Source organism: Mirounga angustirostris, unplaced genomic scaffold, assembly GCF_029215605.1.
Source record: "Mirounga angustirostris isolate CCGP_5_RB_7025 unplaced genomic scaffold, mMirAng1.0.hap1 SCAF_2, whole genome shotgun sequence".
NCBI classification, from domain to species: domain Eukaryota; kingdom Metazoa; phylum Chordata; class Mammalia; order Carnivora; family Phocidae; genus Mirounga; species Mirounga angustirostris.
Window position 1 is genome coordinate 188,422,352 of NW_026991710.1, and position 868,647 is coordinate 189,290,998.

The following is an 868,647-nucleotide window of genomic DNA, read 5'->3' on the forward strand; positions in this document are numbered from 1 at the left end:
GCCACTGCAAAGATTTAAAATAGTCCTTAAATGTCAAGGTTGCATGCTAATACTTCTGTGCAGCTTTCTTGCAGGGGATATTAAAGTGATGGAATACTACATAATAAAATAGAAACTCCAGACCCAAAGGAAGATCAGCCTTCATGTAAAAAAAAAAAAAAAAGAAGTCAACTTTCTCAGCAAAAAAGAAAATAAGTCCAGTCGAAAACAATAGTAGTGACAAAAAGGGACTGAGAGTAGATCTTATGCCACCACACTAAAGGAATGATGTGTAATTTGGAGAAGTTATGGTTAAAGAGTCTGCCACAGAGGAACGCACTGATTCATACAGAGCGAATATTAAACCCCCGAAGATTTTCCATACTGAAATGATTTTTCTCTATGTATTGCACTGATTTATGAACCCTATTTGTGAACACTTGTAAAATTTCAAATCACCGGGTCTCTGTTAGCTTTTGGATATTGTGGTCAAATCAATCTTCTGCTATAGACTTTCTGAAAAAGTTAACAATTATTGAGCACTTCTGTGGGCCAGGCCCTGCCCCAAGTGCTTCACTCACACAAACTCATCTAATCCTTCCATCGGCCCTATGGAGTATGTACCAGCAGGACCCCTCTTTGAGAGGTGAGGAAACTGAGCACAGGTCATTTCGTTTGCACAAAGTCACGCAGCTTTGTGAGTGAGGAAGTGGGGACTCAGGCGCAAGGAAATGGACTCTAGTGCTTTGTGCTTCTGGTGGTATTCCAGCAGAGCCTCTTTACTTTCTGTCCTCATTCAAAATTGAGTCATTATTGGGGCGCCTGGGTGGCTCAGTTGTTAAGCGTCTGCCTTCGGCTCAGGTCATGATCTCAGGGTCCTGGGATCGAGCCCCGCATCGGGCTCCCTGCTCGGCGGAAAGCCTGCTTCTCCCTCTCCCACTCCCCCTGCTTGTGTTCCCTCTCTCGCTGTCTCTCTTCATCATATAAATAAATAAAATCTTTAAAAAAGGAAAGAACTATGGATGTATCCACGGGTTTGCATGCACACATGTATTTCCTAGCTTGTCTTGTTAGAGCGCCTAGAAACAATGACACCTCAGCAGCAAGGACCAGACCCACAGCAGCTCTTGGTTTCGAATACCATTCTCTGATAAAAGAACCAGGAATCCTTGGAGAAATGGCCAATTCTAGGGCAAGAGCAGGAAAAGGACAGGATGAGCCTGGAGCATCTCGTAGTGCCAGAAAGGAATGAAATAATCAAAGAACAAAACAATGGGGATATATATAGACAAGAGCCTATTGTTATAACTGTGTTCCTTAGATCCTGTATTTGTCTACTTGGCATCTCGGGGCCACACGAATGGCCAAAATTGTTTATAACTCCCCAGTGATCCAGCGTTTGTGGGTGTGTCAAAAAACCCTCTAAGCACTTCCCAGTCCATATCCTCAACCACACCTTCATTGATTCACATACACTTAGAAGTCACTATTTCCCCAGCTCTGTACCAACCCAGAGCCGGGTCCCAGACAATGAGGGACAGCCCCTACAGCTCAAAGCCTTCCTGAATTATTCAGACGAATCTGAAAGTGTTTGCTTTGCTCTGTCTTGCCTTCCCCTCACCCCTGCGTCCAACTCCTCACCAAACCTGGTGCTTCCCCCTGTGGCCCTGTGTGGTGTGGTGTGGTGTGCCCCCTCCTCTCAGGAACTGTAAGTAACAAATTCTTCTTTCCATGTCATTAGCCTCTCTGTGTTGTTACTTGGTCACCCCCGGAAATGACAGTCTTACCAGTACATTTTAACACAGAAGCCTGAAATAGCCTACAATGGCCAAAGCTGGAACAATTTGAGCAACAAAATTAATAACACGGTTTTGGATTATGATCACAAATAAAATGAGTCCAATAGTAAGTAAATGATTGAATACATAAACATGGAAAAGGAACACATTTTCCTCAAAGAAGAATTCCAAATAATTTATGCCGATACTTCTCCCTCCAGGAGATGAAGCCCATTCTCCTCCCCCACCTTGAGTATGAGTTGGAGTCAGTGACTCGTTTTAAAAAAACAGAGGAGGGAAAAATAGTAACTTTATAGTGGAGAAAGCTGGCAACACGAAGTGATCAAGGTTAATATATTACTAGTGATGTCATATTGAAAACATGTACCCTGATATGATGTCATAAGAAGGGCATTTCACCCTGCATTATGCTCTCCCCAAACCCCTAGCCCCAGTCTAATCATGGGAAAGACATCAGACAAGCCAAGATTGGGAGACATTCTCTAAAACAGGTCATGAAAGACAAGAGAGAAGATTGAGAAACAATCATAGACCAGAGTGGACCTAGGAGATATGATGACTAAAAGGTATCTCATCGGATTCTGGAACAGAAAAGACATTGATGAAATCTGAACAAGGTCAGGAGTTTAGTGAATAGTAATGCTCCAGTTAATTTCTTAGCTTGACAAATGGACCGCGGTTTTGTAAGATTTCCACATTAGGGAAGATTGGGTGAAGGGTGCATGTGAAGAGTCTGTACAATAACTTGACTGTATGGAAACCTAAAATCATTCCAAAGTAGAGAGCTGACTGAAAGAAAATTAGCTCAGGTAAACCTAAGACAGCTTTTCTGTGAAATCAAATACTGTCCCGGGACAGGAAGTCAGGTGATATCTCCCCTTATGGATATACATATATGTATTTTAAAGTTTTGTGTGTGTGCGTTTTAGTAATCTCTACACCCAGTGTGGGGCTTGAACTCACAGCCTTGAGATCAAGAGTTGCTTGCTCTCCTGACTGAGCGAGGGGGGAGCCCTGAGATATCTTTAAATGTGCAAAGACAATCATTGCCTTTTACAGCAGGTCGGTTGATCTACCTGCATGAGAAGAGGCTGCACCATTTGCGTCTTGAGATTTTTTCCAAATCTCTGATTCTAGCTTGATATGAATTTAATTTAATTTAATTCATGCAATGTTGGCTAGTGATCTATGAATGCCAGGAAATATCTGTCTTATAATCTATTTTGAAGTACTGTATATTTTATGTATAACACCTTTCATTGTATTACACAATCGAGCCTCATGAAATAACATTTTTGGGGACAAATAAGAATAACTAGAATTTTTTTAAAACTCATGGACAAAAATCTTTAAATAGTATTAATTCTAAATAAATTTTCTTTAGAAAGTTTCTGTGGACAAGAAATGCCTTTTAGGGCGCCTGGGTGGCTCAGATGGTTGGGCGTCTGCCTTCGGCTCAGGTCATGATCTCAGGGTCCTGGGATCGAGTCCCGCATCGGGCTCCCTGCTCCTTGGGAGCCTGCTTCTCCCTCTGCCTCTGCCTCTCTCTCTCTCTCTCTCTCTGTCTCTCATGAATAAATAAATAAAATCTTTAAAAAAAAAAAAAAAAAAAAGAAATGCCTTTCAAAAATCCAGTATTCTTGAGGGCGCCTGGGTGGCTCAGTCGGTTAAGCGACTGCCTTTGGCTCAGGTCATGATCCTGGAGTCCCGGGATCAAGTCCCGCATTGGGCTCCCTGCTCGGCAGGGAGTCTGCTTCTCCCTCTGACCCTCCTCCCTCTCGTGCTCGCTGTCTCTCATTCTCTCTCTCGCAAAAAAAAAAAAAAAAATCCAGTATTCTTGAATGGCTGTCGTGTGTAAGACACCATTCAGTACACTTGGTGAACCAGTGATAGTTGCAGGTTAAATGCTCAAAAAAATATAATTCCAAAACAACATATATTACATTATTTAAAGTATAAGAGGGAGGCGCATATAAAAACCTATTTAAATATGTAATGCTATATACCTTAGCTATAAATGTTTGTTTGTTCTTAAAAGTTCAGTATGATATAGAGGAAATAAAGTCCAACCATTCAGACAGCCAAAGAGCAGATGAAACAGATGGACTCTGAACTGCCATAAAGGCCAGAAAATTCTCCTATTTTGGCGCGTCCCTTGCAACCGGCATGAAATGTCCATTCTTCTGCCATTGTGATTGTACGTTGCGTAGCCTTATGCTTTTTCATTCTTATATATTGACCCATCAAAATTTATATCATGGATAATAGAATAATCATTTATAAAGCACGTAGTTAAAAATAAATATGGGACATTGAGCACCATAAAACTAATTTGGGCTCAATGCCCAGAGAAATCACATATTGAGATGTTCTTGACTTAAATATGTTCACTAGAGCCACATATTAGCTAAACCTCTGGGTGGGTTTCTGTTTCGCTCTGTAAAGGCAGAGAAATGTATCACAGGGCCGTATTGATTTACACTGAACTCTAGAAAGGTCGTCCATACTCACAATACTTTTGTACACAAACACATACCAGGCAATATACATGTTGTGTTTGCAAACACACAGTGAAAAGTCATGGCCAATCAGATTACTGTTGGCTTGTGGACCATCTGGCTGGTCTTTGTTTTTTGAGTGAAATAGCTACAAAGTTCACTCCTATGTTTTGCTTTGGTTTCTCAATGCAAAAAAAAAAAAAAAAAAAAAAGTGTCCACAACGGGCTTTTCCTTTTAGCAGAGAGCCCTTTTGAAAAGTCCAAGGTGCAAGCTGGAAGACTCTCCCTACAAAGGGGTGAAGCAACCTCCCAGTGATTGGCCAAGTCCAGCATTTGGCTTCATTGGAGGGTTCCTGGAGGCGTGAATGCATTTGTTACACTGGCTTCATGGAGGATCAGCACCTCCCTGGCTGTAAGGGTCTGTGAGTACCCAGGACCAGGAGCAGGATCATACAGGAGCAGGTCTAAAGAGCTGCTGAGGAACTGTGAGGAACAGACCAGTCACGAGGAGAAGGGACACTCTGAGATCCCACGACCCTGGCACATGAAAAGATCCACCTGCAGAGTCTGACTACTGTTTCAGAATTCCCCAATTCTGGGGAGCTTCCTCCGTCCTTCCCTTTCAGTAAATGTGGAACAGATGTGGGCATAAATATGGAGAGATGTGTGTGTATTCCTTTTCTTCATTCTTTTTCACACTGTATTCTTTTTGTGTAGGAATGTCCAGCAACTTTCCTTAGGAGCAAGAGCTGAAGCTGTAGTAGCCCAGGGGAAAAGCCTAGACTCTGGGAGCCAGAAAGATCTTTGCGGGATTGCTGGCTGCACCACATACTAGCTGGATGACCCAACGGTCACTTTACTTTGAGCGCCAACGACCTTATTCCTTCCATGGCAACATAAGCACCTTCCTCAGGCAATCGTGGTGAGCACTGAGATACTGTATCTAAACGTGTCTAACACAGGATTGCACCACAAGAATTGGTTCATTTTTCCCTTCTCCTTTGTTTTCCAGCCTCTATCAGTCTTGTCTATCTTTGCCCTCCCTCTCTCTGTGTTTAACTCCTTACCCCAACAGGTAATTCGCTTTATCTTGGAAGTACATTTTGAAATATTTTGTCCTTTCTGAAAATAAGTTTAATTTTTTTTTTAAGTTTCTAATTTAGAAACCTCATGATTTCTTTCAAGCATTGCCCCATCTCTGACAAGGGCTGTTTAAAAATTGTAGTGGACTTTCTTTTTCCCAACATCTAAATCCTCTTCCTAAATTTGGGTATGCCCGAGTGTGGGAGATTTGATGGAAGGCAGGGAATTCCTCCCGCTAGACGAACCAGGATGGGAATACGACATACGTCAACTTAGCCCAGCCAATCAGATGCTCCTGGTGTGGTACTGGATTGGGCTCCACCAATCAGATGCTCCCAGTGTGGTACTGGATTGGGCTCCGCCAACCAGATGTTCCCAGGGTGGTACTGGATTGGGCTCTGCCAATCAGATGCTACCAATGAGATGTGACCAATCAGATGCTCCTGGTGTGGTACTAGATTGGGCTCTGCCAATCAGATGCTCCCAATGAGATATGACCATGATGGATGAGTCAAAGAAACAAGAGAGCTTAGGCAGCCACAGCGCTGGTCTGCAGATACTGCAAGGTCTGGGGCATGGGTGTCTTGTGCCTGTGGTGGGCCAGGTGGTCAACAGTGGCCAGAGCTCAAGCCACAGATCACCTCTCAGTTTTCACGCAAGAGGCCCCTTTCACCCTCAGGCAGCTAATTTCATCCAGGTTCTTGTGGTTTCCTGTTCCAAACTGCTCTTCTGGAGAGAGATCTACAAAGCGAAGCATTCCAAGACCTTTCTAGAGCCATTCTCCAGTTTTGGGTGCCGTTGCTTTGGGAATCTGTCTCCTACATAAACGTGAGAGGCTACCACACTTCTCTTAGGAACCCTCACGGACCCGCTGCTGCTTGAAATTTCATTTTAGTAACCTGACTTCGTTTCCTTTCCTCTCACATCTTTATTTCCGAGTGTACTTGTTAGGTGTGTTCGTGCGTGTGTGCATGCACATCTCCCGTGTGCCTAACTTACTGTTCCTATCTCTTCAGTCTTCTCATGGCAAAGTCTGACTTGGAGAAAGTTATCTCTGATTAAAAGGCCAATAGAGCCAAAATCAATAGAAAATACAGGATTAAAAGATACTTGTACATCCTACAAATTAAAAAAAATCTTTCTTTTAAGCATATAAATGCAGTGTTGAATATTTCCTCACTGCATTTTCTCGAACTTTCTGGGGCTACAATTCCGAAGGTAAGAAACACAACTTAAATAAATGTGCGATCATAGTAGATGTAATAAGTTTGAAGTCATAATAGGGTGGCTTCCTTTGCATTTTTCAACCCGAGGCATTTTAACTGTCTATTAGTTTCTCCTCAGATTGCTGCTTCTGAATTCACCTACCCCTCCAGAGAAAGCCTGCTGTCAGTGCTAGCTCAGAGGAAAGCACTCCTGCTCCTCTTCAGAGTCAGCAACATCTCTACTTCTCCTGGTCTCTGCTGCTGCCGAGAGCAAACCAAGACATTTACTGACCAAAATTCAATGCGTAGAAGCTAAGCTCATGGAATCCGCCAAGCTGTGTGACCTTGGGCGAGTTATCTCTTGGCAACTCTGTTTCTTTCTCTGGAAAAAGAAGTGATTGTAATAGTACCTACTTCACAGGGTTGTTGAGAGTATAAACTGAATTAAAACATGTGAAGTGGTCAGACTTGGTCCAGCATACGGTACGTACTCAGTAAGGATTAGCTATGGTCATGATAATGCATGTCCCTTAGTTCACCAGTGAGGAATTTTCAGATCTCACAGTCTACTGTCGGCTGAATTGGGTCTGCCTCACATTCATATGTGGAAGTCCTAACCCCCAGTATCTCAAAATGTGACTGTATATGCAGAAAGAGACTTCAAAGAGGTAATTAAGGTAAAATGAGATCATGTGGACAGGCCCTAATTCAGTGTGACTGGTGTCCTGAAGGGAAGAGAAGATCAGGACACGCTTACACAGAGGACGGGCAACCTGAAGAAGACACAGGAAGAAGATGGCCATCTACAAGCCAAGGAGAAAGGCCTTCAGAAGAAACGAATACTGCCAACGCCACGATCTTGGACTTCAAGCTTTCAGAAAATAAGTTTCTTTTTTCTTTTTTTTTAAGATTTTTTGTTTATTTATTTGAGAGCGAGAGAGAGCACAGAGGGAAAGCGAGAGGGAGAAGCAGACTCCCTGCTGAGCAGAGAGCCCGATGTGGGACTCAATCCCAGGACCCTGAGATCATGACCTGAGCTGAAGGCAGATGCTTAACTGACTGAGCCACCCAGGTGCCCTGGTTTGTACCTTTTTACCCACTTTGCCAATACCCCCTCCTTCTCACCCCTGGTAACCACAAATCTGATCTCTTCTATTAGGTGTTTTTTGTTTTGTTTTGTTTTTTTTGGTTTGGATTCTACATATAAAGTGAAATCATATATGTACATCCGCTTCTTTTTCCATTTATTCTTGGATGAATACTTAAGTTGTTCTCATGTTTTGGCCATTGGAAACGTTCATTGCTGCCGTGAACATGAGGGTGATATCTCACTGACCTAGTGTTTTTGTTTCCTTCGGATATATCCTCAGAAGTGGGCTTGTTGGATCATACAGTAGTTCTAGTTTTAATTTTTTGAAGAACCTCAATACTGTTTTCCACAGTGGCTGTACCAATTTACATTCCCCCCAACAGTGCACGAGAGTTCTCTTTTCTCCACATCCTCATCAACACTTGTGTATCTCTTGTCTTTTTGATGAGGGCCCTTCTCACAGGAGTGAGGTGATATCTCCTTGTGGTTTTGACCCCATATTATCCACATTAATTTGTGGAACTGAGGATAATAATTGGGGTGCTTGCATCCCTCATTCATCTTAGGCATATTTATAAAACTTCAAGAATACCATGGCCCTGCGCTCCCTATTGCAATGGTCAATGCCTAGTGTCACTCCTTAGAAAGTGTCAGGAGTACAAGACTCAAGTCCATTGCAACCAAATGCATTTCCGGTGAGGCTAATGACTCTTGCATAAGTATTAGAATTATTGTGTGAAATCCCACACTGCAATGAAAAGGAAATAGCACCTCACTTCCATCTTGTTCTTGGGCACCCCAAGATCCATGGGTTCCCAATGGCAGATGTTCAGCAGACAGAGAACTAATTCTTGGTGGAGAAGGATGGATCTGCGTGAAGAGAGAAATTTTGGAGTTTTCGACACCCAGAGACAAACAGCGGTGCTGATGGATGTGCTGTCAGCCATGGAGGCAGGAGAGGGGACAGCCCAAGGAGAGTCGCCTGAGTGATCCCAATCTGGCAACCAGCACTTAGATAAATGACAGATTCAAGACAAAAAAAGCCTATCTCTCAGTTGTCTCCTGTCCTCTTAAGGGTATATTCAAATCTTCATCAACACATTCTAAGAACACTTTGTTTTACTTTCTTTTTTTTTTTTTAAAGATTTATTTATTTATTTGAGAGAGCGAGAATGAGAGAGAGAGAGAGAGTACATGAGTGGGGTAGGGTTAGAGGGAGAAGCAGACTCCCCGCCGAGCAGGGAGCCCGATGTGGGACTCGATCCCGGGACTCCGGGATCATGACCTGAGCCGAAGGCAGTTGCTTAACCAACTGAGCCACCCAGGCGCCCTAAGAACACTTTGTTTTACTTTCTAACTCTACTTGTTTTAAACTTTCAAACTATTCTGCTATCATTCTCTAGCATGGGCAGAGAGAAAGTTTTTTTTTAAAAAAAGGTTTCTTTGGGGAGCATTAAATATAGTTTTTAATCTGTTTCACTTGATTTTTATTTTAGTCATACCCACAGGAATATTCATGTATGAAGCAGCCTGAAATAATGAAGCTTGAATAATTGTATTTTTTGGAAATAGGTCAGTTCACAGCTACCATTAGAAAGGTAACATCTTGAGGCAATCGTTCTTTCTGAAGGTCAGTTGTCAAAACTGTTGCTATGTTACCCATTCCGTGTGTGTGTGTATGTGTGTGTGTTTTAGGATTTTTTTTTTTTTTTTTTTAAAGATTTTATTTATTTATTCATGAGAGACACAGAGAGAGAGGCAGAGGGAGAAGCAGGCTCCCAAGGAGCAGAGAGCCCGATGCGGGACTCGATCCCAGGACTCTGGGATCATGACCTGAGCCGAAGGCAGACGCTTAACCATCTGAGCCACCCAGGCGCCCAGGATTTTTTTTTTTTTTTTAAGTAATCTCTACACCCAACGTGGGGCTTGAACTCACAACCCCGAGATCGAGTCATGCTCCACCAACTGAGCCAGCCAGGCGCCCCATTCCATGTGTTTTCAGCCTGACGCTAGTGTTTAGGAATGTAGAAATGTAGTTTTGGGGGGACAATTTTTGAAAAACAATGACTTCAGGTTAAAATATGTGGGGAGTTAGGGACCAAAATTCGATCTATAGGATTGCTCCATCTGTACTTCACTTGATTTGAGAGTTCATACAGGTTCTTCCCCAGTTATGAACACTTGACTACTAAGCATCCATACACAACAATTCTGTATTTGTAGACTGGCTCTTCCTGCCTGCGGTGGGGGGTTGGGGGGAAGGTGGTTTACCTGGGACACCTGAGGGGTCATGAGATGATGCTGCCACCTGGCGGTCAATGGGGGTAACTAACATTTACCCCCTAACTATTTTCTCCAGGGCATCCTTCACCCAGTTCCGTTCAGTTTTGCTCTCTTCCATAAACATTTATTGAGTTTCCATGAGAACCAGGCATTGTGATAATTACTCAGGTGCAGACCGGTCTCTATCTCCTTTACTTTTGCTTTTTACCTTTTGCAATTCAGTTTATTTAATCTCATGCAATTGCTTTCTTGGGAATAGCCTAATTTTCACCCTCTGCCCTTCTTTCCCCCCTCAGTTCTTGCATGGTTACCCGAAAAAGGGTTATTTCCCTTCTTCTTTCTTAGGTTCCCTTTGTGTACCAAAAAAGCACTAATCATGACTTAAAGCAAAAATGTTACGCTGTTAGACATTGTTGCAGGAAAAAAGGAAATCACAAATTTTATGATTTTTTCCATGATAAATTCTCAAGCCCTCAAAGGGGCCCAGAGTTCCACAAAAGTCTCTTTTTGTCTTCTCACCTAATTGTGTTTGCATCACTTTAACCCACTGTTCCTGAGGCGCCAACATTGAAGAAAAAGATTTCTAATTCTTCTCGTCCATTCTCAATTTTCCAGCAATAGTAAATGCTGCTTTTCGCTATTTTTCATCATAAGGATGGACCATTTCAGCTTGTTGTGGGTTAAATCCATTTTCTTGAGATCATTTCTAAGCATAGTCATCATTAATAAAACTATTTTAGGGAAAATTCATCTTGAATTCAAACAAGTAACTAACCCTTCAGAAAGAGCACTTCAACACAAGAATTCTCTGCAATTAAAAAGCAGAAATTACGGACTTGTTTATAACATAAAAAATGTGTTATCTCACAGATTAATGTCTCACGGAATGTTTAAATGACACGATTTCCTGGATGCATTTAAATTGTGATTCAATTGTAAAACATTTAGAAATAGAAGTAGTTATAAATCCAGTGAGGGTAAACACAGAGCCAGTAAGGATCAAAGAATTTAGTGAGAATTACATAATGTCAGGATTCTGAGAATTCTGTTAGTTTTACTAAGTGTGCATATGTCTGAAATATCCTTATTTGCAGTCAAACAATGGGGGAAGACTAATTATAAGAAATACGTAACCTTCAGATAAATTCCTAGAATTCCTAGTGGAATTGCTCAAAGTATATGTACGTTTGTAATTTTGATAGATATTGCCAAATTTCCCTCCACAGAGATTATACCAGTCATGTTTCTATCATTTTTTAAAAGATTTTATTTGTTTACTTATTTATCTGAGAGAGAGGGCATGAATAGGGGGTGGGGCAAAGAGAGAGGGAGAAGCAGGCTCCTCTCAGAGCTGGGAGCCCGACATGGGGCTCGATTCCAGGACCCTGGGATCATGACCTGAGCCGAAGGCAGACGCTTAACAGACTGAGCCACCCGGGCGCCATCTATCATTTTTTTAATTCCCAAAGACATCATTATTGTTGGTTAATACAGTCAGAGTTTATTAGACTTATGCAAATATTCATTTTATAACATCCTTTGTTCTTCCTTTCTTTCTCCTCTCTAGCCCTCAAAATGGGATCATTTGCCTTTTTAAAAGTATATCCTTTAGAATTACCTTAAGTGAGATTCTGCTGGGGGTAACCTCTCTGTTTTGTTCATCTGAAAATGTCTTTATTTGCTCTTCTCCCTGAAATAATTCTAGGCTGACAATTACGTTCTCTCAGCACACTGAAGCCCTTCTTTTGTTGGGGTTAGAAAGGCAGGTGTTCATCTGACTGTAACTCCCTCCAACGTAATTCCTTTTATTTCTCTGGTTACTTTTAAAATTTTTCTCTTTGGATTTAAAAAATATTTATTGTTGGTTTAAGCTTTTAAATATTTTGTTTGTTATGTTTTGTTTTAGTTTCACTTGATGTGTCGGGATGTGGATTTTATTTTATTTTTTCCTGTTTAGGATTTGATGAGCTTCTTAAATCTGTGAATTTGTGTCTTTTATCAGTTATTAGTTATTAACCTTTCAAATATTGTCTTTTACCTATTTGTTTTAAGATTTTATTTATTTATTTGACATAGAGCGAGAGAGAGCATACAAGTGGGGGGCAGAGGCAGACTCCCTGCTGAGCAGGGAGCCCGATGCGGGGCTCGATCCCAGGACCCTGGGATCATGACCTGAGCTGAAGGCAGACACTTAACCCACTGAGACACCCAGGTGCCCCTTACTTATTTGTTTTATCTTCCTCTTTTAAACCCTCATCGAATATATAGTTGACCTTATTCTGCCTTCTATATCTTTTATTCTTTTTCTGTATTTTTTGTCTTCTGTGTTGCATTCTAGACAATTTCTTCTAACACCCAGTTCAGTAATTTTCTCTTTAGATCTGTCTAGACTGCTATCAAACTATATTTGAGTAATTAATTTCAGCTATGAAGTTTTTCAATTTTAGTTCTATTCGTTTCTTTGTTAATGTAATGTTTATAGTTTCTGGTTCCCTGGAGATATTTTCAAGCTTTTTTTTTTTACTTCTGAATACCTAAAAGTAGTTGTTTCATAGTCTGTGCTTAAGAATTCTAATATGTACGCTGTCCGCCATGAAAACATGCCTCAGATCTCTGGGTGAGGACCAGAAATGGTTGATGGCGCCAGCCATCTGTGCTCTGATATTCATCACCACATTCATGCAGAGGACCCGCCTTCCACAGGTTGTTCCCAGCTCCTGACTGAGCACAGAAAGAACCCTGAGGGAAGCCTCCTTCTGGGAGACACAGGAGTCCTGGGACAGGTGACTCTGGCTTAAAGACCGTACCTCCCCCTGCAACAGTCTTACTGAGCTTCCTTAGAACTTCACTGTGGTTTAAGACTCTCCCACCTGACCTTCTTTTTTCCCCTCTTCCTCCTTCCTGGGGGCCAGAACTGCATTGTAGTATAACCCCCAACTCCTATTCCTTTCCCTTCACAGGCATTTCCCCTAAGACATTCTTGGCTTGGTGTTTGCTTTCTGGAGGACCCAGACTAACACAAGTGGTCCCAGGAATACTCCAAGACAATGGAGATTTGAGATTGCTCTGCACATGGTCAAGTGGGCCAGGAGGACATGTTGACACTATCCCCATGGGTCGGTGGGGCCCAAGTAGACCCTGGCACAAAGTGGAGGCTTGATTGCTAAAGATTTCACCAGTGGTGATCTGAAAAACTGTCCCAGTGAAGGGGCTGAGGCAGAGATGCGGGCGTTCGAGGAAGATGGGGGAGCCATGCCTATAAGGACAGTTGGCTGGTTACTGCTGAATTGTACTGATGTCCTACAGAGGGATAATGAGAAACGAAGGGCCATTAACAAGCAGTGAATGGCTAAGTGTGAGAGCCTCTGTAGCAGCTTACAAAGGGACCCTCTCTCTTGCGATGGGAGAGCAGGCAGTGGAGTATCGGGCTGAAGACAGAGTTGTTAGAGAGGTTTGCATGCACAGCCAAGGCAGATCTGTTACACAAACGTTAGGGCCCTGTTGGGGAAAACATCTGAATGGATGCCCTGCAGATGTTGGCTCTGGAACATTCTCCAGGGTTGCAGAGGTGGCCCACCCTCCTCTAGGAAGAGTTAGCACTTCCACTATATTGGAAGACACTGCAGAGGTCTTTTCCCCACAAGGGGAAGCCTGTGGGGCTTGTGCAATGTGCAATGATGCACAAGGCAACAGCTGTCCCACCTGGGGAGGGTCCTGCCTCCTCTCCTGGCTGCCAGGATAAGAGCTAGGATTAAACCTCAGGGTTACTGGGCATGATAAGGGAGGAAGGAGACCATATGCCACAAGGTTGACAAGAATGAGCCAGTATGGGGCCCTGGAAGTGAATTTTAAGGATGCTCAATCCAGACTAGTGCTGTTGAGGTGACTGGGTGGCTCAGTCCGTTAAGCATCCAACTCTTTTTTTTTTTTTTTTTAAGATTGTATTTATTTATTTGACAGAGAGAGACACAGCAAGAGAGGGAACACAAGCAGGCGGAGTGGGAGAGGAAGAAGCAGGCTTCCCACTGAGCAGGGAGCCCTATGTGGGGCTCGATCCCAGGACCCTGGGATCATGACCTGAGCCGAAGGCAGACACTTAACAAATGAGCCACCCAGGCGCCCCAAACATCCAACTCTTGATCTCAGCTCAGGTCTTGATCTCAGGGTCGGGTGTTCAAGCCCCATGTCGGGCACCACATTGGGCATGGAGTCTACTTAAAAAAAAAAAGAAAAGACTAGTGCCATGTCATCCTGGATAAACAATTTCTTTGGAGATAAGATTTAATATCCTGGCAAGGACCCCAGGCAATGGGGCAAACTTGCTGGGATGACTCTTGGAAGCCTGGAGAAAGGGATGACCAAGACACAGCTGAATGGAAGTGCCTGAGTTGCCCTGGCAAATGGTAGAGTCTGAGACATGTAAGCATGCTGGGATGGTCAGGTTATGTGAAGCCAGAAACCACTAGCAGGTTATGTTCTACAAGACGGCCTTCACCAAGGCCATTTGAGATGTGCTCCAGAGAGGGGCTCGTGGGAAGTTCAACGGTGGCTCTCCTCTGCAGGCAGGGCTGATGGGAGGAGCTGGGCTCATTAACAGTCATGGAATGATTAACAGGCCCCACAGTAATGGAGGCTAGGCGACCTCCCTTACACACCAGATGCCGGAGCGCTACAATCACAGTGACCACTGAAAGGTTAGAGAGGAAAGCCAAAGAGCAGCTCCCTCCACAAGGAGATGGCAAGATGGCCGGTAAACTATGCTGTCCCTGGAGCAAAAAAGTGGGTAGACAATACACGGGAGGAAGGGTGATAATCAGACATTTCTAGGATTATTGGACACAGGGTCTGAGTTGACACTGATGACCCAAAGACCCAAAGGATCATCTTGCTCCTCCCTGACTGTTAGAATGAGGGTTGATAGGGGCCAGGTGATAAAGGGAGTTCTGGCTAAGGTCCAGTCCACAGTGATCTCAGGTTCAAGGACCCGCCCAGTAGTCATTTCCCTAGTCCCTGAGCGTATAATTGGAATCAACATAATTGGCAGTTGAAGTAACTTCCACTTTGGGTCCCTGGCTTGTGGGGTAGCAGCTATCAGGGTGGGGAAGGCTAAGTGGAAACCTCTGGAACGACCCCTCTCCGTGATCAAGGTAGAGAATAAAAAACATCTCATGTAATTTCACAATGATGCACTGCACTCATCACGTAATTTCAATGGGATAGGATGAGCAAGAGGTCTTGGTAAGATATGTGTGATCTAGAGGGTGGGAAATGAACCTATCTGTGCCCAAATTTTCTCCTTATAAGGATACCAGTCATACTGGATTACAGCCCACCCTACATACTTCATTTTACCTTAATTATCTCTTAAGGACCCCATCTCCAATATAGGGTGGTACTGGCGCTAACACAGACATTTAGAACAAAGGCATAGAATAGGAGACCCAGAAATCAGCCCTTACATATAGAGCCAAATGATTTTTTGACAAGAGTGCCAAGATCATTCAGTGAGAAAAAGAGTCTTTCCAATAAATGGTTTTGGGAAAACTGGATATCCACACACAACAATATGAAGATGGATCCTTACCTCACACTGTATCCAAAAATAACTCAAAATGGACCAAAGACCTGAACTTAAGACCTAAAACTATAAAACTCTTGGAAGAAGACAAGTGAAAACTTCTTGACATTGGATTTGGCAATGATTTCTCGGATATGACACCAAAAATACAGACCAAAAAAGGAAAAATTAGGTAAACTAGATTACATCAAAATTAAAAGCTTCTGTGCATCAAAGGACACAGTTAACAGAATGAAAGGCAACCTAGAGAATGGGAGGAATATTTGCATGTCACGTATCTGGTTGAGGGGTCGATCTCCAGAATATCTGAAGAACTCCTACAACACAACAACAAAAAACAAATAAGCCAATTAGGACATAGGGGAAGAGCTTGAACAGATACTTCTTCAAAGAAGACGTACAAATGGCCAATAAGCACATGAAAAGATGCTCAACATCACTTAGGGAAATGCAAATCAAAACACAGTGAGATCCTACCTCACACCCATCAAGGAGGCTACCATAAAAAAAGAAAAAATGGATACTAACAAGTGTTAGCAAAGACGTGGAAAGATTGGAATGTTTGTTTTGGGGTGTGATTGTGATTGGAGTGTTGGCAGGATATGTCATATAGTACAGCTGCTGTGGAAAACAATATGGTAATGCCTCAAACACTTAGAACGCCATATGATCCAGCAACTTTGCTTTTGAGTCTGTACTGAAAAGTAGTGAAAGCAGGGACTCAAGAGATACCCATACACACATGTTCACCACATTATTATTCACGATTGCCCGAAGGTGGAAGCCGCCCAAGTGTCCGTCGGGGGATGGATGGGTCAACAAAATGTGGTCTCTCCGTACAATGGGTTATTATTCCACCTTAACAAGTACTGACATTCTGATGCCTGCTGGGACACGCAAGAACCCTGTGGGACATCACGCCAAGTGAAACGAGCCCGTCACTGAAGGACAAATACTGTATGATTCCATTTATTTGTGGTACCTCAAGTGGTCAAATTCATAGAGACAGACGTCGAATGGTGGTTGCCAGGGACTTGGAGGAGAGGGGACTGAAGAATTATGTAAGAGGTACAGAGTTTCCATTTTGTAAGACAAAAAGGGTTCCGTAGGTGGAGGGTGGTGACGTTGGCATAATAATGGGCCCTTACTTGAGGCTACTGAACTGTATGCTTAAGAATAGTTAAGACGGTACATTTCATGTTACCTGTTTTGTTCCACAATTTTAAAAAAAAGAAGCAGATCACAAAATAATAACTATAGTAAAATGCCACTTGCATAAAATTAAAAAACACAAAACTATGCTTTCATAGATGGTGTAACTGCAAAGAAAAGGAAGGAAATGATTTTTTTAAAGATTTATATATATATATATATTTTTTATTTATTTATTTATTTATTTATTTATTTATTTATTTATTTGAGAGAGAGTGTGCAAGCAAGCAGGGAGAAGGGCAGAGGGAGAGGGAGAGAATCTCAAGCAGACTCTGCACCGAGCGCAGAGCTCCACGTCGGGCTAGATCCCACGACCCCGAGGTCACGACCTGAGCCGAAACCAAGAGTCAGACCCCCAACGGACTGAGCCACCCAGGCGCACAGGAAATGATTCTTTAAAAAGTCAAGATAAATGGTTGTTGTTTCTACTGGGGATAGGAAGTGATGAGGGAGGGACTTTTGGGAGTGCTGCCTGTGTTTATTTCTTGGTTCAGGTTGTTATGTGGATATTTGCTTTATTATTGTCTTTAACAGCATATAAAGTACTTTACTGTTATAGATTATTCAATCAGGCTATACTTCGGAAAAAAGCAACTGATGGTTTGCTGGAAACCTCACAGCCTTCCACCGAAACAGCTCTAGGATTTCTCCTTTCCATTCTCCCTGAGGAGTTTGGAATCAGCAGCTCCCCAGTAACCAGCATCACGCAAGCTTGGCCAGCCAGGTCCTGTGGGAGGAGGTGGGAGAAGCCACTGGACCTCGAACTGATCTGGGGCTTGATTTCTATTTCATACCTCTTCACGACACGACTATATTTACAGTTTTTCAGTTTTGTTAAAAACATCGGGTGGATTTTGTAGCCTGATTTCAGTTCAGTGTGGAAAAGAAAGATGTGTTTTAAGCATATCTAACTCACAACTCTGCTCTCAGAAGTTTCTGGTGACCCACCAGGCATCACCATATCACCACTCACAAGAATTTGATGACCACTCATTATATGCCTTATGTAAGATGACCACCGTGACTAGGTGAAAAGGCATGACATGATTCATTAGTAACCAAGCAACTCTTGCATTCCAAGAACTTCAAGTAGAAATAACTTCAGATTCTCTTAAGTGTGAAAGACAAAAGTAATATACAGTGTGTCCAAAGTATTTCAGAGCTAGATGTTCACCCCTGGGTGAGGAGTTGGGAGGCACTCAAGAGAATCAAGGTAAGTATTGAAGATTTGGAGGAAGTTTTTGTCATAAAATTTGGTGGAGCAACAGCAGAATAGGCAAATCATGCTATACTTGCTGGGCGATTCCTAGTGAATTGCTACACAGATTTTTAACACATCACTGTCTGTAATTGAGATCAAGGAAATAAAAGTTAAGAAAAGAGATATAAGGTTTTAATAACACAACAGGCAGGATCTAGTGGCTATATAAAAACCCATCAAAATCTTAAAGGGGAACACAGGCAGTTACCTCTTTGACATGCTGTAGCAACTTCTTTCTAGATATGTCTCTGGAGGCAAGGGAAACAAAGCAAAAATAAACTATTGAGACTTCATCAAGATAAAAACTCCTACACAGCAAAGGAAACAATCAACAAAACTAAAAGGCAACCTTCGGAATGGGAGAAGATTTGCAAATGACATATCTGATAAAGGGTTAGTATCCAAAATATATAAAGAACTTATCAAACTCAACACCCAAAGAACAAATAATCCAGTTAAAAAAAATGGGCAGAAGACATGAATAGACATTTTTCCAAAGAAGACATGCAGATGGCCAACAGACACATGAAAAGATGCTCACCATTACTCATCATCAGGGAAATACAAATCTTTTTTTTTTTTTTTTAAGATTTTTATTTATTTGCCAGAGAGAGAGAGAGACAGAGCAAGCACAAGCAGGGGTGGAGTGGCAGGCAGACGGAGAAGCAGGCTCCCGGCTGAGCAGGGAGCTTGATGTGGGACTTGATCCCAAGACCTTGGGATCATGACCTGAGCAGAAGGGAGACACTTAACGACTGAGCCATCCAGGCGCCCCAGGGAAATACAAATCTAAACTATAATGAGATATCACCTCACACCTGTCAGAAAGGCTAAAATTAACACAGGAAACAATGGATGTTGACGAGGATGTGGAGAAAGGAGAATTCTCTTACACTGATGGTGGGAATGCAAACTGATGCAGCCGCTCTGGAACAGTGTGGAGGTTCCTCAAAAAGTTAAAAATAGAGCTACTCTATGACCCAGCAATTGCACTACTAAGTATTTGCTCACAGGATACAAAAATACAGATTTGAAGGGGTACATAGACCCCAATGTTTATAGCAGCATTATCAACAGTAGCCAAATTATGGAGAGAGCCCAAATGTCCATCGATCGATGAATAGATAAAAAAGATAATATAATGGAATACACACACACACACACACAAATGGAATATTACTCAGCCATCAAAAAGAATGAAATGTTGCCATTTCCAAAGACATAGATGGAACTAGAGTATATTACGTTAAGTGAAATAAGTCAGTCAGAGAAAGACAAATACCATATGATTTCCCTTATATGTGGAATTTAAGGAATAAAACAGATGAACATATGGGAAATAAAAAAGAGGGGCAGACCAGAAAACAGACTCTTAACTCTAGAGATCAAACCGAGGTTGCTGGACGGAAGTGGGAGGCAGATGGGCTAGATGGGTGATGAGCACCCGGTGTGCTATGTAAGTGTTGAATCACTAATTGAAATTGTAAACTGATGAAATAGAAAACAAACAAACAACCGAGATTATAAAACCCAAAGCTCATTCAGGGCAAAAACTAATGAAACGGTAAGGTGTGCAAGCAAGATTGAGCTGGAAAAAATGAGCTAAAGCACCCACACAACACACAGGGACTAAAATGGAGACACTGCTTAAGAGGAAGAAGAGATTTTGAAAACCAGAAGAGAGTGCTTGTCATAATTTGATGCCAATAAATAGGAAAACAGATAAAACAATTTCCCAAAGTAAGTATAACTTATCAAAAGGGACTTGAAAAGCAACAGAAAACCTGAATATATCAATAATCCTGGAAGAATTTTATCAGTGGTTAAAAAAAATCAACCAGTCAACCCCCCCAGAAGTGCTAAGCGTATAACGAATGATTACCTGAATGATATAAAAACTCTTTTATTTTCTTATTTTATTCTATTTTTGAAATTTATTTATTTGAGAGAGTGAGCAAGAGAGAGCACAAGTGGGGGGAAAGGCAGAGGAAGAGGGAGAAGCAGACTCCTCGCTGTGAGCAGGACACGGGGATCTCGGGGTCTCAGTCCCAGGACCCCAGGATCAGGACCTGAGTTGAAGGCAGACACTTAATTGACTGAGCCCCCCAGGTGCCCCTAAAAACTCTTTTAAATAGAAAAAGAAGAAGTTCTCCCAATGAATACAATCTTGACTAGAACAGCTCGAGAAAGGAAAGTTATAAAGAACCTTATTTGCAAACACAGTCACAAAAACCCTAAATAAATTTTGGCAAACTGAGCATCAGCAATATGTAAATAAAAGAATATATCATGAACAAATTGGATTTATTGCAGAGTGCAAAGATTAGAAAATTGTGTTTCTCTTCTTTGTCATGTTGACAGATTAAAAGGGAAAAGAATGAGAGCATCTTGGAAAACATCGAAATAGCGTTTGATAAAATTCAGTCAGTTCATGATAACATCTTGTTTTTCCTAAAATAAGAATGGAAAAGAACTTCCTTAAGCTATTTTTCATTTTCCAAGGAAATAAAAAATCTAAAGTAAATTTGGCAAAATGTCAAGTGAATCAGAGCAGTGGGCCCAGAGGTGATTGCACTCTAATTCCCTGAACTTGGTTTTTTGTTTGTTTTGGTTTGGAATCATTTGGATGTTAAGTGGAAAAACCATTGAGATAATAAAGGAAGTGATGATGTAGAAAATTCATAGAATTGAGACACTGATAACAGGTAACAAACAATCCCCAAGGAAATTTAAATAAAAGAGAATAAGACAACCATTTTTTAAAAAAAGATTTTTATTTATTTATTTGAGAGAGAGAGAGATTGAAAGAACGAGTGGAGGGGCAGAAGGAGAAGCAGACTCCCCACAGAGCAGGGAGCCCAACCCAGGACATGATCCCAGGACCCTGAGATCATAACCTGAGCCAAAGGCCGTGGCTTAAGCGACTGAGCCACCCAGGCGCCCCTGTGGGATCTCTTTTATAAAGGCACTAACCCCATTCCTGAGGGGTTCAGCACCTCCCACAGGCCCCACCTCCTGATACCAGTATATCAGACATGGGTTTACCTTTACATTGAGCATTAGGCTTGAATATGAATTTCGGGGGGGACATAAGCAGTCAGTCTGTTCCAAATGCTAGACAACAAATACATAAAGAGTTCCAAGAATTGGCAAATAGAAACGAAGAGGTGAAAACGTACCAAAATAGAAAAAAAAAAAAAGAAATAGAACAAAATAAGGCAATCTAGGGAAAAATCAGAGTAAGACAAAATAGCAATTTGAATCCAGTCAAATAGATTTGTGGGAACAAGGAGCGTTACTTTTAAAAAGGATAAGAGGGGGGAAACCCATCAAGCCTGGTAATAGATTGAGCAAACACTCCCCTTCTGCCCTCGGCTGCAGCAGAGAACTGGCCGCTGTGCTCACACCGCGAGTCCCTGGCTGTGACCCTGTGGGGGACCCCGCAGCTCTTAACCGGGCAAGTTTGCCAACTGGGGGTGCAGGCTGCCGACTGTCAGTTGTAATTCCGGGGGCAAAAGAACACAGATGCGCTGACTTCACAATATCGCGTGCATGGCACAGCACTGGAAATTAGTGGTTTAAAAAAAACGGTTCATAAAAAAGCGCTTATTACAATGATTTGTAAATTTTAACATGCTACCTCAGTGGCTCAACCACGATCTGAGGTAAGGTGACACGTATCCTAAGAACAAGGATGGCAAGGTGTAAGCAGAAAACAAGAAGGGTGCCTGTCCAGCCCCTGCCCTCCAGGCACAGGGGGAAGGAGCATGCCATCTCCCCCCGTGCCAAGGAACTAATCTAATCATACAGACTATCTCCGTAGTCAAAAGCCACTTCGCTTATTTATGAACAATTTGAAAGGGCAAGTAGAAATCTTTTCCTGGACAACTTCAGAATCTTCTACAATATAGAGCCTCCTTTACTGAAATCACCAGTGTTCATAATACCCTTCCCTGTTCACACTTATCAATGACCATTTTGAACAGCCCTGTTTCCTAGTGAGCTGGGATAGCAAGCTCTCCCAACTGGTGCTACGTGGTCAATGATGGGCAGGAGTTTGCCCTGCTCCTGGGCTCATAGAGATTTCCCTTGAGAAGTTCGCCCACGAGAACAAATGTCCCTAAAGCGATCAGGGCTAAAGGGCTGACAATAAATTAGGAACGTGTCTTTAAAGATGCTCGTGGAATTTTTGACAAGCCAAGCTATATGAAGATGTTGGTAATTATAAGACACTTTCAAGGTCTTTGGTGGCTGAGGATCCAGATCTTGTTACTCAAAATCCTTGGGCTGGCAGCATAACATCTCTCTGCAGAAATGCAAACTCGGGCCCCACCGTAGACCCTGATCCCCAGGTGATTTGTATGCTCATTAAAGTCTGAGAAGCCCTGGTTTAGATCATCTTGCCAGGGAGCCATAAATCACTCTACCCAAACCCCCAGTAAGGTTCCCTAGTAGAAGGAACGCCAAACATTACTCCTTTGTTGACTCTAATATTAATGTTGATACCAAATAGGTCATCAAGCAATATCCTAATTTTTTTTTAAAGATTTTATTTATTTATTCATGAGAGACAGAGAGAGAGAGAGAGAGAGGCAGAGAGGCAGAGGGAGAAGCAGGCTCCCAAGGAGCAGGGAGCCCAATGCGGGACTCGATCCCAGGACCCTGAGATCATGACCCGAGCCGAAGGCAGACGCTTAACCATCTGAGCCACCCAGGCGCCCCACAATATCCTAATTTTTTTCCATCAATATACAAGATTCTCCTAGTTCCACTGTTTTTCTTCAGTCCTCAGAAAAAATATTGAGGAAATTGAATCTGTGTAGATTCAAATTAAGCTCTGGTTTGCCATATCCACGCTATGAAATTGTATCAAAAGTCAACACAATACTTCTGATTGCATGATTATTAAAAGTAAAATAGTACCTAAAAAGGCCTTAGCTTGCCACATCTTATTTTCCTCATTAAAAGACTGCATGTTTGGGAATAAGTATTGTTTTTATTTTTATGATCCAAAGACAGATAATTAATGAACTACACTGATAATTACGGAATTTTAATATTTATAGACATCTGTCACTTTACATTTTAAGACGGTCTTACCATATGTGCTGCTTTCTTTTAATTCCAGTAATTAAAGTTTATGAACATATACTGTGAAAATGTAGTTGTGACATTGTCAAGTTGATTATCAGGAGGCTTTCTGACTGATAAACTGTATTTTTTTAACAGGGGAATTTTTACAAAGATTAAACTTATCCTAGAATCTCGTTCCTTTTTTTGTTAAAAAATTTGGTGTGTACTTTTCAAGTCCCTCCAGCCTAAAAATATACCCTATGGGCCTGGGTAGGTGGCTGCACTTAGATTATATCTATACTTGGTGTATTATTTATTATGTGAAATGTATCAGGAATTCTCAAGAACTTTTTTTTTTTAAGATTTAAAAAAATTTTTTTTAAAGATTTTATTTATTTATTTGAGAGAGAGAATGAGATAGAGAAAGAGAGCATGAGACGGGGGAGGGTCAGAAGGAGAAGCAGACTCCCCACTGAGCAGGGAGCCCGATGCAGGACTCGATCCTGGGACTCCAGGATCATGACCTGAGCCGAAGGCAGTCGCTTAACCAACTGAGCCACCCAGGCGCCCCTCTCCAGAACTTCTGCCTAATAAGGAAAACCTGTCATTCCTAATCTTCAGTAACTTTTCAGCTTCTACTGAGGCCCCTCCCAAGACCCCTACACACATTAAGAAATGCCCTTCTAGTTAATTTTGTTGACCACTAGGCACAGCATCCAACTCATTACTGTCTGGTTTATGTGGGTAGGGTTGTTTTTCTCTTTTCGAGCTTGTCTTAAATATCACCACAGATTGAATTTGATTCTCCAAATCCAGATTGGATTTGAATCAACCCTTAAGCATTGAAAATAGTAGACACATTTCTATTTAAGTTTTAGCAATAAAGACAATAATTTCCAACTATTCTTGAAAAGTCCGTCTTTTGATGTGAGTAGGAGAAAGGATTCGATCGATAGACTAAATGTACAAACGGACAATGGCCAGACCATATGTGAAAATAAAACTGACTCACAGCCTGCAGCAATTAGCCCAGAAGCCAGCTATGAATCAGACTTGCAGGAAGTCAGACAACTATCTCTAGGAGCAATACAAGAAAGCAAACAGTAACTCTGTACCAATCGGTCCCAAATGACCAAGACTTACTAACTGACAGCTTCCCCAATTCCTGTTCCTGCTTCCAACTTAAGACAACCAGAGAAAGACCAACCAAATACGACCCCTAACCAATCACACCAAATGCCCTGCTTCTGGTCAGCCCACCTCCAGCTGCCCGGCACCAAGTGTCCAATCAGGGCACACCTGAAACCTTCTCTTCCTTTCACTGGAAGGCTTTCCCATTCCTCTGCCTGCCCGTGAGTCTGCCAAAACTCAAGTGATGATGGCTGCCTCCCTTGCTATGGCAAGTTCTGAATAAATCACCTCTGCTTGTTCTCATTTGGCCTTTGTTAATTTCTGCACAATCAATATAGTAAGTATATATGGAGTGTCTGCTATGAGAGCACATTCTGCGGGAGCAGACCTAAGATGTAGACCCAACAGAGCGGACAGTCTCGTTGGGAAGCTAATACAACCAAATAATAATATGTAAAACTGAACAGTTTTTTAAAAAACATTTTTTAATTTAAATTCAATTAATTCACATAGTGTATTATTGGTTTCAGAGGTACAGGCCTATGATTCATCAGTCTTCTATAATACCTGGTGCTCATTACATCACATGCCCTCCTTAATGTCCATCACCCAGTTACCCCATCCCCCTACCATTCTCCCCTCCAGCAACCCTCAGTTTGTTCCTATGACTAAGAGTCTCTTACGGTTTGTCTCCCTCTCTGGTTTCATCTTGTTTCATTTTTCCCTCCCTTCCCCTCTGATCCTCTGTTTTGTTTCTTAAATTCCACATATCAGTGAGATCATATGATACATGTCTTTTTTTGATTGACTTATTTCACTTAGCATAATACCCTGTAGTTCCATCCACGTTGTTGCAAATGGCAAGATTTCATTTTTTCGATGGCTGAGTAACAGTCCATTGTATATATATACCACATCTTCTTTATCCATTTATCTGTTGATGGACGTCTTGGCTCTTTCCATTGTTTGGCTATTGTGGACATTGCTGCTATAAACATTGGGGTGCAGGTGCCCCTTCGGATCCCTACATTTGTATCTTTGGGGTAAATACCCAGTAGTGCAATTGCTGGATCGTATGGTAGCTCTATTTTCAACTTTTTGAGGAACCTCCATACTGTTTTCTAGAGTGGTTGCACCAGCTTGCATTCCCACCAACAGTGTAGGAGGGTTCCCCTTTCTCCGCATCCCCGCCAACATCTGTCATTTCCTGACTTGTTAACTTTAGCCATTCTGACAGGTGGGAGGTGGTATTGCATTGTGGTACAAAACTGAGCAGTTTTTGAGATAATAGTATAAAATCATGAGGCTGATTATCATAAACCGTGAGTGATTTTTGCTACACCATGAACTTCTTTAGGGAGGACACCATGAATATGTCATTTAACAAAATTCCCAGACCGGCTTAAGCAGAAACAGGAAGTTACTATTTTGCACAGCTGAGATGCCCAGTAGGGTATGGCTTCCAGTTGGCCTGGCTGACGGAAGGAATGGTGTGGCACGCTTCTCCTCTCCCCAGTTCTCCCCCTAGATTGGCCCCTTTTTCAGGTGTGTATAGTGGCAACTCCCGACCCTAATTCCCAAAAGCTCTGGTTTCCTCACCCCAAGCTTGTAAGATGCTGCAAGCCTCCCATCTTTGGGGCCCAGATTCAATAAAGAGTGTAAGCCTCTCTTTCCGGAAACCTTAGCCAACTGTCTTCCTGTCCCCTTGGATCATCTAGGGTTAAATCCCCAACCCGGAATCAATCATGGGGCACATGGGACAGGGGAATGGAAAATGGCGACTGGCTTGAGCCTATGTGAACTCACTCTTGCTGTGAGAGGTGGGACCAGCCTCATGCAAAACTCATAAACAGACTACAGCAGAAGTGGTTTTCCAAAGGATATTGAAGTCGTGTTTCCAGAATCAGAGAACACAAGACAGGAAAACAAAGACTTGCATTCATTTACTCAACAGAAAATTCTGAGTTGCACATACGTGTGCTGTTTGGACAATGTGCTGTGCTTTGGGGATTCAGAGATAGGCTATTCCAACCACTGAGGAACCCATAATAATAGGGTGGAGGCAGAAAGAGAAGTATAGAGATACAAGAGTGTTGTAAGCTCTGAAAAGAGGCATGCAGGGGGCTTTCTGGGAACACAGTGAAGTCACCCCATCTAGGGCGGCCGTGAGAAGGAAGAGAAAGAGAAAGATGGAGGTGGGAAGGTGCTAGAGATGAGAAAAAGCTCTCATAAAGAGGTGGTGCATGAGCTGAGCGTTGTCTGCCTGGAGTTTTTAGCCCGGCATGTGTGGAGCTAAGGCATTCTAAGTGGAGAGATCGTCCTCAAATGCACGGAAATCTGAGGAATGCATGGCCCATCTGGGGGAATGTAAGTAGGTCAACGTGACTGTAGAGTGTGGTGAAGGGGGAGGGGGTTTGAAACCTGAATGAGTGAGCAGAAGCCTAGCCATGGAAGGCCTTACATACCCAGGGAAGAAGACTGGATTTTATTCTGATGGCAGAGCGAAGCCACTGAAGGCGTTCTAGCCGATTTATGTTTTAGAAAAATTACTCTGAAGAATAGATTGGGGCTATGCCTTTGGAAAGTGGGGGGTGGGGAAGAAAGGAACCAAAAGATGGGAAACTAGGTAGAATCTGTTGCAGTCAGACATGATGAGCACCTGAAATAAGTGAGTAGCAAGAGAGATGGTGAGGAAGGGACAAATGCAAGAAATAATGAAGGAGAAGGAACAACGGGACAGTTCAGGATATCTATTGCTGTGTATCAAACCATCCCAAAATATTGTAGCTGAAATCAACAAATTGATTTATTTGTTCTGTTTTGGTAGTTTGAGCAGTGCCTGGAGGGCACAGATCATCTCTGTTCTACTTGGCCTCGGCTACAGTTCCTTGCCTGAGGGCCGGAAAACCCACTTCATTTCTGAAGGTGGTCAGGAGTGCAGTGGTGAGAGGCACCAGCCCCAGCATCACTAACAGACTCAGTGGTGGCACCTTCCGCAGGCCAGGGCTGACAGTAGGAGATGCAGTTACAGAACTGCTCTCTCTGGGTGCAGTAAGGGTAATGGAATCTCCACAGCAGCAGAGGCAGAACTTAATTGTCAGGACCTCGATGGCATGATTGTGTAAGGGCAGTAAGTGTGTAATGACAGCTGAAGTGGAGGGTTCCCCAGAGGGTAGTCTCTAATGGGGTCTGTGGCAGAGTCTGTGGGGGAGTCTATAGTGGTTAATAGAACGTGGTGTTTCCAGGGGCAAGATAAATGGGTCTTGCTTAATATACTCAAAGTCTTGGTAAAGTTTTAAGCTTTAAGAAGAGATCAAGATCAGATGATCTGGAGACCAGAGTCAACCATTTTCCATGGAAAGTTACAACCTCTTGCCCAATTTCAAGATCTAAGCTGGTTCTCAACCCAGAGCTCACTGTCTGAAGTAGAGGCCAGGTCCCTGGCAGGAAAGCCCCTGTATATACAGAATATCCTGCATGGGCTATATGGTACTGATTCCCCTGTGCTTTCCAAAGGAAACTATGGCCATCTATGTGGGCACCATACACTAGAAAGAGGGGGATATCCGGGTCTTTCCAGAGCTCTTGAGAACAGCATTGATGTCGACACTGATAGCCAGGGAGCCAAATGTCACTGTGGTCTCTCTGTTAGAGTCGAGAAATGTAGGTGTCAGAAAATAAAGTCCTTGATAAAGTCTGTCTCACATTGAGTCCATGTGTCCTGCCCACCTGCTCACCTCCACCTCCCACCGTGCAATGGTTATTTCCTTGGTTCCAGGGTCCATAACTGGGTTGATCACACTTGGAAGCTGGCAGAATCTTCATGCCAGTTCCTTGACTGTGGAATAAGAGCTATCATAGAAGGAAAGACCAAGTGGAAGCTCACTACCCCTTCTGACCACAATAGTAAATATATCATTTCAGAGGGATAGCAGAGATTAGTGCCACTCTCAAGGACTCACATACTTCAAAGTCTGACCAAACAATTCAAAATGGCGTCCTCATTAGAACCCCATTTAACTCACCAGTTGACCCCTGCGAAACCTGGATGGATCATGGCAGATGACGGTGGACTATCATGAACTTAACATGTAATGCCCCAATTTTGTTTTATTTTATTTATTTTTTTAAAGATTTTATTTATTTATTTGACAGAGAGAGATAGCGAGAGCAGGAACACAAGCAGGGGGAGTGGGAGAGGGAGAAGCAGGTTTCCCACTGAGCAGGGAGCCCAATGTGGGGCTTGGTCCCAGGACCCTGGGATCATGACCTGAGCCAAAGGCAGACGCTTAACCAACTGAGCCACCCAGGCACCCCTGTGATACCCCAATTTTAGCTGCTGTTCTGGATATGGTATCTTTATGAGAGCAGATTCACTCTGACTGGGAATATGGTGTGCAGCTCCTGATCTGGAACGTATATTCTTTCGCTACGTCTCAGGAAGGAGGGCCAGTTCTCATGCCATGGGAACTAGAGTATGCTTTCACACTTCCTTGCCCCAGAACTATGCTATGCTCCCGCTCTAGTTTATTCTGATTAGAGTTCAGGTTTTCAGGAATGGCAGCGAGTATTTGAAGGTTTGTCAACTAGTTCCGCATATTAAGATAGAATCAAGACCCCAAAATTATGCCAAGCTTTTTAGCTGGTCTATGTTCTCTATTCGGTGGGATGCAAACTCAAGAGTTTGTCACAGCTGAAGCCCTAAGACTGAGATTTTCTACTTGGGAGGTGGTAGTCAATACATGTCTATGAGGGAGGGAAAGCCCTCCCCCGGAAATCACCTCTCTTTCCGGAGCCTGCTCCCGGAAGTACTGCTGTTTGCTGCAGGCATGATGACTTCAAGGTTACTTCGCGGTGTTGGAGCGCTGGCCACGCAGGCTCTTAGGGTGTGCTCCATGGCATCTGGAGGTAGTGTTCCTACTGATGATGACCAGGCGACTGGGCTGGAGAGGGAGGTCGTGATGGCTGCACGGAAAGGACTGGACCCATACAATGTGCTAGCCCCAAAGGCAGCTGCAGGCACCAAGGAAGACCCTAATTTAGTCCCATCCACCACCAACAAGCGAATGGTGGGCTGCATCTGTGAAGAGGACGATAGTACTGTCATCTGGTTCTGGCTGCACAAAGGAGAGACCCAAGGACGCCCCAGCTGTGGAACCCATTACAAGCCGGTGCCCCACCAGTTGGCCCCAGTTGCACTAACTTACTGAAAATGTGCTGTGAAGTTTCTTCTTTCCAATAAAGACTACCCATTGCATTGGCTCCTTCTCCCATAAAATGTATGAAATTGCTGGTAACGAGTCACTGGAAATTATAAAATGGTTCAAGGTATTAACAAAGTTACGGAAATTGTCTAAAGACTTTGAAATCTTGTGTGCTCTTCTTTCCTTAAATTACCAGCATACCCCAGGGTGGAAAGGTGGTGTACACTCCCTGTCATTTTATTCACACAATGTACGCTTTGTGCTGGCAAATTTGAGGATATTTACATATTTCACTATTCAACACTTAACTAAGGTCAAAATGCATCTGTTTGCCCAGCAACTGTTCCCCATGAATAAGATAAGCAGGGGACAAAAACTGGCTAAATTGTCATTTAATTGGTTAAATCATTAATTAAACAAGAAAAGACCAGTTTATGTCATGTGGATTTTCAGAGATAGATAGAATCAAAAGCCACAAGGAACGTGTTTCCCGTGGTTGGACCGTGCATCTACCAGGGGCAGATTCGTGCTCTGTTCCTCAGAGCTCTTGTGTAGCAGGAAAGAGAGAAATGTCTGCCAGCAGACAGACCTGGCAGCAATAACTCTCTCCCTTTGTCTGCCATCGATCTGGTATGATGTCCACCAGTGGCCTCTGAGGGAGGCATTTTGCCAAGAATTGTTCCCCTTCTTAATGGTTGTGTCCCTGACACCTGGGACTGTCACTGCCTCTTCTTTGCCTTTAGGCATAAAACTAACCAGCTTCATACTTAGAAAGCAATACTTTGCTTTTCTTCCAGAAAACCGTGTATGGATGCTCGAAAGGTCACTGACTTCTTTGAAAATGACACAAAAGATTTGATGGCTTCGTGTCATCGTGTGACAAAATTTCAACGCAGATAGCACACTAGGGACAAAGAGTGAATGGATTACTAGTGGAACGAAAAGTCAATGTTCAGATCTCATGATCCTAAGTTTTATGCACACTTTCCTTTTCTCAGAGCTTGTGTGAAATCATGACCTTCACAGATTCACCTGTCCCACCATGCACAAATTCACATTCTATGTTCGCCCTGGAATCTTGTGCACTCCCTATGTGGACAATGTTGTTCTGAGTTGTCGTTTGTATGTTATTATTTCATTATGGTTTTTATACTTCAATAAACCATTCTGAGTCACTAATCCACTTTTGTGAAATGGAGCTAAAATGCAACATGTGGGTAAACATAAAAAGGCGTGTTTAATTAAGCAAGTGGTACTATGTCAATGATTAGGAAGGACATAAGCCAGAGGGTAGTAGATCCTATTTACTGGATGGGGCTCCCTCCGAAATGATCCACACAGTTTGCAGCTTATGTGCAACCTCTAAACCCATAATATTTTTAGTACTTTATTAGCATTTCTACAAAAACCCTAGTTTATCTTACATTTAAAATTTATGACATGTTTATGAACAAAATTGGTTTATAGCTCTTCCTCTGCAGACGCCCGCAGGCGGCTTGATGGACTGCTAGGGATGGCCTGTGGTCTGTAAGCCACACGGCTCAGTGGTTTCTGCCTTTTCCATCCCAGAGATGATATCAGTATCTGCCTACATTTTTAAAAGATTTTTTTCATAGTTGCATTTTTTACATTTAATTCTTAATTCTTGGACTTTATTTTGGCATATGAATAGATATGAGGCTGCCCCTGACCCCCCAAAATGTTACCTTATTATTTTAGTGTTATTGGTTAAATAATTTTAATTTTCTCCACTTATTTCAAATGCCACACTTATCATATAGACTTTCTTAAATATCTTAGGCACAATTTCACGGGCTCCATTCATAACAGCCCTGCATGTGGATCTTTCTTTACTTTCTGTTGGGTTCATTGAGCATTTACCATACAGCCTACGGAAGCTTAATATGTTTTGATATTTGGTAGTGCAGGATCCAACCTAACTTCTCTCTTATTTTAAAAATTGTATTGGCAAATTTTATTCTTTCCCAAGGGGATGTATGCATGACTTAGTGTTTTTTTTTGTTTGTTTGTTTATTTGTTTGTGTTTGGTTTTGGTTTTTATTTGCAAGGCTTTGGAATATGTGAAGAACACTCTATAGATATAAGATATTTTTATTCTTGTAGTCTTTTTAAAAGAGATTTTATTTATTTATTCAACAGAGAGAGAGTGAGAGAGCACAAGCAGGGGGAGAAGCTGAGGGAGAGGGAGAAGCAAACTCCCCGCTGAGCAGGGAGCCCGATGTGGGACTCGATCCCAGAACCCTGGGATCATGACCTGAGCCGAAGGCAGACACCTAACTGACTGAGCCACCCAGGCACCCCTCTTGTAGTCTTATCATTACTATTCACAGGCATTCTATTAAATGACATAAAAAGCATTATCTCATTTTTGACATCTCAGGAGCTGATAGTGCTACCAATAGGAAACATTTTATAAGAACCCCTTCATACTGAGACTCTGTATTTTCCTAGCCTGGGAGGCTGAGCATAATGGACTCATGGGGATATCACCAATCATTGTAATAGGCCAATATTTTTTCCCCAGTGGACTGTGGAAATACTGCCACAATATGCAAATTAAAGCAATTATGATTCAGACAACATTTCTGGGATGCTAAAACTGCCAATCGGAAGGTAAAAATTCAGTCAACCAATGAGTTTCCTTATCTCTGTGATCCTAAACAATTTTTCACATCCTCTCCCCCCCGCCCCAGCTAAATTAATGAATCAGCAAATTCAGTCTGAGCACAACTTCCAAGTAGCACCTTATTAAAATCACACATCTAAAATAACCTGTGGGTCTTCCTAAGCATTTGCACACTCTATGCTAGAGGGTCAGAACAAATGGCTTCTGGATCCAGATGGTTCATGAAGCATCCCGTGATTAAGTGATCTGAAGCAAAGGATCCATTGGTGGCTTTGTATTATTAGTAGCTAAATATGATTTGGCTTCTGTAATCAGAATTCGTAAAACGAAAACAGAGCGGGTACTATGGTTCATACTTGTTGTGCCAAGTTAGGTTTCTCTGCGGACTTCAAGAGGTTTTTTTTAATGTTGTTTTATTATATTTGTAATTAGCCCTTGTGAAGAAAGACTCTTTTAGATTCTGCCAGTGATGCATTGCAGATTTCATTATAACAAATATCCATGACCCCTGGTGCCTAACTGTAAACAATGATAGTTACTAGCCTCATTAGGAGACTAGCAGATGGCTTATAAAGTCCTCACTGGAGTTTAAATCCATTGGTGGCTTGCAGTGCACAAATGTTTATCTTTAAACAGTATAAAATATGTCAGAAGGGGTCTGTGTTCTGTTTTCATTAGTATTAATGTATTCTGATCCTAGCAAGAACAATTTCTTTGATTACATTTTGTTTGTTTGTTTGCTTGCTTACTCTACGTGAAGTGATTCTCAGAATTTTTTTTTTCCTGGTTTCCTACCTTTTAGAAGAACAAAAGTCTTGTCAACTTTTCACTTTTATCTTTTACTCATTTTACAAATCTTTATCACATTCCTACCATGAGGTGAGCTAAAATATTAGCGATACAATGATATACAAAATAGTAGATGCTCAATAAATACTGAAAGAAACTGAAGTTAGAAGTTAGATTTATGGGGTGCCTGGGTGGCTCAGTCATTAAGAGTCTGCCTTCGGCTCGGGTCATGATCCCAGGGTCCTGGGATCGAGCCCCACATCAGGCTCCCTGCTCGGTGGGAAGCCTGCTTCTCCCTCTCCCACTCCCCCTGCTTGTGTTTCCTCTCTCGCTGTGTGTCTCTCACTGTCAAATAAATAAATAAAATCTTAGAAAAAAAGAAGTTAGTTTTATTTTGGGGTGCCTGGATGGCTCACTTGGTTAAGTGTCTGCCTTCAGCTCATGTCATGATCCCAGGGTCCTGGGATGAAGCCCCGCATCGGGCTCTCTGCTCAGCAGGGAACCTGGTTCTCCCTCTCCCTTGCTGTTCCCCCTGCTTGTGCTCTCTCGCTTTCTCTCTCTCTGTGTCAAATAAATAAATAAAATCTTTAAAAAAAAATGAAATTAATTTAATTTTATATAATGATGCTTTCCAGCTAAATAGTACTTCAACACTATTTCCTAGACATGGAACATATTATTTTTGTCTGTAAACATTTCTTTTAAACTACCAAAATGTTAGAAATTGGAGAAGGTGTTCCATGCCGAAGACTTTTGTTGGTCCAACACATATGGAATTCTCAGTGATAAGAGCTTCTTAGATAAAATAATAATAATGGTGAACATTAATTAAGCACTTACTATGTGTCAGCACTTACCTGTGATAAGAACTTTAGTACCTCAATTCTGTAAAGTATAATCAATCCATGGGGACGGTACTACTTTCGCATTTTACAGATAGGACTAAAGCTTAAAGATATTAATCAAGTTGGCCAAGTTCTCCCAGTGGTGAGCCCAGATGCAAATGGAGGCAATCTGACTCTAGACCCCATACAAATTTTAATCATTATGCATTAATTGCAACAACTTTCACATCTAGACATCCATATGCCTACAATAGTCCATTCCTGGCCATCATCTTCTGGGAGACTACATTTATTAGGACTTAACTGTTCAGACTTTGGAGCCTGCCTGCTTGGTTCAAATCTTGCCTCTGCCATTTAAAGCTGTGAATATGGGCAAGTTACTTGACCTCACTGTGCCTTGTTTTCCTCATTCAGAAATTGGAGATAATTATAGTACCCACTCCTAGTGTTGATGTGAGGATTCAATGACAATATATGCAAAGCACTTAGGATAGCGTATGGCGCAGAATAAAAGCTGTTACGATACAATTAGGTAACACCTCTGTTACCGTTACCAATGTTATTAAAGGGTCAGTCACTCCTATTTGAGCTCACTGTGGCCGTATAGTGTTGCCCAGTGTTGCAACTTCTGATTTTTAAAGAGAAGATGGAAATCTAGATTTTTTAAAATGTGAGGTCTCCCTGTTTTAAAAATGTTAGCACCTAATGCAAATTTTCAATACTGCTGAGCGAGCCAAAGAAATTATGTCTGTGGGCCATAGTCAGCCCACCATAGCCGGGTTGTGATCTTTGATGGAGAACAGTAGTGAAGACCCACAGAATGAAGGCCAGAGAATGCAGACCCGGGGGTGGGGAGGGTCTGAGCCATTTGGAATAACCCAGCTGCTAAGCAGGAATTTTGGGAGACTTGGTCACTCAGCATATAGTTCTCTGGGCTTAATCTGGTCTGTCTGGCTTGATCCGCTCCATTGTGTTTCTAGCTGATAAGACTTCTATTAGGTACCATATTCTTTACTTATCCTTCTTCTCTTAAAGGTGATCAATTTGAGTCAATTACTTAAAACCAAAGAAAAATGAATCGAAGGATGAAAGAAAGTTCTAAGATTTCCATTTCCAGAAGCGGAACTCCTTAAATCATTCACAGAGAAGGTTTTGCTTGGAGTGAATAAACCAGTGTTCTAAATTTCCTTGGAAATCAAAGGACCATATGCTGATTTCCATTTCTATGATGGTTATCCCAGAGTGCCTAGGCTCTCTCACAATATACTGCCATCCACAGGACCCCGCTTAACTATTTTAAAGATCTGATCTGAATTGAATTTCGTTTATCTGCCAGGTATACCAGCACCTGAGTCCTTCACCACCTGGCTGTCAGCAGTCACAGCAGAAGTCACTCTGGCCTGAACTCTGGCCCTCAGAGCTGCTCCTACACCTGTTCCAGCAGCTTCCTAGGAACGCCTTCCAGCCGATACAAATATCCTGAGATAGATGTGTGGTCTGAAAAACTCAGTCATGCTTAGTGGCTATTCATGTTGACTTGAAGAATGCATAAATAAAGGGATTCATAGGATTAAGTAAAGAACACTGTGGTCAGAGATGTCATGAAAGGAACCAGAGTGACCTGTATGTGCCAACCACACCTTTCCTCCATGGTACGGTGTCCAGGAGGGCTGAAAACACCACTCAACAGGGACAAACCGTACACAGTGGGCTCCAGTCTCTCTTCTCGGTTGAAGAATATCACGCCCAGCATTGAGTTTTTATGTGAAATAACTTGTTCTTTTCATTCGTTAATTGATTTGTTAATTTGTTTAATGTTTTCATTTGTTAGTTGACTTGTTAATTTCCTACCAGGTTCCAGGTGGGGGTGGAGGGGGGCGGTGTTGAGAATTTAACAGTGAGCAAGATACAGTCCCCTGGAGGAGAGGCAGACAAGTGAAAAACACGATGCAGTGGGATGAGAGCTAAGAGAGGGGAAAATCAGGGGAGGCTTCACCGAGGAAGAGGCATCCATCTCCTTTATCTTGCTGTGAATTGTGTAGACCGATGAATCACAGACCTGTAGCCCTGAAACAAATAATACATTATATGTTAATAAAAAAATAAAAATAAATTAAAAAAAATAAAAGGAAGAGAGAATAAATCTTAAAAAAAGAAAAGAAAGGAAAAGAAATCAGTATCTTCAAATGCAACTAGCTCGGTGGGTGCGATGAGAAGGCAGAATGGCCAGCCCTGAGGTCTCCTGCCCTCGGGAGTCACAACCGAAGGAGGGATTCCCGGGGAGGCATGAGAGCGGCGCAGCCTCCTCCGGGCGCCCCCCACCTCCCCGGGACAGGTCCTCTCCCTCCGCAGCGCCCGGTGGGTCCCGCGTGCACCGGGGAGGGCGCCGCACTCGCTGTCTCGCGACCCCCGCCCCGCGTCCATCGGTCTCACTTGGCTTTGTTCTCATGGCTGGCTCTTGCCCTGGACTCTCTTCCCTTTCCCCTTTTGCTTCCCTCACCATCGGGGCACACACTTTACTTCCCCGGGTGGAGCATTTCCTTCCATTTCAGGGTCTGCGGGTGGGAAAGGGGTTTGCGGGACCCCGGGGTCCCGCGACGGCTGCACTTCGCTGCTCACACTCTGCCATCTTCAGGAGAGGGGCGGCCTTGCAAGGGGATGCAACCGGGGTCTCTCGCCCACAGGAGGGTGAGAAAACAAGCAGCGTGTCAAGAACCGAGCCCCGCTGCGGGGCAAAGGACTCGCTTGGAAGAGGAAAGCCCTGTCTCTTCGGCATCTGTCCCGGCCTGTCTCGGTTCTGGGTGTGGAAGAGAAGGGTCAGAAACGGCAAGCGCATCCAGGCAGCCGAACGACAAGCAATCACGCTGTTCAGAGGGGAAGGGCTCAGTGTGTATGTCAGACTCGATACGAGGGTGCTGACTAGCACTCGGAGAAAGGAGCGGCTAGTTTGGACTAAGCCTCTTCTTAAAAGAGGGAGGCCCCCTGGCTGGGATTTGGAGGAAGACCACCGGTCCACTTGAAGGTCGAGCGCTCTGGCTTGCCAGCAAAATGCTGTGAGTGGGTGAGGGTGGGGGAGCGCGGGCCGAGTGCTCGGGCACTAAGACTTGAGTTGGAGTGAGAACAAGAATAAAAGACTTTGTATTCAATTTCCATTCCCTTGAGACACACTGCCCTGTGGGAGCCTGCCCTAATGAATGCCATGGCCAAACAACAGTAGGACTGTGGAGATATACTACTATTGATGAGCACTCTTTCATTTGTATTGCACTTTTCAAGGATGCTAAAAAACATTAAAAGTTCATAAAAGAAAATAACTTGGCTTAATCATGACTGATCTCATACCTGAAAATGGTCCATGGTATCACAGGCTTACCAGCCATCTGCACAAATTGGGACAGTCCCATTTTTCACTATCTGACTTCCCAGATGTCTCTACGGTCCAGATAAACCCTTGGGTTTGGGTATTGGCTTTTACCGGAAGCAACACAGTCTTGGGAGAGTAAATCCGATTTGCTTCCAGAAATACTCTGAAGAAGGAAAGGGACAGTGGTAAATAAGATGTTGAATTTGTCAGCTGATGAGTATTTATTATATCAAGCAATACCGACTGACCTCTTAAGCTTAAAATTTCTCAAATTGTGGCTTCTGTAGAGGGGACTACACACTAGCTGAACTCATAACTCCCACTGCTCAAGCCAACTGTGCCAAAGCTTTACTGCTCAAAAGCAGGCAGGGTGCAAATCTCTCTATGCATACACATTCCAGAGGGAAATCGGTTTCTAGTCCTTTATATTTGATTTTTTAAAAAAGATTTTATTTATTTATTTGAGAGAGAGAGAATGAGAGACAGAGAGCATGAGAGGGAGGAGGGTCAGAGGGAGAAGCAGACTCCCTGCCGAGCAGGGAGCCCGATGCGGGACTCGATCCCGGGACTCCAGGATCATGACCTGAGCTGAAGGCAGTCGCTTAACCAACTGAGCCACCCAGGCGCCCTATATTTGATTTTTTAAAAGATTTTATTTATTTATTTATTTGAGAGAGAGAGCATAAGTGGGAGAGAGGCAGAGGGAGAAGCAGTTTCCCCGCTGAGCGGGGAGCCCGATGGGGGACTCGATCCCAGGACCTCTGCACCAAAGGCAGACACTTAACCATCTGAGCCACCCAGGTGCCCCAGATTCTAGTCCTTTAATAAGTAATTCTAGTTAGCCTCCCTCCCCGCAAAAAAATCAACAGGAAGCATAATCAGGAGGAAGCCATCACCTGATGAGGCTGAAAGGTTGGTTTGATGAAGTCTACCTGTGTGTGGCAGGGAGCGTTTGCTCATCAAACACTCCCCGTGAGCCCCTGCACACTCAGCCCCCGTGTGCTTAGGTGGTGACCAGTTCTGGGCAGAAGTGAAGTGGATGAGTGTTCCTTCTGGACAAGGGCTTTAAGAGTGAATAGGAGTTTTCTAAATAAAAAAATCTTAAAAAAAAAATTAAAAAAAAGGGGCGCCTGGGTGGCTCAGTTGGTTGGGCGACTGCCTTCGGCTCAGGTCATGATCCTGGAGTCCCGGGATCGAGTCCCGCATCGGGCTCCCTGCTCGGCAGGGAGTCTGCTTCTCCCTCTGACCCTCCTCCCTCTCATGCTCTCTGTCTCTCATTCTCTCTCTCGCAAATAAATAAAAAATCTTAAAAAAAAAAAAATTAAAAAAAAAAAAAGAGTGAATAGGAGTTTTCTACTCTTTACCTCAGTGTTCCTGGAAGCCCCACGTGGCCTGAGGGAAGCCAGCAATTTCTAGTGGCCTGACTCAGTGATAAGGAGGACACCATTCTGGAGAGTCACCAGGCCCGTAGTGGACTTCATGTGAGCTAGAAATAAGCCTTAATTAAACCCTAAGTCACCAAGATTTCAGGATTTATTTGTTACCTCAGCATATCATCACCTATACATACTGTAGACTAAAGCAAAAACAAAACCACAAACCAATAAGTATTTGTTGTCCCCCCCTCTGACATGCAGGGGGACATAATAGTGAATTCTCTCTCTGGGGAGTGTTTTCTCCTTGGAAACTCTGACTCACCAGTCACTGTTCCCAGGGATGCCCAAAATCTGATGGCTGGTGATCATCCAACTCATGCAACTCAGGAAGATTTGTCGCTCACCACCCACTCTTGTGGAGGAAACATTGGCTCTGGTTCCAGAAACCCAAATTAGCTTTTGATATTTCACGTCATTTAATGGTATCTATTTAGTTATTTAAAACAACTGTGACTTTCTTAATTTCAAGTATGCATTAAAGCACGTTTTGTACTTGCTGGCAGATTAGTATCTCTTGAAACACATCATTTGAAGTCCTTCTAGATGCCTCATTGTCTTCCCGAATTAGGCTGCCATTAAGCGCTATTGCTGCCATCACGAAACTTCCAAAGCACCCCCATCCTTGTTGTATCCCCACCAATGGGCTCAATTTAAAAACTCTGACTCTTAGGTGGATAGTACGGGGTGAGTGGGGCAGACCAGAGAAAGCCCGCCATCTTTGAAAACTTCATCTGAGAGGCTTGCTTGTCGTAAAATTCTTGAGTGGTGTCCCCAGTGGAGCCTAACCTCAGAAAGAAGGAACTCTGTTACTCATCAAACTCAACACCCAAAGAACAAAGAATCCAATCAAGAAATGGGCAGAAGACATGAACAGACATTTTTCCAAAGAAGACATCCAAATGGCCAACAGATACATGAAAAAGTGCTCAACATCGCTCGGCATCAGGGAAATCCAAATCAAAACCTCCATGAGATACCACCTCACACCAGTCAGAATGGCTAAAATTAACAAGTCAGGAAACGACAGATGTTGGCGGGGATGCGGAGAAAGGGGAACACTCCTACCCTGTTGGTGGGAATGCAAGCTGGTGCAGCCACTCTGGAAAACTGTATGGAGGTTCCTCAAAAAGTTGAAAATAGAGCTACCATACGATCCAGCAATTGCACTACTGGTTATTTACCCCAAAGATACAAAAGTAGGGATCCGAAGGGGTACGTGCACCCCGATGTTTATAGCAGCAATGTCCACAATAGCCAAACTGTGGAAAGAGCCAAGATGTCCATCGACAGATGAATGGATAAAGAAGATGTGGTATATATATACAATGGAATATTATGCAGCCATCAAAAGGAATGAGATCTTGCCCTTTGCAACGACGTGGATGGAACTGGAGGGTATTATGTTGAGTGAAATAAGTCAAACAGAGAAAGACATGTATCATATGATCTCACTGATATGAGGAATTCTTAATCGCAGGAAACAAACTGAGTGTTGTTGGAGTGGGGGGTGGGGTGGGAGGGATGGGGGGACTGGGTGATAGACACTGGGGAGGGTATGTGCTCTGGTAAGCGCTGTGAATTGTGCAAGACTGTTGAATCTCAGATCTGTACCTCTGAAACAAATAATGCAATATATGTTAAGAAAAAAAAAAGAAGAAGAAGAAGGTAGCGGGAGGGGAAGAATGAAGCGGGGGAAATCGGAGGGGTAGACGAACCATGAGAGACGATGGACTCTGAAAAACAGACAGGGTTCTAGAGGGGAGGGGGGTGGGAGGATGGGTTAGCCTGGTGGTGGGTATTGAGGAGGGCACGTTCTGCATGGAGCACTGGGTGTTATGCACAAACAATGAATCATGGAACACTTCATCTAAAACTAATGATGTAATGTATGGGGATTAACATAACAATAAAAAAAAAAAGAAGGAACTCTGTTTTGTTGGCCTCCTCACCAAGAAACCTTAAGTACAGACTAGTGAAACTTGACTGGGGGAAGGAAAGTAGGGAGAAGCGAGAGATTAACATACTCCATTTCTCAAGTGCAAAGAAATTTCAGGGAGCTGTAAAGTGTGAGCGCGTGTATAACTTTTTATTTTCCCTGGATGTGTGATTATGTTTGCTAACTCTGAGTAGTTAACATTTCCACATGAGCTGTGGCAGAAACACATTGTACGTTCATTTGCGGATTAGTTTTCAGTCTAGCGTATCTCCAGAAAAGAGAGTAAAATCTTACTAAAGAACACAAATTAGTCCCCATAAACCAGACTATGGTATTCTTGACAGAATATGATACTTTTATAGGAACTGAAGACAAGAGGGCGCTCACCGCTGTAACACATGTCTTGCCATTTAATTCTTCCTACAAACCCTGAAGGTGGTAATTATCCTCGTTTTATGGATGAGGACACTGAGCCTTGAGAGAATATGGGGATTTCCTAAATTCTGTCAGCTGGTCCCTCTAGGAAAGGGTGGAGCTGGTGGGCAGGTCCTGGCAGGCCACAGCATAATGCCCCACAGCACATTCTGTCTTCAGGCCGCATCTACGCAACTGGTTCTCTAAAGGAGTGAGGGCATGCATTTCAACGTGGGTGATCTTACCCCCAAGGGGGAAAAATTGGTTCTTGGAAAGTGGCAGAGACCTTATTCTCCTGATAAAGCATATATGTACATATAGTATGGACACAGAGATATCCAGTATACCTGTGCTTTTAAAATTTCATGGAGGGCTGCGATTAGGAAAAAAGTGTCTAAAAAGGCGCCGCCTGGGGGCAATAATGATAAAAAAAAGTTGAGAACACCAAGCAAGGGGAGGAGGGACATAGTAGCTGTCAAACCCGCCACTGTTGCCCTTGGTGATCTCATCCCCATTGTGTGGGAATGATCAGCAGCCCCGGCTCCTTCTGCTCTTTCTCACCCTTTCTGAACATGAAGTCCAGAGAAGGCCCAGGCCAAAGGCAGGAACAAGAGTCTGTGGCTAGATCCCTACTCCGACCTTTCCCTCTTCAACTCCCCCTTGGGAACTTCACATGTAGATTTATCTCCCCCACGGCAAGGGCAAAGCACTTCAAGGAGATGAACATACCTCCATTCCTTAAGCAGTTTGGGGACACTTGTAGTGGGAGCACGTCCCACGGCGGAGATTCAAACCCTCACATAGATCCAATCATGGAGCCCCCCGTGTGGAACCCTCCAATGCTCTGGTGTAACTGGCACCCAGGGTCGGGTTAGGTGGAAGGCTTCTTACAACATGAAACTCATCTTCAAGTCTACCTAAAGATTCCTCCACCAAAGTGGGATTTGAAACTTTACTCCTGGGAGCTTGGGGGTCTACCTTCTCACTCCTCCAGGAGACTGTGGAAGTGGTTTTAATGACTGAATTCTTTTGTGTCACTTCCTTGACAGAGCAGAACTTAAGGCAGGCCTGCTCTGGATCATGGTCCTGCTCAGCTGTCCTTTAAAAAATGAAATCAGCTCTCGTCCTAGGAACAATTAAAAAAAAAAAAGGCAAAAAACCAAAATCTCAAGATCAGGGCTCCACTCTCTGTGCCTTCTCTGCCTCATGACAGGACACAATTGTTTTCTACCAACTTTTGTCTTTATCTTGAAGAAGGGAAAGGACTATTTAAGATTGTTAAATGCGAGATAAAGGAAGAGCTCTGTTAACGGTAGGAGGAAAACCATACATTTAGGTCACTCACTAGCACGCTTAAAAGAAAATGTCTCCAGGGACCGTAAATAATTGGATTTCTTACAGGGGGCACACAATGCTTCAGATAACTTCTTTCCCCTTTATCGGGGTTTTTGATACCTGGTAGGAGGGAGTGGGGGAGAGACACTTCACAGTGGATGGAGGTAGATAAAAGCGAAAGATCTAGCTGTTGCTTTTATTACCGTGCTGTATCATTTACCTCAGCCAGGAGTCACTAACACACCAGGTCACCCCCGAGGTCGAGGGCAAGACGAGAAGTTTACACAGCCACGCGGGGAGTTAGCTGGCTGGGGGCACACATCAAAGTGTGACAACAAACACGAGAAGAAGATTTGTTCAGGTACAGAGATCAAGATAACAGTGCTTTCCTCACGATATTCCACCACTTTGGTGGAAGGGATGCTTTACACTTCAACATCAATTCTTCCCAAGCTTTTGAGCGGGAGCAAATGCAATTAAGGGTTTAGTGAGAGATCCTGTTTCTTTAGAAGTGAGCTCTTCCTCATAAATTGTTGTTTCACTAACGTCTTCCTCTGCACCAACTTCAACTTTGAAACAGAAACCTCCCTCTTTTTCATTGTGATAAAATATACATAACACAAAGTTTATCGTTTTGACCGTTTTTAAAGATATGGTTAAGTCCTTTCACGTTCTTGTGCAACCATTACCACCAGTCCATCTCCAGAACTTTCTCATCTTCCTTCACTGACACCCATACCCATTAAACAGAACTTCCCCTTCCTTTCATAATCCCATCACCCCCCAGCACCTGCTAACCACTATTCTACCTTCTGTCTCTACAAATTTGACAAATCCAGGTGTCATCCAGCGCCTCTGATTCAGTGATGGGTTCGTTTATTCAGATTGGTAGACAGGGATATTTGTGTTTTGTTTCTGGTGTTGCTTCACTTTATATGATGAGTAGTAGTATGACTTCAAGCAGTTTCAAGTTTCTGCCACGATTAAGAAAACCAGCAAATTAATGTGTCACAGCATTAGGGAGGTAATGGTATGATAAATAATAAAACTCTTGCACAACCACTGTTAAACTTGCGTTTAATCGTGCTACACTAAAATGTAAATACAACAAAGTATATAAGACACATATGTATGATTTAAAGGCCAAAGTTCCAATGAATCTGTCACCCAAATGAAAAAATAGAACATTTCTGGTACCTTGGAAGCCCCGTGTGCCCTTCCTCCAGCCCATGCTACTCTCCCCGGGAAGTAATGGTTTGTAAGCCCAGCTACACATTAGAATCACCTAATGCTATTACACATTACACATCGGAATGGGGAGATATAATATAATATAATATAATATAATATAATATAATATAATATAATATAATATAATATAATATAATATAATATAATATAAAATATAATATAATACAATATTTGATTCATATATATATATATATATATATATATATATATATATATATATAGCAGGCAGCTAAGGGTAAAACCCACTGTACTAAAGAGTTCTTAAACTTTAAATTTTAACCTAAAGATCTTTTAAAATGTGGCCTCTAAAGGGCTTGCACATCCTCTGTTAGATTTCTCCCTAGGTACTTAATATTTTTGTTACTATTGTGAATGGTATCTTAACTGATTGTCATTAGTGTATATTGGCTTTTGTAAATTGATATTATCCAGCAAACATGCTATATACTCTTATTAATTATGATGATTTATCTTCAGATCGCTTGGAGTTTTCTAGGTAGATAGTTGTATCATGTCGCAAGTCATGACACTTTTATTTATTTCTGATGAGTTCTTCTATATTTTCCTTTTTTTTTGCTTTTCTTACTGCATGGCTAGGCCTTTAAAATAATCTTAAAGAGAAAGAATGTTTTTGATCTTCCAGAGAATATTTTCAGCATTTCAGAATTATATATGATGTTTTCTTAGGATTTTTTTTTTTTGGAGGATGTCTTTTATAGTGGTTAAGAAAGTTGTTCTTTATTTTCAACTTCCTGAATTTTTATTATGAGTGGACACTGAATGTCATCAAATGATTTTTCTGCATTATTTTAATTTTCTCCTTTGAAGGTTTGTTATTATGGGTGAATTACATCAATTGGCCTTGAATTCTTAGGATCAGCCCAACAAGGATTTAATACATGGCTGCATTTGGTTTGCTTATGTTTTGTTTGAAATTTTTGTATTTCTGCAGGCTAGACTCACAGCCTCAATTTCTGTTCTCTGGAAGAAATGGAAATTATCTATCCCTTGACTATTTTGGTAGAACTGGAACTAGTCCTTTGAGCCTGCTGCTTATTTGTGATGAGACTTTTAAACTATAGATTTATTAGTGGTTGAGATTTCTTTTTAGGGATATTTATTAGTTTGCTAGAACTGCCATAGCAAAGTACTATAGACTGAGGGCTCAAATAACAGAAATTTACGTTCTCACCATTCTAGAGGACTGAAGGCCAAGATCCGGGTGTTGGCACGGTTGGTTCCCTCTGAGGCCTCTCTCCTTGGCTTGTAGATGGCTGTCTCCTCCCTGCGTACTCACATTGCTCTCCTGTGTGTCTGTGTCCTAATCTCTTCTTCTTTTTTTAGAATTATAGTTTTTTTCTAATTCCCATTTTATTTATTTGAATAGATTGTAAAGTTTATTTTCCATAATTCCATATTAAAGGAAATTTAGGCAGTTTCTAATTTTTAATATAATACATTTCATAGTAATTAATATATTTGGGGGCACACGTGTGGATATATTTTTTAAGTTTTTAATATTGAAGTATAGTTGACTAATCCTCTCTTCTTATAAAAAGACCAGTCATGGGGTGCCTGGGTGGCTCAGTTGGTTAAGTGTCTGACTCTTGGTTTTGGCTCAGGTCATGATCTCAGGGTTGTGGGTCGGAGCCCCCCCTACCCCCCACCGTCGGGCTCTGTGCTCAGCCATCTGCTTGAAGATTCTCTCCTTCTGCCCCTCCCCAACAACTCGCGCGTGTTCTCTCTCAAATAAATAAATAAATCCTTATAAAAACCCCACCAGCCATATTGAAATAAGACCTACCCTAAGGATCTCATTTATATTTCATTATCTCTTTAAAGATCCTATCTCCAACTACAGTCACATTTGAAAGTGTTGAGGGTTAAGCCTTCAGCACAGGAATTTGGTCGGGGGGAGTACCACTCAGCCCATAACAGGAATTTTTGTGTGTGGTATGAGGGAAAGGTTGAGTTTATTTTGTTTTCCATATAGATAATTAGTTGTCCCAACACCATTTGTTGCAAAGATAATCCTTTCCTTCATTGAATTACTTTGGCACCTTTGTCAAAAATTTGTTGATCATAAATACGTGTGGCTCTAATTTTGGACTCTATGTCTGTAACATTGATCTAAATGTCTATCGTTGTACTGAAACCACACTGTCTTAATTATAGTAGCTTTACAGGAAACCTTGCGAGCAGGTAGGTAAGTCCTCCAAATTTGTTCTTTTTCAAAATAGTTTTGGCTCTTCTAGGTCTTTTCATTTCCATATGCATTTTAGAACCAGTTTTCAGTGTCTACAAAAGAAGGTTCTGCTGGGGTTTTTACTGACATTATATTTGATCTAGAGAAAAATTCGGGGGAGAATTAACACCTTAACAGTATTCAATCCAGTTAACAAAATATATCACTCCATTTATTAAGGTCTCTAATTTTTATCAGCAGTGTTTTATAGATTTTTAATATGTATAAGGTATGTCTTGGATATATCTTGTTAAATTTATCCTTAAGTCTTTTGTGTCTCTATGCTATTATAAATAATATTATCTTAACATTTCATTTCCAATCATTTATTGTGGTAGAGATATAATTGCTTTTGATGTGTGGAGATATCTTGTGACCCTGATACATTAACCAGTTAGTTGCAGTAGCATTATATTACCTGCAAATATGTGATTATGTTACCTGCAAATAAAGACAGTTTTACTTTCCCCTTTCAATCTACATGTGTTTCTTTTTTTTTTTTAAGATTTTATTTATTTATTTGAGAGAGAGAGAATGAGAGACAGAGCACGAGAGGGAAGAGGGCAGAGGGAGAAGCAGACCCCCCGCTGAGCAGGGAGCCCGATGTGGGACTCGATCCCGGGACTCCAGGATCATGACCTGAGCCGAAGGCAGTTGCTTAACCAACTGAGCCACCCAGGCGCCCACATGTGTTTCTTTTTTCATTCTTGCATTGTTGCACTGGTTAGGACATCCAGAAGACTGTTGAATAGAAATGGTGAGAAAGGACAGTCTCAGAAGACTGAAGTCTCTTCAGTCTTTCACCGTTAAGTATATTAGTGGAAATGCTTTTGTAGACACTGGGCCAAATAAATAGAATGGTCCATCCCACCATTTTCAGTGTGGACGATTTTACTCAACCTTCTTTGTGGTTGTATATAATGATGCTCAAAGTAATAGTAAGTGTACAAAATTCTCACTTCAGAGTGAGGTTATGACATTTTTTAAAAGATTTTATTTTATTTTTTAAAGTAAGCTCTACACCCAACATGGGGCTCAAATTCACAACCCCAAGATCAAGAGTCACATGTTCCACTGACTGAGCCAGCCAGATGCCCGGAGGTTATGACATTCTTATAGAATATTTTCATAAACCTCATTGGGTCTTAGGTTCTAGAACTACTCTGATATCCTGTTGAGAGGATCCTGGCTGAACATGATGGGAAAGATTCTGATGTTTAGAGTGGGCAAAGCTGGTGAATAGCACCAGTACAAAATTATTCAGCCTTGGTCTGTCATACTTTGGTCTATATATTTACTCAGTTTTTCGTTTTCTTTTCTCAGGGTTAATTATTAATTTAACAATGGGTTTCTGGTGTGACTAACTACCAGTTAAAAAGAACTATCTTTGCAGTTCATGAATTTTCATGGACCTGCTTTTCCCATTATTCCATTCCAGACCAAATCCAGGTTTTAAAAGACAATTTTTAGTGTTGATTAAACCTTATAAAAATGGTTTCTTATACAAATTTCCCTTTAATCCTTAAATGAAAAAAAAAACAATAAGGCTTTAAGATGCATGACTTTTCCAATTATTCTTCATTTATTGTGAAAATTAGATTGAGTTTGGTCTTTAGGCAGAATATATATAAAATATGTCCAGAGGATGCAGTATCATCTTCCTTTAAGGTACTTATAGGTCTTGGTTGGAGAAAATAACTGGACTTACTGAGTGTTACACAGAAGAGAAAATTATTAAATTATTGCTTACCAGGGTCCTTCTTTCATACCTTTTCTGGAGGAAAACTGTCAATTCAGAATTTCTCTTATGGGTCTCAGAGGCTAGTAACTTATTGAATGCAGAACATGTCTTGTTTTAAACTTATATGCATGTGAAAAATCACCTCTTAAAAAGTCTCTAGCGTGATATAATGTGCAGCTCATGCAATCGCTGTAGGTAGATTTAACTATATTTATAGGGATGTGCAGACATACATTCTTGGGTCTCTCCACATGCTTTCAAGAATTTTTTCTGAGGCCCGTTCCTGGGGCTTTCTGTTTAGATGAAAGGAAAGATGACTATGTGCCCTTCGCTGACAGCCTGAATTATTTGAGTTTCCGTCCAGAATTTCATCTAAAAAAGCAAAATGTGCTGCCTTCTCACCTGAGCGTTAGAAAAGACTCGAAGGCACGGAGAAGGTATAAGTTTTGGGGAATTGAGGAACTGTATTTGGAGATCATTGCCTGAGGCAGGGGAACTGAGAATTTGGCTTTACCTTGATAATTTTGACATCGTTGGTGCTACAGGTATTTGGTGGAATTCCACAGTCTCTGATAGTGAAATCATGATTCGAGGTTACTGCTAGTTTATTTTTTAAATTACTTTTTAATTTTACATTCTTTTTTCTTAAGCTTTTATTTTTAAGTAATCTCTACACGCAATGTGGGGCTGGAACTCAGAACCCTGAGATCGGGAGTCGCATGGTCTATGACTGAGCCAACCAGGCACCCCAAGGTTACTGTTGGTTTAGGGCATACAGGAAAAGGAGGCAAGATGAATCTTTACTGTGTTTTTGATTTGCAACTATAAAGCTCTGCGGTGAAGCCATACAATCAGGCATTCATTTATGGAAAAACGTGCATCCAGCAGAAACTAGTCCTTCTGTAATGTCACCTTTTCCCCTCCATAGAATATTAACATTAGGAAATGTGGTTGCATGTGGCTTTATATTGGATTCTATCTCCTTTTCTGGTCCATAAACAAATATAAAGGATTTTAGGACTGGAATGCAATTTTAACAATGCTGGGAACTTTCTAGTAATAAGAACACACATTTGAAAGTACCCAGCCTTCTTGTCTATGCTCAGATATTTTTAAAACAGTCCTCCCTGAAAATCTCAGATGGTTTCAAAATGCCTCTGAGCCTGTGCCAAATGTTAGTGGGAAAACAGGAGATTCCTTCACTTTTATAGGCTAGGAAAAAAAACCCCAAACATTAGGACTTCTTGTCAAGGGAAACTGGCCAAGTGTGCAGGGGTCATAGGAATTAGCTCAGTCAGCTTTGCGCACATAGACCAAATCTGCCCATGGACACACAGAATTAAATAAAATAGAAAAGGAAGAAATATTGAGAATTAGGATCAATATTTACTTAACAAAGTAGATATGCTCGGAAAAATTAACTTTGACCTTGCTGTCACAGTAAGAGTGACAGCTGCTAGCTTTTGGTTCTGTGGGAGAACAGACAATAGGGTTGCGAACACGAAGGAAGAGTTCTTCCCTGAGAGGTGTATGCATGCTAGGCTAGAAGATTGAAAGGGAACGGAGGGTGTGTGGGGCCCAGCCAGCCAGGTCTTTTGTCTTGTCGAGCAGCTACTTCAAATCCTCCTGGCTTCCAAGGTGAATTTTCCTGCTGATTGATGAATATCAGGAGCTGAGGCTTCAGGCGAGGGGTTTGTCTCTGCAAGCTACACAGTAGATGAGAGAATGTCAGAAGAAGGCGGAAGAACACCTTTCATCCCCTTGTGATTCTAGAAACTACCACCTCAGTGAAGGTACTATTACCTGCAGCAGCAAAGGACAGAGAACACGTAGTGGCTCAAACAAGATATCAATTCAAGTTGCAGTTCAGGGCATGTGTCCTGGTGGGGGGCCAAGTGACTCCCTTCTGTATGCATGTCGCTCAAGAACTCGGGCTGACATCAGCTCTACCACCTTCAGTAAATGACGTCCAAGGTCAGTGTGGACTCCGCCATCTTAGCTGGCAGGATGGTGGAATGACAAGTCCACAGTTTGACAGTTTCTCTTAGGCAAGTGAGAAGAAAATTGTACTCGTTCCTCCTGATCTCGTTTCTTTAGCAAGGGCTGAGTCACTTGGGCACACCAACTTGCAGAGGGCTAGAAAAGGCAAACCCTAGCTCACACGGTCTCTTGAAAGTCTCTACGCTACATCTTAGGTCTGTGTATGGAAGGTTTTGAATGGAATGCTGCCTCTGAAACTGTGGGTGTCTTACCCCAACTTCCACAGTTACACACACGTGCACACTCTAGCAGAAACACTAGATCTCTGCATCACAGGAAAATGCTGTTTGTTTACTTACAGAACATCTTAGCTCCAGTTCTTAGGAGATGCATTCTAAAGCATTTAAGGGGAAAAAAGGTCATGATGTCTGCAACAATTTTTTTGGTAACAACTTTATGAGATACAAGTCACCCATTTAAAATGGGTGCCTGGCTGGCTCAGTCAGTAGAGCATGCAACTTGTAATCTCAGGGTCGTGAGTTCAAGCCCCACATGGGTCATGGAGCCTACTTAAAATGAAAAAAAGATAAAAAAAATAAAATTCACAATTCAGTGTTTTTTGTATATCTCCCGAGTTGTGTGACCATCAAGACAACCATTTTAGGACATTCTCATCACCCTCAAAAGAAAGTCTTTAGCTGTCACACTCCAAACTCCACATCCCCTCTAGCTCTAGGCAACCACTAATCTACTTTTTGTCAGATCTACTTTAATATATGTCAGATAGTTAGATAGATAGATACAACCAACATGGCAAAATGTTAATAACTGGTGAATGTGAGTAAAAGATATATAGGTGTTCATTGAACTGTTCTTTTAAATATTTTCTAAGTTTGAAATTTTTCAAAATAAAAACTGAGGAGTTGTAATTCATCAAGTTCAAAGAATAAAAAAGAAAATTCATAAACTCAATTAAGAGATGCAGAAAAGAATTTGATAAAAGTCAAGATCCATTTTATGACTTAAGAAATGTAGCAGTAAGTCCTAAGATTGATAAATCAGACAACTAATAATAAGAATTTCTGTTCATCAAAATATCTTATTAAAAGAGTTTAAAAAGCTAGAGATATGCAGAAAAACTACAGAATATATATGCAATACATATAACCAACTAAGGAATTGTTTCTGGAATTTACACAGGAATCCTGTAAATCAGTAAGAAAAAGGTAGTGGATGCACTGGAAAAGTGAACAATAGTTTTGAAGAACAGTTTCATTCAGAAAAGAGGATATTTAAGGGGCCAAGAGACATAAGAAACGGTACTCAACCTCATTAGTTGTCGGGGAAAAGCAGTTTGAAACCGTGGTGGGACACAATTATAATCCACCAGAATTGTCAGATTCAAAAGGCTGACATGAGCAAGGGCTGTTGAGGGATGTCTGGTGGTGGTGTGAATTGGTACAACCACTTTAGAAGACAGGCATTCAACATAAAGTTGACTGTATCTGTATGTCCCCTGAACAATTTCACTCTGAGGTATGTTCAGTAACAAAAATGCAACCGAGGAAATTTAAAAGATCTAATTGGCTTTACTCACTGATTCATGGATCAGGAAGCAACCTGTCTAGCAAGTAAAAGCCTACAGAAAAGGAAAGGTTTTTAAAGGTAGCAAGGGAGTGGAAAAAAAGAAATTATTAGCAAAGAATCCGTTGTTTTAGGCAAGATTGTCTTCCCAAGGGAAATAGAAGGGGTCTATTAGTAAATGTCTTAGTGCTGACCAAGCAGGTCCCATGCTGACTGGTTAAAGGTCACATTTTTTTTTTAAGATTTTATTTATTTATTTGAGAGAGAGAGAATGAGAGAGAGAGAAAGCACAAGGTGGGGAGGAGGGTCAGAGGGAGAAGCAGACTCCCTGCAGAGCAGGGAGCCCGATGCGGGACTCGATCCCGGGACTCCAGGATCATGACCTGAGCCGAAGGCAGTCGCTTAACCAACTGAGCCACCCAGGCGCCCCTAAAGGTCACATTTTTGGTGTCGGTGTTGGTGGGGGGCGGTATGAAACTGCAGTTTGGTTAGGTAGTTAAGTCTTGGTTTACTGACTTGGGGCTTTAACGGATGCCGTTTTGGGCCTGTGGTTCTCTTTTTAACAGGTATAGACCCAACAGAAAAAGCAGACCCCTATGTATCAAAATACATTAACAATAATATTATAGCATTTGTTAGCCAAAACTAGAAACAACCAAAAAGCCCATCAGCAATAGCATGGATAAATAAATTGTGGCCCGATTCATATGATGATGGAATGCTACCAGTGATGAAAATGAACACACTATTGTTCTAATAACTGTGTGCATTTATCTCAGACATATTGCTGAGTGAAAGAAGCTGAACACAAAAGAATGTATCAGTCTACTTATGCGTCTATTGTAAGTGAACATACACGTGAGTCCATTTATAAGTTCAAATGTAGACAAAACAAATCTACGGTGTCAGAGGTCGGTACGGTTGATAACTTTGGGGTAGAGGGAAGGAATAGTGACTGAATGAAGGCAGGGTAACGGGGTTCTGGGGAACTGCTTATCCTTTATTGGGAGGAAGTTCCATAGTTGTCTTCACTTGGTTTTCATTCATGAAGATGAACACATATGATTTGTACCATTTTCTAGTTAGTGCACATTGTTGTACTCATATATGCTTTCTACTCTCTACAGCAACAGAAAGTGTGGTTCTTTAAAGCTGGGAACTGAGGAGCTGAGCAGAGTTTCAGCCGAAAGATGCAAATCACTATCACTTCCAGTGACCAAAGCCTCTACTGATTTCACGTCATAGCTGCTTAACACTTTAAGGTTTTTTTTTTTTTTTTAAAGATTTTATTTATTTATTTGAGACAGAGAGAATGAGAGGGAGGAGGGTCAGAGGGAGAAGCAGACTCCCTGCTGAGCAGGGAGCCCGATGCGGGACTCGATCCCAGGACTCCAGGATCATGACCTGAGCCGAAGGCAGTCGCTTAACCAACTGAGCCACCCAGGCGCCCAAGGTTTTTTTTTTTTTTAAGATTTTATTTATTTATTCATGAGAGACCAGAAAGAGAGGCAGAGGGAGAAGCAGGCTTCCCGCGGAGCAGGGAGCCCGAAGTGGGGCTCGATCCCAGGACCCTGGGATCATGACCTGAGCTGAAGGCAGATGCTTAACCGACTGAGCCACCCAGGTGCCTGTGAACAAACTTTTAAAAGGTTGACTCTGCATACCAAAAACTTGGAGATAATGACAAGTGTCAGAGGTCCACACTTCTGCTCTCACCTGCAGACACAACCACCGTTGAGAAATATCTCAGAGGAGGTTTCTTTATCTTCCTCACTCATTTTTTTTTTTTTTTTGAACTCTGGGTTACTTTTCAAAGTTGCAAATGGCTGCTAAGCACATACGAGCATCAAGTACATTAACATTCCTCAGAACAAATGTCAGAGTGAATACAAAACCTGTCCCCTTACCTAGAACATATGGTTTTAACAACAACAGTGCTAATTTTTCATGTACCAGAGATGAACAGTTTGGCTTGTGCCTTTTTTTTATGAATTCAATCTGTTCCTGGTCCCAAGCCTGTAGTATGTCTCTTCCTTTTCTGAATGGCTCTCAAAAAGGAGATGACAATCTGTGGATATTTCCCTTTACCAGCGAGGGTACTAATCTTTTGGAAGACGTGGGAACAGATGAAAGTATGTGTTTCTTGGAATGGAAATTACCGATGGGTAGAATCCCATTACAATGTGCTTTGCTGGCGTATTCTATTGAGCAAGTAGCCCTTGTCCGAGTGGAAAGGCTTCCTGCCATCTCCTGAAGGGAATAAGGCAATGTGGGCTTTTATGTACTTCAGAAAAACAAGTATCTTGTATTCCCAGCTTTGTAAAATGTCAGATAAATGCATTTTTTTGCCAAAGAGGATGATTTTCTACATCGAAGGCTCAGGACGTGTGTGTGTGCGTTCACAGTATGTATCCCCTATCTTGTGGCTGCATAGAAATGTGAGCATCCATAAAAGGTGTATTTGTTTCGTTAATGTGTTTTACAAAATATTTTAAAATCTAATTAATTTAATCCCATTTTTAATCTAGCAAGCGCTACATGCCATAAAACTGCTTGACAAAATGCTGTAAATGGTGTAATAACTCATTTGAAGCAAGGTTCTGTAAAAGCATCATACGCAGGGTAAATCCACCAGCTGTCATATTTTGGTAGCTGCTGTCAGTAGTCAGAAGTCAGCACACATGCAGCCAGAGGTCCTAACAATTCAGAGATGCAGCTTATGTTTTGTAAAACTGACCAAAATATTGACGGCATACCTCCTTTTCGTGGATGCTCAGACCTGTTCAGAATAAAGCATATTGAAGGAGCTTGGGAAGATGGGTGAGTAGGAGGGCGCTGAGCTCAGCCCACCCCACATACGCCCTTAGACATCATCCACATCCAAGTTAATACACTGGAGAGCGGTCCGAAGACTGGCCAATTAAAGCATATCGAAATACCACCACTCACTCCGCGTATTTCTAACACTGGTTTTACTCAATCTTTCAAAAAGCTATATACTACTCCTGAGACATGCAAAGAACACATGGTTTCTTTCTATAACTGATATCATCTTGTTCTCAAACCTTCCGTCTAGGTGTATAGTAGGCTCGTGGGAGCGGGGAGGAAGGACTTGCCAGTTCAAGCTTTCTCTTCTGGGTTAAATACTTTCTTCCGGGTCGCCTGGGTGGCTCAGTCGGTTAAGCGCCTGCCTTCGGCTCAGGTCATGATCCCAGGGTCCTGGGATCGAGCCCCGTGTGGGGCTTCCTGTTCCCTGTTCCGTGGGGAGCCTGCTTCTAGCTCTCCTCCCTGCTGGTGCTCTCACTATCTCTGTCTGTCTCCCTCTCAAATAAATAATAAATAAAATCTTTTAAAAAAATAAATACTTTCTTCCAGGTAAATGCTCAAGTGTTCAGAGTTTTCCCCCTTTGCCTTCTCCTCCCTGAGAGGGTGGTGGCCAGGAGAAGAGGCTTCAGGTCCTCGGGCTCAGCTTCCTGGCTGCCCTCTGAGCCGCTGCTGATCACTGACGATGTCCTCATCGCCTGCTCCCTGGGCACTGCTCCAATCACACGTGGCCGATGAACGTGGGGTCTATTCTCTTGGTGTGGGCGGGGCGTCATCTACGTCCCTTGCTGCCTCAGTCCTGCCACAGCTCTGGCTGTCACTCCTGACTGTGGTGACTCTCAATCGTTGCTGCCCTCTGCCCTTCCTTCCTCCCTCCTCTCTCCCTTTCTCCGTTTCCCTCTCCTTCCCTTCTGCCTTCTCCTCTACTGTGGAGTATCTACCATGTGCGAGGCATCGTATCAGGCACATGGAATCCACGAATAATGCTAACATCCCTGCCTCCTTGCCATCTGCATTTTAATGAGGGGAGTCAGATGATAAGCAACAAGCAGAAGTAAATCATACAGAGTATGTTCGGAGGACATGAGTGCTGTGGGAAGAAGAAAAAGAAGAGAAAGATTAAAGCAGGGCCAGTGAGATGAGGAGTGCCAAGATGGGGAGAAGGGCAGGTGTGGTGTTAAGCAGAGGAGCTGGGAAAGGCAGGGCCAGCCAGATGTGGTGGGACCCAAAGCTTCTACAAGTTGGGGGGTCTTCCTCCTCAAGAAACACATACAGAACAGTGAATAAAACCTTAGTCCTCCAGGGGAATATTTACGTCGACGAAGGAAAGATTAGGTCCTATCTTCTGACTCAGCAATTTGCCAGAAATGTTTGCATAGAAATGCTTCCTAATTATAAAACGCTGTCCCCTTCCCCACCCTCTACGACTTCCAGCGGCTCTCAGCACACACAGGGTCTGGGGCGAAGCACGGGTCCGGCCACGTCTGCTCACTAGCTTCGTACGTAAATCTGCCTCTGCGGGTGTGCCTCGTGAAGAAGGAGAGACTGTCCAGGACTAGACAGAGGGGGAGACAGGCAGCCAAGGACATAAGAGATATGGAAAAGAGCGTTCCAGGGAGAGCGAATTCCATCATGGTCCTCCATCTGTGCCTCGATGATGATTCTGTTCCTGAGCGCGGGAGTGGCAAGGCTAGAGGCTGACTAACATCAACCGGACCATCTGCCTGGCTGTTCAGTGCCTCTTCCATGGCAGCTCTCTGATAAGCATCACCGTACAGTGCAAAGATCTTCACACCTCATGGCCAGTTCCATAGGTGCATCCCTACGCCTCCTCCCTAGACCTCCTTGTCCCCTGCCACACGTATTCCTTCCACGCCCTTCACAAGTGAGCCCAAACCATTCACCACTGCCTGCAAGTCCACGTATCTACTTACCTTGAACCTCTTCTCGCTCAATACAAAGGGATCACGAGGTCCAGTGCCCAGGGGAGGATTTCTTTCTCATCACTGGCTCTCAGGGCCACGTCTGATTCCATCTGTAGAGCTGGTAGCTCACTTCAATGTAGCGCGTTGATTCATCCTTGAACCAGACCCCTTTTTCTTCTCGGTCAATTAGCTGTAGGTGCGAGGTGAGGGCAGGTGTCCCAGGTGTCCCCACCCCAGAATTTTATATCTTCAACATTCAAATTACTTTGTATCTTTGGACTCACAGGGAGATCCAGGAAGCAGGAGGCAACATATCCAAGTTAAAAATCAGAAAGAAATTTGGAGGATAAGACTCAACAGCAACAAAACAATTTTGGTATTATGCCGTTTAACCGACAAAAAATAAAAACAAATTTCAAAGCATATCTTGAAAACAGGAGAGGAATTGGGGCGCCTGGGTGGCTCAGTCTGTTAAGCGTCAGACTTCGGCTCAGGTCAGGTTCCTGGGGTCCTGGGATCGAGCCCTGCATCGGGCTCCCCACTCTGTGGGGAGCCTGCTTCTCCCTCTTCTTCTGCTGCTCCCCCTGCTTGTGCTCTCTCTCTGTCAAATAAATAAATAAAATCTTAAAAAAAAAAAAAAGAAAACAGGAGAAGAAAGACCTGAAAATTTCCCCGTGTATTATAGCTGGGAAGTGGAAATTAATTTATCATAATTATTATTATCAACTGCATATGTATACACTTTATTGGTATTTCCTTAACTGGTTGCTGTTTCTTATCTAATACTTATTACTTATTTTGTGGAGATAAGACTACTGGGGGCACCTGGGTGGCTCAGTCAGTTAAGTGACTGACTCTTGGCTTTGGCTCAGGTCATGATTTCAGGATTGTGAGATCGAGCCCCGCCTCAAGCTCCAAACTGGGCATGGAGCCTGCTTAATATTCTCTCTCCCTCTCCTTCAGTCCCTCTCTGCCTCTTAGAAAAAGTACTTAGAGGGGCCTGGGTACTTATTGTTTTATTTTTTGGAACATAAATATTCATAAGTCTTACACAAGTTTGAGTGCAATCCTTGCTCCACAATCTTGTTTTTCCCTGTAAGGTTTTGTTTTATTCAACTACATATCTTCTACTATAAGGATTTCCAGAATATGCCGTAGATTCTACATTATTTATGCGGGCCTTTTTGTCAGTGGCAATAACAGTGTGGTTCGAGTCCCATAACTGATTTCCCTTGTTTTATTTTCCAGCCAGCCCAGCTTGAAATTTCCACGTATTCTTTGAGATTTTTTTTTCACTCCTAACATTTAAGATCCTTCTTTTACAACATCTTTTGCAATGACTTCCTGTTTCCCCAATGTCGCCAGCCTAGCTGATAGTTGGATTTTTGCAATAACCTCCTAACTAGTTTTCCTAGGTTCAACATCTACTTTTTCTAATATCAGACCTTTGTATTGCTCTGGGGTGGTTTTTCCTAAAATTCCCCTTTCATCATGCCTTTACTGTGGCCAAAATTTTCAGTGGTGCCCCATCATCTCTAGAAGCAATCTCAAAACTCATTTGACTACGTACATATCAGTAGAAGTATTTTGAGCATGCATCCTTAATGTATATGTATTTATTTTAAAATTACACATGTGTGCTCCTGTCTATCCATATACTTAGGATTTTTTTTTTTAATTTTATTTATTTATTTGAGAGAGTGAGAAAGAGAGGGAGAGAGCACAAGTTGGGGCAGAGGCAGAGGGAGAAGCAGACTCCCCACTGAGCAGGGAGCCTGATGTGGGGCTTGATCCCAGGACCCTGGGATCATGACCCGAGCCAAAGGCAGATATTTAACTGACTGAGCCACCCAGGCGTCCCCTCCATCCATATATTTAATACTAAATACTAATGAAACTTAACTTTTAAATTTTTTTAGAAAAAAATAATTATAAATAAGAGTTCTAATATTTTTTCTTCTGGCACCCCAAAAGATCATTTAATGTGATTCATTTTGGGTGATGATGTGTAAGGGAGAATTGAAAAAAATCAGAGATGGGGCAGTGGAGTGCTGTCCCACTGTCTGTGGTGTTGACTATCATTGCACACTACCACATAATTGTGTCTCCTGTCCTTTGGATACTGGAGATTCCTGTCTAACCTTTCCTCACATTTATGAAACAAAAGGGGGAGCACTGGTGTTATATGTAAATGATGAATCACTAAATTCTACACCTGAAACCAATTTTACCATATGTGTTAACTAACTAGAATTTAAAGAAACACTTGAAATAAAAAAAAAAATGAGGGGGGATGTTACGGACTATAATCTCAACAGGATTCTGGCTCCTAAAATGGAGTTCTAGAGGAACTGGGATTCTCTGTCCTTCATGCTGAAGGAACAAAGTATCTCTTTCCGTTGGAAAGAAGCAGACTGACAATGAACAGAAATGGAGGGTTTAAGTAAGTCTCCATGTTAGCTGAATGATTGCATTTTTCCATTAAAGAACATAGTCAAGGAAAATGTTAAAGAAGATCTTAATCCTCATGTGTTCATAATTTTATAGCTTCATAACCAAAAATAATTGGAAACAAGAGAAAGAATTGCTGCTGAAGGCTGCTCAGTACAATGAAGTTGTACAGTGAGGTTCAGGAATATGAATGTTAGCAGGTTCATGAAGACTTTTGTGACTGTTGGCTATTAGAAGCAAGACTAAATTTCTGCCTTGAGGAAGATTCTGATGATCTATAAAATGTCAACTGATCTCGTCACAAATTAGTGGTTCACATGAACCTCATAAAGATTATAGAAGCCACAGCACTTGTTGTATAAATGATGAAAGAGTATTTCCTCTCAAAATCTTCAGCTAGCTACACTTCAGCTGGATGCAAATCGGAAACCGTAAGTGAGACCTAGAGCGTCGGAAAATAGTTAGGTTTCTCATGTAAGTAAAAATGCATTGAGAATTCAGAACAACATCTGTTACTAATGGTTCTACCATAATGCCATTAGAGAATTTACAATCATTAGGGCAACTTTCTGTAGACCATTTGAAAATTTACTTTTTACTTTCCATGGCAACAGATCTGGGGTCACTTGATGCTGAGAAAAATGGATGTTTCATTGTGGGTATCAGCACCAATGTTTTATTTCAATATCAACTATAATATTTGAATGACCCAATGCCCTGAAACTCTTTGATACAAGTTGTTAACACAGTTTCACCTCAGTGGGTGAAAAGGCATGAGTGGGATCCCCAGAGATTAAAAAGACAGAGCTTGACACTTAGGAATTTCACAATCCAGTGAAGGACACAGACAAGAAGATAAATGAGTATCATTGTATTATATTGCTTGATAGCTGTATGAACAGAATAGTGTGTCAGCACATAGGGAGATACCTAATCAGACTAGGACAGTCTTCTTAGATGAGATGTTGCTTGAGCTCACTCTCTCAGGGACAGCAGGAGTCAGCTAGGAAAGCAAATGGGAGAAAGTCACTCCAGGGAAAGACAGCAAGCAGTGTTTGCAAAGGCAAAGAGGTGTGAGGCAGCAGAGCAAGATTTGGAAATCAAATGCAGTTCATGATCGTGATGCAGTGAATATGAATGGGTGAAAGGTAAGATCAGAAAACACCTTGTAGATTATTCTAAGGAGTATGAATGTTCTCCTGAGAGTAAAGGGGAAGTATTCATATGACTCACTCATATGTGGAATTTAAGAAACAAAACAAGTGACCAAAGGAAAAAGAGACAAACAAAGAAACAGACTCTTAATTACAGCGAACTGTTTACCAGAGAGGAGGTGGGTGGGGGGATGGGTGAAATAGGTGATGGGTTTTAAGGAGTATGCTTGTCGTGATGAACTCTGGGTGTTGTATGGAAGTGTTGAATTACTATATTGCACACCTGAAACTAATATATAACACTGTATGTTAACTGGAATTAAAATAAAAAACTTAAACAAAGAAAGAAGAGGTATTAAAAGATTTTGAGCAGTGAAGGGACATGATATTATGTGCATATTAAGAAAATCCTTCTAGACAATAATGTAAGGAGTAGATTCACAAAGGTCCCTAAAAGAGGGAGAAAATTTTGAAATATTACAGAAATATTGAGTCATCAATCAAGTCATCAAAAGTGAAGATGGAGACTATAGAGAAACACTTAAAAGATATTTAGGCTATAGTTTCAATAGGAGATATTAAACAATTAATTTTAAGGCAAGGGAGAGAAAGAAGTCTCAGATAACCCCCAACGTTTCATGATGGGAAAAGGATATCGCCTGCTGAGCGAGGGAATGCAGAAGGAGCAACATATTTGGGAGAAGGATTGTGTGAGTTTTGGACGCGTTGTGCTTGAGGTGCCCATGGATCACAGGAGTAGAGAATCCCAGCAGGAAGATATACCCTTGATTCAGAAGTTCTGAAGAGCAATATGGGCTCAAAGAAGATAAATGGAAGTCATCCTCAGTGGGTGAAAAGGCATGAGTGGGATCCCCAGAGAGAGTGTAGAGTGAGGAGACAACTACGGTAAAGTCCCCGGGGAAAGGTAATGTTTAAGCAGGGACTGGAGGAACAAGAACCATCAAAGGAGAATAAACTCGAGTAGACAGAGGATTCAGAAGAAAAGAGAGAGATGGGTATCATGGAGGCCAGTGGAGGAGGAGTCTTCAAAAAGGGAGAGAATCGGGTGCCTGGGTGGCTCAGTTGGTAAAGCGACTGCCTTCGGCTCAGGTCATGATCCTGGAGTCCCGGGATCGAGTCCCGCATCGGGCTCCCTGCTCGGTAGGGAGTCTGCCCCCCCCCCTCTCATGCTCTCTGTCTCTCATTCTCTCTCTCTCAAATAAATAAATAAAATCTTAAAAAAAAAAAAGGGGAGAGAGTCAAAAGTGAAGAGGAAGACCGAAGAAATTTGCATCATACTTTCATTGTTATTTTTGGACAAATTTATATTTGCTTATTTATATGTATATGAACATAAATATTTGCTTATTTAGATTTGATTTACATTAGCTACTAAATACAAAAGTGCATAAGTTTAAATAAATTCCACAAAAGACACATAGTCATATTTTGTAGCTATTACAGCTAACAATTATGGCCAGGGATTTCAAGATACAGCTTCCTTCTTGTATTCTTCTGGAAATGCCAGAGGCATTTTTTCCTGTTGTGCTTGAAGCAAAGCCTAGAACCATATAAAGCAACTATTCCCGAGATTCCCTAGTGTGAAATTTTATGTTATAGACATGAATTCTAATATATGACTGAATGGGTTCTTTTGAGAGCTACTTTATAATGCCATAATATAACTACTTGGACTCTCAGGTTCAGTCATTCAGGTTTTTATATTTGTCATAATGTCAGAAATTACCCTGAGGTGTCCAGAGAGTAGAAATGCTTTGAATATGATAGAAACATATTCAGGGTTCTCAACACTGTCACATAAATGTTGAACCTAAATAATTGAATGAGAAAAATACATTTAAAAAGGTTTATTCCATAAGTTAAAGTCACCACAGTTTATAATAACCTCAAAAAGAATGCTGAATCTAAATCTGAGATACGGGTCTTTCAGGGCAAAAAGCCAAGTTAATTGAAACTCAGAAAAATTACTTGTTAGGTGTTGTGTTCACATATGTGTGTGTGCGTGTGTTGGTTTTATGGGATGTCTGCCCAGTGACATAACTAGAGTCCTAACTCTTGGCCTTGCCTAGCATAGGCTGAAATGCTAAAAGATGGAAGATTCTGTGTTGTTATGACATAGGAAATGAGCGAAGGAAAAATTGTTATTGCAGAAGAAAGAAGGGATTACTAAGGAGCAAATTCCTTGAGAAGGGGTGGGATCCAGAAAACACATGGAAGGATTAGCCTTTGATAAGAAAGGGGGTATTTCCTCAGTTGCTGAAGGAAGGGAAAGATAACAGCATGGATGCAGGTAAGTTTGTAAATCTGATGGTGAGAGGGTAAGAAAGTAATCATCTGAAAGCTCCTACTTTCTCAACCAAGTATAAGGTAAGGTGCTGAAAGATTTGAGCGAGCAACCGGGAGGGGTAGAAGGTTTAAGAGGAGAGAAAAAAATGGTTCTCCTGGAAACAGGGACAGTAATCTTACTAGCAAAAAAGTATTGGGGTGGTAGGTTACAATGAAGGCCATCTGGGGTGTGGGATCACGAATTCTAAAGTAAAGCCAGTTTGCCCAATTGTGTGTATCTGGCAAAGTTCAACTGCTGGGTGCAGACAATGGGGCTAGTGGGCATCTGGGTCTGTTCAGACAAGTGTGGTGGAGGGAGAGAGAGGCTAAGTGATTACAGTGATGGGCCATGGAACGTAATCAGGAGAAGAATATGAAGAAAGGAAAGGGCAGATGGAGATGTAGAAGTCAATGGATTTTGTGTCATGATAAATGTCATGTATGGTGGAAGTTCTTGCTCAAGTGTCATAGAAGATGAGAGGTTGGGGTTAGTGTGGGTAATGTTTTGAAGGTGATACAAGTTTTGGTGATGTGTATACAATCATGCAAGAGGATGACAGTACTGGAGTGGAGGAAAAGGTCATACTTTTGCCATAGGAAACCAAGGAAGTGAATGGCCGGGCGTTAGGTGGGTCATCCATGTAAATATTGAAGCTGTCAAGAAAGATGATGAAGGTCGGGGGAGAGGGACACATAAGGGAGAGAGACCGGCTTTGCTAATGATACCATTCGGTGGACGAGAGGGTGGTACCGACAGCTGTTATGAGTCTCAAGGGAGCGGGGAGTGATGGTCTGGAGTGCCAATAGTCCCCTTGTACATAGGAGCTCAAAGTCAGCTCAAGGTTTCAGTGACAAGCAGGAAATGGGGTGAGCCTGCAAGAAGAGGCTTAAGATGGGGGGAGAAAAAAAAAGATGGGGGGAGAGTTTTGCTTATCACAGAATTCGGGTTCCAGAGAGTTGAATGCATTATACACAAGTAACACGTTTCTTTTATAATAATAATGTTTTCACTAATAAAAGCAAAATAAATTCTCATTAAAGAAAAAATTTAAAATATACAAAAGTATAAAAAAAGACAGTAAAAATCATCAATAATCTGACTCTTGGTGATAATCACTTTTAAATATTTTGTGTATATTCTTCCAGTCTTCTTTTCTTCCTACATGTGTGCACACATGTATGTGTGTGCATGCATTCATTACCCAAACTGACGTCACCTAGTGTGTCCTAAAATCACTATAGCAGAGTGCTTTAATATGTGGGCTCTGGAGTCAATCGACCTAAGTTCAAATGTAGGCTCTACCATTTATTAGCTGTGTGATCTTAGCCAAGATTCTTAAATCTATGACTTAGTCTCCACACTCTTTTTTTTTTTTTTAAGATTTTATTTATTTTTTGACAGAGAGAGAGACAGCGAGAGAGGGAACACAAGCAGGGGGAGTGGGAGAGGGAGAAGCAGGCTCTCCGCAGAGCAGGGAGCCCGATGTGGGGCTCGATCCCAGGACCCTGGGATCATGACCTGAGCCGAAGGCAGACACTCAACCGACTGAGCCACCAAGCGCCCCCAGTCTCCACACTCTTAAATGGAGATAATAGTAAATTAAATCTACCACCAGTTCATATGAGGATTAAATGAGATAATGTATATATAGCAACTTACCACAATGTCAGACACAGTTTTAGTACTCAAGAAATTTTCTCTTTTATCTAAGATATCATGAAAATTTCTCATTCTATTAAATATTCTTCAAACACAGGACTTGCCCATTATATTTATATACACTATGTCCATCCCTTGTCAGTCAGAGCATCATGTAGAAACTAAGGCAGCACAGCATAATGCAGGCTCCAGAGTCAAAACACTTGGGTTTAACTTCTGGCTCCACCACCTACTATCCCTATGACTTTGGGTGAGTTACTTAACTTCTATAATCTCAATTTTCTAACCTGTGAAATGGATACATTTCTCCTGAGTTGTTATGATATTTAACTGATACAATACATGTGAAGTACTCAGTAAATCTTAGCAGTGATGATGGTGGTGGTGGTGGTGTGGTGGGGTTTCCAAATATTTAAGATGTTTCCAATGTATGCCAGTTGCATTACTCACTTTATAATTTCTAGAGGGTAAGGTTAACTGAAAGTGTAGCGCTTACAGTTGGCCAACGGGGGAAGGAATTGGGGAGCTCTGATTGGCCAATGGACAAAATATATTTCAAGATTCCAAATGGTGCACGTAAAGTAAAACTTGTATGGTAACAACTAATATGTCTTTTTTTTTTTTTTTTTTAGTAAGACTGATGAATCAAAGGAAAAGATCAACCACTTCAAGAGAACATGTAATTTGATTGTAAAGTAATGAGAAGGACTCCACAACAATCAATCTTATTATTTTTGAGTCACACGTAGAGTGTTTATGCTCTTCTGGAAACAGGAAGCTTTGGTAAGCCCAATGATTATGTCACTTTATGATGAATAAAAGTACACATACATCTATTAATATTCTCTTTGCCTTTGAGCCTTGATGCTAAAAATATGACCTAGCATATGTCACACTGGTTTTCATGTGATCACTAAGCTCATTATTTTCCCCGACATAATCTTTTATTTGATGACTCGAGTGCTAATGAATTCAATACAATATCTCTTATTGTCAGAGAAAAATCCTGGTAGAATCTTCGTTATTATCTCAGTTGATGATGCAGGTCTGAATTTAAAAATGTAATTCAAATTTTTTTGAAGCTGTGTCAGATCTGTTTGCTTCACCTTCTGTTCGGTGCACGAAGCAATTAGCTTTGGCTATATTAATGTAATACTTTCCTATAACAGCATATGAAAATTTGAGAAGAAAAGTTATTCCAACTTTTTCAAACAAACTTTCAAAAATATTAAAATCATCGACCCAGGAGTATCAAAAATAGTGGAAGGCAGACTCTGGCCAAGAACAAAGCAACAGAGATATTTAAAATTGCTACCCATCAGCCAACTGTTGGTGCTAAATTAGGGGGCGGGAGAGTACATTATGCTCTATCTCTTGATGGAAAGGATGGGTGCCTAATGATGAAAGCTGTGTCTACACAAGGTGAGGAATTGGAATGGATTTTTCACATTATGTAGACCATGGTTTATAATAATCTAGAGTAGTAAAGACATCATTGGTAATGATAGATTACAAAATGACGCTACAATAGCTGAATTGAGATCCATTGCATTAACTGAAATAAAAGTACATTTCCAGGTGGTGGGAGTAGCAAACACGGAGACAGGAGAGTGAGCATGAACACACAGTGGTTGGCCACAGGATGGAACCCCAAGGGGTCAGGGCCCCCAGACCGGCATTCCTTATGGGGGGTGCGAGAAGGGAAGGCGTGCTGACAGAGCTCCTCTCTGAAGAGCCCCCTTTGGAGAATTTAAATGCCCTCACAATAGTGGTTACTGTGCATTTTGTTGACCCTCAGGTCTATGATTTTTATCTGTGAGGTTTTTTCTTTTTTCTTCCTTAAAAAAAAAATCTCAATCGTTCTGTATTTTTTGGTTTCACCTATTTCTTCTATTGTCACAATAGAAGAGGCAAGCTTTACACCCCTTGTACATAGACTATGGATAATGGCTTGTATTTGTATAAATATCTGAAGACTGTTTGCACACAGAACCCACATCAGGTGTTCAATAAATGTATGTGATGCTTACGCTCTTCAAAGCACATATGCTTTTCCACATCTTGTCTGAGCCTCAGAACAGCCCTGTAAAGAAAGCAGGGCAAATACTTATGCCATTTTTCAAGAGAAGAAATTGGAACAGAAATTGAGAAACAGGAACAGGTCCCCAGAGTTGTTAGGAGTGGGACTAGAATTTGACCCTTGCTGACTTCTCTTTTGGCAGCTTCTCCTCGTTCTGAGGCATCCAAAACACATCAGCAAAAATTCGGGGTACGTCACCCTCTCCCAGACACCACCAGGTCTTCCTTGCTTCTGAAATAAGATTCACACTAGTGTGGGCTTTGAGTCTCCACAGCAGAAGCTCTTAACCACGAGTCCATGGATCCCGACGAGGCTTACAGATGGGCTTCTGAGAACACTCCAAAGTGAATGCAAACTGTGTGTTTCTGTGCCTATTTTCAGAGCTATCAGTGGATTCTCAAAGGGCCCATCAAATAATCCATCTGGGTCACTCTTACACCTGAATCTGTTGAGGGTTTCCAGACTTCTAGTCTTTTCTTCAGCAGAAGATGCAGGTTATTAGTGAAGCCCCATTATTTCAAATATATGAGTTGCTTCTTTATGCTGCAACCTTATTAAAATAAATACCTGAGAACCTCCTAGTGAACAGGAATTTGGAGATAAATAAAGCCAATGCTTGGCTTCCTAGAGGTTTAGCGGGAGTTGCTGCTCTGTCTGATAGATGAATCAGATCTCCAGGAAGAGGCTCAGGTCAGTCAGTATTAGTGCTTCTCAAATGTTCCTAAGACCCTTCTAGAGAGCCCATGCAAGCTCCGGTTTCTGAGTGGGCATCCAGACCTACTGACTTAGAACCTTGGACAGATCCTGTCATCTGCATTTTAACTGATGACCCCATTTAATCCTGACGCCTGCCAGTGGTCCACACAAGGAGAAAACAATGCCATGAAGACTGGCACTTTCCCATTTCAGGAATCTCTCTCTCTTACACAGAAAGAAGTTTAATTAAAAGAAAAAGTTATTGAAGCAGAAGCCACACACACTGAGAAAGGCGCACAACATAAGTGTATTCGTAGCCCATGTGACTTCTCACCTGGGAACACACTCGTGTAAGCACCTTGCAGGTCAGCCGACAGCATGGCCAGCTTCCCGGGAAGCACCCCTCCCAGGGACGACTCCCTCCTGTCTCTGTAAAGGTGCCACTAGTTTTGCCTGTTTTTGAACTTTATACAAATTGAATGAGAGACTTCTGTGTTTGGTAGCATCGGATTATAAAAGCCACACCAGTTATTTGAACAGAGATAATCTCATTTACTACACGAATTGTTGGCATGGGGACTGGAGAAGGCAAAAAGGGACACTAAGGTGGCGCGTAGGTAGCAACCAACCTCAGGATGCAATTACCCCTCTAGGACTGGGGAGCGAAGAAAACAAGTTGCTGCTTTTTCTGAGACGAGTGGAAACCCTTGACCGTGCGGTGGGAGCAGGTCCATTCCCTCTTCCGAGATCCCGCTAGTGTCCCCTAGTGGCGGAGCCTGGCGGGGAGCCAGTTTGCTGAGCACAAACGTGCTTCAGAGGCCCAGCCCAGCCCTGGGAGCAGGGAATGGAAGGATGGGCTTGAAGCTGAAAGCCGACAGCTAAATCACCTGCAGAGATCCTTCAGCTCAAGATGATGTTTGTGAGATCCATCCGTGTTACGGGCATCGATTGCACATTGTTGTGCAATAGAACTCTTTCATTATCTAAAATGGAAACTCTATATCCATTAAACACTACCCCTTCCCCTTTGCACCCAGTTCTGGGCAACCACCTTTCTACTGTCTGTTTCTGTGGTTTTGACTTTAGGTACTTCACATGAATGGAATCATCTAGTATTTGTCCTTTGGCGACTGACTGATTTCACTTAGCATAATGTCCCAGAAGTTCTTAATTTTAATTGAGTACGATGTATCACTTTCTCTGTATGGTTAGTCCTCTTCATGTCGTATTTCAGACATTTTTTCCTAACACAGGGTTATGAAGGTATTACCTTAAATTATCTTCTAGATCTGTGCTAATATAATAGCCACTGACCATATATGACTATTAAAATAAATTAAATTTAAAATAGTTTCTCAGTCACACTAACCACATTTCAAGTGCTCAGCAGCCGCATGTGACTAGTGGTTAACATACTGAACGGTGTAGAAAGTTCTATCGGACAGCACTTATCCAGAAGTTTTATTGTTTACTTTTCACATTTGGTTCTGCCATCCACCTGGAATTTATCTTTGCGTATGTGTTTGGTAGTGGTAAATTTTAATTTTTTCCACATGCATCCCCACTTAATCCAGCACTATTTATTCCCCCCCCCCCCCCCCCCCGCTGCTCTGCAGTGGCTTAGTAATTTATGAAGTCTCTATTTATCAGTGAATCTGTTTATGGATTCTCTATTCTGTTCCGTTAACCCACTTATCTCCCCTTGTGCCGATAAGCACCACATGATCTTAATTACCATACTTAAATATGTGTTGACATCTGGTAAAGCAACTCCTCTCAACTTGGTCACCTTCTTCAGCAATGTCTTGACTATTCCCGAACTGTTACATTTCCGTGCATACTTCTATTTCATTTTTTTAATTTAAAATAATCTCAAACTCACAGAAAAGTTTCAAGCACAGAACAATCACTCTTTTTTCTGAACCATTTGAGAGTAAGTTGCCCCATCACCCCTGAACACTTCGGTGTATTTCTACAAAGACACCCCCCTGTAAAATCAATCCTCAAAATCAGGAAATTGACACTAACAGAGTTTTACCATTGAAACCTTAGACCCCATTCAAGCTGTCCCAAGGATTTAATCTAGAGCCATACCCTGCATTCATGGTATGTCTCTTCAGTCCTAACCATCTAGAATATTTCTCAGTCTTCCCTTGAATGTTGTGCCCTTGACACTTTTTGAAGATGAGAGGCCATTTACTCTGTAGAATGCTCCCCCCGTCTGGGGTGGTTCGTGTTCCATCTTTATTAGATCCAGGTCATATGTCTTTGGCAGAACTATCACAGTGGCTGTGTTCTTGAATCTTCTCAAGTGGTACATCAATTTGATTTGTGCCATTATCGGTCATATTAACTTTGAACACTTGAGTAAGGTGGTGTCTGCCAGGCTTTTCCACTATAAAGTTCCTTTTTCCCCCTTTGGATTAAATATCCTTGGGGAAGTTACTTTGAAGTTATGTGAGTACCTTCTATCTCTATAAGCTTTCAATGAATGAATGAATTAATTAATTTATATCAGGATGAACTGATAGTTTCCTGTTGTACTCAATGGGCTGGACTATGTTACTATCATTACTTATTTTGATGCTCAAATTATCACTGATTTGATTGGATATAGACATTAATATAGATGTAAATGTGAATGTTGTATGTCTGTGTGTGCATGTATTCTCAAGTTTTGTCATCTGGGAGGTTTGGGGAGCAGAGACACTCCAATAGTAATAAGCACCAAACTCTAGGCTCCAGTTGTAATAATTTCTTTTTTTTTTTTTTTAAGATTTTATTTCTTTACTTGACAGAGAGAGAGAGTGAGAGAGAGAGCACAAGCAGGGGGAATAGCAGGCAGAGGGAGAAGCAGGCTCCCTGCTGAGCAAGGAGCCCGACGTGGGACTTGATCCCAGGACCCTGGGATCATGATCTGAGCTGAAGGCAGACGGTTAACCGACTAAGCCACCCAGGCGTCCTTCCAGTTGTGCTGATTTCTATATTTGTTTATATATTTAAAATAATGAGTTTGGGGTGCCTGGGTGGCTCAGGTCATGATCCCAGGGTCCTGGGATAGAGCCCCACATCGGGCTCCCTGCTCTGCAGGAAGCCTGCTTGCTCCTCTCCCACTCCCCCTGCTTGTGTTCCCTCTCTCGCTGTGTCTCTCTCTGTCAAATAAATAAATAAAATATTAAAAATAAAACAATGAGTTCACAGCGATATCTTTAATTGCTATTCAGGGTCCATCTAGTTTCCCCTTTGCTCATTTGTCATTCCTTTCTCCAACAGTGAGAAACTAGGCTCCTAGTATTTTTTTTTTTAAGATTTTATTTGTTTATTTGAGAGAGATAGAGAGAGCATGAGCGGAGAGAGGGAGAAGCAGACTCCCTACTGAGCAGAGAGCCTGGTGCCCACATGCTCGATCCCAGGACCCTGAGATCATGACCTGAGCTGAAACCAAGAGTCGAACGCTTAACCGACAGAGCCACGTGGGCGCCCCCACCCCTGTATTTTTAATGTATTTATTTATTTGATCAATCACTCGGTAAATAACCAATCTCCTGTTGTCACTGTCAGCCCCCTCTCCCCTCCTCATGGGCACATTCCTTACCCCACCTGGGTTTCAACACCTGTGCCTGGGCATGCACACACCTCTCCTCCCCTCGGCTGACACTCGGGTCAGGTGCCCCTCTTCACAAGTGGTGGCTTTCCTTACCTCAATTGAGACCACCTGTCCTCCCAGCCTGCACCCCCTGCATGGCCACGCTCCTCATCCTGCTTGGACTTTGGCACCCCATACAGGGCCCATTCCTCAATGTGGATGCCCTCCTTACCCAGAAATGCTCTTGGTAATATGCCCCATCATTTGTAAATACTTCTTATGCTTACTTGCATCTCTATCATGCCGTTCCAAAAGCAACCATCATTCTATAAACAAAGCACATTGGTGGAGCCATCCTTTTCCACTCGGCATTTCCCTCCCTAAGGAAATTTGGCATCCATGTTCATCAGGGATATTGGCCTGTAATTCTCCTTTTTGGTGGGGTCTTTGTCTGGTTGTAGGATCAAGGTAATGCTGGCCTCATAGAAAGAGTTTGGGAGTTTTCCTTCCATTTCTATTTTTTGAAACATTTTCAGAAGACTAGGTATTAATTCTTCTTTAAATGTTTGGTAGAGTTCCCCTAGGAAGCCATCTGGCCCTGGGCTCTTGTTTGGTGGGAGATTTTTGATTACTGCTTCAATTTCCTCACAGGTTATGGGTCTGTTCAGGTTTTCTATTTCTTCCTGGTTCAGTTTTGGTCGTTTATACGTCTCTAGGAATGCATCTGTTTCTTTCAGATTGCCTAATGTGTTGGCATATGGTTGCTCATAATGTGTTCTTATAATTGTATTTCTTCGGTGGTGGTTGTGATCTCTCCTCTTTCATTCATGATTTTATTTATTTGGGTCCTTTCTCTTTCCTTTTTGATAAGTCTGGCCAGGGGTTTATCACTCTTATTAATTCTTTTAAAGAACCAGCTCCTAGTTCCATTGATCTATTCTACTGTTCTTTTGGTTTCTATTTCATTGATTTCTGCTATGATCTTTATTATTTCTCTTCTCCTGCTGGGTTTAGGCTTTATTTGCTGTTCTTTCTCCAGCTCCCTTAAGTGTATGGTTAGGGTGTGTATTTGAGACCTCTCTTGTTTCTTGAGAAAGGCTTGTATTGCTATATACTTCCCTCTTAGGATGTCTTTGCTGCATCCCAAAGGTTTTGAACAGTTGTGTTTTCATTTTCATTTGTTTCCATGAATTTTTAAAATTCTTCTTTAATTTCCTGGTTGACCCATTCATTTCTTTAGTAGAATGCTCTTTAGCCTCCATGTATTTGAGTTCTTCCCAAATTTCCTCTTGTGCTTGAGGGGCACCTGGGTGGCTCAGTCATTAAGCATCTGCCTTCAGCTCGGGTCATGATCCCAGGGTCCTGGGATTGAGCCCTGCATCGGGCTCCCTGCTCGGCGGGAAGCCTGCTTCTCCCTCTCCCACTCCCCCTGCTTGTGTTCCCTCTCTCGCTGTGTCTCTCTCTGTCAGATAAATAAGTAAAATCTTAAAAAAAAAAAAAATTTCCTCTTGTGCTTGAGTTCAAATTTCAAAGCACTGTGGTCTGAAAATATGCAGGGAATAATCCCAATCTTTTGGTACCTGTTGAGACCTGATTTATGATCCAGTCTGTGATCTATTCTGGAGAATGTTCCATGTGCACTCAAGCAGAATGTGTATCCTGTTGCTTTAGGATGGAATGCTCTGACTCTTATCTGTGAAGTCCATCTGGTCCAGTGAAACACACATCTTTTAAAAAGTCACATTCCCCTTCCCCAGTTACACCTAGACCTGGGACTTCAGACTGTCAGGGCAAGGCTGCTGGGGATGCAGAAAGGGGAAAAAAAGAGATGTGAAGCTTCCAGAGCCAAGATCTTGACCTTGACAATAGATATGGAAGATTTCTCATGAGAGAATTGACATTATCCTCTAGGGGAAAAAACAAAGCTGGGGCAGGTGGGGGTGTGGGAGAACTTCTTGTGGAGGGAAGGTTGAGTGCTGGAGGGGAAGGGAGTGAGCTAGGTGCTGTGAGTTAGTGTCCTTCACCTGTCACCAGTTGTGTGCTTATGCATTCTTAAGTTTGGCAGCTTGGGGATGGTGGAGTCTGTGCCTGCTTTCTGGTGTGGTGCAGGGATGAGAGCAGGGTCCTGGGTTGTCTGGCACAGGGCCAGCACAGTGGGGTCACGCAGTAGGGAGGACATGGGACTGCCTGATGTGGCTGAGCAAGGAAGCCTGAGCAGTGCCTGGTGGGGCGAGGAAGTGGGAGCCACACAGAAAGGACCTCTGCACTGGCATGAGGAAGACCCAGGGCTCCAAGAGGTGGAGGAGACTTGCATCTCCCCTGAGGTGGGGATCTCTGCCCGCAATTGGAGACAAGAGGGGGCCAAGCACCTGCGTGGGCAGATGCCCACCGAGGACCAAACACCTGTACTCTGAGGCTGCAAAGTTACCTTCCACTGATCATTTAGAAGGAAGTTTTGCTTCCTAGACAGGAGAGGGACAGGAAATGCTGATCTGACTGATTTTAAGCCTTCAGTGACCAAGTCTACATTTCTTTCACTAGACAACATGAAAGCTCAAGGTAGATTTTAATCTAAATTCTAGAAATATCAGAAACTGCACCTTTTTGTTTTGTTCACCTGGGTTTTGTGGCTTGCAACTGTTGTTCAGCCTACGAATGAGTTAACACCTGACACCTTTGCATGCAGGAGACCTGTCCTGTGTTCCCCGGGGGTCTCTCTCCTAGAAGCAACGCTTGCTACGCACATTTAATGGTAAAGATGATTGGATATACACCTGTGAGTTTTTTGTTTATGTTTCCATGAATTTCTAATGTGTTCCCTATATGATATGACGTCTTTTGAATTCAGGAACTGTGCCTTCTCTGTGATTCAGAAATGTCCACAAGGTCTTATATAGAGGTCTTCCAAGAAGGCACCGGACACATTTCTTCATGCCTACTTGGCTTCCTTTGATGCCAGATTTTATTTATTTATTTGAGAGAGTGAGCGAGCACAAGCAGGGGGAATGGCAGGCAGAGGGAGAAGCAGGCCCCCCACTGAGCAGGGAGCCTGATCCCAGGACCCTGGGATCATAACCTGAGCTGAAGGCAGACGCTTAACCAACTGAGCCACCCAGAGGTCCCTCCCTCAATGCTTTTATTCTTCCTTTCTCAGTCTTTATCTTGGCGTTTCCTGGAGTTTTCTTTTGATTCTTCTTTTTCTTAAAACAAAACAAAGCAAACAATCCCAAGAAAATAAATTTTACTCTGGCATTGATGGCAGGAAGAGGTCTAAGGTAGTAGAAATGGAGGCACAGCTCAGCACAGACTGCAGATAAGCTGGTTTGGCTGCTGACGTCACCACTCACACGCTTGTGGATTGAGACTCAGTTTCCTGATCACGGGACTCAGCAAACTCTGGCCAGTGCACAACGCCACTCGCTGTCTTCGGATGCTACCTGTTTTCATATGGCCCGTGAGCTAAGAATGGTTTTTACATTTTTAAATGGCTGAAATGAAACCAAAAGAAAACACGCTATTTTGAGACTTGTGAGAATTACATGAAATTCACATTTCAGCACCCATAAATACGGTTCTATTGGGGTACAGCCACTCTCATTTGTTTGTATACGGCCCGTGACCACTAACATGCTGTAATAGTAGAATTGTGGGCTTTACTCTCTGGCCCTTTATAAAAATGTTTGTCAACCTCTGCCTTATCTGGGAAAAAAATCGGATAATGATTCCTACATCAGAGAGTTATTTTTGTGTGTGAGGATCGAATGAATACTAGAAATAAAATATGGTGCTGCACCTGGAATCTGCAGGTGCTTGAAAAATGATTCCCTTCCACCAAGCCTGATACTTGAACCTTATCACATTCGGTAAAACGGTGACTTTTGTGGGCGCCTGGGTGGCTCAGTTGGTTAAGCGACTGCCTTCGGCTCAGGTCATGATCCCGGAGTCCCGGGATCGAGTCCCACATCGGGCTCCCTGCTCGGCGGGGAGTCTGCTTCTCCCTCTAACCCTTCCCCCCTCTTGCGCTCTCTCTCTCTCTCTCTCTCTCTAATAAATAAATTTTAAAAAAATCTAAAAAAAAAAAAACGGTGACTTTTACTTTCGAGATGGTTTTGAAGCATGGTATGGAGCATTTGCATAGTTAGATAGACGGACAAACGAAATGTACTTTGTATTCTATGTAGAAATACCTTTCACTAATGAACCTCCCAGAAGTGCCCAAGGATTAATTCAAACCTAAATGCTTCCCCATTAATTTGATAAGCCTCTAATACATGGTATACAAATTACACAGTGGAGTTTAATAATTTAGAAGTGTTGTATGGGTTGCCACACAATAGCTGGAAAAGGCAAGTTTCCTTGTAAAACATTCCCTTGGGTCCAGGAGATGCCAATTGCAATAGAAAGGGTCTCTACCTTGCCTTTCCAAGACAACTGTCAATTTCTGAATCCTCTCCCCAAGTGCCTCCAGTGCGTTGGAAATTTTATGTTCATCTGGCCACTAGAGAGCACTTTGAGACTAACAAAGCTGGGGCCGGGCACCCAGGCCTCGCTCTGTTTGCACCCCGGTCTCCCGTGGCCGAGGGGCCCTGCGCTCGCTGCGCCATCTGGCTTAGGCAGTGACTTACAAAGGGCCATCAAGGCTGATGGATGCATTTTGTGAAGCTTAGTGACCTGTGGTAGTGATAATGAAGTATTCTGCAGCCCAGATAACATTTTATTCTGTCACTACGGTTTTCTGCCTCTGGTGACCACCTAATTTGTACTGCTTTACAGGGTATTTTTAAGGCAAGCGTTTTAGCCAGGGTCCCAGTTCCCTTATTGCTCAGTCTCTTCTCTGTCAGACTGAATTTCTCTCCAAGAGAAAATATTGCTTGATATTGATTCCCGTGCAGGAGATAATTTCAGGTTCTCCCTCTGCAGTTCATCCGAAGCCCTGTTTAAAATCTTGAAGAGGTTTTCCAAGGCTAAGGGGCGCAGTTCAAAAGAACAGTTCTTAAATGTGTTTAAAAGCTACATTTTCCGATGTCTCATCAGCAGTTTGCACTGATACACTTTCCATTGTTATTACAACTGAACCATATCATAGGGAGTTGTACCAGCAAGACCATCAAGTTTTCTAAAAAGCTATAAAGCTTTGATGTTTTCTGGCCTATTTCTTACTGTGCTCTTAAAAATGTTTAGCTTCTGCTGAGCCAAATGTGTACCTTTAAAGGCGTATGCAGTGAAAAACTCTTCAAGCATCTCCGGGACTGCTGTCATATCTGTCTCTACAGCAGGAAGAGGAGATTCTGTTTGGTGAAGCAAGGGGGGAGTTCTTTGTGGCGTGCACTGTGAGTGAATACCACCGACCTTCAGCTGTGCTCTGGCCCATCAGCGCTGGGGTCTGGCTGTGGAGATAGAAGAAGAATCTACTCTCCTGGCCACTGCTTATGAGCATTTTGCAAAGACATTCCATTCTGGTATTACTGTTTGCATCAAAGAGAAATCAAAGGCATCAGTTCTAACCCCGTTTCCTAAACCCATTGAGGTGTTTATAAGGATCGGTTTGCAGGGGACTTCTTTGATGTTTTCAAAATTCTAAATAATTTCTCCCTCTTTTGAATGACAGTTGACTTTCAAGCAAAGAGTATTTCTGCATGTGAAATGTCGGTTCTAATAATAACCTGCTTAATGCGCCACTGAAATCACTAATAGAATTTGCTACCGTTTTTACAAAAAGAAGTATCTTTGCTCTATCTGGGTGCCTGGCACAGCGCCAGACGTTGCAAACAAACGGACGGCTTCGTAAGGAAATTACCCTCTAAAATGTAAACTTGCTATCTCCTCTTTTGCCAACACAAACCATGTGCAACGTGCATGCAAAAAGAGCAAGGGAGTGAATAGGCTATTAACAAAGACTTTCAAGAGATAGATTCCTCTGCGTTTCATGGGGAGCCATGAATATGACAACATAAAGGAGTGGAAGGCAAAGATAAGGAGTTTACATGGGGGTATAGGCATTATTGTGTAGATATTGTTGGTTCTCTGCAGCCAGACTTTCGTTATGAGCTCAGTGTCTTTGCCAGACCCAGGCACCTGGCCCGGCAATCCTAGAGGGTCTTCCTTCTGCACGCGCTGATTTATTTCACAGAAGCTTTCTGTGTGGGTGAAAGATAGTAGAACTGTATCAAAAAGGCAATGTTATCCCTGGGATTTCAACAAGGATTGAATTAAATAGTACAAAGCAGAAAGATTGTATACTTGTTCCTATGAATCTATTTTCACTTGCCTGAAACTCCTTGGTTCTCAGGGGCTACGGTTCTGTGGGGGACATATTCCCATTGAATATTTAGTGAACGCAAAGAGGTGACACTCACTCCTCCTTGTCTGGGCTTCACCACAGCTCTAGAAGGAAATTCGGATTTCTTCAGATGGGCTCTTTTCCCTCCGTTGTACGGCACCGTACTTAGGGCAACCTCTTCTACTCGGTGAGATGCAGATGCTTCTCTATGTCTGTCAGACTCTCGTTGTTTTTTGTTTTGTTTTGTTTTTATCTTGTGGATCTTGCACTTCTTCCGGAAAACAAAACAAAACAAAAACCAAACTGGGTTATAAACAGAATATTGTACTAAATGGAAGTAATACTGAGGGGTACAGGGGTACCACTTTGTCAGTAAACTACATCTTGAGAGGGCAGAAAGGGCTTTTCTTGAAGTAGAAGACACTCAGGACAGATCATGTCTTACTTGGGGACAGCTCTTTATTGTTGTTTTACACGCTGTTTCATCAGCGAATGTTGGTTAACCTGTTATGCGGTTTTATCTCCTCTCTGGAAAAGACTCAGAGAAAGCTGGTTCAGCTTTTTATTTTTTAGCAGAGCATCTTCCACAGAAGCTCTCAATAAACACTTGGTGGTTTGATTCATAGGCCCTAAGACTGGGGACAAACAGTGTGGCATGGAGGAAATCACAGCAGATCAGCTATGTGAATGGGGGCATGCCAAGTAATCTTTCTGGGCCACTATTTAGTTATCTGTAAAAAGAAGGTGATGGCCAAGGTCACTTCCAGCTCTGTCAATTCTGTTTTTAAAAAATACTTGGATCCTGAAAGAAGAACATCTTCTCGAGTTTCCAGACAAAAGAGCCCAGGGTACGTTTGTGCCTGACCTCCTACCACATCCTGACTTTCTACTTTAATGAATCTGGGTTTATTCTTCAGTGAAATGGCTCAGCTCCAAGAGTTCTCAGTGCGATTCTAACACCGTGTCGGTATTGATTTTTCTTGCAAGCTAGTGGTTACTGTAACCACCAAACTATTAAATCTCTCTCCTTCTCATAAGGATGACTTCACGAGTGTCGTTCTACTCTCTTTGTTTGATATTTAACTCAGTCCAGGGCTAATATGAAGATAGCATTACTATCAAACTCTCTCAAAATGCTTCATGGCTGAGAGCTTTCTACCTTTCCTCACCTCTGGGTTGTCAATCGAACACTCGAGCCGATAGAGGTTGATAAAAAATGGGACTTTTGGAGGACTCTGACCTTTTTCCTGCCGTGTTGTTCTCCGTCACCTCGTGCATCAAAGCTTCGAATTTCTTACTGTGAACAATGTCAATACTTATTCAAATAAGATAGGCTTCCTTCCTTATTTTGTTTGTTCGTGAGTGCAGAAGATAATGTTTCGCCTCCTGGCATTGATCGTTGTCATGGTCAGACCCCAGATGTTACCTTCCGTAGACATGTACACAGGGAGCTGCAATACTGAAATATTAATTTAATTCTTAATTTCTCATTTTAGAAGTGTACCCTTCATGAACTCTCCGGTTAACCGGCGGAAGACACAACATGTCAAGCAGGTTATGATAGCCATTAACTTCCGAAAACAGTTCAACGGTGGCTTTCATTTACAATGGTTCTTGGGCACTCACCTTGTTACATTAGTTAGAACATACACTACAAATTGAGCAGTGACTTTGATGTTAATAAAGAATTCTATATCCAGGACTATAATACCTTGCTGATTACCTTTCAGTAGATTCCATGGTGACCCCTGAGTAGAGGGACAATTTAATGAGGTCATTAATATTTCCATAAAACCAGCAATCTGATAAATTCTCTTTTGGTAGGCACTTTTGCAGAACTAGCGTAAGTGACTGTTCCACATGAAGCATTATCTTTTCTTGTACAACATTGAAAGCTTACATGCTGCTTGACAACTTTGAATTTTAAAAAGTAAGAATGATTGGCACTTGGTAACTTACACAGAAATATAAAGTGGTACAAGAAAATTGCCCATTTCTTTCAGATTTACATTTTATGTATTTTTTTTTTCTTTTAAGAAGTGATAAGACATGTAATTTCCATCAACTTCAACCAGTTATGTATGAAAGAGGCTACAAGTTCAGCTCTGTAGAGGAGAAGCAAGTCATGGGGAGAGCTGACATAACCACAAAAAAGCAGACAGCCTTCCCAGCTGCCGTTCATTCTGGTTCTAGAGATGGTTATTTGCAGGCAAAGACGAAAATCCTAAGACTGAGATACTACATGTCTTGAAAGCAATTCTGCTTGCCCTTGCTTCTTAATCCACCAGCCCCAAGATGTCACTTATCAAAGGTCTTCCCAGGTCCATTAAATGCAAGGAGAAAAAGGAAACAGAGAGGTCTAACTAGAGTTTACTGATGAAGACTTCTCTTTATGTGTTGGGTGCTCCAAAGTGTTTGGCGTAAAGCAATTATTGTCTATTCCTTAATTTGGTCAACTAACATTTACTGACATACAATAGCAAAGCACCCGGCTCTGTGCATCTGCTAAGTTAACATTTCTTCATTGAGCTTCATCATAATTTTGAAGATGTGTGGCAATAAAGATAATTGGGCCATCAACTTATAACAAAAACCTTGTTTAGGAATCCTGAATTTTTAAAATGTTTTAAAAAAGATTTTATTTATTTATTTGAGAGAGAGAAAGAGAGCAGGGGGAGGAGTAGAAGGGGAGGGAGAGGGAGTGTGAAAGAATCTCAAACAGACTCCATGCTCAGCGTGGAGCCCGATGCAGGGCTTGATCCCATGACCCCCGAGATAATGACCTGAGCCGAAACCAAGAGTCAGATGCTCAACCAACTGAGCCACCCAGGTGCCCCAAGAATCTTGAATTTTTTTGATATTAATATTCTGACAACAGATGAATGGATAAAGAAGATGTGGTATATATACAATGGAATATTATGCAGCCATCAACAAAAAGAAATCTTGCCATTTGCAACGACATGGATGGAACTAGAGAGTATTATGCTAAGCAAAATAAGTCAATCAGAGAAAGACAAGTATCATATGATCTCACTGATATGAGGAATTTGAGAAACAAGACAGAGGATCATAGGGGAAGGGAGGGAAAAATGAAACAAGATGAAACCAGAGAGGGAGACAAACCATAAGAGACTCTTAATCTCAGGAAACAAACTGAGGGTTGCTGGAGTGGTGGGGGGTGGGAGGGATGGGGTGGCTGGGTGATGGACATTGGGGAGGGTAGGTGCTATGGTGAGTGCTGTGAATTGTGTAAGACTGATGAATCACAGACCTGTACCCCTGAAACAAATAATACATTATGTTAATTAAAAAAAGAAAAAAATAATATTCTGATATATCAATCTGTGGTCTGTATGTCTTCCATTGTGAACAACTGACCTCATGTTCTAACATACATATAAAAATATATATATATCCAACAACACATATGTAATTTCTTTCCTAGAATTTTCATTGACTTCTTTTCTGGTTAGCAAATATTCTAGTCATCCCCGTACTTAAGGTTTAAACAGTTCTCTCTAGTTTGGACTGCTTCATGGAAATATAAACAATTATTCCTCTGAAAAATAGAAACCGTGGTACTTTCCTTCTAAGTATGGTTGTGGAGCTATGAAAAGCAATTTTTGACCCTGATGACTACTGGATTAAGAACCAACATATTCCAACACGAAACTTTTATCATAACATTTATTGTGTTCACTGAGCCAGTAATGAGGTTCATTTATTTGGCATTTGTTTGAGAGAGGGGGGTAAGCCCTGTGAGGGTAAGGGCTGGCTTATCTTGTTCAATGTTGGTATTCGCAGCACTGAGCACATAGAGAATTAACAAAAAATGACTGAATGTTACTGATTTGGCAGTTGAGGAGACAAACACCCCAAGAACGTGAGTCCCTTCTGAAGGTCCTTTGGGTAGTAAGAAATGGCACTAGAATTCAAACTCTGGTTCGAGTCCAAGTGTGCCCTTCTCCCATGCCAACCCCTGATGCACACACCGGTTGCTTTCCAGACTCCCTGCCTGTCTCCGGGCTGCAAGTCACATCGTTTTCTGGGCAAGAGGTGGTGGGGGAAGTGGTAAGTGGTCTCTTGGGAGAGCAGCCATCCATGAATGCCATCAAAGCCCCATTTGAGGGAGCCCCCAAAGAATCTCACCTTGATGTTGATTTTTTTATTGGGATCCCCCACCTTCGAGGTCCTGAAATATATTCCAGGTTATGCTACAGATCAGGCAGAGATAACCCACAGTCTCATAAATAGAGAAGCCAGGCCCAGCCTGGGACAATGGTCCTTACAAACGTCTGACTGTGTTCACCCTTAGGTGAAGCCCCCTCTCCTTGCTCTTGATTTGGCTGAAAACCTAGTGAGCCTCTGCATCTGTGGTAGGTGGAGAAAGAGCGTCAATTATAAACCAAAATACAAGGTATTAGCAAGAGAGATTTAACACACTCACACTTGGAGTTACAAGGTGTTAATGAGCAAGATAAACCAAGGAATGCATTTTTCTTCCTCCTTGGCTGCCTGGGTTGGCTGTGGGTGCCGAATAATTGAAACCTCAAGTTCTGAGACTATGAATCAGGAGGGTTTCCTGTATTATGAATGATGTCATCTTGTAAGATGAGAGACTTAGAGTGAAACGCAGGAACATTCAGGGTAATGTGTTTGCAGCAAGCAGGATCCTGAATTTATTGCAGAGGAGAGTGTGTGAGCTGACCAAAATGGAGAATGATGAGAAGTAACTAAATTATGTATGACAGTCTTTACAGAGCAGAGGAAGGAAGAAAGCTTAATGATGTTGTGGTTGAGGGACCAGCAGCAATTGGTGATGTATTGGCTGGAGATTGGTAAGAAGAGAAATGGATCTATGAAGACTCAAAGACTATAGATGAGCGTGACAAAGACCAAGCAGTGGATTTGGGAGAGGGAAGGGAACCAAGGGCTCAGTATATAATACATTTTAGTGGCAACCAGCCAGCCACGTAAAGTTAACTTGACATTAAAAATCATCATCTTAATCTATGTAGCTCTTTGAAACCTGACTCTTATCAAAGCCAAAAAAAAAAAAAAAATCTATAGTTAATGATGAAGTATTTTTCCTCTTTGCTTTCCCGGCATCCACGAAACGCCATATATAATTTAATTATTGAATCTACAGGCTGGACCGTGGAGATGAAGAATGATGTGTCCGCGGTAGTGAGAAATTAGGTAGAACCAACTGTTTACTCTCATCATTCTTCCCCCGTTAGGCTAAATTAATATAGTTAACAAGCTTTTGTTTGGATTAGTGGCTCAGATCTGGGATATGCTGATCAGAACTCATGATTCTTACAGTAGCTATCATTTGTGGGGTGCTGACGATATCCTCAAGCCCTGTGTGTAACACAGAACAGGTTCTTTTGTCATTCTCTGCGCAGGTACCCCTGTTCCGCCAGGATGAGGGGCTAGCTACACTTTTGAATAGAATAATGAAGTTCAAGAAAATCTGATTTACTTCCTTGGGGCTTAATGGCTTCAGAAATCTCCCTGATGGCCTTTCCTATTGACCCGTGCCCCCTTTCTCTGATCTTTTTTTTTTTTTTTTAAATCAATTGTAACACAGGGCGCGCAATTTTAGACCCGGCCAACGCATGGGGGAAAGCCCGAGAGGTGTGTAGCCCGCGGTGGGCTTGGCAAGGGGTAGCAGGCTTCAGCGCACAGCTCGGGCCCTTCCACACCGTTTGAGTGGAAACTAAGCGGGCCATGCAAAGCGCAAATGCAAATGTAACTTCGAGACATTTGTGCCTCGAGGCATGGCGTCCCGCCCTACCCACCCCTCCTGCAGCAAACTGTGACGCTGCGCGCGTCCACATTCCCCACGACACTGAGACCCCGCAGGCCCAGTCCAGAGACCAAAACCAGGTCTCCTTACTTCCTACCCTTTTCAGTTTCATGGCACTAGACTCTTTCGGGTCGTCTTTCATTTACAAATAATAGATTTACAGCGAGAGCTTTAAGTGGATGGTAGATCCGGGGCGGGGCGGGGGGGGTGGTGAATGGTGGTAAAAACAAACTCAGCACCACCAACGAAAACTACCCAACCCTCAGATTCAGAGATCTGAAAAACGCAAAGACTATCAAGTCAGAGCCCCGGGAGCAGCCGCGAGCTGCTGGGGCCCAGGCTCCCCCGTGGGGCCCAGGCTCGCGACGACGAACGCGGGCAGAGGCTTGGGGAGCCCGGGGCGCAGGTCCGCGGGGCCAGCTCCGCGGCGGGGCGCTCCGGCCGGCCCCAGCCCAGGGGCCTCGGGGGCGGTTTCAAGGGTATCCAGGAGCCGGCGCGCGGTCAGGGTCAAATCCCAAACCATCCCCCTCAACAAAAGGAGGCAGCCAGCCCCCGGGAGGGGTCTTTCGGGCGCTGGCCCCGAAGGTCGCCGGCCAGATCGCGGGCTCAGCGAGCTGTGTGTCCGGGACGAGGAAGCGGAGGCGACCTCGCCCAGGAGTTCCCCGCCTGGCGCGCGCCCGCCGGGGCCCCCTCTCCAGAGCGCGTGGCCGCCTGGTCGCGGTCACCTTCCGGCCCCGCGGGGCCCCGCCTCTTCTCCCGACTTCCTCTCCTCCGGCGCGCGCGGCGGCGGGGCGGGGGCGGGGCGGGGCGGGGCGGGGGCGGCGGCCTGCGATCGCGGAGCCGGAGCCGAGGACCAGCCGGGGCCAGCCCTGCCGTGCGGGTACGCGGCCTGCGCGCCACGCGGCGCGGCCCGAGCGCTGCGCGCGGGGGTGCGGGGCGCCGGGCTCGCGGCGGGGGCTCCGGGCGGGGAAGCCCGAGGTGGCCCCCCCTCCCCCCCGCCGCCCGGGGAAACCCCCTGCCGGGCCAAAGAGTGCGGGCTGGGAGGGCCCGATCACTGGAGACTTGCTCCGGAGGGTGGGACTGGGAGGCTGGGAGTGGCAGGCACTTCCTGCGCCCACGTGGGGGCTCGGGGTGCCGGGTTTCGCCGGGGTCGGATGCCGGGAAGGGGTGGTGGGCGGAGGAGCGCGGGTTCTGTCCGGGCACGTTACCAGATGTGTCCCCCTGGAGTAGCATCCCAACTGTTGCTGCCGCTGGGTTTCGGGGCTCCCCTGAGCGTTAAAGCAGACGTTGGAGTAATACCCCCCTTTCCCTCTCTTCTTCCCCTCCCACCTCCTGTTTGGTGGGCACGTAACTGGCACCCTACAGCGATTATGGATGCCGACTGTTGAGCCGGTGGTAAACCAGTGCAGTTAAGAGGGCTTACAGGCTTCTCAGAACTTTGGGCCACAGATCAGTGGATAATCATGGGTCCCAGTAGCGACTTTTTCCCTGCATCCCAGTTTGAGGCCCTGGCGCGCTGTCCCGCTTAAGCCGAGGGCTGGAGCCTGAAGCCCAAGTGCAAGGAAATGAACACCTGCCTTCCACCCAAATGCTCAAGAATGCTCAGTGATACCCACTCAGTTCTTGTGTTGCCCTCTTTCCTTGTGCTGTTTATTTTCCCTTGAAAGGACCCCACCCACCCCTTACTGGAAGTTTCAGGGGCTCCCCCTGTTGTAGATCAGCTTGTGCCTGCCCGTGAGCGAGTAAGTAGAGCCCACGTTGCTAAAACTTAGCCTCAGTCACAGCACTCGACACTTTTGTTTCTTCTCACTTGATTGAGTACTCAGAGTTGATAATTTCTGTTTTCATCTGAGCTAAGGGGAAAGAAAAGGGACAGATTCTCTGGTTAATATCAGAGCTGGGACAGCTCCAGAGGAATCTGACTGGCATGGATAATAATCCTATGTGATTTCGGGGAGTTTCTGTAAGATGGGATGTTACTACCTTTGCTAGGAATGAGGCTTGAGTGAGATGATGCGTATAACCCTTCACAGTGTCTGAAAGATAGTAGATGATCAATAAATGTTCTCCTTTCTCCCTCCCTCCCTCTTGTGCTGGCTCTATTTCCTAAGGGAGGGAGGTGACGGATGAGAACAATTTGTGGAGCAGGCATTTGTAGTAGGTTGAAAAAAATCCTATGAGAAAGCAGTACATAGATGTAAAATTTGGGGATGTGAAACTCTACGTGCCAAAACCAAACTTCTGAAATAGTAATTTTTTTCTTAAGGCCAGACACGATCTGAGGTCCCATGATCTGTGATTTCTGATGGATAAATGTAACGGAAATTGACTCTGCAGATCCAAAGTTGACATGTGGTTGCATTGGCCTGGCAAGCAGGTGTACCAAAATGCTTTTCTCAACCACTGTTTTCCTTCTAGACCCAGCATGAGTGAAGTTCCCTGCAAAAAACGTGATGACTATTTGGAATGGCCTGAGTATTTCATGGCTGTGGCCTTCTTATCGGCACAGAGAAGCAAAGATCCAAATTCACAGGTAAGTGAGTTTTCTAAGAGAGTGGACACTCACAGATACAGAGATAACCTGGAAATGAACAAATTACAGCAGGAAGCGGATGCTTGGCAACTTAAAGGCAGAGTAAATCTGCCTTTTGTGCTGCATCCCTAGGTGCTTACATTTTTCAGCCACCGTTCACGGCTTCTTGGACATCCTCGGGGGTTAGGGGGTCTGCTTTCTTGGGCTTGTGGGAGCTGCTGCAGAAAGCAAGCGAGGAGATAGAGAGCTCTTCACACACCCCTGCTCGCTTTGGAGCTCTGCAAGCTTCTGGTTTCATGTCTGCCTGTCCAGGGGCAGACCAGCCTCGCCAGGTCACCAAGCCTTTGGGCACGTTTCCCTGTAGGTCGGAGCGTGCATCGTGAATGCAGAAAACAAGATTGTCGGCATCGGGTATAACGGGATGCCAAATGGGTGCAGCGATGACCTGTTGCCTTGGAGGAGGACGGCGGAGAGCAAGCTGGATACCAAATACCCTTACGGTAGGGCCTGGTCTGTGTTTCCTTCTGCTTTAGGGGCCTAGCCTTGGTGGTGCTTAAGTCAGATAGCTGGTCAGAAAGTATCATCTCTTTTTAGTCATCAACAGCTGGACAAAAGAAAAATCCTATTGGACTGCCTCAATTTCCTGCCCCCGACCCCTGTCTGTGAATGGAAAGCATGTTAGTGGTCACCCAGCCTGTCCCTGAGGTCCAGGGGTCCGCTGCCTGTGGAGGGCCTGCCAGGCTCTGCAACCCTAGAGCATGGATGGCGGACTTCTCTGCAGAGGGCCACAGCCCCTGGTGGGGGTAGCAGGGGATGTGCACGGGGGCTCCATGGGTTGTTTCTTGGCCACCTGGAGGCAAAGTCAGCTAACCAAGGACTGGCTAGGGCTTAGCTCTGATGAAAAGCATGGTTCATTCATCCCCTCTGCCTGCAGAGGAAATCTCAAGCTCATCTCTGAGAAGTAGGAAATGACTGTGGGCTGTGATATGGGAAACAAAGGCAGAAGAAGAATTATTAAATTTCCTCACTACTTACAGCCCACTGATGAGTCCTTGAAACAGGCAGAGTGACCTTCCTCCAGGGACTCGGCTGCCTCCATGTTAATGCTTTGCTAAGGGCAAAAGGCAGTCCTAGCCCGGCCCCTAGGATCCTATAAGTCTACTTTAACATATAAAAATTCCTTTGGAAACTTCCTTTGTCTCTAAACCCCCCAAGATCCATGTTGGCAATCATCCTCCAAGCATATGACCCTCCGATATACATCTGAAGGGTCTCATGACTGGGGTTTTATTAGACGGTAGTAAATGACCTTTTCCCAACAATAGCTAGCCCCCTCAAGGTCCTGGAAACGTTGTTTCCAAAATTCCTTAGAGACCGATGCTATCCCTAACCCCTTCCCAACTTGAAAACATACAACGGGCCATTCCTCCTGACCCCAGTACAGCTCCTTCTGCCCACGGGTTCTGTCCCCGGGCTTTAATAAAACCACCTCTTTGCACCTAAGACATCTCAAGAATTCTTTCTTGGCCGTCGGCTTCGAACCCTAACATCTTTCCTACATCAATGTGGATGTCAGAGAATGGATGGTTCGGTGTCTTCTTCCTGTTCTGGGTCTGTATTCCCAGGGCGGCCGGTAGTCAGACCACAAGCCAGACATGTGGAACCGAAAACCTTTGGCCTGGCCAGCTCTGGTTTTCATGTTTAAATTAGTCAACGGTGCTCCTTATAATTTGTTGAATATCTGAGCCCCAAGAAGAACCACTTCAGAGACTGGGAGGGACGAGCCACAGCCTCGCTTTAACTTTAATTCCCTGGAGAAGATGCAGCCAATGCCCTAAGGCAAATGGGACTGCGTTCGCTGGTTGCTGATTTTTCATAACGTGAGGGCCTGTGGTTCTGTCTGCAAATGAACCGACCGCCTCTGTTGGGAGTACAGCACATGAAGGCCATCCAAATGGGAAAGATTGGGCCTTTAGGAAACGCGAGTCGAGGAGTGATGTAAGACCTTTCTCCTTTGTTGACTCTTCCACAGTAGACTGGCCTCTGGGGTTTTCTATAGAATTCCAACTCTACACTTAGTGGCATTTATGTATTTTATATATTTTTACTGATGTTCCTGGACCTTAATCATGTTAAATAAACCCCTTGAGTTTCTTTTTAAATTTCTCTTTGCTTCAGGGCAACCGCTCTGTTTTCCAAAGAAAAAGAATGTTCCTGGAGGCGGGGAAGGCACTGAGGAATGCGGGTGGGGTGGGGGTGGGGGTGGGGGGCTGTAAAACACTCTGGGTTTCCCAGGAATAAAACATAGTTCAGTGATTAGGGGGATTTAATTGTCAGTCCTTTTAACTCCATCCCTGGCAGGGGAAGGAAGAACCGGGTCCCAGACAGGAGAAGGTAGAACCATCTTCTTTTTTTTTTTTGCAGTTTTTTTTTCTTTTCTTTTTTTTTTTATTCTTATGTTAATCCCCATATATTACATCAGTTTTAGATGAAGTGTTCCACGATTCATTGTTTGTGCATAACACCCAGTGCTCCATGCAGAACGTGCCCTCCTCAATACCCACCACCAGGCTAACCCATCCTCCCACCCCCCTCCCCTCTAGAACCCTGTTTGTTTTTCAGAGTCCATCATCTCTCATGTTCGTCTACCCCTCTGATTTCCCCCGCTTCATTCTTCCCCTCCCGCTACCTTCTTCTTCTTCTTCTTTTTTTTCTTAACATATATTGCATTATTTGTTTCAGAGGTACAGATCTGAGATTCAACAGTCTTGCACAATTCACAGCGCTTACCAGAGCCCCTCCCCAGTGTCTATCACCCAGTCACCCCATCCCTCCCACCCCACCACCCACTCCAGCAACCCTCAGTTTGTTTCCTGCGATTAAGAATTCCTCATATCAGTGAGATCATATGATACATGTCTTTCTCTGATTGACTTATTTCGCTCAGCATAATACCCTCCAGTTCCATCCACGTCGTTGCAAATGGCAAGATCTCATTCCTTTTGATGGCTGCATAATATTCCATTGTGTATATATACCACATAGGTAGAACCATCTTCTAGCCTTAGCGTTCCTTGTAGCTGAGTGGAGCTCCTGAAATGAATAACGTGCTAATGTATTGTCGAAACTTTTTTCATCCTGACTGTGATTCTGTCAGCTTTCCATGGTAAGGAAGAAGGGAAAGGATCCGTTGTTCGTAGGTACGTGGTGAGGGTAATTTTTCACGGGGCAATGTCCCACGTAGAAACGGCGAGAGTGAGAAGGTCGATGTGTTTCAGGTCTACACTGAGATGCAGGACAGCCACGGTGTTATTTCACCCAGTCCACACAGTGGAGCCTTGGGCCTCCTGCTGAATGGAGGAGTTTGTAGGTGTCAGTCTTGTAAAAAGCGGAGGCTTCTTGTAAAAAGATGCCAGTGGTCAGACCATCGTAGAAGGGTCCTCCTTGGTTCCTTAGCGGCTCTCCAGGCGGGACCTGCCCCTTCTTCTTCGGTCACTGTGAGCCCCGGGCAGATCGGGGCAGTGACCTAGAGGCCAAAGGCTTTGCCACCCACTGGCCACCCCTGACTTCTCTGTGCCGCAAAACCTGTCCAGTAGCTTTGCCCAACTTTGAGGCAGTACCTTACAGAGCTTCTTTCCAAAAGGAATTAAAAAGAAAACCAAAACCCATGTAGGCATTCGTCCAACTTCACTGATTTTTTTTTTTTTTAAATTGACTAGTTGCTGGGTTTCAGGATGCTGGTTGTGCATTATTTTGTACTCTCCATATGCTACCTCTAGGTTTTCAAAGCTCTTTGCCTTTGCTTATCAATTATTCATTTTACATGTGGCTATGCTAGAATGTAGACAATTTTCTTTCACAAGAGTAGACTTGTACTTTGATGTACCATAAAAGTCGTAGACGGTATTAAATGCTTTTTAAAAGGCATTTAGTGTTAGTACCATCATAATACATGTGAAGGTGGGCTTTAAGTCTAAATAATGATGACTAGCTACAAACTGTACACTCAGTCTTCTTTTATAAGGGATTTTGGGCCACAGAGAAATACATGTTTGGATCTCCTTGGAGGTGATAGAAATGTTTGGTGATAATTGGCCAAAATGCAAGTTCTTTGTTTTTTTTTTTTTTTACTTACATTTTAAGATTAAATTAATTTGAAAAATCAGTGATCATGTCTGGGATGGGGTAGGCTTAATTTTTTTTTTTTTTAAAGATTTTATTTATTTGTGAGAGAGAGAATGAGAGACAGAGAGCATGAGAGGGAGGAGGGTCAGAGGGAGAAGCAGACTCCCTGCCGAGCAGGGAGCCCGATGCGGGACTCGATCCCGGGACTCCAGGATCATGACCTGAGCCGAAGGCAGTCGCTTAACCAACTGAGCCACCCAGGCGCCCCCGGGGTAGGCTTAATTTGAACCCTTTCTTTCCTCACCAACATTATCGGCAGCCAAGCTGCTGAGGAAGGATAGATGATGTGCTAATCCCTATAAAGGAGCATTAGGGATCATCCAGAGTTCTAGACCAGCAATTTCTTTGTTCTTTTGAATATATGAGGATCCTCTTTCAAATGTCAACACTTCCAGGACCCCTATATAATGCTAGTTAAACTCTCCCTATCTTTCTTTGAGGTATAATTGACATGTAATGTTATATTAGATTTCAGGTGTACAATCTAATGACTTGTTATTTGTATACATGGCAAAATGATCGCCATAAGAAGTCCAGTCAATGTCTGTCACCCTACATCATTACAAAACGTTGTGTGTGCGATGAGAACTTTGAAGACCTGCTTTCCTAGCAACCTTCAAATATGCAATACAGTGTTCTTCACTGCAATCACCATGCTGTATGTCACATCCCCAGGACTTACTGATTTTATACCTGGAAGTTTGACCCCCTTCACTCATTTCATCCACTCCCACCCCCTACCTCTGGCAACCACCAATCAGTACGTTGCATTAATGAGCTTTTTTTTTTTTTTTTAAGTTTCCACACATAAGTGAGATCATTAGCATTTTTTTTTTTTTTGAGAGAGAGAGAGTGCCTGTGGGGGGAGAGGGGGAGAGAGAACCTAAAGCAGGCTCCATAGCCAGCACAGAGCCCCATGGGGGGCTCGATCTCATGACCCTGAGATCATGACCTGAGACGAAATCAAGAGTCTGAGGCCTCAACGACTGAGCCACCCAGGTGGCCCCGTTAGCATCTTTTGAGTAACAAAATCCATGGATGACAAAAGCAACTTGCTCAGATACCAGTAACGCTTTGCATTACTCTGAGCTTTATTAAGCAGCACTTGTGTGTGCTTAGAGAAAGGGGATGATGTTCCCGCAGTCTGTGGACCATGCTTGGAGTAGTGCCTCGGAGTCCTTTGCCCACAGGGTCTGAGCCTGCGCATTTCTTTTATGGATGGGAAAAGAAAGGCCCAGAAACATTAAGTATCCTTTGTAATGCCACATAGGTAGGGAGACGTCTCCTAACTCTGAGGTCAGTGCCCTCCACTACCCAGCTGCCTCTCCCATGGGGCCAGGGAATTCAGCTTTGCTGAAAGATTGCTTAGGTCGGAGCCCAGTGGACCACCTGTTCTCTCTTTGCACCATGCCCTTGAGCACGCAGAGGCTTAGGCAAAGTAACACCCCGGAGGTCAGGGGCTCACATGGTGGTGCCCTCCCCTAGGGCATGAGGCTTGGGAGCCGTGTAAGTTTGGGTTTACCAACAACATATACAACTTAATTTTCCTTATTAATTCTGTAAATTTAGAGTCATTAGTCTTGATTGACACTTTGTGGAAAGGAGAGAAGCGCAGAATACTTGTAACATAATAGGAAGATGGAGGTTTTTCTGGGCTGTGTCTCTGGAGAGGCATTTTTAAAGGGTGTTTTTGTTCTTCCAACCTTAGGATCAAAACTTCATGAAACTATTTGATTATAATGTAGTATTAATATGGAAAATGAAAATTCCCCCTGCCACAGAAACTGCTTTTTATCTCATTCTTTTCCTAAAAAATCCAAAAGATAGTATGATGTCAGTAACATTAAGTGGCAGGAAGAAGTCAGCGTTAAAAGTGACACCTTTTCACATGAGTGACAATTAAAAAACCGGGAAGCAGCAGATTGATCTAATTTAACCATATGAAAAAGCTTTGGAAGACTTTTATTTTTAGGCGGGGGTGGTTGCTAACCCCGGGATGAAGTATTCAGGTGACATATTTAGTTCCTTTCTCTTTGTGAAGCTCATTAGAATGAAGCACATTTAATCAAAATACCAATTTTATAAAATGGAGGTAAAAATACTCGTGGTAATTCAGATATCACACTTTCCTTGGGGTTTCATAACGAATTTTGATGACATGGTTTACAGACCAGAGAGCTGGAGTGGAGTCAACATCCTTCATCCTTGAGAGCCATTGTTCAAAACTTTGCATTTTTTAAATCGTGTTCCCTCTGCTCACCAAGCTCGCCTGTGTTTCCCTGTCGTGCTATTTCCTGTTGGTGAGGGATGTGTGGGTGAGCATGCTTCTTTGCCCGGCCTCCTCTTCTGTCCCGTCAGACCAGAAGCCAGGATTGCTTTGCCTGCTGCCTCACACTTGTTCATCATGGAAGGACCATTGTTCTGATGCCCCGAGGAGGGTTGGTTGCCATGCTCTAGATGCATCAGGCAGAAATGGAGACGTGGGGCTCCTTCCAGGGTCAGTTCCTATTTCTGCAGGAAAACTTGAGAAAGGATCTAGTGCTGGGGAGGACAGTGCTGGAATTCAATAAGACATTGTGCAGCCTGGCAACTTCCAACAGCTTGCTAGTGTGTGGTGGTGCTTCTTTAAATTTTACCTTTAAGGGCGCCTGGGTGGCTCAGTTGGTTAAGTGACTGCCTTCGGCTCAGGTCATGATCCTGGAGTCCCGGGATCGAGTCCCGCATCGGGCTCCCTGCTCGGCGGGGAGTCTGCTTCTCCCTCTGACCCTCCTCCCTCTCATGCTCTCTGTCTCTCAAATAAATAAATAAAATCTTTAAAAAAAAAAATTTTACCTTTAAATCTAATCTTTATTTTTTAGATTTGGCATATTGTTAAGCATGCAAAGATGTCATTTTAGTGATGACTTAGCCATTTACCTTACCCCCTTGAACACTGACATTTTCCTGACTGCCATGCACGTGATATATTTCTTTGGCATCCAAAAGGTTAGTCTTGAGAAACTAATTTATCAAGAAGTTAGGCGGCTGATCCTTCTTAAGCTGTGACTTCCTCAAAACTTGGAAGAGCTTCTTCGTAATTAAGATCAAATTTGTTCCTTCAGCCAGCTGAAATTGAACGCCCTCCGGTTTTGTTAGGCAGATCCGTGGATTTGATGACTTGCTGTTTGTTTTGCTCCAGAATTCTAATTTCACTTGCAGATTCCCACCATCCCTCCCTTGCTCTGCCTCCTAGCAGTGATGGCCCTGACAGTGTGCCTAAGGAGGACCTTTTGTACAAAATAACGAATATAATCAATGGGAAACCTTCGAGCAAGTTTACCCCGGGAAAGAAAGAAAGTGCATTATTTTTATGAATCAAGGGACAAACTCAGGTTTCATTGTGTGATGCTTTAGACAACACAATACAACAGCGTATGTGTGACGGTCCCCCTGGAAATGAACCAGCTTATTTTAAGGATATTTCATGTTCAGGTATAACTGTTCATAAATAGACTTAAGAATAAATCATGATTTGGGAGGGTTTAATGTATTTGATTTTTATCTGTGTTTTATTATTTTATTTTATTATTGATTATTATTTTTTAAGTAATTTCTACGCCCAGTGTGGGGCTCGAACTCGTGACCCCTAGATCAAGAGTCACATGCTCCACGAACTTACCCAGGCAGGCGCCCTTTTGTCTATGTATTTTAATCTATAGATTCAGGGTTAATTATTTTTGAAGAGCCACAGATTACTGTTTCACTAGGAATATCTACAAAGCATGTATAGATAGTAACAAGTTCTGAGGAGCATATGTAGAAAAGCATATGTAGGAAAACCTAAAATGCTCATCTGTGGGGATCCAACCTACTCATAAAAATACACACATTTGTCAGTGTTTTAGAGCCGGTTTACTTCATGCTAATTTGTAATAAAACCTTATTAAATAATCCAAGGATAGTGGTTTCCAAATTAACGAACAGGAAGTGAGCTCAAGTTTATCTTTGTATTGTCTCTCAAAATAAAAGGTCTGTTGAGAAACTTAATAGTATCAATAAAATTCCAGGGTCACATTCAACCCATTTTAGGTTTTAAGTTTGTGGGCACGTTAATTTTCTGAGTGCAAGTGGATATTCCTTGTGGTAAATAGAACTTCTTTAATTTTTTAATTTCGGTAAGTCTTTGGCCTAGAACTTTGGGCCACCACACAGTGGGGGTCTGGGGAGCAGCTGACAATGATGGGCTTCCTTTCTTTGTTCTGTTGATCTATATCTGTTTTTGCTGATTTGGGCTGATCTTCTCTGAAATCAGCCTGAATGACTAAGGTCTGTCTTTGCATTATTTTTCGACATTCAACATTTTCAACATGTCAACTTTAACTTCGTTAATACTGGTATAAAGGTAGAATATGTATATATTGTTTGCTCCTGGAAATATGCAATCAGACCCAGTTCCTAGAGATTTTTGCAGATATTTATATTGCATTTTGCTTTTACTTCTTAGGACCTTTTTTAATATTTGGGTGAGATCATATATATGTCTTTGATATGCATATTAGCTAAGAAATCCCCCACGGTGCTTAAAACATCAAGGACCAGATTCCAGTGGCAGAATCCCAGACAGGCTTCCGGAGTCTAGGGTCCAGGTGTGGAGTGTTTATACCCAGTGATTGTGGGCTTGTTAAACATAACTTGACATTTACTTCTCAGTATCTTTATGAAATAAATGATCACCGAGGACTCCATCAGTGCTAGAATTCTAAGGAAAAATTAAACAGTATAGCTTTGATTGCATTCAATTAGGGCACCATTTCTCTACTTACGGGGCTTGAAGGGGGTTCCGAAGCCATCCTGGGCGAAAGCTGCCGAGCTATAACAAGCTGTTGGTGGCAGTGACACAGAGAGGACACGCATCTGTGTGTGTGTGGACAAATTAATAAGGAGAGAAGCAGGTTTTATTCGTTCTGTCCTTCCAGCGGTCGAACCCTGCACCAGCTCTAAGATGACTCTAAGTCGGACAGAGACGGAACGTACAAGCATGAGGGGGCTGTTGAAGATTACGGTTACCCCACAAACGTGGAGATTGGAAGACACTGGATGTAAAGAGGTTGGAGGGTAGAAAAAGACCCCACATTGAAGTCCAAGAAAATATCTGAATAGAGGAGGCGGGTTTAGAACTCTGAGACAAGGGGGTATTCTAAGACCAAATGGAGAAGAAGCACTTCAGAAATCCTTTTGTGCATCAGTCAGTGTGACAATGTTTATTGAAACACGGCATCGGGAAATCCCGGGACGAATGGAGAATATTGGTGAAAGCAAGGGAGTTAGAACTCCAGGGAACACACTCTCTGGAGGGTCGGTCCTAGCCAGTTAGCGGACGTGTAAATTTTATCTCTGTGCTTCTTCCAAATGATAGATGCCATAGTAAATTTAAAATATTGAATATGATAACTGAGCATGAATTTTTTAATTCTGCAATTAAAAGACTTTGTTCAAAACGCCATTAATTTTGAGTTTAGGTGAAAAAGGGAAGCGGGATTCCTCACTGTCGTTCTTCCTTCTGCAAGTGAGTTACAACTTTTTAGGAATTGAAATAAAGACTCATGAGTCTTCTCTTCTTTTATCAGTTATGAGTTGTCTGTCAGTGATGGGGGAGTTCTCGAGTTACTTGCTTCCTTTTTAAAAATCACGACTTTATTTTATATCACAATATGTTTTTCAGAGGCTGTTCACCTGTGGTCATTCATTCACTCAGCACGTCTCATGCCAGGCACTCTGCAGGAGTAAATAAAGTGTACAAGGTCTGTGTTTTCAAGGACTTTGCAGACTCACAGTGATGGAGGTAGACATGAATGAAATAAACAGATGCTGTTGAATATTCCTTTCTGAGGAAGTGACTTTTAGGCTGAGAGCTGAAGGATTTGCTGGGTTCCCAGAGGTCAAGGTGGGCTAGTCAGTGTTTGGGGATGGGAAGGGCATTCCTTGCTGAGAGAGTGCCTGGTGCAAGCCCTTGGGAAGGAAGGCGCTTGGAGCATTACGTGGGAGGGAAAGAATTTGGCCCACGCTTAGCGGTTAAGGTTAAGGTCTGAGTAATGAGATGCGGTTGGGGGCTGTGGGATAAGGAGTTTGGATTAACAAGATCAAGTTGGTGTGTGGGGGATGTGTGGATGGTTCGGGGCAGGAGTGAAACAAGGATGGCAGCCCTGAAGTGACTTGGGCACACGTGTCTCTCTGGTGACAGGGGTGGGGGTGTCGGAGATGGAGAGGAGTGGATGGATCTGGGGTATATCTTGGAGTCAGCATCAAGAGGGCTGGGTGACAGGGTGTCTGAGAGGGAGACTGGCTGTCCTCAGTGTTTAGTGACCTGGAGGTCATTATTGACGCTGTCTGATGGAGTGGTGGTGGTATTGGAAGGCCAACGGAGAGCCAGCTGAAGGAAGAACGGCAGGTGAGGGAATGGGGGCAGCGTCGAGAGATGGGTTTGGGCTGTGTGTGAGGACAGCTGGACGGGAGGGTGAGGGGACCAAGAGAAGGGTTTCTATGTCCGAACGAGACCGATGAATCCAGAAAGGGAGAAAGAGGAAGGTCTGGGAGGGTGTGAGGAGATGGCCTCCCAGGCACATGCATTAGTGGTAGAAGAGGATCACTGACTGGTGGGGTAGGGGTGGGGGGGGCGGATGGCAGCCGACGCACAGTCTGCCTAGTTGCAGGGGGGATGTGATCCATTGCAGCCTCTCAGTGAAGGATAAGGCAAGGCTGTCAGCCTCAGGGAGGGAGGAGGAGCGTGAGCGGGCTCAGACACGGGGGACACGGGGAGGAGATTGCAGTGCGGAGTGGAGAAGGCCTGCCAGAGTCACCAGCTCCTGTCTCATCTCAGAAGCCTGAGTCAGGTCGGTTAAGCCCCATTTTGTGCAGGCCGGAACAGGATCAGTGAGTTGCCCAAGGCGGGCCTCGTAGAGCCGGAATTAATTAGAACACACACATCCTGACTCTTCTTCCAGTGCTCGCTGCTCAGTCCCAGTTTACCCTTTGAAAGCTATTAACGGAGAGGGAAGCTTGGAATCTTTATTGCGTGTATTTGCATTACAAAGCTGCCAAGCAGCGATGAGTGTTCTGTTTCTATTCATGTTTCTTGAGTACGTTTTAGGCATCAAACATGTATTTCACGTGAACAGTGGGGAGGGAGTTGGGCATGGCTTACCCATCGATGAAATGCAGCATTTCCACGCCCTTCTCCCTCCGACCTGATGGTGTACCCTTTGCACACGGGCAAGCAATGTGATTAGAGTTCTGGGGGCTTTATTGACAGTAATGGAAACACCGCAGTCAGAAATCTCTTTAGCCCTACGCACTGCCCCTGGGGCTAAGTGGCCCCCGGGCGCCACGTGGTGCTGCCGGCAGCCTTAGCAAGAGGCAGGGGACGGGGACCAGCGTAGGAGGGAGAGGAAAGGAACGTGTGCTCTCCCGTGTCCGACCCGAGCAGCCCGGGGCTGCCGGGTCTCAGGTGGGCAGCCCGGGCAGGAGAGCTTGGGGAGCACAAGCGTGTACCAGGTTGCAACTCGGTGCCGTGCCTTCACGGACCTTAGTCACTATCGTGGGTCTCTCTGTCCATTTCACAGGCCGGGAGGCTGAGGCTCCACAAGGCGGGGGGATAGGGTCCTGGAACCAGCGGGTGGAGGAGGCAGAGCCTGTGAGGAGTGGCCGCGTGGACGCGCAGGGAGGAAGCAAGGGGAAGGCAGAGCCATCAGCTGGCTCCAGGGCCCGGGCGCCTTTCGTCGGGCCCCAGGGCACATTGGAGGAGTGGAGATGGGAAGGTCCCGCTGTCCCCGGTGGGGTGCCCCAGGATTTGGTGCTTCACCCAGAGCCTGGAGGATTTGGCTGCCTTCTGAGTGAGTGACTCATCTCCATCTTCCCGGGCCTGGCCAGGATGCCTCTCTGCTGTCATTTTCTTCTGCTAGAGGCTTCTCGGGGCACCGGGCAGTAACGGAACAGACACCAGACATTTTCCAGGCTGGGGACTGGCTTCTGTCTTCTCCCTGTTACCTGTTTTTATTTTCACCCGCAGACTTAATGCTGTCCTAATCATCGTCTCTCTGCTGGAATTGTGTGTCCCTCAAAGCCAGAAGGCTGTGAGGCCCAGTTGCTTCCATCTTCTGGATAGAAAGACCCCTAACTGCGTGGGGTGGGGCCAGGGGGCAGTGGTGTCTGATTCTGAGCCGGTGGACGCGGTCAGGTGAGGCAGAAGGGCACCATGGCACCTGTCACCCTTCACCTGTCGGCCCGTTTCCTGCCCCCTCCCACTACTTCTTCGGTGCTCCTCTGGTGTCTCTAGCCTTTTGCTCGGGGCTCCGGCATCTCCCGCCCGGCGGGGCCTGAGCCCCTCCAGGACTGGGCTTACTTGCTCCTACAGCCCCGGTGCCCAGCCCTGTGAGCGCTCTGCCTGCGACCAGAACCCATCACTGCACGTCCGAGGGAAGTGCCTACGGTTTAAAACTGGTTCCTCTCCCTGCTGCCGTGCAGTCCAGAGGGATGCTCCTCTGGTTGGGGGTGGCAGAGCTGTCTGAGAAACCCTAAGAGTGAGATATGCTTTGGAGCATGCCAGGAAGTGTCAGAGAGGAAGACTTTGGGGAGGGGGGCCTTGGGGGAGTTGGGGAGCAGAGCAGCATGAGGTCCACGGGCCTGTGTAGGTGGGGCTGGCTTCAGGACGTGATGCAACTGTTGTTTCCAAGTTGTTTGTCCCTCTTCCCTTCCCCACCTGTAGCTTTGAAAACGCTGATCCTGAGTCTGGTTGCTGCTTTACAGATATGGCAACTTCATGAAGGGGAGATAAGGTACTTGAGCTTTGACCTTGCCCCGGGGCTAAATTCTAGCAATGTTTTGGATTTCGGGGTAGCGGAATAGTGAACATGGATAACATTTGGGGTGGTACCCTAGAGGTGGTGGCCGGGGGCTTAAATGCAGAGGCTCCTCTGTTGTTAAATTATTGACTCGAAGGACAGGTACTTGGAGGCTGGCAGTGATGTATGAGGCCCTGTCAGGATATCTTTTAATAATTAAGAAATAAGTAGTTGAAACTCCATTTTAGCTCCAGAAGCCCCAGTTCCCTAAATGGATCTGTTAGAGGGGCAAGTACACGCCCCACCCCTCAGTGGACTTTTCGCATCTGTGGGGCTTCGAGCACAGGAAAGAGGGTGCTGAGCCCCAACAGAGAGATGCGCCAGGGTGCAATGACTGACAGCTATAGGACCCCTGAAGTAAAAGCCCTTAGATCCTTATTTCAAGAGGTAATGATAAAAAGGATAGAATAGAAGTGGAATATCTTGTAAAAATTAACAGTTATTTTTAAAAATGCACAGGGTCAACTTTGAACTCGGGTACCCCATGTCATGTCAGTTATTAATTGCAGGGTGAAACCTCCTACCTTTCCTTCTGGAAGGCCATGAGCAGATGCTTCTTGTCCATGCTATTCACGTGGGTGGCTGCACAGCCTGAGAACCTTTGAGGTCAGGGGCAGAGGCACATTTCCCCAGAGACTTATCGAGGCTCGTAGTGTGTCCAGCCTGGAGGGTGTTGGCGGAAGGTGGGGCAGGAACCGGCCGGGTGGCAGCAGGTGCTCCAGTGTGACCCTCCGAGCCGCCCCTCCCTGAGCTGCCACACCAGGCTGCCCCTCGCTTCAGGGCCTCCTTGGCAGAACACCCCTCAGGCCCGAGGAAGTCATTTTCTTCAGGTAAAATTCTGTACCACTAAAAATGGGGAAGTTTTAACCAACCCGGAGAGTTTCTTTCTTTTTTTTTTTAATTAATTAGTTTATTTGACAGAGAGAGATACAGCGAGAGAGGAAACACAAGCAGGGGGAGTGGGAGAGGGAGAAGCAGACCCCCTGCGGAGCAGGGAGCCCGATGCGGGGCTCGATCCCAGGACCCTGGGATCATGACCTGAGCCGAAGGCAGACGCTTAACGACTGAGCCACCCAGGCGCCCCTGGAGAGTTTCTTTAACTAAAAGAGAAGCTTAGTTTTCCTGACTCCAAATTTTATCAGGCCCAGTATTTCCCATCCTGGCCCAGGAGCGCACGGGAGGTGAGGTGGAGCCTCGCTATTACTGCTGAATTCTTTGTACTGCAATTAACGTTTGTTTAGCATTATTCAGGTTTTTTTTTTCTTTAAAAAAACCTATTTAAGTAACCTTAATAATAGTACTATCTAAAATAGATGTTGTCTTAGTCTTGTATCAAATGAGATGAAAGTCAAATCTGTAAAATGTTGAATCTCTTAAATCTAGCCAGGATGGAATATATCCTGTTAATTTGTCAAACTTCTAGAGAACCGCCTACCTGAGACAGTAAGGATTAATCAAGCCCTAGTAAGAGGGAATTTGAAAAATACAGTTTTCTAATTATACAATCTCTTCTCAGTGGTCCAAGGTTAATGCAGTTCTGAATTCTGACAGTTAGTAATAGAAAAGGAAAAAAAAAAAACGACCAAAGCATATGAATTGTCTTATAATTACCTGAAGCAGAGGCTCTCCTTTATAAGCATTAATCTGATATTTTCACCACCTGATTCTTTTCCTTTTAAACAGTGGTGAGAATAATTGAAAGGTTTTGTGTCAGTCTTTGTGCTTATCAAATATACTTGTAGTATTTGGAGATTTCTTTTGCTTATTGCTTAGTCATAGATGCATAATTCCAGGTAGGTAGTTGGCAAATGTGTCTTTTTTGGGGACAAGTTAGCTATCTTATGAATACTTCCTAGGGACTGTGTATGTTTGGGATACCCGGTCCTGCTCCTACTACAAATATAAAAATTGTGTGCATCTCAAGGTCATGAACGGAACCCCTCCTCGTTGGTTGGTTTTTGCTTTCATATATTTGTAGCTCTTGTAGTTCTTCCCGGGTGACACAATTAAAATGCTAGCACTAGAAAAAGATGAATTTATTCTTTCATTTGTTGCTGTCAGTTAACTATGGAGTATTTATCATGGAGAGAAAAGTCACAGAGAAGCCTCAGACCATCCAAAACCAAGGCCTGAGGAGAAGATGGGACACTGGGTCTGACTAAATCAACCTGCTCCCGGAGAATCGACAAATGCATGAATACTTAGTGACTACAGGGGAAAAATGGAAGAGCAGGATTGAACCTTGGAAAATGACCTGAAGGGCGAGAGAAAGAAAAGACCCCACAGAAAAGTAGGAGACTCCACAAGGCCTGGTGCCTGAGAAGGTTTCGAGTGGAGAGCTGTCACTAACCGAGGGCCTGGTGGGCAGGCGAATCCAGAGATTGCATCCAGAGAGGCACTGGGTTTGGGTGAAGATAAGGCCATCCAGGGGTGTATGTGAGAGCTAGGTCATACCAGCTCACCTGAGCAGAGCTGCTTCTCTCTTCCCAACTCTGGGTCATGCCAGGACCTGGAAATTGGCCATGTGGAAGTAGTCACCCCACTGAAATCAGCAGATTCTGCAAATCAGGGCCTTCTTTTTCCCCCAGTGGTTGTAAATATTAATAACATTACAGAGTCAACAGGTTTCCGTAGTCACACACTTTAAGAAAAAAAGATTTACTTATTTATTTTGAGAGAGAGAGAGAATGAGAGAGAGCGCACAGGCGGGGAGGGGCAGAGGGAGAGGGAGTCTTAAGCAGACTCCATGCTGAGCGTGGAGCCCCACATGGGGCTGGATCCCACGACCCTGAGATCACGATCTGAGCCAAAACCAAGAGTCGGAGGCTTAACCGACTGAGCCGCCCAGGCGCCCCCATAGTTACACACTTTTTACATGGCGACCCAGCAAACATAGTTCACACCTGAAACACACACACACACACACACACCTCAGATAGTTTTTAGAAACGGCACTTAACCTTTGCCATGTGGGACGCATTCTGATCTCTTCTCTTTTCATCCATTCCATTGAAAAGGGGGGGCAAGCTGTTTGTAATTCACTAAACTGATTTCTTGACCTACAGTTTGGAAAGTATTGGTTTAGCAAAAACTAGAGGTTGTATATGCGTGATGAAGTCAAGAGATGATTATTTAAAAAATAAGTCTTGCAGTTGTAGGCAGGACAATTTCATCTCAAAAGGAAGAAGGAAAGAGATCTGAAATGCTGAGAATATGGCCTCTTGAGAGTAGAGACCAAGGACACACAGAATGGAGAAAACCTGAGTTGGGGGGAGCTGGTGTCCCCTGGGGGAGCTGGGCCAAGGCTTCCACTTGCCCTTGGCCTTGGGAGAGAAGGTCATGATTTGCTGTCGAGAGCCTGTCTTGGAGAAGATCCCGCTGTTCTAGAGGAAGGTGGGAGGAAACTGGACACACAATAGGAAAAAGCTAGAAATCAGATTACTTGGTATTTCAAAACTCACTTTTATGTTGTTAGCTGGAAATGCACTTTCTCAGAGTCTCTTCTTCCTGCCCACCCGAAGGACACGACTTGTCAAGGGTCACACAGCTTTAAGTGGCAACTGGGCCTTGAATACACTGTTTGTTAATTAATTGAATTTAAATAAAAAAATAAAGATCAAAAGGAAAAACTTAAAACTTGAAAAAAACCAAACAGGGGCGCCTGGGTGGCTCAGTTGGTGAAGCGACTGCCTTCGGCTCAGGTCATGATCCTGGAGTCCCTGGATCGAGTCCTGCATCGGGCTCCCTGCTCAGCAGGGAGTCTGCTTCTCCTCTGACCCTCCCCCCTCTCATGTGCTCTCTCTCTCTCTTTCTCTCATTCTCTCTCTCAAATAAATAAATAAATAAAATCTTTAAAAAAACAAACAAAAAAATAGGGTCTCCTGCGTGCCGGACACTCAGTTGTTCATACAGCCCAGTAGACCTCATGTTTCTAACAAGAAGCTTTGTATTTTTCTTCCCGTGATTTTGTAGCTAAGAGAAGGGAATTCTGTTGATGACCCCAAGTATTATTTCTATCAGCCACCCTTTATACGGGGATATTGGATGCAGCTCAAGAGAATCTGTTTCATGTGGTAATTTTCATTAATGAATCCAGACCATACAATGTTCAGTTTTATCCCCAAACTGCCTCCGATGAATAGGAAGACGGTTGCAGTCAATGTGACCGCTTTTTAGAGATTCAGAAGAAGACGGTTATTAACAGTGTTTCCGCACAGACTCAGAAACTGTAGTTCTGAAGATTAATACCAACACCATCCAAAAATATTTATTAGATGGGAAAGCATCTTCTTGCTATTTGAATTTAAGAGGACTTTCTGTATTTCCCAACATCACCATCAATAATTGGAATCTGCATTTCCTCCTTTATTCATTTAATAAATATTTAACACCCATTATGTTCCTGGCATCACATTAGACTGGGGGAGTTAGAAAGAACCTCGAAGACCGGTCTCTGCCCTCAAGGGGGAAATAAAAGAAACAATTACATCTAATTGTTTTTTTAACACCGAGCAGTGTTAATCCCTGCTTGGGAACATCTTGGTCACCAGGGAAGTAGATGGGGCAGAAGGGGCTTCTCTGAGGCCAGTGTCCTCAAGGCCACTGAGCCAGGGAGACTTTCTTCTCTCTCCTGTTGTCCCCGGGAGAGTGGCTCAGGTCCTTCTGTGGCCGGCCGGCGGGGGATTAATCTCCGATGGGCTGTGATCTTAAAAAAAGGCTCATTGACTAAGTGAGTAGTCAGGGCTAAAATGTCCAAGACTCTGAGTGTAGGCTGCTCTTCATTTAAGGCTCCCATGCTCCCAGAAGAAGGTGTTCAGTGCAGAAGTTTGGTGAGTTGGAGAGGGCAGGGGGTGGGGGCCCCCTTGAGGACCCCCATATTTATAATTCCGGCAGTTTTGTGTGATTTGGACCATGGCCAGATTGTCATTAATTTGTTCAACAAACATTTACTTTAGCACTTGTGTGCTTAGTATGTGTTAGGTCTCCTAGGAGTTACCAGAGGATTCTGCAACGCAGTGTTTCTGCAAGGCGTCTGCTCGTTAGAATCAGGCCGGGAGTCTCTTAATTCCAGGCTGCACCCCAGATGATTGCAGACCGGTTTGCAAATCACTGCCCCAGGGAGATGATAATAGAGTTTTAGCAACACACCCAGAAACTTAAATAACAATATAAGAGCAATAGGGTGACCTCACAGCGCAGGTAGGGGATTCTCAACTCAATCAGAGGGGTGAGGACTACTTCCTAGAGAGGAGGAGCGCCCTTGTGGGTTAGATGGTGGGACACCTTGCCAACGCCTGGGGAGACGGCTGGGCTTACAGGTTTGCGGGAGAAGAGAGGAGGGTGCTCTCTCTAACTCTGAATTCAGGCAGGTCTGCGAATGACCTTGGATCACTGTTTGGGGATCGTTGGTGGAATGGGCCATAATAGCAAGAACTTGACTTTTCATTAAGTGGATGAAGGCTTTTCTAACATAAGTCAAACCACTGGTTAGCTGCCAGCATCTTTCTCGTGTGTATGGGGGCTGAGAGCCGTGAGGTGAAGGAAATCCGTCGGGATAGAAATGCTCAGCTTCACTTCCTGATTCTCTTGCTCTTAAAATTGCACCCTGCCCTCTTCACAGTCGCAGCAAATATCCCTGCATGTGCATATCAACACACAAATGAGCCATTTTATGTGCGCAGTCTCATACCCCAGGGTCTTGTGGAGCCGTGAGCTATTGCTGTGCTGAGGGTGGATGTAGATACTTGACCTTGGCCTCTCCTGGCTGCTCGAGGCGCTTACAGACCCAAGGCCGTAACGGCGAATGGTTTTGCTGCTAATCGCCAACCTGTCGGACCACGTGGCCCTCATTTGGTATTCTCAGTACTTTCCGTTTCTAATCAATTTTTAAGAAATCGAGTCTGTTATATATGTTTTTTCAAAGGGGCGAGTGGAATGCTTTAGCAGCGTTAGTAAATTCCTCATGAGTCGCGATGAAAGTTTTTCTTTCCTTGTCTTTCAAACCCACAGTGTGCCATGCCGAGCTGAATGCCATCATGAACAAAAACTCAGCCGATGTGAAAGGCTGCACTATGTATGTCGCCTTGTTCCCGTGTAATGAATGTGCGAAGCTCATCATCCAGGCAGGTAGGAGCTGGGCCCGTTCCATTTGTCACATTTGCATTGTTGCCTGCTCATCAGCAGCTCATTGCAGAAGCGCTTGATCTGAAATTGCTATTGTTTAGATCAAAATTAATTGCACTATCAACTTTGCAAGGTATTTCCCGTGTTTTGTTTTTGAATGGTGCCAGGTATTCTAAGACTAATTGCATCCTTTGTGATTCTTAGCATGTTTTTAATTTAGTTTGCAACTTCTTAAACTGCAAGCTGCCAAAAAACAACACAGGCATTGCATATAATTACTGCCAATTTACTGTTCTCTGACATGTCGTGCATAGATTAGGGGGAGGGAGAGAAATGAACTTCTGTCAGAAGCAAGGTCAGCTGGGAGTCTGTATATGAAATTTTAATTTGTATTAATATATGGTAGATGCTTTAGGACCTAAACATATCTTTGCATATAAATGTCATCAGACTCGAATGGTACTACTGTTAAGTTTTCCTTACATTACAGTTCCCATAAATCTACACCATTGTATTCTGAATATTTCACCTTTTTCATACTGTCACATCTGAGATTCGGCTACACTATGTTGCCATAAAACTCAGCTTGAGATTTAAAGACTTATCATGTTAGCCAGATGTGTGGTTTAAAGGGGCTGTTTATCACGAGCCCATGGGTCTCTGAAAAGAGACCCGGTGGTATCAGAATCAGAGGCCGGCCCCTGGTAAAGGATGTCGTGGGCTCCCTCCCTGGTGGTGCGTGACCCTCCGGGAGTTTTCCTTACCCAGCACGCAGTCCCTTCGGAGGCTGGTGGAGGAGCAGGGTGGTGTCTCAAATGCCCCCCAGACTCCTGACCCTCCAGTTAGCACTGCCCTGGGGGACAGGAAAAGAAAACAGATCTGCTGTTGGTGGAGCTGGCTGGAATCAGTTCTTGCAGCCATTTTTGGAAGCATGGTGGCACTTCCCCCCCGCCCCGCACCACCCGCCTCCCCCACCCCTCGCAACCATCAGCCTCTTGTGTTAAGAGGAGTCGCCTTGTGATTAAAGAAATTTGATTGCCCGCAGTAAAGAAAATTTGTTAATCAGATCAAGGCTTGACTACTTGACATGTTTTCACTTTGCATCTGTTAAAAAAAAGAAAAATCCGGGCGCCTGGGTGGCTCAGTTGGTTAAGCGACTGCCTTCGGCTCAGGTCATGGTCCCGGAGTCCCGGGATCAAGTCCCGCATCGGGCTCCCTGCTCGGCAGGGAGCCTGCTTCTCCCTCTGACCCTCCTCCCTCTCATGCTCTCTGTCTCTCATTCTCTCTGTCTCAAATAAATAAATAAAATCTTAAAAAAAAAAGAAAAATCCATAAAGACTGGAGGGCAGATTAAATATAATCCATTGTCTGCTGTATTGGAACGGGGTAGATGTGTATTTCAGTAAGTGGACATTGTGGGCAAGCCTGCCCGGGAATGGTGATTCATCACGGACACTACGGGGCGCCATCTGCCCCTGCGTTATGTGTATATACTAAGGGGGCTTCTTCTGTTGTTGCCTTTGAAGGTATAAAAGAAGTTATTTTCATATCTGATAAATACCATGATAGTGATGAGATGACGGCCGCGAGGCGCCTGTTTGATATGGCTGGGGTGGCCTTCAGGTAAGCGGGAAGAGCTTGGGGGCAAGGGGGTGGAAGGCCGAATGAAGAAATGTATTTGACCGTGGCTGACGTTTAATTTCTGCTTGTGATGCCTGACTTCCACACTCGGAAGCATCTTTTTAAATGTGATGGGCTGAGGATCTCAAGATGATGTGGGGGGTGGATTTTTAAGAGCAGTGACAGAAGTATCTGAAGACAATCGGACTGATGATCCTGCACTTAAATATTAGGAGCTTTCCGGGGCTTGGACTAAATTACTCCAGTAGTGAGACATTGTAAAAATCACAAGTTTCGTAATATTAACATTAAACCTTTGTAAATTTTGCAAATGTAACAATTCTGGCATCGAAAATTTAGGATGAAAGTAACCTGCTAGGTTGAAACACCAGGAATTCTTCTGATAGCAACATTTTAAATTGAGATTTGAAGTCATTTTGACTTTTATGATTATCTGTGCTAGGCAAAGATTGGGAGGTATGCTTTACTTGCAGGCAGGTTCAACCACCTTCGATTCATGGTGGAAACTTCATTTGGGACTGAAAGCTTTCAAAGCAATTCCTTTACAGTATCTGTGGTTAGCAGTGGGGTTCTGTAATTAGTAATGTACCTAACCCCTTGTGTTCATCACTGGGGATAGAGGTTATACGTAATGAATCTCTTGAACTGTTGTGCCTTATGAGACTTTAAATCCAGATTATTTACCTAATAATAGTAATTAGATATTAACTGTTGACTGGTTTTAAAAGAATACGATTAGTCCCCAAATATTTTCCTTTGAACTGTTTTAGAAGGTACACTAATGAGTAAAACTACATGGTGGGTTTATTTTACATCTGCATTTTTAGAACGGGACTTTAAAAATTACTCCTCACTGAAGCTAGTTGGTTGCTTTTTTTTCCTTGCTGTGTGTACAAGAGGCAAAAGAAGATTTACCCTTTTTTGCTTTCGAGCGATTCCAGGTTGGCTGCAGAAATATCCTAAGAAGGAAGATAAATCTGTTGGGAAAACCAGAAATCGGGTGTCATGTTGTGCAGCTAACTTGTTAGAAATCCTTTGACTCCCTGATAATTCATGCACTCAGCTAGCTGGAGAACATACAGACCGAGCCACCCCATGCATCTTTTTTTTGTCTTAGTCCTTTCTGGTTCATGTTCCTCTCGGTATGGTGCACTGTAATTGGCTCCTTTAGTGATAAGATACCAAGCGCCTCCCCGGAAATTTTTTTCCTCGCCCACAGAAAGTGTAGGTTAAGCCAAAGTAAACAAATTGCTTTAACTACTCGCTGGATAATATCTTGATATCTTTTGTTTCTTGTGTTTAGGAAATTCACACCAAAGTGCAGCGCGATTGTCATTGACTTTGATTCAATTAACAGCAAACCGAGCCAGAAGCTTCAGTGAGTTACATCTCATTACAACTCCAAAAGATTGGGATTATCCTCTTCTAAGAAGCTGCTAATGCCTTTCATCTTGAAGTTACACATAACTTTTTAATAGCGAGTCCAGCAAAAGTCGACATCTAAAGAATGTAGAGCCTCAAATCTTCCCTACTGTCTCTCTTGTCACATGGAATGTGCATCTGTTTAAACTACTGATTTAGGGTTTAAAATCAAGGAGCCTGTAGATGGCCTGTCGCACGGGGCTGGCGTGTGTCCTGGTTTGCTGGGACGCTGGCGGCGTGAAACGGCTGCTCCTCGCTGCTAAGGTGCTGGAAGGACAAAGAAATAATTGTTGTTGTGCTCCTGGCAGGATGAACAGATGCACTGATTTGAACATCCGGCCCAAGTGAAGCATGACATGTAGTGCCCTTGGGGAAAAAAAATAGGACCCCCATGACAAGTGCAAATGCAGACGTATTGGCTTTAGGGCGTGGAGGGAAACCGCCACCGACCCACCCCCAAATCCTAGACAGGATGGCACAGCTTTCCTGAGGAATGATGAGCACCACTGAGCCTGGAGCACTTTCTCTCCTTCTGCTGTCCTACTTCCTACAGGGGTGGTGGCACTTTCTGCTTCCAGAAGTGGGGACCGCCGTTGGTTTGTGCCCCACGCGGAGCTCTTACGTTGCTTTATCTGAATAATGAGTTGTTCCCGGCGGAGACAGCCTGTCTCCCCTCGTCGCCCCCAAGACCACGGCTGCTGGGGCAGGAGGGTCGTGTGGATGGCGGTGGCGCGTGCACCTGCCCCTTCTACCACGTGGAAGAGTCGCTGCTCCTCCGCGTGCCCACACGGTGCACGTCCAAGGCCGCTCAGCCAGGGAGTCGATTAATTCCTACCCTGTAAGTGAGATGTGAGAAGTTCAGCCTGCCTCGCGGTGGTTTATTCCAGGTCTGTTGGTAACGGGAGCTCATCTGTGCTCCTGGCGCCGTGTCTTCAGAAGCACAGAGCTCGCCTTCCCAGTCACTGCGGCTCGGGGATGTGGCTCGGTGCGCCTCGTCTTTAATCTCCCTTAATTCTTATTAAACGTGCTCAGTAGCTTTGTTGAGAAAGTGGGTTCTTTATCCTAAAGATTATTACCGTTCTCAAGTGCTCTTATGTTTTCATGAGCTTTTATTTTGTCTCTGAGGTTCTGTACTCCGTATTCTAGGGCGTTTTGTCATTTGGCTCCTTACCAATCTTATTAAAATCTACCACACGGAAGTATGTTCAGTTTTTATGTTTTCATTGTATGCTTAGCTCTCCGTTTCTGTCATTTCTGTATGGTCTGTGGAACACATCACATATGTTTCATGCTCAGAGAACAGTTTGAGGGATGGGTGCTGGGTGCTTTCCCCGGGGTTGATGGGGGGTGATGCGTGTTTATGGACTGGGTTGAAGGTGTTAAGGAAGTCTCATGTGCGGGCCATCTGATGGGTCATCCCGGCCCTCTGATGGGCCCCAGGCTTCCCCTCCTGTGACACTTCTGTCACCTTATTCTCTTTCTAAATCTCTCTCTCTCTCTTTTTTTTTGGGTCTCTTCTCTCCCCCCAGCCACTTGTCCTCAGCTCTAAAATGCATAAAACAAAAGGTACATAGAAGAAAGAAATCAGTAAAGATACTTAAAAATAGAAAATATATTAGATTTTTATGTGGCTGCACATTACGAGTCATGAGCCCTGTTGCAAGGAGTGTGTAATTTTTATGTCACATTCGTAAGTATGTCTAGGGGCTAATAAGCCAGGAGGGCATCTAATTTAGTTCATGTTGGTACTATCTTACATTGTGTCCCATTGGTTACATGGAATTTTAGTGGGAAAAAAAGGTTATTTTTTTTTCCCTGTTGGGAGATGTTTAAGGACAGATCCTTGCTCAGAAGGAAATACATCCACCAACAGTCTGTGGTTGGGTTGTTTATGGAGTGGTGATTCTCTCGGTATGGGTAGATAAGGCTTCCACACACAGAACGGTTGCTGAACTTGATTTCCTGGTGACGGGAGTGTAAATAATTATGTCTTGGTTTCTGCTATCACTGCAGGAGTGGTGGAATCTTCCTGTCCAGAGAATTCTGCAGATGTCAGTGTTCCAGTTAATAGAGGTTTGCTTTGAGCTGTTGCCTTTGGGAAAAGCATTCCAGAAGGAAGGGGTTTTGAGCAGTCTTCTGCCTCGCAGGCATTAGTAGATAATTGTGACAAAGGGAGACTCTATCTGAGAATAGTGTTGCTACCTGTCACAGCTAATAAATAACAATAAGGAAACCATCTTTCACCGAACGGTTGGCAGGAGAACTACATTTAAAAGGCAAAATTTGTAAGTGAAATGATAGGAACTCCATTTCCCTGACACATTTCATGCTTTTCTTCTTCTTTTTTTTTTTTTACAAGTCTGTCCTTAAAGACTTCTGAAGCCCAACAAGACCCATGTATTAGCCATCTTTTCCTAAATTACAAATGAAGAAAATAAAGGAACAAGCGTATAAAGAAAAATTGAGAAGAGCTTGAATAAAAATATAGGCTTGGATGACCAGTGATCTAAACTTCCCATGGGCCAGGCATAATTTCTGATCTTCCGATGTCCATACCCACCTGAGGATTAAAATTATTTAGGTCGAAGAATGGATTGTTGCAGAAGGACCCAAGGATGCAGAGGAGGTAGTTCTCCTATTTGTGACACTGGTAAGAAGTTTTAATATTCATAGTTCAGTCGTTTCTGTTCTTTAAAGTAAGGCCACTTAAAGAAATGGCGGTTTCAGCAAGTCATGGGCCGGGAGGCCTTGCCTAAGATTCAGTGTGAGGACTGGAGCTCCAGCAGCCAGTGACCCCTGATGAGTTGAATTACAGATCATCATTGGCAGAGGCAGGCACAATATCCTGGGGCCCGGGGCTTTTTGGATCCAGGATCACACTTACAGGAAAAAGCTTGTCACATTTAGACCAATTGATGGGTGCCCATGAATTCTGAAAGACCTAGAGCTAGCCCAATTTTTCCTTCCTAACTGTTGGAGGGGTCTAAAGCCATTTCACCATGAGAGTATATGCATCTCCAAATAGTTATTGAATGTCTGCTGTGCATCAGGTGGATTCCCTGGTGGTTCCTAGTTTTCAGTTAAAGGTGACCTCGATGGCTAGGTAATAGAATCGTTCATTTGATGAAGCTCAACTTTGCCAACTTTTTTTTTTTGGTCTGATAATTGGATTCATCATTACTTTCTGACTTACCAAAATGGCATCTCTAGAAGAAAACAGTATTTGAGCTCATTTTTATTTTGAGTAATAAAGTAGTTCTACACCCTAATCCACCAAAGACTATTTTGATTAGAAATTAAGAGTTGATATAAGGAGTAAATCCTTAAGCAGTGATTGAAAAAAAATCTGTCTCCTAAACAAGTTTTCTTATCAATGTGTCCTTAATTACGACTGACCCTGTTACCAGACGGTAACTTCCACATTGAAATATTTCTCATAATGAGCCTTAGAATTGACTTTTTCTACACCTTGTCACAGTATACATAATCTGAAGAATACAGAACTATTTTGATTTTTTCATGTAATGATGAGAAACACAAATGCTGACCTGACATACATTCACATACAATTTTTTCCTTTCTCATTTAACTCAACATATTGGTAAATCCAAAGGAACTGCTATCATCACTTGATGGAACGTACTGTATTAGTATTTCCAAAGTTTATTCCAACCCATTTCTTCTTACATACTCTAAACATCTTCATTATGTTGTTTGATGAGATGGATCCACAAGAAGACAGAGAGGTGCCCAAGGTCAGTCCAACTTCCAGCCAGTCGGGTTTGTTATGTGGTGGTTCTCAAACACAGGACTTCGCCCTCCCTGAGGAGCCGCTCGGGAGCCTGGCCAGGCCAACAGCCCGACCAGGTGCAATGATGCAGATGGCGCCATCTTGCCGAGCTGGCTCTGGCTACCTCTTTGCTAAGCTAGAGAAAACACTGCCCATGTTCCTGTGCACTTTCTCTGGGGTTGAGTTGTCTACTTTTAGTGTCCACATCCTCTGAATAAGGCCAGTGGGAAACAGGGGGCAGAAGTGAATGTCTGCAGGTGTCCGGCTCTTACTCCATTTCCAGGGTCAGAGATTTTAAAAGATTTTAAAGGTCTTTTGTTAAATTGAGTTCAGTATTTCCAAAGAAAATGGGGGGAGGGGTTCTCTATACCACGTGCTCACCACTCAGTGGTGGAATTCCTAGGTGGAGCCCATGGGGCTAACAAGCCTGGAGCCTAGGAAAAGGTGCTGCCCCTGTTTGTTGTAGCCAACTGCTAAATCTCTTCTCTCCCACCCTGCGCTCCCTGAACCCCAGTCTCTACCTTCTCTTGCCTGCTGCTATTCTCTCTGTGTTTTGTTTTGTTTTTTTAAGATTTTATTTCTTTTTTTTTTTTTTAAAGATTTTATTTATTTATTTATGTGATGTGGGACTCGATCCCAGGACCCTGGGATCATGACCTGAGCCGAAGGCAGTCGCTCAACCTACTGAGCCACCCAGGTGCCCAAGATTTTATTTCTTTATTTGACAGAGAGAGCACAAGCAGGGCAAGCGGGAGAGGGAGAAGCAGGCTTCCCGCTGAGCAGGGAGCCCGATGCGGGGCTCGATCCTAGGACCCTGGGATCATGACCCGAGCCAAAGGCAGATGCTTAACCGACTGAGCCACCCAGGCGCCCCACTCTCTCTCTGTTTTTAATATACTTTTTAATGTGGTATAATGCACGTAAACGTTATCATCTTCAGTGGTATTAAGTGCATTCATATCTTGCAACCATCACCACCATCCATCTCCAGAATTCGTTTCATCTTGCAACACTGAAGTTCTGTCCCCATTAGGAGCTAACACCCCATTCCCCCTTCCTCTCAGCCCCTGGCAACCATCATTCTGCTTTCTGTCTCTGAATTCAACTACCTTAGGTACATCATAAAAGTGGAATCATATAGAATTTTCTCTTTGTGACTGGCTTATTTCACTTAGCCAGTAATGCCTCCAGGGTTCATCCACGTTGTAGCATGTGCCAGAACTTTCCTTTTGAAGGCTGAGTAATATTCCACTGTATACCACATTTGGTTTATCCATTCATTTGTTGGTGGACACTTGGACTATTTCCAGCTTTTGGCCAAATTTTCTCTTGAATGTTCCAGTGTTTCTTTACAACCTGGCATCATCCACTTGGGCCCCTGAGTGCCTTCCTTCCTACACTAGTCACCTGAACATCCTGGATGGAGGAGTTTATGTATATATATGTGTATATGTGTGTATATATATGTGCACGTATATGTGTATATACGTACATTTAAAAAACAAAACAGCCTTTCCAAGATGTGTTTCCTTTGCCCACCCACAGGCTCCTCTACATCTCTCGGAGTGAGCTGGATCCTTCCTTCTCTGTAAAGTCTCCCCAGGCCTTTCTCAGCTCAAAATGACCTTTTTCTTTGAAATCCTGTAGCAGTTATTGTCAGCAACGATCTTTTTGGCAATGAATCATGCACTGCTTTATGACATCTCTTCTACTGTCTACAACTGTTACTGAAACACTTCCTTTAACTTTCCGCATTGCTCTCTTACTGCGCTAACTAGATGATTAACTCCACTAGAGCAGGTGCTGTGTGCTGTGTATCTTTGGGGTCCACTGGCTCCCATCCCGCGCACGTGTTTGCCCTGTACCTCACACACAGGTATTTAATACAAACGTTTAATATTTCTATTTAAAAGTTATGAACCTCATTGCACTTTAATTCAGTGAAGTAGCTGATCAGGAGCCAACTTCCTAAATTATTTTTTTCTGTACTGATTTCCTTGTGAATGTCTTGAAAAAAATGGTCAAATAGAGTGTAAGAAATCTTCCTGTTAGCATCCAGGGTTAATGGGCACATAGATCTTTTGAGAGAGAAGGGAGATTACTATTTGAATGTCTTATTTTTAACTTCAGTGTTTCAGATAAAGCATTCTTATATATGGTTTTGAATTAGGAATTTGGCAATAATATACACTCCTGGCAGAACACCCAGAGATGATGTTTCCATTTAAACCCATCTGATTAGAGGATGTCTTGACCTTTTTAGGTCTTAAATCACGATAGAATGCTTACTGTTGCAGGGGTTCTTTATTTTAACTTTTGTTAATGAAACATTACATCTTCGGTATTGTTAAAAATGCCGTTTCGCCCACGTTTTTAATGGACATTTTGTTACGGGATTGCTTTCTCTGCACAGCGGTGCACGGTATACACCCTTTCTGTTTATTCTCCTGCCTCTTCCCATTTTCTCCTGAATAAGCAAGCATCGGTGGTATGCGCGGCTGTAAGTAACAAACACCTGACTCTCAGTGGCTTAAACAAATAGTGTATTTTTTCCTCACATAATAAGAAATAACAGAGGTAAGCGTTTGGTGGAGTTGGTTCAGCCGCTCAGCAAGGACCTAGGCTTTTTAAATTTTCACTTGGCTCTTCTTAGCATTATGGCTTTCGGTTATACACCTGGCTTGGGAAATTGCATCTCAAATTACGCAATTTACTTAGCTGTTTTTCACATATTAGGTGTTAAAATATCTGCTTAGTTGGAGAGTGACATCTGCTTCATGGAATTTTGTGGACCTTTGTGCTGACTTTCAAAACTCCCGTGTAAAAAATTCTTCATTTCTTAGTTGGGCAGAACTACAAAAAACACATGTGCACCCGTGTGCACACACACACACCATTTGAGGGCAAGTTATATAATGGACTTTGCACCCTAAATACTGTGTGTCTTTCTTAAGAATGGGGATGTCTTCGTCTATAGCCACAGCATATTTATCGACTTCAGTAAGCTTAACACTGTTATAGTACTTTACCATTCACATTCCAATTTTGGCAGTTGGCTTAAATTTTTTCTTTATAGCGCGGAAGTACAGGATCCAGTCCAGAGGTTGTAATTCCATTTAGTTTCGTGTGGCTTTAGCTTCTTTGACCCGGAACATTTGCGCGGTGGCCCTGCTTATCTTCGGAGAGCCCTTTTCTCCTGCTGTCTTAGACTTAGATTCCTTAGAAGCAGCAGTTTTCAAACTTTTTGGTCTCAAGGACCCTTTCCTTTTTTTTTTTTTTTAAGATTTTATTTATTTTTTTGACAGAGACACAGCGAGAGAGGGAACACAAGCAGGCGGAGTGGGAGAAGGAGAAGCAGGCTTCCCGCTGAGCATGGAGCCTGATGTGGGGCTTGATCCCAGGACCCTGGGATCATGACCTGAGCCCAAGGCAGACTTAACGACTGAGCCACCCAAGCGCTCCCCCCACCCTTTCCATTCTTAAAAGGCCCTTTTCCACTCCCTTTATTAGGCAAGATAAAAAAACAACTACTGGGCAAGATAAAGAAGTACTAAGGATATAACGCACAGCATGATAACTACAGGTAACACTGCTGTATGATATATAGGAAAGTTGCTAAGAGAGTATATCCTAAGAGTTCTCATCAGAAGGGAAGAAAATTAGGTTATTCCTTGTTAAAAAAAAGAAAATTGACCCCAAAGCACTTTTGTTTATGTGGGTTATAGCTATCGATATGTACCATGTTAGAGATTAAAACGAGTTTTAAAAATGTTTTAATTCATTTCAAATAACAATAATAAACCCTTTGTATGTTAACACAAATACTTCTTTGAAAAACTATTTTCCAAAACAATAAATGGTATTTAGTGAAAAGAGTAACATTGTCTTACAACTTTTTTAATGAGTTTTATAGAAAACAGATTCTCATTTCTGTGAGTGCTTGCTGTCTGGTGATATTTTAGTTGATGTGAAGAAAATCCAGCTACTCATAGATACGTAGCTGAAAAAGGGAGGAGTATTTTAATAGCCTTTTCAGAAAATTGTAAATATTTTTCTTGTCTTTTAAAGATTTTATTTGGTTTTTTGAGAGAGAGTGAGAGAGATCACAGAGTGGGAGGGAGAGGGAGAAGCAGACTTGCCACTGAGCAGAGAATCTGATGCAGGGCTCCATCCCAGGAACCTGAGATCATGACCTGAGCCGAAGGCAGACATTTAACTGACTGAGCCACCTAGGCACCCCATAAATATTCTCTGATAACCACACCACAATTTGATAAATGGTACTTTTCTTAAGATGAGTTGCTATGTGAAATCCGAAACCATATCAGTGAACATTTCCCGTTACATTAAAATCCAGTCGTCTGTCTTCTACATTGAATTGATGTTTTACCGATGCATGATATAACATTGGTCATTTGGAGAATGCTGGTTCACTGAGTTAGGTAGATCTTCCAAATGTTAATACATTTCATTATACCGTATCCCCAAATCACGCTTAAATAAATATCACAGCTGATTTTGTTAGAAAATTCTTTCAAGTATTGGGAAACAGTCAGTGGACTCATCTGGCTCACAGTGCCAGATAACAAGTTTTCCAAAACTCTAATTTCATTTTATCTTCAAAGCTTGAGTTTTATCATTTCATTTTCCTTAAAGTGATAGGCTTACTTTGTTTATTTTCAAGAAAACTTTTGTCATATACCCAAACCTGGGTAACCGTGGTCTGTCAGTCTTTCTGGAGAACGTGTTCCATGAGCTAAGAGGCTAGTTTGGCTTGCAACTCAAACAACTGAGCATGTGCTTTCCCTGGCGACAATCACTGACCACCACAGGTACTTTGTGCCCGATTCCCATCTCATCCAGGGAATGTTAGAAAGACTCAAGGGTTAAGATTTAGTGCAAATAATACCTTTTTCAGGCATCACCAAGGACATTCTTAGGTGAAATGGGCCTGTTTTCTTCTTTCTTCGTGTCTGTCCCCAGTGTGTAGTGATGATCCATAGGAGCACAAGTTGGTACCCTGCTTTGATTCAGCAGCACTTTACCCACCACTGCTTTGTCTCATCCATGCAAATATCAACACAGTGAAAAGGGCAAATCCCATTTCATGTCAGTAGTATAATGAAAATAGTTGTGACAATGTGGAACCCCTGAAAGTCTGCAGGACCATGCTTTGAGAACTGCTGCCCTCGATGACAGTGTGGTGCCAGCCTGACGGGCACTTGGAACTGTCTGTTCACTGTCGGCTTGGCCCTTTGTATTTATGCATTTCTTGGCCTGGTGACATGGTCTGAGATTTTTTTTTTTTTTAAGAGTTGATCCTCCCCAGCCGCCCCCTGCCATAATTTTTATCTCCTCTAATATCATAGTAAGTATGCAAGGTATGATTAATATCTTCACTTTAAGGGAAGAAAAAATAGACCAAACCTTGATACATACCAGGCTAGCTTGGTTTGCTGCAGCTCAACAAATGAAACAGTCCATTATGGTTTTGCAAATTAGAATATCACAGACTAGGGGCGCCTGGGTGGCTCAGCCGTTAAGCGTCTGCCTTCGGCTCAGGTCCTGATCCCAGGGTCCTGGGATCAAGCCCCGCATCAGGCTCCCTGCTCGGCGGGGAAGCCTGCTTCTCCCTCTCCCACTCCCCCTGCTTGTGTTCCCTCTCTCGCTGTGTCTCTGTCTGTCAAATAAATAAATAAAATCTTAAAAAAAAAAAAAGAATATCACAGACTCTCTTCTTATTTAATGCCCCTGTGTTCAAATGTTAATAAAAGACAGTGCATTGAATCAAGTTAACAGCATTGTATTTCAAGAGGATGGAGGGTTCCGCTGGAGCCTGTCAGCCACCCAGGCAGGCTGCTGGAAAGGTGGGCTCTGAGTTCTAATGAAAACTCGGTCCCCCTACTGGGGCCTTCTTTCCTGCTTCCTTTTCACTGAGTAGGGACAGTAGTTTCTTTCTAACTCCAGATGAGTCTTATTTGGCCATCTTCGAGGTAGAGTTAGAGCTTTTAATTATCTCTGGCAGCCCGAGAAGAGGCGATAAGCAACAGAGCCATCAACACTTGAATAACACATGTCGGCGCTGATTAGCGCGGCTGGTTAGAGCAAGGACTAATGAGGCCGAAGTCACGGACGCGGCCCCGCAGCCCAGGTAGCCCGGCCACACTCCAAACTGCAGCCCCCGCCCAGGCAGCTGCCTCGCAGATGCTCATGGCCTTCTGGAAGGGGGCCAGGGAGCCATGAGCCAGCAGTCAGCACGGGCTCCTGTTGTTTAAAACCAAACAAAATAAAAACAGGTTCTCTAATGTACCACCCCCTGTGATCCCTCTCTAGGAATATCGGACTTAATTATTCAAATTTAATTTGTTAGCTATTTGGTGGTTAATTTTTTAAAAACCTAATGATTTATTAGCATTTTTATAAGCAACATTTAGTATCTATTAATGAGAGTTCAAATGGATCAACTATTTAATTTCTTAATGAAATGAATCAGGAAAGTATTACTTAGAAGAAACTCCATACTGTGAGCGTGTTCTCCGCATGCTTTGTGACCTTGATTCCTTCGTCTTAGTCGAGGAGTCAGAAATGGGGGGGGAGCAGGGAGCTGATGGAGTGGCTTCTGAGAGGGGAGCACGGGCTGGGGAAGGGGCCACAGTGCAGCTCTCCTTTAGCCCCCAGATTTCACAGAGTGATGCCCACGACTCTGTGTCCGCTCACCTCCCTATACCACATCCCCGGGGAAGGTGCCGCCAGCTGTAAGGAAAGTGCCTGCCTGAAATACGCATGCGCATCACTCCAGCCCTGTGCAGCCCTCGGATGCACCTCCTTCCGCCCTGGCATATTTTGATGAAGCAACTACTACTATCTTTAAAAGCGGGAGGAAGCAGGAGCTGGGGTTGGAAATGCAGCTGCAGCTTGTGGCCGAGAGGAAAGAGGTACTGAGCCGCACTGGGACGGGGACGCCCCCTCCCTCCCCGGCATAGGGTTCTTCATCGAACAGCAGCGGCACCCTGAGTTCAGAGCAGTACTGAGGGCTAGGTGCGTGGCTACAGAAAGGACTCAGTGTGGAGCGTGCCTCCCCCATCACAGAGCACTCAGGTTAATCTCATCCGCGGCGGTGTGAAGAGAGAGGTGCAGAGCACCCAGGCTAGGCCGGTGGAGGCCCGGGCGCGACCCCCAGGCCCCGCCCCTTCCGGTTTGCAGCCCGGATGTGGGTCTCCAGGCCAGAGCAGATTTTGAGAGTCAGTCCCCGGCCCCTCCGGGGAAGGGCAACATGCTGCCTTGGAAGCCCGGTTTAGTTGAGTAAAGGATTAGTTGTTTCAGCCCCCAGTGGCGGCGGTGGCGGTGAACTCTGGGCGCGGAACACTCTCGAGGTGCTTTGGCCCAATTAGGAAGTCAGCGGGAACCTCCGGCGCGGGCAGCCATGTTACCTACTGTCTGATGTCGTGCCAGCCTGCTGTAGTGCAGTCACTCCGCCCAACTGGGATGATGTTTCAATTTGGAGTCCTGCTCGGTCAGGACTCTTTAAGAGGCTCATTGTCCGGGAGTGGGCTTCCTGCCTGTCTGCTCTCTCCTCCTGCCTGTCCTCTCTTGGACACGACGGTGACATTGCTCACCGGCCAAGGGAGTTGTTAGTGTCCCTGGACTACGCTTGGCAGGGTTCCACCCTCTCAGGAATGGCAGCAGCTTTGCAGGGGAGATCCGAGGCTCTCGAAATGCAAGCTGGGCGCCTGGACAGAGCGCGGTTTGCCGAGTCCGCGCTGGGGGCTGAGCAGCGGGGCACAGTTGTCGCCAGAGGGTACTAGGGTTTCCAAGCATCTGGTCTCGCACTTTTTCTTTGTGGGCAAGGAGTGTGCAGTTAAGGGGCTTCTCCGGGGTTCCACAGCTTGAGAGGTAGAACCAGGAGAAGAACACAGGCTTCCCAACTCGGAGGCCAGTGCCCTGGCAGGGAAACTGGGCTAAGTATCGTGCCTTGAAGCTGGCTCTGCGGCTGAAGCAGGCACGAGGGACCCACTCTAGGGCTTCCCGTCACGGCTGCATGTCCCGCCTCCCCTCTACCGTCCTGGTCTTGATGCTCCGGCCTTGCTGTGTTGTTTCTTGAGCACTCCTTCCCAGGTCAAAGCTGCCGCACTTGCTATTTCTCCTTCCTGGACGGGAGTTCCCTCCCCGGCCCTTCCCACCTCCACACTTAGCTCAGTCCTCCTCCTCCAAGACGCCTACCCTGCCTCCCTGCCCTCCCAGCAGCCCCACCCCCCAGGTTCTACTAGAGCACCCAGTTGCCTTCCATCCTCATTATTCTGTCTGTTGGCTTTTTCTGTTTTCTACTTGTCTCCCCCCAAGACAGCAGGGGCAAAGTCTCTCTTCTTCTCTGTCGACTCCCTAGTGCGTAGAACAGGGCCTGGGTGGGGAGCAGTTCTGAATAAATAGGTTTTTGTTTCATTTTGGGTTTTTTAAAAAGATTGTATTTATTTGTCAGAGAGCACAAGCAGGGGGAGTGGCAGGCAGGGGGAGAAGCAGGCCCCCCGCTGAGCAGGGAGCCCCATGCGGGGCTCCCTCCCAGGACCCTGGGATCATGACCTGAGCCGAAGGCAGATGCTTAACTCACTGAGCCACCCAGGCGTCCCTGAACAAATAGGTATTAAATGACTAATGGAGTGAAGGGATGAACTTATCTCTGGAAGTCTTGGTCAGAAACGCTCCCTGTAGTTCAGGCAGACTCTCTTTTCCCCCTCCAAGGGCGGAGGGGAAACGTCACAGCGGGAGGGGTGGTGTAAAGAGATTCTGCTTGCCATACACAAGGTGCTTCCCAGAGAGGTATTTATGATTCTACCCTTGGTGGCTGCTTGGCATCTACCCGGCAGGCACCCCGTTGTACAGCTCCTGGGAGCACCGCCCTCTGGTTTCTCTATGAATGATGCCCCTGCTGTGTTCCTCAGAGGCTTTCTTACCTTAGAGTAGGGCTGACTGAGGTCAGGCCAATGACAGCAGAGGCAGACTGAAGTTCTGGACCCTGGCCTCAGATCTTGTCCTGAAGTGGGACAGCTGGAGGCGGGGACAGGTCAGCTAGAGCTTTGAGATAGGCTCAGAGGAGTTAGAATCAAATAGTGGGTGAGGAGTCTCAGTAATTGGGTCCGGGGATGATGGACGGGAGGGAGAGCCATTGATTGTCCGAGACACAGTGGGCAAGAGAGGGGACAAGCCCAGAGTGAGGATGACTGGAGGCCCAGGGGAGCCAGTGAGGGGCACCCAGGAGCGGGCCATCTAAATGGGCAGTGGGGAGAGGTTGTCAGCAGGTGACGGGGCCCCGGCCACTAGGGCAGGGCCTGGAGAGGAGAACTGCCCGAGCGAGGCAGGGCTACCTGTTCTCCAGGGGCTGGGTTATCAGGCAGGTCACATAATTGCCAGGGCTGGGAACGGGCAGGCTGTAACCCAAACTTGGGGCCCAGAGGTGGGGCTGGTCCTAAGACAGCAGGGGAGGGACACCTGCCAGTGTGTCTTGGAGCTGCTGCCCAGGGGAAGGAAGCCAGAAGTTCTTGGACTCAGAACCCAGGCCCAAGAAGGCCTGGGGAGAGCTGATCACAACTGAGAACTGTAGGAGAAAAAAAAACTCTGATCATCTAATAACTTAAATACAACCATTGTCCATGTAACGAACATTTATTTCATTACATTGTTTTGGAATGGTGTGTCAGAAGAATACATAACCCGCCCCACTTTTTTTTTTTTTTTTTTTTGCAATGAACTATTTTTTCTCAATGACATAGAAGAAAGGATTTGCAAATCAGCTTTCTGCTCCAATCTCCTGGTGTGTGGCCTCAGGCAGAAACCTTGGCAGGAGAACTAGAGTTCACTGCGTCCTATCAATGCCCCCTCCCTTCCTTTGGATTTAAGCAAGGACACATGAGGCCAAACATATCAGAGACTCCCAGTAGAAAGTCTCATGAAAATTGGTCTAAAGTGATTTTAAATATGGCTGCTGCCTGGGTTCCAGGGGAGGGAGGGACGAATAGGTGGAGCACAAGGGATTTTTAGGGCAGCGAAACTATTCCATGTGATACTGTGGGATACATGTCATTATACATATGTCAAAACATATAGAATGTACAACACAGAGTGAGCCGTAAGGTAAACTATAGGTTTCGGTTCGTAATAATATATCAGTATTGGATCATCAGTTGTAACAAATGCGCCACACTAATGCAAGATGTTAATAATAGGAGAATTTCTGGGGGTGTGGGCTAGAGAATTGAGGGGGTAATGTGGGAACTTTCCGTACTGTCTGTAAACCTAAAACTGCTCTGAACACTTAAGTCTGCTAATTTTTTTAAAAATCTGAAAAAAAAAAAATTGTGGCTGGTGCCATGATTAACAATTTGAGTGAGGAGCCACTCAGAAAAGGTTTGAAGGGGCCAGCAAGAGAAAGCACCTGCTCCTCACTTTCTGTGCTACTTTTCATTGTTAGGGAGGACACACGGTTAGGATGAAATTTGCTCAGGTGAGAAGGTCTCTGTGTTTTCGCAGGTTGGCAGTGGCAATGAATTATGAGCTTTCCAAGGGGGATAGGTGTACACATGTCTGAACAAAAAAACCCCTAAATCACAGAAATAAATATCAGGAGCACCAGAAACTCTGTTGTCTGTTGGGATCTGTCCCTGGGTATGAAATAGATAAAAGTTAGACAAGTCTACCTTTCTAGTATATTTAGGAAAGGATCTTGCAGTTGAGAACATTTGAAGAAAAATCGGGGAGGGGCAAGGCCAGTGCTTGGTGAAATACAGCAGAAGGGCTTGGGAGTGAAACAAGCTCAGGGTGGTGAGTAGTTTTAAGGTTGAGGAAGAAGTGGAAAAAAAGATAGTGATTCTTGAAGGCCAGAAGGAGGGGGGAAAATGGGGACATTTGGAGAGATAGGAGCCATGGAAAGTAAGAAGTCGGGACAGCGCGGATCAGGGTGTAGGGAGCTTGGTGCCAAGGGCAGGAAATCTTAGGAGAAGAGAGTGCTAGTTTTTCAGGAGGAGCCAGATGGGGCCGATGGACTCCCCTGAGTGCTGCTATAATGTCTGACTTGTGTCCTCTGTAAAGAGAGACACGTGCTTGTCACAATAGCCAAGAAATGGAAGCAACCCAAGACTCCATCACAAAGAAACAAAATGTAGAATATTTATATACAGTGGAATATTATTCAGCCCTAAAAAGGAAGGAAACCCTTACGTATGTTACAACGGATGAACCTTGAGAGTATTTTGCTAGGTGAAGTAAGCCAGTCACTAAGGGACAAATACTGTATGACTGCCCTTATAGAAGCTATCTGGGGTAGTTAAACGTCATAGAGACAGAAAGTAGAAAGTGGTTACTAGGGACTGGGGGGGTGGCATTCAATAGATACAGAATTTCAGTTTTGCAAAATGGAAAGTTCTGGAGATTGGATTCAGTAACGTGAATGTACTACTGAATTGCATACTCAGAAATGATTAAGGTGGTAAATTTTATGTTATGTGTGTTTTAACATTATAAAGAACAAAAACAAAACCAGTCACCGCCCCCCCCCCCCCCACATGTGGTCACCAGGGGCTAATTTTGCCTTAGCTTTCTCTCTGGTACCCGAACTGCAGAGAAGCTCTCAGAGAGGGTGAAATTTCTCCTCAGTTTGGGTGTAGTTCTGAGCTGCCCCACCTGACTGTATCCCGGTCTCTCTCCACACTCACTCGCTCCCCGGACATCCTTGCCCCCAACTCGAGAATTCAAAGATGCACACGTTCAGCATCCTGCTTTATGCCTCGGGCCCCTCCAGATGCCACTTCTCTGCCTGAGTGCCTTGGACTGTGTCAAGGGCACCTTTCCTGTTTTGCCCAGCTTCCTAGGACCCTGCGGGGCAGACACCTGCTATGAATACCGCCCCCCCACCGTCCTGGGGCCTTCCACCCAGGGCTTGGCCAGATGTCTCGCTCTCATGGCAACCCTATGATCGTCATGGGGCTGTGCATGGAACCCGGGCCAGCTCTGGACCCTCACTCTCCAGAGAATTCGAGGCAGAGCAGCATTTCTATTATCACTTGGTAATTGGAGTTTTGCAGGCTTGGAATTACTGCTAATGGAAAGCAAATGGGCTAAGAATCAAGAAATAAGCACTTGAACAGCCAGCACCACTCAGTAAAGCGAAGAGGCTATTATGCCACTTTATGTGGATAGAGATCATCATTTGTAGAAAGATTTTGCAAAAACCTCACCAGCCCATAGAGACGACGCCCCACTAAGCTTTTCAGTGGCCGAGCCCTCCCTGCCCAGAGCAGCTAAGTGGCTGCCCAGGTAGGAAGCCTCCTCTGTAGCACGATTGCTGTCTAAGATCCAGTCCCTCCTCCTTGGCAAGAGAGAGATTTAATTTTGCCTTAGCTTTCTCTCTGGTACCCGAACTGCAGAGAAGCTCTCAGAACACAAAGCACTTCCCTACACTCCCCCATAGACTTCCTCGGCCTTGTCGCCAGCCATGGCCCCAAGATCAGGCGGTGACAGGCCTGCGATGGGGATGCTGGGGGCCAGAAACCCAGGACAGTGGCTCTTGACTCAAGGAGAGCGAAGTGACTGTAAAGAGTGATGTTTCCCGGGGTTTGCTGACCTCCGGTCTCCAAGCTCATCTTGCCCTTTCTCCTCCGTGGGGCGGGGGGGGCGTCAGCCATCATACATTTATATGAGGAGCTTTTTCTCCACGGATCACGCCACCCCCTTCCCGGTGGCTAAGAGGCAATTTAATATGCAGAAGCTCTGCTCCCACAGCATTAGGTTATGACACGAGGAAATGGAAAAAAACCTAAGCCCAATCTCTGCCCTTCACGTGTCCTCCGGAGAGAGCGTGCTGCCCGTGGCCAAGGACAGAGGGCTGTGGGATGGTTCTTGGGCTCAGCCAACAGGAGGAAAACTGAGCCAACCTTGCAGTTTGCAAAAGCCCGTGGAGCCTCACACGAGTTCTCAAGTTCAAGTTGGTCTGAGGGCTCGAGGGGCTCTGGGGTTCGCTCCCTGGCACTGGCAGGTGCTGGGGCATCTCCAGACAGCCTCTGGGAGGGGACACAGGCGGGAACGCCAGCTCTGTGACTTAGTCCCTCGGAAAGGTGCCTCCACTCACCGGTGAATACCTCACTTAGCCATTAAATGTCATCAGCCCGTTCGCACAGGGGAGAGAATCTACATCGAGCAGTAAAAAAGGTGACGGAATGGGAGAAGTTGTGAAATGACATTTTTTTTTTTCCCAGCAGGTTTGTCATATCTCCTGCATGGAGGAAAATTGCTTTCTGTAAATCTTGGTCCAACAGAACAAAACACCTATTTCTTTCCAGTTGGGGAGACAGCCATTCTCATCGGCATAATGAAGGTATTGTAAGCTGTGACTTTTACAAAGTCTGAGGGAAACCAATCTGCAATCTTGACAGATATGATCTTTCCAGGATGCACTGTTCGTTTACGGCAGCAAGAGACCTCAATTAATTTATGAGTGAGGACAGCAGGATGTGACCCCTTGTGTGTAGTCTAGGTGGAGCTGTCCCTGTCTGAATTTATGTTCTGGTAATTTAAAAAGATTTATATTAAGCTTTTCTTTCATTTTGAGAGTAGATTAAAATTCTAATGGAAGCCATTTGTATGCATTTGTTGAACTGAATAGTATTTATGGCTGTGTTAAAAAAAATGCTGCAAAAATCTGCCGATAATAAAGTCAGTGAAGCAAGAATAAGTGTAAAAACAGGAAGGAAAGACTCAGTAGAAACCATACTGTATTATACAAGTGTAATGAGGGAGAGAAGCCGAGCAGAACGGGGCCGGGATTAGGCCCCCGAATGGGATAGTTTTCCTTATTTAGTGTAAGGTTTTTATAGTCCTTTTATGACTTAAAACCAAATTTAAATTTCTAAATAAGCCAGATTGGTCCTCGCAGACCCTATGGCCATTTGCCCTTTCCCATCGTTCTTGTTGAACCCCAGCCAGGGGCCGGTACCCATGGGCAGGAAAGAAAATCTAAGCAGTATCGCAGAGAAGATGCTGATCCCAGGCAAAGGAGACAGAGGGTAGCAAGTAAGGCACAAATCTGAGCTCAGGTGCGTCGCGCAGGTGGAGAGGGAGCCCCGAACGATCTGGGCAAGACCAGGAACGCCCTACTGTGCAGATCTGTCAGTGTCCCCAGGACCCACCTTCATCACCACGGCCACTGGACCGGTGGCTGGATTGGAGGGCCACTGAGGTCACCCCCCCTGCAAAGGGCGAGGTGCACGTGCCTCAGCTCTGCCAGTGGCCTTTCTCTGGCCGTCTGGGGAAGGAGTGCCAATGATACAATGATCTTGGAACACAACTGCCCAAGAGGACAGTGTCCACACAGAGGCAGTCAGAGAAGGCTCTCTCGTGTTACCTTTCCCCAGGGAGGGAAGCGGGAGACACCCGGAGCCCCCCTTACCTTCTTACCTTGTGGAAGGGCAGAGAAACTCGGCATTCCCTCAACCTCCATCTCAGAGCCCAGAGAGAGCTGCAAGGGGTGGGGGGGATGCACGTTCTCTCACAAAGGGCAGCCCCGATAGCGTCTTGGAGTCAAGGAACCCCAAGCACGATGGTTAACAGCGCTAAGTGAGGAGAAGATGGAACTTTCCTGAGAGCCTGCGCCACGCTCTTCCTGGCTTGTTGTTCATTCTCCCAGCATGTTCTTTAACAGCGCTGCACGAATGTCATAAAACGCCTTACGATGCATTAGCACAGAACTGTGCATTAGCAAATTTCACAGATGCAAAGTGGGATTGCTGTCAACAGAAAACTGCATGGAAAAATCCGGAGTGTCTTAAGAAAGTTCTGTCTTTTCTCAAAATTGCACCAAAGCTGGAAATGCAGGACTTCTGCCCGAGGCATTTTCAGAGGCCAGTAACATCCCCATCCCGCCCAAAGCACAGGCCCTCCAGGCGCAGGAGTCTCCTGAGCCTCAGAGTCTGGCTTCTATGCTAGTTAGTGCATGTCCTGTTTGTGAGCCAGGAAATGGGTCTGTCTCTCAGGTCAACTGTGTACCCTCCGCAGCTAGCACAGTTCCTGGCACACGGGCAGCACCTTCCATACTCGGTGGGCTGAACAAGTATGTTCTAGGCCCCATGGGAGATACAACATGAGACCAGGTTCCTGCTTAGGCCGGGGAGGGAAGTGTCTGCACTCAGCTTAGAGCCTCAGCTTAAGTTCAAGCAACTGGTCACAAGTTGTCAAAATGTACTTTTCCCTTGGCTGCTCTTCACCTCCAATTTTACGACACAGCTTTTATATAATTTAATGGGACTCCTTCAAGCCAATCACTAGAAGTTTTACATACTTCGTCCTCACTGGATTCCCGGATTCATCCTGGAAAGCAGGTGACATTGTCATCTCATTCACAGATGAGAAGAGAGAGATGGGGAGCTGTCACAACTTGCCATGGGCTGCTGGGGGGGCAGCAGAATTGGGGGTCACATTTGATTCCAAGTCGAGTTCTCTCTCATTTCTTCACCTGCTCTACACCCATTCAGTGGACATCTGTGCCTAGTGCTGTGCTGAATGGAGGTGGGGGGGGGGGACGGTCACAGTACATTGACTCTGCCCTAAAGAAGCTCATAAAGAAGCTCTTAGGGAAAGCCCAAAAATGATCACCCAGGATGCCAAGCGTTATGATAGTGGGACATATGGAAATACTCTTGGTCACACTAACCCACCAGGGAGGTGGTCGATGGAGTCATCGACCTATGGTTTCCAGAGGAGGGATCCTTGAACGAGTTCTTGGAAAATGAATGTTTTTTTTGCCAGGACAACCATGGGAATGCCAAGAGTGTTGGGGTCTGCGCGCGAACCTCACCTGATGAGTGAGGCTGTGCCTGACTCCCCCCTATAAAGAGCAAACTCATTACCTTTCCTCCACAGCACTTTCAGCCTTTTATTTATTTATTTATTTTGTTTTCCATAGCATTCAACACATATGACACACCACATATGGTAGGCTGAGTACTGGCCCCCCAAAATGTTCATGTTCTAATCCTTGGAAGCTGTGACTATTTAGCTCATATGGCAAAACAGACTTTGCCAATCTCCCCATCTTGAGATGGGGAGATGATCCTGGATTATCTGGGTGTGTCAGATGCAATCACAAGAGTCCTTGTCAGATGGACACAGATACACAGATGTTCAAAGACAAGAGAACATGCTGCCCAGCTGGCTTTGGAAATGGAGGAATCCACTAGAACATGGGAGGCCACCGGTCACCACTAGATGCTAAAAAGTGCAGGGAAATGGACTCCTGCCTGGAGCCTCCAGAAGGAACCAGTCCTGCTGACACCTTGATTTCAGTCTTTTTTTTCCTTTTAAAGATTTTATTTATTTATGAGAGAGGGAGAGAGAGAGAGAAAGAGAGAGCATGCTAGCAGGGGGAGGGGCAGAGGGAGAGGGAGAGAGAAAAATCTCAAGCAGACTCTTTGCTGATCATGGAGCCTGATGCGGGGCTCGATCTCACAACCTGGAGATCATGACCTGAGCCGAAACCAAGAGTTGGATGCTTAACTGACTGAGCCAGCCAGGCACTCCTTTACCATTATATTCTTAGTGCCTAGGACAGAGGCTGGCCCAGGAATGGCCCCCATGAGTGTTTGTTGAATGAGCAAAGACACAGAGGCAGTGCAGGAAAAGGGACCAAAGGGATGGGGATGTAGGGAAGGCCCCGAGGTGTGAAAGGTCATGGTGTGCTCTGCAGTGGTGGGTGAGCTGAAATGGGACAGGTGGGGGGCTTGGAGACATTGGAAGAGCTAATTCTGTATCATTTACTCTGCAGGGGGAGAACTGTTGATGGGTTTTATATAGAATGGGAGCATGATCATGTTTGCTTATTGCTTTTTAAGTAATTTTTGTAGTAATTTTCCCTGTTTATTGTTAATAATTAGAAATATATAAAAACATGGACCAAAAAAAAAAAAATCACTCATAATCTCACTTCCTAGAAATAGCCATTGTTAACATTTTGGTGGGTACTGTGTGTGTGTGTGTGTGTGTGTGTGTTTCTCTCTTCAAACTTGAGATTATACTTTATACACTATTTTGGAACTGGCTTTTTTCCTTTACTGTGAATTTCCCGTGTCATTATTCTTCTAAAAATATGGTATTTAATGACTATATAGTGTTCTCTTTTTTTATTCTATCATACAACCATAACTGATTTCCACTAACTGAACAATTCTTTTTTGTTATTAAAAGTAATACTAATAGTGGCTGGCATAGAGTGGGCATTCAATATTATGGTTGAATAAACGGATGGATGAATGATTCAGAGAACACTGTCATGCATACATCTCTATCTCTCTGTTTCTTTAGGAAAAAGATTCTTGCAAGTGAAAGTGTTGGGTCAGAGGATGTATTATTTTTTTAAATGGCTCTCAATACATATGGCCAAATTGCCTTTCAAAAAGGTTATAAAAATTACAACCCCACTAGTAATATATGAATGCATCATTTCACTGCATTGATGGTGGTATTGTCATTTTTTAAACCCTTACTTCCATGTTAGAAAAGTTTCCATGGGGATAGGAAGGTAGTAGTTAGGGGGTCTTGTGAAGTTCAGGTGGACGATGGTGGGAACCTCAACATCAGCCATGGAGGTTCTATTAGCAAAGAGACAGACCTGAGCACTCCGTAAGACACAGAATCAATAGGACTTGAATGCAGAACGTTGAAAGGATGTTGGAATGAGCCTCAGGCTTCTGCCTCTGGTAGAGTATTGGTTGGGATTCTTTGTTGCCAGCGACAAGAAACAACTCTGATTTAGTTAACAAGCCTTATTGTAGGGCTACGGAGCAAACGACAGAGTCAGAGCTGACACACAAGGCTCCCAAAACACCAGGATCTCAGCACCATTCAGGAATCCAAGAAGAAAAGAATGCACAATACCTCCTCAGGATCCCACCCTCAGGGGGTGTCTGTTTTTGTATCACATTGCTGAAGGTTCCAGTTCCATGGAGAAGGGTTAACCTGGTCTACTTTGGGTCAGTGATCCATCCTCTGGCCAGAGGCGGTGGGACCCCTCCCTGGACAGTCCTACCAGAAGACAGAGGGGTCTATAGTGCTCCCAGCAGAAGACCATTTAAATGAATGCCAGGCACCTAGAAGTTCATGGCTGACCTCTCCGTATGGGGGCGCATTCATGGCAGCTAGCTTCCTATGTTTAACAATTCCTGCTCCTATTTCAGTGTCTCATTGAACACAGGCACAACTCCCTTCTAAGAAGACGCAATGGGCAGAGAGATTGAGAGAGAGAGAAATCCCCTTTCTTGACCTTGTTGAGATCCTGGCTCAAATCTTTTGCCCTGTGCCCTCTGGCTGCCAACAAACAGCCTTTCCTGAACCCCGGTGTGGCAGTCTGTCAGCTGACCACCAATAGTTCATGCTCCTTCTGTCACAGCACAAAGCTGTTTCTGAGAACCAGCAGCTGCCCCGCTGGAGACATCTCTCCCAGTGCCACTTGCATTGGGATGGAGTTATGGGACTAGTTCTCGTCAATGGAAAAACCTGGAATAGTGGTTTTTAGAAGCAGATGTTCCTTCTCCATGCCCCCTGACCCCTTTTCTTTAGCTTGAAGTGGAGGGGATGTTTGAGCCACAAGATACAAGGAGCCTGGGACACTGAGTGACTTCACGGGGCAACTGGCTGCTGACCAGGAGCACCCACATTAAACTGTTATGTGAGTGAGTAGTAAATGTTGAGAATGTTATAACACTGAAAATTTGGGGTTTATTGTTGCTACTGCTAATTAACAACCTCATAAACACCTCTGGATACTTGTTTAATAAAAGCCTGAAAAGAATTAAATGAGTAATGGGGCAAAAGAGTAGCATGATTCTTAAAAACATTGGAAATAACCCAGCAATTCTATTTCTGGGTAAGTACCCAAGAGAAAGGAAAACATGTGTCCACACGAAAGCTTGTGCATGAATGTTCAGAGCAGCATTATATACAATAGCCCCAAAGTGGAAACAACCCAATGTCCATCGACTGGATGAAGGGATAAATAAAATGCAGTCTCCCCATATAATACGATTCAGCAATAAAAAGAAATTAAGTATTGATCCAAGCTATAATATGGATAAACCTTGAAAACACTATGCTAAGTGAAAGAAGCCAGTTACAGAAGACCACATATTGTAGGAGTCCAGTGTTACGAATGTCCAAAATAGGCAAATCTACAGACAGAAATAGATTAGCGGTTGCTGGGGTGGGGGTCGGGGGGGCTGGGTTGGGAGGAAACGGGGAGTGACTGCTAGTGGGTATGGAGTTCTTTCTGGAGTGATGAAACAGTGATGAAGATGTTCGAAAATTGATGGCAGGGATGTTTGCACTACTCTGTGAATATACTCCAAGGCACGGAATTGGACATTTCAAATAGGCGAGTTGTGTGGTATGTGACTGTATCTCACTAAAGCTCTTACATTTGTAAAAAGAGAGAAACATAGGCAATAACCACACAATGAGGCCACGATGAGAAGAAACAGCTCCAGAGCCAAGCACCGGTTTCCAGAAGACCACAGAGCCATCTCGCAGCTCCCTGTGAATACGCCCAGGGCTCGCTTCACATAGAGGGTGAAGACTGTGGTTTCCATAGGGTAGCAAAGCTTTGTTTCCAAGTGATGTATGAATATGAAAATCAAAGATGAGCTGACCGAAGGCCAATCCCGAAAGGGTTCAAGGGGACTGTTGATGTTTGCTGGCAAAAGTATTACAAATAAAAGAGCACCACCAGAGACACTTGGGAAGGAGCGGCAATGTCAAGGATGAGTTGGTTTGGCGATATCCAGGGCGCTGTGTTGGCTCCCGGAAGTGTGTAACCAGGTTAGGGACAGTTGAGCTGAGAGCAACTCAGACGCCTGTCAGAGGCTCTGAACGCAAAACCATTCTGAAAAGCATAAAGCACTCTCGGATGTGAGCTATTACTGGGATGGGTGAATGTTATTTTTATTTGAATGGAAAGAGAAAAATAAACAAATAAAAAGAAGCCAAAAGTCTTTTCAAGTATTTTACTGTGAATTTGTACTTTGAAAGGAAAGTAAGAAAACTGAATTCATAAATGAATGATTAAAAACATATCATTGTTTGCCAACAGAGATCAAAACCTGGCAAAACTGTGGTGCTTTAATCTGTGGGTGCTTTAATCTGAGGGGGGAAGCGCTTCTGGCACCAATCAACAAGTCAATCCCGAACTCTTCAATCCGCGGCTGTCAAGTGCGCATGGAGCCCTGAGCCTCAGTTTCCCTCCTGGGCAGCCTGCCCCTCCCCCCCTCCCGGTTTCTGAAGCCCAGGGGAGAACCCTGCTGAACATGGGCTTGTTTAACAGAATTTTTGCTCTGAAGAGAAGAAAGACTGGCTTTGTTCTAAAAAGCATACGATTTTACTAATTTTGTAGTCTTCTCTTGAGGAAATACGCCCTGCTGCCTTTCTTGGGAAGAATTTCTCTATTTTATTATGAAAGAAAGAAAGAGCACGAGATTGGTGGGCCTTCCCGTCCTCCTGCAACCTGGCAGGTCAGCATTATTTTATAGTCGAGGAGACTGGGGCACGGAAATGTTTATTAGCTCTCCCTGGGCCCCAAGTCAAACGCAGCTCTGACCTCCAAGTTCATTCTCTTCCCATCAGTCCCCCACTTTCCCAAGAAAAATGGCTTCCCCTTGTCCCCCTTGTCCAGAAAAAATGAGTTTCCTTGTTTCCTCTGGGTGGGAAATGGTGGGAATAAAATTACTGTTCTAGCAGGTAGTTCATGCTGCCGGCTACACTGAACTATTATTTTTTTAAATTTTATTTATTTATTTTTTTTGTAATATCTCCACCCAATGTGGGGCTCAAACTCAGAACCCCGAGATCAAGAGTTGCATGCCCCTTCACTGAATTATTTTAATCCAGTTTCTCAGTCTCAGGGCAGTCTGACTTCCGGATACTCTTCCTTCTGGCTTCCTTACTGGTATGAACTCGGAGTGAGGTTGGTGTCTGTCTTCTGTGGTGATCTCAGACACTGAACCCAGCAAAAGCTGGAGGGAGGCTGTGGCATGGGATTCAAGCTCGACTTTTGCCATCCTAGGTCCTTGCTGGGATCGAACGCCAAGCAGCACTTGAGATTTTTGCGGGAAACCAGGAGTCCTGAGATGACTTTTCTTCAGTGGCTTTTTCAGGTCTCGAATATGTGTTAGAAGAACACGGGGCACTGGGTGCTTAGTCACCAGGTTTGAACTGGTCCATGTGCTAAACACAGGAAAGGCTTCTCGTGCACTGAGACCCAGAGTGTGACCAGCAGGTCCCTCGGGGTCTTTAAGGTCCTCGGCCTGTCCTCACGCCATTTCTCCAGTGTGACTGCTACTTTGTGTCCCTCCTGAGCCACTGCAGCCTGCTGTCACCATAAACACTTAAAAAGTGGTGTGTTTTTTTTTTTTCTTTCTTTTTTTGGAGTGTGGTTTTAAAGCAGGAGCTATTCAACATTTTGGGGGGCCAAGGCACCCCTCTGGCAGCCTGTGGACCCTTTTTCAGAATAATATTTTTAAATGCATAAAATAAAATCCATGGGATTACAAAGGAAACCAGTCATATGCATCGACAGTTACCAAAATATTTTTTACAACTCTTTTGTGATAGAGTAAATACTGGTTTTTAATTAATGAGTTAGATAAGATCCAGCACAGGTTTAAAAACCACCATCATTTTGAGGTCATGAGAAGGATAAATAATATTTCAAGATATCTGTAGCAACTCGCAACAGAATATGAACGTGTCTGTGATTTGTGTTGGGATCGAACCACAGCAACTGTCAATACTCCCGTGGTTCAGGGCCCAGATTTGTCGTGAAAGGAAATGGTGAGTTGCAGCTGGGGGCTAGTGACAAGAAAGATGGTTTTCCTGCCCAAGTTGAGGGGTCCCCCTGAATTCATGGACTTCCTTTCAGGAAAGGGAAAGCCTAGCTTTTTTCCCCTCAAGATTCTTTAGGGAAACAGTAATTGATGATTGTTGTTCTTGGTTTTTGTTTTCTTTCTTTCTTTTTTCTTTTTTGCCTTTTTAGTTCTTTTAATTTCCCAATCACTTTGATTGCTCTTGTTCATCTTCTGTGCAGTCTCAGAATTCCTTCCTCAGTCTTTTGATCACCTTCTTTTTAAAAACAATCTTGAGTTGAGGTGTAATGGACATTGTATTAGTTTCAGATGCACAACATCATGATTCGATACTTGTATACCTTTCCTTTAAAAAAAAAAAAAGCCTTTTACTTCTCTTGGTTCTGTAAACACAATAGGAAATCCAAAGAAATGTCTTGGAAATACAAAAGAGGCAGAAGATGGGAGGGAGGAGGACCTACGGGGTGCGTGTTAGATAATCTCTCAGTAACAGGGTGTCCCGCCCTACTGTGCGCCTCTCACCAGTGTATCCTCCTGGGCTTTCGGCTGCGCATGGTTCCTCCTGGTCCCAGACACCTGGGGTGTGGGCTCCTTCTGCCCTCACACATTTTTAGATAAACAGCTCCAAATTTTCATGATATGTTTAAATCGTTCTGAAAGATTTATTTTCCTGCATCTTGTGTATTGTCTACCTGGCTTAAAGACCTATTTTGTTAAAACCTTGGAGTTGCACATTTTAGCTCATCCAGTTCATGTAACCGAATGACAAAGCCCGTCCTCGGTGTCACACCAATCAGGTAAATCACACTTATTATTATTGATGACCATCTCAGTTCTTAATTCGAATCCCGACGTGGCCAGGACTCAGAGAGAGGCAGGCGGTATAGACGGTAGGTGGAGACGGATGGCAGGTGGAAGTGTGAGACTGTTGCCAGGGGTCCTTGCCCCGGGGGGAGCTGCACCCTTCAAAGTCTGTCTCAAACTCTCTTTACCGTGCCCCCGGGTGTCCTCGGAAACAGCGTATTCTACAATTGTCCCCTTTTTTGGTGTCCTGGAGGTGTATACACTCCGGGGCAATCCAGAATAACTGAAAGGAAAGCCTTACTTAATTTATTTTTTTAAAGATTGTATTTATTTATTTGACAGAGAGAGAGAGACAGCGAAGCCTTACTTTTGCTCACAGCGAGGACAATTGTGTGAGGGGAAGGAGCAGAGAAAGCCCGTATAACATGGGCGGGCACAGCCTGGGACCCGTCAAGTTTAGGAAGCTGAGAACCTAGAAACGGACTCCCTGAAAGCAATCCACGTCCACTGAAAAGACCCTGTGGGCTTTGGTTTCTTTGAAGACTCATGAAATAAAGGAAAGGCTTAGTCCTGCGTTGGGTAACCTCTTTCTAGCAGTCATGATGCAAGCCCTTTGCACTTCTTCATCACTGGGAACCTCCTCTGTGCCAGCAATGTCGTGGCTGTTGGGGGAAACCGAGTGACAGTTTCTGCCCTGCCTGCGGAGCCCGCAGAAGGAGGCACACGCAGTGTCGTGGGGAGGACGCGGACCACGGAGCAGAGGGACTCAGTGCAGGCTGGTGGCAGGCAGGGTGTGCTGAGTGGGGACACGGCGTCCCTGCTGAGACCTGAGGCGCAGGATGAGCAAACCAGAAGAGATGAGGGGGAGCTGGGGGCCTGAGAGCGGGGAAGGGCCCCGCGGCTGGAGGAAGGGGCCTGAGCGAAGGATCGGGGCTGGAGCGCCCACACTAAGGAGCTGTGCCGCCATCAGCCCGTCACACAAAGAGCAGGAAATCATAGGGCAGGTTTAGAGATGCCCGCATCGCAGGGAAACAGGAAGATCGAGGCCACACACTAAAATTAGTGGCGAGGCTTGAATTACGATCCAGACATCCAGGCCAGAGCTGTGACCTCTCCACACGAGAGGTGCTGTTTATTCTAGCAGTTTTTGATGTCAAGGTATTTAATCACCGTCAGTTAATGAAGAATCTAAAGGGTCGTGAGTGCAAGGTAGAATGATCTCCAAATCGGGGAGGGGGAGCGGAAGTCGGGCTCCAATAAAACAAGGCAGTCTGTCTCAGATTAGCTCCAACTTGGGGGCACCAGGGAGCCCTGGATTTCTGCCTCTCGGTGGGCGACAATAGCCACACCCTTTTACCCCCTTCTCAGGTCCTGCCCCATAGAGTTGGCAGGTGCAGTCCTGCCTCCACTTCATTAGCCCTGGGCAGCTGCAGCCTGGTGCTTTTGTTCTTGCGTTTGCTTTTCTTTCCTGAACTTGGCACAACAAAGCCAGTCCCAGGAGGAGAACTCTTTCCCAAGAGGAGGTTAAGCTTTCTGGCTTTAGTTTTAAATACTGACTTGCTTTGCCTCCCCAACCCCCCTTTACGGAGATAAGTGAAAATCCCACAGGTGGGATTAGCTTTTGCCAAGAGGACGGAGTGCCCAGGTCTTGCAGAGAAGGCAGGGAGGGAGCTGACCAAATGGCCAGTTTACAAGTGGCGAGGCTGCCCGAGCCCGAGCCTCTCTCAAGGGCACAAACAGAGCCCAGGGCAGCTGGGGGTCCGCAGGAAACGCTAGGAGGGCACCTGGAGAGTTGTTTGAACAGAGCATCTCTGGAGCACAAGGAGCAGCAGTGGCCCTTGCCATTTTGTCTTATAAAGACTGTCAGCTGGTGCGCAGCATGCGCCTCCTTTCATTTCTGGTTTGCTGGAGCAGCTACCTTTTGGATGAGGGCAAGGCTGAGAACGACCCAACTCCTGGTGATTGTGCTCACCCGAGTGTGGCACTCAGAGCCACGCTCTGCCTGAACCCAGTAGTTGGCTTGGGGGCCTGGTGAAGAGGGCTCCGTTTAGCCAGAGAGACGCATTTTTCTCCATTTGCCTTCTAAGTTGCGGGAGAGTCTGGCTGAGGTGGGCCACCTGCCGAGTCCTAATGGGGCTGAAGCGACAGGCCCGCCGCAGGTGCGAGCCCTCAGGGGTGGGGAAGGGAGATGGATGGCCGGGACTCCTGCCTAGTCACTGCCCTATGCTCGCAAATGGCCCTTTTACCCAGTGTTCTCCTGGAGACAGCAGGTGCTGAAATACTGTTATATCAATCTCCTTTATATGCCATTCTCCTTGCTAATTCTTAAGCCTGAGACGACTCTCTCACAGCCCATAATGCAGACCATGTGCTCAATAACTATCCTTGAACAAATCAGCAGATTAAAATAAATGGCATGTTAGTATCCACATGCTGGCCTAGACTCAGTGTCCCAGAAGATAGGGGCAACGTCTTTTTAATATGCTTTGCGAGCCCCTGGCATACTGGAATAGAGATTTTCTAATATCTTTGTTGATGATTGTTAATACTGGGCCTGTGTTTTCTGATCTAAGGAATAATGGGGTAGTGGAGCTTGGAAGGTAAGAATTATGTGTATCCATAAGGAAAATTAGGACAGAAAATGTGAAGTCAGAGCATCCTGGAAAATACCCTAACCCAATACAATAGACCTCTCAACCTAGAAGGCTCCTAGAGGACACGCGATTTCTCTCTCTCTGTCCCAATTTATCCCTTTATATCAAAAAAGTGAGCTGGAATATAGATTGGTTTCCCAGTGTTGCCATAACAAAGTACCACCACAGAGGGGCTTAAAACAAAAGAAATGTATTGTCTCACAGTTCTGGAGGCGAGAAATCTGAGATCGAGGTGTTGGCAGGTTTGGTTTCTTCTGAGGGCTGTGAGGGGGACAAGGTGCAGGTATTTCCCCCTGGCTTCTGGGGAATTGCTGGTCATCTTTGGTGGTCCACGGCTTGTAGAAACATCATGGTGATCTCTGCCTTAATCTGCCCCGTGGTGTTTCCTCTGCGTGTCCGGCGAGGTCTGAACTTCCCCTTTTATAAGGTCACTGGATTGGATTAGGGGACCGCCCCATCCAGTTTGGCCTTATCTCAGCTTAGCTAACGACATCTGCCAAGACCCGATTTGGAAATCACTGGGCTGTAGGACTTCAGCATATGAATACGGGTTGTGGGCACAAGGCATCCTGTAACGCAGCGTTCCCACAGCTTTGAGAAGGGAGAGCAGGAGAGACATGTAACCACAGCTGCACCCAAGAGGTGATGGGGGAGTGGGGGCAGGAGGGAAAGGGAGCAAAGGGGGCAGCACGGTGGCAGGAAGAAGGGGGGCAGAGGCGGCTGCATGAGAGCAGGGTGTTTGTCATAGGGCTGCCTGCCTCTGTGTTCATTCATTCATTCATTCATTCATTCCCGAGTCCCGGCTGTTTGCCCGGGGAATATACCAGATGGGGAGCAGGAAGTCCATTTCCTCAATGAGCTTCTAATTTAGCTCATTTATGTGGCTTTTACATTAGCTGAAATTCAGTAAAATAAAAAATCCAGTTCCTCATCTCACCGAGCCTATTTCGAGAGTGTGGGCACCCCAGAGCATTTGGAGCAAGACCGAATGTTCTCCTGGATGGGGAGGGTCCGGGGAGTTGACATGGGAACAGAGGGGACACAGCGGAGGGGGGAGGGTGCCAGCAGGAAGAAGCTCACATCGCATCCCCAGCCCCCCTGCTCAGGGCACATTGAGGGGCAGGAACGTGAGGAAGGAGTGTGGCTGGTAGAAGGCTAGAAATGAGTGGGAAGGAGGAGGAAGAGGGTTCTAGACAGGGCCCGCAACTAGCCTGGAATGCCGCTCCTGGGGTTTAGAGAAGAACGAGGAAACCAGCATAGTCTGACAAGGCTCGAGGTGGGGAGTGGGGAGTGGCAGGCCACAAGGCTGGGTGGCAGGTCAGGCGACCTTGGAGAAGAGTCTGCTCTCTCATCATTATTGGTGATGCTCTGGGAATGTCCCCAGAACCTCTAGCTCGGGAGACAAAGGCCCCAAGCAGCGCAGACCGGGGGTGATGGGCACTGGCTAGAGGTTGTTTCCTGAGGCCCCGGAGATCTGCTGTCTAGAAGCTTCCACCAGGCCAGAAGGGACCGTGAGGCTTTTCCTTAGGCTCCTGCAAATGCCAGGAATAGAAGTCAATGTAACCTAGTTAAGTGAGACAGACGTTTGATGAATAATAAGGTGTCTTTCAGTAATAACATGGATAACATGCTTTTAGGGACTGAATACAAGTGATTTTATGCATCTCCAGGTGGGAGACAGCAGAGCAGATGAAACCTCGGGGATCACTGGGTCTCGGAAGCAGGGTGTGATGGCCAGTGCCACCCCAGTATTGACAGAGGGAGCATCCGTGTGGCCAGGACGAACAGGGGTGACACGGGATCGCCAGGGAGCAGGCCACGGGCTTCAGGACACAGCGGAGATCAGGCTCGCTGACAGGACTTCACGCCGCGCTTTGCTCTCTGAATTTTAAGAGCAATAAAGTAAAACTGCAGCAAATCAAAAGCAGAAATGAGCAAAGGGGACAAAGGAGTTGGAAGTTGTTTAACTTGTGAAAGAGAGATGTAAGGACTGCAGAACACAGGGCCTTATTCTCCTGCTCCGGAGGAGCTATGACAAGAAGGGAGACCCTTCAGCTCCACAGAGGACGGAAGAGGTGGACACGAGCTCCCATTCCTGCATGAGGAGGTATGTGTGGGGAGGGACGTGGAAGGTGGTTAACGTTTTCATTAATAACCATCTCCTAGGCTGGGGCTGCGGGCCCCCCAGGGACAGGGGCCTGGGCTGGCCAGCGCAATGTCTGGCCCATGTATCTCCAAGTCCACAAATGATCAGAGGTTCTCTTGAGATGCTCTCTGTTTTCGTCACCAACACTTTGCACTAACATCCTATCACTTCTCGCCTGGGAGGGCAGCATGCCTCTCCTCCAGAGCGGGCCTTTGCCTGCATGTTGGGGGAGCTCATTCAGGACGCCTCCTGGCCCCTCTCAGCCCTGGACTCCTTCCACCATGGCCCGGGCTGGCAGGGAAATGTAGGAAGCATGGACTGGATACATTCGACTCAGCTTTGCCCTTCTTCCTCTTGGGAGCACCACCTGCAGGGAGCTGGTGTTCTCTGCTGATCCTCCAAGGGGCCAGCTGTACCCTTCCATGGGGGTGGGAGGCTGATCAGTCGTGGGGTCAGTATTAGGAAGCCCGCGCGCTCCTATACCTAGCTTATCGACGAGAATGAGAGTTTAGCCTCCAAGTGCCTCTCCACTGTTTATTATCCAATGACTGAGAAGTTAGGCAAGAAACAGGAATGCCATTTGAGGGGCCCTTCAAGACCCCGGCAGTCTGGCTGCAACAATATCACAACGATCTCCAACTTTTGCTGCCCCGGAATCTATTCTCACTGCTTGTGGGAGCTTTCCAGAGTACAAATCACATAACGCTCCTTCTTACTGAAAATCCTGCACTGGCTTCTCACTGCAACTGGAGTAAAACTAAACTCCTGTCCCTGAGCCCAGGATCTGGCCTCTGCTTTCCAGCCCTGGCCCAGCTCACTCTCCCACTTGCACTCAGGGCTCCTGCCACCATCCATACCATGCTTGTCAGGGCCCTGGGGACTTGGCAGTAGCGTTCCCACTGTCTGGAATGTTCTTTGGGACAAGCTAGCCTCCCCAGAGAGCCTTCTCTCATCTCCTGCTCCAAACTAGTTCCTGCCCCGTCTCTTCTACACGGTCCTTTTGTTCTCTCCATAGCACGCATCACTGATGACATAATCACGTGTGTTCGTGGGCGTCCTCACTGTCTGTCTGTCTCCCTCAGTAAGAGGGGGCGCCTTCCCATTGGAGCAGGGGTCTGGTCCTTTCTATTCCCTCTGCAACCGTGGAGGCTGGAACACAGTAGTCACTCAATAAATACCCCTGCGGTGAATGAAAGAGGGAAGTGTCGGGGAGAAGCAGCGGAATCGCTAGGACACACTCAGTGTAGGAACCAAGAGAAGTGGGGCTGGCTTTACCCTGCTCACCACTAATGAGCGCATGCCCTTCTGCTTGTCACTTACCTCTGAGTTTCACTTCCTGTCTCTAACAAAAGAGGCTGCCTTGGGAGAGTCCTGGAAAGGCCGGAGGGCCTCTGTTTGGAGCTTCCTGCTTCTTAAGAAATGTGTGTTCCCAGGGAGGCTCGTGGCCCCTTCCCCCTTCCCCCCTGCTTCTCTCCAGGATTTAGTGCGGCCTCTGAGTTCCTGAACTTGGGGGGGCGCTGGGCCCCAATTTGCAGGGCAAAGAAGATAACAAACAAAGCGGCGCGGGGGCATCGTTCTTTCGGCTGCCGGGGATCCTGCAGTTTTTCTATTTCTTGGGCATCCCGACTTTACCGACATAAAGAGTAAAACAAGTCGTCTACACAAATCACAGTTCTACACAGTTCTAAATGGGGCGATTACAGCCGCAGCTAATGGAGCGGGAACGAGAAGCACTTGTACTGGTCCAGCAGCGCCGAATGCCCCTTATCACCCTCCGAGAGCGTATTCTTTTAATGTTAAACACAGTAAATTGCAAACTAGTAAAGTCACATTCAGGCTGGCCCCCCTCCGGTCGTCCGATGACAGGCGTGGGCATTAATAAGTTTCTCCTCATTGTGACTTTCCTCAGCAGCCAGGGTGAGTCCTGATCCCGTTGCACAGCGTTTATCTCCTCCGGTACCTTTCGCTGAACCGTGCAATAAAGTCTCCTTTTTAAAGTACAATACGTTTCCCCCAACCCTATTCTTCTGGGGCTTTTATGACTCACAATTGACAAAGGCCTCCCTAATGGAAATGCAAATTTCCTACCTGTCATAGACTGAGAATGCTTTCTGAAAACACTGGCGGCCGAAAGCACATTAGCATCTGCATATTACGGAGAGGAGCTGCTTCCAAGGAATCTGTGGGACGAAAATGTTTATCTGGTGCTGGGATAGAGATCAAGTAGCAGTGGTTGGGTCTCTCCTGGGCAGACAGGACAGATCCTTGGGAATTTCAAACTTCGTTACCCCTTTGGTTTCCGCACCCACATTGTTCCGATCCGAGGAATCCAGTAGTGCTTTGATAAGGTCTTTGATCTGGGGACCAGGGAGGTGGGGTGCCCTGGATCTCCCCTGCTGCTTTGCCGGGGAAGATGCAGCAGAAGTCTAGCTGATGTGTGGCTCCCGAGGGACTGGTCACTTCTTTTTTTTTTTTTTTTTTTTTTAAGATTTTATTTATTTATTTGACAGAGAGAGACACAGCGAGAGAGGGAACACAAGCAGGGGGAGTGGGAGAGGGAGAAGCAAGCTCCCCTCGGAGCAGGGAGCCCGATGCGGGGCTCGATCCCAGGACCCTGGGACCATGACCTGAGCCGAAGGCAGACGCTTAATGACTGAGCCACCCAGGCGCCCGGGACTGGTCACTTCTGATGGGGATGAGCACCTTCACCTTTCTTCCTTCTGCTCATCACTGCCCTTTCTCTTTGTTTTCTTCTATTGTTATTACCGTGTGTGTGTGTGTGTGTGTGTGTGTGTGTGAAGAGCAGCAAGTAAAACATGGTCTTCGCCTGGGATCTTAGCGGAGAGCAAGTGGGGGTGGGGTGGGGGGCTTGTAGGGTGAAGAACAGGGGGCTGCCTGTACTAGGGCTATTATAACAAAGCACCACAGACCACGGGCTTCAACAACAGACATTTATTGTCTCATTGTTCCGGAGGCTGAAAGTGAAGTGAAAAAACTAAAGTATCCGTAGAGCTGATTTCCTCTGAGGGCTGGGAAGCAAGGGTCTGTTCCAGGATTTTCTCTGGCTCGCAGACGACCATCTTCTTCCTGTGTCTTCCCATGATCCTCCCTCTGTGTCTGTCTCTGTGTCCAGATTTCCTCTTCGTATAAGGACACAGGCATGTCCAATCAGGGCCCGCGTCGATGACCTCATTTTCACTTGATTCCCTCTGCCAAGACCCCATCTCCACAGAAGGTCCCATTTTGAGGTAAGGGGGGTTAGGACTTCAACATATGAAGTAGGACGGTGGGGGAAACACAATACAACCCACCCACCACTGCCCGTCAGGAAGGGTGCATGGACCCCTGATCAGTGAGCTCTGCTGGCAGGACAGTGGGGAGAGACATGACATCGGGGGGCCATGCCCTGCCCCAGGCCCCCAGCTCCCTGTCACTGCACCTGCCATTGAATGACTGAAGCTTTCCAAGGATCCAGTTATGGGCTTTCCCTCAGTGACCCGGCAGAAGTCCTAATGTTCAGCACAACATTTTAATCACTTTTAAAATGCACCCTCCTCTGCAGAGAAAGGGGAACCCTCCTACACTTTGGTGAGAATGCAAGCTGGTGCAGCCACTCTGGAAAACAGTATGGAGGTTCCTCAAAAGTTGAAAACAGAGCTACCCTATGACCCAGCATTTGCACTACTGGGTATTTACCCCAAAGATACAAATGTAGGGATCTGAAGGGGTACGTGCACCCCGATGTTTATAGCAGCAATGTCCATAATAGCCAAACTATGGAAAGAGCCAAGATGTCCATCGACAGATGAATGGATAAAGAAGATGTGGTATATATACAATGGAATATTATGCAGCCATCAAAAGGAATGAGATCTTGCCATTTGCAACGACGTGGATGGAACTAGAGGGTATTATGCTGAGTAAAATAAGTCAATCAGAGAAAGACATGTATCATATGATGTCACTGATATGAGGAATTCTTAATCTCAGGGAACAAACTGAGGGTTGCTGGAGTGGTGGGGGGTGGAAGGGATGGGGGGACTGGGTGATGGACATTGGGGAGGGTATGTGCTATGGTGAGCGCTGTGAATTGTGTAAGACTGATGAATCACAGACCTGTATCCCTGAAACAAATAATACATTATATGTTAAAAAAAGAAAAAAAAGAAGATAGTAGGAAGGGAAAAATGAAGGGGGGAAATGGGAGGAGGAGAAGAACCATGAGAGACTATGGACTCTGAGAAACAAACTGAGGTTCTAGAGGGGAGGGGGGGTGGGGGGATGGGTTAGCCTGGTGATGGGTATTAAGGAGGTCACGTACTGCATGGAGCACTGGGTGTTATATGCAAACAATGAATCATGGAACACCACAGCAAAAACTGATGATGTAATGTATGGTGACTAACATAACATAATAAAATAAAATAAAATAAAGATGCACCCTCCTCACGAAGACACTGCTGCGGAGAGCCCGACCAAAGGGACTTTCTCTGCAGAGGGCCATTCTCCGTGAAGGAGCGCTGCTTTCGCTCAGGGAAAGCAGAGGCACCTCGCTCTGGCATTTGCAGGGAAGCAGGGGCTGGAAGCCCTCACAGCCCCAGGGGCCAGTAACCACGCTGGATTTCTTGTCACTGGTCTGAAGGGCGGCAGAGACGGGGGACGTGGCTCACTGCTGGGCTGCAGACAGATGGGCTGGCGTCGGTGTGTCCTCCGTGCACAGGGCAGCCCTGGGTGGCTGACCCCAGCCCTGGAGCATCCTCTGAGGCACAGTGATTTGTCAAAAATTGAGAGCAATGCAATAACCTGATGGGAAAAATTAACACTATCTCATTTACTTGGCCTTGCCCTCAGAAATGGGAAAGGAAAAGAGCGTGCTCCCTTTCTTTAGCTCTGGAGTTTCCCTAGTGTTAAATAACAAAAATTCAACCGAGTACATTTTAAAGATCTAATTGGCTTTATTAATCCATTCATGAATCAGGCAGCATCGCATCTAACAAGGAGAGGGTTGTTCCAAAGGGTTACAGAAAAGGAAAGATTTTTAAGGGTAGAGAGGGAGCCGAAAAAAAGGAAATCATTAGCAAACAGTCCATCATAAGGCTGCCTTCCTACAGGGAATGGAAGGGGTCGATCAGTAAACTTCCTAGTGCCAACCAGGAAATTGCTATGGCCACTGGTTGAAGGTTGCAGTTCTGGGGGGTGTGAAACTGCAGTTAGGTTAGGTAGTAAGTCTCGGTTTACTGACTTAGGGCTTTGATCTAAATGACACCATCTGGGGTGTGTGTGTAGGTTGGGTGGGGGTAGGAGCTGCTGCTTGGGGTGGAGAGAGTGAAGGAGGGAGGTTAACTTATACAGGGAGGATGGTAGGTGGCAGGTGATGAGAATGGCAAAGATCCACATCCTACTCCCACCTGGAGCCTAGGACAGCAGGACCCCCCTGGGCGGGGGTGACAGAGACCTTAAGGGACTGAGGGACCAGAGTGGCCTTGGCAGCCTCTGGGAAGACCTGGTGGGCGACCTGGCTATGAGGGAGAGGAGCTCAAGAGCCACGTGCTTTTGGTTTGTCGGTGAATCTCTATAAACCCAAAGGGGCTGAAGACCAAAAGTCTTCGCCCCAGTTCCTGGATTTCATGAATCCTAAAGAAGGGCCCTCAGTTCCAGAAAATGACCGAGATAGGAAGAATGGGTAGGGGCTTAGCTAGATCTATTGATATGTGTTTTATTGATTTTTATCTTAATAATATTTACCTTAAAATATCGATTTCATTACATACAACGTATTTATTATATAACAACGACATGGTTATTAGATGACATTATATTTCCATACTTCGAATATAATAACAAAATAAGTAAATGCATATCACTAAATAATGTATTTATTTCGATTGTATAATATTGCTCCCGCAGTGTTTTCACTATGGGGAATTTTGAACAAACACAGAAGGAAATGGAACAGTGCGTGTTCTCAGCACATTGTGGTGCTAACAGTTCCTTTCTGTTGACTACCTGCTCACTGGCCTCAGCCAGACTCTCTGAGCAAGGCACAACCAAGGCCTTCTGGAACTTTCCACATTCATGCCCCTGTTGGGATGAAGTCTTCCTCTTCTGGCTTGGAAGAGCCAGACACAGGCCCCCCATCCGCCCCACCCCCCGAGCCCTAGGGCGTGGGGAGCATCATGCCGCCCCCGCCCCCCACGTGCTCCTGGGAGTGGGTCTGTCCCACCCGGCCTCCACCGTCCAGACAGCATGTGAGTGGCACGAATGTTGTAGCCACACAAGTCCTGGCTTGGCTGGTCTTTGGACCTCCAGTGCGCAGGTCTCCAAGCAAAAAGCCAGAGCTTTGGCCAAAAGTAAGCATTTTATTTGACTAGTTCTCTCCAGTTCCCCCTTGCCTTGAAGGTGTGAGATCCGAACCTTTGCTTACTTGCTCGCCTCTTCAAGCAGGTAAGAACAGCCTAAACCAATTTGTCCATACTGTATGGAAAGTGTTGCGAGCATCCTCCCATTGCAGAACCTTGTATGTCTTCTTTCCTAATCCTCCCTACCAGGTGGTGTCTTATAATGAAGGCAAATCTCTAGCTGATTGTTGGCAAAAGAACAGTTACCAGCAGGCCCCCCCAAAATGCACCACCTGTGCCTATGGTTTGGGCAGAGTCCCTACTCACCGCCCTTCGGAAGGATTTACTCTGAGACACACATAAGAACATTCTGACGGCAGGATCAAGTAACCTTCTGGGCGAATGCGGCAGTAGATTCTCTGCTAAATGTCTTTTGGGGTGGAGGGTTTGTCCCCAGAGGGAAGTCTGAGGCTCCCAGACAGGCACAGCCCATTCATGCAAGTCCAGAAGACGTGGTTCCAGGAAACCACACAGCCTCAATACCAGTAAGCGCACAAGGGAAAGTCATTTCTAAGACTCCAGTACCAGCGATTGAGCCCTGGGGTATAGATTTAACCAGAACATGGAGTCTCTGCCGCTGAAGGGCAGACCCCTGAGTGTAGTTCTCTGAATGCTAACCAAGCCCTCCTTGAGAATGGATCAGAGTTAATTCACACACATATATCGGCTCCATCTTTACTGAACCGTTTGAACGTGAATCCTGGGCACTCTATCACCAGTACCGTGTCAGAAGAGTATTTGTTGAATGAATGAATTGGTTCCCTGTTTCTTGAAATCAGAAGACCTCGGTCTTAGGGCCACCAGACGTGCAGAGAAGGAAGCGTCGTGGGCCATAGGGTACCTTGGGCCGTGAGACAGGTGACAGGGTCTCCTCGTGGGTAGGACAAAGCTGTTGATCCTCAGTGGTGCTCGCCGGTGGGAAGGATGCTACTTCTGACCAGCAGAGACCAGGGTTAGCCTCTCCTGGGAGCATTGCAGTGAAACACCTGGAATTCACTTCTCAGGTCTCCTGTGTTTCCCTTGGGAGGTCTTTCTTCAACGCCTGGGCGGGGTGTTGTCACCTGCTGTTCATACATACATATGTACATATGATGCTAGGTGTTGAGAAAGTAAGAAGCAGAAGGAGGGAGAAGAGTCTGGGTGGCTGGAGAGCGTGGAGTGAGCAGGGAAGGACCCGATAGGAGGCAGAGGGGCAACCGGGCTTCTTCTTCTTTTTTTTTTTTTTTCCCATTTTGACCCAATGTTTATTGTCCTTTTACAACATGTCATTTTTGGTTTAGAAACTGCTTGTGATTAGGTTTCCAACATTGACTCAAAAGCATGTAAAATAAAATCAACCTACTCTCTTCTTATGGAGATATAATTGGCATATAACATTGTGTAAGTTCAAGGTGTGCATGGTATTGATTTGATACATTTATCTATTCTAATATGATTACCCCTGTTAGCGTCAGCTAACCCCTCTATCGTGTCACATAATTACTGTTTCTTTTTTGTGGTGAGAACAATTAAGATCTAGTCTCTTAGGAACTTTGACGTTTATAATACAGTATTGTCTAGAATCACTATACTGTGCATTAGCTCTCTGGGGTTCACTGATCTACTGGTTGCAAGTTTATATCCTTAAACCACATCTCCCCAGATCTTCCACCCCCTCTCAGCCCCTGGTAACCACCATTCTACTCCCTGTTTTAGGAGTTTGGCTTTTTTTTTTTTTTTTTTCCCCTGATTCCGCATATAAGTGAGATCCTACAGGATTTGTCTTTCTCTGCTTGGCTCGGCTCAGCGTAATGCCCTCAGGGTGTATCCATGTCACAGATAGCAGATGTCCTCTGTCACGGCTGAGTAGTAGTTCACTGTATGCACACACCACATCTTCTTTATCCACCCAGCTTCTTCAATTCCTATTTCCCCAGGGGGGGGAGGTGGGCATTCCTTAACATCGCTAAGAAGAGAGGGTTCCCAGGCTCCTACCTTCTAAAACCTGAATCCCTTTCCTTCCCCTCCATCTGCATCCCCTTGCTCACTCTCCCTACCAGCAACTTCATTTCCCCTGCCCTTTGTTCTTCTCCCTCCTTCCCTCCAACCTTCCCGCAGTTCTGGGGCCTTCCTTGATTAGGGGACTAAAGAACTAGATGGGGGCGGTCACCCTCATCCGGTGCGGCCTCTCCTGCGAGGACAGGTAGTCAATGAGACGGGAAAGGAGCAGAGCTTTGGTACCTCCAATGTCCATGGTTGTGTGGCTATTGATTGTATTGGTAACTGTCACTTATGACTAATGTGGCTTTGGTGATGAACACGTTTTGAAGGGGAAACAAACGGGACAATTGACTTGTTACTGAAAATTAATTAAAACTAGACTCTAGCAGAGGCAAAGAGGAGAGAGAAGATGTCAGAATAATTTAGAGGCACGGTAAAGGTAAATCACAGAACACTCGATTTAGCAGCATGTTCAATCATCATCATAAAGGAGAATCAACATGTCCTTGTTAGTAATTTTCAGACAGAGCTGACTTGGGCTTCTGGAGTTTGGAGAGACCAGATTCTTCTAGGTCCTTAAGGTCCCCGTGAAAGGATCAGCCAGGATCCGATATATCTGCTTCAGTGGGGGATACTACTGTCCCTCTTTTTCTCAAATTTAAAAAAAAAAAAAGAGTGCCGTGTCTGTGTGGCACTTCAGCCCCCTTCCCACCTGGGACATTAATGTAGGTTGGGTCTGTCCACCTTCTCCATCCCTTAAAAAAGTTCATTCTAGGGGCGCCTGGGTGGCTCAGTTGTTAAGCGTCTGCCTTCGGCTCAGGTCATGGTCCCAGGATCCTGGGATCGAGCCCCGCATCGGGCTCCCTGCTCGGCGGGAAGCCTGCTTCTCCCTCTCCCACTCCCCCTGCTTGTGTTCACTCTCTGGCTGTGTCTCTCTCTGTCAAATAAATAAATAAAATCTTTAAAAAAAAAAAAAAAGTCCATTCTAGGGAGAGCTGAAATGCAACGTCAGATGAAGCAAGATAAACATTTCTCATTTGGGCTTGTCCTATTTAGGTGATCTTTCAGAAGTCTCCAGGGCCCTTGATAAATTCCTTCTCTAGCTCCAGTTCCAGAAGCGATCGGAATGAGATAGAAAAATACCGTTGAGAGAAGAGGAATTTGGAGAGACCTTTGTTTGTCAAGGCCGAGGCTCACGGCCTTTCCGCGCGAGGGGCCGGCTTGCTCAGCCTGGCCTCTGGGGCTGTGTTCTGGGTGGCATCTGAGTGGGCACGGGCAGGGACAGCCCCCCTCCTTGGAAAGCAAGGGGGTTTCTGGTGTCACAAGCCCTGGGCTCCATTCTTGCACTTTCCCACCTGAGTGGCAGCTGATTTCACCTCTGAACCGTGGTTCCTTCCTTATCAAACGGGGATAATCATAGCATCTACTTCACAGGCTCGTTAAGTTAAACGGTAACATCCGTATAAAGCATTTAGAACAAGAATCCCCTTATAAGAAGTGTGAAAAGTACAACTGTTTCCCCTTATGGCCCACATGGTCTTAACAGAGCTTCGCCCGTCTGCCTTACAAGGCAGGATTATGCTTTTTATCGTTTTAGTTCTCCATTCAAGCAAAAGTTTTGCACCGCATTCCCCCCCCCCCCCCCCAGCCCACGCCACACACTGTTTTAGGTGTTGAGGCTGGAGTGGTGAATAGAAAGACAAAGCCCCTTCCATCATGGTGCCGACGTGCCATTTGGGGAGCAGGGCAAAGGACAAGCCTACACGGGAACCAACCCATGGGCTCACGTGGGGACTGTGTTAGCAACGCATTACCGCACATGGGGTGGCTCAAAACAACTGACGTTTATTGTCTCACAGTTCTGGAGCTAGAAGTCTGAAATCAAGGTGACAGCAGAGCCATGATCTCTCCAAAGGCTTGGGGGTGGGGGGGTCCTTCCTTGCCTCCTCCAGCTTCTACGAGCTGCCGGCCATGCTGGGCATTCCTCTGCTTGGAGATGAGTCACCCCAGCCTCTGTGTCTGCCTCTGACATTTATCCCCCGTGTGTCCCTGTATCCAAATACATCTCTCCTAATAAGGACTCCCGTCATTGGATGACGTCATTCTAACTGCATCACAGGCGCAAAGACCCTATTTCCCAACAGGGTCCATGACTGCTGCGGGAAGAGTACTTCTTAGGGTAAATTTATTTTTTTTCAATTTTTAATTTTCTTTTTTAGGAATTGAGATGTAATTGACATATAACATTATATTAGCGTCTGACGTACAACATGACCATTTGATATGTATCTATGTATCAAAATGGTCACCATGGTAAGTTTAGTTAATATCCACCACCACACATGGTTACACACTTTGTATCTGGTGATGAGAACTTGTGACATCTACTGTCTTAGCAACTTGCAAATACACAAGACAGTATTATTCACTCACCCCACTAACATTTCTTTTCAGAATTTATAATACATTTCTTTATAAATTTTTTCCCCCCTCTAGACAATAGGTTTTCATTTGAAGTCAGGACATTTCCACATAGATGACACACTAAAACCGACTGGTAAGCTTCAAAAGATAGATGCCAACTTTCGGGGCATTTGAAAGAATAGCCCCTGACCAATTAAATAGACTCTCTGGGGGTTGGGCCCCAACCTGGGTGTTTTGAAAAGCTCCCCGTGAGAAGTCAGAACTGAGAACCCCAGTGTAACTCTGGCTGCACAGTGGAATCGGCTAGATGCCTTACGTGGATGGTCTCATCTCATCTGGCCTCGCCTGGGTCCTGGGATGGCGGGGGTGGGGGGGTTGATGTGTGGGTGAGTGTGCAGCCTGGGCATCTGGCTTCCTTCAGCTCCTCAGTTTCCTCAAGGTGTCTGGGGTGAGGCGTGCAGAGTAAGGTAGAAAACGGGTTGGAGGGGCGCCTGGGTGGCTCAGTCGGTGAAGTGTCTGCCTTCTCCTCAGGTCGTGATCCCGGGGTCCTGGGATCAAGCCCCTGCTCAGCGGGGAGTCTGCTTCTCCCTCTCCCCCTGCTGTACCCCCTGTTTGTGCTCTCTCTCTGTTAAAGGAATAAAGTCTTACAAAAAAGAAAAAAAAAGAAAGTGGGTTGGAAAGGGTCCCCACGATTCTAGGAGCTTGACGCTTTGGAAGCCAGAGGTCCCAGCCCCTGAGAGAGGAGCTGTAGAGAAAGAGGCTCCGAAGAGCAGGTGAGGGCCGTGGGGGGCACTGGTTCAAGGCAGGGAGCCTGGCAGCCAAGGCCTGAGCTCAGAGCTCAGCGTGGGGCCTCTGCATTCCCTGCCACGTCGGACAAGCTGATGAACCTCTTCAGCCTTGGTCCTCCCGTTTGGGAGAGGCAAATGGGGACTGCCCCACGCACAGGGTGCTGTAAAACCCAAACTCAAAAATGCCCAGAAAGCATCTTGCACAGCACCCGCCCGGGGTAAGCTCTCAGTGAATGGCGGCCTGGCTGATTCACCGGAGTTGCTTGTCATCCTCTTGTTGAGGCCCTGGGAGCCGCACAACCTTGGCGGGGTCTCAGGTGACCATCGGCTCACGCCCTCAGCCCAGGATGAGGGTCCTGCGGGGTTGAGATCAGGCGAGTGACAGCCTTTCTGACCTTGCCAACGTCAACGCAGGCCTCAAGGCCACGGTCTGGCTTTGCTGCACATCTCCCACGGGGGTGTCAGGTGCGCCGGCAGCTTCTGTCAGCACCAGGCCTGGCCCGTGGGGCCACCTGCGCGGACAGGTCGGCGGTGGTGAACAGGCCAGCCCCGGCCTCTGAAACATGGGGTGACGGGGCTGTGGAGACCTCCTTTTCTGAGCTCCACAGACAGGGTGCTCTTGGGCCCATGGCGGGCCAGGCCTGGGGCCTCCAGGCAGGGAGGGCCAGGCTGCCTCTCTGAGCTGGTTCCAGGGATGTTAATCAAGTCTAGCTGTCTCTTCGCCCAGCACGTCCCATCTGTCTTCATTGAAGCATGCTCTCGGTAATTTCATTGTGGGGTTTTCCATTAAAAAGTTTGATTAATTCCATAAATATTAAAATAAGACAGATAATTAGAATCCAGGTACTCAGTGTTACACAAAGCAGTAAAGTCTGCACTAAATTATTATTATTAATAATAAGCACTCATGTAGCCCTGGTAATAAGTGCCCAGAAAAAAAAAAAGAAAGGCCCACAATCAATATTATTAATACTGTCCCCCAGCCAGGCTGGAGTGGCTACAAGTCCCTGCGTTGGGAGGGAAGGGGGTGGCTGGAGCCAGGCCAGCCCCGCCAGGTCGGGGGGCCTTGCGGACACGGCAGCGCCCCCAAGGACTGGGGGGGGTGGCGGGCCTGGTTCTGCCTGAGCTTTCGTGCTCACTTCCCTAACAGTCGGGGGCTTCTAGTCCCTGGAGACCGACTCGCTCCTGACCCATTTCCTCCCTTGGTGGGGTCGGCCCGGGGCTTCCTTGGCTCCCCTACCTCCCCATGATGCAAAGCATCGCTCCCCTGGGTGCTTGCTCCAGAGCCAGGGCTGAATACTAGTTGTCTCGGAGCCTCTCTATAAATCATGTAGACAAGTTGAAACTATGCATCATTAAGGTAGAAGGGAGGGTACACCAAATCGATAAATAGCCAAGTAAGGGGAAAACTCTTCGGTCCGCTCCAGCCAAGCGCCCATTTCGCGGTGCTCAGTCATGGTTGTGATTGTCTCACTAATCACTTGGTGGTGGATTCCCACAGTGGCCGCCTCAGAAGATGGGAGGGAAAGAAAAAAAAGCCTGTTCTTATTTCTAATCAGGGGAATGAGTCAACTATGCAGAACAGCTTTTCCTTTTCCTTTTCCAGCACTTGGTAAGAACAAACAAAAAAGCCTTCTCAGCAGCTGAAGAAACAGCCTGACCTTTTAATATCCGGCCTTCAGGATCTGTGCCTCAGGTGGGGCCGGTTCCCTCCCGCTGGACAGGGATGGAGGGTTGCTGATGAACCGTGGGGACGTGGCGGGGGGGGGTGCCAGTGGAGACGAGGGGCCCCATCTGTGCACACAGCTGCTGGGCGGTTCATTTGGCAGAGGCAGAAGCCCTGGCCGATCGGTCCCTCCTCCGAAGGTACCAGAACAGACCAGGAAACCGCTACTCCGTTTCTGACCGACCCAGAGTGACGTGGATGTGGTTGGAGAACTCGGCGGAAAACTCCAGGCTGCCCTGGGGGGTCGAGGTAGGCAGTGAGAAGTGTCCTGGGCCTATAAGGAAGGCGGATCGCCCCTGGGCAGGGGGTCGGGGTGGTCGGTGACAGGGCTTCAGGAGGGAAGGGGGGTGAAGACAGTTCCCTGGGGGATGGTGGCACAACAGTGTGAATGTGTGCATGCCACCGAACCGTATGCTTAAAGATGGTCAATGTTATGTTATGTATATTTTACTACAATTTAGAAAAAGGCCGTGCCAGGCCATATTGGCACCCAAGGCAAAAGGAAAAATACTGATCCTGTCTTTATTTTTATTTTATTTATTTGGGAGAGAGAGTATGTGCATGTGCAAGAGAGACAGAGAGAGAGAGAGAACAAGTGAGGGAGGGGGAGGGGCAGAGAGAGAGAGAGAGAAAGAAGCAGGCTCCCCATTGAGCAGGGAGCCCGATGTGGGACTCGATCCCAGGACCCTGAGATCATGACCTGAGCCGAAGGCAGACATTTAACCGACTGAGCCACCCAGGCACCCCTGATCCTGTCTTTATCTAAAGTTGTAGTATTCTGTTAATTTTGTTCATCATTGGATTTTTTGCATTAATTCAGCTTAAAAAATTTTGCCTTAAAATCATATTGATCTTGATTCCTGAGTTTATTTGGCAGCCCCCTAAGTTTGCATCCTAACCCTGGCCCTGTGCTGGAGGGATGGGAAGTTCTCAGAGGTAAGCTCCTGAGGGTCCTTTGCTCCATGATTGGAGGAGGGGGAGGGTAAGGTGCCTCGGGAAGCCAGGGTCATTATACAGGGCACTCTGGGCAGCCCAGCAGAAGGCAGGCATCAACTCACAGGCCAAATGATGGCTGGCCTTGCACAAGCTTGTCCGAAGATGTGAGCAGGTCCTAAGGTGTTAAAAGGTCACATCAAGGGCGTGAGAAGTTCAGCAAGTTGAGTGAGATGGGGACTAGGTCAAGACCGACCCACTGCTTTGCAGGGTGTATCTGGAGGGCCGGGCCTGTCCACATCTGCTTTCTCTCTAAGAGAAGGATCTCCAGATGGGACTAGGTGGACGACACCTTGAGAATAGGAAAATAAGCTCCAAGGTAGGGGAGAGTGGTGAAGGGAAGATCCTGATTGCTCTTGATTGTGTTCTCCCCTCTTGGGAAGCTGAGAGGGAGCTGTGAGGACATCCAGAGATGGATGTAAGAGAGCCCCGGAGAACCTTCCTGCCAGAAGTCTGGGTGGGACGGTGGGCAGCCCTCTCAAGGTGGAAGAAAGAGAGGAAAGTGAGACAACCTTGTGGGTCCCAATAAACTGCTAGAACACGTCACCCCAGGTCTGTGATCAAGAGAGGAATGAGTGTGCTAAAGGTCAGCATGAGGTCACCAAGGACAAACCTGGTCTCATAACCCTGCATAGTTCTAGGGCGATTAGCCTGGGAGATGAGAGGTGTGTGGCAGGTGTCATGCATCTGAGCCATCACGGGTGTCCCAAGTCTTCTCCTACTTCCATATTCGTCCCTGCTACAATCCAGTTCCCTTTCTTTTCTTTAAAGCACTGTCTGGAATTATCTCATTAATTTCTTTACTTATTTGTTGACTGCTTCCTCTCCTCTCCCACCCTCCCATCAATTTATACTCCCTAAGAGAAGGGACATCATCATCCATTGTGTTCGATACAGTATCTCCAGCCCTTGGGATACTACCCAGCACATATTAAAAGTTCAGTAAGTATTTGATGAATGAATGCATGCATGAATGAATGAATGCATGAATACAAATGTGAATTTTAGCAAGGCTTTTGGCCAGTTTTTATGTACAAGAAGGAAAAAGTAAACTGGAAGATATATGTGGACAATTACCTGGCTGAACGAATAAGGAGTGTTGCCTAATGGATTGCAGGGGTCTCTAGTGGATTGCCACAGGGCTCTTGGCACGACCCACTCAATGACTTGTGCTTGGCATCTTAAGATGCCCTCTAAGTGTGGTATTCAGAGCTGAGCTAGTCCCATCACACTTAGGTTAGTGGGTCAAGTTTAACAGAGACTGATGCACCTTTTCAATAGGTAGGTGTTCAGAGGAGAGTGGCTGGATGAGGAGTGGGAGAAGGGCAGACTTCATGGGGATGGTGGCTGGAGTGGGTGGTAGGGGGCAGCCAGGATAATCCAGACATTTGTGGAAGGGGGATCAGACTTATTCTGCAGGGCCCCAGGAGAAAAGGAGGACCAGAGGTTGGAAGTTACAGGTGTTCTGGGTTAGTACAAGCCAGATGCTCCTAACCACTGGAGCTGACCAGCATCAGATTAGGAGACCCCATGGGGTTAGGAGTGTCCTGGTCACTGGGGACATCCAGACTGGGGCCACTCTGACCAGGAGGCCCTTCCTCTATGCCAGGTGGTGGTGGTGGGGGGGGTCCTTGCCTCTTAGAGGGGCTCTCCAGAACCCGTGGAGGTTTCTTGCAGAAAACTTGCAGAATTTTTCTTGCAGAATAGGTTTGGCAGGAGCCCACATCAGCAGGCACCATCCCCAGAGGAAGTGTCCTGGAACCTTGGGCCACAGGACACCTGGTGGGCAAGGTGCCTGAGGGAAGGGGGAGGGGACTGCCCTGACTCTTGAGCAACCTGTTTCTGACCAGAAATACAGTGCAGGGCAGTGGGGGGATGTTTGCAGGCATTCTGTGTGTTTTACTTTCTACTTCTTGGCAAGGTAGGTGAATAAGATGGGGAGACAGAAATCTCGCCTCTTTCTCCCCCTGTCCCTCTTCCTTCCCACTCCCCTTTCTCTCCCCTCCTTCCTTTGTTTTGTTTGCTTGTTCTTTTCATGAGCAAAGTGTTCTAAAAACACAAATATCTGACCCAGGAAAATGAGCCTGTTTTAATCATGGGTTTAAATCTCTCCAACCAGAGAATCTTCTAGATTAATTAAGTATTCTGAGAAAATGGCTTTTTGGCAGGGGTGGGGGTGGGGATTTGGGGGGCCCGAGAGGATTGAAGGAATTCGTAAGGGGAAGAGAAGTATTACTTTCCACATCAGTGGTTAGGGTCTTAACATAGCCTAGGAACCCAGATCTGGGGACCTGGAGCACCACAGCCCAGCGCCAGGCTGAGCTGCAACGGTGTCACTTCGTGGCCAACAAAGCCGAAGGACTCAGGTGACCTGAGAGATGCAGGTGTGGTCTGGCCGGGCAGGACCCTGAACGGTATGCTCATTATTTCCCCTCATCAGAAGATCAGCCTGTCCACGGTCTTTATCTAGTTTCTTTAAGACTTAATGCTTCCATCTGTAAATTGGAACTGACAAGAGCACTTCCTTTAGAGGGCTGTGGCGGAGATTAAACGAGACAAGGACAGTCAGGGGTTGAGGGCCCGGCCTGGCAGCGTTCAGGGTGCAGTAAAATGCGGACCGTGATCTTTTCTCCAGGAGGCAAGGTCATTTGAGGAGTTCCGTCGGCCGCCGCTAGGGGGAGCGCCGGCGCAGTTCCTGCCTCGGGTCCCGGGGATAAGAACGCGGAGGGTCCGCAGAACCGGGGGCGGTGGGGAGCCGCAGAAGACACAGAGGGTTGGGGGGCTGCTGGGACTAAATGTAGGTGGGATGCCGGGGGCGTCCAGCGCTTTTGCAAAACCGGCTGGCGGCGACTGAAGGATTCATGATGCACGCGTCTCCCAGCCCTGGCCCCGCCTCTGCACCCCATCCCTCACACCTGAGTGAGGACGGTGCTCCCCAAGGACATCCTAAGACAGCGGACTTTTGCAACGACCTCAGTCTATAGATTTGATATGAAATACGTGTCTCCTGTGAAATATCTTTTGGCATGACTGTATTTCTCAAGCTGCTGGAAGCACCGGGCTCCCTGCCAAGTGTTGGAATCCGGAGCTGTTGTCCGTGCAGCGAACGCCCCGTGCATTTACCCCTCTCACCCCAAAGCCGGGCGCCTGTTCTCAGCGCTGTGCTGCTGGGCTGGGACTGCAAACCTCACGCCTCCTTGCAGGCTGATTCCCGGTGGTTCGGCCAAAAGGGCCCCTTGCAGCCAGGGGCAGGGAAGGAGGAGGGAGAGGAGACTCCCTGATTCTCGTTTGGTTACTGTTCTTGTCACTGTTGCTCTGACTGGCATCCTGTCCCGTCCCGGTGGCAGCAGATGTCCTTGCGCTGTGGGCTTCTACCCTCTGCTCCCAGACCAGCCTCGTGATGCCTCCTTAGAGGCACCAGCCAGCAGCTAGCTGGGTATCACCCCATCCGGGAGGTCTGTGTCCCTGCTCTGTATGGGCCCTTACATTTCCCCCCCAACACTAGGGATAGTAGCTGCTTCCTATTATTATCTTTTGTGCTCCAGTGTTCCTCACCCTGTTTTTTTCCCTTTCAGCCCTCCATCACCCATGTGACCCATTCCTTTGTTAAAGTCGCTCTATTGAAATCGTGTTTCCTGAGTGGAGCCCGCTGGGGTTTTTGACTCTTGTAAATGGGAGTGTTCGGCACTGAGGTTATGGTCTGAAGATCAGGAGGAGCCCTCGGGCGTGTGGAGGGTTACAAGATGGCCAGGGGGCGAGGGGAGAGGTTCCCAGGGGGAGAAGGGCACGGAGACAGACCTGCCTACCTTTGGAAATGGTGTCCAGGACAGAGGGGGCAAATGGGGCAAATGCCCCAGTCAGGGTGTCAGGACCTGGTTTTAAAGGTTGTAAAATCCACTTCCCAAAAGGTGTTCCTCTGTGTCACATGAAGAAACAGATGAGCCTAAGAACAAGAAAGGTGGAGAAGAAGAAATAGAGACGTACAAACCCTTCCTTTTTTCCCTTTATTGTCAATATAGCAAAATAGAATATTGGGAGGCTTCCTAGCTCAGAATCACCTTCAGGAGAAAGGGAGAGAGAGAGAGAGAGAAAGTGGTTCAGGGTCATAAGGCTCTGTGGGGGCTGCTCGGGCCAGGTGGATGCCGGGAGGGGGGTGAGTCTGGAAGGAGGGCCACCTGGAAGATCTGTATTCCTAAGAGGCAGATGGAAGAAGATGTCAAAGTCCGAGGGGATCTGAATGCTAGGGAAGAAGGCTCTAAGCCCAACTTTACTTTGAAATTTTGCTATGGCATTGAACTCTCTCCTTCTGGATAGAACAGATAAAAAAAAATAGTAGATTTTTTTTAAAGGCCAGACACGAAATAATTTCTACTGCACATTTTCTGTGCATCATCTGGAATTCCTCTATATTTACGTGAACAAAGAAATTGTGCCAGGGAAAGCTGGGGTGCGGTGGCCACCTTCAGCCATTTTCGGCTCAGCACGAGGTGCTAGGCAGGCAGTCTGACTGAAGAGATCCCTTGAAGGTGACAGAGGTTTTGAGTGGTACACAGATGGTCTTCTCTGGAATCGCACGTTCTTGCTCACTGTTAAGGGACATTCTGGACACCCAGGAAGGCCCCGTGTAGAGGACCGAAGGACTCCCTGCATGCCCACCCAGCGGCCTTTCTCGAGGCTTCTTCCACCTCACCCCACCCCATATTTGGCTTGTGACAAAGCTCCTTTCTGGCTCCTGCTCTTTGGGGTCCCCCTGCTGTCAGAGACATTGGCCTCCTTTGGTGTCCTCGTCTTTCTGGCCCGAGGCAGGGAACTGCAGGACGCGAGGATCCTCTGCTTTCTTTCCAGCAGTTTCTGAAGTTGCTTCTGTCCCATGCAGGGGTCTCTCTGGGCTTGCGCCACCCCCCCCCCCCCGCCCCGGGGAGGCTGCTTTGTCACTTCCCCATCCGAGGAAGACAGTCTGTCTCTGAACAGACTAACTTGACTGAAGATGGGGCCCCCGTGGATGTGTGTGAGCGGATCACTCAGACACGAGTTACTCCTCTTTATATTAAAATATTCTGTTAATTAGGTCAGGCCCATCCTGTTCACATTATGCCATTTTAGAAAAGATACACAAATCATGGCACATTAGGCTCTTGAGGCCAGAGCACATGCAAGGTACTGGAATGCTCCGTAGAATCTGGAAGGAGCAGAGCATCCTAAGTGCTTCAGAGACCCTCCCCTTTGTTTTTGTTTTGCTTTAAAGATTTATGTATTCATTCTAGAGAGAGAAAGCTAGAGAGCTAGAGAGCAGTAGGGAGGGGCAGAGGGAGAGAGAGAATCTCAAGCAGACTCCCTGCCGAGTATGGAGTCTGACTTGGGGCTGGATCCCACAGCCCTGAGTTCATGACCTGAGCTGAAAGCAAGAGTAGGATGTTTAACCAACCGAGCCATCCAGGCGCCCCTAAGACCTACACTTTTGAACCTCTCAATGCCAGACGAAACCATTGACAGAGGCCACATAATGGAGGATTCAAGGCTTTGGATTCCCGCTTCTGCGAAGAATCCCACAGGTATGTAAGGGTGAGTGCCTCAGGCCGGGAGGATGGGCCAAAGGATGTTTTGGGCCTTTGCCCGCCAGAGAGAAGCGTCACAGGTGTTCGCCTGCAGACCCAGCGGAGGGGGAGATAGCCCTAGCCTGACCACTCTCACCCCTAAGAGAGGTCCCTGGGGCCCAGGGCCAGAATGGTGCCATGGGGGCACGAGGGACATGCCAAGGGGAGGGAGGCATACAGGGCCCCTGAGAAAGAGCTGACCACGGTGTGCCTACATGCCTCTGTGCGTGTGCGTGTGGGCACGTGTGTGTGTGTGTGTGTGTGTGTGTGTGTGTGTCTGGTTTTAATGCAGTAAGTCACGGATTACTCTCTACTCTCCATTAGTTAATTATTTATACTAGGTAACTGAAGTGAGGGCTTCTCCACTCCGAGAGACTCCAAATAATAAGGGAAGCACCTCCGCCCAGTTTGCCAGCTCTGCAACATCGTGTATTTGCACAACACAGTCCAGGCCCAGAACCCCAGACTCTGGGGCTAGAGCTGCCACTGTGGTGGGCTGGGGTTCTGGGGGCTCGGCGGGATTCTGGGAGGCTTCCGATCTGCTCCTCGGGACCCTGTGCAGCTCAGTCCCTTCTCTGAACCTCCTTTTACCAGCTGTGGGCATTTCGCTGGCCAGGCCCCAGGTCCCAGTCAGAGCGAAGGCCGGGCGGAGCCAGGGGTGCCCACCCCTCGGGCCACACAGCCTGTACGCAGATCGAGATGCGGCTTTGACCTCAGAGGATGTTTCCTTCTCCTTGGCAAGCACTCAGCCTCTCAGCCTCGCCCGGCATTCAGGGGCGGGCCAGCTAATGGGCCCAGGCGCATGAACACTGAGGCCAGGGTCTTTTGGGGTGGGGTTGGTGGCAGGAGGCTTGTTTCTCAGGTGCAGCTCGGTGTCGTTTCTGGTGGGCTTTTTGCAGGAAGAGCAGAGAGGCAGCTCTGGCCGCCCCCCTCACGCCAGGGGTGTTCCAGAAGGTCAGCTGCTGCCCTGAGTCGTGCAGGTTTCGCCTCATGGACTCTGTGAGCGGATATGGGACACTTGGGAGAGGCGGGTGGGCCCGCCTCCAATGACTGGTGTCCTTCTAAGCAGGGGAAACGTTACCCAGGAGATACCCAGGGAGAACACCCCGTGATGACTGAGACAGGGATTGGAATGATGCTGCCACGAGCCAGGGGATCACCAGGGATGGCTGGCAGCCACCAGAAGCTGGGAGAAGCGAGGGAGGACTCCCCCTGAGCATTCAGAGAGGGCATGGCTCTGCCAGCCCCTGGACTGCTGACCTGTGGCCTCCATAACTGTAAGAGGATGCCTTTCTATTGTTTAAGCCATCCAGTGTGTGGTACTTTGTTAGGGTAGCCCCAGGGACCTAGCATATCCTCCCCCCTCGTTTCTTGTTCCCTCCATCAAGCTGGAGGGTCAGGTGTGGGTCTGAGAAGAGGCACCATCAGAGTTTCCCTTAGGGTTGCCCTAATCTAGCACACACAAAACAAAACAAAAAACCAAAACAGGATACCCTGTTAAATGTCAGTTTCAGATCAACGACAAACACATTTTTTAGTGTAAGTATGTCCCAAATAGGGCATGGGACATACTTATACCGACAATTATTTCTTGTTGATCTGAAATTCAATTTTAGCTGGGAGTCCTGTATTTTTTTTTTTTTTTAAGATTTTATTTATTTGACAGAGAGAGGCACAGCGAGAGAGGGAACACAAGCAGGGGGAGTGGGAGAGGGAGAAGCAGGCTTCCCGCTGAGCAGGGAGCCCAACACAGGGACTCGATCCCAGGACCCTAGGATCATGACCTGAGCCGAAGGCAGACACTTAACGACTGAGCGACCCAGGCCCCCCTGGGAGTCCTGTATTTTAAACTTTCTTTCTTTCTTTCTTTCTTTCTTTCTTTCTTTCTTTCTTTCTTTCTTTCTTTCTTTCTTTCTTTCTTTCTTTCTTTTCTTTTTTCTTCTTTCTTCTTTCTTTCTTTCTTCTTCTTTCTTTCTTTCTTCTTCTTTCTTTCTTTCTTTCTCCTTCTTCTTCTATTTTTTAAAAAGGCTTTATTTATTTATTTGACAGAGACACAGCGGGAGAGGGAACACAAGCAGGGGAAGTGGGAGAGGGAGAAACAGTCTTCCCCGAAGAGCAGGGAGCCCGATGCAGGGCTCAATCCCAGGACCCTGGGATCACGACCTGAGCTGAAGGCAGACACGTAACTGACTGAGCCGCCCAGGCGCCCCTGGGAGTCCTGCATTTTATATGCCACTCCTAGCCTGCAGCCCCTGCTTGCTGCCTCCCCAGCCTGCCATTTCTCTGAAGGGCCCCCCGGGGCCCGCTGACCTGTGCCCCCGGAAGGTCGAGGGGGTGGTCAGCAAGCCTGGCAGAGCGGCTTCTAAACCCATTCATGCTCCTCTCTCCTGGCTCCCTGAGCCCGGCCAGCAGCCTGCAGTCTGAACATCATGTCTACCAGCTGGAGGCAAGTCTGGCGGGATTGGAACACGCGGGGGGAGGCACAGAGGGGAGCACAGTGCCTGCCTCGGGGAGGCCTTCCAGCAGGAGGGAGCCAGCCTCCCAGTGATTCCTGCCTCTGCACTTTGATTTGCTCTATATTAAACGGGCTTCAATTCCCCTCCTGGGGAAGGGAGGAGAGGGCAGGGGGGCTGGGGGGGTGGGGAGTGAGTCAGGGGCACTCGGGGGCGGTTGGAAGCCCAGAAGCCAGTTGGCGGAGTTGTGCGGAATTCTAAGGAACAGGGCTTGTGAGACAAAAGCAGAGAAGATGGGGTGCGGTGAGGGGGAGAGGCGGCAGTCAGTCTGGCTGGAGCCGGGGTGCCTAAAAGGCCTGGGGGTGGGGTGGGGCCAAGGGGACACCGCGGGGGCTGGGGTCCGAGTGCCGGCCGCCCCATTTGCGAGGAATGTGCAGGATATGGTAACTGATTCGGACATGGACACAAGGTGACGCTGAGAACCCAAGCCTGCGTTCTAGGAGGGCTGTGGTGCCATTTCCCAAAAACAGATCCCAGGAGGAGGAGGAGGAAGAGGAGTTGGAAGTAGCTCCAGCCCAGCAGCATGGTGGACATGTGCACGGGCAGAGAGGAGCTGGTCGCCTTCCAAGAGAGGCTTGTTGATCAGCATGAGGCTGCTCCAGGGACGCCCCACACGCCAGGGCCTGGGGGAGAACGTCCATCTGCCTTGGGGGCTGGGGCTGCCCATGCCCACAGCTGCCGTCCGACTCCCCTGGGGCGTGGCCAGGCCTTGGTCTCCGGGGCCAACGGACCGCAGAGCCGGTCCTCCCGCCGGGAGCCAGGGCGGCTGCCGTCCAGAACAGGAGAGGCGAGGACAGGCGTGCTGGAACGGTGAGGTGAGCGTGGGGTTCGTGGGTCCGCAGGCCTCCCACCTGGGCCCCCGTGCAGCAGAGACAGGGCCTTAACTCTAGATAGAGAGCCGTTCTAGAGCCATCGGGCTGGTTGGTGCCCTGGCTCCTGGGCCAGGGGGACTGGGGTCTGGGCGCTTCTAGACAGAAGGGCACGTCGGCCAATTAGGTAGTTCATTCTTTCATTGCTCGCTCAGTTATTTATGGAGCAAACGTGGAGTCCTGTAACCCAGCCGACGCTGTGGTGGCGGCTGGTGACGCAAACACGAGGGACCCCGCAGGGCCTCTCAGTGTCTGGTCCTCCCGAATGAAGGAATTCAGTTGGTGTAAAGACCAGCAAAAAAAAAAAAAAAAAAAAAATCCACATTGCAAACCACAGGACGGGGTTTCCCAAAGGATCCTCAGGCTCTGGCTCTCTGCAGGGTCTTCCTGTGATGAGGTGCCCAGGGATGGGAGATGGGGGTGCCGGCATCTGGGCCCAGGAGGCTCCTTATCCTGGTATAGGGCAGCTCCCTCATCCCGGCTCCCTCCTGCTAGGGAGGAATGAAGGCCAGAGGGAGACAGGAGACTTGGGATTTCTGCTGGGGCCATAAGGGGCCAGAAGGGAGCCCATTCAGGCCTGGGACGGTGGGGGTCAGTCTTAAGTCAGTCCTGTGCTCCGAAGCCTCTAGGAGGCATCTCTCTCCTTAATAGGGCTGGCCAAGAGGTGAGGAAGGAGGGAGCAACCCCAGTAGGTGCCAGGCCTGGGGAGAGAGGTCCCCCCCCCCGCAGTCAGAGGGAACCCACAGGCCCCAATACACAGATGGAGGCAGATGGGGGCATCGGGTAGGTGTTTTGTGTGGAATGTGTGTCCCTCATGCATCTTGGGGCCACTGGGCTGACGGGAACCCATCACCCACTACTGCTTCACTTTAACTGTCAATTAGTCCCTCAATAATTTAGGCCATTTCTTTCTTCACCATAAATGGCTGATGTTTTAAAATTTAAAGTTTATTTTTGAAATAAGGGCTAATCTGGAGGCATTCTGAAGGTTTCTTGGAACGACACCTACTTAGGATTTCGGCAGGTGTCTAGGACGCAGACATGGGGGTGCTTTTCGAACCACGAGCACCCCCGGGGCCTCATGGGGGCCAGGGAGCCAGACCTGCTCATGGCTTGGGCATGTACACCCACCAGATTCAGATCTACTTGGGTGCCACTGAGCAGGTGCCAGGCGAGAGAGGAGCCCGGCGTAGCGGGCAGCCAAGCCTCATGGGCACAGAGGTGTGAAGGGGTGGGGTTTCCTGGAAAATGGGAGAAAGTCACCTTAACTGGATTTCAGGATGTGTCTAGCACGTCCTGACCTGGAGAGTCCAGAGACCGAGTGGGTAGGGAGGCCGACGTGGCTTGGGGTCTCAGACATCAAGCTTGGAACTTGGATGGTATGTGCAGCAAGACGAGTGGGAAGAGCATGGATTTTGTCGTCAGGCAGACTAGGATAGAGCCCTAAGTCCTGCAGAACCAGCCTTGGGGCGTGGGCCAGTTCCTAGCCTGGGGGAGGTGGGAAAAGCCTGGAAGGAAGCCCAGCTCCAGACTCCTGCTGTGGGGGCCTTCCTGGACCTGCACCATTGGAATGATCCTGGGGATGTGCATTCAGCAGCTCTGCCCTGCCCAGGCCTTCATCCCTGTGCATGTGGAGTGGGGTACTGACCTTGCGCTGCCCTGGAGCAGGGAGGGCCAGGGGCACTAGTCCTTAGGGCAGCCCTGCCCCCCAGCGTAGGCCACATCGAGCCCTGAACCTGGGTGGGTGCCGCTCCAGGCTCTTGACACCTACTGATTCACCAGACCTCACTGCAGCCCCACGGAGCCATAATCCCCAGTTTACAAAAAGGGAACAGCTGCGGAGAGGGGAAGTCACTCATCCACGTGTATGCGGCTAATACTCTGCAGAGCTGGGAGCCCCCCGCAGACGGGATCCGGAGCCTGTACCTTGATCTTCACCTGCACTCCAGGCGGCACACCGTCCTCCCAGCTGCTGCTAGGACCCCACCTCCGCCAGGAAGCTGGGGGGTGCCCCCAGGCAGAACTGGGGTCTTTCAGCCTGTGCTCACAGCAGTCCCCGCTCTGTTGAGAAAGAATCCGCGTCTGCCTCCCAACTGGACATGCAGTCCTAGAGGACAGGGGGCTCTCTCTTCTGGAACCTGCCGTAGTGCCGGTCACATGTAGGACTCCTACTTCAATTGGGGCAGCAGGGCCTTAGTCTGTGTTGGTTTCATGTGAGATGCACACGTAAAAACCATTGCAAACCACGGGACGAGGGTTCTCAAAGGATCCTCAGGCTCTGGCCCTCTGCAGGGTCTCCTCCGGTTTCCAGGGGCGAGGTGCCCAGGGAGGGAGAGGGGGTGCCGGCGTGGTGGGCACTGGGGGCTCCTTATTCAAGTGGACGGCAGCTCCTTCCTCCTGGCTCCCTCCTGACAGGGACGTCCTGAGGGATCCGCCTGGCTGGCTAAGCCCTCTGTGGTAGCTGCCATCACCGGGGAGCAGAAGACCCATAACCAGGGACATCCTGGGAGACCCGATGCTGTCCTGTCTGGGCTTTCGCCGCAGTGAGAAACTAAGGTATTCACCTAGGTATACACTCTCCTGTATTAACCGTGGAAAGAAGCGCTGTGGCTCTGGATCTCTCTGTCTCTGTCAAGCAGCTGAGGGCACGGGAGGCCGGAGGGAGCGGCTCAGGGGCGCAGGTCTGGGCCCACTTTAAAGATGGGGAAGACCGAGGCGCAGAGCCCACAGTAGTCGCCTCACGTGGACCGGGCCGAGCTGGGACTCACAGGAGGTTCTCCACTGCTTCGGGGCTTCTCCCAGCTGCGCAGCCTCTCTGGGGAATTGCTAAGTTTGATTAACTAGAGCACTAATTGGCGGAGGCCGCAGAAAGAGCCCTGAGTTGTAGCAAGGCTGGCCCTGTTTCCCTGTGATTTACAAGAGCCAGGCAAGTCTGCATCCCCATCTTAACAAGCACCAGAGTAATTGGCGCCTTCTAAGAATCCAGAGTCCTGGTTCTCCTCCCCCAGAGAGCATCGTGGCTCACAGGGATATGGAGGTGGCGGTGGGGTGATGGGGTTTGGGATTGAGGCGGGGAGCAGGTTTATGAAACAGGGCCTCCTTATCTGGAGGGCTGGGGTCTGCTCCCAGGGTGAGAACTTTATGTTTTAGGATTGGTTTCCAAGCAGCCCACTGGTGTTAGAGCAGGGAGGGGGCACGGGTCAGAGGCCCAGGGGGACCTGGCAGGAGGCCACAAGGCATTGGTGGTAGAATTGGGTAAACCCAGGGGTTCTGAGATGTGCTGCAGGATTCTTCTTCCCTGGTGACTCTGAGGGGCTGTGGACTCCCGAGTGTGTGTGTGTGAGAGAGAGAAAGAGAGAGAGAGAGAGAGAGAGATATCTCATGCCTGGCTCTCTCTCCCCATCACTCCAGCCCCCAAGGGGCAGGAGAGGGGCTTACCCTTATGGGTGAGTTGGGGAGAATGAACTTGGCATTCTTGGCTCATGGGGAGAGAAAGGGCCTCGCTGCCCCACCAGGAGGAGCCTGCCAGGGGCCAGCCCTGCCAATGAAGTCGGGGGACCTTACCTACTTTTGGCATCTGGTTAGCAGTCTCCTTTACTTTTCATGTGAAGCTACAGTCTTCAACTTGGCCTTAATCTAAGGAGATATTTTGGCTTTAATATGCCAACTTTGGTCCTTTTATTTCCATGAAAACTTGGGTAGGGAATTAGGGCTGTTGGTTTCACACAGGCCTCCAAAAATGACAGTGGGCTCTAGCACAGCCCGTTTCTGAAACAGGATGCCATTTACAAATGGCATCCATTGGCTTCTCTGGGTGACAACAAGGGAGCAAAAGGCTGAAATCCCCTTCTTTCCTCCCGTGGCTGCCGCAGGGCCGGGCTTATGAAGGAGATGGATGTCTCCACCCCGGAGGCCAAGATGAGGCGGGGAGCAGACCCTGCTCAGGCCTCAGCTGCCCGGTGAATCTGGAGGGAGTTCACTTTTCCAGGCTGTCACTCGATCACTTAACGGTGAGAGCCTGGCTCCCTCAGAAATAAAACGCCACTCTGAATTTAAATGATCTGCCCTTCTGGGAAATTCTCCCCGGCAACAGGACTGTTCAAACATGAAAAGTAAAAGGGAAACGATGTGCTAGTTCAGAAATCACTGTTTTTGGGGGGCTGCAAAACTCACATAGCCCACGGACAATTCCTGGGAGGAAGGGCCTTATTTTGATCTGCCAAGCAAGATGACATTGTTTGACAAAGTTTCTGCCTGACGTGAAGGGAAATCTTCCGGGAGCAATTTTTGCAAGGACTAGGCCTCAGTGAAGGAGTGCATGAAGCAGAAGTAATCGTTTTACGTGTGAAACTCTGTGGGCAGAGCAAAGATGGGGAAATGGAGGGTGACTGGCATCGGCGTAACCGGGGAGCCCGGTAGAAGGTGGCGAGAGGGGCGGGGGCTGTTTTTTGGTTTCGGTCTGGGCGAGGCTGCTTTGGCATCTGTCACGGTCTTCGCCAACGATGCTCATCACTAGGGGGCGCTAGAGCCCTACCCGAAAGTGCCTGGGAAGCGGTACTAACCTCGCGGGATGGCCGAGGAAGAGCCCGTGGCCCCAAGTCCTCCCTAACCAGGACCCTCCTTGGGATTTTAGGAGAAGGACTCGTCCCAGAGGCCCTGCCCACTGTGCCACCGGGTGTTGGGATGGCTTTTCATTTCCGCAGGAGCCAGAGCCCTGGAAGTTGAGGGAAAGAGGAGGGCAGCCCCGCGATGGAGCTGCAGGGGACTTTAGGGAAAGATGCTCTTCCCTCTGCTACCTCCCACGTGCAGCTTCCCTCGGGGCCCTCAGCCCGGATCGGTTCTCTCCTGCTGCTGGGTCACCCCTGCATCTTTTTTATTTATTTATTTATTTATTTATTTATTTATTTATTTATTTATTTATTTATTTATTTGACAGAGAGAGACACAGCGAGAGCAGGAACACAAGCAGGGGGAGTGGGAGAGGGAGAAGCAGGCTTCCCGCTGAGCAGGGAGCCCGATGCGGGACTCGATCCCAGGACCCTGGGATCATGACCTGAGCCGAAGGCAGACGCTTAACGACTGAGCCACCCAGGCGCCCTCACCCCTGCATCTTCTGTGTGTCATGCCATGGCACCTGTCAATGCTTGAGCCGGAAGCACGAACCCCAGCTTCCCCGCACCCCCACCCCCACAGGGTCAAAACTAGAAATAATGTCATAGCTGAAGTGAGGAGACTTTAAAAATCTGCTTGTTTATAACCTTTCGTAAGTAAGTTGGGGACAAGCGACTCTGATTTCCCATGAAGTCCTGGGTCATTATTGAAAGTCAATCTGGTCTACCGCAGGGAGGTGTATGGTTTTCCTTCTCTGCCTTAGAAAGAGACATGTTTAGATACAACTTGAAGGGTTGCAACCCAGACAGCTTCTACCAGGGTAACACCAGAAAGAGAGAGGGAGAGAGAGAAGGCACCTGAGAGCAAAGGGTCTCATGTATGTAGAGACAGGAGTCCTGGGATGATTTTTGTAGAATAGCCTATAGAAGCGGTAGACTAGAATCTCTAGAATCTCCCTGACATTAATTCTGAAGGAAAACATTTGGGATAGGGCAGTTTCTGCACTTAGGTGAAGGTCCTTAATCACTTATGTGATAGGAAGTCCAGGTTGAAAGGCGCCTTTGGTGTTCGTCCTCACAGACTGCCACTGAGCCATTCCATTTTCAGCCTTTCGGTCACAGAACTGGCCATTTTAACTCCCCTCAGACCCCAATGATGAAGTGAACTTGTGAACATTTTGTGGAATTCATTTTGATCCAATCAGGGGACCACTTAATCCTGTCAGTCGTATGCAGCGAGTTACGCTGTATGAAAATAGCCATTGTGGGTGGAATCCAGAAAATCTTTGCACACGTGTAAAAGGAGGCGGTTTCCCTTCCTAAATGCAGGCTGAATGCTTGCGGCTAGGGTCCAGCTCACAATTCACCCTGTAAGCAGGAGGATGTAACCGAACCACCGTCTTGCCCTGGAAGTCACAATTTATGCTCCTAATTTTAATTTTCCTCAGCTTAGGTCCCCAAAGGATTGATTAAATTTGCTTTGTGGAACCCGTTAACGCTAAACTGAATAATGACGCTGTTCTAGAATCAGTTTCTAGCAAATTCTCTGCACGCGGGACTCTAGGAAGCCTGTATCCCTCCACAACAGAATTTTAAGTCAGTTCATAAATGAAAAGGTTTTCTCAATTTACCTAAAAGGTATTAGTAATTAACTGACATCAAGAGACCACTGCTGGCCGAGGTGGTGAAGAGCAAATGGGAACTCTGGCAAGAGAGGACATTCATTATGCGGTTTAAATTAGAAGGTAGAAAACTCAAACGGCTTATCAGTACCTCCTTGGCACTCTGGCTTAACGCTGTGGTTAAAATAGGTCATGATGACTTATAACTAATTTTTATTTTTTCATTGGCTTCGTCGGATGACCAAAGCCAGATGACCAAAGCCAGATGAATAGCTTATGGAAAATCTAGATAAATAGCCTGACACGTGCATATATGCAAATCAGAGGTCATTCTTTTAGAAGCCTTTTGAGAAATTACGAAGACATTAATATTGCATGGCAGACTTTCTTATCTAAGATGAAGGGGCTGAGGAACCAGAAATATTGGCAGGCAGAGGGGAGCTCAAGACACATGCCCTGTTAGAGGGCCTGGGCATTTTTATATGATGAAAATTGATGACTCTGAATTATGGCAGCTTTGGAAAGACTAAGTGAGGGAATGAGAGTGGAATGGGGTGTCCCTAGTGCCTTGGTGGGTGGTGTTAACAGGAGACTATCTGAATGCAGTGGAGGGTGCTCGCTGACAAGAAATCTTTGCTCGCCTTGGCCTGAGCTGCCTCTGTGAACTTGAACAACACACTCAAACTTCTCTAAGTCCCTTCAGACTCCACATCTAGAATTTGATGCATTTCCCGGACTGGGGTGCTGGAACGAGCTTGCTGCTCTCAGAGAAAGTGAGACAGAATCTGGGTATTTGTGAAAAGAGTAAGAGCTGAGTCGCCCTTCAGGGCCTCGGGGTGGGGTGGGGTGGGGGGTGGGTGGTTCCACTCTGCAGGAGCTCAACGTCCCCAAGGGGGAGGGTGGGCGCAGTTCTCTGCATTTCAGCGAGGGAGCTGCTGTGAGCGCTGCCCAGGGGGTTTGCCCCAGACAGAACAGGATGCGGATCACTGCCTTCCCTGCTTCCCTTTTTGGAATCCTCCATTTCAAAGCACCTCAGACAGCTGATTTGCTGTTCAGCAGGCGAGAGCAATAGCTTCATCTGGAAGCCGACCAAGATAAAAGAAAGAAAAGACCGGTGAACAGAGGCCAGGGGGCATGGTTAGTCTGTGCACCACGGGTAGAATGCTCTCCTCCTCTTTGAAGGTGCTTGAGGGCTGGTGTTTATAATCAGGTGCTGTGCTTATGTTCGGGTCCACATGCAAGTATCAGGTAACGAGTGATGAATGTGAACAGGTGAACGGGAATTTCACAGACGTGCCAGCAGCATACCCCAGACCCAGAAAATTCTTTCCCAGGATACGATTTTCACCTACAGTGCTTCCCTTTGCATTTGTTCACACATGGCTTTTAAGGAGAGGCGTGGGGAAAACGAAAGTCAGGATCCACCTGGGTTTTTCTGGATTTCCCCGGTTGGAGCGCGTTGAACTCTAATTTGAGGAAGAAAAAAAAAAAATAGACCCGTTTGCCAAGCGGAGTGACCTGATTCTTGTTGGATCAACATGTTGTCACTACAAAGCAAGTGTGATGAAGCCCGCCTTTTCAGACTAAAATCAAAGCCCTGCCTTCCAGCCTGGAATTGCTGACCTAAGCATCCCCCCATCAGCCGGGCTGAATGTAGATTTAGATATCTCCAGGAGGCTGGGAGCCTATCAGGCCTAAACTGATTATTCTAATCAAGTGTTTTAATTAAGCACTCATTGCCATGATCGCAGGAACAAGGCCTGTTTTCCAGCAGTAATGGGCAGTTTTTTTTTTTTTTTTTTAATTCTTCTTTACGGGGATAATGTTTGGCTTTGTGGGGGTGTATTTAACGTTTTTCTAAAGTAGGCCATGGGAAGAGTCCCCTGTGAAGTGCACAATGCTGAGCTGGCAGTCTGGCCAATGGACACAAAAATTAAAAAAAAAAAAAAAAGAAATTACCAACTGGGTTGCAGATGAATCAGTACCCCCAACAAGGCATCTGTTTTGCATCCTTTGGCCTAAAACACACGCTGGCTAGCCCACGATTTAAAAAAAATATAAACACGCACACATTGGGTTGGCTTTTATTGGAATGCCTAGATGCAATCTATAGTCAAGTTATGGAAAATTCAGGTCACATAGAAAGTTAAGAAGGCAAATGAAAAGAACAATACAAATCAGACAAAATTTACATCTCAAAATATCATGAAAGCATTTTTGACTGGCTTTGCCTAAAATACTTTGAATATCAATTTCTTTTTTTTTTGTAACCGAATTCTTTCCATTATACAGTCCCCCACCCCCAACTCTTAGAAAGAGGTCTTTTGTTTACATATTTCCCCAAGGTCACTATTTCTTGTAAAAGCATGTCCAGATCACAAGTCTTTTTAGAAAGAAATAGGCTCATTATACCTACTAACAAGACACTAATTGGGTTGATTTGACTTCATCTAAAATAAGCACCAAGAGATACTCCCAATCTGTTATTTATCGGTGCCAGCCTAAAGGACCAGTCCATGTCGAGAGGAGGGTAAGATTATGATTTCACTTCTGGCATGTGGTACAAGCTTTTCACGGTCAATACATCAGAAACATTTCTGAGAATTTAGACTCAGAGCCTATTTCAACCAAAAGTACTTAACAGCATGCTAAACACAGTCCTGCAGAAATTCCGTCGAACAGAACTGCAAACACCTAAGGTAACAGTTAAAAAATAAAATGTAAAACAGAGCCATGTTTATGTGGTTTGAAATCTCATAGTTTTCTAAATTGGGGCTTCGTAATACTTGCCAAAGGATTTCCAGGATAAAAAATATTAATGCTAATCTGTGCTTTCATTCTAATAAAATATCAGCATTCATTAGAAGATTAATTACTTCGGTATGCTCTACCAAATACACAAAGACAGTAATAGCTCTGATACTGTAAATTCAGCAGCTATTTTGAAACTTTCCCAGCCAATCTGTTTAATAAACACGCCTACTGTGCAATTTAGAGTATGTGATACATACAAAGCAGTTAGAAAATTATTTTCAATACATCACTTGAACCTTTATATTTACGACATGTTCACTTGCTATATTTTATCACCATTATACATAGAGGAAAACAGTGTGTACTATAGCTCGATGAACTGAGAAATATTTTTCTAAAAATATTTTTGTGGCTGAATTTAGTGCTCACGAAAAGAGATTTATTTGCCAGAGCGGCTGGGCCGACCCGGGAGTGCACATGGCCGCTGTGCCCGGGCCCGCTCTCCACGCGTGCAGGAGGGCATGGCTGCCATTTCACTTCCAGCTGGATGGGCCACCCCCCCCCCCCCCCCGCTTCCCCCACACCGAGCAGAGGCTCCCATTCAAACCAGCTCCCAGGACCGGTGGGTCGTGTGGGCTTACAGGAGCTTTTGTCTCCCTTTTGTGTCCCTCTTGGTGACCTGGCGGTCCAAACCCAAGACTAGCAGAGGGACCCTGACCTTCCCCATCTGGCCCGCTCCCCGCTACTCGGGTTCTGCTGTCTTGCCTAGATCTTAAGACACATGTTTACGGTCATGACTACATGAGATCCTTTCCTTCTCACGCACGTTTCCCCGGATCATCTGATGTGGTCTCTCGCCTCCATCGTGAAATGGAGCCTCAAGGAATGGTGAACAGTAAAAACCCTGTGGTTAATTCTATCAACTCCCCTCGACTTTTAGGGACGAGAGAGGACCTCTCTGGCCCAGTTTATTTTAATTTTTTTTTCATATCTTCTGCTACATTCCACCAGCCTTAGTTTTCTACTGTGCCTCTTAGTTGATAATGGTTGAGGACACCAGCCTGATGAAAAAGAGAAGAAAGGGAAAGGAGCAGTTCTCCGATTAGCCACCCACTTAGGATTGCACTGTCCTATCCATCTAGTGATAGAAAGTTGCACATTTTTTTTTTCAACCTAATACAAAAATATTAACACTTCTGGACATTATAGGCATAAGTCGTTATATCTCTACAATATAATAATTTATACTGTACAGCTATAACAGATAACAAAAGGTGCAATCCTTTTAAAAAAATCACACAGTTCACGTTTTTATCATTTTATTTTTAAGTATAAACTTTTTAAACACTTTACATAAATTAACTCCTCTGAGACTAATTATTTGATGTACAGTAAATTGTAATTCATATAAAAATCCATAAACAACTTGTCTCACATAATTTACAAAAAAATCAGGGTTTCCTCTGCTTATCAGTGACAAGGATTCTATTTGCCAGTTTTTTTTCCCCCCCAAGGCAAACCACGTTAGGGCTGTAAAATCCATTATGAAATCCCCTCCGGAGCAGAAGTCACTGTGCCAACGTCCTTTTTACAAAGTAGCACAGGGCAAGCAGTTGGGATGTCTATAAACAGTAATTTTGCCCCACATTTTAAAATTAACAGAGACAGATACCACATCCTATGCAGAGAGACTACTTCTTGTAAGCAAAGGTCGACAATTCGGTAACATCTGGAAACACTGTACGCATTTCCTACCTTAGTTACATACAGTGCCTCGAAGGAACGGAGGGCCTCGCGCAAAATGTTTCGGCCTTTTTTTTTTTTTTTCCCTTTCTTTCCCTTATTGATTTTTCCTCTTCATACTTTCAGTCCGACTGAGTGCAGCGATATGCATATGTAAACATATTCTTTAAAGCCGATCACCTTTAAGGTCACTCAGAAAAAAAAGTGTGTGTGTGTTTTTTTGTTTGTTTTTGTGGATTTTCTTTCTTTCTTTCTTTCTTTTAATAGCAGTCCGTTCTCCTGGAAGGCTCTTCTGCGCCGCAGAGTCCGGTTCGGATTGCGCTACAGAAAGAGCCGAGCAGGGGGCGCGCTTGAGGCTCGAGAGGCGCCCAGCGCCGCGGCCCCGGCCGGGGGTCCGCCGCCGGCCCGGGGCGTTACCTCTTGCCGATCTCGCTCTGTCGGAGGAACTGCACGTTGTTGGCGCTGTCGGCCAGCTCCGGGTACTGCTCCACCGAGAGTACGTAGTACCCGTCGTAGCCCTGCACCTTGCCGGCGCTCAGCAGCTGCCGCTTCTCGCCCTCCGTCCAGAGGCGCGCGCCCTCCTCGCCGTCGCGCACGCGCTGCTGCTCGCGCGCCCAGGCCCGGGCGAGCGCGCGCTGCCGCGCCTGCTCCAGGACGCGCGCCTTCTCCTCGTCCAGCGTCATGCCGTAGCGCACGTGCAGCGCCAGCGCGCCGAACTGCATCTCCACGTCGGCGAACCTGCGCGTCCGGCCGTTGACCACGGTGGTGGACTGCGACACGGTCACGTTGATGCCGTTCTCCAGGGCCCTGCGGCCGCTCGTCAGCCGCAGCGTGCCCAGGTCGCTCTCGGGCGTGGTGGTCTTGATGAAGTAGTGCGTGTCCCTGCCCTCGACGGTGAAGTGCAGGTTCTCCAGGTAGAAGGCGTTGTTGAGCACGGCCGCCACCTTGATGCAGTCCTCGTTGGCGATGTTGAGCACGTTGGTCTGCACGCGGCCGCGGCTCACGGCCAGCATGACGCCCTTGCCGATCAGCGACCTGACCGTGGCGAACCACAGCCACGAGGGCGCGCCGCCGCCCCTGGGCCTGCTCGCCTGCACCTCCGCCATCCTCCCGAGGGACAGGAAGGCCTTGGCCTGCCTCGCCACTTGTTGCTGAACTCCAAAAATGGGCTGAAAAGCGACACAGAAAGGGGGGGCGGGGGGGACGGCTCAGAGAACATCTGTAGCTCTCGGCTGCCGGGGAGCCAGGCTTCCTGGCAGCGCGCCCAGCGCTGACAACAACCCCAAAAAGAGCAGGGGGGGGGCCTTCCGTGGAGAGCTCCCAGGCATTTATTAAAACCGCAGTGGGTTCTTTAGAGATGAAAAGGCTTAAAAAAAACCCCAAAAACCTCTGGGTAGAGGAAGGCACTCAGAGGCCCCCTCCCCTCAAGTTGATCCAAGTGAGGTTTGAAACGTAAAAAGAGGGGACTCCATTTTCAAACGTAGAAAGAGGGGACTCCATAAAGCTGGCAGCTTTATGAGTACAGTTGGGTGTAGATTATTTTATATATTAGTTAAGAGCTTTTTGGTCTCTGACGCGGGCAAAGTGATGGTTCTAGCTTTCCTCTTTTGTTTTTCGGATGCCTCTTTCCCACGCCCATCCCATTTGGGGAACCCCGCTTCTCAGGGTCACTGCGGCTTTTTCCATGGGAGCCCGGGGAGGAAGCAGCCAACACAGGCTGAGGGTTTGAAAGGCTGGGGGCTGCTCAGCGCGGGACCGCCGCGTCCTGCTTTACACGCTTCGAAATTCCTGTGCTTTCGGCAAACACAGTTTCCGCCCGAGTTTCGCCATTGTTACCGGCACAAGTGAAACGTGCAGGGCTGAGTGCACAGTGGGACCGCGGGAGGGGAGTACTTATTACTTTAGGAAAACGTTTACTTTTTTGGAGACGTAGGGACGGTGGACCATCCGCGCTGGCAAGCGTTTCAAATTGGGGGCATCTGAACTCAGCCGTTTCTCCTACTGCCGGGTGTTTGTCTGGCCAGTGTTGCCCCAAAACATCTGTTTCATGGGCAGCAGTGACAGAAACGTTTGTTTTTCGGCGCTTGGGGCAGCCTCCAGTGTCTTTGCTGGGGATTCCCTAAGCTGTCCTTAGGGTGCGCTTCTCTTTGACAGAGGACTTGAACCACATTTAGGAGGCTGCCTAGGGGGAAAGTGGGCAAGTCCACTTGGACAGTAAGACTTAAGTGTTCGCAGACATGTTGGAAAGTCAGACACCGTAAGGACGTGCCTGTTCAAATGCACTGGGAAACTTCAGTGTGTCTTCATGACACTTTATCAGCGTAGCTTTGTTTGCAATTCGAAATGTTAAAATGGCTCCCAGACCTTGGAAACCTGATGGGTTTTGCCTCTTAAATGGAAAGGTGACATCTTGGAGAAGGAATTGTTTTATGTGAGGTATGAAACCTATACCAGAAAAGAGAGGTATTGGCACTGAATATACCGCGTGTGTCTTTCGGCCATGATTGCCTTTTCTCTTTGTATTCACTGAAATTACAGGAAATTGCTCAAGGGGGGGGAGAAATTAATCTTTCTAAGAAACTCTGCCCTCTCTTCTCCTTATCATTATGGGGTAACCCAATTTCTTGATCTTTAATTATTCTTGCTTTAAGCTAGAAATTCTAGTGTTTTGTTGTACATTCCTTTCTGATCTCTGAATGGCAGGAATTAAAAGGGCCATTTTCTGAAATGGCAGCTTTGACTTTGCAATTTTCCGTTCTTTTCCTTTTATTTTAGTTCTCAGAACAATTATAGGCCTCCTGAAATGTTATTTTCAGGAAAATTCTATAAACACCTAGTTGCAGATGGAGCTTTATCAGGGACATTTTATTTTTATTTTCAATCTGTTCCCATGAAACACCGTTCAGATTTTAAAGAAGTTGAACTTTGCGGCATTGTTTGTGGGCTGCTAATTTGTAATATGAATCCCCTGCCCTCCTGTTTATAGTATCTTTGCCTTAAGGTCCCAAGTGCTATAAAATGTGCTTTCACGGGGGTTCTCTGTAGAAAGCTTGCGCTCAAAAACGAGCTCCCTCATTTTATTACCTTCTGATAATGTCTTTTTATGTTTTTATTAGCATCACTAAAAACAAATTTAAGCCTGTTTAACAGGCCCCTGCTTTGCTGCACAGAAATGCGATGTTTTTCTACCCTAAAAGAGTCAAAAAAATATTAAAAACCGGTCTTTGGTCCAGCTTTCACAAGGGCAGTTTGGTTAAATGGGTAAATACGACACAGGAAAGCCATCTATCACTCTTTCACACTTTGACTTTTTGTTCTTACCGGTATATCATCCCACTGCTGACTCTTCACAAGTTCGTAAGAAGGCTCAGTTAAATCAAATTTGGGAACAGGGAATCCAGGAATAGCATTGTGCAGATGGAAACCGAATGTCACCAGCCAGCTGTTAACATCTAGGAGAATGTTCAAAATGAACCGTGTTAAGAGTTATTTTGTGCTTTCATGCATTTGAATTCTTACCTTTAAGAAACCCCCAAATTCACAAAAAGTAACCTGAAGAGGAGTCCATGCTTGCCTTCATTCTCCAATTCAGACCCCACCCCCCAATCTCGGACTTGAAGCTGCTAGCCTCCATAATGGAGCTATGGCAAGGACTACGGAAAACACAGCCCCGTAGCTGCTCACTGAGACTGGATAAACTGTCACACGTGCGAAGGTGCATCCTGTGCTAGAAGTAAGTGGTAAAAGGGGGTGGTGGTAATGCACAGCAGCATGAAAGAGCCGCAGTTAAGGTAAACAAAGGGAACTGGTAGTTAGTCAAGACTGGTCTTAAATAGGAGCTGTGTGTTATTAGCTTTCAAAAGCGATTGCCCAAGGATATGCAGCTTCCACAACCCATTTTCTATTAATAAAAACCCTAAATTGAGAGAATTAAAATCAAGAGTTGATTCTTAATCAAAGATGAATGCTGAAAACTGGCAGAACTGGCCAAGGGCACAGAAGTTCTGATTACCATCAGCTATGACTTCAAAGGCTCACTTGTGCACAGGTGGGGACGAACTTTTTGGGGAGAGAACCTGGAGACCTTTAAAATGGTATTTTAAAATATTGCCACGTGACTCCGAAAGCCATTAAGCACAGAATAAGGCTTTTATTCTATTCTGGAGGTTATAATGTTACAGAACGACTCAGCAGGCTGGCAGCTTTATGAGTACAGTTGGGTGTAGATTATTTTATATATTAAGCACATTGCTGGAAAATTTGAAATTGCATTTCACCTCATATATTTTATGCTGTTCCATCTCTCCTTTGATGTTTTTCAGAAACTGCTGCTATGGCATTCCCTGCAGTCCACATTGCTAGGAAAGGATGGATTCAGGAGCTGTGGGCTTTCCTGCCTTTCAGGCAGCCCTGTCAACACCTCTTAAATAACTAGTGGTAAACTGCTTGTCAGAATGATGGGAGAGCCACTTGCTTCCTATTTCCTCCTCTAGGGCACAAACTTCACCTCATCACCAGGCTGGCAGGCCCTCTGTCCAAACATCATATGGCTATAGAAGCGGTGGTATTCTCCCTCTTTTAAAAGGAGGAGTGGTGGTGGTGGTGGGAGAGAGAAATCCCAAGTTCATCATGTAGAATAGAGAGTGATACTTTTTTGGGTGTGTGTGTGCGTGTGTGTGTGTGTGTGTGTGTGTGTGAGTACATAGAAGATCACAGGGGGTCTTATGTTTTGGAGAAAATTCTCCTGAATGGTAGTGTTGGGGGCAAAGGTTCTCCTACTATGAACAATGTCTGTGTAACAGTAAAAGAAAAAAAAGATCACAGGGTCTTAAGTATTGAAAAGCATTGCCAAAATAATGGGACTCAGATGCCGATGTGTATTGAGTAAGCTGAAGGAGAACACCATGAGGGTGTTGCTGAACCAGGGCTGTGAAAGAGGCGAGTTTCAGCTGGTTCACGCAGAGGAGAGCTATGACAAGCTTTTGGCAGTCTGGGAAAGCAGGAAGCAGATGCGAAGTGAACAGGGGGCAGCGTTTTGAGAACTGTACCAAGAATCGAGAAAAGAGGCATTTCACTATGCCTCAAATATTGAGCAAGAAAAGAGACAGCCTGAAGAAGGACATAACACAAGCCAAAACAAAACAGAGAACCCCAAACCAAACCAAAAACAACAAAAAAGAAAACAGGAAAGAACCTTCCTCCAGGAAGCATACATGTGGTAGAGAGGTTCATATGGTGTGTAATTCAGGAAAGGAAGGTGGGGGCAGAAGGATTCAGAATCCACGCGGTGGAGGATGAGTGGAGAAGTCAGGAACGAAAGTGAGCCAGAGCAGTGCTTGCAAAGACTGTGTCTCTCTCATCCTGGTGGTTTTGTGGTGGCAGAAGTGGGATGAGAGGTTTCAATCAGATCATGCCCCAAACCTGGAAAGGTCTTACTACCCCCCCCACAGGCAGAAAAACTAGTGCGTGTCTATTAGTAGGGCCACCACGCACAGACGGTAGTGAAAACAGAAACGGGATCCGCTGGCCAAGCAAGTGGTGGGAGAAACTGTTCCTTTATTGTCCTGAGGTGATGGTGGTGGAGAGTTAAACATCCCGGGAATGAGACGGTGAATCGCACTTTGCCATGTTTCACGATTGCTCCACTAGAACTTCACACGCGTATAAAAGAAAAACCAACGTTACACAGTTGTAAGGGAGTTAGTAATTAAAGCAGAATTGCATATATTTTATATTAGGGAGGCATTATTAAGGGAGGCATTATTCTCCCCATTTCACTGTTAAGGAAACAGCTTAAAAAAAATTCTGACTTGTCTCTAAAGCCACACGACTTACAGGAGAGGGGTTGGGATTGGAGTTCCAGTTTGGGGGCTCCACGTTCATCCTGTTTTCCACACCCCCATGTTACCTCCCTTGCTTAAGTGACTGGATTCCATGTCATTTCAGAACATCGTGGCCTTGGGCATTGGAGACAGAATAGGAAGTAACAAACCATGCCTCAGTTTCCCTCTCTGGTTTCTCTATGGTTCCATAGAGAAATAGACACATTTACAAGGCTAGGCATTTGATTTTGCAGGAGTAAAGTGTCAGGCTAAAGAAAGCAACTCCCGTTATTGTGTGTAGTCATATAAGGATTAAAGTAATTCAGTACTTGGAAAGGGAAAAAAAAACCAAACCGCTTACCTGTGATGTAATCTTTCACATCATGGATTTTGCTTGCGGGGTTGTTATTCCTAAACATATAGAGGTTAAAAGGAGCTGGGTCCTTCCCAATTCTTTTCCACATTTCTATGTCAGGTGTTGTCCATCGTCCTGCCAAAATATCATAATCTCTTTCTCCAAAGTGGATTAATTTCGTGAGTGGGTCATATAAGCCACCATGAAATCCAATTACCAGTTGAAAGTCAACATTGGAGTCAAAATAGATTTCACCATATGCAGTATACTGAATCTGTTTTAGCATAAGCCCATTGCTACTGAAAACAGCCAACGGTGTCCCTGTGTTATCTGACGCAATGTAGAATTCATCCCCACTGCTGATTTCCATGGCAAAGAGATGTCCCTGGAGATCGTAATAGAGAGAAGTAATTTCTGAACTTGAATGGTTGTACACATGAGTAATCCTCGTGGGATAAGTTAAGTCAGCATAAAAAAACTGCAGGTGCTGTCCCAGACTGGTTTTGCTAGATACGCGCCTTCCCAGGCCGTCGTAACGATAAATCACTGTCCAGCCACTGCCCTTACTATAAACCCGAGTCAGAAGCCCCTTGGAGCTGTACTCGAAGATCTCTGTGCCTCTTTGACGCAGGAACCCATCTTCATCCAACCGATACTGAACATCCCCGAGGCGGGTGATCCTGTCTCGCAGGTCATAGCGAAGAGGTGTCAGACGGGCACTGTTACTCGGGTTCAGTAAGTGGAGGTTTCCATTCAGGTCATAGTTGTAACGCCACATGATCTTTTCATTTAGATAAACTGTTTGGAGCTGTCCGTCAACATCATATTCGTAAGCGTATTTGGTCGTGTTGGCAAAGGGCCCTATTTTGATTTCTCTCTTGGTTACCCGGCCCATGTTATCATACTGAATTGTAATCCAGTACATGAGTGACCTGAATATCTCATACTGAATTTCCTTGATGCGGCCATGGGCATCAAAGTGCTTTGTATAAGTCATTACAGCCGTGGAAATGATCTGGTTAATATCATAATATATAACTCCAAATTTTCCAAACTGCTCAACTTTGCCAGAAATGTCGTCAAACTGATAGAGATCAATGGGCAGTGGCGTTTCATTGATGACACCCTGCATGCTGGTCACTCGAAAGCTGTTGTCATAGCTGTAGTCAAATCTCGCATTTACCATCCCATCCTCACTAAAGCGGAAAATCTGTCTGTCAATCAGGGGGCCGATTTGCCTGTATCTAATGGTGCAAATAAAACCATCGCTCTGGAGGTTTACCGTTTTGAGGACTCCCGCTGTTTCGTCATAGGTAAAACTGACTCTCGTGCTATCATATAGGATCTCGGAGAGCCTGGTCTGCCTTCTGTACTTGAACAAGACCCTCCGGCTGGTCCCCAAGAAGGCCGTCTGCAGAAGCAGCCCCTCCTCGTTGTAGTCCGTGATGACCGAGGCGTTGCTCTCGGGGGGGTTGTAAATGTTGCGGTAGTAGCCGATGGACCGGATGGTCTGCATGGTGTGGCGAGCCACGCTGGGCATGGTGATGGCCGACAGTCGGTCCCACATGTCGTACTCGAAGATGTACTGCCTCTGGCTGTGAAGCAGGAGGACCATGGACTGGAAAGACAGAACAGACTGTTGTTCAATATTTGTGGGCGGGGCAGGGGGGCAAAAGCAGATCCAGTGACCACAAGTACACAGAAACGGTTTGCTTGAGAAAATTATTTTCATTTTAATTGAGTTATCCTTGACCTTACATGTTCACGATTCCCTGCCTAATTTGCTTGGATGCTTCATTGTGAGGGGTTCTGCAGTTAGTGGCTCGAGGTTCATAATGTGCCACTTGTCATGATTGTACCATTCTTTTTCTAGGCATTCACAGCCAAGCAGCAGATTGTCGATGGATGTGGGTAAGTCATGATACAGGCATGGGCAAAGCTGCTTTAAAGACAGTATTTCAAGGACAAAACAGCATATGGGAAAAGCAATCCTGTCCATAATTAGCCATTATTTAGGAAGGTGGCTTTTCCCCCTCATTTGATTGAAGAGCCACTCAAATCATGTTTTAATTTCCAGTGCATGTGGGGGAGGAGCAAAGCATTCAAAATACTACTTTATGAAGAAGAGACATAAAATTACTCAAAAATGGATAATGTGTATATAAAGCATCAACGTCAACAAACATTGCTAAATCACACGGTGAGTGAGAGCTGTAAAGGCCCTTAATTGAAATATGGATCCAGGTACGGGTTTTGTTTGTTTGTTTGCAAATTCTTACCTGTCGTCTGGAATGGCAATAAAATCTACATTTTGAAATTTCCTTTAGCGAGTACCAAATCTGATCAGTGTCTCAGCTGCTGTAAGAATGGTTTCTGGGCTACGTTCTACTTTGGTGCTAAATAACGCAGTGAATAAATATATAAATTAAAATGAGTTCTGCTTATTTTGCAAGTAATTGCAGAAAGACACAAGACAATCATTTATTAGACCAGCATGAGAAGCTCAACCCTGAGGCTCAATAGTGAATAATACAGCTCAATAGTAATACAGAGCACAGGTGATTCTCTCCTTTGAGGAAGCTTCCCCCCAACCCTGTTAGACCAAACGCAGTGATGGCAGATCTGGAAGGATGCGTGTGTTAGGCGCCCGCCTGGGACGTAGGCTTTGCTTTCGCCAGAGAAACACATAATCCCTTGTCCAAGGCTCGTTCCCTTTCTCTTTACCGTCCACCATCTTCGAAAGCAGCCTGCAAGCCAGGTTCTGCAGAGTCTCCTCTGTGGGCATATCTAGGGGCAGTCTTTGTCTGCTGGCTGTCTAGTAGATGTCTTGAGAATTGTTCCTAATAGTTTGCACTGTGCCAAGTTGGATTATTGCTGAACTCACAGGAATTAGTACCTAGTTGTGTAGTCATTTAAAATCACATCTGATGATAGTAAAATATTACTACTTCTGCTATGAATAGGTTTTGGTTTAGTGTGCCTATCCTAGCAAGGAAATGGAAATGGTTTGGGTGGATTTTAGGGATTTGGGAGAGATGATGAAAATACTTGCTGGCTTTTCTGATCCCCACTGATATATGAATGTGACCTCAGTTACTGCTGGTAGTGCCTCTTATCAATGACATGCCCTTTGTCTCCTTTTAAACACTTTCCCATGACATTATGATCACTACTATCAGTTTTTAAGGTCTGGGTATTTCTGTTATACTTCTCTGTAATGTACTTAATTTACATTGGGAGAAGTGTTCCAGGATGAAGTGGGGACCCACTCCCAGTTTCTTCAGGAGGAAGTTGTCTTGGGGCTTGTTAGGTTGGAGGGTGAAGTGTTTTCCAGGCATGAGGACTTGCTCCCAGGAAGGGATGTGTGTAGGAGGGCTTCCTCTGTGGTCTCTCATCAAATCACCAGCGGAGTAACTGTCGAGTGTGAGGATTAGTGTGGAGGGGAACTGTCACCCAGTGGGCCAGTCCACTGTCTCAAGGGTGAGTCTCTTCGAAGGAGAGCAGATGAGCAGGTTTGCGAGAGAAGAGACTGGCAAGTAGGGGAAGCATTCCAGAGTTGGGAGGCATCTGTGGTGAGCTCTGAACCTGACGCTGGTTCTCTGGAAGGCTAGTCCGTGTCGAGGCCATCTAGACGTAGACGGGATAACTGCCGGGCAGTGGGGCTAGGTGTAGACTGAGGAGTTGTGCAGAAGGCCTCTCATGAAGAACAAGACAGCGTGAGGTGAGTGCGGATGACGGCGTGAGCGACAGTGGCGCAGACTTGCATTCCAGGTCACTCTGGCCGATGCACGTAAGGGCTGGAGGCAGTAATCGCTGTGTTTGTAACTTGGGTTGCTGCCTGCCTGGTGGTGGCATGCTCTGAGGTGTGACAGGCATTGGGACTCAAAACAGAACCCTTCCCTAGGGCTGATGCTTGTCTCAAGGGCAAATGAACGTTCCGCGAATATGCTCTTTGGCGGGTTCTCTTTTTTTCAGTAGGGAAGGGCAGGGAGGTGGCCGGTTCCCTGTCCCTTTTCTGTTGCTTTCATCCCTTTGGACCACAGTCACCATCCCAAACCTCTCAGAGTGCGACCGAGCATTTTGCACACGGGTAACTTTAAGTCTTTTTTGGTATCGTACCTAGTGCTTAAGGAGGGGGGAAAGCCTAAGCGGGGATGCTTACACCTTTTATATGCACAAGAAAGGAGAGATGCCACAGAGTGCCTGAAATGTGGCTTCCTAAATAATAGCCTCTTTAGGTTAATAATGCATAAATAGGATCTCCGTGCTTTTTACGGTTATGTGGAAGCTCTGCTAGCGACAACACGACACAGCTTCCGCTGAGCTAACGTAGGCTCCTTCCTAAATGAAAGAGCTAGCACGGAGGTTATTTCCTGACGACTTACATGCTCAAGGTCTAACTTGTGAATGTTGTCGATGTAGAAACTTGGCAGGTGGACAGTGTTATTGCTTGTTTGTTTGCGGCATACATCACTTAAAAGGGTCTCAGGTAGAACTTAACTAAGGAGAAACTACTTGGCTAATGCAGAAATTCATCACCCGCTGTACCAATGCGACTTGCATATTGATACTTAGAATAATAAATGGAGCCCCAGCACATGCCCCCCGTTCTCCTCTCCCACAGTGCCCTGTGCGACTGCTGAAAAATACTGATCATGGCTCCCCTCCTCTGACTCTCACCGTGCGGGCATACCTTGTCCAAGTATGTGTAGCTCCAGGTTTTACCGTCGGCAAAGACCCGAGACACGACCCTCCCCTGGCCATCGTAATCCACTTTCTCGCTCGTCGTTCCCCGTTGGACGCTGGCAATCTGGCCGGTGGACGAGTAGGTGACATTGACCGCCATCAGCTTGCTGCTGGGCAGCCAGAGAGTCGGGTGCCCTGACGTGTCATAGGCGATCCTCAGCAGGAATTTACGGTGGTCATCATAGATCTTTTCTGTCTTTGTTGTTCGATCAAAGTCGACTGAAAGGAGGTTTCTGCCGTTAACCTGTTACAACACAAACAGGATGATAACATGAATCATGCTATTCCAATGCCAGTCCTTTATTACTCTTCAGAGGCCCTGCTATTGTTTAAACACCATTTATGATGATTGATTCTCTTTGTCAGTAAATTAATTTAGCAACTTCTTAGGTACAAGTGCAAGGCAGTAGATTAACAGCTCCTTTAAAAGGTTTCATTAAGCAGAAAGAGAAGCCTGGCATTTGTTCAAAACCTCTTCAATTAAATGTTGTAAACTTAAGCAACGGATAAGAAAAATACCAAAATGTATTTGCTTTAAAGTCTGTTCAGAAGATATGAAGGTGGTCAACATGACATCTCTGTAACTTACTCAGAGCCCCTCCCTCTGTAAGACACTGGACAATAACTGCTTAGTAGATTAATCATGGCTCTATTAAATAAAAGCAGTAAATGTGACTCTGGCCCTTTGAAGAATAGTTAAGTAGAAGTTGGAACCCACATTACAGTAAATTATTAATGAGTCTAAATAGCAGGAGGTTACAAACATGATCATTGCTTTTGGCCCTGTGCTGAAATGTCACAAGTTTTTAGAATGCCCTTCCCTTTAATAACATCTGGTTAACTGGCAGGGACCTCAGATGCTTCACTCCCACATCTACAGGGTCCGACAATTATGCTTAGGGTACAGATCTAGCACCACGTTGTTGTAATTGGGTCTCCGTGTGGCTCTGTGCCATGTCCAGAATCTCTGACTACATTTGGCTGTTACTGTCTGGGATCCAAGGCTCATACAGACCAGCACTCGTTACTGCAAAGGAAATGTGGCCGTGGTTACACTCTACTTTAGAAACAGTCCGCAGCGTACTGAGGACCCCGAAGAGTGGATTTTCTGTAGCAAGACAGGAGCTTTCGGACGGTGATAGCCTGGACATACCAAAAATCTGCATAGACTATTGGACTGTTAAACATTAAACAGGAAAATCTGAATTTTACATGACCATGTCTTAGCTAGAACTTTCAAAGCGGACAGCTGCAGCTGGTCGGTTATATACACATAAGCACGCACACCACTTCCGCATGGACGTCCACACTGACGTGTATGCGCATACACAATATGCATGTGTATTTATGTAAACTCTGGGATAAAACTAATCTGTGCATTCTATTCTTGACATTAACCAAGCCCCATGAAAAGATACTCTTTAAGCTTAAACTTTTCCAATCAGTGGTTCAAGGGGAGTACCGTAGTGTCCATGGAAAGGTATGGAAAGGTTTACCAAAAAGTCCATGGAGTGAACTAGGTGATGTTGGAGGCAAAAAAGCACCCAGACAAGTCACAGAAACTGAGAAAGGGTAGAGCCCTGGAGGGCAATCCGGAGATCTTAATGTTCCGGTTCCGTCCTTGCAGATCCATCCAGCTGGTTGCCACAGCAGAATCTGGTGTGTAAGGTGTGTGTGTGTGTGTGCGCGTGTGGGTGCACTGCGGGGAGGAGCCCGGGACTCAAGGAGCCCCATCTCCATACCTGACAGGGTCTAGAGGCAGCATGACTTTGGGCTTTGGCCCCTCTGAAGCTGTCTGTCCATCTGTGAGGTGCTCGGGCGAGAGGCTGTAGGCTCTGTCAGCGATCTGACCGAATTCTGCCTGGCCCACTCGAGGCTTTCGGAGCTTCCGTTCTCCCATGTGGAAACGCCTGCATGTTAGTCCCTGCCTTTTGTGAATTCTGTGGAACTTCACGAGGTTAGGCTTGCAGAATGCTTTGCGGACCCCCAAAAGAAGCTGCTGGCTAGTATTACAAATACCTACTTTAAAGCCTGTAGGAAGATTTGATTTGTTATCAAATGAACTCAACAGCCAACTGGCAGGATCCAGCTCTTCTTCACCTTATCTTGGCACAAAATTTTTGATGCCTTAGGATGAGGTTTTGCACGATTTAAATGGTTTCCTATGGTTCTTGAACGTATTTCTCTGATTGTGATTTAAAAGAAAACAAAACAAAACAACCACCTCTGAATGTTTAGGTTTGCCCTCTTTTCTCCTTCTGTAGGTTATTCCAGGCTGCGCCAGCCCCGCTGGACTGCCTGTGCAGCTTCCAAGGACTGTGCGGCCTGCAGGACTGCCCCGTCTGTTTGCGTTTTACTTCGTATTCATTTTAATTTGTATTTCAACTCTTTATTGCCTTCCTTAAGCACCCCTGCTCTCTGCAGTGCTGCCTCTGGTTAGAGCATGAGCAATCTGGACGGCAGATTGGACGGCAGGCCTGCTCCGACTGTGTGGGTATTAAAGGGAGCTGGGCAAAGAGCAGCCCGGGGCCCCTTCTTCCCACTGCCTGCACCCTGCCGCCCTCCTCTTCCTCTGGTTCGTGGATATGGCTACGCAACACCAAAGCATCCAGGAGAAAATCACGTGGTAGCCGCTGTGTGCGCCACCATACCCAACATGCCGCCACATGGAAACATCTAGAAGCGCCGGGATACTGAACCTCTGGGTACAAGTTCCAATTTTCCTTTTTATCCAGACAAACGCGGGTGCGATGCCTTTCTTGCGTCCTCAGGTCAGAGCAATGAAAGAATTAGCATGTGGCTGTTTCCCCCCACATTCCCAAAACACGAGCCAAGGTTTCAGCCGTTTTCGGATTGTTTCCAGATACCAGTCATTGTTACTGAATATGTAAAATTTCAAAAGATACGAATAGATCTTTTGTTTCCTCTGTTCTTCCCATACACGCCCAAACTTTCTCCTTCGGGTATTATAAACAAAGTGCAGAAGTCAAGGCACATTTCCATTCTAGGACACAGTCCTACTTAACTGTACCTTTATGAAATTATGGCAATGTTTCTACTGCTTTTTTTTTTTTTTTTTGACAATCAAAGTCCTGGCATTGTTCCATGTCCCAGTTGCCTTTTAATAAATAGTTTTAATATAAAAAATATCAATTTAAATTGAATAGTTTATCTAAGATGAAAAATCTTAGCTCATTACTGTACCTCCAGCTATATAAAAATGAACCCAAATGTTGTGTTTGGAGAAGAGATCACCATGAAGTCCTTTGTGATATACAGCATTTCTTTCAAGCAAGCATGCAAAGTCCCTGTTTTCAGAGATCACGTCCAGCATGACTGTGAGGAGATCACAGCATCCCTTGGATATGGGAACGGGGGTAGTGATCATCTTCCCTCCAGAATGCTTGAAAAACTAACGTGTAAAGATGTTAAACAACGCCTTTATGTTTAAAGACATCAAGCACCATCAGATTATATTCATGTATCTGGAATGTTACGGAGGGAAGTGAGGAAGGGCTGGCTCATTACCCAGTACACTCGGTCAACATCACGACTCCCCTGTGTCCCTGTTGGAACATCAGCTGGTTGCAGACGGTTTTGTGTCTCTCTGCATGTCAGCCAGGGCTAATAACAAGGCACCATCCCACTGCGGGCCGCGCCGCTCGGCTCCGAGGGAGGAGCAACACAGCACGCGAACGTGACTCGCAGAATGAGCTTCATATGCTATCATATGCATGTAGGCCTTTAAAACACACTTTTGGCTTTCACATTTTGAGACTTTTGTTTTTTTTAAGTGATTCACTGATTTTTTTTTCCTGTAAGCATCTGAATTCTGGGCAAGTTTAGAAGATACATTTTTCTTTTTAGAATGCCATAGCAGCGTTTTTTTTTATAACTGATGAAAGGCTGGTTCCAAAGTCCATCACTGACAAAAAAACAAGGAATATTTACCAAACAAGAGAAAGACAAGAAATTTTTATGCCTGTGTCTTTTTTTTTTTTTTTCCAACTTAGCCACAAACAAGTGAGCTCTGGAAATGTCTAATCTTTAGTTTGCAATGCTTTCCCACATCTCTCACCATTTCATTTGCTTGTGACTCCTGACTGTATTTCCCTTTCCTCTTAATGCACTTTTCAGAGCAAATGCTTTCCATGTTGCTAGTTCCTTGTTAGTTTTCCTTTTCTACTCTTTGCTTTAAAAAACTTTAAACTACAATATCTGGTGTTCTCTTATAGATCCATCATCTATTTAGAGTTAGGTTTGTGTATAGCAGTCAAACATTTGCAAGGAAGTGCTATCCATACAGTTTCTCCCTTGGACCTAGATGCAGTGAGATAATCCGTATTTTAAGGCTGGCTTTTCCTCATTCATTCACTGAATAAATATTTGAGGACCCACTCTGTGTCAGGCAGCTCGCTGAATTTAGGCAAATACCTTAAGAATGAAAAGAAGTTTCTGCTAGGAAATAAAGGTAAGCGAGGGAATGTTCTGTTTCAGGAAAGGGTGGGATGCAGGTGAGTACTGATCCAGTGTGCCTCCCGGGCCTTCGGTCCTTCCCCCCCTGCCCCCCCACCCTTCACCTCTCTTCCCTCTTTTGGCAGACTCCGGTCTAGTCCTTAAGCCAGGTTTTCCTATCATCACTCTCTCCCTAGAATTTCTCCCTTAGAACCACAGAGGAATGAAATTAGCAGTCAAAGCCGGCACATCCAATCTTATCTTGAAAGTAAGAAACCCTCCCTCTTGTGATCTTGGCATTGTCTCTATGAGAGCAATTGCACTATCAGCTGGAAATCTCCTCCCAGTGTGGCTGAACAGGCTACTTTAAACAGGGCATTCTCTGAAACGACTTGCCGAGGCATTGTGGGCCCACTATTTAGAAGAAACTAACAGCCATGCTTGTGCGCTCTTGTCTTTTCTTCCCCCAAAGTGAGGTATCTGCTTCATTTGGAATCAGGCAGAGAACCAGAGACACAAGATAGGATTTCATGTTTTCCTCTACTCTTCCTGATTTCTTTTTATGCCTAGAAAAGCCATGTTACAAAGAAACAGAGGACACGCTTAGAGCTTGTCTCAAAGAAGAGAAGGCAGCATATTCTGCGGTCAGTTTCCGAGCAAAGCGCGTCCCACACTCTTCCCTTGTTCTCCTAACCAGTGTGCTGAAGGGCTCTCTCCTATTTCCCGCTGCGTGGGTAAAGGCCTAACATATGCCTATGTGGTAGAGAGTCTCCGGGTTACGGTTAGGGAATATATAATCACGCCTTTTATTTGTAAAGTACTTTCACATTGTCTCATTTGATTCTGTAACAATTGTGTGACGTGCAGGCAGGGCAGGGTAAAATTGTATTTATCCATTATCTGTATCCCGTGTATTGTCTATGTGATGAAGCGTCTGTCAATGACCTATATAATGTCCATATTGTAATGTCATAATGTTATGATATTATCTTGGTAATATTATATTACTTATATCCTATATGGATTATCATGATATACATAAGGAAACAGGTTTCAGAGATGTTACGATTTTCCCATAAGGTTTATTATTAGCAAAAAGTGGAGCCTGATCTAGAACCCTTGTTTCTGGAATTCTAGTTAATGCTGTGTCTTCTCTGGTGTGTGGAATGAGGAGCACAAATATGAGCAGCATCTTTGTACCTTTTGGTGAAGGAAGTCCTGTGTCTGAGGGTAGGTGTGACTCTGTGTGTGTGTGCGTGCACGCGCATGCACACATGTCCACGTGCATCATGCCCATTAGAGGGAGAGCTGGATAAGATAAAGTCTGTGAACTAGCTTCCAGATCGCAATGGCCCAAGGAAGCAGGGGTCCTGGAAAGAAGTAGTAGATGGGGCAGCCACCACTGATTCCTAGGTTCAGGAGAGGGAAAGGCGGGGAGCTGGGGTCTCCTCGGGCAACAGACCAACCCTAGGTCCTCTCCTGTCACTTTACCTTCAACTCTACTGTTGCTCTTCCCTTTAGGGTTCTCTTGCTTTTCCTCCTCACTTCTCTCTCTGAACAAGCCCCTCTCCAGGGTCCCCTAGCTCTTGCCGGCCACAATTCCGGAGCCAGGTGGCTTGGAGTTAGGGCATCCTGGCTCCCGCAGCCTGGGAGATGGGGGAGGGGGGAGCGCACAGCACTGGTTCCAGAAGGTCACGTATTTAGAGTCCCAAACACCTGCCTTGAAATTGAAGTGAAATCAGAATGTAACCTGGAAGTTGGATACAGGCTGTATGTGATCCAGTGATCCTTGATTCCTTTATTTCTATTTCTTGGAAACAGCCAGAGATAATATATAGTAGCTGTTTCTTACCCTCAAGGACTGTCAAGGTAAATCATATTGGCCTCTTATGATAATAATTTAACCATTTTCGGTGCAGGAAAAAGGACATTAATGGTATGCTCCATGTTTTGTTCTCTCTCCTTGACTTTCAGTCCTTTTTTTAAATGGCAAGGGGAAGTATTTTTAGGAATAGTCATCTCCATTCATCTGATAAACTAAAATCTGTTTGCTAATAGAAAGAATGAATCAGTTCAGTTTATAATGTCTGAAGGTGGTTTCCTGTAGCCTGTGTTTTAGTACCTAATCTGTGTTGTCTCTACCAGACAGCTGTCATAAATCACAGCTTGCCTTCTTGATGTACTTGGTTCACAGTGTGAGGGAGGGAAAAAGAAACCACCCAACAAGGTAAGGTGGAGAACATTTTGCAAAGATCAATTACACGAGCATAATCAGAAATATCATTGTGTTTCTCATAAACACAATATAAATCAATAGCGAGGAGGCAGCACTTAGGTTCTGCCACTGATATTCTTCCATGTGAATATATTTTCTATACTCTAAAAATATTGAGAATGCAAAGAAAGAATCCGCTTTTCAATGGCCAGCCCATCTCTTTATGATTTGGAAAACTTTCAATATTTAAGCTCTTATTTATCCTCATCCCCACCTTAGGAAGCCATCAATCTTTACTGAGTGGCTAAAGGAAAAGTATAAGATGATCAAGATAATATTAGTAAAACAACAATGGACTGACATCCAGGATAGTTGGGTCTGTGCTCCATGCAACTGCCTGATTTCTCAGGGAAGAACTGATTTTTAACCCCAGGCACACTGAGGAAAAGCTTTTCTCCAACAGTTGGCTTTTATTACGAATGACCTAACGGCCTGACAGCTGCCTATACCTCGTGCTGGCAGGGAAGGCGCCGCCCTGCATTTGGTTCTGGGCAGATGAGGATGAGGAGGGGATGAGCGCTAGCCCCCCCCCCTCGGGGACACGGACGGCTGGACGGCCATCACCTACTCTCTGACACTGGCTTACCCGAAGCTTCCGACCAAAGACGTTGACTTTTCCTTGGGCTTGCTCTTTCCGGAACCTCCACTCGACCAAATTTTGACCGTTTTCACCAGGAAGACTCATGTTTCTTTTGGCAACTGTCGGATTAGCCGTGCCGGCCAGAACGTGGGGCTCCGTCTGGTAGTGTGAATCAAGGCCACTGGCGTAGATGATTCTAAGGGAGCCATCATAACCGATCTGATAGCTGTTTCTTAACTGATCTGAAAAACAAGGAGCCGAAAACAGGAACTACAGATATGGATTAAACACTCGGTTGGTCCATGCAGTTGGAAGTGATAGACATTTCTAAAATGCTGACCGACTCCATGTATAGGGAAACAAAAAGTACTGAATGCTGTCCTTTTAGAACATATCACAACAACTTTGATTTCTGTCCTTTCGTGCTGTTAACATAATTGGCTGGATAGTAAAGGCAGGCTTCAGGGGAATTTAAAATCCTCCTCCACTTGAGATTTCTTTTTCTCATTTGCCTGATGGAATGAATGAAGGGTCATTCTCCACAGATGTTCCGGGAAGGCTCTGCCAAGAGCCATGTACATGCTCCCTCGGGAGGCTGGTGTGTCGCAGCCGTCCCTGCCAGGGTCTCAGAAGACCACCCCCCTCCCCTACACCCATCCCTCCCTTGTTTAAAATCTTTTGCAAAGATTTCATATCCGTACGTTGTATACCAAAAAGATAAGATGATATTTCTCTGAAACTGGACTTTTACAAAAGCAAGCCATCTTCTATTTTGTAAAAAACCCCCTCTTGCATTATAGGCTATTGCCTCAATTTAAAATTTTTCAATGATATTGGACCATTTGGGGAAGAAAGGAATTCAAGCAATATTAATTTTAGATGACTGCAGAGATTACTTGAGAGAACTGGTAGAAATAATGAATCAAAGAAGCTTAACTCAGATTTGGTAATTATTCTTAGAGCTGTGACCTCAACAATTGGAACTGTCACGGTAAACAGGCTTTTCCAAGATTATGTCAAAAAGGAATATGGCAGGAGGTTCTGCCATGAATATATTGGATATGGACCGAATGGAAAAAAAAAAGAAGCCCAGCTATTACATAAATGGGCACACAGAATTTGGTGTCAAATTTCCAGGGATCACGTCATATGTGGACTGACATGCAGCATCGTGTGCGGACTCAGAATGTGCTTCGTCTCAAATGACTGCAGTTCCATGGCCATGAAAAGGACCCACTCCCCAAAACTGCAGCAGACGACTCACAAAGGGTCTGATGACGCGTGTGAAGAGTTGCAGTGAAGTTGCTTGTGGAAGCGGGAGTATACACTACGTGATCTAAGATACACAGATATCACAAAACAAACAGTACCGATAGACACGGGGCTGTTCACCAACATCTCTAGAGGTTTATGTTTTCACCCTCCCTTTTCTGGCTCATCTTAGAACACGGGTCACCACATTCTACGGGGGGTGACAGTGGCATTTAAGGTTACCCATCCCAAATTATGCTTTCATGTTTACCTTGAACCATGGTGTAGAAGGAGTCGATCGAGGACAGATTTGAAGTGATGCTGACATCCTCTTCACGGCTGGATGACTCAATGTCCACCGTGATGGCCTTGTCCATGTCCCCGTGCAGGTTTGTGACCACTCCAGTTGGAAATGTAACATTTGTCAGACGACCTTCGCTGTCATAGCTACATAAAAGAGGCATCAACTCGGTGTTAAAGAGCAAACGGCAGGTTCTCCTTACGTATAAATACCAGGGGCGGCAATATCGGCTGCAGAGATTTGGAAGGATATTTGCCTTTGTGCATGAGCCATGCAGAGTGAGGACTTCAAACGTGCTTTGAAGTAATCAAAAGCCTGTTTAACAGAGAAAAACCTCACCGGCGAGAGCACGAGTAAACAGAAGAGGTCTCCACCTCAGCATCTTCTTCTCTGAAGTGTGACCAAAATCCTCCTGCACATCCAATTTGCTCTTTCAAAGGGAACATATTTACTGATACTAAATTCCTTAGTCTTCGCCATATTTTCTACAAAGTAGATTTAACTTGCTGTTATATCAGTTTTTAAAGTTTTACTAACTTACGCCCTCCATGGAATAGGAGTGCCATAGGAATACATGAAACTTTGTAAAACGGTATGTATACATTGTATACAGTATGTAAAAATATTCTTGTAGTAGCTTGTGACATCTTCAACAGATTAATACAATAAAGCCATTTAAAGACTTTCTTATTCCTCAGTGTTGACATACTTTAGAATGGTAAAAACGGGACCTAAATGTTGGCAGGGGTGGTGATACTCTATCTCGTCTGGACTGACGTTGTAGGAATGAGCTCTTGAATGATGATTTATTATGTTTACTGAAATGTGATGTATTATTTCCTGACATTTAATGATTAGTTGCTTTTCCAATTATACACTTACTTTTTTTAGCATGTAAATAGAAGAGGGACATATAATTAAAATGTTAGGATATATTTTAAAAAGCTGTCCTATAATCATAAATATGCATCATTGATATAACATTTTAATAAAGAGTTGATTTTGGGGTGGCTTTTCTATTTGTGGCGGCACCAGAGAGAATTTCAGAAGTGACAGTGCGGTTTGAAGAAAGAAAAAAACAGATCGCAAATTCCAGCACAACGTAAGCCTGGATTTCAGCTTGATACCAAGGCTATTCGTTAAGAAAAGGCCTAAGTGAGATGAAGACTTGCACCACGTCCTACTTACAATAAGCCCAGATGCAGAACGGTAGAGAAAGGGTCTTCTTAGCGAAAGAAGTTCCCAGGGGAGGGGAAAAAAGGTGGGGATGATCCCAATAATAGGTGTAAATATGGGGCAACAGGGACTAAGGGGTAGAAAGAAGAACTTAAATGATACTTCGCAATAAAAGGAGAGGGTTTTAGAGGGTAAAACAAGTAGTTTTGGAAACTGTGGTTAGTACTTAGGGAGAAGATTCTAGGTAATGAAGGTAGAGAAGATTCAGCAAGGGCAATGCCATGGTAGAGACGGGAAGGAAGGAAGGAGGAGAGAGAGGATGTCTGCTCTGGGCCCAGGGAGGAGGTGATCCCATTAATTCTGGGGGGACAGCATCAGTCAGATGGAGGGTCTGACTGACCCGATCTGACAGTTTGCCATGCTGCTTAGCCAGCGGCACGCATGGGCACTCAGGAGAGACAAGCAAGCGAGGGAGAAGCAAAGAGAAAGGAAATGCGCCGTTAAGTGTAACCATTGTTTGGACCCATAAAAGGCAGAGCTGAAATAAAAAGAGCAGCCTCCTTCCCCTCCCCACCAACCCAAATGCCCCTAGCAGATGAAGACATCAATGAAAGAAATCCAGCATGGTTTATTGCTGTCATTGCTTCTTAAAAGAAATTACTGTTCTTGGAGAAACAAACAAGGCGTAGCTTTGTGTAGGCAGAATTATTGACAAAACCAGCTTCAGGCTCAATCTTCACCTGGACAGAAATCTGGCATCTCTTTACATTTCTCACGGGCTCTCGTGTTTTGAAGAAATGCTCCTACACAGAAGGTAGTTCAGTACTGCATTCTCCCCCACCCCTCTCCCATTTTACAGATGGAAAAATGAAAACACGCCGCGCTCCGGTGACTCGATCAGGCTCTCGTGGCGTCCAATGACTGGGCCATAAAGGGGCTCCCCTGCGCTGGACCCCAGGTCCAGGATCCTTCTGTAAATCACAGAGGCTACTGCTTTTTATAGAAGAGCCACCTGCAAGCACTTTGCTGATTCATTCTCGCTGCCGTCACTCACCTGCCCTTTCTGACCCGTTTGCTGGTTTATGTTTTCTAGCTCCTTTCTAATCTAAATGGGAACGTCACCTTCCTCCTGCAGAAAGCATTTCTGCAACCTTTGCCTCTGCTCTTTTATCCGCTGACCACGCGCTCCACGTCCTGCTGGGCAGGCATTCCGTATCACGGGATGCTGAGCACATCTGGGACAGAACACGGGATGCCGCACATCCAGACTCTAACCTATTAGCCTTTGGTTCTAAGGAAAATACAAATACAAGTAGCCTTTGTAGGTGGTACACTCAGAATGACACGGGGGTAAGCCGGCATCTTAGGGGCCCAGCTTCTTGGTTGGGCCCTGGGCGTCCCGAATTTGTGCCTTCCGAGCATGGGCTGGGTCGACATGAAGGTGCATGCAGGCCGAGGTGCTTGCACGAGGCAGGGCAGGCCGGGTGCCAGGGCGGAGGGGCCCTCAGAGGTGTGGCCTTCCCAGTCACCCTCACAGGTCAGGCAGCGAGCACCTCCCAGACTTGCCAATTTTACCAACCAGGGGAAAAAACAAACAAACAAACCAGGGACCAACAGAGCCATTTTTGTCTAAAGAAGCAATACCTGTTACCCCCTTCCTTTCATGAAGAAAAGGCCACTGAAGCAAACCAAAGGTAGAAAGGACCTAACTTCGGGGGTGAGAGACCACTGTTTAAAAGGAATCAGTAAAGCTTGGTGAAAAAATTCTCCACATCATTTATGTTTTTCATTTCAGCGTGGATCAGTGAAAACTTTTCCCACAGATTAGCACCCACGTCAGGAGAACCGAAAACAAGATGGATGAGAGACCCTGACATTAATTACCAGGGGACTCTGGAGAAGGGCCGGAGAGAAGAGAAGTAGTCAAGGATGACGTTCAGAAGTGGCTGGTGAACCCTTCTTTACCTCGGCAAGAGAAGAGAAAACAAAGCACCAGCAGATGTCCAACTGTCCGCTGGAATGCCCCGACCCTCCGTACCAAAGAGGCCTTCCCATCAAATATATGCCTCAGGACATGTTCTCTGCTTCTGTACAACTCTGTGACTCGAGTTAATGTTGCTCGGCCTTGGTGGGGAACCAGCCCTGCCCAGCTTGTGCATCTGAGACGTAGCTTTCTTTTATTAGCCTTTTGAATTTACAGTGCAATAGGCTCTAGGGATTTTGACTAGAATATCAACTTCACGCTCTCCATTCCACTCCTCTGGTCTCAGCCTCATAGCTTCAAATTCATAACACAGCACATTCTTTTTGCTCCTGATTGCTCCTCTTCACAAAAGACCCGCACTGGGTAAAGAAAGACTCCCTCAGGCTCTTCATGACCTTCTGCTCTTTCACTGATGGGATGCCCTTATTTGATGTTTATCTATTTGTTCGTCTTTAATTTTGATTGCATTTTTGCCTAGACTTGCTGTTTTAGCCTTTGTGGTGTATTTCTAAATCTTTTTAAGTTTCCTAAGCAGCGCGATTATCGACCAATGCCCCAGAGAGTTAGAGCTTCAGCCCTTGTCAGTTGAAATGCTGTATTCGTCCTGACGTGAAATTTCCTTCCTCCCCCCTTGTAGATGGAGGGTCCCACTCGCCATTTTTCCCTTCCCCATCTCTCAGATACCTCCGTTCCCATTCCCACAGCCGCCCTCGATGTAAACACGCGTCTTCTTGCCCCTCCCCACAGTCACAGATAGCTGATTAATCTTCTGGAACACCACAATTCTAGTACTTTCCTGCTTACACATCTTCTGTGGCTCCTCAACTGAGAGAAAAATCGCCTGAGTCAGACTGTTGCCAACACAATGTCAATAGACTATTGATATTGCAAATTTATTCAAGTGGAGACAGTGTGCCCTTCTGGAAAACTTGCTTTAAAACTCAACAACAGGATTATCTGTTGTCTTCCGTGTTTTCCCATAAAATGGCCTCTTTCATTATGTTTTCTAAAGTTATCTTCTGCTTTTGAGAAAAATCTGTGTAAATGAGAGTAGGGCTTTGGAGAAGCAAGTAAACCAGAGAAGAGAAGGAATGATCACTCTGGAGAGGTGGGGCTGTTTTGGGGAGCGGTTCGTTCTTTACCCCTTACGTACGCTCAGTGTGGGCTTATGATTCAGCCTGACACTGAGCTGGTCTTTCTCAAAGATGAGCCAAGCTTATGTATTTACTCATATAATGTTGGCGATGCCCCTCTCCCAAACCTTTATTCTCTTCACCTGTAGAAGAATGAAGCTAAACATGTATGCTTTCTATCAACTGGTTTCTCCAGCCCTTAACCTGCTCCGAGAAGGTTAAGACAGCAGGAGATGTTGGCTTGAGGACTTTCTGGAGACCTCTGGCGGGGATAAATGTTCCAGTTAAGTCCGAGTTAAGACTGGCCCTTCCCCGTCTTCCCGGGGCCATCCCAGCACTCTGGGGGCTGCTTAGTGAGGGCACATCCTCTGGTTTCAGGCTTGTGACACAGTAAGGATGCCTACGAAGGAGACCTACCTAACCTGCCTTGCTCCCCACTGTCCCCCTGATACAGAGGGAGAATGTTCCCTTCCAACTACTAGAGTTCCTTAGGTTCAAATTTCCTTCCATAGTTTAACAGCCAGCAACCCCCTCCCCCGCCGCCAAAAAAACCCTCCCCTAATCTCGCCATATGTTAGGGCAATACTTTTTTTTCACAGGGCTAATGTAGCACATCTTATCTGTCGCTTCAGTGCAGGAGAGCAGAATTACTAACCCTCTCACAGCAAAACGGGTGCCCAAATCCTTCCTCGACCCTCATTCCTGATGAAGGGCGTGCACAACAGTAAAAACCGCAGAGCGGAGCCTGATTTAAACTTCTAACGGTGGACTGACTGGGAACCCTAATAACAAGGCTGTGATTTTTAACACTGTTAACAGCCAAAGAATTTACACTGACCTATTCTAGAAATGAATCTGAGGTTTAGGCATTTTAACAATTATCTCAGAGACAAGTCATAATTTCTTTGAGTTTCAGTAGCAATATCATCAGTAAAAAATCCGCACAAATCAGGTTCTGGAGAGAAAATGTAAAATGCTTCCAACACTCAGGAAAGTAGAGCGATCAACCAACTCCTAAATCATGAGTCCATCTGGCCCTGGGTTGACTGCTCCCTACATATTACCAAAAACGACAGGGAAAATGCAAGAGAAGAAAGACAAAAGTATTACTTTACATGATTTCTGTCTCAGGTGCTGGGAGGATCTCGATGAGCAGGGGGAGAACTACACGGGGCTGGGGACGTGGCTAGACCTATGGACACTGCCATGCTGTGTCTCAGTCACAGGTCTTTGCTGTTGGGGACAAACTGGGACCAAGCCACTCTTCTCTTGTTCTAACACCTCAGAAAACGAGTTTAGAGAGGCAGAGGCCTGATGGACCTCTCCTTCCTCAGCGCTCTGGTCCAGCCCTCTCTGTGAACATGGAGCCTAGTGACAGACGGTCAGACAGGACATATCGTTCAGAGATCAAATCCAAGAAAAGCAACCCGATGCCTCTTTCCTTACACAGTTATGATGACCATTCGGGGAGTCGTGACAAGGACATACGGCCCAGCTTTGAAATTCATCTGCCTCAAGACAAAGGCATCCAAGTCAGGACATTCCAGAATCAGTTCCCTTTGGGTTTGGAAGATTCTGGATTGGCCATCATTAAGAGAAGGATCATATTTAAGTCCCTTTTCTTAAAAACAAAACAAAACAACTCTGTTCATTGGCTGAGGAGGGTTGAGATGAGCAGGACTCATTCGTTTAGAGAACAGGTCTCGGCCTGCTAGAGAGCTGATGTCAAGGGAAATTTGGGCTTCAAAGAATCTGTAAGACAGAACCGTGCATGCCCTCCTCCTCCCGGATCTACTCCACGGGGCCCGGAAGTGCTCGGAGGACAAAACCACGCTTCTCTTTTGTCTTCCTCCTTCGTGTTTTGGCCCTTGTTCCGACAAATACAGACACCCACCCGGGAAAGGGCATTGCCTTGCGCGCTGACAAGGAGACTCAGGGTCAGTTGGAAAAGCTAAAAAAAGGTAGGGAGCCCATTTGCAAAGATAACATGTATTTATTATTATAAGTTGCTATTACTAACACCAGCAACATATATAAGATACTAGGTCTGACAGAAACGTGACTATTTTGGCAAAGGAGACTGGTAACTGGTGAAATGTTTTTTCTTTTCTTTTCTTTTTTTTTGCAATCAGCCTGGAAGGGACCTCTGTGAAAAGCTGGGGAGAAATGTCGGATTCACAGAGGTTTTAAAATAGGAAGGGAGTTTGGATCATTAAGAAGCCTTTCATTTTGGGATGACTGGTGGCTCAGCTGGTTAAGTATCTGCCTTCAGCTCAGGTCATGGTCCAGGGTCCTGGGATCGAGCCCCGCATCGGGTTCCTTGCTCAGCTGCTCAGTGGGGAGCCTGCTTCCCCCTCTGTCTGCCGCCCCCCTACCCCCCGCTCGTGCTGTCTCTCTGACAAATAAATAAATAAAATCTTAGGGAAAAAAAGCCTTTCATTTCACAGGTGAAGGCACACTTAGGAAGGGTGCTGTGACTTGCCCAGCGTCACACTGTTTGGAGGAAGTGACCAAATCACTCACTTGGGAAAAAAAAAAAAATCAGTCACTCGGGAAGCCAGAGTTTTTGTTTCCAGGTTCCGAGCCTTTCCCCAGCCAGCCTGGCTTCTGCCACGTTCTGCCCGGGCATTTGGGACCACATGCTAGACTGCACTATGCTAAGCTCAAATGCATAGTCTGCAAATCGGAACTCAGGGCTTGCCCACATCCTGCTTCTTCCCTGCCTCTCCCTTCCACCCAGTCACCTCAGCTGGGGGGCTAGGGGGGTGCTTTCTCCCTCTCCGCTAGCCTTCAGTCACCAAGTTCTAGTCCTTTCCTCACGGCAGGTCAGCCTCCTTCCCTGTACCTTCAGTGCCCAGCCCGAGTTCAGGCCTTCCTTTCTGAACTGGATCCGCCGTCTCCTACCTGACCGCACTACCCTCCCTTGGTCTCTCCTTTCTACGTGAAAGCCATCCTCCTGTTGTCACCAGACTGACCATATTGCTTCCAGGTTAAACTCCTTCACAGGAGCCCCATCTGCCCAGGACGGAAGGCCCACTGCACACATCACTACAAGCCTGACTCGAGCAGGACGGCCACCTGCCCAGGTCCCACCCTCCTCCTGCCCCACATGCATGCTATGCTCTATGCTCGGGCCGTATGTTCTTTCCAGAAGTTGCCATCCTGCCTCCCGAGTAGAGGCTTTCTCTGGCCTAGAACATTCTAGCTCTTCCTGCTAGCCTTTATTCATAATCCTTAAGACAAAGCTTAAAAATGACCTGCCTTGGGCAGTGTTTCCCGCCTCATGCCTGTCCCAGTCCCCAACCTGACGGAGATGGTCCCCCTCCCTATTCTCACCAGCGCATCTAACACTCTACCTTTGCGCTTGTCATTCGCATGATTGTTTACTTCTCTGTCTCCCTCCGTGGACTCTGAGCTCCCTGCCAGGAGCCAATGTGCTTTTTCACCCTGCACTCTCCGGCATCTAACACTAGCATCTGATTCTCCGGCGTCTAACACTAGCATCCAATTCTCCAGCGTCTAACATTAGCATCCCATTCCCCGGTATCTAACACTAGCATCTGATTCTCCGGCGTTTAACACTAGCATCCGGCGCACGATACATTCTTACTGAACGAACACCGTACAGTGTGAGTAAATGAAAGCCAGGAAATCAGCAGGAAAATGGGAAGTGCTTGATGTCCCAAGGGCAAGCACCAAATTCCCAGCTCATCAGCGCCTAGGAGGGTTGAAATAAATTCATAATTTGCAAATCAGTGTGCCTCTGGGACATCACACATAACGACTTTCCTTTTCTTTAAAGACTTGCATTTTCTTTTAGGTGCTGTAACCACTTTTGGAAAAAGTACCTCCCTTGAGGCTGGTGTTGCCTGGACCAGTCCCAAGTGGCACTGACTAACTAGGCCTGTGGGAACACCTCTGTGTTAAGGAGAATGAAGTATATTTTACAAATTACATTAAAAAAGCAGAATTCTTTATTAAAGTAATAAGGCATCAGTGAGCTAATCTTTTTTTAAAGATTTTATTTATTTATTTGATAGAGAGCAAGCACGAGTGGGGGTCAGAGGGAGAGAGAGAAGCAGACTCCCTGCTGAGCAGGGAGCCCAATGATGTGGGGCTCGATCCCAGGACCCTGGGACCATGACTGAGCCAAAGACCGATGCTTAACCTGCTTAACTGACTGAGCCACCCAGGTGCCCCTAAGTGAGCTCATCTTGAATTGCATATGCACATACAGATTGGTAAACTGCAGGGTGTTACCTTTCTCCCTAGCTCTAAATTACAAATAACCCCTGCCTAAACTCATTCCTCTGGGTCTTAAGGGTTTATCCAGTCATCCTGACTAGGTGTTGGTTCAGGCAGGAATTGTGTGATGCTTCCGGATACTCAGCCATTTTGTTTCCCCGGATTAGAACACTCTTGAGATCTTTCTTTTGTTACTTTGACTCTAACAATCCAGTTTAAAAACCGCATCTGTGAGTAAAGAACTTTCTTCCAATCCCTCCGGGCAGCCTTGGCTTGCCTTTGCTAGAACTTGGTTCCCTTTTCCTTTTCCTAGAGCTGGAAATAGAAAGAAGTCTTCCTTCTAGCCAATGCTTGCCTTACATTCACTAAGTACTTAAAAATTTATTAACTATCCCTTTAGATAAACTGCAAGTTTGTTCAGCTTTTGCTGTTTATATATTGCTTTTCATTATGAGGCTCAGAGATGGGAAAATCTTAGTTTATATAAGACTTAGATTCTTAAAATAGGTTTAACCTGAGCAAAACCTAGTTTTTAGCCAGAGATACAATGTGGTATTTCTTTACATTAACATTTTTCTCAGAAGTTTAATTTTTTAGTATTTATTTATTTATTTGGGGGGGGTCTCACTTTACGAACTGCAGATTTACCAAACTTTGGGATGAACCAAGGTCTGGGAAATGTGTTTTGAAGTGTGTGCATGTGTATGTTTGAGATGGGATAGTGATGGATGGGAGGGATGCTAAGTGAGGAGTTGGGGTGATCTGAAGCATGTGGATGGTACCCCCAATCATCTTATCTTCTTCACAGACTGCCTTCCCCAACGCTGGGAGAGAGTTGGTCACATGAGTTCTGCATTTGCAGCCCCTAGACATTCTGAAAGCATTCCAGGCCCTTAGAATATAGGCAAGGGGCTTTCTCTGGGAGGCTGAGAAACTAGGGTAGCCAGGGGGTGGGGGCCGCTGAAGCTGCTTTTATTTTGATATCATGGATGAGCCCGAGATACTGGAGAGGCTCTGGAAAATACCCAACTGTGGATCTTCAGTTCTGCGATTGTTAAAAAACAGGAAGTTCCCCTTCACTGGTTGTCAGTGTGCAATTTCTTGTCCTGTTATCCAACGATCCTTTAAAATGGTTGGTGTACATAACTCAGTCTTAGAGTAAATCATTGGATAATCACTGTGTCAAGGGGAGTTGCACACATATGAGGCTATCAGATTTAGACAGTTACATGATTAAAGAGGGAATTCAACACTTTTGGAAGCTGCATTTACTCACTCTTGAACCATTATGGAGCAATTTAACACATCTAGAACATTAATTTGCTAAATGGAACAACACACTGAAAGGGTTAATGTAGGCTTGCAACTGTTGAAACACTGCAGATTATCCTGAGAAAATCTGAGAAATTTTCTATTACGTTATATACCGAGATCTACTGAAAAAATCTGACTAATCTGTTTTTATTTTTGCTGGGATTTTTTTCAAGTACTATGAATAACATACAAACACCCTGTTCCGCTTTCTGTTTTCAAACCTGGACAGAACTAACTATATCTTAAAACTAGACTGCAGGGTGCCTGGGTGCTCAGTTGGTTAAGCGACTGCCTTCGGCTCAGGTCACGATCCTGGAGTCCCGGGATCGAGTCCCGCATCGGGCTCCCTGCTCAGCAGGGAGTCTGCTTCTCCCTCTGACCCTCCTCCCTCTCATGCTCTCTGTCTCTCATTCTCTCTCTCGCAAATAAATAAAATCTTAAAAAAAAAAAAAAAAAAAGAAAGCAGAAGTGATGCCTGGGTGGCTCAGTCGTTAAGCATCTGCCTTCAGCTCAGGTCATGATCTCAGGGTCCTGGGATCGAGCCCCGCATCGGGCTCCCTGCTCAGCGGGGAGTCTGCTTCTCCCTCTGACCCTCCCCCTCTCATGCTCTCTCTCTCATTCTCTCTCTCTCAAATAAATAAAATCTTAAAAAAAAACTAGACTGCAGAAGAAAATTAGAATAAGTCGAGTATTAATAAAAAGCATTGCTTTTGTAGAGCTCAGGTTAATGTTTGAAATGTATGGCAGCCACTTTCTTCAATGGCCTGCACATTTCTTTCTTTCTTTCTTTCTTTTTTTTTTTTTTTACTGATGTCCCTGGGAATACACATTCTGGTTAAAAATTTAAAAAAAATTATTAAACAATTAAACAAAATAGCAAACACGGAAATCAACCGTAGTGTTTCCCCATTTTTTAAGTGATCTGATAACATCTCTTAAAAATCCTTCTCCATGTCTTAAGTGTTTCCTTCCATGAACAAAGTAAGCAGAGAACAGACAGAAGGTTAGCGGAGGGGAGGTGGGTGGGAGGATGGGGGAGCCAGGTGATGGGGGCTGAGGGGGGCACTTGTCGTGAGGGGCCCCGGGGGGTTGCATGCAAGTGTTGAATCACCGCATCATGCACCTGAAACTAATATTATACGGTATGCTAACTACCTGGAATGAAAACAGGAACTTAAAAAAAAAAAAGAAAGAAAAAGAAAAAAGAAAATAAAGGGTGGGGGGGGGGCAGTACCACCGTTAGACACGTATTTATAAAACGGGCTTTGATTTTAACGCAGTTTCTGACAGAAACAGCCCGGCAACGTGGTTTCCGGGCTTGAGTGTTCAGGCTCGGATATCAGCTGCCCGTCACAGGAAAGGCGGTTCTCTCTGTTTTGGCCTGTGGCAGATGCCTGTCCGGTGTCCCTGACATCACAAGCTCCTGTGGTAACACACGTGAGGAGGACACACCACGGCATGGATGTCAGGCTGTTTAGACAAGATTCGGTGTCAATGGGCATGGACGCATCTCTTCTCATTTGGAGTAACTGTCACTGAGTTTTCCAAACTACCTGCGCCTTCCATGCACTAGGCTGAGTCTGTACTCCAGACCCTCTTTACCCTGCCTGTCTCCTCTCCTCTGAGATCCCTCTTTGATACTTTCCCAGTCTCAGAACTGATGTCAGTGGGAGTGATGGGTTTGCCATGGGCGCAGAGGTAAGTTCATTATCAAGAAATGGTTCAGAAGCTCATTCTGAAATTGCTAAGCTTGGATGAGGGATGATAAAGCACCCAAATGAGAAGCTAGAGACCCAGATATACCTACATAAATGTGTAAAAGCTGAAATTCATTTATTTACTCTCTGCATCTGAATATAGCTCACGAAAGATCACAGAGTCAGCTCCACAAATACAAAGCTCTAAACACCCGGAGTCCCAAGATAGAAAAACTACCATCAACCTGCTGGTGTATCTGTACACATCAGTCAGGACTCACAGCATTTAAAAAAAAAAACGTTGTCTTCTTTAACCAAACAGAAGAGCATCAGAAAGCTATGCCCAAACAGTTTGTCTTTTCTGGGGGTGAGCAAGCAGAGAACTGTGAAATGCCATTTACTATTCAATAATTTATTCTATTGCTCCATTTCAATACACCAGATTTGCTTTTGTGTGCATTCAAGCGTAAGAACTGTGGTTTCGCTTTGGGTCTGAACGTTTCAAATAATTCATTTTTAGCAGGTGAGATCTTTTTGACCATCCCGGAATTATTCTAGCTAAGGAACTGTCATATGTGATCATTGTTTTTAAAAGGTGTGAAGACCAGCATGAAACAGTCCCTAATACTAAGGGAAGGGAGTAACGAGGCTTATCCCAGTGTCCTCACACGAGGGGGGCCCCATTAGCTAGTGGGACATCCTTTGTACTGCCTGGCAAGTCAATGGAAGAGAGGATCTTGGACAAGATGGCTTATTCAATCAGCAACACAGAGTTAGTTCACGAAACAGATCAGTCTACCTCCGAGATTTCAAAGCTGAGTTACAAACCCTCTGCTGCCTACTGCAGTCTTCCTATCATCCCGTCCAGCAGCACGTCTAAGAATATTGGCCACTTCTCTAACAAGTCACAACAGGGACATAATCATGGCAAGCAGCAAGGAGAGAAACTGCTGCCAAGGAGAAGATGCTACCTCTAGTTTTTGAAATGAAGGTTCTTGTACTTTGGAAACTATCTGTGTACCCTAAAAAATCACCCTATTTTATTGGTGACTGATAAGAATCTCAATTTGGGAACTGGGTTTTCTCTTCCTAGAATCATCCTTTCTGATCGCAGGTACAACAATGTACTTCAGTTGCACCTTCCTGGGACACATTTTCTGTCTTTCCTCCAAGCTGCCTCCTTAACACCAACATTTCAGAAGACAGTGCCATCAAGATGAAGTAATTTTCTCATTAACTATTTTACTAATACACCAACTGAGGAAGTCCTGATTGTACAAAGCAAACGAAACTTGAGTAAACATGTAATATTGGGTAACTATATTTAAAAATGTCAGCAACAAAGAATGAAAATTGTTAATATTTTCAGCATCGACTCTTGGTGCAGAGAAGCCCAAACTATCTCAGAAATCGAGTGAGCAAACTTCAGAGGGTGCTCTTTCCATGGAGCCTGGGCAAGAGCCAGTGATGGGTTCTTTCGGGCTCTTCTGTAAAAATAAATATTCTCTTGTCTACATCGTTGGCTTCTCTCTCTATTCCTTCGAACAACAAATAGTTATTGGAAGAGTTCTGTATGCACTGCGACATTCCGGGAGTTGTGGGAGCCACAAAGATAATTAGTTTGCATTTTATAAAATGCTTTCACATTTTATTCTGTACTCACAGCAGTACTGTGGTACATTACTGGTAAACTGAAGTTTGTACTGAGAAAAAAGTAATACAATTAAAACATATAAGGTAAGTAATTGAGCTAATTCACTTTTAAAATTTCCTTGGTAGAGAGGACAGCAACTGTACTTTAATCAGTAGGCAGATTTACTGATTCTCGGGTCTTCTGTGAGCTGTTTCTGTCCTAGAAAGCTTTTAATTTCAAGGCTTTTAAGGCACTAGGCTAGGAAGAGAGCCGGACACGTACAGGTGGGAATTTGGGCCGAAAAGTTTAATTTCTCCTTGCGAAAGAGGAATTTGTGCAGAAAGATGATTATAAAGCCTGTATCAGCTCTAGGGACTGGGGTCATGAAAGTCACAGAAAACAGGTGTTTTTCAGTTGGGAATGGTGATTCCCTCCCCACCCCCAATCTCGTTGTGGTTTTCGTAGAATTCTGACCATTGTCAAACCTCCCATATCGCTTCTTTATGAAATCACCAAATATCCTTCTGAGGTCTAACTTAGGCACGCAGTATTGCACAGATACGAAGGGGAATGTGACAGGTATTACTAGCATCCTGGGAGTGTACTGGCTCATCAACGATGTCGAACACCAAGGAAATCTGGCAGGGAATTCAGACTCCCCTGCTGTGCACCCCCCGCCCCCCAGCACCGTCACCCAGTCACGTGTCCAAGCCAGAGGTAGTAAGCAGAAACTCTCGTCAAGACTCTGATGGGTGGAGACAGGGGTTAAGCTTACCCACCCATAGCTGCCAACTGACGCAGACAAATCACGCTGTTCTGTCTCAACAGAGAGGGCTATCGGAGGGGCCGCCTGCAAATGGCATTCCCCTCCCTTCTTTTGTGCGCTTACTTCTGAATGTGTTTTAAAGTTTCTGAAGCTTAGGGCCACCTGCGTGGCTCAGCCGGTTAAGCAGCTGCTTTCGGCTTAGGTCATGATCCTAAGGTCCTGGGATCGAGTCCTGAATCGGGCTCCTTGCTCAGCGGGGAGCCTGCTTCTCCCTCTGCCTGCCATTCCCCCTGCTTGTGCTCTCTCTCTCTCTGATGAATAAATAAATAAAAAAACTTTAAAAAAATAAAAAAAATTAAAGTTTCTGAAGCTTAGATAGAAGAGGTGGGCCCTTCCTCTTTCACAGCCAAAGTGTGAAAACGTATAGAAAGAAAAAAAAAAGATCATTTGTTATTCTGACATGAAGATTCTGAGTTACTTGGGTTAAGTGCCCTATTTTCGTTCTCATACTGTAACACACTGTTTTGCAAAATGCAGAAATGTTTCTTAGACATTTTTTAGTCATGTCTTTTGCTGCAGACATCTAGAGAACAAGCGATGAAAGCATGGTTTTTAAAAAGCAATATTTCTGTTAATTTTATTAGAGAAATGATTTTTCAAGCACTGGTTTACTAAACCACTACATTCTTAAATTATAACCCCAATATACGTGAGTATATTTATATGTACAAATACATGCAGGTTTATATATGGAAAAATACTTTAATGATGGGCTTGGTAATAAGTTGCCTTTATTTAGCTTATTTAGATATGACTTAATAGTTATACTTTAAATACGATGTGTAATGAATTTGTATTGGTGAAGATATGATTGTGATGTATTTAAGTTAATTACAAATTTATTCTTTAAAACAATCCTTGCCCCTTATAGTCACGAGATTGGCTTGCCAATTCAACCTCTACTTTCGTTGCTGTGCTGATTCTGAGCTAAGTTTGGGGTTCTTGGAGAGTGTCTGCTACTGGAGAAACATAGGTTTTTGTGTGCCACACTTTTAAAAAAAAGGCAAAAATCCTGAATTTGTTTATACCAGTCCAGATCAACTCTACCAATCGAGTATATCCCTTTCTCTAATTTTTCCAAACTTGATTAAAATTCCTTTGTAGGTCATAAGTAAACCACTCTATCTGCTGCAAGAAGTTCATGTGTCAGTAGTAACCCACACGATAAACTTCTATGCAGTGTCAATTTCCGGAACAAATAAGGACACATTCAAAAGTGGCCCACAGAGCAGAGCTTGAGTCCTAGACTGTACTAAAAACTTATGCTCTATTTTTTTTTTTTTCCTCCCTGCTTTAAACTAAACTGAAACCCTACCAACGCCACCATCATTTCCTGAAGGTCTTATAATCAGAGCAGCTCTCCTGCCCAGTCTCATCTGATGGTAGCACTTTTCCTACACTCTTTTTTGCCTCTTTGGCAATATAGCCTGCTATCACTTTGAAAATGGTGCAAAGGAAGTGCTTTCCATTAACTTCCAATTTATTCCTTTCCTATTGCGATCCTAAAATGAGCAAAAGGAATGCTAAGAACAGAATTTTAATGTAATTCAATTGAAAAGGTTTGTTCCTCTGACAAAATCATGCTGCTGGGGAACATTCATTTTATTAAATGGGAACCTGTCAAAAAAGAAAAGCAATTCAAGCTACAGGAGAACTCAGCTTTATGTATAAGATCCATTCCCGAAAAGTTGTACGGAAAATATTTGTATATTGGATCATTTTTTTCCTACTGACTTTTATTATAATTTTAGAGGTATACTCCTACAGAAAATACTTCTGCTTCAGCATATCATTGTAAAAATCACACCAAGAAACTCCATATTCATTTCAAGGACTATTTTGCAATTGTCAACATGCCATCTCTGCACATCTAATTTCCCCTTATGGTTTGTGTGATGTTAGTGAAGTGAACAGTAATTGAAAATGATTTTACATACGCGGTCACTGCAAAGTACATATCCCATAAAATATACAATGGCCGATTCTCATTTCATTCTGACTGACCTCACAGAATGTGACTGTTCAAACAGCACCCCACCTGGGCCACTACTCACATATTTAGTAGAAGAATATCCTGCCAGCATGAAACTCATGCTTTTTCATACGCCTTCCACGGCAACCAGCACTTGCTGATTTGCATTTAGTGGAAAGGTCCTTTTAAGTGCAGTTTAGATTCTCCCATAACTGATTATAAAAAGTCAAGGCCTTCTACTGGATAGGACTGACGTTGGCGGCACTGATATAAACTGCCAAATTCACTGTGAATGTTTTTAAAGGTCCTCTTCAGTGACAGCTTTCTCACAGGGGCAAATGTAGGCCCAAAGCGTTTATGCCAAAAACCAAAGCTGTAGCGTATTTCTCCCAAATGTTTGCTGCTAATAGATTAGGTCTGCGTGAAGGAAAATGTTAATCCTTAAGCAGAAGCCGACTGACAGGGAGGCCAATGACGTGGAAGTTTTAGAACCTCTCATTGCGCGGGTCCCTCCTTTGGTCTAATTTTGTCTTCTTTTTCAGAAAGCAAGGGATCCCCAAATTATAGAAGCTCCAGGTCCCCCCAAACCTGGACCCCACCTGCCCTTGAGATTGTATCATTATTTTTAGATTACATTACTCTTATCACAGCATTTTAGAATCAGAGCAGGATTTGGATGTACTTACTCAAAAAATGTTGTCCATCCAGTCTCATCGCTTTTAGTGGCTAAAAGGCCACTATTGCCGTGGTAAGTAAACAAAACTAATTCCAGTCCTTGAGCGGTCATGCTTTTCAAACATCCGTTTGTTCCTATTGTCAGCCATATGACTTGGTTATCTGGAGACACCACCCGAACTGGCATCCGATTCGGGTCCCGTCGGATTCTGAGAGTATTGCCGTTGCTGTCTGTCACAGCTGTTACATCGTTATCGTTGCTGTAGCTGAAGTTGTACAGGTAATCACCAGTGACTAAACTTACAGTATACTGGTGAGTGCCATTGATGTCAAAGATGTAGAGCTCCTGGTCAGTTGGGGAGGCCACTTCGTAAAAGTTCATAGAGTTAAGGAAGGGCTTGTTCTTCGACACGGCCCGGATCCGGATGTTGCCCAGGTCCGCGATGTACAGGGTGCCATCAGGGGAGGCGGCCAGCGAGGACGGCGCACTGAGCTTGGCGTCTTTGGCGTACCCGTCTCCGCTCTGGTAACAGTCGCAGTTGGCGTCATTTTTGCAGTCACACTCGGAAGGTATCCCTGCCACCAGCGAGATCTCCCCGTCCGTGGTGACCTGCCTTATCCGGTTAATTTTCTTCTCGTCGGTTTCCGTGATGTACAGGACCCCGCTGTAGGACACGGCGATGGCGGTGGCGGATTCCAGGGTCGTCTGGACCGCGTGCTTCCCCACGGAATATTCCACCCCCGGGACCTGGCAGTGCATGGGCCGTCCAGCAGCGATGCGCACTTGGCGGTTCTCAGTGATCTGCAGGACTACGTTATTATCCAGGACATAAATGGAGTTATCCATAGGGTTAATGGCGAGGTCAGTGGGCCACTCCAGACGCACCTTAATAAAAAAAGAAATGGCCTGGTTAGTCCGTTACTGTGCGGCAGTTAATTTGCCAGGGGAGTAAATTAGAACCATTCAAGGAAATTACCCTTCATTTGATAAACTGCTTTAAGACAAATTGTTTTCTGGCATAGCTACTGTAAAATAAACTTAAACATTTCGAGGGGAGACAAAGGGAGGAAATAACATTTTAGTTAAAAAGACAGCTCACTGGGAGATTTGCACGTTATAGCCAACGAGCAAACGAACCTCTAAGCAGTGAGTTAATAGGTATCAACGAGATACGAACACATATGTTCCTTCAGCTGTAATAACCACCGAACGTCGAGGCTTTCTAGGTTATGAATACGTTAGTGTTCTACTGTGTTTTCGATCAGGCCAACAGTAAAGTTCCTCATTCTAAATATAAGTCCTGTGGGACTAATCATAGTGGGTTCTCTCTACTACTTAAAGAGCTCGTGCAATCAAAAGATGAGAGACTTAAGCTGTTTTGTTCTTTCTGGAATATCTGCCTGTTGCTACTTTACTGGTATTTTATTACGAATGCTTTAGCGTTTCTTCGTGCTACTTGTTCTGTAATCTCATTGAATTCATCAAATGCAGAACGATAGAAGAAAACAGCTTTTTATTAGCTCCTGAGATACATTTAGATGGAACAGCTTTAATACCACGAACGCCACACATGTATATCCAGTTTAATATGGGGCCACCCCAGACTACTGACCTAGTCAACCGAGACGCTCAGAAGGAAAACAAACAATGCAGCTTAAGATTTTAACTACCTGGCTGATGTGCATGCTGGTGTCACAAGTTAAAGGTCTGGCTGAAGTCAGATCGTTAGAGCCCAGGAGAGTTGATATGATCCCATTTTGATCAACTTTTCTGATCATGGTTCCATCAACAAAGTAGATCAATCCATTCTTATCAATCGCCATTCCTTTTCCAAGAGAAGTAAGCATGACCAACTTTTCAAACGGGATTCATTTTTAGGCCCATCGTTAAATTCAACATTCAACGCCAGAGATAACATGGGTGATAGGTACCAGGTAAGGTTGTAGATTGCAAATACATTAGGAAAAACCCAACAGAGGCGTTTATAACACAATCTATGTAAAATGTAATAAAAGAAATAACCGAAATTTGTAAGAATCTCCACTTAGTGTATGAATCACATAGGCGCTCCCTGCATCCTAAATATAAAATTATAACTTCTGTATAATGCTGTTGTCTATCAATTATAGAAACAGGTCAAGTTCTTTTACTCTGAACTTAGAATAACTGTATTCTAACAAAAATAGATCTGAGCCAAGGTTAGCGTTTCGTTGACCTTGTTACAATGAAATTTGCTATTATGAATAATTCAGTACAACAAATGCTTTTTTTCCAGTCCTTGTTCACATAATAGTTGCTAGCTATAATGAAAAAAAAAAAAAAAAAAAAAGCCCCAAACCAAAAAACACTGTAATGAATGGCATAATACATGAGCAAGGAGTCAGTCCCAACTGGTTTAAAAGCTAGAAACCTTTATCACATAGAATTTTAGCCCTTGTTACCTCTAGAAATTCCTCACAGCAAGCATTTTTTCCCATGGCATAGAAACAAAAGTTTAATAGCTCCAGACTGGGTGAGGACTAATAGCGTTGCTTAGTGATGGTTTTTAAAGAGGCCTGGGACTCATTCACGACAAAGAGATTCCAGGACAATGAAAGAATCTGGACACTTCCTTGAAGTTTAACAGGATGTGACCTGAATAATATGGACTAGTTGCTTTATTCTTTGAAAAGTTGAAAAAAAAATGATATGATAAAAAATGCCACGAACCCAATATTTACTGTAAAATCAACTTAGGATTCTGGCAGTTTCTCGCTTCACGGCTTTTAAAAACACTGGATGTGAAACAGCTTTCTAGAACAGAGTTGAGGGTAAAATGTTAGACTCAGCATTAAACACAATCAGGCACTAACTGGGTTTTCTACACATATATTTTTTTTAATAAAAAGAAATCCTCAAATTGATAAATGCCAGTACCTTTGGGACTCATGAGTGTCGCTTCTATAGCCTTCCCCCCATCTCCACATCTGGCTTCATCGAATGGAAGGCACTGCTCCCCGGTCCCAGCGACCACTTCAGCATTTTTAGTCAAATCTTTTGTACCCGTAAGTGACTTTGGGCGATAAATTCTGCGGGTGTTCGTGTCAGAAACATACAAATCTCCTGTGACTGGATCGGTTGCCAGGTAGTATCTATGAGCTGGGTTGCTGCTGAAAAAAAAAAAGGATCATACGTAAACATCCCAAGACAGTTACTCCTAACACACGGGGGAGAATTAACAGCAAAACAAAACAGATCATGAGGAACTGATTATAAACCGAAATCCATTATTAAAGACTGGAAAATGAACAGCATATTTAGTAACGACTTCAAAGAATGACTGAGAAGAATTGAAAGCGAACTCTGATAGGACTGTTGTCCTTCCCTGCTTGTGGTGGAGGATTTAATTTATTAAATTTATTAAAACAGCCACCTTGAAAATAATCCCCTTTAGAAGGCAATATGCTTTTAGCCTAAAACAAAGAGAGAAGCAAGTTCTCTAAAATCCTTTTGGTTTGATGAAAAGCCATTAATAAATTGCCCTTGAGTGACAGACATGAAGTTTACTCCGGGGGGAGGGTGTCTCTGTCCAACTCCAGGGAAGTAGAAATGATTCCACTCACACATCATCACAGGAATTCTGTTTTGCTACAAATCCAAATCACACGAACACTTGCACCTGACAAAAGGTAGCATCGTGTCTGTCCTGGGTGCTCTAGCATCATCCAGAAAGGCGATCTGATGCAGTTATGACGTTTGTCTGGAGCTAGGGGGTGAAATACTAAAATGAGGTTACTCATGTGCAGGAGGCCGTCTCAGTCGGTGGCCCAATGCAGTGAGCCAGAATGGTAAACCCATCAGTTTTACTTTTAAAATTGTAAATTAAGCGGCTCTGAGACCTTTCTATGAATTTGGTGAGATGTAGGCATTTTTTTCACAAAATACCGTGCCTCAATTTTATACATATCAAGGAATGCAAATGTAAACATCATCAAGGACTGGACAAACTATGACACTTAGCTGGAATGAGAAAGTTAATCTCCTGATAAACACTCAACACCACGTTCTTAGGGTTAGTGTAATTTTGTACATGGTGCAAATAATGCCTTCTGGAAAAAAAATTTCCAAAAAGAGTTAAAACAATTTGGTGTCCCCATAAAGATGTCAGCAGATAAGAATCCATCAGATTCCACATTATCTTGATGATAAACTTGCTTTACTAACTCACTTTTCTCTCATTCTCTACACACACACACACACACACACACACACACACTTTTATTCTTGTTTCCATTTATTTTATCTGTGAACATCTAAAAGATGTAATAAAAATTGAACTATATGAAAATGTTGATTCTAAATAATGGTGTAGGAGTCTTCTCATTACTATTAGGTTCTAACGAGACAATTCTCACTACTTAATGCTCCTCCTCTTAAGTGGTGAATACATGTACTTTATGGGTCCTGTGAGAGAGACCGCTGTTAAAATAGCAAGTTCTTGGTTTCACGAGTGTGCCTCACATTGGTGGGCGCACAGCTGGCCACACGTGGAATCTGCATGGAATCTTCTGGAACTCTGAAAAGGCCTATGGCTATGATGTGTATTTACATGGAAACACTGAGACACACAAAGCCTTGAATAACTTCAGGTTTCGGGTCTCCTTTCTACTCTTCAATATCTTTTAGTGATGAGACATTTTTGAGCAAGAAGTCTTGAGTGGGTAAATATGTGTAAAAGGGTGAATACCGAAGCAAAGGACTCAAAGAGATACAAGTCATTTGAGGTAAAACCATTTCAGATCTACTGGGTTTTACCGAATGATCACCTTGCCATGTTAAGTGTTATTATGTCACTTTTCTAAATAGATGCCTGAAATTTTAAATGCATAGACACATTGTGTTCCTTGATGTGGTAGTTTATTACTTTGTAACGAAGTGAAAAGCTACAACATATCAATATAACCTTCAGGGCAATTTTAAGAGGTTATTTTCCCCCTAAAAACAGCCTAGTATGGACAGAGCTGGTCTTTCAGATCTACAGTTGGTGACAAGGTTGCAACTCATCCAAACTGGGTCTATTTTGAGAGACGTGACACTGGAGAGACTTCTCTAGTCTTTCCTATTTCCCCAATTATATACTAATTATAAATAGTTAGATAGCTGTTATGAGAACACACACACACACACTTCATTTTCTTGTCGGCTGTGTATCTATGAGCATGACCCCTAGACCACACTGCTGGGGTGTGAATCAGCTTCATCACTCACTAACTGTATGAACTTGAGCAACCTATTGAACTTATCTGTGCTTCAGATTCCTTATCTGTACAGTGATAATAACAATAGTACACATTTCATAGGATGAGCTAATATGGAGAAAATGCTTAGAACAGTGCCTTGTACATAATACACACTCAATAAGCATTAGCTATTCTTAATATTTGCTTTTGTTCTGCCCCTCTCACAATGCTCCATGTCTTTTGCCTTGTAACTCTCTACAGTAGAGGAGTGTAATATAGTTATTGTTAATGACCTTAAGTATGACTAGCTTTCTGAAAATGTTACTAAGGAAGAAATAACTAGCTAAACTTGGATACGTTCAAATTTGTTTCCTTGGTCCTGCTGTTATGCTATAAGATCCTAAACTATTAAAACAATGCAGACCCTTCTTTAAACATCCACTTGGAATTGTTTCTAGAGTAATGATGATAAAGGTAAATGAATAATGCAATCCAATGTAAACTCAGTTGGAGTTAGTATTTGTATGAAATACCTTTATAAAGCCACAAGGTACTTTTAAGAAAATAGTACCAAGAAGTCTCTCTCGCTTTCACATGTACAAAGGGTGTAAAGGTACCAACTCCAGGAGAGCAGGCCAGGGTCTTTTTGTTTCTCAGTGTTGAAGTACGATCATCAATCGTTCCTCTGAATTTTCAGAGCCATATGACTTGGTCTTCAAATACACATGGTTTGGCTCAAAGACAAAGACCTTTGTTTGGGGTACTCTGGGAATATTCAGTAATTTTTCAAGTAGAGGATAATATGCAGAATTATTCATTTAAATGACATCCAAGCCTGGGGTTAGGGGGACTTAATCATGAAATCCTTTCCACCCTCTTTACAAATCTTTTCTAAAATATCTGTTGAAAAGGCTATTTGTAGAAAAATCCTTCAAGAGCAACTTCTAGGAGATAGTTTCAAAAATAAAGAATACTAATTCAATTTTTCAGTCCAAAGATGTATAAAAACAAAGCAAAACTTAGATCATGATCTCCCCATCTATTTAACCCACTTATAAACTATATAGAACTGTACAAAATGAAAAGTGAAAGGACTCTCCCTTGCGCCTTATCTCCAATATTTCATGATAAAAAAAGCATCTACCCTAAAAGACGTATCTATTTATAGACATACACATATGTCTATAAATACATTTTGCACAAAAGCTGTTCTGCACCTTGCCTTTTTTATTTAATAGCGTATAAGGGAAAATTTTAATACTGAGCCGTTCTAACTATATAAATCATGGCTTTACAATAAAGGAGAATAAAAATTTCAGGACCCTGATGAAGATGATATAAAAAAAAGGGGTGCTTGGTTGGCTCAGTTGGTTAATCATCTGACTCTTGATTTTGGCTCAGGTCATGATGGAGCCCCGTATCAGTCTCCGCACTCAGCGGGGAGACTGCTTGAGATTCTCTCTCTCCCTCTCCCTCTGTCTGCATGCGTTCTCTCTCAAATAAATAAATAAAATCTTAAAAGAAAAGAATTATATAAAAATTATACATGATTTTTAGGGGTGCCTGGGTGGCTCAGTCGTTAAGCGTCTGCCTTCGGCTCAGGTCATGATCCCAGGGTCCTGGGATCGAGCCCTGCATCGGGCTCCCTGCTCCACGGGAAGCCTGCTTCTCCCTCTCCCACTCCCCCTGCTTGTGTTCCCTCTCTCGCTCTCTCTCTCTCTCTCTGTCGAATAAATAAATAAATAAAATCTTAAAAAAAAATTATACATGATTTTTCATGATGTGCCTCATTTTGAGAATAAAAAACAAATTTTTGAAGTGGCTGCTTGAGCTATAGGACATGAGTCCAAAAATAACGAACATTCGAGTCATAAGCTTTGCCTTTACTGACGTCAGTTTTATTCCAGTGGGATAGTAATAAGAGAATGTCCGAAGTGGTGCTTACATTTGCCATTTCCTGTCCTGAAGCATCTCCTTCTTTGAAGACACAGAGATGTCTAAATCAAGCAACATATGTCAATGGTTTTAAAAAATGTCTGCCAAATGAAAGCTCTAATTTTGCACACAACTCCATTGTCCAGAATAACAAATGTGGAGGAGGACAGAGTCTTGGAGAAGAGAATTTACCTCTGGACGTATTCCCCCACGGAATGGTAGGAAATGAGAACTGGATGAATTCTCTGCAGTGCAGCCTAGCATGGCAGATTAGAGCTGCTTCTTAGAGCCCAGCCCCTTCTAAATGAAAAGAGGGATCAGTACCAAAGCACTAAAAGAAAAAAAAAGGTGAGTTTGGAACCTTTCAGTTGACTGGACGCAGAGAAGCTCTGAACAATATATGGGATGGGTCTGGGGTTCAAGGACACCGGATGTAAGCAAGAGCTTTCTGACAGACTGAGCTAGTCCTTGTGCTCCGACTTCCCAAAAGCCAAAGCCCTCGAAAGGCTGGTGTGTTCGTACAAATGGGTGGTGAGTTTTTAGGTCAGTAATAGGTCTCATGTGGAAAATGTGAGGCTACAGTGACTGAGTGTGGCTGAACAAAATGGATGGTTTGTGGGAGTCCCTGTTCACCAGGAGAAGCACCATGGCCTTCTTGTACAATTGACTGAGATTTTCATTTCAGAGAGGTTTAGGATAATATTAAGATTTTTGACTAAGGGCAGCAAAATCAAAGCAAGAATCTTTAATATCCTGCACCTTGATGCATCCATCCTGCACTGCCTAGATTATTACGATTCCCAAGCAAAACTTCTCCATGGACACAGATCCAGCAGTAAACACAGACTAGATGTGCTTATTCATTCTGTCATAATTCAACCTTCTTAGACTAGAGAAATATATGCAAAGAACAAGCTATAGCATAGATTTCATTAGCACTTCCATCTTTTTATTGGAAATTGTGCCATAGCCCTTAGAAGACAGAAAAGAGTGAATTATATTTGTGGATAACAATAAAATGCCTCTTTTCTGGTGACTAAAACTTTTTATACTTGCAAACAGGGCTTTGGGATGTGGTATTTCTGTGCCTGTTTGATATTTAAATAATAAGTCAATAAGAAGTGCTGAATCAAGCTTTTATAATTTTGTATGATATAACTTTAATTGATTCCAGTTCACAGACCTGTGATTGACTTTTTCTTTGATCTTGTAATTGGTAATATAAAATTCACGAAGTTGATTTTTGGTCCTGCATGTTTTATTGCCTCTTAGCTGGTATTAGTTAATTAATTTAAGTTCCTTTATTTTGGAATTTTAGAGAACTGGAACAGAGATGAGCTAAAATTTACTACCTACAAAAGGAGTTTGTTAGCAAACTCATACTATAGACATCATAAGGAGAAATGTTTAGCATAGCTAAGAGAATGTTAAATTTTAAGGATTTCAGAAGCTTCCCTTTATGAAAAAGTTTAGTATGTTGATTGATTAGTATTTATATCCATTCATTCAAGTATAGCTAGAGACTTTTATTTGATATGATATCCTGGCAGTACTTATTAAATTTGGTATGACAGAATACTCTGAATTCTAAAATAAGAAGACTATGTGTTTTTATATTTATTTTGTTATTTAATATATTTTCATTAATTATGTCCCCCATCAGTCCAATTAATGAGACTGTTAATAGTATACGAAACATAGTAAAGGACCAGAATCATGCATTTATATATTACTTAAGCATTAATCAACTGACTACACTGTCCATTTTTGTAATTTAAACACATTTTTCAATTTCTTTTTCCTCCAATCATCTGTTCCTAAGCCCTTCATGACTTTGGTGCTAGCCAGCACAGTGGGGATAAGGTAAGAGCCAGCAGGAGAGCTAAGACAAGGAAGATAACATAGGCAAATAGGAAGAAACATATGAAAATAATTTTATTTTCTAAGCTAAATAGAGAAGCTCCAGTGAGTTGACATATTTTGCTTTTATGAAGTCAGTTTTGATTAATTAGTTATTGAGCAAACGGAATCCCTATTTTTGTCATCTCTTTTCTACATCTTTCTCTTCCTTATCACCCTTATACAGTGTGTTCATTTTCTGCCTTCCTTTATTTTATGGGTGGATTTTCTTCATTGCTAGCCATACTCATTTAGGTACCTAGCATCTCATGGTTTCAGCCAACAGCTTTCTAAATGACCCTCAAGTCATCCTGAACACTGATAATCAGATTCATCTTCCTCAAGGGCCTTTTTGAGTATGCCGCCTTCTTGTTCAAGGTCAGAAAAATGTTGTCCACTGTCTCTGTTGTCCTACAGGACGGAAGAGCAATTCCTTACAGCACTCAAGGCCCTAAGCAATCTGACGCTACCCTGACTTTTTACCTGTATCTCTCACTATTTCCCACACGGGTCCCCTGCTCCAACCAGGTAAATCTGATTCCTCCCAGAACATGTCTTGCTCCTGTCTTTCACAAACCCCAGTAACTTCCCTTGTTCTGTATTCTTTCTTCATGACCCTCTTCCACCCCCTGCCTTTCTTCCTGTTGTTCTGTTTAAGCAGACTTCATTTTTAGACCTAGGTCAAACATCAACCTTCCAGAGAACTTTCCATTACCACACCCCTAACCCCAGTAATCTTTTCCTCCATAGAATTACTCTCACAGTATAAGCCGTGGATACAGTAAAGTGCCAAAGAATACTGATCATCTTACTTGGTCTGTTACTTATATATCTTGTCTCCCCTACTAGACTGTGAGTTCTGAGAGCATGGATTTTCTTATATTAGTATTTGTCAAAAGTGCCCAGTACATGGGAAGTGATCAGTCAACATCAATTTAACAAGGATGAATAGCAATATAAAACCCAAACAGTGTATTTTACATGCATGGAGCATAAGGGAAATGCAGGAGCTCACATTTAGCCAGGATAACGTACAGGGGGGAAAGGTTAAGGAGGATCATGAGAGAGGGATTACAGTGAGTATCACTGCCAGACAGCATGAGCTACTACATAATGAGCTCATATTAGAAAGTATTGTTAATAATAATGGAGCTCTAACCTCTAATCAATGTGTTTTTTTTTTTTCCCAGAGAGAGAGATTATAGCTCTAAGTAATTTGTCAAATGACTGTGAAATAAATTTAGCTTTGTGTATACCCAGGGAATTATCCCACAGAAACCTAGCCATTTAGATACATAAAAACTGCGGCGCCTGGGGGGGTCAGTCAGTTGAGCATCTGCCTTCTGCTCGGGTCATGATCCCGGGGTCCTGGGATCGAGTCCTCAGCAGGGAGTCTGCTTCTCCCTCTCCTGCTCCCCCTGCTTGTGCTCTCCATCTCTGTCAAGTAAATAAATCTTAAAAAAAAAAAAAGATACATAAAAACTGGCTATGTGGTATAGTGCAATGAACATACTTTTTAGAGTGGTTCAAATCCCTGCTCCCCATTTCTTAGTTATGTGTCTTGGGGAAGAAAGGGCTTCCCCAAGGCTTCCTTGCGCCTCAATGACCTCATCTGTAATCCTGAAGGACTGCTGTGTGGATCTGCAGTAACGTGTATAAAATATCTGGCACCGAGCCTGGCATGTAATAGGCTGGTTGGTTCAAAGGGAGCTGCTTTGATAGTTCTTTATCTATTGCCTCCAGCATTTTCACATTTAGTTGGTGGACACATGTGTCTGTCTTTTCTCTTTCCTCCACAGTTACCAAGAAGGTGAGGCCAGAAAACTTCTGATATTCTGCCATGGATTCTTTTTTTTTTTTTTAAGATTTTATTTATTTATTCATGAGAGACAGAGAGAGAGAGAGGCAGAGGGAGAAGCAGGCTCCCAAGGAGCAGAGAGCCCGATGCGGGACTCGATCCCAGGACCCTGGGATCATGACCTGAGCTGAAGGCAGACGCTTAACCATCTGAGCCACCCAGGCGCCCTCTGCCATGGATTCTAATAGCAGAGCTCTGCGTGCTCAGCAGTCTGGAGAAATTTAGTGTTAATCTTAGCATGTGACGGAGCTATTAGCTGAGAGCACAAGATCAATAGGGGATCTCAGGGAAGGGTCATGGGGCCATGCCTGGTCATACTGATATGCAACAGTTACTCATCTTCTGGTGGAACTTTGTCTCTTATTTCCTAGTTGTCCATCTCTACAACACAGTTCCAGTGGGCAATGTTGATGTATTCATCTTAAGGATGTCACATAAACTATTGCTAATTTTTCCATCTGATATCATTTCATTAGATACTTTACTGGCCAAACTAGATCCAGCAGGTCCAATATGTCTAGCTTTTTTGGTGAGCTTTACTTTAAAAAAAAAATATATATATATATATATATATATTTTTTTTTTTTTAAATTTCTTTTTTGTTGCCCTGGGGAAAGTTTTTCAGTCAAAAGTGTCCGTAACAAGCTTTTACTATACCTTCGCTAGCTAAGTATACATCGCAAATAGAATCTAAAAAACTTCTGAGCCTACATATTTGCTTCAACTGTTCATCCTTAGCTTTGAAGAAAGTATTTTCTTTCATAATATTGTCCATGAAAACATGACTTCTTAAAAGTAGTACTCAAATCTAGTAACTCTCTCAACTTGGGAAAATATAAACGACAGCAGGAAGTTAACAAAGCCAAAGCATTTGGGTTCCTTTGTATGGTTCCTTGCAAGCCCAGCAAGGTCCTGGGGAACATGATCACGTGATCTTAGGTTTTTAAAAACTTGCCAAAGTAAAATATTTTTTAGCTTCTTTTTCTTAAACAGAATCCCCCAATTGAATAAGCCAGGATCTGCCCTGATTATTGGTCAAATTAAATGTGTCCTCAACTCTCCTACTCGGCTTCAAATTTGGTTCTGTTCAATATGGCTTAGATTATGTGAGCCAGTAACTGAAGTTTAGAAATATTTTTTGTTCTATGGACATGTTCATTATAGTATTTTTTTGTGACAAAATTTATTTTATTAACCAACTTGAAAATAGCTTTTCAGATTATATTGCATAATATAATTTGTAATATGCCACATAATAATGGTTCATATAAGCAGTTTTAATTCCTTAGATATTCTGTGATACTGAGTTTCCTCTCTCATGATGAAATGTTCTTAGAAAACAATGTCAGAGAGTCACATCAAAATGTAAAAAGGACATTTGAAAATATACAGTAACCTTTCAGTAAGATGCTTACCTATGTCTAAAATCTTTATTTCTTGGTGGAAGCAGATAAAATAGGTGGGGAAAAAAAAGCACAGTTAGAAAAAGTTTCTAAAATACAATGAGTTGCATACTGAGATTTTAATTATTTGAATGGAAAATTGCCAACTTAAGCAGAAATAATAGTGGAAATGAATTTTGTAGGCCAAGGCTTATCAAATAATTTACAGAATAGGATGATTTAATAATCACACTTAAAGGAACAAAAGCAAAGCAACAATTTGTTACTTTAACTACTGGTATTATGGCTAAAGGGTTAACCCAACTTGAAGATCCAATATGCTATGGAAAAATTATAGCCTTACTATTATGTCCCGATACTGTAGGGAAATATTTTCTCTCTTAATTTCAACCAATGTGAAATAAAAGGTAACAACCTGTATCAAGAAGTTATTCTAAAGAACAACTAAAGGGATTTAAAAATCATAATTCTATCCTACTGAAGCACAGAAAATGCTCTGAAATCAGTGAGATATTTTATATGTTGGATGACTTTATACTCTTTTATACATTTATGGCACAGTATATATGTATTGTGCTTTTCCCAACTTTAACCAAGAATCTAACTTCTTTTCAGGGCACATTTTAAACACTGGGAAGATATACTTAAATAAATAAATTGGTCCATTAGACTAAACACTTTTTCTTATAAAGGCATGCTTAGCTTTGGTAAAAATCCCAAATTAAGGGGGTGCCTGTCTGGCTCAGTTGGTAGAGTATGCAACTCTTGATCTCAGGGTTATAAGTTCGAGCCCCATGTTGGGTGCGGAGATTACTTAAAAATAAAATCTTAAAAAACAAAACAAAACAAACCAAATCCAAATTAAGGAAAGACATACCTTAGTTCTAAAACACTTGTTACGTTTCCAGAAGGGAATATTCGCCGAACATAGTTGAAATCCCCTACATATAGACTGCCATCGATCCCACAAGCTAATGCAACTGGGGCCAAAAGTTTATTACCATCGGCCTGACCATTGCAACTTGGGCATGAGATGCTGCGCCTTCGGCCATTTCCCATGATGCTACTGACAACTGGAGGCTGTTGGGAGATGAACTGGTTTTCCCCGTTTCCCTTGTACAGTATACCTAGAAGACATAAAATGCGTAAGAATTTTCTTGTGATAAAAAGTAGAAAGATGAAAAGTAAACACGTTCACTCTAGATGTAACTATAATTCAGTGCTTTGTAGGTATAGCCTGGGAACACTATTTCAAGTTCTCTTGGAAAGAACAAGAACTCTATTCATTTACCTGGTGCAAAATATTTGGCAAAATATAAAGGATATATACGAAAAATGCTGTCTGTTATGAATGTAAGGGAGGGTTGGTGAAAGAAACAAAGGACTAACCAGAAAAATTAAAAGCCCAAATTGTCAACATTGACAATTCTCAAACTTGGCTACACATCGGAATGACCGGGGAACTGTAAAAGATACCAATGCTTGGATCTCATCCTGAGAGAGTCTGATTTAATTGGTCTGGGGGCAGCCTTTTAAAAAACCCTCCAGATAGGGCGCCTGGGTGGCTCAGTCAGTTAAGGGTCTGCCTTCGGCTCAGGTCATGATCCCAGAATCCTGGGATCAAGTCCCACGTCAGGCTCCCTGCTCAGTGGGGAGCCTGCTTCTCCCTTGCCCTCTGCCCCTCCTCCCACTTGCGCTCTCTCTCTCTCTGTCAAATAAATAAACAAAATCTTTTAAAAAATTCCCAAACCTCCCAACGACCCTAATGTCCAACCAAGTTTGAGAACCATGCTCTACATGTTCTCAGGGAACTTGTTATATTATTCAGGGAATAACAAGTTTGCCTAATTGCAAAATGATGTTATAATATTATATATTAATCCAATCAGTAAAAATGTGCACCACAAATATGAATTTCTTCCTTATAAGTCTATCACTGATTTGGAAAAGGTTAAAAATACTTTGTGGAAAATAAAGTTAGGAAAATACATATCAACCCCCCTCTATACTACTATGCTGTCAAAGAACATTCTTCTTGCTTAGACTCTTATCTGACATGAGGATGCATACACATGCAGTTATTCAAAATTCCAAACATAACAAAACTGTTATGGAAGGGCAACTTATTATTTAAGGAGAATTCTGCTTTATGGCATGAAAGTGCCAATCATTTTAAGACACAATGCCAGTCTGCTCCACTGGGTCCTCAATGAAAATCTGAGGGAAAAAAAAATCCCAAATGAGTATTAAACATTCTCATAGTTAGAAACTAGATTTGAGTTGCGATTCTAATTTTATTCATTTGCCATTATTGTATAGACGGCAGATCAATGGTTTCATTTTGGCTGGTCAGCTGTTTACTATACCATACATATTTCATGACACTTTGCACAGGGCGATTATCTGTATAAACCATCTGCTCCTTGGACTTTGGAGTTGTACGTATTATATATTTATTGAATGTTCTCTATTTCAAAGCAGTTCTTCAAGCCAATGCTTATACTTTTTAGCAGCTATACTGTTAAAAGAATCAATCCATGAAAGTACAAACAGGAAACCCAAGAACGTGTTTTTTTCCTCCCACTTTGGGATAATTTTAAGGTGAAGAAGAGATCAGAATGATTATGTTCTCTTACAGGGCACCACATTTTTAGGTGGATTCTATGGATTACTTTTTAAATAGTTTTTTTTTTTTAAGATTTTATTTATTTATCAGAGAGAGAGAGACAGAGAGAGCACAAGCAAGGAGAGAGGCAGAGGGAGAGGGAGAAGCAGACTCCCCGCCCAGCTGGGAGCCCAATGCGGGGCTCGATCCCAGGACCCTGGGATCATGACCTGAGCCGAAGGCAGACGCTTAACCATCTGAGCCACCCAGGCGCCCCCTATGGATTACTTTTTAAATGCTTTTCAAGTGATGTAATAATCACAGAAAATTTACATAAAGAAACCAGGGGAGATAAAACAGGTTTATTCAAATTTAAGGAAAAATAAGCCAAATAAGGCTGGATCGTAACACGTGAAAAGCCTTTTGCCTTGAATATTCCAAGAATACATTAATGATACCTAAGATCCTTCTTTCTGTGCTTATGTTATTTGACAATTACGGAACTATATTTTCCTGTAAGAGCCAACCCTACAAGCCAACCTACTGCTCTGCTCAGCCTGATTTATTCAGCCATTCTTTTAAGGGATTGGTCCTTCATGATTCTCCTCTATTGTGACAGAAGACAAAGATGAACATTAGAATATTTATTTCCACGTCCCAGGCCTGCAAACACCTGTCACTGTCTCCATTTTGGCCTTCTCTTCCTCTTTAATACATTTCACAGCTCATCCACCTTGTCACGATTACAAATCACTTTGTTTATTCAATTAGACACGTGTCACTTTGAGAAGCTGCTACTTGTCAAGCGGTTCTTGGGTAAAAATTGAAATCACAATCAGTTTATCCCGTGAATTAGGTCACCTCACATTTTAAAACAACATAGAGTTTATAATTTACAGCACTTTTTGGAGGACAGAATTTGGGGTAGCCCAGTTTCTACGGCTGACCTGGTATTTTAATAAAAGCAGACTATATATTATTCTGGTAGACAGTGTGTGTGCGTATTTCTATTACATATACATACACAGAATACCTACATGTTTCTCAAATGCACCTGAATTCTGTACTCAGTTTTGGGTACTGTTACAGTGTAATTCAACACTATTATGATGTGGGTTTATGGCATGGGCCTTCCTGGAGCTCTCTGCTTGTCGAACCCTTACCAGTTCATAATCTCCTGGTGAAATCCTGGGGCTACGAACTTGACCCTATATGCCCACGATAACTAAAATGCTTCTAGAGAGGTTCCCCTGGTTTTGTTTATCAAGAGCTTCCGAAGGAATCCAGCAATATGTCAAACTGTGTGAAATATAATTTCACACCATTTAATCAAGAGCAGCCAGGGAGGGGCACATTTGGCACATGGCTTTGCATTTTGAAAGCCCACGACTACGCCTGGTGTTGCTGACATGACAGACTGAAATACCACGGCTTCAGGCACTGCTGATGATTAGGGATAACATACGGAGCAACCTTCTGGCATGCTCACTGAATGGCAACCTGATGTCCAGGACACAGCTGGACCGGGGGTAGAGCTCAGCACTGCTGTAAGGTAGGAAAGGGGTGGAGGGTTTTTCCATTTTGTTTTTCCTCTATTGATTGGCTGAGTACTATTTTCTTCTAGAGGTAAGACACCAGCATTCTCGAGCACTGGCTTGGACACTACTGTGGATTTATTACATTTGTAAGTTGAAAATGCACCTTTTCCAGCTTCCACAATAAATTTTTTTAAGTAAAAATAACAAATATCAAAGTAACATTAATCTGAAAAAGTGACCATTACTCATAAACATTTAGTTGTATTACATGCTCAGTTCAAAATTCTGAACCTTCCAAAAACCTTTGCGAAGTCAAAGCTAGATGATTTGCCACGACTGTGAAATCTCCTTTGGCTATTTGGAAAGGGAGAGTAGAGAGTTACCAGCATGATATGGTTTAGGATAGGGGGTTAGAGGAAGTCACCGTAAGGTTCCGCTTTTCTAGAAAAGTACCTGTAAATTATCTGAGGTGTAGCCAGCATGTGGGCAAAAATGTCAGACACACAGTAGGGACAACAGAGTTTGTTTAATATAAATAATATCCTTTATGAGATTAAGCTGGTCAAGTTTTGTAAAATAATTTATGTCTTTTGTGATACCTGAAATATGTGTTTTCAGAGCATATTCCTTTATAATATAAGGTTTATTATAAGTAATAACTCTCAATCCTCGCTTTCTTCTCAGATTATTCCTTTATTTTTTCCTAAGAATTACGAAGTTAAATAAGAGTATATGGAACCCAATTTGAGCGGGAGAACTATTTTTTTCTCACATACAATCTAAGAACTGAAAAAAAACTACATGCTCAGAATAGGCTAATTGCTTAAGAATTAAGATCTATCAGAAATATTTTGGTAAAGTCACACGGATTTTTTTTCTTTACTTAAAAAAGTCCCCCTCCCTCCATTTTTGGTAAACCTTCGTAAAGCACTCTGGATCGACTCATGGGCTTACTATAGAACTAGATGCTTCTAGATGAATCTGTCGTGAAGACCAGCACACAGAGTACCTTCAGTGCAGCACCAAAGTCACTTACATTCAAGTGGGAGAATTATTCTGGTGATGAATTTATGAATGATTCAAAGTCCATAAGAAGAATATCAGGTAGTTCCCACTTCAGACATGTACAGTCTTTAAAAATATCCCTTTATTTTTTCTACTAAATTTTAATCCTACAGCATGCATAGGATAAAATGTTGCCATAATCTAATCAAGGTAAGTGATATTAACTATGAATAAGATCTTACCGTTCTGAACATCCAACACATGATGTTTATCCAATGTCCAACCACCCATGTTGGAAGCGTCTAATTCATAACCTTGCAAAATGGCGGTCCTCTTTTCCCACAGAGTCAGGTCCAGACATGACTCGTATTCGTATCCAACCGACACTGGAATCAAGAGAAATCACAGTACATCTTCTCAATTACAGGCAGAAATGCAATTTATTATTTTGATAAAACTGTTTTTTTCTACAATTGTGTTCTAAGACTCTATTTCCACTCATTTATGTGTAGAAATTATTTTTATATGAGAAGATCTGACCACATAAAAGGTGTTTTTCTAAGAAATGATCTTCAAATATTATTTTTCTATTGATTTGATAGGAAACTAGTATTGTTCTCCCCCCACGTCACTTTTTCACAAGGGTTTCACAGCACAAAATGAAGACCAGATTGGGCACCTGGTTAAGTAATTAGATAAGATAAATCAGCCCCAGGGGGTGATCAGATGGTAACAACTAAAAATAGTATTTGCTATCTGAGTAATTAGAGCTGTCTAGTTTCCAAGAGTATTAAAAGTTGTGCAAAATGTTTATGATAAGTAAGGTTCAATACAGCAGAGAAGATAGCCTGATTATAACATTATATTCACATGTTACTATCAGGACTGAATGATAACACTAGCAGTAAATTAGTGTGAACAAATCACCAATAAAAAGCTTCAGAGTTATAATGAAGCATGGGTTTTAAAATTTAGAACAAAGTGAAGGGAGAAGTGGCAATTATCTGATTGATGTGAACTAATTCAAGCCCAAGTTATATATTAACTTCAGAATGAAATATCTATGATATTCTCAGGTAAAAACTAATAGAACAAAAAGCATCCATTAGTTTTGGCTGTCCTCAGCCTGAGCATGAAGCTATACCATATATATCTCAACATACCAATCTTTGATTGCATTGTCCCATCATTCAGTGAAACAATGGGCTTAACTGATGTTTTAAGAATGTCATTCCACCGAACTGACTCCTAGTCAAAAGAGCTGAAATAATTTTGGGGCACAAATATTGTCTATATCCTTTTAAATATCATTTTGAGTTGAAACTACCCTAATAGTTAGATACAGAAAACATAAAAAAAGGATAAGGAAAGCTAAGGAGATCAAGTTAGAAAGAAACAAAAAGTGAAAAAGGGAAGGAGAACAGTAAGGAAAAAGAACATGAAGGAAAGGATAGGACAGCTTGGAATCTCATTCAGAACATTTTCGAAGATAGAATTCCAGCCAGAAAAGAAGGGATACTCTCTCCTCATCATACGGAATACATTCCATTTTCCCATGGTAGGTCTCAGTCAACCAGCTCATAACTCCCCAAGGATAATCTTAATTGTCTTCCAATTTGTTTATCCTTTGATGTCCATGGGTGACAATCAACTTCGTGATAGTTTTTGACACAGAATATATCGATATGGAACTTACCAACAGCTTCCGATAGACCATAGACCTTTTGATTATAGGCATCTGTTTTATCCCATATAAAAGTATAGGCCAGGTTTGGCGAGGCGGGAAACCACTTCTGAAAGAGTCTTCCTACCACAGCCACCATAAGGTGAACCTTCATTAAATTAAATGGTATGACGGACTGCGTCATGGTGATCTTGAGAACTGACTTATATCCTGCCGCTCTGGAGCTCAAGTAGGAAAGTTTCAAATCTGTTCCTGGAATTGTCGTTTCTTCATGGAGTACCTAGGTTTGCACAAAGCAGAAGCTTCAAACTGGGATCACAGGTAACTATTAGGTAAAGCCGATCTAAAAGAAGCGAGGAGAGCAACTAAAATAAGACACCAAAGAGTCACTTTTCACAAATACACATCTGAGCTGTTACTTTATTCGATAATTAAAAGTAACTCTGCCGCCAGCCCAATTTTCCTCCTGCTGAAAGCATCCTGTCACTCATTCGGAGTAGGTGCTACTTCTCATACAGGACACAGCACTGACACGCACTGACTTGTTAGCTCGTGGTCACAGCGGATTCTCACCAACCCATCCTTCACCCCCGTCACCCTGGAGAATCAGAGCCGACATCTGTAAGATGGTTAGCTCAGAGCAGGGATATGGTATGGGCCAAAGATCTGGCCTGTGCCAGCTGGCTCATTTAGGGATTAATCCTGCGTCTATGGCCTTGGCAGCTGACTGGTCACAGCCTAGAAAGACAGGAGTGGTAACAGAAAAGACCAATTCGTTTGAGTTAAACTGTACTGAATTCTATATCCATGTGGAAAGGTAAGAGAACAACAGCATGTTCTCATAATTAGTTAAATGCTGAGCGAGGACTCACCACTGATTTTTGATATGATGGTGGATGGACTAATATTTGAGAGCTGCATAAATTCTCCCTGAGAGAGCAACTAATGTGTTATTGAATGCACACGCAAGACCCTCAATGTACACTTTCTGAGTTGAAACTGGACTGTGGAAAGTTAATACAATTCCCTGCCTAAGAACGATCTCCTTTATAGATTTTAAAAAATCATATTCTTTTTTTTTTAAATATTTTATTTATTTGACAGAGAGAGACACAGCGAGAGAGGGAACACAAGCAGGGGGAGTGGGAGAGGGAGAAGCAGGCTTCCCGCGGAGCAGGGAGCCCAATGCGGGGCTCGATCCCAGGACCCCGGGATCATGACCTGAGCCGAAGGCAGACGCTTAACGACTGAGCCACCCAGGCGCCCCTAAAAAATCATATTCTTAACCCCACAATTTATCTATCAATGTGACTGGCTCAGTGAACATCAACAAATTTATGCTGACATATACCAAAGTATATTACGCCAAAACATTATTTAATTATTTTGAAAACTAGATTTTATGTAGCGTATAACATCTTTCTAGACAGCGCAGATGCTAAGAACTACTGCTAAGCTCCTATTAGTTTGGTCAACAATGGTAGCTCTCCAGAGGCTTACTGCAATACATATATCGTGAAGTGCAAGGCCATCTAGGCTCAAGAATCTGCACCAGGAAGTCACCATTTTGTCCACTAAGAATTAAATAACATTCTCCAAGATTTCCTCATATTGGCTTATCGAGATTCATTATTCAGACTGTGTTAGAAAAATCTTAACATAGCAACCCAGTGGTCAGTAGGATCCAGCTCCTCTTGCACAGAACAGTTGGGATTGATGCGTATTTGTAGCGGTCAGTGTGAGTATAAGTGAGCAGCACCTTTAAAGGATGGGCTGAGTAAACCTCCATGGTGATCGGGGACCAGAGCTGGCATCAAGAGCAATGGGATGCGGTACCGTGGACCAAGAAGGCACTGCTCTGCTCTCATAGCTCCTATTCAGCACAGTGGGGGTTTCCTTACCGAACATGCGCACTGACTTCAGCTGCAGACTATCTGAAGCAAAATAGTTTATGGCCATACAGAAACTTTCCAGAGCTCTGTTCGACTCACGGAGAACATTACATTTAAGATTGACAGCACTTTTGTGTGGCTGTAGGCTACAGGGTGAATAATCTAAATAGGACTCCTTGTTCTGCCATCACTGGGGTGAAGTATCAGTGGGTTGGCTTGAAAAATGGATTCTGTGACTCTTGAATGGCTCTCTGAAAATGTAAGTGATTGAACCCTAAGGCATATAATTTGTTTCCTCATAATTTATTTTCAAAATAATTTCTCATAAATCTGATAGGTTTTCTATATGTAAGGCAGTCTTCCATTAATTAAATATATATTTCCTGTGATCTGGGAAGAACTGCTTCTCTAATTCAAAATATCATATGTTATTCCCAATTTTAATAATGGATTATTGTCTTTGTCATCATTAACCTACTTCCATGGAACAAATATCTGAGTTTAGTTTATTAAAACATGTGTTTCTCCTATGTAATTTGACGTGACCATGTTATTTTTGCATTAGTGGGAAAAGGACATCCAGCCAGAGTGGAAAAATAAACCATCAAGTCTATTTTTTGCCAGCTATGTGATCTGTAAGCCCCATTCTTCACCCCATTAAACATTCAGTTAGAAACTACAATTAAAATAAAAATATGTAATAAAAGACTTACTTTAATTTTGTTATTGTTTTGTTTAATAATAAATTAATAAATATTTTATTTTATAATAAAATCACATATCACCATTAAAAAAACCCAGAAACTATATCCCGTCAATTCTACCTTCCAAATCTAGGTCTAATCTGTTCTCTCTTCTCCACCTCCATCACCATTGTGAGTGTTGGGCCCTCCCCATCTCAGTGCTGGATATGTATAGAAATATAGTGAACACTAGTCAGTTCACTGATTTACCTGTCTTCTTCTATCAATTACCCATTTTGCCTCGAGTTAGCTTTACAGAAATCTGAAAAGACGCCATTGGCCCCCTGGTTCCATATTGCCTAAAGAATTCAAGGTCTCTTGGGCGCCTGGGTGGCTCAGTCGGTTAAGTGACTGCCTTCGGCTCAGGTCATGATCCTGGAGTCCCGGGATCGAGTCCCGCATCGGGCTCCCTGCTCAGCGGGGAGTCTGCTTCTCCCTCTGACCCTCCCCCCTCTCATGCTCTCTGTCTCTCATTCTCTCTGTCTCAAATAAATAAATAAAATCTTTAAAAAAAAAAGAATTCAAGGTCTCTTGTATGGTATTTTGGGGCCACTCATAATCTAGCCCCAACATTTCCTCTTATATGCCCTACATTTACGTACTTCATCAGTTTTAATACGACATCATTTGTTTTTACCACCCTGTGGTTGCTCTGGAATATCCTTTCCCCACTTCGAAGGCCAACCTCCTCAGTGATGCTTTTTTTTGGCTTCCTTAGGAATAGACCACTCTTTTGAACTTTCAGAGTTCTTCCTTCAAATCTTGATCACATTTAGAATGGTGGGAATCCATGTCTTATTATTCTTTTTATCCTAGTAGAGTACCTCATACATAATCGGTTCTCAGTAAATTTCTACTAAATGTTTGCAGACTGTTTGATGGAATGGAAAAAACAAAAACAAAAACAAACCCTTCATGTATTCCTGCAACTGTTGACTACAATGACTCAGTTTGCTAACAATTTGCTACCTACACACACAAAGACACAGCCTCAAGATTAAATCTATTTAAGGAGTGGCTAAGAAGCTCAGAGTTACTGCAAGATGGCCCCTGGGGAGGAAGTACTACATTGCACAAGGTTACAATGACTTTCCAAAAGCTTCAGCTCAAAGCTGGCTTGACTGTTACGCAGTAAATCACTGAGGTGTCTCTTGTGCATTGTATTTGCCTGTGACAGTTCTTTCCTGTTATCCTAGGCCTTGTTCTCCGTCTGCACTCCCTCCCTAGGGGATCTCATCCTACGCTTTATATTTATCTGTATCACTGATGACCCCCAAGTTTCCGTTTGACTTCCAACCTCTGCCCTGGACTCCACTCTTACACATCCACTTCTTACCCCTTCCTCCCCAACTCCCTTTGCCCAAGCCACCACTATTTCTCCTATTACTGAGATTGTCTCCTACCTGGTCTCCTTGTTTCAACCTTTGCCCAATATGGAAATATTCTTAGTGTGGCAACTACAGTGATCCTTTTAAGAAGGAAACCAGTAGGGGCGCCTGGGTGGCTCAGTCAGTTAAGCGTCCAACTCTTGGTTTCGGCTCAGGTCATGATCTCGGGGTTGTGGGATCAAGCCCAATCAAGATCGGGCTCCATACTCAGCTTGGAGTGAGAATCTCTGCCTGAGATTCTCTCCCACTCCTTCGCCCCCTCCACCCCATTCTCTTTCTCTCAAATAAATAAATTAAATCTTAAAGAAAAGAAGAAGGCCACGGTCTTCAATGAGTTGTGGTTTATCACCCCTTCACTCAAGCCACCTGCTGGCCTCTGTGCCATTCTGTGAACAAGCCAAGCATGCTCTTCCCTCGGAGCTTCTGAACTTGCTCCTAGTGCTTACTGGAATACCCTTCTATTTTTGGATTTATTCTTTCACTTTCTTAAAGTTTCTGTTGAAACATCAACCTATCGAAGAGATCTTTCTGGACCACACTTTACAAAACTGTACCTCCGTCAACTGACCCTGTTTTATCTTTGAAAAATAAGTCGTATTCACAAGCTGACATATATTTATACATTTGTTGTCTCTCTCCCCATTAGCTGGGAAGCGCCTTGAGAGCAGGTACTTCATCTGATTGGCTTACTGCTTCGCTCAATTCTAACAGTGCCTGATATCAAATAAATATTTGAAGAGTGAATGGGACAAAGCTGCTATGTGCTGCTGTATTTTAAAGACTGCATATTTTTGGGGTGCCTGGGTGGCTCAGTTGGTGAAGCGACCTACTCTTGATTTCAGCTCACATCATGATCTCGGGGTCGTGGGATGGAGCCCTGTGTCCAGCTCTGTGCTCAGCAGGGAGTCTGCTTACGATTCTCGCTCTCCTTCTGCCCCTCCCCCTGCTCTCTCTCTCTCTCTCATAAATAAATAAAAAAATCTTTAAAAAAATAAAGAGCTCATAGTTTTACTTAGCTATTTATGTATAAAGCCTATTATTATTGTACCTAATGTCCTATCTTTAAGACGTCAAAGTTCTTTCTTTCTTTTTTTTTTTCTCAAAGTTATTTCTAATTGGAAATAAAGAGGAAGGAAAACAACCTCCAGATATTTCAGTAGATAAAAGGAATAGTGAAAGTATGGCTATTTTTAGAAAAATTATATAGTTTTTCCCCCCCTGAGGAGAACAGGATTTATCATAAATTATCAGAACTTAAGACATAATACCAAGTTTTTTAGATAAAAATATCTTGAGAAAATTAATGAACATTTGCTGCTAAAAATCATCTTTTCTGAAACACTTTTTACTTATAAGTATAACTAAACAGTAAGTCATTGAGAGTAATGACCAATATAATAGCACTTGTTACCACATGAGTCAGGAGGTCAGGAGCATATAGGTATCAAAACCTTTCTCTAGTGAATGACTACATGAACAAAGACATTATTAGCTGTTGAGTTTAAGCTGTTTTTCCATTTGGCTACAACTAATAAATAAATACAGATATAGTATAGCCTGAACAAAAAAGTATTTTGAATAGATCTTTAAGAAATAACTAGATTATTTCTTAAATAATCCTACCACAGTATGACCTATTCTTGCGCATGTGCGCGCACACATACACACCCCACATTCTGTGTTTCCATCTATAGAATTATTTGGGATAGCACTGGAATTCTGCAATCCGTTTTAAAGATTCTTTGGAAACCACATGATCTGAAAACAGGTCCCTTAAAAGTACTGCCTGCCAGAACATTCTACCTGTGTTTCGGGAATAATGGGGCTGTCTTCAGGAGAAGATCTGAAAAAGGTAGATAAAGGAGAAGACACGATGATGGGATTTGGCCTCACAAATCCACTCAGATCACAGCTGGGAATGTCATTCTCTTCCTTCTTCATGACGAGGGTATCCATCACATAAAAGACATTCCACGGAATCCACACGGTATGATACTGAGTGAGGAATGGGGAGCGTTCAAATACCAAAGTAAGAGACGCCCCGCCATTTGCCACCAAATCAAACCTAAGAAAAACAAGATTACTTAGTGAATTATCTGGATCCCATACAGCTTCCAACAACACTCAGCTCCTTAAATAAATATGCTTTACAAAAAAAACCAACTTTTCTCCCAACTTGTATATGACAGAGTTTCAAATCTATAGGGATATTAAAATAACCATTCAATGAACACCTAGATACCTTTTACTTAGATTCACCAACTTATTAACATCTTCCCAAATTTGCTTTATCTATCTACCCATCTACTTATTTTTTTCAGAACCATCTAAGCTTAAGTTGTAGGTGTTACGGAATGTCACTCCTAAATATTTCAACACGAATCTTCTAAAACAAAGAAAATTCTCCTATGAAACCACAACACTGTTATCATGTCTTGGCAAATGAAATCAACTTTTAAGGAACCACATGAGCACGTGACTTTAAGTCTCTGCCACATGCACAGATTTCTGGAGCCTAAAAGTTGTTGCAGTTCTATATTAAAAGGGACAATAAAACATATTGGGAGATATAAGAATGCCTAGCTTTTATACTGAAAATATTTCACACAGAAAGAGTGCGGTGGGACTAACTCACATTCCATCCTGGCGGGTAATAGTATATCCATATTCTGGGTAATGGAAAAACGAGACATTTACTCCAATAAGTGGAGTTCCGTCAGCAGTTAGTACTTGGCCTCTGATGACAGATGCAAGGCTGTGGGAAAAGTAGAAGAATTAAAATGAACATCTGTCTTCTCAGGCCAACATTATCATGATTTAGAGATAATTCAACCTAAGGATAAAATAACACCGTCACACATACTTGTTCTTCACAAAAACCAGACCTGAAAGAGTCCCAAGACAATACCCCTTTTAATTCAGGGCAATTCACGTTCTCTAAATGCCTGGTGTTTACCCTGGGTTTTAATTTGCTGCAATCTGGGTTTTGGAGAGTTATCAAGACCCATAATTTAGAGATGGGTTTTTTAAAATTATAAACTGTGCTTTTTCATAAGTCGTATATCTGGTGCTTACATGAAGGAAAGTATACCTTCCAATTAATTCCGAGGCAATCTGTAAATCTGCAGGGACCAAGAAGTACAAGATTTAAAGGGGCAATAAGGCACATTTGTGCAACAACTTTTAATCAACTGCTGGGTCTAACTGCATTAATGCTGTTAAATTACTGCAGATCCAGGAGTTCTTGTGTAAATCATCTTCTTTTACTCAGTGAGACACAAGACACCTGCTTTCACTTACTGGTTTATTTTCAGGTCCTTACTGCTCTGTAAAGCACCAAACAGCTTATGCAATCTTACTGCCATGCCATTAGCAGTTCTATTACATTAATTCATAATTTATATTATTTAGCGAGCTCAGCTGAAAAAAAAAAAGCTCACTTCTGTTTTGCCTTTTGGGGTCTTTCCACTGCTTCTTTTGAAACATTTCCAACTGCGCTAACAAAATCAACGAGTTAAATGAAGATTTATTGACTCCTTAATGGGATGTCCTGTTCTGGCTCAGGTACTGAAATTGACAAAGCATGTGAACTGTGTCAAAAATGCTTGAAATGCGAAGTTTGGTGAGGAATTTGCCGAAAGAGGAACAACTGCATTAAAAGAAAAAGCTCTTTCCTCAAATTCACAGTCATCAGCATTTCATCGAAAGTGCACGGAACTATTGATAATAACATCACTACAAATCTATGTAAGCAGAAAATGCATTAACCTCTTGTTGAAAGGACTTTCTCCAGGTATGACATGGGTGCTCTCAGACCCTATAAGAAAACTGATTCGATCATAGAAGGATTTGGCAGCTTGCTGCGAGGGGGACTGTAAGCTTTGGCTGATGACGTCCTGAGGATCAGGTAGGCCGTGGCAGTAAGCCTGGCTTTGGCAGGAGCTCTGTAAACAGCAATCAGGATCCATACAGTCCACGAGCCCATCTGCAGAGAGAAGCGCAAGCCAGTAAGAGAATTCCTCTTGTTACGTGGTGAAGTGCGACGCGTTTTGTTTGTTGGTTCGTTTTCTTTCAGATCCAGTGAATCTTTCCCCCATCTGAGAGTAATTTCTACGAGGCACACTTTTTGGAAACAGATAAAATATTAATACAAGACTTGCAGCCTCTTTCACATAGAGTAAATGTTTGGATTGGAGATGGCTGATTCTGAGTAGGAGTAAAACACTGCTGATAGGAATAATCCATTAGGACTAGGAAGGACTACAGATTCATTTTAAGTATAATTGCTGAAGCCTTCTCTATTTTATAGAAAATGCACTAGGAGTTAACATAGTGAGCGCGATGGGTCAGTGGTTCGGGACCTACATAGGGTGAAGTTCTAAAATTTGGGGCAAGGTCAGAGAATGAAAGTCTGTGAAGTGAAGCAAATACAAATCAACATACAATGGATGAGATAAGCCAACCACTTTTCAAAGAAATAGCTTTCTCAAGGAAGGTAAAGTGTGTTCGAAATAAAATTAAGGTATCTCTCAAGTGTTGAACAGGATCCCGAGCCCCTCGTATGCCTCTGCTAAAATGGAGGTGTTACATTAAAATGTGGCAAATGTAAGTGAGTCGTAATATTGGAAAATTAGAAGCCTACCACAAAAAAACCCGACCTATAGTGCTGGTGACGTGAAGAGTGTAATGGATAGAAAGAATTTGCTAGTGCCTTCTCCGGGAACATCAAAAGGAAACCACAATCCATGGTCCACGTAAGTATTTTGTTCGAAACATATAAACCAACTCATTAGTGGACAAGAGTGTCAGGTTATGAGGATTTAGTGACGTTACCCCTTAAGATCTTTCTTTCACTAACCAGCTGATACATGAATTTTGATCTGCTTGGCAATGACATTTCTCAGTACAGATTAACAAAAACATTAGTTTCTGAAGACTTTCAATCATTCTTGAGAGGTCGGACAAATGGTTATCTTCACACCTAAGTCTCAAGTCTTAGTGTGACCCTATTATGGCAAACTCAGTTGAAAATATCTAGTTGACCTACATATTTTATTTACACAAGGGCTTTTTAAAATAACTTTTATTTGGAAAAAAACAAAAACAAACCACACTAGCCATTTGTTTTGGCTTTAGGCCACTCTTATTAATAGAATACAAGTTTGCCCCTTCATTATCTGACAGCAAACCGAGATGCAAGAAAATAGACTAAATTGAGTTATGTTGTCCAGTCTAAAAGTAGGTCAACGACAACACAGGTAAGGTCAGAAACAAGAGATGAGGGGTCCTGGATTAATGTCCGTAAGTCATTTTGCCCACCTAAAGCAGAATGTAGTGAACACTTGTGAGTTCTCCCACGCTCATTTCCTCTTCTTTGGGCAACAGCTCCACACTTTCATTTACATACCCATCCGTCCCCCCGTCTCAGTCTGTGTGCATTTCCCCCTTCATGTTTGGTTCAGACGTGTCCATTTGACCTAACTTGTCTATCTGGAGTGAATTTCAGGAACTGTCTGCAGAGATTCCCCCTCCCCTTTCCCCCGAGGCTTGGAGCTGTAAGGCTGTGAGGTTGGGGTTGCTGCCTACAGGAGAACCTGTCTGGCAGCGCGACATTCAAGAAGCAGAGCCCAGAGCTGGAGAGAAAAACAAGAGGTCATCGTGGCATCTTTAGGGTTTTTGCAACAACCTGCACCTGAGCTTCTGGGCTTTTCAGTTACAGAAGCCAAGCTATTCTCTTCTTCCTTACGCCTGTTTGGGTTAGATTTTCTGTCACTTAAAACCGAAAGAGACTTAGTTTATCTAGAGACAGCAACTAAAAATCTCTTCACTATCTCCCTTGTAGTCAAAAAACAAGCTTAAGAGGTGAATACGTGAATTAAATTTATGGTGTTGGACTCCTTTTTACATTAATATTTTAATTTTTTTGTTATGACGATGAGTCAGAATTTCTGACAGGCAGATCTTATATATTGTTTCCTTTATGATAGTTACATTTTTATGCAGATGGCTGTTATATTTTTTAAAATGTGTTAATTATTTGAAAGTGTAGTTTTATTCCTTTGATAAAAATTTTAAATGTTTTAAGCAAATCAAATGAAACTGAGCTTTGAAATTTTATATAAATTTATCAAAATACTACTTTCTTAGCCAAAAGGCCATGAAGATGAAAAATGTCTAAATATTTCTCTGTATTTCTGGAAGATAAAACTACGCTACAGGCTTACTTTTCACAAAGCTATAATAATGCAATACATTGTATATTATTTTTTTTCTCTATCTCTCTCAAAGAAATAGAAGTAGTTATTAAGACTTGGATTTTTAAAGTAGTAGACTATTGAACTATTGCTCCAATATCATTTCTGGCCTCAAGAGAAACCAATTAAAAAATAAAACCCCTTCAGTAACAATCCATGATTATATATTGAGACTATAGGGAATCTTCAATTACGTGTTTTATGATATATTTAAGAGTTCTTACTCCATGACTTTTGAATGGGTTGAGCAGATGCTTCGGAGAATCATTTAACACAAATATTTTATATTCTTGGAGGTTTTTCCCTTACATTCATTCTTTAACCTAAACAGAAACTACTCACTAGAGAAAGTACTTCCAATTATTATATTTTATCTTCATTAATCTTATAAATTAAAGGTTGAATGCCCTCGTCCTCTCCTCCCCCCACACTACAACTAGAGTATCTCCCTTTAGGCAATATATGGTGCAGTTGCCAAAGAGGAATGCTCAAATTTAGTCATTCATTTTTGTTAGTTTATAAAAAGCAAACGTACGTCTGGCATGTAGTCTGCAGGTCATAAAACTGCATGAGATTGACACCTTCTGAACTAATCAGTTGGAAATGCATTTTTACAAGCCTCTCTGCTAACATCAATCAGAGAAAGAATCTCATTTTCAACAGCCAAGATGCAGGGACACACAGTTTGTTATTTTTCTGCAGAGTTTATCAGTAACTTGCCCAAGCAAGTGACGGATGGTTATGAATCTGGCTCCCTATAACTTGAGAAAACATTTTTCATTCTTTGTGCTTATATAGCTCGGGCTATCTAGTACAACTAAGTCGATGACCCACTTGCCCAAATGTACACCGTAGTAAAATTGTCTTTGTGGAATAGCTTCTCGAAATCACTGAGATTCCTTTTAGTAGCAGGAATATCAGTTGGTATAAATTTATACTGGTCTAGACATCATATCTAATAGAATTAATCATAAAAAAAATCTAAAAAAATCAAAAGTGTTCAAAACCCACTGAATAATAACTTCAATGATCAGTTAAGAGCTTTTCTTTCTTTGCAATATAAGTGGTCCTCTGATGTAAAGCAGAGAATTTGGTTTATGCTTCTGTCCACTCAATCCTGAACATTATTGCTCTAGTTATCATTTTAAAACATGTTCTCATCTTACCTTAGGCTTTTGTTGGACTGTAACAGTAGTTGGCAGACTTACTTTGCAAAGGGCCAGATAGTAAGTAACTTAGGCTTTGTGGGCCATGCAGTCTCTGTTGCACCTTTCAACTCCACCTTTATAGAGCGACAGCAGCCGTAGACATTATGGAAACGAATGGGTGTGTTCCAATAAAACTTTATTTACAAAACAGCCTTTGCCCCAGAGGTCATAGCTTGCCAGCCTCTGGTCTTGCTTTAATGTTTCTACCCTGCTCGATTTCCTTGTATTCTTCCAATCATTCTTGACATTGTTTCTGGCAAATTTAGACAATGCATATTTTGCCAGATTATTAAAACTTCTGACTCCAGGTCTTCTCCTAGGTTACTCCTATGCTGGCTGTGATCTGCTTGTCAAAACTCACTTGCTTCTTTCAAGTAGCTATGGATACCTGAACCTGTTTTTCAAAACCTTGATTTACTGACTGGATAAAAAGTCATGAATTTCCTTTCAGTGAATTTTCCTTCTTTACTCAAAAGATAATTAATGTCCACCGCCTTTCCCCACAGTATTTGGAAGCCCCTTTCCCCTATTCCAAGTTAGAGGTACACATAGAAATTCTGATGGAATAATTTATCTGTAGACTTCAGAATTTTCAAAGTGTATAGGTATGCCTTTCATTACTTCTTAAAGTCACCATTCTGTGATATGCATGAAATCCATTTATTTCTGAATTGGAATCATGTTTGGCTTTCTGACTATTCTTGTTTTTCTTGTGTGTGTGTCTCTATGTTCACATATGTCTTTAGGCTGATCATTCTTCTGCACTTCAAATCCACAAACTGCCTTCTAGATATTTCCATCTGGATATTACACGGGCAGCAAAAACTTAGTGGATCTAAAGCGCAGCATATTGAATCTCCTCTAAACACGTTGTTTTCTTCTATTATTTCCTATTTCGATGAATGGTTCCATCATCCACCCATCCAGTCTCTCAAAGTAGAGACCTGAGTGTCATCCTTGACTCCTCTTCTCTCTTCCTCTTCCTCTGCACCTAATCAATTACCAGGTCCTTCTTTTCTTCACCCCAAATATATCTTGAATCAGTCTCTTCCTTTCCATTTCACTGAAAACGCCCTTCAGGCCACCATGGTCATCTCTCGAGGAGATCTCTACCATAGTTTGGTTTCCCGGGTTCCAGCCTTGTCCCCACTATTCATCCTCTACACCTCCGTCAGAGTCATCTTTGCAGAAATCAGACCTGATGACTTCACTTCTCTAGCTAAACTATGTCCTCTACTGCCTTCTGAGTAGTTAGAACTCCTTACCGTGGGGCTTTTAAAAGCTTTCATCATTATTGTTTCCTCTGCCTGGAGACCTCTAGCTCCCTACTCCTGGACCCCCATCCCCTCTCCCCATTCCTTAAGGCAGCACCTCAGGCAATGGCTCAGGCAGCTCCTTGAGAGCTGAGTTCACCACTGTATCTGCAGTTGTCTAGTACACTTCCTGGCACCAAGTCAGCATACAATGTATTTGCTGAAAGAATGGAAGAATGGATTCAGTTCCTAGAGATAATTAGATTGAAACCGATCAAAATGATGTCTTAAAGGTGCAGCAGAGACACCCTCTTGGTTTTCTTTTCTTTTCTTTTTTTTTTTTTTTTTAAGATTTTATTTATTTATTTGAGACAGAGAGAATGAGAGAGACAGAGAGCACATGAGAGGGGGGAGGGCCAGAGGGAGAAGCAGACTCCCTGCCGAGCAGGGAGCCCGATGCGGGACTCGATCCCAGGACTCCAGGATCATGACCTGAGCCGAAGGCAGTCGCTTAACCGACTGAGCCACCCAGGAGCCCCTCTTGGTTTTCTTTTCTTACCCTTCTCCAACCCTCAGTACTATGCTCACCCTTGAATTCTGGTTTCTTTTTTTTTTACCCCAACAGTTATTTTAAAATGTTCTTGATTAATTTGACATTAACCAATCCACACAATTATAAAAAAGCATTAGAAGAAATGATATGAAACACTATGTATAATTTTTCAAAGGGAAAAGGCCCTATTTATTTTTGAAGACACACAACCCAGAGTTCGCGAAAAGATACACCTCGTCAAAATTTACCTCATATCAATGAAAACTGCTACATGATGAAAGACACCTTCAGAAAGTTAAAAGAGAAGTGAAAACCTGGGATAAAATACCTGCAATACGCCTAACAGAGAATTAATAAGTAGCATATACAAAGAAGTCCTAAAAATTAAAAAGGAAAAGTCAAGCCACTAATAGGGAAAAAAATGGGCAAGAGAAATAAATAATTAGCAAAAGAAGAAATACTAATGGCCAAGAAGCATGTATAAGGATCACCAATTGGATCAGTAATTAGAGAAATGCAAATTAAAACAATAAAAGTGGAATCATCTTCACCCGTCAGACAACATTCCTACTTTTCACTTGTTGGACAATTTGTTTGTGTACGATGATTATGTATAGACTATAGACACGGAGAAAATAAACACTCTTGTACTGATGAAATACAAGTGGCAAAACCCACCTGCAAGGCGATTTGGCTATGAAATTTAAAAGTTTAAATACCCCTTAACCTAGGAATTTCGCTTCTTAAAATCTGTCCAAAAGAAATCCTTGTACATTCACAGAAGGATTTATATGCAGATACACGCACACAGAGACACAGAGACGCACTACATATTTGTCTTTACACTAAGAGCAAGAAAAGAAAAAAAGAAACAACTAGGTTATTATGAATAATTATTATTAATGTAGTAGTGGTAAAATTAATGACTACATCTGGGTTTCTGTTATAAAGAATGAGGTAGACCTCTATGTACTGGCTTGAAAAAAATCTCTAAAAAGATAGATTCTTTGGCAGAATCAAATTTAGAACAGCGCCTATCGCACTTAAGTTTAAAAACATAAATGTGCCTATAAATTCACTGAAGGAGGAGCAGAAATATGCACAGCAAGTCGCTGACAGCAGTTAACTCTTCGACAATGCGAACGCACTCACTGGACACTGTGGTTACTACTTCTCACTCTCGCCATCAATACAGAGGTTCTTAAGGCGGAGACACGTGGATCAAAGAGACCTGTTTCTGAAGACGTCCTGGGTCCTGCCCATTTCTATATTCTGAAACCTGAAGTAGCAGCTACTGGTACTGGCTGTAAATTATAGGGAGGACTTTTAGTTCCAGCCTGTGTGGCTCTGATTTTTCTCTCCCCCCAGAGCTTATTCCGGTATAACGGTAAAGCCCCGTGTTCCTTGTGTACTATCGGGAAACTACTGGGGTGCCTTGTGTGGGACAGCACAAGCTGGACTTCTCGTTCCTCGAATGCAACTGACACTGCTCTAAAAATTCTGTGCAGAGCAAAAGGGTTCAGACGAACCTGAGTCTCTCCCCTAAAGTGGGAGCCCGTAAAGTCTTTCAAACTCGGAGTAATTCTCCCCCCAGATTATGATCTACCAGGAAAATATATTTGATTGCTCTGAGACTCTGAGTGCCACTCCTATGTTCTGATATCTGGAATCTTTTCTCAGGAAGTACTTATGATCTCCTATAATCCTTTTTTTCTTTTCTCTTTTCCTTCTTCCCTCCTTCCTTCCTAATTTCCTTTTTTCCTCCCTCCCTTCCTTTTACTTCTTTTTCCTCTTCTTCTCCTTCTTTTTTTAAGCCATCCCCCATTTCTTCCCAGTTCTGGTACTCTCTATTTTATTTATTTAAATTTTATTTTAATATGTGTTTGGAGAACACAGTAGTCCCATCTTCCTGCTAGGACTTTTTAAGGAATCTATTTTCAAACATTTCCTTATTTTCATCTGGTAATCTCCAAACTTAGATGGCCCTGCCCACTCGCCATACTCATTCTGCTGCTTACATTAACATTTCATTCATTTTTCCACTTCTGGGTTTTACTGCTGGTGCACTCCCACATTTTCTTGCAGTCTAAAACTTCTGTTTGTGTTCTGTCTCCCTCCCTCTCCTGTTTTTATCTTTCTAATTTCTGAATAACCTCAATTGAATTGTACTTTCCTCTCCATTATTATCAGCCTCCACTTAAAAAAAAAAAAAAAAAAAGCCTGTTCTAGGTCCATCTTCCTGACGTATTCCCACAAACTAATACTTCTGAAGGACAAAAAAATAACTATCTAATTACAAGTAAGATGGATCACACCTGGCATTGTATTTTGGCATGCCCCTATTCTTACATAAAGGTTGGTATTTTTGTGTCCTCAACCACCCAATCTCTAAGACAGGGCTTGAGTCCCATGCCTTAAGAACCCACAGGGGAGCTATCCACTGGAGGACCAGACAGGGGAAGCAAGATGTTAAAAGGAACTCTAACTAGGAAGGTGGGAACATGGTAACAATGGTAACATATTTTGGAGAAATCATCTTGTTTATTTATTTATTTAAAAAAATTTTTTTAAGTAGGCTCCATGCCCAACACGGGGCTTGAACTCACAACCCCGAGATCGAGACCTGAGCTGAGATCAAGAGTCGGATGCTCAACCAACTGAGCCACCCAGGCGCCCCAAGAAACTGTCTTGTTAATAAGTATCTTAAGTTGCTATAAAGGTAGAATTGCTTCTGGCAAGCTTTTGCATTTTGATGCTTGCATAGTGGGGCCACCATATGGGGAGCTATTTAAAATCAAGAAACCCTCTACTGAATGAGATTCTCAGTGGGTATGCTAGGTAAAAACAAGGATGCTCATAAAAGTATGCAGGGAGAACTGGAGAGTGCTTTGCCAACCTGGGTCATGGAAAGCGTATCGAGGTTCGGCGCTGCTTTTCTTGTTCTCATGTGAGAAGGCTATAATTCTGGGGGAAAGAAGGAAATAAAGAATAGAAGAAGAATTTCTCCTGAGAGTAACAGAAGTCTATGAGCTATATGAAATAGTTAATGGAGTATATTCCCTGGGTATACTAAAACTAAATGCTGTGGACAACTATTAATATTCCCGTAGTAGAATCTGTTTTTCTGCCTATCCAGCATCCATACCCCTTTGTTCTGGTGATAGAATGTCAATTTTTCTTTGGCCAGGGGACGAGGTCAGGCTCAGACCCAGGCCTCCTGTAACCATTGAGAAAGGCTGTCTCCTTATACGGGGGGTTATTATGTGGTGCGATGTAAAAGCCAGAGCTGCTGGGGGGTCATTCTGAGGAAGAGACAGTCAAAGAATGGTGCCAATGTGGAATAAAGCAGAGCTGACAGAAGAATTAACTCAGATTTCTGTTATCATTGTTTAAACACCTAGGTGCAGCTATCTCTGAATTTTTCAGTTATATAAGCTAATAAGGTTTTCTCTTGTAAAAGCTTAAGACCGTTTGAGTGGAATTTCTATCATTCGCCACCCAAGAGTCTCTCCTGGTGAGAATAACAAACACGAGGGATATCCTTGTGGAGAGGAAGCGGAAGCCTGTGGTAGAGTAGCTGTGAGACAGACGGGGCCATTTTCAGAAGTTGACAGGGGGACACTCGAGTAGCCACAAAATGAGGCAGCAGACACTCACAGTCTGACACCCCAGTCCTGGTCACACTGCACTTAACGGTGACCGGTTCCCGGCTCTTCACCTGCCTTTTTGCTGATCTTAGCAACTTCACCATCGGAGTGAGTTCTGGGATATGAACGGGAAAATGGCCCAGCCCAGAGGGAGGCTGACTCTGTAGGTGCGGAAAGAGTTGAAGAAGAAATATTTAGAAGCCAAGGCTAGGCATGCACGGGTCTTATTTTAAACATTCTGCTCTACTGACCTCATATGATGCCAGTGATAGCCTTAATGGCCAGATTATATGCCTTGATTTGGGGTTTGGTGTGGAAAATATTGTCTTTATTCACACAGTCCATGCTTAAGTTCAAACAACCCTCTAGCTGAGGTTATAAGGCAGCCGGGTTATGATCTCAGGATATAATACAGCTGGCATTGAGTTTCCTTTTCAGAAGATCAACAAAATTAGGTTGGGGACAGGAATACAAATTATTTATATGAAATAAGTAAAGAACCCACAGGAGGTCTTCTACTGGCTCAGATTTCCCCTTGGAGACGGAAGCCTAGAGATAGCATAGTTTCATGCTAATAAGAATAAACAAAGGGGGAACAGGCCAATTCACAGCTGATAAATTTTGAGGCAAGGGAAAAACCTCCTTAGCTGATAACAATACTAAAGAGTTGATTAGCCCCTAAATTACTCTGCCATGTCTCTGCAGACCTGGCCCTGCAGTCTGCTTCCCTCTGAGAGAGTTTGTAACCACCTCAATGTAATCTCCTTTTAGAAGACAAAATCTGGAATATACGAACAAGGAAGGAAAGAAGCTCCCCTTCTTCCCTAGGCAATAGAAAACAATGGGGCAGGGGCTCCTTGGGGAAAAACAATGAGGAAAGCTGAATGCTGCCATTTCTACAAAGCGCACCATTAAGGGGGAGTTGAGACAACAAGGTATCACTAGGCAGGAAAAGGTTTGAGGGCTAAGGACGACCATATCTATCAGGACGAAAAGGAAGAGAAGCTTTGGCTCAGGTTTCTTGACAGCCCAAGTTTAAAAAAAAAAAAATAGGGAAAATCGAACAGTTCGCTAGAAACTAAAGCGGAGAAGGGCAGCCCGCTGCCCCGAAGACGAGACACAAATAACACCTGGTTTGAGAATGACGGTAGGCGTGGGCTAGCGTGCGCATGCGCGTCCGTGTGTGCGTGCTCATACCTGTGCGCGCGTCTGTGCGCGCGTGCGTGCGTAGTATGTGCGCATGTGGGCGTGCGTGTAGTATGTGCGCATGTGCGTTGGGGAGCTGGAAGAGGGGAGGCCGAGGGTCGGTTCTAGTCCCTCTCCTTCCCAAAGAACAGTAGTTAGATCCACACTATGAAGGAAAGAAAAGAGTGTTCATCTTCCGTGACAACCTCCTGTGAATTTCAGCTAGCCAAGACGAAAGCAAAAGGAAAACGGGAGTCCTAGCAGCTCCTACTTACGACATAACTATGTGCCTGGCAGTGTACTAAGTACTGAATTCTCTCACTTAGCCCTTTCAAAAACTCTTTTGTTCCTATGTCAGAGATGAAGCAGTTGTGAAGTCACATAGGTACAAGGGAGAGTGAAGATCTGCACTCTTCACCAACACTACTGCTCCTGTGGACATTCCCAGGGAGCAGACGGAACGAAGGAGGGCGTGGGGAAACACATCCCAATGCACAGAGCAAGGGGCCACAGAGGCCCAGAGAGGAACTAAATCCCTTCTAAAAACTCAGTCCTAAAGGTACGCGGAAACCGAGCAGCTATCGGGGGCACCCATTCCATCAGGGGAGAAGAAATCACCGGCTCTCACTCTCTGTTCTTTGAAATGAAAATGCGCACAACAGGGGAAGAACGACTTCTTAACCAAGCGCCTACACTGGGTGGAATATCACAGTCTTTTAGCAGGCTGTGAAGTTCAGGATAAATAGACGCCGGGAGTACAGCTTCAAGGAGGCTGTTTTCTTTACTATTTTATTTTTTCCACCCGTGCCTTTCTTCAGAAGAGCTTGGGAAATGCCCTGCATCTTTTGGAATGCTTAGTTATTAAAATATTGCTTTAGAGCTCCCAATTCACAGGGCCGTATATACCGTGATGAGGAGAATCGTCATCTGGAGATTAGGAAAAGCGATGGAGAACAATGTACATTATACAGTAGCTTGGTTACCTTGCCTTTTCCCTGAATGATGATAATCTTGCATTTGTTTCAGGGAAAATAGGGAGCAAAATCACTGGATCAGCACTCATAAATTTTTCAATCAATCTAATCTCTGGGGATCTGATTTTTTTTGGCACCAGATAACTATGTAACTTACAAACCTGTGTTCTGGCACACACTTGTTTCCACACTCAGCATTTCTTACCTCCTTCATTGTCCTTGCTATCTGTGCAGAGAGTCTCCATGGCTACGTCACATCCTGCTCCTCTCCACCCTGGCTGGCAAACACAATGCCAGCCGTTTTGGTCCAGGGTACATCTTCCGTTGCTATTGCACAGCCCAGGACAACCCTCTGTCAAAGGAGACAAAGAAGGAAAGCACAAGTGATTTGAGTATTGAAAGTTTTTGCACCTAAGATAAACAGATAAGGGACACTTAGTGGGAACAGGCCTTTGTAAACAGCACAAATACTGTAATTGCACATGGATAGAAACAGCAACAGTCTCTAAGGAATCTAATTCTTATCCAAGTGGCATCTTTGATTGGCCTGACCCTTGAGACACCACTTACCTGTGCAGGACAGAAATATATGCAACGATCCACTAACTAGCCGCAGGCCAGACAAAATTAACTTTTTTTTTTTTTCCCTTTAGCAAAGCAACAAGGTTGATTGTATGGTGTGAAAAAGCATCTCGACAAGACAATTTCATAATCCCTGGTATAGATTTTTAATCTGTTGCAGACATTATCGGCTACTCATTAGGATATGCCTTCTTAAAGCACCTTGTTGCTTTAAAAAATTCCCTCTACATTCAGAAGCATGGAAGTAGGTATGAGGATGTGAACGATGTTAAAAAGAGAACATTAATTTTATCTGGCCTCAGAGTTGCCGTATATTCATGTGAAATTACAGTGCATTAAATAACTGCACAAAGTATAGGCCAGTCTTGATGACTATACTTTATGCCAAGAGTACATTCCTTTTCACAGAATAAGCAAAGCCCAGGAAATAGTGAAGCAGCTTAGCATCTATTCTAACAAACATCAGGATTCAGGCTGCATACGGATGGGACAGGACCGACAGGATTTCCAACTAAATGTAATAGCTGTGCATATTTGATTACTTAGGACGGACAAAATGAAATACCATAAGGACCACAATAAAACATCGATAGACTGAACAAAAACACGGTAGTGACGTGCTTCCAAGACAGAGAGCGAAGAGTGATATTTTGTGACAATCTCCCTAAGGCTTTTATGCTGTTACCTTTATATCCTATCTTGTCTGCTTTTATGGGCAAGGAGGGAAAATTTGGGAAACAATTAAAATAATTTAATATATCCAAAATCTATAGTTGTTTCAGTCTAACATGACATTTAAAAAAAAAAACATTTTTTGCCACTTCCTACTGATGATATCTGGCATGCGGCCAACATGATCTGTTTATGAGGATGGACACTTAGGTAGAGTTTGGTGTTCTTGTCTATGAGTGTGATGTGACCCTGGCAGAAACAAGGATATAGATGCTCCAAAACTGTAAGAATAATTAGCTATTGATCAGATCTCTTTGGACAGAATTATTTATAATTTGACATAAAATACATACTAGCCAAAAATACTTGCTAGAACGATGGGGGTTATTCAGCTTCTTATAACGAGAATGCTACTCTTGTTTCAGTGACAAAATTTAAGGGAACGATCTGTTTAAAGATGTTTATTTTATGTCATTTTAAAAGAATTATTCATATACTGGCTTCCCCTCCTCCACTGTGGAACTTGAAATGAAAATTTCTCAAAGAGACGTCCTGTCTCTTAAGATGAGAGCTAAGAGAAAGAAGACTATTTTGACAGTCTCTTGTGGCAGGAGAAAATGAAATTATACTTATGGATACCATCAGGTCAGGAGAAGATTAATTTTGCTGCTTCTTTTCTCTCAGACAATTATCATCTGTATCTATGGATTTCCAATACCTAAAAGGTCAGTTTTCCTTCCAGATGTTTTCTGTTTTGTTTTTAATGAAAAAGAAAGATTTAATTGCCCCACTGAAGAAGAGGTGCATCAGCTGACTGCATGCACACAAGAGTTATATGAAAGCCTGGATATTGCCATGAATATTTTCATATTCTAATGAAAAGCACAAACAAGGAATAGAAAATAGGTAATCTGAGGAGAAAGGGAGAGGGAATTTTCTCTTCTGAAAAAATATTTTGCACCTATTTCTACGAGAACTGAAGAGACGAGAATCTGCTGTTTTCTGCTGAGCAAAGTTATCATTTCTGTTTGGCAGAATGCACTGTAATTTTGTTGTTTTTTCAGAAAATAACAGAACAGAAATTATGATATCACGTATATTTTGAAACATTTAGAAGAAGCCAAAGAAGTTTCCATATAAGGATAAATGAGACTTCTCTCAACATATATTAGCCAGAATCTTCTTTAGATTGACAATTTCTTATTCTGTGATAAGAGAGTGAGCATTTGTGATTCTTCAGGATAGAATTTAAAGCTCATTAGCTGAATTGCCAACAATGAAGATCTTAAGGCAAAAGAAAAAAAAAAAACAACAAACAAAAAACAGCAAATGTACTGTTATCTTCAGTTTTTGATTCCAGTGAAAACTAATGCTTTTACATAGGAATGAAATCTGTGATAACCCAAAATTATAAAAATGAGACACAGACATTGAAGTCTCAATACTTTAAATCCAAGGCATTTCACATAATGTAAGCCTGATTTATAATTTACAAAAATATGCATGAGAAACAGTCTATTTTCATACCTAGTACAGTCTGATACACGGTTATATATAGATATATATTTAGATATGTCAACAAAGAGCAAGTATACAGTACCTTTAACTATCTTATCCAAATAGTGAGCTTGAGAAATTAAAAAGGAAAAAAGAACAGACAGACATTTCAGAAGTGTCACATGGGACAAGGAAATTTTCAGAATTCACATGCAAATCGAGTAGCTGTAGCTAACATGAGACTCACATCACACGACAGAGATGCACTTCATTATCTTCTAAAACTGCAATATATTCATGTTTCAGTAAGTGTGGTCATGATTCCAGGAAATACTCAGCACTTTCAAGAGAAGTGTGTAGGTAAACTAACAACTACCTTTCACAGATAACCTGGAATGCACCCACCCTGATCCTTCTGGAGATTATACTTTAATAGCTAAGTAGAACAAATGGAATCAATTCTTTTTACTAAAGAAATTGCAAAATTTACGCCGATGAGAGTTACAAATAAACTTTTTTGGGGGGAGGTAGAAAATAATGCTAATTTTTAAACGTTTGCTTTTAACGAAGTAGTTTTGTAAGGGTTGCACGGTTCAGGGCAAAAAGGATAACACAGAAGCCATGGAGGAACCATTTATGTGTGTTCTGATGCTGTCTTTCTTCAACCTGCGAGATGAACCCACTGAAATCCTCCTGCCCTCACCTTCTGTCTCGAGCCACTTGTGTATTTACGTATTATCAAACTTTAATGTCTAGTAAGTAAGAAAAAAAAGGAAGTAATTGAGAATCTTTGAGCAAATGGAGCAAACTTAATATACTATGAAAAAGGCACGTGTAAATTCTATAGAGAATGATTACCCCGTGGCCCCTGACTACATGTCAGATGGACAGAGGTGTATCGCATATGTAGTCTATTATGAAATACAGACTCTCCTAAGTTCCTGTTTCTTTTCAGGATTCGTCCTGGAACAGCTCTGTTTCTCACAAAAGCTCTGTAGGAACAGTCAGGATTAAGACTGAAGTCTTTTACTGTACCTGTCCATTTAATCTTTCATGAGGTTACAATTAGGCTACACCTTTCCTCTTGAACGGAGGCATACAACCTGTCTCCCCTCACTCAGCATAGAGACAGAATATATTCTTAATAAGCCTGAAATCTTCTTGCTTTGTCAAAATTCATACATCTTTAATGATCTAAAATTGCTTTTCAAAGATGCTTATGTTGATGATTTTTCATTACTGACACATGCAAGTGATAGCCGAACTCCTAACAGAATGATTTAAACTCTAACTTCCAGTCGAGCCACTCAGATCTGGTAGTTCTGTCATGTGCATAAACAAAACCATAAATGCTTCTGACACATCTGTACTGTGGATATAAAAGGATTCTTCACGTTGCCACAGGGTTCCATTAGAGGCTTTTGAATTGCATTTAAACATAAGTTGTTTATAACTAATTGACAATATATTGCAGGGGAAATTAAGGTGAAGAAGAAACACTGCTAGGTACGACTCTGAAATGAGAACTTAATGAAAATAATTCTATTTTCAAATGTTAAAATAAAAATGTACTATTGTATAACATCATGCATATGATTTCTCAATGATCCCTTGCGGACATTATATAATCTAGTAGAGACTCATAATAGCTTAACTGATGATCTAAACATAAACAAAGTGCCTTGTTTAAAAATTCTGGAGTTTCTGATTCAGACAGGGTAGTATTTTTGAAGGAATTCTTAATTTATAAAAATTAATCACACAGATCTTAGTTGGAGAGTCTTTTCCTTTTACCTGTGGTCCACTTCGGTTAACACAACCAAAATAAGGAATGCAATTAATTCTGATCTGGATTAGTAGTTTTAAAGGAGGAATGGATTATTTCTAATCCAGCCAATCCTATTATCTTAGCAAACAGAATCAATTATACAAAACAGTGGACTGATTACAGGTGAAGTTAGGTTTGTCATTGGGTCAAAAGAACAAACAAAAGTGGAGATGAAATTAGCAAATATAGTTCAAATATACAGCAGGTCAACGTTATAATGTAAAGTTATATAACACTTTAAATATTAAAAATATTTAACACAAATGTTGCAAACAGTTAAAACCAACCATAAGAACAGGATCCGTACTGAGAAAGAGATACCAAGATTTGTCATTTGCATTTTATATCATAGGAAATAACTGTGAGGCTGACCGTTTCAAACCAAGACAGAAAGGGGTAAAAACCACCACGTATATTTTGTCCTCGAAGATGAAAATTTCTGAGAATCCCACAAAAGCCTCGTTCTAAATAATAAAGACGCTAAAAGGAGATGTCGACATATGAGGTTCAAATAATTATTAAAAATAATAATTGCGGGCGCCTGGGTGGCTCAGTTGGTTAAAGCGACTGCCTTCGGCTCAGGTCATGATCCTGGAGTCCCTGGATCGAGTCCCGCATCGGGCTCCCTGCTCGGCAGGGAGTCTGCTTCTCCCTCTGCCCTCTTCCCTCTCGTGCTCTCTGTCTCTCATTCTCTCTCTCTCAAATAAATAAATAAAAATCTTTAAAAAAATAAAAAAATAAAATAATTGCTACAATAAAAACATCATTACATAAGCCACTACAGGAAATTATCAGAAAAATGCAGGCATGTTGCAAGAAGCCATTAGGAACAATAATCGTAAAAATAATACAGTATATTTAAAAATTAATATACCTAACAATGGCTGAAATGCACATTAAGTTGCAAAAAAACTGCTTTGGAAACTAATGTGTGCTCTGACACTAAAACAAAGTCCTTCCTATTAGATCTACTCACCAAAAGTTTTAAATTTGCTTTATAGAAGAAAACTCTTACAAACATCAGTGCTAAATGTAGAAGATGGAACCTCTTAAAAAAACTATTCTCCAGGAAAATGTATTCATAAAACACTCTCCCTGGAGTTTCAATTCTTTATCTTTTAAAAAGACCCGCGTGGGACACAGGGGGTGAGAAGTACTGTATTTCCTCTAAGACAGTGATTCTTAATCCTTCTGGAGTCTCACGTCTCAGAAAAGTGGTGAGAGCTACGGACTCCCCTCCCCGCCCCCCACCACAATGCACACGTGCTTACAGACACAAAATGCTGTCTGTGGTTTCAGCTCTTCCATGGGCTCTGGTCCTATAAATTGCAGACTGTGAGCACCTCGCTGATGTATTAATGATCCCCAAATTTCTAGCTCTGGTCCAGGTTCAGACCAGATTCAGAAGAATGTAGGGGACATGCCTAAAGCACTCTGATCCCAGCTCTGCTCCCTGAAAGTAATAATAAAGGTTCACTTTGTGTCAGATACTGCTCTCAGCCCTATTAGGCTTTCACCTAATCTTCCCCACAACCCTATGATATAAACACAGTTGATACAGTGAGTACAGACGGAGAGACTGAGGAGGGACAGAGAATGTGTGCAAGGGCACCATCTCCATCATGATGCCTCTTCTTGCTCAGAAGTACTTTGCAATTATTCCTGACCTAACATGAATTTAAGTAGATAGCTACAAAGCCAGAGGGTAGTTCTACTGTCTCTTAGAGGTCTTCTACATGGCTTCCTTGGGAAATGGCCGGGTGGACCTAACTTAAATGGCAGAATGCAGTTGTCTTTTAAATGTCAGAGCTAATTCTTGGTCTGTATTGTCTCTCAAAATACATTCAGATACACAGTCATCTCTAGAACATAACAGATGAAATGACTGCTCAGGTTTCAAGCCCATGGGTTTGGAGGTCTGTGTCCTACTTGCTGGTTCATGTGGGCAAAGATTCAGTGCAAATGTAGATGTGGAAGAAAGTCTGGGTCATCAAGAATATTTTTATTATAGGAGTAGCCCGGAGGCCTCCAGTATCACCCAAGCAAATGAGAAGTACTGTATCCTTTTCACACACTCCCCTCTAGATGTTTCTTTTTAAAAATAATTATTCCTTTATTCAAAGCCCCTAATGATCGTATTTTCCCCTCTGTGTTTTGGGGAAGATGGGTGGAGGTAGACACAAAATGATCTACTCTTGTCTATACCCCATAGGAAGGATCTGGAGTCTAAGGTCCCATAGGAGGGACTTTGCTCATATTTAGTCTTGAACGGTTTTTAATTCCTAATGGGTACACAAGAAAGGAAGAGCAACGGAAAGTCTACCTATATGTTGTTGCCTCATCTACTCATCTATCAAAATTATGGGCACCCACCTCCCTCCGTTTCCTTTAGTTATCTGATTCTTCCACTGAGTCCTTGTCATGGAAGAAGTCTAGGAGTATGGACACTAGGGTAGATATGAAAGGAGAAGAGGAGAAACAAGAACTAGCTGTGATCAATTCGTTAAGAGATTCCATAAAAATCTAAGGCTTTAATGATATATAGACATATGGGACTGAATGTGTGAATCTCCTCCATTAGAAATGTAAACTCCAAGGCCAGGCTAATCCCTGTCTTCGCATTGCCTCGTTCATAAGGGATTCTTAATATCTGCTGAATAAAATGATTAAATGTCCTTATTATGGTGGTTCTAGTATATCTTACATGTGTTTGCAGCTTTGAAGCAACTCTATGAAAATACAGAGGCTGCTTTTTGAGAAGCATGTGTGAGCAATACCTCGTTTCCAAAATCCTTCCCCTCTCTTCATTCATCTGTTCCTCTCCCCTCTTCCAATCCATCCATCCATCCTAACTACATACAATAGTATTAACAAAAACTACCATTTACTACTCTTACTAAGTGCTGAGAACTATGCTAAGCATTTTACATGAGATGACTTAATTTTCACCACCCTATGGGGTAATAGGTACTTTTATTATCTTCCCTAGTTCATAAATGAAGAAACGGAGGTACAGTGAAATAACTTTCTCAAGGTCAAAATGTCAGCAAGTGGCAAAGCCAAAATCCCAACCAGGTAGTCTGTGGCCAAAGTCCATGCACTTAATAATCAGCTATAGTCACAACTCAGAAGAATCAGAACTATGTACCTACGTAAGACTAGAAGCATCATCCGTTTTTGGAATGGTCAATAAATTTACTTGGTTGCATGAAAAAATAAGATGAAAAAAAATGTGGAAATCCTTAATTCAACACTGGCAATTAAAGGGAGACACCAGGAAGTAATATTAAAGTCCAAACTAATTTAAAATATTAATCTATTGACACAGCTTCATAAATATGAGAGTACCTTATGTAGACTAAAGAAAGCTTTATGATAAGATCTGCTGTAACCGGGGACGCCTGGGTGGCTCAGTTGGTTAAGCATCTGCCTTCGGCTCAGGTCATGATCCCAGGGTCCTGGGATCGAGCCCCGCATCGGGCTCCCTGCTCAGCGGGAAGCCTGCTTCTCCCTCTGCCTGCCACTCCCCCGCTTATGCTCTTTCTCTGTCAAATAAATAAATAAATAAATATATATTTTTAAAGATTTTATTTATTTATTCATTAGAGACAGAGAGAGAGAGGCAGAGGGAGAAGCAGGCTCCCAAGGAGCAGGGAGCCCGATGCGGGACTCGATCCCAGGACCCTGAGATCGTGACCTGAGCCGAAGGCAGACGCTTAACCATCTGAGCCACCCAGGCGCCCAATAAATATATTTTTTAAAGATTTTATTTATTTTTTTGACAGAGAGACACAGCGAGAGAGGGAACACAAGCAGGGGGAGTGGGAGAGGGAGAAGCAGGCTTCCCGCCGAGCAGGGAGCCCGATGCGGGGCTCGATCCCAGGACCCTGGGATCATGACCTGAGCCGAAGGCAGACGCTTAACGACTGAGCCACCCAGGCGCCCCAAATAAATAAAATCTTAAAAAAAAAAAAAAGATTTGCTGGAACCCGTTCTAGAAACCCAAAGTTTGGAAAACCAACTGGCAAGATATTAAAACTGAGGGAGAAAACCAAGAAAAAATTAAAACAAGTGAGTTTGAAAAATAAAAGAACAGAAGTAGTTCTAGTTAAGGTATAAATTCTGTATAAGAAATGTCTTTTGAGTGGTAGTCCAAAAGAAGGTTGCTCATTTTAAAAAAGAGGTCAGAAGAGGATATATGTCCGCTTTGGGGGAAGAACTGGGGTATTTGGAGGTCTACACAGAATGGGATCAATGCCAAATTTGCTTTCCTTTCAGTGTCAAAAGAATTCTTAAAAACACAAAGAAGCAACAAGGGCAAACCAAGTTGGTTGTATATCCATTAGACAGCTCACAAGGGAAAAATAGAAATAGTTTGTGTATACATAGTTGCTGATGTATATAGTTACAAACCATTCTATTCACATTGTTTCTACTGTTGACAGTATGCTTGGTTGGAGCATATTAAATGGTACAGTATTTTCACTGGGCCACGGAGTTGACTCCTGGGTAGAGCCTAGATGCAGGCAAACAGCACAGAATCCAGAAGCTGGAAATATTTCTCAGTTTAATTACAACAATAAAAATCTTAGGCGCCCGTCTTCAAAAGAGGATAATTCAATCAGATGAGTACATAATAAAACACAGCCATATTCTTCACTATGGCAATTAGAGCAACGTCCTTGGAATCGAGGACAAATTTTTATTTAGCATCGTGTGTTTCCTTATACTTTATAACCCAGACTTAAAAAATGATTCACATTAGTATCTCATTAAAATTGTAAGTAGGTATCATTCTTAGATTGTTCACCACCAGTTCCTGGAGGATGACAGGAAAGCAACAGTCTGCAAATAAGTACATATTAAATCCATTTATTCCAATCAGTAACTGTTTAAATCAGTGTGCAAGCTGCACACCCATTGGTTTGATGTTCCTTAATTGGTACACACTGCCAATTACTGATTACCTTGTCATAAAGGATTATGGCAGTGATCTAATTTTAAATGTCATAAAACAATTTACTCGGACCCCTTACTAGACTATGTTCTCCCTCACCATAGAATTCTCATTCTAAGATTAGAATAAAACATCACAAATATTTCATCCTGTTTAGAAGAGTCACTCAATTTGAATTTTAACAACTAGAAAGTGAGGTGTGCCAGTGGGGAAAAAAACCAGTTTGTGTGTGTATGTGTGTTTGGAAGAGCTTCTGCTCCCCTAACGTTGGCAACGCATTTTTGAAAACCTGTCTCAAACAAATTGTTTTTGAAACTTTACATATTCTATTCTTTTTTATAGATTGGAAATTTGGTGAACAAATTATCTGTACAAATACACTGGCTTCTTACACGTGCCCTACTCCAGCGAAATACCGTATTTCAGTTTGGAACACTACCCTAAGACATTCCAAGGGAGTGAAAGACTATTTTCTTGATTTACATCAGTCCAGAAAAAAAAGAGATTCCATGGAAAAGGGGCTATGAGATAAACCGAATTTCATCAAGTCAGCATTGCTGGAAAAGTGCATAAGCTGCAAAGCTTTGTAAAGATAACCGGTAGAAAAATGTTTGGTATTTTTCCCTCAGTTTAGAATTTTGTGCCGCACCGTGGACTATGTCTACATAATGGAAGGAAGCGTGGGACACTCAGAATGGGGACAGCACGCTGACTCACTGAGGTTGGCATGTGCACAGTTTACACGGAGATGAGTGTTGTTCAGCATGTGATACAGGAGTTCTGTGGTCTCCACACGTGGTGGGATTTCACCCCCTGGACCACATACATAAACATGTCGGTAGCGCACGTCTCCTTTAGATCTGCACTCCCTGGCAGAGCTCATTGAATGACATAAGCAAAACCACATTTTCTTAGGGTTTCCTAGATTTAAAAATTACCAGGTCCGTTTCGGCACCTTGATTTGGGAACGAAACTATCTGGAGACAGCTCTCAACCTTAATAAATAAAAACTGTAACACAAACATTTTTTTTACATCAGTGAATATTCGGATCTTTAAATTGATACAATGAACTTGGTTAAGAAAATGACTGAAGTCATGTCTGTATAGTACTAACAAGTCGAGTGGCAGGAAACCATAAAAATAACCTACCGATCTGATCAATAGCAATGAATATAATTTCTGGGCTGCCATCACTGCTTTTGCCTCTGTGTAAAATTTAATATTTAAGGAAAATTTATAGAATAAGACTTGTAAATAATTACGTAAAATGTATCGGGTCTTCCTCTTAATAGTTTTCTTGAAGACACCAGGGAAGACAATAAACATAACTGCACAATCTTTAACTCACCTAAGATAAACCGTAATTTATTTTGGGAAAATCATAGATAATCTTGGCTCTTTTCAAAGGCGACTTACACAGAGTAATTTTTCTTTATTTGTGGGTGAGAGAAGAGCATGCACAGATGTTTACCACTTGCATTTTAGCAGTTCACTTTGCTGATACTAGTTACATGTCATCTACAAACTGTGAGTGTTTTTCACTGGTCAATGTCTATACATGGTATTTAGCCTACTAATTTCAGCTGAGAAAAGAACTGGAAGTAAGTTTAAATTCTGGAAGGTGGTATATGGAGTTTTCAATAAATAGTTTACAATTTTCTTAGATCTCTCACAGTATAAATTCATTTTCCTCAAGCTGTTATTTGTTGCTGCAATTGTTACTTTTATTTTGGCAAACCACTGGGTCCTATTATCAGCTATAATTTAAACTTTGCTGAATAAAAGAACTGACACTTTATTATTGAGACATCATTGACATTATTACTGCACCAGTTTCTATGAAAATTCAGTCTTTTGTGACAGGTTCATAGATATTAATTTCTCTTTATCACAGAAGAAATTTAATTTTTGCCTATTCCCCTATACACATACGTGCAAAAACAATTTAAAAGGAGACAGCATAGTCTATTGCTCAAGAGAATGGGCTTGGGAATGGCTCCGGTGGGTTTAGGTTCTTACTTACCAGCTGGGCAACCATAAAAAAATTAGGTAACTTCTCTGAGCCTGCGTTCCTCCAATGTAGATTTAATTTAATTTAATTTTTTAAAGATTTTTACTTATTGGGCGCCTGGGTGGCTCAAATGGTTAAGCGACTGCCTTCGGCCCAGGTCATGATCCCAGGGTCCTGGGATCGAGTCCCACATCGGGCTCCCTGCTCTGCGTGGAGCCTGGTTCTCCCTCTCCCACTCCCCCTGCTTGTGTTCCCTCTCTCGCTGTGTCTCTGTCAAATAAATAAATAAAATCTTTAGAAAAAAAAAGTATTGCATGCAGAGAACGTTGCATTGTGCCTTAGCACATAGTAAACACTCAATAAATACTAGGTAGTATTAATTCATCTTATTAATAAGAGTTTAGAAAGGACCGATGCAGGAAGTAATTGGTATCTTTTAAGAGACTCTGAAGAATGAAAGAAATCTGACTTTAATTGAAGGAGCTGGGAATTGCCAGTGGTTTTGTCTTCAAAGCCATGAAGGCCCACTCCACCCCAATAATGTCAGGATAAGCCCCCTTATTCTCTACCTCCTCCACATAGTCTCCCTTTAATGGGAACATTCTTTATGTGAACTGGCTAATTCCCAGAGTGGGGATAATTCCACTTTTGTGCCAGAGTTTTCTTCTTTGTCTCCCATAAACCCTTTGCTGGCGTAGATGCATACTTCCCAATCAAAATGTGATTCAGCTTCTGGGAATAAAGAACACATCACAACTTGTCCTTATATATTGCGTGTTCCCTCATTAGTAATCGTACTTGAGCAAGGCAAGTCAGTATTTCCTGAAGGCGTATAAATATCTGTATAAATATCTATAAATACAAGTTACTTTTTATAGGAGCTACTTGGAAACGAAGACATCTAAATATCCTATTTTACATGCATTTCTCTTTCCTTACATTGCAATTCTGCCGACCATTTTTCATTTTTGTTCCTCATTATCAAATGTACTGAGCAGACATGATGGAATATAGGTTGCTAACTTTTTGCAGCAGAATGCCGTTAAGTTTGTGGGTCACCATTCCGAAGTACAGGAGGAAACCCACTCTCAGCTGAGCAAGCACTCCCAATAGCTTGTGGTGGTTCCTGTGGGTGACATGCTGATATGTGCAATCAGAGCAGACATACCTGTAGGCTTGCACTGCATGGCTTGTACCTACACTGGTCACAGCTCAGAGGATCATGCTTTTGGGGGCAGGAAAGAGCCGGGGCATGTATCATCACTGTATAGATACTTTTCTCTTTGTTTTTTACGGCCAGGTATACTGTGATTTTTTTTTTTCTCTCTACACACCAATGCATTTGGAGTGGACTACTCACATGCATAATAATCACCCCTGGGGACTCATCTTAAAAGCCAAGAGTTGGGAGTGTATGCGAAAAGCATTATTTTACCCTTCATTGTTCATGGGGGGACTAATTAATGAACACCTAATGCCATTAATTCACAATTAGATCACTTCTGTTTAACTACATGCTTTCTATGCACACATATATAAATATTAATTTTGAATAGAATGGTAATCATTCAGCACCATAACAATTAAACAGCTGTACCCTGTCTCATGTGTTAAGTGATGGAGCTGCCGGAGAGCTCCACAAGCAGATGGTCTTACCCACCCATGCTCAATGGTAAAGACTTTTTTTTTAAAAAAAGAGGTGTTGACAAATCAGAACAAGTAGGCATGGTTCTAATGCAAATCGGCCAATTTGCAATGTAGATTACCCTAAAAACTAATCTGGTGTACAGGAAAAAAGCTCTGTCGTTAAAGGAAGACATTATATTACATTTGGATGTAGTAGATTCCCCACCAGCATAATTATTTGCTAATTTCATTCAACCAACAGAGTTTAATGGAAAAGCAACTGGCAAAGTATTCATATTTATGGACTTCCTTTGACTGCTCCTTAATTTATCCAAGGCACATGTCGGCGAAACCCTAGAACTAATAGCCATATTTCAGACAGCTGTTTTCCAGCTTCACTAAAGAGGCACTCAGACAGGAGAGGGTCAGTGAACCCATCATGAAGAAGAGCAATAGAAAAAAAACTGGCTCTAGTCACACCATAATCTGTGAATATAGTATCTTAAATACAAAAAGAAAGGGGAGGCATGGCTTCTGTGTGGACTAACACAAGAAGCACACTTGCAGTTTAAAAATTGGGAGGTGGGAAAGAAACTGTTTCAGGATGGGAAAAGGCTATTTTCAAATTGTCACATTCAAGAAATGCCAGAGGTAAATTTTGCCATTGTTAAGGATACCAATGTACCACTGCGGGAAGGAATCATATCCCTTAAAATTGTGGGCTTCATTCTTCCACCCTTAGATTAAACGGGATGCAAAGTTCTGACTTTTTATTTACTCCACTAGGGTAGTAAGGACCTCTACCTAGAACACTACATTAGCTGGCTGGCACTCTGCAGTTCCCTGGCTTGAGTTTTAAGGAGAATGGACATATTTATAATCCGACACTACTTACAGTCTTTCTCTTCCTTGCTACCATTGTAAAATAGCTGACACCATATTATTTTGCAGCTGGTTTCACTCCCAAATGCCTTGAACCTAACCTCCTCAATAAACGCCTTCTGATGAACTTGGCAAGAATTGAAAGGAGGGTTTTCCATCTTTATCTCTAGTAAAATTGTATATCCAGTCAATTGAGCTTTAAAACCTCCTGTATACTAGCTTTTGGTGGAATTTCAGGTCTTAGATGGTTTTTAAGGGATGCAAATCAATGAGGTGTTCCAAATAGAAAAAGATACTGTAGTATATTAGTAAAGGAAAACAGTGGCAGGAGGTTAATAAAACAGTATGATAAAAATTTGACATATGACTGGCTTTTTTTCAGATATCATGTCTCTCCATAAACTTTTAAAAGACAATTTAGGGGCATCTGGGTGGCTCTGTTTGGTTGAGCATCCGGCTCTTGGTTTGGGCTCAGGTCATGATCTCAGGGTCGTGAGATCAAGCCCTGCATCAAGGCTCTGTGCTCATTTGGAAGTCTGCTTGAGTTTCTCTCTCTCCCTTTCCCTCTGCCCCTCCTGCTTGTGCTCTCTCTTTAAAATAAGTAAATTTTTAAAAATCATTAAAAAAAAGGGGCGCCTGGGTGGCTCAGTTGGTTAAGCAACTGCCTTCGGCTCAGGTCATGATCCTGGAGTCCCTGGATCGAGTCCCGCATCGGGCTCCCTGCTCAGCAAGGAGCCTGCTTCTCCCTCTAACCCTCCCCCCTCTCATGTACTCTCTCTCTCTCATTCTCGCTCTCTCAAATAAATAAATAAGTCTTAAAAAAATCATTAAAAAAAAGAATTTAAATTGACAAGAGGAGAAATGAAGTTTAAAAAAGCAAAAGGGAACTCCTAGGTATGGGTATATTCATACTTAAAAAAAACGTTATGGCATATAACATTTTAATTCAAATTAACAGATTCAAAATTTTCCTTGGTATAATAATTATAATTTATAAATCGTTTGTCTAAGATGCAGAGCACCTACACAGTGAATTATTTGGGGAGACTTAAAAAAAAAAGCTAGCTAGAAAACCACTAAGTTCACGGTGAAAAATAAACACAAGACCATAAGAAAGGAAGGAATGAGGTTGATCAATTTTAAAGAAATTGGGCATATTTCAATGATACCGAAGTGATCATAAAACAACACAAACAATCAGCATTTTCTTATATACTGCTGCGATTTGAGAAACATGACAGTGGATTTACTCCTCCATTTTTTTCCCCAAACATACTGCTTCTATAACTGGTGGCAGTTACAGTGAAAGCTGAGCAGGAATCAGCTTAATTTATAGCAGCTTTTGAGAACCAAGTTCTATCACAGGGGGTAGATGGGAGGGAAATCTGTACACAAATAACGATCATAGTATAGAATTCATTATCATATGACTCTAAAGTATATGAAGCCTATTCCTTCTAAAGAACTCAAAATTCTCATCCTTGTAAGGCCATGTATAAATCATCTACATGGAAAAATACATGTTAATCCAAATACATTCACCCACAAAACAATGACTACATTCAGAATTGAGTTTTAGAAATCCCCCCAAAAAAATAAAAGGTCCCTTTTCTGAAATATAGAACACATTTAACATTTCCCAAAAGAGGATAACCATCACCGAGGTTTTACATCTTGGGGACACGGCTAGGTCGCTGTCTCTCTTCTCTGGGGATAAATTACAGCATGAAAGATAGGACAGAGCAGAAGGGGGACTCAAACGCCTGATGTCAACAGTAAAAGTTGTTTATCTCTACAACAGCTACTCCCATTCTTAGGGGTAAAGAAAATGAAGTCTAGGGAAACAAATCATCAAGATGATGGAGAACATTTATCAAGGTGGCCCTCGGGACTATGATTTTGCTGATGGTCACACAGCAAATCAGGTGCAAAAGTTTGTGAAGATTCGAATCCAAATCTTCTGGAGGATTTGTCGGACTGGAGGATGTAATTCTAAGGGGGCTCTTGAGACGTTATGTGACTTGCATAGGCAGGTTAACAAAGTAAGGGGGGACGGGATGCTACAAAGTTAAAGTTGCAAGGGACTTCACAAAATGTTAGTAGAAGAATCAAATTTTAACAACTCTGAAGCTTTACAGGATACAGGTTCTTAAAGTGAGTAGAAATTAAGAGTGACGCAAAAACCTTGACCAAACGCAGTACGGAAGACTAAAATATGACAGGAACACAGTCAAACTTACTAAAGTTTCAAATTTCAACCACCAAATTCGTTTCTTTTTTTTTTTTTTTTTCTAAAGATTTATTTACTTTAGAGAGAGAAAGAGCGCACATGCGTTTGTGGAGGGGGGCAGAGGGAGAGGGAGAGAATCCCAAGCAGACTCCCCTGCTGAGTGTGAGTCCGTCGTCATGGGGCTTGATCTCACAACCCTAGGATCACGACCTGAGCTGAAATCAAAAGTTGGAGGCTCAACCGACGGAGCCACCCAGGCGCCCCCCACTAAATTCATTTCTGCTGGTTGATGACTCTCTCCTGCAACCGGCTACTAAGCTTGGAGTGAAAGACTCCTTCAGCCCAAAGCACCGAGCTGACCCTGCTGAAGGTGCTGGTTGTAAACCGAACCCACAACTTCCTGTCCTTTTATGCTGAAGTCCTTACACATAAAGAAAACAGACTCCCACAACAGAACAACTTACAGTGAAGAGAAAAACCGCCCAAAGGCCAGGTCCATTAAAACACCAAAACAGGTGCTGGGTGGCTCAGTCGGTTAAGCGTCTGCCTTCGGCTCAGGTCATGATCCCAGGGTCCTGGGATCGAGCCCCACATCGGGCTCCTTGCTCTGCGGGAAGCCTGCTTCTCCCTCTCCCTCTGCCCCTCCTCCCTGCTTGTGCGCCCACTCTCTCTCTCTTTCAAATAAATAAATAAAATCTTAAAAAAATAAAATAAAAACAGCTACCTAGCTACTGTCACCAGCAGGCACTTCTTTATCAAAATGAAGCAAAATGCAGCATCGTTGAATTAACTAGTAAAATAAGCATTATCTCTGGGATAGTTTTAAAAAGACTGAAACCAAGTAGAGGGAGCAGTGACAACCTAATAGGGCCTCCACCATTCAGAAAGGTCAAGGGACTAGTTTTGCCTCTTTAAAGAGACCAAAGAGCCTCATTAAAAAAAAAAAAAAAATCCCCAGGGGCACGCCGCTGGCTCAGTCGGTGGAGCACGTGACTCTTGATCTCAGGGTTGTGAGTTCAAACCCCACCCTGGGTGTAGAGATTGCTTAAAAAAACAAATAAAATTTTAAAAACCCAACCCATTCTGAGGGGATTTAGATTACGTCTAAACTGGGAACTGAATACATAAGACTAAAATGAAAAAATAACACGGGGAGGCCCCAGTTGGGCACTAATTTACCTCAAAGGAAAAATCAGATATCTAAAAGTCAGCCTGGTTCTCAGATCATGGGATATGCAATGAGCTCTAGGGGGGCTTTCAATGTTCTCTTAGGAATTGCTGTTCTCTTTGTCATATTAAATGACTTCGAGTAGCTGGGACTGCAGAGCAGAGAGGATCTTAAGAACTTCTCTTTCTTGCACGCCCCATGGGAGACTTTTTGGCCTCTCTGGATTTTTATTGCCAACCAAGTTGGCTTAGAAGAATTTCCTTCCACTCCACTCCGTGCCTCCTGATTCCTGCGGACTCACCCTCCACCATGTTTGACAGATCATGAGGCATCCCTGTCCACAGTGTCAGTGGGCCAGCACGTGGAGGGGCTAGCAGTTCTGGAACCAGCATGCATTCCTCTCTTTCTGTTGGCTAATTCCTCTGCAGACAGAGAAGACTCAGGAGGGAAGAATCAGTCACTGTCACCTCGACGTGAGTTTCAGTTCCCGACAGTTACAGTAAGAAACATCTAGATGGTGTTTACTTGTGCCAGGTCCTGTTCTAAGCGTTCTTCTACACATTTGAAGTCGTTTGACACTCTCGGTGACTCTCTGAAGCTGTGCTATTTTCATTCCCACTTTAGAGATGAGGAAATTGCAGCACAGAGAGCATGTAAATGATTTCCCCAGGATCACACAGCTATCAAGAAACAGAGCTGGGAAGAGAGGCAGATCCAGGTTTTGTGGGGTGTGAAATTACATAATGTGGGGGGCCCTCATTAAGAAAAAGAATACCAAATTATGAATATGAAATTAGGTATAAGGTGAGGAGTTATTTAGAGTAAGAAATCACAGGAAATTATTTTTGAGCTGATTAACAAATGTCAGAAAAGCACATAACATTTTTTTATTAAGTGCCTGACTGGTCTCCAATAAACGTTTTTCTTTCTATATTTTTGGGCAATATTTACTCTTTCATTGCTTCTTTATAAGATAATGATTTTGTAATATTTTCTATAGAGAGAAAGCAAAGATAATTCAGCCTTTATTCAATGTAATTATTTAATATAGTTTTCATTATTGATAGCTTAGAAAAGTTTCATTTGGCTTCAAAATGTGTTATTATTAATGCCACGTAAATTTTTGGCATTATTGCTAAGCTGGGAAGACTTTATTATGTAATAAACAAATCTTAAATACTCTGAATTGATGGCATTCATTAGATGCTCTGTTGTGATACCCTCATAGAATATTATGAGTTTTCAATGATTTCACTCATATGTGGAATTTAAGAAACAAAACAGATGAGCATAGGGGACGGAATAAAAAGAAAAAGAGAGGGCGGTAAACCATAAGAGACTTTTCACTCTAGAGAACACACTGAGGGTTGCCCGAGGGAGGTGGGTGGGGGATGGGCCAGATGGGGGATGGGCGTTAAGGAGGGCACTTCTTGTGATGAGCATGGGGTGTTGTATGTATGTGATGAATCCCTAAATTTTACTCCTGACACCAATATTACACTATATGTAACTAACCAGAATTTAAATAAAAACTTGAAACAAAAAGAAACACAACAGAATATTGAGTTTTATATTATCTTTGTCAATATCAGCATTTCATGTCATATAAACAAGAGATCTTTTTCTGCGACATTCCTACGGTTCAGGGCTACACTGCGATGCACAGCACGTGTGACTTCACACACTGATGGACTCAATTTTGCAACACTGCTAACAGGTTTGTGCCCTCAAAATGCAAGAATTCTGATAAATTGCTCAGAAAAGAAATATTCATCAAAAAGGAGAAAATTATGGCAAGTTTATAATTATCTAAGTTCCATTATCAAGTACATTTCTGACAGGAGAAAAGTTCCCTTTTGATTTAGGCATTTTATAATACCTGTGATGACAAAAGGAATTTTCCACAGGCTAACTTCCGTTTCCGTACATTTCAAACCTTATTTCTCCTTCACTACCTATTTACTTCTGGTGCAGGGCTCCGCAGGACAAATTCATAGCTTCATATAATCTCTGACCCTGGACTTCCTTGTCACTAGGTGAGTCAGCAGGTGGTAGGAATATTCCTGGATGGCTAGCAATAACAACCACAGACAGCAATGATTTCACACCTCATAAATATATCCAATTAAATCTAAACTAAATGTATCCCCAGCTCAAAGTCTCTTTAGCTGAGTCCTTAAAGTGCCCACAGTCACTCCAGGGCCATCCTATACAAGGAAAGGTGTGATGGAAAGGAAGTTGAAGTGAAAAAAGATCAAGGTCCTAACTGATCTGCAAGTTTTAGATGAACATGTGACCATATAAACCCATAGTCCCCTTGCAAGACCTTAGAAGGGTCTGTGCAAGTGAGATGTTCCAGCTTTTCCAGTTTGATGGTAAGTATGTCACTGGACCTGCCAGGGACCAAGGCAGGTGGCACTGGATACCCCTTTTTTAAACTACTACATCATTCTGACAGATGTGAAGCCAAATGTCTCCCAGAGCACTCATTTTGCAGGTGTCATGTGGTACCCTGTATTCATTTAAGGGGGACTTACAAAGTTTCAATAAAAATGTAAAAAGATAGTTTGAGAATCTCCATGATCTGTGTTATTATAAATATGACTCCCAACTTGGGAACGTTACAAAAGTTACAAAGCATATTGATTTTGTAATCTAAGTGAAGTATGTATCAGAGTGGTCATTTTTCTTTCTCCCAAATTGTCACCTATTTCTAAATTTAACAACGAAAATACTATTCTTTCAGCATTATCCTGAGATAAGAATTAGAACAACAAGGCTAAGCTCTGTCCACACTGATATAGTTTTGATCTTTCTCTCTTTTGCCCCCATATTGTTTGGTGGATAACTCCCTCAGCTTTGTGTATTTCATCTTTAATTTCTAATCTTCTGCATCCCAAAGCCCAGAGCAACCACAGTATTTAATAGAGGGATGCTGAGTACTGTATGTCTAAGTTTTGTCTGAACAAACAAAGCATGCCTTTGTGATCATTAATGATCCCGGTTCCCAATGTACTAAAGAATTAGAATAAAAACAAATAGCTGGTCTTTTGTAGCTTAAAGGAATTAGGATTTCCCCTAGGCCAAATTTCCATTTGAATTGCCTGAAAGTACATGAAAATCAATGTAGCTCAATAAACAACTCTGTGTTTGAGACATCACTGGAAGACAAAACCACAATAAACTATTCCTTCTTCCTTCCTTCCTTCCTTCCTTCCTTCCTTCCTTCCTTCCTCCCTCCCTCCCTCTCTCCCTCCCTCCCTTCCCTCCTTCTTTTTCTTTCTTTCTGAAAGCAACACCTCTCAAAACCCTCAAACATATTAACTTCTCATTAAGCCACATCCATTGAGACTAGGTTACATTTTATAACAATGAAGTGAAAATTTCACGGTGGATGGCAATTTTGTTTTATTTATTTATTTTTGTAAGTTTCAGGACCCCAAAAGACATTGTCTGGGTTGCAGTTTGCCTCATTTATACTTCTAAGAATTCTCACGTATTGGACACTATTTGCTACGCATTTTCACCAGTGATTTACACCACAGTAGTGCATTTGATTCTAACAACCCTATGGGGTACATAATGTTTACATATGAGGAAACATACTCAGAGAGGTTAAATGACTTGCCCAAGGTCACACTGATGGAGTAGGCAGTTAGATATGAGCAGGGAACAAGTGCTTTCCTATGGAAACCAGGTTCCAAACAGTCAGCCCGCTCAGACCCCAGGGGACACGCATACGAACGACCACTGTCCTACAGTTTCAACACCACACCCCCACGGAGGAAGGCTGCCATGACAGTTCTGATAAGGACCACAGAGGGCCAAAAACTCTCCCTCCTGACCGGTAGGAGGAGTCCCTTAGATGACTGGCTGCACCCTACTCAGGAACCACCCTATCTATGACCCATCACCTATTCAAACATAAAAAGGAAAGACAAGCCTGACCCCCAATGCAGCTGCCCCCTCTGGGCCCACCAGCTCTCTCATCTGGAGAGTGTACTTTTGCTTAAACTGCCATTAAACCCTTGCTTGCTGAAGAGTTTGACTCTGAATTCTCTCTTGGGCCAACTCAAGAACCACGGCTGGGAAACAGGACTCAACCGTTGGCAACACACTACGTAAATAATGGTGTGGCCATGATTCAAATTCGAAAAGCCCTTTTTTTTTCTTCTTCGTCTTTTTTTTTTTTTCCCCCCAAAGCTCTTCAACATTAGAGTATTCTGCTTCAAAATCACATATGATACAGATTATTATAGACATTTTATATTTGGGGAAAAAGAAAAACCCAATTGGGGCTAGGAACAGTTAAGATACAAGTTACAGTGTATAAATTAGAGAGCTGATTGAAAACATATCTTCTTTTTCATTCATACTCTTTCTCATTTATGTTACCACTAACTTGCATAAGAAGTATTAAAATGTCACAGAGGAGCTGATCAATAATCGCTTAATGGATAAAGAAAGAAATTCACAAATGGAAGGTAAGGGAGGCATGTAAATGACACAGGAAAAATCAAAAGCTAAATGAAACTGAGAATAAAAAGGGAATCCCCTGTTTAAATTTCATAATTTTCCAAATAAAGCAGAAATCATCAATAAATTCTAGAATTGTAAGAGACCTCCAGGGGCCCTTCAGATAGGGACACTACTCAAGAGACTTAATAGATGGAAAAAAGTTAAACACAATTCCCCTCTTAAGAATACTCCCCAAACTGGGGTGCCTGGGTGGCTCAGTTGTTGAGCATCTGCCTTCAGCTCAGGTCATGATCCCAGGGTCCTGGGATCCAGCCCCGCATCAGGCTCCCTGCTCAGCGGGAGGCCTGCTTCTCCCTCTCCCACTCCCCCTGCTTGTGTTCCCTCTCTCGCTGTGTCTCTCTCTGTCAAATAAATAAATAAAATCTTTAAAAAAAAAAAAAGAATACTCCCCAAAGTAACAAAAAGAACAAACAAAAACCCCGGTGTTCCCCAACTAAATAATTATGGTGTTGCCAAAGCTTATAGGGATTGAGATGAAAACATTTCTTTGGGATCTTGTTCCAGGATTTAAATAGGTCTTCCAACCTGAGGTTCTTCATTCTATCTAACCAACATGTGAACAGTGTTAAGCCTATATTCTCCATTTCCCTCTGTGGGGAAATGGGAACTCCCAGTCAGCCTCCAGGAGACAATTCTCCCATCTACGGAGAGATCTGAGCCTTCCCTACATTGGTAAGAACCCTCCATGGTAGATGACAATCAAACGTGCTACCCACCTCCCCTCACCCCTTGAGGTCACAGTCTCACCTATAACCTCCAGGGTTCTCAGATACAAATGGATGGCTGTAGGGACAATTTCATTCCAGCAACTGCTACAAAGAAGAGTTCTTGGGGGAAGCTACAGGTTAGTAACACTCAAAATGTGGTAACTTAGGATCTGTCATTGTCCACAATATTTAGCTGTATTGCACTCAAAAGCTGGGGATTCTGTCCTCAAACATCTGTTCCGCAGAGCCTGGTGTGGCACCTGCCTTGCTTCCATGGCCAATTAACTCCAGCCACAGGCCAGAGAGCTGTTTTCCTGTCTTTCTAACCAAGAATAGGGAGGGCCGAAGCAACTGAGGTTGCCTTTACGTGGTTATAGATTCTGGTTTCGGTTAAATACATTAACAATGAACTTACTGAATTCGGCCAAGACAAGTATGTCCCAGTTCACAGATCTGACCTTGATCGATACAGAACTGTTTTGGCCTTTTATATAGAGATAGCCACATAATATTCCAATTATGTCAACTCCTATTTATAAACCACTTAATTATATTTAATATGCTTTAACTTGCTCCTGGGTCCTCTAAATATTCTTACATCTTTCCTTTCTCATGAGAAACAAAAATAGGAATGTGAGTGTGATAATCATGTGACCCTCCTGTGGAACGGTCACATACAAAGGATGACATTATGGTAATTGAGCATCTGTACCAGTTACTATTAAACGATGGTGGTGGTAATTGCTGGTGGTTAACTGCGGCGGTTCAATCATGTAACTAACTTCTCTTAATTTATGAAAGGGTCCAACAGTCATAAATGCTTTTTGGGGAGGAAGGGAGAAATCTTTATTTTAATCATAATATCGCTGAAAGTAGATTTCCCTTGGGGCACCTGGGTGGCTCAGTTGGTTAAATGTCTGACCCTTGATTTTGGCTCAGGGCATGATCTCCGGGTCATGAGATTGAGTCCTGCCTCTGGGCATGGAGTCTGCTTGATATTCTCTCTCTCCCTCTCCTTCTGCCCCTATCCCCACCCCTCCCTGTTGCTCTTAAAAAAAGTAGATTTCCCTTTGCTGCATTTTCCATCTGCATGCACCACTAGTCAAAGCCTAATAACCCCAGAAAGGAGAAGGACTTGGGACAATGAACCTGAGGATTAGGGTGCCCAATTTGCTGAACACGTGATTCATAATGAGAGGAAAATATGAACACATTAATAAAAATACCAAGATGGAATATTTTCAGGTAGATAGGGTTTTTAGCAAACACTCTAAATTCACAGCCTATTTGACTATCAAAATGCCTATGAAAGCATGAACAGTTTATGAAGATAGTAAGATGACTAATGAAGAATATTCTTTGCTTTCTATTGGGAACTTTTGTTTGCTTCTAACTGTTTAATTTCTCCTCCATCTCTCTTTCAATTAACCTCCCTGTTTGTATTCAATGAGATGGCACATAATATGGAGAAAGAAAAAAAAATCTTGCTGATTTATGAGTGCTCTTTCACGAAGTGGCAGCTTCTTTCAGCCAGACGTGTAAGTGTTGAAACTGAGAGGAAATGCACAGAGCAGTAACTATCCCAAATGAGAAAATATACTGTATTTTCTGGGTTGTTTAAATCTGTGGCTCACAAAGGCCTCTTTTTAAATGGCCCCTTAGGCTTCACTGTGGACATATACACAGGTTGTAAATAGACAGAAACAAGTAATTGGATCCTTTGCAAGCTGAAACTTGGAATAAGTAGCTCTAATCGTATAGGAGAGCAAAACGGTGATCTGAGGTTCTCTACATCTTTTAAAAGGTCCGCTCTGAAGATTCATTTTTAAATGAAGCAGGTCCTTTATTTCCACATCGTTACTCATATGGGGTATAAGAGCAATAAAATAAAATAAAACCATAGAAAATGGAATTGTTAATAACCACAGCAAGATATGCTAAGTTATCCAAAAAAGACCTGCTACTAACAAACATCCTGTGTGTTCCCAGACAACTGAGAAGTTGTTCAAGAAGAGTTCATCTGTGGGAAACTAACCATGTACTATTGTCATGGTCAGTGAGGACACTAACAGGATGATTTATTTAGTAACTATAGGTTGGCAAGTTAAATTTACCTATGGAAAACTTTACAGCACACTTCTTGCTTTTCCAAGCTGTATATTCATGTGTTTGCTGTACTTCCTAGGATCCATACGGTCAAAAACATTCCCCCCTCCACGCACCCCAGCTAGAATCAATTCATTTCTGATGGGTATGGGGGCGGTGGGGTCATACATAATTTGATGGGAGTATGATTAGAGGTCTATTTGTCTTGCCCTGCCTCTGGTAATATGGGCATTCTGAGATTTGGGGCATGGAGCTGTTTGGTCTTATGGGCGCTGCATTATCCTCTCTATGTCCACAGAAAGATCCACAGACTGTGGTTGTCAACTTTTTCTGTTTTACTGTAGTTCACGAGTGTGGTTCACATAAACAACAGGCAGCCACTGCCCTAGACTCCTGTCTTAAAGAGTAGAGGAGGGGAAAGCCGTATCAAACTCGTGGGGATGAGCACTCTGCGAGTGCCAGGAATATGTGCACTTGGAGTTTTCCCCTGTGGGAACCCTATGCTTCCTAGATGTAAGGCGGTAAGCTCCCATTCAACAAGTGAGACCCTACGGACGGTTCCCAGGTAAGAGTTAACACAACACGGCTGACCTGTAGAAGTCTGCATGGCTGGCTGTCGGCTGGCATCTGGAAAATTGGATGTTCTCTACAATGAGAAGGTGATTTTGCCTACCGGGAGAATCTTCTCCTCGGAGAATCTGGAATTTTGGTGGCTGTGGCTGACAGAGGCTCCTTCTTAGAGCAGCCCTAATAAAAAGCTCAGTCTCAAATGGGCTTCCCTCAGCAGAAGCATGTGTTCCTTGCACACATGTTGGTATAGTTCACTGTGGGAGAAACGTACATGCTCCATGTGACCTCTCTTGGTGAGAGAGAAAGAACACAGGAAGCCTGTGCATGGATTTCTCCAAACACCACCTGATGGGTCTTTTCCCTTTCTGGTAACTATTATAGTCATGAGCACAAGCGCCCTGAGTCTGTGAGCCCTCCTGTGGATCATCACATGTGGGAGTAGGGGCATCACCACCCTTAAAAGAGATGCCAGGAATGTCACTAAGATGGGAAAGGACCTTACTTGAAGTTCTGTAATGACTGTGACAATTTATAAGATGTATGTGATTTCAACTTTCCCATGAAAAAATTCCTAGCTAGCCAGTTCCTGTAAGCAGGAAAGTAAAGTACATAATACTTAGAGCTGCACTGGAAGAAGAAATCTTTTCAGATAGTGAGACTCCCTCCAACAGCTTTATCAAATTAGACCCTATGGACATAAAACACCATACCTCAGATTGTGAAATTTTTGTGGGACTGTGCCATTTATAATGGACGTTGTACACTTTCACGGAAGTAAAGTAGACATTGGCTACTTACGTTTGTTATATTTTAATTTCAGTGACTCAAATAGTAAAAAACAAAGGCACTGAATACCCTGAAAATATGTGTATGTTCTGGACACTTCTGCATCCATGCTAACTACCGTTTTTGTACCAACATTCTGATCTTAAAACACTTGCTTGTTTTATTTAACCTACGGACTTCCACCAACATCATATGTGAAGAAGTGTTAGCATATAACTTTAAGAACATCGAGGCTTGTGCATTTCATTCTATTTTATTTCTTGTGCTACTACAAAATAAAGTCATAAAAAAATCAAACCTCTTTTTTGAAAGGCTCAAATATATCGACAGGTGCTAAGGTGTGTGGTGCTCGAATCTAGAGAAGCCAAAAAGGCCCCCTATGTGGCATCTCTTTTAAAGTAAAAAATACTGCGGTCATGCAACGGCCCTATGGAACACCGAAAAATAATATTCAGTGAAAGCGTCTGGATAAGAAAGAAGTGAAATCATCCTCGGATGAGTCCATTTTTGTGGCCATCGCAAAACAGTGAGTAAAAAATCCTTATACTTCATGCTCGTGACATATGCGCGGAAAAAGAACCGAACTGCCTGCGCAACATGATGGTCTCACTTGAACACACAGTTCCTTTTTAAGAAAGACGAGTGAAAGGTAAGGAGAGGAAATCAGCTTTCTCCAAGCGGGGGTCCAACAGCCAGCAACCCGAGCGCTCCCCTCCCCGCCGCCCGCGCCCCCCTCCCCCCCCCCTCCCCCCCCCCCCCCCGCCCCGGGAAGCGCGCGCTGGGCGGCCGGGGGCGGGGCCTACCGATGGTGCAGTGCTCGCCGTTCCAGCCCTGGCTGCATTCGCACTTGCCGTCCTTGCAAGTGCCGTGCTCGGCGCAGCGCGGGTGGCAGGCCCTCTGAGTGCAGGCGGCGCCGGTCCAGCCCTCTTCACAGCGACACGTGCCCCCCAGGCACACTCCGTGCGAGCCGCAGTCCACCGAACAGATTTCTGCATTGAACGGAGGAAGCAGAGCACGAGGGCAGGGCGGAGGGGGCGGGGGGGCGGGGGGGCGGGGGGAGTGAGAAGGGGCGTGAATCAGAAGGACTGCATCTTCAACTCAACAGAACCGTTTTGGAAAATAAATACAAAGTATTTATAGACTCAGTACATGTCAGCATCGACTCGTAAGAATTACACGTGGTCAAAGTTTACTTTGTCAGTCATTTAATTTCAAATGCCCCTGTGATTGTGCATGAAATACACAAGAGAATTTTGTTGTAATTCCCTCTGTTTACACACACACACACACACAGGCGACTAACAAAACAACACATGATTCATAAGGAGAGGAAAATACACACGTGATTTATCTGAGAATATCTTCTGGCAGCCCAGGACACATGCACACATACAAACACACACATCAAGTTCATATAAAATGAATAAAATATTTCAGTGTCTAAGCATGTCCGGTATTTAACAGGAGTTGGGTTTCACCCTTATAGCAAGAATTGCAAAGGGGTTCTATCTACTCCTAATGTTTAAATTTCTAAACTACTCAGAAACTTTTAATTAAAAAGAATCTTTTGTAGTACCCACTTCAGCTTGCTTCTGACGCACACACATGCTGGTTAAATAAAAGAAATCGTTGTTTTTCCTATTCAGTAAATTCGTACTGTGGGCAGATACACACCACAGTAGAAAACCAGTTTAGAAATATAAGTAACTACTGACTTTGTCATTGGAAAAAGTAGGTTTTTCAAATACTCGAATGGACTAAAAGCACAAGTGACCAAAGGACTTCAAAACCCTAACAATAGGTTCGATCTTTAAAAAGAGTTCCGAAGGTATTTTATATTTTACTTTTTACATATAAAGTTAAATAAAATCAACTGCCTCTTTTTTCTACAATTGTAAGACCATTGCCTGGTTTCAGTTTCCTTGCAAAAAATAAAAACGCTGAACGATAAAAACCTGAAAGCGTTTCTAACAAACAGAAAATGGACTGCAGCCTTGTTTTTACATGAAAAAACAGTAACTGTTTATGTAGTCACATGCTCCTGTTTTCCCTACTCACTGCCCAAGTAACATTTCTCAGACACCTTCATTCTGCCGCTCAGTCCTGCAGAATTTTAAACCCGCAATCAAGGCACTGTGAGAGTTGTAACATTTCTTATAAACAACAGCCAGGACTATTAACTGGAAGAGAGTGGTATATGTTTTTTCATGCCACATTTTCCATCTCGTTTGAATTAAATTTTTGATTAAGAGATCCAAGATGGTGATTAACTTCAGACGAACAGAACGTCAGCTCAGCTCCAGAAGAGAGAGGTTTCTTTCTGAGGTACCCCTTTTATTCAATCTAATCAATTTTTCATTAGGGTGAAGGTGTTTATCAGCGTTTAGCACACTAGCTTTGAGCAAGGTGCGTCAATCTTTGTAATGAACTTATTAATTAGAGTTAATTTAATTGAAGTGGAATTGAAGGGCTAATTAATGGACAAACTGCTGATGAAGATAGAGGAAAGCTCTGTTGCTTTCAAACCTATAAACTTTCTGATGGAAATAATTCATTTCTTCTCTTTTAGCAGCTTAACCAAATGTTTCTGCAGGTGTAGAATCTACTCTTATTGAATTTAGATATCTGAAGGTCATTTTTACAACAACAAAAGAGGCAGCTGGTAAAGTGTTTTGCTTTGGGATTCAGTTAGGTAGAAATTCCCAATAATGCTGCTAGTAAACTTTCCAGCCACAAATGTAAGTCACCAACAGTGTTTTTGTAAACTTCAAATGACAGCTGTGAGACATGCAGATAAATTTCAGGCACATGAACCAGGATATTTTCACAGGGTGAGTATATGCATATTTGATACCTTTACTAATAATTCTAAGTAAGTTTTCTGTCTTTTTGCAGCTACTAGCAAAATTTAATAAAGTCTTTTTTTCCCTGTGCTTAATTGGTTTCTTCCAAAAAGACTACTGTATTCATTATTCAACTCTCTATATTGAGAGTTTAATATATGTTTTCCTGCTTTGCACTGGGTGTGTAAAGATGGATAGGATGAAGATCTTTGCCCACTATGTCTAAGTGTCATTTTGTTTACACGTAAATTTAGATTTTCAACTGGCAAAATAATTACATCGGCATGAAAAATAATCAGTCTAATGTAAAATAATGATAGGTGATTTTGACAGCCAGTTTAATTTTTTATTTAACATCTATACCTTTTTTCTTTTTTGCCATTCATGGCAATATCATTTTATGAAGAAGACTGAATTATCTTTTTAAATTTTATTTTATTTTTAAAATTTTTTTAAGTAATCTTTATATCCAACGGAGGGCTCGAACTCACAACCCCGAGATCAAGAGTTGCATACTCTATTGACTGAGCCAGCCAGGTGGCCCAAGGCTGAATTATCTTTAGAGCTACCGTATCAATTACAAAAATATCCTTTATAAAGTAATTCAGGTAATGTATTAAATAACGTTATATGAAACAAAAAGGGCTGTTTTCATTATTTCTTTCCTCCTCCGATAATTGTGGGAGACAAATTAGAATGGCGATATTTCAAACCAGTATTATTTTACAGCTAGTATTATTATGCTTATTTTACTGATGAAGGCATAAGAGACCTGAACCAAGGAGCTTTACTATAGAAATAATTATGTCTATAAACACTAATTGGATTTTTTTGGTGGGATGTATTTTTTAGTACAGAAGCCAGAAAGGGAAATAAAAACTCAACAGAAATAATTAAATGCCTATTCTGATGCTTGTGATGATAAAATACATTTTTAAGAACGGAGGACAAAACAAGTTAATGTGTTATTTAAATAATGCCTTGCACCTGTGCTTGGTAATGTTGGGTGGTGATGATTTCCAAGAACTCTTTGGTGGGGCATTCACGGTCCTCTATAACCCCACCGCTCAGTTTTTGTTTTCACTCTCATTTGTCCTGTACGTGTTGTTTGCTCTACGGGTCATGAATTTTCTAACCAGTTTCTAGTTCTCCAAACTATGTGAATCAACTCGTATTTCTATGAAGCAGTAACAAACATAAACCTGTCTGCCTCCAAAAATGTATGGCCAAAAGCTGAGGGAGGTAGAGGAAAGGGAAGGAAGAGAGGGAAGGAGGGAGGGGATGAGGGAGGAGGCAGAGGATGAAGGAGGAGGGTGGGGAGGAAGAGAGGGAGGGAGACAGGGAGGAAGACAGGGAGATGGAGGAGGGAACGAAGCAGAGGGAGGAAGTTAGGGAGGAAGGAAGGGAGGGAGAGAAGAGGGAGGGGGGAGAGAGGGAGGGAAAGAGAGAGGGAGGGAAGGAGACTGGGAGGAAGGAGGGAGGAGGGAAGGAGGGAAGGAAAAAGACGGGAGGGGGAAGGATGGAGGGAAGGAGGGAAGAAGGGAAGCAGGGAAGGGGGGAGGGAGGGGCAATGAGAGTGATTATGTAAGGAAGAAAGTGCGTCACTTGTCCCTTTGTCCCTTTACCTAGAGTATCTACTTGGGGCTTCAACAGAAGTGTTTCGTCAATATTACAACTTAGCCTATACAAGACTGTCTCTAGTGTGGGCTTCCAGGATTCAGTCTGTCGCCGGTGAAGAATGGCACACAAATCTGTCATGCTGATGACGATTCACGGGGTAGCAGTCATGTCATCCAAGTTTCTCAAAGTGCCAGGAAAGAGGGATTTGTAAAAATTACTAGTCTTTTTTTTTTTTCTTCTTAAAATAAGCATGTCAATTCACTGCTTAGCGGGATTTCTCTTGGGTTAATGCCATTAGGCTATACTAATAGATGAAATAATTTGCATTTCATAAATTTCACAATTGGAGGAACTGTAACCAAGCAGTACTTTCATGTGGAAGTACTCCTCTGAATCAATGGAGACAAACTGTAAAGGCTAAAATCGCCTTTAGGATTCTACCACCATAACTATGACTACCATCACCGTCACTATTAATGGATAATACTTATCAAGTACTTGCCATGTATAAGGCACTATTCTAAGTGCTTTTCACATATTAACTCATTTCCACCCTTATGACGATTGTATAAGGTAGTACTGTTGTCGTCCCCATGTTACAGGGAAAGAAACTGAGGCACAGAGAAGCATTTTAAATAGCTGATCGAATGCCATAGACCTAGGCCAACCCAAGACCTGAACCCAGGCTCCAGATTTCCTGCTCTTAACCACTCAGTTGCAAACAGGGCTTCAGGGAAGAAGGCAATCAGTGCGGACGGGATGAAGGATAGACAGCCCCCTTCCCTGAAGCCAAGGCTTACGCAGAATGTTTTTATTTACTCAACAGCGTTAACAAGACCTGTCCTTTTGCATTCTCCTTTCCTCCCCTCCCCTCCTTTCCCTCTTCTGCTTCTCCTCCTCCTCCACTTTCCCATACAGAAGGCATCCTCTCCTCCGTGTCTCACCATCACCTACCCTGCATCCTGCCTCGCTGCTCATCCCTTCCCAGCTTCCCTGCCTTCTCCAGAGCCATGACCACTGCCCCATCCCACCCTGGTTGCAGACATTCAGCTCTTCGCACCAACTCCTGTGCTGTCTCTTCAGCAAGCTCTGTCTAGTCCTCCTTTAAAATGGCCCTCAGATTGATCCTTTTCATATCTACAAACTCCAGAGGAATTCACGCTCTCAGCACTTCACACTCTGGGAAAGCTCTCAAACTTGCCTCCCAGCCATCAAATTCCGACTAGTCACCCTCTCTGACACAGAATCAATTGGGGAGTTCACACATCCTGTTCTCATCACACTGGTGGGCACACATCGTCGTGACGAGTGGATTCTCCATCGTCTGAACCATCACTGCTAAGCTGTGTCCCTCAGAACTGGGCGCAACCCAACCTTTGCCTCCAAATACCTTTCCTTTCTTCTCCCATGTAGAGAACACTATTCTCACAGTTGTATCTTTGTCAATGGTAGTTGTCGTAGCAGTAAAAATCGTAGGGGTAGAGGTGGCAGCTATATTTGGAATTTATTCTGGACTAAGCGTTGTACTAAGCACTTGATATACATTCATTCAAGCAATTCCCAAGGCATCTCTGTAAAGAATGTCTTGATTAAATCCATTTAACAGATGGGTAAACTAAAACATACAGTAGTCTGCCTAAGTTTACACAGCTGTTAAGTAGTAGAAGTTGGATATGAACCCAAGCATCTGATCTCAGGGTCTATGCTCTGAAGTACTTTCTCATCCTGTTCCCTGAGTCAGAAAATACCTCCTCCCATCCCCACACTAACTGCCATCTTTAAAAGAAGGCAACGTATGTGAATCAAACTCTCCTTGAAAACTTCCATTGTGCGTCAAGGCTGGAGCATTCCTCTGAACGCTGGTTGTATTTACATATTATTCCATGTAATATGCAATAAAAGATTAAACTGGGATGTGTTGGTTTCTAAGTATTTCATGTGTGTTCAATCTCATCTCGCCAATTAAACTGTCATCTTCTAGATTAGAACAGCACCTTTCCACACTGTGGGACTAATGTGGTCACGGAGTTAATTCATGGGATACAACCAGCATTAAAAAAAAAAAAATAGAATATACTTGGAAGAAAGTGTCAGTGTGTACCACTTTGTAAAGCTTTGTTTCAGTTATGTGAGTGTATGTGTATGCATAGTAGGTCACAATGTAAAACTATTTGAGGCTGTGGGTCACGGTCTGCCTTCGGCTCGGGTCATGATCCCAGGGTCCTGGGATCGAGCCCCGCATCGGGCTCCCTGCTCCGCGGGAGGCCTGCTTCTCCCTCTCCCACTCCCCCTGCTTGTGTTCCCTCTCTCGCTGTGTCTCTCTCTGTCAAAAAAAAAAAAAAAATTGAAAGCAGAAATTTGAAAGCTGCTATCCTAGAGGGTAAGAATGATTCATATTCTTTATTCTTATGGGGCTCATCCATGCACAGAGCTGGCTGCTCAATAACGAACTGACTGAAAAAAAATTACTACCTGCCATTTTTATTACAATCATACTATCATAATTAAAAAAAAATCAGTGTCGGACCGTTTTGCACAGCATAATATCTAGATATGTATACTCTGTTGTGATCCCATTTAGCCTTATGGTGGCAAATACTTTTTTAATTGAGGCTTCTCTGTTATGAGATAATGTGCATTTTTCAATCCCCAAGCTCTACACAGGCCTTGAGAGTTAGGAAGACGGAGTATTCTGCACAAATGAAATATTATTCCTTACCATGCTACTACAGGAGAAATTTTAATGACAAATTGACCTAGCCTATTCCTTCTTACAAGGCTACGGAATTTCATTACTATTAACATTTATTTCTATAAATCATAACTGTAATAAAATCTATATTAAGTTTAATAAGTGTGTTTTTAAAATTAAAGCATCTTAATCTTTAGCTACAAATATATATTTTTTTAAGATTTTTTTTTTATTTATTCATTTGAGACACAGATACAGAGAGAGAGAGAGAGAGAGAGAGCATGAGCAGGGAGAGAGGCAGAGGGAGAGGGAGAAGCAGGCTCCCTGCTGAGCAGGGAGCCCGATGCGGGGCTCGATCCCAGGACGCTGGGATCATGACCTGAGCCGAAGGCAGACGCTTAACCATCTGAGCCACCCAGGCGCCTCTAGCTACAAATATTAAGCATGCAATCGCCCTGCACTTATGCACCTTACCATTTGAGCAGTCTGGGCCAGTCCAGTTAGGGTCACAGGTGCAGGACCCGCTCTCCTGAAGATACGTTCCATGACCAGAACACTGGTCTGGACACATGGTCTTCACTAGTTCACAATTGCTACCACCCCACCCTGGACTGCAGTGACATTCCCCGTGGATGCAAACACCATGATTGGAACATCCGGGGTCCAGACAGTCGGCTGGAGGGTAGAGAGAAAAGAGAACAATTTCATAATTAAATCTAGAAGATGTCGCACATACACATTGCACGCAGGATAAAGAATTAAATCCCAGTCTAATGTATAGGAAAATTCTGGAGAGTCAACTATTTACCTACTATTTTCAAGAACTTGTTCCTGGAAACGCAAAGAATCATACAACACAGCATTAAGGATCGAGCCATTCCGGTAATGGTGACTCTTGCAAGGATTTGGAATTTTCACGAATTGCACACACACAAGCTCCTGAGAGTTCAGACTATTGCTCTCTGTTCTGCTTAATCAGACAGTAATAAGTATTGGCTTCTCTGTAACAAAATTGTATCAGCTGACCTAATCCATAACCCCCGAATCCTGACAGCTGTATGGGACTCTCAAACTGTTTGAGAAATAAATGAGTTGCATACTCTCTATCCTTCTTAATTCACTTTAATGTGCTTTAGATGACGAGATTTAATTTAGCAATTTGACTCAATAAAACTTTACACTTGTAGGGTCAATGGCCTGAAAATTTAATTCCAGGGACTTAATGGCATTACTTTCTGTGTGCAGATCAATAAAATCAATTTGAGTGAAGAACGGAAATGGTGTTTTTCTGCTTTTGGAAAAAACAATTCAACTGCACTTTACAGTATAGCATCTTGACTATCACCATTACATACAGTTATGCAACAAGCCCACGGCGTACTTTTTTCCACTAGTATATTACGTGATATATAGTACCTCTTTCTAGAGATGCCAAAATGCTAGACTTACAAGCTGGCATCAATGTGAAAAACTGTAAAAAAAAAAAAAAACAAACAAAACAACCCCCCAAAACAAAACAACAACAACAACAAAAAACCCCAAACAAAACAAACCCAAAAAAGCAAAGACAACAAAACAACAAAACGAAACAACAGTCCACCGTTAGTTTCGAGACACAAATGTTTGCTTCCTTCCTCAGAGTGGAAAAAAAAAAAAAAAAAAGATTCACAGGACTGAAAGCCGAGGGGCTCTCTGGCATTTGTGTTTTTTATCAGTTAAAATGTTAACAAAATGAGGCATCTGTCTAAGCACAGAAATCGAAGTTACTTTCAGGAGGAGGCACATGAAAAGATGCATCTGCCAAAGTGAAGATTAGAGAGAGAATCTCTCTGAGGAGAAGCACAGACTCGTGCAGACACTGGCACAGTGTACCTTCTTCACAGTTTTCTCCTTTGTATCCCGAGTTGCAAGCGCAAGAGCCCATGATGCAGATCCCACGGCCCCCGCACTGCGGGTCAAGGCACTGCGTGGTGGGCACGTCGCACTCGGTGCCCTTCCAGCCGCTGAAGCAGAGACAGCGGCCCTTGGAGTACTGCCCGTTGCCACTACACAACACGGGACAGGCTGCTGTGAAATAAAACACGACAGAGGGATTAACGGCCACGTTCTCAGGCGACAGCCCCGGAGCAGGGCGATGCGTTGCTGGCACAGGGAGTTTGCCGGTTTTCTCCCCCCTCCTTTCTTGTCTGGCTGGTTTTCGGCATTACTCGTGTTTCTAGGGCTTACTTATACCGGCTTAAGAAGAGGCTCTAACTCGCATACCTCTGGAACAATCCGGACCTAAAAATCCCGGGAAACAATGGCAAGTTCCAGAAACACACTCTCCATTTCCGTGGCAATTTCGGGGGCATTCCACCACAGACTCTGAAGAAAAGAGAGAGAAGGAACACGTATGGTCTGGCCTGCTTCTCGCACAAGGTAAACTGTGTCACTTTGATCGTTTTAGCTCTGCACCGAAGGAGTGATGGATGGCCCGCTCCATCGCCAAAATTAAAAAAAAAAAGGATGCATTTGCACCAGATTATTCGAGTAGTAAAAAGCAAAGCACTGCCATCTCAAATGCAGATTTTTTAAAAAATTATTTTTTTATTCTTATGTTAATCCCCATACATTACATCATTAGTTTTTGATGTAGTGTTCCATGATTCATTGTTTGTGCACAACACCCAGTGCTCCATGCAGAATGTGCCCTCCTCAATACCCACCACCAGGCTAACCCATCCTCCCACCCCCCTCCCGTCTAGAACCCTCAGTTTGTTTTTCAGAGTCCATCGTCTCTCATGGTTCGTCCACCCCTCCGATTCCCCCCCTTCATCCTTCCCCTCCCGCTACCTTCTTCTTCTTCTTTTTTTTTTCTTAACATATATTTCAAATGCAGATGTTTTTAAGTGTTTTCAAGATGCAGCGTCCTCCAAGATACTTGTAAAGAACAGGTTCTCCCAATGCTTCACGGTAGGTCACATATGCATAAATAAACGATTTAAAAACATGTCTCACATTTTACCTCAGGCTTTATCACCCTCGGAATCACTCCAAATTGGTGAAGACAACCGAGCTTCCATTCAACACACTGTTTAGGCTGCAGCCCGGGAAAAAGATGCTTTTGAAGACCGTTCTTACCTATGACGATGGTATTAAAGGACACCTGCTCTGCATTTTTCCCGTCATTGTAAAAAGCCAGATGCCAGATTCCAGAATCCAAGTACTGGATAAAGCCAGCCTCGTGCAGACTGACGGATCTCGCCTGCCGCCCTGCTCTCTCAGGCTCCAGCAGGTTCCGCTGCTCTCTCGCAATCAACCTGCTGCCATCCAGGAGCTCGACAAAGTCATACTGGGGGCAGGACAAGTACAGATGTTTAGTGCTCAGCCACATTGCGGTTGTAGCTGCTTCTTCATTCATTCATTCATTCATTCATTCATTCATTCATTCATTCATTGTTCCAACGTCTCCCCTCTGCTCTGATACAAAGTCAGTTTCCAGGGTTAGAGCTAAGCCTTGCAACTGATAAAGAGTTTGATGAGTGCAAGGCCATGGGTGGATACAACCACGAGCCTGTAACATTTCAAACATGGCAACCTAATCCTAGACCAGGAGATCATCTCTTCGGGTCATCTCCTACTTAATCCCTGTGTGGTAACAACTATCACTGATAAGTACTCTGTGTCAGGATCATACTGAATCCTTGTGGCCAGCCTTCTAGGATGGTGTTGATATTTCCACCGTAAAGATGGAAGAAACCAACCCTTGAGGAGCTTGAGGAGGGTTCGATACCTCATAAGCGGTGGAGTTGGTTTGTGAGAAAGCTCAGGTCTTTCCAACCACCCACCATGCTCCTCCCTGTGACCCTGACGTTCCCATCCCAGGCACCATGAAGAAATCCATGGCTTTGTCCTCAGTTATGGTGAAACTAAAAACCGGTATCAAGATGCTGGTACATCTCTTATTGAAAGTCCAAAAAATTCAACAATGGATGGGTTCTGAAGGGATGACAGTAAGAGCAGCTACGCCCAGTTATTATTATGAAGTCAACGTCATTAAGCTTAAGTTTTGGTTTAGTAAGATTAATCATGAACATTGGGTAGCTAGAAGAACTGGAGCATTTAAAGATAATTAGATAATTAAAAATATGGAGGGTGACTGGTAAGAGTAAAGTTCTGTAACCAGAGATAACGCAGTGAGTTTGGAAGACACTGCAAAGACTTTCTAACATGGTTTTAATAAACTTGTTGGATAAAAGTTCCTTAAACTTTTGTTTGAGTTTTAAATCACTAAGTGATTCAGTTGCTTTAGACTCTTACCCAGTTTCACTTTATTCCTGAGGGTGAAAAATACACCACAGTGCAATATATATAATGTTACAGCACTATCTACGTGAATTACCAATATTCTACTTTCTGATAGATTTCTGAAATGGAATTTCATCAGAGCTCTGTTTGAAGAAAAGTTTATTATATGAATCCCTTAATACAACCAAATTGGAATAAAATCAGCCGTTGGGATTCCGAGATTCATGATTAAATGTGTCGCCACTGTACTGATCAGACCTCTAATGTTACTACTGGACAGAATTTAGAATATCTAATTCATTTTCCAACATATTAAAATTTTTATTTACATGTAAAAGCATTTTTTTGTCATTTTTTTTTGTGTGTAGGAGAACTACCTCATGACATCACGCAGCTGTGAGAAATACACACAAAAAGCCATAAGTTGGTTAGCATTCAATAACTTTTTTTCACTTCTATCTTACAAGGATGAAAATAATCACTGGCGTGGATATTTAACCTGCAAATTTTTCACTGGAATTGTATTCCAAAATTATCGGAGGAAAATGAATGCAGCACTTTCTAAAGGTGCCTGTATCTCAAATAAGCCATTCGTTTTCTCATCAGATTTAAATATTTATATTAGCATGGCAAGGAGGCAGGGAAAAGTTTCTTTTTATGGCTCCTTTGCATATAAACATTTTTCTCCTCTGACATTAAACTCAGTAGCTGAAAGATTGAAAGGGAGGAAATTTTGAGTTTTAACTGGTCTTTTCATACTCATAGTCACCACCTTCATTCATAGGAATCACCATTTGCATCACACCCTGAACAATAAAATGAGGTTGGAGTTGCTGGGCATGGAGGGGGGTGGTGGTGGGCGGGAGGCCACAGTTGCTGAGAATCTGCCTAGGCTCTTCTGTAGGGGCATTTCACACATGCCTTCAGGAGGGTTATTCAAATACCTAAAGACAAGTCCTCTACTTAACACTAAGCTTATGTCTACAAAAAGTAAACAAATTATACGGAACAAAAACTTTTCATAACTGTTGTTCTCAGGGTGTAAAGTAAAACGCAATCACTTACAAACAAACTTGGGCTACTGGCTTAACTCTGTAAAACCTATTCATAAGATGGAGACATGGATTTTTTTTTTTTTTTTTTTTGTGAGGGCAAGTCTTAGGATCTTATGCTATTTTTAGGATAACATTCAGTCTCACCACTTCGGGGAAGTGATCATGAAACAAGGTTAGACTTGATAAAGCTATCCTACTGGCTCATTTCTGAGCAGTTAGATTATCCATATGCTCAACTTAATTCAGTTATTAAGAGGATGAGAACTAGGGCACCTGGGTGGCTCAGGTCATGATTTCAGGGTTCTGGAATCAGGCCCTGCATTGGGCTCCCTGTTCAGTAGGGAGCCTACTTCTCCCTCTCCCTCTGCCCCCCACTCATGCTTGCTCTCTTTCTCTCTCAAATAAATAAATAAATAAAATCTTTTTAAAAAAAGGATGAGAACTCAGAATCTATGAATACTTAACTGTATTTCCTTTTAAATATTGGAGAGAGAGTACAAGCAAGGGGAGGGGCAGAGCGAAAAGCAGACTCCCCACTGAGCAGGGAGCCCGATGAGGGACTCAATCCCAGGATCCTGAGATCATGACCTGAGCCGAAGGCAGATGCTTAACTGACTGAGCCACCCAGGTGTCCCATTAACTGTATTTTTAAATAAACTTTTTGGTGGTGGCATGGTCTTGCTGTAAATCATTGGCACATAGAGGAAGAAGAGATTTCAGGCATCATCTGATCCAACGATTTCATTTTCTGGACAAAAAGAGGTGCAGAGAAGTGAAGTGATTTTTCAAGGTCACAAGGTCAAAGAGTGGTAGGGGTGTATGCTTCCAGAACTCAGGTCTCCAGCTATCATTCTGAAACAGCCTTCATGCAAACGTACTTAAATGATACAGTGTTAAATTAAAATGTACTTAAATGAGAAGCGTTAAATTGCTTCTTTAGGCTTCTAACTGTCCAGGAGAATGAACTGGGCATCAGGGAGAAGAAAGTCAATTGATTCCTTGGCAACAATCAAATGGACAGTTTTATAAAGGGTCACAAAGACTTTTAAAACTCAAGTGACTATTCTGAATGGCTGGCCAATTTTAATTATTTCAGGTTGATTTATTTAATGTTCCCCAGAAATAGAGAAATGTTCAATTTGGGCTGCTTTATAGCATATTTCATGTTTAAACACTGAACTCAGAAATAGTTGTTTGCTCTGCTGATCTTGAATAAACCAGAGGAAGGAACCCTAATAACTGTGGAGCTTCAGAAAACACGTAATCTGGTTAAACACATATATTGTGGTAGAAAGGAAAAGTGGATATTATGTATATTGTATTTAAATACCAGAAGAATTATGGGAAAACCTGAAACTGCACTTTTTATTTCCCTAATCTCATATGGTATATATAACTTGGAAAAGAGTCAACCCTAAGTCTTTAAATAAATCTTTAAAGTACACAACAATTTTCTTTTGAAATTATTTTCTGGAATTTAGAGGTTCTATGCTCACTGTTGTGCTTATTAGCTTTGGAGGTATATTTCTTCAGTTATGTATATGGTTCCAATGAAAAAATATTTTTTTTTCTATTTCACCAGACTATTGATATAAATGCAATCTCTCTGCTTTCAGTGAAGTTAGAGATCCACTTCCATTTAAGTCAATCTGGTTATTATATCATACTCTGTGTCGTCACCTACAGCATAAACTGGTGTCAAACATAACTGTAATAAAAAATTTAAATTGGACACTAGTACACAATGGGGAGTATTTATTTATTTTTTTTTAAAGATCTTTTAAATTTATTTGACAGGGAGGGGGAGAGAGAGAGAGAGAGAGCACAAGCAGGGGGTGTGGCAGGCAGAGGGAGAAGCAGGCTTCCCGCTGAGCAAGGAGCCTGATGCGGAACTCGATCCCAGGACCCTGGGATCATGCATGACCTGAGCAGAAGGCAGATGCTTAACCAACTGAGACATGCAGGTGCCCCCACAATGGGGAGTATTTAATATGCAAGGATCAAAGGCATTTACTTTAATAATGTAGGTATGAAAAAATGTTATCAGAAAAATGAATGTACCAAAGCATGATATTCAAAAATTTCATAGCTATGTAATTTATATATGCATATGAAACTTTCCCTCATCTACAGTGACATAAGAGAAAGCATGTTCAAAGTTTCTTACTCCTCTTTCTCTGAAGATACGATTCTTTTATTGATATATGATCAATTTTTCTTCATAACTTATATTCCTAGGTTATAGAAAAAGAATTTCTCACGAAATTACATACTCTAAAGCATACATGAAAATCCTCCAGTCCTCATCTCATAAATCAAATTAAAATCTGCATGAAATTCTATGGGTACATAAACTGGTTATCAAGTATAACTTTAGGTTCATCCAACTGTCAATATTAATTAACCATCTATTACATTTGTGGAATTCCTGTGTTGACTAACATAATAGTTGACCCTAGGAAAGTCTGAGCTCCAAATTTATAGTAGGTAATTTAAATAATTTCTCTTAGACATAATGGGACCTCTTTTATTTTTTTATTTTTGAGATTTTATTTATTTATTTTAGAGAGAGAGAGAAAGAGAGAGCTGAAGCAGGGTGAGGGAGAGGCAGAGGGAGAGTGAGAAGCCGATTCCCTGCTAAGCAGGGAGCCTGACATGGGGCCCCATCCCAGGACCTTGAGATCATGACCCGAGTGGAAGGCAGATGCCCAACTGACTAAGCCACCCAGGCGCCCCCAAAATGGGACCTCTTTTAAACCACAATTTCCAACTTACATACCCTGATCCAGTATTAGATTATGAAAAAGCCTATAGAATTACTGATAGCAGCTCTCTGTGACTGTTACTGTGACATAATTTTCATGCAAGCAGATTGACTTTAAAGTTCCTTGAATGCATGACTGAAGGGTATTTGAATTGTTTTGAGTACCCCACTTAGATGATCACCCTTGGTTATATATGAAAGTTCTCTTGCCTCTTTGAGGAATTGTGGCTTGAGTTGATAAAAGTTCATGTCATCCTCTTTATGTTTATGTTCTCATAATTTCTTTACTAACAGTAAGTCTGGCATTAAGTAGAAAAAATACAATATATTTTCAACTCCATGAATACAATGTTTGAGATGAAAATACTATGCATCTGTTACATGAAAGGAATAAGATCCTCTGAAATCCTCACAGAATCTTTGTAGAACACTTGGAAAATCCATGATGTTTTCCTAGGTGTTCAGATGATGTTCGATATTCACTTAGTTACTCACAAATTTTAGTACATTTTAATCCATCAATAACGATTAATGCAAGTCAGGAAGAAAATGCCGTTCTTCTACTAATTCGAAAAACCTCAAGTGTAACCTACATTCAAAATTCTTTTCACTGTAAAAGATCAATACGAAAGTGGTCCAACCGTTAAACAGCTGAACTTAAGAAACAGAATAACTTTAAAATGCAAACTAGCAGTTTCCATTTTATTGACAACAAAGCCTACTTTTACCTGAGTATGGGAAGGTGGTAAGCCTTTTCGGCCATATACTCCAATCAATGCATCCTTCTGAAGAGAGATATTGAATTTAAGAAACTGTGGCTGATCAATAAAAAGCTGTGATCTCCAGAAGATCCCAGGAGGAACCTCTTGAATTGCTCTTCGGCCAATATCAAGCTCTCCAGAATCTATAGTGTTATTTTCTTGTGTAAATCCACCTAATTTTCCTGAATGGAAGAGATCCATCGAAAAACAATGAAAAAGTAAAACAACAACAACAAACAATACCCCCCAAAAGCCTCAAACAACAAAACAGCTTTCCTTTCAAAAAGTTCTTTTCACTAAATGCTCAGGCATTCCATCTTCTGATAAATGAAATGCTCTCATATAATTTTCACTTTAAAAGTTTTTTTGTGAGCTACTGTTGTTCAATGAATTCTGATTTAGCCTTTAAGATATTTAAGTAAAAATCCTTTGACTTCCCCCAAGGTATGCCTATTACTGAAACTCTTTTCACACCTACAGTCTTTCTTGATCACTTTAAACGCAATTATCTTACAAATATGTCTTGTTATTTCTTGGGAGAGATTAAGTCTGTTACTAATCAGTCCTTCTAAACGTACCATAGCACTGCAAAGTGTAAATTAAGGCAGAATGGATTATGGAGATTGCTAAATCAATCTTTAAGCAAACAACAAAACCAATCAATGGCACAGATTCACGTAGTTCCCTCTGAACTCTACATTAGAATGAATAAGAACTCAGATGCTGGAAAGGAGGCAGAGAAGGGGAGTGGGGACATTATGCTGGGGAGGGAAGGAGGAGTAAGTTCAAATTGTCACAAAGATATTCAAGTAGGCTGCCATAACCTTTTTCTTTTGACCCTGACCTCAAATTCACTCACAGCCTCACCAAGCATACCTGCATTACCCCTTTCAATGACCTTCAACCAAGGAACACAACCTCTCTCCTCCCTGAGTCTCTGCCACCTCCTGGTTTTAGGAAACAGATCCAAGACTCATATTTTTGGGTATGGTTTTCCCCTCCTTCCCTCTTTGCTAAGGTTCTTTCTCAGCGGTCTGAAAGGGCACGTGATAGAGGAGGTTTTACAATTTGTGTTAAATAGAAATAAAACCACATTGTCTTTTATTCAGAAAAGGTCCAGGAAGGCTGAGGGACAGGATGAAACTGGAAAATTATCCTCTATCCATTCAAACTATTTAAAGTCACAAAGATGACTTACTACGATTTTTCTTTTAAAAAATATTAATCTGAATATTCATTCAAGTATTACATAATATTACATAATATCTATTACATAATAGCCTCCAGAGAAGTTGTCAACTCAGACTTGTGAACTAGCTTACTTTAATGATAGAAGGAGAGAGTCTTCTATGAAAAGTTATTAGTTTAACACTGAGTCCATTTTTGAGCATTTACCAGGGACACAGGACTACAGGTGATAGAAATATAAACCAAAGAACAGAATCTTAGAGATTATATGTGTATCTAACCTGACTTCCATGGTTTCTGCCATCAAGCAACTAATTATGTGGTTGGGAAGACAACACCGTGAACCTAATGAACTAATGACAATCTAAAACCATATACAGTTAAATATAAAAACTCAGATGCTGAAGGAAGGTGATATCACTGTAGGCTGGTGGTTGAAAGATTTCACAGAAGTGTTAAAGTCTGAGGTAAACTTTGAAGGACAGGTAGGGTACAGTTTTTGAGTTGCAGTAAACATTCTGATTAAAAATATGGGAGCGTAGGGCGCCTGAGTGGCTCAGTTGGTTAAGCGACTGCCTTCGGCTCAGGTCATGATCCTGGAGTCCCGGGATCGAGTCCTGCGTGGGGCTCCCTGCTCAGCAGGGAGTCTGCTTCTCCCTCTGACCCTCCTCCCTCTCATGCTCTCTGTCTCTCATTCTCTCTGTCTCAAATAAATAAATAAAATCTTAAAAAAAAAATATGGGAGTGTAGGGGTGCCTGGGTGGCTCAGTCAGTTAAGTGTCCGACTCTTGATTTCAGCTCAGGTCATGATCTCAGGGTGGTGAGATCAAGCCCCATGTCAGGCTCTGTGCTCAGCAGGGAGTCTGCTTGAGATTCTCTCTCTCTCCTTCTCCCTCTGCCCCTCCCCCCATCTCTCTCTCTCTCTCGCAAATAAATAAATCTTTAGGGGCGCCTGGGTGGCTCAGTCGTTAAGCGTCTGCCTTCGGCTCAGGTCATGATCCCAGGGTCCTGGGATCGAGCCCCGCATTGGGCTCCCTGCTCCGCGGGGAGCCTGCTTCTCCCTCTCCCACTCCCCCTGCTTGTGATCCCTCTCTCGCTGTGTCTCTCTCTGTCAAATAAATAAAATCTTAAAAAAAAAAAATCTTTAAAAAAACCATGGACGTGTAATTGGATATGTGTTACAGTGATGGTGAACAGAGAGATCCATTTGGCTAGAAAGGAAGTTAAGAAAACTGGTTTTGGAGTCAAACTGGGTTTGAATCCGGCTCTGTCAATAACTGGCTGTGTGCTCTTAAGGAAGATATTAAATATCTGGTTCTAAATCTCATCTGTAAAATGGGGGTGATAATAATGCAATTGCAGAACTATTGTAAGAATTACATAAAGCATTATACATAAAGCATTTGGCTGTCAGTATACACTGAGATGGTAACAGGTTTGTCATGGGAGTAACAGAAGATACGACTAGAAAGGGAGAATGAGATCAGCTTGTGGAAGGCCCTGAATGCCAGCTTAAAGAGTTTGGTCTCCAAAACGAACAGACATTTCTCCAAAGGCATCCAGATGGCCAACAGACACATGAAAAGATGCTCAACATCACATATCATCAGGGAAATGCAAATCAAAACTACAATGCCTCAAAGTTGTCAGACTGGCTAAAATCGACCATGCTAGAAACAACAGATGTTGGCGAGGATGTGGAGAAGAAGGTGCCCTTGTGCACTGTGGGTGGGAATGCAAACTGGTGTAGCCACTGTGGAAAACAGTATGGAGGTTCCTCAAAAAGTTAAAAATAAAACCATACTATGATCCAGTAGTCACACTACTATTTACCCAAAGAATACAAAAACAGTAATTCAAAGGGATACATGCACCCCTACGTTCACTGCAGCCAAGTTATGGAAGCAGTCCAAGTGTCCATTGACAGATGAATAGATAAAGAAGATGTGGTATATATACACAATGGAATTATTATTATTATTATTTTTTTTTTTTTAAAGATTTTATTTATTTATTTGGGACAGAGAGAATGAGAGACAGAGAGCATGAGAGGGAGGAGGGTCAGAGGGAGAAGCAGACTCCCTGCCAAGCAGGGAGCCCGATGCGGGACTCGATCCCAGGACTCCAGGATCATGACCTGAGCCGAAGGCAGTCGCTTAACCAACTGAGCCACCCAGGCGCCCACACAATGGAATTATTAATCAGCCATAAAAATAATGAAATCTTGCCATTTACAATGATGTGGATGGAGCTAGAGAGTATAATGCTAAGTGAAATAAGTCAGTCAGAGAAAGACAAATACCATATGATTTCACTCATATGTGAAATTTAAGAAACAAAACAAGTGAGTAGGGTTGAAAAAGAAAGAGAGAGAGGGAAACAAACCAAGAAACAGACTCTTAACTACAGAGAGCAAACTGATGGTTACCTGAGGGGAGGTGGGTAGGGGATGGGTGAAATAGGTGATGGGGATTAAGGGGGGCACTTGTGATGAGCACAGGGTGATGTATGGAAGTGATGATTCACTATATTGTACTCCTGAAACTCATATTACGCTGTATGCTAGAATTGAAATAAAAACTTAAAAAATCGATACTTGAAGTTGACTTAATATGGGTAAATTGTACTTCAGTGCCATAAAAACACTTACTTTTCCTATGTTGTGTGGTGTATGCATGTGTGTGTGTGTGTGGGCACATGCACGCACACGTGTTTATAATCAGGAGAAACAGAATTCCAGATTACTAAGGTAAGTGTCCTGTGATCACAGATGAGTATGACAGATATCTAAGTTATGCCCACTGGGGTCTAGAATAATTCACAATAAATTCACGCTTATAGATAAATGTGAAGTTTGAGGGAGAGTGTATTACTCGTAAATGCTGGGGATTGTTTTCTACCTGGCCTACCATATCCTACAATGACAAGTGAACCTTTGGTTGCAAAGGAATTATAAGGTAAAGGAAGACCATCTGTCTAAAGGTGAAATGAAGTCATATTCAAGGAAATTAAAGGCATACAGTAGTCCTGTTTATCCCTGGTTTCACTTTCTGTTGTTTAAGTTACCTGCTGTCAACTGTGGTCGGAAGGCAGATGATCCTCCTTCTGACGTATCCTCAGAAGGCTAATAGGAGCCTCACACTGCATCACAATGCCTACATCGTTCAACTCACTTCATCTCTCCACAGAGGCATTTTACCCCACCCCATATTACCACAGAAAGAAGAGTGAGTAAGGAGAGTAAGATATTCTGAGAGAGAGAGACCACATTCGCATAACTTTTATTTTACTGTATTGTTGTAACTGTTCTTTTTTATGGTTATTGTTAACTTCTTATTGCACCTAATTTATAAATTAAACTTTATCATGAGTATGTACGCATAGGAAAAAACACAGTACATAGAAAGTTTGGTAGGATCCATGGTTTAGGCATCCACTGGGGGTCTTGGGACACATGCTCTTGCAGGTAAGGGGGTCTACCATAGTGAGAAGCCTGGAAGTAGAAACACAAGACAGGATATAGTTGCCATAACCCAGATATGAGGCAGGAGGGGGCTGTACAAGAAAGCTTAACAAAAAGTCATTATTTCCAGTCCCACCTCCTCTTTTTCTCTTGATGTCCATAACCATGGCAGTGGTTAACACGTCAGCTACCGGGTCTGTTTTTCTTTAACTAATAATTTAGTAATATGATATGCTCTAGGAAATCAAAATTAAAAACTGGGTTATAGTAATCCTTGTAATTTTTTTATGTATCAGCTCATAGATTATAAACTACATCATTCACTGAAATATCAAATATTTATTTACGATAGTAATACATATTCATTCTAGCGAAATTAGAACATAGAGCTAAATACAAAGATAAAAAAATATAATCTGACCACCCAGAGATTATGTTCGTTTCCTCTCTAATCAGACATCATTCTTTATTCATAGAAAATTTTAAATACCTGAGGCCAAATTTTACTTTACATTTTGGATGTTTCTCTGCACTTAGCACCTACATATGTCATAAGTTAGCTTTTTTTTTTTAAAGATTTTATTTATTTGAGAGAGAGAGAGAGAGACAGCATGAGAGGGGAGAGGGTCAGAGGGAGAAGCAGGCTCCCCGCTGAGCCGGGAGCCTGATGTGGGACTCGATCCCAGGACTCCGGGATCATGACCTGAGCTAAAGGCAGTCGCTTAACCAACTGAGCAACCCAGGTGCCCCTCCCCCCTTTTTTTGTTTTGGAGAGGGAGGAAGAAAGTGGGGAGAGAGAGAGAATCTTAAGCAGGCTCCACGCTCAGCACGGAGGACACGGGACTTGATCTCACAAACCTGAGATCATGACCTGAGCTGAACTCAAGAGTCAGTTGCTCAACCGACTGAGCCACCCAGGGGCCCCCATAAATTAGTTTTTAATGAAAAGATTCAAGAGGGCGGAAAGAGAAATGGAACTAACTTTACTGAAAGCCTATGATATGTCAGGTAGTTTCACCTATTTTATCTGTTTTGAATTTCAAAAAAAACTCCATGAGGTTGATATTATTTTGAGATGAAGAGACTAAGGCTCAGAGAAGTAAATTATTTGCCCAAAGTGAGTGTAGAGTCAAGATTCAAAGTGAGGTCGGCAAAACTCCAAAACTATGCGTCTTACATAGCCATCAGTAAAATCTTCATTTTTTTATTAAAAAATATTATTTTAAATTACTAAGTTTTGAGTTTGTCTAATTCATATAAAATCAGATGTGGTAAAACCCATCGAACCACACTAGAGAATCTGCTTGGCTTTCAATTTTAGGATATACAGTTATAGGTTTTCTATACTTATTTTTTTTAAAGATTTTATTTATTTATTTGAGAGAGAGAGAGAGAGCAAGCGCACTAATGAGCGGGGTGGGGGGAGGGTTAGAGGGAGAGGGAGAAGCAGGCTCCCCGCTGAGCAGGGAGCCTGACACGGGGCTCGATCCTAGGACCCTGAGGTCACCACCTGAGCTGAAGGCAGAAGCTTAACCAACTGAGCCACCCAGGTGCCCCTATAATTATTTTTATTAGAAGAAATGACCAGTTCTTATGAAATAAAAACTGCCATGGATAGTATAACATGATACTCCTGGAGTAATAATTTATACTAAATTCCTAACAGGTTTTTGTCTTTTGGTTGATTTCCACATGAAACTATTTTTAAAATACTGAATAAAGTAGTAGTCCTTTTTCCCACGAAGATTGGTTTGTATACGTGTCATATTTAAATATGGAAATGGCTCATATTTGGACTCATTCGTCAAGTTCGTACATCACTAAGGCTATCATCATACTTTATTAATAAGTTCTATTGTTACTTTCCAAGGCTTATGTGATTTAATCTACTCAATGGTGTTGATCCTATGCAGTGCTGCTATAAAGAGTTTTTTTTTTTTTAAGATTTTTTTTTTTTTTTTTTTGAGAGAGAGAGAATGAGAGACAGAGAGCACGAGAGGGAAGAGGGCAGAGGGAGAAGCAGACCTTCTGCTGAGCAGGGAGCCCGATGTGGGACTCGATCCTGGGACTCCAGGATCATGACCTGAGCCGAAGGCAGTCGCTTAACCGACTGAGCCACCCAGGCGCCCGCTATAAAGAGTTTTTAGCAGCTTTAATAGCATACCTGTGCTTTGAATGCTCATAAGCATAAAATGGTGCTCATCACAGAATTTTTTTCCCCCAACCATCATCTTGGCCCAAGCATTAGCTGTGGAAATAGTAATCAAGTTGTGACTTGCAGGGTTTCAGGTTTTGCTTTGTTGCTTTCTCTATATACTGATTTCAAGGGGTTATGATTTTTCTCACAGAAATGATATATGAGCGTACCATTGTGTCAATATGTGTGTTTACTTAACCAATTAGTCCCACAGCAATTAAACAGGTGGCTCTTTTTCGCAAAGAAGTTTCTTTCATTTGTAAAACAAAAGAACCAAGGTTGATTGGATGTGCTTGAATGGGGGCAATAGTAGTTGAGATAATTGTTTTCTTCCCCCTGTAATGAAAAAGACTGACTAATCATAACATCACAGCATCTCAGAGTTCAAGTGCCCATGGAAGTCATTTACTCCAGAGTTTTTAAGTAAGAGGACCCATAGACCTAGGTATGAAGACTATGTGAAGACTTCTTTTCCTTCCTTCCTTCCTTCCTTCCTTCCTTCCTTCCTTCCTTCCTTCCTTCCTTCCTTCCTTCCCTTCCTTCCTTCCTTCCTTCCTTCCTTCCTTCCTTCCTTCCTTCCTTCCTTCCTTCCTTCCTTTCCTTCCTTTCCTTCCTTCCTTCCTTCCTTCCTTCCTTCCTTCCTTCCTTCCTTCCTTCCTTCCTTTCCTTCCTTCCTTCCTTCCTTCCTTCCTTCCTTCCTTCCTTCCTTCCTTCCTTCCTTCCTTCCTTCCTCCCTCCCTCCCTCCCTTCCTCCTTTCCTTTCCTTTCCTTTCCTTTCCTTTCCTTTCCTTTCCTTTCCTTTCCTTTCCTTTCCTTTCCTTCCTTCCTTCTTTCCCTCCCTCACTCCCTCCCTCCCTCCCTCCCTCCATACTTTTTTTGGGAAGATTTTCAATGAGAAAAGGAGTAGTCTGCTTTAAGGAAAGTAATTTCTAGAACCTCAATAATTTCCATATGTAGACTCTCTTTACAACAGAAGGGCATACCTTTCACATATTCAGAATCTTACTATGACACACTGTCTTGAGCATAAAGCTTCTAATGTGGGGCACCTGGGTGGCTCGGTCGTTAAGCGTCTGCCTTCGGCTCAGGTCATGATCCCAGGGTCCTGGGATCGAGCCCTGCATCCAGCTCCCTGCTCCGCAGGAAGCCTGCCTCTCCCTCTCCCACTCCCCCTGTTTGTGTTCCCTCTCCCGCTGTGTCTCTGTCAAATAAATAAATAAAACCTTTTTAAAAAAATAAAGCTTCTAATGTGCCAAACAAAGGCAAAATTGAAAGTATTTTTGTCGGTGAAGCCTCCTTTATTTGAGACACCATAAAAAAAACCCAAGTTAAGGCTTCAGTGTTTTTCCCTGTCTTGCATGTATTTCTATCAAGGACAAAGTGTGGCATTAAGAACTGGAATATTGGGCGCCTGGGTGGCTCAGTTGGTTAAGCGACTGCCTTCGGCTCAGGTCATGATCCTGGAGTCCTGGGATCGAGTTCCGCATCGGGCTCCCTGCTCGGTGGGGGGTCTGCTTCTCCCTCTGACCCTTCCCCTCTCATGCTCTCTGTCTCCCATTCTCTCTCTCAGATAAATAAATAAAATCTTTAAAAAAAAAAAGAACTGGAATATTTAAGACTGTTGGTAGGTTTGAAGTCTGATACATCAAGAGGGAGAGAGAACAAGTTTATTTGGTGACCTCATCATCCATCCCAACCACTGGCAGAGAATGCTCTTCACTGGCAGAAAAGTTTCATGACTATGAAGACAACATCCGTAAGGTAAGAAATATTAAGGCAGTGATGCCTTATTCGATCCAACTGCCAAACTCATGACAAGGATCTGTGCTCTGTCTCTCTACTATCGCCTTGAGTAGGAATTCAGAACTGTGATGATTGTGACAAAATGTATTATTACTTTATTTGAACTGAAGAAGTAAGTCAGACTTTTCCTGACAGAAAGTTTCACTTTAATGAGTCCTAGCTCTGCCAGTAAATTATATAGTATTTCTCATAAAGTAAATGAGCCAATTAGAGGTATTTAAAGCATATGCTACAACAAAAGCATTCAAAAGATATTATAATAACAAAGGTGAATTAAAATGAACAGAAGTTGGGGCGCCTGGATGGCTCAGTTGGTTAAGCATCTGCCTTCCGCTGGGGTCATGATCTCCTTGCTCAGCGGGGAACCTTCTTCTCCCTCTCCCTCTGCTGCTCCCCCTGCTTGTTGTGCTCTCTCTCTCTCTGTCAAAAAAGTGAATAAAATCTTAAAAAAATAAAATAAAATGAACAGAACTCCCATTTTCCATGCCATTCTGTGTATGCCAGATTAAACACGGCCACTAAATAAAAGAGTAACAGGCACAATTAGTAGTGTTTTGCTAAGCCTTGGGAATGCTTTTCATGGGTATGCTTCACAGAAGCTGAGAAATGGGTGGATTTGGAAGACTGGGTAACAAATATTTTTGAAAGCAGGTATTTGTCACTTCTGTTCTTTCCATATGACTGACAAAGAAATGTGATGGAGCCGACAGCTTGTAGACTGCTAAACACACCTTTTAGAAATAGATCACAACGTGATTCTTGACATATGACTAATAAGGATTTCAAATAGTCGAACGGCATCACTCTAAAAAAATCCTTTCTTTCCCATCTGCTTATTTTGTAGCAAGATTTCTTATATTTATATTTATATAAAAAAAGAAATACAGGAATAAAATTGATACTGAATCACCTTCCTTTGCTTTTGTAATAAAAAATATCCATCCATGACTACATGAACTATTTGGAAAAGTCCCCATTCATCTCATTCAGAGAGGTATCTGTTTGCTTTTTATATTTAATAGTTATAAAAACAGTTCACATAGTTATATAATAATTAGGTTGATTTTAGTCAAATGTGTATAACTAATAATTATAAGCACAAAATTCCATACAAAAGAAAACAGGTTTTTAAAATATTTATAAGTCTTACGGTTGCAGGAAATACATTTTAATTTAAATGTGTATTCCTATTTTGTCTTAAGGCACAAGAACTAAATAGTTTGAAGATCATGTATCTAGTCTAGCTTTTCCTCTGAAATAGGACTCTCACTTTAAAGTGCCCATCCATTTCTATTTGCTTCCAATTGTTACACCATTTAGAATGAATTTATTTTGGGGCACGTAGGTGGCTCAGTCAGTTAAGTATCTGCCTTCAGCTCAGGTCATGATCCCAGGGTCCTGGGATCGAGTCCCATGTCAGGTTCCCTGCTCAGCGGGGAGCCTGCTCCTCCTTCTCCCTCTCCCCTCCCCCCGCAACATGCTCTCTCTCTCTCTCTCAAATAAATAAAATCTTAAAAAAAAGAATGAATTTATTTTGAATTGAAGTCTTACAATGTGTCTTTTCTAAAAGGTAGATGCAGACCTGACCTCTCATTATAATCAGTGATGTAGCGGGACATGGCTGACTTTACTTAAATCCACTGAGCCAGCAGCTTAGGTTAGTGTAACATTCTTGCTAAAGCCTCCAGTGTGAATGTCAGGGGACCGTAGTTGTGTGAAGGCGCTTTGTCTTTCTAAATTCTGCACTACTGCTTTTCAAGTCCTGGCTCTTCTCTCATTTGGCCAAGTCAAGTGTGGTCATTCCTGTTAGCGTTTTCAAATGCTCTTTATTGGTGGCACCACACCTGGAAGTCAGTGAGCCATTGACACAATTTGATAAACTTGTAAATACTCGAGCAACCTTTTCCTCTGAAGCTCATCAGTCCTCCCAGATAAAAGCCTGGACACAGATGTCTTTCATCATGTCCTGAATTCCAGAACACTTTGGCTTCAGAGGAAATAAAAGGAGGGACAGTTCTGGTGCTCTCTATCCTCCCTCACTGAGATCACTCCATCCTTAAGCCCCCGGAGCCTGAACTTGGGAGTGATCATAGGAAATGGGAAGGTTGTTTGTAGGCTTTACTAAGAGAAAGAGGAAAAATGGAGGAAAAAATAGACAGGGCAGCAGAGTGCCCTGTAGTTATTCTAAACTCAAAGTGTGTAGGTTAGGAATCAAACCAATTAAAGCCTTCACAGTAAGAGTGAGGTGTACCATGTCTTCAAACACAACAGGGTATCATCTTGAAGATTTCTTTCCAACGTGTCCTGTTGCGTCTGAATGTGGGAACCACTAGCAGTCTTTTTACTTACTAACTGTGAATTTCCCTTTCATCAGTAAGTATGTGTCACAACAGTCCCAACGTCTTAAAACACGGTTGTCAGAGTGTGAACACAGAAAGAGACCACATCCCCAAAGCTATTGTTACTCCTCTCCCTCTTAGGTGATTCCCCGTTTATAGGAAAATGCATCGAGAAAATTTTTTCAGTAAAATTGGCATTTTTCAGATACTGCATTAACCATGCGTTGAACTTTGAGATATTGTATAAATAATAATTTACCCAACCCTAGATGTTATATGGACAAAATGGAACACTTAAATCAGACTGGTAACTAGGAGGTTTGGTATCTGTCTGAAAATTATTTTGTGACATCAGAAGAAACAGAGATGCAAAATACTCTTTTGCCATTCCATATCAGGAACCTGCTGCCTGCATATGTGAGTAAACAAGCCCATAATTATTAAAATAGAAAGGCAGAAAAGACATCCAACTGTAGAAGTCTAACTCAGTTGTTGATGATATCATCGGAAGTCCCACAGAGGCACTAATAATTAAGATGTCAGGAAGCAAAGGTAGGCATTTACAATCAATAGCCCACCCTCCACTTCTATGACTTAACCTTGGATTCACACCCTGACTTTGAGATCTCTGAGAGAACATATCTTTTTTTTTTTTTTTAGATTTTTATTTATTTATTTGACACAGAGAGAGAGAGCGAGAGAGGGAACACAAGCAGGGGGAGTGGGAGAGGGAGAAGCAGGCCTCCCGCCGAGCAGGGAGCCCGATTACGGGGCTTGATACCAGCATGCTGGCATCATGACCCGAGCAGAAGACAGACGCCCAACGACTGAGCCACCAGGCGCCCCAGAACATACCTTTTTATAAACAACCACATGCCATAACTTAACATTGTGGACACAGAGTGTGACATCATAAGCGAAGTGAATTAAAACATAACTACCTTGCGAACATAGTTTAATGAACAAAATAAATATAGCACCTAATTAAGGAACTATTGCACATGGTAACACAAGTGTATAAACAATATTGAATAAAACACAAGGCACCTGCAGCTCTGTTAGCCCATTTCTTCAAATCATAGTCAATCTTTAACCTCTATAAAATTTGATTCTCTGAAATTGTCCAGTATTAGAGGATATTCATACATGATGAACAATAATATAAAGTTTAAAAGCACTGGAATTATTTTGTTTAAACAGGATTAATCATATATATATGTATATATACATACACACATATATATGTAGTTTTTAAATTCGTACTCAAACAAAAGGAGTTGAAAATTTTTTGTTCATACCTAATTGACATAAAACATTATATTAGTTTCAGAAGTACAATAAAATGACCTGACATTTGTATACAATGTGAAGTAATCACCATAGTGAGTCTTGTTATTTTTTAACACGAACAATTATGTAATTAATATAATTACAACTTTTTTCTTGTGATGAGAACTTTTAAGATCTACTCTCTTAGTGAGGGAAACAAACCATAAGAGAATCCTAATGATAGAGGATAGAGAACAAACTGAGGGTTGATGGAGGGAGGTGGGTGGGGGATGGGCTAGATGGGGGATGGGCATTAAGGAGGGCACTGTGATGAGCACCAGGTGTTGTATGTAAATGATGAATCACTGAATTGTACTCCAGAAACCAATACTGTGCTGTATGTTCACTAACTAAAATAAATAGAAAAAGATCTACTCTTAGCAACTTTCAAATATCCAATACAGTATTATTAACTATGATCACCATGCTATACATTATACCCCATAACTTATTTATTTATTTTATAACTGGAAGTTTGTACAAAAGGAGTGTTTTTTTTTTTAATTGGAGAAGTAATTTGCTAGAGTTATACTAGCCAAATTTATGGCTTTTTATTTGTCTTATATGATCCCAAACTATTCTATGCTAAATTTTGGCATTTGTCTTATTGTTCCTTTCAAATAAAGTAGTGTTGAAATATCCTGCCACAGTACCCTCTATTTTTCCCTACTAGGTATGCATTTGCTAACTCATTGTAATTGCCTGCTTGATTTCTATCTTGCCTAGCAATTCACATGCTCTGAGAACAACTGTGATTATCTTTTATTTTTTTTCACTGCTATATTCTTAAAGCCTTGCTCTGTGCATGGCACATAATATATGCTCAATAAATAACTGTACAATAATATGCATTCAGAGGGATATTATGGATATGATTCCTTTCATAAAATCCAAATAACTAATAATAAGGATTTCCATCATTACTTTAGAGAATAATCTTGATGCTGATTTACAGATGTATCTTCTTAAAAATTTAGCTACAAATTACAAGTGCATGATCTAAAACTCTGTTAAAAAGAGTGAACTAATAATTTTTGTCATGTATCAAATACCTGTCATGTTCCAATCACTGCCTGGCAGCCTACATGCATGATTTGATTTAAACCTCAGTACTACTGCGTGGAGAAACAGGAGGTTAGGGAAGGTCATTTATGTAAAGCCACCCAGTAAGTGACAGAGCTTCAATTCTTAACCAAATCTACCAAGATTTGCTCTGTGTATACTTTGCAAGGGACAGTGTTGGGCTCTTTATATACTTTATAGCATTTAGTCATACTATTTTCACCTATTTGCTTGACAAATACTAATTGAGCACCTTTTACATGTCTATCACTGTGCTGAGGGCTTGGGACAAAGCAGTGGAAAACAGATATGATCTGTGCTTCATACTCTAGCAAAGAAGACATACATTAAGTAGTAATAGTGATAGCCACTTACCATTTTTCAAGCATTTATTACATACTACATACCATTTTAAGTATTTCCATTGAATCCTTAAAACTGCTCTAATGATGAGAAAACTTAAGGCCAAAGAAGCTATATATTTATACCTTGTCCCGAGTAACAAAGCCATTAATGATCAGAACTAGGATGTGAAGCCAGGTGGGTTGGCTTAAAAGCCTATAATCTATCTCCCTCCTATACTGTTTCCATATTAGAGTATGGCATGATGAACAGCCAGATTGTGGAGAGCCTTGTGAATCATCAAAGGCATCTGATGGAGTCTAGGTCACTGGAGGGTGTCAGGCAGGATACTGATATCTCAAATTTGTGTTTGAAGACTCTGTGAGCAAGACTAGAGACAAAACAGCCCAGACAGAAGGTGGGCTTCTATAATCCAGGTGAGAGATGATGGGTCCAAGAGATACTGTGGAGTTAGAACTGACAGGACTAGAGAATTTATTGAATCTGGAGGTGAGAGAGTAGGAGGAGCCAGACATGACTCCTGAACTTCTGGCCCAGGTAAGTAGGTGAATGACGATGCCATTTCCTGACCCAAAAAGCTCTGAAGGAGAGGCAAATTTGGAAAGAGAGATGATAGGGCAACTGTGTTTCCCAAAAGATGGCCACCACAATATCTTCCGTCGCACATGCTCTCATGAAATGAATCCCTGCCATTTCCCCACACAAGACAGGGTTTAATTCTCCTTCCCACGAATCTGGGCTGATCTTACTGATCTTCTTGACCAACAGGATGTAACGGAAGTGACATCCTCAAGTGTCCAATATTGTAGGAGGTGAGAAGGCTTGTAACTTCTGTGTGGGTCTCTTGGAATGCTCCCTCTTGGGATACTTCTCTTCAGAACCAGCTGCTATGCTCTGAGAATGCCAAGCCCCACAGAATGCTCTGGTCAGCAGCCGCAGTTGAGTTCTAGCCAACACACAGCACCAAGTGCCAGCCATGAGAGTGAGCCACCTTGGACTTCCAGCTCAGTGGAGCTTTCAAACAGCCCCAGCTGACATCTGAAAGCAACTGCATGAAAACACCCAAGCACAATCACCAGAGTTTCCCAGTCAATCTACAGAATCAGGAGAGGTGATATCAACTGTTCTCTTAAGCCACTGAATCTGGATGTGGCTTATTATGCAGTAACAGAGAACTAAAGTAGTTGATGGGTTCAGTTTTAGACCTGTGAAATTTGAGGCGCTTGGAAGACACCCAGGTGGAGAAGTTCCAAAGGGCCTTGGATAGATTTTGCCTAGGGATGTCTGGAGCTCAAAGAGAGGGAAATATCTATGCCTCACATATTGATTTGGGAGTAGGTAGAATGTAACATAACACATAGCATACAGAATGTGACCGAAGCCTGGAGAGCAGTTAAGATAACCCAGAGGAATCATATTCCAAAAAAGAGAAGAGTCCTGAGTAACGGCAATGTTGAGGGATCAGACAGAGAAAGATGAGTCAACTCAACAAACTGAGAAGTCACTGCCAAAGAGTTAGGAAGAGAGCCAAAGTGAATGGGGTATCACAGAAGCTAAGAGAAAAGAGCATTTCAATTAGGAGGGATAGGTTAACAATTATAGGCTACCAAGAACTCAAATATGATAAAGATGGAAGAGTATTCACAGATGCTACCAACATAGCAACTGATAACCCAAGAAGACATCGGTTTCAATGCATGGTGGTAGAGAACAGCCATGAGAAAGGGGTATGTACAAAGCGAAGAAATGAATATAGTGAATACAGATGCTGTGCTCATGAAGGCTGGATGTGAAGGGAGAAGGGACAAATAGGGTAGAGCTATGGTAGAACGGAGAGTCAAGGGGATTTTGCCTTTTTTTTTAAAGACGCTGAGAGGCCTCCATAGGTTCACATGTTGACAGAAGGTGTCAACAGTGGGCAAATTTGGAAGATATAGAATGGGATCAAGAGTGCTCATGGAAAGATGAGCCTTGAATACAAGGCAGAGTGGAAGTACAGATCCAGACATGCAGAGGAATGAGGATTTGTTTTTAAGAAATTAAGAGAACTTCCTGGGGAGGTTTCTTTTCTTTTTTTTTTTTATTCTTATGTTAATCCCCATACATTACATCATTAGTTTTAGATGTAGTGTTCCATGATTCATTGTTTGTGCACAACACCCAGTGCTCCATGCAGAATGGGCCCTCCTCAATACCCACCACCAGGCTAACCCATCCTCCCACCCCCCTCCCCTCTAGAACCCTCAGTTTGTTTTTCAGAGTCTATCGTCTCTCATGGTTCGTCTACCCCTCTGATTTCCCCCGCTTCATTCTTCCCCTCCCGCTACCTTCTTCTTCTTCTTTTTTTTTTCCTTAACATATATTGCATTATTTGTTTCAGAGGTACAGATCTGAGATTCAACAGTCTTGCACAATTCACAGCGCTTACCAGAGCACATACCCTCCCTGGGGAGGTTTCTATTTGTGGTTGAATAGAAGGGTCCATCTCTTGAGAGAGCTGGGGATCTGAGGACAGTAGGAAGATCTGGAACAATGGGGAAGAGAGTTTGCGAGGGAAATAAAGTAGGGCGGCCAGACTGTTGGAGTCAGTGAGCCAGGAGATGGGTATTATGATTCCCTCTTTACACGTGAGGAAATTGAGGCTCCGAGAGGTTAAGTAACTTGCTCAAGGTTACAAAGTAAATAAATGAAGGAGCTAGGATCTGAATATAGGCCTGTGTCATTCTTTCCAGTACATTAGGCTAAATGAATCCCTTGGCCCCAGGGAATAATTCTAATTTCTGGAAAGAGACTGGTATTGGAAGTTGAAAAGCCTCATTCTCGGGCGCCTGGGTGGCTCAGTTGGTTAAAGCGACTGCCTTCGGAAGGCTCAGGTCATGATCCTGGAGTCCCTGGATCGAGTCCCGCATCGGGCTCCCTGCTCGGCGGGGAGTCTGCTTCTCCCTCTGACCCTCCCCCCTCTCATGTGCTCTCTCTCTCTCTTAAATAAATAAATAAAATCTTAAAAAAAAAGAAAAGAAAAGCCTCATTCTCACCTCTATATTCACATTGTCCACTTCCATCAGTTTTGCCTGAGACCCCACACTTCTGACATCTCATCTTTAAAACTGGCAGTCAAAGATGGTCTTGTGGAATGTAACAGAAATTTTTTTTTTTTGAAATTATTTATTTATTTGAGAGAGAGAGAGACAGCGAGAGAGCACACACAAGCAGGGGGAGGGGCAGAGGGAGAGGGAGAAGCAGGCTCCCCACTGAGCAGGGAGCCCGATGCGGGGCTCGATCCCAGGACCCTGGGACGATGACCCGAGCCGAAGGCAGATGCTTAACGACTGAGCCACCCAGGCGCCCCAGAAATTCTTCTTTTATATACTAAATGCCATATAGATGCTTCCATTCAAATGGGCTTACAAGCTAGCTTGGAGTTTCCTGACGCCTTAACAGCATGAGTGTTCCTTAGAACTGTATTTATAAAATAAGAATAAAACAGGACTGCATAAACAAAAGTACTGTATTTAGAAGCCGTGACTCAATTGTCTCATTATGTTTAGCACAGTTAATTCTCCTAATGAGCTTTGTTCTGAATTCTAAGGCTCTCTTAAGGGTGGTAATCTTGAATTTCTAAAGAGATGATGTGATAGGCTTCTCTGGATAAAGCTGAGGTCGTGGACGATGGTGTCTGGACAGTGCAGGATCATCACAGGGGTTTAAAAACTGTGATTTTCAGGTACCTCATCTGTCTTGTAAATACAGTCCCCTCCTGCCCCCCTGAACCCCATGACTGTAAGTATTTAAGAGATACATACCAAGAATCTTTACTTGGAAAAACAGAGATAAGAATTCCTTATAATTTAGGTTTTTTTTTTGGGGGGGGGTGCTATTCGAGAAATAATAAAGAAGACAAGTGACTATTAATTAGGTCCCACTTTGTGGACAAGGTCTGAGCCCAGAGATAGTCTTCCTTTCCATGAGGAGAAATGACTATGAATCCCCAGTCCAGCTGACAGCTGGAGGATCAGTTTTTCTCCAGAGCTCCTAACTCATCCTGGGGCATCTGGTGCCTGTTCCTTACGTGGGGGTCTTCTTTACAAGGCTAGGAAGAAGGTTCTTTCCTTCCGTGTACATACAGTCCTACAGGCTCATGGGAGTCAACTGTCCGCAGTGCATTCTATGATCATGTGGGGGAACTCCAGTCTCTCCTAGAGGAGGGGACTTTCAGAGCAGTGTTACTGAAACTGTGGGCCAGCATCCTTTGTAAACTGTGAAATTTTGGGAGTGTCAACCAGCACTTGTATAAATGGGAAATGCAGCAGAGTGAGAAAACCAGGGTGCATGTCACAAAATGAGGAGAAGCACTATTTTGGGAAACGTATTTCAGATGGGTATGTGCATGGGTCTGTGGATTTTGACATAATGTGGATTTCTTACTGCAGTCATAGAGAAGAGTTTAAAACTCTATTAGCTCCACAGAATTTCTGAAGCCACGATGTTCTTTTTTTTTTTTAAGATTTTATTTATTTGACAGAGAGAGAGAAAGAGAGTACAAGCAGGGGGAGCAGTAGAGGGAGAGGGAGAAGCAGGCTCTCCACCAAGCAGGGACCCCAATGTGGGGCTCGATCCCAGGACCCCGGGATCATGACCTGAGCCGAAGTCAGATGCTTAACTGACTGAGCCATCCAGGCGCCCCCATGATGTTCTTTCAAATGATCCCAGTTTATCCCAGGGTTGTCCTGAAATCTTCTTGCAGGATCTGAACCACGAAAGCACCTTGACCAAGGTTACAAAGTAAACAGGTAAAGAAGCTAAGGATTTGAATATGGTTTATGTGAGCTGAGGAATGCTGCCGATTCAAGCACAGAAGGTACTCCCCGGCAGAATACCAGGGACCAGCATGAGGCTGTGGGAGCATCTCTCAATCCATAGCTCTCTTGGTATTATGCTGCTTAAGTATTGTGAAACTAATTAGCTGCGCTCTATTTTCATCTTAACCATGATAAAAGGTTAGGATGTTGTAAAACTAAACATATCTACAATAAGCCTTTCTCTTTTTAGTCTAATTTCTTGAGTCTAAAAAAAAGTTCCTTCCACGTGTGGTTAGTACGTGCCATCAGGCTCTTTTCATAGAAACCATCCGTTTTAAGAGACAGGCTACATTTTAATCTACAGAAACCCAAAATAAACACTCTTAAGCAGTTCATCTGTGTTATCAGTGTATACAAAATTAAACAATTGTTTACTTAATTGCAATTTAGCGGTTCATCTGTGTGTTATCAGTGTATAAAAAATTAAACAATTGTTTACTTAATTGCAATTTCCCCCACCTACAGTTTTCATTACTAATACGTTACCACGTATAGTTTCTTGGAACATGTGAAGCTTTTTATCAAAAGGCTCCATACAGGTGTGGGGCAAAGGGTATTTATTATTACCATGAAAATCTAACGTCTTATAAAATTCCTCAGGCTCCCTAAGAAGGAAGAGAAATGCCATAAAGTATTGTTGTTAAAATAAAACAGAAGATGAGAAAACAGAGAACAGAAAAATGATAAAGGCATTAGTCATGGTGAATGGGGACATGTCAAATGGCAGCATATATATATATATATAAATATAAATAAATATATATTATGTTATCTATAAATACACAGTAGCTTCTTTTCAGTCTTGCAAAGAAACTAGCCACATGAGGACGGACATAATTGATGCCAAAGCAGAATACAAATACATGAGATAAGAAGAAACAAAGGGGGAAGAAAAGCTTGGGAAATGCTTAAAGGCAGACAATATATTTATGTGACAAAAAAAGGTATCTTGATCCAGTTGCTTTGGGATATAAAGTATTATGACATTTTGCAAAAGGTCAGAGATTGCCAAGTGTCAAAATACACACAAACACACGTATCAAAATAATGGACAAGTACATATAATATAAACACACACATGTATATATATATTTTCCTGGGTGTTTATATGGAAAAATGAAAGAAAGCATTCTCGAACTTCTTAAATTCTGTTTTTAATTCAGAACCAAATGATCTGAAGGTCTGTTAGCCCAAAGTGCAAACTTTTGAAGGTTTACAGAAAGGACAAGCAGAGGAAAGGTCAATAAATTAAAATCCTTTAATGTGTCTTGTATTTGAAAGCTTTCATAACAAAATTAATATAGTATTCCAACTCCATATGCTAGTTGAATGAAAAAAGCTTAATACACCCAAGATATAATATACAAGATGATATACTGAAGTATAGCCTATTTACAGACTAAAAATAAGACAAAATACACACTTGCGGAGGGAAAGCTGGAAAAGCCTAGCCATCAAATCAGAAGGCAGAAAATCGTATTATTCCTATAATAAAAATGTGAACTTCCAATTTTTCAAGTAAGTGAATAAAAACCCCCTCATTAAAAGATGACATCCATATTTCAAAATCTTTTCCCTCTCCCAGATATAACTGGATGTGACATGGATAAAAATAAATTTATGGAAAAGAGATGTTAAAAGAAACACACAAGACACATAATTTTTTCTCTTACCATTGTCGCCAGAAGGTAATGATACAGTGTTTGTTGGCATAGTATCAGAATTCACTTTTCCATTCTCAAATGTGTCATTTTCAGTCTGCTGTAACTGCCAGTTGAGGCCAAAGAGATGCATTGCTGGGGGCAAAGAATACAAGTTGTTTAAAGGTCTGCTGTTTTTAGGCAGTATAGCAAATGGCAAACATGTTTATAACAAGATTCATATGTAAAGTGAAAATTTCCATGTTCTGAAATACCAAAGATAATTGCACATAAAAATTAGAAAGGAAACTGTTCCTCAAACAAATGCAGCTTAGGTAGCAATGCTGTGCAATATTGGTACCAGGAGGCTCTCAGGAATGAATGATTATTTGCTCTGCTTTGTCTGAGTTCCACTCCTCTCTGTCATTTATTTAGGTAAGTGGTCGAATGCTCTGTAGCAGCATCTGCCAAACCTGCTTGAGCTCAGGCCACTTGCACAGGCGGAATACTTAGTTGCAACATCTGTAGATTCTCAAGAAACATGATGTTGTTCATTTGGATTAAGGTAAAAAGTAACAACTGGTCTCCCAGATAGATCTGCTGGCATATGAAATGATCAGAATGGATTTATATGCACAAAATACAGTAATATTTGAATATTCTAGATTTAAGATGAGTTTATGACATTCAATTCATCAACGGCACAGATGAAGTAACACGCTATGTGTCAGGTAATTTCACGTAGAGTTTCTTTTTTTTTTTTTTTTTTTTAAAGATTTTTATTTATTTATTCATGAGAGACAGAGAGAGAGAGGCAGAGGGAGAAGCAGGCTCCCAAGAAGCAGAGAGCCCGATGCGGGACTCGATCCCAGGACCCTGGGATCATGACCTGAGCCGAAGGCAGACGCTTAACCATCTGAGCCACCCAGGCGCCCTCACGTAGAGTTTCTGATGTGGGTATGATAATCTTAGAAATTTATAAAAATTTTGTAAACGTGTTTACTAATTTTCTTTATTTGAAATATTTAGAAAATAGACAACTATAAGACTTTATACATTTATAAATGTAATATACTTAAAATTTTTTATATTATTTTCTTAATTTATTTGAAGTACTTACAAGAATAACCCCTGTGATATTGACCACTAACCCTCAACTAAACTTTCATTTGTGTTCCACAGAATACAGTTTCAGAATTAATCCCTAAGGAGGCTAAATACCCCTAGGGAAACCCAGGGATGATCATATTACCGTATCACGAAAGATTTTTTTTGGACATTATTTGACATTTCACTATATATATATATATGGAATTTACCAGAGAGGTGAACAAAGACATAGTGTTCAAGAAGTATTGTTAGAAGTAGTGTGATGACTACCACTGTCAAAAGGCAAGCCCTTATTAAATATGTAATATATGTAGTAACACAATTAAATTGGCAGGGTAAAGAGCAGGGGCTTTAGATGGCGTTAGATTTTGGTTTAATCTTCAATTTAGGATTTAGCCTTGGACAAATGATGGAATATTATTAACATTCGTTTTACTTAAAAAATGAGGTTGGTTAAACCTACCTTACTTAATTGATGTGAACTTTCTAGACAGGATAGGTCTACGGGGGTATATCATGGACAGCTGATACATAGCAGGACCGTTCTTAGTACACAGGGACTTCATTTATTTATTGACTCTAGATTACTGAACTATCTTTTTTAAAGATTTTATTTATTTATGAGAGAGAGAGAGAGGGAGGGAGGCAGAGGGAGAAGTAGGCTCCCCATGGAGGAGGGAGCCCGATGTGGGGCTTGATCCCAGGACCCTGGGATCACAACCTGAGCTGAAGGCAGACACTTAACCGACTGAGCCACCCGGGTACCCCTAGATTACTGAACTCTTTGAAGTCACCTGACCAGACCACGCTGCCTCTCAATAAATAGTTCCTTCTGTCTGTAAGGCTCTTCATCCACTGTAAAATACCCATTCATCGCTCAGATGGTAGACACCAACTTTGTGGGGTAGCCTTCCCTGACTGGGTTAAGCATCTCTTCCAAGACTGCTTTCATTCACTTTTGTACCTCCTTTACCTTATCTGGTGCCCAATACCTAGTAGGTCTTAATAAGTGTCTGTAGGTAAATGAAATCTATGTTCTGATGTTTGTAAATCTAAGAAAACACTGTTGTGGATAAAAATATAGTAATTTAAGGGAACAGTTAATAAACATAAAACAAATAAGTAAATGGCCAAGAACAGAGTGTTATATTATTAATAAATAATTAATGACTATATTAGCATAATGGTATATGAAAAGCAGTTGAGTGGAAGTCCACTAGTACTTTATATAATTAAAATTTTAAAAAAAAGATTCAATAGTTTGAGGGTATTCTACACGTTTCACATTCTTTTGTTAACAACTCCTGATATAAAATTATGCTATAATAAGAAACACAGCAAACACAGATACAAACATAGCTACATCTCCTCTGTATATTTTTAAAAAATGTATATACTCCCCTTCTTAAATTATAATCTGGCAGCAATTCCTTTCAAGCTTTGGTTTTTTTAAGGATTAAGATATAGGTTGTAGAATCCTTGAATTCACAAATTGTCAACTTGTAAGGAGGTATAACTTCATATGTCATTTTGCATTAAATCACATAGTGTTTGAGTGGCAAAATGTCAGGAGCTTTCTAAACATTTATCACTTCATACATTTTTTCAAGGTTTTAGGTATTTCAGCAATTTTTGAATAAAATAATGGGAACTTGTTCTGCATACAGTAAAAGCTTTGACAGACATACTTCAGCATAGTGATGATAAATATTCCAAAAGGGTCAAAGTTTCTACACAAAATAATTTATCATCATTGTGAGCTTTTATGTAACATAAAAAGTCTTCCTGAATGATAGATTTGCTTATATTATTGGTTTTAATAGACCTTGAAGAAGAGAGATAATCCATGGGATCCTGCACAGATGTCAAATATTAGAAAGTAATGTTATGTTTCTGTTTGGAAAGCTATTTTATTTTTTTATTTTTCTTTGCCAGATGGGCAATAGCTTTATTACATATTTTCTTCTTACAGTAAATCTCAATAAAATGAAATTCCAGTCTACTTAAGATGCTGTATAATGAGAACCATACCAAATAATATTATATCTTGTTTAACACTGCATTGAAAACGGAGTCCAACAAGTTGTTTGGTCTTGGGATATTATGTACTTTGAAAATCTTGGCGTTTGGTATTTAGCAATGCTCTTGACACTCATTCTGTGTAACTTGAGATTCTTCTACAAATACAGGGCGTTAGTAAAACTGACTCCAAAAATGAGAGAGGGGGAGACCAAGGGAGGCAGCAAACTCGTAATAGTCAAAAATGCTAGAGTGATTTCTGAGCACTTGCACAATAGTGCTGTATGGGAAGGTCTTGGCAGACAAATAAGGGAAAATCAGTGAAATAAAATACACGTGTAAATACAGAAGGATGAGCCCAATTCTTCAATACCCGAATTGGAAAGAAGATTTGAACCCACGGGAAGGCCTGGGGCACCACTACTCATGATTGGTGAAAATCGATCCTTGGTGTACGCATGACCTGGGGGTGGGGGTGGGGGGAGAGTGTCCAGGAATGGCTGGGAGCTCTGTGCCCTTCGGGGTCCCTCACCCCTCTGGGCACATAGCTTAGGTGAGGAGTATCGGCCGGCAGGAATGTTGTTCTTGTGCTGGTGTTAGGACATCACGATGCAGTATTTTTTTTTTAAGAGAAAACATTCATTAAGCACTTATTAGATATCAAATGTTGTGCCTAGTGTTTCATCTGCTTTATCTCATTTAATCTTCATGAAGACTCCAATGACTACTTACTGGTATTACTTTTTTTCATTTTAAATCTGAGAAAATTGAGGCTTTTGGGGAGCTTAACTTTTCAAGCAGGCAAACAGTAGACCTTGCCCTTCAATCCAGACCTTCTGATCACAAAAGGGCTTAGCCCAATACACCTGTCTATTCTCCCAGGGGGCAGAGGAATGTGAAAATCTGTACCGAAGGAAGTGAAATGTACCTTCAGTGAGGGCCACGGGCTAGATAAGGTTTTTCTACTAGATCTAGAAAACGGAAGGCAGAGATAGTATTTGGTGGCAGAGGATGGGCAAAGATTCTTCTAAGTAACATTTGTGTAATCCAGGCACGGTTCTTCCATACAAGAACTTTCCCACTCTACTGAATTCTCTTTTGTGGAAGAAAATTTTATAGTAATATGATAAGGATGAAAATTCACAACAGGCTATTTTGGTTAACTCTAAGAGTAGTTTTTTTTTTTTAAGATTTTATTTATTTATTTATTTGAGAGAGAGTGAGGGAGCGAGAGAGCGAGTGCAAGCTGGAGGAGGAGCAGAAGGAGAGGGACAAGCAGACTCTGCACTGAGCATGGAGCTTGACGCAGAGATCTCACGACCCTGAGATCATGACCTGAGCCAAAACCAAGAGTTGGATGCTCAACCTACTGAGCCACCCAGGCGCCCCTCTAAGACTCTTTAAAACAACAATTTAAAAATTACACGTGAACCCTATACGTGTGTATTTTAAAGTTATAGAAAGCATTCATGTAGATTTAATCTTAAAAAATCTGTTTCTGATATCATGTTTCATAGTTTCATACTGTTATTTCCATGTATCTCTGGGTGATTTTAATGAGGGGTGGGGGCTGGATTCATATCTAAAATGTTATCCAAGGAAGAGGGAAATTTGTGAATGACAGCAGTAACATTATATGTCTGCTTAAGTGTGTTCTTTACGTTTAAAAATACCTTGATGTCTATTAACTTGTTTTTTTTTTAAAGATTTATTTATTTTAGAGAGAGAGAGTACGAGTCGAAGGGGGAGAGGGAGAGAGAATCTCAAGCACACTCTGCTCCTAGTGCAGAGGCTGACGCGAGGCTCGGTCTCGGGACCTTGAGATCAGGACCTGAGCCGAAACCAAGAGTCAGACGCTTAACCGACTGAGCCACCCAGGTGCACCGATGTCTATTATCTTCTAATAATGAATGAATGGTGCATGACAGCAGTCATCATTCCTTTTTGTTGTTGTTGTTGTTGTTGTTTTATTTTATTATTAAAAAAAAATTTTTTTTTATTCTTATGTTAATCCCCATACATTACATCATTAGTTTTAGATGAAGTGTTCCATGATTCATTGTTTGTGCATAACACCCAGTGCTCCATGCAGAATGTGCCCCCCTCAATACCCACCACCAGGCTAACCCATCCTCCCACCCCCCTCCCCTCTAGAACCTCAGTTTGTTTTTCAGAGTCCATCGTCTCTCATGGTTCGTCCACCCCTCTGATTTCCCCGCTTCATTCTTCCCCTCCCGCTACCTTCTTCTTCTTCTTCTTTTTTTCTTAACATATATTGCATTATTTGTTTCAGAGGTACAGATCTGAGATTCAACAGTCTTGCACAATTCACAGTGCTTACCAGAGCACATACCCTCCCCAGTGTCTATCACCCAGTCACCCCATCCCTCCCAGCCCACCACCCACTCCAACAACCCTCAGTTTGATTCCTGCGATTAAGAATTCCTCATATCAGTGAGATCATATGATACATGTCTTTCTCTTTTTGAGCAGTCATCATTCCTGTTGTACGAGTGAAACACAGGCAGAGAGCAGGTTAGTGACTTACTCAACGCCTTTTAAAAAAAGTTAGTGTATAAAAAGGACTCATGATACCAGATATCTTGACCCGATGTCAGGATTCCTTTTCCTATACTGAGCTGTTGTCCTTTTTAATCGCAACTGTTTTGAATCAAAATTTTAAGAAATTTAAAAAATCTTTTTTTTTTTAAAAGATTTATTTATTTATTTAAGAGAGAGAATGAGAGAGAGAGAGAGAGAGAGAGAGAGCACATGAGAGGGGGAGGGTCAGAGGGAGAAGCAGGCTTCCTGCCGAGCAGAGAGCCCGATGCGGGACTCGATCCCGGGACTCGATCCCGGGACTCCGGGATCATGACCTGAGCCGAAGGCAGTCGCCCAACCGACTGAGCCACCCGGGCGCCCCAAGAAATTTAAAAAATCTTAACACGAATTGTTGATTTCTTTTTCGGCAGCAGCACGTATAATCAGAGGTTGTCCATTTGTTGAAATGGGCTTCTAAATACAAGATGTTGACCCACTGAAAATGGCTGCATTTTGCAAAATCATTTGTAAGTTGCTTGTTTGGAATTAGAATGTAATTTCTTTACATAATCCAACAGAAATATGTATCTACATAACACCAAAAAGCATGAACAAGAATGCTCTCAGAAGCATTATCTGTAAACACCTCAAACTGGAAACCCAGATGTCCGCCAGCAGTAAAAGGATAAACAAATTATAGTGTTTATCATATATCATACCATATCATCAGAGTCAACCAAGGAACTCTATAGACCAACGTAAATGAACGAGGCATTGCCAGGTGCAATGGCATGAATACATCTCACAAACATAGTGCTGAGCAAGAGAACCCAGTCACAAAAAAACATGAATATTGTATAAGGCAATGTGCATAAAGTTCAAAAGCAGGTAAAATTAACTGGTAGGAACAGAAGTCACCAGAGTAATGACCTCTAGGGAGGGGGGCTAGGTAATGACCGGGAGAGGCCATAGGGGACTTCTGGAACGCTAGTAATATTTTTCTTTTTCTTTTTCTTTTTTTTTAAAGATTTTTATTGATTTATTTGACAGAGAGAGACACAGCGAGAGAGGGAACACAAGCAGGGGGAGTGGGAGAGGGAGAAGCAGGCTTCCCGCAGAGCAGGGAGCCCGATGCGAGGCTCGATTCCACGACCCTGGGATCATGACCTGAGCCGAAGGCAGACACTTAACGACTGAGCCACCCAGGCGCCCCTATTTTTATTTTTCTATCTGGGAAGTGGTTCCACTGGTGTGTTCACTTACAATCTGTACACTTTTCTAAATTAAAATATTTATTTAAAAGTAGTCCATCTAACACATAGCATAACTAAAGGATGTATATTTTCACCTTCCCTACACCCTCCCTGCAGGTGCTCGTCTCTACAAGGTTCCCAGGTGTTCCTCTAGGGAAGATACCCGGTGTAGAATGGCAAGTGACTTCATCAGATAGGAGCTAGAGGGGAGAGCGAGGAAAGGCTTGCTCGGTAGAAATCTTGGGGGTTAGACGGAAAGCAATCGGATTAAACAAATTCATGTATTGGGTTAATGACTGTCAGCTCATGGCCTTCCCAGACTGATCTGTAGTTTCAAAACACTATGACTGGTCTTGGTGAGGCTGTGGAGAAACTGCAAGCCTTGTGCACTGTTGATGAGATTGTAAAGTGGTTCACCTGCTATGGAAAACACTATAGTGGTTCCTCAAAATAAGTAAGTAAGTAAATAAATAAATAAATAAATAAATACTGGAACTACTATATGACCCAGAATCCCACTTCTGGATATACACGCCAAAGAACTGAAAGCAGGGTCGCTGGAAGAGAAATTTGCACATCCATGTTCAAAGCAGCACTATTCATAACAGTCAAGAGGCAAAAGCAACCCAAATGTCCATCAACAGAAGAATGGATAAAGAATATATACACACAATGGAATATTCCTCAGTCTTAAAAAGGAAGGGAGCCTTGTCACAGGCTGTAACATGGATGAACCCTGAGGACATGATGTTAAGTGAAATAAGCCCGCTGCCAAAAGACAAATATGGTTTTGATTCCACTCATATGGGGTATCTAAAGTAGTTCAAATTCATAGAGGCAGAAAGAATGGTGGTTACCAGGGGGTCAGGGTAAGGGGAAATGGGGAGTTGTTTAAAAAGTGTAGAATTTCAGTTTTTTAAGATGGAAAATTCTGGAGATCTGTTGCACAACCGTGTGAATATATCACAGGGCCCATGAACTGGCCAGATTTGCTTGTCCACCATTTAAATCATGGCCTTAATTTCCCTGCTTCCATGCCTTTGCTTCTATCATTCCTGGCCTCTGGGATGCCGCCCCCAAGTTCTTTTGGATGACATCTCACCAATACCTCCAAGTCCAGTTGAAATGACATTTGTTCACGAGGCCTTCCTGGAATGAATAACTACCCTGTCCTACCATAGCATTTTGTAGTATTTTACCTAAAAAAAATCCCACTCTTTGTCTGAATAAATTTTTTACTTTCTGCAGTTGTGAGGAGCAAGGAGTTGTAAGAGAAACAGAAATGGATCTTTGCGCTGAGGGGGTAAAACAGGCACCTCAAGGGGAAAAAGAGAGAGGACTCTGGGAAGAAAGAGAATAAATGATAGGATTTTAGCTATGAAAAAATAAGAGAGGATAGTTAAGGGAAAGGTTTAATATATAATTCAGCTTTTTCAATATTTTGCTGAAAGTTGATCTTAGAGGACTGGATCTCTGTAACTGCACTGGTTCCTGAGAAACAGGGGGTGACTAATAGGGCCCCTGAGACTGTTAACAGTCAGAAGAAGCCTTGGGGGCACCTCGTCTAATTCCTCCCTTTTTCTCGGGGCAAGAGAACATCGATTTCCAAGAAGATTCCCAGTCAGAAAGCTTTATTTTTAAAAATATTTTATTTATTTATTTGCTAGAGTGAGAGAGAGAGAGAGAGAGCAGGGACAGGGGGAGTGGCAGGCAGAGGGAGAAGCAGGGTCCCCGCTGAGCAGGGAGCCCGATGTGGGACTCGATCCCAGGACCCTGGGATCATGACCTGAGCTGAAGGCAGCCGCTTCACCAACTGAGCCACCCAGGCGTCCCAGAACCCTTTTAAATTAATTGTAATATATCTAACATTTGTCATCTACAAACTTAATGAGCATACTTTTAATACTATCACCCACATTGATGATGAAAATTATCATGTATCAACTCTAGAAATAACACACATGGATGTGAAGCCATCCGTCATTATCGCAGACTATGTTACTAACAGCCAAATAAATGGTCTACTTTATAGACTATAGCTTTCTAGGCTGTCTCATGGTATTCTTGGATTCAACCAATCTGAAGATGTTTAAAATGAAATATTTCTTATATAATTAAAAAAATTCATTCTAAAGCCTCCTAGTTTTCTGTAGGCTTTCCCAGTTAATGTTGAGCAAAAAAGCCTCACTAATTGAGATAATTTTGAGACAACATGCTAGTGAAATTCTATGAAGACATTTTCTTTCCGATTCGAAGACCATTCCAGTGAAAGAAATTACAGCATACATTCCTTTTACCTTTCCAGGCTGATGGAGATCAAAAGAATCCACGATATTCTAGGATTCCACCTCTTCCCCATAGGAAAAAAAAAGGGCATGCCATTGTTTTTAACCAATGTATGTTGGTTTGATACTTAAAAGCCAGCTTGTGGTACACTTGAAAGCAAAATGTGTAATTAAAGAAAATCATATACCACCAAGTAGCAAGTTCAGTGCCATTTTTAGTTCTGTGTTGAGGGAAAAGGTGCCAAATTTTGATCTTGTCTCTGGGGACCATGCTGCTGAAGTTGCTATCACAGCTACTATCATTTCTACCAGCATGCCTGTGTTCTTAGATACTGCCAAATATGGATGGGAAGGAGGGCTGGCGACAGCTGGTGACAGGGTCCAGCAATCTGCCAGAACCTTGGAGTAAATTACAGGGGATGTTGTGAAGCAAACACAGAAGCAAGCACCCTTGCCATCAGAAACCCGAATGCACCTTATCCCACCAGAACCCTGAAGAGTAATACTCTGAGGTTTTGGCAACCTGGAACACAGTTCTTAGCATGCCTGCCATTATTGGCTAAATGCTGTTTAATATTACAAGATCAAGCGAACATTCTCACAAAGACCAAAAAAAAAAAAAAAAATCTGAGATCATATGAGAACCAGAATGTGGTAAGAAAAAATGGACTTAAAAAAATCATCCTGAAAGCGTCTGCAATGCAGTTTTGTGTCCGCCTCCCAAACCCTGTAAGTTCATCATGGAGGCAAGCGAAGGTCTAAAGTTCTCCCTGTCTTATAACTCACCTCACATCCACCATGGTACATTTTCCCCAAAATAATCTTCCTGAGAAAGATTCATTAGGAACATGGTATCAGAAGTTACAGGAAAAGAAAATCAGAATCTGACCTTTTATAGTTAAGAGCACAGTTTCCAGCACAGATTGCCTGTGGAGTCTTGTGGAGCTTTTGTCGATATTAAAAGAGAACTGGGTCCCACTCTCCATTCTGGCTCGAACTAGCTGTGAGACCTTGGCAAGTCACTGGGCTTCTCTGAAGCTTAGATCTCCCGTTTATATAAATATCCAAAGAGCTTGCACAAAATGATCTCTAAGGTCTCTTCCAGATTTAAATTCTTTGGTATGTCAATATGATTTCAAATATAAATATTAGGTTACATCACTGAGTAGAGGCAAAGACACCCGGCATCAATAAGATATCAACATATTAGAATAGCAATGCTTTTGTTCCTTTTTTTAAAATTTGAAAATAAAATAAAATTGCATGGGGTCAAACAACCACTTCATGCATACAATTCCTTCGGTATCTTGGGTTTCGAAAGCAAAATTTCATCATTCTATGTTTCAATTTCAGAAATACATAAATATACATGATGTGTATGTGCAGTGATTAGATTTTACAGAATAAAATAAGAAAAATACTCTTAAATATAGGACGATGGTTTGCTTTGATACATGCTTTCAGAATACAGCCAGGTTTTCAATGTAAAATGAAAGCATCTCATGTAAAGATGCAGTTTGTAACTTGGACCCCTACTGGTCTAAACTGTCATTAGGAATACATAGTTTTCCATAAATTAGCTTTTGTTTTGGATTTCCTGCTGTGTTCATATACATGTTGACGGAGTGTGTGAGGCAATATTTTGGCATTCTAATCCATTGTTATTTGTTATTAGCTTTCAAGTCTAATATTATCCGAACAGTCTATATCTTGCTGGCCCAAACACGGTCATTTTATTTATTTTATTTTTTCCAAGTGTGGTCATTTTAAAATCGATATTTTTTTGGAAAGCTTTCATATTAATATGTACTCAAGCTGTCATTAAGAAGAAGGGGATTATCCTAACTATAGGATATTTTGATATGCAAAGGCACTAATAACACTTGAGGTAGCAAGTTTCTCTGAGTATTGTAAGACAACATACTAAAATCATAGGTTTTATGTAAACTAATAGTTTTGGGGGGGAGAGGGGAAAGGAGACAAGGAGTGGCTGCTGATATTTTATATATCCACGCTGTGTATTTTTCCTTTCTGTTCTTTTTTTGACATTATGGCATTAGTGGGAAGGTAGAATCACTTTGGCTATCGAAATGTCTTGACGGGACAGTGATTCAGTTGTGTGGATTTGCTAGAATATCTGACTCATATTCTTTTGCAAATTAAATGTACATTAAAAATTCCACTTCTAAATTGCATTGCACTTTTTCTTTCTTCACTATGTAGGTTCGTTATCACACGTTGAAGGATGCTGTTGAGGAGAGTTATTCTACCTGTCCGCTGACGGCCAACGCTGAAGCTGACAGGGCTTATGAAAATCAAGCTGCTGTGTCTGTCACCAAGGGAATTAAGTCAGGACTTTGAAAACAGGCTGTTTTCCTAATGTTTCATTAGTTTTCTCTCATGTCCAGGTTCTGTTCTCTGAATGAAAGAAGCATTCCCTCTCCAATCTCATGGAAAGAACTAAGTGTTCACCATTATGATAGGCTGTCCAAAGGGGCCAGTCATTATCAATCAACTTTGAGGTAACAGTTGTCAACATTAAGGAATATGGCAAGAGGACCTATTTCAAGAACATTCGAAATACACAATGAAATTATTTACATGATCTGTGGACGATTCCCCACATGCCAATATACTGACTTGGCTGTTATCACAAAACGTATGTAACATAAGATTCATTAGTGACAGTTATTAGCAGCTTTGCCATGGATCCACTCATTATTCAAAAGCCTGTTGTACTGACTCAGTTTTCATCTGGATTCCTTTCTTCCATAACAGCTTTAAGAGCTACCTCCTCCTTTTATGTGACAAATGTGTATGTATGTTAATAATCTACTTAAACATAAAGCTTTCTTTGGCTTGTTTTGGCTTTTTTAACTTTTATTTATTTTTTTTATTCTTATGTTAATCCCCATACATTACATCATTAGTTTTAGATGAAGTGTTCCATGATTCATTGTTTGTGCATAACACCCAGTGCTCCATGCAGAATGTGCCCTCCTCAATACCCACCACCAGGCTAACCCATCCTCCCACCCCCCTCCCCTCCAGAACCCTGTTTGTTTTTCAGAGTCCATCGTCTCTCATGGTTCGTCTACCCCTCCGATTTCCCCCGCTTCATTCTTCCCCTCCCGCTACCTTCTTCTTCTTTTTTTTTTTTCTTAACATATATTGCATTATTTGTTTCATTGTTTTGGCTTTTTTTAAAAAAAGATTTATTTATTTGAGAGAGAGAGAGAGAGCAGGGGGGAGGGGCAGAGAGAGAATCTCAAGGAGACTCCATGCTGAGCGTGGAGCCCTACATGGGGCTTGATCCCACAACCCTGAGATCATGACCTGAGCCAAAATCAAGAGTTGGACACTCAATTGACTGAGCCACCCAAGTGCCCTGGCTTGTTTCGACTTTTTGAAAAAGCAGTAGAATAGATCTGAAAATTATAAGTCTTTGAAATTTTAAGACACTTTGATCTTCATTATTAAAAGATCCAACTATTAGGGACATGGAGATTTCTAGAGGAAAACTGGTATATTAAAATATGGCAAAATCCATGGTTTGCTCCACATATGAGTGAAACCATATGGTAATTGTCTTTCTCTGCTTGACTTACTTCACTTAGCATAATCCCCTCCAGTTCCATCCATGTCGATGCAAACGGTGGGTATTCATCCTTTCTGATGGCTGAGTCATATTCCACTGTATATATGAATCACATCTTCTTTATCCACTCATCTGTTGAAGGGGCATCTTGGCTGCTCTTGTGGACATTTCTGCTATGAACACTGGGTGTTATATGCAACTAATGAATCCTTGAACACTACATCAAAAACTAATGATGTATTATTATATGTTGGCTAATTGAACAGAAAAAAATAAATTAAAAAAATATGGCAAAATCCAGAAAAACAGCTCCTTCAAAATAGTTCACTTCTCTAAGCGGTTACATTTGAAAGGGAAAACGTGATCTGGGAATGTGTGCATGGTTCTCAGGTGGCAGCTTTAAACAAAATCAATGACTCTTCAGGAATCTAGGTACAACCAGCTCATGCAGTTTGTTGTTCACCATCCGGACATCAACAAAAATGGGGTCACCATGTCCCTTATCAAGTTCTGTTGCATGGACTCCCATGCTTCCCCACTTCTGGTATCTAGTACATGATGGTAACTTTGACAGATCTTATCAGTTTTCCTTGACCTGCTTGCATCATCACGCAGGCGGAAACAGATCCTCCGAAGCCAGTTTTCCAGCTGCCCCCCCATTAATCTGGGCCATCGTGGAGAGCAGGTTTCCTTACTTATGAACTTAACTATTATTAATGGATATTCATGAAGCACTTGTGGACATCTATTTCAAAGCAAGATACAAAGGGAGTTGTCATCTCTGATCCCCAGGATACCTGCTCACACTGCCAACCTGCTTTTGTATTTGGTGGTCTCACGCTCCTCTCCTAGAAATAAGTGGCCCACTTTTCCACTTTAAACATGCATTGCTTCTCTCTCTCTATGTGATTCTTTTCTAAGATCATAAAGAATTTCTCTGAAGTAGTAAAAAGCATCTAAAAATTTCTTGACTCTAAAAATAGAAAATAATGGTAAAATCTGTGACTATTTGAAATGATTGAAATAATACGGGTTAGGTTTTATGTACAAATGCTGTGTAACTCACATGGGCTCACTAACTGCATCATGTAGTTCAGTTCTTAAACTACAAATGTAGTTAATGAAAAGATTAAGGATCTAGAATGAATTAAAAGGCCCAATGAAAGAGACCGATAACATTTTCAGTCTCCTCAGTAATGATTCCTGTACATGTTTAAAAAAAAAAAATGTGCTTATCATCTTTATGATTTAATTTGAACCATCTATGTCTTTTTATTTTATAACTAAATGTATTTTTACATTTATATGTTTATTTTTTTCATGAGATGACTAGCTTAAAAATTTAAATACATTTTAAAAGAAAATTTTATAGCACTACTTTAAAGGAAAACATCAACATTTCTTGATACAAACAGAAGGCAACAGTAAGAATAAATGGAGTAAACTATAAGCAACATTATTAAAATCTATATAGAAATGATAGCCAGCAGAAGTGTTCTTTATTTGTGAAAGAGATGGGTCATGACATGCAAACATCTACTGAGACCTTCATTGTGACATAATCAGATACCATGGGGTAAGAAGACAAAAGGGAGTACATTCCTCATTTTGTCCTTCAGTCTTATTTATTCTATTGTCCATGTACCACCCTTAAATTCTGAATTCCTTATGAGAAACAGTGCCCTTGATATAGTGGGGGAAAGTCCCAGGTTCAAGATAAAAAGACCTGGATTATGGTCCCGGTTTAAATACATTCAGACTTTAACACAGGATAAGCCACTGATTCTCTGGGCCTAAGACTTTTCTTTCTAAAAAGTGTGGATAATAATATTTGATTTACTAGATTGTTATAAGGAATAATAATAGCAGCTAACACTAATTGAGCACTTCCATTTTATCAGGCACATTAATTATTTTATTAAAGATTTCCAAGAGCTGTACTATTACTAATCCTGTCTACACTGATGAGGAAACTCCAGTTTATGGAGGGTTAAGTACCTTGCTCAAGATTACACAGCTAGTAAGTAACAGAGGTGGGATATAAAACTCAAATCTTGGGGCACCTGGGTGGCTCAGTCATTAAGTGTCTGTCTTCAGCTCAGGTCATGATCCCAGAATCCTGGGATTGAGCCCCACATCGGGCTCCCTGCTCAGCAGGAATCCTGCTTCTCCCTCTCCCACTCCCCCTACTTGTGTTCCCTCTCTTGCTATGTCTCTCTCTGTCAAATAAATAAATAAAATAAAACAGAAACACTCAAATCTTACTGCTTTGAGGTTCTGCACTTATAAACAGTATTCTAAAAATATGTTGTAATGGGATATATAAATTGGACATTATATTTTTCCATATAAGATTGTGAGATCATCGTGGTAAAGACTATGTCTTCCCTTTGTGAATTCAGTGTTTAGGAGGGAAATTCAGTAATTGCTAAACTTAATGGAATTAAATTGACTGTGATATTGGTCATAATTACAAGGAAATGCCTATGAAAAAACAAATTAAAATATGCAAAATGCAAAACTACCTGCATCATTTTTTTCTCAGAATGAAGCTCCCCCTCCCCTCCTTGGGGTACTTGGGAGGCTCAGTTGGTTAAGGGACGGACTTTTGGTTTTGGCTCAGGTCATGATCTCATGGGTCCTGGGACTGAGCCTGGCCTGGGGCTCCATGCTCAGTGGGGGGTCTGCTTGAAGGTTATTTTCTCTCTACCCCTTCCCCTATTGGTGCACATGGGTATGCTCTCTCTCAAATAAATAAATAATCTTTTTTAAAAAAGATTTTATTTATTTATTTGAGAGAGAGAGAGAATGAGCAGTGGGGAGGGGCAGAGGCAGAGGGAGAAGCAGACTCCTCATGGAGCAGGGAGCCCGATGGGGGGCTCAATCCCAGGACCCTGGAATGATGACCTGAGCCGACAGCAGATGCTTAAACGACTGAGCCACCCAGGGGCCCCAATAATAAATCTTTTAAAAAAAAAGAATGAAGGGCCCCATATTCTAGAATCAAATGCGGTGATCTTCAAGGTAGCCTTGGATGTCCTTCTACAGCCCTGGCAAATGTACGGTAATATGTGGAAGGCTTTCTCTTCTCTAGGGGCACAAGAAGGCCTATGAAAAGTGATGAAGCGGACAAAAAACTCACTAGTGAAGGCAGAAAGGGAAAGATCAGTCTGTAGGTCAAGTATTAGGGAGAAATGACAATTCCAGGATGGGAGCCAGCCAATGTCATGGCAGCCCTGCTGATGAAGACCGCCACCAGGAACGGAGCACTAGTTCTGTCTCTAGAAACCTGAATAAGTCCCCAGTGAGGACATTCAACAGGTGAAGGAAAGACTGGAAGTTCTTATCTTTAAAAACACTGAATATTATCTCAAAAACCATCTTGGTATTATACAGAAGTGGGCCTAGATAAAACTATTAATTGTTCTTTGATTCCGTTTGGTATGTGCTTAAAATGCACAATGGAAGGGTCTCAAAGTAATGCATTTTAGGTGCAACTCAGTAATGGAAATTGGACATGCTGAGCTCTTTGGTTATCAAATGCAGAGCAACGTGATTTTCTTTTCCCAGCAACGTCTGAAATACAAGAAGCATATATTTCTTAAATTTCTGCAGAACAGATTAATAGAGTATTCAGGAATGTTTATTAACAACTCAGATACTGTTTCTTTTAACAGTTTTAAAACGATCTTCTGGGCATACTTGATAAACAAAACTCTTAAAGTATGTATGTTTGTTATCTACAATTAAGGGAAGGGGACAATTAGAAAGACCATAATAAATCAGAACAGACCATAAATTTCTGTGACAATTTTAAATCCAGTTGCTCCAACTTTCCAAAGTAACATTTCCTTCCCCTTCTAGGTATTAACTACAAGATAGGTTCCTCGCTATACTAACTCAACAAAGAAAACAAATGAATATCATCACTTTTTTTCCCCTTCAGACACATCGAGATTTTCTTTATTATGTCACAATATATTGGTTTTAATACTCCTGAGAATTGATTTTTTGGGGGCCACATTTAGGTTTATGTGGTCAAACTTAAAATTTGTCCTAACGTCAGCATTTGTCCAAACACATAATCCTACTTAATTCAGGCTTTAGCAGGAAAACCTTTTTCTAATGCTCAAACTCAGTAAGTTCTGCTTTTTATGCAGTCTCTAGTCTCCTACATTTCTCCTTTTTAAATAGCCCTCAGGATGACAATTAAATGCTCACTGTTTGCATGCCCTGAAATACAATCTCCAAGAGAGCAAGGGCTGTGTTATCTTGTTCACTGCTGTATCTCTCACAGTGTCTCAATAAATAAACATTGAATGAATGATGGATAGATGAATGGACGGTCACTTCCTTCTCTAGAGTGACATTACAAAGCACTAACAAAGGAACAGTGGAACCTCAATTTTAAGGAAGAAAGACGAGGTGTGAGGCATCAGTAGATATTCTAAGGGTATGCAGAAACAATAAAAGAGTGGATACATATTTGAGTTTTATTTTACCTGTTATACTAGGATGAGACCTTTGTTTGAATATAGATTCAATAGAACTTAAAGGTTTTATGATGAATTCCTTCCTAAAACTCCTAGCCATCTATCAAGTTTATAAAAAATCGTATATGTGCCAGTTACTTTTCCTTTCACTCCTCTGTATGTAGATATTTCTCTCCGAACACACCGCTCTCAGTACCACTAATGTAAAAGCAAATGGCATATTCAACACCAATTAAATATTTATGCAATGCAGCGCTGAAATGGTAAATATTGTATTATGCTTTCCACTTGTCATTAGGCAGGAGATGTTGCTACATTCCATAAAAATGATAGCCTAAAACCAAGAAAACAGCACCGTATTTCACAGAGAAGATATTTATCTCTGGCAGAAACTGGAGTTTGAAGGTATCTCTTATTATTGGCGTTGTCCTTGGGTGTTTTTCAAGTCAGGGAGATCTTTATATTTGAATGGTAAAAACAGTCTGTGTAAATAGAGTATTTCTCATATATTATTTACTTTAGCTGACCCCGTATCAAGCTAAGAGTAAAATAAGTTATTTTGGGGGAGGAGAGGAGGAGCTTATTTCCAACATTTGTATTAATTTCTTGAAATTGGTGGTGATTTCTCTTTTATGGATAGTAATAAACAATACGAGGATAAACTCGAAACTGAACATTTGTATGTTGTGCTAATAAAAGGCAACAAAAAATTATGTCCAAAAGTTGAGTGTGCAGTATACAACATTTTTCTCACTTTAGGTTCAATTCAGAAGTCACTGATGAATTATACAGGTTTGTTATAAAGGAACTAAATTCTAAGTGGCCTCTCAACCTTTACTAGGTTTCTTTATGATATGCCAGACATAGAAAACTAATATTTTCTATAAATTAATATTTTCTATAATTAATTAAACTAATATTTTCTATAAATTTCTATAGTTTATACTGAAAGTCAGGATAGAGTGCAAATATGACAAGAGCTAAACTTTCTGTGGATGCTGGAGGGATATATATGTGTTGTGTGTATATATATATATATACATACAACACATATATACACACACAAACACACATACACACACACATATATATGAAAACACAATTTCACTCATACAAAGTGCTGTCCTCAATAAGGAAAAAAATAATACAACTATCTAGAATGGGTTCTTAGTAGATTTTTTTCTTTTTCGAATTTACAGACTCACTTCAGAGTGCTGTGGTAGTATGCTTTATCGTATTACTATTTTCCTCCTCTTCTAGAGGTAAACCGTTCCATTCTAATCCTGCATTCCACGCTGAATCAGGCTTAAATATGTCCTAATTTCATGTGGCCAAGGATAAAATAAAATATTGATATATTGATTTAAAATTTTTAGTTTATACGTTTCAATCCTCTAAAATATAGGCAACATATTTTTTCTCCAATGTGATGAAATCACATTAGTATTATTAAAAAGCTAGCATTCCATCTCAGGCAAAATGCATTTCCTGAATGTAATGCAACCAGGAGTTAGGGGAAGAAGCCATAGTGAAAAATGGTATATAATTCATTGCTTGGCTGTGTTCTATCACCTAATAAAACAGCACTTTTATTACGAAGACATGTCAAAAAAGAAAAAAGAATGTCCCAACACATTTTATTTTGCCATATATATTTAAATGGTTGATTTTTCATGAAGCATAAAAGGCTGGCGTGTTTTCCCTCTGACCCCGAGTTGCATGTATATAGCTAGGACCATAATCAATTTCAAGGTACACAGAGAGGTAAAAGTGTTCATAAAATGCAAATCGACACAGAAGTAGGACAGATAACTGCCATGGAATCATAACTGCAATGAACCTAAATTCGACAGGTTATGTTTTGCTAGATCTAGGGAATGCTTATGTTGTTAAACAGCCTTTTTAGCAGACATGTGACAACATCTATTTTAGGAATCGGTTGGTAGCAGCTGTTCAGAGGAAATAAATAACTAACATGTATTTTTTAACCGAAAAGGAATACTGAAAATGCAAGTAGTTCTTTGCTTAGCAGCAAATGTCAGGAGTCCAGAAGAAAAACAATGCTGAGTTATTTCTTGTTATTAGGAAATGGGCTGACAAACCAGTCCCTTAAAAGTTATTTGTGGGGGGGTTAGGGGGGACAGACTATGGAGCATTTGGAGGGAAATGGGAAGTGACTGTTAATAGAACAGGGTACCCTTTTTGGAGGTGATGGCAATGTTCTAAAATTGAGTGTGGTAACGGCTGCAAACTGCAAATACTGAATCGTATACTTTCAATGGGTAAGTTGTGTGATATGTGAATTATATCTCAATAAAGCTGTTATATTTAAAAAAAAAAAACAACAACTGTCGTCCAAGGAATTATTTGTTGGGATAAACTGGGCCAAAAATTGAGAAAATATGTTAGCAAAATATAATTTGTTAAGATTTTTGTTTTCTCTCATCTTCCTGAAATTTAAAGAACATGTGCAAATACTTCTGATGCTATTCTACCTGGGAAATTATTTGAATTTTCACCCTCTGCCTAAAAGTATACGGAAATGTTAATGAGGCTAAATGTCCCTCATGGTGTCACTGGAAGTTTGACTTGATTTTGTTGTAGTTTTAAATGGTGTTAACATCATTATTCCAACATTTATTTTGACTTAATAATGTTTCAATAATGTTTATGATTTATGATGAGATTTCTGGGCATTTTCTGTGTGTGCAACATCAAAATTTCAGGTTAGCTCCCACCCAGGAAAAAGAGTGTTCTGTGAGTAAAGAATAATCAAGGTTCTTACTCATTCCGTAACTGTGCACAGAAGCAAAAGTAACCAACAGATCATCCCTTTTTTATCCATTCTTTGGTGAGCAACTGCTGGATATCTGCCCATCTTTATAATTTTCTAATTTTACAACAGAAAAAAAGAAGAACGAGTAAATTCAGGCCCAGAAAAAGTGGCAGGTATTTTTTTGATAGGTCTGTATCACTAAGTATTATCATTGAGCTTCACTTTTGTGTTCAGTAGAACTTTCATTGTGTAAAGATACACCAACTTAAAGAGTAATGCATTAAAGGAGGATTTTAATTGGGAGTTCATTCATCTAAAGAAAATCATAATGGGGCTCTGCCGAAAAGAAGTCTGCCATGTGTACATGCTTAGAACACTTGATTTTTAAAATTGGGGTGTGATCACTCATGGCCCATCTATTCTATTATGTATCAGCTGTACCTTCTCAATTCTGCTCACTCTTCTATCCCAACAGGGCTTCATGATCTCCTACCTAGGCTAGTCTTCTAACAGCTGGTCTATACTTATGCTGTCAAAATGGTAGCCATTAGCCACACGTGGCTGCTTGAGTTTCAGCTAATCAACAATAAAATTTAGACTCCTGTTCTTTAGTTCACTAGCCATATCTCAAGTGCTCAACAGTCAATGTGCTTGTGGCTACTGAATTGGACAGGGCAGAAACAGAATGTTTCCATCATCAAACAGAACAGTTGACAGTGCTGGCCTATGGCCTTGCTACTAAAAGTGTGGTCTATGGACCACAGCAGCATCACCTGAGAGCCCGTTTGAAATACAGACCCTTCGGGGCACCTGGGTGGCTCAGTCGGTTAAGTGTCCGATTCTTGATTTCGGCTCAGGTCATGATCTCAGGGTTGTGAGATCGAGCCCTGTGTTGAGGCCCGGGCTGGAGGCTGCTTAGGATTCTTTCCCTCTCCTTCTGCTCCCCCCCTTTAAAAAAACACATACTCTTTTGTTCTGCTGAGTCATGATATGCATTTTAAAAAGATCCCCAGGTGATTCCTAGGCAGACTGAAGTTTATGAAGCCCAAGTCTGTCTTCAAATTACGTGTTCTGGAATACCACTAAAGTAATCTTATGTAAAGAAGAACAACAACAGAAATGATTATTTTTCATTGCTATGCTTTAATATCTTCAATTTCTTCCCTATTTTCAGTTCTTTACAAACCTCAGGGGAGGTGGTATAGTAGAGCGGGGTCCTCAACACTTTCCCATCCAGCTTCCATCATTGACTGTGTGACTCCAGGTGAGGTGCCTCCCTAAGTGACAGATTCTTCTTGTTAAATGGATGATAGGTGCTTCTTATTAAATTCATTGTGTTGTGAAAATTAAATAAGGCAATTCCCATGCAGCTTCAAACACCATGTCTGGCCCACTGTGAGCACTCCACGCGCACCGCTGTGGGTACTTCACGTTTCTTCCTTTCCCTGCTTCTGATGACCTCTCTTCAAGGTGATCTCCTGCTGACCATTTTGTTGTCCAACCTAGTGAACTGAACTCTTCTTCATCTTTCAGGCATCACCTGCCAGATCAAGTCTTTCCCCAACATCTTTAGTCAGAGATTGGTATTTTCCTTCCTTTCTCTTCTAGTTTTTGTTCATAAGGTTCAAGTTGCTATGAAATTATGTACTCTTAAAAGTGTGTTTGTGTATGTCGCTTGACCATGAGCTTCTGGAAAAAAGCTAATTTGAACCTCTAACATCTATCAGAGTGCCCAGAAAAATGTTGACCTAAAAATAATTGTGGAAAAACCATAAAAGTACCAGAAGAAAATTTACGTGAATTTTAAAAAACACTCTTTAGAGTGAATAAAGACTTTATAAGGTATAACATGACAATCAGAAATCATAGAGAGGGGCTTCTGGGTGGTTCAGTCAGTTAAGTGTCCTACTCTTGATTTTGGCTAAGGTCATGATCTTGGGGTCGTGAGATTGAGCCCCATGTTGGGCTCTGCACTGAGGGCAGAACCTGCTTGAGATTCTCTTTCTCCCTCTGTCCCTCCCCTTCTCCCCGCTGGCTTGTGCACTCACATGCTCTCTCTCTCTCAAAAAAAGAAGAAATTATAGGGAAAAACTGATAAATTTAATCACCTAAAAAATTCTATATGGTATATGGCAAAACAATTATGAGCAAAATTAATAAAAATTGGAAAATATATAGCACATATGATAAATGACTAATACCCTAAATAAACACTTGCAAATCAAAGGGAAAAAAAGGGAGAAAAACCCCAGTAGAAAAATGGGGGAAACTAGGCCATTCACACACACACACACACACACACACAGAACTAGAAATGGTCAATATGTCTATGAAAAGATACTCAGTAATAAATGAAAACAACAATAAATGTTTTAGCCTGAGACTGTCAAGGGCCAAAAATATTGATAATAAGTAGCATTTGTAGTTGTGCAAAAAGGGTAATTTGGCCATGGTTTTGCAAAATGTAAAACATACCCACTATTTTGGTACACCCTTTCAAAGAATTTATTCTGATAAAAAATATTCTGGGGGTGCCTGGGTGGCTCAATAAGTTGAGGTGTGACTCCTGATTTCAGCTAAGGTCATGGTCTCAGGATCCTGAGATCAGCCCCCTGTGGGGTTCTGTGCTCAGCGGGGAGTCTGCTTGGGATTCTCTCTCTCCCTCTGCCCCTTCCCCCACTTGCATATGCACTCACTCTCTCTCCAAAATAAATAAATAAATCTTTTAAAAATATTTGATCAGGGCTCCTGGGTGGCTCAGTCGTTGGGCATCTGCCTTCGGCTCAGGTCATGATCCCAGGGTCCTGGGATCGAGCCCCGCATCGGGCTCCCTGCTCAGAGGGGAGTCTGCTTCTCCCTCTCCCACTCCCCCTGCTTGTGTTTCCTCTCTCACTGTCTCTCTGTCAAATAAATAAATAAAATCTTTAAAAAAAATAAAAAATTTTGATCAACTCAACACACACACACACACACACGCATAAAAAAATAGTCACTGCATTTTTGGGAACTGGTTAAACATAGCCACTAAATAAGATCATACACATATGATATTTAATAAGTGATAAGTGAGAAAGCCTGGTACCCATATGCATGGACAAATATCTGGAAGGGTATACACCAAGAAGTTAACAAGTGGTTAGCTATGCAAAAAGTTCACAGCGACCTATGGGAATGTATTTTCACTTTCTTTTTTACTCTTTCCTTATTCTCTGAAATTTTGATACAAATAGGAAAAACAAACAACAAAGCCTGTTCTCCTCCCCCACTCTCTCCCTTTCAGAAGTTATTCACCTTTACTCTGCTGAGATAACTTTATCTTAGAGAAGAGAAATGCTAATATTACATTCTCCTAACTTCTCACGACCTTCCTGGAAGGTGACAAAGAACAGAAGTTATTCCTCAAGCTTTTTATTTTCTTTCTTTCTTAAGGCTTTGGCTTTATATTGACAGTCAATATGAGAAAAGGGACCTCTAAGGGAATGGGGAAAAAAAGTGTAAGGATGGCTGCCCTTTCGTTAAAGGTTGTGAAGTCAATCTGATGAGGAAATCGGTCTCCCCATTGATTCTGGGGTTTATCAGACTGATCTAAGCTGGACAGGCAAGGGTCCCTTGTCTCTATCTCTGCTGTACACCACATTCAATAGAAAAGGACAACCTTCCCTGACGAGAAGTGCCCTGTTCTTGTTTTCAAGGGTAGAGGCAGTCTCTTCGGCCTGAAAAAATGTATCGTGTTAACTGATGAACAAATCCTTTACCTGATTTTAACTACAACGAAAAAATCATTGCATTAGTGTGTTAGTCATTTAAGTACAGGAAGACCAGTAAAAATGGTAAGTATATTTGGACTTAATTAAAGCAATGGAAATCTGAGATAATTCTTTGATGATAAAAGTAATTTTTGCCAGAGAACAGTTGGATTGCATCACCTTAAGTTCTAGCACAAGAACCAGATCATAACAAATGTTTGACAAATACCTGTTGAACTGAGTACATTAACTATATAATTTGTGTATTTCCATGTGGGGCGAGATAAAATCAGAGGGACAAGTTGATGACAGTGGAATAAAGTATAATGTGCTTATTACGAAACAGGAAAACAAGCAGCTTGAAGAAAAGGAACATTCTGAGTTTTTACTTAGAAGTCTGATACTTAATTATATTCACTAAGGGGCCCTTGAAAGGAGGACAAGTCTCACAAATAACAGGGAGCTAATCTCATATTAAAATGTTATTTTTCCGGGGCGCCTGGGTGGCTCAGTCGTTAAGCGTCTGCCTTCGGCTCAGGTCATGATCCCAGGGTCCTGGGATCGAGCCCCACATCGGGCTCCCTGCTCGGCAGGAAGCCTGTTTCTCCCTCTCCCACTCCCCCGTTTGTGTTCCCTCTCTTGCTGTCTCTCTCTCTTTCTGTCAGATAAATAAATAAAATCTTCTTTAAAAAATGCTATTTTTTCTGCTAGTACCCACTGTAAATAAAACTACATGTTATCAGAACTGATATTCCAAATATTGCACATCTGGTAGGGTGACCAGAAAGGACGCCTAACAACCGAGCAAAAACACAGACCCTGACTTCCAGCCCCACACAGTTCTCGATCTGTCTGGCATGTACCATGGTAAAAAATATCCCCAACAAATATGTATGCTTATTTTATTACATCCCATTTATGCCTGGTGCACTTCAGAACCTTTTAAAATTCTTTAACACCACACCACTGACAGATACAGGTAATTTATACAACTAACTAGAAGAGATTCTCTTAATGGCTAGGTATTTTCTAGCTGAATACTAGAACTCTGTCTCTGGATACCGATTTTTTGTTGTGATATTCCTCATCTACCTTGAGTTATGAAAGAGCGTAGTGCTGGTTCATGAGTGTGGGATCTTGGCCAAGCGACAACAACCCTGGTGGTACCTGGCTGGAGCATTTTTACGAGGAGGGAGTTAACTCAGATTGAAAAATGGCAAGAAGGTCTCGTCTCTGACGGACAGTGGCTCTGTGAGATGGTGTATGAAGCGCAGTGATGGGGATAATGAGGCTGTCTCCAGATTCAGTGGGAAGGAGTGCCCTGATTCATTAGTGATATCTGCCATGGCCAAAGAACTGGAAGTTACAGTATACAACACGCCCCAGAGTTGCCATCCCTGACTCAATTATCTCTAAAATTCCCTTATGCTTTACAATTCTGTATTGCTCTTAAATGTTGTGATTCAAAATGGTTATTTCACTTCCCCAAATACATCATTTATAAGGAGTATGGTAGCGAATGACAGAAACAGGTTCACGGCAAAAGCATCATACTGTTCTATATACGGCTCCGTAATACTTGTATTCGGTTCTAGAATTTCACGGGCATCACAAATCGCGTTATAAACTTGAGGACACATCACTGGCTATGGCTCTTGTTGGGTAAACCATATCGCTGGTGATGAATCTCGGTGGACCCCATTAGCATTTCGATGTGGAATGCCTTTTCCACACTCACAAACAGATCAGAATCTGATGTGGTCGTTTCTGGCATTTACAAAAGCCATTTCCAATAGTCCAGATGCTCATACATGTTATTAAACAGTTAAAGAAAAGCACTATTTACAACTATGGGGGGTTACTATGGAATGAAGACCATGATCAGTACGACATCAGAAAAGATGAAAAGTCCACATCTGTGAATGAGTATGTGAGCCACTCATTGTTTTATGGATGCACCGTTCTCTGGAGAGTGCTGAGTGCAAGAGGATGATGATGTGAGTGCAAGCTGCTCTGAGTGCAAGACGACGGTGCTGAGTGATGAGTTTTACACTTAGATGGCTGAGTTCGCTGGAAGGTGTGCAAGGTGGCACAGTGGTGGAGAGCTCCCCATTGAATACGCATCGAAGGGGACTCCTGCGCCGTGTCCCTTCCTGCAAGTGCACGAATGACTGTGTGTACAGGAGATGTCATCCCCTGCGTCGTGTCCCTTCCTGCAGGTGCACGAATGACTGTACGTACATGAGATGTCATCCCCTGCGCCGTGTCCCTTCCTGCAGGTGCACGAATGACTGTGCGTACAGGAGATGTCATCCCCTGCGCCGTGTCCCTTCCTGCAGGTGCACGAATGACTGTGCGTACATGAGATGTCACAGACCTACCCATGTTCCAAGAGGGATAGGCCAAACACAAGTCCACACTCTAGTCTGTGGCCAAGAAAAGACCTCATTTTTTGTGCAAATACAGCTTTTCTATTTATCCAAATTTGCCCGAAGATTACTGAAGACGCTCTGCGGATTGATATGGTATTAGCTAATCCCTCCTCCAGAAAATAAACCTGGTAATATACTTCTTGGCCACATAAATGGATAAAACCAACAAGCAACAATATAACATCCTGACATACAGACAAAGTAACTGTTAAACTGTGTTCTTACCTATGAAATAAGATAGGAGTACTGCCAGGAGCACGGAGACCCCTACAGCGCAGAGGGCTGTACATTTCCAGCTACAATACTTTGAAGACTTCTTGAATTTAAAAGCACTTCTTGATAGGGTGTTTCTAGGCAGTGGCCGAGTAGGCGGCGAATAAACAGAGCCAGATGCCATTGTGTATCCTGGGGTTGCAGTGCTGAACAGTGGCGTTGTCCCTGTTCCTGTTTTGAATAGGAAATGCCTGCGGAACAGGAGAATATAATGAGAAGATGCAAATATGCTAACGAGTGGGACACAGACACACCTACACATTAGCTCTTCCCTGTCTTCTGTCTCCGTCTAGTTACCTCATGTAATTAAAAAAAATAGAAATTAAGGAAATATCTTAACCAACTCATAATGGTGACTCTGATGACAGAAATTGACTTGTAATGTATATAGAAGTATTGAGGAACACCGATTATTACCGTCCTTTCAAGTAGATATCTTGAGATGCTAGGAAGTTATTCTAATCATACCATTTCCAGCACAAAACCGTTCTGGAACTTCCTTGTATGAACTGCATTAAGAACATAGTCACATTCCACTTAAGACAAATCACATTACTTTATAGCTACATGTGTATTTACCACTATGTGAGACTATGTACTCATATAAACAGAAGTATGCCTGATCACGTTGATGTTCTGCAGACTCATTCAATTTCTGGAAGTCCACGGAAACATTCTAACCCCAGCCTGCTCTCCCACTAACAAGCACTATCAAGCTTGGCCACAGGCAGCTGGTCAGGTCTCGAGGGATGCAAACTAATTTTATTTTTAGCTTATGTCAAACATAACCGGGGAAGGGGGAGAAAGAGGAAGGAATCACAGAACACTTTTAAAACCAACCTAAATAAATGAAGGGGTCAGTGAAACAGGTTTTAGATCAAATACAGAAACAGTCTCTTAACAACTGAGCTGGGTGGCTGTGGAGGAAGCTGCCTCTAGAAGTTGTACATTCTCTTATTTTGAAAATGTGTAAGCAAAAATTAAATGCTCACAGGACAAGAGTGCTGTATAAGAAATTCTTCAGGAAAGACAGCTATTTTAAAATTCCTATTAACAATAAAAGTCCCCCAATTAAAGAAGCACCATGTTTTTCATGGTTTATATTTCATATTGTACCAGTAAGTTATTGTGTATTCACTTTGTGTTCTAACATGTATTATTATTTTCCCTAATAACATGTCCAGTGAAGTTAAGAGACTGTGTTCTCTCTTACATATTCAGGAGGTTGTGGGTATTCTAGCACATTCCACTATGGTACAATACAGTTTTTATGAAAGATGACTACAGATGGTACACAGCTGAATATTTTAAATTTTACTACTGATGTACTTATTTTAATGTATTAGAAAATAAATTGAATATATCAAATAACTTAAGGGGTTCAAAGGACAGAACTTGGAAGCTAGACTATGATGTTCAAATCCCGATTCACAGCTTAGCAGGTATATGCCCTTGGGCAAGTTACTTCATCTCTTTGTGTTTTGGTTTCTTAATCTGTAAAATGGGGACAGTAATAGCCTCTACCCTTCAGGAGTTGCTATGAGGCTCAAAGGAGTTAATATTTACTGTAAAGTGTTTGGAATATAGTAAGCACAACAGAAGTGTTGGATAAATAAAAGAGGAATCAAACTCATGATTTTATGTACATTACTGCTTATGTATATTATTGTGAGGGCTAATCAGGTACTTAAGTCCCAAAGAATCCATTTCAAGAAAGTTACTAAGTGATTAACTGTGTAGCTGGAGTAGAAATTGGGCAAATGTCATGTAAGTTTGCCTAACACAGGCATAATGCAAAGAATTCTGGAGTAGAAATCAGATCTGAGTTTAAGTTCCTGGTTGATCATTTCTTAGATACATGATCCTACGAAGCCTCAGTTTTGTTGGTTTTCATCTGTAAAATGGAGCTAATGAGTTGCTTATCTCACAGGGTTGTAAACCAGTTAATGTACCTAAAAATGTTTTGTCAGGGATGCCTGGGTGGCTCAGTCGGTTAAGCATCTGCCTTTGGCTCAGGTCATGATCTCCGGATCCTGAGATTGAGCCCCCATCAGGATCCCTGCTCAGTGGGGAGCCTGCTTCTCCCTCTGCCTGCTGCTCCCCCTGCCTGTGCTCTCTCTCTCTGTGTGTGTCAAATAATAAATAAATAAATAAATAAATAAATAAATAAATAAATAAAATCTTAAAAGAATGCTGTGTCAACCACAAAATTAGAACAGATGCAAATGATCAATTGCTACTTCGATAACTTATACTAGTAACTGTACTGTGAATCCATTTTCCCCCATGGAAGTATTTTATAAGGCAAAGTTTAAAGTTTATAGTCTGAATTAAATGTTATATTGGAAATAGCATTTTTTGAATCTCCTTCCATATCCCTATTCAGCACGGTTATTAAGAATGTGGGCTCTGGAACCAGACTATCTGGGTTCAAATCCAGACTTCACCTATAATGAGCTGGATGATGTTTGGTGAATGACTCAAATCTTCTGCGTCTTGGTTTTATCATCTGTAAAATGGGAATACGAGTAGTAACTACTGTGTAGATATTTTATGAGGATTAAATGGAAGTGACACACATGCCGTGTATCTGTTAATGTCTAGCACAAGGTAAGGGCTCAACAAACAGTAGCTATTTGTCTTCCCAAAGTCACATATTAGAACCTGTATTCCAAAAGACCAAAAAGGATCATTTGAGGACTTTAAATGCCAATTCAAAATGTTAACAGCCTCTAAAACCGATGTTTGCAAAATGAATTCCTAGGTTTACAAACTTGATATTGGCAGTTCTACATGCGGGCAGGGACTCCGGATGAGAAGATGGGTTGTACCAGACCAAGCGGGAACCTGATCATTCAGATGAGCTGCAAGCAACCTCTTTTTGTAAAGGACCAAACAGTAAACATTTTAGCTTTTTCTGGCCATGCCCGCTTATGACACCAGCCACAGATAATACATAAATGATTGTGTGTGGCTGTATTCAAAGAAAACTTGATTTATGGATACTGTAATTTTAATTTCATAGAATTTTCCCAAGTCATTTTTCATTTTTATTTTTTTTCAGTCACTTAAAGATATAAAAACCAATCCTAGCTCACGATCACTACAAAAACAAGTAACAGGCTGGATTTGACCTGTGAGTGGTAGTGGTCCTCCGATCTGAATTCTTACCTTTTTTTAGGATTATACATGAAGAGTGAGCAAGATGTTCAGCAGCCCAGAGGAACAGACTATTTCCTGGATGCCGCTGGAAAGGATTTAACAAGGCAGTCTGAAGGACGCATATGCAGAGCTCTTGGAGAAGGTGACACTGACTTGGTCACTCTCCATCCCACCCACACCATCACACTTTCTTTCTTCAAAGCGCTTCTTACAATCAGTTCTTGTTCATCGACTTGTGTGGGGGGTTAAAATTGTACAATACTCTTTAAAGTGTGTTATTCCTCCTGAAATTGCCCACCCCCTCAGCTGTCTTTGCTCTACTTCACTTCTCTCAAGTCCAGTGACTGCTTCACCACGCTGCCCCCAGGAGAGAGGAGACAAAATGAGAAGCAGAAATAGTCTGGGTCTCTAGCTGGTTTCCTACAGCCCTGTCTACTGGGGAACAGCCATAATGTTTGGGAGAAATACGGGGTGAGACGAAAGGGGGTTTCCCTCCAGATGAGGAGGAAATCTGCAGGAGGCGAGCTAATAAAACAGAGGCTTCCACAGGGCCCAGGGAGAGACACCTGCCCTCTGCTTCATAGGCAGCATCTTGGGGAGCTTGCATGACTCCAGGGAGGTATGAGGCTTTCTCTACTACTCCTATGCCACGCGTGAGGGTACAGAAATAGCAGAGAGCGCTACCTGATGAAACTATGGACAGAAACAAGACACATTTGAATAGCAACCAGTATGGTGGCCCATGGCCAAAGGCAGATTCCATTTCCTTGCCTTAGAACCTCTGGGGAAAAGAAGACATAGAGAGGATTTGGGATATAACCAAAATGTGTGAAAGATACAGAATTTAAGAGTTTAAAGGTTTGCCTTAGATTAGAAAAAATTTCTCATTTTATTATCTAGGAGGGAAATGGGGAGAGGTTCGATGAGGGCAGAAGATTCACCGTGTCTCAGAGACACAGGCCCTGCTCTGGGCTTCCCCGGTGTTGGAGAAGTAGAGACGACAGAGTGTGTCAGCAGAACCTGACAGAAATAGAAACCTGCATCTTAAATCTCAGACAGAGGCCTGAGGGGGCATCAGGATCCCAAAGAGCAAACGGATGCGTGGAGCATGTAGGTGTTTCAGTCAGAGAGCGCCTCCTTGAGATTTCTGGGCCTCAGCATCATTTGTAAGAAGCAGAATTACTTCTACGGCTTTAAGAGTAGCTTGGATATAGCAGAGTGCCCGCTGGGCCTGAAGAGGCCACGCAGGTAGGCATGAAGGCGGTCTCAGCAGTAACGTGGCCATCAACAGTGGAGGAAGAGACAGCGTGAAAACTCAAGTGTTTTGGGGGCGCCTGGGTGGCCCAGTCAGTTAAGCGTCTGCCTTCGACTCAGGTCATGATCCCAGGGTCCTAGGATCCAGTCCCACATTGGGCTCCCTGCTCGTTGGGAAGCCTGCTTCTCCCTCTCCCTCTGCCTGCCACTTCCCCTGGTTGTGCTCTCTCTCTCAAATAAATAAATAAAATCTTAAAAAAAAGAAAAAGAAAAAGAAAACTCAGTGTTTTGGTGGAGAAGACTCAAAGATGAGGAGCTTGTTGCTATGCCCATAGCATCGCGTGAAATGGCAGGGGAGAGATGGGGAGAGACCAAAGTCATCTGCGTAAAGTTTCTAGGCATGAGAGCTTTAAATAACATTTAGATAGAAATACACTTAAAAAACTGTTTATTTTTCATACTGAGGTGATGAATAAGAATGATATATCCATAGCACTAATCTATCGTTGGTCTTTTCCCATTAGGATGTGAGCTCCATGAAATCTTGCTCACCTCTGTATTTTCACAACTTAAAAAGTTCTGGGCACATAGTAGTTGCTCAATAAATAATGTAAAACAAATAAAATGGTGAGCACTGTGCTGATGGGGAAAGTGAGTCTCAGAGAAATCAAGAACGAACCTTGGCTAAAGACCTAGAGCCAATAAATTAATCATAAAATTAAAGTTGAAAATTACAGGGACCCAAATAAAAACCATCCCTGGAAAATGTGTCATAGCTTTATTCAAAGCAGTTTGAGTCATTTCAAATAGGAAATAGGATTTGAGCCTGCACCTATGTAACCCTAAAGATTCTGATCATAGCCCCGACCCTGAAAACACGCATCTACCATGTGCAAAACTATGAGCCAACCTCGAATCAGGCATCTCGGTTTCAAATTCCAAAAGTTGAAAAGTTTCCAACATGATGTCCTTCTGCTTTGGTAACGCTGGCAAAGAACTCTTTCACAAGCTAGGTTTGAATTGCTATGAAATTATTATTTTTTCTTAAACCAAAATGCAACTTTGAGATATTGTTGAAAACAAAGATGTAATATTCAAAAATACACTTCATCAATATTAGTGGAGCTGGAGAGTAACTCTATACTTTGAAAGTTTCTAACTTCATATATACATTTAATTTTGTTGCTGCACGAGAAGAGAGAATTCAATTGTATTTTTTTTTTGGTCACTGACTTTAAAACTCAGAAGTACACCTCCCTTTCCTCTGTCTAAATGACTATCCGTATCAAAGTAATGCCCTGGAGACACTATCTATTATATCTTAAAATCACTGGTCTTTGGGGCGCCTGGGTGGCTCAGTCGGTTAAGCGTCTGACTGTTGATTTTGACTCAGAGGTCATGATCTCAGGGTTGTGAGATCGCGTCCTGTATCAGGCTCTGTGCTGGGTGTGGAGCCTGCTTAAGATTCTCTCTCTCCCTCTCTCCCTGTGCCCCTCCACCCCCCACTTGCACTCTCTCTCTCAAAAGATCAAATCATCAAATCAAATCAAATCACTCGTCTTCAATAATTTTACATGGCTTTCTAGTATGTAAGCACAGAAAGAAGTTGCAAAGATGGTTTAAATGATGTATTTTGAAACTGTTTACAGACAAATGGTATCATCCGTGTGAGGGCGATTCCTTTAGATAAAATTAGGCCTCCAAGCAGGTATGTTAAAACACACAAGCAAAAACTTCTTGGACACTAAGTAGACGAGCAGAAAAGGTCTTTGTCAACCTATTTTGTATAGAGTGGGACATGTGGTTTCAGATTTGGTAAAAATCTGATTTTTAGGTTCAGATAAGACGACTTCTTTCCAAGGTCAAAAATGGCTTTTCCATTGCAACACAGAAAATGTAGAACGCTGACAAGAGCATGTCGGGACTATGTACATCTTTAAGCCCAGAACTTCTTTGTCCAACACAACGTTTAGTGTATATATATACTCCACCACGATCAAACAGAGAAACAGCCCAGTGGGCACTGAAATTCAGCCATATGAAGAGTATCCCACGAGTTTTCTTACGAGAGAATTATCCTGTCACCGAATTCTCCATCAGGCACATCCTTCCCTGTGTCATTCTAGCCTCTCCTGATCCTGTGACTCTCTGCCAGGTCATCCAGCCTCAGGAATATGCTTCTCACGCATAAAAAAAATTCTGCAAAAATTACCATCAAACACATACGGTTTTGACCTGGCATCCCCATGAGGCTTGCAGAAGAAAGGGAGGAATATTCTTTACTTCTCAGCCCGTGTTTGGGAACGAGAAAAGCGAATCCTGTGAGAATATTCCCCATTGTACTGGGCAATAAAGCAGCTGCTTCTCTTTTAACACCGAGCACACGGGCGCAGGCTGATTCTGTTCTGATGTTTCTAATGATGCCCTGCGTGACGCCTACCTCCACTCCCTCAGCTCTCCGAGCCACCGTTTCCGCTCTGGTGATGAACTAGACAGGCACACTTGGAGAGAGACTATCAGAGACTGAGAGGAGGAAAATCAATTTCAAAGCCCCAAAGACGGCCGGTGCAGAAGGTCACTGAACACTAACCATTGCTCTGGCTTTGGAAGCTTGAGGGGGGATTCTATTTAACAACAACAACAAGCAGACAGGAGCTGGCGAACTGCACGCACCGCATTATTCATATGCGCGGTGTAGCCACTCCAACAGCAGTAACAATTACTCTGGATTAAGCACAATTAATAACTTATCGTTTTTCTTCTGAAGCCGAAAGAGCTGTTTCTTTGTTGGCCGGCCTTCGGGACCGACCTTTTCATTTCAGCTTCCGCCTTCTGTCCTAGCTTATATTTCCCACTGATCCTGTGATGTATCTTTTTACGGGTCATGTCACAAATTTAAAATTAGTAGGGACAAGGACTGAATCCCCTCATCTTTCCTGCTGCCCCCATTCAGGCCTTTGGGTTACTAGTAACTTTATCCTGTAGGTCTCTCTGAGGGACTCAGCGGTAAATTGCAATTACTCTTCTAGCCTGCCTGCCCTGTGCAGTCCCCTACCCCCCAGCCCAGTATCTACCCTGCCAGAGAACCCTGCATTCTTTCCTTTATGGCTGCCTGCCTTCCTGCCTTCCTTCCCTTCCCTCTCTTCTTCCTTCCTTCCTTTCTTCCCTCCCTCTTTTTCCTTCCCTCCTTCCTTCCTTCCCTCCTTCCTTCCCTCCTTCCTTCCTTCCCTTCTCCCTTCCTTCCTTTCTTCCCTCCCTCTTTTTCCTTCCCTCCTTCCTTCCTTCCCTCCTTCCTTCCCTCCCTCCTTCCTTCCTTCCCTTCTCCCTTCCCTTTTCCCTTCCCATCCCTTCCCTTCCTGTCTGTCTGTCTTTTTTGTGGGGTTGAGAAGTTCTTCTGAGTTCTTTGCACTTCAACGTCCTCTTTTGAACCTATTTCGCAGAGGCAAAGGAGAGGCAAAAGTAACATTTTCATTTCACATTTTCTACTCTCAAATGAAACCTCATGTTTTAAATACTAGATCTGCACAGTATGCTAAACTACTTCTATACAGCCAGTCATAATGCCTACCTACTCTTATCTCAGGCCGCTTACAACTGCTTCTTGTCATTTGTTTTGCTTTTTTCCCTTGATCTCTTAGCAGGTATGCTTTGTTCCTTAGATAAGGAACTTCACTTTTGATTGGCTTTGCCTTTCAAAATAATAAACTACAAAACTTACTATCATAAAATTTTTAATGGCAAAGTAATCAGATTTTTAAAGTGAATTTAAGTGTCCTTTTGTATATTATATTATATTATATTATATTATATTATATTATATTATATTATAAATCAGCATATCAATGCTTATTTGAAAAGATCATGACATCAAGTACAAAATTAAATAAGTTATAATAAAATCATAAGCTTACAAGAATGGCTAGGAAACAATCAGTTTCATACTAGTCTTTTGTTCAGGAGGTTAATATAATCATGTTATTCCTCTAATATCAAGAGCACAGTTTCATAAGTTGCAAATTACAGGGACCAAAATGAAAAGCATCCTTGGAAAACATACAGCATTACTCAAAGTGGTTTGAGTCATTTCCTCAATGGGACATTAAAGAGAGAAAATAAGAGTCAAAAAGAAAGTGTGCAGCCACCGAATGAAATTTTAATTAGATCAACTTCAGGACTGGCTGTCTTCATACAAAAGAGGTTTCTTTTCTTCAATATTTTATACAGTGTTAAAAACCTTTTTAGAGATCAGCAAACAGAGCAAACGACTAAAAAGAGTGTCACTGTGTTTACTGCTGTCCCTATGGCAAGTTGAAACCTTTACTAGTGACAAACAAATACCTGGAATAGTATTTCTTTTGTATATAATCTGTTATGTCTTATGGGGAGAAAGACACTACGGCCCAGGAGGTGTGAATGCTTTCTTGCTCTCCTTATATTCTTGGTTGAACAAAGAGACTAATCTACTTCAAACTTAATGTGAACTGCTTAAATAAAATGTCTTGATGTCCTTCTTTCTCCTTATGTTTCTGGGCAAATTAATAAAACGTTTACCTGGAATACAGATTGCTTACTTCAAATTAGGTGCTCTCATTTCAAAGACAGTGCGCCAAGGAGAAGAAAGTTTGCCTATATTTGGTCACATTCACAACCTTTTCAGAATCCAAAGCTCTTACTTCTGAGCAACAAACTGAGGGTTCTAGAGGGGAGGGGGTGGGGGGATGGGTTAACCTGGTGATGGGTATTAAAGAGGGCACGTTCTGCGTGGAGCACTGGGTGTTATACGCAAACAATGAATCATGGACCACGACATCAAAAACTAATGATGTAATGTATGGTGATTAACCTAAAATAATAATACAAAACAAAACAAAACAGAACAAATGATGTGTTTATATTTTTCCTCACAACAAACCATGGAATAGTTTTCCTTATAGTAATGATAAACAGAAATTTTGCTTTGTAATTATTAATACAGGGACTCTGGTGTAACCAATGGAAAGTGGAGATGTTCTTAAATTCCTCATTAAAAAAATAAAATGCGTTTAACTGCTTAAAAAAACCCCAAAACAGCCGAGGGAATTTTAAGGTATAGGTTCCTTTTCCTGCAGGCAAAACATAACTTTCTGGATTTAAGAGGCTTATTAAAAGTCTCACAAGATTTCCTCAACATCAAACGACTCTTCCAAAATGACATTCTCAGATCTAAAGCAAATGAATCCCACACTTATGGATTAAATTTACCTGGAAATATATGAAGGCTAAAATTAACTACCGAGTTCAAAATAGTTTTAGTCACTTGACGATGCCAAAACAATGGGCGGGTTGCCTAGAATTCATTTTAAGATAAAATACTTTGCAAGAACTGTCAAAATATATAAAATTTAATTATTGTGCGTTATCTTCCTTCCATACTGCTCATTACCACTTACTTAATGGCTTGTAGTCTATAATTGAGAATATATTGATTAAATTGTTGAGACAGCCGATGTTTCAACATCGTTAGAACGATGATACTAACTTACTATGCAAACACTCTGAAAACTCACCAATAACCTGCAGTTCATTATCACAGTCTTCCGAATTTTCCCTACCAGATCCTGAATTTTAAGTTCCAAAGCCAACTGGATAATCTGTTAAATGTATATTTAGTATTGTATTTATAACTAATTAAAAGACTGAAAAAGCGGTTTACTCAAGTGATGTGCTTTAGATAACACAGCGAAATAAAAAAAAATTAATGCAGCGAAATGCAAAATTTGTGGCAGCTATTAAACAAGAAAACTAAAGAAAGCAAAAGCCTATATAGAAAATTACCTGTTCTTATTCAAGGCTGGGTTCCTGCTTGTTTTTCTTTACCTTTTAGCAACCGATTCTCAATAGGTATCCAAAGACGTCTAGTACAGTTCCTTACTGTGTCTTGATACCTAGCTATTTGGAAAGAAATCTCCTTCAGCTGAGGACGCTGGCCCTCCGAAGCTCTGTGAGATTCCTGAACGAAGAGACTGCAGAGGCTGCTGTGAATTTTCAGGGAGAAGCCCACCCACACTAGCAGCTGAGGAAGGCTGTACGAGGTGTTCTGCAATCTCCAATCTTTCACAAGAAAACATTTCAACCGGACTGATTATGGAATCATAGGTTTTGCTAAGGCCTGGCGAACTTAGTGGCCACTGATATGAACAAGATCTACTTAGAGACCATGCCATACATTAAAGCCACGGTCCTCAAACTTTAGCTCACATCACAGTCCCTTGGAGGGCTTGTTAAACCAGAAGGTCTCGGGGGAACCCCGCAGCTTTATTGCCAATCCAGAGACCACACTTTGAGAACCGCTACAGTAACGTTTCGGCATACTGGTTTTTTAGCTTTAGTTTCATTCAAGACTCTCATCAAGATTCTATAACAAATCAGGAAATCGTTCAAAAGATTCCTGTTTAGAAAATTAACGGCTGGTAGCTCACCTCAAGCGGTCAACTTAGAACGAATGGATTTTTTATAATACGAGGGCTCAATCCATCTGACCCCAGGATCAAATGGCTTCAACATTTTTCGTTGTTCTACATCATCTCACTTTTTTTTTTTAAAAAAAGATTCTATTCGTTTATTCGACAGAGAGAGACAGCGAGAGAGGGAACACAAGCAGGGGGAATGGGAGAGGGAGAAGCAGGCTCCCCACAGAGCAGGGAGCCCAAGGCAGATGCTTAACCAACTGAGCCACCCAGGCGTCCCTGTGATCACTTTTTTTTTTTTAAGATTTTATTTATTTGACAGTGAGAGATACAGCGAGAGAGGGAACACAAGTAGGGGGAGTGGGAGAGGAAGAAGCAGGCTCCCCGCTGAGCAGGGAGCCCGATGCGGGGCTCGATCCTAGGACCCTGGGAACATGACCTGAGCCCAAGGCAGATGCTTGACAGCTGAGCCACCCAGGCGCCCCTACATCATCTCACTCTTAATTTTTTACTTCCAACTTTCCCCTTTGTTGTACTTCCCTTTCAAATTCATCTGTTTGTTAAGAAATCAGGCCCTTCATGCCTTCTCATCCCATTGCTACTTTTAAGTATCTAGCATGTTTATTGGACTTTATCTCTAAATGAGATACCAGTATCTGTTCTCTCTTGGTTCTTCTGTGTTTCCTACACTATCTATATTTCCGTGTGTCTCTAAGACATTCACCAAAACACTATCTTATTCCACAAGTCCCTTCTTTCAGGGGTTCTCTTTCAGTCTCTCTTCGAACTTAATAGTTGGGATTTGTGAGCCATGTAGAAGTCTAGCTGATAATTCACTGTGGGTATTTACAACTTCCCAAAAGGTTCCTACTGTCTTCATACAGAAAATGCTATTTCTCTACCCTTAACCTTTCTGGCTGGAATCGTTTTTATGCATTCTTTTTTCCGCTATAATCTTGGCTTCAGTTTACAACCTATATTAAAATTTATAGGGGAAAAAAGCTACTTCTCATCTTTCTCTTTATCTGTTAGCAGAGACTTCTGGAAAGCTCAGTTATAAATATTTTTAAGGCATGTGCGTGCACACACACACACGCACACACATAAATATATCCTCTTAACCCCTTTACACATTTGCTCTATTGAGGAGAAGGGAAAGAAATAAAAATATTTCCTGCATAAATGCCTTCTCCTCTAGTTTTCTCCTTCTTTGAAGCTGCTGAGGACCAGGAGTGACAATCAAGGTGGTGTTCTTGGTATACGGGCCACTGTGGAAGCACCCCCACACCCCAACAGCTCCAGATCTACCAGACAACAGGATGAAAAAAAATCCTCTTACTAAGGCTCAGAGGGAGCAGAATTCCAGCATATTTGAAAAAAAACCACAAAACCCACACTGAATCATCATTATTACAGTTAAAGACAGTTTCTTCTCTCAGTCCTTCGATACTATTTTCAAACACGCTTTCAAGGGTGGGAGCAGGAGAACCGAGAAGAGTACTCACCCAGATGAGGAAAGTAGAAAGTACTTAGAGGACTAGGTTTTATTTATTTATTTATTTATTTATTTATTTATTTATTTATTTATTTATTTAATTTTATTTTTTAAAGATTTTATTTATTCATTTGAGACACACACAGAGAGAGAGAGAGCATGAGCAGTGGGAGAGGCAGAAGCAGGCTTCCCACTGAGCCAGGAGCCCGATGTGGGGCTCGATCCCAGGACCCTGGGATCATGACCTGAGCCGAAGGCAGATGCTTAACCATCTGAGCCACCCGGGCACCCCGAGGACTAGGTTTTAATTCACTTCAATAACCACTGTGGTGGCAAGAGTACTCGACAAAAGCTATAATTAAAAATAAAAACTTGCAAAATGGGATCTCAAAACTGAAAAGGCTTGCGTCAAGTATTGACATAAAGGGAAACAGTTAAGAAATAATAAAATTTACTTAGACTGAGCCTGAATAATAGACTGAACTTCAATATTTTTTCTTTTTGCTTTTGATAATTTAATCTCTGATAATTTTGAAACAGGGTGAATCCAAGCATAGGTGTATGTGTGCGTGTGTGTATGTGTGTGTAAATTTACTAAGAACCGGCCAGGGCTGGTTCGAAATGGATTAATTATTTTGCCTCTAATACGAAGTTACTATTACTATAAACTTAAATTGAAAATGTTTTATAGTAAGTAATATACTATGCATCCCTGAATTGTAAAAAGAAAATGTTTTTTAAAGTCCTACTAATTAAAATGCTTCTTCTTTTATTACCTCTAAATTAATTATGGTATGCATTTTAAAGAAAAATATTTTAAATAAGAAAATTAAACACCCCCAAGTGAGTAATCAATATTAGAATATAAATTATATATTTTGATGTGAAAACAAAAGAACAAATATGTAATGATTCTAGCTGTGACACAGTGAGTTAGTGAGACTGATAAACTACTTCTTCATGCTGAGAGCATGTTGTGGTCTCCAATCTATTACACTTTTGAATTGATGTGCTATTATCTTTGGACAACTTTCACACCAGGAGGTGATCCCAGCAAGAAAAATGTCTTAAATGAAAAGCTTATAAACAATATACATTTCACTGCTGTTACCTGAATTAGCATGAGCTATTAGTGGTTGTACAAAAAAGTGCTTCGAGACAAAACCTGTTTTTAATATTTTACCAAAAAATTCTGCAATATGAATGTATGAATAACTATATATTTTACCAATTGTCACTGTATCAACTTGTAATTATATTGAATACACAAACATGTTCGTGGTAAGTACAGCATTGATCTCTGAAAACTGGGAAGACAAATTCTAGAGTATTAACGTGATTTGTGGGAAATGCATTTTAGTGAATTCATATTTATTTGTCAGTATTAAGTGAGAAACCTGTATGAAACTTAAGTATAACCACAGCTGTATAAAAATATACAGGGTTATAACAGGAAGCAAAATATTTTTATTATGACTATTTAAACACAGACACATCTCTAATCAAGCACAAAATCATGTTACAGAGTTTGGGAGGATTAGGAACTGAACAACAGGTTAAATATGCAGACTTTTTCTTTTCTTTTCTTTTTTTTCCCCTTTTACCATTACCAAGAAGGCTAAAATAGCTTAATAGTCTTTGTTCCAAATTTTGGTTATTATAATGGGGTGGCCATCGCATCAAATGCACAAATCTATATTAGGTATTTTCCTGCATGTTTTAAGATTATCAATTACACCTACCGTTGGCAATTACATACTAAATATATTAAAATTAAAATAGGAACAAAAAAGAACGTCTTAAAATTCCTATGTGCTATTTGAACAAGATTTTAATTATTAATTCATTCAATTATTGATGGCCATCTATGCTTAAAACTGTTCAGAGTTTCTAGATAAGTTTGAGAAGGAAGTATGATCTAGATAAAAAGAAGAATTTCAAGTGTAGATATAAGTTCATAAAGAATAAAAGAATTTCAGGGTTGTAAGAGATGCTGAAGGTGTGTATCTTAGTCAGTCACATATGTGCTAGTGAACCATAAGTATTTAACAAAACAAAACACAAAACAACCAGTCCAAAGAGAGGAAGGTGTTTTAAATAAACCTTAGTGAGCACCTATTTACTATGTGCAAGGAAACTATTATCTAATCTTAACTTCACAAAATCCCCACTATGTGTGTGTGCGTGTATGTAATAAAATTTACTTTTTTAAGATGAGGAAATGGAGCCTTAATTTCTCAAAGTTTATACAGAGGCAAAGCCAGGTCTCTTTGGCCCTAAAATTACTGTTCTTAACCAGTTACATAATACAGTAGTAGTTTCTATATGAGATATGTATCTTAACTCGTGTATAAAACACACTTCAGTTTGTGCTTATCTCCTGTCTATAGAGAATAAGCAAGATAGTCAGCTTTAATAATATGTCATACAGGGACGATAGTAGAGGCTGTTTTTGGTCCTTTTGTGGGGAAGGCGCTGATGTCTGTGAGCTCCCTGAAAGAAGGAAGAACTCAGCAAGTTGAGGAGTCAACAGCTCTCACCTTTTAACTTCCGCGGCTTGGATGTGATTAATTAAATACAAGACTCCTCCCAATACTTTTGGATGAGCTGTGTGGTGATTCTGAAAATCTTTTTTAACCACATCAAGGTGAGCCAGCTAGCTCATGGCAAAGTACCCAAAAGAGTTATAAACCTTACAAGCGAGTTACATATATAAAAAAGGAGAAGGGTCCAAATTTGATGACCTTTTCTGGGATTACAAGTGGCTGTCAGGAGCATGCTACCAAGAATCTGTTTTTGAGGAAATTATTAATCTGCCCCCTCAAGGTAAAATAGTATTCAAGAACAAGGAAGGAAGTACTGCTTCTTTAAAGAAACTCTTAGTTCAGACAGGATTTTTTAAAACTTACATTTGGAAATATTCCCATCAATATATTATTTTGTTGCCAAGAACAATGATTGCCATCTATAACAATTTTTAATTTTCTAAACTGCTTAAAAGTCTGCAAAACACGATATGTTAGTGAGTTTGGTCCTTGTTTATTTAAAGATGTGCAAATATAACAACTTCTAATTAGTTGGCTAGAACATCAGAGGCATTAATCAAATTTCAGCAGATACTGTATGATCCCACTTGCGTGGAATCTAAAAAAGTCCCCACTCTTAGAACCAGAGAGCAGAATGGTGGTTGCAGGGGGCTGGGAAGGTGGGGGAATTGGGGAGATGTCTGTCAAAGGGTACAAACTTTTAGTTATAAGGTGAGTAAGCGCTGGTGATCTAATGTACAGCCAGGTGATTATAGTTAGTAACATTGTATTGGATACTTGAAATTTGCTGAGAGTAGACCCTGAGTGCTCTCACTACACACACATACAAAAGGCTAACCAGGTGAGGGGATGGATATATTAATCATTTTACAATGTGTGTGTGTGTGTGTATATATATAATATATATATATATTATATATATATATATACTTTTATTTTACTATTTTTTTAAAGATTTTATTTATTTATTTTGAGAGCAAGAGAAAGAGAGAGAGAGAGAGATCATGAGCAGAGGGGAAGGGCAGAGGGAGAAGCAGGCTCCCCACTGAGCAGGGAGCCTGATGTGGGACTCGATTCCAGGACCCTGAGATCACGACCTGAGCCGAAGGCAGATGCTTAATAGACTGAGCCACCCAGGCTCCCTATATATATATTTTTAATGATCAGGTTGCACACCTTAAAAAATCAAACTGTGCAATCTAAATGTATATAATTTTTATTTGTCAAAAGGAGGTTCATATAGTTGTTGGGGTCAAAAAACATTTACGTATGATTAATATTTGATATGTAATTATCTTATAAATGTATATTTAATAAATAATTTATTAAACAAACAAAATTAAGTGACAGATTGAAAGAAAATAAAATTATTTAGAAATGCTATTTATTTCATTTCATCCTTTCAAATTTTAGTTTTATATACATATGATAACGTGCATAAGATTAGTACATTGCTACATCTGTACAATTAATAATTGAATAAATCCATGTATTTTGGGGCTGAGTGCTTTCATTTTCTTTCATATGTAATTAACAAAATTGGAGTCACTACAAGAAGAAAAGGAATAAATTTAGAATCTGGGATCTAGCTGAGAGCTGACACTGACCAGTCATGTGACCTCGAGCAGATTGTTAGATCTCAATGGGCTCTAAAAGAAGGTAAGATCAGGTAATCTCCAAAATTTACTCCAACTGCGAATTTGTTCTGGAATGTAGTCCATATATTTCTCAAAAGCAGTCACAATTTCTCCAGGTCCTCTACAACAACCTTGAGTGTTTCATACTGGTACATTGTAAGACGTTCATAAATACCCACTGAATGAGTGAATACATTCAGGATTCATTTTATGAAATATCACTACCCCACCATGATCTCAGATAATTCCCATCCCTTAGGATCACTGTTATTTTTTTCTTTTTTTAAAGATTTTATTTATTTGACAGAGAGAGATACAGCGAGAGAGGGAACACAAGCAGCGGGAGTGGGAGAGGGAGAAGCAGGCTTCCAGCTGAGCAGGGAGCCCGATGCGGGGCTCGATCCCAGGACCCCGGGACCATGACCTGAGCTGAAGGCAGATGCTTAACGACTGAGCCACCCAGGCGCCCCTCTTTTTTTTTTTTTTTTTAAGATTTTATTTATTTATTTGACAGAGAGGGACACAGCAAGAGAGGGAACACAAGCGGGGCAGGGGGAAGTGGGGAGAGGGAGAAGCAGGCTACCCACTGAGCAGGGAGCCCCATGCGGGGCTGGATCATGACCTGAGCTGAAGGCAGATGCTTAACGACTGAGCCACCCAGGCGCCCCGTTATTTTTTTCTAAAGCAAACCTGTCTTTGAAAATTTACTTCATAGTTGATCTCCTGTAGGAAGTCACCCCAATTAAAGAGGAAAAATACTGGTTATTCTCAATAAAAAAATACCTATCTCCAAAGTTGAAAAGGCTATCTAATTGTTCACAAAAATTAATCAACATGCCAATTCTTGTTAATTGTCATTGCCTTTCCTTTGCTAAGCCTTTACTGCTTTCCAAGTTATTATTCATCTTTCTAAATACAGAATTATTTTTCTCTTAAATATATAGCAGAGGAAAAGAATAAAGAAAAGCAAAGAAACTAAAGTGCCAGATACTTTGCAATGACATTTCAACAAATCCTTATAAAATCTTTGAGAAATACTACCAACACATTTTGTGAAAAAAAAAAAAAAAAAAAAGAGATAAAAATACATGAGTAATCTGCCTAAGGTTACATAGTTAGTAGAATGTTAAGATTTTAACCCAGATTTGTCTGTCCCCAAACCAATGCTTTTTTCCACCCCTGCCATGAGCAGAAAGAAGCCCTATCATAGGTTATCTTATCCTATGCAACGGTTGCTATTATTATTTGGTCATACCTATCATTTGCCAGGCACTTTACTTACATTATTTCATTTAAGTCAAAACACTCTTTTTAGTAAGTGCAGGGTGTGATTGGAACAAGATGACTTCTGGTGGTAATATTTCAAGTGGTTCACAATATGAGGTGAGATGCTAAGAAATCATAAAGAGGGTCACAGTAGAATCAGAGGGGTTATCAAATAGAATTTATTAAGCTTAGCTGGTTAATTGCATGTCCAAGAATGTGATCTTGGAGGCTAAGGAGAAAGTATTCTGAGAAAATAATAGAAAACAAACTTCACCTCAGGTTTGAAGAAAGAAATACAAAAGGCAAAGGTATGTCAAGGGAAAAATGAAGAAACAGAGGAAGCGAGAGGCAATTGTCTTTGACAGGGTGTTCGTTAATTGGTGATGTAACCAGAGGATGAAATTTTAGAGCAAAACACAGTTTTAGAACTGGACAGAAATTAATTCTGGAAAAAGATAAAAATCACCCTGTAGTAGTGATGTTAGGAAGAGGTGACACACACACACAGAGACGCATGTGCACGCACAAAAGAGGATTGAAACATTTTCAAACAATATTAGGGAAGGGTAAAAGGATTTAAAAAAAAAACCTCACAAAACGGTTGCTGAGGAAGAGGAAGAGAGGTGCCTCAAAATGAATAGGTCATACTCAGAAAAAGATAAGGATTGAATCACAGGCATTAGCTGTGACCGGAGTAATGGCATGGATGACCTTATACTTTGATCGTGTTCAGAGAAGTAACTAGAAATGTGTTAGAAGTAATAAAGAATTCATTTTCCTAGGTACTAGGGAAATTAAGTTATCATGTATGAATATTTTTTTTTTAAAGATTTTTTTTTATTTGACAGAGAGCACAAGCAGGGGCAGCAGTAGAGGGAGAGGGAGAAGCAGGCTCCCCGCTGAGCGAGGAGCCCGATGCGGGACTCGATCCCAGGACTCTGGGATCATGACCTGAGCCGAAGGCAGCTGCTTAACCAGCTGGGCCACCCAGGCGCCCCATATCATGTATGAATATTTTATACAGATTGCTGGTTATCCAAAACCAAACATTATCAGAGTATACAGTAACTGCAATTTGTTGGAATTATGCTTTTAAAAATCACTTAAGGCCCACAGTGAATAATTAATGCATGCTTTCTTGATGTTTTAATTGCTATTATAAAGAAACCTCAATTAAACAAAATAACACGCCTACTCTATTGCACAGTATCTTCATCATGCTCAAAAGACACCTAAAGCTTTAAATACCTTAAGTAAAACTGAGGTCTAACTTCTGACTGATGTGGAGACAATGCATCTTTCAAGGCTTGGACTGATTCATTCCAAACATTTACTACTTTAGTTAATTAAATGTTTCAAGAATATGAATAGTTGCCTTTCATTATAATTTAAAGATTTTTTTTCTCGTTCTCAGAAATGAAATGAGCAGACTTGGGGTTCCTACCTGCAAAAATTCACCTTACTTTTTGTTGAATGATAGAAATAGTGAAAGAAGCAAGAGATTTTATTCTGATAAATTTGTGGCTGCAGGCTTGACCTACCTACCCCATGAAGATAAATTAGGCTGTAACTATTCCAGATGAGACAAATACTTTCCTTGTCCGTTGGAGAGAAGAGAGCTACTTGATGATAAATGATATTTATATTTGTTCAACTGTTAACTAATTAGGTTATCTTATCCTATGCAATGGTTGCTATTATTATTTGGTCGTATTTTAAAAACATTAATGGAACACCTATCATTTGCCAGGTACTTTACTTACATTATTTCATTTAAGTCAAAACACTCTTCTTAGTAAGTAGTATTATGGCATTGGAAATTGACCTAAGATTGAAATAATTTGTAGACGATTATATAGATCATTCAAATGATGGATCTAGTTGGGCTCTGTGCTCAGCTCAGTCGGCTTGAGTTTCTCTCTCCCTCGCCCTCTGCCCCTCCCGCTTGTGTGCACGCTCTCTCTCCCCAAAAAAATAAATACATCTTAAAAAAAAAAAGAAAAAGAAAATGTTTGTGCAAAGTGATGTCCTGAAGTGTGACTCCCCTGTCCCAGCACTCCCATCCTCCTGGGGGAGCTAAATCCTATCTTAGGGAGGATAGAAGACAGGACGGAGAAACCGAAGGAGAAGCAGCTGACCCCCATCGCCCACCCACAGGGTTTAGATCAGACTGTGAAATACCCGGAGTTCTTGGCTCTTACACAGCGAGGCTTCAGGATGGAGTTTGAGGAAACTGTTCCAGCGGTTTTCTGCTCACCTCTCAAGAAGACGAAGAGAAAATGCCTGTTGTTGTAAATGCCTGGGTCCCCCTCCTACCCTGTCCCCGAGGAACCTCTGTATGCTCCGCTCAAAACTGGCGGAGCCTTCCCACTCAATGCCAAGTTTTTGTGACAGATTAGTTTTTCCATAAAACCATTCTGAGAAAAAAAAAAAGGTATTTAAAAGTAAAACTACTAGGTTTTATTCAGGAATATATATCAATATTGACTCCTGGGAATGACCTTCATTTTAGAACTACTATCAATCCACAGCCTACTTTTCTATTTTAATTTTTGGCATGATACCTCCTAAACAAGCAACCTGAGGCAGGAGCATTACAATTAGTTAATAATAATCTCATTTTAAAAATCATGCTTTTTGGATGCCTGGGTGGTTCAGTTGGTTAAGCGTCTGCCTTCAGCTCATGTCACGATCTCAGGGTCCTGGGATCGAGGCCCGCATCAGGCTCCCTGCTCGGCGGGGAGTCTGCTTCTCCCTCCCCCTCTGCCCCTCCCCCTGCTTGTGCTCGCTCTCTCTCAAATAAATAAATAAAATCTTTAAAAATATATGAATAAAAATCATGCTTTTGCTTTCCCTCATCTTAGTAATCACCTTTAATCTCATACTTTATTTTAGAATGAGGTCTCTATTTCCGTATAGCTGCAGAGTTTTGGAAACAAAAATTATAACACTGCTAGAGACCTAGAGACACACAGTTGTTCCTTCTTTGAGTAAATTCAGGACCAAATTTTACCTTTGTTTTACATTTTTGGTGAATACATGATTTACCTGTAAATCTAACATTTTACATTTAAAATTCTAAATTTGAACTTCTTGAACAAAATTTCATTCAATATGTTGGCTTCAATATATGCTCTCTCTTGTCTTCTTGGTATTGTGAGAAGAAAATAAAAACAAATATTTTATGTATTATTTTAAGAACTACATATTTAGAGAAAAACAGAAGCTTTTTCTGTGAAGAAGCTTTTCCCTGACAAAGGGTTAAATATTTGCTAAAAGTTGGCATAGAAAGTAGGAAAGTTCAAGTTGAGAGTCAACCTATGGCTATATTCCGACCAATGGCTGCTTTTCTACTTCCTCTCTCATTTGGTTTCTTTTTCTTATTTATCTTAGGCATAAGATAATATGGGCTTAATATGCAACTTTATTTGTGGGACTAAAACTTAGTTGGGTAACAATATGTCCCTCCAGGGTCCAGGATAGTCTCAGTTTACACCTATAAGAGTTCTAGTCCAATTGTTCTTATAACCCTTTCTTTTTATTTTTTATTTATTTTTATTATTTTAACCTTTTTTAAGGATTTTATTTATTTGTCAGAAAGAGAGAGAGCACAAGCAGGGGGAGTGGCATGCAGAGGGAGAAGTGGGCTCCTCGCTGACCAAGCTGCTCAATGCAGGACTTGATCCCTGGACCCTGGGATCATGACCTGAGCCAAAGGCAGACACTTAACCAACTGAGCCACCCAGGTGGCCCTTCTTCCTATTAGTCTTACAAATGCACACATGTCCTTTTACAGGCCTTTTAAGAAATACTGTAAGTTATTGAAGGTGAAATATTTCAAGAGATCTCGAATCCAATTGATTTTTACTATTTATTGGCATATAATTTTAGATAGGTTTACAGGGTTTGTTGTTGTTTGTTTGTGTTTTTAACAAACAGAGATGGTGAGACTCTCAAAGATTACTTAAGAATTTCTTAGCCTAGGCCCAGATCCAATTTTGAGGTTGGTGTTCAGTAACCTTTGCTTCATTTTTGCATCTCTTTTTCATATTCTGTGATATTCTCCTTCCCCCGCAAACTATCTTTAACAAAAGGATATGACATCAGTCCGTAAACTTAAGTCAGTGGATTACCTTCCCAGGGATATTTTACTTAGAGCTATATCTGCAATTATGGAGCATCTAGCTACTTAGTATCTTGCTAAAGGTAGTTGGTTACCAGCATGCAGGTGATGGTACCATTTTTCACCTGGGAAAGCTTTCCCTGGTATGATAAGGCCATAACGTGTAGGTTGCTGTCTGGGTTTTTAATAGGAAAGGATGACTGATATCCAAAGCTTGTACGGGAGTCTTGCCTTTCCCTAGAACCATTTAGAGTGAAGATTAAAAGAGGGGGAAAAAAAGGAGAATATCTTAATTTAGTAAGTAATACTTCTGCTTAGGTATTTTTTTTTTTAAGACACAGCAATTGATCTCACATTAAAGCAGCCCAGGACATTTCAATATTTAAATAAAAAGTGCAATAATAAAGAGGTAATTTAATATGCAATTTCATACATTAATAATTAGCAAAGCATTACTGAACTGCAAGGTAAAGAGCTAGGGGAACATAACTAATGAACTATCGATGCCAAAGCAGACTTCATAATAAAACAAGACTTTAATAAATCTTTTATTAAATGGCTACAAATGAACCATTTTGTTAACATCTAATAGGTAACTACTAAGCTACTCAATTCACATCTATAAATGAAGAACCTGCAGGCAATTAACTTCACAATTGCTGAAGGTCAGGGCTCCCAATGAGAGTTGCTCGACTCCCACCTTTCAGGGCTGCCACTGTACTGGGTCGAGTCCCAGCTTTTCCTCAGCCTCCGGTAGTGGCTATTATCTTGCACTGAAGCAGCTACCGTATAAAATAAACAGAGGATGAGCTCCAGGCTAGCAAATGCCCTAAAACTAAATCATACAAAGTATAAGAAATATTGAGTGCCAAGAAAAGAAATCGGGAAGGAAAAATTCTAAGCAAGGATTGGTAGTATATGTGGGTGCTGACTATTATTTATTGGAGATGATGAGATAATAAGGAAATGCCTGTAAACTGCAAATGCTTGTCCGGGTCTGGATGTGACTCTAGGAGATCTGAAACTCACTAGAGATTACAGACCAGAACGGCTCTAATTTACCAAGTAGAAATGTACGGTACACAATAATATCGATTGTCTCCAGCAGCAACAAATGTTAAATTCATTAGGGAAAGGAAATAAACATTGGTATGGAAGCAAGAAACTGCTGGTGAAAAAATAAATGCTTTTAATAAATCAGACTAGAAACTGCACTGAAACAGGGCAAGGTGGAAAGTCTTTGATGCTTTCTCCACCAATTCGCATAGACGAAGTCCACGATTTACCAAGAGTTTTGTGGATGATTACGTGCCAGTCTGCTAGCAGCCGTGATCAATAACATATGGTGGGAGGAGAAAAGGGCTGGGAACAAAGAAAGCCTGCAGAATCTTACACACACAGAACGGAAGGCCATGCTTCATAACTTATACCCTTTAAACGACAGTTTCAGAAAAGTGAGAATCCGTAAAATGAGTATACATGCAAATAGAAATAATTGCCAAAGACGAAACTGTGCCCTGGATTAAAAGACTAGTCAAGGGCAGACACATGTCTGGATGAAGTTGTTAATATAGCTGAAATGGAGCCTGAGAATCATACTCAATAGGGAACCTTAACTAAAAAAGGAAAAATCAATGATAAATAAGACTGGTTCTTCACCTCAAGAGTTCCAACCAAGTGAGACTATTAAAGAAACCACAGTAGTACTCTGTTAGGACAGTGTGAGATTTTCACATCGCTGCTGAGGTTGATACACTGAGTATGTGGTAAGCTGAAATACCATTTTCTTTTGACTGGCAATATTCTAAGAGGTGGACACCTGAAAACGAGAAGACAACACAACTAGACGAAGGCAAGTTTCTACATTTTTTGGATTCATTATTCTTCACCTACACGTTCGTGAGATAACAGCAACTGGTAGATTTTCCTTTCCATGTCAGTTCATAAAACTATACAATGTAATTCCATGGATGGTTCACTAATAGCATCACTTTGAAATGGAATTTCAAATGGTATTGCTTTCAGATCACCCAGAGAGCGATTTCTTACACGGTCTGAACACAGAGAAATCAGCTACAAGTACACAAATGGGTAGAATGGGTTGTCCTCTAAACCACTACTCTCTCTCCTAATGTCCCACCAACCAAGATTCATTAGCACAATATGAGGAATAACAAGAACACACCTTATCTTCCCCCCAAATGATTCCAAATATCTCCACCAGAAGACATGGATTCAAGGAATATCAACCCTTCTACTGACCCAGTTTTTGAGGCTTCTGAACGATACAACATCCCTAAAATGAAACACGTTTCTGCTGACTGAACTCGACACATTTCACACATATTTGTCAAAACCATTATCCATATTCAATTTGATGACTACAATGCAATTATCCATATTCAATTTGATGACTCAACTGGAAAATTACTTTTTTCCTAATAAAATTCTTCCAAATGACAATAGTGAATTGGTGTTGATGAGTTGTTCAGTGCGTGCTAATTAATTACACTGGGTAAATTTAGTTCTGTGCTAATAACCTCAGGAAAAAAAAAGATCTGTAGACATGACTTTTTGTCTTAAGTGAAGAAATCTCCTGTTTGCCTACTTCTTCTGTATTTTCTCTTTCTAACCTCTCCCAGACGAGTGTTCAATAATACAAAATAAACAATAAAGGCCAACTAGTCTTGGCTGACACTACAGATAAAAAGACAAGAGTTCCTTGGAACCATGTTCTTACTTAGGTCAAGAGTAAAAGAAAAGAAAAAGATTTTTATTGTTGATAACTAACTGTGAGGACCTCCCGCTAGCTCATCCTCAGGGCAGAATTGGTTTAGATCATGCATTTAATGGCAAAAAAAAAATTACAATTTATTCGTTGTGAAACCTGTTTCTTCATCCAGAAACTCATTTAATGCTGACATTAGCCAGGGGCTCTACGGGACAGGGCATTCTGTAAAATTTTTTGTGCCTGGAGATATTTACAAATGCAATGGATTAACTCGAAACAGCTCTTCCTGATCTCCACTTTCTTGTCTGAGCAGTTTGCTCCCTGTGGGCCAACCCGTGTTAGAAGTCTTAAATTAAGAACCTCACTGAAACATACCTGGGAGAAAGGACACTAAGCTGGGGAAGCCTCTGGAACACAAGACTGAGAGAAGCCCATGGGTCATCATACAGAAATGGGGCAAAATGACTTTGTATCGTGACAGATTATGTGTCGCATGGTTTACGACAGAGGATGGGATTTCAGGAGTTAGAGATCTCAGTTCATCATAAGGAAGAATATTACCGTCTAATATTACTGTCTAAGAACGAGTGGGATGTCTTAGGAAATAATGCTGGAACTTTAGAGGGTAGGTCCCATCTCCTTTCTATGGCAAGAAACTAAAACATCCTTCACAAATGGTCATCTGACTTGTGCTTCACTATCCTACTTAGGAATCTACTATGATTTTATGATGTAATGAACACAACGTATCCTGGGAAAGGAGGGATGTCTAGAACCAAGTCTCTGCTAAATGTGTTCATTGAATCAAGCTACACAGGCGACGCAGAATCACATCCTACGTCTCCATCTTTTTCTCGACATGCCTGATAATTTGTAAATGAGGAACAGAAAGACAGTAGTAAGGAAGAGTTTCACTGAAGGCATTTATTCTCACCTCTTGTAGCCTACACAATGTGTAAAACGGACGAGAACGTTCACGGGCCCAGCAACTAAAAAATTACCTGTAACCTGGAGCTGTTCTCAGAGAAGACCAAACACAGAGTATGTAAGTACACTAAATTTTTTTTTAAAGATTTTATTTATTTATTTATTTGAGAGAGAGAGAATGAGAGAGAGCAAGCACATGAGAGGGGGGAGGGTCAGAGGGAGAAGCAGACTCCCTGCTGAGCAGGGAGCCCGATGCGGGACTCGATCCTGGGACTCCAGGATCATGACCTGAGCCGAAGGCAGTCGCTTAACCAACTGAGCCACCCAGGCACCCTACACTAAATTTCTTAGCAAGAAAAGGGCGAGATAGTGTATCTTTAAATGTTCGACGCTGAAACAACATGGTTTGTTGACTATGCTAGGATACCCATTCTCCAAGCAGATCCATCGTGCAGCCCTAGCAAGCAGATGATCTGAGAGTCTCCCACAGAGGAGTTACCTGCTTTCCAGTGGTACATTACTGCCAAGGACCCAGCTGTCCTGCAGCTGGACGGACTCGGGTGTGGTTTGCAGCTCGGCGGGCAAAGCAGCCGGCGGGGCCGGACTCTGGTTCCTCCTATTGGTCAGGGAGTTTCTGTTGAGGGAAGTGATGGACGGATGGTGTTGTGCGGGGTGCTGTTTATGGGGTGGTGGCAAAGGCTGCAGAGTGGGCTGGCCTTGGTTGTTTGCAGGTTGCTCTGAAAAAAGAAAAGGAAACTCATTACGTACACTGATATATGTATATGTACATACGTAGCTACATACACCACCAATTTCTTGGGGGATCCACTGCAGGTGAATTAGAATTAAAACCTGCATTTAAATCCATAACCTAATAAATCTGCATATTATTCTATTAAGCGGGTGTTCAGTGACATTCTCTAAGAGCAAGTTTACCCTTGATACACAAAGTACTAATTAATATACAACAGATGGTAAAATTGGTTTTGGTTTTAATTTGTTTCAGATTTTTTTTCAACTGGTTTTATTAACACCTACAGAAAACAGTATCTGACAGCTTCCCTCATGTGCCTTTAGACTTCAGCTTTTTTTTAACAAACCAACCCTGAAATTAAATGGGTAATTTCGGTTGAACACAAAGGTTTTCGAAATGCATACAATCCCTATAATTATTTAATGGAGTTTTCTTAAGCTTTATTTAACTGCAATAAATTATTACAAGCTAGTTGCTAAACAGCAGTAGACTACTCTAGTTTAGTGCATTTCAAATAAGGCAGATCTGCATTATGATCCACTAATAGACACTAAGTATTCTTTAGCAGAAGGTCACTCTGTGAAGCAGATGTTGTTTCATGGATATTTAACAGACTGAATCACATCTGATTACGACGTCAGAAGACTCATATACTTAATGACCGTTACATCCATTAGAACACACACAGAACAGATTTTCCAATTTCACAGTATGCAGTATAACTACATTTTGGAGTAAGTCATAGGTGACCAGAGTGACTCATGCCATTGTGTCAGTGGTACAAATATTTTGTTCTAAACAACAATCGCAAGGGATCCAGCAACTTCAAAATAGAAACACGATGCTAGGTTATAACTATGGAAAAGTTCCCTAAAACTTAATAAGTTGTAAGTTAAAATGTACAAATCAGTGTAATATGAGACTGACTTTTCAATCTCATTACCTGCCTTTGGACATGCCAGAATTCACAAATACCACATTTTAACAAACAGATGACTCCCTAGTTTAATGCTAAACTTATTATGGTTCCACACATAGAAAATGTCCATTTTTGACTAAACGCAGTTCAAAGTGCAATATAATTTTAAAGTGATGTATTAAATCATGCTATTAATATAAATGCATGTATTGAAAGAGAATAGGAAACACAGGGACTATCTTTCATCTGCAGTGTGAACTCCAGCAGTAATTGTTATACCAAATAGAGTCTAACACTGTAATTCTGATTGCATGAAATGAATACTTGATATGTAATAGCTTGAACATATATTATCTGTAAAGAGGTTTCTTTACAGGGTGCAATAATTAAAATAACCCCTCCCATAGTACATAATACCAGTAATTACTGCATATTTCTAATGGTCTCTAACAATCCATATAATATCACTTAACTAATAATTTCTTACTCTTGAAATGAGGGACAGAGACAACACCTAAATATATGAAATAAAGTTACTTTCTTGCACGGTCTCTGTTCTTGAGAATCCTTACACTAGAAACTATAGAAAGGTTGCGTGGTCCATTGCTTTAGTGCTCATGAAAAATTAAAAGAGTATCTACATCTCAGTTAAACTGAAAGTACTCTTTCAGTTTAACTCGAGGTAACGAGAGGGCTAATCTACCCATACAATTTTAATGGTGTTAGAAAAAAAGAAATAGTTTAAGACTCAAAGAAGATTTATTATTATTCAGGTATCATATAATTAATTCGTTTTTTCTTCCCCAGCATTAGTGTATATGATTAGAATCTCTATGGATGTCTTTAAGGAGCATTTCAAAGCCGTTTTTATAAATATATATAATATATACATAAATATATATATAATATAGACACAATATAGACATATACATAATATATAATATATAAATGTTATATATAATATATACATACATGAATAATATATAAATGTTATATATAAAATATATACATAATATATATATTTATTTTACCATAAGTGGAGAGCCTTAACTAGGTTGGTGTCAATGCAATGGGAACAAAGAAAAGAGAGAAACATTTCAAAGTGAAAAGTATTAAGATTGTTTCTAAAAAGAAGTAGAGGGAAATGTCAAATGACTCCATGTTTTTAAGCCTGGCTCCATGAAAGGACAGAATTACACTATACATATGATATATAAATTATGTATTGGATATTATACTAACTAGAGGAGAGAGCAATGTATGGTAGCAGTTGATATCAAATTTAATTTCTAACTCTGTCACGCATTACCATCGTGAGCCTCCAGTTTTCCCATTTGTGATGTGGGAAATAACACTGTCCCATCTAGGTATTAGTTTAATCTAAGGATTCAGTGAAATGCACTCCTTCGTTCATTTATTCGCCCACTGAGTCACTCAGCCCACAAACATTTATCAAGCCCCTATGTTAAAAAGCTATGCTAAGTCAACAAGTGAAAAGTACTGTGCAACGGTTAAGCATCATGCATATTACGATTGTTCTTGTAGAGGGAATGATTTTAAGATCTATTGCCATTGTCATGTATTTAAATATGTTGAATTTAAGATTTTTCTTCTTGGGGCGCCTGGGTGGCTCAGTCGGTTAAGCAGCCAACTCTTAGCCCCACATCGAACTCTGTGCTCAGCGGGGAGTCTGCTTGAGGATTCTTGCTCTCCCTCTGCCCCTCCCCTCACTTAATGCATGCACATGGTCTCTCTCTCTCTCTCAAATAAATAATACATCTTTTTTTTTTAATTTTATTTATTTTGACAGAGAGCGAGTACAAGCAGGGGGAGCGGCAGGCAGAGGGAGAGGGAGAAGCGGGCTCCCTGCTGAGCAGGGAGCCCGATGTGGGGCTCGATCCCAGGACCCCGGGATCATGACCTGAGCTGAAGGCAGACGCTTAACGACTGGGCCACCCAGGTGCCCCAATAACTGTATCTTTTTAAAAAAGATTCTTATTCTTAAACAGTGAGAAAAAACTTCCCTTTAAGGTTTCAAAAATGATTAGTACTATGGTGGCTTTCTCTAAGTTCACTCATTCATTTGACAAGTACTTGTCGAGAACTCATGATGAACAAGACATCATGCAAAGATCCATGCCCTTTTCAACTGTCTATCCAGGTGATTTCAGCGCAATCTGTTGGGTCTGCTGGGACCTCTTTTGATCTGACTACATAATCAGGAGGTCTCCCTATAAAATAAATCCAGATAATGAAAGCTAGATTCAATCTAAAATTTTATGGAAGAGAACAAATGCAGATCCTGAGTGAGAGGAGGTGGGCGGCTAGAAATTTAAATTCTGCAGCAGTCCACAAACAGAGGCAAAATCCGAGGATTCACTTGGAGGTGCATGCTACCTCTAGGGACTTGGGTTTACAGGATGTAAAAAGTAGTGGAAGTATGTATCTCTACCAACTTATTCAAGACAGCATAAATTTAAAAAATATAACAAGATAAAAGAAAATTAAACACAGACAGAAAGGAAGAAAGAGAGAATACAAGAAAATAAAGTGGGAAAGATAAGATAAAGCCAGATCCAAAGTGAGTGGACAAAATGCCTGCTATACAGTTCTGTACATTTTTTAAGTAGGATACAAATCTGGCTCTAAATTATTTATCTAGTTGCCAACACAAAAAAGGAAACATGATCAGTTACATGATTTGGGATGTTTTTAAGATCACAACGTTTGCTTGAGAAAAGGGTTAACTGTTAGTGGTATTGAAAATAGAAAATTCTAAGTCCTCATAGGAAAAAAAATTGAATATCCAGGGAAAATTTCAGGACCTGGGTTCAAAATGGACACAAGGAGGGGCGCCTGGGTGGCTCAGTCGGTTAACTGTCTGACTCTTGATTATGCCTCCCGTCCTGATCTCAGGGTTGTGAGACGGAGCCCTGCAACTGGCTCTGTGCTGGGTGGAGCCTGCTTAAGATTCTCTCTCTCCTGCTCCCTCGGCCCCTCCCCTACCAAAAAAAAAAAAAATGGACACAAGGAAACAGAATAGGGTCTAGATTTGGAGACAAGCACTTAGAATCTAACACTCGTGACCAGATCCACATAAGAAAAACCAAAACATAAAACTGTAGCCTTTGCTTTAAGCTGATTCATTGATACAGGCTTTCGGTAGATACGAGAAAGTTTTGGATATAATGACTCTGAGTTATACAGGGGACGGTTAGACCTCACAGAGCTTTCAGGTTTAATGTTCCTGAGACATAGCTCTGAACATGTCATTTTCCTTCTTAGAAACTCCAAATGGCTTCCTGGCACCTATAAAACATAGAATGCACTCTCTAAAGGCAAATGTCGTATTTCCTCAGTTAGCCCTCAAAATATTTTTGCAAATGTTTCCCCCATGAAGCCCCTTCATGTATCTTGTTCTAGTCAAGCTTGTTGTATCCACTGTATAACTCACACCTTTCCACACAAGCATATTTGCTTCTAACTGGAAAGACATTTTCCTCCATCTTCCTATATCCAAATCTTACATACTTCAAGCTCTAAGAAAGATGACATTCCTGTTTTCTTCAAGTAGAAATCAGTTATTTCTTCTCTGAGTCTTAGAGTATTTTATCTGTGCCTTTTTCATGGCTTTTTTCATTTCCCCAATTACAATTAACTTCAGAGGTCTCATGTCTCCTGTTAGACTCTGTATGGGCAGGATTCACATCGGATTCACCTTGGAACCCCTAAGAAGCACATGGGGATAGATGTGTGGTCAGCAAATAAATATTCATTCACTCAATCCATATTTGGTTAATGAATACTTGTGAAGAATTCAATGAAGAGAATGCTGAGGTGGTGAAGAGCAGAGCCTGCCCAAGCACCTTTGATTGTAAGGTAATTTGCAACCTGTCTCACTTCCTTATTAGCTCAATTCTTAGATCCTGAAAGACTGGGACTCTAACTTAAATTTCTCTGGACTTTTCAATATCTTCGCTCGGCTTTGTACTTCAAAGACTCCTAGAAATGTGCTGTCTGATTGGTAACAATTAGGCAATAATGGCACCTTTGGGGCTCATCCCACAGAGGCAGGGCGCCATGTTATTTCCCCCAGACATCAGGTTTTAGGAATATTTCTTTGTAACCACAGCAGATGTTCCAATATTCAAAATCTACCTTTTAAGGTGTGAAAATAATGGAAAGATTACATAAATACGAATATATAAAATATAAACCTATAAGATATGAAACAATATATAAAAAATATATATGTATCTATATATAGTATAGCTTAACCAAACACAGTTATGTCTTCCTTGTATTTTAAAAGTTATGATTAGAAATGTTCCAGATTAGGTATTTTAGAAAAGGTGTAGGTTATTTTCTCAAAATATTCTTCCCTGCTTTTTTTTAAAAATACAATTCTTTGCATAATGCTTACTATAAATCATGTATTATACTCAACGAAAGTCTTTACTCACTATACTCCTTCTTTTTGCCTGACTTTTTTCTTTTTCTTCCTTTTTTAAAATTTTACGTGCCTGACTTTTTTCAAGTTCTTATTGCTCATATAACTTCATGACACCCTAGCAGCTGCTTGTTTTTATTTGGTAAAAATAATTTAGAGCAGATAATTTTTATTTTTAAAAAATTTTAAAAAGCTTTTATTTATTTGAGACAGAGAGAGAGAGAAAGAGAGAGAGAGAATATGAGTGATGGGGAGGGGCAGAGGGAGAGAGAGAAGCAGGCTCCCCACTGAGCAGGGTGTGCATGTGCCTGTTCATGTGGGAGGGGCTGAAAGTAAGTGTCAGGTGAGAGGTGAGGGGGAGATTGAGCAGGTATCCCCACAGTCACCCCAACTGCTCCGTCCCACACACTTCCTTCATGAGTCTGTCCTTCTCCTTCCCTGGATCTCAGTTATGGGGCAGCAAAGGTCCCTAGAGAAGGAATATCCTACTTCACAAGGGGGATAGGAGTGAGGAGCTGACAGCTGTGTTGAATTAAAACAATTGTTTGCAACTTGAGTAAAGTCTGGTAATAAAAGACAAATGGGGGTGGGGAAGGGAGGGGGGATAGAGAGAGAAAGAAATATAAAAGGACAAAAACATTTTTAATTTTACTGAATCCCAGAGAAGTGCTGTTAGATAAAACACCTTCTAGGCAGTCATTTGCCTAGGGCTGGTGTCCCCCTGGATATCACCAGCAGCAAGTTGAATAAAGGAATAGATTCTGGTTCTGGTCCTCTAATAGTTTAATGTTATGGTACATAGACCATGTTGAAGTAGACAAACATTCAGAAGGAGCCAACCCATTTATTGGTGATTAGCAAAGATGGGGCTAAAGCCCTTGTTTCTATACCATAAAATGTGTTCATTCTCACTTCACTTCCTGGTTATATCTTTAATTTTCTCCTACCTGTTACAAATGAAACCTGAATTTTCTTCAAAGCTGACCTCTTCCTTTAACCACATCACCAAAAGAAAACAACCTTTTGTTGTACATTTTATTACCATATCAGTTTTAACTGTAGTGACCAGAGCTTGGAGTAGATGTTCCAAATGTACAAGGACCAAATCATAGTTAGCTCTTGAGTTTTAAAATCCCAATCTAATTCTTGGATTTAGCTTAATCTTGTGTTCCATTATCAACTAACTCTGTGGCCTTATGGAAATTAATTCCGATGGTAAATTTAGGTAACAACACCTCTTTCATCTGGCTACATTCCAGGAGCTACTAGGAAGGGTGTAATATAAATTCAAAAATTTTTAAGACAATGAAAATAGTAAATTATACATAATTTTTTCCTTTGCCCAGAAAATCTCATATATACTTTACAGATATTTAGCTGTCATTATTTCCCTACGAGGAAAAAAAGTTAAGTAGCAAGACTTTTCCTTATAAATGGGGAAAATTTGAGTTAAGGAGATATGTCTTTTTAGTCAGACCACACTTCAGTGGAGCTCATATTAGAGCACAAATACTTAGATATTCAGGGTGACTCCTCCTCTCCTTTCCCCCCCCAACATTGCTATACTAATAAGATAACCAACTAAAATGGTAAAGGGGAAACTGGAAAACAAAGGCCTCACCTCACTCAGAAAATGACTTTCACATAAACTTGTTCTTCTGGTTTGTTATTTTATCTAGTGATTCTCACATAAGACAAGTCTTTGAAAGTCAACTGTTCACTGGTGCACCTCTATAAGCCTTTGGTTAAAATATGGCACCATGTAAAAATTTCCACCACAAATGATCTGTCACTTAAACATTTCACACAGCTGCATGCAAATCAAATGAAAATTTTAAATGTGCTTTAAAAACCATAAAATACTATATAAATAAATAATATTGTTCTCATCACCCACCTTCATGACCAGACAACTGATTGCAAGATAATTTATATAAAGACATTTGAGTATGAAAACCTGAGAGATAAATGAGAAGATACGAAAGAAAAACTTGTACTGACCAGAGGATATAATTTCAGTGAGCACAGATGAACCGATTTACTGTACTTACTGAGTTAGTGAGAATTTGGTTTAGTTTCCTTAGGGTCATACCTTGAAATGAGGATTAGAAGAAAGATTTAAAGACTTTAAACCTTTGCATTCTTTTCCTTTGAGAGTCCACTGTACTTTCTATTTCAAACCATGTGGCCATCTGGATGACCCATCAACTCCCTTGCCCTAAAATGCTGGAAGCTCTGGGTAAAATATAATAAATACCTTTTGGATTGATTCATTTAGTATACGTGTTGAGTGTCTAACAGTTACCAGGCTCTGTTCCAGGCACTGTTCCAGGTAATAGCAAACAAAACAGCCAACAGTCTCAGCCTACTAGTTCAACTTATACTTTAGGTTAATATGACTTAACTGGAAAGAAAGAATAGGCCAGAAACCAAGGGGAGAGAAAAAATTTTCAGATCACCTGAGGAGATCGGCCTGTCTCTGTAAACTTTCTAATGTCCAACGAAGAAACAAGAGATAATACATCAATTGTTACTGAGACCCTACATATATGAGGCTTGGGCCCTCTGAAGTGCTATACCCTCAGCCTAAGAGTAGACTTAAAAATCTCATTGCAAATGGAACAATAAGGATTCTTGCTGGAGTTCTTAAGCCCTGCATGGGGAAGAAACCAACTCCTGAAAATTTTAACCACTGGCTTGGGCTTCCCTGGGGTTGTCATATGAGGTTGAAGCTTATACTCTCAACGTAGTTCTGGAAACCCCAGCCCATAGATTAATACTAAAAGTGCAATGCTCCTCCCTGGGGCACCTGGCAGAAACAAAAGCAAAACTTCTTTAGAAGAATATGCTCTCAACTGAAGTCACAAAGGATTTCCACAAATAAAACAGAGCTTTCAATAAATTTACAGTACCAGAAAAGATCTCCCCCAAAACTTGATAATATAGCCATCAGATAAAACTTAAGTATGTTTAGAATGATTAAAGACTTAAAAGAAATTAAAACCATATGAGTAAGACAGTATGAGAAAAAGGAAGTTAAAAAATGTGGAATGTGTATAAATAGGAAAAATGCAGCCACTGAAATCAGAAACTTACTGGATGGTTTAAACAGTATATTAGATACAACTGTAGAGAGTACCAGTGAATTGGAAAAGAGATCTGAGGAAATCACTCAGATGATGGCATCAGAAAGATGAAGAGTGCTTAAATATGAAAGAGTAGGTCTAAGACGAAAGAAGATAGGATAAAGGAGCTCAATATATATCCAGAGAGAGTTGCAGAAGGCAAGAACAGAGCTTTCTTTAAACAGCTTTTTCCAAACTTCCTAATACCATGTTTATGGCTGTCAAATTATACAGAACATGGACTTACTCATCTCTTTCTTGTTTCATATAAATTATCTCTGCTATTGTCTTTTTTGTTATTGGATGACAGCTTTTGGGGGGATATATTTTATAAAAGGTAACTTCTCTTAAATGGCTGAACTTCTCTTTGAAGATATTCTGACTTCTGTGGTTGCTGTTCAAAAGCGTGCAGCTAATCTAAAATGTCAAGCACCCTAACTTATTTCAGTGGATGGAAACAAATGTAAATGGCTACCTTGTGCTTGTAAAACAGTTCATCTTTTACTATACTTAACCCCAGTAATGCCACAGATTTATCCTCTATGGAATTCTTAGTTTTGCATAATCATTTCTCACAGAAACATACATAAAACTTACTTATTATACATGCATAGAAAACTGGATAAAAATACCTTCAAAAATGTCTCAGTATATGTTTCAATATATTCTTCCACCCATTTTAAAATAGTTTACCTAAGAGAGTAAGCAAAAAGGGAAGAGGCTATCCTAATCTTGACAATAAAGAATTGTTGACATAAAATCAATAAATACTTCTCTCCTCTCTCATTGCCTAATGAGCATTTGATTTTAGTGCAATTAAATTTTATTGACTTTAGATGGAGTACATGATATGATATAAATAAAGCACATATTTGTGATATGGATAAGGACAGGCTAGAAGGCAATTAAAAGTTATTACAATATAACAAATGGCTTTAAAGAGTAAGAAAAACAACTTGAATATTCCAAATAATGCAAATTTGCTGTACTTCTCAGATAATATATTCTTTGTCACAAAGAAGATGTCTTGTACAGAAGAAAGTACTATAAGAGGAAACAGAAGATAAAGGATTTAGTGCTGTTTTTTTTTTTTTTAAGATTTTATTTTTATTTATTTATTTGACAGAGAGATAGAGAGCACAAGCAGGGGGAGCGGCAGGCAGAGGGAGAGGGGGAGCCCGATGCAGGGCTCGATCCTAGGACCCTGGGATCATGATCTGAGCTGAAGGCAGATGCTTAATGGACTGAGCCACCCAGGCACTCCTAGTGCTGGTTTTAACTACACATAACCTCATATAAATCAACTAATGTCTGGGGCTCAGTTTTTCTCCTCTGTAAAAAAAGGGTGTTTGGGGGAAGGGTGGGCTCAGGCAATGAATTCTCAAGTTTTTTAGCTCTCCAAAATTCTTTTAGGTACTATATAATATTTTCCTGAAATATATTAAATTATGTTATGAATATTCAAATTTTAAGGTAATTAAAAGCCCCGTATTATTTCAAGTCATACATATAAAACATTTAAGGGACATACAGTACAAAATTACTTTATCTCAATTGAAGTATTATGAGAACTTGACCATATTAATTCATGGCACAGATATCCTAGCATATGATCTTGTTATTAATATTAAAAATAATATGTTTATTTTTAAAATAAACCATTCTGTATTACACATGTTGTGACTAGTAACATCATAAGGTACGTATAGTCAAAATAATTTTGTATCAAACTTAAATTTTGACTTCAGATTTTTTTTTTTAAGATTTTATTTATTTATTTGAGAGAGAGTGAAAGCAAGAGAGATCACAGAGGGAGAGGGAGAAGCAGACTCACCGCTGAGCGGAGAGCCTGATGAGGGGCTCGATCCCAGGACCCTGGGATCATGACCTGGCCGAAGGCAGTCGCTTAACCGACTGAGCCACCCAGGCGCCCCCGGCTTCAGATTTCAATATTAAAATTGCTTATGGAAACAACTGGAAAAAAAAAATCCAGCATGAAACTTTCAAACTTAAAAGAAAACTAACCAGTCTCTTAAAAGTTATGATGACAGTTATAATGCATTTTAAAAATTACAGTTAATCAATTTTAGGAAAAAGAGATTCGGTTTACTTGAAACCTTTTTCTGATTTTTCTTTTTTGAATATTTCAGCAACTATAGGAAAAATAAGTGATCAGAAAACACTCAAAGTATCCAACAACACTGCTGATCTTGTTTCCCCCAAAATACTACCTTTGCCATTGACTTTTCCCCTAGCATATTATTTGATCTCATATTTGTTATCTGCAATTTATTGAGTCCACATTATCTATAAATGTCTTACATTGAAACAGAATAAAATCTTTTAGGTTTCCTTCCAATCACATGGTGGCCTCCAGACAGAGAAGTGTGTTACCGCAAATATTAAATATTATGTAGATGCAAAAAACTTCAACAGAACCCACGGTATCCTTCCCGTTCTTGGCATGTACAATGAGGCTGATCTGTTAAGTGGAACCCCTGCAATGATGCTCTTTGATTAAAAGGGAACAAGTCATCGTTTAAGCCGACACTTGATGTTTGGTGAATGCCCTTCCCTGTCAATAATTTTGGGATAATGTTTTGTGTGTATGGCAACCCTAAAAGCCTCTTCCCAGTATATATTTTTCTGCTGCTATAATGACTTAGCACCATCAGAAAGGACAGTACAGTGAAAAGAACTGCAAAGTACTATAGAAATGCGAGGTACTATTGTTTAGGAGATTAATGATCTGGAGTTCCTGAGGCTTTGTTGTGCCTTTTAAAATAGTAGTAAGCATGACTTTTTGAATCTGGAAGGCTAGGACTTTCTATAGGATGCTAATTGCCACTAGAAACCTTCCTCTCACAATAGAGGTTCAAAAGAAAGCAGGTGACTAAGATATTCTTTCACAGATCTTCTGATCTTTCCTTTCATGAGTCCGCAAGCATTTTCAGGCCAGTTTATTAAAATTTTCCATTGAAGAGATAAGTGGATTTACAGTGGAGAAGAGTAAAAATGAGCTGGTATAGTAGTCCGCTCAGGCTGCCATAACAAAATACTACAGATTGGGGCACTTAAAACAAGAGAAATTTATTTTTCCATAGTTTTGGAGGCTGGGAGTTGAAGATCAAGGTCCAGCAGAGTCCATTTCTAGTGAGGGTTCTCTTCCTGGCTTGCAAACAGCTGCCTTCCCCCTGTGTCCTCACTGGGCAGAGCGATTTATTTTGCTAGCTCTCTGGTCCTTCTTCTTCTTCTTCCTTTTTAAATTTTATTTTATTTTGTTAGTCACCACAGTACATCATTAGTTTCTGATGTAGTGTTCCATGATTCACTGTTTTCATAAAACACCCAGTGCTCCATACAATGCGTGCCCCCCTTAATACCCATCACCAGGCTAGCCCATCCCCCCATCCCCCCCAAAACTGTCAGTTTGTTTCTCGGAGTCCAGAGTCTCTCATAGTTCGTCTCCCCCTCCGATTTCCCACCCTTCATTTTTCCCTTCCTTCTCCTAATGTCCTCCACGCTATTCCTTATGTTCCATCAGAAAGGATGAATACCCAACTTTTACATCAACATGGATGGGACTGGAGGAGATTATGCTAAGTGAAATAACTCAAGCAGAGAAAGTCAATTATCATATGGTTTCACTTATTTCTGGTCTTTCTTCTTATAAGAACACCAATCCTATTGAATCAAGGCCTCCCCCTTATTATCTCATCTAACCCTAAGTACTTCTTTAGACTTCTCATCACCAAATACAGTCACATGGGGCAGGGGTTACAGCTTCAACATATGAGTCTGGGGAGAAACAAACATTCAGTCTATAACAGCTGGGTTCAAATTCCCTGTCTAAAATTTAGTAACTATGTAACTTGAGCAAATCAATTTCCTATTCTAAATTCTCTGATTCCTCATTTGTTCAGTGGGGTTAATAATTACTCCTATACAGAGGATTAAAGGAGAAAATGTATACTGAAGTATTTTTATAAACTGTGAAGTGTTATTGTAATGTAAGGTTTTATTTTCCAGACTTCCCCATTTATTCATATAAAGCAATAAAAATATTTTTACCATATATATGTAAAAATATATATATTTACATATATATATATATATATTGACCAAAGAAGGTGTTTATATGTGAGTATGTCCCTAAGATAATTTCTTAATTTCTTTCTACAAGGTCTTTAAAAACATTCCGTTTTCATTTCTAAACTTATAAAGGCAAATAAACCTAAATATTTTTAAAAAGATTTTATTTATTTATTTGACAGAGAGAGAGACAGTGAGAGAGGGAAGGCAAGCAGGGAGAGTGGGAGAGGAAGAAGCAGGCTTCCTGCCAAGCAGGGAGCCCGATGCAGGACTCGATCCCAGGACCCTAGGATCATGACCCAAGCAGAAGGCAGACGCCTAATGACTGAGCCACCCAGGTGCCCCCCTAAATATTTTTAGAAGTATCTTCTAACATCATTTAGAGTGTTTGCTGAGGATGATAATGTATCACTAGCATAAAAGATGGAACGAGTGTACATTAATGCCAAAAGAATTCCATGTGTGTGCATGGTGGCTAAAATGTGCTTCCATGCTGGGTAATGAACTCATACTATCAGGTACTGAGTTTGTACTCTTTGCATTTAAAGCAACACAGAAGAAAATGATTCTCCCGCCGACACATGTGCAAATGTAGAAATGAATGAAACAACTTTGTGTTTTACGGCATTTACTTTGAAAATCTGATTAAGATAGATGTCTTTAGCTCCTAATTCTTCAATGTCACGTTGTCATAGTTCCCATCAGCAAGATGTTTTAAAGGCTTTAGATTAATATTGCATGCCAGAACTGAAATTACATCCTTTGTCGTTTAGTTCCTAATGGTGCAAGTGATATCTATCAAGTAGTGTTTTATGAAGCGTGCGTGATTTTTATTGCAGGCTGTTTTCACAAATCTTTTTCAGGTTTCAGAAATACTGCTTAGCGCTTACAATAAATAGGCCCTTCTGTTGAAAATCATGATGATTCTTAAAACTGAGGTGAAATCTGTATTATTAGGATTTACTTATCAATAAAAAATTCTTCTACCAGAATCTGTTGTGTTCCCATTTGCATAGTCTTGAATATATTTGCTTTTACCCAAATATTTTACTAAATCACTTCTTCTAAACATATGCAAAATATGTGCCAAATACACATCGCTCACAAAACCCTTCATCTGTAAGCATGTGCATCTTCTGCCTAGTAAGGAAAATATGTAGTATGTGGATGTACATATACATTAACTATTGAATGCTGACTGGGTTTGTGCTGCAAAATTATGTATTTTATTTTTTATATATAATTACTAATTTATTTTTAACAGAAATTCATGTCCTAACATTAATCTCAATTTCTGAAACTCAATCAAATCATATATAATTCATTTTCATTTATTAAAGACCCAGAGTCATAATATAATCTTACTTATATATAAATTAGGAGGATACAAGTGAAAAAAAGAAATTCTTGTATTTGATAAATATATACACTGCTTTGAACATAAACCAACATATGTATACTCTTGGCTCTATCTTTAACATATTCTATTCTTTCAGCCTTGGTTACCATTATCTATAAAATTAGGGGGATAGATCAGGATTTCTAATATCTTTTCCAGTTTAAAAAAAAATTCCACAATTCTGTAGCATTTTATATGCTGTATATCCTAACAGAGGCTGTGGTGGCCTCCATTTTGGCTGTTACAAAACAAGATGAACCTACTGACCTTTTCATGGCTGAGGTTATAGACATGAAACATAAATCTGAAATGAATACAAGCTTAATTGGAGGTCTTGTTTTGGACCAAGGGGCATGGCATCCCAATGTGAAAAAAAAGAGTAGAAGATTCATACGTCTTCATATGTGCAATGTGTTCTGAGAATATGAAAAAAAAAGAAGCAAATTCTGGCTTTTTTAAAAATAAGAATTCAGAAGAGAGAGAAACTAGTAAAAACTGAAAGAAAATTCATTGAAGATAACAATTAAAAACATGATAGAACTGAAAAAGAAAGTCTGTGGTGATTCAGAGAAAAGATCTGTTGTTATTTAATCAAAAGGGAACTGGCCCTTTTCCTTAGATGCTCTTGCAAAAAAAAAGAAAAAAAGGTATAGCAGTCCTGTGCAGAGCTGAAAAGAGAAATACAGAAAAGCTGACTCTTGCTCGTGGTGGGCGAGCCCTAAATTCTTTTGATGACCTAAATCCTGATTGTTTGGGACATGCAAGTCTCGTCTCTGAGTATACATTGGGAAAAGAGAAGTTCACCTTTAGTGAGAAATCTAACAATCCTTGCTCTGTCACATTACTGGTCAAAGGACCAAATAAGCACATCCTCACTCAAATCAAGGATGCAGTAAGAGATGGCTTGAGGGCTGTTAAAAATGCTATGGCTGATGTCTGGGTGGTTCCAGGTCCCGGGGCAGTGGAGCTGGCAATGGGAGAAGCCCCGATTCTAAGTCCAGTAAAGGGCAACTTGGAGTTCAAGCATTTGTGAATGCGTTGCTCATTATTCCAATGGTTCTTGCCCAGAGCTCTGGTTTTGACTTTCCAGAAGCACGAATTAAAATTAAAGTGAAAGCAGAACATTCAGAATCAGGTCAACTTGCTGGAGGTGTGCACTGAAACAGAGGTGAGCCAATGGCAGCAAGAGACGTTGGCAAATGGCATAACTACTGTGTGAAGAAACAGCTCCTTCACTCCTGCACTGTGATGGCTGCCAGCATTCTCCCGGTTGATGAGATCGTGCAAGCCACCATGTCTTCTCTAGAAGGTTGAACTGAAGCTTCCCCTGTATCATCCGAATCATGAAGACTCTACACAGTGCTCTCAAGAATAGAGCTACGGAATTTTTGTCCAAGCTTCAAATGCTTTTTCAAAGGAATTTCCCATATAAAGGAGAAAACTCTGACATCTATTTGCATTCTTAAGTTCTGGAATTATAATTGCAGCATTTTAAGAATTACGCTGCAGTGTACCTACATTAAGCAGGCCATTTTTACCAAGGAACAGGATGCTTGGCTTTAGCTTCCATGATCTAAAAAATACATGTTAGATCGGCAAATGTGATCTAACATGTATTAAGTATTCCTTCAAAAACAAAACAAAACAAAACAAAACAACCTCTCCAAGATAAAACAACTGACCGAAGACACGATAAAGGACAACAGCAAGGGGTTTATTCTGGGATGTGTCTCCCCTGGTCTATATCTCCATCGTTGATGTAAGATAAAGCTGGCTACATCTCTCCTGAGTTAGCTGTGGTCTTCAGGGATCCCACAGACATGTGTGGGTTTTGCCAACTATATGTCTCTTACAAACGAGAATAAAAATATTAACATGAAGATCGACAGTCCTACCCAGCGTTGCCCATTCCTGCCCATTCATCTTGTTTGGATAATTGCACATTTAAAATTAGAGTCTACTGATCTGGTTCTAGACATTAGGGAATAATGCACATGGAAAAGGTTTTTCCAATTCGAATTCCCCATGGCAGATCACTGCAATTCTCATTAATTCTATAAGGAAGAGCTTGCCTCTCCTTCAATGTTTACTTGAATTTCTTCTGCTGTATGTGGCTCACTGAAAGAATGGCAATAGTTCACTTTAAAAACATTCTCTCCATTAGCGAGAATCGATTTTCTAAAGCATTCCAACACATCCATATCCAGTCTATAACAATTCCTTTAACCCCTCATACTCAAAAACACTGTGTGCCTAAAAGAAAATGCTCTTCACTATAAAAAAAAGAAAGAAAAAAATAAAGAAAAAGGAACTACATATTTTTCTCTACTTTATTTTCTTTTGCTAGCCATAACTAAATTGCTTTACCCAGTAATTTCAGAAAGAAGTTACTATAAATCTAAAAGGGAGTTTCTAAAAATCTAGGCTTCATATAACTCTATAGACCCGAAATGCAAAAGTGGGGGGGCACAATGGAAGGGAGAAATCTACAGAGGAAATTTTATACTCATTAAAGTTTATTAAATTCTTTAGGCTAGGTGCTCAACATACATTATTTTATTTAATCTCACAGCCACCATAAGCTGTCGGTATTTATTCCTATTTCATAAGCAAGAAAAGAAAGTTCTGAGAAATTAAGAGCTCTCGCAATGGTCAGAGAAAATGACTCCAAAGCTTTCCATACGAATTTATACACGGATAAATTTTGATGTTTTGATGCAGTTTTGATGCAGACCTGTTGTCAAGAAGAAAATGAAGGGCGCCTGGGTGGCTCAGTCGGTTGAGCGACTGCCTTCGGCTCAGGTCATAATCCTGGAGTCCCGGGATCGAGTCCCGCATCGGGCTCCCTGCTCGGCGGGGAGTCTGCTTCTCCCTCTGACCCTCCCCCCTCTCATGTGCTCTCTCTCATTCTCTCTCTGTCAAATAATAAATAAAATCTTAAAAAAAAAAAAAGAAGAAAATGAAGATGAAATATTAACTTTAATACAGTACTGCAGACTAAGGAAACATTGGCCTTAAACCACACATTAGACCAGATATACTTCACAGATATACACAGAACGTTCCATCCCCAAACTGCAGAATGCGCATTGTTCTCAGTGCGTATGGAACATTCTCCAGGAGAGATCACATGTTAGGCCACAAACCAAGGCTCAATAAATTCAAGATGACTGAAATCCTATCAACCTTCTTCTCTAACCACAAGGCATGACACTAGACATCAATTATAAGAAGAAAACTGGAAAAATCACAAAAATGTAAAAATCGAACAACAATTTACTGAACAACCAATGGGTAAATGAAGAAATCAAATAAGAAATGAACAAATACCTAGAGACAAGTGAAAACAGATATACAACATGCCAAAATTTGGGGATGCAGCAAAAGTGGTTCTAAGAGGGAAGATCATAGTAATACAGGCTTTCCTCAAAAAAAGAAGAAAAATCTCAACCTAACTTTACACATAAAAGAGCTAGGAAAAGAACAAACAAAGCCCTCAATCAACAGAAAAAAGGACATAACAAAGACCAATGAAACTAAGACCTGGTTCTTCGAAAAGATAAACAAAATTGACAAATCTTTAGACCAACCAAGAAAAAAAGAGAGAGCGTTCTAATAAAGTCAGAAATGAAAGTGACTTTACAAAGGACACCACAGAAATAGAAATGATCATGTGACACTACTACAAATAATTAGACACCAACAAACTGGACAACCTAGAAGAAATGAATACATTTCTAAAAATAGACAATCTTCCAAGACCGAGTCTTGAAGAAATAGAAAATCTGAACAGTCCGATTACTAGTAAAGAGATTTAATTAGGAATCAAAAACCTCTCAACAAACAAAAGGTCCAGTAAATTTTACCAAACATTCAAAGAAGATTTTTTTTTTATTTTTTTTTATTTATTTTTTATTTTTTTAAAGATTTTATTTATTTGACAGAGAGAAACACAGCGAGAGAGGGAACACAAGCAGAGGGAGTGGGAGAGGGAGAAGCAGGCTCCCCGCTGAGCAGAGAGCCCGATGTGGGGCTCGATCCCAGGACCCAGGGATCATGACCTGAGCCAAAGGCAGATGCTTAACAACTGAGCCACCCAGGCGCCCCGAAGGTTTTTTTTTTAAAGATTTTATTTATTTATTTGACAGAGAGAGAGATAGCGAGAGCAGGAACACAAGCAGGGGGAGTGGGAGAGGGAGAAGCAGGCTTCCCACTGAGCGGGGAGCCCAATGTGGGGCTCGATCCCAGGACCCTGGGATCATGACCTGAGCCGAAGGCAGCCGCTTAACGACTGAGCCACCCAGGTGCCCCAAAGAAGATTTAATACCTATCCTTCTAAACTCTTCCAAAATACTGAAGAAGAGGGAACACTTCCAAATTCATTTTATGAGGCCAGAATCACCCTGATATCAAACCCAGATAAAGATCCCACAAAAAAAGAAAATCACAGGCCAATATCACTAACAAACACAGATAAAAAAATCTCAACATAATACTAGCAAACTTCATTCAATAATACATTAAAGGACTGTGTACCATGATCAAGTGGAATTGATTCTAGGAATGCAGGTTGGTTCAACATTTTATCTGTAAATCAAGCAATATGATATAGCACATCAACAAAACAAATAAAAATCATATGATCACCTCAATAGACACAGAAAAAGTATTGATGAAATTTAACATCCATGTATGATAAAAACTCAACCAACTGGGTATAGAGGGACTATACTTCAATATAATAAAGGCCACATATGACAAATCCAAAGTTATTCATACTACTCAACATCATACTTAATGGTAAAAACCAGAAAGTTCTCCCTCTAAGATCAGGAACAAGACAAGGATGCCCACTCTCATCTTTTTATTCAACATAGTATTGGAATTCCTAACCACAACAATTAGGCAAGAAAAAGAAAGAAAAGGGTATCCAAATTGGAAAGGAATTAGTAAAACTGTCATTATTTGCAAATGACATGATACTATATATGGAAAATCTTTAAGACTCTACCCAAAAAAATGTTAGAATAAGTAAATTCAGTAAAGTAGCAGGATTCAAAATCAACATACAGGAATCTGTAGCATTTACATAACTAATAATGTATTACTAGGAAGAGAAATAAAAAAAAATCCTATTTATAACTGCACCAAAAAAAGAATAAAATACCTAGGAATAAATTTAACAAAGGAGGTGAAAGACCTGTACACTGAAAACTATAAAACACTGATGAAAGAAACTGAAGACATAAATAAATGAAAAGATATTCTGTGCTCATGGTTGGAAGAATTCGTATCATTAAAATGTCCATCATACCCAAAGCAATCTACAGATTCAAAGCAATTCCCATCAAAATTCTAATGGCATTTCTCACATAACTAGAACAAATAATTCTAAAATTTTTATGGAACCATAAAAGATCCTGAATAGCCAAAGCAATCTTGAGAGAGAAGAACAGAACTGGAGGCATTATGCTCCCTGATTTCAAACTATACCATGAGTCAAAACAGTACGGTATTGGTATAAAAACAGACAGATTAGTGGAACAGAACTGAATTAAACCTACACTTATATTGACAGTTAATTTATGACAGAGGAGCTAAGAACATACAATGAAGATAGGACAGCCTCTTCAATAATGGTGTTGAAAAAACTGGACAGCCACATGCAAAAGAATGAAAGTGGACCACTATCTTACACTACACAAAAATTAATTCAAATGGATTAAAGACTTGAAAGACCAGAGATCACAGAATTCCTAAAGGAAAACATTCAACGTCGGTCTTAGCAGTATTTTGTGGATCTGACCTCAAAGGCAAGGGAAACAAAAGCAAAAATAAATAAATGGGATTATATCAAACTAAAAAACCTCTCTACAGTGAAAGAGACCATCATCAAAATGAAAAGGCAGCCTACTGAATGGGAGATTTTTGCAAATCATGTATCTGACAAGGCATTAATTTCCAAAATATACACAAAATTCATACCACCCAACAACAACAAAACAACCTGTTTAAAAAATAGGACAGAGAAAATAAACATTTTTCCAAAGAATACACACTCAAGTGTTAGCAAGGATGTAGAGAAAAAGGAATTCTCATACACTGTTGGTGGCAATGCAAATTGGCACAGACACTGTGGAAACAGTATGAACGTTCCTCAAAAAATCAAGAATAGAACTACAATGTGAGCCAGCAATTTAACTTCTCAGTATTTATCTGAAGAATATGAAAATGCTGATTCAAATAGATATATGCACCCCTATGTTCACTGCAGCATTATTTACAGTAGCCAAGAAACAGAAACAACCTAAACGTCCATCAATGGATGAATGAATAAGGAACACGTGGTGTGTGTGTATAATGGAATGGAATGGAATGGAATGGAATGGAATATTACTCAGCCATAAAAAAGAACAAACTCTTGCCATTTGCAACAACATGCATGGATGGACCTTGAAGGTATTTCGCTAAGTGAAGTAAGTCAGATGGAGAAAGAGAAATACAGTATGATTTCACTTATATGTGAAATCTAAAGAAACCAAAATGAACAAACAAGAAAAAAAACCTGTAGATACAGAGAACAGATCAGTGGTTACAGGTGGGAAAGAGGGAGGAGGATGAGTGAAATGGGTGAAGGAGACCAACTCTATGGTGGAGAAGGATAACTAGGCTTTTAGTGGTGACCACTTTGTAGGGCAGACAGATGTTGAATTGGAATGTTGAGCCCCTGAAACTTACATATTGTTATATATCAATTTTACCGCCATTAAAAAAATAGTACTCTAGAAATTCGATTTTATTTTATTTTATTTCAACTTTTTAGAAATTCAATTTTAAATGAAGAAATGCTTGCTTTATTTTGATTCTGGGGTCAGAGTGCCATCCAGTTAAGGCCGTGGAAGAGACCACAACCCAGCAGTGACAGAGAAAGCATTGCTTTATTACAGAGAAACTACACAGCATTTTAAATGGGAAACACAGATAAAAAGATAATTTGGATAGTTATTTTCGTTTCATAAAGAGTTCAACATTTTTTAGTATGTAGACAGCATTCTGTCTCACTTTTTAATTTTCTGAAGCCAGTTCATCTCTCTCACAGCAAGAAACAGAAATGTATTAGGTTGAAAAAAATTTTCTAAAAGTAATCATTAAAAAAAAAACCCCGCAAAATCTGAGATATAATTGTTTTTTTTCTTGTCCTTATAATACATCTTGGGGTTAGCAGGTTATTTTACAAACTCACGATAGTTGCTAATGTAAGCATAAAATATTTTTCCTAACGTGCTTAAGGGATTACCAGAGTTATCAAATCAAATAGTACTACAAAGCACAATCCCATAGGCTCATCTTTGATTATCACCACAATTTACAGACAAATATTTGAGATGGCATTATTAAAAGTTAATGGCCTTCTGGTTTATAAAGAACTGTTAACTCTTTAACTTCTTACCTTCATTATACACTGCCATGGTTTATATTGTAGTGAGGACATCAAACTAGGGTCAATTTCATATATTACATTTAGAACAAAATAATTTCTGCTTCCCTTACAATTTCTTACTTCTTACCTATCATGTTAAAATACTGGGTAATTCTAATATTGTAACCTTACGCATATTATAAAAACAGAGCATGAGAACAGAATAAAAGTGCAATTTGTATTATCACGTTTAATAATCGGCTTTCTGCAAGTCAATGCAATTAGAGGGACCACACCTTAAAACTATCATTTGGCTAAAAAAATATTCACCAAAATCAAGTGACAAAGGCAGATGCAATGACACACTTAGGCAAATGAGAAGGTATTCTAAACAAAGAATACTAATTAACTTTCAAACAACGGAGATCGTGAAATCCAAGTTACAGGGAAAACATTACGGTGCACACAAAAACGAAAAGTGACCTCAGAAACACTCTTTAGATTCGAAACTGTGCCACACTTAATTAGGAATCAAAGCTAAATCATCAGGTCGAAGCGGCAAACATTTCGCCCTGGCCCTGAGTTGTAAGGCAGGTAAGTTCCCCGAAGAGGCTGTGATGTCTGCCATGCTTTCATTCATGCTTGTTGCTCACAAAGACTAGCATAATGAAAACGCTTTCTGATTTCAAGGCAAGTCAGAAATATGAAGATTTAGAACCGGGTAGAGCTAATGGAGCTGTCAAAAAGGGAAGTTACACTCACAATGAAACGGTCACATAATGATCTAGTTTTCATCCTAATTGGGAAAAAAAAAATTCTTTGTGAAGAACCCTGTAAATGTTGTTGGTTAAAGAGGCTCGCAACAAAAGAGGAAGGGAAAGAAAAAACAACAACCAGTGCTTGCAAGGGTTATTTCTTCAAAGAATTACAGCTAAGGTCAGAGATAATGCAGTGCAGGAGGAGACCGTGAATTTAGTAGAGTACCTTCCTTTAAGTGCTTTATCCCCCCTTTCATTTAGAACACAGAAAAGAGTCAGAACAAGGCAAAAGACAAGGAAAGAATCAAACTTCCAAAATAGCATTATGCTATATTATTAATAGTGTCATACTAAGAGAAATGACAGCTCTCAGAAGAGTACTTTTGTCTCTACTTACTTTAATTAAACTCCCTAGGCTTTAAAGTGAATTTGAAACTTTCTTTTAAACAGAAAAAAAAAAAAAAAAACCCCAACAAAAAACAACAAACCATCATGACTGATTAAGATTTGATTTCTGTCCTCTAGTGGTCCTCAAGCATGGTTATAGCCTATTCAGAGCAAGAGAAACCCCAGCAGCAAAAACAAACCTCAGCCTGCAATTTTCTTAGAGGAACTAGGATTTCAGCCTCTGCCCTCCGCCTTCTTACAGGTAAATTAGTTCCTAGTGTGTCTCCTCCTTTCTAGCGGGCACCGATCCATTAAATTTGAAATGAGCATTACAACAAAGTTATACTGGTATGAGTCTTTCAGTGAACTTTCTCTATACCAGACTACCGTAACAACTTTGTTCCAAAATAAAACCAATGTGATTTAAAAAAAAAAAAAAAAGAAAGAAAAATCAGTGTAAAGTGTGATCCCTGAAGATTAATGTAGATAGCACATCTATATGGGGGTGGGGTGGGGAGGAAGAGAGATGTTCAACTCTGTGGATACAATTTCAAAAATCCACTGTAGCCAACGTAATGTCATCATTCGTAGCCAAACGCACCTTAAAGGAATCATATTTTTTGTCTTCTGCATGTGCACTGCCAATCTGCACAAAACTAAAGTCATCCCGCTCCTTCCGTACCCCAACACAAAGAGGCCCAACACTTGGCCTCTTTCTCAACCATTTCACTTTTCCACTGAAATCACCACTTTCTACTCGAAAGTTTGGTGACATTTTTGGCTTATTACTCTCTTTGATCCTCTGTATTTAATCGTCAACAAGTTTGTTGTTAGCTGATTATAAAAATGTACCTTGATTATGTACCCTCCACTGGATTCCCATTGCCTCACTGTATCTAGACCCTTATCATCCCTCCCTCTCTACCCTTCATTTATTAAATAAAAACCCTTGTCTGCTGACTAGGTATAAACCTTGTAAAAAATTGTATGCTGACATCTTTGTCTATTGACCTCTCCAAGCGAGTCGACCCTGCATACAATGGACAACTTTGTTTTCATAAATGTATTCTTCTTGAATCAGCAATGGTCCACTGCTGCCAAACCACAAATTTTATTTCCCCAAGAATGTTCAAGTACTGTGGAGATACAGAAGGAGAAGACAGGCTGATTGGCCTAATGGAGCTTATGCTGTTTTTGGAGATGGCACTTACATACTTAAAGCAGCTGGAACACAAATCTCAGGCAAGTGCAAAAAACTAGTTAAAAAAAATTCAAACTATATGAGGAAAGCAAATAAGGAAACCTTTGCCTTGTGCTGGGTTAGTTTAGAAGGCTTCAAGTGTAGGCTAAGCCTTAGATAAACCAAAAGGAGAAGCGAGGATTATTAGGCAAGTCAATGGGGCCATCATAAAGAAGACCAGGAGGTGAGCAAAGACACTGCTTTGGAAAGCAAGAGAAGAGAGAGTTCTGGATAGACCAACGTGCGATCAGTTGCTGACTTTAAAATCCAAGCAGGAGAACTTTTACTTGATATGGTAAGGCTATGCAGAAGTTCCTTGCAAGGGATTTATTATGAGAAAAGAAGTGGAAGGAAGATTAACCTGGGTGCTTGTCAAGGGTCCAGGGATCTTGGGACAGCATCTGGCTGTAAAGTGATGACTATCTTTTTAAGTGTGGGAGCTGAATAGACTCATTTGGTAATGGTTCATTTATTCATTCCACACGTATTTATTGGGCACCTGCCATAGCATGAGGGATATATTAGTTTAAAAAATTGGGTTTCAGCCTTGTCGATAATGGTTTTGAAATGTTTACATATTAGGATATCTTTAAGATGTCCTATAGGTTGCTGAATATTTGAGGAATTTAAGGGTTGCTGAAACTGGAAAAAAAGAAGTGCATTAGTTATGTGCATGATAATCATAACTATTGGTGTTTAAAACAGAATATATTCCCCCAACTTATATATTTTTTCTTCCAAATGGTTAGAAATTCCCTTTAGATAGTCACCCCTTCATTACAGAAATACTATAGAAGGAGGTCTTCCTTTAAACCCTTAATATCTTTAGAAATGCCTCCCGCACTGATATTCCAACCAATTCCAATGAGTAAGACACAAATTATCTCCTTTATTTATTGACTGATTGACTCATTCAATAATTCATACAAGACACATACACTGAACACCTGTAGCATTTCAGGTACCTGCCAGGTGCTAGTAATTCAGTGTTGAGTTAAACAGATTCTTTCCTGCCCTCTTGGAGCTTCCTACTACATCTGACTCCAAAGCTCTTTTTTCTATTATACCATACTGCCCTCCCACTCCTGGGTATAAACATACAAAGAGATCAAGTATTATTTGGCAAATAATCTAAGAGATGAAATATGTTCAGTTCTGAAAGATTCACACAAGGCTTTTCCGATTCAAATAATGCTTGAATTGTCCCGAGGAATGCGTATTTCGGGCAGAGAAGGCTTCAGGACAGCTGGGAAAGAAGCAAAAGCAAGAAGATGGCATAGCGCACAATACAGCCATAGTTCAGAGTGGCTGAACCCTAACAGGTGTGGGCAGATGCTGGGATAAGGAAGGCAGGAGAAAGGCAAATGACTTAGGAAATGAAGTTGGAAACATAGGACGGAAAAAGATTTTGACTTGCCTTGCCTATCGGCTATAGAATTCACACACGTGTTGTACTATAACAGGGAGCTGTTGAATGGTTTTAAGCAAATGAATGCCAAGGTCTGGGATGCATGTTATAAAGATCACTCTAGCAGCAGCATGGGGGATGCATGTGGGATGAACAAGTGAGTGTGTGTGTGTTTGTGTTGTGTCTGCATGAGTGGTGAGTGAGGAGGGTTAGTCGATATTTACAGTATTGCACGGAGTACATAAACAAAGGCCCTCAATGGGGATAAAGATGTAGGGCCACATTCAAGAGATAATGAAGAGGTAGAGTAAACTGATTACCTTAGCAAAGGATTAAATGAAGGGTAGGGTACAAGAGAGGGATGTGCATGGAATTTTCAAAACACTCTCAGAAATATCTTTCATCTTTTAAAATTACTTAAAATCACACAAGCTCATCATGTTAACCCTACTTGGCTCTCACTACTCTAATCGTTCTGGAAATCTATCCAGAACTGGTTTATATTTCTGCTCAATTGTGGGCATTAAACTTGTTTTCTCACCAGTGCCTCGTAGTGTTTATATCGTCTCTTCTTTGAAATTGCAGTCTTTATAACTCTCCATGGTGTGGAGGAAAACTTAATACACATGTCTCTGTAAAGCATATTCTTTTTTTTTTTTTATCCCACCTTCAAGGTGCTTTTCCACACAAGCCACTCACATTAAAAAAAGATGAAGAAGCAGAAGGAAAAAGAATCATATGGGAAGAAAGCAATTGGACTCAATGGAAACTGAAGCTGATTTCTGAAAACTACGCTCATGATGGGGCAGGGTGGAGTGAAAGAAAAAGTTAACAAAAATGTCTACAGAATAAATACTGATATCCTGTAGAGTGGATTTTTTGGAAATTGTTTGAAACATAAGCCTGAGTGCACTCTTACTTGAAGTTAGATTCTGCTTGTGCTAATGCTTTGTCGTACCCTGAAAATGAAAGTAATTGAACAGAGTCTAAACCTTTGCAGAGGATGTTCAACCCTTGGACATAATAGATAAAAAGAAAGGAAAGCACAGAAAGTGGCTATTTTTCAACTTCGACTCTTACTCCTTAACTGATTACTGCTCATGTTTACAGATGAAAATTTTAGGATAGAAATTCCATGTTATATCTTCCTTTAATACAGTGCTTTGCCTAAAAAGGATTTCTTACTTTTTTAAGTCAAACAACTTTAACTCATTTTGACTTCCCAAAATACAGAAACATGATACCCAAGAAGTGCTTTTTAGAATATTTAAGATAAATATAAGTGTGTATGCATACTGTATGTATAAATATTTATGCAAATTAAGGAAATCATGAAGGCAGAGAGACACTGCAAATTAAAGCATTACAATATATGATTTACTTTTCTTACCATTTTTTTGGAAGGGAGTAGCATATAGAATATTAAAAGCTCCTGTCTTTTTTTAAAACCAGAGGTCTGCAAACTACAAGTCTACTTTTTCTAAATAAAGTTTCAAAAGAACACCATCATACCCATTTGTTTATGTTTGACTGTTTCCACATTATAATAAATTTGAGCAGTTGCCACCTCAAGCCCCCTTAAAAAGGCTAACATATTCACCATCTGGCTCTTGAAAATTACTAACCAGTTTTTTTTTTAACTGAATTTTTGAGCCAATTGTAGATTCATATGCAGTTTTAGGAAATAATACAGAGAGGGGCACCTGAGTGGCTCAGTCGTTAAGCGTCTGCCTTCAACTCAGGTCATGATCCCAGAGTCCTGGGATCAAACCCTCATCAGGCTCCTTGCTCAGTGGGGAGCCTGCTTCTCCCTCTCCCTTTGCCCCTCCCCTGCTTGTGCTCTCTCTCTCTCAAATAAATAAATAAAATCTTTGAAAAAAAAAAAAAAGAAATAATACAGAGAGGTATATGTACACTTGATTTCCCCCAATGGTAACATCTTGGAAAACTTATACCAGATATTGACATTGATACAATCCACCTTTCTTATTCAGATTTCCCCAGTTTTACTTGAAGTCCTGGGTATATACATGTACATACACATAATACACATACATATATATATGTATGTCTGTATGTGTATTGTATACAATTTTCTACATTTCTATTCTGACCAGTTTTAAACATAAACCTGTTAATTGCTTCCTCAATAATAAGAACTTTTTCTTATCCTTTGTTTGTAAGGTAAAAATTACAGTTACAAAACCAGATATTGTAAAGTTCATGTTAGCTTGAAATTTAGCAGAAGTTGGTGAGATAACCTGTGAAGATAGCCAGATTTCAGGCCTATCTGTAAAGTTATTTTTTAAAAAGGAAACATATGCTCAACATCTATGAGCAGAATAAACTGTTTACCATCTGCAATTGCATTGTAAAGATTTTCCCTTTTGAAATAAGTTTTATTGAGAAGTTTACCTCCTCACTACCCAATCTTGTGGGGAGGATGGAGGGTTTGGGGGCAGTGGCAGGGTAGGGGAAGAGAAAGAGAGGAACAAAATGTAACCAAATTTAGGTTATTTGTCAGTTAAATATTTGCTTGTCAGTTAAAATTAAAACGTTATCTACATGTATCATTTGAAATTATTATCAAGAAGGCAAAGATAATATATTTTACTCCGTGTTTCATTTGAGTTAAAATACACAATAGAAAGGCGCCCGGGTGGCTCAGTCAGTTGGGTGTCTGACTCTTGGTTTCAGGTCCAGTCACAGTCTTGGGGTTCTGGGATCAAGCCCCACCCCCATCAGGCTTTGCATTCAGTGTGGAGTCTGCTTGTCTCTGTCATTCCTCTCTATCTCTAGAATTAATAAATAAAATCTTAAAAAAAATACAACAGATAGCACCTATGAATGGCTCAATGAAACGTTTTTAACATTTTAAATAATTCTTCCTATAGTAGTTCAGAAAAGTTATTTTGCTTAAAGATGCTTCCTTCGGGGCGCTTGGGTGGCTCAGTTGGTTAGGCGACTGCCTTCGGCTCAGGTCATGATCCCGGAGTCCTGGGATCGAGTCCCGCATTAGGCTTCCTGCTCAGCGGGGAGTCTGCTTCTCCCTCTGACCCTCCCCCCACCTCATGCTCTCTCTCTCTCAAGTAAATAAATAAAATCTTAAAAAAAAAAAAAGATGCTTCCTTCATTCCTAAAGCAAGGAACTAATGAAGCAGAAGTTTCAAAAATACAATTTAGTAGAAATGGCAATAAATAAAAAAAAAATGGCAATAAATAAATGCATGAAGTAATGCATACCAAATGAAAACAATCCATAAATTACGAGTACTTCATACGAGTATCCTTTCTGGAAGAAAGTGAAAGATAAATAATAAATAATAAAGCTGTGGTAAATTGCAGTTCTGATAAGTGTAGAAATCTACATGTTATGGGAATCAATTTGGCATGACTGGTCATTTTAAAGATTATTTATTTATTTATTTGACAGAGAGAGACACAGCGAGAGAGGGAACACAAGCAGGGGGAGTGGGAGAGGGAGAAGCAGACTCCCCACTGAGCAGGGAGCCCGATGCGGGGCTCGATCCCAGGACCCTGGGATCATGACCTGAGCCGAAGGCAGACGCTTAACGACTGAGCCACCCAGGCGCCCCGACTGGTCATTTTAAAAGGTTAAAAAAAGGCATATGAAAGAACATAAATTTCCAGCCTTACATAACAAATCTAAAGTGCCAAGGTTATGGGACTTTGGATAAACTAAGACAAAGGCAGAAGGCAGCATGTTCAAGAACTAAGTTTTTGTGAATTAAAATACTTTCCAGTGCTTGAAATGAAATGGGAAATATTTCTGAGGTACGGCTTTTTTTTTTTTTTTTTTTTTCCTTTTGGGCTAAAGGCCTTTAAGAATTCATTTTAGTTGTTGGTATTTTATTGTAGTTAATTTATTTTTATTCCTGAACAAAAAAAATTATGTCTTCAACTGTATAAACATAAGTAGTAATAAATCACGAGAAATGTGAGAAGAGTTCCTGCTTAAGTACATGCTGATGACGTGTGAAATATGAATCTCAATATTTTTCCTTAGTAATAAATAAAATATTATAACCTTTAGGAATATCTAGAAGTAAACTATAAATAAACTTTCTTTTAAATATGAAATCACACAAAAATCCAGTTCTAATGTAAAGCTTCACTACTCCATTTTCCGGTATCGGTTTCTCTATGACCCATCTCAAATCACTGAGAAAATCTTCAGAAATTTCAACGGATATAGTGCTTCAATATCATAAATATCCACGAAATTCATTCAATGTGGGAAACGAGGCTAAACCACAAATATACTGGATTCTCCATATTTCTTTTCACTTTTATTAAATCCCTGTTTCTTTTTATAAATAGTTGCTTATGATGGTGTCTACAGAACTTCATCATTGTATTATTGTGCTGCTTTCCCAAAAATGGAATTCCGAGACTCGATTCCCATGTCAAAAACTTAATTATTTATTCAGGGTAATATATCTGAAAACTGACAAATTTTGACAAAAACATTTTATAGAAATTTCTTCAAAATTAATATTTTAAACAGATTTGATAAATTTATGGTGTCAGCATCAGAAACACGTTTAGCTCATGAGTACATGCCACAGTACTGGCTATATTCCAAAAAATCTTATTATTCAGATGGGTCCTTCTACTCAAATCTCAACAACACTGATATGCAAAAAACTAAGCAATGTCTTTGTAATCCGGTCAACTTGGGTTTGAATCCCTGAGTCTCATTTTTCTAGCGTAGAAAATGTGGCTTAACAGCTACCATTCTGGAGGTTCAAGGAGAATGAAACTCAATGAAATAATATCTGTCACAATTTGCAATTGATAGATGATCAATAAATAATAGCTTTTTAATTAGTTTGACCTAAGCAGAATCAGCAAAGTACTAGAACAGAGGTGAACTATATGAAGCCCTCACTACTTACTCTCCCATTCTCTCATGTCCACCCTAGGTCTGTGACCTTAACAGGTATTGTTAATATATATGGCACTCATGGCCCCCAACAGGGCCTTAAAAGTGTCTCAAAACCCTGAATCAGGAAGTTACCAACAATGAATGTGAATCTGAGCCTCTTTATCAAACCTAGGGACAACTACTTCTAGTGTCTTTTAAATCCACTAAAAGAAGTCTCCTTAACTTGAATATCTTCTGGTTTTTCTACCTAGCTCTTGAGATACCAGTTTGGCTAAATTTAGGAAGAGTCACAGGTCACTGAGAATAGGTATACCCATCTGCAAATAAGTAGGCGTCTCAATGCTGACTATGTCCTAAGGTCAACTCTGTTGTTGGAATTATTCAAAGGTACTAAGTTTCTGAAGGTACTATAATGAAATGTAGACCTGGGCCCAAGATTACCAGATGGTGCTGGGATACGTGACTCAGTGCACTGAAGTATTATATTGTTATCTTGGGCATTTAAAGACATGCTCCTCCAGATTGACAGCTACTTACGTGTGCATGAAAAAACCGATCTGATAGGTAAGCAACCGTCTTTACAACAATGTTCTCACTTTAAGTCTAATCTTTGGTTTGTGGCTGTTCATAAAATACGCTGTTGTGTGCAAATCTACCACTCACTCCAGAGTCAGTCCAAAGTCTTTGTTTTAAAACAGTTCACAGGGGCGCCTGGGTGGCTCAGTTGGTTAAGCGACTGCCTTCGGCTCAGGTCATGATCCTGGAGTCCCGGGATCGAGTCCCGCATCAGGCTCCCTGCTTGGCAGGGAGTCTGCTTCTCCCTCTGACCCTCCTCCCTCTCATGCTCTCTGTCTCTCATTCTCTCTCTCTCAAATATATAAATAAAATCTTTAAAAAAAAAAAAACAGTTCACATCATTCCTGATTGCTATGTGCCAAAGGTCTTTGGTTTTTGTTTTCTAACAGTTTATACTTACGTCACAGTGCTTGAAATTTTGCAGTCTTGTGTATTAATTATATACGAGGGGGGAATACGCATTTTTAAAATGCTCATACCAATGGTTTCTTATCGAGTTACTTTATAGTGGAAATTTATATTGTCTAAAACCTAGGCCATATTACCAAAATGTCTCACCAGGAAATACTAACCAAAATAATTAGAGTTCTTAGTTAACTGGTATTTTTCCTATTTTTCAATTTTTGAAAGACAAGAAAACATAGAGAAAACACAATACAAAGCCTGCCTAGGGCCTGTCCTTGTGATAGTACACATTCACCCTCATAGGGCATATGCCTTTACTCCTCTAAGACGGTAATAAACAGTTACTATTTATTGTTTACTATAGGCATTGTCCTTTACACGTATTTGTTTGGAGCTGACTGTATAAAATGGTACAGATTTTGTAATCTTGCACTTAGTTAACTATCATCCCCACCCCATCCCCCTGAAATGAATCTTGCCATTTCTGATTACCGTATTCTGGGTTTAGTCTGTCAGTTCTTACAGGAAACTATAATTACGGTACACACGGCATTCTTGAAATGTGACTCAGGATAAACACCCCTATCACTACTTAGAGAAGCCAGACTATCATTTGCTTCCCAAATTTTGAAATAATTTAGAACTGCCACTGGTGTGGGTTTGAATCCTGGGTCTACCATTTCCAGCTGACTGATCTTTGGCTAACTTAACCTTTCTGGGTCTTAATTTCTTCCATGTTTGCAGAGGTTAAAATGGTTTAATATATGACAAGCGCCTGGAACTCAATATGTGGTATTATTCTCCTTCTTCCTAAACTTTCAAATCTGATTCTCTTTTTCCCTTATGTTTTCTCTAATGTCAAATATGGCATCCCATCCCAACCAATATTATCCAAGTCAGAAATCTTAGAGCAATCTCTGATTTGTCCCACTCCATAACCCGGGCACTGCCAAATGCAATCACTAACCAAGTCAGTCAACACTGTCCTAAGAAATATCTCTTGAATTTCACTGCTCCTCTTTTTCCCTACTGCCATGGTCCTTGGCCAGACATTCATCATCATTTGCTTTGATTATGGAAACAGTTTAACTTCTCTCCGTGCCTCAAGGCCAGCACTGTCCAAAAGAAATATAATGTGAGCAATATATATAATTTTGGATTTCTATTAAAGAAAGCAAAAAGAAGTGGAGTTAATTTTTAATAATACTTTCCATTTAACCCAATGTATCCTATCTGCACCCTCTCTACTGCGGAAAATTCAATTCACTCTTGGAGGCAGATTCAAACCCCACCCACTGAGAGGATTTCTAGAAAGACATGGACACCCGAGACTCTAACTGTCCCCCTGTCTTCCTAAGTAGCAGTTACCTAATTTATTCACTCCTAATCACAAAATTATACTGACTGGTTCCACAGTCATACTGTCTGCTTCAGCATTGCCCTCCCTTCTGCTTATTAATACTTCTGTTTTCTCTACTCGACTTCCTGTCACATTCCTTAAAGGAGCCAAGCTAAGTGTTTTTTTTAATTTCCCCATCTAATCACTCGTGCATCAAGCACAGGAAATGACTTTGGTATCTTACTTTTTTCTAAGATTTGAGCCATCGCATTATTCTACTGTTCTCCTTCCTATTCACAGCTCAGAATCTCATGATATGGGTTCATTACATTTTTATTATATGTGTTTTTATGGAGGTAGAATTAACATACACTAAGTTGCACAGACCCGAAGAGTTCAGTTCAACAAGTCTGGCAACTGTGCACATCCATCTATAGCCACCACCTAAAACAAGACGTTAAATGTTTCCTTCACCCAGAAAGTTCCCTTGTGGCCCCTTTCAGGTCATTTCCATCTTCCCCACCCCACTCCAGACAGCCACTCTCTGAGATCTGTCATCCTCTATTTTGTGTGTGTTCTCGGGTTTTATATACATTCATGTAATTGGAATGAAACAACATGTACTTTTTCATGTCTGGCTTCTTTTGCTTAACATGTTTTTGTTTTGTTTTGTTTTGTTTTGTTTTTTGTTTTTTTTCCTTAGAGATAGAGCGCACGTGCATGCGGCGGGAGGGGCAGAGGGAAAGGGAGAGGAATCCCAAGCAGACTCCGCACGGAGCACAGAGCCCGATGCGGGGCTCGATCTCACAACCCTGAGATCATGACCTGAACCGAAATCAAGAGCCAGACACCCAACCAACTGAGCTACCCAGGCGCCCCACTGCACAACATGTTTTTAAGATGCATTCATCCAGGGCGCCTGGGTGGCTCAGTTGGTTAAGCGACTGCCTTCGGCTCAGGTCATGATCCTGGAGTCCCAGGATCGAGTCCCACATCGGGCTCCCTGCTCAGCGAGGAGCCTGCTTCTCCCTCTGACCCTCCCCCCTCTCATGTGCTCTCTCTCATTCTCTCTCTCTCAAATAAATAAATAAAATCTTTAAAAAAAAAAAAGATGCATTCATCCATTGTGTTGTGAACGCAGCGGTCTTTTTTACTGTTGTATGAATATACCACAACCTAGTCTCCTTTTGATGGACACGGGACGTGTTTCCAGTTTTAGGTTATTACGAACAAGGCTGCTATAAACATTTTTGTATGAGTCTTTTTAAACATATGTTTTCATGTCTTTTTTGGTAAATACCTACGAGGGCAATACTGGGTCAGAGGGTGGATGTTTAGCTTACAAACAGCCGTCAAATGGTTCTCGAAGGTGCCTGTATCATACGAAACCCTCAACAGTGGTGTATGCCGGCTCCAGCCATGTCACAGGCTACCTGATAGTTGGTGTTACCAGCCTCTTTGGTGTTAGTGGGGGAACCTTACTCAGACTTTCTCCATCTTCCTACGTCACTCCCCAGCAGCTGCAAAGGACAGGCAGGCCTGCTCTTCCTCGCTCTACTTTTATTCTTAAGCTAACCTTCTCCAGCCTCCTCTCAGACACCTCGTCATTAATTATTGCCTCTCTTCTGCAGCTTCTGGCCCTCCTCTTCCCTGGATCCTTACCGTCCAACTCCCTGTGTTGAGCTTACAATATGGAGAGGGGTAAGGGCTGAATCAAGGGGGTTTATTATGGGATGCTGCCGCAGTAATTCAGGTAAGAAACCATGGTGGCTTACGGGAGTGTGGAAGTGGTGAAAAGTGGTAAATTCTAAACGTATTGTGAAGGTAGAATGGACAGAATTTGTTGGTGATGTAGATGCACAGCAACTCCCATAAGTGCATGTACAGTTTTTGTCTTTCCAAAGCTCTACTGCTGACTTCTAAAACTCAGTAGGACTGTAGTGAATTCGTATCTTTCTGTTAAAGCCAACTCTCCAACCTCACTGGTTCTTTTGATTTAATTCATTGTCTCAATAAATATTGTTTAAGTATTGACTATGTATGGGCCAGGCACTGTTCTAGACATGTGGATTACTTCTGTGAACAAAACAGAGTAAATCTCTTTTTGAGGATTATGTTCTTTTGAGGGAAGACAAGTAATAAATATAATTACAAAGCAAATTGCATGGTAACATGGTAGTCAACAGGTGCTTTAGAGAAATAAAAGTAGGACAGGGAAACTCTAGAGTGTGGCGTGGGGGGAGGGGCTGTCCTTTTAAACAGGGGCAGCAAGGTAAGCCTCACTGAGCCAAGACTGAATGAAGGAGATGAGAGAGTTAAACAGGAGGAAATCTGGTTGAAGAGGGTTCCAGGCAAGGACTAATGGTACAAAGGTATGCCTGGTATATTCCAGGAACAGGAGAAAGGTCCACATGCCTAGAGCAGTATAAGGATGGGGAAAGAGGAGTAAGAGGAGGTTCGGAGATGGTCCCAGATGACATGGGACCTGGTCAGTCATTATAAAGGCGAGCTTTTACTCTGAGTGAAATGGGGAGCAAGAAAGAGTTTTGAGATTAGTAGACATAACCTAACATATTTTAAAAGAATATTCTCTGGCCACTGTGTTGACAACAGATGGTGAGGGGGGGTGTCAAGGGTGAAAGCAGAAAGAGCACAGAGGAAAATTCTGCATAAATCCAGACGCGTGATGTCACTGGCTAAGGTTAACGTGTTAGCAGTAGAGATGATAGGAAATTGTTGGATTCTGAGTATATTTTGCCAATAGCGCAAACTACTCAAAATTTTAATATACAAGTCATTCCATCACAAAAAAAGTAAATCTTGAAGAGCAACCTCCATTTTGAGTTTAACTCCCTAAATTTGGATTTCAACAGCATAGACTAGATTGTGTCTCTGATATTTACCTCTTTATTGAGAAGTTATTATTATTTTATTTCCCTTTCCATGTACTCTTTGTAGTGGGAAGTAATACACTGCTTCATTTCTTTCACACATCTTTAGGGGAAAAAAACCTTTCATCACAGTAAGAAGCCTTTGGTCTTTTTAAGTCTTAAAATACGTCACTGTATCTACCAATAAATTTAATCTACAGAAAAGAACTGTGCCCAGGTAAGCAGTTTATTGTACATATGCTATAGAGGGGTTCTGAAAAATTTTTGACATCCACTATTTGAGAAAATAACTTTTTTTTAAAAGATTTAATTAATTTATTTGAGAGAGAGAGAGAGAGAGAAACAGCATGAGAGGGGATAGGGTCAGAGAGAGAAGCAGGCTCCCCGCCGAGCCGGGAGCTCGATGTGGGACTCGATCCCGGGACTCCGGGACCATGACCCGAGCCGAAGGCAGTCGCTTAACCAACTGAGCCACCCAGGCGCCCGAGAAAATAACTTTAGATCCCAAGTCTGTTCACTGTGCAGACATGACAGCGTATTCCAAACAGAATACAGCTTTGTAACTCTGTATCGACAGTCAGTCCATAGGCTACCCACAAAGGGAGCGCACCTGTTTTGCCAAATGCAAGAGCTTATGGGGCCAGCTCCAGAGTTTGCCAATTTGACATAGTACATTATGCTCTGGGAGAAAGAACCAATAAACATAACGCCAGCACGACAACTCAGTATTGCCATCTATTTGGAAGCAGTCAAGATTTGATTTTCATATTTAGTCATTCACATGCTGTCCTGTGGGAGGGCCAAAGTTCTATGCTTTGTTTTCGCTTTTCGTCCATTCCCCGAGCCATGTGTTATGCCAGGGTAAGATTTTTTTTTTTTTAAAGATTTTTATTTATTTATTTATTTGAGAGAGAGAGTGAGAGAGAGAAAGAGCACAAGATGGGGGAGCGGGAGAGGGAGAAGCAGACTCCCTGCCGAGCAGGGAGCCCGATGCGGGACTCGATCCCGGGACTCCAGGATCATGACCTGAGCCGAAGGCAGTCGCTTAACCAACTGAGCCACCCAGGCGCCCTATTTATTTATTTGAGAGAGAGAATGAGAGAGAGCATGAGAGGGAAGAGGGTCAGAGGGAGAAGCAGACTCCCCGCCGAGCAGGGAGCCCGATGCGGGACTCGATCCCGGGACTCCAGGATCATGACCTGAGCCGAAGGCAGTCGCTTAACCAACTGAGCCAGCCAGGGTACGATTTTATTCTATGGTTACAAAAAGTCATGAAGCCAAAGGCAATGAGATGCCTTCAACATAATGGAAGTCTTTGATTAGGAGGCACAGCTCATGGCAAATATGTCTCTGGCACCATTACCAAGTCATGTTACAAACAGAAAAAATCTGTTCACTTGTCTGAATTTGTTTTTCACGGACTCCAAATATCATATGGACATTAAAACATCTTTGACTCAGCAATATAAGTGACAAAAGCAAACACATACTAAGGCCAAGAAAAGCAGCCCTGGGGTATCCTAGCACCCATCCAAGTAACACATAATTGGTAGCAGAGGTTATTCGCAGAGGCATGATGAACTCAGAGAAAGACACCCTGTCTGACCTTTTACAGAACATTTCAGAAGCAAAACAATCAAATGAGGAATGCTTTCAGTAACAATGGTGCACCGGGTAAATGAGTTCCTTTGATCGGAGTGGTGGAACGAGGTAACTGAATCCTCTACAAGCTATTGAAATATGCAATAATTAAGGGGCCCTTCAAGTTTACTTCAACAGCTGGTCTTAAGTTGAAAAAGAAGATAGAGTTTCAATCCTCCATGCTAATGATTATTTAACAGATGTGAAAATCCCACTGTTCTCTCTCTCCCTTCCTCTTTAAAGAATGCCAAGAAGAATTTTCATTAGAGCAGAATACTCTAGATGTCTAATCCATTTATGTGTGGCAAGGAGGAGATGTGTTTTCTGAATATTTTACTTAACAGTGTAATCTGGATGCATAAAGGGGCACTATAAAAAATAGACACTGTGATTTAAGACGGAAAGTTTGAAAACGTACTGATAAATGATAATCGGTATGAGGGGATGCTGATTTCGAAGGTGATAATTTAAAATCATTTCTTGAGATATCCGGCTTTGTATTTTTCTTTAAAAAATTCTATTGTTGACTAACCAACAAATACTGCAACATACAACATTCTCTCAGAGAGGACCTGAAACAGCTGCTTCTGGATAATTGTAAAAAATTCAACTTCAGAAAATCCTTGACTATTTGTGATAAGTGGGTGTGGGTATGGTTAAAAGTCACATATAATTTCGTTTGTAGCTTCAATCTTCACAGCCAAGACACCTATCACAAGACAAGAATTAGCTGATCTATTACTTTCTCAGCTTTTCTGGTTTTATTATCTAGGTTAAAAAAGAAGTCTAGACGGGAGGATAAATAAGCAAAAGTAAGTGGTAATCAAGACTATGATTTCACCAGGAATACCTCTTATAATTTAGTCCTCCTATTCCTTTAGGATGTGCACTTTATAAACTGTGCAACAGTGTCTTTACTAATGATATAACTGCACATTTTTTTTTAAAGATTTTTTATTTATTTATTTGAGAGAGAGAGAATGAGAGACAGAGAGCATGAGAGGGAGGAGGGTCAGAGGGAGAAGCAGACTCCCTGCTGAACAGGGAGCCCGATGCGGGACTCGATCCCGGGACTCCAGGATCATGACCTGAGCTGAAGGCAGTCGCTTAACCGACTGAGCCACCCAGGCACCCTATAACTGCACATTTTAATAAAAACCGTATCGCTTCATTCCAGCGATGACCTAATTACATATGAACACCAACCAAAATGGGAACTTCTCATACACTATGGGTAAAAACTCAAACCGAGTGGGACATGTCTCCAGTACAGGGGATAAATAAGATTGCACATATTCTCTTAAGATATTTATACTCTCATGCTGGAATGTCCTGTTCAAAAACAACAGCTATAAAAGCAAAAGAGGGAATCAATGTATAAATTTAAAAATTATCCTGGCATAGAAATACTGGACATTTCTGTGAAGCCAAAAGAAGAAACAGATATCGTTGCAAGAAGTTATTACAGATCACCTACCAGATGGAGGAGATGTGTTGATGCTTTCCTTTACAGACTATAAAACTAGAACCAAAGGAGTATTGTAACGATTGGGCATTTTAAGCTCAGTCGGTTAAGTGTTTGCCTTCGGCTCAGGCCATGATCCTGGGGTCCTGGGATCGAGCCCCATGTCGGGCTCCTTGCTCAGTGGGGAGTCTGCTGCTCCCCCTGCTTGTGTTCTCTGTCTCTCTCTGACGAATAAATAAATAAAATCTTAAAAAGAAAAAAAAAGAACTGTGGTAGTCTCAGGCATACAGGAACAAATAAAACAAGAAAGGAACTAGGAATACCTAAGCTGGTGAATTGAGACAGGAAGACATTCTTATTTTTGTGGAGATCGTCATTTAAAAGGAAGACTGAACTCATGCTGTGTGGAAGTTAATGGGAGACATTCGGTACAGCAATAAGAAGGAACCTTCCAACACTTGAAGCTTGCTAAAAATAGGACACGCTGCCTCATAAAGTAGCTAATCCCTATCCCATGGCTGAAGCAAAAGTTGGAAAATCATACACCAGGGATCGTCCAGAAGAGATTCCTGAGCTATCAAAGGAGGTGCCTGTGAGGCTCTTTCAATTCGAAGGCCCTCATGATTATATGATCTGAGCCATGTTTTAGCAAAATCAATTGGTGTGAAGAATGTGTCGGAGCAGGAATGGACACAGCAGGAGGGAAGGATAAGGCAGGAGTTGAAACATGAAACCACGAGGACCAGAATGAAGGAGATGCCTCTGGGAACGAAAGGATGGACACAGCGATTTCAGTGGAAAAAAACAATCAAAAAAGTAACTTTGGAAATGCGTTTTAATCAATAAGGCTGTAGAGAAACACGATGCATTAAGACGTTTTTAACAGCTTCTTTCCTGACACGCGCCTTACACACTGGAGACGCTCATTCCATGTTTGCCTCTCATTTTTTACTTGTCCAAGATTAAAGATATTTATAATTTGTGTGAATGACTTCGTTTCTTCACCTGTTAAAATGGGGATAATAGTAACTGCCCTACCTAGGTCATGGTATTGTGGTAAGGATCAACTGATGTGCAACTTATGGATGTGGTTAACTTTTTATTTAAAAGGGATGCTTGGGACGGCTGGGTGGCTCAGTCAGTTAGGCGTCTGTCTTCGGCTCAGGTCATGATCCTGGGGGGTCCTGGGATTGAGTCCCGTGTTGGGCTTCCTTCTCGGTAGGGAGCCTGCTTCTCCCCTCTCCCTCTGCTGCTCCCCCTGCTTGTGCTCTCTCTCTCTCTGTGACAAATAAATAAAATTTAAAAAAATAAAAGGGATGCTTACGAATTTTAAATATTACAGAACTATACAGAGCAGGAAGTGAAAGTCCTCCTTTCCCCGCTCTAATCCTAAATTCTGAAGATAACCAGTTGTACCAGAGTAATATTTTGAAATATTAATCAAAGTTCCCTACCATCACCACCACTGCCTTTGTCCCTTGTATCTTTCTCAATATTCTGTGAATACACGGTACCTTAGAAAAAAAGTTGTTAAAGCAGAAGTAGAGTACATATAAATAAATTATTGATCTCTTGAATTTCAAAAACTTAGATTTATGCAAGAAACAGAAAGATTCTGGAAGAATTCTTATATATGCAGAGCCAGTTTTTCCAGCACTCAACTCCCTAAACTTACCCCATAGTACTTGACTAAGATTGCATGATAGGAGGAGAAGAAAATCTGGGAGATGCTGATGCCCTGAGGAGGACCCTACTCAATGTCAACCCCTACCATGCTGGATAGAGCAGAAACAAAAGATGGACCCGAGAGTAACAAGATTTTTCCCTTTCCCCAGCCTGGTGAATGCGTATGAGACTGAAGATGGTTGTATTGGGTATTAAAGCAGATGAAACTGAGGCAGCCTCCAAGAGACAACCCATGCCTGCCCCCAGTCCCCACCATGCCCAGTGTGTCACTTGGGAAAGCCATACATTTTCACTGGGTCACAGAAACCACTGAGAGAGGGTCAGAATTTTTATTTATTTATTTATTTATTTATTTTTAAAGATTATATTTATTTATTTGACAGAGAGAGACACAGCGAGAGAGGGAACACAAGCAGGGGGAGTGGGAGAGGGAGAAGCAGGCTTCCCGCGGAGCAGGGAGCCCGATGCGGGGCTCGATCCCAGGACCCTGGGATCATGACCTGAGCCGAAGGCAGACGCTTAAAGACTGAGCCACCCAGGCGCCCCAGAATTTTTATTTTTTTAATATATTTTAAGTTTTATTAATTTATTTAGAGAGGGAGAGAGAGAGAGAGAGTGAGAGCAGGGGAGGGGCAGAAGGAAAAAGAGAGAGAGAATCCTCAAGCAGAGTCTGCTGAGCACAGAGCCCGAGGCGAAGCTCAATCCCACAACCCTGAGATCATGACCTGAGCTGAAATCAAGAGTTGGACAACTGACTGAGCCAGCCAGGTGCCCTGCAAGTCATAATTATTAAAGGTGCTGTGGTGACTATGGACTGTTGAGGAAGCAGTGATTATAATATGAGCAAAGATACTGATAGACTTCAGTCGATGAAGTGTGAAAGAAGACCAAATGTTTAGAACTGCATTGATCTGCTCAGGCTGCTGTAACATAATACCACAGACTGGGTGGCTTAAACAACAGACATTTATTTCTCCCAGTTCTGGAGGCTGGGAAGTCCAAGATCAAAGTGCTGGCCACTTGGGTTCTTGGTGAGGGCTCTCTTCTCGGCCCCCTGCTTTGCAGACAGCTGCCTTCTTGCTGTGTCCTCAAATGACAGAGAGGGCTTTGATGTCTCTTCTTAGAAGGGCAGTAATCTCATCATGAGACCTCCATCCTCATGGCCCCAACTAAACCTAAATATCTTCCAAAAGTCTCATCTCCAAATACCATCGCATTGGGATTAGGGCTTCAACGTATGAATTTCGGGGACACAATTCAATCCATAGCACTCAGCATAATGTGATATTAATATAATCGTATTCCTAAAATGGGATCAGGAAACTGGTAAGAAACCTTGATTTGACTATGTCCGTCTGAAGAGTTTCTATCACCTGGTGGAACGGAGGCTCAAAATAAAAACTTATTATTTTTTTTAAAGATTTTATTCATTTATTTGACAGAGAGAGACACAGCGAGAGAGGGAACACAAGCAGGGGGAGTGGGAGAGGGAGAAGCAGGCTTCCAGCCGCGCAGGGAGCCCGATGTGGGGCTCGATCCCAGGAACCTGGGATCATGACCTGAGCCGAAGGCAGACGCTTAACGACTGAGCCACCCAGGCACCCCTAAAAACTTATTTAAAAGAATAAAGACAGTTATGTTTCTTATGTAGCCTTAGTTTGCCTGAATGCACTGTACCCATATGTTTTTTGAAAATGCAATCATTCTTCATACTGAGCTTTGCAAACTGCTTTTTTATCCATTGTATGACAGGTTATAGGTGTCTTTTCAAGTTGTGTGTATACACACACACACACACACACTTGTTTATAGACATACAGATGTATACAATAATCTTGTATATGTATAGTTTTAAAAGTTCTTTAATAACTGAATACTATTATAACACAGCATGAATTCTGTTTTGGTGGTCATTTATAAGACTTCTAAAGTCTCTCTAGAACGTCTAATCACTTCTATAACTATTTCTCTAGGATACAAACAGACAAATAAGATCCTGAGTTAATAGCGCATCCACATAAACAATTTTGATAGGTACTGACAAAAAACTTTCTCAATAATTTCATTTTCTCATCATAAAATATCACATGCTCAATATGAATACTGGGAAAAACAGAACTATAGAAAAATAAAGAAAATTAGAAAAAGAAGAGAACAAAAATCATCTGTAATCCATACACCCAGGGGCAGTCTTATTTCTTTCCTGTCTTCTTTTTCTTATACAGATATAGTCACAACTGAAATCATACTATATAGTTCTGTTTTGCTATTTTCCACGTATCCTCATGTTGTAAGCATTTTCCTATGTCAGTGAATATTTGGAAGAATTTTTCAACTGTCATGAACTATGGAGCTATGAGCCAGTTTTTTTAAACACCTTTACTTAGGGATCATTAATATATTGTAAAATTTGTAATTTTGAAATTTGAACTAAAAATCAACAATTTTTAAGAAACTGCCAGAATTTTATACCCATCAGCCAATCCATTTTGAGAACATTTCCATCAATGTTGTTTTGAGCCCATCTCCCGATGTTCCATTCGTTCAATTATTAACTAGAGTTGTAAAATCCTCTCTGGCTCTTAAATGTGCCTACCACGCTTTCTTTATACAGGACCAGATCCTTGCACGTACATGGAGAGACAGACGCCCCCTATCGTATGCGACTTAAAAAAAAAATCAGATTTTATACCAAATGGAGAGACTATTTCTAAAGCATTGTCTTCTCTGACAAGTTGTGTCTTTGCCCACTTATTGAACCTCTGGAATGCTGTTCTTTTATATGGTTGTTGTTTAATTTTTTTTTTTCCGTCCCTTTCTCACTCAAGCAGGATATGTTCATTCAGGATGCCCTACTGCCTTGTCTCCCTTGTGGTACCATCAGAACTGCTGCTATATACGTATGTGGCGCTAGCCCTTGGGAATTGGAGAAGCAGCAGGAAACAGATGTGATACTTGTCAGTTTTATTCGTGCTTCTCCCAGGAAGGAAGTCCTTTGTTCAAGAACAGAGCAGGCATGACCACCCACTGATGGCATTAACCAGTAGGAAAGAAGGAGTGAAACCGCCTTTGCTTCCCCTGAAAACCTCTCTTCCCTAGCAAAGTGACTGCATTAGCTTCACTCTGTTGCTTCTGAGGACATTACTAGGAAATCACTGTTGGCAGAAGCAGCAAAGGAAGTGAACTCTAGGGAATAACCCAAGTTTTGAAATATTAAATGGCTGAATCACCTTCAAAGTTGAATTCACTCTCAAATGAATGATTAGCGAAGAAATCTGGAAAATATCGTGGAATACGTGTATATGGTTATACCAACTTTTTTTTTACACGTTTTCAGTCTTTTGGCTTCCCTTTTTGGGTTGTAACACATAGAAGTGTATGTGACTACCCAGGATAGTTTGTGTTTGCATTAAAATACTCTCGGAATTCTCATTCTAACAGCTGACACAGTGTGTACCGTGGTGTCGTGAGGATTAAGGGGAGCATGTGCATGTGCGTATTGTACTGTGGGGATAGTTAGTCTTGACATACTGTAGGAGGAATCTCAATTCCCCATTTCTCAAATTAAATGTCAATAAAAGCATGTGCTTTAAAGCAATTCCGAATGCAATGAAGCTTAAAGTGACCAGTGGAGTGAAAAATACTTTACGGAAAGAATATAGCAAAGCTTGGGCATTAAAAAGATCAATAGAAAATCTTAAAGTTTATTATAGGGTACTTGCATAAGGTATGCATTCTTTTTTCTCCATTTGGGCTACCACATTAGCATTTTCTGGCTTTGCCTTCAGAAGGTAATCCTAGCAAGGCAGGTAAGTATGTTCAGAAGGACAAAAGTTTGAATTCTAAATACAACAAAGGCTCTTTTGATTAGTGGTTAGTATTTTATTGTAATTAAACAAAAGTAGCGTGATCTGGGTAAGGCCCAAAGCACAAGGAACTCATTTCTATGGCAACAAGAAAATAACTCCTTTCAGAGGTTTTAGGGAACTCTTTGCATTCTACCCCTTTTGACTCATTTAAATAAATCCTTAAATCCTGTGTACTGCATTATTCTTGGGAATAATTAATATACACATATAAATTGCTTTTAAGATACAAGTTAATGTAAGCACCATGAAAACGTTCTGCTGGGTCGACACAAGAAGGGTTGATTTTCAGAAAACAAGACTAAAATATGAAGAAGGAAAAAAAAAGAGAGAATAGAAAATGAAGAGAGTAATGTTAAAGGATAATCTAACTTGATTGGAGACTCAGTGGTCACAGCTAACACCCTGGAGAATTATGATGCCAAGTGAATTGCATTAAATTCAAAGCCTCATTGATTATGCCTTAAATAACCATAAGGGTGGATCAGCCTGAATGTCTGGATTATTCTTATACATTATAATTTTGGATATGATACTTTTCACTAGCGAAACTATCAATTTTACCCTCTTTAGAATTAGAATGTCTCCAATAAGAAAACATTAGGCTTTAAAGCTTCTCTGGAAGAAGCATAAAAACTGATTTATATCTAAGGATAAATCAGGACAAGGGGTCTGAGAGCTGATGCTACGGAAATACAGAATTACTGTTTATATTAGGAGAAATATTTTAATGTGTGCTATTTTGTAGCACGTTATAATAAGATTAAAACGATTATCTTTTTCGTTTGGTTGCACTGATGAGATTAATATCAACTCTCGGTGCTGAGGAATGAAGGGCCTCAGAGGCTTTTTATACTTTTATAATCCCAATCTACTTCCTCTTGCTCAATTGATATACAGTATCCTTTAAGAAACAGCATCTTTCAGCTTTGCCATTTTTATCACCTTCATCTAGAGTGCCTGCTGGCAAATCAGCAGCATGTCAGAAATGGGTGAGGAACATGAAGATCTACAAGTGTGAATTTCATGGAGCCTGATGCTCCTGCCATGCCATATATTTTTGGCCACTAAAACACTGTAGTATTTAGCTTCAACACCCCATGTCGTGCATCTCATCCCAGTAGCAATTACAGCTAGAGTCCAGCTGTAAAAACCTGATGGAGATGCTGTGCAAATTCAAGGAACCAAAAGCACAATTCATTAGGAGGGCTTCATTGGTTTTCTGCAGCATTTACGCTATGGGCAGGTACCGAGAGGGCAGGGTTATTCCCGTTCTTTCTTCTTCAGCACTCCAAGGAGGGCAAACCGCTGAAAAGTAACCCAGAAACTCAAGATGACTCAGATGCCATTGAAACCCTTCCTTGATACATTCACGGGAAATCAGATTGTAGCCACAGACGAAAACAAAGCAAGGTAAAGAGGCAAAACCTATCAAGCTCATCTGTAAGTTCTCTCTCTTTCTAATGACTCTGGAAAAAAAAAAAAATGGAACCAATCCAATCAAACCAGAGTTAAACTAGGACTGCAACTCTGCAAGCGGCAGGTAACTATTGGAAATTTTGATAGTTACTTATATTTACCCAGAAAAAAAGAAGTAGCCATGCGTACGAAAGGTGTAGACATCTAGGTAAAAGTGTTTTTGATGCACACGAAGCCTTTGATACCCAAGCAGACCTGAGGGACAGGATCAGTGCAGAACTGATTCTGATTCTCAGCCGGTTGGTGACAATTCTGACAATTCGGGAGGCTGGCGGGGGAGGGGAGGGGGGTGGCGGGAGAGCAGAGGTGGGTGTAGGTGGGGAGAAGAGTTTGTATACATCTGTCTGCCCTGGGGTATGATTCGAATCTTCAGGGTGGGAAAAGGGAGACTGTGAGATTAGAACTCCAACTCCCATAATTTTGTGCCTTCTGGATTCTCTTTGAGTAAAACAGTGGATGGAGACAACAGGCAGATTAAACAGAGCAGAGGGACAAATCCATCCATAAGGGAAACTATAAATGCATGGATTAATAAGGCCTTGTTTAGGGTTCTTTGTGAATGATGGCTCATTTGTTAGTTAAAATGAGACACTTGTCCTTTATTAAAAGAAAGGAGTACTTGAAAATATTGATTAGGGACTGAACCCTAGCTTATTCAACAAAATGCGAAAAAAGACACAATTGCAGAAATTCAGATACTTATTATTAATTTACTTAATAAAGACAATGACTTTAACAAAGTTCAGACTGCTTGGTTCACCCAAACAGGTGATTCGAGTTTGCATATGAACAGTAAACAGGATCCCAGTTAATAAATGTGCCAATCATTTTGTACGGTTTTGATAATATCTTTTTGAAATTTGCAATTTGATCTGACTAGTATAAACAGAACTAATTTATAAACAGATAATCATTAGAGATAATGTTGAGTAGAAATGAGAGAAGTCCTTTCATTTTACAATTACATGACATTTTATAATTTTAAAGTCCCCCTGGGCCCCCACTCCCACAAAAACAGATACAGAAACTAGGAACCCTATAGAAAGGAGATAATGTCTGGTAACAGTATTTGGCAACTCAGTCTTTTTTTTTTTTTATGTTATGTTAATCTCAGGAAACAAACTGAGGGTTGCTGGAGTGGTGGCGGGTGGGAGGGATGGGGTGGCTGGTTGGCAACTCATTCTTAGCACACATTAGATGCATAATAAAATTTGGCTGCAGGAATGAATCATTCATTCTTGATTAAATTAATACTGATTCTAGGCTCACCTAAGGTACAGTCTTGCCTTTCCTTGCCTATGTTCTAGGGCCTTTCTGATGAAGTAAGGGGCCATAATGTGGATGCAATTTTACCCAGTTCAGCATTAAGTCAGGATATTTAAGTGTTTCTGTAGGTCTATCAGGTAGGCCTTTCTCTGCTTATTCTTTATATAATAACATGGGGCTGGTGTGGTCAACACTTTATCCTGTTGAAACAGATCATCCTCAATTCGATGACTGCTTTGCAATGTAATGTGCATGCTTAGGAATCCCCACATTAATTCAACAAAGGGTTGGCTATAGGGGGGTGGGAAGGGGAAGGAGACATTTGTACATGGAGAACCTTCAACTTCAATACTTGAGCAAGGAAAAACTTTTAGAGCCAGATCATCCTTCTCTACATATAAAACTTTTAGTGATTCTTTAGAAGAGAAAAACTTTATTAAATAGGACAATTCATGCTTATGAATTCTAAGGAGCAAATGATTTCATTAATTACTTTGTTGCATTCAATTTGGAATAGTTTGCAGAGTTGAGTTTGTAATGCAATAGAGTATGCCTGAATGGTCTGTTTACTCCACTGCAAGTTACAAGGAAAACTCTTTCTTTAAAGGACTTGTCTCTTTGAAATGCACAAAGTGGCAAAAAGCCAAGGGAAGCTGGTGCTTAAGCAACCAAGACTGAGCAGTGCCTGTGTGCATTTCAATCTCAGCCAACCTAGGGAAATGTTATTGGAGCTTTTGTGCAGGAAAATTGCTGCTTTCATGCCCACTGCATCGGACAATAGGAATCCTTGGTCTACTAGGAAGGAGGGCGGTTGCGGTGACTTTCTGCCAGATTTCTACATTCCTCAGAAGAGGGTGCAGAAAAGGGGTAAAAGAGGCTGCTCTGCATGGACTGGGGACCATGAGGTTGACCTCTGTGATGCATCTGGACAGGGAAAGAGACTATGCGGAAAAAAAAAAAAATATATATATATATATATTCCTACTATTTTTTTTTTTTTTTGCATTAAGTGTTTGTAAAAAAAAAAAAATTTCATTCAGGAGAGTCCTGGATAAGTGAATTAAATTTTTAAATTTAATTTTCAGAAAATTATATAAAACAATGTTTTACAAGTAAAAATCAAAATCAATGAATATATTGAATTCGGAAGGGTAATCTAAAATTCATATAGTGCTGTTGTTACCATCTGCATTTGTTTTTCTGAGCTACTGAATTTTCCTTGACATGCTATTTACTTGTATGGCTGTTTAGTTTATACTAGCATTTTATTTATTAGAACATTGATTCAATGCTTACTTACTGAGCACCTACTATGAATCAGGCACAAAATTTTTATTTCTAATGTTGCAGTTTTAAATGTACTGTAAACCCCAAATCTATGTTGAAGCACCAAGCCATACAGACAATTGTTCTTCTTTAAAAGGAATGAAAATAATTTTTTAAAAGCAACCACTACGACAACCAGGCAACTGAATTTTTTTTTCCAGAATCATACTAACATAACGTCTACAACATAAGCATGGTATTTTAAATAAGCTTTAAATAGCAGTACAGCTAACCGGGGGGGGGGGGGGGGGGGACAAGTCAAACAATATTTCTTGATTTAAAAAAAAAACGAAGATAGGTTGTCATTGGTTACAACACATAGTTAAACTTATACCTGGTATCAAGAGAGAATTGTACTAAACAATACAGAATGATTTGGAATCACCTGCCTCATTTAGTGATAGACTAACTCTATTAGAATGGTTTGTTATGTTAATTATGGTCTTACTTCGCATTTACCATATATTTTCAGTAGGTACTCACACGGCCAATAATGTGAGCTACGTCACCACATTTGCTGCTTTTTTTGGAAGACCCGGGATATGATGGCATTATACGCTTGAGGCATAAAAAACAAAGAGAACCACAACTGTGCCTCTCTATTCTCTCTTTCCCTTAACCTTTTAAGCCGTTCACTGCTTTGGCTTTAGGAAGAGTGAAGAAAAAAGAGACACGTAAATCATGACAAAGGAAAAAGGAAAGCTTAAAAGGAAAAAGGAGAGCAGCAGAAAAATGAATTCAAGCTGCAAAAAGACGTATCAGGCAACTGCTCCTGGTCTCCCAAGTGCTCTTGATATGATGAAGTGGGCTTTGTTTCCGAATTCTTTTGATTATTTTGTTCTCCGTGGCTTTTAGATACATCTGCATTTTAACTGCCACTTCATAATCCTATGACCTTGAGCAAGTTATTTAACCTTTCCATGCCACAGATTCTTCATCTGTAGAACAGGGTTAATGATACCACCTCCTCAGGGCTATGAAAATTAAATTAAATATCACACACACACACACACAGTCGGATGTACTGGATTGCTCATAGTAGGCACCAATAAATACTGGTTTCCTTTCCCTCTTTTCCTGGTGCATTCACATTACTGACACACATGGAAAGTCACCAAAGCTAAACAAAACATACACACACATATAAAATAATAAGCCTTACATTTCTCATCTCAGTAATGTTTTTAAAGTAACTCTTGTTTGAAAAAGCAAAGAAACATTAAAATTAATCATCACCATGGGTGCTTAAAAGTTAGATTAAGAATTAAGCTGGCCTCCTGAATTACCCTTCTAATTGTGGATTTTATTTTTCTAATACTCATGATTTTTTGTTAACGGCACATTTCAGAGTAGCTCGGATGAAACGTCCAAACCAAGTTTTTGCATCCTAGTAACCTAGTCGATATTTGGAGATAATGGCGTCCTTTAGTTGAAGACGTGCTTTTTAAAAATTTGAGTTTGACAAAATTTGACAAAAATTTGACATGACTTCCACTATGGAATCAATTATGCCCTTTCTAGATTCTTTTGGATTTCACATTCTCTTATTACATGTTAATGGGACTGTATCTTTGGATGTCATCATGTCTCCAGCACATTATATATACTTTTGGCAAGTTAGCCCATCTGGGAGATAGTCTCCTTGTGGAAGGAATCATTTGCTATTCCAAACCTCTTGATCTGTGACTAGGATGAAATCATTGTTAGAGATAGATATGCAGTTAATGACAGAGGTGTAGAGGACATTTTTCTCTGAGAGAGAAGTCCACATTCATAACTGGGGGACAGAACTGGTCTTTGTCTCTGTCATGAAGGAAAAAAAAGTAGAAATCTGTAATTCTTGGAAAAAAAAAAGAATTACAAGGATAATGCAGTTCAACTAACTGTTCAACCACACTAAAAAAACTGATTTTTGCAAGTCAATGGTTAGATGTGATGAGGACAGTAATTACCTCTTGGCGAAAGTTAGAATGTGTAATAAAACTGAGCAAATATGTATTTTTCATATATTAGAAGAAGAGTACAAACAGCTTTGACACTTCAACTAAAGAATAAAAGCACAAAAGGAAAGATCAGTCCTATCAAAGATCAAGAAGAGATTTTCAAAAATCAGCTAGTCATCAGAAAACCCTTGTTATGTTTAAAACATTTGTCTACTCTCCCAAAGCACAAGAAAGGAAAAATGAATAGCTTTTTACCCTAAGGGATCCTCACCTCCCCCAGGCTAATTTTTTGGTCCGCCACCACATAGGTACGGATATTAGTGCCTACAAATGGCCATAAGTAATATGATACAGAAGGTTTTTAGGACAAAAAAAAAGCCGAGACACCGTCTTAAGCATATTACTACATATTAGATGCCAGGGGCTGTATGGTAAGGGAGTGTAGACACACAATTGTTCGTTTGGCAAAGAGGGAAGATTGAGTTAAGGAGTCTCGTCCTTTGTGGAAATTTGGCACCTGTGAAAGAGCTTAAAATCCGAGGCTTTGAAATAAGTTAAATCACGAAGCAGATGGACATTAACTCTCCGTTTTCTTTGAAGGGTGAGATCCTAACCCAAGTTATCAAGCTGTTGTCATTTGAAAAAATGCTTTTAGAAAAGCCAACAGCAAGAACGCCTCTCGATCCTAAATGAGAGGCATTAGCTCATTGGGCACACATCTTCCCAAGCAATATGCAATCTGAGCAAGAAGTGAGAAACTGTTTAAAAAGAAACTGTAATCATTAAAAGGATCAAAATCATGCCCTTACGTTTATCCAGAGTAAATGAGTTTCAATTTTCTAAATGATTTCTTAAGATGATAGAAGTGAATTAAGATTTACTTCTTATAACAAGGCTGCTCTTGCTGTGACCATTTGTTTTTTTATTGATTCACTGTCACGTATGTCCTGGAACCGAGTGTTTGCTTTCTCCCTGGTCAGGCTCTAAGATTTTCTGAATGACTGTGGAGAACTCTGAATGTTCTTCTGTGGTTGATCCCAAAATTCAGTCAAGATTCAACTCAGGGAAACAGCAGGTATCTTATGTAATTGTAAAGTATCTTTTAAAAATGTCCAGAGTACATTCAATTAGTAGGGCCCATATTAAAATAATGCACTTGGTCTTAAACCTTCCAAGTCTAACCTAAATATCTCATTTTACAGTTGAATCCACTTTTTCTTTTTCCCATCCTTGGCCAATGCTACACCAGATGGTTATCATCTATTACACTTCAAAAACGATTAATACATCTCTCTTTAGCTTTCTCTCCTCTCTACTAAATAATTCAATTCTTGAGTTTTTTTTTTTCACATGAGTCTCATTTTCTATTCCTCTAATTAGCTTCGTGGCCCTCAGAACCCTCGTCAAGTTTCAGAATGGTGCGGCAAAACTGAATTCTGATAAAGGTCCAACCAATGCAAAATAAAATAGTTCAAATATTGAATCGCCAGGCTAAGAGATCCTTGAGAGTAGAAACCAAGTCTTGCATGCCTTTGCAGTATCTGAAACATAGCAGGTGTTCAATAAATGATGAATTAATGGCTGTGCAATCATTGAAGCTCAAAATGTCACTCACTACTGGAAAGCAAATCAAGAATTATTTCTTTGTTGTTATTTTTAAGCGATGGTCGGAAAAAGGAAAAATGCTAACACTGGAAAAACTGTTGCCAAGGCCCAAGCTGATGAACGGTCTTGTCACTCTCAAATGTCACGTCTCATCTAGCTTTAAATACAGTAAAAGAGGAAACCTTGGAATGCTTCTGCATGATTATCAAATTTTACTAGTCTGCATAATGGACGGGGGGGTCGCATTAAGTCAGGTAAAATCGTAACGATGTTTTCAGTGAGTCTTATTCAATTATATGTACATTATTAATTTTATTATGTTATGAATATGACTATTCCTCTCTTTTTGTATACTTTATAACAGATTTAATGCACTTCAGCAGTACTATTTCCAGTTCTCAGATTGAAAAGTTATTTCTTCACGCAAATTCACTTTAGTTGAGCATGTACTTGTGCAGTTTATTCAGCTATCCCCAAACCCCTGCCCTTACATTTTTATAAAAATGATGAGTAGCATGAACAGAATATTGTCAGTGTCAGAAAAGTCAGCCTGAGTGCTCTGTTTAGAAGAAGGGGGATGTGTTAGTGTTTCTTTTTTTGTCTTATTGAGCGGGGAGAGAGGTGCAAATATATATAAAGATTTAACAGAAACTACTTAAAACAGTTCCCCACCTGGCTTACTCCTTAAAGCACCGCTCAGCCCTTGCAGAAGTTGAAATGAGTATTTTTCCTTCCAGTCCCCACACCTCAGGACATGTTTTCATCCAACAAAAATTTACTCAGTAACTAACTACTGTATATTAAGTACTACATTAGGGATTGGGGTTAGAAAAACAGAAACCTTTTATTTTTGCCTCAAATAGTTCACAGCAAGCAAGGGCAGATTTATAGTAACAGAAGATCCTCCATATATCCTGAGTGTTAGAGGTATTAATAACCTATCTCTAGTGATGAAAACCCATAAAATCTGAAATAAACCTTTTAAGCAAGTGTCACTGGCTAACAATTAGAGCCAAAAGAAGATTTCACAGAGCAGAATCAAGAACAAGCCTACCAGATGTTGAAATTATTAACATCTGTAAGAGACGTTACCACCTGAGAGAAAAGACACAGATTAATTAGAACAGGAAAGAGAATAAGGAAGTAGGAGTTATTTCAGGGACTGTGACCCCAGTGTTTATTTTTGGAAAGATAGAGAAGCTATAGTTTAGCAGTATATGATATTATTCTGTGGATAAGCCCTCAACAGACAGATCTGTAAGGACAAATACTTTTCATTTACTTTGTGAATCAGAGTATACTCAGATTCCTAAATTTTGTATTTAAATTTATAAATCCATTTACATACATGCATACGACCACATGAATTCTTCTAGGAATTGCTGTTTCTCAGTGTGACTCCCACATTAACAATTAATGCTGACTTTCTTAAATTTAAAATTTTAAAATAATTTTATGGTCATCTTTGATAATTTTTAAAAGTTACTCCTTATTAAAATAGGTGTTGGATGTGAGTGGAATTTTTATAAGACCTTTCACTATTTTCATATACACGGAGGATTCCGATACGTACATCTCCAGAGAGGGAGTCCACCTTGATTTCTCACTACGTGAGAAAAGAACAAACTGTTAATTCCTAAATGAAACCAAAATTTCTTACTTTCTTTGCCTACATAGCTTCCTCTCTGATCAGACTAAATTAAAAGGAGGAAAAAAAAAACCAGATCTATAATGAGATTGCAAAGCTGCTTCTTCCAGACCCCTCATTCTGTCTGTCCTTAATGCCCTAAGGTTTTTAGCCATACTTGACAGATTACAAGTATCCTGCGCTTCTTTATACTATCTGAAAGACCAATTCTTCTAAACAAGAATGCCTGATATGTCAAAAGGAAAATACGTCTGAAAGGATCTCAAAGGTGCAGAAAATTAAGCAAGGAAAAGACTTCAAAAGCAGGCTCTTTGGTTCAAAGTGCTGAGCTCTGGAAGCTGGCCCAAACAATGCGGGGACCGCTTGCTTCTGTGGCTCTCAGATGCAGACAAGCCTAACACTTGCCTTCTGATCCTCTATAAGAGCTCACCCAACACACAGTCCTGATCTGAAAAACACGAGAGGCTAAGCACTTAAAGAGTTCTGAAATCCCCCAAGAGGAGCTAGAAAACTCAAACAACACACTCCTCCTTATCCAGGGGGATTGTTATGCCATTACAGACTTCATCTTAGAAGGGTAACTACTCCACCCATCTTTGATTGGAGAGGAACTAGAAGAAAATGCTTTATTTTTAAAACGCGAGTCTCTAGATCATGAATCTGCCTTTGAACAGAATTAATTCTTTGGAGTGAACTTCTTTGGTCTATAATTACTATGCTGACATTTTACTTGATTGTAACATCCACACGCACACCCTTCCCATCTCCCTTCCTCCCTCCCTCCCTTCCTCTCTCTCTTTCTCTGTGTCAGTCTGTCTCTCTCTCACACACGAACCAGAATAACACACTGCTTCGAAAGAATTAAAATTTTCTGCAGTGTCACTGGACATGTAAGAATTATACCTAGGACAGACTTTTTTTTTTTTGCCATTTTTTTTTATTCTTATTTTAATCCCCATACATTACATCATTAGTTTTAGATGAAGTGTTCCATGATTCATTGTTTGTGCATAACACCCAGTTCTCCATGCAGAATGTGCCCTCCTCAATACCCACCACCAGGCTAACCCATCCTCCCAACCCCCTCCCCTCTAGAACCCTCAGTTTGTTTTTCAGAGTCCATCGTCTATCATGGTTCGTCTCCCTCTCCGATTTCCCCCGCTTCATTCTTCCCCTCCCGCTACCTTCTTCTTCTTCTTCTTTTTTTTTCTTAACATATATTGCATTATTTGTTTCAGAGGTACAGATCTGAGGTTCAACAGTCTTGCACAATTCACAGCGCTTACCAGAGCACATACCCTCCCCAGTGTCTATCACCCAGTCACCCCAACCCTCCCACCCCACCCCCCACTCCAGCAACCCTCAGTTTGTTTCCTACAATTAAGAATTCCTCATATCAGTGAGATAGGACAGACTTTTTAACTTCTATTTTACCTTACCTCCTCTCCTGCTCATTTAGGTAAGTTATTGCTGGTTTGCAAAGGAGGAGAAATCCTAAACTAAATTTCCCATCATCTGTTTTTCACTTTGTAAAAGCAAATGACAGGTCCTTTAGAAAATATCATAAAGCAACCACGAGAATAAGAGTCTAGTTGCCATTGTGGGGGTGGTACAGGGGTGGGCTGAGAAGCAGAGACAGACAGCCTAAGAACAAAATAACTTAAGAGTTAAAAGAATTCCAGGCAAGGCTGATGCCTCTTTTTAAAAGCAAGGTTGGCAATTGCTAGTGAAGGCTGTGTTAAGACGGACTCCAAGGCTGCCTAGGAAAGTCTGCCACGATCCGTTACTGCTTTCTGCTATGAGCCCTCGAGGTGGTCGTAATAACATACATGGCACACTGCCATCTATGGAGGAGGACACCGAAATCAGGCAATAACCAAAGAATGTCAGTAGGCTCACCCGCCCCGGAGGATCTCCCCAGCAGAGACACAGGGCCCTGAAGGTCAGGGAACTTCTTGTTTTTCACTCTAAAGTGTTAGCAACCCGTGCTGGAGTTGTTAGAGACTGTGTTCTAAACACGGACAGTCTTCAAGTTCCTAAAACTCGTGTGTCCTACTATGATTATCGCACGTCCGAAGGCATCTCCTATTTTCCTAAAATGAGAGCAAAATCCGGATTTGGACTGGAGGATTTCTCAGTGGTGAGTCACGGTGGGTCTCTTTTTCTATTCCAATCTGATATGGGAAGGGCGTTTTTTGTTGAGGGAGATGGCAAAAAATTTAGTAAAACACGAAAATGGCTTATATGGCTATACCATAAAGAACTTATTTCTTCTCAACCCCTTAATATCTACACTGACAAAATATTGCCAGGATATTTATATAAAGAACGTCAAGTAACACATTTAAAATAAGATTTTTTGGGGGGGGCGCCTGGGTGGCTCAGTCTTTAAGCGTCTGCCTTCGGCTCAGGTCATGATCCCAGGGTCCTGGGATCGAGCCCCCCACACTGGGCTCCCTGCTTCGCCCTCTCCCACTCCCCCTGCTTGTGTTCCCTCTCTCGCTGTGTGTCTCTCTCTGTCAAATAAATAAAAACAATCTTAAAATAAAATAAGATTTCAGTTTCTAAATACATGATGTGAAAAACAGAGAATTTAGTCAAACTAGCAACAAGCTGTCATCTTCTCTCAATGAAATGGAACTCCAACGGAAAGTATACCAATCCACATGACACAGGGGCTGGTCACGTACTCAGCACTGGCATCAAAATGTCCTGAATGAAACCAGCACTTAGCAACCATCTCTGGTTGTCATGGAGATTGGATAATGGAGGAAGGGAATGTGCAGGTTCGATAACTGATGGACCAGATAAAGATGACACAGAAGGAACTACGGGAAAAGAACTAAAAACTAAAATATGGGTTAGGATATTATAGATGAAAAGTGCACAGGATCACCATTTTATTTTGACAGAATGTTACTCATTAGCATATAATAATGAATTTGCATTCGTGATAACATAAAAACAATTTATCACGTAGTTAAAAAGCACAAGGAGAGAAAGAAACTAAATATAGTTTAGAAATAAATTTATAAAACATTACAGTCTATTTTCTCTTAACAGCAAACCCAAGAAAACCCCAAATTAAGAGCTCACAGCATATTCCAGACCAAGAAGAGAGAAGTATTTCAAAACAAACACATACATCTGAACCATTCCTTTGCTTTACCATAATTCTGACCTATTAAACAAATAGGCAGATGTAATAGCTACAGGTCAAGATCCCTGCTTGTTTATAAGAATTTACCACATTTGGTAGATCAAGAAATGGGAGAGGAGATATTCATTTTGTAAAAATATGTATATTCAAGATTTAGAAAACTAACACATAGGATTAGTTCAGTAGCAATCATGCAGATCAGATATTACAAATATAAACATGTTGCAAACCTACAGCTAAAGACTAAGTCCTACGTATTCAGATATTTATTAAGATATGTTTTAACTCATATGTATTCAGATTCTAATATGCATATCTTTTGAGGTGATCTCTGCCAACTAGAGGAAGGGGCATGTGTAGAACCTGTCCAAAAACAGATACCTCTTGGACACTCCTTAGATTATCCATATGTAACACATCCATTTTCTGGATGATTTCTGGACAGACTAAATCTCTGGTGGGCTTCCCTATTCTTTGCACATCTCCAGACTATCTATGTCAGTTCCCAGACTGTGGGTTTTCAGGGAATAAAAATGTATTTTAATTAACTGAAGCAAAACACAAATAAGAAGATAAATGTTCAATTTCTCCAATGATTCAACAAATATTTGTAGAACACCCACCCTGGTACTGCCATGGTACCAGGTCATAGGTGTAGAGTAGTGAACAAAACAGGCCTGTCCCCCGCTATCAAGAGCTTTCAATTTTTCTAGAAAGACAAACGAGTAAGAAAAAAGGAAACAAATTAATCGCTATGAAAAGAGACAAACAGGACAAAGAAGTGGAGTAAAAGTGGAGGACCCCATTTAAAACAGTGAGGCAAGGTTTTTCATCATTGTGGAGCTGACATTAAGCTGAGAACTAAATACAGAGAAAGAGAAGCCATATTGAGCCAGAGAGGCAGAGTCTTCCAGGGAGAGGAAACCGAATATGCAGTTGAACTGTGCATCTGTTGGCAAGTTTTAAAACCAAAAGGAGGTCAGAGGGCAGGGGCAAAAGGAGAACAAGACAAGAATGGGAAGAAGGCAAAGGCCAGGTTATACAGAGTCTTGTTGGCTGTGGGAGGTTTTGAGCAGTACAGAACTAAGATGTGGCTTTTCAATTAAAAGATAGTCTGCCTGCTAGAAGCCCAGCCCAGCAGGCAACTGCAGTGGTCCAGGCAAGAGATGCTGGTGAGTGACTCAGACCTGAGTGGTTGAGGTGGAGCTGAAGACCAGTTGGTAGATAGAGGGGATAACAACAGTTATTGATATATTATCTATTAAAAAATGTATCTATTAATGAATAGATCAGCATGCAAGTTTTGAGACTCTACTGTTACATTCTGATGTACTGAAGCAGAGCTCCTGATCTACCCCAACTATCATTCAGGTAAGAAAACAGAGGGCCAGGAAGTGGTTAGAGATGTGCCGACAACCACCTGGGTAAGAACTAATCATATATTAAGTGAAAGCAACCTCATCTACCCCCACAGCTTCAATTATCATCCATATAATGACCACTTTAAAATTTATATCTACAGCCTTGACATTTCCCTTGAGCTACATCTAACTGCTTATTTGTTACCTCCAGTGAGATGCTGCAAAATGCCTCAAACGCAGTGTGTTCAAAACAAAACTCATGACAAACCAAACCTTCTTGTCTTCTAGTCTACTGCCTATCAGAAAATGGCGCCATCATCCATCCTTTCATGCAAATCAGAATGTCAGTGTCATCTTGGAAATCTCCTTTTCCCTTGCTCTTGCATTCAGTATAGATTGATATTGTCTCATAAATATCTTCCACCTACTTAAATTCATCTTCACCACCTCCTCCTTGCAGTCACCAATTTGTTCTACATTGTAGTCCAAGTAATAGTTCAAAATACTAATCTGGTCACACATATCCTTCTAAGCCCCAGCACCTGTTGTTTTTTGGCTGAAGAGCCAAATCCTCAGACACAGCTTACCACTGCACTATGCTCCCTTTTGCTGTGTTCCAGCCACATTATCATCTCTCAATTTTCAAACATGTCTGATCCCCTCCTGCTCCCTCTGTATGTGCCCTACGCCTTACCTTTAATCCCCTTCCTTTCCCCCCTCCTGTGCCCCATTTATGTTCTATTCACCCTTCAAATCTCAGGGTGGGTAACAGTTTCTTGAGTAAGTCTTATCTCAGTGGTGACTTTACATCTATTTCTGTGATCATTTCACTGATAGGCCTTGTAAGATTATAAGCTCCTCAAGGTATGGGACCCTTCTCTGGATTTGCTTACTTTTGTATTCTCAGCATTTAGCAAAATGTCTCATGCCTCTAGGAACTCCATAAATACTTGTTCATGAAACTGTTTTATCAAATTCTTCCTGGGCAGACTTTTGGCCAAACAGCCATCTTTCTGCCCATTACAGTCTATTGCTCCCATTGCCAAGTAAAGGACAGGCACCTACCTGTCTGACGTGTGAATTAAAAAAAATACTATCCAAAAGTTTATCCTGGACCAATTAATTTCTATATTTTAACATTCAAATGTCAGGCATTACCAGTATTTTTACTCCTGTTCAAAAAGAAGAGTCAAAAGTGAAAGTGCTTTATAGAAGCCTCACTCAATGAAAAATAGTTCAGCCTTTGGGAATATTACAAACAATGCACTCCTTAAAATAGTGGTCAGCAAGCGGCAAGATAAGAACCAATTCTTCCACCGTGAAACAAGTGTAGTCAGTTTGCCTTTGTGTACAGAGAACACAGTTTGGGGCCCTGGGAAACTGAAGAAGACACTAGAGCATACAACAGAACAGAGACACAAATGGACCTATGGACACCCAATACAAAATCAACATTAAGTAACTAGTCAAGGCTATGTAATTAAGCACAAGTGGAAGATTCAGAATTCCTAGAGGCAATGAGATTATGCAGGAACAGCAAAGAAGAAAAGTTTTGAACAAAGGCAAAAAAATGGTCTCATGTGGAGGAGAAAGAAAGGCATTCTGCATGGGAGTCAGAAGGGTTTGCAATGCAGAGGCCAAGAAAGAGCAGAGAGCAAACTGCCTGAGTGGGGAATGGTAAATAAATCACTGACTTGACGGAAATTGAGAATTTGGTACTGCAGGGAATGGACCATGAAAGCAGAAAGATTAAGTAGCTGGTGCGAACAACTGGTAAAAAGCTTCAATGTATATAATTAGAAAACGCAACTAGACAAGAGAGAGCTTATACAGAAGAGAAAGGACCCAGGGATACTGAGATAGTGAGAATTTATATTCTGCAATTACAGATCTTGGTTCACGGCAAACCATGTGAGACAGTCCTTCTGAAAACTGACTTAAGACACCGGCCCTGGCATGCTTTGATGGAAGCACGAGCTTCACAGGATACTGAGGAAATGGGAGAAGGATGAGATGGGGAAGGTCTAGAAATAAAATATTTTTTTTAGATTAAAAAAAAATTTTTTTTAAGTAATCTCTATGCCCAACATGGGGCTTGAACTCACAACCCCAAGATCAAGAGTCACATGCTCTACCAATTGAGCCAGCCAGGCACCCCAAAATGAAATATTCTTTTTTTAAAAGATTTTATTTATTTATGAGAGACAGAGAGAGAGAGAGAGAGAGAGAGAGAGAGAGCGCATGAGCAGGGGGAGGGGCAGAGGGAGAAGCAGACTCCCTGCTGAGTAGGGAGCCTGATGCGGGGCTCGATCCCAGAATCCTGGGATCATGATCTGAGCCAAAGGCAGATGCTTAACCGACTAAGCCACCCAGGCGCCCCCCAAAACGAGATACTCTTAAAGAGATGGCAGAATCAGAACTTGCACGCCACTTCAACCATACTGTACTTCCTTAGGAGTCTTATTCTTCCTAACTGAAACACACAGTTAACTCTATTTATGCCTTTCATTCTTCTGGACACTCCTCCACAACATCCAGTATATTGATATCTTGCCAACCATCAGGCTCTTAGTGAATAATCATTGAATGCATAAAAATACAAACAAGCAGGGGGGAAAAAGAGGTTCCTTGACATACAGTGAAAGGGTAGTTACGATATCCCAGCTAACAAACGAATTAAATAGCTAGTAAGTCAGGTAAATTCAATCTTGGCTTTTGGAGACCAGGAGAGGCACTGTTCGGGCGTATGCGATGAGCAGCAGTGACTTCACGGCAACTTTGACCGTGAGCTGGCGCACGGGCGGGCTCCACGCGAAGGAATGCAGCCGAAAATAACACGGAATGTTTATGAGTGCACGGGGTTCTTCCAAGTTGTCGGAGCAGGAAAACACGGGAGCCCCGCGTAAAGAGGAATGGCAGTCACTTCTGCTTATTTTTCCAGCAAGTTGGTGAGGGTTTTTGCTTGGCAGAAGGAAAGAAAAAAAAAAGTGTACGCTTTCCCTAGCAGCCAGGATTTGGTCCTCTGACCCACTTGCGAGCTGTCATTAGCCACTAAGAAACCTCACAGACTTTCTAATGGAATCTTACGGAAGTAAAAAGCATGGCATGCACATTGGCAGCTCTTGGGCTCAGATGCCCGGAGGAGGCCTTAGTCATGACATCCCCATTCAGTGGTCCTGCAGCCCCACTGTTAGAACACGGCCACCCCGATAGAAGAAAGACTCGGGAAGCTATTTGGATGTTAATTTTTAAGAATGGCTTATAAACCTCAACCCATTTTTTCCCTGGACAGCGCACCAGTGGACTCTGGGTGCCTCAACATAACCATCAGCTACGAACTTGATCTTGCCAGAAGAAAAGCTTGCTCTAAACAGGAAAAAAAGGCAGCAGTGATAATAAAAATAGAAACAACAGCAGTTAACCCATCTGAATCTTTTTTTTTTTTTAAAGATTTTATTTATTTATTTGAGAGAGAATGAGATAGAGAGAGAGCACATGAGGGGGGGAGGGGCAGAGGGAGAAGCAGACTCCTTGCCGAGCAGGGAGCCCGATGCGGGACTCGATCCCGGGACTCCAGGATCATGACCTGAGCTGAAGGCAGTTGCTTAACCAACTGAGCCACCCAGGCGCCCCAACCCATCTGAATCTAATGTAAATAAAAACACACCACATTTGCCTGTAGCATTTATCTATGGATTGGACAGTGCTCTTCACTGTTATGAGGTCAACATGCTATTTTAGGAAAAGGGATAATTATAGCCAGGCCTTGTATGGTGGTCATTGTTCCAAGTGACTTACGTACATTAACATATTTTAACTCATTTAATTGTTACATTAAATGTGACAGGTAGAGGTAGGTACTATTATTATTAACATAATAATACATAATGCCAATTATGGCTCATAACATAATTATGGATCAAATGCCATTAAAATAAAAATGTGAAAAAAACTATTCAGATTTATAAGCATAAATCTTTGACCTACATATCTGAAGAAATATTTGCCAAAACAAAATAAAACGGCAACAAATAACACTCACTTGAGAGACTGTTGAAATCAGGTAAGATTCTCTCCTCTGCTCCTATCCTGGCCTAAACAGTATTCTGTCTTTTTTTGTTTTTGTTTTTATTTATTTTTTTATTCTTATGTTAATCCTCATACATTACATCATTAGTTTTCGATGTAGTGTTCCATGATTCATTGTTTGTGCATAACACCCAGTGCTCCATGCAGAACGTGCCCTCCTCAATACCCACCACCAGGCCAACCCATCCTCCCACCCCCCTTCCCCCCAGAACCCTCAGTTTGTTTTTCAGAGTCCATCGTCTAACAGTATTCTGTCTTTGCTATAGAATGTATACAAAGAATACAATAATTGTAAGGTCTTTTTAAAAAACAGACATACCAATAGGAATTTCAGGACAAATATCAAAATTCACCCAAATACGTACATGGGGGATAGTTGGAAATAATAAGTACCTAGTCCCACTGAGAACTTGTTTTCCAGAGGAAAAGTCGGAGCTTTTCTATTTGAAAATCCTCTAGAGGATTTTCTAAGGCAGGGCTAATAATCTAAAGGAAATTTATAACTCGGTTGCTGTTTTCCTACAATCCTCCATATTATCCTTTCCAGGTACATCTATCCTGAAGCTCATGCGCCAGTTTGGAGGAGAAGGGTGCAACTTAAAATGCCAGAGGAATCCTGGCTCTGTGAATATGTCAAAGAAGTTTGCTATAAAAAATCATCCACTAAGTTTCAACTTGCCTGGACAAGCGAATGACATGGATATCCCAGGGGCTAGGGAGTATATGAGGAAAAAAGATCCATTTTGTTCTCCGTCTCTAAGAATATATCATTGTGAAAGCAGTTACTGTCCCACTTCCATTTTTAGTTAATTCAATTACAACTGGAAAACATACACTGTACCCTCTTCCCAAACCAACATTTCTAAGTCCTCCCCCAATAGCCCTCTCCGTTGCATTTGGGACAAAACCTGACTTTTGTACAATGTTCTATAGTTAGCATGATCATAGGATTTCTCACCCAAACTAGAAAACTTCTAGGAATGAAAGAGGATGTTATTAGTCATTAGGCCAAGGCTACGAGCGTGAGCAGGCACTGTCTGGGGAAAGCCGGCGTGCGTGCCTGGCCCCAAGATGCCGGCACACCAGTGTCCTTCCCCTACACCCCACGTTCACTCTGAGTTTTCGCCTCCCTGCCTCCTACGTAAATAGAACTCGTCGTCAATACTGCCCTCGCGCAAGGAAAAAAGATTTGAATCGAATACCTGTTCAGGCATTTACTACGTAATCCTGGGCAAGTTATTCGATCTCTCTGCGGATTTGTGTTCTGGAATGTTGTAGAATTGAATTCTATCTCCATCACTTGTTTTCTCTGCTTTCTTGGGGGAGTTTATTTAATATTTCTAAAAAACAGTTTCCTCGGCCACAAAATGAGGGAAATAATGCTACCTCCTGGGTTTTGGGAAAGAATGTACACAATACGGAACTGCAGTGACCAACTGTTAAGCACACGCAGTACTATGTATGTCATGCTTATTATCTCCGACTAGGTTTTAAAACTCAGAAAATTTAAACCACGGACTATCGCTAATCGGACAGCTCCCTATTTTTCTAGCGTTGCTTTCTGCTTTGCACATTACTTCGGCAACAACAAACAAGCTTTATACAATCACCAGCCCCCTGCCCTTCATTGTTCAACTTTGTGCCTCGATATTGTCCTCTGTGGTACAAATGCCCGTTGCCCTTAGATGCCTCCTGTTCATGTTGTAAGATTCAACTCACCTTCATTTCCTGCAGATAATTTTCCTTGACTCCTTCCAAGCTGAGTTGGGTTTCCCTCTCTGACCTTTCTAAATAGCTGGGCATATTCTTGTTATGCCCAATGGAGTTATAACATGGTGTCATAATTAATCATTTTCCCAACCAAACTTCAAGTTCTTTGATGCCATTTACTCATCTTTATATTCTTAGAGCACAGGGCACACAGTTGGCTCAATAAGTTATCTATTGAATAAATGACTGAGTGAGCCAGTCATATATTACTTTTGTATCATTCCAAGCACTCAACATAATGTTACACATACAGGGATGACTCAATAAATACTTAGAGGCTCATACATTATCAGACTATAACATACCAATGAAAAGACATCCTTTTATGTGAAAAAACTAGTACTTCCGGAGTCAAGTATTCTTTCCAAGTGAGGGCAATGATTTTCCCAGGCTACCTGAAAAAGTTGAGTTAGAGAGGTAAATTTTAGGAACTGACTGCAGGTCCCTACTCAGGAGAAAGTAAGGAACGCTCCTGAATAATTAAGAGCTGTATTAGAATTTGTGGTAAAGACACATCCGCAGGAGAAGTGATAAGTATACATTATAAAAAGGCAAGATTCCTGCCCACACAAAAGTTTACCTGCTACAGTTCCATGAGACATAATTCTTTCCAGTGCTCAAATACTTAGAAAGACATATTAATATGACTCCGTAGTACTCAAGATCATAATCAGGGAATCACTTGTGCCCTCAGGAAATAATGCCCTTCTTGTGCACCGTGAAGGATGTATTATCCCCATCAGATTTATTCTCTATATTGTATAGCGAGCACCAATACTTTAAATCCCCTTAGAAGGCTTGCGAGTGAACTCACCATACTTTGCAGTGCGCTTATAAGATCTATGAAAAATAAAAAACAGCATCCAATATTTCAGTTTGAAGGAAAATGACAATCATAGAAAGGAAAACATTTAATCTAATGAGACTGATCTGATAGTAAGGAGACAGTAAACTGCTCAGTCTGTTGGTACATTATTAACTCTTTCTGGTCACTTGGGTGACATTTTGAGTACTGTACTGAAAGAGGTAATTTACTAAATAGTACCCTAATGGCCAGAAAGAGTTAATGTGATAATCAAAAATGAGCAATTTACTTCTCATCAACTAATCAAGCTCAGTAAAATTTTTATTAAAATGCCTCTGATACTGTTCAACTGAAATTTTAATTGAAAAACTGGAAGCCATTTAGCTGAAAATATGGTAGGATGGATATTACAACCGATTAATCCAAGGAAAGTAATGGCACAGCTAACTGAAGAAAGACAATAATAAAACAACAACTATTACTGCATTATTAGCACCAATACCAATGCCACCTCTATTAATGAATGTCTTTTACGTGCCAGTCACTATCCCGGGCACTGTGTATAATTCACTGAATCTTCAAAATGGTGGGTTTTATTAGCAGACGTGGAGGTATAAAGAGGTAACAATTTTAGCTTACTAGCTCTCCGAATGACCTGGAATAGGCTGGAAACAGTTTATTACTCAAACGTCCATTCCAGAGAAATTCTGATTAGTCTTAGTACCAACAACGCTTCTATTTTTCCTGGGCGTTGTCCCATATACAAAAAAAGAACTAACACAGCAGGCCTGGGATGGCTACCCTTAGAAAGGGCTGCTCGGGTGGTTGGCCCTTGGCTGGCACCTGGCAAGTGAGATTTTGGATAAGTTCCCAGCATTCCCAGACTGAAGAGTGGCTCACTGTGCTGAAACTGTTTTATAGGAACGGTGTGGTTTATACTGACTACCTGCTTTCCTTCTGTGAGTCTGGAATTTTGGTACAGGCCAGGCCAAAAGTGCCTACATGACTAGCCCCCAGTAGGTCCTGGACACAAAGCCTCTCGTGAGCTTCCCTGGCAGACGACATTTCATACGTGTGGTCATAACTCATCGCTGCAGAAATGTGTCCTGCTTGCCTCCGTGAAGAAAGAACTCCTGGGAGCTTATGCCTGATTTCCTCCTGACTTCACCCCAAGTGCCTTTTCCCTTTGCTGCTTTTGCTTTGGATCCTTCCACTGTAAGACATCTCAGCCTTGGGGATGTTTAGATAGGGAGTCTTGTCAGTCCTCCTGGCAAATCATCTCATCTAAAGGTGGTCTAGGGGTCTCCTGACACAGTCTGCTTTTGCTTTATGGTCCCTGAACCTAAATAATAACACTGCCTTTCTAGAAGGTAGAAAGCCAAGATCTGTAGCACACCTAGAGAGTGCAAGGGTTCAGGTCCTTAGTATCTACAAATTTCAGCATTTTAACTTCGTTCCATGGCCCATTTTCTATCTCTATTACTGTTTTTTATTTGCTTTTGGACCCAATATTTTGGTAGCTGAGCATAATTTTAGTTATTTATAATAATAAAATAATATCTAACATTACTTATTGGATGTTTCAGAAGATTTTACACAGGTGAATACTTCCGCTTGACATACATTTCTCCCCTGGTTCCCTGATAGCACAGCCTCCCTGTTTCCTTCTTACCCCATCTCTGTCGTCCCTGGCCAGGTTGCCTCTATCCCCAAATAGGCCTTGGTTCTAAGATCACTTTTTTCTCTCCTACCTCTACTCTCTCCATAAGTGTTCTCATCTAGTCCAACTGCTTCAGAAAATTCTCCTTTGAGCTCCGGATTACAATTCACCTGTCCATTTGCCATCTCCCCAGGATCTCTAATACACATCTGAAATTGGTTAAGTCCAAATCAGTCACAACTCTGTGATTTCCTCATCCCACCCCCATATTACCTTGTGGTCCGCCATTCTTTGCCATCTCAGAAAATGGCACCAACTGCCACTGAATATGTGAGCAAAGAATCTGGGACACATTCCTGACTCTTTCCTTTTCCTCAACCTCCACTCCACAGGGAATCCATAAGCAAGTTCTGCCAATTCTACCCCCCAAACAGATCCACTTCTCTACATCTACACTCTACACCAGTGGTTCTTGGTGGGGGGGGGCACTTCTGCCCCTCAGGGGACATATGACAATGTCTGGAGATATTTTGGGTTGTCATGACTACGAGGATAGGTAGAGGTCAGAGATGCTGCTAAACATCTTGCAATGCACAGGACAGCCCCCCATAATAAGTACTAGTGTGGCCCTAAATGTCAGGAGTGCTAAGGCTGACGATCCGTGCTAGAGACCAAGCAGTACAGACCACTGCCACACTCACTTGCTTCGCTCTTAATCGATGCTTCTGTGTCTATTTTACATATCCTTCTGAACTGCCATCGATCCTGTCTGGAACAGGACAGAGTATAAGTAAAGTTGAAGACTATCAACAGGGAAGGGGCAAGTTGAACCAAAATCTGCAGTGATTCTAAAGCTATACACTGGAGAGGACGACTATTGAAAAAGAAGTGTGACATGCATAACATTTAGAGATGGCTTCAGTGACCAAAAGAAAACACGAGACTGCCATCCTAGTTCCTCTGAGTAATATTTTTTGCCACATGGACCAAAAAAAAAAAAAAAAAGTTAGAAAAAAAAGCCACTAATCTGATATGAGTAAGTTTGTGAACAGGCCACACCTGTAACTCTAAAACAGAGGAAATGTCTCACTGACCAATCTGAAATTCCCACTTACCCCAAGAAGTGATTTTCCTTTCCTGGTTGATTTTAGGATATCTTGCCTACCTCTGTATCAAACTAAACACATAAAACCAACTAATCACGTAAAATCCTATGGATACAGAGGATAGAGCAAAGGCTTAAAACGATGTTTGCCTCTCACTCCAGTCTAATTTAGACCAGGCACCTGTTCAGATGTCTACTTTTGTACTTTTCACACTGTAGGACAATTGTTGACTTACTCTGTTCCCGGTTATGCAAGAAGCCATGAGCGTGAGGTCAGTGGCAAACTTGGATTTTATAGTCAGGAAACTCTGGCCCATAAATTGGTGCCGTACAAGTATTTATTCAGTATTTGAACATATATACGAATATACAAACAAACACACGAATGTACAGAGGGATATGAAACAGGGCACTGCTCATAGCTAATGGCAGGGGAAAGGTCTGTATGCCTTTGGTACTCTCTAGGCTCCAGAAGCAAATGGAATGGATTGGGGAAAATGTATATGACTCTAGCACAAAGGGAAGAAGAATGAAATGGGGCCCAAAAACTCATCCTGGTCCGGAGACCTAGATAAACATGAAAAGTTAGCGGAACATAACAGAGAGAAGAGGCCTGTCTTTCCAAAATGTATGTCTCTTATTATGCCCTCACAAATTCCCAAGTAATAAGAAAGTTAGTGCTTAATAACACACCTGTTGGGTGATTTTTATATACTCAGAAGCACATGAGACTTATCCATAAAACACAAAATAAGTCATAAAGAAAATCCTTTGAGGACAGAGTGATATTTAAATTTTGGCTCATTTTGGGATTCCTTTCTAGAACACCAATTTTCTAGTGCTCTTCTCCATGCCTCCCAATCCTTTCAAGTTCAATTGCTGCACCGACCTCAATATGTCACGTGCTCCCCCCTTCCATATGAAAACAGGAGGAACTGGAATCTACCCTGAAATCACTTCAGAACAATGGGAATAGAAATTGGCAAGCTCAGGAGCCAAGGTGAGTTTCAGGTGCAAGCACAGCAATCACAAAAATTTGTCACTGGAGCTAAACACTGATGCAGTTAGGCAGTGCACAATCATGTACAGAGTACTTAGGATACAGAGCAGATATGAGTGCCAGGCAGCTATGATCAAAGTAAAATCCTTGAGGTCATCTGACTTCACAATCTGAATGATTCATATTGTGACAAGATTGGTTTTAGCATTAAGACATCATTTCCCATAATAAACTATTGTTGTAATAAAAGAAACATTTTGGCATGAATAAATGGGACCCCCACTTGTCCTTACCTTCTGGGTTAAGGTCCTTGCTCATAAATAAGTAGTTCTTTCTTTTTTTCACCCAATACATAAATAGATCAAAGAAAATGTTTGGGTTTTTCTCTTCAGAATTTTGTGATTTTGTTAAATGCCTTACAATACTTCTATAATTGCCTTTTTGGAAACCATCCTAGAAGCAGGCACTGGAGAAACCCTTGTGGGCTACAGAAAATATGACACCAGATGGGGACTAAGAATTCTCAAATCTTAGTAAGTTTTTTTTTTATTATGTTATGTTAATCACCATACATTACATCATTAGTTTTAGATGTAGTGTTCCATGATTCATTGCTTGTGTATAACACCCAGTGCTCCATTCAGTACGTGCCCTCTTTAATACCCATCACCAGGCTAACGTCTATCACCCAGCCACCCCAACCCTCCCACCCCCCACCACTCCAGCAACCCTCAGTTTGTTTTGAAGATTCATTGTCAACGTAAAAATACAGAAAACTAGGGTTGGAAGAAATCTTGAAATATCCTTGGCCTAAATCCTTATATCTAAGGTGAAGATATCAAAGCTTAGAGACTTTCAACAACCTACCCCAAATCACACAACTACTCCATTTCCTCTGTGACGTCATGGATTGCAACCTCAATCAACCGTTTAATTACATCTTGTATGGGGTAAAATGCTACGTTACATGTACACAGCTCTTTTCTTTTTCTTTCTCTTTTTTTTTTAATACCAACAAGTAATAGCTCCCCTTAGCACACATAATTAAATGCCATCTTTTGCACTGGTAACAAAATCACAGGCCTTCTCCTCATTTAAAGCCTAATGACCCTCCTGAATCACTTCTGATCATCAGTAATTAGGCATAACACATGGTGACAAGCATGTCACAATTTACTCTTCCACCAGCAAGTGTCTTTTGACATCAATTACAAGAAAAACAAACCACATCGCCATTTCAGAAAGTTAAAACAAAACACAAGTATTTTTTCAAAATTAAAGGAAATAATGCAGGAATGGCAAAGATAGGACAAGAAGTGGTTTCCTAAGCTTGTATTCCACTGTTAACTGCTCTTGACTCCTTTAATTGAAATACCTGCTTTCAAATCTAACACTACAGACAATATATTATATCTCTAAAGAAAAACAATATAATTATCCAAATTTCATTTGTCAGAATGTATGATACACACCAGCAAATTTCACATATTATTGGGAGCTCAGGAAAAATCAATGAACTCAAGAAGGAGGAAAAAGGGCTAATTAGTCTCAAGAAGATAAAAGATAGACAAGTTACCACTTCAACCATTTTGTACATAGTAGTGATTATAAAGTCAGGACCACCCCCAGACAGATCACAGTCTGAAGATGAATCAGATGCAGTCCAACAAGTCAGCACAAGAATGGCAACTATCTGTATGTTCTATGAACAAAGATGTGTTGCCATGCTGCAAGTTAGAGAGTAAAATGATTGAGCGCAATGCTCAGCTACCGAGGCTTCCGGTAAATGACCACAGACCGTTCAATCACTCATTCAAAGTGCTCACTGAGCAAGGCTGAGGATGGTGAGGCGAACAAGACAGTCAAAGCTCTACCTTCACGGAGGTTACGTTCCAGTGAGGTGCAGACACTAAACAGAATGATATTCTTCCTTCCCAATCTTTCCTTTATTGATGTCACTCCTTGTAACTAGAATGCATTAACAACCATGTTGGGTATGTGTTCCCATTTGAGGAAGGAGAGAGAGTTGTATGTTTGACTCAGGCAAAAGGTCAGTGAAAAGAGAAGGGGGTTGCCAAACAACGGGACTGAGGTTACAGAGCTACTCAGGGGATCAGAAACCACAATGGCAGGGGCGCCTGGGTGGCTCAGTCGGTTAAGTGTCTGCCTTCTGCTCAGGTCATGATCCCGGGGTTCTGGGATCGAGTCCTGCATCGGGCTCCCTGCTCCATGGGGAGCCTGCTTCTCCCTCTGCCTGCCGTTCCTGCTGCTTGTGCTCTCTCTCTCTGTCAAATAAATAAATGAAGTCTTAAGGAAAACAAACAAACAAAGAAACCACAATGGCTAGTGCTAGTGATGGTCCGAGACAGCCTCTGCCAAGTTGAGAGATGCACCAGAAAGGGGCAGATACGATAGGAATAGGTGTGTCAGGCGCTGAAAATGGTGAAAAATAAGCCACATCAATCATGAGTCATTCTATGTTTTTCCTGATTATGTCCTCTTACTTGGTTTCAACACTTTCCATATTCTTTATCAAAATGTCCTCATTTATTTGGAAGTCCTGCTGGCTTCACCACCCAAGCAGGGTTGTTGACAAAGACTGGAGTAATTTTGGACCTATGAACTTCTGTGGGATGGTGGGGACACAGTGAATTACAAGCATGGAGGCCCAGGAGATCGGCACGATGTGTAGAGCTCTTCCAGGTAGAGCAAGTCCTCGACGTAACTGATATAGGGCAGATGTTAGTGGGATGGGTGGACATAAATACAGTTCTACACTACTTTGTAGTAGTATTCCAGTTTTATCCAAACAGATATGCTTTGCTGCATAAGAAATTGATTTTTTTAAAAAGTAGAAAATACAAAGGAGAGAAAACATCGTGTAACAGAAAGTGGCTGCTCCTTGAAGTTAGCCAGGCAACGAATTCTGGGTTTTGGCAGCTTAAATTATTATATTACCCTGGGCAAATAATCTAACTCACCCCTCTATGCCTCCATATTCTAATCTGCAAAATTGGAGATAATAATGTGTATCCAACAGCATGGCTGTAATGGTTAACTCTATGTCTGGAACCGGTAGCTACTATAGTTTCTGTTTTTTACAATGTTAAAATTCCATCTTTAATATACTATGGGAGTCTGCTTTGTAAAGTAACCCCAAGGTCAGTCCTTTTGCAAATTTTTGGACCACCGCGTTTGCTCTTCACTCAAGTCAGAGGCAGAGTCAACGAGTGGAAAGTAGTTAAGGGTCCAGTAGTAATGGATCTACTACCTCCTTATGTGACTATGTAAATTACTGAGCTTCTCCTGAGTCTTGGGTTTTGGTTTGTTTGTTTGCTTGCAATCTGATTCCCTCTTGTTTTAGAAAGCTATAATGCTAAGTCTGGACTTACATATACTGGGCTGGTTCTAAACAAGAGTCATCAGTACAGAGGTGAGTCATTACTCTGAATTAACTGACAGTCATTATTCCGGTTCTCAAAGAAAGATTTGGACGTCACCATCTGAAATGGTAACTTATGCAAATATTTGGCAAAATACTACATGGCATAATTTGACTTCTGCTTCTCTGTTATGGGCATGTTCTTCCCCTTGTCTAAATAAACCTAAGTAACTGCTGCCTCTTAACCAACTGAACTGTAAACATAAAAGGATGATGACTTCATCCAAATCACAGGAGGTGATGGATAACAAAAGTAGTAGGAAGAAAAGGATCTGACAGGGACTGCAGGAACACTTTGATTTCTAGGTGTTCTAGTTACTTTTATTTCTATGGCAAATTCTTCCCTCTAAACTGGTTACTGTCCCTTGCAGGTTATGATATGAATGGGGAAAGTCATACTCTCTAGAATATTTATGTGATACCATAAAAGAAAGTAAGAAAGTAAAATGCCTTATTTCTATTCTCTCCAAATATCCAGTCTGGCTCTCACTCTGAGAATTATGTTTATGGGAGAAAGTAGTGAGTGTTGGCTCCACGCAAATGTGCTGTCAATGATGCAAAGAAGAAGTTTCAAACAAAACCAAAGCCAATCACAGGAGACATGGAAAGATACACTGTTACGAACACAAACATTTTCACAATGTCCAAAATTTCCTCTTGGGGCAAAAAAAAGCTTGTCAAAATTTTAATACTTCAATCAAGAACAGAAGACTGTATTATGTTAAGTGGTTAAGGTATAGCATGATGGCAATTATTTTCTTAGTACTCATTAATTTACCATGCATCCATCATATTGTGCATAAAGGAACTTTACCTGTTCCAAAGGGTTATAATTGGTTAAGATAAGGGAGGACAAAGCAGCAATAATTACTTCGCTGACAGGGTGAACACAAAGGAAAAATAGTGAGACTCGATCCGAATTACAACCTCAAGATGGGAGCATTCCTTGTAGGTGTGTGTAGGTCTGGATTAAGATTGGGAATCTCAATGAAGTCTTACTCAAAATGCATCTAAAAACAGGATAACAGACTTGACAAATAAATAATGCAGAATTATTTAAAGTTTATTTCCCCCCTTATGTATAAAATATTCCTAGACACTAGTGCTTGATAGCTAATTGGAGTTAGAACTTCATACGAGTCTCTTTTCTAAGTGATTTTTCTAGAGAGGAAGCGAAGACTATCTTACCTTTGATCTAAGTCGCTTTTGTGCAAAAAGTTCTTTTGTGAACCTAGACTTCAATCCTGACTCTAATCAATCAGAAAAAAAAAAGATTAAATCTTCTTAGATCCTAACTTTTGTGATTAAGAATTATCATCACCCAGTTCAGAAAACAAACTTAAAAAAAAAAAAATCCTACAGGGGGAGCAACATTCAGAATACTCCTAATAGGGATTAAAAGGAATAGGGAGTTATTAAAAAAATAAGTGATGGCATTTAAATATTTTAATGTTATTCACTCAATTAAATAGAATTGACTATTACGCTTTTAATTACAAGCTTATTTTATGTTACCGACCCTCCATTTGCTACCCAACCTGTAGGACTTGGCACTGGAATTTCTCTCTCTGCTGGAGACTGTAGCCTTCTGCAGCCGACCTGTGGCGACAGTTATCTCTTAATTAAAACTCTACATGCAAATATAGCGGTCTTAAAACGTGCTACTGCAAAAGCACATACAAAGCATGATAATTTATAGTCCTTATACAATCCTTTTCATCTAACGTTTTCATACCGGCTACGACTACTAGAGTCCGTAGGAAACTTTCCCTGAGGAAAAATCTGCATAGCCAATTCTTTATACATATATATTAAGGGATAAGACAGTATAGAGCTTCCTATCGGCATGTCACTTCGCTGAAGAATGGTGAGTTGTGTTTCCCTGCAAGAGATAACGCTTTGAAATATGTGAAATGTTCCACGGAGCGCATGAGACTTCCCTTTATAACGGATGGTGGTGACCCATTTAACCTTGAATTGTGAAATATATTTTCTAAGTTTCAGATACTTCAAAAGTGCTAATGAACTGTCATTACCTTTCTGATGCAAATCTGAAATAAAAAATGAAAGCCACCTTTAACAGGCTTCTGTACCATTATTATTTATGTACAGAAGGAGTACATCACTTTGACATATATTTGAACTTGGAGATATTCTATTATTCCCTAGAAAGCTAAGAGCAAAAAAATTCTATAAAGCTGCAATAGCAAGGGAATTCACCTGGTTATCAATTACCATTAGAAAAAATAATTAGAACTATGGCCCAGGAGAAAAGGAAAGAGCTGATGTATGAATTTCATGGTACTATAATTATTTTTCTTTTAAGCCATTTTGTTATAAAAATAATAAATCACATACTCTCTAGTAGACACAAGCCTATGCTAACTTGTCCAAACCTGATTCATAAAGCAGGAAATTCACTTCTAGGGGGAAAAGTTTGTGTTTATTTTGAAATGCTAACATCTGTTGTGCAATAAAAAGCAGCAACAAACTGTCATGTCAACTTATGCATGCGGCAGGAATAATTTAGTGCGTAACTTCCTTGTGTTTGCTTTTTGAAAAAGCTAGTATGTGAAACAAGCTACTCTCAGCTAAATTCAGAAATGAATACTCCAAGTGAGTAATACAGATTTTGAAATCAAAGCCATATGAAATGTTCTAAGGGTAAAATACCCTAACCAAACATCTAAGGTAAACGCCTCTACACCAAAGAACTCTATCTCCTTTGATGGAAATGAACTTACTAGTGCACAGACCAGATCTGCTACTGATGACAGACTGTTTTCTTAATTTTGGGTCTGTTGCTAGCATATAGAAACACAATTCATTTTTGTATATTGATCTTACGTCTTATGACCTTGCTCAATTCTTATTAGTTCTAGAAAAAGTTTTAAAGATTCTTTAAGATCTATACACAAGATCAACAAAGGTTGGTTCTTTCCCTCCTATCTACATGCCTATGATTTCTTTTTCTTGCAAACTTCATGTGACAAGAATTATCTTTAAAGTGGTTATCTACTCCAATCTTTTTGGTTTTTTTAATTTATTTTTTATTATGTTATGTTAATCATCTACGCCATTCTTTTTTTTTAATATTTTATTTATTTATTTGAGAGAGAGAGAGAGAGAAACAGCATGAGAGGGGATAGGGTCAGAGGGAGAAGCAGGCTCCCCACTGAGCCGGGAGCCCGGTGTGGGACTCGATCCCAGGACTCCGGGATCATGACCTGAGCCGAAGGCAGTCGCTTAACCAACTGAGCCACCCAGGCGCCCCATCTACTCCATTCTATACATACCTGGTAATAATTGCAAGTATTAACAGCCAAAACCAACTATAACCAGCATCCTCTGCCCACCTCTTCAATATGTTCTAGAAAAAAATTTATAATCAATCCTATAAACATTGGCAACTACTTAGAAATCCCAAAATTTATTTTTTCCAAATAAAACTATTCACAAAAATGTAAATCTTCAGGCCCTGTTGAGTTTTTTTTTCCTTCTTCTATGTTTAATGCTTTCTGTAATATACAAGTCGTCTTTTAATTTTTCTGGTAAAGATTTTTCAGGAGAGGCACTGTAGTATCGTAGAAAGAACACAGGCTTTGGAGGCAAAAGGATTTGGAGTCAGAAAGACATGGGGTTGCATTTTAGCTTCTTCATGTTAACAAATGTAACATCTCAGGCAAACATTTTAAGCTCATCTGGGGTTTCTTTCTCTGGCCCTGCAAATGTTGCTTGACATATTGGAATAAACTGTAGAGGGACAGAAAAATTGACATCTTCACGCTAACAAAAGGGAAATACATAAAAATATTAACGATGGTTCTTTCTGGGTAGTGGGATGGGAGTTTTGTTTTCTTTCTTGTTTTTCTAATTCTCTTCAATCTTATAGAAATATACAGGAGCCACACATATAATTTTAATTTTAGTAACCACAGTAAGTAAAAAGAAATAGGAAAAATTGATCATAATATATAATTTATTTCAGTATGTCCAAAATAAAACTTTAGCATGGTATCAGTATATAAAAATAATTGATATATTTACATTCTTTTTTATTTGGCATGAAAGCTTCAAAATCCAGTGTTTATTTCACACTTAGAGTTCATCTCAATGCAGCCTAGCCACATTTCAGAATGCTAGAGCACCAGATGTGGCCAGTGGATACTACACTAGACCATGCAACAGATGGACGAGGGAGGAAGCCCGGCAAGTTCCAAACTTTTGCTCAGTCTTACTTTTCCTCACAAAACATACACTGAGAATGAGAGAAAACTTCCAGCATAATGCCCAGTACACAGTAGATGCTAAATAAACTGCAGTTATTATCAGTTGTTTTTCTGAATAGTTTTGGGATTGTCACGTAGTCTTTGATTTCACTGTGTTACTGTATTCATTGTGTACAGTATTAAATACTGTAACCTTGTTACTGTATTTGTTTTCTGCTGCCGAGTAACAATTTGTCATGAAAGCTTGGCCTTCTAAAACAACAAATGTATTACCTCCCAGGCATAGGTTAATTGGGTCTTCTATACTCAGGATCTCACCAGGTTGAAATCAAGGTGTCAGCCATGCTGTTGTTCTGAGTTCAAGGTCCCCTTCCAAGCTCTTCAAGGTTGTTGGCTGAATTTAGTTTCTTGCAGCTACAGGATGGAGGCCCTGGGCCCCTGGATGTTGCCTGTCTCCATAGGAAGTTCACAACACTGCTGTTTGCTTTAACCCTGAGGCTTCCTGGAGAAGATCTGCTGCATCTACCTTTTTAAGGCTCTCCTAGTTAGGGCAGGCCCACCCAGGATAATTTCCCATTAGATTAATAATTAGTCAACTGATTAGGGACCACAATTACATCTGCAAAATACCTTTGCCATATAATGTAAGATAATCATAGGAATGATGTTTCACCATATTTCAGATCCCACCCACACTCGGGAGAAGCTGATACAGAATACGCACAGCGAGGGGTGGAATCTTGAGTATCACAGAATTCTGCCTAACACTGTCATCTTCTAGTATAGTGGCCAGTGTTTCCTGACCATTTGAGTGTTTCCAGTGTACCGGATTCAAATAGTATTTCCAAAGATTATTATTACCTTGAGGTCCCAGTAACACAGTTAACACACTTTCTCCCCCCACTTGACTTTTTGATCTAGATCTATGCATCTGGATTAGAGGCTTTGAAGGCTTACGAATCCAAAAGAACAAGAAAAAGGATAAAAGATCAAGGATCTGGGTGTCTTTATCAAGTAATGACATCGGTAAACCCAGTAGAGACGGGCCACTAGTTTGGACACCTGGGGATTACCTGTATTTATTTCCATGCAGATTTATTTTTAATTTATTTGAGAGAGAGAGAGAGCGTGCACATAAGCGGGAGGGAGGGGCAGAGGGAGAGGAGAAGCAGGCTGCCACTGAACAGAGAGCCCCATGCGGGGCTGGATCCCAGGACCCCAGGATCATCACCTGAGCTGAAGGCAGACGCTTACGCAAATGAGCCACCCAGGAGTCCCTTATTTCCATGTAGATAAACATGTAGTTTTCTCTCATGAGGTATCTATTCCTACATTTGTCCTATGTGCATTCACAGGATTTCAAATTTTCAGGGTATTATGGATATTTGCAGCATATACTTTGCAATGATTAAAGACAAATGGTAGGTCTAAGTGTACAAACTGGCTAAACATCAATCTCTTCTCCTAGACCTGTGTTATGTTTACTAACAATCTATTATGTTATGATGAACCTTGTTTGTTTTTTTACTTTATTTATTTATTGTTAGATTTTATTTATTTACTTGAGAGAGAGAGAGATCGCGAGAGAGAGCATGAACAGGGACGAGAGGGAGAAGCAGGCTTCCCATGAACAGGGAGCCTGACACAGTGCTCGATCCCAGAACCCTGGGATGATGACCTGAGCCGAAGGCAGACGCTTAACCAACTAAGCCACCCAGGCGCCCCTATTACTATCTTTTTATGAACCTCGTTTTTTAAAAACAGAGTACCAGAGAGACTATAGAAAAGAGGAGGAAGACTCTGTTGGATTCCAACACTACTGTGAAGCTCTGAGATTTCCAAAAATGATGACACTCTGGAACCTTTTTCCTTATTTTTAAAGGGTTTTGGCAGTTCCCACCGAGTTTGCCCAACTCATATTTCTAAAATCCGTCTTGGTTGGGTTTGGACATTTCTTTGCTTCTGCCTGCATGTTAAAGTGATGAAAAGAAGATCTTTAGGGGCGCCTGGGTGGCTCAGTCGGTTAAGCGGCTGCCTTCGGCTCAGGTCATGATCCTGGGGTCCTGGGATCGAGCCCCACGTCTGGCTTCCCACTCAGCAGAGAGCCTGCTTCTCCCTCTCCCTCTACCTGCCACTCTGCCTACTTGTGCTCTCTATCTCTCTGTCAAATAAATAAATAAAATTAAAAAAAGAAAGATCTTTAAAAATGTAGAGTTTATACTCCCTTCTCTTTTTTCTTTTAAAAACCTAAGAATCAGTTACCTGCCTCATATTTCAAAATCCAGTAGGAATTACCTATCTTGGAATCTTCTTTTTCTGATATAAAACACACTCAATTCTTCTTACTTCAGTGAGGGTGAACCAGAGGAAACTCAGAGAAAACATGCGCTAGAAAACATCACTTCTTGGGTTTTCCCCTGTGATCTACATTAATGCTACATAATATTTTTCATCTGCTTACATATCACAGACTTTCTGAAGTCATGCTCAAAAGAGTCCTGCAAAACTTTTCTATCACTAATACATAATAGGGGAAGTAGAGTCGTCTCTAAAGAAGTTCACAGTAACTCTGAAAAAGAACCCTAGTAAAAAAAAGTCCACTTGGCTACTTTAGGATTTAGGCAGAGGATGAGCCAGGCTACCCCAGAATTTGCTGTTTAAGCCACTCTGACAGGATCAGTGTTTGGGCAGATCTAACCCCAATAATCACATTACTACTATCTTACAGTAATCTTTTTTTTTTAATTTATTCAAGTACTGCCACACTCATTATCTCATTGAATAATAATCACAGTCCTGTGATAGAGGAAGTATGGTTATTTCTATCCAATTTAATGAGATTGACTTGCTGGAGGCAATATAGAATTGGCCGTTCTAGACTCAGAACCCCGGGGCTATTTCCCACAGCTCACATTACTTCATGGTTCCACTCTCCCACAACAAATCAGGTGGAGATTTTTAGCCAACTATGCTCACGATCACAGCCAACCAACAGTGTATTTAAATTCATGGTGAAATGAACAGGTTCATGTTAGACTTTTGCATCAACATGCTTTCCTCCGAGTCAACAACCAACATTTTGCTCTGGCATGACCGAGGGGTACACCTTTAAAATGGACATTCGTGCAGGGTGCAAGTGTGGTTACTACAGAATTACTGCTTCTTTTTTTTTAAGATTTTATTTATTTGTCAGAGAGAGCGAGAAAGAGCACAAGCAGGGGGAAGGGCAGAGGGAGAAGCAGTCTCCCTGCTGATCAAGGACCATGACACGGGACTCTGATCCCAGAACCCTGGGTTCATGCCCTGAGCCCAAGGCAGACGCTTAACGACTGAGCCACCCAGGAGTCCCCAGAATTTCTTCTTTAAGCTGCATGTGGAATAGAAAATTTTTTTGTTTAAAACGTTAAAAAGTTTATAGAGCAGGTTCTACTTAAAGCTTTTTATTCAGTATTAGACTTCTGCTGTAAGACAGGAAAGAAGATCACAAACTCACAGAATTGTAAATAACTTCCAGTAGTAATTTATCATTTCTTCTAGATGACTGATTCTAAATCATCCAAAGTATGTATTAATAATACACATTTCAGAAAGCCTACTCAATCTCCATTAAACCTCATTCCTATGCTTAACAAAGCTTATATTCATTAAGTCTCTCCAAACCAATTTACATCAAAGGAATTATATATATGTTAATTATTAATAAAATATATAATCATGTGCACATACTTGTATACACATATACTCAAATATATATTAAATATATATTATTACTATATTAATTAATATTAATTAAAGATATTCTTTGATCTTTCTTAATCTGAACCATAGCTATTATATGATTCTTGTTATTAGTTTCAGGTTGTCCATTTTTAAGCTAAATAACTGAAATGGATGCAATCTTATTCTAATTGTTCCATATTATCTTTCTGCCTGTCAGCTACTTTCATCGATTTCCTCTTAAACCCTTTAAATTCTTTTTTCAAAAACTTCAGCAAACATTTACTCAGTCTTAAATATGAATCCCTGGCAAACAAATTAGCCAGTTTCAAGGATTTCCCTTTAACCCTCTTTCTGCCCCTCTTACTGTCATTCATATATATGTTTATTACATATATGTTTACATCCTTTTCCCTTCAAGACCAAGCTCTCTGAAAAAGAAGTCTAACTTCTTTACCCCCCATTGCAACTTACTCTCCCCGGTGTACTGTACTAAAACTGTTTTCTCATTTACCACCACTGACATCTTACATTGCAAATCTAATCTTGGTATTCTTCAGATTATTTGTGTCTTCAGCATTTGTTACTCTGATTATTGCCTCCTTGAAATGTTCTTTCTTGGTTTCTCAGCCTTATTTTACTGACTCTACTATTAAGATTTACTATTCTATCCCACTTTCTTTAGCTGTCTCCTCTTTATCAGCTTTAAAATTTTTTAATGTTTTGCTTTTTTTTTTTTTTGAGAGAGAGAGAGTGCAAGTGGGGTAATGGGCAGAAGGAGAGGGAGAGAATCTCAAGAAGACTCCATGCGGAGCATGGAGCCCGACACAGGGCTCCATCTCACAAGCCTTGATCCCAGAACCCTAAGATCATTACCTGAACTGAAATCAAGAGTCGGATGCTTGACTGACTGAGCCACCCAGGTGCCCCAAATGTTTTCTATTCTATATAGCTATAATCTGGGAAATTTTTTAGCTCCCCACATTGGCCCTTAGAAAATGCCCCTTAGCGTCAGCTAACATCAGTAAATTTATGACTTCCAAATCTCTTCAAGTCTAAGTTTCTTTTATGCTCCAGACAAGGGTTTTCCAAAGAATGGGCTGTGACGTTTTAGTCATTCGTGAATTCAGTTTAGTGGCTTACAACACATATTTCAAAATGAACCAAAATGGATGTCACAGACAGAAACTAGTCAGAGTGCATCACACAAAGAAAGGGGCATTGTTTTGTGAAATAGGAAATCACATCTTCGTATAGTATCAGATATAAAATATATTTGTTACTGCGTGTCATGGTCATAAAAGATTCAGGACACATCTTTATAAATGCCTACTAGATACGTTTACATGGATGTATTTCAAGCACCTAAATTCTACAAGTTCCAAACCAAAATCATAATCTTTCCCCCTCAAAACTTGTTGCTTCTCACTTTGCACAGTTAATATCATCAAGCTAGAAGTCTGTAATCACCTGCTCCTTCTATTTCTTTATTCCTCACATCTTATCACCATCAAAACCTAGAATTCTGATTCCTAAACATCTCTCAACCTTCCTCTCTATCCCCATTTTCGCTGCTTTCACTTAGGCCCACAGCATCTTATTTTAAAATACAGAGGACTCCCAGAAAATTTGAGGTACAGTAAGGCCAAGAGATCAGGAGACTACTATAATTGAAAAGATAGTTGTAGTGCACAGTTCCCAAGCAGAAGGGGCTTGCCACACCACGTGGGGCCCTGGGGGGAGTCGGGGGGGAGCACCAGATTCAGTCAGGAGGCGGGGGGTGGGAGGGAACCTGGGACCGAGAGCCTTTACTATGGTTTCTGCAGGAAGGAATGGGCAAAGTGGGTAAACAAGGCTTATGATTGTCTAACTGGAATAATTTCAGCAGAGTCTGGGGGCAGAGAGGCTGTCTCTAGATGTCTAGTATCTGGCGGGGGGTGATTAGGGCAGGTGAATAATGGCCCAGAGTGTGAGAGCCCAACGGAAAAACATCCTCCTGGGCCAGTTGCTTCCTATCGCTAGGAATTAGCTAACCCTGGGAGGAGCAGTACCTCTAGGACAGCAAGGCCCCAGATGTCAAAGCATCAGGACACAGAAAATAAAAGACACGGTTAATTCGCATTTGCCACCATCGCCTGAATTATTGTTATAACGGTCTAACCTATCTCCCTATTACCAAACTCTCTTACCACAAATTATCTTTCTAAAAGTCAGATCCAATCACAGATCTATAGAAAACTCTTAAGTAATGCCCCCCCAGGACCTACAAAATGAAATCCAAAGGTTTTTTTTTTTTTTCCATTTGAGATCCTTAAAGAGCTAGCCCCTAAATTCTTTCCTAGCTTCTCTCATCTCATCCTGCAAATTGATTGGAAAGAAAAAAAAATCCATAATTCTATCACCAACATATCAAATTATTTTCAATTTCCTATGTGTGTTCCCTTCTAATTCTTTACCAAGTGTAAATTTAATTTTTTCCGTGCTTTCAATAAAAACATAGCTCCAATGTTGTGTTTGTTAGTTATCTAATGTAAACTTTAATGATGCTAATATGGTTTGTGTTATTTACCTTTTTCACTTATATTAGTTCAGGCACACAATGTAACGATTCGATATTTGTGTATGTTGTTAAATGATCACCACAGAAAGCCCACTTAAAGTCCATCGCCACACGTGGGTACAAAAGTTTTTTTTCTTCAGGACGAGAACTTTCAAGATCCACTCTCCTAGCTACTCTCAAATATGCAATACAGTATTATTAACGATAATCACCGTGAGTTATTTACCTTTCAACAGCAGGAAAGCTTTGCAATAGGTTTACCATACTTGACCAGATTCCTCCATCACATTCAGGTTGAAAGTAAAAAGGCAAAGGCTTCTGTGACCCTATCCTATCTCACTTTTTATTTTGCTTGGATTATTCACAAATCATGCTGAGCGTTAATACTGGGCCAACCAGAATAGATACATTTATGGCTTTTGACTCAAAATGTCAAAATGCTTTCTAAAAGCATGTTCTAGTCCATTAGAAATTTATTCTGTATGTATTAACCTGTCCGGTGTGCTAAAACAATGCTAGGACAGATACACAAATAAACTGGACACTATTTCTATCCCAGAGGAGTGGACCCACCACTGTGTTTCTAAGTACTACTAGTCTAGCAATATTATAGCAACCCAAAAGAGGCTGGATTATTTCATTTTAGATTAGGAAAGTGAGGCTCGTAGAGATGAAAGCAGTTGCCTGATTAAACAGAGGCAGTTAGTTCATGGACCAGGCTTCCGGTATCTTGACAACACTCCCAATATTCTTATACTTTCAGAGTTTTTCTTCTTTTCATAAAAGTAATATTTGCTCTTTCATATATGCAAGATAATAATCAAATCTTTTAGAAGTATCAAAAACAATGCTATCCTGATTTCATCAAATATTTAACTATCTTAATGCTCCTAATGGTGATATGTGATCATTTCCATAGTAAGGTAACATGAGCTGCTATAATCGATAAGCTGAAATATTAGCGGGGTAACATAACAGAAGTTCTTCTTTTCCTTTTTTTTTTTTTTTAAAGATTTTATTTATTTGACAGAGAGAGAGAAAGAGTGAGCACATAAGCAGGGGGAGCGGGAGAGGGAGAAGCAGGCTCCCTGCTCGGGACTCCATCCCAGGACCCCAGGATTATGACCTGAGACGAAGGCAGACGCTTACCCGATGGAGCCACCCAGGCGCCCTTCTTTTTCTAATAGTAGCCCAGTGCTGGTGTTCCGCAGGGTGGTCTCCATGGGATCCCTCAGAGACCTGAGCTCCTTCTGGCTTGTGACTCTGTCATTTGCTATGATCCGTGAAGCCCTGTGCTTGCAGCAAGCAGATGGAAAAAGAGACCACAGAGAGGTGCGCTGTGGGCCTGGTTCATCACTTCTGCTCACATTCCGCTGCAGAGAAGTGGGCGCGCGTCCTTGTGTAGATGCACGGGGGTGGAGGGGCTGGGATATGTAGTCGAGCCCAACAAGGTAGGAGAGGAGGTTCTGGGGAGCACACACCAGCCCTGCCATAGCTTTCTTTACTTTATCACAGGGGATGGATGAGAGCTAATGGTTGACGTGACGCACCTTTGGTGTTGATGGCTGATCTCTCTGGGTTCCTCCAATCATGCTTTGTCATAGTATGGAATTTAGTTTCGTGTTTTGTTTTGATTTGTTTTGTTTTCTTAGATAGGAAGGGTTTTTTTGTTGTTGTTTTTTAAGATTTTATTTATTTATTTGACAGAGAGAGAGAGAGCAAGAGCAGGAACACAAGCAGGCTTCCTGCCGAGCAGGGAGCCCGACACGGGGCTCAATCCCAGGACCCTAGGATCATGACCTGAGTTGAAGGCACACACTTAACGACTGAGCCACTCAGGCGCCCCTAGTTTCATTTTTTTTTTAATTTTATTTGAAAGAGAGAGAATGAGAGACAGAGAGCATGAGAGGGAGGAGGGTCAGAGGGAGAAGCAGACTCCCTGCCGAGCAGGGAGCCCGATGCGGGACTCGATCCCTGGACTCCAGGATCATGACCTGAGCCGAAGGCAGTCGCTTAACCAACTGAGCCACCCAGGCGCCCCCCCCAGTTTCATTTTCTAACAGTTTAGTTTCTTCTTCGAATAATACTTAACTCTTAGATGACTGGAAGGTTTAATATTATCATGCATGTAAAGCACTGTAAAAAGACCTGGCCCTTTGCAACTAATCAATAAATATTAATGTTTTTCTATCCTAATCCTTCAGAGGTCAATGTCATTATTTCTATGCTCATCATTTCCTTTTATCTTTTAAGGCTGGAGTTAAAAAAAAAAAAAACTGAACAATTTGAAAATATGTTACTGCTTTTTATCCACATAGAGGTGCTACGTTCTCAAAATCTCAGCGAGAATAAAAACCAAAAAATGACAAAAGAACAAAGAGAACAGAAGGAGTGGGAACAGAGACACTGAGGTAAATAAATAAAGAACTCTTACTCTATACTGGAATGCTCTTCAGAAACCTCCCCAGAAGAAAGCTGACGTAAAATGTATTCTCTATTCATCTTTTTAGGTGAAGCAGAAAGTCCAAACAATTTTAACAGCTTGAGTATCCTCAACATAATGCTAAGAAATGACCGATTTAATTATTGTTACTGCTGCCATGATTTTATGAAATGTTAGCTCTGCAAAGCGGAGTAAGTATATACACTTACATCTAATTACATTTCAGCATATTTAGGACAGTGCTATGCATGGTGGGTTGGTTTAAAAGGCTCGAAACACATTTATTTATATTAATTTATGGATAGTTTCTGTCTTTCCATAAAGCATGATTTATTTGGTCTATGACTTCATTTTATCTGAATCACAAGCTAAGTTGGCCTGTTGCTGTCATGAATGTAGACAGAAGACACAAGCCTCCTGGGTCAGGGGCAAAGAATTTTATTGCTTACGGCACAGCCAGTGACAGGCATATTAGTGTGTTTTAGCTCCTTTGGCCCCCAAGTCCAAGGGCCCAAACAGATGCTGTGCATACAGTGGGTTTGTTTCACAGCTGAATACTGAGTGTGGGGCATCCGTTGTTTTATAGTAACCGGTAAGCAAGCCCGCTCGTGGCTAACACCTCAGCCCTCAAGGTTTTTTTTTTTTTTTTTAAAGATTTTATTTATTTGTTGGTGAGAGAGCGGGGGCACAAGCAGGCTGAGCTGCAGGCAGAGGGAACAGCAGGCTCCCCGCTGAGCAAGGAGCCTGATGCGGGACTCGATCCCAGGACCCCGGGATCATGACCTGAGCTGAAGGCAGATGCTTACCCGACTGAGCCACCCAGGCGTCCCATCCCTTAAGGTTTCTCGCTATAAGCACAACCCTGAGAAATGGTCTGGGTAACAAGCAGACAGGGTCTTACACAGTTTTGGCTTAGCAGCAAGAACGTGCAGGGCTGCCAGGGACCTTGGAAGATTACCTCTCCTTACAAGAATCTGAGGTGGCTTACAAGAAGACAAAATATATAAGAAGATTAAAAAATTGGGCTTGTTGCTAAAGAATCACAACGAATATAATACTGTAGGGAAAGTTACATAGAACTGTAAATACATAGAAATGGTTATCAAAGATTCTCTGCAATTACTGAAGACAAGCCAGTAAGTCAGCCCTGTGCTTCCGAGTGGGAAGAACAAATAGAGAAATGTCATTGATTTTAAGACTCACATTATCCATAGGTGTAATTAAATGCTAAATTGATGCTACAAACGATATGTGCAAGAAGATTTAAGAGCATAAAGTTGTCAATAAGAACTGGAATCATCAGAAAATTCATCAATCCTGGAGGCTGATCCTTAAGGATAATGAGGATTTCAAAACTGAGGGTTACAGACACAGATGGAACTGGAGGGTATTATGCTAAGCAAAGTAAGCCAGTCAGAGAAAGACAAATACATGATTTCACTCATAAATGGAATTTAAGAAACAAAACTGATGAAAATAAGGGAAGGGAAGGAATAATAAAATAAGATAAAAACAGAGAGGGAGACACACCATAAGAGACTCTTAAGTAACAAACTGAGGGTTGCTGGAGGGGAGGGGGTGGGGGATGAGGTCACTGGCTGATGCGCACTAAGGAGGGCATGTGATGAAATGAGCACTGGGTGTTACTTGCAACTGATGAATCTCTAAATTCTACTGCTGAAATTAATAATACATTCTATGTTAATTAAATTGAATTTAAATTAAAAAAAAAAAAGAAAAACTGAGGGTTGTAGTGAAAGGGCTTTTAAGCAAGTGGGATCATACAGGGAAAGGAACCAGGTGAAGCACAGCTTTGTCTTCAGAGTCAAGAACGTAAGTCTGGGGAGCTAGAGTGGAGCTGGATCTACAGAGGCCTGGACCCAGGGAGACATTTAGTACTGATGGAGAAGGAAAAAGGCAACTTTTGTAATTCTCTAAGCCACACAGTGATTGACAAAGCAGTATTTAAGCCAGGTTAATATGGCTGCTTTATTAGGGGGAAAAAACTCAAAATAAACCAACTGAAAGGATTACACTATGGCGGTGGCAATGAACTAGAGATGAAAAGATAGAGAGATAACTTGAAGAAAATTTTATATAAAATTTTATATAAACATGAAGAAAATTTTATATAAAAGCGCAACTAAGATCTTAAGTGGCACAATGTATTTTTGTGTCAAGTGTTTATGGTCTTCTGGCTTAGGTTCAGAAATGATCCTATGATATGATATGAAATGAAATATGATATGAAATATACACTATATATCTGTATCTCCTCAAGGTGAGTTTTTCATTTTTTCTCCTCTCATGGATTTAATTCTCTCCTTGATTACATACATGGTCTTTGTTCATGAGAAATATTCACTGTCTTCTGACAAGTTATTGAGATGAATTCTAATGTGAAAATAAAATTCTATGTAGTATTTTCCTCAAATACATTAGAAAATGGAATCATTATTTATAATGCTAGTTTGTGCATTATTACTGAAGCATCACATAAATGTGCAAGAAGGACAAAGAAATATCAACACTTAGTACATTATTATTATGTTATGTTATATAAGGTGTCCTATATTTTTATAGTGCTTATTATGGTATTCTTGTTAAGAAAGACAGAACTGCTTAAAATAGACCCCAGACCTCCCACAAGAATCTATAACTAGAAATTACAAGCAAACAACAACAAAAAAAGGGGGCACCACTGAAATGGAGATAAACGCATCTGAGGAGAAAGCAACTTTTCCTTGATCTGAGTGTGAGGCTCATTGCCAGCAAAGGTAATTTCCATTAAATTCAGGGAGAGATACATTTGTGCCTGACTGCAGGATGGGCGCCTACATGCTTCACTACAACACAAAAGATCCCCGCCAGATTATCACAGTCGTTTTCATCCATGTGCAGCAGAGTGAATATGTTAAATAACTGATAATTCTGTCTAATTGAGTCACATCACAATTTACATGTGCATCAGAAGGCGACATTAGGGAATGAACAATAAATAATTATTGACTCTTGCTTCATAATGCCACATTTTTACAAGCAAAAGAAAATTTACTAGGCGTTGATGTCTCATTATAGCTGGCATGTAATTTATTTCTCGGTTGGAGCTGAGTTTATCAACTGTTTCTGTCCATGCAGAGAAAATGTTCCCACCTAAGAAACCAATACAAGAACACAGGTAGGAAGCTGGAAAGCTTAATTGAAAGTCTAAGTTAGGTTGTCACTTTGATTCAAAGAAAAGAAGAAAGGACGGGGTTTCATCATTTCTTATTCACCTGCACGAAGTCTGACTAATTGTATACGGATCAGCACACAAGTCTATCAAGATACAGTGTATCCGAATACACTGTTCTACAATCTGTTAGAGGAAAAGGATCCCATTGCATCATTTGTTACTCGCCTGTGTGGTGTATGAAAGCAAATTATACTGATCTGCTATAAAGAAAGCTAAGTATTTCATGAAGTTGAAATAATAATCACAGTGGCAATATTTTACAAAGTGGACTTTCAGTCGTTGTTGACAGCAGATCAGGGTTCAGGTAGCTACGCCTAATTTGTGAATATCATATTATTGGTGCTTACTTGCCAAATGGGATTTATAGCATCGCAATCACAATCAGCAAATTCTTATGGAAAAAGTTACTCGAATGAAAGCAATATACTATGAAAATCTCAAATGAAAGAAACCTTTCCTTGTGAGTATCTGAAACCAAGGTCCGTGGGACCTACCCTACAAATTATTTATAACTGAGAAAATGCAAGCTAGCCCTTCAAAGACCATCAACAACCCCAACAATACTAATGATGGCTAACATGTATTGTACATTTACTGTGAGCCAGGCATTGTCAATATTACATATGATGGTTCATCCTCATAATGACTCAGGGAAGGAAGCGTATTAGCCCCCATTTTGGACAGAGGAAACTGAGGCCTCGTGAGGTTCAATAAACTGCTTCAGATCAATCAGCTATTTCATGACAGAACCAGGGTTTCAACACAGGGAATCTATGCCAAAACCCGCAGTATTAACCACTCAGTTGTCAGAAACCATCCACTCCAGGGCACATGGAAGCAGAAGTCTCTGTGACCAAACTGTAATTTAGGATAAAAATTCTATTTACAACTTAGGTATATGAAATAATCAGTGCACAATATATAAGAAGGTAACATAAAGATAGGACTATTAAGGCAGTATGCTTCCATGATGTTTCTCATGTTTCTATTTGCCATAATCTGCCAAAGGAGAGGACAATAACTATACAGAAGACATTTTAAAAAATGAGTTTGGAAGAACTACATTTCAAAAGTGAGAAATTCCCAGATCCTTGATTAAATGTTTTGCAAAGTGTCTCCTTCCCTAAACTGAAATTTATAAACTTCTGCCTTCAAAACCTCTCTCATAAAAAGGGTACAGCATTGGTGATTTACTGTGTTCTCCCTTCTATAGAAAAACATTCTCCTTCAGCATCAGGCTTCAAAAGCTCCCTGGACAAGAATGAATGAAGAAAATCCAACCCTTATACATTGATTTATAGAAAAAGCTGATGCAATTATCTGTGAAAGACTGACCCCTGAAAAATCAAACTGGGGAGTTGATTCTGTTCTTAAATATGTAAGTCCACAGTAACTGATTTTTAAAGACATTTGGCAATGAGTTTCTGGAACAGAGAAAAAGGCACAAGAGCAAGAGTACTTGGACAAGAAAGAAAAAAGAACACAGCAGAGCTGATCAATTCTCAGATCTTGAGACCTAATGTTATATAATGTTATATATCAATTTTTAGACATAATGACAGAAGAGAAAAAAAGGACACAAGAAAAATGTTAGCATAATTCTACAGTCTTTACATTTTGAAAAAGTCAGTCCTCCTTATTTCATCATTTTAGTGTTGTTTTTTTTTTTTTTGGTGGTAACCTAAAAACTTAATACGAATGGAGAATAGCTTTTCAATTTCAGATGTTGATTCCAGTGTGTCTCTTAGGACTGTGACCTACTTTAGAGCTCTACTTTTTGCAATCTGCAACCTGACTTCAAAAGAGGTTTTATGGATCATGAATATGACAGATAAGATGTTCCACGGTATTTGCCTATGAAGATTAAACACTGATAAACTTAACCAGCCCATTTTCACTACTATTGGGGCAATAAAGGCCAGCCATCCCTAAGACAGTAAGAATCACCGAAATAACTGACAAAGTACTTTCAAGCACAGGTAAGGAAATTCAAAAAGATGACATGGACTTCTTCCATGGAAGGTTCAGTATCAGGTCCAAACTCACCTCCTTAAACTCTGATCATTCTTTTAACTTTAGTCTTTTGTGTATATATAAATCTCTTAGTTCATTTAATAAAACCTACTTTATAAATACACTTGGAGTACACGTACTTATGTTAATTCCAACCAGAGTGTAAAATATTGGCAATATTTGAGAGCAGGCATTCAGCTTATGATCACTTTCCATTTTCGCAGAGCATGTAAGATAGAGATGTATAAATCCTAACGCACACGTGCATGCACACACACACGCATACACTCCACACAAATGTTATTACATAATTAAGAAGGCAGAAAGGAACAGCCAACAGCCTGTTTTTTAAGCATCCGCCTGTACCAGGCCCGTGCTTAAATCTTCTGGCTCTTCTCATACACTGTTTCCATTATTATTATTTAGCTCTGTCATTTAGATGTTAATAGACCCATTTTACAGATGGGGATATTTAGCTGAAGGTGAAGACAAGATTAAGCTTCAGGTTTCCCAATTCCTAAACATGCACTCTTTCAACCATACTATATTATCTCTAAATATGGAAAACATTTCAAATATCATAGGTATCTAAAAACAGGAACAACAGATGGCCTTGATGGGTACCAGACCACTTGGTTTCAGGATCTTACGCATCCACCTCAGGCTAAAGTGAAGCTAATGCTAACTGATTATAAGCAACATGTTGATAATGCTCAATCAGGATTTTTCCGGGGCTCTGTCTTCCTGAGGTCTTAGTAATTTCTGCTCCTTTCTAGACCAGAGCTATTGTATCTCTCTTCATTAGTAATTATCTTCGGCCCTTTCCATTTATAACATTCTGGGATCTTACTATGTGAAGCATCATCTTTTGAGTTGATTTCATAATCAACATCTACCTTTCCTGAGAGAAATTTAATGCTTTGGTTTAATGAGAAGAAACATGAAATCTGTCTACTTCTACCTTGTAATGTAAGGCATGTTTCAGTACGCACATGATGACAAGGCCAAAGGAATGATTTATGTAGAGTCAGTGATAATGTCATGAGGAAACGAGAGTAAGTTTGGAGGGTAAAAATAAAAGCAGAAGAGGTAATAAGAGGCACAGAAATAAAGTAAGTAGATTTAAAAAAACATATTATAATTTAGACATTTAAATAAGGATTTTCCCTTCAAAGTAAGCACTTTGGAATGCTATCAGGCAGTTCTGAGAACTCTATCACACAATTTTAGGTGTGATATAGATTTTCACCTTTGCAAATGGATTTTATTTTTGGGAATAAACACATTATTCAAAGTACAAAAATGCTAGAGAATGTACATGTTCATATGGAGTTAACACTATTAGAAATAAGAGGCTGATACATGATAACATTACTTTTTAAATGTGGCTCGTGAGCTGTCTCTACAGTATTTCTACAGGAGGAGTTTCAAAATGTTTTGGCTGATATTGATGATATTGATGTAAGTTTATGGGTCCCTTGACAGTCAACAAACAGGTATTATGGTGTTATAAAGAAACAAGTTTCATCAGTCTCACATATGAATAAAAGGAATAAGATCACCATCACAGTATCGCTATGCTGAATTGGAGAAGAATATATAACAGCATGATATCCAAATATCGGCTGTACAGGGGCCCGGGCTGGGGAAATCACAAGCAGCGAAGGCAGAAAACAATGAGTGAACAATGCACTGAAACGCTGTCGAAAGCAATGATGAATATCTGATGGGAAATGATATCAGACAGACAGGCTGGTGTAGAGCTATAAGTAGGGTTGCTTTTTGCATTTATAAGGTTAGAAGCATGCCAAAAATAGCAAATGGGTCCTTGGAATACGGATTACAAATGTCATATGTGCTCAGTATAAAAATGCTCTTAATCGCACACAGGCCCCTTCATTCACCCCCACACAAGAACTGATTCACTTTCAAGCAAGAGGACTGTTACGTTACTTTTTGAAATGAAGGACAAGCAAGAATCACCTATTCACAGGGAGCGGCATCCCAACCAAAACTTATCTTGTAACAGTTATTATGTTAAGCAGTTTACTTACTCTAGTATTTAGAGACGACCGGAGTCTGTTACCTTTACCTTAACAAAACATCCCAATCAAATCTGTAACTGGACATCAGTTTGTATGAAGGCTAGAATGTTGAATCAAGAGTCTCTTCTTTATTTAAGAAATATTTAAGAAGTCAGATTTCTAGCCAAGGGTGGCTAACTTGATTTAAAAAAAAAAGGATTTATCTCCTGTCCCTTTGCAGGTCCTTTAAAATAAGAGTGAAGGTATAAATCACAAAGTCAAAGAGAATGGAGGCAGATACACCAGTGGATGAGTTATGTCAACAAACTGTTGAGATTTGGTAAAAGATTTTCAAAGGATCCAGGAGCTCCAAAGAAGGGATCTCTAGATATTTATAATATTTTTGAGTTCTTTCTTTTTGTTGGGCACTGTTTTGGGCACTGAGCAAACAGTGAGGAACAAAACAGAAAATTTCTACCCTCATAGAACTTAGATTCTAGTTGGGGAAGACAGTCAACTGAAAAAAAATATGTAAATTACATAATATGTTGGATGGTATGAAGTGCCTTGGAGAAAAGGAAGTCAGGGAAGGATAAGAGGAAGTGGGAGAATAATAAAATTTTAGATAAGGTAGAGTCAGAGAAGGCATCACAAAGATGATGCTGTTTGAACAAAGACTTGCAGGAAATGAGGGAATGAGTCATGCTGTTATCTGGGATGTAGAAGATTAAATTATCTGTTCACAATTATATCTTTCCTCCTGGCCTCATCACATTTCCCTGATATACTGATCTGGGGTCTGGCTGTGTCAGCTACTTTGACCTATGGAATATGAACTTATGTGAGGCTTGTCACATCTAAGCAGAAGCTTTAAATGCACCTGCCAATTTTGGCTCTGTCCCCCCTTGAGTGTTTGCCCTCCACCATAAACCATATACCCCAGACAGATTATCCAGATCTTAAAATGAGATGTGTGGAGCTGAGCCCAGCCAATCCCAGGAGAGCCACTGCCAATCTATAACCTTCAAGTAATACAAGTTCTTGATATCTGAGGACTGTTTGTTGGGGTAGTATAAATGTAGTAAGTGCATTCTAGGCAGAGGAACTAGGAAATGTAAAGGTCCTGAGGTAGGAGTATGCCTAATTTATATAAGAAACAGCAAAAGCAGACAAGTCACCCCAAGTGGGAGCAGCTCCCCCTTCCTTGGGCCTGGAAATTTATTTTAACACTGTTCAAAATCATTTCTTCCTCTAGGTAAGCTCCAAAAGTCAGATTTTTGTCTATTTTGTTCACTGTTGTATACCTAGTACCTAGTAACAATGTCTGGCTTATAGCAGACTAGACATTTTATAAATAAATGAATGAAAAATAAAACAGCAAAGAGCTAATGAAATTGAAGAGGAATAAGTGAGGGGCAGAGTCTGCCGCTGAATCCACTGAGGCAATGAGAAGAAAGTTGATTCAGTCCTAACCACCCTAGAGAAGCTAAAGACTGGGAAAACCCAGGTTAAGACAAATGGAGAAGACATTTGGGACAGAACACTGGAAAACAAGCTACAAGTCTAAATATATAACCAGTCGATTCGCACCCCATCCCATGGAGAGATTCCCAACAGTCAACTGTACACACTCTCCCCAACTCCCACCCTAATCAGGAAACTAAAGGCATAGTCCCTGGAGAAAGAGAATGGGGAAGACTATGGGGCATCAGACATGATGGAAGGCAGAGGTGAGATGGGGTGTCGAAGCTAAATGGATGGCAGCTCTAAAGACCGGTGGGACTCAGAAGCCCCTTTCTCAACCTCTGCACAGAAACATAAGTAGCTGGTCTGCATACCCTTAAGGCAAGAGAGCAGAAGATTCTTTTACAGAGAAATGAACCTGTTTTAGATAAAATATGTTCATTTGGACATATGCAAATATCCAAATATGGACATTTGGAAAAAAGGAAAAAAAAAAGGTGACTTTCATCCAATCATAAAACAGTGAAGTGTACCAGTTAAAACCTCCAACCCATGTCTCTTAGGCAGTTTGGGCTGCTATATCAAAAATACCACAGACTGAGTGGCTTAAACAACAGAAATTTATGCCTTAGGAGGTTAGAAGTCCAAGATCCAAGTGTCTGATGAGAGCCTTCTTCCTGGTTGGCAGATGACGGTGTTCTCAAATGTTTTCTCACATGGAAGAGAACAGACACAAAGGTCCCATGACTCCTCCCTCTTTTGACAAGGGCACTAATCCCATCATGAGGGCCCACGGCTCACGACTTTATCAAAACCTGATTTCCTCCCAGAAGTTGGACCTCCACACACCATCAGATTGGGGGTTAGGATTTCAACAGTGAATCTGGAGAGGACAGAAACATTCAGTGCATGACACCCAGCCCACAGAGCTTCCACTGAGTCTTTAGCACCTCACAATTTAACACATATGAATAATCAAAGATCACCCAGAAAAAAAATCTTAATATGAACAAAAGAGGCCAAAATAAATGGATAATGCAGGGGACAGAAAACATTAAAATGAACAACCAAACATTTTAACATTCAAGAATTAAGACACTACATCCAAAGACAGAACCAGTATGCTATGATAAATAAGCAAAAAAAAAAAAAAATATGTGAAAGAGTTCTTGGAAATTAAAAGCATGAGGTCAAAATAAAAGAAAAGTCAATAGAAGGATTAGAAGCAAAAGTTGAGAAATCTCTGAGAATGTAGAACAAAAAACCTGACAGGGAGAAAATGTGAAAGAAGAGAGAAGACTGGAAAATCAACAAAAGGGGTTCAACATCCACTCAAAAGGAGAGCTCGAAAGAGAAAACTGAAATGGAAGGTGGGGAGTACTCAAAGAAAGATCCTAAGGAAATTCATTGTAACAGAGTCTCCAAATTTAAAGGACCCATGGAGTAACAAGCACAGTGAATGAAACACATGAGCACACACACATACACGCACCCCCCCACAAGGCACATTATCACAAAATGTCATTAAGCCCAGGGACAAAGTTATCATTCTAGAAGCTTCTAGGGGGTACGGGGTGGGGTAGAAATGGAATCTAATCAAAGAAGAATGAGAATGGCACTGGAGGTCTCAACACTAATAGTTGGATAGTAGAAGACAATGGAGCAAGGCCTTCCTCATTCGGAGAGCAAATGATTTTCACCTGGAAATTCTACACGAGCCATCACATAAATGTGAAGGCAGAGAAAAGTAAATGTTCAGATATATAAGAACTCAAGGAATTTACTTCCCTGTACTGAATCTTAGGACTTTGAGAATACACTTGAGCAAGAAGAAAAAACAAAGAGCTGTATGGGAGAATACATATCATCAGCATACAATTTGTGGTTCTAAATTAACAATATGTACTGAATGACTAAATTTAAATAGTCATTTAACTACATTGGGAAGAATGGAGGAAAAAAATAAATGGACAAACTGCAAAGATATGTATCCTCATGTCATAAGATGTGAACAGATAATACCTAAAACTGATAAATTAAGAAATAATGGTATATGATCCAGTTACATGGATTTAAGCACAAAATAAACAGCTAGAAGTGTTAAGAGTATCTGCTTCTGGATATGGAAATGGGGTGAGGTGAGCGATTACCATTCTTTATGATAGATCTTTCAGTACTATTGAATTTTTAACTATGTACCTAAATTATTTATATTAAAAATAATTTATGAACGAATAAATATTCTAAAATATAATCCAACTTACTTTTGTAAAAGCCCCTGGATATTTATAAAGTCTGGGTAAGTCACCCTATTACTACACCTAAGGTGTCATATAATAAGATAAATTGCAAAGGTTAGTGGTATGTGATACAGTGTTCAACAGAAATCCTCTGCTTTTAGATACAACTTTAATTTTTTACTCTCAATATCTCTTTCAAACTGGATTTTTCTATCTAACTTTTCCACTTTTTATTCCCTATTTATTGACTGATTTAATCTTGATGGTCAGTCTGGCTGTGGTAAGCATGTTACTAAACACAACACGTACTACTACACTAAGTAAGTCTGTATTCTTTGGCTCTTACTCCTAAGACAAATATTTGCTCGGCAGAACTTTCTGAGGTGATAAGAATTGATTAAATCTCCAATTACCAGTGTTGCACAGCTTTCTCTTCACTGCTTACATATATGAAAAGTACATGCTCATCATTCTAAAAGAGTTGCAGTCATCAAAGAAATCAAAAGATAAAATAAAAAAAGTAAAACCTCCCAACTCTCTTCATCCAGAAATATATATGGTTATAACTTTGGGTGTTCTCTTTCAGACTCTTCCCATTCAAATATGCACTGCATATATATTAAATAGGAACATACTGCATGTGTTCTTCTATAACCCATTTTTCTACTTAGTCTATCATAAATTCCATCAATAATTATTAGAGATCATATAGCTCTAAATCAGTACTTTCAAAGACTATGGGATGTTCAACTTTGTACTTTAAGCAATCCCCTATTACTGGCCATTGAAGGTTTTTTTTGACATTATAAATAATACTGATAAATGTTTTTGTATACACACATATACATGAAAACTTTTCCAAATTGTTTACTTAGAATTTCAAATATAAATTTCTAAACCCAATGATAAATACTTAAAAAAATTTAAAACATATGCTGCTAAGCTGTGCTCCTTAAACTATTCACCAGGAAATACTCCCACCAGAAGTGTGTGACAGTAACATTAATAAGCTTTTAAAATCTTTGCCAATGTGAGAAATGAAATAAGATATTACACTGCTGTTTTAGTCCAAAGTCATTGATCATTAATAATGCTGAACACTTTCTCATGGGTCTTAGCTATCCATGTCACCTTTTATAAATTTTTCAACTTTCTCTTTGTCTCTTTTTTATTGATTTGTAAGAACTCTTTGTATATTAAGAATATCAAGCCTCTGTCATATTTGTAAATAATTAACTCATTTATTTGCATCTTCCTAAAGCTTCTTTTTCACATTTAGTCTCTGGATGGAGAGTTTGTGATGAAAATTTAATGCTTTCTTGTCAGTACACAAAGCTATTTTGCAAAGTTTGGAGTTAAACACCATTGACTTGTGCCTTTGATGATTAGTAAGTGAAACATATGATCGAGTATGGCTGCTGTATTAACTCAGGTCTGCTGATGTGTCTGTACTAAGGCAGTAGGAAGATAAACAGCAATCAATCACAATCACTCCTCTGCCATTTGATGTCCATTTTTTTCCTAGTCGACAAACCTACCTGGCACAAGATTTTCAGCATAAACCATAATTTGGGAACCAGAAAGGAAAAAAAGGGGGAAAAAAGTGGACTGTAAATCTAGCTTTAGGAGTAAAAATTAAAAACAATGGCTGGGACTGGCACAACAAGAATTATTCAAGGTTGTAGTAACTTACTCCTTAGTCTCTGGTAAAAAAAAACAAACAAGGATGCAGCTGGGGGTAAGGAGAAATGGATTATAGGGAAGGAGGGGGTAATATAATGCACGCCAAGTGTACAGTACAAATAAGATAAAAATAAGTTATCATCATGGAAGAATCACCTTTAATTTTCAATACAATTGGCAATACACGTTTGTTAAAGATGGTCTTTGGAACATGACACCTTCTCAATATTTATAATAATTCAAAAATTCATTGATAAACTCCAGGTATTCACTTTATTATGTCTCAGCGACTTGAGTATTTATTTCCTGGATTCCATGCCCTCGTAGAGGCTTCATACATAAACCAGAACTATTTCTGACACTTAGGAACAATATTTTGATGGTTATGTAAACCAGAAGTCATATAAGTGCCTTATTTAAAAATTATTTTTCACTCTTTTGGATTCTGGCTCTGTTGCTATTTAAAGAGGTACATGTTGGAAGCTTTTCTAAGATTCCCCTTAAAAATACATTGATACTTTATGATGACATTTGTTACCCAAGGTTTACGAATCCAGCATTCTTACCGTCTGTCAAAAGTTTAAAGAGGGAAATAATATATCTTGGGAGAAGGGTGGTAGAGATTTTTGTAGTTGGGAATCTGGCCTACGGCTGGGTTTACAGAATTGCCAGTTAGTCAGTAAACTCTAACCTGCAGGAATTGTGTGTCCTCTCACCAGCTGCCTATTTTTTTCAGTTCTGTGGCAGTGAGAGTTCTAGAACTTCTTAATAGTGGAGGCTTAAGGAGTTGTCCTGAAGATGCATTTGCTCTGCAAGCACACTTCTTTCTTACACTTATTTATTTGTAATGACTCTGGGGCAAGTAATGACGATGACAGGAGAAGAATGGGCAATGAGAGGTGATGAGAGGAACATACAAATAGGAAATGGGAGAAGAAATAGGAGAGGGAAAGGTGTTCCTTCCTTAATATTTCATCTTTGTGTTTATACTGACACCATATCCATGGGCCACAGAGTATGGGCAGGCAGGTTTCACAGAGAGATACAGACTTTGGTTCACATACTAGATAGTTACATTAGTACTCTGATCCTGGGAAAATAATTTGTCTTCACTTCTGTGGGACTCAGTTGTGCCATTTGAGAAGTGGGACCAATACCTCAGAGAGTAACTCTGAAAATTAAATGTCATGGTATTTTTTTTTCAACTGAGGCTCTCATTTATGTTCTTCCCTAAAGTTAAGATGGAATTTTTACCTCCAACTTTATTTTTATTTTATTTTTTTACAGGTTTTATTTATTTATTGGGAAAATTGGATAGCCACATGCAGAAGAATGAAACTGGACCATTTCCTTACACCACACACAAAAATAGACTCCAAATGGTTGAAAGACCTCAATGTGAGACAGGAGTCCATCCAAATCCTAAAGGAGAACACAGGCAGCAACCTCTTTGACCTCAGCCGAAGCAACTTCTTCCTAGAAACATCGCCAAAGGCAAGGGAAGCAAGGGCAAAAATGAACTATTGGGACTTCATCAAGATAAAAAGCTTTTGCAAAGCAAAGGAAACAGTCAACAAAACCAAAAGACAACCGACAGAATGGGAGAAGATATTTGCAAATGACATATCAGATAAAGGGCTAGTATCCAAAATCTATAAAGAACTCATCAAACTCAACACCCAAAGAACAAAGAATCCAATCAAGAAATGGGCAGAAGACATGAACAGACATTTTTCCAAAGAAGATATCCAAATGGCCAACAGACACATGAAAAAGTGCTCAATATTTATTTGACAGAGAGAGAGCACACAAGCATGGGGAGGGGTAGAGGGAGAAACAGGCTCCTGGCCAAGCAAGGAGCTGGATGCAGGACTCAATCGCAGGACCCTGGGTTCATGACTGAGCCACCCAGGTACCCCATTTTATCTCCAACTTTAAATGACATTCTTCAGATCATTCTACTTTAAATAGCCTCAGCGCCCCCCATATACTTCTTCATGACCAGACAAATGGTTTCATTACCGAGTCAAGTGGTTTCATGCTCCTATCACCGTTTATGCACATCAAGGGACCACACATTGTGCCAAGTAAAAACTCAATACTTCCATTTTCAAGCTAGAGAACAAGCTACAAGAACTATCCTACGAAGCACCTACACATTTCGGTAAATGCTTAATATTACTTAAGACAAGACTCCTTAGCTCTTTGAGGAAACCTCCCTATGGCCAAGTTTATGCAGATGTTGCTGTATAAACCATCTTGTGCATTGTACTGAAATGTAGAATTTTAATAAATTTCTGAGAAATGAATTGTTTTACAGTTTGAGGGTGCAAAGGAAGCCACTGAAAAAGCTAACGGGAGGAAAGTTTTAGCAAGATGTTGCTGGTTTTGGTACCATCACGGTGAAACATAATTACAGTGATCAGAAGGGATTGTGACACCATTAACTGGGCATGAGAGCAGTAAAAGTAGTCCACAATGTATAAAAATTTCTCAAGAAGGGAGGATAAATGATTAGGAGCAGTTTTGCCAATAGCCCTTAATTTCTGAGCTAAATTTAATGTGTGTCAATTATCATCATCAACATCAAAAACACTTACACGCTGGAGCTTTAGTAGATATTACAGAAGGAGATTACATGAGTCAGCACCTTCCTTCCAAGAAGCCTATGGCTCACATACACTTTGTTCTCATAAACTCTGGACTGAGAACCTCAACTCTTATGACTCTGAGCTTTCATGTACTGATGAAGATAAAACCACCAAGATGAAACAAAAGAAAACCCACACAAGTCCCTACTTCATGTAACAGGAAAAGCATCATATACACTGAAGATTAAATCAGATTCAAATCATTGCTTCTTCACTCTTCAAGATCCTGAGTGTTTATTACGTGACTACTGATATGTAGTATCTTCACAAAGATTCCTTCTTTGGAACAGTTGTACGTTTAGGGCTCTTTGAAATTCCCACCATATCTATACACATCTATGTTTAAATGCCTACCTCTGATTGCTTTCTATGAAGAATAAAACTTGACTGACTGATAATGGCTGATGTCACTGCTAACTGTGTCTAATTGTATCAGATGCATAAAATTGCTGCCTGTATTTTTCATGCCTATGGTCAGTCCTCTAATATTAGAAATGCAATTCCAGAGTTCAGTGCCTGTTTGAATTGATCAGGAAAATTGCCACTTGTACGAACATTCAATTTCATACCTTTAACCACTAAATTGCTCTGTGAGACTCTATATTTTTAAGAAACTAGTTTTAAAACGGTATTAAAAGACACGCCTACACCCAAAGAATTTTCATTTTGTTATTCAGCATCCCAGCAAAAGTAGGTTTCTACAAGGTGGTATGGTTGAAAATATTTCAAAATAGCTATAAATACACCACTCTTGGTATACTGTATTTTTTTTTAATTTTTTAAAAAGATTTTATTTATTTATTTGACAGAAAGAGAGACAGCTTGAGAGGGAACACAAGCAGGGGGAGTGAGAGGGACAAGCAGGCTTCCCGCTGAGCAGGGAGCCCGACGCGGGGCTAGATCCCAGAACCCTGGGATCATGACCTGAGCCGAAGGCAGACTCTTAACGACTGAGCCACCCAGGCGCCCGGTATACTTTAATATGACATGTAATTGCTTTTTGAAAACCCAGAGTTCAAAACCACTTGTTAATTCTTTAACGGTACTAAGTGTACATTTTCTCTTGATTCTGTTGTATTCTACAATATACCTCAATAGAAAATCCAGAACCCATTCAGGATGGGTTTTGATCCAAAATTAGCCATTACCCATTAATGATTTTAGCTACTTGTTTGCACAATAAAACCCTCTTCTAGTTACTTTATCTCAGGAACTGCCTCAGATCGTAACACACTTAGCCTCGATTTGTCCTATCTTCCAAGTTTTATACTAAATCATAAAGCACACTCAGCAGGGCCTGCTCTGTGAAAATAAGTAGTCATGCTTACATTTTGAAGTTTCAACTGTAATAGACAGACTTTTAATGAAGCTACAATTGAGGAAGAAAACAAAGTAAATAAAAGCAAGTAGCTACGCATGCACTAAAATTTACAAGGACTATAACAAGCAGAAATCAATCAAATCTCTCTCCAGAAACAATCTCTGTTTCCTTACAAAGCACAAAATCACTTGAGCTAAACAAACAACAAATACTAAAAGACACATCAACTAATTAAAGGCTGATTTTCCACAACAGGAAAAAACAGTTCTTGTTTGTAGGTGTCTAAAAGCATTTTTTTCCCCTCTGAGAAAAATACACTCTTTCTGTGGCTTGAATAAATTCCTCTATATCATTTGTGTAAAAGGTAAGGGGAAGGCAGGCAAATAGCATTCGTAGTCTCTAAATAAATTAGCTCTGTTTAAAAGGGCAAGACTAATTCACTACTTTTATGGTGGCTTCCATTAAGCTGGAAGAGTAATATTAAACCACTTCGGACTACTGGCAGAATATGAATAAAGCAAGAACGCTGTGACCGGCCCTTTTAAAAAAAGGGGTCTGGACATACATACAAACTTTAATTCCATCATGCAATAAGAAAATGCTGAATAAATTAACTTTTTCAAAGGGCCATTATACCTTAGTTCCTCATTACAGATCTCATTACAGACTGTCTTTATAATCCTCACCTGACAATATCATGTAAAATGCTTAGCTTCTAAGGTCAGTCTAAATAAGAGAACAATTCTCCTATTTAAGGCGAAGGATGAACTTTTCTCATTTAGATGTTTAAGCAGCTAACCCCTGAGTTTAATGTAATTAGGGAAGGGATATTCAATTTACAGTATCCACAAGTAATGATAATTAAATTGATCCAAAAAAGCTGTTGGTAAGCATAAGATACCTTTGTAATTACATCCCGTTTTCAAAATGACTTTAGTGCTGTGAACTTGAAGCATTTCAGCAAATGAAGGCCAATACACATAAACCGAAAACTACAGTAGCTTAAAAACTAGGCTGTTTGACATAATGAGCAGCACGACCAGAGGGAAATCTCGAAAACATTCTATAACTCACCACGACAGCCTACGCTTTCTCCTTTCCTCTCACAAACATCCATTAAAAATGTGCAAGACAGTCTTCATTTTTCACCAAATTCTTCATTAACAGTTTTTTTTTTTTTTTACACTTTTAAAGGAAACTAAAGAGCCCGTCCTCCTTGTTTCTCTATTATTAAAGTGGCTGGTTATAAGCTTCAGTTTTGTGTTTATTTGAGAGAACAGACGAGAGCTATGAATATGAAACCATTTTCCCCATGAGTCCTGAGGATTAGCTAGGTCAGCATTCCACCAGGACCAAGGTGAAAAATAAACAAATAACCATGTTCACAGTAGCTGCAGTGATCAGTCTCCGGAAAATTATTCAGGCATTATGAGAAAGACGATATTAAACGCTGCCACTTGCAGCTTCATGGCTCTCTGAATATTCACATCAGAAAAGGGATGAGCACTTAAGCGGTATCATCAGAGAGCTTGCCCATCTGAGCATCTTCCATTAAGTTTTTGTCTTAAAGGAGGAAGGCGGGAACCTTTGCCTGACAGGCAAAAGGCTTGTCATAATTCATTAATATCACAGCTCTGCTCAGGTTGCCTTCAACGAGTCAGGCAAAAAGCCTATGAAAAAGTGCTGAGCATACAACTTCTCCAAAGATGCTGTTTGTAATAAACATGGTACCTCTCAGTTCTACTGCACTGGACGCTGAGGACCTTCCACAGTACTTCCTGGGAGAACGGTGAACTAATAAACATCATCGCACCTCTGTATAAACCGAGAATTTCTGTATCAAGTTCCAAAAGGATGGGTAAGAGACATATTCAAGATGCCGCCAAAACAGGGAATTACCAAATTCCCGGTACTATTCAAGTATGCCTTCTGGTAAAGCACAAGGTATAATGGATTTGTGTTTCAGGAAAAAATGACTGGTCTTAAAAAAAAAATGATGGAAATCAGAAAGAACAGAATTCTCTATGTTGCCATTTCTTCTGACAAATAAAATTATTTCAAAGGAGTGTAAAGAAAGATCAATTCTACATCATTTCAATTAAATGAAATATCAATTCTACATCATTTCAATTAAATGAACTTATCATAAAATGAATTCTGTAACAAAAACCATGTTGCGTTACCCATCTTGTGTTTTTGGAACAGAGTATCACATACTGATGTTTTTTCATTGTCCTCCCCGCCATTTTCTTGCTTAACACTCCAAAGAACCAGGAATCTGGTTAAGTATTTACTCTTTGTTTTTGTTTACAGGGCAAAAAGTAGGGAATTGTTAAAATGGAAGAGCACTAGACCCATCTGCAGACCAGCAGATAGTAGTGTATTGAGTTAAAAAATGGCAGCAGTAAAAGAGTATTATAAAGACCGTGTTCCAGTTTTATTAATTTTACTTTATTAATTTAAAAAGGAATAAAAAGTTATCTCTTCACTATCGAGCAAACAATACACCAGAGATGTGTAAGTTCCAAATTTTTAGACATCACTATCACTTTTATAATCCTAATACACATGATCCTGGTTAGGGAACCAATTACAGAATTTCTTTCTCGTAATTGTTACTCTTCTAACTTAATTTTAAACTTTAACATTAAGTATGATAATATTTTAAAGTGCACAAAATCAACACTTAGCATTAATGTATATAATGATCATAAAATGAAGGTACAACCTAACTGACTGAACAGAAATCAATAATGGTATTTAATGACTTCACGAGGAAAATAAATGACCCTCGCACCCTTAATGGATTAATGTCAGTTATGAGCAACACAACACAACAAGGCTCACTCAAAGTGGTATCGCTTTTCATATGAGTGCCTTAAAGCCTTATCAAAGGAAATTGTGTTTTAATGCTATTTCAGATGCCATTTTTGAGAGGATTTTTACAATCCCATTTCATAAAGCATAAAGCATGCTCTGATTGTTACAAGGAGCTTTTTCATTGGCATGTGTACCCGGTCACCCTGTGAAAGCTTTCCAACAAAATGAAATCTTAAATATATAAAAAGGATCACAACTTATAATTTTACTCAAACAACTAGGATGTCGTAGTTTGTCTTCTTGGGGTACATATCACCTTAATGTTACCCCAGAATGTTCTTTCACCCCGCCAACCCCCAGATAAGGAAAGAAATCTATGCACTGTGTCTGATTTCACAACGTAAGACAAGGTGCTGCACTTATAAACGGCTTCACGATCAAAGCGTACGCAAAAGAAGGTCTCGCCAACAACCTGATACTCAGCTCTTAATTTGTAAAGTCATTAAATTTTCTAGGAAGTTGATATGAGGATGAGTGTTTCTCTTCTCCTAACAACTCATGCTCTTAGAAGAAGGAAGGATGTAGTCTCCTTTCCTTATGCCATAAAATTATTGGAAAATACAAACTACTCTTTTTCACTTCTTTAGGAGATGCTCATACAAGCAGAGTATTGTTTGCAGGTAGTTTGGCGTCTGTCTGTAAAAAAAAAAAAATGCTGACCACCGTGAGATAAAGATTTAATAAATAGGCAGGATTTGGGATTTTTAATTTCTACTGAGTATTTGAAACCATTGCTGATAGGAATAACGATGACACTCTGATGCTGTAACTCAGATTAATTATTACTATTTTCCCCGGCATGATTTAAAATTCGCTTCTGACTAATTCAGCAGTCGTCGTGAAAACTTCCAGTAACCTCTCTGAAGATTTGGCACCATTAAGAAATTCAGAATAGGAACAAATGTGCAACGACGTACAGAAGCTACTACAGTTATTTCTAAAAATAGCAGGGGTTTCAGGCTTTCAGTGGCTTAGGATTCTCATGAAACGAAACTGAAGAATTCTTAAGATAGAACCAGGAAGCTGTAGCTAAAGATTCCTGACTGACACGAATATTACTTCCTTTATCCCAAAGGATATAATAACTTCTCGAGTAAAAGTAGCTTTATAATTAGTTATAATTGACTTCGTCTTTTAATTTTTAAGGCAATCTATAAATTATGGATTGTTGTGTCAACCGGAAGACAGTTTTTGACACCAGACCGTATATCTCATTATTGTAATCAAAACCAAGTTCCTTACCAGGATAACGTCACAGTCTGCTAGATTTTCAAATTATTTCAGGAAATGTTAGCTTTATATTACCGAACCACACTGCACTATTTTAACATATGCTGTCATGATTCTAATGTGGCTTCATCTACTACAAGAATTTGTGAGTACCATTAGGAATTGCAGGTGAAATTATTAGAAACATAAGCTTCGAAGGATATATCCTACCCGCACCGTCCCTTGTTTTGAGAACTGCACCATCTGGGGCACCACTTTCTGCTCTATCCTCTGCCCTCGGTCCATCTTCTTCCTTCAGCTCATCACACCTGCTGAGTAAATGCAGTCCACTGACATTCCTCTGAAATGAATGGAATGCCCGCATCTACCTGTTCTTCTCAGCCACTCAGCAGGTGCACTTTACCTGGAATATTGGGAAATCAGTGAAGCAACTGAAAGGGAAGGATTTATTTCTCTTTCCAATTACTGTTCTGCATCCCAGTCCCTTCCTTCTTGCATTACACCAGTGTCCACGGCAGCACCTGCTGACAGCGTAATGCAATCCTATCACAACCTTTCCCATGCCAAAAGTGGATTCTGTAGGTTTCTCACATTAAAATCTATGGTAAACAATTTGAAGCTGCCAAAAAGCACTACCCTGAGACTTCTTATCACCAGCTGAGTATATATAATTCACCTCTAAAAGAACAGAACAGGGGAAAAAAATAACACAATTTTTACTAACACGTTTCACAAATTTAACATCAACAAACTACGCTGATGAAAATATAAATAGGAATACATACCATAAACAAAGTATCATGTTGTAGGAGTTAATTAAAAAAAAATCAGGATCTGAAACATTATCAAAATGGTAGAGGAAAATATCAGACCATCAAAATGCCTATAGCTTGGGGCGCCTGGGTGGCTCAGTCGGTTAAGCGACTGCCTTCGGCTCAGGTCATGATCCTGGAGTCCCGGGATCGAGTCCCGCATCGGGCTCCTTGCTCGGCGGGGAGTCTGCTTCTCCCTCTGCCCCTCCCCCCTCTCATGTGCTCTCTGTCTCAAATAAATAAATAAAATCTTTAAAAAAAAATGCCTATAGCTAGTAAGTTTGATTATCAGTTTTAACAGCTTTTTCATATATATGGAAAAAATATATGTGGGATATATATATATACACAAATTTCACTGAATTTTTAAAAATATATTTTTTAAATTTATTTGAGAGAGAGAGAGAGCCTGCATCCACGAGCCAGGCGCAGGGGAGAGGGAGGAGAGAATCCCAAGCAGACTCTGAACTGAGTGTGGAGGCTGACTTGGGGCTCAATCTCACAACTCTTGAAATCGTGACCTGAGCCAAAATCAAGAGTCAGCTACTCAGCTGACTGAGCCACCCCTGAAATTTTTAATGTAATGAAATTAAGCAGATAGAGTTATTTCAAAATACTGGGGACACACATGTAGTGAAATTCATTCCTCATCTGACCAACATTTTTGTGTCCTGAACTGAACCAAGATAAGCAAATATCTCCCAAAGTTTACATAAAAATACTAGTCCTTTAATCATTTTTGTAGGTAGTTTTTTGCCTTAAAGTTTATTTTGCTAATGAGAAAACATACTGACCCTATTGCATTCAAAGACTAACCTCATTATAGATATTTCTTTGCAAAACAGTACATAAAAACCAAGAGCAGGCTTACTTGCCTCACAACGGAGGTCAGCAAAATTTAAAGTTCTGTTGACTTGCTAGAGTGTTTTAAAGTCGTAGATGCAAACTACCACACACACCTGCATCTGTTACAGTCTTTATCTTTTCTCTTGAAATTGTTCCTGCATCTGTTATGTGCACTCTACTGGCAAGTTAAGAGGACAAATGAGAAAAACACACGTAGGCATGAGCTGAAACCTCAGTGGGCAGAAAAGGTTCAGGAAACTGTAGGTTTGTAGCTCAGCATCAATTTGAGTGCTGGTACTCCAAGGCCAAGAGCTCCCAAGTTTAAGCTCACTGGGATGGCTAAGATTCCACTAGAGTTGCCGAGGAATCCCTTCATTTTGTACTAAATATGCCTAGGGACACAATCTCAGAAACCCCGTCATTCACAAAATCATTACAAATGTATTTCTTTTGGTATAATTAAATAATGGAGAAATTTAACCTCACACAATACTTCAAGCACAACCCATTCTGTCTTCCTTTCCACCAAATCAAAAATTATAACCAGTTTTTTCCCCATAATCTGATGTTTTTAAGTACTAAGTACGATATGACAATATGACCTACTATTTGGTGAGCTCTTGACTTGCAAGGCCCAGTGGAGAAGAGCACCAGGGATGCTGCTATCCTTCACTATCTCTCACCAATGCAAAAAAAAAAAAAAGGACAGCATTGTAAAGATGATATACAAAGTACCTTATATGATTAAAGGTGCAGGAATTAATTACAGAGTTATAACTTATGTAACTCCTATCAACATCAGGTGGTCATCATGGTTATTTAATCATGACAAAAATAAAGCTATATTATATCTTTGGTAAACACTCTTATAGGTTAATGAGTAATAAATGTAATGAATAAATGAATAAATGTAATTATTCAAGCTGGAAAAGTATTTTATTTAACAATATAATAGTTACAAAGATATAGTCCCCCAGATATTTACAATTTCTAATACTCTGTTGTCAGTCTGGTGGTGAAAAATTTCTAGTGGAACATAGTGAGAATTACAGGATTAGACCTGCGCTAGATGGTGGCTTCTTGCTGCTCACCATCAGCTTAGTCTGTTGCAGAAGAATGGAGGTGGGGGGAATGGTTTACCGATTTCTAAGTAGGGGAGAGGGCCATGGTGCGTGGCCTGCAAATTACAGTGTGAGAACCAACAGCAAATCCATACAACGCCAGAACGTTATACTCCAACATGAGTGCTTGGGTTAACTGATATATACCCCTCTTTTAGGTAATGTCAACAAAACACTGCTATTGTAGAGAAAAATCATTGTGTTCAATATTTTGCATTTTGCACTGGGAAAACATATATCTGGAATCTGCCCAGCAATCATTGCAGATTTGCTGTTTGAAAAGCAGACCAACGAACATAAGGACATACAAAGCTGGGGAAAGGGCAATAAAGATGCTCTATAATGAGCTCATCTAATAATGCTGTCCAGTCTTTCTCTGTAAACTAACCCGTTAAAATGATGAATGGATTTCTATTTTTTATTTTCATGCCCGTTGGTTAACATACAGTGGTATATTCGTTTCAGGTGAACAATATAGTGATTCAACGATACCATACATCAGCCGGTGCTCATTATGACTTGTGTGCTCCTTGATCCCCATCACCTATGTCACCCATCCTCCCCCCACCTCAGGTTACCTCAGGTAACCATAAGATTGTCTTTATGGTTAAGAGCCTGGTTCCCCGCACTCAGCACGGAGTCTGCTTGTCCCTCTCCCTCTGCTCCTCCCCCTGATCTCTCTCTCTCTTTCCTCTCAAAATAAATAAGTAAATAAAATCTTTTAAAAAAGGGTCTGTTTCTTAGTTTGCCTCTCTCTCATTTTTTCCCTTTATTTGCTTTGTTTCTTAAATTCTACATTTGACTGAAATCATATGGTATTTGTCTTTCTCTGACTGACTTATTTCACTTAGCGTAATACTCTCTAGCTCCATCCACGTCACTGCAAATGACAAGATTTCATTCTTTTTTATGGCTGAATAGTACTGCATTGTGTATATATACCACACCTTCTTTATCCATTTATCAATAGATGGACGCTTGGGCTGCTTCCCTACCTTGGCTATTGCAAATAATGTTGCTGTAAACATAGGGGTGCATGTATCCCTTTGAATCAGTGTTCTTGTAAAAATGATGAATGACTTTAACTGTCTTGTACTTTAAAAATATTGGGTTTTTTTGGGGGGGTGGTGCCTGGGTGGCTCAGTCAGTTAAGCGTCTGACTCTTGATCTCGGGGTCATGAGATCAAGGCCCACATCAGACTCCACACTTGGAAGGGACTCTGCTTGAGATTCTCTCTCTCCCTCTGCCCCTTCCCTCGCTCTTGTTCTCTCTCTCAAATAATATTTTAAAAAATATATTGGGGTTTTTTACCATACACCGTGTTTAAAAATAACAGAGACCATAGAGAGCACCTAGTTTAACCTCATTTCACAGATGAGAAAGACAAAACTAAATAAACTTGGTCCAAGGCTGCACAGCTAGTCAGTGGCAAAGTTAAGTTGAAACCTCCACAGTATTATTTTACACACAGATTCCAAATTAATGTTTGTGAGACACTGCTACAATTAATTTCTTCACTGGCATCCCACTGCTTACAGCAAAGTTCACATTCTTAATCCTGAGTTCAAGGTCTTCCATGATCTGGTCCCGAACTTACTTTCCATTAAATTCTAAGGAAATCGAACTACTCACTAGATCCCCGAACATTTCTTCTAGGGGCTCCATCTCATTCCTGGAGTACTCTTCTCTTTTTTTCTAGATATCTAAATCATTCACTCCTTGAAACATGTCTCCACTAAAGTCTTTTCTGACCTTCTTAGCTAAGCCTTACACTCTCTCAGGCTGAATTTGGTCTTTACCTCACACAATTCATCATTTCCTACTTTGTATTATATGACCTACATGTTTTGAGCTTCCCTACTACACTGTAACTTCTATTAAGGTAACATCTATTCCATCTGTACCCATCGGCCAAGAGTGATCTATCTTTTAAAAAGATATACCTGACCACATCAACCCCTGCTTAAACTCAACCCCTCACCGCGTGTGCCCCCCCTCCCCCCGGTGTGATTTATCCCCTTCCTACCTCGCCCACCTCACTCCATACCGTTCTCTGCCTGGCTTACTCACTGGGGCCACACCGGCCTCTGTTCTGATCCTTAACCGTACCAAGTTCTTCCTCATCCCAGGCCTTTACATACGGGCTAAGCTTCTGCTCTGAACACCCCTCCTCCAGATCTTGGCTTGGCTGGCCCACCCTCATCTCTCAGGTCCAACGTCGGAACCTCAGGGAGGCATTTCCTGACCACTCCATCCACCGATGGACTCTCCAGTGTCTCCCTTCTGCGTCACTGATTCAATTCCTTCACTGCCTACCCCCCTCTGTTACAGTGGCCTATTCCTCCTCACATAATTACTTTATTATCTGATTGCGGACCTGGAATGTACGTTTCCATTCCGGCAGGAACTTAACCTGTCTTGTTCAATGATAAATTACCAATGACTAGCACCGAGCAAGCACTCAAGAGACTGTGTGTTGAATAAATGAAGTAATGAAATTTTCTCACTATCTCTCACCACTCTTGGCATTCTGTTTCATCTACATTGCCACTGAAAATAAATATTTGCGTAATGAAGGAAGAAAAAAAAAGAGAAAGGAAGACACCATTCTAGTTTCCTACCTTCTTTTTCAGTGCATTTTCTATTATGTGTAGTTTCTTTACTGTAAAATATTTAATGACCAAAAACATTTATCAAATTGTATTTTTAAAGAAAGATACAAAATTAATTTTTTTAAAAACACCTCTGAAATCAGAAACAAGGAAGGAAGGAAAAAAAAATAAGGACAGAATAGGGCAATGTTTTGCTCAGGGAGCACATATTGCTATCTTTACTGCAAACATTTTGGATAATTTGTAAGTGGTAAGCAAAGGTTTTGTGAAATTATGTTAGTCTGTTACATGTGACGAGAAAACCATCAATCATTCCAACAGCGTGGTGTTCTTACTCACACTTAACTCAAAAAAGGTTGGTTTTTCTTTCTATTAAAGTCTAAATATTTTATACATGCCCACTGTGTGACTTGGCATGTTCTCCCCAACCCTGCAAATTCACACAAACCCTGAATGTGTAATTTACTACTAAAATAACCAAAGGTTATTTCACAGTTCACACTTACACTAAGACACAGTACTGGTTTGGATCTTTCTACTCTATACCACTTTAACTCATAGTAATATCTCTCTGGTAAATATAATTATGAACATGCAGCTTTGGAGATCGCGTAAACACAAAAAAAATTAGAGAATGAATTAAATTATTTTGCAAGGATACATTTTCCCTTGGTTTATTAGAGCACACGATACAACGTACTACCTTTCATAAAGTTTTGCTCTTTCAAAATAAAATTGTGGCTCCGAGAGTCAATTTAGTGGTCACCTATCAATTTTAGAGTCTACCATCACCTTAAACTCTGTCCACTGTACAAAACAAAAACTATCCAGAATTCCAAACATTTCATGTTCATATTATATCCATGAAAGCGTGTATGCTTTCAAGAGTATGTAATCACTTTCCAAAAAGTAATCTGAAATTCACTTAAAATAAAGAAAATACAAAACGATCTTTCAACCATTGAAGAACATTTATGTAATTAGAGTCATTTAAAAGTGAAGATGAAGTAAATCCCCCCCTTTTTTTTTTAGAAGTTGTGAAGTACTGTTAGGACTAATTCTTCAATTCCTCATTTCTTGCTACCTCTCCTGACCCCTTGTCCACCATGCCCCCCCTGCCCCCCGAGGGGGCAAAGACTTCCAGAACTTCCACATAATCAATAATTTCTGGTTTCCCCATGCATTACATTATATAATACCTGCCTTTATGCAATCTCCATAGAGAGTAAAAAAAGATAGAGATACACACATAAAATGATAACAAGAGTAGCCCGCACTTACAATGGAAAGGCACTTTACATTTTACCAGGGGGCTTTTAGTACAGAGATACTCTGGCATCAGATGAGAGGAACACACAATTATATTTCGACACTGATTTGCAGCACTATACAAACCTCTCCATCATATCCCATACCCCAGTGATTCTTCAAATCCTAGAAACCATGTGCGGGACTCCGGAAGCTAAAGGAAATATCCTCTACGGATTTCCTTTAGCATTGCTGACGTCTGGAACAAAGTGAGGACACAGGGTGAGGTGCAGCACTGGACAAACTGCAGAGAGGAGGAGAGTAAGAAGACAGAGGCCATGTGCCTGATCATGGAATACCGTTCTTTGTTTGGCTTTGGTTTTGCCTGGAACTGGAGCTCTTCCCAGGTGTGCTAACACCATCTGGAAGACCTCAGGGAAGGAGATTTGCCATGAAACCTTTTAAGGAATTTCAATAGTTCTGAGGACAGGGCAGTATATATAATACATACACACACACACACACACACATCGAGGGCCATCTGCACAAAGGGTAGCCCTTAAAAATGAGACAAGCCTGGAAATCAACCAGACCACCCTGATGCACTTGGCTGATAAGGGAAGACACGGTAAAGCTGAATCTCTTGGGACTCTCCTGAAATAAAAGTACAGCATACGGGAGGGAGTTCTTCCACTCTCATATTTTTCCAGTGGCTTCTGTAATCCTGGACCCTACATAACATTTTTATTACCACACTTTTTGTTGGTTTACTTTGATCAGCCTAATTCTTTTTAAGAGTAGCTGCTCACTGAGTGAGAATTGCATTAACTACTTTAGGTCGCATGTCGTTATCAGTGGTAGCTGTGAACCAAAACCTCCACGCTCCCCCTTCCTAGAATCGAGGTGTCTTGGGGATGTAGTAATATAGTTACTTGCTCTCCTGTAATTTGGGAGCTTATTTATCACAGCAGCTAGTATTTCCCATAGGGTGGTCCCCCCAAAATAAGCTAATTCTTTTTTTAAAAATTAATTCTTAAGAATGACATGCAGCAGGGCAAAATATTTTCTTTCCTAAATTTGTTTTTTAAGGTTTATTAAATGGCTTTCCAGCAGCCTCCAGATAAAGTCCAAGCATCTCAGCTCGGCTTACAAGGGCCTTTCTCTCTAGCTCCATCCCTGACACTCTCTCTTCACACGGGGCTCCATCAACTCTGATCCATGCACATTCTCCCATCCTTCGTCCAGACACCAGCTCTGCGCACGCTGTGTCCTCTGGGAGACTCACAGCACACACACGTCTCCACCCGCCTAACTTCTCTTCCCGGCTTGGGTCTCAGCAGCTGTGTGATTTCCTGCCGCAGACCTGCCTGGGGGGTGGGGTGGGAGGGATGGGGTGACTGGGTGATAGACACTGGGGAGGGTATGTGCTCTGGTAAGCGCTGTGAATTGTGAAGACTGTTGAATCTCAGATCTGTACCTCCGAAACAAATAATGCAATATATGTTAAGAAAAAAAAAAGAAGAAGAAGGTAGCGGGAGGGGAAGAATGAAGCGGGGGAAATCGGAGGGGTAGACGAACCATGAGAGACGATGGACTCTGAAAAACAAACAGGGTTCTAGAGGGGAGGGGGGTGGGAGGATGGGTTAGCCTGGTGGTGGGTATTGAGGAGGGCACATTCTGCATGGAGCACTGGGTGTTATGCACAAACAATGAATCATGGAACACTTCATCTAAAACTAATGATGTAATGTATGGGGATTAACATAAGAATAAAAAAAAAAAGTAAAAAAAAAAATGTCATCACCAGATAAAGCAAGTAACCAACTTTGTGTTTTGGGAAAACATATGTAACACATATTAATAAGTCCTGCTTTAAAAGCTTGAATATGAAATCATGGTGATGTACTCATTTATAAAGAAAAAAATTACCTGAAGAACAAACAAGTACCTTCTTTTTCCTGTATGTGTTCCTAAAATAATACAAGAATTTGGATGGTAGTCTTAGTTTCAATGAAAACTTGGAAGCATATGACAGCTACAAAACCAATACAAATTTAAAAATACTGAATTTAGAGATGAATCTAAAATCCTAATGTGATTCATATGTTGAAGATCTGCACAAGTATCTGCTTCCTTGGATCCTTTTTATTTTAATAAAATGACCTCTTTTAAGAACATTGTAATATGTTACAAAGAAGGCATCCTATGGGAGAAGACCATAAAAATAGATCATATTCCTGTGGAATACCTACTTGTGGTTTCTGAAAGGAGCTGACATGAAGTATACATATACTTCTCAAATAATGTGAATCTCTCAGAGGTAATGCTACCCTCCCACATAAAAGATAATGGCCTATATGTAGATATTTTTACAGGTTAGCAATGAAAAAAATGCTAAAATTACAAAAAGTTAAGAAAGAAAGACTATCATCTTAATCTACAATGTAGTGAAGGTTCTTTTCTGCAATGCCAGAATTTAATCATATTAATATTTCAACAATAATATTTGCAGGATAAGACTTAGTATTTTTTTAAATCGCAGTTAGTGGTGGTCTCTTCACACTATACTCTCTCCATGTTATTGGGAAAAAACAAAATCAGTCTGTATTACTATGTTCATAAGAATCCATAATAAATCTATAATGCAGATTTAGGCATATTAATGACTGAGTTTACTTTGTCATTATTTTGAAAGAAGTCATAAAACCAAAAGCATTATTGTAACAAAAAATGTGTATATAAAATAAAACAATAATTATCCTCCCAAACCTAGTTTTCAGTGAGTGCTTTTAGTTTAGGATATCCACAAGAAAACTAATTTATACTATTTTTGATAAGATATAAATATATTTCTGCTAGTTAAAGTGTAATATTTGATAAAATTCAGTTTATAATTTATGGCTTTTGTTTTTAGGTTAATAGAGCAACAATAAAATATGAACTTAATTTACACTGCATTTTAAAAGTATTTCGTTAAGATACAAGGATCTGCATTTACTAAAATGTTGTGAATTGTGTGAGACAAATTTGCTTCTTTGCTGAATTGTGTCTCCTTCTCATCAAAATAACCACGGAAGGGAGAGAATAAACAACAAAAGCAAGTATCACTTCTTAAATTCTGATATAAAGTTAAAAAAATCACTGAATTATTTTTAAAATAAATTATACTTTAAAATAGATTAAACTATCATTTAAAAAATATCCAACATAAGTACAAAGTTGAAGATTTACCCAGTATAATGAATCTTTAGCACAAAAATTTGCTTAAAGACCACAGAAAACAAATCTGAGGAATATTTACTATATAAGAATTTAGGAAAGTCAAGGTAAAGGAGAAGAGATACTTCAGTGTCTTTTTTATTGTTAAAAAGTAAAAGATGAAGGAAAACTAAATTTTAGGTTTATATCAGGATTTTTTTGTCTCCTTGTTTATTGTTACATTTAAAACTTAATTTAGAAAATCTTAGCCTCTCTCTGAAAATATTTTTTCAGTCTCCATTTTAAACTACATTTAAATCTGGGTTTAGAAAATTTTAGTCTCTCTTTGAATTATTTTTCAGAGTTTGTTTATAAATACTCAATTATTCACTTTGACAAAACAAAATTTCTCAACTCAAAGCCCCAGGAAATAGAGAATTCTTAAAGGTGATTATATTAAAACAAACAAAACTGATCTTCAAAAAGGCTATAGAAAGAAAAGAAAATTATGTTTCCTTCAAAACCAATAAAATGACAGTATATACCTCAAAGTCACTCCTTGAATACCCAATTCTCCCCTCTCTGAAATAATTACCTGAAAAGATGTCAGTGGACATCTAACATATTAAAACCATACTTGAGTCATTGCATAAGAATTCATTTTGCATCTGGAAATCCACCACACAAATCCAGAGTTTTAAAAAAAGAAGCCTAAGAAAATTTCACTAAGTATTTAAGTGTTTGGTTTTTCAAAAATGTAAAAGAAAAAGAAAAATGACACAACTAATTGTTTGTTATAGTTTACTCATGTATTTTCAAAGATACAAATTTCCGAATACAATTAGAACCAAAGTTTTAACTTTTCATCTTTACTAACACAGCTTTTTAAATTAAATATATATATGTGTGTGTGTGTGTGTATCTATATGGACATATATATTAAAACAACTTTGTTACTTAAGGCCTTCAAATAAACTCAAAAACTGTATTTCAAAATGCTTTTTTCCCACTTTAGCAGAAGCGAAATGGTGATTTTGAAAAATACCATTAGGACGCTGGCCTGCTTGTATTTCCAGGAAATTTTGGCAAACAATTAACTACGCCAACAGCCTCTTCTAGCTTCTGCTGCAAACAGCTTTCTCTGAGAGACTGAAATCTATGATGTACTCTCACATTAGTATAATACTCTGCATTCCACCTAACATTTTGTTAATCACTGGTTTTTGTTTTATTTCTAGTATCAATTTCACAAAGAAGCTTAGCATGATGAAAATAAGTTAATCTTCTACACAGCTTAGAGGGAATAAGAATGTGATGGTTTGAAAACCAGCTTGAAAATTCTGCAGTAATATAGAGAATATTTCTCAAAACGGAGTAACTGCTGATACGATTTTTGAAAATATATGGAAATACTTCCTGGTGCTATCAATCATATCCAAAAAAGAATGTGGTGTAGATTCTATTTAAAAAATAAAAAAAATCACTATACCTTGCTTTTATCTTCTCTCTTTATATTTATTTTCTAAATGTGCAGGCAAAAGTCAGGGGAAAAGCTTTTTTATAATTCTGTCCATTTATTTATCCTCAAAGAATTAATACACCACCACCATAAGACAGTTTCTTATGTACTAGAAATCCTAAATCAATATATTGGTATTTCCATCAGAAGAAAATGATACCCCATTTAGAGATCAAAAATGTTTACTTCAATTTTGGAGTTAGGTAGAATTCTCCATAGAATGGAAAATGACAAAAAGCAATTTATCAGTAGACACACAAAGTAAACCTATTTCTTTCAAGCATGGACTCCTGTGTTTATAAAAAATGAGAGTACAGTAAAAATAATATTTTCAACACTACAAATGAGGATTATTACCTCAATTTCTAAAGAAATGCCTCCCTCAATGCTTTCTTCAAACATTCAAATCCCAGCTTAATAAAAACAAATGGCATTCCTCATTTCTTCAAAATTGCACATTCGATATCATAAGCTTTGCTTTTTTTAACAAGACACTAACGCTTTCAAATTTAGTAATTAAGTATTCATAAGCCTGAGTTTAGGCGGTAGTGTTCTGGGGATGATGGGCTATGATAAATATATTTATAACTTTCAAACTAATGAATTTAAATTCATAAAAATAAAACAAATAAGAAGGTAAGTTAAAATAATACAAAATCCCTAAAAGTGGTCTTTGCTATTTCATCACAAGACTAAATAAATAATAAATATGTGTAGTATCATTTGAGAATTTTAATATTTCTATCACTTAGTAATTCTACTACTTCTGAATTAGAAAAGCAGTAACAGTCAAAATTATAGAGAGTTTTTGGGCGCCTGAGTGGCTCAGTCGGTTAAACGTCTGCCTTCGGCTCAGGTCATGATCCCAGGGTCCTGGGATCAAGCCCCTCGTCGGGCTCCCTGCTCCGTGGGAAGCCTGCTTCTCCCTCTCCCTCTGCCCCTCCCCACCTCGCTTGTGATCTCTCTGTGTCAAATAAATAAATAAAATCTTTAGAAAAATTATAGAGAGTTTTACATTTTCAAGCTAAAAATGTACATTTTTGTGTCTAACAAATTAAAATGGACACAGTGTATGAAGTTATTGAAAAATATGGGTAAGTGCTGAACCTTTTACTTTTAACTCCAATTTCCAGGAAAATTGGAAAATATTTTATAAGACAAATATTCCTTCAAGTAAAATATGCTAGTAAATAAAATGTGGCAAATTAGAATCTAACCAATAAAATTAAGTCAACAACCATCAACCACGAAGGTTTTCTATTCCTACAATAAGCCCAAACATTAACAAAGAATATTTTAAGTCATAAATTTCTAGAAATTCTACATGATTAAATAACATTTGGTTCAGAATCATAACAAATTTAATACCACTAACAAAAAAGGGAAGATTTTAAATTACAATCTATGAAGGTATGTAGATAAACTTTACTCAGGTTTGTGCTTTTCCTTTCCAGTTAGACATCGAGATAAAATTTTCAGCGTTGAGAGTCTTGAACAATGGTAGAAAAATTTTTTTTTTATTTCTACAATGATGTTTATTAACATCAATTTTTTTACTGCCCTCTAGTGGCAGAGAGTCAGTCACTGTATGAAGATCAAAGCCTATAATTAGGAAGACACATGGGGGGCTATAAAAAGATCTTGAAAAACAGAACAGTAAAATTTTACACCATATGTCACACTTCTTTTCTGGAGATTAATTATTAAACAAAAGAAAACTGTATATATGAAAGTCAAATTCTATTTGCTAAAAAAATTGTAAGAATTGCATGAGCAGCATGAATAAAGTCACAACACTGTCCATCAACCATTAAGCACAGTCAGCTGGTCAAAAAATGAAACAAATCAATTTTTTCTACATGACATTAGCGAATACTTGACCAATTCTTTAATTCTACTGGACTGGCTATTTTTAGACCTTAGAAGTGACCTTACAAAAGTTACTTTTAATGTTCTCTAAAATGTTAAATTCTAAACAAATTGAAGTGTGAAGAAAATTCCACAGAACCAAGTAAACTAAATTAATATTCAGATCTGTGCATGAAAGACATTTTACAAAGTGGATTTTAGGCAACAGTTATACCATGTATAAAATTTACAATTGGTAGGCTATAAAAGTATATATAATTTTAAACTAAATTAACTTGTTTTTTACCAAATTAGCCCTCTCCAGGTATCTGCATCATTTTTATTATTTTGCTTTATTTTTCAATATTCATTTTCCATAATCAGAAATAGTGGTATTTTTAGGACACAAAATGCTTACTTATGATTATTAAAATAGCTACTGAAAATTAAGTATTAGATGAACTGTGATCTTCTGTATCGCAGATATAAAATCTGCAAATAGCTTTCCTGTATCAAAAAAAGTGTCATCTTGGAAATGTATGTAGTTTATTCACATGACTTGTCTTAGAGGAAAACTGTAGAATGCAAGAGAGAAGTAACCCAAAAGAAAGAAAAAAACTGTCCTCTGGTGTGGAGAACCTTCTGAACAGTTCGAGACAGACACATTCCAATTGAGTTCCAATATATGTTCAGAAACGGAGCAAGGCTGCTTTCAAAAACCAGATTATTTTTCGGATCCAAGTTTTCTAAGAAGTTTGCCAGAATTAAGAAATCAGGATAATATATCTCTATAGCAATAATCTAATTACAATTAGTCTTTGAGAAGAAAGGGTAGAAAGAAATCAGTCGCCAATCGAATCCAGAGAGCAAAGAAGGACTAATGACAGGAAATGAGTAATGAGTAGCTGAAAGACCAGAGATGCATCAAGGACAATTTTGCTCTCTTTACACAAATTTTGGCAAAATAATTTCAACCCTACGTTCACTTTCTAAGATTCAGCATATATCAAATTTAAAAAGGCTTTAAAAGTAATGAAGAAAAATGAGTGCTCAGACTATCATGTAAATGGGTTCACTGAGCTAACATTCGGTGTTATCTCATAATCGGAAACATAAAAAAGTATATGAACATAGTAAGTGTTACTAATATCTTTGCCACCAAATCTTACGCTAATTAAACACATAAGCTGCTAAATGTGATAGGTGAAGAAATGTGCCTTTAGAAATGGCGTCCATCTGAAACAGCTTGAACTTTCAGAAGGAGACATTTGTAACTTTTCTGAAGATTTGAGCAGGTGTCCGGGTCACTGTCAGTAATGACCTACTGGGAGCCAACTGGAAACTTGTCCGCCAGCTTCTCCTATCAGCAGTATGCTCTTGTAACACTTAAAACATCTGATCTTCCAGACTACACACTCTGTCCTGAGAAGTGTGGTTCAGCTTCACTGTCAGATCCAAAAGTTCACTTCCGCAGTTGATACGGGGTTACTTAAGGAAGGGAGTACATTCAGAGGATTAAATCAGCACAATAAAAACTTAAGAAATTAAATACATGCGTGCATTGCACGTAGTTTCAAAAACTTAAAAAAAAATACAATGGGCAGCTGAAATTTGATGCTTTTAATACTGCCCTTTGCCTTAAAAATTAACATTTTCTAATTCTTAAAAAAATTTTTTCACGTTAGAAACAAAACATTCTTCCAGCATCAAGGAAATCCACAAGCCAGTCTTAAAAACTTTATTTCTTCACCAGTTTTTTTCTCCTCGCCAAGCAAACAGTTCAACTTAAAACCATGCACACGAACCACTGCCACGTCATCTGTTTTTACCAACAGGGGACTGAAAAAAGAAACCTGTTTTCTAAATTTGAAAATAGGGGGAAAAAATAAAGGTTTGGTAAAGACTAAAGTGGCTTTACATAAATGTATTCATTTTAAACACCCGCTAAAAATCTCTGTGGTGTTCAGCTATCAGATGAGACTTCACTTAATCAAGTGTACGTCACTTTGGAATGAGTCAAGTAATACCACCAAGGACAGAGTTGGGAATGGTAAATGCCATTTTTAGAAAGCAAAGAGGTTCCACCTAGGGCTTCCTCACAAAATCCAGTCTAAGTAATTTACACGAAATAGTACCATCCCGTGTATTCCACTGAAGCTGGAATATATTCAAATGGACAGGAACACGGAGCACAAATTATGAATAGGACAGTACCTACAAAAATTGAATTCTCTTTTGGAATCCAATTATCATAGTCACTTGAGGGATACTGAATTATTATTTATCTAATAAAGATGGACATGGACATATCTGAGTGCTTGTTCAGTAGAGACGATATTAAAGCCACCTGTGACTACAGAAAGGTAAAATGTCTGATGAATTAGTCAGTGAAGATAAAATCCCTGAGTGTGGGCTTGCTACTACTTGTCATTTACATAAGTTAAATTTATGAAGAGAAAAAAGAAGTATGCATATGTATGTATGAAGAGATGTTAGGGTTTCTAATGATACAAGCCACTGTAAGAACTGCAAAATACTTTCTGCATTTCCTCTGGTGCTATGGCATTTCAGTCGAATGTTAAATATATAAAAACATATCCTCTATCATAAATGTGATTTGTTCTCTGAAGCTTCTGTCTAGTAATTTTATAGAATATTTAAACTTTCATAAAACTAGAGCAAAAAAAGGGACCAGTTTTAAATACGTAATATATGTAAGTTGTAGACATACCCATTCTCCATCCCTTTGTCCAGGGCTCTGAATTTACTTACACTGAAAAATCACTGATATATTTTTAAAAGAACAGAATTTTCCAATAACTAACTTTCAAATAAGATGGTAACTGAAGGGATGCCTGGGTGGCTCAGTCAGTTAAGCATCTGCCTTTGGCTCAGGTCATGATCACAGGGGTCTGGGACTGAGTCCCACATCAGGCTCTCTGCTTCTCCCTCTCCTAGTAACAACTGAAATGGCCAATGGATATAAAGCCAGGAGATGACAATCTAGCACTGAAGGAGCTCATCACATTACAAAACCTGTCGTGGTACCTCAGCTAGTTTCATGGTAGCTGCGACCACTTAGAAGGAAGATTCTTCCAATGAATTTGTACTCCCCATCCTGAGAAACCTCTGCAGCATCAGAGGACTCATACAGGAGAAATCCTGATGAAATGTGGCTCACGTCACCACCAGTGAAGAGCTGAGGTGTATAGATGTGGTAGGTCTAGGAAAAATGGAACATCATGACTTGCAACCCATTTTACTCATGAGGGCCAACGGTACAAAGAAACAGCTGCAGTGGGAAGGTTAAATGTAAAGCTGGAGGCACACATAAACCAGGGAAGTTCAATTAAAAAGAAAGCAGGGGGGCGCCTGGGTGGCTCAGTTGGTTGAGCGACTGCCTTCGGCTCAGGTCATGATCCTGGAGTCCCGGGATCGAGTCCCGCATCGGGCTCCCTGCTCAGCAGGGGGTCTGCTTCTCCCTCTGACCCTCTTCCCTCTCATGCTCTCTGTCTCTCATTCTCTCTCTCAAATAAATAAATAAAAAATCTTTAAAAAAAAAAAAAGAAAGAAAGCAGGGGATACAGTATTAATATCAGATAAGGTAATAATCTGGGATATAAAAAAAGCATTAATTTGGATTAAAAGGATCTGTTAAGGCTGCAATCTACAATGAAGATAACAGTAGGCACAAACTGTAGCAAATAAAGCAGAAAGTAAGAAACTCATTAACAAATGAACAGAAACAAAACTGTAGTGGAAGACTTTAAAAATTTAACAGGTCTTTTAAATATATGAAAAAGCTAACAGACTTCAAAAGAATATTCTGGATTTCAATCAGTGATTCCCAACCAGGGACAGTCCCACTTGCCTGAGAATGGTTGGGAAGATGGTGTGGGGAGGGGTGGCGACAAAATCTGTTTGGTGTCTATGGACAAGAGCTAAGAACACTAGGTTATCTTACAACACAAGGGACGGTTCCTCAAATAGAAGGCTTGCCTCATCCACAATGCTACTAAACAGTACCCCAGTGGAATTATGCTCAGTCACCTAAATAATTAATAAATTTGAATTTGCTTTAGTAGATACAGAGCAAATGTTGATACTTACAAATAAAGAATACACCTTTTAAGAAATACGATCATTCATGGGGTGCCTGGGTGGCTCAGTCAGTTAAACATCCAACTCTTGATTTTGGCTCAGGTCATGACTTCAGGATCGTGAGACCAACCCCTCCGTCAGGCTCCATGCTGGGTGTGGGTCCTGCTTAAGATTCTCTCTCCCCCTCCCCCTCCTCCTCCCCTCTCTCCTTTTCAAAAAAAAAAATGCAATCATTCATAAAAACATACCATATATTATATAAAAGGTCTTCAAGTTGTGATATCTGTAATTCTGGGAGTAAGAAAAGCCATTCTAAGAGTTGTGCATGCCTGAATAGCTTCAAAGGAGTCAATTTCAGGCCCTGATATTGATTTGCCTGAAGATGTAGGTGCAGAAGAAATTTTACTTTCTTATCTACACTCAAAAAAAGAAAGACAACTATCCAAAACCGTACCATGGGGCAATACCCCAATATATACTATAGAGCGGCAAACTGAAGGGCAATGAACAATTAAAGTGTACCCCTATAAAACAAAGCATTACAAACACTTAATACCCCATTTCAATAGGAGATACATTTCCAAAAGAACTTTATTTTTATGGTCAATCATTTTTTTAAATCAAATATGCATATTTGGTTTTGGATCAAGTATGTACTGATTATATTAAAAACTGAAAGCAGAAATTTTGTTTCTAGTTCTTAGACCTTGTGCCATAGAAAACAACTTTAATTCAAATTTTTATTTACATATGGCTGCAAATAAAGGACTTTCAAGAATAAATAATATTATTTAGTAAATAAAAGTAAATTGCACTAAAATAAAATATTCTTGGGAAAGTGGAATGAAAATATGTCTCCAAGAAAACATAAAATAGTTTAAGTAACCAATTGTCAGTTTCCTAATTTATTTGTAAATAAATGATGGTGAGCATAAAATTGTTAGAGGACATTTATCGTTTATTATTAGTAATGCACATTTAAAATTGTGATGTGAACAGTTTTATTCAAAATATCAGTATTTGTCACACATGGAAATTAATCCTTTGCAACTGTTCTTACTTGTGATGAAAACATTAGATTTTACTAAAAAATGTGTGAGGGGGTATTTAGTTTTTCAAAATTCTTTTAGTGAGAATGTAAGCCAAAAGTTTGAAGACCACTGTAAAAAATGCAAAGAAAATCTCAATTGGTCTTTTAAAAGCTAACATTCTCCAAGTCCCGTTATCTGATTTCAATGGCCTACAAAAAAACCTAGAAAAATAAAATCTGCAGTCACAAAATGTATGTAGAATATTGAGTTAAAAAAGAACACCTACACATGGAATGGGACAAAGCTGTACTCGCCAACATATTAACAGCCATAATTATGTCCAAGGAAAACAAGCAAAGGGGAATCAATTAGATTGAGCAGAGGTTACTAATTAGAAAAGAGAGAAAAGAAAACAATTATAAATTATGGGAGGTAAGATTTGAAAAAAAAAATGTAACAGAGACCTACTGCTAGTCTAATCAGGAAAAAAACCCATGAAAACATAAATATAAAAACTTCAGGGGGCGCCTGGGTGGCTCAGTCGTTAAGCGTCTGCCTTCGGCTCAGGTCATGATCCCAGGGTCCTGGGATCGAGTCCCGCATCGGGCTCCCTGCTCCGCGGGAAGCCTGCTTCTCCCTCTCCCACTCCCCCTGCTTGTGTTCCCTCTCTCGCGTGTCTCTCAGTCAAATAAATAAAAAAAAAAAACAAAAAAAAACTTCAGGATAAGAAAAAGGCAGTTAAAATTATATTTAGGCAGAATAATATAAAAAACTCAAGGTTCTAGAAAGAATGGAGGTCTTAGCCTCTATAATTTATGCACAAGGCAAAAAATTCCTCGAAATTTCTAAAATTAAAGAATTCACTCAAGAAAACCAGCCCCCACCCCAACCTGGGTATCTTTAGTAATTAAAATAAACTACTCTTAACTTCTAGGTAAAGTTTAATTGGAAATAATGATAGAGAGGAGGAGTCCAGACAACTGTGTTCCACTAAAATGAAATCTGACTATGTTAATCATGTCTGGTTGTAAATAATGATTTAATGAAGTTTAAAAATAAAAGTGGACTTCTGAATATAATTTTTAAGAAATTGGGGGAATAAGGGGCACCTGGATGGCTCAGTCAGTTAAGCGTCTGCCTTCAGCTCAGGTCAAGATCCTGGGGTCCTGGGATCGAGCCCCACATCGGCCTCCCTGCTCAGCGGGGAGTCTGCTTCTCCCTCTTCCTCTGCCCCTCCCCCCTCACTCATGCTCTCTTGCTCATCCACTCTCAAATAAATAAACAAAATCTTTAAGAAAATAAAGAAAATAGGAGAATAAGACATGATGCACTGTGATATGAGAAATATTGCTTAAATGATCTATTCATCTATCATTATCTCAATATCATTTTTATTTCTTAAGTACTTATTTTTATAAGTAACCTACTTTATTTATAATAATAGACATATAAAAGTAACAATATATTTATTTCTATAATCTATGAGAAAGCTCATCCAATAGAGACAATATACAGTGGCATATTTGCTCTCCTAACAGCAGAAGGCCACTTTAAAATGTTTTTACACAGTCTGAATGTTCTTGCATTACTCCCATTACAGACAAGTTTTTATTATACTAAGGATAATTAAGCATGTTTTAAATTATCTTTATTTTCCTCCCACTGGCTGTCCAGCTTTTGGTCATTTCACTGCTCATTAAAATTTCCACAAGAAAATGGTCAGTGAAACAAACCCAAATAAAATTCAAGGCAAATATAATCCTATTCTTATTGACAGATACAGTAAATTCTGTTACTGGAGGATTTCTACACCAGAAGAACAAGACCAATCTTCATTTACGTTACTTAAAATATTGTTCCAAATCTCACTTATTTAAAAGCTGTAATTGTTTTATTCAAACGGAAACGTTTCAGGGCTTTGCAACCAAATGTGCAACTTACCTGGAGTAGGTTATGGGGAGTTTTGCTTTGAGGGTAGTTCTCTAAGGACCTGCAAAGCTTCAAAAGATCTCAGACCTGACCCACTCTCGTGATGAAGAGTTTTGCGAGCCCCTGCATAATGGATATACACCAGAGCAAATCTCTAATGGCAAACTCTCACCTGGTATTTGCAGAAGCTCCAAAGCATGGTGGTGTTAACCAATGCATTTTATTCTCACTTCTGGCAAAGATTAACCAAAGACCCTTTCAGTTTCCTAGACGCTTTCTCCTCTTTGCAGTCATTAAGGTTTGCTGTTCCCTTTCCTTTCCCCACATTGCAATTATCTATATACATCTCCTTCTGTAGTATACTACAGGAAGCGGTAAGGTTGAAGTCCAAATATTTAACCAAAGGAGCCATGTTCCTGGCATTCAGGACTGAGAATGAATATTATAGAATTGTGGTTTTTTTTCTTTCTTCTTCTTTTCTTTTTTTTAGAATTGTTCTTCTTATCTTATACTCTGGCTTAAACAAGATTTTGTGGGTTATCCTGTGAACCTTTAGGTATTGTGAGGAAATAGTTTCCGAGTTCCAAGCACAGTTTTAAAATAGAGATTTAAATAAATTAGGGGTTGCCTTCATCTGTTTAAGTAGTGTTTAATTATCAAATTTATAGCACAGCATTTATATATTATTCTTACTGGTGAATAAATAAGTCACTTAGGACAATATAGCCAGATAAATGACTTCAGGGGCCCAGCATGAAACTAGTTCCAATAGTATATAAAAAACTTCCATACTTTTTAATGATGACCTTACCCGAGGGATAAGTTAGTATTCACAGCCACTTGAGGTTCTTTCCAACTCTACAATTCTATTACTCATTTCTAAAAATGGCCCAGTCCCAGCTGGATATTTTGTAATTAAAAAATTCAAATTTATAGGAACTCTTCCAAATGTCCGGGGATATCTGACACAACAGAAGAAAAAAAAACCATGATTAAAATCACTCCTTTATATTTAATATAAAGCAGGATTTTACATATATATTACGCAGATAGAAAAATAGCTATTTTATTTTCTCTAAGGCTGGTCCAAGGGAGAGAACACTAGGTAAGAATACAGAACTGGCTTCTGGTTCTCTTTCCACCAATACCTACAGATGTCAAATTTCTTAAACTCTCTGGGTCTTGATTTTCTCATGATCTTGGTAAGTCTTTCACTATCTAGAGTTACATAATTTTTACATAATTCTTTTGAACTGTAACACATGAAATATGAATTAGGTGAATAGAAAACATGGCAATTAAGGCTTTAATTTTATTTTACCACTGTAAAATTATGAAACTGGGGCATATGGTAGCAGAGCTTAATACTAAACAAAACAGATAAAAATCTCAGCTTGTTTCTTTATTCTAGTTTTAAGAATTCATTTATGCAGAAACTCAGATGCTTATCCATATTCAAGAATAAAAATTATAGAAACAATGCTTCCATTGGAGATTTGTACAAATAAACACAAACTTTAAAAAAAATCACTTGCTGACTCTTCTGGCTAACTGTATAAAAGAAATCCCCAAATCATCATTGATTTACAGATCTTTGCTTTAAATCACTTATTTTAAATATCCACATTGAGATTAGTTTTTCCCCCAAACTAATTGGCCAGTAGCTTAAAACATAGATAAATTAGTGACTATTATTACTGGAAACAAAAAAGAGATAATGTTAATATGCTAATTATAACACACACACACACACACACACACGAGATTTTGTTTATTTTCAATTTACTTAAAGACTCCTGGGAAATAATTAAAGAACTTGTGGCTACAAAGCCTAACAGAGGACTGAAGGGTAACTTAATAAAATTAATACATCAAATTGGGTTATTTATTTCTAAACAAACCAACATAACTGAAAAAGGAGATGTAAAAAAGAAATAAAAAAGGAATGAGTTATTTTCATTATCAGGAAAATTTCCATGTAGGCATAGGGAAAGAGCACAGTTCTGGTTTATGATAATGTACACTTGAAAAGAGGGGTGTTACATGTCAGTTTAAATTAAAGTACAATAAAAGAATTTCAGAGCTGAAAGAATCTCTGAGATCTTCTATTCCAAACCAATCGTTTTTAAAGGTCTTTCGAGTCACTATTTGGGATTTTGTTATCCAACCCAAGTTAGGCAGTGGGCAGCAGGGCACAGACTAGAACCCACATCTCTGACATCCAGTGAGGTAAACCTTGTCCTTACACTCCATGGCCCATGTGAGGAGAGATCTGACCACTGTCAAATATACTGGGGATCTTAATACTGTAAGGAAAACAAGTTAACAAAGTAACTTGGTTCTGAACAAAGTGTGAGAAACTTGGTTTTTAATAAAATCAATGACGGTGATATATTTTTATGCCTTTTATTTGTTGCCTCTGAGCTCTGAAACATTTTAAACTGGCAAGCGTTTTTTTATTTTGTAACACTGTCAACAGTATTAGAAATTTAAGTTTTGTATGTCAGATCATCACTCCTTCCTCTTTTTGCCATGCGACCTGAGGAACTCATGAGGTGAGACCTGGCTGTCCCTGACTTCCTTTGACAGCAGTGTACCTCAAGTTCATTTCAAGGAAGATGGTGTCAATTCCCACAACGGAGGACGTAAACTGAGTGACAGAGTGAGGAAGGAGTACCCAACCCAAATCTTCCCAGGCCAGTCATTTTTGGAATATCCTCCATAGAAAAATATTCTGCAATACGATTCAGACACACTTTCATATGGCAAAATATACTTGTTAGAAAACCTGTCAAATATTTGTTTAAAATTTATATTATTTATATTATTTTATAAAATTAATTGCAGCTGTAAATGGCATGTAGACAAGAAAGACAGGGAAAGGTGTGTAATTTAAAACCTATCGCTCTCCCCCAACCAGCTTCTGGGCTGACATTAAGTTGTGGGTGGGCAAGTCACACCTGGGGAAAACATGTATGTACTTCAGAAATGTGGAAATGTAGTAAAAATGTCCCACCAGCTGAAGAGAAAGCTGAGTGATGACCCAACAACATAAGTAGATATGCTTTCATGTCTAAATGAGAAATCTCAGGAGGTGAACCCCATTGATAAACACTGCAAAACATCTGATTGGTAGAGAAGTTCCTGATTCAGAACCCCTTCTTATTCTCCACCCTTCACCTCCCCAAAGAGGCAGAGACCACTCTAACACTCTAAGATTGGATATTTATAGGGAGTGTGTTCATAGAGAGGGGGTAAAGCCATATTCCATAGTGTTCTACTTTATATAGATACTCGGCAGGGCTGACCTGCCAGAATTACAAGCCAGGTATAGTGTGAGCCCCGAGGCTCTTCCCTTGTCTCAGCCTTCTAGCCCACTACCCTGAAAGGGTCTTTCCCATCTAATTAACCAACAGCCGCTCCCAGGAAGGGATCTCATCCATCACTCCTTGGGAATATAACACTTTAGACTTCAGTGTATCATTTATTGTCTTGAAAGATGATGATAAACCTCTTGAAATTCCTGACCTAGATATCTATTCATTCTCACAGAGAACTATTTCAAGCATTTATTAAAATATGGTTGATATTTTAAAACAATTTCCTGGTATGTATGGGTATTTCAATTTTGTAACTTAAATGGAAAGCCAAGGGTAATTTTTTTGAATAAATTACAAATAAGCTTTGTTGATAATCATAAAGTTCATATATTATACCACTTATTTTTTTCATTAAAAAATAGTTCATAAGTTTAAAACACAAAGGGAAATTGGGAGGCACAAGACCATACTCACATAATGTTTATTATAACTAATAACTACAGCATATACTATAAAGCTAAATTTACAACTAGAAAGTTTATATTTTCTGAGTGCTATATCTGTAGTAAGACAGTCTAGTAGTTTTTTGTTTCTTCTTAGATTTTCAAATTCTCAAAACAAACAAGAAGCATAAAAACTAAATTTTCAGTTCCCCTATGACTGAACAGCAAACAATATTCTATGGTTCTCTTACTATAGTTACCCATAATGTGAGACTCAGGAGAAAAGAGGCATACGCCAGTTTTGGCAGATAAAATATCTTTTTTTTTTAAAAAAGATTTTATTTATTTTGAGAGGGGATGACAGGCAGAGGGAGAGAGAATCTCAAGCAGACTCTACGCTGGGCACGAACCCTATGCAGGACTCAATTTCACCACCCTGAGATCATGAGCTGAGTCGAAATCATGAGCTGGATGCTTAACCAACTGGGCTATCCAGCTGCCCTGGCAGCTTTTTTTTAAAAGAGTAACAGTATGAGGGTATGAATGCTCAATTCTAACTTATCTAAACCCCCTAAGAAATGAGGAAGCAAAAAACTGAGGCCAGCAAAGAAAGTCATTTTTTACTTCTTCTATGCTACTTTCTATCCCTCTGTAGTACGTTGAATAGGGTCTCTCCAAAATGCCTGTCCACCCAGAACCTCAGAATGCGACCATATTTGGAAATTAGGCCTCTGCGGACATAGTTAGTTAAGATGAAGTCTTACTGCATTAGGGTGGGCCCTAAATCCACCAAGGACTGATGTCCTTGTAAGATGAATAAATAATAAAGTGAGGAGAGGACATAAGGGGACAGAGGGAAGACGGCCCTGTGAAGACAGAAGCAGAAATGGGAGTGATTCAGCCACTGGCCAAACAATGCCTGGGCCACCAGAAGCTGGAAGAGGCAAGGAAGGCTCTCCCCTCCAGCCTTAAGGTCAAGCACGGCCGGCTGTGCTTGACCTGTGACTTTGGACTTCTAGCCTCCAGGATTATGAGAGGATACATTTCTGTTGTTGTAAGCCACCCAGTTTATAATAATTTGTTAAAGTAGCCCTAGGGAACCATACATCCTCAAATGCCTGAGAAACCATCCAATGAAGCAGTACATCTTTCTTGGGCCAGTACAGGGCCTTGTTTTTTGTTTTCATCTACTCTTTGGTGATTTACACTAAAATGGGAACTTAGTCATCAGCCTAACAGTCTAGTACTATCACTCAAATGGTATTACATTTTGGCTTCAACTTCCAGTAATGATTTAGCTTGGTCTATGTTTAATAAAGTTTGATATAGAAATGAGATCAGGATCCACCTCTGTTTCTAAAAGAAATAGAACGGGGCGCCTGGGTGGCTCAGTTGGTTAAGCGACTGCCTTCGGCTCAGGTCATGATCCTGGAGTCCCAGGATCGAGTCCCGCATCGGGCTCCCTGCTCTGCAGGGAGTCTGCTTCTCCCTCCAACCCTCCCCCCTCTCATGTGCTCACTCTCATTCTCTCTCTCTCAAATAAATAAATAAAGTCTTTAAAAAAAATTAAAAAAATTATAAAAGAAATAGAACAGAACATTCTCAATAAAAATTTAAAAACAAAAACCATTTTATTTTTACAGGAAACTGGTCAATATGTATTAATGTGTTATAAGCACTATGGGGTTATAAAAGAACTATTGTTTTGTTTACTTTCCTACTATGCGGTATACTTATTAGTGAATTTCTTCTATCTTATATTAATTAAGCACTGATGCCAAACACATAGTAAGTACTCAATAAGTATTTCTTAAATTAGAGTGAATACTCTAAGAGTACACTACTATTATAAATACCTGGGGACAGTGATTTACAATTCCCTAACACTTTAATAAGACATTTATTTGCCCCCAAAACATTTTAGTGTTTTATTTTACTAGTTTGTATAAAACCACCACAAACATTTGTTTTACTATGAGCAACCTCTTTCCTTAAGAAAGACTTAACTATTAGAAGATAACTTTAATGGGTTATGGAGATATTTTACTCAACTCTCCTAAGAGTTTTTAATCAATATCCCCCTCCCCATGCCCCACCCAAAAAAAAAGTCAAAAGCACTACGAAGAAATTCCATCTCTAAAATATACCAAGGAAAGTTCAGAGACTAAAAACCAAGTAAATTCAAGGAGTAAGTATTAAAAGAATGCACATGCTTAGGCAGATAACTGGGGGAGGTGTATATTCAAAAAGCTTCGAATCAACAAACAAAAAATACAAATATATTAATCTTACCTATATACAAAATGACATTAAATGATTATAAAAGTAGTAAGATTATTAAATAAAAACAGAATTATGGTTCTCTCACAGAATCCATCTAAAACATATTATTTCTTTGAAATAATCTCTCTATAGCATGAAAAGCCTAAAGGCTTTTATTCTGTCATTTTATAACTTTTAAAACTCTAATTCAATATCATGTAGAACTACTCGTTACTGCCGTATTCAGCGTAAGCCTGGTTCATATTTTAGTACTTTTAACTCATTTTGAGACTAAATTTATTGTAAAATTTCCTTTAAAAAGTTTTAAATCTGGCAAGTGTAGTAATATCAGGACTCCTTTGAATCACAGATGAATATTTTATATTTTATGAAACTCATTATTTCATGAGTACAGTATTTCTACCTTTTATCCTTTCAACTGTGAGGAAAACATCTCTAAATCTAAAGGTTAATGATTGGCTGACAATTACAAATGTTTATAAAAGAGTGGCAATTTCTTGGTCTATTTAAGAACATTTATTCCTTAATATTTTATTAATCACAGTAAGAGCCTCTGTTACATTTAATGAATAGCACTTTTTTCAGGAAAAGACTTACACCAATAAGAGATACTTGGGCTAACGTACTCCACCAACTGCAATTCAATTAAAGTACAGCAATACGCTGGCAACAGATGCAATGACTAATATTGTGAGCAAAATTCAGACAATAGTGGGTTACCTTGCAGTTTCTGCAAAGGCTTCATCCAATAATGTTCTTTATGTGACATCTCATTTCAAGGTGGTTTCACAGAATCAGACAGAATAACACCGTGAATTTCTTTCCTTTTGCTTTTAAATGACAAAATGACAAACCCGTTTTTTTGTTTTTTGTTTTTTTAATTCACAAGACAATGGTTTTCATATAGAGCTAGGAACCCTTAACAATTTCATCACTGTTTTTTCCAACTACTACAAAAATATCAAGTAAATGTTAAGTGGTCCTTTTCCAGCCTGACAAAAGTAATTTTAACTGCGTGTTTGTAACTTCTCAAGAACGTGGACTAAAAGACAGACGTGAAGGTTAGGCAGTCAGTCAACAAGCTTCTCTGCTCAGACAAAGGTGTTCTGAGTATGTGTGTTCTGGGAAAGGAGGGCTGATGCAAAGTAAAACAGCAAACTGACAAAACCCCAAACAGAAGACATAATCTCTAACCTTGAGTTTCCGTCCAAAGAAAGCAATGGAATAAATACCTTAACCAATTATATCAGTATGTGAAGGCAACCGATTGAGAGCCCAGGGGAGGCTGTAGTGAGTACGTAAGACATGAGGTAGTTTGCTATCCTTCGTTGGAAAAAATGATTGAGAAGTTAAGGTTGACAAGGAAGAAAGGAGAAGCTACGTGGGAGAAAATGACCCATATGCCTGACAGCTTAGCCCGTTATACTCAAAAGTCACCAAACTTGGCATCAGCAGCAATTTTTAGTCCTGGATCTCACTATCAGCTGTATAAACTCAATAAAGTCACTTAATCTTTTTGCATCTTGATGTCCTCATTCATTCAATTCAACAAGGATTCACTCAGCACCAAGTGCCACCAAGTGCCAGGCAGAGTTCTAGGCTCTGAGGATATCAAATTTAGCAGAAGTTCCTGTCTTTGTGCAGCTTACACTGATAACCTATAAAATGGAAGAAATTTAAGAGAAAGCCATGAATTGAAAATGCTGCTAGGAAAAATCCACTGCTGGTTTCTCTCAGCCATCTTCCTTTTGTCATTCAGTGACATGAGAGATCTTCCCCCAAACACATTCTATCACTGTGCTCTATACCAAATCCCCAGTGGACTCCGGATGGACACCTGAATCCTCTCATCTGAGATTCAAGGTCTTCCATGTCCTGACTTCCACCGACTTTTTTAGCCTTATCTTCCAAAAGTCTCTTTCATGAACTTCACGCTCCAAGTAGATTGATATTTTTTCAAATCTACTTCTCACATTCCAACTTCTGCAACTTTGCTCATGTGCTCGTGCTCTGCCTAGAATGCCTCCTCTCTGTCACCTGTCCATAATCCTACCCCTTCTTCCATTTGGGCTCGGTATTTTCTTGATATGGTGCTATGAATTTGGTGCTACTTCCTGAGTAGGAGAGAGAGAAGATCCCTGAGAAAGATAATTTGTCTTTTTGGATTGAAGAGGAAAGTTAAAGGCAGCGAAACTAATGAGGAGATATTACAAAACATGACTGTGATTGCATTATAATAGGTAAATCCAAAAAACTTCTGGTTTGTAGAATCACTACTTTATGACTAATGATTGAATATCTATAAATAAATGGAAAGAAACTAGTCTAAATGGACTCAAAATTACATGATTATGAATAGGATGATAAAGAGCATACCAGGTGGCACGTAGGAGGCGTTCAATAAATGTTGATGAAATTCACTTTTTAAAATTCACAAACTGATTTTCCTTACTAAACCAGTAACTTCCTAAAATACGTGATGGTTAAATATTATATATTGATTTCTGATTTTACAGACAAAGGATAAAAACTGCTATATAGTAATCACGACCAAGTACAGTGACTTACGGCTCAGTGATTACTGGGTTAAAAATCTCTTTTTACAGAGAAATCGGGTTCAACGCTAACAATTTCACTAACAATTTCCCTGCATTTAAGGGAAGGATGAGTTGTGTGTAATAAATAGCACACACAGAAGCAGGTCATAAAAGGTTGTTAACTTCAGATCTCTTGCTTTATTTGAAAGAAATCAAATGTTACAGAGATAGCGAAACACCACTGTCCCTGCTCCTGTCTTTCTCCCCTTCCCTTCGTCTGTCCTTCCACAGACTGCCGCTCCGTGTGATTGCCCTTTACCCCTCCCAGGCCCACAGCTTCAGTATTTTCCAGTGGGCTTCACTCGCCACCTCAAATGTGTTAGCCTATTGTAAAAGCAGGCTGATTTAGGTGGCTGACATCTATTTTGGCAATGTGAATCAGGCGCTCAGATACTGACATTTGATCACATTATGACTGACTAAATCATTTAAAAAAATGTAACTGAGGAATTCTCCTAAACAGAGCAGATATATATATGTGTATATGTATATATATAATTATATATATTTATGTATATATAATTTTATTCTTGGTGAACTTAAGAAATAGAGAAATAATTTAATGTAATATACCAAATTTACCTTTATTCCATCTTAAGGTCCTCTGTCCTACGGTCACGATGGTGACCTATTCTCGTATCAGAGCCTGGAACTACTTATCTCTGCTTCAGAGTATTTCTGTTTCCACACTGCAGAGATTAATAAAATCTTCAAGTGGTCTCCTTCCAATGAGATATCTCATTAGAGTTTGAAGTACACCCTAGGAACTCAGAGGTGGATATCTTGGTATTGCTAGTTGACATATTTCTGGAAATGGGGGGTCAGAAAAGAATTTTACAAAATATATACAAGGAGATGTTCTTTTAAATGAAAAGATACTATCAGCTGTATTTCTCCATGAATATACTTTAAAAATCTTTAATATTGAATTCTACCCATGTTCTTCCTCAATGGAGGTGGGAAGATACTACATGTTTACAATTCTAATGCCTCCCTCTTGAGAAACTGAGGCATTATTGAAATAAACATTATTAATAAGCATTTTCAGGTGTTTATACTGATATCTGAGCATGAAAGTAAATAACTTTTTTTCAGTTTATGAAAGACCTGGCACCTGAATCCCCTATTCCTAACTGGAAGCATAAAAGGAAAGATTGAGCTTAGCTTTCTGTATGAAATGTAATATGCATGAAATTTAAATATACTTTAAAGAAATCAAACATATTATCAGACACTCACAGACCTTAGTAGTTTAAAAAGGTCTCAGAACCATTTAAAATAAACAACTGTACATTAAAATCAACTATAAAGCTTTAGTTTCTAAATCTTGAAATTTTAATTGTTCTGCCCATTAAGGATACCACTGTGGGCTCAGTCCTGAATCTCGACATGTAAAAAGGAGCTCTAATGTAACGCCACTCAACTCTTAAAAATGCCAGAATTCACCCAGATGACTACTATTGCCTTCAAAGGGCCATCTCAGGGGTTATCCCCTTTTCTTCTCTTTTGAAAAGGACTCACGGAATATATTTAACTGTGGGAAATACGCGCTCTCTGAATATAGATCTAATTTTATGAAATAGCCAAATGTTGGTCAGTTGAGGCCTGGGAAGGAAGTAAACAATCAAACTAGCCAAACTGGTACTTGATCAAAATGAGACATGCCTGTAGGACAGGAGCTATTCTTATCTGTGTCTTGCAAATAAACTCAATTTCAAAAGAGTAGTTTTTCAAAGAAGTTTGGTTAAGGTACTACGACAGGAACATGGGAAGAGTAACAATCTATTTTATTTTATTTTATTTATTTTTTTAAAAATTTTATTTATTTGGCAGAGAGAGAGCGAGAGCAGGAACACAAGCAGGGGGAGTGGGAGAGGGAGAAGCAGGCCTCCTGCGGAGCAGGGAGCCCGATGCGGGGCTCGATCCCAGGACCCTGAGATCATGACCTGAGCCGAAGGCAGACACTTAACGACTGAGCCACCCAGGCGCCCCTAACAATCTATTTATAATGAGGACAACCACCTTCACTTCCAGGATCTCTATTACAACTAAAGGCCAAATTAGCAAGCATACATGGCCCACAGAAATTAGCCACTTCCCTGGAAGCTGGTGAGTAGGGTATCCTTCCCCCAGAGTTCCTCTGCAGGGGATGCTTTCTCTTCTTATTCCTTAGGCAAAGCTGAATTAACAAAAAAAAAGCCAGTGCAGAGCCCCAAATTCCCTAACCGATGACACCTTCACAAAAAGTGCAAATATAACAGGCACAGAAGCAGCAGATGTGGCATGTACATAAAAATAAGCTAACCCTGTAGCACAATATGTAAAAGCTTACTATGTATTTTATTGTGCATGTTTTATTACCATTTCAATTTTTTTCCCAATAATTTTAAATCCACTGAAGAAATTTTTTTTTCTTTTTAAAGATTTTATTTATTTATTCATGAGAGATAGAGAGAGAGAGGCAGAGGCAGAGGGAGAAGCAGGCTCCCCGTGGAACAGGGAGCCCGACGCGGGACTCGATCCCAGGACCCTGGGATCACGACCTGAGCCGAAGGCAGACGCTCAACTGACTGAGCCACCCAGGCGTCCCCCACTGAAGAAATTTTAAGGAACCTCTACTAGAATCCGTAATTTGAAGCCATTGATCTGGTTTATCTCCTTTCACAAGGACAATTCCAACTCAAGCAACTTTCCCAAGGTCACACAACCAGATAATAGTTTAAATGCTGATTTGTTGGACTCCTAAGCCGAAGTTCTTAGCAGACCAAAACTATGAAAAAAACAAGACCACCAACAGATTAGCCTTGGGCACACAGGAGTAAACACAAATATAATTTATCATTTTGCCAGGTTCAATAAATACCATTTTGATGCGTTAATAGCCTTTAACAGTTAAGGCATTAGCCATCAATTAAATAAACAAACCATTTAATAGGGAAGAGAAGTGTCAATAAAGGCATAATCTACTAATTTTCTAATCAATGATGCTAATCATTGCTGGATATTAATCAGGGAGTGGACATTAGCCATAGTGTAGATAATCATTTATAATTATGGTTCACTAAAAAAAAAGATTCTAAATGATATTAAAAACAGAGTACAATACTAACCATATACTCACTCAGTAAGTACTTGTTGATAAATTAAATGCTTTGCCTTGAACAAATGGAAATATTTGTAACATTCACTGATTACAACATTTACACAAGGTTAGAAACGGGCATGTTTCTCTTCTACAACAGTAAAGAGAACTTACACATGAAGCAAAGTTAGGACTAAAGTCAAAACAAAACCCAATCTGGGGCGCCTGGGTGGCTCAGTCGTTGGGCGTCTGCCTTTGGCTCGGGTCATGATCCCGGGGTCCTGGGATCGAGCCCCGCATCGGGGTCCCTGCTCGGCGGGAAGCCTGCTTCTCCCTCTCCCACTCCCCCTGCTTGTGTTCCTTCTCTCGCTGTATCTCTGTCAAGTAAATAAATAAAATCTTTAAAAAAAAAAACAAAACCCAATCTGACTTAAACTGGAGGCAGAATTCAGTCATGAAGGATAGAACTTCGAAATTAGGACCAACCTGTCCTTGTACTTAAGTAAATGAATAACCTTACACAAATTACTTAATCTCTTTAAGCCTCAATCTTCTCATCTATAAAATAGGGAGTAAGAATATTTACTTCATAAACCGCCTGCTACATCTTGGGTCTTTTAAAATGCCATAATAATAGTTTCTAATGTAAAAAGCAGACTGGAAGTCAGGGGCTCTGGGGCCCCGTTACTTCGTAAGGGAGGGATGTCCTGTCCTTCTGTCATTCCCAAGGGAGGCAGGAGCTGACCTAAGGTGTGTGCTTTACCTCTAACCAGCAACTTACCTACCTGTTTTATGCCTCAGTTTCCCCATCTTTAAAATGGAGATTATAAGAGCACTGGCCTCCATGAGTTGTTCTTGAGATAAAATATCTGTACAAAGGGTTTAGCACAGAGACCACCATTTAGTAAACACTTAATAAACGTTGGCTATTATTAGGCCTTGCTTCTCCAGTTTATAAAATGTGTAGTCTGGATTAGGGGATCTCGAGCTTCACTTCGGTCCTGAAAATGTCTAATCCTACTCACTTTCACCGAAGTTAGTAAAACTGGTTTTTAAAATTTGGTGGGTTTTTTTACTCCTAAGGCCAAAGAAGAGGGGGCAAGAGAGCAGAAAGAGGGGGTTTCCTTTCCAACACTCCCCATCTATTAACCCTCTAGTGACAAAAACCCTGAAGGTATACTAGTTCTTCCTTCAATTGATCACGTTAAAGAATACGTCTTCCCTACATTAGTCACTTAGAAGAGTCTCATTAGATAGGACATTTGCCAGTTAAAAAAAAAAAAATTAGAATCACAGGTATCTTTATTGGTATGCTTAAGTTTCAAATGTATCTCTACAAGCAATGTCAGCTTTTTTTCTTTTCTTATTCAAATTTAGTGTTATGACTCAATGAGCCCCCGGATCCTTTTAAAAGTCCTTAATTGTGGAAATTAACATTTTGCTTCACCTGAACTCCTAACACCTATTGGAACCCTGCTACCCCAAATTCTCGCCTGACCATAAATGCAAAGAAATGAAGGTATTAAGTGAAAAAGGCTTTTCTAAGAGGCCAAAACCAAGAAAGCTAATAAAAGTAGCTCTGAGAATAGTCTTTGCTCACAAGCTTCCTATTCCTATTTTACGCAAAAATTACAGTAACAACAAAATAACCTTGGCTGTTTAATGACAGGATAATAAGTGAAAGTAGGAGCATGACAAGAAAGAAAAATGGAAAACCTGTCTTAAAAATTACACCTAGAGCTGCACATGGAATTAACAATTCTTACAAGAAGGAATGGGATATCTGGAACAGGTCTGGAATCACACAATACCACTTTCAGATCACTGTTTTACCATTTAAGACCTGTGTAACCTTGAATTAACTTAACCTCTCTTAAGTAACAATTTTCCCATCAGTAAAAGGGAGAAACCCCTTCTAAAAGGGAGGTTGTGAGAGTAAGATGAAGTAAGGGCCCCAAGATGATACATAATGGTAGTATATATTAAGTATCATTATCTGGTGTCTTGGATTGGGAATAGTTAGCCCTCACCATAAATTACTGTATTGGGACATGGAACAATAGAACTGATGTTTGTGATGATGATCTTCTGTACCGAGAAGTTAAACTATAATTACTCTAGTTTGTTCTCTACGTATTCAGCAAACCCTTGTTGAATGACTACTGTTTCCTCAGCATTGCGGTTAGTGCTGGTATGTAAAGATGAACGAGACAGAGCTGTGACCTGAAAGAACTTGTCCCCCTAGTGGGGGAGAGAGAACCTTAAAGAAATGATGAGAGTACAATGTGTTAAGTGCGGTAGAGAAACATGCACCAGGTGCTACAGAAGTTTTAGACGCCAGCTCTGCTGGACGCAGTCGGTTAAGGCTTCAGACACAAGATGCCAACAGAAGTTGGCTCTTGAAAGAGCTGTGACAGGGTAAGAAAGGGCCTAAGTAGCATGGGCTAAGGGAAAATGTCGAAGCATGGGTGGAGAGGTATGAACCCGCAGGAGAAATGGAGGGATAGGTGGGGTCATGAAAAGTCTGATGAAACATACTAAAGAATTTGGACTTGATCCGAAAAACATAATGAAGACGTGATGCAGGCCTGTACCAGGGTCAGAGCTGTGAGTCAGAATGACAACTACGATGACAGTTTGGAAGCTGGAGGAAAGAAGAGACAGAGGAGGGAGACCAGGTTTAGGGCTAACAAAAGAATCTAAGGACCAGATGAAAAGAGCCTGAACTTCGCCCCGACAGTGGGAAGAGTAGGGGGAGATTGGGGGGAGTTTGTAATTCCTTTCAAATGCATTTCAATTCAGTATGTTTGTTTTTAAACTAAGAAATCCTTAAAGTACTAAATCCCTGGCGAACCACAAAGTCTGTCTCCTGTCATAACTCTTTTTGGCGATTTTGAGTTCCTTTTAGATTTTACTGTTACATAATTCATAGCAAGATGATAAGGCGATATCTCCGATAAGGTCTGAAATAGTATTCTAGGTATTTTGATAATGGGCCATTTTTTTTCTTTCTTATGATAAGATCTGTACTTCGTTCTGATTAAATATAAGAAAAGAGAAGTCAGTAAAAAGTAAAGCATAAGCTAACCTCCAATCAGTAAGGTTTGACAGCTTTGCCTAGGAAAACAAAAATCTTGTATGCAGCACTTAACTGCTCTAACTAGGGTTTCCAAAAAGGTTAGATTTTGTACTGTTTAATAAAACCTCTTCCTATTACTGAACAATACTTGTTCAAATATTGAAGCAGGAATTTCATTGTAATGGAGTTGATAGAAAATGCCTCACGAGGGATGTATTGACCATAAAGTTAAGAAATATAAATTATAAATCTTTTGGTTTTAACTTTTTAAGCAAAGTGATGACTGTAAACAGCAGCAACAGAACTATTAAAAGTTGAATAACCTTCAAGTAAACATACTTAGGCACTTGTTAAAACAAACATTATTCCAAATGCTAAAATTGAGGCTCGCAAGTCTCCCCTCTTAATAGCTTAAAAACAGTTTCAAAAGTAGCAGGATAGCAGCTTCTTTGCAAAGAGACTAATCATCATGATTAAAAGATCCTTAAAAGCAAATACAGAATGGTCAGTCAGCCTGATCGCCTTAATTTTTAATGAGGGAATATCTTCAGATACATCAATGTATGAAACAAATGCGGGAAGGAAAATCTCCTGTCATGCAAAAAAAAAATAGTTTTAATGTTCACCTTCACTCTGATGATCCACAATTGCAGGCAATAATATTTGAAAACAGAAAAAAAAAATAAAGGAAATATGATAAAGCGGTATCAAACAATCTGTCAGTGACAGAACAAGCAGGGTGGCTGTCATAAAGTAGCCAAATGGCTTTTTCCACCTCCATCAAGGTCACTTTACTGATGATGGGCTCAATAAGATGATAGTGCATTTCACCACTTTCCTTGCATCTGACTTCGACCTCACAAATCCAAATGGCCTTGTTTAACTACCCTGGCCTTTCAGCATTTCCCTGAACAAAGATAATTAAGGAGATGGACTGCCCCCTACGATCACAGGAATTGAAAGACAAACTTTTAAGAGCACAGCCAGGTGTCTATTCTGCTAATGCACAACTTTTAAGCAGGAGGCAAAATGAAATAATGGTTAAATAATTATAAAAGGTTAACCATGTTAAATTTGTTATATACGGTATTGCTTTCTTTAAAAGAAAAAGCATAAAAAGAGTTCCAGGCTACATTTTACAGGTCTCTAGACAGCAGGTCCTCTCTCTCTCTCTGCCGGAAATAGTTGGAAGACTATGGAGAAAAGGTACCATGCAGAAACTAACGTGAAAAAAAATGGATGAAAACTCCCAAATGTCATTTTAATTTAAAAAATTTGAGGCTGATATATATGTGTATATATAAATAAATAAGCCTGGAGTGTTTTTCCATATTAGTTCTATATTAGTCATTTTGGTATGCTCTCTAATCCATTCTGCCTTGGAAATATACAAAGCAAGATGTTTATGGGAACCAGTGTTTAATGTTAAGGGAGGGAAATAACTCTTAAGAGAGAAACTGTTTTTCTTTTAAATACTGTAGTACGTGGTTTCCCAAATCTTACTATTATTTAGATGTGATGTACGCTCAAACATCTGTGTGTACTTTTTAATTGTTATTCTTCCCTTGTGAAATGAATTTATCGTCAGTAATATGTATGCCATAAACTATTTCTGGGATACCAAACAGGTAGTTATTCTCACCCTACTGTAGTAAAAATTAAAAGTAGATATTTCAAAACTTAAATACATAGGATTTGTAATGGAACAGGTATGTTTGTAACTAAAAATCAACATATACATTTTAAGACAACTGGTTTCTTAAATATTAAAATATATACCATGGCAAAACTGCTAAAAAAACATATATAATCAAATAACTGGTACACATCAAATTATTATTCTCTATGGGAAAATTTTTTTTTGACATGTCAAAAAACAACTCATTATCAATACCTAAACTCACACAGGTTAAAAGGCCTTAGACATAATTGAGTATTACAGTAACTTTTTATTTAAGATAAACTATTATCAGAGTCATATTACTTTCATTTATTCTATATTATTTATTACTAGAGAAATCTGCAATGCCCATCTGATAAATGTAAATATAATGTCTAATGTAAAATACCTTATTTGAAGAAAGAATTAAGTGTTATTTTGGCTTTAACATATTCACTATTTGAGGATATAGCATTACTTCAATATGATTATAGCCAAAACAGCACTTAGGATTGATAACTTAACATCCATATTTGTATGCTTGAGACTCTTTCAAATCAATGTGATACAGCAAAATTGTGCTAAGTAATCCTCATCTAAAACTGTGAGAACCTGAATGCCCTGCTCTTCTCTCCTCTTCCTCTAACCTCCCCAATCCTTCCCTTCCTTTCTCTCTGCCCGCAAGTTCCAACACCTGTATTTGTGACTGCTCTTGGATTAGCTAAAAATCAGGTCACGGCAAGATCTAACTCTTTAAACACTCTCACAGTTGTGATTTAGGTTTTTAGCCAAAACTATGCAGAAGTTCTGATCTAACTCAGAAGGGTACAGCTTACGTTGCTAGTCAACAAACAAACTATGGCCTGTAATCACTTACTTTTTCACTTGGACATATCACTCGATCTCCTTCATGGTACCAAATTCACAACATCCAAACATCCTTAAGGAAGAATATCCTATTTCTCAAGAGTTTGGCACGAAAGCACTCACATCCAGGATTAGATGCAGTAACTTTAGCCATACTTTAAACTACCCATCTATGTGGGTATCGCGTGTATACATATATATATTTGCACAGAGAATAAGAAATCCATAGTAAAGCAATAATATATTAGTGTAAAATTTAAACTTTTTCAATATGAGGAAAACTTAATAAAAATTACTCATTTAGGTAAGGATTTAAAACAAATATAATGTCCTATATTTAGCTTTTACATCTGGATCGTTAGAAAGGTGGTTAAGAACCTTTATTCAAAATTGTCTAAAGTCCAAAAAACAAAATAAATTATAAACATAAAGAGACTGATGTTCCAAAGCCCAATCTCTTAATTGCTGATCAGAGCTGAAAATAGATCTTTTTTTCTCCACTAATTGAATGAGTCTTGTTAAATCTTTTGAAATGCACTTTAGAAAATGCAAGAATACAGCTTAGAACAGGTTCTTTAATTTGGGTCATTTTCTGTTACTTGCAGTAGTGACGGGTGCTTAGCAACGCTGTTCTGGTGGCCCTTTTAAGGAAATGAATACCTGGAATACAGCACTTTAATCTATTTTATGGCATTAATTATCAAGATCACTGTATTTTAGACAGTGCCTCCTTTGCCACTTTCCTACGTTATTAAAGAAAGGAGTCCCGTGATTAATTGAATGTATTATTTCAGATGACAGAAGATCCTGTGCACCCCCTTTTCCAAGTAAGAAAAAAAAAAATAAGGACATAAAAACTAGTAGTAAATAGAAGTCACCGAGAGGGTTAGTTTAAATGTTTAGACAAGGATCTCCCACTGAAAATCAGGAGTCCATATTAAGTCACTCTTATTTTTCTAAGTCTTCAGGAGGAATTAAATTCTGTGATGCCACACATTAGGCCGCTGATATCTAGGAAACGTGATGCGACACAGCCAACATGTAATCAGATTTTATTTGGTACTTAAAGATTTGCAGAAGGTTTTAAATATTGATTTTATGAAAGAAGACTTGTACATGAGAAATGTTAACAAGAATATCATTTAAATTACAACCAAGTTATTCACTTTATGTTTATTTTTAACATGCCCAAATGATCAACTACCAGGAAGACAAGGAAGCAAGGTAAAATAAAAAGCTACCAAGTAGTTTTTAAGAAATCGAACTGCCATGTTACACTCTGTAAATACGTCCATTCACCTCTTACTGATAATCAGCACAACAGGTTCAAGAAGCTAGTAATTAAAAACATTTGGAACACTCCCTTCTTTCTCTGATCTCAGTTATCATTGTTAGAAGTACAACTCTCCTAACTTTTTCCTCCTGATCACACAATTCATTTTAGATTTCATGTCCTGGAGAAGGAAGGTGACACTCTCTCCTATCACCATTCCTGTCTATGTTCACAGCTAATAAGACATCAAGTGACTCCCTCTTTGTCTAGAAGGTACCCTAATTTCAGTCTTTAATGGCCAATTTTTTAAAGCTTTTAACACTTAGCCTCCAAAGGTGAGAAAGAAACCAGGTTAACAACCTGAAATCACATTTTTAAAGTTTCAGTGTGTCAGTTACTATACAATCAGCATCTCTTTAAATTAAACATATTTCATATTTGATCTCAAATTTATCACCAAATTGTGCACATCGCAGTCTAAAATGAGTAACACCAAAATTTCCCAAGTTTTTTAACCTCTTAAGACAGATGGACATTGTTTGGGGCTTGGGGGTTTTGAAGAATACAGTTGCATTTTAATGCCGGGGAATCCGCTGGGGGGGGGGGGAAATGTGTGGCATAGACAATGTATGGTGCACTAAAATATTCTCCTCCGGAGAGGGAGGCTTACTAAGTTAGCTGTCCTTCTAAAATGCCTTCTCTGGATATTTTCTGTCCTTTCTTAAGGACCACTTCAACAATTAGCACACAGAGGTCTCTGGATGAAGCTCTGAAACGTTTAAAAGCAGAGAACAAAAGGTTTATTTAAAAAAGGAAAACCTTGGCTTGTACAACTCCAGACGTGAATCTGCTTTCAATTACTGAAAGTATTTCCACTTCAGTGGAAAGGGATCAAATCTTCAACCACACCATCTTAAGGCACTGAATTTGATTATATTAGGCTTTCAGAAGACAGAAGGACTTTGTGACAGAGGCACATGCACACTGTACCTATCATGTCTGAGATACTCCAGAGAGAGAGAGACGCCAGCACGGAAAGGGAGGAAATGTGACTTCTGCTTCTCAGAGCTGCCACAGATCTTTGTTTTATTTTATGGACATACACACATAAGTGGTGAAAAATTATTTTTACTTTCATAGACAGCGCGCACGTTTTTCCCCAATCATCCCCGCCCCCCCCAACTCTTTTTCCAGGAGTAACCTGCATGGAAGCACCACGGCAAAGTTGGATTTCTTCTAGAGACTCTGCTGTTTAAAACCCTCTCCTGGCAAAAAATCACACCCTAGGTATCTCGCAAGAGCAAAACCGCTCTTTCAATTAGCACGATTATTTTGTACCTCTTTCCCCATTAAGCAATCAGTCTGATGGATTTTAGTTCATGGAACCAAAGGGCTAATTAATTTAAGCTCAACGCCGATTTTAAAACCTATCCAAGACAAAAATGATCAAAAATCTCTACTGCTGACATCTGCTCCGAACGAATCCAACAAGAAACATCGCAGAAGTCACAGAATGCAGGGAAAAGACAGCTTTACCTCACGGATTAGGACTGTATACTACCCATTAAAAAAAAAAAAATCCACCTAATTAAAAACACCGGGAACAAAAGACTCCATCCTCCCCGCGGCTACCTGCACCACTCCGAGCGACGAAGAGTAATCGCGAAAGTTCAGCCTTTACCTCCTCTAAACCCTTAAATTTGGTCCCTCAGGGGTTAAAAAGCCACCTCATTGCTGATGCTAATGTGGCCTCTGCAGCGATTCTAACCCGCGCCGAGCCTCCTCCCGTTCCGACGCCCCCGGGGAGGAAAGCGGGGCCGCCGCCGCCGCCGTGCCCGAGCGCGGGCGGGCGAAGGGGCGAGCGACCCCGCCGCGCGAGGAGCCGCGCCGGGAGCCGCGCCGGGAAGCGCGCGGGGAAGCGCGCTCCGCCCGGCCGCCCAGGCCCCGGCCGCCGCCGCCCCCGCCGCCGCCGCCGCCGCCGCTCACCCACCTTGCCGCGGCGCGCCCTCGCTGTGGCCGTGCGGAGCCGAGCCCGGCGCTGCCAAGGTGCCGCGGTCTGGAGCGTATCGTGTTACAGCGCCGGGCTCGGGGCTCCGGCTGCGAGCGGCAGCCAGACAGGATAGGCTGAGGCTCCTCTGTTTACACCCGGCCGCGGAGGGGGCGGCGGCGGCGCTTAACCCCTTCGCGCCGGGCCGGGCCGCCGCCGCCGCCGCCGCCGCCCCGCCAGTCCTGCGCCCCGCCGCCGCCGCCGCCGCCGCCGCCGCCGCGGCTCGAGGAGGCGGCCCGGGACGGCCGCCGCCTTCTGACCCCTCCTTCCACACAGACACACACACACACACACACACAGACACACACACACGCGCGCGCGCGCGCGCCGGGGCATTTTAACGGCCGTGCCCCAAACGAAGAGTGCGAAAACTGCACCCAAAACTGGTTCCAGCCATGCTTTAAAGGCCCCGATAGGAGGTATTCCACACGCGCACACACACACACACAGAGACACACACAGACACACACGCGCGCGCGCGCCCACAGGCAGGCCATAAAACATCGCTCTTCTCTAATGTGCTTTTGCGGGTTGCTGTAGATTTTTCAAACTCGGTTTTCTCTCTAAGCACTACTTTGCCCTGCTCACAAAAGAACCTCTTTCCCGGCACGAGGATGAATCCCGACCGCGATCCGCCACCGTTCAGGCGTCACCCAGCTGAGCGCTTTACTTAGTCCAAAGGCGACTGATGGCCACACTCCCCCGGCCTCAGCGAAACTCAGTGCTCTCGCTCGCAGGACGCGCCGCTCGGGAGGGGGGGGGCTCGGAGGCGGCAGGGGTCGGGGACCCGGCCTGCAGCCGAGCGCCGGCGGGCCGCGCGCTGCTCGCTGCTCGCTGCTCGCGCGGGCGCCGGGGCGGACGCGGCGGGGACCCGCTCGGCCCCGCCGGGCCCCGGGGCTCGCCCACTGCTCTGGGCCGGGGGCCGCGCCGCGCGCCCGGCTCCGGCTGCAGTTGGGGAGCCCCGCGAACGCCCCGGGGGGCGCCAGGCGCGCGCGCCGCGGAGGGGAGAAGGTGCCCGGGGCCGGGGGCGGGGTGTGCGCCAGGGGTCGGGGCGAACTCTAAGTGATGTGCCAGGGCTGGACAACCCTGCCCTGGAAGAGCTAATGCGCTGTTCTAACGAGCTCTCCTCTGGAACGAAAGATACTTCAGTATTGCAGCACTTGACGTTTTTCCTTAAAAATTGCCCTTTCCCCCTCCCCCCTCCAGATCCACTTTTCTCATGATTTTTGTATTGCCTCCAGTCCAACGTCCCTCCTCCTAATGTCTCTTTTTTTCTAGAACATTCCCTCCCCCTCAGCTTCTTCCTCCATTAAACTGAGACTTGAATGACTGGGTGTTCGTGAGTTTTGGGATTCAGCGTGCTTTCTTCCCAATTCCTCCTAACCCGTCAAGGTATTTTTTATAGATAGAGAAACAAAGACAACAAGCAGCACTTTACATTACAATATTCCTATCAATCAGCACACCTTTATATTATTAGTTGTCATTCCACATTTGAACGAACTGTCTTCTACATACGGACGTAAACCAAAAAATTAATACCTCAAGAAAGGATTAGTGTTCTCCATTTATCAATAAGATCCAGTAATGAATCTTACCTCAATCCGTGATTCAAGAACAGTAATGTCTTTTTCCGCTTTAGCATTCTCCTTTTACCTTGACTTTTGTCACTTTTTACATCGAATGCTACATACAGTAATGTGAATACAGCTCATCTGCCTCTTGGTGGATACTTTTCCTTCTCTGTTTTCATTACCATCTAACACATGCATCATCATACATGGAAATGTCTGACGTTACTCAACGTTTAAGTAAAGTCTCTATCCTGTAGTGTTCTCTCCTTTCAGTAATAATGGCTCTGCTAAAATCCTGACTCACAAGCATTCTGTTACAACATGATTATGACAACCATCATGTCTGTTCTTCCCTGAATGGTCAATATGTTCACCCTTTAATTAGGACATTAGTAAGATATCCCGGAAATTATTTAAACATTTCTTTGACACAGTCTAAACGTCAGAGTTCTTTCAGGGTTTTGAAACTCTCTTTAGTAAAATTGGGTCAAAAAAATAGAACAATAGATATTTCGTGGGGCACCAAAAGACTTCTAAGCTCTTAAGCAGATATCTTCCCAAGTCATAATATTTTGAACGTGGTCATTTCACAGATCACTGTGATGTGTGTGACTCTTCCGGTGTGGGGGGGAGGTTGCCTGAAATAATTGCAAATAAACACTATGTAACTATTTGAGCTGGAATATGAAGAGGGGTGTTGTTCAATTGGACTCTTAGAAGAATGAAATAGGTAAAACATTGCACAGTTGGAATTTTTCAGGACTTGCAGGTCTTGTCCATGTGTCAGAAATGTACCCCTGGATTTTCAGTGACACACATTAGCAGATGGGGCTTTGAATTGGAACATTAGAGGACAGAAAGATGAACACTCTAATGGGAAGAATGAAAGGTTTTAAAAACTTAAATCACTGTTTGGGTCAAGATGAATCTCAAGAAGACTGAAATTTGGCATACTCATTTCCCCAGATAACTGTTATGTAAATTGGCCACTGATTGATAGCATTTATTAAAATTCCAATTTAAAATGCCAATTAAGCAATTTATACATATCAGATACAGGTTAGGTAAATTTTTATACTGGACTATATTGGAATATTCTACATATATATCTAGTTCTACCTTTTCTGAATACAAAACTAATTATTTCCAAATTGCACGAAGACAGTATCCCTTGAGAATAATCAAGGGCTTTCTTTGAACACAGTTGAGCAGCAATGGCAACCCATGGGGAAGAAGAGAGAGAGATGTGGTTTTAAACAGTTTCTCTCACTGAAAAGTGAAGGATGGCTTCCACATATATCTTCCCAAGAAAAGACGCAAAGTTCTGTGCCCACCCCCATCCATACAGTAAATCACTGCTATCTTGTAAATAAAGGAGTCTACTAAAGAGTTCTATAGAGACATATAATAAGGCACACGTTAAACTTGTATTTTCATCTGCTACGGTTTGCCATCTTGATGATATCAGGAATAATGAGCATTATGGATACTGCCTTTTATAACTTAAGCATTTCTTGTCTAAGATCTGCAGAATTCCCCACAGTTCCATGAGCAGACACTATTGAATATGTTGAATTATGTGGCTATTTTATGTTGTGAATAAATAACCACATGGAATCATACTTGAGCTATTAAGTGAATTTTACTTATAACTGAATTCAGTTCTTTAGGCATAAAAGCCTAATGACTGCACACCACAAGGAAGATTTTTTAAAAAATGCATGAACCAAACCAAATCAAAGCAAATTGTATTAAAAAAAAAAAAAAAAGTCCATGAATGAGCTCTTACTTCAAACTGGCACCAACTTAGCTTTAGTATTGAGAATTCTTCTGACCTCTCTCTACTGAAGCCAAAAATCTTGGGCAAAAAAAATCAGTTTAACCAAAACTAGGATCATTACCTTTCCTGCTAATGATTAAGTACCGAATCCATACTGTCAGAGATGCTAGTACAAAATCAAAATCAAACACTTTTTGCTATACTAAATATATGACTATGATAACAACTAACATTGAGCACTTTATACAACTGTCACTCTCTTGAGCATTTAACACATTTTTATTTCTCTAAGCAAGCCCCTATGAAAAAGTAATATTGTTATCCCATTTTACGGATGAGGAAACTGGAACTTAGGCTAATAATGGTCCGATAGTTAGAGAATACCAGAGCTTAAATTCAGCTAAATACTTCGTATTTAGTAGTTAAAACTGGTATTAAGCATGTAGTTCACTTTTGAAATCAAATGTGTCCGGATAAGCCACACCAAGGATATGAAAACATGATATTCAATTCTAAATTATTCGTGGATTTGGGGGGACGAAAAAGAAAGAGACACAGCACATGGTATTCCCTGTGTCTTGAAGTCAACTCTAAGAGTTAAGGTAAACAATAGTGCTCATACTAGTATTCTCTGCAAGTTGGAATCTTATAGAGGAATAAAATAGAGTTAATGAACATTCCTGATTGAGGGATTGGCATAGGTCAATATGTATCTGTCATCCTAGAATTTAGTTTGGACTTTGTTAAAGATTACACATTTATTGGTAAACATTTTTTTCTTTTTTAAATAAGCAAATATGTCAAAGACACTGTTTATGTCACCAAAATTACAGTGCACTGACATCAATTGGTACATAATAATTGTACAATTACTTTGTTACATGCTGTGAATAAAATTTTAGATTTCATCTTCTGTTTTCCAAAGTGTTATTTTGTCAGTAGCAAGAAAGTCTCTAACAGCTATGTGGATGCTGTTATAAGCTGATATAAAGCTGTGTTTAAAATCATATTTCTGGGTCCTTTTTCCAATAAAGTTCAATTATCATTTACACTGGAACGAAAATAAAGGCTTGAGAAAAAGGCTCATAATAAAGTCCAATTCATAATTTTCACAGATGTTTACAGTAAATCTAAAAGGATAGTGTAATATCTAGGTGATTCTTTGATTTAACCTACAGAAAAATCCACCCACAATATAGCTTTTTATTTCACAACTATCTGCAATGCCCCACATCCAAAATCGTTTCTAAAAGGTAAGTTTTCTGCTTTATTTGTAAAGATGTTATCTCACCAAAAACACAAATGCCTTCTGAAATCTGATACTATGTGAAGACCTAAGACTCTTTCTTTAGATCTCCAATCATGTTTGTTGCGAGTCAAAAGAACTGGTTCTTATTTTTGTCCTAATTCAGGTGACCTTGGGCAGGAGCATGCTGGGTCCTCCACAGCCTGGGCAGGCAGGAAGGAGGAGGAAGCAAGATCTGGGAGTGTGTGATGAGGTCTGGACTCCTTGCAGGGGGCAATCAAGCAATGCACTGTATCCAAAAGGCTTAGTGAGCTTCAGCCCTGTGCTGGCAAGTATCCAAGTGGGAGGGAAGGCGGTAAGGAAGGGAGATCATTCCTCTCTAGTGGTGAGAGCAAGACAGGGGCCAAGAGGGCAGAGCTTCAAGAGAAATCCAGATGGTCAGCATGAGTTGGCTGGGGGTAAGTATGCCAGGAACTGGGCATACAGCAAGAGCCGAGGACCCAAGTCAAACCACCAAGTGTCCAAGGGCAATGTTAGAAGGGAGTCTGTAGTAGAGTAGTGCGTAGAACCCTAGTTCCACGTATAAATTGCCATGATTGGGGAAGCACAGGAGAGGCCAAGTTGGAGTGCTACTCATCCATGGCTGGTTGGAGACCAGGGCTGCAAGCAGCAAGACTAATTCTCAGGCCCACCCAGGGATGGCAGTATTTGTCCATGCTTGGCAACTTACTGGGTTCAACTTATTTTTATGTTTTGAAAATGAGAATACATTCCGGGTGGAGGGTCCTTTGAATGTATTCTTTGACAGTCCATGTGTAAGAGATGTAAAGGTGATAAATAAAAATGATTGAATTATTTTAATTGCAGTCATTTTGTCCATCTGAACTCTGTTTCCAACCATCATTCCATTTACCCAACCCCAAAGCATATTTTAGTGTTAGTTCTCCAAAAACACATTCTCAGTTAAATGTTAAAAACCTAGGCAATATATCTTTGAAGTTAAATATATTACTATAAATACTTTGTCTTCTTTGTTCAGATACCAAGAATTAGGTACTCATTGATGTTTTTAGGTGTGTAGTTGTCTATAGAAGTAAGAAGCTATCCACAGGTCAAATCCTTTATGCAGTCGACAGAGCACAGAATCCCACAAACTTCTATAGTCACTCTTGAAAATTTATAACATAAACCCGTATGTATTAAGATCATTTTTGCAAATAGTTTATTTAACAAGTCTTTATTGACAAATGAATCTAGATAATGTATTATTTTCAGGTGTCTCATGACATAGTCCCATGTAACACATCTTTAATGATTTTTTTTCCTATTTTGTGAACATAAATCATGTCTAAGCACATATTTTTATATGTCATTTTGGATGTAGGTATATGCTTGATCCCTCTGCTTTTCACCTGGCCAATTTCTGCTTGTTCATGACTTGGCTTGGAAGACAGTTCTTCCATTTAGTCTTTTCCTGATCCAATAAGAATAGTTTAAGGGCCCCCTTTTTGAGTTCCCATTGAACTCTGTAAATATTCTTTTCATACTATATTCTGCCGCCTGTCGACTTGTCTGTAACTCCCTCCAGACCATAAACACATGAGGGCAGGAACCAATTCTTTGCTGATTCCCCAGCACTTAGCATAGTGTCTTGCACTAGACACACTAAATAAATACTGATTGAGGAACAGGTAGATGGATGGATCATGAGAAACAAATAGTCCAGACTGAAGAAACTGCTTGCTAATCAAAACAAGTCTATCATTTGTATTTATCACACTATTTTGTAATTATTTGGGTCTCTGTCTCTGTCTCTGTCTCTCTCACACACACACACACTTAACCTAACCCAATCTAACCTAACCCACATTTTGAGGGCAGAGACTATGACCTAATGGCACCTAGCACCATTGATAGTTTGAGATCACTATTTTTTAAAACTATAAATGTATACTTTTTCATTATAAGATCATGGAATTATAAAACTGGACATAAACTTAACGTTTGATCTAACTTGGTCGTACCCTTCTGGTTCCCAGACACAGACGAACCTATTTTTTGGGTTTTTTTTTTTAACCCCTACACTGCCATGTCCACTTTAAATGATACATTACAATATTTCACATTGTTTACCACGAGCAATTCTATTTTGAAAGTCTCTAAATCTCTAAAGCCACGAGATATGCCCAAATGCTCTTGCTCTGTCTTCAATCGAAACAAGGAGCAGCTAGTCACCATTTTGTCAACAGTGTCTTTCATATTCTTGAAGATGATTATTCTTAAATCTCCCCTTAAGATCCATATTGTCAGGCTAAATAATCTCGATTATTTTTATTTGACTTTATTTTACCAGTTCCTCATGGGTCTAATTTTCATCTCTTTCAGCATCTTAATGGCTATTCTCTGAACCTCCTTCACAGGATGTCGTGGGAGTGGGGAGTTGCTGAGAACCATGTTGACTGGGTTATCAGGCTCTAGATTTACAGCTATAGGCCAAGGAACCAGAAAGAAGGGAAAGAGAGTGAAGCAAGCATTTCATCGGATATTGTTCTTTAAACATGCCAGCAAGGGGTTCAGAAGTAGGGAGAAGAGAATTTGTTCTGCGACGCGCATTTACTAACCCATTCCGTCACCCTGATATTTCTGAGAATAGATGAGATGAGAGGCACCGAGTGAACGGAATCACAGGGGTTGCCTCCATCCTGGGGGCACCAAGGGAGACAGAAGGCGAGGTCTAGGAAGTTGGTGACAATCAAGAGTGTAGCACAACAAAGAAACCCCAGAAGAGAGGTTTCAGGACTCCAGGCAGAGAACAAGGAAGGCGATGGTTAACAAAGCTCCATGTCACAGATTAATACTTACGCCTGAATTTGGCAGGAAGCGGAAATTTGTGGCCTAAAGGAGAAGACTGTTTAGTAGAGTAATGGGGTGAATGTCAGATTTAAAAGCAAGACGGTGGGCAAACGGAGACAGCTCGTCTGCAAATGAGTGTGTTTCTTCAAAATTTTTAGATTTGAATTTGACTTACATTTATTGAATGCCTATTATGTGCCTGGAACACCTTAGGTGTTTTCACATGAGATGCCTTCTTTAATCCTCCCAGGGCAAGACGAGTTTAAACCTAGTGTAGAAAACTGTATTTCCATTACTTAAAATACTCTGTAGGGTAAAATATACTGGTTCTTTTAGGCAAATTTCTACCCGAGGTCTCTCTCCGTCTATAAAAAGCAAACGTGCTTCACGCGTCTTATTAGGGGCAGCTTCGGCAGCATAAGGGGAATCATACAAAGACACCCATGGGGGGAGAACTGAGTTTTCTAAAAAGGGGGAGGGGAGTACGAAGTAAAAAACAGGTTGAGTCAGAGGCTGTCAGTTAAGGAGAACTCCAATTGTAGTGTTCCTCGTCTTGGGGGCTATCAGCTTCTGAGTGATAGCAAGCTTTGGGAGCTGTCTCTTTGGAAAACAGGCAAAAAAGACCTCTTTCCAGAGGTCTGGAGTAATTGAAAGGCAAAATAAGGACATCTCTTTAACCGATGCTGAGCAAGATGAATACATAAGACAGAAGATCCTGACCACCGAGGCAAGCGTCCAGGTGAAGATATCGGCACTAGACTATACAGGTGTTTGAATGCCTCCCCTCCTCGGTGGCAATTTGCTTTTGACATAGAAACTACTGTGAAAATACAGAGAGCTCTATGTTATTTTTGGCTGAAGGCCTTTGCAAGACTTTCAACAAAAGGTTTGTACAATGTGATCATTCAAATGAATTTAAAGATTAAGGCAGAATAAGTTAGAGTATTTTAGAATTAATTTCATAATATTACTCATTAGATCAATATATCACTGTGTCACTTTAACTACAGAGTTTCAGCTTTAGGGCAGATGATACAAGCAGCCAGGTACAAGCAGAAAGGCTCTTGTAGTTAGGTAGGAGTCCATGTTGAATAACTGTATCTTCTTTGTTTGTATTCTAGTATGGATGTGGGGTGAAATTTACCATTCAAGGAATTTCTGTCAGGGTTTCAGAAAGATGGTTAGAATGAGGAATTTCCTGACTGGCAAAGAGCAGTTAGATTAGATTGTGATTAACAGCAGTTTATGATTAGTGAGAGAGGTCCTAAATTATACCTGGGCATTTATTCCATAAAAAGCTTTTTCTATTGCGTGGTGATTATTTCTAGCAAATTTAATAAAAACATGTAGTGTCATAATCAGTGTCAAGAAAATCCACGGCTATAATTCAGATAAGCAGGTATCTTCAGATTTCTTGAATAGGCACCACTGAAGCTGATAATCAAATGGGTTCACTGCAAACTAAAAGAACCTAAAAGGCACAAAGAGCCTTCAATAGTTGGTACACTGGAACCAGGGAAGAAACACCACAGCCCGCTCTTCAAGGATTCTCTACAATTTCTCTAGGAATCAGGAAATCTGTCACCCAGACAGGACTCTTCTGACAGGCTGTGTGACCTTGTTAAGCCTTCACTGATCTGGGCCTCTAAAAAAGGAAATCTCTCAGTCTTTTGAATCCTTTAAATGACCAAGCAGTTTCTTCAAGTTTCTTTGATGTCTTAGGATCCTACTTTTTAGTTACCGGATATTTGGATTCCTGCATTTTCTTAACGTTTCTTCTATTTCTACTCTGCCTTTCCACTCTCCCGATTGTTTTGTGGCCTGTCCATCCAATATCAATTTACAGATCAAATTTTTGTTTGTTTCTTTGGAAGAATAAGTTCAACGGCCCACTTGGTCATTTCCAAATGTTGACTTCTTAAGGCAGATGTGATTTAGAAAGCAGGTATTTTCATCTTTATTTGACTCCATATATTAACATTCCATGAGTTGTGATACTGGCCACATTCCAATGAGTTTAAGAGGTGAAAGGTTCTTTCTTTCCTAAGAACAACATTGGTGATTTTTTTCAGAAGCCAAGAGAGGTGACAAGGTGTATGTGAGTTACATTATTGTTGGTGGCCATCGTGTGTGTTCTTTTTAGCTAAGATTTCCGTATCTTGCAAGATCCCATTCTTCTAATGCCTCCGTGTCCTATTGACAACTTCAAGTAAATTGTTCTACAAGTAAGAGGCTCTTGGGAAGTGTAGTCAGAATCACTACCAGTTTCCGGTCTTGAAGAGATCACACAACATCACCAAATGTTAGGACCCAAGAGAAACTTAGAGCTTATTGCTCAAACCTCTTACCTTCTCACAGGGCAGCGAGTGTATATGACCCTAAAAAACAGACATCCCTCCTATTTATCACTGATCCTAAATATTGTTAGCATGACCCCCACCCACCCCATACTTCCTTAAGTGAAGAAACAGAAGCATTATCATTTGCCTGAAGGCATCTGTTCAAGCCAAAGAACCACTGTCGATAGGAAATTAAGAATCTCCTCGACCTTCACAGTCAAACATGAAACTGCCCCGCCCCCTCTGGTTAATGTGAAATTTAATTAATGTCATTGTCACTGGCAGGGAAAAAAAAGATCTTTTCCTGAGCCTAGAATTAGAACGTTTATAATTTTCCACTTCTTTTTTTACTTCTAAAGGATCCAGAAGACTTTCCAAAGAGTAAAATACAAATCAATATTCAATTTTCCTCCAATTATGAAGAAATAAACCAACTTCAGGTCTTTCTTATATCTGTACTGCCTGTGAATTTGCTGCTTTCGTGAGAGACTAAGGATCACCTTCCCCTGCAGAGACAGCAACTACAAATGCCTAAAAAGGGAATATTTGAAAATTCTTAAATTCAGTCTTCTGCCTTTTTCCCTATCCTATTCTCAAATCAATTTCCTATTTTCTCGTATTCCTCCAGGCTGGCAGCTATTCCTTCTGGGCCTTTATCTGGCCGAGGAAGACAGGCAGGCAAGCAGTTGCCTGTTCAGCGGATGCCAGGCTTGTTCCTAGGCTGGAGACAGAATGTCTAATCTCCATATTACCAGCAGCTTCCAACTGCCCCGTCTTAAAAGGCATCTTCACACTTGGGTCCACAGGTTGGGGTCCCCTGACTTTCTTTTCAGTGGGAATTAAAAATGTTTTTTTTTTTTTCCCTTGGAATAAAGACTCTTATGAAAAAGGAAAACAATCACAATATTCAACTGGCAAGTTAAGTCACTAAAGGAAAAAAAAAAAAAATGCACCTGCAGTGTAAATACTGAAGAATGGAAGACGTCATGAAATAAACACTGTATTTGTAGAGTGCCTGAAGCAATACAGTTGAAGTAAAGTAGCTTTCTCTGGCGCCTGGGTGGCTCAGTGGGTTAGGCGTCTGCCTTGGCTCAGGTCATGATCCCAGGGTCTTAGGATCCAGCCCCGCAGGGGGCTCCCTGCTCATCAGGGAGCCTGCTTCTCCCTCTCCATCTGCCTCCTGATCCCCCTGCTTGTACTCTCTCTCTCTCTCTCAAATAAATAAATAATCTTTAAAAAATAAAATAGCTTTCTCTGGCAGGTCTGGCAGGGAGAATGGACTCTCCTGAACAAAACCATAAAACCGTGGAACTGGTGAAGACCACCAGCGGAGACCGTGAAAAGATTTCCCTGCCGACCTCTACCCTCGAGGAGCCAGCTCCCTAAGTGGAAATGGCATCGAGCCTTCTTGATGTGTTTGACTCGGTCACCAGACTCCTCTCGGTATATATCCGGAATTATATTTTTGTGGACTTCAGAGATGACCCGCTCAGTAGAACGACTCGCACCCGGGCAATGCCCCTGGAAATGCCGCACATCTCTGTCTCCCGTGTCTGACGGATCTCTGCCAAAGGGGGCGCCCAGACAGACCTTCAGTCCCGCGGCTGTGGCTGCTTCTATAATTTCCCTGCAGTGGGGTGGCGTGGGGGGGTGGGGGGTGGCGTGGGGGGGGTCCCACCCCGCGAAGGTGACTGCCTGGCACTCTTGGTAAGGGCTAGGCAGTTCTCTCCTTTGAGTTTCTTTCCACGTGCATTTCTAAGCCCCCCCCCCCTTCCCTTTTGTAGTATAGAGCAAAAGGAAAAAAATCATCTGGTCCAATCTGCAATATAGTTTTATAAAGTCAAGGAAAACAGGACAGAAAAGCAACTTACAAATATAAAATACACTGATCTATTACTCTTCTCGTTTAATTCAATAAAGCATAATCATACAGTTCTCACTGCAGTACAAGCTACTTATTTCCTGAAACCAGACTCCTCTTCTGATTTCCCCGTTCCCTCCGAAACGTCTCGACTCTTAGGGGTCATGTCCTTTGCCTGCTCTCCCCGTGCTCGCCGTGTTCAGGCGGAAGTTGCGATAGTGCTCGTATTTTCACAGGTGCCTCCTCTTCTCTCGCACCCTTGTTTTGTTTTTCTTTCCTCTGAAACCCTCTTTGTTCCGAGTCTCATTTCACTACCTCTGTCCTAGGATGGGTCAATAGCTCCGACACGGCCTCTGCATTCCCCCTCCAATCCGTATTCCAGGCGAGTCTTCCTAAGGACTTTCTTGCAAATGCTCCTCCCACGCTCAAATCCTCATTGGCTGCCTCCTGACTACAGAATAAATCCAATCCTCAGTCTACTATCTAAGAGGACTGTTCCAGCCTCAACTCGCCCTTGGCAATCTGATTTTTCTCAGATATAACCCTATACCCTTTCTGCCACTTGTGAGTCACGTTGCACCCTCTGCTTAGACACCCTCCCCTCTACCTCCCTTCATCCCTCTTCTCTCCGGATCCCCCCCCCCCACCCCCGCCGCAAGAAGCCTTTTCTTCGTCTCTGACTTGCACAATCGTTGCCGTCTCACAAATTATGTTATTCCATGATTTCAATTCCCAGCCAGGCTCATATCCAATCACTTCATGTCTTCAATAGGATGTCCTACCGGCATCTTGAATGGAACATGTTCAAAGCTAAAATCATCATCTTCCAGAAACTTCTTTTGCTTCTGTATTCCCTGTGTCAGTGAGCGAAACCTGTGTGTCCCCTCCCCCCACCCCCCCCAATGCCCAAGAATGAAACCTGGATGCCACTGTCTTCTCTTCTATCAGCCCTGCCCCCCACACCACATCGCTCCAGCAGCCTTCCACCATCTTCACTATTTTCCTCACCATAGTCATTGCCTTCATTAATGAAATCCTCATTTTACACCTGGATACAATGTCATACCTGCCTCCATTCTTGGCTTCTTCCAACGCATTCTTTACACAACATTCCGAAAAGATGTCTCAAAATGAGAAATATAATCATATCGATTTCCTGATTGAAAAATTTTAAATGACTCTCCACTACCATTAAGATAATTTCCAAACTCCTTAGTTGGGTTTATAAGATCCTTTGGGACCTAGCCTCTCCTTGCAGTTTTTACTAGAGTTAACGGTTTCTGGCACTTCGCAAAGGCTATTCCTTCTCTTTGGAATAGATCCTTCCTTGGCTCACTCCTCTTTGTCCTTCATGTCTCAGCTCAGATGCCTCCTCTTTCTATCCTGAAAGTCTCCTGTCCCCTCATGGCTAGATGCCACGGGACTATTGCAAATTCACTATACTGAGAAAACATAACAACCACAGCCCTTACTATACTGTACCTATTGTTTCAACATACTTCCTGTTGTTAAATATGATTGCCTTAATATTGGTTAAACGAAAGAACGGATATATAAGGTGTTTAACTTGACTACTGCCCAACATAAAGACTTTACATGTTAGAGGAAATTATAATAAAAATATATCACATTGTGCGCACATCCAGGTGGATATCCAATAAAATAGTAAACAAAAAACATATTTTGAATTCCAACCTACCTCAAATGTCCTTTTACTCAATTTTTGCACACAGAAATTTTATCTGTCCTTTGGCATTTAATGTCATTTTCTTCTCAAAGCCTTCCTTGACCAATAAGTTGACATTAATCTCTTTCTGTCTGTATTCCCCTGGCTCTTCGTTTCTGATGGTGTTACCGCATAATTCCCAGTACTTGCTGTGGCTGTCTCAGAGACCATTCTAATGCAACATATCCAAAGTCAAACATATTACATGTCACACTCACGCCCAAAGCCATTCCTCCCTCTTGCCCTTCGTATTTCAATTCATATATTTTCCCCCTAGTTGACCAAGGTAAAGTTTCAACTGCCTTTTCTTCAACTCCAACAGAGAATCCAACACCATATCCTGTTGCTTCTACTCCCTACATAGGTCTTGAATCTCACCCCTCTTTTTTTGTCCATGCAACTGCTGTCCGCGTTTAGATCCTCATCATCTTGTGTCTGGATTTTTACAATAGCATCCTAAATATTCTCTCCCTCTTCTTCCCTTCAACCTTATTGGTGCCCTCTTTCCACTCCTGCCAGAGTTACTTTTTAATAACACAAACCCTGCTTGTGTCTCTACTTTGTTTCCTACAAAGCCAAATTTAACCTCCTTAGCAGGATGCCTTAGGCCTATATAACAGGTCCTGGGCCTTTCTTTTTAATCTTCATTTGCTGCTTTTCTTCAACCCACCCCAGAATCTTCCTTCATAAAATTGCTACCTACTGCTCCTCAAATATTCTTTGCCTCTTTGCAGGGTAAGGGGCCTATGCACATTCTTGTATATGTTAACTAGCAAATTCAAAGGAATCAAATGTTTCTTCTACCTGCCACCTTTTGTTACTCACCACACCAAAACCACAGCTGTATCATCTACCTCTATGATAGCACCGCATGGAGGCCTGATGAAAACTAGAAACCATGGGCCTAGGAGTCAGACAGCCCTGAGCTCAAATTGTGCCTCTGCCTTACTTTCAGACTTACTAGATGTCTGGTCTTGGGGAAATTAACTGACATTTCTGAGTCTCAGCAATGTATGTAAAATAAAAATAATGTAATTCCTATGTCATTGGCTTGCTATGAAATTAAATGAGGTAATTTCTGACACATACCTATCATAGAGCTGAAATACAGTAGAACATCAAAGGCAGGGTTCACATTTCATTCATTGTTCAAGCCCCCACCATACTTAGGATGTCTACACAACTGAATAAAGTTGCTTCATCTGAACTGAATTTGTGGCAAATTTTAAATTACCATGGCTAATACAACTGTAGCTGTTAGATGATCACTTGGTTCTACAGTAATAAAGATTTAGAAATTTTCCAAATGTCAAAACTAATAATTTGAATTTGATTTAAATTGTTAAAGCAGAATAGTTTTACTCCATGGCACTACTGGAAATATTAATTCAATCAATCACTTTAGGCGATAAATTACTTAAAAACTAATATTGCATCTAAAGAGTTTAAATATAGGTATGATATGAGTAAAATCAAGTATTTAAGTATTTCTATTTCTATCATACTCATCTAGAGCAATATCGAAGAAACTGCTCATACAATTTATATATATGCATGCAAATAGATTTCATAGTCAAAGGTAGTACAATTAAGCACAGCACTGATTTAAAAGTTATAAAAATTAAATAATTTTGATGGACACAAATAAAAATAAAGTTAGTTCTTAATATCCAAGAATGCCAAATAATGCTTAACAGTCCTATGATATTACGGAATTGGAAAAACATTTTGAGACAGAGGTAGCATCATTATTTCTGACACAAATTAGCTATGTGTGAGTTGGCAAATATTCTTTGAGTCTGGAAGAGGCAAAGATTATTTTCCTGTTTTTAGAATAGCGACAGTCATAAAATCCCCAAATATATTTCCCCAAAGAAAATAATGGAGTTGGTTAGAGTCTTTGGAAAGAAGTAGCCTCAGGATCTGTTGGGTCAAAAGACAGAATACATTTCCTAGGGCTGGGAAATACTGGACCTTGCTCTCCGTATGTCACGCATATCTCCACACAGATTAAACTGTATTCATCTGTTGGGCTTCCTGGACCAGGGAAGCACTTCTGCTAGCATAATCTTTGTAATAAGAATTAGTGACCATCAGAGAGAGAGGAAAAATAACAATACAAATCATTCCCTCATTATCTTGTTTGGTATTATTTACTTCCCCTTGGAGAAACTGAAACATCAGGTGAGGAAAATTGAGCAAAATAAAATATTGTTAAAATTCATCATATATTTTTAGAAATATCTCTTATTATTCTAATGCATGCGTTTATGATAAAATACATGGGCTGCCAAAGTCACACAAAGCCTTCCAAAAGCCCCCTTTTTTTGGATTCCCTGCTGGGTTTCATGGCATCACTCCTGCGATTCCAGTTCCAAATGACTGACTGAATCAGTAGCTGACCCAAAGAAAGCCAACTATTGGCAAGGCCAGCATCCATAAAATGGTCTGCCATGATAGATCTGCCCAACATGGCTATGCTCTCTACGGGATGGAGTCTATTCTCCATCGAGTAGATCCTATACTTGGGAAGCTGGATCTGGAGATAAAACGGGAGAACACCAATCAGCAGCGGAGGCAGAAGCAGAAGGAAAGAACATGTGATCGAATCAGGTAATTATAAATAGGTGGCTATGGATATCTCTTAACACTCACTCCACTTCCCTAAAACCCAACTGAAGAGCTGCTGATGTGTCATGATTGACATTCGTTTCTTCCAGGCATACTGAAATGGGTCTCTGTTTTTCTCTTTCTTTGCCAAGTCTTTATAATAATTCTTTATCGCCTTGGTAACCCAAGTACCTCTAAATCCTTACTTGCCAAAGCCCCCTCATGTAATCTCCATCAATATTCTGAATCCAAGTTGGTTTCCTCCATATCTTGGGTTCGTTAATACTTACTCCCAAGAAATGTCTCTTTAAAAATGTGCTGTATTTATAGCAAATACATTTTTTTATTGCCAAAATGTTTTGAATAATCATCTGTCAATCACATTTCCCTTTTGTGGGAACAGAAAGGTCAGCAAGTTGGCAAAAAAAAAAGTGACAGCTCTGGCTAGGGTTTTGGTAGGTGGGATAAAAAGTCACTTCTCATGTACACAGCTGTGTATAATGAATGCAACATGTTTGAGGCCTATTCTTGGATCAGTTCCCCTACATTTTAAACTCAACTTTTCTTGGCAAAATTTCTGGGGCCATACTGTGTATGTGTCTGAATTCCTTCAGACAAAACCTCTTAATATGAAAATTCAGCAGTATTGCATTTTGTGTAGATGTCATGACTCAAAATCCAGTCTGTTTTATGTACCATATGAATCAGGACTGACCTCTGTATTACTACAAACTTATTTTTAGCACAAAGTGATATTTATCTATGTCATTTTCTATGGCCGTAGATAAAAATGGGCACATATATTATCCTGTAGACTTAACAGTTTATAAGGAATATGTACAGGGGGAAAGCATTTTTAAGTGAATTAACAGAAAACACATAAAACCAAAACCACAGCCTTTTACCTTAATGAGTAGCAATCCTGTTGCAGAAAAGAGAGACAAGAAGTTCCATCCTGGGGAATCCAGCTTCCTCTCTCTCCCAAAGGAGAAGTTCCTCTCAAAATATGACTATCCCTCCATAAAACAAACAAAAAGCTCCTTCTTGCTTGTTTAAAGTTTCTCTGTGTTCTGGAACCAAAGCTATATTTTAAAAAATAAATTTTCAGAAAGACTGCAAATGTTATCTCAATCATTAATGTATTTGGAAGTCTAAGTGTTAAAAGTAATGACACAGACTTTGTTTAATTGGTATAAGGAAAAAGATGAATATTTTCCCAAGCACAAAAAAAACCCTACAATGTTTTAAGTTAAAATTTATGAAGCTGAAAAGTCTTATTGAGCGGATCTCTAGAACTCACCCAGCATATAAAGAATTTGAATATCAAATCTAAACATTAACACAAAAAGATCTTGAAAATAAGCTAGAAATCATGAACAGATGCCTCAGCAGGGAAGAAAACTAGAAATACAAATATGCAAAACCAAAAGGCAAATATTTTGTAAACATGTTTGGAAATTCAGTATTTTTCAAAAGATAATGAACATTGAGGTATTATATTTTCTGTCTGAAAGATTGGCCATTATTCTATAAATTCAATAAATACTCATTATTTTGAATTATACTTATCAAAGTATTAACTTTAGGTTCAGAATCATGTAAAGTTTAAAAATACTTGTCAGGTCAGATAATGGGATGATCACATGCTTTTATACAATGTTAGTTAAGGAGAATGAGAGAATGATCTGGGCCCTAAAGAAATCAAGGCACTGAAATAAGGGCTAACTATTCTGAAATGCAATTAGTTTACTGAGAAATACATTAATGACTAAATTAATCCCTATTTGGTTTTAACTTGTGGTACAAATTATTCTAAGTTGATAACACAATCAAGATGATTAAAAAAATCATTCACTCCTTTATTATTCACATTTCTGCAAAGTGTCCTCAGTCGCTGTCTTTGGTAGTTTTACCAGTTTTCGGGTTGTTGTTTTGATTTTATAATTTTTCTAGAGTAGGGCATCTGTTCTTCATTCAAAACTATATAGAATACTATGAAGGTGAGCACAGCATGCCACCGCAAAATGTGCCACTTTGGCATGTGGATTATTTTGATCAGAAGTCAATCAAGACCCAGCAGACTCAGGACAAACTCTTCCTTCTCCCTTACGCACCTAAAAGAATTTAGGTAGGGGCCCTGACCTAGGAAAAGAGTTATTACCAGAGATAACTTTATCTAAAAGACCTATCCGTATGGCAGGGCAAACATTTGATTACCAAACATCTGCTTTCTAATCTTTCTGTGAATCCCTTTTGAAGCTCTAGGCCTCTCTCCCATCCTTAGCTCAGGATGACATAGAAGTCTCAACCCTCTGACTTGTCCTTCAGTCTCATATCTTTGGGGTTCTTTTAGGTACAGAATTAAATTTGTTTTTCTCCCATTGATTTGTCTTATGTCAATTTAATTATTAGACCAGCCAAAGAAGCTAGAAGGGTAGGAGGAGACTTTTTCAACCCAGACAACCACATTCTCAGTGGGTCTCCAAGATGTGAGTGGAGGAGCTACCCATACAACTAGTTACTTTCTCAAGTAAATCCATTATTTGTTACTGTAGAATATTGTAAAATATTCATGAGAATGGGACTTACGGTCCCTTTGTAAATACTGGCACAGCTTCAAGTCAAAAAAGACATTTACTCCCAAACTAAATTATATATGGACCATTTTGGAAAGGAATGTATAATAAACCATTGCAGAAATTCTATTATGTTCAATTTCCACTTTGTTTTTGATTCAGCTCTTGGTCACAAACTCAGCTGAGTTCATTCAGCAAAAGGCAGCACTCTATTTGATAGGATGGAAGCACAGGGTTTCAGAGATTAACCAGGGATCCAGCAGGTTAGGACTCGCCAACCTTGTGGGCACTCTGAAACATCTGGGTTTCATCAGACTCCAGAAAATGCAGTACATACCACAATGAAAAAATTTCCTCCAACCTCTCTCCCTTTTTAATGGAATGTTTTACCAAGCTTTGTTTTATGTGTTTGACAGAAAATAAATTACTAAGATATAGGAGATTATCTGAAGATTTGTGATCCTTACAGGAAAGGTTAATATGAGTCAGACAGGATCAACATTTAGGATATGTAAAAAATATGAATGCTTCCAGTAGTGGTCTTAAGCAAGCAGAATAATTTGGGTTGTTCAACTCCTTTTCTTCTTCTTTTTTTTTTTTAAAGAAATAAAAACAACAAACATCTTCCTTGATTCCTCGAAAGACTATAATTGAGTTCAACATAACGCCCCAAATTATACAAAACGTTGTTTATTTTCTGAAGCCAGTATTTAAACAGCACAACAGTGAGTATGGAGTGAAAAATAAAGAGTTAATGAAAAATAAAAAGTCATGTGGTTATCTCCTTGGATGACTTTCTTCATTAAAAAAAGTCAACTAATGTAAGAAATGGATATTCTCAAAAAATCTGAAGATAAGACAAGCACTACATTTTGATGAGACATCCCAGAAATCTTTCATATCTATATCATGCCATATCATCAAAGAGAATAGTCAGTTTTTACATAATATTTCTATATTCATTTGGGGCATACCTAGTGAGGTTCAATATAATTTTAAGAGATAATGTCGGCAAAAATTTAATTAGCTTACAAAAATGGCACTTTTCTCTACATTACTAGCTCTTTCCCCCTTTAAATTCTTCTTAACCTCAATTGTTTAAAAAAACAACAAATCTAGGGATTGTGGGGAGGGGGAGGGTGATGCTCTATCTTGCCCCTAGCAAACATACTCATTTTTCTATGGAATTAACTTAAAAAAGAGGTCAATTTAGTTTATCTTAGGTTGACTGCTTCATTTTTGTCCAAGGGTTATTTCTTTTAAGGGTGGTGACATGGCAAGATTTGTGCAAAATCCTCAGATAAAACATGTGCTTTGAACATTCTTATGTTAAATTGTTTTGGCCATGTACATTTAAAAAAAATCAGGCCTAAACCAGAGATGACAGCATTTAAACAGTCAAAATTTAAAAAGGCAGAATAAACTAAAAAAAAAAAACAAACCCAAAATCAACAGGGAAAATAATTTCCTTCAATATTTGCTTTCTAAGGGGTAAATACTAGAAAGAAAGTGACTTTAACTGAAAGCCTTAAATCTGAGAAAGATGAAAATGCAAATTGCCATTAAAAATTTATTAAGATAGTTTCACACAGAAATTTCTAAGAAACATTGTTTATATTTTTGCTTTTGCACTTTTTCAAAAAAGAGCTCCTAGCTGAATTGTCACATGCGCTTTTAAAAATTTTAGTTAGCTCTTTCTCTTTGATTGTAGGCAATCATCATATTGCAACCAAAGAAAATAGAGGAAACATGGCTCTGGTCAACCCTGTGAAACAGAATGGAGTGACTACCTGTAGCTTGTTCACCTGTAGGGTTTCTCTCCCTCCCAAGTGCTTTATTTATTTATTTATATTATTTTTTTAATATATATTTTTTAAGATTTTATTTATTTGTCAGAGACAGAGAGCACAAGCAGGGGAAGCAGCAGAGGGAGAAGCAGCTTCCCACTGAGTAGGGAGCCCGATGCGGGACTCAATCTCAGGACCCTGGGATCATGACCTGAGCTGAAGGCAGATGCTTAACCATCTGAGCCACCCAGGCATCCCTCCAAGTGTTTTATTTAAACATTCATATGCTCATATGAGTGAAACCACTTTTTCAAAAATATATTTGTGGGGCAATGATAACCCTACCTTAATTATTTCTTTGAGTAATAGAACATGGTAAGATAAAGGGATGGAACTTTTTTTTTTTTTAAAGATTTTACTTATTTATTTGAGAGAGAGAGCAAGACCGAGAGAGAGAGAGGCAGAGAGAGAGAACACGAGCTGGGGGAGAGGCAGAGGTAGAGAGAGAGAAGCAGACTCCCCTCTAAGCAGGGACCCTGATGTGGGGCTTGATCCCAGGACCCTGGGATCATGACCTGAGCCTAAGGCAGATGCCTAACCGACTGAACCACCCAGATGCCCCAGGATGGAACTTTAAATTTCTTTTTTTCCATAATTAGAATCTGGTAAGATAAGGACTAAAGTCAATGTAAGGTACACATTTAATACTCACTGAAGTTAAGTAAAACTAAAATGCATCCAAATATATTTCCTCGTGCCTCATAAGTAGCCCATTAGAATATATTAAAACTATTCTAAATCTTAAAATACAGCTTATTAGCAACTGCCAAAAACATTCTCTCAAAATTAAACATATTATTGTTATGGTTGATATTAAACAGGTGTTTCTTGTTTCTTGTTTTAAAAATAAATTGGCCATCTTGGAGTCTGGGGTATTAACATATGAAGCTCTGCGTATATTTGAGAAAACAAGAGCATTCTGTAGTAGTATTGTTCTCTCGCGTATTGCTGATCTCGAACTTTCGATTTACAATTTCACTGGGCTTTGTTGACTCCACTTTTAAAGCACAATTTCTCAGAACACTACATCCTTAATGCAGCACATTTCCAAACAGCCTGACAGAATATGCACATACTGACCACAGCTGTGAAAACTTTATACTATGGATTTCATATATCCAGAGCTATTTGGGACTAAACTTTAACTTCCACAAATACGAGGTGATCTGGAAGAAAGAGTTTTCAGGATGCGAAGGTGTCACGAATATTTTCTTTTCTGTCCCCCTCTCTTCCCAAAGTCTGACAGAGAGAATATTTTATACAACCTGAGCAGAACTCTGAAAGTAAAGTGATAGTAGAGAACATTCCTAAAAACTCACAGACACATAGGAGAACAGAGGGAACAGGAAATGCGGAGCCAGCAGACAAGAGATGTGGACAGATTCTGGAAGGTGGAAAACAAACAAACAGTTGAAAGAAACCTGGGAAGGCCAGGTGAGGAAGTTAAAGCAAGCAAGGGTCAGCAGAAAGGAAAACCAACCAGGGCAAGCGGATTCCTGCTCTAGAACGTCCGAGAAGCTTGGCAAAGAGACTCCTCGTGCTCCCACAGTTTGGTGCATGGAAAAGTAATTGTTAAAGTATCTTCCTGATCACACCTTAGAGGCTATCTACCACTTGTTTTGTAAATATCATAAGAGAGAGTACTGAAACTGAGTCAAATAACTAAGTTATTTGTTAGTCAAACTAACATTTCGAGGTTAAGAGCAAGGACCGTGGAGTGAGACTGTCATCTGCTAGCCCTGTGGTCTTCACATCTTAAACATTCTGTGCCTCAGTTGCATCATCTATAAAATGGGGGTGTCAATAATAATACCCACTTCCTAGAGTCACTAGAAGTATTGAGTGAGCTACTACATATGTACCACTCTTAGAATGGCACATGGCAATTATTAGTGGTTATTTTTTCATAAAGCTGTGAGAGTCACTCTATAAGCAGTAAAATTAAAAAAAAATTTTTTTTTGTCCACATACATTTAGCACATTCTTTCCAAGAAGTTTGATCCCAATATGCGGTGAAATTGAATGGCAAGTCGACTCTAATTTCAAGTTCTTTCTCCAGAAGGGACGATTTCCAGGTCTCCCCTAAATCCGGAGAGAATTCTTAAATTGGTTTCTTGGGACCTTTCCTGCTCAGTGATGCCCTAATTTACACTTCATAATTTGCAGCCTGCACGTGAGGCATTCTTGAACAGTCTGAACTGAAATGAAATTCTTATCATAATTAATTTTTAAGGCAGCAGGGAGTTGGTTATGAGGTTACCGGAAGCCAACAACAGAAGCCGCAATGGCAGGGTGACAATAGGTCAAAACAACTCAGTTCTGCCTTGCGTGTCACCACTGAAGAACCGTGTTTGGTTTCAAAAGATGCAACTTCATTCCAGGAGGCCATTTTCAAAGCACTACAGACCGTTGCTTGCTTGGCGTTAGTCGCTTCTAACATTACCATCAACACTCTTCTAAAGGCAATCTTTGTTTCTTAAAGTCTAGTCATCCATTGATAAATAAGCACCTTTATGGCATTACAAAATTTTGGCAATATAAAAATTGGCATGGCTTCAGAAGTGTTTTATGACAGAGGAACGCATTTGCATTACAAATCGTTTTTACACAGACAAAAAAGGAAGACTGAGCTTGGAGATGAGGGATGTTTTACCACAAGCATTTAAGAAGATAGCTTAAAACAGCTTCTTCCTAACCACAGTGGGATTCATTTCCCAAGGCAATAGCCTACAACAGAGAGATAGAGTTGCAAAACTGGCGTTTAAATCTGACCTTCAGCTGATGGTAATCCAGGAGGATGAGCTCCAGCCCAAACCCGGGAATTCCAGAAGGGCCACTATGGCCCCTGAGGTCACGGTTGGGAAGATTTGGGCTAGCCGGTTTGGAGCGAGTTAAGCTGCAAATCAAGAATTCAATGTTCCCTGCTGATTAGAAAGAGCTTTGATGGTTTCTTCTGCCTTTTTTTGCATAGCTCATTTCATTGTATTTTCTTTTGTTTTAAAAGAATCCTAATAAGCATAAAAATAGACCTGATCCATATGAATGTGAGAGCAGAAATCTGAGTTTTCTTTGATTCTTTCTTTGTCACATTTTGGCCTTCTTGCTTGCCCTCAGTGCACTGAAAAGGATGATAGTCATGGCCAGAGGCTAAACATTTACTAACAGAAGTTCTTTTGGAACCGTTCAGAGAATATACAGCAATGAATCGGAACCAAGACCGGATAGCTCTCATTTAGTTCATGTTTCAAAGCCATCCATAAAGCACGTAAGAAGGGGGGACACTGTGATCTAGAAGGGTGATTCTCTTGTGCCAGGGCTCATCTGTCTTCCTGACGTGACCACAAGCTGAAGTAAGTGACAATGTATAATCCTTCATCTCTCTAGGCTGTCACTTGCTTTGGGAATAGTACGTTCTCCAACTACTTTTTCTCAGGGTGGTTGGCCTCAAGGAGACCACGAAATAATGAAGGATGATGATAATGAAGGTGAAGATGAAGATGGGTGAGGATACATTGGCTCACAGAAATTTGGAATTGACCTAGTCTCACAGTGAAACTTTCCTTCTGGAGTATCACGTCTCGGCATGCATTTCAAAATTACCTTCGGAAAGCTGTTCTACAAGCTGTTCAGTGATGAGACCTTTTCAGTCTCTGGAAGAACTAGATTCACTTCGATGGTGCTATACTTTTTTACTTTTTGGTCTTGTACTTATGTCAATCCCTGGCCGTGAGGACAACGTACAGGCTAAGCAACTGGCTTCCAGAATGGACTGATGGAGGATATAAGAAAACTCCTCACCTGTTCACACTGATGGGTCTTCTCAGTGGGTCTAATAAAAAACAATTTCAAACTGTCCGTTTATCATTGGTTTGCTAGTATGGTTCTAACCCAGCACGTCTTTATAACAGTCACTACCTGGGACATACCTACGGTTTGGTACATATCCATTTATCAATCCTCACATGAATGTTAGTGCGACGCAATCCTATCCACAAGATGCTGCCCCCAAAGCAGCCATGGGGAAACTAAATTTTCCTTTAATTGCTCTGAGCCTAATCTCCTGCAACTGATTTATCTCAGTAAGGCTTACCATGGAATAATTGTACGTATGCTCCACTTTTTAATTTTGTAATGGCTCTAGCAACTTCCAGGCAAAACTCATCATTTCACAGAAAAGTCCCGGAGGTCATGCCTCCCAAATTAGGGGCCATATGTGGCAATAATAAATCTTCACCCGTATAGTATATGTGTGCGTTTGAGAGAGAGAGAGAGAGAGAGAGAGAGAGAGAGAGAGAGAGATCTGTATGAATGGATTATTCTGCATGGGTGTCTGGGTTCCAGTAGATAGTATACAAGTCCCAGTGCCTGAACCAAGTCAAATGCAGTCCATTTCCTAGACACAAAAAATTAATGTAATGCAAAATTTCAGCCATCTTAGAACTGGAGAACAAAACACCAAATTTGTGAGATTTAGAAATCCATCCAAAATAGAAGACTGCATAGCAAACTGGGCAACAATATAGCAATCAGATAGACTTGCCCAAATCCCATTTCTACCGTTTACTAGATGGGTACAACTGGACACATTTCTTAACCTTTCCATCTGTCAATTTTCTTATCTGAAAAATGTGGATAATAATAGTAATTACTTCAGAGGCTTTATGTAGAAGTTAAATAAGATCATGGACAACATACATTTAGCATAGGGGCAGCACAAGGGGCTCAGGAAGTACAATTTGCTGATGGTTACTATGAATAATAACAATCTTAAATACATAAACATATTCATACAGAGAAGGTCCTCGTAATTCAGAATTTTCAGCACTGAAGACAGATTTTCTAAAACCGTTTTTAAGAAATCATCTTCTGTATATAATCTCCTTGTAACTTCCATGCCTACCCCTTGAGGACAGATGTGGTACAGATGTGAGGACTGAGAGGTGGGGCACTGACATTATCACTCTTAGGACTTGCCTCGGATTTCCATCCTTTGAATTCTTACGTCCTCAGTTCCTGTCTCCCCCTGGGTCCCCCACACTCAAACTAGGTTATAGTTTAGTTACAGTTATAGTCATTCAGGTTTGATTACTTCTGTGTTTGGGAACCCCTAACAAATTCTAGAAGCCTGCTTTCCAGATAAGCACAGAACATGATGAATTCTAGGCTTCAACAGATAATGCTTGCTGGAGAACCAGCTCTATGGCATTGTTTTCTATCCCCTTGACACATTATTCCTGCTTGTTACTTGAAAAGAAAAGTGACAGGGCTCCTAAAAGGAATGTCCAGCTTTCTGGACCAGCTGCACCATCAACAGCAATCCCAGCATCCTACACATTTGGATTGAAATGTTTTCCTACTTTTTTGATCTGCTTTTGTTCACCACTATTTTCGAAAACATCTGTTCCCAAGGCAGATCTTAGAGCATATTTTTGTTTTTATGCTAGCACCTGCATGAATAAATGTTTTGGAAATAATAGTATCGTAATTCATTTTTATTACAATGAAGGGCCAAATTATGTTTTTTTCCCCCCCAAATTAGGAATATTAAAAAACCATGTACATACACATCTTCAGGCATAAATTCAACTTTTTAAATGTAAATCTTCATTTTGGAGAGACATACAGATATCAAACACTGAGTTAAAACATGAAAAATGTGCTCGGTCATCTACATTTCTAAAGAGCTATGTTAAAAACATAAACAAAACATTAAAATGATTGACTCTATCTGGCTTTTCCTTTGGGTCTGTCCTGGAGCATGGATTTTAATTCTTTACTAAACTTGTGTGAAAATATGTAACTATGATTTAGAAAAAAAAAAACTGTCTTTTTCTTCCTGATATCTATTTTTATCTTTGCTTCTTCATCCTCAAGGATGCCAATGTGACAATTTTTTCCCCCTCAAAGTAGTTTTTAGGCCTTTATGAGATAATAAGTCCCTTTCTGGCACTGATTATTTTTAGCGACAGGATACTATATTTTATAAATGTGTTTTCTATCATTGGCCTACACACTGATATTAGCAACCTATAAAAAAACGAATGCAAGCAAAATACCAACAAAAATATGCAATGTAAAAATATACCACTCACAATAGTAGAAGGATGGGGTAAGGTTTCGCATTGGTGATAACAGTTTTTATGTTTATCAGGACATTAATGTTACAAATTATGGACCGATGAGAAAACTGAAGATTTATTCGCTATTATTGTTTTCCATTCTGCATATTATATTGGAGCTTCACTACCTCAGAATTAAGTATTTTGTCATTCAGATTAACAATACGCTGAGTGACAAAATTTTGATCAAAACATAATATTGATGTAGACAGGACTGCAGACAAGGTATTACTGTAAGATTAAAAAATTGGATTGCAGGCTTAGGTATTTCTTGATTAATACAATCATTTCCATGTTATTAGTATGGAAGGACACTTATTATAACAGGTTTTGCATAACTGTATAGACAAATCCATTATTTTACAGCAAATTCTATCTAGAAACAATTTTGTTACAGTTACTTGGGGAAATCAGTTGTGACCTTAGAAACAGAACTGACTTGGTCACATGCATACCTTCAGTAATCTGATTTAAATCAAGAGTTATTAACCTCAACTGAACTCAGGAGTAAAATCTCATAAATACCTTGAAAAATTGTAGTGAATCAGAAGAAATGTTAAACTGAAATAAAAACAATCATTGAGACAGCCAGATCATGAAAAATTGCTTGATTCGAAGAACTTTTAAAGGTTAGAGCTCTATTAGAGGTTTTTTAAAAAAAGAAAGAAGTATGGAAGGAAAAATACAAGGAAGAAAAGAGATTAATATGCTCGCTGCCTCCTTTTTGTTTTATTACGCTCCTTTTTTTTTTTTTTTTTTTTTCTGAGAGGTTACCGTTTTTGCAGCTGGTCAGAAATATCACATTCCTTGATGTCTCAGAAGGTTTTCTGTGACTAAGCTTGACCATGCTTTAACTTGAATAAGAGATCATGCAGCTGTTGAAAATAAAAACACATTGTGGCTATGAAAATGGAGACCCAATAAGAGAGAGGCAACATCTCTGGGGGTGGGAGTGGAGACTGCCCATTTCCTAAAATACTCGATTTTCACAAATATTACGGCAACTAACTGTAGGGATTCTGAAACATAGGCTTCAGGTGCATTTTAGTTGAGACGATTTCTTGGTACATTCACAAGTACAGTTAAAAGTTTTATTTTTAATTAATTTAACATATGGTACGTTGGGGAGGTGGGGGATTGGATTTATTATAAGGTGTCTTAGGATGATGTGCATGCCACACAACTCCTTTTAAATGACTACAAGTAGCTAGTATAGTTGTACTACATAACGTGGGGAGAAAATATTTAAAATTTAATCAGATATGATTAAAAAACTTGTATCTAAATTATATGTCAATTTTTACCTTGAGATAATTGTTTTAAGATTTTATTTTGAAGTAATCTCTACACCCAAGGGGAGGACTCGAACCTACAACCCCAAAATCAAGAGTCACATGCTTTACCCTCTGAGTCAGCCAGGTGTCCCATATTGAAATAATTTTTAAAAATTTCAATAAGCAATACTTTATCTTATCTTGATGTATTTTAAGTCTTTTGATATACTGGCAACTTGCTATACTTAAAATACTTATACATGATTGTTTATTCACTGTCATATATGAAAATAGGTAAATGATTCCTCTATGCTAATGAACCTTACTTTACATTAGTTTAAAATTTTTACGTGCAATTTTTTTTGTTTCCATCCTTGTCTGTTTTTCTTTTCATGCCAAGTGAATACATGAATATATGAAAGTTGATTTCTAGTAAAAAATGTTCAAACCTGGCTGCCAAAGTGTTCATGTATAACATAATAGATGTATGTTAGTCCTTTCCAATTTCAGAGCAAAATAATTTCTGAGTACTAATTTTGGTCATAACATTATATGTTTCTTAAAGACACGAAAGTCAAACTGACTTCCTTCCTACTGCCAAAAAATCTATAGCACATTTCCGACATTTGAAATGCTACAATCTCTTTTGGAATCAAAGACAACAGTGCCAGAATGATGAGACAACCAAGCATTCAAATGTGCCATGAGGCTTGAAAATCGCTGTGGTCAGAAAGCACCGTTAAAAGAAACAAGGAAAAGCTGACCTTTCTTCTCCCTCCTGTTAAAGATCCATCTGAAATCCATAGGCTTGTGGAAAAAAAAAATAGACGTAATGGGCATAAAAATATTTTAAAATGTTATGCTGATTAATAGAATGTCACCAATTAGAGTTCAAGGCAGGAAATTTACCCACTGGTTTCAACAATGACGAAGGTTGAAAACTAGCAAAGTGGCACAAATGAAATCACTGAAAACTGTCTTAATCTTTCAGTCCCAGTAATAAAAGATTTTTAAAATATTAAATGTAAAGCTGAGATTTATTTTATATAGTTTTTTTCTCTATGTGAGTTTGGTTCCTACATTTATCAGGTATGTGCATGTATGTGTGCGTGTGTGTGTTGTGAACAATCATTTCATATACTATGTACACATATACTAAGCTTTTAAATAGCTTCACAATAGATCTCTGAGAAATTTTAGAATTTATCTCACACAGTTCTTCAGGTTAGTTCAGTATTATACATGTTCTAAATGAACTGCATTTCTATGCAAGTGCAGAATCAGAATTCCTATTTTAAAGAATCACTTCAAACCATTGCTTCAACCCCCAACTGCTATGGTAGTTTTTGGAAATGTAGTTGCATGCTTTTAAAAAATAGAGCTCATTTTTCTTTTCTCCTGCACACACATTATAAAATAACTAGATTATTAAGAACTAATTTTTCTGTAAACCATAGTATTTATTCCATACTAGTTAAAAAATGGTAGATTTCACTGAACTCTCCTTCTAAAAGAAATTAAGTTCAGTATCTACCTCCAAATAGATCCCGAGTACTTTGCAAAATTAAATAACATATACAATCAGGGATACATTTTGATAGAAATACAGGTAGGGAAGAGGATGCACTGTTAGCAAAATAAATCCTGATTTGTGGGGTGCCTGGGTGGCTCAGTCATTAAGAGTCTGCCTTTGGCTCAGGTCATGATCCCAGAGTCCTGGATCGAGCCCCACATCAAGCTCCCTGCTCGGCAGGAAGCCTACTTCTCCCTCTCCAATTCCCCCGCTTGTTTTCCTGCTCTCACCCTCTCTCTGTCAAATAAATAAATAAAATCTTTTAAATAAATAAATAAATCCTGATTTGTTCTGGTGTGATATCCAAGAAGTCCAATCACCACAATTAGGTACAAAATTTGACTAGGAATTTCTTAGCAATTACAGCAAAAATTAAAATAGTTACAGGGTTTCCACTTTACAAAAGAAGAAATCAAATTTATTTGCAAAGATAAATTTTTCTAGGAACTAAACTCAGGAAGGAATATATTGAGTTCTGTGTGTATAAAATAATGAGAAAAATCTTCAACTATGATCTTATAGCTTCCATGATTATCCCATTACACTATATACCAATCTTAGTGTGTGTTTGTGCTAATGGAGTAAATTACATTCTCATTGACATTATTACCTACTTGATTCAAGAGATTTATTATAAGCAGGGGTGCATGGGTGGCTCAGTCGGTTGACGACTGACTCAATTTCAATTCAGGTCATGATCTCAGGATCGTGAGATCAAGCCCAGCATCAAGCCCTGGGCCGGGTTCCATGCTCAGCACGGAGTCTGCTTGAGATTCTTTCTCTCTCCCTCTGCCCCTCCCCCCACTCATGTTCTCTAAATAAATAAATTAATTAAATAAATAAATAAATAAATAAATAAATAAATAAATATCTTAAAAACAAAAGAGTGATGTTTATAGGACTGAGTCCCCAACTTGGTTGAAACCTCCTTTAGGACAGGAATGTTCTGGATCTACACCCTGTGCAATGTTTATTAAATGAGAGATTATTTATCCCTTTCCATTGGAGCTTGAATTAAATACCTTGAATGGCAGTTTAGCTGGGAATAGAAATCACTTATTTTTTTTCTCTGTTCCTCAAAAGCATTTTGGAAAAATCTTTTGTTTTTTATTAATGCTCATGAGAAGACTTCTGTTCCAGAATTATTCCTTTGGAGATAATCTTTTTTCTCAAGTTACATTAATATTTTTCTCTCTATCTTTAACATTCCATATTTTCTTACCAAAGGTGTCTTTTGTTTTTTCCTGCTCTGCACAGTGTGTGTTCAGTCAGTCCTGCACATTCATGTCATTCTTCAGTTCTGGAAAATCCTTAGCCACTATCCCTTTGAATGCTCCTTTTCTTCTATTCTTTTTCTGATATTCCTTTAACTTGTATTTTGTAGCCTATCATTTTATCTTCCATGTTTATTATTTGCCCTCTCATATTTTTTAATCTTTTTATTTCTCTATGCTCTATTCTGGTTGAATTTCTTCATACTATCTTCCAGTTCCCTAATTTTTTCTAATTATGTTGAAACTAGAATTTATCTTATCTATTTTTTTAATTAAATTTTTTTTTATTTTGTTTTAAGTAAGTTCCATGCCCAGTGTGGAGCTTGACATGACCCTGAGATCAAGAGTTGTATGCTCTACTGACTGAGCCAGGCAGGCACCCTGGAATTTATGTTATCTATTAATGTTTTTAATTTTAAGGACCACATCTTTCAGAATTTTTAGTGGGACTTTTTCATATATTCTGCTCTTGTTTCATTTCTATTTTGTTTTCATAGTTTCTTATTCTTCATGGATATTATTCCTTCTCTTACCACTTTGAAAAAACATATCTAGTTCAAATTATTTTCATTTCATATGCAGTGAACTCATCCCCCAAACATCAATTTCACTGCTTTCTTGGCATTAATTTTGCTTCTATATTTTGGAATTTTGATTTGCATACTCATTTGGAAGAGTATTTTATATATTCTCTGACTCTGTCTCTCATTTTGCATTCATCTCTTTCTGTTTCATGGTATTTTGGTTGCTTTAGCCATTTGTACCCCTGGTCCAGAACCAGATCAGTAACTTGGAGCCTTTGATGTGTCATGCAACTGGAGATATTACACATACAGTCTCCAAGTCAGGGAGTATCTTGGCTCAGGTCTTGACTAGCAGGCTGCATCTGCTCCATCCAGCTACCCCCAGATACTCTGCTTTCTAGGGAGCAATTTATAGAACTTGTTTTCCAGCTTCCTTCCACTACTTTTCAGCTCCAGCTCAGTCCCTGGTTTCAAGCACAGAGGCTGGCTTGGGTCCAGGCCTTTGATGGGGCACTTTTAGCCCCACTCGTTCTGTAGGAGACAGACTCCCGCCTGCTTCTGACTCCTTCCTCCCCAAACTCCAGTGAACTCTCACTTCAGTTTCACTGACTGGTGCATTTCTGTTATTTTTCTCAGCCATAGAGATATTTATCTTGTTTTTGGTGACAGATACGGCTTTAAATTTTTTTCTCCTTTTTATATTTTATCAGTTTTGATGTTCAGAATCCAGGAGGCAATAAGGAATATATGAGTGGGTGGAGGGGGGTGTAGTGCCATCTTCACAGGAAATCATTGTCTTCCAAACTACAATGTCAACGTATTAATATAATGCACACTGAGGACAGTGTCTCCTGTTGGAGTCTGAATTTTGGAAAAGGAACACCACCATACCACTCCCCTCCTTCATTAGCTAAATCAAGGACCCCAGAGCACTTGCCTTGGAATAACCTGAAACATCCATTTAAAAATTCACCTTCTTGGACCCCTCTCCAGATTTACCATACGGGAATTTTTAACTGCACTTTAGCTGTTTCCTCTGCAAACTGAAGTTCTGAGTATTAGTGCATACCCATTGTAAAATCCTGTTTCTAAGAATCCTCCAGGTGCAGTCTCCTTTGATCCCAAGACGGACAGTGAAGGTGTGTAACACAACAATCCACTACCTTCTGGACTATACAGGAAAGTAAACACTTAGTCAAAAACCCTCCAGGAAGATCTTAAAAGCAAGAAAAAAGTATGCTAAAATGGTTATCTTGTTAGTTACTATCAAGAAATCACTTGCTGTGTAATCACCATGATGCCTACCTAGCGACTGAAAAGGCATCGTGAGGTTCAAGAATGAAGAACGCTATGAGAGACAGGCTTTACAGAACGGCTCTTGACCACTGGAGCAGGGCTTAGGGATAAGTCCATGTATCAAACCGCTATAGCAGATGGCGACTCACAGCAGGCTAATGCCCCGTTTTACCTCCCTCTGTTACTCCTGCCTTTGAGCACACCGAGGCAATGACAAGGGAAGAAATGTGAATCAAATAAAAATGAGGACAAGTGCCAGTCCCAAGCACATTAATGTACAAGTAGAATGCATTTCAAAGAAGAAAGGAGGAAATATTCCAAATATCCTTGAGTTCAAATAGAGCGAATGAGAAATGAATGAGAGATGTTTTCTTCTCTCCCACCAGTCATGCAATATGGTGTACCAAAATTACAGGGTGAAGCTTATACCTACATATTTCCATAACTTGGGAAAACTTCTCTTGTTCATCTTCATTTTCATGTGCTTTTCATTTGGGGTGCTCACTTTTAAAGACAAATTCTCCTTTTGTCCTCTCTCTGCTGTGAACCCCTCCCTCCTTACTGCATCTTAATTTTCATGTGGTGCCGACACAGAGCTTCCAAGTAGGCAGTGAGTCCCATTAATTAGAGCAATGTGTTGTAACTGGAAAGTCACAAAATTATTTTACATGAGAAAAAAAAATGCCTTTAAAAACATCTGTGGGGCAACATGCCAGCTGAGAGCTAATCATTAGCAAGGCCCAGCAAAGAGAAACAGTGTGTTTTTCTAAAGACACAGGGAAAGCCGACTCCCGTCTCTCAAGGTTCTGGTGCCTTCCTTCACAGCTGTCATGGGTGTGGACACAAGTGCAGTCAAGACCGCGTACCCAGCTAGTTAAAAGTCTTTCCGAGTATGCCGCACCGTTTTCAGAACAAGAAAATGCAACTGTTGCCTGAGTAATTGTTACACGCTTGACCGCATTGTCCTTATTGTCATCTTCATTACTGACATCTTGGTAGCACCCATGACTTTTGATGTTCTGTATGAGATACCGTAGGGATTTTAACTCAAAGGACACGATTCTTGTGAGCTTAAAATGATAAAACACAATATGGCAATTAGAGAGACGCTTTTGAGGACATGGCAATAACCAGAGAAAATGTCCCATTTTTTGCCTCTTGCAATATTCTCGTTACGGTATTGTCCTCATGGTGGACTTCGATATATAAAATGGTGAAGCCCCCCTCTTGTCAGTATCTAGGTGACAAATTACCCAGGGGGGGCTGAAGCAGAGTCCTCCTCATCCAGTTCTGAAGAGGGAGATGTGACCAACAAGATCCTACACCAATGCATACATGGAAAGGGATGTGGGTATTTGTACTCCGGAATATCTAGCCCAAGTGCTGGATTTGCTCCCAACAGGGAAAAAGACTGCAGCCAAAGCTCCTGGGGCTATTTCAGTTAAAATGAGACCAGGAGGCCTCTGTTTTGGCTGCTGGGATGAACGAAAATATGCCCCTGTAACTCAAACTGGAAGAGTTTCTCCTAGAAACTGTGTCTTAACAGACATACGGCGTTTTTCATTTCTCTAGGATACTGTGTGCATCCTGAGAGATGATCTCACAGACATGCCAGGAGCCCCGATCAGATAAGAGCCAGCCTGTGGCTGGGAGACAAGACCAAAAATGTCCTGATGGGGCGACAGAGTCTGTGTGGCAGAGCCCTTCCCTGCACAGAGAAGATCACCAGCAAAGCCCATCCAGTGTTAAAAGTGGACGTTGCTAGGGCGCCTGGGTGGCTCAGTTGGTTGGGTGACTGCCTTCGGCTCAGGTCATGGTCCCGGAGTCCTGAGATCGAGTCCCACATCGGGCTCCCTGCTCGGCGGGGAGCCTGCTTCTCCCTCTGACCCTCTCTCCTCTCATGCTGTTTCTTTCTCTCTCTCTCTCTCTCAAATAAATAAATAAATAAAATCTTAAAAAAAAATGTGGATGTTGCTAGGAGACACATCTATTCATCCGGACTCCTTACTTTTTCTGCCTCTCAGTTTGGTGTGTTTACCTCATTTGTCAGACTGCCACAGCATCGATGAACCAAGTTTTAGTTATCTGAAACCCCTGCCAGCCGGCCGTGTGTATCTGATTCCTTGAATGGCTTCCGTTATCGGGAACCGACCTCTTTGCAGCTTCGTTGACTTAATCCAACCAAGACTGAGGTTTCACTTCTGTAAACAATGCCCATGCTGCTAACTTTATAGGAAGGATGCTGCTAAGAGGCATGTAGGTCACCTCATGTGATAGGGTTTTGTTTTTTGTTTTTTTTTTTTTAGTATTTCATTGTGAGTAACACTGGCCAGGAGACGTGGGTTCCTCGGGAAGAACGCCTCTTCCACGAATGGATGAATTCTATTTCATCCACACTGAGCCCACTGAATTTTCATAAGAAAAGAGGGGAATAGAAAAGATTACTCTTTATCTTAAACTTCTCAACTGGGGAGGTTCAAAGTGGTACTCAATGCTAACCATAGCTGGCAGGCTTATCTTCAATCCCTGCCACCCCATCTCCGCCACGTTCTCATGTCAAGAATCCCTTTGTTTTCTCCTCTTCAAGAAGTATGCAGAGGATAGGTATTTGCAATTGGTCCTGACATTTTCTCTAGGAGAACACAATCTTTCCAGTCAATGCTCTCTCATACCTTTACCCTAAACGCACAGGAATATGGCCTATATTTCTGTCTGTATTTTATTTATGATGTGTGGTCACAGAAGGGAGTGTCTACTAAGGAATTTGGATGAAGGGGCTCTGGGAGAAATGGGTAAGTTGGTATCATTTTGGGGAAGAAAAAGTTTAAATAGAACTAAGTTAATATTTATCTCTATTCTTACAATGATTGACTAGCAACAGAACCTGAAAAGGACAGCTCCCTGGTCAATATCATATCTCCTACTACACACTGGGGTGTTAGGTTATAGTCCTGTTTGCCTTTTTCCCATGGTGAGTTGATGATTATACTTCTAGATGGCTCTTACTAAGTCAGTGAGTCAGGATTAAAGATGAGTTCATCTCTGAAGAAAGAAATGACAGGTACATTTGAACTCGGTAGTTCAGGTTTATAAAAATGGGCAGGAGTTTGCTATAAACATTTGAGAAAATCTCAAGGTTATTCATATCAATTACTTGTATATTAATTCTGAAAGGGAATTTTTTGATGCATTGCTATTACCATTCTAGTACTTGATAATACTGTTTGACAAAACAGAAGATCTGGGAATAAAGAATAAGTTTTTTAATATAGCAGAAAACAGCAGAGGTATTATGGAAAACCAGATCATTTGCTAACAATCTATTACGATGTCTTTTAAAATGATGCAATATATTTTGAACAAATGTCAATTTCATTATTGAAACTTTTAAAATTCAGAGTCATTCTTTATAGCTTAAAATGTTCCACCCTAAGTGTTCCTTCTTATTGAAGGTCAGGATGTAACAAAATTCATTCATTCATTCACCCAACAAATGTTTAAGGTCCCAGGTCCCAACACCAAAGTCATTTAGGTTACAATGTTATAAAAAGTAACAAACAATGTGACATTTTCTTTCTTGTGGGAATGACATTATTTAAAAGATCTGAACTACTTACTACTAGCTTTTTCTTCATAGAGGTTTCAAGGGTCACACTTCCCTATAATATGTTATTTTGACATATTTTGATAAATTTAGTTGTTAGAAAATGAAGCAGCTGACCCTGAGAATCTCTATTCATCTTTAAATGGATACATCTGGGTTGTATTAGAATTCAACCGAAAAGGGTAAGATCCAACCTACAAATAAGAAATTAGGTTTCTAAATTGATAACCAAAAGTTTATTTATTCCTTTTCATATTATTGCATTTATTTTATGTGAAACTGGCTTTTATGTTAGAATTCTATCCACCAGAACTGGATTGAGATATTCACGGAATGAGTATAAAACAATAAAACTGATTTCCAGAGGCCACACATCAAAAATCAATCCTCTCATTTTATAGCCACGCCATGGATAAAAAGTTACTCAAATCACCTCCTTATAATTCTAATCAGTACAAATGGAATGAAAGCAGACAGCACTCCAGATATAAAGGTTGTCACTCTTTTGTTTCCCGCTGTACATCTAAGTTTGTTTCACTGCTTTCCTTTGTCCTAACAATCTGAAGATAGCAAATCTGCTTGTCACGAACAGGGCAAGAATTAAAAACATCTGAAATGTAATTAATGGAACATCATTCCAGTCTATTTTTGTCAGTGGAAATAGAGACAAAAATTAAAATGTGCTTCTGCAATATTATCTTTCAGCATTAAAACACTGTCTTTGACATTTCCATCTCCATAGGCTCTTGAGGAAGTTACAGGGAATCTGATGTCCAGACAATAATAACAAGTAACCTTTAAAGCATCTTGTTTTAAAAGTAAGACTGGTGCTTATTAATTATCTGAAAAATCTGACAGGTTTAGAAACTGAGAAAAGAGAATCATGCCCCAGGTATTCAGCCTCCAGGATACGTCAAGTTCCTTGAGGATGGAGATGACGTTTCCCATCCCCCTGGCACCTCCATGTCTAGCATAGTGCGAGGCACTCAGCATGCATCCCCTCTATTCCCGCTGCATGAGTAATGCCCAGCACAGTCTCATCAGTACACAGAGGGACAGGGGATGAGACCACGAAGACAGTCAGTCCCCGAGTTGACCACTCCCTCTCTCACACAACCTCAACTCTGAGCACAACAGGAGACATTCAGGAGAGCTGAGTGAAGTGTGGGACAGAGATCAGGAAGGCCAGCTTCCAGAGAGGAGGCTGGGAGCAGATTCTACCTTCTGAAAGACCAGGTAAAAGATGGAGCCTATTGGTGGGGACTTGCGAGTAACTATGCCTAATCCTTTTTTCAGATCTGGAGGCTGGATTTGATTCCTCATGCAAAAAGCCGGTCAGAAGGGAGTGAAAGGGGTGCCATATTAAAATAAATTTCACCAGGGGCAACTTTTAGCTGCCTTCCTGTTGCTCTCTATTCCATTTATGAGAACTGCCTTCCACGGGCAGGGGTCAGCACCATGACTGGTGATGATGAAGAGCATTCAAGGAGAGGCCAATGATTATGTGCCGCCACCTTGGCCTTGTCCTCAGCTGACAGCACTGTGGCTACATTTCTCAGGCTCCTTTGATGGGGAGCTGTATATTCTAATCAACAGCAAGCTTACGTTGATGGGATTTCCGAAGTGTCATCCTGTTTGAATACAGTGTAATAGGATGCATTAATTAATAAATGTGCTTTATTTACACGCTGCGGCTTGGGGCCTCTTGAACAAAGAATTCAGATGCAGGAGGCATGTGCCTTACATTAGCAAAGCCTTGACATTTTTAATCAGCCTGGCTGCCCGGCCTACACACACAACGTGTCAACACGGTAAAGTGGAAATACTAGTCTTTGTAGCTTCCAGTTCTCGGCACTCTGATTAGGCATACGCTGTCAACTCCGTTGGTACTTGATCCATTAAAAGAGTCGCATCGTGATATTCCCTTCAAATTCTGGCAAGATTTATTGATGGCTTAGATGTCGGAGTTAGTTTTGCTTCTATTAAAAACTCAAATTTGTTTTTTGAAATGATGAATTGCTTCACTCTGCAGATGTAGTTTTCATATTCCAAAATAGTATTTCTGACCTTGGGAAAGATTTAGATGGAATACTCTCCTCTTAAGCATTCCTAGATTTTTCACGTTTAGGCTATGCACTAAAAAACTGTTACGAACTTTGTATCTAATAGTCCTCGTGACATCTTACTGCCCTGAATAATATAAGGGTTGTGGTTATTCCTATTTTACCAGACGAGAGGGGAAGCAAAGTTTCAGAAAACTTTTTTTTTTTAAATCAGACTGTGTTCATGGTTATTGAAAAAATGGACTAGAAAATTCTTAGCACAAGCCCAAGTTTTTATTCCTAATTAAGAAAATAAACTCTATGTAAAAAGAACCTACTCTTAAACTGTATCATGTTTTGCAAAGGTATCCTATTGTCCTGCGGGGTAAGAACGTGCCTATCTTAGCAAAGATCCACCACCACTTCTAGGAAAACAGATGAAAGCTAATCTTTTCTGAAGAATAGATACACTTCAACTTAATTTAGTCCAATGTTGCAACTCCATTTCACTCTCCCATTCATCAGATAGGATGTCCCTAACTGCCTGAAAGTCTTCAAGACAAAACATCCTATGGGGCGTATCCTATTCTAGCATCTGTACTTAGAGTTAAGATACAGTGCCTAGTGCCTGTGGTAAGTTACAAGGAATGACAGTCAGAGGTCTTCCAAAACAGATGCACAATCTTTCATTTATTACAGACCTTTTTATTGTTACAGCTGTACCATCATTATATTTCAAAATAATTCCTTATGCTCTGTTTGAACTATGAAAGTATAGTCATTGTGCCTTTGTAAAAATGTCTTACTGGAGAAATCTTATTCTTGACCGATCAACCTTAGGACTTAAAAGTAGATTTCACTTGACTGAACTGCCATTTTTGCCAAATTGTGTCTGAATGATAGGAATGGTGGATAGCCTGACTTCAGAAATGCTCGCGATTACCCCCGTGTCAGAACTTGGGAACAAAATCTAGATGGCGACCAAAGCAGGACTCTAAAAATCTAAAAATAATTTTGAATTAATTGAATTGTGACCAATGACATTTAAGACACAAACCAGCTTTGGGACATAAATATATTTCCACCATGGTTATACGTTTCCTTTTATTCTCAAATCAGATTTGTCAGAGAAATGACCAAAAAAAAAAAAAAAGTCTATGGGTTTTGTTTTTGTTTTTTTTTTTAAGATTTTATTTATTTATGTGTCAGAGAGAGAGAAAGGGGAGGAGCGAGCACAAGCAGGGGGAGTGGCAGGCAGAGGGAGAAGCAGGCTTCCTGCGGAGCAGGGAGCCTGATGTGGGACTCGATCCCAGGACCCCGGGATTATGACCTGAGCCGAAGGCAGACGCTTAACTGCCTGAGCCACCGAGGCGTCGTTATGTGTTAAATAAATTTCCTTTCTCGGGGCTTCATTATCTTTTAAATTATACTCAAATATCATATAGCTTACAAAAAATTGAGTTGTCTCACAAAACACTCCTTTGGTTCACCAGAATTTATGAACATAATTTCATAACTCTTTGTGCACGTCGTCATTGTAGGATAAGAAAATTCTAGGCAGGCGCAGAAAACAGGAAGTTTTACCCACATCAAAATTCCGACAAAAACCAAACCAACTCCCTCGACCTTTCAAAAAGGAGGTGAAGTATATTAAATTTTCTTTTAAGCTCACTGGAATATTTTCATTATGTCCACATTGATTTATTTTGGGCCATGGATGTGCACATGTTTATTTTTATGGCTGGTTATGTCTACGTTGGCCCAGAAAACACACTACTGTACTAGTGTGAACGTGAAAGCAAAGTGCTTTGAAAAGCTGCACCGACTTTGTTTTTACTGTAATAGTAGCCAGTTGGTGTATAAAGCTTTGAGGCATGTGGAACGACCGGACCCCAAACCTGGATAATGAGAAAGTACACATTTTTGCAAAGACGGTGTTTTGCCCCTTAAATTAGAAACAATTAAAACAAATGTCTTTCCTCCTAGAGTTTTAAATGAAGCAGTTGAGAATAGCACAGCAAAGTCCCCATGCATTTTGATATCCCACACAGAGTGAGTGAAATGAGCATCTATTGAGTTCGGAGGTAGAGACTTGCCCGTCACCAGAACTGTGGGGCAGCTCTTGAATCACCCTTCGCCCCGTGTAGGAAATGCTGACAGGTATCTGTGCTCCCTGCTGTCACCTGATTCTCACGTCTCTTCCACCTATGACTTCTGACCACTGTCTTTGTTAATCAGTATCTGTAAACTCTGCTTAGCGCAGAGAAGAAGACTTAGAGTGAAGTGGGCTTGTAAAATAGAGTGATCTCCAAGTGGAAATGGTAACAGTGGGCCACCCTATCCCTTTCCCATCCACTTCCTTTCCCATTCCTTATTAACTTTCCATCTGTATGTGGAACTATAATTGATAACAGAATAAAGAAAACAATAAATGTGAATCTTAAATTAATGACTTTAAAAACTTGAACCCCTAAATATCAGAGAAACCAACTCTGTTAAGCTTAGTCATTAAAGGAAATCCAGGTCTGTGGCCATTTATAACAGATTCATGGAAGAGAAATTCACATTATAAGAGAATCTGTGACACAGTGTCTTACTTAATATTCGTAGTCATCTGCAGCCCAGAAAAAAAAAAAAACAACTAAAAACCATTTTGATAAAGCAGATTTTGAATGGGCTCCGTGGAAAATTATTGAAGGTTTGCACCATGTAATTATTATTATTATTATTATTATTATTTTTTTTTTTTTTAAGATTTTATTTATTCATTTGACAGAGAGAGAGAGAGAACACAAGCAGGGGGAATGGGAGAGGGAGAAGCAGACCTCCCGCCGAGCAGGGAGCCCAATGCGGGACTCCATCCCGGGACCCCGGGATCATGACCTGAGCCGAAGGCAGACGCCCAACCGACTGAGCCACCCAGGCGCCCGCACCATGTAATTATTATAAAATACCACACATCTGGTACAAAGTTTGGCCTTATATCAAAAGTCATTTAGGACAAAACGAGCAAGGAGACTTCTGGCCTCATGAAAGTCTGAGCTTTTAGTTTCTAGAATGGTTTCAACTTCAAGTTCTCTCTTTACTAAATAGAATTTATTTCATGAAGAAACAATACGTTTCTCCAAACCACCAAACAAATAATTAGGACATTAAGACTGGACAACTGCAAGCTATTATTTCAAAGAAAATACAGCGATGTAAAATTGTAGGAGGCAATGTGGTTCCATGGGAAAAATACTGAAAGAATGTAGAACACTTACAAATGACCTTTCATTCATGAAAAGCTAAGGTCTCAAAGGAACTCTGGAATAACTTGCATATGAGCTTATCACTAATCTATCATCAGGAAAAAACTCCAAACTGAGAGAGAGCCCTGCTAATGTATTCTGAGTCCACTGGAGCAGAAGCAGGAATGTTCTGGCTGTAATATTTCTCTCCATCACTACAGCCATCTGCCCGTCATGGGTCACATCCACTGTGTACCATCAGCACAGGGTTGCTCCGCATTTATATTTATCAAAAGTCAAATCTTAAAGCTGCCAAGTCCTTACTTTCTTTCCACCCTGAAAGTGCAATGTGAGTCCTAAATTAACCTGATAAATAAAAATAACAGGCTATTACTCCATAACCCTTTCTCCGTAAACATCTCTCTGGGGAAGCCATGATTTTATAGTGGAAAAAGAAAAACTTTCGGTAACGAAGTAACACTAGTAAGAATGAATTGGAAAACTGCTGGCACTCCCTTAATTAGAAAAACAGAGCTTAAAAAATATGTTTGTTTTGTAAATCATTTTTTTGAGATTCATTTCAAATACACAATTTTGCTATTTATTATACTTTGTTAGACTGCTAAATTGTTACAAGTTTATCCATCTTCTGAATTTTATTTTTTTATCCACAAAGATGTTATATCTTAAAAATAACTTTAAAGCTATATGTAATATGCTAGCTTTATAATATCAACAGTACTTGGAAATAAATGAAATGTGCCTTATTTAGCCAACACACAGTGTTTTATCGATATACAAACAGAAAAATGTCATGTAATGAAATGATTAAGAAAAACACGAGCTTTGTGTCTTAAAGGTTATCCATTTTAGGTTACAGTAATTGATCCCAGTCACTTCAAATGTTTAAAACATTCCAAACCCTCAGCCAAATGTTGAAGAAACAACTCTGCCAGAATTTCAGCAGAGAAAATTTTAGAAGGCTGTTCAAATCCAAAGAAAAGGAAAAATATATATTATTGCTGAAAGTTGTACGTGTGTTCTGCTTTCCAATGAAAACCATAGCCAAATAGGCTTTCATTAAATTGGAACAAGATGACAAATACTAAAGCTGAAAATGCATACAGTAAATTGAAACATTAAACATTACATAAGGTCTCTAATGTGTAACAAAAAAAATTTTGAGACAGAAAATAAAAGAAAATATTTTCAATATCTTAACTGCTGTCTCCTCTTTCCCCCAAGACACACAAGTAAAATAGGTAATGGCCTTTGAAACGAAACTTCAGTTTTAACACAGCAAAGAAGGAATGCTGGTTAATCATAAATTTCACTACCAAGATGCTACAGATGTAGGCGTATTTACTGGGGTTGCAAACACAGCCTATCTGGAGAGCCTTTTACCTTAGTCAGGTGGAGTGACAGACTGTCAGAGACTCACTCGCCATAAACTTCACCTTCACAACAATAACACGTTGTACATAAAACCTCGGACTGGCGGGCAAGCAATGATCTTATTGCATCGCAGTTTGGGGTACGTTTTCCATCTTCTATGAAGGTTAGAACAAAAACTGAACAAGTAGTGCATTGTACAGCTCAAATGGGCCATGGCATAATACAGAGATTGCAGGACAAACTTGTTTTGTCTTAGTCTGTGGGAGCAAGAGGATTTGCAGAATGTTCCTCTGATCAGGTACTTGAAATATCACCCATTGCTAAGGCCAAGAAAACTTACAGCTAATTTTCACACGTAAAAAAATATATCCTCGTGAACAAATTGTACTAGTTACAAAGCACGCTGTTGACTGTCACCGCATGAGGCTAAATCAGAGGGAACCAGTGTGGCCAACATCTGTCCAGTACTTCCACTCTGAGGCAACACTTGACATGTTTAGAATTCAGTTAGGAGGCTCTACAAGGAAATAAGAGTCTTGGCTATTTTGAAAACAAAACAAAACAAAAAATGACCAGCTTAAGTATTACAAAACAGTGTCTGCATTCATTCTGACCCCAGATATTTTACCAACAATATTTGCTCATATAATTCTTAATTTAACTATGGTGTGAATTTGGCATTTGAGGTCCACTAACTCTTTGGGTGCCACTCGGCCCCTAAATTATATGCAATGATTTATGAGCTTACTAGTCAATGCATCCGAGAACTGAAATGGTCCTCCGAAAGTGCACAGGGTAGCTCAGTAGCCTGCCAGGTCCTGTATTTATCCATCAGAAGACCAAGTCCAGGACTGGGCCGCACGTAAACATAAGCAGGCAATCAATAAATACTTGCTGGATTATGCTGAGTGAATTGAACTGAATTGAACTGAATTGAACTGAATGGAATTGAATTGAAGAGCTGGCAACTAACCCATATTAACTCTCAAATGACAGGCCAAGTCTTTGGACTTTTTTCTTTTTTCTTTTTTTTTTTTTTAAAAGATTTTATTTATTTATTTGACAGAGAAAGACACAGCGAGAGAGGGAACACAAACGGGGAGTGGGAGAGGGAGAAGCAGACTCCCCGCCGAGCAGGGAGCCCGATGTGGGACTCGATCCCGGGACTCCAGGATCATGACCTGAGCCGAAGGCAGTCGCTTAACCAACTGAGCCACCCAGGTGCCCTTGGACTTTTTTCTACAGAGGACCCAAGGTGTTGTCCCCTTTAAACAGGCGCTTACCACACGCTTTCTGGTGATAAGATAATGCCTTCTCTTTTACCCCAAAGAAAGGTACCTAGCTCTGGCCACAGAGCTATCTGGTTATCTTGGCTCTTAGCTAGATGGAAACTGAAAACGTAACATTTTGCCTTTCCTCCGGCTTTCCAGTGGCTTTGATAACCACATTTCAAGCATGTAGACAGATTGTATTCAGCTCCTCTTTGCATGTGGCTCGTTCCCAGGAACCCAGCACAGTGAGTAAGTTAGAAAGATCAGCACGAGACACTTTCGCTTTTCTTGGACCCTCACCTCTCAGAGTCAATCAGGTTGAAGTCGGCAAGCACCACCTGGGTAGTTAGTCAGTCAACAACCTCTAAATGGTCCGCTCCATGCGGTCCATTCAATAGCACCACCAAGAGCGGGGACTATATAGAGGAGAGCGTGATAATTGTCCAGTATCCCCAGTGGCCCCAAGAGAGGGGTGGGTGTCTGATATGTGTGTCCCTGTCTCTGTCCCTGCATCTCTTTCTCCTTGGAGCAATAGGCATGCATGTGACCCTATAGCCTAATGCCTGTCCCGGATCTGGAATCAATCTCACCCTTAGTAAAAAGGAGCTCAATGTGCTCTAGTTTAATATGGAAAGGATTCAGGGACACATGCCCTCCATGCTAGCGCTGACCTTGCGTTTCACTTTCTACTAAATGGGCTTCTGCTTCTCTCCTGAGACAAAGGGTCCCTGTAAGTAGAGTCACTTTATTTGAATTTCTATTTTCACAGGCTGGCCAGGGCACCAGTGTCTCCAGGACTGAAAGTCCTTCTCTTAATATGGAATGCCAGATGTCCCTGAAACAGAGAACAAAAGCCTGCTCACATGGATTGCCTTATGTAAAAAAAAAAACCTAAAGGAATCACAGCTGGGCCTGGCATAGGGATCCATTTCATAATTATGAACCCGCAGAAAAAGGACAGCACTAATTTGGAGAAGTGGTTCTCAAAGTGTGGTCCCCAAAGCAGCAGTGACAGCAGATTCTCAGCTTCCCTACCCCAGACCCTTTAAGTCGGAGACTCGGGGGATGGGTCTGGGTTTTAACACCCCCTCCAGGTGATTCACATGCTCACTGAAGTTTGAGAACATCGATGTAGGGCTATGATTTTGTGAGGAACTCCAACTCCACTGCTTGCTTCAGTAAATTCTGAGCAAGTGCCATGCTAACCTTCCGTGACCTTGGACAACTCATCTACAAAGTGGGATAAAATGTCCATCATAGGGTCGGTACAAATGCTTCATATGATGCACACAGTCAGAACTCAACTACATTCTCTACTCCTAGACTTTCCATTCATTGCCTTGTCCTGATCACTCCCCATTATCGTGTTTGATTTTTTTTTTTTTTATGTCAAAACTTCTTGTTAACTGTCTTCATATTCTGCTCACATTGTCTGTCTTGGATCGAGTCAGGGTCTCGTTGGGTATTGTTTCTGGCCTATATCCTTCTAGGTTTTCCCCTGCCTTACACAGCTCACCTTTCCATTCTTAATTCATAACACATAATGATGTATGAGTTGTGTCTGAGTGTACATGTAACTTAAGGATTCCGGAATTCTATAATCTCAGGGTTTTTCATTTGTGTACTGACTCAAGAATTTGTTTCTTTTATAAAATCCAACCTAAACTAGGTTGGATTCAGAAGAAGTCATAGGCATATCCAAAAATCTCTTCTATTAAAAAAAAAATCCAAGCAAAAGATTTTACAGGGAAGCCATAATTAATCTGAAATAATTTATAACATGTCAATTAAAAATGCACAATAATTATAATGACAGTTATTTTTGCTTGTTTACCTTGTGTTAGTCCCATTTTAGAGATAACAAAACCAAGGCACAGGGTGGTTTTAATAACTAGAGGAATGTCTCAGAGCCCTAAGTGGCAGAGACAGAATTCAGAGTCAGGGCTGACTCCGAAGATTGTTTTTCTACTGCCCTGAGAAATATTTTCAGACTTCATCGTAATAAGGAAACCTTACTTAGACCCTCATGCTCCACAAAGATGTAGATAAATTGGAAGGAGGCCAGAGATAAATCCAGGTGATGAAAGGAACAGTATGGATGACTTATGAGAAAATGACAAAAATCCAAATGTGCTTAGGCTGAGGGAAAAAAAAAGAAATATGACCTGTTTATAGAGCAAAATGGAATTATTATAATGATTTAAAATAGCATATCTAGGGAGAATGAATGGACTGGTTCTAAGAAAAGAACATTTTAGTGAAAATTTTCCCCTTCCCTAACCACCCCCAAACAATTTTACCTTGAAGAACTTCTGGATTTTTGCAACTTCAGAAAGAAGAGAAAAACTATCATCTGGGGCATTTTAGACAATCCAGATAAATGTGGAAGAAAAAAGTTCTGCCCAGGCAGAGAGACACTGAATGACCCCTTAGCTCTTGTCAAAGTTTAATTTTTATGTTTTATAAAGAAAACATTTTTATTTTTAAAAAGTATATGCATTCCTCCCTCAAGCCCCTTGGGTCTCTTGGTTAAATAACGTATTTTTAACCCTTACTGTTTTCATTTCCCTTTTAATGGGCTTAGAATGTAGGCAATACCCAAAATGTATAAGGAGAGCAGTAATTAAACTAAATATTTTAAGTCTAGTATCTTAGGCTAAAAGGAGGTTTGATATTCTTGGTCTAATCAGATTTACTAGAGAGTATACTAATTTAGTATTTTCATTCGGCATATTTAGCCACGAGGGCAAAATTTTACCCATGGCAATTTTTATTTTTTAATCCTCTATTATTTAATACTCTTCCGAAGCATTTTGAAGCTTTTTAAAATATACTTTTATTTTTGTGGTAACAAACATTGGTTGTGGTAATGTGTTGGAAGTCTCCAGCCAAATCTGCTAATGGGTTAATTTTCTGAAAGAACCAGGTAGTACAGAAGGCTCAATGTTATTCCTAAAATGCTTAGTATATCCATTTGTTTCAGAAGTGTCGTATCAGGGACAAATCAATGTGTTAAGAATTGTCTGGTAATATTGTTGAGGGATTAATCTCACAGACTAGATCATCAGCACGATTATCTTTGGCATTCTGTGTGCACGCAGTTCCATTTTAAGCATGAAAAGCCTTCTAATGCCAAACCATGAGAGCCTATATACTGAATGATCTGCCACCATTCAATATTTAATCCTGCAATTGAAGTCACTAAAGGGATATAGCAAAGTAACAAGATGAATGAATCGTGACCTCAAACTTGGAAAAAGACAACCCAAACAATTTATCTTTCTGGCCTGTACAGCATTTTTTTATCCAATATTCCTATCACTTCTCCTCAGTCTGGGAATTGTAGATTGATCAATGCCACATTAGTAAATACGTGAAATGAGAGCTGGGAATTTTAGGCAATCCATTGTTCATGCTTTAAGAATATTCTGGTTCAGTTTAGTTTATCTGAGGTCTAAAATCAAGAACTCATAATTAAAAATCAATCCGATTCTCTAGACTAGATTTTCAAGCCACTGGAGAAAGGATGGCATAAGATAATCCAGTGTCTATGAAAACTAAACTATATAAACAACGAAAACAAACAAAAAACCCTTAGAACTTCATGCTCCAGAGCTTACATAGAATTCTTTGAAACTGTACAGCTCTCAAATGCAATAAAACCACACTTCAGTTATTAAGAGGATAAATTCCACCCCAAGTCATTGGTTAATTGCTTATTACCATATCACTTCAGCGTGTGATCTTACGTTTCTTATAAGCTAAGTGGGGTCAACCAATGCATATGTGGTCAATGCTAATTCATATAAGGTTTTTGCTTCTGTATGCATGTATGTTTCAATTGTGCAAGGTTGGTTTTATTTTTGTAGTTAAGTGTGGTGGGGTGGGGTGCGGTAAATAAACATGGTTCTTCCCTCTTGCTAATCAAGTCCCCATAATAAAAAACATCCTCAGATTTCTTCTCTAGAGAAATAAATATAAACATAAACTAGGCAGCTCAAGAGAAACCCGGGGATTGTTCCATAAGTTACAGGCCACTCACAGCTCTTGTTGATAACTTAGAGGCACTGGTGACCTTCCTAATAATTACACTGTGGGTTTTGAAATAGCCCAAGGGTGGTGTTTGTTTTATTCTATTACTAAATTTTGTTTTGAATCACCAGGTGCTACCTACAAACTATTCTTCCCTGGGATTACAACTATAAAATTGTAATTATTCTCTGCCCTGGTGTGTGGTTTCTGGTCAGTGAATAAGAGCTCTAAATGACTCATGTGTCATAATATCAAGCTGGCCACATTTCAAGTGGTATCTATTATATCCAATAGTTTTGAGATACGGAAGGAAACTGTTAATGCATATTAGAGGTATCATTATTATTATGAACATGCCAGCAATCTTCTGTGATAAAGTGTCATTGACTTCCTGCCAACTCTCATGGATTGGTGACATTTTGTTAACCAGTCTACTAAAAAAATCTATAACAGGATATTAGATGGTATTTAAAAATAATATCAAAGCAAGGGATCAGGGTAAAGGAATCTTGTATCTTAAAACATGATAATTGCAAAGTCCGTTAGCTATGTTTGTCGAAGTCTACCCTGTGTAATTTAATTATTGTGCTTATTATGAAGTTCTAAGATAAAAAAAAATTCTTGGCAGCAGATATATGTTAAATAAATTAGACTTTGCGATGATCATTTCTATATTTTGATTACATAATATTTGCATACATTTCCAACCACCTCAATTTTTTTTTTAACTCCCTAGATTTCTGTACGTTACTCTTCTCCCGCCTCTTTTTTTACTTTTAGGTATGTCTAAAGATGCATAGATTTACGGCTTGTGAATAGAGGCAGGACCATTCAGAGCATTTTGCTTTTTGTTTTAAAAACAGCATTAGTGCATCAAGTTTTTATTGAAGCAATACAGGTCTCAGATGACAGGTAATACTGAACCAAACATTCTCTTTGCTGATGACTTGTCAAAAAGTCCAAGAAAATAAGTAGGAAGAGGACTCAGATGTAAAGATTTAAGCAAACTAATGTATCACTTAAAAAGACGTTTTCTGTTAGTTATTTTTAACGATGAGCCACACACATATGGTGATGGTGAGGGACCTCATTAGGAGGCAACCCTCTGATGGTGTCCTAAAGGATAAACCCCACTAAGACAAACTACCACTGATCATCCTTTACTCCTTCTTTCCCCATCGGGTCTTCAACTTCAGCCCACATGGACAGTCACAGATCTTACAGATTCTCAAAAAATACATTTCTATCCTTATTTAGTTCCTTGCCCTTCGATGCTATACCCCAAATAGCTCTTCTCATTCACTATTAAACTTCTTTTAAAAATAGCCAGGAGAGCTTTTTCTAGTTTTCTTATTGCATCCTCACGTATCCCCTGCATTCCAGACCCACTTCCTCAAGAAATTAATTTCTCTCTTAATTGGGTAACACGCACTCTCTTTAGTCTGTCGCTAGTTCTCTACTGTTCCCCTCCTGTTTCCTTTTCTCTTCCGCCCCTCCCTCCGGATGCAGTATTCCTCTAGGTTTGGTGTCTTGGGAGACCTTCTGTCTCCTTCCTTCTGCTCTCACGAACCCCTGCGGAACAATAGCTCATGCTACACAGTTTCACTGTCATCCCCAGTCTGCATTTCCAGCTCCCCATTTCTCTCCTGAGCACGAGCTCTGCTTTTCCAAAATGCTGGTCATGGACCAGTGGCTGGATACACCACGTAGCCAAACATATATTTCAAGTCACATGTAATTAGACCCATTAACATTCCATTGGGGTGTGAGCTTACCATTTATTTCGTCTTGCAAAAATGATCTCAAGTTGGGAGGTGAAGTGAAAGATGGTGAGTGAATCAACAGTTACTGTTTCTCAGTTAAAAACTATTCAACAGATTTCAGTTTTTCCCTCTCTCTGGCGATACTAGACGTGTTAATGCCTCTCGTTAATTACCTCAACTCTGTATGGCAGAGCAGGTGGTTATAAGGACATAAAGCAGCCTTGAGGAAGAATTACCCTTAACTATTTAAATCCCATGGCCCTTATACTGAAAATTAAAAAAAAAAAAAAACTTCATATAAGAGAACACGGTAGATAAAACAGCCATTCAATTTGGTATATCAGTGACTTGAGAATACTTGTAGTTGAATTACAAGTAAAGTTAGCTAACAGCAGGGAGAGCTCTGGTCAGATCCTATTCTCTCGAGCATCCCTTTTAATATTAAGGAACAAAACATTTGAGTAATTTGTTCAGCATCTGCCTGAAATTGCTTTAAATTAAATATTATGCCATATGTCCCCATTGTACTTCAAAAGTCAGTTTTTTGGTCCATTTTGTAGGGGAAGAGGCCAAGCATAAAGAGGATAAGTTCAGAAACATAAAGGAAATTTCTACTTAGGGAATAAACATTTATTAAGTACCCACTATACGCAGGGCAGTACCAAGTATTTCTTCAATGTAGCCAGTTGTCTATTCTTTTATCCCTGCCATTTATAAACAGAGTAAACAGTGTTTACAATGCACTGGACTTGACCTTTGAGTAAAAGATGCTACAAGTTGAATAATCATTAAATGCTATTACATTTATTGAATCTGCTCAGTTACTGAAAATGAATGTTGCCTTTTAATTGTGCATTAGTCTGGACAGGGAGGCAGCATGGCAGTACCATCAGTCCTAACAGCTCTGTAGTTACATTATTCACATAGACCTCTGTCTTATTTGACTGTGTCTATATAGGGCCTAAAAATGGACACTCAATAGCATTTGATGAAAAAAAAATATACATAAGTGGAGTGAATCCTACTGGAATGTTTAGGACATCCGGGTTTGACTTTAACCGTGGAGATTTATTACATATGCAACTCCGTGCAAGTTAATTGACTTCTCCAGTTCTCGGCTTCCTAATCTGTAAGAGGAGCCTTCTCCTTAGTCTTTCACATGGTCATAAGCGTCATGTGATGGCCAGTAATATACATGAAAATATTCTGTATGCTGAAGAACAGTTTACAAACACACGTATTGTTATTTTCATTTTTAGTCTAACACAAAAGTCTCTAAAAGCGATTGATTTTTCACACCAAAATAAGTTGCGCAAAGTTGTGAAAACACCATTATGTAATTACATGTGATTAGGAAAGGGACAAGAAGCATGGAAAAGGAGGATTAGGGCATAGAATTAGCAGCAGCTCTTAAAACTGATGAAGTGAATAAACATCTACCATCTGTAGGATATTGTGTTGGGCCATACAGGAATTAATGGGATAATACGGCCGTGGACATCGCGGCATTCTGATCCCATAGTGGGCAAAAGTAACAGTAGCTATTAACCTATAAAATAGGGCATGGAAGTGCCGTAAACAAGTCAAAGAAGGCCAAAGTGATATCCATTTTTTTTTGTGTGTGATATCCATTTTTGAAGAGGATCAATAAAAGCCGTGTGGCAAAAAGTCACTTTTGAAGTAGTCTAAAAACACGCACAAGATTTTGAAGGGGTGGAGGCGTGGGGACCGCAGTGGGCATCCCGCGGAAGGACGGGGGGATGGGGGGGTGGGCAAGGCACGAGGTGGGAAAGTGCATGGTGTGATGTCACCGGAGCATGCAGGCGACTCAGAAACATCTAAGAGCATGCTGCAACCACATTTTACTGTCATTACATCGCTATCTTGTGGATCATATTGTTAGCAACCTCAAAAGCGATCCTGCAGTCCCACTTCACAAGGCTGATCATTTTCTGCAACTTTCCAACCAGGTAAACCAACACGAGCTCTCAGAGGGGTCCTTGGCAACAGCAATGCCAACAACGAAAAGGCCATAGCTCTCTTCAAGAATGTGCTTCTGCTAAGTTCTTCATACTTATAATGCTCTGTGACTCAACAGCATCCCACAGATAAAGCCCGGAGGAAATGTAGCAGTCAATAAATTATTAAGCCGCTTTCCTTTAAAACATCGGGACTGGGCAGTACAAAGACTTGCCATGGCCTGTCAAATGCAAACAGATCTGTAAATCTCAAAAAGAAGAATTATCTGAGCTAAGGAAGAGCTGGCCCTGCAGATCCCAGAGCCCACCTGGGATCCCCTTACTGCAGCCTGTCACTCTTAAAGAGTTTAATGCTAATACAGTCAATGAAACATAAAACCAGACCGAGGCAGGTGGGCTCTGGGCACCCTCAAAGGATTTACCTTAGGCTTCGTAAAATGACTTTTAAAGAGTCATCCCCTGAAATGTAGCTTGGAAACTACAACATTGAGCTTGCACAGAAATTACTTCATTGAGACTGGTGACTTGCTTCTTATAACAGGACACACGGCTAAACACATTTCTACTTTGTCATATTCCTTGTTGGATAGTTCCATTTCTGATTTCTTTGCTTGTGCCACAGACACGGAGCTAAAGTCACTAATTCTTAAAACTACTGCACGGAATTTATTTTTTTCTGACAGGTAAAATGGCCTCAAAATTACTCTAGATCCCTTTTGCAGCCTAATTTCTATGGCCTGGGCATCGCTCCTTAAACTCTTTATTTCATTGACCAAACGCGAATTGGCTCCCTTGGCAGAAATGGTTACAACAGGGGTCTGGCTCTGACAGGTTGTTTGTGCAGCTTCTGAGCAGAGTTGGTGGGGCAGGTGGGAAGGCCAGCTGGTTGAGGGGATCAGATTAGTCGAAACACAAAGCTAGTACTTTCGTCTACGCCTCCCTCTCTCCCCGGTGCGGGCAACTGTACTTAGAGTCAAGATGAAAAGTTGGAAAACATCCCAGTTTCATTTATAGGGGGACAGAGATTTGACATGTTAATGATGTGGGATGTATTGAGAACAGCATCTTCCTTCCTTCTTCATTTATGACTTCAGACATTTCCATGGGGACGTTACAATATAACTTACGTTTGGAATTTCAGTTATGGAAGGGAGGAGATTTAATAACACTGAGTAAGGACTGCAGTGCCACGGAAGGTCTTAAAGCAACCTCTACCTAGAGCATCCTTTTCACCTGTCTTCGTGCTGGCTATCAGTCTGCACATCAACTGCTTTTGGTCATAGATTCCTAACCCTTTCAAAATGGCTCTCGGGTTTGTGATACAGATAAATGTTTCCGAGAAATCGGGGTGGCTAGAGAGTTTCACATTCAATTTCATTTATGATCTAAACTTTAGATTTAAAAGCACGATAATGCAACCAAATAATAGCAAATTTCCAGATGTTCTATGGAGTTGATCTTCTACCAAATGTCCTGGGGGAAAATTACATTTAAAACAATACGTGTGTTGTTAAGTTAGTAGGATGCGTATAGATTTCTGTAGGTGCTTGAAAGTCAGGCAGACCATTTCATAGTCACGGTGTAAGAGAACTAGGGATGGTTAAAGTTGCATGGAGTCTACTGCAAAGTACCTAGACCTGTTTATGCCTCAAGTCTCTACCTATCAAATGCAGTTAATATTCAAACATACTCCCTAAGATTGCTCAGAGGATTAAATGGGACAACGTATCAACGTTTATGTATGGAACTGCTCCATACATAATGATTACATTACTACTGCTATTATTATCATCACCAGAGGATTGTTTTTCAGGAAAATAACATAACAGAAACAGGTTTCAGGAAGCTTGATTTGGCCAAGGCAGAGGATTGAGAGGGAAGGTCCTTAAGTTAAGGAGACCAGGTAGGAAGTGGTTTCTGGATCCCAGAGAAGTGGTGATGGAGCTCTGAGCCAGGGTGGGAGCAACCAGAATGGAGAGGAAGGGGCAGTCATGGAGAAAAGAAAAGTAATCCAAAGTATTAGCTCCTCATAATTTTGAAAGCCCATTCACCATTCGGACAAACAGATGCGTGTTCATAGATTTGCTTAACCACATGGAGAAGAAATATCCCAAAGCAAGATGGAATTATTTTTTTACAGATTGTATTCATTTTGAGAGAGCGAGCGAGCGAGCAGTGTGAATGCAAGCAGGGGTGGGGCAGAGGGAGAGAGAGAATCCTGAAACACACTCTCCCCTGAGCACAGAGCCCTACAGGGGGTTTGATTCCAGGATCCTGAGATCAGGACCTGAGCCGAAATCAAGACCAACTGAGCCACCCAGGCACCCCAAGATGGAATTACTGTGGTTTTTTTTTAATTCCCAATTATTATCCCCTAGAACTTAAGAGTCCTATTTCAAATATCATTTTCAACAAATATAAGGTAAAAAAATTCTATCCCTTCTGTGTTAACAGTACCCAGACTTTCTTGTGAGATTCTTTTATGAGAACCTACTGGAATAAATTGGCTTTTCACAATTATTAGGGTCCAAATCATACCTGTGCTAGGTTTACTAAACTTTTAAAAGCCAAAGGCACAAAGATACTTCTGTGAATTCTGATTGGTTGCACGAATGATTTTCTCCAAACAGTAACTCATTGTTGTGTTCATCTTCAGGAAGATACTTGGGTATCAGTTTAGTTACTTTACAAGAAAGCCATAGAAAAAATTACAATATGAATGATAATTTATTCTTTCAAGAGACAAAAAACTATCTCCTGAAATAATTTAAAAATATACACCCCTCATCTACTAAGAGGTTAAAGAAACTCTCAATTTGTATCTGTTACTTGTTGGACTGATATATCTTAGAGGTGGAGAACAGGATAAACAAATTCATAAAAATTTTACATATTTTACATTTCACTGCCCATTCACTGTGCTTTTACCTATTTTAAAAATCATTTCTAACAAAAGCCCCTACCACATGCTACTACCAAGTACTATAAGGGACTTTTCTTGAAAAGAGTAATAATAGTAGTGTCTTATTTTTATAAGATGTACAACAGAACTTCCATTCACCAGATTTACCTTGTAAGATTCCCGGCTCGTACAATTCCACATTCTCCACTCAATGTTCTCTTGCTTTAATGTTTGGATGAATTCTGAATTCCACTTTGAAAAGCAAAAGGGTTTTTCTATCCTGGATGCTGGATGATGCATTGGTGCTTACAAAGATCAGGGCCAGCTAATTTAATATACATAAAAATGAGTCTAAAGCTAAAGAACAGTTTGCTACCCTTCTTAGGAAGCTCTTCTCTTTGGGGTTGTCGATCTCTGTTTTAAACTTCCTTGAGCTGAGGCCGGGATGCTAACTTTTCCAATAGAAAATCCGTAAAACTGTTTTTTAGGAGAGGAGCTTATTCACCTTTGAGACTCAATGCTAGTCTTAAGCACTTGTACCAAATAAAGTGGGGGGGGGGTGCTGAAAAGAAACGTGGAATGTAGGCAAGAGGGAATAAAGGGGAAGGAGAAAAAAGAAGAGTCATGAAAAGAGTCTGACAAAAGGAAGAGTAATTAGAGGAGGGAGCAGGCAGGAAGTCCAGGAGACAAGGAAGTCTCAAGTTGCAAAAAGAGGCTAAGTTTTATTTTGGAGAATGGTGAATATCCACTCCTCATCTACTATGTTGCCGGCACTCCAGCAAAGAAAACACAAATATTTCAATATCGGTGGTGTTTTTAAAAGCCAATGGAAAGGAGCTTAACCAGCACATTTATTCTACTGATTTTCTAGCTTGTTCAAGGGCTACTTTAGTACCAATTGTTTTCAGGGCAATAAATATAACAAATGTCTTTCTTTGTTTATGCTCTTTGTTTGTAAACACACATAACAATAAAATTCTTCAGCAACACCTACCTGCATTTCCTTTGCAAACTTCTCTCAACGTAATGGTCCTAAATGAAGAACAGTTTATACTTTCAAGAAGAAAAAAAAAAATGAAGGGCACAAGATGTTTTTAAAGAAAACTTTGCCAATTTTTGAGCATAAATTTTTCTGAGTATTAACTCCCTTCCCTTACAGTTTTGGCTCTGAATAAAATCACATGTGAGTAGTGTATATTTCTTCATTTGATAAGATCTGCTTCACAGGGTGAGTGTGAAAGATGTATAAGCATCATTATTGAGCCATTTCTCAAGGCTTTCTCAACCTCCCCCCCCCCCCGCCCCCAATCCATCTCCAGTGAAACCTGATGGCCAGACTTCTCAGGCCTGTGAGGATGGTAGAAGGTGTGTGCAAAATGTCTCAGACAGAAGGCGGGGGTGGGGGTGGGGGGGGTGGTAAGGAAGTGAGCTTAAGAGCATGCAAACACAGTCCTGCCACTAGCAGGGCCCTAATTAGCTGAATTCTAGATACATGTTCTCAGGACAAAACTGTTACTTCCTTGTCCTCCTGACCATGACTTCCCTTGACCACACTTCCCTCAGGTTCCCCTGAGCCCCCCACCCCCACCCTTTCCCATCCTTGCTGGGCTCACCCTCCATATCTGATTAAATTCCTTATCCCCTGCCTTTGATCTATGAGTCCTTGGCCTGCCTTCAGCAAGAATCCTGTTAAGTCAGTTTGGCAAGAATCCTCCTACTCTTGGTGCCTCCTCTTAGTAATTTTCCATCCACCCCACGCCCCCTCCCCTGACTAACCTGCTCCTTGGCTCTAAATCCCTATGTGTTCTTGTACTCAGAGTTGAACCCAAACACAACACTGCAATAACTTGACACCCATGGCGGTCGTCCTGAATAAAGTCTTCCTTACCCTTTTAACAAGTGTAAGAATAATTTTTTCCTTAACATCAATTGTACGTGGTCCCAGACAAGGAGCCGGATGCCCGATAAAGAACTGGAAAGGTGAGAACCACTGCAAGAGTGACAAGCACGGTCCCAAAAATCAGGGGTCAAGATGTCACCTGGGTGTGGCATCAGGGGACTTGGACTTGGACTTGGAGAGGGTGAGCTTACGTGTCAGTGTCAGACGTGTGATCAAGGCAAAGGGTGCATGAGAAAAGGTTTTGTTTTTTTTTTTAAGATTTTATTTATTTATTTGAGAGAGCGAGAATGAGAGAGAGTACATGAGAGGGGGGAGGGTCAGAGGGCGAAGCAGACTCCCCGCCGAGCAGGGAGCCCGATGCGGGACTCGATCCCGGGACTCCGGGATCATGACCTGAGCCGAAGGCAGTCGCTTAACCAACTGAGCCACCCAGGCGCCCGAGAAAAGGTTTTTAAAGATCATTTGGATTTGCAGCTTAGGGTTTCAACCGCTGCCTGCCTTCTGATGCCCATAGTTGATGTGGCTAAAGGATCAGGCCAGCATCCGGATCCCAGGAGGCCGAAATCTGAGAGGCAGCCTCAGTCCAGAAGACCTGAATCCTTTGAAGGAGGGTGCAGCAGGAGTTAACACTCTGATCATGAGCTTGGAAAATGAATATACTACAAGACGAATGAAGTCCTCTGAATACTTCCTGCCTATGTCTTGCTCCCCTAACATGACTGAGAAAGACACTGAAGTTGGCTGGGAATGACATTGCTCAGCGGAGCTATTCTGAATGTGAAATACTCAACAAGATGACTGCATATAATTTGAAAATATCCAGAAAACATGAAGTAATGAAAAAATATCAGATAATCCAAGTCAGTTCAATTAATCAGCCATCTAGTTTAATGTGACTAAAACCAAGATAAATTGCTAATGCAGTTTCTTTGACAATTAGTTCCTTTTTTTCCCTTGTAAATGAGGATTAAAATGGTCTAAGCCACTAAGAATTCAGATTTCATTCTCTATCTACTTGCATCTAAATATGATTTTATCTTTGCAATAAAATTCTTTGGCTCTCTTAAAGGTCTATAGTCAGTCAAATCCATATATTTAACAAACTATCATACAATTCCTTCTTCAGTGAATTCTGTCGCAGCACTATCCTATGAAGTTTCTTTGCTATCATTGTTCCAGAAGCAAAATGTGTATTCTAATTCTAGGCTTGTAATGTCAAAAATACTTACTCGACACCTTTAATTCCTGGCAAAAAATGAACAAAATGTGAATAAAAACACTTCCTCCCTTTGGATAAATATTACTTAGCTATTTATTAAGAAAACAATAACCACAGAACCTGGCATGGAATTTTCTATCTCTATTCAACTCTCAGTCCTAAAAACACAAAAAAGTCAACTATTCTTATTCTTCCCCCAAATCATTACTTTCCTTCAATGGTTACCAATCATTTTTCATCCCAGTACCTAAGCCATCCTAGTGCCCTGCATCTTTTGTCCACATCCCCATGGCTCCTCATTCTTACATGTTGACAGAGATATAACTGGAGTGTCCAGGTAGCTAGGGATACACGCCAGGGATCAATTTATCTTTGGCAAGAGAATTGACTAATAGGGTTTTTTCTGTCTCTAATTTCTGTGATTTCCCTCCTGTCAGGGAGATTCCCAGACCGATTCTTTCCTTAGCTGTCAAAAGCACCTGCTCTCACTCCTCAGGTCAGTACGGGTCGGGCTCTTCTACAGCTGTCCCATCTTGTCCCTGGTCAGAGCACATGCCTCCCTCCAGGCAGCCACATCCACAGAAAGGCTCCAGCACAAGGAGACTTCTGGTCAACCTCGGCCCTTAGCTGAGCATAGTGGGATAACAGCAGCTGCCCAACCCACAAGCGTGGCCGCCCCCTCATCAATTTCCCCCATGTTCTGGGGGCCAAATGAGAAGAGGTTTGGTACGAAATCAGAAAGGCAGAGAGGGCATGCGGTAGAGACTTTCAAGAAGATTTTACTAAATTATTCTGGGATGTCAGCCAAACCCTGGGTTAACCTCAGTTGCATCACTGGTAAACGAATCACCCTCCTGCTGAAATGGGAAAGCGAGATGTGGCCTCAGTTAAATTTTGGGAAATTGGTGAGTTTTGTGAGCTGCATAAACTCCCACAGTTGGGAGACAAAATTTAGTATTTTTTTGAATACCTTTCCTTCTGTTAGTTTATTTATCATATGCAGTTCAAGGTGTTTGTCTTGCTATGATTCAAAGCTAATCAATGTCATCAGCAGCACATGTGTCTGCTCAACACAAGCATAATTTATACATAACAGAACACACATGCAATTATTATATGTCATTTATTAGTTCAATCCAAATCCACACATATTTATTGCACGCTTACTCAATGCTAGGTACAGTACTACAGCCCCTGAGGATGTAACAGGAAGCAAAGGGGACATGGCACCTGTCCTCATGTTGTTTCTGGTCTAATGTAACCCTTCATACCGTTCCTCCCTCCTCTTCACTTTGCCTTCACTCCAGTTGTACCTGAAGTAGCTCTTGGGGGTATTATTTATTTTTTTAAAAGATTTTATTTTTTAAGATTTTATTTATTTATTTGACAGAGAGAGACACAGCGAGAGAGGGAACACAAGCAGGGGGAGTGGGAGAGAGAGAGAAGCAGGCTTCCCGCAGAGCAGGGAGCCCGACGCGGGGCTCGATCCCAGGACCCTGGGACCATGACCTGAGCCGAAGGCAGATGCTTAATGACTGAGCCACCCAGGCGCCCCAAGATTTTATTTATTTTAGAGAGACAGTGAGAGAGCACAAGCAGGGGAGCAGCAGAAGGAGAGAGAGAAGCAGGCTCCCCGCTGAGCAGGGAGCCCGATGCAGGGCTCGATCCCAGGATTCTGGGATCATGACCTGAGCCAAAGGCAGGATGCTTAACCATCTGAGCCACCCAGGTGCCCCTTTTGGGGTATTATTGTTCTAGTTCTTTTTTTGAGGTAGCAAACATGCATCCAGTATTGACGATATGCCAACCACCCTTTTACATGGATCTTCTAATTTACGCTGCTCAACAAACTTGTGAAGTAGGTACTTTTATTAGCCCCACTTAGAGATGAGGAAATGCAGGCACCCATGGATGAAGACAACTCTCTAAGGCCACAGAACTAGTTAGCGGAATGTGGGGCCAGGCAGTCTGGCTCCAGAGCTAGACTCTACCCACTGTACCATCTGGGTACACAATCCTCTTATAAAGTTCTCCTTCATACACCTTACACTCTCGGAGGATATATACACGAAGCATAGCTCTGACTGTGTCATTCTCCTCCTTGATATCTTCACTGACTCTTTACTAGTTAACTGAATTATATACAAAGGTCTCACACTAGCATAAAAAGCCCTGTTCAGTCTTCAACAAACCTCAGCAGTTTTTGGCCCATCCCCCATGGGTTGAGATACTCAGGGGATTTAACTATTCACTCTTCCCCCCAAACAGCCAACTTTCCCCTTCCCCACTTTTTGCCCTGTTTTTACGTTCTTCTCTTTTCCTGAATTGTTCTGCTAGCCTCCAGACATGTGGCACCTTCACTCTTGGATTTTTTTAAATGAAAGTCCAAATGGATGCTCTGTCCTCCTGCTTAGAATCACCAAATGCTTTGTAGGTGCCTGGTAATACACGTACCTTCTGCCATGCACTCAGTTATTTGCCGAATCCCAGGGGAAGCAGTGTGTCAGCTTGTGGGGCTGGGCTCTGAAGTCAGATTGGCCTGAGAGCCATTCTAGCTCTTGGAATTTTTAGCGCCGAGATCTTAGGTAAGTTATAGCAGATCTCTCCCTGCTCAAAACCCTTTTGTGTCTTCCTATTGCTGTTTGGGTGAAGACTGACTTCTGGGAACCAACATAACTTTAAAAAAATTCAAATTCTTTTAAAAGCCAACCTACAAAACCCAACTCTATTCTCCAACCTTATTTCAAAAGTCATCCAGTCTTCTTGACCATTAAGTTACCCTTCCGTGGCCTGCTTTCCGTTTCTCAAATGCTCCAGAGCAAGCTCCTGCATAACTCAGGCCGGCACCAGGCCCTCCTTCTCCCTAACCTGTCCCGCTGGGTCATCGGATTTGTTTGTTCTGATCCCTCAAGTCCCAGCTTTAAATTTGTCAATTTTTCAGAAAAGACTTCCTGGACCATCTGATCCAAAGACGTCCCTCCTCCTCCCCCGCTGGGTACTCGCTCTCACTGAAGCCAGTTTCTTTCCTCATGTGGGATATGATTTCATATTTGTAGTTTACTGTGTCAGGTCAATTTCTCCCCCTGGACGTGGAAGGCTCCCGTAAGGACAGGGGACATCCCTGTTTGCTTCATCATGCCATTTCCTGTGCCCTGCACTATGGCCCATGTAGATGCTCAAGGCAGACAAAGAGTTACAGTTCTCTTCACCTCCGTTTTCTCATTGCTTGTAAGAAGCTGAGCACAGAGGCTGCACAGAGTCGGTTCCCGATAAGTGGTAGCTACCCCCACTTCCATTCCAAACCACAGTCCCCCCCGGGGAACTGCTTTCTCTCTGCATCCTCGATAAAACTCAGCATGGTGCCAGTGAAGAGAGTACACAAGTAGGAGTGTACAATGATAGGTTAGCATACCATGTTCTCTTGCTTTCACATACAGTGAGAATTTTCCTTGGGAAATTTTCTTTCTAATTAAAAATGTAAAATCATATACGTGTATCTGATCACACACTTACATGATTTGTTATATTTATACGATTTGTTTTATATACATATTGTATCACAGACAAGCAAACAATGAAAATGTCTGGATCAAAAAATAAACGGTGCTTATATCCAAATTCAAAATTTAATTGTTGAGCAACATTTAGTTGCTGAACAAAGAGAGTTTGAGAATTTTTGCAAAGTAGGTCAAGAGTAGGATTCCTGAACAGGAACATACTTGTTTTAATCTTCCTGTATGGATCATTAGCAAGCTGTCTGGGAGACAGAGGGAGTGCTAAACAAAAAATGAATTATAGGTGGGGTGACCATTTAATTTAATGACCAAACTGAAACATTTTTAAGAGGGAGAGGGGGCAGTATTGATTATATTGGGATAATACACATAAACCTGGACTGTTCCAGGGCTGTTATCTTGTGTTCTGGATTTGTCAAAAACTCATTTCTAAACACACACCACCAACAAAAACAAAGGTTTTTGTTTTCCCCATCAATCCACCTGTGTCTAGCGTTTTAACAAATGTTATTGTCTTCATTTATTTTTAATGATACAATATTAAGATATCATTCAGCATAAAATAATATCAGCATAACATCTGACTCACCCCAGGTGAGGTTCACAGAAAAAAAAGTAATAGTAACGACCAAAAACCCACCTGACCACAGTGGAGTAGAGGGTGCCAAGCCTACCCTTGTAATGTTGGAGCACCAACTCTCGTTCAGACAGCTCCCTGCTCTCCCCATCATCAGTACAGTGCCGTGGGACTCCCAACATCATTGTCTTTCTCGTCTACCAAACAAATCTTAGCTTATGTCTGAATTTGTATTTTCAAAACATGTCGGCTCATTACATTTATTGCATTTTAAATGATATTTAAAATTGAGGTAAATAATTTAAAGAGAAAACATCAAGGGCTTGAAATGAGTATCTTTAAATATAATGCAATCAGGTAGATATTTCTGCAGTGTTTGGTGACATTAATGTGGTGATAGTGAGTAACTGCTGATAATTAGTCAGAAGACAGAACAGAGGTCTTGTAAGAAAATTACTCCCAGGTGACAAAATATTGAAAATTCAATTATACTCTGTTTATTATAGGCTTATATTAGCAACTACACTCCTAATAAAGACCTTGATAATAAACAAATTAATGGGATCACAGGGGAGTACTTTTAGAAATATTTTTTTTCCATATAGTGTTCTATAATATATTGATTTCTAAAGTGCTCCCAATGACACTGTAAAGCTTGCTAAAGGAAATTCTTAACATAAATTATATAAGAACATATGACATATTAAAGTACTCAAGATTATGAAAATAACTTTAATATATAATGACAATGTACAATAAATTTAATGTTTAAAATTTCAAGTTCTGCAAGTGTATAAATCATTTAGAAAAGAAAACTCAGTGAATGCAAATAGGAAGGAATCACAATAAGGGATGCACAAATGGTCTGAATTCTAATTAAAACAGTATGTCATGGAAGTCAAGGCATTCATTCTCCTTTTTACAAGTGTGATTTTAAAAACATCTGCGGCATAAAACTCTTCATAAAATATTTTTACTCAGGTCAGAGTATAGAGATATTCATTTTCCTACCAAGATCACAACGTTTGTCTGCAGAGAGCTAAGTTTTTCCATTTAGTCTTCCCAACATTTTCTGACATTATGCCTAGTTTACTGGACACTTCATTCATTCATTCGTTTGTTCATTCATTCAGTTGTTGCAAAAATTTAAGCAGGCACCTATCTTGGGTATAGTTTTATTGCTACACGATCCCTGATAGAGATTCAGAAGCTGAGTTCCTCTTCTCTAGATGAACCCAGTGTGGGAAAGTTAAGATACACAGAGAATCTCAAAATAATGTAGTGAATGCTAAATGTCATGGAAGTACTAGAGTGAACAGACACAATGTGATTCAGAGGCAGGCCAGCTCAGTTAGCCTTTGGGTTATAGGAACCACGAACAGAAAGAAGTACTCTAAACAGAGCCTTGAAAGATGGGCAGGAATTTGATCAGGAAAAAGGAGCTCCGAGGGTTTTGTAGATTGTCAAGCATGGCATGATCAAGGCAAAGAGGCAAGAAAGCACATGGTGTCATAAAAGAAAAGTCCATTATAATGTTTTCACAAGGAACCTCAAGGAAAGAGGAAGATAAGATTATTTGCTGTTTAAATAACAGAAAAGATAAGCTCAGAGAATTTAAGTCTTCCTAAGAAGGTTGATTTAACTTCTATACTGTTTTCTCTGGTGAATAGACTTTTTTTTTTGAGCCAGGAATCAAGAGAATTGCAGGAAAGAAATAAAGATTTTTAGATGCGAGGAAAGGACAAAAGAAAAGCAGAATTGTGAATGAGAGCTTTGAAATAAATACATTGTTTGAGTTTGATAAAAGGACATGAAAAGGGAAAGATTTCAAGTAGAGAAGATGAAGTAATAAGCTTGAAATTTCGGAAGTGATTTTTAAATGATAAGAGGGAATAAAAAATAGAAAACTGAGTTCCACTTTGGGAAATCATTTTGATTACCATGATGAAAAATATATAATGCATGGCCTGTGAGTTCATAAAGTTTAAAAGATTTTTATAGAAGCTTATATTTGCGAAATTCTTTTAAAAATTTCCATTGTGAGAGACTATGTTTAGTTCACAGCTCATATTTGCAGCTTTAGTTAGCAACATAATTTTAAGAGGGAAGAGAATAGGAGGGATATCAAAGAAGTATCAGGAGGCCAAAGAAAAAGCAGAATTCAAAATTCAGAGTCAGTCTGTGAAACAAACAAACAAAAAGATTTGGAAACCCCATTAGCAAAACAAAAACAAAACAAAACATTCTGCTAAAGGGTTAACCTTTAGGAGAAAAAAAGGAACATCTGAACCATGTATTGACTGAAATAATGAGAAATTAATACGGAACTATTAAGAGACAAACATGACTGAGGAGGTCTGAAATATACAAACACTCTAGCTCTTGGTAGAGTCATTTCTAAAATACTCTGCAATACACCCTGGTAGGGCTTGTGTTTTCAACCTGGGGCCCCTGGACAGTCAGGAGCAATGCCTTGGCTGCATTTGTTGAATAAATATGTAAAAAACAGAGTAATAAAAATGTGGACAGTGATATTTTCACAAAGTAGAGGAATCTGAGGCAAACATCAAAAATGTTGTGTGACTGGAAAGAGAGAATCCAAGAGAGAGCATAGAAGACATCCTCTCGGTGGGGAAGTCAGGATGCCAAGAGCTCCCAAACACGATTCCAGTGAACTGGTCAGAAGCAACATCCTTCAAGTCTTACTTCAGAGACTTCCAAGAAAAGGCTGATAAATGTGTTCAGGAAGATGGCGGTCAAATCAAAGCTGGAGTGGGTTGGCCTGTTGGGCCCATAATTGAACAGGGGCTTTTCTGCCTTAATTTTGAAGAGGCAAAGAAAAATAACACCTTCCCTCCAGAAAGTACTAAAGCTACCGAAGGCAAGGGATACCCTCTTTTATAGGGAGTGGTGGGCCAAGAGGTGATGGGTATATAATATTGCTAGGACCCTCAAACTGGAAAGTAATGTGCTGATTTAATAATCAAGGAAGCAAGTAATTATGAGATTTGGTCCACATTAGTGTTGCCTCCAAAGGCCTTATTTTTTTTTTCACTGAGCATGGGATAGAGCATCACGATTTATTATATACAATTTGAGACCCTTGTATTTTTAGTTACCCTAATCACATGAGCTATGTTTAAATGCATCACAAATGCTTACAGTCTTTTGCATGTCTCTTGTGTGTTTTACTGCTAAAAAAAAAAAAAGCGCCCCTATCTGTTTTATTGATCAAATATCTGTTTGCAAACAAAATACCCTTGGAAGAACATATTTTCCAGGTGAACTATGGAAGGAATAGAAATAATTAAAATTCATTTAAAGCATAATAAAACAATTTGAAGTTATTAACGATGAAAACTGCTCTGTCGAGTATTCCTAAAAATTTGTAAAGATGTCAGTGTATATAGAAATATAGTTAATATAGAAAATATGCTTAATATAGAAAATATGCAAAGTATAGTTAAAAGACTCCCAGTTTATGTTTTTCATAACATAATGAATCTGTTGACAGTATGTATATTGCTGTTATTTATAATCCTGTAGTGACAAGAAAATGTCACCAATTACTGGCTACAATGACAGAACACAATTTATTCCTAATGATTTATACCCGTTAGGAAAAAACAAGTAGGCTACTAAAAGACAGCTACCATTCTAGTCCTCAGTAGAGGTTTCCAACGGGAAGGATATTTGCAAAAGATAACAAGTTATTTTTGTTAATGAGTGTTTGCATAATTTACCTATATAACACCTTAAGCTACAAACTAAAATAAGGTACTCTTATTGTTGTTTAAAACAGATATAACTAAAAAATCCTGTTTGTGGAGCAGGCTTTCACCAACACACATATTGTATTCACTTTTAAACCTAGACCTCTTGAAAGCTACATTGACTTTTCGAGTGTGGGAAAGATTTGAAAAGGTACTAAGCCAGTCCTTCAAACAGGTATTTACTGCTCATCCTGGCTTACTAGGAACTGCGGGTTGAAAGTAACATGCATTTGAAATGCCAGTTACAAAGAAATTTAGAGGACAAGAGAGAGGAAAAAGTGGGACATTTTAAGCAGGAGAGTAAACTGCACATTACAATACAATGTTATTAGATTAGTAAAATTCGCCAATTTGAGAAGAGAGTTATAAAAAAGTTCTGATCCAATAATCTACAGTAGGAAATTAGATCCGGGAAACAAGAGCTTTATGCAAAATTCTAAAGAAATCCGGAGTTGAAACTACAAAGAAGTTGATGAAACATTTACAAAGATATTTATATGGAAAGGAAAAGCAATAGGTAATGGATTTTTTCAATGGGTAGAGTAACAGCATGGTAACACTTAAATCAGAGTTGAATAAAAGCACTCTAAACGGGGATTTAACCACTGAAAACATATTTTGAGGACTGACATCATGCTTTTTAGCAAACTGATGATACATATCATAGGCACTAAAAGTAACTTCGAGCAGAAATGTAGTGTCACTGCCTTTAAAAAAGCAAGAGAAAGTGTGTGTGTGTGTGTGTGTGTGTGTGTGTTTTGAGGTCCTCAGAAATGAAGGAGACATGATAAATTGGGAAAAAGCTCAGTGAATAATGAAAATGATTAGGGCTAGGTGGTAGGATCAATTTATCACAAGGAATGAATATTGGGCCTAACTAGTTTTGAGAAAAGAAGGACAACAGTTTTGTTTCTCAAGTATAAGAAGGCTTATGACATGAAGCTAAGCACCAAAATTTTTCTATTTCAATCCACGAACTTAGGATAAAAATCAGGAAAAAAATTTCCAATTAAACACAGATATGGGCAAATTCCAGAAAATCATGATATCTAGTTCGGTCATGTCTCTCTAGGCTGCCTTACAGAGAATAGAACTTATGTCTCATAAAATCTCTGTCAGACTTATGATTATGATACTCAATTATCTGGCAGGTCCTTTAGCAACATAAAGCAGAATTGATTTGCACAGATCATTTCCCCTAGAAACAAGCTGATTATCACATGAACATTCAGCCAGTGAAATAATAACCTGAGCCACATTGTGTTTTGAGAGTCTATAGCATCTCAGGAAAGACACAGGTAATAATACATGGGGAAAACTGGGGGTAGGAATGATTCATACATGAAAACCAGTATGAACATAGTCAAAAAAAAATAGTATATTCCAAACCAGATCTTCCTCTTTAAAAAGTGGATGAGAAAGAAGAAGAGAAAATGTTGCCTATTTTTTGTTGGCCAAAACTGGCTGGTTATCTTTCTAAAAAAAAAGATTTATTGAAATATTTAGGTAATATCACTTTATTTTTTATTCACCAATTAACATTAAGGACCTCCTTGCTAGGTATGGCAAGGTATTTAAAAATTGTTTTTCCTGAATATCACTACTAAGCAAATTTTCTAAACTTATATAATAAAATACCCTATAGAAATTCTTAGTGTTTATTTAGATAAGACTCTTAGCACTGAAACAAATTTATTTTAGGAATCTGAAATGACTGAATTAATATAGATGGAATGTTAGTCAAAACAAAACAAAAGATAACAAAACTTTGTAGGCAATAATGTATATTATCTTAGTTCAAGGGTCATAGTTCATTCTTCGTAGACAGAATACTTCTCAGAGACATGCACACAAGCAAAGGAAGCTTGGATTATGTTTGATTGATGTAAATAATAAATCTAATTTTTCTTGCTACTTTAGGTGGTTTATTAGATTTTTATGCTTCGTATCATCACTCTGCTGGACGTATCCTAACCCAACATGACTTCTCTCCCTTGAGGGAAACCCTCAAGAGAAAACTTTGCAATATTAGCTTTGTAATGTTAACCAAAGATAAAATAATGCGGATTTTTAAAATTATTTGATAAGAAGACACAGTTTGAAGAAACTCAGACCCAAAGACACTGGGTGAATGGTCCAAGGTCAAGCAATGATTCAATTATGGAGCCAGAATAAGAAATCAGATGTCTGCACTTCTAATCAAGTGTCATTATCACTGCGCCTATGAAACTCTTGTCTAAATATAGTAGAATTACATCTTAAACTAAGAAGTGTGAAATAAACTCAACTACACAGAAGCTCATGGTGACAAGGAAGACATTTACATTGGCAGGAGTTTTTTTTCCTGCTCTTTGAAAAGTAAGTGATCTGAGGGACCTACACTCTACTGTTGTCTGGTACTGATAGATTCCACTTAAGAATAGGGGTGTATTACAGTGAGTTTTGGAATTAAACAGTGGCTTTACATCTTGGCTTTGTCATTTAGTATCTGTGAGACCTTAGCAAGATATCTGGATTCTCTAAGCCTTAATTTTCTTTCCATGGTAAAATAGAGATAATATGACTAAACCAAGAGGGTGGTAGATTGAGTATAATAGGTGTTCAATAAAAACCAAATATCTGTCTCTGCCTATATCCTTATCAAACTTCTACTCTGCCATTTGGATTCTCATATCATAATTTTTTCTAAAGGACAATAACAACAACATTCATAACCCAAATCCTTAGCAATTATAATTGGAAACGTCCCTATTACAAAATGACTGTTTTCGAAATGCTTCGGTATAGTAACGGCACGTTCTATGGGAAGTCAAAGGATTTTGTAGAGAATACAAACTACTCCATCAAGGAACAACGTGTGAATAGTGAAACCAGAATTGATTGGGGGGAGAGGATTTTTGTGGCTGAAAATTTCTAATTAAAATAGAGTAAGAAATGGATCTCATGGAAAGGGTCACCCTAAACTCTCACCCTTTCTGATATTTCTTCAGGAAAAGAAATCTTGCCTGACAGCTATCAACTTTTGATGAGCTATACATTCAGCACAAACTACCTGAAATATGGGGGAAGCAACCCAAACTCATGGGTATACAGCGTCAATATTCTTAACTCTTAAACTACAAACTTTCTCCTCCAAATAGATTGCTTGTCAGTACTTTTTATCCTTTTAGAGATCACTCTTGGAATAGACAGGTAAAAATATGACAACACTTTAAAGGAATGTTGTAGTCTACGTTTCCCCTCGGATCCTCTGCACCAATCTCTTAATATTTTGAGAGAAAATAATGAGTACGCTCAATGCGCTAATGATGAAACCAGGAAATTGACATCTAGACCCTTCAAGATGCAATTATGAATAATAAGAACTATTGGAATTTACATCCTTTGTCTCTCCAGCATCGAGGGGCCACTGGCCAAGTGTCAGGGCATCTGCTGTGCCTTTATCAAGCTATCTCCAGAATTCAACTATCCTGATTTACAATCTTTGTGAGAACTGAGACCCCAGGTGGAAGCGGAGTAATAACCTTGCAGCCTTCTTCCTTGCATCATCCTGACACTGATCCTGGGCTTCTCCGGCGGTTGCCATGGAAAATGTATCAGTTGCAAAACTCTCATCATGGCTGTGGTGAAGATAAACACGCAATCAAGAGTACAGGAAGTCTATTTCACGCCGTGATTGTTTTGAGATCTGGCAGGAAGCAACTAAAATGTAGGGGGATAAAATATTCTCAGACTCTGCTCTTCAGTTGCTGAGCTTCTTCTTCTAGTAGCAAATCAGTGCTCGGTGGAACATCATGGTGGGGTGTTCTTGCTGGACACTGAACAATAAATGAGTGTCCCGGTCTGAAGGATGACTCAGGAAATACCGAGAAATAACTTTCTCTTTGAGTCTGAACTAGTTCTACTATTATTCACTGTCCATCTTGTTTTCTAATGAAACCACTTCATATTCCTTTAAATCCACATTTATTTTTAGTTTTCTTTTTTTTAATTTTTTTTAAAAGATTTTATTTATTTATTTGACAGAGAGAGACACAGCGAGAGAGGGAACACAAGCAGGGGGAGCGGGAGAGGGAGAAGCAGGCCTCCCGCCGAGCAGGGAGCCCGATGAGGGGCTCGATTCCAGGACCCTGGGATCATGACCTGAGCCGAAGGCAGACGCTTAACGACTGAGCCACCCAGGCACCTCTATTTTTAGTTTTCAAGGACATCTTTAATGCACTGTTGACTGTTTCCCAAACTGTAGCGCGAACTCTTCTGTACTATGATTTTATGTAATTGTTTAGATGAAAGTCTATTTTATTGATCTCTGGCCTTTTCCCTTTTACTGCAATAGCAACATTCTCCCTGGTTGGGTGCTCACAAGCTGGGAGTCATGTGTAGCTCCTTATCTTTCTTTCTCACATTGCAAAGCCCCGTCAACAGCACTACAACTTGTTCCTTCCTCCTTGCTCACAATAGCCCCTTCCTGGTTCATATGGGATCCTGGCTCATCAGTTCCAAGATCGCCTTCATATCATCTGTCCATCATGTCTCAACTCTGCTTCAGGACATGGGCTGGCCAGACATTACCCACAGCGACAAGCTTAGACCTTCAGCATGACATTTACAGTTCCCCATAAATCGATTCCATTTCACTGTCAACTTTAATCTCCATTGCTTCCTGAGAGGATTCTTCTAGATGGGGTGGCCTCCCTAGGATGCTACTATTATTTCCTCTTATTGCTTCGAAGCATTTCTTCAAGTTGTCCCAACTCTAAGCAGGCACTCCCTTCTGCTATAGTGAAACATAGCCCTGTATCTCCAAGTCTATAAGCTTGATGGTGAGAGATATATTTTATTTCCCCCCAAATATCTCTCAAAATATTTCATATAAGGATGCTCACAAAATAGAGTAAATCCTAACTGTTTGCAGGATGAATGCTTGATTTTTAAATGAAAAATAGATTTTAGCAACTGCTTGTGACATTATATGTAACTTTCATAAACCTATCTCACTCTGTTTTTCTACTATTGCATTTTTTGCAATGCATAAAGAGGTTACATACTATGCTGCCTGTAGCTAATTGTGTATTCCTGAGAATGTTTCTTCTTAGTTATTAGCATTCTAGATCTCTCAAAAAATCAGAAACCTGAATTTAGTATCTAAAAACTATTTATATGAGATTTTATAAATCTTTTCCTATTTCATTGCAAAGATTTAACAGCACAATTTTTTATTGATGTCTCATTGCCAAAATTTAAGTATAGTAGGATACATTTATTAGACATTATGAAGCGTCGCCTAATTAAATGACACTTAGAAAAATGAATTGTGTGAAGAAAATAATTTTAAATCCCTATACCACAGACTATATTAACAAAATTTAGATAGAATAAATTTAAATAAAATGAAAGAAATATTTTTTAAAAGAAGAAAATATAAATGATAATTTGCTCTAGGGATAAAGTCAACATTCTAACCATAAAAAAGCCACAAATAAATAATAACAACTGAAATATATTTTAAAAGGTTTCTTAAAAATTTCCTTATATAAATAATATCTTAAAATCAAACAAAGGAAGATAGCTGCAAAAGATTAAGATCTAAACATTTCAAAAGAGACAAAGAATTATTAAGATTCTTATTATATGAAAGTACCTGCAATTCAAGAAGAAAAAAAATATGGTATCTCTATATCTCTATCTTCTGCACCTTTTCCATCAGGCTAAGAATTGATGAAAAGAGATTTACCTCCTACTGCTATCATCACTTTCTTTAAGTTTTTAATTTATTTAATAAGGAGGCAGAGACTTGGTAGAAATGAATGAATCTGCTACTCTGAGCTGGAGCAGATGCAGATTTTCTTGGCACCTAGAATCTCTAATAAAGAGTGCAGAGCTACTTAAGCAAGGCAGTGTCTTGCTAGACTGGAGGATCTTACATTTGATACATAAGTTTGCATCTCTATTCATCACTATCCTGCAGCTTATCCGTATGTCTACAAGCAGAAGGTCTGCATTTCAGGAGATGATTATACATATCAGGTCCTCTTATAACCAAACCTGTCTCATCAAGCCTACATGGATACAAGGGGAAAAAAAGCAGTGTCAGTGTCCCGGTGTCCTTGAATTCCACTGTCCCTCGTTTTTCTTATGTCCCAGAATACCCAGTTCTTCATTTACCCCAATAGAATGACGGACAAAGGACATGAGTTGGCAATTCACAAAAGAAGAAATATGAATCGTACACACACATACATGAAAATATATTCAACCTATCAATCACACAAACATAAATTACAACAACAGTCAGATACTATGTTTTATCCATCCAGTTGCCAAAATTCTTAAAGCTTGGCAATATTTGCTGTCAATCGCTTGTGGAAAAAGACACTTTTTTGTACTGCTGGTGGGAGTGTAAATGGATACAAGTTTTTTTGCAGGGCACTTTGACAGGGTATATCAAAAGCTTTAAATTGTATGTACCCTCTGGCTCTGATGTTCCACTTCCAAGAATTTATCCTAAGGTAATAACAGAATTAGGGGCAAGGATTTGGCTACTATGATAGTTACTACAACCTTTATAATAGTGAAAATTCAAACAACCTACATGTCCGAAAGTAGTAGATATGTTAAAAAAATTCTGATAAATCACAGCATGGAAAAATATTATGTTCTAGAAGAATGTCGGATAACATGGGGAAGCTTAGGGTCAAAACATAAATTGTGATTTTAATTTTTAAAAAATAAACACACAGAAAAAAATAAAAGCGGAAATGCCAAAAGAGAAACCAGAGAATACCATCCGTTTGCTTCTCTGCATTGTCCAATGAACATGTAATGTTAAATAATTAAAATAGATACATTAAAGGCATGAATTTAAACACTCATAATATTTTAGACTTAAGTTTGTTTGATCTGAAGTTCTATTTTTATCACGTCTGTTATAACCTTTCATTTTACTTGGATTATTGAGACAGTACCATGCAAACAATGATTGAAAGCCTAAAAAATTCTAATGATTATCTGAATGCTTAAACTTTTTAAAATAGGTTCATTTAAACAATGAATAAGCACCTTTAAGCACAATTTGTAGCCTGCAATCTATACAGTGGTACTCTAGTCATAGTAAATGAGACACAGTCCATTATAAGGGAATGTTTTCTACTTGTTTTCTGCAGCAACTGACATTTCATTCAAGCACTTTCAAATCCCCTAGGAATCTCTAGCTGCTGTATGTCAAAAATTTAAGATCTCTCTTTGTGAACTTCAACACCCCTATAAAAACCAGTTGGAAGGGCAAGCCTATTTCCTACTGATCACTTTGATGTTAACCAATTAAAGGCAAATCAATTTATTCAGTTTAGTCTGAATAATCATTTCACAGAGTCACAATTTTCCTAACTGCAATATGCAGATAACAACTACTGCTCTGCTTTTTTTTTTTTTAATTATTATGTTATGTTAATCACCATACATTACATCATTAGTTTTTGATGTAGTGTTCCATGGTTCATTATTTGCATATAACATCCAGTGCTCCATGCTTTTTATAGCGTATTTCTATTTCTCTTGGACATATCACTTGTGATATGATTTTCTGGCCCTCCCCCCTTGTGGTTTTTTTTTCCCCAAAGGTTTTATTTATTTATTTGACAGAGAGAGAGTGCTCAAGTAGCAGAGTGGTAGAGGGAGAAGGGAGAAGCAGGCTCCCCACGGAACAGAGAGCCCGAGGATCATGACCTGAGCCGAAGGCAGACGCTTAACCGACTGAGCCACCCAGGAGCCCCTGTATTTTTTTTAAATTAATGTTTGATAAGGTCTTGACAGTATTCATTAATAATAAAATCTGGTTATACAATTTTATGTTCATAAACATGCATTTTGTTTTTAAGCAAAGGAGAGCATAAGGAAAAGAAAGAAGTTACCTGTGTATCTGTAGGAGTACTGAGAACAGTCCTGTTAGTTCAGGCTCCAAAGTCAGCAGCTATCTGTTCTCCCTGTTTTCCATAGGACTCTGGATGTGCCTTTTTTTTTTTTTTTACAGTTTTATAGAACTATTTGAAGTAAAATATCAATTTTGTGTAAGAATGTACTTTCCCGCAAACTTTTTGATGTCATGGACTTTCAATTCCATCAAATATCATCAACTTAGGCTGTGATTTCAATCAATACAGATAGAATTTTACCTTTTTAAAGTATAGCCTTCCTATAACAAGCTAAAATTATTATGCACACAAATTTTTAAGACGAAAAGTACCTTAAGAGAGAAAAAGTTTTGAGGGATTCACGGTTACACACTATTAATGTTCCCTAATCTCCTCTCCTTTCCCCTTCTCGTTACTGGATGGCTCCTTCCTTTTCCTTATAAAGATGCTGAAATGTCATCCAATATAAAAATACTCCTGCCCCTCTGTGTCTCAGGAGTTAGCAGCCTACCTCCCTCCTGTCTTACTTGGGCTTTGGAAAGAATAATCTACACTTGTTTGGGGCCATATTTTTAGGTTTCTGTTTATCCTCCACCATTGCAATGCCCCTATACAGAAGTGAATAACCTCCTATGCAATCCAAAAAGTATCCTTGCATTTAACTTACTAGCCTTTCGGAAGTTTAGATTCCGCTTCCTCTGACCTCTCTTGTCTCCCGTGAACTGATCTTGTTGATTTTCTTTTTGTCTCTATGGAAGGTCCCCTTTGTTTCTTTCATTGGTACTTATTTTACGCCCTTAGGTAAATATTGGTGAACTTGGGTTTTTACCTTCAGTGCTTTTCTTGACTCCTCATATTTGTTTTGGGGGAGAGTTTTAATGCTGCCCATGGCTTTAACTGCAATCATATAGATCATATGGTAAATGTTCTTAAACAAAATCTATTTGATTTTTTTATCTCTCTATATAATTGACTAATAGACTACTGAACTCTGATGTCCCACAGACACCTTAAATACAACCTACTCATGTCTGAATTACTAATTCTATCACAAACCTCCAACTTGAATTATACCATCACTTGGATTCTACCATTCTTCCATGCTTAGAGGGTCTTTTATTTTTTTTATTTTTTAAGATTTTATTTATTTACTTGAGAGAGAGCGAAAGTGAGAGATCACAGAGGCAGAGGGAGAAGCAGGCTCCCAAGGAGCAGGGAGCCCAACGTGGGACTCGATCCCAGGACCCCGGGATCATGACCCGAGCCGAAGGCAGACGCCGAACCGACCGAGCCACCCAGGCGCCCTAGAGGGTCTTTTAAAATGTCTTCCTCTTCCCTAACCCCAACGTGATGAAGAAACCATCAACTCTTGATTCTTTCTGTTTGAAGCAGTCTTCCTCTCCTCCCTAGTTCTTGGCTTAAACTTCTATATTTTCTCACTCGGATCGTTATAACACTGTCTGATTGGTCCATCTGCTTTCGAGTCCGACCTACAAGTCCACTGTGTCTGCTCAGCAAACACTGTGAGGTTAGCACAGAGATACAATGGTGAACAGAGCCACGGCCCTACAGAGCTTACTCCCTGTGGGAAAGACAGTCGACATTCTGTACTGCTTTCAGAGTGCTCTGTAACATGTAAAGAGGACTGCGTTGTCACTCGGCATGAAAACCCTTCAGAGCCTCCCCATTACCTCCAGGGAAAAGTACAGATTTCTTAGCATGGCCATGTGGCCCTTTGCAATGGCTTGGGGCTGCGTATAGCACCTCAACTCATCACTCACCTACCCACACATCCTGTGTTCCAGGTACCAAACAGCTCATGGCTCTCAAGAGTCCTCACAGACTTTACACTTTCTCCTTTGCTGCTTTGTCTACATCTTGAATTTCTATACATCCTTTGAGCCCCTGTTTCAATGCCATCTCCTTCTTCCTTTATGAAACATCCTCTCCTGTCCTGCTCCCCAGTCTCACTTGGCAACAATCTGCTCTCTGCTGACACTGACCTTGCATATTGTGTTGTAATTCCATTTACCACATTAAAATCCAATTATAGTGTCTACTTGCCTGCTTGCCCAACTAGCCTACGAATGTCTAGAAGTCGGGGACTACGCTTACTCATCTTTGTTTTTCCAGCCCCTGGTATAATACCCAGCGCTTATTACTCATTGATTGAAGATGTAGTTGCTATACTAAATAAGAAATCAATTCAAAAAGTCACATCTAAACTTGACTCACTTTTCAGTTGCTGTGTGATGATATTTAAGGGCAAGGTATTACTCATAAGATGTTTTAACTGTCCTTTTCTCAAGCTTGTATGCATTTGTATGAATTTCCATCTGCATTTTAAAAGGTTTTACATTTGGTTTATGTACAGTCTATTCATTATGGAAAATTATCCCAAATCCACTGATAAATATAAAAAATTTCCATATAGTAAACCGTCATTCAAACTACTCAGTAAATAATGTATAAGATGTTCACATTTATACCTGAATGTGCGTATAATGTTAATAAACAGAATTGTTATGACTTGAGAAGAATATTCTTTAAATAGCACCAAAAAACACACTGAAAACAAAAAAGACCCACCAGTTAAGTCTCTCTTCAAACACTTGAATACCCCCAGAATGGCAAATACACTAAGGTTCTATGGCTCTAACACTTAATTTTTCTATTTCAGTGATAATTACATCAATAAACCTGATTCAGCATTCGCTGCTGTTCAATTCATTAATTAAAACATTTTTACTGCTACCACTGTGGTTTTTCAAGGATATCAAAAACACATTCAAAAATCAAAATAGCATACATCATCAGTTTTGATATGTGCATGGTATGCTTTACTTTGATTTCAACTCTACAATTAAGAGAACATTTAGAATATAAAGAGAGAGAGCATATACTCCATATACTTTGAACAAAAATACTTAGAACACAAATTGAATTTTGTAGAAATGGCAATATTCATGTGAAGAATAGCAAACTGCCAAGAGGTTCCAAAAATCCTCTTAGGATGGGAAATATAAATGTATATAAATACTTAAGTGATAACAACAAAGGCAGTGGACTTTATAGTCTTCTTAATTCTTCATAGTGCTAAATTAAAAAAATGAACTTAAATCATAGTTTCTGTGCTTGAGTGACTTGTAACATATCCATGAAATATATTTCATTCTCAAATGACATACGGAAGCTTTTGTTACAAGAATGACAAGTTGCTATTAAACCATAAATGTATACATAGCAAGGCAATGCAATTATTTGTATATATTAGAAACTATGTGACTGTATTCTGCAAAGAAGCACTCTACTTCTGAGCTCGACTTGGTAAGCATACATCTTACTTTTGCTGTTTCTGACATCCCAGAGCACCTAAAACATAAAATATAATTTATAACAGCAGAGCACACCAGAAGTGACGATTACATGCCAGAAGAGAGCCCATAATGGAATTGATATACAAGTTAGAGTTTAGTATGTGTAATAGAATCTCATAAAATTAGAATAACACTGAAGTATCATTTATTTCTTGCAGCAACGGAATTCCTTCTTAATTCTTACAATCAATTTCCAAAGTAGGCTGAAAGGTTCATGGATAAAGTTGAAGTAATGGAATTAAGGTAGGCAAAATAATACACCTCTCTTCAAATATCTTCAGAAAACTCAAATAGCCCCTTTGTGAAAAGAACCAGGAGAGAAATGATATCTGGGTTGTTGCTGGAAGCATCACAATTATGTGACGTAATGGGATACTCCAGTACCATTCAAGAGTTTCTCCCAAACTACTCCAGACTTCAATTGGTAATAGAATAGCTACACCTCTCTCACCTATATGCAGTCTCTCTCCTCTCTCACCTATATGCGGTCTCTCAGAAAGAGAAGAAAGAGCATTGCCCACTCTTTCAGAGAACATATTCAGCCTGACATGGTAATTTGGATTGCAAAACAGGGAGAAGTTCTCTGTTGAGAGATTGGTTTAAACGTTATCACTGCAATAGTTTGTCAAATTGGTTTAAGAAGTATATCTTCTTCGTTTTAAAGTATGATAACTCAACTTTTAGACTTTATCTATCTATATAGAAAGTAGACTTTTAAAATAGTATTTCAAAGGACAAGTAAATTGGTTCCTTGAAATGTTTTAGCTGTACAAAGCAAGTATCTATTACACCTAAAAATATTGCCCTTTACTGTTATACTCTCTTTGTCCACCAAATTAGCCCTTAATACTTTGGTATAATGCACAATTACTGTGGCATTAGTTGGGTCCTACAACAGGTATATTGCTAAGACCCCAGGTGAGAGATAAAGTCTTCCAGGAATGATTTATTTTATCGTGTGAACTGATGAGCATCAGTTAAATTGCCTTTTAATTGACTGGCTGTCTAAGTAACATGCCTTTGAGGGAAACACTACTTTTGAAATTTCCTTTGGCCAGGAGGGGAAGGAACATTCTGAAGTCTTTGAAGTCTACAGCCATCAGACTAATTATCAGCACCATTCAATGTACATTCATTTAATTACAGTAAATTAAAAAGGATGTGGAGTTTGGGAGAAAAATAAGAGAGTCAATAAATGGTGACAGAAATTCCAGATTATGCAAAATATCAGTGCCTTTTCTGGAGATCACTGTCTCCCCCTCATCTTGCCACATGTATAAAACTAACGCAGACAGAGGGAGAGTATAAAGGGGTGGGGAGTGGGAAGGAGGAGAGATGTGCTGTGGGCCAGAACCATGTAGGTACTTGATATTGTTTATCTAACTTAATCTTCATTGCCACTTACAAAGATGTGATTTCTCACTTTTTACAGATGATAAGAAGAGCACACACTTATTTGGAAGTCACTAGGTTCCAGGCACTGTTCTAAGCACATTCTAGATCTGAACTCATTTAATCCTCACAATGACCCTATAAGGGGGTCATTTACTATTTTCTCTATTTTACTCTTGTGGAAACTGCAGCACCGGAAGGTTAAGTAACTTGCCCAAGGTCACAGAGGAGGTGGTGGGACCAAATCAAACCCAGGCGATCTGCCCCCCTACAGCATGTTCTCATCTATTGCCCTCAGTGGGGGCCCTCGAAGTCAGGAATCACCACGAGGCAGAAGGGGAGTGCCAGCTCCTATGGGTCTGTCCAACTTCAAAGGTCATGGCTTTCCAAGGGGCATAACAGATTGTAGAGACAGGGAGAGGGGAAAAGATGAGGACCCCCAGCGGGGGACCACATACATCTCTGGGACTACTGTACATCTGACAAAGTATCAAGGAGAGTGGAAGAGTTGGGAACTCGAGCTCTGGGTGATTCAGGAGCCAACAGCCTCACTGGTTGAATGAAAAGACCTAAACCCTGACCCGGGTGATTCTAAATCCAGGAAACTTTCATGATACCACACTGCTGGATGACAAAGGATGTTAATACGTTTTGGCTGCTTCTGGGAAACGATGCACAAACAAACATTTTTAAAGCTTAAAGGTTGATGTCTTGAAAAAAAGAAGTCCTTTGTTTCTGACATTTAAATAGACAGTTGGAATTGAGATAAGATGACTTGCAAAGTTTCAGAGCAGAAACTCAGCCAGGGGTCTTTTAACGACACATCAGAGACAGGAAAGACGCTTAAAACAATCCAGAGCATACTGGTAATTCTACCTTTGATTAGGGCGGCTCATCGTGGTTATTTCATAACCTCTCAACAGCTTACCAGAACTGCTGCTTGCTCGGTGGCCACAAACCAATCCCTTCACTACTGAGAATGATGACGACCACCACAGTAAGCACTGTGTCAAGAAGGGACCTCTCCAAGATCCTGAACTCGGAACAAGATTAACATTTGGAATCCCATACGAAACTCAACAGACTGGAAACATTTATTCCTTAAATGCTTTTTAACTTCAAATCCCCATGGTTGGTGAAGAGTTAGTTTTGCAAAAGAACAAATTTTATCACTTGTTTTGAGTCTCTGCTAACACAGAGACGTGTGACATGGTCCGAATGTTCTTTTACTCTTGCGGGATGCTCAGGCCATCAAAATTTCATTAGCCTCACAGCAGTGCTAGCGCCTTCTAAACTTGAACTGTTGGCCTCTTTATCAATAAATAAATGAAACCTAATCCCTTTTAGTGACTAAACTCTTCTTTGAAGTTCTAACTAGAACATCGGGCGCTCGGCTTGCATAATTTTACAAATGTTGAATAACATTCTTTTTCTGGGGAAAGCAGCCTTATTCACAGTTATTTCAAATGATGAAAACAGTCAACGAGAACTCCCATGCTAAACCAGATGAAAACAAGTCAGTGTCTGGTTCCTAAATTAGTTTCATTTTGGTGAGTTATTTCACACATGTCCTTCTAGTTTCAACCTAGAAGGGTATAACAGACCTTCCAAGGATGCATCTGAAGCTAGTACAACAATGAATGATATTAGACCATTAAACTAATGAAAGGCAAAGGAAAATATCACTGGGAAATCAATAGTCTTTCAAACTTAGAGCAATGAAAAATAACAGGATAGAATTGAATTATTTCTATAATTTTACATTAGAAATATTTGACTAGAAGTAGTAATAGTAAAAATATATAATAGTTTTGAGGTTATTGCTTAGAAAGATGTTAGAAAACCATATGGTAGGATTACAAATTTTAGTTTCTCCTATAACTCAGTTTAAGAAAAATAACTATAGTTTTTATATCAGAAAAAAATCTCAATGCTCTTGTTTCATTCCACAATTCAAAAGGTCTGCTAAATATCTCAGAAAATTATGCCTTCCCACCTCTTAATGCAATTATTTACTATCAATGGAATCTTGCTTGTTCTGACTAATCACTGAAAATTCAGAACAAATAAACTAATCTGAAACGTTCCTAGGGACGTACATATTAAATCTAAGCAATAGCCAATGTTCATGAAGAGGCCATATCTCTTTTATTTCCTCTTTTGTTTTCTTCCCTTAGCTGACCTCATTGGGAGTTCCTGGACTATCAAAATGTTTTTTTAAAAAACAACCACAGCCAAACCTTGGGGAAAAGAGTAAACACAAGTTTAAGTCATCACTTGCCCAGCTCAACAAACATTGTTTTTGACACTTTCTACTCTTAACTTGGCTGACCTGTTTACTCTCAACAAATGCTACCAAATGTTCTGAATTTCAAGGCAAGGCCCTTGACACCCTCTTCCTGTCTCTCTTCATTCTGCTTCATAACCACCACCTGGACAAAGGAAAGAGTGCACCTTTTCTTGCCTTGACATCACTCTATGAACAAGGTCTATGAAATCCTGGGGAAGCACGTTCCTCCTCTAGATAATGATAATCCATGCAAATGGTGAGGGCCAGTGGTGGGAGAAACTCAGTCTTCTTTTCCTCCTCCCTATCAGTTGGATATTTTATACTGTTAACTCAAAGTTGACAGTTTGGTAAGTTTTAGATTTTCCTAAGAGAAAAAAAAATGGCCTGTGTTGGGGCATTCACTGTGGGATAGCTTTAGCAGATACAGAATCTTAAAAACCATTACATTAACTTACATTTTACCACTACAGATACAATACAGGATACATTTGTTATTAGGGAGGAGAAAGAGATGCTACAAAGGTTGTGGGTGGAAGAACAAGTTGACCCGATGTGAGAAAATATTTAATGGATATGGGTATGGATATGATGCAGAGAATCGAACCGAATGCCTTATCTTGCTGCGTTCTACTCTTTTCTATAACTACCATAAATTTTATTTAAATTTTATTTAAATTGTATTTTAGGGAAATCAAATACCGAGCACTACATTTGAATATAACCATTGTACCTGAAGGTTCGGATAGGTGGGAAACAAGGTTGATACCAAATCTTACGCATTTAAGGTTAGTAACTTTCGAATCCACAATGAAAACTGATATAAATACAGGTTTTACTGAGGTGAATGGATTAGCTCAGGGAAACACTGGCAGCCTGATTCGAAGACTCATTTTGCCAGAAAGAACTGTCCTTGTTTCCTGTGTGGGGTTGGAATAAAGCCAGCCTCCACCAAGAACTGGCACTTTCAAAATGAATACATCAACTGCAGGTTATTATTGATCTTGACTTTGGTTTAGCACACTAACGCATTCTACGTAAGAGAACACACTGCTTTAGTTGGTTTAAATTAGACTTTTTTTCATGCATAGAAAAGATGGGTAGTAAACAGTGGGAAGCAATAAGTATCAGTTCATACTGTGACTTAGTTAAAACCGAAAGCTGAATGGAACTGCTTTCGCACTGCAAAGCAAAGCTGACAAAGTTGCTCAATAAAAAATACAAATGAAACACCGTTGGTGAAACAACCATCTTTCTTTTGAAATGTCATGCAATTCTTCCATTTTAATTTTCTCCCTGTTTCTTGATGCATCATATTCACATAGCATCAATAACTAGATAAAAGTAGCAAGTGCAATGTTAATATTAAATGCCAAAGGAGAAATGTCCTTTCGGTATCTGGTATGTTGGCACTGATGCTCCAATTCTTATTAGAAGCCATACTGACTAAAAATTAAGTTTCCTTTGAAATCTGTTATTGCATATAAATGAACTGTTTTTATGATCCTGCATTATCTGTAAGAAAAAAGTCCCAATACTTTATAAAGATACCTTTCTTACAATATGTAAAGCTGCCATTTGGATATCCTAAATCTGACTTTTTTGTGTAGACTTGATTGCGGTCCCCAAAGCACATCGAAAACCATACTCTCCCTCCTTACCAAACTTTGTCTCTCATCAACTAGTAAGTTTAAAGCATGATCAAATTTGTTCTTCAGTCACTTGAGCCCTGTTAATAAACTATTCTGTGTGCTCACTCATCCATTCTAAGATTCTGCAACTTCTTTGAGATATCTTCAAGAGGAATCTACAAAGACATGTTTGATTACAAGCTGGCTCTGGGGTAAACTTTACCACCACTGGTTTTGCTACTCCCCAGAGGGTACCAGGTGACATGGTCCCAGATAAGTCAAAGCTAATCTTTTTTTTTTTCTTCTGTACATCATTAAACTGTTTTTCAAAACTATAGCTAACACATGATAGACCGCTTGCATAATTTAACAATCTGATGTCGACTATTGATTTTCTCCAGGAAAAAATAAAGGCATGATTCAAGGACATTTCTTGAGTTCTAGTGCATTAAAACGAAAAGAGAGGAAGAAGAAAGAAAGAAAGAGAGGGAAGGAGAGAAGAAAGGAAGAGAAGCATGCCCCCCACAGTCAACTAGAACAGACAGAAGCACTGAAGGCCAACATGATAGAGCAAAAGAAACGGCACTTACCATTCTCACTGTCGGACTTGTTGTCGTGCTCCGTATCTGTCAGGGTGAGGGCTGAGTTGGACCGACTTGACAGGCAGGAGCTGCGGCCTGATTTGACCCCCCTGCCCCAAAGTCTCATGGCATGCTCTGGGGACATCACTGCTTCATTTTCAGTATCAGCATCTGACCCTGCACTGACAGAGTAACCTCTGTGGGGGAGCCCCATTTCCGCACAAAATGCCAGTCCTCTTCGAGTTGCTGGTTCACAAACTCCTAACTGCCTTAGGGTAAAATTCTGTCCTAATTAGGGGGAAAAAAAGATAACAACTAGTGAGTATATGTATCATTTTTTTTTAACGAAATCTCCCTAAAATAAACACTCAAGCATTTTGGTTTTTCAGTTATCGGCACCAGGTATTTACATTAGCATCGCGTGGCATATGGTCAAGTGGGTGCAATTAGGGGAGGCTGGGTGGAGCTCCTCCGCTGACTTCCCACACACCCCCACTTAGAGCTCCTCTGTCAACCACTTACACCCATAAGCACCTCGAGAGAGAGAGAGGGGCAAGCCAAGGAGCGCAGACCATGACAACTCAACCCAGAGAAAGGACTAGTTACCAATGATAGCGGTTTTTTTAGCCACATGTGAAGCAATGGAAATTGTCAGTTATTTCCTGGGTCTTGGCTCTAGTCCTAAACGATGGGATTTTTCCCACCCAGATGTCACTCCCTTGGTAGAGAAAAGAGAGCAAATTACTTGGTAAATAGAAGCAGGGGTTTGGTTAGTCTTTATTACATTTTCCCTCCTTAAGTTAACTGCTAGCATAAACATGTATCACTTGCGTGTGCCTACATTCACTATGCTTTGGAGTATAACATCTCGAAAATTTGCAGACATCTGACTTTCTAGACACTCTGCTTTAATAACACTGGGAAACATCTGTATGGATCAGAGGAAACCAATTTTTGCAAATAAGATGCACTCCAAAAATAAAGCGAGAGTAATATGTATTTAAAAATTAATGGTAAAATCAAGTTTCCTGTGAACCCTACAGGGCTTTACTAATAAGTTGGAGCGTAATAAAACTCACGGCAAGGCCATAACTTCAAGCAAAAGTATTTAAATTAGATGACACTTGAAAATGACCCCTCTTATTAATGACTTTGCCAATCATGTGTTTATTCTTGAAATTTCACATATGTTTTATGATAGTACGGATGAGAAGAGAGAGAAATATGTCTGCTTGTACAATGCAGATATATGGCTCTTCCATTTCTTGTCTCTTTTTGGCATGATGGAGTCCGAGATTTAGGCACCAACTAGAATCAAAATACATATAAAGAATAACAGTACACAAAGACTGATTTAGATGCTGCCATATAATACCAACCTTTTAAGAATATGAAGCATTTATATCACTCACAGTTTTCATTTGCCTACTTCTATCTCTTCAATCTATGAACACTTTAAAGTTAATTGGCTGGTGTGAGAAGTAATATACATTATATTTTTTAAAAAGAGGGTGTCATAAATTATTTGTGATAAAATAATAACATGTGGAATCTTCTAGAAAGTGAGTCAAACATAATGCCCGATATACTATATATTTGGTTGTAAAGATATCAGTAGCCTCCAGGCCTCAGCACATTTTAACTAGTGTGGTTAATTGTTTTATTGCTGTGGTCATATCAGAAGTTGGAATCAGCTTTATCTTGGTCAGACTTCCAAATGGGTTCTGACAATGACACTCATAAATAATGAAAATCGGCTGCTACAATTAGCTACAAATCAAACTGCTTATCAGAGAGATTTGAATAAGTATCTGAACCAAAAAATATGTCAGAAAAAAAAAAAGAAGAAAAGGAAAAAAGAGCCCCATGGAACAGTGAAAAAGTGGGCAAGTTTAATGAATTAAGGCATAGTACTGTCAGTAGTTTTTAAATAATTAGTGTAGCTTGTACTTATGAGAGTAAATCCCAAAAAGGTCAATGTCATGGACAGTTAATGGAACAGAGGTAGAAGCACTTACCCACTGTTACTTATACATCACATTTTAAATGGGGCGAGGGAGGAGAGGGGTCTAAAACAGTTACATAGTACCATTAAACATGTTGATTTTTCAAAATAAGAATACTAAATAATTTTTAAGGGGCGAAAATGGATGATAAGACCCTCTGCATCTCTCCTCTACTTTGGGAGGTGCCCACTGGAGAATAAAAATAAGAGGGAGGTTAAAAGCAGTTAAAAACTCCTTTCTAATCTCTGAAATGCAACTGAAAACATTTTCCACATTATTGACTTTTCACATTGTTAACATCTTGATGCAAAAATCTATGAGGTGAAGGAAAGCAGAAAGCTATCTTTAGTGTTTGTTATCCAGGTATGTAAACACAGCTCACTTTGCAAATAAATATCCAAGGCACCATCTCTGTGAACTGATACGTGTATCCCGAACTCCTTCAACATCTGACCCTCTGAAATCAATGTCTCCCAATAATTCAAAACTCTTGCAGGCTCTTTCTGAAATGCAAGCTGGAAAGCAAGCGCAAGCAGAGGAGTCCCTGTTAGACTGCCTTCCTGAATTAAAAAGTTTGCTTTCGTTTCCTCTAGGAAAGAACATTAAACCTGACCTCCGGCAGATCTACGGTTAAGCCACTCATTCCTCTGGTCAAGTCACTTTACTCTTCTATTTTTTTCATCTTTCAGGGTTCTGGTGACTTGGTTTAAGAGATCCTTTCTGTAAATGTGACTACCAAAAAGCAAGGCTAATGAGAACGGTTTAAAAAATAAACACCTGGATAAATGTAATTAATAATCATAGAGAAGTGTATAATTTGACGACGAGGAGAGGATCATTTCCAAATAATTTTAGAATAGGCACTCCACCACCAATGTTGACTTTTCCTTTTCCTTTATTCAAAAATACCTCTAGCCCAGACCTGCCTCAGAGCTTCAGGCTCTATTGTTGTCAATTCCCCTCTTTGGTTTTAAGGATTCTTGCTCGCTCGTGGGATCCCTTGTTTTAATGCAAACACCACTGGGGAGATCTAGCAATCAAACGAGAATAAATTAGTTCTAGCGGGGTATTTCCCATAATCTAGCAGTGTTAGCAAGATGGGCCATACTTATGGAAAACATATGCAGTTTCGACAAACGGGGGGAAGATGGAGAGAAGAAAGGTTTCTGACTCGGGGAAGAGAGTTGGCAGAGGTATCACGGAGGTGGGAGGGCTGGGCTGGGTGAGGCTGTTCCGGAGGGCTTTAGGGCAATGTAGAAAAGTGCAAAGAGAAAGGCAGTAAAGATGCTTCTGGAACCAGCTAAAAACTTGACCATCTTGCTTTGGTTTCAAGAAGCACAAAAGAGATAATAAAACATTTATCCTTATTTTCCAGGGTTTCTTCAGATTGTGTTCTTTGCTCTGGTTCTAACAACATGTCCTTAATTTCCTTCTCTGCCTTTTAGAGTCTTTACATTAATTCTATTTGGCTGAAACTGGTGAAATAAGTATTTATCTCCTGCACATTAAATGTTGGTAACCTTGATCAGCAGGGCCAACACAGAGTTTCCCATTACAGTTTGAAGGAGTACCCAAACAATAAATTGCAGCAAGAATAAAGTATACCTGAGCATGAGCGTCATTGTGATTAAAAGGCAAGGTTAGCTTGGATTGGATTAGGCATTTGTGTTTTACAACATTCATAAATTTGAAAATCTATTTTATTTATTTATTTATTTATTTAAATTTTTCAATTTATTTATTTTTTAATTTAATTTTATTTTTTTAAAGATTTTATTTATTTATTTGAGACAGAGAGAATGAGAGACAGAGAGCATGAGAGGGAGGAGGGTCAGAGGGAGAAGCAGACTCCCTGCCGAGCAGGGAGCCCTATGCGGGACTCGATCCTAGGACTCCAGGATCATGACCTGAGCCGAAGGCAGTTGCTTAACCAACTGAGCCACCCAGGTGCCCATTGAAAATCTATTTTAAAAACTGAATAAACACAATGTAGGCAGGTTGTATCATTCGAAAAAAAAAAAGTTCACATTTTGAAAAAGGGAGGGAAGGTCTGTGACAAAGTGGGCAGGACCAGATAAGAACAAATGTTTCAGGTAAGGCCAGCACATAGCAACAAAGCAGTAAAAGAAAGGGATTGAAAAAAACGGCTTAGCTATTTGGCCTTTTCCTCACACCGCATCTATAACCCAGTCAGAGCAGGGAAGGATTTTTCAAAACTGCAACGCCAAGTGATGTTCACCAGTAAGCAAGACATCTACTATCTCTGTGTGAGTTGAAAAGTAACAGACTATACTACTGGGTGGTCCAGTTCCGAACTCATGGTATTTTCTTCCCCTCCAGAGTCTAGCTTTCTCTAATGCCTAGATTTTGCTTTCTCTCTCCCTTGTTTGTTCTTTAAAAAAAAACCCAAACCAAAAAACAGCTCTATTCAGATATAACTCATAAACCATACATTGCATCCGTTTAAAATGTGCAATTCAATGGTTCTTAGTATATGCCTTGTGGTGTGTAACTATCACCCACAGTTTTAGACCACGTTTATCACCCCCAAAGAAACCTTGTACCCATGATCAGTCACCTCCCATTGTCCCCTTTACCCACCCGTCCTCACCCTAGTCCTAGGCAACCACCGATCCACTCTCTGTTACTATAAATTTGTCTATTCTGAACATTTCAAATAAAAGAGACCCTACAATATGTGGACTTTTGTGACTGGCTTCTTTCACTTAGCATAATGCTTTCAAGGTTCATTCATACTGTAGTATATATCAGTATTTCATTTTTATGGTCAAATAGTATTCCAACGGATGGAATATCTCTAACAGGGAAAAACTCAGCATGTCTGACCCCACATGGCTTCTATTCTGTTTAGCCTGGCCCGTGGGCATGTCACAACCAAGATTTACAAACAGTGCTCTTCATCCAACACCTTACCCCTGAAGAGATCAAGAAGTAGCCAGAGCGGTCATCGTCCCAAGTCCTCAAGATTGAGAAGTGACCATAACGCAGGGGGGAATTGAATATGTGCCCCATAGGGTTAACGAGGTTAAAATGAGCAGAAAGTTTAAAACTTGTTTTCCAGAGACTGTTTCCCTTAATCAGTTATTGGGTCATTCAGACCCCACTAACAAACTCACTGGCGTTCTCTGCAGAAGCCTGGACTCAAAGTCAACTGTTATGGTTCCAGCCTAGGAAGAAGCAAGGCCCCGCGTTCCTTACCCAGGGGTAACTAGCCCAAGACCCCATCCAGCTTATACCAGCTCTCAGAGCGTGCCCACAGCCCCTTCTCCTTGTCCCAAGATAACCTCCGGATGTCAGGGGCTGAATTCTGCCTCATTCTGATGTTAAGTCTCCATCCCAAAGTGAACACGGGATGCATGTTACATCTATGTTTGCTCAATGCGCATGCTCCATCTTTCTTCATGGATAACCTTAAGTGTCCCCCTGGGCCTTTTTCATCAATATGTATGGAACCTCACCCCCTATGATTATAAAAATCCTATTCTGTCCCCCTTTGGGGAAGCGGATTTGAGCTCACCCTTCCATCTCCTCCTCTGGCTGCCTCCTGAACAGACTGTCCCCTTGCTACACACCCGATGTCTCTGTGATTGGCCTTGCTGCACATCAGGCAGGTGGACTTGGGTTCAGTTACCTATCCATTCATCAGTTAATGGACATTTGAGTTGTTTCTACTTTTTGGTTATTATGAAGTGCTGTTGTGAATATCCGTGTACAAGTTTTTGTCAATATATGTCTTCATGAGAGGCACTGCTGAGTCATATGGTAGCTCTCTATGTGTCACCTTTTGAAGTCCCGCCAGGCTGTTTTCCACAATGGCTGCACCATTTTACGTTGCCTCCAGCAGTGTATGAGGGGTCCCATTTCTGCATATCCTTCCTCCCCAGGACCTGCTATTATCGGTAGATTCTTATACACACTGTGAGCGAGTATATCACACAGCAGGTTTGCAGTGGGGAACTGAGATGTAGGTCAGTGGCACTGAAATTTGGGAGACTAACTAAGAATTGTTGTTCCTTTAAACAGTAGTTGAGTCTGTGGGCCTGCTATGTGAATTCATTATAATTTTATGCTATTATTTTTCTTTGCTTTCTATTATGCTGATTTATTCTTTGAAAATGATTTTCTATTAAAATGGAAACTGCTCTTTCGCTCAGAAAGTCTACCTTTGAGACTAAAATCACCTGATCTTAAACATACATGTACAAATAATGATTCCTATGGCACTGTTGAATGAATTAAAATAACTGGAATGCTTACCAGAAAGGGAATGGCTGAATACATTATACATAGCCCATTCGATGGAACATTATGTGGCTAGCATAAACAGTGAGTTTGGACCTATCTCTTTGGATCTGGAGGGAAGCCCATTATACATATTTTAAGCAAAAAAACACAAGTTGCAGAATGGTATGTACAGTCTGATTCCATTTTTGGAAACTAAGAGAGAGAACCAACAGATTATGTGAGTGCTTATGGTTTTGAGTGTGAATGAAGGTGAGGAAGGCAAGAAAACTGTTGTGATGATCATTTAGAAGGGACTGCAAGTGAAGGAAATTAGTGATATTCTATTTTATAGTTTTGAATTTTTACTTTGCATGATAATTTCCTTAATTTAAAAAACATAATAAAGAAGAATTAAAGCCTATCTCCTTTTAAAAAAACAAATATATAGTTTTTTGATTTGCTCTTTAATAGCTCCTATTCAATAATTAGAATTCTAACTTACTAGCTCCTCTTGGAAAAGCTGGGTTTTAAAAATCCTTCCTCGTTAATTGTAAAGAAGTGAAATTATGTAAGAAAGGTTGGAGCAATATTTGTCTCTCACTTCCTTTCTGCCCTTTCTTTCAACATATAAGGCTTTCCAAAAAGAATACCCATCCATTTCTTCTATAATAACAACACCCCAAACTGAGTTTGGGAAATGGATAGAAGAATCAATATACACTCAGTAGACTGAAATGAAATAACCTACAACTCTCTTTAAATATTTTCCTTGGTTGCTGTGAGTTTGGATGGATTATCCATTCTCAGGCACTGAGTGATGTTCTTCCAAAGGCGGAGCAGAACACAAAACAACAAGTTGGGCAAATATTTCTTTCTTTTTTTGGGGGGGGGGTTTATATGACTTATTTATTTATTTATTTATTTATTCTTTTGTTAATCCCCATACATTACATCATTAGTTTTAGATGAAGTGTTCCATGATTCATTGTTTGTGCATAACACCCAGTGCTCCATGCAGAATGTGCCCTCCTCAATACCCACCACCAGGCTAACCCATCCTCCCACCCCCCTCCCCTCTAGAACCCTGTTTGTTTTTCAGAGTCCATCGTCTCTCATGGTTCGTCTACCCCTCCAATTTCCCCCGCTTCATTCTTCCCCTCCCACTACCTTCTTCTTCTTCTTCTTTTTTTTTTTTTTTTCTTGGCAAATATTTCTTTCTTGATGCTTGTGGAATTAATGTCACCACCATCTTATCTGGCGTTCCCTTTTTTGCTGTGTTTGCAAAATGATAGGATCACACAACAGTAGAAATGTATGTAACTCTTTCTCCTTTGAGACCTAATGCATATTTTATGGGACAATCCAAACGTTTTCACCCTCTTATGCTAAATTTGTCACTATTTGAATAGAATACCCATCCTTGAACATGCAATAGAAATTTCAGTGATGGTAGCCATCTCTACTTAAAAGGCACTACACAAAACTACATCTTAAGAATTAACTTTAAATCCCACTAAATACCTTAACCGCTCCACCCCATGTTATGCTGTATGTAAAACGCAAATACTTTTAACAGCTTGCTCCCTTTATCTGTTAATGTGATATTAACATCCATCACCACAGACTGATAATCTCAAATTCTTAGAAGACAGAGAACATGACCACTGTATGTCATAATTGTAATCCGGTTTATTATTCAAAACACAAGTCTAATGGAAGCCATTGCAGGGTGCCCCGATGGCATTCATCCTGAACTCAGCTGGGAAGGGCACCTGTGTGCCAGTGAGGACAGGAGGCAGAGGTGCCACGGTGAACTTGGTGAGGAGAGTGGGAATGGAACAGGCAGAGAAAGCAGGGTTAGAACGAATGGCCCAGAGAATCCACATTTTCTTCAAGAGAAGATTTGTGAAGCTCCAGGGGAGGGCAAACCCAGAAACCGAAGAGAAGGCTTGGTGGCTGAAATCTCCGAAACGTTGGGTTGCGAGTCTGCTGACTTCTAAGGAAAGAGCATCTTCGTGAGCATGAATCACGAAGGATTTACATACCCAACCACGAAATAGTGCCACTTTGATAATGGCGGCCATTTGTAATTAGAGAAATAACTTTAACAACTGGTTTTTATCAGAAGCATTCTGAAATGAATTTGCTTCTTATTTTCACGTAGTAATTATTTCTTCGGAACAATCCAAGACCCAAGGATGATAACATGGCTCCCGCCTACCTGCTGATAGGTCTGAGTCACTCCACAATAGGTATTGGTATCAATGGGCGTATGGCAGGCATGAAGCAGCAGGTGTTTAATAATTGCTATTGAAGGCACCATGGTGATTCACAACGTGGATCCAAACTGGCCACGTGGTGAGGACCGGATGCAAACTTAGCAGGAAGCCGGGGGCTCAAGACATCAGACCAATAAAGGCTGAGGTAGGAAGAAGGGATTACCTCCACTGTGGCCGGAGGAGGGCTATAAGCTACATCTATCTACTCACACCTTCTGGTAGGTAATCCACAAAGCAGGTTGGCCGCCAAGTCTGAACGAAGCCCTTCCCTCCTTAACAGCCCAAATTAGTTAACAATCAGTTAGGCAGGGGAGCTAAAAGAGGGAGCTCAGAGGAAAACATGGACGTGAGGTGATGATAAACTGAAGCTATTTAACTTGTGTCTTTAAGTACAGAAATGGAAGGTTGAGTAAACATGACCATCTAAATCCTTTAATCCCGCCGCTGACATTTATAGTGACTGAGAAGGATTAATCATTGTGATCTCTAAATGAATCATTTTAAGTAGTTAATATTTAAAAGTAATAAACTTTGGAGTTGCGGTAATGAGCCTGGTGGATCTGATTAATGCTTCGGATTTTTGTCTTTCTTCATAAAACCCTGCTCTCACAAAGAAAAAGTTTTCTCGGCACCAGTAAGTATTTTCAGAAGTATTTCAGAAAAAGGGTTTCAGATTCCTTTCATTTTTTTATGATGACAGAGGTGAGGGGGAACACTGGGGAAATGAAAAGTTTGGGGTATAACTGGAAATTCATAGCAGCATTAAGTGCTGAATGGTAAGACCATATGGTCATATTTCTTTTGAAGTCTAGGATCAGTTCCCATTATTCACTATAATGGCATCCAAGACTAAACTAAATCTCAGTCTTCAAAATTAAAAGCATTTTGCTCTTGGCTCTCAAATCTTCCTCTTTCTCAATTTCCAACATGCTGGGATGTTTAATATATTTTCATAATGCAAAAAACACAAATAAAGAAAATAAAAATAAGAGGAGTAAGAAAAAAAACGAATGCATTCCATTTCCCTTCTGAAGCAGGATAAAATGGTATAGAAAGACACATTAATTGGTATCTTGAAGACACTGTCAATACTATTTTTACATCTGCCCAATGCTATTGGTGACATTCTTAAGTGATATGTACAACCTTCATGTTCTACATCTAAGAAATATGAATCTAATTCTTTTGACCTCTCTGGAACATACAGCATACAAAAAGATTTTGAAATTATTTATCATTTTAGTAATATTCTAGCAATAAAACTGCTCCCCTCCCCGAAGTGATCTATATCTAAGAGCTAAAAATGGGCCTTTTCCTATTTGGAAATTGATGAAAATATTTTAAAGGCACGGTCCCACCCCTTTGCCACCAACTGTTCATTCTCTCCCTCAGCACAATCCTGGATATGTTGTGGATGCTATTATCCTAATGGGCAAAATGTCTTTATCCAGCAAAACATTATAATGCAATGCCAGCAAAAGTTGTTTTTAAGAGGACTGTGGTTATGGTTCAGTTGAGACAATGTGCCTCTGCCCAGCACCAAATGAAATCTCACCCTGGCTGAAGCTGATGAAAGGAGGAATATAAACCCCGAACTTTCCATATTCAGTTACACATGCAGCTTTTCTTTCTTTCTTTCTTTCTTTCTTTCTTTCTTTCTTTCTTTCTTTCTTTCTTTCTTTCTTTCTTTCTTTCTTTCTTTCTTTCTTTCTTTCTTTCCTTTCTTTCTTTCTTTCTTTTTCTTTCTTTCTTTCTTCTTTCTTTCTTTCTTTCTTTCTTTCTTTCTTTCTTTCTTTCTTTCTTTCTTTCTTTCTCTTTCTCACTCTTTCTCTCACCAATTCTATGAATGGATTTTTGTTGTGTTTACTTCATATACCTTTATAAATATTTTTGAGTAAAATTTTGAGTAAAGCAATTCATAAATTGCTCTTTTCTGGGGGCTTCTTCCTAAGCCCAAACTTCACAATTGTCTAGAAAGTCCTCACTTTAGGAATGCATTGTGTTCAGAAGTTGATAGGGATCAGTACAGTTGACCCCTGAATAACACAGGTTTGTACTGCTTGGGTCCACTTATATGTGGATTTTTTTTTATATGGTACAGTGCTATAAATGTATTTTCTCTTCTTTATGATTTTCTTAATAGCATTTTCTTTGCTCTAGCTTACTTTATTGTAAGAATAGGGAATATAATACATGTAACATACAGGCATCCGAGTATATGTTAATTGACTATGTTATCGGTAAGGCTTCCGGTCAATAGTAGTCTATTGGTAGTTAAGTTTTGGAGGAGTCAAAAGTTAGACGTGGATTCTCAACTGTGTGGGGTGTCAGGGCTCCCAGTACCCATGTTGTTCAAGGGTCACCTGGGTATATTTTCCCATGAAAATAAGCCATGATGGAACGTGTAAGTCTATTAAGTTAGTTGTATCTGACGAACTGGATTAACAGCACAGTAGAGCATGACATCCAGCTAAGGAGGCTGTCTCCTTGAAAAAATGTGTTCAGAATTCCAACAGGGAAAACCATCACCATAGCCTCTTCCATTAATTTTCTGCTTTCCAAGGTGGGAGGAACTCCCCAGGCACACCGCTGGTAGTCACGAGGTACACAAATGCTCAGTGCCGGAAGCCAGGATACAAGCTGTGTGGTGGGAGTGCAGGAGCTGGGATCAGTTCCTGCCTTTCTCAGACCAACAGGAAAACAGATCACCTTTCCATGTATTTACTGACCACTTGAGTTTGTTCTTCGGCGAGCCGTATATTCATGCCATTTTCCCATTGGATTGTTTGTCTTTCTGTTTCCAATTTGTAAAAGTTACTCTTAGTATATTATGTATATAGACCTTACATCTGTCACAGAATTGTAAACACACGTCCCAATAATAATTTTGTTTATGGTATTTTCATTTACATACAGAAGGTTTTAAATAAAAAAAAAGTAATCATTTAAGCTTTTCTTCCTGGGTTTTCTGTTTCTATTAGAATGGTCTCCCCTATTTTCGAGGTGTACGTGTGATCTCTGGGGCAGGCCGTGTGGATTCACAACCACTTTTTCCTTGCCTTCCTCTGTTATAAAAGCTGGAAAGCAAAAATAGTAAATGTTCCCTCTTCTCACGCAGCTAAGCGTAGCCAAGTATAACAGTTCTGAAAAAAGAGATGTAGGAAGACGTCTCTGGGGAATAAAAAGAAACAGTCCAGAGTAGGGAAGGCCTTCTCCCCTTTGCTTTTATCCTGTTTCAGCCAGGAATATGAAAATGCAGCAAACATCTGGGGCTCCACAGGACAAAGGCCACACGCTAAGGATGGCAGAGCAAACAAAGACAGAAGGAACCTGGGTCCTTGATGGCATCTTCGGACCTGAACAGTCTACCTCTGGACTTCTTGTTTTGTCAGGAAATAATTAATTGTTAGATGTTTAAGCCATTGTTTTGGGAGCTTCCTGCTACTCTCAGATCAAGTCATTCCTCCTTTATTCTATCTTTCAAATTAACTTCTAGAATTTTTTTTTTTTTGCTTTACTTTTTACATTTGTCTTTAATCCATCTTATTTTTGAATATGCTGAGAGATATGGGTCCAATTTTATATCCTTCCAGATGGATAACCAGTTGTGCCAGAACCATTTATCAAATCCCACTGAATAGAAAAACCATTTTCTGTTTTATGCTAAATTTCCCCATATACTAGGATCTATTTCTGAAATTTTAGTCTTTTGCACTGACTGACTTGCCTTTATTTATGCCAATATCATATAGATGTGATTACAGTGGCTTCATAGCATTTTATTTTTATTTTTTTAAGATTTTTCATTTATTTATTTGAGAGAGAGAGAATGAGAGAGAGCACATGAGAGGGGGGAGGGGCAGAGGGAGAAGCAGGCTCCTCGCTGAGCAGGGAGCCCCATGTGGGACTCAATCCCGGGACTTCAGGATCATGACCCGAGCCAAAGGCAGATGCTTAACGACTGAGCCACCCAGGCGCCCCAACATTATGTTTTTTTTTTTTTTTTAAGATTTTATTTATTTATTTGAGACAGAGAGAATAAGAGAGAGAGAGAGAGAGAACACATGAGGGGGGGAAGGGTCCGAGGGAGAAGCAGGCTCCCTGCTGAGCAGGGAGCCCAATGAGGGACTCGATCCAGGGACTCCAGGATCATGACCTGAGCCGAAGGCAGTCGCTCAACCAACTGAGCCACCCAGGCGCCCGCTTCATAGCATTTTAAAAAAAGATATATGTTAAGGCCATTTTATCCTCATTATTTGCCTTTTAAATATATTTTTGGCTATTTCCAGATTTATTCCTCCATGTGAACTTTAAGACTCCATTCTCCAATTAAAAACAAACCTTGACCTCCACACATTTATTTTGGGAGAAGTGAGAGTCTTATGATATCAATCTTCCCATCTAAAAACATTGACTGTCTTCCCATTTATTCGGATCTTGTTTTATGTCTTCCAATAACATTTTATAGATTCCTTCATATTAGGTCCCATACCACTCTTATAAAATTTATTCCAAAGAGGTTTATAGTGTTTGTTGCTATTGGGATAGGAAGTTTTTTTCTGACTTCCAATCTAGCCAATTGTTACTTAATAATTACTTAAAAATAGTATTTAACATGCACCGGACATTATTCTAAGCAGTTTACATATATTAACTCATTTCATTCTCAACAAACTATAGATTGAACAGAGAAATTAAGTAATTGGCCCAAGCCAGTTGCTTGGCCAAGATTAAGTCACTTGGCCAAGATCAGGTCACTTGCCACTTGGCTAATGAATGGCAGATCTGGGGCTCAAACACAGATCACCTAGATCAGAATCTATACTCTTAACTACCATCCTACATTACCTATGATGTCTATATATTTATCCTGTATTCCTCCAGGTACCTTGCTTCAAACTATATATTTTTTAACTTCTAGAGACACATAGTTTTTGTATGTATACAATTGATATATAATTAATAGAAGTGCTGATTTTAACTTTTTCCAAAATATAAATCAATTATTTTTCTTCTCTTACTGCAATTGCTAAAACATCTAAAACAATTTTGAATTTTGATTGTGGGAGAGTAGGTGAGCCTTTCTCATGTTCCTGATTTTAGTTCAAATGGTCCTAGGATCTCACCAATTAGAATACTGTTTAATTTTTTTTTGATGATCTGATCATCTTATTTATGACTAAGATATTTAAATGTTTTTATTCTTGTTTTACTTAGTGAGTTTTATTTTAATAAGGAATGGTTTCTAAATTTTATTCCAAACCTTTTCATCATTTATTGATAAGGTAATGTTTTTCTACTTTGGTTTATTAATCTAATTATTTTAATAGACTTCCTAACATTGAAAAATCCTCACATTATACCAAGGATTAGTAACTACTTGGTTATTAATTTGGCCTAGACTATTACCCTTTTCATACATTGCTAGATTCTTACATGCGAATAGTTATATAGACTAATTTTTACACATATATTGAGAAGTAATTTTGTTCTAGATAGACTCTTATATACTATTTTAATCAAGTTAGTATTAAGGTTATTAAGGTTATACCAGCTTCATAATGTGAATTTCAGTACTTTCAATCTTTTGGGTGTTTATGTTTGGTGTTAAATAGCTTTTTGAACCTTGGATTGAGCTACACTTTAAAGGTTTTGTAAAATTTACCTAGAACAGAAATTTCACCAGAAGGAACTCTTTCCTGGGTAATGGTGCCCTTTCAGCAACTTTTTAAATCTCTTCTGAGGTAATTGGTCTTGTTGAGTTCTCTCCATTGTTTTGAAATAACTTGGGGTCAATCATATTTTGCTAAGAAAAAATAAATTCCTCTAGATTTAAACTGTTGTGTGGAGCAGTCCCTTTTAGTTGTTACGCAGTCTTCAGTATCTCTATTTTTGTTCTCATTATTTTTTAATTGGGATCATCTGGGGCTTTCTATTTCCTTGGTCTTTTTAAAGAATCAGCTTTTTTGTTTGTTCTTAATTTCAGTTTTGTCTTGATTATCTCCCACCTCCATTTCCTTTGGTTTATTTTTCTGATATTTTACTCATTTCTTAGGATGTATAGCAAATTCCTGTTTGTTGGTCTTTGTTCTTTAAATATATTCCTTCACAACATATTTTTCCTATTATTATGGCTTTCTCTGTCTCCTATAAAAAAGCAGAACTTTTTTTTCCTTGCTTTCCATTGTTTCTTATCAAAATCTAGGGTTGCCATAATGCATGGAAGGAAAGAGCTTTTGTTTATTTTTTGGTTATTTATTTCAAATTTTACTGAATTATAAGATCAAATGTTTTGACTTATAAAGTCTCTACTTTTCTGATGTTTTTAAATGTTTCTTTTTGTGGCTAAATGCACAATCGGTTTCTGCATTCTATGGAATTATGAAAATTCATATCCCTTCCATCTCCTGGTTATAAATGTCTGTACATATATCTTAGCTGAAAATTTTTATTAATATTATATAATTGCTCCCTTATTTTTGTCTTTTAGATCTGATGCTGAAGGAGGTGAACCAAAATATCCCTCAATAAATGTATTTTAACAACCATTTTTTTCTAATACTTCTTGCTTTATAAACTTAGCTACTACTTGTTTAATGTGTGCAGTTGAAGAGTATTCATCCTTCTGTCTTTTATCATTTGATTTATCGTCCTCTTTATCTTGTTTAGTGTTTCTAATAGTAAATTCTGCTGTTCCTAATATTATTACTGCCATTCTTGCTTTCCTTTTGTTTTTGTTGGTATTTACCTGATACTTCTTTATCCATCTCTTTATTCTCAACCATTCTTTTACCATTTTAAGTCCATTTATTATAAATGCCAATAACTTATAAACCAACGGAATAGTTCTGTTTGTGTCAAAATTCAGCATATTTACATTTCATGTAATATGTAATATAGTAGATTTGCCTTCTTTCATCTTGTTTTATGGTTATTCATGATTGTACTTGCTTTCTCTTTTTCCTTGGAGCGGTTTCTGCTAAATTGATCAGATTGCTATTCATTCCTTTTCCCCTCTTGCTAATTAGGTAGGTCTATTGTGCTTTTCTCATTCCTCTAATGATTACCTCCCTTTCCTGACATTCATATTCAAATACATGTTTTTCCTTATTATATGAATGCAAGGTAGCAATTATCTTCCTCCATTAAAACTCTATTCCATGACTGTTTCCCCCTCTCCCTCTTTAGGTGAGATTTTGGAACACGTTTACTTTCCTCCAGCTACTGGATATTGCTGAGATAAGTGATCAGTTTTAGCTCGAGCCTTTTTTTAAGGTCTCCCTTGTAATGCTTTGTATACATTTCCAGTTGCTCTGCCATCATCATTTGGCAATTATCCACATATGTACTGCGAAGTTGACTGCTCATCACTGTTTCCTCTCCTCTTCATGGGCTGTGATTCTGATTCAGTCAGTATTGCTTTCTTGACTACTTCCTTCGATGGTGTACATTGCTGATACGGTCTTTGCAGGTCCCTAACTATCTTGCACTTTCTCTGAGAGATGAGTGATGTCTTCCCTGCATAGAGAATCCCTGGGCTGTGGTTCTTTTCTCTTCGTAGATGGTATTGTATTGTCTTCTACTTTCATTGTTGTAGATGAGAAATTCATTAATCTTTTTGTTTCTTTTTTTTTTTTTTAAGGTTTTCATTTATTTATTTGACAGATAGAGACATAGCGAGAGAGGGAACACAAGCAGGGGGAGTGGGAGAGGGAGAAGTAGGCTTCCCGCCTAGCAGGGAGCCTGATGCGGGGCTCAATCCCAGGACCCTGAGATCATGACCTGAGCCAAAGGCAGATGCTTAACAACTGAGCCACCCAGGTGCCCCATCTTTTTGTTTCTTTTGTAAGCAACAAGAAAAGTAACTTGTTTTTCTCCATAGAATCTTATAAAATATCTTTTTCTCAAAAGTCACAAAATTTCTCTAGGATGGGCTTAGGGGTGTGTGTATGTGTACACGTGTTTTTTTTTTTTTTTTTTAATTTTACCTGGAACTTTGTTTCTTGTTTTGAGTTGTTTATTCTACTTGTTCTTCAAAACTATTAATTTGGATTTCATTGATGAGCAAATAATCTTCTTCAACGAATCTATTACATTTTTTCATTTGTAAATGATGGCTTCCGCCCTCCTCCCACCCCAGCATTTGGTGGTTATTGTCAGTTTTGCTGTTGCTGCCTTTTTCCATACTTAGATTTCTGTGAGCGCTCTTCTACTTTTTTGTTTGGGTTCAAGTTCTCCTCTTCTATCTCCATTGCTCATTTTCATTAGCAGCTTCCTGATTTGTTTGTCTTGCCTTGCATCCTATCCCACTTCCTGCCTTTTGGTGCCATTAAGCACGTTGTGGCTTTCCTGGGGTGCCTTAGCAGTAAGTCCTATTAGACTCTAGAGACAAATCTTTCTCCTCCCTGTTTCCTTGTCTGGCACTCTCACAATATCAGAGTGGAGACAATGCATCTGCTTGGGTTCCCCAGCTCCTGAGGGACCAAGGACACCAGCTGCAACCTTCACTCCCGGAAGGACCGTGGAGAGGGAGATCAGCCTCTTTGCTGCCACGAAGTCACAGCTTTCTTTCTGATCTTCACCCCAGGGCTGCACCCCCATTCTGAGCTCTCATCTGACCCAAAGGGAAAAACTGCCCGCATGAGCTTTGTCCTTCAGGGCCCTGTAGAATTCTAGATCTCCCTTGCACCCTGGATCACCGCTCAGCTCGGAGGAGGTAAGGAGTTGGCTAGGGGATGGGCAGATGAGGCATTATTCAAGCCCCCATAGGGCCGGAATCCTGGACACATATTTACAGGAAAACTTGGATTCCTCCTCTAATGTGCTTTTGTTTCACAAAAGGGAGTTATTCTTGGTAAGGAGGAATATTTGTAGAAAAGATGGACTCAGGATGCAGCCCATTAAGGAGGTGCAGCAGTGAAAAATCAGGGTCTGTGGGATCTACTACACTTGAACTGGTCTTAGACCAGCAATGCGATGAGGGGAGAAGCCTAAGCCATGTTTCTGAGAGCCGGGGGCAGGGGTGCTACTGACAAGGGAAGCAGGGAGAGAAGGCAAATCCCAGAGCAGTGGAAAGGAAAAAAGAGTTTCTAGGGCCGGAAGCAAGCTGTCAGGGAAGACTTGCACTGAGCCACACTTAGACATCAACGAGTGCCTATCTTTGTCAACCTGCCCTCCTGCTTCCCTTTCCTACTTTGCAAATTTATGTTCTGTTTTGATGTCAGGTATGTATAAATACAGACATAATGTTATCTGTTGTTCAAATTTAAAAACGGATGACCTTCCTCCCCATTGCCATTCTATAAGTGAAGAGTAAATGGCGGTCTTTTCATTTTAAAATTCTGCAATTCACCACCCAACACCGATGACTGACTGACTGGTAAACGTTTTTGGGTGAAGACTGTCTCAGAGTTGTTCTTTTCAGGCTCATGGTTCTGGGGAACAAAAGCGTTCTGATTTCCAGACATCACCTTGTTTCAAAAGTCACCCTCACGGCCAATATTCCTTGTTGGACTTGATAAGCATTTTCATTTGGTTAAGGACACTACAAACAATGTATATAGTGCAGAGAAAAAAAAAAAAGATCTCTTATTTTATCATTTCTCTAAAACTGTGGGATGATCTTCTGCAGCTGTTTTGTGAGAAATGTGTCTCAGACCTGACAGGATAAATTCTCTTCAAAGATGAATCAAAGAAAATAGTATCCAAGAATGCAAAACAAGCCATTGTTACCCTAACCCCATCACACCTACAGAGTTCCACAGCTGCTAAAAGAACAACTATTTCCATCACCTAATAAACCACATGAAGAGACTGAAAAAAAAAGAGACAGAGAGACCTTTGTGAGATCCAGTCAGATTACACACTATTGTGAAAACGAAATCATCCCCAGCTTTATGGCATCTAAATAGAACATGTAATTAACGAGAGTCACCTGCCCGTCAGGAAAGCCACAAAAAAATGATTAAAATCAAGTTTGATGACAGGCCACAAAATTGGTCAAGAAACATAAAAACATTGTGTTTCTAGATTTGAATTCTCCACGTAATTGCATTAACAGGGGTCTCTACTTAGCCCTTCCTCCGGCTGGAGCGGCTTTTCCCGTGTCATTCAAAGAATCAGGGGATGGAGAATTGACAACTTGTTTTAAAACTCCACGGACAAGCTAAATGAGCATGATTCTTTGGAATTGTTTCAAATATCTCTGGCTACTCGTAATATTTTTTCATCTTTCATTTTTATTATGTGCATGATGTCAGGAGCTGTGGCAGGAAGCACATTTTGTCAATTAAATAATTAATCCCACAGCATAATAGTCAGTGAGGAAAAATTGACATTTGTCAGGTTCAAAAAAAATGAAAGCCTGGGAGGATTTTGCATTAGGCTTGCTTGAGAAACACATAATCTGATCGCAGACTCTCCTTAGTCATTGCTCTGCTACATTTACTGCTCCAGCCCCGCACATTCCCTGTATCAAACCACGGGAGAGAGAAAGTATCTGCAGCATCACCCTCTCCCTCATCCTCATCCCACCTGGTCACAATGAATCCTATCAGTTTTATTTCCTAAAGATGTCTCCCCATTTCTCTCTATCCACACCAGCCAAACTGGCCAAAATTAACACCGCTCAAGGAAAGGGCGATTCTTACATGGAATTGCCCGTTTTCTGCTGTGGTCCCTGCCCAGAGGTTGGAAGCCGAGCCCTAGGGGTGGACCGGCCCGGGTTCGAGTCCCAGCTCAGCTGTGGCCGGCCGCGGGATGTGAGACCTCTCCATCTGGGAAAGAAGGGCGCTACTGGCCAACTGCAGCCCCCCCCCCACCCACACACGCACCCCGTGACTGGGGAGGGTTAGCTGATTGTGCACATAACCTGATTAGCGCCCTGACTGGAGCCTACTAAGGAATCAGTGCATGTTGGCTATAAACAGTAGTACATTCCATTTATGTTTTTAATATGACCTGATTTATGGACATGTCAGGTGGACTGCGGCACTGTCAGACTCTCGCTTTTCCTTTCTCTTCTGCCTTGAAACCTCTTCTCCTTCCTCCATTCAGTGGCTCCTGACCAGGGGCCTCCTTCTGCTCTTTGCTCACTCTCCCTTTCCTCTGCCCCCTTTCTTTCTCCCCTCCTTGGCTGGTGAGAAGCTGAGTAATCGTCCTCTTTGGTCCCCTAAGAGCTTCGGTTCCAGGGTTCCTACAGATGGTACTGCCATGTCACCCACAACAGTCTGAGCTGGATTAGCGCTGCCTAGGAGGTGAAAATTTCAGCTCGCTATTTTTAACCCGTTTAAGCATCCTCTGTGCTGCCAAAACTAAATGCTTGCTTGGGGTGGAGATGAGCCTCCTCCACGCATCACACCACATGTGCGGGTTTTTTTTTTTTTTTTTCCTTTAAATGGTATTCCACAATGTCTTTTTTTTTTTTTTTTCAAGAGGGCACTAAGCAGTTGTTTTTGTTACAAAAAGCAAGGCTTCACACTGGGTTCAGATTGCATGCATTTCACAGTACCTATGATTTTTTAAATTGGTGAAAAAATGTGCCCTGATAATCTATATCAGCTGTGTAGACAATACGAAAGAAAACAATTGGGTTGGGAATTATAAGACCTTGTACAATGACTTAAAGTCCCTTGACTGACCCAGAGAATGTATCCCAAATATATGTTTTAGATCTTCCCTTAAAAACTGGATTAAAAAATGTTAAGCTACTTTGTCCCCTTTCATAAACTATGATACTTGTAATATTCGTAAGACATGCTTTAGGGACAAAAAAAGTCTCTCTTCAGCAAGTCAGATGAGTCTTCTTTGAGGTAAACTGGTTTGGGTGAGTGAACGCTGTTCCAATCTAGTTAGGATGGCTCTTTCCACAAGGTAGAGAAGAAAAGAACCATGGAAAATTTCCAAACTTTTGAATGATTTATTGCTTTATTACTTTTTCTTAAATTTGTTCCTGCTCAATATCAAACTGTTAGTCACACTGTTTGTAAGGTGACTGGAAAAGAATGAAGATATTCTTTACATTTGAAGTTTAATTTGTTTTTCCTCATCTCCTGATTAAATTAGCTAAGGGATGCTAAGTTCTATGCAAATTGACTAAGCAATACAAATGTAAGAGGATTTTATTTTTACTAGGAGTAATCTTGCCCCCATTTCAAAAATGTATTAGAAGAAACAAAATAGAACTACAGATGCCAAGTTTAAAATAAGCTATTGTCTGAAAGCGTGGAAATTGGTAGGTTTAAGATTGTGAAGTAGTTACAGAAGTCATTATGCCGCGGGTAGAATATGCAGGCAGCAAACAGAGCATAAAAATGTTCAACAAATACATGCGAATGACAAAACCACCATGGATTACATTATGAGAAGCAAGGATGTTTTAGGTGTAACTTTAATGTTCTAGATTGCCTGCCAGAGAGAAAACTGAACCCTCCCATAGCAGGTTCTTGTCTTTATAGACAGGTTGCATGGATCATGAGATTATTCAGAATAAGGATTCTTACTTTCTAATGAGGGTAACAGGGCTTTTCTCACCACTGTTCCTTTTCCCTCGCATCAGTTCTAACTGTAGGAACAATGCCTGTGAGCACCTTCATGAGCCAGTGAGGTAGCCCAAGAGACCTGGGTGTCCGGTTTATGCACACACAGTGGCCATGTGCAGAATCGCGAAGCTCACACACAAACTGCGTACTGTGATTCTACATGTGTCGGTCCCCTTATCTGGAGTCAGTGGGCCTGTAGGTGGCTTTCTACCTTTACTCTGGAATACGATGTGACCATCTCATATCTCAAAAATCTGAATCAGAGTGATAGGCATCAGACTTGGAGCGGGGAGAAAAAGTGACACCTACAAGTTGGCACCATTTGAGCATGCCATGTTTTATGAGAACCATGACCTACCTTGTCTGGTGTATTCGTCTGCCTCTCTGTGAACCAAATCCTTTACTCTGTTTCCGTAAAGCAGCCGTGAGGAATCGTGATCAAAAGCTTTCAAGGTTTCACTGGAACTGTAAGACTTCTGTGTAGGTACCCTACACTCCTCATTGTCCGCTGAGGAATTTGTATACCGCCGTTCTTTCTCTCGTCTGCTCTTGGTCAGCGAGCAGTAAGGCCTACGTTCTTTCACATCCATACTTCATTCCTTCTGGGCGCACATCAGTCCAGCTTGGCACAGATTACACTCAGGGTTCAGCTCTCATTGGCCTCTCTGTGAAGATAAAAGGTTTGCATAATGTCAGCATAACATTCATCTAAAAACGGACTGCCTTACATCCTTCTCAATCTGGAAAATGGTGGAAAGTAATATTATCGCCTGTCTAGAAAACTTGCTTTCAACAACAACAAAAAAATGAAAATTTGTGAAATCACTGTAAAATATCCAGTATTACCAGGAAGTGAGGCATACTTTCTGTTACTGAGAGTTAAGGATGCTTGTTTAAGGTTATAGTACCTTAGTACTATAGTACTGATTTTTCACATTAATAAAAAAAAATTAAGCCACGATCAAATTTCACTACAGAAGCCAGCTCAAAGTTGGCCTCAATATGTTTGTTAAATTTTCCACAATGGGACAATTTTCTCTCACAGCATTTTCTCCATTCACAAATAAATTCCCTTTCTTTTTCTTACAAAAATTAAACTATTTTATTTCTTTTGATTTTTTTTTTAAGGGCAGGAGCAAATTGGGAGCTTCTTGGAAGTGAAATTTTGTCAAATACATTGAACATTTTATTAATTTTTGCAAAGACTTTTTCTTCTGTCGGCACAATTTTCATGTTTTAAGGACCTAAAGGTCTTCAACCATGGAAAAAGCAGATCCTTCTCTCCTTCTCCTCTCCTAAAAATGCATTTTCCTCTCTAGAAAATGAATTTAATCTGTGCTATCCCAGGGGTGCCTGGGTAGCTCAGTCGGTTAAGTGTCGGCCTTGGCCTCAGGTCATGATCCCAGGGTCCTGGGATCGAGTCCCGCACAGGGCTCCCTGCTCAGCGGAGAGTCTGCTTCTCTGCCTTCCCCTACTCCCTGCCTTCCTGCGTGCGGGTGTGTGTGCTCTCTCTCTCTCAAATAAATACATAAAATCTTAAAAAAAAAGTGCTATTCTTATTTTAAGGCAATTCAAGTGGCTAATTTGATGGGGTAGTTTTTACAACTGCCAGAGGCAAAATTAAGTTAGAAGGAGCAAGGCGAATTATGTTTCTTTGCTTAGCAACTGTTTCTTCCTGATTTTGCTCAATGGACAGGGGTAAAAGTGACTGGGCCTAAGGAGGGATGGCTGCCCAGGACTAATCAGCTTTCATTTTTTAATTTTTTTTGAAGTTTATTTATTTATTTATGTAATCTCTACACCCAATGTGGGGCTTGAACTCAAGGCCCCGAGATCAAGAGTCACTCTCCTCTGACAGAGCCAGCCAGGCATGCTTAATCTGCACTTTAAATGATCCTCCGTTGTCTTTACTCTTTCTCATTTGATCTTTCTCTTAAATCTGAAGGTCCCCAAAGGCCTTCTGTGTTTGCTCCCACTCCACTCCTTCTTTCCTAAATTCACTTTTTATTGGAGTGATTCCATAATCAACTTGAGACAAATGATTTCTGGTGGCCCCAGATCTTCTCTTGGTTCCACATCCTTAGGGCTGTGACTTCTTCTTAGATATTTTCTCCCATGGAGAATCCCTTTCCCAAGGAATCTCTCCCTCTCTCTTGATCTTTGGCTCTCATTATACACATCACACCTCTCTTTAATGTGCTTTCAACATGGCGTCATGGTGCTGACTCGGACTCTCTCACATCGGCTCAGTTTACATCTACGCTGTCAGCAACCCTCTGTTCTGTCTGAGCAACATTATGACTCCTCTACCTTTCACTTTCTAACTTCTGCCTTCCATACAGCTATAAGGAGAGTGGTGAAATTCTGAGCTGGAATGATCACAGAGTTCCAGAGCCTATGCTTAGAAAATCTGGATGGCTCCTCTTGCTATCTCTTGAACCAAATTGTATCTTCTCCTATCCCTACTGCCCATGAAGGGTTATCTCACATGGGCTTCCACATTTCCCTGCTACCGAACTGAGCTGGGCTGTTAAAAGTAGTTGCTAATATTTACCTTGGCTGTTGAAACACATCTTGAACCCCCTACCCTTTTCTGATTTTCCATGAATCTGATTAAATAAAAAAAAAATTACATTTTTTCACTGACCCCTTCTGATTCATTACCCCATTATTCTCTTTACAAATTCTTCCAAACGCTCTTTTTTTTTAAAGATTATATTTATTTATTTGAGATGGAGCAAGAGAGAGAGAGAGAGAGCACAAGCAGGGGAAGCAGCAGAGGGAGAGGGAGAAGCAGACTCACCGCTGAGCAGGGAGCCCGATGCGGGGCTCGATCCCAGGACCCCGGGATCATGACCTGAGCCGAAGGCAGATGCTTAACCGACTGAGCCACCCAGGTGCCCCCCAAACGCTCTTAATAGAAATTGAATTTCTCTTATTGTAGCTGTCCTTTGAATTTAAGATAATAAATAATTTCAAGATACTGTAACAGGACATATTTTTATATGACATGTTTAAAATAACACAGCAATTCACTCTCTTTATTCCGGGGAAAACAAAAGTTACTTTAGGTCAATATTTATTGAATGACTATTATGTATTCGGCTCTCTTCCACATACTGAAGACATACCATTAAATAAAACAATGTCCCTGCCCTCATGGAGCCTACCTTTTGTGGAGGGGAATCAGGTACATTCTTTCCAATAGAGTGAATGTGTATGTCTGAGTTCAAGAAAAATCTTGTTTCCATAGTGATCTCAATCTCTTTGGAGAAAAGGCCGTATCAACTCTCATAACTAAATGATTATCAAAAAGCTTTCAGCTGGCCAGATAAATATCATAATTCAAGCATTTTTAGTAATAGAACTTTGGATTTGAAATTATTACAAAAGCTCCAGTTCTTGCCTTGAGTTGACATCTATTTTAAAATAAGTGCTTCTATATATATACACATATGTATGCATCTTTATGCTTTAAAAATGGACTGATTGAAGCAAGAAGAAATTGTTTCTTTGTTTTTTTTTTTTTTTCCTCCACTGCAGTTTTGCTTCAGCAAATTAGACCAGGCACTGGTAAACTCTAGTACCTCAGCCAAATCTGACCCATCACCTGTTTCTGTAAATAAAGCTTTATTGGAACACAGCACATGTATTTATGTACGTATTGTCCTTGGCTGTGTTCACGCTACAAAGACAGAGTTGATGGTTGCAACTGAGACTGTAGTGAACTGAATGTGTCTCCCAAAAAGATACATCGAAGTTTTAACCCCTAGTACCTGTCTGTGAATGTGACCTTATGGTCTTTGTAGTGGCAATCAAGTTAAGATGAGGTTATATTGCATTAGGGTGGGTCCTAAATCTAATGACTGGTGTCTTTCTAAGAGACGGGAGAAGGAGATTTGGATACAGAGATGTACAGACAAACAGGAGAGTAGACCATGTGAGGACAGAGGTGGGGGTTGAGTGATGTAGTTATAAGCCAAGGAACACCTAGGGTTGTGAGCCAATGGCAGAAGCTAGGAGAGAGGCATAGAACAGATTCTTCCCAAGAACTTCAGAGAAAGCATGGCACTGCCCATACCTTCATTTTCATACTTCTTGCCTCCAGAACTGAAAAGATAAACTTCTGTTGTTTTCAGCCACTGAGTTTGTGGTAGTTTGTTACCACAGTCCTAGGAAACCAATGTAGAGACCTGATGGCCTGCAAAGTTTCAATTATTTCCTGTCTTGCTCTTACAGAAAAAATGATCATTCATATTTCCATTCTGTCTTTAATTGTCCCTTTGGATCTTAGAATGCAAAATGTGTTCTCTATTATACAACCCATGATACAGTATTACGATCTTGCAAATTAGATAATAAGCTCTTTAACGTGGTAATACAAATATATATCATCAATAGTAAAGATGCATCCCTATGGTGATGTTACCAATGTTTAAAAATCAGTATCAATAAAATGTTAATAAATGAGGAATAAAAAGATGATTTTAGGTATTCTTGAGCTTTATAGAATATCTCTAGCACCAAATATATGACTTTTATTTGTGAAGCAATTTTGAAATGCCATGATAGAGATATAGTATTCAAATATACCATCAAAGACAAAGACATTTTGATCTTAGCAATTCCAAACAATAAAAAGTCTTTTGCATCTGTCTCTCCATTTTTGTACATAGTTCAAACTCTTCAAGGATTTAATCTACACTGTAATGTTTTAACCACTATAATGCTTCTGATGGAAGTCAATGAGTTCAATATGACTTCAAAAGGCAGTTTTCTGCATTATCTTCTGCAGTCACAGCTAAGGATTTGAAGGTTAAAAAATGCAGCTGCTTAAGTAGGGCTAAATTGTTGAAGCACTTTGATGGTGATTGCACAGTCCTACACAGGAAAAGCATCACTGTGCACATATTCCACCTAAAGCATTTAGTGAACAGGATCTTAGCTGCAACGGTGGGCAAGGCATTTGAAAAAATAAGGAAAAACTATTAGAAATAAAGTTGACTCAAAAGTTCTGATTCAACTTGCTACAGCATGTATATAACAATATCAAACTGATCAAACTCAGTTACTAACCACAGCACACCTCTGGAAAATATAGCTGGTCTTAAAGCAAATTCCATTATTGGGTTATTAATTTTTTCTCAATTTTTTCTGCAAAGTATTTGATTGACTAAATGAATGGACAGGACACCAGATTTAGGGTAATCATATCATCTATTTCAGATATATTAGTTAAACCTGCTTTGAAACTTGGCCACAGAACTTAGCAACAGTCCTACATTGTTTCATAACATGTTCCTAATTCAAGAGAAACATTTTTTAATTGTACTTTTAGCATGTAATCTGATTTTAATTGGACTTAGTATATCTTTAAAACCCTTCAGCCAATGATTACAATGTATCAGGCTTATAACAAACATCCCCAGAATCATTTGTACTTCAAAAAATTCAATAAGCTTATGTGTCTATCTAGCAACTGAAATAAAAACAAATATTCAAGCCCAAAGGATTAAGTAACCTGTTGGTCAAATTCACTCATGCTCCCACTGTTAGTTATTTTCTGTAAGAATTACAAATTCCTGAATGTCACTTTGAATATCTTCTGCACAGATTGTCCTCCTACATTTATAATAGTTTGAAAAAGCTCACTCAAAAGAATAAGTGGACTTCAGAAAAACACTAATTTACTCAAACATGTTTTAGATTACAGATCTAAATTACGCTATTCATACACAATATCAAGAAAATTTTACCTTTTGTTATTCACAATTCATATTTTCCCTAATAAGTTAGTATTTATGATTTATTACCAGTTATGTTAATCAAACAGTAAGTACAACTTTGCCACACCATAAGAATCTCTAAGTGCTTCCTTTATTGAATAGCCAGATGAATGCCAATTGAGCAGAAGAGGAAATCAATTGCTATTGTTCATTTTAGAGGAAATCTTGTTTCCTGAGGCAAATTTACAAATCCAAGAATTAAAACAATTAAGGGCAAAAATAAAATTATATTATGATGAATTATTTGTAATGCTAAACCCAAGCACAACTAAAATTCGAGCTTACAGTTTTATTTATTTATTTATTTTTAAAGATTTTATTTATTTATTTGAGAGAGAGAGTGAGCGAGCGAGCGAGTGAGAGAGCACGGGATGGGGCAGGGAGGGTCAGAAGGAGAAGCAGACTCCCCACTGAGCAGGGAGCCTGATGCAGGACTCGATCCTGGAACTCTAGGATCATGAGCGGAAGGCAGTCGCTTAACCAACTGAGCCACCCAGGTGGCCCAAGCTTACAGTTTTAAATAGAAGAATACAAGTGAATTAAGATATCCTGTTTGAAGCACAAAGTTAAAACACAAACAAAACTGTGAAAGAAATATGGTGAAAGAGGAGTCTACTAGGAGTAACTAAAGTGATGCTTATTGAGAAGATACAGATACAGAAAAAAATAAATATGGTGAATAATTAATTAATGGTTGAGAAAGTTAAACCAAGGCAAGTTTCTTTCTTTCTCTCTCTTTCTTTCTTTTTTAAGATTTATTTATTTGAAAGAGAGACAGAGAAAGAGAGACAAAGAGAGAGTGAGTACAAGTAGGAGAAGGGGCAGAGAGAATCCTCAAGCAGACTCCCTGCTGAGCACCAACACAGGGCTTGAGCTTACAACCCTGAGATCATGACCTGACCCGAAATCAAGAGTTGGACGCTTAACCAACTGAGCTACCCAGGCACCCCAAGGCAAGTTTCTTTCTTTAAACATGACATTTGATAACAGTAGTAAATAAGAGAGCTGCATGGAGAAGAACTCTGGAAGATTGCCGAGGATCCTTCTTGAGAATTCAGCAGAGTACTGATCAGCACATGTGTGTGAGACTACAGTGGGCCAGAGAACAAGCAATTTGGAAGGATTATAACAGAGTTTCTCAACCTCAACATTACTGACATTTTATACAGAAAAATTCCTTTTTGTTGGGGCCTTATCCTATAGTAGGATGTTTAGCAGCACTCTTAGTCTCTATCCACTAGGTACCAGTAGCACTCCCAGTCATGACAATAAAAAATATCTTCAGACATCACCAAATGTCCCACGGGGGGAAAACTGCCCTTCTAAAGGACCACCAAATTACAGGAAACAGTATCCAGAGCTCACACAATGACAAGAGTCATGTATAGTCCCACTAGCCAGATTGAAAAAAACACAGAATTTATTAGGTAATGTACTCAGAAAGGTCTTGCCTCAGTTGTGGGGAATAATTTAGCACTAAACTAAACATGGTTTTGGTCTCATTTGAAGCCTTAAAAGCAAGACCAGAAAAGATGAAACTGTGTTCAAGTAGCTTAACTATTCCATAACAAAGCTGAAGAATATTACAGGAATACAAAAATACCCAGCAGTCAACAAGGTAAAATTCACAATGTCTGTCATACAATCAAAGATTTCTAACATGCCAAGAAGCAGGAAAATAATGAGGGGGAAAATCAGTCAACTGAAACTGACTCAGAACTGACACAGGTATTAGGATAGACAAGGACATGAAAACAGCTATTATAACTGAATTACATATGGTCAAGAAATTAAATGGAGACAGAGAAGATATAAAAAGGAGACCCAAGTCAAACTTCTAGAGATGAAACTACCATGTCTGAGACGAAAAATACAGTGGATGGGATGAATGGCAGATTCACATTGCTAAAGAGAAGGTAAATGGACTTAAAGATATAGTAATAGAAACTGAACAAAATGAAGCACAGAGAAAGAGAATAAATATATATATATAAATACGTCATCAGTGAGATGTGGGATTACTTTCAGTGATCAATACAGATACAGATGTAACTGGAGTCCCTGAAGGAGAAAACAGGAAGTGAACAGAAGAACTTTGGAGAAACAATAACTGAAAAATTCTCAAATTCAATAAACCCTATAAGGCTACAGATTCCCAGAAGCTCAGCAAACACCAAGCACAAGAAAGAGAAAGAAAATTATGCCAAGGCATTTGGTTGTAATCAAAATTATATATGTATATGAAAAAAAAACCCCACAACAAACAGTGATAAAGAGAAAGGCTTAAAAGCAGACCCAGAAAAAAAGCACATTACATACAGAGTTCCTTGTTGGAAGTAATGTGAGCAAGAAGACTAGGGTAACATCTTTAAAATGCTGAAAGGAAAAAAAATAAAAAACAAAAAACCTGTCATTCTAGAATTCTATAATCAATGAAAATATCTTTCAAAAATAAAGGCAAAATACCTATCTCTTCTAACGTACAAAAGTTGACCACTGGTAGACTCTCATTACAAGAAATGTAAAGGAAGCATTCTAGATGGAAGGAAAAGAACATCAGATAGAAATATGGATCCATGCAAAGGAAAGAACAGCACTCGGACGCGGCAGCTGTGTGGTTACATGTATGATATTTTTCTTATTGTTTAAATCTCTTTTAAAGATAGATGACTGGTTGCATAAAAATCGCAACAGTATATTGTGAATTTTGTAACAGAGGTGTAAGTAAAGTATATTGCAACAGCAGTGTAAAGGAAGGGAGGGGAGAAATAGTATACTATTGTAAGGTTTTTATACTATATGGGAAGTGGCAAAATATCATCTCAAGAGATACTGTGTTACATCAAAGGTGCATACTTTAAACCCTAAAGCAACCACTAAAATAAGAAAACTGAGAGTTGCAGCTAATAAGCCAACAAAACAAATAATGGAATTATAAAAACTGGAAGCATAAAAAATATGCAACTAATCCAAAGAAGGTAGGAGGAGAGGAACAAAGAATAGATGCGGCAAAACGAACACAAATAGCAAGTTGACAGACTTAAATCTAACAAGGCCAATAATCACATCAAATGTAAATGGTCTAAACACCCCACATGATGCAAAGATTTTCAGATTGGTTAAAAATTTTTTTTTTGTGCTGCTTCTAAGTAACATGCTTAAACATAAAGACACAAATAGGTGAAAAGTAAATGGATGGAAGGGGCGCCTGGGTGGCTCAGTCGTTGAGTGTCTGTCTTTGGCTCGGGTAATGATCTCGGGGTCCTGGGATCGAGCCCCGCATCAGGCTTCCTGCTCTGCGGGAAGCCTGCTTCTCCCTCTCCCACTCCCCCTGCTTGTGTTCCCTCTCTCACTGTGTCTCTCTCTGTCAAATAAATAAATAAAATCTTAAAAAAAAAAAAGTAAATGGGTGGAAAAAGAGGAACCTAAGCGTGGGGTGGATCTCCATGCATTAGTATAAAATTGTGCACAAGGACTAGTGTTCCTTCATTTTTTTATTCACTCGTCATACATGTCAAACACGGTGAGAGGCACTGGAAATGTAGAGATGAACAAGCCACAGTCTCTATCCTCTTTCAATTTGAGTGGGGAGATGGGGGCGGGGGGGGGTGTTAAATAATTAATCCCACAAATAAATATGCAATTAAAAGTGTAACAAAAACTGCAAAAAAATTGCAAGTTTTAAAGAGAGAGAACAGAAAGTGTGGTCTAATTGAGACTGGGAGCCAAAAGAAGACCTTTCTTGAATGACATTTAGGTGGAGGCCCATAGGATCAACAGGATTTAGCCTGGTCACAAGCATATGTGTCGCGGGAAAGGGGTTGACAGCCTAACAGGCCAGGCTGAGAGAGTAACCTGCTCCGACAAATGCATGCAGGCCGAGAACAGCTTGACAGGACAAATGCCAACAGGGCTGGGGCACAGTGAGTGAGGAGATGTGAGTCCAGAGGAAGCTTGCCGGCCGGGGCAGAGCCTCCTAACATAGGCTAAGCAGCCTCGCCCACAGTGCCTCAAAAATGGCCACCACTGCAGAGTTTGAAATGGGCCACTGACACGCTCAATCAGATTTACAGGGTGGAGAGCACAGAAGTCCAGGCAAGAGAATGCTAACTTGGACTAGGGGACCCAAGGGGACAGTGAAGATTTAGAGAAGCAGACAGATGTGAGAAATAGCCATGGCATCAGCAAGACTTGGGATGGGCTGAAACAAGAGTGAGGAAGAGGGAGGAGCTGAGAAGGACTGGCAGATTGCTGGCTTGAGCATTTGGTGGAGAGGGACGGTTCTGAGACACACAGAGAAGGCCATCCCTCATCACGACTCAATGCATGCTCCCAATCCATGCTTTTCTTTCATTGAAAACATGTATTAAGCCGTAATGTTTGGGAACTAGAAAGTACAGATAAGTGCCCCGCCTCCAAAAAAAACCACATTAAAATTACTACCCTCTTCACATTTTCGGCCTTCATCCATGTGTGTTTGTACATGTGTTTGTATGAATATATGTGTGTGTCATATAAATACATACATATAATATATGATCTTGTAACTCATTTCTACTTAACATTGTGAACAGTTTCATGTGAGTAAAGATATATTTATGTCTACTTTAAAAATAACAAATTGGAAGGTTACTGTTTTAAAACTCAAAATTATTCTCCATGCTTTATCATGGATAGCAAATATGCAAACTTAGAAAATGAAGCAAATAGGAATAATGTACTAAAATAGCTACTGAATAAGTGTGAATACCGGGAAATTTCTAATTGGAAAATATATAGAACAGTGCCTTAGGCTATAAGAAAAGTGGCTTAAACCTCATCAAATCATTAAAAATTCTTTTAAAATTATTTATATAGAGAAGGAAATAGAAACTGGAAAGGATCAAAAAAGAAAAAAATAGGGATAATGAGGCTAGTTCACTCAGTAATGTAAAGGAAGAATATTATTCTATGATTTAAAAACAAATAAAACAATTCACTTGTATAGTTTGAAATTAAAAGTGATTCTGTTTTTCCTATAACAACTATGGACAATAGGAATATAAGAGTAATATATATTAATACAGTTATGTGGTCTAGGGTCACAACTGCACCAGGAATGGTAGGGAGAAGGCCATAATCTCCATAATTCGAACAGATGGGGAAAGGCATTAGGATCCAATAAGGCTGAGCTAAATGCAGCTTTCCTACCTTACAGACCTTGCGGGTAAAGTGTAAATAGTATCTCTCAATTTGACTGCCCACCTGGATATCCATCATCAATTTAAGTATTTTTATGATGTTTTAAACCAGAACCCTGAATATAGAGGCCACAGCTGTATTCATCTGTGTTTCAGCATGAGCCAGGCCTCTGAAAATCTTGCCAGCAATTCTATCTGGTTCAGAGGAAAAATCCAGGAAACAGTTATGTGTCATGTAGATAATACTGTGTTATCCAAATGGCCTCAAGTATATACTGGGTTAAAACAAAAAACAAAAAACAACCAAAAAGATAACTTTGCTATCGCTCAATGTATTGTTCTGATTGAACTGGGTCACAGACTGTCATTCTACCTTCATATGAACATGCTCACCTCAGTGGACACACCAGCCACAGTTAAATACACAATAAAACCAAGAACCGCCATTTACAGAACATTTTTTTATGCTAGGTATTTTACGCATCGTATTTCTACTTTTAACAACAGCTCATCAAGTTCATGTGATTTATCAGTTTTATTGATGGGGAAATGTGGAAAATTAATAAAAAATTCCAAGTCAGACAACCAGCGCCTGGTGAAGCAGGCACTCATAGTCTCATACCCTGGTCTTCCATTCACTTCTTTGAAAAGTTGCCAAACTGTAAGTCCTGTGGAGCATCAACTCCAAATCCACACCTTTCATCATAATGAAAGAAAAATAAGCAAACCTTCTAGATGGCTGAACAACTACAGCTCATTATATCAGAGAAGTGACTCAAAAATGGGTATTACTGACCAGGTGACAGTTGGGAATGCTATGGAAAACTGGACAAGCTTCTTAAATGAAGAGCTAATATTCTTTCCTTAAGTGCTGAGCATATTCCTCACTTGAAGAGTGGACATAAAAGCTCCTTGATGAATTATTAATTTCAATCTTGATTATTTATTGAGTGCTTAAGATAGGCCAGGTGCTTTACATATATGACCTCACTTAATCCTCACAGCAAGTTTGTTAGCTTGCTACGTATTTTCACACGAGAGAACGAAGACCAGGGAGATTAACTGACTTGTCCAAGGTCACGGAGTCTGGAAGTAGCCGAGTGGAATTTGAACGTATTTCGGTGTAATTCCAGATCTGTACTCTTAAAGCACTCGACTGTACTTCCAAACCTTAGAACAAATGGGGGCTTTAAGCAGTCATAAAAACCAACAAATTTTTAAGAAGGTAAAACAAACAAAAAACACAGACGAAGAAAGAGAGGAGAGAGAAAGAGAAATGACAGCAGAGTTCGACAACTTGTGTCAGGATGCCAACAGATCCAGGATTAAGAAAGTCCGTGGAGGCTACCATGTTGAGAAGACCACGAAAAATAATTTGCAGAGATCACAGTACTGGAGAAGCAAAAGTAAAAGCCAAATGAAATTCACCGGAGGAGTAAGAAAGGTGGAAAATTCAAGACCAACTGGAAAAGATAAAATATATTGCACACATTTTCAAGCCTGTCTTCAAGGAAAGACAGTTAAGGAAGAAATAAATGATACCTTCCTAGGGTACTATGTGTTTCATAGGAGGACTCAGGCACTGTTCCCTTGGCTTGTCTCCCAGCCCCCATGGTTCAGTTCCCAGAGGAGGAGGCTCTCCTACATCACAGCCCATGTGGTCATATGGATTTTTTGGGCAAGCCTTGTATTTCTCTGCATAAACGCTTGCCTCTGATGTTGGTTTCCAGAGGTTGAGGTGAAGCAGACCCAGGTCCTGGGGTCGGGGACCTGCCTGCCAGGGATCTCAGGGATTGGTTGAGGAATGAACATGGGACCTGACTCAGGCCAATAAGGTTAGCTCAAGGACATGCACTGAAACTCCATGCCTACTCAAAACCAGCAAATGTGCAGTCGCTCGTATGGGAGGATGTAAACGTGGGTCTTGTGTACATTTTTGTCACCATGGGAGAAAGCGTGCCTGCCACTGAAGTCTGTGTAGAAGAAAAGAGACCTCAGAGAGAGCGAGAGAAATACAATTTTGAACCCACAAATTCTTACCCTGGGTGTTCCAACTAAAAAAATCGATACTACCACACCTGGGAGGACAGGTGTTTTGATCAGACAGATCTGGGTTAAAGTCTAGCTGCACAATTTACAACCTATGTGTCTTAGGACCTTAGGCAGGTTACTTAAACTCTCTGAGATGTAGTTTCCTGTATTTCCTTCTCTAAAAGACGTATGACATTATCTTTTTTAGGAAAGGATTACGAAGATGAAATGAGATAAAGTCTTAAAAGCATTTAGCGCTGTGACTGGCATATAATATAATGTCTGCTTGATAAGGGCCAGTTATCATAATTAAATTCCCAAACATTGTCCAGTGTCCAAGAATAGTGCCCAGTATGGTTAGGCTTTTCTGAGGAGGCTGGAACAGAGACAGTAAGAGCTCAGTGGTATGAACTTGAGAGCATGGGGTGATGCTCTCACTGTTGTGAAAACGGTATTTTGCTAAATGTTTGAAGGGAATTTGGGGTTTGAATTTTTATGAGCTTATTCCAAAATACTATACCATCCAATGAAGAAAAAAAAAATAATTCCCACACTGATAATTTCAAAATAACTCCATCTATATTTCTATAGATGGAGTTCTGAATGTTCTATATCACAAATGTCTATGTCTCAGTAGCAGAAAACAGTAGGCTAACACTGGAAAAACTTTCGAGGGGAGCAATGAAACTGATTAAGAGTCTTACGATTGAAAGAACTATGTGAGGTTTATTTTAGTAACAACTAGGTGGAGACCTGGTAACTACCCACAAGTACTTGGAGAATGAAGGCTAACTGCAGTTATTCATGGCTCTGGAACCCACAGGCAAAATTACTATAATAAACATATCCTCTGTCTGCTGCCCAGCAGATAGTTTTCATCTCAGTCTGAAAAGCACCAAACCAGCCAAATGGCACCTTCTTCACAGACCCCTGAGGAGCAGGAAATTCTGGGTCAGTGCTGGAGGTGAGATGCAACTTGGCATCTCCCTGTGGAGCGAGGAGGGAGATGTGGACAGAGATTCCTGAGATTCCTGAACCTCACTTCCTCCTTGAAGCGGGGAAGCTCTTGGGGGAGAGGTCAAATCCAGAATTGCTTCAGGGTTTCAAGGTAGCTTTGGGTTCAGTCCTTGTGTCCAGAGTGCCCAGAGAAGTAGGTACACCCTCTTAGCTTGCTATGGGTACCGTAGAGGCTGGGTCAGGTCTGGACTCAGCCTCTATGGGTGTGGGAAAAAGAACCAACATTTTTTTTTTTTTTTGAGAGAGAGAGAGTGAGCGAGCAAGAGCAGCTTGGGAGTGGGGGGGACAGAGAGGGAGAGAGAGAGGATCCCAAGCAGGCTCTAGGCTCAGCATGGAGCCCGCCGATGCCAGGCTCGACCTCATGACCCTGAAATCATGACCCGAGCTAAAATCAAGAGTTGAATACCAAACCGACTGAGCCACCCAGGTGCCCCAAGAAACCAACATTTTTATAACCTGTCTGGCAAGCACTTACCCTAGAAGATTCAATTCCTTAATATTTTTCTTCTTTGGTGTTTATTGTCTGTTTTTAAATACTTTTTTATTTTATTTTATTTATTTATTTATTTATTTATTTATTTATTTATTTATTTTAAAGATTTTTTATTTATTTATTTGAGAGAAAGAGAATGAGAGAGAGCACATGAGAGGGGGGAGGGTCAGTGGGAGAAGCAGACTCCCTGCCGAGCAGGGAGCCCGATGCGGGACTCGATCCAGGGACTCCAGGATCATGACCTGAGCCGAAGGCAGTCGCTTAACCAACTGAGCCACCCAGGCGCCCTAAATATTTTTTTAATGCAACACTCTCAGGGTATATAAATATGCTTGACTCAGTATAAGCTCACATAGAAAGGTAATGTTTTGACATCTCAAATTTAGTTAAACACCTTAAAGTGCATATGTATAATATACTCAAATTTTTTGACTTCGTATAAATGCTGCCAAATAGTCTAGTGAAAATAGGAAAAGTGTATCCAATTAGTCAGCTGTTCTGATTTCCTGAATGTTCTATATCACAAAGACAAATACATGCATAATTTATAATGTTTATAAGAAATGTTATCAGTCAGGTGCACGTGGCCTGACCCAGGCCTACTTTGTCAGGGGCACCTGCCAAGGGGTCTGCAATCCAGCTGTTTTGTTGCTCAGCCCAACGAGGGGGCAATGTCTGCAATGAGGGGGGTTGTGTCTGCTTAAAGGAAGCCCCTTGCCGTAATTAGCACAACATCTCTGGAGTAAGTGGCTCAATCAAAAACATTTTTTTTCATGCAGTTACTAGGGGTAAAGCTATCAGCCAAGGCACAGGATTAAAACGGACTTAGGCAGCAGATGAAATTGTTGCCTTCTCAGATGTCTGCTGAAGTAGGATTCTTTCAACGCTCTTCCTGACCACAAAAGGGCAGCGCACGCGGGAGCGTTCCAACAAGCACACACAGAAATTCAGTTTCCTTGGTTTCCTGTTGACTACCTGCCAACCAGAGAATCTGGACTTTAGCCACGGTATTTCATACCTTGATGATGTGTTCTAGACCATTGTGAAAAACCACACTTTCAAGGTAAGCTGGTAAATGGTGGCTACTCGATAAATGTTAAACCACAACAACAGGGGCGCCTGGGTGGCTCGGTCGTTAAGCGTCTGCCTTCAGCTCAGGTCACGGTCCCAGGGTCCTGGGATCGAGCCCCGCATCGGGCTCCCTGCTCAGTGGGGAGTCTGCTTCTCCCTCTCCCACTGCCCCCACTTGTGTTCCTGCTCTCGCTGTGTCTCTCTCTGTCAAATAAATAAATAAAATCTTTAAAAAACAAACAAACAAACAAACAAACAAACCACAACAACAATTTGGACTAAGTCAATTTGGTCCATGTTTCTGGAAAGAAAGGCATCACAAAAACCAAGAGTCCCTGTTGAGAAAATATGATCCAATTTTGGCTACTGTGGCTTTGCTTTAAAATAATTTAACTTGCTATTCACGTCATTATGAAATACTTATGATATCAGTTAATAGTTACGGTTATAATCTATATGCCAGAAGGACTTTTAAATTAACTTGGATGGAACACTGAGGAAAGAACTCTCACTTATGAAAACATCTTCCTCAGGTGAGTTCTGCTATTCTTTTCCAACACCTTCCCAGCTGAGCACTGGCATTTCTGCCCCAGACTAGGGGCAGCACTTCTGCAACCGGGAGGTGTATTGTTTTAATACTCATTTAATTTCTGGTCCCTCTACTTCTAATTACCAGTAGGGGGGTCAATTAGCCCTGATTATGAGAGTTATTTTGCATAACGGACACCTGTCACCTATGAACCGGACTGAGCCTACTAACCTAATTTCAAGTGGATCACCAAGTAGTAATGACCACTAGTTATTATCGTCTAGATTGACTTCCTTTTCCCTCGTCCCACCGTCTTCCCCCTTTCGCAATGGCCATCATGCTCTGTGTATACACATGCAATGCTAATACCACTCTGGAAAGAAGATAATGGTGAACAAAAAGATTTCCATGATTATTTGTGGAAAATAGCCACATCTCATTGGATTATTTCTACCATATATAGTAGTAAACATGTAATGCTGAATATATTTTAATTGCTGTGATGTAAATGAGACTTTGGGGTCATGTTACAGAGTGTTAACTGAAAGATCCAGCTATGACTTTAGCATGCCTGCAGGCCTTTTAAATTGTTATGGGAAATTGCAGCATTCAATTGAGTAGTTTCAACACTGAGGTCCCTTAAGGCTTATTACAGTTTGGCAACATGATGCCAATTTCAACTAATGTACATAATGCTTTTTTCCTCTCATACTTTATCCACAGAACCTTTCTAGTATGTACAACTTGAAAATCATGAAACAGTAGGCAGATGAAGAGCTATATAATTGAGGCAATTTACCATTATGTTATTGGCAGAAGTCCTCGGCTACTACAGGACTTTGCTCAGATGGGGTTCAGACATGTGTGAGTATCAAAATGTTGGTCCAATAATCATAAATAGAAATAAATAGAAAGTGTCCAAATTATTATAACTTAATTTCCCATTAAAATATCTTGTTATACATTATTCATGAAAAATATACCCAGATAGTTCAAGAAAAGATTCAAATAGTAAATATCTAGAAGATTAACTTATGATTATAAGATACTTAGAAAATATGTTGCCATTTATAAACATTTTCATTTATGCTGATAGTATGTTGGCTCTGAAATTCTGGTTCCTTAAGTATGAGCCACAAAAAACAAGATGTATCTCCACTGTAAGTATGGCTTACTGTCGTGGCAGGCCAGATTCCCTACTACCTGACTGGACTGAGCCCCTTCTCGTGATAGAGCTGAGTTGATGGTACAGCATTCTTCACAGAGAGGGCAAGAGATGGGCGCGAAGTCTTCACCACCCCCCAAATGGCTTGGATCATACCCCCTTGGGTCAGATCTGCAGAATGTGAGGAGTTAATAACAAAGTTATAAGAATCCCTTTCCTACTGTGACTACTCTGTATAAGAACAAGTAGGATAACAACAACTCCCTTCAAAGCCCTACAACAAAAGGCATGCTTTAGGCTCCTGTGTGTACATACCTCTCATCAAACTGGTATTGGGTCTTTCCACCAGGCCATATACCAAGGACGTGGTTTGCGCATTTCATACTCTGACAGGAGTCACCCTTCCATCTCAGGCCAAGGCAGAAAGGCAGGAAGGGGCAGCTTTATTTATTTATTTATTTATTTATTTATTTATTTATTTTTTATTCTTATGTTAATCCCCATACATTACATCATTAGTTTTAGATGAAGTGTTCCATGATTCATTGTTTGTGCATAACACCCAGTGCTCCATGCAGAATGTGCCCTCCTCAATACCCACCACCAGGCTAACCCATCCTCCCACCCCCCTCCCCTCTAGAACCCTCAGTTTGTTTTTCAGAGTCCATCGTCTCTCATGGTTCGTCTACCCCTCCGATTTCCCCCGCTTCATTCTTCCCCTCCCACTACCTTCTTCTTCTTTTTTTTTTCTTAACATATATTGCATTATTTGTTTCAGAGGTACAGATCTGAGATTCAACAGTCTTGCACAATTCACAGCGCTTACCAGAGCACTCACCCTCACCAGTGTCCATCACCCAGTCGCCCCATCCCTCCCACCCCACCCCCCACTCCAGCTACCCTCAGTTTGTTTCCTGCGATTAAGAATTCCTCATATCAGTGAGATCATATGATACATGTCTTTCTCTGTTTGACTTATTTCACTCAACATAATACCCTCCAGTTCCATCCATGTTGTTGCAAATGGCAAGATCTCATTCCTTTTGATGGCTGCATAATATTCCATTGTATATATATACCACATCTTCTTTATCCAGTCATCTGTCGATGGACATCTTGGCTCTTTCCACAGTTTGGCTATTGTGGACATTGCTGCTATAAACATTGGGGTGCACGTACCCCTTCGGATCCCTACTTTTGTATCTTTGGGGTAAATACCCAGTAGTGCAATTGCTGGATCATATGGTAGCTCTATTTTCAACTTTTTGAGGAACCTCCATACAGTTTTCCAGAGTGGCTGCACCAGCTTGCATTCAGGAAGGGGCAGCTTTTCAGAAGCAAAGGAGTATAACAGAGAAACAGAACTGGGACACAAATCTAAAGCACCAAGTTCACAAATTGTAGCAAAAGAGGATAAACCATGGCTAAAATGTGAGTAAACAGAATACTGTCAAATGACAGATTCTGAATAATAAAACTCCTGCACATCCCCAATGGCTCATTGAAAGAACACTTTATTGGTTTGATCACACCTAATTTTCTAGTTCAGCAAATTCTCCACCACACTGGTCCTGGCATACTTCGAAACACTAAACATTTTGGTGGCATCTTGAAAGGAATAAAAGACACACAACGACACTGAAAAGCCATCCACAATTACAATGCAATTATTCCTACAGCAAATCAATGCCTTCCAGTGTCAATGAAGGAATAGAAGTAGTCTTGGTTAATCACACACCTCACTCGCCAGCCCTTCAGAACCTGTTACTTGTTAACCATCTGTTGCTTTTTGAGGAGAGCTGTTTATGGCCCTGACCATATCCTCTTTTATATTTTCATCATAGAATGTTATCATGTTTCAGTAAGTATATAATAATTGCTGGAGCGCACGACAATGGGATACTCAGGGCTAGCAGAGCGTGCTTACAACCAGCGCAGCTCAGCTTTGTGGATGCTGGACCCAATCAACCCGGGTCTTCTTGGTGCGGGAAAAAAACCAAAAAACAAACAAAGAACCTTGACAAAATGATCTCAACTTGGCAGCAACCCTTACTCATGTGCAGGACATAAAGAAGCCAAGGCACAGTGGTTGACAGCTACTGCAGGATGAGAATAGATCCGTACAACCACACAAGTTCTCTGGTCTGTGTCCATGCAGACCAGTCTTAAGCTATGCCATTCCTGTTCCAGACTGAACCCTAGTTTGGTTATCACAGCTGAGAAGTGGGAAGAGCACTGATTGTACCTGAAGTTTTACTGGGCCACCATTTTCTATGAGACTACTCCACATGCTCTCTACTCCAAAATTCATAATCACCTCATCTGAAAAACCCTCCCTGATATCAGTTATATCTACTTTGGTGTCTTGCACACAGTAGGTCTTCAATGATCAGTAATGTTTCCTGATTTATGTGAACTTTTATGTCCCAAATGAGATAATAAAGCTAATTTTAGTAGAAAAATAAATTATCTTAAAAGAGAGACGATAATATAATATTGTCTTCAGGGCATCTCTCGCTTGCCACTCACTACTAGATTTAGTTCATTTGCTCTTGTGTAATTTTTTTTCACTATCCCCCAAAGAGTCTTCATGTTCTATTTCAAATTTTCCTCTTGAATAATAGGAATGTGATGATCTAGAAGGGAAGCTATTATAAGAAAATCATGCTATAATATTCATGTCTCCATAACTTTTATTTTGATAAAATTTATATCTGGAAAAATAATGGTTGCACAGAGTACTACTCATTATGATCATGCAATATAAAAGCAAAAGTAGAAACTTCCAAATTAAAAATTAAACCATTAAAAATTGCAATATACAGTTAACCTGAGGATTCTGTAGTCCTAAGGTGCCTAAAGTGTTGCCAAGGAGAGACTAAAAGAAGTTTACCATACATAGATAGCTAAAATGTGTTGAGAGCACTCAGTAGTGTTCAGTTTTCATGTATTATCCCATTTAACGTCTATAACTATCCTATGAGGTGGGTTCTTTTTTTTTTTTTTTTTTTTTAAGGAGAGACAGAGGGAGAGGGAGAGGGATAGAGGGAAAGGAAGAGGGGGTCTTAAGCAGACTCCTAGCTGAGCACAGAGCCCAACACGGGACTTGATCTCAGGACCCTGAGATCACCACGTGAACTGAAACCAAGAGTCCACATTTAACCAACTCTTCCACCCAGGCACTCCGAGGTGGGTTCTTTTATTAACCCTCTTTTACAGAGAAGGAAACCTAGACTCAGAGAAATTAAGTAACTCACTCAAGGTCACTCAAATGCTAAGAGGCACAGCTAGGGCTCAAACCCAGATCTGCATGCCATAAAACCCATGCCCTGGACCATGACACTGTGTTGACTTGTAGGGCACGTACATGCAGTCACATCAGGTAAAATAAAATGGTGGATAATATCACTTCTCGTGTTTTACTAGGAAGGCTTTTAAGGCAAAGGTGATCATCTATAGAAATAACAGAAATATTACTCTTATGTCATAATATTGTTCAGTGGGCCTTTGGTAAAATTCTGATACCTGATCGTGCCCAGTGGAGCAATCAGTCAGTGGTGTGTCCCAGCCTAGTAACCAATGTGTGAAATCACAGAGTTGAAAAGGCCAATGCTCAAACATTAGAGCTTGTGCAAATAATTTCGGCTATTAATTTTCACACTAAGCAGTGATGAAAAGTACATATACTAATTTCAACAAGGTATGTTTAAATGAAAAACAAGTTCTACCCGTGGTTTATGGCAGAGTTTATGAGAGAAGCAGGTTTCATGAGCGAAATTAAGATAGGTTCCCATCACCAAGAATGCCACAATTCACATAACTAATCACCCATAAAACCTATTACAAACAAACACTAAGAAAAACTCACAAAGCATATAAGAGTGATGAAATTTCCACTTCAATGACTGATAAAGTGAGACATATCAAAAATCAACTGAGCTGGAAAAATGACACACTGTGAAGAGGTGCTTAGGATGATATGTGGTCAGGTTCCTCCATTAGTCAAAGTGATGACTCTCAGTACATGGATATTTCAGGTTCTCATACCTGGAAGATCCATTCTTAATGATAGAAGTGTGTCTCCTCACATAGAAATTAGAAAGAATGCTTCCAAAGCCAGCACTCACCAGGAAAAAATCATTTGTCAGATGCACAGCTCTCAATCTGAACCATAAGAAAGGCAGGGTTCTCCTTCCATCTTAGAATTAGGGAAAATATAAATTTATCATGTGCTCTTTAAATACCGTTTTCAGAAGCGGTTTCTTGCCTTTGAGGTTTACATCCTCTTTTACCATTGCTTTGGGCCAACCATAATCAGTGATGTTGCTGTTTAACTTTTTATAAGGAAAAGACATACGGTTTTGTTAAAGGGAGCATATTGCAGATGTACACAAGAAAAGTAGTTGTCACGGATGACCAAACATCCCATGCTATGTATCTTACTTTTAGAACAGTTACGACGTGGACTCTCAGCAAAGCAGAGCTGCATGCCCTGAATAGTGGTGGATGCTCCATGAAAGTTTGCTGAATAAATATGAGAGAATGACCCTGACAAAGAATGACCCACAGGAAACACCCGCTTTCACGTCTGGATCACAAGAAGCAACTTCCACATGACCTTCGCCTCCCACAGACAGCAACATAAAACTAAGATGCTAACTCATTTTACAAAGGAAAGGGTATTCAAATCATGCACATGGAAAAAAGAAAAAAAAAAAGCTGGGGGTGAGGCATTAAAATGGGAAAAGGCCAAGGGAAATAGTCTGTGGGAGAAGTCTAATGAAGAGTCCCTTTTTTTTCCCCCAGATGGAGTTTCTTCTTTGCTAAATTTTTGGCAAAATAATAATTTTTTCCAGTAATAATTTTTTAAATAGTCCAGAGTCTAAGAGACTTGGCTGGTAGGGTTGATAAAACAATTCACTGGCCTTTAAAAGACAATGTATCATCATTCATATGAATTCTTTTTTTTTTTTAAAGATTTTTATTTTGGGCCGCCTGGGGGGCTCAGTCATTAAGAGTCTGCCTTCGGCTCAGGTCCTGATCCCAGGGTCCTGGGATCCCCTGGGATCGAGCCCCGCATTGGGCTCCCTGCACGGTGGGAAGCCTGCTTCTCTCTCTCCTGCTCCCCCTGCTTGTGTTCCTGCTCTCTGCTATCTCTCTCTCTGGCAAATAAATAAAAAACTTTTAAAAAATTTATTTATTTGACAGAGAGAGAGAGGGAGAGAGAGAGTAAGAGTGAGAGAGCACAAGCAGGGGAGAGGGGCAGAGGCAGAGGGAGAAGCAGATCCCCTGCTGAGCAGGGAACCCGATGCGGGACTTGATCCCAGGACCCTGGGATCATGACCTGAGCTGAAGGCAGACCCTTAACTGACTGAGCCACCAAGGCACCCTCAAATGAATTCTTTTAGGCCAGCCTCTTTTGTATATTAAAGCCCCAAGAGCACAGTAGCACGCACCAAGGAAGCATGGTGATATGAAGCTTACCGGGATGCACAACTCTACCTACTGGCTGGCTGTCTTCCTCGGTGTAGACCCCCAACACCCTGTCCTTAGAGCTCCGTGCTGTACTTATTTCTGGTGTTGCAGGGCAGCCAGGCTGTCCCTGAACAGGGAAATTGCATTTTATGGCTGTCTATGCTCAACTCCCTCTTGCTAGTGTATTCATTCTGTCATTTCAAAAGAAGCATCTTTTTTCTTTTTTTTTAAAGTATGTCATCTGCAGAAAGCCAGTGGTGTGTTCTGTTGTAGAGAGTGTCACAAGGGGTTCCTCTCCTCTGATGCTTCTAGGAGTGGGAATTTTCAAGATGCTCTTAAATGTACATTTCTTTTTTCATTTAATTGATTATTCATGAGTTTAAAATAATTAAAGAAAAAAATCTGAAATTGACAGTAATATTTTTCTTGCTAACCTCAATTAACTTCAGCCTCTCTTCTAAATCTCATCATGCTACCTGTCAAAACCATACCTTGCACGGAATGGGAGGGAATGCAAACTAGTAATATGGGGAGAGATATATTATTTCCATAGATACGAGTTTAAAAGCGCAAACCATCATGCAGATGAATTCAAAGTTTAGTTGCAATTGTAGGTAAAGGAAGGAAGAAATTTGGGGAGTCCATAGAGAGAAAGGTGGAGGAGGGGATGGGCCTTCATTGCACATGGTAGACTCTACCTGATTGAAAAAGTCCTGCCAAAGTGAACCATGTTTATGAAAGCCAAAGGAAACGTAGGGAACCATGAAAGAAAACACGTATGTGGCATATTAATCACCCTCGCTACTGAGATTCAATGTGTCCGAGATGCAGCACCTCTTCATTTCTCTTTCAAATGTATACATATTTTTCTTTATAAAGGATAGTTTTATGACTCACAAGCAACAGAAAACTAATAAATGAAAGGAATACCTAATTTTTTTTCTAAAAAAACACAGCTGGCTGGAAATGCCAGGCTGAGAGAGAGCAAAGGTCATTTCAGCACAAACTGAAGTCAATTATTTTGTAATCTATCATTACATTGAATTGTTTATCAAATGGAAAAGTCTGTCATCATGTTTCTATCCTTTTTCTAAAATTTCACCGATTCGCAGTAGGCAGTCGGGAAGCTTTGGCTTCTTGATTATTATGCTGGCAGAACTGAAGCTCTAGATCAGGTATGGCAAATACACCAAAGCAGCCAGAGAATTCTGTACGTAAAGTGTAAAGAGACTCTCTCTTGGTATGTACACCCATGAAACCTCAATGAAAAACCATAAAATTAGTAATATTATTTACGTACGCACACAGTAGCAAATGCAAGATGGGAGGAAATTTATCTCAACGTCAGGAGTGCTGATCCTCGACCCCCATTTCTAAGGCCAAAAACAAGCACAAGGCCTGATCACTCTCAGTATTAAAATTCTCCAGGTGTGTAATTCTACTATCAGATCTGTGACCTGGTAAAAAATACCCAATGTCTTAATGTCTTTGTTTGTTAAAATGGGGGGGGGGCATCAGATCCCATAATTCAAAATAGAGAAAAGATCAAGTCAAGGTAATTTGCCCCTTTCAACCATATGGGCCTAGAAGTCAATTGTCATTTTTAGGAGTTTTTCTCCCTTCCTTCCTCCCTCTCTTCCTCTTCCCTCCCTCTCTTCCTTCAGAAAGGAAACTATTCTGGCAAACAGTGGCCTACTTGAATACAGGCAAGTCCTCTACTTGGTCCATACCAATATGGGACAGAATCGCCCTGCTTGTAGGGTAATGGAAGGCACACCCTAATAACACCCTGGAGCCTGGCTTTTTACCACCTTCCCTGCCACCCCACTGTCCCCTGCATCCTCAGCCATCAGTCATTTTTCAGTCATGTGACCACAGCAGGCAACTTTAGTTACCTGTCTTTTCTCTAAAATGGAGGATAATAACATCTTGCCTCTCTGGAAGTAAAGGGTTGGTTTAAATGATCCTGAGGTTCCCGCTAACTCTAAGATCTATAATTTAGAGATTTCTCGAAGACACCATTCATTCCTAATTTCTATGACCTTGATACACAGTGAAATGTCAACCTCCCTGTATAATGTGAGCGAAGATCAGCAGCCTTGTGTGTGTCGTCATCTGTTTTCCTTTTTCCCAAGTTTTTGTTTGTTTCCTTATCTCCTACTCTAAAATAAATTACAAACCCGTGTTCTTCAATTAGAGTAACACAGGCTCCCTTTTCCTTCGTATGGCTTACTCCATATTGATTCCATCAAGTTGTAAGAGGTAAAGCTTTGCTTTAGCCTTTCAAAAAGGGGTCAATAAAAGAAGACTCAATGTCAAACCCAGCTCTACAAAGAGATGTACAAATGCCCTTGTTTGAATCTTTTTCATTTTTCAACAGAGTGGATGTTATTAACTAGAAGAAACTAGTTCAGCCGAAAATTTGCCACAGATTATCAGATAATCTGGGAGTTTTTAAGGTCCCATTATTCCTTCTGTCCCGAAAAAGCCCCAGCCCCTGGTTTTCCAACCCCTCCTCTCTCTCAGCCTCACTTAATTTCCAGAAGCCAATTTTGTGGCTGGTCGGCCCACCATCTTTTCCTGGTGGATTCCCCCACTTGCTCTTTGATGTCTGGACTCCTCCTTTTCAGCCTTTTGGTTCCCCCCATGTGCGTCTCCACCTCACTATGTAATTCTGAGACTGAATTTCCTGAATAATCTTTAGCTCTCCTGATCTAAGGTCTGTTTTTATTTATTTAATGTGTCACAGAAAGTTTCATTCCTCTGTACTCTCAATTTCCTCAGAGCAAGCCCCAAGTCAAAGCTAACGGTGTGAAAATGCACATCCTAGCCAATGGGGAAGAAGTACCTCAGCAGAAAAACACACCACTGGACAAAATGCGCCCCACGGTCGGTGACGCACCCAAAGGAAGAGCAGCTCACATATTTGCATTTGCAGAGAGAATCCACTGGACAGTTTCTCTCCTTGAGAAATCTTGGGAGTGTCTGCCATGGCGTCCGAGGTCCTGCTAAGGAGTTTCTAGCTAGTTCATATTTCAGTCATTTAGGTTATTTTTCAAGGATCTATATTACGTGCCAGGCACTGCGCCAGAATAGTGCAGAACAGAGACACCCTGTCCTCACGGAACTTTTAGTTCAGTGGGGGAAATAAGCAAAGAAACAGACAAATAAATGATTACAAATTGTGGTGGGTCCTGTGAACACATCAGGTCACTAAAACGGAGAATGAGGAGGCGAGTAGGTGTGGTGGAGAACATGGTTCTCTCTGAAGGAGGCGACACTTAATCCGAAACTGGCGAGGCATGACATAGCTCCGTTCACAGGCTGAGAAGGCAGGGCGCTGAGCCATCATCAGGCCTGGAGAGAAGCCGTCACAGGCCAAGCATGGGAGCAGAGAGGAGGCCAGGGAGAGTCTTGCAGTGAGAGTGGGAAGGAGAAGAGTCGCAGGGGCAAGAGATGACTCACTCAAACAGCCCCAGCAACTGAGACACAGTAACCAGCACTGTGCTAGAATCTCGGATGTTCACAAATGACCCTCCCGCTTTCTCTGAGGCCTCGCTGCCCTGGGCCCTGTTTCTACACTCCCCCCTGCATCACACAACAAACCACAGTTAATGAGGCGATCTAACCCTATCTGGATTTGCCTCCTAAAAGAGCCGAAACAACACAAGTAGGGAGCTTCGACACTGTGAGGGGCCACTTATTAGTGTATGGTCAATAGATGGTCCTGGGAATTCAAGCAGGTGTATCCTGACACAAGGCAGCTCCGTGGGTCTGGGACACCGAGGATCAAGGGATTCTTTAGTCTTTTTCTCTAAGAGGTAATGAAGACAGGAGCAGAAACCACAAGACGGTAAACTACCATTTTCACCTTGTATTTTGGAAAGGAAGTAAAGAAATAAAACAATCCATTCACATAAAAGCCGTATATTTACTTCAAAGATCAAAACAATTCAGAAGAAGAATGTATTTATCCCTATTACCTGAATAATTGTGTCAATGTTCTATTTCCATATTGGGTCAATCCATATGAAATACCAATATTCTATTGTTATTGATCTATGGAAATGGTGCTGCCACCTGGTTTGACAAATAGTTGTGCAAACGGTCTAACAGGACTCTCGGATACACATGACTTGGGTTTCCATTCTGACCCCAATCGAATTCTCTGAATTTGAGTTCTTCACCGGGAGAGAGGGGACAGCTCAGCATGTATGGGCTACCACCACCTGCCATGCACTATGCTGGGTTCTCTCTGCACACTGTCTTATTCACACCTCACAACAAGGTGAACAATATTATCACTGGTGCTTATATAAATATATATAAATTTATATATATTATAGAAAAATATATATATTTATAAATAACTATAAAATATTACGTCAAATGAGAATAATATGTGATCCATCCTCCCTCACTTATGTATGTCTCTGATTTCTTCTCTCTCCTTGATCTCCTTTCCTTTCCAAATAAATGGAAACTTTTATTCCCCAGGGGGCTGTTCTATCAAAATCAAAGCTAAACAAAGAAGTACAGCACAGAAAATTAAGAGCAAATTAGCACAAGCACTTTGTTTCTAGGAAAATGAGATTTTTTTTTTTAATCCCGTATTTTTAAGGAAGTGTTTTTGGTAAAGAGTAAGTAAGACATCATAAGACATCATAATCAAAGGCAGCAATTTAAATAAGTCGACTCTTTGGGTACACAGTGATGCCAGTTACATTGACGGATCCAAAAACAGGAGGTATACACTTGAACTATGAGTTATTTCATGTAGATATGAACCCAAACACTTAAGAAGTACAACCTTGCTTTGCTTGTCCCCAGCTGGTCAGCTCCCCTACTTCAATTTTCAGGCCCTGACAGCTAAAACATCCATGGTAAACAGTTAGGGCCTCCCTTGTGAATGCCTGTCCAGATGTCATACTTATTTCTTCCACAAGGCAAAACATACAGATAAAAACTCAAATAGTATATGAAATGAAAAATAACCGGATGAAAGGTTTAATCACAATTTTTACTGCTTTTTGTTGTATTATTTGTTTTGCTTTTTGCACATAGGCTCTGCTTTCTGAAGCCTTACTATATTAATATTGCTGTTTTTACTATAAGACTCACAGTCTTAAAATATGAGGGCTGGAAAAGCAAACACCCCACTTGTTTCCATACATATTCCAGAGTGAATACAACATCATGCCTAATACCATCAGTAATATGCATCACTTTTTCTTATCATTCCAGGCAATTTAATTAATTTAAATATTACAGGAATGTACATAAAGTCAGCTAGCATTCACATAAAATAATTCTCTTAATCCATCACTCAAAATAGAATGGAAAATGCCAATTCATTGTTAATAGTATCAAACAGTAGCCCCTGCCTCTGTCTTGTCTCTCCACATGTTAAGAACATGGGACCTTTAGATGCATTGAAAAACAGGAAAAGATGCAAAAAGTACAAATCAGTGTTGCATCTAGAAAGTACTTAAAATGATCAATAATGAGCATATAAATTATGCTTGCCCATGTTCTTATTTTCAGGAATTCTGAGTCATATCTTTATTTATTTTTTAAAGATTTTATTTATTTATTTGAGACAGAGAGAATGAGAGAGAGAGAACACATGAGATGGGGGAGGGTCAGAGGCAGAAGCAGGCTCCCCGCCGAGCAGGGAGCCCGACGCGGGACTCGATCCAGGGACTCCAGGATCATGACCTGAGCCGAAGGCAGTCGCTTAACCAACTGAGCCACCCAGGCGCCCTTGAGTCATATCTTTAAAAAAGAGCAGCCCATACATTTTTAATCTGCGTCTATACATGAGAATCCAAAGTTCGATGGGAAAGGATACTAACATTTGGCAGTCTTAGAAAACGCAAGGCACGGGCGCCTGGGTGGCTCAGTTGGTTAAGCGACTGCCTTCGGCTCAGGTCATGATCCTGAAGTCCCAGGATCGAGTCCCATGTCGGGCTCCCTGCTCGGTGGGGAGTCTGCTTCTCCCTCTGACCCTTTCCCCTCTCATGTTCTCTCTCACTCTCTCTCTCTCCAATAAATAAATAAAATCTTTAAAAAAAAAAAAAAAAAAAAAAGAAAACGCAAGGCAGTGGTCAGTAATGTAGCAGCTTTGGGGTTGGATTCCCAGGGCATTTCCTTAGTTTGGATCTTGCTGGAATGTACGACTTTGCTTCTAGCTCACGGGCATTGGGGAACAAAACGGCCTTTCTATCTCCTCACAGAGAGGACCACAACGAGACACCACCAGCCCGGCTTTCAAAGATGCTTCTAACCCTGACCCTCTTGCTTTGGTCAATGTCTGCCTCTTGTCAGTTCTGGGCTGGAACACAAACGCTTCTATCTTTCCAGTTTAAACATACACACACACACACACACAATCTGTTTAGGGATTAAAAATTAGGGTGAAAAAACCAGAGTGAATGTTGAATATTTCAGGGTAGCTAGGGCGGCTGCTGTGGGGGGTGGGTCTACAAATGTTCTAATTTTGCCACTAGGAATCCTCAGACCTTCTCCACCTCGGCTGTGGAAGGCTGATTCTAAGAAAAGAAAGCACTTCACAGCCACCACTGAAGACTCACAATATTAGCAGAAAACCTCTAAGAAGTGATGACATTTTTTTTTTTTCAATTCTGCCAACCGTCAAAGGCAGAGGGGGTGGGACATAGATGGTGGGCACCTGCAATGCTCACTCCAACCTTCCTAACTCCTTTGGTTGGGGAAATCCTTAGGTTCACCCAGGCCTAGGATGGCCTGGGAAGCAGGGGGCACAGGAAAGCTCCAAGTCCCCCAAAGTCTCCCCACACATTCCACTAATTGTCGAGGCATTTGGGTTAACAAGCTCCTCTTTTAAAATACAAATGCCCCCGGGAGGGTTAAGCCTCATTCATACCTCAGTGCGAATTAGTTTAATTAGATAATCAGATCTAATTAATTGAGGGCTCAGGGAAAGAGAGTTTTGATTGAGGTGGGCCAAAGGGAGGAAAAATTTGGAAGGGACTCAGGTGGGGGCCTCTGAAGAACTAGGGAGTGGGTTACAGGGTGTCGGAGTCTAGAAAGGGAAGTGCATGGGTGTCAAAGGCAAACTCCGTCTGTTGTTCTCTTTTGTCCAGAGTCTTGGGGCACCAGAATACCGCCGCGTATCACCACCATTCTCGCCCCTTGGTTAAAGGCGTCAGGATTCAGTCGAAGGCTGCAAGCCCCATCTTTGCCCAGTTGGAACTCCCTGGGTCTGGCCAATGTTCTTATCTCAAGAAAGGAAGAAAACGGAGGAGGAAGAGAGGTGTGTCCTTCCACCATCCTCACTCGCAGTGGGTCCCGCACCCTGGTCTCCAGCTATCCCTGATTGGAAGAGTCCACCCACCAGCATCTTCAGCTGGGTGTACTCTGAAAACGGGCCACTCTCCACTGCTTCACTGTTTACCAAATCTGATTTGTCTGGAGGTTGCTGCCCAATCCCCCAGGAGGGTCCCCCCGAAGACACCCCTGGGGCAGCATACGAGGATGGTTAGCAGACCATAGGCGCGTCCTGACCATGGAATTTACTGGCTCTGAGAGCCTAAGGAAATGATGTAAATGTTAACGAGCCCCGCCCTGCTCCATCCCTGTGCTCCCCGCTGCATGTCCCCCGCTGTGGGGTACCTCAGAGCACTCCCCCAGGCGCACCTGGCCTCCAGGGCGCTCCCTGCATGCGTGACACCAGAACCACGCACGGTGTCTGTTCATCTCTTCTCAAGTCCATCGCAAGTTCTTTAAGGGCAGGGAGCACATCACCTGTGCATTGCATCCCCTGACCCTATAGCACATAGCAAGCGCTTGGTGCCTGTTTTCAGAGAGAAGGAGATAAAAGATCAAAGCACGAAGCATTTACCCAGAGGACCAAGCAGATCTGTGATCTCAAAGGAGCTGTGACAAAAACACGTCTGTTTGAATCGGTGGCTGATGTAGACACAGTCCTTTTCTAACAATACGAATAACAGGCACAGAATACTAACATTTTGTCACACCAGAAAAAAAATCTAACACAAAATATTTCAGGGAAACATCTCCGCTCCTTGGCTGGATCCTAGCAGAAGAAAATCGAACTCTGTGGAATAAGCGATTCCATGACCAAGATGTGCACTTCTCGGTTTTTAAAGGGGAATTTTACACAGAAAATACCCCCCACGTATGTGTCAGGGTGGAACTCTATGGACAGACGGCTCCCACAATGCCACACTGAACTACCGTGTTTCTGGAAATGGCTCTATGCTTTTGTTTCTCTAGAAGCTTAGTTGCAGGTACCAATATGGCCACCTACTAATACCTTACATTCTTACAAAACATCCTTTTAGCTGCATATTTTTTTCACTGGAAGAAATATAACAGTGCCAATTGTTCCTTAGCATTGTAGGCTGTCCCATGAACAACAGAAGGTACTCATATGTCAAAAACAGCTTTTTCATGGGCTGAAAAAGGAAGATGAACAGAAAAAAAATGTTTTGGGGAAAACTTTTTTATGGGTCCTTAGCTGAGACATCCAAGTTTTAATAAGATTGCTAAGAAAATCACTCTACGTGAGAATAATATAAATGTGAGTCATGGAATGTAATTTGAGCTCCAGTTGCGTTTGGGAGCAAGGAGCACCGGGAGAGAACATTCCCCGTGAACGCGACCTCTGTGGGCTGCCTCTTGCTGGGTGGCATCTTGGTGTCCTGGGCTCTGCTCCTCAGTCTCTGGAGAAGTCTCTGTGTTCACCCATCCCATGCTCAGAGAAGACAGCAGGGTGAGGGAAGGATGTCTATTCTGAAGTCAGACTGGTTTCGCTTTCAGTCATGGTTCCGATATGAATTAGCTGTGTGACCAAGGCAGCTTACACAGCCTCTCTGAGATTGCTTCATCAACTATAAAATAGGGGTAATAAATTCACCAAGCCTTGCTGTCGACTGTGATGAATTAAATGAGGGAACAGGTGCAAGCGTCCAACACTGGGTCCGGCACACGGCAGACAGTCTCATAGCTCAAGCCCATGTTTACTTCCATTCTTGTCCCTTATTTCCCAGGGTCTCCTGGCATTTAGTCTCTGTGCTGTTCTGTCTTTGTTCTCTTGCAATGACTATATTTCCCAACGTGACCGAGTTCTCTCATGCTTTCTCTCCTGGCCTCCAAGTTGCCATTGGACACCTTCTTTCAGGAGGCTCTGGAAAGTTACCTGGAGTCAAGGACAGATGGTGTTCAGGGACGTGCATGCTCGTGTTCAGCTGTGGAGACCCTGTCAGAGAGTTAGCCAGCATACGGGAATGTTCCTGAGTCAATGTGACCACGTATCCCACTTTCTGTGACTCTCTTACGGGTCAAAAAGTTTATGAAAAAAAAGTACTCATTCAAAGGCTTTTTTTGGACTTAAAACTAGAAAAAGAACCTTATAATTTTAGTTTGGTTTGATGACCATTTAACTTCTAGCAGTAGTTCTAGGAATTCTAAAGACAAGCTATTGGCAGAGTTATCCCAAGGACAGGGAATATGCAGGCAATTTCCTAAAATTTCAGGGTTCCGATGCTAGGCTCTGGTGCTAGATCCGGGTTTCTGGAGCTGCCCTAGAAAGCAGTAGGGGAGGAAGCAGGTAATGCTCCAGCTGATCATTCATTGGCTCCCTTCCTGCCTTCTCTTCCTTCCTTCCTTCCTGCCTGCCTGCCTGCCTTCCTTCCTTCCATTAACAAGCACTCACTGCACACTTACCAGGTTCTATGCTTGGATCTGGGATACATATATGACATTGTCCCTGTAGTTTAGACCTCAGTCAATTCAAGGAGATCAATGGGTAACAGGTCAGTTAAAATACATAGTGATTGGCTGCCATAAGGAAAGGCATCGCCCTCCAATTTAAGAAATCTCAGAAACAACAGTCTGTGAAGCCAACTGCCGGTCAGAATTGCTGAGATGAGGTTCTGGGTGAACAGTTCAAGGAAGAATGTATCTTCCCTATCAGGAGACCATGCCGTGGGGAGGCCCAGGAAGTGTCTCCCAAGGAGACACCTGCCACAGAATGATTATCAACTGTCAGTTGTTGTTAGTAAGGGAAACATCAAAAGCCATCCAAGAAGATTGGAATTTCACCCAGTTCAGGAAAAGTTGGAGGAGAAAGCAGAATTTTCTAATACCAGTAAATTGGTATTTGAAAACCTTTTTTTTTTTTTTTTTTTTTTAATGGTTCATGACTTTGGACCGGCTTTGGTCCATCTCTGAAAACATCAATTTCCCTGAGAACAGAGGTTGAGCTCCCCTGGCAGCCCCATGGACACATCCTTTCACAATTCCATGCTTCTGCCCAGGCTGCATGCATCACTTGTCCTACCTATCCAAATCTTCCCAGCCTCCAAAACCAGTTCTTTCTGTTGACCTCCCTGCAGTCTTTCCCAACTCCTTTGGCTTAAAATGATCAGTTCCCTCATTCACTTCAGAGCACTTGCATCCTATAACTCGTACTGACCTATAATCACACGGTGCCTTAAGGTGGTAACTTCTTAAGTGCAAGAACCTGGACTTATACTGTCCCTGTGTACTTCACTGCGCCAGGCACATATTAGAGCCTAGATAGATGTATGTGGAATATAAATGCTGAACATTTATGTCATTGCAAAACACACACACACACACAACAAAAAATTAAATAGGAAACATAATTATGTTTATGATACAAAGGTTAATTCTTTGTACTGAATTCGAGCATGAATAGACATGCCCACCAAACCTCTCAAATATCTACAAACAAGTACTAACTTAAGTATAATGAATTTTCCACTCCGTAACAATCAAATACTATCTATGCTTGACCCAAAGCCTGTATTTAAGCTGCAAGGAAGAGATACAACAGCATCGCAAGAACTGGGAAGTAGGAACCCGAGACTCAGCCTGAACACTGATGTGGAAGATAGCAGGGGGCAATATTTCTCTAGAAGCCCCCCAATTAGAAAATAATAATGTGTTACGCCAATAGTCGATGAACAAAGGACCTGAGATTTAAGATGAGAAAAATACGTCATTTTCCAAGGAGCTCCTTCATGAAAAACAAGTTATTATATTAAAATCTACAAAGTCATTTAGCTAAAAGACTGGGAGTCTTCTTTGGATCAGTAAGTGTATAATCCATTCTAGCTCCCACACACCCAATATCAGAGCACAGGGACATAGAACACACACCTTTCTACAGAAAACTATTTATTGCCCCTGATCATATTTTCTGTCTGATATAAAAATGGTCTGACTATTTGAGTGGATTCAGAGGAGATTTTTTTGAGGGGTTGGGTAGAAGGTTTGCTCTACAACAATTAAATGCTGGCCTTTTTTTTCAAAACTAAATTTAGGAATTGGAATCTATATAAATGAAGACTCCATGGTGGATCCAGAGAACAAGGAGGTAATTATTACTGACAGTGAAATGGATGAAAACAGTGATCAAGATTATTTTGTAAGGGAACGTTTGATCTGTTCTTGTCCCATGAAACACTACCATTTTGAAGCTCTTCTATTCACCCTAATAAAAGGATTATATGGAGAGAAGGATACATGGTTTAAAATAGTCTTTGCACCAAAAAAAAAAAAAAAAAAAACCCATGCTAATTCTAAATTTAGAAGAGAATCTGGAACACAGGGACATGATACGCTTATTGAAATGCTTATTCTGACATTATTGGTGGAGATGGAAGATTTGGGACCAAACCAAGTGATTTTCTTTTAGGCAATGTAAGTATTTTAGCCATTTATTCCATAAGTAAAATGACTTTTGACATTGCAAGTCACTCTTTATAAATGTATTAAAATAGAAAAAAAACCATTTTATAATATGCAGTAAATATTATTAAAATGTCTTTCTTCAAGTCTTGACATTCAAAAGTAACTCTGATCTTAAATTTTAATTCTATACACAGGCACCGACAGTTCTTTAGATATGTCATGGAAATTTTAAAATGCCATCAATATTATGATTTTTCGAGAGAGAAATCTAAATATTTTTCAGTTTGGAAAGAAAAATCCCAAATGAACTTTAAAAGAACTTTTAAAAATAATACCACTTAAACCCATAAAGTTAAAATCCACGGTAGAGGCACTTGGGTGGCTCAGTCAAGTGTCTGCCTTCGGCTCAGGTCATGATCCCAGGGTCCTGGGATCGAGCTCCGCATCAGGCTCTCTGCTCAGCGGGAAGCCTGCTTCTCCCTCTCCCACTCCCCCTGCTTGTGTTCCCTCTTTCGCTGTGTCTCTATCTGTCAAATAAATAAATAAAATCTTTTAAGATAAAAAATAAAAAAATAAAATCCACAGTAAACTTCAAAATAATCTAAACTTAATGTGGTAACTAGTTTTAAGTAAAGGCTACCTCCATAAATTCCAGATAAGCGAATAGAATAAAATTGTTTACAAAACCATACTGTTTTCCATCCAAAATTGCTAAAACTATAAAAGGCTACCTGACGATTACCTTACAAACTTCATTAAAAACAAAAAATTGCACTTAGTAACTATGAGAAGAATACTTTCTTTGAGGCCTAAAATTGTATTCAACCTGTTACTAATAAGATAAGATCATTTCCATAAAATGTGCGACCCCCTTGGAGTTCAGAGGTTCTGCTATGTCACACGGGGAACTCACTCCCCAGAAAATTACCTGCTGAAACAGCAAATCCTCTCCCTAGAGTGTCTTTGTTCCTTTACTCTGCATTTCCAAAAATCTATGCTAAATATTAATTTGTGCCTCTTTGACCCAGATTCCCAAAAAAGGTATCAAACAGGGGAAAGGATTCTTCATGGGGTCCACGCCACCCAAATTCCCAAAGATGGTTTTAAGAAAAAGATTCTTTTGATGTTTAATAGACTCAGACATTTGGACTAAAATAGTCCTGTCTCTCTTCTCTATTGCCGTCACCACTGCTAACAATTAGAAGCTTTCAGTGCTCTGAATAATTCAGTCTCATCTGTTCTACTCAGTGTAAAGACAATGTTGAGAGGACAAGGTCACTTTTTTTTCCCTTCCCGACTACTGACTTTTCCAACCCGACACCAGTCTGATTGCATGATCCACCTAGTGTTTGACACGTTTCCCCTGACAGCTTTTTAACAGCCGTTCGTCTACTTAGCTTAGGGTATGAAAAATAATAAGGGTGCAATGGAGTGTCAGATTTCTTCGACAGTCATAAACACAGGCTCAGCGTTTTCCCGTTCATTTTACCTCGATACACTTAAAACACCCCAGCATACCCTTTTGTGGTAATATTGACCAATATCAATCCACAAATATTATAAAAGACAGGCTGCCTGGACATTCATGGTGTTTTACTTATCACATGCATTTCCCCCCCCCCCAAATCAAAATGATAATAAGCTGTTTATGGGAGATTAACACCTGTGAATATGCCCCTCTGGGGTCACCTGGAAAATCTTGCAAACTTGGGAGTCAGGCAACCTATAATCTTGGAGTAGAAAGGAAAGTGGCAATCTGGCAATGTTCAAGTTTCATTCATTCATTCCCATCTGAAAGCGACAGTGGTCCAAGGAGAGAGGCAAGTTTTTGTAACCCTGAAATAAAACTCTAAATGTAAGTGTTCATTTATTTTTTTTTTTACTTTAATTAAACACTCTCATGGCTTATATATTCAGACTCAGTAAAGGGGAAATATTTTTAAAGTTCTTAAAAGGTAACAGCCATACAATAAACACGTGACGCAGAAACACGACCCTGCAAGGTAATATTGAGGTAAATGCACATGCCTCCCTCCAAGGCTGCAAGGATCACAAACTCTGTCAAAAGATCTGCATTCAGAGAACTCTCTGGGTTAATATTTCTTATAATGCTTGAAAAGAATTCCCCTGTCTTCTTTTTTTATTGTGAAAGATCTCAAACATACTCAAAAATAGGAAAAACAAAAAACAAACAAAACAAAAAAACCAAAACGGACAATGAACCGCCATATACAATGAACCGCCATATACCTACCACCTACATTCAAAAATTACTTTCCTATTCCTTTTTTTTCTTAAGTATTTCACAGCAAATCCCAGAGAGCCTTTTATTTCACTACATATCCCTCAGTATTAAAGCATTCATTTGTTTTTCTTCATTCCTGTTAATTTTGGAGAAGCCAAATTGGCGGATGCGATTTCTTATGCCAAATTATTCAGGAGTTAGCGGGGTGAATGCTACTACTTTCCTCTTAGAGGCAAACCAGAAATGTTTACAGATGCATCTTGATCCTGGAGAGTCTACTGAGAGCTAAGAATGAACTACTACGTCTAAATTAATCCAAAAAACTGGGTACAGATAGTACAACCTTCACTGTTTTAATGTTAGCGGATGGGAGACCATGCAGAATGAGGAACGCGGGTCATTTAAAACAATGTAACAATGACAAATAATTGCAACAAAACAAGGCACACATCATATGGAAACAAAGCTCCCCTCTGTTTTAACCACCATCTTAAACTCATTCAATTTAATATGAAGAAAAGCGCAGGTCAAATAGATGTGCTTTATTTATATAATTTACTTTTTTTATAAGAATGGACCTGTGAAATTACGATACAATTAAAAGTAAACTTTTAAAAGAAAACCAAGGAAAAGATTTGCTGTTGCTATTTAATTCTTTAAAATGCAATAAATAAATTCTAAACCTATCAAAATAGGAAACCCACAGCTTACTCGATTATCCAAGTACTAGGCGGTATTTTCATTGTTATAAATTGTCAGTAGATTGACAAAGTGGAAGCAATTCTATTTTATTCTTTGTTTAAAATAATAGTTCATGAAATATATTACTGATGTAAGCATATGCCAGGAGATATCTGACTATGAATTTTTATCCAGTTTCTTTTATAGTTTTATAACAAAAATTTCAGGTCCCAGACAAAGAAAGGAACATTGGTGCTCCACACCTACTTTCACTTCCTGATGACAGATAAGTACTTTCAATTGTCATATTTACATGTTATTAACACACTGAAACTACTCTCGAAAAAAAATAATGCAAACCTCAGGATGGAAGGATAATGAAAATTTTATCTTTGCTTCTTAACACAGCACAGAAGACAAAGAACATACTAATATAATGGAGAAGCCAGGGAACTCAGTATAAAAATATAAACCCTGACAACTCTCCTTAAAATAACTTACTAGTGAACTTGAAGATGTCTGTCCCTCCGAAACAGTTTAGGAATGGACATGCCCATGGAAGCCGACTGCCCTTCGAGACCTATTGACTTCTGACCCAAGTCTACCAGTATCTGAATTATAAAGCATTTTATAAGAGTTGCTGTAAAGCCATATTTTTCTTGTTGATTTCTGAAAAGCTGGCAATAATAAAAAACTTGGTTGTTGGATAATAATTAACACACTCCTGATAAGAATTAAATTTTAAGACGACAATGTATTATTATAACATCTTAGAAATTCGGCACATCGGAGTTATAATTAAATGTGTTGGTTTCTGTTTCTGTGTAGGAAGATATTCAAGGTGAATGGAGAATCCAGTAGTATTGTTTTCTTTTCAATGTTGGGCTATCTTCAATTTAATATTGGAAAGAGTTTATAATGGCTAAAATGTCTTATTTTTTGTTTATGTTCAATCTATGGGAATATCTTCAAATATATCTGTTATTAAAGTGACAATCACATAGACAAATGGTAAGAAAATGAATGCTACTATAGTATTTGATATTTCCCAATTGCAGGAAACCCTACCAAAACTGTCCCAGTTAATCATCAGAGAGAGAGTGACCAGATGTGCCAGTTTGCCTGGGATGGTCCCTATTAAAGAAAAAAATCACAGTTTTATAACTTAAAGATCTGGAAGAGACTAGAAGTCAGTCTCCTACTCAATGAGTTTTTTTTACTTTATTAAAAAGGAACAGGAGGAGAATACGGGAGAAATTACCCAAGACAGATGAGCGGCTGACAATCACTCCTTTCTTCCAGAACCATCTTAGTTTAGACAGAGAAGAGGGACCTGGCCTACTGGTTGATATCCTCTGATCCCTGGGGGTCTCTGGAGGATTTCTTGGAGATGTCGTAAAGGCTGCTGAGCAAAGAGGCGAGCTCTTCACTCCCACTTAAGAAAGTCCCTCCACTCTTCTCTCTCTCTCTCTCTCTCTTTGTTCCTCCATTCTTCTCAGTTTTACACCAGGTTTCCAAAGATTCTGTGGCTAAAAGAGATTGAAGATCCCCCTTTTTAGACATGACCCCCAGAGAAGTTGAGTTACAAGTCTGTTCGACCCACCAGCTTCGTGGCCACAGCTGGAGCCAGCAAGAGGTGTCTGGACGGGGCTCATTTTTCCAAACCCTGCTGACTCACAGCCTGATCTGGCTACCGAAATAAGGCTTCTGATGCACAACATGAAAGGGAGCAGAAAAGTTTATTTTTATGCAGTGAGTCAGGTTCATACTTGGTAAGAATAGATTTTCCATAAAAATAGAAATTATTCCAAAATTGAAAAGAACTCCATTCTATGCAAGAGAAGCAGCCTCAGTGTTCTTGTCCGCTTTATTCAAGAATATAAAACCTTGGGGACCACAACTTCTGGGGGATACCATGGATAGACTAGAAGCAGTGTGCCTTCCCCCCAAGACTAAGCCCACAGAAATGCTGCATAAAATACAAATTTTACACTAAGTAAACTGTATATATGTGTGTAGATTGATAGATAGATAGATGGTTGTTCACCTACAGGCCTCTGCTCAGCACACACAGATCTGGACGCGCTGGGTACCGGGGAAGCTGCATTTGCTCTCTGCACGAACCTAGGTGGTAAAAGGACCATCCCCTCTCTGAGAAGGTGACTGGAAGAAATTTCTGCCCACAGGCCCGTGGTCTGGGTGCAGAGGTGCTTCACGTGACAGGCAGACAAAGAGTCTTCTAGAAAGAGGAACCTGAAATCTCTGCAATGTGCGTGTGTGAAGGCTATATTTTTACAGCCTTGTGAACCCTGGACTAAGATATTAAATAAAAATGGATATGAAAGCCCGAGGGCCCAGCAGAGGCAAATGCAAAAGCATTCTGCAGGGACACTGCAGGCTGCCCAGAGCGTCTGGGGCTCCGGCTGAAGACAAGTCTTATAAAGCATGTGGGGAAAAGGACTGTTAGGAACAGCCACGATGAGCAGAGAGCACATTCCAAGAAGCACAGAAAAATAAAAGCAGCCAAAAGAGAATTAAAAAAAAAAAAAGAACGAAAGGAAACAGGGACTGTAAACGGCTCATAAACATTACATACATCCCTATTTTCTGCTCTCATTTTCTTTTATATATTTAATAATGATGTAAACATGAGTATCTGTCTTGATAGATGGCTAGCTTTGTGAAGCAAAGCTTCCAAGATGGCTTATTTATTCATCTCATCTCATGGCAGAGTACCCTGTATTGCACATGGGAAAACAGTGCTCTCAGAGTCTCATATACAGGTACTGAATTTCGTTGCCCTTCTAGGGTATGAAGAGTACCCATCCCCATTTTATCCTAAAGATGATACTAAAACTAATTCCAAGCAATCATATCATAAGCAGTAACTCTATTTATATACACACATGTGCACGCAGACATATACACACACCTCTATATGTATACTCTGTCATACTCAACAGAAATATTTTTAAAGCCCAACCAGAAAAAAAAAATAGGAAACAAATATGTGACTCTGAGCAAAGCGCTAGAGCAAATAAGGAAACTGTAGATCATTAAAGACAAGGCAGTAATTTTAGTAACTGATGTGGGTTTTCTTAGCCTAGCTGAGCATCTTTAAATAAATGGCTGGTTTGCACAATGCAGTGTGGAGGCTTCCTTATTCTTCGGTCTTATATCAGATCTTGCCTAGGCCTCTATGCCCCAACTGCTCTGCTCCCCTCCCCTCCTCTCTGCCTTTGGCCCCTTGGGGTTTGTTCATAGGCTCCCCTCTGTGGCACTTACTGACTATGCTGTTCGTTTTAGCACAAAACACAGAGCACGCTGGGCATGACACAGGGCTTTGTCTGCAATCTCTTTTTATCCCCCAAAGGCAACTAGCACCATGCTGCCCACAGTTGGTGCTCCACCAATTTCCGTCTCTACTGATGACAAGCCAGCTCCACTGTATGAGCTTGTTGCATTAAATTAATCAAATCATGAAATGTCACGGAGGGATGGCGCTTACTGCAGCTTCTTCTTTTTGCACACGAGGGGCTTTTGGCACTGGGAGGGGCCAGATGATAATCCAGCCAGGGGCAGAGTTGGGTCCAGAACACCTGGCTCCCAGGCACGTCTCCTGTCCTTTACACAGCCCCCTTCACCGTCGGAGTAACAAAAGCAGCCGTTTCCTGGAGCTTCACGGTGGCCCAGGCACCCATCAACCCCAAGAGATGGTGATTAATATAACCCCCATTTTACCAGTGAGGAGACAAAAACTCAGAGAGGCTACATTGCTCAGGCCACCCAGCTGGTCTGAGTTTCTTACTGGTAGTTCCTTACTCCTCACTTCTGGTCTACTGAGGAAAAATGTAACTGGCAAAAGAGGAAGGAAGGGACAGGTCTGATGCCGGACGAAGGAGAACCACAGAGACAGGGGAAGGAGGCAGGGGGAGCCCCCCCAGGCCCCTGCATGTTCTCTCCCTAAGTAGTAAACATTATGTAAGTAATTTTGCACTACTGTTTAAATAGGGTTTTTTTTTCTAGAAACTTCCTCAGGTGCCTGGAATTTAAAATTGCCTGCTGAGCAGCATCTATTGATAGAGCTGGACCACTTGGTAAAAGAAGGGAAAAACAGTGATGTTCCTGGCAAGTAGAGCCTTTGGCAGTTGGACATGTTAGGGAACTGGGACTCTAGCCTCTTTTGTCACCCATTCATAAGGCAGCACCGTAGGACTCCAATAACTCATCTGTCCCCAGGAGAGGTCTAGGCAAATGACTCCGTCAACAGGGTCTGCATGATTATGAGCGAAGAGTGTAAAAATAAACAATGATAACAGCACTTCTTTTTCTGAACAGGAAGCTTATTATCCTGTCTACCTTTGAACAGCCCACAGCCCAAAAGGTAATGCATAATTTTGTTTTTTAACAGTTGTCATATTAAAGAGTGCTTGAAAACACCTGATTTCCCTGTAACAGATGGAAAAGGAAACAATAAAAATTTTTTTTGAAAAACAACAACCCCCCCACCACCACCCCTCTACCTCCACGAACATACTTGCCTAACATAAGGTTTCTCTGAAATGAGATATGTTCACCCCAGGAAAATCTGTGGATTTGGTTAACATTGCTATCTAATCTTGCTCTGAATATTCAACCTAAATTAATCCTACCAAACTCAATCTTATTCTGACCACATTGCAGATTTTTTAAATCTATTATTGCCTCATTCATGCTTTCTCTTTAGACATTCCCAAGTAACGGGACCTGACCTCACAGTAAAGCTATGTTTTAAAATTTCCATTATATTTTCAAGTCAGGACATTTTGTCCCAACATAGACCTAAGAGGCCACTGCCAAGTAGGTCTTTTATAAACGTTCCTTGCTCTTTCTATACTGTTCTTCATAATAATAATAATTGAAATTAACCCAGCTCTGTTTAACAAGGTGGTGCTGTCACCAACACAGAATTCAGTTCATTTCATTTTATTTAGGAGACTCTATGCATAGCAGAGAGGTATCGAAATTTGCCAAGTGGAAAGGTCCATACATACATACAGACTACACTAAATATGTCACTTTGAAAGGTAATAAGCACAAGATAAACAACGGAAAATCAGATAACCTAAGAAAATTTAGCTGACAATTTTCATTGAAACATTCTTTTCTCTAGGCAAGTAACAAAGCCAAATGCTGTACATTACTTAAAATAATTGGACAGCAGTGTTTAAAAATATGGCAATGATTAATTCCTTTGCAGTGGGAAAATACCTTTGACGATTTTATTGAGAATTTGTTTGTAATATTTACTGATTCTTGGCATTTAAACAAATGATCCCTGTGCATTTTTTTTTTCACAGAGGGTAGCATTCTAGTCAAAGGACTGATGAAACCTTATGCTCTTTTCAACACACTAACACAAATGTTTATCTCAGAGAGCTAAGGGGCAAATACCCTGAAGAGTGTTCTACCCTTTGAAATGCTAAAACATGATGTCACATATGATTACCTGATAACTATTTAAGTTTACTTGAATTCTACTCTTTTCACTTGATGAAAGGTCAATGAGGGATGTCTGGTTTTGACCATAAAGGGCAAAACACCCTCACGCCCTATGCCTAAATGGGAAATGATACGTTCACCTGGTGACGCTGGCCTTTCCATTCCAGGAAAACAACAAAGGCCATCTCTCTTAGGGTCTGTGGGCCAGCTGGTGCCTCTGCCTGGAAGGCCCCCTCCCTAAATCCTTGGCTAGCTGGTGACTTCTTCTTATTCTGGCCTCAGTACATATTCACCTTCTCAAAGAGGCCTTGCTTGATCAGCCTATTATTTTTTTGTAAGTTTTTTTTTTTAAGATTTTATTTTTGTCAGAGAGAGAGGTAGATACAAAGCACAAGCAGGGGGAGTGGCAGGCAGAGGGAGAAGCAGACTCCTCTCACTGAGCAAGGAGCCAATGTGGGACTCGATCCCAGGACCCCGGGATCATGACCTGAGCCTAAGGCAGATGCTTAACCGACTGAGCCACCCAGGCATCCCTTGATCAGCCAATTTAAGTAGCTTCCTTATTACTCCAACACCTAACACCTTTTTTTTTTTAACTTATTTTTTAAGATTTATTTATTTATTTGAGAGAGAGAAAGCCCAAGTGGTGGGGAGCAGAGGGAGATGGAGGGAGTCTCAAGCAGACTTTCCATTGAGTGGGGAGCCCTATCTGGGTACTCCATCTCACGACCATGAGATCATGACCTGAGCTGAAACCAAGAGTCAGATGCTTAACCGACTGTGCCACCCAGGTGCCCCATGTAACAGCTTTTTAAAAATAGCTCTTAATAGACATTTCTCCAAAGAAGACATACAGATGGCCAAGAGACATATGAAAAGATGCTCAACCTTATTAACCATCAGGAAAATGCAAATCAAAACCACAATAAGATATCACCTCACAGGGCGCCTGGGTGGCTCAGATGGTTAGGCGTCTGCCTTCGGCTCAGGTCATGATCCCAGAGTCCTGGGATCGAGTCCCACATCGGGCTCCCTGCTCCTTGGGAGCCTGCTTCTCCCTCTGCTTCTCTCTCTCTCTGTCTCTCATGAATAAATAAATAAAACCTTTTAAAAAAAAAGATATCACCTCACGCCATTCAGAACGGCTAAAATAAGAAAGACAAGAAATGATAAATGTTGGCAAGGATATGGAGAAAAGGGAACTCTCATGCACGTTTGGAGGGAATGCAAACTGGTGCAGCCACTATGGGAAACAGTATGAAAGTTCTTCAAAAAATTAGAAATAGAATTACCATATGATGCAGTAACTCCACATCTGGGTATTTACCTGAAGGAAATAAAAACACTAATTCGAAAAGATATAGACACCTCTGTTTATTGCAGCATTATTTACAATAGCCAAGATCTGGAAGCAGCCCAAGTGTCCATCGATTTATGAATGGATAAAGAAGATGTGGTACACATGCACGGTAGAGTGTGACTCAGACATGAAAAAGAATGAGATCTTGCTATTCAGGACAACATGAATGGTCCTAGATGGTATTATACTAAGTGAAATAAGTTAGAGAAAGATAGGTACCATATGATTTCACTTTTATGTGGAATAGAAAACAAAACAAATGAGCAAACAAAAACCGAAACAGACTCATAAATACAGAGAACGAACTGGTGGTTGCCACAGGGAAGGGGATGGGGGGAAATGGGCAAAATAGATGAAAGGGATTGAGAGGTACAGACTTCTAGTTATAAAATAAGTAAGTCACGGAATGTAATATACAGCATAGGGAATATAGTCAATGATATTGTAATAACTTTGCATGGTGACAGATGGTAACTATATTTATTATGGTGAGCATTTCATAATGTCTATAATTGTTGAATCACTATGTTGCACACTTCAAACCAATGCAATATTATATGGCAACTATATCTCAATTAAAAATAAAAACAAAAATAAAACGGCTCTTACTACCTTCTGAGATGATTTTGTTGTCTTATCTGTTTACTTCTTTACCACCCCAGCAAAATATACATGCCATGCGAATGAAGACCTTATTTCCATTTTATTCCCAGGGCCTAGAACAGTGCTTGCTACATGACAGATGTACAGTCAAAATCTGGGAATGAATGCATATGTCATTTGAAAAAGTCAAATAGTATTTCCATAGATCTTGGGGTGCCGGGAAATTACAATATGGCAGGTGCTGGGAATGTGACATAATCTCTGCCCTTGAAGAGCTTCCAGCTGTCCAAGAGACGTCTATCTAATGCATGCCCAGTATCATGACCTGCCACTAGCCCTCTTCAGTCTTTCCTGCTCAACAGGGAGAATGTCCAAGAATGGTCCTCCAACCAGGTTCGGGGCAGATGGCACAGAGCAGGGAACACTTCACTATTACACAAGACAACAGTGAAAACAAACCAATGAACAATCAATAAGGTAAAATAAAGTAGAAGAAATCAACGATCAAATCAATTAAAAAAAAGAACAACTGAACAAACAAATAAGGGACCACTGGACTTAAACTCTGATGTAGTCCTTTAACCTGAGGCTATCCCGCATATTATGTGTATTTTAAAACTAATCATCATCGGGGTGCTTGGGTGGCTCAGTCGGTTAAGCATTCCACTTTTGCTTTCAACTCAGGTCATGATCTCAGGGTTTTGGGATGGAGCCCCGTGTCCGGCTCCGCACTCAGCATGGAGTCTCTTGTCTTGATTCTCTCTCTCTTCTTCTGCCCCTCCCCCCACTCAATCTCTCTCTCTCTCTCTCTCTCTAAAATAAAATAAATAAATCTTAAAAAAAAAAACCTAATCATTATCTTGCAAGTTTCAGAACCCAAGTACAATGTCAAAAAATTCTGCTTTTCATTCCACAGAATTTCTATGTATCAAAGCTTACTTACATGTCAAAAACAGGTTGCATGCACAGGATGCTGCCATTAAGCAAGCCTGCTTTAGGTGGTGACCTAGGAGGTAGCAGACGGGGAACAGCCTCACCCTCCTAACTTCCCTCTTTCTCTCTCAAAACAGGGCCTCTGGTCTACTCTGCTTCTGCGTAATCATCCCTGAAGGTGGCGAATCTGTCAAGATCGTGTTCTTGGTTGCTATGTCAAGGAGTATGTCCCTTCTTAGATTGTAGGGATCAGTATATACAAAGATGTCTATGCTCAGGATTGGCTCCTTTCTCCTTTCTGAGGAGATGCTCTTTGTCCTTGCCTTTCGTTTCTTTCTTTATGACACTAAACAGAAATAAGAAGATTATAATTTAAAACCAAAGCTAGCTTGTAGGAATCACCACCAACTCAAAACACTGTTTTAGTTCAGCTTTTCCAGAAGCTCCTTCGAGTGCTGACATTATCATGCTAGCATTCCCCACGTCTTTACCTCTAGATTGCTCTCCTCTGTAATTCTGGCCTCTAGCAAGACTGCCCCCTATAGGCTTCTTTCGCATTGTTATTGACTCTTGCTCAAACAGTCCATCTTTGCAGGAAAGAACACCCGTATGCATGCCCAAGAAGATGCTCTTCTCAGTTAAAGCATTAACAGCAGGAACATCCTTCTTAGAGAGATAACTATTTTTATGCTTTAATCTTTAGACTACAAAGCTCCTTAATTAAATTTAAACCAAAATATTTTTGTAAAGCTCAAATTCCGAATTGGCATTCCTTCACATTTCTCAATTTGCACAGTCCCTTTGTCCGTGGAAAACAGGGTATTCACTGTTTGAAATTGCCTGGTGTTGAATGTGGCCTCCTCCTCAAGTCTGAATAGGGTAAGCCAAACTCTTGGAGGGCTTTTGTCCCCAGTTTTCTTTAATTGTTTTGCACCTGCCTACTACCAGAATGTACACATCTTCTCCCCCTCACAATCAACACGTACTACTGAAACGTGGTACAATCAATACCGCCTTCCCGGAAGATGTTTAAGAGAATAAAGATATCGAGTTTAAAGGAAACAAAGCAGGGACTTGTACCCATATCATGTTATTGATTCACTCACAGGAGTAAAGAATAGCATGCTCTGGTCAGACTTCTTCGGGCTACCCGCCCTGCCTGAATTGTCTAGCTTTCAAAAATCTGCCAGGTAGGGCTTCCCATGAAATGCCGTGAACCCTGGAGCCAAACCATGTGGGTAACCGCCCCCCCTCCGAGGCTAGCCCGTTTATTAGCAGCGATATCACAGGCAAAAGCCTGCACCTTCTCAGCCACACTTCTTCAGCTGCGCGAGAGAAGAATGATCACACTTGGCTCTCTCAGGGATGCTATGGGGTCAAGCCAGAGACCACAGTGCCTGGCACGTGGTCTCAGCGCAGCAAGTGTTAGTCATTCTGTTATTATGTCTGGAAGATTATTCTGGTTTCCTCAGAGGATACTGTGCCCTTACATTCTTCCCCATCCCCACCCTTTAAAGCCACCTTGATCCCCCACCCGAGCATGACCCTCCTCAACCCTCCAACCCACAATGAATCACCTTTTAGGCACTGAAATCAGATCGGGTCACTCCCCAGTGTGAGACCCTCCCAGGCCCTACAGGGGCTGGCTGTGGCCTCGACCTTTGTTCCTGCTCCGCTCCCTTCGCTCCCGCACTGTGCTCGTCTCCAAGTCAGGAGTGATCTTGGCATGGCTGGCTTCTCAGTCTTCACCACAGAGGCAGGCACAAAGCTGATGTTCTGACCCCTGCATTGGAAGGGCCTCGCCCTCGTGCTCTCGCTCTCATAGCGCTCTGTTTATCTCGCTCACATCGCATCACATCGCATCGCATCACATCACATCGCATCGCATCACGAGCTGAAATCACTCCATCACGTGTGTTCTTGCATACTGAGTCTTCCCCGACCTGGACTATAAACTCTGCCACGTCTGTCCTGTTAACGGTCAGAGCCCCCAGGAGCTCAATCAATACTCACCGGATAAATGCCTATTTGCGTTTACCATTACAAACTGTAACCATTAAAGGGGTTATAACGTCCTGTCTTTCAAGACTACCCACAGAGCGTGAATGGCTTGCCTGTACATGACAATACTGTCTGAGACTGGCAAGAGTTTTGAGTGTTTACGTATTTGTTATATTCTCTTTCTGCCTTCGCTCTCGGAGGGCCAGTTTTGGCTTTCTGCGTGCTGGCCTCTAGCAGATTTGCCCTTGTCTCATTTTCCTTGCTTCTTTACCTGGTGAGCCTGGTGCGAGTCTCTGATCACTATGTCCGAGTGTGTAGTAAGTCAGCTCTGCAGAGTTTTTCAATGAGCAACACGTATTGGCCATGCGTTATTGGTTTACAGAATAGGAGGGAATGTTTTCAGACTCCTGGGCCATTTCTTCTGTTCATTTCCGGATTCTTGACATTAATGTCCTACAGATAAATGAGTTGTTATTATGGGAAAGAACGTGAATTAAATATCTTAGTTTATCCAATCTTTGCAAAAATAAGTCTATTCAATAAAGAACAAGCCTACACCTTGACAGGATAGATGTGGAAATGGGTAGACCCACATTTTGGCTACGTTCATCATACAAGAATTCACCCTATATTTTTATATCTTTGTTGAGGGGACTTTCTGAAAACAAGCGACATCTAATCAGCTTACACTGGTCTAGTGGTCACAGAGACTCATCGAAGGCAGAGCTGTATTCCATGCTCACACACCCTTAGTGAATTTACCTGGTAAATCCCCAATGCATCTGTTCCGACAGGAAAAAAAATTAAAAATAAAAAAAATCATCTCAGAGCTGAGATTAGACTTTTAGACCCTCCTGAGCGATAATCCTTACTCCCGACATTGACTTTCTTTGTGGGTTTGGCAAATCGGTTTTTTTTCCCCCTCTGTAAAACAGGGATAATAATGCTTTAGTCAAATGGATGCTGTGAGAATTAATTACTGTTATACAATTTATTGGAAATGGGAAGTCAAACACTGCTACTGCTTATGGGATTGGGGTCCAAAGACCCGGCATCACACACAGCAAAGACATCAAAATCCCTCCCGTTTCCCTCTCTCCCAGTGCCCTCCTTCTTAACGCAGGTGAAAAGGAGGCAACACGGTTTTCAAGGACACGTCCCCTTCTTCTGTGACAGGAATTGAAATGCACCACTGGATCCACTTGTGCATGATGTGCCATGCCTCCCCCTATGCACAATGGGAGGACACAACAGCCTTCTTTCACAAGAATTGCAAGGGGGCAAAAGGGAGAGCTTTTGTTTCTGGAGCAAGTCTTCTGACCCTGAACCAGGGTCTTTCCAAATCAATGGATGCCCGCAAGACTAAATTTTAAGGAAAGGTCTTTTCCACAGCACTTAGGAAGGGGGTGGTCAGACTTTCGACTGTCAAGAAAGAAGAACGAGTCTTGCTGTAAGGTGAAACTAACTGGTTATAAAGATTGAGCCCCGTTTTAAGGAAACATGATCGGGTATGGCAAACACTAGGAGCCCAAGAGAAGCTGGTTGTCTTAGCAGGAGGAATTTCTACATCCTGAGCTGCAGTTTTAAAATGGCCAGAGATAAGAGAATATAGGCCCTGTAGGAATTAAGGAAGGTAGAAGCTTGATTTTTTTCCCCCAAAGCAAAATAAAGCAGTAGAATGAAAAACACTACCTATGGTCCATGTTTGTGTTGAGCTCTTTTTTTTTTTTTTTTTCTAACAGAGATAATCAAGTCAGGATCCACTACTTAGGTCCCATGTAGGGACAATACCATTTTCAGAGAGGTTTCATAGTAGTGCTATAGAGATTGCAATGTTGAAGTGGCCTCTAAGAATAGGAAGCATTAAGAATATTCTGACTACAGAGTCTGTCTTTAGAGGGTTCAGATCATAAGTAGAACTGAAATGAACCCACAGACTCTACATGAGCATTTCCTGAAAGTGAGGATCTTGAGTGTGAGGTTTGGGCTTCTGTATATGTCCTTCTATCCTAGTTCCCCAAGTTATTTGTTTATTCATTCATTCATTCATGTAAACTTTTGAGGATTATTTGAAAGTGCTTTTCCTTAGCAAAAGCATAGAGATTAGATACTCTTTGAGATTTCCTTCAGTTTCATTTTTTTAAAAGATTTTATTTATTTATTTGTCAGAAAGAGAGAGAGCACACAAGCTGGGGGAGCGGCAGGCAGAGGGAGAAGCAGGCTCCCTGCTGAGCAAGGAGCCCGATTCGGGGCTCCATCCCAGGCCGCTGGGATCATGACCTGAGCAAAAGACAGATGCTTAACCGACTGAGCCACCCAGGCACCCCTCAATTTCATTTTGCAAGGCCCAGTCTCCCACTTTTAAACCTCAGATGGGTAAGAAGAGAAAGGCAAATGGGAGACCACAGTGGAGGTCTGTCCGACTTTATATTCATAAGGGGGAGAGGGTTGCATGAGGAGAGGCTTGTTCCCTGGCACCTCTGCCTCTCTCCCCTCAGTGAACCTCTACTTCACCCCCTGTCCTATCCCTTCAATCCACTCAAGAGCATTTGGAGAGTCACTGCCAAGCACCATACTTCCATTTTCCCTTTGTCAACTGTCTCCATACCTTCACATGCCTACTTTGTGAAAATGAATCATTTTCCTTTAACTTCTCCCTCCTCTCTATGATTTTCTTTGCTTGCCCTGCAGGTGCCTGAACCCTCTTGGGGACTGAGTGGTCGTGGCTGTGACATGACTTGCCCTAGCACTCCAATTCTTTACTCACACACACATGAAAGTAATGATGGTCTCTCAAACCTGTCAAAAAATTAGCATTACCAAACTCTGTCCATTTCAAGATCTCTGTTTTAATATTATGAGTTCTTTGAATTAAAAAAAAATAAAAGATAATAAAGTTTGAATATATTCACCATCTCTGTAGAGTAAGCAAATAGCTTTTGACATTTTAATAAAATTGCCTAATTAAACCCTTTAAATTTCATTTAGTTGTGTCATTTAGTTATTACGAATGCCATGTAGTCCTGAGATTATCAGGTATGGCACTTAATTGCTGTAAAAAAATGTAGTTCTTCATTATTTATCTTCACATGTATCAATCACCTGGAAGCAGACTGTTCATGCCTACCCCCTTTTCTTTTCTTACAAAAGATGCATTGATTGCAGAATAATACGTGGTTGTGCTTGTGATCTTGGCAATTTTTATTCAGAAAAGTGATTAGAACAACTTGGGGGCCCTCGAAATCAATTATGGGCATTCTCAAAGGAGCCTCTTCTCTGGCCTCGTTGGAGGGCTGGCTACAATGACCCACCATGATCGGGAAGCCTATGTGAGGTTGAGTGAGGATGTGTAATATGTGATGACACACATCAGAGGCCACTCCCGTCCTTAAACCAACATAGGGGCACATGAGCATTGGACGAGTGGGGGTGCCGCTCAAGCGGTCTTGTGGCGGGGGAGGACTGCCCCCAATTTGGGCAAGACTGCTTTTAAAAGGAGCCTTCTTCAGAACAAGTTTTTGCACATATTCCCCAAAGCTGATACTATATTCTCTTATTTTTTCCTCTTCTCTCTGATGAAAACCGTCATTCTTTTAAAGTAGATTTGTTATTTGAGAAACTGAAAAGTTCAGAGTTAAGTCACACGAAGTGATTCTGTAACTGATTCAACACCAAGGTACAAACACTGGGTAATCACATTCATCAGACGGAGCTCCTCTGTGTCACCTAATCAGGCGGTGACAGAGAAGACTGTCACCGCCACAATGCTAGAACGTAACTCCCCAACAGTGATGATTCTCTGAAGGGCTATGTTCCTTTTCGTGCTGAAATTCTGGAAGATTTTGTTTAAAAAATATGCAGATGTTCAGAATTACAACTTACTAGATTACAATGCTGAATATTTTACTAGCTCCCTGTAACGAAAGTCCAGATCAGCACCTAGTGCTTTTAATGCCTATTCAATATGGGACTATTTTACAAATACATGAATTAAGCTCTAGATAACAAATACTGTTTACTATTTCCTGACATCAGAATAACCGTTATGATCCAGTAACTGATAATTTTTCAGAGTTATCAATAGTATATTTTGAGTTCAGCCTCTTGATTTGCTTTCCTAGGTTGTTGATAATATGTAAGAATAATTCACCCATTTGTCAGTAAAAGCTACATTTACTTAAAGAGTAACTGTGTGGATAAGAAATAACCTTTAGTTGCAAAGCACATTTTTTTTTTTTAGTAGAACTGTTTCAGAATTGGGGATAAACTGTCAAGAACAAACAAAAGCATTTTTAAAAAGCTGTTATTATAGACAATCCTTCTAATTATGTAATCCTATAGTATCTAAACCTAAGCACTATTTAGTAGCAATAAATTTATTACATTAGGATATGACATTGGCTATGTGGAACTGTTTGTTTTAACACCGATTTGCCTGCTCTTTTTCATATTACCAGTGAACATAGCAGAAAAAAGGCATTAAAGGAGCGCCTGAGTGGCTGCATCAGCTAAGCGTCTGCCTTCAGCTCAGGTCATGATCTCTCCGGGTCCTGGGATCCAGCCCTGTGTTGGGCTTCCTGCTCAGCAGGGAGTCTGCTTCTCTCTTTCTCTCTCCCTCTGCCCCTCACCACACGCCCTCTCTCTCTTTCTCTCTCAAATAAATAAAATCTTTAAAAAAAAATAAAAAAAGGAAAAAAGGAACTAAAACAATTAACTTCCTTAAAATATTCTTAAAAACTTACAACTCACAAAATTTGAAAGTGGCTCCTTGGAATGTTCCATAAATTATCTGTAGAAAGCAAGCATCACAGTCAGGACCCCATTACCTTACCCTGTAGCCAGGATCCCCAGAATCAGAGCATACACATCTATGCATAGGGAACCCCATCTATTACTTGGCTTTATTCTTCTCAAATAGTTCCTTGCTGTCTTCTAGCTTGGGGTGCTATTGAACTGTGAAAAATAAAACTAGCTTTATAGACAAAGGTATGTGCCTTATCTAATTACTAACACATTTAAAAGCTAGTTGTTAGTCTCCCACACGAATTCAAAGCCAACCAAACAGAAAGCACAACACTGCAAAAATAGACTTTGCAATACACACGTGAGGTTAGTAAGCATTTTCAACGCTGAGTTTCTGGAGCCATTTCCAGACAACCAAAGCTTTGTCCTTCACAGATTGATGTTGATGTTACAAACGCTCTCTGAGAAGAGAGGGTAGGTTTCTTTGTTAGAACCACCTCTCTAAAATCCTGACATGAGTTTAATAGTCACTGCATAGTCTTGTACAAAAAAGATTGTGTAAGATGGTCATAAAAATCAAAGAGTTGCTTTTTACACGGCAGAATTGAAGTTTCTAACACTTGGGTCCTTGCAAGTAACAAGCTGAAACTCAGAAAGAAATGGAAAGATCCTATTCTGACTTCTTACATAACAATACCTTTTTCTTTGAATTGCAAATTCGCCCTTGGCCAGTTTTCTTTTTTTGCTGTATTTTTTTCAAGGGGGAAAAATGTTTTCCTGCACACACTAAGCAATTAAAAGTACGTGGTCAATGGATACCTAAGTGAAAAGTGCAGTGAACTTTTCTACTGAATCGTTCTTTTTGCATTTATAAGACAAGAAAATTGAATCTGCTTTTCCCCATGAGTACTTCTTTTGGATATAAGTTATTAATTGTCTAATGAAGTCATTATAAACCACTTAAGATATTTCATATAAAGTACTTGGTGAGTTTTACCAAACAATATATTAAATTAAATTCAGTAATATGCTCAGAAACCAGAATAACACACGTAGTAGGATTTCATTTAGATTAAAAAACACACACATGCATATACATGTTGTATATGCATAGAAAGAACTGGAAGCATACCACACACTATGTATTATTCTATGTACTTCATACATTTGTTTATGGACCACGTTTTATATGGCATATGTATACACTACACAGTATGCACGGTTTCTATTTACATTCATACTATATACTCCTGAATTCTGCAAACATTTTACAATCAGGATATATTAATATGTTGCTCAAGTTGTAATAACAATACAATAAATCTGGCAATAACATTTATTGGTGGATGGGGGGATGGAGTGCTGGATAAATGGCAAAGTCTTCTTCCTTTTCCACTAGATGCAGCATTGTATAAAGGGTAGCAGTTTGGGGACCAGATGAACAGGTTTGAATCTCAATTCCATCATATAATAGTTTTACGACCTTATGTGTTTTCTCTGAATATGAATTTCTCATCAGTAAAATGAGAGTAGTGATAACCATCTCCAAGGGCTGCAGTTAAACAAGTTAAACAAGATATGCATGGGAGATCCATTGCGGATCCATTTCGCCTTGGTGGTGGCTGTCCCTTTTGGTCACCAGTTATGCCTCATCCCCAGGTTTTTGCAAGTTAGTTACAGCCAATGCAATGCACCCTTGGAGTGTGTTAATGCATAGTGTACTGTGTCCTCTAGATGCTCACACTTCTGTTACTTCAAATTCTACATTCTCCAAATTCACTTTTGTGAGTGTCCTTTTTCCCAACAGACCAATTGTTTCAGACATTACTGGCATGGCTCCTTCCAAAGAATCACTGTCCACAGTGTCCTCTAGGTTTAGAAGGCAATCATGATCAGATCCATGGATGTGCCTCACATTACAGCATTGTGTAACTTGCAAAAATATGTATGTATATAAGACTCACTATGTGTGTATATATATATATATATATATATATGGATGGATGGATGGATGGATGGATGGACACACGCTACATATGAATGCAGACAGGATCATTAAGTAGAGGTTCTCAAAATGTGGTCACAGATCAGGGGGCTCAACATTACCTGAGAACTTGTTAGAAACGCAAATTCTTGAAGGTCAGTCCAGATCTACTCAATCAGAGTCTGAGGTCGACCAGCACCCTTAACCAGCCCTTCAAGTGATTCTGGGGCATGCCCATGTCTGAGAACCGTTATGCCCCATAGTAGCTACATACTGCAAAGATTCTTGAATAAATTCAGAACCTTTCTTGACACCATTTCTACTCTAAAGGTGCTCTCTGTGAAGCTGGGAGAAAAACATGGCATGGGGCAGGGTGGGGGGTAGTAGCTTTTATATATATATATATATATTTTTTTTTAAATATATATTTTTATATTATATATATTTAAAGCAGTGTTTGAAAGAAGAAAAGAGTAAGCTAAAAATAATGATCCAACAGAATTTGGCCTACAACTATTTCCATTTAATTTGGCTTTATATTGGGCTATATTACAAATGGAAATGCTCCAACTGCAGCTAAAATCTTGTTCTACATGGAAACCAGAATATCCAAGTTCATAAGAATTTTAAAATAAACACCTGAAATAAAATCTATAATTGCAATGCTATGGTCTTTTTTTAGACAAGTGAAACAAAGACCAAAGGCCAATTTACAAGAGAAAAGCAGAAAAGCAAAATTACAGACGATTATGCTAACCCGCTCCTAAAAACTGGTGTTGAGATTCTTCATGGGCAATATATTAAAATTTTAAGAGTTGGAGAATCTTGAAGAGGAGATGAATGCATTTCAGTTTAAAGTGTTACCTACAGGATACAGCAGCAAATGCACACTCAAAAAATTTCAACTGCTAACATACATAGCTTGCAACGTGGTCATCGGCTTCAGTATATGACTGGGCAGTTCTGTGAGTTCAGAAGAAAGTCTTGAGGTTATTAAGTCGTTCCTGACTATGACATTATCTGCTACCTAAACCTTACCCGGAAACAGTCCCACACTTAAGACAGCCTGAAATGGAACCCATAATATATTCTAATTTGATCCATTCTTCTTTATAACTATGGCCAAAGGGGAAAAAGACAATTATCTCATGCATTTCATTCTTATAACTTTTGGAATGAAATCATTTAGAATGATCAGAATAACCTCGAGAAGCCCTAGAAGGGAAGAGGCATTGGTTTCCCCATCATTTGTGGGATGACTGGAACCTACACGTCTGTCCAGTGGATAGTGCGGAGTGACCAGGGCCCATGAGTAGTGCCCCAGAGGGCTCGGTATGCCCTTAATGGACACTGCAGGAACACTGAAACCCACGTTTTCTAATGGAATAGATGAAGTCATAGAATGGTGTAGAAAGAACAGGAAAGAGGGAATGCACAAAAAGGGTATGGGGGTATGGGAACCAAGACATGGTGTAGTGGACAGTATATGCCCAACACCTTTAGAATACAACTCCTCAGTCCTTCAGTCATATCATTTAGGAAAAAAAAAAAAAGTGGTAACTATGAAAAAACCCAGATTTTAGAACTGGCTGTGAAAGAACTAGTCTGAGGAGGCGTATTCTCTGGATCCATCCTCTCCCACAAACAAGTCCAGTTCTGACAGGCTCACCACTGGCCCTAGGAAGACATGCTTCTTAGAGACTCGCCGCAGCTCCACATTAATCCCTGATTCAGACCCAGACCTCTGAGCTTGCAGGAGGTGCCGGCAAATCTGGAGCCTTAGAATCTCTACTGGAAAGTAGCAAATAATAAAATTCTCCAAGAGTTTGGATTTAATTTCTTTTCCAATACAATGCTGGGTGAGTAAACATACGGGAAGGCAGGGCCAGGCCCTGGTGCAGGTCCTAGGTTAATTGCCTTATAATAATGAGCTCTTGTCTTTCACTGTTGATCAGCTTTCTTCCTAAACACGGTTAATTATTTCTTCTATTAAACATTTGAAAATGTTTATGAGGTTTGTGCTTTGGGGGTACATTATGATGATGGGCTTATAGAGCTCCTATAGACTCAAACTGTCTTAGGAGATTTACCCAATAAAAGAGGCACAGATCTGGCTAACATGCAGAAGGGGAAAGCCAACAGGGTCCCAGAGGGCTGTCCTCCCTGCCAAATGACACAAAAATTAGGCTCTAAAATCTAAATTATAGGCAACTCCTAAAGTTTAGGGTAAAAACGGATTCCTCTGTGCTGCATTCAAATAAGCGATAGTTTCCAATGTTCGGGAAGTATGCAGTCTTTAGTTAAATGAGCGCTGATGGAAGGGCCCTACAGACGTTCTATTCCCATCGGAGCAATGGGTTCTGATGCATTTTGTGTTAACCTCCGCTACTGGCTGGATTGTTTTAGTCACGTGTCTCTGGAGATCTGAAACTGAGGACACACACACACACAATATGGGAACTGAAATCCCAAAGTTAAAGAAAATAATAGGTTGTGACCAAAGAAATAAAAGGCTTTTTACGCACGTCTGAATTCCTCCAGCTTAATATGTTTAAACGAAAAAAAAAATTTGCACTTCAAAAGGATTACTACTTTCAGTGTAACATCTACCTAAATAAGGGAAATTTTGCTCTGTTAACCAAAGCTTTCTGCTGCTTATAAAGACCTAAAAGGATAAGAAATAGTCCAGTCTTCCTCAAGGCATCTGTACTTGAACAGTACTAAATACCGTGAGAATGACTTTCCAATCTAGTTCTTAAGCTGACTGATATTCTTGTGAAATATTCTTATCTTATTCTCTTTTAAAAATTCTTAAATGAGAAATTTTTTTAGATCATGTTTTAAAGCTTCAATAACTACCAAGAAGAAGAAGAAGAAGAAGAAGAAGAAGAAGAAGAAGAAGAAGAAGAAGAAGAAGAAGAAGAAGAAAAGTTCTCAAGAAAGAGAGAACAAGGAAGGGCTGAAGGTGGCTGGCTCAGAGGGTCATCTGGGGGCAGTAAGAAGCCGTCCAAAATCCATCCCTTGCTTTTCCCAGAACTCAGGACAGTCCTTTGTTTTACAACCACACTTGTCAACTTCACACAGAAGCATTAATAAGCCTTGGGTTTTTCGCTTGTGAAAAAACACGCTCCACCAGAAAGAATGCGCATTGGCACCGAGAAACTGATGTCCACTACGATCCAGTAATTCAAACCTCATTTTCCCTGCAGGACTAGTATGACAGGGAAAGGTTCACAGGAGGGTGACCAGAGGCTCTGGCAATGAGCATACAGCCTGACCCGAGGAAACGGAGCTGGGCTAACAGCAAACACAGATACACAAATTGTACACATCTGTTGTAAAGGCAGTCAAGTGAATTGTCATTTCAAGAAGACTCAGACATGTCCACTCTTTGTTATAAAGTGTATTTTTTTTAAAAAAAGCATTGGCTGGGTGTGTGACACCTCCCATCTCAATTTTGAGGCAAATGTCACGTCGTCTTCAATCCCTCTGGTAAGTATTAACTTGGTTTCAACAAAATAGATTAGATAATGGTGATTAATTGTAAAAAATTAAATGTGTGCTTCCATTTAAAAAAAGATAATATCATTTACTTTTCAGAGCCTGAAGATTGTGAGGAGGAGAAAACAGGAACTCAACTGAAGAAAACAAATAAGGGGAGTCTCATGCTTTTTGAGATCAATGAAAATGTGTCTTTGTCTCAGATATTGGAATTGCCTGAAGCCAACTAGCCTGAAGCCTGAGAAATTTTGAATAATCCCATCAACTTCTCTGTCTGGTTCTTACTGGGAATAATGGATCAAAAAGACGGCAGTGCCTTTGGATGTCCACAGGCCATATTAAACCCTAAAATTAAATGTGCAACCCAAGAGAGATCAAAGGCTTTATTTATTTGTAAGAAAATAAAAATAACGTCATCTTCCCGAAGGTAACATGGGATCTGGAAGCAGTGGTGATAAGGAAGTATATAGCCAGGCCTTTGAAGCCAGGAATCGGGAGTCTGAAGTCTCGCTGTACGGATTCTGTGACTTGGGACAGACATCTACCCTACAACAATCAGGTTTCCTCATGTGCCATACAAAGGGTAGCTATCATTCTAAAGTGCAAGGACTTCTGAGGTGTGATTAACTGAGACACATGGCCAAGCTCCTGGGACTTAATACACACAGAGTAAATGCCATTTTGATTCCTTTTATTAGCTAGGTGTCATTTTATGGATAAAATGTCTCAAAGTACTGAGCCCAAAGGTATGCCGAGCCTTCGTACAGTAATTATGTCCATTTAAATATGCAGGTGAATTCTGTGAATAGAATCAGCTTTCACCTAACAGTGATCTTGAAAAATAACAACAGGAGGAACTCTGAAGGTCTACGGAGAAAATTTTAGTGGAAAAAGATCTTATTTAAAAGTCAGCTGCTCAATAACTAGAAAGTCAGTAGTTATGTTTATTGCATTCTTTATTTTAATATTCATGTATTTTAAGTATGCTGATTTGCCAACTGCACACTAAATCACATCGTTATTTAAATTTTTTTCCCTTCCAAATCTCCATGAAAGCAATTTCTACTTTCACAGCAGTATGCATCTGATGGAGAGATTTTAGAGGTCTTAAAAGCTTTGCACTTCATATTTGTTTGACTTAGAAGGAGCATAATAAAAGAAAGTTGTGTCTTTACTTAAATAATTAAGAGTGATTGACTAGTCTGGGCATGTGACATTATCAGCTATCACATATTTTAATTCAAATGCAAGTATTCCAATTAATGTACTGAAATTAATAAAATATCACTAAAAGAAATCACTATCATCGATCGATCTCATTCACAGTGAACTATAATTTTATGTCCTGTACCCATTTTAACTCAAAATTTGAGAGACTATCTTTACGTGTAAGATATAAACTATGTTAGTATATATTATGAAGACAGACAGATTTCTCCCCATTAAAGAAGATAAAACTTTGCCTTGGGGGAAAATAGGATTCTAGAGAATCCTATTACTATAGGATTACTATACAGTTGTGATTACTATACAATCAAGCACCTCGTTTTATCTTAAATTCAGAGTTGTAAAATGGTGACTCTTATTATACTGGAAAAGCATAGAAGAGGATCTTTTTGTCTCCACACCCTTCCATATTAACAGTAAATACAACTTCTCAGGATGACTTTCTCAGTGGAAGAGCTTTTCGATTCCCAAACTGATACCCCTGGAGAAGAATCACCAGGAAACTCAGATCCCAAAATGCAGCCATTTAATTAAGGCCACAGATCTCTTCAGATGCAAATACCTTTTTGACTATGGACATAGGGAAGAAACTTCTGACTTGATGGAGAAAGTCCTCATCATCCTGAGCAAATCTGCTGTGTTGTTTTAGGGACCTTTAGGTACTTAAGACAATCACAGGTAAACAAACCCATGTTTGTACAGCTGATTATGACACCCAGCTGAAAATTCTGCACCATAAAGCTTCTGCTAGAGTTAAATGGGCTTTGACGTAAGAAATATTACCAATTAATTGTTCCATGTATAGTCTCCTGAAGACTACTTGAGAATTCCTCACAAATAGGAATGTTTTTCAGTGTTTTTCAATAGAGATAGAATGTTTTTCAGCAGAAATCTAAAAGTTCTTATTTTAAAAGCGTAAGTCTTCAATAATCTGGAAAACAGCCAGAATGACTAATCGCCTCCTGGGTTATAGACAGCTTAGGTTTCACCATTAGCAGGCAAACACTCACGTACAAGAATTTTTCATCTGCCCAAACCTGAATCAAATTTACTAGCAATTTCTTCACCAACAGGCAGTATGTTGAAGTGAAAAGTGTAGGGTTTGAGAAAGGAAAACCTGTGTTCAAAATCTGATTCACTCCTTTAAGAATTGTGTCACTTAAGGCAAGTTATGCAACTTTTCTGTTTCTCTTCCCATTCAGTTTGCTCACCTATCAACTGGGGATAAGGTGGCCGGCAGGGCTGGGTAAAATCAAAGATGGAACACCTGAAAAAGGACTAGAACAGCACCAGGCACTTTGCAGTGTGTAAACAAATTATTGTCAAAAGTTAATATGTTTATTTAAAAAAATTGGTTACAATTGCTCAAATATTTATAACTCCTCTGTATGACACTCATCCTATAGGGTACCTCTCTTGGTGCCTTCCTTGGGGGATGTGGACATTTTCCACCCCACTGGCTGTATGATCTGCTCTGGCCAAGACATGAGCAGAAGTGGCACAGTCTGTTTCCAAGTATAAGCTTTAGGAGCCATTTCATGGTCCGCCATGTTTCTTTTTCTCTGCCGGGAGAGCAGCATGCCTGAGAGGATAGCTTGTCCTTCTCATATGGAGACAACACGGAGAAGAACCACAGCCACCCCTGTACCTCATGTAATATGAGTTAAAAAAAAATAAACCTTTGTTGTTGTAAGCCACAAGACTGTGTAGTTGTTTGCTCCCATAGCATAAGTACAGCCAAAGCTCATTATTCATCCGATGGTGTGACTGCCAGTGCTAGGCAGCTGTGGGGTGCTGAGGAAAGCATTGGCCTGAAAATCCGGAGACCTAAATCCAACATCCATCTGGTCATGTGCCCCGGGTCACTGCAGAGCCTTGAACAGCCACGGTGTAGCGGATCCGAGGCTGTGTTTCATCAATTACTAGCTGCGCAGTTATGGGCAAGTGGTTCTTAGCTCTGTGTCTCAATTTCTTTATTTGCAATGCAGGGATAATACTATCTGCTTCACAGGGTTGTTGTCAAACGTAAAGGAGCCAACACATGTGAACTTCTCAGAGGAGTGCCTGCACGTGGTAAACACTCAGCACAGGTTAATTAGATTATTGTTGTATTGTTTTTATTATTATTCCTTTTTTGTAGGTTTTGGGAGGCTTTAAGCTACTAGTTTTGGGAAAGCACTTTGTAAACTATAAAGTGTTACATAGACACACACGGCCCATAGGATTCTAATGAACAGCTCGTTCATCGCTCATTTGCGAGCTTCTATAGTTACGAGGAACTCTCCAGGAGCAGGAAGCTTCACCTGCTGGTTCACTGTTCTATCCCATGCCCTCAAACACTACTTGGCACACTGCAGGCTAGTAAATATTTGCTGAATGAATGAAGGAAAATCACGGTCTCCTTTGTAATCCATTCGATGCCGATGCTATCTTTAAATGATATTCTTACTGATGGAGTCTCAGCCAGTTCCATAAACGAAGGCTTCATATATGCAAGTTTATTTCAGGTATTGGGTATATTTAACCATCTACTTAAATTATCCAACTTACTAGATCTATGTTAAATACAAATACCACATGTCATCCCTTCTCAGCAGAGATCAGAATAATTGGTGCTACACATTAGAAGAATCACCTTAAATTAAAGAACATACTGTAATAATGTCTTTGATCAACGTACAATAGAGTACATGTCAACATTCTTTATACTCTGAATTATGAAACTAGTCTAAGAATTTCAATGTTTTTTTTTCTTCGACATTAAGGCTAAGACTATTGAAATTATACTTTTTTTAAAAAAAAGGGGGTGACAGCATATTTTAAAAGCAAATTTTAACTAATAAAGTATAATGAATAAAATAGTGAAATTTATTTCATATGTGCTTGGTTAAAAGCCCAAAGGCAAATATAAGTGGTCTGTTTCAGATCAACTTTCAAAACCCCACACTTAAAGGCCAAATGATCAGGAAATCCCCTGTAAGTTAAATAAGATTTCTGATATAATTTCCAAGCAGCAATGGTGTCATTGTCTTTAGCTTTAGGAAATGGAGGAGAGCTTGCTTTGGGTGCTTTGAGGACTGAAAAGAGTAACAGAGTATTTGCTATCACAGTTAGAGAGGTTAGTATTTAAGACTTCCCACCCAAGTTAACAATTTTTTTCCCCAATATATATATATATATTAGTATTGAAAACAATTCTGACTTATATCACTAAATTATAAAATCCTGGAATTAGGTGTGCTCTTAGGGGTCACCCAGATCAATCCTTGGAACAATTGCTGCTGCATTTTAGTTGTTTGTTCCTTTAGCAAACTAAGCACAACCCGCCATGTACTGTGTTGGAGTGACCGCACGCATACATAATATAATAATTACTGGCCTTAAAAATCTCATGTCCAGCCCTGCCTGACAACCCTTTGTGACCAAACACTAACAGACTTATGGGGCTGCTTGTTTCACTTTTGGACAAGGCTGAGGGGTCAAGTCCTTCCTTGTCAGTGGTATAGTTCTGCCGTGCAATGGCCCCATCCAGGGGCCCCAGGTTACTCTGTGCAGCCGTCATCCACGCAGTCTTCCAATGGAACACTTGGTAAACACTCCAAGACCTTTTCATGGCTCTTCTTGCCAGTCTTCTCTTTTCAAGAGAATGATCCCTGGCAAATTTTAACAAAGACATCATGCATAAAGTTTTTGTAACTTCTCCTCATTTTTGTGTTCACATCGATAGATCGGTTCTTGCTGGGGCACCTCAGCCCTGATCAGCACATAGGGAAAAGCACTGTCTTCCTTTTTCCAACATCTAGCATATCAAACCATGGTCTCCTTGCTCACTGAATTCCAGCTGATACTTTTCTGTTCTTCAAAAACACCATTTTTTTTAACTTGTGAATCTTTACAGTTGCCCATCTCTGTGGCTTCCCATAGCTTCTCACTTGGCTGGTTCTTTCTCATCCTTCAAGCTCCCACGTACAAATCACCCCTTCAGAGAGGCATCCCTCATGATCCTAACTCGTTAACTTCTCTATTCCAGTCACTATCTTGTGACTCTGTTTTCTCTTCTTCTTCTTTTTTTTTTGGTTAAAGATTTATTTATTTATTTTTAGAGAGAGAGAGCACGCGGGAGGGGCAGAAGGAGAGAGAGAACCCCAAGCAGACTCTCCCTTGAGCGCAGAGCCCCATGTGGGGCTCAATCTCACGACCCCACGATCATGACCTGAGCTGAAATTATGAGTCAGAAACCCAACCGAGCCACCCAGGCACCCCAATCTCTGTTTTATTTTCAACTTAACACTTCCCATTTTCTGAACTTACCCTGCTTATTTGTTTACTTATTTATTGGCCATTTCCTCCCTAGAAAGGAAGTTTATTTAGTCCCACACTGCCAGAGTCTAGAACAGTGCCAGGCAAATGGAAGAAAGAAAGGGCAGGAGGGAACTGACTCTGCACCAGACCTGTATGGATCCATGTCACTGTATGTCTTATGAATACAGTCAAGATTGGCACTCAGGGGGTGCCTGGGTGGCTCAGTCAGTTAAGCGCCCGCCTTCAGCTCAGGTCACGGTCCTGGGGTCCTGGGATCAAGCCCCGTGTCAGGCTCCCTGCTCAGCGGGGAGTCTACTTCTCCCTCTCCTTCTGCCCACCTGGCTTGTGCTTTCTCTCTCTCTTTCTCTCAAATAGATAAATAAAATCTTAAAAAAAAAAAAAAAGACTGGCACTCAGACCACGTTGGCTATTTCAACTGGGGCAATAAAACCGTCCCTTTTTCATATACAGACATACCTGACAGGCTTGTGCTGGTGAATTCTAGACAAGGGCTGGAATTGTTGGATTCAGCCCCATTAGTCTAACTCGGTTCTGATTCTCCCACCCAACACTGTTACCTCTACCTACCTCCTGCCAACAAAAACATTGATAATTACAACACATATGCCCATTTCCACCTCATGGACTCTTTCACAAGCAAGGCAGGCATTGTGTCTACTTATGTAGACACTTAAGTTTCTACTTATGTAGATACTTAACTGTATCAAAAATGTTATTCTAGCTAGAACTCACACAGGAATTCAGTAAAATGGCAGGATATAAAATCAATGCACAGAAGTCAGTGGCATTCCTATACACCAACAACAAGACAGAAGAAAGAGAAATTAAGGAGTCGATCCCATTACAATTGCACCCAAAACCATAAGATACCTAGGAATAAATCTAACCAAAGAGACAAAGGATCTGTACTCAGAAAACTATAAAATACTCATGAAAGAAACTGAGGAAGACACAAAGAAATGGAAAAACGTTCCATGCTCATGGATTGGAAGAACAAATATTGTGAAGATGTCAATGCTACCTAGAGCAATCTACACATTCAATGCAATCCCCATCAAAATACCATCCACTTTTTTCAAAGAAATGGAACAAATCATCCTAAAATTTGTATGGAACCAGAAAAGACCCCGCATAGCCAGAGGAATGTTGACAAAGAAAAGCAAAGCCGGCGGCATCACAATTCCGGACTTCCAGCTCTATTACAAAGCTGTCATCATCAAGACAGCATGGTACTGGCACAAAAACAGATACATAGATCAGTGGAACAGAATAGAGAGCCCAGAAATGGACCCTCAACTCTTTGGTCAACTCATCTTTGACACAGCAGGAAAGAATGTCCAATGGAACAAAGACAGTCTCTTCAACAAATGGTGTTGGGAAAATTGGATAGCCACATGCAGAAGAATGAAACTGGACCATTTCCTTACACCACACACAAAAATAGACTCCAAATGGTTGAAAGACCTCAATGTGAGACAGGAGTCCATCCAAATCCTAAAGGAGAACACAGGCAGCAACCTCTTTGACCTCAGCCGAAGCAACTTCTTCCTAGAAACATCGCCAAAGGCAAGGGAAGCAAGGGCAAAAATGAACTATTCGGACTTCATCAAGATAAAAAGCTTTTGCAAAGCAAAGGAAACAGTCAACAAAACCAAAAGACAACCGACAGAATGGGAGAAGATATTTGCAAATGACATACCAGATAAAGGGCTAGTATCCAAAATCTATAAAGAACTCATCAAACTCAACACCCAAAGAACAAAGAATCCAATCAAGAAATGGGCAGAAGACATGAACAGACATTTTTCCAAAGAAGACATCCAAATGGCCAACAGACACATGAAAAAGTGCTCAATATCGCTCGGCATCAGGGAAATCCGAATCAAAACCTCAGTGAGATACCACCTCACACCAGTCAGAATGGCTAAAATTAACAAGTCAGGAAACGACAGATGTTGGCGGGGATGCAGAGAAAGGGGAACCCTCCTATACTGTTGGTGGGAATGCAAGCTGGTGCAGCCACTCTGGAAAACTGTATGGAGGTTCCTCAAAAAGTTGAAAATAGAGCTACCATACGATCCAGCAATTGTACTACTGGGTATTTACCCCAAAGATACAAAAGTAGGGATCCAAAGGGGTACGTGCACCCCGATGTTTATAGCAGCAATGTCCACAATAGCCAAACTGTGGAAAGAGCCAAGATGTCCATCGACAGATGACTGGATAAAGAAGAGGTGGTATATATATATACAATGGAATATTATGCAGCCATCAAAAGGAATGAGATCTTGCCATTTGCAACAACGTGGATGGAACTGGAGGGTATTATGTTGAGTGAAATAAGTCAAACAGAGAAAGACATGTATCATATGATCTCACTGATATGAGGAATTCTTAATTGCAGGAAACAAACTGAGGGTTGCTGGAGTGGGGGGTGGGGTGGGAGGGATGGGGTGACTGGGTGATAGACACTGGGGAGGGTATGTGCTCTGGTAAGCGCTGTGAATTGTGCAAGACTGTTGAATCTCAGATCTCTACCTCTGAAACAAATAATGCAATATATGTTAAGAAAAAAAAAAAGAAGAAGAAGAAGGTAGCGGGAGGGGAAGAATGAAGCGGGGGAAATCGGAGGGGTAGACGAACCCTGAGAGACGATGGACTCTGAAAAACAAACTGAGGGTTCTAGAGGGGAGGGGGGTGGGAGGATGGGTTAGCCTGGTGGTGGGTATTGAGGAGGGCACATTCTGCATGGAGCACTGGGTGTTATGCACAAACAATGAATCATGGAACACTTCATCTAAAACTAATGATGTAATGTATGGGGATTAACATAAGAATAAAAAAAAAAAGAAGTCATTTAGTAATAATTATTTTGAATCACCCATGATAGCTATCATAAGAACATTAAATAAAAGAGATTTCTCTAGTAAAAAAAAAAAATGTTATTCTAGGGGGTTAAGGTGGGTTATAGCATAAGTCTGATCCATAAACACTGTTCTGTTTTCTCCTCCTTCTCCCTCTAATTCTTTCTCTCCCTATCCCTTCGGGCTGCTGGTGGTGGTCGGAAACCCCGCTGGTGATCCTGGGGTTAAATATTCACTGACACCTAGATTACTTAGCATGCATCAATGAGAACACTCCTGGGAACCCCATCACAGGCGCTTATGAGATCCACATACCCATCGGCACCACCCTGTTACCATCTCTGTTCAACACGAGACACAAGTTCGCTCTTATGGTAATTGCTGTTCTTTGTAGGATCAGTGAGGGCACACAGGAAAAGGAGTTCCTGGTAACTACAGAGTATCTAATAGTAGCTCCTCCAGTAAACTGTTACGTTGGTACGGAACAGAAATCAGAAATTGCTTTCCCCAAATTCTTGGGTTCCTCAATTACTACCGTTCTATAAAATCAAGGAGGACAGTTATTACTCTACTGGTTTTACTGACTGATGATGGAAAAGTTAAGGGACCAGCTCAGAGTCCTAAAGCAAATTCAGCATTGACGTGACAAAGCAGCCTCTCGAGCCCTCTCTCCCCCATGTGGCTGGCCCCAGAATGGAGTGAGTTTCCTGTCCTGTGCCCACATCACATGTCAGCATCCCAGACTACCTATTTCTAACAGGCTGTAGCAGGGAGGAGGCACACTTGTCACATTCATCTACAGGCTCTAAATAACATCTGGTTCGCCGCAGTTCAGAAAGACCACAGCTGCTAAACAGAGAAATAAACTGAGCCGCTGCGCTGCCTTTATTTAAGAGATGTGGCAGAATTTAAAGAAAAGTACTGCACACTGGAAAAGCAATAGTAAAAATCAAAACAAAATTTACAACCTCCATCGAAAACTGTGTGATTTACACTCGGACCAACTGAAAAGCAGTATGTGGCACAAAGACACAGCAACAACAACAAAGAGATGAAGATCAGATAAATTCCTGGCCACCTGCTCTTCCACTTTGCAGAACGAAGCTGGAGGATGCTATCTTAGAGGAGACAACAGAGTTGCTAGGGCTCACATTCTCAAGAGAACTCTACTGCTGGAAACAACTCTATCTGTTCCTTGAAGTAGTTTTTAGGAACAAAGCCCACAGATTAAGTAAACTCATCCAATAACCCATTTCTGGGTAAAAAGAGAATGATTTCAACAGGCCACAGACCGTCAATATCCCCATAGCAATTGACCTTTGCTCATTAAACGGAACGATAGTGTGAAAGCTGATGGCTTGTTTTTGTTTTTGCTTTTGTTTTTAATGATTCTGAAGCCCCTGTCTCATTCCCCAAACACTGGAGAGTATCGATCATATCATTTAAGGGGACTAAAGACGTTCGTTGATTATAGAATGCAGACATTCACATAGAATGAGATTCTGGAAATTTAATTTTGTGAAGAAATGCAAGCTGCTCATTAATTTAATTAGAACATAAATAACATCAAGCATAGTTAATGAGGTTCAATGTGATTTGATTTGCAAGAAGATATATTAATATGAGAAATCAAGTGATATTTGCCACCTCTCAGAAAATTTTGTAGTAGTAGAAGTTTCCTGAACGGTTTATATATTGTGAGGCTGCACCCATATTGGTCTTCTTCTCTATGTTACTCACCCCGGGGATACACCAATCTTCAACAAGCACAATGGAGCTCCTGAACTCCTGGATGGAGGAGCTTGGGAGTCAGGGATTCCAGAAGACCATGTCTTCCCCTTCATAATCTCCTTTTCCTTATCAGTCTAGGAGCCAGGCCAATTGCCAAAGCTAACATATGTACCACTTGCAGAATGGAAAGCAGATATAAAAGCTAACCTGGAGGTCATGTAAATAAGTGCACCTGATTATGAACACCAGTGATCTGCATGGTACTCATGTTCCAGAACAACCCTTCCAATGAGTAGCTTGTGAATTATTCAGACATGTACAGCTGGTTCTAACAAGTCCATTGGTCAAGATAATAATGTTTTTTAAAAAGTGAAGTCAGCCCAAAGCAAACCAGTTAAAACAATTTTTGATTGTCTTGACCACCACGATACTCTAATACTCTTGGTTGTATATTATACTAGAAAAGACAGATGGTTTCATTCTTGAAATGGTCTTTTAGTTTGTACATGAAGAAGAGAGTCAGCCCAGAGTGGCCTGCCTTTCTTTGATTTCCTAATCTAAGTTCTGGAAACTCAAGTAATAAAAAGAAAAACAATATTTGAAGTCAACAGGCATATATTTTAAATTATTTTGCTGAGGTGAATATCAAGTTTACGTTTTATAGAAGGAAGCACAACTTGCTGAATTAGTTAACAGTATTTTTGGTTTGTACGTCATTTTAAATATCTTCATGAAATATCTTCATTTAAAAACCACTCTTGGGGCGCCTGGGTGGCTCAGATGGTTAACCATCTGCCTTCGGCTCAGGTCATGATCCCAGGGTCCTGGGATCGAGCCCCGCATTGGGCTCCCTGCTTGGTGGGGGGTCTGCTTCTCCCTCACCCTCTACTGTTCCCCCAGCTTGTGCTCTCTTGCTCTCTCTGTCAAATAAATAAAATCTGAAAAAAAAAAAGACTTTCAAAAAAACCCCCAAAATACTCTTCTCCTTGGCTTCCATGCCCCAACACTACCCAAGTTCCCCCCCGCCCAACATCTCTGTTTACCTCTCAGTCTGCCCTTTAGACTTGTCTTGCCCCACCCAGAATTCCAATTTTTTAGACTTGATCCTTTCCCCTTCTCATCCTCTCCTTTTACTCTGTACTGTCTCATTCATGCCCTCAATTCCTAACTTATCTAGGTGACTCAGGTGACTCAGCAATATATCCTTCACTTACCCTGAGTTCAATCTGCTCCTCCATTCTACTCTTTTTTTTTTTATTATTCTTATGTTAATCCCCATACATTACATCATTAGTTTTAGATGAAGTGTTCCATGATTCTCCGGACCTAACTGAAGGCCTACTTGACATATATTCTTGGAGATTTTAAAGACATCTCAATCTCAGCCTATGTAAAGTTGAACTCATGGTAGCCTCCCATCCCGTGATCCACTTGGAGTGCTTCCTAAGTCAGTGACTGATGGCAGCAACAATTGCATAAGTCAGAAGCCTAGGGGTTATCTTGGTTACCTCCTTCTCTTACTCTTCACTTCCAGTCCATCATCAACTCTTGTCAAGTTTGTCATCTAAATATTTCTTTAACTAGCCACTTTTCTCCGTCTTTGATAACCACTAACCAAATAAAAGCCACTATCATCTCTTGCCTGGACATTGAGGGTGGGAGGATCCAGGGTAGGACTGAGGGAGACAGCAGTCAGGCAGGAGAACCAAGAAAGTTTTAAGAAGACAAACTGATGGAAAGGGCATGTGGCCAACAATGGAAACTGTGTTTTAGATCGGGACTGAAAAGAGGCCACTGGATTTAGGAATGAGGAGGTCACCAGTGACCTCTGAGACCTCAGAAGCAAAGTAGAAGTGGAGGTAAAATGACAGTGGAATAATGCAGTAATAAAGTACAAACTACTCTTTCAAGGATGTAGCCCTGAAATTAATGAGACAGGTGTTTTGGGGGACACAGAGTTGAAGGTAGATTTTTCAAAGGATGATTGAGATTTGTGCATTTTATAACCTGACAGGGAAAGGAAACCATTGAAGCTATGAGCATGGGGAAGAATAAACAGAACAAGTATCCACAAGTATTCAGAGGAAGTAGAGGGAGTCCCATCCGGGGCACAGGAAGATGGAGCATCACTAAAGAAGAAGAATGGATGAAGGGATATCTTTTTTTGATAAAGAAGAGAGAAAGAGATGGAGTAAATTTCTCTTTTTTTTTTCTTTTTTAAAGATTTTATTTATTTATTTGACACACAGAGGTAGAGTACAAGCAAGGGGAGAGGCAGAGGGAGAGGAAGAAGCAGGCTCCCTGCAGAGCAAGGAGCCCGATGCAGAGCTCGATCCCAGGACCCTGGGATCATGACCTGAGCCAAAGGCAGACGTTTAACCAACTGAGCCACCCAGGCGCCCCTTAGTGAATTAGAAGGAAACAGTATCAGAAATGGAAAAGAAAGCTGTCAGAAGAGGTCAAAGTGTTTGGATAATTAATTGATTCAACATGTATTTATTGAGTGTCTACTATGGGCTGAGCACTGGGTGGTAAACCAGAGAGAAGCCACCACAATTCCTACGAAGATTGCAACTCTCCAGGGGATAAGATTTCAGCACATGTTGAGTCACCAAGGAGGAGAGCAGATTCAGGGAACCGTGTGTAAAGAAAACCTTCAAACCAGATGCCCAAGGCCTCAAAGAACACAAGGGGATGATACTGAGGCTGGTAGATGATGATGGGAAGTGGACTTCAAAGGAGGAGGAAATAATGAACAGAGACTGGTAGAATAATTGTGTAAAGGACACAGTGAAAGTGCCCTACCGCCCAGAGGGCTCAGAGGCCAAATCTGAGGGGCCGTCAACGGGGCTGGTTTCTAAGCCACGGGACAGGGTATTCATCTCACAAGCAGGCAAACAAGGGGCTTCTTGAGTTGCAGTCTCTGTGGGGTATTTATCGTACTTGCACTCAAAGCTCCATGAGTGCACAGGGAAACCCAGGAAGCTGCCCCCATGGGGACCGGCACAAAAGAGGACTGCCCCCCACCCAGATCCTCGCCCCCCCATCCTCCCTCCTCCGCTAACGCGGGCTGCCAGACCCACCCTTGCAGGGCTTGCCGCTAGGATCTGATGGTAATCACCCACCTGTTCCAAGTTCATGTGAGATAACTTGAGGAAAAGCGGAGGTATTTTCACTCTGAGATCAGTATGCCGATGGCACATGGTCTACATCTCCTCTTTTATCTCTAATCCTGACACCACAATTTCACAATTTATTCAGCATCTGAGGGGCCCAACGGGAGACTGGGATCAAAGTCAGCCAGAAAAGGATTAATCCAGATAAGACAGAGGTTATGATGATAGTCAGGAGAAAATATTTAAAGAATGTGGCGAGCGTGCTTCTGGGTTGCTCATATGAACATAGCTCTCTCCGGCTTCCCAGGTTCCTTCGGGCATCCCAGTTGACGGCCATGACAAGCCTGACATAAGGGGGTCTTATTTATAGTGCTAAACCTGGGGTCTGTGACAGTGACTCTCGCTTTGGAAGTTCTTGGTGGCTATGGCTGTCCCCAGTCTTGTTAAATAATAAACTTAAGGCAAGGCCTCCCCGCTCCCCAGAAGCTTCCCTCACTGAAGTCATCAGGAAAGCCAGAAACACTATTCCATTTCTCCTCAGTTTCACACTCAACAACTGCTACTATACTATTGGTTTTTCTAACCGTTTTAATTAATGTTGTTTTGTGAAATTTCTTCTGAGTCTATTTCTCTGAGAAATTTAATTTTAGAAAGTCAAAACGTGTCAAGCAATCTAAAATTAATTACCCTATTTTCACCCTTTGAAAGTAGCAAACTATTCATCAATTTTTGGTTTTCCTTTATAATCAGATATGCGGAATGATTTTTTTCCATTAAACCTCTTCAGGATTATTTGGGATATAATATCACCAAAAGCAACAAGCATCAGATATTAGTGTCCTTCTTCCTTATTTCATCTGAAGTGCCAGCAATGCTGTTTTCTGCCTCCTCTGTCTCTATTTGGTTTTAAATCTTTTCAATCTAATTTTCAACTAGCTCTCTTTCAAGGAAAAAACTCCACAAAGTAAATAATTTTTTTTTCCCACTGCAGGATAAACTTAACTTTTGAGGAAACCACCTTTTTGTACGACACAGATACCCAAGCTTTTGCAGCATACTGAACATTAGACTGTAGTATTGTAATAAGCTTTAGTCAATTTTAAGAAACTAACAAAAGTATCATTTACTAAAAATGGAAAGAATCCAACACTAATAGGAGCAGCAGTAATATTACAGGGGATTACAAGGGAGATTTTTCAATACCCAAATACATCTTAGAATATTCTCAGAGAGTTGCTTTTTGTTTCATTTTGTTTTTAACAGAAAGAGCATTTATCTAGAAGAAAGAGTTGTTCAAAAATTACGACCTCAGCCCTTTATCTCTGTTTCTCCTTTCTCTTGTTTGTTTTTGGCATAAAAAGACTTAGACGATGGTATGAGTCACTAGAGTAGCTAAGTGAATAAAAAAGAGGAGAAAAATTATTTGTGCTTGAATTTTTAAAAAACCCTTAATAATTTTCATAATACTGTCATCCTCCTCTCAAATTGTAAGTTTAATGTTACAAATGAAAAGATGATTCGGTCCTTACACGTAGGTCAGGTCTCTGTTCTGTACCAGCGATAATGGAAACATTCATTCACTCACTTACTCATTTAATACATAGTTGTTGAGAGCTACTGTGTGTCCATCACTGTCCTGGGCCCTAAGGGATTCAGCCCAGAAAGAAAGCTCCTGCCCTAAGGAGTCACATGCTAACGAGGGATTCAGATCGACTGGGAGGGGACGCACATGAGACCGTCAGAGAGAGATGAGGAACTAAAGCTAGGTAAGGGGCCAGCAGCTGGCAGCTCAGGGCCGGACTCTGAGGACTACACTGGAGCTGGGACGTGAAAGATGATACGGAGCCGGCCATGGGAAATTAGGAGGGAAAGGTTCTAGGCAGAGGGAAGGGCAACCACAAAGGTCTTGAGGAAAGAATGAGCTTGACTTGTTCTAGTTCCTAAAATTCTTCCTTTGGTACTTAGTTGCTGGAACACTTTTGAGAAGTCATTTTGATGCAGAATCCCTATACGGCAGGGAAGAGTCTGGGGTTCATGTGGTCCCAGAACCTCAATTCTGAGGATAAAGCAGCTAAGAAACAAAGAAGGCATGGATGTTATTTACAGTTTGGGACCTTGTGACTGTTCCTTCATGCCCACATTCATTCACTCAATCATTTATCTTTTCCCCAACTTTTTTTTTGAAGATTTATTTATTTATTTGAGAGAGGGAGAGAGAGAGAGAGAGAGAGAGAGAGAGAGAGAGTGTGTGTGTGTGTGTGTGTGCCCGAGGCGGGAAGGGGCAGAGGAAGAGGAAGGGAGAAACTTTAGCAGACTCCACGCTCAGTCTCATGCGGGGCTTCATGAGATCATGACCTGAGCCAAAACCAAGAGTTGGACGCTTAACCGACTGAGCCACCCAGGTGCCCCCTCAACTTCTTTAAATTAACACTATTAACCAAGCCACCTATAGTCATACTATACGGAAAACATAAGAAATCTGTATATTCCAATAGGGGTAACTAGTATTTCCACATATATCTGCCATTTCTTGGTCTGAATGCCACAGACTGGACTTGGGAATTTTCCAAAATTTCTTTGGGATTCTACGACAGGTCCAGAATCTCTTCTCTGTATTCTTAAATCTGGAAAGCTCTGAAAACAGGATGAAGGAAATTCATTTCATGATAAAACAACCTACACTCCCTTATACTCTTATCTCACCAACTTTGAATATTCATGGGATTTGTGTTAATTATGTTTAACTGTTAGAGGTGGCCCTAGATTTCATTAGTTGTGTTATATAGTAGACAATTACCTTTCTAGAATCCAAAAATCCTGAATTCTGAATGAGTTTGGGCTTAAAGGATTCTGCAAGGAACCACAGGGCTTAATACCGTATCCAAAATTCTTAGCTACCACTTTATTAACGACAATTAAAATTATACTGCCACACATTTGAATGCCTGTGGTTGTCTGTCACCCTTGCAGACCCTTCTGGACTTCATACTTTACTTCATCAGAAAGCTTTCTTACTTCATACCAAACGACCTTGTGAAAACATTTCACATATAAATGATCTGACTCATAAACATTTTACATGTAAATTTCATGTAAGTAACAAGATTATTTAAAATCTATACTGGGGGATAAAAAAGTTTGTATGGCCCGTTATAAAATCACATGAAAGAGAAGTAATTGCCTATGTGTAAACATATCATGAAAGGAAATCAGGCATTTCACATAGCTGAAGTCACTGTTTATGAGAATTAATGTCCATATTATGAACAGGCAGATGGCCTGCTTAACCAAACATGTTATAGTTTGGCATTTCTTATCAACCGCACTGATTCAGGAGGAATAAGAGTAACCAAGGGCAGATTTGCAGGCAACTGTCCATTAAGAGGCATTCCTTAAACATGTCATTCCGGAAGTGCTGATTTCAGAAATATGACATTTTATTCAGTGTAAAGCATGAACGTTTAGATCGCTATACATCCCTTGTTTGGTATCTTTAAAAAACAGCCACGAACTCCCCATAAATTTTTGTTCCCGGAGAAAACAGTACATACCATGTTGAAGCTTGTAAGTTGGTTAATGTATTGAGTGAAAAGGGATTCTGCTAGTTTTTCTTCCTTTATTCACAAACAGTGCCTCCTTAACATGTATTCATAGGATGAGCCAAGGTCGATGCAAATTTGATAGTGTCACCTGTCTGTATGGAACTCATCAGTCCTTCTCGTTGCCTTCGGGACAAAGTTCCCCCAAAGAGGAAGCTCCATAAGGACAGAGAGTTTTCTAGACTCTGCTGTTCACCGTTCTATCCTCGGTGACTAGGGGAGAGCTTGTGCATATTAATTAGGTTCTCAACAAGTCTTTCTTGAATGCTTCCGTACAGAAAGGAGTCCATGCGTTAGCCCCTTCCACGTTTTCCCCTGCCTCGTGGTGGGGCTCGGACTGTTCCCTTTGCCTACAATGTCTTCCTCATAACCCATTCCCCATTTCATCAATCATGTTTTGTCCTCACGCCCATCACTGTGGTCTTCCTTGAAACCCCAAACAAGGTTAATTTACTGTGTTACCATTTCCTGCTCTATTCCTTCCCTTCCCTACTGAAATAGTCGTGATTTTACAATGACTTACTCCGTGTCTGATTTCCCCACAAAACTGTAAGCTTAAGGGCGACAGGGACCACACTGATCTTGTCCTTTTTTCTCTCAGCACACAGTAGGAGTTCAACACACATGTGCTGAATGAATGAAAGCACTGATCAGCCTTCATTCCCCCCTCTGGTGCCTGGGCTTACGTACCTCACCGGGATGAGTGTTGTGTGCATTTGCCCACGAAAGATGGCTGTGTATGTGTGTGCTTGGTTCCAGGACAGACACACTCTCTGCAGGTTTGCCCTCTGTCACTCTAACCCCAAATCCTAGAGCACGTCGAGGCCAGTTCTTTTACTCTTTCGAAACCGCAGAATGCTCAGAACTCAGAACTTGTGCGCAAATCACTAGACAGCATTTCTCTTGATTAATACTGGCGATCTGCATATTGCAATCTTCCCGAAGAACCACCGCTAGGAAGGTAGGTTTTGCTGCAAGGCCCATATAAAGACCATGTGTAACCACATATATTTTGAGATATTTGAGATCACAGACTCGGAGAGCATTTTTAACCGATTACTATGTTTTTCCTATGTAAGCCCATATGCTTTCAATCCAGAATCATTACTATGCCCCAGAGGCATCTCAGAGCTATATTAAGCACAGGTGTTTGTGTGCCAACAGGTGTGGTGCTGGCCACTAGGGATATTCACTGAATGGGGGCCCACTGGCCTCCAGTGAGGTCAGGACGTGGCGGGGTGGGGGGGAGGGGTAACCGAGGAGAGGTTTTATGTATCAGCAGGCGACATGCTTCTCATTGCCCTCCACGCCAGCGCCCTGACTCAGTCTCTGCTTGGCTCAGAGTGACCTCTTGTCTAAGAACGTCCTTCCCGTGTCTGCTCTGCATGCATCCTTTAAAACTCAGGCTAAATTTACTTCCTCCGGGAAGTCTCCCCGATCCCATCCTCCTGCAAGCTGGTTTCTCCCGCTCACTCCCTCCAACACTCTGCGTGGCATCTCTATCAGTGCATTCTGAGGCTCTACGATCATTCTCTCTGTGCCTAGGTCACCGACACTTTCTTGAGAACACAGACTGTGTCCTACTCGTATTTCCAACTCCAGCATTTAACACGGTATGTGGCACATAGTAGGCTTGCGGGTGGAAAGAATGAATGGATATTGTTGCTGAATTTACTTCCCATGAAAATAGTCGGTAGCAGTGAGACAGGGGCAGGAGGCCACGCGGTGGTTAAGAAGGCAACTGTGCCCTGCAGGGCTGATGCCGTGTGAAACGTGGGCCACTGGCTCGGAGGGGGTGGACAAAGCTTTGTGGGAAGCTGAGCCTGTATTTTCACCTCTAAGACAGAGGCTGGAGAAAAAGATGGACTTTCGACGTCCAAGGGCTGTTGAAGCGGAAAGAACGGACAGGTCCCATGAACAAAGAGGTGGGCTTTCCCGGTGAACTCAGACGTTTCTGCATTGGTCAGAAACCCTAAACCAGATCTGCCCCTGTGGCTACTCAGACTCATCAAAGTAATCAACCACCCATGTCACAACTCCCCATGTTAAAAGGGAAACTGTGATAACAAAATCAGAGACCTGGAAACCTGGAAAAGCTGGAAAAGTGTAAAGAGTGGTTTTAGCAAGATAAAACACTCCCAGATAGTTGGAGCAAAAGCCTGTGCTTCCATCCAAGAGAATATGAGAGATTTCTACCAGACGCTGCATACCTGCAGCTTCTCCTGAAGTAGGAGATGAAGGTCCCTCTTAGAGTGATCCTTTGTTTGCTCAGTGGAAAACATTTGGGAGTATCCCGTCACCTAGGATACTGTCCTTTGGTAAAAGAATCTACCCAAGCTCATCTTGATGCATTCTGAAGATCGCAATGCTGGCATATCTGTCGAAGATTAAGCGTGACGGTGACCTGAGCATATGTCAAATATACAGCCAAAGAATAAATGAAATATATGCTAGAGAGAGAATCCAAAGTTCTGTGAATTTTAAACAGTTTCCAGAACGTCCTCTTCCATAAGAAGCATAACATTTCCAAAGTGGGTCGTACTGCCAAGAAAAAGGTATTAAATACAGGCAGTCCACAACCCAAGAACAGGTTGTATTTCAGAAGTTTGCTTCTGAGGCAGTCCTGGGAGAATCTGGAATGTGCATTTCCCAGTGAAATTGTAACGCACGAGATGGTCAGTTTCCCGTGTGAAATTAACCCACACCGTGCAGGGAGTAGATGCAACTGGCAAAAGCCAGGAGCCAGCCTCCAGAACAATGCCACTGTGGGGATGTGTGGGGACATCACACTGTCTCCAGCTGGACAACTGGTAGGAGGCACTGGGGAATTTCCCTGCTGCTGTGTGGGCTCCCCCTACTCCTGGTTTGCCAAGCCAGTAAAGGTAGGGATGCTTCAGGTCCCTGGTAGCAGTTTCTCGATGCTGGCGCTTTCTTAAGTGGATTATTTTTGGAGGAGCCGCTAAGGTGATGTACAGAGGTACTCCTTCTCCCTGGAGACCCCTCTTTTGCGTATTTCTGAGACTACGATGTGGAATATTTCTTACGTGTCCTTAACGACTCACCAGTAACAGTCTACTAGATGTACATAATTGGTACACAAGAGACCTTTTCTCAAAGTTCCATATACCTAGTCTGGTAATAGTGGTGGCAGGTGCTGGGGTACTTCTTCCCTTCCTTCCTTGACTTTCTCGGCCTGCAGTGAAGGAGGAGTTCTCTCCAACGCTGGGGCCAGGTGAGAAGCAAGAGATCGGGTTCTAAAGAAAAGTGGAATCCTAAGCTCTTTCAGCCAGTAGGGCAGGCGAGTTACGAAGCCAGTTGCAGCGAATGGACATCTGAATATGAACTCCCAATGATTCATTTCCCAAGACCCCAACACAATGATAACAACAAGAGGAATGAGAATCCTGAATTCTCCTGAAGAGTTAGTGGAAAGTTTAAGCAAGTGATTTGAAATGCGTATCACAGACACATACAGAAACTATGCAAACTAGGCAGGGCTGTGGCCCATTTAATCTCTAAGGTGCTTTCCAGCTATTATATTTTCTCCTGCAGATTCAGATCCCACCCAGATCTTTTGAAATTGCTGGGAGAGGCTGGGTATCTTCCAGTAATTCCCTGTTGCCCCAAGCCCCAGCGCATCCAAGGCTTGGAATGTCGGTGATGTACAAACATACAGCTGTTCCAGGAGTCTAGCCCTGGTACAAAGGGCATGGGATGGTTGGCAACCTTCAGCTGCACGTCACTGCTATTCTAGGAGGAGAACCACTCCTGAACAGCTGAGAGGTCCTCATGGAGTGAGAGCCAGGAACATTCCTGCCCTGGGCATCTCCCTTTGGCCAAAACCTCTCTCTACCGCCCATCAGCACTCACTCCACATTTTAGGGTTGTGAACAACTGCCCGTGAAACATGAACCTGAGCAACTGAACACAGAGGTCCAGACTTGCCTGTGCTCAAGTAAAAAGCTTATCATGAAGCTGGGCTGATCCCTATTTAATAATAGACATAATTATGAATGGTAGAAGACATTGTGGGCCCAAAGGTAACCACTCCTTGCTTTTTTCCCCTCCCCCCCCACCCCAGGGTCATCTCAGTTGATAATCAGAGCTCTTCTGCCCCAACTCTTGGTTCAAGGCCAACACCTTGTGGTTCGGTAAGGACTGGACCAGAATAAGTCGGGTCCTTTCCTTGGAGAATCACATATTCGGTGAGCGAAAACAATACTGAGGAGAACAAAGAAAGAAGATGGAGGGTGGGGAATTGAAATCAGAAAAAAACATTTCTGGAATCTTCTGGGAAGAAAGGAGAATGAGAAAACAGGAAGCGATTCAGGGGCTGTTCTGATCCTGCAACACAAGGAGTGCCTGGTGGCCAAGTCTCTCCTTCTTCCAGCACAGAACAGCCTTGGGTCTGGGGGCTGGGAACCACCGAGTATGAGAGACCTCCTGGTCTGCTCCGGGAAAGACCCTCATTGTTTGCGGGGTAAATCATAAGGCAAGACTGCACCCCTTCCTTTGCTGGGAAATGTGCCTCTTCATTTGCTATGATTATGGGACAGCAGGAGGTAGAAGGTGGGGGGGGGTGTGTATAGTTTGAAAAACCAGGTTTCATATAGCTGTTGTTTTCATAACACAAATTGGAAAAAATTAAAATAATACAAGCGACAGAAATAAGGCTCAAAAATATTTCCCTCTCTGATGCAGCTACGCGGAAAACAGGATGGGAAAGCGTTCGTTAAGGAAGGTGGGACAGCCTCATTGGCGGAGGACGGGGGCAGATGGAAGTGTTAAAGCTGTAATAGAAGGATGCAGATCCTCTTTTTATCCTGGATCGCCAGTCCCACGGCAGCAGGGGCTGTCTGACCCAGAAACGAGCTTGCCACATAGTGGGTATTCCAATAAATATTTTCCTAATCAGGAAGTTAAGCGGGTTTCAGAAGGAAGTCCTACGAAGGGTGGAAGAAATGCAGTCACCTCCCCATCCTTGGTTCACTGGCTGCATAGCTAGAGGTAACAGACCAGGATTCAAAAGAATAATCACTGAGGTCTCTTCTGACTGAGATTTGCAAGACTTCTTTGCTGGCCTAGGTGTGAAGAGCTTGGAGGAAGATGTGCAAAGGGCTGGAACCATGTCCCCGAAGAGTAGTTATTTAGAGATCAGGTACACTGTGTTCTTTACCCCAGTGTCTGGGAAGATTTTTTTTTTTTTTTTTTTTTTTAGTAGCTCCAAGCAAGCAGGGGACATGAAGTTTCTCTGTCTGCTTATATCTCATTAACGTTCAGTGAGTCTCTGGCTATTTAAAACAGGGAAATAATGCATATTTATTCACACATGCTTTGAGATCTGTGGATAAAAATGCTGTATTACTACTAACCACAATGAATGCACATACTTTAAATATAATTATCAATTACCAGCTACCACCTGTTGAGATAGTTAACTACAGTGCCTTTAAACACCATCCTTCCAAATTTTAGAATTGGAAACATTCTTCAGTGTTATAGGCACTATATTCAATCAATTCATTAAGGAAAGTCTTTGTTACTCTTACTATGACTTACATATCAGCAAGAAGAATGGAATTAAGCTACATGAATTTCTAAAATGCCTGAGGGCCCTATAGTTAGGGTCTGATCTTCCAAAGTCATCTTTCAAAACTCTTTTGAGATGCACTTAATGGCATCTATATAGTCTCAGGTCATACGGCTGCATTTTAAAAACAAAATTTTGCCCTCTTGGCAAATCAAATATTAAATGGTTAGCATGCATACGAAGTAAGGTGCATTTTTATAAATACAAAGTCCCTTGTGCAAATCAGTTCATAAACCATGCATAAATAGAAGGTATTATGTTACTCTTTCACACTTGGGACCATAGATTGAAGCTAAAACCGTAAGACTCTGCTTATAGATGGGCAATTATTACAGGGCTTTTATTCTTCAAAAGCTATTAACATTTTTATAGCATAAGCAAAGTTATTACAAACAACCTCTAAAATGTGAAGAATGAGTTTCCTGAAACTCCTCCCAAACCCTCGCTTCAACATAAGGCACTATATTTGTTTACTGAAAAGGGAAAAAAAAAAAAGTAAGTAGGTTAAAGCCGAGATAAAAATGCTGTTGGCACCAAGTCAAGGAAGTCTCAATGAAACTCCAGCGAGCTGTTCTCCACAGCATATTTTTGAAGTTCAGGGAAACAGAAGAGAAAGCAAATCTACTTGGGTGTTCGAGTCATCATCACTGACATTATGAAAAACTCATTTACACAAACTGCCCCCCCCCCGGAGCTGCCAGTCTCCAAGCCGGCCGAGGTTGGGGTGGGGGGACTCAGGGCACTCAGCACCGTCTACCAGCCCACCTGAGGGTAGCTTGACCGTGACCTCCAGGATACGCGGATACTGGGGCATGCCTGCCCATCAGCACTTGAAGCTTCTACACGACAAAGGAGAAAGCATAGGTTGCCTCCATGCTAAAGCCTGCAAAGGCACTTCATCCCCCAGAACAAGACACAGGTAGAAATCCCACCATAATGCTAGGAGTGAAAGTGGAATTTCTTCCATCTGCTCCCATGCCTCAAAAGCTTGATAATTCGCCCTAAAAAAATATCTGGGAGTATAAGAATACATTCTCCATGCATTCTTAATGAACTTTCTTGATACTGTGTTGTCACAAAGCGAAGAGACACCTGATAACTAGATAATTTATCTACGGAAGACACCAATTAGCAGTGACAAGGCTGACTTCGTTTCTCACGCTCATCTTCGAACCAGTAGGCGCTGGTATGTAGTTGCAGAGGCACTGGGAGAGAAATCAATAGGGTGGGATGTGAAGGGAAATAGCTATTCTTAAAGACTCGGTGGTCCAATTTCCAATATGCAACCTCTGAGTCGCGGAGTGGAGAGCTGAGATGGGTCTTAAATAACACCACATCCACCTTCATTCACTCTCAAGAAAGCTTAAAGGCAGCGCTAAGTCAAGCGATTTGCTTGGAGTTAGAAGGTGCCTCTTTGCTGTTCTGCCCATTCTCACAGAATACTGAGACACTTGCCTTACCCTTAATACGCTTTCCTTTAAGGAAGATTTCAAAAGCCCTGCACCTCGGAGCTAGTGTAACAAGAAAAAGTAGATTTAAAAGTGCTGAGAAAGGGGCGCCTGGGTGGCTCAGTCGTTAAGCGGCTGCCTTCGGCTCAGGTCATGATCCCAGGGTCCTGGGATCGAGTCCCCCATCGGGCTCCCTGCTTAGCGGGGAGTCTGCTTCTCCCTCTGCCTCGGTTCCTGCTCTCACTGTCTCTCTTTAAAAATCTTAAAAAAAAAAAAAAGTGCTGGAAAGGAATTTTCTATCAGGACAGGAGTGGTTTGGATGCATGACTATTTTTTTCTTTGTCCTGAAGCCACAGAAAAAAAGGAGTGCTTTGGAAGGACAACAAAATGAAAAAGAAAATCAACAAAATTCCACACAGACGTAAAGAAAACGGGAGACTGGAGGTAGTCTTCCAAGTATCTAGTTTCACAGAAACCATTGCTTCTCACTCAAAGATCAGGTGCTTGAGGTGGAGACTGGAGTGATCGTTGACATCAAAGATTCAGAAAAGATCACAGAGCTGTAATTGTGAGGCCAACAGTGGCCATATTACCTGGAGGTACTGTGGAACCATGAAGTCACAGGGACCCTGTGGTCACGTGACTATCAGTGGGCCTCAGGGTACCAGGACAGTGTAGACCTACACTCCAGGATGTGGAAGCCAGTGAGGAAAACCAGACAAAGAGGACTGCATTGCCCACTCTCTGAGGTCACATGAGAGAAATCAAGCTCACCAAATGCAAAGTGGGAAAGTTTAAAGAAAAAGTCATTACACCCTTGTTCCATGGGAAGAAGTGTCTACTGCTTGAGTCCTCTTCTGCAATAACTGAATTTACAAATTCAAAGGGATAGAGATTGTTAGAAGATAAAAGAAGAACCACAACAGTAGGAGTTATGGTAGAAAGGGTGAGTTAAGACAGAATGGTTTAAGATGCCATTAAGTAACTGCCGGAAGATTCTAGTAACTCTTGCAGAGATGCATTATGACCAAAGATGGCACCCACTCACTGCAGCAGAACAATCCAGCATGCAGCCAAGGTGGAGGGTGGCTCAGCCTCTCCATCCTTTGGTCACCAAATAGGGCTTGGTGATTTTTAAGTTTCACAGCTACGTAATATAGTGACTTTACACATCTATCTAAACCTGCTCATAACTGGCTTGATTCCAGTTTATCTTAATGGTACTTTCATTTTTCTCAACATCTTTGTTCTTGACGAACCAAGATGAAGAAGCCTATCTGGGCATTGTTGAAATAGACATTCATTCAATTCCATTAGTCATCTTTCTTGCACAATTTTGGTGCCTTAGATTGAGGCAGTCAGGAATAAAATAGATCTCTGGCCCTTGAACTCATGTCTCCTTCAAGGGCTGGCTCGCCACGCACTGCCTTCCTCCTGAACATAGGCTCTCAGGAACTCAGTCCTATTAGCTGCCACCTTCTCTACTTTTCCAATTTCCTATCTCTTGGCTGGGCTATGGAGGAGGACATCCTACCCAGCTTTTAGGTCTTTGCTGTCTCTGAAAATACGCACACAGGCCTTTTTCACGTGAGGATTATACTCACAAAGAATTATGGATGGAATAACAAAAGCCACAACAAGAGGAAGTTCTAAAGTTTCCGGTATATTACAAAATACTCAGGGTTAATTGTGCTTGATCTGTATTTCCTGATGATTCCTTTCTTAGATGATATTCCAAGGTCTTTGTGAAACGGTGCCTGATACCAAGCTGAGAGGCTGAGCTCTGTGATGGTGGATTTAAAGGTTGCCACTGCTTCAATCTAGCAAGTTCTGAGCCCTGAGAGACCCTATGTTCTGACCTTCACGCCATGCTTGGCCCAGCACTTTGTCAGACTAATGGATGTCTTAGGTAAGAAAGCCATTCTCTTTCCTGACCCCCAAAGCTTTTCCTCATGGGGTGCAAGAAGCTCTTCATTGGCTTTGGAGATACCTTTCATCTCCCTAGTTGGCTCTTTTAAATCCTACGACTGTCTGTGGTTCCTCTTTCTGGAGGAAGATCGTTTCTTCCAAGGACCCCAAGATGTTCCCCCTGGGCATCAGATCATTTTGAGTTCATCTCCAAGTGTCCACTCTGTTCTTCATTGACTTCCCCATGGTTCCAGCTCCAGGAGGTCCTAACCATTCCACACACTGTAGAGAGTCAGTTTCTTATCTACCATACGATTTACCTCTGGAGTATGCAGTACCAGTTACACTGGCATGTTCTCTCTCTCAATGAAGCTTGGCTGTTCTGTCTGTGGTCCTCTAGGACCACTGTGACCATTCCATTTTGAGGGCAAACCTCCAGGGGCCTCATGCCTCGAGCTGATGTTCTGACAAGGCCCCACCTCACCTCCCCTCTACACTGATCTTTCCCATGTTTAGAAGTCCCTATCTCTGTGACGAAACCAAATAATATCTGTTCTCAGGGGCCATTTCTATACTTAAAAGCTAGATATACCCTGAGATCAAAACAATCATCATTGTTGTCATGTACTAAGTATGCAAACAGGTTATACCAGGCACCGAGCTACATGATTTTCAGAGTTTGTTTTCTTCAGTCCACAACTTGAACCGACAAGATGGTATCTGCGACTCCCTCTTCAGGTGAAGAAGTCAGGAGAGAGAGGTGAAATACCTTCTGGAAGGTTTCACAACTAGTAGGGATGTCTTGACTCCAAAGCTAATATTCTTAATTTTTGTGCTCTGCTGCCTTCCTGAAGAAATATACAAGCTCAGCAGGATGTGGGTTATTATGACAGGTACACATAGCTCCTAACATCTCCCCCTGTCTTACCTGGGGTCGGGAAGCGGTTTGTTTATATGCCCAATTTTACAATGCAAAAATGTTTAATGTATGTGTGTAAATAAAAATAATTTTGAAATTTAGAAATAAAATGTAAAAATATATACACACAATTTTTACCTCTGCAATGGGTGAGCAGAGGCTTAGTTCCCTGGGGGACTGCCTCTGACAGAGTGTTCTAGGCTACAAGGTACATAAACAACTGTTACACCATTCATGCCCGGAAAAGTATTTTTTTCCCATTTGAGAATTTCAGCCAGAAATATAGGGTCTGGAAACTCTCCCTGGTAAAACAAGTAAGCCAGGAGTTCCTTTTCCATTTGCTGTCTAATTTTGCCACTTTTATTCTTATTCAAGAGAATATTCAGCAAGAAAAAGTACGGATAAACTATTTCAAGGACTTCGTATGCCCATCAGAAATAAAAACTGTGACAAGTGGTTGCCTTGTATTTCAATTACAATATTAAAGAATTTATCCAGAGATACTTAACATCTTTTAGAAAGCAGCTTGATTTATGAGTTAATAATATGTATTGTGGAGTACGTAAAATAAGTCACACTATAATTGTTTTTCAACAAAAATTCTATCAAGTTTTGGATTCGGAAGAAGGATAATCGTGGAAGGACGTTTTCACCATCTTTCTCCTATTGCCTCCAGTCAAATGCAGTCATAACAGATCACTTTAATTGGATTGAAAGGATCTGTTGGACATTCTGCTTATATTACCACACCGAGGGCAATCCCTTAGCTGCCAAGTGGTATCTAGAAATACTAATAATTTACCCGTCGATTCAATTTCTTTCTTTTTCTTTTTCTTTTTTTGTACCAATCTAACTCCCATTTGTGGCAATGTCCTATACCACATTCTATGCTTACATTCATACACACACATACCCAAACACATGCTCTCAGGATTCTAGAAACACCCAGTGCAAAGGGCGACTATGAAGATTTATTCATGGCACTTAATCTCTGAGCCTCAGTGTTCCTATTTATAGAAGGGAGATAATACTTGCTAACTTCTTTTTTAAAAAAGATTTATTTATTTGAGAGAGAGAATGCGCAGGGGGAGGGGCAGAGAGAGTCTCAAGCAGGCTCCCCGCTGAGCACGGAGCCTGATAACCTGAGGACATCGCAGGGCTGGATTCCAGGACCCCGAGATCATGACCTGAGCCGAAACCGAGTTGGACGCTTAGCCAACCCAGGTGCCGCAGGGCTGGATCCCAGGACCCCGAGATCATGACCTGAGCCGAAACCGAGTTGGACGCTTAGCCAACCCAGGTGCCCCAATACTTACTCACTTCCTAAAAGGCTTTTTTGTTTTTGGGAACAAATAGGATCATGCCAGGTGTGTCAGAGCATGTTATAAACTGCAAGGTGGAAGCATGTAATAAAACATATACATTTATTATTATTATTTATTTGGCTGATTCTGCTTTTTTCAATGCCAGCATAGGCAGAAAAGGAAAGTGTCATTAAACATAGTATCTGTAACATATTTTTGTTATATTTTAAATCTAGTACTGATTTTATATGTACATTTCCTTTTTGAGGAGAAGAAGATGTGATTCATGGTGGCACAGCGGATAGGTCTAGAACCTAGGTGGGCAGGAAAAGGGGTATTAAGAGTGATTAACTGGTTTTTACCAAAGAATGGAAGGCACTGTGCTCTTTCCATCTCATTTTTCCCTCACACTCTCTCACAGGTATTTATTCCATTCTTTTCCCTCTCTTTCCCCTCTCTGTTGGCAAGGCGCTCAGTGCATGGAAACACTGTTCAGATCCTCAAAATCCCCTGCCCATTTCTGGAGATCATGCTGTTTTGGATCAACCCCTGGGGGAGGTCTGGAAGATCAACAGTGCCTAACCCTGTCCAAAGGATGGCTGTTCCAGAAATCTCCTAGGGGTGAGCTGGTGGTCACTGTGGGTGACACCAGGAGCAGGCTGGTGTAACCATGCCTCACAGCAAACCCAAATCCACGCTGTCACGTGAGGAAACTTCTCCAGAGCGGGCGTAGAGTTGTAGAAGACCCTCCTCCCATCCCGCTGCAAATTAAAGTATATTAATAAAGAAAAAGTAAAGAGCTTTTTAAAAGTTAGGGTGACATACAAAGCCTTGAACTTTAACAAGGGTTTCCAGGTGATTTGATTGAGGGGTTAACTCTGATAGAACAGAAATGAGCAAATTAAAATGAATATGCCAAGGCAAAAAAGTAAAGAGATTTTTAAAAGTTAGGGTGGCTCAGTTGGTTAAGCATCTGCCTTCGGCTCAGGTCATGATCCCAGGGTCCTGGGATCGAGCCCCGCGTCGGGCTCTCTGCTCAGTGGGGAGCCTGCTTCTCCCTCTCCCTCTGCTGCTCCCCCTGCTTGTGCTCTCTTGCTCACGTGCTCTTTCTCGAATCAATGAATAAAATTTAAAAGAAAAGAGCTAAAAGTCAGAAAAAATGGGAAAGATAGAAGAAAAATTCTTAATAGAACTAAAATATGTAACCTGTCCCTGAAAATAAAAGCTCCTCATGACGTGTGATTTTTTTTTTTTTCTCTTTAGAGGAAACAAACCCGCTTTGCAATGATGAAATAGTCTCCAGGTGCAATAGTAGGTTCCTTTACCCAACCTTTGGAGAATACGTCTGTGCTCACCACGTGTATAAACACATTTCCCCCATACTTCCAAATATACATGACTGGGAAAGAAAAAAAACAAATGAACAAGCAAAATACACACATAAGCACGTGCCCACGTATGCACTGACCAATTCCCTGGGTATGAATTTTGTTGTTGTTTTGAAATGTGGGGAAGAAGGAGTTAAGGGGGTTTGGGGATAGCATCTGTGCAGATACTTTTGTACATTTCAATGAGTTTTAAAGACCTCCATGCTACACTGGTTATTGTTAAAAACATACTGAATTGGATATGACAACCTGTGGGTTAGTTTACCCCACAGTCTAAAAATTGGGAAATTCAGTTTAGAAATTTGATCAATATTCATGCCATCTCACATCATAATTCAATTGGCAAAAATGCAGTAGAAAACTCCCCAGGGCAATCCTGAAGAACAACTTACATTCTGGTGGTTTAACATGTGTAAACCTCCTGCTTGGAATCACGGATGGGGGTTGATGGAAGCCTTGAACTTTAACAAGGGTTCCCAGGTGATTTGATTGAGGGGTTAACTCTGATAAAACAGAAATGAGCAAATTAAAATGAATATGCCAAGGCAAAAACTCAAGATGCTTTTTTTTTTTTAAACTCTCCACGAGAACTCTCCCCCAAAAGCATAAAGAACTGTCAAAATAGGATCTTGCTTAAAATGCAAAAGGTATTTTCAAAGCGGGGATGACATTTGCATACAATGTGTGCTGAAGACTGATGATATGCTCAAAATGTCTTACTTGTAGATTGAGTCTATATGACATCAAATGCCAGGATAAAGAAAGAAAAAGGATTGAAAATTTTAGATTTAAAAATATTTCTTGATGGCTTTCTCTAATTAAACATTTACCTAAATGTTAAATTTATATATGGCATCATGATCCCCTGAAGACAGAGTAAGCATTGAAAGGTGGCTGAACTGGTCTTAATTACACAAGACGTGGTTTGAAAGATAGCAATATAATACAGTTTCAACTGTTAGGCTGCCAGCATCTTTGTGATTTTAGCTCTGGTATTTTTATTCTAAAATCTTCTCCCGCGTGGCCCACCACCAGCTTTGTTGGGTCACCTTTTATCAATCCTTAGATTATCTCTTCATTTGGGGACAGCAATACAGTGCTAAGGCCACTTCTCTAAAGTTCAATTTCAATAAAGTTTCTGGTCTTTAAAAAATAAATGTCATGGCAGATTCTTACAAAGATCCAATAGTCTAGTATTATTACCTGGTTCCCTGAGCTTAAAGTGGCTAACTCTTAGCAGGGGGCTCTTAAAGGGAACAGTGCTTGTTTAGGGTGTGTAATAAAGGCACAGTGTCCTTTTCCCCCGCCCCCACCCCTTATTTTGATAAAATCAGTGCAAATGAAATCAAGAACTGTGTAAAAATGCTAACATTTTTCCTGCAGCAGTGTAACTGGATTTGAGCTCAGGTATTTAAGGACAGACAGAACAATCACGCCTTTCATCAAGAATTCTGAGTAACTTGACATACATAAATCTTCATTATTTTTGATTCAGTGGAGGGGTAAAACAAAACTCTGCTAGAAGATTCGTAGATACAGAAGCTAAAGCACTCTAAAGCCCTATCGCTGGGGTGGTGCTGGTGGGTAAAATCCACTGGCATTTTTCTAATCAGCAAAGAGAGGTCTTTCTCAGTCCCTTAAAGCTAGAACCCAAAACTTCTACTTAACACTTATAACATATAATAATAGCTTATATAAAAGATAACATATAATAACTTCTACATAACACTTTTAACATATAATAATAACTTCTAATAATAACACCTAAACATATAATAATAACTCGTCAATAATAACATAAAAAGAAAAATATATTCTTCACATGATGACCTTCGTATAGCTGTCCATTAGTGTTTTATATCACACCCTATTCATTACCAGTTACTAAAGAAAACCCCCAAACGGGAAAAATTATGGTCTCAGTAAACACATAAAATGTACACTCTATCATCTGCCAGCTATTAAGTAATTATAAAAAAGATCATGTAATGTAATCATAAAATTGCTATTTTTACCTAAGTTTTCAACTTGTAAGTAAATATTTCTACCTGTCAAGTGATCTCTGGCTAGCAGGTGGCACGAACCTCCTCCAGAGGTTTACTATCCATCTGTGGGGACACTGGTTCCAGTCCTGTCCTCCCACATTTGGACATTGCTTGGAAGGGCAGCCTGCTGCACAATCCCAGAGGAGATTGTAGGAAGAATAAAAGGGTGAGAAAATGGTCCAGCCATTAGGGCCCTCAATGTTCAGCGTTAGAGAGCTGAGACCAGTCATTGCCCTTCTTTCTCAAGCAGAGTTTTTACAAGCCACCAAAATGGAAGATGCTCCTAAGGGCCGAAGGCCATACCTGTTTTCATTTAATATGGCCAAATTTAAAGTTGAGCTGTGCAAAACGTTTTCCAGAAAATTGAAAACCCAGTACATACAGAGAAATATTAAGGATTCCATCTACAATACAAAAACCCTTGACAAATAATTAAAAAATGATTTTCCAAATCAGAGATTTCTTTCACTTACTTTCTTTTTTCAAGGAGAATGAGCAGACTTCACCATTAGACTGACTGACAGTGAAACTTGATAAATGTCAATTTGCATAAGTTTGCAATGTAAACTGAAACAATTATTTTAAACCATCACTTGGATATTTTAAAATTGGATTTTAAAAAAGCAGACTCATATGTGTTTTCTTAGATTGGATTTTTACTGCCAGTACTTGAAGCTTTCAGATTTTAACTCATAATATGTGATTTTAAGCAAATGTATTTGTGGACAATATTCAAACTAATAGAAATGAATTATTTTTCTTCATTTTCAATTACTTAGTTCCTACTCAAAATTTGTCATAGTTTTTAAAAATGCAATGCCGCTTATGAAATATGTGTGCATGAAGTGAATTTTAACATAATCTCTGATCACCTTTTTATTAAGATCAGTACACCTTCACGCTAATCAAGGCTCTGGTACTGTCAAATTTTAACGACTTCTTTTCTTCTTATGCATTATGTTTGCAAATATATTAGGTGCTCCCTCGGTGTATTTAGCAGTTAAATATAGGGAAGGGTTAAGTTAATTATCATTCCTTAATTAGGTTGTGTAATAGGAAATTGCCAATAACTGAACATTTTTTGACCTACCAAAATGGCACTCTTATATGGCTTAATATAATTTGGTAGAACGTTATGTATGAAGCAGTAAAAGTTGTGGGCTTTAAAGTCGCTTAGTGAATGACCTCTCTAAGCCTCAATTCCTATGCTTAAAAGAGAGGGTTGATGATACCTACTCATCAGGGTCATTAGGCAATTTAAACGAGGTAACGCATGAAATCCGGAGAATGACTAACACCCACTAAGCTACTACAAATTACTGCAAAAACTGGAAGAGCAACAGTAGCCTATGTAATACATTCAATCATCATTACGTTAAAAATATCTTTAAAGGATTAATAGGTTCATCAAAACACTAAACATCCTTTCTTCCACGTGCCCAAGGTACAGCTGTAATATGAAACCCTCAGGCTGTCTTCTCTCACTGTTGCATGGAGGTAGGACAGAATGGTTGTTCAAAACAGAGTCTGGGATCAGATACATCTGGACTGGGCACCCTGCTGTGTTGCTTATAACCTATGTGACTCGGGGCAACTAACTTGGTTGTCCATAAAAATAGGACTTATTACACATAAGAAAATGCACCTAAAGTACTTACAACATTGCCCACTGCATAGAAAGTACTAAATAAATATTACCTGTTACTTAACTTTTCATTATCGTTATCATGATGGCTGTGTTACCCAAGTCCTTTATTTGTGGCTGAATTCCAAGAAAACAATTTTATCTTTACTGACATGCTTTCCCTATTTAATTGAAATCTTTATTTTTCTTAGGCAAAATACCTTTCTCTTTATGGGGCTTTAATACCTGTAACATTATTAGTCATTTTTTTTTTCTGTCCCAAAGATATAAAGAATAATTTAAAAGGGAAATCCCAAATATCATAAAATAATACTAGTCATGTGAATAGGTTGAAAGCACCCAAATAAGGCCAGACTATCTGGATCCAAGTCTCAATTCTATCTCTTTTGGCTCTGTGGCCTTGGGCAAATTATTTAATATCTCTGTGCCTCAGGTTCCCCATCTTTTTTTTTTTTTTAAAGATTTTATTTATTTATTTGAGAGAGAGAATGAGAGACACAGAGCACGAGAGGGAAGAGGGCAGAGGGGGAAGCAGACTCCCCGTTGAGCAGGGAGCCCGATGCGGGACTCGATCCTGGGACTCCAGGATCATGACCTGAGCTGAAGGCAGTCGCTTAACCAACTGAGCCACCCAGGCGCCCCAGAGGTTCCCCATCTTTAAATGGGTATAACAGTACCACCCATGTCACAGGAGTGTTTTGAGGTTTGAAAGCATTATTACATAGTACATATAAACCACGTCTTCTTTATCCATTCACCTATTGATGGACACTTGGGCTGCTTCCACAGTTTCGCTATTGTAAATAATGCTGTAATAAACATAGGAGTACATATACCTTCGAATTAGTATTTTTGTATTTTGGGGGTACATACCCAGTAGTGTGATTAGTAGATTATAGGGTAGTTCTATTTTTAACTTTCTGAGGAACCTCATACGGTCTTCCCCAGTGGCTGCATGAGTTTGCATTCCCACCAACAGTGCATGAGGGTTCCTTTTCCTCCACATCCTTGCCAACACTTGTTCTTTATTGTGTTTTTTATTTTAGCCATTCTAACAGGTGTGAAGTGATTTCTGCCATCAAAAAGAATGACTTGCCTTCCGCAAGGACATGGATGGAGCTAGAGAGCATTATGCTAAGCAAAATAAGCCGTCGGAGAAAGAAATATACCCTATGATTTCATTCAAATGGGGAAAGAGAAACAAATTAGAAGAGCAAAGGGGAAAAAGAGAGAGAGACAGGTAAACCAAGAAACAGACTCCTAACTATAAAGAACACACTGATGATTGATTACCAGAGGGGAGGTGGGTGGCGGGATGGGCAGAAGAGGAGATGGGGATTCAGGAGGGCTCTTGTGAGGAGCACTGGGTTATGTATGGAAGTGCTGAATCACTAAATTGTACACCTGAAACTAGTATTACACTGTATGGTAATCACCTGGAATTAAAATGAAAAAATAATCTAAAAATTACAAGAATAAAAGTGTTAATACATGTAAAGTGTTTAGAACAAGTCCCTGCCACACAGTAAGCACTCAATGAATGTTAGTTATTCTTATCATGGGTACTAGTCAGGCAAGTGTTCATTAAATAGTTTTCTTTAAAAATACTCCGACACCGGGCGCCTGGGTAGCTCAGATGGTTAAGTGTCTGCCTTCGGCTCAGGTCATGATCTCAGGGTCCTGCGATCGAGTCCCGCATCGGGTTCCCTGCTCAGTGCAGAGCCTGCTTCTCCCTCTCCCTCTGCCACTCCCTCTGCTTGTGCTCTTCTATCTCTCTGTCAAATAAATAAATAAAATCTTTAAAAAAAAATACTCCGACACCATAATCATATTTAATATGTACTTTGGATACTCTGATCTGACGTAGTGATTCACACATAGGCCACTATCTTTGCTGTGACAACTTTTGATGAAAAGTCATGAATAGAAATGATGGTAAAACAAAAAAATGTACTCACACATTGATTTTGGTATTTACCCACCAGAAACGGTCTGAATCACACCCATTTTCATTCTATAAACACTTTGGTTAGAAAGATGCGTCAGTGGAGTTATTTAATGAAATGCGAGCCTGCCATTTTTCTAGAAAAGACCTAAATCATTTACAGGATTCAAAATACGTCATCATTGTCTGAAAACTGGGGCAAAATGCTATTACCAGGGATCAACACTCGGTTCAACATACTGAACACCAACTCCGTACTGGACAAAATGCCAGGAGCTAAGAATTCAAGGGTAATTAAGAAAGATACGGTCTACTCTCAGAGAGCTTCCAGTAAATATTGTCTACATTACAACAACATTCCTAGCAAGGTATATCCCCTTCTTTCAAAGGGAATGAGGCTCGTATCTACAAAATCTTTACTTTTCCTCTTCAGGTACCATTGATGATGGAGATAGAAGAGCCAAACTGACATGGTATTATATGCACCAGACTTTGCTGCTGGGATGATTCATGCTTTTTAAGAATGGCCATGGGGATCAAGGACAGTGGCACATCAGACTGACCATGAATTTGTTGACCGATGCTGCAGCCCTGCAAGGACCGGTGGGAAGGTCTGGTGAGAATGGAAGGAGCTGGAATCAGGCCACACTACCTTGAAGGCACCAATGCTTTCCCCCTGGTAACCGCTTGGTACCTCTTACGCATGCACGGTCGTTTGAACCCAAAAGGAAACTGCCAGAAGGTGTGGCGTCAGGAATATTTCTGTCTCCTTTGTGGATGTGGTCTGACTTTGCTGGAAACCATGCGTTTTGAGGCCCATGTGCTGGCAATCATTTCTGGTTGGTAAATACGAGGACAGACACAGAGCAGAACTTCCACTGTTTTGTAATGATTACATGCATGTTGTACAACAGCCTTTGGAGAAATCAACAAGGGGGGGGGAAAGCAAAACCAAAGAAAAAGGGATTTTCAGCAGAGAACAGGAAATTCTCTAGAGACTCTGAGACCACCCACGGGGTGGAGGGAGATGGAGCAGCGTCCTTTCCCCCAGCTCTGTCTTTCCTTGCCTCAGTCACTATTAGATGTTCATTTTCCAATTAATGTTTTATTACTTGCAAAAGTGAATTTTAATAGGGGATTCATGGAGACAGTAGAGCCCTAATCTTAGACAGGTATCTAGAGATCAATGGAATTTAACACCTGATTGCAAGTCAGAAGAGAATATAAGTGGAAGAGCATCCCTGGCAGTCAAAGATTTCTCTGTTGACGTATTCGAGGTCTGAATACAAAAACCTGAGTGTGAACTGCAATCTCCCCCCAAATTCAAAGAAATCCCTGTTGCCACTTTTATGCCTCAGACCCATAGAATCCACAGATTTCCATGATCCTACTGTCTACACACACCGTGATTCAAATATTCTCTCCATGACTGCTACTATTATAAAAAAAGAATAAAGATATTTTCAATACATTTTGATTGGCTATAGGAAACTGGGCAACTCTTTCCTCCTCTTCTTCTTCTTTTCAAATCATATATGTTGAAAAAGCACCCTTTTAAAGCAGAACAACAGAACACCTCTATCTGACCTCGGTGCATCCTTTTTTCAAAACTAGAGAGTGAAGTGGTCATTTAGTCAGTGAAGATGGAGCTCACCACAATTTAGCTATAACTGCCTCATTCTGGAGACATCATATTTTCTTTTCTTTTTTTTTTTCATTAATAAAGATTGAGTCAGTCACTTGCACAACCCTTTCCCTTTAATGACATTTGTTCTAAGGAGTCAACGAGACTAACTGCTTGTCCTTGTCCACTATTAAAGCTCTTGAAAATACCATTTACAACCCTGCTGCCCCGGTGACAGGGATGGCTCTCTGCACTTCACATGCACTCTAGCTGGGAGCATTTCTCCAGAAGTTTCTGCTGTGTTCCTTTACCGCAGAGTTTCACGCCTGTAATCATGACAAATGATTACAGTCTTGCAGACACCTTCCTTATCTCTGGCCGCAATTTCATTTGTGTACCATGGTTTAGTTAAAGGGTGGTATAATAGAAAATGAACGTATTTGTTTCGGTCCCAAGAATGTGGATAAATTAGGAAAATCTACAATGCATTCTTTGTGTACTGATAACTCTAGCTCTATAGATGAATTTAATTGTAAGAAAGATGGTCCTTTGTCATTAAAATATGATTATGTGAACAATATAACCGCCATCAAAATCTGTCAAAATCTGTTGGTGTGCTATTTACATCATTTCTATAAAACCTTATAAAAATTTAGGAAGAATTACTTCATGTGGGGTACTTTTAAAAAATTAATATGATAAATAAAATATAAGCTCCTGAAATGAAGGTTAATTGTGGGCATCCGCAAAGGCAGTACTAAATATGTGTTTTTGATCAAGAAGGGAAGGTAATTAAGTCTTCACGTTTGAAACCATGATATCCATTCAAGTTTTCAAATTTACAAAAGACGCAGCTAAATTACAGATCAGATGTCAGGCCCACACAATCTACTCGTTATGTTACAGTGAAATTTATTTCACTTTCTTGAAGATCACAAAGTAAGTGCATATTTAAGAAACACTAGGGGTCGAGAAACTAGAATTATCTCTCTTATTTCCAACAAGTGATGTATTATGCTTCCCTAATACATTCACATTTTCATGTAGATTTAAACCCTAGCTACCTAAACTGCACGTATTTCTTCCTCTCATTTAAGAAAAGCTGCATTTCCTATCTCTAGACAACAGTCAAAAAATATAGACTAATTTTTAAGTTCTATTATCATAGTGGGGTTTGTTTGTTGCTCAGAATTTTGGGCATGCAAATAGAGTTTAAGAAGCAGTGTTTCTATTACTGAGATGACATTAAATATGCCTTCCTATGGATTGTGCTGTATCATTTAGTAGCTCTTCCTAATGAGACATTCACAAGCAGCTCTCAAAAGGCAATAAATCACCATTGTATTGAATTGAATCGTGATAATAATTAAGCACATTCAAAACAACCATGTTTGTTATGAATTACGGAAAACCTATCTTAATTTCTTTACACCTTTTCAGGGATAATAGCTTTATTCCAAGGATAAAAATAGTTGTAACCAAACCTTTAACAGTATAATTAGAAAAAAAGGATGACTACATTGCTACGGAATGTATTAGTGGGTGGCATGGCAATTTGTGCAATTTTTTTTTCCGTATTGCTTTTTATCCCATGTTTTATCAAACATATACAACATTTGAACTGACTCATAGGTTATATGATATTCTGAAATATGGTGCAACTATAAGACTAAATGCACTCTGCTTTATTCAATTACTTAATAAGTTCTCAGAAGTTCTTCAGAAGCCTAACAGAATATCCACTTATAATAGGACTGCCAATTACAGGGAAGATCTGGTTTTCCTGAAATAGGAAATAGTCATCCAACTCAACTTACAGACAAATGCTTTTAACTGCTAATCAATGTGCAAATCCTCTCACGGAATGCTAGTATGCTTAAAATCTGTAGCACCAAGCAAAAATACAACAGATAGTAGAATGGACAGCGTGTTGATCCTTATGATGTGGCCTCAACATCAGACTTCATTTCTTTTATTCTGTGAGTAAAGAAAAAGATTATTGCCTCCCTACTGTGCACATTGCATTGAGCCTCTTTGGCATTTTTAGTCACCCAAGACAATGGTAGGGAACATCTATTTGTGACTGATGATCTTTTGTACCACTAGTTCTATCTTTGGGATGTCAAAATTGATTTTCTTCCACTTGTCACACGAAAATCTCAACTCTGTCCTTTCTGTTACACTCTCAAAGAGTTCAGTTGTGTGGGGATCAAAGGATTAGGAAGCGCAGCTTTAAGGGAAGCAGGCAGCATGAGAAGACTTTGTGGAGGCAGTTCTGAGCATTTTATGTAAGCAATCTATTTCAGCTTCAGAGGAAGCACTGGCTAAGTGGGTGAACCACATGTAAAGTGCTCACTTGACATAAGTTTTTTTTTTTTTCAGTAGTTGAGACAGCCTCCAATGGCTGACTTTTATTATTAGTCAGAGCCCTGGGTACTTGAGCAGAGGGTCCACGAGGCGCCCGCAAGGCGACCGGGCACGTTCTTAGCTGTCCCTGCCATATTTGTGGCCGCTCTGTTCTCGTTCAAGTTGTTTGTTGCGTTCGCCACCCGATGCTCCAGGTATCTGATGTTTATCTCTTGAAGCAGTGTGGGAGCCATGTGGTGGTCAAGTCTGGACTTTAACTGCAAAGGGACACATTGCTGCATGCTCCCAGGGAGCCAGGCACAACTCAGGATTGGTTTGGTTTCGCTTGGAAAATGTGCAGAACTTTTGAAAATGCTATGAAAGAGTCAAGGGAATCCCCATCCATTTGTATCTCTCCTTCCATGTCTTAGAGTAGTCTAATCATGAAAATTAAGAAAATACATATTTATTGCTAGCAGTGGAGAGACATGGGTGGGGTTTAGTTAACTGTGCATTTTAGTTTAATAAGTATCTGTTAGAGCTCCCATTTGCTGTGATTCATATGTACTAGGGTCTGTGCTTGCATGCTTTACATACAATAATCCATTTAATCCTAGCAACCGACATTCCAGTACCTGTTCTATCTTCAATTTACAGGTAGATAAACTGAGGCCCTGCAAGGATGAAGGAATTTGTGCAGAGTCCATCGTAAATAAAGAACCAACGTCCACGGAATTCAAAACAACAGGTACATGTATTTGAAATAAAATGAATTTCCTTTGGTAAATTAGAAAGCACTTCAAGAGTGTATACTGCGTCTGCCTCATCATGAGGAAATTAAATGTTTTCAGCACTGCCAAAAAAAAAATTAATTTTAGTACACGGTCTCGATGCAAGGATTCTGGATCTTTTAAAAAATTAACAGGCTGAATTATTTGATAATGATTTTTTTTATAGGTGGCAGTAGATTTAATTTCTGAATAATCTACCAAGTCTTAAGTGGTTAACATTGGGGGTTTATTTTCATATACACATCAAGTTTCTTTTCAAATTCAGTTTCAGAATACAACCTATATTTTAGATATATTCCTGTATATAATTAAGCAATTTTAAATAGAAAAGGAAGCCACTGCATAAATATAAGACATACTGTGGTGGTTAATATTTAATTATGGCATAATTAATCATAGACACTCATATGAATCTAATTTATTAATGTTCTCCCCCAAAATGCCATCTTCGATTTCTACCAGAAAAAAAAGACAAAAGTATAAAAACAATGTATGCACTATATTTATACTCCTTGTAAATGAGAGCCACATCTTTCCTTCATGGGTTCAAATGGTTTCATGAATATTATCTCTACCCTTTAAAAGAATCCTGGCTCTTGGCTGTTGCCCAGTTTTGATGGCATGTTGTCCGAGGATGGGATTATAAATCCAGAAGAGAGAGTGAGGGGCCATGATAGTGGAAGGCCAGTGTTGACCATGGTTGGTCCTGTCTGACTCACCACACGTCACCCCACTTACTGGAGGTCACCGAGGAAGTGGATGGCTTAGACATCCTGAGTGGTGGCCCTTCTGGGGTCACGTGCAGACAACAGACGTCAGACGAGATGCCCTATGCAAAAACGCTGTCTTTTTCTACCTGGCCAGGTCATTCTTTTTGCTAGGAGGCAGAATCTAAGGCATGGGGGTGTCTAGTTGAGGAAAGAGCATGGTCTAAGTGTGGAGTAGGGGTGAGGGGACGAGGGATATGTGCTTGGAAGAATGAGTGCAGTTTGGGGATCAGTGGGAAATGAGTTGAGAAACAGAGGCTCTGGTACCAACCGGGTAATAATGAGCTTTAGTAGGTACTGAGCTTGATGAACAAAGAACTTTAGACAACTCCTATGACAATAATACATAAAATGAGAGAGGGAGAAAATGGAGCAAGACTTCTTTTAAAAATTGTGCACAAACCCATGACATCATAGCAATTAGATGACCCCCAGGAAACATAAATATAAAATAAACATAATCGCAATATTACATAAGGTAAGAAATATAAAATAATTAAAATAACCAAATAAAATATTCAAAGGACTGGGATGCCAAACATGGAATGGGGCAGAGTGAAGAATAATTGCCAAGTTTTCGGGTTTTGAGATGAAAATCACAGGAAAGCAACTGAATAGAATGAGTTACATGGGAAGACATGTATTTTGAAGGGACTTTTTTTTTTCTTCCAGTTTTGATAAATTGAATTAGAGGTAACTGCTCGGAATCCAAGTAAAGTTGGTTTTTTTGTTTTGTGTTGTTTTTTGTTTGTTTTTGCTTCTCAGACCACTGAAAATAAGATGTTTTGCAGGTAAGGGGTCAGAGCTGAAGTTGTAGATGTGCAGTCAACCTACACAGTGAAAACTGAAGGCAGAAGAGCAGGTGGGTTTGCACAGGTAGAAGAAGCTAGAAGAGAGATGCGGGCAGGTGCAGCACACGGGGCTGGGGTGGGTGAGGGGGGCTGGAGGAAGCAAAGGATCTAATGACAGAGGATGGGGAAGGAGGCAGGTTAGGGGGTTGGTGGACGACAGCTGTGAAGCCACCTCCCATTCTATGTGTCTTGAGCAGCCAGGGCTTGGAGAAGTCACAGACTGAGACACGAATTAGTTCATTCTGCCCCACCTGCTCCCTGGGAGACTTTACTCACCCAGGTCTCATCAACTGAGAGATAGAGATCTGGTCTTGGATCTCACATTCTTTTGAGTACTTAATAGACTTTAGGACACACAGGGGCAGATATGTTCATATGTTCAAATGTTTCAGATTCCAGCTACCTCTCAGAGCCCTGGACTCTTGCCCCAAGCAAGGGCTTATTCATCTCCCATCTTCTTAAGCCTAGTCAATACTCCCTTTAAATGGTGTAAGACACATTTCCAAAATGACTAACAGAGTCTGAAGAAATAATCTACAGGATCAGGTAACATTTCTTTCAAGGACCTTACCCAGCTATACCATGATAGGAATCAACAAAGGGGAGATAATTGGCAAAGGGAGGGCTTGCAACCAGTGTCAATGATGTGGAGAGGTTTGGGGCAACAAAGACTAAGGATTTGCAAATTTGGGGTGTAGTTTTGATAGAATGGTGAGGACAAGAACTACATTGTAGAAGGACGTGAAAAGCATATTGGTGGTGTAGGCAATGAGCATGGAAAGTACATTTGCAGTGTCTAGCTTTGAATGGGGGTAATGGGATGGTAGCTGGAGTACAATAGGGTCAAAATCATGTTTGTTTGTTTATTTTAAAAGGGGGAAGCTGCTGTAGCAATATTTTTCTAGGTATGTCTCCTCAGGCAAGGGAAACAAAAATAAAAATAAACTATTGGGAGTATATTAAAATAAAAAGGTTCTGCACAGCAAAGGAAACAACAAAACTAAAAGACAACCGAATGAATGGGAGAAGATATTTGCAAAGGGTTAGTATATCCAAAATATAAATATAAAAGAACTTATATAACTCCATACTAAGAAAACAAATAATCCAATTAAAATGAGCAGAAGACTTGAACATTTCTCCAAAGAAGACATCCAGATGGCCAACAGACACATGAAAAGAGGCGCAACATCACTAATCATCAGGGAAATATAAATCCAAACTACAATGAGCTATCACCTCATACCTGTCAGAATGGCTAAAATAAAAAACACAAGAAACAACACGTGTTGGGGAGGATGTGGAGAAAAAGGAACCCTTGTGCACTGTTGGTGGGAATGAAAACTGGTGCAGCCACTGGGAAAAATAGTATGGAGGTTCCTCAAAAAATTAAAAATAGAATTACCATAGGGTCCAATAATTCTACCACTGGGTACTTGCCCAAAGAATACAAAAACACTAATTTGAAAAGATATATGCATCCCTATGTTTATTGTAGCATTATTCACAATAGCCAAATTACAGAAGCAGCCCAAGTGTCTATTGATAGATGAATAGATAAAGAAGAATTGGCATATACACACAATGGAATATTAGTCATAAAAATAATTAAATCTTTCCATTTGCAACAACATGTATGGATCTAGAGTATAATGCTAAGTGAAATAAGTCAGTTAGAGAAAGACAAATACCATATGATTACCCTCATGTGTGGAATTTAAGAAACAAAGCAAACAGACAAAGAAAAAAAGAGACCAAAAAACAGATTCTTAACTATTGAGAACAAACTGATGGTTACCAGAGAAGAGGTTGGGGGGGGGGGGGAATGGGTGAAATAGGTGATGGGGATTAAGAGTACATTTATCATGATAAACACTGAGTAATGTATAGAATTGTTGAATCACTATACTGTACATCTGAAATGAATATAAGACTGTATATTAAGTATACTGGACCTTTTTTTAAAAGGAGGGGGAAGTGGTTGCTGAGCCAATTTGAAGGCTGAAGGAAAAGAGTCTATGGGAAGGGCAAGCTGGATTTCCTAAAGATAGGGGGTATACTCTGCCAATTAAACCAAGGTTGCAAGAGCAACAAGGAAAGACAAACTCAGATGAGCTTGAGAATATTCAGGGAGGCCCGAGGACCAGCATGTTTAATAAACCAATTCAGTGATGGGTCACCAGATGGTCCCAAGACTGCACTTTAAGAAAAACCACATCCTAGAGGAGTCAACCCACTACTGTCTTGGGGTCAAATCCAGCCTACTTTTGTATGGCCCTTGAGATAAGAACGGTTTTTACCGCCAGGCATCGCAATAGTTTTGATGCTAGAGAATAAGAACTTTGAACCCCAAAGAAATGTTAACTCCTCCACAAAGGACCCCATTCATCCCAATAGTAGACCTGTATTACAAAGAGTATACTTTATTATTATTACTACCATATTTTAAATTTTGTCAAAAAATATTTGTGGAACTTTGTTTTCCCTCTTTTGTTTAGTACCTACATACTATCCTTGATTTGGAATCTTGACACACAAAGCCCCAAATATTTACACTTTAGCTCTCTTCAGAAACAGCCTTCGAGCCTAGATGAGAAGTAACCTTTACTCTCCAGCCCAGAGAATCACAGGCAGATTTATGGAAAATGAACAATGGGCAGATTCACAGAAAATGATGTGGTGGGTACATTCAGATTTGGCATCTAACTTTTTTTTTTTTTTAAGATTTTATTTATATATTTGACAGAGAGAGACACAGGGAGAGAGGCAACACAAGCAGGGGGAGTTGGGGAGGGAGAAGCGGGCTTCTTGGGGAGCAGGGAGCCCGATGCGGTGGGGCGGAGGGCCGGGAGCTCGATCCCAGGACCTGAGCCTAAGGCAGACACTTAACGACTAAGCCACCCGGGCGCCCCAGGCATCTGACTTCTTAATAATGTGATTGCTGCGAGATTATCTGATGCTTTTTATTTTGAAAAGGCAAGTTCCTTTACTTATCACAAATATTTAACATCATAAAGCATTCATAAAGTACAAAGTCTGTTGCTAGAAAAAGGCATGTTAGACATGAACTCTGTGCTTAAGCAGCCTGCATTATTAAAAAAGGCCTACAGTAGACAGGAAAAAACCTACTTTCTTTTGCATCACTTAGGTTTTTAAAGCTCATGGACCCGGCTGTTTTGGGGAAACACACTGATATCCCACTACAAGGGTATTCTCTTACAAATCGAGGCAGCATCAGCATTTTTACCAGATGAACGTTTAGAAATAACTTACAAGCAACCACTTAAACTGATGGGGAGGGATTTCAGGCACAGCTGTGATGCATCTTACACAGAAAGGAGGTGCCAAAGGCAAAGTGTTGGGTAGAATACAATGCCACACAAAAGATGAAATGTGAAAATGATGACAATAATAAATTACTGTTTTTCTAGAAAAGCAGCATATTTAGGGACCCCAACAGTTAATACACTTAAATGACCTCATCATATTTTCCCAATCTTTAACATACTGCAAATTTTTTCAGACATCCCAAATCTGCTTTAATAATGGTTCTTCGAAAGGCTAACAGAACTTCTTAGTTATTTCTTAACACACCCTATGTGATGTGTAAGTACCTACATGGCAGCTTCAGTTTGTAATGTGTACTTCCAAGAAAACCACCAGGAACACTGGCTATAATTTACATAACAGCTCTACCACACTACAGATCTTTTTGTGTGGACTGGAGTCAGGGGGTGATGCTCACCTTGAGCTGGGAGCATAAATGCTGGAGTACTGTTTATATAAAGCACTTATGTTAAAAAAAGGAAGTAAATAACTTAATCTGTAAGTATAAAAACTCCCAGCTTAGTTATAAAATATGACATACCAAGTGAACCTCGAGCTGCTTAAATAAGTGTTTTACATTTTCCAGCAGGCTAAACTATAGAAAGCAACGAGCGGACATTCTCCCCCTGGAAGATAATCATTTTTATTGTTGCCAGGTCAAAGATTCAGATTCCACAGAGCAACCTCTGACTAAAGAACAGCAAGTCCTTTCAAGTCAGAAGGTCCAATATGGAGCCCCCTCAGAAGCAGAGCATAATAGTCCTAAAATAACAAGCAAACATGTAGCTTTCTTAATTTGCCCGGCTGGATTCCCGTAATAAGTACTTAACAACTGTAGGCTCTGAGCAGCCCAGCAGACGTCAACAAGACCATTTGCCAGATGATTTAGCAAACAAATTTCTGAGAGTCTCACACTTAGGCTGAGTGCATAACATGAGAAAACATGCAGGAGACTTAGAGATCATAATAGGAGAGACGAGTTTTATGAATTTAAAAAGAAAAGAGAGGGGGATGGAGAATTTTAAGGTCGAGAGAACTTAGGCAGATAAGCCAAAGTCTCTTTCTAGAAAGAAGTTCCCTAAATGAATACTCAGTAACTCCTGCTAATTTTGTACTCCTTGAGCAAATAAGCTGAAAGGACAAAAGAATCTGGAACTGGCTTCCAGGGAAGGAAGAACAGAGCAGAAATCATGAGATTTTCGAGCATTAGTAACTGACATGCGGCCAGGACAGAACATGAAAGGTTCTCAACAAATATTTGCTGAATGAATGAATCCAAGTCTATGATACATATGGGAAATAGCCCCATCATAAAGAATGCTGGCCGAATTCTCAATGAATAAGAGGGGTTAGAAATGGGGGTTAGGCATTCATAAAGGAATCACTCTCCAGTGTCTGGAATTCAAGGCCTGAAGATTGGAAGAGGGAGACATTTTCTCGAATCACCAGTAAGCAGCCTCCTGGTTTTTTCTCACAGGCCTGGGCCAAAAGAGAGTCCGCAATGCTTTCTGAAGTGGGGAGAACCAGGGTGACAGGAGCCCTTGCCCTTTGAAGAGTGAGAGCACACCGTGAGGGAAGTAATCAACAGGAAAACAAAACTTACAGCGGAGCAGCGCTGGGCTTCTCTAGTCCCTACAGTTGTGGGCATGAGGGACCTAGGAAATCTGTTCTGAGGAGCTAGGGTAATCATCCCATCAGGTTAGATCACAATTAAATCGGGCTCTATTTTCTGAGGGAACGTTTTTAAACATGAATGCAGGCATTTTAAATGTGCAAAAAATTCAAGCAACCATTTTTATGACACCCCATGTTAGTTTGCCACCCCCCCCTTTTTTTTCATTTTATGTATTCCTTCTTTCAATGAATTGTCCAAATCAATGAGTTGCTTTTAGGTCTTTTGGCCAGCCTCAGGGAAGAATAAACCCAAGGTGGTCCACGTTTCGAACGTGAAGCATGATTTCTCAGGATTATTTGTCAGTGGGTTTAACTGGGTAATATTCTACCTAATGTATGTTAACTTGCGCAAGGGTATGAAGGGAGCTTCCGAGCCTGATGTGAGTTGAGGGCATCCACATCTACTCCACAGGGTCTCCCCTGAGCTCGCAGGGGGAAAATTTACATGGGGCCCCGAGAGCAGCCAAATGTGACAAGAATTTGCAAATAAATAAATGACAGATAAATAAAACTGTTCATGACACGTCTACATGAAAACAATGTGTCAAGGGCACAATGAACAGAAGTGAAGCTTTAGAATGAGTTAGGTTGCCAGATGTAGCATGGTGATTTGGGGAGGCCCAGGGGAACACCTATGAGGAGAAAGGCTGGGTGTAAATCAGTCCTACAAATGCTCCGCTGCACCCGAGGGGCCCGAAGGAGATATAGTCCCAGTGAATTCGGAGCAGGGTGCCAGAGCCCCGGGATCAGCCACATGGCTGGGGTGGAAGGAAGGGGAGAGGGGAAGGGGGCCTATCAGATGCACACGTGAGAGGTGGGCCGGAAGAGGGAGGGGCCCACGTTTCTGTAAGTGATCATGCAAATAGCTGAAGTCAGTGGCTTTGACGATTTATTAATCGAATGTAAGGAAGCATTTAGCTTATGTGAACTGTCTTAAGTTGGGACAGCAGTATTCCACAAAGGAAGGAGCAGTTGTGAAATGTATATGGCTGGCAAGAGGGTGAGAGCAGAAAAGCTATAGGAGAGTTTACATTTGTTTTGTAAACCATGGCCAGTGTGCGCGCTCAGAGTCCCAGCTTAAGTCAGAATTCTGTGACCCAGTGAGCATTACAGAATTATTTGCAAACTGTATTTTACTGGGTTTTTTCCCCAAATCCAGAGGAGCTAAAGAGAATGAACAAGAGTGTGAATCCTATGGGACTAGGACTCAGCTGATCCCCGGCTGCTGAAAACTGAAGAGTCACAAAGCTTGCTTGGAAATGGGGAACAATATGGACTCAATTTTCATTAATATCTTATGTGAATTTATTTTTTAGAGAAATCTCTCACCAGGTCATTTAATACAAACATATATATTGGGATGAAGAAAGAGTAAAGCTATAATTTTAATTGAACAGAGAGTTCTGCCTTTTTTTTTTTTTTGGTAGAATTCTTTCCAATTTGCATTTAATTATTATTTTCCATGAAAGGGAATTTAACTCTTGACTTCTGTATAAGCCTTGTAGGAAGACGTTTTTGGGAATCTGCAAGAGCCGTTTAATGTGTTTCTTATTAAAATAATGGCCAGGAAAGTCAATGAATGAATGGAAAGACAGTAATGTGTTGATTACATTGAGTCATCAAGCAGAACAGATTGGGACACAATGATTGAGAGAAGCCGAGTCAAAAAGAAATGGTGAATTAAGACACAGATGTGTGCACAGTGTTTGACAAAATCCTGCAAGGAAACTCAAACGTGATCACATATTTACTTCAAGTGTATTTTCAAGATGAACTCATTCTGAAAAAAATGAACCCTTTCCAAATAAAATAAAATAAAGTAAAATAAAATAAGCTGAGTATGAATCAGTTTGGAGTAACTGTTTTCACAGGTTTTCGGCTTCTTGTACCATCCACACTTAAAATAATGCTCTTAAACATTCTGAAAATATTTTAACTCCTTATGTGAGCCTAAAGATAACACCCCGCCAGTTAGCGTTAGCATAACACCCTCTGAAATCTGTATCAGACTGAACTCTTTTCTTCCCACACTACGTCCAGCTGTCTCTTTGTCCTTACTTTTTGTCATCATAGCGAGGCTCAAAACCTCACCAGACCCTTTGACCCTCTTCTTTCTTTCGTCCCCCACAGCCAACTAATTACTGAATCCACTTGATTTTGCTCCTTCAGTATCGCTGCCCTCTATCCATTTCTAGCGGCACGATGATGCTTCATTAGTGTTTAACCTTGACAGCAATGGCCTCTGAACTTCCTCCCTCCTAGAATCCATTTTGCACCTTGGATGAAATTAATTTTCTTGAAACACTGCTCATTTTTTCTGCCATTCCCCTGCTCTAAAACTTTTCATGACCTCAGGAGGTCTTTTGGGCTTCCACCATATTTGGGAGGGAGGCCTAGGGCCATGTGCCCGGGCCATGGTGAAATTTAGCAGCAGATGTCCTTCCGGAGGGGCTAGGAGGCTGTCCCCACGGCGAGAGGCCACCTGCCAAAGACACTCCACCGGTGCAGGAACTGCAGCAAATCTCTCCAATGCAGCCATGGAAGCCCACGCTCTCGGCCTAGGGGGATAGTGAGTTCTGAAGGAAGGAGGAGGAAGGCGTAGCAAAGCTGGGGGATGTGGCCTCTGAAGAGCAACCTCTGCTCAAAGCCAAGTCTGTTGGCTTAAACTCTTAAACTCTTGGCCCCAGAAACAGTAGCACAAGTCTCCCAACTGCCTTTGTCATTTATTGAAGACCTTACGGCAGCTCTCAGGGCTCCTTAAACCATGAGGCATTTGCCCTGTGTTCTTTGGAAGATTTCCTTCCACTACCTTCCCTTCTACCAGTGTGCAAGGTTGGGAGGGGATGTGTGTGAAGGAAGCCAAGACCCAATCTCTTTCTCTACAATGCCCTAAACATTAACCACGCTTAGTCAAACCTACCTGTCGCCTTGGAGTTGGGGGCGTGGGTTTATGCTGTTAATGGTTAGGTGGGGGCGGGAGGAGAAGGGACAAGACATTATATTTGAACCTGTTTTAATAATGACGCCACTACCTCCCAAGGCTTAGGGAAGTCACGCAGGTTTTCCCACCCCCCCTCTTCTTCAAACCCTCTTGATCTTTCCTCTCATTGCCTAGGCTCTGCGTGCGTGCCTGGTCTCTCTGGATCTACCACCTACACTTCCTGTCTGTCTGCCTGTGGGCTTGCCCGTCAGCATCCTCTCTGTCTTCCAGCTCCCAGGCCCCGCTCGAAGCAGAGGTCAGGGCACAGAGGAGAAGGCAGGACTGAATACCTAAGTTAAAAAAAAAAAAAAAAAAGTACAGTCGCACATTCAAAATTCACCAGGAACTTCCAACTGCTTTAAAAAAACTTTTAGTTTCCCCTTTGCAACCCGCTTGCCAGACACCCAAGTATCTGCCAGACAGAGCTTTCAAATTCAGCTGGATCCTTCAGCTGGAATCAGCTCCGGGTCTGACGGCACTTGTAACCTAGCACATGTGACACAATGTTCCCTCTGATGAATGAATGGATGGAAGAACAAATGAATGAACGTTCCCCACAAACCGAGTGTTTCTGTTTACATGGTGTAAGCAGAGGCACGGTTCATTTTCCGTGATTGCAAACAAGTTTCGGAGACTGTGTAGACACACCGAATCTCCACCAAATGTCTTCAAATGCAGAGTTGTTATTCGACTTCCTACAAGACCCGTGGGCGCTTTTACCCAATTTTAGGGCTTAAATTGGTAAGACGGCACGCCTCATACCGATGCACCCGATTCCGTGTTTTGGAATTCAGAGGCAGCGGTTTCTGAGATAAATCCACTTTTTATAAAAGAGCTCTATGATGAGATACGTGGTCCACTGGTTTCCCACGGAGGGGAGGAGGCTTCCGGTGGCAACCGGGCTCTCCCCTCCAGACTGCCGGCCCCTCCCTTGGCCGTGACTTCAGACCACCCTCCTCTGCTGCCCTCACTCCTTTTGGATCTTTCGCTCCCTTCCTTTCGTCCCCAGTTGGCCCCACATTTCAGCTCTAAAACACTGGCTCACAACCCCCCCCCCCCGCCACGCCCTATTTTGGATAAGCATCTCTGGCTGACCTCAGCCCTCTCTCTCGTACACAGTCCTGGCATATTGATCCTCTGCTCACAGATGCTGTTCTGTCAAAGGGCATCAGTCATGCCTATGTCTCAGGAATGTCAATCGTAATTGAAAATGTGTCAGTTTTACTAACATAAACACCGAGATAGCTTAATCCAGCTTCATTGTTATCAGCTAACTGTTTGTTTTTCCTTAGAAACTGGAGATGCTTTCTTACTCCAAAAGAAAACTTGTAGCGAATACAGATTTAAGAGGTTCCTTGGGTGAGACAGTATGTCTCCCAGTAAGGGAACTTGCAAGATACTTTTGCTAATGTATTCTTTGGCTGCTTAGAGTTGCGGTTGTCTCTTCTTTCATTACAAAGGAACTCTAGTTTCTAAGGTTATTCTTCTCCTTGGCTGGTTCTGTTTTGTAGGGACTGCTCATTACATAACAATTAACATCACATATGGAATCCAGGATACTGGAAGAAACAGTGCGCATTTTTAATTTTTCTCTATTAGTCTGTCTTGATTCTTCTAATCTACCATGCCAGGAGCAAATTTTCTAGGATATGTGTTCTTCCTTATAGGAGAAGCTTAGAGTACAAAAAAAAGAGCATCCTTCTGTAGAGAATAACTTAGCCAAGGACACCGTGCTCCATCTTTCTGATGAAATACATATTTCCCATTAAAAGGCAAATCTGTCATTTTAAAAGGTTGAATTGGATGTACTTTAAAAATAATTCCAGCTGGTTAAAATGAGAGCATTGAAAAAAAGCTCAATAAGAATGTTCTCTTGGTCTGTAGTATTTTCATTTTCCTGAAGTGTGAATTGGATATATTTTCTTTTATTTTAAAACTTTTATCCTCAGTGTTTGATTCTGAGTTAGTGGAACAAGTTTTAAAGATGAATTGGGCTCAATAATACTATTGCTAATACTTAAAGTTTCTATTTCTGTACTATTATCTCTAGCAAAAAAAAAAAAAGGACTATGTGACCTGATCCTTTTTGCATGATCATGCAGGAAATGTTGATATTTTCGTACATTGTTTTGTCCCACCTGCATCATTTCTAGACTTTGTATAGCTCTTCCTTTGATGTCTCTGTCTGTTTAATATAATATTTTCATAAACTAAGTATCTAATTACATCCTGGGAAAACGGAGACAAAGTATAAGGTATATAGACCTTAAACTGTGTGATGATGTTTTATAAAAGCCATCTACTTATGTTTATATTATGTACGTGCATACATATACTAGTAGTTACATCCTGTGATTTGAGGTTTGTACCTGGATTCTCACACCCATAGTAAACTTGGATGCTGAGCCATTATTTTTTCCAGCAAAACAAACAGAAACAGTAACACAAATAGCTTTCCACCAATTTTCAACTCATTTAAAGCTTTGTCTATGTAAATGTAATTTTCTTCACTAACCATCAACGATTTTTGCTTCTAGGTTATTGACTAATGAAATGTGCGCTCTTCTTCCTCCATACCTGATCGACCACCATCAATTATCCACGCTATTGTTTCTGAGGTTTATGGTGACATTTCTATGGGCTAGCTTTCTCCACTGTGTCCCAACACTTCCTAAAATACACTTAAATTTTTCCTGTAAATGTGAGTAACATGCACTTTCAGAGAGTTTTCAAAATGAGATAAACACAGAAGTAGGCAAGGGCCCATCATCTTCCTGTACCTGTTCGGAATTTTTTGAGGTTGTGAGAGGACGCTGGTTTTTTCCTGCTGGAGTAGATTCCCCTCGTCCCTTCAATCTAGCTCTTTCCCACCTCCCCTGGTGCCTTTACGTTATATCTCAGACCACGGTTCACACATCTCTCAAATCACATTTTTATCAGGACTCCTTTTCTTCCGTTTTCTCTGTCCTTCACTGTTGGCTCTTCAGTGTCTATGCAGCTTGGCCCCGACTGAGCTGCTGAAAACATCCTCCCTTCTACTCTGCACCCCTGACACCTGCCTCCCTCTGTCGCTCGCACCCATCCCCACTGCCGTTGAGGTTGCTCATCGGCTTCATTCCCCCGCTGTCCGTCACCCATGGCCACAAGCCATTTAAATTTCATGCTATTTGTCTTTCTCTGCTCACCAAAGTGGCAGGCTGTCAGCAACATTCCCTCACAGTTCCCACCAACACCTGAAAGGGCTAGTTGGGCCTTAAAGCCAATCCAGCGCCCGCCCCCCCATGCTGACCTGGCTGGCTTTGGCACTCCACCTGGGTGCCCTTCCTTCTTACTGCCTTGACTTCACATACGGCCTCCCCTCACCTTGCCTTTCAACAGTGCCCCTCTTCCCTCAGTAAAAGTAATCCCATCACCTGGTTAAAGCAACACACACTAAGGTGTACATGACTGATAAGCTGATAAGCCATCTCTACAGGAAGTCCTTTCAGGAATTTATTAGAGCAAATGAATCTCTGATCTGTAGAATGTATGGTGGAATAGGGTAAACATTCTGGGATCAGGAATCTACTCCGGGCCTCTCACTGATTCTTTATCTCCTTGCCCAATAGGAGAACCGCTTTACGAAGTCAGCACTGCATTTCTGCGAAGCCGCGGACTCCTACTGAAAGGCCACCCCAGATTATAGGCAAGTATGTAGCTGCTCTAATACGTTAGATGAAATAATTAAATTGAGGTTACTGTCACTATTTCAACCATTTATATGCAAAAGATCCTTACTTTCACCATAGTACCCACTGATGGCCCTTTATAACATTTTAGGGGGCTATCTGAGCTGCAGCTTATTATTTCCTGACGCCATACCATGTCGGGATAATTATTTATCGAGTATTTATTAGGTAATTAAAGCAGTGGTTGGGAGACTCTTCTTTAGCCTCTGGATAATATCCTCTGTGATGAAATGAACTCTTAGGGGGTAAAAAGCAGAACTGCTCTTGTATGAATGGGGAGTGCAACTCCCAGAACACAGCTGGCTGTTCCCAATTCCAGCCTCATCTGGCTGGAGAGGGTCCTGTGACATAGTCTTATCCCCACTGCCAGAGCAGTTACTCTGGCTCTGAGCCTCAAGGCAGGAGAGACTTGGGGAAATAGTGATGTGGTGCCACGGAAATTCATTCCTCCCAGCCTCCTTCTTCAATGCAACCTCTGTTAAAGATTTTGTAGAAAGCAAAAATAAGAAAATTTGTACAGGAAATAGATTCACAAGGAAAGCAGCAGGAGGGCAGAAGGCAGATTCCAGAAGCTCCTGGAAGGAATTTAAGTGGCTGACTTGTAACACGTTGACACTGATTGCATGGGGGCTTCTAAGGATGGGAAAAATTGTGACCGAAGGTAAAGAAGCTAAAGATGGACTTCTTGGCAGCCAGGTGTGGAGTCCCTTTGCCGCGGTAGAGACGACCCAAACTGATACTTAGCATGTCATAGCGAGAGACGCAGAAACCCAAAGGCCCAAGGCAAGTAACGATATTTGGTTTGAAAGAAGTGATGCTCTAAAGGTTTTTTTTTGTTTTGGTGCGGAGATGTGAGACTAACAAGGTATGACTGTCTGTAAAAACTTCCTGGTCTGTTTCTTTGAAATGTGTAGGAAATGATATATATGAAAGAGTCTTCAATGATCAGAATTGTCCTTTGAAAGTAACAGGTTAGCTAAAAGGAGCCGCTAGAAATCTTTAGCAGAAGCAAGAATGAGCCCTCTGTTCTTTTTCCAGCCCTACTCACTTCAGTACCTGAGGACTCCAGTCCATATGGAGCGCTCCATACCAGACAGCAGGATCACAATGAAACAGAGATGGACAAGGTGAGGATCCCGGTGCGAGGGACCAGCTTACCTCCTGCCATCCTAGTCCTTGCTCATAGTGATCCCTGAGGAGGGGCTCGTCCTTCTCGTTTGATTTATCTCCTGCTTCCCAGATAAGATCTGGCCTATTCCTGACCTTCTGAATTGGTAATCCCACAATGACTTTCCGGATGCCACACTGTCAAAATTGTCCTGCAACTGGACATGCTTCAGTTCTCTGACCTATCTGAATGTTATGTCTATTTTATTTTATTTTATTTTTTAAAGATTTTATCTATCTATTTGAGAGAGGGACAGAGAGAAAGAGCACGAGCAGGGGAGAGGGGCAGAGGGGGAGGGAGAAGCAGGCTCCCCACTGAGCAGGGAGCCCGATGCGGGGCTCGATCACAGGACCCCAGGATCCCAGGATCATGACCTGAGCCAAAGGCAGACGCTTAACCGACTGAGCCACCCAGGCATCCCTGAATGTTACATCTAGTAAAGAGATGATCTTCAGCAACTCTATGCAAAAAGCTTTCACTTTAGCTCTGAGCCTCAAGGCAGAAGAGACTTGGGGAAACAGTGACGTGGTGCCTACCACAGTCCAAGTAAATTCATTCCTCCTAGGGGATGCCATGAGAAAGAACACACTGTTCTCTAGCAGTCCCGTTCAGGGAGAAATATTAGGAGGCCCCAAGCAGAGAAACACCAGAGAAGTAGAGCCCAAACAGGATTGTTAGCTCTTTTCTGGAGTTCAATCCAAGATAAGTTCTCTTTCTAGGGCAGTTAGTCTTGGCCCTGAAAAGAAGTTGCCAGAAGGGTTATTGATTTCAAAGCTACAAGCTGCTTGCAGGAGTTGAGGTCTAGCCAGGGCCTTGGGTAGGTTTTCAAGGTTAGAGATTTTTCTGAGAATATAAAGGAGAACCATGATTTCCTTCATAAATAGTAATAATTAGTGTTTGAAGTTAAGTGAGTTAATGCTTACAACAAATGCAAATCTTTTATTTTTTTTTTTGGCATTTGCATTTCTTTTAAAATGTCTTTACACAACATAATGGCACGTTAATTTAGGGTTCTGATTAGTAATTAATATTCAAAATGTAGTGAAGCTGTATTTATACTGTTATTTCAAGAGTTTTAAAAATATTTTTTAAAAGCCATGCCTTAGTGTGGTATTGCACTTTAAAATATTCTCTTACTCACTTCAGAAGAACAGGTTGACCAGCTGACCCTCCCCAACAACCCGGGCCCCACCATTTAGAAGAGGGCTATCACTGACATGGTAGGGTGCAGGAAAAGACACTTTCCATGGGATTTTCCTTGCAAATCAAACCCTTCTAAGAGGTGGCATGTACCATAAAAAGTAATGTATCATAGATTGCTCATCTTACACTGACCCCCTCAAAAAGAAACAAAATTTCTCCTATGTGCCTTGTTTGAATGAAACTATTACAAAGAAGTCCTTCTGAATATATAAATGTGTGTGAGTACACATGTGTATGTGTAATTGCATTCATTACATTTTATTTCATCTGACTTGCAGTTATAACCACAGTCTAAAGTGACCATATCTATTATGAATAGTTCCAGGGTAAAAAATAAATTTCCTCACAACAGAAAACTTTTAGAAAAAAAAAAATGCATAACCAGCCTAACCTTTAAAGGTCAGCCAGGAACTAAAATCTTTATTTGAATTCATTATGAAATCAATGGAACCTTTGGTTAAGATTCATGTAATTATAAATAACACAGAAGACCACGAGGAGGAAAAAATGTTTCAGTCGTAAATCTTTCATAACTTCTGAAACTTCACTACTCATTATCACATGGCTACATTTTCCACACCCAAGCAAGACTATTGTGCAATTGTGGATGATTTAGTCTGGCTAGCTGGCATACTGCCCAAGCTTTTATGAGTTAAAAAAAGATCATATAATCTGTCTTTTGATATTTAGGTTCATGTTTTTCAGCAAGCTTGTATCTTTGCCAAGGAATGCATACTGAGGCAAAATTCTCTTCTTCACACGCGCCGCGGAAGAAGTCATAGGTAGACTAAAAGCATGGGGAAAGGCATTTCTCTTTTTCAAGAAATAGAGCGAGTTCCAGTTTCCGAATATATTCTGGTTACTCTACAAATTCCAGGAGGGGAAATACAAATGGCCTGGCAACATTACACGCATCGATATACGCCAGCAAGCATGCCACAGTGATGTTCAGCAGCATTCTGTTTAGTTACCAATCAGAAGGATCACTTAGCAATTCTGCTCAGAAACAACGAGGACAAAAAGCCTCTCGGATCAAGGATACCGTTTGATTTGCCTGCACTAATAAGTGTCATAAATTATTTACAGAACTTCAAAGTCTTGAAACTGGTGAAGTATACCAGGGCAAAAGAAGAAGAATTTGTTTGTTTATTATCAATTATTTACACAGTATGTTTTACAATATCAGATGTGTAGAAAAGGCATAATCCTGAGGAATGGCATACAATAAAAAGTATATTATGTTAATTCTGTGAAAGCTTAACATGGGCCATCAAGTTGTGGAGGCCATTTTATGCAGTATTTATAAAGGTTTCAGTAACCATCTCAATAATACTAAACTCTAAAAAAGCATTCTAAAATACATATTTATTTATAATGTCTAGGTATGTGAGAATCCCTGCACACACAATTTCTTGCATAACCATAATAAGAGGATTTCAAATCTATGACAAAATGGTGACTTCAAGACAAAACAGGATTCTTGCTCGACTAATAAAATATTTGTAACACGGGGTCACACACAATAGATGAATCAAATCCACATCTACCCAAATAGGTCAGCCAAAAAATAAACATGTCAATCTTCTTAATCAAGCCAGCACTTCAAATCTAATGTAGTAATTATAGATGAAAATGTTGTTCAGATTAAGAGCTATACCCCTGGGATGTATAGAATGTGTGCCAGAATGCCATTGTTTTTAATGTGCCTCCGGTCAAATGTGGTAAACTTCACACTTTTAACCAGTGCTGTTTGTAATAGATTGAATGAAACAGGTCTACAAAAGAATCAATAAATGTAAAGACTGGAAAGAATTAGAGAGGCTTGCAGACTTGTACCTATTGTCTGGGGGAATTAGATGTCAGTTTGAGTATTATAACTCTAACAAAGGTTTCCGAGCTTTAATTGACTAGAACATATAATGGGCAAAGAAGGGGCCAGGAAACATAGTCCGTCTGAATACATTATTTAACAAACACTTTAATGAATGTTACACATTTTTTTTTTTATACTGCTGACATATTCTTCCCATTCATTTTTCAGAACCTTGTTTATCAATGAAACATACTTCCCTAAGAACAGTCTCCTAGGTTCCTCACATTCCAAGCCCTCGATGGCGTACTTAATGGCAAACAGCGCACACGGGGACACACATACAATGCTTACCTTAATGTCAGGATAAAAGGAAGACTGGAACCCTATTGCTAAAGTTGAGCAAGCAAACAAAACATGGTAATGATAGGAGGATTAGGTGAATAATTCCTTGTTCCATACCTATGCCTGAATAGAAGGAGATTTCACAGGAATTCTGTCTTTATTTTTCTAGTGACGGAGAAAAGTTTAGGATCGCTTGGCGGCTGGCCTACAGAAGAAAGATCCAGGGCCTCTTTATTTATTTACTTATTTTTTTTTTAACCTAAATCCACGGACTTAACTGTGCTTAGCTCACAAAGCGGTTGCTCAGCCCTTACACACACACCAGATGCAATTTAGATAGGTTGCATCCCCCACACTTATCTTGGGAGAGGAGAAAACATTCCATTAATCAAAAGCTAATGCAGAAACCCCCTTGGGAATAAATGGAAACCACATTGCAAAGTGAGAATTAGTGTTTTCTGTAAAACATGAAAGAATGACATGTCAGCAAAGTAGCCAAAGTAGCCAAAGAATAATCAACATGTTGCAGGCCAAACATTACTTGGGTCTCTGCTGACTTTCACTTTATGCCCATTGGTAACGAAAGGCACAAATCTTCTTGAAGTAAATAGCCCTGTTTGCTGTTCCACGGGGCTCTGACTTGCCTTCCAGCAAATGTCAACCAGCCATCAATAAATAAATATTTAAGGAAGTGCCAAAAAGCCATACCTTCAAAGGGGCCAGTGGGAGACAGAAAGACTGCCCTTGTCTTCAAAGAGTTTACAATCTAATAAAGTGTCTTTCAGGAACTCTCGCACAGGGTGGAAAAACTTTTCTATGTAAAGAGCCGGAGAGTTAAGCAGGCTTTGTGGGTCACAAGGACTGTCACAACGCTACAGCTCAGCCCTTGGAACACCAAAGCAGCCACGGACAATATGCAAACAGACGCAGGTGGCTATGTTCGGGTAAACTTAGTCATGAACGCTGAAATTGGAATTTCGTGTGATTTTCCCACGTCACAAAATATGATCATTTTTACAATTTCTTTTCATCTGTTTAAAAATGAAAACTGATCCTTAGCTCAGAGGCCATACCCAACAGGTGGAGAGCCTGATTTGACCTTTGGGCCATAGTTTGCTGAACCTTTCTCTAAAATAATTATGTAATACCATAATGATTTCTTGGCTCATACCACCATAAAATTTCAAGTGTAAGCCATCAGGGATGCAAAAGTAGGTTTACTATAGTCTACTCTAAAAGGCTGTTATCACCCCTTTGAAGACAATACGATTATTCTGGTGGCAACACTGGAAATGGAACCCCAATACAAAAAGGGCCTTGGATCTTTGACATATAGCAGAGTCCCTGGCATGCGGTGGGAGTATTCAGGCTCAAGTTCAGCACGGGAGGCTGGAAATCCGTATTGATTTCCCCCAAATTGTGAAGCATTTATTGGTCACCATGATGTAGAGGTGAACTAGCAGGAACTGTTCCTATAGTCTAGGTTTCCAACCACCCTAAAAGGATAAACAAATACTGGTTTCAATGATTCTAGATAAAACCAACTGCATGAAGTTTAGCCACTTAGATATAACACGTGCTGGGAAAGGATAATTCCCCATGGGATGATTTGTCCTGCCATTTTAAGGGAGGCAGCTGTTGAGACTGGTGATCATGGGCATGCCCTTGAGTGGAGATGAAGACAAGGGGCAGTCTCAGCAGAGGAAGGATCTTGAGAAAAAGCAAAGGAATGGGGAGCACACAGTAGTCAAGGAAGACTCAGAGCACCTCAAGGGCTCAGTTGGTAGTAGGCAAGAAATAAGGATAGATTTGTATTAAAGAGGGCTTTGAACACTACCTGGAAAAGTTTGGACTCAATTTTTATGCAAATGAATGCCAAGAATTTCAAGCTCTTCTTATACAAATGAAATTTCAGGAGAGCTGAAATCTTCTTTACAACCCAAGTTCAATAATACTCTAATCGCAAAATGAAAACTTTCATAAAATAATTTAACACCATACATTTATTTCTAAAATCCTTCTGGTACTGCTCTGAATAAAAATCAACTTGGCTTTTATAACACAGGGTTAAAACAGTTGAACGAGGGATCTGTGGATTTCTGAATAGGGCCCAGCACAGAACAGGTGCTCAATAAATAGGTAAATAATTTTATATTACCTTTCAGATCTATGCCAACATCAGGCAAATGAAATAAAATCTAATTTTGAAGTTGAAGAGAAACTAAAAGAAATGTTTTCTTCGATATGATATGAAAATCTTGGAACCTCAAATAATCCCCATTCTCAACATATTTATTTGGATAGGCAAAGTGTAAATTACCCCACAGTTATTTCATTGATGATATCGCCCTTAATTTTTTTCAACGAAAAATTTCGTTTAGTAAGACACGGCACATGAAAAAAAAAAAAAAAAAAAAAAAAGCTAGAGCTTAGAAACAGTCCTAACATTTAAACTTGTCACCTCCAGGTAACTTTAATTCTCAAATATCCACTGGTCTGTTCATTGTCATCAGAGTACAGTTATAAATGGATTATTGGCTTCAGCCGCTGTGTGAATCTTGTTACCGCACTGTACTATAATAAACCATATGAAATGACATGTTTTAGAGGACGTCCAATTATAACTCCACTGAATGAGAGGCCAGGAATTCTATTTGTGTTCCCATGTTACCGCAAGCTTTCAGAGGTCAGGGGTACATAGGAAACAGTGAATATTTGTTCAACTGCTTGTGTGCTGATTTGTGACTCTGTTTTCTCTACTTATCTGAGTTACTGATATACCCAGAGCTATACTAGAAATACTTAAGAATGTCTGTACCGTCAGAGCAAATTAATTTAGGAAGTATTTGGTGAGCCTATTCTAGGCGTCTAGAATTAATGTTTAGGGGAAATCAAATTGAAGGACTCAAATGAGGGAACAGTAAGTTTCTTTTTCTTGAAATTTGCGACTCCATTCAATTTTTAATTAGGAAGTGTCTATGCATGCCATGATATATTTATAGGACTCAAAGTATAATCTTCGTTAATCTTCCCATCTCATTAGTCATTTTTAGTGATTTTTTTTTAAAGGAAACCATAAAACAGTTTCTAAGAATAATTAAAGTGCTTAAAAAGAAAACATCTTCAGGGTAAAAGCCCCAAAAGTGAACTTGAGAAGGTAAGATACCTGCCTTCCCCGCTCGTAAGTCTGACTCTGAGTAGGTGACAGAATTCTGGACAGAGAGGACTTTAGCATCACTCGGTTCGCAGTAAGGCCCCCTACCGGGCCAGCCCCCGGGGGGGCTGTGGGAGCACGCTCACGCAGGCTGGTGTGTGCACGCACACCCAACACAGACATACCGACACGCACGTGTGCGCACGCCAACTGAATTACAGGCATGACTCATGATGCAGAAGCTGCAGCTCACACCCTTTTGCAAGGATTCCAGACCACCAAATGCACCAACTTCTGAGATGTGTACGGGGCGAACTGAAACCATGTTTCCCCGGACCCGTGCCTAGAAAACCCTCAGTAATGAGTCTGGGGCGAGCCTGAAACTTGGTGCCACACGCAAAATCGGGCTTCTTATCTCCTGGTCACACGCCGCAAAGTCCCCAGGTCTGGTTTCCTAGTGGATCTTCTCCCTCAACTTTTGACTTTCGTATATACAGACATCTAAAAAATCTACACCTTAGTGTGTCTGGTTGTGCTGTAATATTATGGGTGTAGTGTCTCGAGTTAAAATCGCCCACTCGTTATGGAGTCTATGTGTCATACAACTTTTTTTGTTGTTGTGGGAGACAAAACTGTAAAGCACTGATGTACTGGTGACATGTGAACGATCATACCCACTTAATCCAGAAAAACCTCACCAGGCTGGACTTACACAGTCTTCCAGTACAAGGAAAAGGAGGACCACCAAGAATCACACATCAAAGTCGCCTGTTACACTCTAGCATGTGAAAAAGAAGACGAACAACACTGGTATCTCACAGTAAATTGTGGTAGGTTTCAAACATACATAACACAACTACATCAGTTTCAGTGTTTTGATTTTTTCATATTACAAGATTCTCAATTGACTTTCATTCTCACAAAGTCTTACAGTTTTTCCTTAAATATGCTTTACCATATACATATTGAATATAATCCTCTCTCAATTATTGCATCCAGGTTTAAAAAGCTGCTGAGTGATTAGCAATTAAGTTCAAGTTTCACATGGACATGACATATGGACATGTGACAAGCAAAGTGGGTGTGAGTCAATCAGCAAATAGTCATTGCACATCTAGAATACTCTGCAGGACTGGGTGCTTTGGAGAAGACTGCTGGCTTGCCCCAAGGAGCCCTAATTATTAGAGGTCTCACGTACCATATCATGCTTTCCTCTTTGCAATTACTTAGAGTTCTGACACCCTGACCATTTCATACTGTCAAGTCATTACCCTTTATTTCTTGTCACTTTCACTTTTTTTAATCGCTCATTTAATCATATGCAAAAGCACAGCAGCTCACAAAATCATTCTCAATCCAATTCAAAATAGCTACCCCTAGCCATTCTTTGCAACATGTAAGTGATACCCACCTAGAGTAGGTTACACACTTCTGGGGGACAAGCACAGGATTTTACTAGGGCATTAAGTGTCCTGAGAGACACTGAGCCATTTCTGGGCTTTTAACTTAATGTTGGAAGATGACCTGAATACTAATAAAAATCTGGAGGTATCCTGAGATTTTCAAAGAGGCATCCAATCCTCTCATCTACAAAAATGGAAACTGAGGCCCAGTGAGTTTAATTCACTTAGCTAAGAGCATACATTTAGTGATAAATTGAGTTAGAATGCAGTTTTCCTGACTCTCAAAAAGTCTTTCATCCTAGTTATCTAAGTTTTAAAATACCTATAACAAATCATGTGAGGCAGAATAAAAAGAATATTTTTACACACATATATATTATACGTGATACATAACATGTATATAATACATGCTTACATTTGGTTATATCTCATTTCATCTCTCCTAAGTTATCGAGGCTTTTACAATTATATTTTAAAACAAACTTTCAGAGTTAAACATTTAAGTATTATATTACAGCACAAAAGAGCCTTGGAAACACAAGCTTAATTTTTGGTGCTGTTTCGCATAGGTTGTTTTAACATGCCACAAGCTGTAGACACTCAAAAATACTGTTTAATTTTCTTTAATCCATTTTGTTTTATGGATCTAAAATGGTCATCAGACAATAATACAGCAGTTTCCATAAGGAATAAATTGTTACTGCTTGACAAAAAACTCTTTTTATGCTAGAAGAGGGAAATATAAAAATGTCTTTTTCATATAATTATATTAAAAAATGTGTTAGTGTGTTCTCTCATATTACAGCTGTTAGAACGTTTTTTTAAGCCACTGACTTAAGAGCTTTCCTTTCCTTCCTCATTTTTTCCTAATTAATTTCTGTTCAACCAAAGAATTCTTTCCTTTTATGGCTTCTGCTATTATAGCAGTGCCGTCATAAAATGAGCAAGCCCATTTCTGAGCTCTACTCTTCAAAAATGAATGAATGAATGAATGAATGAATGAATGAATGAATAAATAAATAAATAAATAAAATAAAGCAGGCACAGAAGGTAAAAAACGTTTCTAAGAAGGGTACTTCCCCATTTATGTGTTGCTCTTCCTTTGAGGAGAGTTGAAAATAATTATGATCCTCTAGAAACATTTAAGTCTTTTGCTCTTCAAAGAGGGACACAGTGTTCAGAAACAGAAATGTAACCATTTTTAGATATTAACAGCTTCACAGACTTGGTCCTATAGGGAAGCATCTGCTACTAATAAATTTACTATATGACTTCTGATAATAGCCTTGCTTTTGTTTATAATTATTCATTAAAGTGTTAAAAAAAAAAAAACCCTAGAATGAATTCAGAATGTTGTTTTCTTCAAAAAGTGTCTGTTCTTGTATTTTCTCATATTTATTTTAGATTTTAGATTATACTTTAAATATCTAGAATTAATGAGGTTTCCTTATGTATTTTGCAAAGTTTACAGACCATTACTTTTAATCTCTTTTTTCTTTTTATGCTTTGAATAACTGCTTTTCTTTTTAAAGAATAAGGGAGGAAAGTCTGTTTAATTAAATAACAGAGTCAAACAACTGCTCTTTTTTATACTGCAATTGCTTCACTATTAAAAAAAGAAGGCAAGGCATAGAACTCAACTAATTAATTTTATTAAAGATCTGAGGAAGCAGTGCTGTCCCTGCCAAAACCTCCTACCTCCACCCTCACACCAACTGCCTGGATATTAGAAAAATCTGGAGAAACGAGATGCCTAACACAAATTATTCAACAGGGTAAAATTCTATATAAATATATATACTATTTATGAGATACATTAGTATATTTCCTACCCAAGCTATTGGAGCTCATATAAACAGAATTAAAAAAAAAATCTCACTGGCATGAATTGGCACTCAGTTAACACAACTGTAGTGATCAGTATTGAGCAAGAGGTCAATAAATTGGCTGCCCTGAGGCCCGTTCATTCTGTGCATGTAAGTGTGGTTTAGCTTTACTGACATAAGCAATACGTAATAAATGTAACAAGTTCCAGAGAAGTAATTTGTTATTAAAAACAAGCAAGTAATCATCTATTATTAAAAACATAAGCCTGTTTTCCTGCAGCATAAATTCAGCAGTATTGATCAATAAATATTAGAAGTTATTGCTTGAAATAGGAAAATTCTGTAGCAGGAATAATCTAAACAATGTACATATTTTAAAGTGGTACTATATGACTTTTATCAAAGTACTATCTCTTGCACACTTAAACCTACCAACTTTGCCTGCCTTTTAACAGATACTGACAAAAAGTTAAGACGAGTGTTACATCTCCTATGGACTGTCCACACACACACACACGCACGTGTGCACATGCACACACACGGGAAATCTGATCATCATAATACTTGAGGTCAGAACCACCATTTAACAAAGAAAGTTTTTCTTTTCTTTGAATTAACTGCATCATTTTCCCATCTCAGCTCCCACACATAAAGGAAGCTTAACTATGTGCTTACAATTATAGTTCAGGCTAGACTCCATTACTTTAATTATCTTACAGTGAACAGAAAAATCTAACGTACGGTAAGTGTTGCTCTCTTAATAGAAAAGCAGATTTTAAAGGCATTTTCATTTTCAAAATAAGCTGGACCCACTATAGTCAGGTTTTGTCTTTTCTATATACAACTGGTATTTCATTTTGAATTACTTGAGCACATTGCAAAGTGTATGCACTGTAACAAGAGGTCAAGTTTCACTCAGTGAATCGATTCAATATGAGAAGCAGAAATTTCCACAGAGGGAAGGAAATTGCCTTAAAGTCAGTTGGCATCAATTTGTTTCAGCTTCTTGCTCTGAGTGGTGGGACCAAATGCATACAGCACTCTGCACTGCTCTGCGCTACTTAGAAGAGCACAGGGCTTGAAGGGTTGTTAGAAAGAGTAATGATGGAATTGTAACTGATGAGCTCTCTGTCTGGTGAGACTACCCAGAAAAGACTAACAGGATAGCGATGGCTGAAGGGCCTTTGTTGTCTAGGTAAGAATGAAAGTTGATTTGTTTTGTTTTGTTTTTTCCTTTTTGATTTCTTCACTCAAATGCTGACCTCAAATTCAGAAAAGCCAAAGATTCAGTGTGACTCACACCGCCTTTGATCAGGTTCCCACTATAGTCTAAATAACAGAACATTGTAAAAAATATGTAAAACAGTTTCTGTTCAAACAGTGCTAAGTGTTTGAAAAGAACTCTGTTTATGCGATGGTGCCATCAACTTAAAGCTTTGTTCAGCTGCTGATCAGAAGCCAAAGATGGCAGTAAAGTTAATGGAAGTGAGAAAATAGGTTATTTTGCTTCGGTGACCAGAGAGATACAAAAAAGAGTAAATTAAATGATACTGAGACTGCTAGAAGATACGGGGCCCCTGGGTGGCTCAATGGGTTGAGTGACCTTTGATCTCAGCCCAGGTCTTGATCTCATAGTTGTGAGTTCGAGCGCTACCTTGGGCTCCACGCTGGGCGAAGAGCCTACAAAAAAAGAGAAGAAAGAAAGAAAGAAAGGAAGGAAGGAAGGAAGGAAGGAAGGAAGGAGGGAAGGAAGGAAGGAAGGAAGGAAGGAAGGAAGGAAGGAAGGAAGGAAGGAAGGAAGAGAGAGAGAGAGAGAGAGAAAGAAAGAAAGAAAGAAAGAAAGAAAGAAAGAAAGAAAGAAAGAAAGAAAGAAAGAGAAAGAAAGAAAAAGAAAGAAAAAGAAAAGAAAAAAACTGATGGAATATACCCCAAGTGCCACCCTTCTTTTGACAGCTTCTGTCCTTCCAAAAATCCGAATGAAATAGATGGTTTCCACATGACTATAACACACTTAATTTTAAATCAAGAAAGAAAAGAGACTAATATTTCCATTCGCCAAGACCGTATCATTTCTTCTCTGTGAGGATTATACAGGAAGTTCAACCTATACTTCCTCCAAAAGAAGACAGAGAATACTGGGTAATATAATGGCAAATAATAGAAACAGACTGGCTCTGTTTATTTTGAAAAGATTTGTTTAAATCTTCAAACACACTTTAATCTTTCAGACACTAAAAATCTGCATTAAAGCAATAAGAAATCGACTCCTTTTCTAAAATATATTCAACCATACATCCCTTTATTGTCGTAATGCTATTTTCAGCATCATCAGACACGTTTTTTAAAGTGCTTACATCTTTGATATAATGGTCATTTTTAGAGATTTTTGGTGCTTTCGTATGATCTTATCTTGCTTCTATATCCAATTGTAAACTCTTTAAGGAAAGAAACATCCCACGTAAGTCCCCAGAGGCCCCGTAGAGTGATTTGCATACTCAATAAAAGGATTTGATTAACTTCTATCCCAGAAATTTCAGTCTTAAAAACCTGGGGATCTACTGGGAATGCAATTGTAATAATCTTCTAGTACAGCCTGTTTAAAAATCTTTGTTGTACAAAAATATTCTGCTTGTCTAACCTAAAGCACTCTTGTAATTTCAAACCATTTCTTACAATATTGAACTTTCTGAAGTTGAGGAATCAAACTGCTGGTCAGCATTTTACAAAATTTATAAAACATTTATTTTGTAATAATAAAATAGACACAACTACCACTCTGTATCAAGATGAAAACTTATAACTATTGGTTTTCTTATATAAATGTAGCAAACTACATTTTTAGTTTTAATATAGAATATATTTTCAACTTTACTATAAACTCAGATGCTGGAGGATACTTAGGTGTTTGTTATTTATTCTCCACAAAAGATCAAGCACACTAGACCACTTGAATAAAAAAAAAAAATAGAAACAAATATTTAAAATAAATGCATGCTGTGTAATAGATTATGATCTAGATAAGGTTTGCTGGTTTTTCAAAAAAAACAAAAAACAACCCTACAATCTTGGCATGCTTCTACTCAGGACAGTTCCGTAAATATGCACATGGTTCAGGACATGGTAGAAATGAAAATGCTGATAAAAAAATGGACATATGTTATCTGGTCTGTCAGTATGTTAAACTTCAGCTGAAATAACTAGAAAAGAAGGAAAGGAAATTATCCTTCCCCAATCCATTTCTTATCATTCTTGGAGACTTCCCCTGAGTTCATGGGAGTAGAAATTATTTCTATCAAAGTAGTCCTTGGTTCTGCAACTGCATATTAATGAATTATAATCAAGGTCCTTTCCTCAACCAAGAAATATAGACAAGGACCTCTATCTCCTCCTTTTTGAGCACAAAAGCACCAAATCCTTTAGGTAACTGGTTAAAAACAGTGCAACATCTCCTAGGTGGGTTCCCTGGTGATGAAGGTAGCTTTTGATTATTTCTCAGGATATTGTGGTTTCCTCTAAAATGCAGTTTTAATCTTTGAAAACCGATTTCACCCTTAATTTTCTGCAACTCCACACTATTTCAGTTATTAATATAAGTTAACTGTTCAAGTTCCATCTAATATTCTCATCAAACTGATGGATATTCCTCCTCATGGGAAGAAAGATTCAGTTCTATAAACATGTTTTTATTCATCTAGTCTTATTTTTCTATAGATTACAAAAGCAAAGCAACCAAACATTTAATTCAAATTCCACAGCTTTTTGGCATTTCCTATAGTGATTGCTATTATCTCTTTTTGAGTCTCCTGAAGTGAAAACATTTTGGAGAAAACAATAAGTCACACATCATGAGGTAAATTGCTTCTAGTTGGGTTTAAGTTAAACATGTTGTGTTTAGAAATGTGATGGCACCTCTGATTTCTCTTGCTTAGGATTCACTAAAGAGCTGTCATAAAGTCAGATGAAGTTAACTAAATGTTCTAACCTCTGGTGGGAAACCTCCAGAAGTCTGACACCGAACAGCAAGTTTGCCCCTGAAGGTATGATGAAATCTAATATTTTTGTGTAACGAATCACAACATAATGTAGTTTTAAGTTATTCCATTCTGGACCATACTTATTTGATTATCTTTGGAGTTCAGTCTTTTGTTTTTCCTCATTAAAATAATTCCATTAAAAAGAAACCCGTATGGGGCGCCTGGGTGGCTCAGTTGGTTAAGCAACTGCCTCCGGCTCAGGTCATGATCCTGGAGTCCCGGGATCGAGTCCCACATCGAGTCCCACATCGGGCTCCCTGCTCGGCAGGGAGTCTGCTTCTCCCTCTGACCCTCCTCCCTCTCATGCTCTCTGTCTCTCTTTCTCTCTGTCTCAAATAAATAAATAAAATCTTAAAAAAAAAAAAAAGAAACCCGTATGCAAATATGAAAAAGGGTTTTTCTTAGCTCATCGTAATAGATTAGTGGTATGTTGGGTTTACGTTATACTGGCTGTTTGTCCGCAACATTTGGATAATCTGAAAAGTCAGATTTAAAATAACTAGCCATGCGCCTGGTAGGGTCTTTTTACACACACAGTATCACTTCATTCTTCCAACGATCCTAGCAAGTAGGCATTTTACAGAGGTGGGACGGAGGCTCATAGATGTTACCTGCCTAAGAACACACAACAGATAAATAATGCAGCTTGGCTCAGAACTCACCCAGGGGGTCTAAGTTCAGAATCACGCTCCTGAATATCGCTGCTTTAGTCCGCTTTAGTAGGCAAGCTCATACTGTTTGCCATTTGGAAGAACTAAATCACCAACAGATGCACATAATCTGAAAAATAATCCTGTCAGTCTAGGAATGCACTTTTCCTGTGCCAAGGACTTGCCACAACAAAATTTTCTAGTAGGGCAATCTTATTATTAGTGATGGCCCATTTTCACCCTTTGGTACCCTTATTCTACCTTCTGGAACTTCTACACAACTCCAAGAAATCCATGCCTTCGTGTTTTCTGTACTTTATCACCCTGAACTTATTCTCTCCTTCAAGCAGGACAAAATTCAATATTTATCAGTTTCAAAGCTTAGAAATAAGTGACCAGAAGATATTAGATATAAGTGACCAGGAGATATTAACATTTTAATAAGGAGTAGTTCATTCACACAAAATAGGAATGAAATTCTACCGGGATAATTTAGGCATCACAGAATAATACCAGTGGTTATGAAAGGAAGGAGTTGCCCTTCAAATGATATCACATACAAAGAAAAAAACAAAAAACTGGCCCTTTGTTAGAACCAAGTCTAAAATTTTCGTATCCTTTCTCATTGCTGAACTAGGAGAGTACAAATACCCAATTGCACAATGCAATATTTTTCATCAGCGATAATTCTTCAAAAGGAGAAACTGAATTTTATACATGTATGCTAGGATCTCCTTAAATCAGTCAGATAACTGTGTACATCTGAGCACACATACATGAGACCCCTGATTTACATTCTAAAGCCAAAGCACATGCTACCTAGGTTAAATCCCTAATTTTTTTTTATGACCAAATTAAAACAAATAAACAAGCAAGCAAAAACATTGACCAAAATCATAATGCGACATTTACAACTGATTTACTTTTAATGAAATTATATTGGTGATTATGCATTGTACTATATTTTACACTTGTCAAAGGTGATATGAAAATAAAGCAATGTTGAGCATAATCTGACACAATCTGATACTCATATTGTAAACAGTTGCCTTAAATTTATAAAGATGACCTACACATCAATGAAGGAATCCATTTAACCTAACCGACCAATTGACTTTGCTGAACATCAGTTAATTTTTTTTAAACACCCACCGTAGGGTCAAACTATTGGAATTTTATATTATATTCCGGAATTTCCTTCCAGAATATTACATTCTGCTACTTTACTTTTTTTCTTAACAGGTTTGATTAACTTTATAAAAAGGTGGTCAAATACTGACCATATTAGAGGTTTGGTTTTGATCTCCTCACTAATACGGGTTTTGTTAAGAAGCTGAGTGCTATGGCTCCTGCAGAGAAAAAAGAGGAAAACAATTAAAGACTCCCACAGGAGGCCCTATCTTTCAGCAGAAGATTTGGGGAACATTCTCATTCATATCCAGTCACAGCCAAATGCCTTTTAAGGGTGTTAGTTTAGTGAGCCATAGCAGGGCTTTGGTTTTCTATTATTTCTTATTGTTAGGTTCAAGGTTCAAGGGGAATTGTAAAGGAAGAAATGAAATGGTCCTGATTAGTTTATGTATACAGAATAATAGATTGCAATTCCTGAGAAAGTTGTTTTATTCTTTCAAAATCTTAATTGCCTTGTTACTTTATTTGGTTGCTGGGTTTTGATTTGTTTCACAAGCTGGATAATTCATATATCCATGCAGATTAAAAAAATGAGGTTATCTCTAATAAATTTTTTAAACAAATTCATCAGGAAGTTTTCTAAGACCAGATGATAGCCCATAAGTGAAACAATAGAAGAAAATAAAATGAAATGAAATAAAATAAAATAAAATAAATAAAATAAGATAAAACAATTGATGTGTTTCATGAAGAAGAACAATGAGATTTCATTAAAATCAAAGAAAGTGAAATTAAGTGTAACTTAACAAGTGTTAAGTTCCTAATAAAAATACTCCTCGAAAAAAATGACTGCTACCAAGGAGCACAATAGAAAATAATTTATATGTTACATGCCTACAGCATCATATTGAGATAAAAAGGCCTGGACATTTATTCACATACAATGACTTTATGAAACATTCAATTTAAAGAAGTATAAAAAAATGCTCTCTCTACCATGTAGCATCCGGAGATGCTATAAAGGAAGACAAGAAGACTTAATCACTGCATAAATGTATGCTAAAGAAAGATGTCAAAGTAGGATTTCGAAAAGATAACTAAAGTATAACAGCAGATAAACATCACATTAACTCGACGCTTGGGGAAAAACACAGGCAAGCAATGCAGACGCATGGGTGGGATTATCATTCTCCATAAGCATGTAACTAAATCTCAACATTTTCAAGTCCAAGTCATTTGGTAGAAACCAAGGAAAAACAAGCATTAAAATGTTACAAATGAAAACAAACCTTTCAAAGCCACATTTTCCTAATTCAAAGTTCACATTATTTTAAGAAGAAAACCCTTCGGTGTTTTTGTTTGTTTGTTTTTTGTTTGTACCCTGAAAGCAGGTTTTATCCAAATTTCTCGTGTGCGTGCAACTGCAACTATGAAGGACCTCAGTCCCACAAATACTTAAGTAAATACTTAAAACAAGCTGTAATTTAGTGAAGTGGATTCCTACCCACAATACAAAGCTGAGACGATCCAACCTTCTGGCAGAAGAACACAAAAGTGGATCTGAATGTGAGGTCTGAAATAATGACAAAGGTTAAGGTTTCTTGACTAAGCCTCAAACATGCTCAAAACTCATGTAAAAGCCTAAAATTAAAGAAGCATTTTATCCCATAATATCCAAAGTGACTTACTGTGTTTTAAAAAGAAACAATATTTAGAAGACAGAGATCACATTTAAAAACTTCATATTTCACACATACACATACGCGCACAAAGACGCCTTTTGAACTTGAAAGTTGAATCAGAGGATTAAGGAAATGTATTCTGTGAGAAGGAAGTGATGATTTCAGAGCGGAGAGTACTTTGAGGTTTGCGATACATTTGGTTATTCTGCTGTATAAATTACCATGCTGTAGTTCATATTAATGAAATGTTTAATAGCAGACACTGATTTTTAAAAATTCCTGTTCTATTACATATTGTTATTACACAGTATTTATTCTGAAGTTTGGATACAGCAGTTGAATTAAGAAATGCCTCTGCATCACTTTTCTCTCATTCCAGCTGTGGGACGGAAGGATATTTTAAAATTAATTCAAGGAAAAACAAGAGCATGCACTGCTGACACTCTGGTCGGGGTTCATCTTGGCCATACATTCCAAGTGAGTTTAAATGAACAGGCATTATGTAAATAGGCATTGCTAAATAAAAGGCAGCCCTCGTGTATTAATCCAAAGCCTGGGGTGCTTTTAGAGCAGGCTGGAGACAATCCCAGACACCTGGCTTTTGAAAGACCACCAAGAGAATAAGTAAAAGGGGTCCTTAAAAGTGGTTTGAAATTAAATCTAACTTAAATACAAGATTTAGATACATTTCTGCTCAGCATTTTTAACGATTTATTTTAGTTACTTAATACAAAAATTCTCACCTTGAAGACACTAAACTGTTCTTCAGTCGGTGAATACTTAAGAATTAAAATCGTATAAAGGACATGGCTGAGAACAAATGATTTCACTTACTGCTATAAAATTGATACTCTGGTACATTTCCTTCATTCCAGTACTGACTTTCGCTTGTAACTATCTGGAATGAAAAAGTTACAGGTACGTCTAGATGAAGTATTACAAGCACATCACCTGTGTAAAATGCTGATCTATAGAAATTAACTAGAAAAAAAATTTAGGATGCCTAATTGGTCCCAGGATAAAATAAGGAGTCATAATTATTTGGGAAAAGTGGAAAGATTCACAGAAACTATAGGAAAATGATTATGAAATTGTTTTTTTTTTTTCCCGGAGAAACAAGTAATGAGCTCAACTTATTAGTGTTGTTAAACCACTCAACTAACATATTCCATAGCTAACAGAATTAGCGTTATTAAATTTAGAAGGGAAGCACGCATGTTATGAGAAATTAGAAGGCCTACAAAAAGAAAATTCCTGAACATGTAAGACATGGACTTTATGCAGAGCTAGTATGTCTATGTGTAGGTTCATATTTCTTTAATTCTATTAAACTTTTCCTTGGGTGTTTGCTACTGTCACATTGTTTGAATCACTACAAAAGCCCTGGAGAAGATCAACAGGGCTGTGAAGGTAATGATCTTCCACTGGCCTCTCTGTAGCTGGTTGTAAAATTTATAAGGCAAGTTCTATCCCTGGCCTACGTAATTTTTTGGTGAGGCAGTAGAAATGGATGCCATCTATCTAAAAGAATAAAAGTGGGCAATTTAGTTATCTCAACGTACTCAGCCTCCACAAATCTCGGAGACATTGGGGGTTATGAGAGGCACAGAAGTTTAAGTTGCGGATGTGTGATTCCATCATCTGTTTATCGAATAGCTGATATGTATTAAATATGGTGCTCTGTTTTGTAGGATGAGAGATAATTACAAAATACCATTCTTGGCCATGGAGTACTTGTAATCTGTTAGGAAGATACATACATTCTGCATACATAAAACACTTAAAAAGTGTTTTAACAGCCGCGAACTCTCCTCAGAGCAAAAACTGTATACCAAAGTATTGTACAGAAGTCTGTGTCTTTTGCCCATAGACTAAATCGTACGACTTCCCTGGAATAGTTTAATTGTTGGCTCATCTGAACCTCAAAACTTTCTTTCTTTCTTTCTTTTTTTAAAGATTTTATTTATTTATTTGACAGAGAGAGACACAGTGAGAGAGGGAACACAAGCAGGGGGAGTGGGAGAGGGAGAAACAGGCTTCCAGCAGAGCAGGGAGCCGGATACGGGGCTCGATCCCAGGACCCTGGGATCATGACCTGAGCCGAAGGCAGACGCTTAACGACTGAGCCACCCAGGCGCCCCAACCTCAAAACTTTCTATACACAACACTGATTAAAGTAGTTTTGAGAGCAGAACAAAAGAAAACATATATGCCTAATATTTTATAATGTTAATAAAAGAAAAAATCATCTTTTATTTCAATTATAATTTGAAATCACCTAACTTGAGACTTTTCAGGGTGCTTTCATAGCAGAAAATTTCCCCAAACACAGTGAATCAGAAGCATCAGCTTGGCTGAAGCCAAAGGATAGTGGGTGGAAACAGGGCCTGGAGACGTGATTCTCTGAGCAGCTCCAAGTGTAATGCTGAGTGGGAGCTCCAGAGTCAGCTGGGCAAAAGAATTTGTTAGATCTATTTTCACATTGAGAAAAGGAAAACGTTTAGGACTCCTTCATCTGGCTCAGTTTTGGATCATCCCAAATGCACATCAAAAGCAATTTAACTTATCACTGAGTCTCAGTGCTTTAATCTGATGATAGGATGGTAATACCTCATACAAGGCAAAGGGAAACAATGAGACTTTATTAAGCACCACGTGAATATCAGCACTGGCCATGCTGGATGAACATGGGATAGAGTCCTCTGCTCCTGGCTTGACCCCAGGGGGGCCTCTCATGGGCCTCATGGCACTCATGATTGATTCTCATAGGTCACCTCTTCTTCTGGGAAGTAACTTTAAAATAGTCATCACTAAAATCTGAACATCTCTCCTGCCCACCTCAAAAGGCTTGAAAAGATGGTGTATTACATTTTAAAAACATATATGTGAAAAGAGTTCTGCCAACTATAAAACACCACTCAAATGTCGGTGACCATTTTAACAAACAATTACAGCAGTTTAAACTTGTGATTCTAAAAAAAAAAAATATTCACTTTCAAACCAAAGAATATTCTATGTATTCATTTCTATAATATTAATAAAAATAGTTAACACCTATTCAGCATTAACTGTGTGCCAGGCATGATTATAATATCTTTACATGTATAAAGTCGTTAAGCCTCACTACAAATCTATGAGGTAGGTCCTATGATTATGTCCACTTGAGGTACATGACATTGGACTACAGAAAGTAGGTTATTTGCCCAAAGTCATATAGGCAGTAAGTGGCAGAACTGTAATTCAAATACCCACACTCTTCACTACGATGCTGTTACTACCTCTCCCATGGGTCATTTATATAATCCTTCATTCTCTTACCATTTATTAACATGCCTCCTGGAAACCGGGCTCTATCCTAAGCATCATGTCTTTTGTGTATGACGAGGCTGGTCTGATAGTATGTGGCCACACGGAATGAGACTTATCCTGTACATTTCCTCAGACCTAACCATCAACTACAACATCTAATGTGTTTAAGGCATTGTTAATTTCGGCAAAATAAATCATTCACTGTGCAATACACAAAGGTTGAAGCAATCATACAGCAGTTCATTAACTGTTGGACAGGGGGTCATTTTAGTTGTGTAGACAAAACCATATTCTCAGAGCCACGGAGGCATCCTTCCCGAGTTCCATAAGCACTCATGTGCACCTATGTGCGTTAAGACCTGCAAAGGCATGTTGGCTTTGTTTAGAAGATGATTAACGCACTAACTCAAATCCAGGGGCTCTGCAGACCAGCAACATTGACTTTCCCTACACCGCCCTCATGAAGACAGACTTGGCTAAGCCTTACAGAAACCATCACTGTCCATGGACACATCATTCTAGCACCATACGTCCTTACACCAGGACAGAAATTGACAGTCGAACAGCTAACAGCTCTCCTTTCCTGCCGGTGTCTCTGGCAGAGGAAGATGTAGGAGGGTCTCCTCTCAAGTTATTTTCAGATGTTTTAAATAGGCCATACTCCTATGGGCCTCTTTCTTCTGGTGGCACTTCTGTGCAAGCACTTGGAGGGATTTTGTCTTGATTTTAGAATTAGGCAGTGGAATAGGAAAAGAGCAGCATTAAAAAAAAACAACCAACCAACCAGGGTGTGAAATATTTCTGTATGTTCACTAGCATATAGACTTTTTGTGGTTTGCAAATATATGTGTGTATGTATATGTATACATTTATATACACATACATATATTTAAGTTAGGCAGACCAGAGACCTGAAGTGATCAAGGTAAAAAAGAAACATGCCTCTAAAATGTGAGCATCAGTAACTCAATACAGCTTCGGGGCTTGGCTCATGACAGGCCTCAAAAAAAATACCACAGTAGGCTGTGAAGAGTCACTCATAAAATTAATATCTAGAGAAAAGATAAAATAGATTCGATCATGTTATCTGCTTTAAAATGCATTTTCTGAAACATTGTCATGTGCTAGATTGTTCCTAGACAAATTTAATCCTCACACCTTGCAAATCCAGAGAATAGACTGCAAGCTCATTAAACTGTTTGCTGTCTTTACAGGTTTTTTTTCCTACTTACAGATAGTGTGTAACAAATTAAATATCCAATTGAAATAATGAAAATGTTAATACTTGTAATAAAACTTTTCTTAGAAAAAGAAATTAAAAAATGAAAATGAATAGAATGAAAATGTTTTTCTTTTTTTTTTTTTTTTCTCCCTCCCTTTAGACATTCTTTCAATTAGAAAGGAGACCAAACTTAAATTATAGCTACCAATTAATTTTTCTGCTCTGGAAAGTGAAATAAGCATCTTTCATTAAATTGGATATTAAAGCTCATTGGTTATACAAGGAACCTCCAGATTAATGGACTAGAGTTCTTCCATTTCAATTATTTTCTCTACTGCCTAATTTCAGTTCAACTGCCCCCCTCTCCCTGGTGGGGCTCAATCTGACTCCTATTGCCCCAAAGTACTTAACTGACTCTTTCCACTACTGTGGGTCACTCAAGTAATCTGAATTGGAAGGCTACAACCTCTTTGTTAAAAGGTGTGTGTGTGTAAAAAATAAAAAAATAAATAAATAAAAATAAAAGGGGTGTGTGTGCACATGCGTGCGTGAATTAGTAGCTAGGGAGGTTTTCTTTAGATGAAATTGTAAGACAAAGAAGGAGAAGAAAAAATACAAAAAGAATGCCAGCTATGGAATGAAAGTAGGCAGTTATCCAGAACTGCTTTGCAGCCATATACACTTGCATATATGTTTCAAGAATCCCAAAAGAATAAGGAGGGAAATTAAGAAATCAGTTCTAATTTTATACTGTATATACATTAAATTTCTAATATGATATGTAAGCTTGCTTTTGTTTTCAAGAACCTATTAATTTAGGAAGCAATTCTTACTCTTACAGATACTGCCCTTGGCATCAAAGTTGATTTAGTTAACGGGTCAAGAGACATTTCCTGAGACAACATAATTTGGTCATCAAGATAAACTAGATACACAGATCATAATCTCTGAGTAAATTAATCTTTATTTCTGAGTTATCAATTTGTATGAAGTGCCCTTTTCAAATGATGCTTTATGATTTACAAAAAAGTAACTAGAACATAGTCATAAACATAGCAATATTTTTTCAATTTAGTACCACCAAAGAAGGAATCCAAAAGTCAAGATTTAGGAGATAGAATGTTAAAAATCTTGATCAGTACTCCAGACAAGGCCAAGGAGAACTCTTTGTCCACATGTTATTTCTAAACCTCTCACAGATACTCCACTTACTAAGCTGTCACTTTCCTTTCACTGTTGGCTTCTCGTAGCAAGCTATATGTACGATGCCCCTTACTATCCATATTCCATGTCTCATTGTCACCCACTGGTCCCGGAGTCCACAGGCAGAAGATAGCTCTTCCCCACTAATCAAGGAGGAAGGCTTGCCTCCAAACTTCTTCTTTAGAGTCTTTCAGTATTATCTCTCAATCTTCCTGTTTTGAAATTTTCAGGTGACCCAGGCCAATGTCCGTGCATGTGGCCTTGACGCTTTTCCAAACTCCATAGACATAAGTTCCATTCCCAAGACTGGCTCCTCACCTTTTCATGGCTCCCTCACTGAAGGCTGTACTTAAATTTTCGTCCCTACGACCTCGTTTTTATCTCTTTCCAGAAACACTTCCACTCTCAAAGCTTAACTAGGACTTGACTTCTAAATGCCTGTCACTAAAACATCTGATGTATTTTCTCCAAACTCTTGTCGTGAATTTTCAAATCTTCCTGGATTTTTACTCTGATGTCCCACCGTCACCTGCAAAGGCAGGAGGGCAGAAATGTCTTGAAATTTCAGTTCAGAGCCCTAAGTGTCCCAAGTGCTGTTTCTTAGGTGCTGAATCCTTATATGCATGGTACATTTGAATATTTTAAACACTGCTTATCATTCTCCATGCTTATTTGATAGAACCATGAAAGTTAGAGAGTCAGATTAGGAATAGAAATAACTTTTCTTTGTTTTTCTTTTCCTCCCTTTTTTTTTTTTTAACATTTACTTTCAGGACCTAGGACAAAATCTAAGAATCTTCTCTGGGTTCTTTTTCATCCCTATTCACGTGGTCATGAAGTCTAGACAACTGTGAATGTTTATTCATGTTGATATTCAGGACAGGATTATTAAATTTAGTCCCCATCAGGCAAATCCACTTCATAATAGAGCAGTAAGGATTCTCCAGGTTCTAGTATATAGTTCAGGTAAAATATTCAGCAAAACATTATAGTCATTACATTGGGTTTGGACTCTGCTTATAATATTTTAAGATGAGATCTTCACCACCTTGTATGTTTCTATTTCTCCTAACATGGGTGTTTGCACATAGTAGGACTTGGTAATTTAATGAACTTAGGAATAATTTTAAATTTACCTAGTAACTTTATGATTATAGATTTCTCTTTTGCAGGTTCCTTGATTGACAGTGCCTAAAGTAATCAATAAAATTTTTTTGGACACAGGGCTATTCCCCAGTAAAAATTAGTAAACTGATCATTTGTTTAGTAAACAATATCTTGTGCATTTGATTTCCACAGCCAGGGAACTGATGCAGTCAATTTCTATAAGGTTGATTACCAAACTAAAAATGGGTGGTAACTCTACTCAGAAATAGCTTAAAGCAACAATCCAACTTCATATTTTATTAATCTTTCTCATTTGACTCCTAATTATATATTATTTTGTATTGAAAACTTTAACAGGCATGTCTTATCACTTTGAAGACTGTCCACTGATTATGGGTTTCCTTCTTAGCATTCTTTCCATCTCCTCTCAGTTCTGTACTGTGTATCTACTAGGTCTGCAGTAAATACTTCTTGAGTAAATACTCAGCATTATGCCAAATCAATATGTTAATACAAATTCAACATAAATAAATATAAATTCATATTTTTTAAAAAACTGAAATGATATCCTATGTAAAAGGCATATATAATGACAGACATTCACAAAGGTCTAAATAAATATTTATAATGGTATACTATAAAAGCCAATTCAGATGTCTCCGTTAATATTTTTAATTATGTCAGTTCATGAATATTTTATTTCAAATCATTTCTTTCTCCTTGCCAAAAGGAAATGATCGTAAGACTTCTTTTGAAGTCAAAGTAGACCCTTTGCCAATAAAGTAGAGTGACAGAAAATTATCAAAGAAATAGCAAATTTTAATGTTTTCTGTATATTTGTAGTAAGCCCTAAGTTCTGCTCATAAAAATCAGTAAGCTACAAAAATTCATTTTAAACTATTTAATAGCCATGTGATACCAACTCGCATGTTTTTACTAAGATTTCACTATTTACAATACACGCTATTTATTAAATTTTTCATTTTTTAAAATGCTTTAAACAGACAAATGATGAGAAACATGATCTTTGATGTAGAAAACAGTTGGTACTGAACTGTGTTGTGATTTACAACAGATCTATCTGGGTTGTAAATTTTAAATTAAAAGTAACAATAACTTTGCGGAAAATAAAAAAAGCTGCTAAATATAATTTGGAAAACAGAAGTGGGATAGCACTTGGATCATACAAGAAAGAAGGTTCCCATTAGGGAAAGGGATTGAAAGAAGTACAAAAATGCCCCAAATAAATGTCATTAGCCCCCAATTTAGTCCAGGACTCTGATAGACTACTTAAACAGAATAGTATCTACGTAACACAGAGAGACATTACATTTTAAAATTTATTAAGTTCACCAATTTAACAAGTTGTGTAGGTTTATTTATATTGCATATTTTTGCACAGTTGTATTATTGGCTGAAAAGTACTTTGCATTGTGTTGAAATCAGGCAATACTTATACGTAAAATTTTCTAGATACTTTTCACCAACTCAATGAATTAAAGGTAATTTTCAAGTTTTTTTTTTATTTATAATGGGTTTGTTGAGCCTGATGATCATTCTACTATAGCTTTTACATGAATAACATTGAATTTTGTTATGCAAATTATAGATAGTACATTTTAAAAAGTAAGAAACATCAGAAGTCTCATTAGATTGCCTTAAATTTAATTAGAAAAAAACCCACTTTAATATATTTTATGTACTAGCTCAACATGACACACGTACATCATCACTGAAATTTTACTTTGCCACTTAACATTTTCCATAATTCATCTAACGAAATTAGCTAATGTGATTTTATTATTGCTATTTCTGTTATAAATCTTACAGGTTTTTTTTTAACTTGGAAAAAGATCAAAATACTTGCAGATTCCAGACTGCTATTAGACGTAATAATTATACACTAAACTAATTACCACTAAACCAAAACCTGACTTACAACTAATTAAATTTTATTATATCAACATAGAGCATAGACTTCCAATTTAACACAGGGCACAACTATAAACACAAGAGTCTAGCAGCCTGCCTATTTATTTCAAGTAAAATGTCCAGGTCAGATTTATAAAGTTTGAACTTGGCAGGACTTGTAGACTAATTTGTCAGTTTCACAAATGTACTAATTTGCCGACTTCTAAGGAAAGGGAAAGGTGCTACCTGCAAAGTGAACACCCTTGATTATGCCAAATAATTCACATAATAGCTAAATGTACAATATACAAAGATTATTATGTTATGGAAAAATGAAGAGAAGGAATCATTTATTTCAGGTCAGACACGCATTATAGTTGTGACATCACTGATTCTGAGATTACTGACATACAACATGGCTGAGTCTTGGTTTCTTTTGTGTAAGATAGAAATAAAAACATGCATGTTATCTTAGAGGAATGCAAGAAGCATGAAATGCAGAATCCTTAGTTGAGATGAAAGTACCCAATTGTTTACTGTAAAAGGAGCCAATGCGGATTCAGCAGCAACACCAACTGCAGCTTGGTATTCAACGGTATTCATCTCGAAATAGTGGATACAGAATCTCCATTTATTTTTCATGAAACTACATTTGAATTTATCATTTGCAACAATTGGAAAGTATAAGAGATTCACTTTATAAACTTTAATTTTATAAAAAATGTTTACTTTCCACCAGATGGCAAGATTAAATTACATAAACACTGTCAGCGAGTTGAATCCTCAGATGTATTCATTCCCACCACAGAAGCTTCAAAACCTGTCTATAATTTTGTTACTGATGTTTAGAAACAGCTGTAGCTGACATAGCTACATGTTATATATGTCAGGTTTAAAGGATTAAATATTCTTAACCCCCAATGGAGAGGTCTTTTGCTGTTAACAAACGCTAGTCTAAATTACACCGGAAGTTGTAATTCCAGCAGAGATAGTTCACACTACGTATTTGATAAACACAATGGTCAAGGATCAAAAGTTTTTCATTATTACTGGAAATTGATTGGGGCAAGAGAAAGATTTTAAATGCACAGCACTTTCTCATAATATAAGATAAATCCTCCTCTAAAAAGCCCCTCACATATATCTTCATTAATATTTTAGATGGTAGTAAATTATATATATTTCTCTTCAGAAGAATTCAATCTGCCTCAAGAGGATTTTTTTATTCCTGGTGCAGATTTTTACTTGACTTTTTGGGAGAATCCTGGTGTCTCTTCCATTAGAGTTTAAAATGATCTTTACAATAAGTGTTCCAAAATGATGGTACAGTCAGCAGGGTTTCTGGAAATGCTGCCCTGTGACTCCTTGTGCTCAGTTAATCTATCTAAGAGAGCAGAATTAACCAACCTAACTAGCTAGACTGCAGGCTTCAAAATCACTTGATTTATGAATTAATCTAATCTAATTTTCAAGAAGTGTTGATTAATGGCAGTCAAATGTACAGATCTTTGGAGATGATATTCATCAACACAAAAGTACACACACACACACACACACAGCCCCCCCCATATAATTCTCGTTTTTAAACTCTAATCACTATGGACTTTATGAATAATTTTAAGCCTATAAATATACATATAAATAAATGTTCTGAAAAAATTGGGCAAATACAATTAATAACGATACATAGTATGTTCTTTTTTCAGAACATGTAGTAAATGAAGAGTGGCCCACATAAATGAAAAGATAAAATAGGCTGATTGATTAGCAGCAATAAAAGAGGAATCAGTGTAGAGAAGAAAATTTCACACAAATTACCAAAATCAGAGCACACGCTTACCCATATAATCCGCATTGCCTTTAAAGTTATATTTTACATACACTATAATGACTTTTTGAAGATGACCTTTTTTTTTCCTTGGTTAGTTACAATATGTTAACAACAGAGACATTCATGGATACTGAAAGAGAGCTGGAAGATGATGTAGTCAGTTTCACGTGCGGCTTCTGAATCTTGTCTAATTTGTAAGTCTAACTGTAATCTCTAGCTGAGAGGTATAACAACATCAGTGGAAATTCAAGCTTGTTCCTTGTCCTACATACCATTATAATAATGTCCAAACTTATTGCCATGACTGATGTCCTCTCTCATAAAACAAGAGTGGCTGCACAAGGGAAGTAACAAGTCATTTCTTTGAAAGACACGGGTAAACCCCAGAGTTCTTTTTTCCTCAGTGTGTCACTCCCATTCTTGATCAAATTCTACCACTGATACACTTCCTGAATCTAATTATACACTTAGATTGTGAATTAGGATAATCCATATATTGCAGCAAGATATTTAACAGAAAAAGGATGTTAAGCTCTGATTTAATACAAAGGAAAATATTTATTTCAACCCTGCTACTCATTCGACTTTCTAATTACGTGAAACTCACATTTTGAAGCATAATTGGATGAAACAAACTTTTTGTAGTTTTTAAAAGGAAAAAAAGGCATCCTTTCTGATAAATGTCTTCATTTTGTACTACCAGATGTCTTTCTGTATCCTCTCCTGCTTCCTAATTTTATTTTTGTAAGTGTGAAAACAGTGAAAATGCCAGCCATTGTAGTCAGTCAGCTTGAGCCCCAGCAAAGATTGCAGAGTGAGATGTTATCGTAGTGGTTTTACATAAAATACTGAACTCCAAGTACACGTGGCTTTCTTGGGATCCAGTCAACCATAGAGCACACCGAAATCCACATTTGAACCCCATTTTAATTCCAACACCGAATAACATCCACACAACAAATTTAGCTGAAGTTAGAACATAGTTTGCTCTTTCTCTTTACCTTTATGCGATTTTCTCAGTCTTCAAGAAATGAGAACTTAACAATTACACTAAATAATCACACAGGAGTAAATATCTGGATTTTTTTTAAAAAAGGGGTAGCAGAAATTTGATTAGAAATAAATGTCAAAGTCCATCATAAAACTACTCAAAGGTATTACTCCCATACTCTAGGCATTTCTGTTGAATGTTTTGTGGTTTGGGGGGAAGTGCCACAGAGATTCCCCTGGCAGCCACAAAATGATGGCAAAATCTCTTCCAGCCTATGACACCACTAAAAAGGATATTCCAAGATTCCCGTGAAAGGCTGGACTCGGGGGTGTCATCCTCCCTCCATGTCAGCGCAGAAGCAGGGTGAGGGGCATGGGTCGGTGCCACTTCCCTCTGCCCTTAGTTACAGCATCAGTGCTGAAGCCCCCAAGAGTGACTTATAAAAAGGTGTATGTGATGTTGTCTGCCTTTTTAGTTTCCCGTGGAAAGCTACAACTGCCTGAAGAAACTGTTTTAGAACCTCCTGTTTTCCCAAGCCTGTGGAGAAATACCCTTGCAAAGCAACTACACTAAAATTTGGTGATCTTTGCTAAGGGGACAGTGGAGTACCTGGGTCAACAAACACATGCACACATTTAAGAAGGTGCTTTTACACCCGCTGCGGCCCCACCCCACAGACTGAGAGCAAGAAGAAGTTACTGAGTGTGCATTTTAGTTTCGATCAGTTTGCTGCATCTACAACAATGGGATAAAAACTTTAGGGAAGATGTAGCAGCGGGATGAACACTTCCTAAAAGCCTCAGAGCTTTTGATGGAAAATGGGTTATCTAAGTCCTATAAGAAGACATCTGTCCCTGCTCCTCCTACCTAAAGACAGAGCATGTGAGGGCGCCTGGGGGGCTTAGTCGGTTAAGCGTCTGCCTTCAGCTCAGGTCATGATCCCAGGGTCCTGGGATCGAGCCCTGCATCAGGCTCCCTGCTCTGCGGGGAGCCCGCTTCTCCCTCTCCCTCTGCCACTCCCCCTGATTGTTCTCTCTCTCTGTCTCTCTCTCTCTTTCTGTCAAATAAATAAAATCTTAAAAAAAAAAAGAGCACGTGCATCTATGCCTCAGCTGATCACGTGACTCAAGAGAGCCCAGGAGAGGGGCAGGAATGAGATGGGACAGATAAGAAAAATTTGCTGCTATGTCCGATGGTCGAGGCAGTCACAAATCAGAAGGCTGATGTTGGCTCTTTACCTGTAAGTCTTTGCCACGTGACAAGCAGTCATCAGTTGGATCAAAGGGTAGTACCAAGTAACTTCTCAAGCCTCGGCAACTTTCTGAATATAATGTACAATCTCAGCCCTAACGGGCCTTCAACATATGAATGGAAATCCTAAAATAATGAAATAAGTCTTGACCTTATCACTGCTCCACTGCACGCTACTAAGTTCTAAGAAAAAAAAATGAGCCATCTCTGAGTTTCCCTGGAGGAGATGGTGTTTGAGATGGCATCTGAAAGATAGGTTCAAAGCACTGGTTTCTCAACCCTGATTATGTGTTAGAAACCCCTGGGAGGCTTTTTAAAGTTACAGATTATGACCAGGCCCTAACCCCAGAGATTCTGAATTAACTAGTCTGCGATGAAATCCTGGCATTGGTATTTTTTGAGATAGGTGATTCTAAAGTGTAGTTGTGGTTGAAAAGTACTGAATAAACAAAGTGTAGATGGGGATATCCTGCTTTCCAAAATGAGAAAGAAGAGAACAGTAAATAATAGAATGGCATAGCTTCCACGTTCAGATGGTTAAAAGCTTTTGGAGAAAAAAAGAATATAGAGACTCTAGAATTAGTAGTCTGAAGTCAGGTTTTAGAGTCCTGGATCTTTCATTCATTTGGTATTTATAAAGGACTGTGTATAAGGTACTATGCACATTACCGATAAAACGAAGGGGGGCAAAGCCAACAAGGTCCCCAGCTTTATGGGCTTTACAGTGAAATGTAAAAGGAAGATGTAAAAGGGGTTTTGTATTATGTATTGTGTTAAACAAGGAATGATATGATCCTTTTGCATGCTTGAAAAATCACTCTAGCTGTGATGCGAAGAGTGAGTTGGAGAGAGGTCCAGATCGAATGCCAGAGGATCAATTAGAAAGCTAATGCGGTAGTCCAGTCCAAATGTCATGGGCACTCGGATTTACGTGGCAGTGGTGGAGACAAAAAAATGTATATGGTTTCAAAGAGGTATTCAGAAAGTAAAAAAAGAAAAAAAAGTAAACTAGGTATTGTGATATATGGGATGGGATAAAAGAAACAGCCAAAGATGCAGTCAAGATTTCTTTGATGACTTGATGGATACTCATGTCATTCACTGAGTCTGAGCCCACCCGGAGAGGCTGAGGTTTTCAGCGAAAGATCACAAGCTCACATCAAATGTTTGTGTTAGGAGCATTAGTGAAATCCAAGAGTGTATGTCAGATGGTTCAATGTACCTACGGGAACCACAGGGATCTGTTGGCCCAGGACAGTTCATACCAGTTGTCCTGGCTTCCTGACATTTGGTACCCACTTTCACTCCAAGCCTCATTTGGATGACAGATTATAAGCCCCCCACACCCCAGATATGTAGATCTTGAGTTAAGAGGAGAGCTTTAGAGTAGAATATCTGTGAACTTTCTGCCTACGGGGGATCACTGAAGTCCTGGGAATCTATGACATCACAGGGGTTGGGAGAGTGGCCACAACGAGGACGGCTAAATGTCTAAGGGCTAATTTCTGAGGAACTCCAGTATATGCAGACCAACTAGAAGAGGACAAGACACCAATGCAGTAAAGAGAGACTTGCTAAGATGCAGGGAGCAGCGTGCCACAGAGCAAAGGGAAGCTCGAGCTTCTCAGGGGATGCTACTGAAGTCAAAGGCAAGGACGACTGGCAGTACACACTGGGTATGGCTCCTTATTTATCCCAGCCTCAGTTTCGTCCCATTTTAAAATCAGGTGCTTCATCTGTATGATCTTTTAAATTCCTTCATACTCCTGGAACATTTTCATTCTATTGAACTGGAAGACAATGCAGAATGAGCTAAATGATATATAGGTGGACATATACTATGATAAGGGTATAGGAGAGAGAGAGAGAGAGAGAGAGAGAGATGAACAATTAATTCTACTGAGAAAATCAAGAACAATTTCACAGAGAACATTTAAGCTGGCACAGAGATGGGAAGGCTTGTCTGGTGCATGGGGAACTAGCCAGCATATCAACCTGTGTAAAAGCATGCTGTGCACGAGAACCCCACTGGGAGGTGGGCTTCACAGGGTCTTGGCTAGACCATGAAGAATATACCCCGACGGCCACGCTAAGGAGTTTGGGCTTCACCCTACAGAAAAAAGGGAGCCACTGTGAGTTCATGAGCCAGTGACATGACCAGATCAGGATATTAGGAAGAATATTCCCTGGGGGCAATCTAGAAAAATGGATGGGAGAGATGTGAGTTGGGTGGCAGGAAGCCCAGTTAGAAGACATCATTCGTAATGAAGATGAGGGATGATGAGAGCCCAGAGTAGGAAACTGGCAGTGAGGATGGCAAGGAACAGCGCACTGAAACTCAGCAAAGGGAGAATCAGCAGGATCTGATGATGGGTCAGACGTAAGTAGGGAGCACTGGGATCATCTTGAAGATGGCTATTAGACTTCTACCTTGTGTGATCAAAGAGGATGGTGGTGTGGATACAGAAGGGGCAGCTGTAGTCCTCAAGCCTGAAAGAAAAGCCACCAAGAATATTGTCCTGGAAATGTTGAAGTTGAAGTGCTAGAGAACGGCTCCCACCCTACACGTTCCTCTCTCTTCCTTGAGTTCCTGTGGGGTGGACAGTTTGCGTTACATCTTCAGATTTCATTCTAGCTCTGAGTTGTTAGTACTCCCGTCTACTTAGCGCCTGTTTCTTTGGGGCTTCTAAAATATACATCCTCTTTATTTTTGCATCCCTTCCTCACAAAGCCTAAACCAATGTTAGACTCAAAACAGATGCTTTATAAATGATAATGTAATAAAGACATCAGAGCTAAAAAAGAACACAAGCGACCACCTTCCGTTGCAGCCAACGAACATTTCAGACAAATGTTTAAAATTTGCTTTTCAGCAAAACATTGAGAAATCCACTGGGCTAACTAATATGCTAGTGGATATGTTTTGTATCCTATCTTTTTGAAAGAAACAAACAAGATATATCCAAATGCTAAGTAATTCTGTTAATTAAACGGAAACATTTTTCACTACACTCCGGTTTGTTTTGTAATTATTTCTCCTTAATATATCAATAGGTTTTAAATATATGTTTTAAATTTGAGCACAAAATTTCCATGAGAAGTCTCCTGGCATCTCTAAATATTACAATTTATATATAATATAGAAAACAATTTATAAATATATAATGCATATCTATGTAGCTTATTTTTATTTTTTATATTTATATCATATTATTAATTAATGCTATTTATTATTCTTTTATGTATATTTTTATATACATATATAATTCCAACAGCCATGGAAAAAATGACAGTTTCTTTTCTTTTTTTTATTTTTAATTTTTTTTAAAGATTTTATTTATTTAACAGAGAAAGACACAGCAAGAGAGGGAACACAAGCAGGGGGAGTGGGAGAGGGAGAAGCAGACTTCCCACTGAGCAGGGAGCTCAATGTGGGAATCGATCTCAGGACCTTGGGACCATGACCTGAGCCGAAGGCAGGAGCTTAACGACTGAGCCACCCAGGCATCCCTACTTTCATTTTAAAAATACGAGCCAGAATATACTTAAAATGCTGACCCTGTCAAAACGGGTTCCCCCCCCCCCACAAAATAGTCCAGTTATCTGACATCATTAAAGAACGTGTCTTCGAATAAATTTTTAGAGATGAGTCTTATTCTCCTTGAAATGTCAAAAATCTTTTCATCCTTTTCCTATAAATGTTTGTAAAATATCACAGACATTGCCCTCTCTTCCTCTTTAAGTGACTCTGTACCATCATGATGAGCATTCACGACTCTAATCAGTGCTCTTGTGTAGCTGCTCTCTGATGAGCCCTTGCACGCGGTTACTTTGCTGGCTGTCCGCAGCCCACACCTGAGCAGGGTATCTCCACTCATCCTCCCCCTGAACTTAGCACTTCTAATCAGTAACGTGGCAAGCCAGAGAATGAATGTTGTTAAAAACTGTCCATTAATTAAGAGAGATCTTCTAAGGTGACAGCCCAAGTAAAGAGAAGAAGCTCTGTCACTCCTGTTTGGTTCTTCTTGGCTAATTTGGAGAGCTGATATTGCAGTGGTCTCGCTGCTGGGTAAGCGTCCCCTACTCTCTTCCGTGCACACAGGACGTCTCATGGCACACCCGACACCACGTGATCCCTCTCCGTGCTTCAGCTCATTTCATCTTCGCACCTACCCCTCAAGTGGGTATGTCAACAACCCCGATTTTTGTATGCACCGTGGTATCTACAGTGTGCAGGGCTCAGTACCAGGCTCTCGACAATAGGTAGCAATGCCACCAACCATTATTAGCCATCCTGTTGTTCAGATAAGGAACTGAGGCTCAGAGACAAGGTGGCTTTACCCAAGGTCACACAGGAAATAAATGACAGAAATGCGATTAGAGCAGGCTTCTCTAGTTAAACTCCTCTCTAGAATTAAAGTGTTCTTTTTTATTCAATTAATGTAATGGGTATGACCTAATCCAATATGTCATCTTTAACTATGGATTTTCCTCTCCTATAGAATTTAGCATCTGGATTCAGGTAATATTCAAATGCTAGTAGAAAACGAGATTAGCTACAGCTTTCTCATTGTACATTCAGTCCCTGGTGGGCAGAAGACGGGGGACTGGGAGAGAAGGATCTGAAGGATCTGAGTGAAAGGTCAAGAGTATGGGTTGTAACTGCTACTGTCCCTTAATCCTTTCCTGATTTAGCACGAATAATGCTTCTAGAAGGCTTGCTGGCAACCTGAGTTTCTGTTTTAAAGCTGGAAAAAGTGTACCACAAACTGCAAACATTTTTTTCCCTCAAAAATGGGTAGAAGAGGATGACATTTAAGATAATCCACAATCTGGGCCCAAGCTCTCTCTCCAAGCTCATCACAGATTTTTCTACGGGGGATCCTCTGCTCCATTCCTGCTGCTCACCCACGATCTCCCAAAGACATCATGCAGATCTCTGCATCTACATCACAGGTTGCAAACTGGGGGCCCAACTGCCAAACCCAGCCTGCAGACGTGTTTTGTTTTATCTGTGTGTTTTGTGCGCCTTTTTTTTTTTTTTAATGAGCCAACATTTCAAAATCTAGAAATTTCACATAATTCATATTCTGGCATTTCTTGAAAATTCTTGCAATCTGGCTACACTGTTTCACCCCCACATGGCAACAACCAGTCTAGAGGTGTGACGTGGTGTCTCCTTTTGGGCGAAGCGTGTGTCCTTCCGTGCCCGGTTCCCATCACCCCGTGTCTCCATTTCTGAGGCAATGCCAACGCTATTTATTATCAAACACGCTCTGCTGCTTTTCTAATGGTATGGAAACATTTCTCTGTGTGCATGTCTCTTTCAAAAGTGGCAAAATGAAAGACAAAGAGAACTACATATTTTGGGAACTAGGAAAGAACGTGTATCTGTGTGGAAGCGCAAATGTGATACGAAGCTAACAATGGCCAATTTCATTCATCCCCTTTACCTGCTGGCATTGTCCTCACCTGTTCGCTAATTTGGGCTCGCTGTGGTTGATTTCTGTTGCTCATTCGCTTTCCCTGTCTCGGCATCCCCTCACCTGTCCATGTCGACTGTTAATTTTTTTCAGAGATCCATCCTCTACCGTGGTATCTTTTGTTCTCATTTAAATGCCAACAACTTATTGTTGGTACTACAGACTTAACATGAATCACAGGCAATCTTAAAATAACAGAATATACACTTTGAGAATTTTAGTGGTCCTAGGGGACGACCTAAGTCTAGAGACCACAAAGCTTTTGTAGGGAGGAGTTATTCTTTAGTGAGGACACCTGACACTGACATGCAGGGAGGGAAGGTTTCATTCCCATGTCGCTTGTTTACCGATGGGCCAGGCACTGTGCTCGAAACTAGCTGTGCTGAGAACGAGAGAGAGAGAGAGAGAGAGAGAGAGAGAGAGAAGGGTCTCTGCCTTCGCAGCACTTTTGTGGGTAAGCTTGCAACGAACATTGCCAAGTTATTCCACAGGGAAGGAGGCAAATGGCCACCCTCTGTTCTTCCCAGGTCCGTGGCTCTTCATGATCCTTCTTGTTGGATGTCTACGGCCATGCCTGTGTGGAGAAGTGTTAGGCCCATGTTCTGATTCACTCAGCTGTCTTTCCTTTTAAACCCTTGTGAGCCCCAGGGCACTTCTGTTGTTTTTCAGTAGTTACTGCCTCGTGTCCTTCCCAACGTCCATGGAGTTTCAAGGCTCTGCTAATGTCTGTAGGCTTCAGGAAAGCTGTGTGCTGAATGCCTTAGATGCTGTACTCCCTTCAGTTCTCTGCCATTTCAAAGACCCATGGGCTATTAGAGTACGATGTGCCCAAAGCAGTAATTCTTTCAATACCTCTTTCAGCTTTCTTAATAACCTTAATAACTGTCTGTTATCTCTTCCATCACGCCTCAGCTAGAAGTGAAAACTTCCTAGGGGTCTGAGATCATGTCTTGTTTCTTCTAATCTTCCCCAGGACACAGTCACTTGGACACAGAACACTGACAAAACACTTGGGGTTTGATTTAAATGCATCGGGAGAGGGAAAAATGCCTGTGGAAGTGAGGCACATGTTAAAAATAAAGATGGACGTTCAAATCAGGGCAGACCTTTACTACATCTGTACAGCCTCGTGATTTTTATAGGTTCAATGGCAGCCGTTCACTATTAATTTCTATTATATTAAATATAAAAGGGGAAAAATTTCAAGTTTTGACAGGTAAGCAGTACATTTCCTCCCCTGAACAACTCCCAAAAGCTTTCTGGAAACTAAAGCACTTTTTCCTATTTTTGCTTTTCATTTTGAAGACCTTCTTCCCCAATCAAGACGCTTACATGAAAAGTGGCAGACCATTTTGCTATCTTTTTCAAATGAAGCCTGATTTATTCCACTCCTCATCCTGCCTGCCCTGTTCTCCAAAGAATTTTTATCAGGCAACAGATATTCTCTAGACTCTCAAATGAGAGGAAAACAAAAATAATTGTGTTTCTATGCAGTATCTTTGACACCTTCCTAAAAGTAGTAAGTATTGAACTCAGTCATCTTCTACACTTTTCTAATCACAGAAAGTACCTTTACTTATTCCTAGAGATAGCCAATCCCACCGTCCACAGAGATGGAAACATCCCGATAGTACAAAAGAGAGATATTATAAATAATGAAGACAGGTTGTCCTTAAAAGTTGACACACTTCACATTTCTTAGGGTTTATATATAGCTAGTTTCCAATTTTGTTCTATAAATAATATTAATGCAAGCAAATACGTTGAATTTTCTCCAGAAAGCACTCTAATTTCTTCAGGGTTGTATCACTATACATTTGTTAAGTGCCCATGTGACATCAATCATTCTCCAATTTGGCACATCCAAATAAATGCGAGGGATTAATAAATCTCTCTCTACAATGTCATCTTCTAATGGGTTTTTAAGAAGTGAAAAAAAAACTATCATATTTTGCTTAGGGTTTAAATTATGACCATCACTGTAGACACGTGACCCAAAGAAATATGGAAACCACTTGATTCGGTGGTACTTAACTCCATAAAAAGGTACTCGTTGTAGAGAAATTATTAAATTTTCAGTGATTTTTATTGCCGAGCATCACTGAAGCTAAAGTTGCTGGGTTTTCATCTTTGCAATTCTTCCTCATAACCACTGACATAACAATTTGAAAACCAATAGAATCACCCATGCACCTGTAAGCAGCCCGTCCTCTGCCCTTTCATCTTCCTTTATAAGCATTTATGGGAAATGAGGTGCACAAAACACATGTATTTGTAATTACATTTGCAAAAAAAAAAAATCCTCAAACAGCTGTGGACACAGCAAAGATTAGAATCTGATAGTGGCTTAGAATAATGAAGAAAGAGATTGTAAGGGTTCAGCTACAGAGCTGATGAAAAATAGAAAAAAAAAGCCCCTGCTCCTCAAAATCCTTAATCTGTATTACTCTTACACGTGAAATTAAAACACATATATTCTAAAAATTAAAAACAGGAAACAGGATGACAAATGTTTTTCAACAAATTATTTTGCAGTGTATTAAACCCTGTGTTTTCCTAAAAATAACAAATTGGAAATCTGGACAAATATCTAAATAAAATATTTTAAGGTATTAATTAAATTCTTCTAAAAATCTTATGAAGTACTTGAAACTTGGTTACATCTAGCTAGTTTCCAAACAGTACTGTTTATTTTTTAACCTCATATTTATACCAATTATAAAAGCCTAGAATCTTTTATGAAGGTTTACATAATCAATTGTTTTATTAAGGTGATCATTAAAAGTGATATTTTTTAAATAGCTTTTCATAAATATGTTCTATATAATATTTAAAAATAAAACCATTTTTTTTAGATTCATATGTCTTCTGCAATGGATATATATATTTATGCATGTATCAAAGTTTAGGAGGCTAATAACTCAGAACAGTAATATTAACATTACAGAGTCATCTTCTGAAGTTTATATAGTATGATTCAATGAATAAGTATACAAAACCAGAATTATTTAAATTGCAAAAAAATTTACTTCCGCACTCTGCAATTTTTATAGTAACTTTGCCATCTTTTAAAAACTTTTAAAAGCTAGTAGGCTCAGAAATAAGAACCCATTTATTAAGGAACACTAATTGTCTAATAAATTATGCTTTTTTATGTGGCATCACTGCATCCTACAGTGTCTTAATTAACCAATATTTGATACTTGATTATTTAATAGGCTGAATTGACCATTCCATTTTTAATATATTTCTTTTACTAAAAAAAAAAATCTTCCTAAAACATGACACATTTTTTATCATACTTTTAATGCTCTGCATGAAATTATTCATGCTAATGGGAATATAATCACATAACAAAATAGTCATTCTTTTTTTTTAACCCATAACCAAAGCATGCTATGATATGCTCACTTTTTGCATACATGTTCAGAGAATATTAACTAATAATATGTGATGGCTTCATTTTTATACGCTGTTATTTCTGTCTCAAGTTGCTTTGAATATCACTAACATGGGAAAAGCTTACAAGGAACTTCAATCAGGCCACGGATCCTGCAGACTGGACTGAGGAGGCAAACCACTTAAGTGACTGGGTACCTCACAATAATCAATTCACTTGTCATTTGGCATAAATGTAAAAGCACCCTTCCCAACTTTTCTGGCTTCATTATCTTGCATCAAATTATTAACCTCTGGATTTTAGGAGTTGGATCTATTAATGCCTAGAATGTATATTTAGACTAAAATTCTACATAAATATTAGATTTAGGAAAGGAAGCAATTAACTTATTCAAGGAAATGAAATGATGGCCAAGCTAGTCCAGTGCTACTTGATAAAACCATTGTGTAACACATTCTGGGATCACAGATTTAGGGGAGAATGCATAATCCTTCATCAAAGAGTGGCAGCTTATCCACAAAGCTTCCTATTCCTGATGGGATATTCTTTTAAAAGTAATAAGGAGGACTTAAAAACTATGTAACACTCTTCTACCAAAATTAGCCATTTATACCAATGCTTCTTAATCCTAAAAGAACCAGAACCTCACCCAGAAAGCCTTGAGAAACTTTCCTTTGGGAAAAAAAAAAATACATAATGTGTACTAATAATTGACATCTATTCCTAAGTCAAATGTTTATGTTTCAGACTTAAAATTAAGTGATAATACCACAGAAGGTACAATATTTTTTTTTAAAAAGGTAAAAGCAAGATAACAAAAAATAATGCAGTCCCTAGAAGGCTTACATTGATAACAATTTCCAAGACTGAGAATTACTAGTACTTTGCTTTCTTCAACATTTAAAATTTTTAATGTGAATTATAGCCTTTTCAAAGCTCAAGTGGTAATTACACTACCAATTCATATACCTTATATCACATTTAAATGAAATACGTGATACATTAATGATTTGTTTTAAATAATTCGAAATTAGCTTTTGCTGATAGCTTAATATGAAATTCACCCAGCTTGATATGTTAAAATTCCTATCTGAAGTATAATACTGTTTTAAATGCTACTTTCATCAGATGATGTGAACAGAATTAACTGATGGCATCTCTTAAAACAAGCACTCGGTCCTCTCCTTCAGATCTCTCCTTTGTCAAAATCTCAGAAAACACCTGCACAGTGGAGATGAAGTATGTCACTGGAAAGTGCAGGTTTTATATAAAACTTGAAGTAAAAAAGATTAGACTTTTGCCATGGCTATACTGACTGAGGGCTGACTCAACTTGCTAACATCATACTTAAATGAAATGAAAGATAATATGGATTTTATTGAGATTACTTTAAACCAGAATACCAATAAGTGATTATCTTAAAATGTAACTTTTATTTTACAAATGCATTCCTGCTGTCTGACTTAAAGAAAATAATATCAATACATCATTCATCTTTCAGTTTTGTAATAAATAACTTTTTGGTGACCTGTGTGGATACTGCATGCATATATATTAATGAATAGTCTCCCAGTGTCTAGACTATGTAAGATGGGGATATTCATTAGTGTTTCTATGATATCTAGAACACCAGATTTACCTAATCATCTTAATTTCTATTAAGCTCTTTAAAAACTTACATTGGAATTACTGTATGTTTTGATAACTAGTATTTTTGGATTTCTTAACTGTGGACTATAGAGCATAATATCGATTTAAATAAAAATATGAAGTTCTGATTGGTGGAACCATGTGAAAGATAAAAGCTGTAAGTGTAAATAATTTAAATTACTGAGATCTAATTATGTACATCGTCAATGAAACAGTATTTGAATTTGAACATATAAAACGAAGATTTCTGTTTGGTACTGCATTTTTAACTATAACGTACTATGTTTCAAATCCTATATGGATAATTTTACATTTATTTAATTTTTAAATTACATCCTTATTATCCATATTATTTTCCTTCAAAGGTAGAACACTAAACGTATACTATACCACCTAATATCATACAAATTGAAACACAATTTAAAAAATAATACCACAATCAAAACACAAGAGAGGAAACATTTAAAAAGTTTTCTTTCTGCCACACATGTAATGTTTAAAATTAGTGACAAAGAAAGAAATCTTTTTGGCAAATCAACTCAACATGCCAATATTGTTTATAAAATTTTTTGTAATGCCAGGTTCTCATTCAGAGATTGTATACGCTAGGGCAAAAGTAAACGGTAAGGGAGAATTTTGTTCCATTTAATTTTTCAATCACAGGAAATGCAGAATAGGCTATCCTATTTCTCTTCGGCAAGAAAAAGTTTTAAGGGAGCATAAAAATGACTCTGAACGTGAGGATTTAATTCTGGTTTGACACATGAGTAAGAACTTTAACTTCTGTTTAAGGTGAAATTTATTTTAAATGTTAAATATGCTATAGCAATGTCATCAGAGAGAGACTGGTTGAAAATTAAGATCGAAATATCCACTTAGAAATACATTACAGATGGAACATGTCTGTTCTAATTTTTTTTTTTAAGATTTTATTTATTTATTTGAGACAGAGAGCATGAGAGGGAGGAGGGTCAGAGGGAGAAGCAGACTCCCTGCCGAGCAGGGAGCCCGATGCGGGACCCGATCCTGGGACTCCAGGATCATGACCTGAGCCGAAGGCAGTTGCTTAACCAACTGAGCCACCCAGGTGCCCCTGTCTGTTCTAATTTGAATGATAACATTCTGGCAGAAGTTCTCCTCGACCTTCACCCCTCTCTGAACCCAAATTCATCGACAGCTTTGTAAGGCAACAAACATCTTTTTGCTGGAAGGTATGATTATTTTTGAGGGCTTTCTAATTCTCTAGGAATGTTTCCTAAAGAGAACATGAAGAGGACTAATATTTTCGTTAATTTGATTGTGTCAAGTTATTCTCCAAACTATTATTGATGGTATCATAAAATTCAGCCAGACTGCTGTAGGAAGAATGTCTCATTTTTGTGACAATCAAGAGACAAAATACGGTTGTGTACAATAGCTCTTACTCCTTTTCGATATTACAGTGAATCACTTTTAGTATTTATTTAAATTAGTTATGACTTGCAGTGTTTTGGTCGACATTTATTATCCTTATCATTACACAAAATTAAGTGAAAAAGTTTACATTTTAAATATTCATTTCATTTTTCATTATAAACATAGAAAAAGGTTTAAGAGGCTTTTTCTGTTGTTCTTCAGAGGAAATAAAAAGTCAGGTTTGCTCTTCAAGAACTATAGGTCTGACAGCTTTCTTTAGCTGGAAGTTATTATAAATTCTGAAGGAAATAAAATTTACAGCTGTCTTCTGGCTTTCATAATTATTTTAAATGACAAGCCGTGTGCCAGCTTTTTTTTTTCTTTTTGAAAAGAGCTATGCAAAAAGGACCAGTCCCTTGCCAATTTTTTCCACCTACATGTTGACAAATTTCAAATTCTCTGATAAAGCTATTAGCATAGATGTCACATTTTAAAAGAGCATTTGGTAGACTGAGAATAAACAAGTACACTTTTCGGTAGGATCGCTTTCATAATTACCGAAATAAACATATCCCAATATTAACATATTTGTAAGTGCTTCGTGCAAACCCATTAAAATACTTCATGCATTTCTCATTGTAAATTACGTTAATTCCGGTCCTGTCTCCTCACTCTCTGCATAACACCTTCCAACGTGCTGTCCCAGCATTTTAGCTCTCCTAAGGTAGTTCCCTAGTACGGAAGCCAAATGCTGGCCACAATAGGGATGCTAGAGCTTCCTGGGGGAAGGAAGGACCTCTCTTCGGAAAAGCCCCTGTCATCAAAAAGACACCTCACTTCCTCGCGATGATAGTGGGTCCACAATTCTAATTGTAAAGTATCAGTTGAACTTAACTGAACTCGAGATGAAATAATCCATTCTCATAAAAGAGTACCTTTTCTTCCTTCCTTTCTTTTTTTGTCATCCTACTATTTAGAAGTGGTTCAGACTATGGTTGAAGGCAGAGAGTCATTACCAAGCTGTTATTTCTTTCTAAATTATGGCAATCTGAAGAGAATTATCACAAGATTCTGGTAAGTGTAACTAATAATGGAAGAAATGACAGAATGACTAAAATCTATTGATTATGAGCTTTATCTTCAAAGATAAGTGACCTTGTAAGTCACCTCCTAAATTATCATTTAAAATAATCAGAATGAAGACTATACTTTCAGGGATCATTTCTATAGTTTGTTAAAATAATCAGAATGTTTGTTTTTAAGTCTATATAAATCTGAGAATTATAAAATTATAATTTGGTGTTCAGTCCCATATACAAAGAAAATATACCTATAAAATAGAACTGTTAACACATTTTCTTTTCTCTGTCAATATGAAGAACCATAAACAATATTTGGAATTTCTTGGATTAATTTTTAAAAACTAATGATGCTCGTATTCTTGGATCTAAAATGCAAATACTTAAAAGTGAAAAAAATTTAGAAGTTAATTTTCTCCTGTACTTACCCAATTAACTTGCAATGACCAAATTTGCCCCCTATAGATTGCCTTTCCTGTCAAAAACACTGCTACACACAGAAAATGCTCAAAGAACCATCACTCTTTATAAACGATTTTCATGTTCATATTCTTTCCTCTTCCTCTTCTTTAGTTCTCCCTCTCCACCTCTTTCTCTCTCTGTATCTCCCATTGGTTTTGAGGCAGAGACCCAGTAGACCCGGTTATAAAATAGCTGCTTATTATTAAATAATATGACCCCACCCCTGGGCAAACCAAATCACAGCATCCCACTGCTCCCCAACTTCTGTAATCAAAGTAAAAAGTATGTCACCATACTGGAAATCACTTTATCAACAGAGAGCATCTCACAGTAACTTTTATATAATTGAATATGACAATACAAGTGTGAATATAGGCACTTGATTGTCTCAAAACACTTCCATTTTCAAAAGTGCCATCTCTCCATAAGTGATCATCCACTCCTTAACTCACAGGAAAGAAGATAACCATAGTTTGGGGATGTGGTACGCTGTATTCTACAGATGCTGCAGAAACATTAAAGCCGTCTGCTACCTCCTTGAGGTCTTAGAACTCAGTTAAGACTGCCACCTATCCCAAACCTGTTAGAAAAGTCAGTACTACCCTAGTGCTACCTCTAGACTGCAAGGATGTCAACAAGGTAGTAAAAACTCCTTTTTATTATTATACGGTTTCAATCATATATTCATGTGGCTGTGAGTACGTTCTAGGATACTGACATTAATTTGCTCGGTAACTTATCTGAAGTAGAAGGAAGGAGGTTTCAGTAGATTATTATCTTTTACAGGAATTCTACACAGCTATTCTAACTACCGAGTCACCCGAGTTATTTAATCGAAATCACACACACACACACACAGATACACACAAATCAACATTCTTTCCAGTGAAGGAATCCTATTATGGTTTTGGTGTTTGAAACAGCTCTATATCTTAGAGCATATTTCTGCATTTGGAAAGTTTATATTCTAATGGGGGGCTAAGATGATGCTTTGAAAATGGCATTTTAAGGACATTATTTTAGCGTTTCGAACTGTTTTTAGTGAATGCTTTTAAATGGAACAACACTAATTCAGTGTACATAATCTATCATTACAGTGAAGAAAATTAAAATATAATAAACATATTTCCTACCAAGTTTTTTTTTCCTGAAAGCAGAAAACAATGCACTGTGGGAACTTTATATTCACTATAAAGCAGTCACATCTTTATTTAAAAATTCTAGAGATGATGACTTATATTAGAATAGTTATCTATATTAATCTTTGATTTTGTGCTTTTGATACTTTATTTTATTGAGACTATAAGCATATATCACAGTAAGCAATGCAATGTGGACCAAAGTCCAAGAAAATCTTCACACGGTCTTTCGGAAGAGAATAAAATGCTGATAAAGTTGAGACCAGACACCGCTAATGTACAAACGCAAACATCGTCGTAGGGATGATCATAGTCTCCATCTTTCCAGGTTTCCAAAGAGGATAAAGAATTACCTCCACATGCATTACCTTTCATTGTCAAGATTATACCTACCACCTTATAAAATAAAAGTTATAATGCATGTGCAAGACGTGGATCTATAATTCTAAGAATTCCTTGAAAAACTCAACTAGAATACTGATATAAACAAAAAAGGAAATAACCTAGTTGTATAATGTTTACCATTTATGACTCCAAAAGACCACAAAGCCTTTTGACAAACAAGAAAATACACCTGAGGCATATTGTATTTGGAAGAAAAAAGCCTATTGCAGTTGAATATGTATTAATGAATTGCTTCCTCATGCTTTATACAATTCTTAGAGAAAGTTCAAATTAAGTCCCCCAAAGGATGTTTTAATTATAAGAAGCAATATTTTAAAACTCATACAAGCCATCACACTTGTTTGGAAACAAATGACTTCTCAAGATGTAGAAGTATTACTATCAATCACCAACAAGTTAATTCTACATAATAAGGCAGGTTTGGATGCAAACTGACCCACTGTGGAATGCTGTATCTAAAATTGATTACAACAGCACTCAAAATGAATGCAGCCCTCTAAACCACTTCTTTGCTCAGAAACATTAATCTCAATTAGAAGGAGAGCTTCATAATGGTAATGCTTGGTATATAAAAAAGTATGAAATAAATCAGTTTTTATAAGACACAACAATTAATCAGTTTTGAAACTTACAAGTTTTTTTTAAGTACAAAATGTCCATCAGGATTCTTAAAACATCTGTTATCTCCAAAATAAGGTTTTGAATGTGTTCTGAAAGAAGCTTACATGACATAATTTTTAAGACTTGGTTATTAAAACTTCTAAGTAGCATAACATTATTATGCTGTCTTTTCAATACACTTCTTTATTTTGAGTGAGTGTTAAATTCTTCTCGACTATCATTAACACTGGCTTTAACTGAAAATTCAAAGAGATATATAATTGGGTGTGGATCAGAGTAAAAGTTTGATAGCAAATTACTGTATTTTTTGCTCATATTCTCAATTGAAGTAAAGAGAGTATGTTCTAAAAGTCAAAGTAGACATTTGGCTATCAAATAAAACACTGGGTAGATAAGCAATGTGTCAATGGACATGCCTAACAGGTTTCTACAGCACATCTTCAGGAAAAGGGCAGACAATTCATTAACACTGCTGAATACACCGATTCACGTAAGTAAAATACCTTGATGACATTCCTCAGCTGCCCAGAAATAAAAACTTTAAAGGGATAAATAGAGCTTAATAAAAAGGAGGTAATGTATTTATTAAAATGATCAATATTAATAAACAAACAAAGTTGTCTTTATGCTGCTTTTATATTAGACTATGACTATCTTCAGGACTTACTTCCCAAAACTATTGTAGGCAGAACAAACTTGGCTATTTCCAAACATGCTTTCACAGCAATGGGAAAAACATTTTCTGTACATCAAGCTCAAAGTTGATCAAGTATTCCTGATAGGTCATTCTACTCACAACGATAGCCATACACTTTTGCCTGGTTTCTTATCTGCTTGACTCTCTACAAAGGAAATAATTTTAACTCTTGGCTTTCAGAAGCAAAGCTAAGGAAGAGTAGCTTGAACTTGCTAACTGGATTATTATGGTTTAGCTAGGTTTTCTTTCCGAATAAATGTAAAACTTTTCACTCTATTTAGGTACTTTCTTCTATTCAAAGATAAGCATCCTTATCTTTCTTTGTCTTCACCCTAATAAAGCAGGTTCTCTTTTCTAACCAAAAGACTCATGACACGCCTAAAAGATCAGAGTAAGAAAAGCCTCTATAATTTACCTAAAACATTTCTTTCTAGAAAATAAACTCAGCCATTCAAAATGATTCAATTTGGAAAAAAAAATTAGTCAGAATTCTACTATAATTTTATCTGCTTTATTTTACATAATTAAGAAGTCCTCACTAGGGTCGATACTCCCTGTCAATGAGTCGCTAACATTAATGCTGTTGGCACAGGATATTAATGTATTTTTCAAATATATAAGCACTGGTATAGTTATTAGTACATTTTCATAAAAATTGTGTAGTATATGTAAAAATATACCTGTCTTACTTAAAGGAACTACTTTCTCTCATAATATATATTCTCTTCTAAATTGTCTAAAATAAAATATATTGACCACCAGCAAAAAAATAGTATCTTTGAGTTAAGAAGAATACTAAAATTCAAACAAGAAAAAAAGGCAGATTGGCAAGGAAAATGCAACAGGAAGAGAGATACATTCAATCCTGAAATACACAACAGAATAACTTAACTAAACTCATTGTAAACCCCATCTTTGAAGAATTTAGGAATAATTTGTGAATGCCTTGACATTTTAAAGTGGGATTAGCAAGTCTTATTACTGAACTAACCTCTCACACTTAGAGCAAGAATTAAATATTTGCTCTGCATTTAGAATCACAAATCGAAAGTTCCAAGGCTCTTACAAGAATTTCATATATTAAGAAATAAAAGCTAGAAGTTTTAGATAATTAAGAATGTATTAAGGAGTGCACAAAGCAAGATCCTTGGTGTATTTGTAAAATTTTTGTTTCAACTGAAATATTAAAATCTATAATGAGTTTTCATTATATTCTCAACTCTGTTCCTAATATCCTAGATAGACCACAAATACTTTTCCAGGTAGGCACTCGGGTGGAGGAGGGGTATGCATCGTATTCTAAGCAAATTCACTAAAAGAATCAAATCACAAGTTCTGCTCAGTTGCAATACCACCTTTTGGGGTACGCTTCCAGGCTTTCCAAAGATGCTAGTCCTGCCTTTTTGTTTGGTTTTGTTTTTGACAACAGAAAGGAAAGGTAATGCCTGAACATATTTCTGTTTCTAGCGAAAAGACCACCCAGTGGATTCTGCCAGAGCCTCCAAATGTTTGACAGATACACTGTCAGAAGATAAGAAATAAGAGTATTATGAAGAGACAGTCCTGTTCTCCGGAATCCCAGCTGTCTGGGGCCCTGTAAAAAGTGCCTGGACAGCCCTCACCCTTTCACTTCCACAGCACTTACCCAAAAGTACCTGGAAACTTTTCTCTAGCTTTAGATTATCATGACTTCAGAAAACAAATGTATCTGCCGCATTGCACGGTAGAATTACCTGGTACCCTTCCTCCCCAGTAAGAATTAGTAGCAGGTTACCATTACAGCTACCTTAAAGGTGAGGCAGTAAGAACGGAATCCAAACTGCATCATAAGGTGTTCAGCAGAGATCAGATAGAGCCCACCTCAACCTAAAATGTTTGAAGCTTCTTCCAGTGGGTTGGAAAACACCACACAGCCGGAGATTGAGCTGCAGATTCGTAAATTGCCCAGTTCAGGCTATCTGCTTGTTTCCAGCCCCGATGAAGTTTCAGTCGAGATCTACCCCTCCCCACGCCACCCCAGCCCCTCGTTCCCGTCCCCTTCTCCATTCCCAACTGGGCCGCCTGGTAGTTGAAGACTCCTTTTCACTTGCCCCGGAGAGTGGTGCCATTTCAGGGCTTCCCGCTCGCTGGAGGCCCCCAAGATCTTCTCAGACACCTTCCGAGGACGCGGCGCCCCGCCACAAAACTGGGGATCGCCCCGACCTGAGCCAGACGGGCTAGACTCCCTGCCCCCACGGAGCGCCCGGCCCCCGGGGCTGCCTCCCTCGGGTTGCCCGCGAGCCCGGGGCTCCCCGGAACCGCAGCGCCCGGCCCAGCTCCTCCGGCGCCAGGCGCCGGCGAAGTTCCCACCTGAGCAGGCAGCCCGAGGTGTCAGACGCGAGGGCGGGGCGGGGACGGAGAGGCCGGGAACTGGCAGGCCAGACCCGCCGAGACCGCACGCCGAGGAGATGCTCCCGGGCCACCCGGGCTGGCCCACCTGCTGCCGCCTGCCAGAGCCGCGCGGGGCACCGCGCCGCCGTCCGCGCCGGCTCCGGCCCGCCCGCCCGCCCGCCCGCCCGCCCGCTCCCGGCGCCGCGGCCCGGGCACTAGGACCCCAGGAAGGAAGGAGGGCGCGCCGGCGGCGGCGCAGCACTTACCGCGCTCGGCTCGCCCGCGCCTCCGGCTCGCTCCGCGGCCGCAGCCGCCGCGTCCACCCGGGCAGCGCGCACACCCCGCACTTGGCCAAATTCAAAGGAGCCGGGCGCGGGGGAGGGGGCCCCGCCGAGGCAGCGGAGCGTGGGGGACGGGGGCGGGGGCGGGCGGGGGGAGAACAGCAAGTGTTACAACTTCCTTCCCTGCCCGGCGCCCGGCCGCGGCGGGCGAGGGACGCGGCGAGGGGAGGGCGGGCGCGCCGGAGCGCCAATGAGTTCACTTTCTTTTTCTCCCCCGCGCTCTCCCCCTCTCCCTTCCCGCCGGCCCCTCTAAGCCTCCGGCTCCGCCGGAGAGGCCGCGCCGGAGTTTTCGGTGCTCGGCGGGGGAGCCGGAGGACGGTGGCGGCGAGGGAGGAGGAAGAGGACAAGGTGAGGAGGCGAGCAGGGCGCCGTGCCGGGGAGCGGCATCCAGGACCTTGACTGTGTGACGGGGGGACGCGCCGGGCCGAGTGTGCCCGAGACAGGCGCGTACACGTGTCCGTGTGTGTGTGCGAGTGTGTGTGCGGGAGGAGAGGAGCCTACCATGCGCTTCCCCCAGTGCAGATCGCGGGAGAGCCCAATCACAGGGCGAGCTGGCCCGGGCTGCGATCATTTATAACCCTGGACTCCGCCGCTCCGCCACTTGTCAAGATGACAGGTACTTTATTTCTTCTTCTTCCTTATTCAGAAAAAGAGATTCCCCGTTTACTGCCTTTTTCTGTCAAATGGGACTTGCCGGACTGAACCACGTTCGCCGCCCCTCCCTCCTTCCCTCCTCCCGGCCGCGTCGGGTACGGGAAAGCTCCAAGGCTCCCATGCTGTGACCAATCAGTGCATCTACTACTCTTGCCGTGATTTAGGGGTCATCCGTGAATAACACTTCACGCTGATGAATGGCTCTTGCCGGCTTTCGGCTCTGATGAGGGGTCTGCCCGCCGCTGACTGCAAACACTAATGAACTTACAGCGCCCTCTGAAATTCACACGCACCTACAAAGTGCAGGGGTACGTGCGTGCCGGGGGGGGGGTCTGTCCTTTTCTTCTCTGGGTTGCGGGATGGGGGTGGGGGAGAGGGACGGGGGAGGGGCGGGTAATTGCTTTGGACCAAAGTGGAAACACTTCTCTGTGTAATCAAACCTCTAACCTTCTTAGAAAACTACTTTGCTTGATCTTTCCTAGGGTGGGCATTTCAGGTCAGCGGAGTCACCCGAAGAGGTAGGAGTGCAAGACACTGCCGGGAAGATGGATTTCGAGGCAGAAGGGTGTAATTAAGGATTTCCACTCTCGGTAGGCGGCCCGTCCTTTACAAGAGGCTCTGAAAATGACCTGCGCCTTCCCTTCCAGAGTGTCCTCTCGTCCGAAACTGAAAAGCGCAAATGACCTTCGCACGCGGGAAGGGGCTCTGAACACCAAGCTTCCTTGCAAGCCCCAAGTCGGGGCTGGCGGAGAACAAGTGTCTGCCCTCGGGTTCAAGCACCAGGTCCTCCCCAACAAGCGCGCAGCGGCCAGGGGGCTGGATTCTGGAGTCCTCCAAAGGCTCCACACCCCGCATTCTCCGACCCCCCCCCCATCCCCCGTTCTCCCCTCAGATTAGCAGCCAAACGCTACCTCTGCCTCGACTTTGTTTGCTGTGGGAGGAAAATAAAAGTTTACTGCTCTCCCCAAGACGCTGCCACTTTCTACTCGCTTAAGTTCCCCTCAGCACCCTCGCTCGCGACTCCCCAGCCCCTCTGCCCCGGCCTAAAGGAAGCCCACCGAGGCAGATTGCAGTTCCGGCTGCTGCGGACCTTTGGAACACCCAATCCGCGACCTTCGCGGAGCCGCTCTCCGGCTCTTTGCCGCTCTGGAACCTGCTCGGCACCCAGCGGCAGCAGGGCTGGGGCGTGCGCGCTTGGGGCGGACCAGCCCGCTGGGCTCCACTCCGGGCACCCCAGCGTCCTCCCCCCTGCCCCCCCTCCCCCGGGAGTAGCTCTGAATTTGTTCCCCAGGCCTTAACGGGGCGCTAGCAAACTTGACCTAGGAAGCGTGGCAGAGGAACTAGCGAGCTGTCAGCCTTCTCATTCCATCTCCCGCTTTCAACTTCAGAGCAGAGGATTCCAGCGACCTGCACCTAACGGGGGACTCGGGCTGGAAGGAAAACACCTGTATTTGTAACTACGTGCAGAACACGAAACAGACTAAGCACTTTGAAAACAAGAGCAGTGCCTCCTAGGAAAGCCTGAGGCTTCACGATAGAGTTTCTCCAAAGTTTTCGGGAGAACTGACAAGGAGAGTCCCTGAACTTGAGTTAGTGTGCCCAGTCCCACCACCTGAGTTCCCGAAGTTGTCAAATGACCAAACGCACTTCACCTACTCGTTAAGAAATAACGGTAATGCGTGACCACCACGACCCCATTCCTGGCGCGCCAGTGACGCTAAGCACTACAGGAATCTAGAGTCGCCCTGGGGTGGATCAGTCTCTTTCCTGCTTTGTGTGTTTCACACTTGAAAAAATAAAATAAAATAAAATAAGGCAGCGGGGGCAAACGAATGATTATTCCCCTCTCATTCTAACCATCCTCATTGTCTCAAGAAAACTTCCTGAATTGTGGAGGCATACCCCAGATATTATATGACAGTCACACCAACTACTTAAAATTTGCATTCCTGATGTGATCAAAAGGAAACTTGACGGGTGTTTCATAAATCACCTTTGTGGCCCAGTTCCCAGAAAAACATCTTAAGTGTTCAAAACTTTGCTAAGTGTCCATGTAACACTCCCCCTTGCTCTTTCGTACCTTACTATCTAGGAATACACACCAAAAAAAGAGGTAAGACACATCCGAAAGAGGCCAGAACAGAAGAACTAAATTGCTGGTAGAACAGGCAGGAGGTGGGGTCGGGGGAGTGGCATGTTTCTTCTTTGCAGCTCTTTTCTCTTTTCAGCCCTCATTATAGCTAAAGCTGGTAATGAGCATAGGAAACAATAGAACTCATAAAATTTAGAAATGGTAATAAATCTTGAAGCTTGTCTCTAGCCCAGCTCCCTGTTACACGATATTCAAAGTTTTTCAGTGCGGGATGTTGAACATTCACACGAATTGTATGCAATGCAGACAAAATACTCTAGAACTCATTCATACAGCCCCGTGCACTCTATGGCAGGCATCACCGGTGGACAAAGCGCTCAGGGTGTCCTCAACGACGGTCTGTGAGCGCAAGGCGAAGCCCGAAATCCAGGCAGTTTATGTGTGCTAAGTTTGAGGCTTCGTGGGTTGGGTTCCCACCCACCCCCCCAACCCCTACCCCCACTAACAAAAAAGTTCCATCATTCGAGGTCCTTAGGAAAAGCTGATGTTGTACAGTGCCAAACTATACCAGACGCTTTCTCCTCCGAATGCATCCTTGGAAAGCAGAGAGGCAGCCTGCTACGTGACCATCAGGCTTTTTGCCTCGCTGAGCTCCTGTCATGGGAGGGCGGGGATGGTGGGTAGATCACGCCGTGCCCTCGGCTGCAATAAAAACTCCAGCGGGAGAAGAAATGCAAGACGTGGCTGGCTGTTTTACAAACCTCTGGCCGCTCACAGCAAACTCTGCCGGGCGCGGCTGGTGTGACTTTGCCGCGTGAAGGCAGCCGGTCTTGCACAGGATAATGGGGCTGAGCTGGCGGCATCGCCCTCCCGTGGGGCCCCCTTGTCACAGTGATACGCGGCTCTCCGGAAAAAAAAAAAAATCTTGCCGAGCTCCCCTTGCAGCCCGCACCCCACCCCTGGAAATGCATGCCTGTGGCCCTTGCAAACCTCTACAGGATGCTTGGGGAGGAAGATAATGGACCGAACCACTTTGGGATTAGGAACTGACCATGCCCTCAGGACTGAGGTGGGGTGGGAAAGGGACCCGTGCTTTGCCCTGCTGCGGAGGCTGGGCCCACCGCGCTGTTCTGTCGCGCCATCAACTCCCCACCTCAGGCGAGGGTCGCTCCGCACTCGAAGGGGATGTCTATCCATGTAAGTCAGCATCACGGAAGCCTTCCCTGGAGGCTGATGTTTTGGGGACTGTCGGTTTTCTCCAGGTCGAGCCTGAAGCCCCCGCTTGGGCCTCCCTCCCGTGGGGCGCAGCTGGCCTCCAAGGCTACATCCTCCTTTGACAGGCGGGGCTTTCAGGAGTGCAGAAGGGGGCACGGGGTCAGGCAGGTAGGAGGCTCTCCAAGGAGGCTCCTGGGCACCGCTCCACTTCATGGGCATTCTTTGGACTTACTACATCGGCTCTAGCAAACTGAGGCAAGAATGGCCTGACTGTAGGGCTCAAATCCGGCTGCAACCTCTCCGGCCTGAAGGGTTCTGGCACTGACAAGGAAGGCGGGAAATGACTGAAGGAGCCATAGTGGAGACTCTTAGACCTTCCCACTGACCCTTTGAAAAGATCAGGCAAGCCAATAATCTACATACTTCCAAAAGGAGGTTATGTCTCAATTGAGAACAGTAAGTGATGAGCAGCTTAAAACAGCCTGAAGGCTGGCAGTCAGGAGAAGAAGGTGAGTCCTAGGCACTTGGAGGATGCTGGTTAAACAAATCAGTTTGCAGGTAGCAGACCACTAACCTAGAACAATGTACAGCACTAGAACTTAACTGTTACACAGAAACCTCTCAAGTAGCTCTAAAGTTACTGTCAGGTGTTTGTTGTTTCTTCTCCTGGGAAAATAATCAACTGATTTCCCTTGGCTGTTAGGTTGAGGGAAACTGTAAAACAAGCATTCTGATTTGATCACTGATCAAGTCATAAAATTAAATGACTATTGGCGGTGGAAAACAGGCTTTCATTACCTTCATTAAAGCAGGACAGGCCTCTCTCAATGCACATGCCTTTTGGAGCTATCCAGCGAACTGGTGATCAGACAAACCAACCTTTAAATGCGGCCCTGCTTTTCCAGTACATTGGTCTGTGTTCCACTGCGTAAACAGAGGCTCCACGTGGCTCTGGTCTCTGGTGAAAAGGCATGCATGGAACGCAACCCCACTGCCGACTTGGTTTTGCTTCGGTCACATAGAAAACCCAGTTCCTCGAAGGATTTTGAACACAGAAGCGTCTTTCCACACGTGGCACTTTCCATTTTGGTTTCAGTCCACATGTGTGTTTAAAGCATGCCACATTTTCCCACACTGAAAGATAAAAAACCTTTAAACTTAATAGTTACCACGGAGTACCCTTTAAAATCTGTCATGTTTTCTGTGGACAGCTTTTTGATAAGCAATATCTATACCATATTTACGGTACACACTGTATACAGTATATGGTGTATTTAAGGCAGACGCTAGCTGCGCAAGGTTTATAAATTCATGACAGAGGACAGTTTTGTTAAGAATATGATGTCCTTTAGATGTTTCGGGATCCAGTCTATAAGTTAACTTGTAGACATAGATGAAAAACGTAGGCATCAAGTGACTACATTCAGCTGCAGACTCACTGAGCATCTTCTCATTTCCCAGGAGTGTCCTACTCCGTCCTCCCTTTGTCGACTCCTGAGTCCGGGACGTCCTGTACTCTCAGCCTCTGGAGCTCCTATTTATTAGAGCACCCATTAAGTCCTCGGAAGGGCTTCCATAGTATTTTCTGCATGTAATAAACGATGGCACTATTTTATTAAATGGGCCTTTTGCAATAGCTCTTTAAAACCACAGGGTCCAGCACAAAGGGCTGCCATACAGAAGATGTTCATTAAGTGGTTGTTGAATGAATGAGTGAATGCATGAATAAAATATTTTCACCCTATTCAGTCATTCCAACTTTTTTTTAAAGGATGGGTCATAAATAAAATTGACTTCAAGAATATACTTATTAAGTACACTTTCCACTTTTCTGCCCATCCATTTTTTAATGGCACATCATTTAAAAATTCCAGTTATGATATCAAGCCACATCAGTTCACCTCTGAACTTGGTTGACTTCTCAGACACACAGTTTGAAGTAAAGACAAAAATAATGGGGAAAAGGAAAGAGATCAAATTTTGTGTTCCTCTTTTTCAGTAAGACGGAGCATATACGGAAATTTGGAAAAATTGGTAGTAAGCACTGATCAAATGCAGATACCCTAAGTATGTTCTACTAAATACGATACTATGACACCCTTATTGTTTACCGAATTCCTCTGGACTTTTAATGGTAAGAAGTGTAGAACCTAAGATGACTGCTTTTCATTTCTTCAAGACAAGGGTTCAGCTGGTATTGGGGAAACAATCTCTGTTTGTTCCTCTCCGCTCAGGAGGACTGTTTCTAATTGATCTGGCATGGAATTTAGTTGGTGATGTGTATGTAGCAACCAAAGCACAGAGCCTGTATGCTTTGTAAAGTGATAACCATATGGGCCTTATTTGAAACATTTGAGGATTTTCGACATTAACCTGGGTTAAATTGAGCTATAAATTCAACTCAAATGTATACGTCCTGACAAATTCATCATCACTTTGGATAGATCCAATCCGTGCTCCCCTCAGATTAATAAAGATGATGACCACTTATCACAAACGCGGAGGTTCTTTGTGATAAAGTACCATAATGTTGTACTTTGCACTGTTTAAATGCAAATTGCCCTTATTAAGCAGACATTTTCTACTGTTATCACTTTCAGCAGGATGGAAATGTTTAAAAATGATCTCTGGGTAAAGAAAAAGATATATAGTCAAACCTATTTCCTCTTACACAATTTTCAAGTGCACTTCGCTATCATCATGAAGATTTAATTAAGCAAGCTCAGCTTCGCTAAAAAGCAAAGCGGCTAGAAGTTGCTACTTATGGAAACATATTCAGGACTTATACAAAATAATTTATTTGCTATTCCTCATTTGGGGACCCGCACAATCACGGAAGGTTCAAAACATAACAGAATCCTAGAGCTTCCTTCTCCTATTTTTGAATATCAAATTTAGAGCTCACACTTTGTTACAGATAATAGTACTGAGTTATGGATGTTGATGGTCCTTCCCTTGCAGCTTTAAATTGCCTTGAAAAAGATACAGTTTCTTTAATTAAAAAAGCTGCACAGAACTAATCCCTCTAGCTGAAAAAAGAAAAGTTTTAAGCAATCTCTTTCTGCTCTGAGAGAGAAAGGCAGACAATACCATAACAGATCAGAAACATAAGCTATAGTGTGCAGCCAGGAGCACAGCAGGGAACTGAATACTGCTCCGACTGTGTCATTTTTTAATCCCCCATCCCAGTTTTCCCCGTCTGACCTCATGCTGAGATGAAGTTATCACAGAAGACAGCTTTACTCTCACCAATGAATCCAACCCTGGATCTGTATTATCCTTAGCAGATCAAAACACCGCTTTCATCAAATAGCATTATCTGCATAAAAGGCATGCAATTGCCCGATAATTTCACCCAAACTATGCTATTCATTTAAAGGACAAGAAGAGAAATGTAATTCATTCCTTTTGGGGGGTGGCAGAGAAGAGTGAGACCTGGGGGAGAGCAGGGGCTGGAGAAGCTCACTTTCCCCCCTTCACTCATGGGAACTTTCCTGTTTTTAACACAAAATCCCAAGAAGGGGTCCATTTAAAAGTCCCCCTGCTCCTGCGCTTTAAGATTAATTGTTGGAGCAATTTGGTGCAGTTTGAGTGACAAAAGTGTAAGTTGTGTAGAAAACTGACAGTGAGAAATTACAAAGCTTGCTGATGTCATTAGCCATGCTTCCCTGAACCCCAATAAAAACATCATATCCAGTAAAATTGGAGAAGCACAAGAATTAGCTGAACAACTGGATGAAGTTTAACACAACGTTGTGTGTAGAGGGGGGGTTCTTACTGGAAGATCTTTCTATGCATTATGAGAAGTTTGAATCCTTAGATTGGGAAGACAAAGACATATTCCACAATTTTGGGTTGATATTGTGAAGAATATTTTTAAAATCTTAGGAGTAAAGACTAGTTTTTTTTTTTAATTTAGAAAATACTTAGCCTCCTTCAGGTTTTCTTCCCCATTTTTATGTTTAAACAGTGTTCTCATTTGCATTGTAGATTGTATAAAATGTTATAATGGGCTTCTCTTTAATGGATCCTAACTTCTTATTGAATGACATAAGTTGTTTTGTTCAAGGTATCATGATAGGTTAGAGCAATCAGACAAAACCATTTATGTCAAGTAAATGGAATTACTAAGAAGTACTAAAACTCCGCTGTGGGTGTGGGTGACCTATTAGGTGTATGTTAATATCCTCCTAAGATGCATTACTCACCATAATTTTAATGATTTAGCTTGAAAATGTAAATCATCTGCGCAGTCCTTTCTGAATTTACCCTGTAAGTTGACCTTGTAAGAAACCCAGCTTAATCCCTACCTTCCATCATCCAGACAACATCTACACACAAAAATGTGTAAGACAAACAATCAGAACTGCTTGAAAAAAAGAACAACCTTCAAAGGCTTCAAATTGGAGGCTAGGAATACTCCTGGGAATTCATCAGACAGGTGAAGGGGCAAGAATTTTCCCTTGAAAGAAAGACACTGGCTCTGCAAGAAATTAATCATGGCACTATTATTTGTCATCATTGGCATTTTAATTACATGTATGTATTCTCCAAAGCATTTAAGTATAATTAATAAATAGGTATTTTTTCCACACCAACTTCCTGCAACTACAACCCGATACTGAAGTGCTCTGAGGCTAAAAGTCTAGATAGATATATGGTCTGCTCAGTAGTAAAGTTCGCATTCATGTTTCCAAAATACAGCTTCATGACATACAAATTATCTTAAATGTAATGTGATTAAGCATTAAACTATGGCATTTCCTTGAATTTAATGACAGTACTATTTTCATGTCAAACTTGATTACAAGAACCAGCTTTCAGAGGGCACTGTTTAAAATCCCAAATCATTAACAGATCACTTAGGGTTCAGGCTCACAAAACTTCTTGTCTGTGAAATATCAGCTAAAGACATGTAAGCAGAGAGGTGAGTCTCATATTTTGCCTATGGGTGTGTGTGTGTGTGTGTGTGTGTGTGTGCGTGTGCGTATGTGACTGATTTCAGAAGTCCCATTTCTGTCTGAAAATTCCAGGAAGGAAAAGCTGTTTACATCACTGATGCTGCCACTACTCCCAACATGCACATTTATGATGCAGTTCATGTTCAGACCCTCTTTTCTCAAAATAGCAAGGCATATCATAGACCATTGTATCCGCTTGAAATGGAGATGGTGAGACACATGGCTTCCTTAAGACTTCAGAAAATTTAAATACACACAGGATTTTGATATTTTGTGTCTTCTTTATTTTCACTCCAAGTCTGTGTTTGACTCAGAACTGATTTCTCTAAGAGACTGAAACTGGATCATTCATAAACCCAGATTTCACAAGTAAATTAGATCAAACTCACATGAGTTTGTGTCTGGAAGGCAAAGCAATCATTTTCATGGGTTGTGGAATTGTTGATTTGTTTGTCTGTTTGTTCTAAAGATGACACTCGAGATAACATTACTTTCAGAGTACAAGCTTTCCCAATGGAGCACGGAAAGGTATTTCTAACAACATTTTAGGTATTCTTCTGGCTGAAACTTCAGTGTACTTGCCTTACACTACATTAAGACAGCAAACCCTGGTTTGCTCAGTGGTATGATAAATCCCTAAGAGAGGAGGATTGTAGATTAAGGCCATGAAATGGCTATAGGACTCAGATTGGAAATAAGCAAGTTCTGACAGGCCATATGATCTAAGTTTTCGTCTCCCTGAGGAAGATGTGACTCTGGGTTTTGTTTGGTTTAGGGAAAAATGTAAGAAGCCAGGCATTTCTCAAGCAGACTGGGAGAAGAGTCCGGGCTGGCCATTGGAACCATCCAAGTTTCTCTCTGTTTACCTAATACTTTTTTTTCCTAGCCTGTGCCTCCAGATCCACCAGTTTTAATCCACAAAATCTATGAAAGGCCAGGATGTACCCTCCCCTATTTTATCCTTGGATAAGATATCTAGGAGAGAAAAAAAAAAAAAGTAGGCCATGAGAAGATTATGAGCTAAGAGTCTATAAAGAGGGAAGAAATTGGCAGAGAGAGAATCTGAGTTAGGGGAGAAAGGAGGGAGAACCAGCTTAAACTGAAGATAAACCACGAGGATGCTGAAAGGTAGAGAGAGTGTGTGTGAAATTAGTAGGTTAGAGTTCTGGTTTAATGGAGTTCTGCATTCACCTTTGGTCTATTTACACCGATGAGTGAGTCCTGGAAACTTGCCTCAAGAGTTTATAGTGTTACTTAGAAGCTACATTTAAATCAGGCCATGGTATGAGTAATATTTATTTTCAAACTTATTAGAAATCAACCTTTATTATACTCTGAAGGAGATTTTGATAATAAAGAGGTTCTATATTAAAATGTGAAGATTATCTTGATAATAAACAGGGTGACAAAATCTATGGTAGCCCTAGATCAACAGTGTTCTAATTGCGACCTTTAGACCACCTATATCAGAATCACCTGGGAGTTCTTAATAACATGTACATTCCAGGATCCTGCCTCAGCTCTATGGAATCAGAATCTCCAAGGATGCAACCACTAAATTAGCAATTTTAACAAGGCTTCCAGAGTATTCCTATTTGCAGGGAAGTTTGAGAAGTATTGCCCAGGGCTCAATATTTTGCATAAAGCAAATAGATATTTCAGTTTTTATCATAAGCCTATTAAAGAGAGGTTGTTGCAAATAAATGTAGTCGAATTATTTTCAAAAGTGACACATTTCCATTTAAGGAAGAAACCAAAATTTACAATATTAAGAGGGTGAGAATATCTGTCAGCTGAAAATTCAGTGACACTTCAAAATTAGATCTTGAATCATTCTAAGAGTAGTAAAATCAATAAGTTGTAAATTCAAATAGAATTTTCAATTCTCTTCTGTAGTTGGATTATTGGGTACAAATTTTTGCTGACTATATTGTTCAATAGCATATGTATGAGACCAAACTTATATAGATTTTGAATGAAACTTTAAATATGTATTAGTTCTATTTATTACTGGAAATTAAACAATTCTTTGTGTGAGATGGTATAGGAACTGACTCAACATGTGTAGCTTTTAAGAGAAATTAAAATATATATATATCTAATTTATTTTTTAATTAAGAGCTAGGAGAACAATGTCATCCAGATGGCAACACAGGTTGTTCCTGACTTCACTCTCTCTCACAAGAAGAACAACTAACAACTATTCAAGAACAAGACATCACTGAGTAAATTCTAGAACATGGAGGCAGGGGGGTAAGGTTAAGCCCATCTAATAAGCATGACCAGAGAATCCAGGAAACCATGGAGTCCATTCTTCAGCCTCATTTGGGTAGGGAACCAAGCTAACAGTCCTATCCAATTCTTCTCAGCCAGTGGCACACTGCCATATCCCCATCCTCAGAGCTCGAACAGTTCCTTGCCCCAAAACAGACCATAATAGCAGGCCCCACTGGCCCAAGGGTATTACCAGTAGACACACCTAGAATTCAAAACTAGGCTGACTGGTAAAGGACCGTTTCTGTCAAAGAAAATTTATAAAATCTGGAAGAGGAGCCCCATTACTCAAATGCACAGATAACCCATGTAAGGAATTGAGTATCATGAAAAAAATCAGGTAAATATGACACCACCAAAGGAAGCTAATAAAGCTCCAATAATTGACCCTAAAGAAATGGAGATCTATAAACTGTCAGACAAAGAATTCAGAATAATCCTTTCAAAGAAATTTAGTGCATTACAAGAAAACACAGAGACAACTGAATGAAATTAGGAAAACAATATATAAACAAAATGAGAAGTTCAACACGGAAATAGCAACCATCCAAAACACACACACACACACACACACACACAGGAATCTTAAAGTTGAAAAATATAATAACTGAGCTGAGAAATTCAACAGTGAGTTTTAAAGGTAGACTCAACCATGCAGAAGGATCAGTGACTTGGAGGATAGGGCATTAGAAATTACCCAATCAGAGGAGCAAAAATAGAAAAGAATAAAAAAGAGTGAAGAAAGCCTATGGATTATGGGGCACAATGAAAAGGAACAATATTCACATGGTGGGAATTCCAGAGGAAGAAGAGAAAGGGATAGAAAGCATATTTAAAGCAATAATGGCTGAGAATTTCTTGAACCTGGGGAGAGAAAGGGACATCCAGACCCATGAGGCCCAAAAGACCCCAAATAGGTTGAACCCAAATAGGGCTACACTGAGACATATTATAATTAAATTGTCAAAGATCAAAGACAAAGAAAGAATTTTAAGAGAGGCAAAAGAAAAGAGAGAAGTTACATACAAGGGAGCCCCTATAAGGCTACCGGTGGATTTCTAAGCAGAAACTTTTCAGCCTAGGAGAGAATGGGATGATATATTCAAAGTACTGGAAGAAAGTAACTGTCAATCAAGAATCCTATACCTCACATAGCTGTCATTCAGAAACAAAGGAGGGATAAAGACTTTCCCAAACAAACAAAAGCTGAGGGAGTTCATTATCATCAGACCTGCCTTACAAGAAATGCTAAAGAGAATTCTTTGGATGGAAGTGAAAGAATGCTTTAATTAACATCATAGAACCACAAAAAGGTAGTGTAAATCTCCCGGGTATTGATAAATATATAGTCATAATAGATTGTGCAATATAGTAATAGTGGTACATAAATCATTTACTACTTTAGCTTTAAAATTAAAAAAAGAATGTAATAAAATAATTATAATTACTATAATCTGTTATTAGTTACACAGTATAAAACAGTAATAACCTAAAATTGTAACAGTAATAAGCTAAAATGTGACGGGGAGAAGTAAAAGTATGAAATTTACAATTTCTGTTGTAGTAAAGTTGCTTTCAGTTAAAGTAGGCTGTTACAAGTTCAAAATATTTTATGTAGCCTGATGGTAACCACAAGGGAAAATCTTGTAGTTATTATACAAAAAACAAACAAACGAACAAACTAACAAAAAACCACAATAAAAAAGTCAAAGCAGGATAAGAAATAGGGAACAACGAATCTACAAAACAACCAGAAAACAATTAACAAAATAGCAATAGTAAGTAATTACTTTAACCATAAATGGATTAAATTCTATAATTCAGAGACACAGAATAGCTAAATAGATTTAAAAAAAATCCATCAACATGCTATCTATCTTAAAGACATGTAGACGGACCGTGAAGAAGTTAAAAAAAGGCATGTCAAGCAAATGGTAACCAAAAAAAAGCTGGGGTAGCCATACTTATATCTGACAAAATAGACTTTAAACGAAAAATGGTAAAAAGAGACAAAGAAGGTCATTATGTAATGTTTAATAAGTGATATCAAGGAGATATAAGAATTGTAAATATTTATGTGCCCAACATTGGAGGAAGTGGGTCGAAAGGTCCAAACTTCCAGTTATAAGATAAATAAGTACTAGGATGGAATGTACAACATGATGACTATAGCTAACACTGCTATGTCATATGTATAGGAAAGTTAAAAGAGTAATTCGTAGGAGTTCTCATCACGAGGGAAAAAATTCCCTTTTTCCTTCTTTTTCTTTCTATTGTATCTATATGCAAAGATGAATGTTGGCTAAACATATTGTGTTAATCATTTCATAACATATGCAGATCAAATCAAACCATGCTGTATACCTTGAAGTCACACAGTGATATATATGTCGATTATTTCTCAACGAAACTGGGCGGGGGGGGGGGGGGACTTAAAAGCTTCATTTGGAAGCTATGCATTTAAAGGTCAGCATCCCACACTATTTCTAGGATGGTTTTCAGAAGTATTGCTCACATTAAAAGTCTTTAAGTTTTAATGTATATCATTATTTCTACCCTGCCAACATCACTTCCTTCTCTGAAGGATGTGACTTTTAACGAAGTGCTATTAATATATGAAGGATGTGATGTTGTTTTCCCTTACATTACAAATTTAAAGTCCTTATTGCAGATAGTGGGGAAAACATTAAAAATAAGTCTTTTTATGTTGTCTTTACTATAATGATTGCTAGTGTACCTGGTCCTCTTTCTCCTCTGACTCCTCCTGACTCACTGTGCCTGCATACATTCAGCCAATGTGCTGAGTATGTAAGATGCATTATCTCACATAATCCTCATAGTAACTTCAAAACTAGTTCCTATTATTGCCCCATTTTAAAGATGAGTAAATTGAACAGTAAGCAATTTGTCCAATGTAAGTAGAAGAGCCAGGACTAATAAGCTTGATTCCAGACCCCAAACACTTAATAATGACATATACTTCCTCTTTATCAGAAATAGAAATAGAATCAGTTCTGATCATAAGTTAGTTTACCTTTTATTTTATTTTATTTTTTTAAAGTAGGCTCCATGCCCAGTGTGGGGCTTGAGCTCATGACCCTGAGATCAAGAGCCAGATGCTCAACCAGGTGAGTACCCAAGTGCCCCAGTTAGTTTACCTTTTATACACATATATAAAATCATATACCATCAGAAATAGAAACCTGACCTTAATGGAAGAGAATTACCTCTTAAAAAAAAATACTCAACATGACCCTAATGAGAATTTCACAAAGGTGATATCTTTTTGTTGCTTGAGTCTGTGTTTGAGAAAAGTTAGTTATTTTACAATGTGAAAAACTGAACTTGACAAATCTTTAGGTCTTGTTCCACAGCAAGATTATTCATCTTTCCATATTTTATGTATTGAACAGATTTAAAATAAAATTGCCCCAAATAGAATATATTTCACAATTCCCCTATTTCTCTAAACAAAATTACTGCAACCATCAGCACATATTTTAAAGTGATGGTTTCAGGCTAAACCTGCAAAAGCTTTCAGTTCCAGAATGATGGTTCTCTCTTTAATAATCTATGCAAGATAGAGTTAAATCACTGTTTTAAGGAATCAATATAGTTTTGGGATGATAAACATTTGTGACTCTGATACAACATTTTCAGGAAGGTTGTTGCTGTTCCAATGGCTTTTAAGTTGCAGAAGTTGGTAATCCTCTTTAAAGGACAGGAAAGTTAAGCAGAGTGAATTGTAAGCTTGCTGCTCCTTGAAATTACAAATCATTGAAAAACTGTCCATGAGAACACCTTAGGGAGTAAATTGTGGATAATAATGGTTTATATGTGGTTGCAAAACAATAATGAACCTGTCTAATCAATTCTTCTGAATAGCAATAGATCACAGTGGAAAAAAAATACACATCCTTATTGACCCCTTGTGCATTCTGTTAGTATTCATTCTTGTGACTTTTGAATGGTTTCCTTTTATATTTAATCATGTAGTAACAGATTAACCCTAAAATTATTACCCATAGCTCTTCCTCAAGGCAGAATTTAGTATAAACAACTGAAACTGGAGTAGAAAATAAACACATTATCTTTGCTTTTTTATGGATATAATATCTGATGATGGGAAAGTTATTTTAGAAAGGACTTAGTAAAAGAACAAACATAAATTGGAAGAGAAGTGAACCATGGCCTGATCTTACTTTATTAATTTTGATTATCTTCATAATGGATGCATATTAGTACAGATAAACATTTTGTTGTGATCTGTAATTACCAATAAACTATTATATGATCGTACTGGGCACATTACCTTTACATGTGACGGACATGCTGTATGTTCAGAGTTAAACTGTAGAAAAATAATTCCTCTGTCTCCTCTTCACTCCCTCAACCCCCCCCACCTTTAGATTTACACTTATGTTAACACATTCATGTAATAGAGAACTAGTTAAAGGGTTAGACTAGTTTATGAAGATGATCATGGCCAAAAATCCACTCGATACACCAATGATCACTATCATCACCAACACACTGAGCTGTTTGTCAAATAACAATTCCATTTCATCTTGGGGTTCAATTTACCACACAAGAAGTAACAGAAAAGTCCTCTCTGTATCTGCTTATGTCATAAGATATTGTGAGAACCAAATGAAATAGCAATTTTAAGTTTTAAAGTTTATTATTAATATTTTTCATTTGCTAAGCAATTTTTCTTTCATTCAACTCATGTAGCAAAAACCAAAATAAAATATTTTAGGCCTAGGGTTAATATAATAACTTGTGCGAAGAGATGCTACTATTTTCAGGTTTGTCTTAATCTTAGACATTTATTTAAGACCATCTGCACAGATCTAAAGGTGCAAAACAAAGCACACAGGATTGATAAACTTGTTCTCTCTTCCTGTAATGATATATTATGTTGAGCCCTCCATGCTCATTCCACAACTTCTTTTAATTAGTGATGAAAATGTGCCACCTGAGTGAGTTTAGTATCTTGGACTAGGGAAGTACGCTTCTCAAAAAGTGGCCTACATAGCATTTCATCTGAAGCCTTAATTTATTACACTATTACTCAAACACCTGGTACGACATTTTGGTGACAGTTAACACTGTATGGCTGAGTATTAATCAGTTAGAAAAAGAAATGTGATTTGTACGTGTGACTTTGATCCATTTAATCTTACTGGTACTGATCTGCTATGGGTTATCTTTTTTTATACCAAATTTTGGTGAGAATACCAGTAAAGGAATTTTTTTCATGTTTATTTTAAAAAACTGCCTTGCAGTTTAGTATTTTAAGTCGGTTAAATCTTTATCTAGAAGTGCCATCATTTCTTTAATTTTGATAACTAACTTGTCCCTGAATACAAAAATCTGGGTTCTGATCAAATTGTACATTATTTTTATAAATATGACTTCTCAGACCTCTCTCTCTTTTTGAAGTATATTTAAGAAAAAAGTTTATTTGCTTAAACTTAGAAAAACAATACAATCTAATTGCAGTGGTGAACTATTCTGATTACGGTTTTATTTCCTTGAAATATTATGACTAGGTTAGAAATTTTACCATTGGACCAATAGTAGCTAACTCAATATAAATTTGAATATTTGGAGATACCCACAAATATGCGTATATATCATGTGTGTGTGTATCTTTGTGTAAGCATAGATAGATAGATAGATAGATAGATAGATAGATAGATAGATAATGTGTTATATCTACATTTCTAGAATAGTTTTAAAGTTAACCTTTGTTTTTAAATAAATTAAGCTAGCCCAGTCTCTTGGCAGCATACAATCTCTTAAGGAAGATGCTTTAAAAATGCTACAATTGATAATCTTTAGGATTTTCTTAATATATATTTACATGTATAAAAGAATCAATGCAACATAGAAAATTGTCAATCTGATTTCGTTGTAAATCTCAATTGTTTCAAAGCTTTTTTTTTTCAGCAAATATAAAGTAAAATACTAACATTTCTGTGGGATCCACTCATTGATTACCCTTTTCCAGTCATCTATTCTTTTATACCTACAGTTTTTAATTTCTGGGTTTTTCCTAATGGATGATGTATTATACTCTTTCAAACAAGGTGGTTCTGTTGATGTGTTTGAGAATTTCAATTACTCTATTTTGGAATCTTTTGATCACACACAATATTGTACTTCTTAAATTTTGATTCTTTTTCATTCAAGAAGCAAGAATTCTGAGGTGAATTATGATAAATATTTGACAATACAGATTTGTGGTGCTCTAAAAATACTTATGTCCATGTTTGCCTTTTCTTTGTATTACACATTATGGAATATAAGTGGATTTCCACATTTGTAACATAAATGTCCTAAGCTCAAATTATTTATGCTTAACAAAATATATACACTGCTTACTGCTTTGTTTGACTATTTACCTTAGCAACCTTTTTTTCACATGGTATTTATTATGTGAACTCAAAATGACTGATAGTTATATACTTTGTGGAATGTTAGCTGTCTGTCACCTGGGAATATAACCCTTATTCTCATCTTTTCCACATGCTTTGTTGTCACAGATTTTTCTGGGTAACCTCAAATTAAAGCATTTTCCTCCCTCATGACCTGTTGCAATTTTTTTGTAATGTGAATAATTGTGATGACAGAGTTAATTTGTGTATGAAAATATGAGGGAAAAAGTCATTACACTTAATTCAAATTAATTGTTAATTTCGTGAACTGGATAGTAAGAGCTAACAAATTTTATAATGTCAAATCAAAGCTAATTTCTCAAGTTGATCTTATCAGTTTTTCAAAATTTAAAATAGTGTGAGAGATGAATTGAAAAGTAACTATTATTACTTGATGATAAATATAGAAGAATGGTCAATTCAAGGCATATATATACTTTACATCAAGATTTCCAAAATTCTGAAATTTACTAAATAGATTCTTATTGTTATACCACAGGTTAATGTCTCATTTTGGATATACAGAAGGAGAAAAATAAGTTCATGTTGAACTGTTCTCATTAAAGAAAACTTGAATCTCAACAGGCAGAAAGAAACAAAGGGATATTTAAAGATGTTGGAAAAGATAAAAGTACATCAAAATGCAAATTCTATTAATGGCTCTTCTGCTAATAGCATAACTATAGTTGGTACTGAAAAATGTCTAAAGAGAAGAAAAACAATAAATAGATAACAATCATATAATAGGGAAATGAATTATCATATAAAATAGGGCTTTTGAGAATTTTTCTACAGGTTTTATTCAATGGCACTTTTGACCTAAATGAAAAAAATAATTAAAGCATTATTAATAATACCACTTGGTAATGTGGACTGATGAACTATATTATGAAACATTACTGTAATATTAAGTAAACCTATAATTCTTCATAGTATATATTATTGGTTTCAAGTCAATGTAATACATACATAAGCTTAACTTTCTGCTTAAAGCTGCCTAAACTTTCTAAAAACAAATTAATTTTTTTCACCGAGGGCAAATATTCACTTAATAACTTATAGCTGATTTATTTATTATACATATCCTGCCTACTTTATATTCAATTTTCTTACTATTCAGATTTGGTCACAGCAAGATATACTTTAGCAAAAGAAAACTAAGAAAAGGGAGAGTATTGTATGTTTTTTTTTTTTCCATCCCAAGTTAATATCCTTTACTGAATATTCTAGTTTGCATGCTATATAGACTATGTAATATTTAAGACTAAATTTCAAAAGCCCTGCTTTCTTGATGACTTCATTTTTGAAAAAGAGTATTTCAGTAAACTTTGTCCTGCTTCTGGAGAACAGAGCTCCTTTTTAAAATGCAGCGAAGAGTTTCAGCATGATCTTTTCCTTTATGTTTTATTTAAAATGTTAATGGAGTAAATCCACAATTCACATAATTTATTTTGAAACACTTTTGTTCAGAATAATGCATTGTAAGAACAGTGATATACAGGCAAGTTCCCTTAAAGAACATGCATCAATTCAGTTCCCTTTTGAAGCATATTGCAAATGCCCTCTAACAGGGCACACAACATTACATAAATCATCTTATATGAAAAATTAACATGACATCAAATATTTATAAATATTAATGTGTATGTTAATATAACCAAAGCTGTAACAAACAATCATAACCTTGCCAAGTTTCCTAGGACAGGCGCCGCTGATAATGATATCCATTATCTCTGGAGGAACGCACAATTATGAAAGTTATACACAGGATGCTATGTTCTTAGCTGCTTTTAAAATTATCCATTAAATGTCTACCTTGTATATAATATTAACCCTTTAGGCACACACTCTTAAGAAACAGAAAGGCAGCTCACATGGGTAAATATTTTTGAAGTCATTTTTATTTAATCATGTACATGGAAAGTCCTTGATTTTTCATATGATTTTATGCATAGGTGCAATATGTGCTATCCTACCAATAAGTTCCCTTGCATTGATTTCATTAACATGTGTTTATTACCACATATGCATTTAAATGTACATATGCTGTGCCTTGTTTGAGAAAGGCACCCTTTGTAAAAATAGACTGGTGATTTGTGGTAGTATGAAATGTAGTATGCTAGCTCCAATCTGCCCAGGAAAGCTCTCTTTAGAAGCGTCTGTGTGGACAATGTGGTGGGAGTGGTTAGTTCTTGGGCTTCCCTGTGCCCAGGGGTGTCAAGTCTATAGGTAGAGTTTTTGATCAGACTTTATGGGTCATGGTCATGGTCAACCAGACAAAGTTTTGTTTGGGATTCTTTTTGGAGATTCAACTCAATGGTTAATTTCATCCATGGACGTTAAAACAAAGTGATTTCAGATGAAAGAAAAAAAAAAGGCAGCCATTTTATATATATATTTTAGGACAAATATACTTTCAGATTGAAAATGTTTTGCTTCCCTGAAAGAGAGCTCAGTGAGAAGCCTCCTGAATCCACCTGATTATACCTATACCTAAGCTAGGACATTCTTCATTTTAAAGCACCTGCCTTCTCTTTCCAGTCTGATTCCTTGATCTTACAAATAGACTTTTTCGTGTGTGGTATTGGACTCTAGAAAGAATCTGCTCGATGTCACTTAGGGTGGGGATGAGATTAGCCGTGCATGTGCTGGAGAAGTGTGGAACTGTGTTTTCATTTTAAAGTGTTGTGTCCGGCTCCTGGGTCTGGGGTTGAGTTTGGGGCATTTTTACTTTGGATAACAATGCTGACTCAACCTATTTTACTTTCTGAAAAGCTAACTGTGGAATGAGTAATGTCGCAAGTGGTCAAAAATGCCACATAATTACTAGATGCATTTTATTGCAAATCTTTAAAAATATAATCGACTTTAGATGGTATGTTAAGCCTAATACACATTCAGTATTAGTTATTTTAATCAGATAAGAGATCATTATTTAACATGTATCATTCTTAAGTGGATCAGAATTTTGAATGGGATGCAAAGAAAAAGGGTAAATTTGCAGACTAGACCTTACTTTGTCACTTAGTAATTAAAAAATTTCTTTAGACATAGTCTTTCAAATCCCCCAAAATATGTTATCATATTTTACTATCAGCAATTTCACCCTTTTGTCAACATTATCAAATCACTTATTTTTGGCCATTTTCCTAAAGATGTAGTTATTTCTTCCATCTTAAAAAAATTGAAACAACAACAACAAAAAGTCCTATCTTGATTCCCCTGCTAGCAGCTGCCTCTTTTTAATTAAATTTAATTAACTAATTAATTAATTAATTAATGCTCTCTCTGTAGGAAAAATCCTTACAGGATTTCCTATACGTGATGTCTCCAAATGTTCTACATCTGTCTTCCTTAAATGCAATCAAGCTTTCATTCTTGCCATTTCAAGAAACCAGTCTAGTCAAGGTGACCAGAGATCACCACGTTGCTAACTCCCAAGGTCAATTTTCAGTCTTCATTGTGCTGAGTCCATCTGCAGCATTTCACACAGTTTACCACTTCCCTCTCCTTGACAGATTTTCCTCTTTCAGGATACCATATTCTCATGATTTTTTCCTAATGCCCAGGCCACTCCACTTCAGGCTCCCTCACTGATTCTTATTCCCAACGTTTTAATCTTGGAGTATCCCAGGGCCCAGTCCTCCTTCCTCTTTCTTTATCTTTCTAGACTCATACGCTTGGGGAACTCTCCAGTCTCGACGCTTTAGTATCATTGATATGCTGACATGTCCCATGCTGATATTTCCAGTTCAGATCTCTCTCTCGCCTTCCCTACCCTGCTTCCTGAAATTCAGATTCATATATGCAATTATCTACTCAACATTTTTACTTGGTTGCCTAACTAGGTAATTTTAAATAAATATGTGCAAAACAGAACTCCTGAACTATAAAATCTACCTCTGCAGTCTTTCCCAGCTCAGCCAATGGCACTTCCAACACTTTCAGTGACTCTAGCCCAAACCTTTGGTGGTCATATTGGACTCCTCTTCCTCTCTCTCTCCTCCTCCTCTTCCTCTTGCTCCTCCTTCTGTAGCCTATAAGGAAATAATCTGTAGCTCTACCTTAAAAATAGATCCAGGTTTTGAGCTATTCTACACTTCCACTGTTACGCTGAGCTACAATAATCTGTTGCCTGTTATTATAGTAGCCTCCTAACTATTCTTTTGTAATTACCCTTGCCCCTTACTGTCAGTTCTCAACCCAGCAGCCAGAGCCAATCTTTGAAAATATAAGTCAGATAATACATCTTTGCGCAAAGTCTTGTGGCTGCTTCTACGTCACTCAGCACAAAAACCACATCCCAATAATGACCTTCGAGGACTTGCATGATCTGAACCCTTGTTACCCCTTTGGTCTCTAAAACATTCCTTCTTTCCATTCCACTGTGCACATCCTAGTCTTGCTGATCCTTAAACTCACCAGGCATGCTTTGCACCCTTCACTTGCTCAGAACCCATTTGACTGACACCCTCACTTCTTTTTATCACTTCCCTGAAGTCTTTATTCCAATTCCTTTTTCTCAATTAGGTTTCATTTGACTTTCATATTTAAAATTGCAAATCACTCTTCCCCTAACCACTGGTACTTTTGATCTCACTTACTCTACTCTGTTGTACATATTCTTTTCATCACTCTTAATACTTTATAATAGTCCAGATAATTTACCTATTTGTTATGTATATGTATATATACACATATACCACACGTACGTATGCATTTGTTTGTTTATTTTTTTAGGTCACCTCCACAAGAATGTAAGGACCATGAGGATAGAAATCTTTGTTATCTTCACAGGAGCATCCTAAACATCCAGAATGGAGACTGGCACAGAGCAGGTACACAATACATATTTGTTGAATGAACTGATTTCTATCATAGGATCTATCAATTCAACACAATCCCAGTCAAAATCCCAGGAAGTGATTTGTGGATATTGACAAACTGATTCTAAAGTTTATGTGGAAAGGCAAAAGACCCAGAATAATCAACACAATATTGAAAGAGAAGAAACACACTTGGAGGACTGACCCTACCCAACTTCAAGATTTACTATAAAGTGACAGTCATCAAGACAGTGTGGTCTTAAAATGGAGAAATAGATCAATGGGAACAGAATACAAAGTTCAGAAATCCACATAAATATAATTATCTGGTCTTCAACAAAGGAGCAAAGGCAGTAAAATAGAGCAAAGATAGTCTTTTTACCAAATGGTGCTGGGACAACTAAGCATCCACATGCAAAAAGATGAATCTAGATACAGTCCTGTACCTTTCCCAAAAATTGACTCAAAATGGATATAGACCTACATGTAAAACACAGAACTACAGTAGTCCTAAAGGATAACATAGCAGAAAACCAAATGACCTTGCATATAAAAACGGTGACTTTTTAGATACAACATCAAAAACATGGTCCATGAATAAAATACTTAATAAGCTGAACTTCATTAAAATGAAAAAAAAAATAAAACAACAAACTTGTGCTCTGTGAAAGACAACATCAAGTAAATGAGGAGTCTAGCCACAGACTGGGAGAAAATACTTGCAAAAGACAAATCTGGTAAGAGACTGTTATCCAAAACATAGGAAGAACTCTTAAAACTCAGCAATAAGAGAATGAATAACCAAATGAAAAACTGGGCAAAAAACCTGAACAGACACCTCACCAAAGATGTACAGTAGTAACTGTACATAAACTGTACAAAACTGCAAATAAACATATGAAAAGATGCTCCACATCATATGTCTTTAAAGAATTTCAGGGGCGTCTCGGTGGCTCAGTTGGTTGAGTAACTGACTCTTGATTTAGGCTTAGATCATGATCGCTGTGCTCAGTGGGGAGGCTGCTTGTCTCTTTCCCTTACCTTCCTCCTCCCCCTACCTGCTCACATTCTCTCTCTCTCAAATAAATAAGTAAATCTTAAAAAAAAAAAAAAGAAAATTGCAAATTAAAACAACAGTGATATACCACTACATATCTAAGAGAATGGCTAAAATTTCAGACACTGACGATACCAAATGCTGATGAGGATGTGAAGCAACAGGAACTTTCATTTATTCTCATTCTCATCATGATTAATTTTACTTAATAAAAATGTATACTATTTACACATCAATTATATGCCATTATATGTGTACATTTATACACAAGTATATGTTTCTTACCGAGAGTCACTTATTTTATATATGCATATATCATATAAACAGTCTTTAGTGTCACCTTATTGCAATTTTCCCTTTGTCAGGCTCACCCCAAATTTACACTGAATTTCATATATGGAATTCAATGGTACAGCAATTTGGACTATGATTAAGGGAAAAAGAAAGGAAAGAGGATGGGGAAAGGAGGGGAAGGAATTGTTTTAACTGGTTCAAAGTTCCCAGTCTAAATTCTATGCATTTTACTCACAAGAACTTTTTTTTTTTAAAGATTTTATTTATTTATTTGACAGAGAGAGACACAGAGAGAGAGGGAACACAAGCAGGGGGAGGGGGAGAGGGAGAAGCAGGCTCCTCGCTGAGCAGGGAGCCTGATGCGGGACTCGATCCATGACCTGAGCGGAAGGCAGACGCTTAACAACTGAGCCACCCAGGTGCCTCTCACTCACAAGAAATTTTAAAGTTCTTTCTCAGCAACTGCTTTAACTTTGTGTATATTTTTAATAAACTTCATTATATGGGTTTGAAAGGTGTAGTGGTTTAGAGAGAAAACTAGAGAGTCTACCTATAGGCATTGAAAAGAAGAACATTGGGCACCTGGGTGGCTCAGTCGGTTGGGCATCTACCTTCCACTCAGGTCATGATCCCAGGGTCCTGGGATCGAGTCCCGCATCGGGCTCCCTGATCAGCGGGGAGCCTGCTTCTCCCTCTGCCTCTGCCACTCCCCCTGCTTGTGTTCTCTCTTTCAAATAAATAAATAAAATCTTTAAAAAGATAAAGAAGAAGAACACTGACCAAAAACAATATTAAAAGGAGACAGTTCTTCAAAAAAGCTGGTGTCTGACTTTAGTTAAAATAAAGGGCAACTATCTGGACATTCTTCAGTATCTTACAAGAGCAACATTGTGCAATATTTATAATGATGGCCCTGCATTCCTAGGAAAAGGCTACATTATGTATATATCTCAGCATATTCTGGTTAAGACATTTGGAAACAGTTCATTTAGAGAAAGCCCCATCAAAATGGTTAAAAGTAGTCAGAGGGAATCACTTCTCGATGTCTTAAGAGTGCAAAAATTTAACTTTCACGCATTCTCTCCTTTTCCTTCACCCTCTCTCCCTCTCTGTCTCTCTCCCTCCTTCCTCTTCTACACACGCTCACACACACACACACACATTTTATTTTATTTATAGTACTTATTTGATGTTTGACTTATTTCAGACTAACTTTGCTAGCATGGTGGGCTTATATTTTAAGAAAATACAAATTTAATAAGATTTTACTTCCTTAAGAGTAATCTCACATTTTTATTTATATATTAAAAGATGCCTTGGTGTATATTCATTATTCATTTAAGTCCAGTCAATTCTCAATTATCTCTGGTAATAGAGAGTAAGTACAGAATGAATGGATGGAGTCTATTCTTAGTCCCAAAACACAGCTTTCAATCTCTTCTCTATGAGTTCCTTACAAGACAGCAATACTTCCTTTCCCCTTCTTTGTAGACTCATTTCAATTGTAGAATGACCTTAAGAAAAGCAACCCAAGAGAGAAAAGGAAGCAAAGTACAAGATGATCTTAAATCCTTTCCTAAAATGAAGATAACAAATGAAATCTCTAATGATTTATCAAAGAAAACAAACTGGGATGATTTTTCAAATACTGTCTCTGGAAGTATGGGTCACTTCTAGATAAAAGTTGATTGCTCTTTATTAAACTCTGCCAACTATTTTGCAAATCATAAAATCATTTTAAAAGCCAGCTTCTTAAAAGATAAGCATAAATGTGCCTTAACCTTGAGAACAGCAGTTAAATTTTAAAATGTGAGTATCATTATGCATTTTATGATCTGCAGATGAAGAAGACAAGCAAGTCTTTATTTAATAACACTGTTAAAATAGAATTAACAAAGTCTTACAAACATATTATCCATACTGTCATTATTAGAACAGGCTTCCTAGCCTTTCCTTAACTAGCAATAATATTGGCCTTTTTCCTAAGTATGAACAGCATTTATCCAATGAGGAATCGATATCGAGCTGAAACTCCAAGGTCTTAACAGCTAATCCTAAAGAACATCACTCAGTGGAGATTCTGGATGGTGATTAGCATAAAAGTAAAAACGAAATGACTGTGTGAAACAAATGTACTCAAATTTGTATACAGTTTTTATATTTGATAATTATTGAACACTGAGGAAAATGGGAACCAGAACTAGCTTCCCCCCCCAAAAAAATCTTCACTAAATAAAGAGTAAAATAAAATCCTTTCAGACACATAGAAAAGTACACTATAATTTAACACTCACTGTGCTGTGGGATGTCAATAGTCATTGATCACTTTCTTTGTGAAGACCCAGTGAAATCCTATAAACTAGCGTTAACTTTGATGCTACAAAGGGTCAGAATTTTTTAAAACACTGTTATTGATGGTGATTTTTTTAAATTATTATTCATCTGAAGAACCTAGTCAGGTGAGTACTGTGTACAAAACTGTGTTCCCCATCAGATGATGAAGTTGGGGAAGTGGAGCTAGTCTATGAATGTGCTTTAAGAAACTGCTCCCAAAGAGAGGACAAGGCAGCCCCCCCGGGCAGGGAATTCAAACTCTATCTGTGATCATGTCAATAAAAAGTCAAATATTTGAAAGAAAGGAGAAAAATGTAGTAATTTTATTGATGTAAAATAGAAGAAAGAAAAAGAGATATGGCATTGTATATCATGGATAGAATTTCTCCAGCTTTATAGACAGAACTTTTTTAAACCGAGTAACTATGTTATTTGTGACACAGCCTGGGGTCTATATGGTCTGGGAGACAAGATGAATTAAATGTTAATTCTATTTACAACAGAGTGTTAACTGATCTTTCCTCTATCACTGTACCCTCTTGAAGCTATCTGTTATAGCAAAGTAAACTTGGATCTTCTGACCTGTCCTGACTTCTGCCAAGACTTCTTCCATCAGGAACTCTTCCAAACTCATTTTATAAAGCCAACATTACCTTGATATCAAAGCCAGATAAGGACACTGTAAGTAAAGAAAACTATAGGTCCTAGTGAATATAGATGAAAAATTCTCAACAAAATGCTCCTAAATTCAACAACACATTAAAAGGACCACACACCATGTTCCTACCTTGGTTCCACACCAAGGATGGTTCAACATACACAAATCAATAAATGTGGTATGTCACATTAACAGAATGAAAGATTAGAACTATATGACCATCTCAATTGATGCAGAGAAACATTTGACAAATTCAACATTATTTCATGATAAAAACTCTCAACAAACTGGTTATAGAAGGAACACACCTATAACATAAGCCATATATGACAAGCCCACAGCTAACATCACAATCAATGGTCCCCTAAGGTCAGGAACAAAAAACAAGGATGTTCACTCTTATCATTCCTATTCAACTTAGTACTGGAAGTTGTAGCCAGAGAAATCAGTCAATAAAAATAAATAAAGCATCCAGATTGGAAAGGAAGAAATAAAATTGTCTCTGTTTGCAGATGACCTGATTTTATACATAGAAAACCCTAAAGACTGCCAAAAAAGTGTTAGAATTCATAAGCCAATTCAGCAAAGTTGCAGGAAACAAAATCAATGTACAAATATTAGTTGCATTTCTATATGCTAACAACATACTATCTGAAAAAAATGAACAATTACATTCACAATAGCATCAAAAACAATAAAATGCTTTTGAGTAAACTTAATCAGGAAGGTGAAATTTTGTACACTAAAAATGATGACACTGGTGAAAGAAATTGAAGAAGATGCAAATAAATGGAAATACATCCCATGTTCATGGGGTGGAAAAATTAGTACTTTTAAAATGCCCATACTATCCAAAGCCATCTATAGATTCAAGGTAAGCCCTTTCAAAATTCTAATGGCATTTTTTGTAGAAATAAAAAAAATCCTAAAATTTATATGGAACCACAAAAGACCCCAGATAGCAAAGGCAGTCTTGAAAATGAAAAACAAAGTTAGAGGCATCACACTTCCTGATTTCAAACTATCCTGCAAAGTTATAGTGAATAAAACAGCACAGTACTGACATAAAACAGACAAACAGACCAATGAAACAGATCAGGAGCCCAGAAGTAAACCCATATGTATATGGTCAACTAATAATGGACAAGGAACTCAAGAATACTCAATGGGGAAAAGATAGTTCTTCATAAATGGTGTCACAAGGCTGGAAATCCACATGGAGAATGATAGGGGGAAAAAAATGTAGGGAAAAAGATCCTTGACATTGGTCTTGGCAATGATTTTTAGATACAATATCAGAAGCACAAGTAATCAACAACAACAAAAAAGTAACCTACAGAATGGGAGGAGATATTTGCAAATTATATATCTGATAAGGGTTAATATCTGAAATATTTAAGGAACTCATAGAAAGAAAGAAAAAACAAAACTAAAATAAATGATTGAAAAATCGGCAAATGCTCTGAATAGAGATTTTTCTATTTCTGTTGGTTAGCAGGTACATGATAAGGTGCTCAACATCACTACATGTCAGGGAAATGCAAATCAAAAGCACAGTGAGGTGCCACCTTACATCTGTGAGAATGGCTATTATCAAAAAACAACAAATATCAAGCACTGACAAGGATGTGGAGAAAAGAGAACCCTCCTGCAGCACTGGGGGGAATGTGGTGCAGCCAATAGGGAACACAGTATGGAGGGGCGTCAAAAATTTTTGTATAGAACTACTACATGATCCAGCCATTTCACTTCTAGGTTTTTACCTGAAGGAAATGAAAACACTAACTCGAAAAGATATCTGCACCCCCATGTTCATTGCGGCATTATTTACAGCAGCAAGATATGGAAGCAACCTTTATCTGTCAGTGGATGAATAGGTAAAGAAACTACAGTGTGTATATATACGAATATGATTATTATTCAGTCACAGAAAAGAGGAAATCTTGCTATTTGCAAAAACAGGGATGGACTTTGTGGGCATTAGGCCAAGTGAATTAAGTTAGAGAGAGAAATACAAATATTGTATCATCTCACTTACATGTGAAATCTTAAAATAATTGAACTCTTAGAAACAGAGAGTAGATTGGTGGTTGCCAGGGGCAGGCGGTGGGGGTCGAGGGGAAATGAATGATGATGATCTAAGGACACAAACTTCTAGTTATTAGATGAATAAGTTCTAGGGATGTAACGTACATCATGGCAATTATAGTTAATAATATTATATACTTGAAAGTTGCTAAGAAAATGGATTTGCAAAGTTCTCACTACAAAAAGAAAAAGTATTGCTATGTGAGGTGATGGATGTGTTAACTAATCTTATTATGGTAATCATTTTTCAGTATTTATGTGTATCAAATCATGCTACACACCTTAAAATTATACAATGTTATACTTCAATTATACCTCAATAAAGTTGAAAACAAACAAACAAAATACTTTCCATGAAGAAAAGAAAACGAATCCCTTGCAGCCTCCTTGAAATGGGGAAACTCACTTTAGGGGATGGTAGCCGAATCCCAAAGGCATGTTAGGAAAAAGCTCCTTTGTCATGTATCCAGAGAAGCATAGCTATTTGGGGGTCAACATTTGTCTCAAAATGTATTATCTTTCTATCACACATGCATCTGTAAACACTTTCTCTCTGTTCTTGAACATGAACATCCTTATTCAACTTGGTGGATGCCATTTAAAAAGGCGTTCTACGTTTGGCTTTCAAGAATCTGGCCATTCTAGACGAAAAGGCACCAGAGGAGTTCTTATGATTTATCATGTCTATGATCCATGAATTAAAAGGCCTTGGTGAGTGAGACCATTATGGTTTATTGCTTCTGGGAGCCAAGTACTACAGAGCATGTGAAGAGAAGTTGGCATTAGTGCCTGAACGATAGAAGTCCCTAAATGTTGATTTTCCTGTCAGACTAAATTGGCTCTGAAGGAATGCTAATTAAAAAAAAAAAAAGAAAGAAAACTTGTAAATACAGATTTAGAGTCCTTTTCTTCCAAAAATTTCAATGAAAATCTATATAATTTTCCTATGAAACTATGAGGAAAATTGTACATAGCCATTTGCATTCCATTATTGGTGGACATATTTTAGATCATGAAAAGTTGAGAATGCCTACAAAAAATTATGTGGAAGCTTTCAGTATGCTAACAATGTCACTTTCACTTCTTAGCTGATTAAAGGGCCCAGAAAGTATATGTTTTCACAGAAATCATAGTCTAAGAGTTGCTTAGTCTAAATAAGTTATAATGGTTTTAGAGTTGCTCTGGTATGGGTCATCTGTTCGGTCCTTGGATTCAGCCCTGTCTCTTCAGGCAAGCCTAAATCTAGATTATGCCAACTTGCTGGTGTCTGTTCAGTCTTTTCACATCTTTAGAGAATTCCACTATTTTAGTCTGAAAGTACATCAGGCATCATACTAACATCACATATAGGAAGATTTTTCTCATTACCATTACTCCCCCTGCCAAAATTGAAGACCCCATTCCTTAATTCTGGATTAGGCTTTCTAGATCCTAGAAGAGAGGCTCAAATTATCTGTCTTCTTGAAGAGGGATCAGCAAACATTTTCTATAAAGGGCCAGATAGTAAATAGTTTTTGTCTTTGCAGGCCATCGGATCTCTATCACAACTAGTCAACTCTGCCATAATAGCATGAGAACCATCATAGATAACATATAAATGAGGGAACATAGCTGTATTCCAGCACAATTATACTCATGGTCACTGAAATTTGAATTTCATATAATTTTTACATGTCAACAAAATATCCTTTTTTTAATCTCCACCGTTTAAAAAGTGTAAAATCTATTCTTCTCTCAGGGATTTTACAAAAACAGGTGGCATACTGGATTAGGTCCATGGGTGATAGTTTGCCAACCCCTATTCTTGAAGATGCAATTACAATGAGTTCAAGCCTCATCTACTCATGTTATTTGAGGGGAAAGGATTATTAATTTTAATTCACCTTCATTTGTAAATCACCAACACATTGTATAGGGTACTTTCTATGACAAGATATACATATTTTTAGATTTTATTTACTTATTTGACAGAGAGAGAGAGAGAGAGTACAAGTAAGGGGAGCAGCAGGGAGAGGGAGAGGGAGAAGCAGATTCCCCGCTGAGCAGAGAGCCCAATGAGGGGCTCGATCCCAGGACCCTGGGATCATGACCTGAGCCGAAGGCAGACACTTAACCGACTGAGCCACCCAGGTACCCCTGTGACAAGATCTTGAGGACAAGGGGGAAAGTGAAAACCCAACCTCGATATCATGTCCCAACTTCCGTCACATAACCAAGGCATCTGAGAGGTGCAGATGTGCACCTGTCCTAGGCTACATTACTGTAGACACACTGGGGAAGTGAAAGTGTATCTCTTTTCACCTTGTCTTTACACTGAAATGCACTGATTTCCTTACCAGTTCTTTTTCTCAAAATTCTAATTAATTATAGTTGCTTTCATAGTGTGTGAGGTTAAGTTTAATTTTTTTTTTTCCTGTTGTGGTAAGAGTGTACCAGTACCTGAAACTATTTGTCTACGTTGTCCAAATCTCACTGATTCTACATAAATTACAGCATAATCACTATATTTGCAACATTCTGATATGAAATACTTCCTTGTCAGAATGTTGGTAAAATCATCCAAAATTCCATTTACTACATGGGTATTTTGTAGAATTGGGGCCTAATATGTTGGCTGTATCAATGAAGTTCAGATTCTAAAGCTAGTATGATAGGCATGCTAATGAAATAATTAATATGAGAAATATTAGTAGACAGTAAAATACTTTAGGTATAATAAATTGAATTAAATATGACCATTAATATGCTTTTTGATGATAAATTCTCTATTTTATGATGCTAGTGTGAAAACAAAGTAAGAATATCCCTTAGTTAAAATGATTAATAATGACAGTTCCTAGGTTGCTTAATTAAAAGCACATAAACAGAAAGACTTCAGAGGTTATATTTTGAGTCTTACAAGTGGTTATAATTTCCATCCTACAACCTCTTGGTTTTCTCTTTAATCCTTTTTGAATAGCAACTGGCCAATATATTTGGAATTATTTGCTTTTATGGTCTACCCATCCCTCCCTATATTAGCCTACAAGCTCTTGCAAGGGAGGGCATCTGTCTTACTCATTTCATACTCCCAGGACTGAGCAAAATGCTTACACTGGTGAAATGCTTAACACGTTCTTGTAGAATGAGTGAATTGCATTACTTTGCAAGTACCCTTATTTGGATGAATCGCAAGACCAGCTTATATTCTCGATTCTACCTTTTGATAGAGCAAACAGTGATCCCAACTCGGTTGTTTTGGCCTAAGAGTTTCCATGAAGCAAAGGACAAATTCCCTCTATCTCAAGTTCCTTTATTAGAGTCTTACCATCAAGACTTCATAATACAGGTGTGTTAAAGATCTAAATGTGAACTGTCACAACCGTAGACATTTTAGCAGCAGGTACAAAGTTTTCTGTAACTTCTGACGAGCCTGTGGGTGAGAGCAAAATGTGGAAGGCAGAGGGTACCCACATGCAGCCCACTGCATGTGCTGAGACTGGAAACTTTCCTCTAAGCTGCCAGGTCTGAAGAGATTCAAGCTATTGGAGGGGTTAATGTACGGAATCAAGAGCTATGTCGCTTGTTTTCCTCGTACTATATATGAGGTGCTTCTTCGATGGTGATAAAGTACAGAAAATGTCAAAACAAATGTAAAGTGACTTCAATAACTTTGATTTATGCTCCTTGAAAATGCTAAGCATTTCATTGTAATGCACTTACCTATCTAAAAAATGGGTAAAGTAACGATTGAATTATTCTAAGGGCTGCACAACTATTTGGAAATAAGTCCTTTAATTACACAGTGACTCCCACTGAACCTGTCTCTTGAAGTGAAGCATCATAAGGAGAATATCTAAGCCTACTCAGTAAATCAAGAAACTTCCTATCAGATTTAACTCACTCAGAAAATGTCATTAACAGGAAAAAAAAAAAAAGGTACGTGTCACAGATGGGCTTATCCTTCATTGGAATAACAAGCTGTGTGACTCCAGAGGGACAAGGTTTCTATTTCTTGTTCAGTAAGGAAAGGTCCCTATGGTGGAATGCATTTCAGATAACTTCAATCTAGATGCAGAGGGTCAAAAGTTGGGGTGAGCCAAGAAGTGTGGTTTGAGTCCCTGCTCTACGCAAGTAAATCTTAGCTTAATCCTTGTGGCTACCTTGTAGCAGGGTCCTTGAGCTGACTCCCCGTTTTCATCCATGATCTGGACTATGGTTCTGGTTCTCTTGCTGCACATAGTAAGCCAGCTCTGGCAGTTTTCCACAGCTGATACTACTATTAGCAATTTTACAAAGCACTTACTATGTGCCAAGCTTAACAGGTACGGAGATCTGGATCTGATATTTGATATTTTTATTAAATAATCCTGAAAACTCTAAACAACCTATTTTAGATCTTGGCTCATGGATTGGCACCACACAGAAGAAACAGAATCTGAGCAAACCCCTCACCAGCCTCAGGAGATAGGTTCAGCTACAGCAAATTTATTTTAGACGGCCAGGGAGCTTTTTTCAAAGTCAAAAAAGTCTGACTCCAGAGGGAAGGTGGAAGTTACTTTTTGAGAGTGTTTTGCAAAGAAGGTGGGGGGTATGCAAGTAAAGAGTATAGCCTTGCCCTAGAAGAAGTCTGTCCTTTGCCCTGAAGGTGATCTTTGTTTGCCTGGGGACCTTGGGCTGGCAGATAGTAACAATGTGATTTAGGTGGGAGCTGACTACACCATAGGGTGGAGGCTAGGCAGCTAGAAAGACCACCCAGGGACTTAGGGTGAGAGTTTTGGGTCAAGAGACGTGGAGACTGAGATCAACCATGCAGGGCAATCAATCCTACCTATATAATGGAGCTCCAATACAATACAAACCTTCCTTGGTTGGCAGTACTCATGTGAACCGTCACACATCAATACTGGGGAGTCCTGACTCTATGGAGAGAGGACCGCGAAAGCACCGTGCTTGGTACTTCCTCAGCCTCTGCCCTATGCGCTCTTCCCTTGGCTGATTTTAATCTCTATCCTTTCTCTGTAATAAACCATAACTGGGGTTTTGCTACTGTTCAAGTGTAATAGTTTTCAGGGAGTTCTAGGAGTCCTTCTAAGGAGTTATCAGAAGTGGCAGAGCTTTTGGGAACCCCCTGAATAGGCAATTGGTGTCAGAATTGAGCGTAGTCTTGTGTTCGGTGTTCCCTTTAAACTCCCCAATTGATCAAAACTCTTCCCAGTGGGCCCAGATTCAACCCCCAGGAATGGAAGTCCCTGGGGTGACTGTTTAAAATGCAGCTTCCCATTGCTTCTTAAACCTCCCGAATCCGAAGGGGGTTAGTTGGGAAGGTGCATTATTTGCAAGTTTTCCAGATGCTCTCTGCAGCTGAGTACCACTGTTCTAGAGAATGAGGATCCAATCCTAGAAGAAATTAACCTGACCCACTCCAACAAAGATGCCAGAAAATCCTGGGAAGAAGGACTCCCAGCATCTTCACCTGTTCAGTTTCCTGGGTCATGTCAGATGAGAGAGCTAAAGGTGATGACCCTGGGTGATCCGGTAGAAAGCCTCCAGGGAAGAGTCAGTCCTTTCTCAATTCTCTGGCTTTTCGAAGAAAAGGGGGATAGTCATTTTCTAGGTCCCTGCTTCACCTACAGTGGAGATATTTACTGAGCAGAAATAGAAGCAGCTGGACTCTGCTTCAAGGGATCATATTGAATCATAAACACCTGGTTTCACTGGGGTTTCTGGTTTTCCAGTCTGAAGTCAGGTTTCCCACCGGACCACACTGGTTCAGGAAAGAATTTGGGTTCCAGCCAGTAATATGCTGGCACTGGCTCACAGCATGTTTGGGAGCTGACTGATTGTGTGTACGTATCTTTTGTATAGGAGATGTATCTTTTCCCACTCTCCTGTTCAGTGACATCACATGGAAGGTTGACATTGGTCATAATGGGAGTATTTACACCACAAAAATGGGCAAATTGTACACAATCAGGCCCCAACCCCACTGGCTACTAAATATTTACCAGCACTTCATCCGTGCAAGCCTGGCCTGGTGCCAAAGGGAGGCATTGACATTTTCCCATCCTCTTACACGCATAGAGTGAGAGAGCCGTGATTTACTTTCAAAAATCAGAATCTGACTCCAGAAGAATGCAGAGTGCAGTACTGCAAACAAAAAGGACACCTGCCACAATAAAGGTCGTTTGCATATCTGTGTCAATCTGAGGAAGACAGGGCTCATCTTAATTTTATGAGTGACATTACAGAAAACTTGAAAGGGGTCATTTGGATATCAAGTATTATTTGTCACTCAGTATTCTTATAACCATTATTATAACGGTACAGCTGTAATCATTTAAAAAGAGCCTTAACAGTCAGGCTTTGATTTCAAAGGGGGAGTTTTTCTGAAGTTGATTGAAGGGGACTCCTTTCTTTTGGCTTTGCTGTCAGCAGAAAAAAGGCCCTCCTAGAAGAATGTGATAAGTTATGTGGAGACTTGGACGGCAGGTCTTTGAGAGTTAAGTTTTGTCTAATAGCGAAGACGTAAGTGAGCCAAGGGTTGGATGTTCACTGGGTATTCCATCCTATTTCATCTTTCATTGTAATTTATAAGTTTGAGTTAAGAAATTTCATTATCAGGGCGATTGAATTCAAAACTAATGCTGTTGGATAAATGTACAATTTTTTTTGCACTTAATTATGATCTTACAGGTGAAATGAAAGAAAAACTGATTTCTGCCTTTATTCTTACCAGATTTTAGTATTTAAAATATTTATCCAATGCCTTGGGCAATATTAAATGTGTGTCTTACTTGGGCTTACATTTTAATTCTCTGAAATGAACTCACTAGGCATATTTATATGACCAGGGACTTTTTAGATGGTGAGTCTACTTCTTACAAATTGTTCAGACTAATATATGTATTTATAAAAATTTTACAAATATCATCGGTCGAGTCTAATTCTATGTTAGCCTCTCGTCTCTTGCGAAATACTTTTTTGAAGTGTGTCAACTTTTAGACTTGTAAAAGGAGATTTATTTTGGAAATTCCTTATTTTTAACTGAGAAAAACAAAAGTTGTCATAATTTTTCATAAAGCTAATTCACTTTAATACCATCTCCTTAAACGGCCACTCCTAATATGGTTTTCTGGTGTAAAAGATAATGCAGCTGAGAGGATAGGGAACATTTATTGAGCACTTACTGAGTGGGAGATGCTCTCCTAAGGACTTGATGTAGCTTTTCTCAGTTAATCCTCCCATTAACCCTCGGAGATAAGCACAGTTCTTTTTTTTTTTTTTTTAAGATTTTATTTATTTATTCATGAGAGACAGAGAGAGAGAGGCAGAGGGAGAAGCAGGCTCCCAAGGAGCAGAGAGCCCGATGCGGGACTCGATCCCAGGACCCTGGGATCATGACCTGAGCTGAAGGCAGACGCTTAACCATCTGAGCCATCCAGGCGCCCGATAAGCACAGTTCTGATCGCAGTTTTCAGGTAAGGGGACTGCAGTTTACAGAGGCTAAGAAACTGGCCAAGGTCAAACAGATTCTGAGAGGCAGAGGCAGGCCCAACCTAGACAGTCTGATACCCAAGCCTGTGCTCTTAACTCTTCCTAATTCATCTCAGACTCCAGACCCTACGGCTCAAGAGAAGATCCCAGAATTGATTCACCACATACATGTGATTCTGAAACAATTTTAGCTCACTTTGAGGAGTTTCTAGGAAGGACCTCCCCTGTATCATTTGCTAAAATGAGATGAAATTCCTAAAAAGAGCATTTTGAGTCTTGGCCATGACATTAGATGAGGCATCCCAAACACTCAAATATCAATCTTTGACTCCTAATCGTTGCTACTGATTAATTGATGGATGGATCAATCGACAAGTCTAGCAACTCAATTGCATCATTCTCATGGAGTTTCCAATCTCGTGAGGACACATGGAAGGATAACTCCCATTAGAGGTTGTCTGATTGCCACAGTCAAAACTGGTTTCATCTCTCCAGAGCAGCAACAGGCTATGACTCTTTTATTTAAGATTTATTCATTAAATATTATTATGATTATTATGAATAGGAAGTATTATTTATGACTTTTATTTTAATGAACTGCTGGAGCCTCCATGCTCTTACTGGCTGGAAGGTCAAAGTTTCCTTCCACAGCCTACTCCCTAGAATTTTCTTAAAGTCTTGGGCACCTGCACAGCTATGTCCCACTGATGATTGCAGTCACGTAGTTCATATGCACATGTTCAGTGTCAGATACTGTTCCTGATTGTATGGTGCTGTACTAGGGTGGCTGGACCCCAAGACACTTTCAGCCTCTGCCCAGGCTCTATGAGAACTAGCTCCCCTCCCCCCAGGAATGCTTGGGCCTTAGAGTTGAGCTCTGGATGTACCAGCCAAGTTGCTTCTACTTTTGAGTTTCCCTTTGGGCCATAGTGTATAAGGGTAGATCTGTAAACCCAACCCCAACTGCCAGACTCTACCCACAACAGTCTTAACTGTTCTGATGTCTGGCTCCCATAAAAAAGGTCTGGAGGGTTGGGCTAAGGCCAGAAGGTGGGAGGGCAACATGCTATGGAAAAGAGCTTAGAGTTTGGGCTTCACTCTATAAGCAGTGGGTATAGTCATCGATGATTTGGAGTAGGGGAGATACATGAAGAAATGGATGTTTGGACAATTTAAACTGAAGTTGTAAGATCTCATCTTGGGTGGGAGCACTGGAATGGAAAGGAAGAGATGGCTTATGATCCTTGATTTCAGAGAATTGGTAAACATTTCACCAACCTCTGCAGTCATGCACTCAAATCAGACTTTATCATTGGTGGTCATGGTGACAGAGTCAGGGGAATCTGGGGTCAGAGAAGAGAATGAAAGCCAAGTTATGTGTTAGACTTTTTCATGTTACCAGAAACAGAGTTGTTCTTAACTTATCCCCAGTTGACTTGGAATTTATTACATGGAAACAGAAATAAGATAGAAGACTAACTGTCTGCCATAGTTAACCACTGTAGAACCACTGTAGAGTAACTCTTATGGGACAAGGGTAAGTAGTGTTATGTGCTCCTCTATAATTATGGTACCTCAGTTCCTCTTGCTTTCTCTTCTACTGTTCCTGCTGCTCCCAGGCCACCCTGCCTCTGCTCTGCTCTTTATTTATCTATTTATTTATTTTATTATTATGTTATGTTAATCACCATACATTACATCATTAGTTTTTGATATAGTGTTCCATGATTCATTGTTTGCATATAACACCCAGTGCTCCATTCAGTACGTGCCCTCTTTAATACCCATCACCAGGCTAACCCATTGCCCCACCCCCTAGAAGTTTCCCTCTAGAACCCTCAGTTTGTTTCTCAGAGCTTCTGTTTGTTCAAGGATTCCACTGCCTTACTGCTTCTCGATTACTACCCTTTTCTCCTTTTTCTTTAAATTCACCCATCTATTCTCTAGGCCAGGAGTCACTAAACTTTTTCTAAAAGGTACAGATTTTAAACTTGATGGGTCACATGGTCTCTGTTGCAACTATTCAACTGCCACTGTGTCACAAAAGCAGCCACAGATAACATGTAAACAATGGGCATGGCTGTGTACCAATAAAACTTTATTTATAAACAATGAAATTTGAATTCCATGTAAGTTTAACACATCACAAAATATTATCCTTCATGTATATTTTTTAATCATTTAACTATGTAAAAACCATTCTTAACTTGTGGCCCATATAAAAATTGATGGCATACATGGACATGGCCAGAGGGCCGTCCCTTGTCTATCATTGCTCTATATCCTTCTCTAATCCACATTCTTATTTTCCAACAGGGAGGATATTTATTGATTTAACTAGTGATTATGTTTAGGTTCTTGGGCTCTGATGTTGAATTGCCTGGGTTTTAATTCCAGATTTTAGCACTTATTTAGCTGTACAATCCAAAGCAACTTATTTAGATTTTCTGGGCTTCATTTTTTTCTTATGTAAAATGAGGATAGGGTTAACACTAATTCTGTGGATTGGTGTCAGAATCACATGAGATACAAAGGTGTTAAAGTGCTTAGCTCAGTACATGGCACAGAGTAAACACCCAGTAGATAGTAGCTGTGGTGGTGGTGACTCTCAGGGCTCTCCAACAGGTACCACCTATGAGCCTATATGCAGTATAGACTCAGAAGAGAAAGACCTTGGTCTATGTTGTTCACTGCTCTATTGCATGGTATTAGGAACTTGGTAAGTATAAGTTGAACTAATCTATACATCCTTAGTTCTAGCAACTATGAGTAGGGCAGCAGAGATCCATGAAACAAAGCAAAGTGACCTACATATAAATTGTTCCAGGTTATAGCTCTCTGAGAAGGGCTATGTGGGCAGGCAAGTACTCAAGCCATCATACTGGGGTCTATGAACATGACTCATATTCATTGATTATCTAATATAATAAGGAAGAGGGGAACAAAAAACATTTCAGAGGATGGAGCATAGGGAGGTATGGAAGGGGTAGAGTTGTTGACATTGACATAAACAAAATTGTGTTAGCAAGAGAAGTAACTGTGAAACAGAAAGCTGCTTTAAGGACTTTCTAAGTTTTAAAATCTTTTCATTGTAAAGCAAAAGAGAGACACAGAAAACACACAAATCAAATGCACGACTCTATGAATTATTATAAGGTGAACACCGCCCAGGTCAAGAAATGGAACACTAGCAGCCCCCTAGAAGGCCCTTCCATGTGACCCGTCCCAATCATAGTACAGTCTCTTTCACCAGAAGTCACTATTACCCTGACTTTTATACTAATCTCTCCCTGGAACTTTCTTTTCATAGTTTTATCTTGCTCATGTGCATTCCTAGAAATTGTAGCTTAGTCTTGCCCATTAAAAAAAATTGATATGTCTTTTAAGTCACTTTTAATCTATAGGTTTCTCCTAGCTCCCTTTCATTTTCTTAACACTTTATTGAAGAACGTGGGTTGTTTAACCTGTAGAGTTTCCCATCGTCTGCATTTTGCTGATTTGATACTCTTGGTGCCATTCAACATGTTCCTCTGTTTTTTGAATTTCCTACAAATTGGCAGCTGAATGCAGAGACTGGATCAGACCCAGGTTCAATCCCTCTGGCAAGACTAAAGGTGTCTTTATGTACTCTAGTGTTCCTTCTAGTGTAGTCATCATTTCCATAATGATTTTTGGCAAGACTGTATGAGGCACACAATGTCTGGTTCTCTCACTTTCAGTGATCTTAGCAGCCAATGATACTAAATGCCCATATATACTCATTCATTCATGAAGGCTGCAAAAATAGTGCTAGTCTGTCATTTTATTTTCATTTATTAGTTGGAATACTTATATAGATACTTCCCTTCATCTGCTACTTAGCTACTCACTGGATTCTTCCATTTATTATTTTTCAAGATAATGAGTTCATTCCTTATCCTCAGAAGATAACCAATGTTTTTTAAAAAAATTATCACAAACTCGTAAATTTAAACAAATCGTATGAGTTTAAATCTATAGCAATGATTATCATTATTGGAGTTCAATTTGTCTAGTCTTTGGCTGGTGGGGCCTCTTTGCTGGTCCTTGAATCCTTTGACATGACCTTAGTAGTCTTTGATAGCTTCTTTACTACTTCCTATTATAATATAAGATATTCCAGGTTGATCTTGTACATTTCTTCCCCCTAGCCATTTGTCCCAGAAATTCTAGATCCTTTCAGTGAGAAGAGATATTCAAAGCCACAAGGCACTCACTGCTACTAGATTGATCACTGTTTCTAGTCCTTTTTAGTGCACAAAACTAGGAAATATATACAGACATTTAAAGATAAAATATTTTATGAATTCCTATTTATACCTTAATTCAAACTTGAGATTATAGAGCTTGTACTTAACTTCTTTATTGTATCAGTATCTCTTCCTTTCTTTTTGTTGGTGCCTGTCGATTATACCTTATTCCTTTTTTAATACCTTGAATTTTAATTCTTAAGGACAGATCAAATGATAAAATTAGAAAATCCCATAATCACGCACCTGTTTTTAAGATTTTATTTATTTATTTGAAGAGAGACACAGCGAGAGAGGGAACACAAGCAGGAGGAGTGGTAGAGGGAGAAGCAGTCTTCCCGCTGAGCAGGGAGCCCAATGCGGGGCTCGGTCCCAGGACCCTGGGGTCATGACCTGAGCCGAAGGCAGACACGTAACGACTGAGCCACCCAGGCGCCCCCACGCACCTGTTTTTATCTCATCACACAACAGTCTCAAAATAACAACACATATATCACCTCTAATGGGATTACTGAAAATTAAAAAAAAAATGTTTTTTGCATATGTTCTCCCGATACTCCCCCCACTTTTTAATAGTCGTATCTACATTGTCAGAGTACATAACCATTATACAATGTGCTCTCTGCCTTTTAACCCTCATTTCCTCTTACTTTTCCAGGTAAATATATATTTAATGCTTACCACTAGCCCTCAAGTTAATGTCTCTCTAGGCATAAGCTCATTCTCTCCACTCGATTCTTCAGGAAGGGCTCATGGGAACAATATTCTTTGAGTTCTTGCATGTTGATAACAGTTTAACTGTGCCCTTTATACTTGAAAGGCAGTTTTGCTAGATATCAAATCCTTGGGTCACACTTTCTTTCCTTGAATATTTTAAATATGCTACTCTAATTTCTTCTGGCATAAAGCATTGCTATTGAAAGTCTGATGATAACCTAATTTTTTTTTCCTTATAAGTCATGATTTTTTTTCTAAGATGCCCAAAGGATTTTTTTTCTTTATATTTACAGTTCAGTAATTTTGCTAAACTCTGTGGTGATGTTGGTCATTCTGGATTCTCAGGAATGCAGTGTGCACTGTCAAGATGCAGTTCTAAAATTATTATTTCAGGGAACTTCTCTTGAGTTAGTGTTTTCAGTATTTATTCTACTTTCTTGTTTGCTTCTTCAGTAACTTCCTATTGACCATTTGTTTGATCTCCTTTTCTTCTCTTCAGTATTGCTCATCTTCTCTTGAATCCCTTTTTGTCTATTGTCTATTTTTTCATTTCTTTTTGATGTTTCAAAATTCCTCTTTTTCACTTTATCGATTTATCCTGGAACACAGTCTATTGTGTTGATAAGCTCTCGCATTCCTTTTGGTTGAGTCTTCGTTTCTGATACGATTTTTACTTTAATGTAGCATTCTTTCCTAAAGTCTGTCAGCTCATTTCTGAGATTTTCTGGTTCTGATTCGTGTTCCTTCATGTACTGGATCCTTTTCTTAATGTCTCTTAGCTTATTTTGAAATAGCAGGTTGCTGTTAGGATCGTTTTTGAGGACACATCCTTCTAGTGTGCCTTCATTGTCTGTTGGGATGTTATTCTGCTACTTGTTCTCTTCTTTCTCTCATCATAATACTATGTGGGATTTAACCTTGATACGTTTCTGTTGTGTATTTCTACCTGAAATTAGTTTTCTTAAACTTCAAGAAGGAGGCTGCATTCAAGGCAGTTTTTCTAATTTCACAGAGCTCCCTCTTCTGTTGCTTTTCTGTGTAAGTATGGTGGCTGGCTTTCTGAGAGGTCCTGGCTCTCTTCTCATCTCACCTTGGGTTTGAACTTTCCTTGGCTTCATCTCTACTGTCCCTGTCCTGCTCCCCATGGATCACACCCCCAGCTGCTTCTACTCTGAAGGGGTCCCGGGGCTGCATTATGACTTCTGTGAGCCCCAGGCCTTTGTGAGTCCCTTCCTCCACTAAAAATGTCCAAAACTATATTTTACAGCTGTGTTGATGTGAAGATAAATATCTTAAGACATTTTCTTTGACCTAAAAGCACATTTTTTTTTCCTTCTGATCTTAAAGAAATACAAACATTCCACGGGTACCTAAGAGGACAGTGGGCCCTTGGCATGGTGGGGCTACTGTGCCTGGTGGATGACTTGGCCCTGGATAGGCCCTGTCCTAGAAGAGTGCCCCAGTGAGTCATTTTTGAGCCTTCCTAGTGGCCAGACCGCCCAACCCCTTCCAGCCTGTGGGAGCCCCTCCAGTCACCTGGTGTCAGATTGTGCCAAACTCTCTCAGTTTCAGCTGCACCTCTCAAAGTGGTCCACCATGCTTTCCAGTGAATACAAGTTGACACATTGGCTATCGTGGGGGTACTCATGTTCTCAGGTTCCCCAGATGCCGCCCTGTCTGTGCACTCTGCGTCCCTCTTTGCAGAAGTTAGGACGCGGCACGTCTCTGGCTGTCAGGGGCTTGTCTCCACCTGCTTGTATTGCAGTGTGCATGGGATAACTCATCAGCCAGCTCTGTGGTAAATGTTGTCCAGGGATTTTTGGTTTTGCTATCCAGTTGTTCTGTCTGCTTTTACGTGGGGATTTAGAGAGACAGAAAACTTGTACATTACCACCATCCTTCTCTTTTAATAAACTTCCAAACTCAATAATTGAGGAGAACCTCCTCACTTGCCGATAAATCCAGAGTAAGACTCAATGGCTCTCCAATATGCCCTCCTTTCTAAAATTCTGACAATAAGGATTGACGTGGAGTTACCTAGCATACTTTAAGATGCAAGTATCTTTGAAATGGTTACAGGAGGGTAATCAGTTAATTCCTAACATGCAGCGAATTGTTTTCAGAGAACTTGGCTTTCCTATCTGAAGAGTGGCATTAAGAGTTGAAGGCGAGGGGGAGATGAGAGATAATTTTGAAGTTGGGACATTTGGCAGAGATTCAGCCTCTGGGTACACAGTGGACAAGGGGTGGGGATTTTAAGATAAGCATGGATTCACTAGACATACTTTATATTCTTTGAATTTTCCCTATCATCAGCCAAACCTCAGAGTGCTCTACATACTTGAAAAGCCTTTATGCAGACCAGAGGTTTCCACCTTAACCTTGACTTGTAGTGCATTACGTCACTAAATATTTTGTACTGACTGAAGATTGCATTTCTACTTCTGGTAGTTGGAATGGTAGTTGCCTAAATCACCCAGTGGGCAGAAAAACTCACAATGCACAGATACCGGCTTACTCTTGATGTTTTGTGCCTCCTCAAAAAATGCAGTAATCTATTTAACTCGCCAACTGCCAGGCCAAATGGTTGATCTGCAACTGTAAACCTGGCTATGACCTGTCTCTTTAGAGAACAAAATCAAGTCTAGGCAAGTTGTTTCCATCACAAATGCATGCTGGATATTTACCAACTGTCTCTGGGCCTCCAGTGCCTTTCACATTTTTGCTTTGTGGCACCAGGTGTGGGAGTCTACAAACTACATTTCCCACACTCCCTTGTGCTTGGCTTCCTGTAAGGTTCTGCAAATGGCGGACAACTGGAAGGCAGGAGGAAGGGAAAAAAACCTTGCCTTCTGATCCCAGATCCTGTGAGCACCAACCCAGTAGAAGAAGAAAGCTGCAGCTCCAGCCTCCAGCTTCTTTTGGCCCTGTCAGATCAGCCATGCTGAGCCCTTCAGAGGTACCATCGCCAGCTATTTGCTCCTCGCTGGTGGAACCACCACTCTACTGGTTTACCTCAGGGGTGGAACACCACATGTGCAGGGCCTCTCCTTTCAGCTGCTAGGTTGCAGAAATGTCACCTCTTTCCTTTGGTCCCCTAGCTTAGGGCTGCAAACTTCTTTTTGTAGTTACTGCTACCTGGACAACCTCAGCTCTAGGGGCTATAGTTGTTTCTAGTGATCGCTGTTGTTCGGGTTATCTCAGTATTCCCTTCTTTGCTTTTCATCCTTCCTACTAATTCCTCATATGACATTTCTTCAGTTCTAAATACCCAGTATAGTTTTTGTTCTCCTGACTGGTTATTTGAACTGGCTTTGCAAGAGCTACTGGTTTTTCAGCTGCTCTTCTCAAATTGGTCCTCCACACTTTCCAGTGGACACATGCTGGCATGCTGGCAGGAAGGGCAGACTCATGCCCTTCTTTTCACTGAGTGGGAATTACGTGCTTCAATGTTCCCCATTCGGATACTTGGGCAACTGATGTGTGCTTAGTGAGAGCTTTTATAGACAGGTATCTGAATACTAAATATGTTCTCACAAAGGGAAATTATAATTTTATAACTCAGTACTCTTAAATCATCTTAACATACTCAAGCCATGATACTAAGACAATTAGATTTAGGATAACCATGCTATTTTAGAAGTAGGACAAAGGGATCAGAAGATAAAAACCTAAGAAGAAAGAGTAAATAACTGTCATTCTTTCTCTAAAGAAGGCAGAAAGGATGTTTAATACTAAAATTATGAATGACTTTCTGGAAGGTAATAAATAACTATTCTATATATCCATCATAGAATGACACCTGACTGCATTTCTGCCATTGAATGTGGAATAGAGACTGAATAACAATGGATTCCTTATAGTGAAGGTTGTTGGTAAAATCAGCTAATCAGTATTAATGGTCATCCGATTCCCTGAATGGAGGCACACAAACATAAAATATAAACACACAGACACACACAAACACTATATATATATATATATATATATATATATATACACACACACACATATAGTGAGTGTGTGTGTGTGTATAAATATATATATATTTCTTGTCTGCCTGGGATGAGTTATTGGAGTCCTGCCAAGGGCACGGTATGACCTGCCAACCTCTGTATGGCTTTCTCAGGTTTTAGGACTGTACTTCCAAGAATTTATGATCTCCTCAGCTTTATTCACTCTTAGCTCTTGTTTTTGTTGGTGAAAAGCATACCCAGGGATCTTTATTCAGTTGGAGGGGCTGCTAATTGATTTAAAAAAATGCATTTTGTCCCTGGTCACTAATTGACTGATGGAACAGCTGTTGGTCTGACAAAAAGCAGGCTGGAAAGCGGTTCCCACTATGGGGTGGTCTGTTGCTAAACATTACTGCTTTTGCTGTCCATTGCAAAAGCACACCCTTACATATTCCCAGGGATGGGGGGTAGTGTTTTATTTAAAAGTATTTTTTTACCAGTCACCTCAAGCAATCATTTGGTAAATGTGAATTAACCTAAGATATTATATAAAGAATTTCAAGTTTATTGTCATTGAGCATTTCTGAGTTTAAAAGCATGAGCTTGAACATCAAATAAATAATTCTTCAGATACTGAAAATCTTAAAGTCTAATGAGATTTCAGTTGGTTAATAATGAAAATGATTTTTTGTTGTTGTTGTAGCCCAGTATCAGATAGACTGAGTCAAAATTGCCTTTATAAATACAATAGCATATTAAAAGTATTAAATTTTACTATGAAGTAATAAACTGTTTTTTTCTCAAAGATACTTATAACTAATACTATATATGGCGTGTGTGTGTGCATATATATTTATATAGATTATATAGTTTATATTTGGTAGCTTTAGCTAAAAACTCTTAATAAATAGTGTGACGCTAGAAAAATATAATACTGGTTTATGAAAATAAAACCTCATGTACAAGTAGTATCAAATTGAAGGGTATAATTATAAATTAAGCAAAATTTTATATTTTGGACATCATGGAATGAAGTAAAACAATATCCTAGCATCCTGAAGTAACTGAATGATTGTATATATATTTTAGTAGCCATAGTAGCCATAGGGTTAAGAAGCAGAAAAATTTTGTGTTTTGCAGTATTAAAGAGTCATAGTTTTTAAACAGTCAATGAAGTCTCACTAGGCATTAGCCTCTTGCAAACTGTTGTGACTAGCAGGGAGTGCAGGTCAATGTGACTATCTTAGTTGATTATTAGTTGATTTTTAGTTCCTTTTTAGTTCCTGTGGTCATAGCTGTAGAGATTCATGTTGGGGTAACCCCAGCTAATCTGTGAATGTCCATTTTTCTCTTGCCCGTTTTTTGTTGTTGTTGTTGTTGTTGTTGTCGTCGTTTTGTTTTGCTTTATTTTTATTTTTGTTTTTGTTTTTTGTTTTTTTGCTTCCTAGGTAAGCTATGACTGGACCAGGAGCCAAGAGACTTGATTTCTGGTCATGAGTCATACACTCCATAGCGATGTGATGTAACCTTGACAAAGCTCTCTAAAGTCTCTGTGCCTAAGCTTACTTGTTGGTGAGAGGTGTTCTCTCTCTCTCTCCTTCTCTTTATATTAAAAATTTTAATATTTTTAAAGCAGTGGATACTGATGTTCAAATGCATTCTTACAGAAAAGCCCAATGCATTACTATATCAAATGCACTGAAGTTAACTTTCTCTGTTGAAGGGGTAGACAGAGCCTGAGTGCCTTAAACACTGCCTGTGTCCCTTTATCTGTCTTCTTGCCTCTTGATGGTCCTTGAGGTACATGGAGAAACCTCTATGTGACAAGGAATACCTTTTGAAAACCATAAAGTCAGATGATCTATATGTTCCCTTCCAATTATAAGATAGAGTTTTAGCTTACATCTGATCCAGAAAACCCTATGGTTATTTTCATATTCATAACAAAAGTCATTTGTAAATATAAAGTTTAAAGTATTCAGCATCAGCTCCTTATAGAAAATTCACTATATGTTTTGTCCGGATTTGCTGCCGTAAAATTATTTTTAGAAATGTGTACATACACATATATCTTCAGGTATGTGTCTATAACTACAGGGGGATAGAAAGGAGATAAGACGATCATATGAAATGGTTCAGAATCTGACAATGCAATTCAGTTCAGTTCCATTCGGTAAGCATTTATGGAGCACCTACTGTGCAAAAACTACTGTGCAAAACTGTATATAAGGCCCCCGAGGGTTACAGAGATGAATGGCAGACCCTTTCCTCAATTTACTTTTGAAGCATTTCCTGTCAGAGATTTTAACTTTTTAATACATTTTTAAGTATAAGAAGTGTGAGGTATCTAGGGAAACATTGGCTTAAAGTACATAGAATCAATCCATCCATCAATAAATGACAATGAATAGGTCAAACATCTTGTGGCCATGGATGGGCAGTGCAGACCAAGGGTCAAGTAAAACTGTCCCTTGAATGGGGAGCTATTTTGTCTTTCTTGTTTATTAATGTCGATCCATCTATACTAATGGATTTAGCATGAAAGGAAGTAAGGTGAGGGTCGGGCATTGACAGTCACTAAATCTCAGACTTCCATCCTTCATTAATATTAATGCTTTTCTTCAACTGGTGCATGTTGGCACAACATAGCCTAAAAGCTTAATATAAGAAAAATAGTTCTGAGGCTTCCTTATTATATATTCATTGGCATCAAGCACCAAATGGTTTCATATTGTATCATGTGCCCTCATTTTTATCCATTTCAGAGGAATTTCCCTTCAGTTATGAACAGGTGACAGTCATGGTTTTGTGTGTTTCCCCCAAAGTATACTTATTTAAATTTTTAAACAATTTCCCCATGCACTGACCCACAATATCCTTAAATGAAAACAGACTTAGCTTACAGGACTAATTTCGTAAATCAGCATAAAATAAGCAGTTTTAAAAATCAGTGCATTTTCATTTGTATTCTTTGAATTCACTCATGGGAGCTATAATCCTGTAGCCCACGAGCACGAACGTCCTGTGGACATGAGGAAATTTGGAATGTATCTGAGTGACCCGCTAGAGGATTCATGACTCTATCCATGACAGTTTAACAATTCTGTCCTGAATTTCTTTGTGAAACACAAGTTAAAGAAAAAAATTGTGTTATATTTCTTCCTTGGACCAAATACACTTGGGTAGAACTCAAAATATTCACTTACAATATTAGAATAATCTTAGAAATAAAGAACCAAGGCCTACAGAGGTTGTATGACTTGTTCACAAATACTCAGTGAGTAACTGGCCAAGTTGGTAACTTCCAAGACCTTCTGCCTTTCAGTGCAGCAGTTTTTATATTTAGAAGATGTATCTTAATTTATCTCTGAGAGTGCTCAGACCCAAAACAAAGCAAGCGAGTAAGAAGGTTTTTGCAACTATAACCTAATCCTACTGCGCTTTATTGCTGTACCTTACCTGTAATCTGCCACTCAACCTTCCTTACTCAACAGCACACTCAAACCTAGTTGATGCCAGAAAAAAACCGACCAACCAAATAAACAAACCCAAGATAAAACAAAAACCCAACAACCAAAACTAAGAGAAAACACCATCCTATAAGCACATAAAATGAATTTGAAAGACAACTAATGAATATATTTCAGATCTTCCCACTTTTCTTCCTCAACCAGGGCTGCTTTGCTGTTGTTTCATGCAGTATTAAAGGGATGTGCGTGACGGCAAGTATACTCATGCACAAGGAAGAAGAAACATGGAAGGTAGCAAGTTTTTCTCTCCCCTTCTTCTTTTCTTTTTAATATTAAGAGATTTTTAGAATTTGCAAATGTTAATCCTTGGGTAATGGTGTCTTCACTAGCATCCTGCAGGGTTGGGGCCCTGAGGAGGTGTGTGTGTGTGTGTGTGTGTGTGGTGTCTGGGAGATGTCCTGTTTAGGTGCGTCACAGTCTGTATGTGACTCCAGAGAAGGCTTTTCTGGGAGGCCTGAGTCAGGGTCAGCCAAAAGACGATTCTTGCTCTATGTCTCATTTTAATAGTTTAATACTTACATCTATGTGTTTCTCCCCAAATAAACAACCCCCCCAACCACCTTAACATTTTTTTTTCAGTTTTTTTTTTCAGTTTTTTTTTTTAAGTAGGCTCTATACCCAGCTTGGGGCTAGAACTCACGACTCTGAGATTAAGTCACATGCTCTACTGACTGATCCAGCCAGGTACCCCTCAACCACCTTAACTTTTGATGCCAACCCATTTTGAAGGAAGAACAACTATTTAGAAGCCACTTATGCTATTCAAACTTATAAGCTATTATTTAGATTACACATTTCAATTCAGAGTAATTCCTCGAAGTTCAAGAGAAAAGTTTGCTAAATATGACAGAGGTTAGAAAGGGTTGGGGGATGATTTTCAAGATTCATATTTCTTGTTACTTTTAAGGGATAAAAGCAAGCAAAGCATAAAAAGAGAAATGGTTTTTAATACTAAGTAAAAGAATGCAATATGTGCAAAATAGATGCTTCATTTGAATTAGTATTTACATGTTTTGTAAGTGCAAATAATATATGTTTTTCATTATTTTAGTAAAATTAAAGAATGGGCATTCAGCTATCTTTAAATTTTCATATTGCTCACGCTAGTTTAGGCATGCCAGATCATTTTGGTATAATAAATCCCTACATGGTTATTGCACGGATACTAAAAGACATTGCAATATTTTTCTTTTAAATGTAAATTGAGGAAAAAATATTAATAGATAGTTACATTTTTATGTCAGCCATTATTAGAATTTACTAATGAGCAATCTGACATGCTATGTCCTATTGCTTTAATATGTTATATATTATAAAATGTTTTTCTACATTATAGGCGTTAATTGCATAATGTGAAAAAATTCTTTGCAATTCTGCGTGATTTATGGGCCTGCCACTGGTGACTAGGTGTGGGAGAACTTTGGCTTTTGTGGGCTTGTGGGGGGAACGGATGTATGAAAAGTCGAGGAAGCCCAATTAGAGAAAGGCAGTGAGAAAAATTTTACAAAATCCATCCTGCTGAGAGGCAGGCATTTTTTCTGGATGACAAATGTCTGGAGTTCTCAGTTTTACAAAAAAGGAGTGCTCACCCCTGGCCTCCTCTTCTTTTGTCATGTAGGTAACCTAAGCTGGGGGAAAAGACCATCTGGAAAGAATCCTGCCTTTCACAGAGCCTACGGGTCTCTACCCCTTCCTCTTCCTCCCTCATTATGGACAGCAGTGTTCGGATGACAGATTTTAGAAAATTGTCTTAGGAGATAAATCCTCAGGCAGTTAAGGGTGTATTGGTATTTTGGATGCTTCTGTGCATTCTGTCCTACCGGGAAGGAGGCTGATGGGCTTTTTGTGAACCGCTGAGCTTTGAGAAGGCTTTTATCTTCCACTCAGTTTTAATTGAGGAATTTATGGGATTTTGCCACCTTAAGAGGTAAGTTAGGCATAAATGTCATGTGATTTATATGTGAACGATTTTTCATTGTGTATTGACATAAATCTTACTAATATACTACACTTCGCAGATGCCATGGTCAACTGAAGAAATTCTTCACCAGTTTTCCTTGTGAGAAATGCAGTGCATTCTTCATGTTATTTATTGCTACTCTATACTTAAACTTTATCACGATATCACTTCACTAGGTTATCACCTTGAGCGGCATTCTTTTAATTGTTCCAGGTGAAAAAAGCAAGGTTTAATAAGGAGAAATACAGACATTTTGCAGCTTTCATTGTCCTAAAAGAGGTACAATATTTTTAGGCAGTTAGTGGGAGCGGAACAACAATCTTAAGAAAATAAACCTACGACCGAACACTACTTTTAAAAGGCATCTTCTTGACAAGAACCAAGTGAACGCTATCTCTAAAAATCTAATCTGAAGGCAAAACAGATTTGTTAGCGTGATTATTAAAACAATTGCCACCTTCTGGTGTAAAGTGATGTCAACAGTGAGCAATCAAATAATGCCCTTTGCTTTGGTACAGTCAAGCGCTCAAAGCTACCGTGAAATAGGATTGGACGGGACCTTTCATTTCATATGAGAATTAATTCTCTAAATGCAGTGGAGAGGAGGCAGCTTATTTTTTTCCCCCCAGCAAGCAGCTAGAAACAAGTCTGCGGGAGACCATATTTTTTCTTATTCATTTCTTAGTGTGTGCATGTATATGTTACCAAGTATTATGGCAATTAATTTATCTTCCACCTAGAGTTGCATCAGAAAAGAAACAAAATATGGCAGAATTTCCCCCAAACGTCTTAGGACTCAAAAAAAAAATATGTACGGTTCTCCAACTAAATTGTTTATGAAAGATTGAATTAAAGGTCACATTTCTTCAATTGCGCACAAGCTTCCCAGCTGCCTTGGCATTCTGGGTTTACTGCGAATCTCCTCAGAAAAAGCCATACACTTGTAATTTGTGGTAAACCTCAGTAATGAAGGCTTTCTACTCTTCTCAACAAAGTTAAGTTAGTAGCCATACGAGAAAGAAATGCCACATCTATTCCATTATTGAATATCCTGCACTGTGTCTTAAAAGTGTTTTGAAATTAACAATTCTTGGATTTAAGAATCGTAACCGCGTTCCATGGTGACAGATGGCAGCTACACTTGTGGTGAGCCTAGCAAAACATACAGAGTTGTTGAATCATTAAGTCCTACACCTGAAACATTATGTCAACTGTACTCCAAAAAATATTTCTAAAAACAACAACAAAAGAATTTACCAGCCTAAAACGAATTCAGAGTTGAGGATCAAATATTAATTATGTGATTTTATATGAAAATTTCTGTCTTCTGCATCTCACCAAATTATCGTCGGTGTAAAATCTGTTAACTATGTCTTTAATTTTTAAATTGCACACATTCACCACTTCTTGAGCTTCTATAGTTAATAAAGCAAATACAAGACAAAAAAATAAAAGATTAGGTGATCAATAACACATTTCTTCTCCATCAGATTATTTTTTTTCATGTACCAAATTCTTGTTTGATTTTTCAATTATTCATAATGTCAGAGTGATAGATATAAGAGAGTAAGCAGCTAACTAGGGAAATCTCTGCATAATAATATTCAATATAAAGATTCAGAATGATGTTTCATGATGGATTAAACTTTCCCCTATTCTGCCTCATTAGGGTTCTCCCAATTTGACCCAATCCAAACTTATTACTTAATATATATCTAACAGTAAAATTGCATAAATGTTCACTAGTACAATAGATGCTAAATGAGCAGTTTCAGATAATTTAATTAAGTTGTAGGTCTTCTAATATAATTCCATAAGTATGTGAACTTTTAACTTGTGTTAACTCAATTTCCTTATGCTTTCATTTACCATTTGTTGGGGACATTACAGTGATTAGCCAAAGTCCTTCCAGCTCCTAATGTTCTCCATAAATTCTGATTTAAATTGACTGTCACTTTCTCACTATAATAAAGTAGGTATTTGACATCTCAAAAAAAAGAGAACAGGTCTAGTATATTACGTTGTCAAGAAGTAGAAATTTTTTTTCTCTATTGCACAAAATCTGCATAAAATTCACCATAATAAAGTCCATTAAGTTTAGTCAGAATGAAGTGGGTTGAGTACTGTATATTCATGGGCATGTTTATGCTTTAGAATCTCTTGAAAAACATAGGTTCCTGTGTGCCCTTCGCATCGAAAACACACAGAATATAACGTTCCCATCCAACTGTTGTATATTTGGAGGCTGTCAATGTCCAGCTGTTGAGTCTGTGGCATTCAGGAGCCCTTGTTAGTAAGACTGGCCAATAACTGCTGTATATTTCATTGGAGGTCAAAGACAAGATTTGCCGGACCAGCTCCAAACTCAGATGCACCTCCCACACTTTTCCAGTCAGATACGAAAGGGGGGAAATTATCTAACTGTGCTTCGGAAATTTTCAGTGAATATATTTGTTTTTGAACATAGCCCTAAAAAAAACCTATGAAATTATGTTTCCACAAATATAGATTTACCCCAAACTCTCTTTCGTTCCAACAAAATGACAGAGCCAATAAGGTTTTGTTTTTATCAATTACTGTCCTTGAAGTCATCAAGGACAGTCCAAAAATAGAGGCCCCAGTTCAGGGTAGAGTGACCTTAAAAAATCAGGCATGGAAAAACGTGCTTTCCGGGTTGAGTGCTGGAATTTCTGCACTGGGTTGAGTGCTGGAATTTCTGCACTGGATGGATCAAGAGTCTGTGGGCAGCCAGAGCTACTTAAAAGTATCAAGAAGGCTTAGAGATAATTGCATGCAAGGGGCAAGGAATGTCAGTCCCTCTGGCTAACGATTCCCATAAACCACTGCTTTTACAATGTGTTTGGCATCAGTCTTCCCTGGAGCCTGCCTTCTTTAAATTACTTTTGTCCAAAAAATGCAACACACCAGTGTAGAACCTTTTTGACACCTATTCAAGATGAATATAACTTTAAGTCCTAGTGAGGTTAACTAATGTTTATTGGGAGCTTACTATATACAAAGAATTTATAAGCACGTTTTTCATCTATTTGGGTAACGACTCTAGAGTAAGCAACTATTAGGATCCCTGTTTTATAAATGGGACACCTGGGGCACCATGAGATTAATTAAATTACCAAAGGAGGCAATGCAAGGCAGCCCAATTTTGGAGTCAATGTTCTCAGTCATTACACTAAATTGGCCTTGTAATGGTCCTGTTTCACCTACTGGATGGCATTATGGTGAGGCTCCCATGCATATTTATAAATATTGAGTGCTATATCTTAAGATATATGTTTTCTTGTAACACAAGTAGTGTGTGATTGTAAGAAATTTAGATGAGAGAATCCAAAAGAAGAGAGTAAAAATTGTTACTAATTTCACTACCCAGAGGTGACTACTTTTAGGATTTTACTTTATAGTCTTCAGTCCCTTCTCTATACCTCTTTGAAGACTAAAGATTTAATCACACTGAGCATATTCTTTTATAATATAGTATTTGACTTAATAATTTATCATGAACATCTTCCAAGGTTTTGAAATATATTTAACATCTTTTAAAATGGCTGTGTACTTGAATATTTTGATTCTGAGAACAGTCAAGGTACAACACTTTACAGCCTCAATCTGAATTTCACATCTGGTCTCAGGTAGAACTATTGTCACATCTTTATTTCAAGAGAGTTTCAAAGTGGCGGTTTTCCAGAGGTGCGAGGGGATCAGGAGGATATTGCAAGAACAAGTACAGTGCATGGACACACATAAATACTCACTATTCAAGCTTATTTTTTTCATTTAGTATTTTTTGCATGGAAAGAAAAAGGGGTATATTACATATAACAGTATTGTAAATGGGCACTCGTCGGTAACAGAATAAAATAATTGGCTAAGAATGAAGTAGTGTGAAGCCTTGGAAGCAAGGGGTGGAGGATTCTTGACCTTCCGTTGAGAGCCGTGGGTCACTCAAGTTTCTTTTGCTTTCCTCCCTGACTGTGCCTGAGGGTAGAGGGAGGAAGTGACATCTTTACTGAGGCCTCCCTGGTCAGATGCAATCAGATTGACTGAAAGCTCTCAGAGAACTAAACAGAATTCTCTCCACACTGGCCGGAGAAATGACGCATGAAGAGTCACTCTGCACTATTAACGGACAACCATTTCAACATCTCATTTAAAACTGCAGTGAGTTAAGGTGGCTTTTGAATTATGTATTAAACTCAGCTCCCAAATATAGCTTTGGTTGAGTATTTCAGCTAAATGTCTCTGAGACATCGATGTCCACATATCACAGCTCTGGCTCTCTTATTTGCTGGTCCGGTTGTCATTTCCTATTACATTTTACTCTTGACCCTGACATCCTAGCACCGAGAGTTGAACCTTCAGTACTTAACCACCCTCCGCATCCTTAGCCTTGCTCTTCAGTCTTTGTCTTGAGCCACAAAAGCTGCCAAGGTCTCCAGTTTTCTTCAAAGAATATGAACTCTGTGTGCAGTTGTGATGAAAGCATGCATGGGTACTCGTTGTCCAGTGGGAACACTTAGCTCTATCCATTTTTCTCCAGTATCAAAGCCTCAGTAATAACTCTCACTAATAATAATCACTAATGGAAGTGGTGGTGCTCATTGCAGTCTCCAGATTCATCAAGATCAGCGTTTGTGACACTCCCTGGGGGCTTAGATGCTGATGCTAAGAGTAGGTCTCAGTGCCTAAATTTCTTTCTAATACAACCTTCCGATTCCTCCCCACCACCATACCTTTTCCTCCATTTGTTTCTACAACAAATAATGAGTATCAACAAAGTCTTGTTAAAACTTGTTAAAGTTTTATATATATATAAAGAGAAGAGTAATACCTCCTAAATCCCTACAAAGTTGATTTGTCTCCATTCCCACTGCTACTCACTGCCTAGCTCCAGCCACACTCACCTATTGCTTGGATTTCTGCAATGACATAGCAATTGGCTTCCCCACAGTGATACCGTTCTTCCTCAAATCAGTTATCCACAGGAATCAAGTGATCTTTTTAAAAAATGTATTGTGGTCATGTAAAAATCTTCATGTGACCTATGAGTAGGATATCAATACCTCCCAGTTGTCTGGAACCATACCAGTTTTTGCTTGTTGTAATGATTAAGAGTGCCTCTGTTGCTCTCAGGAGTGTTGTGTTTTAGAGAATAAATTATATGGTCATATTACCTATGAGACCTCACCTCGGCCGGCCTCTGTCTGCCTCTGTAGCTGAGTCTTTCTGAGTTAATAGCTGTGCTGCCCAGCAGTTCCTGGGGTGTGCCATGTTCCCTCCCACCCAGAATTTTTGTTCATGCTGTTCCTTCTTTCTGGAATATTTTCCAAACCTTCTTTCTGTTCTATTCAATTTTTATTCATTCTTCAGATCCCACTAGAAAACAAGCTCAAAGAAGGCAGGGACTTCTGTCTGTTTAGATCACTGCTGTATTCCCAGCACTTTGAACAGTGCCTGACATATAACAGGCACCGACTAAATATTGTCTGAATGAGTCCTGACTCAAGCATGACTTCCCCAGGGAAAACTTGCCTGCCCTTCATTCTGCCTTTACCCCAGGATTTGTTCAGTTTCTTTATGAAATATTGTTATAAAGCCATGCACCTTGTTTCAGAGCATTTATCTTAGTTATGATCTTTCAATCATTAGTTCACTAGACTTTGACTTCGATGGGAACAAGGACTCTTTCCATTCTGCTTAATTTTGTGTCTGCACCACATACCGTACTGATCTAAAAATATGTGTTGAATGAATAAATGAATGAACAGTGACAAGAGCACCATATTAGGCATTTTAGCAATCCTAAGAAAAATTGGATAAGGTCTTATTCTCTAGAAGCTTATAATTTATGTGAGGGAGAAGAAAAGACAAAAATACACAAGTAGGTGGCAGCACAAGATGATGGATTGACTCAGAATTTTAGAACAAAGGACCCTAGAAATAATATAGATCAACCCTCACTCATCATAGCAGCATTAAGTGACTATCACACCGCGAGCGTGACAGTCACATGAAGTATCTGGATAACAGTACTTGAGAGGTTCAGAAGTGAAAAATATTGCTGTGTCCTTGAGCGGCAAGGAAAGATTATAAAAGAAGTAAGCTTGAATTGAGTTTTGAAGGATTCACTCTTTAACAAACATTCAAGTATCTATTATGTAACAACAAGACTAAGACACAGTCCTTGCCCAGGTAGATTAGGCGTTGGCAAACTGTAGACCTCAGGCCAAAGCTAGCTACCTATTATTGTAAAGAAAGCTTTATGGGAACATAGTCACATCTATTTATGTACATCTTGTCTATGGCTGCTTTCCCACCACAACAGCAGAGCTGGGTAGTTGCGACAGAAATCACATGGCTCACAAAATGAAAAAAAAAAAAAATACTGTTTGGCTCTTTATAGAAGAGGTTTGCTTACTGCTGAGTTAAAATCTCCAGGTTGAATGTGAGAGACAGCCATAAAACACCAAAAATTGTATGAGATATGGGCTGAGTAAAGCTATGTCAGAAGTTTCATGCAAGAGTAATTAAAGAGGAAGAGCTTAATCAGGAAAGGGAGTCCAGGAGTGTGAGTGAGGTCTGGAAGGATCAGATGATCTGTAGGGAACTGATTATAACAAAATAAGAAGGAAAAAGAGGATACACTAAGAACTAAGGTAAGAATGCAGTATTGAACAAATCTCACTTGGGGGTGGGGAATAAACATAATTTCCAAATGGGATCCCAGGTTCCCATTGGGAAATGCAGGGTGAAAACTTCGTTGAATGAGGCTAAGAGAACTATACAGAGAAACTTGAGTGTAAGGCTGAAACATTGAAAATTCACCATAAAGGTAATGAAGGGACTCTTGTGTAGGGCAATGATACAAAGGAAGGGAATAGATTTTTGGAGTCTGAGTCTGATGACTTGGATCAGGAGGAAATCAGGGAGATCACAGAGGGGGACAGAAGAAATTAGAAATCTGAGAGTAAATTTCACCTATAGACAGGTCTTTGACCATATGGCATTTGAACATTAAAAAAAATATATACCTGTACACATTTATTAAAGGATATTTTACATAAAAATCTAGCTTTGTATGGTTTCTTAAAATAACCAAGCATCTGGCAACACTGGGCCTGCATTCTTTCATGCAGCAATGGATGGGAGCTCAGCAGTGCAGTGTAGAGTTGGCCGGAGCAAGCCCCATTTAATCTTGTAACATAACCCCTGTGGGTATTGGGACTTGGGGCTTTAGTCCTTGCCACGTGAAGTCTGACATGAAGTTTGACAAAGTCTTTAACTGGAATGGAGCCACCACATTCACCTCTCGCTTTCTGCCCTGAACTCGTATCTACTGACTTCTTCCTGAAACTTTCTGAAGATCCACCTCGTTCACTTGTAGATGCTGGGGATTTCTGAGCTCTCTCTCCATCCTCTAATATTATAGTTTCCACTGATTTGATAGAGAGAGAGCAGGAGAGCACAGGCAAAGGGAGCGGCAGAGGGAGAAGCTGGCCTCTCCACTGAGCAGGGAGCCCAACGTGGGGCTCAATCCCAGGACCCTGAGCCAAAGGCAAAGGCTTAACCAACTGAGCCACCCTAGTGCCCCAGGATTTCTTCATATTTTGTGGTTGAATAATATTGCACTATATATATATATATATATATATATATATATATATATATATATATATATAAACTTCTTTTTTTAAGATATATTTATTTGTTTTAGAGACACGGGGTGGGGGGCTGAGGGGCAGAGGGGGAGGGAGAGAGAAAATCCATGCAGACTCCCTGCTTAGCATGCAGCCTGTTGGGGCTCGATCTCACAACCCTGAGATCATGACCTGAGCTGAAATCAAGAGTCAGTAGCTTAACCGACTAAGCTACCCAGGTGCCCCATATACCACAACTTCTTTACGCATTTATCCATCAATGGACACTTAAGTCATTTCCATGTCTTGACTATTGTAAATATGTTGCTGTGAATATGGGGATGCAGATGTCTTTTTGAATTAGTGTTTTTGTTATCTTTGGGTATAGTCCCGGAGGTAGAATGGCTGAATCATATGGTAGCTCTATTTTTAATTTCTTGAGGATTCTCCATAATGTTTTCCATACTAGCTGTACCAGTTTATAATCCCACCTACAGCACACATCCATGCCAGCATTTGTCATCTCTTGTCTTTTTGATAATGGCCATTCTAACAAGTGTGAAGTGATATTTCATTGTGGTTTCAATTTGCATCTTCCTAATGACTAGCGATGTCGAACATCTTTTCATGTACCTGTTGGCCTTTTATATATCTATCTTCTTTAGAGAGATGTCTATTTAGGTCCTTTGCCCATTTTTTAATTGGGTTATTTGTCTTTTGCCATTGAGTTTTATGAGGTTTTTTAAATGTTTTGGATATTAACCCTTATCAGATGAATGGTTTGCAAATATTTTTTCCCCATTCTGTAGGTTGCCTTTCACTTTTTTTTTTAAGTTCTATTTATTTATTTTAGAGATATATAGATAGAGAGTGTGAGTGGAGGGAGGAGCAGAGGGAGAGGGACAAATAGACTCTGCACAAAGTCTGAAATGGGGCTCAATCCCAGGACCCTCAGATCATGACCTGAGCTGAAATCAAGAGTCGGCCACCTAACCAACTGAGCCACCCAGTCGCCCTGCTTTTTCACTTTTTTGATGGTTTCTTTTGCTGTACAGAAGCTTTTTAGTTTGATGTAGTCTTAGTTGTTTATTTTTGACTTTGTCACTGGAGCTTTAGGTGTGATATCCAAAATATCATTACCAAGACCCATATCAAGGAGCTTTGTTCCTATGTTTTCTTCTGGGAATTTCATGTTTTTGGTTCTTACATTTAATTCTTTAAACCATTTTGAATTAATTGTTGTGAGAAGTGTAAAGTAGGGGTCTAGTTTCATTCTTTTACATGTGAATATCCAATTATCCCAGCACCATTTATTGTAGAAACTGTCTTTTCTCCATTGAGTACTCTTGGCCTCCTTGTCAGATATTCGTTTACTATATATGCTTGGGTTTATTTCTGGACTATTGATTCTGCTCCATTAGTCTATTTGATTGTTTTTATGTCATTACCATACTGTTTTGATGACTATAGATTTACAGTATAGCTTAAAGTGAGGAAGTCTGAGACCTCCTCTTTGTTCTTTTTTCAGGGTTTATTTAGTTATTTGAAGTCTTTTGAGGCTTCATATACATTTTAGTAGTATTTTTCTACTTCTGTAAAAAACACCATTGCAATCTTGATGGTGATTGTATTGAATCTATAGATGGCTTTTGGTAGTACTAACATTTTAATAATATTAATTCTTCCAATTCCATGAACATGGGATACCTTTCTGTACCTTCTATTTCTTTCATCAACACCTTGCAGTTTTTAGTGTAGAGATCTCCTTAGTTAAATTTATCCCAAGTATTTACTGTTTTTTAAGCTATTATAAATGGGCTGTATTTATTTATTTATTTATTTATTTTTCAGAAATTTCATCGTTAGTGTACAGAAATGCTACTGATTTTTGCACGTTAATTTTTTATCCTGCAATTTTAATGAATTCATTGATTATATCTAACAATTTTTTGGTTGAGTGTTTAGTATTTTCTATATATAACTATAACATCATGCCATCTCCAAATAGAGAAATTTTTGCTTTTCCCTTTCCAATTCTGATACCCTTTATTTCTTTTTCTTGCCTGACTGCTCTAGCTAGGACTTCTAGTACTATGCTGAATAAGAGTCGTGAGAGTGGGAACCCTTGTCTTCTTCCTAATCTTAGAGGAAAGTTTGAAGCTTTCACCACTAACTGTAATGTTAGCTGTGGGCTTGTCATATGGCTTTTCTTATGTTGACGTATGTTCTTTCTATGCCTAATTTGTTAAGAGTTTTTATCACGTATGAATGTTGAATTTTGTCAAAAGATTTTCCTGCATCTATTGAGATGATCATATGATTATTTTCTTTCATTCTATTAATATTGCTTGATTTGTGTATGTTGAACCATCCTTACATCCCAGGCATAAAACCCTCTTGATCATGGTGAATGATTCTTCTAATGTGCTGCTGAATATGGTTTGCTAGTATTTTACTGAGAATTTTCATATCTATATTCATCAGGGATATTGGTGTGTACTTTTCTATTACTGTCCTTTTTTGGTATTGGTATCAGGGTAATGCTACCCTTGTGAATGAGTTTGAAAGTGTTTCCTCCTCTTCAATTTTTTAAGAGTTTAGAAGGATTGATGTTAATTGATCTTTAAATATTTTGTAAACTTCATCAGTGCAGTAATCTGGTCCTAAGCTTTTCTTCATAGGGAGATTTTTGATTACTGATTCAGTTTTCTTATTAATAATTCGTCTATTCAGATTTTCTGTTTTATCCTGATTCAGTCTTGGCATGTTGTACGTTCCTAAGAATTTTTCCATTTGTTCTAGGTTGTCCAGTTTGTTGGTATATTGGTGTTCATAGTAGCCTCTTATGATCCTCTCTATTTCTGTGATATCCGTTTTTTTTTAAAGATTTTATTTATTTATTTGACATAGAATGAGAAAGAAGGCACATGAGTGGAGGGAGAGGGAGAGGGAGAAGCAGACCCCCCACTGAACAGGGAGCCTGATGTGGGACTCGATCCCAGGACCCTGGGATCATGACCCGAGCCAAAGGCAGACGTTCAGTGACTGAGCCACCCAGGTGCCCCTCTGTGATACCCATTTTAACATCTTCGTTTTCATTTATAATTTGTTGATTTGGATACTTCCTTTTTTTCTTCATCTAACTAGGAGTTTGTCAATTTTGTTTATCTTTTCAAAGAACCAATTCTTAGTTTTCTTAATCTTGTCTATTGTTTTTCTATTCTCTCATTTATTTCTGCTCCAATCTTTACTATTTCCTTTCTTCTGCTAACTTTGGGCTTAGATTGTTCCTCTTTTTCTAGTTCCTTAAGACAGAGTTACGTTATTTGGGTTCATTCTTGCTTCTTAATGCAGGCATTTATTGCTATCACTTCCCTGTTAGAGCTGCTTTTGCTGTTTCCCATAAGTTCTGCTATGTTGTGTTTCCATTTTCATTTGTGTCTAGAGACTTTTTTATTTCTCTTTTAATTCATTCTTTGATCTATTTGTTGTTCAGAAGAATGTTGTTTAATTTCCATATGTTTGTGAATTTTCCAATTTTTCTCTTGTTATTTATTTCTAGTTTTAAGCCCCTGTAGTCAGAGAAGATGCTTGGTATGGTTTCTATCTTCTTGATTTTACTAAGTCTTGTTTTGTGGCCTAACATAGGTCAACCCTGGAAAATGTTCCATGGATGAATGCTTGAGAAGAATGTGTATTCTGCTCTTGTTGGACACAATGCTTTGTATCTGTTTGTTAGGTCATTTGGTCTATAGTGTTGCTCAAATCCACTGTTTCCTTACTGCTTCTCTGTCTGGATTATTTATCCATTGCTGAGAGTGGGGTATTAAATTCCTTAACTATTATTATATTACTGTTTATTTCTCCTTTTAGTCTGTTAGTTTTTGCTTTATATATAGTTAGATGCTCCGATTCTGCATGCATAAATGTGTACAATTATTATATCTTCTTGATGTATTGATACTTTATCATTATATATTGGCTTTCTTTGTCTCTTTTACCATTTTTAGTTTAAAGTCTATTTTTGTATGATGTAAGTAGAGTTATTCCTGCTTTTTTTCTTTTCCTTTTGGTCACCATTCACTTGAAATATCTTTTTCCATTCCTTCACTCTCAGTCTACATGTGTCTTTAAAGCTAAAGTGAATCTTTTGTTGGCAGCATATGTTGAATCTTATTTTATTATTCATTATGTAACTCTATGTCTTTTGATTAGAGAACTTAAGTCTTTTATGTTTAAAGTAATTACTGAGAGATAAGGACTTGCTACTGCCATTTTGTTAATTGTTTTCTGGTTGTTTTGTAAATCCATTGTTTCTTATCCTCCTGTTTTTTTCTGTGTTTTGATGTCTTTTGGTATCAGTATGCTTTGATGTCTTTATCATGTTCTTTTGTGTAATTACCACAAGATTTTTCCTTATGAGGCTTACAAAAATATATTAAACTTGTAACACCCTATTTTTAGCTGGTAATAAATTAACTTCAATAGAATTAGTATATTTTATACTTTTTCTTCTCCGCCTCAAATCTTGGGTTATTGCTGTTACAATATACATATTTTTTATATTGTGTAGCTCATAACAGATTATTGTACTTATGGTTATTTTTGCTATACCCTTAAAAAAAACTTTTAGAGTTGTGAGTTATGCACCATTATAACCATATTACAGACTCTAACTATGACTATTTACCATTTTCAGCAAGATTTAGGCTCCTTTTTTGCATTTTTATGATGTTAATTAGCATTTTTACTTCCACTTAAAGAACGCCCTTGAGCATTTCTTTTAAGGTAGGTCTCAGGGTAATGAACTTTTTCAGCTTTTGTTTGTTTGAAAAAGTCTTTATCCTTTCTTCATTTCTCAGTGACAACTTCATCGGGTATAGAATTCTTGGTTGATAGTTATTTTCTTCCAATACTTTGAATATGTCATCCCATTCTCTCCTGTACTGAAAAGTTTCTGCTTAGAAATCCACAAGTAGCCTTATGGGAGCTCCCTTGTATGTAATTTCTCTCTTTTCTCTTGCTGCTCTTAAAATTCTTTCTTTGTCTTTGACCTTTGACATTTTAATTATTATATGTCTCAGTGTAGCCCTATTTGGGTTCAACCTATTTGGAGTCTTTTGGGACTCATGGATCTAGAGGTCCCATTCTCTCCCCAGGTTCAAGAAATTCTCAACCATTATTACTTTAAATATGCTTAAAGTAAATATTACTTTAAATATGGGAACTCCCATAATGTGAATATTGTTCCTTTTTATTGTGTCCCATAATCCAGTAGGCTTTCTTCACTCTTTTTCATTCTTTTCGATTTTTGCTCCTTTGACTAGGTGATTTCTAATGTCCTATCCTCCAGGTTACTGATTCTTCTGCATGGTTGAGTCTACCTTTGAAACTCTGTTGAATTTTACAGTTCAGTTATTACATTTTCAACTCTGTGATTTCAGTTTTTTTTTTTTATGGTTACTATTTCCTTGTTGAACTTCTCACTTTGTTTATGCATTGTTTTCCTAATTTCATTGAGTTATCTATCTGTTTTCTGGTATTTCACTAACTTCCTTAAGAGGATTATTCCCAATTCTTTGTCTGACAGTGTATAGGTCTCCATTTCTTTATGGTCAGTTATTGGAGCCTTATTAGTTTCCTTTGGTGGTGTCATGTTTACCTGATTTTTTCATGATCCTTGACCCCTTACACTGGTATTTGTGCATTTGAGTAATGGGGCTCCTCTTCCAGACTTTATAGGTTTGCCTTGGCAGAGACAATTCTTCACTAGACAGCTTAGTTTGGGTTTCTGGGTGTGTCTGCTGGTAATACCCTTGGGCAGATGGGACCAGCTATTATGATCTATTTTGGAGGAAGGCAACTTTGAGCTCTGAAGATGGGAGGGGGGTATGCTACTAGCTGACAACAGTTGGATGGGATTGCTGGCTTGCTTCCCTATCCAAGTGAGGCTGAAGGATGGGTTTCATGTTCCTTGGATTCTCTGTCAGGCTTACTAGAGGGGTGGGGCTGACGACTATATTCCCTACTGAATGGGGCTAAAAATTAGCTTCCCTGCCTTGGCAAGACAGCAGGATGGGACTCAGGGCCTGTACAGCTTACTGTTTGTGGACCTGAATTCTCTGGTCAGGTGAGGCCACTGGTTTTGCTCTGTACCTGGAGGGAAGTTACAGGCTGTGCTCTCTGTTCAAGTGCCACTGTACGTAGGACTGTTGCGTGGGCCATGCAGCTTCCTATGTGCTTGGGTTAGGTTCCCCGGTTGAACAGACTGAGGGCTATATTTAGCAATAAGTAGGGCTATGATTTAAATGCCCTGCCCAGGCACAATGAAAAAAGCAGCTCTAAAACTGGTAAAGCTTTTTTGTCTTAACTCAAGCTGACCCTGTGCCCCAGTTCCTTGGTCAAACTGGGCCGCTGATTTGCTTTGCAAACTATTGGCTCTGTCCTCCTTTCTTTCAGCTCAAGTACTGCTGGGCTGTGCAGCTTTCACTAGCCCTTCTGGTGGGACAGGTCAGAAGACACTCTCTACAGCAGGTGGGGCTATGTCTCAGTTCCCTGTCCTGGGCAGGAGGTGGAGGGGCTGCTCTAAGCTACTCCCAGTTTACCAAACAGGCTCTCTCATTTCTTTAGGATTTTTTTTTTTTAATTCATCCTCAGTCAAAAACTATTCCTCCAAGAAAGTTTTTTTAAAGAGGGTAGCTTGTGGTACATTCCCTCCAAAATTATTTAGGATCCTTTTCTCCCTTTGCCTGGCTGTTAAAAATAGACTACAGTGCATTTCAATATAACTTTCAATGATATGTGATTCCAAGGGAAGGAAGTGCTATAAACGGTGGTTAATCTGCACTTCTGCTGAACTGGGGTACTTCCCTGTTACCCCTACCTGGGACACTGAACTTACCGTCGATGCACTGTTTCATAACGAGGTAGCAGACCCTACGTTGTATCCTGCCGAGCAAGTGTTATAGACACATGTCTACATGTAAAGCCTGGTTGCGATCCACTCACATGTATTTTATGTTTCAAGAAAAATGATTTGGCCCTTGCAGAGCAGTTCAGGCCAGAATTTTGTGTCAAAAGCAGGCTGTTACAGAGTTGGGATCCTGCCCAGATGACTTAATAACTAATTTTTAGTGTTTTATAGAAATGCATATTACAGCATTTCTGAGCTGTTGAGCACCCAACACTTTGGGCAAGGTCTCATCCTAGTTGGAAAAGGATAGCCACTGACCTAATTCTATGACCTTAACTGTCCCCTGTCTTGTCTGCATACTGAATGGGTTAAAGTGGATGATCCTCAGGTGTTCTGTGCCAACTGTGAGTGAAGAGATGGATGGTGGAGCTGTGTCTGTCCACAGAGAGCCTAGGTCTTCACGATGCCTGAGCCACGGTGCATGGACCAAAAAGCTGTTGAAAGGCCCAATTTCTCCCTGGAGTAAGGATTTCGATGGGGCAAGACTGAGTGCTTATACAGAAAGCCTGTGTGATGAAAAAAATGTAGGCTTTGACCTCAGATACACTGAAGTCCCTATTTGAGTTCTTCAACCTCATGTTGCTTATTCAATTTCTCTGCCTTTTGGTCTCCTCTTTTGCTAATGAGGCTGATACTTACTGCATTAGTCTGCTTGGGCTGCCACAAACAAAATACCACATGTTGAACGGTTTAAATAACAGAAATTTACTTTCTCACAGTTCTGGAGGCTAGAAATCCAAGATCAAGGTTGGTTTCTGGTGAGGCCTTCTTTCCTGGTTTCTGGTGACACCCACCTTCTCACTACAACCTCATGTCACCTTTCTTCTATGCATATACAGAGAAAGATGTCTGGTATCTCTCCTTCTTCTTATAAGGACACCAGTCCTATGAGATTGGGGCCCCACCTTTATGACCTTATTTAACCTCAGTGACCTCCCAAAAGGCCCTATCTCCAAACACAGTCATTTTGGAGGTTAAGGCTTCAACATATGACTTTTGGAGGGGGACAGTTCAGTCATCAACACCTCTCTTGGAGTGCTATTGTGGAGATGAGACAGAGCAAACTGAGATGACATATGCAAAGCACCTGACAGAGTTCCTGGCTCCCTGCACAGCCCCAAGGAGCACATGAACACCCCAAAGGATGTATTCCCTTAAGAAAGCATTCATCCTCATTATATACTTAAGACAAGAAAGCAAGCGGCAATCAATAAATTTGAAGTTTACTATGCAAAATACCTGATTGTGCCCATAATAGGGTGTCTAATTCTTTAAACGTTGTTGAAAATCATTTCTTTTGGTTTATTATTAGTAATTAGAAATTTATTCAGCTTCTAGACTTAGTTCGTTTTTCTAAGACAAGAAACATTGCATAGAGGGATGCTGTCCAGTGCTTATCCCTTTGCAGTAAACAGCTCTTGCTTCTACAGCTGGTACTCTGTCAGCAGGAACCAACTGACAGTTGTCCGCCCAACTGGGGAGTGTAGCCAGATCATCAGCTCATCTGAGGCCTGCTACCTGATTTTAGGAACAATGCCTACGCTATTGTTTTCCATGAGAAATAATGGAAATAATTAAAGCCAGTATGTCAGTATGTCAGTATGTCTACAGAGAGACAGAGAGAGAGAGAGAGAGATCCCAGATGGACTTGACAGGCTTGATAGTTGAAAATTATCCCAAAGGCAGTTAAGCAGTAAAGAATACCTCCACAGAAAGAAAAGTATTAAGATAAGACAACTGGGGGGCCAGAAATGTCTTCAAGCTGTGCATGAATAATCAGACTATGACAGTATTACCTATCATTTTTGCTGAAATGAGTAAGAAATTTTTTCTGCCATGTGTGATACTGACTCAAACATTAAGGTTCTTCTGACTTCTAAATAATAACAAAACCTCCATCATTTGAATATGATTTAGCTCTCTGTAGCCATAAGATCACATTTTAAAAGTTCTGAAGTATAATAATTAGGCAAAAAAAAGAAATGGTTAAGAAGAGACATCGAGGGTGTTCACTGTTTAAGTCTAGAGTAATGGGAATGGACAGAGAGAAGATCCAGACACATGTTGACTCTGCCATAAATATGCATGATTAGGCAGGATCCAGGAGGTGGCTAACCAGGAATTAGAATAATTACAATTGTTTACATTTGGAGATGCCTTGAGCCTTTCCTGAAATAACTCAGAAACCATGATCTTCAGTGTAGATTTATTAGTACCAAGCAATGTGTCAGGCACTGGGTAAAACGAGAACATGTTTTGAAAGTAAAACAGCCATCTACATTAATGTATCAATACTCTTTGCAGTCAAATGCTCTACCACTGAGCTATACCCCCAATGTATCAATACTCTTTGAATAGTATGCTCTTCCTGAATTTATATTTGCAGAGTTTTCTTTTTCTCTTGGGAAAAAGGGACCAATGTTTTGCCCGACTGAAGTTGCCAGTAGCTGGCTTTGAAAGGCGATCCTGAGATTTCTGGGTTCACCACCAAGACAAAGCTAGAGCACTGGCTGGAATGAAGGCAAAAGGAGGTCTTAGGTTCAGGTCCTTGGAAGAAGCAGAGAGCAGACCTCCCCAACAAAAAAACAATGGATGAGGGCTTGTCTCAAAGGAACCAAGAGTGGATTCAGGAGGTGATGAATAGAAGCAGTGGCCAGGTACTCTCAAGTCACAGAATGAGAGCACGCTGGGACATACCTGCATCCGACTCAGACCAGAGTCTGTCTTCCAGATAATGCATTCTACCATTATTGAGATTCAGAAGAAGAAGCATCATTTCTCAGAAAGTAATTGAATACCAGTTACAGGTTATTTATTTGTTTGTCTTAAAGTTTTTATGTAAGTTCCAGTTAGTTAACATACCGTGTAATATTAGTCTTGGGTGTACAATATAGGGATTCAACACTTCCATACGTCACCCGGTGCCCATCACAACAAGTGCCCTCCTCAATCCCCATCTCCCATTGCACACCATCCCCCAACCCTTCTCCCCTCTGCTCAGCCTCAGTGTGTTCTCCATAATTACATTTTACTAACCGGAATTCTTCTCCATCTTTGGATCTTAGAATTTTGTGTGACTGACTCATCTTCCACTGCTTTTAAAGTACTTTTCTCCTTCTGTGTTTTTATTGTCTGCGTGTATTCTTAATCTTCAACTCAATGCCTTCTATTTGTAAAGCATCAGCTGAGCTATGCAAAAACAAATAAGATATTTTGCCTGTGCCTAAAGCACTTCGAGTCAAGGGGAGAAGGATAGGAGGATAACAAAGAACAGTGGGTTGTCCCTGCCCACAGCTGTAGCCTGTCTTCCCCGACGGCCCATACTCTGAGATTCAGTCATCCAGAATTTCTTGCAGTCCCATGATAGAGTGGGTCACGTCCTGCCTCTGATTCTCCACACAGTCTGAAGCCCCCGCCTAGCAACCTTCTCAGCTTCTTTCCTGCCTCACCAAACTTTGATTTAACATTCACCTTCAATCTGACCTCTGGGAAGCCTTTCCCTGACATCCCAGGTTGATGTCAGTGATCCTAAATATCAGGCTGTGTTATAATGCCTTGGATGACAAAGGTCTGTTTAATAGGCTGTCTTTACCATAAAGTATAAGAGGTAGAAACTCCTTTATCTGCAGTCCCAGCGTCTGGTATGTAAGGAGGTAGGAGGCTTTTCAAGATTTCTGAGTAGAGGGAGGGTTGTCATGACTTGATTATCTCGTATGTGTGAAGTGTGTGTGTGTGTGTGTGTGTGTCTGCATGCGTGTATATATTTTTCTGAGATTTTTGGAATATAGGGAAAAATTCACATTCACCTGGTATATAACACAGCTGGCAAACCTTGGATATAAAGCATTTGCACACTAGACAAGTAAGCAAATATGGGGTGTGCATTTAAATCGAGGCCCCAAAAGGAGGCATTAGTGATATATAGCAGAAAGGGGCTGGGAGATTTCCTGGAAATTTGGTTCTAATCATGTCCTTCCTGCGAGGCTCCTCCAATTACAGTGAGCAAGATAAAGGCCCGGGGAAGGGGGCACTGAGAATGGTTGAATTCATTTTACGATGTTAGGATACAAAACAATGTAATATAATATCAAAATACTGTGCGATGGAATGCTGATATTTCAATGCCATACCTGAAAATGGAATATTCAGCTCCCTATGAAACAAATTGTACTTTTGCTTCCTCATTTATTTTTTTTCCCAAAGTTATCTCTGCAAATTCTTTAAATTCATTTTTTTTTACTTTGCCTATTACTAGGTCCATCACTGACATGGAACTAGTTACTTTGCTTTATTACTTTTAACTGCACTTATGAAGCTTTTTTTTTTTTTTAAGATTTTATTTATTTATTTGACAGAGAGAGAGATAGCGAGAGCAGGAACACAAGCAGGGGGAGTGGGAGAGGGAGAAGCAGCTTCCCGCCGAGCAGGGAGCCCGATGTGGGACTCGATCCCAGGACCCCGGGATCATGACCTGAGCTGAAGGCAGACGCTTAACGACTGAGCCACCCAGGCGCCCGAAGCTTTTTTTTTTTTTTTTAAGAGGAAGAACTCTTGCACTGATGATAAGTTGAGATTTTCTAATTCTATATTTTATTTCACCTTGCGATTTATTTCATTTTTTCTATCATATTCTTTTAATTTTTAAATCCAATTTCCATGTGGGGGCTTGTATAAAATCTAACAGCTATTCATTTATATTGATTTACAACGTTGATTTCAGTATACTATAAAATGTTCATTTTTAATGTTTGTACTCATAGATAATGCATATCATCAAGTTTTAATCTAAATCATTAATACATTTATTCATCTTTAACTACTAAAGTTCTTCATGTTTATAGATTATTACTCAAATGTTTTGTAAGATTCATCAAAATGCATCACCAGAAATGTGTTTTTATTACAACATCTTTGTGCGTATGTGTGGGTAGGAAAGACCTATTACCAAAATCTTTTAGGAAAACTTAGAATAAAAAGGAAAGTAGAATTTATGCTGTTATTCACAAGTTAATTGAGTATTCTTTTAAGAAGATAACACTGGAGCCTGTTTTCATCAAACAAGGAAAAATATTATATTTCCTGATTATTTTTTCATTTATCAGTTGCATATAGACGGTGTAATTGCCATAATGAAAACTTTCCTTAATTCTCATCCTAAGGACCAAAAGGCTTTTATTGCTTAGTAGAAGCAATCTAGGTTTTTAAAAAATGTGATTCATAATGAAACTCTACATAGAAGTCTTTTTTTTTAATGTTAAAAGATAAAGCTTCTTTTATTCTCGCTTCTCAAGAAATAAGCCCCATTGCCTTTCTCAAACTCTGAATTTTGCACTCGTGCAAAATTGTACAAGTGTGGCCTTTAGGTGAAAAGAAATACAGATGTCATTGCCCAGCTCACTCTCAGCTCCAAGTCCTTTAGAAAGGTGTTTTTCTTCTACAGCAGAGAGTTTGGTGGGATGCACGAAGGCTCTGGAGTTAGACAGAAGTGCATGCAAAGCACTACTCTGCCACCCACCACCGATGGAACTACTGAACCTCTCTGACCCTCAGCTTCTGGTTAAAGTGGTGATATTGTCACTGCCCATCTCAAGGAATCATCTCAGGAATGAGATACTTTGCATGGTGCTTGCTGCGGAAGGTGCTCCAGCACCTGCTCATTCCTTTGCTGGCAGTCCACGAATGCGATGTAAATAACGAGAGCTACAATCATGGTAATGTCACTGAACAGAACAGAAAAGGAAAAAACAACAGTAAAAAAAAAAAAAACCCAACCCTAAAAAGCAGTCCTAAATAGAGAAATCAGACTGTCAGTTAACGGTGACACAAACTTTTTAACCGTAATTAAAATATTTAAAAGTAAGTAGATTAAAATCATCCTATACTGCAGAGACCAGGAATGCTGAGTCTCTAAGCCATGTGAGGGAGTCTCAGCACTTTGAAGGGCCTTGGAGAAATCACCAATATTCCAGCAACGGAGAGTAGGCTTCATCTCAGGAGGCAGAATTAGGTTTCTCAAGGTAACTCAGAGCTCTTAAAAAGCCCACTAGGGGTTTCCTCTATCCTTCGCAACTCCTGGGATTTAATATAGACAGGAATATTCTTTTTTTTTTTTCATTATTGCTTGGGGTCCTATCTTCAAAGCATTGGTCAGGCACATTATACGTTGGTGATAACGCACACCATAGTGGCTTAATCACCAAACTCAGTAAATAAGAGTAGCCTTCACTGAGATACTCTAAACCCTGGGTGGGGGTTGTGGGGTGGGCGAACTTCTTTCTGGCCATGAATAAGCTGCTGGTGGCTGATGCAGCCTGCCAGCATCAGGTCCCTCAGCGAATACTCCCTGCTTGTGAGGTGGGTCCCTGCGCTAGATGTTCTATCTAACTTCTGCAGTTGTAACTCAGCATCACTCAGTGACAAACAGATAAGGTGATATCTCTGAAAGCTCCCAGACGGAATGCTGTTAGACTGTCATCACTGAAATCTTGCTGTCCTTCTTTCAGGTCTGAAGAGCTGCAGATGTGAAGGGAGGATGGAGGACAGAGGAGAAAGACAGAAAGGGCAGATTGGAGATAAGAAGGCTCCCAGAACAGAGAGACCCACCGTAGGTCCCAAAAGAGCCTTGGTCCGTGAAAAGGGTTATCAAAGTGCCCCTGGAAAATGTGGCTGGCTCTGCTAATGTGTCCTCTGTTTTCAAGCGCATGTTTTTACTATAATCCTCATTTTAACATATGCAAAAAATAAATAGACGTTAAAAGAGCCCTAGATAGGACTTTCTCAGTCTTTATTCTTAAATTTATTTCCTAATGGACTTGGCTAACAGCACAGATCTTGGCTGCAGTGGAACCCAGACCAGAATCCAAACCTTCTTGTTATTATTGTTGTTGTCACTATTACTGATCTTGTTATAACTGGTTAATCTTTGTAGGCTGCTTGCTGTTTTCTTTGCAGTATGCTGAGTACTTTTTATACATAAGAACATCTGAGTTGACTTGAATAGTTATTTCTCCAAAGAAGATAAGCAAGTGGACAGCGCAACTGAAAAGTTGCTCAACATCATTAGTTACTAGGGAAATGCAAATGAAAACCACAATGAGAAATCACTGGATACCCACTTTTACGGCTATCATACACAGAAAAGGGGGAAAAAGTGTTGGCGTGGACGTGGAAAAACTGGAATCCTGTGCATTGTGGTGGAAGTATAAAATGGTGTAAGCCACCTTGTTCCTCGAGAAGTTAAACATGGAATTAGCATTTGACCCAACAGTTTCACTCCTGGGTACATACCCTTCATTAAAAACAGGTACTGAAACAAAGTTCACACCAGCACTATTCCCAACAACAAAATGGTAGCAACAACCTGAATGTTCATTAACAGAGGAATGGATAAACACAATGTGGTATATACATTCAATGGGATATTATTTAGCCATAAAAAGAATAAAATCGGATGCATCTTATAATGTGGCTGAACTTCAGAAATATTATGCCAAGTAAAAGAAGCCATATTCAAGGGTCATATAATGTATGATTCCACTTATATGAAATATTCAGAAGAGCGAAAGCTGTAGAGACAGAAAACAGATGAGTGGGTGCCGGGGGCTGAGGGGGAGAAGGGGCAATGGGGAGGAAGCTTAATGGATATAGAACTTTCTTTTGGGGTAATGAAAATGCTTGGAAGTACATAGAAGTGCGGGTCACACAACATTGTGAATGCCCTCAATGCCATCAAATTAGTCACTAATGAACCATTGAACACTACATCAAAAACCAATGATGTACTATATGTTGGCTAACTGAACATAATAAAAAAATGGTTCATTTTATATGATGTGAATTTCGCCTCAATGAAAAAAAAAAGTTGGAAACTATTTGATCCATATGATCCACCTGTGATGTGGGCACTATTTCCCCCATTCTTCAGATGTATTCTTCCCACTGAAATATGTATTAGTTCTAGCAGGACACATGGCATTATATTCAGAATGGGACTTGACAAATGATAGGAAATATAGGAATATGCCTTTTGAGGAAGGCATAAAATGACTGGCGCTTGCCACCAAGTCCCATTGGCCATTAGCATGTCGGCAGGAAGCCCAGTCCTAGCCAAGACTTGAAGACCACCTTCCCTACCAGTCTGCACTGCATTAACCGGTAAGAAAAATGGTTGGTAACAAGAGTGGGAATAAGGGTGAAGGCGTGTCTTGCTTCATCCTCCTCTGAGCTACAGAATCTTCCGTCAGTATTTGGTTTCCGAGGGATGTCAGATGTGTGTGATGAAGGGAGAAACCCAGGGAAGGACGTTGGAGAGACATTTCCTCACCCACCCTCTTTTACAAACATGCATCTCCAAGAAGATACACCATCAGGGTTCTGTTGCTGTTTGTCTGCAATGACTGCCACATACATAACTTGCAGAGGAAGCCTTCAGTGAGGGGAAGGTATACCTAGGGAGTTAGTTCCAACCAAATCAACAATTTTTTTTTTTTAATAACACCATTAGGCAATAGCTAACATTTGTTGAAAACTTACTTTATGCCAGGCCCAATGAGGCACGTTTTATATATTTCATCTCTCTTAACTTTCGCAACGCGGGACCAGCTAAGTATCACACAAGTGAGTAAATGATAGCTGGAGAGAATAAAAAATTGTATAACTGGTGAAGATCAGAGTCAGGATTTGAACCCATGTCTGCGTGGTGTCCAATCCTGTGGTTTTAGGTATTCGTTTTGATTTTGCCCTCTCCTCTCCCCTCCCTTTCTCTCCTCTCCCCTCCCCTCCTCTTTCTTTTTTTTTTTTTAAAGATTTTATTTATTTATTTGAGACAGAGAGAATGAGAGACAGAGAGCATGAGAGGGAGGAGGGTCAGAGGGAGAAGCAGACTCCCTGCCGAGCAGGGAGCCCGATGTGGGACTCGATCCAGGGACTCCAGGATCATGACCTGAGCCGAAGGCAGTCGCTTAACCAACTGAGCCACCCAGGCGCCCCTCCCCTTCTCTTTCTCCTCCCCTTTCTCCTCTCCTTTCTCCTTTCCTTTTCTGTTTTCATAAGTTCTGCTCCTCCAGTCTACCCCTAATGCCACCTCCAAGAATGGCTTCCTTCACTCTCCTGCTTTTCTCCAACAAATATCCCTGACTCTCATCAGAAGGGTCTTTTCTTCATTGGAACACAAATGTTTTCTGTCTTGCTGGTGTTTGTCTTTGCTTTGTTCTAAGCATCGCACTACTAATTCTGTGAGAGTACTCAGGAGAGCAAGGGACCGTGTCTAATACTTATATCTCTGACCTTGTCTAGCACAATACCTTGTTCACAATAGTTTAGTAATTATTTGTTCAAAGATTCTTACAAATTATCTGCCAGGAGAAACATCTTCTTATATAGAGTTGTTTGTTAAAACTTCTTCATGAAATTGTATTTTATTTTCTCAGTCTTTTCCTAAATGTAATTTTTGATGCTTTGGTAGCATTAAATAAATAGGGTGAACGGTAGGCGAAATATTCCTAATTTTAACATATGACTAAAGTGCTTAAAATATTAAGTGCTAAAACTTATTTTTATCCAAGTGCTTACTTGAACCAACATTGAGACTAAAGGGAAAAGAGATTACTCCTTGTAAATCTGTTACTTTAAACCTCTTATTCTCATGAGTTTCGTGATAGGTCCATATAGAGAACTTAATTTACACAAGTAGTCAGCAGAACTGCTAAAAAATGCAAGCATGAACTACCGTGCACTTTTTCCTTTGTGTGACTTCTGCATATTTCAATACTCAGTTCATCACCTTTAAGATGTTCCAATTCGCCAGCTGTAAGAATACTTATCAGATTATAGAGCAGCACTAAAAATAAACTGATGTTCTTGAAAATGAATGAGTCAGCACATTCTTAGCTGCATTGTTTTCTCATGTGACCCATACTACTTAACTAACTTTTTCTTTGTGACTGTTCATTTATCATATCAAAAGTTTCTTTGGACATCTGCTTCTTTGAGTACAAAAGCACAAGCGTGTTGAAAATGTTCAGTAGAAGAATAAAATAACTCCGGTCTGGATTTACAAAAGCAAGACCTTAATGAGGCCAGTTACTATGGGTTTAGCTAAAGATCCTTCTTCATTTTTTTTAAGACATAAAGGAAGCTATATAATTTTCAATGTCAGTGCAGCCTGTCGACCAAAAAAAAAAAAAATTATAATAATAATTTACATACTGCTCATAATATTAAACTTCAAAAAGCCTTTCGGCTTAGTTTTGACCAGAGGATATTTTTGATAGAGCTCATCTCAAAATCACTTGGAGTCCAAAGTGTCTATGCAAAACCATTAATCTCAGAATGTGTCTAAACACCAACCTTCAGACAGGCTGCAATTTACCGTTCTCTGTGACAGATAAATAGCTAGGGGAGCACTGTCATCTAACCCTGGTGCTTTCTGTAGTAGTCATTGAAAGAAAGGTTTTTTTCTTACTGCCTTGTCATAAAAAGACTACAAAATCCATCAACACGGTATAACTTTACATATAAAAGTAATACTATGAATAGATATTTCAGTCATCATGTGAAAAATAAACAAGACAGTCTTTAAATCAATGTCATTCACAACGAATCAGCGTGGACATGTATTGACTGATTTTATAGCAAAAATGGGAAATATATGTAAATTTGACTGCTCTATTTTGACATGGATGCTTTTGGCTATATCTTTAACTCGTATACACCAATACCCAACTGTGAAGGAGGCTTGTATACAAAACTTGGGTTAGTCCTCTTTACAGATGCTTCAGATGCTCTTATCTTAGTGCTGCTTATGGGACACGTATTCCACAAAATACAAGTTAGCCCGAAAGGCTGGCATATATTAGGCTATGCGGTCAGATACATGCTGATAGTCCCAGTGGAGTGGATTGAAAAAGTAACCCCTGAAATGTGTCCCTAGGATATCTACTGGCAAAAATATTAAAAGCCCCCAAAATACAGATATTTATGTTTTTAAATTTTTATTTTATTGTGGTAGGAACACTTACCATGAGATCTACCCTCTTAACCAGTTTTTAAGTATATATAGCACAGTACTGTTGACCAACAGGATCATCAAATACTTCATTTTTCATTTTATTTTTTAGGTTAAAAGCAGATCTAAGTAAGAAGAAAATTAATTGCAATCGATTTTGCCTAACCCAGGGACAATTACTAAATAAATACAATGTGGATACTTCGGGGAGCATTTCATGAAATAGTTGGAGGAGGATATAATCACATTAGACTCTCATCATGTCTTGCAAGAGGACTTATTTGTACAGTACTGAGGGTAATCAAAACTGATGTGTGAAATTCACACAAGGTCTGCGGTGACATCCCAGAAAGAAAAAAAAAGGTACAAAAACAACTTAGGAGTCTTTTAAATAACTTTGCAGTTTCTTTCTTTCTTTCTTTTTCTTTCTTTCTTTCTTTCTTTCTTTCTTTCTTTCTTTCTTTCTTTCTTTCTTTCTTTCTTTCTTTCTTCCTTCCTTCCTTCCTTCCTTCCTTCCTTCCTTCTTTCTTTCTTTCTTTTTCCTTTCTTTTTTTTAAAACAATGAACTGCAGGCAGAAGTGCTCTAAGATGGAAAGTGAGTGGCTAGGAGGAAGGGAGCGCCACCTGTCCCGGGACTGGGTCTGTACCAGCTGAAGTCTTTTTTTTTTTTAAGATTTTATTTATTTTTTAGAGAGCGAGCGAGAGAGAAACAGCATGAGAGGGGCGAGGGTCAGAGGGAGAAGCAGGCTCCCCGCTGAGCCGGGAGCCCGATGTGGGACTCGATCCCAGGACCCTGGGATCCTGACCTGAGCCGAAAGCAGACGCTTAACCATCTGAGCCACCCAGGCGCCCTGTACCAGCTGAAGTCTTGCGCATCAGCTGGGACAACTGCTTTCCATCCCTAGGTCATTGATCTTTATCAGGAGCCCACTTGCCCATCATTAGCAATACGAAAGCTGTACAAGAAACTAGAGGTGGCCAAGATAAGTCGAAGGACAAAAATCAGCTCCAACACCATCTTAAACCGTTTCCCTGCTTTTTCCTTGAAGGACTTCTGGTCAGCAATGCAGTGCAACCCAAATGTAGGCATTTGTAGAAAATGGCAATTTTATGGAATCATGCAAGTGAAATCTCCTTTGGTTGAGTTTCACCTGGGAGACAAAATTTGAACTACATCCTGAAATTTCAGAGACAGGTGACACATCGAGATACATAACGCATTTATTTGGCCCTCAAACAGTGAGCTAACAAATACATTCCAATGCCGTCTATTACAGGTGCCACATGGCTGAGGTAATGTGTATACCTGCCTAGGCAACAGATGCTTCTTAATTTCTAAGTATATGTGATGTATAATATTTCAAGGTCATTGTTTGGGGATTTTTATTTTATTTTATTTTATTTTACTTTTTAAAGATTGTATTTATTTATTTGACAGAGAGAGACACAGCAAAAGAGGAAACACAAGCAGGCGGAGTGGGAGAGGGAGAAGCAGGCTTCCCGCGGAGCAGGGAGCCAGATGTGGGGCTCGATCCCAGGACCCCGGGATCATGACCTGAGCTGAAGGCAGACGCTTAACGACTGAGCCCCCCAGGTGCCCCAGTTTGGGGATTTTAATTCCTTAGCAAGTGAGCATCCGAAATATGCATTTGGCTTATGTCAGTGATTTTAGCTTTATAGTATCTTAAAATTCATCTTTCAGTGTGTGTGGGTGTGTAGTAAGCTGAACTTTTATAATTTGGGATTTGCTATAGAAAATGGGTTTAGGTGGTTGTTTTAGGCACCTCGCGGACTATCCCTGAGAAAATGCCACATACTTGTGCTGAAAATATTTTCCTCAAAATGAATGGGCGCATTTGTATGTAACCCCTTATACTTTTAGTTGAACCTCCCTTTCAACAGGGCACCAAAACATTTGTTCCCATTTTATGTAAAGTTACCTTAATATTTATTTTAGAAATGTTACTGAAATTAAAAAAAAGCAACATAGCAAAAAGAATTTGTGATTCTCGGGGCGCCTGGGTGGCTCAGTCGTTAAGCGTCTGCCTTCGGCTCAGGTCATGATCCTAGGGTCCTGGGATTGAGCCCCGCATCAGGCTCCCCGCTCCGTGGGAAGCCTGCTTCTCCCTCTCCCACTCCCCTTGCTTGTGTTCCCTCTCTGGCTGTCTTTCTCTCTGTCAAATAAATAAAACCTTTAAAAAAAAAAAAAGAATTTGTGATTCTCTTTGTGCATTTGGGTAAACCGGTTAGGAATTTTGACATTGATCTCCTTTAGGAGACAGGGTTTGCTTCAATTGCTGTAACAATTCACATCTTTTTGATAAGGGCAAGTCGAAGCTTAAAGAAATCAATATGATAATAAGTGTACTAAAGCTTATTGTTCTGGAAAATCAAGGAGCTCATACGTTGAAGACGTATGGGTTAAATTTATAGCTGCAGCATGAAGACTGCATTTAGTTGCTTATAAAGTGGACCACGTTTTCAGTTTCATCCCTTGCTACTGTTGCGTGGCACTCACACATCCCAGCGAGCACCACCTACCTCTCTATTTTTTTTTTTTTTTTGCTTCAATCCTGCTCCAGACACTCAGTGTCTGATTCTGGATACTATTTCTGATCTCTTCACTTGGCCAGCTCTAGTTTCCCAGAAAAAAAGCACTGAAGAGCTAAGATTTCTTCCCCCAAATTATTGTTTTAGCTCCTTCAAAAATAGGAAAAGGAAACCTATTTCAAATTTCTATCATCTGCTTTTATTATACCCCAGAGCATCTTAATCATTTTACTTCTTCGATGATTAAAATGCTGTCCTTCGTAAATGGAAAGGAAAATTTTACTAATCACAAATTAGGAGCTTGAAGTAGTTTCTTAGGGAATGAAAAACTAACTAAAAATCAGTTTGGTAAAAAAAATGGATGTATTTCTTAGAGGTTTAGATATAATTGACGAGTTGAATCACAGATATATAAAGATAGTGGAAGGAGGGCATATTTATCGTTTTTATTATAGTTTTCACTTCTTTATTAATAAAGGTGCAAGGGCACATTGACTGGTGACCCATTTACTTTACTATTCAAGATATGGTGATTTTTTGGTTTTCTATGTCTGGGACCAGTTTTATGCCCAGCAAGAATCTAAAAACCAAACCGGAATTTTATGAAATATATTTAGTAAGTTACTGAATTGGATAATATAAAGCAGGGTCAATATAAGACCTAAAATCTTACTGGCTTTTTGACTCTTCTTAAACTAAGTTTTGGACTTTAAAAAAGTGCAGTTTGTATGCCACCAGAGGAAACAGACCCTATCTCTTCATTCTCATATGCAATTAATTGGTAGCCATACAACAACCTATAACCCTAGAACTAGCCCTATTTGGAGATAAAAATCAAATGTATCCCAGGGGAATTGCGTTCTTGTCTAAAAGGCAAACAAAAAACACCCATCCTCTTATATCACTAAAAAGAACCACACCGCTATTTTTGAGAGGCATTCCTTTCCCACCGAATTAAGAATTAGCAAAGCCCGAAGGCCTTATAACCTGTTCTATGACTTTATTATGCATGAAATCCAATCCTGTGCTTTCGTTAAGATGGCTCTTCCGATTATTTAACAGAGTCAGTGACATACATATCTTTAAAAACGGGTTTTTAAAATAATGATTCATCGGCGCTATCCCTGAAAACTCCAGGCCTTTACCTGGGATACGAAGGTGCCACATTTCTTGGCAGAAACCCTCCAACGGGATTTCCAGCTTGTCTTGGACTCCTCTGAGGTGGAGCATCCTGCTCATTAGGGTGAAATTTATTCCGACCTGTCTGATCACCTAATGAGGCTCGTCGGGGTGCAAGTGGGGAGAGAACCACCAACAACCAGAGGTCAGATGAGAGATTCGGTTCTGGTTGGATGGAACCTCTTCATTTTCTTTCTTTCTGCGGCTCCTTTCAATCTCCACCTCCCCTCACCCCTCAAGAAATTTCTCTACTTCAACCTTCAAATATTTGATTCCTCTAGTGTCCATTCACGGCCTCTGAGGTTCAGGCTTTATTCTCCTTCAGGATCATTCCTCCTCTAAACACTTATCATCCGATGCGCTGTGTAAAGAGAATTCCCAGCAGTGGATTTTACAATGAAAGATAAAGTGTTGAGCATCTGAGTGTTTTCAGGTGCTCGCATCCTTACCTGCAGTGCCTCCTGTTGACAATGATGGCTATCACTGGGGGCATCCGAAACCTCTCTATTCTGAGCAGTCTTCAGAAATCAGCCGTATCTGATTGTTCTTTCAGATCAAATGGAGTAGGAAGACAAAGTGAGCTGAGCATATTCTTTCACTCTGCACTTTGTTGTTGAAAGGGGAGGAATCCCACTAGGACCCCTAACTCAGTTTTAGATATTACCAAACTTTTGTGAGAATTCCTATTCTTCCTCCCAGCCCTACCTCCCCCTCCCCTGCCACTCCTCCCCTCACTGTCAGTTCACCGACTGGGCTTGAATGAAATGTCTTTGCTCCTCTAAAGGTTCGTTCTATGCTGCTAAGAATTAACAGCGCCTAACGCCAAGGCAGCCCACAGATAAAAGAAGCTAAAGGACATTTGCTGTTCTGAGAGGAGGCCACACGTGGCTACCTGCATTTAGCCCAGAAAAGGATAATTTCCCTTTCTTAAAAGGAATACTTGCAAATTTTCTCACACCGTTCTTGGAGCTCAGGTTGTGGAGTCTTTTGGAAGGTTGCTTATAGTGGGCAAAATGCAAAAGACTTGGGGCAGACGAGAAGCACACCAGCCTAAGCCAGCCTGCTTTATCAGGAGCTAACTCTGGCGCTGATAAATGATCTTCTGAAGAAAGATGTGGCAAAGTGCCTGCCATTGAAAACAGCAAGGAAAATAACAGTGTAGTTGGCATGCCTCTTAAAATGTATTTCTTGTTGGACACAGGAAGTCATTTTCCATCAAATTGGAATGTGTCATAATGTAACGTGTCAAAGACATTGTTAAAAAATAAACAAATTGGAATTGAGCTGTGTACCGTTAGTCTTAGATCTCTCAGTCAGTTTCACACATTAAGATGGTCGAACATGCAGAGCTTATAAATTCTCCTGGTGGAGAGGTTTTTGGAGAATTTCACAAAACTCAGTGGGATCTTGGTGGGGATACTGACATTTACCACTGAGTTCTTTAATGACAGCTAAACAAGAGAACACCACTCCTAATTTACTCAAGTAGAATTCAATATCATAACAAGGCAATTGCAGAACACTGTTCTTTTATGAAACCAATTTTCGTGCTATGGCTTTTAACTCTTTTATTTACCAGTGACTTCAATTTGTTTTCCAAAGCCTGCATTCTTATCCTGGGAATGAGTTTTCTTCTATCATTGTTCTGTTTACCTTCCTTCAAACCTTTCTGCTCTCATTGCATGTGTGTGTGTGTATATATGCTTTATAACACATTATATATATCTATATATCTATATATCTTACATTTCAAGCGTAACACATGTCCCAATCCAGCATTCCAACTGAAGTCATATGGGTTTATGGCTCCTGCCTATGGACCCCCAGCACTATGTCCATGTGGTTACCAGAGTGGCAAACAGCTTATCACTTGTCAGATCTACAAGACATTCCTGTGTCTTGCCGTATCTCTAGTTGGCAAAGACAGTGGAATAAACCATCAGGCAGTTAGCACCGTTGACTACGAGGATGGAGGAAGGAGCACATTACCTGCTGGCCCTGTATGAAAAGCCCCCCACCTCCACTGGGTGTGGAGAGCCCACTCTGCCCGACCACCTTTCGGAATGTTGATGGGTGCGGAAGAGTGGATAGAAAGAGGCAAGGGTCATCCTTGCTCTGCTGGGGCAGACTTCAAAAGTGAATTCGATACGCGTGTTGCCCTCAAGCGAGGTAAGATAAATGACCTCAGTCTGAGGTAGAAAGTGAGACACGTCACAAGAGAGGAACAGAGGGTAGATGGGAATTCCAGGCAGTACTATTTCCAACTCTAAGGGCCAGAGTGGGTAGGTTGATGGTGAGGAAGAGCATCATGGAAAGAGACTTGAAGGCTTGCTGCCCTTTGCCCTGGAAGGCTCCGACCTACAAGTCTCTCACAGTTTCAGTTCTCAGCTTGAATGACATCTCCTCAAAGAATTGTCCAGGACTTCTCCTTCTAAGTAAGATTCTCCTGTTACTCTCTGTCCTAGGATCCTATCAGTGTCCCTCCTTTGTAAATATTCAATTATATTATTTGTTTTATACAAAGCCATTGCTAAAGAATTTAAACTCCACAGTGACCTTGACTCTCTTGGTCACCTCTGTATTTCTGGCACTGAGCATATTGCCTGACACTTAGTTGACACATAACAAATATTTGTTGAACAAGAGAGTGAATGAATCAGATGGACTGGGTTATATAGAGGTAGGCGGAGGTGAGTGGAGGGGGACGGGAGAAGCCATTCCTGGCAGAGCAAATGGTAAGAGTTTCTAATACGGAGTCGAGAAAATGGTTCGGCTTGGCTGAAACACATGGAAGATGAAAATGAATAATGAGAAAAAAATTTGAAAAGGTTATTTGGAATCAGAATGGTGGGATACAGATTTTGCACTTTACTCTTCAGGTAACTGATGGTGTTTGAGTGGGAGACTGATGCTATTGCCCCTAGAACATCTTGGGTCCTCAACCTACAGACTTTGAAGGAAGGCTTTGCTTTAACTAGATCTGGGGTCAAAGCTATGAGCTTTTGGTCAGACCCATGGACCTCAGAGAGAGTCAGCTGGAGCTGTCAGGGGTCTTGGATTTAGACTGAAATGAGTTCCAATGAGTTGCTGAGTCCTACAGTGTGAAGGTTCACATCAGGCCAAGCCCAGCATCTGAGATCAATTCAAGTCAGCAGATTAAATGTCTCTAGGGTGTGTTCAGTCCTGTGGTGAAATACAAAATAAATCAAAAGCAGGGTTCCCCAGCCTTGAAGAGCAGGAGAGAGCTAGCTCTAATGGAGTGACCTCCACACTTGAAGGTGCGCAAGGGAATCAGGCAAAGCTCAGGTACCCAGGACCCCTCCCTAAAGAGCATTCTCTGTGAAGTGACCTGGCTACTCTGGGATCCAGGAACTAGTTTGGTCCCACTGTAGATCCCTATGGCTGTGTGTCTGGCCTGGTCCAGACACACCCAGAGAGGCAGCATCAAAGAGCCCAGGTGACGGATCAGCTGCCCAGGGCTCTCGATCTGTCACTAAGAAACCACATTTCACTGGGCAAGTCATTTTAATGATCAGCATGCCTTACCATTTCCAAACTTGGGCATTTGTTAATTTATCAGCTATTTGCTATGTATCCACTAAATGGCCAAGCACAGTGCTGAAAGAGGCCCAATTTTCCTGGGCTCATAGGAGAAACAAATGACGTAATGGATAGGAAATGTGTTCTCCAACCATAAATCCGTGTACAGTATGAATTATTTTAAGTTGGTAGGAGGGCCTGCAAAGCTGCCCAAAGCAGCCTGGGAGTGTTATGTATCATTTGGTCACAGAAAATATTGCTGAAATTCCATCTTTAAGTCAGGTCTTTGAGACCTAAAATACAATGAAATATACAAACACACAAGTATTATAATGTCCTAATGGAACCAGAGTCTGATCACCATGTGTACAAATACTGATTTGGGGAAATGAGTCCATATTCCCATTTTTGGTTTACAGGAGCACATTGTTCCCAATGGTCCTTCTGTTCTCATTTCCCATCTGCCATGATCATGTGGTGACTCAGGAGCTCACAGGAGAGGACCCTGCAGGGGGAAGGTTGGGCATGGTGGGGAAGTATGGTGCCAAGGGGTCTTGTGGTGAGGGAGAATGGGGAGGATCTCAGAGCAGGAGCTCTGAGGTGAAGGTCTGAATGAAATCATTGAAGGACAAAGAAGCATGGTTGGCAGCTATGAAAATAAAAGGTGAATCTTTGCTGTCAATAAACAAGCAGCAATGGCTGGTGAGCATTCAACAACCCAGCTGGTCCTTGAGAAATGATGCCTCTTAATTTAGCTCTACTGCTAGCCACTACTGTCTGGAAGCCCATTTTCAGCCTGTTGACTGGGACCTCAGCCTGCCCACCTCTCCAGCCCAGCAGAGTCTGCATTCTGTGTTTATTGCCTCTTTCTCTTCTCCATCTCTTTGACAATTTGCTCTTCCTTCTGATGACACGATCAAAATCTAGCTGGATTCTCTATTTAACTGGGGTGCCTGTTCCTTCATAAGGGGTAGATGAGCATCAGGCTCCTCCATGAGGAACCTTCATTGTTTGCGATTAGTGACTTATAGGGTTTCTCAACCTTGGTAGTACTGACATTTTTGGGGGGTGGGGGTGGGGGGTTGTCCTGTGCATTGTTGGATGTTTAGCAGTACCCCTGGCCTCTACCTACTAGAGGCCAGTAGCATCCACTCCCCAAGAGTGACAAGCAAAAAGGTCTCCTGGTATTGCAAAATGCCCCATAAAGGGCCAAACGGTTCTGGGCTGAGGACACTTACCTAATCCAACAATTGGAAACAACACTTTAGAACAACCCTCAGTGTTTTATCTGTGACATGACATTCTGATGAGGTAACGGGATTATTCCAATGATCTTAAGTACTCAAAGTATTTCAACTATAAAATTTTGAACTATTTAATTGTATTATACAGGGCGACCTTTACTATAACTATACATTATTTGTCCAGACAATACACACATTTGTGCCTCAGAAGTAGGCACTTAGGAAATATTTGTTAAGTGAGTAAATGATGCTCTTTAAGAACAGGAAAATGCCTCGTTTGCTTTTAACTCTGGTTCTAGAGGTCTTCAAAAATAGTCCATTAAATGGCATAAGAGCAGACATGAACTAAGGATACAAAGAGTGTGGGCATTTCTTGTCCCCAACCTGCTGCTAGAAACTTCACTGGCTTCAGCCAGTGATCTCTGGAGACCATTTGAATATCCCTGTGACAAATGCTCTACACAACAGAATTTTCTTTAAGAAATTCTGCACTAATCTTCCTTTTCCTCTTAATTCCCATGGCATGTCATGTGGACTTCCGTGTCACGAATCACTTTATTTGATGTGTTTTGCTTATGGCTTATTCCCTTTAACAGACTGAGAGCTCTTTGTGGGTCAGATATATGTTTGATTCATTTTCTGTATCTCTCCAAGGCCCTAGCAGAATGCCACACAAAAATAAATAGATACATATTTAAGGGTGTGCCCTTGTCTTTAAGGACTCAATTTCTGTTCTAAGCCATTTTTTTCTTTTTTTCCCCAAATGTAGGCCAGACAAAACCCGCACTTACCAATGTCTGAGTTTTAACACTTCTAGTCTGGAAGGACCAACATCAAGTTCTTCATTGTTCCTTGACTTATACATGATTCTCCCCAAAAGATACTTCTGTATAACCACAGGTCTCACACTCAGACCAAGATACTGTCATCGATTATTTGCACTCAAATTCTTCTTAGATTTTCCTCTTTTTTTTTTTTTTTAGGAAAGTGAGCTTTTTTTTTTTTTCTTTTAAGTAATCTCTATGCCCCATGTGGGGCTCAAACTCACATCCCAAGATCAAGAATCACATGCTCTGCTGACTCAGCCAGCCAGGCACCCGCCGCCACCCCCTCCCCTCGGCCCCGGGCATTTTCCTCCTCAGCAGTGATCAGATCTCTTTTTGAGTATCACTTTATCTGGATTTTCAACTTTGGCATTTAATATAATTGTGATCTGAAAAATCCATCAAGAACAGGAATATGGTTCATGCAAGTGCATCATACTCTCGTGCTTTGCACGCTGAACTTCCTCGCTGAATCTAATGGGTGGTGTTTGAATGGGAGTGGAGCTCATAGGAGGCAATTCCAAGAGGCACTAGGTTGCTGACTGCTCTGCAGAGAAGAATAGCTGAAGTGCCTCCTCCGCCTGCCTCCCACTGTCCCTTTCCAGGATAGAGGAAAGGAAGTCTTCAAACCAGCTCCAAACTCTACTAAGGTAGGTCTTAAGGTCAAAATCTGATACAGAAGAGGGAGTCCTGATGCAGGCTTTTCTTTGCACATCTCATTCTTTGGATAAAGGCCTATTCCACTTTGTGTAAATCTACTCTAAGAACATGCTCACACCAAAGAACTTTTGTTCATGAAGTGTGTCAATGGTAAGCAACTGAACAGAGGGAAGGGATGATAGGTAGATCTGTAGCCGGACATATAAATAGACGCGCATAGAAGCCAGCTCACAAATTGCCCAGTCCCCACTGTAGAAACTCTCCTTGAGCAACTCTGAGAAACACCAGCTGACGGCTGACTCCCCCATGCTATGTAGGTCAGAAGGATATGAGAACCCAAATATTAAAAAAAAAAAAAAAATCACAGCAAAATGTACTAAGCTGGTCCTAAGGAGTTACAGAAAGCTCCCCTAATTGACCACATCAGAGGAGGGTTTGAACTTCTTGCATGAAAACAACTTAGCATTCCTGGCGATAATACCATTTACAATGAGGTTTTACTCTGCGTGTGGAAGAAGAATAGAAGCGGTATTTTTAAATAAATGCCTTGCAACATGCAGGCAGTGTTTTCAAAAGTATCACCTGCTCCCCTTTTACAAAGAGAGGTTGCTGCTCTGCTGGAAAAGTGAGTTGGCTCTTATGAAATTTTTTCAATAAACAGTGTCTGAGAGAGATGTTTTTATTTTTTGGCACTTGAATGATATATGTGTAAAAAGAAAGTTTCCTTTATAGAGGTAAAAAAAAAAAAAAAACCCTCTTACCCTGAACATGCTATTCAATCGAAGTCACCTTTGTTAATTCAGCTGAGTTGTATTATGTTCACAAAGTTGATTTTTAAAAAATTTTTGACATTTGACTCTTCTAAGAATTTGCTCTAGTGGCGTAATTTATCACTGTTAGTCTCGTCTAGATGTCACAAATCAACAAGGAGGGTGATATCTACGTATCTGGATAAAGCAAAAATCCCAATACCTGTGAACTAAAGAAATCTTATATATTCTCAGAGGAAGGAGTAAGGAGAAAAAGAGGAACAGAAGTAGGTAGAAATCTATGAAATCAGTATTTTACTTACGTATTCACCTATACTTGCAATACTTACTACTTAAAAATACTGTGTTATTATGTAACAATCCCTTTCTGGGATTGGACCATCACATTTTATCAGAGTTTCGTATTTGTCATTATTTAAACTCTGGAATATCTAAATTTGCACGATAAGGAACTTTATTAAAATCGGGGGTGAAAACATAGGAAAAATTACTTTCAGCTTATAACATTCAAAATGATTACATGAATTCTGATATGATCAACTATTGATGGATTATCAGGGGGTGTTGACGAAGTCTCTTTAGGTCATAGCTGGATGGTAACCACAATCTCATGTGGAATATTCCTTGGGGCCACTGCTGGCTGCATGGATCCCTGGGTCCCTTTGGTATGACATTTCTTATATGGTCAGGCTTACCAGGCAAAGAACAAATTAGTTATGCTTAGAAATAACTCCATAACGGTAAAGGACGTGCGTAAGACAAAGGGAAGAGGAGGCCCTCTCTAATAAGGCTCAGTCTGCAGACACACAGAACAGAAGGATGGGGCAACAATGCACAAACACAATGTTGAAATCCAAAATAGTCAAGGTCAAGTAATTGTGAGTGGTTGCCTCCACACAAGGTTAAGGATATTAGTCTTTGTTATTAGAATCTGTCTCTAAGCTCCTGGAATAGAGACCATCTGGTCTATTATTTCCCAGGAAAATGGTTCACTTATTCATCCATTGAACACATACTTATGGAACTTTTACTATGTACTTGACATTGTCCTTTTGCAGAGCTGGGGATGGAGTAGCAAACAGAACGATCGCCACCTTTTGAGTAGTGGCGTTCTCTGAAGCTAGACATGGAAGTTTAGCTTTGTTGCTATCCATTCTCACCCTCCTATTTATCAGGCTTATTTACTTCTGGTAATCTTCCAGAAAGCAGAGCTTTCTATTCCAAGTCTCACAAGAAAAATGACTTCTAGAAACACTGGCGATTGGCTACGTTTCCTGGAGGTAAAACTTTTCAACATTCACTGCACCTCCCTAAGTCTTCTCATTGCAGTGTATCCAAGAGGTAGACCGTGGCTTCCTTGAATTGTGGCTGCCTTACTAAACATAAATAAAATAAAATAAAATAAAATAAAATAAAATAAAATAAAATAAAATAAAATATTCTCGGCATTGTCTATTTCCATAGTTTTCTTCAGCTCATGAAATTTAGAATTTCGCCCCTTCTCTGTCAATAAAATATGATAAAATATAAGAGCACTGAAATGCTCTGTTTGTTATAGAAACACTGAAACATGGTGCCCTTGTGAAATAATTACCCCCAATAATAACAATAGGCACAACTTACTGAGTATGATATATACGGCTACCTTAGTAGAGTAATTAAATTTTGTCTTCATAAAATAACGGTAGGGAGGTTTATTATTCCCATTTTACTGATCAAGAACCTGAGGAAGTGAGAAATGAATTGATATTGCCAAGTTTTCCAGGTTAGAAAGTGATAGAATGAGAATTTAAACCCAAATTATTCAGTTCCAAGGCCCATGCTGTCTTCATTATATCAAACTGCCCCCATGTAGTATTGCACTTATTTATTTGTTTTTACTGATTGGAAAACTGAAGGCAAAAAGGTACCACCTATTAGGGAAACACACACATACACACACACAATTGTCCATAGAATCCCTGAGGAAATATTTTACCTGATCCTTGAGTTAATAAATAGACTTGTTTCCCTTTAGACCTCTTGCTTTGTCCCTCTCCTAACTGTTCTCTGCTGATGACATTTTAAAGGATCATTTGTTTACTTATATCATTTTATAGTACGGTCCCTATCAGTGTCCAGGCATAATCACAATGTGCTCTTTAGAGGGCCTTGAAATCTCTACTGACTTTAACTCTGTGAGGGCAATGCTTTACATCCGATATGAGATTCAACTGAAATAGTAAACTTCAGCATGGTACTTTTTCGCATGTTTTAAAGTGAGTTTGCCAATGACCTCTCTGTCTTCAACAGCTATTTCTGCCATTTCTTCACTGTCCCTGGGACAGCCCCAACAAGTCCATTTTGCTCACTACCTTCTTTTTTTTTTTCTTCAAAGATTTTATTTATTTATTTGAGAGAGAGAATGAGAGACAGAGAGCATGAGAGGGAAGAGGGTCAGAGGGAGAAGCAGACCCCCCGCCGAGCAGGGAGCCTGATGCGGGACTCGATCCCGGGACTCCAGGATCATGACCTGAGCCGAAGGCAGTCGCTTAACCAACTGAGCCACCCAGGCGCCCCTCACTACCTTCTTAATACAGATGAATTGCTTTGCAATTTGAATTCATGATTTAAAAAAAGCAGTGACCATGGGCGCCTGGGTGGCTCAGTCGTTAAGCGTCTGCCTTCGGCTCAGGTCACGATCCCAGGGTCCTGGGATCGAGCCCCACATCGGGCTCCCTGCTCAGCAGGAAGCCTGCCTCTCCCTCTCCCACTCCCCCTGCTTGTGTTCCTGCTCTCGCTATCTCTGTCTCTCTCAAATAAATAAATAAAATCTTTAAAACAAAAAACAAACAACAAACAACAAACGAGTGACCTAAAAAGAGGAATTTTTTTCCCTAAACTTCTTGTCTCTTATTCTTATTCCCCTGTAGGTTATACATTTTAGCAAGAAAATCTGTTTGTGCCCCCTTAGAGTTTTTCTTTTTCTTTTAACTGAAGCAAAGTGTCACGTTGGCTCTATGACAGAAGACAGACATGGACATCATACTTCAGACCCCCTCCTATAAGTCAGATGCAAACACGAATGGTCCAAGCACCCAATCAGTCTAAACATTCCCTTGGGTATAGGCTTCCCAAAATTCTGCAATTAGACAGGCGGCCTCAGAAAGCTGAATCATTCTTCTCTACGTCTCAGGTCAAACAGGTGGCCTTGAACCACACAGCTTATGTCCAGGCTCGGAGAGAACCTTGCTTATTCAGGAGGAAGGGACCAAGAGGCACAGTGGAAAATTACCACAGCATCTCAAATTTAAAACCCTAACTTTCCCCTTGCACCAAACGCTGTGTCTACAAAATACCAAAACATCCAGATGAAAAGTAAAATCTGTAGTCAGCCATTCTGATTTTTGATCCACGAGACAGCAAACACAGAGCCACTTATAATCATCAGAGGTGCTTACAGTGTTGTTTGACATTGCTAATTTATACTGTTTCTTTCATCTCTTCCAATTCTTTGATTATCTGCCAGATAGTAATACAATCAGCCTCCAATCCCAGTGGCAGCAGAGAGGGACAATTAAGTTTGGGGATTTTGTGGGTTCTTTGCTTTTCCCTTTCCCTTTTGGTCAATGTTGACCCAGCAGGAAAAACAAGAGATAAAAATTTTATACAAGTTAAAGGCTGTGGAATTTTGGGTTTAATTTTACAAAGGCCTGGAAAAGGGTGGAGTTTGCTGACTAAAAATGATAGCTCTGGGGTGCCTGGGTGGCTCAGTTGGTTAGGCGACTGCCTTCGGCTCAGGTCATGATCCTGGAGTCCCAGGATCGAGTCCCGCATCGGGCTCCCTGCTCGGCAGGGAGTCTGCTTCTCCCTCTAACCCTCCTCCCTCTCATGCTCTCTGTCTCTCATTCTCTCTCTCTCAAATAAATAAATAAAATCTTTAAAAAAAATGATAGCTCTGGTTTATCTGTGGATTTCAATTGTCTACAATGGTCCCTTTCTCCACTTCCAAAGCAGACCACAGAACATTTTACATGTTTTCCATTCTTCCAACTGACTCCTTTAAACAATAGCAGGATTCTGTGCTGTGAAGTTGGGATATGTAGCCCTCGGGGCCATTTTTTTGCAAAACATTATTTTGTAATTTTTACACTTAGGAAATGTTTCTGAGTATTCATTCGGCTGACTTCAAATATCTGGGTAACCTTAGGAAATTGAAAGTGGCTTTACAATCACACTGAAAAAATACTAGAATGCCCTAAAAGCACGCTCACTGTAACTCATCTAAATCAGACCAGGCCAACCCAAGAAATCTTCCTAGCTAATCTCCTAGTTTGGAGAGCAGTCTTTTCGAGTAGTTTTGCTTTGTTTATTTTTGTTGGGATCTTCTTCCCATGTTAGAAAATGTTGTTTTGCCTGATGTAGAAAGAGTTGGGAGGTCTGTGAATGCTAACTGTTGTTTCTTCATCAGGATAGATGCTGAGAGGTGTGTTTTGAAGGCTGGAGCCTACCTACATAGCAGCGACTGTCTCGTATAAAAGTTATCATTCAATGTGTATCTCAGAGGAGCACTAAAACATTCGAGTTTATGTATCAGCTATTAAAGACTAAATCGTTGTCCTAGAGAACCTCCCAGGATGGGCAGAGTGCTTTCCGTGAACTGACAAGAGAAGAGTGCGAAGAGAGAGAGGGTACTTAAAAGACAAGAGGAGGTTGACGTGTTTTATTACCGTGGCATTCATAGAGAGCGCTTTTTCTAAGGCGAAATGCTGGACAGCTGAAGGACCCTCATCAACAGTGGGTCGCAGAGAACCAAGTCCTGCTTCTGCACTGAATACAGACTTATCTTTTTATAGGAGAAAACACACAGGTGATTACATTTCAGCTTAGAGTGCCTGAAATGAGGTGCGTGGCTCCCGTTAGGAAGAGGAGCTGTGCACCTAATTCCCAGGACACTTCCACGATAATTTATCCCCGAAGTTTAATTTATTTGAAGTCTACTCTTAAACTACACAGATAGGTTTTTCACAGTGTGCGCCTTTGGCGTGATTCACATTTGAATGAAAAGAAAAGTCAGGGGGAGGATTTGAAGAAAATACCCCCAGAGCAACTTAGATAAATCACTTCTTATCCAGGCGATATATGATGCACATACATTTCTAGGGTCTTTGTTTCCACAGACTGTGCAAAACCTGATGCTACAATTCTCTGAGAGGCTCTTAAAAGAACGGTAACTGAGGAAATTTTTGAAGGTACGTTATAAATCTATTTCGTATGAACTGTTTGTTTTATCTTAATGGGAAAATCTCACCATTACCCAAATTGAGATCCAGGGAAGAGGGATAGCCCGCATGCAGGAGATGGCATACCATCCAGCCATTCTTTCCAGAGCTTTAGTTTCTACTAATTCTACCCATTGAGTTTGTAAGGATGGGTATACATGCGAGAACTTTTTTTTAAATTTTATTTTGTTATGTTAGTCACCATACATTACAACATTAGTTTCTGATGTAGTGATCCACGATTCATTGTTTGTGTATAACACCCAGTGCTCCATGCAGAATGTGCCCTCCTCAATACCCACCACCAGGCTAACGCATCCCCCCACCCCCTCCCCTCTAGAACCCTCAGTTTGTCTCTCAGAGCCCATAGTCTCTCATGGTTCATCTCTCCCTCCAATGTCCCCCCCTTCATTTTTCCCTTTCTTCTCCTAGTGTCTTCCATGCTATTCCTTATGTTCCACAAATAAGTGAAACCATATGACATGTGAGAACTTTTTTTGAAGGGTTCCCCTATCACTTTTCACTGAGATGCCCTTCAGGGAAAAGTAAAAAAGTGCCTGAGAGCGAGCCTCAAAACAAGCGTAGTTGCTACTATTCTTTGTTAACAATGAAACCACAGTTTGGTTCTTAAAAACACATCTTCTCTATTCTCTTTGCCCTTCCGTAAGCTGAACACCAAAATCCTCTTCTGCAAGTGCTGAATTTGTGTCAAATTTAATGTGGGGGGGAAAAAAGATGACCTGTTTTAGATATAAAATTAATGCAAATCTAGTAACCTGAATCTAAAATCACCTCAGCAACACACCACAGTGATTGTCATAGACCCTTAAGAAGTAGGCACTTCACCTCTAAACTCCTGCAATGACTTTTTTTACCTTAAACAAGAGCCAAATATTGTCTTTGAATGAAGAACATCAAAGAGATATATGCTCAAATAACTCAGTTTTTCTGACGTAAAAATGTTAGATATTTGTATTTCATAATTATTTCACAACTCAGAAAGTCCTTTCTTCCGTGGAGAACTTATCACTGAATTTTATATTACAAGAAGAAAAATGAAAACATCAATCAGAAGAAGGCAAAGAAACTCAAAGAACTCCACCCATAAAGCCAAAAGAGGCACTTGGTGACGGATTTTCTCCAGGAAACTGATCTTGCAGGTACATTACTATACACACACCATGAGCAGGACACTTCTCAGGTTTTCTGTTGTAAATTCTTTTATAGCTTCCTGGTAGAAGACGCTTTTCATTCTGTGGAAACCCCTCAGAATATGGTTTTAAATGGATCCATTCACAAGGTTCAAAAGCTTTAAATTACTAGGCTATGGCTACCATTGAGAAGAGGCACTGAGCTATATCAAGGACAAACAGAGAGAGGAAAAAAAAAAAAACCAGGTACAAGTTTAATTCTCTAAGGTTGCCATGTAAGTGCTGCTCAAAAAGGATTAAGATTTCCTGAGAACAAGAGAGCTCCCAAACACATCGCTTACAAAGTGGGGGAAACACACATGCTCTATAACCCATTGCGTCTGGTCCGCTCCATCTTGGTAGAAAATTCCCTCTAGTTAAAATGTAGAGATTCTGTATTTTAGAATGTCCTCATTCATCTAATTTTCCAGGAAAAAAAAAAAAGACTGTAGAAATGCCCTTGTTTTTCATATTATCAGAAAGAATATGAAAATCAGATTAATTACATTTTTTAGAAACATCTTCCTAGAGCTGATTCATGGAAGTTAATACCTTAAGAAATGGGCTACAGAGTATAGTGCAGCTTAGCAAGAGTGTATCTTGTCAAGACAAACAAGTTGTATATTTTAAGAAGCCTTTTTGTCTCATTTGGTAGGTCTGGAGACATTTTCATGCCTGGGACTTACCTTCTCTTCTTCTTTAAAGAGGTGTTTGGTTGTCTTGGTTGTGCAGAAATTGCAAATCCCTTTGTCTTAGAAGAGCAGGAATTCTAGAATAAAGTAATAAAACATATAAACTGAAAGAAAACTTGATCTGATGTTTTGTATGAATAATTTCATTTCGGAAACCCTTTAAATATTAAGACATGCATTATAATAAAAAATACTGATCCATAACAATTCAACATAAACAATATTAATAATCATAAAAAGAATGTGTGGCTACCCTAGTAATTTGTTAAGCTAAAGTTTGTTTCACATGCCCATGTAATCTTTTTTGCTTTTTTTTTGTTGTTGTAGTAAAAGTAAGAAATTTATGGCATATTTATCTCGAGGAAGAGTGAAATGTTTTTGAATTTATCTGAGATCTGCCACCTTTCTATCTTGTTTAAAAGCCCCTCCCATCTCTGTCTCTGCTGCTAGTTCTGATTACAGGGCTGTGAGAATTATGTCAACAGTAGGAGATATTTTTAGTCAGATCGTATTCCCAGAGCCCAGGATTATGTTTACTACTGTGTGAATTTACAAATACTTGTTTCTGGTTCTGTTGAAGGGAAAAAAAAATGCATGAGTTTCTTGTTTTTCCATTTTATTTAGTCATTTTAAAGAGCAATCACAGCGAAAATGCTTGAGTTTCTCATTTTAGCATTACACAGTCCTTTGCAGTAGTTTCTAAGTGTCAAACAGTCCAATTCTCTCTGTTCCCTTTCTTTCCCTTTTCCTCACTCTAAACTAAACAACAAAAAATAAAAATAAAGCCAACTAAACAAACAAAAGACATGGAGGATTTAAGATAGGCAAAGATAAGTAAGAGATTACTTTTAGGTTTTGAACCTTGTTGACTAAGAGATAATTGATATAATCATGG

General features: G+C 40.5%; 3 protein-coding genes, 1 long non-coding RNA gene and 1 pseudogene across 7 annotated transcripts; 4 read left to right on the top strand and 1 right to left on the bottom strand.

The window, feature by feature from the left end:
* The first annotated feature begins 29,024 nt into the window (after window positions 1-29,024).
* LOC123847735 (cytochrome c oxidase subunit 5B, mitochondrial-like) lies at window positions 29,025-29,432 on the top strand. The gene has a single exon (XM_045879518.3). It carries the CDS (start codon window positions 29,025-29,027, stop codon window positions 29,400-29,402), a length of 378 nt encoding a protein of 125 aa, XP_045735474.1. The 3' UTR covers window positions 29,403-29,432.
* Window positions 29,433-82,576: 53,144 nt separating this feature from the next.
* On the top strand, window positions 82,577-107,761 carry DCTD (dCMP deaminase). 2 transcript variants are annotated; one of them, XM_045879613.2, is made up of 6 exons: window positions 82,577-82,659; window positions 84,198-84,312; window positions 84,677-84,812; window positions 103,383-103,499; window positions 105,023-105,119; window positions 106,441-107,761. In XM_045879613.2, exons 2-6 carry the CDS (start codon window positions 84,205-84,207, stop codon window positions 106,517-106,519), a joined length of 537 nt encoding a protein of 178 aa, XP_045735569.1. In that variant the 5' UTR covers window positions 82,577-82,659; window positions 84,198-84,204; the 3' UTR covers window positions 106,520-107,761. The 2 variants fall into 2 exon arrangements, with proteins under 2 accessions (XP_045735569.1, XP_045735568.1); XM_045879612.3 differs by lacking the exon at window positions 82,577-82,659 and adding an exon at window positions 82,688-83,521.
* Window positions 107,762-171,623: 63,862 nt separating this feature from the next.
* Window positions 171,624-773,478, bottom strand: TENM3 (teneurin transmembrane protein 3). Its single transcript, XM_064585705.1, has 28 exons — window positions 773,335-773,478; window positions 612,352-612,658; window positions 590,934-591,212; window positions 361,576-361,813; window positions 335,442-335,680; window positions 308,997-309,119; window positions 288,688-288,902; window positions 282,974-283,184; window positions 282,116-282,217; window positions 281,726-281,920; window positions 280,328-280,528; window positions 273,502-273,687; window positions 246,741-246,887; window positions 235,230-235,446; window positions 234,097-234,216; window positions 233,265-233,526; window positions 227,451-227,718; window positions 225,997-226,140; window positions 221,484-221,733; window positions 211,209-211,441; window positions 209,963-210,117; window positions 208,303-209,177; window positions 191,607-191,782; window positions 190,091-190,326; window positions 182,722-183,018; window positions 178,035-179,646; window positions 175,173-175,303; window positions 171,624-173,020 (listed from the first exon to the last, which is right to left on the bottom strand). The coding sequence occupies exons 2-28, from the start codon at window positions 612,581-612,583 to the stop codon at window positions 172,265-172,267; spliced, it is 8,100 nt and encodes a 2,699-aa protein (XP_064441775.1). The 5' UTR covers window positions 612,584-612,658; window positions 773,335-773,478; the 3' UTR covers window positions 171,624-172,264.
* LOC123847733 (T-complex protein 1 subunit zeta-like) lies at window positions 376,011-377,129 on the top strand (annotated as a pseudogene).
* Window positions 773,479-773,560: 82 nt separating the features above from the next.
* LOC123847368 (uncharacterized) lies at window positions 773,561-775,874 on the top strand. Of its 3 annotated transcripts, none has more exons than XR_006791535.3 (4): window positions 773,568-773,757; window positions 773,927-774,025; window positions 774,228-774,371; window positions 774,546-775,874. It is a non-coding gene; the product is annotated as an uncharacterized LOC123847368 (long non-coding RNA). The 3 variants fall into 3 exon arrangements; XR_006791536.3 differs by having other exon boundaries at window positions 773,932-774,025; XR_008506458.2 differs by lacking the exon at window positions 773,927-774,025 and having other exon boundaries at window positions 773,561-773,757; window positions 774,056-774,371.
* The last annotated feature ends 92,773 nt before the right edge of the window (window positions 775,875-868,647 follow it).

Bases quoted from the DNA above. Each gene is read 5' to 3' on its own strand.
- LOC123847735 (XM_045879518.3), top strand. From the start codon at position 29,025: ATGACTTCAAGGTTACTTCGCGGTGTTGGAGCGCTGGCCACGCAGGCT.
- DCTD (XM_045879613.2), top strand. From the start codon at position 84,205: ATGAGTGAAGTTCCCTGCAAAAAACGTGATGACTATTTGGAATGGCCT. The intron at 84,313-84,676 runs GTAAGTGAGTTT...GTTTCCCTGTAG, and splicing joins GCAAAGATCCAAATTCACAG to GTCGGAGCGTGCATCGTGAA. The intron at 105,120-106,440 runs GTAAGCGGGAAG...TCTTGTGTTTAG, and splicing joins ATGGCTGGGGTGGCCTTCAG to GAAATTCACACCAAAGTGCA.
- TENM3 (XM_064585705.1), bottom strand. From the start codon at position 612,583: ATGGATGTGAAAGAACGTAGGCCTTACTGCTCGCTGACCAAGAGCAGA. The intron at 191,783-208,302 runs GTAAGTACATCC...TCTTTTATGTAG, and splicing joins GGATGGACAACATTTTTTGA to CTATGACAGCGAAGGTCGTC. The intron at 190,327-191,606 runs GTAAACATGAAA...CTTGTTTTTCAG, and splicing joins CTTCTACACCATGGTTCAAG to ATCAGTTAAGAAACAGCTAT.